Source organism: Saimiri boliviensis, chromosome 10, assembly GCF_048565385.1.
Source record: "Saimiri boliviensis isolate mSaiBol1 chromosome 10, mSaiBol1.pri, whole genome shotgun sequence".
NCBI lineage: Eukaryota > Metazoa > Chordata > Mammalia > Primates > Cebidae > Saimiri > Saimiri boliviensis.
The window spans coordinates 51711452-52864884 of NC_133458.1; the positions used below are offsets into that span (position 1 = coordinate 51711452).

The following is a 1153433-nucleotide window of genomic DNA, read 5'->3' on the forward strand; positions in this document are numbered from 1 at the left end:
CACCCGCCTCGGCCTCCCAAAGTGCTGGGATTATAGGTGTGAGCCGCCGCGCCTGGCCTGTACTTTAAATTTCAATGATTATAGTTTTAGTTTCTAAGACTTAAAATATTTTCCTTTTAATCTACCTGGTTATATCTAATGTACTCCTTATTGTATTCATTGTTTTAGACACTGTCTTTATTTCCTTAATTTGTAAGATGATTATTTTATATTGTGTATCTGGTAATTCCAGTATCTAAAATCTGTGGGGCAAGAAATTGGCTGTTAGTTATATCTGCTGATTATCTCTTATGGTTTATTTGTATAGTAATTTTAAAATTGCAAGGGCATACTTTGTTGAGCTTAATTGGTGAGAGCTACGTTAGAGATGCTTTCCTCTAGACAACATATGCTTGTATCTGCCTGCTACCAGGGGCCCTAGCAAGCTCTTTAACTTCTTGGTTTTGTGTTCTTTGACCATATGGAGAGTGTAAGACTGAATTCCATACTTGACGGGGGCAGGCCTATGATAGATTTCAAGGGGTCATTATTATTATTATTTTTCCATCTAGAGCTAGTGTGGAGATGGTGTTCTTGATAGATTTCTTTTGCTGGCATGAGGAATTTTCCTAGGCCACTCTTGCTTAGGATGTAGCCATCTTCAAGTGTCCTGATTTAGGATGTGAATGTCAAATTTAACTCACCTACTTCCAGTGGCCCAAGGCTTAATCTTCCATTCCCTACTTCGTTGTACGTATTTACCTTTGGGCAAGCCCAGTTTTTGCTTTTGCTTATGGTTCACACTCAGTTTTCAGCTCACTCCACTTCTTTTTTGAAATGCTTTTGGAATTTCTCTTACTTTCTTGCAATCTAAGCTGTGTGTTAAAAATAAATTTATTGTAATTTATCTAAGATTTAATGGTATGGTATAAGAAAGGCCTTTTAGAGACTGAACTCAATGGCTCACGCCTGTAATCCCAACACTTTGGGAGGCTGAAGCAGGTGGATCACAAGGTCAGGAGTTTGAGATCAGCCTGGCCAACATGGTGAAACCCCATCTCTACTAAAAATACAAAATTTACCTGGATGTGGTGGTGCGGAGGTTGCAGTGAGCCAAGATTGCACCTCTGCACTCCAGCCTGGGCCACAGAGCAAGACTCTTTCTTAAAAATTTAAAAAAAGAAAAAAGGCTTTTTTTTTTTTTTTTTTTGAGACGGAGTTTCGCCCTTGTTACCCAGGCTGGAGTGCAATGGCACGATCTCGGCTCACCGCAACCTCCGCCTCCTGGGTTCAAGCAATTCTCCTGCCTCAGCCTCCTGAGTAGCTGGGATTACAGGCACGTGCCACCATGCCCAGCTAATTTTTTGTATCTTTAGTAGAGACGGGGTTTCACCATGTTGACCAGGATGGTCTCGATCTCTCGACCTTGTGATCCACCCGCCTCGGCTTCCCAAAGTGCTGGGATTACAGGCTTGAGCCACCGTGCCCGGCAGAAAAAAGGCTTTTTAGAGTGTCTAGTTGATACTGCTAAATGCAGAAACCAAAAGTAATCTTTTAGAAATGTGAAATAGTTTACATCACTCTTTTGCTTAAGATCCTTCAGTGGCTTTTTCTCACACTTAAAACGTACAAACTATCCTGGCCTACAAAGCCCAGAGCTGTCCTGGGCTTTTTTTTTAGCCCGCGTGGCTCCCCACCCTGCCAAGTTGCTGTTCCCTGGCTGGCCTGCCTTCTGCTTTTTTCACATTTGGCTTCTAAACATTCAGGTCTCACTCTAAATGCCACTTTTTCGAAGAGGCCTCACCCGACTCCCCTCCCCATTTCTCTATCAATTACGCTGTTTTAATTATCTTTAGGGCACCTATTATTAGCTGACATTTTCCTGTCTATTGTCTGTCTTCCCTACTAGAACATAAGGCTATGAAAGGAAAGCAGGGACCTTTTTTGGGTGATTCATCACTTTCTCCTCAGAATTTAGAACAGCTCTTGGCACATAGTAGAAATTCAATACATATTTGTTGAATAATGAGAGCTGAGCATTGACTACCTATTCCCTTGAGACAGGACCTAGGTTCTTCAGAGTTCCACAGTTCCCACTGCTCCCTTTAAAAAAATTTTTATTTTGCCGGGCGCGGTGGCTCAAGCCTGTAATCCCAGCACTTTGGGAGGCCGAGGCGGGTGGATCACAAGGTCAAGAGATCAAGACCATCTTGGTCAACATGGTGAAACCCCGTCTCTACTAAAAATACAAAAAAAATAGCTGGGCATGGTGGTGCGTGTCTGTAATCCCAGCTACTCAGGAGGCTGAGGCAGGAGAATTGCCTGAACCCAGGAGGCGGGGGTTGCGGTGAGCCGAGATCGCGCCATTGCACTCCAGCCTGGGTAACAAGAGCGAAACTCCGTCTCAAAAAAAAAAAAAAAAAAAAAAAAATTATTTTATTTTTAAAAAATATTATTATTTATTTTCAGTGAAGGGATCTCACTATATTGCCTAGGTTGGTCTCAAACTCCTGGACTCAAGTGACCCATCGGCCTTGGCCTCCCAAAGTGCTGGGGTTACAGGCCACTGTGCCAGGCTGGCTCCTACTATTTCCTATCATCTCCCAAGTTGAGCTTGCTTTGTGAATTTATTGGCCCTTGTATGCATCTGAATTTTCAATCCCTGCTCACAAATGTCACTCTAATTCTCTTCAGCATCTTCAGAGCAGAGATTTTGTTTTATGTTTCTTTTTTCCCTTCAGTGTCTTGCATATAATAGGAGGGGAAGGAATGAACATTCACTGAATATCCCCTACCTGTCCAGCACAACCACACTACAGTTTAATGTATGTCCTTACAACTATGCTGTGGAGCTGAGTAATATTATTTATATCTATTTTACAAATGAAGACACTGACGCTTAGAGTTGTTTAGAGTCATATAGTAAACCAAGGATCAGGGATCGAAACCTACTCAGACAACACATACCTAGTATGAAGTATTGTAAAAGGGTTGCTCATGTGTGAGGAATGGCTGGCTGTTTTCAATTTGCAAAGGGGAGACTGGACAAATGGGTATTGCAGGTCAAGTTTTACTTGAGCAGTCCAGCTATTTATTTAGTTATCAATTTTATTTCACTGAGTGTATATCCCTATATTTGGCTAGTTGAGGCTTTGGAGATTTTAACCATGCCTTCCACATGAACGTCTTGCTGCTGAGGCAGATATTATGGAATCCAAGAGCAGGGAGATTTTCTGAGATAGTTACTTCAATCCAACCATCAGCTGTCACCGGATCACTGGACAAAGACAGAAACTGAATGCACCGAAGATGTACCACACCACCAAAAGTTCTTTTAAGTAACAAAATCTTATTTTTATTTTTTACGGAAATTCAGGTATTCCAACAAATTTCTTTACATTTCCTGGACCTTAAAAAAATTACACACAACTTTTAGACGCAATACAACAGAACAGAATGAGAAAGGGAGTCACTTTTTTTGCTGTTTTTTAAAAAGATAAAAACCTACTTCTTAGACTTAATTAACGTTTAGTGATTTACATGTGTATTACCTATATACAAATGGTACATCGTCAATGACCCATCTTCAGAGCACTGTGGTATGCTAAATTACACTTAGGTTTTATGGCAAAAACTTGTTTAAAACATTTGCATGTGGATAGGAAGTACTTTCTTAGTTTTGTTAACACCACTGTTAGTGATGTGGGACTCCCGATGGAATCTGCAGTTTGCATGGATGAAGGAAAGCCAATGCCTTCTGTTTTTATTGTAGGTAAGGTAGACAGATACCTCCCTTCAAATAAAATATGACCTCTTGAAAAGTTGTGTGTAATTAAATTTAGTAAGTAGGGTGTTACAGATACAGTAGGGAGCTAATACTTAAAGCAACAAATAATCCTCAGAATGACTAATACTTTAGTTGTGGATATTAAGTATACCCTTAATTTGGTTCCTAAGAAAAGCCACATCTCTGTGAATTGGATTTTACTCTTTTGAGCATACCTGTAATATGCTTTTAGCCATTTGATACATAATGCCATTTATGGTGAAAAGATGGCTTGCACCAGAAACATTTGGCTAAAATAGGAACGTGGTCCTAACAGAGAGAGGGTAAGAGAAGTGAACCCTGATCTGTATCACTCCTTGTGTTATCCTCCATCTGATGTTCTAGTGATATATACTAATTTGTTCTTAATTTTGAATATATGAATAAAAGCATTCTACACGTCGATGTTTGCTGCTCAGGTACAGAACATGGTTTGGCTTCCACTAAGTACCCTTGCATGTACATGTTAGCTTGTGTTCATTCTCAGGCAGTGGGCTATTTCAATGTCAAATATTTCTCTGTTGTTGGATATTGGCAGGCTATGCGGTGAGGCTGATGGTGGGGGAAGCCTGGGAGCAAATGATTGTTGAAGTCAACTGGTTAGTTGTTAACTACTTCCAGATGTCAGCCAACTAAAGTGAATCTGAGTATTTTTGAAACTAACATTAGTAAACGAAAAGGTAACTTATTCCTACTGAGTTTTTTTCAACCTGTATAAGTATATAGTCATTTATTTCTAAGGCTATTAAATTATTATTTATTTTGTTAGTACCACTTACTATTATTTAGAAGTATGTTTAATGGAATGATTATAAAAAAATAAAAATGAGTGCCCGTCAGTAAGGGAAATAGAAGATATAGATTTCTGGTAACATGTATGGCAATGAAATAGGAAAAAAATAGAAGATATTTTAGATACTTATTTATAAAGTATTTTAAATTCCTATGCATATACTAGGGAGAATTAGAAAAAAAGTATTTATTTGATAGTAGCCTATAATATTACACATGAACATCCATGAAAATGGACTTTCTATATTTTTCAGAGTTCCTTGATGCTGTTTCCTGAAAGACAGGGAAATCTATGTCGCTTGGGAACCTATGATGTAAAGATGTACTTCCTGTAATATACAGCTTGGTGGAGTAATAGTATATGGCATAAAAATTTTCTCAGTAATAACTTGTATGGACAGATTAAACAGGACTCAGACTTGATAAAAAGTTTGAAGCGTTACGTCTCTTAATAACTGAGCGGTTGTAACTAAGTATACAGTGAAGTAAATGAATGGTAGAGACGAAGAACCAAAGGTCACGGCTCCTACAAAAACATTCAGAGGCATTTTCTAAGATGCTTCCTCAATAAATGATGCTTGATCAGCCTCTTGGTGATTGAGATAGGAATAATTTAGAACTAACTGCCTTTTTAAAAATTCTGTTGAAAGGTTAAAGCTTTTTGTTTTCAGTTTGATTTAAAAAGGACAGTTTAGAAACCTCAGTACATACATATTTTACATGTTAACTCTAGAGCATTTATATTCTTCTTCCTTATTTCCTGAACATGATTTGTCATGAACATTTTCTGATCTCATCCAATGACAGTTTCCAATGAGCTGGTGTTTAATCCATAATCACATCTCTTTCCAGAAAATCACTCCCATCTCTGCTGATCTAGAATTAGAAGGTGCGTTGACAAGTGAATGTTCCATTCTTGTTCATATTCATCTCTATACTCTGATCTCTCTCGAGCATATTCCTTCTTGATGTTGATGTACAAAAGCTGTTATTCAATTTATTTAGCTGTTGTTCGATTTGTTTTGTGCTCATTCTAGAGAATATTGGCTTAGCAGAACTGCAGAAATGGGAGGGAAGAGAGAGAAAAGGGGTGGGGAGGGGGAGAGAAAAAATGCATCATTTTCTGTCTGCAAGATTTTTGTGCATAATATTTGTCATGGAAAAATTACACCAATGAATGGTTCAAATTCTCTTTGCATTTGTTACCAAACGATACTGAAAAGTTTGAGATTTCTGTCCCATTCAACCCACAGCACAGTCTTCCCAGCAAGAAGAACGTTCATGTTCCCTCCATCTGGGTCAAGATTACAGGCTGCTTTGAGGAGCAAGGAAGAATGTAGAGCATCAGTGACTTTTCTGCTTAGCATGGAAAAATGTGTCACCTGAGTGTTTTCCTTTTCTTTTCAAGTTTTATTTATTTTGAACTCAACATTATAGCAGCTACAAAATTATTATAGATGAATCACCCACAATCCAATCATGGACAAAACTGTTTCCTTCCTATCTTTCTTTCCATTCTTTATCTAAATGTGCAGTTATTTTATACGATTGTAATTACAGTATAGATGACACTTTAAACATTTTCCCATTACATTAAGGACCATTTTCTACATTTCCGCTGGCCATATCATCGGCATAAACTTCTTTTCTTTACTTCTTTACTTAATTTATAATATAGAGACAAGGTTTCGTCATGTTGCCTAGGCTGATCTCAAACTCCTGAGCTGAAGTGATCCACCTTCCTCAGCCTCCCAGAGTGTTAAGATTACAGGTGTCAGCTACCGTGCCTTGCCATCAGCATGAATTTCCAATGGCTGCATGATACTCTGTTTCATTCTCATTCCTCTCCACTCTATGCTCAATATTTCATTCTCAACTGTTTCACTATTGTCAGACATATAGGCAGGTTTCTGATTTATTCTTATAAATATGAATATCTTTCATATAAAGATCTGATTGTTTTTAAAAATGTTTCTTGGCTGGGTACTATGGATCACACATATAATTCCAACACTTTGGGAGGCTGAGGCAGGAGGATCTCTTGAGCTCAGGAGTTTGAAATCAGCTTGTAGTTATGATAACAAAATCTCGACGGGCGCGGTGGCTCACGCCTGTAATCCCAGCACTTTAGGAAGCTGAGGCGGGTGGATCACGAGGTCGAGAGATCGAGACCATCCTGGTCAACATGGTGAAACCCCGTCTCTACTGAAAATACAAAAAATTAGCTGGGCATGGTGGCACGTGCCTGTAATACCAGCTACTCAGGAGGCTGAGGCAGGAGAATTGCCTGAACCCAGGAGGCGGAGATTGTGGTGAGCCGAGATCGCACCATTGCACTCCAGCCTGGGTAACAAGAGCGAAACTCCGTCTCAAAAAAACAAAACAAAAACAAAAACAAAAACAAAAAAACCAAAATCTCATCTCTACAAATCATACAAAAATTAGCTGAGTGTGGTGGTGCGCCTGTAGTCCCAGCTACTCGGGGCTGATATAGGAGGATTGCTTGAGCCTGGGAGGTCAAGGTTGTGGTAAGCCAAGATTGCGTCACTGCACTCCAGACGGGGTGATGGAGTAAGACCCCCATCACAAAACTTTTTTATTTCTTTTGGATGAATTATCAGGGTATAATTACTTTTCCTTTTCTCCAACAGATTAGGGACTGATCCTCTATCAACACAGCTAGATTGCAAACAGTGTGATTAACCCTACACTTTGAATGATTTTCATAGACTTTGTCACTGTGAACCAGGGCTTAAGGGTGTCTTACGTATTGGGAAGTTGGGTAAATACACCTAGCTGATCATGGTGTGGCATATTTAGGCCAAAAGGAAACAGCCTGTTAGGTTTTGCTTCACAGAGCACTTTATTTATTTATTTATTTATATTTATTTTTGAGATGGAGTCTCGCTCTGTCACCGAGGCCAGAGTGCAGTGGCACAATCTTGGCTCACTGCAACCTCTGCCTTCTAGGTTCAAGTGATTCTCCTGCCTCAGCCTCCTAAGTAGCTGGGACTACAGGTATGTGCCACCACACTTGGCTGATTTTTGTGTTTTCAGTAGAGACAGGGTTCTACCGTATCAGTGAGGATGGTCTCAAACTCCTGACCTCAGGTGATCTGCCCGCCTTGGCCTCCCAAAGTGTTGGGATTACAGGCGTGGGCCACAGCAGGCTGAGGTTTTGTATCACAGAGCACTTTAAAACACAAGAGAAGTTAAGATTTCTGAATGTGTGCTAGAGAATCCTGAATCATTCTGTTGTTTTTAGTCTGTTCCCCCTTGTTTTTCAACACATTTAAAAAGATCATATGCACATTATGATCTAATGAACTTCTCTCAGCAAGAGAACTCATGGTTACTTTCATGCACCCAGACTACACAGAGGATAATTGAAATATGATCATGTCATAATGATGATTAGTCTATAATGATTCTCTGAGATGCAGTCATGCTGGCAGAAGCCCTACAGAAAGGAATACTTTCTTCAGATATTATTAAAAGCAACACAATCAGCCACTGTGGAAAGCAATTTGGAAATTTCTCCAAGAACTTAAAATAGAACTACCATTCAACCTAGTAAGCCCATTAGTGGGTATATGCCCAAAGGAAAACAAATCCTTCTACCAAAAAGACACATGCACTCATATGTTCGTTGCAGCACTATTAACAATAGCAAAGACGTGGGATCAGCCTAGGTGCCCATCAGTGGTGGACTGGATTAAGAAAGTGTGGTACATACACACCATGGAGTACTATGTGGCTGTAAAAAAAATCGGTTGGGCACAGTGGCTCATGCCTGTAATCCCAGCACTTTGAGAGGCTGAGGCAGGTGGATCACCTGAGGTCAGGAGTTCGAGAACTGCCTGGCCAACATGGGAAAACCCCGTCTCTACTAAAAATACAAAAAAAAAAAAAAAAAAAAAAAAAGCCAGGCATGATAGCAGGTGCCTATAATCTCAGCTACTTGGGAGGCTGTACTTCTGACCCACAGTATTTGTGGTGGGCAGGGAGCTGAGAAGTAAGTGGAGAGTGAAAGTGTGAAGGCAGTGAGCCAGGCCTGGAATAGGCTGAGGCAAGTGAGTACCTAGGGTATAAAATTTAAGGAGCTCACATGCAAATGTAAGATGAGCGATTCTTTATTTTATTTTATTACCATTTTTTTTTTTTTGAGATGGCATTTCTCTCTTGTTGCCCAGGCTGGAGTACGGTGGTGCAATCTCGGCTCACCGCAACCTCCGCCTCCCAGGTTCAAGCAATTCTCCTGCCTCAGCCTCCCAAGTAGCTGGGATTACAGGCATGCGCCAAGATGGCCAGCTAATTTTTTGTATTTTTAGTAGAGATGAGGTTTCTCCATGTTAGTCAGGCTGGTCTCAAACTCGCGACCTCAGGCGATCCGCTCGCTTTGGCCTCTCAAAGTGCTGGGATTACAGGCATGAGCTGCTGCGCCTGGGTGGTGAGTGCTTCTTTAAAATTTGCAGGGCCAGTCACTGTGGCTCACGCTTGCAATCCCAGCACTTTGGGAGGCCAAGATGGGAGGATCACTCGACCCAGGAGTTCAAGACCAGCCTGGGCAACATAGGGAGATGCCGTTTCTACAAAAAATAAAAAAAAAAATTAATCAGGTGTGATGGTGCACACCTGTGGTTCCAGCTACTTGGGAAGTTTAGGTGGGAGGATCATTTGAGCCCAGGGGGTTGAGGCTGCAGTGAGCCACAGACGCACCACTACACTCCAGACTGGGTGACAGAGAGATCCTGTCTCAAACAAACAAATAAAAAAGCTTGCACCCTAGGTACCTAGCCTCACCCTAATCCCAGCCTTGCCCATGAGTGCACACTGCTCATCAGGCCTGCGGGGAATGTTTGCTTGAATTGGAGTTACTTAGACATTGCCACCAGAGCATTTTTTTTTTCTTCCTACTGCATACCACCACCATGCAACAGAAACCCCAGGGCATGCGAAGTTCTGCAGACTTAGGCTGACTAACAATAACCAGCGGTGATCAGAACACAACCACTCCCTGCAGAATATCAGGAAAACACTGTTGGGGGAGTGAAATTACAATGCTATTACAACTACTTAGATAGCATGCACAATGAAGAGTTTTCCACCTGAAGACTCCGAGAGGGCTAGCTCTTAAAACAGATTTGTGAAGAGAGAAAGTGGAAGGAAATAAAAGTCAGAAATTTTCTCTCCAGATGTGGCCATCACTCCTTCAGTCTAAGACCGTGAGACAGCAGGACAATTTGCAGAATTTGGTGAAAGCATCACTGTGGTGTAATTGCCACCTTGTGGAACATCCCGCTCTTTAAACAGCTTTGCTAGCATTTCCCATGCATCGTGGATGTTGCCTATCAGGGGAGGTAATTTAAAAGATGTCACATTCTCCCAGGTTTGTACAGAGCAGGAATGAATAAATAAGACATTCAATGCTGCTCTGGATCTTTGTTCAGTCAGGTTTCTCCTTGTAACATGTCACGGGCTCGGAGTTGCCCATGTTCCATTTCCAAAGGGCTCTTTGCAAATCCTTTTCAAAGCTGTCATTTGAATCACTGCTCATGAGCTCAGCATTTATAATGGCCGCATTGTCCAGGCTGTCTAAATGCTACTTGGCTGAATTTTCTATGTGTTTACAGATGTTGAAATGTCTCTTGTGGTTGGTTTCTGCTCATTGTACCTATCTGACCTTTTTAGTCAGGGTCTGGATTCCTCACAGTCAGGAGAGCTGGTGAGCAGGCACTGAGCAAGAAAAATGTTTGGTGGGAGCAGTCAGGCTTTGGGCAGAGTGGCTAGCTGAATCTTCGTTGTAAAAACGAGTAAAGGAGGAATTCCAGGCTATTTTTTTCTCATTGGCTGAACAAGCTTTGCCATTTTCTCCAACTCTATTGTTTCAAACTGCACCTACTTATTTTCTTTTCTTTTCTTTTCTTTTTTTTTTTTTTTTTGAGACGGAGTTTCGCTCTTGTTACCCAGGCTGGAGTACAATAGTGCGATCTCGGCTCACCGCAACCTCCGCCGCCTCCCGGGTTCAGGCAATTCTCCTGCCTCAGCCTCCTGAGTAGCTGGGATTACAGGCACGCGCCACCATGCCCAGCTAATTTTTTGTATTTTTAGTAGAGACGGGGTTTCACCATGTTGACCAGGATGGTCTCGATCTCTTGACCTTGTGATCCACCCGCCTCGGCCTCCCAAAGTGCTGGGATTACAGGCTTGAGCCACCGCGCCCGGCCAAACTGCACCTACTTCTAACAGGGACTTGTGATATCCTTCATCTCTGAGACGTGGAGTGCAGTCACCCAGAAAGAATATCTCATTCTCAGTGTCCTCAGGTGCTCTCTACATGATGGGCCCCACAGTGGGTATGGCAGGTTAAAGATGACTGTAGATTCTTTGACATTCCTCCACAGAGAGGTGGGGTCTATGCTCCCTTTCCCTTGAATCTGGGCTTTAAGAGTCCGGGTACTTTCCTTCCTTCTGGTAAAAAACACCAAACATAACACTTACCATCTTAGCCATTTTTAAGTGTATACTTCAATAGTGTTAAATATATTCACATTGTTGTAAAATAGACCTCCAGAACTTTTTCATTTTGCAAAACTAAAATGCTTTACCCATTGAAAAACTCCCCACTCCCGTCCTTTTTTTGAGACAAGAGTCTAGCTTTGTCACCCAGGCTGGAGTGCAGTGTTGCAATCCAGTCTCAGATTATTCCAACCTCTGCCTTCTGGGCTCAAGCAATCAGATCTGTGATGAACCTAAATGCATGTTCACACTATACCATTGGGCTGAATTTTTTTTTTTTTTTTTTTTTTTTTTTTTGAGACGGAGTTTCGCTCTTGTTACCCAGGCTGGAGTGCAATGGCACGATCTCGGCTCACCGCAACCTCCGCCTCCTGGGTTCAGGCAATTCTCCTGCCTCAGCCTCCTGAGTAGCTGGGATTACAGGCACGCGCCACCATGCCCAGCTAATGTTTTGTATTTTTAGTAGAGACAGGGTTTCACCATGTTGACCAGGATGGTCTTGATCTCTTGACCTCGTGATCCACCCGCCTCGGCCTCCCAAAGTGCTGGGATAACAGGCTTGAGCCACCGCGCCTATTGGGCTGAATTTTAAGGTGTAAGACCAACTTTGGTTGTTAACTGATCAAAATTAATTTTATATATTATTATAGCTTTGTAGATCGATTTGTTGTGGTTGTTTTGTAATTGGCCAGTGGACTGGTGAAGACTTGGTTGGGTCTTTATTTGAATGCCACCATCCTACTCATCAATCCACACTCTCTGACTCTGTACTGCAAATGATGCCAGAAGAAAGCTGGACAGGAAGCTACACCCCAGTCACCAGCCCAAGATAGATTCTCTAATGCCTTCTTACGCTAACTGAAAGGGCAACACTAGCATAATACTTTCTTCTGAGACTTATAATTTAGTTTGCAGCTAAATTATTAGTTGCTCACAGCCAAGCTTTCCCAACAGGCTATGCATGTGACTATGTCTGTTTGGTGGCATCTGTAGTGTCACCGACATGTGCTGAGGTAGGAGTCAGGGACTGGAGAGAAAGAAAAGAAAGACAAAGTGTGTAATCTTTGACTCTTTCAGGACCAGTGACTGGGTTTTTGAACAGAAAGCAAGATGCTAAGTAGAAATAACTTCTAAAGACTCGGTCATAGCTCATTTTGATTTCTTTCTGTCATATTACCATTTATTTGCTTCATAGTGCTACTTATGATCTGTAATTACCTCATGTATCTTTGTTTTCTCTTCTCCCACACCAGAATGTAAGTTGCATGCCATCAAAACCTCCTCTGTATTGCTCACTATTACACACCCAGCACCTAGTTAAGTGCTTGATCTATGTAAAGTGATCATTTAACTCTTGCTGAACAAATGGAAGAGATGTGAAATAAGAGTATCTTCAGTCAGGTATGGTGGCTCACGTCTGTAATCCCAGCACTTTGAGAGGCTGAGGCAGGCACCTCATTTGAGTACTGGAGCTCAAGATCAGCCTGGCCAACCTGGTGAAACCCCGTGTCTACTAAAAATAAAAAAACATTAGCTGGGTGTGGTAGTGTATGCCTATAATCCCAGCTGCTAGGGAGGCTGAGGCAGGAGAATCACTTGAACCTGGGGAGGTAGAAGTAGCAGTGAGCCAAGATCATGCCACCACTGTACTCTAGCCTGGGAGACAGAGCAAGATACTAGAAAAAAAAAAGTATCTTCATTTCTCACCAATAATAATGCACTAGGTCAGTGCTTCTCAAACTTCAGTATGCATAAGAATCACCTGCGTATCTTCTTAAAAATGCAGATTTTGATTCAGTAGGTCTGGGGTGGAGCCTGAGAACATGCATTTCTCTTTCTTTCTTTCTCTCTTTCCTTCCTTCTTTCCTTCCTTCCTTCCTTCCTTCCTTCCTTCCTTCCTTCCTTCCTTGCTTCTTTCTTTCTTTCTTTCTTTCTTTCTCTTTCTTTCTTTCTTTCTTTCTTTCTTTCTTTCTTTCTTCTTTCTTTCTTTCTTTCTTCTTTTTAAACAGAGTCTTGCTGTTTCCCATGTTGGAATGCAATGTCATGATCTGGGCTCACTACAGTCTCAACCTCCTGGGCTCAACTGATCCTCTTACCTCCACCTCCAGAGTAGTTAGGACTACAAGCATGTATCACGAGGCTCGGCTAATTTTGCTTACTTTTGGTAGAGATGAGATCTCCTTACATTGCCCAGGTTGATCTCGATTTGGATTCTTGGGCTCAAGCAATCCACCTGCCTCAGCCTCCCAAAGCGCTAGGATCACAGGCATGAGCCACGGCGCCAGGTAAGAACTTACATTTCTTTTTTTTTTTTTTTTTTTTTTTTTTTTTGAGACGGAGTTTTGCTCTTGTTACCCAGGCTGGAGTGCAATGGCGCGATCTCGGCTCACCGCAACCTCCGCCTCCTGGGTTCAGGCAATTCTCCTGCCTCAGCCTCCTGAGTAGCTGGGATTACAGGCATGAGAACTTACATTTCTAACCAACTCCTGGGTTACACTGACGCTGCTGGCCAGGTACCATGCTTTCAGAAGCAGGACACTGGACCAAGCTCCCTGAGGCAGATTGTCCTATTCACTTTGTATTCCTAGCCTAACAAGGTGCTTGGTGTACAACAGGTACTCAAAAATTGTTTGTCGCCGGGCGCGGTGGCTCACGCCTGTAATCCCAGCACTTTAGGAGGCTGAGGCGGGTGGATCACGAGGTCGAGAGATTGAGACCATCCTGATCAACATGGTGAAACCCCGTCTCTACTGAAAACACAAAAAATTAGCTGGGCATGGTGGCACGTGCCTGTAGTCCCAGCTACTCAGGAGGCTGAGGCAGGAGAATTGCCTGAACCCAGGAGGCAGGGGTTGCGGTGAGCTGAGATCATGCCATTGTACTCTGGCCTGGGTAACAAGAGCAAAACTCCGTCTCAAAAAAAAAAAAAAAAAAAAATTGTCTGTCAAATGAATGGATAAAACTGCAAGATGGCTCACATCTGTAATCCCAGTACTTTGGGAGGCTGAAGTGGGTGCATCACTTGAGGCCAGGAGTTCGAGACCAGCCTGGGCAACATGGTAAAACCTCATCTCTAAGAAAAATATAAAAATCAGCCAGGTGTGGTTGTGCACACCTGTAATCCCAGCTACTTGTGAGGCTGAGGCAGGAGAAACGCTTGAACCCAGGAGGTGGAGGCTGCAGTGAGCTGAGATTGTTCCGCTGCATTCCAACCTGGGAAACAAAGTGAGATGCTGTCTCAAAAACAAACAAGCAAACAAACAAACAAACAAACAAAATAATGAAGCATGGGAATCTATGAAAAACCTACCAAAGCAAATCTCAAGTGACTGGTAGAGATACTAGGTGACCTGCAATCTCAATGTGGACTTTCGGGGCTTTTGCATTTTTCACCTCCATTAAGGAGTGGGGCAGAGGGAGCAGAGGTGGGAAAGGGCTTTTTCATCCTAAGCCCACAGATGGAAGATATTTCATCACTTAGTTGCAATAATAATTTTTCCAGTATGAATATGTAGAGAGGAATCTAGGAAATGGGTAAAGAAGGTATCATTTGCAGTAGTCCTTGTACCTTTTATTTCCTTTCTTCTAGATTTTTCTTCTCTTTTAAAAAATTATTTTATTTTATTTTATTTTTTTGAGAGAAGGTCTCATTCTGTCACCCAGGCTGGACTGCAGTGGTGCAATCACCACTCACTGCAGATTTGACCCGGGCTCAAATGGTCCTTCCATTTCAGTCTCCCGAGTAGCTGTGAGGTGGGCGCCACCACACCTTGCTACTTTTTGTATTTTTCGTAGAGATAGGGTTTTACCATGTTGCCCAGTCTGATCTTGAACTCCTGGGCTCTAGCAATCTGCCCGCCTTGGCTTCCCAAAGTGCTGAGATTACAGGCATGAGTCACTGCTCACAGTCAGGTTCTTCTTTTTACGACCTTTATATCTTCTGCCTTAACCTTTATATTTTGTGCCTCGTTCTGTCTCTCTTTTTCTCTCTTTCTGTCTCCTCCATCTCCCTTTGGATCTGACATACCAATTTCAACACAGGAGAGATGGAGAGAATACTTACTAAAATTGTTCTTCTAGCTACTCATGCAGATCTTTGCTGAGAAGGGGCAGAAAATGGCCTAACATTCAGGACTTGATAATTCTGTGCTATTTCTGAATGCAGTGGACAATTAGACTGTGACGCAAGGCACAACACTTTCTCATGTGTTTTTTTCTTTGGAAAGTAAGTATTTCACAAGAAGGGATTTCAATTAATTCATGAACATCTCTTTCTCTTCTTCTTCCACTCCTCCCCCTTAAGGAACATTGTGAAATATAGTAAAAGCAAGAAAACAGGCACAATTACTTCGTAGGCCTTACTCAGGCACATTGAAAATAGAATGTTGCTGCTGATTTATAAATCCTAATAATATTCACTGTCCAGTTTTGGCATGAAACCATGCCATATTTTACATAGGTTGAAAGGCTTTTGCTATTGAAGCCCAAAAGACAGGTCCATGGCAGCAGGGTGAGAGTGTAGCATCCCTGACTCTTAGTGCATTTGACAAGAGCTAATATATTGGTGGCCAGGCAAGGTGGCTCATGCCTGTAATCCCAGCACTTTAGGAGGGCGAGGTGGGTAGATCACCTGAGGTCAGGAGTTTGAGACCAGCCTTGCCAACATGGTGAAACCCTGTCTCTAATAAAAAAAAATTCAAAAATTAGCCAGCTGTGGTGACCAGTTCCTATAATCTCAGCTAGCTGTGAGGCTGAGGCAGGAGAATCACTTGAGCCTGGCCGGTGGAGGTTGCAGTGAGCCAAGACCCTGCCACTGCACTCCAGCCTGGGCGACAGAGCAAGACTTCATATCAAACAGACAAACAAAAAAGGGTGAGATTTCTTTCTGTCACCAATCTCTTTGCAAATTGCCTGTGATGTATATCCCATTCTGGTTTAATCCTTTTTCAGTAATAAACCTTTTCTTTCTCTATTACCTTTATGGAAAGGTTTTCTGGGTTGGGAGAAGATTTTCTTATTAATTATATTACCTGAACAATGTATATTGATATATCTGTGTTTGTGCATCTAATTGCTTGAATGCTTTATTTAATTCCTCTTTTAGCATAGAATTTACAACAGAAAGGATTGTCTTTTGCAAATTTCCCAGAAAGCCCTAGAATCAGTGTTGTTAATTAGCAGATTACTAACAATTACCTATAAAAACCCAACTGATGTTCCCCTTTCTTCCAACTACTCTGCAAGTGTCAGTGATGTTATGGTAAGGTACAGCTCTTTAAAACTTTAAGTTCATTCTCTCTTCCAGGAAGCTGTGAGGCTTTTGTTTCTCAGCATGTGAACCTATTGTCTTAGTGAATCTTTAGTAGGCAGAGAGTTCAGGATCATGAAGTTTTACATGCCTTTATTACCACAAATTTAATAGTCCTGGTTCTAATTATACTTATGGGTGTTTATTGTAATGAAGTAAGACATTTGGGTATGATATATGCTTCCTCTCTAGACCAAAGGGAAGCAGACTGCAGGGTCCAGAAGGCAATTTATAACCAAGATCTAATGAACACACAAACATAGGCACACACCCCCACGACGGCCCTGTGAGAGAAGTAACCAAGAATTAAGGCATTTAGTAGCTGTGCTACTAAGACATCACCGGCTGGGTGACACTGGTTGGCCACAAATGACGTAGCAGTCATGGAGAGCCAGAGACTGCTAAATAGAATTTTAGAATTTTGGGGATTTCTAAAATGCAGAAATGAACCGATTGTTCTTCAGCTTAAAACTTTTTTCTCTCTCTTTTTTTTTAGACAGAGTCTCACTCTGTTGCCCAGGCTGGAGTGCAGTGGTGCAGTCTTGGCTCATTACAATCTCTGCCTCCCACGTTCAAGTGATTCTCCTGCCTCAGCCTCCCAAGTAGCTGGGACTACAGGTGTGTCCCACCACACCCAGCAAATGTTTGTATTTCTAGTAGAGATGGGGTTTCACCATGTTGGCCAGGGTGGTCTTGAACTCCTGACCTCAAATGATCTGCCCACCTCCACCTCCCAAAGTACTGGGATCATAGGTATGAGCCACTGTGCCTGGCCCAGCTTAAAACTTTTTAGCAGTGATACCTTCTGCTGAATATGCATGGCTGCCTGGCACAGCTCATGAGGCCTCCTGCAGCCTCCTCTCCCTGCTCCAGCCCCTCCTCTGGGGTTCCCCACCTCAGACTGCGCTCCAGCCTCCTGGATGTGTTCTACCTCGGGGCCTTTGCTCCCTTTGCTGAAAAGCCCTTCCTCCAGTTTTCTGACTGGTGAACACCTGTTTATGTTTCACATTTCATCTGAGGTTGCTTCCCTGGGAGGCACTTCCTGAACTGCTCTCTTACCTTTTTTGGGTCTCTGTTTTGCCGCAATCATCCCTTAATGGAGCTCACCTTTGCAGTGAGCTCCTCAAGTGCAAAGGTCACTTCACCCATCCAGTTGGTAACCAGGCCTGACCTTGCTTAGCTTCTGAGATCAGGTGGGTATGGCTGTAGACAAGGGGCATTTCCGGGACGCCACTATGTCCTTAGCACCTGGAGGAGAGTCTGGCACATAGCTGCTGCTCAACAACCCCTTGGTGTTTACTGAAAGGAGCTTTAGGCTATGCACTGAATTGTGTCTCCCAGAGTGTAAATATGGAAGCCCTAATGCCCACTGTGACTGTATTTGGAGATACAGTCTTTAAGAAGGCAAAAGAGATAAAATGAGATCTTAAGAGTGGGGCCCTAATCCAGTATGACTGATGTCTTTATAGGAGGAAGAAATACCAGGTGCACATGGTCAGAGAAAAAGCCATGTGAGGACACAAGCCAAGGAGAGGGGCCTCAGGAGAAATCAAACCTGTCACACCTTGATCTTGGATTTCCAGCCTTCAGAACGCCGAGAAAGTATATTTCTATGTTCAAGCTTCCAGGTTTGTGAGATTTTGTTACAGCAGCCTAGCAGACTACCAGACTAAACCAGGCATCAACTTTTGCAGTGTTTTTATGTTTTTCAGCTAAGCACACTGAAGCCCAGAGAGATGAAGCAATTGCCCAAAGTCACACAGCAACTTAGCTGAAGAGCTGGGATTAGAATCCAGCTCTTGTAACTTCTCTCTTTCTACTGTTTTTCCAGTTTCTTTCCCACCCTCTCCACTGAAAAGCTTTTTGAGTGACTTTTCAGAAATCCCAGTTCTGTATATGAAACAGAATTGAGCACAGCCGCTCCAGTGAAGGGCTCAGAACTCCCAGGCTTTTTTTTTTTTTTTTTTTTTTGAGACGGAGTTTCACTCTTGTTACCCAGGCTGGAGTGCAATGGCGCGATCTCGGCTCACTGCAACCTCCGCCTCCCGGGTTCAGGCAATTCTCCTGCCTCAGCCTCTTGAGTAGCTGGGATTACAGGCACGTGCCACCATGCCCAGCTAATTTTTTGTATTTTTAGTAGAGACGGGGTTTCACCATGTTGACCAGGATGGTCTCGATCTCTCGACCTCGTGATCCACCCGCCTCGGCCTCCCAAAGTGCCAGGATTACAGGCTTGAGCCACCGTGCCCGGCCTCCCAGGCTTTTCATTTTCCCCTGCCCCTTGCACCTCTACAGCGTCCTGAGGGTTGATGGAATCTAGTTTGAAAGCTACTGCTCTACTCTGCTGCCTCCTGAATGCAAAGTCACAAATCTTCCCAACTTGCCATTTCTCTCACACTGACATAAAACATTAGAAGCCTGTTGTGAAGTAGGAAAGCTAACTGGGTCAGAAGCTGATAAGATGAGCTGGCCTAGGGGATAGATGGTTAGGATTTCAGAGGAGGAAAGGTCGCCCAATTGACTTGATCATGTCCTGGGGTGATGGTAATGAAGATTTCTACAGATGCAGCAGAAACATCCAGAAACCAGGTATGTTTCTGCTGCATCTGTAGAAATCTTCATGATCATCACCAGCTGTGTGATGGTGTGTCCCAGCTCTGCTCTGGGACCCATTTCACAAATTGGCAAATATCCGGAATATACACATGGCTTATTCTGGGGTGTACTGAAATTTCACGAAAGCTACTTTGGTAACGACTAGGTGAAGAAAATCCTATGGCTGGATTTCATTAATGCTGTGTGGTCAATGACAGAGCAGGACCTGTGTGCCTCCTTGGATCTCAATCACCTGCATATTTGGGAATACGCAGATTCTATGGTGCACCTGAACCTACAGAAGCAGAGTTGAGATCCTAGATGATTCTCATGTGCACTCAAGTTTAAGTTGATTAGCACCTGGATTTGGAATCAGCCAGATAAAAGTCTGGATCCTGGGTTGGCTGCTTCTTAGATGTGGCCAAGTCATTTTACTTGCTGAACTAGATATGAGACCAATTTTACAGGGTGTTGCTGAGGAATAAGGTCAGCATTAAGGTCCTGGTCTTGAACTCCTGACCTCTTTAGGGAGAGACAGAGAGGAGATGAAATAGAGTAGAATTGAGAAAAGCAGTTTCTAAGACCTTCCTGTGAAGTTTTTCTTATTTCAACAAATAATAAAATAAAAAAACTTATATAGTTTCTTAGTGCTTGTTTGGACTTAAGCATTTAAAAATAACTTGAGAGTTTTATAGGTACCAAGGATGCTGTGTGAGTGCTGGAAATACTTGGCCTTTGGCTGGAAGGTGGAGTGAAGGTGCCAGCAGACTGACCCTGGGAGACTGTCCTCTGTTTTATGAATGTGGTCATGCTCTGAGTCAAATGATGTCCCTGGTAAGGACATCTCCCAGAAGATCTTAGAAATCAGTTGTGATCCTCGTTCCCTGGGAGACCCCTGACTTGGATGTTAAGGGTTCTCTATAATGATAATACCTACCTTTACTGATAACTACCTGTTAGGCATTGTGCTAAGTGCTTTAGGTACATTATGCTGTGCAATTCTGCAAATACCCTTAGGTGGCAGGTGACATCATTAATGCCATTTTACCAGTGACAAACGTTACTTACTGATTAGGACTCTGAGTAGTATCCATACCATGGTAAGGATAACAAAGAGCAAAGGCGATTGGGTCCTGCTCTGCTGTTTATTGGGTATTTTACTTAGATATAACCCCCAGACAATTCTGAGTCTTGATATGGTCTTGCCTATTACTCAACTACTTTCTCTGCTGTGCACAGATGGAGACTGTGATCTCAATTAATAACAGGTTATGTGCTTAAAGTCCAACGAATAGCATTTTTTCTTTTTGAGACAGGGTCTCGTTCTGTCACCCAGGCTCGAGTGCAGAGGTGTGATCTCGGCTTTCTGCAGCCTCCGCCTCCCAGGTTCAAGTAATTCTCCCACCTCAGCCTCCCGAGTAGCTGGGATTACAGGGGTGTGCCACCACACCAAGCTAATTTTTAGTAGAGACGGGGTTTAGTAGAGACGGGGTTTCACCATGTTGGCCAGGCTGGTCTCAAACTCCTGGCCTCAAGCAATCCTCCTGCCTCAGCATGACAAAGTTCTGGGATTACAAGTATGAGCCACTGTGCTCAGCCTATATAGCCATTTAAAATGAGTGCATAGATCTATAGATCTATAATAAATGAATAATATACATGCCATAATAAAAGAATAAAGCAGGATATGAAATCGCATGATTAATGGAACCTCATTTTTGAAAATCAACTATGTTTATGTTTATATGTACATAAAAAAAATGGAAGTATCTACACCATAATGTTAGTTGAGATCTGAATGGTAGAGTTAGGATGTTTTTTTAACTCTGAAAATAAAGATCTGATTTTTCGTTTTCTTTATTTATCCAGTGAGCTGAACATGCATCATTTTTATAACTGGGAAAAAATGTGCCACTATCATTTTAAAAATTTAATGCCTTGGAAAGAAAACAGAGCTCAACATTCTACTGTCTTCCACGTTATTGTGGGTTTGTATTTGCTTCTTAAGAGAGTGATTAGGAGATGCTCTGAAGACTCTCAGCACATCAAAAGGATAGCCACTCTATAAACATTCCTTTTAGCACCTTCACATACACTCAGTGCACTCCTCAATATATCACTTGATGCATTCTTGTTGAATGAATGAGCATTGAAAAGACAGTCTGTGATTAATATGCAAAGTTTTACAAAAGAACAATACTTTCATAAGGACTAGAAGAAGTTATAATAGAAAAGAATAACTTCCAATTTCTTTTACTTTTTTCTTTTTTGAGACAGGGTCTCGTTCTGTCACCCAGACTGGAGTGCAACGGCACGATCTTGGCCCACTGCAACCTTTGTCTCCCCAGTTCAAGCAATTCTGCCTCAGCCACGAAGTAGCTGGGACTACAGGCACATGCCACCACGCCTGGCTAATTTTTTGTATTTTTAGAAAAGATGGGGTTTCATTGTGTTAGCCAGGATGGTCTCAGTCTCCCGACCTTGTGATCCGCCCGCCTTGGCCTCCCAAAGTGCTGGGATTACAGGTGTGAGCCACGAAGCCCGGCCCCAATTTCTTTTTCTTAGATTCCTGGTAGTGGGATTAATTTGTGTTGAAAGTGATTCACTGAGTCTAGTGAGATCCTAGAACAAGGTTGGGGCTGTTTAAGTCACTTTGAGAGCTGCCCTCCGGACATTCCCATCAGCCTGTCTACACCATATTGCTTTATTTTTCTTGTTGCCTTTGGCGGCTGTCACAGATAGGTGGGCTAAATAATGCTCCCGTCAGCACATTCCATTTCTGCTTTTCCATCTCTTCCTCACTATAATAGGACATTCTTCTTCCACAGATGGAACAGATTTCTGGTTCTTAGAAAGGTTTCCCAACCTCTGCTCAGGCCTTGATTTTATTTGTGATTCAGAGAATGGCTCTTGGCCAATGCAAGAGAATGCCAGTTCAGGGACTACTGTGGTTTGAATGTCCCCTCCAAAACTCATGTTAAAATCTAATTACCATTGTAATAGTATTAAGAGTGGGACCTTTAGAAGGTGCTTAGGTCATGAAGGCTTATGAATGGATTAATGTTGTTATCAGTGGGAGCGGGCTCCCAATAAAGGGATGAAATTTGTCCTGATTTCCTGTCTCATGTGCCTACTTGCCCTTCCGTCATGTTATGATGTAACAAGAAGACCCTCACCAGAAGCAGCCCCTCAGCCTTGGACTTCCTAGCTTCCGGAACAGTAAGAAATACATTTCTGGGAGTCTCTCTGAATCTGCTGTGATTCTGGGGGCTGCCTGAAAAATAAAATTCAGACAAAACATTTTTTTTTTTTTTGGTGGTATTCTGTCACAGAAACACACAATAGGTTAAAACAGAAACCATTCAAAACAGACTCTTAATTTGGCAATTAGATATCTCCGATACGAAAGTTGGGGTGCAAGGAGGTAAAGGCACCTAGATCTGCAGAAAGCCTCTATAGATTGGTCCTCATCACTGCAACAGTTGTGTTGTCATGGTAGAAACAGAAATTCTCTGCTATGGAAGATTAAAAAAAAATTAAACCTTCCGTGACCACATACTCTGTGGCAGGCACGAGGTTGGGGAGCCTGGGCACCGCTGGTGGGCTTCCTGGTGCTGTGGCTCTGTCTATTCTCATCAGCCTGTGAGCCAGGAAAATACTGGCAAAACCTCACAGGCCGTGTTCTCTTCATAGCACCCTCCTCGGAGCCACATCAGTCCCTATTTCAGGTAAGAAAATGAATGAACGAAGCACAAAGGTAGTCCTCACTGGCCACCTGAGCCTGGCGTGTCGTCTGCAGGAGGTCTTGGAGGAACCTGGCTTCTCTGCTGTTTCTTCCATGGTCTCTGGCCTGAAAGACTTTCTTTTTTGTTAGTGGTTGATCTCAGCTCTGGGCAACGAGACCTTCACCAGGCCGCTGTTCAGAATCCACTGAGCGGACTGAGAGGGACAGACTGACAATCAATTCTAAAGGGACAAACACAGCCGATTTAGCTGCTTAGTTCCAGACCCTACATGTAAACAGTGAGCCAGGAGTTTACTCAAGGCAGGAGTTGCTCAAGGCAGTGACTGGGCATTTTCCCCAGAGCTCTACAGGGCATCATAATGTGGGGGAGGGAGGGGATGGAGGAAGGATTAAGATGCACAGGACTAGCAGGGCCTCCTCTCTGCTCTGCAGCCGTAGAGCAGGAGGAGAATCTCTTAACCACTTGCTTTTTTTTTTTTTTTTTTTTAAGAGGGATCTCAGCTCACTGCAACCTCCATCTCCCAGGTTCAAGTGATTCTCCTGCCTCAGCCTCCTGAGTAGCTGGGATTACAGGCATGCGCCACCAGGTCCACCTACTTTTGTATTTTTAGTAGAGAGAGGGTTTCATCATGTTGGTCCAGCTGGCCTTGAACTCCTGACCTCGTGATCTGCCTGCCTCAGCCTCCCAAAGTGTTGCAATTACAGGTGTGAGCCACTGCGCCCAGCCCCAATCACTTGCTTTTTTAGAGACAAGGTCTCACTTTGTTGCCCAGGTGGGTGAAGTGGTACAATTACAGCTCACTGCAGACTTGAAATTCTGGACTCAAGGGACCCTCCTGACTCAGCCTCCTGCGTAGCTAGACTGTAAGTGAGTGCCACTGGCTAATTTTTTATTTTTATTTTTTGTAGGGAAGAGGGTCTCACTATGTAGCCCATGCTGGTCTCAACTCCTGGCCTTGGCCTCCCAAACTTCTGAAATTACTGGCACAAGCCACCAAGCCTGCCAGATGTTTCCTCATCCTAAGAACCGAATGAGAAGAGGAGAGAAGGAAAAAAGATCTCTAGGAAATATAATTAGGACTGCTCTTTAATTAAAAAAAAACTGATTGAACAATGTATAATTTTGACATGATATAATATAGCAGGCAGAGTGTAACAGCTTGAATTTGAAAATTTCTACTTCATCAAGGTACATAGATTTTAAATGTTTCCATTAATTCACTGAAATTCCTCACATTTCTAAGATTTCAGTTCTCATTGAAATCTTTCCAGAGTTCTCCCTTTAAACTTAGTTCATATAAAGATGACTTTATGGGAGAATATCCATTCTTAGAAAATGCTCTTTCGAAAAGCCAATACTTCCCTTGTTTTTGTTTTTGAGACAGAGTCTTGCTCTGTCCCCCAGGCTAGAGTGCAGTGGTGTGATCTCGGCTCACTGCAACATCTGCCTCCTGGGTTCAAGTGATTGTTCCACCTCAGTCTCCTGAGTAGCTGGGACTACAGGCTAATGACACCACGCCTGTCTAATTTTTCTATTTTTAGTAGAGATGGGGTTTCCCCTTGTTGGCCTGGCTGGTTTTGAACTCCCAACCTCAAGTGATCCACCTGCCTCTAGCCTCCCAAAGTGCTGGGAGTACAGGTGTGAGCCACCATGTTTGGCCTTGAAAAGCCAATACTTGATTTTTTAAAAGTCAGACCGTACAAATGATCTTGTAATGAAGAGTCACCCCGCTTCTTCCCTTCTCATTCCCAGTCTTACACCCTGGAGACAAACACTTTTAATACTTTCCAGTTTTATTGCTGTAGTTACTTCAGCAGTATATATACTATGTTAACATTGGCTTAATTATGATTTTATTAATTTTAGACAACATATGTTGAGTCTTCTCTAGAAAAGTGAAGATCCACCTCTGTTTCTTCTTTTTTTTTTTTTTTTAATTTGAGACAGAATTTTGCTCTCGTTACCCAGGCTGGAGTGCAATGTCGCGATCTCGGCTCACCGCAACCTCCGCCTCCTGGGTTCAGGCAATTCTCCTGCCTCAGCCTCCTGAGTAGCTGGGATTACAGGCATGCGCCACCAAGCCCAGCTAATTTTTTTTGTATTGTTAGTAGAGACGGGGTTTCACCCTGTTGACCAGGATGGTCTCGATCTCTTGACCTCATGATCCACCCGCCTCGGCCTCCCAAAGTGCTGGGATTACAGGCTTGAGCCACCGCGCCCGGCCCTCTGTTACTTCTTACCTTTCTCTTCCAATCTTGATTTTAAATAATGCCTTAATGAGTTTAAATAATAGGTATACTTTTACTTCTTTTTCTTCTCTTTCTGTCTTTGGTCAGATTCAACACCATGTAAGTGTTCTTGTCCTTCCACTTTGCTAACTGCTGATGAAAGCTTGACTTTTAAAAGGTCAGTATGGGGATTTTCTGTGGATTCATTAATGGAAAAAATTTGGATAGAAATCTCCCTTCTTCCTTCTCCTGGAAAACTTAGACTTACCCCGATTATCCAAGTAGTTTAAGATTTCTGCCTTCTACACCCTACACGATTGTCCATGCATTGTCGACACATGTGGCAGTGACTCCACTGTGGAGGTATAATGTATCTACTTACAAGGAAATTTTCCTCACTGACATTCTGCATGCTTCAAGGACAAGAGCCAGGCATTACATCTCTGAATCCCCATGTCCTAGCAGAATGCCTGGCACATAGTAGGACTTCAAGATCTCTTTGCTGTGGAATGTGTTTATCTGTACTATCTATCTCTTTTTAAAAGACAGGGTCTCTGTCACCCTGGCAGAAGTGCAGTGGCATGATCACAGCTCACTGCAACCTCCAACTCCTGGGCTCAAGCAACCCTTCTGTCTTAGTCTCATGGGTAGCTGGAGCTACAGGCATGTGCCAACACACCTGGCAATTAAAAAAATTTTTTTGTAGAGGTGGGGCCTTGCTATATTGTCCAGGCTGGTTTCTAACTCCTGGACTCAAGTGATCCTCCAGCCTCAGCCTCCCAAAGCACTGGGATTACAAGTGTGAGCCAGCATGCCTGGCCTCTATGATATATATTTACAGAATTAGAATGTTTATTGTTTGAAGGGGTAAGATGTCTTAAAAATATATCCAAATATGAAAACAAATTAATGCTGTGTCTCTAATATTGTGGTCCCCTGAGTGAGCATGTACGTATGTGGGTCCCCTGAGTGAGCATGTACGTATGTGTACATGTATGTGCGGTCCCCTGAGAGAGCATGTATGTATGTGTACATGTATGTGCGGTCCCCTGAGTGAGCATGCACGTATGTGTACCTGTATGTGCGGTCCCCTGAGTGAGCATGTATGTATGTGTACATGTATGTGCAGTCCCCTGAGAGAGCATGTACGTATGTGTACATGTATGTGTGGTCCCCCGAGTGAGCATATATGTATGTGTACATGTATGTGCGGTTCTTGATGTTGGGAAGAGTAGACAGAGTGGCTCTGTGAGGAAGGATCAGCCCACGGCAGATGAAGTGCCAGCTTCTAGAATGAAAGGCAGGGCTGCTTTCTCCAGTCACGTAGAACCACAAGATCTGCTTCTCTTTGTAATTTGTTCTGACTCTCAAGCTGTTGAGAGTTGTCACAAATAAAACCCCAAAACAACTCTGAAAGTCCTACCAATAGATCTAGTCCACTCAATCTGAACCAAGATGACCTGCTTTTAAACGTATTTCCAAGGTTTCAGCTCTCATTGAAATCTTTCCAGCATTCTTCTGTTAAGCTTTGTTCATATAAAGATGACTTTATAGGAGAACGTCCATTCTAAGAAAATGCTCTTTGCAAAAGCCAGTACTTGCAATAGAGGCTGTCGGTTCTCTGCCACTTTTCCCTTGGGCTTTATCATTTCAGTACCCACTGGGCCAATGTTTAACTGCCAGCCTCTGCATCTTTTTGCTGGCGGACTTTCTCTGGCCAGCAAAGTCCTCTCGGCTTACCCATGGGACAGACTGGAAATGCCAAGGAATCAACATCTCTTACGTCTAGCAGTCCTCAGTCAATGACTGATGAGAAATGATTTATAAATATCATTTCCCTTGCCCCTGGACTCTCAGAAATCCCCGGTGGAATTGCAATCCAGTTACCCAAGTAATGACCTGTTTGCTAATACTTCCTTTACTGACCACCTTCCTCTCCCCAGCTCACTTTTTCATCTCCTACCAGTGTTTTCTGGGCTCTATACCTATAAAAACGACCTGCACTTAAATCCTGTTTCAGCATCTATCTGTGGGAGAACCCAAGCTAGGGTAATGTTCTCTCTCTTTTTTTTTTTTTTTTGAGACGGAGTCTTGCTATTGTCACCCAGGCTGGAGTGCAATGGCTTGATCTCAGCTCACTGCAACCTCTGCCTCCCAGGCTCAAGCAATTCTCCTGCCTTAGCCTCCTGAGTAGCTAAGATTACAGGTGCCCACCACCACACCTGGCTAACTTTTTTTTTTTTTGGGTAGATACAGGGTTTTGCCATATTAGCCAGGTTGGTCTCGAACTCCTGATCTCGTGATCTGCCCGCCTTGGCCTCCCAAAGTGCTAGGATTATAGGCGTGGGCCACCGCGCCCAGCCAGGGTAACAGTCTTATTCAGTAAGTTAGACAGTCATCTTTCCTTCCTTCAGTTATTTCCTACACAGAAATCATTTAGCCCTCTGTTATTCACTGTGGAGCTAATGCAGATGTACCCCTGGTGGAAATCTGTGCCCATCTTTGTGGGAAACATTTATGGGGAAATGGCTGCCAGTATAACTAGCCTTGCCAGGAGAGGAGAAAATACATTGGATTTCTTTCCTTTCAGACGTGGGAAGCAAGTCACAAATCAAATCTCCACAAATCCACAGTTAAATGTTCAGAGCAAGTGAGCCGCTTTATGAAGCCACATCAATCTTCCTTTCCCTTGACCCTGGGGACACAGTGAGGACTGAAGAAGTTTTACTGTGATTTCTGGAATGTGCTTAATTTTCAGAGAGAGCAGCTTAGCCCATGGGAGACTCCATTAATATAATTTTGCAACAGAAAAGCTTCCTATTGCCTAATCTCATTAGCTGTGTTTTATGTACAGTAAATGGGTAAAAGCTGAGTTTGTAATTTGGTAAATGGGAATGTATAATTTTTGAGGAGTTAGAATGTGGAATAAAAAAGAATTTATTTAATATGTATAAAGAGGCCGGGTGCAGTGGCTCACCCTGTAATCCCAGCACTTAGGGAGGCTGAGGCGGGCGGGTCACCTGAGGTCAGGTGTTTGAGACCAGCCTGGCCAACATGGCAAAACCCCATCTCTACCAAAAATACGAAAATTAGCCAGACATGGTGGCTCGTGTCTGTAATACTAGCTACTCCTACTCAGGAGTTCTGAGTAGGAGAATCGCTTGAACCGAGGAGGTAGAGGTTGCAGTGAGCTGAGATCACGCTACTGCCCTGCAGCCTGGGTGACAGAGCAAGACTCTGTTACAAAGCAAACAAACAAACAAAAAGAAACTATCCAGAACTCTAGAAATGACCATTTGTTGGAATGAAATGGAGACATTCCTTATCTAGGGAGGGTAATAGAGAGGAACCAGCAACTTTATTCTTTTGTCCCATACTCCTAATAAATAAGATCTCAGATGTAACTTTTGAGCCTCCAGTTAGTGGCCAACCTTACCTACATTAGTACTTTTTCTTCATTTTCTTCCATTCATTCATTCATTCACCATTCATTCATTCATTCAACAAATATGACTTGAACACATATGATGTGTCAAGCACGATTCTAGGTATGGGGATACACTGGCAGACAAAGGAGAATAAGTTCCAGCTTTCATAAAGCCCACAGTGAAATGTGAATATAGACAATAAACAAACAAATATGTGTAATACATCAGGTGGCTTTGAGTGCTATGAAAAAAAACAGATTGGGGTAAGGAGCCAGCTGTTACTTTGGAGCCGGTGGTCAGGGAATGTTTCCCTGAAGGAATGAGGAAGCAAAATATCTAGGGGGTATCTACCTTCTGGGTGGAGGCTTCAGCAAAAGCAGAGGTGGGAGGAACAGCAGCGAAGTCAGGGCAGTTGGCGACTGGAGAAGGGTCATCAGGGTGAACCAGGCAATATAGGACTCTTGGGCAATGGTAAGGCATTTTGACTTTATTCTCAATGCAATGGGACATTATTGAAAGGTGGGGAGAAGGGATGGGGTGATGAGAATTACATTGTAAAAGGCTCACTGTGGCTGTGAGTGACAAGAAGACTGTAAGGGGTAAGAGTTGAAGCAGACAGGGCAGTTAGGAGGCAATGGCATGGTCTGGATGAGAGGCAGTGGTGGCTTGGACCAGGCTGAGAGTGGTTGAAGTGATGAGTTGGATCAGATTAAAGATGTTATTTATTTATTTTTTTGAGACAGAGTCTCGCTCTGTTGTCAGGCTGGAGTACAGTGGCATGATCTTGGCTCACTGCAACCTCCACCTCCTGGGTTCAAGTGATTCTCCTGCCTCAGCCTCCCGAGTAGCTGAGATTACAGGCACGCGCCACCACGCCCAGCTAATTTTTTGTATTTTTAGTAGAGACGGGGCTTCACCATGTTGGTCTGGATGGTCTCGATCTCCTGACCTTGTGATCCGCCTGCCTCAGCCTCCCAAAGTGCTGGGATCACAGGCATGAGCCACTGTGTCCGGCCTCAAGATGTGTTTTTAAGGCAGAGTCAGTAGGATTTGGTAATAAGTTACATGAGCAATGTGTGTCTGTGTCTGTGTCTGTGAGAGAGAAAACTCATGATGACTCCCACGTTTCTGGTCCATTTGGGTGAGTGGGATCCTATTTACTGAGATGGGGAACAAGAGACACTTTTCGGGGGGAAAATCAGTCAGAATAGGCCATTAGACACAAAGATCTGGAATTCAAGGGAAGGTTGGAACTGGAGTTACATATTTGGGAACCATCGGCTATACAGATGGTATTGCAGGGACTGTAGGAAGAGAAGGAGGAAAGGCCAAGGGGGCTACTCCTCCTCCTCCATCAACCGGGCAGCTTCATATTGAATAATTACCTGAATAGCAAGTAAAATCGAAGTCTCAGTTGTGATCCCTGGGGTAGAGTGGAAGCTCGGCGGCTGGATCTGTTTGCCAGCAGTCCACGCTTCACCCACATAAGCCTTCAGCACTGAGCGCTGTAAGGATGGGGATAGATGAGAGGGTTCGCCTTCATCTCCTCTTCCCTGCCCGATGACCTTCCATTCTCCTACCCTTTCCTGAGATGCCCATTCCTCCTCTTTCACCCACCCCACTTCTCCTTCTCTCTACCAGTTGGTGTCCTTGGGACTGAATTTCAGGTGGTTCTAGGCTAGGAGGATGGGGCTGTTAAGCTACAGAGCCCATCCTTTCCAGGTGTAGACATAAGCTTCCCCCGAGGCTTGTGTCAGAGGTAAGGTCATTTTCTTCAAACACTCATCCCACACATGTCACCAATTTGAAATTCATCAAGGCTTGCAAAATGTCAGAAGGCAAATTCTCCTGAAAGGGGAGTTTATTTGTTCTTCAAAACTCAGTGTGAATTACTTTAATCAGATAATCAGCTAATTTCCCTCCTAACAGCTGGTTGAGATCAGCCTGCACTATATTCTATTTAAAAAACAAATCTTACTAAGAATATACCAGAAATTTTTAAGCTTTATCACGTGTAAAATTCACTTATGAAATTCATTGAAATGCCGATTCCTAGGTTCTATTCCCAGATATTCCAACTTGGTATGTCCAGATGATTCTGGTGCAGGTGGCTGGTGAACCACACTGAGAAATACCGAGGTAGTGGATTGGACAGAACTTGTGGGGAGTTGGAGGAGCGCTCAGAGGGCATATCTGAGGAGGATGTGCTTGGCAAGCTGCCAAAACGAAGGCCTTTGAACTAAACAGAATGAAGTGGAAGAGGGTCTCTGGGTGTCCCTGAGGAAGGAAAGAGAAAGGGGGAAGAGAACCCAGAACATAAGGGAATGGAAGCAGATGCCTTCTCTGTGATGTTGTTAGCACTTGAACTCACCCGACAACTCCAGGCTTCTGGCGTGTACCGAGGACTTGGGCACTTATCACGCATCAGGCACAGTATAAGTATTAAGCACTTTCCAGCTCATTGCATTTTTACCACCTCTTACTATCTCTTTGGGAATTACAGAGGCTGCAAAGGTTTTACGAAGCAGAGCTAGACCCGGAACCCTTGTCTATGTGATTCCAAATCCACACGCTCCACCACTGTGTTGCACTGCTCAGTCTGCGCCATCATCAGGGCATGGGGGCTCAGACAGAAGCGTGCTCAGGAGTGAGTTTCAATGACTCACAGGCTCAGGCTTTCCTCTGGGATGGGCTGCTCTGGTGCCTCCTGGTGGCTGCCAACCTGGTGTGCGGCGTCAAGGCGAGAACAAGCAATGAACTGAGTCCTAGAACCCCAGCAGGGAAATACTGAAGATCCTTAAAATATCACACTTCCCACCTGATCGAACACGCAAACCCTTTTCTTCCATTATTTGAGCAATTTCAGGAAGCTCCCGTTAGGGCTACGTCCTTCAGCTTCTGCCTCGGTGACACATTACACACTAAGTTCTAAATTACAAGCCACTGCCTTGTAACCTGATCACAGCTGCACACACCAAATATGCGCCAACCGGCTTCAGAACCAACCATACATGCTCAGAACCGGCTTCATTTTCATTAAACAGTAAGGAAAAGCTCCCCAGGCTTCTGTACTCTACTAGGCCTGCTTTTATTTTTAACAGCCTGTCTGCGGATTCGCTAGTAGGCTAAAAATAGATTTACTTACAATATAATTCATCATGCATTCAGCTGCCAGGAGGAAGCTTAATTTAAGTCTCATCCAAGAAGAAATACCTTTAAGAAACACATTATTTCATGTAACTATTAATATCAAATTTTTAAGAGTCCTCCAATATGAACTCTTTGGAAATGAGAGAACGTTAGAACGTTGTGAAAAGAGATCTTGGTAAAACTATCTTGCCATAGTCTTGGCCGAGGTTAGACAATGCAATGGGAGCTCTTTTCCTTCACTCCAAACTCCTTTAGTTTTTCTTTGCCTTTTCTCTTAATTCTAACTCTTTGTTTCAACTTGATCTAAATAAATTGGATCGTCACAGAGTTGCCGGATTTAGCAAATAAAAATACAGAATGCCTAGTTACATTTCAGATAAACATTGACAGTTTTTTAGTGTAAGTGTGTCTCTAACATTGTATGGTTTGCTCAGGACTTTTCTGGTTTTAGCACTGAAAGTTCTACGCGCAGGAATGACTTCAGTTCCAGGCAATTGAGGACAGCCAGTCGCCTTAACTACAATATGTCATATCTCCATCTTCGGGATTTATTTCCCGTTGAGGAGTCTTGTTGGAGAGAAACTTTTTAAAATAACAGCTTTATTGAGACATCATTCACATATCATAAAATGCCTCTTAAAAGTATACAATTTGGTGATTTTTAGTATACTTATACAGTTGTACAACTATCACTACTAATTTTAGAATATTTTCATCGCCATGAAAGCCCCATACTTACTGTCAGTGACTCTCCATTCTCAACTCTTCCCAGGCCCTGGCCACCACTAAGCTACTTTCTGTCTCTATAAATGTGTCTATTCTGGACATTTCATATAAATTAAATGTGGTACAGGCCAGGCACGGTGGCTCACGCCTGTAATCCCAGCACTTTGGGAGGCCAAGGCGGGCAGATCACCTGAGGTCAGGAGTTTGAGAACAGCCTGACCAACACAATGAAAACCTGTCTCTACTAAAAATACAAAAACTAGCTGGGTGTAGTGGCATGTGCCTGTAATCTCAGCTACTTGGGACGCTGGGGCAGGAGAATCGCTGGAACCTGGGAGACAGAGGCTGCAGTGAACCAAGATCACGTCATTGCACTCCAGTCTGAGTGACAGAGCAAGACTCCGTGTCAAAAAAAAAAAAAAAAAAAAAAAAAAAAAAATGGTACTTAGTGGCTGGATTCTTTCAGTTAGCATAATATTTTCTGGGTTCATCCACATTGTAGCATGTCAGTACTTCATCCTCTTTTCTTGCCAATAGTATTCCACTCTATGGATATATAGGCATTCCTTGGAGATATTGAGGGTTTGGCTCCAGACCACTGCAATAAAGTGATTATCACAATAAAGAGAGAAGTTTTGGTTTCCCAGTGCAAAAGCGATGTTTATAGCATCCTGTAGACTGGTAAGTGCACAGTAGCATTATGTCTAAAAAATACACATATTTAACTTAAAAATACATTTTTGCTGGTGAATGTGGAGATGTCCTGCCTCCATGCTGATGGCTGCTGACTGACGAGGGCAGTGGGTGCAGAGGACTGAGATGGCTGTGAAATTTCTAAAATGAGACAACAAGAAAGTTTCTTTCATGGAAGATTTTTCTTCTCTAGCATGTGATGCTGTTTGATAGCATATAAGTCCCAGTATGATCTCTTTCAAAATGGAATTGAGTCTTCTCAAACCCTGCAGCGGCTTTATCAACTAAGTTCATGTAAAATTTGAATACTTTGTTGTCACTTCAACAATGTTCACAGTAACTTCACCAGGAGTAGATTTCATCTCAACAAACAACTTTCTTTGTTCATTCATAAGAAGCAACTCTTCATCTACTCAAATTTTATCATGAGACTGCAGCAATTCAGTCACATCTTCAGGCTCTACTTCTCATTCTAGTTTTCTTGCTGTTTCCATCACATCTGCATTACTTCCTCCACGGAAGTCTTGAAATCAAGTCAAGACTCAAAGTCACCCATGAAGGTTGGAGTCAACTTCTTCCAAACTCTTGTTAATGTTGATGTTTTTATAACTTGTTAAATTTTTTACTCACTTGTAATTTTTGTTAGCTTCTATGAATCACAAAAGTTCTTAATGGTATCTAGATTGAAGAATACTTTCCAGAAGGTTTTCAATTTTTATTCCCCAGATCCATTAGAGGAATCACGATCTATGGCACCAGTAGCCTTACAAAAAGTATTTCTTGCCGGGCGCAGTGGCTCAAGCCTGTAATCCCAGCACTTTGGGAGGCCAAGGCGGGTGGATCACGAGGTCGAGAGATCGAGACCATCCTGGTCAACATGGTGAAACCCCATCTCTACTAAAAGTGCAAAAAATTAGCTGGGCATGGTGGCACGTGCCTGTAATCCCAGCTACTCAGGAGGCTGAGGCAGGAGAATTGCCTGAGCCCAGGAGGCAGAGGTTGCGGTGAGCTGAGATCGTGCCATTGCACTCCAGCCTGGGTAACAAGGGCGAAACTCCGTCTCAAAAAAAAAAAATATTTCTTAAATAATAAGACTTGAAAGTAGAAATTACTCCTTGATCTATGGGCTGCAGAATGGACACTGGAATAGTAGGTATGAAAACAACATTTTTTTTTTTTATACATCTCCCTTACAGCTCTTGGGTGACCAGCTGCATTGTCAATGAACGGTAATATTTTGAAAGGAAACTTTTTTGAAAGAAACCTTTTTTTTTTTTTTTTTCCTCAGCAGTAGGTCTCAACAGTGGACTTAAAATATTAAGTAAACCATGCTGTAAACAGATGTACTGTCATCCAGGCTTTGTTGTTCCATTTATGGAGCTCAGGCAGAGTAGATTTAGAATGATTTGTAAGGGCCCTAGGATTTTCAGAGTGGTAAATGAACATTGGCTTCAACTTAGTCCCCAGCTGTATTAGCCCCTATGCTAGTTTGTTTGTGTTGCTATACAGGAGTAACTGAGGCTAGGTAATTCGTAAAGAAAGAGGTTCATTTGGCTCATGGTTCTGCAGGCTGTATAAGCATGGCAGCAGCGTCTCCTCCTGATGAGGCCTCAGGAGGCTTCCAATCTTGGTGGAAGATAAACAGGGAGCTGGTGTATCACATGGTGAGAGAGAGGAAGGGAGGAAGTGCCACACACTTTTAAACAACCAGATCTCACGTGAACTTAGAGCAAAAACTCACTCATTACCATAAGGAGGGCATTCATGAGGGATCTACCCCCCTGACTCAAATACCTTCCACTAAGGCCCCACCTCCAACACTGAGAAATCACATTTCAACACGAGATTTGGAGGGATCAGACATCCAAATCATATCAGCCCCTAAAAAGAGAGCATGTCTTTTGATGTGTGTGTGTGTGTGTGTGTGTGTGTGTGTGTGTGTGTGTGTGTGTGTGTGTTTTCTGAAGAGACAAAGATCTTACTATGTTGCCCAGGCTGGCCTGCAATGCCTGGGCTGAAGCCATCCTCCTGACTCAGCCACCTGAGTAGCTTGGATTACTGGCATACCACCACATCAGGCACTTAGAAGCTTCAAAGTCAAGCACTACTTCTCTCTAGCTATGAAGGTCCTAGATGGCATCTTCTTTCAATACAAGGCTGTTTTGTCTGATTGAAAAATCTGTTATTTAGTGTAGCCACCTTCATCAATATTAGATAGATCTTCTGGATAACTTGCTGTGGTTTCTCCATCAGCAGTTGCTGATTCATCTTATAATTTTTTGTTTTCTTTTAGAGACAGAGTCTTGCTCTGTCACACATAGTTCACTGAAGCCTCAATCTCCTGGGCTTAAGTGATCCTCCTACCTCAGCCTCCCGAACAGCTAGGACTACTCGGGAGGCTCAGGTGGTCCTACTACAAAATAGAATTTTAAAAAATGAGTTGGGTATGGTGTGTGCCTAGGCTGATGTCAAACTCCAGCCTCAAGTGATCCTCCTTCCTTAAACTTGCAAAACACTGGTATTACAGGCATGAGATATTGCCCCTAGCTCACCTTGCATTTTTTTTTGAGACAGGGTCTTGCTGTGTTGTCCAGGCCAGAGCACAGTGGTATAATCCCAACTCACTGCAACCTCTGCCTCCCAGGCTCAAGCAGTCCTCCCACCTCAGCCTCCCAAGGAGCTCATACTATAGGTGTATGCTACCATGCCCAGCTACCTTTTGCATATTTTGTAGAGATGGGGTCTCACTATGTTGCCCAGGCTGGTCTTGAATTCCTGGATTACAGCAATCTGCCCACCTTGGCCTCCCAAAGTGCTGGGATTACAGGTGTGAGCCACCATGGCCAGTCCCCACCTTGTACTTTTATGTCACAGATATGGCTTTTTCCCTTAAACTTCATGAACTGACCTCTGCTTGCTTCAAACTTTTCTACAGCTTCCCCACCTCTCTCAGCCTTTGTAGAACTGAAGAGAGTTAAGGCTTTCCTCTGGACCAGGCTTTAGCTTAAGGAATTGTTATAGTTAGTTTGATCTATCTAAACAACTAAAACTTTTTCTATACCAGAGAAAGATTTAGTTGTCTAGATAGATCAAACCATAACCATAACAATCCCTTAAATGCTGTTCCACTTTGTTATCATCTGTGTGTTCGTTCACTAGAGTAGCACTTTCAATTTCCTTCAATAAATTTTCCTTTGCATTCAAAAGTTGGCTGTTTGGTACAAGAGGCCTAGCTCTCATCCTGTCTCAGCTTTTGGCATGCCTTCACTAAACTTAGTTATATCTAGATTTTGATTTCAAGTGAAAGAGCTGTGACTCTTCCTCTGATTTAAACACAGTTTAGTAGTTAAGTAGGGTTGTTAATTGACTTAATGTCAAAATTGTTGTATCTCACAGAATAGGGAGGCCTGAGGAGAGAGAAAGACATGGGGGAATGGCTGGTGGGTGGAGCAGTCAGAACACACAGTTATTAGGTTTGCCATCTTATATGGGTGCAATCTGTGGTGCCCCCAAACAATTGCAAAACTTACATCAAAGCTCATTGATCACAGATCACCATAACAGATATAACAGTAATGAAAATGTTTGACATATTATGAGAATAACAGAAATGTGACATGGAAACCCAGAGTGAGCCCCTGTTAGAAAAATGGTGCTCAGAGACCTGTACAATACAGGGTTGCCACAAACCTTCAATCTGTAAAAAAAAAAAAAAAGAAAAAAAAAAAAAAAGAGAAAAAAAGCAGTATCTGCAAAGCATGCTAAAGTGAAGTGCAATAAATACAGGGTGTGCCTGTACCACATTTTGTTTATCCATCATCTGATAGACGTTTGGTTGTTTCTGTCTTTGCACTTTTATGAAAAATGCTGGTATAGGCCAGGCGCAGTGGCTCACACCTGTAATCCTAGCGCTTTGGGAGGCTGAGGCAGGTGGACTGCCTGAGCTCAGGAGTTCAAGACCAGCTTGAGCAACATGGTGAAACCCCGTCTCTACTAAAAAAATTAACAAGGATTGGCAGTGTGCTTCCGTAATCCCAGCTACTCAGGAGGTTGAGGCAGGAGAATCGCTTGAACCCAAGAGGTGGAGGTTGCAATGAGCTGAGATCGTACCACTGCACTCCAGCCTGGGCAACAGAGTAAGACTCTGTCTCAAAAAAAAAAGAAAAGAAAAAAATAAGAAAAATACTGCTATAAACATTGCCATACAAGTTTTTGTATGGACACATTTTCACTTCCTTTGAGTATGTACCCAACAGTGGGATTGCTGGGTCATATGGTAACTCAAAAAAAAAATTTTTTTTATGAACTTCCAACCTGTTTCTCAAAGTATTTGCACCACTTGACATTCCCATCAGCAATGTAGAGATGGGGTTTCACCACATTGGCCAGGCTAGTCTTGAACTCCTAACTGCAGGAGTTCATTCCCAGCAATACAGAGAGTTTCAACTTCTCTGTATCCTCACCGACACTTACTATTACCCATCTTTGATCATAGCCATGCTAATGCATAGGAACTGACATCTCATTATGGTTTTGATTTGTATTACCCTAGTGACTGCTGATGCTGAGTATCTTTTCATGTACTTATTGGCTATCTGTATGTGTTTTTTATATCATTTGGGGAAATGTCTGTTTAAATTTTTTCTCCAGCTATTATTTGGGTCATTTGTCCTTTTACTGTTGAGTTTTAAGAACTCTACATGTTTTGCATATAAGTCACTTATCAGGTATTTAATTTGTAAATATTTTCTCTTATTTGCTGGGTTGTCTAAGAAATTGCTTTTAACCCTACAATCCCCAATGACTCTGGAATTCTTCATTCTGATAATCTCTATTCAGTGTTGATAATCTCTATTCAGTGTTGAATTTATGCTGCATGCCAGGCACTGGGGCTCCAAGGGTAAAGATGATGTGTCGGGAGGAGCTGACAGTTCGGTGTGTGGGAAATAAAAGTGTGCAAATGATTACACGGGGAGTGAGGAGGGAAAAATCGGGCTAACATAGAGCGTGCCTTCATCTCTAGCACTTGGTGCAATGTGGGACACACAGCGGTGATCAATAAATGTTTGAAAAAAAGATGGAATCAGTACTTGACTTAAACTGGGAATCCTGTCTCTTTATTGTGGGTGTGGAGTTTTTGTTTTTGTTTGTTTATCACATAATTTAAAGACTTCTAAAGAGGCTAGTTAAGGTCTGAAAAATCTCCTCCATCTGCCGGTAGAAACTAAAACTTCCACTGCCACGAGACATTTCTCAGACTTTGAAGGTCCTGGTTGGATGGCGCTGTATCATTTGGGATTATCTGGGAGGAATGTAACACACTATCGTCAGGGAGTGCAGAGCTCGTTCGGATCTGGTGGGATGGAGAGAAGGTGGCTGGAGGGCATGAAGATTTTGAGGTGGGTGCAGGGAGACACTGACAAGGTAGTCAAAGAAAGGAACATGGAAGAGCATCAAAGACAAATTTGGACTTCAGCATTATGCATGGGGCTTACCTCATTTATAAATGGGGAATGAACATTTGACCTTAGGAAGCAAAGAAGATAATTTATGTGAAGTTATTTTCTGTAAGAAAAAGACCACCATGTAGGTAGTCAAAGAAAGGACTACAGTACAGTTAAATGGCTCATACCTGAAATATCAACATTTCTGGGATACTGAGGTAGGACAGCTGCTTGAGACCAGGAGTTCAAGACCAGCCTGGGCAACATAGTGAAACCTCATCTCTTTTTTTTTTTTTTTTTGAGACAGAGTTTCGCTCTTGTTACCCAGGCTGGAGTGCAATGGCGCGATCTCGGCTCACCGCAACCTCCGCCTCCTGGGTTCAGGCAATTCTCCTGCCTCAGCCTCCTCAGTAGCTGGGATTACAGGCACGTGCCACCATGCCCAGCTAATTTTTTGTATTTTTAGTAGAGACGGGGTTTCACTATGTTGACCGGGATGGTCTCGATCTCTTGACCTCGTGATCCACCCGCCTCGGCCTCCCAAAGTGCTGGGATTACAGGCTTGAGCCACCGCGCCCGGCCCGAAATCCCATCTCTTAAAAGAAATTCATCAGGTGCAGCGGTGTACACCTGCAATCCTAACTACTCAGGAGGTTGAGGCAGGAGGATCACTTGAGCTTGGGAGATTGAGGCTGCAGTGACCTAGGATCTCACCACTGCTCTCCAGCCTGGCTGACAGAGTGAGCCACTGTCATAAAAAAAAAAAAGAAAGAAAAAAGAACCAAACCATTAAACTGCTGAGTTTTAATATTGTGGCATCAGAAGCAATGAATGAGCCTGAATTAGTAGGTATAGTTTTGACTCTGACAGCCTCTTGAAACCCAACTCAGTGAGTATAAGAAAGAATTACCTCTGTGTTGGCTGGGTGCAGTGGCTCATGTCTATAAACCCAGCACTTTGGAAGGCTAAGGTTGGCGGATCACCTGCAGTTAGGAGTTCAAGACCAGCCTGGCCAATGTGGTGAAACCCCATCTCTACTAAAAATATAAAAAATAAGCTGGGTGTGGTGGTGTATGCCTATAATCCCAGCTACTCCAGAGGCTGAGACAGGAGAATAACTTGAATCCTGGAGATGGAGGTTGCAGTGAGTCAAGATTACACCACTGCACTCCAGCCTGGTGACAGAATGAGACTCTGTCTCGAAAAAAAAAAACAAAAAAACTTCTGTGTTAAAAAAAAAAAGAAAAAGCCTTCCTTTTAGGCAATAAAACACTATCAGCAGAAAGACACTCTTGAAAAATCTCTCCTATCTTTTTTTATATAAGTCAAATAATAATTAAAGCAAAATGAGATTGCAATTATGAGCAATTGTGAACTGTAGTATTAAGAGGAAATGCTCTTCAGTACAGTTAATTGGCATCAATTGTGATTTGTCCAAATTAATTGGCTATCCAGAGTGAGGTTAATATTTTGAACATTCTAATAATAAGTAGAATTAAAGAAATGAGATTAGAGCAGCTGCCAGCTGCCTATAAATGACATTTCTTGGGAGTCCTAGCACATTTCTGGGTATGCCTCCTATTCATCCCAACTGGAGTGTTTGATTTGCATTGGTGAAGGAAGACTCCATGGCCCTTCATCATCAGGGATCTCCAAATGCCTGCTTCACTACCCGCCCTTCCCTGTTGGGCCCCTGCCCCCGCCATTTCTGTCATAAAAGCATAGCCAGACTTTACCATACGTTCTGAGGACAACCAAGACTAGATTTGTAAAACGAGTGCAGCTAAACAGTCTTGTCAGGAGCTTTGCCTCACACTCTGAGAGCTCCCACTCTGTGAAGGCAAACACCATGAGAAGCTAGTTTGCAGTTAGTCCCCGAAATCCCACGGGAAACGTACAGACGTGAAGAAACTGTGTGTGTGGGAGTGTATGAGCACATTCATATGTTGTTAAAAATCAGAGCTTAAAAATTAACGTACCAGTTTCTGTTTTTCTTTTCTGTTCTTTCTCTTTTTTTCAGACAGAGTATTTCTCTGTTACGCAGGCTGGAGTGCAGCGATGCGATCATAGCTCACTGTAACCTCAAACTCCCGAACTCAGGTCATCTTCCCACTTCAGACTCCCAAGCAGCTAAGACAACGGGTGCAGTGCCACCATGCCTGGCTAATTATATTTTTGTAGAGATGGAGTTTTGCTATGTTTCCCAGGCTGATCTCAAACTCCTGAGCTCAAGTGATTCTTCTGCCCTTTTATGGTATGTGTCTTAATAGGATCTTCTGCTATTTTTAAAAATAATCTTACTGACAACATGTTTACTTGACATATATTCCTTTTAGGAAGATGAGTTGAAGACCAAATAAACCTGACCAAAATATTCATACACACACCTACTTTGTCTTCTTTTGAAAAGTTTAAGCAGCCCAATGCTTCAGCATGCATTGGCTAATGAAAATATTAAAATATCCTTGTCTAGTACAGTCAGGTGCCACGTGTTGTTTTGGTCAACAACAGGTTGCATATATGATTGTGGTCCCATAAAATTGAAATTGAGCTGACCGGGCACAGTGGTTCATGCCGGTAATCCCAACACTTTGGGAGGCCAAAATGGGAGGATCACCTAAGGTCAGGAGTTTGAGACCAGCCTGACCAACATGAAAAAACCCTATCTCTACTAAAAATACAAAATTAGGGCCAGATGCTGTGGCTGATGCCTGTAATCCCAGTACTTTGGGAGGTCGAGGTGGGTAGATCACGAGGTCAAGAGATCTAGACCATCCTGGCCAACAGAGTGAAACCCCATCTCTCCTAAAATACAAAAATTAGCTAGGCATGGTGGCGCGCACCTGTAATCCCAGCTACTCAGGAGGCTGAGGCAGAAGAATTGCTTGAACCCAGGAGGTGGAGGTTGCGGTGAGCTGAGATCGTGCCACTGCACTCCAGTCTGGAGCCTGGAGACACAGCGAGATTCTGCCTCAAAAAAACCCCCCCAAACCAACCAACCAAATAAACAAAAAAACAAAAGTAGCTAGGTGTGGTGGTGCATGCCTATAATCCTAACTACTAGGGAGGTTGAGGCAGGAGAATTGCTTGAACCGGGAAGTGGGGGTTGCAGTGAGCCGAGATCGCACCATTGCACTCCAGCCTAGGCAACAAGAGTAAAACTCCATCTCAAAAAAAAAAAAAAATTGAGCTGAAAAATTCCTATCGTTTAATGATATTGTAGCTGTTGTAACATCTTAGCGCAAAACATTCCTCTCCTGTCTGAGGAGATGCTGGTGTAAACAAACCAACTATGCTGCCCGTCATAAAAGTCTAGCACATACAATTATGTACAGTATATAATACTTGATACTGATAATAAATGACTGTGTCACTGGTTTATGTATTTATTGTTTATAGTTATTTTAGAGTCTACTCCTACTTATTAAAAAAAGTTAACTGTAGAACAGCTTCAGGCAGGTCCTCAGGTGGTATTCCAGAAGAAGGCATGGTTATCATAGGAGATGACAACTCTGTGTATTATTGCCCCCAAGGCTTCCAGTGGGACCAGATGTAGGTGGAAGATAGTGATATTGATGTTCCTGTCCCTGGATAGGCCTAGGCTAATGTGTGTGTTTGTGTCTTAGGTTTTTTTTTTTTGCCTTCTGAGATGGACTCTCCCTGTGTCACCCAGGCTGGAGTGCATTGGTGTAATCTTGGCTCATTGCCACCTCTGCCTCCTGAGTTCCACCGAGTCTCCCATCCTAGCCTCCTGAGTAGCTGGGATTACAGGCATGCACCACCACACCCAGCTTTTTTTTTTTTTTGTATTTTTAGTAGAGACAGGGTTTTACCATGTTGGCCAAGCTGGTCTCGAACTCTTGACGTGAAGTGATTTGCCTGCATTGGCCTCCCAAAGTATGGGGATTACAGGCCTGAGCCACTGTGCCAGACTGTCTTAGTGTTTAACAAAAAAGTTTAAGAAGTGAAAAAAAAAATTAATAGAAACAAACCTGTGGAATAAGGATATAAAGAAAAAATATTTTGATGCAGCTGTACAATGTGTGTGTGTTTTACACTGTGTTATTCCAAAAGAGTCAGAAAGTTAACAAATATAAAAAACTTTATAAAGCAAAAAAGTTAAGTAAGCTAAGATTAATTTTATTATTGAAAAAAATATTAAAAAAATAAATTCAATGCAGCCTAAGTGTATGTATAGTGTGGACGAAGTCTATAGTAGTATACAGTAATGTCTTAGGCCTTCACATTCACTCGCCACTTGCTCTCTCACTGACCCACCAGGAGCAACTTCCAGTCTTGCAAGCTCCATTCATGACAAGTGCCCTATATAGATGTACTACACTTTATCCTTTATGCCATATTTTTACTGTACATTTCCTATGTTTAGCTACATAAATGCTTCTCATTGTGTTACAGTCGCATACAATAGTCAGTACATTAGGATGCCATATGGGTTTGCAGCCTAGGAGCAATAGGCTATACCCTAAAGCCTAGGCGTGCAGTAGGCTATACCATCTAGGTTTGCGTAAGTACACTCTGTGATGTTCACACAACGATGAAATCACCTGACAATGCATTTCTTAGAACATATGCCTGCTGTTAAGTCACACAGGACTGACTATATTTGAATGGCTTAGCGAAACTAGGTCAGTTAGGTTGACCCTCAGCCAAGTGCTATTTGCTCCTGTCTCCCACCTTGGCCTGGAGAACTGGGACCTCTCGTGACACGGTTCATTTACACTGTCTGTAGAGTGCCCCCTACTGCCTTGCTTAGGTGAGGATACAAGGTTACTCTTGAGACCTTTTCCTTCTCTTTACGATGATTTAGAGGATGCTATACATCCTTTACTCTGGCAGATTTGGGGGTAGCTGCATCCTCCTCCAGAAACCCATGTCCTACATTCCAGAATGTTTGGATCTGCCTCAGGTTACCCCCTGATGTCACACAGGACCTCAGAGTCCATGGGGAACACTGCCCAGGGCTTCTGTCTTCTCTGCATCGATTGGGCCTTCAGTCTATGGTGAAGCTCCCGTTGTCACAGACCACCCTGCCTTAACTTCATGGGTGGGAAAGTTTTCCAGTTTGCTTTCTCCACCTGGCTGAAAGCTTCGTGAAACTTTCTTGAACTTAAGACCCTGCTCATGATGAAATTAGCAGTGGCTATTTATTTCACCCTTCCAAAGAGGAAGCAGGCTCCATGCTAAGAGCCTTCATACATTTTCACCTGGAATCCTTGCTCTAGAGGTGCAAGTAGGTATTACAGCTTGCCTGTAGTCACAGGGTTGGTAAGTGGTAGACGGAGAATTTGACCTTGATCTGTGCTATACTAGACCTCATGTCGTTAGCCATTGGTGTGTGTTGCTTCTTGGTATCCAATGCTGTCTTTTGCACAGAACTTTTACACATAAGGGACTCTGCTTATTTATTCGTTGGAGTTCACAATCAACACACATTAACAAAACGTTGATGGAGTAAAGAATAATATTAGCTAACAGTTATACAGTGCTAACTTTGTTAACTCAGTGTTCTAGGCACTTAACGGACATACACATCACCAATTCCAAGAGGGAGGTACTATTATTGCCCCCACTTTACAGGTAAAGAAGGAGGGGTGTTTTCTCTAGGGCTGCTTGCCTTAGCCTACTGTGAACAACTGATCCCAGTTCTGTGCAGTTCAGTGCCTGATTCTCCTAGCTGTCAAAGTGGAATGAAAAGCATGACAGAAGGGAGAGAAAAATGGGTTTGTAATCAGAGAATTTGTTCCAAATACTAGGCTAGTCACTGACTCACTGTGCAAGGCTAAGTCAGTCACCTGATGTCTCAGCCTGTGTTCTCACCTCTAGCTACAATGGGGAAAATGACTCCTATCCTCTAGGGTTATGTGAGAACTAAGTGATAATCAATGAGGGGTGGCTGGCACGTGTAGGTGTTCAGTAAATGTAAAGGAAAATGCCAGTTCCCTTTTCAGCTACCCCCTACATCCTGATCACAAGCTGTCCTGAGGCAGCTCAGGGTTTTTGCCACGCAGATCCCAAGTGAAGAGATAAGACCCCTAGATCTCACCACTTAATATTTTGGTTAGTCTTTGACAAATGACATGGGGGAAAAAAACCCAGAGGCTTAAATTGTGCTGCTGTTTGTATGTGGTCAGCGGCTATACTTGTCAGCAGATGCTCTGTAGAGATGGATATAGGGGAGTCCGTTTTGTTTGGCCAGAATAAAATTCAACACATTCATGGGAATAGGATCCAGCAGGAGGTCAGCCTTCCACCCATCATTTTGCATCACTTTATAGGATTTTGGGATGAAGGAGATAAGTCAAATGGAGGTCAAGGAAAACAACAAAAAGTAAGATCTGGAATCAATACCACAAAGCCACCGCTATTTTTAATATCTTTTTGGGGTGGAGGTTGGGGCTCTATCATGAATTACGCAGAGCCCATTAAGCTAAATATGAAGGGCAATTAACACAGCATCACTCCAGCTCTGTGTAACTGGGCTCCGCCGTCCACATCTGAGTTAGCGTAAGATGGTGTGCAGACACTCAGTTTCTCAGATATACATCTTTCTATATACACTGTCCTGGGACTGTGTCAGACCACCAGGCAGAGCAGCTCAAGCAGCTGAGCTCTTCTTCCCTCAGACTTGGCAGTTGTGGGATCAGAGGTTTATCTCTTTGACTCTCCTGTGAAACCAATGTTAACTATCAGCCTCTGCTTACTTCCCAGGTGGTGGTGAGGGCCAAGGAGAGGGGTGGATAAAGCTTCTTGAAAAGCTGACCCGAGGGTTCAGCAGGTCCAGATCTGTGTTTAGCTTTGAATTTTGCAGGGGTGAGGGGTAACTGGATCTGGTTCCCAGTCAGGGGTTTGGGCACCAGCAGGACCAGCGGCTCATACACAGACTGGCCCAGATCTATCCTTCTCCAAAGCAGAAGGAAGCATTAAGATTTCCCTTGCCTTGAGGATGTGGTGCTTGAGGTCAGAGAAAGCTGAATTCAAATGCAGCTCTATCAGTACACCCTTGGGCTAGGGCTTATCATCTCAGAACCTCATTTTCTTATTTGAAAAATACAAAGGAGTTCACGTCCTTTGTAGGGACATGGATGAACCTGGAAACCATCATTCTCAGCAAACTGACACAAGAGCAGAAAATCAAACACCGTATATTCTCACTCATAGGTGGGTGTTGAACAATGAGAACACATGGACACAGGGAGGGGAGCACTACACACTGGGGTCCGTTGGGGGGAAATGGGGGAGGGGCGGTGGGGTGGGGAGGTGGGAAGAGATAGCATGGGGAGAAATGACAGATACAGGTGAGGGGACGGAAGGCAGCAAACCACACTGCCATGTGTGTACCTATGCAACAATCTTGCATGTTCATCCCATCTACCCAGAAGGCAAGTAGAAAATTAGAGGTAATGTTTTAAAGTGCCTGGTGCCAGGAGGTGGCAATATGTAGCAGCTCCTAAGATTAGTTCTTTGCAAGCCTACTCCTGAAGTTCATTTTCACCCCATTTTCTCTGCATTACAATTCAGGACATATGGGATTCTAACTAGCCCTGGTCTGTAAATTCCAGCAAAAGATGGGGGGCTGATTTTTCTGGGTGGCAGACTATGGCATTTTGGGGAAGTTGTATTTGAGGTTTAAACTTAAAGAGGGAGGCATTTGGAGAATATTTTCTGTCACTAAGTGAGTTGATTTCCTTTTTTCCCTTAATAGTTGCAAACAAATTGCTGGAAGATGGTGGAAGAGAGACTTGGCAGCATCGCTTGCCAGAGTGAGCTCTAACCTGCTGCCTCCAGGAATGAGAAGCAGCAGTGCCTTTGTAATAGGCAGCCCAGACCTATCACGAGCCAGCCTGTTCACCAAAGCCTGTGGATTCCTGCCATTAGCGGCATGGACAGCAGCATTCATTCTAGGTCTTGTTGGAGAGAATAACCTCTGGATGTCTGTGCCAATCCAAAGCTTCCCTGACAGAAATGCTCTTTAGGGAAGATCTTCTAAAAGGAAAGGAGTCTCTCCTCTCCTCCCCAGGTTCTCCGAGTGTGCCTTTGACCACATCAGACCACCAGGAAGCTTGGTGCTTGACCATTAGTTTCTCCGAGAATCACCTTTACAGAGATGTACTTACACGCTATGCCCTGATTTCATGCAATAGCCCTGAGAAAACATTTTTTAAAAAAAATTAATTAGAAAAGTGCTGCTAAGGACACTGACCATCTTGTCACTCAGTCTCTTACATAAAAAACGTTTCCTCCATAAGAAACATATTTTAGAGTTTATTTCTAGGAACATCTACCTTTTTTTTTTTTTAATTTTTAGAAAACAGTATGTTCCTTCTTTTCTGTTAATGGCAACAGTGCAACTTACTGAAGCCAAGAGGCTCAGAATCAAATCTGAGGCTCATCCCCAGCAACTAGAGTTTATGATTAGCATACTTGACTTATGCTCCATTTCTTGGTTCTGATTTTCTCTTTTATTAACCATATATGTGTCCTTTGATATATATGTATATCTCCTCTATTATCAATAATATATAGGGAAATAAATATGCATGTATACTATACACTCACAAATGCTTTATTATAAGTGGAGTCAAATCCTTTCTTGATGCCTGAGGGAAGTACCTGGAGGATGATAATGTTTAAGATCCACTTACTCAAACGGTTCATCTTCAAATAACCTTTTTTAGCATCTGTATCTCTGGGATATCTCACGAATTTAAGGAATCTGGATTATAGCTCTGAACCCTCTATGGTCTTTGAAAAGTCATTTAATCTCTCCAGCCGCCATATAATACCAGGTGCCCCAATTACCTAATCAAGTGCTATGGGGATCAAATAAAATAATGAATGCCCTTTAAATTTAGGCGGTTTAGCAGCTCAAACCTTTCCAGTTTCCAGATCAGCATTGCCTGATGAGGAAAATGCAACTGGGAGCAATGAGGAAGAAGACTAAAATTGATTAAGCACTTTGCTTGATATTTTTTTGATCGCCCCTCCTGATCTTTTCTCTAACCTTCTCCACCAGGAGCTGACCTCTTTAGACTGTGTCCACTGGGCTCCCTTTGCCCTCTGGCTTCAGCCAACAGGAGACAAAGGCAGGAGAATGGGGGATGGGAGAAGAGGGAGGGCGGGATTCTTTCTCTCCCCAGGACCCAGGTTGGGTGGCTGCATTTTTTTTAGGGAAGGTCACTGGTTCTGCCAGGAGGACCCTCCTCTAGCCACAGGTACAGACAGCTTCGGCTATACTTCTCTCCGGCATTACATAACAGCTCCCTCTGTTGCTAACCCCGGGGGCTCTGTCATCCCTCAAGGTTCTCCCAAGTCCTGCCCATACCTGTGGAAATAGCTGCTTCTCCCAACTCTCCTAAATTACCCTGTTTGAAGGTGCCCTCTGTCTCCTGGTATCTGATGTATACAGGCACAATCCTCACAAAAACTCCTTGAGATAAACATTATTGCTCATTTTATATACGAGAAAAAAATAGTTAAATGTACTTCCCAAGGTCATATACATTGTAACCCAAAGGGCTAAGTATCAAACTTACACAGGTCTGCTTTTAGGTTCTGGGGTACATGTGCAGATCATGCAGGATTGTTGCCTAGGTATATACATGGCAAGGTGGTTTGCTGCCTCCATCCCCCTGGTCACCCATATCTGGCATTTCTTCCCATGTTATTCCTCCCCAACCTCCCCACCCCACCCCCGCTGTCTTTCCCCTAGACCCCTCAACAGACCCCAGTGTGTGATGCTATCCTCCCTGTGTCTGTGTGTTCTCATTGTTCAACACCTGTCTATGAGTGAGAACATGTGGTGTTTGATTTTCTTTCTTTCTTTTTTTTTTTTTTTGAGACGGAGTTTCGCTCTTGTTACCCAGGCTGGAGTGCAATGGCGCGATCTCCGCTCACCGCAACCTCCGCCTCCTGGGTTCAGGCAATTCTCCTGCTTCAGCCTCCTGAGTAGCTGGGATTACAGGCACGCGCCACAATGCCCAGCTAATTTTTTGTATTTTTAGTAGAGACGGGGTTTCACCTTGTTGACCGGGATGGTCTCGATCTCTTGACCTCGTGATCCACCCGCCTCGGCCTCCCAAAGTGCTGGGATTACAGGCTTGAGCCACCGCGCCCGGCTGATTTTCTGTTCTTGTGTCAGTTTGCTGAGAATGATGGTTTCCAGATTCATCCATGTCCCTAAAAGGACATGAACTCATTGCTTTTTTATGGCTGCCTAGTATTCCATGGTGTGTATGTGCCATATTTTCCTTGTCCAGTTGGGCAAAATGTTTTTGAAACTATTTTTGATCATCACCTTTCTTTTCCTTTTCCCCACACTTAAATGCAATCTAAGACAACTAATATAAATGAAACTCTCTGGCTTAAATAATATTGAAAGAAAGCCTTTATCAACAATGAGATGGAGGATTCACCTGCTGCCTCTTATTATCTTATGTTTTACTTTTTTAAAAAAGCTATAAATAGCACCTAATTGTATGCGACAGTGAAAAGCACAAGATTGTCAGAAAAAAGTCTGAGATGGCATTGCCTCTGGTAGTTGTACTGATAAAAACATAACCCAGAAAAAATTTAAAATAAAAAAGATTAAATTCTCCTTTCCACTTGGGGCTGGATTCTTAGCATACTCTATGTGTCCCTGTCAACTCTGGAGAGAGAAGGAGATAGAAGTTTAAATATTTAATTTAATTTTTCTAGTTCTTGGCAAGAGCAAAGAGAGAGAGAGGCATTCACTTGTAGAGTCTGAAATTTCTTACATAAACACTTTACATTCTAGGGGATAAAATACACATACATACTTTTAAACTGTTACATATAGCTGCCTTTTAAGATACTTAGAATAGCCTCTTATTGCTCCCTCTTAAAGTGTCTGGTTGAAAAACCCTGATGCTTTTGTGAAGGGACTGCAAAAAGATGGGGGTGGTGTGGAAGAAATAGTGAAGACCCTTAAGGTCCATCCCCAGGGCGGCCCTTAGAGGACTATCCTGGGAAACCTAGAGGTCTTTAGCTCTTTGCACATACAGTAAACCCCCAGGATGTATGAGCTTCCTTTATTAATGGTAAAATGCTTGATCAGCCTTTGATAAACTGAGACTCAGCAAATCTTTAGTTGGTGCTCAGATTTAGAGCAAATATATTGCTGGAAGTAACTACACCACACAAAGTTCATTATTCAGCAGTGGATTATTTCATAATCAAACTTGCCTGCATTGGGCAGAGAGAGCCAAGTAAGGTTACAGAGCAGGCCTGAGAGAAAAAAGTCATTTGAGGAGTGAGTGTGTGTGTGTGTGTGTGTGTGTGTGTGTGTGTGTGTTTAGGGGGTGGTGGTGGAAGGATTTTTTAGAGGCGAAATTAAGTCCCAATCCAACTCTGAGTGGGGGTATTGGTGATACTGTATTTGTTTTATTTTAAAATTAAATTAAATTAATTATTATTTTTGAGATAGAGTCTGTCTCTTGTTACCCAGGCTGGAGTGCAGTGGCACAATCTCGGCTCACTGCAACCTCAATCTTCTAGGTTCAAGCAATTCTCCTGCCTCAGACTCCAGAGTAGCTGGGAGTACAGGTGCTTGCCACCTTGCCTGACTATTTTTTTTTTTTTTTTTTTGTATTTTTAGTAGAGACAGGGTTTTATTGTGTTAGCCAGGATGGTCTTGATCTCCTGACCTCATGATCCACTAGCCTCAGCCTCCCAAAGTGCTGGGATTACAGGCATGAGCCACCAGGCCCAGCCAATACTTTATTTCTTAAGCCAAGTGGTGAGTAAGCAGGTGTTTATCACATAAGTTACATCATAGTTTACACTTTTGAAAACTGTAAACTTAAAACTGCTCTAAAAGTAACAGTTTGAAAAAATGTTTGCAGCAAAATTGAGCAGAAGGTACAGACAGTTCCCTTACACAACTTGTCCCTAGGTATGCACTGTTTTCTGCACTATCAATATCTCCTACCAGTGGTACATTTGTTATGATCGCTAAACCTACACTGACACCTCATTATCACCCAGAGTTTATAGTACACTTTGAATTTAGGTATTTTAGCAGCTCAAACCTTTCTAATTTGTGTCCTGTGGTCTGTTCCAATTTCTGTACTCTAATTACATCAGAGTACACTTTTAGTATTACATATTCTATGGATTTGGACAAATTGACAGATGTGTATCCACCATTAGAGTATCTTAAGTAGAAGATTCACTGTCCTAAAAATCCTCTGTGGTCTCCCTATTCATATATATATAGAGAGAGATGAAGTCTTACTCTGTCACCCAGGCTGGAGTGCAGTGGTGTGATCTTGGCTCACTGCAACCTCTGCCTCCCAGGTTCAAGTGATTCTCCTGCCTCAGCCTCCTGAGTAGCTGGGACTGCAGACATGCAACACCACATGCCCAGCTAACTTTTGTTTTTTTGGTAGACATAGGGTTTCACTATGTTGGCCAGGCTAGTCTTGAACTCCTGACCTCAAGTGATCCGCTCTCCGCTGCCTCCCAAAGTGCTAGGATTACAGGTGTGAGCCACTATGCCTGGCCTACTCATACCTTTTTGAATGCAGAAAATATTCATAATAATTTTTTTTCAAAAAGAGTGACTAGGTAAGTGGTAATTGAAATGTGAATAACATATATATATAACATATATATATATATGTGTGTGTGTGTGTGTGTATATATATATATTTTTGAGACTCTGTCTCAAAAATATATATATATATACACACACACACACACACATATATATATTTTTGAGACAGAGTCTCACTCTGTCACCCAGGCTGGAGTGCAGTGGTGCGATCTTGGCTCACTACAACCTCTGCTTTCCTGGTTCAAGCAATTCTTCTGCTTCAGCCTCCCAAGTAGCTGGGATTACAGGCGACTGCCACCATGCCCAGCTGATTTTTGTATTTGTGTTAGTAGAGACAGGGTTTTACCATGTTGGCCGGGCTGGTCTCGAACTCCTGACCTCAGGTGATCTACCAGCCTCAGCCTCCCAAAGTGCTAGGATTACAGGCATGAGCCACCATGCCTGGCCAACAGATTTTTTTTCAAAATAAAATTTTGGGATTGAAAAGGTGAGAGAACAAGTAAAAGCTCTAGGTGTGGCACATGCAGGTAGTGGTCCTGACCTCATTTACAGGATGAGGGGAAGATGCAACTTGGGAGAAAGTACTCCAATGTGGAGAAAAAGAAAGCAATTGACAGATGCCAACCTCTGGAGGGACCCAAGGGGAGGGGATTAAGAACTCAGGAGGAATAGTAGGCTCTGGGACAGCAAAATGACAGAGACAGAGTTGAGAATATAAAACAGTGAAAATAAAGAAAAGATTTGAGGTGAGAAAAGGAATTTGGAGCAGTTGTCATTGATGAGTTTTACCCCAGCAGGGGCTGGTGGGGTTCAATGAGAGTAGAGGTATGCTGAAGGCTTGGGCAAAGAGGAGGAGGTTTGGAGCCACTTCTGAAAGGAATGTGGGAGGAGCCTACAAGGAATGAATGAAAGAGGTACCAAGTGGCAGGGAGTGGGCTGCAGAGGCTAGAGGTGTTTATACAGATACATCACTACGTTTGGGGTCTTTCTCCAGCTATGCTCACCTGCCTAGGAATGGAGGTGGAGAAGGCAGATAGGGGGTGGGTATGTGGGTGTGGTCCTGGATGGAGGGTTTTCAAGGCGGGAGAAAGCAACCTGGGGTGATGACAACATCTAAGCATGACCGGACAGGACACTGTCTGTCTATATTTACCTTCGAGAGGGGATCTCTCCGGGTAGCTCTGCTCTTGAGCACCAAAGACTGAAAGGTGAGGAGGCCAGCAAGTTGTAGGTTGCAGTAAGATCTGAGCCAGCTGCAGGTCCCACAGCCTGTAACTAAGACCCTAGGTTTATTTTGCCCCAGGAATCCCTCAACAGTCCTGAAATACCTGTAATGTTAAAGGGACTGAGGAAAACTCTGTACACAGTTTTTATATTGATGGTGAGATATTCTGGTTTGTATTCAGCCTTCATAGCAGGAAGTAGCCTGGGACACAGCTAGAATTTACCTACTTTATTTTAACTACCACGGAAGCTGCTGTGTAGTAATGATTGCAAACCACATGCCCCGTTTTTCTCCTGTGGAATTTTCAGCTAGAAAAGTTCCTGCTGCTCCTGTGCATAGTTTTGGTCTTTAGTTGTTAGGAATTATAGCAAGGGTGCCAGTTTTGGGAACTCGGTAAATTTTACTAGCATCCAGAAAGGAGGAAAAAGACTAACCTTAACACATCAAAAACATGTTAAAAATTATAATTCTACAGATTTCATGGCAAAGAGAATTCAGTTTCAAATCTACTGCCCCCAGGAGTGGTTTTGCTGGAGTAAGAACAGTCAAATTGGCAGAGTTATTCTAACATCACGACAATGCAACCAGGTTGGAAATTAATTTTCCTGGGAGGATTTTAGGAAGGCATGCCAGGCAGCTCAATAGCCTCAAGGAATTTGGGGGTTCTGAGTTCTAATTCTGAACTTTCTATATAACTGGATGTCTTAGTAACTGGGAGCTTCTTGAAGCATATATTTATTCATCTTGTATCCCCAGAGCCTGGTATAAGGTGTGGCATATATTGTATGCTTCATGAATCCATAATATAGACTAAGTAATATAATACAGAATGAATCACTATTGGAGTAGAAATCAGCTGCCTGTATGATATTATAAAATATTTCCATTTGGTAGCATCATTTTCTGGCCCTGCCTTATTATGGAAAGGAAAACTGTAATGGTAGTGGTGAATAAAAAGCCTTCCTTCCAGAGGCAGACTGCTGGGAGTGCAACCCTGCTGCATTGCCTGTGAGTCAAACAGACTCACTGAGCTATGGTGTCCTCATGTATACAATGAACATCTATAAAATGGAAACAATCTACCTGTACCTACTTCATAGGTTATCACGGGGGTGAAATGAGATAATTTAGGCAAAGTCCCTGTCATACAGCAAAATCACAAAAGTGCAAGGGAATTGGGAGTCTTTTAGCTGTTGTTATCACCTTCTTTGCTAAACCTCTCAAAGATTCACTTTTCATCCTATTCTTGCAGGTTGAGATTTTCTGATGTATACTAAACATGGAGGGTATCAGTACTCATAGAGAAGCTCTGAAGATCAGTTAAGGTACAGAACCTAGCACAGTATCCAGGCCATAATACACCTTGCTATAATACAAGTACCCAGTACCCAGGTCATAATACTTGCTTACTGAAAGGAGGAATTTTGAAAGAAATTTGCTTTCAATTTCTGTCAATTAAGTTCTTTTTTTTTTTTTTAGACAGAGTCTTGCTCTGTCACCAGAGTGCAGTGGAGTGCAGTGACATGATCTAGGCTCACTGCAACCTCTGCCTCCAGGGTTGAAAAGATTCTCTTTCCTCAGCCCCCTAAGTAGCTGGGATTATAGGTGCGTACCACCATGCCCAGCTAATTTTTTTGTATTTTTAGTAGAGACAAGGTTTTACCATTTTGGCCAGGATGGTCTCGAACTTCTGACCTCGTGATCTACCTGCCTCGGCCTCCCAAAGTGCTGGGATTACAGGTGTGAGCCACCGTGCCCAGCCATGAGTTAGTTCTACTAAGCAAGTGATTTAAAGATTCTCATGTGTACAATAAAATTTTTGGATTCTTAGATTTAATAATACAATAAAATTAGTGAAAGTATCTGGAGGTTGATGATTCTCAAATTGCACTACATTAGAGCCTCCTGGTTAACTCAAAAATTCCTGGAGTCAGAATCAGGAGATCTGGGCAGAGTGCAGGCATTAGCATTTTAAACCAATCCTGCAGATGGTTCTGATGTTACACTTTAGGGTAGCTGATAGGCCTCCTTTGAGAAACTCCAGGGGTTACTTAAAAATGTTATGGATGCTCATCTAAATGCAAGACTCTCTATTCCTTTACTATTAGGGTTCCTTCTTTTTCTCACATGGGTGAAAGAATAACAGGACTGAAATTACCTTCAGTCATAGATGGGGCTGGGAGATTCTGGGTCCAGGCAAGTTTTGGTGCTGTGAAAGCATGGACACACTTAAAGGATTTGCCCTAAAGACCTAGAGTTATTTCAGCTCATGCCTGTAATCCCAGCATAGTAGGGGACCAAGGCAGGCAGATCACTTGAGGTCAGGAGTTGGAGACCAGCCTAGGCAAGATGGTGAAACCTTGTCTCTACTAAAAATACAAATATTAACTGGTGTGCAATCCCAGCTACTCGGGAAGCTGAGGCAATAGAATCACTTGAATCCAGGAGGTGGAGGTGCTGGTGAGCCGAGATTGCGCCATTGCACTCTAGACTGAGTGACAGAATAAAACTCTGTCTAAAAAAAAAAAAAAAAAAAAAAAAAAAAAAAAAAAAAAAAAAAAAAAAAAATCTGGAGTTATTTGGACACCCATATATCTGAAAAACATCCAGAAGGGCATTCTTTTAGATTGTTAAACTAGGAGCATATCTGTTTCTCAGTCTGACATTTCAGGAGGACTGTATTTTCTCCTTCAGGATGAAAGGAAGAAATATTCTGCAACACCATTATAAATAATTCAAAATCCCAGAGAGGTTAATGTGAAACCTAAGAATGTGACTTGCAGTCACACTCCAAGTCCAACAAGAATGCATCTTGATCAGCATTAAAAGTCTGTTACTAGAAAATAAAGAGCAGGTAGGCTCATCAGTCTGCAGGGAGGATGTCCTGTGTATTTTTATGATGGACTTTGCTAAGGATTTAAACTCCCCCAGTCTGGGCTCTACATTTAACCACCGGTTGAGGTCATCGGTCCGTTCCATCATGACACGGTGTTGCATGGTATCGCTCTCCCCTCCTCACTAATCTATTGTCGTAAATGTTGTCTTGAAAGGGTCTTAAGATTCAATTATTAATCAGAACCAATTTAACAGGCTGCTGACGCCAGGAATGAAGGTTTTTCAATTTGCAAAGCTGGGGTAAGCTGATCAAGGAGAATGGTACAATTTCACAGGAAATACATTAAGCTTCCCACGCCTGCCTAAAGAGCTTACTGAGGTTCACAAGAGTGCAGAGAAAGGTGTGTTTGGGTAGATACATTAATAGTCAATGGAGAGTAATTACAAGAAATTATACACCACTGCAGGCCTCACTTTACAGAAAGTTTTTTTTTTGACCTGGGAGGAAGGGCCAAGGTGTTCTACTCTCTCTTTAAAAAAATCTCATTTAAAATGTAGCCCCACACATTTTACTTAGACAAATGGTGCCATGAAAGTGATATTTTCTTAATTCTGCTTTATTCCCTTTTCCCATACTGAAGCTATGAGAAATTACAAGCTTATTAATTGTCTTTTGAGGCGCCAGACTTCAGACTGGAAGGTGATAAATGACCCAAATCATTTGTAATATGCTGGAAGTATGGACAGTCTGTGTTGAGTATAAGAAGATACATTGTTGAAGAGAGTTTCTCATAATTAATGAATTGATCTCACATTACCCTGTGCATATAGGAGGTTACCACCAAGAGTATACCATCCCAAAATATGTTTCTTTAGTATAAGGATAATTTTGAGAAACTGCAGACACAGGAGAAGCTCTGAAGACAGGGTAGGAGTTCCGTATTGTAAGGGAAATTCATATTCATATAGGAAATCTCCATTCAAAAGGATGAACTTCCATACTGAGTAAAGAAGGATGACTCTAAGTCAGACTTACCAATGAAGAAGGCATTTAAATATGTATAACAAACCTTCCACTTGTTTACCACGCTTTTCCTGGTCATCACCCCTAACTGGCCCCTGCAATACCCTTGTTTCTTGGTTTCAGCTGAAGATGGTATTTAAGCCTGAAATTAATGCCACCTCTTTGAAATTTTCTCATGTCTCTGGGTATCTCCTATGTATACATGAAGTTATGTTCATAAACTTCTGTTTGTTTTTATCTTGTTAACCTGTGTTTTATTACCGGGGTTCATCCCAGCTAAGAACTCAGAAGGGTAAAAGAATTGTTTCTCTTCCCCTGTGATGCTTGTCTAAATGCAAGCACCTCTTTGCTCTTTACTTTTAAGTTTCCTCCTTTTCTTCCCCTTGTGCATAAATGGATAATAAGATTGAAATTATCTACAGTCAGAGATCGGGAAGTGTTTTTCCCTCACAGGATTAAAATTTTACCTCTAACATTGTGTAGGTGCAAATACGAACACCTCCAATTCAAGGTGGAACTAAGCTGCAGGTAGGACCAGCCACATAATTTGCAGACCCAGTGTTAAATGAAAATTGTTCAAAAAGCAGTAAAAAGTGCCGCTAAAGGTACTAAAATACAAACAGTTTCCTTTTTTCCTGTGGTCTCTCTCATCTTGTTGTGGAATTTTGAAAATACACTTTTTAATGTCATTCTAAGTAAATAAAAATAAAAAATCAAATTAGCACCAGTTTACCATTCTTTTTTATTTCATGCAATGCCACTTTAAATGTAAGTATTGGAGGACTGAACTCATCTATATAATCACTGAAGTCACACAATCTGCAGTTTGTCCCTGGAAGGCACCGTATGCTGGCCAGAAAAGGCAAACACTGACAGATTCCAGAAGGTTAGAAGGAGGAAGAGAAAGGTCCCCCAGGCACAAAGTAGGCTCAAGTGAACTGACTGAAAGCACTCCCTCTCGCATGGGAGTACTTAGGATCCTCACAGGCTGTCATTCACGCTGGATGGCTTCTCAGATTCTCTCTCCCACCAGCTGCTGACCCAACTCATTATCCCCTGACCTGAGGACACTTCCCTTCTCACTAGTGGTATCTTCAACCCATGGCAGACAAATGACCCCAAGGTATTGTAACACCTCTACAAGGTAACTGGATCAAGGTGGACAATAGGCTTGCTCTTCATTGAGATGTGGATGTCGTCCACTGTCCACCAGACACACTGTAGCACTGTCAGTCCTGAGAAGCGACAGACACTGCTATTCTCTACCCAGAGATGCTTCAGGATAGATGTGTTCAACTATGATCTTCCCCTCTGTGCCCAGACTCCTGCCTGCGGCAGTTGATGGCAGTGGTTACTAGGCAGGCACAGGGAAAGCAGGCTGGTCAGGGTTCAGGGTTTCAGGGTGCAGGAGAGTGGGCTGAGAATCCATCTGCAGGGCGGTGGGGATGCGACTGGGAAGAGGGTGGAGGGAGGAGGAGGCAGCAGGAAGCTGGTCCCATGAACAGTCTCCCTGCCTTCCATCCCCCACGCTCCAGTGCTTCACTGTCCCATCAGACTTCACTTACAAAACACACATTCAAAGACACGATTATTCACAATGTCAGGACTGTGGCTGCAGAGTATTAAACCACAAGCATGGGGGCCCCTGTGAGCTTGGGTCCCTGTGGGACTGCACTGGTCACGTGGCCCTGGTGTCGGAGCAAAGAACATGGAGCTGGCCCTGGGAGCAGGAGCAAAGGACAGGTAGCGAGATGAAAGTCAGAGCTTCCTGCCAGCCTGGCCTATTCCCAACTCCCAAACAGGGTTCTTCCTAACCAGGACAGTTCTGTGAAGAGTGGCTTTGCTCTCTGGACAAAAGCCTTCTCTTCTCTTTACTATTGCCCTACTTTCGGCGTGGCCCTCTTCCTCCACCTGCCTTCCCTGCCTGGTGTCCTGATCCTCACTGCTGGGGGCAGCAGGCTGCGCATTTCTGGACACAGAATAAGTTTAAAATTCCAATCATTTGTGGCTTCTCTTTGGATTTTTCCTCTGCTGCTCTGCCCTTTCTTGCTTCTCTTCTCTCTCCATCTATCTGAGAGAGGAGAGATCTGCCTTTTACTTACGTCTTACAGTTAATTAAGGTGGTATACCCTGCCTGGTAGGATGCATGTGGCTTTAGCAGTTAATGCTGGTGAGGGTCTTTGAGCTCTTGGGGGTATGTGTGAGGGTTAGGGGGTTTCTGCTGTCCAGGACTGTGAGCAGCCCAACCAGAAAAAATGAAAGAGAGAGAGGGAAAAAAGCTGGTGGAAGTCACAGAAGCATGGAAAAGTTGGGAAAAGGAATGTGGGGAAATGGACAAGGGAAAGACACAGAAGGGAGAAGGGAGGAATGATGGAAGGACCCAGCTTTTCCCTTGCTCTACCCACATGGTTTGAAAATAGAGACTTGAGCCTGAGAAAGTCAATACCCAAGCAGATGGTATCTTTGCAGTGCTGATGCCTAGGCAATGTGGACCCTAGGTAGAGTGACAAGGGGCTTCAGCACCAGGTCTGAAAATGTCCATTTCTAATAAGTTTCTTGGTGATGCTGCTGGTCTGGAGACTACATTTTGAGAGCCACTAGTTTGGAACAATTAAAACAATTTAGTTTCATGTCAGTCAGGTGTAACCTACTTCCTGTCCTGGGGAAGTCCTCTGCATCAGGGTGTTAAGAGGTAGTGGTGGTGCTGGGCTTGTTTTCTGTCTGTCTATGAGGTGGATGTCTGGGGAAGAAGTTGTTGGGGCTCAGAAAACAATACCCAAAAATGAAGGCCTCAGAAGCAGACTCAGAAGCAAAAGATCTTCTCTGACCTTCTCCTGCCTTCCTGTCTCCCAGTCACATTCTCTCTCAAGGCAAGCCATAGAAACCATAATGGCAGAAACTGCAATTACTTTTGCATGAACCTAATAGAATCCCTTTTCCCCAAGGCTGGTTACAGAAACCAGAACCCTCTTTTTCCAAAGCCAGCCATAACATCTAAATATATGACTCTAATGTTCCCTCTGCTCTAGTTGTATAAAAACTGACCATAAAGAAATGTTCTGATTCACCTTGTTTGACTATAGGCTGTAAGGCCCCCATTCCAGAGAGGGCCCTGCCCACACTCAGAAGGAAGGAATGCTGGCTCAGAAAGAACAGAGAGGCCTTGCTGGGTTTCCCCACCATATCTATTAGCATTAGAGCCTAACCTTTTATCCAACAACATTTCTATTGGCTGTCCCTGCTTTGTTGAACCTCAGCATAAAAATGGGCAGTTTCCCCTATATCTTTGGATCTTCATTCTGAAGGCTCCCAGAAATACATGGGAAATTAATTTGTATGCCTTTTCTCCTATCAATCCATCTGCCTCCTGTCACTGACTTTTCAGTGAACTTGAAGTGGGCCAAGGGTATTGGCCCCCACACAGTGCAGGGTCACCCAGCAGCCCCCAGGAGCGGCCGGTCCGTGCAAGGCTCTGAGGGAGCAAACTAATGTGTCTCTGTCAGATGGCTAGGCTCTGTTGGCTAGACTCTTGGGAGCTCAGTTAGTTTAAGGCCTGGCCAAATCTAGAGCTTCTAGTAGTTCCCAGAACTAAACTGGAGTAACTAGAAGCAGAAAGGAAGGCACAGTTGGCTGGGCATGGTGACTCACACCTGTAATCCCAGAACTTTGGGAGGCTGAGGTGGGCAAATGGCTTGAGCCCAGGAGTTCAAGACCAGACTGGGCAACACAGTAAAACCCTGTCTCTACTAAAAATAAAAAAATTAGCCAGGTGTGGTAGCACATTCCTGTAGTCCCCACTACTTGGGTGGGAGGCCGAGGTAGGAGGATAGCTTGAATCCAGAGGTGAAGGTTGCAGTGAGTTGAGATTGTGCCACTGCACTCTGGCCCCTAGCAATATGGCAATCTGGGTGACAGTGAGATCTTGTCTAAAAAAAAAAAAAAAAAAAAAAAAAAAAGGCAGAGTTCTCATCATCACTATAGCTAACCGGGAAGCTAGCTTGGCATATTCACATCCTGACATGCCACCAGGTCTCCAGGCTGATATTTTAGGGTCTCAGGCCATAGACACACCCCTTCTTCCATTTAGGAATTATTTCAGGCTGAGGCTTGCACAGACAGTGGAGTGCTTTGCTGTGGCTCAGGGGCAGCCCACAGGACTCCTTCCCTCCTTTCTTCCTCTTCCCCTTCCCCTTCCCCTTCCCTTCTCCTTCCCTTCCTCTCCCTCCCTCTCTTTCCTCAGACACCTGCAGTTTCCAATTTGGTCACTAGAGGTCTCAGCAGGACAATGATTATCCTAGGAAAGGGCAAAGGAAGACCTAGAAGAAGCCTGAACCCCACCCCTACTCCAAGCTGGCTGACTGTTGTTTGGGGGCTCTCCAGCAAAGGGAGAACTAAGGCAAGGAGCTCGTGACCCCTGCCTGACTGCCCACCATCCTCAGCAGGAAGACCAACTAGTCTTGTGTGGCTGCCCAAGGATGCCATTTTCCTCTTCAAACAGTGCCACAGCTGTCACAGGAGAAGGGGTGGTAACACCAGGGCAGTGACAGTTACCAAGGAGGGCCTGTAGTCCCCTTCCACTATCTCCGTTATTTGAGGCTGCTTCCCTCAAATGACATGGTGGACTGGCATCTTTCAATCTTACGTGAAGTGCTGTGCAGAGGCGGCATCAAGGGTCCCCTTGCACAACCCTTCCAGCCAGATTTGCTGCCTCTCAGTCCCTTCTGCCAAAATTCTGGAGCTGAAATTCTATCCTGGTAGTACTTTCTGAGGCCATAGCTTTTTGTGGTGCTATTTGTCCAGCAGCATTGGAACCTAAGACGTACACAAGAAATGATCCACCTTTGTGATTTTCCCTATTCTACCATAAGCCGTCCTGCTCTTCCCACCAGATTTTGAATCAGTGTCAGATTCAGGGAAGGCCGATGCAGACTAGATGTGTAATTTTGAAAAAAGTTGTGTTTTCGGCCAAACTTGATATACGAAAACCCAAATGGACCAAAATGTTAAATCAAGTGATGATTTTTTTTGTTTTCCAAAAAAGAATCATCATAGCTGGGCACAGTGGCTCACTCCTGTAATCCCAGCACTTTGGGAGGCCAAGGCAGGTGGGTTACTTGAGGTCAGAAATTCGGGAGCAGCTTGGCCAACATGGCAAAACTTTGTCTCTCTTAAAAAATACAAAATATTAGCTGGGCGTGGTGATGCATGCCTGTACTCGCAGCTACTTGGGAGGCTGAGGCAGGAGAATCACTCAAACCTGGGAGTCAGAGGTTGCAGTGAGGTGAGATCAGGCCACTTCACTCCAGACTGGGCAAAAGAACAAGACTCCCTCTCCAAGAAGAAAAAATCATCTTAAAAATGCCATTTACTTACCATGGAAAAAGAAAGCTCTGTTAAAAAAAATGACATTGCATATTTGGTTAATATGTGTAATTCCATAATTTTATGTAAATGAAGGGTGCATCTCAAACTCTGCTGAAAGCTGGCATGTATGGATTTCTGTTTTTGCTTTATTGGCTTTCAAATTATTCTTGGACTACCTCAGAGACTTCCCTGGCCTTGTTAACTTGGTTAGCAATAGACTGAAAAGGAGAGAATGTAACCTTGTACACCTGCTGGGTCTGCTCAAGGTCCAGAGCTCTGATCAGTGGTATCTCAGGAAGGAGAGAAGTATACACTAGCTGGATAACCCCAAACTACTGAAACTGGCAGATCTGAGATGACCACACCGGGTCTTGCCACATCTACCTGAGTTTGATAGGTCCATGTAAAGGGGACAGGCTGCGTGCTCATCTGCACCTTCTGCTTCCTGCCCTCGTTTGTCTTTAGTTAGTAACAGAAACCCACAAAGCCCTTGCTCCTAGAGGCTGTCCCTGTTCGCAAAGTCTGACTATAACTTTTTTCATAATCCCACAGTGGAAAACGAATGGTGCCGCGAGGAAACTGCATGAAAAACAGCCTGAGGTTACTCAGCAAACTCAGCATCATGTACTTTTGAAATCAGCCGATTTCAAACTCCTTTGACAGATGAGGAGCCCGAGGTCCATAGAGGCATAGCAGCATTCTCAAGTTCACTCAGATATTTCATGGCAGAGCCAGGACAGGGACCTGGGGTCCTTTCTTGGGATGTAGGCTCCTTCACTTGTAAAAAGCTCTCCTGGTAGGGTATAAGAGATTCACTTCCAGAGAGAAATGAGCTGGGACATCACACCAAAAAAGATGCCTTGATGGGAAGAGGAGGATTAAGTTTTAATCCAGGCTCTGCCCTCATCTTGGGCAAGTTACTTTCTCTCTGGAAACTTTGGCCATTTTCTGTGAATTAAGGGATTTGGAGTAAAGGCTCCATCTCTAAAGACTCATCAGCTCTAGAATTCTGTTTCTAAATGACAGGTTGGGGGTCTCGGCACGGCAGGGGCTTGGGCAGTGCTCAGTCACATTTCACAAAAGCCCCTCTAATTTTATGTTCTTGTCATCTCTGGCAACTAACTTGGAAAGTTTCCTCCAAATTCCCATTCAACACACACTAGAAACTTCAGTGAAATTGAGCACAAGAGGCAGTTCCAATCCCACAATCACAGTCAGGATCATATTTTAAATGTTCCAGGTATGCTCTTAGGCACAAATACCTCCTTTCCAATTTATTCTGTAAGTTGAACTTATCACATAATGAAATCACTCAGTTTGGAGATACAGTTAATGGAAAATCAAGGAACACCATAAGGAACTGTGTGTGTACACACACGTGTGTGTGTATATGTGAACAGTATAATGAAAGGCCACTATAGTCCCTATCTGGCTTGAAACACCATTATTCTTTTTCCTTCGTAGTCACAGTTTTGTTCCACATATATATGTGTTTCCATCACATACCCATGTGTACACAGGGAACATAATAGATGAGAAGACGACCTTTTCTCTCCATGGCTCATTTTAGCTGTTACTTGGCACCATGGTGTTTACTTTCACTTAGCATTCACTCTACGGAGACTCCCACAGCAGTAATCCCCCTAAGGGTGGCGGGTTCTAGAGCACATTGCATAGCAAAGGGAAGGTTTGTACAGAGATGCCCACATGTGTGGGTCCACACTGTGTAGTGGTATGTTGCAGTGAGAGTGTGGACGCACGCCTAGAATCCTAAAAGCTGATCATCCAAGTGCTCATTGTCAGAGAACAAGAAGCAAAAGCATCCCCCAGGACTCCCCAGCTCCTTCTCGGGGAGGTGCCAGGCTGACAGCTGCAAGTGCCAGGGATTGTGGGAGAGCGAAGCACAAAAATAAAATCAGGAACAAAGACAGAAGATCTATGGCTTGAAAGCGGCAGTTTCATGCGGCCCAAGGGCTAAGCGCTGAAAGCGGGAATCAGAGAACAGCAGAGAAAACATGCGGGAACGGAAGGCGGAAGCGCACACAACACAGCTCAACCCACGAAGCCATGCTCACACTTACATGGTGTGGTCTCACACTACCTTAGTTTGCCTTAAGCATTTCCATCATCTGAGAGTGTGGGAGGAAAAAACAGAACGGTTAAAGGTAAAGTAAGTTAAGAGCTCAAGCTTTGTTTTTTTAAAGATTAAAACTAACAATGTCATTCCTGGTCATTCCTTGGTGATTCACAGTAAGGAAAATCACAGTTCTGAGAGCCAGACTGCCTGGTTCATACTTCAGTCCTGCTGCTTGCTAGCTGTGGGACTGGGCAAGTGTCTTATATTTCCCTGCCTGTTTTCTAATTGTAAAATGGGCTAATAGCAGCACTTACCTTATAACGTTGTGGTGAGGACGCAATGAATGAACGCATGGGAATACTTAAAAGCTGGGCACAGGGGCTCAAGCCTGTAATCCCAGCACTTTGGGAGGCTGAGGCAGACGAATCACTTGAGGTCAGGAGTTTGAGACCAGCCTGACCAACATGGTGAAGCTCCGGTTTTACTAAAAATAGAAAATTTAGGTAGGTGCCTGTAATCCCTGCTACACCAGAGTCCGAGGCAGGGAGAATTGCTTTAATCCAGGAGGCAAAGGTTGCAATGAGCTGAGATCGTGCCACTGCACTCCAGCTTGGGTGACAGTGAAATTTCATTTCAAAAGAAAAGAAAAGAAATACTTAGAATATCTCTATTATTCCATAAGCCCAAGGAAAGAATATTCCTAGTCAATACTAAGTATTATCTAAGAGTTAGATATTAGTGTTGTTTTTATTGCTTTTATCTCAGGCAATACCACCCAAAGGAGAGGAAAAAGAAGTGAAAGTCAAGGACTTAGAATTTTAGGACTCAGAGAATTTTACTCAATAAGAAAAATAATCAAGAGAAAAAGACAAAAGTTAAAAACACATGGATTGAGCAATAGTTCCAAGTGTTGTTAAACTTCTTTGAGGATATCATTTCACATGCTGGATTATCCTAAAGCAATTCAGAGTAACTTTAAAAGAAAGGTAAGTAAAAATCAATTGCACACACACAGATCAATTAGAACTCTAAAGCATGGTTCGCACTGGATGCTTCAAGGCTATGTACACATCCTCAGGCATTGTCCTGCCATGCTGTCATCTTGCATTTTCTCACTTGCCTCCATCTAGTACCTCACAGAGAATTGCTGAAAGGTGCCAGTGCATGGATGGGGGTTTGGGGGTGATGGTGGTGTGAGTGCCAACTGGTTGAGGAAGTCATGCAGGCAGGTGAACTTCTCTCTCCCACTCTTGCCCCAGAATCATTTCATTAGCTTTGCCCTCACTTGGCAGGATATTGTGGTCAAACGGAAGAATGGGACACTCAGTCTAAAAGGTACCTGCAAGCAAAATGCCCGTGGAAGACCTGGGTGTGAGTCTGCCTTTGCTGACCATGCTCGGAGTCCCTAGTTGGTCAGCACCAGTGCCCTGTTAGTTCCTCACTTTTCCTCAAATTGAATCCCACTCTCTCCACCTCCCAGGGGTGCATTTGCACACGTAGACGGGCCCATTGAGACAGGTCATATTTAAAAGCGTGTAGCATTCCATGAAACTGAAAGTAATGGGTTGTCATCTCCTTCTGGACACCCAATTCCTTTCCCTCCAACATCTCCTATCTGATTGATAGCTTCTCATTTCCTGCTTCCCATCTGGCCCTCTTCTTACTTTTCTCTTTTGGATGCTTGTATTCATCACAGGCCCAAGACAGTTTTCAGAATAGAAGGTCCAGGCCTCTTCTCTAGGTTTCTTTCTGCTCCTTCTCACTTTTTCAAAGGCATGAATGACTGTGTTGGCTCTTTTTAGGATGTATTTGCATGAAGTGACTTGATTATATGAAGTTGGGTGTCAGAAACATCATTTCAAATGAGAAGTGAAAAGTGACCTTGGAAGTTTTTAGCTGGTAGAATACAGAGAGGAAGAATGTTGAGTCCATTGGGTAACCTTGCCTAACTCACCTTTCCAGAAAGGGTGAGTCACAGACGGCCTTCGCTCTCTGAAACACAGAGGGGCATAAATGTGGGCTCAGCTTCCATCAGGGTGCATTCTTCCGCCATGAAGGTGGAAGAGTGTATGCTTATATGTGGGCCCACACTGCTGTGGTCTGAGAAGACCTCTGGTCTGAGCAGGGTTTTAATCTGGATCATTAAAAAAAAATATATACATGCACTCCAGAGTTGAATTCCCCAGCTGAGTAGCTGCTAGTTGGGCTGCAGACTCCCAGAGTCTAGGCCTGGGTTTTTATTTCTTGGGCAGCCTCTCACTATGTCAAGTACAGCACGCCTCACGCTGCAGGTAGGGGTTAGGGCTGCCAGGAATGGCAGCTTTATTTGTCTGGAAGGGAGGTTGGGTTTTTAAAGACATAGTCTTAGATCTTTCCAATCACAGATACTGTTTCAGGGACACAGATTATAGTGCTCATGCTCTGGAACACAGAGAGACACCTTGATCTGTTCAACACCTTTTTGAAGGGATGCTATTTATGTCATCGGAATGTTGCTCAGGCAAAAGTGCAAACAGGCAAAAGAGGCAGAAGATGCTTAGAGAAGCAAAGACACTGTCAACCAGGAAAAGGAGGTATATTGAATTGATGTTTGCAGAAATTGAGACATTTAAACAGAATTATTAAGCAATTAACCGAATTATAACCAGACTAGAAAATACAAGATGATTTCACAGGAAATCATTTCAAATAAGTGATTATCTTGCTTTGGAATCATTATCTTGCATTATCATCTTGCATTTGGTCCCAAAACAGATGAAGAAGGCCATTATTTTGACAGAAGAGATAGAAGCAGTTATGCTTTTTGTGTCAAGGAGACGAGCAATGCCACGTCTCCTGGAGCATCAGTGAGCTCATCAGCCTGCAGGACTCTATCTGGAGGGCTGGAGTTCTCAATGCAGTGAAGACAGCCATGGCATCATCATCCCATACACTGTGAATTTTAGTAAAGAGTTCGATGGCAGTCACTTCTAAGATCTACTCTGGGTTCCAGGGCCCAATCCCCTCCCAAGGCAGGCCATGTATATTCTCAGGTGTAAGGCGTCAGGCTAGGTTTAGGTGGGTAGCCCATGTAGGGAAAAGCATCCCCTGCAAAAGGTTCTACCACTAGAGGAGGAGCTGATGTCTGAGTAACCTTGAGAGTATTTTGCTAGGCTATGCTTAACTCAACAAAATCATTGATTTTTTTTTTTTTAAAGATTGTGTGTGTGTGTGTGTGTGTGTGTGTGTGTGTGTGTGTGTGTATTGATCAGAACAGACATGCTGGTTATGGTAGTTGGGAACAGTTTAGAAACAAATTTTAATCCTCTATAAAAGTGCTCTCTAGGACAGATGAAATACTCATGGTGGGGGAAGGTAGGGAGCAGAGAGAGAGAGAGAGAGAGAGAGAAGCAGAGAGTGGGGAGGATGAATGTGAGGAAGGGGAGGACAGGAAGTGGTTCTCACTGGATTTGCACCCTGAAAGATAAAGCCTCATCCACCCTCTTTTATCTCTTCTCTTGCTTTCTCTGGTGTCAGGAGTGGAGAAACTATTTGCCTTGAGATCTCCTGAAACAACAGAGGGGCAATGAGGAGCACATCAATAAAACATAATTCTTTTGAGGGAGTATAAAATGTCCTACTCTTTTGAAATCAGTAAGGGGGAACATAAAACTCAAATAAGTTGGTGCAAAAATTATTTTAAAGATCCTTCCGGTTTTATATTATAGCTAGTAAAAAGAGGTAGCTGAGAGGAGAGAAGAGAGAGAGAAAGCCAACAGGCAGTGAGATTCACAGAAGGAGCAAAAAAGAGATAAAAATGAAAGATCTGTGTGCAGAAAGTCATACACGGCAAAGCAGATGTGATAGCTTAGGGACAGCCACATAGAGGTACTCCCAAAGACACACACACACACACACACACACAAACACCCACACCCACACCCACACACCCCACACACACAGTGCATCATAATACATATTGACTTGAATCAGTATCATTGTTTGATCATCATTCCATTTTCCACAGACACAAATGGGAGTGCAGTGTCCTGATCCATGCCCCTAGGATGCAGAAAATCAGTCAAGGTGAAGATAGGCTTTACGCAGAACGTGGACTGCAGGCCAGTGAGGAAGGTTCCGTCTTAGCTACATAGCCACGTCTCATGAAAAACCTCTTCTGGGTCTTCCTGATCCCTGAAAATGATCCCTGGGATCATAGGGGTCATATTCTAATTAAGGCAACTGGATGTACTTTTTGTGCATTTTTATATAAGATGGGAGAGGATTTCCTAGGGAAAAGGAAGATCAATGCCCCTATAAAAAGGCAGACAAAGCTTGCTGGCACCATGTATATGTGTGGGTGAAGCACACTTTCCTCTGTGCTGTGAGCCTAGAAAAAGGCCTTTTACCATCATTTCTCATATTGATGAACTTTTTTTTTTTTTTTTGAGTTAAGAGTCTCACTCTCTCGCCCAGACTGGAATGCAATGGCGCAACTTGGCTCACTGCAACCTCCGCCTCCTAGATTCAAGTGATTCTCCTGCCTCAGCCTCCTGAGTAGCTGGGATTACAGGCACCTGCCACCACACCCAACTAATTTTTGTATTTTTAGTATAGACAGGGTCTCACCATGTTGGCCAGATTGGTCTCAAACTCGTGACCTTGTGATCAGCCCGCCTCAGCCTCTGAAAGTGCTGGGATTTTACGCATCAGCCAGCATGCCTGGCCACATTGGAGAACTTTGACTATTCACAGGGCTCACTAAGTATAAGAATCACTCATCATGGTGGATCAACTAATGAACTGATATTTCATTTCATAAGCTTATTTATTATACTGCAAATGTTAAAAAAGACAACCTTTATGTTTCCATTTGATTTCTTCAAACTCGAATGAACCGTGGTCTCATTTATGTAGAGTGTTAGAGAAACCACCAAAATGTCCTTTTGAGTTTTTCTATTTGGATGGTTTTTACTAAGCCCTGGGAATTTGGGTTCTATAGTTTAATTTCTCACTTCCTAGGTAGTAATAGATAATAGGTGGAATGCTGAGTACTGACTGATTTTCCTTCAAATGCTCCACCTCCTGGATATTTGGTGTTCAGTGGTGAAGGGTAGCAATAAAAAGAACAGAAATGAAGGAAACTGGAAGTGGTGGCTCCTGCCTATAATCCCAGCACTTTGGGAGACCAAGGTAGGAGGAACACTTGAGCTCAGGAGTTCAAGACTAGCCTAGGCAACAAGGCCCTGGTCTCTACCAAAAAAAAAAAAAAGGAAAGGAAAAAGAAAATTAGCATGGCGGCCTGTGCCAGTAAAGTTTTCCCAGCTACTCTGGAGGCTGAGGCAGGAGAGGATTGCTTAAACGTGTGAGATTGAGGGTGTAATGAGTCGTGATTGTGCCACTGCACTCCAGCCTTGGTGACAGAGTGAGATGCTGTCTCAACAAAAAAATTAAAATAATAATAAAAAAAAGAAAATCCACAAGAAAAAAACAAAAAAAGAAATGACGGTCCTTGAGAAAATGATTTTTAATTGAGATGCCTTTCAGAGAAGGAATACAAGATAGCGCTGTAATTTAGTATTAGAATCAAAGAAGTCTAGGGCTGGATGTGACCTTGGTAATTTTCCAGTCTATATTTTATATTTTATAATTGATTATAATTGTCAATTAATATTAACACTAATAACAATTATTTTTAATTATTGATTAATAATATTAATTATCCAGTCAATTTGCTTCATTTTATAGATTAGGAAAGAACTCAGGGGTCAGGTGAGAGCCTGTTAGAGACAGAATTAGTGGTAGACCTCCTGACTCATGATCCAGGACCACCCACCATACCACTTCCCATGTTCAATAGAAGAACAGTTTCCTAAGCAATACACCCATCAGGTAATATGAATAATACGTCCAACTTGCCCTCTGAGTACAGAAAGACTTAATAATCTTTATAAGCAAGCATTATAGGTGTGATCCACTGTGCCCAGCCAGAAATGTTAATTTTTTTCTTTCTTATTTATCATTATTATTTTTAAATATATACACATTTTATTGCTCTTTAGGTTCTGGGGTATATGTAAAGAACATGCAGGATTGTTGCATAGGTACGTACATGGCAATGTGGTTTGCTGCCTCCATCCCCATCACCTATATCTGGCCTTACTCCCCATGTTATCCCTCCCCAACTCCTACCCCCCACACTGTCCCTCCCCTAGTACCCACCCCAGAGACCTCAGTGTGTGATGCTCCCCTCCCTGTGTCCATGGGTTCTCATTGTCTAACACCCTGCTATGAGTGAGAACATGTGGTATTTGATTTTCTTTTCTTGTGTCAGTTTCATGAGAATGATGGTTTCCAGGTTCACCCATGTCCCTACAAGGACAAGAACTCATCGTTTTTTTTTTGTTTGTTTGTTTTTGAGACGGAGTTTCGCCCTTGTTACCCAGGCTGGAGTGCAATGGCGTGATCTCGGCTCACCGCAACCTCCGCCTCCTGGGTTCAGGCAATTCTCCTGCCTCAGCTTCCTGAGTAGCTGGGATTACAGGTGTTTGCCACCTTGCTGGCTAATTTTTTTGTATTTATAGTAGAGATGGGGGTTTCGCCATGTTGGCCAGGCTGGTCTTGAACTACTGACCTCAAGTGTTCTGCCCACCTCGGCCTCCCAATGTGCTGGGATTACAGGCATGAGCCACCATGCCTGGCCCCCAAATGGCGAATTTTATAACATAAAAGAAATTCAGGTTTCCAATCTACCACATAGGTGGGAACCCTCAGGATTTCACAAATGGAGTTCTGTTGGCTGAAATGTACTTTAAACACTTCAGCTGGCCTTGAAGGTTAGTTAAGTTCCCTGTTTTACAATCTTGCCAATTTAACACTGCCATCCTATCCTCCCTCTGGGGTGACAGGTGGCTAAAATCACATTTAGATTTTCCTCTGAGGGGAAATTTCTCTCTCCTTGACAGTCTCACTGTTCTGTGCCTCACGGCCTACTAGGAACCTGCAGGGAGCTCCTCTGGAGAGTGTCTCTTCTCTGTCTAACTGCTTTCATCTACTCTGGGGTCAGAATATTCTTTTTCTTAAGAATTCATTCCTGGTGGAAATGTTAGCATGTTAGAATGTATTCTGGGCTCTTACGACATTGTTTCTGTTTTTGCTTTAGACATTACCAAAAATGATTTTTTAAAAAATGAAATGAGTCCTGGTACTTAGTACATTATTCTGGTTAAAAAAATGAAGTGATGTTTCTCTATACTTGCACATTCCAACACAGCAGTCCTTGTCACATGTGGCTATTTAAATAACTTAAAATAAAATACAATTAAAAATTCAGTTCTTCAATTTCACTGGACACATTTAAAGCACTCAAAAGCCACATGTGTCTAGGGTATGAAATTGGACAGAGCAGATATAGAACATTTTCATCATTGTTTTGCAAGACAGTGCTGCTTTACAACACTTACTATGCTTTAGTAAAAATTGAAAGCAAGCTGTGCACTTTGCTCTACAAGCCAGATTCTGAAAAAGATCAATGAAACATAAATATGTACCCATCTATAAAATAATTAATAAACCATACAGTTGAAATTCTGAGTGTCTTTATGTTCAAGTCAGTCACACAGCCACACACAGCCTTATCACTTAATTTAGATTCTAATGAAATCAGACTTTATTTAAATGAAGACAGAACTGACTTTCACTCCAGTGGTAGTCCTTTTCAATGGAGGTGTATATGTAGGGTTGGGAGTGCAGATGGAAGTACATGGGGAAATGTATCAGAAACACCTGAGAACCTGCACAGAACTAGCCATTTCCTCCCTACCCAGACAGCATTGGAATTAGGGAGGGCAGATGTGACACAAATAACTTCTGTCTTTTGAAAAAGTTCCTCAAATGGTTCTAATGTATCTTTCTCACCCCTATTCCTCCAGAGAATCAAAAGAATGGCTAATTGCAGAATGGCAAGGGCTACTGACGTAAGTTAAACACGTAAATAATTATATAGGTTAAGCTCTGATTACTGGGGCTGGTTTCATGAGCAATTTTGTGCTAAGTCTAAGTAGAGTGGGTAAGACTTCTGGTTAAGAAGGTTATATTATTTCTCTAGAGTAGTATGGGAAAATACCGAAGGCATGCTAGCATTAAACATTTATTTGTTCAAGAATAAATTACTGAGCATCCAATAATGTCTGTCAAACACTGTGATAAGTATTGTGGAATATGGTAAAATAAGTAAGCAATGGCACTGGAATGTGGCAGCTAAATTACTGTGTGGGCTTTGAGTTAGCCTGAGTTTAAAGTTGGTGCTTTCTACAGGGTGCTGTGCATACTGCTCCAGTGATGTCTGCACCAAAATCTCACAAATCACTACTAAAGTACTTACTCATATAACCAACCACCACCTATTCCCCAATAACCTATGGAAATAATAATAAAAAGAAAAAGTTTATGCTTTCTAGCTGCATGTCTTCAGGCAAACTACTCAACCTCTTCAAGGTTCAGTGTCTTGCATTAAATTGGGAATAATATTAGCACTTAGTTCATGGAGTTATTAATGAGGGTTGAATAATATAAAATACATACAGAAGATTTAGTACAATTTATTGACTACAGCATTACTAAAAGGTATACAGTTTAGTGCAGAAGATAAACCCACTTAAACCACACTTCTCCTCACTGCAGATGCCTGTTTCAGTTGATAATGAAAAGGTGGTAAAGAAGTCAAAGGTGTAGGTTTGATCCCTGTGTGTGGGCCAATCAGCTCCAGGGTACACCAGATGTCTCTGCTCTTAGCCCTGCCATTCCACAAATGTGGCCAGTAGGGAATCAGGGTAATGGCACGAGGACCATCAAATATGAGAGCTGAGACTGATCCAGGTTGAAGTCACCCAAGTTTCTTCCTTTAGAGATAAGTAGACTAAGTTTCAGGATCGAAATACTTTGCCAAACTTTAAACACAACCCAGTTCCCTGCCCAGTGTTCATTGTGCACACGTTGAATATATGGAACGGAGATCTTCATCACCACAAAATATTAGTAAAGATCCTTATCTTACTATCATCTGGCCGTGGGATTATTTTCAAACATATTTTCATTAGCTTCAGAACCCAGACACAAGACTGGGTGCCATTTTCATTTATTGTCAGGGATAAATTGACATCCTACAAGCCATAGCTCCTAGGGGCAACTCTATGAGGACTAACAAACTACAGTAGCCAAATATTCTCGAGATTTAGTTGTTCTACATCCCAAAAGTTAACCTGGCTCATCTCTGCTCAGCAGGGGTAAATCCTTCACCTGTGAAATATCAGAGTGAGTAGCAGAGCACAGTGAAAAATAGAGTGCCAGAATGTAGGATCCAATCTTGATGGCACCATAACTCTGACACGATCTTTCTTAGACTTTAATTCTAAGGGCAAATGGTCAGCTTTTGCTTCCATCACTGCTTTTATCCTGCTGCTTCCTAAAAGCACAAATGGTGAAAGAACGGTAGGCTTTTTAGATGAGAGTGTGATGGCCTCTTGGTTGTTTCTTCTACGTGGCTGTGGGGGATAGCTTCTTCCAAAGACAGTAAGTGCCTCAGCATATGGGACTAACACACCTAGTGACAATACAAGAAATGGACAAGACAGCCATGGAGTACCTTTAAAGATGTAAATCACATGTCCCTCCCTGTTCACAAGCCTCCAGTGGTTCCCATTACAGAGCAGAATCCAAGCTCCTTTCACTGGCATATACGGCCAATAGGATTGGGCTCTTGTCTGCCTCTCCAGCTCCATTTCACACCACTCTCTATCGACCAGTCAACCTGGCCTCCTTCCTGATTCTCCTTTCCACCTTAGGATCTTTGCATATGCTCTTCGCTTCTCCTAGAATGCTTTCTTTCTTATTGTTGTTGGGTCAGTTTTTCTGCATGTCAGCTTAAATGTCAGATCCTCAAAGGCCTTCCCTGAGCATACAACCAAGGGTAGCTATTTGGTCACTATTTAGTATACTACCCAGGATAAATTCTCTACATAGCGCTTTATACTTTCTAATATTTTCTTGCCTTTTATGTTTATTTATTTTCTGTCTCCTTCCATTCTTGGCAAGGCGAGGGAGAGCCGTAGGACAAATACCTAATGCATGTAGGGCTTAAAACCAAGGTGACAGGTTGATCGGTGCAGCAAACCACCATGGCACATGCATACCTATGTAATAAACCTGCATGTTCTGAACATGTATCCCAGAACTGAAAGTAAAATAAAAAAAATACTTTAACGTGTAGCTCAATATGAAACAATGGTAAAATACACCATGTGAAGTGAGTCATTTTCAGTATGAATAATTTGACACAATTTTTGTAAAAACCAATTATATGTGTATTTACATATATTTGTATTAATAGAGAATAAATTATAAATGGCTTCATCTAAAAAAAAAAGAAAGTTCTGGATAACAGAAACTTTGTCTACTAGTTTATCATCTCCTAGAACTGCCTGGCACATAGTAGGTGCTCAATAAATATTTACTGAGTGAAATGAATAGATGAAGTTTCTGTCCCTCTAAAGAACCGTGCCTAATACACTAACCTCTGCTTCCCAGGTTCAAGCGATTCTCCTGCCTCAGCCTCCCGAAAAGCTGAGACTACAGGCATGTGCCACCACACCTGACTAAGTTTTGTATTTTTAGTAGAGACAGGGTTTCACCATGTTGGCCAGGCTTGGTCTCGAACTTCTGACCTCAAGTGATTCACCCACCTCAGCCTCCCAAAGTGTTGGGATTACAGGAATGAGCCACTGTGCCTGGCTGAGGACTGAATTATTCTAACCATCTGGTTTGACCTTTGCATCAATTAGAAAAAGAAAAGAAAAGAAAAGAAAAGAAAAGAAAAGAAAAGAAAAGAAAAGAAAAGAAAAGAAATATCAAACAGAGAGATCCTAAGACAAGGGGGTGAGCCATGACAGGGTAAGAGCTATTTGAAGTGGATGAAGGAGCACTCTCAGGGAGAAACAACAGAATGAAAGAAATGCTTTAGGACTCAATTTGCTACGTTAAATATACTTTACTCAGGAGTATTACACAATGATACATTTGGACAGAATGAACACTGGTTATGAAAAAAATCCTCTATTGTATGCACTCAAATTCTATAAACAAGAGCCACTGAATGTCTATCTGGAAACAAAACCTGGTCTTTCATAGTTAGTTGTTTTCTTTATGTTTAATAGAGGATGTAATGCTAGGGATATTTATGTTTAATAGAGGATGTAATGCTAGGGATATTAATATTGTCTGATAGAATGATAGACAACACAACCAACTTTAGATTTTTCCACCATAAAGAGACAATGACAATTATCCAGTGCATCTAAATCCCCAAATATTCCAGTCTGTCTTCTGAGTCAAGCCCTTTTAGCAAAACTGAAAAAATAACAAATACTAATGCTGACTTCTGTGAGTTTCATTCCATTTTAAAGTTTTCTCACTATTCCAGCTTGGGACAGGAAAGTAGAAGAAGCAAGGAGGTTGTAAAATCTTACGTAGTGCCCACATCACGACTCACCAAATGACTGTAGGGCTAATCAGGGAAAAGGGGCTACTGAATGCCAGGCATTTCCTTATGCCATCTTACTCCGTTGTTAAGACACTGGGGAAGGCAGGTATTATTAACCCTCCTTTTACAGATGAAATAATGAATTCCAAAGGTTTCAGTCACTAACCAAAGTCACCCAAATAATAAGCAGTAGTGCAGGTTTGGTGGGGAGTCAAATAGAGGTCTAGCTCCCAAAACAACACTCTATTTAGAATCCCACATGTGTTGTATGGTATTTTGAAGCATCTTTTTTTTTTGTGAAGCAGGAAAATCCCCACTGCATCTTTATTTTTCAAATGAGAAAACTATGCTGCAGGGAAGCTCTCAGAGAATCTGTAAATCTTACTGTGGTGTCTGATGGTTTGGTGTAATAAGGGTAGGTATGGGTAAAGAAGGGGTGGGCGAGGACATTCTGGAGGGAGAGGGGGCTGCAGGCCCACCGTGGAAATGAGTAACTCTATTTTCTCTCCAGAAACAAGATACAGTTACACATAAATTGACACACATAGTTCCAGGCTATAAATGTTGCTGGTTGCTTGGTCTTTTGAAATTTTTAACTTTTCCTTCAAAAGAAACAAACTCAGTTTTTCTTAAGAAAAAAAAGTATAGGAAAGTTTTGAGCTCATGATCAAATTGAATTTTCCAGCAATTAGGGCAACAAAGAACTGCAAGAATGCATTTTAATCAAAAGTCTCTTTGGTTAATTTCACTATCATATTATGCATAGATAACATTTTTTATTAAGAATAAAAGTGCAGCTGTTGACATACTATTTTGATTAAGACAGTTTGGATAAGAATATAATTTTTAATTTGTAAAGGTGCATGTGGTCACAGAGTGAAAATGGTCAATTTCCAGCTATACATGTTTTATGAGTTTAGGAAAACATTTTCAAAAGAATAATTTTTTTATTCATTCTAGTCCTTTTCCAAGGTAAAGTCACCTTGTCACTTTTGTGGTCCAGTCAGTTACCTATTGCAAGTGAAACTGGGTGTTGTTAACAATTATGTCAAGCCAGCAGGTGTAAACTGACCAGGACTGCCCCAGGTAAAAGAAGATGAATACCCATCCTATCCAAAGGGAAGCCACCTTTTCTTCTTCTATATATTACATGAGAAGCCCAGCAATACCTTTTAAAAGGCAGCTGTGACCTCTAGCACTCTCCACTGCAGGAGTAGGTCCTTTGATTTTTCTTCTACTCTCTTCCTTTATAGGCCCCCACTTCTGCCTCCCTCTGATGGAGGGCAAGCCAGCCTGAGGACCCTTGGTTAGGGAGAGTGGCACCTCACAGGAGGCTCTTAATGGGGGTGTGCTGTCTCCGCTGGGAGTGAGGGCTGGGTTGAAGTCCTGGGGCCAGGATTAGACCAAACCACAGTCTGAGCCTCATAAGTATGGGCTTTGGGATTCAGTACGTTTTGGGGATTCTTTTTTTTTTTTTTTTGAGAGGTAGTCTTACTCTGTTGCCGAGGATGGAGTCCAGTGGCACGATCTTGGCTCACTGCAGCCTCCGCCTCACTGCAGCCTCCGCCTCCTGGGCCCAAGTGATTCTCCTGCCACAGCCTCCTGAGTAGCTGAAATTACAGGCATGCACCACTATGCCTGGCTAATTTTTGTATTTTTAGTGGAGATGGAGTTTCACCATGTTGGCCAGGCTGGTCTTGAACTCCTGACCTCAAGTGATCCACCCGCTTCTGCCTCCCAAAGTGCTGGGATTACAAGTGTGAGCCACCGCCCCCAGCCATGTTTTGGAGACTCTCTGTTTTCCTCTTACCTCCCCACTTATGCCATTTGTCTGGTTGACCTCTTTGGCTGCTCTGGCATGGGAGGAGTCTTCACCCCACTCCTGAGGTTGGAAAATAAGAGGGCTGGCTGGCTGTGCTCAGCTGAGGATCCCTGGTTGCCTTCCTCCTCCACCCCAATGGGGAAGGGCTGTCAGGCCAGTACCTCCTGGGTACAAATCCTGTATCCCCAGCACACTGCTCCTTGGCTAGAATAACATTTGGGCATCTGGGTCTCTTGGTTTCAGACAAGAGGCCAGAGGAGTGGGCTGGATTTGAGTTACTGCGTTCTCTGCCTGCTGGGGCAGGAGCTCTCTCCTTTCCATCCTGTGAGGCTTTCCCCCTTCACCTTTATTCCTGCAAATTCGGTGGGCAAGTACTACCCTCATGCTGGCCTGGGGAATTTGAGGTTGGTGGGGACAGAGACTCAGAAGACCTGCCTCTCTGTTCTAAGGGCACCAAGGCCTAAGAATGTTGACTGTGTCTTTCAAAGCATCTCACATATAGAGGCTGAGGCTGGGTGAGCCTTTGCTGAAAGAGTCCTCCATTGGCAATTTATGAGTCAGGCATGGCGGGAGTGACCTAGAGAGGGTCCCAACTAGGGAACTGACAGGGTTCTCTGTCTCCTCTTGGGTTGTCCACATCTGGCTCATTGTGATCATTACAACAGCCATAGCTGAAGAGGGACCTAGTCCACAGAAGAATGTTCAGGACTTGTGACAATACTGTACGATCTGGGGGCAGTCAGTCTGATGCTGAACCTGACGAGCGCAGGACAGCTGCTTTCATATCTGCAAAGGGCTATGGTCTGGAAGAGGGTTCAGCCTCCTTTGTGAGGTCCCCAAAGAGCAGTGGAGACCTCTGGACTGTGTTCCAGAGATGGGACAGGTCTTTTGAGGGAGTCCACATGGTGAGATGAACCAAGCATTTCCAAAATAACATTTTTGCTTTTTTGAGAAAGTAGCAAGGATTTTTCTTACCAAAAATAAGAGACTATAACAGAAGACACAAATAAATTAATTGTTCTGATAATTTTAGACTCCAAGACCTCTCTACGGAAAGGTCACCTTCTTATGCAGACAAGATACTTTCCAAACCAAAAAACAGATGTTTGAGACCGTGTTTAAGTACCGAACATGTTCATGGTGAAGACAAATTAAAAGGCAGTTTCTCTATTTCCTTTCCTCTGTAAGGTAAGTGTTGTGTAAAAGTATGAGGCTCGTTTTGGTGGAAAATGTTTTTGAATAGAGAATTTTGAACTATTTCACCCTCCCCTTCACCAACAAAAATGTTTCATGCCATGACTTGAACTAGGAAATCAAAATAAGATGACACTGGTTTCACAAGAACCTTAAGACTATAATTTACTAACTGTACCTACCATCTTCTTTACATTAAAACAAACATCCATTTATTTATACCAAATCAGTAGACTGAATTTTCTTCCTCAGAAAGCTTTTAACCAAATCGGAGTAAATTAATCTCATTTAAAAGTGCCAGAAAGGCTTTGCAAGACTAGTATTTGTTCTGTGACATATAAAAGAGGAGCTTGCCTGCCATAGTGCTGGCCTACGAGGTACCACATGAGGAACTGGCTTCAGGACAGTGATCCATTCTATGCTACAGCTTTGTCAGTACTCACAGTGATAGTGGTAAAAAGAATCAAGAAGCCTGGATTCAGGAGCAGCACAAACATTCTTACCTAGTAAATGAGAATCAAAGTTCTTGTCTAGAGTAAATGATGCAAAAATAGGTGATGAGATCCGTCATACCTCACTGCAGAGATTACTTAGCCTAACTAACATGAACATTTCTTAAAAAACAATTATGTCTCCAGTTCTAGCCCCAGTTTAACATGTCTCTTTAAAAAAATCTCTTTTTAAAAAAAATGTTAGAACCAAGATAAAAAGGAGTGGAGTGGAAGAAACCCTCTTTCCAGAGTCACCAGAGTAGCAAGAGCTCTAGAAGCCAGTGGGAGTGAGCACATTCAAAACACAGGGTTTGAGATTACGGGTCAATGATGGCTGTTTCCTCCCTTCTGTAGCTGGGCTGTCCATCTTGGGCAACTTCAGGGTTGTGATGGGTTGTCAGCCATTTGGGTGGCTTGGACACAGATCAGTTCCATTGGAGAGGGCTTCTGGGCTCCTCAGTAGGCCTGAGTGGCAAAACTTGCCAAATTATACTTCTGGAGGGATCTTGATTCAAAGGGGCTCCATTTATCTGATGAATTTCTGTTCTTATCCCTCCTTTCAGAATCCACAGTGCTAGGATTGGGCCAGGTAAGGCTGTGGAAGAACTGGAGGTGAAGCAGCCTTTGGGCCTTTGCTTAGGTGAAGAATGAGGGATGCTGTTTGGGGTGGACTGGGCTGATGCAGGCTGCTTCTCTTCTTTTGTTATCTCTCTACTCTGTGGCTTTAGTTTCTGTTATCCTGCTGTCACAGAGCTGCCTGTGGCCAGAAGTACAGCACCAAAGAGGCTCCAGGGACCCAAAGCTCCCAGGAGGCTGTGGCACAGTTTGGACTGAAGCTATGGTGAGAGCTGTGGTGATATGAAAGGTCTCTAGGACAGACCAGGGAACACTGGCTGCCGGGCTGGCCAGCAGCCTTGATGATAAAGCCTCCCCCAAATAGCTTTAAGAATGAATTAAATAATAACAGTTATTCATGTAGTGTCTTCTGTTTGTTAGGTGCTTTGCATACCATTGGAAAGACTTCTAATTAATTACCCAATATCCATCCCCGCCTTTGCCTTTATCCCCCATATTGTTGGGGGAGTCACTGTGTCCAGCTAAAGTCCTAACTTTTGCAGCCCTCCATGAAGATAGGTATGGGCAATGAATTAGAAACAAAAGTTTTTGGGTGGGCATCTAAAAAAATCTCTTTAAAGGGAGTTAACTCAACTAGGGGGTCAGGCTTCTTTTTCTCCTTCTCTCTTCTTCTTTTTGTCTAAAATGCAAATGTGTTGGAGCTGCTGCAACCATCTTATGATTAGAAGGCGATCTTGATGATGGAAGCCACATGCAAAATAAAGCTGGAAACTTTATTTTGACATCCTTGATGCTATGAAGTTCCCTTTCTAGTCCTGAACAGCTAGATTTCATACTATCTGAAGTAAAATCTGAACCACTAGATTTCATACTATCTGAAGTAAAATCAACCTCTACTTTAAGACACTATTATTTGAATTTTTTTTTGTTATGCACAGCTGACTTAATCCTGGAACATGCACATTCTTTCATTGAGTCCTCACAGCAGTTCTGAATGATAGGTTTTATTACACCAATTTTATAGGTAAGGAAATGGAGGCTCCAATCGGTTAAATAACTGGTCCTAAATCACAGACCTAGAAAGTAACAGAGCTAAGATTGGATCCTGGGTCAATCTGACCTCGAGTCCACGATCTTGCCATGTTGCTCCTCTTTTCACAAGGTAGTTAATGTGTGATGGCACATTCTGTACCAATCCATCATATGGACTGCTCTTGCAGTCCAAATGTGCCTCAGTCCATCAGGCTCACTGTTGCTATGTTTGACCCATGCCATCTTGAGTGGAGAGTGAATTGATCATTTGTTTGGATCCTTCTGACTTTAGTCCCAGTTACATCTATGGTCCTCCTAGCTTAATTTATTTATTACTTTTTTTTACACTGTAGCTCTTAGATGTTATATGGTCCTCCTATCTTTTTTTTTTTTTTTTTTTTTTTGAGACAGAGTTTTGCTCTTGTTGCCCAGGTTGGAGTGCAGTGGCATGATCTTGGCTCACTGCAACCTCTGCCTCCCAGGTTAAAGTGATTCTCCTGCCTCAGCCTCCTGAGTAGCTGGGATTACAGGCATGTGCCATCATGCCTGGCTCATTTTGTATTTTTAGTAGATACGGGGTTTCTCCACGTTGGTCAGGCTGGTCTTGAACTCCCGACCTCAGGTGATCCGCCCACCTCAGCCTCCCAAAGTGCTGGGATTACAGGTGTGAGCTACTGTGCATGGACTGGTCCTCCTATCATAACTCTCCCCCCAACTCCCCTGTCACTCATTCATAAATGTCTGTTGGAAATGGAGAATCTAGATTCTACCTGGACCATACAAGCAGGAGTAATTCAAAGAAGGTAAGTCATAAGCTTGGGCCCTGGGCTTCCCAAGCTCACACATATATATTTGAAACAGAGGCATCTCACTCTGTCGCACAGGCTGGAGTGCAGTGGCATGATCTTGGCTGACTGCAACCTCTGCCTCCTGGGTTCAGGTGATTCTCCTGTCTCAGCCTCCTGAGTAGCTGGGATTACAGGTGTGCACCACCATGCCTGGCTATATTTTGTATTTTTAGTAGAGATGTGGTTTCACCATTTTGGCCATGTTGGTCTTGAACTCCTGACCTCAAGTGATCCACCCGCTTCAGCCTCCCAAAGTGCTGGGATTACAGGCATGAGCCACCATGCCCGGCCTCAAGCTCCTAAATCTTGTTTGAATCACTTATTAGCCATATCTCTTTCTCTTTTTTTCTAGCTTAGTGGCCATATCAGCAAATGTGGAGGTTGATTTACAGTTTGTACTTTGTGCACTCTTTGAAGTAGAGCGAGAAATTGAATGGCTTCTGTCAAGCTCATTCATTCACAGACACATTGAAGATCAAATTAATCTCAAAGCATTTATGGGCTCTTTAAAGTTTCTGAGTTTTGCTTTATAAATCTATAGTGATCTTTATGGCATAATATCTATTTCAAGCTAAAGTACTGAAAACTGTGAAATATAATTTTTATATAAAAATTCTGAGATGAAATACATCATAGAAAAGAAAATTAAGCTCTGACTGGAGGAACCCCAAACTGTTTAATAAATACAATAAATGTAATCATCCAGAGACAATTAACCAAAAGGGCTTAGATCATAGAATGCTGTAACTTAGAGATCGCCTGGTCCAGCCTTCTTATTTTAGAGATGAAAAAACTGAGGCCTGGAGAGGATACCTGGCAGTGACTGAAGATACTTTGGGTTGTTTCAACTGAGTGGTACTACTGGCTTCTAGTGGGGGGAGGCCAGGACTGTTGGTAGACATCCGACAATGCACAGGACAGACCTCCATCCCCCAGGGAATTAGCTGGTCCATAATGTTAATAGTGGTAAGGCTGAGAAACCCTGACGCAGAAGGAAAACTATCAGATTTAGACTAGGATGAAATTTCAGGTATTACTTTTTTACCTGATAAAAGTGTTATAAAAAGAAGTTAGTATTTCCTCATCATATATCTACTTGGACCAAGACTGAACACTTCTAGATACTTGTTTTTGGAAATATCATGACTCACGAGAGAGTTATCAACAACTGTGTTTTCCACCTTTGAGAAAGACTGTTCCAGTGAAAGTCACTTCCGGAACACAGTATGAACCTTGGGCTATTGAACCCCGTTCAAACAGTCTCATGGGAAACCCCCTGAAACAGATAAAGCCCACCTTGCACCTTTTGGATGTGAATCATTGCAAGACACTCTCCTCTGCCCCTCCTTTTCCCCTCCAGGTAATATTGTCACCAAATTCCAAGCTCCTCATGCTTCACTAAATATTTAGCCCCTTCACTCTTGACGTTTTCTTACTATATGCAGCCTGCTATCATTTCCATGTTACAAATGGGGAGAGCTAGGTAGCTCTCTAAAACTTGTGGTAAATTTACTGACCTTTGAATACACTACTTAATCTGTTTACAAAGTGCTTTATGTATGTTCTTATTTGTGCAGTTTAGCGTAACTAAGTGAGATTTCACTTGGAGATGGGAGAACCGGTTATTCTATTAATTCCTCTGTGAAATCCTGTATTTCCAAGTCTAGAAGCTTTGACTCTGCTACTTTAGGCCTTTAAAGATGGAGAAACAAGGTTATAAAGCAGCATAGTGAGATGGTCACACTGTACGTTATGCCAAATTTCCCAAATTTGGTGTTCTAGCTCATTCATGTTGCATGTAATGCCTTTAGAAGGGTCTGATCTTTGTCTTCTAGAACCTCTGAACCTGCACAGTTCTGCCTCCTGGGAACTCAAAGATTTGGCTGTCTCTGAGGAGCAGGAAGGGTAGGTAAATGTACTTGAGGGATAATGCAGGATTTCACTTCAGAATCAAGAGAATACCTCCTACCTCAGTCCTCACTTGAGAGTGAGAATCTGCATGAAACCATCTCTTGCCCACAGCTGCAAGTGCTTCTCAGTCGGAACTCTTCACTTCCTTGCCTCTCCTCAGCAGAGGCAGAGGCAGTCCCTGCCACCCACAAGGAGGATGCTGTCAGCAGGGGCCCTTTGCTTGGAGTGACCCACACAGCCTGAGAGCAGGAGGATGAAGAGGCAGCCCACCCATGTCTTCGCCACTCGGAGACACTTGTTAAAACCCCATGGAATAGATTTTTTTCTGGGACTCACTTCCCATCACATTTATTAAAAAACTGAACACCACATAATGACTTTTTTTTTTTTTTAAAAGCAGAAAGCATGCAATAAAGATTAATCTAATTGCGGTGATGCTTTGAAGGTTTCACGTTGTAAATCAGCAGTGCAGGAGTGACTTTGGGCAGCAGGCTCTTGGGAGGCAGTTAAAGTGCCAGGGGAAGGGGAAAGGCAGTCTAAGCTTAAACAGGAAACACTGTAGGTGTCTCTCTAGGCTCCGGTCTGGGACCAGATCCTGGAAAAGCTTAAAATTGAGGTGAGGACAAACTGGATGAGAAGTTAACTGTGTTTGTGTTAGCTGGTAGTGGGCTTATTCCAAAGAAATGGAAGGCATTTCCCTCCTCCTCTGGGGAGGATATAACCAGGACTTTAGTCTAGAGGCCTCTGCTTTTTTGGCTTGGGGGTGGTTAAGGTGTCTTCCCCAAACTCTGTGCTCCCTGAGGCAGTGAGGATCAGACTCAGAGTGAGGGGAGCTGCTTAATTGAAAGGAGAAATGATCTCTTTGTGGTACCGAGAGGATGTTGGTGTTGCAGGTTCTGCACATGGTGGGCCTCTGCCCTGCTCATCAAATGGAGAAAGTTGGGCATGAGGTAAACTGCTTGAGAGCTTCAGCAAAGATCCCTGGAAACACAATTTATCTGCCTCCTGATTTTGCCAGGAGCCTCAGCTTGGCCTGCAACCCCTGCTAACATAATCTCTGCCTCTGGTTTGACAAGGCATGGTTGGCTTATGAAAATGTATCCTGGGCCTGCAGCTCACATCTCTTTGAATATCTTCCTTTTCCTAATCAAAACCCAGAGAAGCATTTCAGCTGCTCAGAGGCTGAGCAGAAGCACTGACACTTTAATCTGGAGCCATGGTACATTATTAGCACTCTGCTCACCCTTTCATTCATTTGCTTTTCTTGCAGAAGAAGCTGCCTGTACAATTTTTTCGCTGAGAATGATAAATGGGCTTGGCATTTCCCACTCTCATTTTTTTGCATGGTCTGTGAATGCACTTGGATTTTCCAATTTTCAGATTCAACATGTCCAGATGTGTATGAATGAGAAGGTGCAAATGTCCTGATGAGTCCAATTTTCCTGGAGAGATTTCTGCAATAATATAATCATGGAGCCCAAACTGTGAAACACACAAGGAAATAGAACAGAGACAGTTTTCTCTTCCTTAAAAAAGATATCACATTCAGCTCATTCTGTATATTGCTTTGATCCTATTTCCCCTTCAGTTGGGGCCAGGTGAAAGTGAAGGTCATTATGGCAGCTGAAGTTTCTTTATATAGCCATGTGTATGTCTATAAAATTTGAAGCCTTGACAAATTGTCCATGTGCCTTCAAAAACGCAAGCTGTGGTGGTGTAAACGTGGTGTGGAATCCCTATTAAAGTACGCACATATCAGCAAGCTCCAATATAAAGCGACTGGAATCCCAAAAGGATGTGATTACTTTCAAGCAAAGGGCTTCCCTGTGTGCCACATTTACAGTGATTAATGTGGCTGCTGTGACTTGAGGTATTAGTGCTGAAGCACATATACTTTATATTACAAGAGTAATGCAACTGCCTTTTTTTTTTTTTTTAAATGAGAAGGGGAAAGGCACAGGCTTCCTACTGCAAAGAGTTTTCTGCTGGAATATTGAGAAATAATTCAGAAACAAGGGTCAGAATTTTTGTGTGTAATCACATAGGAGGCTAAGCTCTCATGCAAGATGAAAGTAAGTAATTGAGAGAGCACAGTTTCTTTTTTTTTCCAGATCTAAATGGGCAAGAGGAATGTATTCTTTTGGGGATGGGTGAAGAGCAGCAGAAGATGTTTGCATGGAACTCAACTGTGGTGAGCCCTGGTAAATTTCTAGTGGCGATACGTTAATTGTCATGATTGTAAATAGGGACCATTTGTTTTACAATTATTATTAGAAATGCAAGCATATTCCCTATCATTCATGTGCTTCAATTTTTTTATTTTTAAGCAGGATCAAGATGGAAGATTTTTGGTTGCATTTACAGGGCTCAAGTTAAGCTCATATTAAATTAAGCTGAGACTGATTTGGGGCTTTGCCTAATGCTTGAAGGCATGCAAAAGAAACATTATGAATGCCACGACAGGGGGCCATAATATAATTTCTCATCTATATAGTTATATGTTGTATAGGCAGTTTGTTCTGTGTAACAGACAAACGATGAGAGAAAATAGTCTCTAAGACTATGATGACATTACCGGGGATTAAAAAAGACGAGGGAGACCCAAAACAAGCAGTTAAAGATGAAATCTGAAAGATCTTGCCTTTGTATTAGAGCTCTTTTTTTAAAATTTCTTTTTCTTTTCTCTCTCTCTCTTTTTTTTTTTTTAGCATTTGAGTGAGAGGGAAAGAAAGGAGGAAGGACCTATTAAAACAAGCCAACAAATTCCCAAACCCAGCACATATTAGTGAAATGTGAAACATCTCTGTTCTTCTGGCTTTGCCCCAGTTTCCCCTCTCTGAGTACTTCTGAACATCTGAAATTTAGGTTACTGGTTATTTTACTCATAAACTAGAGTCCATAATGATATATTTACCCCAGGGTCAATTTCAAAAGAATCTTAGTGGGGAAGCATAAAACTGAAACTGTAATAATTGAGATTATTAAAACATCAAGAAATTAGGTATTTAAAGATATCTATGATATCCACATATTTACGTTGGGGTGCCAAGTAAGCTGTCTTAGGTGAACAAAGGTTTCCACAAACAAGGTTAGACTTTAGAGGCAACTTCCTGCCCATGTTGATTGTGACCATTTCAATAGGTTACCTACAGGGTAGTAAAAAGACGTTTCCTGAAACTGATAGAAAATAAACTGAACAGGAAAATGAATCCCCATATTTATCTGAAGCATTTAAGTACATTCATTCCTAAGAGCTTTGAAACAAACTAGATGATCCTTGCTGGCTTAGTAAATCCCTCCCATTCCTATTTACTTCTCTTGCTTGCTCTAAGTCAGCACTGCCCAAAAGCCCTTTGTGTGGCAGCCATGTTCTGTATTTGTGCTGTTCAACATGGTAGCCCCTAGTCAAATGTACCTGTCAAGCTCTTGAAACATAGCTAGTGCAACTACATTGGAAATGAATGGCATTTACTTTTTATTAACCTACATTTAAATAACCAACAGAGGTCCTGGTGCTAGATATTGGAATACTGTTTCTGCTAAAGCCTTTACGGTCAGTCAGCAATGGGAGGATTTCAAAAGGCAGTTGATGATGTGGTATGAGGGAGGGACTGCTGGAGGAGGAGCGTGTCATGGTGTGGCCAAGGGGGTTCGTATGTGATTAGAGTCAGTGAAGTAGTACTATCTGAGGGAGGAGGCTTCTGTGGTCCTACACCTAGAATTATCAATCATCGAATCAGGAAAGGCCTCTTAGTTCCCAGGGATGTGAGGGCCTCAGACTCTATAATGAAGCATAGACGCTGTTTTTGTCCTCAGCTACCTTCCAGTCTGAGACAGATGAACAAAGTAGTGTATGCTATGTACCTCAACACAAACAAATAAGCATTTCAGAGACCGGGGAAAGGATGAATGCCAGAGACTGTATTGAAGGGGAAGGTTGTTTAAAAATGTGATGCTTACATTAGAAAACTTCCCAATGGAAAGGACTCCCTGTTTAATAAATGGTATTGGGAAAACTGGCTAGCCATGTGTAGAAAGCAGAAACAGGACCCTTCCTGACACCTTACACCAAAATTAACTCCAGATGGATTAAAGACTTAAACATCAGACCTAATACCATAAAAACCTTAGAAGAAAATCTAGGCAAAACCATTCAGGACATAGGTGTAGGCAAGGACTTCATGACCAAAATGCCAAAAGCAATGGCAACAAAAGCCAAAATAGACAAATGGGACCTAATCAAACTCCACAGCTTCTGCACGGCAAAAGAAACAGTCAGTAGAGTGAATCGGCAACCAACAGAATGGGAAAAAATTTTTGCAGCCTACCCATCTGACAAGGGGCTGATATCCAGAATTTACAAAGAACTAAAGCAGATCTACAAGAAAAAAACAAACAAGCCCATTCAAAAATGGGCGAAGGATATGAACAGATACTTTACAAAAGAAGACATACAGGAGGCCAACAAACATATGAAAAAATGCTCATCATCACTGGTCATCAGAGAAATGCAAATCAAAACCACATTGAGATACCATCTCACACCGGTTAGAATGGCGATCATTAAAAAATCGGGAAACAACAGATGCTGGAGAGGATGTGGAGAAATAGGAACACTTTTACACTGTTGGTGGGAATGTAAATTAATTCAACCATTGTGGAAGACAGTGTGGCAATTCCTCAAGGACCTAAAAATAGAAATCCCATTTGACCCAGCAATCCCATTACTGGGTATATATCCAAAGGATTATAAATCATTCTACTACAAGGACACGTGCACACGAATGTTCATTGCAGCACTGTTTACAATAGCAAAGACCTGGAACCAACCCAAATGCCCAACGATGATAGACTGGATAGGGAAAATGTGGTACATATACACCATGGAATATTATGCAGCCATCAAAAACGATGAGTTCACGTCCTTTGTAGGGACATGGATGAACCTGGAAACCATCATTCTCAGCAAACTGACACAAGAGCAGAAAATCAAACACTGTATATTCTCACTCATAGGCGGGTGTTGAACAATGAGAACACATGGACACAGGGAGGGGAGCACTACACACTGGGGTCCGTTGGGGGGAAATGGGGGAGGGGTGGGGGGTGGGGAGGTGGGAAGAGATAGCTGGGGAGAAATGACAGATACAGGTGAGGGGATGGAAGGCAGCAAAGCACACTGCCATGTGTGTACCTATGCAACAATCTTGCATGTTCATCACATGTACCCCAAAACCTAAAATGCAATAGAAAAACAAACAAACAAACAAAAAAACAAACAAAAAAACCTTCCCAATGAACAAGAAAGCCCTGCTTTTTTCTGGGCTGGGTCAAGGCAGCAGTTTGAGAAGGTGAATCAGATGAGGAGAAAAAGGGAGTAGGCCCTTGTGGGCTGAATGAAATGAGGTGAGGTTGAAAAAAATCTGACGTTGAGTCGTCTTTGCTCAACATATAAATATTGACTGCCCAGCACTGGATAGGTACTGTTTGGAGATACAGGGTACTAGACACGGTTTACCCTCAAGGAAATTATAGCAAAGACTGGCAAAGCAGGCCTTGCCGAGCAAAGATAAATAGCAATCCCAAGCAATACTCCAATAAGGTGCGTGGAGAGGCAGAGGCAGGGAGAGATCCTTGTGGTCTGGGATGGCTGGGGTGTGTGAAATGGGCCTTGAAGAATTTGCCTGGGTGGAAAAGAGGGGAAGAAAAGAAGAGGGTTTGCAGGGGAGCTCCAGGGCGACTGGAAGAGCTAGTAGTTTGGAAGTTAAGGTGGTCACAGTCAGAAGTGTGTGCTTAATCCAGAGGACCGTAGAAACCCAGAAGACACAGGTTCATGAGGCAGGCTTGGAAAATGGATTTTCTTGACAAATACAATGGAGTTAAACCAGCCCTAGGCTGGGAGGCCAGCAGGGAGGAGTTAACTGAGGCAAGGTGAGATGTTTCTACATCTGGACAAAGGCTGGTTAGGCCTGAGCTCTTTGCCATGTTGAGCGGCCTGAAAATGAAACTGCTCAGCTCTGACAGTCACTGTGTGCCTTTGAAAGCAGGGTTTGAAGCTCATTTTGTAAGTGAGTTTCCACCCAAATCACTGCAGAAATTTCAGATGGGGCTTAAGAGATTAAACCCTTTATGCAACTGCTCATAGTAATTGAAAGAAGGATTCTGAAACCATGGTTACCATAGAGGACTAAAATTAAGACCAAAGGTGAGGATTTAGAATCCAGGAAAATAGAATGGGTTCAAGCTAGAGCTCACACTTACACTTTGTATAAACTATCTGATTATCTTTGGTAAATGCATCCTTTTATGAAGCGGTCTCAGAAGCCAGTATAGTGGTTCTTGCATCCCTGAAGCTTTGTGCTGAGCCTCAGATCCCGAGTAGCAGGAGAGAATCCTGCTCAGCTAAAAGGAAACTAGGTTTCTGTAACAGGTACGAGATTTTTAGGTATGATTTTTACCTAGATTGATTCTTGTTGGTCCAAATGGGTCTAATTACGGGAAAAGCTTAGAATCTACTGGCAAATGTTGTTGCTATAAAGCAACAACGGTTTTTACAGGGCCCAGTTCTTCAAGCTGTCCTTTTGGGATGGGATCTCCATCTTGTACTCACAATGAAGATCAAGACTATTGTAGAGTGTCCTAGAATAGGTGACAGGAAGCACACAATCAGGATAATTCTCACTGTGCAAGGGATGATGGTCTATATGGAATGTGGTGGTCAGCTATAGGAAGGAGGCATTTTGTCTGTTATTCTGAATGAGCAAAGCAGTTCCTCATTCTTCAAAGGAGAAAGAGAGAGGGATCTTGAGCTTCTTTGCCCCAGTGCTGATACGAGGCAGTTCACAACCTTCCTGTGTCTCCCAACAAGCCATGACTGCAGCCTGCCATGAGATGACCAGATCCAGGAAAGAATCAAGGGCATGAGACTCTGCTGTGTGGGGTGGGGTGGGGGTGGGCATAGGGGAGAGCTCAGCTGAATTAAAAGAAGGGGATATCTGAGAGAGAGGTGGCATTTAGTTACAACCTCTGAACAGAGGGGAAAAGGGTGGAACTGGAAGAATTCTTTGTCCCCTTTGGGTAAATCATTGTAATGAAAAATTTAAAATGTACAGATTTAGGTTCCCTCATATCACTGCTCAAGTGGTCTTCTTATCTTTTTAAGAATTTGATTTTTGAAATAGGGCACACATTCAGAAGAGTATACAAAATACAAATGTAGTTTAACAAAGAATTATAAAGCGAACACTGTGTAACAACCAGCCAGCTCAAGAAATAGGACATTGCCAGCATCCTGGAAACCCCACGTGTCCCTCCCTAGTCACATGCTCTTCTCTTCCTGCTGGGGATAATCACTATTGACTGATTTTTGATGGCACCAGCAGGCTCTTTGGAGCTGCCCCTGCCATCATGCCTGCTGTAGCAAGGAGGCATGGTGGGGGCTGCATGCCACTTGGAGCCGGCAGGCACTGGGACAAGTGGGAGCCCCACCCCTTCTGAGTTGGGGTGGGAGCTATCTGAGGCCTCTGTAGCTGTCCATGCTATGGCTGTAGATCCAGGCATCCTAGTGCTCTTGGGGTTGGGGAGCAGACGGGGAGTCCCACTTTCCTGGGCATAGCTGTAGCTGCCCAAACCACAGCTGTAGACCTGGGCCTCCAGCTCCACAGAGCAGGTGGGAGCCCAGGCACAGCTGCAGCTGCCCCAAACTTCCCCAAACTGCGGCTGTGGATCCAGGCATCCCTGCACTACTGGGGCCCTGGGAAGGCCCCTCTGCCCTTGCAGGCTTGAAAGTGCCTGCTTCTGCTGCCTGTCTTCTCCCTGCTGTCAGCACCTGCTCTGATGTCAGAGTAAAGTCAGGGCCAAGCCCAGGCACTGTTGCAGCCCACTCGAGTGTGCACACACTCAGGGCAGTGCTGACACGCCAGCCTCTTGTTTGGCCCCCTCTGGACTTCGGACACTGATGAGCATAGGAGGAAACCTGAGATGCAGCTGAGGGCAGCTTGGTGCTGATCTGCAGGTGCTGCTTGGCACCTGCAGTCTGGATGTCTTGAAAGGCAGAGGGAGGCAGGTTCTTGGGCAGAAGGAGGTGGGTCCCCAGTGAAGTCTCACCTTCAGGCCATGGAGGCCCTGAAGGCTGGGAGCCAGGCTGCCAGTTCCATGGACCTGAGTAGAAACTTGTAGTGCCTTTTCTGGGATGGACCAATCAGCATGTACTTCCTTCCCTCTGAGGCCCATAAAAGCCCTGGGCTCAGCCACAGCTGAGCAGATGGTGGATGATCAGCTGTAAAGAGGGACAACCCGCTCCAAGGCCTCCTCTCTGCTCAGAGCTGCAGAGATGATGGAGAGATAACAGGGAGATGATGGGTCAACAAGCTGCAGAGAGGAGACACTCACTCTAGGGTATCCTCTCTGCTGAGAGCTGTGCAGATGATGGGACAACCAGCTGCAGAGAGGAGCTACCCTCTCTGTTGATAGCTGAACACTTGTTGGGATGACTTGCCTACCAGAGAGGAGGTATCCTCTCTGCTAGGAGCTGAACATGCGTCAGGACACCTGGCTGTGGAAAGGAGCTGCTCCCTGCAGGCATCCTCTGAGCTGTTCTATTGCCCATTAAAGCTCCTTTTCATCTTGCTCACCCTCCACTTGTCTGCATACCTCATTCTTCCTGGTTGCAGGACAAGAACCTGGGACCCACTGAATGGTGAGGCTAAAAGAGATGTAACACAAACAGGCCTGAGACGTACCCCTTGCTTGCTATGCTGTGGGAGGAGAGAAGGAAAGAAGAGCTGTGCTCCTTCGGGGATCCCAGACGTGGGAGCTACCCAAGTCAGGACTATGACTCCTTCTTTGGGGCCCTGCAATTCCTGGCATCTCCAAGCTTTTGGGCACCACTATGTTCTCTGGTGCAGCTGTGGAAGCTGCTTGTGGTATGCCTGATCTGGCCACAGCCTCACAGAGAGCTGGTACCTGGAGTTGCCCTCCCTTCTGCAGCAGCCAGCTTGTCTGACTGTGCACAGTAGCTGGACCTCACTCTCACTCACACACTCCTTGCCATTCCATGCCTGACTTGCCCTCAGCAGGCATGGGACCCAGGCTGATGGCATGAACCAAGGGCAGCCTGCCAGGCCAAGTAGGTGAAACAAGCTCAGAGGGCATCAGCAAAACTCAGGCAAAGGTGCTACGGGACACAGAAGTTTCTAGCCAGAAAAGTGATGCCCCAAGGATCCCATAACACTTCTATAACCAACACTTCCTTGGTTTTCTTTACGTGGTCACCAGTTATTTACACAACCCAACAATATGCTGAATTCAATTTTTGATCTTAGAGTAATACTGTATGTATTCTTTCTTTTTATTTTTTTGGAACTGGATCTCACTCTGTTGTCCAGGCTGCAGTGCAGTGGTGCCATCATGGCTCACTGCAGCCTCGACCTTCTGGGCTCAAGTGATCCTCCCACCTCAGTGATCCTCCCACCTCAGCCTCTCCAGTAGCGGGCACTGCAGTTGTGCACTCTCACATCCATCTAATTTTCTTTTTAAATGGAGTCTTGCTCTGTCACCCAGGCTGGAGTGCAGTGGTGCAATCTCAGCTCACTGTGACCTCTGCTTCCCTGGTTAAGGTGATCCTCCTACCTCAGTGTTCTGAGGAGCTGGGATTACAGGTGCCGGCCACCTCGCCTGGCTAATTTTTGTAATTTTATTTAGTAGAGATGGGGTTTTGCTATGTTGGCCAGGCTGGTCTTGAACTCCTGACCTCAAATGATCAGCCCATCTAGGTCTCCTGAAGTGCTGGGATTACAGACATGAGCCTCCTGTCTCCGTGTAATTAAAAAAAATTTTTTTTTTGTAGACATGGGGGTTTCATTATTGTTGCCTAAGCTGGTATACATATTCTTTTACGTTTTCCTTCTTTCACTTAACGTTATACATTGTAAGGTTCATCCATGTTGATGTGGATAGCTGTGGTTCTTTCATTTCTCTTGGTGTACAGTATTGCATTCCACAATTTATTCATTCAGTCTATCAGCAATGGCCATTTGGGCATTGCTGTTTTCTCTTTGAGCTCATCGTTTTCTCAGCAGTTGCTGGCTCTGTGTCAGCAATGGTGATGCCAGCAAATTACTGAATTGAAATTCAGATGGAGACTTTCTGGACTGTAATGAAGATTGGTCATTGAGGTGTTATCGATCACTTTCCAAGTAAGACAGCACTGGCACACACAGAAAGGCTCATGGTGTCTTAACACACCAAGAAAAGCCTGAGTTCCTACGTTGGTAACTCTTGAATCTTCACTTGCGTCAGTTTCATCAGCATTTGAGAAATAATGCTTTGTATTATTGCATTTAGGTTAACAAATTATCAAATAATAGTTTAAACCTTCCTTGTTGGTGGGACACATTAATTCGGCAGACTTACTTTGCAAATCCTTAATTGTTGTGTGCATTCTTTAAAACAGCTTTCTCCCATAATGACATAGTCAGCTAGAGGTGACAGCAATAAATGTCTTTATGTTATTTCAGGTTTAGCCTTCAAAATGAGAATGAACTAAAAGTGGAAAGAACTGTAATATATGCATTCATTTATGCTGGCATTGATAAAGACTGATGCTTAGCATCAGCATGTCATCTGTCATAATAATAATGATAATTGCTAATGATTAGCACAACCACAGCAACAACATGCTGTCATCTAGATATGAAATGATGCTGCTAAAGCTATGAAATGATGCTGCAGAGTCAGTAGACTATCTTTTTTGAACTTTTTTTTTCCTTCTAGGACTGGGGATATATGTATGCTCATCCATCCTTGCTCTCTTGACTGACCTCCATTAGAAATCTCACTTAGGTTCAGATTGATGCCAGCACTTTGAGAGGAAGAGGCAGGAGGATAATGAGCCCAGGAGTTCAAGACCAGCCTGGGAAGCTTGGTGAGACCTCATTTCTACAAAAATAAAAAATAAAAAATTAGCCAGGCATGGCAGTGGGCACCGGTAGTTCCAGCTACTAGGGAGGCTGAAGTGGGAGGATAGGTTCAGCCTGGGAGGTTGAGGCTACAGCAAGTCATGATTGTGCCATTGCACTCCTACCTGGGAGACAGAGGGAGACCCTGTGTCAAAAAAAAAAAAAAAAAAAAAAAGAAAAGAAAAGAAAAAAAGAAAAAAAGAAAGAAGGAGAAAGAAAAAGAAAGAAAGAGAAAGAAATAAAAAAGAAAGAAAAAAAGATGGATCTCATTTTTAGGCAGGCTGCCTCTGACCAGATTTTATTCTGACTCTAACCTAAAGCTGAAGATAGTTCTCCCGACACATCTGGAGGTATTCCTGGACCACCTGATATGAGAGAAGCTATAAAAGAAGGACAGAGCAGTAATCCTAAGCTGCCAGTTTATTCTGGCATCTACAGCGACAACAGCCATAAAACGTGTCTTAATTAAACACCATAGAGTGATTAAAAAAGAAACTATTTCCTTGGTCAAGGATTTCTCCTCAAGCTCTGACTTACATCTGCCTACTTGAAATCTTCACTTCAATACCTTGTTGGTTCCTCCAGCTTCAATATATTCCAAAACTAGAATTGCTATGTGTGTGCTCTGCCAGGTACAAGCTATATTGTTGTCCCAATAGCACTAATAACACCTCCATTTATTTCTGAACGTGTGCCAGTTTGGACAAAAAATGATATGGGCATCCTACCCAAAAGGAACATGTGCCCTTCCTCTCCCAGCTTCCCTTCACATTCTGAGCTTGCTACTCCACTGATGTCCCCTTTCTCTGTTATTGTACCATCATTCTTCCTGTGGCTCAAAGTAGAGCAGGACAATGACCCTTTCTCTTCAAGTCTTATGGGTTCTACCTCTGAAACCTCTCCAATCAAGTGCTTCTCTCCAGTTGCCTGCCACATACACCATCACCTCTTGCTTGGGCTATTCCTTGCAGCCTTTCCCCTGGTTCCTCTGCCTCTATTCTTGCTTCTTCAATTCGATTTCCACTCTTCTGAGCCACAGTCTGATCATGCCACCCCTGCCTAAATCCCTGCAATGGCTTCTCATTACCCTTGGTTGAAGTCCCCGCCCACAGAGCCCACCATGGGTAGCCTCTGGCTACTCCCTTTGGCATTCCTCATGTTATTCTTTTCCTTGCAGGCACTCAGAACTTCAGGCGTTAGGAAGCACTGTGCCCATGCTCTGTCTGAGGCACTGCACATACAATTCCCCTGGTCTGACATACTTCTCTGTTCAACTGGTTTGCTCTTCAGATTTTAGTTTAATTATTGCTTCCTCCAAGAAGCTTCGCATAACCCATTTAGACTGAATTCAGTGTTCCTGCCTGGTACAGCCTGCATTTGTATCTTCCTTATTGCAGCACTTACCACAATTTATTCTATGGCTTTCTTATAGACTATAGCCTCTAAATGGGTGGGAACTATGTCCATCTCACTCATTACTGTATCTATCCCAGCGCCTGGCTGTGTGCATAGCACATCTTTGGCACTCAAAAACAATTCATCAACTAAACAACTAACACTCAATCCAGGGTATCTGAGCTACCGTACAATGAGCTTCCTCTGTGCTGTATGGGTAAGACTCTTCTCTTGCCTTCCATAATAAACTCTTTAAGCCATTCATTTGGTACTACATATATCATAAAATTCATGTTATATGAAACAAAATTATTTATAGAAATGCTATTGATCAATAATTCAAAATTAAAGGCACTGTTATTGTGAGAGTGCTAGTAAAGGAATTTAAGAAAAAACATGTCAAAAATTAATAAACAAAATTGTCCTTGGATAGGGGCTTTGGGAATTTTCCTAGTAGAAAATCTGCCTGGTATCCAGGCTGAGTCCTTCAAAGGCAGAATGTGGATGGTCACTTTAGAATGCAACATTAAGTAATCTGCTCTCCCAAATAGAAATCAGAAAGAGCTTTTCACATGTTCACTCTCTTCAGCACATGTACTAAGAAAAGAATCTCAAGGCATATGTACCACCCCTGCCTGTCTCAGCAACCTGACATTTAAGAAAAGGATGTTAAAGATCTATAAACTTCTGGATAGCTCCAGTCTAAAATATCTGTACCTTATGGTTGTTCTTTAAACTCTTGTCAAGAGGATCGAAGATCTGGCTGGGCATGGGGGCTCATGCCTGTAGCTCCAGCACTTTAGGAGGCCGAGGTGGGTGATCACTTGAGTACAGGAGTTTAAGACCAACCTGACCAACATGGTAAAACCTCATCTCTACTAAAAATACAAAAATTAGCTGGGCCTGGTGGTGCCACCCATAATCCTAGCTACCTAGGAAGCTGAGGCAGGAGAACTGCTTGAACCCTGGAGACGCAGGTTGTAGTGAGCCGAGATTGTGTCACTGCACTCCAGTCTGGTGACAGAGCTAAACTCCACCCCCTGCCGAAAATAAAAAAGGACCTAACATCCATCCATGGGGTTTGGGTGAAAGGGCAGCAAAGGACCAAATGGTAATTAATGAAATAAGTGCTTTGTTGGGTATTACCCTAAAATCAAGAGATGTCTTAATGAGAATAATCTTTGTTTTCGTTTTTGTTATTTACCTGTTAGACTCACTGGCCATAGAGTATCTAATAAACATTGCCTTGCATTGTGTGCAGTTACTACAAGTTGATGGAATCGGACACTAACAGAACAGAAAGACCAAAGCCTTATCTCTCAATATCTAAACTTCTGCCACCCAGAGCTTTTGCCTTAAATTTCTGTCTTTTTCACCTCTCTTCTTCCAGTTTTAGAGACTTTCCACCATGTAGTGGCTTTGGAGTCATTAAGCCCACAAAATACTTATTAAGCACCAACTAGTCACCAGGCACAATTCCAGGTGCTGGGTCCTAAGTAGACCAGTCACAGAGACATAGGTTCAAATCCCAGCCCTGACACTTTCTAGCTAAGTGACCTCAGACAATCTAGTCTCTCCAGCCACCTAAGAAATGAGCAGTAATTTTTGAAATGAGATTAATAATACTTCTTCTATACTGAAAGTGGGGGTTGGTGGGTTCAATTGGAAAAATGAATACAAAGTATGAGTCTGACAGTGTTTTGACATAGCTAGCAGGTGCTTGATAAATGGTGCCATTTAAAATAACATGGGCATTTCAGTTTCTGAAGGAAGTGGGCATAGTTTGCTGTTCTGTGCCTCCTTATCTTGATCAGAGAAAGAGTTCGGGTGATGGAGAGAAGAGCAGGTTGACAGTCAAATACTGTTACTTAAATCCCAGCCATAATGTGAACATATCATCCCACCTTTCCCTCTTCAGCTCAGACAGAATACAGTGCTGGCCAATGCAATACAGACTGCCTCACTGCAAATAAACACTCCTGTTGAATGCATAAAGAAGCCAGGAACTATGATTCCTTCTAAAAAATGTCCATCTGTGATTAACTACCAGTTGTCCACCAACACATTCAGTAAGGACATTCAGAAGATTCAATCATGCGTGTGCTTTAGATGTTCAGTGAGTGGTTGGATAGAGGAAATACAAAGATAGAAAAGACACATCTGTGGAGACTGTTTACATGTTTTGTATTTCACAGAGGGGAGCCAGACTCAGTTAATTCATTCTCTTCTTCCTGCTGCTGCTCCTTCTCTCCCCGCTTCTTTTCTGCCACTTCATCATTATTATCATCATCAATAGTAGCAGCAGCAGCATTAACTCTTACTGAGAACTTATTATAGTCCAAGCGTTGGGGTAAATAAGCCCTTTATGTGAATTTGAGAAGCCTGTATATCCTTTGTCAATCCGACAATTCAGAAGAGGATTTTGAGCTGGAAACAATACTTCGAGAATTGGAGTCTGTACTTGTTCTCTAGGACTGCTGTAACAAAGTACTACAAACAGTGTGGCTTAAATAACTAAAATTTATTGTCTTACAGTTCTGGAGACTAGAAGTCCAGAATCAAGGTGTCGGCAGGATTAATTCCTTCTCTGTGAAGAAGAATCTGTTCCATGCCCGTCTCCTGGCTTCTGTAGTTTGCTGGCACTCTGACATTCCTTGGCTTGTGGAAGCATCACCCCAAGCTCTTCTCTGCCTTCATCTTCACATGATGCTCTCTCTGTGTGTGTCTGTCTCTGTATCCAAATTTCTCCCCAGACTGTTAGGACACCAGTCATATTAGACTGGGGCCTATTCTCATGACCTACTTTAATTTAATTACCTCCCTGAAGACTTTGTCTCCAAATGAAATTACATTCTGAGATACACGGGGTTAGGACTCTAACATACTTTTTTTTTTTTTTTTTTTTTTTTTTTTTTTTTTTTTTTTTGGCAGGGCACTGTACAAGCCCCAACAGGGTCATAGGAATAAATGAAATTATTAGGAAGAACATGTAGATGGAAGAGAGGACTAAGAAAAAGAGGACTTCCAAGAGTGTCGTTCAATGCCTGAGAAGTATTAAGAGTAAAACGAGGCCATGGCTCCAGCAGCAAGGAGAGTGAGGGCAAGTGCCTGACCTCAGGCACGGTCCACAGAAAGACTTCGTTGTGTCCTCTTTGATCATTTCATGACTCAGCATCACAGGTACTTGGAAATATTTCGTTTACAACGGAATGAGGGCAAAAGATTTCCTGGCACTAAAAAGTAATTAATCTTCATTCTAGAACTGTCAACCGAATTTAATCAATTCAGGATTTTTTTCATGTTGAAAATATTCAAAGAACATAATGGACATTCATCCTAAAAAGATCATAAGAGCTCTTTGTTTTACTAAACTCTCAAGGGAGAATGTTTGCAGTCACAAAGACAGCACTGGAAAGGGCACTTCACCACTCTGTTTCCCAGAATCTAAAACTTTTATTTGTATCAAACACAACTTTGGGGTTCAATGCAATCCTTTTATTGGTTTAGAAATCTGCAGAGATCAAGAACAGTGTAAGCGTTCCTAGAATAAACTCTGGTAGAAAAATTTTCCCTAACAGAATGAGTTTTATCTTGAGTTAATAATTCAAATGACATAATGCATCACTAAACAATCTATGAATAACTTAGTCCTGAACTAATTGAACCTAAGTATGAGTGAAAACATTATGCTTTGTGACATATAGTTTCTCAAATGACCTAAATGTCAATTAGAAAAACATTAGTGAGCTTCCCTCCGATCTTGTTCTCTGTCTGAAAACTTGTATGAGCCATAGCCATGTGACAGGCAGAGCTGTTTCTTCACCAAAGACTGCGGTAATTCCTGCACTGTCAGTTGTATGCACTAAAACACAGTCTGCAGCAGGCTTTAACTACCATAAATGCACCACCTGTCTCCTTTTTAGTGTTTAATCATGAAACATGTCATGGTTTACTGTGCAAATGAAACACTATGCTGAGTTGTGGAATCACAGAATCCGCAGAGGAAGAGAGCCCAGGGTTCAGACAAAGCAATGTGGCTGGGGTATTCCCTGAGGGCTGTTCTAGAGGGAGCCAGACTAAAAACTGTGTATCAGGAGTCCCCAGACTTTTTACACAGGGGGCCAGTTCACTGTCCCTCAGACCGTTGGAAGGCTGCCACATACTGTGCTCCTCTCACTGACCACCAATGAAAGAGGTGCCCCTTCCTGAAGTGCGGCGGGGCGCCAGGTAAATGGCATCAGGGGGCTGCATGTGGCCCGCGGGCCGTAGTTTGGGGATGCCTGCTGTAGATGGTATGAGAAGAGAGGGGTTTGGGATCAGCCTAAAAAGCCCCATAAATCTGACTGTCACGTAGGTTTGGGATCAGCCTAAAAAGCCCCATAAATCTGACTGTCACGTGGCTCTCCTAAGAGCTGAGAGACTGTGGAGGCTGACTGAAGGAAAGGCTTTGTGCTTTGGTGGCTGGAAGCTTTTGTGCAGCTCTGTGAGGCCTCCTTTAGTTCAACTGAAGGCTGGGCTCGATAGGGCTGCAGCTGCGCAACCCTGGAAGGGGTGATCGAGGCAGGAGAATAGTAAGGAACTGAAGACAGAAAGAAGGCAGACCATGTAATCAACTCTGGCCATTCACGGTGACTTCCAGATGGGAAAGGTCCTCAAATATTAACAGATGACAACTGTCTACATCATTACAGATAGTTGTCACTGGCCATTAACAAGGACTACATATTCATTTGAGTCACATCTCTTTCAAGAAACAATTATTTTGGGGTCCAAAATGCTTCTACACCCTTTGGTTCTGTACTCTCATATCATGTGATCTGGTACTCCACTAAGTAGTTGAACTCAAGGGATGCTAAGAAGGGTATACTGTCAATGAAACAATGTCCTTTTCTTTGGGTTAAGTCCTGAGGAACCAGTGAGATGATTTCTCTAGACGGTAAATGGAAGACAGCGCACGGAGGAGTGAGGGAATCCAAGGGGAAAAGGGAGCACTAGGCCTTTCCCAGAGCATTTGAGCTTATGGGGGCCCCTGAGGAGAGCCCTCTGGCTGCTCAAGATTGGCACTGAATGGTGGCTGAGGGGAGTGAAGCCGATCTTGGAGAGATTCTAAAAGGGGTGTGGGAGGGGAAAAGGAAGTGTGATAGTCATCTGTTACTGCATAACAATATCACCGTAAACTTAGTGGATTAGAACAGCCCACATTTGTTATCTCAGTTTCTAGGTCAGGAACTGGATATGACTTCTGGATCAATTGTCTCAATATCTCTCACAAGAATACAATCAAGATACTGGTCAGGGCTGATTTCTCATCTGAAAGCCTGACTAGGAAATGATCCATTTTCAAGCTCAAGTCGTAGTTAGCTAAATTCAGCATTTTGAGGACCTCAGTTTTAGCCAGGGGTCATGCTCAGTTTCTTGCTATGTGGGCCTCTCTGACATGGCAGCTTGCTTCATCAAAGCATGCAAGCCAGGAAGGCAAAAGAGAGAGTTAACTAGCAGGAGGGAAATCACAGTCTTACGTAACTTAAATCACAGAAGTGACGCCTCATCCTTTTTGACATATTCTCTTGGTTAAAAGCAAGTTACAAAGTCTTGCCCACACTTAAGGGGGAAGAGCATTATAAAAAGGGCAGAATACCGAGAGGTGGAGATCATTTGGGGTCATCTAGCGGCTGTCCACCACAGGGAAGAAAGTAATGGCAGACCGCCATTGTTTTCTTCTGGTTGCTCTCTATTCCTCCTCCTTCTGGTAATTATACCTAGATGTTCCTTTGAAGAATAGCCCCCTCCACCGTTTCCAAAGTGTTTCTGGTAGAGCCAGCCCCAGATGTAGACAAGTGACTCAAGCTGGTAAATCAGCATATCACATGTCTGGGTTCAAAGAGATGAGGTTAGAGATGGACATGTGACCCAACAGGAGCCAATGAAGAGCAAGGAAACTTTCTTAGGAATCCTAGAAAGATCTGCTCTATTTTTCAGATTGACTTCAAGCTAGGGAGGCTCCATGAGCTGGAGCTGCTGCCTCTGTCTGCTAAGATGTGAAGCCCAAGACTAAAGGTTAACATAGCAGAAGGAGAACCAAAAGAGATATTGAGTCTTGATACTATCTGTTGAACTAGTCCTGAATCCAGCTGTGTCTTAAGTGAATTACTCCTAACATGATCAATCCAATTTGGATCAAGTTTTCTGTGATTTGCAACTGAAGGGTCCTAATTGAGATAGGAGAAGAAACTGTTATTTGACACATTTTAGGGTCATGAACATCCCATATCTCTTCTGAAGACAACTTTTGCATCCTCCACAATTTATTCAGAGTTGACAAATTATTTTACCTAGAGTGATAGATTCAAAATACTTAACCCATAAAATTTTTTTCTAAAGTGAAGCAGTTTTAATTTAATTTTTTGAAACAGGGTTTTTCCCTTTGTTGCCCAGGCTGGAGTACAGTGGCACTATCACAGCTCAGTGCAGACTCGACAACCTAGGCTCAGTCAATCCTCCCAAAATACACAAGTTTTGAGATACTTTACCAACCTTCCTTCAACGATGACAGCTTGTGTAATTATCACTTTCCTCCTATCGTTAACTTTGACTTTGTTGTATTTCTAGTAGTGTAGAGAAACACAGGGCCCTGAGATACTAGAATTTTAGCCATCTACACACATTGTATATATAGCTTCTTTTAGAGCAGACTTCTCACTAATATACTTAAAAATCAAGTCATACTGCAATAAAATTCATATGTATCATCTGTAGATTCTAAAATGCCCTTACTCTAAAAATGAAGGGTCATATATTAAGATTTCAATTTACTTCAGCTTGTGCTAGAGTCTGTTGTTGGCTTTGCCTGGGTTCTGTGTGAGCTCAAAGGCTGACTGTGTGAATAGACTGTGTGAGTTGTGGGAGCACACACCAACAGCTGAGTGGTAGGGCCCTGAGCAAGAAACAAACAGACATGTAGTTTAATAAGCCATCAATATTCTACCAATGTTTAGGCTGTTGTTATTTTTATGACACAGCAAGTTAGTACCTAAAATCGAATCTCTGAATAGAGTTCACTTATTTTTGGAGAGAAGATGGGGATAATGGTTATATTGCAATAGTTAAAGGAAAAGCAATATAATTTCAGATATTAATATTTGAAATTGTATTTACTTAATAAGCATATATTGAGTATTTGTGGTGAATCCTTTATAAAATGCTGGTACTTAATTAATTTTTCAATGATGCTACAAATATAGTATCGTATGTTTCTGTGGGTAAGCCTGACGTTAATTTATCAAGGCACGCTGAAGAATATTTGATTATTGGATATTCCGCAATACCAAAACTATGTAAATGATAGGCATAGTCAGTCCATACAGTTTAAGAGGGATAAGGGTAGGGAATGTTCCCTAGACAAGTTCATTCATCAACAAAGATATATATTGCTCTTATTACATGTTAGGTCCAAGGGCTGTTATATACAGTTGGGCAGTTTATGCACTGCGCAAAGGTACCTATCCAAGAGGGTAAGTGGGAACTGAAACCAAGTCCTCCTATATTTGCCAAACATTTGCCCTGCTGTGGGAGTGGTTTCATCCCAGGAGAGAGTAATGTTTCTAACTTGCTAATTGGCCAGATGTTCCCCTGCTAAGTTGAGTAGGGTGGAAGGAGTAAGCATGGTAGAAAGATGTGGCTGAGAAGAGGAACACACATGTGGTTCTTGCCCTTCAGGTGTTTAATTCAACTCTGGGGTTAGTTATGCAAACTGAAGACCATGATAACACATTGTAAAGGCTAATCATGATTTTGGAACACATGGCCATGGCTTTGGAACTATAAGTTGAGGAGCATGGTCCACAAACTTTTATGTTTCTAAAGTTGTGAATAGAATCGAATATTTGAAACTGGTACTTGTGGCTTTCTGGTTGCCACAGGCTTGTATATAGTGTAAAGGGAACAAAAGAGTTGTGGATGAATTTGACTTGGGGAATGAAAGGAATTAGGGAGGGTGTCAAAGAAGTGGTATGTTGGATCTGGATCTTGCAGGGAAATGGCAAGTGCAACGATTAGTGAAGTCAAAGAACTTGGTCCATTATTGGAATGGTAAAGAACTGCCATGGCTTGAACTTGGGATGTGTGAGATAGGGCAGAGGAGAAGTTAGATTGAGGCTAGAGCAGGAGTAGGTTAGGAAGAGCTTCTGGGACAAGCTATGGAGCTTGAATATCACCCTTTATTCACAGGGAGTCAGCTCAGCTTTTAAAGCTGGGGAGCATCATATTTTAGAAAAATCAAGCAATGTGGACGAGGACACATTAAAAAGAGGAGACCTGGAAGAGAAGACACCACTCAGGGTTATAACCTTCAGGTAAGAGATGACCAGTGTGAATCTTGGCATTGGCATTGGGGATGGGAAGGATGGAATTTAGATGTGAGAAAGCTCAGAGATACAGTCTACAGGCTGGTTTACTGTTAGATGGGCATTGTCCTATTCTACTTGGGCTCTGTATCAGAATACTTTAGCCTGTGTAAATTTCTGATAACAGAAATTTATTTCTCACAGTTTTAGAGCCTGGGAAGTCTAAGATCAAAGTGATAGCAGATTCAGCATCTGTTGCCATAGCTAGTACCTTCTCTGTGTCCTCACACAGTGGAAGGAGAGGGAAGCTGGCTTCAACCTCTTTTTTTTTTTTTTTTTTTGGAGACAAGGTTTGCTCTGTTGCCCAGGCTGGAGCAGTGGCACTATCATGGAGCATTACAGGCTTGACCTACCAGGTTTAAGCAATCCTCCCACTTCAGCCCCCATGAGTAGCTGGGATTACAGGTGTGTGCCATCGTGCTCAGCTAACTTTGTATTTTTTGTAGAGACAGGGTTTTACCATGTTGTCCAGGGTGGTCTCAAATACCTGGGCTTAAGTGATTTGCCTGCCTCAACCTCCCAACGTGCTGGGATTACACGTGTGAGCCACCGTGCCTGGCCACAATATCTTTTATATAGGCACTAATTCCATTCATAGGCACTAATTCCATTCACAGAGCCCTCATGGTTTAATCACCTTCTATATATTACGACGTTGGAGATTAAGTTCTCAACTCGTGCACCACCTTCTGCAGCTCCTCCTTTCCACACTGTCTCTCTGGCTAGCAAGAAAAGGAGCTCAGTCACTAAGACATTCTCAAAGAGGTGTTTGGGTAGATAGGTAGATGATGGTAGGAGGTGGCAAAGGTTTGGGTGGGGATATATAAGGACGATTAGTTCAGTCTAGACAGGTTGACTTTGAGGTGTTTGAGTATTCTAAGACATCCTGCATTTGACAGTTGGGGGAAATAGGGTTTGGAGATCAAGAAGGATTGTGGTCAGAATGGATAAGTTTAAGGAAGGCATGTGGGAAAAGGAAAGTGAGCAAGAGTGGTTAGAGGAAGGGGAGCTGGAAGAAACGTAGGTTAGGAGAGGCTGGAGAGGTAGGAGGAGAACACAGAGATCGCACTCACTCTCTGGAGTGAAGCCTGAGCCCTAGTCACATACAGATCCCATAGACCTTGAGGGCTTCCTGGAAGGCTCAGCTCATAAAACCTCACTTAAACAACAATTCTCTGAAGTTCATTTTGCCTTTCAAATAAGAAAGAAATATATTAGGCAAGCTGAGATGTAAACTGAATTATCGAAGTAACTTTTCAAAGGGAAGGCAACATTAGCCTTAGGTTTAAGGACATCTTTGGTTTAGGGACAGCAAATCCTACCATGACCTGCCTTTGTAACATTTTAAATTTCAGCTCACATTTCAGCACTACAGGACCAAAGCCTAGACCTGAGATCTTGCACTTGCAAAACGGAAGATCACCGGGAAAAACAAAGTAGGAAACTCCTGCTCCCAACTGTCTTGGGTCACGAAGAAGGCTGCCGACATAATTGTGGAGTAGGGAGATGGAAGATAACTCCCAGAGATCACAGAAGCTGAACACATGCTTGGGCAGTGGTTGCACATGAAGTTGTGGGAAGGCAGCTTATGAAGGGCATTAATCAAGGTAAAAGCAAAAGGAAAATGAGGTTCTTCAAGACACAGTGTGTGGGAAGCAACAGCATGATGGAATCATCAGGAGAGATGCCATGACTCCCCCTGCCCAGCAGGCTCTTGGTCTCTTCAGGATCCCTGCTTCCATCTCCTAAGGTGCAGGCAGAGAGGGCAGAAGCCAGGATCACCAATGCCCACAGGGAGCCTCAAAGAGTGCACGCTTCCTCTACTATGTCAGGATACAGATGGAGGCCAGGATTTGGCGGGCTTTGCAACATGTCTCTCCCAGGCCTGATTGTAAGGAGAGGACTTAGGCAAGGTGTGGGCAATGCTGGTGTTTCACCTTTCTTTGTTGACCAAACAGACCCAGGAGGGTCATTTGTCAAAACAAGGAAGATCTCTTCCAGGGGTGAGGTGGGTGTGGCTGCCTGGATGTAAATGTGCTGCACGGTTTTCCCATCAGCGGACGTGTGAGACCCTACTCTCCTCCTGACTTTGTTGGACCGAGCATCAGCCTGCGAGGTCCAGGACCCAGAGCCTAAGTCTTCTCGCTCCTGGGCTGGCACACAACCCAACAACAATTTCTGTGCCTGCCTATTTTCCTCTCTGCAAGGAGGACAGTAAAAATAGCTCTCAAGTAGGGAATGATGACTGCATTTGCAAACAGGGCAAAAAAAAAAAAATCTGAAAATTGAGCATCTTGTCACTAGGTAATTGTAACACGTTTTGAAGATTACGACCTAATCAAAATTACCCAGGTATTCTGCTCTGGAAATGCTCAACAACCAGACAGGATGTTTTTGAATGCAGTAATAAAAATTATCTCCAGGAGCAAAACCTACTGAATCTTAAACATTCCTGCCACAGAAGGAACACTCTCCAAGTCCTTCTCAGTTTATACCAAAAAATTCCACATAATTCATTCCTGTTGTGGTGGTTAGTAAAAACTTTACAATATACACAGGTCAGAGCCAGTCGAAAAAAGCAGAAGCAAAACCAAGAGACAGTTAAAAGCATTTTTTAAAAAGAAGATGTAGACGAACATATGGAAGAAGTATTGTAGTTACTATTTACTAAAAAATGTGAAGCTTTTCTATTTTATTTTCCTTTGAGAACTAGGCTTTCAAAAAATATACTGATACTTTCTAGCATTTATCTTTCTTGTTATTAGGATAACATACATTGTAGTTTTACACTTTTAAAACTATTGTCGTTTAGAAAAAAGGCAATTAATTATAAGATGAAATGATACCAGCTTATGATTTTTTGTAGACTATACAATAAACATTGCATAGGTGTAGTTCTATACACATTTCAATTAGGGATCACTTTCACATTTCAAAAATATTTCAAAAACTAAAATATATTTTAATAAATCTGATGTTAAAATTTTTGTTTTCTACTTTGTAGGTTAGTTTTTCCACAGATGCATTTCTGATCCTAGTCATTTTGATGAATTCAGATTTTTTTGATCTAAGTAAGTTTTTTCTCCAAATTTTTTGAGTAATTTATTTACCTTAAAATACTTGATAGAATGTAGATTCTTTTTTATTTCTTGTATGCCAGGCATGTGTCTAGATTACTTAAGAGACAAATTAGGAATACTCTTTTTCTTCTGTTTCTCTTGAGGAGAAGAAATCTAAGTGGTGGCTGTTTTAGGTTGGAACTCTCAGGAAAACTGCTTGCTTCTAGTTCTGGGACATACTTGCTCACCTTGGCCTGCCATGTCTAACTGGAGTCATAAGCCATGTGACACTGGTGTCCACCTCACATAGCCCCCTTCCCTGACCCAGGACTAGACACCAAGTGCTGACATCAGCTGCTGCCATGATGTTATTTATAGTGTTTTTTTTTTTTTTTTTTTGATTTGTTTGCTTTTGTTGGTTTGTTTGTTTTTGAGACAGGGTCTCACTCTGTCACCCAGGCTGGAGTGCAGTGGCACCATCTCAGCCTACTGCAAACTCTACCTCCTGGGCTCAAGCGATTCTTCAACCTCAGCACCTCAAGTAGCTGGGACTACAGGTGCATGCCACCACACCTGGCTAATTTTTGTATTTTTTTTGTAGAGATGGGGTTTCACCATGGTACTCAGGCTGGTCTCGAACTCCTGAGCTCAAGTGACGCACTTGCCTCAGCCTCCCAAAGTGCTGGGATTACAGCCACTGCACCCAGCCTATGTTGTCTAAAGTTTTATCAAGGACAGACTAAGGTATGTTGGAATTAAAAAAAAAAAAGTGGATTTTAACAATGAAGGTTTATTTCTTGCTCATCTCCATCATGGGTTGGCTGGGGGCTCTGCTCCATGTCTCCTTATTTGGGGATGTATACAGAAGAACAGGTACCACCTGAGCTGCTCTGCATTAATTAGTCTCTAATGCAGAACTAAAGATAGCTCTGGAGGCCTCATTTGGCCATTAAAGTTTCTAGCCCGGTGGTAACACGTGCCACTTCTGCTCACTACTCATTGACTGCAACAAGTCTTATGGCCCCACCCAACCACTATGTGCCAGGAAGGGGGGAAGCCAGAAGTGCTGGGTGAACACCTTTAATGATGATCACAGTTGCCCATGCAGTGTGTATCTCCTCTTCCTCTTTCCTAGGAGATTGCTGACTTTAATTAGTTTTCTGTCTCCCTCCCATGCTGCCCATTAATTTAGGCAAAGCTAACCGCATTTTCTGAGCCCAGGAGTGGACCTCCATGCACTTAAGCCAAATGAAATAATACAAACTAGTTGTGATTGGTTCAGGAAAGAACATTAGATACAATTCAGGCTAATGAGATGCTACGGGAGGTTTGCAGAGACTTTTGGGAAACTTTCTTTTCATTTTTTAGGATATGTTCTAGGAGTAACTCCTTTGCTTTCCCTGCATGTGTGCAAGAAAGCGTGGACATCCAACTGTGACTGGCAGCCACTTTCTGACCAACAGGAGACCCAGTCTCAGGCTGGAGCAGACACCATGCATGGTAGAGGAGAGAGACAGATTAAAACCTAGGTCCTTGATGAAATGATTGGTCACTGGATCAGCCAGTTAAAGACTGCCTACCTTTGGACTTCTGGTTATCTTAGTCACAAATATCCTTTTTGTTTAAGGCACTTTGAGCTGGGTTTTCTAAGACCTGGCAGTCTCAAGCATCCAAACTAATACGCTAAATTAACTAGACTTCCTGTTATGTCCTTCCTTCCTGATTGGTAGCTCCTGACTCCAATTTGGCCTCATTTTCTGTACTTTACTGGCTGCCTTTTCCTCTAATCATAGGTCACTTGGATATAAAATGTGGATTTACTAGGCTGTGTGCGGTGGCTCATGCCTGTAATCAGCACTTTGGGAGGCCGAGGTGGGCAGATCATGAGGTAGAGAGATCAAGACCATCTTGGCCAACAGGGTGAAACCCTGTCTCTACTAAAAATACGAAAATTAGTTGTGTGTGGTGGTGCGTGCCTGTAGTCCCAGCTACTCGGGAAGCTGAGGCAGGAAAATCGCTTGAACCCGGGAGGCAGAGGTTGCCATGAGTGGAGATCAGGCCACTGCACTCCAGCCTGGCGACGGAGAGAGACTCTGCCTCAAAAAAAAAAAAAAAAAAAAATTGATTTACTTCAAAGCCCCACTACCACATGCATTTCTTTGCTGACTGACTTCATGACCTTCAAATATGGCCTCATAATAATGTACTCTCTCCCATGTTCCTTCAACCACTTGGGTCACTCCTAGCCTGTCTTGATTGGCCACCTCCACACTAATGCTAAAAAGGATACCAGTTTCTCATTATTTCTGCTTCTTAAAAAACATGTCCTTTATCTTGCTAAATTGTGTCTTTCTTACACACTGGTTGAAAACAAAGCAGCCCACCTGGTCACACACTCTAAAATATAAAAGGTCAGTGAAGCAGTCCTCTACTGTGTTAGTGTACATGCTGTCACCAGGAGCGTCGTGACTTCAGGACTTGCTTGCTCAAGCCCTAACCTGGGGCTGCACTATTGAGGCCCCAGCAAGCTGACTGAAAGCTGCTATTGAAAAATCCCATCACATCCCATAGGTGAGCTGAAGAATTACGGAGGAGCCAATTTCTATGGTACTTGTTACAGTAAAAAGCAGAAGCCCCGACACTAGGGTGGGCAGGGGTGTGTGCTTTTTAGATCCATATTTTAATTGGCATATTCTAGGTGAATTCTAATAGGCATGAAATTAACACACTTTCTATGTCTCCCAGCCTGGCTCATTTGCTACCTACATGTAAGAAGCTATGCCAAACTAACTTACTCAAGTAGTTTGGGGGAAGTCAGGGACAAGGCGAAGCTATGAGTCATCTAGAAAAAGGAAATATTCTAGGGGCTGTTTGGAGCTGGAGGAAGTGGTGTTATTGATGTGACTGGACAGGTGGAGTTTAAATTGTCCTTTTCTGAATTATTAAGAGTTTCTAAATCACACCATGGAAGACCTGAACTTTTTAGATTTACTGTCCTCGTATCGAACAGGGATGATTCCAGAGTGATTTCTGGCAGGTTCTACAAAAATATTCTGGGACCGACAGTTGCTTTGGGGAATAAAAAAACAGCGTGTGTTTGCCTTTTTCAGCTCCTTTTTCTTCTCTCTGGCTCATTTTATCAAGTCATGCAAAGCTTTCACTAATACAATTGAGGCTTACAAACTGTTAGAAGAATCACTGTCTTAACGAACATCATTTAAGGAAGAGAGGAAGAAAGAAAGAGGCGAGGGATGGGGAGAGAGAACAGAAGGCTGTTATCTTGCTGGTTTGGCTTCCTCTCACCCAGAAGGCTGACTTTCCGGTGATGGGAAGGAGGATGGGTCAAATTATGGTAATTAGGATCTTGTGTGGCAGCTCGTGATGTGCATTTCCTTCATTTCATTGTTTCTCTTCATGTTTGCTGGAAGACCAAATAATACACTTCTATGTTTGTGCCAAAGGTTTATTCTTGGGATTCAGAAGACAAATGGCCATCAGAGAGCATGCCTGGCCCATCTTTCCGGAAAGGTTTTCAGTGGGATGAGGCAGGTGGCTTAGTAGAATCAGGTGACTTGTTTCTAGGGGACTTTAGAGGCTTTCAGAAGAAAATAATCAGATTTTAAGAACTTCTCTGTGGATCTGTTATCCAGGTGCTAACTACCTAGTTGGATTATTATTATTTTTCCTTCTTCCTACTATACATATTTTGTCTTCCAAGAGGCTCAAGTTGTAGGAAAGGCACATAGGGAGACAGGTATCACTCATTTTCTTATCCAATGGAGGTTGCAGTAATTTCTCCTATCAGAACAGCAAATTCCCTCCAACCCAGACCTTGGTCTTTTCCCATCATTGTGAGACATGACTGGCAACTTCTCACTAATGACAGAGAGGTTGATTCTCTCTGCCAATCAGTCAGGGTGCAGGTCACTTTTAAATTCACTTTATATTAAACAAGAAAAGAAAGGACTGCTTGAAACACAGAACTGCTGGATTAGATGGAAATTCCTGTAGCCTATGTTAACAGAGCCATGATTTCCAGCAGCTATTTTTGAGAAGAAACTACTAGAGAAACATTGGCTCTTGAATTTAATGTGATTGCACACATCACTAGCTGTGTGATGAACACCTGCTTGTAAAGTGGGGCTCACACTGACAGCCGCCCTAATTCTACTTCTCTGCTATCAACATCAGCCCCGTGGTTCCAATTATTCAGCATCATTCCCCATGTGGCAAATTTACATAGCTTTCAGTTCATGCCTTTTTGGGAAAGCCTGTGGCAACTGTGCCCATGTTTTGATTGCTCTTTGAGTCACTAATGGCAGGAGTACCAACACCATGCATTCATCATGTGCCAATGATAACAGCACCAAGAAACTTCAGGTCTGGGGTCCTCTGGTCCACCATCTCATTTTGTGAAAGAAACTAGGGTACAAGTGATCTCCCAAAATTTGTTGGCTATTTAGAGTGGATTTGTTAAGAGAATGCAGAGGCTTTTTACTGTGTTTTATGAAAGCGTAATGTATATTATACTTCTGTAGCACATAAGAAAAAGTGTGCAGATCATATGTGTATATTCAGGGAATTAAAAAAGTGGGAACATCTGTCTAGCCAGCACCCAGCTCAAAAAACAGCACCAGTTTCTTTATGCTCCCTTCCCATCCACACTGAACCTCTCTAAGAGTGACCCCATCTTGACTTCTAACACCTTAGACTGATGTTGCTTGTGTTTAAACTTTACATTAATGGGTCCAAAAATCCTTAAACCAGTTCTCTTTCCACTACCACAGTTTCTTTGGGCACCACATTATCCTATGGGAGATATTACAGAAGAGCTGGAGTTCAAAAGTGAGACTGCGAAGGAAAATCAAATTCAATTTTGACATCAGATTTTCATCACAATCAAGCTGGCAGCTCTATAATCTTCCATAGTTAGAGACAAGGCCACTAGAGTTAAGTTGCTAAGAAACCAAACCAAAACAAACCCAGCTCTTGTCTGGTCTGCTGGGAGTGCAGGTCCAGCTGGTAGCTGCTTGGTTAATCTAATGACATAATATTCTGTAAGTCTGAGTTCAAACCATTCTTTAGAAAAATTTATTACCTTTTTGTGGTTGCTATTGATTTTTACCTGACATATTATTATTCTTGACAATATTGCTTTTTCATCACTGACATCTTAGTAAATCCAAAGACAGAAATATTATTGGACTGCTTTTAGAATTTCTCCACATGAAAAACCATCTTTCTACGTCTCATTTCCTCTTATCCAAAGCTAGCCTTTCTGTTTGCTTGCTTTCACGTTGATTTAAACACTTGGTTTTCTATTACAAACATTTCCCACCTCTCCTCTGTTTTTCCCCTCTTTTGTCCAGGAGTTTATGTAAATCTACATGCTTTATTTACCACCCAGCTGTGCAAGGATGTTCTGACTGCATCTTAGAAACGTTAGCAGGCCGGACGTGGTGGCTCATGCCTGTAATCCAAGCACTATGGGAGGCTGAGGTAGGCGGATCACCTGAGGTCAGGAGTTTGAGAACAGTGTGGACAACATGGTGGAACCCTGTTTCTTTCAAAAATTAGCTGGGCATGGTGGCAGGTGCCTGTAATCCCAGCTACTCAAGAGGCTAAGGTGGGAGAATCACTTGAACCCAGGAGGCAGAGGTTGTAGTGAGTCGAGATCGTGCCATTGCATTCCAGCCTGGGCGACGAGAATGAGACTCCAACTCAAAGAAAAAAAAAAAAAAAAGAAATGCTAGCAAAGAGCAAGACCCGATGCAGACTGATATTTTTTGGTGACACATCCCTCTTTGCCCAGTTACTTCCCAAAGAAGGTTTTTATGTACTGAAAGAACAATAAGTGGATGCAGAATTGAGTTTACCAGCTATCTAAACTCTTTCAGCATGCTTGGGGATCGTCTCGTTTTTCAGCTCTGTAAGTAACTGAATATGAGAAAACCAGAATAGATCCTCCTTGTCTGGTAAGTGAAGGGGTAAAATTATAGTAGCAAAAACAAGGTACAGGAACAAAGTGCTTGGGGGAGCTCCCCAGGAAACATTATATACATACAGCCTTGTACTTTCTTCCCCAGAGGCAGCAGAACTTGAGTCTCGAGGAACTGTAAGACCCGATAGTGAAAAAACTATCTAGTCATGGATGGTAGCATGTCAAAGTGAACTAAAATAAGTAGCCATGATGGAGATAATTAATTCATCTGTAATAGAGTCTGGACTCACAGAGAATTCTAGCAGTGTTTGGATTAAATTGGGTGAGAGACTTGTTATGGCTTCCAGGTCAGAAGCTGGCCAGAAAGGAGTTTGCTTAGAATTTTTGTTTTTATTTTTGTTGACTGTCAACATTCTAACTAATGAGAAGGCTAGAGGCACACACTTCTATTCATTTTCCTTCCCAAGATGCCTTCCTGAGGGTCTCTATCCATTGGATGCTTGTAGGCTTTGCCTTTGCTGGGTGGGGGAAAGCTGAGAAAATGGGAAAGAGATGACACTGACAGGAAATCTCTGTTCTTTTGATTTTGAGTGGGGTCGGAATGTGATGCTTTCCTTTCATCACCAGTATTGAAATCTTGCTGTTTTGAACTTCTTAAAGATCCAGTATCTCTCCATAACTTACAGAAAGACTGGGGGTAGGCAAGCTCCTTTAGGCAAACTCTTAGGTCCCTGAGAGCATAATATCCCAAGAAAGAAAAACCTGACATCATCCTGCAGCCACAACTAAAGATCTCTTAAATGCTGGCTGTCAGCTGCAGTTGTCTTAATTTGATGGCCAGGTCAATTAAGACATAGTCATCTTGGAATCTAAGAACACAAAGACCCTGCACCCCTGGGGAACAACATTTGCAATCAGGACATAATATCCCTTAGTTTCCCTGAAAATCAGAATCTATCCTCATCTTTGATCTGTGGAAATGGAAATAAGCCCAAAGAAGTTGAGATTCCCAAGTATGGCCAGGCAGCCAGCAGTTCCAGCTGGTTCTGGGAGATCTTCCACAAAATTGTCTTTAACATTGTTTTTCTAGATTCAGAAAAGCACTGTTTTTCTAGATCCATTGCTTCCAAAGTTTCAGAAAAACAGACGGGTGGGAAAACCCCTGAACTAGAGTGATAATGTGATGTGGTTGGAGGTTGGAAATATCAAGGAGGCTGTGAGGCAAAAGGAGGATGGGCCTCTAAGTAGTGGACTGATAATCTCAGCCCAAGAATGTAAGGCTGCCAGGAATACTTTCTCTATGCTTAACTCCATGATTACTTAAACTTTTTAATTATGTCAGAATTAACCCTGTCAATAGAAATGTTGCCCACAGTCTTGGTTTCCAGCCCTCTGAATTTTCCTTTGTCCTTTTGTGTTTGTTTTGTGAGCAATCAGAAAGTTTCCCTGAAGCCAAGGAAGTCTGAGCCAATGACAATCCCCCCATCCCCACAGACCAGAGCACACAATGGCGATAACTTGGTTACTGGAGAGGAACCAGCTCAGAAAAACAGCTCCAATTACACCAACAAGAAGCTGAAAGTAAAAGGTAGCAGATTATAGAAATAATAATAGAATATTAGAAAAACAATGATAAAGACTAAAATTTGTGGAAGAGCTCCCAAAAAGTTCAAGATGGTCTATCTGTGCTTTTCATTTAGGTTAACCATATGGAGAAAGACCAAATGAGTTAATAATACAACCATACATTTGAGTAGTATTTCATAGACACAAAAGACTTGTCCTGTTTTATTTGATGTCTTTACTTGAACCTGGGAAGTAGGTATATAAGGTATTCATTTTGTATGCAAGGAAAATGGGGCTTGAAAATGTTATGTGACTTGTCCAAGGTCAAAAATGACTAGGAATCTAGTCTTCTAACACCTGGTCGGATATGAATTTCACTGCACTATAATGTCCATCTTTCCTGCTTAACATATGCTGGGAGGGTGAATTCTGGAAGATGGGCCTGGTATCCTGACATAAATCAGATAGGAATTAAGATTACTAAAGGCCTGCTTAAAAACCACGTGTTTCAAAAGGAAAACAGGATACAATGCTGCACACAGGTTATTCTCTGGTTGGGGAATGTGGTCCTGAAATAAAGACACTGCAAAACTGGATGATACGAGAAAAAAAAAAAGTGCGAGCAAATTCCAGAAAGGATACATATGTATGGCCAGGCAAAGATTTTCAGACAGGAGATAGGATCTAGGTGAATTGCACACTGTAGACAAGCAGGCTCTGTCTACGGATAGCAGCAGGGTGCATGAATCCTCCCAGGGAAGGGAAAAAGGCAACCCTGGAAACATCTTGATTTTAGCCATATAAGGATTAATTTTGGAATTTGTGGGGAAATTTTCCTTGGGTGGTAAATGGAAGGTCAGGCTATGAGGACCCACATCCTTTAAAGCTTCAGTATCAATTTCAACACTTGGAACTGCATTCGGAAGCAACCAGGTAGCTAGGCTAGAGTATGGAGCTCTAGTGAATAAACATGGTCCATCTGGTTTACACTATTCAGCAAGGTACATTCATTGGCTTGTTTCTTATCATGAAAGGCAGTTTGAATACAAAAACCTAGTAGGATAAATCAGGAAATTCAGAAACGCAGACACAGATTTTCTTGGCTGGCATATCCTACAATATATAATGCTAATTTAGTGCCTTCATTGCATAGTAGATGGAAAAAACTGCTAGGAAAAGTTAGGGCCCATAATCGGTCTGAACACTGACAAGAGTCTTGTTAAAGGTATCACTCTTCATTAAGATGTGTATGGGAGGATTCTTGAAGGGCATCTAAGTCAACCACAGCCGCCTGAACTCAGAGTAAGTAATATTAATGATCAGAGCTGGAGACTTAACAATGGAGGGAAAAACATAGTTTATGAATGGATGGATACATTATGTAATTTTTTTCTGCTTTTTTACCTCTTTAAGCTGTGCAAATCCACATTAAGACACATATAAATATAATGTAAAATTGGGGGAGGGGGCATGGGAGTAACTGACACCTGAAAATAGGAGCCAACATTTCTTACTCCTAGTAGGCTGGGTAATGGGACAGAAAGGTGGAGTCTATGCTGTTAATCTTACTTTTGCTTTCTGCATGGTGGCTTTCCATTAAGATAGCTGAAGAGGGGCCAGGCGCGGTGGCTTACGCCTGTAATCCCAGCACTTTGGGAGGCCGAGGTGGGTGGATCATGAGGTCAAGAGATCGAGACCATCCTGGTCAACATGGTGAAACCCCGTCTCTACTAAAAATACAAAAAAAAATTAGCTGGGCATGGTGGCATTTGCCTGTAATCCCAGCTACTCAGGAGGCTGAGGCAGAAGAATTGCCTGAACTCAGCAGGCAGAGGTTGCAGTGAGCCAAGATCGCGCCATTGCACTCCAGCCTGGGTAACAAGAGCGAAACTCTGTCTCAAAAAAAAAAAAAAAAAAAAAGACAGCTGAAGACTGGCTGGAACATGAAAAAGCCCAGAAACCCAACCATGTTAAAAATGACCCCTTAACATTTTTGTCAACTCCAAGAGTCTGTGGGAGTTAAGAGTACTAACTCACATTCCTGACCTCTGTGGCCAAGACTGAGTTACGTTCTCTTCTTATACTCACCAAGAACACGATGTGCTTATCAAGCTATAGTTGGAGTGTATGTGTCTGTGTGCAAGAGAGAGAGAGAAGGAGATCATTTGAACAGTTCAGCCTGGTTACTAGTCTTCCTTCCCATTCATGGAAGATGAGCTATTGGTAAGCAGGTAGCAGGGGCTGTGAATTCCACACTTCTCTCAATCCTCAGTTCCCCTGTGTTTTCCATAGCATGAGCATCTTGCTGTGTTGTGTGTTTTGGAGTTTAAAGAAACACATTTTTTTTTTTGAAAGCACAGTCCATAGATACAAGAAAGATGCTTTACCAAGAAGCAGCAATTACGTCCATCATCAGTGGAAAGATAGGCTTGCTATGGTGGACTTAGGAAATGGTGGTGCCTTCTTAAAGAGATTTCAAGGGTAACTTCAGCTATGCATTTTGCCTTGCCTACTGACTTTATACCACAACTCTTGTGTAAATGCAGTCTTGTTGAAGAGTGAGAGAGGGAATGAGTGAAGGAGAAAAGGAATAATGAGGGAGTGACCAGTTTGATTTGGATAACTCACCTCAACACTCAGGAAAATATATCCTTGCCTGCAAATGGTCACATGCTCCAATTGTTGATGTAGCATTTTTTAGACTTCAGCAATTTCACAGCTTTCACATAAGGAAGGCAGGGAGAAGACAGCTTTTTTTCTCATTAAAAAAACAAGACAGTCATGGTACCAACTGGCTTTAGTCAGTGAGAAAGCATTAGACCTGGAACTCCAGGCTCAGTCTATCTTCTTACATGTATAATTCAAGCATGAAATAGGCCAGTATAGACTTTTTAACAGTGTGAGTGCAAAAGTAACAGAAAAAGGTTCTTATAGTTTTTTTTGGAAGAAGCCCTACAATAGATTGAAAAGATAAAGTGTGAAATGGTGTGTGAGGACTGTGCTAAGCTAACAGAGGAGTCAGTCTGGGAGGCTGTCATTGGCAGGACTCAGGAGAAAGTATCTCTGATGCCTTCTGGAAAACACCATCTTGAAGAGCCATTTCAGATCCCTGGATACACGTGTGCTGAGCTTCCTAATAGTTAGGCTGTAGGTGATTCTGTTCTGCCTATTAGACTATAAATTAGTTGATCTACATCATGTGTCAAAGATTATAAGAACAGAACCAGGATACCTGCTGAGAATACTCCTCATAAAGGAATTATGTTTTCCCCCATATGTGAACTGAAAAAAATGGTTTCTGTTTTTCCTATGGCACCACACACTGTATAAAAGAACCACTAAGGATAGGTTGTGATGCACAGGGTTTAAAAATTCAATAAGAAAGAAGGCAACGAAGATAACTGCTACATGCTGAAGGTTTGTGTCTTTCCAAGCCCCTTTAATACAATGTGATGGCATTAGGGGGTGGGCTTTGGGAAGTGAATAGGTCATAAGGGTGGAGCCTCCAGGAATGCAGTGGCTCACTCCTGAAATCCCAGCACTGTGAGAGGCTAGGGCAGGAGGAGGCCAGGAGTTTGATACCAGCCTGGCAACACAGGAAGACCCCATCACATACACACACGAACTCAGCCAGGTATAATGGCATGCACCTGTAGTCTCTGCTACTCTGGAGACTGAGGTTGGAGGATGGCTTGAGCCCAAGAATTCAGGGCTGCAGTGAACTGTGATTGTGCCACTGCACTCCAGCCTGGGTTACAAAGCAAGACCTTGTCACAAAAAAGAGATTTTGGATAGCCCTCTCATCCTTATGCTATGAGAGGACATAAGGAGAAGAATGACACCTACAAACCAGGAAGCAGGTCTTCATCAGATACCAAATCTGTCGGTGCCTTAATCTTGGACTTCTCAGCCTGCAGAACTGTGAGAAATAAGTTTCTGTTATTTATAAGCCACTCAGTCTATGGTGTTCTGTGATAGCAGCCTGAAGAAAGACAATAACCACCCCAAAGCTATTGTTTTCATGCTTTCTATGGTTTAAGGCCACATGACTGTACCGGGAATGAGCTAACATTAATTTTCAGCCGCACAGCTTCTGTATTTCCACAAATCATCCAAATGATACTGAAAGAAATTGTAAGACTTTCCTATACTTGAAGGACAGAGCGTGTAAGTGGAATAACATGGGGCTTCAGTAATGAGGTTGAGTTTCACTGAGAGGTTCTCAATGCAACTCTAAGAGCAGTCCCTTTTAGAAATGGAAGGATATTTATCCCAATGCCCAGTGGCTTGCAATAGCAAAGATGTACTGTAATAATTTGAGACTGCAATTAGGTCTACTTGTGCAGAGGGCACAATAAAAGGATTTTCTAGAACTATTGGTTCTGAACAATGCTGGGCTTTTATTAAATATATCACGATGTTATTTTAAAAGTTAATTTTCTAGTAATGAAATTGCATTCATATGATCCTGGTAATTAAACTTAATTGTGTAATTAGAACAAATGAGCAGAATTAGATTGCACTAGCCATATGTAACAACATTATTAGGTATATAAATCTTTCCTTCAAGTTTCATATAGTGTGTGTATATCACACACACACACACACACACACACACACACACACACCCCACACACAATAGTAGTCTTATTTGACAGGACCAGAAATTTTCATCTTACTGTGTTTAGAATGGCACCTATTATTTCAATCCATCTTACTCCTCTGCCTACAAGGAATTATATTGGTGGCACTAGAGATACTAATAAGATCTGTTAGTGAGAAGTGAGAATGCATGACTAAGTAGCAGATTGAGAAAGTTGATTCTATGGTAACAATATCTTCCATTTATTAAGGATTATATTATAATAGACATAGGGTTAATCACTTTATATATCACCTCATCTAAAGTTTGACAATGCTATAAGGTGGGTGTTATTTTTATTCTCATGTGACAGATAAGAAATCTGAGCAAGTAGCTCCTGACCATTATCCTAGTTTGATAACATTGAAGATTATAATCCTAAATATTGCCAGTTAAATCTTCCACTCTCTGCTCTTTCATCTTACCTTGTGGGTCACTGAATTTTATATACACATTTCAGTCCGTAACCAGTGGCTAAGCTGCCTAGACCACTGTGCTGAGGAGGAAATTTTTAAAAGATGAAATGGTTTGGATAATAGCTGTGTGGCTCCTTGGTAGGTGTTTATTCATTATTCACGAGGCACCAGTTACTTCCGGGAAGGGAAGATTGGGAATAGTGGACAGTCTTTCCACACAGAGTGTCTGACACAGACACAGTGTATGTGGAGGTACAGAAGGGCATTGTGCAGAGGGCAAGTGTGTTTGCAATTTGGCAGATTTAGGGTTTCTGGGAGCAAGGACTGGAGGAACCAATGGGAGCCAGAATATAGGATATTTGCAGGCCCAATCAATGCTTTTGGAATTAACCCTGTAGGTGATAGGAGCCTATGATGGTACCAGTGTGGTCAAAATTTAAGCCAGGCATCCCCAAACTTTTTACACAGGGGGCCAGTTCACTGTCCCTCAGACCGTTGGAGGGCCGCCACATACTGTGCTCCTCTCACTGACCACCAATGAAAGAGGTGCCCCTTCCTGAAGTGCGGCGGGGGTCTGGGTAAATGGCCTCAGGGGGCCGCATGTGGCCCGCGGGCCGTAATTTGGGGACGCCTGGTTTAAGCAGTAAAGCTGCATATGAAATTTTCCATTTAGAAAGAAAAATCTAACACTAGTGTGGGGAATGAACTTCTTGGAGAAGGAAACAGGTAAGGAGAAAGTTATCACAGTGACCCACTTCAGAAATCATGAGGCCATGGGAGGGAGAGAAGTGGCCAGAGTCTCAAGACATTTCTAGGTTAAGATCCACAAGGTTTGGACAGCCAGTGAAAGCAGGTTGGGAGAATATTGAGAGCAATATTAACCAAGATCAAGAGGAGAAGCCTTTTTATTCCCATCAGAGAATTAATTTTGGACATGTTGACTTTGAGGGACCTACAGGACAGCCAGCTGGAGGTGTTCAGAAAGTAGTTGGAAATACGGCTCATGAAGCTTCAAGTTGGATAGGGGCTAGAGTTCTAGATATTCACTTACTTAGCAGAGTTTTATTGGTGCCTACTAAGCTCTAGGCTCTATTCTGGAGACTAGAAGTAGAGCAGGGAACAACAGTCATCTGCATGTATGAAGAGGGCTGGCAAAGCTGGAGAAGTGGCTGAAGTCCTTGGGAGAGTGACAGCAAGAAGAGAGGATGGCTGAGGATGGAGCCCCGAGGAATCTCAACAACCAAATGGTATGTGAAAGAAGATGGAGAGGGAATGAAGGAGACTGAGACAGAGTGTCAAGGGAGGCAGGAAGACACACTATTAGAAGAAACGAAGAAAGGGAAGCAGGTCCACTCTTTAAAAACAATTAGGAAATATTTTTGGATGATGATAAAAAACCATATAGCCTAAAATTTACCATCTTAATCATTTATAAGTGTATACTTCCACAGCATTAATTATATTCACATTGCTATGTAACGGATTTCCAGAACGTCTTCATCTTCTAAAACTGTAACTCTAGACCTGCTAAGCAATGGCTCCCCATTTCTCCTTCTCAGCCCTTGACAGCCCTCATTCTACTTTCTACCTTCATGAGTTTGACAACTTTAGATCTCTCATATAAATGAGATCTTGGGGGTTTGTCTTTGATATTTTGTTTATTCATTCATCTGTCAATGGACATTCAGGTTGCTTCTACTACGTCTTGGCTATTGTGAATATAATGCTGCAGTGAACATGGGTGTGCAAATATCTCTTTGAGATCTTGCTTTGAATTCTTTTGGATGTGTTTCCACAAGTGGGATATGGTAATTCCATTTTAAATTTTTTGAGAAACTGCTGTGCTGCTTTTCATAGTCCACTTGGTTTTTGATATCATTATCTAATTCTATCTGGAAAGAGTAGAAATAATAGTTATTTGGCAAATTAGCTGTTTGCTGAGCAGAGTATGTGCATTATTTTATTAATCCTCAAAACAACATTCTGGAGAGGTATTATTACCACATTTTTCAGGCGAGGTCCAGAAATGTTAAGTAGGCTACACTGCTGGTTGGGATCTGGGATTTGAATTCAGTTCTTTCCAGATTTTCAGATGTAGCCATTTCAATGTTTTATTTCTATTGAGAAGAGCTCATTTCCCCAAGTTCCCAAGGAATTTATGAAATGTTTTTCATAATTTGGAGAGTATTTTGTAAATCAACAAGGTTACATTTAACGATTGAGGGTCAGTGATTATACTACCACTCTTTGGCAATTCCAGTCCCAAATTCTTAAATAGTCATGGCTCTCCATGCAGAAAATAGAAGCAGTTCATTCTTATACATCACCAGCAGCACTCTGGGTTGGCACTGCATTGAGCCTCTCATCTTCAGCTTGGTGTCTGCATTGTACCAGTTTCTGTTATTGTGCAGAATTAATGAATAGTTTGCAAACTAGCATCACTTCTGTGAAAGTTGATGGACATGTTAATTACACCTTATTTAGATTTCACAGTTGCATGACCCAGATTCTTTTTTTCTGCCAAATTTCCAAAGATTTAGTGGCATTTGAGAAACTCCAGTAAACATAGTGTACTAAAATACAAGCAGTGGAGGAAGAACTGGTTGAACCAAAATGGGAAGATGATGAGCTTGGTTTATCCACTTTCAGGGCTAGAGTCAAGTGGTCTATTTTCAGGGCTTTAGATAGGTTCAACAGTGTATATCTTTCCCTCTGGGGTTTTATCACAGTCTTTTGTAGTTAGGTATCCTGTAGCTACTCAGAATCTCCTTTCTATTTGCAAAGATCAAAGCATTTATTTGAAGCTGGATCCCAAATGCTGATTACAAATATCTTCAGTGCATTACATTTCTTATTTTTGGTGTTTGCAATCTACCTTTCTAGAAGATTGTGATGCATACTTGGGTTTGAATCTTGGCTTCAACACTTCTTATTGAGCTACTAACGTGATAGGCATTATGTAGATGCTGGCTATTCAGCAGTAAACAAGATACAGTCCCTGCCTGTGGGAGCTAAGAGAGAGCCCCCTGGGGTTAAAAAAGTATGTAGGCATTTGTACTATACTGTGAGAAGGATTATGGTCAGGATAAGGATGGGGAACTGTGGAAACACAGGAGAGGTCCCTATTCCTTGTTAGGTGAGAGTTAAGTTAGAGAAAGCTTCCTGGAGGCAATGCCATTTAAGCCAGTGATTCTGACTTCAGTGTACCAGAAGTGCCTTATGGGGTTGTTAAAATAGTGATTTCTGGTCCCCACATCTAGTGCTCCTGATTCCCTAGTCCGAAGCTGGTCTTGAGAATTTGCATTTCTAACAAGTTCCCAGTTGATACTGATGCCTGCTCTGGATTGCACAAGTGATTTGAGAACCATTTCTTTAAGCCAAGATCTGAAGGAGGGATGAAAGAAGACAACTGTGTGTGTGTGTGTGTGTGTGTGTGTGTGTGTGTGTGTGTGTGTGTGCACGTGTGTTCATCCATGGGAAGTGGAAATGGGGGATGCTGGGTAACAGAATGTACAAAGGCTTGGAGATAAGTGAAAGCATGACATGCTTGTGGACATCAATATTGTAGAGTGTAGAGTATAAGAAAGACGGTGAGAGGTGAAGGTGGAGGTATCAGCAAAGGACAAATCACAAAGGACCTAGTTGGCTATGCTAAGGAATTTGGGCTTTCCTCTAAAGGCAATGGGAAGCTGTTAAAGTGGTTCAGTCAGGAGAATGATGTGCTATGACATGATATGTATTACAGAAATGTTGCTCTGGCTTCACTGTGGATAATGGAATGTACATACATGGGAGCAGGAGACCAGTTAGGAAGTATTGCAGTAAGCCAGGAGAAAGATGGTGGTGACTGTGCAGAATATGTCTTTTTGCTGAAGAGAAGAAGGTTGTTGGAGGACAAATTCTTGGTCCCTTCCTCCCACTCAGAGGTGGGGTCTATATTTACTCCCCTTGAATCCTGATGAGCTTATGACTAGCTGATTAACAGAGTAAGGAGGAAGTAATGATGTGACAGATTCCAGTCTCAGCCTCTAAGAGACTGCTAGCTTCTTTTCCTTTCTCTTGGAGCACTTGTTCTTCAATTGCTAAACTGCATTATGAGAAGATTGACAACTTTGCTGAAGAGACCATGTGGAGAAGTTCTGAGGCTGCATGGAAAGGAACGGAATCCCAATTTTCTGGTTACCACTGCCAAGGTGCTAGACATAAGAGTGAAGCCATCTTAGAACCTCATTAGCTGAATACCAGGCATGATGCCATATGGAGCAGAAGAATTGCCCGCAGAGCCCTCCCTGAATTCCTAGCCCATGATACTATAAGCACGATAGAATGGTTGCCGTTTTAAGTAATTAAGTTTTAGGGTAGTTTGCTCTATGATGATAGATAACGGGAACAATTTTCAATAGTAAAGTCACAAAGAACGTGAATATTTAAGAGGCAGACAGAGGAAGCAAGGTCTTCAAAGCAGAGTAAATGGTAAGGAGGAAAACAAGGAGAGTGTGGTGTCATGGAAGCCAAAAGAAAGGAGTACTTCAAGTAGGAAGGAGTGATTATCAATGTCAAATTCTGCTGAAAAGTAAAAAGTATAAGGACTGAATAGTGTCCTTTGGGTTTAATGGCACAGATGTCACTGGTGACATTGGAGAAAGTCTGGTAAATTCAGAAGACAGTTTACAATAAGGTAGAGGCAGAAGGAGAAAATAACTCTGACAAAGAGCTTCATGATGAAGAAAGAGGATAGATGTGGATTGAGAAAAGGTTTTTATTTTACAGCTAGTAGATGAGAGTATTTCAGTGATGGTGGGAAAAATACAAAATGCAGGAGAGGGTGAAGAAGAGAGGAACTGGACAAATAGATACAGTAAGTATTCCGCAGAAAGCAGAGGGCATGTGTTCCAGTGTGCAAGCAGAGGAATTTTGCTGACACAGAAGGAGGGACCCCTCGCTCCCCGCCACCACTTCCACTGTGACAGGAGAGATGAGAACAATGATGACATAGAGGAAGATAAATATGTAGATGTGTAGCAGCCATAAGATGGTAGGCTACTTTATCTGATGGCGCCTATTTCTCCTGTGAAGTAGGAAACAAGGTTGTGTGCTGACTGGTCAGGGAGTTGTTGAGATAGGACTTTTAGGAGAAGAAAGAACACCTGAAATATCCACTAGGTGGGACAGTAGGGGACCAAGCAGAGAAACAAGGAAAAATTGTATCCTTAAGAATGGTACTATTTCTGTGGTTATATGATGTTCTTCCCCCTCTGGTATTCTTAACAGTCCAGGTGTAGACTCAAAGAGGACAGAGTTGGATTAACCTGGCTTTGGCTTCCTGATGGACTCCAACAAGGTACAGGGCAAAGGAGTTGAGGATGTTGGCAAAGAAAGGGTTGAAGTGAGGGCACACTGGTCAGAAATCGAGTGATGACAAGGGGAGAAAGTCAAGTCTGAGGGATCAAGGTCTTGATCAGGTTGAAGGACAGAGAATGGATATCCAGTTTTGGTTTTTCAGTGGTGGTAAGTAGCAGAAGAGTCTGGGATCCTCAGAAGGTGGCTTGCATGGAGAAGAAGGCACTGAAATTGAGAAAATCAAAGAACTGAGAAGTTTCATTCATGTGGATGGTCACTGATGTGAACAAAAGAGATGTGTGAAAAGGTGGTAGGATTTGAGAGTAGAGGAAAACTCGGGACCAGCTGTCAAAGTATTTAGAAAGCAAGCAGGGGTGGGCGGTTGGAAGTGACAGCGAGGAGGAGAGGCTGTGAGAGAGGCAGCCTGGTGACATCAACTCAAAAGAACCTTTTCCCCCCTTGTTTGTATTTATGGTACCAGGGTGCCAGGATATGCTCTGGAAGCAGCATTAGAGACCAAGAAGTATACTGTCACCACTGCCTTACAAAGCTGTAGGAGAGGGAGCTGTGTCCTCTGGGCAGGGCTACAGAAGTGGAGTCTTCAGGGCAGGTTCAGATTTTAGTTAAGGGAAAGGAGACGAAGGGAAAGTTTAGGGGAGAGGTGAGGACTTATGGGGACATGCTCACCAAAGAATGGAGGCGTCAAGGACTTGCTGGCAGTGGGAGCAAGAACCCTATTGGGGGTCTCTGCTCTGGTTCCCTTTCTTTCAAGGATTCTTGGTTCCCGTGAAGCTTCTGCACTAGAACTCACTCACAGGTGGGAAGTGGACACCAGTCTGTGGGGTGGGGCTCTATCCTTGTGGATGAGGGAGCTCTGCGTGTAGACAAAACCACATCAGTACAGATCTGTACAAGAGGAGGGGCCACTGTGGGGGCCAAGGGCTGGTGTTTAGCAAGCTTGTGGATGGAGGGAGTTCCCACTGGTTGCCTTTTGTAAATGATTGCCTCTCGGGTCATATACTTGTAAAATTCAAACTTGCGTCCCTCACTTCTAGGCATATTACAAGCCATGACGTAGATTAAAGTTTACTTAAAAACAAAACAAATGAAACACGAGTTTATCTTGGTTAGAAGAGTTCCAGGTAGGGGCGTTAGCTGTGAGACTCTGCTCCAGAGACAGAGCCTTACAGCTCAACCACAGCTCTGGTAAGAAGACTATGGACTGTGGTCGAGTCAGACCTGCTGCATGTTCTATCAAGTTTGGCAATGGCCAGCACATATCAGTGCTGAATAAGTGTTCATAGAGAAAAGAAGAAAGCAAGGAAACAAACACTAGAGATCAGAAGTCCAGGAGCTTAATCTCCCACAACCTTGTGCAGAGGACACTCATCCAGAGTCAGCTGACTGTCAGAACGGCTGAGTCACATGGAGTTCAGATCCTGTGCCTGGTGCAGGGAGAGGAGAGGCAGGAACACAACAGCCACAGGCTTGAGCACTCCAGAGACTTACCCAAGAGGCGTCCTGAACTTCATGGACTCCCACGAAAGGAATAATTATCTTGATTCCCAAGTGGAATTACAACCCTTCCTCTGTGTTTCTCCTGTTTTCCAAACTATACTTTGGTTTTGGAAGATAGAAAAATAAAGCATTTCCCTGCCCCGGGAACTTGAAGTCTAGTGAAAGAGACAGACAATTGAACACTCAATGATGAGAGTGGTTGTGTTATGGGATGCTTCCTATGCATCACACACTGCTGACATGCTTTACACGTATGACCTGCTTAATCCTCATAACCACCCCATGAGGTGAGTGCTATTATTAATCCCGTTCAATAGAAAAAGAAACTAAGGCATAGAGATCATACAGCTATTAAGTGGAGGGGCCAAGTCTTGCAGGTATTAGGCTGCAGCGGTGTGCTGTGCATTATGAAGCTACATATGATAATAGCTATTGAAGGCTTATGTCCAGGGAGCAAAAGAGGGAAGGAAGAGATCCTAAAGAGTAAGTGTGGCATTTGAATTTGGTATTGAAGAATAATAATGGCTCCCATTTATTTAGCTAAGTATTATGGCAAGTACTCCACATAAAATAATTCTGTTTAATCGAACCCTCCTGACATCTCTCTGACATTAGCTCTGTTATCATTATCTCCATTTTAGAGGAGAGGATGCCAAAACAGAATGGTTGCTGACTATGACAGTGCATAAGTGTTGCAGCCTGGATTTTAACAGAGGCAGCCTGGTCCAGAGCCGGGGGACCCAACTGCTGCACTGCAAGGGCCTCTGCCTAACAACTCCAGGGGTGGAGAAGCGGTGGATGACAGTGGGAGTGAGAGGGAGCCCTAGGGCAGAGGGGGATAGATTGGCCTATGTAGGAGGAGGTGTGTGTGGGAGATGCAGTGGATGTTAGTGGGCTCAGGAAGTTCCTGCAGACACACACGGTTGCTGGAAAACTGGAGAAACAGAGTGAAGGGTTGTAACTCCACTTGGGAATCAAGATAATTATTCCTTCCGTGGGATTCTGTGGAGCTCAGGATGACCCTTGGGTGAGTCTATGGAGTGGTCAAGTCTGTAGCTGGTGTGTTTCTGCCTCCCCTCTCCCTGCACCAGGCACAGGATCTGAACTCAATGCAGCTCAGACGTTCTGATAGTCAGCTGAATCTGGATGAGTGAGACTGAGGTGGGTAGGGTCACCACCTCTGCACAAGGTGTGGGAGGTCAAGCTCCTGCACAACAGGAATGGGTATTAATTGACTCAAGGAGGTTGGGGACCACTGAGAGCCCACAGCAATGACAAATCTAAATCACACTCAATCTTCTGGTTTCCAAAAGCATACGAAAGATATGATGAGAAGCATTTGGGACTTAGGATCTCTCTGGCCATAGCATCTATAGGTCCCTTGCAGGACCTGAGTCTACGTCTTCTTTTTCCAAAGTAGGGCTCTAGTCCCAGGACACTGAGCCAAGACTGTCACAGAAGGAGCCTAGGTTAGCACTGTTTGGGGAAGGAGAGCAGGTTCAATACATCCCAGATGTCTCTCCTAGCCATAGAATCTTGCACAGGCCAATAAGAAGCTGGTGAAGTAAGGCTGCCTAAATGATTTACTTAAATTACAAGGGATCCCCACACTCGTTTTTCTTGTTACTTGGAGGAATTGCTCAAAAGGACATGCTTCCTGCTGTGTTTCCTTTCAAACTCTACCTTTAGGTGAGTCACTCAGAAAGGGAAAGAGGGGGAGAAAAAAGGTTCATCAATGGCAACTGAACCGAGCATTGTACAGTTAGAGAGGAAGGTGAAATGGTCTCCACGGTTTTCTTTAAAGTAATTAAATAAGACAAATGATGTTCTCTGGCAATCAGGCACTGGGGATTTCTGGGAAGGTTGCCTTTGGGAATTTGGATCAGGCCAAGGGAATTCTAACTGCAAAGCAAAATAAGAAATTGCAGACATAGCCGCCAAAATGTATCACCATCCAATGAGGTAGCCCTGTGGCTCCCTAGTCCCATCAGACTCCGAGCTGACAGCATTGCCTGAGAGCCGTGTACCTTGGCAGCACCACAGTCAGGGCTGGTGGGGTGACAGAGGGGTGTCTCCCACATGACTTCATGGCTTCTTAATATTCCCTAGTAACCTACTGAGTCCTGCTTTCTAGGAGCCCTGGAAAGTAAAACACCAAGCACTCAAGCACAAGGGCTCCCACCTATCATAGAATGTGCAGGGACCCATCAAAACCATACTGAAAATACTGCCCTTTGAGAAGTTGTTGGAAGGATAAGATTATAATGTTTCCAAATTTCAAGGCAGAAAATGAATACAAGAGAGGTGACTTCTTTCTCCCAAAGCCATATATTAATCTCCAAGGTCACATAATAATCTATGGGCTATACTTTCATTCCTTGCATCTCTTTCCTGTGTTCCAGGCATCCTGAAGCTCCCAGAGGTCATGACACTTAGAGCCAGATAGGACTGTCCCCTCCCGATGACACTGGAGCATTTTGCTCCTTTTGAGTGAGCTGGTCTCAGGAGAGAGTTTACTAAATTGAGCCCCATTTTAGTTCTCAAGTGAGGCTTTTTGCAGTTGAATCAAGGGTGAAAGGTTTTCAGCCACAAGCAGGTTTTGCTCCCCTGTTGTAAAAGCCCATCATTACTTTTCACAATGTGAAGTGAAGTTTGTTACCCAACAAACACAGTAGCCCAGACCTGCAACCTGAATCCTCATGGCCCTTCATTTTGTAAAATAGGAAACCAAATACAGGGGAATTGTTGCAGTGAAAACCAAACATCTGCATGCCAGTATGAACACTTTTGGCATTAGAATGGCACCTTCTTTTTTGTTTAACATCAGAGGTTCTCAAAGTGTGGTCCTGTAGATTCACATCTGATGGGAATATGTTAGAAAAACACCCCCAGACCAGCAGAATACTAGAGGTTCTCAAAGTGTGGTCCTTCGGATTCACATCTGATGGGAACATGTTAGAAAAGCACATTCTTGGGCCTCACCCCCAGACCTGCAGAATCAGAAACTCTAGGAGGGCCCAGTGGTGGTGGAGGCTTCCTAGCCTTAAGGTGATTCTGATATGAGAACCAATGGTAAAAGGAGAAGGTGGGGGCCTCTTGTACCTTGACAACAACTGGGGGTGTTTTAGATAGATGTGCCTTCCTTAGAGCTTGAGAGGAAGGCCTGAGGAATAGGGCTGTATGCAGGTGGGTGTGGGGAGACCCATGGGTGCCTTCGTAGCATCTGGATCATGGGTGTGGTTTCTAAAAACTGCTGTATTTGGCAATAGGCTAAAGTGGTGTATTTCCAAATACATTTTTCTTATCAGTTTGGAAATAATATATAATTATATATATAATATACAATTTCAGTTGGAGCCTGGATGACTTTCGGCTCACAGAGTGACTTGCTTCGTAGTTCTTTGTATCTATGATGTCCACTACAATGAAGCTTCCGGGTTCTTAGGATACATTTAGACTAAAACTTACTCGAGTTATACCATTCTTTGGCTTTAGTCTGGTACCAACCAGTTTACATGTTAAACCCAAACCAGAAAATATAAAGATAGGATATGTTTGAAATTAGGTTCCTCTTTCCTTTTAAATAATACATTCCAAGATTCTGATACAAATCAGATGTATTGTAGAGTACATGTGGAAAATCAAGACTTAAGAAGAATGTAAGCATGCATTTTTTATGTTCTAATAAGCTAGAAAAAAAAAGACAGAAAAGAACTCCCAGAGAACCTAGAAGAAGAAACCTAGAAAAAGAATAAGCCTTACAGACAGGAAGAAAGATGGTTAGTTGTTGGTTATATTCAGAAGATTTGCGTTTTTAAAGTTAGTGACTAATGTAATAAAAGGTTCCAGTTAAATTATTGCAGTGGCTGCTTGCTTTAGGGCAAGCAAAGAATCTTTGAGGTTTTAAATAATATTCTTCAGTCTGGCATGAGAGGGTATTTTTAAGCTCCTACAAATGATTTCCTTATTCTCTCTAATGTTTCTCTATCTGGCCCCTAATTTTCACATACCTGGCAGGAAAATGAAAAAAAAAATTGTACAAAAAATGTTGGCATTTGGGCATAAATGGATAATGTGAAGAGAAAGCTAAGGGTTCCTTGGAAATACAGTTTGATTAATAGACTATAAAAATTAGTAGGTTTTTTGATTGATTGATTGAGATAGGATCTCGCTCTGTTGCCCTGGGTAGAGTGCGGTGGCACGATCTTGGCTCACTGTGATCTTTGCCTCCCTGTGATCTTTGCCTTCCGAGTTCAAGTGATTCTCCTGCCTCAGCCTCCCAAGTAGTTGGAATTACAGGTGCCTGCTACAATGCTCGACTAATTTATTTTTGTATTTTTAGTAGAGACAGGGTTTCACCATGTTGGCCAGGACGGTCTTGAACTCCTGACCTCAAGTGATCCACCCACCTTGGCCTCCCAAAGTGCTGGGATTATAGGCATGAGCCACTGTACCTGGCCAGCTATATTTAATTGCCAAAAAGTACTGTATTATGGTTATCCTATTTTTGAACCTTGGTGTGATTCAGACTCTGGCACATATTGACAATGGTGCAGAATCCTTGAATTCAAACCTGCTCCAGAAAAACTCACGATTTTCTGTAACCATAACACCAGTATTGATGGCTCAGCTTGCCTTGCATCAAGGGGGCAGGGGAAGTAGAAATTTCGCAGTGTGTTGTTCTGCTGTAATGTATAAAGATGCTAAAACTCATATATTTTGCCTCCTGAATGAGGCCTTTAATCCTGCATGCTCCTTATACTGCAAACAGAGATTCTCACAGCAAAACTCCATAAAAGGAACATGATCAGAAAGAACTGGATATATAAAAATACAGTACTTGAATAAAATGGACCATATTTTGATGCCCAGCATAGAAGTCATCAAAGTACTCTTTTCCTAAAAAAGCCCAAGTTCTAGGAAAAGGCTGGAACACAGTGATAAGCTTTTGTTTAGAGACTTTATTGAGATTTAACCACTAGAAAAGCTAAAGGCTGTGTTTGACTTTACGTTGCAAAGACCCTTTCTCTCTGCATTACCTGAATGAAGGTGTACAGCAAAGTGGTGAGAATTGGGTTCTGGAGACTGGCCACCTGGGGCCAAATTCTGGCCCCATTGTTTATTAGCTGAGTGGTAATGAAGGAGTTATCTAAAAATCTCTTGCCTTAGTTTCTTCATCTGTACTGTGAGGTGAGGATATCAGCAGTATCTAAGTCATTGCTAGGGTTATGTAATGTTATGTGAAAGGCTTAGAACCACGCCTGGCACAGAGTGAGTGCTAGACAAATTTAGCTGTTATCAATATCATTTTTATTATGAGGGCCCTGTAAGAAAAGGAAGAGAAAAGAGGAAGCACCCCTTCTTCCTTTCTCTTTTCCCTCCTTTCCGCCACCTTTCTCTCTTCCCATCCCTATTTCTTTGCCAGATTCCAAATGGGATTTGAAGCTGAGGAATGAACATTGAGTGTGATTAGAACTATTCGGTGGATAAAGTGCTGTCTCAAAAGGCCAGGAGGCCTGAATTCTCTTCCTAGCTTTACCATTAACTAGATGTGTGACTACAGGGACGCTGTCCTACCCTCTGTATTAGTCTCTAGGGCTGTTGTAACAAAGTACCACGACCTGGGTGGCCTAGACAATAGGAAGGTATTGTCTTACAGTTCTGTATGCTACAAGCCAAGGATCAAGGTGTCAGCAGAGTTGGTGCCTCCTTAGGGCTGCAAGGGAACATCTGCCCCAGGCCTCTCCCCTACCTTCTGGTGGTTTGATGGCAATCTTTGGCATTCCTTGGCTTGTGGATGTGTCACTTGAGCTCCACCTTCAACTTCACATGGCATTCTCCCTGTGTGTGAGTTTCTGTCCAGGTTTCTTCTCTTTATGAGGACTGGGCCAGGAGTCCTCCCTACTACAGAGTGACTGTGCCTTAACTAATTTCATATGCAACAACCCTATTTCCAGATAAGGGCCAGATTCTGAGATACTGGGGTTAAAGCTTCAACATACGAATTTTAGGAAGATGCAATTCAATCCATAATGCCAAGGATAGTTCTCAGAATCTCTATGCTTCTCCAAGAGAGGAGTAAAGAAGGCATAGTATATCTCCAATTTATCCAAAGAGAGAGCAGATTTGTTCAACTGTGGAGGATCATCAGGGCCTCATGCTGATACTCCTGCCTTTTTGGGAACATTGCTTCCCAAATGAGGTCATTACTTCCCCATTATGAATATGGAGAATCAGAGCCAACTGTAACTAGGCACAGGAAGTCCTTCCTCTATCTCTGAGAAGAACTCACTGGGCCCTCCCCCAGAGGCACACTGCCTGTCCTAGGTTAGCTTGCTGGGATGGAGGGTGAAGTCCAGCCAGTGGCCCCTCACTGCCACGTCAGGTCCTGGCTGAGACAGAAGACCTCCACCCAGGAGCGTCACTGGTTCAGAGGCAGCTAATGTGGATGACAATGAGGCCGGGCCATTGATTTACATTCAAGCATCCGTGATCCTGTAAAGACCACAAGGGAAAGCCCACCAGGGAGAAAACGACTTACTCATAAAATTTTAATAAATAGGTTAAAAGAAAAACCTGCCTCAGCTTCTCTTTGCGTTGCTGTCAGCAAGCACATCTCTTGTAGCAAACTGACATTCCTGTCGACAGCGCTGTTAACAGCACTCCGAATAAGGTAATTACCCAATAAAGTTAATGTTAGCCAAATTGCGCAGAACTTGAATTAAAAATTTATCTGATTGAAGGATTGCAGCCTGAGTCATGTGTCTCCCCCTTTGAGCGTGCGGCTTGCCTGCCTCGAGAGTAGGCTACGTCACAGGGATGGAGGCTGGCATTTATATTCTGGAGGTGAACCCACTCTCAGAGGCAGGAGCTGAGAATGCTTTCTTCTCTACCTCGAGGCAGCAGGGGAATGAGAGTTCTGCATTCTTCTTTATCTCTGTGTGATGTTTCCATTCACTTTGCAGGGCAGCAGGGCAGTGGAGCACAGCCTGCCCTTTCCTGGTGAGGACTGAGTTGAGGTGGCATCCGAATAAGAAGGGGCACTGCTGTGACTACTGTGTAGGAGCCGGTGTCCTTGTAGGGCTGGTGGAGGAGGCAGTCGGAGCCCAGTGTCTGAGCACACCCTTCGGGCTGCACAGCTACAAGACAGCTCACATAGAGGCCAGTAGGCTTGTGCAGAAAGAGAGCAGGACCTGAGATCAAAAGAACTGGGTTCTAATAATCACTGAGCCATTAACTAATTAAGGGATTTTTGGCAAGTCACTTCCTTTCTTTGTGCCTCATTTTTCTCTTTTGTCAAATGGAGGTAAGGAAATTTGTTTTATCCCTCTGGGTAAGAAGAATAAGCAGAGTAAAAGATGTGAAAATATCATGAATATAAGCAGTTATTAATAGGCTCAAATGAAGTTACGACTGGCCAGCAGAAGAAATATTAAAAATGAAGCAACAGGGCTAGGCGTGGTGGCTCACGCCTGTAATCCCAGCACTTTGGGAGGCTGAGGTGAGCGGATCATGAGGTCAAAAGATGGAGACCTTCCTGGCCAACACGGTGAAACCCCGTCTCTACTAAAAATACATAAATTAGCTGGGCATAGTGGCATGTGCCTGTAGTCCCAGCTACTCGGGAGGCTGAGGCAGGAGAATTGGTTGAACCTGGGAGGCAGAAATTGCAGTAAGCTGAGATTGCACCACTGCACTCCAGCCTGGTGACAGGGCAAGACTCTGTCTCAAAAAAAAAAAAAAAAAAAAAAAAAAAAAAGGAAAGAAAAGAAAAGAAAAAAGAGAGAAAAAGAAGAATTAATCAGTATTGAAAATAAAAGTAAGGGTAACTTCTGGGCTTAAAGAGAAAGAGCCCACAGTCTCTCATTTTCACTGGAGAGGATTGTAGACACATCACACAGGAATGAGGATTATGAGTGGTGTGAGCAGCATTTATTAGCGACTGCAAACTAGAGCCAAAATATCAGTATTCATTGGACTATAAAAATCTAAGTTTTCTTTAAAAAATACCCTGTGAAATACTCAAAATATGACTTATAACCATAATTATATAATCAGTATATATATCCAAAAGCCTGTAGAACTGGACAATATAACTATATTCTCAACTGAAGCAAAGAATGTATCAAATGGCAACATTTTCCAGTAAAAAGAGCCCTGAGCCCTGAGCAGACACATGCTGCCTCTGACATGAACAAATCATGAGAAAATCACCTCTGTTCTCTTGTTCCCTTGCCTACAAAATGGAGATAACTCCTATTCAACTCACGGGGCTGAATGAAATGAAATGAAACACATGTCTGAAAAAGTGAAAGTGCCATACACCTGAGAGGTAAGATCATTTTAATTATTTAGTCAGGTTTCTGTTCTTATTCTAATTTAATTCAACAGGCACTGATTTGTTGAAGGGGTTTACCAGCAGAGTGTGGTAAGGTGGGTAAGAAGCTGCCCATACTGTGTGGCTTTGTGAAGAGGAGAAAGAACTGGAAGGGTTGGGGAAGCCTCATTACAGAGATGTTGAGTGAGCTGCCCATGAAAAGTCTGAACAAAGATTCTTTCATCCATAAATATTTGTTGAGCTCCAACCCTGTGCTGAGCACTGTTCTAGGGGGATTGGGGGGAATTCATCAGTGAGCAGAATGACTATTCTCGCACTTAAAAAACTGCCATGCTGCAGGGGATGGTGGGGGTGCGGTGAGGCAGAATACGCAAGTTGCAAGGGTGGGGAGAGATCATCAAGGATGAGATAACCGAGTTAACAAAATCACAGAAGGAGAACTTACAGGGGATATGAGGCTGTGGAAAATAGACTTCATCCCTGGTTTTACTTCAGATGACTTGGTAGTGACTGCCTGCAATCTGTGTTGAGGAGGATTCTGAGATTTCCTTTTGGCTTAGGTGGAAGAGTGCCAGGATTGATTATAGATGTCCGCAGTGGAAGTGGGAGGGGATAATTGGATGAGTGTTAGATATTCACCATTCACAGAGAGGTTATGTGTGCTATTCCAATCTCTGTTCTTCCAGTCTTCTGAGAATGGTACGAAGCAATAAGTGAGTATTTAAGTCCAAAATTTGTGTGTACATAAAAAATTATTTGAATATTCTCAGAGACGGCTCTCCTATGTAAATGCCAGTGTTAACGGTATACTTCTTCAATCTTTTTCCTTCTCCTTATTAAGACCATGAGCAGGCAAGTAACTCACCTATGTTTTATAAAGCCTGTTTCTGTTTGTAGTTCCGCTTCTTTGCCTTACTGCACTCCAAACTCATTAGTGTCAGTCTTTTAGAGCCTCAGAATTTTTAGTTGCTTATATGCTATACTTGTCTTCTATTTGGGGTCATCTAATACATCCCTCCATGGCATTCAGAGGAAGTGATTTACCTCTTTCCTTTAAGTCTCCTGAGAAAACTATGCAACTTTCCTTGTTAACTCTAAGAGATACAGTGTATTGCAGTTCCAGAATATCTCATACCAGGCTGACTCTGGCTCTCTGGCTGAACCTGAAATGTAGATAGGGGTTTGGGAGAAACCCTTCTTAGCCCTTGGTATGTTAAATAAATAAATTCAGAAAGTCCTTTCTCTATATTGCTTATAAGCCATGGTCTTGGTGTAAAATTTTGTATGCCAAAATTAAAATGTTAATTTTTTTTCCCTGTTAGATTGAACCACATGAAATTGCTATTTTTTAGGTCAAAAAGTTTGGTGTTGGCAATTTTCTCTGGTTGAACCTAATAGTTGTACACTTTCTTTAACAATCCTAATCTTGAGAATTTGGGCTTCAGGCTGTTTAAGGAGAATGCCTTGTACTTTGAAAGTCAAAAGAGAAATGGACATTAATGTTTTGCTGAAATATGTCTTTCTGTCTTCAAAGCTTGTTCTTTCTAGTCCCTCCTTAATGACAGTCAGAACAGCTGCTCATAGACCTCTCTGCTCAAACTTGAAGAGTTCCTCTGAACACCCTTCAGCTATGCTTCTATAGATAACGTGAAGCCAGAAGGCTGCTTGTTCCCTGTTGTATTCACTGGTTAGATCAAAAAAAGTAAGTATCTAATCAGAAACTCCTGAGATGTTTGCAACGACAGCATATTTCTATTTCTTTCCCCAGTGACAGAGGGAAATCTGGTTTCTGGATTAACTATTGAATAGCATCTGCAGTCAACAGGTGATGTAACCTTGCAGGAAGACTAGGCTGGTGTTCAGAGAATTTTGGTCTAAGCATTTCAGTTTATTTCACTCATGCTATATAATGGCTGTGTGTGCATGTGGATATGAAAGTATCTGAATGTTTTGATTAACATTTGTATGAAGGATTTCTGTTAACTAAAGAGTGCATCAGAATAGACCATCTGGAGAGAGGGCTGTTTCAGTCTGATGGAAGGTGGCAACAAGGTTGTCATCTAAAAGGAGGATGCTGGGAGTGGTGTTCTGTTCCTGGAAATAAAAGTCAAACTAATCCTTTGTGCTGAGGACTTTGGTCACTGGATCAATTTCTCATTGTCTGAAAACTGCCAGGCATAGAAATAATACAACCAGCTGGCTAGTTAGCAGGGATTCTGCTGCTGGGAAGAGGAGCATCTGTAGCTGACAAAGGGATACTAAGGGTCCTTAGAAACTTCCTGCATTGTCATCTCATACCACTTAGTCACACAGCACCCCTAGGTGTGTGGGTGATGGGGCAGGCTCAAGCCCAACTCTGCTGATTCTATTAATAAAAAATGGCCATGCCAAGAGTGAGTACACTCCCTGGAGATGGGAGTGTGATGTTAGTTCACAAAAGGCCAATGATAGGTTGCCCTCTGGTGTCAACTGTTTCTCACTGAGGCAAGAAAAAGTGTTCCCAGCAACTTCTCAGACTCCCTCAGCCCACTGACCAGGTTACTGTACTTAAAAACAACATAGATCCTGAAGATCAAAGCTAGAACTCTAAGATATTTCCAGTAAGTGGAAGGAAGGCAGAGGCAATGTTCTCACTTTTTTTTTTTTTTCCATAAGAAGATTCACAAAGATGTTTGGATATCTGCTTCAATCTTTCATGAGTATTTTCCGTGGAGGCTGCTGGGAAAGAAGTCAGTAGCTTCTTTTCCTTTGCTGAAAGAGTCATTATCTCAGAGACTTAGGGATTAAAAAATGGGATATCACGTGATGAGGATGAGAGGATAGAAAACGGAGTCTGGAAATACTTGCTTTTAGGCAAAGATGATATCACAAGGCTTATTTCTTTCCTTTGTTTTACCATTTCCTTCAAGGCCAAGTCACGTGAAGATAATGTAAATAAAAATTACTTTAGTAATGGGAAAAAGAAAAAGAAACCAAGTCTGATGGGTGGTTGTTGAGAAAGGGAGTTGGAAGCCACTGAACTTTGGGCCTTTGTTCTCAAGCCAACCCGTGGATTTGGTAATAGACTGATTAATCTAGCTAATTTCCATGTCTTTTTCAACAAAATTTCTCCCTACCTCTTGAGGAAGTTGCAAGGTTGGGTTTAATTGTTGTTTGTGCTTTGAGAGGCTCAAGGAAAGTACTTAGAAATACAAGGCCGTATAACAAAGGAAGATAAGAACACTTTTATAAAAGAAGAAAGATGTACACAGGGTACCTAAATCTCATTTTGGAGGAGCTGAAGTGCAAACTTTACCCAGTGACTACATAAATACCAGTCAGAGAGATGCAAATTGCCTTCTGTGGATCACATGATGTCAGAGGTGGGGTGATTCCTCTGGCTCTTCCCTGAACTTTCAGATATTCTCTCTAGGTCCTCTCCAAGAGAGAAGCAGTATGTCAGAGGCATCTCTGGGTTTGCAGATCCTCTAGTGTTCACACTGTCTTTTGGAGCTCATTCCCTGATTGCAGGGCCAAATGGCCTCTCTCAGCTCTGTCTTACCCCTGGATGTTTTTCTTTTGACAGTTTCTCTGTGACCACTGCTAGTCTCCTCACCGAGGGTGCTAACCCAGCAGACTACAGAGTCTGTAGATGATGGTTATCTTGAGAAAAGTCATTCTTCAGGAAGTCCTAGTTTATCACATTTAATCAGAACTTTAACCTTTATTATGATTGTGATAACTTCTCTCAAAATTTGAAGCTATTCAGTGATTCTTTCAGCTTTTTAAAAAGAAAATTGAAGTTTCTTATGATAAAGACAAGCAAATTGCAACGTTTCTCATGATTACAAGCTCTGCTAAATGCAAATAATAATGGAAATAAAATGCATGAATTTGGTGTGCAAACCAAGGCACCAAATGGTGCCCATCAAATTTGAACCTTACCATAGTATGGCAAACTAATAGAGGAGAAAAACTGAAGAGAATGGGAAATTAGGAGAAAAATAATGGGAGTGGGAGGTGGGGGAGAGAATGCAAGCAGAAAGGAATGCCTGCTTTCTTTTTCATCCTTTGATGTCAACCTTCTGTCATTCATCTGAGGGTCCCAGAATCAGAAGTTCTTTGCACAAGACTAGAAGTATGGTTTTCAAACTGCATGCCAAGGAAGCCCAGAGGTTCTTTTCAGGGGCTTCCTTATGGATGAGGAGGGAGATGAAAAGGTCCATCCCCTTTTCTCAGATGTTTCATGGGCTTGGCAGTAAAATGGAATCCCAATGAGAGGGCCTATTATAGTTTTCCAGGTGAAATTTAACCATTAAGTATTATAGTTTTAAAGTTAAGAGCATTTGAAAATGTTTATTAGGTGGAGAAAATCAGCATAGATCAGAAACAATCCAAGTGAAAGATCCTCTTTGCTATTGGTTCATGCCCCTAGCGGCTGGACTTTCTAAGAAGACGTAAGAGCCTTGTCAAAGATGGTGCTTCATCTGTTGGCCTCTGCCAAAGCCTTGGTTCCATGGCATTCAGACTCTCAAGTCAATATGATTTAGTTTTTGACCATTCCACTCATTGCTCTCCGATAATCTCCCATATTACCAAAGTTTCTTCTGTTCTCTAGGAAGTCAAGATACCAACAAAGCTCAACATTACCATCCACAGAAACGACTTTAGAATTAGGATCATTCTGTATCATCATTATGGATTTCTGTGCAAACTTAGAAACAAATGATGATACAGCAGAAAAGATACTGAAAAAAGCCACACAGTGGGGTTTAGGAAATCATAAGAACTGACTACAAAACAGGGAAGAACATGCTGAAGTTTTAAAATGATTCTATAGTAGTGGTCAGAGTGCAGTGATTAGATGGGCTTGATGTTGATCATGAAGAATTACCAGAACTTGTCTTGAAGACTTCTGTACAAGTGTGTGGAGCCTGGACTTCCATCATTGTGCTACAGTAATCAGACATCTGTATTGCACATAAACTGTGGGGAATGAAAATGCTCACTGAAAGCCTTGCTGCTGGAAGAGAATTACAATAATTGAGCCTCTATCATGGGGCTCTGCTGTGCTGCTACAAGGTCATCATGGGAGAAATAATGAAGCATCTTGCAAAAAGTTAGAAGTATTTGATCATTTGCACTTTGAGTATTACACTTTGTACATGATAGCAGCTCAGTAACTATTAGTTAAAGATGGTGCAGAAAATGCCTTTGTAATTTCTCTTGGGAAATGGCTTTCCTGGCAAAAGTTAGGTTGAAAGGAAAACACATGACTTCTGAAAGTGATGACAAGAAGCAAGGATGAATCCCTTATGCTAATATTATCCCTCCCCAATAGAAATAATTTCCAATGAATATTAAAACTGGAATATCATTTAGGTATCTCTTTATAGATTAGCAAGACACTATTGCAAGGTGTTTGGCCAAATGCTGAGCCCAGAAGAATTCTGCAGTGTATGCTGATCATTAAACTTGAAGAAAGCTATCTATTCTTACTTCAGATGTGTTTAATCAGCTCCTTAGGAAACTGCTAGAGTCATAACCTTTTCTTTTGTGCTGAGAAGGGAGTAAAGAAGCATTTTCCTTGTAGCTAGACAGGAGTCTTTCTTCCCTCAAATTGCCATTTCTATTTCAGTTTATCACAGTGTAAGAGTCCAATAAACTTTTTGCCAATCATTTCATCAAAACAAAGTGTCATCTTTTGTTTGCTTCTCTTAGAACCCAAGATAAGAAATGGCTTTGATGTATCAGATCTGATGTCCTGTGAGATTTAGCTCCATTTACATTTTGGCTTCTCCAACCCTCACTCCAAAATAAAATCCTCCTAGAATCAGAAGATGGAGATGAATACTTTGGCATGAGCTCTAATGAAATCTAAGACCTTGAACAAGTCATCTAACTTCTGTGAACATCAATTTTCTTGCCAATAAAGTGGGACAGAAATAATAATAGGAATATTGGAAGGGTCAAATGATACAGAAGATATAAAAACACATTGTAAATTGTAAAGCACTCCAAAGATATATAGTTACAAATGCTAAAAATGCAGTCCTGGCATAGTGGAATTAGCACTGAATTTGAGGTCAGTAGACAGGGATATAAATCTTGCATTGTTGCTGAATTTGAGGTCAGTAGACAGGGATGTAAATCTAACAGTTGTCTGATTTGAGATAAGTCATGTAAACTGTATCAGGCCCAGTTTCCTTAAGCGTAGTTACGGATTATTAAGTTACTAAAAAACATCACAGGATTTTTGTAATTGAAACAATAGCTGATTGAACCACAGTAGACACCTAGCTCAAACTATGCCAATCAGATTATCTCTCATGGGAATCTAGGATTGGGATTAAATAATTGTCCATTGGCCGAGTGTGGTAGCTCATGCCTGTAATCCCAGCACTTTGGGAGGCCAAGGTGGGTGGATCACCTCAGGTCAAGAGTTCAAGACCAGCCTGGCCAACATGGTGAAACCCCATCTCTGCTACAGAAAAATTAGCTGGGCGTGGTATGGCCACCTGTAATCCCGGCTACTCAGGAGGCTGAGGTAGGAGAACTACTAGAACCCTGAGGGCGGAGGGTGCAGTGAGCCCAGATTGCGCTGCTGCACTCTAGCCTGAGTAAGAGATCGAGACTCTGTCTAAAACAAACAAACAAACAAACAAACAAACAAACAAACAAACAAACAAAAACAAGACTGTCCATCATTTCTGGGCAAGTACGTGCCAGAGAGAGGAAAATTCAAAATGCACTATATAAAAGGCTGATTGGTACAGAAAGTGGGTAGTGCTTCTGAGAAGAAAGAATGAAGTATGTTGAAGAGAGATAGAGACACACACATACACATAGATTAAGAGCCAAACATCACTCCCGGGTTTCTTTATTTTTCCATTTCTAGGTGACATCTCCACGGATCCTTATTGCAAAATTTTTTTCTGGATTAGTTAACAGAATCCACTGTAGCTAGTTTAAGCAGAGAGAAATTTAATGCCGGAATTAGGTACCCATAAAATTGTTGGAAGGGAGAGGAACAGGCTCTAGGCCAAGTTTTCAGGGTAACTTCAAACAACCCAACAATCCTACAGAAGTGGTCTAATGGGGAAGTTCCTGCCCTTTCCAGGAAGATGGGGAAACAAGAAGCTGCTCCCACAGAATCACACTACTTTTGTCAATCCACACCAGGAAGATTCTTGATACCTGTGAAGCTGAGAACTAGCCACTGAGCTATTTGCTGCTAATCTCCTTCCCCCAACGCATCCCCTCACCAACTGTGGGGCATGGCGTCTGCCTCTTGTGGAAGTGGAAGCTCAGTGGTGTGCAGAGGTTGAACTGCAGTGAGTCTTAGTAATGCAATCTCTGCTTGCAGCCGATAGCATGCAGTAAGCCATGTATAGGAGGACAATATAGTTCAGTGAGTTAACCTACATCTATATCTTGCCATATCTACTTTGCCTTCTTTCTTCTGAAATCAAGTCCTGTTGGTTTTAAGGACTCAGTACTTAACACACTATTGTGAATGACAGGCTCTTGAATAAGCTGCAAGGGAGCCATTAGTTTTCCTTGAAGTAGATGTCTGGGGATTCCCACCTTAGAGACCAACACAAAGAAATAAAGACAAGGTCTGGCTAAGGTTGGGATATTGTGGCCTTTACAATGTCTCTCCTGCACTCTTTCCACGATTTTTGTGCCAATTACTTGCTGACAGGCCTCAGAATTTAAGACACGGTGTTAGAAATAAAGTTTGGAGCCATAAGGAAAAATGAGTATTCAGACATAGGGTTTCTCAGTAAATTTACTTTTGTGTAGAAGGGTGTCTCTCGTAGGGCTGGTTGTCAAGAGAGCACCCTGAACAGAGGGGAGTAAAAGTTTTTATTTTTAATGTGATTCGTCTTTGTGTCTTTTTTTCATTGGCTGGGGTCGAACCATACAATTTAAACTAGATTTGATTGGCTAAAGATTTAAACTTTTTTAGATAAGATGGGTTTGTGATGGGAGAGAGGGGAGAGGAGGAAGGGATCATTTGTGGCAGATTAGAGAGCCAGTCCCTTCTCAAACAAGGAAAGGAATTGGTATTTTGGCATGCCTGGCACATGTAGTAAAATCAAATAGAAGAAGAGGAGAAGAAAGAGAGAGGGGGTGGGGTGATAGTTGTAGTTAAAGAATAAAAGGTGGAGCAGGCTGCTTGAAGAGAAACCTTGCCATATCTCACACATGGGTACGTCTGCTGTGAAATGAGATGACTATAGAATAGTTATCAAAGAGATTAGATTTTTTGGGGGCATCATCACAGTTCTGAATTGTAGCCTCAGTAAACAACAGTCCTTACTCTGTCACACTATGGCTGGTGCCCTATCCTTTTTGTCCTTGCATCTTTAATTCAGACTATTCCCCCGACAAAGGCTCATGTCTTTCCTTGGTTCTGGGGCAGACTGCAGAGCCCTGGATTATTGTGTAGGTTCCTCTGTCCATGTGCTTGCTGCTAGGCCTGCCTGGGGTCTTGGAAAGAGCATAGAATGTGAGTCATTTGCTTTGCCACTTATTAACAAGGGCCTTTAGGCAAGATGTGAAATCTTTCTAAACCTTAGACACTTCATCTTTAAAATTGAATCGAAATGCCTGCCATATAAATTTGTGGGGATTAAGTGAAATAATGACTACAAAGGCCTAACAGTACCTGGCACACAGATCAGGCATACTGAACGTTAAGCTTCTTTAGGGCTGAGACTTCACCTCTCTGGGCTTGACCATATTTCCGAAGCTTCACTTTTGATGAATGAATCTTTGCCTTGCGGCCCTTGGTTTGAATTTGTGTCTCAGTTCCTCACCATCTTCTTGTCCTTGCCAGGATCCATGTTGCCCTACCTCTCCTACCCTTGGTCTCCTTTTCTGTATTTGGTTCTATGGCCAGATATTTGCTACTTAGTAGAGATTTCTCATCTGCCTGCCTGTACAGCTATCTAATTTTTACGAATCTCCATTGCATATACCACCCTATCATTGGTCATGACATTCTAGATTGCTATTGCTTGCCTGGACTATCACCTGTTATGCTATTGCTTGCCTGGGCTATCATCTGTTATTTGTCACACTATTGTCCAGATGCTGCATTCAACTTTCCTTTCTCTTGTCACTTGTAGTTGGGTCCTTATTTTACCCCCTTGCTACATACATCTGCCATCTTCCCCTCCCACTCCAGCAAATATCTTTGTCTCAGGTCCTGGATTTAACCCTCTCATACCAGGTAGTGTTTTCAGATACGAAACAGAGTCCTCTATGTCCTTGCTGCTCAGGTGACACACTGGCATTGCTGGGAGCTTTTTAGACATGCAGAATCTACTGAATCAGAATCTGCATTTTAACAAGATCCTGAGGTGATTCATAGGCACATGAAATTTTGAGAATCACTGTGCTATAAGCAAGGAAATGTGACTAGGTTAGAAAATACTTTTGGTGGTATCTGACAAAAATCTGTTCACCTTCCTCCTGGTGATGTTCTAGAGACAAACAGCTGCCTCCCAATATGGCTTGCTGGCACTTCTATTAAAAGAATCGCAATATGGTATTCTGTGTCTTTTTATCCTGAGCATGGGTTTTGTGTTGTAAGGATAAAGTTCAGGCTTGTGACAAGGTACAGTTAAAGGAAAATTCTGGCAGGCTATGTATTTGAAGAAATTCACTCTATGATTGTTCTACTTGCTTCTGAATCAAATCACATGAATGGATTCTGCATTTATGAACTGTAGGTTAAAGAGAAATGACTCTGGGAATTCACCTTTTATCTTTGATTTTTCCCACCCCAGCCTTCCCAAACCTTCTTCCATCAGTTCCTCTGAAAACAGCACCAGAGTACAGAGCAGAGCATGGTGACTGAGGGCAAATGACAGTGGGGAGCTTTGAGAAATGGCAGGTATTTTTGGTGACTTACTAAATTGGTGGCTTTTCCCCTTAATGTTTTTGCTAAAAACATGTCTTTGTGATATGGGGGTATTATGATTTTAATTTTTTTCATTTATTCAAATACACCCACACCCCACTCTTTTCCTTCTTAGAAACTCCATCCTTGTGTTATGTTACAAGGACGAATTTGTAAAAAATGTTAAAAACCCAACAAATCAAAATAAATCCATATTTGGATGAAGAAACAGGCTTCAAGCATCTGCTACGAAATGTATAGGCTGTGAATGATGTCAAGAGTCCCAAACAGCTTCTGCAGCCTAACTTCACTTTCACTTATCTTGTCATTAGATGGCCATGGGAAAAATGAAGCCTGCCTCTCTTTTTAGTTTTGAACACACAAATGCTCCCATATTTCTGATGGAGCATCTAATGAAAATGACTTTTCCATTTTTCATGCTGATATAAGTTTGACCTGCTCCCGTCCTGTTAGCATACCTGGGTCTGCTGTTCTTTTTTGAATATTATGGGCTCCATGATATGCACAAAGTAATCTTGCTTTTTTTTTTTTTTTTTTTTTTTTCCTCCGACGTGATAGGGTTTGGGAGTTGGGGTAGAAGAGAGGGTTTAAAAGTTTTGAAAGTAAATAAGAGGAATGGAAAGGCCCCTACCTTGCAAGAATGGAAAGGGCTAGAGATCAATGGCTAGGAAGATTGAAAGTGCCCCCAGGCCACTTAATCAATCAAGATGTGATTGAACGTGCAGATAGGTAGAAAGGCAAATAATTGCTCACTTCTTGAGCATAGCATTGGTGGTTAAAATACAGTTGGTTAAATTTTAGATTCAGGAGTTTTCTAAATTCTGGTGAATGCACAATAACTATCACTTGGCTTAATAAATAACACCCTGAAAATATTTGATGATGTAGCCAGATCTTTAAAAAGATGCCATATGAATTTTTCAAAAGTAAATTGCGATGACTTAAAAGTATGTATACTTTGGAAAAGACTACTCTGTTTACATGATACAAGACATCCACATGTACCATTTCCACTTCCCTGCAAGAACTGAGGGAAGAGGTGAATGCTTCCCTATTCCACTAAAATACTGTATTTATGTTTAATAATTAACTAAGAAGGAATAAAAAGATTCATGACAAGTGGACCTATCCCAGTGCATACTACTTGGTAGCCAACTTTAGCTGATTCAGGGAATAACAATAGATAGGTTTATAAATCGAAGTTTGGTTTCTGGCAGCCAAGGGAAGCATCATGATTAGCTTAAGACAGACTGGCTCCTACTAATTACACCACATTCAGTCTATACAGCAGAGGTTCTTAAAGTGTGGTCCCTGGACCAGTAGCATCAGAATCTCCTGGGAACTTGGTAGCAAGTGCAGATTCTCAGGCCCCATTCCAAATTGCTGAATTGGAAACTCTGGGAGTTGGGCCCGGTGACAAGTGCTTTAATAATAAACTCTCCCAGTGATTCAGACACTCACTGGTTTGGGAACCACTGCTACCCAGTGGTATCTGAGGAGCAATGACAATACAATAGAAAATTCCATGTGTTCTCATTGTTCAACACCCACCTATGAGTGAGAACATGTGGTGTTTCATTTTCTGCTCTTATGTCAGTTTGCTGAGAATGATGGTTTCCAGGTTCATCCATGTCCCTACAAAGGACGTGAACTCATCGTTTTTGATGGCTGCGTAATATTCCATGGTGTATATGTACCACATTTTCCCTATCCAATCTATCATCATTGGGCATTTGGGTTGGTTCCAGGTCTTTGCTATTGTAAACAGTGCTGCAATGAACACTACACACTGGGGTCCGTTGGGGGGAAATGGGGGAGGGACGGGGGGGTGGGGAGGTGGGAAGAGATAGCATGGGGAGAAAGGACAGATACAGGCGAGGGGATGGAAGGCAGAAAACCACACTGCCATGTGTGTACCTATGCAACAATCTTGCATGTTCTTCACATGTACCCCAAAACCTAAAATGCAATAAAAAAATAAAATAAAAAAAATAAAAAAAGAAAAAAAAAAGAAAAAAAAAAAGAAAAAAGAAAATTCCAGGGCTCTGAGGCTAAGCCTGAGTTCCTTCCTAGCCTTGCCATCACTAACTGTGTGACCTTGCCAAGTCCTTAGCCTGTCTGAACCTTGATTTTCTCCTCTGCAAAATCAGATTTTCCTCACAGGTCTGTTGTGGGGAAAGTGAGATGATGTGAGTCTTTGTTCACATGGCAGGTGCCCAGAAAACCTTGGTGTTTTTCTTCTTCCCTGCCCTGAAGCTGAGCTTCTGCTGAAAAATCCAAGAGGTAAGAACCATCAATATTTGTGGAAAATTAAGAGCATTTTCATAAACATATGGACATTACTCAGTGAAAGCTGGTGTGTTGTACTGAGTGGGCTGTCTGCTGTCCAGGCCTGTGCTCTCCAACATAGGAGCCAAATGTGACCATTGGGCACTGGAAATGTGGCTTGTGTGGATGAGATGAGCTGCAAGTGTAAAATACACATTGGATTTTTAACACTTAATGCGAAAGAAAATTTAATTTATAAGTTTTTTTTGAGACAGTCTCACTCTGTCACCAGGCTGGAGTGCAGTGGCATGATCCTGGTTCACTGCAACCCCTGCCTTCCAGGTTCAAGCAATTCCCCTGCCTCAGCCTCCCAAGTAGCTGGGACTACAGGCATGTGCCACCACACCTGGCTGATTTTTTTTTTTTTTTTTTTTTTTTTGTATTTTAGTAGACACAGGGTTTCACCATGTTGGCCAGGATGGTCTTGATTTCCTGATCTCATGATCTGCCTGCCTCGGCCTCCCAAAGTGCTGGGATTACAGGTGTGAGCCACCAGGCCTGGCCTAATTCATATTTTTTTATATCAATTACATGGCTGAAATAAAATTTTGGATATATTGGATTAAATATATTATTAAAATTAATTTCACCTTTAAAAATATTTTAAACTGTGACTACAAGGACATGTGCAAGCACATATGTGGCTCACAGAGTTAACTCTGAGTAACTCAGCCTTGTTAGTAATGTCCACTCCAAAGTAAAGTTCATTGAGGGTAAGTCCCCGTTCTGTCTGGCAGCACTCTCATGCTGTCTTCTTGCAGTCATAATCAAGAGACTCGCTTAGACCCTCAGACATTCAAAAAAGTCAGCATTCAGGAATGAGAGTTCTTTAAGCATCAGCCCACTCTATCTTCTCTCGCTTAACAAAAGACAATGAAAGGCAGTTCTCTTAGGTGTCTATTTGTCCTCAGTGTGACTTAAAAATCAGCTCAGGAAATCATCTGTCAGTCAAGTATATTACAGAGAGAAATGTTCATGAAATTACCGGAGCTGTTTCAAATGACAATTTCTTATTTGCACAACTTAAATTATTCAAGACAATACAGACATGCTCTAATCTTTAAAAAGACTTTAGGATTACGAGAACTTGGTTCTCTGTGTTTTAAATATTTCATCTTATTTTAAGAACCCAACTCTCTGGGAGACTCAGAGAGCATTCTAATGATAGAAAGAAGCCTCTCCTTGTGCATACCTAGGACTGATTATACTCATCTGTCTTGTAGCTTGTTTGGGTGATGCTTCCCTGAAAAAAGCAACTAGTTACAGGAGGAATGGGCCAGATGGTAGACAGATGACTCTATGCCTGAAAAATTGCATGAGTAGTATCTTATCACTCTTCCACTTCAGATTTATTTATTTATTTGTTTTTGGTGGGGTGAAGGAAGCTCCCAGTTAATTACATTCAAATCTATATAGGATACCTGCTTGATGCCAGGCACTGTGCTAGGCACAGTGGGTAGGACTAAAAGACACATGGTCCTATTCCAGCTTGGACTAAAATTGCAATAAATGACAATCCCCTCTATACAGCCATGATTATGATTTTATTAATTAATGAATTCTGGATATTAGACCTTTGTTAGATGCATAGTTTGCAAGTATTTTCTCCCATTCTGTGGTTGTCGGGTTACTCTGTTGATAGTTTCTTTTGCTGTGTAAAAGTTCTTTACTTTAATTAGGTCTCACTTGTCAGTTTTTGCTTTTCGTTGCAATTGCTTTTGAGGACTTAGTTACAAATTACTTGCCAAGGCTGATATCCAGAATGGTATTTCCTAAATTTCCTTCTAAGATTTTTATAGTTTGAGGCCTTACAATTATCTTTAATCCATCTTGAGTTAATTTTGTATATGGTGGAACACACAGGTCCAGTTTCATTTTTCTACATATTGCTAGCCAGCTATCCCAGCACTATTTATTAAATAGGGAGTCATTTCCTCATTGCTTATATTTGTAGACTTCGTGGAAGATCAGATGGTTGTAGGTGTGCAGGTTTATTCTGGAGTACCCCATCACTTTCTTTTTTCTCACTTGCAGGGCTGTATTCTAGGTACTAGGCCCATGGTACAACAATGTTACATTTAAAAAATATTAAAGCCATATTTAAATTTAATTTTAGCATCAGTAAAAGAGATATTTTATACATATAGTGGTGAAAAAAGTTAGAATCTCTGCTTAATATTCAAACCAATAATGCTTTTTTTAAATAAATAAATGCTTCTTTAAAAGGTACAATTGTGGGCTGGGCACGGTGGCTGACATCTGTAATTCCAACACTTTGGGAGGCCAAAGTGGGTGGATCACTGAGGTCAGAAATTCGAGACCAGCCTAGTCGACATGGTGAAACTCCATCTCTATTAAAAATATAAAAATTAGCCAGGCATGGTGGCACATGCTGGACACAAGAATCACTTGAACCCAGGAGGCGGAGGTTGCAGTGAGCTGAGTGCACCACCGCACTTCAGCCTGAGTGTCAGAGTGAGACTCTGTTTCAAAAAAATAAAGAAATAAAAAGGTAAAATTGTGGTGCTTAAAATGTGATATAGATATACATTTCAGACTATTTATCTTCCCCTATCCTGGGAGAAATGATTTATTTGTCTAAAAAGAGACTGTGGATATTCATTCATTTAATTAGTTACTGACAATTTTGTGTTTATATTTTATAGATGCCAGACTCCTGCTATTGATATTAGTATGAACATCAACATTAGGCTATGATAGTAAAGCTATCAAAGGTTCAGTGCAAGGTATGGAAAGTTAAAAATTAGGAACAAACTTAAAGAAAACTTGTAAATTCATCTCAGTCAGTCCTTAGTTAACTTCTCATTTGCTCTGGAATCAAGAAAGTGTGTGTGTGTGTGTGTGTGTGTGTGTGTGTGTGTGTGTGCACACTCAATGTCCCCAAACAGCACTATTTATCCAGCTGTCTACTTCATTAAGGATAGATCTCCATCCCCGCTCCCCATCCCAACTCCTGGCTCCATAGCAAGACTTATCTATCCTTAGTTATCAATGGACTTATTAAAACTAACACTAGGCCAGGCACGGTGGCTCACGCCTGTAATCACAGAACTTTGGGAGGCTGAGGTTGGCGGATCACCTGAGGTCAGGAGTTCAAGACCAGCCTGACCAACATGGAGAAATCCTGTCTCTACTAAAAATACAAAATTAGCTGGGCATGGTGGCGTGCCTTTGTAGTCCCAGCTACTTGGGAGGCTGAGGCAGGAGAATCTCTTGAACCCAGGATGTGGAGGTTGCAATGAGCCAAGATCGTGTCATTGCACTCCAGCCTGGACAACAAGAGTGAAACTCCGTCTCAAAACAGACAAACAAAACAAAAAACGAATACTACACTAGTCATTGAGACTTCTGCCATGAATATATGTGGGCATTTCTCAGTGTGTGTGTGGTGATGGGGGTTGGGGGAGAGAGGCAGAGAGGGCTGGGGGGAGGGGAGAGAAAAAGAGAGAGAGAGAAAGAGACAGAGAGAGAGAGAGAGAGAGAAAAAGAGAGAGAGAAAGAGAGAGAGAGCAGAACTTGCTTGGAGCTGCTTTAGCATCATCCTGCATTCAGTTTCCCTGCTTCCTCAGCTAGGCTGTGTTCACTTTCTCCTATGAATCATGAGAAGTATGTGACTCCTCGTGTGAACTGCATGAATGGCCCCAATTCTACACCCTTCCCAGTACCCATGTCCTTTGCCATGTCATTTTGTGGTGCTTTTCCCCTGTGCATGGGGTATATGGCCCATTAGCCATGACTGACTTTGGCTGGTCAGATGTTAGCAAATATGACATAGCAGAGGCTTCAGAAGTCCTTGTGCTGTTGGGCTGGACTATTCTTTGCCCCTGTTATCACCCATAAGACATACTAGCTTGTTAGTTCTGGGAAGAAAATGAGAGACACCTGGGGCAGAGCCATCCCTCAGACAAGTGTAGCCTAGATGTTCCAACTCTCAGACTTGTGAGGAATAATAAATAATTGTCTCTTTAAGCCACTGAGTGTTGGGGTGGGTTTTACACAGAAATAGCCAACTGACACATTTCCTTCTTCCTCATCGTGCAGACCCCAGATCCTCCCCTTCTCTACTCCTTAGACTAACTGCACTCTGCATCTCTACTCCTAAGACTAACTACACCCTGATGGCAAAAAGTGAGAACTTCTATAGCACTAGGGAAACAGAAGAGAAAATAAGGGGAACAAATGAGAGCACAGAAGACTATGCTGATGCCATCTGAGAGATTCCTACAGGAAAGGCGGAAAACTTAAGCATCACCATGTTCCTCCTGTTCCTGAATCGGTTACCCACATCTGTTCTTTCTCCCAGCCCTTATTTCCTACTCTTAATTCTTGATGTTCCCACTACTGATTTGCATCATGAGGCCAGGATTGTTTTACAATTATTGTGAACATTTACTGAATACTAATTATATATTTAAGCACTGGGCTAAGTGCTGTACTTGGATTATGTCTTTTAAACCTCATTATGGCACTGTAAGATAAATAACATGGTTTATATTTTACACATTAAGAAGCTTAAGAGTCATCAAGTGATTTGCTCAAGATCCACAGCTAGTAAGCAGTGAAGCTGAGGATCTAATCCAGGCAGGGTGACGTCAAAGCCTGTGCTTTTCCACCTATATCACACTGCCCCTTCCTGGTGAATCCTTCTCTTCCTCTCTTCCACTGCTGTTCTTCTGCCCCTCCAAAGGTAACCATTAACATGTATTTTTATTTGAATATTCTTTTGCACAGTGAAGATGGTTGTTTGACATGTACTGTTTCTAATTTATTTAAGTGATATTTTATTTCTTATCTTATTCTGTTTCCTTTTTTTCATTAAGCATTCTGTTTTTAAGATCCATACACTTTGCTATGTGCATCACTTAATTTGTTGCCTTTTACCTGCTACCTAATACTCCATGGTTTCCACTCATCCCAAATTCCTTATCTGCCTCTCCACAGTGAACAACCACATTTTCTCCAACTCCCCACTGCAAGGAAATCTTTAGTGAACATCCTCATACATTGTTCCTTGTGGCCCTAGTGAGAAATTTCCTGGGCATAAATCCAGGTGCAAAATTGGCATGTCACAGGGAATGTTTATCTGTTGGACTAGATTGCTTCCCGAAGTGGTCTGCACTCCCACTGGGAAGCACGTGAAGGCAAATCTCTGCCTATGATCCTGTCTAAATGCTGCCAGCCTGAAAGGTGTAAACTGATAACTCACTGTTTTAACTTGCATTTATCTAATTAGCAATCATTTGGGCATTTCTTTACACGCTGGCTCTGTTTCTGAGTTTCCTTTTCTAAAAATTACCTATTTAGAATCTGCTCATTTTGTAATTGAGCTTTTTTCCCCCCTTATTGATTCAGAGGAATCCTTAGCATATTCTAGATGCTTTGGCTAGAAACATTCCAAATAGCTTCTCCCAGTCTATCACCTGGTCTTTTTCTGTTGTCTCTAATGAACAGAAGTCCTATTTTGATGTTTTCAATTAATATGTATTTTTGTCTTATGGTTTGTGCCTTTGAAGTTTTATTTAAAAGAGGTCCCTGACCACTGTTCTCAAATATCGAATATTGAAAAAAACATTCTCAAATATTTTCAAAACCTTTTGTCCATTACCTTTATGGTTGTACATTTCTATTGTCTTCTGTTTAAATATGATTGTTAAAATAACCTTATAATATTATGAGCAAAAAGAATTTTGAAGGGTAGGTCCAAGAACTTGATCATTGTGTACATCAATTGTTTCTATGAAAAGCCTGTGATCTGAGTTTAAAAGTGGACTTTTGGAATAGAGCCTGTTTATGCATTGAAGGTTGCCAAGATATTTATAAAAGGAACTCTAAAATAATAATAGTGGTCTGGCCATTGTTGTTGGCCTCAGTATCATTACATTATAATTACAGTGCTAATCTGATTATAAATCACCTGGAGCAGTGTTGCTTAAAGTGTGATCCTCAAAGTAACTGCATCATTTAGTTAAATGTCCTTGTTAAAAATAAAGATTTCATTTGTCAAAACCCATAGAATATACAACAGAAACAGTGAGCCCTAATGTAATCTACAGACTTTGGTTGATCATAATGGGTCAATATTGGTTCATCAGTGGTAACAACTGCACCACGTTGACGTTAAGATGCTGATGGTAGAGACGGTGTGAGTTGGTGGGGAAGGGAGTCTGTGGGAATTCTCTTTACTTTCTGCTCAGTTTTGCTGTACACCTGAACTGCTCTAAAAAATAAAATAAATAAATTTATTTATTTATTTATTTATTTATTTTTGAGATGGAGTCTCACTCTGTCACCAGGCTGGGGTGCAGTGGCAAGATCTGAGCTCATTGCAACCTCCACCTCCCCAGTTCAAGCGATTCTCTTGCCTCAGCCTCCAGAGTAGTTGGGACTACAGGCATAAACTGCCATGCCCAACTAATTTTTGTGTTTTTAGTAGAGAGTGGGGTATCACCACGTTGGCCAGGATGGTCTTGATCTCTTGACCTCATGATCCACCTACATTGGCCTCTGAAAGTGCTGGGATTATAGGTGTGAGCCACTGAGCCCAGCCAAAAATAAAATTTATTAATTGAAAAAAAGAAAAAAAAGAATACAGAGCTGTTCCTTACAACTACTGAAGTCACAATTTGCATTTAAAATAAGTATCCCAAGTAAATATTATGCTCTTAGATGCTCCACGCTACTACCTGAAAATTTCGATTTGCATAATAATAATGATAAGCTTTGCTGTGGGTGTTACCTAGTGGGTGTGCATTAGCTGGTGAAGGAAGGGATCACATCAGAATGCATCCCAAGAGATAGCCAAAGAGAAATGTGTTTCTGAGTAATGGGGGAATAGTGCTCTGGAATTTATTTTAACTTCTATAATAATAAAAATTTACATATATTTGTTTGACACGTGGCTTTTATTTACTGTGTTTATGGTGAGGAAAGTAAAGATATGTTCTGTTCAAAACACAGGGACCTACTAGCCTACTAGCACTACATTTTCATCACCCTGTGTATGAACGAAAGTCATCGTATTTTCTATATTCAAGGGACTCTTGTCTTTATTGTTTCTTCTGCCTGGGCAGAATCTCTTCCCTCTGTTACTTCTGAAGGATACCTCGTCCCAAATTCACACAGACATTTTTGAGGCTTGGCTTTGTTCCTGATCGGTCTAGCAGTACAGCAAAGGAATTCTGAGCCAGGTTGAAAATGGGTAACATTTTAAGGAGTCACACTTCCATCAGGGGAATAAGGGCTCTCCTTGAGGACTGTTCTCGAACTTGCAGAAACAGCTATACAGTTTGAGCTCTGTGGATGGCCAATGTGGTAAAAGAATAAATGTTGTAAAGGAATAAGCTTTTAGTTCCTTACCTCATAAATATAGGTGTATGTGAGGAGATTATAATAAACAAAACTAAAACCCAAGCCAACTGACCAACTACCATCAGCCTTGTATTTAAAAGTATTTGTAAAGCAACCAGATGGCAAAATTATATTTAAGCATATGGAGGAAGCAATCTCCAGATCTTCATGAGGTCTCCTTTATGGTTTAGTGATGTGAGGAACACAGGGAGACAGCAGGGCAAGGTGGTGAGGGGCATGGGCTATGCACCCCATGAATCAAGCACTATATAAATGTTCGTTAAATAAAATCAAAGCACTAAAAGTGACAATAGTTAACATGTGTTAGACATTGTGAAAGACAGTTTTACATGCAGTATCTTCTTTTATTTTCATAAAATCTCTATCAGGCAGGTTCTATTAATGCCCTTACAGATGAAGACACTTAAGTTTGCCCTAAATCACAGAGCTAGCAGAAATCAGTTTCCCAAGGCCAGTAGAGAGCTCTGTTTCCAAGAAAAGACAGTAATAAAACGTTATCAGAAATGTGATTTTTTAAAAGCCTACTATTGAGTGAAACTTTCTATATCATGGGTTACTTACTGATTTCTAATTATAATAAGACAAACTGGTGAGACTCTATTTCCCCTTTCTGCGCTTTGGCTTCTTCATTGGGAAAATGAGGGAGTTAGAGTGACTCCATTGGGCTCTAACCCTGGCTATTCATTAGAACCTCCTGGGGAGCTTTTCATACTTGAATCTGCTTCATACAAACTGAATGAGAATCTCTGGAGTGTGGCCCAAGCCCTGGAATACTTCTTCTTCTTCTTTTTTTTTTTTTAGATGGAGCCTTGCTCTATCGCCCAGGCTGGAGTGCAGTGGTGTGATCTTGGTTCACTGCAACCTCCAGCTCCTAGGTTTGAGCAATTCTCCTACCTCAGCCTCCCAAGTAGCTAGGACCATAGGTATCTGCTGCCATGCCTGGATATTTTTGTATTTTTAGTAGAGATGGGGTTTTACAATATTAGCCAGGGTGGTATCAAACTCCTGACCTCAAGTGATCCACCCACCTTGGCCTCCTTAAGTGCTGGGATTACAGGTGTGAGCCACCATGTCCCGCCTGGAATACTTTTAAATCTCCCCAGGTGACTGCAAAGAACCAGGGCCTTTCTGCTTCTGTCACTGAATTTCAATATTTCTTTACCTTGATCCCCAATACAAATGAGAGGAGACATTGGTTTTATTACCCCTAAGTTACTACACCCCCTTAGTAGCTGAAGCATATGAGTTGTTGACCAACATTTTTTAAGAATAGGAAATTTTTCTGTCTGGACCAATTCTTGAAAGCCTCCCCATGTTTTCAGACAGGCTCATGGCATGCAGCATCCCAAATTTAACAAAATCATCTGCATGAATATGGGCCTACATATCTGCAACTCAGGGCAGCTCTGGATTGGGTAGCCGAATTTGGCTTGGGCTAGTGATTTCTGACTGAGGAAAGTATTCCTCCAGCTTCTGAGGAAATATCATGAATGAAGCTGGGATTGTGAATTTGTATTCTACAGGCACGTAGGAAGAATCTTGAATAATTTGTCAGTTTGTCTTCCTGTGGTTGCATTGGTTCTTGGTATATACTTACAGGGTTACACCACAATAAATATTTGTTCTTGAAACATACTGTATTCATTAGGAATGCTTTCAGTTGCAAGTAGCAGCACATTCAACCACAGTGGCTTAAATAATAGGAGTTTAGTTTTTCTCGTGTAAAATTCCTGGATTTGTTTTAACAACTTCACAGTGCACAAATCTCAATGATTCTCTTCTCCATTTCCTCAAAGTCATTGGATGGCGGCTGTAGTTCCTGCCATCTCTTTTATGTTCCTTCAGGAAGAAGGAGAAAAAGGAAGGGGCAGCTTCTATATCAGGCAAGCAAAAGTTTCCCAGGAACCCTACAGCAGACTCCTGCTGACAATTCGTTGGCCGGAAAGGAAGGGGAGTTGAGAAGTGTCAGCCAACCACCAGGGTCTGCTTTGGCTTAGATGTCTTATGGGAAGTATCAGAAGCTCAGTTTTGGAAATATTAAGTTTGAGAAGCTAATTAGATATTCAAAAAAGAGTATCAGGTAAGCTGTTGGGTATAGAGACCGAAGTTCATTGATGGGATGGAAGAAGGCTTAAACTTGGGAGGCATCAGGATATAGATGTTATTTAAAGTCATGACACTTGATGAGATAACCTAGAGAGTGTGTATAGCTAGAAAGGATACATTGGTTAAAGAATGGAGCCATGCAGGAGGAATGAGTAAAGGAGACCAAGCCAGAAGAGACCAGAAAGAAAATTAGGCAAGGTCAGCGACTGGAAGCCAACTAAAGAGAAAGTTTCAAGATGGCGCCAGTAGTCAGCTGTGAAAGGCTATTGACAGATCAATAGAAGGATTGAAAGCTGAGCGTGAGATTCAGCAATTTAGGAGGCTGGAGTGACCTTGATAAGATAGTGCCTGTGTAATTTTGGAGGTGAAAACCTGAATGGAGTAAGTTCATGCAAAGAGTAGGAGGAGATGAACTAGAAGCAGCATGAATATAAGACAATTCTATAAGTACATCTAAGGTCAGCTCCAACTCTCAGATTAACTTGAGCCTTTCTGAAAAAGTGACAGGATATATGCAGTTTCTTTAGAGGCACATTCTGAGATGCTTTGATGACCACAAGGACTTTGTTAAACACAAATCCCATAGGGAAACAGACAGGTCACCATGACCTTATTAGAGTTTTAATTCAAAGTACTTAAAGATACTTTTTTTCTGGGCTTCCTGATCTTATTTCAGTAGGTTTTTATAAAGTTACATAGCCAAGTAAAAGTATAGGTTTCAAAGGCTATTCCTCATTCTTAAGTGCATTAAACTTTTGATTAATAACATTATCTAAAAGTTATCAAATAAAAATAAGACCAAACTCTTAACTTGTACAGAGTAGACTGATCAAGTTGAAAGCAGCAGAATAAGCATCCATAAGAATTGACTGTATGTCCCAGCACTTTGAGAGGCTGAGGCAAGTAGACCCCTTGGGCCTAGGACTTTGAGACCAGCTGGGAAACATGATAAGACCCTAATTAAAAAAAATAGAAAAAAATATCTGTGGGGCGTGGTGGTGTGTGCCTGTGGTCCAAGTACGTTAGGAGGCTGTGGGAGGATTACCTGACCACAGAAGGTTGAGGCTGCAGTGAGCTCTGATCATGCCACTGCACTCTAGCCTGGGCAACAGAGTGAGGACCTGTCCACCCCGCCGCCCCACCCTCAAAAAAAAGGAAAAAAAGAATTGATTATATGATGCTGTTTAAAACAAAGAACTTGAAATTTTGAGTAAAATGATTTGTGTTTGAGTCCTACATCCAATTCTTCCTAGCTGTGAAAATTTAGACAAAATATTAAACTTTTCTGTACCTTGGTTTTTGATATGGGGATTATGATAAATATCTCACAGGGTTATTGCAGACATCAAAGAATAGGTTATATGGGAAAATCCTTAGTAAAGAGAATAAATAAAGCCTATGTAGATATTATTGATTATAAATTGCTTTCACACACATTTTTGTTAGACTCTCTCAAATCTATGGAGGAGGCAGTAATGCGTATTATTAAATGTTTTAAAATATTTTAAAGAAATATTTTAAAGAAGGTCAAGTCGAGGCTCTGAGATGTCAAGGGGCTAGGCCAAAGTCACACAAGTAATGCCTGCCGGAGTTTAGAACAGAAATAGTTTTCTGTCTGTGATCTGGGGCTCTGTCCACTATCATGGTGTTCATGTAAACATCACAGTATCAGAACTCAGTGAGGCAAGCAGGCTCCTCTGCCATGGACCAGAGTTTCTAACTTAGACTCATTCTACTCTTGGTAGAATGAGTAATTGGACGACAGCAGAATGAGTAATTGGACTCATTCTTCTCTTGGACCTCTGACAGCATGGGTCGTGGGTGGGCACACATCTGAAGCAGAAAACATTCAAGGCATCCTAAAGCCCCTTCCCCTTTGACTTTTTTTTTTTTTAGATGGAGTCTCACTCTGTCGCCCAGGCTGAGTGCAGTGGCACAATCTCGGGTCACTGCAGTCTCTGCCTCCTGGGTTCAAGCAATTCTCCTGCCTCAGCCTCCTGGGACTACAGGTGCCCACCACCATGCCCTGCTAATTTTTATTGTGTTTTTAGTAGAAACAGGGTTTCATCATATTGTCCAGGCTGGTCGCGAACTCCTGACCTTGTGATCCACCTGCCTTGGCCTCCCATCCCCTTTGACTTTTACCTTTCCTCTCCCCTAGTCATCCCTGCATGCTAACAAGTTCCTAAAAGAGTATATTGTGTTCACTGCTACAAGGGCAGGAGCATTTACTGCCCTCAGGTCCTCTTTTTAAAGAACACCCCTGAAGATGTCCTTGGAATTGAAATATGTTATAGCTGGAAAGACCCTCAGATGTCATCTGGTCATGCTCTGCATTTCACAGACCAGGAAGCTTGATTTTGTAACTATTAACATATTGCCCGAGGCTCCTCAGCTGGTGTCAGAGACAGTACTAGCACTGGGCAGCTTGAATCCAAGTGCACAATCATTCCACTAAACCACACTGCCACTCCCAGCGTAGCCATGGCATGGTATGATAACTTATAAAAAAATTTTGAAATATGTCTCTATTAGTTGCTTAAATAAAGTGAATTTATTCTACCTCTGCAACTACAGCATTGAAAAGAGCTTAAACCCTTAATATATAAATGGTGGCTAGAGTCACCTCTTGATGGATAATCACGTTTTCTCATTTGTAGTTTAAGTGCTGGAAGACAAAGTGACTTTAAAATTGCTCATGAGAGGACCCAATTATCTGATAAGAAATTCCAGAGACCATAAACGCAAATGCAGAAACGGATCTCTTTATGAATGGTGTCTGACAAGAAAGAGATATTTGTGGCATAGGAGCTCTGGAAAATGTAATTATTTATCTTTTCATAATTAATGAAAGAAATTGAAAATGAAGCTTTCATTTCAAATCCTTTTTATCTGGATGAAACTTTAATTTTACATAATTAAATTGACTTCACAGTTCAGTGTGTTAAAATATGCAATTAAGCAGCGTATCAAGGTTAAATGCCTACTGTTGTTGGCTCATTTAGAAATCATGCTGCTGAACTATGAAACAATATCTGCCTGTCCACGATCAGTCCCAGAGCCAGGGATAGCACACATCCTGTAGAACAGCTTTCCAAATTCAGAGCACACAGTTGAGTTTTCTTGCAGTGCCAGGTCCTCTATAAAGTTAGTTGGGACTGGGCACAGCAGCTCACACTTGTAATCCTGTTGCTTTGGGACGCCAAGGCAGGAAGATCGTTAAAGCCAGGAGTTTGAGGCCAGCCTGGGAACCATGTCTCAACAAAAAACAATCCCCCTCCAACACACAAAAATGTAGCAGGGTGTGATGGCACACACTTGTAGTCCTAGCTACTGCAGAGGCTAAGGCAGGAGGATCGCTTAAGACCAGGAATTCAAGGCTATAGTAAGCTATAATTGTATCAGTGCCCTCTGGCCTAAGCAATGGAGTGAGACTATCTCTAACAACAACAACAAAAAACACAAACAAACAAAAATTGAGTTAGTTAGATATTTAAAGATGTTTCGCTTTTCCTTTTCAGTGGGGCTTCGTTTTTTTGGCACAAAGAAATATTCTGACACTTCCCTGGAGCTCCATAGATGATTAAGTTTATCTCTTATAAAGGTTTCCTTTAAGACAACAGTTATATCTTCAAAATTGTTGCCTTGTGTTTCATGAAAGTACGTTAACAAGTATGTTAAAATTCCTTTAATTTCCCCACTTTATAACTTATGATAAATCTTAGCTGTGACTTCTTTCAAATGATTTCATGGAAAGGAGAAACTCAAGGTATGTGGTAGGCATTGAAGGTGAACACTGAAATGAGGATTGGGGCTAGTTGACTGGAACTGTGTCATAGGAAAAAGTGGTCTGCGGAAGTGGAGACTTTGAGCTGTGTGTACCCCTCTCTTGTTTTCCTTTTGAATAGCACTTTTGTGATGATTAATTTATGGCTCAGCACCATCTTATATTCCCTTTCATCTTCAGACTCTGCGAGTAGAGCACGTTCAACAATTAGAACTGAGTTTTTCCCCTTCCCTTATATATTTTAGAATTCATGTAACAGTGACTTTTGTTGTATCCGTTAGGGTGTACTGTTGCAAAGCACTCATAGATCTAAGCAATATCCTTGCTGTAATGACACTTAGAAAGCCTGAATCTATATGGTGGATGATATGGTTTGGCTGTGTCCCCACCCAAATCTCACCTTGAATTGTAATAATTCCCACATATCAAGGGAGGGCCAGGTGGAGATAATTGAATCACAGAGGCAGTTTCCCTCATACTGTTGTCATGATAATGAATAAGTCTCACACAATCTGATGGTTTTATAAACGTGAGTTTCCCTGCACGAGCTCTTGCCTGCCACCATGTAAGATGTGACTTTGCTCTTCCTTTGCTTTCCACCATGATTGTGAGACCTCCCCAACCATGTGGAACTGTGAATCAATTAAACCTCTTTCCTTTATAAATTACCCAGTTTCAGGCATGTCTTTATTAGCAGCATGAAAGCAGACTAATACAGTGGTCTTTCCATATAAATGGGGAAATGTGTTGCTGCATTAATTATAATGGCCACAAAAATAAGATATAATCATGACATGAAAGTGATATTCAGTTTGGGGGGACATATTCTGTACTTTCAGGCTTATTCTCACTACAATGCTCCTGTTGCTCATTATAGGATTTAAGTGATATAATTGGTAGACCATTGCATTTGTTTGTTTTCACACTGCTATAAAGAACTTCTTGAGATTGTGTAATTTACAATGGAAAGAGGTTTAATTGACTCACAGTTCCACATGGCTGGGGAGGCCTCAGGAAACTTACAGTCATGGTGGAAAGGGAAGCAAATACATCTTTCTTGACATGGCAGCAGGAGAGAGAAGTGCCAGCAGGGGAAATGTCAGACACATAAAACCGTCAGATCTCATGAGGCTTACTCACTGTCATGAGAACAGCATGGGGAAACCACCCCCATGATCTAATCACTTCCCATGAGGTCTCTTTCCCAACTGGTGGAAATTACAATTTGGATTACAATTTAAGATGAGATTTGATGGGGACATAGAGCCAAGACCATATCGACAATAAAACTGGAAGATTATAAAAGACATTACAGTGTATATCCCTATCAGATGTGTAATCTCTATCAGAATGTATGAATACTTTGCTCTGTTGAACCAAGTCTTCAGATATGACACTGACTTCTTCCATGATACTGAAAGGCTTCATGTGCTTAATAAATTCTTCTAAATTCTGAGCTGGAGCTAGATTTGCCTGTCTCATTGCATTGCCTTGAAACCAAAAGGAAACCCTGGCTACCACACTACATCTCAGTAGTTTCATCAGAAAAAAAATTAATAGTGAAGTCCAAAACAAGAAGAGCAGCCAAAAAAATAGTAAAAAAAGTTTAAATGGGTGAAAAGTCACATCAATGCATCCATGCAAATTATAAAACCACCCATTTATATATAATTAATTACATAATTTCAAATTATTCTCATCTTTTTTATTAAAACCAATCTCTCTTCCTTTAGAATCTGTAGAAGACAACATTGATGACATTTAGTTTTCGTTATTACATGCACCTGAACACCCCGTTAAACTACTGTTTAATCAAACTATGTTCATACACACAACATACAAAACCACTGATTGGTCTCCCCTTCAACGATCTGATTTTAGAAGTTTCAGTGTTTAGCAAGTGTTTAAATAATACCAAACAATAAAAGATACTCTGTACAGCAAATGTAAATCTTGTACCATTTCTCTGAAACACGTAGGTTTGACTAAATTTTATATAAGGCTTAGAAATCCTGATCTAATTTTATATAGATCCCATTGCATGAAGGTCTGACATGCCCTATGGTAGAGCTGTTTACATCTTCTCAGAGTCTGAGATTAAGGAATTTTGAATGAAAAATAAAAATATGGTGCAACTGAAATGTTTCATCAACGTGGCCTGATGTTCTGACTGCTTTATTGGATCTATCTGGTTTGAAACAGATGAACCCCTACTAATTTTTTTCCTTCAGAACAAGATGAAAGAAACCATAGTCATACAGACAAATGGAGAAGATGATGAACACAGAAAAATTATGCAAAGATAATCACTAAACCTTATATTGACCTTTTTAAACCTTCTTTCTCTTCAAAACTTATACCAAGGCATTTTAACAAATCACTTAATGAACATGATGCTTTCTTTAATGAAGACGCAGATGGAAGGGATCAGAAATCAACATATAAATGAATCAACCAGAAGAAAACACCAATTTTGAAAACAGTTGAGCATTATTCTATACCTCTAGCTATTCTTTTCTGAAGCATGAATCAGGATAATTACTGTCACTCACATACGTGAGTATGAGTTAGAATGCTCAATTGCCAAGTAAAAATATTCCTGCTTTTGCTATGTTTTCCTTCATGTGAATTTTCTTCTCTTTATTTGTTGTCAAAAGGTGTCTAGAAAGTGAAAGGTTTTCAATATAACTTTGAACTGTTCAGGTCCATTTAGGTCAGGCGTCCCCAAACTTTTTACACAGGGTGCCAGTTCACTGTTCCTCAGTCTGCTGGAGGGTCGCCACATACTGTGATCCTCTCACTGACCACCAATGAAAGAGGTGCCCCTTCCTGAAGTGCGGGGGGGGGGGCCGGATAAATGGCCTCAGGGGGCCGCATGCGGCCCACGGGCTGGGCCGTAGTTTGGGGACGCCTGATTTAGGTAGTGGCAAAAATAAAGAATCTGCAGAACAAGCTAGGCTTTTATTTAATTCATTCTTTTGAAAAAGATAACTTGTTTTAATATTGAACCATCCTTACCATTAGATTTGAAATAAAGTTAACTAGACAGAAACCTGCCTATATCTAATAAGTTGCAAAGACAACAAAGGTATCACATGAATAAATGCACGTGAAAGCACAACATCTGTAATGTAAATAAAAGTGTAATTATCTTCATATCACCCTTTCTATCTAGAAAGGGCAACTCTGAGAAGGTGGTAGTTTTGTTTTTAAGAAGTTTCAGCACCACTCCCCTGTGTAAGGGCTATTTTTGTGTTTAGAATATGTTGGTAGAACTAAGTAAACTAATATGTGTTCTGTCTATATATCAGGTAGGTAAAGGGTTTGTGGATGACTGCTGCTCTCCTGGCCTACTCCATTTTACTTCTTCTATGTCATAGTTTATCTGTGTAAACAGTGATGGTCTAGGCATAAAGCCTGCTATGCTATCATTACATGTGACATTTATATAGAAACTAATATATGCTTATATTTGAGGCCTGTTGAAGCAGTGAAGGGTTTTTGAAATTAGTATCTACTTGAAATAATAAGCTAAATCTCATAATTCAAGGACAGATTTAGCTCCCAATTAGAAACAAGAGCTGGAAGAAGGAGCCACTCAGCTAAAGGTGCTAAGTCCACAGTATTAAAGTTATAGATAACATAAAGATAAAACTGTTAAATGAATCTAAGTCTGTTAAAATAACAGAGACATCAAAATTCTATCCCAAATTTCTATCTATAAGAAATTGGGGTAGAAATCTGGAAAGAAAATTAAAGATTAATCTTCAATAATAACTTGCTACCTCTTATTTGCCCACTGTAATATATTTATGTATTATTCAATAGTCAACATCCTATTTTCTATCCTGGTTTTCTTTGTGTTTCAGAAGGCAATTTCTTTTTGAAAAGAAATCTGAGGACTTTTGATTACCCAGATACCACATTTAAAATTCAGCTAATAACATAACTACTGAACTCTCTAATTGTAACTATTTGGGGCCAGTGTTACTACCTCTCTCTGAGAACTCGGGTCTGAATTCAGTGATCACAAATACTTTAATAAAGATGTATATAGATGATTTTAGAGATTCCCCAGGCATTTATTGCAACCTGAAACACAGCAGAATACATGGATAGAAAGTACTTTTCATTCAATCAAATAGCCACTACCCACAGTTACATCTTAGCCATTAAGTTCAGATGGCAAACCTGACATCAGAGGAAGAGGAAAGAAGAGACTGGAGAAAAAATGCTTTAAAATAATAATTACGGACCAAGGGAGCTTCAGAAAGATAAGTAAGTATAATATAATATTTTTGTTGTGTAAGCTTCTTGAGTTGAGTCTAGGGAAAAGTCTGCAAACTACACAGTATTAAAAGAGGCAGCACATTAGAACCACAGGGGAAGCACTAGTATTTGATGCGAAAGAACGGAGAGCACCATTTTTTCTGCTTGTGGCATCCAGTTAAGAGTTCCCTAAAGCAATCTTACCTTTGTTTTCTGCCTTCAGTTCCTCTGCCATCAAGCTGTCTTGTCGATTTCCAAGCACAAACGCGAGAAACGAGAGGATCAGGGCATCCAAAATTCCAATAATAGCCAGGATGTATGCCCAGCGGACTGAGCAAGCCCCAAGAGTGTACTTGTCTGTCTTTTCTCCACACATCCGCTTTACTTCATCTGAGTCCCAGCCATCAGGAAAAATCATACAGCCAAGCACAAGGCAGGCAGCTTGGAGAGAAAGAGAGAAAAACAAAAGAAAAAACGTTAACAAATTTTAACTTAGCAAATGTTTCCATTGTCTGTCAAATCACTGTTTCAAATTTTTCTTGATTTATAAAACAGCAAATCTCACCACTTTCACTCTGATTGTGTGTGTGTGTGTGTGTGTGTGTGTGTGCGTGCACGTGTGCATGTGTGTGTTTTGCTGGTTAAGTTAAAAGCAGCCCAGCATTCTACATTGAATGGAACTCTGGAAATTGACTTTACAGTGAGACTGAGCATCCTGAAAGAGGTTAAGGTAGGTTGATCTGTGAGAAAACGTTAAGAAATGGAATTTTGGGGTACATTTGTGGGAAGGCTTCCATTGCAAATAGGTCATAAGGAATCATAACACTGTAAAATAACAATTCAAGGCTGGCTTTGAGGAGCTATGACAGCAGCCACAAAATGATGACATGGTAAACACTAGAGTGTGTGTCAACTTTGAATCACTACAAAAATATTTTTATATTGGGATCCCCCTTCTCCCCTGCCACAGAAAAGTTTTGTTTTCTCTCCTTCTGCTTTTATTTTATTTTATTTTATTTTCTGGAACAGCTATAGAGAAAGGGGAACTATAATACACTGTTGGTGGAAATGTAAACTGGTACAGCCATATGGAAAACAATATGGAGGTTTCTCAAAAAATTAAAAATAGAACTACAATATGATTCAGCAATACCACTACTGGGTATGTGTCCAAAGGAAATAAAATCAGTATGTCAAAGAGATATCTAAACTCCCATGATTATTACAGCACTCTTCACAATAGCCAAGACATAGAATCAACCTAATATCTATCAACAGATGAATCAATAAAGAAAATGTTATATAAGTATGTACTATTCGGTCATCAAAAGAATGAAATTCTTTTATTTGCAGCAACATGAATGAACGTGGAGGACATTATGTTAAGTGAAATAAGCCAGGCACAGAAAGACAGATACCACATGATCTCACTTATACATGGACACTAAAGGAGTTGATCTCATAGAAATGGAGTAAAATAGTGGTTATCAGAAGCTTGGGAGGAACTGGGGAAGAAGGATAGGTAGAGACTGGTTAACAGGTACAAAGTTGTCTCACCACAACTTACTGAACAATACAGGAATGGATACCTACTTTCTTCCTTTTTAGGATTATACATGGCTCTACAGGGCAAGTCTTGAGGAGACAGAGACCAAGAGTGGGGTGATAAGTAGAAAGACTGCCTTGGAGAATTCTGCTTTAGTGTTGTTTGTTATTTTACAGAATACTAGTTCAAAACTTTGGGTCATACTTAATTCTTCTCTTTTCTGTGACCCACATCCCAAGCACTGCCATGCTTCTGCTATCTGCCTGTGCATTCTTTCTGCATATATAAGTATTACTGACACTTCCCTACTCTAGGCCTTCATTACCTCTTAAAGAGAAGCCTAACGTTTCTCTGCCTTCAGTTTACCCTCACTCTAATCCAGGTTACACGTGACTGCCTAGATCAGGCATCCCCAGACTTTTTTCACAGGGGGCCAGTTCACTGTCCCTCAGACCGTTGGAGGGCCGCCACATACTGTGCTGCTCTCACTGACCACCAATGAAAGAGGTGCCCCTTCCTGAAGTGCGGCGGGGGCTGGATAAATGGCCTCAGGGGGCCGTTGTTTGGGGACGCCTGGCCTAGATCATCAAGCCCAAAACTTTTTGCTATCTTCCTACTGGACACTGAAGAATAGGCAGGCATTTTAGTCAAGTATTCAAACACTCTGTAATCCATCCCCCACTTACTTTTCCACTTGGGTTGAACCTCACACGACTCCAAGTTTTTAGATGACTCTTTTTCCTCTTCTTTTTGGACTATTTGCCACGATTGTCCCTAAATGTTCCGTTGTTAAATATCTTTTAGACTTAAGCCAAATGCAACATCCTCCACAGAGCAAGCCATCTCAAATTCTTCTTGATTTGTAATATTGCCTGTCTCTGAACTTTCATAGCTGTTGGCAATTCCTAGCTTAGGCTCCTTGTTACTTTTTACATTGTCATGGTTATTTATTTACAAGTATTATCTCAATTAACAGACTCTACACTTTCTGAAGAAGAGTCTTTGGTTCAACTTAAATGTAAAACCCAAAGCTATAAAAACCCAAAAGAAAGTCCAGGCCATACCATTCAGGACATAGGCATGGGGAACGATTTCAATGATGAAACATCAAAAACAACTGCAGCAAAAGCAAAAATTGACAAATGAGATCTAATTAAACTAAAGAGCTTCTATGCAGAAGAAACTATCATCAGAGTGAACAGACAACCTATAGAATAGGAGAAAAAATTTGCAATCTATTTATCTGACAAAGGTCTAATATTCAGAATCTACAAGGAACTTAAACAAATTTACAAGAAAAAAACCAACTCCATTAAAAAGTAGGTAAAGGACAGGAACAGACACTTTTCAAAAGAAGACATTTATGCGGCTAAACAAACATGAAAAAAGCTCAACATCTCGCGCCAGTTAGAATGGTGATTATAGAAAACTCAAGAAGCAACAGATGCAGTTGAGGCTGTGGAGAAAAAGAAACAGTTTTACACTGTTGGTGAGACTGTAAATTAGTTCAACCATTGTGGAATACAGTGTGGCAATTCCTCAAGGATCTAAAACCGGAAATGCCACTTAACCCAGCAATCCCATTACTGGGTATATACCCAAAGGAATATAAATCACTGTATTATAAAGACACATGCATGTGTATGTTTATTGCAGCACTATTCCACAATAGCGAAGACATGGAATCAACTCAAATGCCCATCAATGATAGACCGGGTAAAAAAAATATGGTACATTCACACCATGGAATACTATGCAGCCATAAAACGGAGTGAAATCATGTCTGTTGCAGGGACACAGATGGAGGTGGAAGCCATTATCCTCAACAAACTAATGCAGAAAGAGAAAACCAAATGCCACATGTTCTCACTTATAAGCAGGAGTTGAACAATGTGAACACATAGACACAGGGGTGAACAACACACACTGGGGCCTGTCAGGTGGGGCAGGGTGAAGGAGCGCTTTAGGAAAACTAGCAAATGTATGCTGAGCTTAATATGTAGGTGATGGGTTGATAGGTGCAGCAAATCATTATGGCACATGTTCACCTATGTAAGAAACCTATGTACTGTACATCCTACACATGTACCCTGAAACAGTTTTTGAAAAGTCATTGGTTCATCATCATAGACACAGCATCTAAAATAGTGTGACTACATAGTAGGCACTAAAATATGTTTGAAAATGGGAAAATGAACGAACAGTTAAAGGAGCTGTAATACCTAGACATACATTCTAAGATACAGTTTGTGGAGGTCAATATCACAGTCTCAAATCTAGTTAAAGATAGATTCATATTTACTTGACATTTAACAGAAACAACTGTGTTATGATTAGACAGCAGATTACAAGTACTTGGGAGAATAATTTTTAAAAGACAAAGTTGGTGATTTGAAATTTTTTTCAAATTTCTGTATCTCCCAGCAGTCAGTAGTCAGTACCCAATTTGCTCTCTAAGGCATTGTCTAGTGATAACGAGATTGTTAAAGCACATGGTTTTCATGAAAAAAATTCCTTTTATTTAGGAGGATGCAGAAGATCTCTGAATCCAAACTATAGTTCAGAAAAACACCTCTAAGGATTACTTGGAATATTTAAAAATATTTTAAATGGTTTTTACAGATCAAATATTTTTTTGTGTATGAGAAAATTAGTTTCTCATAAAGAAAAAAAGAAAATTGAATTTTTTTCTTTTACAAATGGGAATCACCTGAAGAATAATTTACATTACAGTTTCAGCTAAAGTTGATAGAAATCACCAACTGACATAAGCTCAGGCAGGTTTCTAACATTATAGAACAACTTAATTGGAACAGGATGTGTGTGGAATTGTTATGTCAACAAAAATGTCTTAAGAGTCCTTTGATCTTGAGGTAGACTGACTATCTTAGAACTTTGATTTCTGGAAACTCTAAGTTACAAATTGGGATAAAAAGAACAGAGGTAGAATTAACTCTGAATTAAAACCACAAGAGAATAAGAATGGCAAGTCACTGCTCCCTATTTTCAAAGTATATGACTTTCTAAATGAAATTTTAAGTGAAGAATATGAGAAGATAAATGAAATAATATACAACAGTACTTTATGCAATGGATATTTTGCCGAAAGTTATAAAAAGAGAATTTTTGAAATGCAATTCTTATTTTCAGTAATGCAAGATTGTTGACTACTTAGAGAATGCTTAAAATCTGCCTAACAAGGTCAGGGTTTTGGGCTCCTTTAGAAGAACGTTTTGGCCTACCTAGCAAGGATATTTCAGGTCTCCTTCAGGCTACAGGGCACTGTAGTGTGTGCACGTTCTCCATCCACTTCTTGTGGGCCTTTTCTTTTTTCTTTTGGAATATCTTCTTTTTTTAACTTTTATTTTAAGTTTAGGGGTACATATGCAGGTTCATTGCATAGGTAAACTTGTGTCATGGGGTTTGTTTTACAGGTTATTTCATCACCCAGGTGTTAAGCCTAGTACTCACTAGTGATTTTTCCTGGTCCTCTCCCTCTGCCCACCCTCCACCCTCTGAAAGACCCCAGTATGTGTTATTCCACTTTATGTATCCAAATGTTCTCATCATTTAGTTTTCTTAAAGTGAAAGACTTTATTCCTTTCTAATTTCTCTGTTTTGAAAATGGTTGTATGGTAGGATTTTAAAATCCCAATTGCCTCAAAAGCTTTTAAAACTTTAGATGGCCATTGCATAATGAAAGTTCTATTTTCTGACAACGTACTATCAAAATATACATTTTCTTCTCCTCCTATCTGAACTACTCCTACTTGGCTGTTTTGTTTTGTTTCTGAAAGGTGAAAGCCCCCAAAGTTTAGTGCATTTAATTTAAGCCATTAAAACAGTTGAGGCTCTGTTGGTTTCTTCGGAAAGGCGTGACTATTACATTCTGCATTAATGCTTGAGTGCTGTACTAAATTTCTGTTTTCTGGCATTCTATTAACCAGAACCTTATTAACCTGCACGATTTGTATAGTCACTGGAAACTAACAGGTGTTCCTAATCCTGACTAAGAAGTAAGTACCTGTGAGATCCTAGGCTAATGCCTCAATCGGTGAAAATTTAAATAACATTCCTCTTGGCTTTATAATTAGTTATTTCTGATTCTTCACAAATTGATCACCCTTTAAGATGTAGCACCAGCACTACAGTAAACATTTAGAGTGTACAAGGCACCAGGACAGTCGTTTAATTTGGACATGCTATTTCCTGATGAGGAGGGATAGTGAAGAACTAATAGTCCAATTAGTTCCAATTGGACTATTACCCAAAAATGGGTTTCTTATCAGAATGTCACCTAGGAAATGACTAACTTCCTTGCAGCTATATATTTCTTCATTTTGGCAGCAGGCTTTCCAGAAGTATATCAGATAAAATCTCTCTTTTTTTTTTTTTTTTTTTTTTGAGACAGAGTCTATCTCGCTGTTGCCCAGGCTGGACTGCAGTGGTGCAATCTCAGCTCACTGTAACCTCCGCCTCCTGGGTTCAAGTGATTCTTGTGTCTCAGCCTCCCAAGTAGCTGAGATTACAGGTGCCTGCCACCACACCCAGCTAATTTTTGTATTTTTCATAGAGACAGGGTTTCACCACGTTGGCCAGGCTGGTCTTGAACTCCTGACCTCAAGTGGCCCACATGCCTCTGCCTGCCAAAGATCTGGGATTATAGGCGAGAGCCACCGTGCCTGGCTGAGAGAACATTCTTGAATGCTAAAGAGAAACGAGAGCCCATAGGCTGGAGGTGAGCAGAGAAGAATGATGAAAAGAAACCATGGCCATGGTATGATGCATGACATCTTCTAACACAGGGTATACAACAAAAGCATCCTTGTGAGGATATCATTGTTGATTTCAATTTTAGTTATCTTCCAAATGGTTAAGAAACATTTACATTCTGAAAGGAATCTCCGTGTAGAGGCTACTGATGCCCACAGTGGGTTCTCCTGAAATAGTACACAAATGGCTAGTGGTTCCCCAGAGCCACTAATTGCTCTGGTGTTTTTCTTGCTAAAGAGCTGAATGTAACCTTTATGGAGGAAACATCCTTAGAAAAATCCACAAACCTTTGTAATTGGGTCTTTCTTCAAAGGAAAATGCAATAAAATGAAAAAAGCAATAGGGGGGTCCATGACTTGGGTTACTTGGGCCTGCTGATACTGCTGGTCTAACTATCCCAATTGGGGCTTTTAACATTGTGAACCTGAGAACTACTTATTTTTTGAACAGGAAGAGAAAGTTTAAATTCATTTTTTAAAAAGTCTATGCACTGTTGCACAAAAAACATGATAAATTGCCTCATGTTGCTGAAGCACTCAAGGGGAACTTGGTGAAAAAAAGGAAACTGCATCCACTTAGCTCTGTCAATTATTCAGGCGTACAGTAGTTGAAGAAATTGATGCCAGCAGACACTGCCAGGCTGTGGAGGGAAAACTTTCACACAGGGATTGTCACAATAAACACCTGGTAAAAGAGATAGAAAGCTCATTCCTATCACTTCTTTATCGGCATGTGGCTGACAAACTTGAGCTATAATATTTATACCTCTAGAAAAACTAAAATATTTACACCTTGGTCTCTTCTGAAAACGGAGTCACTAGACAATCCAGTCCTTGAAATACCGTGGTTTAGAATGTGGTGAAGAAAACACATTGTGCCCTGGTAAGTTATGGCTTTAAACACAATATAATTTTATGGGCATTTAACTTGGGGTCATAACACAAAAGATATCCCTTAGAGAGATGGAGGAGAAAAGGAAATACAAACACTGGGCTCTCACAAGAGAAGAGTTAGAATGTTGTGTCTGATGATGAGAAAAGCCTCTCTGCTCTGCCAAAATACTCAGCCCCAGTTTGTCCAACAAAAAGATCTGTACATACATCCACACACTGTGCAGTATCAGCTGTGAAACCTTGGACCATGGCTGTAAGCAGATGATCAGGAATCACACCTGCATGTATGAACAACGTAGTTAATGGAGAAATACCTTTTATAGAATATGATTCCAGACAAGAGGAAAAATAAATAACAGCCTTGCTAATTTACCCAAATTTTAAGGGTTAATAGCCATAAAATGAAAATCAGAATTTAGAACTTAAAAAATTAAATGCAGTTCTGATCTTTAGAGCACCACTAGATGGCTTCTGATATATACCATGAGTCCAGTCACATTCATTGAAATCTTGATAATGATTTAGTTAATAATAATAATAATATACATCATAATAATAGCTCATATTTATTGGACATTACCTATGTATGGGGTACACTTTACAGGCATCATCTCATTAGATTCTCCAATAAAGTTAAGAGAAACATGAGAACACTTCTTCCTGACACCTCCAGTTTCCACAAAGATGAATTTCTCCTTAAATACTCTTGGGCTCTTATCTCACTTCTCATTCCTTTCCATGGCAGTGGAATTAGTTACGTGATAAACGTCTGGGGAAGAGGAACTCGGCATACCTGTCCAACCCCTTCCTTTTCCAACCTTAGGAGTCATTTGTTCACATGAAGCATGTGTTCTACTCCTCTGTGCTGTATGTTCTATATGAGGCAGGGCTGATTTTCGAGTGCTGCCTGCGACTAGAAAGATTAAGTAGGTCTAGTTCTGAGAGTGCAGATTAGGAAGTCCTTTAGGCTAACTGAGCCAGAGCCATGTTCTTCTGCCTATTCTTTTTCATAATAAAGGGGCTATTTTGATCCCTATCTTCCTCCATCACTCTCAGTTGGTTTGGAGGTCAGGTAGGGAAACAGAAGGCTGCCATTTGTTATTTCTTGACCAAACTTGACATTATTATTATTTTTTATATGTGAAGAAACAGAGGCATAGAAATTTCAAATAGCTTGCTAGAGGTCATACACAGTCCACAAGTGGCAGAATCAGGATTTGAACCCCAGCAGTCGACGCTTTTGGAACTATCCTTTATTAATAATACCATCTATGCTATTATTTTCTACATATTGACAATAACAATGCATGTTATATCACTTTAGAATATTGGTTTTAGTACTAAGAACATTTGCAGAATCTTGGCTTTCCTTAGCATGTTACTTATAACTAGACATTTTTCGAGTACAAGAACTACCTCTAAAATGACACTTAAAAACTGTCCGTTTTTACATGTGTAAATATTTCTTTTATTTACACAAGAATTGTACCTAATCAGAATTTCATTTTACATGTAGTGCCAAGATCGTTAGACTAATTATAAATTCTAAATATGTGGAATGGGAATTAATGAGCTTTTATTGCATAAATATATGTATAAACATTTGCATAGTTGATTTCACATACACTTATAGTTGGTTCCATATACATTGTACAAGAATACTCATTCCCTTTTTTGGTTTGAATTTTTGCCTTGGTATTTATTTATTTATTTATTTATTATTTTTTTATTGCATTTTAGGTTTTGGGGTACATGTGATGAACATGCAAGATTGTTGCATAGGTACACACATGGCAGTGTGGTTTGCTGCCTTCTGTCCCCTCACCTGTATCTGTCATTTCTCCCCATGCTATCTCTTCCCACCTCCCCACCCCCCGCCCCTCCCCCATTTCCCCCCAACGGACCCCAGTGTGTAGTGCTCCCCTCCCTGTGTCCATGTGTTCTCATTGTTCAACACCCGCCTATGAGCGAGAATATACAGTGCTTGATTTTCTGCTCATGTGTCAGTTTGCTGAGAATGATGGTTTCCAGGTTCATCCATGTCCCTACAAAGGACGTGAACTCATTGTTTTTGATGGCTGCGTAATATTCCATGGTGTATATGTACCACATTTTCCCTATCCAGTCTATCATCGTTGGGCATTTGGGTTGGTTCCAGGTCTTTGCTATTGTAAACAGTGCTGCAATGAACATTCGTGTAGACGTGTCCTTGTAGTAGAATGATTTAAAATCCTTTGGATATATACCCAGTAATGGGATTACTGGGTCAAATGGGATTTCTATTTTTAGGTCCTTGAGGAATCGCCACACTGTCTTCCACAATGGTTGAATTAATTTACATTCCCACCAACAGTGTAAAAGTGTTCCTATTTCTCCACATCCTCTCCAGCATCTGTTGTTTCCCGATTTTTTAATGATCGCCATTCTAACTGGTGTGAGATGGTATCTCAATGTGGTTTTGATTTGCATTTCTCTGATGACCAGTGATGATGAGCATTTTTTCATATGTTTGTTGGCCTCCTGTATGTCTTCTTTTGTAAAGTATCTGTTCATATCCTTTGCCCATTTTTGAATGGGCTTGTTTGTTTTTTTCTTGTAGATCTGCTTAAGTTCTTTGTAAATTCTGGATATCAGCCCCTTGTCAGATGGGTAGGCTGCAAAAATTTTTTCCCATTCTGTTGTTTGCCGATTCACTCTACTGACTGTTTCTTTTGCCGTGCAGAAGCTGTGGAGTTTGATTAGGTCCCATTTGTCTATTTTGGCTTTTGTTGCCATTGCTTTTGGCGTTTTGGTCATGAAGTCCTTGCCTACACCTATGTCCTGAATGGTTTTGCCTAGATTTTCTTCTAAGGTTTTTATGGTATTAGGTCTGATGTTTAAGTCTTTGATCCATCTGGAGTTAATTTTGGTGTAAGGTGTCAGGAAGGGGTCCTGTTTCTGCTTTCTGCACATGGCTAGCCAGTTTTCCCAACACCATTTATTAAACAGAGAGTCCTCTCCCCATTGCTTGTTTTTGTCAGGTTTGTCTAAGATCAGATGGTTGTGGGTATGTTGTATTTCCTGTGAGGCTTCTGTTCTGTTCCATTGGTCTATATCTCTGTTTTGGTACCAGTACCATGCTGTTTTGATTACTGTAGCCTTGTAGTATAGCTTGAAGTCCAGTAGTGTGATGCCTCCTGCTTTGTTCTTTTTGCTTAGAATTGACTTGGCTATGCGGGCCCTCTTTTGGTTCCATATGAAGTTTAAGGTGTTTTTTTCCAGTTCTGTGAAGAAGGTCATTGGTAGCTTGATGGGAATAGCATTGAATCTGTAAATTACTTTGGGCAGTATGGCCATTTTCACGATGTTGATTCTTCCTAACCATGAACATGGAATGTTTCTCCATCTGTTTGTATCCTCTCTTATTTCATTGAGCAATGGCTTGTAGTTCTCCTTGAAGAGGTCCTTTACGTTCCTTGTTAGTTGTATTCCTAGGTACTTTATTCTCTTTGTAGCAATTGTGAATGGCAGTTCGTTCTTGATTTGATTCTCTTGAAGTCTATTACTGGTGTATAGGAATGCTTGTGATTTTTGCACGTTGATTTTGTATCCTGAGACTTTGCTGAAGTTGTTTATCAGTTTCAGGAGATTTTGGGCTGAGATGATGGGGTCTTCCAGATATACAATCATGTCATCTGCAAATAGAGACAATTTGATTTCCTCCTTTCCAATTTGAATACCTTTTATTTCTTTTTCTTGCCTGATTGCTCTGGCTAGAACTTCCAGTACTATATTGAATAGGAGTGGTGAGAGAGGGCATCCTTGTCTAGTGCCAGATTTCAAAGGGAATGCTTCCAGTTTTTGCCCATTCCGTATGATATTGGCTGTTGGTTTGTCGTAAATAGCTTTTATTGTTTTGAGATACGTCCCCACAATACCTAGTTTATTGAGGGTTTTTAGCATAAAGGGTTGTTGAATTTTGTCAAAAGCCTTCTCTGCATCAATCGAGATAATCATGTGGTTTTTGTCTTTGGTTCTGTTTATGTGGTGAATTACGTTTATGGACTTGCGTATGTTGAACCAGCCTTGCATCCCCGGGATGAATCCTACTTGATCATGGTGGATGAGCTTTTTGATATGCTGTTGCAATCGGTTTGCCAGTATTTTATTGAAGATTTTTGCATCTATGTTCATCATGGATATTGGCCTGAAATTTTCTTTTCTTGTTGAGTCTCTGCCGGGTTTTGGTATCAGGATGATGTTTGTCTCGTAAAATGATTTGGGAAGGATTCCCTCTTTTTGGATTGTCTGGAATAGTTTCAGAAGGAATGGTATCAGCTCCTCTTTGTATGTCTGGTAGAATTCAGCTGTGAACCCATCTGGACCTGGGCTTTTTTTGGGTGGTAGGCTCTTTATTGCTGCCTCGACTTCAGACCATGTTATTGGTCTATTCAGGGTTTCGGCTTCTTCCGGGTTTAGGCTTGGGAGGATGCAGGTGTCCAGGAATTTATCCATTTCTTCCAGGTTTACTAGTTTATGTGCATAGAGTTGTTTGTAATAATCTCTGATGATGGTTTGGATTTATGTGGAATCTGTGGTGATATCCCCTTTATCGTTTTTTATTGCATCAATTTGGTTATTCTCTCTTTTCTTTTTTATTAATCTGGCTAGTGGTCTGTCTATTTTGTTGATCATTTCAAAAAACCAGCTCCTGGATTTATTGGTTTTTGAAGAGTTTTTTATGTCTCTATTTCCTTCAGTTCTGCTCTGATCTTAGTTATTTCCTGTCTTCTGCTAGGTTTTGAGTTTTTTTGATCTTGCTCCTCTAGCTCTTTCAATTTTGATGATAGGGTGTCAATTTTAGATCTCTCCTTTCTTCTCATGTCGGCACTCATTACTATATATTTTTCTCTAGAGACTGCTTTAAATGTGTCCCAGAGATTCTGGTATGTTGTGTCTTCGTTCTCATTGGTTTCGAAGAACATCTTTATTTCTGCCTTCATTTCATTGTTTATCCAGTCAACATTCAAGAGCAAGTTGTTCAGTTTCCATGAAGCTGTGCGGTTCTGAGTTAGTTTCTGCATTCTGAGTTCTAACTCGATTGCACTGTGGTCTGAGAGACTGTTTGTTATGATTTCTGTTCTTTTGCATTTGCTGAGGAGTGATTTATTGCCAATTATGTGGTCAATTTTATAGTAGGTGTGATGTGGTGCTGAGAAGAATGCATATTCTGTGGATTTGGGGTGGAGAGTTCTGTAAATGTCTATTAGGTTTGCTTGTTCCAGGTCTGTATTCAGGTCCTGGATATCCTTGTTGATTTTCTGTCTGGTTAATCTGTCTAATATTGACAATGGGGTGTGGAAGTCTCCCACTATTATTGTGTGGGAGTCTAAGTCTCTTTGTAAGTCATTAAGAACTTGCCTTATGTATCTGGGTGCTCCTGTATTGGGTGCGTATATATTTAGGATCGTTAGCTCTTCTTGTTGCAGTGATCCTTTTACCATTATGTAATGTCCTTCTTTGTCTCTTTTGATCTTTGTTGCTTTAAAGTCTATTTTATCAGAGATGAGAATTGCAACGCCTGCCTTTTTTTGCTCTCCATTTTCTTGGTAGATCTTCCTCCATCCCTTTATTTTGAGCCTTTTTGGATCCTTGCATTTAAGATGGGTTTCCTGGATACAGCACACTGATGGGTTTTGGCTTTTTATCCAATTTGCCAGTCTGTGTCTTTTGATTGGGGCATTTAGTCCATTGACATTTAGGGATAGTATTGTTATGTGTGAATTTGATACTGTCATTTTGATGCTACCTGGCTGTTTTGTTGGTTAGTTGATGCAGATTCTTGATTGTGTTGATGCTCTTTTACCATTTGGTGTGTTTTTGGAGTGGCTAGTACTGGTTGTTCCTTTATATGTGTAGAGTCTCTTTCAGGAGTTCTTGTAGGGCAGGTTTGGTGGTGATGAAATCTCTGAGTGCTTGCTTGTTCACAAAGGATTTTATTTTTCCTTCACTTATGAAGCTTAGTTTGGCTGGATAGGAAATTCTGGGATGAAAGTTCTTTTCTTTAAGGATGTTGAATATTGGCCCCCAATCTCTTCTGGCTTGTAGGGTTTTTGCTGAGAGATCTGCTGTGAGTTTAATGGGCTTCCCTTTGTGGGTAACCCGACCTTTCTCTCTGGCTGCCCTTAGCATTTTCTCTTTCATTTCAACCCTGGTGAATCTGACGATTATGTGCCTTGGGGTTGCTCTTCTTGAGGAATATCTTTGTGGTGTTCTCTGTATTTTCTGGATTTGAATATTGGTCTGCCTTGCTAGGTTGGGGAAGTTTTCCTGGATAATATCCTGAAGAGCATTTTCCAGTTTGGATTCATTCTCTTCATCACATTCATGTACACCTATCAGACGTAGATTAGGTCTTTTCACATAGTCCCACATTTCTTGAAGATTTTGTTCATTCCTTTTTGTGCTTTTTTCTCTGTTCTTGCCTTCTCTTTTTATTTCATTGAGTTGATCTTCGACCTCTGATATCCTTTCTTCTGCTTGGTCAATTTGGCTGTTGAAGCTTGTGCATGCTTCACGAAGTTCTCGAGTTGCGTTTTTAAGCTCCATCAATTCACTTCTACTCCTCTCTATGCTGTCCACTCTCCTCAGCAGTTCGTCCAATCTTTTTTCAAGGTTCCTTTTTTCTTTGCGTTCGGTTAGAACATGTTCTTTTAGCTCACTGTAGTTTCTTACTACCCACCTTCTGAAGTCTGATTCTGTCATTTCATCACCCTCCTTCTCCATCCGGTCTGGTTCCCTTGCTGGTGAGGAGTTGTGATCCCTTTTAGGAGGAGAGGTGTTCTGGTTTCGGGAGTTTTCATCCTTTTTGCGCTGGTTTCTTCCCATTTTTGTGGGTTTATCCACCTGTTGTCTGTCTCTGTCCCAGGGAGTTGGAGCTTTATGAGTTTCCGTTGCACTACTGCCTTTTTTGATTTTTCTTTCAGGTCTGACCCGCCCAGCTAGCAGCAGGCCTAGCCACTGCCTGCCCGCAGGGGCTTTGCTGAGCTGCTGTGGGCTCCGCCCAGCTGCCCTGAGCTCTTCCCTGTAGTCCTTTCTACATGGGCGTAGTTAGAACTGTCTCGGCAACGGTGGCCCCGCCTCTGTTATGGCGGACTCTCTCTGTTGTGGCAGGTTGCCTCGGCAACGGCGGGTTACCTCGGCAACGGCAGCCTGCCTCCGTAGTGGTGGAGAGTCTCAGTAATGGCGGAAGCCCCTCCCCCACCGAGCCGGACCGTCCAGGTTCAGCTGTGCTTGGTTCGAAGGGCTCAACCCAGAGGGTTTCCAGTTACTGTTTTTGTTTTCCTTGTTGTTGGGGGTGGAGGGGTGGGACCGACCGAGCCTGATCACCTGGCTCCCTGACTCAGAGTCTTTTCTTTTTTTTTTTTTTTTTGAGACGGAGTTTCACTCTTGTTACCCGGGCTGGAGTGCAATGGCGCGATCTCGGCTCACCGCAACCTCCGCCTCCTAGGTTCAGGCAATTCTCCTGCCTCAGCCTCCTGAGTAGCTGGGATTACAGGCACGCGCCACCACACCCAGCTAGTTTTTTTGTATTTTTAGTAGAGACGGGGTTTCACCATGTTGACCAGGATGGTCTCGATCTCTCGACCTCGTGATCCACCCGCCTCGGCCTCCCAAAGTGCTGGGATTACAGGCTTGAGCCACCGCGCCCAGCGAGTCTTTTCTTTTAAGTTGAATGACCCCGCGTTCCGGTCGCTTGTTGAAAAGGCGCCGGGATCTTCCGTGCTGCGACTGACGGAGTCGGCTCGAACTGTGGCGCCAGCTCCTGGCGGATTTTTTGCCTAGGAATCTCCTGGCCTGACTCGCTATTTCAGATGAATGGGCAACTCTGCCGTCTCAGGGCTCTGCTCGCCAGCTAAGAGGGCTCCCAGACCAGTGGCTTTTGTACGGAGAACCGCAGCAACAGGGCGTGGTCACAGCAACCGCGCAGGCGGAATCAGCCCCGTGGGGGCCAAAACAGCCGCACCGGCTGGGACTGCGATGCTGGCGACCCCTCTGCCTGGGTATCTCCTGGTCTGTGGGCAATAAGAGTTCATCTGGAAATGCGGCGTCCACTCACCCTCTGCACTTTAACTGGGAGCTGAAGTCCTGAGCTGTTCTTAGGCGGCCATCTTCCCAGCATTCTTGCCTTGGTATTTTAAGTTGGCTTTAGGTTAGCTAAACATTTTTATATGTTCTTAAAAGGCATATATTTCTTTTAAAGATTATTCATATGTGTACATGAGTACCTTATTAATTTATACATATGGCTACTTGTATGTAGAATAATTTCTGCTTCTTATCAATAAAAATATGAATAAATTAAGTTCTATTTAAGTATTTGTAAAGCTTCATTTTTTAAAGTAACGCTTTTTTTGGATTTCAGCAAACACATTGTTTTAATAAAAATTTTAAATGCAAACTGAACATGCTGGCAGGTCACAAACACATCTGAAATTTGCAGGAGAGGACTTGACTTAGGCAACATTTTCACAAGCTAAAATCTAAACAGCATTCTAGCCACAGATCTTAAGAGAAGAAAAGAGCGTCATTCTCCATATGAACAGGATCACCATTCTCCCAGCAAAATCTTTCAGCCAAAGTGACACCGAAAGCAAGGCAACAGAGACCAATGGTTACCCTGCCTGAGTTCTGTGCGCCTCTAGACTACTGCTTTGTGCATACTTTATTTGTAAAACACGGATCCTCAGTCCAGATTATTGAGTGGTTACCTGCTATTTACTTTCTTCATTTTGGTAATAAATTTGTATTTACCTGGTGTTCCATAGACGTATTGCAAGAAATAATAGTGCTTGTGCCATTACTTTTAAAGGCAAAAACCACGCTTAATTTTGCACCAACCTAATAATTCACAAGCTGACTAAATGTCTTCCTGAACAACAGAGAGGGAGACATACTTACTCTCCACCCTGGCTTACAGGGTGCTTAGGGAAAGTAATTGTAGGCTGAAGTTACACAGGCCAGGAATTCTGTGCCAATCTGGCTACCAGCATTACAGTATCTCAATACAAGGGCTGGCCTTAGGAACAATTTAATTCTTTCTCAATGAAGACCAGCATTCCCAAGCCCAAAAGACCCCTTTGGAAACAGAATATCCATTTCTAGCCACTTTCCTAAAACAGAATGTGGCACGAATACAGATTTTCCCCCCTTAATTTTATTTTAGTGTAGTAAGAACATTATATTCACCCTCTTAATAAAATTTCAAACGTAAAATATAGTAATATTAACTATAAGCACAATGTTCCACAAATCTCTATAACTTATTCATCTTGCATAACCCAAATTTATGCCGATTGATTGGCAACTCCCTATATTTCCCTCCCTCCAGGCCAATATCCCTGATAAGTACAGATGTAAGAATCCTCAACAAAATACTAACAAACTGAATTCAACAGCACATTAAAATGACCATACACATTGCCAAGTGGGATTTATCCCTTGGATACAAAGATGGCTCAATATACAAAAATCAGCCAATGTAATATGCCCCAATAAGCAAACAATGGATCAAAATAACATGATCATCTACACATATGTAGGAAAAGCACTTGACAAAATTCAATACCCTTTCAGGGTTAAAAACTCTCAACAAATTAAGAATAGAAGGAAGTTACCTCAAAATAATGAACACCATGTATAAAAAGCCCACAGCAAACACCATACTCAATAATGAAAAACTGAAATCTTGTCAGGAATAGGGCAAGGATGACCACTCTTGCTATTTGTATTTAACATAGTACTTGAGAGTAATATTTAAATAGTTTTAAAACTTCAAATGGCGAAAAACAGTTGTTCAAAGTAAACATGTGGAAAAATAAATATTGCATACTAAAAACATTGGAAGAACAAAGTTCAAGAAAGATGAATGCTTTTCTGACCACCTTTCCCTTACTCAAGGGGGCATCAGACTCATGCATTCACACACAAACACACACACACATATACACACACACACACACAAATACACATATATATTTTTTGAGACAGGATCTCGCTCTGTCCTTCAGGTTGGAGTGATGTGGCACCACAATGCCTAGCTTAATTTTTTTACTTTTGTAGAGACGGAGTCTCCCTGTGTTGCTCAGGCTAGTCTTGAACTTCTGTGCTTAAGCTGACCTCCCTCCTTGGCGTCCCTAAGTACACATATTTTTAATAGGCACCCAAGTCACACTTTTTCAAAGTTTAGCTAATCTCCCTTTCTCTATGTATCTACACATGTATATAGGTATTTACATGTAAATATGTATATATGTGTGTGTATATACATATATGGAGTGTGCATGTGCACGTGCGCGCGCGCGCACACACACACACACACACACACACACACTCCTCTGCACCCAGTCCTGTTCCTTATACATTTTGAGAACAGCTGCATAAGCTACAGAGCGGTTGGCAATCTTTTTGAAGAGATTCCAGACAGACATGACCTAGCCTAAGCAGTGAATTGATTTTTCACCATACTGAAAAGGGCAGACCGGTATGGTGGGGTTCTGGATAACACTATCTTCAAGCTGATTGTTCCTTATGTCTGTTTGGCACTTCTTAAGTATCATTTTCCTCCCTCCAATCCCCTTACCCTTTGGATTTTTAAGATTAAGGTTACATAAACTCTGAGGCGCTGACTTATTACATCTAAAATGAAGAAACGCTAAAATACCCCAGACTTGTGGCAAATTGAGTTCTTTTTTTCTTTATTTCTTGCTCTCTTTTCTCATCAGACTTTCCTTAAAGTTTTTTAAGGCTTTCACATTTTTTGCTATTCCTTTGAAGCAATTTATCTAGATGTTAAAAAATAGATAATTTAAAATATGTTTGGCTGAAATCTATGGTAAGATCTTCAAATAATACACACACACACACACATATATATATATTTTTGAGGTGGAGTTTCGCTCTTGTTACCCAGGCTGGAGTGCAATGGCACGATCTCTGCTCACCACAACCTCCGCCTCCTGGGCACAGGCAATTCTCCTACCTCAGCCTCCTGAGTAGCTGGGATTATAGGCACACGCCACCAAAATAACTTATATATTTATTGAGAATGCTGGGCTTTAGATCAAGAAAGTGTCTCTAGAGAAATTGAATTGAAAAAGGCAGTAGTTATAAAAAAAAAAAGTGGGGGTGGGTAAGACAAAAACCAAGTCAAGGGAGGGGGAAAGAAGTCAGTGTACTAAACGTTCTGTCAAAAGATTTTTCACACATCTTTCCATTTCAAGTTCTAACAGCAGTAGCCAAATGTTTATAGATAAAACCTTGACCAGTAAGACATCTGAAGAAGAACAATGCCTGATCAGAACAATAACTTCTCTAGACTGAAATGAAATTTAACCCAGTCTTAGCCTGTCAGAAAAATGCCCATAAGATAATTTTGCTTTGAACATGGATGCTGGAGTGGCCCCAGGCAGAGCTGAGGGAGGTTTTGGAAACTGAGCAGGGAGCTTGAGATTTGCTTTCTGCCTTGGTATCGTTACTCCCCTTGGGGCTCTGTATTTTCACCCTTTAAGCAAAAGCTCCAGTTTCCTTCCTGGCATTTAAAAATCTATTGTAATTCATTTGGCTTTCTTATAAGCAAGGCTGGGAATGCTGATAGAATTATAGGATTTTGATAATATAAAACATTTTAAATTCTGGGATGTTGCTTATGTAAATTACTGGTAAAGTCTGCTAGTTAGTGATATGGTTTGGCTCTGTCCTCCCCAGGCAAATTTCATGTTGAATTGTAATCCTCAATGTTGCGGGAGGGGCCTGCCGGGAGCTGAATGGATTATGTGAGCAGATTTCTCCCTTGCTGATTGTGATACTGAGTTCTCATGAGATCTGGTTATTTGGAAGTGTGTAGCATCTCCCTTTTCTCTGTTCCTTCTGCTGTGGCCATGTAAGACATGCCTCCTTCCTCTTTGCCTTCTGCCATGATTGTAAGTTTCCTGACCTCCCTAGCCATGTTACCTGTACAGCCCACAGAACTGTGAGTCAATTAAACCTCTTTTCTTTATAAATTACCCAGCCTCAGGTAGTTCTTTATAGCAATGCGAGAATGGACTAATACAATTAGACATGTTTAATAAAGTGCTAGAGTGGTATACATTCCAACATGTTACACTAAAGAAGTTCTTTGTCCTTCTTTCATTTCTTTACCACTCTCTGAATCCAGAATACCAGTACCTGTTTGCTCAGAGTAGGGGATATTAATTCATGCTGTAGATCAATATATGACCATTAGCAGAGCTTAAAGTTTCTAAATGGAAATTGAGAGCAATCTAGAGTAGCCATGATCTGGGCTTTGGTCCTGATCCCTATTTTTCTTTCTTTCTTTTTTTTTGAGACAGAGTTTCACTCTTGTTACCCAGGCTGGAGTGCAATGGCACGATCTCGGCTCACTGCAACCTCCGCCTCCTGGGTTCAAGCAATTCTCCTGCCTCAGCCTCCTGAGTAGCTGGGATTACAGGCACGTGCCACCATGCCCAGCTAATTTTTTGTATTTTTACTAGAGACGGGGTTTCACCATGTTGACCAGGATGGTCTCGATCTCTCGACCTCGTGATCCACCCGCCTCGGCCTCCCAAAGTGCTGGGATTACAGGCTTGAGCCACCGCGCCCGGCGATCCCTATTTTTCTTACCCCAGCTTGAGGGAATAAAAAGAAGAGGAACATACATTTCCCATGCCCAATACTGCCGACTCTCCCTCTCTATTGTTTGTATTCTTTAAAGGGATTTGATTTATATATATAAAAAATTGTTATTTGGGACAAATTATGGTTTTGTGATTTCATTGATTTTAGAGTCAAACAATCTAGAATAAGCATTTGCTCAACTGTAATGTGTATTAATTTTGTAATGTGTATTAATTCTCTGTTGTTGCTATAACAAATCACTAAAAACTTGGTGGCTTAAAGCAACGTATATCTTATAGTTCTCTAGATCAGAATTCTCATATGGGTCTCACTGAGCTAAATTCAAGGTGTTGGTAAGACTGCATTTTTTCTGAAGACTCAAGGGGACAGTTTATTTCCTTGTCTGTTCCAGCTTCTAGAGGCTGCCTGCATTCTTTGGCTCATGGTCTGAAAGCCAGCAATGGTGGGTGCTATGGATAGTATGTTAGTGTCCTCCCCAAAATTAATATGCTGAAATCGAATTTGCAATGTGATGGCCTTTGGAGGTGGCAATTTTGTGATGTCAGTAGGTCATAAGGATAGGTCCCTCATTACAAATGTGATCAGTGCCTTTGTAAGAGGAAGCCACAGGGCCAGTATCTGTTTTCTGCCATGTGAGGATACAACAAAAAGACAGCTGTTGGCAAACCAAGAAGTGGACCCTCACCAGATGCCAGAGCTGCTGGTACCTGGATCTTGGACTTTCTAGTCACCAGAACTGTAAGAAATAAATTTTCATTGTGTAAGCCACCCAGTCCATGGTACTTTGTTGTAATAGCTCAAACTGACTTAAGACATTTGGTTGAGTCCTTTTCACATACCATCTCTCTGACTTTCTCTTCTGCCTCTTCTACTTTTAAGGACTTATATAATTAAATTGGGCCCACCCAAATAATCTAAAATAATCTCCTCTTCATGAGGTCAGTTGATTCGCCACTTTAATTGCAATAGCAACCTTAATTCCCCTTTTCCATGTGTCCTAACATATTTACAGGTTCCCCAGATTAGGGTGTAGACATCCCCGCAGAGAGGGTATTATTCTGCATACCACATAACATTACACATAGTAGTGTGTTGTTATGCTCTTGATACATTTTTGGGCTCTTCACTTCTAATTTGTAGTTACTGTGGCCCAAATTGATGGCCATGAGATAAATTGTAGCTTTGCTACTGTGTCTTCCAAGTCTGGCCTTTCATAAATCTCTTCTGGGTTTTCTCAGCTTGTGACATGGTTCCGTCTTGGTTTCTTGATTAGTTTTATGGTTTCCCATTGGGACCAAAATTTGATCTTATTTCAACCTGCTTGTCAGTTGTCCTGAAATTTTGCCTGGTTCTGGCTGTGTACATTGTTTTTCTTAATTCTTAAAGGCAAGCTTGATTTATATTCCAAAGGAATGGGTCACCTTGACCAAAGCTAATGATGTTCAGAAAGGCCATGACTTGGCGCTGTCTTACTGCAGAACCCAATCCACTGCTTGGCCACCACTGTGCCTTGGATAACACTTCCAGTGTGAATCAAGCATAGCTTTGGAATCATCTGGGATACTGGCCACTCCCATTAGTGATCCTGCATCACTAATTACTTGAGTAATCCCAGTCTTGCTAGTTTCAGTTTTCTCCCTTTCAACGCTGGCTCCCTGTTGGGGTTACAGCCTGCTATTTGGCTGAACTCATCTGAATCACAGCAAGCATCTAAATTGCAGCTGGCATCTCAATAGCTCCGGTCCTACAGAGGTTGCCACCAAACACTCTCTGCCTCTTTTCTCTCTTAAAACATGGATGATCAACATGAATACCTCTGGTATCTGCAAAGTGACAGTGCTACATACAATTTTCCTGAAACTTTTACCATTTGACACATTTGAAAGTTTGAAAAATTGTTTATATGGATTCTGTTCCTTCATCTCTAGGTATTGATGCACTCAACCTGTGTGAACACACACTACCTGTGTGTTCAACCTTCCTACCCCTAAACCTACCTTGATGAAGATAAGCAACATATTGGGAGGCCCAGATATAAATGTGTGGAGTAAGTTATGGGTCTAGTGTGCAGGATGAGCTCAGTACCTAATCATGCCCGTTATTCTCATGTTATCAGTGTTCATCCCTGGACACTAATGGTATTATCATTTTTATATAAAGCCAGTTATCATTTAGGTATTGGAGAGTCCAGAATCCCCAGTGAGACTGATAGTTTGAACAGAAGTTGAAGAAAATAAAAAATATTGTCAGAGAAATTAGAACAAAAATGAGTAGTACCTTCATTTTCCTAAGATATTTTGGCAGTGCAAAAATAGTAGCCAATATTTATTGAGGATTTACTATGTGCCAAGCACTCTTCTAATTGTCTTACATGAATCAACTCATTTAAACCTCATTACAACCTGATGAAGTAGATACTATCATTATCCCCGTTTTATAGAATAGGGAACTTAAATAACTCAACAAATGTCACAAGTAGTAAGTGAGGTGTCAGGATTGATGCCTTGGGTGGTCTTGCTGCTGTTTTACCTCTTAAACATTATACAATTACAGAGTTTGTTTTTTTACAGTTTCAGGGAAATACAGAGCTTTCCTTTGACAGTAAAATTAGAATACGAAACAGGGAGTAGATTTACCTAGGAACTGGTGAGACTGATATAGATGCTCTGAAACAAAAGTCTGAAACAAAATTAATTAACTTAGTTAATGAAAGTCAATAACTAAGGTCAAAGCAGGCCAGAAAAAAGGCAAAAATCAGACTCACCAACAAATATTCATGTTGCAGTACATGGCTTGAAGTCTGTTACTGAGAAATGGTCTTGTGGTGCAACAATACGAAAGTTCCCATAAACTTTAAGAAGTGCACCAACTTATTTCAAAGTACTGGCAGGCTGAGTTCTCAAAATGACATCCCTAGAAATAACTGGCAGCAAAATCCCCAGACTAAAATGCAGGAACTTTATTGATTTTCCTTGTTGTTGTTGTTGAACTTTAAAACAATATATTCTCAGTTAAGGGAGTTCTTGTCAGTGGCTGATGAGAGTCTTAAGAGGTGCCATTTTTTTTGCCTGGCCAGACCTGAAGTGATTTTACATATCCTTGGTAAATAGCTTCTTCAGTCAGGTAACTGTTATTTCTGTCTCAGGTCTAGAGACAGTAGTGATTAAGACAAATCTATTTTTTTCTCTCAAGGGACAAAGATACCCAATATAACTGCCATAATGAGAAACAATGTGAGGAAGAAGTGGAGACACAGGCTATCAAGTGTAACTGAACATAAAATTTAACATTTTTAGTTCCAGACCATTATTCTTTCAATCAGATCTAAGAGTCGGAAGCAGACTGGGGCTCAGAGGACTGGTGGTCAGAGAAGAGAAGTAAAGGGTCTATGTATGAGTGTGTATGTGTATGTGTGTGTGGGTGACATGGCTATTTAATTATTGTATATAAATATTTAAATGTAGATGTAAATCTAACTTAAGAATAGGAAGGTAACCAGTATCAACATAGAAATATGCAATAGAACTTACAATTGCCAGGGAGGAAAAAACAGATTTTTTCTAAAGTTAATAATTCTAGGAAAAACAATGTAAGCTTGGTTTATAGTCTCAAGCTGAGGCAGTCTGGGGATGTCTCTGCTATATTACAATAAGATTCAAACTTGAGCTCCCTATAGCATCAATAGTGTCTCTTCATCTCTTCTACTGGAAGTATAGTAAATATCAGAACTGGATGTTTCTAGTCAGAGTGAAAGATATGTTTCCTCTAGAGAGTCCTCCAAACAACACAAAAAATGATTTACCATTTTCATATTTTGGATGAGGATACTTTATACATTTTTTTCAGTGTCATATCTTAGAATGCTGCCTAGAAACCCAAAGTGATCTATGGACCGCAAAGGTTGGCAAAGCCCTTGCTCTCTTGGGCCTTTCTAAATTGCAATGGGTGTTTGGTTATTTCCACCAGCCCTACAAGTTGGCCCTTGAAAGCAAGGGGAAAATATTTCAAGGGGAAAAGAGCTTTAGGTACTCAGCCTTCTGCTCTCCTCACACCTGCTCTTGATAGCTGATGTATTCCAGGTCTTTGGCCTCTCTGATGTACCTCTCAGCTTCTTTCTCAGCATTTATGTCATTGAGCATCATTTAATGGTTTCAGATTACTCTTGTTTTCTCAGCTTTGGCTAGACTTGTATTGACTTGTAGTATCATGGCTGAACACTTTACTCCAGTCTCCAAAAGCGTATCTCTTCTCCTCTAATGCATCCTCCTCCCTGCACTGGATAGGGAATCATATTGGCTCTTTACCTTCTGCAGGAAGTGTTTTCAGTCATTCAAATATAGTCAGTGGGACATGATGAAAGCACGGCCTCTATAACCCAGAATGGAGTTAATATAAAGAAAAATACACACAAAACTACTAGAGAAAATGGAAGAAGCACAGCTCTACTTAACACTCCTCATGTGTCAGAGGGAGAGGAGAAACATCCTCCTTGGAGTCCCAGCAGGGCCTCTCTCAGGGATGGTTGAACTCCTTAAGGTAGTAAGGTCCTTGAGGTTCCAATTGAAGTGTGGCTATTATATTGTCTTCCAGGATATAAGCTGCTGCAGCATTACTGATTATTTCCATCTGGTTAGTGGCCAGTGTACCCTCAAAATTCCTAGAAGGTCCCAATTTCGCAGGTCAAACTTGACTAGCCTGGTTGGGGATAATGATGGTGTTTGTTTTACTCATCTCAGGCTGACACAGTCCTAAATGGACAGCATATACTTTTCAGTGAAATGGCTGGTTAGAAAACCTCAGCTTCTGGCTTGGACCTGACTGAACACTATGCATCCTGGGAACTGGTAAGCTCTGGAATGAATTAAGCCTAATGGAGCATGAATCGAGGTCTCCATCCATCTGCTGTCAGACACATTCATATATTGGGTTTGACTTGAGGTGGTGCTTTAGCTGTGGTTGAGTGATGATGCAGTTGCCCCTCTGGCACTCCCAGGATGTTGAATGTTTGGTGTCAAATTTAGAATGAAGATCTAAGGTTTCTTTTTGTTTTCTCATTGAGATACTGAGGGACCAGGATATTGGCCAGCTACACACTAGTCTAGCTGGTCATCAGATCTTACAGTCATTATCCTCCTCTCTCTCTCCTCTTCAGGGTCACAGTTCCAGATAAGATTGTACAAAGAATGGAATTGCGGCTGAGCCACTTAATCTGGAATAATATTAACATCAATGTTGACTATTAAAGTGCCATCATAGAGGCAAATATCACCCATACAGTTGACCAAAGAATACCCTTCTCTCATATGAAGGCTAGCAAAAGAGGCGGCTGTTATGAGGTATTTTGTGAAACATTCCCTACCAACCTGAAGACTGACTTCCAGTGAATAGTTAATATCTGAAAATTTTACTACTCAACTGCAGTAAGTTCTGATACTTAGGGGAGCGGGTGTTGGACATATATCTTCCAACAGTGTGATTTTGAAATGAAATCTTTACTGATCTTAAATTTTGGCTCTCCCTTAGCTTAGAGTAAATCTATATTATGGATGACAACTGTCTTGCATGTAAGGCTTTGATGGCCAGGAAATTGAGAATATTGGTGGTCCTCTTACCCAGAGATCTGAGGGATGCTGAGTGATTGGCCAGAGCTAGACACTATGTAGTCAGTGTCCTTGTCAGAGGCCTGTTATGAGTAATATCCTTATCTGATTCACCCATCAGTGGTAACACTAGCTGGCAGCTGGTGATGCCCTGGAATTTTTGTGCTTATAGTAGGTATCATGCCTATAATTGCTTTGGTCAGATGATGCTGAATGGCTATCATAACCATAAAATAGGGTCAGATTGTGGGCTTATAACATAGTCAATTGATATGCCACCAAAAAATTGTATTAGAAGATGAATGCCTGAGAATGTGACCCTGGCTCATTTCTTCAAATTCCTCCTCTGGAGACACAATGAACAAAATGATGCTGCCGGCAGAGCCTGCAGGGCATGTGCCAACCTCAGAGTCAAGGTCTTTTCTCCCTATGGTGTTGGGGAAGAGTGGAGAGAGCCAGAGGATAAAGACTCAATATTTCTTGCTCCTGGAGGGGGTCTGACAAGTACAGTCCTGTTTGTCTGTGCTGTCTATCCTTCTGTGAGGAGCTGCCAGACATCAATCACCTGAAAGAGAGGCAATTTCCTAGGCTGAGCTGCTCCCAGCTCCAGTAGTAGGGAATGACTGCCACCTGTTTCCAGAGAGGCCTCTGTCTGCTTGAGTGTGGGGACTGCCACCTCAGTTCCGTATCAGTTGACACAAGCAGAAATTTTTATGCTAACCTCATGGCCTGGGGAACCCTAAAGCCCTGACTGAACAGGTGCTGGAGGGAACTAAACTATGAAGATGGAAAAGAATTGCAATTCCTTTTAAGAGGAATCAGGTATCCAAGAGAAGCCAAAGCTGAACAGCTGAACTGGACCTGGGGACTGCTACTCATAGAACTGAAGAAAGAAGGGGGAGAGAACTCTAACAAGTACTAAGGTTCCTCAAGGAGATGCAGTTAGAATACACCAGGCTTCCTAGAGCTAAACACGGTCTTCAATTTACAAAACCTCAAACTGAGGACGACGGCTGCTGTTGAGAAATGTTATTAGTTTGGAAGACCTGATGGAACAAATAAAGAACAAAATCCTAAGGATATGAGGAAAAAGAAAAGATAGTTGGAGGCTAGAGACTTAAAATATAAACATTAAGAGCTCTAGGAAGAGAAAAAGGAATACTTTTTAAAAAAGAAAGTTTCTCTGAAGATAGACTTAATTTTTGTAATAAACAATGATTACTAAAATGCAGGTGATATTGAAAAAAAACTGTCTACCTGGCCATATCTCTTGGTAAAATTTATAAACTTCTTATATTTAAGAAAGAAATCTTTTAAGTTTCCACATAGAAAATGATGACAACAAAAACAAAATAGATTAAAGGAGAAGAAATGTAATCAGTAACATCCCATTTATTTGTGATACTAGAAAGGAGAAAAAGCAGAACATTATCTATAGTCTCCTGAGAGAAGATTTTTAAGAATTCTGGCTAATAGGCATGTTGCTCATGCCTATAATCCCAGCACTCTGGGAGGCCAAGGTGGGAGAATTGCTTGAGCCTAGGAATTTGAGATCAGCCCAGGCAACAAAGTGAGACCCTGTCACTACAAAAAGTTAAAAAATTAGCTGAGCATGGTAGTGTATGCTGTGGTCCCAGCTTCATGGGAGGCTGGATTGCTTGAGCCCAGGAGGCCAAGGCTGCAGTGAGCCATAATCATGCCACTGCACTCCAGCCTGGGTGACAGAGTGAGACCCTGTCAAAAAAAAAAAAAAAAAAAAAAAAAAAAAGAAAAGAAAAAATAAACAAAAAAGAATTCTGATTAAGACATCACCTGCCTGCCAGGGCAAGAAAGGTATTTTTGGATATGTAAGAATCACTCTTGTATCCTTTGTGAGAGAAGTATTTTTTTAAAAAGTACTCTATCCTCATGGAAGTGGAAAGAGAAGAGATTTTAAAATATAGAAGACCGAAAGTGTAATTAATCACTCATAAACAGTAAATGCTGTAAAATATATGGTTAAAACTGAATGAATACTCATTTGACTAGGAATGGTTAATATGTTATAAAGTTTTGAAACAAAACACATGTTAAAAGGGAAAATAATATTTCTCAACTATAATTTGGAAGCAGTCTAGAGAAACTCACAAATTTTAATGGAAGTAGAAAGGCAGTGCTGTGTTGTTAAATGATTAACAACTGGTTCAATGAAAGAACAATAAACAAAGTCCTGCTTTGTAGTGTTTTTCAATCTTTATAGTATAAACACTTTCACCATGGCCAGTTTCAGATTGCAAGATGATATTACTATCATTGAACACAGTTTGGGAGAGATAAGGATGAGTCTAAATCAGCTCTAGCACACCACTGTAAGAGGGGATAATGTAGAATAGGAGAATTATAATAGCCTAAAAATTTCATGAAAGTGAAATGGTGGATAAGTGGACAAAATATCTTGGTAGGAAGACATTGTTAATTTTGATATATTAATAGAGAAATACAAGTGTGATGACAACTGTTGGGGAAGGAAGGTAAACCCAGGAAGAGCTGAAAGCAAGTAATCAGCACTTCTGAATTAACAGGGGAAAATGCAATGAAGAGAGAGCTTACCAGGCCAGGAAAGGAAGGAGAGATAAGAAGGAAAAAATGAAGTATGCTAAACAGTAAACCTAAAATAAATGGGAGAAATAATACAAAAAGACTAGTTTTCACAAGAAGAATTAAAAGGTTGAATTTCCCTATCAAAATACGTTGTCATAGTCAGATGAAATCCAACTATACATTAGTGAGAATCATAACCCAAATAAAGAGATAAAGTAAGACTGAAAATAAGGGTAGAGACGAAGGTAAACATAGTTATTGCAAACGAAGGAAGCAAGAATGATAGAATTCAAAGTCAAAAGCATTCACGCAGCTTAGCTACTGACAAAAGTTGATATCAGTGAGAATAACAAACCACAAACCTTTGTGTACTTAGGTTATACATAAACATAGCAGACGGAGGCAAAATTTGCTAAAAATGTGAGGAGAAGATGCTAAAAACACAGTGGGAGATTTTAATAAACTTTTTTTTTGAAATATGTTACATAAAATAGTCTAAAAATAAACATGCTAAATGACTTGAATAATATCATCTTCAAGGTCAAGCTGACTGACATTTGTATAATTTGTATACTACAAACAGAATGAATGATCTGAGTCCACAGAACAGTTAAAAACATCAGTTTGGTGATAAAAAGCCGAAATAAATTCATCAAAGTTGTGCTTTTAAAAGCTACATCTTGATTTGAATAGACCAGAAATAAACAATAAAAAGATAACAACAACCACAAAAGACCTGGAAATTAAACAGATACTTGAAGTTAAAAGACGATCTAGAAGAAACGAAAATCTTTATTTCATTGTTCTTTGGATATTCAAATTAAGTTGACAATATCAGAAAAGAGATATAATCCCACAACAAACAGGACAGCCGATGGGAGGAGAGGATTGTTATTGACAGCTGGGACCTTCCAGAATTTTCCTGAAGTGTGGGAGCAGTTAGACAAACAGTAAATGATGAAACAATGTGGAAGAGGCCACAACTCAGAATATGAAATCAGCGCCAGGGAGGAAGAGGGACCCTACCTCAGAACACCAAAGAAGTCAGGTAAAATTGAAGGTGATAGGAGGTAGAAAATAGGGGTTAATTGAAGGTGTCTATATGGCGCCATTGACACCATTCTCTTCCAAGTTCCTAATGCCAATTACAGCTAGTGCTCGACTTACAACCACAATTGGTTCTGACAGACTGGTCGTAACACAATTTGGTCGTAAGTTGAGTAGGCTATATGTACAGTACTGTGAAATGATGTTACAAAAATCTTTAAGTCATATTTTATCAAAATTTTCTTTCATTATTGTTATATATCATAATTTTCTTTGTTCATTTTATGCCATTTGTATCATCTCTATACCATTTTGTTTCTTATTTTTACATTCGTCAGGTTTAAGTAAAACACTGCATTACCAGTACCACTTGTTTAATATTTGCAAAACATACAAAATTACAAAATACAGGCGCATACAAAAATACAAAATACAGGTGTAAAAAATACCATAGGAAACATTTTCCCAATTGCAAAACATATCAAAATATATAAACATGTACGAAACATTTTATTGGCCACTGGTGCTTGGCTGCGGATCATTGATGTCGTCATCTGAGGCAGCAGTTGGGGTTACTGGAGTTGGTTTTTTTCATAAACATGGTGAGCTTTGTCTGAATTGTATGTTTCTTTTTTTCTTCATAAATTTCAAGATAAAACACATCATGCGCCATCCGTTCAATCCTTGCAAATCGTTCGTTGTTTTGGTCCATTGCTTTGAAATGTATAAGAAGTTTATTCAGTAAAGATAAACTGTCTGATAATCCCTTAGTGGTGAACTTTCTTTCTGGCTCCTCCTCTTCTTTCTCTGCTTCTGTTCTTTCTTCTTCTACCACTCTTTCTTCTTCCAGTTCGATTAGCTCTTCATTTGTAAGTTCATCAACATTGAAAATCTGTTCTGCTAGATATCCCTCATCTGTAATTAATTCATCCAGACTATCAACAAACTTACATGCTCCTTCCTCATCCGCACTCGCTGCTTCTCCAGTCACTCGAACACTATGCATTTGGAATCTTTTCTTGAATCTCTGGAACCAGCCAGTGCTTGCTACAAATTCTTGACTGTAATATTCTCCAGCACGCTCCTTCAGAGCCTGAAATAGACTTCTCACCTTCATCTGCACAGTAAAAAGACTTAATGGTGTCCGTTTTTGAATTTGATCTTCCATCCAAATATATAGCAATTTCTCCATTTCGTGGATGGGCCCTCTTCGTTGCTTTGTTATAACTGTTGATTGCATGGGTGCAGAACCTTTCACAGCTTCACGAATTCTTTATCTTTCAAAATCGTCGACACAGTCGAGTGTGATAACTTCGTATCACGTGCAATCACATTCACTTTCTTTCCTCCTTCATACTGCTTAATTACCTTCATTTTCGTGTCGAGATCAATGGCCTTCTTTCCTTCTTGGCAGGCTGAGGCGTAGACAAAGACAATTTTCTCTTGGTAGACATCTTGGGAGGGGTTTGATGAAAAATATCCAGGACACAAAACACAAATTGCTGTACCGAGTCTGGGATAACAGTTGAAATGGTGCACGCAGAGATAGTAGTGCTGCCGGAAGCTGGTCCGCACTGTCATATGCCCAGCTGGGCAACGTTTGTGCTGCCAGATGCGGAGCAGTCGTGGCTAGCAATTGTGGTCATAAAATCGAACGGTCATAAGTTGCATAGGTTGTAAGTCGATCAATACCTGTAGTTAAGAGTTTATGTTATAGGCAAAATCATTAGAGTTTTCTTCAAAGAAATGGAACAAATTGTTTGGGAAGAATTAAGGCAACCAGTATAGGTGCAGGCCTTTAATTTTTAAGAGAAAAGCTTCTCCTTTTTGGCATTTTAGTTTCTTAGTCTGAAGGTCAGCTTACTGTCTGCTCATCCACTTTATAAGCCATACTCATATATGCAGGGTTCACCATGAGCTTACTTTTGCCTTGTTCTGAATTGTGAGTGGAAAATTAAGGATTAGTAGATATTTGGGGAAAGCTGTGGCAAGAGCAAGAACCAGAAAGATAAATAGAAAAAGCAACACTGAAGGAATCCAAAATAATGCAGAGAAGAGAAGAGAATTATAAAACAAAATACAATCCTGTGTGTCTTTCCTGGCACACAGAGGAACTTCTGATTAATATCCTCTAAAGAGTGAAGAACAGGATGCCATAAAAAGAATCAGAACAGAAAGGAGTTCCCAGAAATATGGAATTTCCCAAAAGCTAAAAGATGTGAATTTTTGAACTGAAATAATTCATTAGATGCTGAGTAGGATGAGTAAAAATAGACAATACCAATGTAAATCTTTATAAATGTATAGAACCTCAAAATAAGAAAGAACAGTTGACCCTTGAACAACACAGGTTTGAACTTTGCAGATCCACTTACACATGAACTTTCTTATGCCTCTGCAACTCCTGAGACAGTAAGACCAAGCCTTCCTTTTCCTTCTCCTCTTCAGCCTACTCAATGTGAAGACAATGAACATAAAGACCTTTAGTATGATCTGCTTCCACTTAATGAATAGTAAATATATTTTCTCTTCCTTGTAATTTTCTTAATTACACTTTCTTTCTCTAGCTTTTTTATTATAAGAATATAGCATATAATACATATTGCATACAAAATATGTGTTAAGGCTTCTGGCCAACAGTAGGCTACTAGTAGTAAATTTTGGGGGAGTCAAAAGTTGTATGTGAATTTTTGACTGCATGGGGAGAGGGGTTGGTGCCCTTAATCCCTGCATTGTTCAAGGGTCAACTATAATGTTAACAGCTTCTAGAGAGAAGAAAGTTTACCCACAAAAGACAAGAATCAGACAGATATCAGGCTTATCAGCAACACTAGATGCTTAGTGACAATACAGCAATTCCTTAAAAATTCTAAGGAAAAAATAATTTTTATTCCCGAATTTTATACCTTGAGAAATTATCCATCAAGTGAGAGGGTGTAGTAAAGACACAGGCATAAAGACTCAAAGTTCAGCACCCACATGTCTATTCTTAGGACATACTCCAGCAAAATAAGATTGTAAACAAAGAAAGATGCAGGTGTCAGATCCTGAAACAATAGATTCTAACCAGTAGAGCAGTAAAAGGAGGTCCCTGGTTACTGAATATGTAGCAGGCCTGGAGATAAATTGGTACAGTTAGGGATAGGAGGATGAAAGGCTCTATGAAAAGAAAGTAATTGGACAGAATAGATACTATAATGAATGCTTGAGCACATAATAAATAATGCAAGACAAAAAGGTAATTAAAATTAGAAAAAATCAAAATTGCAAGTTAAAATATGGCATGAATTTAAACACGTGATGGAAATATAAGGAAAGTGAATCCACTAACCACAATGCTAAAACTACACTTCCCTAAATCACCTGTAGAAAGGGAAATATAAGCAAATATACTATGTGGCCCAACACAAAAGCCTATTTGCAAGTCATATTAATGTAAAGGCGGTTCAGACATTTCCAACTTTCAGACTCAACAAACAGAATACAGATGACTTAATTGTATTTGCAGGATATGTCATATAGAAAGTCACATACACTCCCTATCCACAAGGAAAGGAGAAGAGAGCCCTTCATGCTGGTGGGATCAGGAGAGGGAGAGATCCATGGGCAACGAGTGAAGAAGAGTGATGACCTTGACTGGATTTCTCAAGAACAAGAGGTTGCAGCTGACCTCAGGGGACCTATAAGGCCTGATGGCTGAGGTGGGGGCCTGTTCATCAGAGGAAGAGGCCAAGCTCCCTGGGAGCAATCCCTGACAGAATGGATTACAGATATTACAGTGCTGGAGGCGGTATGGACAGAGCTTCCTGAGGTCAAAATACGCCAGCTGATGTCAGCATGTAAACCAAAGGCCTTGCACCAAAGCTATGAGGGTAACTAAATTTTGTCCTGCAAGGGGATGCTGGGAAGAAGGAAGCAGCAGGAAAAGCCTAGAAACTGGGGAAAACTGCTTTTATAGGGTCATTTTTGCGGTAAAACATATAAAATATACCATTTTAACAGTTTATCAGTGTACAGTTCTGTGGCATTACATACATTTCACACTGTTATGCAGCCATCACCACCATCCACCTCCAGAACATTTTCATCTTCCCCAACTGAAACTTTATGTCCATTAAACACGAATTCCTCATTCTCCTCTCTCCCTAGCCCTTGGCAACCATCATTTTCCTTTCTGTCTTTTTTGAATTTGACTATTCATGGAACCTCATGTAATAGGAATCATATAATATTTGCCCTTTTGTAACTGGCTTACTTCACTTAGCATGTCTTCAAGGTTATAGTTCATTCATGTTGTAGCATGTGTAAAAGTGTCCTTCTTTCTAAAAGCTAATATTCTATTACATGTGCATAACATACTTTGCTTATAAATTCATCTATTGATGGATACTTCAGTTAATTCCACTTTTTAGCTATTGTGGATAATGTGGCTATAAACATGGATGCTCAGGTACCTACTTTCACTTCTTTTGGGTATATACCCAGAAGTGTATTGCTGAATCATATTGTAATTCAATTTACAATTTTTTAAGGAATCACCATACCATTTTCCACAGTGGTTGCCCCATTTTACAGCTACACCAGCAATGCATAAGTGTTCCAATTTCTACACATCCTTGTCAACACTTGTTATTTTTCCATATTAAAAAACAGTATCAATTCTACTGGGTGTGAAGTGATACCTTATTATAGTTTTGAATTGCATCTTCCTATTGACTAGTGTTGAAAATCTTTTCACATGCTTATTGGCCTATCTTATACCTTTGATGAAATATCTATTAAAGTCCTTTGCCCATTAAAAAAATCAGTCTTTTTACTAAGTTGTAGGAGTTCTTTATACATTCTGGATATTAATCCCTTATCAGATACAGTAATAAGCATTTACATTCTCTCCATGTCTTTTCATGGTTTAATAGCTCATTTCTTTTTAGTGCTGAATAATATTCCTTTGTTTGGATGTACCATAATGTATTTTACCCATTCACCTACTAAAAGGCATCTCGGTTTCTTCCAAGTTTTGCCAACTATGAATACAACTGCTGCAAACATCCATGTACAGGTTTTTGTGTGGGTGTACATTTTCAACTCCTTTATCATATACATGATTTGCAAATACTTTTTTCCCATTCTGTGGGTTGACATTTTACTTTGTTGACAGAGCTATTTGATGCACAAGAGTTTTTCATTTTGATGGAGTCCAACTTACATATTTTGTCTTTCATTGTCTATGCTTTTCATCCTTACAGGATTTTAAACTTTGAATTGGCTGAAACCCCAAAAAGTCTAAGTCTACTTCTCCAAAGTGTAATGAATAGAAAGGGACACAGTTAACTTTAATTGGTAAGTTTATGACTTTTCCTTGCTACTATGTGGGAAAGGGAGATGTAATGCAAGATATGATCAGTATAGAAAATAAAAACCATTGTTTTGTTGTTCTTAAATGTCTGAATTTAAATGTATACATTTTTGATACAATAGGATGGCAGAAAATTCAGGCCCAAAATGTAACAAGAGCCCCAGAAGTACTTTCATGGGAAGCTGCTCCACATTAAAGCCCTGCCTGAAATGAGGCCTGACTGCTGAGCACATTCCTCTAACATTTTAGAGAGAGTTATACACAAAGGCTGTTACACTGAATAAGGATTTGAGACTTATTTAGGTTTGTTTTTCTTTCCAGTGAACATGAAAACCAACACCTTGGGAATAAGAAACCTGTAATATACTACAGAAAAGGTAAGAATTTAAATGGAAAGTCATAAAGGACAGAATTTCAGAAGGAATCCATGTACTGGTGCACAAGTTGCCATCTCCCCCAATCTCTTGGACGCTTATCTATTACCCAGGTGTTCTCTCTGTTGCTGCTGCTTCATGAGCACAAATGGAAGCATGAACAAGCTGTGTTTTCCCCTTTAATATGGAAGATAATAAATATTACATTAGCACTAGGGTAAAACTCAATTATAAAGACGAGTTAGATGAAAAGCTCAAATTAAAAACTTTGCTCTTCTTAAATCAAATATGGAACAACTGTTCACATCTCCAAAGTATACCACTTGCTATTTTTTGAAAAGTCAAATGAGTTATTATGCTTATATTCTTTGACCTAATACACAGCAAATCTAATTTCTGTTCTATTGGTGCTTCTAAGAAGGCTATAAACTTATTTTTGGCATGACACATCACTCTATATTTATGTTTAAATCATGTGCTATTAAAACACTCAGCATATTGCTCAGTCTTTGTTTATGGATGCTGGTGACATATACATTATGTGATACTCCTTTTATTCTTGCAAATGTAAAACAGATTGCAGGTTCTCATACAGATTCTTAAAGCACTTGCATTGTTTAGTAAGTCTTTGCTCAGAAGTCACCTCTTAACAGTTGCTAATATTTCTTTTTGGACAGGGTGTTTGCTATAGACTGAATCTTTGTGCCCTCCCCTGAAATTCGTATGTTGAAATCTTAACCCTCAATGTGATAGTATTAGGAGATGTGGTCTTTGGTAGGTGCCTAGGTCATGAAGGAAAAGCCCTCATGAATGGAACTAGCCCTTATTTTAATGAAATGGAGTGCCCAGAGTGCCTTATAGGGACTCTAAAGAGCTCTCTCACCCCTTCTACCATTGAAGGACACAAGAAAATAGTTGTCTATGAATTAAAAACCATGCCCTCTCCAGACATTAAATCTACCTGCACCTTGATCTTGAACTTCCCAAGCTCCAGAATTATGAGAAATGAATTTCTGCTGTGTATAAGCCACCTAATCTGTGGGACTTTGTGGCTTATAAACAGAAACCCCAAATGGACTAAGCAGTCCAAAGCGACTGAGACATAGCACAACATTTTGCATTTTTTTTTTATAAAGCAGCTCAAAATCCAACTCCACAAACAAATTTCTAGTCTAGAACTCTGCAGAGGACACTAAATCCTCAGAGCCACCAATTTCTTTTATCTTTTATGGCAAGATCTTCTAAAATTATTAATATTATTTTTTAGTTATTGCTGGACTTGGTTCTCTTCTTTAGTAATAGTCAGGCAGGCACTTACACTTATTTACATCTTCCCTTATAGCTAAGACTTTTCCTTTTCACCCCCACTTAGCTAAGTTAACCCATATTCTCAATACCCTTTATAAAGTAGACTTTGATGGATTTTACAAACACACTCATATACAAGCATACACACACACACACACACACACACGCACGCACACACATTGTAACACTTTATATTTTTCTGATTCATCCTTTAAACTTTCACCCATCTGTTTATTTAAACTCCCATTTGCCAAGTACATATATTAGACACTGGTACTCTGCAGTTCATGTATTCTTATTTAATCCTCAAAACAATCTTACAAGTAGGAATTAGTCTTAGTTTACAAAGGAGAGATTTAAAACTCTGGATTCAAATAATCTGACCAAGGGTATGCACATTTAGAAAATAAGGGAGCAAGGATCTGAGCCCAACTCTGTTTTCTCTTTCTGCTACAGCTATTGTTTTGGTACCTGGCATTTGGTACAATTTCCAGGCCTTCCTCTTATTGCTTGTTGCCCTTGCTTATCTAAGCTAGGTATGCTGTATTTAGCAAATTTATTGCTATTGCTTCTAGGTCCCTTGGGTAGGTGGTAATTTTCCTCTGGACACTTTCCTTTCCTCTTGTCACCCTATTTCATCTGCATGGGCCTCACCCAGCAGAAACAATATATAAATCTTCCAGGTCTGAAACACAAATGCAAAGCCCTTGAGTTTTTTAGTCTCAGCAGCTTCATAGCCCTTGTTTACAAATCAGGATATTTGCTCCTGTTCATCAGCATTTCTCACCACCTACTTGTTTCTATCAGAATATGGAGGATCCAAAAACCAGGAGATCCAACAGATAAGGTTATAGACCCTCTTGTGAAGAGTCTCATCTGTCTTCTTGCTTCTTATTGCTTCCTACTTCTTATTGTAATCACTCATAGTGCTAACTGAATAGAAGTGACTCATCTGTGGAAATTCGCTGAATTAATGTAGTTAACTCATTTACTAATTTGAGTAAAAACCGGACAAATAGGCTGGGTGCATGGCTCACGCCTGTAATTGCAGCCCTTTGGGCGGCCGAAGTGATGCCAGGAGTTCCAGGCTGCAGTGAACTATGATTGCACCACTGCACCCCAGCTTGGACAGCAGAGCAAGACCTGTCTCTAAAAAAAATTAATAAAAAGAAATTTTGTGGAGTCCTAATTAGGGAAAAGCAGTCAGCCTGGTGGGACCAAGAGAGAGCAAAACGAGAAAGCAGATAAGCTGTAAGTCTGCTTTTCTTCGTGGTCCAGGACATATAGCTCTCCTGCACAGATAATGTATATGAACTCACAATTTTCCTGTGTCTAGCTATAACCAGACACTTTTAAGTTATCTCACTGCAACCTTGACATTATCAGTACTCCATGTAGCACTCTTCAGCATAAGTACCATTCTACAAAATCCTGGAAAGCTGCTGTATCTTTGCAGACAGACCTTCTTGTTGTGCTGCCGATTGCAATCTTGCAACTTATTTTCATACCTTCTCTAATAAATCTGCCTTTCTTTACCTGCAACTGTCTTGGTAAATTCTTTTACCTCCTGTATGATACCAGTGTAAGATAGCTGCCACTCACCTGTGTAATATGTGACAAACTATTTTCTTTTCTGGGTGTGGTGGTAGTGGTAGGCATCCACAAAACTCTCTATTTTTCATTCCGTTTTGACATTGTGTCCACAAACCTTTGTTTATACTTCTGTCACTACCATTTCCATTCCCCCAGAAAGAATAAAAAAGAGGTTTTTCAGGTTTTTAATTGATGAAGTGAATTAATTATGCTAATTCAATGTAATTGTCACAGCACTTTCAATAATTGGTCTTTTTTGGATATATGCAGGTTAAGACTATTAAATCTAATTTTCAAGCTTCCTCATCACAATAGACCAGTGTTTCTCAACCTTCGTTTTTTTCATTATTGTCCTCGAAAAGCATTTTTAGATATTTTTCCTAATTGTCCCCTTAGGAAATTTTAATACCAAAATACACTGTGTATCTATTAATATACTGCAGCCCTTTGGTGAGTGGTCAGAAACCACTGTAAATTGATATTTTCTGTGTTGTGAATGCATGCATTAACCAGCAAGGTAAATTCTATGCCACTTTGGTTAGACGGTGATAAATTCTAGAACACTTTTTCTGGCTCTTGCTCTTTCTGAACAGGGAAGGAGAGGCAAACACTCCTTATTTCTCCTTTCATTTAAAGACCCTGTCAGTAGACCTAACTGGAAATCCAGTTTATGCAGAATGTAAATGTATTACTCCATTCTCACACTGCTATGAAGAAATACCCGAGACTGGGTAATTTATAAAGAAAAGAGGTTTAATTGACTCATAGTTCCTCATGTCTGGGGAGGCCTTAGGAAACTTACAATCATGATGGAAGGCACCTCTTCACAGGGCAGCAGGAGAGAGGATGAGTGCCAGCCGAAGGAGAAAGCCCCTCATAAAATCATCAGATCTTGTCAGAACTCACTCACTATCATGAGAACAGCATGGGGGAAATTGCCTCCATGATTCAATTACCTCCCATCTGGTCCCTCCCATGACAGGTGGGGATTATGGGATTACAATTCAAGATGAGATTTGGGTGGAAACAAAAAGCTAAACCATATAATTTTGCCCTGGCCCTTCCCAAATCTGCTGTCCTCACACAATCATGCCTTCCCAACAGTCCCTCTATGTCTTAACTTAATTAATTCTGTTAATACTAGAATTAGTTTTAACCAGCTGCTAAGTATGCCTGTGCCAGTTATGCATCTGGCCCTGGGGAAATGACTACAGAATGAGTCCAGGGACCAAATGAATCCACTGTAAGTGGGACCTGAGCTAAAACTCCATTAATTACCTGAGCTCCCTAAGCCCCTACTGTAACTGGAGGACCACAATGATGTTTTGGTTCTCCTGGAATCAACGTCAGCTCAGAGCCAGTGTCCAGTAGTCCCCCAAAAGTCTGATGATTCCCCTTTCCCCAGTGCACAGTTACTCTGATAAAAGGCTGGAGGTCTCCTTGGTGAAGGATGGGAGAAAGATTAACAGTATAAATTGTCAGTAGTGTAGTGTGGTCCCTCCTTAAGGAGACTCAGCACTCCCTTCATTCAAGGGGTTCTGGGTCTGTAAACTGGTTCAAGTCTGGAAATTAATTGAGGGGCTGTGATTCTCTATTTTTATAATTCAAATTAGTCTTTTGTCCACTCCACCTGAAAGTTTTCTGCTTATACAAATTAAGTAAGAATGCAGTAAGCATCTTATCAGTTTCATTTCCAGGAACACCATGATTAAGTAACCAATGCCACAGCTCTGCAGGAGGCAGACCATTCTGATTGCTGCTTTGCCTCTGCTGTCCATTATGGTAACTACGTCCACCTTGCCTTTGACAGCCGAGTGCCACCGCTTGGCCCCTGCCACCTTGGGATCCAATGAATCCCACTGCATTTAAATTTTCTAATTGGGTGACTGCAGTTCCCACCCTAAGCTCTGGAATACAGAGAAGAGCAATCACATAACTCTTCAAGGATGTGGGTACACTCCTCACAAATCTATTTCACCAAGTATTGATCATGGGTATATATTCTTGAACCTCCCAGCCGGGATGAGTAGATCTAAAGTGACTAATCCACTCTAGCATTCCCATCTCCCTAAGCCGTTGGATCCCTTCCTCTACATTAAACCAAGAGAGCTCAGGTATTTCCAGCTCCCTCACAGTGGGCCACCTTTTGATCCATATTTCAGCCAACCAAGCAAATAAACTACTAGAACTTTTTTTTTTTAATTCCCTAAGCTGCAACATTAAATGCAGGATCCCTGCTTAGTGGGCCCATATCAATAAATTCAGTCTGATTCAATTTTATGCTCCTTCCACCATTATCCCACACCATTAGTATCCATTTCTCTGTGTGTTCTCCAGATTTTTGCTTATATAAATTAGAAAATTCAAGCAGTTCTTTTGGAGTATAGCACACCTTCTCATGGGTCACACTCTGAACCTCATCTCTAGGGGCCTGCTGGGAATTGAGTCTAGGGGTGTTGCGGTGAGTCCTAAGGAGAATCAGCATTGCTTTGCCTGGGAACTGCCTCAGGGGAGGCCATCTGTTGTCTCAGGCAGTGCATGGTTAATCTCCTCAGACGAAGGTGGAAAGGCTGATGGCAGCATGGGTGGGGAGGGGATGTTGCCACCATAGCAGGGTGGGGAGGCTATTTCCTCTGGCAAAAAGGCTCTTTAGTTCACAAGCTCAGTGTTCCCAGCTTCATCAAGGTCCTCCTATGCATCACTATTCCAAGTTGAAGGGTCTCATTTTTTTCCAATCAATGCCCTCACTTTAACAGTAGATACCTGGCAAGACTGAGCATGTACCTTTCATTGCAGGTCAGCCACTCTCATGATAAGAGCTGTTCCTGATTTTCTGAAATTTCATCCCTTTGTCTATAGGAGATAAGACTTTCACTCAGGGCAATCTTAGAAGACTGGAGGCTTAGCATGTGCTTCGGAGCCAGGAGTTAGAATTTCTATGCTCATCCTTGTCTTTTGTCACTTTGTCTAGTGAACTTAGGAGCAACTGACCACCTTTATCATATTTCTTGGTTCTCCACACATGGTCAAAGGTATTATATATATAAACTCCTTGCCTCTCATGAGTGGTGAATCAAAGCAGGAGTATTAAATGCATTTATTTTGCATAAATTTCTAAACAGTTCATGCCAAGGACTATCAGTGTTCTCCATACTGTTAGAAGTAGAGTCTTTAGCATTTTCTAATTCCTAATTACAGGCATGGTCATTAGGAATCTTAGCTCACAATTCAGGTGTGCAAGAGACCCAATTTTCTATATTTTTCTATAATGGGACTAAATTTCTATTTCTATCACCCGTTCTGCTGGCGGGTAGAAATTTAATATGAAGCAATACAAGGTTCTCATTCCCCTTTGCCCTGGAGGTTTATATAAACTCTAGATAGGCTTACAGAGCTTCAGATCCTCTGAGTTTCCTATCAATATTGGTGTCTGTTGAGATGCTCTGGATTCTAGCTGCTGTTATATTTTCTTTTTGTCCAAACTGTGATATTGTGAAATATATATTTGGTTTTCATCTCTCTTTTTTGGTTTAGGCTCCTAAAACCCATGTAATCTCCAGAATGATCTGTCTTTTTTATGCTAGTGAGATGACTGATGGCTAGGGCCCCCTAAATAGCTTCAGGGTAGGGTAGGGTCACTGGAAAGACCAAAACATGATTGTAGCGTTGCAACTTTTGGTTCCAGCCCCAACCTCCACTGGGGAGAGAGGTTGAAAATTGAGTTGCTCATAAATGGCTAATGATTTAATCAATTCATGCCTATGTAATGAGGCCTCTATAGAAACCCCCAAAAAACTGTGTTCTGAGAGCTTCCAGATAGCTGGACACATGAAGGTTCCTGGAGGGTGGTGCTCCCAGAGAAAACAAGGAAGCTCTATGTCCCTTCTCCCATACCTTGCCCTATCCATCACTTTCACCTTGCTATTCATCTTCTTTTTTTGTAGTATCCTTTATAATAAGTGGGTAAACTTAAGTAAAGTGTTTTACTGAGTTCTGTGAGCTGCCCAGCAAAGCAGTCAAACCTGAAGAGGGGTCTTGGGAACCCCCGACTTATAGCTTTATATGGGCTGGCTCTGAGTCCCCACCCAAATCTCATCTTGAATTGTAACCCTAATTGCAATCCCCATGTGTTGGAGGAGGGACCTTGTGGGAGGTAATTAGATTATGGGGGCAGTTGCCACATGCCATTCTCATGATAGTGAGTGAGTTCTCATGAGATCTGATGGTTTTATAATGGGCTTTTCCCCTGCTTCACTCTATACTTCTCCATCCTGCTGCCATGTGAAAAAGGACCTTTTTGCTTCCCTTTCTGCCATGATTGTAAGTTTCCAGAGGCCTCCCCAGCCATGCAGAATTGTGAGTCAATTAAACCTCTTTCCTTCATAAATTACCCAGTATCAGTTATTTCTTAATAGCAGTGTAGAAATAAACTAATACACAGCTGGTCAGTCAGAAGTACTGGTCCCAACCTGGGACTTGTGATTGGCATCTGAAATGGGGGCCAGTCTTGTGATACTAAGCCCTCAACCTATGGGATCTGATGCTACTTCTAGGTTGAGAGCATCAGAATTGGGTTAAATTAGAGGACAAGCAGCAGGTGTCTACTGGAGAATTGGTTGGTGTGTGGTGACAACTCCACACACATCTGATATTGGAAGGGTTGGCCTGAGTGGTGAATGAGAGTATGAAAAACACGGGTTTTGTCCTATATCATCAGACAACCACAAAGCCCTTCACATATGCCAGCTGTCTGTTTTTGTCTATGCCACTCTTGGTGTGTGGAAATCATACAGCTGTTCCCACACCTTCTGCATTACAGTGAATTCTACTTCTCTACCCCTATTAATAATAGAATGGGTGTTGGTGCCTTGGAGGCAGGCTGGGGTCTGTCTTGCTAGATACTCAGCTGTTTCTTTATCTAGTGATGGGGCTGGACTCCTTCATCTCTGTGTACTTTGAGGGTTCTATAATAGCATGCTTCTGCCCAAAATGTGCCACTGGAATGAGGTAGCTAACAAGACCTCTTTTCAGACCACTGGTGCCTAAGTTCCCTTACTCACTTCAGCCATCACCACACCCTAATGGTACTTTGCTCAGATAATTTACAATTCTTTCAAATCTTTTGCTTTATGCCAGAGCCCTGGCTTTTGAAATTTGAAAGCTGAGGCCTCCATTTGTCTCTGTAATATCATTTGCTACTTAAATGATATTTCTATATAATACACTATAATGGAATTATCTGTAGGCTCCTTCGTCTTGCTTGGACTTGCCTTTGACCATCCATTGCTTTGGTTCTTCCTCATCTAAGGAAGTCACTTTAACAACTAGCCTGAAGGAACAATGGCTCTTCAAGTGGGAGAACACCTATAACTTCACTAGGCAGGTCTGAGAACACTATGTGAGTACCATCGTATATGTGGTCTCACACAATGTAAACATCCCTTATTGAATGAACAATCTTAAGAGGGACAGGGTCCTGCAGCTCTGATGCTCAGCTGGCTTCTTATGACTACTGGTGCTTGGTTGTGCCTTCTGGAGGCTTCCTGTGATAAGCACCTGTAGGAAAACCTCCTACATGCTCTTATACTCTGACTCTCAAAAATCTGGTTTGTTGAGTAAGACAATAAAAATGCATTAGGGAGGAGACCATGTGGAAGAGGATGAAGAATTCCTGGGCTTACATCATGCTATTGCCTCCAAATACGTGTGTGTGTGTGTGTGTGTGTGTGTGTGTGTGTGTGTGTGTGTGTATTTAGTTATTTAATATTTCTGGGCTAGGCTTCATCTGAAAATGTGTGGGGCTGAACTGGTAATGTATAGATTATTAAAATTCTATATTTAATTTTTTACTTAGAGAAGAAAGAACAACTTATTTCTCTTCTCAAAGTAACCAGCAAGGCGGGATAATTTGAGATAATCAATTTGTATTTTGTTTTTATTGTCATGAAAGAAGCAGAATGAGAATGATTTTTTTTCTCTCTCAAAAGTGGGCAAGTGGTGCCCTGGGTGGTGGAGATCAGGAGTATCCTTACCCACTGGGCAGAGTTTTCAAAATAGAATAAAGATTGTCTAAGTAGTGGGAAGCTAGCAAAGTCTTATCAGGGTATGCTTCCGCCCTCGGCTGGTCCTGGCAGGAAATGGCAGGGTGGAGTGTCTAGGGCTGCTTGGCTGTGGAGACCTGGGCTCCAGCCTCTGCAACTGACCTTTTTCAGTGTGTCAGGTGGGTTTTACCAGAGCACATCAGTGGCATCCAGTGGAACAGAAGACCAGAGCAGAAATCAGCCGGCCATATGGGCCACTGCCTGTTTGACACAGCCTAGGATTTTACAGTTATAAATAGTTGACAAGAAATTGGAAGAAGAGTAAGAGTAACACATGAAAATTATATGGAATTCAAATTTCAGTGTTCACAAATGAAGTTTTACTGGAACACAGCTGTGCTCATTTGTTTATGTATGCATTATCTATGGCTGGTTTCTACAATGTCAGAACTGAGCAGGTGCAACGGTGATCCACTGGTAGAGCCTGTAAAGCCTAAAATATTTACTATCTGGCCCTTGACAGAGAAAGTTTGCTGACTCCTTGGGGAAAACTCAGATAACAAAACAGATACTAAGAAGCTGAATTAAGATTGTTGATTAGGACACTGGAGGTGGTGGGTGGACCAGGGGTTGGGAGACCCATAATCCTCCCTCCTCATCCTCACCTGAGAAGGTTCCTTAAAAGATGAGGTTTTAGGGACCTGACTTCAAAAATCCCTGAACTAATCTAACCTCATTATTATCATAATAATAATTATTATTTTGAGACAGAGTCTCACTCTGCTGCCAGGCACCAGGCTGGAGTGCAGTGGTGTGATCTCGGCTCACTGCAACCTCCTTCTCCCTGGTTCAAGCAATTCTCCTCCTTCAGCCTCCCGAGTAGCTGGGACTACAGGCGCACGCCACCACACCCAGCAAATTTTTGTATTTTTTTTAGTAGAGACGGGGTTTCACCATGTTGGCTAGGATGGTCTCGATTTCTTGCCCTCATGATCAGCCCGTCTCGGCCTCCCAAAGTGCTGGGATTACAGGCGTAAGCCACTGCACCCGGCCTCTGACCTCATTATTTACATAAGGATCAGGTTACTCATCTTGAATCTCACTTCAGGAAAGAATTCTTTAACATGAATTAACTTTAGTACTACAACAATAAGAGAAATGAAAAGAAATTCATAGAAAGCAAAACTTAAATCCAGAGCTCTAATTAACAAGCTTGGCACTAATGTATGTTTTGGAAACTACTTTTTAAAAGTTATCCTGGCATTTTCTTATAATAACATGGAGAAAAGCGGATTCAATTTTACCCCTAAATACAGATATGCCTTTTCACAAATATCAGTGAGAGAATTGATTCTCAATTGGTTGCCAAACCAACCCCTGAAAGCTGAGGAAGGGTTTAATTTGAATAAATGGAGAGAAATGTCAAATTCTTAGCAAATAAGATTAAATATTATACAAGTTTCAATTCTGACCAAATTATAGGAATACGGAATTTTGGTTGTTGTTTTTATTTTTGAAAATTGGTGGTACTATTGATGTTCACTAAAAATGAAAGAATGCAAATTAAATAAGGAGCCACCATTATATTGCCTATCAATTAGTAGAAACTTAGAAAACACAGACCCTTCCTGGAACCCACTTCCTGGAAGCTGACTTTAAGTATCAGAGAAGAGTATTAAATATCCTTTGACCCAGTGATTTATTTTTGGGGGAACCAATGCTAAGAAGACATCAACTATGGCAAAAGACTTACAAGGAAGAATGTTCATCACTACATGATTTGAATTGTCAACAGCACTAGAAACTGTATACCTTTTCAGTTAGGGGTGGTTAAATTATGATAGAGTCACAAAATAGGAGTAATAGAGATGTGTTGAATTATCTTCACATTACACAATGTGGGCAAGTCTTGAGACAAGTAAAAGAAAAAACAAAACAGGTTACAAGGTTCACAAGTGGCTGGGCGTTGTGGCTCACACCCGTAATCCCAGCACTTTGGGAGACTGAGGTGGGTGGATCACCTGAAATCAGAAGTATGCGACCAGCCTGGCCAACATGATGAAACCCTTTCTCTACTAAAAATACAAAAATCACCAGGGTGTGGTAGCACGTGACTGTAATCCCAGCTACTTGGGAGGCTGAGGCAGGAGAATTGCTTGAACCTGGGAGATGGAGGCTGCAGTGAGCTGAGGTTGCACCACTGCATTCCAGCCTGGGCAACAAAGCAAGACTCCATCTCAAAAAAAAAAAAAAAAAAAAAAAAAAGTACGAGGTAGCTCACACCTGTAATCCTAGCACTTTGTGAGGTCGAGGTAGGCAGACCATGAGGTCAAGAGATCGAGACCATCCTGGCCAACATGGTGAAACCCTCTCTCTACTGAAAAATACAAAAATTAGCTGGGCATGGTGGCGTGCGCCTATAGTCTCAGCTACTCAGGAGGCTGAGGCAGGAGAGCTGCTTGAACCTGAGAGGCAAAGGGTGCCGTGAGCCGAGATTGCGCCACTGCACTCCAGCCTGGCGCCTGGCAACAGAGCAAGGCTCTGTCTCAAAAAAAAAAAAAAAAAAAAAAAGAAAAGAAAAAAACGTAATTAAAAAAAAAGACTCATCAGTGTAATTCTACTGTTGCTTGAAATACAACTGAAAAGAAATACCCAAATGTTAGCAGTGGCAGTTTGTGTTTTCCAAGTTGTCTAAAGCAAGCATGTACTGCTTTTATAGTCATATATAAATAAACACCATAAAAAGAAAATAATTCCACCTAAATTAAATATGGGCTTGAATTCAAATGGTTGCATATTAAAATTAATGTGAAAACACATGACTCAATCAAATCCTATTAGCATCTCAGCAGTTGAGATGATAAAAATAAACTTGGAACTACACGTTAGATCTGGGGAAGGGGCCACATTTATCCAAAAAAACTAGTTTTACCAGCTGGCACAGTCCCATTCCAGGACCCTCTAAAGCCAGACACACACTTTGGCCTTGCAGCACCAGTTGCCAGAGGTTTCAAGGTTACCATTATCATAGGAGCTGGGGGAAGGAGTAAGGAACCACATTTCATTGAGTGCTGTCAGGTATTACATCGGGCACTTCAGTTCTCACGTTTTCCAATTTGGGGTTAAGTGAGGCTTACAGCTATGCTTCTCAAAATGTAACGTGTCTATGAGTCACCTGGGGATCTTAAAATGCAGATTCTGGTTCAGTGGGTCTAGGGTGGGGCCTGAGATTCTGCATTTCTGACAAGCTCCCATGTGAAGCCTGGGATGACACCTTGAGGATTAAGGGCTTAGTGAGAGAGGGTCTTTTGTCCAAAGGCTCGTAGTTTGTAAAAAATGGGAGTGGGCATGGGAGACACTTCACACTTTTTTTTTTACTATGGAAAATAAAGCAAAATGAGTTTGAAAAAGGGAGATGTAAAACATTAGCTCTCCCAGAATGCTTACATGAAGTATTTTTCATAACTAGTTAGGCTGGTTAATAACAATACTTGGCAATTATGCAGCTCATTATATCTTCAAGGCTTTTTTGTAAGTATTAATTTGTTAATCTACAAATTTCTCTTGAAGAGATGTAATTATTATCATCTATGCACTGTGGCTCTGCTATTTGTGCACAGTATCTCCAAATCTTTTCTAATATGCTGATGGCAGAATCTGGCTTGAGATTTTTGAGTATTATGCACAAGTCACATGGACGTGTATGAGAATCTAAACCAGGACTGTGTGTCTACGAGCTGGCCTATGTGTACCCTAGTGTTGTCTCTTCAAAGTTTGGAGAACAATACTTGTTGAAAGAATACATGTGGAAACAAAGTCCTTTGCTAGCTATATGATTTAGGCACATTACCTAAAGTCTCTAAGTCTCAATACTCTTCTTTGTAAAACAGAGGTAATAAGGTCCTAGGGGTATGAAATTTGATAACGTATCCTTCCTCTCTTCCTCCCTCCCTTCGCTTCAATAAATAATTTTTGATCACAAGCCTAGTGCCAAGGACTATTCTAGAGATTGCCTAAGGATACAGCAATAAGTAAGTCAGATAAAATTCCTGTCCTCATGTGCCTTATATTTTACAAGGGAAGACAGAGAGTAAACAGGGCAGGTCCCATCCTTCCCCAGCAAAAAAAAGAAGAAAGACAAAAAACCAAAAGATATGTTAAGCGTGTAGCACAATCCCTGACACTTAATTGCTTAATAAATAAAATACTAACACACCAGCAAAAAGGCTGTAACTCATTTAAAACAATCTGTTCAAATATGTATTTACTTCCCTATATGAAATAGGAATATTTTATAAACAAGCTGCTTTAGGTTTGATGGATACTTTAGTTCTGTAGTCAGTAACTCAGTTGTTTAAGACACATTTCACACCAGGCTAAATTTTCCTCCTTCAGATGTTTCCTTTCCAGTATTTTCATCCTTAAGCAGGTTTCCCCGTCTAGGCAATGCCAAGCCTCCCGTCTTTTCTTCTTTTATCCCCATCAAGTTTGTTTGTTTTGTCCTGGTTCTTTCAAGCAATGATCTCTTAGAGATGACAGCATCTCATGTAAAATTGATCCTGCTAATGTGTACCTTTATAATTAAATGCTCTTTCTTGTATAACCATTAAACAAAACCTCCAAAAGGCTTTCAGGATCCGCTTCCCTGGGAGGAATTGAGAGATGTTAGGCCCTACAAGGGAAGGTGTTTCTATGGCCCTTGAGGGATAATGGTTCCTGATAAGAACCAGGAGATGGTAGGGCTTGACAGGGAGATATTTTGGGCAGTAAAAGTTACCCCCAAATCACACCATCAGAGCACCTGCTCATGCCACTCATACAATCCTGGGCATAAATAATGAATCCCCTGTGCTGGCTCATTTCCTGGAGCCTACAGAGCTGACAAAGCCCGTTACAGGGAGTGCCATGACATCCAAATAGAAAAAATGTGTTTTCAGTTTGGAGGCCAATCAGGAAGTTACTCTTTCTGCCAAAGGAGTGGGATACAATTTCTCCCGTCTTCTCAGTATAGGGAGGTGCTCCACCAAGGAGGGGAGGCAGGCTGACTGAGCGGCCACATCACCACACGGACAGAAACACAGCCATCTTCGGGCGAGCAGCTGTGCTAACTGTCCGTCACATTCAGCTCATTGTGTTCCTTCCTTCCTGTGACTGTGAAGGAAAGAGTCTGCTTGGAACACGTTAGATTTGAGGAGCTGATTAATCAGCTCAGTGCAGATGTTGAGGAGGCTGCTGGATATACAAATCTGAAGATCAGGGAGAGGTCTCAGCGAGAGATAAAAATTTGAACCTTGTTGAATTGCATGAGATCACTCGGAGAAAATGCAGTGAGGGAAAGCAGAGGGGCAAGGAGTTATTTCAAATAGAATGAATGCAGAGCCTCCACTACTATGCATGTCATTCCCTTTCCTCCAGAGTGGAGAGACCACCTGAGTTTTCTTTGATATCTTATTTTATAATCAGGCTCGTAGAAATCTTGGAAAACAGAGGGTAGCATGAATTTTTTGACTTTTGATCTCACAAAGGTATATCCTCAGTGGGAAAGAAGTATCAGACACAAAATTACAATTATGTTCTAACAAAACAAGAAACGAAGAAAACATGAAACGAAGGAAAAAGTATGTCTAAAATCTGTCATTTGGCTTTGAATCTCAGAATGTAAGTTCTATTTAGGTTCTACTTATGGCTCTGCCTTCTTCCATTTGATTATAGTGTAATGAAATAAACATAGACCAATCAAGCCAGTTAACAACTGAAAGCGTTCCATGCACGTTTTGTTTTAAAGTGTGTACACACATTCCTTGATACAGCCTTTGAAAGGCAGAGACTAATTCCGTACATCTTGAATGTGGGCTGGACTTAGTGACTCTCTTCTAATAAACAGAAGGTGGAAGTATGGGTGTGTTTTATGACAAGATTGAGTCATAAAAGACATTGAGGCTTCAAACTTTCACTTTTGGATTATGAATACTGGGGGACCCCAACTGCCATGTAGAGAGCCAAGCAGACATGTGGAGAGAGCCACAAGTTGAAGTCTCTGTTTCTGTCAGCAACCAGTAAGGAGCTGAGTCTTCTTACCTACAGCCATATTGGAAGTGGATTCTCCACTTGTAGGCTAAGATGACTGCAGCCCTGGTTGGCAACTTGACTGTAATCTCGTGAGGGATCTGGAGCCAGAACTACTAGCTAAGCTGCTCCAGCATTCCTCACCTTTAGAAGTTATGTGACTAATGTGTTAAGTTGCAAAGTTTTGGATTAATTTGTCACATAGCAATAAATAACTAATAGAATGCGCAATTAAGAGATATAATTATTTGAAAGATATTCATTTTAACTTTTTGATTATAAGTTTTAGAAAACTTATTTAGATTTTAATTTCATTTTCCAGGAACCTTCTCGAATGTGAACACAATGAAAAAGAATGTCATGTTGTTTTTAAAATGCAAGAAACAAATAAAACCTATGGCCACACTAATGTTAGTGTTCAAATGCAGAGTTAATTGCAATGTAATGAAAGCTTAATTGAAATTTTTTATTATGACTATATAATTATATCTAAATGCTTCTGCCATAACTTCATTATTTTAAAGACATTATTCTGCCATATAACAGTTACATTACCTTAAGTGCTATAAAATTAATAATCCTGGTTAAAAAGAATGAAGAATTGGATCTTTTTCTTATAGTGAAGAAAAGATAGTAGGTTCTTTTTGAAGCTTTTAAACACACTAAGTTTGGCCAGGAGAAAAATAGCTTTTAAAACATCAGCCACAAAACGAGGTACCAGAAAAGAGGAGAATTCTTTCCATCTTCTTTTTAAATGGTCACCTTGGGGTAGTTTTTAAAATATGTCTTGCAAATGCAGAGAGAAATAAGATTACTTAAAAAGCAACATTCGGTAAGGGGTGCCGTATACTCTGGGCATCAGAATCTTGCCTGTAATACGTGACTAGCATTAATCCTGCCCAGAATTCTCTCTTTGACAAGGCTCAGAAAAGTTCTTCAATTATACATTTTATGACAACAACCAAATATATAAATTGAGAAAAAAAACCCTACACTATGAAATTAGAACTCTATATAGAGTATTAAACAGTAAGTTTATCTTACTGTTAATCAACACCTAAATTACATGCATATATAAATTTTCACACTGAAGTGTGGAAATAAACTTCTAATTTCTCCTAGGAAAATGCTGAGGATCCTAAATTCAGGGGTCAGGGGCTGGTTGTCTCAAATCTTGTCTAATCCAGAGTTCTTGCATTGAACAAGGTCTGATGACTCTTCCTCTATGCCCCAGGTCTATCTGCCACAGACTGCACTGTCCAACACAGCCATTTTTCCACGTGGTTCCATAAATTTAACTCAATGAAAATTAGAAATCAGTTTCCCCATATAGGAGGAACAGTGTTTATCAAATTTGTTTTATGAACAGTCATGGGAACACATACTCATCTGCAAAGATAAAGGAAATTTTTATGCTTGCTTGTTTAAAATAATCAGTTTCTCAGTTGAACTATGTTGCAAGTGTTTAATAGCTATGAGTGGGTAGTGACCACTGCATTGGGCAGCACAGATACAGAATACTTCCATCATTGCAGAAAGTTCCAGTGGACAGGACTGTCTTAGAATGTTGCTTCTGTGTTATCTTTATGAAAAATTCCTAGCCTCCTCTTCTGTAATTGCTCCACATACCAATGTAATTATAAAACGTGGTAGAAAATTTGAAACAGGTAAATCCAATAAAATTAAAATAATTCATCTGTGACTACCCAGAGATGAACATAACATATTGGTTGATTTCCTTCCAGTCTATTTTCTAGGGATATGTAAATGGAAATAGGTCATATAGTTTCACTATATAGGGGTCATTTTTCTTTTTCTTCCCTTCTTTTTTTTTTTTTTTCTCTTTCAGAAGACTGGGTCCTGCTAGAGTACGGTGGTGTGATCATAGCTCACTGTAGCCTTGAACTCCTGGGCTCAAACGATCTTCCTACCTCAGCCTCCAAAAGTGTTGGGACTATAGGCACATGCCACCACACCCAGCTAATTTTAAAACATTTTGTAGAGATGTAGATCTCACTATATTGCCCAGGCTGGTCTTGAACTCCTGGCCTCAAGAGCTCCTCCTGTCTTAGCCTCCCAAAGTGCTGACATTATAGGCATGAACCACTGTGTCTGACTGAGGTTATTTTTCTGTGTTATTATTTTTAATTGTTGCATGTTATTCTATCATATGGACATGCTATAGTTTGTTTAGCCAATTATATATTGTTTATGTTGCTCCCAGTTTTTCATCACCTCAAACATGGATGTTTGTAAACATCCTTGTAGTTGAATCTGCCCTCACCAATGACTGTTTCCTCTGATTACACCTCTAGAATCAGAATTTCCAATCAAAGCAGAATTTGACTGCTGAGTCAGAGTGAGCCAGTTTTCAGGCTGTTGATATAAACAGGACACACTGTCCTCCAGAAAATGTGTACTACTTTACAAACTTACCAGCATTGTTTCAGAAAGACCATTTTTACATCTCCTAGCCAACGCTGGAATTTAAAGTATCATATTATTTGCCATTTTGATATTATTTATTTATGAGTGAGGCTAAATATTTCTAATTCTTTACCAGTGCTGTTTCTAAGATGGTTTGTATCATCCAATAGGGTTGTCAGGTGATTTTGAAAAAGACCAGATATGCTTAATAAAATACTGTCCATTAGAAGAGAATATGTGCATCATAAACACATCATATGGGAAGTTTAAAGATGAGACTTTTCATTACATCTTTGCTTTTTTTTTTGAGACAGAGTCTCATTCCTTCACTAGGTGCCAGGCTGGAGTGTAGTGGTATGACCTCGGCTCACTGCAACCTCCGCCTCCCGGGTTCAAGCAATTCTCCTGCCTCAGCCTCCTGAGTAGCTGGGACTACAGGCGCGTGCCACCATGCCCAGCTAATTTTTTTGTAGTTTTTTAGTAGAGACAGGGTTTCACCATGTTGGCCAGGATGGTCTCGATCTCTTGACCTCGTGATCTGCTCACCTCGGCCTCCCAAAGTGCTGGGATTACAGGCGTGAGCCACCGCACCCAGCCTACATCTTTGCTTTTACATCTGATTGTACGCTTAAGAAATTATGTGTTTTATTCCTTTGGAAGTCAAAGATGAATTTTTTAAAGTAAAAAGATGATAAACATAAAGCCTACAATTTCATTACTGCACACTTGTTTATATGTGTAGGCCTCTACTGATGTATTAGTGTTTCTCCTAAAGATGTTTAAGTTTTTTCTATGCCAGGGATATCAGCCCTTTGTTCAAGCCTGATCTTGGTTTTGCCTTTAGATTTAATATGCAATGTCCTTAGAAATGGAGAACGTTTTATAAGCATCGATGACAAAGTGAGCATAAAAGCACTAGAGCAAATCATGAAACAAAAAATGTGACATATCTGACTACATAAATTACTCTTCTAGACTTCTTAGTCTTCTTTGCTGCTCTTCTTCATTAATTGGTCTCTACCTCCATATTTCACTACATAGACTTGTACTGAAATTATGAAAATATGTATTCTGAGCTTTTCCTAATCCTGCACACACACACACACACAAAATCATGCAGCAAGTCTTTGCTGCTGGGGCTTGCCTATCTCTCAGCTGATCCTGGAAAAGCCTTGGAAGACGAACTGAGCACTAAGTGTGTCCAGTTGGTGTCTTTTCACCAAGGGTCTGAATAGTCCTACAGACATTCTTTTCAGCACCCAGTTTTTTCCCTTCTTAAATGGGTCAAGCAATATCGTTTGATGTACTATGCAGATGAGCAATGAGAATCACACAGACACATTTCTGACAAAGTGCTTAAAGGTGCTATGCTTTCATCTCACTCTCAGGTTTAACGAAGGCTCTAGCTTCAAAACAGAAATATCTGTCTTTATTGTTCTAATTCAGTTCTGAGCTTTTGTCACTAATTGAGGATTCTGTGACTTCAACCCATCAGATCCGATGGGCAGTGTTTCTAAACTCCTGTGGCACTCACAGTCTTGAGCAGGCAATTTTGCCCTTCATCAAACTCTCTTCTGAACTGCTGTCTCATTGTTCCACACTTGCATGCCTATTTGCCCAAAGAGAAACAAAGCTTTGCCTTCCCCAGTCTAATGCATAATGCTTGGAAAATATCAGAAAGTGTCACATTTGGCCCTGTTTGAGCTCAGATTTCATGTAGTCCATGGAAAAAGTGTAAAGATAGGTAGTAACTACCAGCCAGAAGTTTCCTGCATATTGCCTTTGAATACAAAGATTTCTGATCATGCGTTAGCCATTATAACCATAAGATTAGATAAAATCAGTGATCTTCCACAAAGTGTTAGGTGAGAACACATATATCTATACTACATAGACAAAAGCAAATTATTTCATGTTTAATATTCTATTTTTGGAACTTGGTAAGGCAAGCCAACAAAACAATACTAATTTAGTGTTTCCCAAGAACTTCATGGTATGTGAGGCTCAGTTGCCCAGTACCTGTGTATAAACTCTTTTCGCACTTTGCTTGAGTGTTTTAAAAAATTAAATTCTGATTTAGTTTGGATTTCAAGTCATTTCAAGCCCTTAAAAAGTATAAAGCCTACATGAAAGAGGAGACTGTAAACCTGAAGGGGTCTGCTGGATGTCAATGGGATTTATGTACATTTATAAATGTAAATTAACCAGTAAGTGAACTATGGCTGCAAAGGATGAACTTTAAAGGATAAGTGAAAGAGATGGGGGCATTATTTCATTCAGATTAGAAAGAAAAAACACTATTGAGAGAGTCATGCTGAGAAATGACCATATATTTTTCCTTTACTGATTAGGTAGGGAAAAAATGCAGAAATCTTGAGCATTCATTTGCTTTTAAGAGCATGGCACCAGCATGAAGCCATTCCTGGGATCAACCAACATGATGGAGGAGGAAGAAAGATTCAGGTGAAGGAAAACCGTGGGAACTCCACAAGGGTTCAGGATAAATTGGGAAGGTGAGCTTCTCCTGAGTCCACAAATGCCAAGCCTAGGTTAAGTTGTGATTCAAACATAAAGGTTCAGGGCTGACATACCTAATTATACTTGGGTAGAGGAGGAGAAGAAACAAATATGTGAGTCCCTGTTAAATGTAAGGCATATCCATAATCTTGTGATGCTAATTCCCTCATGGAATGTATAAGATGCAGGAAGAAAGACAGCTGGCTTTGCCACTTTGAAGCAGCTGAGATTATTTCTCTGATTCTTGGTTTTATATCATACACTCCTTAGTCACTTATTCATTCATTCCAGTGTTCATTCAATACATTCACTGTGCCAGGAACTAAGAACACCAAGATGAACTAGGATATGGACTCTGGCCTCAAGAAGTTCCCAATCCAGGAAGGGAAAACCTACCTACCAGAAAGACTGTAAAACAAGATGGTAGTGTAATGAGGAGAAAGGAGCTGTGTGAACCCAGATAATTTATCCTGGGTTGATATTAAAAATATTTCACATCTCAGTCAGCATGGTACTGATGAATCAAAAGGAATGCAGCCGGGAGAACCAAGCCACTGACAAACTAGTTTAGCCCATTCTGTGTCTTACTGGCTGGCTGAATGTCAGTCCTGCATATACCCTACTACATAGAAAATTTACATAAACAACAATTATAACCACACACACACACACACACACACACACACACACACACACGAAAGTTAAAATTTCGAAGAAGGAAAAAGATATTCAGAAGAATAAACATTCTCCCATTTTCTTGCATCTGCAGCTCTTTAGTACTCCCATCACAATCTATAGAAGTAATGAAAGGAAAGAATACTTCTTTCAAAAGAAACAGGGACATTGATATTAGCAGAGTTAGAGAAATTCAAACTCCATTTTCCCAACTAAATTATAAAATGGGTGGAGTAATACCTTGCTGAGTTGTTAGGAATATATAAAATAATGAATGGAAAGTAACTGTTTCAGTACTCAGTACCTAGAAGGTCCTGAATAAATAGGGATTATTATTACTTATTTTTTTTTACATATGAGAAAACTGAGGCTGAAAGGGGTTAATTTGTTTAAGTTCACACAAATAGTAATGGACCCAGAATTTGATATCACTATATGACCTTGTAGCAGAAAAGTCTGTAATTTTTCCTTGTATTTCTTTAACTACTTTCTAAGTTGTAAATTGCATATATAATGGCATGTTAACTTTAGTTACTATTTACCCTTGGCTGTTTCAAGTTCAATATTCTACACTAAATGGATAACAAATATTAGTTACGCTGATAGTGGATCCAGTTATGGAGGCGTTATAGGAAGACTGGCTAGTCTGATCACAAGTTCATCACCCAGGCAACATTGATTCTACTGGGGCAGCTAATCTAAATTATAGGCATAAGCACCCAGGAGAGTAGAAGCAGCCGCTGGGATGTGAGCCTTGAAAAGTCAAATCTATGAAGTGACAGCAATGGCCCATAGCATGTGATGCTTAATACAGGCAGGGAGCGTGAAAGTGATTTGTGATTACAAGAGTGGGCACAGCTACCATAAAACACCTTTATATGCTCATAGTTCACAGGTTGCATGTAAGCCAATTAAAGATTTCCACCCCCATGAAAATAGATAATTGTAGGAGGGGGATATATAATTGGGAACTTGCATCTTTAGAAAGGTTCATCCAAAATCATTTAAAAGCTGGCTATTATTAAAAGAAAAAAACATGCTGGGGGGATGCAGAGAAAAGAGAACTCTTATACGCTATTGGAATAAATGTAAATTAGTACAGCTATTATTGAAAATCATATGGAGATTTCCCAAAAAGCTAAACATAAAACTTCCATGTGACCCAGCAATTCCGCTACTGAGTATTTAATCCAAAGAAAAGAAAATCATTATATCAAAGGGATACCTGCACCTCCACTCTATCATAGTACTGTTCACAACACCAGATATACGGAATCAACCTGTCTATCAACAGATGAATGAATAAAGAAAATGCGATATATATACAAAATATAATACTACTCAGCTGTAAAAAAAGAATAAAATCCTGTCATTTACAACAACACTGATGGAACTGAAGGTCATTATGTTAAGTGAAATAAGCCAGGTACAAAAAGACAAATATTGCATGTTCTCACTCATATATGGGAGCTAAAAAAGTTGATCTCATGGAGGTAGAGAGTGGAATAATAGTCACCAGAGGCTGGGAAAAGTATAAGTGTGGGGGTGGAGGGAGAGATGAAGAGAAGTTGATTAATGGGTATAAACATACAGTTATATAGAAGGAATAAGTTCTAATGTTTGATAGTATAGTTAACAACAATATATTATATAATATATTTAAAGACAGCCAGAAGAAAGGAAGTGAAATGTTCCCAACACATGAAAATGATAACTAGTCAAGGCACTGAATACCTTAAATACTGTGACTAGATGATTATACATTCTATGCATGTAACAAAATATTGCACGTACCCAGTACAAATGTACAAATATTAGGTACCAATAAATATTTTAAAAATCATTTAAAAGTTGTAATGGAATATTGTAAATAGGATTTGTAAAGGTAAAGCTAGGTACGCCTGCAGTGAGTTTAGAGTTTGTGGTTTATGCCTGGGGAGAACACTGAGTAGTAGGAGACAGAAGAGATGAGCAGCAGGAGAAATCACCAGCTCACACTGTCAAAGTCAAACAGTCTTCTTTGCTAGCTGGAAGATTATAAAGATACCTGTCAATGTAGGCACTGGAAGAAGTCAGAAACAAAACAGGTCAATTTCCTCCTCATCTACAAATCTGTTAGAGATAGGTCATCTTTCCTCATGCATCTGAAATAACTCACCTTTGAGCAGAGATAAAACACATTTAAGCTTCACTGAAAAAAATCACACTTTCAGACAAGTTATGAACAAGGAATACATGTGAATTAGGGTCTATAATCATAGCTCTTGCTACCTTGGATACAACTGAGGTCTTGATATAATTGCTTTGTAGATTCTCAAAGCAGGCCTTACAAATACAGAGGAGTCAAAGTTACTGTGGAAACTATAGCTTAGACATTCCTGGAATTTTTTTTACAGTTAAAAAAAGTCTCAATATGTCTGCATTTTTTTTAATGGAATGGACTATTATAATTAAAACCTGGCTTTTAAATCTCTAAATCATATTATCCTCCTCAATCATAGAAATAATTCAATATACTACCTTCATGGATGGACCCAGTTGTTGAGTGTTCTGATGAAAATTATGCAGAAAGCCAACAAGTAATGATAGATACAAAAACTACCACTTTCCAGTAGATGCTATATTTGCAGATATCAAAACTGTTTACATAAAAACAGGATCTACTGTTTCCAACACAGAGTGAATTACCTATTTTGAAAACTAGTTTTATATTAGCAGTCTTAGGTATCTCAGTGAAGAAATTTGTAGCTAAAGTCAAATTGGTGATTAAGTGCTAAAATTTATTTTCATGAACACAGTATTGCTTTTAAGAAATCTGAAATTCATTAAATATTCCTTTTATATGGCCTGCAGATAGTTATTATGTGTATGGTATACCTATAGCAGAGATGGCTAGATGTCTTTCAAGGACTTGTGTTTTTTTTTTTTTTTTCCATGATGTAGAGTTGTTTCTAATAAGTGGCCTTCCAGCCAGGGACATTTCCCAGGTACCAGTGCATCTAGTTTCATCTAAGCCATGGGACTAATTCTCACCAGTGGAAGTGACACATGGCACTTTCAGGGCAAGGTGGTTCAGTAAAGAATGTGTGTTCTCTATCCTTTCTTCTCATGTCAGACAGAAGATTCTGAGATCCAAGGGCAGGGTCAGCAAACTGCAGCCCATGGGCCAAATCTAGCTGCCACTTGATTTTGTAAATAAAGTTTTATTGGAATGCAACTATGCTCAGTCATTGTCTATTCTGTGCTACAAATACAGAGCTGAGAAGTTGCAAGAATCCTGCAAAGCCTAAAATATTTACTATCTGGACCTTTAAAGGAAAAGTTTGCCGACCCCTGCCGTAGGGGATAGTGGAAACAGGAAAGGAGCCAGTGTCCTGGAGTTACCATGGTGAGGAAAGGTACCTGACTAGGACATTCATTTTGAATCTGAAAGAATCAGAAAGAAAGGAACTTCTGTGTTTGAGACATCTTAAAGTTTTAATTGAAAATTTTGTATTCTTTTAGCATGTATTTGAAAAGAATTGGAGGATCAAATTTTTTATAGAAGCTGAAAGAAAGAATACTTGAATAAAATGGCTAATTTGGTACAAGACTGCCTAATGTATAGTACCAGGGCATTAAAAATGTAACCTTTGGGTTATCTTTTTAATGGGGCAGAATGTGGGATGGAAATTATTTCTAGCTCTAGTGGACAAAATTCATTGTAATGTTATCATGCAAGAATCATTTCTATCACGATCAGTTTTCTAAAAGTCATCATCTATCTGCTTTGTAATAAATCTCAAGTCAAACAAAGGAACACATCCCTAGAGAATTTGATAATTTCCAGGTGGATTTGCTAGCTAGTACATCACCTAACACTGAAACCATATGCAGCGATATCTTCTGTCTATTTCAAAGTTTTGATGGTCTTGGGGTTAAGGTGAACAAACATGGTATGAGTGACAAGGTGTGAGTGAGTGATAGTTGAACACCCAAATCCAAAGACTTCTTGTTTACATGGATTCAATTCTAGAATCATAGGATTCTGTGATAGTAAACATAAATTTGTCTCTGTAATATATGACAAAGCCCCAGATTCTGAGTTTTCTGGTTGTTCTCTTTCTGCATGAGATACGTAGTTTCCCCAATTTACCCTCTTGCTTGGTAACCTGAAAAGCTGCAGCATATACTTTTGGCATAACTGTCTTTGGCTTCCCATAACAATAAGGCTGCTAACAGGACCTATGAGTCTTTTTACAACTCTGCATATTGTATATGAATCTCTAGCCAGATGGTGTAGCCACGTTTCCTTTATAATCAGTAGCCTGGATCGATGCTCAATGAAGGATGAGTGAACCATGGCTCCTGAAGCTGGGGAATTCCAGCCAGAACTGCTGCAGGATCTTTAGCTGAATCCCTCCCAATGATAGTTCAGTTTTTCCTGGGTTGAAATGCCCTGGCTGCACAAAGATGTTGTGGAAAAAGGAGAAATTCTCAAAGGTTCTGTTTAATATGTTGGCTATTTGTTAGTTTCGATGTGCTGTGTTTCCTTTCTCAGGGTATGAGTTGGTCTTATAGCAAGTGGTTAAAATAATTACTTAAATAATCCATAAAACATTTCAGATTCCAATTCAACATGCACCTTAGACAACCTTGACTATAAACTCAAAAGGAGGAACTAGAAAACTTTCAAGTTCTTGAATTTATAGTCAAGGTTATAATGTTTTATCTGATAAACTGAAATCAACACTGACAGAATAGGCATACAAATAAACACTATTTTTAAAAAATGCCCAGCATGGTTTAACTTGAGAGGCTACGTGAGGAATTGGGTCTTAAGTAAACCACAGTAAAGAGGAAAGTATTTTTTAACACAGATGGTCATGACATTTGAAATAACTGAGTATCAGTTTAAAATGTCTAAAGCATGTTTCTGGAAAATCATATATTTTGACTTAAGACTTTAAAAATTAGTGAACTAATTGTAATCCTACAAAGTTTTTTGCCTTTATTAAAATTGTTTTGAGTCAACATTTGGGAAAATCCCGTTTCCAAATTCAGGAGATGTGAATTGAAGGAACTCCAGGAGCAAAGATAGGTTTCATCAACAGCAGTTACCTCCAAACCTGCATTTGCCCTCTTTGCAAGCCAGTTGAATATTTATTCATTATTTGTTTGTTCACTCATTTGCTTGTATCATTCGTCCAATAAGCATTCTATTAAATGGTTAGAAAGCTGTAACTACCATACGTCATGAGACACACAATTACAGAGAGATTTGATTGAAGCCAAGCTGCCTGAATTTGACTCTAGGCACCTTCATTTTTTAGCTGTGTTATTTTGGGAAAATTATTAAGGGTCATTGTTCTCAGTGTCTTCATCTGCAAAATGGAAATTAATAATAATAGCACCTACATACTTGTGGTCCTTAGGGGCATTAAATGAGATAATCTATGAAAAATTCCTGGAAGAGTGAAAGCATACTATGACTACCAGCATACTTCTGCTATAATTAATATTGAAGATGATTTAATTCAATCACACCACCAGAACTGAAACATAAAATTCAACCCCAACCTGTTTTTGTCCCAAAGTTATTAATATCTTTATATAGTAGTCCCCCTCACCACACATTTATTTGTGGTTTCTCTTTCCATGGTTTTAGTTACTCACAGTCAGCCACAGTCTGAAAAAGTTGAATAAAACATTCAAGAAATAAACAATTCATAAGTTTTAAATTGTGCCCCATTCTGAGTAGAATGATAATATCTTGGGCTATCCCCCCTGGATTGGGAATCATCTCTTTGTCCAGGAGATCCATGCCATCGATGCTATCTGCTCTGAGCCATTTTGTGGGCATCTCAGTTATTAGATTGACTATCATGATATCTCAGTGCTTGTGTTCAAGGAACACTTATTTTACTTAATAATGGACACAGAGTGTAAGAGTGGTGATGGTGGCAATTTGAATATGCCAGAGAAGCCACAACATGCTTCCTCGAAGTGAAAATGTGAAAGTTCTTAACATAATAAGGAAAAAAAATACCGCATGCTGACATTGCATAAACCTACAGTAAGAATATATCTTCTATGTGTGACATTGTGAAGAAGGAAAAAGAAATTCCTGCATGGTCTATATAGTTCGGTACTATCCATGGCTTTTGGTAACCATTAGGGGTCTTGCAAAGTATTTCCCTGGGGTAAGGAGGGACTACTGTATTATGAAGGAAACACATTGGAGTTACTAATTACTTGTCCTTGTTCTCATCTCAAAATAACATAAAAATATCTTTTCCTTTTCTTTCGACCAGGTAAACTAGGACAAAAGAGTCAGGACAGAGGTGATTTCATTCACTTCCTGATTTAATTGTCTATAGTTGGAAGAACAAACATATGTGAGTAAGGGTAGTTCGGTGGTCTCCTCTCTCAAACGATGGTCTAAAATGAGTCAGTACAGCTATTTAGTAATACTGCCCTGGATATTTTAACTATTTGTAGGAATGACTCCAAGAAAGAGGGTACACGGGTGGAAACGAGTGGAATAGGCAGGACAGCACCTTCCCTGCTCCTCAGCCAATGGAGTGGTTTCCGTGTGTAGTTTACATCCATATATTCAGCTGCCATTGCTACTTCTTGAGAACCGAGTTTCTTTGACATAATCTTGATACTCACTGTGCTCAGGTCCAGAGATGTCACGGACCATCACCGCACTGCATCCCTAAGCTTTCCTGATGTCAGTGCTCACAGGATCTCAATACTGAGGCATCCCTCCCATTAAGAAGGTTAGTTGTACTAATAATAGAAATTTGATATCTCCATGACCACATTACCAGCAAGCAGCAGCACCAGTTTTAACATTTAAATCTATCCAAGTTTACAATCTTAGGTATACTAGGAGGATGTATGGCATCTACTTTTAGGGAAAGTGGTCTAGTGTCATGAAAAGAGGACAAGACACAATGGTGTATGATAGAGTATGTGACCTTGAGAAAACCACTCGACTTCTGCGTATTACGCAAGACGAATATTGATGCCTAAAGGGCTGTTGTGAGGCCAAATGTGGAAGTTTACAAAAGAAGGAAAAAGCTATGCAGATGTAGCTATTAATATAACCTTCAAGGTGAAGACAGAAGTCAAGACAATCTAAATGACATTGCCTAGAGAGTAGCCTATTTCCTTATGCTTCTATATACAGTAGAAAGTAAATACAAAGTTCACATCGAGTTGTTTATATAGCAACTTTCTAACTCACTCTGACAACCAAATCCTGTACTTTCTGCTAAAGGTACCTTCTGCATCCACTTGGTAGAAATAGACAATGTGGCATATTACAAACAGGCAGCACGGCATGACTAATACTTTCTCCCATGCTGAATGAGGAAAAAATCCATTATTTTTCCAAGCCAAGATTGATCAGAAGAGATATCAGCCTGGAATTGGAGATGGGCAAAACCAGGTCGGTTATGCTGATAAAGCCGATGATAAACTAATGACTTGCTGTATATCAGTTTCAGTTAAACGAAAAGGGTTGCTGTGGCAAAATGGAGGGCTGGAAAGAAATTGATTTCAAACATCTTAAAATGATCAGGAGGAAAGTGACATGAGGCCCTTCTTCACGGGGCACTGGGCCAGCAGTGGGGGCTACTTCTAACCCTTTGCTTTCACTATTAGGGCTAGTTGGCTGAGAAATAGGATTTGTGGTTAAGCCAGACTAAAGCAAGACAGCTTTCTACAGTAGCAGCTCAGCTTGCCTCCTGATTTCACTGTTTGATCAGAAAGGCGAAACACCTTCCTGATTTTGAGAAGCAGCAAATGTGAAGGCCTTCTACCATTTAGTTCATTTGCTTATTTACAGCACTGCATTAGAATGGCTTTAATTTTTGTGCTGAAAAGTAGTTTCTTCAGTCTGTTTCGGGGACTCCAATCATTCCCCTAATCCTGCTAAGAATTCCCCCATCACTGTATATTTAGGGCACCAGAAGCATCCAGGAAAAGCATGTGGCTATACCATGTATTATGGAGTACTCCTGAAAGGTGTCTAAAAGTTCATGCCCTGCTGGGGCAGCCTGGGATTCTCTGGTGTGAGGGAAAGAGCACTGAATGACCGAACAACAGTGGAGGTCTGGATCCTGGCTCTACAACCTGGGTGCCATATTTAGGAGGCACCTCCTAGGTTCAAGGTACTGACAGAGATGCTGGGTATATGACATGAATCTTGCCAAGGAGGAGCCAGCAGTCTGTGGGGGCACAGACAGGTGCAGAACTAGCCATCTTTCACATGGCAGACACCAAACAATCAGACAAGCCAAGGGCAACTTGAGCAAGTAGAGCATGATGCATGCAGTCTGCTTACCTGGGGCTGGCCCTGAAACCTGGGCACGCTCTCATCTAGCAGGGAGGAGAAGGGAATTCCATGGAAAGGTCATGTGCAAAGGCACAGAACTGTGTAAGTGCATGGCACGCTCAGGGAATCTGATGGTGTAAGTCAGGTGTCCCCAAACTATGGCCCCCGCGGGCCGCATGTGGCCCCCTGAGGCCATTTATCCGGCCCCCCGCCGCACTTCAGGAAGGGGCACCTCTTTCATTGGTGGTCAGTGAGAGGAGCACAGTATGTGGCGGCCCTCCAACGGTCTGAGGGACAGTGAACTGGCCCCCTGTGTAAAAAGTTTGGGGACGCCTGGTATAAGTAGTGGGACCTCACTGAACCTCGGTAAATTTCTACCTCACATGCCAATATTTAGGATCTAATAAGGTAATGTTAGTTATGCTTGTTCCTTCATCTCTTCCAGCTTTCCCAAAGTAGGGTCTGGAAATCATCTGTGTCATAATTATCTGTGATATGCATCAAAATTCAGGTTCCTGGGATACCCGACATTTGAATCTGGGAGAATGCAGCCCAAGGAAATGACTTGTTTGCATTTTATTTTTTGAGATGAAGTCTCATTCTATCATACAGGTTGGAGTGCAGTGGCATGATCCCAGCTGACTGAAACCTCCCCCTCCTAAGTTCAAGCAATTCTCCTGCCTCAGCCTCCTGAGTAGCTGGAATCGCAGGTGCATGCCGGCTAATTTTTGTATTTTTAGTAGAGAGAGCATTTCACCGTGTTGCATAGGCTGGTCTTAAACTCCTGTCCTAAGGTGATCCACCTGCCTTGGCCTCCCAAAGTGCTGGATTATAGGCTGAGCCACTGTGCCAGCTAGGAGATGACTTTTAAATAAGTACTCCAGTTACTAGAGATGGAGAACACTGATGCAATGTATAGGAATTCTGAGCAATTCTGAGATGGACTAAACTGACTTTACAGATTTTCTGTGTAGTAAAATGACTAAATCAGCATGTTTTCAAAGTTGCATTGGAGAAAAAAGACTGAGAGAAAGAAAAAGAAAAAGAACAATACAGAAAGATGTATGGGTGCAAAGTTGGGAAAAGGTATTTCTTCTGAGTCCTTCTTCCTAATGTATTTAGAAATGCACTTGATATTTAAAAAAAGTCAGAACTGAGAACCTGCAAGAATATACATACATTTATATTTAATGGTGCATAAAGTGCTGTATGAATATTATTTGACCAAGTCAGCATTAAATACCAAGCAATTCTAACTGCAAGGCAGCAGAAAATTTGAAAGCTCTCCATAATTTTACTTGAAATCATGTATTATTTTTTTCTAATGAGCACTTTATGATTTAGTGTAATGACCCTATCTTTTTTCTGTCGAAGGCTTAGCATGGAAAATAATTGTGCTGGCATCTATGGAAAAATACTTGATTAAGGAGACCTACATATCACTGTAATTGCTTTCTACTGGCAAGTTAGTAGCCAAATAAAATGAGATATTATTCAATTGTCAAAACAAAGGATTTACTATTGTTAGAGCAGTTCAAGTTGAATTCAACTGTGCAAGTTTTCAATGGAGTGGGAAAGAGAGAGTTTAAAGCTATGACTTCTGAGTTGGGAAGGGGAAGTCCGTTGAAGGAAGCTCCAGACACAGAAGATGGAGGGATAGGTACATGGCTGAGAATGAAAACCACAGAAGAAGAGCAGCAAGTGTACTGGAAAGAGTGTGGGATTTGGAACCAGACCAATATCCACATCCAGGCACCTTCACGTATTTGGCAAAGTAATTAGCTACGCAATCCTCAATTTCTCCAATAAAGTGGTAACACTGTCCACCTTGCAGGGCTGCTGTGAGGATTCAATCTCTACACATATTAGGCATTAAAGAAATGGCATCTATTAAAACAAGACATTGGTATATCTAAAAGAAACTTTAAAACCCTAGATTTTATTTTTCATCCTCAGAATGAATTTCAGCCAATGACTTTCTGCCTAAAGAATCAAACTTGAACTTGGCCTTTCCAATGCCATTAGCTACATGTGGCTCAGAATAGTTGATATTGTTGATAAGCAGGCTTGACCTGCCTTGGGAAGTAGGCTTCCTTTCAGCAGCATTTCATTTGGTCTGAATGCTTTAAAGACAGGTTATACAAACTGCTACTTGTTTAAAAATATACAGAAATGGATAACATGTTTGTGATTGAATATTTTGATGTTTAAGAACCACTTGGAGAGGGATTTGTGTATCAATTATTATGCTTATAAGACAGCTCGGCATGTATTATCTTCTGTTAGGTTATACATGATTGAAAATAAGTAGAAAGGGATATGTGGAGAAATTGAGCCATCAAAGTCAGCCAGGCTTTTAGTAATACCTTTCAAAATAAAGAAAATGAGAGGCCATGACTTTCTTTCCAGCTAGGCATGCTTTTCTTCACATGTGGACTTGTGAACAACCAAATGTTCAGAAAACAGAAGTAACATGGATTCCAAAGGGAAGGGGTATACACCATGATCTTTCTTTAAAAGGACAGTAGAATATGAAGATGCCCACATGGATAATTAGACTGTCCACAAAATGTGTTAAAAGGAAAATACAACATGTTTGCAAATGGTCTTATAATCGGTAGATATTTGGCCAGACAGGTCCATGACTCCTTGGGTCCTGGAAAATTCTGGAGAGGTGGGAGGGGAATGCTGTGAGGACAGTGATCTGAGTAATCTTGCGGTCATGAGCTGTGGATTTCCTCTGGGCAAGCCTTCCTTAGGTTGAGCAATTTTCAAAGGACCACCCTTTTAGATCCTCTTCAGGAAGCATGAAGGGGAAGGATGCCCATGCACGATCTATCCCTTACTCAGGGTCATATAACAGCCTCTGCTGGGAGATCAGGTCAGCAGGCTCCAGGTGCATCATGGGAAACTGCGAAGCAGCGGTTGTGAGCAGGAAGTCAGCAATGTCACACCCCCGAAAGCAGTCCCCAGCCCCAAAGACATCTTTTTTTTTTTTCCCTTGAAAGAGCCATTCTAGCTTGTGTTTCCCTCCTCTCTGGTCTACAGCAGGCCTCATCAGGCCTCACAAGGCTAATGAATCACTGGGGTTAAACTCACTTGAACTCACTTTTGGATAGGATGGTACTTAGCAATCATGGGGGAAAAAAAAAGCCTCTGTGGAACAGGTTTTCACCTGCAATCCCTAATTCCCATCTCATCTACTTTACCTGGAATCACATAAAGCACATTTATCCCATTTGGGAATGTTGGAGAGAATAAATTTTTTTAAAAAAATTAGCAGCAGTAATCTTGTTTATTTTATTTAGGTGGAGAAGCTCCAATTATTTTTTGTACAACCAGACTGATGACAAAGGGTGTAAAACCAAATGTCAAAATTCTGAAATCTGTGATGAGAGAAATAAAACCTCCCTGGAAAGAAAACCCCTATGATCATTTTCTATTCTTTTTTTACCTAGTAATTTCATTGAAAAAACAAAATGCAATGCTTTCCTCGCAACAAAAACACAATCACTAGTTCTAACCTTGTCAATGCAGCACAAAAACAGAGATATTTTGTTTAACACCAGAAACTCACGAATTAAAAACTGAAAGTCACTGGTAACCAAGGAAACTAACTGAATGGTTGGGCGGAACTTGTTCAAAGGAAGATAAGAGGCAGGAGACAGATAATGCAGCATAAGTTAAAATCCTACTGCAAGAAAAGGTGCGCTTTGCCAAAGAAGCCTGTACCCGCACTATTTACATTTTGCCAATTTCTGTAACAAAATTCCCTGCTACAAACAATCCAATACAAAAAATACATATATTTGACCCCTGTCCACGTAAGAGTCATGTTTGATAATACAACCAATTTGATTTTGTCTGTGGCCCTTTAGGGATCTTCAATTTTGCACTCAAGGACCGTAACTCTAACGTCCATACCAAACATTTCCCGCCAAAGTATTTATTTGCTGTTGGGATGACCAAGTTATCTCCTGGAATATAACAGCGTCAATGCACCTATTCATGATGCAACCCCAGACACCTGCCTACACAGTCATCTTTCTCCCTGTTTAATCATCAGTCAAAAGCATTCATAGGATGCCAGCTATGCTTGCACTGAGTAGAGAGATAGAGGAGACAATGTGTAGAACCCTTGGCCAAGGAACAGACAACCTAAGAGACAGAACAAGCATATGGAGTGAAAAATAAAAGACATCCAATGGGAAAAAACTGCAAGGGAAAATACAGGAACTGTACTTTGCCAAGTCTAGCTACATAGTACAGAACAAAGTGCAGATAGATGGAAGGAGTGGAACAACGGTTGTCATTGCTCAGGACAGGCTTCTTGGACTAGCTGAAGGAGGAAGGGAAAGAGGCAGGGATGGCAGGAGCTGAAGGAAGCGCCTGAGGCAGGGAATGCATCAGGTGTGAATGATCAGAGGTAGGAGAGAATAACTTGTACTTGGTATGAGGGAGTGTGTGTGTGTGTATGTGTGTGTGTGTGTGTGCACGCATGCGCGCGAGTATGAACACATGTACCTCTGTGTATAAGAAAGTTTGCTTGGTTTGTACATGGTGTATGACCTGCACTAGAGGAAGGGGCTGGTGGGGTGAAGAAACATGTGATTAGGAATCCAGAGTTCATAGGTTTATAATTGAAAAAGATGGAAAAAAAATCACACTGCTCAGCCCTTCATTTTCAGGAGGTAAATATCCAAACCATTGGGCGCCTAGTTCTAAAACGAGACACCATGACCTTACAAGTATTATTATTACAACCATTTTGGGAGTGCTTTCTGGGTGCCAGATGCCTCACTCAGAAGTTTACAAGTAGTATGTCTAATTTTCATGATATTCCCACAGGTAGGTACAATTATCCTCATCTTACAGATGAGAAATTTGTGGTTTAGAGAAGGTCAGTAACTTGCCCAAGGTCATGCAGCTATTTGAGTCTGGGATGCAGATCCAACTCTAATTCCCAAATTGGAACTTCCCCACTGTAACGCTGCTTTTCTTAGAGGCACACGTCAAAGAGTACTAGACGCAGGAAATCATTAATTTCTGGCAGCTCATCTACATCCTTCTGGTCATGAAAATGCATCTGACTATTTAAAATAAACAGACAAAATTTTCAGACATTAGCATTATCTGAAAGTAACAAATTCTGCTGGTCAGCCCTTGAATTTTCTGCCAGCTGATACAGGGCAAAAGTACCAGCATGATGCCATGGACAGATACCACATCTGCTTGCCTGTTTCTGTTCTTAGATAACGCAACTGACGAAGAAACCTATTAATTAAATCGCATGTGGAGTTGCAATCTGATGGGACTTGGAACTGCCTACTTGTGGTTTTTCTCTGGAAGCAAGTCAGGAATTTCTTGGCATGGAGTGAATGGGTAGACCTTAGGTGCCATCCTAAGATATTTTTAATGTGAGCATTGTCATGCAGGAAGTTGCTCCCAATTAAGCTTAAGTACTGGTCAAAAAAGTGCTGTCTCTAGGGAAGCAACATCACCTGGCTCTGCATGGAGGCTGCTGGCACGAAACTTAACAGAATGAATTGGGCCTATAGATTTGGGGGGATGCCAAGCAACAGATTAGTTCTGCATCTAGTAGATGAGGCTGTAATTTTTTTTTTTTTGTCTTGGCTGGGAGGAGGAGATGAACTTTTGCAGGTGACTGTTCTGAGAAAGTCCCTGCAGGCAGGTAGAATATCAAAGCATTCTATGCAAATTTGAATGATGAAAAGGTGACCTCTACACATAGATAGGATCAAACCAGGCTTCAGAGCAGGGGTGCTTGCAAGTGGCAGCTGCTCAATCCACGGGCAGCCTGTTTTTGGGTGGCCCATGAACCAAGAATGACTTTTCCATTTTTACGGGGTTAAAAGAACAAGAAGAAAAATATGCCACAGACACCATATATGGCCTATAAAGCCTAAATTATTTACTATTTAGTCTCTTACAGAGAAAATTTGCTGGCCCCTGGTTTTGAGTGTTACCTCTATGGGGCCTTATGGCTTCTCTGTGCCTCACTGTTCCACTCTGGGTGGCTAATCACTTGTGCTTTTTACTCCAACCTGTTTCTGCTTCAGTCTGTCTTCTCTCCTGGATCCTTCCACTCAGTTTAAAAATATCTTTATATTTCCACGACCCTGCCTTTTCTGATAAAGATTCTCTCTTTGACCAAATTAAGGCTCCTCTGAGCCCTCTTCTCCACTGGGCCTCAACCTTGGCCTCAAAGGACTGCAGACTCTCAGCACAAACGACTTCATGTACCCAACTCTGCCCTAAGACCTAAGCCATCTCTAGCATGGTTTTTAATAGCTCAAGGCTGTGTCCCTGGGACAACCCAGGTCCCCTTAGGCTCCTATCTGGGAAGGCTTAAGGCTGCCAAAAGAATTTACGATTTGTTCCAGCCAACACCTGAAGGTAGGGGCCCTGCCTCCTAGCCTCTGTGGAAAAGTAGGAGCCTAACTACATAAGCACGAGTTAATAAGCTCAGATGGCCAATCACATGGAATAGCCTCCCTCCTGATTTTTGTAATTTTCCACTTCCCTGACTCTCCTGGAGCTGCCACTACCTACTCTTTCATTCTCTTTTTAAAATGCCCAGTCACTTCTGCACAGATTGAAATTGAGCTCAGTTTTCACTAGACACTCTTCCCTGCTATAGTAGTTACCGAGTAAAATGTCTTTCCTGCCTTTAACTAGTGGCTGGCCTTACTTCTCCTGTAGCTTTGGTCCTTTCTTGGAGAGGCCCTCGTTCACCACCTCTAAACTCTTACTTCCCACCTCCTCTTCAATCCCCAGTAAAGAGGGTAATATTGCTACAAAATTCCCACTGACTCCTAGTGGTCTCTTTGCAGTGCTTATGTTGCCAGGCCTTTGTAGCACTGGATCCTCACAATAGCCTGTGAGCCTGAAATGATCACCATTTTATAAGCCAGGTAACTGAGGCTCAGATAGGTTACTAATTTTCTCAAGGTCTCACTGCCAATGAGAGAGAGGCAGAAGCAGATTCCAGGGCACACGCTCTGATGTGCTTCATGGGCAAGACCAAAGCAGTGGCATATGCTAGAGGCACAGAAGTGCCATTAGAAATGTGTCATCGTAATGCAGGCTTGGAGACAGAAGTGAGAATACACGGCTCAAGTCACTTCTACTATTGTATACTTTTACAAAAAATTATGATGCTGGATCTCTTGTATCCAACTTAGTCCTGCCTGCATGAAAAATAGAGACAGGCACCCTGCCTCCCTTTCCTTCACAAACTGAAATGCTGAGGGCATGTGCCAGGGTAAGCATTTGATCCTCTGCCAAGCACAGAGGCACCATGGAGCAGGTGCCAAGGTCCCAGGGCCCAGGGCTGAACACAAACGTGTTTCCTGAGGGATTGTTAATCCTTAGGGCACCTTGGGTTCACACAGCTTATGATGCATTCCAGCCAGTTATCCTATAGTTTAAAATCTTTATTTTAGAATACTAGCAGTAAGCAGCCCAGACAATCAAGCCTTTGTCCAAATTTCTGCCAGTTTTAGAGCTCGAGGAGGTTTGGATTTTTTTAGGTCATGGAAGAGAAACTGCATCACCAGGGAAAGTGCTTCTCGGTATGGTTCATTAAACTGCAGCCTGTTTTCTACTTATTCAAAGATCTGATAAACTTCCCTCAGTGGCTTGGCTTAAATCCACCCTCGTTCTGTACCCCATGCAGTGTTATGCAGTCTGACTTATTCTGTGGAGGATACTCACTCACCCCGCTGCTGCACTCTGAGGTGACCCTGCTGTCATATGAAGATGGTTAGTTAGATTCTTAAAAGTCCTTTGAGATGAAGACAGATTCTTACTGAAGTAAGTCACTGTGGAGTCTGATTTTTTAAAACTAAACTCTCTTTGACAACATGAATCATTCATCTTACAAGTTTCATTGTGATGTCCCATAGAAAATTTGAATCACCATAAGTGGTTGTCCGTTTTGCTTTAATGGCCTGTTCCCCTCTCCCGCCATCGACTTCTTTTGCATCTCTCTGCAGTGCCCAGGACATCATTTCTTATGCACTGTGGATTGTCTACCCATCCAAGAGTGTTTTTTTTTTTTGACAAAAGCAAAGGGTATCTAGAAGCTTACAGAATTAAAGTTCTTACTTCTTCAGCCCGAAAAAGCTTTCTAAATGTTACACACTCTAGAAGTACTCAAGTATAATGAAAAGCAACGCTTTCAGCAAGGAATCGAGTAATCTGAATGGAATAATTTATTTTTGCTTATGTATTGTTAATGTTAGCTTAGTATGAAATATTTCCCTAATATTCCTCATTCATTAAGTCTTGAAGGCATTTAACTAGCTAACTCTCACCAGGAGGGAGAGTAAGCAGTGAGGAACGATAATTTCTCCAATCACCCTTGTTGTGTGGGAGTTGTCTGTTAAGTGCCTTCTTGTTCCATGGTATAAGTTTTCCAGCATCTTCTGAGGCTGCTGGGGATGTGTGCACTACAGATGATTGCTCAGGCGGTCTCTGGAGAAGCCACATACTCATTATGGTGGCCTAATAGCAGTCTCTTCCTACATACTGTTTCTTCTGCTCATTGCACCAGAACATGTGGCATCCAATCTTGGCATCTTAGACTCCCTTTCTGCTTATTCAAGCAACTGCAGATATGTGCTCTCAGTTGCCGTCTTCTCTCAGCATAACAGATTTCCATTGGGCCTCACTTCTTTAATGTGAATAAAACTTGATAAAGTTTGCTCTCTTGCCCCTATTTACTGGGGCAGTGCTTCTCATACTGCAATGGGCTGATGGAAGCTGCTTGAGGATCTATCAAAAAGGCAGATTTCAAGTCAGTAGATCTTGGATGAGGCTTGAGATTCTGCATTTCTAACAAGCCCCAGGTGCTGTCAGTGTCATCCACTGACCATACTTTTTGGAGCACCAGATGCTAGATCCAATGGTGCTGTGACAACATCTTAAGTGGACCTCTCCAGAACAGTTACAATTTGGGATGTAAAGATACTTCCCTGCTCCAGCTGCTCTCATCAACCCCCTGAGTTCACACGTCTGCCATAGTCCCGCACCAATCCTTCCCTCTCCCTGAATTTAGATGCCTTTGACAGTCTTGTGCCCTTTCAACAGGAGGCTGTATTTAGTTTGTCAAAATCTCAAATCCAACAAATGTTACGGTTTGGCTCTGTCCGCCTCACTGGGCTGGTCTCCTGCTCCCCTCCTTTGTCCCAGTCATCTTCCTAGGAGCTAATATTAGCTGAGAGGCCACGATGGGTCAGGTGCTGTCCTTTGATCCCTAAACATTTCTTTTCACTTTTCAGGGCTCTTGTACATACTGCACCTTTACCAAAAGACCCTCTCCCTTCCTTTGTTGTTGTATGATAAGAGGCTCATGCCACCTCCTCTGGAAAGCACTCTTGGATACCCTGGGGGAACCGCATGATCCTTGCTCTGTGCTCCCACAGCTTTCTGGACAGATCTGTTTTACTTTGTTCGTTTGCCTGCCTCTATTTCCCAAATGCACCCTGCAGACTATGAGTTCCTCAGGGGCCTGTGAAGTGTTTTGTCATTCCTAGCGTCCATCTCAATACCTTTCTCTACTCTTCCAATTAATGCAATAAAGTGAATGCTGCCTGCTAACCTGTTTGCTCTTCAGAACAGTCAAACCCTCTCTCAACCCCTGGATCATGAGGTTTAGTGAGCAGCAGCTAAGTGATGCCAAGTGAAGTGGATTAATCTACTCCACTGGAATACAAGGAGTGGAGGAAAATAGGAGGGGAAGAACATAAAGGACCTGGAGGCCAGGATGTGTCCACAGAGCTTCCTATGGTTTGTGTTAGACAGCAGATAGAACATGTCAAATACAGCGAATAATTATGGAATTCTATGTTCTTATGAGTTATTCTGAGAAACAGCACTGCATGGAGATGAAGATAATCACGTCATGGGCCAGATGACCTGGGTTTAATCTGAGTGAACAACTTTTCTTTTACAGTCTTGCTTTCCAGAAAGGACTAGTACTCCCTACACAGGCAGCCATCGTGAGGATTTACATGGGCTTAATCATGCCCAGCATTTATCTCAGTGCTGGGCATAAAGTAAGTGCTGTCCACATGGTAGTTACTATATTACATACCACCACATTAATCTGAGAGACAGTGTAACAAAATGGTGCAGGGTTAGAATCAGACAAGCTTGTTTCCAGCTGGGTGACACTGGGTGAGTTACCACAACCTATCTTACCTTTACAAGTTTTGTGTCCTCAAATGGAAATAATAACACAGTTTCTTAATTCTGTGACGCCACCAATGGAAAGACATTTCATTGATTTAATGACAGCTTTTCTTTTTGTAGGGGTCTGGAGAAATAAAAGACTAATGATATACATAATCTGAAAGCTTTGTCTTAGAATGGAGGAAATATGGCTGGTTGGAGAGCTCAGAAAGGCAATATCTAGAAAGCTTCTGAGCACAGGGCTTGACAGTCAGTAAAGAGTACCTACAGCTGTGATGATCACTATTAAGAATAGAGCAGTCCATGAATTAGAACAGCACATACTTCAGGACTTGTGTCTCTGCCACTGGCCTCCTACATGAGAGAGGTCCATCAGAAGCAAATATCTTCATGCTTTGATCTATAGATGTAAACGGCCCAGCCTAGTCAGTAAAGAAGCTGAGAATGTACACTAAAAATCAAACAGAAACTAATCTCCAGTCATCTCATTAAAAGCATTCCTCGTATGTCAGATATCACTGCCAATATGATTTAATCCATTTTAGTTTTTTAGCGGGCATGTCAGCCGACTTATCTATTTATTTCAGTACCATCCACTGTGTCAATTAAAGGGGTGTCCAGCAGACCCTGGTGGTTGGCTGACACTTCTCAACTCCCTTTCCTCTCTGGCCAACAAATTGTCCACAGGAGTCTGGTGTAGGCTTCCTGGGAAACTTGCTTTCCTGATACAGAAGCTTTCTCCTTCTTCCTAAAGGAACATAAAAGAGGTGGCAGGAACTGCAGCTGCCATGCAATGACTGTGAGAAAATGGAGAAGAGAATTACTGAGATTTGTGCACTGTGAAGTTGTTAAAACAAATTCCAGGAATTTTACATGAGAAAAACTAAATTGTTATTATTTAAGCCACTGTGGTTGAATGTGCTGCTACCTGCACCTGAAAGCATTCCTAATTAATACAGTATGTTTAAAAAATGAATATTTGTTGTGGTGTAACCCTGTAAGTATGTACCAAAAACCAATGCAACCACAGGAAAACAAACTGATGGATTATTCAAGACTCTTCCTAGATGCCTGCGGAACACAAATTCACAATCTCAGCTTCATTCATTATATTTCCTCAGACAGAAATCACTAGCCCAAGCCAAATTCGGCTACCCAATACAGAGCTGCCCTGAGTTGGAGATGTGTAGGCCTGTATTAGTTCAGATTTTATTTGGGATGCTGCATGCCATGATCCTGTCTGAAAAAAGGGGGAGGCTTTCAAGAGTTGATCCAGACAAAGAAATTTCCTCTTCTTGCAGAACTTGGGTCAACAACTCATAGGATTCAGTTATTACATTATAAATAGTAAAAACCGGACGATTTGTGCTTTCATTAGGCTAAATGAAAATAAGTAACGAATTCAGACTGCCCTTGAGACTTCCAGACTGTCCTGGGGTATCCAAGGTATTACTGATCTCTTTCACTGGGCATAGGATGGGATACATAATGCTGGGATAAACAATGTCTGTTTATAAGGCTGTTACAGTACTCCATAGACTGAACTGAGATACTCATGTTCATGGCTCCATGAGTACTTGGGACATGGAAGGGGAGACAGGCACTGTGCTTATTCATGCTTGTATTCCAGCACTTAAACACAGAATCTGGTATTCAAAAGAAGTTTGCTAAATACTGAATAAATGAAACAGTTTCTATTTGCAGTGGGTTGGAAACCCAAGTTTCATTTCTGTATTCCACATATATCATTCTTGTGGAAAATAAACTTAGTGATTAATGATTTAGGTTATATAAACATTCAGTAGTCTTATGTTTGATTAGGGCAACTATACTTCCTGAACGCATATAGTGCAAACTGGAGAATCTTCCCAGTTAAAACAATTTCCTTCTTGAGTTTATCATTTATTTTCCCAATAGAAACCAGATAATGCAACCAAAAAGGTTTCAGAGCTCTTTTCTCTCTGTTTGCCAATTCTTACATCCTATTTCACAGAAATAAAGCTCTGAATCATAATTCTTCATTGTACGTACCTATAGTGCTATTTTTCTTCACTCACAATGATGTTGATGATAGCTTAAAGAATGTTAGTAGCGCATAGGGTGTGCTATAGAAAATAAAACTCAGAGTCCTTAGTGAGCAACTAGCGACTCAAGAGGAAGTGAACACATTCTTTAAACTACATGTTTGTAAACTGAATAGCTGATTTATTAGCCCATTTACAATACACCTGACATTGGGTTGTTGGCGTACATAATGTACTTAGGCTTCATATTAGTGTTATTACCTCTTTTTTATGTAATCTGGAAAATGAGGCTCACGGAGATTAAGTGCCTTGTTCTTGGTTATTTGGTGAGTAAGAGGTGTCTAGAGTAAAACCCAGTCCTGCCTTGGAGTAAAGCCTCATGTCTCACCACACCACTTTGTCTGGAGAGCTATGGAAGAGCCTGTCCAGGGGAATTAAAGTCCTTTCCCAAAGAGCATCTGTATACGTGTATTCTACTTTAAGAAAACCCACGCTGATAGAGCAAATATGTCAGGGGAGTTCCCTCACTTCCCATGAAGATTTAGACATGCAACTTTGGTAGATTTTGCTGTATTTATAATTTATTTCCTTCACAGAATTACTTCACATTCTCTTTTTGTCAAGAACACAATTATTGTGAGATCATCTTAGGGAACATAGTACTCATCAAGCAAATTTTTAAAAATTATTTTCAAGGGGCAATTACATTTAATGGATTATATGCACATTACCCATTCTCGTCCAAGTTTTGTTTCTAATGCATTTTTGTCTCCCACTTTGCCTTTTTGAAAGCAACAATATATAGGAGGAATAGTAAGCTAAACCAAGAGGGTCATGGCTGGGCAAAATTAATCTCTGCAAATCAAAATAAAGCACAGTTTAAAAAAAATAAGAGTTGGACAAATGCATCATTAAAGAGAGCTGTTTTCATTGCTTGCCTCATTAGCAATAACCCTGGCCCTCCCAGTGAAGAATGCCTGGGTTTGCTCTGCAGATGTGAAATAAGCAAAGCATAAGCTGTGTCTACACAGGCAAAGTGATATGAAGAATCCAGAAAATCATGCATAAAATTCAATGGAAAAACCTGAATGGCTGCCTCTTAGTTATCTTGGGAATGTTTTTATAGGAAGGTAACAGTAGAGACAAGGTCTGGGAACTGTAGAGAGACCGTGGGGTGAGGTGGGGTAATAGGAGACCTGGGTTAATGGTCCTCAACATGTACTACTTTTCAAAACCACTTGGGAGCTTTAAAAAAAAGCCAATAGCTGAAGGTTTTTATTCAATTGATCTGGCATGAAGTTCGGGCCTCTTGTAGTTTAAAAGCTCCTCCAGGTGATACTTATCTTCAGCAGGGCTGGGAAACCACTGGGATATATGACAGATACATGGGCACAGGGAAGGGGAGGAGTGTCTCAAGTGGGAGCAACAGGTACTAACAGTGGAGAAGAGTCTGCCCCAAGGCCTCCCTCATAGCTCCACAGCTAAGTATGAAGCCATGCCTACTGCTGGATGTCAAATACTACTGAATGTTAATGAGTCCTTCTACCAAGAAAATTCAGTCTTGAATATCATAAAGTGCTCAGCTTGGCACATGAAGAAAATGCTCCTATCCAAGTCTTAGGACAGATTCCAGGTGTTGGTTTCCTGGGACTGGCCATGGATGCTGCCAGTGCAACCTTGCTTTTTAATGTGTTGGCTTTCATATCATCACCCAATAATATTTGTGTGGCTGTGTTACAGGCAGTTTATGAAAAAGGAGTTTCTTTGAAACTGCTGGGTTAAGGAAAGTTAGTAAAGCACTCTCACAGCACTGGCAGGCTACACTTGGGCTAATGTTTTAACAAGGGCTCTGGGCAAGAGGATGTGGACCGGGGCATGAGGTTTTAAACTTACAGCCATGAGATTGATCACTCTACAGATAGAGTTCTGAGAAAGATCCAGGAAATGAAGCTGTAATTAATGACTGCATCGTGAGATATTTGTCTGGTGATAAAGGAGGTACTTGGTAATTAGTATTTTGACTAATCTGTGAAATCAATGACAAGCTATTTTGACAGCTGTCAATTCAGAAATGGGAAATGTTTTTATCAGTGGCTATAGTCTCCCCATAGAGGTAACACTTAGTAAAAAACTAGTAGTTGACATCCATTAATTATGCTTAGATTTGAACTATATTAGCTTGTCAAAGCTCACCAGTAGATTTCTCATGGATAAGATAATGGTTCAATAGCCACCCAAGAAACTCTTGCAAGTTTTACCATGTAGGATAGGAATTCCTTTGTAAATGAGCTATGCACTGGCATTTTGGAAAGCTGTACACTGAAGATGGAGCCTCCTGCTAGATCTTGCTCAGGTGCCCTAAATCTAAATTTAAGCAAAACTAGGAGTTTTCAGCCTTGGTTGCCCATTGGAATCATCTGGGGAGTTTTAAAAAAGCACAGGCTGTGTCTCAGACCAAGTAATTTATTTCCTTTGGGGTGGTCTTTGGGTGATTCCATTGCACAGCCAGACTTAATTTCTACTGACTTTGAGCCCTCTGTGGGGCACTCAATTTCTTTATTGCTCTAGTTTTACCCTGGAGATTACAGGATTTTAATTTTTAGAAACTTTTCAAGATAATTTCTACAAAAATTTATAGTGTAGGTATCTAATGTGTAACAGACCTTGAGCTAGTAGCAGTAGTAGTTAAAAGTAACAAAAAGAATAATACCAAAATCATGGATTATCTCATTTAGTTAAAAGAAAAACTATGTGAGGTAGTTACTATTATTATGTCTATTTTAAAAATAAGAAGGCTTATGGAGGTTTCATGAATTTCTGGGATGGCTCAGGGTTTTTATTTGCCATATCCCCTTTTCACTTCCTGCATGAAAGCTTGGTAAAGCAGGGGTCAGAAAGAAAGGAGGCCGGAAAGCCTGCCCTCCTATAGAGAGAACCAGATGAACAAATTAGGCTCCACCAAAAGGAGAGATTTGAGATCTGAAGTTTAGACTTCAGATTTATGCCCCCTCTGCAAAGTAGAAACAAAGCTGATTCTATTTGAAAAATATCTAAAACTAAAGACATAGTAAATAAATAACCTAAAAAATCCTTGACCAAATATCACTAAAGTTAGACTAAAAAGAAGGTAAGCTTTTAACTTTGTAAAAGTGGAGATAACAGAAAAATCACTGCGTATCACAAGATTAAAAACAGTAGCAACAACACAACAACAGCTCACGAAGCAGGTGCTGGGTTATGGTTGGATAATCTTTTCATATGTGGAATGCCTGCTGGAAAAGGGGGAACCTTCAGGGCTTAGGCTTCTACCAGATGCCTTCTGATTGGATGTGGCAGCACATGGAAGCCTGATGCTCTCCAGACTTCTGTCTCCTCCTACTTGTGAGAATAGGGACCCAGGCTATGGGAAGGAACCAGAGAGGAGGGTAAGCACTGACTGTATTTCTGCATGGAGTTGTAAAAATCTCTGCCTTCATTAACAAGGAGGAGAAAGGAGAGAAAAAAATTCCCAAGTGAGAAGCTTGATTTTGTAAAAACAAGATCTACTGAGTTCTAGAAATTGAAAGTAAAACAAAAATTTTCAGTTGGAAATATTCTTATTTCTGTTTGTTCTCTACCATATGTATTCCAGAACAACGAGATTACTTTAGGGGAGGAATAGAAAATAAACCAATATGTGAATCTTGGAAGTCACCTTTGTCACTAGAAAATCTCAGTGTGAAGCAATTTAAATACTGTTCCTAAAGAATCTTTAAGAGTCATAACCTAGGGCCAGGTACGGTGGCTCATGCCTGTAATCCCACCACTTTGGGAGGCTGAAGTGGGCAGGTCACTTGAGGTTAGGAGTTTGAGACCAGTCTGGTCAAGAAGGTGAAACTCCGTCTCTACAAAAAATACAAAAATTAGTCAGGTGTGGTGCCACATACCTGTAAATGCAACTATATGGGAGGCTGAGGCATGACAATCACTTGAACCTAAGGGCTGGAGGTTGCAGTGAGCCAAGATTGTGCTACTGCACTCCAGCCTGGGTAACAGAGTAAGACTCTGTCAAAAAAAATTAAAAAAAAAATAGTAATAACATATTTTTTTTTGGTGTCCATTTTTTTATGTCTGGGCACAAAACTTGGGTTGCTTTTCAACATTTACGTATTACTTCAAAAACATCAGCTGCTATTATGAGGTAAATAAAGATAACAGATAACTATCACATTCATAAAAGTCATTTTTTGGTAATCACCTATATTTCATACAGGGGAAAGTATTTTTTATGCCAATAAATAATAAAATAAATTTCTGATAGAACTTAATCTTTCTATCAGAATGTGAATGGGCAATCTTGTGAACATTTTAACATGGGACTTTCTAATCTCTCCCATTCATATCTCCTTTTATATAAAGCTTTCCCCCATCCCCTCAATTTAAGAGGGAATTTTGTCATGGAAACTGCAGGCCGTAGTGCATCAAAAGAGTGATTATCCACTAAAGAAATTCTCTCATTTTTCATGTACTGGAAACTTCCAAGAAAGAAAACTATACACTCAGATACTACCCTTTCTCCAAAAGAAATCAGTTCTGTGTCTCAGGTATACCTCTAATGAAAATGGAACAAATGATGGCCACTTATTGAGAGATAATTATTCTACAAGCAATTGGTCAGATCCTTTCTCATAATAAAATTAGCTCATTTGTGCATCCTCTCTACCTAATTTATTGAGCATGTTATGTTCTCCATGGTGCATTAAGCAAGGGAGCAAGCAGACTGGTCTTGTTCAAGTGAGAAGCTGCTCATGATTCTTATTTGACTCAGTGGTTGATGATTTAAAGTCTGATATTGCCAGCTTTCAAGTGCATTGTTGGTGATGCAAAAGAAATGCCTGATGTATCTGGACTCTAAAACTCTTATTACTTTTGTTTATTTTCAAGTTACATGGCACCCCACTTAGCAAGAAGATACACTGTCAGGGAAATAATGCAGTTCCAAAACACAGTTGACACACACTTACTCCCTGCCATACTTTCAACCTGGCCTGCCTGGTTCTTGCACCCTCACCACAGATAGGCTCACTTGGGAAATGAAAACCTGTCTTTAATATGAATCAACCTAAGGAAGCAGCATGTGAGGAATAAATACGCTTCTAAAATCGTGTAATATGTTTCAAAATCAAACATAACTATTTTTCATTAAAGGTTTTATAATATCTGTGTAATTCTCTCCATTAGCAGATTGAGAGTTAACTGTCAAGTGTCCAAGATCATTGCTCATATTTTCCTTATTTAGGGAATAAGGACACACTTTTCACTGTAACTCATGTAAACTCTTAAAAATGCACATTTCTTGCAAATCAAAACCACAGTTAGATACCATCTCATGCCACTAGGAATGGTGATCATTAAAAAGTCTGGAAAAAGTACATGCTGATGAGGACTGGGTATGTAATCAAAAGACTATTAATCATTCTACTATAAAGACACATGCACACATGTTTATTGCAGCACTATTTACAATAGCAAAGACTTGGAACCAACCCAAATGCCCATCAATAATAGACTGGATAAAGAAAATGTGGTACATATGCACCATGGAATATTATGTAGCCACAAAAAAGAATGAGTTAATGTTCTTTGTAGGTACATGGATGAAGCTGGAAACCATCATCTGCAGCAAAATAACACAGAAACAGAAAACCAAACACCACATGTTCTCATTCATAAGTGGAAGCTGAACAATGAGAACACATGGACACAGGGAAGGAAACATTATATACCAGGGCCTGTCGGAGGGTTGAGGGAAAGGGGAGGGAGAGCATTAGGACAAATACCTAATGCATGCAGAACTTAAAACCTAGATGATGGGTTGATGGGTGCAGAAAACCACCATGGCACATGTATACCTATGTAACAAACCTGCACATTCAGCACATGTATCCCAGAACTTAAAGTAAAATAAAATAAAATAAAATAAAATGCACGTTTCTCAAGAATTCTAGTTCTATAGAAAACCAAATATCGTTTATGAATGGCAGAGTTTTCAGCTATGCTAGAGAGGAGAGAAGGGAAATGACATGACAGATGCTGGCACTGTATATGCTGAATGAGCCCCATTTTGCCGTTGTTCTGCTTATAATCTAAGACATTTTCGCCCAACACTGCAAAACTGCAAAAAGATCATAGAACAATGGAGTTCTGACATACGGGAAATTCAAGTATATTTCCAAATATACAGTTTAGAGAAATTATATGATGTCAATGACTTTATATGTTAATTCAAATTATCAACCCATATGAATTTGGCATATGGACAAGTAAATATTAATCATGAATATATGTGGTTGTTGGTTTGCTTTCAAGAGCCGGAACATAGTCTGCATTGCATTACTTTTAAAATATTCCTTCCCATTCCCAAAATACTTTCTTTTATATGAAATAAGGATTTTATCTACTTCCTTTACATTTTAAAAAAGTAAATGGTACTTAAATAAAAATATTACACATAAAAAATAGTTGAAAAAGTCAAATAGTGCTAAAAGTCTTATAATTAAAAAATAGCATTTTAAGATAGATACACCACTAGCTAGACTACTAAAGAAGAAAAGGGAGAAGATCCAAATAAACACAATTAGAAATGACAAAGGAGATATTACCACTGACTCCACAGAAATACAAATAACCATCAGAGACTACTATGAACACTTCTAGGCACACAAATTAGAGAATCTGGAAGAAATGGATAAATTTCCGGACACATACACCCTCCAAAGATTGAACAAGGAAGAAACTGAATTCCTGAACAAACCAATAATGAACTCTGAAATTGAATTAGTAATAAATAGCCCACGAAACCAAAAAAAGCCCAGGACCAGATGGATTCACAGCCAAATTCTGCATTCTACCAGATGTACTATGAAGAGTTGGTAGCATTTCTACTGAAACTATTCCAAAAAATTGAGGAGCAACTCCTCCCCATTCATTCTATGAGGCCAGTATCATTCTGATATGAAAACCTGGCAGAGACGCAACAAAAAAAGACAACTTCAGGCCAATATTCTTGATAAACATTGGTGCAAAAATCCTCAAAAAAAAAAAATACTTGCAAATTGAATCAAGCAGCATATCAAAAAGCTAATCTGGCTAGGCATGGTGAGCCTGTAACCCCAGCACTTTGGGAGGCCGAGGTGGGAGGATCATTTGAACTCAGGAGTTTGAGACTAGCCTGGGCAACATAATGAAACCCTGTTTCTACCAAAAAAAAAAAAAAAAAAAAAAAATGCTGGGTGTGGTGATGCATGTCTACAGTAATCCCAGCTACTTGTGAGGCTAAGAGGTGAGAGAATCGCTTGAGCCTTGGAGGCTGAGGCTGCAGTCAGCTGAGATTGTGCCACTGCACTCCAGCCTGAGTGACTGCAAGACCCTGTGTCAAGGAAAAAGAAAAAAAGATAACCGACCACAATCAAGTAGGCTTCATCCCAGGGATGCAAGGTTGGTTCAACATATGCAAATTAATAAATGTGATTCATCACATAAACAGAACTAAATATAAAAATCACATAATTATCTCAATGGATGCAAAAATGGCTTTTGATAAAATCCAACATTCCTTCATGTTAAAAATGCCCAATAAACCAGGTATCGAAGGAACATATCCCAAAATGAAAAGACCCATCTATAACAAACCCACAGCCAACATTATACTTCACGGGGGACAGCTGGAAGCATTCTTTGAACTGGCACAAGACAAGGATGCCCTCTCTCACTACTCCTATCCAACATAGCATTGGAAGTCCTGGCCAAGGCAATCAGGCAAGAGGAAGAAATAAAACACATGCAAATAGGAAGAGGGGAAGTCAAACTATCCCTGTTTGCACACGGCATGATTCCATAGCTAGAAAACTCCAGTCTCTGCCTAAAAGCTCCTTCAACTGACAAACAACTTCAGCAAAGTTTCAGAACATAAAATCAATGTACAAAAATCAGTAGCATTCTTATATACCAACAACAGGTAAGCTTAGAGCCAAATCAATGAATGTAATTTCATTCACAATTGCCACAAAAAGAATAAAATGCCTAGAGATACAGCTAACCAGGGGATGAAAGATCCCTAAAATGAGAATTACAAAACACCACTCCAAGAAATCATAGATGACACAAACAAATGGGAAAACATCCCATGCTCATGCATAGGAAGAATCAATGTCATTAGAATGGCCATATTGCCTAGAGAAATGTACAGATTCAATGCTATTCCTATTAAACTACCAGTGACATTTTCACAGGACTAGAAAAAACTATTTTAAAATTCAGATAGAACCCAAAAGGAGCCTGAATAGCAAAGACCAAGAAAAAAAAAAAAGGCTGGAGGCATCACATTACCTGACTTCAAACTATACTAAAGGGCTACAAAATCAGACACAGACCAATCAAACAGAATAGAACGCCCAGACATAAGGCTGCACATCTACAACCATCTCATCTTCAACAAAGCCGACAAAAACACTCAACAGGAAAGGACTCCCTATTCAATAAATGGTGCTGGCTAGTCATATGCAGGGGACTGAAACTGGACTCATTCCTTATACCATGAGCAAAAATCAACTCAAGATGGATTAAATACTTTAACGTAAAATCTAAAACTATAAAAATCCTAGAAGGTAACCTAGGAAATATCATTCTGAACATACAAACTGGCAAAGATTTCATGATGAAGACACAAAAGCAATTGCAACAAAAGCAAAAATTAAAAAATAAGATCTAATTAAACTAAAGAGCTTCTGCACAGCAAAATAAACTATCAAAGGAGTAAAAAGACAACTGTTAGAAAGGTAGAAAATCTTTGCAAACTATGCATCAGACAAAGGAGTAATATCCAGAATCTATGAGGAACTTAAATTTGCAAGCCAAAACCAAATAACCCCATTAAAAAGTGGGCAAAGGATAGAAACGCTTTTCAAAAGAAGACATACATGCAGCCAACAAGCATATGAAAAAAATGCTAAATATCATTAATCATTAGAGAAATGCCAATTAAAAGCAAAATGATATACCACCTCACACCAGTTGAAAGGGTTAATATTAAAAAACAAAAAAATAGCAGATGCTAGCAAGGTTGCAGAAAAAGGGAACCCTTATACACTGCTAAGGGGAATGTAAATTAGTTCAACCATTGTGGAAAGCAGTGTGGCAATTCTTCATAGAGCTAAAAACGGAACTACCATTCAACCCAGCAATCCCGTTACAGGGTATATACCCAAAGGAATAGAAATCATTCTACCATAAAGACACACCCATGTGTATACTCACTGCAGCACTATTCGCAATAGCAAAGACATGGAATCAACCTAAACACCCATCAGCGGAAGACTAGATAAAGAAAATGTGCTACATATGCACCATGGAATACTATGCAGCCATAAAAAGAATGAGTTCAGGAACGTGTTTGCAGGAACGTAGGTGAAGATGGAGCTGGAGGCCATTATCCCGGGCAAACTAACGCAAGAACACAAAACCAAACACCACATGGTCTCACCTGTAAGTGGGAGCTAAACAATGAGAACCAATGGGCACAAAGAGGGGAACAGCAGACACTGGGACCTACCTGAGGGAGAAGGGTGGGAAGAAGGAGAGGATCAGAAAGAATAACTATTGGGTACCATGCTTAGTACCTGGATAATGAAATGGTCTTTACGCTAAACCTCTGTGACACAAGCTTGCCTATATCAACAAACCTGCACATGTACCCCTTAACCTAAAATAAGAGTTAAAAAAATAGCACTTTTTGGTATCCTGTTTCACCTTTCTCCCATCCCTCAGAGACTAGTAGCCCCATTCAACTCTTCGAGCTGTTCCTTCTGGCATTAACTTCCCTATTTCTATATAATATACATATGCTGCCTATAAATGCATCTGCTTTAGACACAAACTATTGAAAAAAGCTCTTAATTACCTTTTTAGTAGTTATGCTTAAACTTTTGGTTAAGTCCATACATATTCAGTGTTTTTATTATAAAGACTGTGTAAAAATTGTTCACTAGAAAGTTGATATGATTCTATTTCCTGTCTTGAATTACATTTTATTGTTTCTAGAGTTAATTGTCTTTTTAAAATTTACTCAGGGTTTTTCTTTAAAGGGAGGGCACCTGATTAAGTCTTTCCTACAATTCTAATAGCTCTATAAACAGCCTCTCAGTACAATTTCTACAAGGTCATTTAATATATTGACCCATTTTCTTCCTGGAGACATTTTTTCTTAGAGTCTTCCAGCTTTTCTGCTGCATCTCTGATGGGCTGAGCTCTGGCCTGGGCAGACTGTCCTGCTGGAACTTTCCTTCACTCTCATACTGGAAGATCTCTGCCTCATTCCCATGTTTGGTCCTTACTTGCCTTCCCTTCTCTTGGTTTACTCTCTTTGGTTTTGTAGGACACATTCTTCAGTAACTTCTTGAGAAATGGCACAGAGAGAGAATTTTTTTGACTGCACACGCATGTCTGAAAATGTCTTTTTCTACCTTCATATTTGCATGAGAGTCTGGCTGGATATAGACTTCAAGGTTCAAGTTCATTTTCTCTCAGTACTGTGAAGGTATCATTCTACTGTCTTCCAGATTTTAATGTTTCTGTTGATAAGTTTAATATTTTTTAAAAGTTCTTTTTTTTTTTACATTTTGCCCATCTCTTCTCTCCAGAAACTTTTTCCAATCCTCTCATTTTCGCTACTGTTCTGCAATTTGATGATGTTCCTGTAGAGTAGACCTTTCTTCATTCATTGCGTTGAGTACTTAGAAGTCTTTTTAAACTGGAAATTAATGTCACCCAGTCATAGAAAATTATCTTTCATTTCTGTAAACATTTTTTTCCCTGTCTTTTAAGTTCTTTTTTTCTATAATTCCTATTAGTTGCATGTTGGGCATTCTGGATTGACACTCTATTTTTTTTTACCTTTCCCCTCTGTATTGTCTATAATCTTTTTGTTCTATATTCCATGAGATCCTTCTCTTGGAAAATAAATTTGGCTATGAACTTTTAAATTTCCAAGTTGTTCTTACATATTCTTTAATTGTTCTTTAAAAAATACACATGGCATTTTATCCTTGTTTCATGTTTCTTCTCTTAGTTTTCTGAGCATTTTAACTATAGCTTCTTTGACATTTGATTCTGTTCTGTGTCTAATTTTGTTTCCCCTGAGCTGTTTTCCTGTTTGGTTTTAGTTTCTATATTTCATGTTGGAGACTTTATTCAAATGTCATATGATCCCTTTCTGTACATTTATATTTAAGAGTGAGACACCAGTGACTGAATTTCTCTGGGTACAGGCAGCACTGGTATACTAAAGGGCTTCACAGCCACAGCAACAGGACACCCAGCCAGCATTCTGGGGACATACCTAAATTTTGGAATCTGTAGTTCTTTGGTGTGGTTCAATTTCTTCAAAGAAGGATACCACAGTCTTCTGCTTAGGGAATATGATTCTGGATGCCAGCATACTAGGGTTGGGGAGTGGAGGGGGCTAGGAGAGTTTCACTATTTGCTCTGCAGATACTGCCTTAATTCCCTGCCCCCCATTTTCAGTCTAACACTCTTTCCTCTTTGCTGCCTCATGTCTTTGAGCCCAAACATTTATATGGTGAAGTCTCAGCCCCCTAATGTGACTGTATTTGGAGACAGGGCCTGTGAGGAGGCAATAAAGGTTAAATGAGGTCATGTGAGTAGGGCCCTAATACAAATAAGAAGACGAAAAGACTCTTGTACTCTATTTCCACCATGGGAGAACACATGAGAAGGGGCTGTGTACAACCCAGGAAGAGAACCCTCACCAGGAACCAAACCAACCATGCTGGCACTCTGCTATCAGACTTCCCGTCTCAGAACTGTGATAAAATAAATTTCTGTTGTTTAAGCCACCCAGCATATGGTATTTGCTATGGCAGCCTGAGATAGTTAATACACATAGGGACCTCATATTTTATGAATAAATGTTTGTTAGCTATTGGTATTTATATATCTACTATAGAAAATGAAGAAGGCATCAGTGAGAAAAAAAGGTATTTGTTAGATAAAAGTTTAGAATAATAGTGGATAATAGACATACTTAACTATTATTCTATTAAAATAACTAAAATATGTAGGTGACTAGATAGAGGCTGTTGACACTACTGAAGAAGTCTTTGTAACCAACACCAGCTGCTGGCTGTCACTGGTGGCCTGGACCTGCAAAGTGGGTAGCAGGGAAATAGGGTGGAGGATGGGTAGGGAGAAAAAACGAATACCTCATATTGAAATATTATAAATCAACTTAGTGGTGGCAATATTAGTAGTTACTTTAATAAAGACAAAAATGTACAGAGGGTAAATTCTTCCCTAGTGAGAACTTTTACATCTAGGACAGATTAAAAAGCGAAATTAAATTGCCCCCAGTAATATAATTATGCGACATAACAACAAATGATACATGTTGTTATGTACCAACCAAAATGATCCTTCACTGCCATATTGTAATGAACAAGTGGACCAGTACATCTAATATCATTTTAGGAAGGAAGCTGTACAAGAATGGCAAGATGATGTGATTTCTTTCCTCAAAGAAACAAAATTATTCTTGGTTCATTATGGCTGTCGCATTCAGCCAAACTGATGGGGATGAGACACTGCAGATCTCTTAGAGTCACCACCCTATGGGAAGACCCCAAGTAGACTTGTTTAATCCTGTGTTATGGTTTCATGCAGTTTCCAGAGACTTTTTTTTAACCACCTGATAGAAATAGTCAGACAAAATGCCTGTTTTGGATAGGAATTAATATTCTTTCCCTAGAAAGTTGTTGTATTTGTTGAATATAATCTAAGAACTCAGAATGGAAGACAAATCACTAAATTAAGCTTTCAAATATTCAACTGGCACTCAGGACTGACTGTTTTGCAAAGGCCATCTGACACTGAGAAACTGAATAACTTGCAGATGACCAAAATAGGAGCCTTAGCCAGGGTTGGAAAGATTTCAGAAGCCTCTCATAGAACTAGAAGTTGTGGCTAGACTTCCTTATCATCAACTGTCATCATTGTCATCAACATCATCCTTTATACTTTTTTTTTTAAACCACTTATTCCGAGGTGCTCACATGATTATTGAGACTATCCAACTACTTGTATAGTATTCACAGTTTCTATATATACTCCCCATCATGGCTCATGCCTGTTATCCTTGCACTTTGGGAGGCTGAGGTGGGCAGATTGCTTGAGCTCAGGAGATTGAGACCACGTGAGCAATATAGCAAAACCTCATCTCTACTAAAAATGTAAAAATTACTATATTTTTGTGTATGTTGGTATGTACCTGTAGTCCCAGCTACTCAGGAGGCTGAGGTGGGAGGATCACCTGAGCTTGGGAAGTTGAAGCTGCAAATCTTGCCACTGCATTCCAGCCTGACCGACAGGAGCAAGACCCTGTCTCAAAACAAATAAATAAAGAAACCCTTATCATTTAACATCTAACATGGTGCCCTGAACTATAGGTAATTCTGACTCAACTTAAAAGGGTTAGCTATATGGAAAAATAGAAGGACTGAATCAAGTTACTTAGGAAACATTTATAAAATAGTCATTGCTCATCTTTAAAAATGTAACCAGGTTATTTCACAATAGTTATCTATTAGAAATTGCTTCACTTAATAGGACTGTAATAGTCTTCAGGCTAAGAATTCACATAAAAGTTTAAAATGAACCATCAAATTCTTTCCTTTTATTAGAATAATAATGTCTATATCCTGAAGGTCATATTAAAATAGTGTTATTAGTAATGGTCCTATGCAACTTAATTATGTGTTGGAATTTAATTATTTGGGTCTCTGAGACAGGGATGATTGCAAGTCTTGTTGCTACCTAAATATAAGAAGCTGATTATAGAGGTCTCTTCATTGTATTCTTCCTAAAAGTATGACCTCACCAGACACAAATAATTTAGAGGATAGATTACATATGAAGGTTGAGCCTGGTATTTGCAGTAATATTGGGATAAGCAGAGCTACCTTGGCCTGCTCACAGAATCTCATAAAGAACTGGAGAAAGAAGGGAGCCCAAAGAAATTTGTTGCATCCTTATCCAAAGAGAGGTGACTCACTGCCTCCTAAAGCAGTCCCTGATTTTTCCCAGCACTGTTAATGTGGAGAACCTCCTTCTCACTTAATCCTCAGTTTTTCTTCCCGTAACATATTCCTGAAGTTTCCATTCTTTCCTTTGAGGATGCTAATAAGTTAAAATCATCTTCCAATACAAAATACTTACAAAGGTTGTAACTAGGTCTTATCTATGCCTCCTTTTTTTAAGGCTAATATCACCAGGTGTTTTCACCATTCTTAGCCTCTTCATCATCCTGTTTCCAAAGTGCTGTAGTTTGCAACTATCTTTTGTTAAAAGGAAGTGTCTCGCAGTGAATGCAATATTTAAGGAACAGCAAAAGCTCTGCATATAAAAACTAGGCCAACATATCCCTTGTTCTGAACCCCACCAATGAGGACTATTTTATTTTTTAAGAGTCACATGAAATTGTGGGCTCATAGTTTACTTATAGCAAACTAACAGTCACCCTTCTCCTCTAACCCAGTCTTTTTCATAAAAAATGATAAACCCATTCTTCCTCCATCCTTTACTTGTAGAAATGATCAGTAGTCTTACTGAATGTAATCATATTGGTTTTGATCACTGATTTTCAGCCATGGGTCATACTCCTCTCAAGGGCTGATCAGGATTTCTGGAGCGGCTAGAGTTGGGTGGAGGGCGGGACATAGCTAAGTAGTTAAACAAACATAGTTAATATGGTTTTATATTTGAAAATGAAAGAGGCCATTGGTAAACTTTTAGGAAATGAGAGGCCAAGATATTCTAATTATCAATTTATTACCTCAGCTGCAAACTTATACTTCATTGCCTGCTCTGCAGAAGTTGAGCTGGACATTTTAAATGCTTTTAGTGTTGTTGTTGGCTAGGATGATGTAGAGCTTTGTCAGTAAAAGGTGTTGCAGAGACATGACAGAAGATCAGACACCTTCTTGTGAACAGCTTTTCTTGTTACACAAGGGCAGATTTTCAGCAAGTTCTGAAAGGCAGATTTCTAGCAAGTTCTACCAGTATGGCACCACAATAACTTCTCTGCCATTAGGTGAGTCATAGCTCTTTCCTCTCCAACCACATAATGTACAGATCTCAGTCCTGGGGAATGGTGCATGGACAGCTCTTCCTTGGACATTCTAACTGATCCCTAATGATAGTGGTTGTTTCTTATTTCTGATATTCTTTAGAGTTCCTTTTTATTAGCTAATCTGTTGCTTTAGTTTCCTCTTATAAATAATAATTATTTATATTAAACTTTCCCTGGTCAAGCTACTGTGTGTTTTTCTCCTATAATTAGAAAATTATAGGAGACTAATATACAAGGGCCATGAGAGAGAACTGGTTCCAGCTTGTAAAGATCAGGTAAATAAATATCTCAACACCTAAAAAAATGCAAAACAAAACAATGGAGCTGTTCCCTGCCTTGGATCATGTGGGTGGTGCTAAGTTATTAAATCCAACTCCTGTGCCTGGTATTTCAGGTCTCCTATCAATGGTCTCTATGCAGCTTCAGCATCTCAGAAATCCAACTTTGAATGTTTTTTATTATCAGTATTTTCTATTCCAGCCAAATCTGCATGCCAGCCTGTACAAGGTGACCTATATTCTCACATCCACCCATTCCTTTTTTCTATGCAATTACCTCTTAATTGCAATTTTATTTCCTTCTGCAAACCAGTCCTAACTCTTTATAAATGCAGCTCACCATTTAGGTTCTCTGAAAAATCTCTCTAGATGAACCTTATCACACATTATTTGTTCATTTGTCCTGTATGTGACCCCACCACTTCTGTGATCTTAGTGCACACATGCAACATAAAAGACACATTTTACATACTTGAAATCTCTTCAATAAGTCTGCTGCCACTCCTCCCTGCTGTTAAGTCACAAACTCCTCAAAAGCAAAGACTTTTTCTATATCTACCATATTTCTTTTTTGAGGGACATGGTCCTATGCTTATTGGAGCTAACTGAGTGGCTAGAGACAGCTGGAACCTTTAGTTCTTTGTCAGTTTTTCGACAAATGGTGTGCTGACATCTGCTGCAGAAGAAAAGTGCACAAAGAAATATCCACACCCTTGAGGGATATGTAACATTAAAAAATGCACATGGTTGATACATTTCATACTTAAGGGTAGTATGGTGGTCAGAGGTGAACCCCATCCAATGTGGCCGCAACATTGTGTCAAGCTGAAGAGTCAGCTAAAGGTTACAGCCCAGGGCCATGTTTAAGGGCCAATATGACTGATAAGTACGCTGGCCATAGTTACTGAAAGTAGAATCTTAAATAGTTTTCTCAACACTTCCTATGCATCAGTTGACGAGTCTGCATCATGAGCAGTGAGCTGGAACACAGCCACTCCATCTGCACCGAAGCCAGGCTTGGTGTAGCATTAGCTCTGCAGGGTTGGAAACAAATGACAGACAACAGAAGGCCTGCTAACCAGCTTCCATTTGGGGGCAGAAGGGCAGGCAAGAGAAATGTGGTGAAGACTTATTGAGGAAGATAGAAGGTGTTGTTACCTACTCTATAAATACTACAAGCTGATCAACACTGGCTTGTAACCCTCAGAAATCAAGCAAGTAATTTTAAACGGTGGGACCACACATTCTGGAGAGTAAAGTAATGGAATTGTAAACAGTGGCCAATCTGGTAGCCAACTTTCCAGAAGGTATGCATAGATGCAATGAGCTGCTGATCTCCCATCCGTCTTTATCCCCATGCTAAAGCATATGAACACCTGCAATGTCAGCAGCATCCTTCTGTGAATACAGGGGACAGTGAGTGAGAGAGGTCTCATATGTCAGATGAAATATGGGAGAACAGTGACACTATAGAGAACAACAGAACTTTCTCAGTCATTGGCTGGTAACACATATGAGATATTTTTGGTTTCTTAATGGTCATATTGTGGTTACAGAAAAGGAATAATATCCAAACAAAATTTATTTGACAGAAAGCAACATGGTAATTTTTTAAAGCAATATTTTCAGACACTTAGGCAAAGAATGTTTCCAGGGTATTTTAAGTTAATGTTTGATAGGACCAGTGCTGAGGCAAGTCACTCATTTCTTGAGTTTGAGAAGGCTGCTTCTTACCTAATATAAGGAAACATTACCATTGACAATGCAGCCTCCAAAAACTATAGCCTAAATGTCCAAAGGCACTCAATGAGAGTAGAATTGGGGTCAGTTCTTAATTTATTTGAAAAAAGAACCAAACGTTAGTTAAAATTACATTGAAAAGTTCTATGAAAATGGTATGATTATTTTTAACAGGAAAAGCTTACATTTAGCTTTAAGGAATCCCAGTAACATGAATGCTACTGGTTGCAAATAATCCAGTCATTCTGTACATGCAAAAGCCACTTGAAACATTTACCTGATGGGACAACAAGAGAAGATTTACCTGATGGGATAACAAGGGAAAATTTTACCCAAATTTAATATTCCAACAACACAGACTCAAACTAAATATTATCTATGACATCACTGGTATCTCTCCAAGGGATATTTGGTAAATACAGAAAGATTCTTGGTATATCACCAGATAAAAAAGATCATGGAGCATTTTATTTTTGTTGCTTGACAAATTCTACAACTTTATTTGCCAGTATGTGAGGATTATGTATGTCAGGGCAGTGCTGTGTTTTGATTTCTGTTGTGCTATCTTAGCTGAATATGGCAGTAATGTAGGGAAAGCTTAGCCTAGGGTGGTAGCTGTCACAATTAAGTACTATTCTACTCAAGGCTTCTAATTAAATTTCAAATCCACGCAGAATTATCAATATTGATATAGACCATGAAAGGGCCACGTGTACCTGATTTTCAGTGGACATGAGAACAGCTGTCACTGCCACATACCTCAGTCTTGTGCTCTTCTCTGCCTGATTCTCACGTCCTTCAATCCATATAGGTCAATCTAAGACCCTACAAGCCCTGATGCTCCAACATGAAAAGGACCATACATTTGTCAAATTTAATGATTATAGAGATCTGCTTTAGATAATTCGTATTTACAGATATTTTCTAATTTCCTTTATTGCAAGAGCAGCAATCCACTGCAGGGTGAGAATGTTAGATTTTTCAATAGTTTTCTGCCTGCAACAGCACATAATGAGGCATGTGTGCTTTATTTGGATTTTGTGATGGGGAAGGAAGGTATAGCCTGACAGTCTGATCAGAGGTCAAGTTTTAGAAGTTCAGAGTTTTAATTTCAAATTCCAAGCACAGAGTAGCTGCAATGTGGAAGGAGCTGTCCACGGTGCTGAACTCTTTGCCACCTGTTACACAGAGACTCCTTCAGTACAAATAGTGAAAGGCATGGTCTCTTCATGAGGTATGAGCAAAGCTAGAAGGGTATTTGTTTTGTAAGAACAGCTGAGTAGGAGATCTATTTTTAACTTCTGAGTAAGAATCATTTGGGACAGTTGTGATGACACAGAGATGCATTGAAACTAATAATCAATTAGAAATTGCATACCTTTATTTGAGAAGGCTCTCTCCTATAACTATCAAAGCCCCTTATAATTGAAGTCACAAAGAAAAAGGAAAGATCGGTTTGTTTTAAAGAATAAAGGTAATGCTGATAGTCAAGGTATAGAATCAACCTCAGTATTCATCAATGGGTGAATGGAGAAAGAATATGTGGTATGTAAACACAGTGAAATGCTATTCAGCCTTAAAAAGAAGGAAATTCTGCCATTTGCAACAACACAAGTGAATCTGGAGGACAAAATACTAGGTGAAATAAGCAAGGCACAAAATGTCAAATACCACATGATTGTAATTATATGCGGAATCTAGAAAAGTCGCATTAATGGAAGCAGGGAAGAGAATGGTGGTTACCCAGGCTTGGGAGTGGGGATTGGGGAGATGTTGCTCAAAGGAGATAGAATTTCAGTTAGATAGGAGGAATAAGGTCAAGAGAGCAATTGTAAAACATGGGGGCTAAAGTTAATAACAATGTATTGTGTACTTGAAACTTGCTAAGAAAAATTTAAAGTGTTCTAACCACAAAAAAATGGTAACAGAAATAATGCGTATGTTAATTAGCTTTATTTAGCTATTCCACAAGGTATATATAAATCAAAACATTGTGTTGTACACCATAAATATATACAATTTGTATTCATCAATTGAGAAAAATAATAACAGGTGATGTTGACTTCAAGATACATAGCAACAGAACATGAAAATATAGTAGGCCCTTGTCTAAATTGATTTAGAGAAGAAAAATTCCACAAATATGTTGTGGATAAGCCTGCTCACCCTAATTCTGTCCAATATTACAACATCTTCTACTTCTGCCTACAGAGGTACTATCACCATAACAACCCACATCCTATAATTTGGTTACAAAAGCAGCAGAGAGGGTGCTCCATCATTAAGTAATTTGGTTTCTGGATGTTCCTAACCAGGTCATCCCAGTTCTTAATAATATCTAAAATCCCTTTGTGTCCTCACAATGTCCAGCATCCTTATGTCAGATACCTTGAACTGTATAGATTTGTACACTGGATTGGAGACTCCAGGTTGCTTCAAAGAGGGCCATAAAAATGAAGCGTGGAGGGAAGGTAATTATTCCAAAGTGCTTAAATATAAACCAGAGCAATTTTGTTTATTTGTAGACTCCTATTTGAAAAACTAAAAATAAGGAAAGTTTAAAACCTTCGGCCTCTGACATTTACATTTGTAACTGTGAACAGCTGGACTCTAGAGGCAGGAAATCTGATGCTCACAGCCCTGCCACGGAGTGTCTTGGAGCTGATAATGAGTCACACACAGCACACTCTCTGGAAGGCAATCTTGTAAGGAAGCAGGCACTCATGTCTAAAACGTTAGGCCCTGGAGCCAGTACATATTTTGATTAAAGTGAAAAAATTACACGGGCTCAGTGATGTTTTTCTCGTAATATCACTGTCTTATTTACATGAAAGAAATGACTATAGTACTTTGTGTTGTTTATTCTTACTGAATATATGCCAAGGGTGACAGTGGAGCTTATTAGGGCCTGTCAGGCAAATTGGCTCTGGCAGGGCCATAGAAGGAAGGATGACAGCTGGCTAGCAAAGCTGTTGTTTTGGAAACTTTGAAGAAGTTTCACGATGTAAGTAATGTGAACATTTCAAACACTACCATCTTTGTGTGGGTATCTTTGATTATATTTCATTGATAAGGTCATATTCAGTGCATAGAAGTCCCCAAGGAAGAGTTAAAAAATTGGCATAAAAATTTCTCCGTGAAGTTCTAAGCTTAAGTAGCCATTGGCCTCTTAGTGACTGCCAGTTTTCGGCAATTTGGAGGTGGAGGGCAGCCAACAAGAAAAGAGGCTGGTGTTTGCTTCACAAACAGGGATCACAGATGATTGGTTATGTTAGTTTCAACAGAAAGACTAATGATAAAGAGGATAATATGGTCTTATCTTTCCTTTAAGATTAAAGTATAGAGGAATGAAATTAAAGGAGGCATAAGGGACACTTTGAAGATAGAAAATACCAAGTGTTACTTTTCTCTCTGCTAGTGTGCCATGCTTATTACCGCTGCTGGGCTTGTGCCCATGAATGGGAGGATTTTGTCTCCAGTATTGTGGAACTGAGATGTGCAGCATTTTGCTCCTAGATCAAAAATGCAAAATTGTTTGCTGTTTAAGCTGGTTGTTTTCTGTGATAGGACCCCAAATGCCAAATATAATTACAGTCATTGTTTTTGAACAAATGTCACAATTAATTCAGAATGAAAGGACACCTTCTTTTCTCATGTTTTGCTTGGTGAAGGAAGACAACATATTCAAAGTAATTAATGCCTTTGAAATAAATGCATGACTATCCAGGTGGACACTGAATGCAAGGACAATGTTAGTGATGAGATCGTCCAACTGCATATGATTTGCAGAGATGTCTTAATAAATTAGAAGTTGAAAAGATCCTCTACATAACCTATAGGCAGGTGTCACCTAACTATGGTGCAAAGATGTATAAAGCTAACCTACAGGCAGGTGTCACCTAAACTATTGTGCAAAGATGTATAATTAGGGAGGTGAAAAGACACAATGTTTATTATCTCTAAACCATCTCAGTGATTAATAGCCACATGCCTCAAAAGTTCTTTTTAAACCTGAACTCGGATTTATTCTCCTTTTGCTTATTAATGAATACTCTGGAGATAAATATCTCTTATACACAATAAAACAAAGACACAGCCCATGTTTTCTACTAGAGAAAGAAAAAAGAAAAGCACATCTTTCATAGATCTCAATCTGCCATTCTCTACAATATTTTATTTTATTTTTTTTTCTGTTGAAAGGATACCACTAAATTGTCCTGCAAAGGAAATTATTCTTCCTCCTTCTCTTCATCTATCCACCTATCCATCTCTCTTTTCCTTCAAAATAATAATAATAATAATAATAAATAATTACCTTCCTTACCCATAAGGTATACCTAAGAAGCAGAGCGGCTTTGGCTGAAGAGATGGTGATGAGGAGGCCCACTCACTGGCCTTGCCCTTGTATTCTACCCTCTTTTCCTCACTGGGGGTTTGCTGAAGCACCTCCAGATATCCTATTAGTCTCCATAAAGCTCAGGAGGAAAATGAGCTCTAAGGAGATGAAATGGCTTGTTCTTGAGTGACAAATTGTGGAACGTACAAAATAGAATAACTGAAGTTCTAGAGGAACTTCCTGATTCTCAACATGTCCTCTTCTATTTACAAAGCCCAGGAATTAATTAGAGAAAGCCTCTGATTCTCGGTTTTGACTAGTTTGCTGGGAAATGGGTTGCAGGGCATAGCTACAGCTCTACAAACTACATTCTGAATGTTTTGGAGGTAGATGCTCCTCTTTCATATGTGTGTCAAAACTCATGATATTTGGTTTAAATTCGAAGTAATCCAGCAGTTGAGAGGTCACTACTGCCTGAAGGCCTGAAAAACCCTCGATTATCCAAAATATTCAAGGCTTACAATCTTAATAACACCAAAGAACATCGTCTTCTTAATAAGTTTCTTCATTAATTGTAACCTTTTATTTCTGAACTAGACACAGTCACTTGCCCAGTGTTTCAGTCATTTACCTTTGTGAAACTACCTCAAGCTTAGTGATTTACAATGAAACCATTTTATTTTCTCAGGATTCCAAGTCAGAAATTTGGGCAGGGGTCATCTGTGTGGGGCTTGTGTGGTGCATGGCAGTGTTGCAGGTGCTGGAATACCTGGAAAGTCCAAAATGGCCTCGCTCCTATGGCTGGCAATTAATGGTGGCTTTGGCTGACAGCTCAGCTGCAGCTGTAGGCCAGGAACCTTGCTTCTCCTTCATATGGACCTCTGTACATGGCTGTTTGGACTTTCTCACAGCATGGCAGTGTTTCAGAATTTGAAGGCAGAATCTGCAGTAGTTTTTTTTTTTTTTTGAGACAGAGTCTCACTCTGTTGCCCAGGCTGGAGTGCAGTGGTATGATCTTGGCTCACTACAACCTCTGCCTCCCAGATTCAAGCGATTCTCCTGTCTTGGTCTCCTGAGTACCTGGGGCTATAGGCACATGCTACCATGGTTGGCTAATTTTGTATTTTTAGTAGAGACAGGATTTTGTGATGTTGGCCAGGCTAGCCTGGAACTCCTGACCTCAAGTGATCCACCGGCCTTGGCCTCCCAAGGTGTTGGGATTACAGGTGTGAGTCACCACACCTGGCTTTGAAGATCTTTTAGGATTCAGTATCAGAAGTTACTCAGAAAATATTGCTATATTTTCTTGGTCAAATGGTACATAGTCAACCCCGATTGAAAGAGGAATGTCAAGATCACATTGCAAAAGAACATGTGAGGGGAAAGGGGAGAAGATACTTGCAGATCACATAACGAATTTGTGTCTAGAACTCTTACAAATCAATAACAAAAATGAAATAATACAATTTAAAAATAGGCAAATGACTTGAGTAGGCATTTTTCTAGAGAAGACACATAAATAATGAATGCATGAAGAGATGCTCAACATCATTAGCCATCAGGGAAATGCAAATGAAAAACCACAATGGGAGCATCCTCCAGGATGGTTACAATAAAAAAGACAGATAAGAATAAGGGTTGGTCCTAGCAAGGCAGGCCAATATTCAAGTCCAGGAAATACAGAGAACACCACAAAGATATTCCTCAAGAAGAGCAACCCCAAGGCACATAATCATCAGATTCACCAGAGTTGAAATGAAGGAGAAAATGCTAACGGCAGCCAGAGAGAGAGGTTGGGTTACCCACAAAGGGAAGCCCGTCAGACTCACAGCAGATCTCTCAATAGAAACCCTACAAGCCAGAAGAGAGTGGGGGCTAATATTCAACATCATTAAAGAAAAGAACTTTCAACCCAGAATTTCATCTCCAGCCTAACTAAGCTTCATAAGTTTGGCTGGATATGAAAGGAGAAATAAAATCCTTTATGAACAAGCAAGTACTCAGAGATTTCATCACCACCAGGCCTGCTTTACAAGAGCTCCTGAAAGAAGCACTAAACATAGAAAGGAAAAACCAGTACCAGCCACTCCAAAAACATACCAAATGGTAAAGAGCATCAACAAAATGAAGAAACTGCATCAACTAATGGGCAAAACAGCCAGCTAGCACTAAAATGGCAGTATCAAATTCACACATAACAATATTAACCCTAAATGTAAATGGGCCAAATGCCCCAATCAAAAGACACAGACTGGCAAATTGGATAAAAAGCCAAAACCCAGCGGTGCTGTATCCAGGAAACCCATCTCACATGCAAGGATACACAAAGGCTCAAAATAAAGAAATGGAGGAAGGTTTACCAAGCAAATGGAGAGCAAAAAAAAAGCAGGAGTTGCAATTCTCATCTCTGATAAAATAGACTTGAAACCAACAAAGATCAAAAGAGACAAAGGAGAACATTACATAATGGTAAAAGGATCAATGCAACAAGAAGAGCTAACAATCCTAAATATATATGCACCCAATACAGGAGCACCCAGATATATAAGGCAAGTTCTTAATGACTTACAAAGAGACTTAGACCCCACACAATAATAGTAAAAGACTTTAACACCCTGTTGTTAATATTAGACAGATCAACAAGACAGAAAATTAACAAGGTATCCAGGACTTGAACTCAAACCTGGACCAAGCAAACCTAATTGACATATTCAGAACTCCCCACCACAAATCCACAGAATATACATTCTTCTCACACCACATCTCACCTACTCTAAAATTGACCACATAATTGGAAGTAAATCACTCCTGAGCAAATGCAAAAGAATGAAAATCATAACAAACAGTCTCTCAGACCACAGTGCAGTCAAGTTAGAACTCAGAATTCAGAAACTAACTCAGAACCGCACAGCTTCATGGAAACTGAACAACTGGTTCTTGAATGTTGACTGGATAAACAATGAAATGAAGGCAGAAATAAAGATGTTCTTTGAAACCAACGAGAACAAAGACACAATGTACCAGAATCTCTGGGACACATTTAAAGCAGTGTCTAGAGGAAAATATATAGCAATAAATGCCCACATGAGAAGTAAGGAAAGATCTAAAATCGACACCCTATCATCAAAATTGAAAGAGCTAGAGGAGCAAGATCAAACAAGCAAGATCAAGCAAGATCAACAAAACAGGCAGACCACTAGCCAGATTAAGAAAAAAGAAAAGAGAGAATAATCAAATCGATGCAATAAAAAATGATAAAGGGGATATCGCCACAGATTCCACAGAAATCCAAACCATCATCAGAGATTATTACAAACAACTCTATGCACATAAACTAGTAAACCTGGAAGAAATGGATAAATTCCTGGACACTTGCATCCTTCTAAGACTAAACCAGGAAGAAGTAAAAACTCTGAATAGACCGATAACAAGGAACGAAGTTGAGGCAGTAATTAATAGCCTGCCAACCAAAAAAAGCCTAGGTCCAGATGGGTTCACAGCTGAATTCTACCAGACATACAAAGAGGAGCTGGTACCATTCCTTTTGAAACTATTCCAAATAATCCAAAAAGAGAGAATCCTTCCCAAAATATTTTATGAGACCAACATCATCCTGATACCAAAACCCAACAGAGAATCAGCAAGAAACGAAAACCTCAGGCCAATATCCATGATGAACATAGATGCAAAAATCTTCAATAAAATACTGGCAAACCGATTGCAACAGCACATCCAAAAGCTTATCCACCATGATCAAGCAGGCTTCATCCCAGGGATGGAAGGCTTGTTCAACATATGCAAGTCCATAAATGTAATCCACCACATAAACAGAACCAAAGACAAAAACCATATGATTATCTCAGTTGATGCAGAGAAGGCCTTTGACAAAATTCAGCAGTCCTTTATACTAAAAACCCTCAATAAACTAGGTATTGATGGAAAGTATCTCAAAATAATAAAAGCTATTTACAACAAACTCACAGCCAATATCATATTGAATGGACAAAAACTGGAAGCATTCACTTTGAAATCTGGCACTAGACAAGGATGCCGTCTCTCACCACTCCTATTCAATGTAGTATTGGAAGTTCTAGCCAGAGCAATCAGGCAAGAAAAAGAAATAAAGGGTATTCAAATAGGAAAGGAGGAAGTCAAATTGTCTCCATTTGCAGATGACATGATTGTCTATTTAGAAGACATCATCGTCTCAGTCCAGAATCTCCTGAAACTGATAAGCAACTTCTGTAAAGTCTCAGGATACAAAATCAACGTGCAAAAATCACAAGCATTCCTATACACCAATAACAGACTTAAAGAGAGCCAAATCAAGAACAAACTGCCATTCGCAATTGCTACAAAGGGAATAAAATACCTAGGAATACAACTAACAAGGAACATAAAGGACCTCTTCAAGGAGAACTACAAACCACTGTGCAACGAAATATGAGAGGACACAAACAGATGGAGGAACAGTCCATGTTCATGGTTAGGAAGAATAAGTATTGTGAAAATGGCCATACTGCCCAAAGTAATTTACAGATTCAACGCTATCCCCATCAAGCTACGAATGACCTTCTTCAAAGAACTGGAAAAAAACACCTTAAACTTCATATGGAACCAAAAGAGAGCCCGCATAGCCAAGTCAATTCTAAGCAAAAAGAACAAAGTGGGAGGCATCACACTACTGGACTTCAAGCTATACTACAAGGCTACAGTAATCAAAACAGCAAGGTACTGGTAACAAAACAGATATATAGACCAAAGGAAATGAAAAGAGGCCTTGGAGGCAATGCCACACATGTACAACAATGTAACCTTTGACAAACCTGACAAAAGCAAGCAATGGGGAAAGGATTTCCTGTTTAATAAATGGTGTTGGGAAAACAGGCTAGCCATGTGCAGAAAGCAGAAACTGGACCCCTTACTGACACCTTACACTAAAATAACTCCAGATGGATTAAAGACTTAAACATAAGAACTAACATCATAAATACCCTAGAAGAAAATATAGGCAAAACCATTCAGGACACAGGCATAGGCAAGGACTTCATGACCAAAAACAACAAAAGCATTGGCAACAAAAGCCAAAATAGACAAATGAGACCTAATCAAACTCCACAGCTTCTGCACAGCAAAAGAAACAATCATTAGAGTGAATTGGCAACCAACAGAATGGGAAAAATGTTTGCAATCTACCCATCTGATAAAGGGCTAATATCCAGAATCTACAATGAACTACAACAGATTTAAAAGAAAAAAACAAGCCCATACTAAAGTGGGCAAAGGATGTGAACAGACACTTTACAAAAGAAGACATGCATAAGGCCAACAAACATATGAAAAAATGCTCATCATCACTGGTAATTAGAGAAATGCAAGTCAAAACTACATTGAGATACTATCTCACACCAGTTAGAATGGTGATCATTAAAAAATCTGGAGACAGATGCTGGAAAGGATGTGGAGAAATAGGAACACTTTTACACTGTTGGTAGGAGTGTAAATTAGTTCAACCATTGTGGAAGACAGTGTGGTGATTCCTCAAGGACCTAGAAATAGAAATTCTATTTGACCCAGCAATCCCATTACTGGGTATATATCCAAAGAATTGTAAATCGTTCTAATATAAGGACACATGCACACGAATGTTCATTGTAACACTGTTTACAATAGCAAAGACCTGGAACCACCCAAATGCCCATCGATGATAGACTGCACAGCGAAAATGTGGCACATATACACCATGGAATACTATGCAGCCATAAAAAATGACGAGTTCATGTCCTTTGCAGGGACATCCTGGAAACCATCATTCTCAGCAAACTGACACAAGAACAGAAAATCAAACACCACATGTTCTCACTCATAGGTGGGTGTTGAACAGTGAGAACACATGGACACAGGGAGGGGAGCATCACACACTGGGGTCTGCCGTGGGGATATTTGGGAGGGACAGCGGGGTGAGTAGTTGGGGAGACAGATCATGGGGAGAAATGCCAGATATAGGTGATGGGGAGGAAGGCAGCAAATCACACTGCCATGTGTGTACCTATGCAACAATCTTGCATGTTTTGCACATGTACCCCAAAACCTAAAATGCAATTTAAAAAAATAAGGGTTGGTGAAGACATGGAAAAACTAGAACCCTCATTCACTGCTGCTGGGAATGTAAAATGGTGCAGCTGCTGTGGAAAACAGTCTGGTAATTGCTCCAAAGCATAAACACAGAGTTACCATTTAACCCAGCAATCCCACTCCTAGGTTATGCCTACAAGAAATGAAAACATATGTCCCCACAAAAACACGTACATGAATGTTTGCATTATTTGTAAAATTTATAACCCTTAAAAATATTATGCTAAGCAAAAGAAGCCACTTATTGCATGATTCAATGTATATAAAATGTCTAGAATAGGCAAATCTGTAAAGACAGACTACTAGTTGCCTAGGGCTGTGTTCTGGAGGGGTGAAGAGGAAAGGGGGAGTGACTGCTAATGGGTATGAGGTTTTCTTTGAGGGGGATGTTCTCAAACCAATTGTAGTGGGCATTGTATAATCTATGAATATATTAAAGAGCATTAAATTGTACACTTCAAATATGTGAGCTTTATGGTATGTAAATTATATGCAGATAAAGTTGTTATTGATTTTTAAAGGCTGGGAACAGTGGCTCATATCTGTAATCCCAACTCTCTGGGAGGCTGAGGCAAGTGGATTGCTTGAGATCAGGCATTTGAGACAAGCCTGGGCCACATGGCAAAACCCCATCTCTAGAAAAAAATACAAAAAAATTAGCTGAATGTGGTGGTCCATGCCTCTGGTCCCAGATACTCAGGAGGCTGAATGGTGAATGGACTGCATGAGCCTGGGAGGTCAAGGCTGCAGTGAGTTATGATCAGGCCAGTAAGTTGTGATCAGGCCTCTGCATTACAGCCTGGGTGACAGACAGAGATGTCTCAAAAAAAAAAAAAAAAAAAAAAAAAAAAGGTGGGACTGGGGATTTTGTTGCAGCCATCTTTGGAAACACAATTTACTATATTCAAAAGGATTCATTGTTTATGCATGTTAAGTAGAAATCAGAGGTGTTTAATCATAAACACATATGCTCTATATTCTGGGGTGGGAAGAATGTTTTTTGGTAGGTAGAAGAGATAATTTTTGTGTCAGTATGAGTTACTAAGAGGCAGGAAGATGGGAGATAAGAGGCCTATTTTTTGGGGACCTAGATGTCAAAGTTTCTATAAAGTTAAGGTTTTGCAAGCTCTATTTATCAGTGAAGGAGTCATCTCTTCCTGCCCTTCTTCCTGTTCAACAATTATATAATAAAATGAAAGGACTGAAGTTGGAGCATGCATGCTGTCAACTCCTCTCCTGGCTACAGATACAACTAAAAAGCCAGTTACAACCCCCTTGTGAGAAAGATAACAACTGTCTAGTGTGACATTATCTCTACAGATGGCAATATGATTAAGTGATCTGCCAGCTCCCTGGAGGGAAAGGTGTCAATGTCAGCACCTCTGTTTGGAAGTTCTGAACTCCTGGGCTTCCTCTGACCCAGCACACTCTTCAGTGATCTTTGTCATTCATTCCAGTAGCAGCTACACCTTTTAGTATGAGTCTGGTGGAATGGGTAGTAATTCAGTGTGCAAATATGTTAACTCTGGGATCTCACATATTAGCATTGTGATTTTAGGAAAGGGCATGCTGAAAGCAGCATGAGCATGCTTGTTTTTGGAATGATGAACTCTTTCAGAGAAACTTCTCTTGTATAATGTTAGGGTTTTCTACTAATCTATTAATTCAAGTAAGCCTCAAGGGCCACAAAATTAACTTTCAGGACTGGATCTCATTTAACTTTTGGATTGACATCAGAGGGCTTATGGGATTACCAGTGGGGTTGGAGACTAAAAAAGTTGAAGATCTTGGGATGGGTTCACAGACTTGGAAGGTAAAGAAACTCTTGAAAATCTGATTTCTTATTTTGCCCCAGGTATTGCTTGAATATGAGAAGATATATTGGACAAATGCCTGAACAAAGCCAACTTCTGTGAGCAGAGGATGGTGGTTTTCCTAAAGTGGGTAGAGATTTATGCTGTCAGGGGTCAACGAAAAGGTTGTCTTCGAGAGGAAGGAAACATGAATGGTTCTAGAGCCTTGTGGCATTGAAGGCTAGCCTCAGTCATGAATGGTCTCATGACGGCTTTGTCTGTAGTAGCACTCTATTGGTACAGCTGCCAGAAAGGTACCAGGGTACATAATTTAGCCTTCTCTTTGATCATAAACCCCTAAACTGTACTCCTATACACGGGAATGACTGCAATTTCAAGATCCTGAAAGATGAGTTAGGGAGTTCTGGGCCATTATGTTCCTAGAAGTGGAAAATCACTAGGGGGAAAAGTGCTACATTAAGGTACGAAGTAGTTCTATTTGGCTAGAGGTGCTATGTATAACAAAGGACCAAGTTGAAGGCTAGACAGGCCACAAAAAAGGCTAAAACTAGTAAGAAGTACCTTAGAAAATGAAATAGATGTTGATATATGAAAGTGTTAAAAGAATCACAGACTTGAAGGAAAGCAAGGACTGTTATGTGGAAGCAAAAGTTGTACTATTTGCCAATGAAGCAAGAGGTAAGGTATAGAAGCTAAAAATATTTAACAATCTATACAGACAAAAGGGTTTATTCATCATTGTTCCATCTAAAACTCTTAAAAATCACCTTTATAATTCTATTGTGGAGTGAAGATTATTCTAATGAAAAATTCAAAGTACTGTTAGACCACTCAATGCCCTCTGAATTGTCCAGGATCAAATTCCACCTAACATGGTTTGCCTGATTCTCTGATGTATCAAGGCTGGGTCCCAGGCTTGTCTCAAGATCCCTTGCGTACTGTGTTCTTACCCTTATCACATCTTGATATGTTACATCAGAGTAAACAACCCTGTGTCACAGACCAGTATCAGAACCAGGCAGCACAGCGGGAGGTGAGTGGCAGGCAAGTGAGCATTACAACCCGACCTCCTCTTCCTGTCAGATCAGTGGCAGCATCAGATTCTCATAGGAACACGAGCCCTATTGTGAACCGCACATGTGAGGGATCTAAATTTTGAGCTCCTAATGAGAATCTAATGCCTAATGATCTGAGGTGGAACAGTTCATCCTGAAACCCTTCCCTCCCCGCCTGCCCCACCTGCCCCCATCTGTGGAATAATTGTCTTAAATTGTCTTCTACAAAACTAGTCCCTGGTGCCAAAAAGATTGGGGACCACTGTACTACATGATCCTTGTATGGTTCCCCAAGAAGACTATAAACTCCTTCAGGAACAAAAGTATGACACTGTTATTCTCTTCACATCTAGAACACTGCTTGAGCCAGCTAATAAACATTTACTCATTAAAGAAATAGATTATAAGCATTAAGTGGTGAGCATATTTGACTTGAGAACTAATACTTCAGTATATTGATTTAATAGATAGGTAGGTTTCTACTAACTAAACATGGTGCTATTCTATCAGATTGTCTCTCATTTCAGTGGTTCAGAACTTTGAATTATACAGAAGAGATATAAGTACTGGCAAAGAAATTCTGAAAAGCAGAAAAAGGGATTATAATTGCAAGCTGATATGTAACAAAGTACCACCGGCATTATATTAGAAATTTTAAAATAGTCATGGCTAGAGGAATAAGTGAAAAATAACAGAAAGACAGAGAAGGATAAAGAAAAGCAATGCAATTAATGATAGTATATTTTGTACATTGTGGCCTCAAAATAGTATCAGAAGTCAACATTATTAGTGACAAATAAAGAAGACTGCAAGTTGCAACTGTAAAACAATAATATGTGCGAAGGCATCTATATCTAACAAAATCAACAGTTTTAAAAAGCATGTCCAGCTTCTCACTCTCTAAAGCACGGGAAGCACACTGACTCCTGTCTCATGGAGCCCAAAGAGAAAGTATCACACCTTCCAAGCAATGCTCCTGATACGGTCACAAGAAATGGTTTGGTTTGATCACTGAGTGAAAAGTTACTAGGTGGGGGATAAATAAAGAAGCTACTACAGGGCCTCTTCTGCTGCCCTGCATTCCAGGATCCATTCAGTTAGTACAGAGGGCATTACACATCATGTGAACTTGATTAAAATACATGGCAGGGTACATGAATCCTGGTCCCAGCGCTACCGTTAAGGATCTGTGGGACATTGGCCAAGTTACGTGACCTTTCTGGATCTTATTGTTTTCTCATTTGAACTAAATAATCTGAATCTTGTAAGTTTTATATTATCCTTCCTTTTCAGAATCCTATTGTAGGGCTTCTCTCCCTGAAAATGAGAAGTTTTTTTTTTTTTTTTTAAAGAATCAACATGTTTCTTTAGATTATTTAGGTCTGTGACATAACCCAAATAAGATTTTCATTAAGAAATGGGAAGAAATGGAAAGTTAACATCATCAAACAATGTATAATGAATTGGAAGGGATAGAATCTTAAACATGAGGCAATTAGAGGCAGCAAAGTATGGTGTTTAAGAATGTGAACTCCAGAGCCAGACTGTCAGTGTTTGAATCCTGGTTCTGGCACTTACCAGCCATGACACTTTGGGCCAGATGTCTTTATGCCTCAATCTCCTTGTCTGTAAAATAGTATTTTTGCCATAGGGTTGTGATGAAGATTATATGAATCAATGTTGTAAAGCATATAGTAAGCAGTGTGTAAGATAGTTGATTGCTAATCAAGCAACTGCTCATTGAAGCATTGATGAAATTCTTTTCTTAATTATAGAATGCCTTTATTCTTCATTTTTCCCCATAGTCATAAAACACACTCTCTTCCAAAGTATAGTAATGGGTATTACATATTGCAGTAAGGAGCCAAGATGCAAAATATCTATTGGCTTCTTCTATGTTGCACTGACACATAATTTCTGGAGGTGGGGTAGCTACTTTTTGATCTGGAGGGCAACAGAGACACCTGGAAGACTGAAGAACCAAGACATTGGGCAGTGATGATATTGTGAGGCTGCACGCTCTACCAGTCTGGAATTGACTGACTAGTGAGTTATTGTTTAGGGATATGATTCAATTCTTTATCATTTAAGCTTAAGGCCTATGGTGTTTTGAGTTGGTTTTATATTACCTGGTATAGTGTATATAGATTATACTTGATACACTGTTTATAGATTGCATATGTTGTACTTGATATAGTGTATATAGATTGCAAATTTTCTCTAGATACACAAACAATGGCTCAGCTTTTGTCTTCAATAAACTATGGAATTACTATTGCCATGAATATATTAAAGAAAATCTAAAGTCTCAGATTAAAGCTACTATTGCAGCTACAGAGTAGTGAGCTTTGGGGCTATATGAAGTTACAAAATTTAGATGGAAATGGAAACTGCATCTAATTATTTGTTGACAACTATGTGTCTTTTGATCCAGGCATCTGGAAATATCAGAATATTAGAAAGCATCTCAGAAAAACACAGAAGGTTATTGATTAGATTTTCTTCTTTTTATCCAGATGTTTTCTCATTATGTAAATATGAGTCATATCTAGTGAAGAAAAAAAATGTAAGATGCCACTATTAAAATTCTTCCAACTCTGAAACTTTGGAAGGGATGAATTAAATATACCAAAAAGTGCATTAGTTTTTGTTATTTTTACAGGGTAACCACAGGCTGATACTGGTAGATATGAAAGACTTTATCTTGTGTTACAATTTAAGGCCATTATTTCAAGTCTTGCATGAAAAATCCTTCTTGGTGGCTAGAAAAAGTTTGAAAATTTCTGGATTTATTATTAATAAGGTCTATTTCACTGGGCTTCATATTCGATTCATAATCATTTATATTTTATTTAAAAGAGAGCTGAGTCTTTATAGTAGAATGATTGATAATCCTTTGGGTATATACCCAGTAATGGGATTGTTGGGTCAAATGGTGTCTCTGGTTCTAGATCCTTGAGGAATAGCCACTCTGTCTTCCACAATGGTTGAACTAATTTACACTCCCACAAACAGTGTAAAACCATTCCTGTTTCTCCACATCCTCTCCAGCATCTATTGTTTCTTGATTTTTTGATGATTGCCATTCTAACAGGTGTGAGATGGTATCTCACTGCAGTTTTGATTTGCATTTCTCTAATGACCAGTGATGATGAGCTTTTTTTCATGTTTGTTTGCCGCATAAATGTCTTCTTTTGAGAAGTGTCTGTTCATATTCTTCACCCACTTTTTGATGGGGTTGTTTGTTTTTTCCTTGTAAATTTGTTTGTTTCTTATAGATCTGGATATTAGCCCTTTGTCAGATCGATAGATTGCAAAATGTTTCTCTCATTCTGTAGGTTGCTTGTTCACTCTGATGATAGTTTCTTTTGCTGTGCAGAAGCTCTTTAGTTTAAGTAGATCCCATTAGTAAATTTTGTTTTTTGTTGTCATTGCTATTTGTGTTTTAGTCATGACATCTTTGCCCATGTCTATGTCCTGAATGGTATTGCCTAGGTTTTCTTCTAGGGTTTTTATGGTTTTAGGTCCTATATGTAAGTCTTTAATCCATCTTGAGTTAATTTTTGTGTAAGGTGTAAGGAAGGGGTGCAGTTTCAGTTTTCTGCATATGGCTAGCCAGTTTTCCCAACATCTTTTATTAAATAGGGAATCCTTTCCCCATTGCTTGTTTTTGTCAGGTTTGTCAAATATCAGATTGTTGTAGATGTGTGGCATTATTTCTGAGGCCTCTATTATGTTCCATTGGTCTACATGTCTGTTTTGGTACCAGTACCATGCTGTTTTGGTTACTGTAATTAGTTTGAAGTCAGGTAGCATAATGCCTCCAGCTTTGTTCTTTGTTCTTAGGATTGTCTTGGCTATATGGCTCTTTCTTGGTTCCATATGAAATTTGAAGTAGTTTTTTGTAGTTCTGTGAAAAAAGTCAGTGGCAGCTTGATGGGGATTGCATTAAATCCATAAATTACTTTGGGCATTAGGGCCATTTTAACGATACTGATTCATCCTATCCATGAGCATGGAATGTTTCTCCATTTGTTTGTGTCCTTTCTTATTTTCTTCAGTAGTGGTTTGTAGTTCTCCTTGAAGAGGTCCTTCACATCCCTTGGAAGTTGTATTCCTAGGTATTTTATTCTCCTTGTAGCAACTGTAAATGTGAGTTTACTCGTGATTTGGCTGTCTGTTCATGTCCTTTGCAGGGTTATGGATGAAGCTGGAAACCATCATTCTCAGCAAACTAACACAGGAACAGAAAACCAAACACTGCATGTTCTCACTCATAAATGGAAGTTGAACAATGAGAATATATGGACACAGGGAGGGGAACATCACACACAGGGGCCTGTCAGGGGGTGGGGAGCTACAGGAGGGATAGCATTTAGAGAAATACCTAATGTAGATGATGGGTTGATGGGTGCAGCAAACCACCATGGCACATGCATGCCTATGTAACAAACCTGCACATTCTGCACATGCATCCCAGAACTTAAAGTATAATAATAATAATGATAATAATAAAAGGCAACTGAGTCACTGAATTTAGAACTACCCATATTGAGGTTCTTGTGTTCCAACTTTTGCAAATACTTATACTCTTCTGTTAGAACTATTTTTTTAGTCTAAGGCTAGACTTGAGAGATTATTTTAAAATCTTTGTAGAACTACAATGCCAATTTTAAAAAAGAATGATCAGCGGAGTGATTGTTAATGCTTTATTTGCTAGGGGAAAATATTTTTGAGGGAAAACAATAGTATTAGTACAAATGTTTTAAATAACTTTTAAAAAAGACACGCCACTCAGTTTCTCTAAATCATCTTCGTTAATGTGAAGAAGGCATGCCAAACTTTTTCACACTTATTAGAGCAAATAAATTATTTTGAGCCAGCTCATATATGTGAAGAAATATTTTCTACATTTTGTGTATAGACATTTGGTATGTATGCTTACTTGACTTATCAAGGGGAAAAAATCAAGTAAAAGACAGGTTCTTGCCCAGGCACAGTGGCTCACTCTTGTAATCTCAGTGCTTTGGGAGGTCGAGGTACATGGATTGCTTGAGCCCAGGAGACCAGTCTGAGTAAGACAGTGAGATCTCTATCTCTATGAAAACATTAAAAAAAATTAGCCAGGCATGGTAGCATGTGTCTGTGGTGCCAGCTACTTAGGAGGCTGAGGTGGGAGGATCACTTGAGTCTGGGAGGTTGGGGTTACAGTGAGCTGTGATTGTACCACTGCATTCTGGTCTGGGTGAGCCTGTCTCAATAAGAAAGAAAAGAAATGAAAAGAAAGTAAAAGAAAGAAAAGAAGACAGGCTCTTTGGACAGGACAGTGCTGTCCAAAGAGCAAATTTCTTCAAAGAGGAATTTTGGAGGAAGTGGGTCTATTCAGAACTTTCTCCTTATTCCACAAATACTCAGCATGTGTTTACCAGGTGCCAGTTCTCTGTATATCATCTGTACGAAGAACAACGTGGTTAAAAAAACAAAAACAAAAACAAAAACAAAAAAAAAGACACATTGTACCTGCCCAAAGGGACACAGTAATAAATCAGTTATTACGCTCAATAACAGAGACCTGTCACCAAGAGCTCTTCTTATACTTGTACATTTACAGTCAAACTCTTAGAAACTCAAATAATTTTAATTGGGACAACTCTATGACAGTACCATGATGGCATACAGCAGGCAGAAGGACCCTGACCAACACAACCCTCATGCTCTCCCTCAGCCCAACTAAACTTTAGACAAGTCTCTTTCTTATTTGAAGCTCCTAACCTCCCTTTTCCTTGAACATTTATTTTAGAAAACTTGTAATTGTAAGATCTTTCACTGCCTTTTTGAAATGTAAATCTCCCAGTATCTTGCCAGTTTTATAACTCAGGGAAATCTTTCTCAAGGACCTGGGAGCCAAGTCTTTGAAATGTGACCATCGGAAAAGACAGTGCCCCTATCTCCCAGTCTCTGTGGGAGGGCAGGAGCCTAACTTACATGCTAATTAGCAATATAGATGACCTAATCACACTGGCCAACCTCCCCACTAATGTCCTCTAGTAGTTTCCTAGGAGCTCACCCAGTGCTTAAATACTCTTCTGGCTTTTGTCTGAATGGAGTCAAATTCAATCTCTTTGTTCTATTGCAACAGGCTTGAATTAATTCTTCTTTGTTTCACTTGTACCATGCAATTCTCTTTGACAATCTTAATCTAGTTTGAGCAGGGCCATGGAAGGGGAAGGTGGTTGGAGATACTCAAGCATAAGTAATGATTAAGCAAGGCCTGAAAATCAGTTACCTGGGCAAATGCTGATTAGGGATGAGTGGAGGGTAGATAGGTTGCTGTTGTAGAATTATGTTGAGTTTCAAAGGCAAGAAGGGATAATAAACTAGGTAATTCTTTCACCATTAATTAGCCACCTTTAGCCTTCTTAGTGGTTCTGAGGAGGTTATTTCAAAAGAATCATCATTTTCTAAGCCCTGGGTCTTTCCTTCATAGCTGCATTTAAACAGCATTGCAATTACACAAGAAAGGAATTCTAGGATTTAAGGCAATAAAGTTCTTGTCCTTCTTAAAATTCTTATATAGGTCAAGCGGCTTTTAAACCAGATATGCCCTAAACTGATCTGTGGAGTTTCCACGTGGGTACTGAGCTTTAGAAGAGTTCTGAGGCTCTGGCATCATTTAGAACTGACTCCTTTTACATGGCCAGGATGCTATCTTGCAACATGCTACCAAAAAAGCAGGGCAGTGCTTTGCCAGTAGATTTTTTTGCAGATCATTTTTAATTCCTGAGAAAAGGTATGCACATCCTTTTGAAGACATTTAAAATATATCCAGTAAACAAAAGTTAACTGATAACTTATCCAGCCCCTACTTGTATTCTGGAGGGACTTTCATTACAGGTGCTATGATTAGTAAATACAGTTCTTTGCATATTTGTTTCCAAATGAATTACTCCAATTCCACCTCTCAATCATAAACATGAGAGCTGAGTGTAGTGTGCGAAAACACTGATATGAAAAATTGTGGAACAAGGAGGCTATGATTAACGTCACAGGTTAATTCACAGCATTTGGATCCTCAAAGATAGTCTGTGGAGTAGGAGGAAGGAAATAATTTGGAAAGGCAGGTAGGGAATGAAACATCAATCCCTCTAAGCAAAGTAGTGTCATTGTCCTTCACAGCGTCCCACCTCCCTGTATTGGCCACAATTATAAGATTAATCAGCTGAGAGGCGTGAAGATTTAGGTCACAGCATCAGTGTCTTCAGAGCTTTCCTCGAGAGTTCTTTTTAAACTTTTAAATTTATAGTCTAATTTTCAAAGCAAAGAAATTATACGAACATTCAAATACCTCTGTAACTACTAGCAGCGATTAGAAAGGTGACGGTACCTTCTAAAAATTTATGAGATGTCTTTTTTTCCAAAGTTTTGGTGTTCCTAAGTCCACTCATTTCTTTTTGAGATGTGCATTGTTTTGTTTTGTTTTGCTTCTTGGATATCCAGGCATCCATCCATCCATTCATTATCTCCATTTACTGAGGAATCATGATATTACTTGACTCATTTTATTTTATTCAATCCTCAAAACAACCTAGGAGATGGCTATAATCAGCAGTAGTTTACAAATATGAAAACAGAGGCTCAGAGGGATTAAATAACACATTTAAAGTCCTTGAGTTAATTAATAGGCAGAGGAGCTGGGATTAAAAGCTAGGTTTGATGATGTCTATGTTCTTAATCTCTGGTCTTGAATTTCTACACATATTTAAGTAATTATATCCCTTGATGTTTCACACACCAGATAAATCTGAAAGAAGAAAAATTAGACTTTTGCCTAATAATGTAAAAGTATTTGTGATAATCATCCAATTCAATGTTGAAGAAGGACAACATTTTTGAGCACTTACTCTAGCAAACTGGAAGCTGTATGAGTTACACAGAAGTGGACGACAGACACCCAAAGAGCCTCCATACCACTGTGAAGTGTATAATGAAGTGCAGGACTGCATCTTCTGTTATACAAAGCACAGCACGTCTGCATTAACTTTTTGCTTTCTAATGAACTAAATTGAGATTTAACTCATATAGTTTAACTACTCTTAATTCTATTATCCCTACATAGAAACCTATGTAAACTTCCCTTCTTTTATAATTTTTCTGTCTTCTAATCAATTGTCTTATTTTTGATTATGTTTCTTTTTTTTCTCTATAGTTAATTTCAAACTTGGAAATGAGAAGACCGAGTAAAAAGATTTATATTTCTTTTGCCATTTTCCTTTTCTTCATTTGCTGCATCAACTGTCCTTACTGCCAACTTTCTGAGTGGAACTAAACATCAGGGTCTACTTTCCTTCTTTGCCCTTTGGTTCTGACACCGTCAAGTATTGTAACATACATCCTTTCTTTAGTTAGCTAAGGCAAAATTATGCAACATACAAGGTGTGCCACGGTCTATTTCCCACCTGAATCCCTCCCCACGCAGCCTGTATTGCTTGGCATTGCTGTTCCCTTCTAGCAATAGGAAGGCTGGAATTCCAGCTCTGGAACTGAGCAGTTCTAGTTATATGACTTTGTATTTAATCAGCAGAAGCCTCAGTTTTCTTGTTTGTAAACTGGGGATAACAAGAGTGTATGCTTCACATGCTTGCTGTGATGATGAAATAATGTTATCATAATGTCCACCTAACTTAACATGATCATTTAATAAATTTTATCTGCTATCATCACTGCCACCATCCAGCATTTGTCATCAATATCCTATAGGTTTAACTCAACTCCTTTATAGGTTTAACTCAACTCCTTTATAGGTTTAACTCAACTCCTTTATCAGCTTAGGTCTGCCTTTCCTGGTTCAGGCATCTGAGAGTTGCTCTGTTTTCGCACTGTTCCTGTCTCACTGCATTTAAAAATTGACAGCATCTCATTGCTTCATAGGACTCAACTAATTCATGCTACTTTTGAAATGGAAAAAAAAAATGGCTGGAAGGTTGTTCCAGACAACCAGAAACTGGGAATTCAAACTGAGTGTGTGTTGAGTAGCTCTACTATTTGTCACTCACCTTATAATAGTTAATTGTATGTGCTAACTTAACTGGGCCACAGGATGCCCAGATATTTGATTAAACATTATTTCTTGGTGTGCCTATGAGGGTGTTTCTGGATGAGATGACCATTTGAATTAGTAGACTGAGTAAAGCATATTCATCTCCCCAGCGTGGGTGGACCTCATCCGATCCATTGAAGATCTAAATAGAATAGATGGCTGAATATGAGATAAGTCTCTCTCTCTGTCTGACTGTTATTGAGCTGAGACATCAGACTTCTCCTGTCTTCAGACTCAGACTTGAAGTGGAACTTACACCATTGGCTCTCCTAGTTCTCAGGCCTTTGGACTTAGACAGGAACTATATCACCATCTCTCTTGGGCTCCAGCTTGCCGATCAGCTGGAGAAATCTTTGATTTCTCTCTCTCTCTCTCTCTTCTGTTTCTCTGGAAAACTCAGACTAAAATAAACCTCATAGGAGTGAATTGTGATTAGAATTCTAGTTGATGGGGAAGATATTATTGAGTAGGTAGAATCACATCACCTAAAGGAGGGTTGGCCTTGCCTTAGTCAATTAAAAAAGCTAATTCAATCAAAGATACCCAGATATTTAGTGAGTCTCAGATTCAGTACACAGGGAGGATTTTTTAATTGCAATTCAGAATTCAACATTGACTCCAAAGTTTTAATTTACTGCATTGGATTGCTAGTCACAGAAAAGTAGCTACACAACCAACTGGAATCAATACTAGAATGAGGACCAGCTCACATAATAATTGAATATAATTTTGGTTTTAGCAATAACTCTGTGAATAAGGTGATACATTTGAAGTCTATTTAATCTTAGTGGTAGTGAAAAGGTTTTTTTTTTTTTTTTTTTTTTTTTTTTTTTTAAACAAAGTTTCTGACACTTTTGATAGTTTGAATAGTTTCATAATTAAAAATTAAAGATAAAATAATTACGCTTTCTTTGCAAGTCCAGTGAAAATGTCTGAGAATGCAATCCCATGTCTTCCCAGAATAGTCACTTCTTTTTATCCTCTCAAAATTACATTATTTAATTACTGTACTTTTTAACCAAAATATTTTAAAACTAATTAGACACTGTTTTGTTTTAACTATTTTTCCAGATGTCTTCCTTGCTTACCAGCCAAATTTAGGAAGTGATGGCAAACAAGCTTGGCAGGAACTGCATGTTTAACTGTTTTATGGGCACTGTGTAATAACAATATTGTCATTTTAAATGTGCTTTACAATTCTCCTGGGTTTTTATACTCTCTGTACCATTTTCATTGCTGGTAATTCTTGCCTCTCTTGCTCATTTAAGCTGAGATCTCTTATTGCACACAATCTCTTAAACCAAAGAGAATTTTTCTTTTGAACATTATTTACTTCAAAGTGAAAAATATCTACTTGTGTATTTTAAGACACATCTCAGGCACAGAAAAAAATTCTCTACTTTCAGGAGATGGATAATTGCTTACATTAGTATTATAAGTGGGCAAATAAAAATACAGGAGTTTAAATCCCAATTAAGATAATAAAACTAATTGTGGCTAACATCTCTTGAGCACTTACTACATTGTAGGCTTTGGTCTGCATGCTTCATTATCTGTTTAATTCTTTTTATAACCTCATTATATGCACATCATTGCTATCCTCCTTTTAAAGAAGATAAGACTGAGGCACAGAGGGGTTCTGTAATTTGTCCACATTGGTGGATCAAGCAGAATCCAGTTTTTAAACTCACTACTGGACTGACTGACTCACTAATATCATTTACTCCTCATTCGCACTTTAGAAAAACAAGGACATGCTCCTAACTGCCAGTTGTGGTGGCTTTGGACTTAGGCTTGGCACCCTGTGGGTGCTGACCTTTTTCAATGACCCCTGGATCTTTGGTCTTGCCGGACTTACTCATGGTGATGACTTATAGAGGAAATATTATACAAGGAGTTTTACAAAGCCTTTGGCAGACATAAACAACTGTGAACTGAACACATGGTTCTGTATATAATTCATGTTTCAGGATTGCTTGATGTGTTTTCAAGCAGACAACTTTTCCGAGACCATCGAAATCAAACTGCACTTGTGCAGTGCTCTTTAATTGAAACCCCCTTTAAAAATTACGACAGTGAGAAAAATCTGACATTGTTGACTCCATCTTGCTTTTGACCTCCACACTGTCCTTGGTTGTTCCTGGGCAAAGGCCGAAGCTAATTTTGGGAGGAATTTAATTTATAATTTAACCTTAAAGCAAGGATAATAGCCCTTCCCAAAGCTAACCTGTCTTTGTAAAACAAATGAAAGGCCTCAAGGTTAGGATGATGAGAGGGGCCTGAACTCTGCTAAGATGTAGGCATAGTTTCTATTATCCTTTACTGCTCAGGACTCACGTTAACAGAGGTCATGAGGTTTGTGACCTTGCCAATTGCTCCTATAGAGAACATCAGTATTGCAGAACCTAAGTTTTTTTTTTTTTTTTTTTTAGAGGTGTTTTTCCAACTGATCTCTCTCGGACTCATGACTCATGATTCATCTGATCCCATAGCCTCACCCAGAGACAGACACAGCGCATGAAAACCATTTTCTACACCCCTATGATTTCATCCCCAATCAGTAACACCCATACCTTAGACCCCGGCCCACAAAATTGCCCATAAAAGCTCAAACCTACAAGCCTTCAGGGATACTGATTCAAGTGATAACTCCAGTTCTCCAACAAGGACCGACCTCACATTAGTTAAACTCTTCATCGCAATGCTGTGTGGTCTCAGTGGATTGATTTTGTCTGTGCAGCAGGCAGGAAAAACCTGTTGGCCAATTACATGGCTTTCAAAGTCGCTTATCATATAGAATCTCACTTAACCCTCCTTACAATCCTTTGAGGCAGGCTGGAATGGTATTATCGTTATCTCCACTTTTTACATTTTTTTTTAAAATGTATATTTTATTGCATTTTAGGTTTTGGGGTACATGTGAAGAACATGCAAGATTGTTGCATAGGTACATACATGGCAATGTGGTTTGCTGCCTTTCTCCCCATCCCCTATAGCTGGCATTTCTCCCCATGTTATCCCTTCCCAACTCCCCATCCCCAGCTGTCCCGCCCCTATTTCGCCATGACAGACCCCAGTGTGTGATGCTCCCCTCCCTGTGTCCATGTGTTCTCATTGTTCAACACCTGCCTATGAGTGAGAACATGCAGTGTTTGATTTTCTGTTCTTGTGTCAGTTTGCTGAGAATGATGGTTTCCAGATTCACCCATGTCCCTACAAAGGACACTAACTCATCATTTTTTATGGCTGCATACTATTCCATGGTGTATACGTGCCACATTTTCCCTGCACAGTCTGTCATCAATGGGCATTTGGGTTGGTTCCAGGTCTTTGCTATTGTAAACAGTGCTGCAATGAACATTCGTGTGCATGTGTCTTTATGATAGAGTGATTTATAATCCTTTGGATATATACCCAGTAATTGGATTGCTGGGTCAAAGGGAATTTCTATTTCTAGGTCCTTGAGGAATTGCCACACTGTCTTCCACAATGGTTGAACTAATTTACACTCCTACCAACATGTAAAAGTGTTTCTATTTCTCTGCATCTTCTCCAGCATCTGTTGTCTCCAGATTTTTTAATTATCATCATTCTAACTGGCATGAGATGGCATCTCAATGTACTTTTGATTTGCATTTCTCTAATGACCGGTTATGAAGAGCATTTTTTCAAATGTTTGTTGGCCTTATATACGTCTTCTTTTGTAAAGTGTCTGTTCAGCCCTTGCCCACTTTTGAATGCGCTTTGTAGTTTTTTTCTTGTAAATCTGTTGTAGTTCTTTGTAGATTCTGGATATTAGCCCTTTGTCAGATGGGTAGATTGCAAAATTTTTTTCCTATTCTGTTGGTTGCCAATTCACTCTAATGATTGTTTCTTTTGCTGTGCAGAAGCTCTGGAGTTTAATTAGATCCCATTTGTCTATTTTGGCTTTTGTTGCCAATGCTTTTGGTGTTTTAGTTATGAAGTCCTTTCTATCCCTATGTCCTGAATGGTTTTGCCTAGGTTTTCATTTTTACAAGAAACCTAAGGTTCAAAGAGATAAGTGATCTGCCAAGCTCACAAAAGACAGAGCATTTCAAATACAGAGTCAGCCTCAGACCTCTGTTAGCTTGATGAAAACAAAAAAACTAGATGTTGTCTGTAGACATGGCCAAATGATGAATTTGCAGAAAAATGACAAAAGTAATAGAGCTTTCTGCTATCTCTGTTTTGCTAGTTCTAAATCTTATTTGCTACTCTCTGGCAAAGAGTGGAGCACATTGAAGTGATCCAGTCAATAAAGGTGGATGATGATGGAGTGTGGTTGATATTGCAATTCTTCATCAGCTCCCAAGTTCTGCCATCTAAACATGTCTTTTCGGCCAGGTGTGGTGGCTCACACCTGTAATCTCAGCTCTTTGGGAGGCCGAGGCAGGAGGATTGCATGAGGCCAGGAGTTCAAGACTACCCTGGGCAACATAGTGAGACCCTGTTTCCAAAAAAAAAAAAGTGTCTCCTTGGTTTGTGCCAACCAATGCCTTTATATTAGAAAAGAAGTAAACCTCAAACATATGCAATAACATTTATTTTAAAAACACATGCCTGTTAAAATATGGGGTAGCTTTTCAATATTTCTTGTTTCTTTTTTCAGACCATCATTTTGATCGTGACCAAATTCAAAAAGGAGTCCAATTTTCTGCCCTCTAAATGTAATAGTCGGTCTGGTGTTTTCCCCTGCAGTTGCAACAATAATGGTAAACTTTGGTTTATACAACAGGAATGTTTTTGAAAGTTATCTGGAGACTGAATACCAAAAATATGATTTGAGGGTTATAAAGAAAAATTGTGTTTATGAGAAACATCACTCACTGATGACTGTGAGTTTATAACTTCCCAGATGGCTTTATCAAATCAGAGTACCCCTTGGAATTTGTGTGTTTTAGTGGTGTGTATGTGTGTGCATGTATATGTATTTTTAAGTACATGCTAAGAAATATTTTTCATTAATTATTTTGTGACCAACATTTCTAAGGTATAAGTTTGCACTACTGTAGCAGTTATAATGTGAATGTGTATAATTTTTAAAGACTTAACCAAAACAGCTACAATTAAAAAAATTAGTATATGTGCCTATCACTGTCACTGGAAATTACAGGAATTGACTATTTTTCTCACTTGTTTTAATAGGAGAAAACTTTTCATATTTTTTCCTGTTTATGAGTAAGAAGGTAATTCTTTGGAAAGTCAGATGATTGGAAAGGGGAGAGAGGTTAAAGGATAGTCTTTAGGAAACAAGGCAAAATCCATTATTTGACAGAAAATTCTCAGTCAGAGGTTTAACAACTTTGATAGTGTAGAATTCTTCTTGTGGATTAAAAAATAAATTTGTTGTGTTTAGACTGTCTAAACCTAGATTATTAGAGTATTTAGCTATAGATACTTGGGATAGGCAGCTGAAAATAACAGAGTTAGGTTTATTGAGAGTCATTTGATAACCTTGAAGGATGAAGGATACGGCTAGCAAATTCCAGCAGGAAAATGACTGTTTTCCCCCTATAAAGTGCATTTAATCCTGATGGTCCTTTGTGACCATTTTGAAACAATTCCCAGGCTCCCTGGAGACTGACAGTCCTGATAGCTTCATCTGGTAGTACAGCAGTCTTGAAACCAGTTCTGCATGGCCTAACAGCTTTGACAACTGAATAATTGAGTAGAAAAATCCATTATTGGAGGAATTTGATCTTCCTGCTATTTGCTTTCTCTAAAAGTTAAAAAAAAAAGTCATATCATAGTTACAGACACTGTTTATTCTATTATCCAGGAGGATCTTATTTTGGAGTTTCTACCAACTTGGGTAGATTTGAATTCTAGCACTTTAAGTCATAGAAACTTCAATATTAAATCATTGAGAGATGAAACTTATAATTAAAAGAGAAGCAAAATGGAAATATTTGAAAAATTTGCAGCCTGCCCATATAAAGATGAAAACACCACCATGGCACATGTATACCTACGTAACAAACCTGCATGATCTGCACATGTACCCCAGAACTTAAAGTATAATAAATTTTTAAAAAGGAAAAAATAAAAAATAAAAATAAATTAAAAAGTGCGTTTAGTGAATGAACCAAGGTTATGGCCAAGTGGCCATTCACTAAGGAGATGAGCAGAAGGGAGCCAGGTGCTATAGGACAATGGGAGAAAGGACCATGAAGGCATTTCAGAGCCCTTTTAGGCTGCCCCTACTATCACAGGTCCAGAGCTCTAGGGGGGTGAAATTGTCGTGGGGGAGAGGCCCAGGGAGCCCTCCCTGGTTTTGCTGCTGAGAGCTGCCTCAAGACTCTGTTCCCTGCATCTTGGTGCAGCACTCCTCGGCCACCCTGGCCATAGCTCTGGAAGGATCAGGCAAGGCTTCTGGTGCAGCTCCAGAGGGTACAAGTAGTAAGTCTTGCCAGTTTCCATGTGGTGCCCAATCTGCAGACATGCAGAGTGCATGAGCTGTGGGGCCATGGCAGTCTCCACCTAGATTTCAAAGAATGTCTGGGAAAGCCTGGGGGCCAAGGCAGAAACCTGCTGCAGGGTCAGAGTTACCGCAGGGAAGTCCCCATCAGAACAATGCCTAGTGGAACTCGAGGAGTGGGATCACTCCTTAGACACCAGAACTGTAGAACTACCCGCTTGTGGGGTCAGTCTAAAAGAAAGAGCTGCAGGCACAAGACTCCAACCCATGAGAGCTACTGGGCAGAGTAAACTCAGCAAAGCCATAGAGGCTGGGCTGCCTGAGGCCTTGGGGGTGGTTCGACCCCCACCTCAGTATGCCCAGGATGTGGGACATAGAGTCAAAGGACTTTAAGACTTAATGTTGTTTTCCATGTTGGGTTTTGAACTTGCTTGAGACTAGTTGCCTCTTTCTTTTTACCTATTCCTCCCTTTTGGAATGGTAATATCTCTCCTATGCCTGTCCCACCACTGCATTTAGGAAGTAAATAACTTGTTTTGATTTCACAGATTCACAGATGAAGGAATTTTTGCCTCAGGATGAATCATGCCTTGAATTTCACCCATAACTGATTTAGATGAGACTTTGGACTTTGAGGTTTTGAGTTGATGCTAGAACAAGTTAAGACTTGTGGGGCTATTGGGATAAAATGAATATATTTTGCATTTTGAGGAGAACAAAAATTTCGAGGACCAGGGATGCAATGCTGTGGTTTAAACCTAGCCTGGACAACACAGTGAGATCCTATCTCTACAAAAAATAAATTTAAAAAATTAGACAGGTTTGCTGGCCCCTGTAGTCCCAACTACTTATAAGGCTAAGGTGGGAGAACTGCTTGGGCTTGGGAGGTCAAGGCTGCAGTGAGCTGTGACTGTGTCACTGCACTCCAGCCAGGGCAACAAAGCAAGACCATGTTTCAAAAAGAAAGAAAGAAGAAAGAAAAAGAAAGAAAGAAAACTTAATCCTCATTGTAACAGTGTTGAGAGGTGGAAACTTTTTTATTATTGTATTTTATGTTTTGGGGTACATGTGAAAAACATGCAATATTGTTGCATAGGTACACACATGGCAGTGTTATTTGCTGCCTTCCTCTCCTTCACCGATTTCTGACATTTCTCCCCATGCTATCTCTCCCCACCTCCCCACCCCCGTCCCTCCCCCATTTCCCCCCAACAGACCCCAGTGTGTAGTGCTCCCCTCCCTGTGTCCATGTGTTCTCATTGTTCAACACCCGCCTATGAGTGAGAATATGCGGTGTTTGATTTTCTGCTCTTGTGTCAGTTCGTGGAGAATGATGGTTTCCAGGTTCATCCATGTCCCTGCAAAGGACACGAACTCATCGTTTTTGATGGCTGCATAATATTCCATGGTGTATATGTACCACATTTTCCCTGTCCAGTCTATCATCGATGGGCATTTGGGTTGGTTCCAGGTCTTTGCTATTGTAAACAGTGCTGCTATGAACATTTGTGTGCATGTGTCCTTACAGTAGAATGATTTATAATCCTTTGGATATATACCTAGTAATGGGATTGCTGGGTCAAATGAATTTCTATTTCTAGGTCGTTAAGGAATCGTCACACTGTCTTCCACAATCGTTGAACTAATTTACACTCCCAGCGACAGTGTAAAAGTGTTCCTATTTCTCCACATCCTCTCCAGCATCTGTTGTCTCCAGATATTTTAATGATTGCCATTCTAACTGGCATGAGATGGTATCTCAATGTAGTTTTGATTTGCATTTGAAACTTTTAAGAGGCAATTAGGTCATGATGGCTCTGGCCTCATGAATAGATTAATAGTGTTGTCTTAGGAGCAGGTTACTTGTCCTGGGAGTGGGTTCCTGATGAAATGGATGAGTTCAGCCCCTTTTCCCTCTTGCTCTTTAGTATTCTCTTGTCCTTCTACCTTCTGCCATGGGATGACACAGCAAGAAGGTCCTCATTAAACACTAGCACCACGCTCTTGGACTTTCAGCCTTCAGAAACCGGAGCCAAATACATTTCTGTTTAAGATACATTACCCAGTCTGTGGTATTCTGTATGTAGACATAAAATAAACTAAGACAGCTTTCAACCTATTTCAGTGATTGATTTGAATGAAACACTTCTACTGACATAATGCTGAAGACTCCATTGATTCTGTGTCTTTGAGGTTTAATTATGAACTTTACCACTTAGCCTTCCTCTGTAATCAACACTGAAAAGAAACCTAGTTGCTGGTCATCTTATCTGCAGAAGTTACAGGACATGTGCATATACATGACAAGTAAGGAATTCTGAGCAAAGCAGTTTTTCAGAATCTTCTAGCTCCCATCCTCTCCACTAGTTGCCTTGTCTTGCTTGTATGTGAAGTTCCACCTTCAGAGGATGGCAAAAGAGAAGAACCTGGGTCCTTCACAAAGACAAACTGCCTATAGAAAATAAATTGCTGGCTGGGCGCAGTGGCTCATGCCTGTAATCCCAGCACTTTGGGAGGCCAAGGCGGGTGGCTTACTTGAGGTCAGGAGTTTTAGACCAATCTGGTCAACATGGCGAAACCCTGTCTCTACCAAAAATTAAAAAATCAGCCAGGCATGGTGGTGCATGCCTGTAATTCCAGCTACTTGGGAGGCTGAGGCAGGAGAGTTGCTTGATCCCAGGAAGTGGAGGTTGCAGTGAGCCAAGATCACACCACTGCACTCCAGTCTGGGTGACAGAGCAAGACTGTCTCAAAAAAGAAAAAGAAAAAGAAAATAAATTGCTGACGGAAATGTTTGTGTGTTTTGAAGACGCTGACATTTTGAAAGTCAACCATCAAACCATTATGTGACTCCGGGGCTCTGTCTGGGTAGGTTCCACCTTGCTGAAGATGGAGTGAGCACACCTATGAATGTGGGGAACCATGGAACAAAGCATAGGAAAAGCTGTGATTCCAGGTCAAGTGGACTACAGCCAGCTCCAGGTTTTGGCAGGGAGAAAGTGTGGTGAGGACCAGGCCTGGCTGGTGCTTGGGGCATCCTAACTGGAACTAGGAGTCAAGCAGGCTGAGTTTGTGGTTGGTGCCTTTGTATGAAGAGGGAGAGCAGTACCAGAGCCAGCGGTGGGCAATAAAATGTCCAAAACCTGATTCCAGCTCTTTGTACGCCTGGCTACTCTGGCCTTTCACATTTTGGTCCAGATGCTACTCATCAGAGAGAGCTTCCCTGACCACCCTATCTAGAAACCCCTCTCCCCTATGTCTGTCTCATCATTCTGTTTAAGTTAATTCAGAGCACTTGTCACTATCTATAATATATGCTTCATGATTTAAGCACCTTATAGATTCTGTTCACTACTATACTTAATGTTGCTATATATCTAGTACCTAGAACACATTTGGCACATGGAGGTACTCAATATATTTAGTTGAAAGGACAAAATAGAGATAAATTTGAATCTTTAAAAAAACTCTCATAAGAGTTAAGAGATATAGTTTAGTCACTAAAGGGAGAGAGGAAGAGTGTTAATTTAAACTATCCTCTCTCCTGAATTCCCGTCTCTACTCCTTCTCTCTTCATCTTCCAGAAGATTCTGTTATTTCTCCCAGAAGAACAAGCCCTTTATGAAATATCTCTGTGGCATAAAGAGAGATATTACTCATGAGCATATGCCGTGATTAAATAAATTGGGGATGGAAAAAGGCTGAGAACCTCTGGCTTAATGGAAAGAGCATTAGGAAGGAGTTTAAGAACTGGCTCCACTGCCAGCAAATGGAGACCTTGGGCAATTAATTGGTTTACTCTTCTGTCAAATCTGTATAATGGTGCCCAGATCACAGACTTTAGTGAGCTTAGATGAGACATTACATATGAACACCCTCATGACAGTGCCTGGTTGAAAGCAGCCAGTTATTAACTCTTAGCTGGATTTATATGCATAATCTTATTTAGCTACATCACCTCTATGCACCTCAGTCTCCTTATTTATAGAAATGGTGACTCCAAATCACAGGTATGCATGAAGAATGAATGGAATAACAGTACATCCCCTTATGGGCCATAGGGTGCTGTTTAAGCATGAAGATCTTTATCCTTGGCTTTGCCAGGAGCTCAGCGACTAACTCTGTCTCTGGTGCCTCTAAAATTTTTGCCAGCAAGAAGAGGATTGTATCTACATAATCTACTTCTTTACTATGAGGATAACATGAGATAATAGTTGGGAAATCTGTTGTAAAAGTGAAAAGTATCATGAAACATGAGGCTTTTTATCATTATCATTATCAACTTCAAAATAATGGCTCCCAATGGCTCTGGTAACAGCAAAATTGAACAGTAAATATTCTATTAGAACCTGAATGACAATAATCTTCAGACATAGAGATTAGTTCAGTGATATGGAAAGTATATAGAATTAATTCCCGTTCCTTTTGCTCCTGAGGGTTTGATTCTCCACAGAGCAGAGCTCTGTATCTCAATAAATGTAGATAGAAAAGATGAGAGATTAACTCTCGAGAAGTAGCCAGCTCAGAAAACATTCAATAGTGAAGTACTGTTAATATGGTAAGCTGTTAGCAATTCTGCTACTATGAGTTCACAGATCTTCCTGTCCCTCACCCCTCAACATGCTTTTGGGGTACTCCAGGTTATAGTACCAATGGTTTGACACAAAATAAAAGTGTGGTGAAGAGGATTGGGTGAGTTTCCATACACAGACATCAGCCCACGAGCAGAGCCATACTTCCTCATCTGAGGCTTCTAGCGTAGGAAGGGGAGTCTACAAGGCTGGTCAGGGACCAGAGTTGAGGGGCCAGGGAAGTCCTTACTAATGTCTGGGGATAAGAAGTCTAGGGCTTTTACAAAGTTGTAAGTCAGCACAACTCAGTACTGCCGGTCTGGCAGGACCTTGGTGATCACTGGCCTCATTAACTATTGCTGATGTTTGGTTAGTAGAAGCACTTTGGCTGATTAGATGAGAAAACAACAGAGATCATGTAGCTGCACCCTACTGCAAAACTGCTTCCATGGAAAGAAGCCTTATTGAGGTCCCCCTGTGATGTTTCCCTAATACCTGGCATCTATCTATATCACAGACCTTCCTCATTGTATTGAAGTGTGAAATTTCTGATGTGTCAGTAATCTATATGTGGTTCATTCTCATATCCTTGGTGCTATGTGTAATCTCTGGCATATAAAAGGTGCTCACAAAATGCTAATTGAGGACTTAATGATTAAAACATCAAAAGCAATGGCAACAAAAGCCAAAATAGACAAATGGGATCTAACTAAACTTAAGAGCTTCTGCACAGCAAAAGAAACTATCATTAGAGTGAACTGACAACCAACAGAATGGGAAAAAATTTTTGCAAGTTACCCATCTAACAAAAGGCTAATAACCAGAATCTACAAATTACTTAAATAAATTTACAAGAAAAAAACAAACAACCACGTCAAAAAGAAGGTGAAGAATATGAACAGACACTTCTCAAAAGGAGACATGTATGCAGCCAACAAACATATGAAAAAAAGCTTATAATCACTGGTCATTATAGAAACGCAAATCAAAACCACACTGAGATACCATCTCAAGCCAGTTAGAATGGTGATTATTAAAAAATTAGGAGACAACAGATGGTGGAGAGGATGTGGAAAAATAGAACACTTTCACACTGTTGGTGAAAGTGTAAATTAGTTCAACAATTGTGGAAGACAGTGTGGCGAGCCCTCAAGGATTTAGGAATAGAAATATCATTTGAGCCAGCAATCCCATTATTGGGTATATACCCCAAGGAGTATAAATCTATCTATTATAAAGACACATGCACACATATGTTCATTGTGGCACTGTTTACAATAGCAAAGACTTGGAACCAACCCAAATGCCCATCAATGATAGACTGGATAAAGAAAATTTGGCACATATACACCATGGAATACTGTGCAGCCATAAAAAGGTATGAGTTCATCCCTTTGCAAGGACATGGATGAAGCTGGAAACCAACATTTTCAGCAAACTGACACAGGAACAGAAAACCAAACACCACATATTCTCACTCATAAGTGGGTGTTGAACAATGAGAACACATGGACACAGGGCAGGGAACATCACACACTGGGGCCTGTCATTAGGTGGGGAGAGGGTTAGGGGAGGGATAGCAGCGGGTAGGGGGATTGGGGAGGGATAATATTAGGAGAAATACCTAATGTAGATGATGGGGTGATGGATGCAGCAAACTACCACGGCAAGTATACACCTATATAACAAAACTGCACGATCTGCACTTGTACCCCAGAACTTAAAGTATAATAATAAATAATAAATAATAAAAAATAAAAAATTCACTAACATTGACATCACTGCTGTGCCCTTTTGCAGATGTGATAGTAGCTATTTCTCTGATAAAGCATTAGCTATAATAAAAAAAAGAAAATGCTAATTGAATGAATGAGGAAGAGAAGGACTAAATATGTGATGGCTTCTTCCATTCTCAAAGTCTAATGCTGCTCTACCTATAAGGAAAGGATGGAGAATGTGTTGATGAATCGAGGACCATTTGACATCATGATTCTGTTCTATTACTTCTACCCCAAATACAGACAGTCCAACAACCTCAATTTTGCTTACAAGAAAAAGTTATCTCCAAAATGGAACTTGAAAGCCAAGTTAATCCCAATGAAAATGAAAAGGAAGTAAATAAAAGACACTTCCATGATAGAAACGGATGAACAATGCTGATGACAGTATTATTCTACATTTATATGTTTATAAATCATATAAACTAGTAGAAATCAACCTACGAGAACAACCGTCACTTATTAGGTCACTAAGTCTCAACTTGTGATCGTTCAGATGTGAGGCAGAGTAATGATTTCTCTATTATCTGTAAAAATAATGTGAGTTCAGTTGTGAGAATATTTGCCTATTTAAGAAAAGCAGAGCCTTCATTTTGTTTAGAAGCATTCATAAGAGGGGACTTTTAAAAATTCATGGAAAATGGAATTAAGCGATTAAAAACTAAAAATGTAAACTTTATGTCTGCATCATAAGCTCCATCAAAGTCAAAACAATTTTGTAAGCAATGATACCTGTTGTTTAGTCCATCCCTAAAGGACTGAGGGAATTCTGGGACTTTAACCTTGTCAATGCAATCCTTTTTACATTACTAACTAAAGAAAAATGATTTTAAGATTCAAAAATCAAAAGAAGTCAGAAGGAGACTAATAAAGACTATAAGGTGGATGTATAATGGTATCCCTTTGACACTCCTGCAGAATTGCCTTTGTTTGATAAAAGGAATGAGCAAGAGTATTGTTTTGAGTAGAGAAGGACTCTGACAAAGCTTTCTCAGGTGTTTTTCTGCTAAAGCTTTGGCTAACTTTCTCAAAACATTCTTATAAACAGATGTTATTGTTCTTTGGCCCTCCAGAAAGTCAACAAGCAAAATGCCTCGAGCATCTCCAAAAACTCTGGCCATGAACTTTCCTCTTCACTGCTCTGATTTTACTTTGACTGGACCACTGCCACCTCTTGGTAGCCACCGCTTTGATTGTGCTTTATCTTCAAGATCATACTGTAAAGCCATGTTTCACCCCTGTTATAATTGTTTGAAGAAATACTTCAGGATCTTGATTCTATGTATTGAAAATTTCCATTGAAAGCTGTGCTCTTGTCTGCAGCTAATCTGGGAACAATGGTTTTGACATCCACTGAGTGGAAAGTTTGCTCAATTTTAGTTTTTCAGTCAGAATTGTAGGAACTGAACCACTTGAGATGTCTGTGGTATTGACTATTGTTTGTGCTGTTAGTTGCTAGTCCCTTTCAATTAAAGCACAAGCAGGATTAATTATGTCCTTGAAAATTGATCTGGAAGGTCTGCTGCTATGGGCTTTATATTCAACATCATCTTGTTTCTTCTTAAAATAAGTTACCCATTTGAAAATGGCTGATTTATTTGGGGTATTGTCCCCATAAACTTTTCGTAAAAGAGCAATAATTTCACCATTCTTCTACCCAAGCTTAATCATAATTTTGATATTTGTTCTTGCTTCAATTTCAGCAGAATTCATGTTGCTCTGATAGGGGCATTTTTCAAATTGATGTCTAATATGTTATATCCATGTTAGTATGAGTTTATATTGGGCCAAAAAATTGAAATCCATGCCTAGCTTTTTCATAATTCATATTTTCCATGAACTTTTTGAAGATCCCTTACATATATAAGCAAAGGGTATAATTACAATGTTAGCAGAAGCCAGCAATGTCATTATACAAAGCTATTGTATATATTGATTGAAATAGGAAAATTCCAGCCAAAATATTGGCAAAGATAATTGTAGTTCCTTAAAAATACATTCCAATTAGGACTTCAATTAATAAGGATTATACTTCCTCTGAATAAATGAACGTAATCACATTCCCCTTCCCCCACCATGTCAATAGAGGCAGACTATATTTGTCTATTTGTATGGTGGAGTAAAATAGAGCTGTATAATCTAATAAGAACAATAAGCATTTAATTCCTTCTGGTATGACTATATTATCAGCAGCCTGCAAACTAGTTTTAATCAAAGGGATCAATTTACAGATGCATCTGCTAGTCTTAGCTAAAGCACTTAACGATTCAGTTACACTAAAGCTTGAGATATAAAGAGTGAAAATCGAAACTTTATTTTGTAGTTAACTCTAAAGGTAGCTTTAAATGAATATTCACAAAAAGAATGACTGAAATGAGTTAAGTAGTATGCAAAAGAAAGGCTATTCCAAAAAATTTTAAACGGAAAGAAATGCTTTAACATGCTATGTATACAAACTAATAAAATAACGTTACTTCCATTAAGCAAAATATTATTGTTGTTACATCATTATGCATCCATTTATCATTCCATACATATAGGACAGAAACAGATACAGCATAAATTTTTTGGAGGGCTGATGATTACAGCCGGTTTCATTGGGAAAGAACAGAAGAGGTAATGTTTATGAGTTCCTGCGGTTCAGAAAACATTTATTCAGCACACAGATATGATAGGTCAAATGTTGGAATTAATACTGGGGATAAAATGGATGAACAAAAATGAGTCACTGCTTCCCTAAATGAGCTCATGGTCACTTGGGGAGAATGAACATGTAAACAGATAATGATTTAGAACTCATTAGTCCCTGCAATGAAGAGTGCAGAGACCTAGCTGCACATTTTCTGGCAATGAACATGAGATGAAAGCTGGCCAAACTGAGGAATAGAAATCTTAAGTTGTATTATGAGGTATCTGAATGTAACCTCCGCCCTATGCCAGTAGATCCTATGACTACTAAGGCAGGTATGACGAGTATGGAAGTTTTCTGTTTACTAGCTACATTTTGTTATTCATGTGCTTTTAACACATCTCAAAACACACAAATAGACCTGAACAGAGGGGTTTTAATTTCCTAATAATTCGATAAGATACAGAAAGATGCAGGAATACTGATTTTATCTCTACTTCAACCTGGATATGAAGAGCTGAAAAAGTGATCATTTAGACTTGTTAAATCATACTAAGAGATTTATACAAATCTTCGCAAAAGGAGGAAAGTATTTGAAGAAGATGTTTCTGCTTCTGAGGAAGACTTGTGTGATTTGTCTCAACAAATAAATTCTCTCTATTTAGACATGTCTTGGACTGAACTTGGAGTTCACAGGGAAGCTCTTCATTGGTGCCTTTTAATAAACACATCTTTAGGAGTCTTGAGAAGGTCTGAGGCAGGGCGACTGCATCCCATGTGATAAAAATTAAAAGAGTGACAGGAAGTATGGGCACTACCACAGCATCTGGACAGAGAGCGCTTGCCTCCAGTGACAGGGAAGCCTATGAAGGGCTTGCTCCAGACTATCTACTTGACCAGCAGATACACAATCCTTCCCATGGTTTGAAGTTATCTCCATGCGTGCTTGCAGAAGGGGCCCTTGGATGGAGTATTGCATTCAAAAACGATTAGAAACTTTCAGCTTTTATAAAAGATGTTCACATTACCCAGCATTCAAGAATTCTGATTGTTCACATGACTGAGAATCTAATGATATGCCTCAGGCCAGGCTGTTACTTGTTAACAATGTTATACATACAATATATTAATTACAAAATAAAATTTCCGTTTTCACTCTTTACATTTCATTATTCCTCCTTATGTCCCAATCAGTTTCTGTGCTAGTAACTGTAAAAAGAGAGAAATGATCCTGATTAACACAAAACTTATAGGGAAGACAGACTTTTTCTCTCTCAAGTTACAAAAATAATTAGAAAATTTTAATTGTGCTAAGTGTTTTCAAAGGAGAGGTGCGGAGGGTTATGAGAGCACCTATCTTGGATTTATTAATTTGAGGGAAGTCTTCCTTGATGTTTAGGCAGAGATCTGAAGAATGACTAGGTAGCGTGGGGTCAGGGAGTGGCCAGGCACAGAAAATAGCCCATGGAACAGTGCCTGCCACACAGTAGGCTCTCAGTAAACATTTGTTTAATTAAGGATGTAATAGCACATGCTGCGTAGCCTTTTCCCAAAGTTGATGAGGTTGCCCTGCAACCTTCAAGGTTATAATTGCAGTTTTTGCTGCTGGAAGCTCTGTTGTGAGTTCCACGGCATCTTCAAAGAGAAGCTTCCCTTTATTATGAGGGGACAGCATGGAAGCTTATTGGGAATTGCTTCAAACTACTAAGAATCAATTTCTAAGGAATCATTTCACCAGAACAATTCAACCTCAGGAATTAGGCAAGAGATTTGTAAAGTTTCCCAGAAACTTAAAGCTTAAAAGGAGAAGTTACACCACAGGGTAGGAATTTAGGAATATGTAATACAGATAACAGGTCCAACAGCAGTCCAGAACTGTGGTGAATGATCCATATTAAACGTAGGCCAAAATATAAGACCCCTTCTCCCCTACAAAGAGTATATCTTTGGTTCCAGTTTTATTTGCAAAAGCAATTATGAAATAGTTGTTAGGAAGTCAAGGATTTTCTGTATTAGTTTGTTATACTGTTTATGAGAAGGTTTGAAATAGAAAAACATAACAAAATGACTTTTCTTCAGGTTAAATGGCTCCTCTTACCTTCACATCACGTTTTATGAGTTTCAGTTATTATTCAGTTTTCCTGAACAATAAGTGAGGTAGTGGTTTCTGTAATAATGACTGTGCTCTTAGATATGCTTGAGTGGTGGTTTTTCTAACTATCAAAACAATAATTAACATGTACATCTAATAGTCTACCATTGCCATCTGAAGTTTTTGATTCCTTGAGTGACAGAGTAATACATAGAATGTTTTGCAAATTCAGTAACAACATCCTTGTGAAAAGCAAAGTTAGCTTTTAAAATTTTCAAACTGGGTTTTGAAGCACCAGTTCCCTGGTAGACCATTAGGAGTCCTCTTACCTCCCTTTATAGCAATTCTCAAAATGGAACTGGTTATGGTTGCAGTACCTAGTGCATCTCTGCACCCTTCTGTTGGCACATGAAGACGGTGAGTACAAAAATGAGTTTGGCTTTGGGAAAGGTGGGATGTGGCTGCATGAGGAGGAATGAGATTGTGATTCTTCAAGGATCACGTCTGGCTCCAGAGACATTTGACATGATGGCTCCAGTGAACACACTGGGGTCAAGGAACCATAAGTTATTACTATTTGAGACAGGGTCTCACTCTGTTGCCCAGGCTGAGGGCAGTGGCTTGGTCATGGCTCACTGTAGCATCGACCTCCCAGGCTCAAGCAATCCTCCCACCTCAGCCTGCTGAGTAGCTGGGACCACAGGTGTGTACTACCATTCCCTGCTAGTTAAAAAAAATTTATTTTTGTAGAGACGGGAATCTCTTCATGTTTCCCAGGCTGGTCTTGAACTCCTGGGCTCAAACAATCCTCCTGCATTCACCTCCCAAAGTGCTGAGATTATAAGCATGAGCCACTGTATCTGGCCTACTATGAGTACTTTTTATCTCACTATCTCTAGGACCCATAATAGAGCTTGGCATGTGAACATTTATTGACTCAATGAATAAATATTTTGAGCAGGGTAGTGGAGAAGCAATAGGAGCTCTCAGGGGAAGGTGACTGAACTAGCAGGAAAAGCCATGGTGCTATTACAATCTGCCATTATGACACCCAGATAACTTTCTTGTTGATAATTGCTAAATGTTTAATTTCTAGTAATACTTTAAAACATTTTACTTTACAATTTTATAAGTTCTGATTCATACTACTATTAAATCAGATTTTTATTACTCCTCTGCTTAAAACCTTCAGGACTCCCAAATGCCTATGGATAAAATCTACACATCTTGGCAGAGTTTAAGAGGGCTCCTATGATCCAGGACCTACCTATTTCTCCAACTGGTCATTCTCCCACTGACTTGACTCTTTGCCTAAACTTAGCTACTTGTAGTTTCCACAATTGTGCCATTTCATGGTACTCTAGGCTGCCTTTGCACCAATCTCCTTTGCCTTCTTTCCCTTGCCATGCAGGTGAACACGCATTTGCCTTATAATACAACTTTGGAAATGTCTCTAACCTCATCTTTATGCCCTGTACATCCTTCCATCATGGCATCCATAATACACCATTGCATTTGTTGGTTTACACAGATCTCTCTTCTTACACTGATTTCTGTAGCTCAAGCACATATCATAGTGCCAGTAACAAGGTAAACGTTCAATAAAAACAGGCTAAATGAATGAATGAATAACTCGATGAGCATTTTTGGCATCACACTGGGAGGAATTTTTCTTTATCTCTTTGCTTCTCACTCATACACAATAAGTTTGTATTTTATGCCTCTGAAATGGAGAAAAATGATAAATAATCTTTCAACAGGTACATTTGGAAGAAGGCTCTCAACATTTCACAGGCTCCCAGAAATCTCTACTGACTTTTCCAGTAGTCTTCCAGCATTTGACTTACTGGGGGCCTATAGACTGTGCTAATGTGCTTTGCCAGAAAGGGCTTTATAAAACATTTGCATGGCATTGCACACAGAAGACACACACCTGTTTATTGAGTCAATCATTTTTAAAAAGTCACTGCACCATCTGTTGTGGCTGCCTTCTATAAAAAAATGCAGTGTATAGACAATGCTAACTTTGAAATATGAAAGATGTTTTCACCCCCTAGAAATCTTTAAAAAATATATAAAGTAAACCAATTTTTTTTAATCCAATACCATGCCAACTTTTAAGAAAGGGGATTTGTGTAAGGTGAGAGGTAATAGAAAAATATGTATTTTATTTTAAGCGTTCTCAGCTTCCTATTTTGTAATGCTTTGAACAATCAATTATCTTTTTAAACAGTAAGCATACTTCATAGACTGTAAGCTCTTTGTTTAAAAATATGGAGGAAAAATTGAAGATGTGCACATAGACAATGTCAAGGAGAATAAATTTGTGGGTGGAAGGAACAGGTAAAATCTAATAGCTGTTTTTAAGCACACTAAAATGGGAGAAGCTGGTATATAAGAAGAAATCATGACCTACCATCTCCAACTTGCTTTCTCAACCATCCTTAACTCCTCTTTCTCTTACTCCAGTAGAACTGCCCCATCCTTAAACTTACCTTAGGCCCAAATTCCAACACACTTTCTTTTATTTCCTCCTTCTAAATGAACATAAGTGAATTTTATTTTCATGGTTCACCTCCCACAATTTACGGATGTTCTGATATCCTAATTCAGATTTTTATTCTATTCATTTTTCATGTAATTCTCAACTGACTGACCCTCTTCAACTGTAATTACTACCATGAAAGTTTTGAATATCATTAAACTTTTCTCACTGACTGCATTAACTTTAAGGTAATTTGATTAATTAAGCAAGCCACTGATAGCTGCAGATTTAACATCTTGGAGAATTTGTGCATTATCAGTATTTTGCAGCAACTAGATTTAAAAGATAAATGAAATCCTCAGGGACCAGATTTTTAAAAAGGTTGTTGTTTCCCTGCATGATTTTAAGTAATTTTGTTAAGCTTTCAAAAGAGCATTCTAAAGCGTTTGCCCCAGAATTACAAACAGAGCATTCCTCTGCATTCTCCTGTAGTCTTGGTTTAATAACTTTTCATTTCTGTGAAGCATGTATATTTCCAGGGTTCAGCCAAAGGTTCTTCACTTGGGAAAACACAATGACTTAGGGGCAGAAAAAATTACCAACTAATAAATTGTAGAACAATATAGCCTGCCAAAATCCTTATCATGCAAAGGCTTCTGTTCTCTTCAATGTTTATCGGGGACAAGGCTCTGTGTGTGTGTGTATGTGTGTGTGTCTGTGTGCCTGTGTGTGTGTGTGTGTGTGTGTGTGTGTGTGTGTGTGTGTGTTTTCAGTGCCGTATTCCACTTTCATCATTAGCTGCATTATAGTCCAAGAAAGTGGCGGTGGATAAAAGTGATGGAGGGAATGATGGCAAATCCTGAAGAGCCCTGTGCAGATCTTGATGAAAATAATACTTGCTAATAGTAAATGTCAAACTTTCTCTTTAAAGGATCAAATAATTGGTTAAAAGGAGGTTTTCTTAAGTGGAGTCCTTTTAGCCCTTGGCATACCTCTAGGCAAACTGGCCCTTGTGGGAGTCACCAGGTACCACAAAATGCCATGACAGGCCCAGTGGAGCTAGAGGGCAGACAGTTGGAGGAGGAAAAGGAGGACAGGTGGAAGATTATGTAAGAGTGCTGGGAATAGGGAGAAGGACAGAGGAGACAAAGGGGGAAAAGTGCCAATCATGGCAGAGAACCACAAGGTTTAGGTGCCATGGAAGGACTGCAGTGTAACTAAATACCACCCTTAATGAATGTACACTAGGCTTCAGTATAAACATAAAATATATGTAAACATAAAACAGAAAAAACATAACTACCAATGCTGCCTATCTTGGTTTTCAGTGGATTTAAACAGTTCTTAGTTGAGTTCACTGAACTACTATGCTGACTTCTGTTTAATCTGTAGACCACCATGACTAGTGAGTTCTTTCTCTTAACGACTATTGTCCATTGACTCTTTTAGTTTGATGACTTCTGGGTTTTACCGCTTTTTTGAAGTGGTAATATGAGCATTTTTTTCTTAACAAAATGTATTCTTTCTAACTATTCAAGATTCTACACTAAGAACTCAGTGAGACTTTCTTCATTTGGTAGTCTTCCAGTTTGACATACAACAACTGAAGTCTTAAAAAACAAACAGACAAAAAAACTGAAGTCTACTCTTGGAGAATAGCTTATTAGTTGGTTATATTTCAATGACATTTTAGTTAATTTCTAGGAAATGGAATGAAATTGTGGTAAAACTTCTCTAATAAAGATGAAGCAAGTGATCTCTGTTTTCTATTTGCTGCTTGGCTGAAGGGGAACATGGATATTTACAATGTTTTGGTTTGGACAAGTCTATTTTGACAGTATTTTAAAATCTCATCTATTCAGATACTTTCTGAAATGTCTTCGGAAGTACCAGACCAGGTACTCTGTGATTTTAAGTTTTATTAAAAAATAATACATACTAAATGCAAAAATCCTTAGCAAAATATTAGCAAACTGATTCAAGTAATATATTAAAAAGATAATACATTATAATAACCATATAGGGCTTATTTCAGGAATGCAACATTGGCATAACATTTAAAATTAGTGTCATTCACCATATTAACATACTAAAAAAGAAATATTATAATCTCAGTGGATGCAGAAAAGGCATCTGACAAAATTCAACACCCATTCAAAAACAGATACTAATAAAATAGAAACAGAAGGAAACTTACTTAACCTAGTAAAGAGTATCTAACATTATATCCAATGGTCAGATACTGATACTTTCCCCACTATAATCAGGAAAACAAAGAATGTCTATACTTAATACTCATATGCAACATTTTCCTGGAGATGCTGGTCTGTGCAATAAGGCAAGAAAAATAAATAAAAGGCAAACAGATAGAAAAGAAAGAGAAAGACTGTTTCTATTTACAAATGACATAATTATTTAAGTAGAAAATACTGAAGAATTCTAAATATAAGTATTAGAATTCAGCAAGTTGGCAAGATACAAGATCCACAAACAAAAAACAAGAGCATTTCTGTATACTAGCAGCAAACAATTGGAAAATAAAGTTACACAACAATTTTATTAATAATAGTGTTGAAAAACAAAGCTTTTAAAAAAAGAACTTGAAAAGAGTAAATTTTTAAAAGATGCACAAATATCTCCACTAAAAACTACAAGATATTGCTGACAGAAATTCAAGAACACTAAATAAATGGAGTGACATGCCAAACTTGAATTGGAAGATTTAGTATAGTTATCAGTTTTCCTGAAATCAGTCATATATTCACCCCAATCCTAATAGTAATACTATAAAGACTTTCTGATAAAAATGAGTAAGCTTATTTATAAAAGTACATAAAAATGAAAAGTAGCTAGACTACTCAAAGTCGTAAGAAGAAAGTTAAAGGACTTTAGAACTTGAATTTAATATCTATTATGAAGCTACATCAATCAAGACAATATGGTTCTGGTATAAGAATAGACGAATTGATCAATGAAACACAATACAGAGCTGAAATACAAACCCACATACATATGGTTATATACTGTTTTGACAGACATGCCAAAATAATTCAATGGGAAAAGAAAGTGTTTTCAACAAATAGTGCTATAATGACTGGATATCTATATGGAAAAAGTAAACATTACCATATACAAAAGTTAATTTGGGATACATTATAGACTTGCACGTAAAAGGTAAAACAATAAAGCTACAAAAGCACATAGGAAAACACATTCACAACCTGAGGGCAAGAAAGGTTTCTTAGACAGGACACAGTGAATAATAGGCATAAAATAAGAAATTGATAAATTAATCCACCTTAAAATTAAAAACTCTTTTCCTCAAAGTACACTATTAAGATAGTAAAGATAATATATCTTTTGTTAGATATGTTTTGAAAATATTTTCTCCTATTTTCTCTTTATAAATAGGCCAGTCATATAATAGGAGAAAATATTTCCAAAACATATATCTAACAAAAACTTGTACCCAGAAAACGTAAAAATATGCTTGGAAAAAAAATCAATAAAAATGTGAATAAACCTTCACAAAAGAAGATGTCTGAATGGGCAATAAACACATGAAAAAGTGCTTAACATGGTTCATCTTCGAGGATTCTAAAACAACACAGTGAGATACCACTACACATTCTCAGAATGGCTAAAATTAAAAAGAATGGACAATACCAAATTTTGGCAAAGATGTAGGGCAACTGGAACTCTCATACACTGCTGAGATGAGTGTAACATGGATCAATCACTTTGGAAAACATTCTAGAAGTTTCTTATAAAAGTAAATATACAGTCACCCTGTGATCTAGTAATATCATTCCTAGCTTTTTACTATAGGGAAATGGAACAAATCCACAAAAGACTTGTTCCAAGGATGTTCATAGCAGCATTACTAATAATATTTATAAACTGAAAATAACCTAAATGTCCATCAGCAAGAGAATGGATTAAAAATGGTACATTCACAAATTGGACTATTACTCAAGATAAAATAATTATGACACATGCAACAACATAAATGGATCTAAAAAATTATGCCGAGTAAAAGAAGCATTACATAAAATAGAACTAGTCAATGTATATGGAGTTTTAGAGCAGGCAAATTTAATCTATAGTGGAAAAAATCCACACTAGTTGCTGAGGGTAGGGGTGGGGATTGACTGCAACGAGTAGGAGGAATTTTCTGGGGTGACAGAAAATGTTCTCTATCTTTATAGATGTTTGAGTTACAGGGGCGTGCCAATTTGTCAAAATTCATCGAATGATATGCCTAAGAGTTGTGCATTACATTATAATGAAATACTGAACTCTAGTTAATGCTATGCATGCTGAAGTGGTTAGGCATGAAGGCCACTGATGTCTGCAACTCATTTTAAAATATATAAAACAGTAAGATGGCTTGATGACTGGAAAGAAAGAAAGATAAGATACCTGTTAAAGCACAGATTTGTTAACAATTCTAGAATCTAGGTGGCATGTACATGGGTGATCGCCATACAATTCTTTAAACTTTTCTTGCATTTCAAAATTTTCATAAGAAAAAATAACATGTACTTCAGTTATCACCTGTGATAGACTGTACTCCCAGGCCTTTACAAATAGTCACAGTAATTACATATATCAGTGTTACATACATCAACATTCCAGAGGGAACCTGACTGGTCAGCTGAAAGAAGTTCATTAAGCGTGAAAACATGCTCAGAAATTATTTTGACTAAAGATGAGTATTTTAATTTCTATAATCTCCTGAGGGTCTCTGCAAGTACATTGGAAGGCATTTCACCTGTTCAACCATGGGCAGAACATTAAAAGGCCTTATATTCATAACAATTTGAGTAAGTATCCCATTATGAAGAGTTAAATTTTGAGTTCGTAAGTCTTGCAATCAGCTAGCAGGGAGACTTAAACCTCAGCCTCCAAGAGCTATAACATGCCTCCAAGAGCTGGAACAAGATCTAGCTCTAAGTTTAGCTATGCAGTCAGCTCTAAGAGTGCAGAAACTCTGTCTGAACTCACTGCTGTGTTAAATGCTAGCATAGTCCTTTGTTCATGATGGGTGCTCAGTAATTACTGTATAGATTTATACGGTAATATTATGGGTTGGGCTCAGTTTTCTCACTAGAGGTTTAATCTTGGCTTGTATAGCTTGTCTCTAAATGTAGTAATCTTTACATTTTGTAGGTATATGTATATGTATGCATATATACATACATATATATATATATATATATATATATATATATATATATATATATTTATAATACTGATATTGCTGGGATTGAATCTGCTTAGCCCTCCTTCCCAATTATGGAATATTATCTGTTTTGAAATAGAAAGTATAATTGACTAGATCTTTCAAATTTTACCAACTTAAATAAAATCTATAGATGTTATCTATAAAATACAAAGAAAGCACTCAATAATAGTGACAATAACAATGGCTAATGTTCACTGAATGGCCAATTTATCTGGGCCTTTAGGAAGTGGGGCAGCTCATCAATGGTGGACTGGATTTAAAAATGTGGTACATATCTCCCTGGATTACTAGGCAGTCATAAAAAAGAATGAAAACGTATTATTTGCTGCAACATGGATAGAGCTATGGGCCATTATTCTAAGCAAATTAATGCAGAAACAGAAAACCCAATACCACATGTTCTCACTTGTAAGTGGGAGCTAAATATTGGGTATCCTGGACATGAAGACTGAAATAGCAGACACGAGATTCCAAAAGAGAGGAGGGAGGAAGCAGGGTAAGATCTGAAAACGTACCTGTTGGGTACTATGTTCACTATTTTGGTGATGGGTTCAGTAGAAACCCAAACCCTAGCATTATAAAATATATCCATGTAACAAATCTGCACTTGTATTTCCGAATCTAAATTAAAAAACAGAATAAAGCATATTGCCTTCCAGTAGTATATAGATTTCCTTTGAATACTACAATTAAAATAATAAAGCAAGATTTAAAAGATTTTTAGGAAAATGGGGAAACATAAGCAGTATGACGTGTACAATAAGCTAAGATGCATTAGGGCTCTCAAATGCTTCTAAAATGTAGTATTTAATATCTTCAAACACTTAACCAGACAATAGGATGTTCCCGAAAACTGATGGGCAAGGCCCTAAAATCAAATTAGGAGATTTAAAATATAAATTTACCTTAATTTTAGAAGTAGTCAAGTATGGTCTGACCACTCTTGATACAAGTGAGTTGTATCTCGGTTGAATCTGACTTTATTTACTGGCCTGTTCATCTATAATTTCTAACTATTTTCAGGGCCGCACCTAGAATTTAGAGTGAAGAGATTAAGGGGTAGAGTGGTCCTTACTGGTTGGGGATAGAGGGATACTGTCAAGCACAATCTATCATGGAAGGGTGGGTGCACAGGTGGGCAGGCTCCACCAGTGCTCAGGACTGGACACTACGTAAGCTGAAGCAAGCTCAAGAGTACAACACAGATCTTAATATAAAATGATTTGGTATGCCATGATATAATATAATGTAATACTGTATACTAAAATATCAAATCATGTAAGGCTTTAAGTTTTTTTCAGATGTCTTATTTGATCCTCAGAACACTCTTGTCTGGCTTCATGGGGCCTGGAACCCACAGCTGAAGGCAGGGGATACCCTGGCTAGAGAGGGGAAGTATGGATGTAACAAGCAGTAAAGGCAAAATCCATTTATCCTGATGGGACATCTCAGTGTTCAAACACCTCCAGAAGAGGGAAGAATAATGATAAGGATTATAACAGAAGCAGGCCTATCACAGGGCAGCTAAGCAGGGGACTCTCTAGAAGTTACCCACGCCTGGAGAAAGCCTTTTCAGAACAAGTCTATGGTACCGTGAATCCCAAGGCATAAATCAGTGACTCTCTGAAACCTCTTTCCTGAAAAGCTAACTGCCTATAACTTTTTCTTGACATGTGGGATACAACCAATATAAGTTACTTAGAAAAAAACCTTAAATAATTGTGCTTTACTGCATTTCTTTATCCTGGATTCCATTCTCCCTGACATTCTATACATGCCGCAATAAAAGATGATAAACTAACAATTTCTTTCTAGAATTTTTTTTGTTCGTCCATAGAGAAGCAGACCCAAATGTATTTTTCTCACTTTCCCATGGTTGAGGGGGAAAAAGAGCCTTTATTACTGTGGAGATGGTTTAAGCATTTATTAAAGATGTCAGAATCCATTAGGAGTCTTGGGACAGAATAGACACAGGGATGGTTTTCAGAAAATACAAGGTAATAATGAGAGTGACCCCTCACAGAACCACAGCTCAATATGCCTTACATTATGGCGAATAAAATCCAACTCCTGCCAGCCATTAGCATTTATCAAAGGCCTAGTTCATGAAACCAGAGGATAACATCTAGCAAAACAGTCAATATCAGAGTGACACTAGGGGAAACCATCTTTAGGTTTAAAACTTTTATATGAAACAAAAATTCATTCTGTTTAGGAGGAGTACGCACACACACACACACACACACACACACACACACACATTTATAGATAAATATGTATGCATATATGTATATATGTATGTATACATATATGTATGTATGATATTGATATTGCTGGGATTGAATCTGGTTAGCCTTTCCTCCCAAGTATGGAATATTATCTGTTTTGAAATAGAAAGTATAATTGACTAGATCTTTCAAATTTTCCCAACTTAAATAAAATCTATAGACAGTTTTAAAAGCTATATCTAGAGGTAAGATAGCAAACCTCACTTACACTGGATTGAAACCTGTGTGACTAGTGAACTAAGAGGAGGCATGCAGCTATTTTGCCTGTGTCCTATCTTCAGCCTTGCACCTTCCCCACGCCAATTCAGAATTTTCCCGCCTAGCTCCAGGAATGGCCCAAGGGATGGTCAGAAAGACCCATTAAGTACTTAAGAAAATTCTTCCTACCTAGGCCATATAATTTTTATTTCTCCTAGAAATACCTTCACAGAATGACAGTGTAATATCATGATCATGAGTATTCCTTTTACAGGCAATTAGATTATTGCTATGCTGGCTCTGCCATGTCAGTTACCACTCTTGTTTCCTGTCTTCTGAAAATACTTTGAAATCTCTCATCAGTTGAAGTTGTCTCTTTAGTTTTTTTTTTTTTTTGGCAGGGTGTGGTGTAGGTGGGAGTGTACTATTTTATTCCTTCATTGTCTTTTTATTTGGGTTTCACAAGGACTGCCATGTTTAACTGACACCCTGCCTTAGTTTTCAGAAAACCTAAAATTAATCTTGATTTCCATTGCAGCAGCTAGACTTAGCCTAGATTTTTAAACTTTTAATTATTTTGCACCTGTTTTTAAAAAATTCTTATAGTTATCCTAGTGTTCTTTATTTCATAAAATTTGATTATAAGATTGTAAGACACAATTCTGTGAAACACTAAGAAAAAACCCCTGCCAATTAACCTATAAAGCAATGCCATAAACTCTCTTGATTTTAAGATGCATCCTGCTTCAGAGCGATAAAAATGAGAAAAAATGTGCATTTTTAGAATTGATAAAACATGGTATCTGTCTAGTATTATTTGCTCTTCAAATTCTGTATGGAAGCAAATAGGATGTTTATAATAAATGGGTGTTCGAGCCTCCACACTGTACCATGCTTCCTGCTTTGGTGAGCTACTGACAAAAAGGGCAGGCTGACTGGCACAGGTGTATGTCCTGGCTATACAGGGATACACACTTATGGATGCACGATTGTCTAAGTTGTGCACAGTAAAAAGCTTTCTCACATGATATCTGTGTCTTTAAATCCCACAGCAATGACAGACCTTGAAAATGATATGTAATCAATAACTTTTTTTGATTAATCTCCAAGTAATTTAAATGATAAATTCACAGAAGAAAAACTTACTGTAAACTTTTATTAGCTACTATTTTTATAATATGCCAAGTTAAACTATTGATTAAATGTAAGGGAGACTTTGATATTGCTTAATGACAGTAAATAAGGTATTAAATACAATGTTTGACCCAGAGTAGGTCTTCAATATGTGTGCTGAATAAATCAAAGTAACTAGATCTTTCTATAGGTACCATGAAATAGAATGTCCAAATGGTACAGTTGAAATAGATAAAATAACTCAGTTTACTCAGCTGATTCTACAGTTTTGATGTCCTCTCATGGAGTATTACAGGGCTCCATAGATGATGTTCTGTAAGACTAATCAACACAGCATGGAATTTAGGACCATGTTGTGGTCCAGGCGGAAAGCTAGTCAACCTTGTGACTCGGGGTGAGGGCTGCAGCTCGAGTTCCTCATCTATAAAAGGGAAGAATTGAACTAAGTGAGCTCCAAGGCCTCTTCCAGCTCTTAATATGGATTTTTTAAAGTGAACATAAATGGAGTCATAAGTAGATCTAATACTGAGCTGCCACGCAATCCTGACCCTTTTAACCTTGATTGAAACTCCAAGGACAGATTTTCACATCCTCCAAGGATGCTTTTTCTCATTAACATTCATGGGAAAGACTTCTTAAATACTCTGCCTTTGATAATAATCAGATTTCCATGAAAACGGGTCTATCAAGTAGAAAAGGAACAGTAATAATTTCAGGTAATAGAATGTGATGGAGAAGAAAATATCTCTTCCTTCTATCCACCTAACATTCTTGGTTGGGGCACTTAGAAGAAAAGACAGATGAACAAGAAAAAAGAACACATATTTATTTAATGTAAGTATCATGTGACACTGGAGCCTTGACAAGGAAATGAAGGCCTGAAGAAATGTTAACCCTAAGCATTTTTATGCTAGGCTTGGGGAAGAGTGGAAAGTCATGAAAAAATATGATGGGACAAAAGAGTACCATTTAAGGGTAGTACACCAGGGAAGTGTAGCAGGCCTGTTTAAACTCTTCTTGGGGTCCCTCTGTCTTTGAGGATGCTCTTTTCTCTGGGAATAAGGAAGGCACCTCTCACATGGGAGTCTTACGACCTGCTTCAGAGGTAAGTCAGAGACTTTCCTCCTGCACTTGCTGTTTCTCAAATTCCTTCAGCTTAAAATATTCAAAATGCCAAGATGTCATATTTTGGGGTGGCATGTATTGAACCTCATCAAATGCTGTTTAATCATAAGGAGTGGGTTTAAATGAGAACAACATAATCTAATTGGGTATGACATAACCACACCTCTGACGACTGAATCTCTCCTAATGGGGCCCTCCAGCATTTTGCAGACAAGAAAAATAGTTGTTTCTGATAGGACAGCCAATTTTCCATTTTAAAAGACACTTCATAAGGATACATTCAAGTGGAAAATACTCAATTGCCTGTTACTAGTTGCAATCTATTAAGAGTGGAGAGTAGATTTTCACTAATAGAACAATATTGTTTAGGAATGCAAAAATAAATTTCTCTGACACAGCCAAAAGAGAATGAAAGCTCTTAATTTTAATTGTTGATAGTTTATCATCCATCCAACGGGAGCTTAATGACCACTGGGAAGTACTAGCTGATAAGGCAGGAGGGATGAGATAATTCAATTTGCAGACACTGAACAGAAAGGAAGATCCTCAGAAAATGTTAAAATATTTGAGAGCAGCCTGGCATGGAAGCACATGCCTGTAATCCTGCCACTTTGGGAGGCCAAGGCAGATCAGTTGGAGTCAGGAGTTTGAGACCAGCCTGGTCCAACATGGTGAAAACCTGTCTCTACTAAAAAACACAAAAATTAGTCAGGTGTGGTGGTAGGCACGTGTAGTCTCAGCTACTTGGGATGCTGAGGCAGGAGAACTGCTTGAACCTGGGAGGTGGAAGTTACAGTAAGCGGAGATCACGCCACTGCAATCCACTTGGGTGGCAGAGCGAGACTGTCTTACTGAAAAAAAAATTGAAAGCACTGATAGAAAATAAATGATATGTGGTCTTATAATGAAATGCAATGGTTAAATGTTTAAGGCTCTAAACACAAAAGTTGAACTACATAGAAGGCAATAATTATTTTCTTCATATATATCAGGAAAACTGTAAATAGAATATGGAGTTTTCAATGTCAAAAGGAGATAAAAACCTTGGCATGAATTCAAAAAATGGTAGCAGCGAGTGATTAGCACAAGGTGACTGAATTATGAAACAAGAGGAAAGGAGTGCAGACTGGCCCATGCAGCCCACTGCTATCGAGGAGACTGGCTGGGGGAGTGTGTTACCCGGGACACGAGAGCAGTAGTTCCACTGTCACTTCATACTTACCTAATAGAGAAACTAAGGCATGGGGGAAATTGTAGGACTGATATGAGAGCTTCAATCAGTGTTGGTGACAAAAAATAATCTCCAGATTCTGTGAATGCCCTCTCAGCTGAAATAATCAGAGAAAATCTAGTTTGTAAAAGAAAATCTAGTTTGTAAACTGCTTATCCAAGATTCTGTGCAGGGATCTTAGACTCTTGAATCTATTTTCATCAAGCTGTTTCTAGACTGGAGGTGATACTAAATGTTCCTAGATAATATTAGCCAACTGTTAGGAGACTTGGTCCTGGACCATTTACATCCTCAAGCACGAATGAGCTTCCCAAAGCAGAATATTGATAGCAGCATTGTCCCCCTCCCTCCCTTGCTGTCCCTGTCTGATGCAGGTGACCCACAGCATCCTGCCATCACAGTTGTCACCCCATGGAGCTACAGTGACAGGCACAGCTCTGCCTTCTTGAGAGCACCCTGGTGTCTCACTCACCTTTGTATTCCTTGCACCCACACTCAGCCTGCCACTTGCTAGGTGTTCATTAATGTTTATTGAATAATAAGACTGACAGCTTTTTCAAAGAGGTTATTTCAAGGAGGAATGTAGCTAATTGACTAAAGGAAATACAGTCTACATGTGTGGAGTTTCTAGATCATATGTTCCAAAGGGGAAACTCATTCCCAGGAACTTTGATGGGCATCCATTCTTTTCTCTTATTTCCAGAAGTTTTTAATAATGAACAGCCCTAGACTGAGCCAGGATAGCTGATAAAGCATTTTAACTAAGACATAAAGAAATCTTTTCTACAGTGATGGCTATCCTTGATCCTGACTGAGGAGTCAACCAGAGATTCAGCAGAACTGGTGATTGTAGATTTTTCAAATATTCTCCAAAGGGAGAACTGTATAAGTCAAACAGTCTCACTTATTCCTTCTGTGATGGAATCTGATCTACTAAGTAAAAAGTATTTCTTTTTCTTCTGTCTTCTAGGGTGAAGGAGAGACCAGATCACAGATGAGGCAAAAGTCCTATAGCTGCTGCTCCAAGTCAACAGCCATCTGAAGACTGATGCCCAGATTTTAGCTGTTCAAGTTCAAATGCTTTCTCTGACAACAAACACTCTTCTCTGACATCAGTTAAACACAGTTAGCATTAGAACAAAAAATGATTTAAGCTGTTATTTTCCCATCACTGGGAATTAAGAGGTACAGAATAAATTTAGATCCAGTAGCAGGAGACTCAGGAGAAGCTGGGAAAGAAGGAGAAAGGGTCAAAACAAAGAGAGGAGAACAAGAGGCTAAAACACTGGTGATGTCTTCCTTCCTCAAACTCTTTCCTTCTTTGGCTTTCATGACCTTATGGCCTCCTTCCTGGTTTTCCCAAGTCCATAGATCTTTTATACCATTCTTTTTTTCTAATATTTTTTCCCGGATCTTCTTTCTATGCTTGCTCCTCAAATGTGAATTTTACCCAGGGTTTTATTCTCATTGTACTCTTCTTATCATTCTATAAAATCATTTGTTGATTTGTATATATCAAACATAAATTAGGCACTGCAGTTCTAAGGATATAAAGACTTGGTTCTTGTTCTCAAGAGACGGACATATTAAACATATGGAAGAGGTAGGAATACAAGACAAATTCCTTAGCTACTTTTTTCAAAAACATTACCTCCCTGATGCCCCTTCTGTATGGAAGTTCTGACGACACTGCATTCAGGAATGTCATTTGCAGGTAGGAAAAAAGCAGGTTCCTTCTTCATATTTAAAGGGTAAAGCGGTCGGACACAGTGGTTTATGCCTGTAATCCCAGAACTTTGGGAGGGTTAGGTGGGAGGATCACCTGAGCCCAGGGAGGTAGAGGTTACAGTGAGCCATGATTGAGCCGCTGCAGTACAGCCTCGGTGACAGAGTGAGACCCTGTCTCAATAAACAAACAAACAAAAACAAATAAGGGTAAAGCCAAGAAATCCAACATGGGGACTTTCTGGGCTGTTAGTTGTTTCGGTTTTTTTTTAGATCTCTTCGGATACTGTCTGTTCTCACTCATTTCTCATACAATAAAAATAGGCCTATTTGCCAATAATAATACTTTTAGTGAATTTTATGGTCAGAATAATCTCGCTAGTTATGCTCAATTTCTATTATATTCTGTAAATAAGGTAAGCTCAGAATTTCTTTTCAAAGTTGATTCTTTTCAAAGTAAGTAGCGGAATGTCAGACACTTCATGAAAACCCTTGAGAATTCTTAGAAGCAAGGGAGATGGGAAAACGGTACAGTGGAAAAAGCAACAGTTTGAAAATCAGGGAAAATGGGATTTCCTCTAAGACTCCTTCCAAGACTCACATTGAAATAATCAGTAATACCAAAATATTCTTAACCCCTTTAGTTTTCTGTTATTTGTGTTACACTTCCATTTACTCAGAAACAAAAGTATGCATAAGTCATTTATTATATTCAATAGACATTTATAATGATTAATGAATTACTGATTCATCAAAAGCAGTTATCATTGTCTAGTGAAACTCTCATGGATTATATTTTACTTAAAATGTACGGGGTACCCTTTGCTGTCTTTTCTCCAGGATCTGCATATATGAGGTATCATATTTTCCATCTGGCATTTTATTATCACTCTTCTTTAACTCCAACTCTGCTTTTTTTTTCTTTATAATGGTAATATCTACAAAATATTGCTAGCATCAAAACCCTAAGTGTGCACAGGATTGGGGGGAAAAGTCTCAAAGAAGCAAATATATAAATTCTTAAATAAGATTTATAATGTAAAAAATATCCCTTATCTTATATCATTTTAGAGTAGGTAGTTAGGTTACTATTTATCAAAAATACATAATATAGATGAATTTTGACAATATCCATGCTTGCCATTTTCAAATTTTCATAGCATTTAAAAAATCTTATTTTCCAGAGGACATATCGCTAGTTCATCTTTCCTCTCCCCTAAAGACTCCAATAGGATTAGGAAATCTGAAAGCTGCTATTTGCTTTGAGAAGTCTTTCACAGATTTAGCATTTGCCAAAACTCTTACTTCAAAAATGTCAAGTCCTTTGGAGGGCTTTCTGAATAAGCCCCTCTATCCTAATTCTCTAAAAAGTAGTAATCCATTAATGATATTGTAGGACTTTTAAAAAAATTTATTTACTTTACTTTAAGTTCTGGGGTACATGTAGAGATCTTGCAGGATTGTTACATAGGTATACATATGCCATGGTGGTTTGCGGCTTCCATCTCCCCATCACCTACATTAGGTATTTCTCCTAATGTTATCCCTCCTCAACCTCCCTACCCCCTGCTATCCCTCCCCTAACCACTCACCCCCCAAAAGACTGCTGTGTGTGATGCTCCCTTCCCTGTGTCCATGTGTTCTCATTGTTCAATACCCACTTATAAGTGAGAACATGTGGTGTTTGGTTTTCTGTTCTTGTGTCAGTTTTCTGAGAATGATGGTTTCGAGAGTCATCCATGTCCCTGCAAAGAACATGAATTCATCCTTTTTTATGGCAGCATAGTATTCTATGGTGTATATGTGCCACATTTTTTTATCCAGTCTGTTTTTGATGGCCATTTGGGTTGGTTTCAAGTCTTTGCTGTTGTAAACAGTGTCACAATGAACATACATGTGCATGTGTCTTTATAATAGATCGATTTATAATCCTTTGTAGGACTTTTATGTTACTTATCCAGCAGAGCTTATTCCTGTCCCTGTCCCTGTCCCTGCCAACTTCCTAGAACTTAAGTGAATGCAGGCACATGCTGGTGGACTGATGTGACATGTTCCTTTTCAGTGAGAGTTGAAGCAGTGATGTTCTCAATAGAAAATTAAACTATTTCTCTTAGTTGGATTTTCTCTGGTTGACAATCATAAGTGGCAAATATAATTGAAAAATTCACTTGATATGACACCTAGGAAAGTTCTATAATTTCTTAATTTTGTCAGGCTTTTTCATAATTACCTAATTCTTGAGTTCACCTGTATTGCTTGGACACAATCAAGAGATCTGATTTAGCAGTAAATATTACCAGGCTGCAACACAATAATCTTTTATTTCAAATGTCAGTCATTCTACTCTCTGCCTCTTCCAATTCATACTCTTTTGTGTATGGATGTCATCCTCACTGACACCAAGATTAAAGAGGAATACTATTCCTTTTTAACAAACACAAAGGAAAAAACTTAGATGGGGGAATTCATAAAGGGATACAGTGTGCAAAGCAAAGCATTGTGACCAGAATAAATGATGGTGTTGACAGAAGATGGGACTGTCTCTCACTAACCACCTGCTTATTAGGACTGGCCACTCAGAAGAGCTGATTGAAGGAAGACAAAAACAGTAACAAGCATCTCCTAAACTTTACCAAGGCCCTGGCTGTTAGGAGGAAAGAGCCACTGCAGTGACTGATGTAGGTATGAATGTAGCTGTGAACAGGAGTGACAAAATAATTCCAAAGACAGCAAAATAGCTCCAGTGGGAAAATGATCTTATACTTGTTGATATTTCATTTATATCTCAAGTTTCCTAAGTTCTTTCCTATACCATTTAATAGCCAGCCACTACCTGTGCATTGTTTACTTAATATTTGTCTTTTTTTTTCAGAGACAGATTCTCATTCTGTCACCCAGGCTGGAATGCAGTGGTGTGATCTTGGCTCACTGCAATCTCCACCTCCCATATTCAAGCAATTCTCATGCCTCAGCTTCCCAGCACCTGGGATTATAGGTGCCTGCTACCACGCTGGCTAATTTTTGTATTTTTAGTAGACACGGGGTTTTGCCATTTTGGCCAGGCTGGTCTCAAACTCCTGACCTCAAGTGATTCCCCCGCCTCAGCCTCCCAAAGTGCTGGGATTACAGGCATAAACCACTGTGTCTGGCCAATATTTGTCTTTAAATAAACTCATTTTGCCTCCCCAAATGAATTGATTGAAAGGAAATTTCCTATACTACCTTTAATGAATAATGGATATCAATTGCCAGAAATAAAGAGATTGTTAATGTAAATGTCATGAAAATGAAACAATTATATTTAATTCTAGCTAAATTTAGTGGTCAGTCAAAAGCTGTTCCTGAATATATCTGCTCTTTCTATTTCAAACGTAACTAGTTAATGTTAGAGAGGTATTTAAGACATATTAGCATCAACTTGAGACTCTTTTTCTCTTTCAGCAGGACTGGAAAATAATTGAGGAGGAAATATCTTTCTCATTTATGATTCAGTATCACTGAAAGTTGACCCTAAAATGCCTACTCAGCAGTGAAGTTACAGACTTAGGAAAACACTGATCTACTTTAGTCCCTATAAATTATTAAGCCTTAAAAACAGAGCATTTTTGAGGTAGCTAAAAGAGTACTAATAGGAACTTTTGCTATTTTCCAAAATCATCAAGCAGATATACAACACAGTAGATTGCATTTTTGAAAAAGAAATAGATGTAGTTCAATAAAGTTGGGATTATATAAAAATTGTTGTCTATTAATATGAATGTTCTCAGTGTTTGAAAAAAAGAGAACCTCCCCAAAAGGCTTGATTTAAATCCAAAAGCCATAAAATTAAGTCCCAGTTAAGTCCATGAATTCATAATGTTTTTCCTTCTCCCTACTAGAATATTAATTCTTTTGAACTAAAACAGACTTGATCATTTACTTTGCCTAAATTCACATTTCTCTCTAGCTCCAAAGACACATCTCCAAGAGGCTAACCATACGTAAGCCTAAAATTATAGTTTTGTGTTCTTTTAAGAACTTTTGTCTTTTAAAACAAAATACATTAGGTTGGTGCAAAAGTAATTGCAGTTTTTGCCACTTCATGCAATGGCAAAAACCACAGTAACTTTTGCTCTAACACAAATAGATTAAAATCTGTTTGGAAAATACGCAAAAACACCACCACGCTTTTTGATCTGGCACATTTGTTTCTTCAAAGTCAAGTGATACATCTTTTGAAAAGAACAAAACAGTTCACTTAAAAACTGCCCTTTAAAACAGACTGACAGCCAGAACAATAGCCACCAAATGGCTCAGGGTGGTTAACTCTGGGAGGGAAGAGGAAAGATTTCAGAAGGTTTTTACATTCTACTTTACATACTTAAAAATAAGACATGTATGTTTACATAAATTTTAGAAAGAATTTGCCAAATTAGAGTGCATCCAGAGAATTATCAGGAAGGTAAATATTTTGGACCCTATTCCTCTGTCCTCTGAAGGATTCTTGGGAGAATGAAATTAGTGAGAAGGTTTAGCCTTGTGAAGATTTGGTTGTCTGCAAATACCTACAGGGCTGCAAGGGCGGGGAAAAAAAATGTAATGGAATGAAATATGTGTGATGCTTCTTCTGAGGCAGAATTCAGGTTAATCAGTGAACATAACAGGGAAGCAGGTTTTTATTTCCATCCAAAGAGCATTTTTCATATAACCTGACCCATTAGTGGATTTGGCTTCCTTCAGAGGAGTGAGCTGCTCTTCACTATTGTGTCCAGAAAAGGCTTGGGTGCCACTCGCCAGGAACTTTGGGGGTAAAATGGCTGCACCGTGAGGAAGAAAAGCTGGAGAAAGGAGGGTGTTAAGGCTCCTTCCAAACAGAAGATGCTGTGACTTGGGCTCAGACACAGAACTCTATTCCACACCTCATCCTTTGCCACTGAATAATGAAGCTCTTTGACAGAAAATTGAAAAAAACTGAAGGTTGAGGAAAGAGTTTGGTTTAATGAAGGAATCATTTATGGTCTCTTGACTGAAAGAAATGACAAATTTTTAATTTTTTTCATGGCCTTTTCATTTTATAGTCTAAAGTAGGTACTTCAAGGCATCATGTAAAAATGAGAAGTATGAATTACTAACATCATAAACCATTTAGGGTAAAGTTGCTGAAAGGGTTCATAAGAGGTTTTTAAAACCCCGGCAAGGTGAATTTAAGTAGAGTGTGAAATGTAATCAAATTAACATTTAATTCAGATGCTACTGTGACTCGCATTTGCTGGGTTCTCCAAGAAAGCTCTTTTTACCAGGTGAACACTAAGCGCAGGATGTTTGAGTAATGTGAAAATGTCTGAGTCTTTACAAGATAATAACAGCCAATATTCCAGAATGATTATTAGATGGGAAAGCAGGATTATTTAGGTAGAGTGTAAATTTACATTTAGGAGTGCATAAGGAAGCAGCACAGAGCATACTAAGAATAGTCTTTTGGGGAGAAGAGCAGAAAAGACAACTGCTGCGTACTGGGCTTAATTCCTGAGTGATGAAATAATCTGTATAACAAACCCTGGTGACATGCGTTTACCTATGTAACAAACCTTTATATGTACCCCCGAACCTAAAATAAAAGTTAAAAAAGAAAAGAACAGTCTATTGGTGAATGGACACTGATGATAGCAGAGACAGCTGCAAGGCCTTTGTTCTAAGACAAACAGGGACAAGTACTGGAAAAAAGTTTGCGTCAGGTAGAGAATCTGTCCCTTTCTCAGGGATACTGAAGTTCAAGAAAATTGCTCCATTATTTTTGCCTTATGACATAATAGACAAGCACAAGTCAAATCATCAAGTCTAAGTTCTGAATGAATCCAGGTATATCTATGGTTAGTAGACAGTAGTGTCACTGAGTCCATAAAGAGTGGAGCTCCTGAAATTCCACCTTTGAAGGTCATTCCTTTGGGTGAAGTACCCTCATATCTGAAAGTCACACAAGGAAAAGCTGACACATGAGCCACATTTAGCCAAAGCGTGGTGCCACCAGGAGGGGTGTAAGCAATGCTGACTGCTGGGCATGTGCCAGGGCTAAAATGTTCATGCAAAAGGTGGAAATGGGAAGGCTTCAATCAATCAATATTGACTGGGCATTTACTCTGTAATAACAAATTTCATCCACCCCACAATTTTCCAATGGCTGATAGAAAGTATAGCTTTCACAACACAAAAAAGTATAATTTAATTTAAGCCAGCACTTTAAAATATGTAAGAGCAGATGTATTTGAGAGAAATTAGCATTTTAGCGTGAGACTCTAATGCTCCAAAACACAATGAATCATGTCTCTGTTACAGCAAATATTTATACTTCTTGTGAGCTTAAGATTATCCTTAAAGATAATCAGGAAATTTGAGTCATTGGGGAGAGAGGATATGGCATAGTGGTTGAGCATATAGTGTCTGGTGTCAAACAGAGTTGCGTTGGTATCTTATTTCCATTATTTACAGGTTATGTGACCTGAGGCAAGTTACTCAGCCTTACTGAGCCTCAGTTTTATGTTCTATACAACAGGGAAACAGTAGAATCCACCTTATAGGGCTTGCTGTCAGAATTAAATGACGTAATAGCCACTACTGAACATTGTGCCCAGCATGTAATAAATATTAGCCATCATTAAGAATATTTTACTTAACAATTGTTGCTATTAAAAGATAATTGAAAAAAATAATTACGTGAAATAGATTGGCTAAGCTAATCTATTTTACTATAGTAAACACTTTACTATCTATATGTATCCCATACCATCATGTTTTAAACCTCAAATATGTACAATAAAAATTATTTTTATCCCTCCCCCCCAAAAAGAGAGATCACTGAATGACAAAGTGTATACAACCATGTGCAATTCTTTCTATGTTTGCCATGGGTGAGACTATTTATCTGCAGTTTGCAGGTCAAATGTCACTTATTCATTTAAATGTATTTATTGAGTATCAGCTAGCAGCTAGTGATACAAAGATGACTAATACATTTCCCTGCCCTCAAGTTGCCTGAAATCTTAATAGGACACAATCATAAAAACAGATACTTATTGCACACTGTAAAGGGTGCATCATTCCTTTGACACTGTGGCCTAAGGAAAGAAGATAAAGATACAGGAAGATTTTCCAATTCTCTGTTCTTCAATCACCATATTATCTATAGTTGTCCATCTATCCAGAGGCACCAAAGATGAGTTGAAAAATGTAATAAGCATATCATTAGAGGTTTTTGAATCCTCTCAAGAAGACTGATCACCACATTTATTAATTCTTCAGGAGATCTTATTTTGCTTTTGTTCAAATACAATTATGTTAGCCTTTCTCTTTCATATAATTAAATACATGCTTTAATATTTAGCCAAAACATTCTGCTATGTTACATCCCAAAGAAGCCCAGTCATGGGAAATTTAATGGCAACCTGAAGAACTAACTGAAAAGCATTGCTTTACAATGCTGTAGGAGATGAATTCTGGTTTCTCTGACCTCTGGAAGGGTACGAAGAGTGAGTTTTCTGTTGGAATACACTCTGTACCATGTCATGGGTGGTAGCAGGACAGATACAACTGGAAAATGTTGACAGATGGGCAGTATGATTCTCAGCACAGCATAAAGACTGCAATCAGGAGTAGGGTCCTACTAGAGGGAGGCTGTACAGACACGAGTAGGCTACAAGGTAAGGTTAGATTGGACTTTCTGGAATAATGGAAAGAACAGTAGACTGGGAGTAAGATGATCCAAGACCTAGTGTTAACTGTGCAACAAATTCATTATGTGGCCTTGGCTAAATTATTTAACATTCCCCACTCATGGCTTTCTCAGTGGAAGAATTTCCTATCTCTTCTACAAATACTGAGTATGTACCAGAAGACAAGTACTAAGATTCAGGAAGAATAGGACTTAGTCCCTGCCTTCAAGGGGCTGATAGTTTGCTGAGGAAGATAAGCAAAACACAAGTACCTTTAGCACAAGAGAAGTGCCACATGGTATTAGAAGCTTAACTAGAACTGCACGTCAGAATCACCTTGGGAGTTTCACCTCCACAGCTACCAAGTCTGTTCCTCTTTATAGAACCTGAATTTGAAAATTTTGAAAATTCTCCCCAGGTGATTCTCAGGTACAAACCTGTTAAGAATCCTGTTAGAAACTCTTGATCCCCAGAGTTCTTTAGGAGCCCACAGGAGAGGTATGGAACTGAAGAGGAGGGTAATTTTAAAAAGGGAATTAGACTCATCCTCTCGAGCTCCTTCCAGATCTGACATATTTGAACCTACAGCATGAAAAAGCACAGCTCTTGGGTAGCCATAGTTGGTGCCCCAAAACTTGACTGAGAGAGCAGTAGACATGCACTGGGGTCTAGGGCTTAGAGAGAGGGGAGAAAAAATATCTGTTATAGCAGAGGTGGGCGGGTCCACAGGTCAATGCAGGTGGCATGACCATTAGTTCTGCAGTAGTATTGTGTTTGTGCTGAGGGTTTTTCCTATACTGAAGGAGGCAAGGATCAATTGGAGCAGGTGCAAGGCTGAACTGAGTCCCTGAGTACGTCATGAGCAAGCCAAAAAGAAAGAAGTCCTCTTTCCTCAACACCAGCCCTAGTCATTTTCTTCATTGTGGATGGTATCTCTGACAAGACAGCTTTCTTAGACTGACAAAAGTGATTCTAGAACATCACCGAAAAGGGAATGAATCAACACATCTTGTGACTAGAGGAATGTCTTTATCTTAGTCATTCGTTGGATTTGACCTGAGAGTTTGTCCATGTGCTCACCTGATGCCACAGTTGGATCAATGCACCAGTTTCAGGGATGCCAGTACATTCAAAGAGAAGAATATAAAAACATCTGTATCCCCCTAACACGTGGGTATAACCAGAGTAAGTGAAAGCTGCCTTGGCACCTACTGAAGAAGTCTCCATCAAGCCAGTGGCATCTCCTGAGAATAACTGATGTATTTAGGGGGCCCAAAATGGCTCTATGATTAAACACTGCCCTATGGCACATGGGTTCTTTTGAATATAATTGAAACAAAATCATTTAATTCAATGGAAAAAAAAGGAACCTTTGAAAATATGAGTGATCTCCCAATCACTCAGAGTAACATTGGAAACTTTGCTTCCACAAAAGTTAAGTGAAAGGCAGTACCATCGAAACACTTAGTTTGACATAAAGCTGACTCTATTTTGTATTCAAAACTATAGAAAATACATAGCTGTCCTGGCAGAAGTTTTGCAAATGAAGCCAAATTTGCCAAGAATTACAATAGTCATCAAGAAAGGCTGACACAAGAATGAGACATGAGCTACAAATACAAGAAGAAAAACCTTAACAAAGTCAAGGATAATTCTTAGTTTTATTTGACAGGTTATAACGTTTTCTTCTTATGAAGTACAACCTAGATTTGAAATGGAGAATTGGGTTTGAGAAATAATGTTTTCCTTTGGTGCTTGAATAAACAGAAATAAATGACACAAAAGGGGGATAGCTCAACCTTGCATAGTATTTTCTTAGACTTTTTATAAAATACTTTAAAACACTAATTAATTCTCATTGAATAGGGTGTACAACTGGCCCAGTTTCATCATTAGGAAAGAAAGGTATGAAACCCACGGCTGTCAACTGACTAGTTGGAAAGAGATCAGAACAAGGGTCAGGCTCATGGCATGGCCTTCTAACATCTCTGTTTTAATAACATGAGCCGTCTTTGGATCCTATATGAAAATCCACCATTTTTCCTCCTTAATATTAAAAAAGCCTGGGGTGCTCTTGTATAAATATTTATTATTCACAACTCATTTTCTAAACATGAATAAAATGACTTGTCATGAGAGGTCAGATTATTTTTATTTCCAGATGTGGATGCTGAGTGTGAGATATATAGGAAGAAGGTGAATTTTTGTTTTTGAGAGACAGGGTCTTGCTCTGTCACTCAGGATGGAGTGCAGTAATATGATTGCAACTTACTGCAGCCTCATCCTCCTAGTCTCAAGCAATCTTCTTACATGGCCTCCTCCTTCACCATGCCAGAATAATGTTTTTGTTTTTGTAGAGCTGAGTTCTGACTATGTTGCCCAGACTGGTCTTGAACTCCTGGTCCCAAAGCCTCCCACTTCAACCTCCCAAAGTGCTGGGATTACAGGTGTGAGCCATCATGCCCAGCCAAGAGAAGGTGAGTTCTGAGTTACAAAACTGATTAGCACTTTCCTCCCAATTCCTACCTCCATTTGGCTCTTCTGGTTGAAAATGCCTTTTCCCTCTGGCAAATGGCCTTAACAGTGCATCATGCTTGCTTGCTCTGTCACATAGAATCACAAACAGTCATCACTTAACAACGGTTGCTCCATTAAAACCATCAGATCTCATATGACTCATTCACTATCATGAGAACAGCACAGGAAAGACCTGCCCCCATGATTTAACCATCTCCCACTGAGTTCCTCCTACAACACATGAGAATTTTGTGCGTTACAATTCAAGATGAGATTTGGGTGAGGACACAACCAAACCATTCAGTATCACTGCCTGTTTCACCATGGAAGAACACAGCAAAGAGACTCTAATCTGTAAACCAGAAAGCAGGCCCTCACCACACACCAAATCTGCCAATACTTTGATCTTAGACTTTTCAGACTCAAGAACCATGAGAAATAAATTTTTGTGTTTATAAGTCACCCAGTCTGTGATATTGTGTTATAGTTGCCTGTACAGACAAGGACAGCTGGATAAACAGAAATGTTAAATTTGCCATTAAGTAATAGCTGAATATTAAGCAAATGGAGTTGCAGTAACTGATCTTTCTTCCAAAGAAAATACCTAATAATGATAGTAATAGCTACCATTTATTGGGTGCTCATTATGTGCCAGGCATTATTTTAAATACCACCCATACAACATCTCATTTGATCCTCTCAATAATCCTATGATGTGGCTACTATTATTTTATAAAAGAGAAAACTCCAGAATAGAGTGATCCAGCAACCCTTCTCAGGTAATGCACCTGACAGAATTAGGATTTACACTTATGTTTCTTTGACTTAAAAGCTATGCGCATAATACGATGTTATGGATTCTATTATCACTACTTCTACTGATGATGTTTGGAGACCTGAGTTAGGGTCTTAGCTTTGCTAATCATATCCCAGACAGAGTAATTCTTGATATAGTAGTACAATTTTTAAAAATCCCTTTCCAAATTATAAAATATGCCACTCCAGTAGGTAAAACAGCCAGCAGTAGGAACTGATGACATTCAATTCTATTTCATTCCATTCAACAAATATTTATTGAGGTCCTGTGGTGTGTAAGATCTAAAGCTGGTTATTGCAAAGGATGCCACATATTTGAATAATATTATGAATCCATCAAGGTTCCTCATAGAATCTGGTATCTAAATAAAAATTAAGTTTTTATATGAGAAAGAAAGTAAACAGGCAGATTTTGATGTAGAGAACTACGTTTTCCTGAATGTCTTTCTGTAGACCCTTTTGGTTGGCATGCCCATGACTGAGACAATTGGATGTGAGTGTGTACCCAGTTGGCATTGGAAGGTAGTGGGAAGTAGCTCAGGATGGGTCCACTGCCCTTTAGATAACAGACCACTGCTGGGCTCTCGGCTTCTGAAACCTGACAGCACCACTCCAAAACACCCACCTGGGCTTCCTGTGGGAGAAAAATGTGCCAGCATTCACAGGGGGTTGAGAGACTGGGGGAGAGGAGCACCATCTTCCTTGCAGTACTAGAGTAGAGGCTCAGGTGTTGGCCGTGCGAATGTGAATTCCTCATGCTCACTGCTCCGATCAGCAACCACTCCCTACTGGTGATCATGAAATGTAAGCTGAGGGAAATCAGTGATGGAATCTTGTGAACCTGGAAAATTAAATAACTTTGTGTGGCAGGCATTGATCTGGAAAGTCATTTTGCAATGGCTTGATTTATCATTAATAGAAAATATGAGTTAAAATAATAGAGCAGTAGATTTTAGAAAAGTACAAATAAGTCTTTGAAATCACCTAACTTTTCAAACATGTGAGATGACAGGTTTGCTGAAAAATATTAAGTCCTGTGGAGACAACTTGATTCATTCAGCTCTGTGGCTCATAGACAATTTGGAAGAAACTAAAGCTCTCCAGCAAAAATCATAAATTTGAGTCCACCTCCTATTAAGAAATTTCTGTGCTTTAAATAATACATTTAAGATGCTAATGCATGAGGTAAAATGTTGCTGTTTATTTGAGCATTCTTCAGAAAGCTGTATTTAAGAATCAGGATTAATCTGGTCTATTAGTTAAATTGGTCAACTTTTCCAAAACAGTTTTGTTCAGTAGACACAAGGGTAAGTTGTGTTAAGAGAGAAGTAATTGACAGGAAATTGAGGAAGAGAAATGAAAGCTGTTTGAATGCTTAAATCCTAGGAAAATATTAATTTAAAATACAGATTACTTATGGCCTGGTACTTCAATGAATTATTCAACAAATGCATGCATTTCATATTACTGGATAACAATTAGCCTGTTTTAATTTCTCAAGTTTCCCTGCACCTGCATAAGTAGTCACACACTTTACCTTTCTATCTGTCTGTCTATCCATCCATCCATCTCTTTATCTATCTATTGATCTATCTATCTATCTATCTATCTATCTATCTATCTATCTATCTATCTTTCTATCTATCTATCTAATCTATCTGTCTGATCCAACAATCTTGCCATATAACCTATCACTCCAAAAGCTCAATTCTAGGACAGTTATAGTGACAGGCATGTCTCGCGTTCCACTTCAGTTCATCAGAAAATATGGTAATCAGTGGCTTTTATATAAAACTGGGTCTGAACAGGTTCATAAGACTTTAAAATTCTTTCCTTTTTAGTGGCCTTATATTATTAGTTAACAGAAACTTTCAGCTCCCATCCTGACTGGGAATTTCCTTGCACAATCTCTCTCCTTGCCTGCCACCATCGATGTAAGACATGACTTGCTCCTCCTTGCCTTCTGCCATAATTGTGAGGCCTCCCCAGTTACGTGAAACTGTAAGTCCATTAAAACTCTTTTTCTTCTCAGTCTTGGGTATGTCTTTCATCAGCAGTGTGAAAATGAACTAACACAGTAAAGGTACCTGAAAATGGGAAAGTGACTTTGGAACTAAGTAGCAGGCAGAGGTTGGAACAGTTTGGAGGGCTCAGAAGACTACAAAAGTTTGAAACTCTCTAGAAACTTGTTGAATGGCTTTGACAAAAATGTTGATATTAATATGGACAATGAAATTCAGGCCAAAGTGGTCTCAGATGGAGGTAAGGAATTTGTTGGGAACTGGAGCAAAGGTTGTTCCAGTTATGTTTTAGCAAAGAGACCAGTGACATTTTTCCCTTGCCCTAGAGATTTATGGAACTTTGAACTGGAGAGAAATGATTTAGGGTATCTCGTGGAAGAAATTTCTAAGCAGAAAAACATTCAAGAGGTGACTTGGGTGCTGTTAAAGGCATTCAGTTTTAAAAGGGAAACAGAGCGGGTGGGATCCAAGATGGCCAAATAGGAACAGCTCTGGAGTGCAGTTCCCAGAGATAACAACACAGAGGGTGAGTAAACGCTGCATTTCCAAATGAGTTATTACTGCTGACAGACCAGGAGATTCCTGGGCTCAAAAGTGCCATGGGTTTCCAGCATGGTTGTTTCAGCAGGCGTAGCGGGCCTCTGCACAAAAACTCACACAAATTTGGGCAGCTGTTTTAGCTGGTGCCTGGAATGCCTGGGAGACAGAGTTGCCCATTCAACTAACAAAAAGGAGGCTGAAATAGGGAGCCAGGTGATCTGGCTTGGTGGGTCACATCCCCACAAAGACCAGCAATCTGAAATGCTCTGGATTGAGAGCTTCACAGCAAGCACAGCTGGACCTTGGATTGTCCCACTCTGTTGGGGGAAGGGCATCCACCATTACCAAGGCAGTCTGCCACTATCAAGGCAGTCTACCATTACTGAGGCAGTCTGCCATTACTGAGGCAGTCCGCCATTACCGAGGCAGTTCTAACTATACCTCTATAAACAAAACCACACAGCAGCTGGGAAGAGCCAATGGCAGCTCAGCAATGCCTCTGGGACAAAGATAACAGAAGAAGAAACTGGCAGCAATCCTTATTGTTCTGAAGCCACTGCAGGTAATCCCCAGGCAAACAGGATAAGGAGTGGACTTCCAGCAGTCCTACAGCAGAGGGGCCTGACTGTTAGAAGGAAAACTAAAAAACAGAAAGAAATAATTTCATCATCAACAAAGAAGATGTTCACTAAGAGACCCCATCTGAAAGTCACCAATGACAAAGATCACAGGGAGATAAATCCAAAAAGATGAAAAGAAACCAGTGCAAAAAGGATGAAAACACCAAAAACCAGAATGCCTCTCCTACTCCAAGGGATCACAACTCATCACCAGCAAAGAAACAAAGCTGGATGGAGAATGAGTCTGATGAATTGACAGAGACAGGCTTCAGAAGGTGGATAATAACAAACTTCTCTGAGCTAAAAGAACATGTTCTAACCCAATGCAAAGAAACTAATAACCTTGAAAAAAGATTTGAGGAAATGCTAACGAGAATAAACAGCTTAGAGAAGACTATAAATGACTTAATGGAGCTGAGAAACACAACACGAGAACTTCACAAAGCACATACAAGTTTAAATAGCTGAATTGACAACGCAGAAGAAAGCGTATTGGAGACTGAAGATCAACTCAATGAAATAAAATGAGATAGCAAGTTTAGAGAAAAAAGAGTGAAAAGAAATGAAAAAAGCCTCCAAGAAATATGGGATTATGTGAAAAGACCTAATCTATTTTTGATAGGTGTACCTAAATGTGACGGAGAGAAGGAATCCAAGCTGGAAAACACTCTTCAGGATATTATCCAGGAGAACTTCCCCAATCAGGAAGGCAGGCCAATATTCGAGTCCAGGAAATACAAAGAACACCTCAAAGATATTCCTCAAGAAGAGCAACCCCAAGGCACATAATTGTTAGATTCACCAGGGCTGAAATGAAGGAAAAAATGCTAAGGGCAGCCAGAGAGAAAGGTTGGGTTACCCACAAAGGGAAGCCCATCAGACTCACAGTGGATCTCTCATCAGAAACCCTACAAGCCAGAAGAAAGTGGGGGCCAATATTCAAATCCTTAGAGAAAAGAACTTTCAACCTAGAATTTCATATCCAGCCAAACTAAGCTTCATAAGTGAAGGAGAAACAAAATCTTTTACAAACAAGCAATTGCTCAGAGATTTCATTACCACCAGGCCTGCCTTAAAAGAGCTCCTGAAAGAAGCACTAAATATAGAAAGGAACAACCAGTACCAGCAACTCCAAAAATGTACCAAATGGTAAAGAGCATTAACACAATGAAGAACTGCATCAACTAATGGGCAAAACAGCCAGCTGGCATCAAAATGGCAGGATTTAATTCACACATAACAATATTAACCTTAAATATAAATGGGCTAAATCCCCAATCAAAAGACACATACTGGCAAATTGGATAAAAAGTCAAAACCCATCAGTGTGCTGTATCCAGAAAGCCCATCTTATTTGCAAGGACACACATAGGCTCAAAATAAAGGATTGGAGGAATATTTACCAAGCAAATAGAGAAAAAAAATCAGAAGTTGCAATCCTAGTCTCTAATAAAATAGACTTTAAACCAACAAAGATCAAAAGAGATGAAGAAGAACATAATGGTAAAAGGATCAATCCAACAAGAACAGCTAATGATACTAAATATATACACATGCAATACAGGAGCACCCAGATACATAAAGTAAGTTCTTTTTTTTTTTTTATTGCATTTTAGGTTTTGGGGTACATGTGATGAACATGCAAGATTGTTGCATAGGTACACACTTGGCAGTGTGGTTTGCTGCCTTCCGTCCCCTCACCTGTATCTGTCATTTCTCCCCATGCTATCTCTTCCCTCCTCCCCACCCCCCGCCCCTCCCCCATTTCCCCCCAACGGACCCCAGTGTGTAGTGCTCCCCTCCCTGTGTCCATGTGTTCTCATTGTTCAACACCCACCTATGAGTGAGAATATACGGTGTTTGATTTTCTGCTCTTGTGTCAGTTTGCTGAGAATGATGGTTTCCAGGTTCATCCATGTCCCTACAAAGGACGTGAACTCATCGTTTTTGATGGCTGCGTAATATTCCATGGTGTATATGTACCACATTTTCCCTATCCAGTCTATCATCGTTGGGCATTTGGGTTGGTTCCAGGTCTTTGCTATTGTAAACAGTGCTGCAATGAACATTCGTGTGCACGTGTCCTTGTAGTAGAATGATTTATAATCCTTTGGATATATACCCAGTAATGGGATTGCTGGGTCAAATGGGATTTCTATTTTTAGGTCCTTGAGGAATCGCCACACTGTCTTCCACAATGGTTGAATTAATTTACATTCCCACCAACAGTGTAAAAGTGTTCCTATTTCTCCACATCCTCTCCAGCATCTGTTGTTTCCCGATTTTTTAATGATCGCCATTCTAATTGGTGTGAGATGGTATCTCAATGTGGTTTTGATTTGCATTTCTCTGATGACCAGTGATGATGAGCATGTTTTCATATGTTTGTTGGCCTCCTGTATGTCTTCTTTTGTAAAGTATCTGTTCATATCCTTCGCCCATTTTTGAATGGGCTTGTTTGTTTTTTTCTTGTAGATCTGCTTTAGTTCTTTGTAAATTCTGGATATCAGCCCCTTGTCAGATGGGTAGGCTGCAAAAATGTTTTCCCATTCTGTTGGTTGCCGATTCACTCTACTGACTGTTTCTTTTGCCGTGCAGAAGCTGTGGAGTTTGATTAGGTCCCATTTGTCTATTTTGGCTTTTGTTGCCATTGCTTTTGGTGTTTTGGTCATGAAGTCCTTGCCTACACCTATGTCCTGAATGGTTTTGCCTAGATTTTCTTCTAAGGTTTTTATGGTATTAGGTCTGATGTTTAAGTCTTTAATCCATCTGGAGTTAATTTTGGTGTAAGGTGTCAGGAAGGGGTCCTGTTTCTGCTTTCTGCACATGGCTAGCCAGTTTTCCCAACACCATTTATTAAACAGGGAATCCTTTCCCCATTGCTTGTTTTTGTCAGGTTTGTCGAAGATCAGATGGTTGTGGGTATGTTGTATTTCCTCTGAGACCTCTGTTCTGTTCCATTGGTCTATATCTCTGTTTTGGTACCAGTACCATGCTGTTTTGATTACTGTAGCCTTGTAGTATAGTTTGAAGTCCGGTAGTGTGATGCCTCCTGCTTTGTTCTTTTTGCTTAGAATTGACTTGGCTATGCGGGCTCTCTTTTGGTTCCATATGAAGTTTAAGGTGTTTTTTTCCAGTTCTGTGAAGAAGGTCATTGGTAGCTTGATGGGAATAGCGTTGAATCTGTAAATTACTTTGGGCAGTATGGCCATTTTCACGATGTTGATTCTTCCTAACCATGAACATGGAATGTTTCTCCATCTGTTTGTATCCTCTCTTATTTCATTGAGCAATGGCTTGTAGTTCTCCTTGAAGAGGTCCTTTACGTTCCTTGTTAGTTGTATTCCTAGGTACTTTATTCTCTTTGTAGCTATTGTGAATGGCAGTTCGTTCTTGATTTGGCTCTCTTGAAGTCTATTACTGGTGTATAGGAATGCTTGTGATTTTTGCACGTTGATTTTGTATCCTGAGACTTTGCTGAAGTTGTTTATCAGTTTCAGGAGATTTTGGGCTGAGATGATGGGGTCTTCCAGATATACAATCATGTCATCTGCAAATAGAGACAATTTGATTTCCTCCTTTCCGATTTGGATACCATTTATTTCTTTTTCTTGCCTGATTGCTCTGGCTAGAACTTCCAGTACTATATTGAATAGGAGTGGTGAGAGAGGGCACCCTTGTCTAGTGCCAGATTTCAAAGGGAATGCTTCCAGTTTTTGCCCATTCAGTATGATATTGGCTGTTGGTTTGTCGTAAATAGCTTTCATTGTTTTGAGATACGTTCCGTCAATACCTAGTTTATTGAGAGTTTTTAGCATAAAGGGTTGTTGAATTTTGTCAAAAGCCTTCTCTGCATCAATCGAGATAATCATGTGGTTTTTGTCTTGGGTTCTGTTTATGTGGTGAATTACGTTTATGGACTTGCGTATGTTGAACCAGACTTGCATCCCAGGGATGAATCCTACTTGATCATGGTGGATGAGCTTTTTGATATGCTGTTGCAATCGGTTTGCCAGTATTTTATTGAAGATTTTTGCATCTATGTTCATCATGGATATTGGCCTGAAATTTTCTTTTCTTGTTGAGTCTCTGCCGGGTTTTGGTATCAGGATGATGTTGGTCTCGTAAAATGATTTGGGAAGAATTCCCTCTTTTTGGATTGTCTGGAATAGTTTCAGAAGGAATGGTATCAGCTCCTCTTTGTATGTCTGGTAGAATTCAGCTGTGAACCCATCTGGACCTGGGCTTTTTTTGGGTGGTAGGCTCTTTATTGCTGCCTTGACTTCAGACCATGTTATTGGTCTATTCAGGGTTTCGGCTTCTTCCAGGTTTAGGCTTGGGAGGATGCAGGTGTCCAGGAATTTATCCATTTCTTCCAGGTTTACTAGTTTATGTGCATAGAGTTGTTTGTAATAATCTCTGATGATGGTTTGGATTTCTGTGGAATCTGTGGTGATATCCCCTTTATCGTTTTTTATTGCATCAATTTGGTTATTCTCTCTTTTCTTTTTTATTAATCTGGCTAGTGGTCTGTCTATTTTGTTGATCTTTTCAAAAAACCAGCTCCTGGCTTTATTGATTTTTTGAAGAGTTTTTTGTATCTCTATTTCCTTCAGCTCTGCTCTGATCTTAGTTATTTCCTGTCTTCTGCTAGGTTTTGAGTTTTTTTGATCTTGCTCCTCTAGCTCTTTCAATTTTGATGATAGGGTGTCAGTTTTAGATCTCTCCTTTCTTCTCATGTGGGCACTCATTGCTATATATTTTCCTCTAGAGACTGCTTTAAATGTGTCCCAGAGATTCTGGTATGTTGTGTCTTCGTTCTCATTGGTTTCGAAGAACATCTTTATTTCTGCCTTCATTTCATTGTTTATCCAGTCAACATTCAAGAGCAAGTTGTTCAGTTTCCATGAAGCTGTGCGGTTCTGAGTTAGTTTCTGCATTCTGAGTTCTAACTCGATTGCACTGTGGTCTGAGAGACTGTTTGTTATGATTTCTGTTCTTTTGCATTTGCTGAGGAGTGATTTATTGCCAATTATGTGGTCAATTTTAGAGTAGATGTGATGTGGTGCTGAGAAGAATGCATATTCTGTGGTTTTGGGGTAGACAGTTCTGTAAATGTCTATTAGGTTTGCTTGTTCCAGGTCTGTATTCAGGTCCTGGATATCCTTGTTGATTTTCTGTCTGGTTGATCTGTCTAATATTGACAATGGGGTGTGGAAGTCTCCCACTATTATTGTGTGGGAGTCTAAGTCTCTTTGTAAGTCATTAAGAACTTGCCTTATGTATCTGGGTGCTCCTGTATTGGGTGCATATATATTTAGGATCGTTAGCTCTTCTTGTTGCAGTGATGCTTTTACCAGTATGTAATGTCCTTCTTTGTCTCTTTTGATCTTTGTTGCTTTAAAATCTATTTTTTCAGAGATGAGAATTGCAACTCCTGCCTTTTTTTGCTCTCCATTTGCTTGGTAGATCTTCCTCCATCCCTTTATTTTGAGCCTTTGTGGATCCTTGCATGTAAGATGGGTTTCCTGGATACAGCACACTGATGGGTTTTGGCTTTTGATCCAATTTGCCAGTCTGTGTCTTTTGATTGGGGCATTTAGTCCATTGACATTTAGGGATAGTATTGTTATGTGTGAATTTGATACTGTCATTTTGATGCTACCTGGCTGTTTTGTTGGTTAGTTGATGCCCATTCTTGATTGTGTTGATGCTCTTTTACCATTTGGTGTGTTTTTGGAGTGGCTGGTACTGGTTGTTCCTTTACATGTGTAGAGCCTCTTTAAGGAGTTCTTGTAGAGCAGGTTTGGTGGTGATGAAATCTCTGAGTGCTTGCTTGTTCACAAAGGATTTTATTTTTCCTTCACTTATGAAGCTTAGTTTGGCTGGATAGGAGATTCTGGGTTGAAAGTTCTTTTCTTTAAGGATGTTGAATATTGGCCCCCAATCTCTTCTGGCTTGTAGGGTTTCTGCTGAGAGATCTGCTGTGAGTCTAATGGGCTTCCCTTTGTGGGTAACCCGACCTTTCTCTCTGGCTGCCCTTAGCATTTTCTCTTTCATTTCAACCCTGGTGAATCTGACGATTATGTGCCTTGGGGTTGCTCTTCTTGAGGAATATCTTTGTGGTGTTCTCTGTATTTCCTGGATTTGAATATTGGTCTGCCTTGCTAGGTTGGGGAAGTTTTCCTGGATAATACCCTGAAGAGTATTTTCCAGCTTGGATTCATTCTCTTCATCACATTCAGGTACACCTATCAGACGTAGATTAGGTCTTTTCACATAGTCCCACATTTCTTGACGATTTTGTTTATTCCTTTTTGCGCTTTTTTCTCTGTTCTTGCCTTCTCTTTTTATTTCATTTAGTTGATCTTCGACCTCTGATATCCTTTCTTCTGCTTGGTCCATTCGGCTGTTGAAGCTTGTGCATGCTTCACGAAGTTCTCGTGTTGCGTTTTTCAGCTCCATCAGTTCACTTACACTCCTCTCTATGCTGTCCATTCTCGTCAGCAGTTCATCCAATCTTTTTTCAAGGTTCCTATTTTCTTTGCGTTGGGTTAGAACATGTTCTTTTAGCTCATTGTAGTTTCTTACTACCCACCTTCTGAAGTCTGATTCTGTCATTTCATCACCCTCCTTCTCCATCCGGTCTGGTTCCCTTGCTGGTGAGGAGTTGTGATCCCTTTTAGGAGGAGAGGTGTTCTGGTTTCGGGAGTTTTCATCCTTTTTGCGCTGGTTTCTTCCCATTTTTGTGGGTTTATCCACCTGTTGTCTGTCTCTGTCCCAGGGAGTTGGAGCTTTATGAGTTTCCGTTGCACTACTGCCTTTTTTGATTTTTCTTTCAGGTCTGACCCGCCCAGCTAGCAGCACAGCTAGCCACTGCCTGCCCGCAGGGGCTTTGCTGAGCTGCTGTGGGCTCCGCCCAGCTGCCCTGAGCTCTTCCCTGTAGTCCTTTTTATATGGGCGTAGTTAGAACTGTCTTGGCAAAGGTGGCCCCGCCTCTGTTATGGCGGACTCTCTCTGTTGTGGCAGGTTGCCTCAGCAACGGCGGGTTGCCTCGGCAACGGCAGCCTGCCTCCATAGAGGTGGAGAGTCTCAGTAATGGCGGATGCCCCTCCCCCACAGAGCTGGACCCTCCCGGTTCAGCTGTGCTTGGTTTGGAGGGCTCAACCCAGAGGGTTTCCAATTACTGTTTTTGTTTTCATTGTTGTTGGGGGTGGGGAGGTGTGACCAACCGAGCCTGATCACCTGGCTCCCTGACTCAGAGTCTTTTCTTTTAAGTTGAACGACCCCGCGTTCGGGTCGCCTGCTGAAAAGGCGCCGGGATCTCCCGTGCTGCGACTCACGGAGTCAGCTCGAACTGTGGGGCCGGCTCCTGGCGGATTTTTTTGCCTAGGAATCTCCTGGCCTGACTCGCTATTTCAGATGAATGGGCAACTCTGCCGTCTCAGGGCTCTGCTCGCCAGCTAAGAGGGCTCCCAGACTAGTGGCTTTTGTACGGAGAACTGCAGCAACAGGGCGTGGTCACAGCAGCCGCGCAGGCGGAATCAGCCCCACAGGGGCCAAAATAGCCGCACCGGCTGGGACTGTGATGCTGGCGACCCCTCTGCCTGGGTATCTCCTGGTCTGTGGGCAATAAGAGTTCGTCTGGAAATGCGGCGTCCACTCACCCTCTGCACCTTCACTGGGAGCTGAGGTCCTGAGCTGTTCTTAGGCGGCCATCTTCCCAGCATTATAAAGTAAGTTCTTAATGACCTACAAAGAGACTTAGATTCCCACACAATAATAGCAGGAGACTTTAACACTCCACTGTCAATATTAGATAGATCAACGAGACAGAAAATTAATGATATCCAGGACTTGAATTCAGATCTGGACCAAGCAAACCTAATAGACATATTCAGAACTCTCCACCCCAAATCCATAGAATATACATTCTTCTCAGCACCACATCACACCTACTCTAAAACTGATCACGTAATTGAAGGTCAATTACTTCTCAGCAAAGCAAAAGAATGGAAATCATAACAGTCTCTCAGACCACAGTGCAATCATATTAGAACTCAGGATTAAGAAACTAACTCAGAACCACACAACTTCATGGAAACTGAACAACGGGCTCTGGAACGTTGACTGGATAAACAATGAAATGAAGGCAGAAATAAAGATGTTCTTCAAAACCAATGAGAACGAAGACACAACATAGCAGATTTTCTGGGACACATTTAAAGCAGAGTCTAGAGGGAAATGTATAGCAATAAATGCCCTAAAATCGACACCCTATCATCAAAATGGAAAGAGCTAAAGGAGCAAGATCAAAAAGTCTGAAAAGCTAATAGAAGACAAGAAATAACTAAGATCAGAGCAGAACTGAAGGAGATATAGACACAAAAAAACCCTTCAAAAATCAATAAATCTAGTTTTTTTTAAAAGATCAACAAAATAGACAGACTGCTAGCCAGAATAATAAGAAAGAAAAGAGAGAAGAATCAAATAGATGCAATAAAAAATGATAAAGAGGATACCACCACCAATTCCAGAGAAATACAAACTACCATCAGAGATTACTACAAACAATTCTATGCATATAAGCCAGTAAACCTGGAAGAAATGGATAAAGTCCTGGACACTTGCACCCTTCCAAGCCTAAACCAGGAAGAAGGTGAAACCCTGAATACACCAATAACAAGTGCTGATGTTGAGGCAGCAACTAATAGCCTACCAACCAAAAAAAGCCCAGGTCCAGATGGGTTCACAGCCGAATTCTACTAGACATACAAAGAGGAGCTGGTACCACGCCTTCTGAAACTATTCCAAACAATCAAAAAAGAGGGAATCCTTCCCAAATCATTTTATGAGACCAACATCATTCTGATATCAAAACCCAACAAAGACTCAATTAAAAAAGGAAACTTCAGGCCAATATCAATGATGAACATAGATGCAAATATCTTCAATAAACTACTTGCAAACAGATTGCAACAGCACATCATAAAGCTTATCCATCACGATCAAGTAGGCTTCATCCCAGGGATGCAAGCCTGGTTCAATGTACACAAATCTATAAATGTAATCCACCACATAAACAGAACCAAAGACAAAAACCACATGATTATCTCAATTGATGCAGAGAAGGCCTTTGACAAAATTCAACAGCCCTTATGCTAAAAACTCTCAATAAACTAGGTATTGATGGAACGTATCTCAAAATAATAAAAGCTATTTATGAGACACCCACAGCCAATATCATACTGAATGGGCAAAAACTAGAAGCATTACCTTTAAAATCTGATACTAGACAAGGGTGCCCTCTCTTGCCACTCATATTCAATATAGTATTGGAAGTTCTAGCCAGAGCAATCATGCAAGAAAAAGAAATAAAGTATTCAATTAGGAAAGGAGGAAGTCAAATTGTCTCTATTTGCAGATGACATGATTGCATGTTTAGAGGACCCCATCATTTCAGCCTAAAATCTCCTGAAACTGATAAGCAACTTCAGCAAAGTCTCAGGATACAAAATCAATGTGCAGGATTCAGAAGCATTCCTATACACCAATAATAGACTTAAAGAGAACCAAATCAAGAATGAACTGCTATTCACAATTGCTACAAAGAGAATAAAATACCTAGGAATGCAACTAACAAAGGATGTAAAGAATCTCTTCAAGGAGAACTACACACCACTGCTCAATGAAATAAGAGAGTACCCAAACAGATGGAGAAATATTCCATACTCATAGTTAAGAAGAATCAATATTGTGAAAATGGCCATACTGCCTAAAGTAATTTACAGATTCGACGCTATCCCCATCAAGCTACCTGTGACCCTCTTTACAGAACTGGAAAAAAACCACCTTACACTTCATATGGAACCAAAAGAGAGCCCGCATAGCCAAGTCAATTCTAAGCAAAAACAAACAAACAAACAAGCAAACAAAAACAAAGCAGGAGGCATCACACTACTGGACTTCAAACTATACTACAAGGCTACAGTAATCAAAACAGCATGGTACTGGTACCAAAACAGAGATATAGACCAATGGAACAGAACAGAGGCCTCAGAGGCAATGCCACACATCTACAACCATCTGATCTTTGACAAACCTCAGAAAACAAGCAATGGGGAAAGGATTCCCTGTTTAATAAATGGTGTTGGGAAAACTGGCTAGCCATGTGCAGAAAGCAGAAAGAAGCTGGCCTCTTCCTGAAACCTTATACCAAAATTAACTCCAGATGGATTAAAGACTTAAACATAAGGCCTAATATCATAAAAACCCTAGAAGAAAACCTAGGCAAAACCATTCAGGAGATAGGCATAGGCAAGGACTTCATGATGAAAACACCAAAAGCAATGGCAACAAAAGCCAAAATAGACAAATGGGATCGAATTAAACTCCAGAGCTTCTGTACTGCAAAAAAACAATCATTAGAGTGAACCAGCAACCAACAGAATGGGAAAAACTTTTTGTAATCTACCCATCCTAAAAAGGGCTAATATCCAGAATCTACAAAGAACTAAAGCAGATTTACAAGAAAAAAACAAACACAGCCATTCAAAAGTGGGCAAAGCACATGAATAGACACTTTTCAAAAGAAGACATTTATGAGAACAACAAACATATGAAAAAATGCTCATCATCATTGGTCATTAGAGAAATGCAAATCAAAACCACATTGAGATACCATCTCATGCCAGTTAGAATGGTGATTATTAAAAAATCTGGAGACAACAGATGCTGGAGAGGATGTGGAGAAATAGGAACACTTTTACACTGTTGGTGGGAGTGTAAATTAGTTTAACCATTGTAGAAGACAGTGTGGCAATTCCTCAAGGACCTAGACATAGAAATTTCATTCAACCCAACAATCCCATTACTGGGTATATATCCAAAGGATTATAAATCATTCTATCATAAAGACACATGTACATGTATGTTCATTGTGGCACTGTTTACAATAGCAGAGGCCTGGAACCAACCCAAATGCCCATTGATGATAGCTGGATGAGGAAAATGTGGCACATATATACCACGAATACCATGCAGCCATAAAAAATGATGAGTTCACGTCCTTTGTAGGCGTATGGGTGAATCTGGAAGCCATCATTCGCAGCAAACTGACACAAGAACAGAAAAACTAAAACCAAATGTTCTCACTGATAGGTGGGTGTTGAACAATGAGAACACATGGACACAGGGAGGGAAGCATCACACACTGGGGTCTGTTGTGGAGGAATAGGGGAAGAATAGCAGTAGGTAGGGAGGTTGGGGAGGGATAACATGTGGAGAAATGCCAGATATAGTTGACGGGGGATGGAGGCAGCAAACCACATTGCCATGTATGTACCTATGCTACAATGCTGCATGTTTTGCACATGTACCCCAGAATGTAAAGTGCAATAAAATATATATAAAAGAATAAAAAAAATAAGAAAAGGGAAACAGCATAAAATTTGAAAAATTTGCAGTCTGACAATGTGATAGTAAAGAAAATCCCATTTTCTGATAAATTCAAGCTGGCTGCAGAAACTTGCATAAATAACCAGAAATTAAATATTAAACACCAAGACAATGAGGTAAATGTCTCCAGAGCATGTTGGAAACCTTTGCAGCAGCCCCTTCCATCACAGGAGTGGAGTTTTAGCAGGAAAAACATGGTTTTGTGGGCCAGGGCCAGGGTCCCTCTGCTGTGTGCAGTCTAGCGATGTGGTGCCCTGCATCCCAGTCACTCCAGCCATGAGTGACTAAAAGAGGCCAAGGTACAGCTTGGGCTGTTGCTTCAGAGGGTAGAAGTCTTGGTATTTTCCAGGTGTGTTGAGCCTGCAGGTGCACAGAAGTCAAGAAATGAGGTTTGGGAACCTCTGAATAGATTTCAGAAGATGTATGGAAATGCCTGGATGCACAGACAGAGTTTGCTGCAGGGGCGGGGCCCTCATTGAGAACCTCTGCTAGGGCAGTGAAGAAGGAAAATATGGGGTTGGAGCCCCCCCCCCCCACAGAGTCCTTACTGGGCAACTCCTTAGTGGAGCTGTGAGAAGAGGGGCAACGTCTTCCAGATCCCAGAATGGTAGATCCACTGACAGCTTGCACTATGCACTTGGAAAAGCCACAGACACTCAACGCCATCCCAGGAAAGCAGCCAGGAGTGGGTTGCAGCCTGAAAAGCCAAAAGGGCCGATCTGCTAACACTATGGGAGCTCACCTTTTGCATCAGCATGACCTGGAGGTGAGACACAGAGTCAAAGGAGATAATTTTGGAGCTTGAAGATTTGATTGCCATGCTGGATTTCAGACTTGCATGGGGCCTGCAGCCCCTTTGTTTTGGCTAATTTCTTACATTTGGTTGTATTTACCCAATGCCTGTATCCCCACTATACCTTGGAAGTAACTAACTTGGTTTTTGAATTCACAGGCTCGTAGGTAGAAGGGACTTGCCTTGTTTCAGATGAGATGTTGGACTGTGGATTTTTTGAGTAATGCTGAAATGAATTAAGACTTTGAGAGACTGTTGGGAAGCCATGACTGGTTTTGAAATGTGAGGATATGAGATGGGAGGAGCCAGGTGTGAAATAGTATGGTTTGGTGGCGTCCCCGTCCAAATCTCATTTTGAATTATAACTACCACAAATCCCACAAGTTGTGGAAGGATCCCAGTGGGAGGTGATTGAATTATGGATGCTGGTCTTTCCTGTGCAGTTCTTGAGATAATGAGTGAGTCTTATGAAATCTGACAGTTTTAAAAATGGGAGTTTCCTTGCACAATCTCTCTTTGCCTGCCACCATCCATGTAAGATGTGATTTGCTCCTCCTAGCCTTCTGCCATGATTGTGAGGCCTCTCCAGCCATGTGGAACTGTAAGTCCATGAAACCTCTTTTTCTTCCCAGCCTTGGGTATGTCTTCATCAGCAGTATGAAAATGGACTAACAGAGATGCTCTCTGGGGTCTCTTTATTAAGGGTACAAATCCCATTCATGAGGGCTCCACCCTGATTCCCTAAATATCTTTTGTGATGGTTAATTTTAAGTGTCAACTTTTCTGGCTCAGTGGATACCTAGATAGCTGGGACAGCGTCATGTTTGGGTGTGTGTGTGAGGGTGTCTCTAGAGGAGACTGGCATGTGAGTTGGTTGACTAAATAAATAGTGAAAACATGCCCTCAATGTGGGCAGGCACCATCCAATCAGCTAGGGGCCTAGAAAGAACCAAAAGGCAGAGGAAAGATTTAATTTACTCTCTTTTTGGAGCTGAGACACTATCTTCCCTTGCCCTTGAACATCAGAACTCCAGGTTCTCCAGTCTTCTGACTCTGGGACTTTCACTAGCGTGAAAAAGGCCCTGTAACTTCTAAGGCCTTCAGGCTTGGACTGAGAGTTATACCATTGGCTTCCCCAGTTCTGAGGCTTTTGGACTTGGACTATTTTCTACCCTGGGCTTCCAGCTTACAGACAGCCTACTGTGGGACTTGTCAGCCTTCATAATTGCATGAGCCAATTTCCCTAATAAATCCCCTCTCATCATCTGTCTATCTGTCTGTCTATCCATCCATCCTATCCCATCCCATCCCATCCCATCCCATCCCACCCCATCCCATCCCATCCTATCCTATCCTTTTAGTTCTGCCTCTCCGGAGAATTCAGACTAATACACCTTCCAAAGGCCCCATCTCCTAACACCGTCACATTAGGGGTTAGGATAGCAACATGAATTCTGGGGGGGGGGGGGACTCAAACATTCAGGTTATAAAACCAGCTGATTTATCAATTCACATTTATTCATATTTGTTTATATAATACACTATCTGAAGGGATGAAGTATATCCCAAAAATCTTCCAATCAGATTGTTGGCTAGAAATCTAGTTAATTTCCTTGCAAGATGTGGAACTCGACAGCAAATAAACTTTGAAAATCATCTATAATGCATAAAAATAAATATTAATGAAAATAAATATATTATAATAATCCAATTCCTAAAATGAAGACAAGAATGTTAAATTAACTGGGATTAGGAAGAGCATGCCAAGAAACAAATCTACAAAAAAGCAAAACAAGCAAACACAAAGAACCAGCCCTACCACCAAAAATATTGAGTTGTTTGTCAAAATAAAAGAGACAAGGATGACTCATTTTAATATTGATGGGCAATATAAAGCAGTATACAAAACATCAGAAATTCTTTACTGATTAATTGTCATCGGCCAGAAAAAAGTCACATCATGAAGAATCTTGGATATCACGTGCTTGGGAAGCACTTTGGGACAGAGACATCATGAGTTATCACTGAGCGAGGGGATAAATCAGAATGACTCTGACTCCACGATCCATAATAACTCACATTCACACAGTCAACACCGGAGCCTCTAGTCTAGCCAGACACTACTTATTGCGAAAGAAGGATTCCTCCGGGCCTAGACTAATTAAGTTTCAGTGTTTACTTCTCAACACGAAATGTCAATAACAGCTGGGATGGTAGTATGGCAACAGAGGGGACTTGCTTATTTGTAGGGTATGAAGTGATCTCAATATTCCGTAGTTTTAATTTGTAAGTTGCCTTCAGGCTCCTGAGGAGTGTGATGTAAACCGGTAAGGCACAGCAAAAGAAAAGTTCAACTGAAAAGAGAAATGGGAACTAGATGAGTTTAAACTAATTGCATTTTAGATTCATATTCTTAAATTTACTGGGCCTAGAGGCAGTTTCATATCCAACCAAGAGAGCCAGGGTTAAAAATTTTTCTGGAAAGTGCTCAGAGATTACAAAGGTGGCAAGTGGTGCAAGTCATTCCCTCCTCCCATGTTAGGCAACAAAAGAAGGTCCTAACTGTACTTAGGTTCAGGATGCTGGAACCTTCATAACTTTTTATTAAAATGGAAAGATGGGAAAGCAGCAGACAAGAGAATATTTTTGTGCCTTACAGTACAGTTGCTGAGGGCTGCCTTCTGCCCTGAGTTTTTAATCTGAAGGCCAAACCCTGGCTTCAATTCAAAGAGTATGAACTCTGAGAACATGAAATGTTTCTCATGGGCAAGGATATTGCAAAATACCTATAAAACCAGACCTGCATTCTTACTTTAGATTCAGGATCAAAATAACATGGTAGAAAGCTGTAGTATACTGAGTGGAGATATGAAGAATACCTTACAACAAAGAACCATAAAAATAATCATACTCATAATACACATCAATGAGGCAGTAATCTAAGTGATTTATGGATATTAGTGCATGCAATCTTTAAAGTGACACTATAAAATATGTACCATTCCTATCTTCATTTAAAGAGTGAAAACTGAAACATGAAGAAGTTAACTAACATGCCTAGGTCACACAGCTAGTAAAAGGCAGGACTAGGATCTGAACCCATGAGCTTATTCCTACTTTCTATTTCCAGATTTAAGAAATCCTGATTTAAAAATAAGAAAATCAGGAGACAGCAATTTTCTCCACTGGATTCTGTAAATTAGAATCAGCAAGCTTAAAAATCTTCTACACTTAAAAATATTTCAATTATAAAATGTACATATATACACATTTTATGACAGGGTTTAATTACAGGTAATACACAGACTTTCTTAGAAATGGCCAAGAACCAAATGTATTCCTGTTAAAGCTCCAACTCTGATTCAGATCCCTATTATTGAACTCAAAAGCAACACTGATTCCCAAAGATAATTATTCTGAGGGAGTAAGAGATGCCTTCCCATTTTTACCACAACCCTAGGAAATCTAAATCCTTCTCACAGGACCCTCACAATGTCTCTGCAGGTTAGAAAGTCTCACATAGCCCAAATGGACAGGATGACACTCCAGTCTCCTTGCAAATCTACTGAGTTCTAATTAATTAGAAGGAAATTGCTACAGTAAGTCAGGAAGTGAATGCTTCCTTTTCAGAAAGGTCACATCCCTTCTCGCATTGAGCTGTCCATGATGCTGACACGTCTAAATCCAGCCACTAGGCCTTGGTCTTGCCTCTAGTGTTTATTCCTGCACATCTTGGTTATGTGGCTCATGCTGTGCTCACTTGGTTGCTGCTTGGTGCCTCTTTGATGCTGTTGTGGACTCCTTTAAGCCCAGTGGCTTTTAGAACCTACGGCTCTGGTCTAGGCAGGGTGTTACAGCTTAGGAAATCAAGGCACAGGGAGATTAAGTAATTTGCCCAAGGCATGTAGCTGTAAGTATGAAATCAAACCCAGCCTAGCCACTTCTCTGAACAAGGGCCAACAGGCATAAGGCAGTCCTCCACAGAAGCAGGCTGGAGGCAGTAGGCTGCAACACTGAGAGTTCTAGAGAGAAGAGTATAGCTGATAAGCAGAGCACACCATGAAACAAGTAATTGACCAGCTGGCCAAGTTGCTGAAAAATAAAAATCTCCTCTTGTAGATTGTGCCTCAAAAGCATCTTTCACCCCAGTTCTCCTGCTCCTCTCTGGGAGAACTGTCCAGCATTTCCATAATTATTTAGTTTTTTTCTATTTTTACTTCTAAGAATCACCAATTTAATTTTAGTAGAACTGCCAAATTTAGGTTAATCTTTTTGAGTGGTTGTTGCCAAGGGCCAGGAGAGCATGCCTGGTTTTCCACTTTGTTATTAGCACTGTAACTATTGTTACTATTAATACTATAATAAATAACATAGTAAAGGCATTTGTGAATAAACTATTTTCACAAATGCCTTTCTGTGTTCAACATATCTTGATAACATGATGGAGACCTCAAAGTCAATCCACAGAAGCAGAGGCAGCCAAGGGATGGGTGCACGGGCAGGAAAGAAGGCGAGGAGTTCATGTTCCTAAGAAGAACACCATACTCTACACCTCTGCAAGTCAGTCTTTGCATACAGATCCTGCCTGCAAACCAAGCCATACTACAGAAAGAGGACCCAGGGAGAGCTATTCAAGGTAAGACTTATGGCAACTGGAAACATGCCAACATTATTCAAACAGAAAAATTTCCTAAGAAAGGAAGAAATGCAAATCTATCCTTTTCCCTAAGCTCAAAGAAATAAAGCCTGTTTAAAACCTATTTTGTTAGCAGAATTACAAAACATCTATCTTCTCCTGAATCAACTTAATAGTTGTTTTTTGAAATGCTCCCAAACAAGAAGTGTGTGTGTGTGTGTGTGTGTGTGTGTGTGTGTGGACAAGGATGGGTTTGGGGCCATGGACCTCATTCAAGTCTATTAAGAAATGTTCCGATTATCACATTGTGTCGTGCAGTCGATTGAAAAGGTCAAGGTCTATAGCTGAGCTAAATATAACCTGGTAAGAGAGAGAGCAAGGAGAGCTCTGGAAAATTTTGAGAGGCTTTCGTACTGTTTGGAAGATAAGAAGATCGTTTGAAGGGATTTCGTTCTTTATGAAGTGTGTGGCTGAAAAAAAGAAGTATCAAGGACAACTATAACTTCTTATACAAATAACTTTAAAAAATCTAGAATAATTTCTCACATTTTTAAAAATCATAAAAATGATGTATGTTCCTCTAGTCTATATTTTCTCTAAGAAATGCAAATCGCTTTCATAGGTTTCCATAGATCTGGTAATCTTATGCTGTTTGGGGAGAACAGAGGTCAGGTTGACCTTCCTAATACGCACAAGTGACTGGGATATTCTGCTGCTGAAAACCCCAGTGACTCATCATGGCTTTTGGGAGAAAGTCCAAAACCCCTTTGTGGTGCAATCAAGGCTCTTCATTTTCTGGCCGATGATTACATTCCCAGCTCCTCTTCCACCTTTTTCCTCTCATGCATTCTGTGGTTTTTCGGATGACTCATGATGTAATGGTTGCCTTTGGACAGAGTGTCCTTTCCCACCTTGCCTGCAGTCTCCTCTTCACTCTCAACTGTCATTTCCTGCAATCATTCTGCACCAGACATCCCTGTCCCACTCTCTATTCCTCTCCCCAGGCCAAAAATGACTGCTGTGATGGTTAACTTTATGTGTCTACCTAGTCGGGCCATGATGCCCAGGTATTATTCTATATGTTTCTGTGATGGTGTTTTGGGATGAGAGTAATATTTAAATTGGTGAACTTTGAGTAAAGCAATTCCCTGATGAGGGTGAGCATCATCCAATTCCTCGGAAGCCTTAGTAGAGCAAAGACTGACAACCTTCTTCGAGCAAAAAGGAATTCTGCAGCAGACCACTTTAGGTTCAAACTGTAAAATAGGCTCTTTTCTAGGTCTCTGGTCTGTTGCTCATCCTGCCGACTTGGATTTTGCAGCTCCATAATTATGTGAGCCAATTCCTTAAAATAAGTCAATCTCTCTCTGTACACACATCCTATTGGCTCTGTTCCTCTAGAGAACTCTGACTAATACAATTGCCCCTTCCTTTTGGCCTCTGCTGTACCTTCTACAGTTCTATAATATTACAGATAGCATATCATATTTATTGGTTAACATCTCTGTCCTCCTTCTGTAAGCTTCAGGAGCACATGGGCCCTGTCACTCCTGAAGGTATCCCTAGTGCCCACCCAACATAGTAAGTTGAATTATAAATAATCGAGGTCCCCAGATAGATATAGGAACACAGAAATGAAGCAAAAGGTTCCTCATCCTGTAATAGGCATCTTCAGAAGGTTACTCAAAGTTGTTATAATTTTTGTTTTCTAATTTTATCTCTTTATCCTTATTATCTGCCAATTATAAATGCAAAATCTTGACAGAAGTGTACCTGGTGGGTCCTCACCACTCCAACACATATTTGGGTAGGGGAGGTGCACAGAAAATTATATTGTATTATATATGTAAGTGTGTGTGTGTGTGTGTGTGTGTGTGTGTGTGTGTGTGTGTGTGTTGGGTTAAGGGCATGTGCCAAAAGGAGCATAGCCTGAAAAAGTAATAGGCTACTGACTCCTCCAGCACTGCTTTAATCAATTATGATTATTTGTGCCAGTAAATAATATTTGTCATGTGCCTAGCTTTGAAGAATGTTAAAAACATTTCTTGCTATTTAATACCATTTTACACAGCAGGAGACTGAAACTTCACTTGCACTCTTATCAACATTCCTCCGGTCTCTTGGACCAATTTTCTATTCATGCCTTTTCACAATGCTGAGCTTAATGACAGAAAATCACATTTAATGTTCCTTCTAGCACTCCCCTTCAACAGCACTATAATGTAGTGGTTGAAGGCATTTTCTGAAGCTGACTGCTTAGGCTTAAATCCCAACTCCATCACATGTTAGCTGTGCAACCCAGGGCAGGTTAGTTAACCTCTCTGCTCTTGAATCTCTTTGGTGAAAGGGGGATCCTCACAGTGCTCACTTCATAAAATTGTCAAGATTGTAGTGGGAATATATATATATATATTTTCTCAGATTGTTGTGAGAACATATGTATATATGTATATGTGTGTATTATATGTATATATGTGTATGGAGAGAGAGAGAAAGAGAGAGAGAGAAGTAAGGATTAGAAAGTATGTACTTTTATGTGCCTTGGGGTTTCTCTTCTTGAGGAGTATCTTTGTGGTGTTGTCTGTATTTCCTGGATTTGAATATTGGTCTGCCTTGCTAGGTTGGGGAAGTTTTCCTGGATAATATCCTGAAGAGTATTTTCCAGCTTGGATTCATTCTCTTCGTCACATTCACGTACACCTATCAGACGTAGATTAGGTCTCTTCACATAGTCCCACATTTCTTGAAGATTTTGTTCATTCCTTTTTGTGCTTTTTTCTCTGTTCTTGCCTTCTCTTTTTTATTTCATTGAGTTGATCTTCGACCTCTGATATCCTTTCTTCTGCTTGGTCAATTTGGCTGTTGAAGCTTGTGCATGCTTCACGAAGTTCTCGTGTTGCATTTTTCAGCTCCATCAATTCACTTATACTCCTCTCTATGCTGTCCATTCTCGTCAGCAGTTCGTCCAATCTTTTTTCAAGGTTCCTATTTTCTTTGCGTTGGGTTAGAACATGTTCTTTTAGCTCATTGTAGTTTCTTACTACCCACCTTCTGAAGTCTGATTCTGTCATTTCATCACCCTCCTTCTCCATCCGGTCTGGTTCCCTTGCTGGTGAGGAGTTGTGATCCCTTTTAGGAGGAGAGGTGTTCTGGTTTCGGGAGTTTTCATCCTTTTTGCGCTGGTTTCTTCCCATTTTTGTGGGTTTATCCACCTGTTGTCTGCCTCTGTCCCAGGGAGTTGGAGCTTTATGAGTTTCCGTTGCACTACTGCCTTTTTTGATTTTTCTTTCAGGTCTGACCCGCCCAGCTAGCAGCAGGCCTAGCCACTGCCTGCCCACAGGGGCTTTGCTGAGCTGCTGTGGACTCCGCCCAGCTGCCCTGAGCTCTTCCCTGTAGTCCCCAAAATTAACTCCAGATGGATTAAAGACTTAAACATCAGACCTAATACCATAAAAACCTTAGAAGAAAATCTAGGCAAAACCATTCAGGACATAGGTGTAGGCAAGGACTTCATGACCAAAACGCCAAAAGCAATGGCAACAAAAGCCAAAATAGACAAATGGGACCTAATCAAACTCCACAGCTTCTGCACGGCAAAAGAAACAGTCAGTATCGTGAATCGGCAACCAACAGAATGGGAAAAAATTTTTGCAGCCTACCCATCTGACAAGGGGCTGATATCCAGAATTTACAAAGAACTAAAGCAGATTTACAAGAAAAAAACAAACAAGCCTATTCAAAAATGGGCGAAGGATATGAACAGATACTTTACAAAAGAAGACATACAGGAGGCCAACAAACATATGAAAAAATGCTCATCATCACTGGTCATCAGAGAAATGCAAATCAAAACTACATTGAGATACCATCTCACACCAATTAGAATGGCGATCATTAAAAAATCGGGAAACAACAGATGCTGGAGAGGATGTGGAGAAATAGGAACACTTTTACACTGTTGGTGGGAATGTAAATTAATTCAACCATTGTGGAAGACAGTGTGGCGATTCCTCAAGGACCTAAAAATAGAAATCCCATTTGACCCAGCAATCCCATTACTGGGTATATATCCAAAGGATTATAAATCATTCTACTACAAGGACACGTGCACACGAATGTTCATTGCAGCACTGTTTACAATAGCAAAGACCTGGAACCAACCCAAATGCCCAACGATGATAGACTGGATAGGGAAAATGTGGTACATACACACCATGGAATATTACGCAGCCATCAAAAACGATGAGTTCACGTCCTTTGTAGGGACATGGATGAACCTGGAAACCATCATTCTCAGCAAACTGACACAAGAGCAGAAAATCAAACACCGTATACTCTCCCTCATAGGTGGGTGTTGAACAATGAGAACACATGGACACAGGGAGGGGAGCACTACACAATGGGGTCCGTTGGGGTGAAATGGGGGAGGGGCGGGGGGGTGGGGAGGTGGGAAGAGATAGCATGGGGAGAAATGACAGATACAGGTGAGGGGACGGAAGGCAGCAAACCACACTGCCAAGTGTGTACCTATGCAACAATCTTGCATGTTCATCACATGTACCCCAAAACCTAAAATGCAATAAAAAAAAAAAAAGATGATCCACAAAAAAAAAAAAAAAAAAAAGAAAGTATGTACTATCAGTCTCTTAGTCTCTATCCTGATCTGGAATCTTCAGCAGCCCTCCTGGTTACTGCACCAAATGTGGACATTCCCATTACTTTTAAAGTCATATTTGCTATTTAGTCCTTTCTCTGCCAACGTACCAGGTTCCTTCACTACTTCCTGTTCAAATTCTATAAATTTCTATCTCAATCTGTAGGGATCCCTTTTCTCCACAAGTCCAACTACTGGATTTTTCCAAGTTGAAGTAATGTCCATTTCTCCCAAATATTTCCTGACTGAAATTCTGCCCAAAGAATCCCTTAAGGGCTACACAATTCAATCAAGACACATTTAAAACCCATGTATGAAGCAGTGGTCCTGGTGTTTTGTGCAGGGAGCCAGTCTGAAGGGCCCTTGAGGCAGGAACAATGGCAGTTGCCTCAAATGCTCCCTGGGGTGGTTCATAGTTAGCTGCCAGTGCTTATACCCTGATTGACTGGAAACCATTGTTTTGTGTCTCTTTCATAGAAAGACACAGAAAGGGAAGGTGGGCACCTTATTCCTGACACTCACCTGGGCTGGCTAACAAATCCAAGGTTGGCCAAGCTATAGCCCTCCTTTACAGGGATTCTTAGTGGTTCATTTAAAGAAGGTATTTTTTCTCCAGCAAAAAGTTACAGGGGAAACACTCTTTTTTTAAATCCCCGATTTTAAAAAACAGTTTAGGATGTATATGGATTGCTGTTTACTTGAACTTTCCATTTACTGCTTTTCTTCTCTTATTTTATTGAACACAGAACTATTTATGTGCTTGTGTATACACATGCAACTGGAAAATACATGTTTAAAATAAAACAAGGGGAAAAATCAAGATAGGGAGGAAAACTGCATTCATTATCTGAAAGAAAATTTCATTCAGACATTTTGCTTCACATTTAGTGTAAACATCATAAAAAATACTGATCAGGATAAAATAACCACTTTAAAAATACATGGAGCTTTTAATCTTTAAGTATTAATTGTGCATATTGTCATATTTGCCTAGATACATGTTGGAAAAATCATGTTCTATTATGCCACTTTTTTCCAGACTTAGATTAGCTGGGCTGTAACTTGTACTTGCTGATATTTACTGTGAGAGCAAATGAAAACATTTTTTTTTTTTCTAAAACTTTGAAACTGTAGCTGGGCATCATATTACTTTTCACTAGACACATCTGATATAAAGAAAAACTGAGGTGGGCTGGTCAAAATATTCCTTCTGAAAGCTTGTCTGGGCCCCAAAACTTGGAAGGATGTGAATCTCTATTTAATCTCCTACTTTTTCATGCCTTTTGCTATGGCAAAGGGCCATGAACTGGTGGGCCCCTGTGCTATCTCTAAGTTTTCTAAATCTGGGAATAGGGGGCAGAAATGTGGCCCATTGGACAGCTGGAGAATCTAGTCTACCTCTGCCATCATCAGCAACCATGACTTGTATAGGACACACATGCATAAAAACTGCTTTTATATTAAAGTTTTATATTAAAACTGCTTTTATATTAACTGCAACATCAAAGAATCTCCCTGGACTATATCACTATTGATTACTTATACTCTGTAATTCTCATGGTCCCAAGTCCAGATTCCAACCCTTGGAATATACTGCACTACTGAAAAGGAACCACACTCTATACCTTGAGTGTTTTGAACTAACCAACGCAACTATATACTGACAGATGAATAAATTAATTCCACTTAGAAGTAGGAGGATTAATTAGTGTAGATTATATATATTTTGAGCTACTATTTCTTGAGAGCTTGTTAACATTTGTGCCAGAAACCTTATAATTTCTCCTAAATCCCATCAACAAGAGTGAGCAGTATGTTCAGATGATTATTCTCATTTTACAGAAGAGAAAACAGGCTTAGAATAATGTCCAAGGTCACGTAACTTTCCCACAGCAGGCCATGGAGTAGGGATTTGAACCCAGGTCTCCAGTGCCAAAGGAAGAACTCTCCTAGCTCAGCTGTGCAGCCTTGGGAGGATCCCCAAATTTAGTGAAAGTGGTGAGCTCTCTGTATGATTTTCTACAGCTACTGTGACTGTTTAATTCAATGTGCTGTATTAAGAACATTAGCAATAGCAACAATTCATACTACAATGAATGAAATACTGTCACTCACATTATAGTGAAGGACTCCTTCCTTAAGAGAGCAGTCTTCATATCAATTATTAGTTTCATTATCTAACTTACTTTTGAGTGTCTTTTTGTCTTTTCTCTCCACAAAGTTACATTTGTTATCTAGTGCTTTATGAACCTTCACTACACAATGTATGGTTAATAAATAGATGGCAAGGAGTCTTGGCTACAGTTCATGGGAATTTTAAAGATAAATTTGTTTAACTGATTTGGAGGTGCTGGATTAAATATTTTTCTATGGATTCATGTATTTCCACAAGAATATACAACTAAATGCAAACTACAAATGAGGTATTAAATCAAATGCTATGGTTGTTTCCCTAGGATATTTTTTTCAAAATTAGGATGCAAACAGCATACATCCATTAAAGATCCTCAAAATACAGTCCTGTCAGAAAGTTAGTTAAAATATTTATGTCATTACATCAACATGGCTCAATAGCTCAGAACTACATTCTGAGACAAAAATTTAGTTTCCTGATACCAAGCCAAAATTTCCTCCCTTTTTTTTTTTTTTTTTTTGCAACTATCCTTTGTAAAATCTTTAGTTGTTCACAGTAGGCTGGCTCATAGGCAGCCAACAATTATTTAAATTTTAGTTTCTGGACATATTCATAAAAGCAGAGAAAGGGACAATGCTCCTCTATCCCTTGCAGAAAAGAGGTGCTTGGCTGTTATGCCCTTTCCAGTTTGCAGTGCTGGAAGGCAGGTTTGGTGGGGGCAGGATGCTGACCCACAAAGACTGACAGAGCAGAGCAGTTTTTTTTTGCTCTTCAACTTTTCAAATAGACTTGCTAAAGCAGTCAACTCCAATTATGGGAGCCTTTGAAGGATTGTAAGAAGGAATTGCTGGTTTGAAGGATGAAAATGGCTAGACCAGGGTCCTGCTCTCACCTTCAGCGCAAGAGCATCTCAAGAGGTTGCACATAGCAGTTGGAGAGGAGGTGATAGATTACACAGTGCTCTACTGGAGCCAATCAACGAACTCACCTGGAGCAAAGCCCATAGGGATCAAAGCCCTTCTTGACACTGTCCTCTGGGGGTCAGAGCCCTTCTTCACATTGCACTGTTAAGATCAGAGCCCTTCATCACACTGTCCTCTGGGTATCAGAGCCCTTTATACTGTACTTCAAGTAAACAGGGCAAAGATGCAGATAACCTCCCTGGTAATAAATGTGGATATTTCCTGAAGGCCAGTACTAGATGAGTGCAAGAATCCAGGAATTATTCTTGGAGATGGAAATTGGCAGGGGTGGACATTAGAGAGGAGGTCCAGAATAGCCTAGAGGAGGTCCAGAATAGCCTATTTAAAGGTGAAACAACCAGGAAACCATGCTGGGCTGATGCCATATAGTGAGGTCTATGATATTTGGCCTTTCTACCTTCAGTGACATGTAACAAAGCTAGAGAAATATGCAGATATGAAGGTAGTGATTGTGGAGAAGCATTTCTTTTACAGGAATAGTGTAAGTGGGAATGATTTTCTTGTTAGTCTGTTGACCCTAATCAAACCAAATAAGAAATTGGACAACATTCAAAGGCAAAAATGATCTGACAGCATGTTAGGAGGGAAAAAGACACAAAGCTTTGAATTCAAGACAAGATGTATAAGCGCCCATTTTGGCATAAATCCTTATGGAAAAACTGTCAGGTTTTATCTAATGCGCCTGATCCAGAAATTCTGAATTTGAGACTCAAATGACATTTCTTAATTAAGTCAGATACCTTCTGAAAGGGCTAAAAGTTAAATTCTTTGTTACTCTTGGGTCAGCTTTATAGCAGCTCAATTCTAATGAGGGGCAGGAAAAAGACTTGTGATTCTGAAGAGTTCTACAATTGCACATTTCCCTTTTCCCAAAATCATTTTCTACTTACCACATAAAAATGCACTCATTTTCTTAAAAAAGAAATCATCTTTGCAGATATAAGGAGATGTACTATGAAGGGCAGAGTGGAGAGGAACTGACCTATGAGACAGACTTTTTCTGTCTTGGTGAAGAGATCTTTTCACTGATGCTGAGCTACACTCCCCCATCATTGCTCAACCAAAAGTCCTGGTTGTCGCAGAAAGAACTGAGAGAGAAATGACTTCAAGGCTCAGGGTTAATGGGAAAAGAAAATGTTACATTTCTAAGGGAGAGGACACCAGATGTCTCATGAAAATGCATCTAACACCATAATGTTTCAAATTTTTATCTTCGTGAAGAAACTTACAATTGTGGGTGTTTGCCTAATCACCAGTTGTCAAACAAAGTGTCTCGTGCTAGTGGTTAGCTTATATCCTGAGATGCCCATGAGGCCATACAAATTTTTCCCCCAAACCTATAAATATGAGTGTACTATTGAAGTTATTTTCATTTACTAAAAATGGAATCTTAAAATTCATTGCAAGAATTACTGAAATAGACTGAAAGTCCAGTTATTAGTGATGTTTTACGACCATAAGCATTTGGAATATATTACACTGATTTTCATTTACTCTGAATAGCACCTGGGTTAGAAGAAGTAAAGTCAGGCACTCATTTTATGGGTTGAATGAATTATAAACTCCTAATACAAGGTTTTTAAAATTATTATTTCACTTTAAGTTCTGGGGTACATGTGCAGAATGTGCAGGTGTGTTACATAGGTATACATGTGCCATGGCGGTTTGCTGCACCTATTAAACCATCATCTAGGTTTTAAGCCCCACATACATTAAGTATTTGTCCTAATGTCTTCCCTCCTCTTGGCCCCCACCCCCCAACAGGCCCCAGTATGTGATGTTCCCCTTCCTGTGTCCATGTGTTCTCATTGTTCAACTCCGACTTATGAGTGAGAACGTGGGGTGTTTGTTTTTGTTTCTGTGTTAGTTTGCTGAGGATAAGGGTTTCCAGCTTCATCCATGTCCCTCCAAAGGACATGAACTCATTCTTTTTTATGGCTTTATAGTATTCTATGGTGTATATGTGCCATATTTACTTTATCCAGTATATCACCGATGGGCATTTGGGTTGGTTCCAAGTCTTTGCTATTGTAAACAGTGCTTCAATAAACATATGTGTGCATGTGTCTTTACTGTAGAATGATTTATAATCCTTTGGGTATATATACTCAGTAATGGAATTGCTGGGTCAAATGAATACCAGCCATTTTTTTTTTTTTTTTGAGATGGAGTCTCACTCTGTTGCCCAGGCTGGAATGCAGTAGTGCAATCTCGGCTCACTGCAACCTCTGCCACCTAGGTTCAAGCAACTCTCCTCCCTCCCTCAGCCTCCCAAGTAGCTGGGATTATAGTGTGCACCACCACGTCCAGCTAATTTCTTTTATATATCTATCTTTAGTAGAGACGTGGTTTCACCTTCTTGGCCAGGCTGGTCTTCAACTCCTGACCTCATGATCCAGCTGCTTCGGCCTCCCAAAGTGCTGAGATTACAGGTGAGAGCCACCACACCCGGCCCTGAATATCAGGTATTTTTAAAGGGCCCTTACACTGAGCAAAGTAAATGAAAAAGGAAGCAACATCAATTGTCCTTTTACTGCCCCCATGCACTGGGTGGTTCTAGCAGCTTCTCACCTGTGATGAGTGGGTCTGAGAAGTGACACCCCATGTCAGTGATGCCTTATTGAGGACCATGACTTTCCTATTCATGATCTCTTGGCCAAGATTCCACTTTGGGGAAGGTGAAGCAATAGAATAGGATATCAGAGCATATTCCCTACAGGACTAATTTAGGAAGTCTCAAAAAGCAGTCCCAGTCTGTGTCAAGGTCTCAGGCTTTTGGATAGCAGTCTCCACACCTACTTATTTTCATTAAAAGATGGAATCACTCCTTACTGGCTCATCCCTGAAAGATAATAAATAAGCAATTCACTGGATCCTTAAGACCACTGAGACAAGTGCAGGGGTCTTCACCAGTTGTATTGCTTTATTTTGCATAGGGAAACAAAGTCAAAGTCAAATAAGGAATAGAAACACTTTCAGGGTCAGGTCTTCATGGGCCACAAAATACTTTTAGGACTAGGTTCTAGAACTGGGGCCTCAGAAACCCAAGCCACGACTTGTTCTGGCAGTCAATTCTGCTTCTCTCAGTGTCTGGTGACATTCCCGGCTCTTCTGCTTGCCAGGAAGGCGAGCCCTGTGGAACAAACTCTTCTCTGCCCTTATCTTACTTGGCCTCTCAGCAGCACTGCAGGTAGATGCCCATTTCTTGCTTCAAATACCTACCACCTCCTCCTGCCTCTCACAGCACGCTCTCACTTCAAGGGTTTTCCTCCTCTTTTTCCGCATCTGCTTTATCATCCCCTTCCCAGGCTCCTCCTCCTTTAATGACCTATAATTGTTAGGCTTAGTCCTGGGCTTAGTCTTGGGCTCTTTTCTCTTCCTTGCTAGACTTTATTCCTAGGGGATCCTATTAATTCCTAGGGTTTCAAATACCATCCGGACTTTATTTAGATGACTCTCAAATTTAGAGAAAAATCATTCAAGTTTATTCATTCAACATTTACTGAGAATTTATAGTACAGAAGCATGTTTCTATATTATCATTTATAGCAACTTTAGCATCCTGCTGCTATATACTTAATCACTTAAGAATCCTTTCCAGTAAGGATTCTTGCTCCATCCTTCCACATTGCCAATCTGTCAACAAGTCCCATACAGACTAGTTTTTGCAGCATATTTCACAGCTTTACTTTCCTTATTCATGGTCAAAACCTTACTTGAGATCCTCATCACCTTGTACCTAGTGGGAGAAAATGGACTTTTATCTGGCTGTCCTGTGTCTGGGGAATACTAAATCCAACTCATTGTGCAGACACAGTGATGGCGGGAGTCACTTACTCAATGCATTATTTGGTGCCCACTATGTGCCTAGTGCTGAGGATGCAGACTGGAATAACATTGTCCTTGACCCCAAGTTATTTACATTGTAGTGGAAGAGACAGACAAGTAAGTGAACCACTAATGGGATGGGTGGTAAAGGCAATGATGGGATATACCCAGGTGCCATGGGAGCCATGGGAAGAACACTCAGAGAAGCTCTCCCTTTGGAACTGAAGCAGTTAGCCACAGGTGTGTGTGTGTGTGTGTGTGTGTGTGTGTGTGTGTGTAAGAGAGAGAGAGAGAGAGAGAGAGAGAGAGAGAGAGAGAGAGAGAGAGATGAGGAGGATGTATATAAGTGGAAAATAAGACCAAGCATAATGAAGTAGAGGAACAGCCATGCTCCTTCTGGAATCTGGAATCTTTCTGGGTTTTAAGCAGAAAAGTCATAAAGTCAGAAGTACTCTTTAGAAAGCTTTCTCTAATGACAACTGGAAGAAGTCATGAGAAAAAATGCTGGTAGAATTTGTTGCATTCAGTAACCTAGGCAATAGATAATAATGGCTTTCAACTAAGATAGTGGAAGTGGGGATGGACAGAGGTGGAATAATCGACAACTGACTGGCCTTGGTGAGTGATTAAATTGAATAGGACTAGGTTCGAACCTGGTGTTGGCCACTGACTGCAGGCCTATCACAAACGTCCATAGCCTTAGTTTCCCCATATGAAAGAGGGATATAACTAACTTTCAGGGTCATTGGGATGGTTAAATACAACTTACTGTATGTGAGAATGTCTGGCATATAGAAAGTTAATAAATGCTCATTTCTTTCCTTCCTGAAACATTATATTGATATTACAATTCGCTACTCCAGAATGCAGAGCAGTTCCCTGTTATTTTATTATACTGAAATTAACTTTCTGCAAACCAGTGCTCTTTAGCCTTAGCACTATTGACATTTGGAGCCAGACAGTTCTTTGTTGTGGGGGACTGTCCTGTGCATTATAGGATGGCTTCTACCCGCTAGATGCTAGGAGCACCCCATCCTTAGTCAAGACAATCAAAAATATTTCCAGCCATTGCCAAATGTCTCTGTATAACCTGGGAGGCAAAATCAGCTTTGGTTGAGAACTGTTGCTCGAGACTTTTCTGCCCCCCTGCCAACCATACTTTCAATACTGCCTCTCATCCTCAACATTGTAGTTTTTTATGACTTTCCTCCATGGATTTTAGCTGAGTAAGGTAGGTTACAATCTCACTCTCATATCGCACTGTATAATTTCACTGTATCTTGCACAATGCCTAGAGCACATCACTGAATGTCACTGAATGAATTTTCAAATACATTCATCAACTTTCTGCCATTGAGAGATTCAGGCGCAAACTTCTAGTATGGCAGGAAACATTGCATTAAGTCTATCCCCACTCACTCTCCAGCGCGATCTCATTACCTCCTATGATTTTCCCCATTCCCATAATACTCTGCCTTCCAGACTTTTGCATTTCTTGGATCAGGAACCCCTCTCCACCCTTACTCACATAAAGAAAATCAACATGGGGTTGCCAACTTTTTATTTTGCAAGATTAGTACATTTCCATAACAACAATAAGAGCAGCAGCAGTAAAAACTGTAACGACATGACATCACTTTGTTAAATAAAGGTAACTTTCATACTAAAAAAGTGGAAAAGAGAATAATCTCAGCATAAAACAAAGTAATTTAAATGAAAAGAACTTAGCTTTGATAAAAGATTCACTACATTGTTCTGTTTTTTCTCATTTCTGGAAAAACACAGGTGAGGATTTCATTATGGACCAGCATTTGGGAACCACTGAACTCTTTTCCTGCCCAACCAGACCTGACAAGGCTATTTTCTTGCTTGACCTGAACCAGGGGCTGTGTGTATCTCCACCCAGAATACCCCTCCTCCCACCCACTTCCGTCTGGAAATCTCCTAATCCTTCAAAGTCAGCATAAAATAGTAAGAGGAAAAAAGCCGTTAAACATTATGTTTTATGCCCTGAACAAGAGGTAATCCTTCCCTCTACTAAACTTACTTCTTGCAGGGCTTGCTGTATTCTACCTATTGGAGTTGTTTTTATATGGGCCCAAACCAGCCGCATCTTCTCATCATTCTCAGCAAACTGACACAAGCAGAAAATCAAACAACACATGTTCTACATGTTCTCACTCATAGGCGGGTGTTGAACAATGAGAACACATGGACACAGGGAGGGGACCACTACATACTGGAGTCTGTTGGGGGGAAATGGGGGAGGGATGGGGGGTGGGGGGGTGGGGAGAGATAGCATGGGGAGAAATGACAGATATAGGTGAGGGAGAGGAAGGCAGCAAATCACACGGCCATGTGTGTACCTATGCAACAATCTTGCATGTTCTTCACATGTACCCCAAAACCTAAAATTGCAATTAAAAAAAAAAATCAAAAAAAAAAAAAAAGAACTTTGCACCAAATAAATATTTGCTGAATTGAGCAGCTGAATTGTCTCCAACTTTTGGTTCTCTGTATGAATACCCATTTCCATATGAATACCCACTTCATTAGTTTTCTATTGCTGCCATAACAAATTACCACATACTTAGGTGGTTAAGACAACACAAACTTATTATCTTACAGTTCTGGAGGTCAGATGTCTGACACAGGCCTCATGGCTAAAATCAAGGTGCTGACAGGGTTGTATTTACTTTCTGGAGGCTCTAGGGGAAAATCTGGTTTTTTGCTCTTCTAGCTTACAGAGGGCATGTTAGTTCCTTGACGTGTGGCCAATTTCCATGCTCAAAACCAGTAATATTGCAACTCTCTGGCCATTCTTCCACAGTCACATCTCTCTCTGGCTGTGAATTTCAACAGGAAAGATTCTCTAATTTTAAGAACCCATAATAGATTGAGCCCACTTGTAGAGCCTAGGGTAATCATTTCCTCATCTTAAGGTCCTTATTTTAATCTAATCTGCAAAGTTGCTTTTGCCATGTAAGCTAACATATTCATAGGTTCTGAAGATTAAGCTGTGGATATCTTCAAGGACTTTTATTCTGCCTACCAGATGGATACCAGTGGGTACACTTTTGCTATTCTTTATCAAGCTACATTCCTCACTTCTATTAACATCTGACTCTTTACTCATCATTTGAAACTCAAGATAATAAAAATAATAACTGAAAGAATCAAGGATTTGAACCCCCATCTGAGCAAGTACCTCCTTCCAACACCTTTTTGCTAAAGAAAACAACGGCAAAACATCTGTCTGTGCAGTGGTTGACTACCCTGTAGAATGGCTAAGGAGAATGATTTAATCTGACATACCTTTCAGATGATATTGGAAAACGTATTGATGTTTTCTCCAACATCCAGTGATGGTTGTGTGTTCAAAGACAAATGTTCATGGCCCCATAAGACCTCTAAGAGGCAGACTCTTCTAAATTGGGCTCCGGCTTTCGTAATTCAGCTCTGCAAAGTCAGGCAGCCAACACTCATGCCTAAGTGTCAGTGTATTTTTAGCACCTTGGGACTTTCATGGTTAGGCTTCCTGTGCTTTAATCTAAGGACACATTTCTCACAAGTTCCCCTTTGGTACAGTGTTCAGATTTGCAAAGCTGTTGTGGAATAGAAAGAACTATTTTTGTTTAAAAATTTAGCATTGATTATACAGTGGTGATTCATGACTTCAGTACTTAATAGTGCTTGGTAAGTAAGGTCTTTGTGGCAGAATTCATCACTAATTACCACTGAACTGAAACCCGAAATTCAGTTTTGTTTTTGGTTTTTTTTTCTAGCATGGGTCAGGAGAAACCATCTCTCACAATAGAAAACTTGCCTTGACTTCTATTCACTATGATCTGTATAGCCTGTTGAGGTGGTCAGAAAATGCCTGAAACTGTCCCTAGCTTCAGAGCAGCCTTTACCTGCCCAAGGAGGACCTTAATGGAATGTAATTAAGGTAATTACTTAATGGAAAGTAATTCTTTATTTATAGGCAGGACTGTATATAAGTTATTTTAGACAATCTCTTCAACTTCTCTCATCCATTTGCATTAGAGGCCACAACAAAAAGAATGCTCCCCTGATTTAGGTTAGCAAAAGTAGTGTAATTGATAATCCTTTATCTATGTAAGACTGAGTTCCAAAAGGTTCATGACTGTGAAGTTGATTATCTGTGATTATCTGCTAATCGAAGTTGACAGATACATCATGAATTTACATGTGTTACCCTTTATTGATTATCAGAACAGATAAAACAGCCAGAGAGGATGGGCAATGGGTCAGATGCAGGCTTAGTGAGATCACTCTGCTTCACTACATGTGCTTCAGATACGAGCAATGCACCAAGGCACATAATTAGGGCTGGAACCCACAATAATTGAGCAAAGGGGTTAAAAAACAAAGAAAAAACAAAATCAAGGTTGCCTGAGAAAGTTTAGCCGCCGGAGAACATCATTCTTATAAATCATCTAAATATTCTACTGATAACCTCATTTTCTAAAAGTCCTCCATAGGAAATGGAAGTGCCAGAAGGCAGGGGTGGGGCAGGGGGGAAATGTGATAAGAAACTGAGAGCTTTTAGAAATAATTACTGTTAACTGGAAATGTCACTGTCCCCCACATCCCCAAGTCTCTTTTTAGATTAGCAAGCAGCAGTGACCAGATGGATACTGGGTGTTGAAATGCCTTCTCTGATGAAAGCCAACCATTTGCAGGAGGTGAGCTCCTCTTGAACAGATGGACTACCAATTTTTTGGGTTAAAGATCAGCCAGGCTCATTAAAGAAGCTGCAAGGGTTCAGCAGTTAAAATTCTTTTGTATCTTTACATTCTGAGTGACGGAATCATCTTCTGCAATCTAAAAATTAGGTTAACCTGAGGTAGAAGATTAAATAGTCCATGACATTAATATATAAGAACTATAGAAAAGAATATAGAAGAGGGAGGATGAAATCAGTGGTCACTGAAGCCTGTTACTGACATTTTGTGGCACTTTCTGGCATGTTCTATTATAAATGTATTGGCTTGAAAGGAATTAGTGGAAGAGCTTTTGTGTAAAAAGGAAATACAAGCTCAATCTGTTACCATTCTGAAACAAACAGAAAAGGTGCTAGAGGGGAAGTAAATGGTGAAAGTATCTTATCGGTATAAAAGAATTAAGTTAAAATGGAAAACTTGAGGCTGGAACCTGAGGGGAAATATTGGGGAAGCCTCAGGTTAAAAATTATATTTCACGTTTCCTCCGCAAGATCAGATCACAGAAGATTAGATTAATAGGTTCTTCCAACAGAACTACAACTTTAATTGATATTGAGAAAGAGCCAATTATTTATTCTTATTTTAGGGGCAGACTTGTTGTAATGGTGTGGAAAATCATACCTGGGGGCAAACAATGTTCCAGTCGGCCTGGAGATGAAATGCTAGGTATTAAAGTGAGGCAAAATACTCATGGACAGGGTTAACCATTTATAAATATATGAATTCATCTGTATTTGACATCACTGTCCTCTCACATCCATTTTCTTTTCATGCTAATTTTTGTGTGTGTGTGTAGCTTGGGGTTACAGATGTCTCCCAGTTGCATCAGAGACTTTGCGTGTTTCTGTTCTGTTTTTCTTGTTGAGGGTCTATATTAAATGTTTTTAAACTGAGAAACCTTTAGGAAGTATACTACATACTCCCATGCCTTCTTCAGCAGAGAAAAACTATACACCATTCCATCCTGATATGAGTCTGGTTCTCCCTTACGATTGTGAAGTGTGTACTCCGCCCTCTGTGCAGCTATGACTGCAGATGCAGGCATGGAGGGCATGGGCCACAGGGAGACAATGAGGCTTCCTCCCCTGGTGCTATAGGGCAGTGATGGTGCACTCCAGATGGCAGAACTGTACAACTGTGCTGAGGAGCACACACAGGTGGTCCCAAGGGTCGCTGAGCTATGTGCTGATGGCGCTTGCTCCCACTCTCTGGCAATGTAACTATTTTCTCTTCTGTCTTTCCCATAGCATCCATCCCAACATTGATCACAAGCTTACTCTTTCTACAGCTGCTGTTTTAAATGTCCCCTACTCTTTTCTGTCTGCATCTCTTCTTTCTTGTCTCATTGGATGCCAATAATTCTCCCATGTTCCTTAGCTCTCAAAGGCTAGCCTGGTCTGTACGCATATCCTCCATGGGCATAGCGCTTTTTTTGTTTGTTTCTAATATGTCAAACAACTAATCACAGTTTTCTGTGCCTAAAATTTGGGTATTCTGTGCCTTTCAATATTGTTGGCATCAAGAATTACTCCCCCTCAGAACAGAACTGGATGTGTGAGGGGGTTATTGGCGGGGAGGGTGTGTATGAATTATCAAGGATTTATTGAAGTGGGTCCTGAATTATTTCACTTGGTTATAGAAACTTAATGAATATTTTTCCAGCTCCTATGTGGGCATGCACAGAATCAAATGAAGGGTACGGTTCTGAATGCCTTAGAAATTGCATTTTGATATATTTCACTGGATTGTAGCCAAATACAACTTCTTGTAACAGAGATCTAGAATGGCAATTTACACTGCTTGATAGAAGTATCATTTGGAGTTTTGGCAAAGTCTCATCAAGTTATACAATACTAGCAATCCTGTTCCAGAGATGCAAAATAATACCAAGTGTTCCATTTTCTCCTAGGTTTTCTTTCTTATTGAGGGATAATGAATTAGCTTATTTGTAGTTCAATCAGAGAAATATGGATACCTAAAACATCTGATGGTAGCAGTAATGAACAGCTTGAACATGGGCTGAGAGGACCAAAAAAATAACAGAAAAAGGGGTCAGAACTTTGTGTTCCTACATCCTCTTGGTGAATCCGTTCTTTCTTCCCCTCCCTATATTTTATGCCCAGGTCTGTGTCAAGCATGGTAGAGGCAACAGTGAAGCCAAAGTCATCATTACAAGTCAGAATTGCTACCTTCAACAGGCTTATTATCTAGTTGTTCAAAGAAGAAAAACTGCAATTTAAGAACTATATAAAGAAATGGAATAATTCAGGAAAAGTTATCACTTTATGGAGGGATGGATTTCTCAAGTAATAGTGTAAAAGTAAAATGCATACTGTTTGGTTAAGTGATGACTATGTGAGGATATAAAAGCAATCTATAAATATTTTAAAAGTGTAAATATCAAGAAGGGTGAAAAATTATTTTGTCTAGTACTCTACAAAAATAGCACTGAATATGGAATTAAGAAAAGGAATACATTGAATTATAGTGTGAACAGTAACATAGGAATTCTTTAAACTGTAGCTCCAGGGCTCTTAATTACCTCAAAAACACCTCTGGTTCTTTGATAATATTTGCTGTCATCATGCAGTGGTCTAGTTAATTTCAATGATCATCAAGTAATAGATCCTACTGTAATAGATCCTAAGATTCAGAAAGGTAAGACATCCTCCAGCTCTGTTGAAGCAGGAGATGAGATGGAAATAAGGGAAGAAGCACGCCACAGTGGAACTGGGGGGTCATGCTGTGGAGGCTGCACATCAGAGTTACCTCAGGAGCTCTGATGTCTTATCTCTGTATCAAACACACTGAGTTACGATCTCTGGAGCTGAAGCCAAAGTCTATGTCTTTTAAGCATTTCATGGATTTTTTTTCTGATGAGAGATCAGGGTTGCAGATATTTCCTGATGGGTTTCAAGCAAAGGAAGGGCCCACACTGTGTTTTAGAACAATCAATCTGGCTGCCAGGTGAGGAACAAAATAGGAGACTGGAGACCAATAGGAAGCTGTTTGAATAATGCAGGGAAGAGAAGATGAGGGCTTAAATTAAGGCAGCATCAGCAGGGTTGATAAAGAGAGTACAGGACATGTTCAATGATGGCTTAGTGGTTAACTCGGTATGAAGAGGTGAAGGAAAGTGAGGACTCAAGCAGTCTGGAATGGAGGGATCTGTCTCATCTTTCACCAGTGGAGGGAAGCCTAGAAAGTTAGCATGGGCAACTGAGGGAGATTTCCTCCAAGATCTCATAGGACAATATAATCAGAGAGAGAGAATAGAGCCAAGTATTGAAAGGGAGGTAGAAGTCCAAGAAGCAAAAAGAAAGACCAAAGATCACTAAGCTAGCAGAGTCAGAAGCAAACAGTGCAGTTCCTGAACCAGTTGGACAAGAGCAGTAACCAGGAGGCTGAGAGTAAAGCTGGAGCTGCTGTAGCAACTAGTTTGTGGTAGGTACTGATTTTGTGTGCCTGGGTGGGTTGGTCAAGATTAAGAAGCAGGGATGGGAATTGCAACTGTGTGGATTATGAAAGGAAGCAGAAAGAGGGGTACAGGTTAGTGGAGAAGAAGTTGAAGCATTCTGCTTTGGACATGCTGAGTTTGAGGTGCTATGGAACATTCAAATGAAGGTGTCCAGCAGGGGGCTGGGCAGGGATGAGTGAGTCATTAGCAGATTTGCTGGTGCCTAAAACTCTGAGAGTAGGAGAGAATATCCTGGGAGGGTAACAGAAGACAAAGAATAGCAGCCTGGAACTGTAAATGGTTAAGTACTCCCATGTGGATGAAGGAAAAAGCCTGGTGAAGGATTTCAAAAAGGTAAGATTAGAAAGGCAGGAGAAGAACTGTGACACAGTGCTTCTATGGAACCCAGGGGAGAAAAGAGTTTCAGAAAGAGTGGTCACTCATGTCCAGCACAGGCAGAGGTCAAGGTAATGTCCATTAGTTCTGTTGTTTCTGTTTGTAAATATAGTTCTCTGCAAAACCATTACAATGCAGAGAATTTAGTTAATGCTAATCGATAAAAGATGACCATAAAAATCCTTGAATTATACATAGCCATATGAGTAAATGTAGCATAAATTAGAAGTGGAAGTATGATGATTACAGTTTCATTGGAAGAATTCTGGGAAGGTGATTCACTCTTCACTTGCTCCTCCTTGATACATTAAACCAAATTGAATATAGTTCATCTTCTACATTGGACACTCTGATAAATTCATAAATTACTCAACTCATAAATTTGCTCCTTATCCTCCTCTCTTCCTCCTTTCCTCCTCTTCCTCCTTTCCCTCTTCTCCTCCTCTTGTTCTTTTCCATCTCTTTCTCTCCCCTCCTCTCCTCCTTCTCCTTTTCCTGTTTTCTCATCCTCCTCCTTCTCTTCTCCTCCTTCTCCAGTCCTCCTATTTCTCCTCTTCTTGTCTTTTTCTCCTCCCACTCTCCTTTTTCTCTCCTCCTCCTTATCCAACTTCTTTTTCTCTCCTCCTCCTCTTTCTGGAGAGAAGGAGAAGAAGAGAAAAAAGACAGGAGGAGGAGGAAGAAAAGAGAAGGGGAAGAGAGGAGGTGGAGGAGGAGAAGGAGGATAAACAGGAGGAGAAAAAGGAGAAGGAGGAAAAAAGGAAAAGGAGAAGAGGAGGAGAAGGGGAAAAAAGAGGAGGAGAAATAGAGGAGGAGGAGGAGAAATAAAGAGAGGAGGAGGAGGAGAAGAGGAGAAGGAGAAGATAAGACAAGAAGGAGAGGAGAAGAGAGAGGAAGAGAGGGGAAACAGGAAAAAAGAGGACAGGAGAGGGAGGAAAACAGGAGGAGGAGGAGGAGGAGGAGTGGAAGAGGAGAAGAAAAAGGCAGAAGGAGGAGGAAGTAGAGAACTAGAGGAGGACAGGGGAAAAAAAGATTTTCAGATCTTTTTGTCTAGTGTGTCTTTCGTTTGTTTTACCAGTGCAAAAATAAATTAACCAGGCATCTGCCTTTGAGAATGTATGTATATGTCTAGCTAAGATAATTTTTCTGACAGTTATGTATAATTCTCAACTGTTATTTTCCATTTTTCCCCTCTCAGAGAAAGAAATAGAGATGGCCTACAGAAACTTCCCTTCTTGGCTTTTGTTTCCAGAAGCAAAATTGCACAGAGATTAATGAGGTGTAGGACGATGGGGTCTTCTGGGGAAAACATGGAGAGAGAGAAGGATTTTCCCAACATAACAGTAAATTCCCCAGGGTCAGAGGGAGAAGAGAGAGAAATCTATGTGCATGCTCTGGATAGAAATACGGATAAAACAGAATATTTTCCAAGATTAAAAACAGATTATCAGCAGTGGCTCATAACCTATAACCCCAAAACTTTGGGAAGCCAAGCTAGGAGGACCATTTGAGGCCAGGAGTTTGAGACCAGGTGGGGCAACAGAGCGAGATCTGTTCTTTAACAACAACAACAAAACCATTAGCCGGGCATGGTAGCACATGCCTTTAGTTCCAGTTTAAATGGAGGCTGAGGCAGGAAGATGGCTTGAACCCAGGAGTTTGAGGCTACAGTAAGCTATGATTGCATCCAGCCTGGGTGACAAAGCAAGACCCAGATTCAAAATAAAAAGAAAAATAAACAAAAACTGCAAAAAACAGATTATCTAGGCTAGGAAAAGAGAGAAGTGTGTGGTCCTTTGAGCACCAGGATCTATGAGTCAGTGCCTGGCAGCACCAATAAGTAGCAGAACCTAGAAGAAATCAAGACCCAGAACACTCAGCCTTGACATGGCTTCTTGTGTGCCCAGTGTTAAACCAAAGCCACTAATCTGCATCCTGACAACATGGCTGGGATCATGGAGGGATAGGTGTCTGCTAGCCCGGGAAAAGATCCTGACCCCTAGAACATTGAGAAAACCACCATGGGGAGAGCCCCATGGATGAATGAGGTTATAACCCACCAAAACATGGTATATCACACAGAATTAAATTATTAATGGAGGCTAGGTTCTGTGGCTCACACCTGTAATCCCAGTACTTTGGGAGGCCAAGGTGGGCAGATCATGAGGTCAGGAGATTGAGATGATCCTGGTCAACATGGCGAAACATTATCTCTACTAAAATACAAAAATTAGCTGGGCATGGCAGCGTGTGCCTATAATCCCAGCTACTCAGGAGGCTGAGGCAGGAGAATCACTTGAACCAGGGAGGTGGAGGTTGCAGTGAGCCAAGGTCACACCACTGCACTCCAGCTTGGCGACAGAGCTAGACTCTGTCTCAAAAAAATATTATTAATGGAAAAATAAAGAAATATGAAATTTACTTTGTGGCTCTCTTTTCATGCTCACTATATAAATGATTTCCCAGATAGATCCCTTTGTGATGTATCTGGAAGTATGTCATACACCTGGGTGTAACTCTTGCGGAAGTTCTAGAAGATATGGTTGCAGACAGTAGGTGGGCCGAGCTTTCTTTGTAGAGGTCTTAGGTTTCAGGAACTAGTAAAGGAATTGTCTTTGGAAGCATCCCTAAAAGTTAGTCTCATTTCAAGGCCAATGGCATAATCATGTAAACATCATGCCAGAAATTTACTTAAGATCCTCAGTGGTTTATCAGCAGAATTTTAGCCCTCCCACTAGAAAATAATCAATTCAGATACACTGGTCCTTGCCAACTCTTGTTTTATCCAGTGGCTAACAGATGTGATTGTTAGCTTGCCACAGCTGTATATATTTTCACTGGAGTCCTCCTGCTCCACTTAGCTCTTAGCTAATGAAGTGAGCTAGTCTTTCTGAACACCTCTGGGAAGAGGAGAGGGTTGTGGAGGGAAAGAAAAGAACTCGTTGTTGATAGAAATAAAATTGAATGAAGAGATGCAATAATTGTCATTAAAAAAAAGTCCATTTGTGGTATCTAGCCCAAGGAGCAAATGTTAAGTGGGCATCCTTTGATGCTGGCTTAGCCTTTGTAACAGAATTATTCCAGGCTCTCTTCCAACTTTCAGAACTTTATTTTTAAAATACAGGCAATATTTTTGTTTTAGAAATGAGATAATTGTAAACAACTTCTCACTAGAGCAACCAAAGAGCATTTTGCTCCTGCTATGGAGAGAGAGTATACATGTAAATCGATATTGTGTACCATAAATTACTGTTTATTACCAGACAAGTAAATGACTGCCTCAGAAAGTGGACTTGCTTGCATGGTGAAGGATTAAAAGAATGTTTATGGGTGCAATCTAAACCTTTAAAATAAACCCCTTGGAGGTAGAAAGACAGATTTTAGAACTTCTATTACAACTGCACAAAACGCTGTTAAATCAGTTCTGTTTCTTAAAGCAGCTAGTAATTTATTGCCCAAAATATGCTGCAGTTGTCATCTGTGAATTCTGAGTCACACAACTGTTAAATTTAATGAACTATGGTTAAGAAATGAATGAATAGTTATGAACTTCACAAATTAAATTCTGAAATCTACACTTTGCTTTCCCTGAATTCTAAATGCTTTTACAACAGGCACAACACCCCTCATTGGCTTGTCACGGTCAATTTTACAAGGACAAGCAAACAACCAGCCATACTCACAGTCTGCCAGTTACAGCTGTGGCTTTTCTGGGCCCTGCATGTACTGGAAATATAACTGGAAAAAAACCCCTCTCTAGGACATATGCTTATCATTTGTGGCCATAAACAGCTACATGGCCTCCAGTGCAAAGTGATTTCAGCTATATTTGAGTCACTAAAAAGTAGAATCAATACCTTATTTTCTGGAATTCTGTGGGAATTACCTTGTTTTCCTTTCTGTGGATGTAAAATGATTTAAATCTAGAATTAAGGATCCAAATAGAAATCTCTGAGGTGCAATCATACTGATGATTATTCAGTCCTATCATCTTTTATTTCCAAATATCTCGCCTCGCTGAAACATCACACTATTTTTAACATTCCAAGAGAAGTTGTACCAAGGACTACATAGGCTAGCAAGGTAAAAATACAACATAGCCTCTATCATGGAGCAATTTTGTCTGAGCCTTGGTACCTACATATCCTTGCCCCTCTTTCCATATCCAAACTCCCTTCAGAACCTGACCCATTTACCTGCATCTTAGCTTCAGATTTGTCCTTGTTGATTCATCACAGCCTGGACTTTCTGACTCTGGATTTTCCCCTAGTGCCTCCATCCTCTGTGCTGATTCAGCGTTTTCTGGAATGGCTCTACCTAGGCACTGCCCATCCCTCTTCTGACTCACCATGCTACTCTCAGGCCCAGCCTGCTCCTGACACCTCTTCAATTAGTTTATCTATCCAACTGTGTGATCAATCAACATGATTTTTCTGTCTTTTGTAGAGAAAGAGGGATGGCTACTTTAACATAGGAGATGGGAACCACCCGACTACTTCTTTCACTGAAGAGGGGGTTATGGCCAGTATTTGACATACATTTTCATCATGCTTCTCACAGGACCCTTCATCAGCTCAGATCAGGCAGGAGCTGTGTCTTAAATAATAAGACTGAGTTTTTCTGAAGAGAAGAAATGGAGTAACAGGCAGTGGGAACTGCACGGTCATGCACTCATAATCCTCAAAAGAGACTGGGTTTCTTAGGGAACTGGAAATAATTCTTTGTGATGGGAATGCTGGTGGCAGAACAAGAAGTAGCAAGAGACGAAGCTGAGGATTCAGGGCCTACCAGTGAGAAATCTGGTATTTACGGTATCTGCTATTTTGTTTTCCAGAGGAGAGCAAAAGAATATCTAAGGAAAGCTCTGTTCCTAAGGTCTGGCCAATCAGAGCATCACATTCTTCTGACCGCAGTCATTGGTTCAGAGATGGGCATTTGATCCAATCAGAATCAAAAGAGGTAATAAGCCACCTCCTGGGCATCTTGGGAAGGAAACACCTGCCCTTCTCCTCCTGGTCCTAAGAGCTTGAAGCTGTCAAGAGCTATGATGTAGAGCCTAAGACTGGAGGCAATGCAGGAAAAGGCTTCACTGCGATCTAGAAGAAATTGAGTTTCTAGAGCAAGCCATGAATTAAAGTGACCCAGTCCCAGTCTGATTATACAACCTGAAGAATTTCCTTTTCTGTTCAAGCCAGTTTGAGTTGGGTTTCCAAACCCTTACTCTGAAAAAAGTCTTTAGCTGTACATCTTTGATGCCAAGTTAAGGTGTTTAAACTTAATTCTCTAGAAAATAAAAAAGGTATGGTTTGGAGGCATAGAATCCACATAATTATGACTCTTAATTACTATGAAAGTCTTAAATTGGCATTCCATGGTCATGAGAAATGCTTGGTGTTTTCAGGGAACAGTAATAATTCCATGTTACTGGAGCATGCTTAAACATATTCTATTGAACATGATTTAGGCCTAATTATATGTTATAATACCTTAGATTATTTAGTACTGATTCTTATGTGGTTGTCTTGTTCATTCAACTAGTTCTTCCCTTGTTGATGTCAGGGATCATCATTCTTTATGCATTACATAGTCCTGAGCATACACTAGGTGTTTTTTTAATTGCTTATCTACCTTGGGTAAAAGAAAAGGATGAGAAAAGAGAAGGAAAGATCCTCTTATTGAAGTCTATATATACTTCTCATCAAATTTAACTTCAATCTCCATATTACAACATTGCTTATACTTTGAGGAGAAGTAAAATGATTCTATTGACATAACTGCAAAGTTCTCTTTTTTGTGTGTGTATTTCTTCCAATCATAGCAACTCAATTGCTTTGAAATATGTTGATAAAGTATCTGGTGGCTGCTATACCCAGAAGGAAAACACCAATCCCTCTGAAATGATCAAACCAACAGAATTTCTGATGTAAAAACAACTTATTTCTGTTTCCTTTGTGGAAAATGTATCACAGGGTCTAAGATGCTATTAATTTAATTATTCACCTGCCACATGAATCTCATACTCTCTTGAGAGTTTAATTAATTTGGAACAGCCATTTCCAAGAGATGGAGAAAGACAGACATCAATGTCCCGAAAGAGAACCAGGCATAAACTTTGATTTGTAACTTACATTGAAATAAATATGATCTCACTTTTTGAATATTAAAAGTATAGTTTCTGTTCTTGTTACAATTTTTTTGAGTTCTATCCTCTATTGGGTGGGGAGGCAGTAGTAAATGGATATTCCTTAAAAAGTTTTTTAAAAGTGAATTTCCCTCTATATTCATTCAGACATATACCTGAAGGCAAAGTGGACTGCCACGGCCACTGTGAGACCAGGACTCTCAAAGGGTCCTTCTTCGATCTGTAGCCTGGGCTTCTTCACCCTCCTTCACTCCTCTGCTGTCCAGCTTCCTCCCCAGCACTCCACTTATTCCTTTCTCACAGATCAGTACTGATAATCTTCTTTCCATTTAAACGTAAGAACTGACCTGTTGCCCAATTTCAGGGCGTTTTGTCAGTCTTCACTTCCTATTTCCAGGGATTCTTAACACTAGTTCCTCCCCTCTTTTTGCAGAAACTCTGTCCCCTTTGGTCTCCAACCGAGCACATTGCCCTTCAAATTTTACCCCAAATCTTTCCATACCTCACCACCTCCATCGCTACCACCTGAGAACACGCTTTCATGAACTCCTCCTTAATTATTCAGCTTCTACTTTGGCCACACTGTCTCTGCTGCACAAAGAAACCTGGGAGATGTTATAGAACTTTAAAACTGGCTTTCACCATCCCCACTTGCCAAATTCACCAGTGGATTATTCCTTACCACATCTAGAATATGGCCCCAGTTCTATGACATGGCCTGTAAGGCACTATAATATCCGCACCCTGCCCACTTCTCCAACCTCATCACTACCAGCTACCGCTGCAGCCACACTGGGTGACCACTGCAAGCATGGCTTCACCTCAAGGCCTCTGCCTTTGTTCTTCTCCTCTAAACCTCTGAGTGGCTCTCACTTCGTTACAGGTTCATCTTGGAAGTCTTCCCCAAGGTTTGTTTAAATAGCACCCGCTGTTATTCCTCTTACCCAGCTTTATTTCCCTCACTGTACTTTATCACTATTTGACATTTTATTAGATAGGTACATGCTTATTTATTGTTTGTCTCCCCACTAGAGTGTATACTCCATATGGGCATTATCTTCCTCATTCCTGGAATAGTGCCTTTCATTTAATAGATAACCTATACAACGGTTGAATGAGTTGGTCTCTCCCTGTTGATAAGAATTTCATATGGTTAATGCTAGATCCACAGAGCCAAACTCATTTCTAGAATCTCAAGCAATCTCAAGATTGCTTCCTAGTGTCTGCTGCTAGTTCACCAAAAAAATCTTAACTGTAACATCAACAAAAGTCTGGATAACATTTATTAAGTCAATATGATTGTTCATCAGTATTTTGAAGAAATGCTTAACTAATGTCACTAAGGGTGTGTCACAGCAATGGAGACTGCTGTGGCCTTTTAAAAATTCATTTTTAAGTTGGCATTGGTCATTATTTACTTACATAGACAAGGCATAAAGCATGTAAGTAGCTAATGAATTTGCCATTTGTAACTACAGAGCTTGGATTGCTGTGATATTTTCATGCAAAATCCTCCATCTTTTCTGCCAGCCTGTATATTTTCACAGCATCACTGCTGTGCTACTAGACACTTGTGGGCATCTTCATGGAATCACAAATCCTAGATGAGGCTCTTGTGTGAATACATTTTGTTTTTTTTTTGTTTCGCTAGTGTCTGTGTCTTTTGGAAAACCAAAACTTTTCCCTAATCCATGGTTTTCCTAACTATTGACTTAGAATTTCTGGTGGTAGTTCTCGCAAATCTGAACTTGCAAAAACACTTGAGGGAATTTTCATGTACAATAAGGGGTGAGAAACTCAGATCAAAGGAATGAGAATGGGGCTTATGTGGCATCAATCCAAACCTTTTCTTGAATTGACACATGGACTCTGGGAGAAAGATGCTTTCTTTCTACTGGGGCTGCCAAATAGAGAAGGAGGGAACCCTGCTCTCCCAGCAGTGCTCTTCTCCATTCAGTTGGGAGAGCATGCTTACCTACAGGATAAAGCCAAGGAGAGATAAGCAGAGTTAAAAGAAGAGAAAGGGCCAGGCGTCCTGGCTCAAGCCTGTAATCCCAGCACTTTGGGAGGCCAAGGTGGGTGGATTATAAGGTCAGGAGTTTGAGACCAGCCTGATCAACATGGTGAAACCCCGTCTCTACTAAAAATACAAAAATAGCCAGGTATGGTAGGGCGTGCCTGCAACCCCAGCTACTTGGGGGAGGCTGAGGCAGAAGAATCACTTGAACCCAGGAGGCAGAGATTGCAGTGAGCTGAGATCGTGCCACTGTAGCCTGGGCAACAGAACGAGACTCTGTCTTTAAAAAACAAAACAAAACAAACAAACAAAAAAAAAAACAAAAAAAAAAACCAGAAATCTGGACTAGTCCCCGGGGCCTAATTCCTTGAGCTCTTCTTTCAATCTTGTGAATGACCTAAGCAGCCTTTTCTGCTACATGAACCAACACACTCTCCTTTTGCTTAAATTAATTGACTTGGGTTTCTGTCACTTGCAACCAAAAGCATGAACATAAATTCAGGAGGGTCCTTGAACATTTTATCATATATGTTTATACTGAAGTCTTCAGACTTACAATGCCTGATGCCATTATGTTGCATTATGAGTTGAATAAGTACATGTAGACACGGTGACATGAGTAGTTTAAGAAGGGGAGGAATTGTTTCTCTTCGGATGATTTGAATTGGTGGTTTTTGGAGCTAAAACAGTGAGCAGCATATTGAGATTTAAGATGTGTGATACACATTGAGGAGCTCAACTCTTGAGTGGGAAACAAACACACCCACTATTACTTTAAGGAGAACTGTTACTCCAACACAAGCTAAAGGAGCTGTTAAATCAGCACCACCTTCTCATATTTCCACAACGATACATATGGTCACAGCGCATTTCCTATGGGAAGCCAACATTACAACAGAAATACTAGGTGTATATAATTTGTCAGTGGTTTGAAGCACTGCAGAAGCTAAAGCAGAAAAAAAAAAAGCAAAAAAAATTTTGGTTCTGTTTTTTAGCCAATTCGTGAGAATAGAAAAGAACAAATAGTATGAGATTAATAGGGGAGATGTAGAACCAGTAAATTTTGGAGGAAATCTGAGGGACTGTGGGTCAAATACAATTCAGCCTTAAAGCATTTCCATTTTCCTGGTCTTTATCCAAAGCAGCATTGTAATTAGTACTCCAAAATTAAATCAAACTTCTTTTTTGTGGATAAGATTTTACGACTTCAGCAATACTGTAGGTTGGTCTATCAGGAGACCTTGGTTCAATCTATAGCTCAGTTCAACAAACATTTGAGAAGCACTGGGCTAGGCCTGAGGATACAGGAAGAGATAGAGGGTTTGCCCTTTAGACACTCCAAAAAGAGTGGAAGGCATAGATCAATAAGCAGATGGTTTCACTGGCATTAGTACCAGAACGACTACTTGCTGGCCCTCATAAAATAGAAAGCAAAGTGGCTTCGTATGAATTTCAGGCTTTAAGCTGCAGCTTCTTGAGGTCAAGATCTCTTTAACTTTGGAGTCCTTTGCTCGGTCTTCCTTGGCAGCCTTCCTGTGAGCTTGACTCTTTCTGGAGGTGTGGGCCATGCTTCAGCTCCAGGGTTTTGTGTTTGGCATGTCTGCCTTTTCCTTTTCTTGCCATCAGTACTGTGTCTTGGTCTATTGTCCTTCTTGCCTTGTCCAACTTCTGTCCCTATTCCTATCATCTACCTCTCTGCTAGATACTGACTAAATTCCATAAATACATGTCAATAATTGTTAGTTAACAGAACTATAATACTGCTGGAGGGTAGGGCAAAAGAGAAAAACAATCCTTTCAAATTTGTCAAATTGTTATATTAATTGTTACAAATGGTTCCTAAACGCCTGTTTATAGATTGACTGCATCAGAATTATCTGAAGAAAATTTTTAAATAATTGATTCCTAGGATGAATCTGAGAGACTCTTCTTTAGTAAGTCTGAGATGAACACAATGAATCTGAGTATTTTAAATCCTCCTGAGGAGCGTCACTAGGTTGGAGGATTTGAGGCACTGTTACCCTATTACTAAACTAAATGAAGGTAACAAAAACCTGAATTCCCTTGGACTTTCATTGATGTTGCTGTTTCTGCTGCAGTTATTCACTGAAGAGTGATCATCTATTTCCATTTTGGAGGGTACCCCAACAAGGCTAGTGAAGCATGTGTGCATGCATCATATATTTCTATATCTAAGTGACTATATGCATATTAAACATTTAAGAATTTTTATGGAGAAGATAGAAAAGATGCCTGGCCGGTAGACTAGAAGGACAGAAAGATGGAAGGAATGACAGACAACACCTAGGTGGTGTCTCCTGATCAGCTTTGGTTAAGGAGTCATGAGGCAAATTGTATTTTACTCAATATGTTTGGCAGAGTTAACACATAGCATATAGATGTAAAGGGAAAACTAACTTTTATTATAACTTTTTCTCCCTTATCCTAGATAAAGACTTATTGCATTCTCAAAGGGGTTTGAAAGCACTATTTTTAGATTCTCCATTGTATGTGTGTTTCATATACTGCAGAGACAAATTTGTCACATGAGATCATTAAAGAGTTAGAAATAATGTATTTAAAGGCTCTATTATAGTACCTGACACATTGTAAGGGTTCTTGGACAGTGGAGATTATAATTACTCAGAAAATTGCTATTAAACCAGACCAATTTGAGAAGTATACTTTATATGAAGTTTTGAGTAAACAACTAGAAAATATGCATATTATATATGTATATATAATATGCATATAAGTATATGTATACATGATATGCATACATGTATATATGTACATATGCATTGTATATGTATATATAACATGCATGTGTGTGCATGTGCACGCATGTGCACGTGTGCGTGCGTGCGCGCACGCGCGCGCACACACACACACACACACATATATATATATATATATATATATATATAGAGAGAGAGAGAGAGAGAGAGAGAGAGAGCAGATGACCGTTTTATTTCCACAAACTCACTGCTCTAAGCAGCCTGGTCTACCTCTTATTTCCTGAACACTCTATGCATGTCCCTGTTGCTTGGAAGGTCCTGCTGACCTCTCTTTCCTTCTTTTTTCAAAGTCTTACCCTCATTTCAAGGTCCCAATCAAATCCTGCACCATGCTGTGAGCCTTCCCCCGTGGGCTTAGCTCCAAATAAAATCCTCTTTACATGACCTGGAGCATAAGACAAATAGCAATAAAGACCCTTCTGTATTGTCTTTCATTTCTTTAAGAACAAATCCTGTCCATTCAGCTAGATTTTAGGCTTTCTGAAGCTGGGAACCGTATCTTCTGCCACAGAAAACTCCTTACACTTGGCACGTATTAGCACTCACTAATTTTCTTTTCTCAGTGTGTTGATAACATTTACCAAGATCCTGACAACACAGAAGTCCTGAGGAACAGGCAGGATAAATTCCACTAGCTCCAAGGACAACCACATTTCTCTTTCATAAATCTTCATTTATAAATATGATGCTCCTGACCATCCCCCAATATGGCATCTACAGTTACTTCCCCAGAAACACATAGATGCATCCGTACACAGCTGGCTTGTTTCCCTGCATCAGTTATAGTCTACGGCTCCCAGGTAGCATAGTGTTAATAGTCAACGGTCATCAAAGCCATGACCTTGACCTGTTCAGCAGATTTTTCATAATCTAAAAAGAATAAACAATGTTTTCTTCACACAGAGATCAGCCGGAGGAGTAAATACAACATAAAATCAGCAAACAAACCACCAAACACAAATGATCAGCTTCTTTTTAAAGGTGCCGTTTTCCTTCCTTCTCCTCTTCTAAACTAGTTTCCATCTTATTTTGGGTGTGGATGTACATTTATCAAAATGCTGGAGCTGGCACTGTCAGTAATATCATTATTTAAACAACAAAAAGAACACATAATTAAAAAGTTTAACTTCCTTAATCATGAATTTGACCAAAATTCTATTTGATCCCAAAGTTCCCAATGCTTTCCCTCTTCCTAGGCTCTCCTCACACCCCTGTACCACCCGTAGTCCAGGCCTAGTGAATCTCAATACACTCAGCATGAGTTCTGAAACCTTCCCGCTTCCCTCAAAGGCCCCAGTCCTAGCTGAAAATTCCCAATCTAACACCATTCTTCAGGTTACATTATTATTTCCAATAAACCTTGTATAGCGCAGATGCCTTTTGGGAAGAGTAGTGATTCACAGTCACCCACACCCAAATGAGCTTTAGTATGTCAGACTGAGAGGGAACAGTGACAATCCTGAGGACATAAGAGATGGAGAGTTTTGCTGGAAGAGAGGAGAAAGCTCTAAGACAAGCAAAAATGTGTGTATTTTCCTCATGTATCTCCCCAAAAAACTTTTTGAAAAAATATATACCCCTTTCACATTTTTCATGTTAACATCCAAAATTTTTATTATACACTTAAACAGTTACAAAGGAAGCATGTAAATATTCTAAAATAAAACTCTTGCATCAGTTATTTATTTTTATTGAATAAATAAAATCTTATTTATTAATTTTTGTTAAATAAAAAAATTATGTATGTATGTATGTATGTATGTATGTATTTATTTCTGTCACCCATGCTGGAGTGCAGTGGTGCAATCTCAGCTCACTGCAACCTTCACCTCCCAGGTTCAAATTATTCTCCTGCCTTAGTCTCCTGATTAGGTGAGACTATAGGTACCTGCCACTACGCCAGGCTAATTTTTGCATTTCCAGTAGAGATGGGGTTTCATCATATTGGCCAGGTTGGTCTCACACTGCTGACCTCAGGTGATCTGCCCACCTCAGCCTCCCAAAGTGGCATCACACTTTTAAATGTGTCCAATAGAATTTAAATACAATAGATACTGGATATCCATTATTATTTATTTAAAAAACAAGGCCCAACCACTTCTTAAAGGTTTTACACCATTCCTTTTCTTCTTCTACTTCTGCTATCAAACAAAATATATTTTTACCCTGCAAAACTTTTAATTGGTTATCCTATCATACTTCTTTAAAGCAAACCAAAAATTAAATTGGAAATTTAAAAAATGTCCTGTTATAATATGGCTGCAAAATGTTTAAAATTTTTCTTCTGAATGAATTCTATTAGAAGTAATATAAACTTATTTTTAGTAGTATACAAGTGACTAAAACAGACAGTGTAGATGACAATTTTGATAAATTATCAAAGTAAAATGTTACTGGAAACACCACAGTTAGTAATTTGTTGTTATTATTGATTTAATTCATGTAAACCTAGACTAATAGGACTCATTCTTAGGATGACATTAGGCTCAGCATCAATTTGATTTCTGGTTTAATATTTATAGACATATATTGAGAGTGTTGCTTACAAAAATAAGTACATGAAACTGTGTTATAATAATGCCAATTGGCTGGGCGTAGTTGCTCATGTCTGTAATCCCAGCACTTTGGGAGGCCAAGGCAGATAGGTCATCTGAGGTCAGGAGTTCAAGACCAGCCTGGCCAACATGGTGAAACATCATCTCTATTACAAATACAAAAATTAGCTTGGCATGGTGGCAGGTGCCTGTAATACCAGCTATCAGGGAGGCCGAGGCAGGAGAATCTCTTGAACCAGTATGGCAGAGGGTGCAGTCAGCCAAGATCATGCCATTGCACTCCAGCCTGGACAACAAGAGCAAAACTTAATCTCAAAAAAAAAAAAAGCTAATCAATTATTTGAATAATTTGAGTCATATGTTAAAAATCACAGAATGATTGATTTAACATTTGTATTAAATAATATATTAATAAGATAATCTATTAATAAAATATATCACTTAATAAAAATAATTTTCATGTTTCAGCAAGTAAATTTATTAATTACTTTTAATGTTAACAATCTTTTTTTAATTTAACTTTGAAGTTTGGGGTACATGTGCATATTTGTTATACAGGTAAACGTGTGTCATGGGGGTTTCTTGTACAGATTATTTCGCCACCCTGGTATTAAGCCTAGTGCCTATTAGTTATTTTACCTGATCTTCTCCCTCCTCCCACTCTCTACCTCTGATAGGCCCCAGTGTGTGTTGTTCCTTTCTATGTGTCAATGTGTCTTCATCATTTAACTCCCACTTATAAGTTAGAACATGTGGTATTTAATTTTTCATTCCTGCATTAGTCTGCTAATGATAATGACCTCCAGCTCCATCCATATTCCCACAAAGGACATGATCTCATTCTTTTTTTATGATTACATAGTATTCCATGGTGTGTATGTAAATTTTACTTATCCAGTCTACTATTGATGGGCATTTGGGTTGATTCCATGTCTTTGCTATTGTGAATAGCACTGCAATGAACATACACATGCATGTGTCTTTATGACAGAATGATTTCCATTCCTTTGGGTATATATTCAGTAATGGAATTACTGGGTCTAATGTTAGTTCTGGTTTTAGGTCTTTGTGGAATCATCACACTGTCTTCCATAAAGGTTGTACTAATTTACACTCCCACCAACAGTGTATAAACATTCCTTTTTCTCTGCAACCTCGCCAGCATCTGTTATTTTTTGACTTTTTAATCATAGCCATTCTGACTGGAATGAGAGGGTATCTCCCTGTGGTTTTGATTTACGTTTCCCTAATGATCATCCCTAGTGATGTTGATTTCAATTAATTAAATCAACCAATTAATGAAATTACTTTATTTTGGCAAATGAAATTAATTACATTTAATGCTAATAATTATTAAAATTAATTTTACAAGATTAGCTCTCTCCCTTAGAAGATCTTGAAAAACAGAAATTTATTGATATGGTTTGGCTGTGTCCCCATTCAAATCTCATCTTCAACTGTACTTCCCATAATCCACATGTGTTGTCCAAGGAATCAAGTGGGAGGTAATTGAATCATGTTTTCCCCATGCTATTCTCATGATAGTGAGTGAGTTCTAATGAGATCTGAAGGTTTTATAAGGTGCTTTCCTCCACTCCCTTGCTTCTCTCTGTACTTCTCCTTGATGCCACATTCGAAGGATGTATTTATTTTCCCTTCTGCCATGATTGTTAATTTCCTGAGGCCTCTTCAGCCTCAGGAAATGCTGAGCTGTGAGTCAGTAAACCTCTTTCCTTTATAAATTACACAGTCTTGGGTATGTCTTTATTAGCAGCATGAGAACAGACCAATAACAGTAAACTCGTACCAGTAGAATGAGGTGCTAATGTTAAAGATAAAAAATGTAAAGGTACCAAAATATGTGGAAGCGACTTGGAACTGGGTAACAGGCAGAGATTGGAACAGTTTGGAGGGCACAGAAGACAGGAAAATGTGGGAAAGTTTGGAACTTCCCAGAAGAACTCTTCATCCTTAAGCAATGGTCTTGCAATCTAAAAACTTAAACTGCTTCAGTATTTTCCACATGCAAGTCTTACACACCCTACATACAGATCCAACTCTGAAAGCGTGCTTAATCTCAAAGGCTGCAAAGAGTTGTAAAAATTTCCTCCTTTTCGTATTGCTTTTGTTACTTATGCCAATAAACTTTTCTAGTTGGAATAGAACATGCTACTTCAAAGCACAATTCCTTTATAATTCCAGTCATTCTATTAATCAACTGAGGTTTATGTCACAACCTCAGTGAATAACAGCAAAAAATAATACAACTTGGAGGAGCTGGAGGAGGTAATGCTGGCTTTTCACTGCTAGAGCTGCTTCCCACATGCTTGTGTAACATGTTCCCTCCTTATTTGCATTTTGTGATATTAGTTCTTTGAACAGGGGCACTGCTCTGTTGTGGATAGAAGTCATGAAATCTGATGAGCTCTTTTAGATCTTAGAGTCAATTATAGCTAAAAAGTGACAACAAATGAAATTTGGCACCAGACTTTATTTTTAGTGCAGAATATTAAACACGGAACCAGGAGACTGCTAAAGAGTGAAACATCTCAGGAAATTAATCTTTAATGCAGATTAATCCCCCTGGGCATTTGGATGGAAAGATGTGTTTTTAAATTGCTATTTTGAAAATGAGAAAGTTAAAAATCAAAAGAGCAAATTTTTATTTGCTCTGTTTTTATTTTGACAATTAATTCCCAATTTACCCATATCTCACATAGCATCATCTCACAATTTCACTTCATAGGATGCCAGCAGACCACATCTGTGTAGAGGTGGCAGGCAAACAATGCTACTGTAGAAAGTGAAAGAAGTAGGACAAAATTAATGTGGTGGGTTGCAAATACCTTTGACTTTGTGTTTGTTACCAAGTAAGCATGGGCTTCCACTGAGTGCAGATTATTCTAACAGAAAAGAAGGGTAGCTTCAAAAGAAGGTGGGTTGCTTCATAAATTCCTACAATTGTATAATTGCAGATTTTAGATATCATTAAGCTCAGTCCCCTGGTTCTCAATGTTGCATATTCAATCACATGGAGCATTTTAAAATGCCTGATACATGAATCCCACCTCAAACCAGTTTAATGGGGACATCTGGGTTGAGTCTCAGACATTGGTATTTTTAGTTTCCCAAGTAGCTCTAATTTGCAACCAAGTTTGAGAATCAACCCTAGTTCACACCGAGTTCCAGCTCCCTGGGACTTGTGACCTGCCAAGGTCAGATTAACTAGTTTTCAGCAGAACCATTCCCAGCCAACTGCTTTTCATGATATCTTCTAGCTCGCTAACCCCCACCCCCCGCCATGTTTCTAAATAGAGACTGGTTGGTTCAATCAGACAACAAATCATTTATGGAACACCTACAATGTGTTAGGCAGTGGGCTGGTGACTGGGGCTAAAATTGTGAGCAAGAACAGATGAAATTTCTTCCCTCCTGGAGTTTAGAGTCCAGTGGGAGAGACAGACACTAAGAGAATAATGATAACACTGTAACTGTGACAAGTCCTGGGAAGGAGAAGTTCACGGTAGCCTAAGAGGCTGACTTCTCTGAAAAAGTGAAGACTGAATGAGATCCGATGAAGTGGAAGATTAATTAGGCAGAATAGGGAGAGAAGAATGGGGACTAGGTGGTGTGGGGGGGGGGAGAGAGAGAGAGAGAGAGAGAGAGAGAGAGAGAGAGAGAGAGAGAGCTTCTTGATATGTATAGGAGAATGGCATATGCCAAAAAGCTCTATGGCTGAAGAAAACATGGAATAATGTTCCAGGAACTTAAAGAAGGCCAGGGAGGCCAGGAAATCTTAAGAGAGCCAACAACCAAAAATGCTAATTGATTTCATTTATTAATATATCCTCTACCTTAAAACCATTATTATGTACTCAATAACCTCATCACTACAGGCACAGTGACACGATCCACACACACCTTGACCTTGTCTTGTCAGTTTCTGTTTGAAACAAACATAAATTTACTCACAAATGAGATTCACACAAGCTGTGGACCTCTGTTTAACCAGTGGTTCTCAACCTTGGCTATACTTTGCAATCACTTGAATACCTTTAAAAATGCAGTTGCCTAGGAGATACCCAAGACCACTTTAATCAGAATTCTTGAGGATGGGATCCAGATTTTTTTTTAAAGCTCCCCTGATGTACAGCCAAAATTAAGAACTGCTGTTCTAGGAAGATAGGGGGAGGGTGAATACTAGGAGGAGAGAGAGAAATTGTATTTGAATTTGTCACTCTCCATCTTTAATTATTGCCTCTGCTTGATGTGTTAGGACTGACCATGTAATGGGGATCTCCTCTGTGTTATAAATTCTTCATACACAGCTGGATTGGAATTAAAACCATAGGAGCAACAGGGAGAGTTCTGAATAAAAAGTAAAATTCCCTCTTCCTGTTTCTCTCTCACGTTCTCTCTTCTCTTTTTCAATCTCCACCCTCCCCCCGGGCTTTTTTTTTTTTTTTCACTGACTGTAGTTAATTTAAAAATGTACAAATTCACATATTCCACAATAAATCACCTTCCATGCTGGGAGTTATCAACCGTTTTCCCAGCACTAGAACATGTATCACACATTTTTTTTCGGGAGCTTTTCTGCACAGATAGGTCCGATGGGCTGCTGAAGTTATACTCCACTTGTTCTCACCCCTCCCCTCCCATCCTACCTAGCAGCTGAGAACTGCTGGTCTACTTTCAAGTAATCTGGGTATTTCAATCTTCTTTTAATTGTAATATACATAGAAAAGTAAAGTTTTCTGAGTAAGAAACCAAATTAAAATTGGATGAAGGTCTGCTTGGCACATAGCCTTTAGATGGTTTTTATTTTAACACATATTTTATTTTTATCACCTTGTGAGAACCAAGTTAGATGAAGCAAGTTTGTGTCTTCCATTGGTCACTGAAAGAGAACTATATTCATAGACATCAAATTATTCCTAGGGTTTCTAAAGGAAGCTTAGGGAAGGGCCATGAGCTGAATGGACAGAGAAAAGAGCTGCCTCATCACCAATTTAAAAGAGAGTAACTGCTCATCCTCCAAGATATAACTCAATCATTACTCACTGGTAAGGCTTCTATGATACTCAGTTCAGTTGGTTGGCTGCCTTTTCCTGTGTTCTACTTTCTTTCTTTCTTTAGAGAAGGTGTCCTCACTCAGTTGCTCTGGCTGGAGTGCAGTGATGCCATCTCAGCTCACTGCAACCTCTGCCTTCCAGGTTCAAGTGATTCTTCTGTCTCAGCCTCCCGAGTAGCAGGGATGACAAACTTGAGTCACCACGACTGGCTAATTTTTGTATTCTTAGTAGAGATGGGGTTTCACCATGTTGGCCAGACTGCTCTGAACTCCTAACCTCAAGTGATCTGTCTGCCTCACCTCCCAAAGTGCTGGGATTACAGATGTGAGCCACTGCACCCAGCCTTTGTTCCATTTTCATCACAGCAACACACAGAGCCTGCTAGATGAGAAGCTGTCTGAAGGCAGCACATGAGTTTTTGGTGTGAATCGCCAATGCCCAGAGATGTCTGACACATGGTAGCCATACAGAAAATATCTGATAAATGATTACAGAGTCCCAAAATACCTACTCTTGTTTAAAATACTCCATAAAGAAATCACAATTAGGGCCAGATGCAGTGGCTCATGCCTATAATCCCAGCACTTTGGGAGGCTGGGGAGAGTGGATCACTTAAGGCCAGGAGTTTGAGACCAGTCTAGCCAATATGGTGAAACCCATCTCTACTAAAAATACAAAAATTAACCAAGTGTGGTGGAGTGTGCCTGTAATCCCAGCTATTCAGGTGGCTGAGGCATGAGAATCACCTGAACCTGGGAGGTGGAGGTTGCAGTGAGCCAAGATTGTGCCACTGCACTCCAGCCTGGGCAACAGAGCAAGACTCTGTCTCAAAAAGAAGATAAGCAAAGCAAAGAGAAGAGAAATCATTATTATAACGAGTCACTCTAGTTTTTCAGAAGATATACTTAGAATCTCAATTTATTTAACACTGAGTGTTTCTAAATGGGAAATCAAAAAATTTTATTTCAATAGGTTTTAGAGGAACAAGAGGTGTCTGGTTGCATGATAAGTTCTTTAGTGATGATTTCCGAGATTTTGGTGCACCCATCACCCAAGCAGTGTACACTGAACCCAACGTGTAGTCTTTTATGTGTAGTTTCATCCAGGTTGCTGCAAGTATCAATGATTTGTTCCTTTAAACTACTGAGCAGTATTCCATGGTATGGATGTACCTCAGTTTGCTTTAATCATTCACCCACTGAAAAACATTTGGGTTGTTTCCAATTATTGATTATTATGAATTAAACATCCATGAATACTTATATAGAGGTTTTGGGGTGAACATAAGTCTTCATTTCTCTGGGAAAAATGTCCAGGAGTACAAGTGTTGGATCCTATACTAATCACATATTTTAGTTTTTTAGGAAATTGCCCAATTGTTTTCCAGAGTGGCTGTACCATTTTACATTCCCACTACCAATGTACGAGTGATTAAGTTTCTCCATGTGCTTGCCAGAATTTGTTGTGTCACAGTGGTTTAAGTTTGCATATCACTAACAGCTTATGACATTGAACATTTTCTCATGTACTTATCTGCCATTTGTATATCCTCTTAAACGAAATGTCTTTTGTCCAATTTCTAATTGGTTTGTTTGCATTTTTACTGTTGGGTTTTGAAGGTTCTTTATATATTCTAGATACTAGTCCTTTTCTTTCTTTTTTTAATTTTTATTTTAAGTTCAGGAATACAAGTGCAGGTTTGTTACAAAGATAAACTTGTGTCATGGGGGCTTGTTGTACAGATTATTTCATCACTCAGATACTAAGCCTAGCATTCAATAGTTATTTTTCCTGATCCTCTCCCTCCTCCCACCCTCCACCCTCTGAAAGGACCCAGAGTTTATTGTTCCCCTCTATGTGTTCATGTGTTCTCATCATTTAGCTGTCACTTATAAGTCAGAACATGTGGTATTTGGTTTTCTGTTCCTTTTTCAAATAAGTAGTTTTCCAATACATTCTCCCACCTGGTAGCTTATACTTTAATTCTCTCAACAGGGTTTTTCACAGAGCAAGAGTTTTATATTTTGATGAAATTCAACTTGTCAGTGTTTCATTTTATTCACTGTTTTTTTGATGTCAAGTCTATGAGCTCTTTGCCTAGCCCTAGATCACAAAGAATTTTCACTATTATTTTATTATAAAGGTTTTACAGTTTTATATTTAACACTGCAATCCTTTTTGAGTAAATTTTTGTATAAAGGTGAGACCTAGGGCAAGATTCATTTTTATGCCTAGGAATGTCTAGTTACTGCACTACCATTTGCTGAAAAGCCCATCTATTAAAATGCTTTTGCAACCTTATCTATTTGGGGTTCTCTGTTTTGTTTCATTGATCTGTGTGTCTATCCCTCCACCAATACCACAGTCTTGATTAGTATAGCTAGAAAATATTTCTTGAGATTGAATATATGGATTCCACCCATTCTGTTCTTCTTTTTTCAAAGTTGTTTTAGCAACTCCAGTTTCTTTGCCTTTCAATATAAATTTTAGAATATTTTCGGTATCTACAGAAAGGCTTGCTGAGATTTTGACAGGAATTATGCTAAACCTGTAATCAATTGGGGAAAGAATGATAACTCCACTATAATGAGTCTTTTAACCCAGGAAGATGGTATGTGTCTCCATGTATTCCGTTTTGAGATTTCACTCATTGGCATTGTTTCGTTTTTAGCGTACAAGTCCTGTACATGTGTCAGATTTACATCAAAGTATCTCATATTTTTCTTCTATTTAGTTATTATAAATAGTATTGCAATTTCACTTTGATATCCCATGTTGATTACAATTGCTTTTTATATGTTTATATTGTATCAGGTGAACATGTGGACCTTACATTAGATCTAGGAGTATTTTTGTAGATTCCTTGGGACTTTCTACATAGATAGTTATATCGTCTGAAAATAGGGAAAGTAAATTTTTCTTTTGGATCTGTATGTCTTTATTTAATTTTGCCTTATTGTACCAGGTAGAGTTCCAGGGTCTATGCTAAATAAGAGTGGTGAGAGTAGACATACTTGTCTTGCTCTTGATTTTACAGGCAAAGCATTTGCTTTTTCATCATTATGTATAATACTAGGTGTAAGGTTTTTGCAGCTGTTTTTTTTTTTTATCATGTTGAGAAAGTTCTACTCTTTTTTTTCCGATATTTTTTATACAATAAATGGGTGTTGACTTTTATCAAATGCTTTTTCTACAGCTATTGATAAAATCATGTGATTTTTCTTCTTTAGCCTGTGAATATGGTGGATTACACAGGTTAATTTTTAAATTTTAAACCAGCTTTGCATCTTTGGGATAAATCCCACAAGGTATTGGTATGTAATTCTTTATACATATTGTTGAATTCTATTTGCCAATATTTTGTTTAGGACTTTCGAGTCTATATTCATGAGAAATGTTGGTCCGTAGTTGTGTCTTTCTTTCTTTCCTTTTTTTTCCCCTTTCTTCTTTTCTTTTTTGTACTGTCTTTGGTTTTGCTATCAGGATGATATTAGTTTTATAAAATACATTGGGAAGCATTCCCTCCTCTTCTACTTTTTGGTAGAATTCTCTGGTGAAACCATCTAGTTCTGACAATTTCTTATACAGGAGAGTTTTAAAATTATGTATTTAGGTTCCTATATAGTTACAGGACATTAAAATTATCTATTTCACATTACTTGAGTTGTGGTCATTTGTGTTTGCTCAGAAATGGATTCATTTTGTCTAATTTGTCAAATTTATTATACAGATTTGCTCACTGTATGCACTAAATCTTTCAATGTCTGCAGGGCTTGTGGTGATATACCTATTTCATTGTTGATATTGATTTGTGTCTCATCTATTTTTGTCATCCTGCTAGAGGTTTGTCAATTTTACTGAGCTTTAAAAAAACACAGCTCTTTGTTTTTCTCTTTTTTTCTTCTATTTTAAATTTCATTGAGTTCTGCTCTTACCTTTATTCTTTCTTTCCTTCTGCTTGCTTTAGGTTTATTTTCTCTGCTTTTTCTAGGTTCTGGAGATGTAGGTTTAGATTACTGATTTGAGACTTTTCCTTTTTTCTAACGTATGCATAAATTTTCCTAATGTATTTAATATTATAAACTTCCCTTTCAGTACTGTTAGCTACTTCAAACAAAGTTTGGTATCTTTTATTTTCATTTAATGCAATGTATAAATGGAGACACCAGGTCTCCCATCTAAAAATTAATTTTCTTAATATGCTATCTTAGAGACTGTCCAAGTTCTGTGGTCTCCAATGGAATACTTTGGGAATTAGTCAGCTATTTATATTACATTCCTTTAATCACAATTTGTTTTTTCAAAATCTCCTGGATTTGTACCTTTATTCCTCAGGTTTTTGCTGAGACTGCTTTCAAAGATCACTAGTTAGTCCCATACTCTTTTCTTTTTTTTAAATTATACACTTCAAGTTCTGGGGGTACATGTGCAGATAGATGGTGCAGGATTGTTACATAGGTACACACAAACCATGGTGGTTTACCACATCCATCCCCCAGTCATTTACATTAGGTACTTCTCCTAATATTATCCCTCCCCAAACCCCCCACCCTGTTATCCCTCCCCTAGCTCTCCCACCCCCCAAACAGACCCTGCGCATACACCATGGAATACTATGCAGCCATAAAAAAGGATGAGTTCATGTCCTTTGGAGGGACATGGATGAAGCTGGAAACCATAATTCTCAGCAAACTGACACAAGAACAGATAACCAAATATCGCACGTTCTCACTCAAGTGGTTGTTGAACAATGAGAAAACATGGACACAGGGAGGGGAACACCATATTCTTTTTTTAAAAATGAAATCCAAATGTCTACTGCATTTGGAATTGCTTGGATACTCCTGTTAAAATTTCATCTTCCTTGGGTTCCATAACCAAATGTTTGAATCACAGCTGTTTCACTGTCTGTATGACCTTGTGCAAATCACAGATGATCTAAGAGGCTCATTTTCTTCATTATTAAATAGGGAGTTTAATCCCAATCTAGACCTCTTAGGATTGTACTGAGGCTCAAGTAAGATTATATGCTCCTAATGAACACTAATTAGTGCCAGGCATGACAGTAGGTGCTGGGCATACAAAGGTGGGTATAACACAGCCTCAGGACTTGACTACAATCTAGTGGGAGAGACAAACAAGGGAACATATCCTAGGATAAGTGGTAGAGAACATGATATACACAGCAATGTCATGGGAACACTTGGGAGCCTTGAGGGCTCAGGCAAGGCTTCTCAGAGAAGGTGCATCTAAGCTGAGTCCTGAAGAAAGAGTGGTAGTTCAGTGATGGAATAACAAATGGGTTGGAATGTGCTTAGTATACGCTAAGATATTGCAGTGGGGGTAGGGTGGGGGGAGGAATTTCCTTATAAAATCAGTTTTCATGCCACACCAGTGAGTTCATTACATTCATTTTCAAAGAAATGGCTATGTATTATGTGTAATTAAGTCCATTTTGCACTTACTCTCTGTGGATGGAAAGATATACACAAGATGTCCTTTCTATGTGTAACTCCTGGTCTATACCTATGACCTTGGAAAATGGAGAAGAGTAACTTTTTAAAGACTTCTCATTAATCTACTTGAAAGAGATTAGATATATTACAATAACATGCTTTGGTAATTGTAACAGTGACTAATTCTATTAATTGCATTTATTCCTATTTGAATACTCAATTGGATTCTTCTACTATAATCATTCATTCATCACTTTGTGCTTATCTTTTTTGGATATATAAATATATTTTTTATATATGATAATAAATTGATTGCAATATTCCCAAAGAGTTTTAATTTTTCTTCCTATCAAATAAAACAACTCAGTCATCCATGCTCAGACAATTTTCTTCATGAAATCCAGTGCGTTATTATGCCTCTTTCATCTGGAACTCCTTGACAACTCACCATTCTTCATCTTTACCAGATTCAACTTTTTATCCTCTTCCTCTCATTACCTTTTGGCATATACAGGAGAACACAAGGTTGAACTTTATAATTATCATCGTTTGCTTCTAATTTGCTCTTCAGCATCAGCAATGTTAAAGTTTTTCATTTCCATATCTCATTTGAATGTGATGGCTTTAAAAATAAATGCAGCCCAGGTAAAATGTTTTCCCTGTTCATGATTGAATATAATCATGGAGTTAGAGGACAAAAATTCCACTGGTTGTATGATATATGTCCCATAGGACAGAGAAGTAATATACATTTCCTTTAATGCTTATTTATCTGAATATTGATTTTGGAAGCCAGTGCTATTCTGACAAAACTATAAATGTTGAAGAGTTCTGCTTTGATGTGCTAACTCCTATGTATACATAGAATGTATATACATATATGTGTACACATAGCCGTATATGTGTATACACAGTATATGTATGTATATGGAATAGTATATATGTGTACACATATGTGTATACATATGACAGTATGACTTTGCAATCCTTGAAGGCTAAAAAAATTTCATGAGGCCAGCTGTTCCACTGCTGATCATTAGCCAATAAAAAGCCTCCACAATAAGTCTATGAAGAACAAAGCATGCTGAACCAATTATATTTCTTTTTATAATATTATAACACAATGAAAACCAAGAGACAGTGACTTTAGTAAGTTTTCTTCAGTTCCGGTTTTAATGGTATTACAAACCTTGTCTTATCAGTAAGGTAGAAATAAGGTGATTATTGTCCTATTGTAATGTGGGTAGATAGTTGAATTAAACATGTAACCTGGAGGAGAAGATGATGTAGGATGTATTGGAATCAGCCCTGAGGCCCCTATATTTGTATTCAATATTCATAACCCAGAATCAGGAATGCATTCATTAGATCTGCAGAGAATTCTCAATCAGGAGGATTACTATTGCTTTTAAGATCACTGACTGAATTCAAAATGACACTGATATTTTTGAGAAATTTTCCTATCCAAAGGATGTAATTTAATGCCATAGGGGAAACACATAAGTGATCAAAGATTTAGGACAAAAATCTCACAGCAGACATTAAAAATTTGAGTAAAATGTGAGATGAAAATGTACCAAAAAAAAAAAAAAATAGAAAACCTTGGGAAATCCTGTTTATAAACATGAGGTAAATATGCAATTGACAACAACTTAAATAATAAAAAGTGTATCATGCTCTTCAATAGCTAAGGGTTAAGGACAACTCCTTCCATTGTAGTTTGCTTAAGTCATATTTTTCTATGATTGTCTTCAGTTTGATCACTACATTTTAAATTCTACATGAAGAAGTAGACAGTTGTCAGAGGTGAACAACAAATAAAGATGAAAGGAACAGGAAATAGATTCATGAAGAAAGATGAAAGAAATGGAGTCTGGCCTGGAGAGAAAAATGAGTAACAGGTGACTTGATTACTATCTTCTCTAGTACAGAAGGAATCGTTTAAGTGTGCTGAGCAGTTATTTTCCATTATCAACCAAATAAAAACAAAAGAAGATCTATAAAGCAAGAGCCAAATGAAAAGGGATGTGCTTGCATAAATGCTAAATAAATGTTGGGTGGACTTAAGAAAAAATTCTGCTGCATGTGGTGGCTCACACCTATAATCCCAACACTTTGGGAGGCTGAGGTGAGCAGAGTCCTTGAGACCTGGAGTTTGAGACCAGCCTGGGCAATCTGGCAAAACCCCATCTCTACCAAAAATACAAAAATTAGCTGAGTGTTGTGGTGTGCACCTGTGGTTCCAGCTACTCAGGAGGCTGAAGTGGGAGGATCACTTGAGCCCTGGAGATGGAGGCAGCAGTGAGCCTAGGTCATGCCACTGCACTCCAGCCTGGGTGATAGAGTGAGATCCTGTCTCAGAAGAAAAATATTAAAATTAAAATAAAAAACTCTTAAACATGGTAATGATCTAACTGTGAAGTAGAATACTCAAGAACATGTGGGAAACAGTTACCTTGAGCACACAAAAATGTTTTCTTTCTCATAAACATTCATTATAAAAAATCTAGAAAAATAAAGGTAAGCAGAAAGAAAAATATGAAAAGTAATTTTAATTCCACAAGCCAGAGAAAGCTAATTTTATCCTGTCATTTTTTACACACACACACATACACATATACACATTCATGTATGTGTGCACATGTGTACTTCTTTTTACCAATATGGGATAGCATTGTTAATTCTGCTTTTTAACCTGATCTTTCTACTTAAAATTACACATGAACATTTTTTCACACCTTCTTAGTATTCTACTGTCTGATAAAGCTTAATATTATTTAACCAATGCTCGATTAGGAGGTATTTAGACTGTTACTGGTTTTTCTTTACACAAACATGTGGTGAGCAGTAGTATAATTAAATATTTACAAGCATATGTTGTTACATTTTTAATATAAGTTTCTAGAAATAAATTGCTGGGTTGAGAGTTTGTAAAATTTTAAGGCTGTTATTATTTAATTAACTTCCAGAAAATTTGAAGCAATTTATACTGTCACTGAAAGTGCTAAAGAATGCCCTTTTCTGAGAACTCAGTAATTACTGAGTTTTATCATTTTACAAGATAATATACCGTGTAAACTAGACTTATCAGAACCATCCTATAAGTTAGTATGGAATACAGTTGTGTAAACAATTAGAAATACTATATATGCCGTAACAATACAGACTTTGGAAAAAAATAAATGTTCTTGGAAACCCTCTGAGTTGTGAGGGTTGGAAAAGCACTTTAGGCAAATCACATTACTTAGTCCATTTTTATCTTCTTTGCAAGAATCTTGCCCAAATATCTTGGGAGGTGGTGTGTGATAGGGGCAGGTAGAACACAGCATCCTAGATCCATCCCAAACCACAAGCACAATCTTGTATTATCCTAACGTGGCTTGAGCATGGGACCCAGGGCGGTAAGAATTCATGTGGTCAGTGTCCAGATGGCTTAGCCAACCTGTGGATGCCATTTCTATACTCTTTTCCTGCACAACTTTTTGACTTCAAATAAGAGTGTAAAACTTTTTCCCCTTAATTTGGTAGTAAGCATAATAGCTTTATGTTTCTTAAACTGAAGTACAGTTCTTAAACTGAAGCATTAAACAGTGACTTCTTCCCTACTCTTTAAGTAAAAGAGGAATTTATTTCCAAATTCCAATCCATGGAACAAAGACAACAAATTTTAACTAGTTCAGGTGTTAACAAGCGAGTTGCATTTTGCTCCATCATATAACATAGGACGCAATGTGCTATACAGTTAGGAGATGATAACTGCAGTTCTTATGGATGTGAAAAAAATCTGAATTAATTTTTGATATCCATACAATCTCAATATTGGTAATGTGAAGGTTAGATAATTCATGACTATTTTCACAAAATTACTTTTTCTTGTAGGTATATTTAGGAATCTAATTTCCACCCCATTGTCCAAATGCATTTACAATAAGCAGACCACAATCTGATTATTTTCAAATTCTTTTCAGTTAATTTGATTCCCAGAACGGTACAATTGATCTAACTTATTGTTCAGAAATCTAGTTATCACAGCCAGAAAAAGAAAATGGACAACAATCACCAAATCAACTATGCTACTGCTAATACAATAGCAGGGTCTAAACATAGCTGCAGAATCTATTTGGTTTCCTTTCGGGTTTTTTCTTCCTATTTCAAGTTGGAATCTATCATTTCTAGAACTTCCTTTCAAACTTTCTGTCAGATACATCTCTTGACATATCTGAGCCCCAGGTTGTATCAGTTCAACTCATCCGCAACCTTTTAATTCAGGGTAGTTTATGGTGGACGTCAGAGAAAGGCAAGGCCTGGGAAATAAAGCCTCACACCTCTAGAAGAGGCAAGAATGACTATCAGTATGGCTCATCATTATGTTTGGGGGCTAGAGGTGTATTGTTAGTTCTACAGTTCACAGTAATAAAAACATATGCAAAAAAGTATCTTTATATAGAACTCCAAATTTTATTAGCATCTTATTTACTCTTAAAAACTAAAAAGATGCCGGGCGCGGTGGCTCACACCTGTAATCCCAGCACTTTGGGAGGCCAAGGCGGGTGGATCACGAGGTCAAGAGATCAAGACCATCCTGGTCAACATGGTGAAACCTAGTCTCTACTAAAAATACAAAAAATTAGCTGGGCATGGTGGCGGGTTCCTGTAATCCCAGCTACTCAAGAGGCTGAGGCAGGAGAATTGCCTGAACCCGGGAGGCGGAGGTTGCGGTGAGCCGAGATCACGCCATTGCACTCCAGCCTGGGTAAGGAGTGAAACTCCGTCTCAAAAAAAAAAAAAAAAAACTAAAAAGATATGCCTTCAGTTTAAATCATACTAGCAACTGTATAGAGCACTAACTGCTCCCAAGTGACTGCAGCAGTTCAGTTGACTGGTTTTGAGGCTTCATCTTACTTAATAGCTTTTAAATTAGTAGAACTAATGCTGTTGAAAGGAAAGCAGCATTAAAATGGTATACGATATTGGTTTATTACATTGTAAAGAGTCTGTGAAAATATACTTATGATTAACCAAGGAATAATATTTAGAATTCTAAAGGATACACCAAACCGTACAGCTTGTTCCTTCCTCTATTCTTTTCTTCCTTCAATCAATAAACATTTATTGAGCTTTTTTTTTTTTTTTTTTTTGCCAGGTACTGTGATAAACCCCAGGGACATATTAAAGATAAAGACACAGAGGTAAGAGGTAAATATCAAGTTGAAATATAAAATGACAAGTGCACATAATGAGATTATACAGGTTTAAGCAAGAGGGTAAAGCTGTCTGGGACTATAGGGGAGATGCGGCAGGTTTGAGAGGGCATCTCAGGGACACTTGACACTTGAAGGATGACAAGGCATTTGAAAGGCCAATGGGGCTGTTCCTGGGAGAGGAGGCTGGGAGACGTAAAGGAGCACAGGGCATTTAGAGAATTGCAATCACATTTGAGCACAAAGGAGGGTTTACTCGATGGGCAGGGATTTGCTCAAGAATTTTAGGCTGGCGATTTGTGTTTAGAAGATTCACTCTGGTCTCTTTGGTGAGGGAAAGCTGGCAAAAGTGGGAAAGATGTAAAGCAGGGGACCAAAAAGCAATATATAATGGTCCAGGTAAGAGGGAATGAAAGTTTGAAGAAGCCAAGAGTAACTGGTAGAGAAGAGATGAGTGGATTTAAGAGATACTACCACAAAAACTACAGGGACCTCATCCTTTGTAAACACACAAAGTTCTCAGCACTGAAATTGTGGTTTAGTATATATATCTATAATTTAATTCACTAATTATCTTGTTTCTGTCATAAAAGTGAAATGTTAACAATTTCAGCTTTATAAAGCAAATTTTTAAAGCAACACTTGGTAAAATTAAAAACTAAGCTATAAAAATTCTTTCAACTTTGTTGTTTAAAGTATCAAGTATGGATCTCCATTTGATTAGAAGGAATCACAGAGATATTGATAAAATTGTAAGGCTGTTGAAATAAATTCCGAGAAGCTGTCTGGCTGCCTCAACTGTTTTTGAGGATAACTCTCAGAAGAATGATATTATTATTAAAACCAAAGGCTTAGGGTTACCTGTGGAAACTCTGAGGCCTCAACATCTACTGACTTTCCCATCTCTTCTCGGACTGATTAAGTCATGGAAACAGCCATCCAATCAGTAGGCAATACATAGTCAATATAAACATCCACCCATCCACATATACAATACTTATCTTCTTGACTCAGTCTTACATTAAAGAACAATACATTTACAGGATTTGAAAAAACAAAAATTGTAAAACATCTTTTTAATCTGCTGGTTTTATTATTTTATTTTCAGCAGGATTTTCCTTTTTTATTCTATTGGTAAGAAAGCACAATGGTAATAAATGGAATCTTTTAAAGCAAATTACCAAGTTCCATATAGTTTTTGGGTTAAATGTGATTATAACTGCATGGATTTTATTAACTTGCTTCAATATATGGATGAAATCATTAGTTTAATGATTTAAACCTCCCAATAAAAAGAAATTAACCTAACAGATTAAGCGAATTCATCTTATTACTAGTCACTAGGTCTCTTTGGGGAGGAAAAACAGTCTGTAATTAATGAAACAATATTGGTGCACCAAAAGCTAACACAAAGAAGTCCCTCTTTCTCTTGAAGTACTTTCCTTAAAGCTCTTTGAGTCATGGAACCAGGCTGGCAGTAGACAGACCTTTCCAACATGGCCTGCACAAGAGTGATACCAAGATAGATAGTATCTTGAATATAAGAGCTTGGTTATACTTCATTGTAACCTGAACCGTTTCTTTAAGAGTAAATGCTAACAAAAAATGTAAAAAACACAGGCTTGGCATAGCATTAAACATTCTTTACATTCAAAGCACATTGACCTCAATCATTTTGTTTACAGCAAGATGAATAGGGAAAGTTGTATTCATTTTGCAAATGAGCAAATAGGTAGATGAGGGTTAAGTGGTAGTTTCTAACATTACCCATCATGTTGATGGCAAAGCGAAAACTAGACTCTGTCTCCTAACTTTTATCCTTATGTTCCTCTTTTCCTCATAAGGTAGTTAAGATGACACCATTTCCCTCAGAAATAAGATGAAGGCAATAAAAAGTCATATACTGTGCCATCACTTTTGGAGTAAAAATGACTTCCAATCATACTTCAGTTTTACCAAATTGAGCTTCAATGAGTTATCGTACCTGGAAATACCCATGCCCAAACATGAGACCCACTGTCTTCATGGAAAAAAATTCTTTGAACGCTTTTGGAATTGGTCATCAAAGGAAGAATAGGTGAATACATCTTTCCATTTTAGAATTCACTTAAAGGTTCCGTTTTTAAGCTTAGAATTCGTTGTAGATATATTTGTGTCCTGAGAGCTGGCATTTCTAAGAATTCTTATTGCCAAGGGAAAATAAAGTTTTATTAAAACTGTTTCTGGCCAGGCGCTGTGACTCATGCCTGTAATACCAGCACTTTGGGAGGCAGAGGTGGGCAGATCACTTGAGATCAGCAGTTTGAGACCAGCCTGGCCAACACAGTGAAACCCTGTCTCTACTAAAAATACAGGTGTTAGCAGGGTGTGGTGGCACGTGCCTGTAGTCCTAACCTTTTGTAGACTGATGCAAATGACTTGTGAGATTCTTGTGGCCAAGGCAAGAGACTTGGTTGAACCTGGGAGGTGGAGGTTGCAGTGAGCTGAGATCATACCACTGCACTCCAACCTGGGTGACAAAGTGAGACTCTGTCTTAAAAAAGAAAAAAAAAATTGTTTCCATGTGCAGAGGGTGAAGTATATGTGAATGCAACAAATAAGGATTGAAATTCACTTGCGATTAAAAGTTATTGGCCCAATTTTCTTCTTTGAGTGCAAAGACAAGATATCTAGAATGAAGGGCAGAAACGGGAGACAAAGGAAGCCTCAGTGCAGACAGTTAGATGGAACTCATGGGAAATTTCTTCCACTCATGGTAGTGGTGACTGATTTTATTGTCACATAGCCACAATGACTAGAAACTGCATTTTGTAGTACCGTGAGTTCCCAAGATATATTCACTGTGATTATCATATTTAATTTTCACAATAGCCCTGTGGTACAGGAATTATTATTTTGTCCTATGTAAGAGATTAAGAAACTGAGGATCCACAACAGATCTGCCTTAAGAAAGAAATTTGGGAAAAATTATTTGGGTCTTGGGCAGCTGCTATACTTGTTCTGCCCCACACCTAGTGTTTCCATCTTCCTAAAACCCAGGTCTTTGGCTGCTGGTTTCTCACAAGTCACTTGCGTCAGTCTAAAGAAGGTTAGGACTCTATGACTGAGGCATCAGGGCTCTGTGATCACAAGGAGCCAAGCCCGGCTCGTCCTCTCAACCCACTCCAGGTATTATCTGTTGCCTTCCACAGTAGCACTGGAAATGAGATTAATGGGCAACACCAGGGTATCAGGGTCAAAAGATTCCTAACCAGGCTTCAAACAAGTTCCTGGCAGTGACTCCTCCAGCTTGGAGGGGGTATGTTAATATTTAAATTTATGTTTGTGTTCTTTTTTTCCTCCTTTTTTTTCAATTGATGTGTGCAGGGATTCTGTAGGATGGTAACCATAGTGACAGCAGAAGAAGAGAAATGAGATTTCACCCCCAAAATGCATATCAGAGGCTGTTTACTGAAAGTGGCAGATCTGTCAGCTCTCACAGATGAAGACAAAGCTGTCTCATTTGGATTCCAGTGGCTTTATTGTTCTCCCTTTACTGTATATATCTCCTCACGTTATATGTGTGCCTGTATGTGTGTGCATTTAAATTAAAATGTTCAAGAGAAAACTTTACTTGTAGAGTTGAAATCTAGAATCTTTTTTTCCCTTTTTTCCACTTTTTTTTTTTTTCCATTCAGGAGTACATGTGAATCTTCTTTATTGGGTAAATTTGCAATGGTTTGTTCTGACACATAAGTGAAACTTGTAAATGCATAAGACATGCTCTGGGAAGAATGCTTTTGCTTTTTGTTTGTCAGTCACACTTGAGGACATAATATAACATAATAATGGTATTCAAATAATCTACTTTTCCATCACATCTTCCCCAGGGAGGTTACCCAGCATATAGGCCAAGGAATGATTTCTCCCAGTGGTGGAAAGACTAGGGCTATTTAGGGCAGGAATGATGGAATGAGCAAAGGGGACTTTGTTCTTCACTTACACTTAGGGCTTTAATTTTGTATCATAAAGAGGCAGAAATGACATCTAAAAACACTTAGAGGCACTGGAGTGTTTAACAGCTTAGACGAAAATTTCTCCAGGTTTTCCCTTCCGGGAGAAAGGGATCCCACAAATACTTTCCATTCGCATCTCTAAGCTAAGCACAGGGAGGGCAGTACTTCTAACATCTGGTAGTGATGATAAGATAGAGATTCAGGGGACTCATTTCATTATGTTTAAGCTAAGGAAATACAAATTAATGGCTAAATGCATGCTTTGGAACCAGCAAGGCTTTGTTTAAAAATCTTGGTTCCTCTAATTACTAGCTGTGTGAGCTCAGACAATTAGCTTATCCTAAGTAATAAATGAGGATTAAATGAGATAATATACACAGAGTATCTGGCATGTATTGAGAACAAAATAAAGTGAAACGCTCCTTTAATAAAGATACCTGCAAGGCGTGGTGGCTTATGCCTGTAATCCTAGCACTTCAGGAGGCTGAGATGGGAGAATCACTTGAGGCCAGGAGTTCAAGACCAGCCTGGGCAACATAATGAGAGCCCCCACCCCCCCCATCTCTACAAAACAATTAAAAAAAAAATAGTCAGGCATGGCGATGCACACCTGTAGTCCTAGCTACTTGAGAAGCTGAGATGAGAGGACCACTTGAGCACAGGCTTTCAAGGCTGTAGTGAGCCATGGCTATACCACTGCACTCCAACCTTGGCAACAAAGACCTGGTATTTAAAAAGAAAAAAGATTCTGTAAAAGCCCAAAGAAGGTAGGTGACTATCTGGCTAGTGGGGCTTGGAAAGGGAAGGGGTTGAACCTTCTCTGAGGAAGAAATTTTGGACCATGGAAACCCATTGGAGAGATAGAGAGGAAACAGAGTGACATATTGAGAAACCAACTTTAGTCTTGGTTTCTGCTTCTTGCTAGGATTTTGAAAGAGGAAGGGGATTGATCTGGAGAGGGGTTTGGAAATGGAAACTGGTGTGTTTGTTGTGTTCAAGGGAGGGATGGCCACATCAGAAGAGCTGAGTTCCAGATGAGAAGAACTACAGAGTCCTGTTGGGGTGCGCACGGACCTAGGATTTGCAACCCAGCTGGGGGTTGTGTGAAGCGTCAACACCGCCCGTTGTGCTGCTGCAACACCACTCTAGCCTGGGTGAGGAGCTGCCAGGACTGTCTGCCACCAAGTCTTCTCCTATTTACCAAGATCACCTAAGCTTCAGGGTGCTTGTACGGGCCCATGAAGGTTTGAGCAAGGAAGGAAGATGGGACTTCCTACCATGTCTGGTGGGAGAGAGGTCAGCAGGCTTGACTTGAATGGATGAATGAGCAAGCAAGCATGGCTTTTCTGATTATGGAGCCATTCTCACATACTACAGAGTGCTGAAGTTTTGGGGGCAAGGAGTGCTTTTTTGGTGTGGGTGAAGCATGGAAGATTTTATTAAAGATAATGAAGAAGAAAAACATGTAAACATGTGAAAAATGAGAAGAGATATCTCAGCAAAAGGAACATTATTAACAAAGAGAGAACAGTGTGAATGCAAGGTAATGAATGTAGCAGACAAGGTTATGAGGCATGTGAAGTATAAACAAGGGAATAAAGAGGGAGAATTCATATCTGTGGAATAAGTGAATGAATGAATGAATGAGTGGAAAATATAGGTTGGCACCAGATGGCTCACGGTGTGAAATATTGAATAGATTTGCATTTGATTCTAAAGGAGGCACATATTACATATATTATTTTGTAAAGTAATATATGTTGTTACTTTTACTGTTAATATGATTTTATGGTAATGAGAAGCAGTCAAAGCTGTTGAGAAGAAAAATAACACAAGCCTCACCATGGTCTTTAGCAGCCCTAGCTAATAGAAATGTATTTAAAGCCACATATGCTGTTTAAAATTTTCTAGTCATTACAAAAAATATGAAATTAATTTTAATATGTCAACATGTAATCAGTATAAAAGTTATTAATGAGGCATTTGAAATTTTTTAGTATAAATTATTCTATATCTGGTATGCATTTTATACTTACTGCACATCTCAAGTGGGACTAGTTACATTTAAAGTGCTTACTAGCCACCTGTGACCAGTAGCTCTTTATTGGATAGCAGAAGTGTGTAGAATGGTGCAGAGAAGTCAGACACCAGGAGAGATTAGTCAAGAGATGATTATAATAGCTCAGGAGAGAAGTAATGAGGGTTTGATTTCAGATAGTAGTTGTGAGAACAAAGAAAAAAGAAAAAAAAGACAAGAATTATTACACAAGTAAAACAAATGATATCTAAAAATTAATTGACACTGGAAATGAGATGGAGGAGTCAATGCTGATGATATTGACTCCAAGACTAGGAAAGTGAGGCCATCAGTAGGCTCAGCAACATAGCAGAAGAGCCTGATGTGAGTGGGGAATGAGTTGGTGGTCTCAGTTTTGAAGGTGTCTAGAGGTCATCTAACTGAAAAATTCCAGCAGGCTCTCGAGATGCAAGTGCTCTAGAGGAGAGAAGATGAGCACTGAAATTTAGATCAGGAGGCCATCACATGGAGAAGACAATGAAACTCTGATACTAGATGACATTTCAGAGAAGGGAGCCTTGAAGGGAAGAAGAAAGGATCCGAGGATCAAAATACTCCCTACACTTAGAGGTGGGATGGGGGAGGAAAAGATGTCAGAGAAGGAGTAATGAAAAAAGTCGAAGAACCAGGTCAGCCCTGTGTCCAAGGGGAAGCACATTTTAAGAAAGTGAGAGGCCAGATTCTGTCAAGTAAGGAAGATAAATACCAAGATCCAAGAGGAATTTTTTAAAAGAGGTAATTAGCAACCTTCGAGATCTCAGGTCATACGAGGAACAGTAGTGAAATGACATAGCGTTAAACAGCATGCGAAAATAAAGTTAAATGGTGCATAAATATTATTATTTCCATAAATTTTAAGGTTAAATAAATAAGGAATAAAGGAGAATTGCTTGAAAGATACAGTGAAGTTTTAAGATCAGGGGGACATGTCCCTAATTACATACTCAAAAGAAGAATCTGGTAGAAAAGAAGAGATGAAAGTAGGGAGTGGCGATGGATGGTTGAAGGCCCCCAAAGAGGCAGGAACAAGTGGGATCAAAGATGCAATGAAAAGAAATGAGGTGTGCATCCCCATCTTCCTTTAAGACAGAAAGAAAAGGAGAGATGGTGTGTTAAAATACAAATATTTTAAACTGAAAAGCAAGGAATTTGAGGACTGTTATAAGACAAATATCCTTTAAACTAGTGGAGATAATAGTCATAAATGAATGTGAAACGAGAACAGATTTTGATAGAATTTACATAAAAATTTCAAACATATTTCTTGAGTACTTATTAGTGTACAATATTTATGAAGTTTTTCTGTGCTAAATGTAGGAAGTTCCAAATGCAAAACACAGCCATCAAAACAGTTAGGATGTGCCAGGCAAAGCCTGGGCTACTGTTCAATACACCTGACATGGTACCATTTCCTTTATGAATGCAACATGGTCTTGGGTCCGACACGTCTTGAACAGATCCATTCGAGAGATAACCAGCTTGAAACTCAACCATTCTTCCCTAAAACTACTTAGTAAGCAACTGTAGGCAGGTCAGTCTCCTCTTTGCCCTGATGGTCAAGTGCTTTAGAGTGCCACCATTCTTTTGCTATTACTGGAATTCTAATATTATTTCTCATTAACTAATCATTAATAAGAAAAGAGGGATAATAATTTAATGGAACATCACATGTGTAACCAGTATTTATGCTAAAATCCAATTCATAATAGCACTGTTACTCAAGCAATCCTTGAGTAACAATGTAGAATCAGCACATATTAAAGTAAAGAAACATTCAAACCCAAATTAATGATCTCCATACAAATATTACAACACTGGTATATGCACACACATTTGCTTGGAACATAGACTTAGTTTTTGTGTGACTTTGAAGGAAGAAAAGTTGTTTAAAAAATGTGATTGGAATAAAACTGAGGATTGCAAATTAGACAATGTAAAGACAATTCTAATTGAAAAATTTGTATTTTGTGTTCTGTGTTGGTCATTTTAATTTGGATGGGAAAATGTCTTATTGATTTCTTGGGGTATATTTTAACATTTAATTTGGATGATATAGACACAGACTACAATAGAAAGCACTTTCAAATGTAAAAGGATTATAATTCTGTGGTTTTTAATGTGTTTGCTTTATGCGGCTCTCCTCTTACCTGCGCATTGCTTAGCACTTCCAGTGGGAAGTGGGTAGAGGGAGAGCCTGGAGTGCCTGGTCAATCAGCTCTTACCTACTGTGATCTGATTGACTCCCCAGCAGGTATCTGGTACTGCCTTGGTATTTCCCTGCTCACCTTGAGGAAATGTGTGGGCTGTTGTTTTTATGTCCAGCCCTCCCTCCCCCACCTATACTTTGCTTTTTTACATGGAAAAATTCTTGGTATTTGCTAAGGGTGACAGAAACATTACTTGTAATGCTTACCAAAGACACCTAGAAAGGAACATAAAGGTGAAACTTCAGCTGGAATCTGCAAGGGTCTATGCAGGAAGTGGGGGGTGGGAGGTGGATCATGCCTATCCACACATTAAAATTCCCTAAAGCTTGCCCAAAAGTTATAGTTCTTCATTAAATTTCCCCCTAGTTGTATATTATGTAGGAAAATGACCAGAATTCCTGGCTATCTGACTGTTGATGCAGAAGGTAGGTCTGTGGAGTCAAGATTGAAACGCAACACAGTATTATAGACTCTGATCTAATCTAAACTCTAAGTTGTCTGCCGGAGCCAAAGTTGGATTGAGACCCATGGCTCCTATTCTCTGAGGTCTGCTCTTTCAGACCTGGATCTTCTAGGGGTAAACCCTGCACCCTTGAGGTCTAGATTCCAAGATTCCAAGTTCTGTATAGGAACTTGGAAGCTTAGGGCCCTGGAGGGCTTGCCCACACCTAGTTTTTAGGGAAAGGAATGAAGAGGACCAATGATGGCTGTGGCTCTTTTAATTGCAGCTCATAAGATAGGCTTTATGAAAAAAAGAGGTGGCACCCAAAAGGAACCTGTGAGAGAAGGGAATAGTGAATTCCACAAAGTGCTATTAGATAGAGAAGGCTTGGTTTTCATATTTATACATTGCCCTATCTGAAAAAAGAATTCTAGCAAGATTTTTGACAAAATAGTTAAAATTAATTTGTCCCATTTATTTTTCTGATCATTATTATTATGTTTGAAACATATGAGCGTTTAGTTGATAACCGTAGCTTTACATCTTTAGGCCCTTTTGAGGTTCTCTCTATACCTAATGGAGAGTGGAGAGCTAGGCTTGTTTTTGTTTTGTTTTAAGGCGCCTACTACTACCAGAGAGAATTCTGGGATCTGGGTACTCCGAGGTTGATTTTCAGATATTTTGCTACAGGTCAAGAAGAATTAATGAACTCATGCAGTTGCTATACCCTTTGGTTTCTCTGAAGAGAGGTTATTATTTATTTAGCTGGAAATCTCATGCATTTGGAAGAGACAGTACTTTACTGAAGATGATTTGGGCTGTTTCCATGTAAAATTCACTTGGTAGTGGAGGAGTGAAAGGGATGCACCCAAAAGGATAAAGAAATGTTGATCACTTGTTTGGAGGTCATTTTTATCTTGTTTATTAAACTAATTAGGGAGTAAGGGTTAGGCAAGCATATCTCGTTTCTAAAGGGAAAAAAAGTCTGGACTGTTAGGAAGATTAAAAGTGGAACTGATGGTAAAACCATGAAAACAATTTAAAAAATTAACTGTAAAACTGCCTAACAAGGACATAATGATGAGACAGACACATAGGTCTTGGTGCAAGTCCCTCCCCAGGCCCTGTACTATTCTGTTGGGTGGTTGGTGTGCATAAAAAGACTATGCTGATAAACACATAACAGACCTGCAGTAGGCCAATTAGAGAAGGTAGAACCTATAAAGACTTAGGGTGTCAGCAGTGGGGAGGCTATGAAATCTCCACAGCTGTTTGTACCCAGCAGCACAGCAGATAAAACTGAACTGATCCTCCACAAAATTTCCTTGTCTCCAAATTACTTCAGTGAATCAGAAAGCCAAATCTTCCTAAATTTGGCAGGTTATGGTCATGTTACTGATATCATCCATGTATGGTTTTCATTGGGCCAGCTCCCTGTCCTCAAGCTTTTTAGTATCTAGAGTGGAGTAACATGTGGTACATTCCCACCCAAAGACTCTGGTTTGATCTCACTCCTGGGAAGGGGCATCTGAAAGGGCTGCAGGTCAGTTCTTTGGACCTTGTGTTTTCTTTCTGGTAGCAAGTATATTAATTTATTAAATAAATATTTACAGAGGCACATTAAATGATGGGGACAGAAAGGAAAGAGGGTATTAGAGGGTAGGAGCTGAAATGCAAAGAATAAGTAAGAGTTCTTTAGGCTCTGTACTGAGTAATGTGCAGCATCTGCAAGAGAATTTCCAGGGTGAAGTGCAAAATGAAAATGCAGAGTTTCTTGTTCAAAAATTAAGATTTTAGCACAGTGAGTATAGAGCAGAAGATTTCAAGGTAGTGAGAGTAAAGCAGTAAACCACGTAGGGTCCTTCTGAGCATGGGACACTGAGTCACTGCATGGGTTTCATACCAATTAAGACAACCCTGGTTATGCAACCCTGGTTCTCTTTGCCTGAAATCATTGTCTTCCAAGAACTCAGAACCTGCTTTGTCTTGCCACTTTTTACTAATTCTCAGTGGCAAAATCTGAATCTTAAGTACTGAGAGGTGAAAGAGAGAGAGAGAGAGAGAGAGAGAGAGAGAGAGAGAGAGAAACACAATCATACTCCAAAAGTGAAGATAAATGTACTAGGATCCAAAAATCAAGTGGACCAGATGAAAAGTGGTATGACTGCCAGCTGGGCACAGTGGCTCACGCCTGTAATTCTAGCACTTGGGGAGGCTGAGATGGGTGGATCACAAGGTCAGGAGTTCAAGACCAGCCTGACCAATATGGTGAAAACATGTCTTTCCTAAAAATACAAAAATTAGTCAAGTGTGGTGGTGTACGCCTGTAATCCCAGCTATTCAGGAGGCTGAGGCAGGAGAATCCTTAGAACCTGGGAGGCGGAGGTTGCAGTGAGCACCACTGCACTCCAGCCTGGTGACAGAGCGAGATGAAAGAAAAAAAAGAAAAGAACAGAAAGAAAGAAGGCAGGCCTTCTTGAACCTTTTATCTCAAAGATCTTACCACTCTCCAAGGAAAAGTGAACCAATGAAAAGAGCAGTCCTCCCTAAAGAGCAACAGGGAATTTTGATACGTACATGATTCTGTTACTTAGTATTTCTGCTTCTTCTCTTGGAAGCCATCCAAAAGCACCCTCAATTTTTGGCAAAACTAGGAGAGAAATTCCAAAATATTTGTAAGTGTTGCCAAAAGCAATCAAGTTCACTTAGTAGCTATAGGGAAGAGACTGGAGAGGTGCAAAACAGAGATCTCTATAGCAGGAATTCAGCTGTGGGAGGTCTCAGAAAGTGACAAAAAAAAAAAAAAAAGTCATTTTCTGAAGTTAAGAGGCCCATATCCAGCATAGTTTGCAATAGTAAGGGTGGAAATGAGAGTGTGACAACCAGGGTTAATTCAGAGAAACCGAGAGAAACTAGACATGGACTTCCTGACCACTCACAGAAACAAGCTGTATTTCCAAGAAGGAGCTTCTCTTGGCCACCAAAAGAGAGCCCCAAGTTTGTGAATCCCAAATAACATGCACTATTACCCTTGCTCTTCTGCCTGCAAATAGTTTATCTAGAAAAATGTTACCAAGAAGCACATAAAAATTGTGAACAAACATCAGATATAGAATGAAGAAAGACCATCAAACAGAAATGCAAGAATTCAGAAAGTGATGGAGAAAAGACAAGAAGAGATCAATATGTGACAGAATAAAACTCAGAAGGACACAACACGTCCCTGGATAATTTCATTTTGTTCCATGTCATCTCATTATGATGTTAATGAGGAAAGAAAAATGATTCCTGGCCAGTGGCCACTGTCTGTGTGGAGTGTGCACATCTTCCCTGTGTGTGTATGGGCTCTCTCTGGGTGCTCCAGTTTCCTCCCACATCCCAAAGATGTGCACATTAGGTTAATTGGCATGTCCAAATTGTCTCAGTCTGAGTGTGTGTGGGGTGTGTGTGAGTGCACCGTGCAATGGGTTGGTGTCCTGTTCAGCAGTGGTTCCTGGCTTGTGCCCTGAGCTATTAGAGTAAGCTCTGGCCATTTGAGACCCTGAGCTGGAATAATTAGGTAAATAATTATGTTACTTATTTTTACTAACTGTATGTATAGCTCACCTTTATTTCAAAGCTTAATATTCGAAGTGTTTTGGTCTTAGAAGTTTGGTGATGGTTGTGTAATCAGATACATGCTGTCGGAACTTAACTCCTGTTCATATCAATTGGCCTATGATAAAACTGGTTTCATTCCACATCATTTCACCTAGTCATATTTTCCAAGAAAATGTGGAAGAAAAGCTAAAAACATTACAGACATGAAAATGAAACTGGAAGAAATTTAAGGGCAAACAGGTTCTGCAGGAAAAAAAAAGACAGTAAGGGAAATAACAGGATGAAAAAAAGGGAGAAGTGAAACATACCTAAAATGATTTTTAATTATTAATGAAAAAATAGTAGAGCTAAAGCAATGCCAAAGTGGAAAATTTACAAGCAAATATTTATAGCAATAAGTAAGAAAAGTAGAAAATTCATAGACACATTTATAGCAATGAATAAGATAGACTGAAAAAGCATCCCAGATGAAGAAAGGAAAAAACAACTAAACAAATGCAAAGAAAACATAGGAAGAAATTAATAAAAATAAAAGCAGACTTAAAGAGTTTGGCAATATTAAAATAGTAGAACTAATAATATCAAAAGTTTGTTCATTTTTTAAGAAATAATGGACTGCAATGGACTGAATATTTACATCTGCACCCCTTCTCAACATGCCTGGAAATCCTAAGCCCAAGGTGAGGGTATAAGGAGGTATTTGGAGGGGATTAGTGCCCTTAGAGAACAGGCTTGAGAGAGACTCCTCACTACTCTCACCACATGATGACACAGCCAGAAAGCATCAAGAGTAAATCAGAAAGTGGGCCTTCATCAGACCCTGAATCAGCCAGTGCCTGATCTTGGGTTTCCCAGCCATCAGAACTGTAAAAAACAAATTGCAATCATTTATAAGACATCTAGTTTATGGAATTTCTGTTATAGCAACCCAAATGGTCTAAAGCACTGTCCTAATCAAGAAGAAGACAGGACAAATAAGTAAAATGAGAAATGATAAAGGTGAACCAGCCACAGAATTGCAAACATACCAAACCTCCTAAAATGTGTGTAAATATATTTTAAAACTTTGAGGAAATGAATATTTTACAGGAATACATAAATTATCAAAGTTAGCTTAAAAGCAATAGGAAATCTTTTGTCACTCTTGCCATATCTGCTCAAAATACATGATCTGAATCAAAATTATGAACTCAATGTGCCATAGTGATTCCATCACTACTTGAAGGATATAGGCTTCATAAGGTTGGACTAAATGATCTTTCTTGAATGGACTGCTGAATACTAAAGAAAAAATGCATCTTTGTATGTTAAATTAAACAAACAAAAACTTTTTAATTTTTAAGAAAGTGACAGAAAACTTAACCGTTAAATGGTTCCAGAGCATCAAGGGAAAATATAAAAGAAACATTCCAAATTCTTTTTTATGTAGTCAGCATAATATCAGTACCAAAGGATGATAAAGATGATAAAAGGTACACAAAATATTCTGAAATTACAGACCAATATAACTTATGGATGCCAATGTGAAAATCCTAAGTAAAATACCATAATAGTAATTAGGATTTGACAGCACATTAGAAAAATAAAGACCAAAGGACAGTCCAACATTTAGAATCATATTAATATAATTCACCATACCAATAGTTCCAAGAAAAAAAAGCACATGAGAATCTCTTGATTTTTTTTTTAAAGAACACTCCATAAAATAGGGATTATCATGCAAAAACTGTCTTTTCATGATAAAACATATCTCTTTTAGTGCAAAAGTCAATATCATGCCTAGGAACTCAGAGGATGAGAATAAGATACAGGAGACAAGATTTTCACTGTATATTTTGAAATACTTCATGAAGTTTCCCCTGCTTTTACTACCCTGTGTCACCTATGGAGAGCCCCTCTGCTATGCTTTGAATGTTCCTCAAAGTTCACATGCTGGAAGCTAAATCCCCAATGTAACAGTATTGGGAGGAGAGATTTTTAGGAGGTGACTAGGTCATGAGGGATCTGCTTTCATGAATGGATTAATGCCATCATTTGACGAGTGGATTAGTCATTGCAGGAGTGCGTTCTTGATAAAAGGATGAGCTTAGCCCCCCTTCCTGTCTCTCTCTTGTGCTCTCTTGCCTTTCTGTCTTCCACCATGGGATGACACAGCATGAATGTCCTGGCCAGGTTCAGGCCCTTCCATCTTTGACTTCCCAGGCTCCAGAACTGTAAGAAACAAATCTCTGTTCTTTACAAATTACCCAGTCTCAGGTATCCTGTTACAGCAGTACAAAATGGGCCAAGACACCTTTCTACTCTGTGTGAGGGACTTTGGATGCTTTGTTTCATCTGCCTCAAGAAAGAAGAGGCATTCTAAGAAGGTAAGTCTCAAAATAAATGAGAAGCCAAGGAGCTCAACAGAAAACATACCCCCTTGATTCTAGGGCTTTGGACCTTCTCCCTGGCCCCTTGCTAACATGCTCCATCCTCAGCACTTTGGTCCAGGAATGGCCATGCAGAGAAGTGGAGGGAAGGAGAGAAAGGGGATGGAAGGTGCTTTTACATGAGGGTGGGGCAAGTGCAGCAGGGAGTGTGCTTTGATATCCCTGATGGGTTGAGTATGTCACTAGCCCCTGCCTGTTCACTCCTGCTTTCCTGAATGTTTTGGAGCCAGAGGTAAAAGAATACAACACATTCAAAACTCTGATGGCTGAAGAAGTAGGACACAATTACCGCACACTAGAGGAGTTTTCTTAATGAAGAAAGGACGTAAGAAGTTTAAAAAGCCCCAACTCATTTAAGAAGAAGCAAGCAAAAGGAATTAAAAATTCAAATCCCAGGCATACTATGATTGGCTTGAAAATCTTAAGGATGCTGTATAAGAACCTACTAATAGAGTTGCCATGTAAGCCAACTCTGTTCATTAGCTTGCATCAGTATCTTACATGAAATGACTACATGTTGGCTGGGTATGTGGTTGCTCATACTCATAATCCCAGCACTTTGGGAGGCCAAGGTGGGAGGATCGCTTGAACCAGGAGTTTCAGACAAGCTTGAGCAACATAGTGAGACTCTGTCTCTATACAAAATTTAAGAATTTTTTATTAAATTAGTGGGTCATGGTGGTTTACATCCTACTTAGGAGGCTGAGGTGGAAGGATGGCTTGAGCCCAGGAGTTTGAGGCTGCAGTGATGATTGCCACTGCACTCCAGCCTGGGTGACAGAGTGAGATCCTATATCTGTTTTTTAAAAAATGACTATATGTATAAAATACAAGTTTAAGAATTTTTACTGAATCACTTGAAGGAAAGTATATCAGGAGTATCTTACCTATGTATTTGCTTTTATATCTCCTTTATATGAGATATCTTTATTTCTTGAGACAAACAGTAAAAATAACTATATAGTTTTAAAAGTCTATCAATCATCAATTTAAAAGCCTTTTTCTTTGAAAAAGGAAAGAAAATTACAACTGAACATAAAATTTATAAAATGGTAAATCAGAATAGCAGCCTTCATGATTTACACCATTCCTGTTTAATCTCAGCACCCAAGCATCACCAATTGTGGGAAATTTTTTACCATCCCACTGTAGGATGAGAAAGGCATCTAAGGGTCTGCAAAAAAAACCAGGAGTAACAGGGAGAACAAATGACTGGTTCCTGTTTATCTATCAGTTAGAGGAGTGGTCCTAGAACTTTCATTTTTAAAAAATCATATTGGCTGGGTGTGGTGGCTCACACCTGTAATCCCAGCACTTTGGGAGGCCAAGGTGGGTGGATCATGAGGTCAGGAGATTGAGACTATACTGGCTAACATGGTGAAACCCCATCTCCACTAAAACTACAAAAAATTATCTGGGTTTGGTGGCATGTGCCTGTAGTTCCAGCTACTTGGGAGGCTGAGACAGGAGAATCACTTGAACCCAGGAGGTGGAGGCTGCAGTGACCTGAGATTGCACCATTGTACTGCAGGCTGGGCAACACTGCAAGACTCTGTCTCAAAAAAAGAGATCATATTGAGCAAATTTTCACAGAATTTAGTGACTTCCATCTATTTTGGAGTCAGTACCTCAATTCCTCAATTACTTCAAACTCTTTGCAAAAGCAAGGTTGGGAGTATCCATGTGGTGCTATATGTGTCCACATCATGAGGGCACCAAGTTTGTCCAACATATGTCCTGAAATCCCACGTACATGTCAACATGGGCAGATGATAAACATTGTCCTAGAAACAAAAACCCAGATGGAGACTTGGCCTTGTGAAGAACTATGCTGAGCATATCTTCTCAGATCTTCTGTCTCTCTTAGACTGGACCACAGCCAGCCCTGGAGCTGCCAGTCAAGAAGGAGAACACCTGCAGTGGGAAAAGGTGGCATATGGCACACTGGGCAACTTGCCAGCTGCCTTTTGGGTTCGAAATCTGTTTATTGTCCATGAGATGCAAGCAACTGCTGCTTTAAAGTTCAAGGAAGTGGCAGGGAGAAGGAACAACAAGAAAAGCAAGCCCGAGAAAGGCAGTATCTTTTTTTAGTTCCATTTTTGACAAATGACTGACTCACTTTATTACACACGTTGGTGTAGGGACAAATCACAGAGCATATAAACACATAAGAGTCTAAAAGGACAGATTCAACTTAAAGAAGAGTCTTGCTAATTACGCCACTGGTGGAACACCTGTGCAGGGTAGGAATGATGGCTTGAAAGAGGCTGTATGGGGACAAATACATGATTGGCAGTAACCCTGTCAAACCCCTTAATCAGGAAGGTCTGACCCCACGAGAGGTCTTCTAGACCACCAGGATGTCTTAGATGTGGTTCCCTAGAAACAAAGCCCAAGCCAAGTGATTTGGTAAGTGACTTATTGAGGGAGTGTTCTCAAGAGACAAACTTGTAAGGAATTGAGGGAAGAGGGTGACAGCAGGTGAAGGAGCTATGCAAGCACATGGTTAACGGAAATCTAACTTCAGTCTGATTGCCCAGGAGTCCAGTGTGAGTAGCAGGCACTACAGAGTTATTTTATCTTGAGGAAAAGGAAAGGGGCTTTTATAACTCAGTATTAATCAGGTGCTAGTCACAGGCCACCCCTGAGGGGAGGAAAGGGTGTAATCACTATGGCAAGTCAATAGGGGTAATTCTCCAATGAAAAGTATAACTGTGAGCCATTAGCAGGCAACACTAATGCAGAGGGAGGGGAACCTAGGTGCACACTACAGATGTGAGCAAGGTACCAACAGCTGTTACCACACAGTAGTATATCCTAGACTTCAAGGTCAATCACGTACTTCTTGAGCCTATATCCTTTCTAAAAGAGCTATGTTTATAAGCAATGGCTCTGATTATACTACAAGCAGGGCTAGCTTTTGGTGTGATTAGTCTATGGCTATAATTTCAGGAGCATTGAAAATAAAATACCCTTTTGAATATCTAGCCTGAAATCTGAACCATCTACCTTCATTCATTCACCAAATATTAAGTTCTGTTATGTGTTACATTCAGCACTGAGCACCAAGACAGACGAATTAAACGTGTTCCTATCTTCCAGGGATTATAGTTCATTATAGAGAGACGTGCACAATAGGAAGAGCACCCAGGCAGGGAGAGCAGCATAAGCAAAGGCCCAGAGGCAAGCAGTATTCAGGTGTGTTGGGGATTTGCAAATGACTTTGTGTAGTTGGACCCTCGGGTGAGGGAAAGTGAGAGATGAGGCATGAAAGACAAGTGGGAGGTCTGGTCACTGAGGGCCTTGTATGTCACATGAATGCTTTTTCCCAACATCAGTGAAAAGACACGGAAGGCATGAAAGTAGGAAGAGATTTGAAGAGTTTGGCTTCTCAGAAAGATCGTCCTTTCTGAAACAATGTGGTAGATGGATTTTCAGGAGCGAGTCTGGAGGCAAGACTATTATAACATCTGGGTGGGAAATGACAGGACCATAACCTGAGGAGGAGCTGTGGCACAAACAGTGAAGTACAGATGGCTTCTCAGTTGTTAAGGAGTGTCCTTCTTTGCGCAAATGCAGACATGTCTGTGTTAGGGCAGCCCAGCATTTAATAGATGTTGACTTTGTCACCCAGCAAGGCAAAGTGATGTGGCTGACCAGTGGCAGGAATGAGACTAGGCTGCTGGTCTCCTTGCTTCACCCCATTACTCCCCATGAGTGGTTCCCTAAAGGACCAGTCCTGGGTCTTTATTTCATAAACAGGTAAGTCTCACTCTTCGCTAAATAAATCAGAATTCCCACCACTCCAGCCTTAGCTACTCTAGTTTAAAGGTCAGCACTGAATACCTACTGAATAAATTCTTGACTTTACCCATGGGTTATTCAAGATTTCATTACTGTTAGCTTATTTGCATACCAAATGCCTGTTTTATGCAAGGCCCTCTTCTGGCCATAATTTCAGCTCTGGTACACTGTGTGTCGAACAATAGTGGATATGCTCTACAATTTGTTATTTTTTTTTCCAGACACTTAACTTTCTAATGAAGTGATTTAAAGCAGCTTACAAAGGAGAGCTGTACAAAGAGGCAACCCTCAACTTGGCAACCCTGAATAACTAATGTGCAGACTGCATAATTACACGTCCTTGAAATATTCTGAGAATAGTCCACACCAATTGTTCAAGTAAACTTGTTGTTTATTCTCTTTTCTATTCCAAATACAGGGCATTTTCCCTATGATTTTCATCTGCATTTGCCCGGGGCTGTGTGCAACCAGCTACTCACAGTTTTGTATTCAGTCGAGTTCTACTTTCTATCTTCTGGAAATCTGGGGGATGTCATTTATGAAGCATCTGCTGTGCATCAGGTACTGAGCTAGATAATTTGCAAATGTAACCTCATTTAATCTTCACAATTCTGAGAGGCAGAGTCATTGCTCCTATTTACAGTTAAAGGAAGAGGCTGAGAGAGGTTAGGTGATTAATCACGGGGCTCACAGCACCAGGATTCATATTAGGGTCTCTCTTCTTCCAAAGTCCTGATCTATATATTATGCACAACTTTTTTCTTTCCATATGTATATCCATGATGAAATGCTTCCAGATGTCTGATCTGGCATAAAACTCTGATGAGTACATGCCATTTAAACATCATAACCTTATCCTAAAGTTTTAGTTTTCTGTTTTGTACATGAAAATAATAAAACCTATTTTCACAATCTCACATATTAATTGTAGAGAACAAATGAGATGATCGATGAGAAATTTTCAGAAAATAAGAAGCTGCTCCACCCACAGGAAATATTAATATATGTGTGGTATTCAGTAAGCACCACCATGAGGTTTGGACTGGAAAACAGATGCTAGAGCAGGGAAGCCTCAAGAATCTTGCAGGATTGGTAGACACGAACAGCATAGGAGCTGAACCCATTTTCCCAGGGCTGTTTAACATTAGCAGAAGTGGAGAAGAGGACAGGCATGGTGGCTCACACCTGTAATCCCAGTACTTTGGGAGGGTGAGGTGGGTGGATCACGGGAGGTCAGGAGTTTGAGACCAGCCTGGCCAACATGGTGAAACGTCATCTCTGCTAAAAATACAAAAATTAGCCAGGCATGTGGTGGGCACCTATAACCCCAGCCACTCAAGAGGCTGAGGCAGGAGAATCACTGGAACCTGGGAGGGAGAAGTTGCAATGAGCTGATTATGCCACTGCACTCCAACATGGGCGACAGAATGAAAAAAACAAAAAGTGGAAAAAGAAAGTGGAAGAAGCAAGCACCTGTATGTCCCCTCAACATGTCATGGTAGTCCAGGGTGTGGAATACAACTAGCAGGATTAAGAGCTCCCATAGGATCCCTCAGAATGGCCAATAGAGAGTTACATGCCTAATAAAAACAATAAATCCTATGAAAGTTGTCAATGTTTGTATGATAGCATTTACTACGAAGGGCACACAGTGATTAGCTTTAGGTAAACTGAGCCCACTCTTTTCTCCCCTCTCAGAGAAGGGTCTTACGGGCTTGGAGATTTCTTCCAGCAGGAACTCCTTTCCCACCACATGAGCCAGAGCTAACAGCCACCCCAGACTCAGTCAACACCAGCAAACCACAGACTCCAGTCAAGCTGGGTTTTCTTAGGAGTGGTGCCACTAAAGAGGAGGGGAAAATCTCTCACTATGGTGCAACATGTGGTTTCACCAGTTGTTTTGCATAACTCTTAAAAACCATTTTGGTCAGATTTTTGTCCCCTAAATTGTGTTCTGGGGCAATGTTGTTCTGGTACTGCCTCACCCCCAGCCAGTGCTTACTGTGTCCACAGGACATTAATGCTATACCCAAAGGCATTTTTTTTATGCTTTAGATAAGACCTAATAGTTGAGAGCTACGTGTGCAGCAACATACCAACAAGTGCTTGAAACTTGGTGATGCTCTGATCAGCAGCCATTAAATATTTATCTGAGTCTCCCTGAGAAAGAGATTTAAGATGGAGGGATGGAATGCATGGAACATGCTTGTGTCACTCAAAGAAGATACAGGCATCCTCACACCAGAGACATGGATGGTATAAGAACAAGTTAAAGGATAAGCCACTGGCCAGAGATCGATCAAGATGAGCTCTATGCTTTCCTTTTTCCCCACTCCCACCCTGCTGCCCTTTTGCTCATGGAGGACTCAATTCCTAATTAAAACTTTCTGGGTCCATGTGAGTGGAGCAGTGGAGGGAAGAGGAGAAAGGACAGAAAAAGCAGACATTAAAACTAACCTGAAAACCCCCTAAAGCCCATGGCCTTGGCTCTTATTCGGGAGTTACGGCTTCCAGTAGTTCCTGATGACTGAAGCCCCAGAAACCAGCAGTCTATATATCTTTCCATCCAGATAATTTTGTAGAAGTTGAAATAATTTTTCAACCAATCAGGAGTTTTATTAAAACCATGGAGAGTCATAAAAGGATTTCTATAAAACTATTCAACAAATAAAAGTATTCGTTGACTTGCAGGGATTTCAATAATTTAACTTTTAAAATATTATGTCTTCACTACAAAAATTAAGGATAAAAACAGAATCATAAAAGAAAATACAAAGCACTGACATTTAACATTTTAATGCTTATTGTTCCAACCTTTTTTCCATGCAAAATACAGAGGGCCCTTTGGGGATTTTAGCAATTATGCCCTGTGAAATGGGCTTCAACATGGACCAGCCCCTAGTACTTTTTGTAAGTACTGTTCATGTGTCTGAATAGCCTTTCCCTCTCCCTCACCATCTGGCTAATTCCTGCTCATCTTCTAGATTTCAGTTAAGTACTACTTCCTCAGTAAAGCTTTTCTTGACGTATTAGGTTCCCTTATTAATGCTTTTGTAGAACTGCATTCCTTCCTCTTTTTTTTTTTTTAACTTTTAAGTGCAGGTTCATTACATAGGTAAACTTGTGTCATAGTGGTTTGTTGTACAAATTATTTCATCATCCAGGTATTAAACCTAGTACCCAATAGTTATTTTTCCTGATTCTCTCACTCCTCTCAACCTCCACCCTCTGAAAGGCCCCAGTGTGTGGTGTTCCCCTCTATGATTCCATGTGTTCTCATTATTTAGCTGCCACTTTTTCCCACTATTTCTTTCAGACACATTATTGCATTCATCATCGTCCACTCATTCATGTGATTATTTGATTAACAATTATCTTCTCCTCTTAATGGTAGGCTGCATGAGAGCAGAGATCACAATGGAGTCCCTCATCATTTTATGTTGCCAAGCACAGTGCCTGGCATGTGGCAAATGCTTGATCAATATTTATTGAATGAGTGAATAACTAAGAGAAAATGCCTATCAAGAATTAGTTCTTGGGCTGGGTTTATTATGTTCTTGGGATTGCACACCTGTAATCCCAGCACTTTAGGAGGATGAGGCAGAAGGATCCCTTGAGCCCAGGAGTTCAAGACCAGCCTGGGCAACAAAGTGAGACTCCCTCTCTATAAAAACTTTATTAAAAATAGCTGGGAATGGTGGCACATGCCTGTGGTCTCAGCTACTTGGGAGGCCAAGGTGGAGGATCACCTGGGCCCAGGAGTTGGAGGCTTCAGTGAGCCGTGTTTGTACCATCCCAGCCTGAGTAACAAAGCAAGGCTTTGTACTAAAAAAACAAACAAACAAAAAATAAGAGTTATGTTCTATAGAGACTGGCATCACAATGAAATGTGTAACACAGATCAACAGTAATTTATCAAATGATCCCTTTCCTGCCTTAAAGGAGTTAATATTGCCCCTGATGTGTGCTTCTATGTATGGAGTATGCTTGTTTCTAACTCATAAGAAAATTTTGGTGAAAATAATTTCTCCAGAATATTTCCCTCTTTTTTTTTTCATTTAGCAATAAAAAAAAGAGGGAAGCTAAAGAGCATTGATTTCTAGGAACTCTGTTATTTCAGTAGAAATCATTTATATACTTCCCTTTCCTTCAACATTTGTGTCTTACATACTGAAGAGGCAACAAAAGTCAAGAACAATATTAATAATCAACATTATTTGAAATAGAATTCCCCAATCCTTTTATACAAAGGAAGTTCTTTCATATTATTTTGCTATTTTACATCTCTTGTGTGGTATCTCCAAGTCAGAAAACCTTTTTTTTTTTTTTTTTTTTTTTTTTTTTCTTTTTTTTTTATTGCATTTTAGGTTTTGGGGTACATGTGATGAACATGCAAGATTGTTGCATAGGTACACACATGGCAGTGTGCTTTGCTGCCTTCCGTCCCCTCACCTGTATCTGTCATTTCTCCCCATGCTATCTCTTCCCACCGCCCCACCCCCCGCCCCTCCCCCATTTCCCCCCAACAGACCCCAGTGTGTAGTGCTCCCCTCCCTGTGTCCATGTGTTCTCATTGTTCAACACCCGCCTATGAGCGAGAATATACGGTGTTTGATTTCAAGTCAGAAAACCTTTGATAGGATTTTGTGTTTGTTTTATTTTCCTGTAATGATCATTGACAAAGAGGCTCCTTTGAGTATGTCCATTTTAGATGGCAGTGGCTAGATGTCTGTCAAGGAACAAATGCTTGGGACAACATTTAATAAGTGTTTTCAACAATAAACAAATGTTACTACTTCAGTTTCTCTAAGTTCAGTAAGATGAGGCTCAAGGAATGCTACATCCAGGCAAGAAGAAAACTCATTTCTGAAATAGACTAGAGTCAGTGACAGTATCTTTTTCAGTGTTTTTCTTAAAATTAAGAGGCTAAACAATTGCTAGTAAAAAAAAATTGCTTGATAAATTTTATGTTATTTCATTCAAGAAAGAAGAGAAAACAGTTATTCACCATTTTCTAGCCATAGTGCCTAGACAAGCCTTCCTTAAAATCATTTTGAAAAAAACTAATGTGTCCAAATTTGTTACTACTGCATTTGGAAATTTCACTCTCAACAAAGTTAAATGGTTTTCTTTATTGCAGAACTGCTCGGGGCCTTTGTGAACTGTAAATCATCAACATGGAATTAGAAGCATGAATGTTCCACAGACATACTTGACCAGAGTCCTTTCTGTGAGACATAATTTTTAATTATGATAAAAATAAAATTGACCATCTCAACCATTTTTAAGTGTACAGTTCAGTAGTGTTAAGTATATTCATTTTGTTACACAATAGACCCAACTTTTTCATCTTATAAGTGTGAAACTGTATATCCATTGAACACCTCCCCATTTCCCCCTTCCCAGCTCTGGCAACCACCTTTCTACTTTTTTAAGACATTATATTTAATATGCCAAAGAACCAGAGTGTTCAAGTTATATGTTAAAAAATGCTGATTTAGTTAAAAGATTAAAACCACCAAGAGAGATAAGGGATGGTTAACCAGAAATATCCAGTGGTTATCTTTAATGATAATGGGTCATAGTCATATCTTTTTGACTTTTTATTTGCACTGTTTTATTCCCATGAATACCTATTGATCAGAGGATAAAAACTAGAAAGTAATGTTTAGTTATTATTGGAAACCATGGTTTTACCACCTGTACTAAGAACTGAATGATAGTAAATGTATAGCTTACAAGGGGTGTTTTATGTATAAGGAAGGATTCCCAGGAAAGAACGCTATTAAACTGATTTTACTTTGTCTCTCTCCATCTCAACAAACTGCAGTGGTTTCCATGGCCTAAAACGTGAAGTACAGGCTTCTTTGCAAGGATTCTGTGCCTTTTGTGATTCAGTCTTTTTTCGCCATACCCAGTGCTTCAGCCATTCTGTACACTAATTTTACATCCTTGTGCTTTTGTTTCTTTCATGATTATATCTTGACATGTGCTTCCTCTATGCTCTTCACTAGGAAGAGCCCACCTTTTCTCTGCAACAGGAAATAAAGCCTCTTCATAACACCTCCTCCTGCCTTTTCAGTATTCATTTCATTCTGCTATCAACATCCCCTATTCTGGAGCCGCAGAGTCGTTGAGGTTCTTAATCCTTCGATTCACCCTAGACCTAGTACAGTGCCCTTTCATAATGCACACCCAAATATTTGTCCAATTGAATTGAGTTGGCTCCCCAAATACACCTTCTTTGTAGGTAAAATTCTAATTGTTATGGAATGACTTCTATCTGGGCCTTCCAGAAGGCAGGTGACAAACTAAACTGGGCCGGAATGATATTCTTATACAATGGTGGACCTGGGTAGAAGCAGGAGGTCTTTGAATTCATTTTACATGACTCTCCACTGAGTAGATCACATGTGTCCCCTAGCTTGGGACACTTTCCTGCTCCAAGAGAGTGGCAGGTTTGAAGGAAGAGTAGTGAGCTTGTAAATAAATAATAGACATTAAGGACATGAAAATAAACTTCCATAAAAGAGTGTGTGCATGCACATGTGGGAGAAAAAGGATACATTTGTCATATAGCTTTATAAATGTTTATCCCAAAATAAATGTTTTACTTTTTACTTTTACTGCTTCTCTTAGTGAAGAGGGAATATCAAGGGATATATTTTTCAGAGCAGTGACTTCAGATGGCATTTGTGAAACTCAATTTTGAAAACAAATTTCCTCTATTTATTTAGTGCTTGCTACGTGCGAGGCACTATTCTAAATGCTTTACATGGTGTCTCATCTAACTCCCACAACAATCCCATGAGATAGAGACTGTTTTATTCTAATTTTATAGCCAGGAAAAACGAGGAACAGAGTGGTTATGTAACTTGCTCAAGGTTACACAGGAGAGGAGGGATTTAAATCCAGGCTGCTCTGACTCCCAGAGCCCAAGTTTTCCACCATGATGCATGGGTAGATAGGCACAAAGTTAGCATTAAATAAATACCTGCTTTCATGGCAAATAGTGGCAATAAATAATGAGACAGGAGGAAGATTATAACAATAAGGCATAATTAAATTAAAACTTTATGATGTTAGGCTACCTGCATGCCATCTGCTGTTGTTCATTCTATAATAGATATAAATAAAAAAAACCATGTAGGCTGTTTAGGTGTTCTATTGAGAAGTCAAACTGAAAGAAATTTGTGTGAAGAAAATCTTTATTGTCATTAAGGGAAAACTTTAGAAAAGCCAACCATAAATTGAACAGGAATCTATTTTAAGAGGTTGTAAAACTTATGTCTGAAAGAAGCATTTATTCCCTATAGCAGTCTGATAGTTATTCTCACCATTGACAGTATGTTGGTAGAATTTATATCTCATAGAATATGTCAGTGTAATTCTGAGCCATTTGTTTGAAAACAGTTCTCCATTTCACTGCCTTTAGTTCCACAAAGAATAAACTCTTGATTTCATTACAATTAGGGCTATTTGAAATTTTCAATTTCTTTTATTAGTATCATTAATATTTGTTACTGGTCTCCCAGAGGGTCCAACAAAATAGGTTTCTGTAATGTCATATGAAATTTTATTCTGATCAGGCTCAATTGTTCAATCAAGGATTGAATTACGACATTTTACAATAAAATTGCATTTCTAAACAAGACAGTGTCATAAAATAGAACTGATTAAATTTGAAAAGACTTCAGGGATAATAACCAAATGTAATGATATTAATTTTCATATGCCAAATGTACAGAAAAAATTGCATTAGTTGAGGAGGTGTAAACACAGACTTGGTTTTAGATAAGACAGAATTTTACTTAAACAGAAAAGAAATTATTAGTTGAAAAAAATGGGTTACATAATGGGTATAATAGGATAACATTTTGGTTCATTATAAATGAATATTTGCAAATATTCATGCACATACCCTCTTATAGATATATATGCAAAAGGACCTGGAAATCCATGCATGAGAATGCTACAGCAGTGATCTCTGTGTGGTATAAATGTGATGTTTTTACTTTATTCTTTGTTCTTGTTTGCCTATATTTTCAAATATTCTACAAAGTACATGCAATATTTAAAGGCTGATAAAAATAGAATGAAGCAGCCTTTGAGGATAGTGTTTCCTGTTGTCCATTTGATGGAAAGTGAGGCTGGATTCCTAAAAATGCAGCTTCTCTCCACCTATCAATCTTTGCTTCTTAAAAACATAAAACTCATCAGCAGAATGAAGGTGATTTATATATATTGTTTTTCTCAGTCATAGTGATTAAAAAAGTATATATTTACTAGTCTTGAGTAGTGATTTTTTTTTTGAGACAGGGTCTCACTCTGTCATCTAGGCTAAAATGCAGTGGTGCAATCAGAGCTCATGGCAGCCTTGACCTCCTGGGCTCAAGTGATTCTCCTACTTCAGCTTCCCAAGTAGCTGAGACTATAGGCACATTCCCTACACCCAGCTAATCTTCAAATGTTTTGTAGATACAGGTTGTCATTATGTTGCCCAGGCTGGTCTTGAACTCCTGGGGCCAAGCAATCCTCCTGCCTCAGCCTCCTGAAATGCTAGGATTACAAGCAAGAGCCACTGCATGTGGCAGAAATTTTTATATTAAGTTAAAATATTTGAGCAAAGCATTATGATACAACTTTAGTGTAATATTTCTCAATCATAGCATCTATAAACATTTGTTAATATAATTCAATTTCAAAGGATGAATCCAAATGGAAAACATTAAACGTGAAATTACATTATGCAGGTTTCTGGTTCTATTAATTAAAATAAAATTAGCCAGGAAAAACAAGACACGGAATGGTTATATAACTTGCCCAAGGCCACACAGTAGAGTAGAAAACATTTTATCTGAGGTTCACCAAGGTTTCTATAAGTTATTTTCAGTAATTTTTAAAACCATAGCTTTAAAGTCATTGTCTTAGTTTTGAATCCTGACATTTACCATATATGAACTAGGGCAAATTACCTGAATATCTGTTTCCTCATGTGTAACATGAGAGTAATAATAGCTACCTTATATTGGAGATGAGGTTTAAAAGAAATAACGTATATGAGAACTATAGTTAGCACACTGTAAGCATGTGGTCATAGACGAGGAAGCCATCTTGCTTTGTTTCAACAGGGACAGTAATATATAGCATTTCCAAACCACAGCTGACTGTTGTCAAGGTCAACAACTATTATCACTTCCATCAAAGACATTAAGAAAATTCCATGAACTGACTTGCAAGTATCATTCATGACTTCTAGAGTTTAAGAAACCATTAACACTAACACATAGAAAATATACCAAAAGCAAAGACACACACCCCATAGAAAGCAATGTTTGTCTTTTTCATGCATTAGGAATATGGTAAATGAGAAAATCATGAGAATTCCACGTTTAAAGGAAGAAATTGTCTTCTTATAGGCCAAGGATGTCTTGGTAGAAAAACGCATTTCTTGAACTCACTGGAAACTGAGAAAGCTTCAATAAGACAATGGGTGGGAATAACTTCTTGGTGAGCTGGTGGGGAATGGCAGGAAGGCAGTCTCCTGGATGTGATATGTAGGCTGCACAGAGAAGGACCCCACACCCCCAGAAACTAAATGATGGAAATGAGAGTTGGAAGGAAAGGGAAGAGACAGAAGAGCCAGAAGAACTAATGCGAAGAAAAAATCATCAAGGTGAAGACTCCTGCCTGTAGTCATGTTGAGTTTCAGATTAGTTAAGAACAAAGACTCCCAGGCCAGTCTTCCTGGGTTCAGATTTCTATTAGGCCCTTATTACCTGTGTGACCTGGGTCAAGTTTCTTACCCTATTTGCCCCTCCATTTCCTCATCTGTATAACAGGGAATGATGGAGTTTTTATTAGAATCAATGAGTTAATATTTGTAGAGCTGTTAAGTGTGTGCACAGAGTGAACACTTAAAAAGCTGGTGAAATATAACATGCTGGTATTGTTCCTAGACCAAGCACGGTGATGGTCATGCTCTTGCTTTATCTTAACAAAATTTAGTTTGAATGGAGATATTACAAATGCTTTAAAACCCTGTTACAAACAGTATGTTATATGAATGGGTCCATGTGAGAAACAGAGGCTTGTAAAGAATGAGTAGTTATTAAAAATAAGAGGGTGAATATGGATTAGCCCCTGCTTGTAAATAGCTCATTTTCTCAAATTCAGAATTATCCCACAAGAGAGAAGTGGAATGGAATGATCAATAAAAGCCAGTTGGGCTTAAAGCCACTTTAACTGATCATTTTTCCATTTCTTGCTTTTGAAAATCTGTGGCCGCCAGATCCTAAGAACAGAGGGTAAAGAATACCCAACAACACCCATATTCTTCTCTCACTGTCTTTCAGCTGATTTATTCTACAACATCTCATCCCTGTTCTTTACATTCAGAATGAAGAACAAGGCAGTAAACACCTGAACTTCATACAGCATCGTTACTTGGGATTTTGGCATTCTTGAGAGGATTCATACCAAGTTTTATGATTTAGCTAAACCTGGTTAATATTAAGAACAGTTTAGGCTATTTATTTTAGGAAAAAAACTTTCAAAAGAAAAAAAAACAGACACAAACAAATAAAGTCCAGTTGACACCATTCCCAATTAATGCCCGCCAGGAAACAGTCACAAAATGAGTACCACTGTGTAATGATGTAAAACCACACTATGATATATGCTTACTTCAGTGGGTTAGTTACACAAAAGATGACGGGGTCCTTTTCCTACTTACACAAAACACACTGCTGATGAGCTGAGAATAGAACAAAAGTCAGCTTTTAGCCCTCATCGGGACAATGCTTTTCTGTTCCTAGACAGCCTTTAAAACAACCTGCAGCAGCCAGATCAGAAATAAACAGGGAAGCTGATGGCACTCACTTTATTTACTCCGGCGACCAAGGCTGGATCAAACCAACCATATGTCCACCAGGCAAAGGTCTGAGGCAAGCTTGTTAAATTGGAGCCTCCTATGGAAGGAATGACAACAGAGCTGAGTGAATGAAAACTCTCTTCACCATGAAGCACTTCAATGGTTAAAGGTAAGAAACGTTTGCACAAGGCTGGGCGTGGTGGCTCACGGCTATAATCCCAGCACTTTGGGAGGCCGAGGTAGGCAGATCACAAGATCAGGAGTTTGAGACCAGCCTGGCCAACATGGGGAAACCCCGTCTCTATGAAAAATATAAAAAATTAGCCAGGTGTGGTGGCATGCACCTGCGATCCCAGCTACTTGGGAGGCTGAGGCAGGAGAATTGCTTGAACCCAGGAAGCAGAGGTGAGCTGAGATGGCGCTACTGTAGTCCAGCCTGGTTGACAGAGCAAGACTCCATCTCAGGGGGGAAAAAAAAAGGTTTGCACAAGACCTTTCTACTTTGGAAAATTTGTCATTCTCCATGGAAATTGCCCCATGCCAAAACATGCTGTATACAACTCTCAGTCGGAGAGCAGATCTGCACATCTCTGCTCCCACTTGTAAGGACACAAATGATGCAGTCATTGTCATGGTTTTTACCCCAAACCATTATTTTCTTACTTTGTTTCTGAAAACTTTAGAATGACTTGGCAACACAAGCCAGCCTGCCTCTCAAGCTGAAGCTACTTGCTATTGGTATTGGCTTCCATTCTTACTCTATTTTTGTAGAGGTTGGGAAATTAAAAACCACATTTCTAGATTCCCTAGCAGCTAGGATTCTGGATGCAGTATATATTCTGTCAATGTGACACCTTGACACCCTCATATGAGTTCTGGCTGGCAAGATAGGTTGTTATGACCTCAGTAAATGGATTCCATATTCCAGTGTCCAGTCACCAGCTTCAAGGGTACAAGCCAGTTGAGGTAGAGAGGAGGGTAGGTTAGTAGCAGCTTCCTGACCTCTGGGTTGTAGCAGTGGTAGTTTGACATTGAAATCAATAGTCCAGATAACTTCTGCTCTTCTAGTAATTTCAGTGATTTTATAAGCATCCAATTATTTGCATTAAATATTTCTGTGTAAAAAACCTAGGGTGCAGTGAACAGACAGACAGATCTTTGCTAAGTGAGAGCCAGATAAAGACCTAACCCATACTTCTAATAGAATGGGAAGGTAAAACACTGAACACTAAGGAAATTCATTGGTCAGCCTACAAGGTGAAAGGTTTGGAAAACAATTTAGAAGAGAAAGAGAAGGAAGAGGAGGAGGAACAGGATGAAGGAGAAGAGAAAACAAACCAAATGACTTGGTATCAAAGTTGATAATTTGCTTTGGTGCAAATCCTCAATTGTATCAATCCATGTTTTTAGTCTGTCTATTCCCAAATATAATCCTGTCCGAATGTATCGAACTTCTTCATTGGATAAGGATAAATTAACCCAAGAAATATTATTAAATTGAATACTCATCTAAATGCAGTTTGCCAATTCATAGAAGACGGTCTGTTTGTCATGCAACACAATCTAATACATGGACAATAAAACAGATTAATCTCCCAGAATCAATTTGCCACTTGTTTCTTAAACAGAAATAAGCCTGTACAACCTGCACTTCACAGAACTTTACAGTGTACAAACTACATTCCCAAACCATATCTCTTTTCTTCAACACTCTTGCAAAATAGATGAGTAGGAACTATTACTCCAGTTTTTCAGCTGAAGAAACTGACACTCAAGGAGACCCCATGTTACTAAGTTGCAGAGATGTGAGTTAAACTTTTGTGCCCTCCCCAATCACAGATCTTTTCCATTAACCCAAACTGCCTCCTGTCTTCTCTTGTTTGACTGTTGCACCAACCATGTGAGACAGGTAGAGCAAGAACCAGCCCCCCCTCCCATTTTTTACATTGAATGTTATTAACACCACCAGAGAACAATAAACTCAATGTCACTTACCATGCCCTGTCTTGTGACGAACTATAGATGCTATTGGACTTCACAGATGCAAGTTAACAAGTAAAAAACATTTAGATAAAATGTTAAGAAAGGTGCACTGATGCAAAGCTAAAAAGGGAAGAGATGTTAATAAGGGTGTTGACCACTGGAGAATCATCAGGATGAGTTTATCCTTAGCAATGCTGAGCACTTTGGAAAGAGACACACAGTTGTGGCAGAAAGAAGGATTAAAGGACAAAGGTCAGAAATATGATTTTTCAGAAAGGAAAAAACATGGAAATCAGAACTCTTACTGCAGATGCTGATTCTGAGCAAATGCTATGCTGCTGGAAACTATGTGGAGCCCTACAACATGGTTTAATTTGATTCTCACCAGAAGATTTCAATTTCAGCTAAAATCCCTTTTAATCCATAGGCAGGGATTATAGCTAGGTCAAACATTCAGTTCTACTTATCTGTAAAGTCTTGGCTCAACAAAGAAAACAACATAAAGCCAGTTTGCTTCAGTCAGGTATAACTAACAGAAACACTGGCAGAGGAGTGGCTGAACCAGGCCTGACAGCAAGATAGGGGTGAACTAAATGCTGCGGAATTTGAAAATGCAACGGTTGCTTTTCAGCAGTGGAAGAATGGCTTATTTTCCAGGTACTAGATATTTTTAATAGTAACACCAATATACATAGTTGTCTGAAGTATGGTAACATAGTTTACCTATTTCTCTTGTCTCCAATGCTATTGCTTCTTACAACTCTGGAAAATGGCAAAGTTGCAGTATTGCCAAAAAATACATGATGAGCTTCTGCACTTTATCCCTTGAATTCAAATGTATCTTAGCCTGTAGGAAGTCTCTTAAAACATCATTTCTACAAGACAGATGAGAAAGAAATATACCTACATGAACCAATAATATTAGTTTTTTATACCCTCTCAACACTATGAGAGTGTGGCTGTGTCCCCACCCAAAATCTCATTTTAAATTGCAATAAACCATGGCTCGAGGGTGGGACCAGGTGGAGATAAATGAATCATGGAGGCAGTTTACCCCATACTATTCTCATGATAGTGAATGATTTCTCACCAGATCTGAAGGTTTTATATGGGGCTTTTCTTTTGGCTCCACTCTCATTCTCTCTCCTGCCACCATGTGAAGAAGGATGTATGTGCCTCCCTTTCCACCATGACTATAAATTTCCTGAGGCCTCCCAACCCACGAAAAACTGTGAGTCAATTTTTTTTTTATCAGTTGCCCAGTCTTGCGTATGTCTTTATTAGTAGTGTGAGAATAGGCTACTACAATGGATTCAAGACATAAATGTAAAACCCAAAACTATAAAAACTCTGGAAGTCAACCTAGGCTGTATCATTCTGGATGGGCAAAGATTTCATGATAAAGATGCCAAAAGCAATCACAACAAAAGCAAAAATTAACAAATGGGATCTAATTAAACTTAAGAGCTTCTGTACAGCAAAAGAAACTATGAACAGAGTAAACAGACAACATAAGAATGGAACAAGATTTTTGCAAACTATGCATCTGAAAAAGATCTAATATCTAGCATCTATCAGGAACTTAAATTTATAAGAAAACAGATAACCCCATTAAAAAATGTGGGCAAGGGACATGAACAGAGACTTTCCAAAAGAAGACATAAATGTGGGCAACAAACATACAAAAAAACCCTCAGTATCACTGATCATTAGAGATATGCAAATCAAACCACAATGAGATACCATCTTATACCAGTCAGAATGGCTATAATTAAAAAGTTAAAAAATAACAGATGCTGATGAGGTTGTGGAGAAAATCGAACACTTAAAACACTGTTGGTGGGAGTGGGAGTGTAAATTAGTTCAACCATTTAGGAAAGCAGTGTGTCAATTTCTCAAAGAGCCAAAAATAGAACTACTATTTTACCCAGCAATTCCTTTACTGAATATAAATGCAAAGGAATGTAAGTCATTCTACCATAAAGACACATGCATGTGAATGTTCGTTGTTGTACTGTTCACAATAGCAAAGACACGGAATCAACTGAAATGCTCATCAATGGTCATATGGATAAAGAAAATGTGATAGGTATTCACTGTAGAATACTATGCAGTCATAAAAAAAAGAATTGAGTTTTCTTCTATGGGAACAGAGATGGAGCTGGAGGTCATTATCCTTAGCAAACTAATGTAGAAACAGAAAACCAAATACCATATGCTCTCAATTATAAGTGGGAGCTAAATGCTGAGAACCAACAGGCACAGAGAGGGGAACAACAGACCCTGGGGCTTCCTTGAGAGTAGAGGGTGGGAAGAAGGAGAGGATGGGAAAAAATAACTATTGGGTACTGAACTTAGTACCTGGGTGATGAAATAGTCTGTATAACAAACTACTGTGACACAAATTTACCTATATAAAAAAACCAGCACATGTACCCCTGAACCTAAAATAAAAGTTAAAAGACATCTGTTCAAGGAACTAATATGAATTCTTTTTTAAAATTAAGGTTAATAGGTTGATACTGTCTTGGAAAATCATATGCGAAAAAGGAGTATACTTTGCTCAAATATTAGATTCCATTATTAATCCAGGAACAAAAAGACAAGAATAAAGCCCTCTAGCTATTTATTCCCTCTCCAGTACCTGTTTCTAAGAGGTCCTCTGCCTTCAGCAAGCTCTCTGGCTATTGCTCTAGTGAAGTGTGACACAGCTAGGAACAACATGGGTTGCAACCAGACATAAAAGACACTTGGGTGCCCATAAATTTCTGCCTTCCACATCCCTTGTAGCAGATTAAATAAAGTATATTTTGGCTGGTCCATAGCTGCAGTTTGCACCATCAATTTTGATTTCCTCACACCAATATTCCTGGCCAATGTATCTCATTATTTTGACTTCTCTGAAGAAGATTCAGAATAAAGTCCATTGCCCAAGGTTACAATTCCATTTTGGTTTTAAATCTGTTACTTCAGGCAACATTCAAAGAGTACATTAATATCCTGAGATTGGCACACAATATGAGTGTGTCCCAATGACAATATGAATGTGTCCCAATGGTAATGAATGATACTTAAATGTGGAGTTAAACACATTACATTAGAAACTTAGCAGAAAATAGGAACCACTCTAGATATTTCAAAAAGAAGACATTTAATAGAGAAATTGGTTACATAGGTGGTAGAAGGGCTTAAGAAACTAAAGTGAACAAGGTAGTCACTCAAACATTAGTAACTGTGGGAAACCAATACCAACTTAAGCTGCCAGAGCAGAAGTGCTACCCTGAGGTCCTGGTGCTATGCTGCAAGCTTCCAACTGCCTGCCACAGCCTATGTGAGCCACAGCACAGGAGGCTATTGCTGAAAGCTTAGGGGCCAAGACTCCTCCCTACCTCCATGGCTGACAATGCTGTTACCACTACTGCACTGTTGGAAATCCTCCAGAAACCAGACCTCCCAATCCTCCAATAATGCAACAGTGTCTCCTATTAGCAGAACCTAATGGAAAGCCAGCTAACAATAAGATGTGAGAAATGTAGTTTGAGAATGTTGGGACCTAGCAGAGCATAGAATGGTTGAGGGTGAATTAGCCAATAATGCCACACAAAGTTTTTTTTTTTTTTTTAAAGAGAAGAAAGATGCCTTAAAAATGAGGTGGGCACAAAAGCTGACAATCTTAAAGTATTTAAAGCTAAAATGTACAGCCATTGTACATTTTTTATCATCTAATTGGCAACATCTCCTAAGTAATCAGAGTTTACATATTAGAATGTACACTAGTCTCTCCTTATCCATGATTTTGTTTTCTGTGATTTCAATTTCCTGCAGCCAACTATGGTCCAAAAATATTCAACAGCAAATTGCAGAAATAAACAATTCACAATTTAAATGGCACACCTTTCTGAGTATCATTATAAAGTCTCACACCTCAGGACATGAATCATCTCTTTATTCAATGTTGTAGATGCTCCCTACCCATTAGTTACTTAGTAGCCTTGTAGGTTATCAGATCAACTGTCACAGTATCATAATGCTTGTGTTGAAAGAACTCTTATTTTTCTTATTTAGGGCACCAAAGTACAAGTGTAGTGATGCCTACAATTTAAATATGCCCAAGAAAAGCCATAAAGTGCTTCATTTATGTGAAGAGGTGAAAGTTCTCCACTTAATAAGGAAAGAAAAATACCAGCTACTGAGGTTGCTAGGATCTACTGTTAGAACAAATCTTCCATCCATGAAATTGTAGGAAAAAAAAGAGAAGGTCGGGCTCGATGGTACATGCCTACAATCCCAGCACTTTGGGAGGCTGAGGTAGGCACATCACAAGGTCAGGAGATCGAGACCAGCCTGGCCAACATGGTGAAACCCCGTCTCTACTAAAAACACACAAAAAATTAGCCAGGTGTGGTGGCATGTGCCTGTAATCCCAGCTACTTGGGAGGCTGAGGCAGGAGAATCGCTTGAACCTGGGAGGCGGAGTTTACAGTAAGCTGCGGTAGTGCCACTGCACTCCAGCTTGGCGACAGAGGAAGACTCCATCTCGAGGAGGTGGGGTGAAGGAAAGAAAAGAAAAAGAGAGAAATCCAAGCACAGTTTATATTGAGTTTGGTACTATCTGAGGTTTCAGGCATCCACTGGGGGTCTTGGAAAGTAGAAGGGCACTACTGTATTTTGGAACCACTGACTAGTCTCATTTATGTAATGTGTCTTTATTGTTTTGGTTTCTTAAATATTTTTTAAAAGTTATATATCAGTAATCATCCATCTATGCATTTCTGCCTTTTACTCTTCAAACTTCTAGGTAACCTAAAATTCTGAAAGTAAACAGCTGATAGCTCTATCTTGAGTTAATTATCTAGTCATAATTTTTGAGCTTATGAAATCATAAAGCATCATACTGTTTAAATACAACTTTAAAAATTAAATGTGCATGCATCGTTACATTATTTATTTGTTTATTTATTTTGGAGCCCAGGCTGGAGTGCAATGGTGTGATCTTGGCTCACTGCAACCTCTGCCTCCCAGGTTCAAGCAATTCTCCTGCCACAACCTCCCAAGGAGCTGGGATTACAAGTGTGTACCACCATGTCCAGCTAATTTTTATATTTTTAACAGAGATGGGGTTTCACCGTGTTGGCCAGGCTCATTTGACCTCCTCAGGTGATCCACCCACATCGGCCTCCCAAAGTGCTGGGATTACAGGTGTGAGCCACCACACCTAGCCAGGAATAACTATTAAACATAAAGAATTGAAAGTCTAAGTCCTTCTTTTTATGATGAGTTTTAGATTCTGTTTTTTGGAAGTGTTTATCATACACACATTGTCCAAATTTTAAGATCAGAGACTTTTCAATTGATTGTAAATCAACTAATTTGCATGTTGTAGACCCAAGATAAGCATTTCACGACTCAATTAATATGCCTCATCACCAATGACTCATTAAAAGCAAATGCTAATTAATGTGCATTTTTAAAACCACAAGATCCATTTCTGGCAAACAGGGCTGGCTATACGTCAATGCTGATATTGGTGATGAAGTGAAAAGTTGCAATCTACACCTAATTTGTACATCAGGATTAAATGAAACTATAAAGGAAAAACATTGAGGAGGCTCTGAGGCAAAATGACAGAGGCACAATAAGGAGGCCGGCTCATTGATCACGGCTAATAAGACAAGATGAAAGGAGCAGGATACACACCTCATTTCCTTTCCTTTTAGCATGCATACACTACAGATGAGACTGTGAAAACACAGAACAGCACTTCTGATAATTTGTGCTTTATAAATTAAATTAATAATATAGGAACAAAATGGTAACAAAATTAAAGAACTGAACAGTTAGGCCATTATGCCCCTTATGTCTTTTAATTAAAGCAGTAGAATGGCATTTACGGGTTGGGGAGGTAAGATGGTAGAGAAGGAAACAAACAATGGAGCTCATTCTATGGGAGGGACTTGGGCCAGGCACTCTGCATGGTGACCTCACTGACTTACCCCAGTAATCCTGAACAGAGTTACTATCCCCATTTTACAGGTGAGGACAGAGTCTCAGAGAAGGCAAATTACTTGTCTACAGGGTACTGATAAACAGTAAAGCTGAGGTTAGAACCTGGGCCTGTGTGTCTCAGGGCTCTTCCTAATAGTATACATATTACCTCTAGGTACTCCTGACAGTTGTAGTTTACGGCAGGCAAGGATGTGGTAATCCAAGGAGGGACTAGCAGAATCCTAATTCTGAGTGACCAGTGACAACAATAATCCCCATTTCTCATAAGGTAAGGACCAACACAATAAGTATTTTGGTAGCCTGCTCTGTTTACCACAACTTGACCTGGTGGAAAGTTTCAGGGAGACAAACAAGTCTACCTATGGTCTGACGAATGCTGTTCCACCTCCATATTCCTTTCACTTCAATAACCACTTGTATACACACAACACCAATTCCAGTCTTCAGCTCTGTCTGTGAAGTACTTCAGTGGGTGTAAGAAAAAGGTGGAGCTATTCATCCCTCCCCAATCTCCATTTCTCTCTTTGGTTAGCTTCCCTATTCCTAAGAATGGTATCATTCCCAAAGCAAGCAAGCCAGCCTTAACATTCCCCTAAGCCCAGCTGAACTGTAGACAGCTGTATTAGGCAGTTCTTGCGTTGCTATAAAGAAGTATCCAAGCCTGAGTAGTTTATAAAGAAAAGAGGTTTAATTGGCTCACAGTTCTGCAGACTTTAGAGGTGCTGGCATCTGCTCTGCTTCTAGGAAAGCTTCTGAAACTTTACAATTATGGAGGAAGGCGAAGGGGGAGCAGGCACATCACATGGCCGAAGTGGGAGCAAGTGACGGAAGTGGGACAGGGGAGAGGTATCACACACTTTTAAATGACCAGATCTCCTGAGAATTCAAAGTGAGCGCTTACTTATCACCTAGGGGAGGGCCCAAGCCATTCATGAGGGATCTGCCTCCGTGATCCAAACACCTTCCACTAGGCCCTACCTCAAACACTGGAGATTACATTCACCATGAGATTTGGTGGAGGACAAATAGCCGAACTATATCAACAGGCTTCTTCCTGGCCACCGGTTCCTAAACCTCTCTTTTCTTAGAACATTTATTTTAGAAAACTTGCTATTGTAAATTCTTTTTGCTCCTTTAAAATGTAAATCTTCTATAACTCAGGAATGTCTTTCTTAAGGACCTGAAAACCTTCCCTTTGAAATGTAATTAAGAAAGACAGCATCACTATCTGCCAGTCTCTGTAGAAGGGGGAGTACAACTTCCCCAAGCAACAGTTAGCAAACACAGATAGTCTAACCACATCAACTCACCTGCCCTCTTTCTGAAATGGCCTCTAGTACTTTCCCACTCTCTCCCCTAGTGCTTACAAATTCTCCACCTTTTATTTCAACAGAGCTGAGTTTAATCTCTCTGCCCTGTTGAAGTAGTCTTTCCTGTTTAATTAGTCTAGTATGGTTTTTATTTTATACAAGTAAGTCTCAGATCAAGAACCAGCCAACTTTAAAAGCACCATAAGATACATTTTTAAGACAAATTGCAACCTGAAAACATATTTGAAATACATATGACAGACAGAGGGCTGTTCTTTCTGTATATATGCACAGGTATAGACTGATTTGTGTGACTTTTAAGTGAATAGAATCAGCTTATTTACTCAGAGTAAGGGGTGGATGCTTCTGACATCAGACATCAATATAAACATCTGTACTGTATCTTAGTTTGTGGATGAATTTTAATTTACCAGTGCTTTATTGATGGACATTTAAGTTGTTTACACTTTTCATAGTATGTAGTAAGCATCCTTTTAACTTTAATCTTCGTTCACTTATTCAAATTATTTTCTCAGGATACATTCCTTGAAGTGAAAGAACTGCTAATAAATTAAAGAGTATAAGCAGGCAATTCTCCAGAAGATCACATAAAGAATAAAAGAAATATCAATAATATCAATTGAAAAGATTTAATGGTTAATTAACATATGAAAAGGTTATCTATCTGGTAAATTTTTTAAAAAGCCAATTAAAATAATAAATACCAGTTTATCATTAAGTATAAAGCACCTATGTTTTTTGTTTTTTGATCATTAGCATTTTTTAGCAGTAAAATATAAAATGCCTTTAAAATGAGCATGCCCTTTGACTCAGAAACTCCACTTCTAGGAATGTATCCTAAGAAAATAATTTGAATAAGTGAACAAAGGTTTCAGTTACAAGGATGCTTACTGCATACTATATGAAAAGTGTAAACAGTTTAAATGTCCATCAATAAAGCACTGGTTAAATAAAATTCATCCATCTACAGTACAGATATTTTAAATGGTGTCTGATGTCAGAAGCATTCATCCTTTACTTTGAGTAAATAAGCTGATCCCACTCATGTAAACGTCACACAAACCAATCTATACTTGTGCATATAAACAGAGATGATTCTAAGGAAAGAATACCAAATGTTAGCAGTGGCTATTTCTAGGTGATTATTTTGGGAAAGATTTTCTTTTCTTTTTTTTTTTTAACTTGACCATATTATTTGAAAATTTAATTGGGTGAGGTGGTCCACCCCTGTAATTTCAGCATTTTGGGAAGCCAAGGTGGGCAGATCACCTGATCATCAAGAACAGCCTGGACAACACAGTGAAACCCCATCTCTACTAAAAAAATACAAAACTTAGCAAGACATGGTGGCACATGCCTGTAGTTGCAGCTACTTGGAAGGCTGAGACGGAAGAATTGCTTAAACCCTGGAAGCAGAGGATGCAGTGAGTCAAGATCACACCACTGCACTTCAGCCTGAGTGACAGAGTGAGACACCGTCTCAAAAAAAAAAAAGAAAGAAAATTTTAAACACTCAATATGTCGTTTTTACCAAAACAATAAAAATATTTAAAAAATAGAGTGTATGCTCTAAAATCATTTTTAATAAATACATTTATGAATAGAAAAAGGAGAAAAAAGGATGTTTTCACTAAAATGTTGACAGTTGTTATGATATGTGTGGCAGGATTATTACCCATTTTTAACTTCTTCATACTTGTTCTGTATTGTTTGATTGTTTTCATGTATACTACTTTTAGAACCAAAAAAAGGTATTGCAGTAGAAGACAGAAAAACAAAACTCTTCATCACTTGCATCGTGGCACTCCTGCTTCCCCAATGTCGCAGTGCTTTACAGATTAGATATGCTTAGTCAATTTATAATTGATTGGCTTGGCTTTACGGATTCCAGTTCCTTCAGTTGTCTTAACCTTGAACATGGCAGCCAAGTTTACTTCCTAGCCTTGCCAGTGCATCACCCTGAAGACATTTTAAAAAGCAGTACTCTGTATTAGTGGTATCCCTTCTTTTCTGTCAACACCATTTCAGATATTTCCATGAAAAAAACTAATTAGCCATTGCATGCCTATTATATCACTTTGAGAAGAAAAACCTAGATCTATAGTTTCAGTTCCATTTTCAGTTCTTTCTGTTCTCTGGTCCTAGTCTCATGTGGTTTTAGGAGAGGTCATGGGTTCCTTGCTTAGGACTCTGGTCCACCCACAAGCCTCAACTTCTGAGAATACCTGTATGAAAGGGTGAAGGGAAGAAGTTGAGGATGGTTTATAGGAGCCACATCCATTCATTTCCACTCTGCTTTGTTGCTTTAGTGAAGGGTTTTCAGAGACAGAGATAGAGAACGCTAAAAAGCTCACTCAGAACGGGGAAAGGACATTCATAGGGAAGTCATGAAGGCAAACACAGAGCACAGGCTGCCATTGTCTTCCTTTAGAAGGATAACCTCATTTCTTAAAGGGCACAATTTACAATTCCGGAGGTAGGAAGGGTCTTATAATGCTAAGGATGGCACTTTTGATACCAAGCTCCATAAGCAAAACAATTGTTTTTCTCTTCCTTCCCACCGGCTTCTCTCTCCCTAGTCTCTAGATTCCTGATAGGCTCAGGAAATTCTCTTCCTTAAGAATTTTCAGGAAAACTCAAAAGACCACAGATGTTTCCGAGAAGAAAAGGCAAAGAAAATAATTACCATGTATACCCATCCTGAGAGGGGTTTCTTCTGGCCCTCTTTCTAGAATATTTCAATTCAAATGAAGAATAAAAATGTAAAAACAAAACGAGGAAGTGGTACGAGCTAAGGGAAACCACTGAAATGTGATAGAGCTGACCTCTTCATGGGTCATCCACCAAGAAAATCCAGGCAGACACCTCTGGTTATCAACAAGTGGTAATTCAAGGTGGAAAACTTCACTACCATTTCAGCATTTTGGGGGAAGACAGCTCAGAGGCATAAGCTGGAGAGAAAAGGTGTTTGAGGCCATTGTCATGGCAAAAAGTGATAGAAAACACCCTGGAGAAATGTCCTTTGGTCTCAAACTGTTTTCTGCCTTGATTGAATCACACATGTATTAAGCAAGATAGGCTGAAAGAATTACTGTGGGGCTCTAAATGGATTAAGGTGAACTCTGACTAAGGTCTAAAAAGACACATTGAGATATAAGCCACTGTTAATTCATATGTAAGCAGCAATTGAGATTTTACTGTCTGCTCTGGCCTCACAGAGTTACTAAATGCAAGGGACTGATGTGGTTTGTGCCATTCCATTTTGAACTCCTTATGAGATTCTATTCTAATTTCCCACGTCTATGCCTAAAAATTATTTATTTATTTATAAGTGAATAAAATACATTTAGAGATTGGCTCAGTATACTTAAATTGCCACACCTGTACTCAATATATGTATCTTGCTATCAAGAAAAGAAGCAAGAGACAGCATGACATTTTCCACCAAGGCCTAGCAGCACAGTGTGCTAAGGCAGCTATTTTTGTCCTTCAGGAAAATAACAACAACAACATTCTCACAGTGAGTAGGAACTCTGTCTACATCCGAATGCATTGCTTTGTTAGAAATCCTTGCAAGACACCTCACTATCAAACCAAATGGACTCAGATTCCTCACTACTGTCTCCACAGAATTCTATCTTTCAGTTCAGAAGTCTATTTGTTGGCATTTGTCCCTCAGGAGGAGATATCAAAAATCCACGCTGTAATTTTATCCTGCAGGAAATAAATCCTTTTGACAGATAGGTAAAGGTATCATCTTAATTTTAATCCAAAAGGCACTTTGTGAAAGTAACTCTATCAGTATTGAAGCACATTCTCACCTGTGCGCACCTGCTTTCAGACTGCACCAACACACACTTCAGCATATCTTCTTGAATGGGTTTTACAATTCTGTCATTAAATTTTTACAGATTAAAATAATCAAGTAAATATTTTTTTCCAGGGCCTAAACATTATAAAATCACTTCTTTCCATTCTTTAAAGACAATCAAAGCAATTCATTTTCATTTCTACCAAAGCAATTCATGGAGTTCTGTGTCCTGTTATCTCTATCACTGAGAGACTGTTCATAATAGAAATATCTATAAAAACAATCACATTAAGTGATTTTTACATTGAAATTGAGCACTGTGTAGTTTTCATATAGTATAGTCATGGTTTTCAAAAAGAGGTTCCAAAATATTCCTGAAGGGGAACAGGGAATTAGCTGAATGCTGTGGATTGACAAGCTATCAACAAAATAACACATATTTTTCATGAAAATGGCTAAATCACTATTTACTTGATGAACTACAATGTAATGGCTCCTTCAGAGCCATTTCTAACTCTGGCATTACAGACAGGAATGAATAAACTAGACACTAAAAGAAGGATAGGAATTTCCCTGTATTTTTAATTATTCAAAACTCCTTAGGTGAAGACAAAAATGTTTACCAGTTAAATCTGTGATTCCAATTAACTATTATTAATGATAAGAGAAGTTATATCCGTGACTTGAGGGGAACAATATAACATCAAAATATAACAATCTGGTTTAAAATGATATTTTTTTCATTAAACATTGGGAAGTCTAGAGGTAAACCATATTTTAACATACACAGTAGAAGGTGAATTTCTTACATAGGAGTAGAGAAAGCAAATTTTAAAAAAAGGAAATTGCCAATATTTAATTATTTTTGACCCACACACAAAATCACAATTTTTTAACAGACTTAACATAGTACATGTGTCCTGAACATTAACTTTGTTAATGGACTGATCCATAGATAAAAAATGGACTGATCCATAGATATAAAATATATGTAGTACATTTTAAAATAACTTTGATTAAAAAATAAGCAAAAAAACCCCAAATGTTTCAGAGAGAACAGGAAATATCTAAATGTCTAAGATACAAACCTTGGTAAAATTTCTTTTTAGGAAACATGGAAGACAAAAAGGAAAGAACCCTAGCCTAGGGTTCCCAGAATAAAGGGCAGTCACTGATGCTAAACACTACTGAGATCTGAAACAAACAAACAAACAAAAAACAATACAATGCTAAGAAAATACCAGAGGATTTGAAAATTTAAGTAATATTGGTAACATTGACTTATAAAGAAACTGACTGCTTTTTTGACTTGTATCACCAATTACATGAAAAATATCTTACAGGTAAAAAACTTCTCTGGTAATTGAATCATTCACCTAGTTCAATAGTTTGCATCCATAAATGTTTTGCTTGATCACTTAGAAAACGTACTATTTTTTAAAATTCAGTATTTAGAAAGTGAGTTCATTTAATCTCAATCTTCTTCTTCTTTAATTGTATTTTGGGCTCTGGGGTACAAGTGAAAAAGAAAAAGAAAGTGAGTCCAGAGACCCTGGGGAGAGATACTTACAAATTTTACTGCGGACTAAAGTAACTTATTACTGAAAGTTTCAGAGAAAAGTCTTGTTTCTTCCTAGTGTTTACTCCAACAACATAACCAAGTCCCCACACTCTGCATGCAATCTGAGTCTCAAGCTGAATGCAATTTTATATACAATTATATAATAAGCTAGAAAAGGAATTGTACAAATGGACAAAAGGTATCAGAGAGTTGCAGTTAATACTCAAATGCAAAATAACTACAGATTCCAATACTGTCCCTTATGTGACACTGTTTTCACATCTGTTTCTCAAAATTCTCTGCAAGTTAAGAATTTATTTATTTATTAACATGAGTTAATCAGAGCAAGCATATTGTTTTGTGACTGATAATTAAGACAGAATTCCAGCTGATAAAATCTAAAAAACAAAATGTTTTTAACACTAAAGGTGCTAAGACCTAGATGTGTTAAGTGCCAAATAAAACTATAAAATCTACAAAATAGTTTTGATGAAGAATCTCCCTGCTTAGAGAGTTTGTAGCTACAGAAAGAACACATACACTGGTGTCTTAGATTCCTCCACTCCATATCTACAATTTGATAAACATGGTGGCTGCAACTTGGGAATCATGGTTAAGAATTACTGGAAAAGAACAATGCTAGGCTGAAGGAATGTGTTCTGTAACAACACAGTTCCGCATGATCTTCTGGCCACATCTTCAGTGATTATGTTTTTTTCTTTGTTTTTCCATATGCCCCCTTCCTCCTATAATATAAGAGACCATTCCAAATGATCCAAGGGCAGAAAATATAAACAGAACTGATTGTCTTTAAGTCAATTTCTACTGATAATTACTTCTTATGCCCGAATAATTTTCCTTTTTCATTTCTGGGATAATTCCCAGGCCTCTTGAGGTAAAATTCATAGAAATGGACCTAGAAGGCATTTTATCAAATGAATATCCTGCTTTGTACAATTATCCTGTGTCCCTCTGAGAAGGCATCAACTAATAAACCTTCCTAGTCATAAGAACAATGTCTTGTAACACTTGACTTTCATTAGCAGCCCCAGTAGAAGACGAAATATCCTGCTTTATGGATCAGAGTCAAGAGGTTCAGATTAAATCAAAGGACAGGAAAATAATATTGGTTCTGGCTTCGCTGCTATTAGCATGCAGGAGAAATGTTGAGAGAGATGAGATTTGAAAAGCTGATGGAGTTTTACACTTGCAAAACCCCCTTTAATAAGACATACAAAATAACAAAATTAACTTCCTAAGTTGAATATCTTCAACTGTGCCTGGTTATAAGTTTGATTGCTATAAGTGAAACAAGTTTCTGTATAAAAAAAGTAGGTAACCAGGCTGAAGTCTGGCACTTTAGTATCTTACTTTCTTATATTATACTTCCTTAAAGTAAATGCAGTAACCAGACAGGAAAGGATTAATTCTAGGGACAGGCACCATTTCTCAACTCTGTGAGAACATTAATAGAAGAAATGATAAAAGTTTATTGAACATTTATTGTGTCAGGCCCTGTGTTAATTGGATTACTGCATTTAATCTTCACAACAACCCTATAAAACACACACTCTTAACATCCCCATGTAACAATGAAGAAACCGAAGATTAGAAAGATTTAGTAACCTGCCCAAGGATACACCTAGTAAGAAGGAAGGCTGCAGATGGATCCAGGAACTCTGATTCCAGAACTAATGCCCTTGACTATTATGTTTATGCCTTATCACTACACACTGAAGCTTGTGAATTTAATTTTTCAGTTTCATAAATGACCAATCTGTTTTCATAACATAATGCACTTAAGAATTTCTAAGGAAAATTGTATTCACAAGACCACCACATATACACATCTTAGCCAGATAACCGATGTAGCATTAAAAACAAAAACCACCACCACCAGCAGCAAATAAACAAAAAACTGCCTAGGCAACCCAAAACTTCAGGTTGACATTAGAGCATATTCAAATTAATCAGAGGGTTGTCAACATCTGTAATAAATATTCTCTTAAAAAATTAACAAGTTACCCCAGATCAATTTCCAAACCAAAGGTATCTTGTAGTTAGATTCTGCCAGTCCATATTTATGATATGATAAACATGGTGACTGCAACTTGGAAATCATGGTTAAGAATTGCTCGGAAGGAACAATGCTAGGTTGAAGGAATGTGTTCTGTAACAACACAATAGAGATGCACAGCTCTTTCAATGGAGAGCTTTTAAACTCCTTTAAACATAATTCATATGCAGAATGATCTAAAAATACAGGGGGGGCGTCTTCTAATACATGTTCAAGGCAGGTGTCAGATAAGCTAACACTCAGTTCAAGGGACTTCGGTGCAATCACAACCTAGCACTTGCTTAACTGACACATATTATTTCCCTGACAGCACAAAAAACCGAATGCTGTTGTTTGCTTTCTACGGAAATGTGCACCTGGCCACAGTCAACATGCATGGATTTTCTTTAATGAATGGTGAAGTCACTCTGTAGGCATGTTACAGATGCTTTGCTGTTTACAAATGACCCCTAGCTGGTATCTGTCCTTCCACTCTTGTACTAAACCACATCTGAGAAGGAAAGGTACTAAAGGAAGCCAGTTTTAGGGTAAGTATTTAACTGCATGTAGAATTATAGTTTTCCTACCCCTATAAAAATGCCCAAAGGCTGTGCAAGTTTGCAAACCCATATTACATGATGATGATCAATGACTTTTGGGAGATTAATACTGCATTAGTTTATATCTCCGTTCAATAAGTCCATTAAGGTTCTAGACTTTGATAAATCATCTTTTTATCACTATAATTTCTGTTGTGCTCTCTGCATGCTCCTCTATCACTCTCAGTTCTCAAAAATAATACACTCATTCTGCTTTTTGTGACCACTGAAGAATATCTGTGTGCTCATTTTCATGAGCAACACGTAGGAAGTGAGGATGCATCAGCATCTGCAATCTACAAGAATTTTGTTAGAGCGGCCTAATATGAAATAGAAACACAGTTCCAAGATCCTCATTTTGACCACTTACCAGGGGTCAAGAGTCAGAGCTGCTGTGGGATTATGGAATTTTTTACAGCTACATGTCCTTGTGGGTTACACAGAAGCCCTCGAGCTAGCTTCCATTATTTTTGTCTTAAATGCTTCCGACTGTTCTCCTGGTTGGCATGGAGATCTTTTTAATTCTAGATATTCCTGAGGCATTTGCCTACTCTATGAGTGGTAGACATGATAGGGAGGGGGTCATACCAAGATATCTAGTTACAAAACAATCAGAGCTCACAGGAGAACACAGACCCTTTTAAAGGCCAAAGATCCACGCACTGGAAATAATGGTCATGGATTCCTCTTGTCTCTTCTGAAAATTCATTCATTTCAACCTGTGCCATGCAGTGTGGGTTTTATCTCAGTATTCTGGGTGGCATTGAGGAATGCTGATATTGTGTAACACTGTGCTGTTAACTTTGGAGACAGCATTCGGGCTGCATCTTGCCTGTCTTCCAACCCTGTCAGAAGCTGTACAAGATCACAAAATCTCAAGTTTCTACCAGCCACATTGATCTTTGTCTCCTTAAGCTGTCCCAACCTCATGTTTTGAAAATGGGGTCCTGACATGATTACCAATTGTCAGGTATAAACTACTGGCACTCTTCCAAGATAATGCAAGTCAATGAGAGGATCCAAGGTTCAGTCCCTAATCATTAGATCACTAACGATTATCATACCAAAAGACATCTCCAAATATTGTGAAAATTAAGGATCAGGCTTAAAAATTAAAAGCAGCTATGGTAGGATATAGTGAGGTGCAAAGCTAAGGAAGGCCTCTTCTTTGGCATTCTAGAGTATAGGAGAGAGTAAGCGGTGATCTCTGCCAGTCCTAGTGATATACTTTGAAAAGTCGCCACCCAAAACTCAGCAGTTTGCCAAGGAGACACTTTAAAAAGACACAATATGTTGCCAGAAAGAGCGAGCTTTAATAAACACAGAATTAAATAATCTAACTAAACATTGCCTGGTCAGATGGCACCCAGCCTGCAGAACCATCTGGCTGAAGAAATATTCAGAGAATCATCAACCTAAAAACCCAGATTCCACCCAGTAGGCCACAAATCTAGGTTCCTAAATATAACTTGCTTCATGAAAAGATGATAGTTGACAAAGCTTTAGCAATGTACTATTATGCATACTTTCTTCTAGATCTTGGATACTTTCATTTTCCTCAGCCTCCATAAATTTCCAATGTAGTTCAGTTAAATAAATAATATGTCATTCCTTTTATCCTTTAAAAAGCAAGACATTGCATCTCAAAGCTTCAAGTCAATATCTAGATACATAGGCTGAAATGAACAAGAATTCCAGTAAGGTTAGAATTTTCTTAATTGAAACAGACAAAGAGTTAATATCCAAAATAAATAAGGAACCTCTGCAATTCAGTAGCAAAAAACACAAATTACCAGATTTTAAAACAAAGAACTTGAATAGATTTTTCTCCAAAGAAGAGATAAGAATGGCCAACATGTACATGAAAAGATGCTCAACATCACTAATCCTCAGAGAAAAGCAAATCAAAACCACAATGATATATCATCTCACACCTGTTAGAATGGCTAGTCTCAAAAAAAAATAGGTAAGTGTTGGTGAAGATATGGAGAAATTGAAACCCTTGCACACTCTTGGTATAAATGTAAAGTGTTACAGCCACTATGGAAAACAGTATAGAGACTTACTAAAAAAATTAAGAATATAACTGCCATATGTTCCAGTAATTCCACTCCTGGGCATATATCCAGAAGAATTAAAATCAGGATCTCAAACACATATTGTCTCTAACATGTTCATTGCAGCATTATTCACAATAGCGAAGATATGAAAAAACATAAATGTCCATAGAAGGATTAACGGATAAAGAAAATGTGACATGTACATACAATGGAATATTATTCTGCTTTAACAAAGAAGGAAATTCTGCCATCTGCAACAACATGAGTGAACATGTAGGATATTATGCTAAATGAAACAAGCCAAGGTCAATTTTCACAATTTCATTTACATGAGGCATGTAAAATAGTCACAGTTATAGAAGGAGAGAGTAGAACGGAGGTTGCCGGGGGTAGTGGGGACAGAAGAATGAGAGGAGTTGTTCAATGGGCATAAAATTTCAGTTTTGAAAGTTCTAGAGATCTGCTGTACAATATAGTGCATACAGTTAACACTATGGTATTACTTCATCACTAAAACACCAAAAGCATTGGCAACAAAAGCCAAAATTGACAAATGGAACTGAAACTCCAGAGCTTCTGTATAGTCAAAGAAACAATCATTAGAGTGAACCGGCAACCAACAGAATGGGAACATTTTTTTGCAATCTACCCATCTGACAAAGGGTATTATGCACTTTAAAAATTTGTTAAGAGGATAGGTCTCATGTTAAGGTTCTTACCACACATCCACACACACAAAAAGAAAGAGGCATGCGGAAACTTTTGGAGGTGATGAATATATTTATTACCCTGATTGTGATAGCTTCATGAATGTATGCATATGTCTAAATTCATCAATTTATATACATTAAACATGCATGGTCTTTTGTATATCAATTATACCTTAATAAAAACTTCTTTTTTAAGCTAAAAGAAAAAAGGAATATAAAGGAACCACTCACCTCACTTAGGTCACAAATTAGATAATAGTATATGAAAATATTCTACATGTATATAACCAATAGTCCTTAGAAATAATGGTTGATCTATAAAATCTATGTAATCAAATTTTACTTCCCCTTAGGTAAAACTATATAAATTGCTGTTTGAGTAGTAATTTCATATGGCTAACCTAATACTATGGCTTATTTAAGACCATACTCTATGGATGATGAGTTTATGGCTTTGTATTATATAGTGACCTTGTATTCTAAAATTCACTTATCAGTACTAATATATTTTATTGTGGTAGTGGTGGTTGTGGCTCCTTCCTTAAAATTTTCTAAGCAAATGATCACATTGTGAATGAAGGCAGTTTTACTTCTTTCTTGCCAATTTTTATGTTTTACCTTTTTTTCTTGCCTTATTCATTGGCTAGGATCTTTACTACCAGGCTGAATAAAACTGGTGACAGTAGACATTTTTGTTTTATTCCTAAGGAGGAAAGCATTCAGTTCCTTACCATTAAATATTATTTTTATTCTAGGTTTTTTTTGTAGAGGCTGTTTCCTAAACTGAGTAAGTTCACTTCTTTCTCAGTTTACTGATAATTTTTTTTTTTTTTTTGAGATGGAGTTTCACTGTTGTTGCACAGGCTGGAGTGCAATGGCATGATCTCAGCTCACCACAACCTCCACCTTCTGGGTTCAAGCGATTCTCCTGCCTCAGCCTCCTAAGTAGCTGGGATTACAGGCATGCACCACCATGCTGGGCTAATTTTGTATTTTTAATAGATACGGGGTTTCTCCGTGTTGGTCAGGCTGGTCTCAAACTCCCGACCTCAAGCGATCCACCTGTCTTGGCCTCCCAAGGTGCTGGAATTACAGGTGTGAGCCATTACATCCAGACGATAACTTTTTATTTAAATCATGAATGAACATTGAATTTTGTCATATGCTCTTTCTGCATCAATACAGAAAAAGAGAATCATATAGTATTTGATAATCATATGGCATGTAATGAGATAATCATATGGTATTCAATTTTGAGTCCATTTATATAAGTTACATTGCATAATTTTTAAATGTTAAATCATTAACTTTTCATTTTGGAGATAAAATCCACCAGTCCATGATGTGTATATATATAACATATATATATATCATATATATATTATATATATGTTATATATATATATCATATATATATTATATATATTTGGATTTAATTTGCTAATTTTAAAAGGATTTTGTTTCTATGTTTATAAGGGATATCCACCCGTAGTTCTCTTTTTCATAATGTGCCTGGCTTTGCTATCAGTGTTATTTTAGCATCAAAAATTTGTCAAGAAAATTTCTCTTTTTCCTCTGTTTTCTAAAAGAGTTTGTAGGGCTGGGCACAGTGGCTCACATCTGTAATCCCAGCCCTTTTGGAGGCTAAGGTGGGAGGATAGATTCCTTTCTTAATTTTTTAACAGAATTCACCAATGAAACTGCCTAGAACTGAAGTTTGCTCTGCAAGGGAATTGTTGTTTATAAATTTTAATACTGTTAATGGATATAAGGCTATTTATGTTTTCTACTTCATCCTGTGTAAGGTTTGATAATTTGTGTTTTTCAAGAAATTGGCAATTTCATCTAAGTTGCTGAATTTATTGACATAGACTTGTTCATATTATTTATTATTTTTAATCTGTAGAATCTGAAGTGATATTTCCTTTCCTTTGTGATATTGGTAGTATATATCTATATTCTGATTTTTTCTTGAATAGTTTTGATAGAGATTTAATAATTTTTTTAAAATCAACTTTTGTTTGTTAAATCTCTTCTGTTTGTATTCCATTTCACTGATCTCTGTTCTTAATAAGTTATTTCATTTATTCTACTTACTTTTGGATTGGTTTGCTTATCTTTTTTTACTCTCTTGGCAAGGAAACTTAAATCATTTATTTTTAAGTCTTTCTTCCTTTCTAATGTAAGCATAAGTTATAAATATAATACAATGTAAATTATAAATTTCTCATAAGCACTGAATTAACTGCATCCCCAATATTTGATATGTTGCATTTTCATTATCACTTTAAAATACTTTAAAATGTCACTCACGCACAAATTACACCTTAATAACAAAATTCATGAAGAATTATTTTTGTAAGCATCTAAAGGAATGATATGCCAGAAAATCTATAGCCTTATAGTACATGAATTATTTTGTGAAAATGTTGTTTTACTGAAACCTGTGCAAGTGTAACCAATGGCAGAATAACTTTAAAAATTATAATCTTGAAAAAAGTATTTCCAAGGTAAGATTACAGAGAAAGCACCACATGTGAAATTCATTCACTGTGTAGCCAAGTTGATGCAGCAGATAAAAGAAGCAAAAAGTGCATGGTGTAACAGAATGTCACTGTGATATTATTAATAAATATTATCTCTCTCCCTGGTTCCTGGCATAGAGCTCCTAAAATTCTTATGATTCCTGAGTGACAGCTGTGCTACCTGAATCTTTTGGTCTATTATTTGGTCTTTGTCCCTAGGGCCTAACAAAGAGCTTCCAATTCCTTGGAATTTCTTGGGTGACAGGAAGGTCTTTAGCTCTAATGAGGTGACTCTTAATGGGCTCCTGGATGGGGGCTGGTCACCAGAAGGACCAAGCCATGATTAAAGGTTTAGAACTTTTAGCTCCATCCCTCATGCTCTCAAAAGGAGAAAAGGGTTGAGTATTGAGTTAAAAATTGATTATGTTTATGTGATGAAGGCTCCATTTTAAAAAAATCTTGAATTATAGAGTTTGAAGAGTTTACAGGTTGCTGGACACGTGGAGGTGCTGGGATATGCTGAAGGGCAGGCCCCCACAGAGAGTATGGAAGCTCTGTGTCCCTACCCCCATAACTAGCTCTATGCATTTGGTTGTTTCTGAGTTGAGCAATTTTACAATAAATAGGTGATAGTAAGCAAAGCACTTTCCTGAACTCTGTGAGCCACTGTAGCAAATGATCAAACTGGAGAAGGGATTTGTGGGAACGTCTGATTTTTAGCAAAGTCAGACAGAAATTGTGAGTAATATGGGAACCTACTGCTTACGATTAGTATCTGAAGTGGGGGTAGTCTTTTGGGACTGAAACGTTAATCTGTGGGAAAGGGGTCTGTGTTAACTCTGCTTAGCGTCAGAATTGAATTGAATTGTAGGACACCCCATTGGTATCCATCGGGGAATAGAGATGTGGGGAAAAACTCACGTATCTTCTGTCGGAAGTGTTCTATGTTGTGTTGAGAGTATAACAGGAGGAAGTAGCTTATTTGTTGTTTTCCCTATGTTCAGTTACCAAAGAAATTAATTTCGTACCAACATTTTTTTTTAAAGTAGAACCTGGTAGAATCTGAACAATACTTTAAATAAGATTGTTGCTAACTATAAAAATTGTTTTACCTCTAGTATCTTGTGACAAAGTACAGAAGTTAAGAAAGTTTTCAAACTTCCAGATGTTGCACACTTTTTGACAAAGGACAAGTGTTATAAATTAGCTTAACTTCCCTGTGATAAGTGGTTGACAGCAGTATGCACATAGCAGATATTTTTAAAAAATACAATCGCACTTAATCTATCCCTTCAAGTTAAGGGTGTCATTTTTAGCAATGAAGGCAGAAAGCATTTTAAATATAAACATACGGAGATATTTCCATTTTCCTCTTGATGAAAAGTACTGTCACCTCTAGAAAGTCTCAAACTTTTAAAAGTTTAAACAACTTTTAAAACAAAGAATTTTAGTAGGAAACACTTGATAAAAATGTTAAAATGTAATATTTAAATAGTTTGCAAGAGCAATTTAATGACATCAGGAGAAACAGCAATCTACTAGCTAAGTTGCAGTAAAATCCCTTAAGTAAATAATGCATAGGCAAAAAGACTGAGCATCATGATTCAGTAAATGCAGCTAATGATAATGATGCCCTTCCTCATATGAATGTTCATATCCTGTGAGTTATATATTTCAGCCATCAGTTTCATTAAATGCATGCATTTAAAAAATCAATATGATCTTCAGATTGCTGTATAACAAAGTAAGAAACCAGTATTTTAAACAATAAAGAAGCACACTCAATCATATTGCTGTCACTGATAGCAAAAGGAACTCATGGGGTATGTTATCAAAAAGAATAGAAGCTACAGATTAAGAGCATGAACTGGGTTTGGGTCCTGGTTCTACCAGGGTTAACTTTGAAATAGTTATTTACTCTCTGGGATAATCAGTTTCTTTCCATGAAAAGCAAGAATATTAAAGATAAATGCCTCATAGGGTTGTTGTAAGGATTAAATGAGATAATAATGCATGTAAAATGCCTAGAAAATTGTCCAATAAAAATATAATGCAAACCACTTATAAAACTTTAAAATATTCTAACAGCCTCATTTAAAAAAAAATTTAAAGGTGAAACTAATATGATAATATATTTAACCATGTATCTCCAAAATATTCTTTCAACATCTGACACATTCATATTTCAAATGCTCAGCAGCTTCTTGTGGCTAGGATCCCATATGGATCAGTGTAGCTCTAGACTATAATGAATATGTATAATAGCTATTATTTCTAATATTTGTATTACTACTACTATAATTCTCAAAACACTAGACATTCTCACACTTAAATGCAAATCCCAAACACAGTCTCAGATCAAATACATTTATACCTTTGCCATTTCCCTTCTAGAATCTTGAAAATGGTCTTATTTCTGCAGCTTGAAAATCAAAAGGAACCAAGTTGACTCTACTATTTTAAAGCACAGGTCGAAGGGCCAGTCTATAAATAGTCAGTCACTTTACAGTTATCCCAAACAGGAAACAAATGCAGGGGGAAATGTACATTTTGACAGAAATTCAATAAGAAATAAACTTTCTTGAAGTGAACTCCAAAAAGAGAAAAGATATTCAACAATCCAAGCAAGAGGCTGTCAACTGAAGACACTTTTATGCTTTAATATATTCAGAAAATATCTTCCTACAAAGAGTATCAGTGTATTTCTTGTGTGGGGAAGGGTGATAAAAGTAAAAAAAGAAACCAATCTAGAAAGAAAATTATAAAAGCCTAGTTTGTTTGTTTGTTTGTTTTTAATAAGTAAAGGGTTGGTGTGATATGTCTGTAATTCTAGGGAAGCCCAGGCAAGAGAATCTTATGAAGCCAGGAGGGCGAGACCAGACTGAGCAACATGGCAAGACCTAGTTTATTATCAAATAATAATAATAATAATTAGCCAATCATGGTGGCGCATGCCTGCAGTCCCAGCTACTCAGCAGGCTGAGGCAGGAGGATCCCTTGAGCCCAGGAGTTCAGGGCAGCAGAGAGCTATAATTGCATCACTGCACGCAGCGTAGGTAACAGAGCTAAACTCTGTCTCAATAAATAAATAATAAAGAGACCATCATGGAAAAGATTTAATCCTATTTTCCTTTCAATTTAATTTTAAATATTTTTATTTTATTTTTTTGAGACAGAGTTTCATTCCTGTCGCCCAGGCTGGAGTTCAGTGATGTGATCTTGGCTCACTGCAACCTCTGCCTGCAAGTGTTTCTCCTGCCTCAGCCTCCCGAGTAGCTGGGACTACAGGCGCCTACCATCATACACAGCTAATTTTGTATTTTTTTATTTTTATTTTTTAGTAAAGACAGGGTTTCACCAGGTTGGTCTCAAACTCATGACCTTGTGATCCACCCACCTCAGCCTCCCAAAGTGCTGGGATTACAGGTGTGAGTGCCTGGCTAAAATGTTTTCTTTTCCTTTAATTTAATGTCATTGTGCCACCCAGAAAGAGGAGTGATACACAACTTAACAAAAAAGATGCATTCCAGATGCAAACAAAACACTTAATAAACTCTTAATATACTTAAAAATAATGGAAAATGTATTTATAAATTAATAAGCAAATGCCTAATAAAAATAATATATACATAAAAATATTGCCATTAATATCAATAGGTTTTAAAAAATTGTCTGTAGAAATGATCAGCAATTGAAATGCAATCTTTCATAATAGCTTTCTGAGCACATGGCTATCTTGCATGGGATTTATTGGAGTTAGCTTGAAAATTTATGTCTGAATATGCCTATAATCACCAAACCTATTTGCACACTAGCTGTCTGATTTAGAAAAGTTCTCATCCTCAGAAGCTTACATTACATGCAGTACAGAACTCTACAAGTTCAATAAAAAATTCTCACAGTCAAAGTAGGTATAAATATGCCATTGTGAAGTGGACCTGGGATACTGATTGATCTTGCATCAAAGTTCACTTTTTTTGGTTGAAAAAAAAAAAAAGGCTACTACACATTGAAACCAATTCATTAATCATGAAGTGATTCTTACACTTTTCTGAATCCTAGACCCCTTTCAAAGGTGTAAACTATGCATCTCATCCCTAGAAAAATTCACCTATGCAAAAACTTTTGCATACAATTTCCATAAAGTGTCTCCTCTGATCCTCTGACCCTAAATTAATCTATTGTTGGCATGGAAAGATTGCCCACAGGCAAATATTCCATAGTTCTAAACAGTCAATAAAGTAGTCACACACACAACTTCTTCCCTTTTTTATGCCCTAGATCTATCATACCAGTTTCCTGGTTGGTGGGTAAAGATGGATCCAATCAAGGGCAGTTAGTTCTCTATAACCACTGAATAAGTCAGTCCACAGTATATATCCACTAGCATCCACTGCTAATATAATACTAATGCTCTTAAATTGAAATTTTATAATAAAAGGGATGAATTAATACACATTATGGACAACAATAACCCCAATTCACTAAGCATTTAAAAGAAAAATGTAATAGACTTAAAAATAATGTAAGATACTATAAAATCCATGCTTTATATTACTATACTCATATATTTTCATCCATTGATTTAACAATGCTATTGAACATCTATGTGCCTAGCACTGTGCTAGGAACCCCATGATGATCAACATCTAAGGATCTTACAGTGTAGAAAGCAAGACACAAGTCAGTAACAGATATAAACAAGAGACTACATGATAAAACGGCCAAGTTCAAAGAAATCAGAGAAAGGGGTTGGTTTTCAAGGAAGGTTTTGGGCAAAGCTCAAGACAAAGCTGAGTCCAAAAGGATCCCAAAGGGCAAAAAAGCATTCTAGGCCAAGAGAAAACTAAGTACAATGACCTAGAGAAGAAAGGAAAAGGAAAACGCAGAGGCCTGCAAGGCTTTCAATGCAGAAAAGCAGAGTTCGGGGCAGGAGACATTACACAAACTGAGTCTAGAGAGATGAGCAGAGAGAAGATCATGAAGGGCCTTGTATACCTTGCTAGAGTTTTTGGAGTTCATTCTGAGAGACCATGGTAAGGCATTAAAGTGATTTTAGCTGGAAGGGGATCAGATGGGTGGAACAGAGCAGTAATTCTCAAAGTGGAGTCCGTAGAGTCCTGGGGGGAGTAGGTTTCCAAGATCTTCAGGGCATCTGTAAAGTCAAAACTATCTTCACAGTAGGACATTGTTTACCTTTTACACACTTATTCTTTTACACATGTAAAGTTTTCCAAAGCCTACATGATGAATGATGACATCATTGGTCTGTTCTGATGGCTCTGTGCTGTGTTATTCAAGAGTAACATTTTATCCTCATCCAAATTAAATAAAATAAAATAGTAACATTTTTAAAGGCAAACTTTAAAAGACAGCATGGGGAGAAATGCCAGACATAGGTGATGGGGAGGAAGGCAGCAAATCACACTGCCATGTGTGTACCTATGCAACAATCTTGCATGTTCTTCACATGTATCCTAAAACCTAAAATGCAATTTAAAAAATTCTCAGTTTTCATTTCTAATAAGGTAAAAATATGTATCTATATATAACCCACCTAAACAAAGCTCTTTGGCACCCTCAATAAATTTTAACAGTGCAAAGGTTACCTCAGACCAATAAATTTGAGAGTTTCTAAATTATGGTTTTACTCCAGCTGTACTGAATGAAATAGTGAGGTAGGGAGAGAGCAATGTTGGAACAGTTAGGAGGGTCATCCATATCTCAGGCAAGGGGTGATAGTGGCCCAGATTAAGGCTAAAACACAGGAAGATAAAAAAGAGTGTGAATCTATGATATGTTGAGGAGACAGAATCAACAGAATTTGGAAATTAATTAGGGGTAGGATATAGGAGAGAGATCAAGAAGAACATCTGAATATTAAGTGGAGTCCTCAGAGACAGAGGCAACCTAGGAGGAGCTGCCAGGATTGGAATGAGATTAGTTGTGATGCATTTTGCATCTGTTTGGTAATGTCCAGTGGTGAGTTTGGCTATATGAATAGACAATAGAACAAAGTCTAGAGCCAGACATAGATAGCTAGAAACCTTCAGCATGTAGGTGTCAATTGAAGCCTTTAAAGGAGATGAGATCATCTCCAAAGAACGTGGAGAGTGAGAAAAGAGCAAAATTTGGATGCTAACAGGAGTGGCCCAAAGAGGAAGACTCTTCAAAGGAGAGGAAAAAGAAGCATCCTATAAATGTGCTATGGGGAAGTCGAGTAAGAGTGTTTCAGGCAGGAGGCACAAGTCAACAGAGTAAAACACTGATGAGAGGGAGTCTTCCAGGTCTTGACAAGATGGTGAGACAACCCTTGCCCATAATCAACCCAGGAGAAACTACAGAAGCTAGAAGATGCACAGGCAGAAAGTACTACTGACTCCCTTCCCCATAATCAACCCTAGAGAAACATAGAAGCTAGAAGATACACAGGCAGAAAGTACTAATGGCATAAAAATGGAGAAACTCTTGGGGAGGCCAAAGGATGTCATGAGTTGGCAGGGCCAAGTGCAGCCTGGTGCAATGAGCAGCCAGAGACAGCAGTGGGAGAAAGGAGCCTGGAGGAGAGCATTTAAACTTCATGCTAGTCTCCACCTGCATTGCCTTGGAAAAAAGTCACAGAAACCAGCAGCAATAGCCCTGTTCCTGTGGTACAATATCAGATACTAGGCAACCCAAAGCCCAGTGGGGTAAGGAACTGGACTATGCCAGCAAGCCTCACTGGCCTCTTGGACATTTATTCCTCTACCTCCTCTCCCATTCATACCTCCAGACTACAAACCAAGGAGGTTGACGTGATAGGGAAATCTAAGACACAGAAAATCCTAAGCCTTCCAGAAAGAGGTTGTGATCTCCAAAGGGACAAAAATCTTAATGAAATAGTATTTATCAATACAAATATTAGATGCAAAGAGATAAAGTAATCTTAAAATACTGAAAGGAACAACTTTGAATCTTCATTGTTATATTGAACAAATTATTGTATACATGTTATAGTAAAATAAATATAAATATATTCTCAGGCTTACAAAACCACAGAAAGTTTGCCACAAAAAAACCCCATTTTGGAAGCATTTTTAGGGAAAGTACTTTAAAAACATAAATATAAAAAAATAAATGCAGGATAATACTGCAAGAGATACAGGAAATAGGAATGATCAAATAAATGAGAAAAGTGTACCATCCTCTAAAAAGCCAAGGATCAAAGAAAAAAAATATGACTCAAAACAATTCAGTTTTATATATCAGAAGATATCAACATAGTGTAGGTATGTAGGGACTGAAAGAATAAAGGAGTCTCATGTGGAAACACAGACAGTACTAAATTAAGAATTTTATAAAAATGAATAGAATAAGAATGGTATAATTGTGGCAGAGGGGCCAAGAGAAAGCCTGAGAAGTGTCTGATGAAGGATGTTTTTCTTGATTGTTACGATGATCAAATTAGAAAGGCAGTAGGGCCTAAAGTAGACGGCAATGGATTTAAGAATCAGTGAGAAACAAAGAGACAGTAAATATAGAAAGCTGTTTTAAAAATTGTAAAGGAAAAGAGAGAGAGTAAACAATAAGTAGGTGAAGTATTGGAGTTGTGGAAAGTCTTTTGACATGAGAAGGAATTGAGTATTTTTATTTATTGTATTCATCATCAGCTAGTAACAATATTTTATTTATTATTTAATTTATTTATTTGTCATCTGGTCTGCATGTCTTTCAAAACCACCTCAAATCTATTTTGCAAATTAGGATAAAGGGGAAATGAAGTCAGAAAATAAAGTCATCGAATGCACGAAATGCACACCTTATACACTTGCAAAGATGGGGTGGAGGAGTGTTAAAAGCAAATCCTTGTTCTTCGGTGCTGAAAAGAAGAACTAGCATTTAGACAAAGAATTTTCCTTAGCAAGGCAATTTTACTTTCTGGTGAAAGGGTCCTTCTCAGAACCTTGACTGTCATGAGAGCACACACGAACAAAAGAAAGCAGGGATTATTACTATCTCTAAGGCAGCTAGTCCTTGTTACTGTGTCTTGCCTCTATTGGCTGGAGTTGGACTGTACAATTTAAGCTTAACCTGGTTGGCTAACTTGAAAATTGCAGGAATGCGGTTTTACTGGTAGGAAGGTGGGAAGATCAGTTTTGGTAGGAGTAGCCATTGTGATGGGAGGGTAATTCAGAGTGGGTAGCAGATGTGGAATGTGGGATCTATAGATAAGGACTGGTGGAAAGATTGTGTAATTACTAGAGCCAGGGGAACACAGAGAGCAAGGAAGTCTGGCCTTGAAAGCAGGAAACAAAGGACATGGAAACTTAAGCAAGCTAAACCTCTGAAGAAGAATCTTTTACTGTATTTACAAGGAGGGAGCTGGGTTTCCTAGCAGCCAATTCAGACAGAACACTTTTCTCAAAAATCAACACACAGAAATATAAATTTCTTTTTTTAAAAAAATACATATTTTATTGCATTTTAGGTCTTGGGGTACATGTGAAGAACATGCAAGATTGTTGCATAGGCACATACATGGCAGTGTGGTTTGCTGCCTTCCTCCCCATCACCTATATCTGGTAGAAAGAAATGTAAATTTCAAATGAAACACTAATCTGAGACCCTGTGGATGCTACAAACAGGCTTTAGAAGAAAGAGATGCCTTTAGTCCTTGTGTTGGTCCATCATTTTCCTACTCTAACATCTTCATTATCTTTCACAGAGAACAGATGTCTCCTAGATAAAGGATCAATTACTCCAATGTAAATGTAGACAGGACAAAGACTAAGGATGCTTTCTGTGCACAAGATTTTTAAAAGAATGTCTTTAAATGGCTTTTCCCCAATGTTATTTCTATTGTCTCTTTTATTTCTTCATGTTTTCTAAATGACTCACTGTCATATTCAGATGATGTTGAGTGGTTAGAGCAGTCTGAGGAGCCACTGAGCCATTTATACTTGATTTTGTCCTTTTGTATCTCCCATAGAACAAGAAACTTGTCATTCAAAAAGAGTCCAAACATCAGCAGGCAAGCACGTTGCTTTTCCTAAACCACATGTCCACATATCACTCTCCTTTTTGTCTTGGATTGGACTTCAAAGTCTACTAGCATTATTCTTTGTTGATTTGCTCCAGTATCTCTCAAATTCATATATACATACAATTTCATTTAAGCCTCAAAGCAACCCTGTTACTTACTATTATCCTACCTTTATAAAAAAAATAAAATCAGAGTAACTTGCCTGAGTTGCACTGCTATAGGCTAAGTGGTGATGTTAAGATTCTGACCTTTTTGCAAGAAATAATTAAAGAATGACATAGATAGATCCCTAAGTATGCATCCCTGGATCTTTCCCAGGGGGTTAAATTATTGTGCTGCCCTGGTATTTTTTATTCTGTTTTTTAAAAAGGGCAGTTATGGCCTGAGTTAATTTATCTTCCTTTAGATGATTTTTTAAAAATGCTTGAACACCAACAACTACATCAACAAAAATATGTACCGTCTTAATAAAAGGAAAAAACATCTATGACCAAAATGCCATTGGTAGTTACTGACTTTACTATGCTTTTTAGATTCTCAGAGGATTGCCAGACTTTTTTTTCTTTGTACAAACATTTAGAATTCAGGGTGGATTTGTTGGTTTGCTTGTTTGTTTTTGATCAAATTCTGAACCTAACCGTGACATCAGTGTTTAATTCCCAGAGGTTATTATGTACACGTAAGGTTAGATTCCAAAGATATCTTCCTATCAATTGGGTTATGTCAAATAATAGACTATTAGCCTTCCAGAGAAAACCATATTGATATCATAATAAATCTAGGCTTTTGGATGCAGAGACGTATTTTGTCATTCATTTTCTAAATAAGGGAAAATAAAAATATGAAAATAACTAAAATATAAACTAGTTTCTGGAGTTTCCAAGTTATTTTATAAATCCTAAATGATTAGTTCTAATAGTTCCACAAAGATGGGTTACAACTGGCAAGCCGGAAGCCATGACTTGGGCTTAAGGTAGACATTTTAGTACTGTAAGAAGCACTGTGTGGATCTGATTAAGTAAAAATTCTAGGTTCAACATTAAGCAAATAATATAACCAGGACAGCTACTATTAATGTGCACAATTACACACAGTTATGTATTGGAGGGAAGATTTCTAAATTATCAACTATGAAAGGACAATGGCTACTTTGTTACCTCTTAAGTTATCCAGAAGATTCCATTGTTCTTATCTCTGATAAAAGGACATTAACTGTGAGAAAATTTAGTGAGATAATAGCATGCATTCTTGGGTATGTTTGACACGATTTAATTAATGAGTATTTTAGGACCCTCTTTTTATACATGAATTATCTCTTCTTAAGCAGAAGAAAACTTAGCGTTATGGACCACATTACCAGGTTTTATATGTAAATTTTAACCTAAGTGTGGACAGACATCTAGGCTGCATGACATGAATGTGGTTTTAAGTGGGTAAATTACCATTTAAAAACTAAGTGAGCAAGGTGAAATGTTACCATTACCCACCTGATGTACTGTGACGCTGAAGTATTATCTGATTTATTGGGATGACATTTTCCAACCATTTTAATTAGACAAGTCTATTCTGGCATTGGCTATATAATCTCAGTTTCCATATTTTGAAGAAGCATTTGGGACTGCTGGTGATATTTCTCATTCCTGATGCTCAACACGGGTAAAAACTGATGTGTGAGGTGTTTTGAGGTGTGATTGCTTGAACCGAATCATTCAAGCTACTTTGTTCATAACCCATGTATAAAAATGTTAAGTATTTGAAGAACTGGATATTTTGAATTTAAATTAGAATTCAGAACTTCTGATTCTACATCAACCACTGGTCTGCTCATAACCCCAAATGAAGAAAGAGCACGTGTTTTCAACTCACAGCAAAAAATAGTCCTAATGTGGACTGAATCAGCCAGAGAAGGGGCCAGGCTGTGGCAATACAAACACTGGCAGTAGAATGTTTTTTGAGATATGTGGTTTGCATCTTTCAAATTCACACAGCCATTCAAACTACATGTTGACAAATGTATTTTCAAGCAAAAACCCTGTCAGGCCTGCTTTAAGGGAAGATCTGACACTAGCGCCATTCATTTTTATACAAGCAGTTAATAATTAAATAGAATAATTTGCTTACTTTAGGATGTATAAGGGAAGCTCTATGATGATTTCACTGTTAATTTCTTAGAAGACTCCAGGATAGATAGTTGAGTATAAGTCAGGTTATCATTAAGTTCAAATTAGATTTAGAAATAATAATATTTTACTAATCCACAAAGCCAGTTTTACAAGTTCACATAGGTGTGGAAAGTAAAAAGTTCCTCTTCAAAGTTTCCCTACTTGTTAAAGAATGAACAATAAATGTTAGAAATAAGAGTTTCTTTCAAAGACTAACTTCCTTCAAAGCCCTTTTTTTTTTTTTTTTTTTTTTTTTTTTTTTGCTAATAACTCTTTGTTAAGCCCTATCCTATATAGCTGTTAGGTATAAAGGAATAAGCATATTCTGTGTCCTTGTACTTTAACCAGGACATTTGTTTTGTACATGCTCATGCATGTCCCAGCTTGCAGTCCCCGCCCTTTCCATATTTGGAAATGCTATTACTTTTCTAAGTCCTTTCACAAGAAACGTCCTCTTTTCCTTTGTTCGTCATTGCTTTTACCTTTTTAGGAAAGTTTTAAGTTGTTAGCCAATCAGGCTTAGCTTAGACTGTGAAGTCCAGCTCCAACCAATGGAGATAGGACATAGCAGTAAGTAGTCACTGCATAAAAGACAAATATTTCTGCCTTTCCTTTGTTCATTGGGCTCTTGTGGTAGTATTGCTAATGGGTAGCACCCTTTCTGCAGAAAGTAAAATTGCCTTGCTGAGAAAACTTTTTGTCTGAATGCTAATTTTTCCTTGCAGCACCTAGGAACAAGCATTTTGTCTCTAACAATAGGTTCCATGTGAGAGCTACACTGGTCTTTTCAAAGCTATTTGAAGACGTCTCATGTGTTTTTTCCTCCCTTCTTCTCTTCTGGCACCTCAGCTTCCACAAACCACGGACAATGTCCAGACTCTCCTGGATTTGACTGTCTCCTGTACTAAATACACTGTGAAAACCTTGAGACATAACACCTTTGAATTACTAGAACTTAGCACAGTACCTAGAACACAACAGGTACAAAACTATAAAACTGTTTATTAGTTATTTATTAATTCAATTTTACTCATTAAATATTTTTGAATGTTTACTTTGTGCCACACATGTGCTAGAGGTTGGGTGGCTGGCAGTGACAGTATAAATAAAATACAATTCCTCCTCTTTAAAGGAATTACAACTAGTAAAAGAGAAAGTGCCCAGCTGACAATTATAAAGGAATGTAGAAATTAAATCCTAAGATATGCATCAAAAGATATCATTCTAACTCAACAATGCAAATAAAAGCAGGAAGTTGGTCCAAAGAAGAAAGTATATTTTAGAGAGTAAGAATTCTTCCCAAACTACATATAAGGTAGGGAACAGTCAGGACAAAGTTACCCCTGGCACAAACCTAATTTTAAATTCTCTTTTTTTTTTTTTTTTTTGAGACGGAGTTTCGCTCTTGTTACCCAGGTGGGAGTGCAATGGCGCGATCTCGGCTCACCGCAACCTCCGCCTCCTGGGCTCAGGCAATTCTCCTGCCGCAGCCTCCTAAGTAGCTGGGATCACAGGCACGCGCCACCACGCCCAGCTAGTTTTTTTTTTGTATTTTTAGTAGAGACGGGGTTTCACTATGTTGACCAGGATGGTCTCGATCTCTCGACCTCGTGATCCACCCGCCTCGGCCTCCCAAAATGCTGGGATTACAGGCTTGAGCCACCGCGCCTGGCATGAAGCTACAATTTTACCATTGCAGACAGAAGGAATAGGCAATGCTGATGTGACAACAGTTCAAATGACACAGAGCTTCCCTGAAATTTAGATTCTAGATATAGTTTATTTGAAGAGCAGAAGCTCAATATAAGGGATACTTGGGAAAGTATAAGAACTTTTCTATTTCGTAAGCAAAAGACTAAAAATGAGACCATGAAAGGAAGACTCCATTTAGTCCTCTATCTAAAGCAGCTTCAGAAAAACCTTTTAGGAAATAATTTAACCAACTCATCTTCTCCCAGAGTTAAAAGAATCCTTCAGACATCCCCAAATGTGAAAATATAAATACAATTTCATCACTAAAAATAGAAATTAGCATTATAATTAACCACCAAAAGATGTGGAGCCAAGAGGAAAGCTGAATCTTCAAGGAAAGTATTTCAGCTAAACTTTTTCCTTTTGCTTTCATTTCTTGTCCTCTTTTTACTCCTTTGTGAAAATTATATATATATATATATATATATATATATATATATATATAATCATCTGTCTAATCATAATAGCAATAACAACATCTAACATTAATTGAGCACCTAATATGTACTAGGTGGCACTATATATTAAGAGCTTACATATACTACCTCATTCAATAATTCTGACAGGCAAATGAGAAAAATGTCTAATTTTTGCAGTTAAGAAAACAGACTCAGAGAAGTCAGCAAAGGTCACAAAGCTACTACATGTTAGAATAAACACTTAAGTTCACATCTGTGTATATGCAACACATAAACTTCCTTTGTCATCATCAATAACTGGGGTACTTCCAGCCCTCCAAAATCCCAATTCCAGGCACCCCTACTCTCCAACCCCACATCTTCTTTCTATCTCACCCCCACTATCCCAACTCCAATACTCCTTTCTCTTAGCAGGGCCCTACTATCTAGTGATCAGAATACTTTTCATTGTCCGTCACCTACCTCATGTCTTTGTCCCCATTTTCCCAGCTGAACTTCCATGTATGATCACAGTTTCTTACCCTTAACACAACTGACATTTTGGGTCAGATACTTCTTTAGGAAGGGGGCTGTCCTAAGAATTGCTGGCAGTCAGCAGCACTCCTGACCTCTACACAACAGAGTAGCCTTTCCCCCAACCAGTTGTGACAACCAAAGAAATGTTTCCAGACCCCGTTGTTTGACCTTTTAAATTAAGCAGCATTTGGATTTATTGTTGGGGGGGTATAATGAATTTATTCTGATAGTCTGCATTTATATTACATCTTTCTACAGTCTCAAATAACCTTCTCTGTAATGGAAAGCAGAGAGCATTTCGAAATCACTCGAAAGGCTGTCTAGTTCTGGGGGGATCCTGTAAGAGCTCCTCTGTGCCTCGGTGGAAGGCCTTTCTTCTTTCTGTACCTTCGTAGAGCAGCACTTCTATGAATTACAACAGATAACCCTCTGATTCCCCAGGAAAAGTACCTTGAGCCAAGTGAGGCTCTGACGCCTCCTGCACAGCAAGTGCCTATCAAGAGACAACTCAATCAGAAAATCAATTTCTCGATAATAATACTAGCAAATCTCACACTTGGTAAAGCAGTCATAGTTTTAAGAAACTTAATATGAAAAACTGCAAATCACAGTGCCTTTTTTTTTAAGGGAGAAAAGCATACAAAGCAATTTCTTTCGAAAGCACTAGTTGGGTGATATGATTTTAAACTAGGTTTTCTTTTAAAAGGGCATGCTAGAATACATTTTACTACCTCCTTTAAAATACAAAGCTAAAGCCCTACCCTGACCATTCTCTCCACATGCCAGTTCTCTGCAAACCTTTAGGACTGCTTCTAGTCCTTTTTAACTCAAATATCCTGTAGTCTGGGGAGGCTTCCTGAACAAGCCTGGTTTTTCAGTCTGTTTGTGTTCAAGATAGGGTCTTGCTCTGTCACCTAGGCTGAGTGCAGTGGCATGATCATGGCTCACTGTAGCCTCGATTTCCTAGGCTCAAGTGATCCTCCCACCTCAAGTGATCAAGTGATAAAAAATCTGCAGAGCATGGGTGAGAAACTCTGTAATCAGGAGTAGCTGGGAACATAGGCATGCACCACTATGCCCAGCTAATTTTTTTTTGTATTTTTCTAGAGGGTCTTACTTTTTGCCCAGGTTGGTCTCTAACTCCCATACTCAAGCAATCTTCCCATTTTGGCCTTCCATAGTGCTGGGATTACAGGTGTGAGCAACCACATCCAGCCTGAACAAGCCTATTTCCTCTCTCATGGCCAGAACAAGTTGGATGACCCACTTATGTACTTCCATAGCGGCCCATTTGATGACTTCATTATAAATGTCCATCACAACTTCCAAGTTGTGATGCTTACTTTACCTACTGTATTTTAACTTGTTTCCCTGCTGCCTCTGCCCATTCTAATCTCCATTACCATTGGCTTGTTCTCCTCCCTTCTTGTAACATGCATCACCTCCTGACACAATGAACTTACACACTGCATGATTTAATTTCTCTCTTCCCTCACTAGAATGCAAGCTCCATGAGGGCAGGAAATCTGGGTATGTTTTGTTCACCTTTGTGTCCCAATATATGTCACATCGCCATCACCAACAGCATGTTGCGGTAATTAGGAATACTTAACAAATGTGTACTAGTTTCCAGTCTGTGAATCTTTTTTGGTACAGCATCATATTTTATCTAAACCATTTATAAAATAGGATTCTATTACTATTCCCTTTGTACAGATGAGTAAACTGAGGCTCAGGGAGATAAATTAACTTGCCCAAGTCACATAGATAGTACATGGTGGACTTGAAATTCAAGCCCAGGCAGTTTAACCCCAGAACACATGCTTAACCATTTTGTAATAAATGCTAGTTGAAGTTAGTTGGAATAAATCAGTTTCTATAAGCCATACACCTTGGCTTAATTTATTTTGGAGGAGAAATATACTAGAGAGGCTGTCATTAGAAGGACTATGCCAGTTGTCTTGGGCTGTTGTAATAAAGCCCCATAGACTGGATGGGTTACAAACAAGTGAAATGTATTTTTTTTTTTTTCAGTGCAGTGGCATAATCTCAGCTCACTGCAACTTCCATCTCCTAGGTTCTAGTGATTCTCCTGCATCAGTCACTTGGGTAGCTGGGGCTACAGTACGTGCCACCACACCCAACTATTTTTTGTATTTTTAGTAGAGACAGGGTTTCACCATGTTGGCCAGGCTGGTCTTGAACTCCTGATCTCAAATGATCCACCCACCTCAGCCTCCCAAAGTGCTTAGATTACAGGCATGAGCCACTGCACCCAGGCTGAAATGTATTTTTTTTACAGTTTTGAGGGATGAAAGTCCAAGACCAGGGTGCTAGCATGTCAGGTTCTGGTAAAGGCCCTTTTCCAGGTTGCAGATGGCCTACTTCATGTTACGTCCTCACACAGTGGAGAGCTAGAGAGCTCTAAGGTCTTTTTTCATAAGGACACTAATCCCATTCATGAGGGCTCCACCTTCATGATCTAATCAACTCTCAAAGGCCCCACCTCCTAATACCATCACAGTGGAAGTTAGCATCTCAGTGTATGAATTTGGAGTGGATATAAACATTCAGCCCATATCAGCAATCTTTTCTTTATGAATCTGAACACTTCCAAATCTATTTCTTCCTCCTCTATATCTTGGCAAATTACCTTATCCTTCCCCCTTTTATTTTTTCTGCAGAGATTTATCTTTTCTAGTGCTTTAAGTAATCTCCAGTGTTGACAGCTGTAATCTTGCTGGCTTCCTTGGCTGAGCCTTTCCTACATTTAGTGAAGATTTCATCTCCTCCAGTTCAAGATGCTGCAAAAATAAAAGTTATCTTCATGGCCTCTTCCCAGGAAACCTTTCCAGTGACTTTTTCCCATCATATTTCATGTTCCTTTACTGTATCTCATAAACCCCTAATTCTCAGATACCACTTGAAAAAAATCAGCTGCTAGCAGGTAGCCATCTGCAACATGTTGAGGTTTCTTTTGCTACCATGCCTCTCACCTAGTGAAGCCTCACTTCCACCTTTTCTCTTCCCTACCCTTACTCGAATTTGCCTACACCTTGTCTTTTTTCCTACAGGAGCAGAGCTATCCTTGCTTACTCTTACTCTTTACAGACTATAGTTATATTTAAAAATTTTCAAGCATTTTCCTTTTTTGATAAATTTCAATAATAGGTCATTTTCTTATCTCATCCTTTCTCGACTCCTCCAGGATCTTACTTCATTGAGTGTGTATTTCCTCTTTTGCATAGTTATCCTTGCTACCTTCTCTCTGCCAGTCTCCTTATGTTTCAATCAACAAACAGCAACAACCACAACCTTCTCAAACTGGCTATGCACTTGGGTTGCTGGCCCATCTGTCTGATTCCTTTCAGCTCCAGCTATCCCCAGTGTAGTCCACTAACTAATCCTTTTCCCTGGTTTTCCACATACTTACTCTTGAATTCTGTCAGTGTGGTTTAAATCTACTACTATACTAAATCCACACTTTGGGAGGCCACCAGTAACCACGTACAGCTTAAGTGAAATCACTTCCTTCCATTGTCACCTTCTCTGTCATTACACAAAATTTCAAATTCTCTGTCATTACACAGAATTTAATACTTAGAACAACCTCTTTTTCTCTAAGCTCCTCTTTTCTTTTTTAAAAACTCCCTTTGTTACCCACTGGTCTCCCTGTTCTGTCTCTCTTGTTAAATAAAAGCAGTGGACTATAATAGCTACTCTATGTCCTGGTTTTCCCATTCTACTAACAAGGGAGGGAAGGCTGCCATGATACTATTTTGACCCAATGCCAGTGGGTGAGTCTCCACTACTAGCGTGGCCCTCTGGTTCTTGCCCTTCTGTGTGGCAAAAAGTGGTCAGAAGGTCTGGATGTACCTCCTAGAAGAAGGCCCAGAAAAGTACCTTCCACCCTGCTTTGGTTTGGGGCTACTAAGGCTTTGACAATCAAGGCAGGTGGGCTCTTCCACACGGCTGAGTCTGGCCCCCTGGAACTCTTCACAGGGTTAGAGCCAAAGCTCTTTAATAGTGAAGCTCTCCTCTGCCTTGCTTTGCCTTCTCTGTATTTTTTTTTTTTAACTCTGCGTATGAGGACATACGTAAACTTATCAAGGATAGAACTAGGATCTTTCTGGCTGCCCAAGTCCAGTCCAACATATTTGCATTGGGTTAACACAGAGAACACTGTCACCTCTGTGAGTCCCTCCTGCCCCTTCAGTGTGATGTTCCTGAGCTTCCAGCCTCCATCTCATCCTCTCCAGCCCTTCCTTCACCTAAAGCATATGTCCAATGACTTCAGTGATTATCTCTACTCAGAAGAATCCTAAGGCTGGAACTTTGGCTTCATCCTTCTCTCAAGTTCTAGTTCTGAATTCTTGAGCTCTTTGACTTTCACCTCAAAAACCAGTATGTCTATAGTCAAACGTATAATCTTCCTATTCAGATCTACTTTTCTTACAACATGTATTTTTAATGTTATCAGAATCCTCTAGCCATTCAGATCTGAAACGTAGATACACGTTTGACTTTTCCCTTTTATTTCCTTCTCCGTATATTCCATGGGTCATTAAATTATGTTCACCTTGGCAATGTCTTTCAAATTCGCAACTGCTCTATTTTAATCTCTTAATTATATTTCAGACACTTGTTACCTTAAAAATGATAATTAAGGAGTTTCTAGTATCTGTCTTTCCCATAATCCTATACAATGCTACCAGATTACCATTCTAAAGCAATGCTTTGAATCTGTCACTCTGCTGCTCAGAATACTATGACATGCTAGTCCCTACTAAATGGAGCTCAAACTTATTCACCTGACATCAAAGCACCCTCCATCGTTTTCATCAATATACCTTGGAGTTTTTCTTTCATCGATCTCCAACTTACATTCCAAACTACAATCAAATTAGATCAGCCAGTTTTATTTAGACAATTTAGACAGTATTCTCATATCTTGTTAGAACTTAAGGATTCAAGCTATACAATCTACTACTTTCGGCTGTGTCATCTTGGGTAAAGTATATAACCTCTTCTGAGCTACAGGTTTCTTATCAATAAAATGGAAGCAATAATCAGTACTTGTCTCATAGGATTCCCCTTAGCATTTAATTAGGTAACACATGTGCAGTGCAGGCTTAGCACAGTGCCTGACATGACAGAAGGATTCACTATCTTGTAGCTAGAATACTACTAATGAGTATTTCTCATTCTGTATGTTTTTGATGCCATCCCTTCTGCCTGGAAAGCCTCTGCTCCATCTCTGTTCTTTAGAATCGCACCTATCCTTGAAGGGTGAGATGAAACTTGTCCCATCTATGAGTCTTCTGGACTCATTATGCTCTGCAGTGACTTCCTTCTTCTCACAAATCCTAAAGATCTTGTATCACTTTTAGGAAACTTATCACATTGTATCATAGTTCTCTGCAAATTTTCTCTCTTATTTAACTAATTCAAAGCCACTTAACCAATTTTTTAAATTATTTGTTTGATTTGGAGACTGGGTCTCAATCTGTTGCCCAGGTTGGAGTGCAGTAGTGCATTCATAGCTCATTGCAGCCTCGAACTCCTAGGCTCAAGTGATCCTCCTGCCTCATTCTCCTGAGCAGCCAGAACTACAGGTGCACACCATCACACCTGGCTAATTTTTAAATTTTTTGTAGAGATGGGGTCTCAGTATGTTGCCCAGGCTGGTCTGAAACACATGGCCTCAAGCAAGCCTCTTGCCTATTATTGAATCATCTATTGTGACTGGTACAGTCTCTTACCCTCAGGAAATATCTGTGGAAACAATGAGTAAATAATGTTTTGATTTTACTTTCCTTAAGAAGAACAAAAGAAAATGCCAATAACAACTGGGCATCATGGCTCATGCCTGTAATCCCAGTATTTTGGGAGGACAAGGCAGGTAGATCACCTGAAGTCAGGAGTTCAAGACCAGCCTGGCCAACATGGTGAAACCCCTTCTCTACTAAAAATGAAAAAATTAACTGGGTGTGGTGATGCAACCCTGTAATCCCAGCTACTTGGGAGGCTGAGTTGGGAGAATTGCTTGAACTTGGGAGGCAGAGGCTGCAATAAGCCAAGATCACACCACTGCACTCCAGCCTGGACAACAGAGCCAGACTCAGCCTCAAGAAAAAAAAAAAAAGAAGAAGAAGAAGAAGAAAAAAAAAATACTATAAAATAAGAATAACAGTAAAAATTAACATTTATTAACATTTTTGAGTATATCTGTGTACTTACCATGAGTCACGCACTACATTTTACTGCATATTACTTATGTCATAAGTATAGTGTTTCTGTATGTATTTTGTGAATTAATGTAACTTGGAAAATATTTTTAAAAACCCACAAGGATTGTTTTCATAGATATTTTACATATAATTTGTTGCTCCTTAGCAAAAACAATGGCAGCAAATTAATGCCTCTAAATACTAATACCTAAAAAGCACTCATTTAGCATCTGAGCATCTTTCTATGCCGCAAGAATTCCATTCTTCATTTTTTCTGAGAGGCTACAGAAACAGAAAATGTCAGGTCCCCTTTTACTCAGGCATCCTTGTAGAAAGGACATGGGCATGTGCCCTAGGATTCACTGTTCAGTTGCTCATGCCATGCTTTCAGGGGGAGTTGGTGATTCAGAAAGCAAGGCCAGGGAAGGTTTGTCTCCATGACAGTGGAGACAACAGTGAGTAGGTGATTCCTTTGGGTGGTGTATTAGTTTTCTGGGGTTGCTGTAAAAACAGAAATTTGTTGGCTTGAACAAAAGATACTGTTCTGGAGGCTGGAAATCCAAAATCAAGGTGCAGTAGGGCCAGGCTCTCCCTGAAACCTTGTAGGGGAGAATCATTCCTTGCCTATTCTAGCTTCTGATGTTTACCAGCAATACTTGGAATTCCTTGGTTTGTGTCTGCACCACTCCACTCTCTGCGTCTGTTATCACTCGGTTGTCTCCTCCCTTTGTGTTCTCTCCTGACTTCTTATAAGAATACTGGTCCTATTGGATTAAGAACCCACCCAACTGTAGTGTAAATTTATCTTAACCTAACGAGTTACATCTGCAACTACAGTATCTACAAATGAGGTCATGTTCTGAGGCACTGGACATTAGAACTGCAACATATCTTTCTGTGGGGACTGAATGCAACTCATAATAAGTGGTACCTACTGACCCATGCCAGACTATGCAAGCAGCAATGTCTGCTGTTGGTGGCAGCAGTGAGACACCCTTATACTTCATGCTCTGTGACCTGATAGGACCTTGTTCTGGACTCTGTAGCCAACCATAGCACTTCCAAATTCTAGAAACTATTCTAATGTCCTTAAACAATTTTTTTTTGCCACTGAAATTAGATAAATCTTTGTTGCATTCAACCAAGAATGCTATACAACTATTTAGAAGTACAAAAATATTTATGTGTCACATAAAATGGAAAAGCAGACTAGAAAGTGGAATGTGTTTTATGATTACAGACATTTAAAAACAGGTATTTAGGCCACCAAGATCTGGAAAGTAATATTAGGAAAGTATTGTGTTAGAGTTGGAGTGAGAGAATAGCTGTGGTTTATCAATTTTTCACAATTGTCTTTCATATTTTTATATAATATTCTTCATTTTCAAAAATTACAGAAGGGATGGGAAGGAAAGAAACAGTGACCCAAAGTATGCATCCAATCTAATATTATTTTCATAATAGGAATTTAAAAAATTGGTATTTGGGGATGGAGGATTTATGTAACATTTTTTAATATTAAAAAGAAATATCAAAAATAGTAGGGATAATTCACAGTATAAATAAGAGTGACATCTGGCCAGGTGCTGTTGCTCAACCCTGTAATCCTAGCACTTTGGGAGGCGGAGGCAGGTGGATCATGAGGTCAAGAGAGTGAGACCATTCTGGCCAACGTTGTGAAACCCTGTCTCTACTGAAAAAAAAAAAATACAAAGATTACCCAGGCATGGTGGCATACGCCTGTAGTCCCAGCTACTCAAAAGGCTGAGGCAGGAGAATCACTTGAACCCGGGAGGCAGAGGTTGCAGCGAGCTGAGATTGCGCCACTGCACTCCAGCCTGGGCAACAAGAGTGAAACTCAGATTCAAAAAAAAAGAGTGACATCCCTTCAACCAATCTCCCAAGTCAGAAACTGTATCTTCTCTATTTTGTTGTTAGCATCACAAACAGAGTATGTTCAACAAATATCTGTTATTGAATGGTTAAATTATTAATAATTGCTTGAGTGGGTAGGTGTCCTTGATACAGGATTAAGAATCATCTCACTTTTCTGTTTCTATTTCCAATTTCTTGGTTCTGCTCAGACTAACCCATGTTGATGATTAAAGAGTTATGCTCTTAAATCAATTTCTATTGTCCTCATTTTTTCAGCAAGATCTCAATTATATGCTAATTAGTTAACATTTACCCAAAGCGTAACTATATGGGCAATTTGTTTTCTTCTCAGGCTGACCCATGAATGAATACTAAGTACCATTAAATCCAAACACATCCTAAGCAATGCCATTAGTAAATATTGGAAGCACATTCATTTGTAATGGTGACTAAAATTTTTAGAGGGTAACATAATCCGTATTTGTCAAAGTTATTTTTAAGTCAGTAAGAGAATTCAACCCTCAAAACTGAAATGTTAAGGCTGCTGGTTGGCAGCATGAAATTGAAGGCAATGATTCTGTTTTGGATCACTGCTTAGCTGCGAAGGTCAATAAAGCCTTGTTTGTACCATCTAACATTTATGCATAAATCTAACAGCACAGATAGATACTCCAGTCAACTTACATTCTCAACAGCAACTCTGCATTTACAATTTTTTTTTCTGTCTTCTGAAATAGGAAAAAAGAAAAGAACAATCTAATTGATTGCACAAAGTGTCTCCCTTACAATTTTCTTAAAAATATCAGGACAGCTGTGTTTCATTTCAGAGTTCCCTGTGCTTGGATCTGGGCGCAATCACATGTGGCTCAGAATACTGAGGCTTCTAAGAAACTCTATGAAGAATCCAACAATGTTGTCCTTCTCCAGAATGCTTTCCAAAATCTGCAAAGAAATTGCTCTGCTAGGGATCCTGAAAAATTCATCAGCTGCAATTTCCTCTTCTCATTCCTGAAACTCTGTATGTTTGTTAAAAAGCAGAAGGGAAATTCTAATTAAGAGCATATTTCTTACATGATAAAACATGAAAGTCACTTTGACTGATGGTTAATCATTTTCAGCATAACTCTTGATTCTCTATCTACTATTCATAATAAATTCCAATGAATGGGTTTCAAAAGAAAGAAAAAAAAAGCTTCTGTGTGATGAAGTTTTTTTTTTTCACTGAAGTAATGAAGAACACAGTACCACATTTACAAAGGATAAAGGGATTAAAATTAAATGTTCCCTCTCTAATGTTATACTTTTAAAAACTCTCTTTTCTTTAAAAAAAAATATATATATATATATATTATTGCACTTTAGGTTCTGGGGTACATGTGCAGATCATGTAGGACTGTTGCACAGGTACATACATGGCAATGTGGTTTGCTGCCTTTATCCCCCAGTCTAAACAGAGTTCTTGGCAAAAACAAACAAACAAAACATAAAACCAGTTGATTCCAGCTATAAGAAGCTTCACTTTATGGAAATAGAGTATAGTTATTTTTTTAAATGGCCTTAAAATACTAAAAACAATGTGAGATTGTATTTCTATGTGTAAACACTGACATTTGTACAAGAACGCATGACGGTTCAGGGATGCCTAGAAAGACTTCACTGGAGGTGACGGACACAAAAGTGAAGGACAAATAACTGAGTTCCCTTGGAGAGGGCAGAGGCTTGGTGGTCATGAACATGGACTCTGGAGCCAGACCACCTGGTTCCAGTTCCCACCACACCTCTGACTGGCTAAGCAACCTTGAACAAGCTATCTTACTCCTCAGTTTCCTCACCTATAAAGTGGGTATAATAATAGCAACTCCCCATAGGGTTGTTCTGAGGATTAAATGAGCCAATATTAAAAGATCTTTGAAGAGTGCCTCACAAATAAATGCTTTATTAGTCTTAGGAAGTATAACGATTTGTAGATGGATGGTGAAGGTTCAGAGAAGGGGAAAACCAAAGGGCAAGGACCCCCACCTCTCGGGGAATAGGAACAAGTTGGGCAAAAACAGACATGGTGAGAATGGCATTATCTGTATCATGGCCCCAGTGTCAGTGTGGGTTTAACAACATCAAATTCATCTCAGGAAAGAAGCAGGTCAATATCTCACTCTGCTAGTTTGGTCTGATAGGGAAGGAGCCTTTCCCTTTGTCTGGCATATTTCCAAGCCAGTAATTGACTTTGAAAAGAGACTGGTAGCTGCCATTTCTTCCTCGAAGCTTGCAGGGAGTATATGGATAAGGAGCAGGTTTGTTATTCATTCTGTACCTTCATTAATCTGACTTCACCTCAGCCTCTTCATCTGTAAAATGGAGAGAGCCACACCCCTTCAAGGCACTGCTGTGAGAACTAAATGAACAATACAGTACACTTAAAGTACATAATACAGTGCTTAAAAGTATACTGAATACTTGCCAAATCATAGCTCTTGTTAATACTAAAGGAAGACCTTATTGAATCTCATCAGTGACTTGCTAGCGTATAAGAGAAGGGAGAGAAACAGTAAAATGAGAAAGATCCTGTTCCTTTCACTTCATTTTATGCCCATGTTCTCCTTGTTCTGTTCTCTTGAAACCTGGTTATAAAGACAGGAGATTTGCACAGAAAACTTTAGTCCTATGTTCTGAAACAGATTTTTAAAAACACTTTAAAATATTGCTACTTGCTTGGTATGTCATTTCTGGAGTTAGCAAAACTAGTTGTAAAAATTGCCACCAATTTAATGTAACATTTTTAATTTTTGAACAGCTGAATTGCAGTATTACTTCTAAAGAGAACATATTTCTTTGGCTTATTTTTAAACTTCGTTTCCTGTGTGTGCTGTGTGTCCTGCTGATATTCTGATAGCCTCAAAAGGACATTAGAATAAACCTACAAACACTAATGAGGTTGAAAAGAGCAAATTTTGTTTTCTGAGGACTTCTTGGTAGCCTATTTTCATTGTTCTGAAACTGCTATTTCTAAGTTTTAATCAGATCTATGATAGGTGATTTTAGGAGGAAGATGGGTAGGGCCCTTGAAGAAATGTTACCTATATGTTTCAAAGAGTTAAAATTATTAAATTTCAAAAGCTTAAAAAAAAAGTATGAACGATCTTTTCCCCACTACCATCTTTTGTCAAGAAGTTACACCAATAAACCCTTCCATGGTTCTAATGCAAAAAATATATCCAGTCAAAATAACCTGACAATCTGAGGAACGTCTTTACTATATTCACACTACATTCAATTGTACTGTAGTTATCTGTCATCTCATTTCACATATAAATGATCAACATTATTATCAATAAAAAACTGATAGCTAGAACAGAACTCATAAGTCTTATTAGAGGTTAATATATTCAAAACTGCGTGATTGCCAGCAAGCAGAGAACAGTTACAACACGTTTCATATAACTAAACTCATATTATCTTTTAATTAAAATACATTCACTGAAACTAATCCAGTTAGAATCTACTTTCACGGGGGCACAGTTAATGTGCTTTCTGTATTCTACGGTACCTAAATCACAGGAAGAGGTGTTTCCCATTAAAAATAATTTTTGGCTGGGCCCTACAACACTCCTGTTTTCCTGTACAATTCACGAAATGAATCACATTTCTGAAAATCACTCAGAATTACATTGAGCCACTCATGATATGTCAGCATTAGACATTCACTTTGTCAATTCATCCTTCAAAAGTTTAATTTGCATGTTTACTAATATCCTTCTTAGCTGCTTCCTTGCTGAGTTATTGAGATTGGTTGATGATTATTTTTGTATGATCCATATTAATGAATACAATGTTAAATATGTTATTGCATATATTTTCCTCACTGCTGCAAAATAATGCACTATTTATGTCTTTTCCATGATGTTTGAATCTTTAATGTGTTATAACTCACAAATGATTTAGTGGCTCACTTTAATCGTGAAATATTTTGGTTTGTGGATTATTCTCCCTTTAATCCCTAACAGACTCCTACATTTATGTTAACTTTTAACTTGTTTGCATATTCATTATTTTTTGTTACCCAATAGATCCTCCACAATCCTGTCGAATAGGTAGGATAGAGTCTTCAACAGGTAAAACAAACATATAGGCCAGGTGCAGTGTCTCACTCGGCATTTTGGCAGGCCGAGACAGATGGATCACCTGAGGTCAGGAGTTTGAGACCAGCCTGGCCAACTTGGTGAAACCCCTATCTCTACTAAAAATACAAAAATTAGCTGGGTGCAGTGGCTGGCACTTGTAATTCCAGCTACTCAGGAGGCTGAGGCAGGAGAATTGCTTGAACCCAGGACACAGAGGTTGCAGTGAGCCAAGATTTCGCCACTGCACTCCAGCCTGGGTGACAAGAGCAAAAACAGCCTAAAAACAAGCAAACAAAAACAAACACAAAAAAACCCCCACACATATAGAGGAGTTAAATAATTTGTCCAACACGTGCACACGAATGTTCATTGCAGCACTGTTTACAATAGCAAAGACCTGGAACCAACCCAAATGCCCAACGATGATAGACTGGATAGGGAAAATGTGGTACATATACACCATGGAATATTACGCAGCCATCAAAAACGATGAGTTCACGTCCTTTGTAGGGACATGGATGAACCTGGAAACCATCATTCTCAGCAAACTGACACAAGAGCAGAAAATCAAACACCGTATATTCTCACTCATAGGTGGGTGTTGAACAATGAGAACACATGGACACAGGGAGGGGAGCACTACACACTGGGGTCCGTTGGGGGGAAATGGGGGAGGGGCGGGGGGTAGGGAGGTGGGAAGAGATAGCATGGGGAGAAATGACAGATACAGGTGAGGGGACGGAAGGCAGCAAAGCACACTGCCATGTGTGTACCTATGCAACAATCTTGCATGTTCATCACATGTACCCCAAAACCTAAAATGCAATAAAAAAAAATGCTCAAAAAAAAGTAATAATACCTGAAAAAAAAAAGAAAATAAAAGGTACATTGTTCTTATAAATGTTACACAAAGGGTTACAGATCCCTTAATAAAGATTATTAGACCTTAAAAAAATAATAATAATTTGTCCAAGTTATGTAACTAGTTAGTTAAGGAATATGGACCACATCTCCCAGTTTTGGCTCAAGTGCTTTTTCTCCTATATCAGGCCAGATCTAATTTCAGATAAAGATCAAACTTAAATATTCACTGAAGAAAATGGATACCACGATTGATATAGCACTTGGTTAACAATCCCATGCACTACTTTCTGAGAAGTGTTAATTCAAGCAAAGTAGGCAGGAGAGCAATTGATATAACCTCTCTAAAAAGAAATCTGTTGATCTGTAACAAGAGCCTATTCATTTGTAGTATCTCACTAATTCCTTTCTAGGAGTCAAGAGACATTGCTGGACACACAAGCAAAGATTTATGTTCAAAGGCATTTGTCACATTTTCAGGTAAATATCTTTTTACCATTTAATCATTTAAATACAATGAAGTAGTTTTTAATAAAATAGAGTATGAGGTATGAGTGATTTTTTTCTTTTTCTTAACTTTGCAGTATTTTCCATCATTTTTCTTTTCTTTTCTTTCTTTTTTTTTTTTTTTGAGACAGGGTCTGGCTCTGTCACCTAGGCTGGAGTGTAGTGGCACAATCACAGCTCACTGCAGCCTTGACCTCCCTGGCTCAAGTGATCCTCCTGTGTGAGCCACCTGAATAGCTGGGACTGCAGGTGTGTGCCACCATGCCCAGCTAATTTTTGTATTCAAGATTTTCAAAAAGTCTATTCTTCAATAGAAATGAGTCTTCTGAGAATCCAGGCAACACCAAGGGGTCACCCAATGTGCTTTCAGTTGTAGGACTCGATAACTTTCACACACACACACACACACACACACACACACACACACACACACAGAGGCAGGCACACATAAGATTTTACCAAATCAATTCGTTGGAAGGCCACTTATCTGATTTTCTAAACAAAAAGCAGGGATTGAGAGCTATTTCTTCTCTCTCAACAGGGTTAGAAAATTACAACACTAGTGCTTCCACTCTTCCTCTGCCCCTCCCTCTACCCCAGCAAAAAAGGAGGCCATTGCTAGTCTATCACAACACTCATTTCAGTGAGTGAGAACATGCCTCAGACTTTCTGCTAGTATCCAGACAGCCGCTACCCAGCTCATGATTGGCATGTGGAAGGTAATCTTTTTGCTGTTTCTGACACAGTCTCGACCAGTAAACATTTTCAGTCTGTGATAATAAAATGAATGTGGCCACAAAGCCTCCTTTTTGGTCCAAGATCTTTTTAAGATTTTATCCCACAGAGATGATCTGCTCAATTCACATGAAGCTATGGCAGAACATCAGAGTTCTACCATATGGTTCAATAGGTCAATATTTGGGGAGTGTAGAAGATTATCAAATTTATTCCAAATAGCAGAAGATTCAGTGAGCAAATTGCTAGCTAGTATGTATAAACACCACAAATTCATATGTAAAAGTTGGATCCAATCAAGAAAAAAAAATGTTGCCACAGGAAACATGGAGCTCAATAATTAACCCTTGCTATTGGTTAAAATAGAGTAACAAAGGGATTCTGAAATAACAGAAATGAGGAACAAAATATTTCAAATGAACAAGCTCTTCTATAGATTAGAAATACTGTTAAAGCCAGAAAAGAAGGGTCAAAGATCCCAAATATTGCCTTAGTCATTGCCGACTGTGCTGAATAATAAAATAAGAGTAAGAAAAAGCCCACTTATATGTCTCTGGGTTAATGGGGCCAAGCAGATAGTCCAATAAATAGTGTCAAACAGGGAATTTCTGGGTTTCCTTGTCCTACCATCTGACGGGAGGGTTCAAAAGAAGATCCAGAGGCAGTCTAAGTGCAGTCATAAAGTCAAAGAAAGTGAAAGTAGATGAGAACCACTATGTTGAAGCAAAAATCACTGGATTTGGAATCATAATTCATTGGTTCAAATCCAGACTATGCCACTTACTAATTGTTCGGCTTTTACTTGAACTTTCTAGATGGCTGCCATGAAAGAAAGCATAAAATTAAATAAATTAAAATAAAATTAAATAAAATTATTTCATTCCAAGTTGGAGACAAAGCATGAAGGACTTGATTGATCTCTACCAATCATGTGTCTACTATCTTAAATGTTGAGATCTTTAACTATCTTAACTATCTTTCAAGTCACAGGTCACATCCCAGTGACACCAAAAAGGCTGTCTTTTTTTTTTTTTTTTTTTAAACTAAGTTTCACTCTTGTCCCAGGCTGGAGTGCAATGGTGTGATCACGGCTCACTGCAACCTCCACCTCCTCCTAGGTTCAGGCAATTCTCCTGCCTCAGTCTCCCAAGTAGCTGAGACTACAGGCATGCTCCACCATGCTCGGCTAATTTTGTATTTTTAGTAGAGACAGGTTTCACCATGTAGGCCAGTCTGGTCTCAAACTCCTGACCTCCGGTGATCCGGCCACTTTGGCCTTCCAAGATGCTGCGATTATAGGCTGAGCCACCACGCCTGATAAGAAATTTCTCTTAAAAGTTATTTTCCTTCATTAGACCCACAGAGCATTTTTTGGGGGCTCTTCTTATAGAATTTGCCCTATCTATTGTTAAAACTATTTTTGTTCTTATCTCCTCCAAATTTAAAAATAATTAAAGACAGGGGTTAGGTTTTAAATCCATCATCAACCACAGAACCTAGCAGAGTGACCTGACCTTTTAGAATTAGCATCTAGGTAAGAATAACCCAGAGAATGGAAGAGTTATTTTTGTATCCAGTAGGAGGTCAGATGATGTAACTGAATCTTCACTTCAACCCTATGATGTTAGCACTGTGATCCCCATTTTACAGTAGAGAATCTGTGTCTCAGAGAGGTCCCCCAGGGTGCCCCAAATCAAGCTGCCGGTAAGTGGACAAGCAGGCATCCAGCTCATACCTTGGACTTCAAAGTCAAAGGTCTTTCTAGCTCATAACCAAAGAGTTAAGTTATCAAACAAAGTTTTCCAGAAAGATAGACCACATGGCTCCCAGGGAATGTCTTCTGAATTATAAGTCCCGTAACGCAAAGGTGTGTTTCTTTCTTTTCTTTCTTTCTTTTTTTTTTTTTGAGATGGAGTTTCGCTGTTGTTGCCCAGTCTGTACTGCAATAGCGAGATCTTGGCTCACTACATCCTCTGCCTCCTGTGTTCAAGTCACTATCCTGCCTCAGCCTCACTAGTAGCTGAGATTACAGGCATGTGTCACCACACCTGGCTAATTTTTGTATTTTTAGTAGAGATGGGGTTTCACCATGTTGGCCAGGCTGGTCTTGAATTCCTGACCTCAGGTGATCCACCTGCCTTGGCCTCCCAAACTGCTGGGATTACAGGTGTGAGCCACTGTGCCCGACCAGGCATGTTTCTTCTGCCTTTTGGGTCCCACTCTTTTGAGGCCATTGCTTTTGGCCCCAAGAAGAAATCAGTGCATACCCATTGTTTCCACTTCATCTCCCTGTCAATCACCAGGGACACCTGACTGACTTGGTTGTTGTCCAGCACCAGTGACACCCACATTTTCCTCCTGCATACCTACCTGTGTCTTTCTCTGAGGAGAAGGGATTTGGATCAGTGGAAAGATCATGGACTCTGGCATCAGAAGACCTGGATTAGGATTCTGACTACATTACTATGGTCATGTTAATCATCTCCTTTAATTCATATCTAAATAAAATGGGTAGTTAAAACAATGTCATTTTGAGACAATTTTGAGGAATAAATGATAGTATATTAATTTCCTGGCACATAGTAGATAGACAATACATATTCCTTATCTCTGATTTTTTTCCTGGGCAACCACTGCTAGTGTCAACTCCAAAACTGCTCTCTTAATATTTCCAACCTGAACAACATTCCACAGGTAAAATGCTCACTTTATCTCTTGCCTACAAAGACGTGTTCAAGGCCCCAGTTTTTGGACTCACAGTGTTTTCTAGACAAAAAGGAATGTACCTGGAGCACAGTTACACCTCATTCATGGATCCCAGCTCACCAGGAAGCTGTCAATTGGCAAGGATTTAGGTGGGGAAAGGCTAGTTATTAATGGAAAGCTTGAAATTAGAATAAGTGAATATGATTTGACAGCACACCTGTGAAAAGTTATGAAGCCTTGTCTAGAGGATGCTCAAGGAAAAGGAGACTTGGCCAAGTACACTCAGGAAGTAGTTATTCTGCATTTGATTTCTAGCTGTCACTTATTACCTGTTTAATTCAGGGAAAGTTGCTAACCTCTTTAAGCTTCCATTTCCTATAACACAGGACAGGATTCATAAACCCTACATCAACACTCTTGTGAAGACTAAAGGGAATTGTAGGAAGTAAATGCCCCTGGCCTGGGGTCTAACATAAAATAAACACTCAGTATCTGTTACATTAAAGTCCTCTCAAACATACCTATGCTTTAAATGCTCTATTTTGCCCCAAAGTTCTAAAAACAAAACATAGAGCTATAATGTTGCCAAGAAGATAATGATTGGAAGGCAGTATAACATAGAGGTTAAAATCATAGACTTTGATTTTAAACAGTCTGAATTTGAATCCTGAATCTACTGCTACTATGTAACACTGGATAATTTACTTATTCCCTCTCTGTCTCAATTTATAAAATGGGAATAATCATAGTACTTATTTTATAAGAGTGTTAACAGATGAAAAGAGAAAAAAATGAGAATGCCAGGCACTTCATAATTCCCTAGTAAATGTTAACTACCATTATCTCAGGAATATATTTATACCTTGCCAGCCATCTGATAAATTAAATATTAAATGTATTACTGAAATAGGCAATAAAAATATTTTATTTCTGAGCGATTTTATATTTTTAATAAGTAAAAAAGGAGGGAGAAAAAATTAGTTTTTATACCATAAAATATTCATTAGGAAAAAACAGCATCACAAATGTCATTTTTACTTTATTCTATAATCCTGTAGTACTAGGCTCAAAAACTGAATCACTAGAAAAACAGACTGACAAACCCATTCATGATTTTTATCTTAAGAAGCAATACTATTTTGAAAAACTACCTATCTGAATTTATTAGAAACAAATAAATAAATTACACACTCATCCAAATATATCTTAAAAACCCATGTAACTAAAGAAACATTAACAACTTATTGAATTTGTTTTATGGACCTGATTTGTTAATTGCCAAATATCACCAATAGACTAGGATAAAACAACAAATTTGAGAACCTAATTTTCACCTTCTTTATGTAGGTAAATGTATAAAGTTTACATGGATAGTTACTTGACCTACATGGATAATCATATGCAATCAAGACATTTGTAATCTCTGTAAAGTAGCACAGGATCAAAATACAAAATGGTTCAGTAAATAGGTAGCCAAGTTTATATGTGTCTAGTTAAAGGTACCACCGATTCACCTGAATTTTTCAGGTCAGAAACATGGAGCTCGGTTGTTGTACCTCCTAAAAGAGCTCCTTCCAAATACAGTCAGAGGCAGAAAAGCAGGGTATAGAACTATTACTTTGAGCTAGTGCAGTGTGTCTTACACTTTTATGACTCAATTCTGATGCCTCTTATGAGTGCAGAGCTGTTGACTGCGATTTGTCAGCAGTCTTGGTTCTCAAGCCACTTTACCTGTCAATGTACTCTGTCTAAAATATGACATGTATTTCTTCAACAATTTTGCTTCAGTACAAATTGGCCAGTCATTAAATCACTATTGATCTCTACTGAATTGTTTTGCTTCATCTGGTTACAAGTGTAACTCCAAAGACATTTAGTTAAATGTCATTTTATTTTAAAAATGAAAAATATGTTTAGTTTCAAAGTTTTAAACAATGGCTATTTTATCAATATATATTATAGGAAGTAGGAAAATCAGAAAAAAATTAACTAAGTGGTCTCATTAAAAATAACTTTAAATATTTAGCTTACTGATCATGATTCAAGATCTCATTCTCATCTGCAGCACATGGACTCTATTTCTAAAGCAGAGGTCACCAAGCTTTTTCCATACAGGGCTGGGTAGTATTTTAGGAGTGTGGGACACACAATCTCTGAAACAACTCCTCAAATTATGCTGTTGTAACAAAGGCCAGCCACAGACAGTACATAAACAAATAAGCATGGCTATGTTCCAATAAAACTCTATTTGTGGACACTGAAATTAGGATTTCACATAGTTTTCACATATCACAAAATATCATTCTTCTGGTTGGGTGCGGTGGCTCATATCTGTAATTCCAGCACTTTGGGAGGCTGAGGTGGGTGGATCACAGAGTCAGGAGTTTGAGATCAGCCTGGCCAACACAGTGAAACCCCATCTCTACTAAAGATATAAAAAAATTAGCTAGGCATGGTGGTGGGTACCTGTAATCCCAGCTACTTGGGAGGCTGAGGCAGAAGAATCACTCGAACCCAGGAGGCGGATGTTGTAATGAGGCTGAGATCATGCCATTGCACTCTAGCCTTGGCAGCAAAGTGAGACTCCCTCTCAAAACAACAATTAAAAAAAATCATTCTTTTGACATTTTTCAGCCATATAAAAACATAAAACTCTTTCTTAGATAATAAGCCGTATAAACAGGAGACAGGCCAGATCTGGCTTGGTCACTGTAGTTTGTGGAGGCCAGCCCACTCTAGCCATAGCACAGGAATGACACCTCTATTACAGGCTTTCTATTTCCTAATGAGAGAGCGAGAGGGCCCATACTCACTAAGGACATGATTAGATTCCCTCAATGACATACTCTGCCAAATCCAAGTTCTTTATGAAATCTTTCTCATCTTTTTCCTCCAAAGATATTTTTAATAACACTTTTTAAATGGTATAAAGATATCTGAGAATTGAAAATGTATACAAAGACCAAAGTAATGCATTCAAAAGGAGAAGAGTTGAATGGCTCCATCACTATTTGCATCTTTTTCTCATTCATTCATTACTGTGACAAAAGTTTGCAGTGCCTACTACGCACATAGTACCTTGAGAAGGGCCAAGGATGCAGAGATGAATAAGACATAGTCCTTCCCCTGAAAGAACCCAGGGTCTTAGCAGGAGAGACACAAGTAAACAGGATTCCATCATACTATGCCGTGTGCTCAACTATAGGAATTCTCAGACTGCCTCCAGAGGACCCAGATCAAATGGCCAACCCTTGCCTGTGTGTCAAAAGCTTCTTGAGTGTTCTGAGTTAAGTTTCAAAGACTGAGTAAGAGTTTTCCTTTTTAAAAAAATTTATTTATTATACTTTAAGTTCTGGGATACATATGCAGAACATGCAGCTTTGTTACACAGGTATACTGTGCCATGGTGGTTTGCTGCATCCATCAACCTGTCATCTAGGCTTTAAGCCCCACACGCATTAGGTATATCACCCTGGCAAGCCGTGGTGTGTGATATTCACCTCATTGTGTCCATGTGTTCTGATTGCTCATCTCCCACTTATGAATGAGAACATGCGGTGTCTGGTTTCCTGTTCCTAGTTTGCTGAGAATAATGGTTTTCAGCTTCATTTATGTCCCTGAAAAAGGCATGAACTCAAGTAATGAGTAGGAGTTTTCTAGAGAAAGAGGAAACCACATCAGCGTAAGCAAAATCAACTGTCAAAAGCCCTTGGCTAATAAGCCAGACACAATTTCCTAATTTAAACTTTCTTAGACATTTATTTGAAGTAGGTTGAATCTTCCCCACTTCCCTGAAATTTGGACTTCAGGATGCTGGTGGATTGAGAAGATTAATACGGGTTAACAAAGATAATACTTTGTGTTTTATGTCTTTAGAAAGGCCAATGTTTAAAACTTGCAGCACTTTCAGTGGAAGTAAATACTCAGTCATCCAAAAGTTCTCATAGCTTGGAAGTTTCTTTTTCTTTTTTTTAGTTTATACTGTTATTGCTGATTATACCCATGTGGCATGATGCCATATAATTCCTCTTCTGTCTCAGTGTTTTAAACCTTTTCAATGCTTGTAGACTATTATTATGACTCCTGTGAGTCATTTGCAAGCAAAGCTAGACATTCTTTGCTACTCTAATCTTTCTTCATAAATTATTTCCATTGTTCCATTAATAATTTGTAATGTCTGTTTTCTCTTCACTGGGTCTTTTCTTTAATGTACTAAATGTGTCTCTCAATAAAGGATCCACAGCTGAGCCACTGAAATATCAATTGCAAAAACAGATAATGAGTTTCCCTCCTATCTGTTTTGGGAATAAATCTAGTTAGTCCTGACTGCCGAATCAGGGAATGAGTGCGTTTGCTTCCTAGGCATTTTTAGAATAAATCTAGTTGGTCTTGACTGTTATTTTCTAAATATTCTTTTTCTCAAATTGTATTTCTGAAAAGTATTTGGAACTGGTTATCTTTTTGTTCCTTAAATAAAATTTATTTCAGTTTAGAATTTCTGCTTTTGTTTTCCAAATTCTAACTCATCTAAAAGGTTATGCTCATTTTTTTCTTTTCTACTGGTCTTTGTCCTTTTCTATTTGGTAAATACAAATTATTTTCTAATACTCTGAACACTGTTGAAATGATTTGGCTGTTTTTATTTAATGAAAATGTTAGTTTAAATGTGATACTAAATACTTTTTTAAAAATTTCATCTATTGATTATGGCACTAATTAATGTTAGATGGTCAGCTACAGCCTTTGAAAGATGAACAAAATAATATTTTTCTGAGTCCTCCAAGAATCTCATGGAGCCTTATAAACTAATTAGCAATAAATATTAGGAATGAATCTAGAATAGCCATGTTTCATTGTGTTTAAAGTTTGTGGCTGAGAATCTATGTTTTCTCCACACATACCTGATTACTTATGCTACTTCCTGTTACAATATTGGGGGCGAAAGCACTAACCACAAATTGAAGGAGTGGTGAAGTGACCCAAGAGCCACCCCCAGCGCCAGGGACTTTACACAGGGTAGTTATAGGGCCTTCCTTATATCTGACAAACAAGAAACTTATATCTATTTTGTTACTTCTATAGGACTCCATTGTAGATGTCAAATAACATTTGTTAGCTCTAAATTACTTCCCACAATGTAATGAAGCACACATTGAGAGTTCACTAAACCTGTACAGATGGTGTCTGTCCACACCAATGGGGAGAATTTATAAAAATGATTCCAAGTGATATATAATGAAAAAATAACAAACAGTTCTTATGAAAAGTGTGGAGAAAGAGGAGGTTAAAAATTGGGGAGTGAAAATATTCATAAACATTTTGAAATGCTTGTGGCTTTTGCAGAAACTATCAAGACTAGGTTAAGTTAAACAATGTTGACGGGTATTTGAGTTGTTAGTTTGGCTGAGTAGAAAGGATTTTGTCTTTGGGGGTCAAATTTCTAGATTTTTTTTCATTTATCACATACAACCTAATAAAAATCAGATGACAAGTAATAGAAAACTGGAAATATTAGGTATAAATTACCAATAAACTAAAGAATATCAGTGTGGTCTATGTAGAACATTTGACTTTTCATTTTCACTTTTTAGAAAAGAAACAAAAGGGCTTATTATTATGGATTATCTTAAGAATATCCTCATAGGTAGCTGAAAGATTTGACCTACCTGATAGGGTTAATTATATTCTCCCATTAAATGCTTGACAAAGTCTACCAAATACAACTTCAGTTACAGTATAATTTATGCCAAACTGTTCTTTCCAACAATAGTTAATTAGCAGGTTCAGACATTTTTTATGCCCATCATCATAGAAGAGAATGCATTTCTTCTCCTTTGAAATATGATAAGTAACTCAACCCTGAGTGATTGCTCAAAGATACAAACCTGTAAAACACATGGTAGGTCAAGTTCCAGCTCTCCTGTAGAGCCTTTTTTTTTTAAATTGTACTTTAGGTTCTAGGGTACCTGTGCAGATCACACAGGGTTGTTGCATAGGTGCATACATAACATGGTGGTTTGCTGCCTCCATTCCCCCTTCATCTATATCCAGCATTTCTCCCCCTACTGTCCCTCCCTTAGTCCCCCCACTGATCTCAATGTGTGATGCTCCTTTCCCTGAGTCCATGTGTTCTCACTGTTCAACACCCATCTATGAGTGAGAACATGCGGTGTTTGGTTTTCTGTTCTTGTTGAGAATGATGGTTTCCAGATTCATCCAAGTCCCTACAAAGGACACGAACTCTTATTTCTCATGGCTACGTAGTATTTCATGGTGTATATGTGCCACATTTTTTTTGTCCAGTCTCATTGTTGGGCATTTGGGTTGGTTCCAGGTCTTTGCTATTGTACACAGTGCCTCAATGAACATACATGTGCATGTGTCTTTATAAGAGAATAATTTAGAATCCTTTGGGTATATAACCAGTAATGGGATTTTTTTGAGATGGAGTTTCGCTCTTGTCACCCAGGCTGGAGTGCAATGGTGTGATCTTGGCTCATGGCAATCTCTGCCTCCTGGGTTCAAGCAATTCTCCTGCCTCAGCCTCCCAAGTATCTGGGATTACAGGCACGCGCCACCATGCCCAGCTAATTTTTGTATTTTAGTAGAGATGGGATTTCACCATGTTGGCCAGGGTGGTCTCAAACTCCTGACCTCAGGTGATCCACCAGCCTCGGCCTCCCAGTCTTGCAGAGTCTTTAGCCAACCCTCTCAACATGACTCTTTGGAACGCCTTCTGTAGTAACATAATTACCTTAAGGACAGAAGAACATATGGCTGGGCGCAGTAGCTCACATCTGTAATCCCAGCGCTTTGGGATGCTGAGGTGGGTGGATCTCCTGAGGTTGGGAGTTGAGACCAGCCTGGCCAACATGGCAAAACCCTGTCTCTACTAAAAAAAAATACAAAAATTATCCCCTCATGGTGGTGGGCACCTGTAATTTCAGGTACTTGGGAGGCTAAGGCAGGAAAATTGCTTGAACCCGGGAAGCAGAGGTTGCAGTAAGACGAGATCATACTACTGCACTCCAGCCTAGGTGACAGAGCAAGACTCCATCTCAAAAAAGAAAAAGAAAAAAAAGAACAGAAGAACATAGTACATTTTCAGGTAATTTACTCTGATCTTATCTAGTTACAGAATAAATGAGAAAAAAAATAATGAGAACAATAGCAAAGTTAAATTTAATCTTAACTTACCCAATGAAATTAAAATTGCACAAAACACCAATATTTACCGTAATCCTAGATTTTTATTCTAGCACCCTAGAGCTGCACCAGGGCCTTGTCCAGCTAGAAATCTATGATGCAAGGGAAGTGAGAGGACATCGGGGGTAGCAGTTCCTGAGCCAGTTCACCAGAACTCTCCATTCCCCAGAAAACCTCGCAGGAAGTAACATCTTCCCCCACTATCCTGTGTGTCTTTTCAGTAGCACACAGGAACTTTCTGGAAACTAGTGTTTACACTCCAACCATAAAGGCTGTCTTCAGAAAGGAAAGTGACAACTGTTAAGCATAGCACTAAGAATATCAACACCAGTAAATGTAATCCCTGCCTTCCAAATCTACAGCCAGCAAGGGAGAAAACCAGGTCAACAAATCACAGCAAAACAGCAGGATAGGAGTTGTGATACGGGGGCATGTAGCTTCTAAGGGAGTACTCAGGGCCAGGTGGGGCATCAGAGAACCTGAAGAAGGTGACAACAGAAATCTGCCAGTGAAGAACAGAAGATGAGAGTGCAAAATGGGATACGGCAGCTGCCTGGGTAGCTCAGAACTACTAGACTATAATAAGGTGAGACAGGCAGAAAGATTTGACTTGAACTTCTTGCTAATGGCTGGCAGATGCTGGGAATTTACTTTATCCCTGTGTCTCAGTTTTTTCTTTTGAAAAGTGGGATAAGAAATGCAGGATGGATGTGAGAATTAAATGAGACAATCATGTGGGGATGCTTTATATACTATAAAGCATCAACAATTTTAGTTACTGCTTTTACTGGAACAGTTTCTCAGATGTCCCCTCACTTTGCCCTAGTTCCATCACATAGTGGCTAAAAGGCAATTCACAAACCACATGAAGAAAATGCTTGAGATAGAACAGCAGTAGGTAACTAGCTCTGGTAGACATTACGTTTTCATGTGTGATATTTTGTGTTTCCTCATTGGGGTTATGATATTTGAAAACAGGGATGGAGGCCTGGAGCCTGTCCTGTCCTCTTACTTTTGACATGGAAGAAAATACAGGGTTGCTTTCCCTGGGACCTAAGTGTGAACACATGGAAAGAGTACCATGAACTTGTTACAAGATGATGGTGACGTATTTACATCTGCCATTCATGCTAGACTCCAGCACTTCCAAAACCTTCAGAGTAACATTTTGGATAGGCGTAATCTTTCTGTTAGAAGAAAGTTGAAGAAAAACTGGAGAGACTTACTTTAAAAATAAATAAATAAAGTTAAATGCGTAGAAAGTAATACCCACGTCAAAAATGACAAGGACTTGGTTTATCATCCTAAAAGAGATAAACATAACATAAAATCAGGGCTCACCCTGTCTATCATGAGAAACGGCGCATTTGAAACAGTTCCGTTTTCTGCTGTCAATGAAACTCAAGGTAAACTTTGTGCCGTGGGAGCCTTGGCATATGCTGTTTCCTTAACATGGAATGTCCCTCCTCTGTCAAGTTCCTGCACTTCCTTCAAGGCCAAGTCTGTTGTCACCTTCTTTTTAGCTAAACACCCCTTGATTTATACTGCCTTTATCTGGTTGTTCATACCCCTTCCTCCTGCCTTTCATGTAGTAGATGCTCAGTAGGTGTTTGCTGAAGAAGCGGGCTGCTGGAGGGTAAGAAATGTTCCTCCCTCTGCCACCACAGTAGGTATGCAGTGGGAGAAGAAAATGCTCCCAGAGAAGGAGGAAAGGAAAGTGCTGTCCCTTGAGGAAAACTAGGGGTAATGTGTATGAAGTGGCTGAAGGACTTCTTGACCAACAGTTACATGTTTCTTTCTATGCTGTCTCCTCAAGGATGAACCATGAATCCCCAGAAATATTTGAAGGGTCTTAGGTTTTCTTAGGTGGTGTGGCAAAAAGGTAAAAAGTTAAGTACAACACAATTTTATTTCATATAAATTTTAAAAATAATGAAATAAATGGGGAAGTTAGGAGGAATATGGTAAAGTGCTGAAACCAAACAAATAATTATTCTCTACTTTTGGGGCTAATGAAGTGTTTTCTTAAGATAAAAATATTACATAATATAAAATCATAGCCCGTAACTTTTACTTTAATGGAATTCATATATTTTTACTGGAAAATTCACTTGTTACTAATTATTTGAAATTAAATGTTTCAAGTTCTATAAGAATATTTTCATGCTCTAATACTTATTTTCATATTTGATTTTCTTTTCAGCCTTCTCTGATTTCCAGATTTTCATGGAAACTTCCCAGGTATATTCATTTGATGTTTTCTAATCCAATCAAGCAAAATACTACAACTAAAAACAGAAGAAAATCTCTACACACTTTTCTTTTTTTGGAGACAGGGTCTTACTCTGTTGCCCAAAACTGGAGTGCAATGTTTCCATCTCAGCTCACTGCAACCTCAGCCTCCTAGGCTCAAGTGATCTGCCTGCCTCAGCCTCCTGAGTAGCTGGGACCACAGACATGGGCTATCATCCCCAGATATTTTTTATTTATTTTTATTTTTATTTTTGTATATTTGGTGGAGGCAGGATTTTGCCATGTTGTTCAGGCTGGCCTTCAACTCCTGAGCTCAAGCAATTCACCCACCTCAGCCTCTCAAAGTGCAGGGATTACAGGTGTGAGCCAACGCACCTGGCCTCTGCATGCTTTTCATCTTTTTTTTTTTTCTTTTCTAAACTCTTCATTGTGTTTTTGTACCATATTTCATGGTAAAAATGCAGGGAAATCTAATGAAGGGTATGGGCTAGAAAAAGAGGATGCCTTGACTTTTCCAAATTGAACCCGATACACCTTCAATATTCTAGCTGTTATCCTTCCCTCGAGGAGCCCAGCAGTATAGCATTTAACCCTATCCTCACTGGCCCCACTCTGCTTCCATTTGGTTAGTTAGCCTCTTATCAACTTCTCTGTATCTTACCATAACCACTGCTCTGGAGACCTTCTTCTCTGGGATTTCACTTCTTTTGTGTCATTGCTATTTTGTGTCATTTTGTGCCATCCTCATTTCTCTCCTTTTGACCTCCTTCCTGCTGCTCTGTAGCCCTGAGTCTTTAGCAGGCATTTGTACATTATGGCCCTAACATAAGGTGGGAAATTGAACAGAACTTGGCCAACTCCCTTTCCTGGGAATCTAGAATAGGTCCAAGACAGTTGGTTCTTCTTAGTGTGGCTAAACTGGTCACACATAAACTCCAAAGCAATAGAGTGGCCATATTTTCCACCATGTGAACCCAAGACCAGGGTCACCTGCTCTACAGAGTGGGCAGAATGAAGAGGAGCTATCTTGGGTGGTCTTCCAAAGTGTCCTTCCCTCAGTCCCACCTGCTTTTTGCCATTGGCAGCAATGAGATGACCCTGGATTTCCCTTTTCGGACTTACATTTACTTGCCTATTTCTATCATTTATAACCAAAAGAGTCTTTACTAATAAATGCACATTCATAAAAAGCAAAGTTTTATTTTTGAGGGTGTTGCAAAATCTAAATAAAGCTAGCTGAACATCATAAAAGTAAGAAAATAAAGAATAAAGAGCATTATGACTCAGTCCATTTTGTGAAATTACCTGGTGTCCTAGAAAAATCCAGGCTAAGGAAATTTATTTGGATAAAGTATTGAATGTTTGGGACAGAGTAGAAATTGAGACAGAAAAATGCAGGAGAAAGCCAGATCTCAGTGGCAGGCAATTTATTTCTTCCACCTGTCGCACAATTACTCCTACATCTCCTGCCTCCTGCTTCTCCTGTCAGTCAGTGGGTCCTTCTGATAACCAAGTAGATAAAATTATGGAAAGGGTCTCTGTGGTAGAAGTGGAGGCAGAAGTATGGGAGAAGGTGGCAAAAAAAAAAATGGCAGCCAATTTCAGAAAAAAATTATTGCCTGTAATGATACAAGTGACACTAAGTGGCAGACTGGCTAGAGCACACAGGTAAGTCACTGAATGAACTAAAAGAATTGGGAAATGTGTGAGCAACAGGAGGATTTTGCTATTACAATTATTACCTAACTGTTCCAAACTCACAAACCACAGGTCAGCCTTTTTAACTGACTGTGGATACAGTATTTGGGAAAAAGTTAGATTTAATTTTTTAAATGTTTCTTATTTGTTAATCATGTTAAAAAGAGCCTTGTTATTTAGTAAGCTATTTAACATCCAATAAAATAATTCTAAGCATTTTGCAAATCGATCATTAGAATCCCTCCTCCTCTGTGTCCACCATGGCAATGAAGCATATACTAGATGTTGGATTACTGTGGTATGAAATTAGCTTGTTGGGCAAGAACAAGTTACAGCATATGGCAGCGTGGGTTCTTACAAAATGACTAGCAATTATAACCAATTAATCTCAATTGCCTTATTAATGCTAACCAGAATGTTTAAAAAGGAAATATAAAATCAATAATGATGTGAATGTATATATTTACATTTTCCTTCATAATTTTGTTACGAAAATGAATCCACCTGATGGAAATGCAGGCAAGAAAACTAATACTACCCTAAAATAAATACAACATGATCAAAGAGGCTTTCCTTTACTTTCTTAGAAATGACTATTTACCTCTTTCTGATTATGAAAAGTAATTTAAAACAATCAGGAAACCTAGAATGGCATACAAAAGATAATTTAAATTACCTAAATTATACCACCATTAATTGATAACATTTCTAAGGTTATCCTTTCAGACTTTTTTTCTACATTCTACTCATTTGAAGACCAGAGGGACAGACACAACTTGGGAGCTTGTTAGAAATGATGAATCTCAGTCTGCAATCAGACATACTGAACCAGAGCATGCATTTTAATGAGATTCTGCAAGTGATCTGATGTACACTAAAGAAACACTACACTAGGTATTCTTTCAGTCTTGCCAAAATGTTGAACCAGTTTTTAAGAACAGTTTTATTAAAATATAATTCACATACTATGCAATTTATTCTTTTAAAGTATACAAATTAGTTTTTTAGCATAGTCACAGAAGTGTATAGTCATTGCTACTATATAATTTTAGAACCTTGTCATCAGCCTCCCAAGAAATCCATCCCATTCACAGTCGTTTCCCCTTCCTCCTACCCTCAACACCCTGGCAATCATTAATTTATCTTCTGTCTCTAAGATGGAGCTAGAAGCCATTATCCTAAGAAAACTAACACAATAAGAGAAAACCAAATACCACATGTTCTCACTTATAAGTGGGAGCTAAACACTGAGTACACGTGGAAACAAAGAAGGGAATAAAAGACACTGGGGCCTGCTTGAGGATGGAGGGTGGGAGGAGGAGGAGGAATGAAAAACTACCTATCAGGTACTATGCTTATTAGCTGGATGATGAAATAATCTGTACACCAAACCCCATCACACACAATTTACCTATATGGCAAACCTGCACATGTACCCCTGAACCTAATTTCTCTGTCTTTCAATAGTTTGACTATAATGTACAGGTGTGGATTTCTGAGTTTATCCTACTTAGAATTCATTGAGCTTCTTGAATGTCTATAAAGATGTTATTCATTAAATTTAGGACATTTTTGGCCAAAATTTCTTCAAGTTTTCTTGCTGCCCTTTCACTCTACCTGCACACCTCTCATTCAGGGATTACCATTATGCATATATTGGTATGCTTAATGATATTCACAGGTCTCTGAGACTTTGATAATTTCTATTTATTCTTTTTTCTTTCTGTTTTACAGACTAAACAATTCTGATTGAAATTCCTCCAGTTTGGCTGGTTTGTTCTTCTGTCAGCTCATATTTGCTTTTGATCCCCTCTAGTATTTTTATTTCAGTTATTGAACTTTTTAAATTTATTTGTATTTTTGAGACGGAATTCCACTCTTGTTGCCCAGGCTGGAGTGCAATGGCATGATCTTGGCTCACTGCAACCTCCACCTCTTGAGTTCAAGTGATTCTCCTGCCTCAGCCTCCCGAGTAGCTGGGATTACGCGTACCTGTCACCACGCCCAGCTAATTTTGTGTATTTTTAGTAGAGATGGGGTTTTACCATGTTGGCCAGGCTGGTCTCAAATTTCTGACCTCATGTGATTCATCCACCTCCACCTTCCAAAGTGTTGGGATTACAGGTGTGAGCCACCACGTACAGCTGTGTATTTTTCAATTCCATACTTTTTATTGCATTTTTAAAATAATTGTTATGTTTGTTGATGTCCTCTATCTGCTGAGACATCAGCAAATAGACAACTGGGGCAAACAAGTTTTTCCTCCTCCTCCTCCCACCCTCCACCCTCAAGTTCTTTAGACATGGTTTCCTTTAGTTCTTTGAACATATTTGTAATGGCTGATTTAAAGTCTTTGTCTAATAAATCCAACATCTTGGCTTCCTCTGGCTGGCAGCTTTGAAAATCAGGTCGTCCCCAACCCCCACTCCCACCCAGGGTTTTTAGTTGGTGCACTTTTGTATTTTTGTTGTTCTTATTTAGTGGCTTTCATGAAATAATCTGCATTCTAGGTAATTTGAAGCCATGGAAATCTCTTTGAACTTAAAGGTCAGCTAATGAATGGACAAAAATTTTCTTAACTGTCTTGAATCAGTGTTCTCCCATTCTTTGTCAAGAGGTTCTATATGTACATCAGGGCACATTTGCACAGTTTACAACTCTGCTTTAGTGCTCTTACTTCCTGTTTGTGGAGAGACTCAAGGTTAGAAAGAGGTGAGAAATTAAGGTATTTTCTGGTGTCTCCTGGGCAAGATCACAGCCTTGAATACACATGTGACTTTCTAGATCCTTAGGGATATCAAAGAACTTTCTAAAACCCCTATGGACATCTTGCTCTTCACATCTTCCTTTTAGGTTTTTAGCCAGGATCTTTTAGTCAGGCTCTTGTTTGCCCCAGTTGTTATTACAGTCTCAGGAAACTGTGGTATTAAACAATCACCAATGACTGTCTTCAACAAACTCCCTAGGTATAGTGTTTTTCCTGCAGAATGAGTTCCAAGTCAGGTCAGATAATGACAATTCCCTATGAATGGAGCTTTTCAGGGAACTGTGAAATATGTCAAATAATGACAATGCCCTGGGAATAGGACTTTTTGAAAAGTTTCAAACCTGTTATGTCCACTCCAGTGGCTATTAGACTGCTGTTTTTTGGTTGGTTTACAATTACCATTATTTGTGAGTCAGCAAGTATTCAAGGCTACCATGGAGCTGAGGGAGAAGGATGGGAATAGGACAAATAAAAATGCCACAAAGCTCACTATTTTTATCAATATTTCTTGAATAAATGCTTCTTACATTTTTGTAAGCATTTGGTTAATTTCCAGAGGTCTCAAAAAATGGATTTTGATGAGTTTTTTGCCAGTGTTTTCTTTGCTTTTATGGAGGAGAAATTATTGCAAGCCCTTTCTCCACCATTCTGGAAGTGCTTCCTTTTTTCAGACCTTTAAAATAAGTATTAAAAACATATTTCTATATTAAAAGAAGAAAATGTGACATTTGATGCATTCATTTTCTACTTAGAACCATTTATAGTCCACACCTTTTAATACAGGTAAGAAAGTCCAGTTACCTTGGTTCATTCTAGCATTAAAGTAAAACTCTTTCTATTTCTTGAATGAATCAATGAGTAAACTGCCACATGAGTGAGTGAATGAATGATTGAGTCAATGCGTGCATAAATGATGAATACCTATGCTCTCAGAGAACTCAGGTGTCACTAAGAGAGACAGATTGGCTACATACCAAGATGCCTTCTAGAGAGGCAATCATTATCTTGGTGATTTTACTCTGGTGCCAAGTCCAGCCTTCAGCTTTGCAGCCTCAGCTTAAAACCAGTCAGTCAGCAAATAATGGGGCCACATCTTTGGGACAGCTTCTCATTAACCCCACTCATAGAGACCAGAATGCCAAATATTGATTTACAATAAGAATTATAAATGCCATGAGGATCATAATAAGTGTATTGACAAGACTAGTGCATTTTATCCCTGAAGGTAAGCTACAAGGGAAGACAAATCCTTTTAAGAAATTTACAGGATAGGCAGAGAAACAAGATAATAATAATTGTTATAAAATTCAAATGTTTAATGGCATTGGGCTACCAAGTCCTGATAAACTATTCAGATCTTAACTTCTGCTTTGTTCCTCTTGATTTAGGACACTAGATATAATGAAATGCTGGGATTACAGACATGAGTCACCACACCAGGTTCTCAAACGGGCCATTCCAGCTGGGAGAGTAAAGACCAGAGGACAACTTCTTTGGATTGGGAAATCCATAGGATTCCTTACTGTAAAATATAACTAAGATTTAATTTCCTGACTGCTCCTTACCTTTCTGATGCCAAAAACTTCCTTCTTCTGGGCAAGATTTGGGTGGTTCTTGTCTAAGCCCTCCTTGCTGATTTTTCTATTAATATGTGACATTTCTGGACAGCCTCTCTTTTGATATATTCATTCTTCAGTCATACTTTTGTTTCATACAAGCCCCTCATATCGATCTTACAGATAGGTGCTCTGATCCAAGTTCTTGGTGGCATCTTGGTTTTACCGCCACTTCTTGCCTGTATCACCTAGGTTTCTCTTTTTAAATATCTGCATCCAACAGGTTCCATGGCATTTTATATCAATATAATTGTCTAAAAAGACAACTAATTCTTCTCTTTTCCCTTTACTGTCTGTCTAGTCTTCTATCTTTCTTTAATTAAGCCTTTTATTTAATCTCTCAATTTTTGGAATTTTCTAACATGCTTACTCGCTAGGTCTAACACTTCTCCCACATTCAACACCCACAGTAGATGGTGTTATTTAATATCCTTTGTCATCATTATTGTCCCCTGTTTAACTTATGCTCTCCACCTATCCTGCTCCAATTTTTCAAAATTTCCCTCATTTCTATTTCTCCCATCTTACAGGTTGCAGGTAGAAAAGGTAAAACCAGGCAGCTAATAGGCAGGTACACTAAACCTCCAGAATTCACAACATGTTCTCTTGAGAGCTGAGGGAAGGCCACTGCTAGAGGTCAGACACCTGATTACATGCTCTAAAATAATTCCACAAGGCATATAAGAAGCGAGATCCATTGACATTCAAGATTCAAAATTAACCTTTAATGAGAATTCATAAGACCTTAATTCTAATTCATAAGAACAATAAGACAAAGGAATAAAAAAGCACCATGGCTTTATTAATTTGCAGCTTTTTAAAATATAATAAGCGATTCCTACAATCTTACCTTTAAATTTTAAATACTGTTAAAACAGAGTAGCAAACTTACAAGGTCCTTACTGAGAGCAGTATTTTTCCCTCTAGAAATCAAATGAATTTAAAATGTTGCTCCTTAGGAGAAAAGACCATCTCCTTCATAGCGTCACCTTGAAAGAGAAGCCAGGTGTTGTGTTCAATCTGTAAATGCTAATGAAATGCTAATACCTCAGGGCAAAACTTGTTAAACTGAAGATCTTGAAATGCTGCCCTATTTGAACATCTGGTTAAAGGAAGCACTCTGGCATGAGCCAATTACTGTGTGGCTTGTTAAAAATCAAGTTTAATGATTATTAACAAGGCAAGCCTATATTTAACCAGAGTAGGAGGTTGCTAATTTGTGAGAGGCATTGATAGTCCTTGTGGCCCAAAGCCCTACCTATAGTTCATACTTATGGTACCTGAAACCTCCACATCCGAGTCACTGTGCTAGGAAGATGTCTCCTTTGGAACTAATAATAAAACATGTATAATTCACAGCAAGAAAGATGGCGGGAGCTAAAGGCATAGGAATTAATCAACTAGGGAATTGTATACATACAATTCTGACAAAAATTTCCTGAGGTGTCACTGTTAGATGAGAAGGCATTATGGCATGGTGGTCAGAAACATGAGCTATAGAAATAGACTACCTGGACCTGAACCTGGCTCTGTCATGTTTTTGTGCCTCACTGTGCCTCAGTTTATTCATCTGCAAATGGGGGCAAATAAAATAAAACTTATCTCTCAGGACCTACTGTAAACGGTAAAGTTATTTAAAGGCCTTTAAGAGTGACTAGCATGTAACAAGTATGCAATAGGCATTTTGATTATTATTTTGCAGATGAGAAAACTGAGCCATAAAGAAGAGAAGTAACCTGCTGACATATAGCAGGTGAGTGCCAGAATCCTGAAAAAATAATCAAGGCCATCTGGCTCTAAAGCCCAGCTATGTACTTTGCACACCATCTCAGCACAATAAGATCATTAAAAAATCTGACTGATTTTTACATTTCTTTATGGGATTGGGACATAGGGTACATAAACTCTCATCAGATATGGGGCATACAGAGAATGATAGTCTGTAAAGATCTAGTTCAGTGGTACTCAAACTTGGCTGCACAAGTTCAAAACCCTGCTCAGGCCACATTCTAGAACAATTAAACCCAGCATCTTTGGAGATGGAACTCAGGCATCAATGGCTTGCAAGCCTCCCCCGGTGAGTCCAATGTGTAGCCAAGCTTGAGGGTCACCAGACTAGTGGTTTTCAAACTTGAGCATGTATCAAAAAGCATCTGGAGAACTTGTTAAACAGAAATTGCTGAACCATATCCCCCGAGTTTCAGTGACATGTATATAGCCTGAGAATTTGCATTTCTAACAAAATTTCCTGGTGACAGAGACAGTACTGGTCCAGAGGACGTACTTCGAAAACCACTACCTTAGACATTCAAAAATTCCCTCTGCATCCATGTCCCTGGATTGGTCTGGGAAGCCAATATAGTAGGAGAATGATTGTATGGGAAGGTAAGGGACATCCAGGTATCCCAAAATGGAGTGTTAAGGGCACACAGAGGGAAGGGAAGCTAAATATACTCCTGTACATCTTACTATTTTTCCTAAGGTTAATTCAGATGATGAATGGGAGTTTGCTTTTCTATGCTAATATTTGGCAGTTTTAAATCAAATTAGTGTCTCCCATTATTCCAATACTTGTGTTTCAGTAGAAGCAGCAATATTTCACCCAAAAGCAAGCTTTCAATGAAAGAAAAGAAATTGGATTTTTTTAAAAAACCAAAATCAACTTACCAGTATTTACTTACAAAAATGTTTTTGTTAAAATGTAAATGGATGATTAGAGATTCATCAGGTAAATAATAAAAACAGAAGTCACAATCCTAAGTTGCCCATATATATATATATATATATATACACACATATATATATACACACACATATATACACACACACATATATATACATATATATATATACATATATATATATATATATATATATATTTTTTTTTTTTTTTCCCCTAGACAGAGTCTTGCTTTGTTGCCAGGTGCCAGGCTGGAGTACAGTGGCACAATGTTGGCTCACTGCAATCTCTGCCTCCTGGGTTCAGGCAATTCTCCTGCCTCAGTCTCCTGAGTAGCTAGGACTACAGGCACACGCCACCATGCCCAGCTAATTTTTGTATTTTTTTAGTAGAGACGGGGTTTCACTATGTTGGCCAGGATGGTCTTGATCTCTTGACCTTGTAATCTGCCCACCTCGGCCTCCCAAAGTGTTGGGATTACAGGCGTGAGGCACCGCGCCCTGTCAGGTGCCATTAGATTTTTAAGTTCCATGAAAGCAGGAACCACCTCTGTTTTACTCATAACTTTATATTCAGAACAAGTGCAGTGCCTGACCCATAGTAAACATGTAACAACTGCGTGTGGGAGGAAGGAAGGAAAGAATCGGAACAGAATGTAAGGCAAAATAATAAGTGGTGCAAAGAGCATTATTTATATTAATAAAGGGTATCATGTACAACAAAGACATAATAGTTTTGGAACTTTATGTATTGATTAGCATACCATGGAAATACGGAGAAGAAAATCTTTTCAGAATCTAAAGCAAAAATACTAGAAGCTCAATAGTTGTAGGAGAGCTCTTGAGTCACCCTGTTTAATGTCCGCTCAAATACACAGCATTCTGTTGAATTCTTGTTACTCAACTTGATCTGTAAATCTTGGTTAGTACACAGAGGAACAGCACCCACTTTTAATTTATGGTCTTCAGTGAATACATTTCTAAGCTAAAAGCCACAAGTGAACCATGGGTTTAATCTTGCCATCATGCTCCATGTTTTCTATTTTGTCTAGTATCTTGATCTTTCCTTTGCAGTCTATCTTTTGCAACATGGATTATATTTTACTTTTTGATATTTTTCCAAAGATAATTTATATGCCTTAAATTCACCAATCGTACATCCCCATTCGCAATCTCTATGCATTTTGGAAGGTATAGTTAAACTTCTAATTCTACTTATAAGTATCTTTCAGCTTTTTTTTTTAATTATTATTTTTTTATTGCATTTTAGGTTTTGGGGTACATGTGAAGAACATGCAAGATTGTTGCATAGGTATACACAAGGCAGTGTGGTTTGCTGTCTTCCGTCCCCTCACCTGTATCTGTCATTTCTCCCCATGCTATCTCTTCCCACCTTCCCATCCCCCGTCCCTCCCCCATTTCCCCCCAACGAACCCCAGTGAGAATATACGGTGTTTGATTTTTTGCTCTTGTGTCAGATTGCTGAGAATGATGGTTTCCAGGTTCATCCATGTCCCTACAAAGGACGTGAACTCATCATTTTTGATGGCTGCGTAATATTCCATGGTGTATATGTACCACATTTTCCCTATCCAGTCTATCATCGTTGGGCATTTGGGTTGGTTCCAGGTCTTTGCTATTGTAAACAGTGCTGCAATGAACATTCGTGTGCACGTGTCCTTGTAGTAGAATGATTTATAATCCTTTGGATATATACCCAGTAATGGGATTGCTGGGTCAAATGGGATTTCTATTTTTAGGTCCTTGAGGAATCGTCACACTGTCTTCCACAATGGTTAAGTTAATTTACATTCCCACCAACAGTGTAAAAGTGTTCCTATTTCTCCACATCCTCTCCAGCATCTGTTGTTTCCAGATTTTTTAATGATCGCCATTCTAACTGGTGTGAGATGGTATCTCAATGTGGTTTTGATTTGCATTTCTCTGATGACCAGTGATGATGAGCATTTTTTCATATGTTTGTTGGCCTCCTGTATGTCTTCTTTTGTAAAGTATCTGTTCATATCCTTCGCCCATTTTTGAATGGGCTTGTTTGTTTTTTTCTTGTAGATCTGCTTTACTTCTTTGTAAATTCTGGATATCAGCCCTTTGTCAGATGGGTAGACTACAAAATTTTTTTCCCATTCTGTTGGTTGCCGATTCAATCTACTGATTGTTTCTTTTGCCGTGCAGAAGCTGTGGAGTTTGATTAGGTCCCATTTGTCTATTTTGGCTTTTGTTGCCATTGCTTTTGGTGTTTTGGTCATGAAGTCCTTGCCTACACCTATGTCTTGAATGGTTTTGCCTAAATTTTCTTCTAGGGTTTTTATGGTATTAGGTCTGATGTTTAAGTCTTTAATCCATCTGGAGTTAATTTTGGTGTAAGGTGTCAGGAAGGGGTCCTGTTTCTGCTTTCTGCACATGGCTAGCCAGTTTTCCCAACACCATTTATTAAACAGGGAGTCCTTTCCCCATTGCTTGTTTTTGTCAGGTTTGTCGAAGATCAGATGGTTGTGGGTATGCTGTATTTCCTCTGAGGCCTCTGTTCTGTTCCATTGGTCTATATCTCTGTTTTGGTACCAGTACCATGCTGTTTTGATTACTGTAGCCTTGTAGTATAGCTTGAAGTCCAGTAGTGTGATGCCTCCTGCTTTGTTCTTTTTGCTTAGAATTGACTCGGGTATGCGGGCTCTCTTTTGGTTCCATATGAAGTTTAAGGTGTTTTTTTCCAGTTCTGTGAAGAAGGTCATTGGTAGCTTGATGGGAATAGCGTTGAATCTGTAAATTACTTTGGGCAGTATGGCCATTTTCACGATGTTGATTCTTCCTAACCATGAACATGGAATGTTTCTCCATCTGTTTGTATCCTCTCTTATTTCGTTGAGCAATGGCTTGTAGTTCTCCTTGAAGAGGTCCTTTACGTTCCTTGTTAGTTGTATTCCTAGGTACTTTATTCTCTTTGTAGCAATTGTGAATGGCAGTTCGTTCTTGATTTGGCTCTCTTGAAGTCTATTACTGGTGTATAGGAATGCTTGTGATTTTTGCACGTTGATTTTGTATCCTGAGATTTTGCTGAAGTTGTTTATCAGTTTCAGGAGACTTTGGGCTGAGATGATGGGGTCTTCCAGATATACAATCATGTCATCTGCAAATAGAGACAATTTGATTTCCTCCTTTCCAATTTGGATACCCTTTATTTCTTTTTCTTGCTTGATTGCTCTGGCTAGAACTTCCAGTACTATATTGAGGAGTGGTTAGAGAGGGCATCCTTGTCTAGTGCCAGATTTCAAAGGGAATGCTTCCAGTTTTTGCCCATTCAGTATGATATTGGCCGTTGGTTTGTCGTAAATAGCTTTTATTGTTTTGAGATACGTTCCGTCAATACCTAGTTTATTGAGGGTTTTTAGCATAAAGCGTTGTTGAATTTTGTCAAAAGCCTTCTCTGCATCAATTGAGATAATCATGTGGTTTTTGTCTTTGGTTCTGTTTATGTGGTGAATTACGTTTATGGACTTGCGTATGTTGAACCAGCCTTGCATCCCCGGGATGAATCCTACTTGATCATGGTGGATGAGCTTTTTGATATGCTGTTGTAATCGGTTTACCAGTATTTTATTGAAGATTTTTGCATCTATATTCATCATGGATATTGGCCTGAAATTTTCTTTTCTTGTTGAGTCTCTGCCGGGTTTTGGTATCAGGATGATGTTTGTCTCGTAAAATGATTTGGGAAGGATTCCCTCTTTTTGGATTGTCTGGAATAGTTTCAGAAGGAATGGTATCAGCTCCTCTTTGTATGTCTGGTAGAATTCAGCTGTGAACCCATCTGGACCTGGGCTTTTTTTGGGTGGTAGGCTCTTGATTGCTGCCTCGACTTCAGACCATGTTATTGGTCTATTCAGGGTTTCGGCTTCTTCCAGGTTTAGGCTTGGGAGGATGCAGGTGTCCAGGAATTTATCCATTTCTTCCAGGTTTACTAGTTATGTGCATAGAGTTGTTTGTAATAATCTCTGATGATGGTTTGGATTTCTGTGGAATCTGTGGTGATATCCCCTTTATCGTTTTTTATTGCATCAATTTGGTTATTCTCTCTTTTCTTTTTTATTAATCTGGCTAGTGGTCTGTCTATTTTGTTGATCATTTCAAAAAACCAGCTCCTGGATTTATTGATTTTTTGAAGAGTTTTTTGTGTCTCTATTTCCTTCAGTTCTGCTCTGATCTTAGTTATTTCCTGTCTTCTGGTAGGTTTTGAGTTTTTTTGATCTTGCTCCTCTAGCTCTTTCAATTTTGATGATAGGGTGTCAATTTTAGATCTCTCCTTTCTTCTCATGTGGGCACTCATTGCTATATATTTTCCTCTAGAGACTGCTTTAAAAGTGTTCCAGAGATTCTGGTATGTTGTGTCTTTGTTCTCATTGGTTTCGAAGAACATCTTTATTTCTGCCTTCATTTCATTGTTTATCCAGTCAACATTCAAGAGCAAGTTGTTCAGTTTCCATGAAGCTGTGCTGTTCTGAGTTAGTTTCTGCATTCTGAGTTCTAACTCGATTGCACTGTGGTCTGAGAGACTGTTCGTTATGATTTCTGTTCTTTTGCATTTGCTGAGGAGTGATTTATTGCCAATTATGTGGTCAATTTTAGAGTAGGTGTGATGTGGTGCTGAGAAAAATGTATATTCTGTGGATTTGGGGTGGAGAGTTCTGTAAATGTCTATTAGGTTTGCTTGCTCCAGGTCTGAGTTCAGGTCCTGGATATCCTTGTTGATCTTCTGTCTGGTTGATCTGTCTAATATTGACAATGGGGTGTTAAAGTCTCCCACTATTATTGTGTGGGAGTCTAAGTCTCTTTGTAAGTCATTAAGAACTTGCCTTATGTATCTGGGTGCTCCTGTATTGGGTGCGTAGTATCTTTCAGCTTTAAACAAAAAACCACATACAGTCTATGACACAAATTATAACCAGGAAAGCAAAACAGTGCTTATGAACTCCCTCTTTTGAGGTAAAAAATTTACATATTTACTATTTTTCTCCTTGCCCCTTCTCTACTTGCTACTCCTAAAAATAATTCAGAATTTTCTACCAAGTTTAGAAATACTAAACTGGTATTTATCTTCTCTCTGGAGAATTAAGTATGACAGTTACATTTTACTCAAATAAAATTCAAGAATTTTCAATTAAATCTATACAACTGATTTCAATGTTCACAGTAATTTCCTTTTACACTATAAATTCTACTTTCTGGCTTTTTGTTTTTGTTTTTATTAATTTCTTTCTTGGCTAAATAATGCATATAAGTAAATTTTCAGTATTGTATATAAATGACATATTTTCTAAGTCCTTCCAAATTTGAGAATGTGTTTCTCATTTTGCATTTATGCTTTAGAATTTGTTAGTCACAAATATATCTCCTAAAATGCTGTTGCTTCACAGGCTTATCTTATGGAGTTAAATCTAACTTGACTCTTTCTTCTTTTGTAGGGAACTTTTTCTCCTTACTTAATGGTTTCCAGAATTTTTCTTTACTCTTGGAACTCAAAAATATCACAGATATGTTTACATTACAAATATTTTCATTAATTTTTATTCAAACATGGGGAACTCTTTTAATCTGCAGATGCATGTTTTTCTTGAGCCCTGGAAAGTGTGTGTGTTTTTTTTTTTTTTTTCTCTTCATATCTCTGATACTGCTTAGTCCTATTTTGTTCTTGAAACTTCTGTAGAAATAAAAATTACCATGTGCTGGGTTATTGTTTCCTGTTTACCACATCTAACATCTTTAATTTTCATAACTCAATATATTTAATACTTATCTCTATGAGCACATTATTTTACATAAAGAAGTTGTTATTTATTAAGTACTCACTATGTGCTGGGCATATGGATTATCTCAATGTATCTTCATAAGATAACTCTATGAGATGGGTTCTGTTATAGCCCCATTTTGCAGTGGAGAAACTTAGGGCTTATAAAAGATACAATTACTTGTTCAAGGTCATAGAGCAGTGAGTAATGGAGTCATAACAGAAAGACAAACAGTTAAATTTTAGTTAACCAGCATGCTAAAAAGAATATGATATATATTACACTGAAACAGATAAGACTTTGTAATATAAACAAGTATATTTTTCCCATTAAATCTATGCCCTGGGCAGAATTCAATGTTCTTCTCTAGTCAGATAATTTTCATATAGCAGCCCAATAAAAACTCAAATATGGTATTTCTAACCACAATAAGAATGGGTTTGTGCAACACTTGGCATAGTGCTGTGACTGAGGGTCCCAGGCTGTGGCTCCAGTCACATCCATTGCTTCCTCTGCAGAGCAAGCTGTGGCTGTGCTGAGAGGTCCTTTCCCTCCATCTCTTTTTACCCGAAAGATGAAATCACATCTCCACATTTTCGTGAAACTTCATGTTGGCTTTCTCTTTTCTTAGATCTTGCCCTAGAAGCATTGACTGGTGCACTTACCAAAAAGTCTATCAGCTGACGTGTCTATTGTATCACCCTCCTCCTTGGACATCCTGCTGCTTACTGTCAGCTTGGAACAATTTAAACAATTGACTTGTCCAAGATTTGTTATGATATGCTTTATTACTTCAGACACTACTCTCAATGTATCATGATCCTTAAGAAACCCCATTACTAGCTTCTTGAAGTAAAGGACAGACTCAATTTTCATGTCCAATAAAACACAAAAAATGAAGAGGCAGATTTACAAACTTACAAGGGAAACTCTCAATATTGGCAGTTAGTTTCCTCTGGTTCAGGCTGATACGTGCCGAGGAAGGCACAGGAAGTGCAAACTGTTTCCCCAAATTACCTCTAATTCCCTGGGAGACCAATTTGGAGATTCGACTCTGTCCTGGAATGCTACGAGAGATCTGCCAATCAATCCAGACTTCTAAGGTTGCCCTAGAAGTGGACCTGGTTAGACTAAAGTTGACAGGAAACAGCAAAGTCGGTATTTTTAGGCCATCTGGCAATATTTTTTTCAAAACTTCTGTGCTAAGTTTATAAAATGAAAGTCAGCATGCTCACCTTATATGATAGGTTCCTGATTTCAGCATTTGGGAGCAATACATTGGATGATGTGTTGGGAGAATTAAGAATAAATTAAATCCAAGGAATAAACGAAAAAAAAATTGACGAGCTGAACTCTTTGAAAGACTACATTAAAAAAAATGAAAAGGCAAATCACAGACTAGGGGAAAATATACCAGATCCACATATATATCAATGGACTAGTCTCAAGGATATATGAAGAACTCTTATGCCAAACTCTTACAAAAGAGTTGAAAAGACACTTCACTGAAGAAGATACATTAGTGGCCAATAAGCACATTAGAAAGACGCTTAAGCCGGGTGCGGTGGCTCAAGCCTGTAATCCCAGCACTTTGGGAGGCCGAGGCGGGTGGATCACGAGGTCAAGAGATCGAGACCATCCTGGTCAACATGGTGAAACCCCGTCTCTACTAAAAATACTAAAAATTAGCTGGGCATGGTGGCGTGTGCCTGTAATCCCAGCTACTCAGGAGGCTGAGGCAGGAGAATTGCCTGAACCCAGGAGGCGGAGGTTGCGGTGAGCCGAGATCGCGCCATTGCACTCCAGCCTGGGCAACAAGAGCGAAACTCCGTCTCAAAAAAAAAAAAAAAAAGAAAAAGAAAAAGAAAAGAAAGACGCTTAATATCATCACCAGTCATAAGAAAAACGCAAATTAAAATGAGATGCCATAGGACACTCATGGAATGTCTACAATCAAAGGAAAAACAATACCAAGTATGAACAAAGATGCAGAGAAAGAACTCTCATGCATTACTACAGTACAGCCATTTGGAAAACAGTTAAAACATACACTTAGCATATGTCCAGTAAATTCTACTCCTAGGTGTACCTAAGAAAAGTAAAAACATGTGTCAACACAAAGACTTGTACATGAATGCTCACAGCAGCTTTATTCATAATAACTCAAACCTGGAAACAACATATATGCCATCAACAGGTGAATACAGTACATCCACACAATGGAATACTATTTAGCAATGAAGATAAATGAACTACTAAAAACAACAGCTTTGATAAATCTGAAAAGCATGCTATGCAAAACAAACTTTACATACTGCATAGTTCATTTCTTTAAAATTTTAGAAAAAGCAAACTCATATCTAATGACAGAAGTCACCTGAGGTCAGGAGTGAGGGGATAACTACAAAAAGGCAGGAGGGAAGTTTTAGGAGTGCTAGAAATATTGTATACCTGTATCAAGGTATCTCATGTACCCCATAAATACATATACCTTCTATGTACCCACAAAAATTGAAAATTTAAAAAAGTAAAACTATAAACTATACATTTAAACTGCATTTTCTTGTATATAGATTATACCTCGGTCGCACTCTTTTTTTTTTTTTTTTTTTTTTTTTTGAGACACAGTCTCACTGTTGCCAGACGCCAGGCTGGAGTGCAGTGGCCCGATCTCGGCTCACTGCAACCTCCACCTCCCTTCCAGGTTCAAGCAATTCTCCTGCCTCAGCCTCCCAAGTAGCTGGGACTACAGGTGCCTGTCACCATGCCCATCTAATTTTTGCATTTTTTAGTTGAGACGGGTTTCACCATGTTGGCCAGGATGGTCTCAATCTCTTGACCTCATTATCCACCCACCTCGGCCTCCCAAAGTGCTGGGATTACAGGCTTGAGCCACCGGAACCCAGCCAATCAAGCTCTTAAAAAAAAAAAAAAAAAAAAAAAAGAATAGGCTGAGTTTCATTTGGAAGAGTTCAAAATTCCAGTGCAGTACTGTATCCATTTTATTTTCACAAGGTAGAATTCTTACAAGAATTGAAGAAGCCACAGGCAAGCAAAGTCTAGATTTCTAACTTAAAGGCAAATAAAAGCTTAGTTATTATTATTGAGAATATGTAGGGAAATTTAGGATGCATTATTCATTTTCTAAAATATGCAGATTTGTCCTTCCCAGGGGTTATATAATGGTGAGCCAATACTGTCATGATCTGAGGTGGGGGTAAGGGTGAAAAGTGAAGCAGTCACTGGTTTGCCAGCTGTCACAGAAAATGATGAGAGTCAACTTAGGTTAATTGATCCAGCTCCTCACAGGTGCAAGTAAATTCTTCAGCTAAGTCAATACTGTCCTCTGCTCTAGATGGTTTTAAGTTCTCCAAGCAAAAGACTCTGTCAATTCCTTAACACTTGATTCCAAAGAATAAAAAGATATTATAATGGAGAGATGCTTTTCTAAGCATTCACTTTGAGATGCTCCTTTCCTTAAACTCTTCCTTTTCCTCCTACTTATGTGTGCTTTTGTGATACATTGAAACTAATTTCTCTCCTTTTCCTGTAAAGAACAGGGCTGTATCTCTCTTGAAGTAACAAATAAGCAGGGAAATAAAAAGACTTTTTAACAGTTAAGTTTGTTTTGCAAGAGGTATTCAGTGTTTTATAGCACCCTGATGTATTCCTCTCTCAAGTCACCTTTCCTAGGGATGGTTTAAACCAGGCACCTGCGAAGATGGCAAATGAATCAGCAAATTCCATCCTTCCATCCTGTGATTAAACAAGGCATGGAACTTTACAAGATGTCAGAATGCATTCAGTCCCCTGCCACCCCCAGGAACAGATATTTTCGACCTTCCTGCAGACCTAATGGAGTAGTTGGGAACTGGACACTGTCCAGATATTTGGGAAAATGTAGCCAATTTGCGATGTTACCTTTTGTCCTTACTTAGCAAAATTTCCAACAAGAAAACTGAGCTTCACTGTACATCATACATAAAAATCTTAAAGTCATAACCCAAGAATGCTACATAGCAGCAACAATGTGAATTTGCTTTGCAAGACTCCTAGAACTTTCCAGGAAAAAAGCTATATATTGTAAATTTTGGAGGCAAAAGTATTATTGGTAAAATGACTGTAATAACTTGATTCACCAATATATTCTGGCAAGGGCAAGGAGAAGTGTGGCCAAGTCTTCCCTCCCAGCCCAGAGTAATAGAGCCTGGCCTGCAGACACTTCACAACTATATCAGCTTCTTGATGTCCACCCAAAAAGTATATTTTGACAAAAGCTTTCTTAGAGTGAAAATTCCTTGTCAAGATGCAGCCTTTCACAGCTCCCTGACAGTTCAGCCCCACCTATCACCATGAAAACCTACATTCCATAAAAAGTAGCAGCAGAGACATTATCAGGAGAATGGAAAGGAGGAAATTCCCACTGTTACCCTTGACTGGGGACATGAATGACCTCAGAGATTTTATCTAGCATCTCCTTTCTTGTGGTCTCTTGGCATTTTATGACACACTGAAAAATCCTATATAAAAATTTCTCTACCTTTTATTTATTGCAATTATCACTACCTGAAAATACTTAATTTTGACTTGTACTTAATCTTTCACACCAAAATGTAAACTTAATGAGGACAGGAGCTTTAATTTGTTGACCACCATACTCTCCAGCATCTACGACAGAATCTGGCACATAAAAGTGCCCACAAACTGTGGTAAATGATTCGGTAAATGAACGGATGATTTTGTGCCATCCTGGCATCTTGCCACCAATGGTATCATTCATGTTCTTCCCCACATCCAATATCAGATTTTTAAAAAGCATGAATCCTACATGTTCACCAATAGTTCCCAAATTTTAACCTACATAAGGATAACCTGATTTGCCATAAACCCTATAGATCAGATTTAGTAGTCTAAGGGTATAACCTAGGAATCTGGATTTTTAGCAAGTATTCCAGATGATGCTGAAGCACATTAGGAAACAGTGAGCTGGTGAAAAGATGAAGGCAAAATAGTTTAATATAGAACATTAATAGGTAAGACATGATGCTAGAGAACTGTAATAATGCCTCCTCTGGAAAATAAAGAGAAACAGCAGCCCAGGCAGATTCACCTTCAGAAACCCATTAGTTAAACAAAAATCCAGGATAGTGTTTGAGAGGTTTCTTTCACACCTATTGTTTCTACCAAATTGATTAATTTTTTTCTAGGGTCAAATTGTGCAAATATAAATGTTATCATGTTATCAACATTCATTCTTTTGTAAATTCTTAGCCAATAAGAAATTTAACCATTTGTAATTTTGAGCCTTGTTAGCTTTATACTATTTTGATTACTTTTCAAGTCCAATTTTTCCCAGGTGCAATTTTTTCCATCAAGACCAATTCTTTTCAGAACCTCTAATATGTTAATGTGCTTACAACTTTCACTTTTGCCAAACGATTTTTTTTTTGAGGAGTCTCACTCTTTCGCCCAGGCTGGAGTGCAGTGGCACAATCTTGGCTCACTGCAACCTCTCCCTCCTGAGTTTAAGCAATTTTCCTGCCTCAGCCTCCTGAGGGGGCTGGGACTACAGGCGTATGCTTCCAAACCTGGCTAATTTTTTGTATTTTAATAGAGACAGGATTTCACCGTGTTGCCCAGGCTGGTCATGAACTCCTGAGCTCAGGCAATCCACCTGCCTTGGCCTCCCAAAGTGCTAGAATTACAGGTGTGAGCTACAGCGCCTGGCATTGCTAAACAAATTTTATGTTACAACTAGTTTGCCAAACACACCAAATATGTTCAGTGTTTATTGTTTCCATTTTTCTTTATATTATTAGTTTTTTGTTTGCTTTCTTTTTTTATAGATGGAGTCTCGCTCTGTCACCAGGCTGGAGTGCAGTAGTATGATCTCAGCTCACTGCAACCTTTGCTTCTGAGGTTCAAGCAATTCTCCTGCCTCACCCCATGAGTGTGCCACCATGCTCAGCTGAGTTTTGTATTTTTATAGAGACAAGGTTTCACCATGTTGGTCAGGCTGATCTCAAACTCCTGACCTCAGGTGATCCACCAACCTTGGCCTCCCAAAGTGCTGGGATTACAGAATGAGCCACTGTTCCCAGCCTATATTATTATTTCTACAGATAAAAGTCATTATGAATTGAAATGAAAATATACTAACAGTTGATATTTATTGCTCGAAGCAAATAGTTTGCTAAGGCAAAAAAACATGATCTAAATGACAAAGGAAGTCAGGTCATTCTGCTGACAATTCTACTTCATTAAACATTTAAAAATAATAATTCCATGCTTACCATGTGTCTCTCACTATGCTATACCCTAAGGACAGAAAAACACATAAAGCCTGTCCTAAAAAGCTTCCAGTCTGGTGGAGGAACTCACACTTCTAGTAGGTTCCAGAATCATTCACATATAACATTGGTCCCTTTGATACCAACCACAGATGCAAAACTATCCCATTAGATCAAGGTAGGGCTCGGTGTGTTTCCAAAAGCCAAGGGAAACCCCACATCACACTTATGGTGCTGTGTCTTAATTTCCATTTTTCATGTGTCTCCCACCCATGCTCCATTTCTAGCCTACAGGGAAATGTACATATATGTGTGTGTGTGTGTGTATATATATATATATATATACACACACACACACACACACACACACATATATATACAGAGAGAGAGAGAGAGAGAGAGAGAGAGAGAGAGAGAGAGAGAGAGACAGACAACAGAATTACTCTCTAAATCGGCCGGGCGCGGTGCCTCAAGCCTGTAATCCCAGCACTTTGGGAGGCCGAGGTGGGTGGATCACGAGGTCAAGAAATCGAGACCATCCTGGTAAACATGGTGAAACCCTGTCTCTACTAAAAATCCAAAAAAATTAGCTGGGAATGGTGGTGCGTGCCTGTAATCCTAGCTACTCAGGAGGCTGAGGCAGGAGAATTGCCTGAACCCAGGAGGCAGAGGTTGCGGTGAGCTGAGATCGCACCATTGCACTCCAGCCTGGGTAACAAGAGCAAAACTCCATCTCAAAAAAAAAAAAAAAAAAAAGAATTACTCTCTAAATCAACAAATACTGAACACATGTTTATTCCCAGCTTGGTAGTGAGGACTAAGCTCTGATTTTTTAATCTTGCTCAAATTCCTATCTAAGGGATCTGGGGAGTCATGTCCTACAAACCATAACTTCTCATCAGATGGGTTTTATTTAATCCTATATATTGTGACTTGCTTTCCAATCTGACTCTAGCATAGCATTATGAGACAATAAAGAAAATCAAAATATTTTACCCCAAAACATGTTTTTTTTTTCTTTCATATTTTGAAATGGCCCTGCAAAACTGTCCTCTGTGGAGGAAAATCTGGATCTGTAAACAATCTCTATTAACATAGCTAGATCTTTTTCTTCCAGGCCCTCCCAATCCTAATAGGTTAATTAAAAGTCTAGCACCTTTTAAAGATCTAGATAGGAAACCTTTCCTCTACGGTCTCTAAGGGCAGCCACTATAGAACTGCTCACCCCCACCTGCCACCCGCCTTTGAATTTTTCCTGCGTTTCTGAACCAAACCAATGTGTTTCTTAAGTGTATTTGACTGATGTCTCATGCCTCCCTAAAATGTATAAAACCAAAGCTACACCCTGACCACCTTGGCACATGTTCTCAGGACCTCCTGAGGGCTGTGTCATGGCCCATGGTCACTCATATTTGGCTCAGAATGAACCTCTCAAAATATTTTACAGAGTTTGACTCTTTTAGTTGACAAGAGTTGAAGGGATGGAAGGTTATAGCACAGTGACCACCAATAAGTAGAAAGCAAAAATAACTTTAAAAATATTTAAAACATATATAATACTTTGAACCAAATGTTTCCTGAGTTCATCCAACTAAACATTCATTTATTTTACAATTTTTCTTGAAATATGGCTGCTGCTGTGCATATAAGCAAAGAAAGACTATTATTTTATTTGATTTCTTTTTCAATTAAAATTCAGGCACCTTGTTGTCTTAAAAAATTGGCTTTAAACAGAATATACCAAAGGGATACATTATTACATTAGATGTCACATGGGAGAAAGGTCTTAATAGTCAAATAACTATGAAATGTTGGATTAACAAAGTTCACCAGAACTATTATTGTGGGATTTCTCAGAAGCTCTAATATGCTAATATGTGTTATGCATCTCTAGACGAAAATAGCACATGCAGCATTTCATAAACTTATTTGCCCAGGGAACTGCTTTTTTTGGTTTTGTTTTGTTTTTTTAAAGTAGCTCTCAGGAAATCTTTGGGAAAGGATGTTTAAGCCATAGACATATTCCTCTATCCAGAAATATGATCGATGAGAGACATGGTGTTTTATTTGGATTAATTCATGATCCAGCCATTCACTGGACAATGAACAAAATCACAAGAGAACATTCACAAAAGCAAACCAATGAATAACACAGCAATCTGTATATTGCCCTTTGCCCTAACATTTACAAATCACCATACAAGGATATTTATAACTACATCTTCTGTAATACTTAAACCTTCACAAACCACCATCACATCTTACCTGGATGCATACAGTGCTGTATTATCACCCCTGTTTTACAAATGAGGACTCTGAGACTCTGTGACATAAAGTTACTTGTCCAAGATCTCATCAGGCACTGAATGGTGGAGCTCATATGTTACCCATTAGACCTTTTGAGGAAGAGAACTTCTCCACAGCACATTGCCTCCTCAGTGTATCACACAGTACACTGAGTTTGTAGACCAATAACTGCTTCAAAACCAAATACAGCCAGCACATCCTAAATACAATAGGATATGAACAACATTCTGGAAACATGGAAATCACAGATGAATCCAGAACTGTGCTAATATTTAGATTCAAGCATTAGATTCACTGCTCCTGTTGGTCCCAAATCAACTTATGTATTTCAAACTGCAACCCTGCATTTCCATTCCACAGTCTCCCTGAATGGAAAAGGACAAGAACCTAAAAGGTAACCTATAAGTGGAAAAAGTAGTTTCCTTACTACCATCCACGCTGCACAAGGCTGGATTTTAACATTGTGGGTGGACACATCAGCACCTCCAGCTACAGGATGAAAGTCATATTTAGTTCTCAACTACTCTGGCTGTATTCATACTGTTTCTAATGACTGTTTGGGACAGTAACAAATTATCACCCAAAAGGCAATGGTTTCAAAAGGACCATGTTATTCTTAAACGGACTGTAACTTTCACTGAGAAGAAATACCAATTAACTAGCAATCCATCCATCAAAAAATGTTATCCTCTCTGATGTTCCCAACTAGCAGTGAGAAAATTCTGCTACAGACTTTGGTCTGAATAAATCTGTCAGGGAAAATATGTATCTCATACATGTCTATTTGTGGAATGGGGAAACACTCCTATGTTATGTGCATATTCCAGACAGCTCACTTTATTCTGTTGCAAAATTATTTGTCTATGCAAAATTATGTACCTATATTGTTAAAAATATCCTAAAATGTCACTTTTGAATTCTAAGTATAAGAGTACGACATAGCCTACTGAACTGATTATGCATGTATAACATTTACATTGTGACTCATATAGAGAAAAAGAAAATTTGCCTAATTTCTCAGTTGAGGAACGTCATGGTAATATCACTACTCAGGAATTTGCAAGTTAAGCAATGAAAGCATTAAGTTTCAGTCCAAAGTGAAAACAGGGAGATATATTCTGAAACTCAGAGGATTAGAAAACAACTAAAAAAATGTGAATGACATAATATAATATAACCAGAAAAACAAACCACAGAATCATGGGATTGCATGTGAATTAGCCTGTTGCCATGAGAGAACCATATACAAATGTTTCTCCTCTAATGCCAACCAGAGGAGAAACATAGGTAACACTGGGAGAGATAAACCATGTGCCCTTGCCAGCTAACCATTTTGATGTTGTAGGAAATGGAGAGATGGAAATGGAAGACAAGATGATGATGATGATGATGATGATGATGATGATGATTTTGATTCCAAGTTTCACTCTTGTTGCCCAAGCTGAAGTGCAATGGCACGATCTCGGCTCACTGCAACCTCTGCCTCCTGGGTTCAAGCAATTCTTCTGCCTCAGCCTCCTGAGTAGCTGGGATTACAGGTGCTACAGGCACATGCCACCATGCCCAGGTAATTTTTTTTTTTTTTTTTTTTTGGATTTTTAGTAGAAACGGGGTTTCACCATGTTACCCAGGCTGGTCTTGAACTCCTGAGCTCAGGTGATCTACCCACCTCGGCCTCCCAAAGTGCTGGTATTACAGGCATGAGCCACTGCACCTGGCAAGATTATTTAAAAAAAAAAAGGTAAAAAAATAAAAAGTAAAATAAACCAGCTGGGTTGGTTTCTTTTGAAGACTGGAACAGTCATAGCTTAGAAACTCTCTAAGTAGAGTCTATGCTTTCAAAAATTCACAAAAACAGTAGTAGCTTTTTATCAGGAAACTGGACCACAGGACCACAGGAGACCCAAGAGTCCACAACAGGAAGGGCTTTTTTCGCAAACTATATGTTTATTACAATATATGTTGGAGACTGAGGTGAGCAGTGCTGCAGTTTAAGAAAATGGGCTCCAGAGTCATATGTGCAGATTCAGATCTCAACTCTGTTACTTATTAGCTTTACTATCTTAAGAAAGATAAATAACTTTTCTCTGCTACAGTATCCTCATCTTTAAAATGGGGATAATAGTAGCACCTACCTGTGCATGTTATTAAACTATTGTTTCTTAGCTTCAAACCCACCGCTCTGGTACTCCATCTTTTGATGCTGGGTCTGGAAGTCTGGAAGTCACATTTCTGCTTTGTCGCCCAGCTCCCTTTTTGGTTCTGCCAGTGGTGTGGAAAGGGGAGGGTGATGGTGCTAGAGGGAGTGTGGAAGACTGAAATAGGAGAAAAGGACTCGATCTGCTCATCAGTCTCCAAAGCCCCTCTTCCTTATCCCATAGGTGCAGCAAGTTCCACCAGCAGCAGTTCATTCCAGCTTGCAGTTTTTCCCACACTCCCAGAACCAGGCTCTTTGCACCTCCTCAGAGACACCAGCATCAGCTGGCAGCAGCCTCTCCTCAGGGGACAAAGTTTTAGTTCCTTCTCCAAGCTTCTAAATTTTATCATTTCAACCTCTTCCCTTTGTTCCTCCATCCTTAGAGGTTCTATGTGCTTCCTGCAATGGTTACCTCTGTGAAACATTTGTGTTCTTTTCTGGGCTTTTCAGTTCTTCAATACATGATTAACATGTATGTTAACATGGTTAATACTTCTTTATATCAAATTTTTTCTGTTAAAGTAATTGATATGTGAAAAGACCAGCTACAACTTGGAAGAAAACATTTGCAAATTACATCTTTCATAGACAACTTATATCCAGAATATTGAAAAAAAAAACTCTTATAATTCAAGAATAAGCCAAACAAGCAAAGACTTGAATAGAAATTTACCAACTAAGATCTGAATGGCTAATAAGCACATGAAGAGGTGTTCAACATCATTATTCATTTAGGAAACGCAAATTTACAACACAGTGAGATACCACTGCAAACCTGCAAGTACGGCTATAATCAAAAGAACAGATAATATCAAGTATGGGCAAGGATATGGAGAAACGAACTCTCTAACATTGCTCATGAGAATGTAAAATTGTACATTCCAGGTGTCTGCCACCACATCTGGCTAATTTTTGTATTTTTAGTAGAGATGGGATTTTATCCACTCCAGAAAATAGTTTGAGAGTTTCTTTAAAAGTTAAGCATAAATTTAACATACAAACCAGTAATTCCAGTTTTAGAAAGAAATAAAAACATCTGTCCACACATTACTGATAATAGTCAAAACTGGAAGAATTCATATGGTCATTAACTGGGAGCATCATAAACAAAATATGGTATGTTTTTACAATAAAATTACATTCAGTAATGAAACGAAACAAACTTTGTTTTTTGTTTTGTTTTGAGACAGGGTCTTGCTCTTGTTACTCAGGCTGGAGTACAATAACACAGTCTCGGCTCACTGCAACCTCTGCCTCCTGGGTTCAGGCAATTCTCCTGCCTCAGCCTCCTGAGTAGCTGGGATTATAGGCACCCGCCATCACACCTGGCTAATTTTTGTATTTTTAGTAGAGATGAGATTTCACCATATTGGCCAAGCTGGTCTCAAACTCCTGACCTTGTGATCCACCCACCTTTGCTTCCCAAAGTGCTGGGATTACAGGGGTAAGCCACCACGCCTGGCCAAGAAACAAACTTCGGATAGATTCAAATCAACATGTATGATATCTCAAGAGTATTATATTAGTAAAAGATGCCAAGTGCAAAAGGCCACATATTATAGGATTTCATTTATATAAAATATCCAGAAAAGGTAAATTTATAGAAACATAAAGCAGATCAGTGGTTGCATGAGGTTAGAGGTAGAACTTGGCCTCATGCAACCACTGATCTGCTTTCAGGCTCAAGAGAACTTTGTGGGGGGTTGATGGAAATGTTCTAAATCTGGATTATGGTGATTGTATTACAGCTCTATAAACTTACTAAAACTCATTGAATTGTAAAATTTTAATGAATGAATTTTTTGAGTCAATCACAACACATTAAAACTTAAAAAAGGTCTGGTTTACATCTCCTGGAGAGACCCTGAATGATGCAACCCTCATAGGATTGCTGTGAACATAAAATAAGTTTATAGAAGATGTGTAGCACAGTGTCCTTAAGAGCTAGCAATTATGTAATAAGGGCTATATGTGTTGTTGCTGTTATTACTTTGTCCTACCACAAATTAAATATATGTATGCAGCATTTGATACAATGCTTGGCACGTAGTAGATGCTCAATAAAAATTAGTACTGGTGCATAACAAGCTGGTCATGCCCTCACAGGAGACCAGTACAACCAAAAGGAGGTAGCCACATGGAAACCACAAAACTGTTGGTCTGAGGGAATGCTATGGGGAGAAAAACAAAACAACATACACACAGGCACATGTGTACACATCGTGTCTGGAAAAGGACAAAGATTCTAGGGCTGAGAGTCAGGGGCAGAAAAGGAAAGGAACAGATTTAGGTAGAGGCAGGAACAAAGAAATAAAAGAGCCAAGAAGTACTGGTAAACATAAAGGAGCAAATCGCTCACCGCAGGAGTGGGACCCTATTCGCTACATTCAGGCAGTGGATATCTGCAAGCATCTTGCCTTGGTCTAGGTCCTGGAGTTTCTTGTTAAGCTAAAATCAGTCTTAAAAGTCTCAAACCAAACCATTCAGGTACCTTTTTTTTTTGTCTCCTTCATACTTCCTTGCGAAAAAGGGAGAGGGTAGATCTCATGTTAAGTGTTCTTACCACAGTAACAACAACAACAACTAAAAGAGGCTGGACAGAGTTTTAACCACAAAGTATTATCCAAACCCAAACTGTTCTGATGGGGAAAATAAAGACAGCAAAAGCTGCCTGGTGAGGGCTCCTAATTCAGCCCTCCTGAATTTCACAGTACACCTATCAAATCACACGCCCCACTGCTAATGAGCTGACAGCTTCACTCAATACTGCTCTCTATGGATAAACAACCTAGCAAGAACACTGCATTCCCAATGAGAGGAAAGCTGGGTTCACAGGCAAGAAACGATAGCCAAAGAATTGCAATGACAAGTTTCTAAGTGCTGGGCTAAAGGCTTTAAAGTCTTAAAGTTCAAAAGTACAAGGGGAAAGTAAGCCTTGGGGAAATAACTACTTCTAGGAAATGAACCATTACAGAGATGTAATTTGCTCCCTATGTCTTCAGACGAAATTAAAACAAAAATTACTGAGGTCTTCCTTTCCCCTAAAGTCTCAACAATTCCTAAGCAACAGCAACTTTTATCTGTAAGTCATTACAACTCAAATTTTTGTTTGCCTGGGCAACCAAAAACAAAAGCACACTAACCAAAATACTGCACACATTTTTTTTTTTCTAATATGTGAATAACTCCAGAATTTCCAAGTTGGAAAATGCATCCCTTATGCTGATATATCCAAATCCACTATTTTTAGCCATGGTCATGAACAAGCCAGCTTTTCTCCCTATTCCATCTGCTTAACATCTGATGATCTATACCCTAAAGCCATAAGCAGCTCATTTGATCTGACCCAACATTAATGCTAGGTAATGGTTAAACTTGAGTTCTGTCTTAATAAACAGCAGTTTGAATACAACATACCAATTCTCTAGTCTGGAAATAGGAGAGTAAGAAAGATGTTGACAACATAGGTTACAAGTTAAACATAGAACAACTGATTCCCAAGCTGGAAATATAAGGGCTGCCCTAATGTTTACAGTCCAAAGGCACTTAGAACTCAACCCCTAAATAGTTTTTTGATGATCAAATGCATTATTCATATGCATGTAGTAAAGGTTTATAGAACCTTTTAAACATTAAGATTGTCTCTCTAGTATTTTACTTTTATCATTAGAACCCGGCTTAATCTACCTCAATATAATTAATCCACAAACTCCATAGCAAACTTAAACCACTTCTCAGATAAAATTTAATGGCAGTCTAATGGAGCCAGAGGGCCCCATGCAGTCCAGACTTTATTACATTTAGAAAACATGCTTCAGGACATTCATAAGTAAGCTACAAAGTATTATCATAAATATGTAATTAACAACCATCCACACTTGGCAAAGTAGATGAAAAAAAAAAGCCTACATTTAGCAGTGCTGGCGGCATGATTTATTTATTTTTTCTTTCCTGGATATCTTTCAAAACTCAGCAATTCACAAATGAACTACCCCATCTCTAATATAAATTAGCTAAGTTCTCATTTCTGTTTCATTTTCTCGATATTATATTTACTGAATCCCTAGGAATGACTCTTTTATCAAGAATGTAGTCAAAGCCATTCCCATAAAATGCATTCATACTGGCAAGCAGGAGAATATAATTTTGTATTAAGATGATAAGCAGAAACCCATCCTATAGAAGTGGGAGGCACAGCTAGCAACAGCTAGGGAAATTACCTCTTATTTGTGAAGTCAGTCATACAAAAGAAAGGGAAAGCCCTTGATGGGGTGCTTGGCAAGATAAACTAGGTCACCCCCTCTGCATTAGACAAGACCTGCACATGCCAATCTTGTCTACAGCCCAGTAATTTCAGAATTTGCTTTCTGTTTTCATCTTCTGCCATCAGCCTGGGTAACATTCAGCTTAATTTATTTCAACAGGGATTTATTAAGCATCCGCTGTGTCCCTGACAACATTGTAAGTTCTGGGATACCAAAATAAAGAGAACCTTTGGCCCTATCCTAATAAACTCACAGTCTAGCACTCTGCTCCCCTCTTCCTCCATCTTCTCAAAACGATAATGCAATTCCTGCTCCAACTCACTCACTCACAGGTCTTAGTATCTTTGGGGTCTCATCTTTATTGAGCATTGTTTCACCTTCAGTGTTTCCTGAGTGTCCAAATCTTCCTTTCCATCTTTCCCACTCTCTTTTGCCCACAGAACTTTCTCTGCTCTCACAAAAGACTGCAGGAAACTTCAAACTCTTCTGTTTTTCCTCCTAAGCCAAGTTGCCAAGGGCAATCATTTCAAGATGACCCTCTCTTACATTTAGATATCCTCATCCCTGGTCCTGGTGTGTCATATAATGAAAAATACACCATGCCAACTGGGTCTGCTACAATTTCTGCTGTTTAACTTTGAATTCTTCCTGGACTCCAAAATGTTTCTATTCCTCTCACATTTGTTCCAAACCTCTTCTCTACCCTTCAGTACATCCATGTCCCCTCCCTGCCTGCACATTCTAGGAAGATGACCAAGCTGGAAAGAGGCTTTTCATCTTCTTGATGCTACCCTGCCCTCTTCACTACTTTAAAAAAATCGCAGGATCTCCACCCATCATACCTTCATTCCAGTCTGTCTTAGAGGGAAAAGCATCCCCAATCTGGATGGAGTCTTCCATCTTCTTCTTACCACTTGCTCCTGCCTCTTTCACAACCTTTCAATGGCACAAATTCTTTCTCCTGCACCCTCAGTAGCTCTCTCAACTGACTCCTTCTCTCAAAGTATGGATTTCTAAAGTCTTTTCCAGCTTAAAAAGGAAATTTCTATATCCTGCTATCTCTCTGAGCTGACAACAATCTCTTCCTTTATTTACTTTGCCAAATTTAGAGCAAGAACCTTCTCCAGTTTCATCTTACCGTTGAAGAAAGCAGGGTTAAATGACCTGCTCCTGGTTTCATTCTACTGGTGTCCAGCAAAGTTAAACGGCCTGCCCAGTTACACAATGTGTTCTTGCTAGAGTAGACAAAAATACAAAGATGCAACAGATTTTCACCATGATATGGTTCCCTTTCTCCTAACACCTAAATCTTGTTCTGACCATAACGCAGCATTTTCCACTGCTAGAACTTGTTCCCCAAGACAAGAGTAGAATTTTGGTAGATAATCTGCGTTCTTTGGACTTATGTACAGGATTAAGTGGACATGAAAATCTAACTTCTATTGCCAGCTTTACAATTATTTGAACAAAGCCATTTTTTCTTCTCACAGTGCCTCTTTGAAGTGCATGCATGAGTGTGTGTGTGTGTGTGTAACAGTTAATGTCTCTTTTACATTTATTCTGATTGTGTTTTCAGCTCACACAGAAAATGCAGTCCACAACAAAAGAATTTGCTAGACCACATGCTAAAGAAGGCAACTAATAGTAAACAAGTTCCCCCCACCCTCACCACACTGTAATTTTATCAAACTTTGCCTATAGTCAATGGCTCTTATTACACACTTAAGATGAAATCTTTGGATAACAATTGCCTGTCTGTTTCCTTTGTCTGTCAGGCCATCTAGAAAATTGCTAAATTTCAAGATTAGTTTTGGATGGGTGATTATGGTGTGGAAATTTTTACAGAGAACCCTCCTTGCAACTCTACTTTTAATACTCAGATAAAGGAAGCTTCAGCTGCAGCACTTGGTTATTCTGAATTTTCACAAGACCATATAGGAAAGTCAACATTTGAATTAAATATATTCCAAGCCATGATGATCTGCTTAATAGCTTAAACTTGTGAACCTATTAGCAAGAAAAAAGGAGGCTTATAAAAGTGAATTAAATCAAACCTACTCTGGGAGACTCTACTACCATTCACCAAAATCCAGCATCCTTCCTGCTTTTCCAATAAAATGTGAACAGAAAAAGCATGTCACTCTAGGTGAAAGCTTTAAGAGGCTGCTTTACCACGCCCTCTTCCCTCTGCCATATGCAGTCCCAATGGCAAGGATTGAACTAGGGTAAGTTAAGTGAGGCATCTGTGGTACAAAGGGGAAGGAGACATTCACTCCCAAGGTCATGTGAATTCAAGGTCAGCACTTGCACAACCCTGAGAATGAATGGCACAGGTACCTTGCCTGTCTCAGCCTAGACCCAGCACTACCAGACAGTGGCTACTCCATCAGCCTAGATCCCCAGGAGAGGATCATACCAACACATAGCCACCTCGTCACCCACATGCACATGTTGTGAGACAAGTAAGGTGTGGTTCAACTCCTGAGATTTGGGAGATTATCTGCTACTGCACAGCACCTTTCACCACATACTCATCCTCCCAACATTACAAATCAGAAACCATTTAAAATTTAAAATCTACCACCTGAGAAAGAGGCTACGTCCTTGAAACTGCCATTGCAAAGATTATTACACTGGCAAAATTATGACAGTGAAAGACAGCTGATCTCACTGACTCTATCTTGCTTTTAACCAAGCTGCTCTTGGTTCATTCCTGCGCATAGGCTGAACTAACTTTGGGAGGAATTTAGTCTGTAGTTTAACTTTTAAACAAAGGTGGTAACAGTCCCCAAAACAAACTCCCTTCTTGTTTGAGGAGAAGACCGCCCATATAAAACCAACAAATTAGCCATTCAGAGGCCACAGGATTCCTAACCTCCCCAATTATTCCTAGAGATAACATTAGTATTGTAAAACCTAAGACTGGTGTTTGAGGTATTTTTTCAGACTTTGCCTTCTGATGGTTCTGGGCACCACCCAGACCAGTAAACTTGTTCATCTGGTCTTGTAGCTCCCACCCAGGAACTGATTCAGTACAAGGGGACAGCTTTGACTCCCTATACCTATGACTTAATCCTTGACTCAACTAATCAACATTCTCCGTTCCCTAGACCCATGCCTACCAAACTATCTTTGAAGAACTCTAGCTTCTGAATTTTCAGGGAGGCTGACGTGAGTAATAATAAAACTCTGGTCTCTCATTTAGCTGGCTGTACAGGTATTAAACTCTCTGTTGCAATTCCCCATCTTGATAAATTGGCTCTACCTGGGCAGTGGACAAGATGAACCCATTGAGCAGTTATATTCTTACATAGCATTGAGCAAACAGCATGAGGTTTGCTGTTACATAGACCTGGATCCACATCTAACACTTACTAGCTAAGTGACTTTATATCGTTTATACTAAAATACTAAATTCCTCAGTTTCCTGTCTGTACAATGTGACTAAAGATACCTTTCTCAATTGTTTTCAGAATTAAACAAAACATCTTAGGCAAATGATCTAGCACATGTGACCTCAAAACCTGGCAATGACTCTTTTTATGATGTAATGAATTTACTAATTCCGGCCTTCTTCAGAATGACAGTCTGAGGCTTATTCCACACAGTGCCTCAGAGGGTCCCCAGCAGATGGAGCTTAGTTGCCTGCAGGTTACCCAGCCCAATAATACATCCTTGGCTGACTTTTTCCTCTTGGCTGTCTATGCTTCCTGCTCTCTCATTGTTGTTTCTGAGGAGTACCTCACAAATAAACTGCCTGCACCACAGTTCTTGCCCCAGTCTCTGCTCTAATGAGAACTACCCACTAGAACCTAGGAACATCTCTGGGAAGAAGACCTAGCAGGTCAGAGGGCAAAGTCCAGGAGCATTTCTGCATCACACATTCACATTCCCTAGCTCCTGGAGAGCCTAGGTGTTGGTCAGGTGGTGTGATGCCAATCCTTTAAAACAGGTGGATCCCAAAGTGATTTTTGACCAATGATCACAGTTATTCTTGCAGCATCAAGTCTTACATTGTTTCAGGAGAGCAGAAAATTATTGCCTTTCTTTTTAAATCTAGATAGATTTGTATATCTTGAAATCACGATCGTTTCTCTCATTACTCCAAGATTACCTTGCTGCTAAACCTTGCTACTTTGACCCCATTACAAGCATAAATTTAATCATCAAATCTTAACTATTTTAGTAGAAACCTATTATTCTGTGAGTCAGAAATGAAAATCGTTTCCTCAAGGCCCTCTGTGTGTTACTATTAATAATGTCTTATATTTATGTAATGCCTTTCCTTGACAAGCACAAAATGCTGCCTGTACATTATCTCATTAATCCCCAGAGTGGCTCATGAAGTAGTGTGGGGCCAAAAGCTGCTATTTACCTGTTCCTTGCTTCCCCTTTAGCTCACCCTTTCAGATGGAAAAGTTCAAAAGCAATTTAGAAATTAAAGCTTCTTTACCAAAATCAATCATGAGAGATTTTCCAGATGCTATTTAGAATGTATATTCACAAAATACAACAATTATTCCAGGACCTTCCCACAAACACAGATTAAAGTAACAACAAAAATCAATAGGAATCTATAAATACAATCAATATACTCTACTGGAAGGAAGGCTCCTGAAACAATGGAAACAATGTTATTCTGTTTTCCCACCAGCCTTAAAAGGGGATGATGCTACCATGGCTTAGAGCAAGGGTTGGCAAGAGGTTTTCTGTAAAAAGCCAGATCATAAATACTTTAGGCTTAGTGGGCCATACAGTCTCAGTGGCAACCACTCAACTCTGCCCTCATAGTGCGAAAACAGCCATACACAATACGCAAGTGACTGAGCATGGCTGGGTTCTAATAAAACATTATTTATGGGCACTGACATTTGAATGTATCATTTTCACATGCCACAAATTATTCTTCTTGTGATTTTTTTAGCCACTAAAGCATTTAAAAGTCATCCTTAGCTCTGTTTTTGTATGTAGAATCACGCAAAAACAGTCCATAAGAGGAATTTAGCCCATGGGTTATTGTTTGCCCATCCCTGGCTTAGTGACCAAAGTGGTGAACTTTTAGTCTCCAGAGAGTTGATCACCCTATTTCCACTCTCCTCTGAAGTCTTCCTTCAAAGTCTTTCCTTGTTTTCATCCTGAGCAAGAGGTATGTAAATGTACACACACACACACACACACACACACACACATACACACACACACGAGAAAGCACATTAAAAAAAAAATCCAACAACTCACTGTGGAAATCAACCACCCTAAAGCTGAAAATGTAATTACTAGAAAGGCTGCGTTTTATCATCAAGCTCTATGTATATTTCTGGTGCTGGCTGGCTCACCCACTGTAAGGCAAACATAGAAATGGGGCTCCTATCCAAGTCCTATTTGCTTGTCCCCAACCTCCTACTTTACCTGCTCAGTTTCCTCCCTCTGGCTTCCCAATCTCTGAGCTTTGTCTGGATGCATTTACCTTATCAGTTCATTAAGCACTCATTAAGATCTTACTTTATGGCAAGTTCGTTGCCAGGTACGATAAAGAACGACAAGTGTGACTACAGACATACGGGCAGGTGCACAGCAAGCACAGAGGAGGTTAACTGTGGAACATGATACATTGGGATGCAAGGCTCCAAAGAGCAGGTTATGTATGAGCAGTGTATTTGGAGAGAAAAGTTGCTCTTCAAGTGAATTTCCTGCCATTGCCCAGATCTTCCTACTGTGCAGCTTCCCTGGATCACCCACTCCATCCCTTTAAAAGTATAGGTGTCTGATGGCACTTCCTGATGACTAGCTCTGTGGATAACTATCCTGACAATCTTTGTTACCATGGTGCAATGGAAAGTGTCAGAGTTTGAGGATCAGACTGTGCTAGAATTGAAGCCAATTCTCCCACTTAACTATCTATGTGACTTTGGGTAAGTTACTCACTTTTCTGAGTGGCAGTTTATAACACATACTACACAAAACTGGCATTGGGGAAAAAAAAACATGTCTATGAAGTATTTAGCACATCTTATACATCCAACATACTATATCACACTCATCAATAATTGTCTTTCAATAGGTGTTCGCAAGAGCTAGGCCAGCCTGACTGGCAAGTTCTAACAGTGGACACAGTTGCATAGAATTCTTTTTCCCATAAAGATTAAAGCTGCTTGTGGGTTCCTATGTGCATGTGACTTGAGTCAGTGCAGGACTCAAGAACCTGAATAGTCAAAAAATGGCTGAGATACATGAGTCAGCTGAGTTACTTTTGTGGAAAAGACAATACCAAATTGTATTTAGCTTTTTTACATATTTATTGAGTCATTCAGGATGGGAACACTGATACTTCAAAAAATTAATTTTATCTAAATATGTCTTTCAGTGACCCAAATCAGCTAACAATGGCATCTATAATAGTTTATAATAATTTTAAATGTTATTTTTAACTTGTAAAATGATATAAGAGAGGCCTAACATAAGAACTTCTAAAGACTCTTTCAGATGTCTGAAGTCCCACTTATACCAGTAAATAAATTCCTCCTTAGTGGCTTCAAATACTTAATATTGCTTCTAAAAGAGCTGAAAGTATTTCCAATGAGAAATCTCTGTATTGAGGAGAATAAATATGCAATATGTGGTTTCCAGCTGAGAAGGAGGAAGCATAGGCATAAATAGAAGGACATTCTCATGCTGGCCCTCTCTGTGCAGCTCTGCACACCTGTCCCATGCACCCTTATCCAGGGGAAGGTCTATTTCACTCCCTGGCTCCAGGGCACTGTCAGAGCCCATTTTCCTGGTGATCCATAACTCGAGTTGGAAATTCATCTATGTCTGCCAGTAGCAACACATTTGGAAAATATTTCTCCAAACTGTCACCATTGCAAAAGGATCATTATGCTGCCATCCATCGAGCAACAGCTTATGCTATACACACAGGAAAGGATCCACACATCACAGCTCTCAATAAAGATCCAGCCTGAAAAGAATTTATGGAGAAGAAAAGAGCCATGGCAGTAAAATATTCCCAGGAACCCAAGTACAATAACCTAGCTAAATCTCAGTTTTCTTTCTGACAGTCCAGAGATTTACAATCATCTTCCCAATCATCACGCTCTAAACAAAAGCTTCTTGTATCTGAAGATCTCCATCACTGGCTCTGTGAAAGTCACCCAATGCTGTATTATCTTTATGGCTCAATACACTTGCAAGCTGTCTAGGTAAAGCCTGCCTATGATCACACATTATAAGCTTTACATGTAGAGCAATAGGCTGAAACAACCTACATCTCAACTGTGTAAGGGAACTGAGGCTGGCACTTGTCAAAAACAGGTAAATCTCATGCTAAAGCAAAGGTAAACATATTAACTGACACTTTTAAATTACACCCTACTGGGCCAGGCACAGTGGTTCATGCCTGTAATCCTAGCACTTTGGGAGGCCAAGGCAGGCAAATCACGAGGTCAGGAGTTCTAGACCAGTCTGGTCAACATGGTGAAACCCCATCTCTACAAAAAAATACAAAAAGCTAGCTGAGCATAGTGATAGGCACCTGTAATCCCAGCTACTCGGGGACTGAGGCAGGATAATTGCTTGAACCTGGGAGGCAGAGGTTGCAGTAAGCCGAGATTGTGCCACTGTATTCCAGCCCAGGTGACAAACTGAGACCCTATTGCAAAGAAAAAAAAAATTACACCCTACTGACCCCCAAAGAGAAGTATGTTTTAATTTCTAGCCCACTGAAGTCAGAACAAATAAAAATTTGATTATTTTTTATATACACAGTAAAGATACATGCGGCATAAAATTTACATTTTAACCAGTTTAAAGTGTATGACTGAATGGTATTAAATGCATTCACAATGTTGTACAGACATTACCACTACCAGTTCCAACTCTTTTTCATCTTTCCCAAAGGGAAACTTCATACACATTTACCAGTCACTCTCCATTCCTCCTATCCCCAGCCTGACAACCACAAATCCACTGTAAATTTGTCTATTCTCGATATTTCATATAAATAAACTCATATACTATGTGGCCTTTTGTGTCTTTGATGGATTCCCTTCCACCATTGCTTTGAATTGCCTGATCCCACTGTTTATATTACCTGTCCTCACCCTAATACTAGGGCTGTCTGTGGGATTTGTGATTGTCCATTTTACGTGTCAATAGGCCAGAATACAGCCCCCAGTTATTCAGTCAAATGCTATTTAGCTGTTGCCATGTAGGTATTTTGTAGATGTGATTAAAGTCCATAATCAGTTGGAAAGCCTTAAGAGCAGAATTGAGACGAAAAAGTAGAAAGATGAAGAAAGAAGGAGAAAGAGGAGGAGGAGGAAGATAAAGAGGAGAAATTCCACCTGCAGATAGCAGCTTCAGCTCATGCCTGAGTGTTCCAGTCTCCCCTTCCTGACAGCCTACCCTAGGGATTTCAGACTTGCCCACCCAGTCTCTACTATTGTGTAAGCCAATTCCTTAGAATAAATCTCTTAATATTTATCTCCTTTTGGTTTTGTTCTCTGGTTGAAACCTTAATGATACTGGAGGGGAAATGGAGACTTAAATACATAACATGCTAATTTTTCTAGTCTGCCAAAGTTGGCTACCTGAAAGTTTGTGCTTACCAAGTTGTAAAGATGTTCTTTACAAATGGATGTTTTAGATAATCACTTGCCCAGAAGTCCCAGGTCAATAACTATTAATTGCCTTTAAGAGGAGGAAAAAGTCCTGACTCTATTTGTATCCTGGGTTCACACTTATATTTGTTAACCTGGTAGCTGGCTGCGAATATTACACATGACTGGTCAAGGAAGCAGAGGTGATCTCATAGCTCTGAGACTAATCTGAGTTATCTTCCCAATGTCATCAGACCCAGAGAGCAAAAACATGGATGCCTTTATTACTTAGCTCTTTAGGTATAGTGGGTGATGAATTCTGTGTGCATAGTATCACTTGGGGCTTCCCTCTGGAGTAATCCTAGCATGCATTTTCCTGCTCATCTTTACCTATGAAAATCCTATTCATCCTTTAAGGTTTACCTCAAAGACTATTTACTCAATAGTTTCTTCCAAGTCCCCAAATTAAATGTAAAGACTAGCCTTTTGATATTCTACAAACTCTGTGTTTCTCTTAAACCAGTGTTCTCCAACCATTTTGGCTCAGGTGGTAGTGGTCACTAGCCCACTGCTAACCTCCTGCTGTGTGGCCCAATTCATAACAAGCCATGAACAGTATCGGTCCATGGCCCAGTGGTTACCGGCCCCTGTCTTAAACCATTTAGCACATTCTAACTTTGATTCTCATTACCTGTGTGTTGGTGCCATTTTCCCCACAACTAGATTGTGGGAGTGAGATATCTCTTGTCTTTGGGATCCTATAATGACTAGCATAGTGTATTCCAGGAGATTGTTTGCTGAATAGAATTAGTCCTAAGAGTCTACGAACAAATGGGAGTAAGAGAGTCCATCTTTAGTCTTCTTGGGTCAGATGTAGGTTTTTCTTTTTTTATTTGTTGTCGGCTCCTCAATCTCCACCCGCTCCCTCTGCTCCAAGATGGATTAAGGCTAAAAGAAAAATACTTGCACCCTGAAGCTGTTATGGTCCAAATGACACTACTTCTGACAATGATAAAAATGGAGAGATTTGGAAAAGTCAGGAAAGGATGACTCCAGGCCACGTCCATGCCCTTGATTATGCCTTACTATCATGTATTTCTCAAACTGGTCCTCACCTAAATTATGGGTTAAAGTTGTTACCCTTTCTTTGGGTATATGGTCAGAGGCAGCCTGTAATCAACACCAAGAAGCAGAGGAAGCAAGGAAGGTTATCTTATCTACTCTACTTTCTTTCTTGTCTGGAGTCTGCACTCTGTTCCTTTCTCATCACCTACTCTGGGCTGAACAGTGACCAAACCTGGAAAAGTGACTATAAATGATCATATTTTTCATGCCTTCATTGCAGCATGTTTCCTTCTGTTACAAAAGCTATATCCTAATACAGCCATTTCACTGATGGTTTGTCCCACAATATTTCACACTGCTTTATTAATGCCTGCCATATTGCATATAATTATCTCTTAATTGTATACACCTGTATAATGTACTATATCAATAATATGAAGATGAAAATTTATCTTTCTATATATTTCTTACCAAAATGAGAATGTGTGCTGGCTTTGCCTTGGTATAAAATACATTAACTAATCCTTAGGTCAGACTGCCAACAGATTCAGATTTTTACTAAATCATCCCGGATAGATGCTAGCAGAGGAATAGCCTTTGCTGCTACGTAATTTCAGGTCCTGGTCCAATTTTTAAAATATGCTTCACTTATTTTGGAGGTTGAGTCTGTGGAAGGCTTTTTGCGGGTAGCTACAATGAGGGCAGCCAATTATTTTGTTAAAAATAATTTGGTACTATTTGGCCCAATATAAAAAGAGTTTTCTAATAATCAGGCATGTCCAAAATTTTATAAGCAGTGTCAAATATTTTTTGGTTAAACAGAAATTCACTTACATAAAATGACTATATTTCAATTTAACCATTGAAAATTTAGCATCCAAATTGAGATTTGCTTTCATTGTTAAATATACAAAGTATTTGAAAGACAGTACAAAAAGAATATAAAATATTTCACTGATAATTTTTACATTGACTATAAGTAGAAATTATGGTATTTTAGATATATTGAGTTAAGATATATTATTGAAATTGATTTCACTTATCTCTTTTTACCTTTTCTAATGCCGCTACTACAAATTATGCAATTACGTATGTGGGTGGCATTATATTTTAGACAAACAATGCCAGTCTAGAGAGATAGCCAGGGTCCTGACCATGACCTTCATCTCCTGAACTGGAGCACAGGGTAGCAGAAGAAAAAGTTCAACTAACAAGCATATGAACAGATAATTTTCAGTCATTAATAATTTAGAAAAATGCAAATTAAAACAATGAAATATCACTTTATGCCATCAGACTGGCCAAAATTAGAAAATTAGAAAAATGAGAAAACTGGAAGTGCCAGTGAGGATGACAGGATGCAAGACTGCTCTGCACAGCTGGCAGATGTGTGGGGCCTGGAGCTGCTAGGCTGGACAGCAGAAAACTGGCCCAATGTGGTCCAAGTTGGCATATGTATGCCCTATGGTCCATCGATTCCCAAACAATACCACATAGGCTCAACAAGGAATATGTACAAGATGTCCACCTCCCAGTTGCCTGGTGTGGTGGAAATCTAGGGGCAATCTGGGGAGCTGTTGCCAGGGCAGCGGACAAGGGAAATGAGGTGGATGCAACTCTGGAGTACTGTGCAGTCCTCAGCAGTAACGAGCCAGAGGTATGTGCAGCCACATGGGTGGGCTTCAAAACCTAGCAATGCACAGAAACAGTTTAAAAATAAATGGTTAACAACAAGAGAAATAAATCTATAGCAGAATATCATTTACTGAAATTAAAAATGGAGCAACACAAAAAGAGAGATTTTTTTTGTAAGAATCCATACAAACAAAAGGATACATATCAGACTTACAATGGTTTTTCAGTGGATGAGGAAGCCAATGAGAGTGGGAAAATGAGGAAATAAGAATAAAAGGGATTAACATACACACACACACACACACACACACACACACACACACACACACACACACATATATATATATATATATATATATATATATATATATATATGAAGAGAGAGAAATAGAATTGAGCCTTGCTTTTTCAATGACCAGGTAGGTGGCTCTGGACAAGTCACATAACCTTTCTGAGCTTCAGCTACGTCATCAGCAAATAAAAAAGTCGACCCTGAAGGAGGGTTAAGAAAATCAAAGGCACTGTGTATAAAGTGCCCAGAACTGCACCGGTATATTCCAAGGCTCTGTAAACAGAAATGGCTAATATCACTTGGAGTTCCTGCAGGTTCTGCTCATTAGTTTGAAGCACATCCTTCCTGCCCTATTAGGCACTAATGCTCATAGCTTTTATAACTTCAGGTTAACAGGGCATTAATGAAGAAAATAAGGTTCCATAATCCAGAATTACCCTTTATCTTACAGGAATTACTCTTACTCTGCAAACACTTCTTCCATCCAGAATCTGCCACCTTTATTTATATACAAATGAATACTTTATCACTGTGTCTTTCAGGAATACAAGCCCAAAACAAGGCCTGAGGAAACATAAATAAAAAAAGACTAATGTAATTCAATGACAGAATGTCAAGAAATTTTGAGAAAATTACGGTTTCCTTGGATACATTATCATTCTCATGTGGTCTCACCTGACATCACACCTCAGCAACATGGTGCACCCTAATCTACTCCTGTTCCATGCAGTTGCCTATAAACACAGGTAGTCTTAAAATGTGAATTTTTCCAACATTAAAAACTGCTAAATATCTTACACTTCCTCATTGTCTGGCCCATGCCATGCTGGCTTTTGTGTTTGTTTCTTGGTAGTATAAAATGGATAAAATGTCTGGTTTCATGAACATGTTCTAGTGCTTCCTTATAAATACATTGCAAACAAAAATCAGTACATTTTAACCCCTTTGGAGCCTCTGGGAGGCATCCAGAACTGCAGAGGGATAATTGCCTTTCTGGGTAGCCCTTTATAGGCTCCCCACTGAAATCAGGCACCTGCCCAATGCACTTGGAAACTCACTCAATCTCAGCTGCCAACTTCTGAGTTTTTCTAGACTGTTTTTAAATGGAGTTGTGAAGTCCCAACTGTTACTGAAAGAGTAGCCAGGAACTCATGGATATACCTGAATCCTGCCCACATCCATGGGACCCAGAACTCTTGGCTGGAGATGTGGAGGTGAGGCCACCTGAACTGCCCTACACTGAGGGAAAAGTGGAGAAACCTCCACCCCTGGAGAAACAGACTTATTGTTCTCTGTGCTGAGATCTTTCCTTTAGACTATAAAATGCTTGTGGTAAACAGGTGAAATCTCAACAGTGCCTACTACAGGATTCAGAATCAGGAATTCCAATGTGCAGGGTAGATTAGGAAGATGAGGAGAAGCAGTGCTCATTAAAGGAAACATGCATTGTGCATGAGCTGTGTAGGACACAGGGGTGGGACTGGAAGATACAGGCAGCTGCAGAAAGGCAGGTTGGATGCCTGGAGGCATCTATTAAAGGCGTCTATTAAAGACCTGCTTTAATAAAGCAGAGAAAGTGGTTAGAGTGCTGAGAATAATAATGATAAGAGCTAATATTTATGAAGTTCTTATTCCATACCTGGTAGTATTCTAAGAATTTTACATGTAAAAGTACTTTAGCTATAAAATGCTGAAAATATAAATGTAAAAGTAATAATTTACATGTATTACTCATTTTCTTTTTGTAATTTAGAGATGTGGATAATGACCTAGTTGTACTAGATCTTTTTTTTTTTGGAGACAGGGTCTCGCTCTGTGGTCCAAGCTGGAGTACAGTTGTGAGATCATAGCTTACTACAGCCTCCAACTCCTGAGCTCAAGGGATCCTTCTGCCCCAGCTCAGCTAATTTTTTTTTTTTTTTTTTTTTTTTGGAGAGATGGGTCTTACTTTGTTGCCTGGGTTGGTTTCAAACTCCTGGCCTCAAGCAATCCTCCCACTATGGCCTCCCAAGTTTCTGGGATTACAGGCATGAGCCACTGACCTGGCCTAGTTGTATTAGGTCTTAACAGAGAAAAAAAGGAGTGGGCTTGGATACAACAGGATGTAGAGACCAAGAGAGTCACAGCTGACAGTCAGGACAGGAGGGTGACATGGAAATTCCTAGGTACTGCCATAAGAATAAAATCTTTCCTAATACTTGGCATATGAGAGGTTGAATGTATCCTTACAGAATGTCAATGTCAATGTGTTGCTAACTGGAAAACTGTAAATTTGCTCAAACACTTAGGAATTGTTTTCTGTGTTTGGCCAAACTATTAACAATAAAAAATGAAGCTTATAAGGCTATTACTTGAGTCTAGAAGTAAAATTTTAAACTGTGATTTAGTCTCCTTCCAGCTTAATTTTCTCCTGAAAATAATTTTGTCAGCCTAGTTTTACATATGGTAACTTCTGGTCTAGGAGACTAGTTTCCATTTATCGGAGGAAAGACCCCTTGAAAAGTAGAAAAACTTTTCAAACGATATGATCCCGCAATCTCTTGAAATAAAGGTTAATCACAGAAGAGTGCTAAGATTTGCTTTGTGTTCCAAAGTTTGCAAACTAAAATACATATATTTTATCAGAGAAGTGAAATGGCCCCTATGGACTCAAAGGCAGATGTAATAGAACTAGGGAAGAAAGGTGACATCAGACTCAAGGTGAAGAAGCCTAAATAGATAAGGTAGGACGATCTGAAACAGAAGTGATTTCTCCGGATGCCTACCAATTTACATGTTACTGACCACATTAACTGGACTCACTGATCTCTGTTTTGGGGCCTCTGCACATTCCCTTCCCATTGACTGGAGTTTTCCTCTCTCACTTTCTTTTCTCAAGTCTCTTCTTAAATGGTGTCTTGTCAAAGAGACCTTATCTTTTTTTTTTTCTTTTGAGAGGGAGTCTTGTTCTATCACTCACCTTGGAGTGCAGTGGCACAATCTCAGCTCACTACAACCTCCACCTCCTGGGTTCAAGTGATTTTTCTCCATCAGCCTCCTGAGTAGCTGGGATTATAGGCATCAGCTACCACATCTGGCTAATGTTTGTATTTTTAGTAGAGACGGGGTTTCACCATGTTGGCCAGGCTGGTCTCGAACTCCTGACCTCAGGTGATTTGCCCACCTTGGCCTCCCAAAGTGCTGGGATTACAGGCGTGAGCCACCATGCCCGGCAAAAGAGACCTTTTCATCAGCACTCCCTATAACCCTTACCCTGTTCTCTCTCTCCATAGTACTTATCACCACCTGATAGATATGTATTTAATTAGTTGTTTGTGTCTGCCAGCCCCCAGCAGAATGTAAGCTTTGTGAGGACACAGAACCCATCTGTTTGGTTCACTGCTGCATCAACAGCATCTAGAATAGTGCCCATCACTCTGCAGGGGCTCAAAAAACATTTGCGGAATGAATAAATGAATCTCCCATTCAGTCTCTATTCATCAGTCTTGCCCTTTACCCATCTCTGGTTAACACCAACTCAAGGGCTCTCTGTACTAGTCCCTTTATTTCTCATGGAAGGGAGAAAAAACCAGTTCAGTGCAGTAGTTTCTAGTCTGGACTTTGAAACCACCAAATCCCCTAGGTTTAAGACTGGCATCATTACTTCTCTGACAGTTCTGTCCAATAAAACTTGCTGCAATGATAGAGACATTCCATTCTACCCTTGCCAATACAGCAGCAACTAATCCCACAGACTAATTGAGAACTCGAAGTTTGGCTAGTTTAACTAAGAAACTGAACTTTTAATTTCATTTCATTTTAATTTAAATTTAAGCAGCTACATGTGGCTACAGACTACTATACTGGACAGTTGTAGTTGTATGATCCTGGGTAACATTTCCTAATCTTTCTCTGCTTCCATTTCCTTGTCAGTTAAATAGGAATAATAATAATGCACCTCATATTATTTTTGTAAGGATTAAATGAGATACTATGTAGAGAACTAGAATAATACCTGGTATAAGGAAAGCATTCAGCAAATGGTACTATTGTGGGCAAAAGGAACTAGCTTTGCAATAACAATAAATCCTTACTCAAATATGACAATGGTATCAACCTAACATATCAAAAAATAGGGAAATACAGGGACTTCCAAAAAGTAAGGTTATAGCAAGTATGTGATAAGTTGGAAAGTGGGGTAAATGTAAGAGAACTCTAGAACAGCATGTCAAAAAGTTAGAATTTTAGTTGGATTGTGAATGTTACTTTTTTAATATATATACTTTAAGTTCTGAGATACCTGTACAGAACGTGCAGGTTACATAGGTATACACGTGCCATGGTGGTTTGCTGCACCCATCAACCTGTCATCTACATTAGGTATTTTTCCTAATGCTATAAATGTTATTTTTTTAATAAGGTAGCAGTTACCATAGCAGCCAGACATCACAAAGTCATTTCAAAATCCAAAGCAATGAGCATCTCCTTAAAGAAACCTTGCGAACAATGTATCTGAGCAATATCATAAAAGGGCTCCCTTGCATGTCTAGGGTTTATTATACAGAATAATTCATTTCCAATGCTTTTCTCTAGCTTTCAATATCTACTTTACAATTGCACTCAAGATTCTACACATTTTTCTTATTTCTTAGAGTTTATTAAAAAACCTCACAACAGTGAAAAAGGTAAAACAATTATTTTGCAAGAAAAAACAATTACTAAATATCTTTTATGACACCACTTTATTATTGCATCCCTCTGAAAGCAGCAAATTGATGTGGCTATATTTTAAAGGAGACTAGAATTCATTTATTATTATTTCATATTTTTTGGTTAGCTTCTAAATAAGATGTTCTTTCTCTACCTATATAGGGGTGTTTTTGTTTTGTTTTGTTTTTTTAATAAATGTCATGCGTTTTTGTCTTTCCAGAGTATTTTAACTTCAAGCTAAATTTGTGAAGAAAAGAAGGAGGAGAAGAGAGGGAAGAGGACAGAAGGAAAAGGAGGAGGCAATGGAGAAAGAGAATAGTGGTAGGAGGATGAGGAGAATGAAGAGGTTCTTCAGCTCCCTGCTTAGACTTTACCTGATCAGTCTTCCTCTTGCAACCATTGTATAAATGTCTAAATGGGGCAGGGATGGTAAGAAGCAAAGAAGGTCACTGCTGCTTCTGACAGGTGTCAGTCTCATCTGTTTAGCACCTTGAGCTTATACTGCAGTGTCTTTTTGTCTTTTTCTTTTGTTCTCTGGATCTTCCCACCTTGCTCAACTTTCAGATACTATAGTTGTTATCTTGAAGGGTAAGAATAAAAAGAATTTCTTTTGGAAAACAATCTGTTTACAAACAAGGTTTATTTTCAAATGTGTTAGTGTTTTCTTGGCTCTATAATGTTTTTCTTCTTTGTGTTAAGGTCAGACATTACAAACCACAAATCCCAGATATCTGATTTTAACAGAGTATGTTTTTTCAATGCCAAATTTCCCTAGTCAAGGTGAGCCATTTAGAATATGTGTCATTCCATATTTATATATACAAGATGTTAAAGCATAAATAAGTTTGTTCCATAGTTTGTTTTTAATCTTGAGATAAAAATAGAATCTGTTTTTTCTTTTCTTTCTTCTTTTTTTTTTTTGAGACGAAGCCTCCCTCTGTCACTCAGGCTGGAGTGCAGTGGCGTGATCTTGGCTCACTGCAACCTCCACCTCCTGTGTTCAAGCAATTCTCCTGCCTGAGCCTCCCCAGTAGCTGGGACTACAGGCGCGTACCACCAGGCCTGGCTAATTTTTGTATTTAGTAGAGGCGGGGTTTCACCATGTTGGGCAGGGTGGTCTCAATCTCTTGACTTCTTAATCTGCCTGCCTTGGCCTCCCAAAGTGCTAGGATTAAAGGTGTGAGCCACCACGCCCAGCCGAATCTATTTTCTTAAATAGAGTTTAGAACATACAGAAATGATATGATCTCCCATTGTACTGTGGGAGAAATCAGCATGTTAACCCTTTCTCTAAAAAGAGCTGAGAAATTGTCCTTACACCAGTTTCTAATAGAAAGCTTTGGACTGTGACATCAGTTTAGTGTACTAGAAAACAATGCCAACTTTTTTTTTTTTTTTTTTTAAATTAAGATGGAGTTTTGCTCTTGTCACCTATGCAGGAGTGCAATGATGCCATCTTGGCTCACTGCAACCTTCGCCTACCGAGTTCAAGTAATTCTGCCTCAGCCTCCCAAGTAGCTAGGATTACAGACACGTGTCACCATGTGCAACTAATTTTAGTATTTTTAGTAGAGACAGGGTTTTGCCATGTTGGCCAGGCTGGTCTAGAACTCCTGATCTCAGGTGATCCACACACCTCAGCATCCTAAAGTGCTGGGATTATAGGCATGAGCCACCGTACTCAGCTAGAAAAGAAGGCAAACTTTCAGTGACAAGCAACCTAGGCACTATAAACTACAATAGTGGGTAAAACATCCATGGTCTCTGTCCTTAGGAGGCTTCCAGTAAAAAGGCTGCAAGCAACTATTGCAGCTCCTTGCAACCCTTTGCCTGAGCCTCAATGATATCATTCTACAGTGCTCCAATCTCTAACTCCCAAAAAAGGGTGAAAAGGGCGCCCACACCTGGAAAGTTTCACTTCTTCTGTTCTCCTCTCACTATTAGGAAATCCCTAAAAGGCCTAGTATGGAAAGGACTGACCTTAATAAATAATGAAGTAGCAATGGATTGGCAACACCAAAATGTGCATGATTTTTTTTTCTAGGTTAAATAAGAAATAAAACAGTGAGGCCACCTGGAGTTTTTATAGAAGAATAATCTACCGGGTCCTTTATACGTCTTGTTCTTCCTGGGACTGCCTTTCTAGAGTGATTATAAGACAATGATAATGGTGATTCTAATACCTAATGTTTATCAATGTTTCCTGTGTACCAGATCTGAGATAGGTACTATTTTTAATCCTCATTTTGCAGATGAGGAAACTGAGGCACAGGTAGGCTAAGAAACTGGTCCAAGGTCATACAATTACTCTGTAAAAGAAGTATCCACTACACAAACTCAAATGTTCTGGCTTGGGAACTTAGGCACTTATGTACTATGGTATCATGGCCTCCACATTTTTTTCCCCAGTAATGCAAAATTATTTCCAATCTTAGGAAGAAAACTAATCTTGAAGAGATCCTCAACATTAGAAAGTGTGTTAGTAGGTCGGACATGGTGGATCATGCCTGTAATTCCAGCACTTTGGAAGGCTGAGGTAGGTGGATCATGAGATCAGGAGTTCAAGACCAGCCTGGTCAACATGGTGAAACTCCATCTCTACTAAAAATTTAAAAATTAGCTGGGCATGGTGGTGAGCACCTGTAATCCCAGATACTCAGGGGGCTGAGGCAGGAGAATCATTTGAACCTGGGAGGCAGAGGTTGCAGTGAACTGAGACTGTGCCATTGCACTCCAGCTTGGGTGACAAAGTGAAACTCCATCTCAAAAAAAAAAAAGAAAAAAGAAAAAAAAAGTGTGTTAGTCTTCATATCTCCTCTAATACACCTAAAAGGACTGCACTAGGGAAGGATAAATGAATGAGTGAAAGATGAACAGAAGGAGTGAGAATCCAATTACAGTATTATTATTATTTCATTTGGTATTTTTATATGAGAACTAAGAGAAATCTACTATACTACATACAAATGTCACTGGAACTAGAGACCTTCACTTCTTTGCTCCTAATATAGTTTAATCTTAGAAAAACACGATGCTAACCCACTCTGGGGGATTCATTAGTTCTGAGTTGTCAGTCCAGAAACTACAATCTCCATTTCTCCCATCCCCCCACTGAGCAATGGCACAAAGTGGTGACTTGACATTTTGATGTTTGGAGTTCATGTGGTCACAGAGCTAAGCAAAGGCAACAGAATATTTTCCACAGGACTTACATTTTGGACAATACAGCAGGATAGATGACCCAAAAAACCCTTCTAACTAGAACACTTAAAAATATGGAATAACAAAGGAGGCCAAGGTGGGTGGATCACTTAAGGTCAGGAGTTTGAGAATAGTCTGGCCAACATTGGGAAACCCCTCTCTACTAAAAGTAAAAAAAATTAGTCAGGCATGGTAGCACATGCCTGTATTCTCAGTTACTCAGGAGGCTGAGGCAGAAGAATTGCTTGAATCCAGGAGGCAGAGGTTGCAGTGAGCTGAGATCGCACCACTATACTCCAGCCTGGGCAACAGAGAGAGACTCTTAAAAAAAAGAAAGAAAAAAAATGAAAATGAAATAAAAATTCAAAACTTTTAAAAGCATGCATATGAGCTTATAGTAAAGTAATAAATTATCAGAGGTAAGAAAAAAGACAAAGCAAAAATCCAAAGATGTAATGGAGCACTAAAGCTGATATCAACCATGGGGGCATCAACTGACTACTAGTGATGAAGAGTTTGTTCTCAGCTTTTTTATATCATAGAAAATGATACTAGTACAACAGTAATTGCTAGAATAAATGGAAAGGTATCTAGGAGCATCTATTATGCTAAATGTTAACTTTTTAAAAACATTCATTACATTTACTTCATATAAGAAAAAATTGAATATAAATATATACTAAAATATATTGAATATAGCCTCAATATCAAGTATATTAATTTGCATAAATCATGCCATTGAAATATTTGTAAAATTTTAACAAGTAACTTGAGCTTTTTGTAATGAACATATAATAATATGATGCTTGTAATAGTTGCATGCAATTCCTGCTCAAAACTTACAACAATGACCTTTTCAAAAATCTCAGCATAATCAGATTGTTTTCCCATAAAAATTGTAGCAGATAAAAAATTGACAAACTTGGTAACCAAATTAAAAAGTTAGAAAAAGAACAAGAATAAATCCAAAGAAAATAGAATAAACAAAATATTTTAAAAAGCAAAATGAATGCTATAAGACAGAAGAATGTAATGGAGAAAAATTAACAAAGTTAAAGCTGGTTCTTTTAAAAAGACTATAACAAAACTTTGGCAAAATTGAGCTAAAGAAAATAGAGAAGACACAAGCAACCCTTATACGATTATGCAAATATATTAGGAGTAGCTTTATGACAACAAATTAGAAAATGTAGATAATAAAATAATTGGACCAATTCTTAGGAAAATATACCTTTAAAAACTGACTTAAGATGAAATAAAAAGTCTCAATGATTCTATAACAATTAATGTATTAAGCAGTATAAAAATCTTTCCATAAAGAAACAACAGGCTCCGTTTTATGAAATAATTCTATTAAACATTCTAAAAACAAATCATTTGACTCATACACAATTTTTTTCTCAAAGACAGAAAAAGAGACTTCTCAACTTTTATGAATCTTACATAACCCTCTTATCCAAACTAGGTAGATAGTATGACAAAGGAAACAAAAAAAGAGCAACTTAACTCACGAAAATATTTTTTAAAAGTATAAAGTAGATCTACCATTTGATCCAGTAATCCCACTACTGGGTAACTACACAAAGGAAAAGAAGTCATTATATCAAAAAGGCACTTGCATGCATATGCTTATTGTAGCACAATTCACAATTGCAAAGCTATGGAACCAATCTAAGTGCCTATCAATTAATGTGTGACTAAAGAAAATGTGGCACATATACCGCATGGAATGCTACTGAGTCGTAAAAAGGAACAAAATAATGTATTTTGCAGCCACTTGGATGAAGCTAGAGGCTATTACTCCAAGTGAAGTAACTCAGAAATGAATAATCAAATACTGTATGTTTTCACTTTAAAGTGAAAGCTAAGCTATGGGTACACAAAGGCAAACAGAGTGATATAATGCTCTTTGGAGATTCAGACTGGAGAGGGCAGAAGTGGAATTGGAGATTCAAAAACTACATATTGTGTATAATGTACACAACTCAGACTACAGGTGCACTAAAATTTCAGACGTCACCGCTATACAATTCATCCAATTTACTAACAACCACTTGTACCCAAAAAGCTGTTGAAATAAAAAATAATAATGAAATATTAGAAATTGAGTCTCATGATGTATGGGAAAGTTGGCTTTATTTTTGAAATGCACGATTACGTCAACATTACAAAATCCAGTATTATAATTTACCTTATCAAAATATATTAATTCAGAAAAGTAATTTGATCGTTTGAATAGATGCAGGAAATGTATTCAATAAAATTCAACTTTTATTCACAATTTAAAAACTTATCAATGTAGGAAATAAGGGAGCTTCTTTAACCTAACTAGTATTTGCGAAAATAAAAATCTATAGCATATGTCATTCTAAATGGTGAAATATTGAAAGCATTTCCTTTAAAAACAGAAACAACAAAATTAAACAATATGCCACCCAGGAATGTGTACATTAGTGATAAAACTATAAGAAAATGTAAGGTAATAACACAAAACTCAAGAAAGTGGCTACTTCTGGGTGAGAGAAAATGTAATCAGGGGATTGGGTAGCAGGTAAAGAAATGGTCATTTATTATTATTCAAAACACACACACACACACACGCACGCCATACACAGTGTAAAATATGTTATTCGTAACATGAGGCAGATGAAGTGAAACAGTAATGGCTAGGCTAAGTAACATTTATAACACAATATATATTTAAATTCCATTTCTCTACTAAACTTGGATAATACTTCAATGCATTTGGGGAGAAATTTCCAGTGAACTGCTCATGTTATCACAAGACTTGGAGATGAAGAAATGTGAGACTCATTCCATTTCTTGAATAGCTCTATTATAATTAAACCTTCAGTGTATAGGGACCACCACTCACAATCATTCGGTTGGCTTTCTAGGAACTTTAAAAAAAAAAATCAATTCTTTAACAGTACGCAAAAAAGAAGGGAACAGCCCTTGTGAAATGCAAACTCACACTGATTGCAGAACCTTCCCGCTTTGTTCTCTGCACACTAAGAGTGGCCAAACATTCTAAGCAGTCACACAGTAATGCTAGCATGCTTTGCACTATCAGTACAGTTTCAGATTTTCTACTTGGTTTGTTCACACACAGATACTTTAGTGGGAGCTGGGTCCATAACAGGGCATTGGGGCTAATGGGGGAAAATTCTGGTGAGGATTAGAAAGAATGCTTTGTAAGATGGAAAAAAAATATTGATGTAGAGAAGGAAGTGTGCTTTTCAAAAATTTTCCTCTAAAGAATTTTCTGCACTTCCAGTTCCTAAAGAGATAAAATAGAAACCAGCTTGAGAATTTGTGTCTCCTTTGAGTGGTGTTCAGTGGATAATACTACGTTTGGGTATAACAGCAACTCATTTTTGTGAAATATTATTTGCCTATGGCTGGGGTCCATGTTCTGAGTTACCATAAACATTATTTTTAAATTTTGAAAAGTTCCCAAAGTTTCCCAAGAAGTGAGATTTCCAATCCTACTTTTCAAATTTCCAAAACAAGTTCAAGCACCTGCAGAGACACAACTATAATGCATAGCTCATGACCAACAAGACCAAATGGCTGTTTAGAATCTTGCAGTTCTGAATTCCTCAATTTCTTTTGCATCATCCAGTGACCTGCTCAAGTCATTGCATGAGTCCATCTCCAGTCTAAGAAATAACAACTAAAATGTCCCGATAGGGATGACCATGCCAATGAATTCTCCAAAAAAGGAGAACAATGGAAGTCATGGCAGCTTCTTCAAAGGTCACATAAATTATAGAGAATAATTTTAAAGCATTTTATATTAAGGCAAGGGGCTGTAGAAATATTCAGGAGGAATCAGCTTTTCCCTTATTAGTAAAGGAGCTTTTCCTTCTACAGTATGTTTTCTGATAAATCCTTTTTCTTATTCTTTTTCAACCTTCATATTTTATCCTCCACCCTCCATCCTCTAGAATATCATCCTACAAGCAGTGTCAGGGAGAAAATGACTCTGGACCTGACCCTATGAGAGACAAAATTCTGAGAAGACAAGATGAAAGGGCTGGAGCTCCCTCTAGAGCCCATCCTGCTGACAATGGAGGGGTCTTCAGCCAAGTGAACTGGGGCTGGTGGATCCTGACCCATTTCCCCATCCTAGCGCATCTTACTAAAGAGCCCTTTCAAAAGACTGAGAGGTCTGAAAGAGCAGAACTATTCACCATGGCCTTGAAGACTGCTCAGTGATGCTCACTGGCATTCCAAAAACAGTCCTGTAGAACAAGCTTATTTAGTAAGTTCTCTTGTCAAAATCAGCTCTAAATAGTCACCACAAAAGGAATTTGGGCAAATAGGTAAAGCAGAGAATGTTCATTTGCTTATAGTTTAATCCAAGAGTTTGGATTGTAGGCATAGAAGTAATCATAGAAAACTTGATATTCTGATTTTATAATAAACTGATGACTTTAAAACTAAAATGAAAGATTTATAAGAAGCAATGTTGAGCTGGGCACGGTGGCTCAAGCCTGTAATCCCAGCACTTTGGGAGGCCGAGGCGGGTGGATCACGAGGTCGAGAGATCGAGACCATCCTGGTCAACAAGGTGAAACCCCGTCTCTACTAAAAATACAAAAAATTAGCTGGGCATGGTGGTGCATGCCTGTAATCCCAGCTACTCAGGAGGCTGAGGCAGGAGAATTGCCTGAACCCAGGAGGCGGAGGTTGCGGTGAGCCGAGATTGCACCATTGTACTCCAGCCTAGGTAACGAGTGAAACTCCGTCTCAAAAAAAAAAAGAAGCAATGTTGTTGCTTTTTTACTTTAGAAAAACTAAAGATACACAGGGAATTAACATGCTAATGAAAAACAGAACATAACCTTCATTTGAGCATAAGTCTGAAAATTTTAAATCATTACCTGCTTTGCTGAGGAAAAAATAAAGATTCACAGATAAATATTGAGAAACCTAATTTTCAATGTATTACAGTCACATTTTGAATGACAAAGGAAAAATGCTATTTCTAATTTGTTCCTGATGTTATTAGAGTCAGAGAATATTCAATTTTGCTTTCAATAACTGTGAAGAAGAAATAATTTGGGTAACAGCTGATAATATTTCTCTATCATTTGGAGGAAATTAGTAAGAATGACTAAATGTTCAGGTCTTGACACAATTAAAAACTGTCTTGCCAAGCGTTCTTCAAAACATGGCTTCCTTTTTTCAAGTTTGTTTAATTGCAGTTATCAAACAGTTCAAAATGATCTCCCAAATACATTCCTATTATTTGAATCATTACTCCAGACATATAAAATGGAAGAGCTAGACCTGGTAACACAAAATTAAACTCAACTGAACCTGATGTTTTGTAAGTAAAGCATACAATTCATTTTAAGGATCACAATGGCATTTTATAACACCATGCAGTTTACTTTTTTTTTTTTTTAAGATGGGAGTCTCACTCTGTCACCCAGGCTGGAGTGCAGAGGTGCAATCTTGGCTCACTGCAACCTCCGCCTCCCGGGTTCAAGCGATTCTTCTGCCTCTGCCTTCCGAGTAGCTGAGACTGCAGGCGTGTGCAACAACACCCAGCTAATTTTTTGCATTTTTAGTAGAGACGGGGTTTCACTGTGTTAGCCAGGATGGTCTCAATCTCCTGACCTCATGATCCAGCCACCTTGGCCTTCCAAAGTGCTGGGACTATAGGAATGAGCCACCGCAACCAGCCTACCGTACAGTTTACTAAAAGTACTCACAAAGAGTTTCTTGATCTTCAAACAAGGTAGATCCGGCATACACAAACTGTGCTACTAAACTGCCTTTATTAGGTTGCACATTGTAAGATCCATTTTTCTGTTTACTAAGTTTTGTAAAACCTAACCATGCCTCTGGCCCTGATCTTTCTTGTAGTAATAGTAGTAACAGTAATCCTAGCTAACATTTTTTTTGAATGCTTACTATGTTCTAGGTCCAATTTTAAGTGTTTTATGTGTATTAGTTCAATAATCCTAAGAATGTAGAAAATAGATTTTATTTAACATTTCATGAGATTGAGAAAATTTAACTTTAGATGCCTATCCATTTTTCTGGTTTTTCTTTATTTTCTTTCTGCTTTAATTTCACTCTATCCTAGATGGTTTTCCTAACATTTACTTTCTTGGTAAATACACAGCAACACTTGGTTAGCAGATGTTATTTTTTAAATGTCTGTAACTTGCTATCTCTTTTTTTTTGTTGTATCTGGAATAGAACTGTATAAGCCTTAGAAACATTAAGAAAATGAAAAGTCAAAAATAGTTAGATGACTTGCCCAAAGTTATCTAGCCAATAAGATGATAGGTCAAGACACAAATACTCTGACCACACCTTAGCTTCCCTTTCTCACCCTGATCCCTCCAGAAACTGCTCAAGTCTATTATTATCTGCTTTGGAACTCTGTCCATGCCTTAGCAACCCTGTCCATCTTCACCACCACTATCAATAAGCAAATCTATTAAGAAAATTTCTGCATTTAATTTAGGGCCAGAATGGATAGCATAGAGCCAGTAATGTGGATGTTGTTCTAGTTCTGTAGAAATTCACAGTCTAAGATTAATGGCAATAATCTCAGAGGGGTAACCAAGAGGACTTTAGGGGAAAAGAACCACCCAGCCTCTAGGTTAAAGAAATGAAAAGTGGCTCAAGCCTGTAATCCCAGCACTTTGGGAGGCCGAGGTGGGTGGATCATGAGGTCAAGAGATCAAGACCATCCTGACCAACATGGTGAAACCCCGTCTCTACTAAAAATACAAAAACTAGCTGGGCGTGGTGGTGTGCCTCTGTAGTCCCAGCTACTTGGGAGGCTGAGGCAGGAGAATTGCCTGAACCTGGGAGGCAGAGGTTGCAGTGAGCCGAGATTGTGCCACTGCACTCCAGCCTGGCGCTGGCGACAAAGTAAGACTCTGTCTCAAAAAAAAAAAAAAAAAAAAAAAAAAAGAAATGAAAAGGATGGCATGAGGGCTACCTCATCACACATAAGTGCGCTTCAAGAGGAAACTCTGGTAAATATATAATTATTTCCTCTGTAAACAGCAGCTCCTTCCTTTTATGATGATACAGAATGGTGAAAATGAATATTGAAGACTTACACTAAATAAATGGACATTACATTGGGAGGCAAAAGAAAGTGGGTGAAATGGAACTGCAGTGGGAATCAGATGCGTGTTGAGCATGTTGATCCCAATTTTTCCAAGGTATTCTTTGGCAAGACTCTCATTTTCTCTCAGACTTAGTGGAAACATGCTGTAGGCCATGGAAAGAGTCTGATTTTGGCTCAAACCACCTATTGGCTCTACGACCTTCAACAAGTTCTTTTGAGTGCTTTTTAAAGCCTCAATTTCTTCATCTGTGAAATGGGTATAATAAAATGAACCCTGTAGGATTGTTATGAGGGTTAAACTAAAGGTTTTTACAAGTGTTAGTTGCTCAATAGTATTTACCATTATTATTTCTTAATTAAGAAAATGAGATTATGTTAACTGATTTTTAATATCTGTCCAATATTCAAAAGACTATGAGTCTATATCTGTTTCACACAAGGTTAGTTTTGTTAAATGGTTTTTAAGCTATATTGTTTCTCAGAGGTGGACCATGTCATTTTTATAGAACAAAGGATCAATCAAATCACATCTGGAAAATCAGTCTAATTTTCAATCAACCCAAAATTTAACTGGGGATACATTCGCAATAAAAGTCAAAAATGGAAGTGATAAAATAAAGCCAAAGGAAAAAATTCTCAAATTGCTTAGGTTAAGTATATTTTATCTAATCTACCTTCTAATACAAAATTAGCTATGAATAACTTGTATAAATCTTCAACAGTTTTCCAAAGAGATCACTGTTTTCCTAAATTCACACTAAATCATCTTTTCTCTGGAATAGGTTGTTCAAACATTGTGACTACAGACTACAATAATTAATACATATAATGTTGCAACCTAGTCCAAACACTTATGTAAGCATGTAAATGTTTTCAGAAAATAAACATTTTATAAAGCCCTTTTTATATGCCTTGTATTCATATTTTTGACTCAGTTTTAATCCAAGTTCTAATATTAATTATCTACAAACTGATACTATGACCATTAAAAGGTCGCCAACCATGGGTTTTAAAACACTATAGTGGAGCATTCCTTTCTGTATGAAAGCTTTTATAACAAACCAAGTGGTCAGTATTATGCTTTGTCCAGTCAACTGGTTAAAATGTAGATATTCAGTTAACTCATATTTGGCATCACACAAATCCCCAATATCACTGGTCATGAATCATCTGAATTTTAGATGAATTCAATTGGTCTAGTTTGTAATTATACATGTTCTTAAGATGTTCTGTAAATGTATTTACCCAAATGTTCATTGTAAGTTCCCTTTCCCCATTAAAGGCATTATATTACAGAAATCAACTCACAATTTATAACTAGGTTTTCAAAGAGAAACTATAGAAATGCTTTTCATCAAATTTTACAATGACTTCTTCTTTCTTGGGTTGCCTTATTTTAACTTTTCTCCTTATTTCCACCCGCCATACATCTAGTATCTCTTCCTTTAAATAGCTTGATCTTAGAGTCTATCATATAATTCCCTGATTGGGAGTGAAGCCATAATTTTTCTTTCTTAAAAACTGGGATTTTACACACAGCTCTGCACCATAAGGCATATTCTAGCTCTCTGTTTGTCCTGTGCCAATACATTTTTAAGCCATTGATGATACCAAATTCAACAGGCATTTGATGTTATTAAATTCCACAGGCTTTCCTATATTGAATTTCATTGTCTCTTTATTATTCATACTTCATTTGTTGTTGGTGTCACTCTTCTATATCCCTGCCATTCTTCACAGCTGGATCTGTTTGCCTTTTTTTTTTTTTTTTAAATACTGAGCCTTTTGTCAATTATGATACATATTTCCCATTTTGATTTTATAACACCTCACTCTTCACTTAACTAAAGGCCATGCAGAAAACACTTCCTCCAGACTATTTCCATAAGGAATCTACAAGCACTTAAATACATGGGCCTGTGATGTGTTCTGTACTGAAGCTAAACTTGAGCCCCCTTCAAAATCCTATCTGCCACTGTTTTCTAACCGGGCAAAGAATGTGGAGAACTACCTTGATTAGTTGGGTTGTACATGCCTGCTTCTGAGTTAGGACCTCTTTTGAGGTCTACAAGTATTTATCATTTATGTCATTATTTTTCAACTGCCCTTTCACTAGCCCTTTCATTAATAAGTCAAAATCTTTTTCATGCAATTAGAAGACCAGCTTCACTCAGACAGTCATTTAGGATCTGTCTTCCAGTTGAGCACACATAGCAGCTCCTACCCTGTTGCAGCCCTTGGTTTCATTAGGGTGGGGAAGATGTCAGAACTCAAGTATGACAATTCTGTGCCAGCAACTCTATTTCCAAAAGGTTTGCTTTCTTCTTTCATTCTACACAATAGTAGTCCGATACGGTTCATGTCTATTATTGGTCAAAAAATTATTTTCCCCTTGCAGGCCACTTATTTTTCTGTTTTATTTTAGCAAAAAAGGTGAAAAATGTACTTAACATTATAGTTAAAACAATTTAAACCAGGCGTCCCCAAACTTTTTACACAGGGGGATAGTTCACTGTCCCTCAGAAAGTTGGAGGGCCACCACATACTGTGCTCCTCTCACTGACCACCAATGAAAGAGGTGCCCCTCCTGAAGTGCAGCAGGGGGCCGGATAAATGGCCTCAGGGTGCCGCATGCGGCCCGCGGGCCATAGTTTGGGGACGCCTGATTTAAACTATGAATAGTACCAGGACCTCATGCATTGGGAATATCATAGAATTATAGCCATAATTTGAGAGCTTATATTTTTAATGATGATATTAATTATGTAAACATTTAGGATGCTGAGGGAGATTGTTTATTTCTATTTTTCAAATGCTGCAGTGACTTTTCATAACAGCATTATGTGTAAGTCATCAAATTACCTACTATTTGCTATATGAAGCAGCCTCTTACTTTCCATCATTATTACTACCTTCTTTTTGTTATTAAGAATAAAGATCAGCTCCTTAGTCTTTCCTCTTATCAAATAAAAATTCCAGCTGGCTCATTATGATAAAGAAAATTCACATTAATTAAAACTGGTGTTAACCCCTAAACTTGAAACATACTATGGAAATTACTCTTTAAAACTAGCCCAGTTCTCACGTGATTAAGCCCCCAAATTAGAATTCTCCTGGAGCATTTTTGCTTAATGCCAATGTGATCCAAAATTCCCTCTCCTCTCCACATAGTTTATCTCCTCACACCACATACAGAAGTGCACTGAGCCACATACTGGAACTCTAGCTATATACTCTTGTTTCTTTTCTATTTTTTTTTTCCATTTAAAATTTTACTCCCTCTGAAAGATTTCTGAGGTATGCATATACAGTGCAATATACTAGTCTGGCCATCTGGATTCTCTTTCCTGGGTGGTAGCAACATTCCAAACAAAAATTACCAAACAGGTGTTTTCATGTTAAGCCTCTGATACTACATTCTGGTTAGGCTTATATTTATTATTTATTTATAGAAGTATATAAGTACTTTCTTATATTTTTACAGTGGAAAGTTGTTAAATGTGCAGCCTTGCATCAAGAAAAAAATTTCTTAACAATATATTGTATGGATTACATGGGACCAGTTATTTTTCACCGATTTTGCTTAAAATCTCACTTTTATAAAAACTGTTTTGACATCACATTAATATACTTTCACACATCTCTTCAATTGTTACATTTCTTGTCACATTACATATAAGATAAAAGTTTCTAAATTATTTTGGATCACTATCTTCTAAGTTTGTCTTGGTAAATAAAAAATTCTTTCAAGTAAAATATGTTGTGAGAAAACAAAAACTTCCCTCACCAGCAGCACACATCCTTTCCTCTACACATCAGAGAAGATTTGAAATGCTCTGGTAGAGAAAAGCCTCTCTTTAGGGTCACTCCATGGCACTGACCTTAAGATGCATAAGCAGCACTTTGAGGCAAGAGCTTTCTCACACTGCTCAGCACTAGTCAAACTGTAAGGACAGATGACTGTCCTGAACACTGAGTCTACACCTGAGTACATCTCAGTTTTGTCCCCTCTTCAGAGCACCCCATCAGAGCTTAGCACATTCAGAATCACTTTATCAGAGAAGGTTTGGCAGGTTCCGTGGGAGTCCAAGAAGAGCACATCTGCACTGATGCCCAGTAAGAAGTGGGAAAGCCTGGAAAACAAGTCTTTTCCTGTCTTTATTGCTCCTGAAGGTACATAAGGAAATCCAACTGAGAACAAGTCCCTGCTCTTCCTGAAAGAAAAACCACTCTCTTGATTTTTACATAAAACCTCCATTTGGAATATGAGTTATTTAAATGAAAAAAATAAATGGTAAGGGAAAATTTGATGAAGCCTGAGATGTGATTATTTCCCAATGTTGTAATAAAGATCATTACCTACACATCAGAAAAGCCTCTTGTTTAGGAAAAAGTTCATCACAAATTAGGTTGTCAAGTCACAACCATTGTCATCAAATAACAAGGAATAGTTCTTTCAGTGCAGTCACTATTACTGATGCCACACACCAGTGAGAAATGAGTATCACAGCTTTCAAAGCACACAACATTCACTTCTCACCACAACATATGGGAAATGTATTTTATTTTATTTTTTTGAGACAGAGTCTTGATCTGCTGCCCAGTCTGGAGTGCAGTGGCATGATCTTGGCTCACTGTAACCTCTGTCTCCCAGGTTCAAGTGATTCTCCTGCCTTAGCCTTCTGAGTAGCTAGGATTACAGGTTTACACCACTATACCTGGCTAATTTTTATATTTTTAGTAGAAACGAAGTTTCCCATGTTGGCCAGGCTGGTCTCGAACTCCTGACCTCAGGGGATCTGCTTGCCTTGGCCTCCTAAAGTGCTGGAATTACAGGCATGAGCCATATTTTTAGTAGAGATGAGGTTTCATCATGTTGACCAGGCTGGTCTTGAACTCTTGACCTCAGGTGATCTGCCTGCCTTGCCATCCCAAAGTATGGGGATTACAGGTCTGAGCCACTGTGCCCAGCACAACACATGGGAAATTTAATGTCCTTTTTCTGTTCATTCTTCACTCAATTATTCATTCTTATTTTATTCATTAACTCAACAAAAATTTGTTGAATACCTACTATGTACCAGATATACACATACTACCATGTTCCAAGACATAGGAATAATAATGAGACAAAAACAGCAACCATATCCAACACTCACAGAGGGCCTGCTTACTATAAGCCAGGCACTAAGTATACACATTAGCTCATTTAGTTTTTGTGCCAGTTTCCTGACGGGTACAATTACAAGCATATTTGCAGATGACTGACTAAAGCATAGAAAGATTAATTCCCCAGGTCACAGAGTCCATAAGTGTCACAGCCAGGCTTCAAACCCACATCTTTGAATTCCAATTTCCATGCTTTGACCTCTATGCTATATAAAGAAAAACAGACAAGGTTTTATGGAACTTCCAATGTACTAGAGAAGACAGAAATTAAATAAACATGGAAATGTACTGTAATTTCAAATGCTAATGAGATCTATAAGAAAAGAGGAGGGTACCACAAAATAGGATGGTATAACATTTCACAGGCTCTTCTTGCAGGCTAAGAAATATAGTGATTACCTTTGGTGATTCTCATCTCACCTAAACAACAAAATTATAAAATTTAAGAAAGCAAGTGGGATAAATAGAATTTGGCAGAACTGCAGCTGGGAGCCTATGGGTAACAGACTAAACAATTCAGCCCTTACCCCTTGCCATAAAGCCTTGCCATCTTGGTGGCCCTTCTTGTTGGTACACTCAGAATGATACAGATAAGGAGTCTGGGGAGTACAACCCTTTCTGTCTTCATCCCTCCTTAATAAGAAAATTCAACTTGGATCAGGTGTCCCATCTCCACAGATGAAAGCAAGTATCTTTCCTCATCTGCTTCCTTGGACCAATAAATCAATGATGGATGTCTACAAAACTTTAAATTCCACCTGAATAGTTCAGCTTATAAAAAGAAAAAGAAAACAAAAGATTTCTTTGGCCTAATATGGTGAACACATGGGCTTCTGGAAACAATTCAAGGTATGGCTTACAGTCACTATGACAAACAAAACAAAACACTTTTATAAATGTGATTATTAGTAGACTCAGAAACCAAATGAAATACTGCCTTAAAGAAAACAAGAACACAGAAGCAGAAAATCAGGTTCCCAGGGGAAGAAATTTCCCTTTCCATCCTGATTTTTTAAAACTGAAATTTATTACCCACTTGACCAATTATAAATATATTCCTTTCCTTTTAGTGTTAGAGAAATCACACAGAAAGAAGTCTTTTTTTTCCTTATGAATAAATTGCTTTTCTATAGATTTAGGAAAGTTTTACATCTCTGATTATCATTCTTTATGTATTATTTTTATGTCTCCAGTGTTCATATAAGGCATGGTCTGTATGCACAGGATTACATCCAAAGACAGTGTGATATATTAGCTTCTAATTCCTAATTCTGTGTTTCCTAGTTTCATACTGTGTTTGAACAAGATTTAAAGTGGGGAGGGAAAGGGCAAGGTGTTCATAACAGCTCAATTAATTAAGTGTGCTTCACATACCTAGGTGAATGATCAACATCATTTTCAGGTCCAATAAATAAATAAATTTTTCTGGTTCATCATTCAGAATCATAAAAATAGTAATTATTTATATTGTAATACCATAAGAAATCCTGTTTTGTCATCTTAATATATCACTTGAAATAGGATTTTATATTCTACCTGACTATAATAGGATGTTAGTATATTAAAAATGCTTAGATAATTAAACACACAAGTGATTTCTAATGAGGGATAAACAGTCTCCAATAGGGTCTCAGTATATTAAGGTCTCATCTTTCATATTTAGCAAATTACACCAGAGATTAGCCTAGGTACAGTTAAACAATAGGTAGGAGAAGGCTACTTAATATTAAAGGGGAATAGTCTAAACGCTAGACTAAACTTTCAAAGAAACTTACAATAGATCATGTTAAATTTTTTGTTTGTATCATGAGATTTAATTTAAAAATAAAACCTGAAAATCCATGTTAAATGTAACATTATTTAGAAATATCTTCTATATGTCACGCCTTAAAAATCTGTGACAGATTCTTATTTGACCTGTCATCAGAATCCATTCTTCTTTTATTAATATACTTCACTAATGAACAAAATCATGTCCTATAGTTTACCTAGAAATAAAATACCAAATAAATGCAAACAAAGGTTTTAAAAAGGATATCACTTAAGGATCTAGACTTCTCCAATTGAGGTAAATGTCTTTACATTTTATTTAGTACAAAAACTATCACATTTTATATGACATGGAAAACAGGATAAATACTGATGTCAAATGCCTGAGAACAACATTATATTTCACTACTGCGGGTCAGATAATTTTTGTGTGCTCTATTCCAGAAAGAGAAAAGGGTGGGGGCAGGGGGAGATCCCTTGTAATTGTTGCAGTTAATATATTAACTTCAAAGCTAGCATTTCTTTCTCAAAGATCATTTTCTTTCTGTCCTTTGAAAAAGTGGGGGGTTAGAGTTTGAAATCTCATAAAAATCAAACACTAAAGAATATGTTGTTGAGAAAGCACCTGCAAAGTATTTCCAGACCTTTTAAAAACGATGTAATTTGAATCACCTGTCTAAATAGGTCATTTAACTTAGAAAAATTAAAATTAGCTGTGCACGGTCAATTCTTTTTCTACAGCATCTGCATCTTGTGTGTCCTCTTCTTTTCAAAGTCAAACCAGAGCTAAGTGTCAACAATAGCCATAATGCATGAATTTATTCCAAATCTTAGTTATTCTGATTGAAACGGCCATAAGTTAACATTATATATAAATACACAGAGTGAGGGGGTGCTATAAAAAGTTGGGGACAGAGGTGCAGAAGGAGACGCAGAACTCACATTTCAGGAGAAAAATGGTACGTTTAAAAGAGGGAGTTTCCACTTGTGCTCATTTCTTGCTTTTCACATACACACTTTTACAGTATATGGCAAATCAGAATCAGGCGAGACACGACACAAAACAAATACTTCCACACAAATGTAGTCTCCCACAAGCTTTTCTTTCGTTATCAACTAGCAATACAGGATAATGAACCTTACCGCTATTGTCCAGCACCTTTAAGTATTTACTCACCCGACAACACTCTGGTAAACTCAGGGATTTAATCCCTACTCCCCAGAAAACCTTTCCAGGAATAGACTTAACGACAAAATCTTGAAACTAACATCTTAAAAATGAAAACAATAAAATAAAATGCAAATGAGAAGTTTAGCTGCCTAAGATATTCAGTGTTCTCCTACAACCAGATCATCCATAAAATCAAAAGGATCTCAACAATGTTGGAAGAGAAAGGTGTCCAGGACCCTTGAACCCTTGACTTTAGAAGGGAGGGCATCCAAGGTGGCTGGCAGAGACGCAATAGGCATCAGGGGAAGTACAGTAAGGAGTCAGTTTTGTTTCAAGACTCTTCAAAGCCATCAGGAAATGTACCCCATCCTTTCTGGGTTAAAAGTAACTTTGATGCACAGGAAAAAAAAAAAAAAGTACTTTCATATCCTCCAGCTAGCAACAATTTATCACCCACATGCAAAAAGAGTGATCGGAGATGCTACTGAAACAGATTCTCCTGTCTGCCCACTTCCCCAAAGTCACTTTGCAAAAACGAGATCTGGAGGAATCCTGATTTACTAAAGACTCCTCTCTGTTTAAAGATTAAATGGAAGGACCTTTGCACGAACAAAGAGGCAAACTGAAGACTTGACATTGAGGAATTGCGAAAGAATGTTCTAAGCTACAGTCTTCTTAAGTGGGGGAAACCCAAAACAGAATTAAGGTCTCTTCACCTCCAGACGGAGGAGAAAACATAGATAACTGCCCGGAACGGAAACAAATAGCATCACTCCAGCCACCGCCCCCCACCCCTATTCCCAGGATCAAGGACAGAAATAGTCCCAGTAGCGAGGGGCAGGGAAGGCTGGCTGCTCCTTCCACTAAGACCTCTCCAAATCCGCTTTTCACTTCGCTCTGTCAGTCCTTCCGTAGTCCCTCAGCACCGACCCCCGCCCCCATCTCTCTAAGCGGCCACTTCTCCGCCCCACATCCTTAGTTCTGAGCGGACTCGGCCCCAAAACCGCCTTGCCTCCGGTGCGTCCCTCTGAGTGGCGTCCCCCACACTTGGGAGGCTCACGAAAGCCCCGGGACAAGGAGCCAGCGCCGGGACTGGGGAACCCCGGGGGTTCCGGCCTCGCTGGGCTCCCGCCCCCCTACACCTCGACGCCTGAGCGGATTAGGTGGCTGGGCTCACCGTGGCGCGCACAGCCCCCGTCCCTCCCACTCTGGCCCCTCCCCGGCTCGGGCGCCCCGGGGTCCTCCGCCTCCGCGGAGGTGAGCGCGCACTCACCTGAGGTGAGCTGCATCCAGGCACAGATCTTGTACACAGTGGCCGTGTTGCAGAAGAAGAAGAGGGTAAAGCAGACGATGCAGGCGATGATGAGCATCATGGAGAGACCGATAAAGAAGGAGGCGGCTTTGAAGGCGCCCGAGGGCAGCGTGGAGAAGTCCGTGAAGCTGCCCCTGCAGGTCAGCTCCCGGGAGAAGCCGTTGCCGATGCAGTAGTGGAAGAGCCCGAAATAGCCGGCTTGCGGGGTGTCCACGCCGTCGCCGATCCAGTAAGGCTGGATAAAGCACACCACGTTGACGATGGCAAAGCAGATGGTGAAGATGGCCCACAGCACGCCGATGGCCCGCGAGTTCCGCACATAGTTGGTGTGGTATAGCTTGGCAGCCTCCTGAGCCGGGAGCATCGCGGCGGCGGCGGCAGCGGCGGCGGCTCCGGGCATTCTCCCCCTCCTCCTCCTCCTCCTCCTCCTCCTCCTTCTGGTCCTCCGCCTCCCCCCGCCTCTCCACACGCAGGAGACACACTCACGGAGCCTCGCGCGCTGCAACTCCCCTGCCTCCGCCTCAGCCCAGCAGCACCAGTTTCATAGTCTGCATCCTCGCTCCCGGAAGGAGGGCGGGGGAGCACGGAGCACCCCTCCGCTCGCCTGGCACAGCCTCCTGGCTCCCCTCCCTCCCTCCTGGCCCGGGCCCCGGCCCTCCTCACCACCCTCCACCCCTCTTCCCGCCGCCGCCGCCGCCGCAGCTGCTGCAGCTGAAGGCGGCAAATCCCTCGTGGAGCACCGCGGCGCGCAAGCCCGGGACTCCCCCTGCTCGGCTTCCCGCCTCCCTCCCAGCTGCCCGGCCCGCGCTGCTAGTGCTCAGGGGCGCAGAGGACCGCGGCCACCCAGGAACGCCCATCAAGTGGTGGACAGGAGCCAGAGAAGCGGGCTTGGATTAGGAGGGCGAGGGTAGGAGGGGGCGGGAGTACCCACAGGGATACTAGAGGCAACCCCAGGATCCTGGTGGGTGTGTGGGGCCGGGCTCCAGAGGCTGATTCGGGGAGCATTTCATCACCGCACAGCAACGTGCTTCGACCTCTGCATCTTTGCAGAGGCACGAGGGGCAGACAGCGCGGCAGTTGCAGGCGAGAGACGCCAAGGGAGAGGAGGCGTACTGCCCCCAAGAGTCTTTCTTGTTACCACAGAACTGCCCCTGGCTAACTCCTCGGTTGCCTTTAGGTCGACAGGTGGAGAAAGAAGTTACGCAAGAGCCTGGCCGACAATAACGTAAAAGACAAACCTCAAGGGTGGTCTCACATCTCCACAGCTGAGCTTGCGTCCTCTTTGCGTTTTTTCCCCAGGCAGCCAGCTGAACTGTATCAATGGATGCCCCATACTTTGGTTTAGGTCGCTTCCCCGACAAATCCCTCCATAGATTGTACCGGCGTATGCTTGGAAGTGACTGTGTCACAGAATTTTATAGTTTGTTTGAAAACAGGGTAGTTCCGCCAGTATTCCATTTACTATTGAAGTATTGACAGCTACTCTGTGCCCAGGCGCTGAGCTGGGTGCTAAGGGTACAAAAAGACGCAGCAGATGGTTAATTGTTCAGGAATTTCCATCTACCCCTACTACCCAAAGCTCCGGTTAACCAGTGCTGTTTTCAGGCTAACTGATCCCCGAATTATCCATAAAGAATTCCTTACATTTTCACATGGCATGGCTGTTGTACACCCGCCCTTCGTGCTGTTTCTTTAGCCTATGTTTTCCCTTTTAACAGTTTTTCTGTTGCTCTTTTAATAGTTTCTACTTTTCAAACTGCATTTCTCTATTTCTGATGGTTTTTTTGTTTCCTTCTCTTCTGATACAAAGAAACATGTAACTACCTCCTACCCCCAGCCATGAAACTAGAATGCTTAATTGTAGGAATGGATCTTGGTAACAAATCATTTTCAACCATATGATCACTGAATTTTCTGAGCATTTCGACCACAGGAAATTCTGATAAAACTGGACCCTAAGTCTATACCTAATTGGCTGTAGCAATGGCTATTCTATGGAAGAAGGGTCATACCCTTCTTCATAAGTGATGAAAATTAACTATGCTTTTCATTTGATAATCTGAGGATTTGAGATTCTATGAAGAGGGAGGGGGAGAAAGTGGAATAGGGGTGTGAGACACATAAGATAATGAAAGGGCTGTTGCTGAAACTGAGAATGGATCTAAATGCATGAGTTTCAGAATCATCCATTCAGCTTTTTGTATAGGCATGAAATTCATGTATTACACTTCAAGGTCCATCAGAGAGAGCTTTGAAAATCAAGAGAGAACAATTAAACAGTAGCGTGAGACATGTAAGTTTAAGTAAGTAAGAATTTCTAGCAAGTGTGATTGTAGACTCTGAGAAGGTCTTTAAAATTTCAGAGGGATTTGGAGGAGGTGACAAAGATGACCTAAATATGGGCTAGCCCAATATAACACTTGCAGGTCTCTAAAAATACAGTTCATGATGATGCATCATCAGTGCATTGGTGGCAGTGGAGGGTCAGAATTTCTGTTAGGTGTCATTTGTTTTAACTCTCCTGAAGTTGTTGGTAAATCAGAAGCATTTTAACATGGAAGGAGAAAGAGGAAAAGAGGATAATCAGATTTATGGGGCCATTTGGCAGGCCATATGTCCCAGGGGCAGAGATAGCTTTACAGCAAGAACTGACAATAATTTCTAGTAACTCTCTTAAGCCCCCAAGTCCCCAAAACCTGCTTTTATGAAGTAGTCTCTTTAAAATAAATGCCTGAAAGAGATCTTACTGTTTCCATGGAGTGGTTGAGATGGGAGGTGGCTGAGAAGGGAAGGCTGAGAATCAAAAAGCCTGGTTTATACCTCAATGCTTGAATTGCCTTTATGGGACAAAGAAAAGACTGGTGGGTGACTCAGATTCAAATATGATTCAAAGAGCTTTTCTATTTGAGTCATGCCCAAGGAGAGCCTTATTCTTATTCCAGGTTTGGAATTGCCTCTAGGTTTGTGTTCAGAATCACCACACCAAGGGGCACATTCAAGGTGTCCACTCTTGTCAACAGCAACTAGGATCAGACCAATGTTGCTGTATTGCTGGTCTAAAGTGCTCCTATTCCCTCTGAGAATTTGAGTTGTTGCCTCTTAAGGTTAGGGTCAGTCAGGGATGAAGTGCAGCTGCCAATGGCCCTTCTCCCTATCTTCATCCTTCCCTGTACTATGGCAGATTTTCAGGATGAAGCAGGATCTTTAAAGAATCTAGCAAAGCCAAACACCGTATGTTCTCACTCATAGGTGGGTGTTGAACATCGAAAACATGTGGACTCAGGGAGAGGAGCATCACACACTGGGGGGAGTTGCAGGGGGAGGGGAGGGGGGGGAGGGACAACATGGGGAGAAATGCCAGATATAGTATGCACCTGAAGTTAAAAAAAAAAAAAAAAAAAGAAGAAGAATCTAGCAACTAGGGATGACCTAAAATACCTTTGAACTCCTGGCTTGCTATCAACCAATGCAAAATGTTCTACCCTTTCCTATACCCCTTTGTCACTCACCTACCAACCCTGTCCTTAGTAACCAGGGATCCCAGAGGTAAGACTGTTTCTACCCTTAATCTAAAACTTTTGGCTTATACCCTGTAGACTTTAGGAGTTGTGACAGCTAAGCATCTGGGCAACTTACTGCACCTCATCAAATCTGATGTGACCAGGAAAGCTGCTTTGGGGAGGAGGAAATAATAAAACCAGCCTGATTCATGCTAAGAACTTGCTATTGATAGAAAAGTATTTTGAAACTATAACATGATTCATACGTGCTAAATAACTAGTAGAAGCCAGTGTCATCGACAGCATTGAATTAGAAACACTGAACATGCAAATCTCCAATTTCACTGCTAAACTGTTTTCCTGCGACTGCCGCAAAGGGTCAGTAGTGAGAGTCACACTCACTTTTTGCAAACTGTGTCTCAATGAATGTTAGGACTATACCAGAGAAAGCAACAAAAGAAGAATGTGGCCATGTAACACTGCTAAAAAGATCCTGGGTAAGGTAAAGAGCTAAATGCTTTGATCCCAAACTAAGCTGAGACAATATGGGAGAGTAGAGAGAGCGTGAAAGCCCTGGAGGACTGCAGACCTCGGATCCAAACCTAGCACCACCTTTGTTGAACTATGAAAGCCCAAGAATCTTACGGATCCATTTTCTCATCTCTAAAATTACGGTGAAGGAGAAGGGACATCAGATGAATACTGAGCTGCCTTTCTGCAGTACAGTTTTATTCTATGAATACTCTTTCAAGATAACTTTGGAAAAAATATACAAAGAGAGATACAACCCAGTACTTGGGGAAAATATTAGGTACGACCTAAGAAAGATATATCAGACTGTGGTGAAATAGACATTTTCTTTAAAATTGAAACCCCTTCTGAAATCCCATCCGTATAATTTTTCAAGCAATGGCTGCTTAGAGTTTTCAGATGAGTCATTGCTATGACCTTGGATAATGGAGAAAGAGATGATTTCTGAAATCTGTTACTTAATCGATTTTTAGGGCTATTGCCAAGGCCAGTATTACATTCCACTCCAGAATATAAAGATTCTAGTAATGAAGCTCTTTTCACTCATCAAGGTTTTCTTCTGCTCTCCTACTCCTTTAGTTTTGTTTTAGGGATTTTCAGAAACCAGGAACCACCTCTTAGATAATCAATCACTAAGTTAGCAGTGGCAATCAGACAGATTGAGTATTTCAACTCTCCCTGCAAATCAAGATCAAATTCATCACAGGACTCTGAATTCATTGCACCTTAGTCTGTGCAGAACTTCAAATGGGGAGGGAAATGGGAAATGGAAATGCCAGGCTTTCTCCTTCTTTCCTTTTCTCCTCTATTATGAATTGGATTATGTGTAAATTGCCCCTTTTTAAAGTTTTTCTTTTCATTTTTTCCAGAACTCAGTTAAAAGCGTAAGTTGTTTTCTCATAAGGCTGACCATCTAAAAGAACATATTAAAAGAACTCTCTTGCTATTAATCTGTTTAAGCCCTTGATAATTTTAGAATGATTCTGTCTAAAGATACGTAGCGACCTCTACTGAATAAAATACTATAAAAATATGACCATTACCTGAAGTGTGATTTTTTAAAGTCTGTCATAGTGATATTATGTTAAAATTGGAACTTCAGTATGCAGGTTCTATGTTCTTTGACTCTAGTTGATCTTCTTGATCTTTAAAAAAGAAAATTTTATCTGCTATGCCTTCTGAACATGTTTTATGATGTTTCCCACTCAAGGTGCAGCTTGATTGAAAATAAACATCTTCAGTTTGAAACATCTACCCTTGTACCTTCAATTTGGGGCCTGTATTTGAACCCACTACTTGGATTCTCTGCTAAAGGCATCTTTATCTGCAGTTTGTTTCTCCTACTTGGCAATCCCTTGTGTCTCTCAAACCTCAAGTTTAGCCTTTTAGAGAAGATCCCCAAGCTACATATTCTATATTTTAAGTCTTATAATTCCAAACACATTTCTAAAGGTGCTTTCTTTTACTGCCTTAGTAACACAAAAATATTACTCTTGATAATTCAGTACTTTTATTGTAGAGGCACCTTTTAATATTTGTATTAGTCAGCTCTTGCTGCAGAAGCAACACAAACTCTCAGTGACTTATAACCACAATCATTTGCTTCCTACCTACAGCACATGATGAGGTGCTGGTTGGCTGTAGTCCTGCTCTAGGCAGTGGACCTGACTGCAGATCTTATCTTCTCATTGTAGGGTCCAAGTTGATCGAGCAGCCTCTGTTGAGGACATATGGTTTTATGACAGAGGACAGAACTATATGAGGCTCAGGTGAATTATAAAACTATATATAAAACTTCTGATTGTGGCATGTAGCATGTTATACTCCATTGGCCAAAGCATATTTCATTGGCTGAAGCAGATCATACAAAAGTCAATGTCATGGGGATGTATAATCTTCTTAAAACAGCTGAGTGAAAATCTTAATAACTTTTATGAAAGTTGCTACCTTCACCCTCCCTGCTGATAAAACTTTAACACCAACTAATTTTTCCAAATGTTTCCTGGCGAGACTACATGCATATGTGATTTTTGTTTGAAAGCTATAGATTTTCAAATCAAATGACCATTTCAAACTGAATAGCCATTTTATCCCACTCACTGTTTTACTGAAGAATATGTTCCTTTTTGTCTTTTTATTTAAAAACTTGCAAACTGAAGAAGGCCAACAAAAAGCTAAATTTATATTAAATCTCTTCACTTTACAATATTCAAACATGAGATATGATTCTGCCTGTTAAACTGCATATTGTAAAAATGATATTTAGTTTCAAAGTGGAGACAAAACTTACCTTTTGAATTTTTAGGGCTAATTTCTAGTGTTTTCCAAACTTGAATATGAATCTTTTTAAAGAAACAAACCTTAGTGGACCTATTATAATGACTTGCTAAGTTACTATTTTAATGTTTCTTTTTTTCTTTTTTCTTTTTGAGACTGTCTCACTCTGTTGTCCAGGCTGGAGTGCAGTGATGTGATCTCGGCTCACCACAACCTCCACCTCCTGGATTCAAGCAATTCTCCTGCCTCAGCCTCCCGAGTAACTAAGACTACAGGTGCATGCCACCATACTCGGCTAATTTTTATATTTTTAGTAGAGATGGGGTTTCACTATGTTGGCGAAGCTGGTCTCCTGACGTCATGATCCACCTGCCTTGGCCTCCCAAAGTGCTGGGATTACTGGTATGAGCCAATGCGCCCAGCCTATTTTAATGTTTCTTACATGGACAGGATAAATACTAAAAGCTTAACATTTAATTTAATCAGGGTTCAGTCATGGCAGCATGAAGAAGTCAGTGTTATCTTCTCCTCTAAAACAAGTAAAAACTGATTAGGATTGTCAAAATATTCATTTCAGGGCTCTGAAGATTGACTATAGGCAAACAATAAACTGAGAGGTGTTTATTCATGAAAAACTGCTGGACTTTGGATAAGAAATGTGAGTTTGTGACCTTTAGTGTGGGGTGGCACCCTTGTTATCCACCCTAGCTCAATCAGCACATTAGTTTTAGTGTGACAGGGCCAGCAGTGAAAACTAGCAGCTTCTTCCAGAAAGGGAAGACTTGAAGTATGGGGCCAAAAAAACATTATACATGCCAAAAAATACTATAACTGAAAGTAGCAAGCTCAGTAGAAAATGAATATGGAAAACCCACAGTTCTTCTAGCCTGACGTCACAGTTGGAGCAAATGGGACCAGTCCAAAATTTAATGAAGCTACCCAGGAAATTACAGAACCATACGAAAGCTAAATAAGCCCTCCACACAACCCTAGCCAACCATGGAATGACATGCATGTTCAGGGGAGACAAAAGAGGATTTGTTGGCAAAAAGTAGAAGCTGAGAAAGAGTTGAGAAATGGCTGATTCCATTGTCAGAGGATGGACTTCTTACAGGTTTAATGTATTTGTGTATGATCTCTACCCCTATCATTGCCTGACCACTAAGCCCTGCAGACTCAGGGAAAACCTCTAGAAAACCAGGATAAAAAATAAGAAGAATAATTTGTAAAAACTTGTACAAAGATATCAGCATCCACACACCATGATGAAGACAGATTCTACAGATGAAGTCCAGGCAAGGTACTCTAAAAAATCCCTCAGCAGGGAAAATCAGAATCTACAGTTGCTATCACTATCCAAAACAGTGAGTTTTATATTAAATTTTATGAGATATGCAAAGAAACAGGAAAATGTCACCCTTAGAAGAAAAATATTTTAGCAGAAACTGACTCTCACGTGTTGGTTTTAGTAGACAAAAACTTCAAAGCAATTTAAAATATATTTTTAAAAATGAAAAGAAACGATATTTAAAGACTTAAAAGAAAATATAATGACTATTACACAACAAATAGAAAATCTCAATAGAGAAACGGAAACCACAAAAAAGAACCAAATAGAAATTCTGGAGTCGAAAAGTATAACAACTGAAATAAAAAATTTATCTGATGGGGTTAACATAGATTTGATGTGGTAAAAGAAAGCATCAGCAAATTTGAAGATAAATCAATAGAAAGCATCTAATCTGAAGAATAGAGAGGGAAAAAAATTAAAGATAAATACAGCCTCAGAGACCTGTGGGACAATATCAAATGTCTAGTGAAAGTCCCATAAAGTTTATCTGAAGAAATAATGGCTGAGCACTTCTCATATATGATGAAAAACATTAATCTACAGACTCCCTAAAGTAAAATAATCCCAACTAGGATAAACACAAAAAGATACATACCTAGACATATACTTACATCCCTGAAACCAAAGACAACAAGAAAATTTTGAAAGCAGCATGATAAAAATAATTAATAGAATGACAATACAATTAATGGCTAACTCTTCATCAGAAACAAGGAAGCTCAGAAGGCATTGTAATGACATAGTCAAAGTGCTGCCAACTGGGAAAAACTAGGTAAAGGAAACATAGGAATTTCTCTGTATTATTTCTTATACTTGCATATGAATCCATAATTATCTCAAAATAGAAAGTCTAATTTTTAAAATTATATGTAAAAATAAATGTATACATATTCCGAACTTCAAAAAAAAAAAAGTGAATGGACTAAACACTATCAATCAAAATAAAGAAATTGTCAGATTGGCTAAAATACAATCCAAATATCTATCAATGCCTTCTGGTAATGGATAAACAAAATATGCTTAAACTATACAACATAATTTATTCAGCCATAAAAATGAAAAACTAACATATGCTACAAGATGGATGATTCTTCATAAGCATTAGGCTAAGTGAAAGATTCCAGACACAAAAAAAGTCAATTTATATAAAATTTCTAGAAAAGGAAAATACCTAGATCGGTAAATGCTTGGAGCTGGAGGTGGGGCAGGGATTGACTTCTTGCGGGCAAAGGAGGACTTTTTGAGGAAATGGAAATGTTGTAAAATTGGGTTATGATGATGGTTGTACAACTTAGACATTTACTAAGAAATCATTGAACTGCACACTTATAATGGTTGAACTTTATGACATGTAAATGATACATCAATAAAACTGTTTGCAAAATTAAATTTAAATTAATGCTTATATCTCCTTTTTTAGGTTTGAAAAGGAAAGTTTTATTAGAGAGTACGCTGCAGAAAAGTACAGTGGATGCTTCAGGAAGAGAGGACCTAGTATGCCATAGTGGATTTTCCTTAGGGCTACTAATGTAACTTAAAGTGAGAGCTTAAGGATAATTTGGGCCATATTAGCCAAGCAAGTCATGATAAATGATTGCTTTTGTAGACAGTTTATACCTCTTATAAAAACAACTCAAGAAATTATCAGCCTAAAAGAAATCCAATGTCAAACAACCAAACTAATAAAATTCAAATGAAAATTTCCAGAATATAACTGAGAAATTTAAAGATATTATTACCTAACAAAATTTTTTGGGCATATTATTTATTCACTTATACTAATGGTGCAAGTTAATAAGCAGAAAGACAAAATCAACTCAATAAACCCTCTCTCACTATAAATCTGGCCATGGTTGATATAGTCAGGGTTTTTAGAGACTGCAATGTCTAGACTATAATGTGCTCCTTGACAACTCAGTTCTCTCACCACCTTTTTGTTGTCAAACTACTACAAAACTTTTATTTGCACAGTTGGACTATAATGTGCTTTGGCTTTTACTAGAATGTAAATGAGACAGAACAGGACCTTTTTTTTGACTCAGTACTGTATCCCCAAAGCATTGAACAGTACATGGCATATTGTATATATTGAAAAAACAAATGAATATATATAAAGCCCACTTCATTATGTGTTAACATTTTCCAATATTATCTTGATGTACTGTATCATTTCAAATGATGGTATCATAGCTACTAAATAAGAAATTAACATCTTATTCCATGAAAATGATTTTAGTTGCAAATTATCACTGCAAAAGAGAAAATATTTTTTGTTTGCTTGCTTTGTCTTTGAAATTAGTAATAATTGCATCGTAGTAGTTGTAGAATAAGTGTTATTATATTGTTGTTATAATGTCTAGTTGAGTTGGACATGCTTACAAAACATGTTAAAAACTAAGCTTCTGGGTGGATCACTCAGAATCAGTGCAGTCATAAATATGGAGCCCTTTATTCTAAACGTGTTTGTCAGTACCGTTTTCCAGCCCATTTCTCCACCAGACAGTAAGGGAATCTTATTACTTGAAATATGCTTATATAAAATTTTAAATTAGCATTTGATTAGAAACAAAATTTAAAACTCTCCTACAGAACTCACAAATGCTGAGGAACATGTTGTAGAGCTCGGTTTAAGAACACTGACCTAACCCTGATGCATTTCACATGGTAATGTTTCTCAGGTTTTTTTTTGAGTAATTTTCAGTAGTATCCTCAATAAAAGCATGAAATAGTGCTTCAACTAATTATTTTATTGTGAGGGGTATTCTATTTTTTAAGTTTTTCATTGAAAACATCTGTCTTTAAATATTTCTCAGGCTGTATTCATTTTTGATGCATCTTATGGAGGAACACTCTGAAATCTCAGCTGAGTACATCTTTAAATACTGAAGCAGATTTTTCTGTGTGGAGGGGTCGCACACTGGGGAGGGTGAAAGGGAAATTAAGGCGCTCACCAGCAATCTCCTGGCCCACCCTCAGGCAAAGACGATGGCAGCCTTTTAGGAAGGAAGACTAACTGCACTTCTACATTTCCACCACAGGATGTTGGCTCTGAATTTGGGGATCTTGCACCCATAGAATTCTGATGAATCAACAATATTGCATAATGTTACATCGTCATTTGCAAATTTTTCAGAGAATTCTGCAGTTTCATTTCTAAAACTTAACTTAAAAAATCTGGTATTTGAGAGAAACCTGAAAAGACAGTCTAACTATTCAGATCTTCAAGGTTTAATGAGTTAATTCCCTTCATTCATTAATATAAATAAATACTAGCTAGTGCTTACTGTTAGTAGGCTGCATACTGTGCTAGTTGCTGGGGTTACAAGACATAGTCTCTGTCTGAAAGAGTTCACACAATCAAGTTAAAGAGACACACAAAATAAGCATTGCAATGCAGTGTAGTACATCTGCTAGAGATGGCCTCTGAGGACACAGAGAGATAGCATGTAACTACCCCGAGATCTACAAAAGCTCCCTTGATGAGGAACAGACTGGTCAGGGCGTGGATAGAGGTGAGAACATGCAGAAAGGATGTTTCAAGAAGCAGGAACAATACCAGCAAAGGCACTAAGGCAAGAAAGAATTAGGGAACTTGGGATTAAAAAGGAGAGGTATGTTCGCCCTCTTATTCATCAGTCTTGTCTATCCATCAGTCCATCTGTCTGTACATTCATCCATCCATCTATCCAACACTCATATTAGTTCTGTTAAATTCCAGATGTTGATCTAAATGATATGGACTCTTACTTTAGAGGAAGCAGAGTCCAGTGAATCAGGAGAGATCTAAATAAATGCAGAACATTCTGTTTTATTATTATTATTGTGGTAAAAAAAACAAGTAATATAACATTAAATGTACCATCTCGACCATTTTTAAGTTTGCAGTGAAATAGGTTAAGTATATTCACATTGTTGTGAAACAGATCTCTAGAACTTTTTCATCCTGCAAAATTGAAACTCTATACCTATTAAACACTGGTCTCCCCTTCCCTCTCCCCTAAGCCCTTAGCAAACATTATTATACTTTCTGCTTCTATGAGTTTAACAACTTTAGATACCTCATATGAGTGGAATCATATAGAATTTATCCTTTTGCAGCTGGCTTATCTCACTTAGCATAATATCCTGGAGGCTCATATATAATGTAGCCTGTGATGGGATTTCCTTCTTTTTAAGTCTCCATAGTACCCTACTCTATGTGTATATATCACATTTCCTTAACCATTCACCTGTCAACAGACATTTAAGTTGTTTCCACCTCTTGGCTAGTGTAAGGAATGCTGCAATGAATACAGATGTAAAAATATCTCTTTGAGATCCTGCTATGAAATTTTTTGGATATATACTCAGAAATGAAATTACTGGATCATATGCTAGTTCCATTTTTAATTTTTTTTTGAGGCAACTCCATACTATTTTCTTTATTTCTTCTTTTTTGTTGTAATTGAGATGGGGTTTGGGGTCTCCCTATGTCACCCAGGGTGGTCTTGATTTCCTAGGCTCAAGTGATCCTCCCACCTCAGCCTCCCAAAATGCTATGATTTAGTCATGAGTCACCGTGCATAGCTTCATAATATTTTCTATAATGGCTGCACCATTTCACATTCCCACCAACACTGTACGAGGGTTCCAATTTCTCCACATCCTTGCTACCACTTGTTATTTTCAATTATTTTGATAGTGTCCATCCTAATGAGTATGAGGCAATATTTAGTTGTAGCTTTGATCTGAATTTCTCTCATGATTACATATGATGAGCGTCTTTTCATATGCTTGTCGCCATTTTCTTTTTAAACTGTCACCCAGCCTGGAGTGCAGTGGCACAATCTTGGCTCTTTGCAACATCTGCTGCCTGGATTCAAGCAATTCTCATGTCAGCCTCCCAAGTAGCTGGGACTACAAGCACCCACCACCACACCCTGCTAATCCTTTACCCATTTTTTTAATCAGGTTTTTTTTTTTTTTTGTAATTGTCAAGTTACAAAAATTCATTATAGATTCTGGATATTAACCTCTTATCAGATATATAATCTGTAAGTATTTTTGCCATTCCATAGGTTGCCTTTTTACTCTGTGGATTGTTTCCTTTGGTGTGCAGAAGATTTTAAGTTTGATGTAGGCCCATTTGTCTATTTTTGCTTTGGTTGCCTATGTTTCTGGTGTCATATTTTTAAAAATCAATGCCAAATGTGATGTCCTGAAGCTTTTTCTTTACATTTTTTCTAAGAGTTTTATAGTTTTAGGTCTTATGTTTTAGTCTTTATTCCATTTTGACCTATTCTTTGGTATATGGCATAAGGTAATGGTCTGACTTCATTTTTTTGCATATGGATATACAGTTTTCTCAGCACCATTTGTTGAAAAGACTATTCTTTCCACATAGTGTAGTCTTAGGCACCTCTACCAGACATTCCAGCTTTCAACGCTCGTTAAAAATCATTTGACCTCGTAGGTAAGGCCAAATGATTCATTTATTTGGGCATCATTTATTTCTGGGTGTCTTTATTCTGAACCATTAGTCTATATACCTGTCTTTATGACAGTACCACACCATCTTAATTACTGTTGATTTGTAATATGTTTTGCAGTTAGAAAGTGTAAAGCTGGCTGGGCGCAGTGGCTCGCCTGTAATCCCAGCACTTTGGGAGGCCGAGACGGGCGGATCATGAGGTCAAGAGATCAAGACCATCCTGGTCAACATAGTGAAACTCCGTCTCTACTAAAAATACAAAAATTAGCTGAGCATGGTGGCGTGTGCCTGTAGTCCCAGCTACTCGGGAGGCTGAGGCAAGAGAATTGCCTGAACCCAGGAGGCAGAGGTTGCAGTGAGCCAAGATCGTGCCACTGCACTCCAGCCTGGCGCCTGGCAACAGAACAAGACTCTGTCTCAAAAAAAAAAAAAAAAAAAAAAAAAAAAAAAAAAAAAAAAGGAAAAAAAGAAAGAAAGAAAGAAAGAAAGAAAGAAAGTGTGAATTGTCCAGCTTTGTTCTTTTTCAAAATTATTTGAGCTATTCAAGTTCCCTTGAGATTCCATAAAAATTTTAGGATGGTTTTCTCTATTTCTATGAAAAATGCCACTGGGATTTTGATAGGGATTGCACTGACTCTATAGATGATATTCTGCAGTAGGGACATTTTAATATTAAGTCTTGTAAGGCTGGGCACGGTGGCTCATGCCTGTAATCCCAGCACTTTGGGATGCCAAGGTGGGTGGATAATTTGAGGTGAGGAGTTGGAGACCAGCCTGGCCAACATGGTGAAACCTCGTCTCTAGAAAAATAATAATAATAAAAAAAAATTAGCTGGGCATGGTGGCACACACCTGTAATCCCAGCTACTGGGGGAGGCTGAGGAAGGAGAATCAATTGAACCCAGGAGACAGAGGTCACAGTGAGCCAAAATTGCACCACTGCACTCCAGCCTGGGTGACAAAACAAGACTCTATCTCAAAAAAAAAAAAAAAAAAAAAAAAAAAAAAAAAAAATTAAGTCTTCTAATCTATGAACACAGGATCTTTTTCCATTTGTTTGTATCTTCTTTGATTTTTTATGTGAATATTTTGTAGTTTTCAGTGTACAAGTCATTCATCACCTTGGTTAGGTTTATCTTTTATTGATGTTAAAATGTAAATGGGATTGTTTTCTTAATTTTGTTTTCAAACGATTTGTTATTAGTGATTTTTAAAAAGCAACTAATTTTGTGTCCTGTAACTTTGCTGAAATATTTTATTAGTTTTAGCAGGTTTTTGTGGAATCTTTAGAGTTTTCTACACGTAACATTATGTTTTCTGCAAACAAATAAGTTTACTTCCTTTTTTCCAATTAGAATGCCTTTAATTTTTTTTTCTTATCTAATTGCTCTGGCTAGGACTTCCAGTACTAAGTTAAGTAGCAAGAGTAGGCATCCTTGCCTTGTTCCTAATCTTAGAGAAAAAGCTTTCAATTCTTTCACCATTAGCTGTACGGTTAGCTATGAGCTTTTCATATATGGCATTTATTATTACGTTGAAGTAGGTTTTTTTTTTGTTCCGAGTTTATTGAATATTTTCATCATGAAAAGATGTTGAATCTTGTCAAATGCTTTTTTCTGCATCAATTCATTTGACCATGTGGTTTTGTTCTTCATTCCGTTAATTGTGTGTGTTACAATGATTGATTTTCATGTTGAACCATTCTTGCATTCCAGGTATAAATCCCACTTGATCGTGGAGTATAATGCTCTTGATGTGCTGTTAAATTCGTTTTGATAATATTTTGTTGAATATTTTTGCATCAATATTCATCAGAGATATTGGTCTGTAGTTTTCTTGTTGTGTCTTTGTCTTATATTGGTATCAGAGTAATGCTGGCCTCATAGCATGAGTTTGGAAGTGCTCCTTCCTCTTCAATTCTCTGGAAGAGTATGGGGAAGACTGTCATTAATTCTTCTTTAAATATTTGGTGGAATTCTACAGTGAAGCTGTCTGGTCCTGGGCTTTTCTTTGTTGGGAGGTTCTTGGTTATTGTTTCAATCTCATTATCAGTTTTAGGTCTGCTAAGATTTTTTTTTTCCTTATGATTCAGCCAGGTGTGGTGTTTCTAGAATTTCTCCCATTTTTTCTAGGTTACCCCTTTTGTTAACATATAATTTGCTCCTGCCTATTTACTGAATTTGTTTAATTCTCTTCATCTTTACCACCAAATTAGTCTAAGTTATTAATAACCTCTTTTCTCAAATTACTATCATAGCCATATCATTGTTCTCTTTGCTTTCACCCTCCCTTATTTATTTTTCACACTGAGAACAGCACACTTTTTGAATATAAATCTGAGTATGCCATTGCCCTTGCTTGAAATAATTCAATGGCTTCTAGCTGCTCTGAGACCAAAGGCAAAATGCTTAGCATGCCCCTGCCTGCTCTGAGCACCTCTACCATTCTCTCCAGCTTCAACTTACTCTACTCTCTATTCCCCACCCACTTCATCATCCACAAAGCCCTTCTCTGTATCTTTGTTCTCATTACATGTACTGTTCTTTGCACATAGAAGGCTCTTTTAGAAATTTACTTCTATTCATCCTTCAAATCTCAGTTCAATTGTTGTTTCCTGGAAAGAAGCTTTTACTGACCTCTTAGACTTCCCCATACTCTCTTATGGTGCCATGGATCTCTCATTTTTAACATTTATCATTCGTACAATAATACATCTATTTATATGACTACTTAAATAATGCCTGTTTCCCCCATATACATCAGAAAGTTTCTATTTCTCCCTACCACTAAAAATTTAACTTCTAATTCAGTGCTCAATAAATATTCATTGAATGAATCAATAAATGAACACATATGGTCTGGCAGATTGCATATTCCAAACATGCCACAACAATATCTCCCATTCCACATGCTCTTTTTAACATGTGACTTTAATGCTCCTCCACTGAGAGCTGAAGATTATGTTCCCTCCTCTTGAGTCTAAGTAGGTTTGTGAATACAGTGATGCTTTGTGACTTCTGGGGCTAGGCCATACGAGGCAACAGCTTATGCCTGGTTCTTTTGAGACCTTTTTTCCTGGAACTCAGTCACCATGTCATGGGGAAGTCCAAATCCAAATAGCCTGGATCAGGCATAGTGTCTCAGGACTGTAATCCCAACACTTTTGGAGGCTGAGGCAAGCAAATTGTTTCAACCCAGGAGTTTGAGACCAGCCTAGGTAACATGGTGAAACCCCATCTCTATTAAAAAATAAAAATTAGCCGGGTGTGGTGGGTGGCCTGTGCCTGTAGTCCAAACTACTTGGGAGGCTAATGTGTGAGGATTGCCTGAGCCCCGGGAGAAAGAGGTTAAAGTGAGCCAAGATTGTGCCACTGCACTCCATCCTGGGTGACAGATCTAGATTCTATCTCAAAGAAAAATACAAACACACCCAACAACAAATAGTGTGTCCAGAAGCCCATGGGATAAAGGACCTTCATTTCATAGTCTTGGCTAAAATACCAGCACCATCTTGGAGCAATGAGTGTGAGCTACCTTGAAAATAGATCCTCCAGCCTCCAGTTGAGCCACTCCAGCTAGTATTGTATACAGCAGCCCTCTCTGAAAAGCCCTGCTCCCAAATAAATTACTGCTATTGTTCTAAGCCACACAGTTTTGGGGTAATTTGGTACATAGCAAGAAAGAACTGAAACATATGGTAAAAGAGATTCATACTTAACTGACAAAATGTCCAGATTAGGTTGTGAAGATCATTAAGTCAGATTGAATATTTGATCACTCTTAAAGCGCTTTTCAATTAATCATTTCAATAATTGAATAGAGGGGAAGTAACAATCAAAACAGCACATCAAAGGGTCACAAAGAAATCTTATTAATATTACAGATTTATGCCTTTTCACCCAATCTAGACCCCCAATTCTATGCTTATTCTGCCCACTCCATTTTTCTTCTTAAGTCTCTCTTCTTTCCTACCTTCATTTCACATTCTTAAACTATTTAAATCTACAAAATTACTTTGCTTTAATTTTTGTGATACAGGGTTTAAGCTGGTGACAATTTTGTGATTAGTAGAGAAGTAGCTTAAAAGATTGTTACAAAAATAATAGAAATATCTGATCAAAGGAATTTTCAATGACAACTCTTCTGAATAAAATTATCTGAAATATTTTAGGTTCCTGATTGTACTTTTTATGCTTTGTAGCATGTATTTAATTGGATATGTACAAATTGAGAAATTTACTGGATTTGCTGCAACCTGGCTGCTGATTAAGCTGTTAAAGTATTCACGTTTGTGATGGTGGGCATATCACTAATCTCTCCCTGGAATACACCTTGATAATAAGCACTGCTCCAGTCTTCCATTAAAGTTAAGTGTCTGCTGACAGGGTGCAAATAGAGCATAGTACATTGTAAATAAAGAGTGCCAGGGTTTGGCTGCCTGGGTTTGAATCCTGGCTTAGCATATTTTAATTGTGTCACTATGGCCAAACTAATTATTCTTTTCAAGAGTCAATTGTTTCATCTGTGTAACAGGTACAAAATGGTACCACATCTTGAAGATCATTAGGAAGATGAAAGGAGATAATCTATGTGAAACATTCAGCAGGTTCTTGGCCATAGGAAGTGCTCAATAAGTGCCAATTTTTACACTGTGTTCATCTTATGACCCATTGCTTCCAGTTTCATTCTATATGGCCAATCTCTGTATGACCTTTATAGAGAACTATGGTATGTGTGAAACAACTTTGGGAGAAATCTATCTCTGTAGACCTTTATATAGAACTATGGTATGCGTGAAACAACTTTGGGAGAAATGAGTCCGTTTACAATATTTAAGACTATCTCTCACCATATCATTCATTCCCATTTCTACTTCTCTTGTGACCTTCATGTTTGCTGCAGTTTTATTGCAAGTTCACCAGCCAAAGAACAATCCTAAATCCTAAACTTGGGGAACCAGAATGTCATTTATAAAATTAAGTATACAGTACACGGAACAATACAATGAAATAATGAGTATTACATTGATAATGATGTGGAGTAGAATAATAGTAGTTTTAGCACATGGTACTATTCTAATAGCTTCTCACAAACGGTCCTCTTCAATCTTTACAGCGGCATCATGAAGGATATGAAATTACTATTCATTTACAGATGAGAAAAGTATATTTTAGAGAGAGAAAATAATTACCTGAGTCGCACAGACTTTTAGGTAGAGTCAGAACTAGCATTTTAACATTTATCTGTCCAACTTCAGAACCTATTTGTTTAACTGCTATGCTGCTGATAAGTTGGATTGCATTAAAATTAGGAACTTCTGTTCTCTAAAATGCATTATTAAGAAAGTAACAAGGAAAACAATGTTTGAGAGATGATATTAGCAATATCTATATCTGACAAGGAATAATATCCAGAATACATATATGTATGTGTGTGTATGTTTTTATGTGTGTGTATCTTTTACCAATTAATAAGAAAAAGACAATACAACAGAAAAATCTGTAAAAGGTTTGGACAGGTGCTTCACAAAAGAGGAGAACCAAATGGCCAATTAATATATGAAAATGTGGTCAATCTCATTATTTATCAAGAAAACGAAAATCAAAACAAAAGTGAGATACCACTGCGCACCAAGTAGGAAAGCTAAAATTAAAAAGACAGACAACTAAGTATTAGTGAGGATGGAAAGTACCTGGAAATTTCCTATACTGCTTTTGGGAATACAGTTTGACAGAACCATTTTAAAGAAGTGGATATATTGGTTTTCCAGTACCTACTAAAGCTAAACATTCTCATATTCTATGATCTGCCATTTTAACTCTTAGATATAACCCCCTGTAAATGCATGGGATTCTGCATAGATATATGCCAAAAGATAGGTACAAGCATGTTTATTATACCATCATTTGTAAAGCTCCCAAAATAGAAACAACTCAAATGTCTGTCAACAGTGAACGAGTTAAAAAAAATAAACTGGCCGGGAGCAGTGGCTCACGCCTGTAATCCCAGCACTTTGGGAGGCTGAGGCGGGCGGATCACAAGTTCAGGAGTTCAAGACCAGACTGGCCAATATGGTGAAACCCCATCTCTACTAAAAAGTACAAAAATTAGCTGGGCATGGTGGCTCATGCCTGTAATCCCAGCTATTTGGGAGGCTAAGATAGGAGAATTGCTTGAACTGGGACCAGGAGGCGGAGGTTGCAGTGAGCCAAGATCGTGCGATCGCACCACTGCACTCTAGCCTGGGTTACAGAGCAAGACTCCATCTCAAAAAATAAAACAAAACAAAACAAAACAGCAACCAAAAAAACTGTAATACGTTCATACAGTGGAAAACTATATAGCAACAAAAATAAACAAACAGTAACTACACACAACATGGATGAGTCTCACAACCATACTGTTGATGAAAAGAAACCAAACACAGGAGCATACAGTGTTATGATTTGGTCTTAGTCTATTTAGTATTGCATAAAGGAATACATGAGGCTGGGTAATTTATAAAGAAAAAAGGATTATTTGGCAGGTAATATAAGAAGAATAGCACCAGCATCTGCATCTGGTGAAGACTCCAGACTGTTTCCACATAGGGTGGAAGGAGAAGGGGAGCCATGTGCAGAGATTACATGGTGAGAAAGGAAGCAAGGGGGTTGGAAGTGACAGTCACTTTTTGAAAACCAACTCTCCTGGGAACTAATAGAGTGAAACTCATTCATTACTGCAAAAATGACACCAAGCCATTCATGAGGGATCCGACTTCATGAAAGTAGTCTTGCTCAATTCTATGCTCCTAACCCATAGGTGTTAGCTGATAGTGAAGATTTTGATTTTATGGTCATGAAGCTTACCCTTGGTTCTCTACATCCTTCTCTGTTGTACTCCCAGAAGCTGAGGGATGGAATGAGGCCCCAGGCAGCTGGTTATGGCCTTTCTTTGCCTTCTAGAATGGCTTGTTGCGGACACAACAAGCCTACCATAATCCTTCTCCTACTCATTAGACCTCACAAATCCTTGTCTTCATACTTTTGACCAATTTTTGCTGTGGGGCTGTCCTCTCATATTGTTTTTATTCCTTGGGGCTTTTTTCCTAACTGTTGCCCCATTTGCCATTTTTTATACCCATAGACATGACATATTTATATCCTTTACTTATCTCACTTATCAAACTGTAGCCAAAATAGGAATTAAGCTGACTTTTCTCTCAGCATTTGACCTTGTTGATTGTGATTGAGATTGGGAACCAAGCAGAAACATGACAAAGCAGGAAGAGCTAGAGAGCAAGGCTTGCAGGGTGGTCTTTGGATAAAGCTTCCAAGAATTAACTGAGAAATAATTAACTGAGAAATACACCAAAACAGGAAAAGAAACAGAAGTAGAATAAAGTAGCTGAGAATTACAATTCTGGGAATTAAAACTTTTTCATGGCTTTCAAAAAATTGCTTGCTATATCTATGACCATAGGCCATGAACAGCATTTTACTTATAATAATAATAAATGAATGTTTAGAGTTTAATATGTGCTAGGTACTGTAAGTGCTTTTACATACATTATCTCATTTAACCCTTACAACTACCCTATAAGAGGTATTATAATTATAGTTATCTCCATTTTATAGATGAGGAATCACCCAAGATTCCCCAGTAAATTAGTGGCGTTATTGGAATTTGAACTTAGATATATCTGATCCCAAATTCCAATGTCTTAATCAGTACATTATACTATTCATTTATTGTATAAAAGATAAGTCTGTGCTAATTGGAGATTGTGGGTGAGAATCTATGTGTGAGGGCCAAGATGAGGTATATTACAGGAAAGTATCATAAAGATGGAGTGAAATTCAGAAATTGAGACTGCATAGGATACAAATCAGGTGTAATATGGAGAGACCATCAGTAATGCAAACATATACCCTATTATTTTATTTTTATGGGATCTGGATGCATTGTACATTCATCAGAGATGTCTCTACTCTCTTAACATTCATCAGCATGTTATTTGTTTAGAAACTCAAGGTTCTTGTATGTGTTAACTGAGACGAATTTATAAACATTATGGATTTTACACATCGTCTGGGACCATTCTTTACTATTTAGTGCCACGACTAGGGAAGACAGAGAGAAAAAAAGGAGACTTGGAGGCTGGAGGTTCACTTTCCTGTATTATTGTTGCCATGGCAACTGCAGGCTCTTCTCTGATGAGCTGTAACTATCATTCAAAAAATACTAAGTTGGCCGGGCGCGGTGGCTCAAGCCTGTAATCCCAGCACTTTGGGAGGCCGAGGCGGGTGGATCACGAGGTCTAGAGTTCGAGACTATCCTGGTCGACATGGTGAAACCCCGTCTCTACTAAAAATACAAAAAATTAGCTGGGCATGGTGGCGCGTGCCTGTAATCCCAGCTACTCAGGAGGCTGAGGCAGGAGAATTGCCTGAACCCGGGAGGCGGAAGTTGCGGTGAGCCGAGATCGCGCCATCGCGCTCCAGCCTGGGTAACAGGAGCGAAACTCCGTCTCAAAAAAAAAAAAAAAAAACCCACTAAGTTTTGCATTTTTATTTTATATCACTGACTTTTTTGGTGCATTTTTTTTTTTTTCATTTCTCATGGCCCATGGCCAGACAAACTATAAAGCAGCGAATAATCATCTCAGTTGTTTAGGAATCACATTCATTGGTTTGGGTAATTCAGATTTTTAAAAAGACATATAAATAATTGCTGTACTTTTTATTTACGATGTGTTATGGTTGACTTAATCACAATGTTGGTTCTGAAATATTATGGCAAGATCAATAGACTGCATAAGTTGACCAGGATCACACTTTTCTTGTCTAGTAAGGTAGACTGTGGAGGGCCAGGTTGCTTGAGTAGTAGAGTGAACAGCTGGGTGTGGAGTACGGTGGAAGGGACTATGGGCCTGCCCACCTTACCCAAAAATCTCTCTCCTGCTGCTTGTCATACATGGTGCCTGATATGCCACTATTTAGGCTTTATTTCTGTGTATCTTAAAAGGTTTTCTTTAAAAATATTTTTAGTGTGAAATAATACCTATATTTGGAGGTGCATAAACCACAAATAATGTTTAAAAATTACAGTAATTATTAACTGAATACCTGAGTAACCACCACTCAAATTGAGAAAAAAAACATTGACAGTACTCTTTTCTAAATTTTGTTTTTGCATCTGAAGTGAGATGGAAGCATTCTCCAAACCCTCCCTCACATCCCTTCTAATTCACAGCCCCTTCCCTCTTTCCTAGAGGTAATAACACTCCAGATATTTACAGTAATTTGTATTCTTTTTCCTATAGTGTTTTCAGCTATACTGTATTTCTAAACAATATAATTACACTTTGCCTGTTTTCAAAAACTTTATTTAAATAGAATTATATTCAAGTAGTCTTTTATGTATTGCTTCTTTGGCTCAGCATTGTATTTGTAAGATTCATTTATGTTGCGGCATTCACTGGTATATAGTATTCCACTGGACTCTACTGTTAATAGATATTTGGGCTTTATTTTCTTCATCTCCAGAATTGATAATATGATTTTTCTATTTTGATCTTTTATTTATTTATTTATTTATTATACTCTAAATCCTGGGGTACATGTGCAGATCGTGCAGAGTTGTTACATAGTACACACATGCCACGGTGGTTTGCTGCATCCATCACCCCATCACCTATGTTAGGTATTTCTACTAATGTTATCCCTCCCCAGTCCCCCCACCTCCTGCTATCCCTCTCCTAGCCCTCCCACCCCTCAGTGTGTGATGTTCGCCTCCATGTGTCCATGTGTTCTCATTGTTCAACACCCACTTATGAGTGAGAACATGTGGTGCTTGTTTTTCTGTTCTTGTGTCAGTTTGCTGAGAATGATGGTTTCCAGATTCATCCATGTCTCTGCAAAGGACATGAACTCATCCTTTTTTATGGTTACACAGTATTCCATGCTGTATATGTGCCACATTTTCTTTATCCAGTCTATCATTGATGGGCATTTGGATTGGTTCCAAGTCTTTGTTATTGTAAACAGTGCTGCAATGAACATACATGTGCATCTGTCTTTATAATAGAATAATTTATAATCCTCTGGGAATATACCCAGTAATGGATTGCTGGGTCAAATGATATTTCTATTTCTAGATCCTTGAGGAATCACCACACTGTCTTCCACAATGGTTGAAATAATTTGCACTCCCACCCACAATGTAAAAGTGTTCCTATTTCCCCACATCCTCTCCAGCATCTGTTTGTCTCCAGATTTTTAAACTATCACCATTCTAACTGGCGTGAGATGGTATATCAGTATGGTTTTGATTTGTCTTTCTCTAATGACCAGTGATGATGAGCATTTTTTCATGCTTGTTGGCCGCGTAAATGTCTTCTTTTGAGCAGTGTCTGTTTATATCCTTTGTCCACTTTTTTAGGGGTTGTTTTTATCTTGTAAATTTGTTTAAGTTCTTTGTAGATTCTGGGTATTAGCCCTTCATCAGATGGATAGATTGCAAAAAATGTTTTCCCATTCTGTTGGTTGCCAGTTCACACTAATGATTGTTTCTTTTGCTGTGCAGAAGCTCTTAAGACTATACCTACAGGGATCATTTCTGTAGTTTGTTATTTAATCTTTTATTGTGATGAATTACATTTTGACTGATTTTTAACGTTAACCCTATCTCATAATCCTGGGTCTGGCCACTATTTTCATATGTTGAAATTAGCCTCTATTTTTCCTTCCTTATACTGTCCTTATTGAGCTTTGGAATCGAGGGTATGCTAACCTCATAAGAGGAATTAGGAAATGTTTCCACATCCTATTCTTTGGAAGAGTTTTTACCAGATTTATTTCCACATTGAATGTTTAGTAGAATTTTCTACTAAAGGACTTGGTTTCTGTTCCCTTACCTGTGAGGCTGCTGAATCAAAGCTCTAGTTTTCTGTTATCTTGCCTAATATTGGCAAATGCCCTCAGGGCAGCGTTGGTGCCTGGCTCCTTTCCTTATTCTCTGGAATCAGGCTTTCTCTCAGAATTTGGTCTGGCAGTTCTTCACTATTTTGTCAACTCCTCAATGTTTAAAGGTGAATTTTAAATATTTCTATTTTTTGTTTGTTTGTTTGTTTTCAAGTCTCCATTTTTATTTGTTTTCCAGAATGAGGAAAGTAGGTCTGAATAAATGTTTAATTCTATAAAAGACCCTTTGTAAAATGCAAATGTGCTTGGAAGGGAAAACTTTTTTAATACATAAGCTATTCATTGAATTTCCTTGTGCTCCTGGTATGTTGCAGAACTGGGCTAGATTGGACTGCTAGGAAAAAGGTGAAGGATATAAGGCTGTGTCCCTATTAAGGAACACAGATCAGGGAAGTGGCTTACCTCCCATGCCACACCAGTTCTAACTTCTACTGGGCCGGTAATACTGCTGTTCCATGACCCATTACGTCACCTTTTCAATTCTGACTCCAACATAACTTTAGTCTCTGATACCACCTGCTGACCCCACTTCTATTTTCATTTCTGCTCTGGCCCCAACACTACCAGCCAGCACTGTTCCCAGCTCTTTGACACCTTTCATCTCTGCTGTGTCCCCGTTCATCACTGTTTGGGAACCATGAGGTCACCCAATCATTGAACCTCAGAGATTTTAATTCTAAAGAAGTACATCCTTAAAGGGATTCAAGTGACACCTTGAAGAGTCATCACATGGTACCATAGATACAGACAACTCTAGAAATCACTCTGTACATTGAAGGAGGATACAAGGTGCCTGGATAGATGCCTTTCCTGCCATATTGAAACCACTTTCTCCCTTAGGAATTCCTTTTTTTTTTTTTTTGAGACGGAGTTTCGCTCTTGTTACCCAGGCTGGAGTGCAATGGCGCGATCTCGGCTCACTGCAACCTCCGCCTCCTGGGTTCAGGCAATTCACCTGCCTCAGCCTCCTGAGTAGCTGGGATTACAGGCATGCGCCACTATGCCCAGCTAATTTTTTGTATTTTTAGGAGAGACGGGGTTTCACCATGTCGACCTGGATGGTCTCGATCTCTTGACCTCATGATCCACCCGCCTCGGTCTCCCAAAGTGCTGGGATTACAGGCTTGAGCCACCGTGCCCGGCCAGGAATTTCTTTGTACTCTATCACCACTTCCTTTCAAAGGTATGTTTTACCCTGAAAGTGAGGAACCTGACCTTTAGCCTCAAGCCCCTCTCTGCAGCTCCTCCCATGAGCCTTAAGGGAAAATTGGTAATAAAGAGGGACCCAAGATGGCAAAAGTAAGTTTTTGTGGGGAATATATGTACATCTAAGAGCCAACTCTTTTGCACATAGACCTTGGCTATGCCAGAAACAAAGATGAACTTTCCCTTTTCAAACTATTGCAAGGCAAGGCCGCCCATGACAAACCTTCTAAGAGTTCTCATCTTGCTAAAATATATGGATCATTTCCTTATCCCTGCTGCTCAGGACTTCCTGGAGTCTGGGTCAAATATGCCTGAAATAACCTTGCAGTTAAGAACATTTATATACTTGCCATATATTGCTTTCCTTTTTATGTTAATTTCTAGCAGTAAATAGAGAAATCTATATTATACTTGAGGTATCCTGATGAGTGAAGTTACCAGTCTGGTTGTCGTCAGACCTGAGCTGTAGTCTTGGTGCTGTTACTTACCAAGTGTATAACCTTAGGCAGTGTTATTAAATCATTCTGAACTTTTATGTATTAAATGATGGGATTTGACTGGATGATATTAAGAATGTTTTGTTTTTTAATGTAATTGAGAAAACAAATCCACTTATAAATGCAAGAGATGATTGGAAGATGGATAATTGCTTTTTGGGATGGGCATTTTTTGTCTGGAGTTACTAACTTCCTGGGGCATAGCTGTCCTCCCTCCTTGGAGAAGAGAAAGCCTCATTTAGTTGTCTCCCTGGGCTCTAAGCTATCCACCTGAGATCACCGAGCTTCCACATAGTGAGAGAGTTTCGGGGCCCTTGCAAGACATGATAAGTTGCTGTATCTGCTAAAGAAGCCCCCAGAGTTCTTTGTTTTCCAGCATGTATTTTGCAGTGCCACTTCAAGTATCTCCTAGATAAGCTTGGATGTCTCCTGTGGACTTTTTAGCCAGTCACTGTAGCAGCTCTGCTTCTATTTCAGCCAATCTGCTTTGGTCTTCCAGGCTACCTCAGGATTGGAAGGTACGTGAATCCATAGTAGAGTTTCGTGTGATGTCACTGTTTGCTAATAAGGCAATATGATACGAACCTGTATAAGGCATGAAAATCAGGCCACAATTCAAGTGAACAAGAAATATCATCTCTCTTTCTTTCTCTCTTTCTTAATATTTCTGTTTTAATTCTAAGACCCTCCACTATCAGGCTGGCAGGAAATTCCACTATATTAATTTGGAGCTCTCCTCCCAGTCCCCTATCCTTTACCCTCACCCCTGAGTGGTGCCAAGATATTAGGAGCTGTCACAGTCCATGGCCCTAGGTTTGAGAAATGAGGCAAAGGATGCTTTGATCATCAGTCATTGGTTCATATAGGACATGATCTTCAGCTATTTCCTCTGAGTTGTCCACTGCCTCCTTTAGGTTAAGATTCTCCCCGTTGCTTCTGTGTCATTTATGAATGAGTCCAGGAAACTCAAAGCCTATGATTTCCATGGAATAGTTGTTCTTAACTGGGACAATTTTTTCCCCCAAGGACATTTGGTAATATCTGAAGACAGTTTTGATTGTTATAACTAGAGGGGTGAGTGCTACTAAAATCTAGCGGGTAGAGACCAGGGATACTGCTAAACATCCTACAGTGCAAGAAAATCCCATCCCCAGAAAAGACTTATTCATTCAAAATGTTAATAGTGCTGAGGTTTAAAAACTCTGCCATAGACCAGAGAGTCTAGTTGCCAACATGAATCACCTGGAGAGCTTTTGAAAAACACCTATTCTTGGGCCCAAGTTAGACCAGTTAAATCAGAATATTTGAGACAGACTTGAGTACAGGGATAAAAAACAAACAACAACAACAACAACAACAACAACAACAAAACTCTGGACTGAGCACAACGGCTCATCCCTGTAATCCCAGCACTTTGGGAGGCCCAGAAGGGAGGACAGCTCGAGGCCAGAAGTTCAAGACCAGCCTAAGCAACATGGCGAGACTCCATCTATATTAAATAAAAAATAACTTAAAACAATTTAAGGAGCCGGGTGTGGAGGTTCACGTCTATAATCCTAGTGCTTTGGGAGGATGAGGTGGGCGGATTGCCTGAGCTCAGGAGTTAAAGAACAGCCTGGGCAACGTGGTGAAACCCTGTCTCTACTAAAATACAAAAAAATTGGCTAGGCATAGCGGCACATGCCTGTAGTCCCAGCTACTTGGGAAGCTGAGGTAGGAGAATTGCTTGAACACGGGAGGCAAAGGTTGTAGTCAGTCGAGATTACGCCACTGCACTCCAGCCTGGGGCAACAGAGCAAGACTCTGTCTCAAAAAAAAAAAAAAAAAAAGAAAAGAAAAAAAAGAAACAAAGAAACAAAGAAAGAAAAAAAGAAAGAAACTTCTTCAGATAATCTGGTGTGCAACAATCATGGCTGAATACTACTGCTTTGGACAATCCATGAAGCTATTTCCCTCTGGGGTTTGGCAGTCCCATGTACTGTCAGGAAATAAAACACAATTTCCCACTGTTCCAGGATCCACAGGCCTCTTAGCTCTTCCTCAGCCCAAGAGGGTCTCTATTTTATCTGAGAGAGCTTCTCTTTCCTTTCTCCTTTGAGTCTACCATGTCTTTTGTAAACTTCTTCCAATGGGCTTCTGCTTTTAGAGATACTATGTCCTATAGACTACTTTTGGGCTTTCTGCCTGCCCATTACTCTCCCTTAGGCAAAGAAGCACAGAATTTATTGCTGAGTTAATAGAAAGAAATGAGCAGGAAAACGCTGTGGGGAAAAATATGAACTAATATCTCCAAATATTACTCAGGCATATACTTCACAAACACTCTACAACTTCTTAAAAACCACCACTGTCATCCACCACTGAAGCACCTGAATAAGTTCTAATTGGTCCCTTAAAAGAGTTCCTTTCCAGGTTTAAATTTTTATGGTTTTGAATGCTCATCTGAGTCTATCATTTCACATTTACAATTGTTCAGGGACAATTCTAATCAGCAATTCTGCCATCAACTCACACTCAACATGTCCAAATCAGATTCACCATGATGCTCTATTTTAAATGTTTTATTTTTCTTTGACACACCCTCCTCCATTTCTGAATTACCTAAAAGATAACAGCATTCCTCCATTACTCAAGGGTAAAAAGGTAAAATCACTCTTGATAGTTATCTCTCTTCCATCCCCGATTCTAATCACATTATCAAGATCTTTTGAATCTTTAACAACAAAAAAAGAAAAAATCGTGTTTCTACTTCATTGCTCCAGTTTTCACAGCTGCCATATTAGTTCATGACTCTATCACTTCATGCCTATGTTACTGTAATATTTTCCATCATTCTTGGCCCAGATCTTTGCCATGTTCCATCCATTGCTCCTGCTCAAAAATTTTCAAAGTTTTCTCCTTCGTGAGTTGGATCAATTCTAAATTCCTTTATGTTGCCTTCAAGTCCTCCGCAAGTTGGGCCTCTAAATCTTTAAGTCTCCTAACCTATCTAGGCTATGATGTAACCATCACTAGTACCCACCATGGCTATGGTCTGTCACAGAACTGTGGCTGAGACTTCTGCCATTACAACAGACTGCCAACTTCTCTAGACACAGAGATTTGGCAGTCAAGCACTGCACAGAGACTAGAGATGAGTTTTCAGGGGAAGAGTTATTGAACAATAACAGTAAGACTGAGTCTTCAGGAATCCTCCTCACTAAGCCAAGAGAATAAATTTAAAATGACACATTCCAGAGGCAACTGCAGAGATTAGTACCACCCTTAAAGACATAAAAGATGCAAACTGCCATATTCAGCAGTCTGGCGCCTAAAAATTACGATAATTTTTAGGTGAATAAAAGTGGACTAGTGAAAACTCAACCAAGTAGAAGAAGCTTTAGTATCAGACATGGTATCTTTGCCAAGGTAGATCAGTGGAGCCTAGATACATGGTATGCAACCACTGATCTGGTGAATGTATTCTTTTTCATCACTATCAGGAAAGAAGATCAACAATAATCTGTATTAATGAGGCATAGACAATACACATTTATGTCTTGATACAGGACTATATTAACTCTCTTATTATCTCCTCTGTCACAGTTTGAAGAACATCTGAACTTTCTGCAGAATACCACATTGGTCCACTGTGTCCATGAGATCATGCTCATCAGACTGAGCAAGAAATAGTAGGTGTATGAAGTACAAAGTCCTGACTCCCTTCCATCAACTGGGGCCAACTCTGAAAGAACAGCCCAATTCCAGCACACCCCATGGGATGAGCTGAAGTCTCTTTTCAGCTAGACGAGAGATGAATTCTACTCAGTCTAATCCTGCTGTCTTCACTACCTTTCAGACTCTGTTTCACAGTGTATGCTTCAATAAACCTCCTGTATGAAAACATCCCACACAGAGTCTGTTTCATGGACCTAAGGTAAAGTCATTAAATAATGAAGAAGTCCGTAGGTGACATCAACTAGGGCAAGTGGTGGGTGGCAGATTCTGATGACTCAAAGTTCTAAACTGGTATTGGGTGGGTGGAAGGAAAGAAAACGAGTGTCTACAAATGACAATGAGAAGCAAGGACCACCTCCAATTACAATTGTACGAGAGTGTGGGAGAGACAACTGACTTTATTGAAGAGTCCTAAGGGGATTACTGCCTTTTAGTAAGGGAAAGATGGTTACCAAAAAAAAAAAAAAAAAAAAGTTTAGAGAAGATCAAGAAGATTTTCTGATGGTAGAACATGAGTTTCCAAGAATTAGTAGAAAGGGAAGGAGTGGGATAAGTCCCTGAGAGACATGCAGACCCGCTTTGGGATTAGAGTGGTGGGAGGAGGAGAGATGACCTGACAATTTGGGCTTCTATTGGTAGCTGAAGCAGCAGGGATAAAGAACATAATGAGATTAGTCCTGGGATATTCAAGACTGAGCAGTCCAGAGAGCTGTGCCTGTGTTGGGGAGGATAGGCAAGGGCACTGCTAGGAACATTCAGAGTGCTGGGGCTCCATCTCCTGTTGCCAACATTCATGGGAAGGCCAGGATGGAGTGGTCTTATACTGAACCCCGAAAGTCTGAGCTCTGAAGCTCTCTCTTCAATTTTGCATAAAGGAGAATCAGACTTTGTTTAACTTAGAACTTCCAGCACATTTACAAGAGGAGGTGAATGATTTTATTATCTCTCTCACTATGATAACAGTGAGTAACTATGAGATATACACTCCCCATCATAAGTTCTTTTTCTTCCTAATCACTGATATGGCATCATATTAAAGATGTTTGGTTATAATAAGAAGCTTCAGAAATTGAAGTTGTCAAGCAAAAATATCTGTTAATCTCAGCTCCATTAAACATACACACAAAAAGAAAAAACAATTCTCTGCCAAGTGGAAAGTATAAAATCATCAAGAAATTAAAGTATGTTCATATTTGTAAGAAGGTGAGGTGAGAAATAGACATAGGAAAAAATGAGCAGATTTAAATATAATTTTGATGCTTTTTTCTCTGATGAGCGTGTTTACATTTGGTATTTGGAAAAATGTTTCTTCTGGCAATTTAAATGACTCATGAATAAAGCCTTTCCATTTTGTTCGAAGAATTGACCAAACGTCTGTGGAGAAATGACCTTAATTCTAAGCCCATCTTTGCTCTGAGTAATCTGGGGGATAAATCATTTGTTTCATTCATTTAAAAAATTGTATTTATTTGCACCTACTCTACACTACCTACTTAGTCTTGAAGATAAAGCTACGGAGAAGACAGAGATGATCCTTCTCTTCACAGAACTGGAGTAAGTAGACAGGGCGAGGTAGCTCACATCTGTAATCCCAGCACTTTGGAAGGCCGAACTAGGCAGGCCAACGAGTTAGAGACCAGCACGGCCAACATGGCAAAACCCTCTCTGTACTAAAACTACAAAAAATAGCCGGGCATGGTGGTGGCTGCCCATAATCCCAGCTACTCAGGAGGCTGAGGAGGGAGAATGATGTGAACTTGGGAGGCAGAGGTTACAGTGAGCTGAGATCACAACACTGCACTCCAGTGTAGGTGATAAGAGCGAAACTCCACCTCAAACAGAAAAAAAAAAAAAAGAACTGAAAGAACTGGACTAAGTAGCTGGATACAGACAGAGAGACAATAAAATACAGTGTGATAGGTATTGATGAAGAAAGTACAGTACCTCTCTGTTAGCCCATAGGAGGGATACTTACCTACCTTAAGATAAGTAGGAACTGGAATATTTAAATGACTAGAAAAATATTTTGATCAGAGGCAACTGCTTCTGAGAAAACCCCAGGTAGAGGTAGGAGAGATCTCTGCAAAACAGAAAATTTGAATTGCTGGTGTGCAATGGAGAGAGCAGGGGAGCTGCTAGAGTGTTAAACCAGGTAAAATAAGTTTGGTCCTTACCTTGAGGGTGGTTAGTCATTGACCACATGTGCATTTAAAAATAATTCCTATGACTACTGTGTGAAAAAAACATACAGAGGACTTGAAGGGACTGGAACAAGTGATTTTTAGGATTTTTTGTAGCACAAACGTTCTGTGATTTGATGAAATAAATCACATATTACTTTGTAAGTAATCACTAAATCATTCAGAATAGCCACCCAGGCTGGAGTGCAGTGGCACAATCCTGGATCACTGTAACCTCCCTCTCCCAAGTGATTTTCCTGCCTCAGCCTCCTGAGTAGCTGGGATTACAGGCACGTGCCACCACGCCCACCTACTTTTTGTATTTCTAGTAGAGACTGGGTTTTGCCGTGTTGGCCAGGCTGGTCTCAAACTCCTGGCCTCAAGTGATCCAGATACCTCAGCCTCCTAAAGTGCTGGGATTACAGGCATTGAGCCACGGCACCTGGCCAAAAAGGGCTAACATTTATTATAGACCTACCACAGACCAAGACCCATTCTAAGCACTTTATACCTATCAGTGCATTTAAAACCAACATCAACCCAGTAACACAATGGTTCTTTTTTTCCCTCTCTCTATCATGATCAATGCCCCCACTTTACAAAGAAGGAAAATGGGACACAGGGAGTATAATCAGTGAGTGACCAATTGATTTGCAGCCAGGAAGTCAGATTCCATTGCCTAGGCACTTACACTTCGGGATGTAAATGAACAGACTATTCTCATTCCCTACATTTAGAAATCTCACCTTTTACAGGAAGCATTTCCAAGGTGAAATGAGAAAGGATCTTCCTTTGTGACCAGAGGTGACAAGCCTACAGTCTGTACCTAAATTTGGGATTCATTCCAGTAGGAAAGTAGGAAAATATCCAAGCTAATTTCCTTCTGTGGTTGTCTCAGAGATGAAGGTTTCTAGACTGGGTTACATACAGCTTTCATAAAGCTTCTCTCCCAGTTCCATCACCACCAAATTTAAACATTAACAACTGCTTCTTCTTTTAGAGTTAAAAAATAAAAAAGGAGAAGGAAAAATGTAAGAGGTAATATGTAATGTGAATTTAACCATCATGTTCTTTATAAATAATTAGAGGGTTTTTTCCTTAACTGCGTTTAACTATTCCTGTTTTTCAACTGAATTAAAGTGGCTTAAGTTAAATAAATGAATTAAATGTACAACAGATGGGAAGTCAGGCTTTAATATTCCCAGGTTTGGTAGCTGAAAATGTTGTCATTCTTGCCTAAAATTGCTATTAATAATAGTTTAAGAAAACCAGTAATTTCTAGGGAACCTGGTGGGTGAAGTGAATAAACTCTACATGTTTGTGATTTTTCAAAGAAAAAGTGGTTCCTGAAAATTGGGAGCCATTAATACACTAAGATATCAATTCATAAAAATCACCTGTATTAATCTAGCAGCAATATTTCTAACATATTCAGTAGTAGTTTAAATTCTTACATATGGGTTCATTTCAGGAAAACTTATCTAACTGATCTAGTCTGGAAATGATTCTTATTTCCTACCCTTAATGTAGGCTAGAAGTAGTGGCTTTCTTCTATGAATAATTTGTGGAAAAAGTTTAGGAGGTATCATTCTGAGATTAGGTTATAAAAGCCTGTAACTTTCATCCTGGTGGTTTTTATGGGTGGAATGTGTCCCTCAATAATTCATATGTTGAAATCTTAACCCTTAATGGGATGACTTTTTTTTTTTTTTTTTTTTTGAGACGGAGTTTCGCTCTTGTTACCCAGGCTGGAGTACAATGGCGCAATCTCGGCTCACCGCAACCTCTGCCTCCTGGGTTCAGGCAATTCTCCTGCCTCAGCCTCCTGAGTAGCTGGGATTACAGGCACGCGCCACCATGCCCAACTAATTTTTTATATTTTTAGTTGAGATGGGGTTTCACCATGTTGAACAGGATGGTCTTGATCTCTTGACCTCATGATCCACCCGCCCTGGCCTCCCAAAGTGCTGGGATTAATAGGATGGTATTAAGAGATGAGCCTTTGGCAGCCAGAGAGAAAGGTCGGGTTACCCACAAAGGGAAGCCCATTAGACTCACAGCAGATCTCTCAGCAGAAACCCTACAAGCCAGAAGAGATTGGGGGCCAATATTCAACATCCTTAAAGAAAAGAACTTTCAAACCAGAATCTCCTATCCAGCCAAACTAAGCTTCATAAGTGAAGGAAAAATAAAATCCTTTGTGAACAAGCAAGCACTCAGAGATTTCATCACCACCAAACCTGCCCTACAAGAACTCCTGAAAGAGGCTCTACACATATAAAGGAACAACCAGTACCAGCCACTCCAAAAACACACCAAATGGTAAAAGAGCATCAACACAATCAAGAATCTGCATCAACTAACCAACAAAACAGCCAGCTAGCATCAAAATGGCAGGATCAAATTCACACATAACAATACTATCCCTAAATGTCAATGGACTAAATGCCCCAATCAAAAGACACAGATGGGCAAATTGCATAAAAAGCCAAAACCCATCAAGTGTGCTGTATCCAGGAAACACATCTCACATGCAAGGATCCACAAAGGCTCAAAATAAAGGGATGGAGGAAGATCTACCAAGCAAATGGAGAGCAAAAAAAGGCAGGAGTTGCAATTCTCATCTCTGATAAAATAGACTTTAAAGCAACAAAGATCAAAAGAGACAAAGAAGGACATTACATAATGGTAAAAGGATCACTGCAACAAGAAGAGCTAACGATCCTAAATATATACGCACCCAACACAGGAGCACCCAGATACATAAGGCAAGTTCTTAATGACTTACAAAGAGACTTAGACTCCCACACAATAATAGTGGGAGATTTCAACACCCCATTGTCAATATTAGACAGATCAACCAGACAGAAAATCAACAAGGATATCCAGGACCTGAATACAGACCTGGAACAAGCAAACCTAATAGACATTTACAGAACTCTCCACCCCAAATCCACAGAATATACATTCTTCTCAGCATCACATCACACCTACTCTAAAATTGACCACATAATTGGCAATAAATCACTCCTCAGCAAATGCAAAAGAACAGAAATCATAACAAACAGTCTCTCAGACCACAGTGCAATCGAGTTAGAACTCAGAATGCAGAAACTAACTCAGAACCGCACAGCTTCATGGAAACTGAATAACTTGCTCTTGAATGTTGACTGGATAAACAATGAAATGAAGGCAGAAATAAAGATGTTCTTCGAAACCAATGAGAACGAAGACACAACATACCAGAATCTCTGGGACACATTTAAAGCAGTCTCTAGAGGAAAATATATAGCAATGAGTGCCCACATGAGAAGAAAGGAGAGATCGAAAATTGACACCCTATCATCAAAATTGAAAGAGCTAGAGGAGCAAGATCAAAAAAACTCAAAACCTACCAGAAGACAGGAAATAACTAAGATCAGAGCAGAACTGAAGGAAATAGAGACACAAAACTCTTCAAAAAATCAATAAATCCAGGAGCTGGTTTTTTGAAAAGATCAACAAAATAGACAGACCACTAGCCAGATTAATAAAAAAGAAAAGAGAGAATAACCAAATTGATGCAATAAAAAACGATAAAGGGGATATCACCACAGATTCCACAGAAATCCAAACCATCATCAGAGATTATTACAAACAACTCTATGCACATAAACTAGTAAACCTGGAAGAAATGGATAAATTCCTGGACACCTGCATCCTCCCAAGCCTAAACCTGGAAGAAGCCGAAACCCTGAATAGACCAATAACATGGTCTGAAGTCAAGGCAGCAATAAAGAGCCTACCACCCAAAAAAAGCCCAGGTCCAGATGGGTTCACAGCTGAATTCTACCAGACATACAAAGAGGAGCTGATACCATTCCTTCTGAAACTATTCCAGACAATCCAAAAAGAGGGAATCCTTCCCAAATCATTTTACGAGACCAACATCATCCTGATACCAAAACCCGGCAGAGACTCAACAAGAAAAGAAAATTTCAGGCCAATATCCATGATGAACATAGATGCAAAAATCTTCAATAAAATACTGGCAAACCGATTGCAACAGCATATCAAAAAGCTCATCCACCATGATCAAGTAGGATTCATCCCGGGGATGCAAGGATGGTTCAACATACGCAAGTTCATAAATGTAATTCACCACATAAACAGAACCCAAGACAAAAACCACATGATTATCTCGATTGATGCAGAGAAGGCTTTTGACAAAATTCAACAACCCTTTATGCTAAAAACCCTCAATAAACTAGGTATTGACGGAACGTATCTCAAAACAATAAAAGCTATTTACGACAAACCAACAGCCAATATCATACGGAATGGGCAAAAACTGGAAGCATTCCCTTTGAAATCTGGCACTAGACAAGGATGCCCTCTCTCACCACTCCTATTCAATATAGTACTGGAAGTTCTAGCCAGAGCAATCAGGCAAGAAAAAGAAATAAAGGGTATCCAAATTGGAAAGGAGGAAATCAAATTGTCTCTATTTGCAGATGACATGATTGTATATATGGAAGACCCCATCATCTCAGCCCAAAATCCCCTGAAACTGATAAACAACTTCAGCAAAGTCTCAGGATACAAAATCAACGTGCAAAAATCACAAGCATTCCTATACACCAGTAATAGACTTCAAGAGAGCCAAATCAAGAACGAACTGCCATTCACAATTCCTACAAAGAGAATAAAGTACCTAGGAATACAACTAACAAGGAACGTAAAGGACCTCTTCAAGGAGAACTACAAGCCATTGCTCAACGAAATAAGAGAGGATACAAACAGATGGAGAAACATTCCATGTTCATGGTTAGGAAGAATCAACATCATGAAAATGGCCATACTGCCCAAAGTAATTTACAGATTCAACGCTATTCCCATCAAGCTACCAATGACCTTCTTCACAGAACTGGAAAAAAACACCTTAAACTTCATATGGAACCAAAAGAGAGCCCGCATAGCCAAGTCAATTCTAAGCAAAAAGAACAAAGCAGGAGGCATCACACTACCGGACTTCAAACTATACTACAAGGCTACAGTAATCAAAACAGCATGGTACTGGTACCAAAACAGAGATATAGACCAATGGAACAGAACAGAGGTCTCAGAGGAAATACAACATACCTACAACCATCTGAACTTCGACAAACCTGACAAAAACAAGCAATGGGGAAAGGACTCCCTGTTTAATAAATGGTGTTGGGAAAACTGGCTAGCCATGTGCAGAAAGCAGAAACAGGACCCCTTCCTCACACCTTACACCAAAATTAACTCCAGATGGATCAAAGACTTAAACATCAGACCTAATACCATAAAAACCTTAGAAGAAAATCTAGGCAAAACCATTCAGGACATAGGTGTAGGCAAGGACTTCATGACCAAAATGCCAAAAGCAATGGCAACAAAAGCCAAAATAGACAAATGGGACCTAATCAAACTCCACAGCTTCTGCACGGCAAAAGAAACAGTCAGTAGAGTGAATCGGCAACCAACAGAATGGGAAAAAATTTTTGCAGCCTACCCATATGACAACGGGCTGATATCCAGAATTTACAAAGAACTAAAACAGATCTACAAGAAAAAAACAAACAAGCCCATTCAAAAATGGGCAAAGGATATGAACAGATACTTTACAAAAGAAGACATACAGGAGGCCGACAAACATATGAAAAAATGCTCATCATCTCTGGTCATCAGAGAAATGCAAATCAAAACCACATTGAGATACCATCTCACACCGGTTAGAATGGTGATCATTAAAAAATCTGGAAACAACAGATGCTGGAGAGGATGTGGAGAAATAGGAACACTTTTACACTGTTGGTGGGAATGTAAATTAATTCAACCATTGTGGAAGACAGTGTGGCGATTCCTCAAGGACCTAAAAATAGAAATCCCATTTGACCCAGCAATCCCATTACTGGGTATATATCCAAAGGATTATAAATCATTCTACTACAAGGACACGTGCACACGAATGTTCATTGCGGCACTGTTTACAATAGCAAAGACCTGGAACCAACCCAAATGCCCAACAATGATAGACTGGATAGGGAAAATGTGGTACATATACACCATGGAATATTACGCAGCCATCAAAAACGATGAGTACACGTCCTTTGTAGGGACATGGATGAACCTGGAAACCATCATTCTCAGCAAACTGACACAAGAGCAGAAAATTAAACACCATATACTCTCACTCATAGGCGGTTGTTGAACAATGAGAACACATGGACACAGGGAGGGGAGCATTACACACTGGGGTCCGTTGGGGGGAAATGGGGGAGGGGCGGGGGGGTGGGGAGGTGGGAAGAGATAGCATGGGGAGAAATGACAGATACAGGTGAGGGGACGGAAGGCAGCAAACCACACTGCTATGTGTGTACCTATGCAACAATCTTGCATGTTCATCACATGTACCCCAAAACCTAAAATGCAATAAAAAAATAAAAATTAAAAAAAAAAATAGATGGGCCTTTGGGAAGTAATTAGGTCATGTGGGTGGAGCCTTCCTGAATGGGATTAGTGCCCTTTATTAGAGGAAAATTAGGAGAGCTTGCTTCCTCTCTCTCTGCTTTCTGGCACATGAGAGCACAACACAATGACAGCTGTCTGTAAACCTCAAAGAGGTCTTTCACCACTAACTTGACCATGTTAGCACCCTGATCTTAGACTTCCAGTCTCCATAGCTGTGATAAATAAATGTTTGCTGTTTAAACCACACAGTTTTGGTATCTTTGTTACAGCAGCCCAAACTAAGACAATGGTTCTTTTTTTTCCCCTCTCTCTCCCCCTCATCTTCTCATTTGCTTTCTCTGGATAAAAATAGGCCATGTTGTGACCTGACCTGTGGAGAGTCAAATAATTAAGAACAGCCTCAGGCTAACAGCCATCAAGAAACCAAGTCCCTCAGTTCACAGACCATCAAGATCTTTATCTTGCCAGGATGAGTGAGCTTGAAAGGAAATCTTTCCCCACTCAAACCTTAAGACAACTTTGGCACTCAACACCACCTGAGCCAGAGAACCCAGTTAGGCTGTGTACAAACTCCTGACCAGAAACCATTGCTATTTAATACATGTTGTTTAAGCTACTAAACTTTGAGGTAATTTTTATGGAATAATTTATGGATAACTAATTTGGTATCTAACAACTATTTATTGAATATAAAAAATAAATGTTTGTTGATTTTTAAATAATGGGTCTGGCATAGTACCTCACGCCTATAATCCTACTTTAGGAGGCCAAGGTGGGAGAATAGCCTGGACAACCTAGGGAGACCTCATCTCTACATAAAAAATTTAAAATTAGCCAGGTGTAGAGGTACACACCTATAATCCTGTCTACTAGAGAGGCTAAAACAGGAGGATTACTTGGGCCCAGGAGTTTGAGGTTGCAGTGAGCTATGACTGTTAACTGTAATTCAAGTTGGGCTACAGAGACATTATTCCCGAAATCCGCATAAAGGGTGGAAATGGGGTAGCAATGAGGGGAAATGTTAGTGAAAGCTCCATAGAGAAGGTGATACCTGAGCTAAGGACTGAAGGATAAACAAGACGGCATGGGGTGTACCCAACAGAGGAATCAATATGTCAAAGGCAGAGAGAATGTAAAGATCTGTCAGTTAGGAAATGTACTAGTAGATTGGTTAGATGGGAGAGCAGGACTTTTGTAGAAAGGAGATGGAGATAAGGAAAAAAGAAGAACATTCTGAGAGGTCTTGTATACCATGCAAAGGATGTGAGCTTATTTCTCAAGGCAACAGAGGCAGCAAAGACTTGCCAGTAGAGATGATACATTAGGTGGTAGCTATGGAGGGAGACAGAGTGGAGATGAAGATAGTGGGAATGACTGGAGGAAAAATTTCTTTGAAGAGGATGCAATTGTCTAGATAAAAAGTGATGGTAGCCCAGACTGAGACTGGTGCAGTAGTGGGAAAATGAGAGGATAATTGATGCAAGAGTTCTTAGGGTAAAGAGCCTCCTTGTGGGGGTGGTGAGAAAAAGTTGGCATCTAAGGTGACTTGTAGGTCCTGATGGGATGCTATGCCTTCACTGAGACAGGATAAGGTCCAGACTAGAGAAATAAGTTACAATATTATCAGTGCAGAGGTGTAGGTGAGAAACAATGAAAATTTAATGAGCACATATCACGTGGCAGACCTGAGCTCATCACTTTACTTATTTTCACATTTATTTCTCACAAAAACTTAGTGACTTATGCATGATTTGCCCCATATACTGAGGGCAAGGAAACTGCATTTCAATGAGGTCAAATAACTTGTTCAGGATCACATACCTAATGAATGGCATAATCAATGGTCAAACAAACATGCCTGTCTCCAAGGCTCACTTTATTTCTACTCCCCATGGTGTTCTGGAAGATGGACCAGGCATGGAACTCTGGGAAATAATGATGTTGAAGAGGTGGGTGGAGGAAGAGGGGGTGGTCTGAGAGGGAGGAGAAGACTAGAAAGAGTGGTGTCATAGAGGCAGTGAGGAAGGAGAGATTCAATGTGGAGAAAGCCACTGACAGGATCTACCTTGGGATGGATGGCAGAAAAGTGGTTGTTGGTGATCTTTGAAGAGCAATCTCAAGAATGTGGTGCTGAATTGCTGGTACCTGAGGCAAGCAGAAGCAGTGAGTGCAGACAACTCCTTCTCGAAGTCTGGCTTTGAAGGAAAGGTCAATGATGGACAGATGTGTAGTTGATGCTCAGGGTTCAAGTAGGATTCCCTTATCTATTTGATTAGTTAGAACGTAAGAAAGTTGATCACATTTCTGCTGAGAAAGACCCAGTTGGTCAGTGAGAGGCTGGTGGATACCAGAGAGGAAGATTATTGATAGCATAAAATGTATCAGGTGACAGAAGAAATCTAAATCTGGAGAGAAATGACAGCATATACCTCTTTCTCTAAATTTAGTATATTCCCTCTGTGTGGCCAGAAATGATACCTCTTTTGCTGTCTTGAAGATGACCTACTTGGTCCCATTACTCTTTATGCTCTTGAAAACAGAATCTGAGACCGAAAGAGCTCAATCCAAAACTATGCTTTTGAGGAGTAGCACCAGACTATGAAAAGAAGTTCTAATAGCCACAGTTTCTGGCTTTACTGTAAATGTGCTGTGTGACCCCGTGCCTTACTTAGTTTTACTCCTTCTTATCTCTGTAGACCCCTGAGATATTGTAAGAATTCAAGAGATCATTGTGTTGATCTTCATGTCTGTCTAGCATTCAGCACAGTTCTGTTCACATGGTGGGTATATAATAAACATGTTGATTTGCATCTGCTTGATCCTGAGAAAATCAGGTCAATGCAATTTTCTTGAGAAAGTCTTCTATTTTCTCACATGGAAAGAAAACATCTATCTCAGTATTTAATCCCTGCAATCCATAGGTTAAAGATCATGCAACCTCTGAACAGCCTTTATTATATTCGTTATTAGGTAAAATTGTTATAACAATATCTGAATAGACTGATTTAAAGCAACAGTGCTTCTACCGAAACTGCTGGCTCCTCTCTCCTTCAGAGAGATGTCCTTTTATCAGCAGGCAGGGAGAGAATAATTGTTAATTCTGTGTGTATCAGTAAGTTGTTTGCAAGTGGCCATTACCAAAATGAATGAATTAACTAATAGCATCATGATGGCAAGTTGATGAAGAAATTTGACCCAAAGATAAAATCCATTAACATGTTTCTGCTTGTTTCTAATTTTAGAATTCTATCAGATTAAAGGAAAACTGAGTCAAATTATTATTTAATCTAACATAAACTGCAGTCAAGGAGTCTCTTTCATTTTTATTTGGAAACCTAGTCTATTTCGCATTTAAATTAAAAGCAATATAGTAGGCATAAGGTTGGTACATTCACGGTGATCAAGCTAGTTGGAGGATGCACAACAAGCTCACATCTGGAAGGGAGATATACTCAGTTCTCCACCTAGGCATTTTTCAGTATTGACACTGAGTTAATTTTTCCTTTTTAGCTTTTTGTAAGGCTGCTTTGAGATTGTGGAGTCACTATTTTCAAATCACATCTCAACACTGAAAGAAACCCTGACTCACCTCAGCACCCCTTTGTCTTCAGCAGCAATGAACATGAAAATCACCGAGTGAAGTGGTCAGAATGTATTTCACTCCATCCGGACTCAAGATCAAGTTAGATAGGAGTAAAATCCCTACTGCATTACACAGAAAGATACAGCATGGCTGCAACCTTACATTGTATTCTATTTGTGTCACTTGGTAGTCAGTCTAGTGGTCAAGCCCTCTCATGAGCCCAGGAGCAGGAGAATAAGGAGGGAAGGACTGCCTTTTTAAGTCCTGGAGATCATTCCCAGCTTCCTTGTGAATTTTCATCACTGGAATATTTGGAGGCTGGGTGCCTGAGGGGGCTGTCCATCAGCAAAGACATAAAGCAGTATTCTTGGCTGCATGTGATCAATAAATATCTCATGGCTTTTCTGTGAATAGCAGAGATGGTGACCTTGGTGTCACAGAAAACTTCTAATTTGGATAATTATGTTCTGTTTCTCTCTGTTGCTCCCATTGCTTAAATAGAAAATTGAATTCTTCATTTTTGTTCATCAACTGCTACTTAAGTTGCACTGCTGTGAGGTGTCACTGTGAGCTGCTAAACATCTGCTGCGCCTTACTTCGGAGGTGGTTGCTTTTTAATTGAATTTTACTTTAATTGTCTTGAATACACTATATAGGTAATAAATCCATTTGCAAAAATGCTTTCAAGTCTATTTAGATAAAAAGATTCACATAAATATTAAAACACAATAATTAGCTTTATGAAAGGTATTTGGGGGATACGTTTTTCTTAAAAATTATTTTATGAAACAAAGTCTACTACTGAATGGTTTTCTAGGATGTACAGAAAAACACACATCATTTTTCCTTTATAAAGCCAAGAGTTTCCAATTAAAGCAGTCAGTCAATAAGTATGTTCTCCACACTTGCGCAGCACAAGGGTGGGCTCTGGCTCTTGTAGAGATGCTAAACAGAGCTAGGAACAAGTTGTTTCCTTTAAAGGGCAGCCCTATTCCACTAAGGTATTCCAGTAAGGGATAATGAAATGCCAGGGATGATGTAGGGAGGTGGAAATATTGGATGTTCTGCTGTCCCAAACCACCTTTCCCTCCAGTCTTCTTCAAATAAGGTTTGGTGGAAGATAATGTTGAAATGTGAATTTATGTCTGGAAAGGACTACTAAGGGATTAAATATTCTTCTAAGTTTTTCTTTCAACATGTATGAGGTCCCTCCTATGTCCTAGAAACCTTGCCTGTAGAATTATCATCACTATTTGGCGAGTGAAGAGATTCTGTGAGGTGCAGTAAATTGTCCAAGGTTGTATGGTTAGTAAGTACAGAAACGGGATTCAGTTCTTGGCAAGTTGTTGCTGTCTCTGCCTCTCCAGCTGGCCTTTTTGCTGATGAATTAAAAATGGTTCTTGTTCCTCAGGCTAAGATGAAGGCAGACACATACATAAGTACAATACAATGTGAAAAGAGCTGCCACAGAGATGTGTACACTGTGGTACTGGAGCACAACAATGGAATGACTAACTGCACCTTGAGGAGTCAGAAAAAGTTTCATAGAGGAGGTGGTATTTTAGACTGGGTCTTGAAAGAAAAAAAGGAGATAAGTTCCAGTACTGTGTTAGTTAGTTAGAGCTGCTACAACAAATATGCTATAGAGTAGTGGCTTATGCAACATTTAATTCTCACACTTCTAAGGAGGACGGCAAGTCCAAGGTTAAAGTTCTGGAAGATCTTATGTCAAAAGAGGAATGACTTTGCTTCCTGCTTTGCAGATGGTTGTCTTCTTCTTGTACCCACACATGCCAGACAGTAGAGAGAAAGGAAGCAAGCCTCCCATGTCTCCTCTTATGAGGGCACTAATCCTATGTATGAGGGCTCTATACTTATGACCTAATTACTTCCCAAAAGCCCCATCTCCAAATACCTTTGCAGTGAGGATTACATTTCAACATATGAATATTGAGGGAATGTAAACACTCAGTCCATAGCAAAGATAGCATAATCTGGTTTAGTAGAAAGAGCTTAGGCTTTAGAATCAAGAAGGCTGGAGTCTGAATTCTAGCTCTAGCCCTTAATCGTTCTGTGAATATGAGCAAAATTTGAAATTTTTCCAGGCATAATTTTTCTCATTTTCAAAATAGGAAAAATAACCAATTTCTAGGAGTATTGAAGGAGAAATTAGATAGCAAAATGCTTTGCACATAGTGGACATTCCATGATTATTGGTTTCCCTCACTCTTCTCAGGCAGACAGAATGATGAAAAGCCTGATTAAGGTGAGAACCAGAAATTTGGTTTGGTTCCAGCAGAAAGGTGAGGCATCCTGTGAGAGGGGAAAAAAAAAAAAAAAAAAAGAATAAAAGGTTTACCTAGACTCTGAAAGGCCTTAGCTGTTCCCTGGGGAATTTGGATTTTGTCCTATAAAAAGTTAGGAGCCATCAGCCATTTTTAAACAGGAGAATGCCATGCTCAGATTTGTGTCTCAAAATAACTCTGGTGTCACTGTGGAAAATGAATGTTACAGTGACAAGGAGGCTAGTCAAGAGGCTGTTTCAATAGAACAGCTGACAAGTTTTGAGACCCAAAACCTAGATAGTGTAAGTAGAGATGGAAAAGGGACACTCAGTAGGTAAAATTGATGGAAAATACTGACTGATAGATATTAAAGGTGATTTAAAGTTTTTAATTAATGGTTCTATTTAAATGGGGCTGCTACTAATCAGTTCAGGGAAGCAAAAATGTTTTGGGAGACAGAATTATTACTCTTATTTTAGATAATAGAATTTTTGATTTCAGGCTTCTTTTTTTTTTGAGACGGAGTTTCGCTCTTGTTGCCCCAGGCTGGAGTGCAATGGCGCGATCTCGGCTCACCGCAACCTCCGCCTCCTGGGTTCAGGCAATTCTCCTGCCTCAGCCTCCTGTGTAGCTGGGATTACAGGCACGCACCACCATGCCCAGCTACTTTTTTGTATTTTTAGTAGAGACGGGGTTTCACCATGTTGACCAGGATGGTCTCGATCTCTTGACCTCGTGATCCACCCGCCTCGGCCTCCCGAAGTGCTGGGATTACAGGCTTGAGCCACCGCGCCCGGCCTAGATAATAGAATTTTAAGAGCTTACAAGATATACAAGTATAAAGTTTCAATAAATAGTTAAAATTTTGTCTTGAGGCTCAGGGAAGAGATATTGACATGAATGTTAATGTTATAAGTCATGATATTGGATAAGATTTCCCAGGGAGGGCATACGAACACTAAGTGGGGAGATCATGAGAGGACCCCTGAGGAAAGTGACTTAGAACAATTTACATAGGAGAAGGAAAGTCCAAAAAGAAGAGTAAATGAGGCACTGGCCAAAGAAAGAAACCCCCATAGAACAGCAAAGTACACTAGGTCCTTGGAAGGGTGGAGAGAGTTATAGGCAAGCAGTTTAAAGAGTAACTGGTACAAATGTTCTCAGAATGACAGTCTTGAGTTGAATAGAAACTTAGAGGTTGTCAAATCAAAACTGTCATTCAGAGAATCATGGTCATACTACGATGGTATTAATTTAAGAATCATTACTAGGTTACTCATATGTATGTTTTATGGTACTGCATGAAACATTCATATGAGTAACCTAGTAATGGTTTTTAAACTACTGTGATTTTCTCTTCTGCCTTCCTGGATACTTAAGCTTTACTCCACTGAGCCTGGATATCCAAATGTGGGTAAGGAAGTCTATCTGAGAGATTAGAAACATTACAAAAGGAATACAGAGTAAGAATACGGTAACACATTCAGCTTCTGACACACAAAATAGGATTAGGTTACAAGACAGTAGCTTTGCCAGCCACATTATTGTCTTAAAAATTTTTTTTTTGTCATTTCCTACTTTGGCATATCTACTTCTGAACTTGAAGGACTCAGCCCATAATTTTGTACCATCGTGTAGATGCCTCACTACATCTCCCGGTAAGGCCAAAGGCTATATAGAGGATATGGCAGGGACTCTGGTGTTCTCAGTGAGTGAAAGAGGAGAATAAATCATGTGAATCGGGCATCTCGATTGGGTCTTGACCTGGTTTAAAGAGAACTGACCATGAATTACACATTGCTGAGAAAAAAAAATTTTTGTTTAAAATATTATGAGTGAAAAAAAAAAAAAATCTTTATTAGCTGGGCATGGTGGCGCGTGCCTGTAATCCCAGCTACTCAGGAGGCTGAGGCAGGAGAATTGCCTGAACCCAGGAGGCGGAGGTTGCGGTGAGCCGAGATCGCGCCATTGCACTCCAGCCTGGGTAACAAGAGCGAAACTCCGTCTCAAAAAAAAAAAAAAAAAAAAAATATTATGAGTGAAATAGTCTGATATTTTCTATTCAGATCTACTCTATTGTATACTATTTTATTCTACTTTTTAAAACCTGGATGTAACTTACAAAAATTGATTTCACAACCCACAAATGGGTTTTGATCCATACTTTGAAGAACACTACTTTAGGATTTGTAATGAAGATTTAGTCTTTATTTATATAGTCTTTATTTATATTAGGGTGATGTTTTACTATGTTATTAAAAAGCAATGTTTCCAGATAAAGAGCTTCATACCAGCTCGCTAGACCTCACACGAGAAGTCTAGAAAATAAGAAAAATGAATACAGGATCACGAGCTAGAAAAATTTGAAGGACAAAAAAGGCTAACAGAAAACGTGAGAAAGAGAAAGCTTTTAGGGGACACATTTTGGCTCTCACCACGGTGATTTCCAGGATGTCTCTCATGAGAAATCTCCCACATTAGCCTGACCAGTACACAATTTGCTGGAGAGAAATAAGCAGGAACAATTCCTGAGAGCAGTGGGGGATATGAAACATTCTTTGGAGGAGTGCCAGGTGCTTGTTTGAATTGCTGATTGTTGATGATGAACATCTTTATTTGAATTTCTGATAAAGTTGGATCCAGTTTTGGTCTTTCAGGGGTTCTGCTGTAAAAGAAAGTCCAACCTTATAAAAAAAAAGGGACTGATATCTAAATATTAAATATTTGTTCTTAAAATCCTTATTCATCTCTTTTTTCTGTCCTTACTATATTCTTCTGAATAATCTCCACTTAGCAGTCCTTGGGTCACTCACCAAGTGACAATTAGAGATTGTGAAAACCGTGGAATGAGTGTAGAAATTGGCTTGGGGACAGGTACTCCAGAGAGCAAAGTTCTATAGGCTGAGAGGCATAGCTCAGTAGTGAGGGCTCTTTGTTTGCTAACAAGAAGAAGAAAATAACTAATTTAATTTTTTTTTTAAAAGGCTGGTGCCATGGCTTATACCTATAATTCCAGCACTTTGGAAGGCTGAGATGGGAGGGTCACTTGAACCCAGGAGCTGGAGATCAGCAGGCAACATAGCAAGACCTCAACTCTACAAAAACGATGAGTTCGCATCCTTTGTAGGGACATGGACGAACCTGGAAACCATCATTCTCAGCAAACTGACACAAGAGCAGAAAATCGAACACTGCATGTTCTTACTCATAGGCGGGTGTTGAACAATAAGAACACATGGACACAGGGAGGGGAGCACTACACACTTGGGTCCGTTGGGGGGAAATGGGGGAGGGATGGGGGGTGGGGAGGTGGGAAGAGATAGCATGGGGAGAAATGACAGATACAGGTGAGGGGAAGGAAGGCAGCAAACCACACTGCCATGTGTGTACCTATGCAACAATCTTGCATGTTCTTCACATGTACCTCCAAACCTAAAATGCAATAAAAAATAAATAAATAAAATTTTTCTTAAAAAACGAAAAAAATACAGAAAAAAAAAAGAATAAAAATTAGCCATGTATTGTGGTGTGCACCTTTAGTCCTAGCTACTTGGGAAGTTGAGCGGGGAGGACTGCTTGAGCCCAGGAATTTGAGGCTACAGGGAGCCATGACTGTGCCACTATGCACAAACCTGGGTGATAGAGTAAGACTGTCTTGAAAAGAAAAGAAAAGAGGGGAAGTGAGGAAGCGGTAGAGTGGGAGGGGGAGGGACGAAAAGAGGAGGGAAAGGAAGGGAAAGAGGAGGGGAGGGAAGGGGAGAGGAGGGGAGGGAAGGGAAGGAAAGGGAAATCAAGTCAAATTCAAATAAGGAAGTCTACAGTAAAGACAGGGTCTAGAGCTTTCTGGGGACCTCAATACTACAAGATCCAAGGGACATTCTCTTCAAGGATCATGATTGAAACAGATCAATTTTCTGTATCAGTATCTGTTCAAAAGTCAAATCCCCAGAAAAGAGTCTCTATTTAATGGCCTTGATTGGGTCACAGTCCTATCCCTTGGCTAGAGGATGTCAAGATCACTTTATTTGACAAACCATCAAGTCTGTAACTAGTGAGTGAGGGAGAGGTAATCCTGTGTTACAAAACTGAGACAATTGACACAAGAGTGAACAGATATTAACCAACGGGAAATCACAGTATCCACCACCACTGCCTTCAAGGTACCATGCTGATAAAGAAGGTAGCCTCAGGAGGCCTTATTGGGACCATATGGGTCAGAGCAGCTCACATGGAATCCTTACATGGCTCCTGTCCAAGGCAAAATGCACTTGACTGTCTGTATTCCTTTCCAGGACTAAATTTGGAATTCAAATCAAACATTATTTGGGTGGAATACATATGATTTTACTGGGCTGTTTCAAAGAGCACATCAAAGAAACTCTTTGTAAATAAATCATACTGCTATAAGTGTTACATAAATCTTGAAGAACTGTAACTGCTCTTCAATATGCAACTAGGTTAAGTTACGACTAATAGCAAATGCTGGGACATTGCTGGATACACACACACACACACATTTCCTTTCAATCCTTTTTTTTTTTTTTTTTTTAGACAGAGTTTTGCTTTTGTCACCCAGGCTGGAGTGCGATGAACTTGACATGATCTTGGCTCACTGCAACTTCCACCTCCCAGGTTCAAGCAATTCTCCTGCCTCATCCTCCCAAGTAGCTGGGGTTAAAAGCACCTGCCACCACAGCCAGCTAATTTTTTATATTTTTGTAGAGATGAGGTTTCACCATTTTTGGCCAGGCTGATCTTGAACTCCCGACCTCAGGTGATCCACCTGCCTTGGCCTCCCAACCTGCCTTGGCCTGCCAAAATGCTGAAATTACAGGCGTGAGCCACCATGCCTGGCCTTCATCCTTTCAAAGGGTGAAATGTTGATTTCCATGCTTTTGGGAGTTACAGACCAACCCAGTCTATTCTTCTGCTCATCACCTGCCATGCTGTTCAATATTTTAACACTCTCTCAATGCTAATTTGGCTTTTTCCCAAGCAAACACAGGTCTTTACTGAGAATACCAGATTATTTTAAAATCAAGAGACCACAGATTATTGAAAGGTAAAATGTTCCTATAATGCCTTTTTCTTAAATAAACCTCACATATAACTTGAGACATACCTCTTCAGTAAGTTTAAGTAACACAACACACAGAAACACATATGACATATAGGCACCAGCATATAAACCCGTACATTCATATTATTGCTGCTGCTACTGCTTCTGTTATTGCTAGGTACAACAGCCCAGCTGTGGCTAAAAATGTCCATTTGTGACCAGCTCTTCTTTCCCCAAAGGAGAAAAGTATACCCTAAAGAAAACAGCTCTGCTGTTTGCAGAGCTTCAATTCCATAAAACACATGCTCCTTGCCTCATGGTCCACCTTTACTAAAAACATTCAGCAATCTTTTGATTGCCACCCACCTTGTTAGCCCTGCTTCTGCTGTTTCATAACAAACCACAGCTTTCGTGTGAAGACAATGCAAATTCTTTTTTTTTTTTTTTTGAGGCGGAGTTTCGCTCTTGTTACCCAGGCTGGAGTGCAATGGCGCGATCTCGGCTCACCGCAACCTCTGCCTCCTGGGTTCAGGCAATTCTCCTGCCTCAGCCTCCTGAATAGCTGGGATTACAGGCATGCGCCACCATGCCCAGCTAATTTTTTGTATTTTTAGTAGAGACGGGGTTTCACCATGTTGACCAGGATGGTCTCGATCTCTCGACCTCGTGATCCACCCGCCTCGGCCTCCCAAAGTGCTGGGATTACAGGCTTGAGCCACCGCGCCCGGCCGACAATGCAAATTCTTAAGCAAGATCAGCAGTACACAATCTTGATGCTATTTGGAGATGCCAAAGATAAAACTACTTACTCAGAGGTTTCCCATTAAGTTAAGGACTATTCCATTTCCTGGATCACTTGATTTTGCTTGTACAGAGTTCTCTAATGTTGTGTTAAGATGCTTGTGACTTTCTACTTACCTAAACTTATTATTCTTTTAGAAACTGATACCCCATTCCCGAAGACTTGTTTCTGAATGGTTTCTACTAGTTACATTAAAAAGAGAGAAAGTCTAAAAGATAATACCAAAGCAGTAGAAGTAGTTTAAGAAGATTATTTTTTCAATCAATCCTAATAAATCCTTATTGGGGAGGAAGAAGATGACTGAGGAATATTAAGGGAACTGAGGGGGCCATCTGCTTTATGTAGGTGGAATTACATATGTTAGCAAGTCATTCATTCATTTGCATTTGGTCACTAGACAACTTCCTACCTTCTGATAGAATATCAATTTCACCGAAACTGGACTTTCGTGTTTACATAATAGATTTCACATCTTTTTTCAGTTTCAATTTCTTTGAAAATATGCCAACATAAGTAAATAAAGATAAATATATTGATGTATGTAGTGCCTTCCTATTATTCTAAGGAAGGCTATATTTTTAAAAATATTTATTCAAAATACATGGGCAAAAAACTTTTTCGAGTTTCAGAAAAATTCCAGGATTTAATGTTTGTTTCATTACCAAGACTGGATCAACCAAATGAACACAAGCATTCCAGCTATCCCTGTCTCATAAGCATGCAGTGTATAATCATGCACTGTATAACCATGTTTCAGCCAACAATGGACGGTACATATGACAATGTCCCACAAGATTATGATACTATATTTTCATTGTATATTTTCTATGTTTAGATGCACAAATACCATTGTGTTACAACTGCCTAGAATATTAAGTGCAGTAAGATGCTGTATAGGTTTTTAATCTAGGAGCAACAGTCTTTACCATACAGCCTAGGTGTGGGGAGGCTACACCTTCTAGGTTTGTGCAAGTACACTCTATGATGTTCACACAATGGTGAAATCGCCTAACAACACATTTCTCAGAACTTGTCCCTGTTGTTGTTGTTAGCAATACATGCCAAACATGAACTACTTGCTTAGAAATTGCCACTATACATCCAGTTGCTAGCCTTCCTCATACATTGTAGGTAATAATAATAGATCTTCATTATATCTATGAAAATCTACACTAATACTTAATATGGGCTTCTTTTCTTTGGTTTTTATATCTGAGAAACTAATCATGAGAAGCTTCTCATGTCAGCCTTTCTCATATACCACCCCTTCAACTTGTTGGAGGGTGCTGAAGATTCAAATCTTGCTCTTCCAAATGAAATAGTGCATTTTTTATAATTTCTTTTTTTTTTTTTTTTTTTTTTTTTGAGGTGGAGTTTCGCTCTTGTTACCCAGGCTGGAGTGCAGTGGCACGATCTCGGCTCACCGCAACCTCCGCCTCCTGGGTTCAGACAATTCTCCTGCCTCAGCCTCCTGAGTAGCTGGGATTACAGGCATGTGCCACCATGCCCAGCTAATTTTTTGTATTTTTAGTAGAGACGGAGTTTCACCACGTTGACCAGAATGGTCTCGATCTATTGACCTCGTGATCCACCCGCCTCGGCCTCCCAAAGTGCTGGGATTACAGGGTTGAGCCACCGTGCCCGGCCTTTTTTATAATTTCACTCAAATTTTGAGTTTTTAAAAAACAAAGATTACTTTCACACTTCCTGGGCTTTTTTTATCCTGCATGAAATTGGTCTTGCATGGGGAATTGATAATGGTGGGTCAATACACAGAGAGTTACACTAGAACTAGAAATTGTGATTTGATGGATCATCTGTTATCTCCAACATGGCTACTTACCAGTGGAACCAAATATTTTCCGTCTCAACCAACCTAACTAAAAACTATGACTTATTCATTTTTTACCTAAAATTACAATTGACCTCATGTGGAACTTTTTCTCCCATCAGGAGTTTAGAATCAGCTTCAGTCAAGTGCTGCTTTCCATGCTATTCAATAACTCCCTATAACTCATGAGGCTTGCAAAACAAAAACACAATTTCGATACAGCTCTTAAGTAACAAGGCGCCCTAAAACTATAAAGGAGATAGGTTATTTGATTTTCTTTTGGCTGATATAGAGGTCAAAAGGTAACTGTAATTTTTACTATCCTAGAGATCTTTTATGATTCTTTGTGTTGGGCTTTCCTATAGATTAAGATCAATGCAACAATTATATAACTAGTCAAATTAATTGCTACATAAGAAAAAATCTGGGGAGAGTGAGTGTTTTTGTTTTTCTTCCCAAAACTTTGCTCTGTGGCTTTCTTCAAATAGTTGTCTTAAGGGATTGACTAGAATCTCTACTACCTATTCTGAATTCTGACCAAGCTCCACTTTATCCTAAGCATCCTAAATAAAGCTTTACTTTCAGGGACAGCTTTAGGTATAATCTTGATTCAGGATCAAGGAGGAGATAACTCCCCTACCCTCCCCCCCCCCCCCACACACAGAACAAAACAAAACACTTTCTTTTACCTGCTGACTATGGTCTGATACTATTTTCACAGGAATCAAAGTGTCTCATTTTACAGCTAGAAACCAAGAGCAAACACTTGGAAGATTTACACTTCAGTGTACATGAGATTCCATCTAACTGCAAATGATGTTATGGGTGTTGAAAATGTAAGCTGGGGAAGAGAGAATACGGAGCCTGTAATAATGAGGCAGTTATCAGTGACAGGAGTAGACTTAAAGGAGAAATTCTGGGGGAAATACAGCCTGGTAGAAAGCCGGCAGAAGGCTGAGAGAGCAGCTAGACTTGTTTTGCTCTATTGAGTAAGGCTCTAATGACAAAGTGAAATCAAGAAGAGGCAAAACTCAAAGGTGGTGGCATTTATACATGTGTATTTGCTTGGCTAAGAGGTTTCTGGAAAGGTGTGAAAATTGGGAGGAAAGGATCCACAACTGTTCATTATGAGGCAATATTTTTGGAGGTGGAAGAATCTTGAGGCTAAGCATTTATACTCCAATCAAAGTGTTTGAAATGTGTGTAACAGAGTGTGATACAAACCCATAATGTAGCTAATCAGGTTGTCCTGAAATACGCTTATGTTTGCATGTCTAGGATTAAAGTACTGAATAAAAACTACACTCCAAACTTCACTATCACACTTAGGAGACTCTGACATGCAAGGCACATTAAAAGCATACATTTTATATTTTGGGGCTTTTGTGTGACACAGTGGTAAGACTTACTCAGAAAGAGGAATCCATGTTATTCAGATTATGAGGAATTTCTAATAACTGTAACAAACCATGCTGTAGAATTGTATCAGTGAAACACCTTAGAAAAATGAAGCAATTCCCAATGGAGGAATTCTCTCAGTGACCTATCCTAACTGTTCAAGGCTAGTAAGCAAATGAGAAAGAAAATAAAAAAGTTAAATTACAGTTTCTCTGAAACTTAAGAGCAAGGTAAAGTGAAAATCTTAGACACAACAAAACAGTATTTAACAGAAAGCATACTACTTATTGGCTACAGAAATGAGTTCAGAAAGAACAATTGTATTATAATAATCTTTTCCCTTTTGGATGAGATTTTGGTTTGGTGGAACAGAGAAACAGCATAGACATTTGATACTTCTTGATTTCTAATAAATATTTAAAGCATATTTTAATGACAGTCTCATGAGTGGGTTGTTGACATAACAGTACCATTGGTGACTCATGGGAGTTTTCACAACCACTCTCGGTGAGTATAAATGACATCATGTGGAATGTCATTTGCCACTTCCTGAGTGAATCTTGACACAAAGCACTGCCAACAGAGCAGCATCTCCAGGAATGTGTTAGAGGCTCTTTCCTGACTTCAGTGACTGAAGTCAACAATATCAGTGACTAAGTTGAACTCCCAGAAAGCAAGATCTCAGAGGTCAAAATTAGGAATGATAATTTATGCAACAGAAAGAATTTATACCATAGATCACATAATTACAATTCAATATCTCTATGAGCTAGAACACTGGATTAAAATCTATAAGGTGAAATTTAGTAGAAATAAATGATAATTCCTGGATTTTTCATTAAAAAAAAATGTATGCCTTGAAAGTATGGCTTGGAAAGAGGTTGCTTTTCACATGGGGGAAAAAAAAAAATTTAATGTGAGCCAACATCAAGCAATGCGAGTCTGCCCCCAAACAACTCATAGAACATCAATCCACCTTTAAAAGAATAGCTTCAAGAGCATGAGGTTAATAGTTTCTTGACTTCTACGCTGAACAGTTTGTGTCTGGAATACTGTATTTTATTTTTTTAGCAGCATATCTTAAAGAAGACATTGACAAATTGTGAAGTATCCAGTGGTGATTGGAGCAAACTGGACACTATGGTAACTTGAAAAGCAATAGATTTGTGTGGATAAGAGAAAACAAAGAAAGACCATCACAGAGATTTATAAATATATATTTGAAGATTTTTTTCCTACAGAAACGAGATAATACATTTGTTTTCATTTTTAAAAAATGACAAAAGCAGCCTCAATAAGGGAAAAGACTTCCAATCCATCTTAGAAATACTTATTTAAATAACTTGCACAGTGATACAGGTTTCCCTTTGCATTACAGTAGGTCTGAGAAAGGTTTATCAGTGAACACAGGCAGTAATTAAGACATGGAATGATTCAAAGGAGAGAATATAGATTAAGAAGACAATATTACTGAGGATGAAATCTTGACTTGAGGTTGTTGACAATCCACTGCGATTAAGACAGAAAATAGTACCATTTCTTGGAAGCCAAATGAGGAAGCTAAGAAGGAATAAAACAGCCAACAGCATTCCACTAAAGAGAGATCAAATAAGATAACAACAGAAAAGCAGCCTTTGGATTTAACGGATATAATGTCAATGGTGATCTTAGTGATTTTAGTCAGATTGTGAGGACAGAAGCCAAACTGTAAATGATTGTGGGACAATGGGAAGTGACCAAAGGGAGCAGGGACTGAAGGTTATTTCTTCTAAAATGTTATCTGAAGGGCTCCAGAGGAAGGGAAATGGGGACAATGTTATGAACTAAATGTTTATATCCCCCCAAACTCATGTTGAGGCACTATCCCCCAATGTGATAGTTCTTGAAGATGAGGCCTTTGGGAGATAATTAGGGTTAGATTAGGTCATGAGGATGGGGCCCTCATGATGGGATTAGTGGCCTTATGAGGAGATAAAGAGAAAGAAATCACTTGCTCTCTCTGCCATGTGAGGACACATCAAAAAGGTGGCCATCTATAAGGCAGAAAGAAAGCCTCCATCAGTAACCAACCATGCTAGCACCGTGTTCTCAGACTTCCAAAATTCATGACTGTGAGAACAAATTTCTGTTGTTTAAGCCATCCAATCTATAATATTTTATTACGGCAGGTTGAGCTAATATAGTCAATAACCAAAAAAATGGTATTCTGAACCAAGGGAAAAGGGAAAAGCTTTACAGCATTTTTTTTTAGATGGAGTTTCGCTCTTGTTTCACAGGCCGCAGTGCAATGGTGTGATCTCAGCTCACTGCAACATCCGCCTCCTGGGTTCAAGCAATTCTCCTGCCTCAGCCTCCCGAGTATCTGGGATTACAGGCATGTGCCACCACGCCTAGCTAATTTTGTATTTTTAGTAGAGGCAGGGTTTCTCCATGTTGGTTAGGCTGGTCTCAAACTCCCAATCTCAGGTGATCCTCCTGTCTTGGCCTCCCAAAGTGCTGAGATTAAAGGCATGAGCCACTGCGCCCAGCTGGGAAAAGGTTTTAGATTTAATTATTTTAGGGTAGGCAATACTGAGTCTGTTTCTAGGATGAGAAGAGGATGTGAATGAAAAAAGAAAAGCTTAAGAGACAGAAGAAAGGATGAATAATTAATGGAGAAAAACTCCCAAGGAAGCAGTAGGAAGTAAGACTGAGGGTATGATGTAGGGATTGGTCTTAATTAGAAAAAACAGACATTGGGTATGTATGAAACAGAGTTTCAGAACCACCACACATGACTGATTGAGGAAATGTTTAGTATTTTGCATACAGGCAGTGTTGGAAGAGAATAAACTGCCAGGTTGGAGAAGGATGGAGTCCACAAAATAATCAGGAGCTATACTTGTTTACAACAAACCCTCCAGAAATCACCTTCCTTCAATTAGAGGAACCTTAATTCATTTCAGTGAAGGTTTCTCTAATTGTAGGAAAATAATTTTTGGAGGGTTTGTAGTAACCAGTATAGGAAAAATGGACAACATTTTATTTTCATTGTAGCTATAAGGTAAAAAGACACAATGACCAAAAAAAAAAAAAAAAAAAAAAAAGCTTGAACAACTGCTTCTAAGTGCAGTTAGCAAAAGCTAGGACATACATGCCTATAATAGTCAATGAAAATAAATAACATATTACTGATCACAACAGCCAAAACCATGTTCTAGATTTCCAATGCAAATCTGAATGTCAGAAAAATTTTTCGATGCAGAGAATAATTTCACCTCTCTTGCGGTTACTAAATGTCCAATATATAAGATATAAACTTGTATTTCAGTATTGGATTCTTTTTAAAGCACATTTAATATTTTCTGGGCTTGATTAGTTTCCAGTGATGACCATTATTAATACAATTTAACCCTGACTTTTCCTGCTACTATAGCTTAGGGAATGTTATATACTCCCCAAGTAACATCTGACAACTCTCAAGTACACAGATAGTTTGCTATCAAGTTTCACTGCCAGTTAGCATTTGCCCAGGAAGTAATAAATGCAAGAATCAAAGTGTGACTGTTTTCTATAGTCTCATCTATATATAATATAAATAGCCTGATTTATTATCTAACCAGCCTGATTTGCAAATGGAGGAAGTTTTAAGACACTGCCATCTACTGCAATGGCCACAAATTGCATAGGCATTTTATGAATTGTGAAAGGAGACAAGAGAAAATGTCTTACTATGCCATCCCCAGCTATATCAGTAAACTGTTGAGGATGATTTGAAATAATAATTAAGTGATTGTTCTAAAGCATTACACTGTTAAATACAGCTTTTAGAATAGTGAGGCTTGTTCAAAGGGGCAGAATTGAGGCGTGGCTGTGGCTTCTAATACATGAAGTCTGGTATGAAATTAGTGTATTTAGTAGACTACTTCTGTTAGTGGCCAATCACTAAGTATTCATCACCTTGAGGTTTAACCCAAGCCTGGTTTAAACAGTACAGTTATAAAGCCTTTAGTGAAATTAAATGGTTTTCAGAGTCCTTGAAGTTTTCCATTTAAGGGAGGTCAGACAATTATATTATTAATTCTTTTTTTCTGCAGACTTTTATTATTAAAAGTTACTTTCAACAGAATAATTTAATTCATTGATTCTTTTTATATCTCACTTGAGTGTACATATTTGGAAGATAAATTTTATGAGAATATTATCTATAGGGCCTCTATTACCCTAACATCATGAAAAAGTAACCTTGGCTGAATTAAATTAAAATAATATGCTTTCATTGTTAAATCTCTATTAGGTCTATTTCTCTAAATCTCAAACATTTTTATCTGTTTTCCCCTCACTGAAGTGTATGATCTATTTTGATTTTGCAGTTATTGTCTAGTAATACACACTAAGGTGACATATCTTATGTTTTCACTGGCAAGACAAACATAAACAAGCAAGATCAATAGCCTGATGATCCCATGGATCAGAACTTTGGAGTCTTAATGTTTACTCATGATCTTTCACAGGCTTCTATTTATGTATGTGCCATGAATGCCAAGTTTACCTATTTGGAATCTCTGAATAAAGCATATTGACTTACAGAAAAGAACTGAGAGTAAGCATACTAGGTAGGTGCCCTCCTATTCTGTTAATCATTAGAACAAGCAATTGTTTTATTTTTTGAAGTTTTTTTTTTACTGCATTTTACGTTTTGGGGTACATGTGCAGAACATGCAAGATAGCTGCATATGTACACACATGGCAGTGTGATTTGCTGCCTTCCACCCTGTCACCTGTATCTGGCATTTCTCCGCATGCTATCTCTCCCCAACACCCCACCCCGACTGTGCCTCCCCTATTTTCCCCCGACAGACCCCAGTGTGTGATGCTTCCCTCCCTGTGTCCCTGTGTTCTCATTGTTCAACACCCACCTGTGAGTGAGAACATGCGGTGTTTGTGTCAGTTTGCTGAGAATGATGGTTTCCAGGTTCATCCATGTCCCTACAAAGGACACGAACTCATCATTTTTTTTATGGCTGCATAGTATTCATGGTGTATATGTGCCACATTTTACTTGCGCAGTCTATCATCAATGGGCATTTGGGTTGGTTCTAGGTCTTTGCTATTGTAAACAGTGCTGTAATGAACATTTGTGTGCACGTGTCCTATAGTAGAATGATTTGTAATACTTTGGATATATACCCAGTAATGGGATTGCTGGGTCAACGGGAATTTCTATTTCTAGGTCCTTGAGAAATCACCACACTGTCTTCCACAATGGTTGAACTAGTTTACACTCCCACCAACAGTGTAAATGTGTTCCTATTTCTCCACATTTTCTCCAGCATCTGTTGTCTCCAGATTTTTTAATGATCGCCATTCTAACTGGCATGAGATGGTATCTCAATGTAGTTTTGATTTGCATTTCTCTACTGACCAGTGGTGATGAGCATTTTTTCATATGTTTGTTGGCCTCCTGTATGTCTTCTTTTGTAAGGTGTCTGTTCATATTTTTCGGCCACTTTTGAATGGGCTTGTTTGTTTTCTTCTTGTAAATCTGTTTTAGTTCTTTGTAGATTATGGCTATCAGTCATTTGTCAGATGGGTAGATTGCAAAAATTTGTTCCCATTCTGTTGGTTGCTGATTCACTCTAATGACTGTTTCTTTTGCTGTGCAGAAGCTGTGGAGTTTGATTAGGTCCCATTTGTCTATTTTGGCTTTTGTTGCCAATGCTTTTGGTGTTTTGGTCATGAAGTCCTTGGCGATGCCTATGTCCTGAATGGTTTTGCCTAGATTTTCTTCTAGGGTTTTTATGGTGTTAGGTCTTATGTTTAAGTCTTTAATCCATCTGGTTAACTTTAGTGTAAGGAGTCAGGAAGGGGTCCAGTTTCTGCTTTCTGCACATGGCTAGCCAGTTTTCCCAACAACATTTATTAAACAGGGAATCCTTTCCCCATTGCTTCTTTTTGTGAGGTTTGTCAAAGATCAGATGGTTGTAGATGTGTGGCATTGCCTCTGAGGCTTCTGTTCTGTTCCATTGGTCTATATCTCTGTTTTGGTACCAGTAACATGCTGTTTTGATTACTGTAGCCTTGTGGTATAGTTTGAAGTCCAGTAGTGTGATGCCTCTCACTTTCTTCTTTTTGCTTAGAATTGACTTGGCTTAGGTAGGCTCTCTTTTGGTTCCATATGAAGTTTAAGGTGTCTTTTTCCAGTTCTGTGAAGAAGGTCACTGGTAGCTTGTTGGGGATAGCACTGAATCTGTAAATTACTTTGGGCAGTATGGCCATTTTCATGATATTGATTCTTCCTAACCATCAGCATGGAATGTTTCTCTATCTGTTTGTATCCTCTCTTATTTCGTTGAGAAGTGGTTTGTAGTTCTCCTTGAAGTGGTCCTTTATGTTCCTTGTTAGTTGTATTCCTAGGTATTTTATTCTCTTTGTAGCAATTATGAATGGCAGTTGTTCTTGATTTGGCTCTCTTTAAGTCTGTTATTGCTGTATAGGAATGCTTGTGATTTCTGCACACTGATTTTGTATCCTAAGACTTTGCTGAAGTTGCTTATCAGTTTCAGGAGATTTGGGGCTTGAGATGAGGGGGTCTTCTAAATATACAATCATGTCATCTGCAAATAGAGACAATTTGACTTTGTCCTTTCCTAACTGAATACACTTTACTTCTTTTTCTTGCCTGATTGCTCTGGATAGGAACCTTCGATACAATATGGAATAGGAGTGGTGAGAGACGGCATCCTTGTCTAGTGCCAGATTCAAAGGGAATGCTTCCAGTTTTTGCCCATTCAGTATGATACTAGCTGTGGGTTTGTCGTAAATAGCTATTACATTGTTTTGAGATACGTTCCATCGATACTTAGTTTATTGAGAGTTTAGCATAAAGTGCTGTCGAATTTTGCCAAAGGCCTTCTCTGCATCTATTGAGATAATCATGGGTTTTTGTCTTTGGTTCTGTTTATGTGGTGAATTACATTTATAGACTTGCGTATGTTGAACCAGCCTTGCATCCCTGGGATGAAGCCTACTTGATCATGGTGGATAAGCTTTTTGATGTGCTGTTGCAATCAGTTTGCCAGTATTTTATTGAAGATTTTTGCATCTATGTTCATCATGGATATTGGCCTGAAGTTTTCTTTTCTTGCTGAGCCTCTTTTGGGTTTTGGTATCAGGATGATGTTGGTCTCATAAAATGTTTTGGAAAGGATTCCCTCTTTTTGGATTGTTTGGAAGTTTCAGAAGGAATGGTACCAGCTCCTCTTTGTATGTCGGGTAGAATTCAGCTGTGAACCTATCTGGACCTGGGCTTTTTTTTAGGTGGTAGGCTATTAATTGCTGCCTCAAATTCTGCCCTTGTTATCGGTCTTTTCAGAATTTTGACTTCTTCCTGGTTTATTCTTGGAAGGACGCAAGTGTCCAGGAATTTATCCATTTCTTCCATGTTTACTAGTTTATGTGCATAGAGTTGTTTGTAATAATCTCTGATGATGATTTGTATTTCTGTGGAATCTGTGGTGATATCCCCTTTATCATTTTTTGTTGCATCTATTTTTCTCCCTTTTCTTTTTTCTTAATCTGGCTAGTGGTCAGCCTATTTTGTTGATCTTAAGAAAAACCAGCTCCTGGATTTATTGATTTTTTTGAAGGGTTTTTTGTGTCTCTATCTCCTCAGTTCTGCCCTGATCTTAGTTATTTCTTGTCTTCTGCTAGGTTTTGAGTTTTTTTAAATCTTGCTTCTCTAGCTCTCTCCATTTTGATGATACGTGTCGATTTTAGATCTTTCCTTGCTTCTCATGTGGGCCTTTATTGTTATATATTTTCCTCTAGACACTGCTTTAAATGTGTCCCAGAGATTCTGGTATGTTGTGTCTTCATTCTCATTGATTTCGAAGAATATCTTTACTTCTACCGTCATTTCATTGTTTATCCAGTCAACATTCAAGAGCCAGTTGTTCAGTTTCCATGAAGCTGTGCGGTTCTGAGTTAGTTTCTGCATTCTGAGTTCTAACTTGATTGCACTGTGGTCTAAGAGAATGTTTGTTATGATTTCTGTTCTTTTGCATTTGCTGAGGAGTGATTTACTTCTAATTACATGGTCAGTTTTAGAGTAGGTGTGATGTGGTGCTGAAAAGAATGTATATTCTGTGGATTTGGGGTGGAAAGTTCTGTAAATGTGTATTAGGTTTGCTTGGTCCAGGCTTGAGTTCAAGTCCTGGATAACCTTGTTAATTTTCTGTCTCATTGATCTGTCTAATATTGACAATGTGGTGTTAAAGTCTCCCACTATTATTGTGTGGGATTCTAAGTCTCTTTGTAAGTCATTAAGAAGTTGCTTTATGTATCTGGGTGCTCCTGTATCGGGTGCATATATATTTAGGATCGTTAGCTCTTCTTGTAGCATTGATCCTTTTATCATTATGTAATGCCCTTCTTTGTCCCTTTTGATCTTTGTTGGTTTCAAGTCTATTTCATCAGAGACGAGAATTGCAACTCCTGCTTTTTTTTTTTTTTTTTTTTTTTTTTGCTCTCCAATTGCTTAGTAAATCTTCCTCCATCCCTTTATTTTGAGCCTTTGTGTATCCTTGCATGTGAGATGTGTTTCCTGGATACAGCACACTGATGGGTTTTGGCCTTTAATCCAATTTGCCAGTCTGTGTCTTTTGATTGGGGCATTTAGTCCATTTACATTTAGGGTTAATATTATTATGTGTGAATTTGATCCTGCCATTTTGATGCTAGCTGGCTGTTTTGCCCATTACTTGATGCAGTTTCTTCATTGTGTCGATGCTCTTTACCATTTGGTATGTTTTTGGAGTTGCTGGTACTGGTTGTTCCTTTCTATGTTTAGTGCTTCTTTCAGGAGCTCTTGTAACGCAGGCCTGGTGGTGATGAAATCTCTGAGTACTTGCTTATTCGTAAAAGATTTTATTTCTCCTTCACCTATGAAGCTTAGTTTGGCTGGAACAAACAATTGTTTTAAATGTGTGGTAGAGAATTCTGTAGATTTAAGTTCATTATTTTAAACTGGATTCAAGTTATATAATCCTAGTCATTTAATTTTTCAATTACTTACAAAAAGACTGAATGTGGTAATTATAGAAATAATTATTAATATATAATGCAGAGCATAAGTTAATTATTAGAATTCTGATTAATAAAAATTATTTTGATAAAGATCTTTATTTATCTATGATAGTTAACTTTATGTGTCAACTTGGTTAGACCATAGTGCCCAGATGTGTGGTTAAACATTATTCTGGATATTCCTGTGAGGATGTTTTGGGGTTAGATTGACATTTAAATCAGTGGACTTACACTAAAGCAGACTGGCCTCCATAGTATGGGTGGGCCTCATCCAATCAGTTGAAGGCCTGAACAAAAGGCTGACCTGCCCTGAGCAAGAGGGAATTTTGCAGCAAACATCTTTTCAGACTTGAATTGCACTATTGGGTCTTCGTGGGTCTCTAACTTCCCAGCCCACCCTGCAGATTTTGAACCTACCAAACTCCATAATCACATGAGCCAAGTCTTTAAAATGAACATTTTCTATATATGCATACACATCCTAATGGTTCTGCTTTTCTGGAAGACTCTGAATACATGGTACCTAATTTTAAAAATATAAGTTACATACTGTATTAGAGTTCTCAGTTTCAAACAATAGAATCTGACTCTGGCTGACTTAGCTATGTTTTCCATGAGCCCATTGAGTTAGCCTTGGACTGGCAGAGGAAAGAGATTGTCTGACAGCCTAAAGGTGGGTTATCCTGTATACCTGCTAACCCAGAGGATTATCAGAGGGACATCTGCTGATCATTCACAGCAGCCAACCCTGCCCGAGTCTGTGTTTTAGTCAACCAGTCATTCAAACAATATCAATATAATCTTCTCAAACATTAATCCAAATACTCTGGTTAGTACATTCATATTGATAAATTTAGGCCAGTGTAAAGTTATACATTCCTCCCTCCTTGTTCTATCTCTTTTAGGATCTATTACTATATGTACTCCTTCCTTCCTTCCTTCCTTCCTTTCTTCCTCCCTTCTTTCCTTCCTCCTTCTCTCCCTCCCTTCTTTCTCTTCTTTTCATCAACACATATTAGAAAAATCTTGCAATTCATTTTGTGTGTGCATTTTTATTTTTGTGTGTGACTTTATATTTGCATACCTCGGGCTTGTTAGGATCTGATTCCAGGTAAAATCTGGAAACAATGGGAGATAGTACAAGAGTGGTAGAAGAATTGCTTTTTCCTTGAAAGGTAACTGAGATGAGATAATCACAGGGTCTTTATCTCACCTCCAAGCAGGAGGGGCCTCCTTAGGCAGAGGGGTAGGTGGTGCCTCTCCTGGAGTGAGGCTCGGGGGAGCTTATAGGTTTGACATCTCAGCCCCTAAATCCTTCCATAAGTTCCCATATCAATTCAGGGACCCTTTCTTTCCCCTAATTTTCTTATAAGAGACAGGCATGGTGATGAATTCAACTGATATGAATTTTAAATTCGATTCTCTAGTGTATTATCCTGCAATTACTTTTGTTAAGAGATTTTTATAACATAATCGTAGACATTCCATGATTTTCTGTTTTCTGTGAACTGAGAATTTAGAAAGTTGAGGTTTTTATTCTTTCTCTATGTTATTCAATGCAGTTGGAAGCAACTGACTTATCCCTTAAATTCCTCACAATCTTCATATTTTTCCTGCGGTAGCAGCTTCTGGGTCACTAAAAGCCTTGCCTTTAATGGATACTCTAGATGTTAATTGTATGACCTAATTTAATTAGCACATTTGCCACTGTGTGTGTTTCATGTGATGCCAGAATCCATCATCCATCTCTTAGTATTAGCTGAATTTTAGGAGCCACCAGTCCCAAATAGTTCAAATAACCTATTCCAATTTTTCCTATTTCTCTGCATTTCTGTTGCCTCTAACCACTTTTGTAATAGATATCGTATCAAAAATTCTTAGGCACAAGGAAAAAAGGTTACTTTGGCTGATTAAACACAAACTGTGCTTTATATTAGGATATTAAGAAGCTCATGGAAGTGTCTAGGCAGAGCTAGACAATGAGCTTTGAGGCTATGCTTCTAGAGAATATGTTCCAGTCCATATGTTAGAACTTCCCTGATAAAGAAATGTCTACCATAGCCCTCACCAAGCACTGACATCAAGATGCTGACTTTTCTGCAACCACTGTTACTCTGGTGCCAGGAACTTAACTTGCAGCCACTGACTTCCCTCAAAGCTAAATGCTGCCTATGCTGATCTAGGTCCTTCGAGAAGCAAACATTAAGGTAGAGCTAAGCACTCAGGGATTTTGTTAGGGAAAACATCTATGTGAGAGAAAATGGAAACATGCTAGAATAGCAGGGAGAGCCATCAGACCTCCAACAAAGTCTGACTTTGACCTCAGGAAAAGGGAGTTAGGGTAGGCAGAATTATGCTGGGCTGCTGTACAATCTAAAACATATTAGGAAAGGTCCATCAGGGAGTCTTTTGGCTGGCATCAGTTGTCAGAGGACAGGAATTGGGCCTGCCTAGGTATCCTAGGCACTCATTGAGCAGCCATTTGGGAGTGTGGCCTCAGTGCAGATGGCTTTTTGAGGGCAGCAGCTGGGGCCCCATGCATGGCTAATTATACTCCCCACAGTTGGAGGTCTCATGTGCACTCTTGTGGTGGCTACACCTCTATCACCATGCCTTGCCAGTGTGCAGATGCTCCTGCCCCAAGTTGCTCTCTTGCAAATCTAAGTGCCATGTGAGTGAGTCCCATTTGGAACCTAAGTCACATGCCTGTCCAGTGATTGCAAAGACGACTGGGGAGGAGGCATCAAATTCATAAACTACAAATTCCTCCAGTATAACAAGGCTGTTAAAAAATAGGTTGGGCAGACAGAAAACGTAACAGATGTTGCTCACAATAATGAAAATAAAGTAACATAATAAAAGAGGTGAAGATATGCCTACTTAGCTATTTTATCAACATTTGGTGAATGGCTGAAAAGAACAAGTTTTGTCAATGTCTTTTAGCATTAGAAGAAAAAAGAGCAGAAGAGAACAGCAACTGGGGGAAAGAAAAGGAGAAAAGATGGAGAACAGAGAAGAGGGAGAGATAGGAGCAGTAATGAAAAGGAAGAATCTGGAGGACACGTTAAAGTAAAGATGTTGGAGGGGATGGAAAGTCATGGGGGGATGCGGAAGAGCTGGGGAAGAAAGGAGAAAACTCGAATCCAGGATGCGGCCTCCAATGCCCACACTTCTAACCACGATAATCCAAGATGACATGACAGTAAGTGGTAGTTGGACTTGATCCCAGGTCTCTCTCTCTATTTCACTCTTTTTTAAAAGATGGCGGTCTCACTTAGGCTATAGTGCAGTGGCATGACACAGCGTTGACTGCCCAGGCTCAAGCCATCCTTCCACCTCAGACTCTCGAGTAGCTGGAACAACAGGCACATGCTACCATGCCTGGCTATTTTAAAAATTATCTGTAGAGATGAAGTCTTCCTATGTTGCTCAGGCTGGTCTTGAACTCCTGGGCTCAAATGATCCTCCTGCCTCTACCTCCCAAAGGATTGGACTAACCACCCCCCAGCCCCAGATCTCTTTTAGCCCATTGTTTTAAGGGCCTTTATTTTATTAAAATGCCCCCTGGACAAATCAAACCTACCAAAATAATTTTTTGCACAACAAATGTTTTCACTTGATTTGATGCATAGAAAAACTATAAAATCCAATACAAGTTAGAATGGAAGCTCATTAATGGAAATAAGCTATTTACTCCATCCAGTCAAAATAATAATTAACTAGCTCCTTCAATTCTGTATTTTGCTGTTTGTTGAGACCTTGCTGCTAGATGTCCTCTATCCCAGAAAGTAGCTTATAAGTTTATTTCTTGTTAATCAGATATTGAGTACTAAACATTGCAATTTCTATGACAACCTGTAGATGGCACCTCAGCTGGTGCTCCCATTTTCTCCTAAATTCATATAATTCTGATAAGACTATGTGATGTACAATCTAGATAAAAGGCATTTGAGATAAGTCAAATGCAAAATGTAAGTAAATGGATTAATTTTTTCTGGTGTAAATTCTCATTTTATTTAGGCCAACATAATTACAGCTTTATAACATGATTTCAGACTATAATGACATTACTGTGCTAATCCCGAGCAAGTCAATTGAATTTTATATAGTAGCTATAACAATCAGTAATATTTTATAGCTATATGATGGTTGTTATGAATATTAATTGCCACTATCAATGGCTCCTGGATTGCCATCATTTATTCTCCATTCTTTTGACTTTACAATGAAAGTCTAAACTAAAATGGACATTATTTTCTGTGCAAAGCAATTTTTAAAAATGCTTTTAAAATATTTTGGATTAGTCTAATTCTCTCTTCCTATTTTCAATGAATTAAAATAGTAGAAGTAGATTATTTTGGAATTAAAGCCTATTTTTACCCTTCTATTACTCATATTTCAGCTAGTCATTATCCATACACATAGATTATATTATTTTCTAGCTGTTCTAAATGAAGAAAAAATTGAAAAGAAAAAACTTTAGTGGGTAAATGAGTTAACACATAAAGAAATGAATCACAAAAATCTGAGTAGCTAGGTAAATTTTAGAAAAAATAACTGTATTTAAAATCAAAAGCTAAGTATGACCTTGAATAAGACCTGTTCAACAATATTTAGTGAGCATTCTTTACAGTATTACCGTATATACAAATAATACATCCCAACGATGACAATTTTTTTTATTAAAAACTTTATTCCAAGAGTAGAAATAAAAGAAAAGGTAAACAAATATATTCTTGAAGGTAAGACAAGTAGAAGACTATACATTAAATTTATTTTAAAATATTACTCAAAGTAATACAAACACACAAGAAACTTGGAGTATAGGACAGGATAGGAAGAAACACAGACTTAAGATACAGAATATAGGATAATGGTCTAAACTATGTTTGGTCTGAGGAAACAGGAGACAGAGAATCAGAGGAGGATACGGAGAAAAAGTCAAATGTAGCAGACCTGTTTAGGATGGGTTCTAGGACTAAAAATAATCAGAAGAATTTCTGGTTTCAGCTCCAACATGTAAATAACTTGAAAGTGATCATGCAATCCTTACAACATGAAAAAGGCTAAACAAACTGAAAGTTAAGACTTTTCTTAGACCCTTAGGGAACTGAAATCATAGGACAAACTGACACCTAAAATCTGGAAAGTGGCAAAGCAGCCAAGATCCACTTGTGTGGAATAGGATCTGTTGGGACCAAAAACTTGTAGGAACATTGAAATGGTCATTTTGACAAATTTCTGGAGACTGAGTATGAGTTAATTTGAGCTTGAGAAACTATTGGGGGTGGTATTAGGAGAGGTTTCTACACGTTTTGTGGGTTTTATCTCCATGAACCCTATGAGGTTCACAAGTGAAGATCTAAGAAAAATCCTCTCCTGTTTCAGCAGGCGGAGGGGAAAAGCAACCACAGCTCAAGCATTCTCCAAAACAAAGGCCTGCTTATCCAGGGGAATAAATTTCACTAGGGTCTTATCTCCCTGAGGAGGGCAATTATCTAACTTGCAGTCGCTGCTAGCCTTCCAGTCTCACCTAAGTGGAGAAGAAAAGGAGAAGAAACATTTCTGAATGTCACAGCCCAAGGACTCAGAATCACAAAAAGACAGATTTAATCACAAGATTATAGACTACTTTCTCTCCCCTACATTTTGTCACCACATCAACAGGGCTCCAGAACAGTAACAGTGCGTTACAAGTGAAAGAAATGCATGACAAAGACTCTATTTAAGAAGTAGAAAAGAATTCAAGGAAGGAGATTTAAAAAGACAAGGACAAGAGGAAACTGAAGCCTTTAGCACCTACCACTACAGAAAACATTAAACACAGCCCAGCTCCTAGTCAGGCCTATGTAGCAGATATATAACATCTGAATTTCAACAAAAAAAGTACAAGCCCTTCTAAAAGGTAAGAAAAAAACACAATCTACAGCACTTTGGGAGGCCAAGGTGTGCAGATCACTTGAGGTCAGGAGTTTAAGACCACCCTGACCAACATAGAGAAACCCTATCTCTACTAAAAATACAAAATTAGCTGGGCACAGTGGCACATGCCTGTAATCCCAGCTACCAGGGAGGCTGAGGCAAAAGAATGGCTTGAACCCGGGAGATGGAAGTTGCAGTGAGCTGAAATTGAGCCATTGTATTTTGCCTCAAAAAAAAACCAAAAAAACAAAACAAAAAAAACAACAACCTACAATCTAAAGAGACAATGCAAACATCAGCATAAGGCTTATATATGATATATTGGAATTATGAGATAGAAAATTTAAAACTACTATTAATATGTTAAGGGTTCTAGTGGAGAACACACAGGAATAGATGGATAATGTAAGCAGAGAGATGGAAATGGTAAGCAACAATCAAAAGAATCAAAAACACTGTAATACAAATGAAGAATACTTCTATGGTTTTACAATAAGACCAGACATGACCAAGGAAAGAATCACTGAAATTAAAGATATGCCAGCAGAATTCTACTAAACCAAAATATAAGCAGAAAAAAATAATGGCAAAACCAGAACAGAATATCCAATAACTGTGGGACAGTTACAGAATGTGTAACATATGTGTAATTGAAATATTGGAAGGGAAGGAAAGAGAAAAAGGAGCAGAAGAAACATTTGACATACCAATGGTTGAAAATTTTCTAAAATTAGTGAAAGACACCAAGCCACAGATCCACGTGGCTCACCAAACATCAGGCAGGAGAAGATCAATGACCAAAACAACAACCAACACAAGGTCACCATCAACAACAACATCACTATCAACAGCAACAACAACAAAACTACCCCAGGCATATGATAGTTAAACTACAGATAAACAAAGACAGAAAAAAACCTTCAAAGAAGCCAGAGGGGAAGAAGAAACACTTTAGCTATAGAGGAACAAGGATAAGAATTACATTGGCTTTCTCATGAAAAACCATGAAACAAGTGAAGAGTGGGGTTACAATATTTAGTGGTTAAAGAACAAAAGCATCAACCTAGATTTCTTTATCCAGTGAAATTATCCTTCAAAAGTAAAGAAATAAAGAATTTCTCAGACTAACAAACTGAGGAAATCTGTCACAAGTAAACCTTCCCTGCAAGAAACTGAAGAAAGTTATTCAGAGAAATGGAAAATTACATAGGCTAGCAACTTAGGCTAGAAACTTAGATATACAGGAAGGAAGACAGCATCAAAGAAGAATCAATGAAAGCAAACTAAAATCTTTTACTTTCATTCTTAATTGATCTAATAGAGATAGCTGTTTATTTAAACAATAATAGTAACAACATATTGTGTGACTATAGCGTAATTGCTCTATGGGTTCTTGCCTGCTGCCCAGAAAAGCCAAACACTGAGAACAGCAGAACCTGCAGGAGAGAAAGTTTAATAATCTCAGGACCAGCCAAGTAGAAGGATGAGAGATGTTTCTCTGCCTTCTCAAGAGCTCAGAAGCTAGGATTTTTAAGAATAATTTGGTAGGCAGGGGGCTAGGAAATGGGTGCTGCTGACTGGTTGGGAGGAAATCATAGCAGTCTTTAAAACAGTCTTTGTGCAATGAGTCAGTTTCTGAGTGTGATCCCAGGACCAGTTGATTCAGTTCCTTCATATGAGTCCTGGGTTTGGGTGGAGTCAGCTACTTGCCAGAATACAAAAGTAAAAATATCTCAAAAACCTACCCTAGGTCTTACAATAGTGATATTATTTGTAGGAGCAGTTGGAGAGAATACAAGTCTTGTGACCTCTGGATATATGACTCTTGAGCAGTAAGTGATTATAGAAAAGCAAGCTAAAAAATAATGGCTGGTTATTGTTTAACTGTGCCTATGCTTCAGCAGGATTCAGGCCCTGTCCATTATCCTAAACTTGCAGTTTTTCATTAGTCTTACAAAAGGCGTTTCAGTCCCCACAGAGGTCAGCTTTGAGAGGTAATATCATTTTTGCTTCAAAGTTAAACTATCAACTTAATTCTTTCCAGGAATGGCCTACATCCAGGAATGAGCAAGGGCTGTTAGCTTGTGAAATGAAGTGAGCACCAAGATGAAGTCAGTTAGGTTAGATTTCTTTCACTGCTATAATTCTTGCAAAGGCAGTTTCAATAGTATATGGTTATATGAAATGAATAGCAGCAATGTGAGAAGGGAGGAATTGGACTCTGTTGTCAGGTACCTGTACTATCCATAAAGTGTTATTTGGAAGTAGACTCAGATTAGTTCTATATTATGTTACCAATTTTTAGGGCATCCTCTAAAAAGTTTTTAAAAAGAGGAATAGTTGACATGCTAAGAGAGAAAAAAAAAATGGAGTGATATAAATGCTTGGGCCAAACCAGAGAAGGCAGAAAAGGAGGAGAGGGAAGAAAATTTAAAAATGAATCTAGATACAGATCTTATACTTTTCACAAAAACTAACTCAAAATAGATCATAAATGTAGAAGACAAAACCACCATACTTCTAGATGTTAACATAGAAGAAAATCTGTGTGACCTTGGATTTCATGAGTTTTTAGATACAAAAGAAAAAATTGATAAGTTGGACCTCACTAAATTTAAAAATTGCACTCTAAAAGACATGGTTAAAAGAATGAAAAGTTGATCCACAAATAAGAACATGAACAACATTATTTTAAAATGGTCAAAAGAGCTGTACCATTATCTCACCAAAGAAGACACATGGACAATAAATAAACATAAGAAAAGACGCTTCATATCATATATCATAAGGGAAATGCAAATTAAAACAATAACAAAATGTCATTCCATGACAATTAGAATGTCCCAAATCCAAAACACTGACAACACCAAATGCTGATAAGGATGCAGAGCAACAGAACTCTCATTCATTGCTGATGGGAATGCAAAATGCTACAGCCACTTTGGAAGATAATTTTGTGGTTTCTTATAAAACAAAACATACTCTTACCATACATTTTAGCAATTGTACTGCTTAGAATTAAATGAGTTTAAAACTTACGTCCACACAAAAACCTGCACAAGGATGTTTGTAACAGCTTTATTCATAATTGCCAAAATTTAGAGGCAACCAAAATGTTCTTCAGTAGGTGAACAGATAAATTATGGTATATCCAGACAATGAAATATTATTCAGCATTAAAAAGAAATGAGGAAGTAAGCCATGAAAAGACATAAAGGCATGTTAAAAGTACATTATCTAGTGAAAGAAGGTAATCCGAAAAGGCCACAGACTGTATTGTCTCAACTATATGAAACTCTGCAAAAGGCAAAACCATGGAAATTGTAAAAAGGATCAGTGATTGCCAGAGGTTGCAGGGAGAGAGGGATACACAGGAGAAACATAGGGAAAGTTTTAGGGCAGTGAAACCATTCTGTATGATACGATTGATAGATATATTGTATTATATATTTGTCTCAGCCCATGGACACCAAGAGTGAACTCTAATGTGAACTAAAGACTTTGCATAATAATGATGTATCAGTGTATCTTCATCAGTTGTAACAAAAGTACCACTCTGATATGGGATGTTGATAGTGGGGGAGGCTGACAGTAGTATGGTAACTCTCTGCTTTCTGCTCAGTTTTGCTGTGAAACTAAAACTGGTATAAAAAATAAAGTCTCCCTGGGTGCAGTGGCTCACGCCTGTAATCCCAGCACATTGGGAGGCCAAAGAGGGTAGATCACTTGAGGTCAGGAGTACAAGAACACCCTGGCCAATATGGCAAAACCTTATCTCTACAAAAAACAAAACTTAGCCAGATGTAGTGTCTTGTGCCTATAATCCAAGTTAGATGGAGGCTGAGGCAGGAGAATCACTTGAACCTGGGAAGTGGAAGTTGTAGTGAGCCATGATCACACCACTGCACTCCAGCCTAGGTGACAGAGTAAGATTCCATCTCAAAAAAATAAATAAAATAAAGTATTTTTTTTTTTTTAAAAAAGACAAACTACAGACTGGGATAAAAATATATGAAAGACGTATATTTGACAAAGGACTTATATCCAAAATATATTAAGAACTCTTAAAACTGAACAATAAGAAAACTAAAACCATAAAAAAAAAAAGAAGCAAAAGATGTGAACAGATTCTTGGCCTCAGAATACATACAGATGGCATGTAAATTTATGAAAAGATGCTCAACATCATTGTTATTAGGGAATCGCAAATTAAAGCACACATAGAAACCTGTAAAGGAATATCTCTATCAGTTTTATGCATAATTGCCAAATCCTGGAAGCCATCAAGATATCCTTCAATAGATGATGAATAAGTAAACTGTGGTATATCCATACAATGAAGTATTATTCAGCAATGAAAAGAAGATATCAAGCCCAGAAAGATACAGAGGAACCGCAAATGCATATTATAAAGAAGCCAGTCTGAAAAGCTACATACCCTACAATTCCAAATATATGACATTTTGGAAAAAGTGAAACTGTAGTGACAGCAAATAAGATCAGTGCTTGCTAGATATTCAAGGAAGAATAAAAAGCATCACTAGGCGAAGCATAGGGATATTTAGGGTGGTGAAACTATTCTGTATGGTACTGAATGATAGATACATGACATTACGTGTTTGTCAAAACCATAGAACTTTATAATACAAGAGTAATTTTTTTTTTCTTTTTTTGGAATGGAGTCTCGCTCCATAGCCCATGCTGGAGTGCAGTGGCGCAATCTCAGCTCACTGCAACCTCTGCCTCCCGGGGCCCGGTTCAAGCAATTTTCCTACCTCAGCCTCCCATGTAGCTGGGATTACAGGGATGAGCCACCATGCCCAGCTAATTTTTTTGTATGTGTATTTTTTAGTAGAGACGGGATTTCATCATGTTGGCCAGTCTAGTCTTGAACTCCTGAACTTGTGATCTGCCTGCCTCAGCCTCCCAAAGTGCTGGGATTACAGGCGTGAGCCACCATGCCTGGCCCTACAAGAGTAACTTTTGATGTAGATAAACCAACTTTTAACATAAAAATAAAGGCAAAAGGAACTGCATATAAATATTTTACTCTAGTCAATGAAATAGTTTCTCAGGGGAGTACAAGTTAACAATTCAGATATTGCTATCAGTGTTTACAGGAATTAGACAAGTAAATGAATGGTAGAAAATCTGGGAGACATCCTTCTCACCAAAGGAGTGGAAATTTACAGATCATCAAGAGAAGGATGCTAAAATGATCCCGGTAGTAATGAATCAGAGTTGGAGAAATCATTAAGAATTTATGTTTAACTTCATATAGATAAGGTGGTTACATATAAAAATATTTATAGATATGCATATATACACAGGTCAGTATACACATATATATTTATTTGCTCCGTTGGCTGACAGAGCCTTAAAGAAATGACACTCTATAGTAACAAGTACATGTAGCATGCAGTATGGGTTTCTAATGCTATTCTCCAGTAAACTGGATAGGGGTCCTTAAAGAAATGGCTGATTCTAGGACTGTGCAGAAAATATATAAGATAAGCTTGGAGCACTTTTTAGTACCAGAAAGTAAGGAACAAAACAAAACAAAAAGTCTAGATCAACAGGAGTATATCAAAGGGGTGCAAAAGCCAGCTGAAAGAGCTCTCAATGGTCAAATATGGAACAAAGTATTGGTTTATAACCCAAAACATAAAATAAGTAGCCATGAATCCATAATAACATAAATGATTGAACAAATTGACAAACCTGCATCCTACACATGTAGCCCAAAACATGAAAATATAAAATTTAAAAAATTAACAAATCAGAGAAAAGAGAGAACTCTCCTATGCAGAAGTCCAAAGCAGGTATGTAGATACTCCACCCAATTTTATAGACAAACTCAGGCTTGAGAGTAACAAAATAGTTAATACTCACTGAATGCCAATCATATACCAGAAATTAATACCGAAACAACCACCATATGATGTAAATGCTTTTAGTGTACCCATTTTAAAAGTAAAGAAACTAAGGAACAATAGTCACGCAGCTACTAAAGTGCCACACTGCTTAGAACATGAGTGCTTTTCTCCTGTTTCTTCTATTTGTCCTCAGTTTCTACATTTTCTTTAGTGAGAATTCACTTATACAAGGAAAAATTACGTTCCAAAAAAAGTCTATAAAGAAAATAGTACTATTCATGCCCTGTCTGCCTTCCCCTTCTCACAACGACTAAGAGTACTCAGGTGCCTGTAGTGAAGGCAATCAGAACTTGAGCGTTTAGCGAGTCTAAGAGTTCAGAAGTGCAGGTGGGGAAGAAGCTGTGGAATCAACTACAGCATAGAACAGAGGTTCTTAACCATTCTGGAGTCACAGAGATATCACTCTTAAGATCTAATGAAAGCTGAAGCCCCTCTGCCCAGAAAAATGCACCTTTGCTTACTCACTCAGAATTTCAGGGTGTTTCTGGAGTCCTTTATCCACAGAAAGCCAGGCTTAGAAAAACTGACCACAACAGCAGCCTCCCAAAGAGGACCAGCACACCTACAGGGAGAAAAGTGGGGAGGCCATTTCAGTAGCAGAAATGGAATGGCACTTCCTTTCCTTTGCCTAGATTTAAATTTGACTGCTAAGAAATTCCTGTGGATGATCTAGTAGTCCATTTTGAAAACAAACAATCTGGGGAGAGTAAAGAGATGATGATCCATTAACACTTTAGTGTAAGTGAATTCATTCAATGAGAGAGTTTCACTCGTGTTGCCCAGGCTGGAGTACAATGGCCTGATCTCATCTCACTGTAACTTCTGCCTCCCAGGTTTAAGTGATTCTCCTGCCTCAGCCTCCCAAGTAGCTGGAATTACAGGCGTCAGCCACCGCACCTGGCTGGAAATTAAATTTTTTAAAAAGTACTAGGTTCCAGGAGTAGTGAAAGTCAATTCATGTACATTGCCACATTTAATTATCCTAACAGTCCCTATGTCGTTTTACCTTCATTTAACAGATTAAATGAACAAAGATCAGAAGCTGCCATAGAGTGTGACTTGTCCAAGCCAGCTGATTAATGACAGCCAGGATTCATTGAACCCAGATTCCTTTTCCTCCAAACAAAGCCCTTTCCCACAGTAATTTCTCTGGAGTAGAATCTGGCCATTCCTTCTAAGAATGTTTCTGTAAGGAAATGTAGATCAAAGTCTTGCCTTATAAATGCAATTCTGAAACACGACCTGTTTTTTAAATGGAGACTGTCTATATTCATTTTAATCATAATACTATTATTTGTTCTGTGGTGGGAGGGGTTCTTCACAATATACAGAATTGGCCTAATGGGCTCCTTTCATCAATGCTTGCTTTTTAGATGATCTCCCTGCAAATCCGTTGGCATCATCCACACAAACATATGCCTGGATGTTATTTAATTAACTGTGGAGTTACGAACATTGTGAAATATAAGTTTACATATGTTTTCAAACAACATACTTTAAATAAAATTATTTGCAACCAGAAAAGGAAGCTCATTTATTCATCATTTATTTGACTAATGTCTGTTGAGCATCTTCTCTTTGCCAAGCACTGTAGCTGGATAGAGGCTGCAACAGTGAACCAGATAGTCCCTTTCCTCAAAGAGACTATGTCTCCTTAAAAATCGCAACGTACTTTGAGGGATTTTTAAAAAATTATTATTATAGTGACCTTATGGAGTAAAACTAAGAAAAAAAAATGTATTGAGAAAAAAAGGCATGGAAATAGCCTTTTCACCACATAAAATATAAATCATCTCTAAGTTCTGCTGCTCATCTGGTGCACTTAAAAGTGATTCTTGGATGAATGCCTGTCATTCAATCAGAAATCCAATGCTTTCACTACATGGAGTGCATTACAAGTTGCAGTGGGGGAAATATGGACACGTTCTTAAGCAGGCTGCAGTCTAATGGAGGAGACCAGGCAAGCTGAAATAAACAAGGAAGCTCTAGGTCAGGATTTGACAAGCGTTTTCTGTAGAGGACTAGATACCAAAATTTAATTTTAGGCTTTCTGGCCCATATGGTCTCTGCTGTAATTATTCAACACTGCCATTATAACATGAAAGTAACCATAAACAATATGTAAACATATGAGCATGATTGTGTTCAAATAAAGCTTCATTAACAAAAACAGACAACAGCCTGGATTAGACTAACAAGCTGTAGTTGCCAGACTCTTGCTCAGGTGAAGGCATCCCTTCCTTCCTTACCATAGAACATGGGTCCTTCCCTAAGAGATGAGGCCATCTTTCAGATACATAAGCTATGCTTGGGTCAATGACCCTTTGAGTCACTCCATTCCTATGCTGGAACTTCCATAAAATCACACATAATGCCACCTTTCAACATTAAAATAACAAATTAAAATTACAATTGGTGAGAAAAGTGGAGAAGCCATTGCAAGTGGGAAGTGGAACAGGCCCAGATTCAGAAAGGGAGAGTATGAGGGTACAAAGGACAGCCTAATAGAAGAAAGTGCATCCACAGGCAAGAAGGTAGCAGGAGCTTTCCACGCAAGGATACGGTGAATCCTTGGAGCTGGAATCTTAATTCAATTTGAAAAACAGGCGAGGGCCTGTAAGGGAGGGACAGACTCAATGTAATGAGAATTAAGGCAGAAAGAAGTTAGTCTGGAAGCTACGATGGATCTAGATAATAATCTAGGCATAGAGTGCTTAAGGTCTGTATTCCCACCAAGACCTTGGTGAAGGAGCTGCAGGTATAAAGTTGCAGGAAAGAGAAAGCTGATAAACCATGAACAGACCATCTGGTACAACAGCAGTACAGACCAGATTGGGTGGCATAATCCCAACTCCAGCACTTTGCATACAGAGCAGAGGGTGAGCTAAACACCATAATCTTGAGGCAGTTATCTCTCATGTCAGCACCAGAGGGATCCAGCTGATGTCATAACCCTATATCAGGTGCCCCACACATGCAGTAGACCACCTCCAGCTAGTCTAGTACTCGTTTATCCGACAAGTTCAGACATTGCTTGTCAATCAGCAACACTCAGAGGCTTTGCTTTCCTAGGATGAGACAGACACAGTTCACAGTTTGTCTTTAAAAGATGTATTCCATTTCCCTTCCCTGAACCTTATCCCCTGAAGTCTAGACTGTCCTGGATGTTTCCCTGTGTCCACTTGGTGCTCAATCTTTGGTGTTTTCATATTTTTCTTTCTCTTTAGTGGGCTGAAGCCTACTTTCTACTTGGCCACTTATTTTCACACTTTTTAGATTTTTTTGTTTACTTGTTTTCTTGCATTTCCATGTCCTACTCCTCCTTAACATCCACCCTACTACAATGTTCGATAAACATTAATTGAATTGAATTTCCTTTTCTGTGTGTTCTACTGTATAACTTCTGGACAATTTGATAGGGTGTTTCAAGGCTCTACTTTTTGTTTTCATCTTTTCAAAGAGGTCTTGCTCTGTTGCCCAGCCTGGAGTGTCTGGAATGGGCTCAAGTGATCTTCCTGCCTCAGCCTCCCAAGTAACTGGGACTGCAGGGACACATCAACATGCCCACCTATTTTTTTTTTTCATTTTTTCAGAGATGGAGTCTGGCTACATTGCCCAGGCTAATCTTGAACTCCTGGTCTCAAGTAATTCTTCTACATCAGCCTCTTGAGTAACTAAGATTACAAGCACAAACCACCACACCTGGCTTCCAAGGCTCTACTTTTTAATCACAGCAATGCAAAGGAAAATGTAGATGTTTGAGATTGCCTGAGAGAAGGTGCCAAGCCAGATGGATCTCCACTCAGAGAAGATTCTATGACTAAAGACCCATTAGCCGAAACAAAGAGCTTGAGAACCCTATGGGGAATACTGATCTCAGGCTTGAACATGTGACAAACAGTGGTGTGAAGAGGATCCTCACTGGGAAATAATGACAAGATTAGGCATTAGGGAAGTGTCACAACTTGGGCTCCCTCGGGAGCAGAATCTGAGTTGAGCATGCAGGATGCTTACTAAAATGCATCCTTAAGATCAGTACCTGTGGAAAGGAGAGAAAGAAAGCTGGATTTGAAAGAGAAGAAGTGAAGCTGTTGTGCAAGCCTAACATCAGCCTTGGCTGACCATGAGGGGAATGCTGGAGCCAGAATAGACCTTCAAAGTTAACCTGAGATGGGCCATAATGCCCAGGCTTTTATACTCCCCTATCAATCAGTTACTACATGTAAACTGTCCTGACTTTAAACAATGCCACTCTGAGAGGCTGAGGCAATCCCTGAAGGGGCTGAGAGCTGAAGGTGGTTTGCAAACAGCGCTCCCAGGAACTGGGACAAGAAGTCCTTCATTGAAGGATCTGGACAGTGCCTTACAGAGTTTACCCTAGTGAACAGTTTGTGCTGCTTGATCCACTCTGTATGTATTCTTGATCCACTCTATAGCAGCTCTTCTAGGATTCTAGTGGACTACTTCTCATGGGAGAACTTAGCAGAGAAGGTCAAGGGAGTGAATTGTGTCCCTGCCACTCCAGCTAGTCTCAAGGCTGCAATTGATACTCATCATGACCCTTTCCCACTATCCATTCTAGATTCACCTCGTGCTTGTCTAGCATCTCTGCTGGTCTCACTGTCATATCAACTCCAAACAAGGTTACTGTGCTTTCCCATCCACCAAAGGACCACCCACCAAAGTTGTCAAACATATTCCTCCCTTCTCCCTCTTCTTGATGACTAGGATCGATTTCTGCTTCTAGGATGGTGACTCTCCTTCTTACCTGCAGGTCCCTTGGCACAAGAAGCCTGAAGTGCTCAGGTGGCAGTCAGTTTATAATTCAACGGGAGTTTTGCTTAATTCCCTGTAAGACATATCCCCCCTTTTAAACTCAGAACCTCTAAACCTGCAGAGCTCAGAGCTGCAGAGACGGGAAGCACTGATTACTTGGGAGTGATGGCAAGCATAGCTACTCCTGCTTGCACACTTTGCATCCTGGGCCCATCTATTCTTCCTACTGGGGACACAGCATCTTATTAAGTTTTTTGACTTAGAGTTTATATTGCTTCTCCCATCGTTGTAAAGTATTATCTCCAAGCTTACATGTCAGCTATACCTTTAACTGGATGTTCCAAAGCTCTATCAGTATGTTCCAAAGCTCTATCAGGCTATTCGCTCTTGGGTGATCCTGTATGATAGGAATAGTAAACTACATAGTCATAGGCATATGCCCACTCCTCCTCTTCTTTAATGTGAGTACCATGATTTTAAATGACATTATGTGGGATCCTGAGTCTATGGATCAAACATTCTGTAAACCTTTGAATAGCGGTGCTGATGGAGGCCATGGGAGTGGAAAGGCAAATCTATCCCAGAATATGTGTCTATTTTTGTCAGAATAAATTGCTGGCTCTTCCAGAGTGACAGAGGCCCAGTGTGGTCAATTTATCACCAAGTGATCAACAGCCTTTTGAGGAGATGATAACATATTGGCAGCTAAGTATTGGTTCCTGTTAATAGCTGGCTGGATATTTAGCAATGGCTGTAGCTAGATCAGTCATGATAAGTGGATATCCATATTGCTGGGCTCATCCATAGGACTGTCACCACAGCTACTTCACTCATGAGCCCTCCTATCCAAAACATCTTCTTGCTTAACTTCCAACATCTTCTTGTTTTATTCCTTCCTCTCTCTTCACTCTTCCTCAGTAACTTCCCCTGGTTCATTTTCCTCTGTGTAATTCTTAAACATTGTTGACACCCAAGGTTCTTTCCTCTATTATCTTTACTTATCTAGCCATGTATTATCCCTGGGTGAACTCTTCTATTGCCACAGCTTTATTTGTTGATTCTTCACTAATGAATCTTAGCTCCAGAGTGACTTGTGTTTATATTTTAGAAAAAGAACTGTTAGCCTGGCATGGTGGCAGAAACTGATGTGAGAGGACTGCTTGAGCTCAGGAGTTTGAGATCCACCTGGACAATATAGTGAGACCCCATTTCAGAGAAAAGAAATTAAGAAAAAGAACTCTGGAGGCATTATGGAAGATGGAGTCACTCAACAATAATTAATTTATTCAATGAATATTCATTGAGTATCCAGCTGGAAAGAGGAGAGAATAGAAGCAGAGAGACTAGCAGGTGGTAGTTGAAGCCAGGAGAATGGATGAGATTATGCAGAGTCTTTTTGCAAGGGTAAGAAAAGGCAAGCAAGAATCAAACCCCAGGATTCATCAACATTTAATAGGCAGACTATGCCCTACTGAACCTGGATAAACTGAAGAAGGTTCAACATCAGCAGATTGAAAACAAACTGATTTCTCTTTGAGTTAACTTGCTTTCCTTTTCCTCTTTACCTTTTTGTCAAGCATCTTAGTCTCATAAGTTAGAAACCTGAATGCTGTCAATACCTCACCTTACCATCTTCATCCTCTGCATCCAGTTAGTATCCAAGTTCTGTTAATTCTAACTTGTGACAGATCTTTAGCTCCAGTACCCCTATCTTTGTTTAGTCTTTTGTCAGCACATGAAGAGATGACATTGGCTCACTTACTGTCTGAGACTAGCCCATGGAACTAGAGATAATCTGCTCTCAGCAGCCTGTGAGAAACATACACTGATGTGAGAGATGTTGAGACTGTGCCAAAAGGGATTTTGTAACAAATTATTAGTCTGTGAGATTTCCCGTCAAATAAGGGACTTTAATCAAGATCCAGGCAGTGGCTCAAAAGGTCATAGGTCAGGAAGAAAGCCAATTGGTGTGACAGGTGAGAGAGACTGGGCTGGAAACCAGCGATAACACACATGCCACTAGTACACTGACATGTTTCCTTTATGTATGTTTTAATCACCTATGAGAATGAGAGCCAGATTTTAAAGAAACTGAGCTGGGTGAGACAGTAATGGATCTGTTGACCTCTCATCTGTCTCTCTTCAAACCTGGCACATCATAGGTGATAAATAATAATCTCCACATTGCTGTAAGAGAAGTCTTTCTAAAACAAGAATTTTATTGTATCAGCCTCTGACTTAAAATATAATACTTCAGTGATCCCCACTGCCTTTAGCAGTTTGGTGTTTCTTAACCTGAAAACTTTGGTAGAGAGGAGGGAAAAGAGTCTGAATCATATTGAATTTTTTTTGCAATATGATTTGTGTGCATTTGCTGAGGCTAGGGAATCACTGGTCACTGGATGAAAAACAAACTTCATCTGACCTCCAGCTATGTTTTCCATCTCCGCTTTGATTAACCTCTAATCTTTCAATCTCTGTTCTAGCCAAATTAAACTATGTACTTGCTGCTCTCAAACACTTTATGTCTTTGCACAGACACTTCACTTTTCAGGAACACTCTTTTTTTTTTTTTTTTTTTTTTTTTTTAAGACTAGTCAAGTGCAGTAGTGAGAAGGGGGAAAAGAGTAGAACAAGGAGTTTGATCTGTAACTGACTGTGAACAATCAGTTGAGGTAACTCACTACCTTCGGACCAGCCTTCAGGAACACTCTTGTCTGCCTGTAAGACTTGCAATCATCCCTTATGATAGAACTCAAACTGAAACCCAAATCAAATAATTTCTTAAGCTTTCCTTTGACTCTCTTCAGTAGAGTTAGACTCTCCTAACATTTAGACATATTTCTATGTCTGAACTTAACACACATGTATTTGTAAATATCCTTCTTCTTGGCTAAACTGTGGGCTTGATGGCAGAGCCCACATATGTCTCCTTCATATTAATTTCTTCAACATCTCTACTTCAGTATTTTAACGAATATTTGAGGAATAAAAGAATAGTTCCAACATGTTTGAAGATGGGAGAGACTTGAGATTATATAAATTCTATAGAGATAATTTCCCATATTCTGGGTGGGAGATCAATTCAACAAAGATAGAATATACCTGACAGTGTTCTATGCCCAGGACCTCTCAAAAACAAATTGTAATTTTAAAGAACAGCATTTTACTTCTCTTCTTTACTATTGCAATCAAAACTGTTAACTTTTAGTCACCTCATTAGGCCACAACAGTTTAAATAATAGGTACTTAAAAAAAACAAACACACACACACACACACACACACACACACACACACACGCATAACCATAACTATTGTTTTACCACCAGTAATGTTCAGCTAGCTACACTTGGATCTACCAGGAGGTAGCACAATCTGTGGGTAGAGCTGAGCACTGACTATGATATCATTGGCTCAAGCACAGAATTAAAAGTGGACATTGCACGTGAGATGGGTCTCCTGAATATGGCACATGGATGAGTCTTGACTCTATCCAATTTGCCAGTCTGTATCTTTTAGTTGAGACATTTAGCCCATTTACATTTAAGGATAATATTGTTACGTGTTAATTTGATCCTGTCATCATAATGCTAGCTGGTTATTTTGCACATTAGTTGATGCAGTTTCTTCATAATGTCTTTACAATTGGTCTTTACTATTTGGTATGTTTTTGCAGTGGCTGGTACCAGTATTTTCTTTCCACATTTAGTGTTTCCTTCAGGAGCTCTTGTAAGGCAGGCCTGGTGATGACAAAATCTCTCAGTGTTTGCTTGTCTGTAAAAGATATTATTTCTCCTTTGCTTATGAAGCTTAGTTTGGCTGGATGTGAAATTCTGGGTTGAAAGTTATTTTCTTTAAGAATGTTGAATATTGGCCCCCCAACTCTCTTCCTTCCTGCTTGTAAGGTTTCTGCAGAGAGATTCATTGTTAGTCTGATGGGCTTTCCTTTGCAGCTAACCTGACCTTCCTCTCTGGCTGCCCTTAACATATTTTTTCCTTCATTTTAACCTTGGAGAATCTGACGATTATGTGTCTTGGGGTTACTCTTCTTAAGGAACTTAGTGATAGGTTCAAAATAAAGGAATGAAGGAATATTTACAGGCAAACGGAAAGAAATAAAGGTAGGGGTTGCAGTCCTAGTCTCTGATAAAACAGACTTTAACCAACAAAAATCAAAAAAGATAAAGACATAATAGTAAAGAGATCAAGGCAACAAGAAGAGCTAACTATCCTAAATATTTGTGCACCCAATACAGGGGCACCCAGATTCATAAAGGAAGTTTTTAGGGACCTACAAAGAGACTTAGATTCCTGTACAATAACAATAATAGTGGAAGACTTTAACACCCCACTGTCAATATTAGACAGATCAACAAAATAGAAATTAATAAGGATACTCAGGACTTGAGCTCAGCTCTGGACCAAGCAGACCTTATTAGACATCTACAGAACTCTCCACCCGAAGTCAACAGAATATGGTACTTCTCAGTACCACATAGCACTTATTCTAAAATCGACCACATAATTGAAAGTAAAACACTCCTCAGTGAATGCAAAAGAACAGAAATCATAACAAACAGTCTCTCGGGCCAAAGTGTAATCAAATTAGAACTCAGGATTAAGAAACTCACTCAAAACTTCACAACTACATGGAAAATGAACAACATGCACCTTAATTACTAATGGGTAAATAAAGAAATTAAGGCAGAAATAAACAAGTTCTTTGAAACCAATGCGAAAAAAGGCACAACATACGAGAATCTCTGCGATACAGCTGAAGCAGTGTTAAAAGGGAAATTTATAGCACTAAATGCCCACATCAGAAAGCAGTAAAGATCTAAAATCGACATCCTAACATCATAATTAAAATAAGTAGAGAAGCAAGAACAAACAAATTCAAAAGCTAGCAGAAGACAAGAAATAACTAACATCAGAGGAGAACTTAAGGAAATAGAGACACACACACACAAAAAAACCCTTCAAAAAAATCAATGAATCCAGGAGCTGGTTTTTGAAAAAATTAATAAAATAGATAGACCCACTAGCCAGATTAATAAAGAAGAAAAGTGAGAAGAATCAAATAGACACAATTAAAAATGATAAAGAAAGTATTACCACAGATCCCACAGAAATACAAACTATCATCAGAGAATACCATAAACAACTCTATGCAAATAAACTAGAAAATCTAGAATAAATGGATAAATTCCTGGACACACACACCCTCCAAAGATTAAACCAGGAAGAATGTGAATCCCTGAATAGACCAATAATAAGGGCTGAAGTTGAGGCAGCAATTAATAGCCTACCAACCAAAAAAAATCCAGGACCAGACGGATTCACAGCCAAATTCTACAGGAGGTACAAAGAGGAGCTGATACCATTCCTTCTGAAACTATTCCAAACAATAGAAAAAGAGGGACTTCTCCCTAACTCATTTTATGAGGCCAGCATTATCCCGATACCAAAACCTGGCAGAGACACAACAAAAAAAGAAAATTTCAGGCCAATATCTATAATGAATATTGATGCAAAAATCCTCAGTACAATATTGGCAAACTAAATCCAACCCACATCAAAAAGGTTATCCACTGTGATCAAGTTGGCTTCATCCCTGGGATGCAAGGCTGATTCAACATACACAAATCAATAAACATAATCCATCAGATAAAGAGAACCAATGACAAAAACCACATGATTATCTAAACAGATGTAGAAAAGGCCTTTGATAAAAATTCAACACCCCTTCATGCTAAAAGCACTCAATAAACTAGATATTGATGGAACATATCTCAAAATAATAAGAGCTATTTATGACAAACTCACAGCCAATACCATAATCAATGGGCAAAAGCTGGAAGCATTTCCTCTGGAAACCAGCACAAGACAAGGATGCCCTCTCTCACCGCACCTATTCAACAGAGTATTAGAAGTTCTGGCCAGTGCAACCAGGAAAGAAAAAGAAATAAAGCACATTCAAATAGGAAGAGAGGAAGTCAAATTGTCTCTGCTTGCAAATAACAACATTATATATTAAGAAAACCCCACTGTCTCAGCCCCAAAACTCCTCACATTGATAAGTAACTTCAGCAAAGTCTCAGGATACAAAATCAACATGCAAAAATCACAAGCATTCCTATACACCAAAAATACAAAAACAGCCAAATCATGAGTGAATTCACATTCACAATTGCTACAAAGAGAATCAAGTACCTAGGAATACAACTTAACAAGGAATGTGAAGGACCTCTTCAAGGAGAACTACAAACAATTACTCAAGGAAATAAGAAAGGACACAAACAAATGGAAAAACATTCCATGTTCATGGATAGGAACAATCAATATAGGGAAAATGGCCATATTGCCCAAGGTAATTTATAGATTCAGTGCTACTCCCATTAAGATACCATTGACTTTCTTCACAGAATTAGAAAAAACTACTTTAAATTTCATATGGAACCAGAAAAGAGCCTGTGTAATCAAGACAATCCTAAGCAAAAAGAACAAAGTTGGAGGCATCACACTACCTGAGTTCAAACTACACTACAAGGCTATAACAATGAAAACAGCATGGCACTGATACCAAAACAGAGATATAGACCAATGGAGCAGAACAGAGGCCTCAGATACAACACCACACATCTACAACCATCTGATCTTTGACAAACATGATAAAAACAAGCAATGGGGAAAGGATTCCCTATTTAATAAGTGGTGTTGGGAAAACTGGCTAGCGATGTGCAGAAAACTGAAACTGGACCCCTTCCTTATACCTTATACAAAAATTAACTCAAGATGGATTCAAGATTTAAACATAAGACCTAAAACCATAAAAACCCTAGAAGAAAACCTATGCAATGCCATTCAGGACATAGGCATGGGCAAAGACTTCATGACTAAAACACTAAAAGCAATGACAACAAAAGCCGAATTGACAAATGGGATCTAATTAAACTAAAGAGCTTCTGCACAGCAAAAGAAAATATCATCAGAGTGAACAGGCAACCTACAGAATAGGAGAAAGTTTTCACAATCTATCCATCTGACAAAGGGCTAATATCCAAAGTCTACAAGGAACTTAAACAAATTTACAAGAAAAAAACATACAACCCCATCAAAAAGTGGGTGAAGGATATGAACAGACAATTCTCAAAAGGAGACATTTATATGACCAAGAAATACAAAAAACGGCTTGTCATCACTGGTCACTAGAGAAATGCAAAGCAAAACCACACTCAGAGACACCATCTCACACCAGTTAGAATGGCAATTATTAAACAGTTAGGAAACAACAGATGCTGGAGAGGATGTGGAGAAAGAGGAAGGCTTTTGCAATGTTGGTGGCCGTGTAAATTAGTTCAACCATGTGGAAGATAGTGTGGCGATGCCTCAAGAATCTAACACCAGAAACATCATTTGGCCCAGCAGCCAGCAATCCCATTACTGGGTACATACCCAGAGGATTATAAATCATTCTGCTATAAAGACACATCACACATATGGTTATTGCATGCAGTACTATCTACAATAACAAAGACTTGGAACCAACATGAATGCTCATCAATGATAGACTGGATAAAGAAAATGTGGCACATATATACCATGAAATACTATGCAGCCATAAAAGAGAATGACTTCATGTCTTTTGAAGGGACATAGATGAAGCTGGAAACCATTATTCTCAGCAAACTAACACAGGAACAGAAAACCAAACATCACATGTTCTCACTCATAAGTGGGACTTGAACAATGAGAATACATGGACACAGTAAGGGGAGTATCACACACTGGGACCTGTCTGTCAGGGAATGGGGGACAAGGAGAGGGAAAGCATTAGGACAAATACCTAATGAATGTGAGGCTTAAAGCCTAGATGACAGGTTGACAGGTGCAGCAAACCACCATGGCACATATATACCTAAGTAACAAACCTGTATATTCTGCAGATGTATCCCAGAACTTAAAGTATAATATTTAGACATTGTTAATTGAATAGTAAATGAGAAGGAAAAGAGTTACATCTGAGGGCAAACACATTTAGTCTAGTCAACTGAAATCTTAATTGGTTACTTTGGTTTCCTAAAATTATTCTTTTTTTTTTTTTTTTGCATGTTATCCTTTCCCTCCCCATGTTATCCTTTCCCAACCTCCCTACCCGCTGCTGTCCCCCCCAATTCTCCCTCCTGCTTCCCCCCAAGTCCCCCTGCTGTCCCCCCATTCTCCCCCCAACAGACCCAATTGTGTGATGCTCCCCTCCCTGTGTCCATGTGTTCTCACTGTTCAACACTCTCCTATCAGTGAGAAAATGCGGTGTTTGATTTTCTGTTCTTGTGTCAGTTTGCTGAGAATGATGGTTTCCAGATTCATCCATGTCCCTACAAAGGACACAAACTCATCATTATTTATGGCTGTGTGGTATTCCATGGTGTATAAGTGCCACATTTTCATTGTCCAGTCTATCATTGATGGGCATTTGGGTTGGTTCCAGGTCTTTGCTATTGTAAACAGTGCCACAATGAACATGCATGTGCATGTGTCTTTATAATAGAAAGAGCCATAATCCTTTGGATATATACCCAGTAATGGGATTGCTGGGTCAAATGGAATTTCTATTTCTAGGTCCTTGAGGAATTGCCACACTGTCTTCCAAAATGGTTGAACTAATTTACACTCCCACTAACAGTGTAAAAGTGTTCCTATTTCTCCACATCCTCTCAAGTATCAATTTTCTCCAGATTTTTTAATGATCACCATATTAATTGGCAGGAGATGGTATCTCAATGTGGTTTTGATTTGCATTTCTCTAATGACGAGTGATGATAAGCATTTTTCCATGTTTGTTGGCATCACATATGTCTTCTTTTGAAAACTGTCTATTCATGTCCTTCACCCACTTTTGAATGGGTTTGTTTGATTTTACCTTGTAAATCTGTTTTACTTCTTTGTAGATTCTGGATATTAGCCCTTTGTTCAGATGGGTAGATTGCAAAAATTTTTTCCCATCCTGTTGGTTGCCGGTTCACTCTAATGATTGTTTCTTTTGCTGCACAGAAGCTCTGGAGTTTAATTAGATCCCATTTGTTTATTTTGGCTTTTGTTGCCAATGCTTTTGGTGTTTTAGTCATGAAGTCCTTGCCTATGCCTATGCCCTGAATGGTTTTGCCTAGGTTTTCTTCTAGGGTTGTTATGATGTTAAGTCTTATGTTTAAGTCTTTAATCCATCTGGAGTTAATTTTAGTGTAAGGTGTCAGGAAGGGGTCCAGTTTCTGCTTTCTACACATGGCTAGCCAGTTTTTCCAACACTATTTATTAAACAGGGAATCCTTTCCCCATTGCTTGTTTTTGTGAGGTTTGTCAAAGATCAGATGGTTGTAGATGTGTGGCATTGCTTCTGAGGACTCTTTTCTGTTCCATTGGTCTATATCTCTGTTTTGGTACCAGTACCATGCTGTTTTGATTACTGTATCCTTGGAGTATAGTTTGAAGTCAGGTAGCATTATCCCTTCAGCTTTGTTCTTTTTGCTTAAGATTGTCTTAGCTATGCGCCGGGCGCGGTGGCTCAAGCCTGTAATCCCAGCACTTTGGGAGGCCGAGGCGGGTGGATCACGAGGTCGAGAGATCGAGACCATCCTGGTCAACATGGTGAAACCCCGTCTCTACTAAAAGTGCAAAAAATTAGCTGGGCATGGTGGCGCGTGCCTGTAATCCCAGCTACTCAGGAGGCTGAGGCAGGAGAATTGCCTGAACCCAGGAGGCGGAGGTTGCGGTGAGCCGAGATCGCGCCATTGCACTCCAGCCTGGGTAACAAGAGTGAAACTCCGTCTCAAAAAAAAAAAAAAAAAAAAAAAAGATTGTCTTAGCTATGTGTGCTCTCTTTAGGTTCCATATGAAGTTGAAGCTGTTTTTTTCCAGTTCTGTGAAGAGAATCATGGGTAGTTTGATGGGGATAGCATTTAATCTATAAATTACTTTGAGCAATATGGCCATTTTCATGATATTCATTCTTCCTTACCATAAGCATGGAATGTTTTTCCATCTGCTGTGTCCTCTCTTATTTCCTTGAGCAGTGGTTTGTAGTTCTCCTTGAAGAGGTCCTTTACATCCTTTGTTAGTTGTATTTTATTCTTTTTGTAGCAATTATGAATGGCAGTTGTTCTTGATTTGGCTCTCTTTAAGTCTGTTATTGGTGTATAGGAATAATTGTGATTTGTGCACACTGATTTTGTATCCTGAGACTTTGCTGAAGTTGTTTATCAGTTTCAGGAGATTTGGGGCTTGAGATGATGGGATCTTCCAAATATACCATCATGTCATCTGCAAATAGATACAATTTGACTTTCTCCTTTCCTAACTGAATACACTTTACTTCTTTTTCTTGCCTGATTTTTCTGGCTAGGAACCTTCAATACCATATTGAATAGGGTTGGTGAGAGAGGGCATCCTTGTCTAGTGCCAGATTTCAAAGGGAATGCTTCCAGTTTTTGCCCATTCAGTATGATACTAGCTGTGGGTTTGTCGTAAATAGCTATTATTGTTTTGAGATACGTTCCATTGATACTTAGTTTATTGAGAGTTTAGCATAAAGTGCTGTCGAATTTTGCCAAAGGCCTTCTCTGCATCTATTGAGATAATCATGTGGTTTTTGTCTTGGGTTCTGTTTATGTGGTGGATTACGTTTATAGACTTGCATATGTTCAACCAGCCTTGCATCCCTGGGATGAAGCCTACTTGATTGTGATGGATAAGCTTTTTATGTGTGATTTTATTGATTTTTGCATCTATGTTCATCATGGATATCGGCCTGAAGTTGTCTTTTTTTGTTGAGTCTCTGCTGGGTTTTGATATCAGGATGATGTTGGACTCATAAAATGATTTGGGAAGAAGTCCCTCTGTTTGGATTGTTTGGAATAGTTTCAGGAGTTTTACCAGCTCCTCTTTGCATATCTGGTAGAATATGGCTGTGAACCCTTCTGGACCTGGGCTTCTTTTTGGTTGGTAGGCTATTTATTGCTGCCTCAACTTCAGCCCTCATTATTGGTCTATTCAGGGTTTCGACTTCTTCCTGTTTTAAGCTTGGAAGGGTGCCAAGTGTCCAGGGATGTATATATTTCTTCCATGATTACTGGTTTATGTGCATAGCGTTGTTTGTAGTAATCTCTGTTGGTAGTTTATATTTCTATGGAATCTGTGGTGATATCCCTTTTATCATTTTTTATTGCATCTATTTGAGTCTTCTCTCTTTTCTTTTTTATTAATCTAGCTAGTGGTGTGTCTATTTTGTTGATATTTTCAAAAAACCAGCTCCTGAATTTATTGCTTTTTTGAAGGGTTGTTTTTTTTTGTTTTTTTTTTCTATCTCTATCTCCTTCAGTTCTGCTCTGATCTTTGTTATTTCTTGTCTTCTGCTATCTTTTGAGTTTTTTAAATCTTGCTCCTCTAGCTGTTTCAATTTTGATGATAGGGTGTCAATTTTAGATCTTTCCTTGCTTCTCATGTGCACATTTACTGCTATAAATTTCTCTCTAGAGACTGCTTTAAATGTGTCTCGAGATTCTGTTATGCTGTATCTTCGTTCTCATTGGTTTTGAAGAACATCTTTATTTCTGCCTTCATTTCACTGTTTATCCAGTCAACATTCAAGAGCCAGTTGTTCAGTTTCCATGAAGTTGTGCGGTTCTGAGTCAGTTTCTTAATCCTGAGTTCTAGTTTGATTGCACTGTGGCCTGAGAGACTGTTTGTTACGATTTCCATTCTTTTGCATTGGCTGTGGAATGATTTTCTTCCAATTATGTGGTCAATTTTAGAGCAGGTGTGATGTGGTGCTGAGAAGAGTGTACATTCTGTGGATTTGGGGTGGAGAGTGCTGTAGATATCTATTAGGTTTGCTTGGTCCAGATTTGAGTTCAAGTCCTGGATATCCTTGTTAATTTTCTGTCACGTTAATCTGTCTAATACTGACAGTGGAGTGTTAAAGTCTTCCTCCATTATTGTGTGGGAGTCCAAGTCTCTTTGTAGGTAGTTAAGAACTTGCTTTATGTATCTGGGTGCTCCTATATTCGCTGTGTATATATTTAGGATCATCAGCTCTTCTTGTTGCATTGATACTTTTACCATTATGTAATGCCCTTCTTTGTCTCTTTTGATCTTTGTTGGTTTAAAGTCTATTTTATCAAAGACTAGGATTCCAACTCCTGCTTTTTTTATGCTCTCCATTTGCTTGATAAATCTTCCCCTATCCCTTTATTTGGAGCCCGTGTGTGTCCTTGTAAGTGAGATGGGCTTCCTGGATACAGCCCGCCAATGTTTTTTGACTTTTTATCCAATTTTCCAATTTGTTTCTTTTCATTGGGTCATCTAGACTATTTACATTTAAGGTTAATATTGTTATGTGTGAATTTGATCCTGACATTTTGGTGATAGCTGGTTGTTTTGCCTGTTAGTTGATGCAGTTTCTTCAATGTGTCAACGCTCTTTACCATTTGGTACATTTTGGAGTGGCTGGTACTGGTTGTTCCCTTCTGTGTTTAGTGCTTCTTTCAGGAGCTTTTGTAGGGCAGGCCTGGTAGTGACAAAATCTCTCAGGAGTTGCTTGTTTGTAAAGGATTTTATTACTCCTTCAATTATGAAGCTTAGTTTGGCTTTATATGAAATTCTAGGTTGAAAGTTCTTTTCTTTAAGGATGTTGAATATTGACCCCCACTCTCTTCTGGCATGTAGGGTTTCTGCCGAGAGATGTGCTGTGAGTCTGATGGGTTTCCCTTTGTGGATAACCCGACCTTTCTCTCTGGCTGCCCTTAGCATTTTTTCCCTCCATTTCAACCCTGGTAATCTCATGATTATGAGCCTTCGGGTTGCTCTTCTTAAGGAATAGCTTTGTGGTGTTTTCTGTATTTCCTGGACTTGAATGTTTGCCTGCTTTGCTAGGTTGGGGAAGTTCTCCTGGAAAATATCCTGAAAAGCGTTTTCCAGTTTGGATTCCTTCTCTCCGTCACATTCAGGTACACTTATCAAATGTAGATTAGGTCTTTTCACATAATTCCATACTTCTTGGAGGCTTTGTTCATTTCTTTTCACTTTTTTTCCCTCTAATCTTGCCTTCTAGTTTTATTTTATTGAGTTCATCTTCAATCTCTGATATCCTTTCTGCTGCTTGATCGATTCAGCTATTGAAACTTGTGTATGCTTCGTGAAGTTCTCATGTTGTGTTTTTAGCTCCATTAAGTCCTTTATATTCTTCTCTAAGCTCTTGATTCTTGTTAGCATTTCCTCAAATCTTTTTTCAAGGTTCTTAGTTTCTTTGCATTCCATTAGAACATGTTCTTTTAGCTCAGAGAAGTTTGCTATTACCCACCTTCTGAAGCCTGTTTCTGTCCATTCATCAGACTCATTCTCCATTATTCCCTTGCTGGTGAGGAGTTGTGATCACTTGGAGGAGGAGAGGTGTTCTGGTTTTGGGTGTTTTCATCCTTTTTGCACTGGTTTCTTCCCATCTTTTTGAATTTATCTACCTGTGGTCTTTGTAGTTGGTGACTTTCGGATGGCATCTCTGAGTGAACGTCCTTTTTGTTGATGTTGAAGTTATTTCTTTCTGTTTTTTAGTTTTCCTTCTAATAGGCCCCTCTGTTGTAGGACTGCTGGAGGTCCACTCCAGACTCTGGTTGCCTGGGGGTCACCTGAGGTGACTGCGGAACAGTATGGGTTGCTGACAGTTTCTTCTTCTGTTATCTTCATCCCAGAAGGATACCTGCTAGATGTCAGCCTGAGCTCTTCTTTATGAGGTGTCTCTTTGGATATACAGGAGTTGGGGAGCTGCTTGAGGAGACAGCCTGTCCCTCATCAGAGCTCAAGTGCTGAGCTGTGAGCTCCACTGTTCTGTTCAGAGGTGCTGGGCAGGTAGGTTTAAGTCTGCTGCAGAACTCATAACCACCTTTTTCCCTAGGTTCTCTGTCCTGGGAAGGTGGGACTTTATTTATAAGCTCCTGATATGCTGCTGCCTTTTTTCAGAGATGCCCTGCCCAGCAAGGAGGTAACCTAGTCACAGTCTGCCAGCAGAGGCATTGCTGAGCTGCTGTGAATTCTGCCCAGCTGCTGTGTGACCTTTCTTGTGGTTTTGTTTACAGAGGTATAGTTAGAACTGCCTCGGTAATGGCGGACTGCCTCAGTAGTGGCAGACTGCCTCATTAACGGCGGGCACCCTTCCCCCACAGAGCTGGACCATCACGGGTCCTGCTGTGTTTGCTGTGAAACTCTCAATTCAGAGCATTTCAGATTGCTGGTCTTCATGGGGGTGAGACCTGTCGAGCCAGATCACCTGGCTCCCTATTTCAGCCCCCTTTTTTTCAGCTGAATGGGCAGCTCTGTCTCCTAGGCATTCTAGGCACCAGTTGAAATGGCCGCCCAGATTTGTTTGAGTTTTTTTGTGGAGACCCGCTGCACCAGCTGAAACAGCCGTGCTAGAAACTCATGATGCTTTTCAGCCTGGGAATCTCCTGGTCTGTGGGCAGTAATAACTCATTTGGAGATGCAGTGATCACTCACCCTCTGTGTTGTTCTCACTGGGGAATGCACTCCACAGCTATTCCTATTCGGCCATCTTGGATCCTCCCCCACCTAAAATTATTCTTATATTCAGACTAAGATATGGTATTAGTATTTAAAGATCACATCCATTGGGGCTGTGAATAAAGCTTTCTTGAACAAAAGTACATTTGAGCATAATTTTCAAGTAAGGAGACTATATTACCTGTCTTTATAGAAAATTTAAACTCCTTGGATTTTTCTTACATTCCAAAAATCATTTTAGGTGTGAATTACAAAAAAAGCTAAAGATACGTTTCTTAGGCACCTATTACTGGTGTGATAAGAATAAGGGAGACATTTCTAAATTTAAAAACAAAGTGAAAACCACACATAACACAACTGTCTGTGCAATCAGTTATTCTGATCAGCTGGCTTTATTAGAATTCAGGATGTCTATTTGGATACCCATAAATCTATACCAGATGCCTGAAGGCAGCTGCATCCAACTGCTTATCATATTCATTAAATAAATGATGATCGTTTCCTCCAACTCCCTCCTTAATTCATATATGCTGGTTTTCTACATGCTTTGCTTTCTACATGCTTTCATGGGCAAAGGCTGCTTATTTGTTTCCAAATTGTGAGGTAGTTAAGATTTCGACTCCATGTTTATTAAGACATTGACTGCTTAGACAGTGAGCTGTCTAGCTTAAACCATTTTATAAGATTTATACATGGGCAAAAATGGATTCTAACTATATTATGAGTCTAAAAAAAGAATCTTGCTACTCCCACTGAAGTATTTTTTACCCCAGTAACTTAAGAAAGCAACTAGGATTTAAAAACTCTGACAAGTGAATGCCTAGGCCTGCCTCTCCCTTCAATTTTACTGCAGAATTCAATTCAGATCTATTTCTCCTTCCAGACTGCTCCTTCCAAATTTGCTTTAAAAGCAAGTCCATGCTTTAAGGAGGAAAGAACATCTTCTCCTATCGCAGACCTTTGCTACAGTCCTCAGTGTCACCTTGCCTGGCTGTTCTGACTTAAACTTTCTGAACTGATGGTTGACCCAGTGGCTCTATTTGAGGTGCCTCTAAATGAGACATATTTTGTGTTTCTCTAATTACAGAACTATCTTGACAATCACAGTCACTACCTGTAATTACTCACCCTGGTTTCCTCAAAACCTGAAAAAAAAATTGTCAAGGCTGACAGGCTACTCTAACATTTCAAAAATAGTTATTTCCTTAGGTGCAAAAATGTCCCCTATTTCACTTCCCGCATTCTGCCTACTTGGCTGTCCTCATGCATCTTCCTTCCTCCTCCCCAAAGGTCTTCAGCAATCATTCAAGAACACACACTACACATCCTTCTCCCCTCTGTGGCCACTGCCCTGGAGCCCCCAGAATGTTAAACTGATGAATATGTGGACTTGAAGAATGTGTATACATCCCTGCAGCTATCCCATAATGCACTCATTTTCCACCAAAGGACAGGAGTGAGAGAAGCATAATGAAAATTTACCAAGAAAGCACTCTCCTAGACAAAGCATTTCAAGTCTGCTAGTCTTGTTAATGTTCCTGTGAAAAACAATGAACAGATGAATAAATTATCTTGAAGCATGTTAAAGAGGAAAATAAACACGAATCTGTAGGGGTAATGAGACTTATCTCTGTGTGTTTTTTATTAATGACAGAAATATGCCATTTCTAGAGAGAATGAAATCTTTGGGAAAGAGAAAATTACTTACGAAAGATCAGTCTAATATTTGTAATTTAAATCTGTGCCTTTACACGGGAAAGAACTGAAATGTGACACTTCTGGATACTAGAAATATTTGTAATGACACAAAGAAAATTTAATCATCAACTTTCTTACACTTTTTTTTTTTTTTGCTTTAACACTCTTCACCTTTAACCCCCACTTATCAAAAAAAAAAAAAAAAAAGAGTTTTCTCTGATGACAGACCATCCTGTGGGTGTCTGCACTAAGAACACTCAATTGATGCAGTGCTGATTGCTACTTGTCTATAAGGCTAATTAGGAATTGTGACAGCACTTATTTATTAGTGATTATTCCCATTTATATTACATCATTCATCCTAGGCAGCTCAACAAAAATAGAGTGAGTCCAAATTCTATATTTGTCACTATATCAACAGCTGAAAATTCAATCAGACTGTGTGATCTCTGAGGAATCACAGAGAACTGAGTATTAGTATTAGGGGTACAAACAGAGAGATGACCTAGTTTAGCACTTAACTACCTTAGTTGTGCATCAGAATCATCTAATGTCATTTAAAAAATTACAAGTGCCTGCCTGTACCACCCTCCTCTAGACTTTGATTCAGAAAACCTAATATGGAGCTAAGAGATCTGTATTTTTTAAAGCTCCAGAGGGAACTCTGATGGCCAAGAAGGACTGTGAGTTACCAATTTGATGCACTCCTCTTATTTCAGATGAGAAGAAAATTGAGAGCTATACAGCCTTTGAGATTTTCCAAGAGTCATACATTTAGTGTGTGACACTGGCAAGCCTAAATCCAGCTCTTCTCACTCCTCATCATGTTCTTTTAAATTGCCCAGGAATTTTTGTTGCAAAGAGCAAAAATCCAGCTTAAGCTATCTTAAGCCAAAAAAGGAATGCACTGCCTTATATAATGGAAAAGTCCAGGGATACACTGGGACAAGGGGCATTGTCTCTGCCTCCAAGTTTCTCCAACATGTCCACCAATAACCTTAAACTCATGTTCTATCAATTTAGTCACCCTAGTGAAAAGAAAAAGTTGTTCCTGATACTTAAGAAAAAAAAAAAAAAACAGTCTCAAGGAGGACTCTGATTGGATTGGCTTATGGCACATGTGTCTTCCTCAGCCAATCATTATAACCAGAGAATAGAGCTGCTTAATGACAAGGCCTGAGTGGGGGTAAATTCTGTCTAACCCACTCTGCAGACTAATTCATGACTTTCAAATGTTTTAACTATGACCTACAGTATTAAAAAATAACCCTATTCTGTGATTCCTAACTTTTGTGAAACAAGTTTCACAAAATAGTACTGTACAATACTCTGTTTTACTATGTCCTCTGGTATTTTCCATTCTTTCACATTCTACTTTATTCTGTAAAAAAATCCTGACTCACCAAACTACTTTTATGATCACGATTGAGTAGCTTGAAAATTAGTTTGATTTATATTCACTCTGACAAATATTCAATGAGAAATTAACAATGCCCAGTAACACAGATAGCCATTATGCAGAATTTTAATGACATATCTGGCAGTCTCTAGTTTCTAAATGTGTAAGTAATAAAGGAGAGGCTGAGAAGTAGCATAGAAGAAAGAGGTAAATGAGAGGAAAACAACAATACAGCATCTCTGAGAAAACGGGTAAGGAGACAAGATACATTGAATCTAGCAGAGATGATGTGGGATGAGAACCAGACAAGCAAGTAAAATGGATGATATTCCAAAGCCAGAGAGTAAAACAAACCAAGGATGAACAGAAGGTAATCCCAGGAGGCAGCCAAGAAAAAGCGAGAAAACAGTCAGAAGCTGAGAGTAAAGACAATTAGCAAGATGCTGGAAGTCATGTCAAATGTGAGCCCAGCAGCACGTGAAAGTAGGTCAAGGGCCTCTTCTATAGTTTCTGCTGGAAACCTGCCAGCAGATCTCCCGGAAGGTACAGGGGTAGAAGCCTGCCCTGCCGCATCCACAACCTAGATAGGAAAATGGGAACTTTGCCTAAACCTTACCCTGATCTGTTGAATACATCAGCTTGTGAGAATTATACCTCCTCCTCAGCCTGCTTCATGAGAATAAGCATTATGGAGCAAGCATTACTCTAATACATATAGCTAACAAGGATCTCTACAGGACAGATAGATTTCCAGGTTGCAAATGGTGATGAAAGATTCTAAGCCAGTCAAATCCTGTGGTGAATTCCTTAAAGCTCACAGAAATTATATAGGAAATATGCTGAACATCTCTAAGATAAATATGTTTTATATATGTTGTGGTAGATAACTTTAAATTATATTTGTTTAATTACTTACTTATACCTCCCTTGATCATCAAAGCATTTAAAGCAGCTTATATTAATGCTTTCTTATAAAATAAAATGTTCACATTATGGAGCTTCCTCAAACTGTGAAAATAACCAGGTACATTTTCTCATTGTGAAGTAGCTGCAAAGAGGCCCACATATGTACCGTTCTTCTTGGTTTTCTTGGATTCTTGTTTGCACTTTTACTTCCTAGAGTATTTCCTTTTTGAATACTAGTTTTGGTTGTCTCATAAAAAGAAATCAACCACTTCTGATTTTATTTTCTTCACTGCTTTCTCTTCCTCACCTTCATTGTCTTTTTCATGTACAACTAAGATCTATTAAGCATGTGGTCTCTTCCTGGTAAAACCTCTCAGTAAGCCCCAAGACCTGGAGTTACCATTCAAAATAAACTGAAAACTCTCTTTCTGCTGATAAGCTGCAGGCTGGGTCACAGCAGCTTATTACCAGCTTCTCTCTCTTCCTACCCCTCACCTCCACCTGAAGGACATAGAACATAGCCTCAGCTTCCCTATTAGTTTCCAACGTGTGGATAGAGCCCAGCCAAAAGGAAGTTGCTGTGGTCCTGTGTTTATTGCTTCCGTGGCCAGCAGACTTAAATGTTAGAAAGAGCCAGGGAGCCCTAGCCACATGCTAGCTCCCCCACAATTCATTGCTCCCTGTCTGCCCTCAGGAGAGGGCAACCTTCCAGGTTAATCGACCTCAAAGGTGATTATCCTGGTTGTCTTCTCTGATGTTATATTTCTCTCTGGTTGGAATAGGTGACTTGAGGAGTGTCTCTGGAACAGTTGCCCTGTGCATGAACCAGTAAAATCAAAGTACTGTTCCACCATTATTCTTCAGTTTCAGAGCTCACTGGATTTTTGAGCTATTATAAACCATAGCTAATAGTGGGCTTTTGGTGAGTGCCAATGGTAGTGAGTCGTTATTTATCCAGAGTTGGCCACATTGCATTGTACTGCCAACACTGTGAATCAGGGGTACTTGGACAGGGGTCTTCATTCCTACAGCCCTGTTCTTGAGTCTGGGAAGTGCAAGTACCCAAGATCCATCTGGGTGCTAATCAAGGTGCTGAAGCTATGCAAGGTTCCCCTGATATCTCAGCAAAAGGACAATTTGTTGAGATACAAATTTGTATTTTTTTTCTCACTTTTCCCAACCCCTCAGCTCTAAGAAGGTAGTCAGACCTCATGTTCCTTGAGCTCTACATAGACAACTTTCCCTCTGTGTTATTTGTTTTCCAATAGCCTAAGCTCAAAAAGGGATTATATTTGCAAGTAATGGAGAGAAGTGTATGATTTTTGAGGATTGAGAGAGAGAAGAAAAGGTGGAATTTTTTTTTTTTTTTGAGACGGAGTTTTGCTCTTGTTGCCGACTGGAGTGCAATGGCACGATCTTGGCTCACTGCAACTTCCACCTCAGCCTCCTAAGTAGCTGGGACTACAGGCACATGCCACCATGCCCAGCTAATTAGTGTAATTTTTTTTTTCAGTTGAGACAGGGTTTCACCATATTGACCAGGATGGTCTCCATCTCTTGACCTCGTGATCCACCCACCTCGGCCTTTCAAAGTGCTGGGGTTACAGACCTCAGCCACCGTGCCCAGCCGATAAGGTGGAATTTTTAAAGCCATAGAAGAGTTTGGAGGTCAGCAGGCTTTACAAGGAGTGAGGACCTGAGGTAGGATTGGGGAAGGCAACAGAACTTGGGAGGAAAGTTGGCTGAATGTTCACCTAGCTTCGGCAGAAATTCACATGCCCAAAGAAATAGAAGAACCCTCCAAATGTTTAGTAAGAACAATAGGAATATCAGTGGTAACAACAGTAGACTGAAGATGGAAGGTGCTACCCGTAATATTTTCTAAGTCCCTTGAAATACCTCATGAGATGAGGGATAGAGAAGGTCAGAATGTTCCAGTATGACTGAGATTAAACTTTGTATCAATCTAGTCATGGGATTTGGGCCAATGTCATATTAAATTAGATTTTAAAAAATACCTTAACTGAGGTGATTTTTTACATATGAGTATGTAGATTCATATTTACCATCATTAATTTTCCAACTTATTTCTGTCCCTTTCTTATCTCTTGGCAGCTTTTTAAAATATATTATCTGCCCACTCCTGATACCTATAATTTGATACATGTTTTTCATTCTTTATAGTTAACTTTTTTTTTTGACTTCACATTTCTTCCTTACCATTCCATTTTACTCTCCTCTTTTCCTGATGAGGAATAATCTCTTCTCAGAAGGTGATTAGAAGGACAAGAATAGAAAGAGAGCACTGGAATGCTTGATTGTGACTTCATAAAACGCAAAATGTCAAAACAAACAAATCCATCAAATTATGTTTGTTTCTACATGATAGCCTTGGCTCATCTATGTCCTCTACTAGGTAGGGCTCTGGCTTGGGCTGGGATCTGGGAACAGGGATTGGATTTGGAAGTGGGGAAGCCTAAGTAGAGTTCTGTTCCTTGCTGCTGAGCTAACAGTGAATGGCAGTGGGCAAGTGTAAGTAAGTAGCCATGAACAAGGGCTTTGAACAAGATGCTCCACTACTGCAACAATACTCTCTAGCTGACATTATCCAGACAGTGCTATGTCTTTGAGAGCATAAAAGATGAAGGGTGAACCTTGATAACTGCATATCCAGGGTGTTTAGAGACAAAAAGATCTTCCCAGATGCCACAGGAGGTTGCCTACAGAGAAGCCTCCAGTAGACACTTCAGATAGCATTCCATGTCATTAATGGGCCATAGTCATCTGATTGCAAAGTATTGTAAAAGAGGAGCAGTACAAAATTGAGGTTTTCCTGATGGTACACCTATTCAGCTTCATGTTAGGCCTTCTTAGCATCCTACCTTCCCATCCCCCAGGGTCTTCCCTCCTGCAGATTTTGCAGATGTTGTTCCCAAGTGTCTGCAGGTGGGGCCAAACAGCTCTAAGTTTTCATACATGTATAGGGTGATGAGCCCACAGTTTCTTAAAACTTGCTTATTTTTTGTTAGATTTATTTATGGGAACTTATTTGCTTTTATTGTTGCTTTGGCCACAATTTCCTTTTAAATTATATATTTATAGTATTACTATTATATAAAAATGTTATTGACCTTCATCCTTTGTGCTTTCAATACTGAGAAGTATCTCTGAGAATTCCTTTAAGGGGAAGATTTGTGTCGGTGTCACTTCCTCTGAGACATCATCATCCTTTAATCATCCTTTCCTTATTTATGTTGATAAGTTCACCTTCACAGAGTTCCTCTGGCTGCACGTCTAGAGTTTTTTGAATGGTGATAGAGTACACATTTCTTCAATAACCCCATTGATGAGTGATTCAAATTCACTTTCACCCTTATCACTTTTCATTATTTTGCTGCACTTTCATATTTGGTGGCCAATTCCCTCTTTTGAGTACCTATTTCTTAAATGTCATATGGATTTATCACTAGGAAACAACAAGGCAATGCAATTCCATGCTCTGCTGTCTGTGTGTGTACTTAATAAGATATGGAATGACCCATCATGGACAGATTTTGGAAGAAGTACTGTGATTGAGCACTAGTCATGATGCTTATCTGTTCTTTGTGCATTGATTAGGGAATGTGCTCTTTATGCAATTACTCACAGCTAACGTATCATGGTAACTAAAATTTGAACCAAATTGTTGGGAGATGTGTGTGTGTTTTTTTTAACTAAAATATAGTAACTAAAATTTGTGGATATTGGAACTGTGCAAAGTGAGGACTCTGTTGAGTTGATGTAGTATGTATTGATTATGCTTATAAAATCCAGAGCAACAATCAGAATGTATATTACAATCTGATTAGAAAACCAACAAAAGAAATAGTAGGAAAAAATATTATACAATAACTGACCCAAACTTATGATTCTTATAAATAATCTTACCCAAAAAAATGGGCAAAACTTACATTTAAAAAACTATAAAATCTTAGTGAAACACTTAAAGGAAGATATGAATAAATGGAGAAACATATGTAACTGGACAGTAAGAGGCAATATTCTAAAGGTCTCAATTTTCTCCCAAGTCAATCTATAATATAACTCCCCCCAAAAAAGTACGAGGAAATTCTAAAATGTTTTTATAATTATAGAATAAGGAAGGCTTTTTGATGATGAATCTAAACCTACAAATCAGGTCATGAAGCAGAGTGCTTATGGAGATTACTATTAAATTTTCAAATTTAATTTCTCATAACAAAAAGACTACAAAATTCATGATAAGATATAGACAAAACTCCAAGAACATCTTTGCATTATATATAACAGAAAAAGGGCTAATATTTATGATATAGAAAGAGCTCTTAAGAGTAGCAACATGGATAAATCTTAAAATGATTATGGCAAGAGGCAAAAAGCCAGACCAAAAAAAGAGTACATACTGCATTATTACATTTATATAAAATTCTATAATGTGTACAAAAATATAGTTACAGAGAAGTAATAAGTTCTAGTATTTGATAGCACAGTATTGAAATTATAGTTAACAATAATTTGTTATATATTTCAAAACAGCTAGAAGAAAAGAACTGTAATATTCCCAACCCAAAGAAAACAGATAAATGTTTGATGTAATGGATAGCCCAATTACCCTGACTTGATTAATACACATTGTATACTTGCTTCAGATTATTACGTGTACCCCAAATATATGTAAAACTATGATATATCAGTAACAAAATACGATAATATACTAGAAAATACAAACTAACCTGTAGTGATAAAAAGCAGATCAATGATTGCCTTGATCCAAGTTGGGGTGCAAGAGGGTGAAATGACGAAGAGTAATGACAAAACTTCTTGGGGTAAGGATATTTTCATTATTTTGATTGTGGGATGGTTTCACATGTATATATTACGTCAAAGTTTATCAAACTGTACCCTTTAAATTTGTACAGTTTATTTTATGTTCAATTATACCTCAAAAATCTCAAGAAATCAACTCAAGGCTAAAACCCAATAAAAATAAGTAAAGGGATGCATAACCAATTCATAAAAGAAGAAAGTACATGGCCAATAAAATGACAAGAAAATATCTTAACTAACAATCAAGGCAACTTGAAACAATAAGTTTTAAAAAACATCTTTGCATCTGGAGACAACAGATGCTGGAGAGGATGTGGACAAATAGGAACACTTTTACACTGTTGCTGGGAGTGTAAATTAATTCAACCATTGTGGAAGACAGTGTGGCGATTCCTCAATGACCTAAAAATAGAAATACCATTTTACCCAGCAATCCCATTACTGGGTATATATCCAAAGGATTATAAATCATTCTACTATAAGGACACATGCTCACGAATGTTCATTGCAGCACTATTTACAATAGCAAAGACCTGGAACCAACCCAAATGCCCATCGACGATAGACTGGATAGGGAAAATGTGGTACATATACACCATGGAATATTACGCAGCCATCAAAAACAATGAGTTTGCGTCCTTTGTAGGGACATGGATGAACCTGGAAACCATCATTCTCAGCAAACTGACACAAGAGCAGAAAATCAAACACTGCATGTTCTCACTCATAGGCGGGTGTTGAACAATGAGAACACATGGACACAGGGAGGGGAGCACTACACGCTGGGGTCTGTTGGGGGGAAATGGGGGAGGGACGGGGAGGTGGGGAGGTGGGAAGAGGTAGCATGGGGAGAAATGACAGATACAGGTGAGGGGAAGGAAGGCAGCAAACGACACTACCATGTGTGTACCTATGCAACAATCTTGCATGTTCTTCACATATACCCCCAAACCTAAAATGCAATTAAAAAAAAATCATCTTTGCTTATCAGATGAAAAACTTTAAAAAGATTTATAATATCCATTGTTGAGGAGGACGGGAGATAAAAGACATTCTTATATGTTGTTGTGGGGTTGTAGATTGAAGGGTAATTTGGCTGTAGGTATCAAAATAAAAGTTGTATATATCCATTTGATGCATTCCTGGGAATCTATCCTATAAAAATAATTATACAAACTAGCAGACATATATAGAGAAATGTCTACTGCAACATTATATGAAATAATAGAAGAAACAATAAACCTACAAAACTATATATCAATGAAATTTTTAAAAATTATGGTGCCTTCAAAACAGAGACATAGATCAATGAAACAGAACAGAGACCCCAGAAGAAACACCACACATCTACAACCATCTGATCTTTGACAAACCCAGCAAAAACAAGCAATGGGGAAAGGACTCCATGTTTAATAAATGTTGGGAAAACTGGCTAGCAATGTCCAGAAAGCAGAAGCTGGACCCCTACCTGTCAACTTACACTAAAATTAACTCCAGATGGATCAAAGATTTAAACATAAAACCTAACGCCATAAAAACACTAGAAGAAAATAGAGGCAAAACCATCCAGGACATAGGCATAGCCAAGGACCTCATGACTAAAACACCAAAAGCAATAGCAATAAATGCCAAGATAGATAAATGGGATCTAATAAAACTCCAGAGCTTCTGCACAGCAAAAGAAACCATCATTAGAGCAAATCACTACCAACAGAACAGGAAAAAATTTTTGCCATCTACCCATCTGATGAAGGGCTAATATCCAGAATCTACAAGGAACTAAAACAGATTTACAAGAAAAAAACAAACAAATCCATTCAAAAGTGGGCAAAGGATAGAAACAGACACTTTTCAAAAGAAGACATACATGAGGCCAACAAACATATGAAAAAACGCTCATCATCACTGGTCAGTAGAGAAATGCAAATCAAAACCACACTGAGATATCATCTCATACCAGTTAGAATGGCGATCATTAAAAAATCTGGAGACAACAGATGCTGGAGAGGATGTGGAGAAATAGGAACACTTTTACACTGTTAGTGGGAGTGTAAATTAGTTCAACCATTGTGGAAGACAGTGTGATGATTTCTCAAGGATCTAGAAATAGAAATTCCATTTGACCCAGCAATCCCATTACTGGGTATATACCCAAAGAACTATAAATCATTCTACTATAGACACATGCACATGTATGTTCACTGCAGCCCTATGTACAACAGCAAAGACCTGGAACCAACCCAAATGCCCATCAATGACAGACTGGACAAAGCAAATGTGGTAAATACACACCATGGAATACTATGCAGCCATAAAAAAACGATGAGTTCGTGTCCTTTGTAGAGACTTGGATGAATCTGGAAACCATCATTCTTAGCAAACTGACGCAAGAACAGAAAGCCAAACACCGTATTTTCTCACTTACAGGTGGGTGTTGAACAATGAGAACACATGGACTCAGGAAGGGGAACATCACACACTGGGGGCAGTTGGGGGTGGGTAGGAGAGAGACAGTGGGGGGTGGGGAAGGAGGGGAGGGATAACATGGGGAGAAATGCCAGGTACAGTATGCACCTAAAGTAAATAAATAAATTTTTTAAAAAAATTATTCTGCTTTAAAAAAATGGTTCCTTTAGACAATAAAACATTATACAGCTGCTAAACAGAATGAGGTAGATACAAATATATTAAATTGGAGCAATGTCCATAATTATTCCTAAGTAAAAAAGCAAGTTGAAGAGCAATGTTTTCATTTTAAAAAAAAAATGGTTTGCATGGGTGCATGTATGCACTTAAACAAAATATTTCACCTGGGGAGTATACAGAAATAAGGAGAGATTTCTACTTTTTACTTTATATACTTCTAGAGTTTTCAGATTTACATTATCTTTCTCTCTTATGAAGTTTATGTAAGATTTTATTTACATAAAGCAATATGTTTTTAAAAAGTATGCTGATGTCTACAGCTGATACTGTATCTTAACCTATTCCCTTATGGGAAAGTCTCTGAAACAGTCAGACTTCTATCAGCTCCCAGCCATCTTGCATGGCACTTGTGTCCCATGTTTTTCTGTCCCTTTTCAAATCCTTCACATTAGACATTATCACTATTATCATCATTATTTACAATGCTTTAGATTTATCTGTGTTGACTACTTTCATTACCATCGCTTCTTGCATTTTAGACCTTCCCTCTCATATCATTTTCCTTCTTCTTGAAGTTCAACTTTTACATGTTCCTTACGTGTGAATTTGTTGGTGACAAACTAAGCTTCTATTTATCAAATTACACTATTTATTTTTTTCTCATTCTTGGAGGAAGGTTTCCTGTATACAAACTTTGAAACAGATATGTTCTCTCAGCACTTTGTAGCTTGTCTCCCTCTTTTGGTCTTCACTGTTAAGATCAGAAGTCTAGTTGGCTATTTATCTGTGGTTCCTTGTTAAGTATCTGACTTTCCTCTTGCAGCCGTTCCTGCTGCGGGTAGAAGGTAGCTCCTGGCCTAACCCAGTTCATTCTTCAGGCAAAGGAGAGAGTCCTGGAATCTCTTTCAGATACTTTCATTGCGATACCATCATTCCACCCCCTAAGCTGAGCTCTCCTCACATATCTAACACAGGAAAAGAGAGAGCAGTTACTTGCTTACACTCGACCCCCCAGAGCCTTTTATTTTGGGGTTCGGATATGTCTAATTCACCAGCTGGGGTTTACTTCCCCTGAGGGGCAAGGCACATTCAGGCCCCTTCCTTGTGATGTGAGGAGCTCTCGGGGAGCCAGTTGTTTTATTTTGACTCCAAGGGCGACATCTAGAGGCAGAGCCAAGTAGCTACAGCGCTACTTTCAGTTCTGAATTGTCCTCCCACCGATCAGCATAGGTCCTTTCTCCGGTAACCAGGACTGTGGTAATGGGACCGGCGCTGCAGGCCAAGACTGCTCCCTCAATTTCGATCCCTCATTCCCATTTCAGACTGCATTCTGGTCAGACTTGGCCCTCGACTCTGGAAGTCATCAGCAGGAAGTCGTGATGAGCTGTTAAGATTTAGCCAAAAGACCCAAAACTAAGTCCGGTGAGAAGAGTATTCCCCGCTTTGAACATCAGCAATCCCTGGAGCCGGAAGGGCGGGCGGAGGAAACAGACGACCAAACCCCACATTTGTCCTCCAGTCCAAACAGACACGACCAGGGTAGCAATCCTCTGGTTCTCTGTAGCGCTGGTTTGCAGGGCGGCACCGGGCTGGGTGCATGGGGTCAGAGAGGTCCGGCTGGGTCAGTCTTACCTTCTAGGACTGGGAGGCTGTGGACTTGGAGGGCAAGGACAATTGCCCTGATCTCTAAGGAGAGTCGAATTTCGCCATCCCCGCCATCCCCAGGACCTTCTTGCCCATTGTCTTCCTCATGGACTTCTTCCCTCCTCACGGATCTTCCAAGATCTTCCCCCAGCCCCCAAAAAACTGCTCTAGTTTTTTTCTTTCCCATTTACCCAGCTCCAGAAACTTTTGTGGATCCAGTCAGGTTTTTTCTATCAATCCTCTGCCTTTTTCTTTCTCTACCCTACAGCTGCAGCTCCCTGCAAACACCCAAGGAATTGGGCGGAGAGCCAGAACTCATCACTCTCCTTGACTACACCCCCTCTACTCAATTGAGGGATTTTCCTAATTTGGCATGCTGTCTCCAGATGGTGCAGCCTCTGGCTCAGAGAGAGCTCAAGTCAATACTGTTCAAGAATGGGGAGGGCATGCCTGCACCCTCCTCTTTGGTCAGTCCAGAAATTTTTCCAGCAGTAGTAGGCCCTGCAATTGTTCAATCTTCATCTATGGAGTTCCTGTCCATAGATGCCTCCCTCTAGAGGATGTCCATTTTCTTTTGCCCAGAATCACGTGACACTACCGACCACCTAACCCTTTTCCAGTCTCTCCTGGTTTAATCTAGAGGTTTCAGGATCAGCTTACTGAAAGGCAATTTGGTAAATACATCTAAAATCTTCAAACTCTATAGATATTTTATCCTAATAATTCCAATTCTAGAATTTTAACCTAAGAAAATAATTGAACACATCAAGATCTATATACAAACATATTCAGAAAAAGTTTTATAAAAGGAAAAATTGAGAATAATTTTAAGGTTTAGTTGGTGGTTGGATAAATTATGGTGCACCCATGCAAATGAATTCTATGTAACAGCTATGTTGTAGCTATTTTATTATTATTTTTGAGACAGAGTCTTACTCTGTTGCCAGGTTGGAGTGCAGTGGCATGATCTGGGCTCACAGCAACCTCCACTTCCTGGGTTCAAGTGATTCTCCTGCCTCAGCCTCCCGAGTACATGGGACTACAGGTGCACAGCCAGCTATTTTTTTTTTCAGTACAGACGGGGTTTCACAATGTTGGCCAGGATGGTCTCAATCTCTTGACATTGTGGTCTGCTCACCTTGGCTTCCCAAAGTGCTAGGATTACAGGCATGAGCCACCACACCTGGTCATTGTAGCTATTTTAAGTCACAATGCAGATCTGTAGCACTGAAATTAAAACATGTTCACAACATCCTATAAGGAGTAAAGCAGTCTACAAAACAGTACATGCAATATGTTCCTGATATAATTTGGATCTGTGTCCCTGAACAAATCTCACTTCAAATTATAATCCCCAATGTTGGAGGTAGGGCCTGGTGGGAGGTGACTAGATCATGGAGGCGCTTTCTCATAAATGGTTTAGCACCATCAAGAGATGGTTTAGCATTCTCATAAATGGTTTAGCACCTTCTCCTTAGTGCTGTTCTCACGACAGTCAGAGAGTTGAGTTATCATGTGGCACATCCCCTCCCCCCCCCCGCCTTTACTGCTGCTCCAGCCCTACTCCCACTTTGCCTTCAGTGAAGACAGCCTACTCCCGCTTTGCCTTCTGACATGAGTAAAAGCTCCCTGAGGACTCCCCAGAAGCAGATGCTGCCATGCATCTTGTATAGCCTGTGGAACCATGAGCCAATTAAACCTCTTTTCCTTATAAATTACCCAGTCTCCGGTATTTCTTTATAGCAATGCGAGGATGGAGTAATACAATTCCCAGTACATGTCTCATTTGACCTTCTGCATCATTTAACACTGCTGATTATTCCCTTTTTCTTAAATCTTTCTTAGTTCTTATGACACCTCTTTCTTCATTCCTAATTTTTCTGTAATTTCTCTCGCTGCCTAGGCCTTCTCCATCTGATAATCTGATATTGCTCTCTCTTTTTTTTTTTTTTTTTTTTTGCTTACTTCTGAATGTTAATATTTTTCAGGCTTCCATACTCTCCTCCTTTTTTCTTCCCATTCTATCCTTTCTCCTTGAGTGATTTCACTTATCACATGAATTTCACAATCATTTAAGTGTTAATGATTCCTAAATCTAAGTGTTTAGCTCAAATGGCTTTCCCGAGTTCCAGAATCACTTAGCTAACTTGGCATCACCATTTGGATGTTTTCCAGGCCCCTCATATTCTGCCTGCCTGAAAAAGAATTTATTTTCCCTTTCCTAGTATTCCTGACCTCGGTGATGGCCACTGCTCCACTCAGTATCCTGGTAGTCACTGTCGTACTCTCCCTCTCTTTAACCATTCAAGTTTTATTATATCATCTAAATTGCTCTCAAATCTGTGTATTTCTCCTCTTTTTCTCTTCGTGGGGCTGGTTTATCTAACAAACAGCTTTACTGCATGAGTATGGCACTAGCACAGTATGGGGTTCCAGGGAGCCCTCAGAAATTCTTCACCGGCCAAGAATGTAGGCTGTTGTCATTTAAGAATTATATAATATGTTAATCGGAGAAAAAGATGAACACTAACAAACAGATACCAGAAGACCATAAATTACTGAAAGATCTACAATGTCCTCTTTCTAAGAAATAATTAATACATTACTGTAAGTGGAAGAAACTAAAATATCAAATGTTCTTCAGAATCCTTTCATCTTACTCAGTCTTAGGAACTCCCATATACATGTTACTCTGTCATGTTTCTGACAAGCAGTAGAGGAAGCCCATCTCTAAAAGCCCCAAATAAGAAAGGAGAAGCACCATACTTAGACAGTCTCACTGCTGATCAACTCAAATGTAAAACAGAGGCATTTACTTTGCAGCCTCCTCCCTAGGGAAGCAATGACCAGATCAAGTCTACAGAGTTTAACTGTAAATAAACATTATTAGCTACACAGAGGGCAGGAGAGAAATTCACTTTTAGAATTATGAAATAGTTTCAAAAAAGAAAATTTACCAGTAGAAAACTGAGAAACCAATATGTAGATAATATCTAACTGTTAATGAATAAAAATGTAAAGAAGAAGAAAAGGACTTTGCTTAAAAGCCCTTTGTCTGGACTGGGCATGGTTGCTCATGCCTATAATCCCAGCACTTTAGGAGGCTGAGGCAGAAGGATTGCTTGAGGCCAGGAGTTCAAAATTAGCCTGGGCAAGGTTGTCTATTTAAAAAATCTTGTCTATTTAAAAAAAACATTTTGGCTTATCTATGTTGCTTAAAATTCTGAGTCTTTCAAACCAGATAATTAATTTACACCTTTGCAAGGAGGAGAAAGTCATCCTTAATCTCTGTCAAATAATTTCTCTAAAACACCAGGAATCAAGGAAACAAACAAAAATTGGAAATAATGGAATATTTGAAATATCAAAAATATATATTTAATGTGAGAAAATATCAGAACATAATTGAGTTTTCTTGCATTTATTTTTATGACTCAACATAGATTTTATTTGAAATGCACATGGGGTATAGTACTATACATCATAATCTTTGCAAGTTGAGTCCTTAATGTGACCCTACTTCTGCCATTTCCTATTTGAATTCCTTATAAATTCTAAACCAGTTTACCAAGTAAGAGATTTTAAAGGTCTCTGTGTTTCTAATTCTGCCATTTTGAATGTTCTCCATACTGTGGTCTTTCCAAGATGCAAATACCCATGCTTAAAATCCTTCATTTTAAGATGGCCATTCATGATCTTTATAGCATGTCTAAACTCCATGTCATGGTGTCGTGGACCGTCCGGACGGGTAGGCACGTCTGCCCGGGGGTCTCTCGACCTGCAAGAGGGTCCCAATACCTGGAAGAGGGAGTGCGCCTGAGAAAATAATAAAGACAGAGAGAGAGAAAGCGAGGCGTCTGGAGGGCTGATAGGCTGTGCCTAAACAGCAAATTTTATTTTTCAAAGGCCAGGAATAAATACACTTTCTTGGCTCTGGTTTACGTCATAGTAAGAGGAATGTAAATGTATGCCTCACATGGCCTATACAATAGAGAAGTCAAATACACAATGGTTGCAAGACGAAATGTAAATGTATACCTTACACGGCCTATACAATTGAAAAGTCAAATACACAATCAGTGGTTGTAAAAAGTAACAGAATTTCTTGTGATCACAAAGCTTGTTTACATCCAGACATTATTCCTCCTGGCTGCAGGTATCTCTGGTTTGATCTTGTTTTAGAACTGAGATGTGAAAAGGTTTTCTGGTTTTGCTTATCAGAATATCTTTTAACCGGATTCTCCTTTGTCTACTCCTAACTCAACTCAATTTCCCCATTCAGGAATCTCTGAGTCAGGAATCAAAGCCATCCCTTATGGTGGTATTTGCTTTGCAAATATCGACAGTTAAACCATTATCTAGGGTACAAGGCAGTCTGGTAAGTAAGGTTTAAGGATTATTCTTAAAGTCATAAAAAGGTTAAAAGCAGGAACTGGTTGCTGGTAGGGGGTCACTCGGTCTAGCAGTAACGCATAGTTTTAGGCCCAAACGATATTGTGGTTGATATCAGAAACTGATCATTCATCTTTCAGTTCCTATATTCCGGATAGCTCGACTGCCTCCAGTAGGAAACTGTGTTTGGGATCAAACTCACCGTATAGTGAGACTCACGCCTTTTAGGGGTCTCACACGGGAGTGTTCCCCACATCATGGCACACAAGACTGTTAATGCCCACCACACCCTTATCTCCACAGGTTTCTATTTTTTTTATAAATTCTTTTTCAGTACTTTTCATCTTCTTTTCTCTACCTTGTACCCAACAGTTGGGCTCTGCTGAAATCCCCACAGGTATCCCAGTGTTTTCATGCTCTAAGTATTGAACCTTCGCACATTGTTCTCTCACTCAGTAACTCCTACATATACTTCATTATTCCTAATAGATACCATTTCCTCTAGGAAGTCTTCCATGATCATTTGGTTGCATGTCCCAGTATCAGCATTTTTGTGTCAGTTCACCAAACCCCAATTCCCACAGGGCAACAAAACAAAGATGATGACAGTTTACATCTTTACAGTGGATTTTGTTGCAAGAGAAGAAACCTTGACCTTGGGGAACCTGAAACTTTTACAATGGGCAGTAAACACGCCTGTTCTTGGCTTATGTGGGAGACATTATCTTTACCATACTGGACAGAATTGCATGTCTGCTCCCTGTTCTCCAGAGGGAAACAGTATCTCTAGCTTTCAAAACTGTTTAGTAGATAAACATCCTGGAAGACATAGTACTAAAGAAAGGGCAGTCAGTGGCTTAATCACAAGACACGCACAAATCTGAGAGACCATGGGAGCAATGTCTCACAACAATACTTTAAAGGTAGAGTCAGGACTTATGAGAGATTTGTGAGGTACTGAGTAAAAAGAGAAATAAATATAAGACTTCAAAATTTTTTGGCCTGAATTACTTGAAAAATGTAGTGCCAATTTAACAAGATGAAAAGGCTATAGGAACAGCATGATAAGAATTAAAGTTTGGTTTTGATAAGGTTAATAAATCAATTAAATAATAATTATGATAATATTTATTGGGTATTTGCCTTGTGTTGGGAACCAGGTTAAACATATCACATACATTCACTCAACACATACTAACTGAGTTCCTTATATGTACTAGTCACTATTTTGCGGGTGGAGAGATGGCATTGAGCAAAGTCAACAAAAATCACTGTCTTCACTTGTGGTGCTTGTATTCTAATGAAGGATAGTTAGATCGTTTTGGAAATTCAATACGGTCAGAGATCAATCTTCCTGGAAATACAGAGATGTCAGCCTTGTGAGATGGATGTTATTTTTATTCCCCTTCCCCTCAACTTTACAAATGAGGAAACCAAGGCCTAAAATCACAGTTAAGAAGCATCAAAACCAAGATCCTAACCCACATCTATTGAAGTCTAGATCCTATGCTTTATTATCTATCTTTTGAATAAAAATGTTTTCATGAATATTTACTTGTAGAGTGAATATGTCTTTTAAGAAATGTTAAATTAGCCTGTCTGATAAATTTTTCTTTAGAAATGCAATGTTGAAAGTTTAAAAAGAAGTAATGTAAAAATAATTGATCTGGCTGTTGCAGTAGAAAAGTTAACTGAATTGCTTTTCGACCTAATATTGATTTAATTTCACTGTGATATTGAATTTTCTATTTCATTATATAAATCACTTTTGAATATAGTTTTATGACATTTTCTTATTACTTTCTTTTTCTATTAGGGTATAATTTTTAAAAATCTTTTTCACTGAAGTAAGTGCAATAAATTTGAGTTGATACAAATTTCAAAATATTTGGCCTAGTCAATGTAATATTATATAAGACTTTTAATATATGTTAGTAGCTCTCAGGGAATTTGAAGCTTTGGAGACTGTGGTCTTGTAATATAAAGTCAATGCTTACAGCTGCATTTGTCAAACAAATGAAAAGTATTATAAAAAAATTTTTGGCAGCTATTTTATGGTAAAATTCTAGAATAATATGATCAGGAACATAAGAAGCATTATGTTTTAGGTGAAATGTGATACAAAGAAGAGAGATAAGTTATTGTGGAGAAAGGATTATTTATACATTTATTCAACCTTTCATTTATTCTACGTTGATATTTCTGTTTACTGAAGCTTTGCATTTATAGCACCCAGTAAGCTTCTAATTACATCTTCATTGTCTGTCTTCCCCACTAGATTGTAAGCTTCATGAGAACAATTACCATAACTCTCTTGGTCACACTCTGGCTCTCTAGCATGACAGGTCCTCAGTAAATGCTAGATTAGCCAGGCATGGTGGCAAATGCTTATAGTCCCAGTTACTTGGGAGGCTGGGGCAGGGGGGTCACTTGAGCCGAGGAATTAGAGGCCATAATGCATTATGATTGCATGGGTGAGTAGCTGCTCCACTTTAGCCTGAGTGACAAAGACCCTCCCTTTCTCTAAAAAAAATTAATAAAAAACCATCTCAAAAAAGCAAAAGGTGGATTAATGAATGAAGGAATTAATAAATGACTCTGAGTATTTTAATCCTGTAGGTACCCAAAAAACACAAGCAGAAATAGCCATAATACAGGATTGAGATTTTAGGTGCTATAGCAATTACAAAATAGTGAATCTTAAGGGCTTTGAAAACTGGGGGAGTTTTATAGCATTGGAGCTGGGATGGGACTATACAGGTAGAAAAAAAAGATATAGCCTAAGTCAATGATGAAAGCTTCTAGATGAAAGGTTCAAACTCAGGACAGAGGGTGAATAAAAAGGAAAATGACACAAGAGTAGATATGTGAGCTTGGATTTTAAAAATATCTAGTTGAGTTCTACTGTTCTCTAGAGTGGAATAATCTGGAAAGAACATCGCTCGTACTCCAATAAGAAAAGCTAAATAAACTAAAAAATTGTAATTCTTTTTTAACTCATCAGAGAGCTAAAATGACAAGAAGGTGGGGACTGGTGGCTCACACTTGTAATCTCAGCACTTTTGGAGGCCGAGAAGGGAAGATCACTTGAAGTCAGGAGTTCAAGACCAGCCTGGCCAACATGGTGAAACCTTGTCTCTACTAAAAATACAAAAATCAGCCAAGCATGGTGGCATATGCCTGTAATCCCAGCTACTCAAGAGGCTGAGACAGGGGAATTGCTTGAACCAGGAGGCGGAGGTTGCAGTGAGCCAAGACTGCACCATTGCACTCCAGCCTGGGCAACATAGTGAGTCTCCAGCTCAAAAAATAACAATAATAAAATGACAAGGAAATCAAGTAGCCTAAAATCGAAGGAAAGACAGGCTTCCCTAAGGAGAGGTCAATCACTGATGGCAGAATATCGGAGGAAAAGATGCAGCTGCCATACAAGCAGGCAAAAACATTCAGCTAAAATTTTTAATGATTTGGTAAAGGCCAACTGTGGCTAACACGAAGCCACAGACTAAAAAGGGGCTCTCACTCACTCACAGGCTCATCTCCATGAAACTTCACAGGATACTCACAAAAATATTGAGGGCGGAGCAGGGGAAAGCCTCCCTCAGATGTGCAAGTGTGGAGAAACGGGAGTGGCGACCTCTCCTTTGGGAAATGAATGTGGGAAAATGTTGGAAATTGGGAAATGAATAAAATTCTGCCTTGAACTTTGTCCTTTATAAAAAAGTCCTAAGCCTTTGGCAGAAAGGCAGCAAACCCTGTCACCGCCCAGGTTCCACCCTAAGGATAAGGAAACATTACAGAAATCTTGAAGCTGAAAGTAACCATAGCAACAACAAGCCCCAGATGCAGCTCACTCAGGACTACTTTGACTTGATGCAGTCACACATTAACACCTACTTGAAAAGGCATTACTAGCCACTGAGCATTCCAAATTTGAAACTCTGAAGACATGCCCATTAGAAAATTTCTGATTTCAGATTTTTAGATTTTGGATATCAGCCAGTAAGTATAATGCAAATATTCAAAAATCTGAAAAAAAAAATCAACAATCTGAAACAATTTCTGGTCCCAATAATTTCAGACAAGAAGCATTCAACTTGCATTTACCCCAATCTCTACTGTTCTGTACATGATGTATAGCACTGAATAAAAACTTATGAGACATGAAATTTTTTTAAATACAAAAAACAAGCCTCTGACGAAGACAAACCAATCAACAGAATGAGACTCAATTGATCCAGATGTTTGAGCCATTAGACAAATAATTTTAAATAACTTTCATTAATATATTTAAGAATCTGTGCCAGGTGCCTGTAATCCCAGCATTTTGGGAGGCTAAGGCAGACAGATCACTTGAGGCCAAGAGTTCAAGACCAGCCTAGCCAACATGGTAAAACCCTGTCTCTACTAAAAATACAAAAAATTAGCTGGGTACGGTGGCACGTGCCTGTAGTCTCAGCTACTCAGAAGGTCAAGGCAGGAGGATCACCTGAACCCAGGAGGTAGAGGTCGCAGTGAGACAGGATTGTATAACTATACTCCAGAGTGAGACTCTGTCTCAAGAAAAGAAAAGAAAGAAGAGGAGAGGAGAGGAGAGGAGAGGAGAGGAGAGGAATCTGAGGAAAAGGCAGAAATGAACAGATGGAAATTTTTTTTTTTTTTGAGACAGAGTTTCACTCTTGTTACCCAGGCTGGAGTGCAATGGCGCAATCTCAGCTCACCACAACCTCCGCCTCCTGGGTTCAGGCAATTCTCCTGCCTCAGCCTCCTGAGTAGCTGGGATTACAGGCACACACCACCATGCTCAGCTAACTTTTTGTATTTTTAGTAGATGGGGTTTCACCATGTTGACCAGGATGGTTTCGATCTCTTGACCTCGTGATCCACCTGCCTCGGCCTCCCAAAGTGCTAGGATTACAAGCTTGAGCCACCGCGCCCAGCCAGATGGAAATTTTAATGAAGATAGAAACTACAGAAAAGAGTGAGATAAAAATACTAGAAATAAAAAATATTGTAGCAGAGATGGCAAATGCTTTGGATGGGTTCATCAGTAGATTTGACAAAGTGGAAGAAACAATCAGTTAGTCTGAATACAGGTCAATAAAAATTACCCAAACTGAACCACAGAGAGAATAGAGTACGGAGGGGAAGTATGGGAACATCAGAATAGAACATATAAATACTGTGGGACATCAACAAGTGGTATAATATACTTGTAATTGGAATTTCAGAAGAGAATAGAGAGAAAGGGGCAGAAGAAGTATTTGCAGAGATCATGGCTAAAATTTTTTTTTTAAATAATGAAAGAATCAAACCACAGACCTAAACATCTCAGAGAAAACTCAAGCAGGACAACAGAAAAAATAAAAAATAATACACCTATACCCATCATAATCAAACTATTGAACAACAGACCAAATAAAGAGAAAACTTTGAAGGTGTCCACAGCAGAAGACAACACAGTTTGAACTTCAGATGCTGCAAAAAATCCATCCTCACCCAGAATTATACACTCAGCTAAAATATCTTTTAGAAATAAAGGTGAAAAAAAAAATGAGAGAATTTGTTAACAGCAGACCTACCCTAAGATAAACATTAAAATTATTTAAGCATAAGGAAAATAATAATAGGCAAAGATTTGGATCTACTGAAAGAAATTTAAAAATTCTAGAAATGATTAAATGAATGTTAATATAAAAGCCTTATTTATTTACTTATTTATTTATTTTGAGACAAGGTCTTGCTCTGTCATCCAATCATAGCTCACTGCAGTGTCAACCTCCCTGGCTCAAGCGATCGTCCCACCTTAGATCTTCCAAGTAGCTGGAACTATGGGTGCACACCACCATGCCTGGCTAAGTTTTTTATTTTTATTTTTATTTTTGTAGAGTTGGGGTCTCCCCATGTTTCCCAATCTGGTCTTAAACTCCTGGTCTCAAGTGATCTTCCCTCCTCAGCCTCCCAAAGGGCTAGGATTACAAGCATGAGTCACTGTGCCCAGTTCCTGTTTTACTTTTTATTTTAGCCATTCTAAATATATTTACCTAAAACTGTACCATTAAATATACTAGCCACTAGCCAAAGGTAGCAATATATAATTTAAATTATTTAAAAATTAAAAATAAAAGCTAAAAATTCAGTCCATTGTTATAACTAGCCACATTTCAAGAGTTCAACAGCTATATGTGGCAGTGAATACTGTACTGGACAAAACAGAAAGCTTTATTGCACAGCACTGGCCTAGTAGCAACATATTTTGGGTTTACATAACATAATAAAAAGTAAAAGATGTGACAACAAAAGCACAAAAGATAGGAGTGAGAATTGAGAGTACACTGTTGTAAGGTTCTTACAGTAGCCTTGAAGTGGTTTAATATATTTAAAGGTAGATAATGGTTAATTAAACATATGTATTATAAACCCTAGGGCAAACATGATAACAACATTAAAAACTGGTGTAAGTAATAAGCCCAAAGCAGAGGCAAAATGTAACTTTAAAAAATACTCAAGTAACCTAAAAGCAAGGAGCAAAAAAAGAGAAAAAAGGAAAAAATACAGATGAAATAAATAGGAAACAACTAGTAAGACGATAGATTTCAGTTCAACTATATAAATAAGACAATATAAATCATCTGAACATACCAGTTGAAACACAGATATTGTCAGATTAGATAAATAAGGACAAATAAGAAAGCTTTCACTACAGTTGTCCCTTGGTATCTGTGGGGCATTGGTTCCAAGACCATTACGGATACCAAAATCTGTTGATGTTTAAATTTCTTATATAAAATGGCTACAGTATTTGCATAAAACCTAAGCACACCATCCTGTGTACTGTATAAATCATCTCTAGATTACTTACAATACCTTAAACAATATAAAAGCTATATAAGTAGTTGTTGTACTATGTTTTTATTTGTATTGTTATGCTGGTCCTTATATTTTTTTCCAATTTTTTTTATCTTATTAGTTGAATCCATTCATGTGGAACCACAAATACAAAAGAGCAACTATATACACTGCCTTCAAGAAACCCATTTTATTTTATTTATTTACTTACCTTAAAAACCTCACCCCCTGCTATCCTTCCCCTAGCCTCCCATCACCTGATAGGCCCCGGTGTGTGTGTGTGATGTTCCCCTCCCTGTGTCCATGTGAAGAAACCCATTTTAAAATAGAACACAGGTAGGATAAAAGTAACAAGATAAGGATGTGAAATATCTGGAATTCTCATAATTGCCAGTGGGAATGTGAAATAGTACAGTCACTTTGGAAAACAGTTTGGCAATTTCTTGCGAACCTAAACATGTATTTATCATATGACCCAGCAATCTCACTCCTATATTTTACTTAAGTGAAATTAAATATCTATGTTTGAAACTGCCTTTGCAAAAATTTTAATAGTTAGAGCAATCTAACCTAACTGATTCTATCGTGTGTCTAACCTCCAAGCTTCCCTTGTTTGTTCCTGAGTGTAGGCCCAGCTAACTATGGGAGGAATTTATGTTAACAGCCCCTTCCCAAAACGAACTCCCTCATTGTTCAGGGACTAAAACTGCCTTTGTAAAACTAACATATTAGCCACAAGCTTAGAAATACGATTCAGGAGTCAGGTAACTAGAGGTCACAAGATTTGTAACCTTAATTTCTCCTATAGATAACACTACTATTATAAACCCTAAGATTGATGTTTGAGATATTTTCCAGACCCTGCATTCTAATGGAACAGCTGGCACCATCTGGACTGGTAACTCATACCAAGAAACTGGCTCATGTGGTCTTTTGACTATCAGCCAGGAACTGACTCAGCAAAAGGAGATAGTTTCAACCCCCTAGGATTTCATCCCTGCAGCAATAAAGCAGCATTCCCCATTTTCTAGCCTCATGTGATCCACCTACCTCAGCCTCCCAAGTAGCTGGGACCACAGGCACAAACCACAATGGCTGATTAATGTTTGTATTTTCGTAGAGACGAGGTTTCACCATGTTGCCCAGGCTGGTCTCAAACTCCTAAGCTCAAGCAATTCACCTGCCTTGGCATCCCAAATTGTTGGGACAACAGGTGTGAGCCACTTCGTCTGGCCGAGCCTATTTTTAAGTTGTAATTTTCTAACAAAAAAGAAAAGAGAAGAGAGAGCACACTAAGATTTTGTGATCCTATTAGTTGAATCCATGCATGTGGAACTACATACAAAAGGGCAACTGTATACACTGCCTACAAGAAACCCATTTTATTTTATTTTATTTATTATTATGCATGGATTCAACACTGGGATTGTGTTGAATCTACACGTCAGTTTGGGGTAAAGTGAGAAATTTTAACAAAATTTGAGTCTGAGTCTTAAACATGGTAATACTCTATTTTAAAATAGTATCTTCTTTAATTACTCAGTAATATTCTGCAGTTTTCAGTGTCTAAGTCTTACATGTGTCAGACTTATTTTTCAGTATTTAATAATTTTTTGTTATTGAAGTTGTGCTGTTATTTTAAATTTCAATTCCCAATTGCTCATTGCTAGTAAACAGAAATACCATTTTTTTCTATGTTAATCTTACATCTTGAAACCTCGCAAAGCTCACTGATTAGTTCTAGTAACTCTTTTATAGAATCCATCAGATTTTCTACCTAACAAGCATGTTCTCTGCAAATAAATTCCGTTTTTTTCTTTCAAATCTGGGTGCATTTAATCTCTTTTTCTTATTGCACTGGTTACAACCTCCAGTACAATATTGCACAGAGGGGTGAGAACAGACACTCTTGCCTTGTTCCTAAACGTAGGGGGTATGCATTAGTATTTCACAATTAATTATGATATTGGCTGTAGTTTTTTTTATACATGCTCTTTATCCAGTTGAGAAAATCACCTTCTATTCCCTAGTCCTAGTTATTTATTTTTAAATAATTCAGTGGAATCTATGAAACAAACACCCATGAGTAACCTCATTTAGAGAACTGGCTCAACTGCCTATACAATGATTTATATGTCTCCTCTGGGCCCTTCTCTCTCAAGTTACAGATCCCATTTTTACTGGACTTATCCGATTATTTTGCAGACACTTCACATTTAATATAACAAACTCATTTTGGTCATTTCTTATACCATAAAGATAAAACTAAATCAATAAACCTGCTCCTTTTTTTCCCATCTGGCTTTTCGTCTGTATTCCTTATTTTTTATTTCACTACTGGTAAAACCTAAAATCATCTATGTCAGAAACCTAAGTGCTAGTCTTTGTGACTACTCCCTCCATCGCTTACAAACAGCTACTGAGTTATATAAAATATACTTCTAAATTTCTCTGACTTAGCCCATTCCCAGTATGGGTAGCAAAAAGATTAAGGGTTTTAGGATTAACCAGATCTGAGTTCAAGTAAGTATGAACTATAGAACTATAAACCTTTGGATAAATTACCTAACCTCATCTTATGTTTCCATATGTGAAGCAAGAATGGTATCTCTATTATAATATTGTTAACATTTAAATGGGAGTAATATATATATCACAGTATCTGCCACATTATTTAATGAACCTTAATTACCATTCCCTCTCACCAATTCCCATTGCTTATTGAAGCCATTATTATTTACTGTTTGGGACATTGCAATAGTCTTTTTAACAAATCAAATTGATTCCACTTTCCACACTAGGCACCCAGCCTATCTGATTGTTTATTTCGTATCTGCCAGGTATAATGGTATATGCTGGAAACGGAACTGTGAAGACAGTATTCCTTGCCCTCATAAAGTATATAAAGAGGGAGACTAACATTTTAGACAATTAGTTTTATTGAATGCTATAGATGTAGTGTTGTGATTATAATGTATGTATATATTATATACATACTACTACAGACATATGTCTTGGGAGAGTAGCAAAGGCCAACCTCCTTGGAGACATTGAAATTTGATGGATGGTCCCATTATAACCTTTAGAATTCTCTATTAAAAGCACCTGGGCAAATGCTTTTGAATTACTGCGTGAAAATATGATTTTGACTAGCTAATGCGGTATAGATCACAATTCCCGAAAGATCCTTTGACAGTCACAAAAGACCCTGATCTACAATCTATGAGCAGACTGAAGCCCACATTTTAAAATTTATGTGTAGCAGGTAGTATGTACAGCATCTTTTACTCCTAGCAATAAGCTAGCCAGTATTATCCCTATTTTATAGATAAGGAAGTTGTGGCTCAATGATTCCAAAGTCCCACTATTCAGCAGCTGACTCAGTGGTCCCAACCCAGGGGTTTCAGGACGCGAAACTCTCTTCCACCACTCATTTGTCTACTTCTTTACCTTATTTCTAGAATATTCTAGTGTTTAGTTGCTATAGGTGTCCCACGAATAAATACACTAACTTAAAAGTCTTACGCTAAAAGTAGCATTATTATACTATCACCCTCACCACACATATACGACATCCTCCAATTAGGAATGAGAGGCTTTCCACGTCTGGTTTCAAGCTTGCACGAAAAATAGTAATTCCAAGCTGTTCATTAAACCCTATTACACCTTGTTTTGCACTCAACGCCACTAATTTCCCACCTCCTCGTCAGGAAGAAAAGCCATCTTTTGACCATATCAGTCTCCTAAGTCGGCCTTCCACGTCCCTCTAAGGGCGCCAGCTCCCGGTTCGTCTGCCAAGATACTCAAGGTTTCTAAACTAGGAGCTTCGGCCGGGAAAGCTAAACGCACGGGTTCCCGGGTCGTTAGAGGCCACAGGACCCCCTTAACTCCTCCCACATCTTCCCCATTCGCCCATCTCCGTTTCGTCTTCTCGTCCTTTTGAGTGGGAAAAGCCCTGGCCCGAAATCCCCACCAAGAAGAGACCCGCGAAAATCCCCAGCGCACCCAGAACCAGCGAGAAGGCGAAGAGACTCTCCGTCAGACTAGAGCGGCGGCGACGCTCGGCGCACTTGGTGTCGTCACGCCGCCGCCAGGCAGCGCCGGCTCCTCCCACGACGCGGCGGGTCGGGTTTCCGGCGGGAGCGCGGGCCGCTGCATCCAGCGAGGTTGCTGCTTGTGATAGGGGCCTGAGCGCTGGCTGCGCTGTCCTCTGCGGTGCTGTCCGGCAGAATGACCCACTTGGAAAACGTGGTGCTTTGTCGCGAGTCTCAAGTGTCCACCTTGCAGTCCTTGTTTGGAGAGGTATTGTAGTTAAACTGTCTTCCAGATACTCGAGGCAGACGTTTCCGTAGTCTTGCGATCTTTTCCAGTGCTTTTTATCGTGTTTGGATTGAGGGCCAAAAGGCCGTTTTTACGTTGAGATAGGGGTGTGGTGGGGCTGCCCTGCACCTTCACCCACAGTCTCTTCCGATTAAGAGGAGACTGTCCAAGAAGGACCGGCCTGCACTACATGACGTTGCCCAAGATGTGTTTGACACACGCTGCACTTCTGAGAAGTTTGCCCACAGTAGCTGCTAGAAGTTACTCATTATCTTACCCCAACCCAATGACATTTATGTAACAGATGTGTTTTCGGAGTGTTATTTATTCAAATGTAAGTTCGCATGTTTCTATGAGATAGTTGGAGTAAGTCAAGTGTAGAGAGGTGGTTGTTTTCAAGGCCACTAAGGGCCAAAGCAATGCTTCGGATTTAAAAATTCACTGGCTTTTCCGGAGTTGTAAAAGCTCCGAAGAGGTCTAGTGTAAACTTTTCTGCTTAACTGGTAGTTCACAGGGTGCCCTAGAGAGGATGTTTGTCTTTTCTGAATGAACATAGGTAGGGAGTCCTTCCAATAGGCAGAGGGTAGCATTCACCAATTCAAAATTTAACCTGTTTTTGACTATTTGCTGATGGTCTTTGGTGTGCATTTTGATTCAGATTCATTAATAAGAATTGGAATTAATGAAACTTGGATCTTACCTGCGAAGAAAGTGAATGAAAATTTAGGGTCATACTCATTAGCTTTTTAAACTACAGTCATCCATTGCTGTCACGTAATGAGGGGGATACGTCCTGAGAAATGCATCGCTAGGCAATTTCATCGCTATGAATACCATAAAGTGTATTTACACAAACCTAGATGGTGTAGCCTGCTATACACCTAGGGTTGTATGGTGTAGCCCATTCCTCCTAGGCTATAAACCTGTACAACGGTGCTACTGTACTGAATACTGTAGGCAGTTAGTTGTAACACAGTGTATGCATCTAAACGTATCTAGTTTCATCCAACTAGAAATCCTGCATGGTAATTTGAGGTGGCCTGTGAGGCATTAGTGGAAAAGTGCTACCCTCTGTCTAAAGGGGCACATTATTTAGGGAAGTTAGAGGTCAACAACTGCATCTTCAGTTAATTTTCTATTTATAATGCTTTCAATTATAGTTATCTGTATTACTTTCTTGATTATGTTCTCTGAATTTCATCTCTGGAATGCAGATCACTCCGACCAGAAATGCTCCTCCTGAAAAAGAGCATTGGCAAATAGGGATGTGTAGTATTGACTTAGTGGTGGATGACAGAAACGTTTTTGACCTTTGCTCCTAATGAAAATTATGTTTAACAATATTAGTATCACTTTTCTGCAAGGTGCTGTGCATGTGGGAAATCCAAAGAACTGTAGCAAAGAACTATAAAAAATTGGTTTATGTTTCTAAGAATATTCATTTTTTTGTACAATAAATAAATATTGAGCACCTTTTCTGTGTCAGGCACTAGCTTATTGCAGTTTATGTTAGTGAGATTTATAAAGGTAAATGTTTAACAGTGGAACAGTTCAACATAATTCTAGGTAACAAATAGGAAAGATGTTACAAGGTCTTATTAGACAACAAAAATGTAATGGGTAGCAGAGATGCTCAGCAACATGCATTTAATTCTAGGGACAGAATTTTTTGTTTGTTTTTTGTGACAGGGTCTGGCTCTCTTTCCCATGCTGGAATGTAGTAGCATGATCTTGGCTCACTGCAGCCTCTGCCTCCTGGGCTCAAGTGATCCTCCTGCTTCAGCCTCCAAGTAGCCAGGACCACAGATGTGTGCCACCAAGCCTGCCTATTTTTGTATTTTTTGTAGAGATGGGGTTTCACTGCATTTCCCAAGTGAACTCCTAAACTCAAGTGATCTACCTGCCTTGGCCTCCCAAAGTGCCAAGATCACAGGCATGAGCTACTACACCCTACTGAGACAGAATTTTTGAGCCAGTTAATTTATAAGATTGTTACGTATAAACTTTAGAAAAGGACTCAGGTATTATAATACCTATCCATTTCCAGTACATGTTTAGTCTATTTTTAGCAGTTGAGCTGTTTTTGCCATAGCTGTATGCCATTTAGAAAGTCATTTTCCTGCATAAATCTGAGTTCCTGATTTGTTTTGTAAAAAATATTTAACTTAGTGACCGGAATGTAATAAATGTGACTGTTGCTGTAATCAATGATACGGACTCAACTTTCTCATGGAAATTGCATAATCTCATTTTCTTGTAATTATTTAAAATATATATTATTTAAAAATAGGCTAGGCGCAGTGGCTCATGCTTGTAATCCCAGCACTTAGGGAGGCCAAGGCAGATGGATCACGAGGTCAGGAGTTTGAGAGCAGCCTGACCAACATGGTGAAACCCTGTCTCTACTGAAAATACAAAAATTAGTTGGGCGTGGTGGTGTGTGCCTGTAATCCCAGCTACTCGGAAGGCTGAGGCAGGAGAATCACTTGAACCTGGGAGGCGGAGGTTGCAGTGAGCCGAGATCATGCAACTGCACTCTGGCCTGGGTGAGAAAGCGAGACTCTATCTTAAAAAAAAAAAAAAGGGCCGGGCGCCGTGGCTCAAGCCTGTAATCCCAGCACTTTGGGAGGCCGAGGCGGGTGGATCACGAGGTCAAGAGATCGAGACCATCCTGGTCAATGTGGTGAAACCACGTCTCTACTAAAAATACAAAAAGTAGCTGAGCATGGTGGCACATGCCTGTAATCCGAGCTACTCAGGAGGCTGAGGCAGGAGAATTGCCTGAACCCAGGAGGTGGAGGTTGCGGTGAGCCGAGATCGCGCCATTGCACTCCAGCCTGGGTAACAAGAGTGAAACTCCATCTCAAAAAAAAAAAAGTATTATTAAAAAATAATCTGATTTTCTTGTAATTATTTAAAAACTGTAGGCTATAATTTTCTCCAAAGTAGATAATGTCTTTTACTGATATGTGTACTCTTCAGTACCTCATGGTTTTCAGCATTCAGTAGGTATCCAATGAAAGTGTTCACTGAAGGAAGGAAGTGTAAGTATTCGTAGTATTGATTAGACCAGAGGGACCTTTGGCAATATTTACTTTTCTCTGGGCTGCAAACTGAATGTACTGCAGGAAGATCTTGCAAATATGTATTTTAAAATAAATGCTCTACAGATTTTGTTAGTGTTTTATGCGATCTAATTTATGCATTTATGCCAGCATCAGTGAGTACACATTGTTCAGAATTAGTCTATAAGTTTTCCTAAGAATGAGGACCTTGAAATTCCTTTTAACCTTTTGATTATATGTACTTAGTTTCGTAGCATTAAAATGTATAGTGAAGTTGTAGCCTCACAGGAGATTAGATTCTTTAAGAAGGAGTAATATCAAAATGGATTATGAACAAAATTGTTCTTGAAAAAATTCCTTAAATCTCCTGTAAAGGTGAAAGTACAAGTTGGTATATGTAAACCTGTACAATAATAAAAATATAAATATGTAGTACATTATAAAATATGACAAATACAATGTTACAGAAATTTTAATTTCTTTTTTTTTTTTTTTTTTTTTTTTTTTTTTTTCTTTTTTTTTTTTGAGACGGAGTTTCGCTCTTGTTACCCAGGCTGGAGTGCAATGGCGCGATCTCGGCTCACCGCAACCTCCGCCTCCCGGGTTCAGGCAATTCTCCTGCCTCAGCCTCCTGAGTAGCTGGGATTACAGGCACGTGCCACCATGCCCAGCTAATTTTTTGTATTTTTTAGTAGAGACGGGGTTTCACCATGTTGACCAGGATGGTCTCGATCTCTCGACCTCGTGATCCACCCGCCTCGGCCTCCCAAAGTGCTGGGATTACAAGCTTGAGCCACCGCGCCCGGCCCAGAAATTTTAATTTCATAACAAAGTGCTTAGAGTTGAATTCAAGTAAGTTCAAAGTGTGTTGATGCATCCACAATATGCTCACTGTTAGGAATTTTGATTTAATATTTTACTTTTCCACATACAACTTTCTCACAAGTTGTTAAGTGTTTATTTTCTATTTTGTATGTGCAGCCTCATATTCGTCTTTGTCTTTTCTCCCCTTAGAGACATCATTTCAGTTTTCCATCCATTTTTATTTATGGACATACTGCCAGTGGAAAGACCTATGTAACACAAACTTTGTTGAAAACTTTAGAGGTAAGAATAAAAATATTAAATATTTCTTTGCCATTCTTTAATGTGTTGCTGCTGATAATTCTTGAATCTCCACAAATACAAAATTAAACATATGGCCTTTACATTGTTCTTCTTCCCGTATTATCTCTCTCTATGAAAGATCCACTGTCATTGACACAGTTGTCCAAACTTGCATTTTCTTAACTTTTTCCTCATCTTCCATCATTCAGTAAATCACATCAATGAACTTGGTCTGTTGCTTCACATTTTTAAAATCTTGTCTCCATCTACCTTTAATCCTAGCCATTGGTGCTAGGATTTTCATTTACCATTGTTTTTTTCTGTGTATTTCTCTAAGCCTTTTATTTGCAATCTTCACCTAGCAGCTAGCCCATGCAAATCTTAAGATCTTCAGGACAGTGTTCAAGTAATTTGCCCAATGTATAAGACCTTTCATGAGCTGAATTTATCTTTCATAACACAGTGGTTAAGAGTTTGGGCTGGCCGGGCACGGTGGCTCAAGCCTGTAATCCCAGCACTTTGGGAGGCCGAGGCGGGTGGATCACGAGGTCGAGAGATCGAGACCATCCTGGTCAACATGGTGAAACCCCGTCTCTACTAAAAATACAAAAAAATTAGCTGGGCATGGTGGCACGTGCCTGTAATCCCAGCTACTCAGGAGGCTGAGGCAGGAGAATTGCCTGAACCCGGGAGGCGGAGGTTGCGGTGAGCCGAGATCGTGCCATTGCACTCCAGCCTGGGTAACAAGAGCGAAACTCCGTCTCAAAAAAAAAAAAAGAGTTTGGGCTGTGGAGTCTGGCAGACTCATGTTGCTTTTTGGATTCACCAGTTAGTGCTTCTCCATCTGCAAAGTTGGCTCATAGTGACAACATTTGGGATTGTTACGAGAATTAAATATTAGTACATGAAAAGTGCCTTTTGTAGTACATAGTATGTAGTGCACACAATAAAAGTTAGCTGCTATTATTGATGAGTATTGCCATACTGCCTTTCAAATCCTAAACCAGAGATGGAGAGTCTTTTTCTTAAGGGCCAGATAACTAACATTTTATGCTTGTGGACCATGTAGTTTCTGTCTCACCTACTTAACTCTGCTGTATTGTAAAAGCAGCCATGGGCATTCTCTGTGTGAATGGACAAGACTGTGTTTCAAAGCCATAGTATGTACAGAAACAGGCGGCTAGTCCACAGGCTTTGGTTTGCTAACCCCATTCTTTTCTAGCTCTGAGAAGGCATGTTTAGGATGGCATACTGAACTGTGTACAGTTCCTGCTCTCTTACTTTCAAGCCATGGCAGATACTGCTCCCCTGCTTGGAATGGCTTTCCTGTACCTGCTTGTTCTTCCTGTTGCTTGGCAAATGCTTATTTATTTTGCCAGGTTTTCTTCTACTTATACTCTACAGGTCTTTTCTGATTCTCTAGGTTATATTAGATGCACCCCTGTTTTGCAGCCTTAGCACCTGTGCTTAACTCTTTCACAATATTCATCTCTCTCAGCTATGATTTTGTGTTTGTGTTTCCCTGGAAGCCAGGGAAAGTTTCTTGAAATTATCCCTGGTACCAAGCACAGTGCTTAGTACATATTAACTTGTGGATTTCAGCTCAAGTTGTGGATTTCAGCTTCTGATCCCAAAGATAAGCTGTGCATTTTAGAAACACATATGCCTGGGCTATATACTAGACCTCATAATCTGAGTGTACAAGGTCCTAGTCCAGGCATTTGCATTTTAGAACCCCCTGAATGAAGTGTCCCCAAAATAAATGTTGAATAAAAGCAAGAAAACCCAATAAGGAAGTTCCATATTTAAGGGCTATGTTCCATTTTTTTTCACATTGGAATTTCTGCTGCCACTTAATTGGTGTAATATATAATTGTCACTGCTTCTGATACAGGGACCCAGACAGGCACTTAGAATATGCTGCCATTAAAGGTCATGGATAGCACAAATGCCGTAAACAAGACACTATTCATAACAGAGATGTTGTGGACTCTTGTATGTAAAGGAGTGAGAGTGAAATGAGTTAGCAAGTGCTGGTGAAACTGTCCCCAAGTAAGTTTAATGTGGCTTTAGTGACACTGTTACTCAGAGAAAGAAAAGCCTCCTTATTGGATAAAGTTTATAAAATCACTAAAAAAGTTACAAATTCCATTATTGTGCCAAATGCCTCAAGTTATCTTCCTCTAAATGATCAGTACTGCTTTTGTGATCTTATTTTGAGGATAGATTGTATTTCTGAGCAAGTCTTGTTTGCCTCTTTATTACTTCTGAAGTTACCTCATTTTGTTATTTTAATAGTTCTTTAAATGAAGAGCTAGTTTTTGTTTTGTTTTGTTTTGTTTTCCTGAAATGGGGTCTTGCTGTATTGCCCAGGTTGGAGTGCAGTGGTTTGATCATAGCTCACTGCAGCCATAAATTCCTGGGCTCAAGTGCGACCATGAATTCCTGGCTACTTCAGCCTGCCAAGTAGCTGGGACTGTAGATGTGCTCCTCCAGGCCTAATTTTTTTTATATTTTAGAGACGAAGTCTCACTATGTTTCCCTGGCAGATCTTTAACTCCTGGGGTCAAATGATCCTCCCACCTTGGCCTCCTAAAGCACTGCGATTACAGCCATGAGCCATATGCCTAGCCAAGAGCTAGTTCTTACAGTCCTCATGAAAGGATTACTGTGGTTTCAAACTCTTAAAATTCTTTTTTTTGGGGGGGTTTATTCAAGGATATTAAAGTTATAAATGTGAAATTTCTACTAAGAATTTTAACATTCAAATATATTTGGATTTCCTTCTTTCTTTTCTTATCTTTTCTTTTCTTTTTTTTTTTTTTTTTTTGTGTAGAGACGAGATCTTACTATATTGCCCAGGCTGGTCTTGAACTCCTGAACTCAAAGCCTTAGGATTACAGATGTAAGCCACTATGCCTGGCTGGTTTCTATATAAGAATTCTTTATAGGAAAATACAAGTTTGCTTTGAATTTCTGTAAGGAAGAAATGGCAAACTGAAAGAAATAATTGAAGTGAGTTTAATGAAGGGAATTTTTTTTAATTATTTTTAATTTTTAATTTTATATATATATATTTTTTTTTTTGAGACGGAGTTTCGCTCTTGTTACCCAGGCTGGAGTGCAATGGTGCGATCTCGGCTCACCGCAACCTCCACCTCCTGGGTTCAGGCAATTCTCCTGCCTCAGCCTCCTGAGTAGCTGGGATTACAGGCACGCGCCACTATGCCCAGCTAATTTTTTCTATTTTTAGTAGAGACAGGGTTTCACCATGTTGACCAGGATGATCTCGATCTCTTGACCTCATGATCCACCCACCTCGGCCTCCCAAAGTGCTGGATTACAGGCGTAAGCCACTGTGCCCAGCCTGAAGGGAGTATTTTTAAAAGGTTGAGGAAATTTTATGGGAATCAGTAAGAGATGATGGTACACCAGGGCTTTCACTACCTCCAGGCCTGAAGGGATCATAGAAAGGGGCTGTTACTGGAACCCAGCAAGAGGTATAGCCTTAAAAGAGGGGCTGTCCAGCTTGATCTTTGGTAAAAGAGTATCCACTGCCAAGCTGGGGCCACTGAGGTGTTGTGGTGGGAGTCAAGGAAATCAATATCCAAGCTTCTCTCCTACCATTCTCCCTTAGTCCCCTGCTGGTTCTTTTCCATTGGATTCTCCATCCAGAGCCAGAAAATAAGAGAGTCTAGGTCATATAATCTGTAGCCATCAGGCTCTTGGGGCATGGGGTAGGTTTGGTGGGATATAGATTTAGAGAGACAAATGGAGAATATCCAGCAGACCTATTACTGGGTCTGTGTGTTTCTTCTTTACTTATACTGTTATGGTTCTCGTTTTCAGCTCCCACATGTCTTTGTGAATTGTGTTGAATGCTTTACCTTAAGGCTGCTGTTGGAACAAATTTTAAACAAATTGAATCATCTTAGTTCTTCAGAGGATGGATATTCTACCGAAATAACCTGTGAAACATTTAATGACTTTGTTCGCTTGTTTAAACAAGTAACCAAAGCTGAAAATCTCAAGGATCAGACTGTATATATTGTAAGTAATTTCATTTGATTAGATAATCTCTTATATGAAAAAGATTATTCATTAGATCAGTTTTCATATATTTGAGTCCCATTATGTATAGTGCTCTGTGCAAGGTGCTTTTGGTATACAGAAATGTGTTAAACATATTCCTGGTCCAAGGGAAGCTTCATTTAATAGAAAAGGTATGACACATACATATGACTACATGCAGAATGTGATAAGTGATTGTCATCAGATGCAAAGTATTGACTGTGTGTATCCAATATAGCTTCATGAGGTATTAACATTTGAGGTAGACCTAAATGAATCAGAGTATTCTAGGAAGAAATTAAAGTAGAGAAATTTCAGATAGAATTATATAAGTAAGGTCATGAAGGTGAGAATGGAGGCCAGAGAGTGCCACATAGTCTAGTTATAGTGGGTTATAAAGTATGAAGAGAGAAAAAGAAGACTCAAAGATAGGTTGAGGCAAATCATGGAAGGTATTGAAAACTATACTGAAGTACTTTATTCAATTTCTTAGAGAGTGAAAGAAGGTAGTGAAGACTTTAGAGCAGCAGATATGCCTGATTACTCTGAAGACATGTTAAAATGATCATCTTTGGAATTAGATAAGAACTACCCGAGAATGGATGGTTTATAAAGGAAAGAAGTTTAATTGACTTACAGTTCAGCATGACTGGAGAGGCCTCAGGAAACTTACAATCACGGTAGAAGGCAAAGTTGGGGAAGGCACTTGCTTCATAAAGCAGGAGGAAGGAGAAGCTCCTTATAAAATCATCGTATCTCATGAGAACTCACTATCACAAGAACAGCATGGGGGAACTGCCCCATGAGTCATTAACCTCCACTTGGTCTCTCCCTTGACAAGTGGGGATTATGGAGATTATGGAGATTACAATTTAAGATGAGATTTGAATTGGGACACAAAGCCTAACCACGTAATTCCATCCTTTGTCCCTCCCAAATTTCATGCCCATTTCACATTTCAAAACCCATCATACCTTCTCAGTAGTCTGCCACTCTTAACTCATTCCAGCTTTAGCCCAAAAGTCCAACTTCAGAGTCTTATCTGAGATAAGGCAAGTCTCTTCCACCTATGAGCCTGTAACATTAAAAGCAAGTTAGTTACTTCCTTGATACTATGGGGATATAGGCAATGGGTAAATTCAGCCTTTTCAAATGGAAGAAATTGACCAAAACAAAGGGGCTTTAGACCCCATGAAAGTCTGAAATCCAGTAGGGCAGCCATTAAACTTCAAAGTTCCAGAATGATCTCTTTTGACTCTATGCCTCACATCCAGGGCAAGCTGATGCAAGAGTTGGCTCCTTTGGCCTTGTGCAGCTCCATCCCTGTGGCTTTGCAGGATACAGTGCCCTCCTCACAGGCTCAGGTTGAATATCTGTGGCTTTTCCATGCACACAGTGCAAGCTGTTGGATCTACCATTCTGGATCTGGAGAATGGTGGCCCTCTTCTCATAGCACCACTAGGCAGTGACCCAGTGGGAAACTCTGTGTAGGGGGTCCAACCCCAATTTTCCCTTCTGCCCTGCCCCTACAGCCAACTTTTGCCTGGACATCCAGGCATTTCCATACATCCTCTGAAATCTAGGCAGAGGTTTCCAAACGTTAATTGATTTCTGTGCTCCTGCAGCACCACCACATGTAAGCCACCAAGGCTTAGGGCTTGTACCCTTTGAAGCAATGGCCTGAGCTATACAATGGCCCCTTTTATCCATGAGTGGGGACGTAGGACACCAAGTTCTGAGACTGCACAAAGCAGCTAGGCCCTGGCCCATGAAACCATTTTTTCCTCCTAGGCCTCTACATACCCTGGAGACATTTTCCCTATTGTCCTGGCTGTTAACATTTGGCGGCTCCTTGTTACTTACACATGTTTCTGCAGTTGGCTTGAATTTCTCCCCAGAAAATGGGTTTTTCTTTTCTAACTCATGGTCAGACCACAAATTTTCTAAAGTTTTCTGCTCTGCTTTGCTTTAAAATATGTTACAGTTTCAGATAATCTCTTTGTGAATGTGTATGACTGAATGCTCTCAGAATCAGCCAGATGACCTCTTGAATGCTTTGCTGCTTAGAAATTTCTTCCTCAGGCCAGGTGCGGTGGCTCAAGCCTGTAATCCCAGCACTTTGGGAGGCCGAGGCAGGTGGATCACGAGGTCAAGAGATCGAGACCATCCTGGTCAGCATAGTGAAACCCCGTCTCCACTCAAAATACAAAAAATTAGCTGGGCATGGTGGCGTGTGCCTGTAATCCCAGCTACTCTGGAGGCTGAGGCAGGAGAATTGCTTGAACCCAGGAGGCAGAGGTTGCGGTGAGCTGAGATCACGCCATTGCACTCCAGCCTGGGTAACAAGAGCAAAACTCCGTCTCAAAAAAAAAAAAAAAAAAAAAAAAGAAATTTCTTCCTCTAGATACCCTAAATCATCTTTTTCAAGTTCAAAATTTCACAGATCTCTATGGCAGGGGGGAAATGCCACCCTTCTCTTTGCTAAAGCATACCAAGAGTCACTTGATGCCCTGTTCCCAAGAAGTTTCTGATCTCCATCTGAGACCACCTCAGTCGGGACTTCATTGTCCATATCACTGTCAACATTTTGGTCACGGTCATTCAACAAGTCTCTGGGAAGTTCCAAAATTCCCCATGTCTTCCTGTCTTCTGAGCCCTCCAAACTCTTCCAACCTCTGCTTGTTACCCAGTTCCAAAGTCACTTTCATATTTTCCACTCTTTATAGCAGCACCCAACTACCTTGTTACCAATTTACTATATTAGCCCATTTTCATACTGCTATAAAGAACTTTCCAAAACTGGGTAATTTATAAAGGACAGACGTTTAATTGACTCACAGTTCAGTGTGGCTGGGGAGGCCTCAGTGAACTTAACGATTATGGTGGAAATCGAAGGCAAAGCAAGCACCTTCTTCACAAGGTGGTTGGAAGAGAAGTGTCAAGCAAAGGGAGAAGAGCCCCTTATAAAACCATCTTGTGAGAACTCACCTGCTATCATGAAAACAGCATGGGGGAAGCCATCCCCATATTTCAATGCCCTCTAGTTAGTCTCTCCCTTGACACAGGATTATGGGGATTATGGAGATTACAATTCAGCATGAGATTTGGGTGGCGCCACAAAGCCTAACCATGTCATTTTGCTAGCCTACAAATTGAGAGACTATTAGAATGCCTTAGTGTAAATTAAGAAAAGTATTTGGATCTGAATTAGAATTTCTGCTTCTTTTAATGTTAGTCTGATAATTACTTTTAAAAAGGAGTATTGATTAGACTATCATCAGATCATTACAATGGGTTAACTTATCACATTGGAATAATTAACTGTTTTACTGCTTTAGCTTTGTGTTTTGCATTAAAATGGGCAGAAAAAAATTGATGAATGTATTTTAATTAATCTGTTCTGGATTAGAGAGTTATTTAAATGGAGATTGATGGATAATTTTATAATCAAAATCCATAGTGAATGCATATCCTTACAGCAGTAAATTTAGTTTTTTTGTCTAAACTAAGAATAAAATATCTTAAGTATGATTTTTCTCATACATTGTTTTAAGCTATTAATAAAACAGATACAAAAATCTGGTTAATTTGGGGAATTCTTAAATTCTTAATTTAAGTGATTATAATTTGCAATTAAGGTTACTAATAAAATATAGGGAAAGATAAGTTTAGGGGAAAATAACAGGTTTCTTTAGAGGAAGGGTGATTTTAGTTCTAGGCAGAAAATGTGTAAGAGGAACCTAGAACATCTTGCCATACCAAAAAGCTAGGGAACTATCAATGACTATTGGGGTCATTTAGAAAAGAAATGGAAGCCAATTAAAAGAGGTTCCCACTAGCCAAAGATAGAACAATTTGGCCATCAAAAAGAATAATGAATTCAATGAATGGAAGCATATATTAGATACCTTAAAATGTACAAATTCATAACAATACATTAAAAACAAATACTTTAAAGATACAAAATGCCAACTCATTGGTTACCTTGGGAGTATAATTTAGTAGGCCATGTAGTAGGCTAAATAATGGCACCTGAAGATAAGATGCCAAGTCCTAATTCTGGAACTTACAAATGTTACTTTATTTGGAAAAAGGGTCTTTGCATGTGTGATCACATGAAGAATCTTCAGATGGGGAGATTTACCTGGATTATTTGGGTGGACCTGAGATACAGTCATGTGTTTACATAGGAAGAAAGCAGAGGGAAATTGAACTATACCACACACATAGAGGAGAAGGCCAAGTAACAGAAGCAGCAGGAAGCAGAGTCAGTGGGAAATTTGAAGATGCTGGCCTTGAAGACTGGCATGATGTGGCCACAAGCCAAGAAATGCTGACAATCGCCAGAAGCCAAAAGGGGCTAGGAATGTATTCTCTCCTAGAGGTACTGGAAGGAGTGTGGCCCTACTAAACACCTTCATTTTGGCTCAGTGAAACTGACTTCTCACTTCTGGTTTCCAGAACTGTAAGAGAATGAATTTTAAGTCTATTTTAAGCCAGTAAGTTTGTGGTAATATTACAGCAACCACAGCAAACTAATATAGACACAAGCTTATTATTCTGAAAATTGGCAAACAAAGGGAAAGATATTTATCCTTCTTGTCATATGTGAACTTTCTGGGTAGCCAAATCATGGATGAGGGAAAGTTCTTTCTATAAAAATGTCCACCTATAGATGCAGAAGGAATGGTAGAGGGTTACAATTTTGCGATCCCTAATGAAATAGTATTATAAGCAGTGATCATTAAGAGATGCAAAAATCATTGTGTGAAAGGCAAGTGGGGAACTTTATAATGGATGAATCAGGCTAACAATGCCTGAATCTGTGAATCTGTCTTAATATCACAAAAAGGAGAGACAACTAAGTATTGTATGCCTGCTGATATACTGCAGTAAAAAATTTACAGCACTACTTGTGAAGTATTCTTACCCAAAACTTGAACCTGAGTCTGATCAAACCTCTAGATCTATTGGCTGTTTTACAGTAAATTTCAGGGATACAGATACGTGTTTTATGTCATTACAGTGACACAATCAGCCAATCTAAAATACAGAAAATTCTACCTGACAGATGACCTAGTTTCTATAGCAAATAAAGCATCAAAGATGGGAGGATCTGTTATAAAAGAAACTTGGAAGACAGTTAAATCACATGTTATATGTTGCAATATTTGGACCCTTTTGGATCTTGAGTTAAACTTACTGAATATAAGAAGAAATGGATGAGACAAGTGGGAAAATTTGAGTACTGGTTATTAGATGATATTAAAGAATATCATTAATTTTCTAAGGTGTGATGATACTGTGCTTATGGTTTAAAAGAGTCCTCATCTCCTAGAGTGGCTTACTACATATTTATGGATGGAATGATATAATGTCTCAGATTTGTTTAAAAATAATCCAACAAAATGGTAGCGGAGGAAGTAAAGGGTGGAATAGAAGAAACAAATTGGCTTTATGTTGATTACTAGTATTTGTCGGGATTGGGTGATGTATGTATGTGCAGATTCATAGTACTAGTCTCCCTGCTTCTGTGTGTGTTAAAAAATTTCCATAATAAAAACAAATATTAGACTAAATGTTTTAGATAGTGTTTTTTAAGACCTTGATTTCTTTGTTTTAATGGACCTCTTGAAACTTTTTTTAAAAAAACATTTTTTATTATGGAAATTTCAGACACGTTAAGTAAAGAGAATAGTGTTATGTATCCCTCACCCAATTTCAATAATTATTAATATGTGGCCAAACTTGTATCAATTGTAACCCATTCACTATTACCTGTATCAAATCATGTGGTCCATAAATGCTTCACTATATATCTCTAAAATATAGGACCTTTTAAAAAACTGTAATCCCAATAACATTATCATTACACTGAACAAAAATTGAATCTTTTTTAATGTGATCAGTTATCCAGTTAGTTAGACAGAGTTTATCATACAGTTACAAAGTTGAAGAAAGACAATTCTACATGACAAAATTCATAATTTTCTTTTTTCTCTTGGATAAGAAAGACCTGTAATTTTTGGTACATGGTAGCCATCTATCTTTTTTTCAAATGGAATAAGAAATGCACACAGTTGTAGATACCTAAGAAAGTGTCATCAGGATACCTTACACCATCTGTTTTTTTTTTTCCTTTGGTAGTGTACCTTTAAAACAAACCTTTTAAATGTAGCTATTACTCATTTTCTGTTTAGACATTTGAGTTAAAACGTGTTAGAAGTCGTCTGTTTCTTAACTTATTTAATCTATTTCAAATGTCTTTCTACAAATATAAAGAGGATTTTAAAAGTTAATTCAGAAGTTATAATTTTTCTTTATAACTTGGAAAATTCAAGTTTTGAATTTTGCAGTATATTATGTAAACTTACTGTCTCAGCCCATTTTGTGTTGCTGTAACAGGGTACCATGGACTGGATAATTTATTTTTAAAAAGACCTTTACTTCTCACAGTTCTGGAGGTTAGGAAGTCAAAGATTTAGGTGCCTGCATCTGGCAAGGGCCTTCTTGCTGCTTTGTTTCATGATGAAAGGAAGAAGTACAAGAGAGGACAAGGGTGAGAGCAAGAGGTGGTAGAAGTTCCTTTTATAACAAAGCCATTCTTTCGATAACTAATGTACTCCCTTGATAACAATATTAATTCATTCATGAGGGCAGAGCCCTCATGACATAATCATCTTTTATGCAGCTCCACCTCCCAGTACTGCTGCCCTGGGAATTAAGTTCCAACACATGAACTTTGGGGGACGTGGTCAAATCATGTCATTTTGTAAAGGGTTTAAAACTACATTTTTTTTTTTAAGGTTCTAGATAAAGCAGAGTATCTAAGAGATATGGAAGCAAATCTTTTGCCTGGATTTCTTAGATTACAGGAATTGGTAAGTAATGTGAGAGAGTGGTTTTTCCCCACAACTTAGTCCACAGATCGTGTTGTGAATTTTTTTCATTTTGCTATTTGATAGGTGAGAATTAACATTTTAATATAATTTTATTTCACATTTCTCTGTTGTGAGTAAACCTCAGCATTTTTTTCATACTAAAAGCGGTTGCTTTGATAGAATCTATTCTTCAGTTATTTTAGCTTTTTCACTCTAATTATGAAGTGATTGCTTTCTATTAAAAGATTTTAGATGTTGCTAGAATAAGTGATAGAGGGCCAGACTTTAAAATCTCACAAGAATTTTATAATTTTCTTTGCATTTCAAAATAAGAATAATCTAAAGAATGGCATGGCTATTCTGGATCATCTGGATTTCTGTCTTATGACCACTCACTGTCAGAGTTTATCTTTGTATTTCAGTTTACTCTTGTGTTGGTTCCACATAGTACAGTAAGTCCTTATGTAACATCTCAGTAGATTCTTGGGAAATACAGCTTTAAGTGAAACAGCTTACAACAGGTTCTCCTTACCTTCAGCATCAGTTCGTTTTAACATTGTTGAGGAAAAAATTTGGTTTCATTATATGTTACACTTAAAGTCACAGTTTCCAAGAACCTGTCAACAACATTAAGTGAGGGCTTACGAATTAGTACTACTGTGATTGTCATGACCCAGTAAGAAAAGCGCAGGAGTGGACTTACTAGGCATTTGTATCAGGTGAAAGCCGAATTGTATCATAGATAAAACAGGGTTTTATAATAGTTTGAATAAAGAAAATTGGTGAGGGAAGTAGCTGTGGTTGTTTCCAGGTAGGGCCATATTCACCATACTCACAAAGATTTAGTTTGAGCAAAACAATACTGTTCAATATATTCAGTTAATATTAATCTAAATTTACTGGTTTTGTAGTTTGTTTTTATAAATTTGTTTTGGTTTTATAATTTTATAAGTGCTTTGAGCCTAAGCAGTTTATCTACTTTTATGTTTGTATGTTTTAAAGTATTAAGTAAAATTATAATAAATAGGGAGGGGAGGAGTGCTCAAAGCATTTCTGCCTTTCAAAGTTAAACATACTACTCAAATTTGAGAATCTGCTAGAAGCTTAGAGAGGCCACTGAAATCCTTGTGTGCCTAAGGACGACTCCTGAAGTTTACTTCTAGTAGTAGTTGAGAGAGGGGAGTTATAGAGAGGACAGGAGAATAAGTATAGCTACTGGTGGCCTATCCTGGAAGTTAACCTCACACAGTTTAGCTTTTCTTGGTATCATTAACTCTTGACATTTTATTACTGAGACTCAAGACCTGTCTTCTTTGAGTAGAAGTCTCCTATATCCTTTCTTTTTATTTGTCGCATTTGTGTTTGCAGGTTTTTGCATACTCTGATCCACTATTTCCCATTGCTTTGCTCTAGAACTCACCATCTCGTATCCAGAATGCATTATTGTCTTCCTGCCTTTTCAGTGTAGATCACCCTATTTTTTTCCTCCTTATGCTCAATAATGGCGATCATGTGTCCTTTCACAACAATTAGGACTTTTTACCATTTTTTAGTTTCAATTATAGAAGCTGTTTGAAGAAAATTTAGAGATTTAGAGCAGCCGTCCCCAAACTTTTTACACAGGGGGCCAGTTCACTGTCCCTCAGACCGTTGGAGGGCCGCCACATACTGTGCTCCTCTCACTGACCACCAATGAAAGAGGTGCCCCTTCCTGAAGTGCGGCGGGGGGCCGGATAAATGGCCTCAGGGGGCCGCATGCGGTCCACGGGCCGGGCCGTAGTTTGGGGATGCCTGATTTAGAGTAATCTCAGCTGAACTGGAAAAGAGAATTGTTTTGACATTTCTGGAAACATACGTGATTTTTAAAAATGTATTTCATTTAAGAAAAATCTGGCAAAAGCATTTCTTTTTTTTTAATATATATTAAGTATCTAAGTGAGGCCGGGCGCGGTGGCTCAAACCTGTAATCCCAGCACTTTGGGAGGCCGAGGTGGGTGGATCACGAGGTCGGGAGATCGAGACCATCCTGGTCAACATGGTGAAACCCCGTCTCTACTAAAAATACAAAAAATTAGCTGGGCATGGTGGCACGTACCTGTAATCCCAGCTACTCAGGAGGCTGAGGCAGGAGAATTGCCTGAACCCAGGAGGCAGAGGTTGCAGTGAGCCGAGATCGTGCCATTACACTCCAGCCTGGGTAACAAGAGCAAAACTACGTCTCAAAAAAAAAAAAAAAAAGAATTTATTGTACTCAGCTATCTTTGTTAATCAAAGTGATATTTTTCTAAATAATGAAAGTTGATGTATAAGATTAGGATGCACAAGTTAGGAATCAATAAATAGTTAATCACTATAACAGTATAGAATAATTTACATATGAGATTGAGTCCAAAGCAGGCGTCCCCAAAGTACGGTTCCCGGGCTGCATGCTGCCCCCTGAGGCCATTTATCCGGCCCCCCACCACACTTCAGGAAGGGGTACCTCTTTCATTGGTGGTCAGTGAGAGGAGCACAGTATGTGGCGGCCCTCCAGCGGTCTGAGGGACAGTGAACTGGCCCCCTGTGTAAAAAGTTTGGGGACGCCTGGTCCAAAGAATACTTGTAGACCAAAACAGCTATCATATCTGCTTTGTCAGCTTTGGAAATGTCAAAAAGAATATGAGAAAAATTTCAATGAATTCTCGCTAGCAATGCATAGAGTATTTGTGTCCACTCTGTAGAAGGATAACAGACATATTGAGCTTATTCCCTTAATGTTCTTCTTTGGTATATGAATTGTAATTTCTAAATATACTTCAGAGGCCATCTGCTTTACACTGGTGTTTTAGATACTAATAACTCACAGTTGTTAGTGTTTTTAATGTATCTTCAACATCAGCTTTACTCAATTTGTGTAAAAATAATCTTTAAAAAGCAAACTTTCTTATTATATTATGTTATATATTAGGGCATATCTCTTTTGGCATATGGCAACTCCTTTTTTTTGTTTCTCTGGGTTATAGTAGCCATTTTAATGATGGGAAATGCTAAGTTTTGTATTTTATTGTTTATTGATTGAAAACTTAAGATTTTTTTGAAAATTTCCTTGAGAGAGTTTTAAGTATTCAAGTAAATATATTCTTAATTTCTGTAAGTTCGTATGTGACTATCCTAGCACTCACGGGTAACTGAAATGTCAATTAACCTATAAGTGTGTGACAGTTTGCAAATGGATGAGCTCCTTGATTAGGTTTTCTAAATATGGTTTATTAATATGCAAATAATTTGTTATAGGTTAGAACTGTGGGGGATTTATTTTAAAGAAAACACAAATGGAAGTACTGCTCTGATTAAGATTTTTAAATGCAAAGTTACTTTTATTTCTTTTACAGGCTGACAGAAATGTGACTGTTATCTTTCTCAGTGAAATTGTTTGGGAAAAGTTTCGTCCAAATACAGGATGCTTTGAGCCATTTGTCTTGTATTTCCCTGATTACAGCATAGGTAAACCTTAAAACATTGTTTTGGCAAACGATAGGCAGTAGAATAGTTTTTGTTGTTTGAAAGATTAAACTAGCGTATTCAAATGGGAGTACTTTGATATCTTAAACTGCTAAGGTTTGCTGCCAGTCTCAAATAAGATGTTTGTAGTTCTGCATTTACAAAATTTTTATTTTGGAACTGTAGGAGGTTATTGTATAATTAATTTCTTTTGGATGAGCAGTTCTCATATTTGTGTCAATGTATCTTCATTTTTTTAGTCAGTACATTAGGATGTACATGTATTGTGATCATGACATTGGTACAAATAATCAGACTAGACTGGTAAAGCATATTAAGAGTATGTTGAGCCGGGCGCGGTGGCTCAAGCCTGTAATCCCAGCACTTTGGGAGGCCGAGGCGGGTGGATCACGAGGTCAAGAGATGGAATCCATCCTGGCCAACATGGTGAAACCCCGTCTCTACTAAAAATACAAAAAATTAGCTGGGCATGGTGGTGCGTGCCTGTAATCCCAGCTACTCAGGAGGCTGAGGCAGGAGAATTGCCTGAACCCAGGAGGCGGAGGTTGCGGTGAGCCGAGACCGTGCCATTGCACTCCAGCCTGGATAACAAGAGCGAAACTCCGTCTCAAAAAAAAAAAAAAAAAAAAGAGTATGTTGAAATCTTCATTTACCGTGTACTTGGGTTTACTGTATGTTGGACTTGCATCTTTTGATTTTGTAAATCTCATTTTTCTTTACTGTAATTCATATGGTACCAATTACCAGCCTTTGTGTGTCTTATTTTCTTGGGGGTTGTATTTAATCTTAAATTTTATAGATCCTGGTGATTTTAGCTTTTGGAAGAACACAGCAACTTTTTGTGTTGCTGAATATCTTTATGGATTAACAGTGGGGTGTCATACAGAGATGATACTTGTGATTCAGAGATTATAACTGTGAAGCATAAGGTGGTTAGCAGGCTATAAAAAAATAGCATTCCATGACCTTGGCCTCATTAACATTATTCCTCTGAACTAATCAGCTATAAACATACATTGTTAGGATTAGCATATTTTTGCCTGTTTTCACCAGAACAGCAGTGAAATAACACCTCCTGTCTTAGCTAATTAGCTGAGATTTTTTTAAACAGCAACCCAAAATAGATGAAGGCAGTCCTTATTTTCATTAATTTCTCATCCCAAAATAAATCCCAAAGTAAAAAAAGGAAGGAGGAAAAGTAATAAAAGATTTTATTTAAACAAAAAAACTCTATACCTATGTCAGCATTGTTCATAGTTCAGTTTTTTTCATGACCCATTTTACTTTTAAGTACTGACAAGTTTAGAATTTAAGAAAATTATGAAAAATGTTGATTTTGTACATTTTATTCAAGTTGAATTAATAATATAACTATAGAATTTGATTAAAAAATTTAAAAAGGAAAGATACAAAGCAGCATAGGTAGTTTGAGGACAAAAGCAAATAAAGTGATCTTGCTAACTTTAGTGAGTATAGGATAATAGATGTTTGAAAAGCATATAATAATGGAGCCAAGTTAAATTCTGTTTATTAAATTTTAGGGCCTTTTAGATATTCAGGTTTTTTAAAGCAAAAACACTGAAGATAGCTGAGTACAATAAAAGATAAAGGGTTATCTTAAAGTGTTTTCCTGACTTCTGTGAGCCATTCTAGCAAATTATCAAACTTGAAGAGGAGGTCATGGGAAACCCCAATTTATAGCCAGTTTTCAGGAGTACAGGTAGAAACCTGGGACTTAGACTGGTGTCTAAAATGCTAATATTCTTGTAGGACTAAGCCCTTAACTTGTGAGGTTAGTGTCACTAACTTCTGGTAGTTAGTGTCAGAAGTAGAATTGAATTTTAGATTCTAGATATCTACTGTTGTCAGACAAAAAGCCATTCAGAAGGGGAACATTAATTGATAAGTTAAAATTATGGCTAAGTGTGGAACCAGGGCAAAGAGATTATCTAAGTGGTTAATGTTATTCAGCTGTAATAACTTGAAACATATGTCAATTTCAGGATTATGGTGCCTGATTTTAAGGACAGCACTCATCTTAGCAGTTATGGCTAGGAGCCCAATTAAGAAGCCTTGCTTTTTGGTCTTTACCTCTTGCAGACTACTCATCTTTAGGCAATGGATATTTTTTTCATCAGAGAGATTATAATGTACTTGATTAGGTTTTTGGTTTAGTTATTGTGTCAGTTAGGATAGATTAAGTTACGTTCTGATAACAATCTGAAATTTCAGTGACTTACAGTTTCCTACCTAATGACATTTGTACTGCTATTGTCTTACATTGTACTTCTATATTTTTATAAACCATGTAATATTATATTATAAACCTCAACTATTATTATAAAACTCAAATATTAAATATAGTATTTAATATTTTGGCTTTAACAAATAAAAAGACAAAGAAAATAACATTTTATTCTGCTGGGAATTTGTTGAGTTCTTAAATCTGTGGGTATATAGTCTCATCAACTTTGGAAAAATTTCAGACATTATTTCTTCAAATATTTTGTCTGTCTCCCTCCTGACCTTTTCTTCTCTATCTTTTTTCGTGTGGGATTGCATTGTAAGTATGTTAGACTGCTTGATATTGTCCCACTGAAAGACTGTATAACAAGGACATTAAAACAACTATTATAAATATATTCATATGCTCAGGGATAGAAAGGAAAACAAAAGCACAATGAGATCAGTAATGAAAAATTATACACACTTCTGACACCAAATGTATTGGGTATTTTTGTTCACCCAACAACAGATTCTTCAGTTCTCTAGATATCACGTGGATATCTAGAATCTTGTTTACTAATTCAGTTACCTCTTTTGTTTTGAGTTTGTTCCCAGCGACTAATTTGTGTCCATCTTGGGTATCCATTATACTTCTTCATGTTTCTAGTACTTTTTGATTAAATTATAGACATTGTGTCTTTTGTTGTGTTTTGGACTTTTTTCTCATTAGCATTTATAATTACAGATATAGTTGACCCTTTTAAGGCTATTTTTAAGCTTTTTTTGGAGAGAAGATCTAGAGTAGCCTTTATTCCAGGGCTAATTTTAGCTCTACTTCTAAGACATAGTTTTTCTGGAATCTCTACTGAATCCCCTGTGTGTCTAGCATGGTCTCTGCATTCTGACTGGTGTCAACGTGAAAAATTCACAGCCCTATATGAATTCTGGGAATTGACATATAGCTCTCCAATAATTTTTTCCCAACAACTAATCTTGCATGGCTTTATAGTGTTTTACCCTATGCATACATTATTCCTCTGAAGTAATCATCTAAAAGCATAGATTGGTCTTAAACTAAGACTTGAGGGAACCCCTGTACAGATTTCTGGAGCTCTTTTTTTGGCATAGCTTTCTCCCATCAGGTACTCTGCCTTGCAAATTCTAGCTACCTCAGCTCCCTCTGCTCTGACCTCTGTCTCCTCAACTCAGTAGGATAAATGAGCTCCTTTTGGAACTCTACCTGCAATACAGTCTTAAAATTACTTTGTTAGAAAACTCCACTACTGGTAGGACTCACCTTATTTGTTTACCTTTTCTCAGGTATTATGGTCCTTTATTACTATTTGTTTGATATTTGAAAATAGTTGTTTTCTATATTGTGTCCAATTTTTAATTGATTATTAGAGAAGGATATTTCTGGATGCCCTTACTCTCTCACAACTGGAAGCAGAAGTCTCTCTCCAAGTTAGGAATGGCTTTTCTTTGCACATGAGACTATACTTGGGTAATGAAATTTTAAGACCCAAGGAGACCAAGCAGTGGGTTTCTCCTACCCTTTATTTACTGTCTGATGATACACTGTTTTCAGCCTTTCGTTATAGATGGGATTTTTTTCATGAATTTGAATAGTCCTAGACTCTTAGAGGTGGCATGACTTGCTTGTTATAGAATTGTACTCTGAGATTTTTGACTGTAGTCTAAGCAAGTAGCTGGTTTACTTTTACAGTAACATAGTGAGGGTTCTGATTCTTTTAAGACTTTCATCAGGCCTGAAGTAGGCTAATGGTAACATCTAATCAACCATCTTATGGGCTACGGAGGACTACCTGCAAGAAATATCATAGAGATGTTCAGGGGGCACTGAGAAGTACAGACTGAGCTGGAGACTCAACTGTTTTCCAAATTTTCTTATCCATTCATTTATAGAATAATTTTTTTTTTTTTTTTTTTTTTTTTTGCTTATGTATGTTTGTCTCTCTGATCATTTATCTCTTCCCTCCATCTCACTTTTCTTACATCCATCCAGTTATTTGGTAGGTTTTATAGGTAGATACCTTTGTTCTAAGTTTTATAGTACCTTTTAGAAATTTTCACTATATTAGATATCCCCCCCATGCATAGCTAAAAAAACTTAGTGACGTTATATTTAAAGTTTGCTGTTAGAATGTAAAAATATGTAGACTCCAAAGGGAAGTTTTGGCTTTTTTTTTTTTTTTTGAGTAGTTTTGAAATAAAAAAGGAAATTCAGTAACAGTGTCTCATCTAGTATCTCTTCAGGATAATATTCTAAGTATGAAACAAGGCTTTAAATTTTTTTTTCTTTGGTCAACTGCTGTGTTTAAAATATTCCTTAATAGAGTTGTTTCTAAACTTCTGTTTATAAATTTTCATTGATAGTTCATACGTATTGTTTGATCTTGTACCTGTATCTAATTGATTGTCAGGCACAAGAGTGGTTAAAATCAAAAGCCAATGGTAAATGGCCTGGTTAAAAATACTAACTTAATAGTTAGTATTTTTAGGGAAATTGATGTGATCAGAATATCCTGGAAGGGTTTTTATCTATAATTTTTTGCAAAAAACTTGAGCACTCTGGAACTAGGTTTAAAGTTCTAGTCCTATGCAAAGAGCTCCTAACAGAAATGTAAGGAGACCATTGCACCAAGAAGTCAGAGGATCTCACAGTAAGGAATGAAGGACTAACTGATTCCTGTATTAAGACTGGGAAATTTTGAATAATAGATGGTTGTTTCCCTTTAAATTTACCATTCTTCTAAAATATGATTCTTTCCAGCAGGATAAAATAAAAGGTTAGGACTATTAACATGACATTTTATGAAGAGTCTGAGATGTAATAGCAGAGAAATAAGGAGATATCAAAGTTGTAGGGAGAAAACTTGTTTTATAAGAGGGGAATACCAAAGTAAGGACTAGGATCAGATGATGATTGTTTAAAAAAAATTAATGTATTCTTTTCATTTTACAAAACATGAAGAGCATTTGCTAGTTTGTTGGTAGTTTATGTACTATCCCCTTTTTTCCCCCTAGTTGATTTACTTAATAGGAAGAAAAATAAACTAGAATCTTTAGTAATTTTTTTCTTGTTCCTGATTTCGCCAGTAGTATGGTTCTTGAGATTTTCTCTAGATGTAATTGTTTTCTACTTGTCTTAAGGAGTATTTAATAGGTTTTTTTTATTTGTTTGTTTGTTTGTTTGTTTTGAGATGGTATCTCACTGTGTCACCCAGGCTGGAGTGCAGTGGCGTGATCTTGGCTCACTGCAACCTCCACCTCTCCCTCCCAGGCTCAAGTGATTCTTCCACGTCAGCCTCCCCAGTGGCTGGGACTACAGGCATGTGCCACCATGCCTGCCGGATTTTTGTGTTTTTAGTAGAGATGGGTTTCACTCTATTGGCCAGGCTGGTCTTGAACTCCTGACCTCATGATCTGCCCACCTTGGCCTCCCAAAGTGCTGTGATTACAGGCATGAACCACCATGCCTGGCCTATTTAATACTTTTTTTAACCTCAGTTTCAAAATTTCGATTACTTTTTCAGAATTATTTTTACTCGAAACACTTCTGACACCAAATGTATTGGGTATTTTTGTTCGCCCAACAACAGATTCTTCAGTTCTCTAGATATCACGTGGCTATCTAGAATCTAAAATTCAATTCTACTTCTGACACTAACTACCAGAAGTTAGTGACACTAACCTCACAAGTTAAGGGCTTAGTCCTACAAGAATATTAGCACTTTAGACACCAGTCTAAGTCCCAGGTTTCTACCTGTACTCCTGAAAACTGGCTATAAATTGGGGTTTCCCATGACCTCCTCTTCAAGTTTGATAATTTGCTAGAATGGCTCACAGAAGTCAGGAAAACACTTTACTTACTCGGTTTATTATAAAGGATACAAATGAACAGCCAGATGAACAGGTACATAAGGGAAGGACCATTGGGGTCCCAAGCCCAGGAGCTTCTTCCCTGTGGGGCTAGGGTGTGCTACCCTCCTAGTATGTGGATATATTTACTATCCTGGAAACTCTCAGAACCTCATCATTTATGATTTTTTTTTTTTAATGGAGGTGCCATTATATAGTCATGATTGATTAAATCATTGGCCATGGGTGATGAATTCAATCTTTAGCCCTTCTCCTTTTCCCAAGGACAGGAGGTGGGGTCTTAATATGATTTGGTTTGTATCCCCACCTAGATCTTATCTTGAATTACAATCCCATAATCCACACATGTCATGGGAGGGACCTGGTGGAAGGTAATTGAATCATGGGAGTGTTTCCCCCATGCTGTTCTCATACTAGTGAATTCTCATGAGATCTGTTGGTTTTGTAAGTGTCTGGCATTTCCCCTGCTGGTGCTCATTTTTTCTTTTACTGCCCTGTTAAGAGTGCCTTCTGTCATGACTGTAAGTTTTCAAGGTCTCCCCAGCCACGTGGAACTGTGAGTCAATTAAACCTTTTTTCTTTATAAATTACCCAGTCTTGGGTATTTCTTCATAGCAGTGTATGTGAGAATATAGGCCTGTGATCACATGGTTGATTCTTCTGACAACCAGTCCCCATCCTGAAGCTACCTAGGGGCCCACTGTATTAGTCCATTCTCAGACTACTATAAACATACACGAGACTGGGTAATTTATAAAGAATTTTTTAAAAATAGAGATTTAATCAGCTCACAGTCTGCAGGTCATACAAGCTTCTGCTTCTGGGGTGGCCTCAGGAAACAAAATAATGGCAGAAGGTGAAGGGGAAGCAGACCCATCTTTACATGACCAGCAGGAGAGAGAAAGCAAAGGGGCAAGTGCTACACACTTTGAAACAACCAAATCTCATGAGAACTCAACACAAGAACGGCAAGGGAGAAGTCTGCCCCATGATTCAATCAACTCCCACCAGACCCCTCCTCCAGCATGGAAAATTTCAAATGAGGTATGAGTGAGGACGTAGAGCCAAACCATGTTACCCATCAAGAAAGGGCTTATGAGTATCAAAAGGTACTCCATTTATCCTTCTCATTCTGTAAAGTATGAGGGTTTTTTGAAGCTGTATGCCAGGAACTGGGGTGAAGATCAAATACGTATTTTTTATTATGTCACAAATCACACTTTTCTAATCTTGCAATAGTTTTATTATTCCTTAATTATTGCTGAATCTGGATTGTTGTTTTTTTTTAACACCTTTGTTATGAAATGCTCGAAGTCATGATTGGGTGCTATGTTAATTGTTACAAGTTATTTCGTGTCCTGTGAACAGGAAACCTTCAAAAGATCCTGTCCCATGATCATCCTCCAGAGTATTCAGCTGATTTCTATGCTGCCTATATTAACATTCTTCTTGGAGTTTTCTACACTGTTTGTCGAGATTTGAAAGAGCTCAGACATCTGGTAAATAAACATTTTGCTTCAAAATATGTGTGTGTGAGTGTGTGTGTGTGTGTAACTGTGTGTGTATGTGTATACGTGTGTGTGTGTGTGTGTGTGTACATATATATTTTTTTTCCATGTAGAAATGGGGTGAGATAAGTTAGAAACTGAAATTTTATTCTGGGAATTTGCATATGGCCTCTTGAGGCTAATATACCATAAGAAGGAAGATGTCTGCAGTTTAGTACAAACTTTGGTCTGATCACAAAAATGTCATTCTCAGATTTTCTCACTCTTCCTTTTTTCACTTTTCTCTAATTGCAGAATATGCAAAACTCTATTAAACTCAAAATGAGGAATAACAGAAAAGTGATATAAAAACTTGAACAGTTTTACAAGTCTGTTAATGTTTTGTAACAGATTTTGTTTAAGTTTTATGTATGCAGTGATTGAGTTTCTAGAATCTAGATAGACTTGAGTTTGGTCAGAAGCTTTCATTGTAGGTCTTTCATTAGTCACTGACCCTAAGCTGGTAATCTTCATATAGAAGGTTCTTAAAAAAATTTTTTTAAACAATTAGGATAGCTGTTTATATTTCATAGACAGTTTGGAAAAATGTTGATGTTTAATTTTCCTTTGACCTTTTTCATTTAATATGGGGATGGGAAAGGAAGAAGACAAGAATTTCTGGTTTCTCTTTTAGAAACCTTCAATTAGTAATGAAGATCTTATCTCCATTTAACAGAAAATAGTAATACATGTAAGGCTGGAAAACAGTTACTTTCAAAGTAACAGATTCTATGTCTCTTAGCACAATTTCACTTAGCTCTTTTTCTGTTTTTGGCCTGAAAAGTATTATTTAGATTCGGTGTGTGTTTGAGACGGAACATAGAAGGCAATCTTTTAAAATTATGCTCACATTAAGTATGTTTTTGAAAGTTTTGGATTTCAGGACTTCTCTGATTTCCGTGTAGATTTCACACATCTTCTCAGTTGGGGAAAAAACAGAGCAGTTTTTCCAGTTCAAGCTGATCACTAATATTCCTTGAGAAGTTGGATGTCTTAGGATCCCTGACTTCTGAGAGAAATGATAACAGAAGAGATTTACACAGAGGAAAGGGTCAGGAAAACGCACCTGGGTGAGATGGACTTAGGAGCAAATAATCTTTCTCTCTCTTTCCTGGAAAGTAACTTGCAGTTACCACTCTTTAGCGCTTGATTCCTGTGGGAATCTGTGCTGGCAGCCATTTCAAAGTCAATTATAAAGTACAAGAAGGAAAAATTAAGGAAAATATTTTTGGGAAAATATAAAGAGAGAAATATATATTTAAATGTGGTATTTTTAAAAGTTCTTTAGGTTTGACTGAGGAATGATTTTATTTAGGGTAAAGTTACAGCTTTTTTAACATCATATTCATAAATGTGAAGTATAGTTTAAGTCTTATATTACTATTGATAATAATAAATAGAGAAAAGGATCCTTGAACATTAGAGAAAAAGAGCACAATGTTCTAGTTTCCTCTAGAGATAGAATATACAAGAATAAACGTATTCATTTTCCTTTTTTCTTCAGATAGATAGTGTTGTTTGTTTCAAAGTTTGTAAGTGGCATTTTGCTTGAAAGTTTATTAAATCACCTGAAAAATATTTTTTTCAGGGATCTTTTCTGTCTGTGTGTATGCTTTTAGGAATTGGTATTTCTGAATTTTTTAGAGGCTAGTTCTATAGATAGCTTAAGGCAGGAGAAAATAAAGTACTACTTTGAATATTCATTTAGGTTTGTTTTCTCTGACAAACCTTATGATATTGCCTTTTTAACTGTTTTTCATAAATTATTAAACATATTTTAGTGTTTCAACCAAAAAGAAAAGCAATACAGTTGTCCCTTGGTATAGTTGGGGGATTGGTTTCCATGTATATCAAAATCTGAGCTCACTTAAACCCTGTCATCAACTCTGCAGAACCTGAGTGTATAAAAGCTTAGTCCTGCATATTCATGAGTTTTATATTCCCTGAATACTATGTTTTTGTTCTGTGTCTGGTTGAAGAAAAACTCTGTATAAGTGGACCCTCACAGTTCAAACTGTACTGTTCAAGGGTCAGTTGTTTGTTTTTATTAGCCAAATTGTTTACCAGTTGCTGTTAACATTATGACACTTTAGTGTTATTAAACTATACTTAGATCCGAAAATCTAAAATAAAGGTAAGAAAGTTTGGCTGAAGTGAAAAATTTCTTCTTGATTCTTCTTCTCTATATTTAATATCAGCAGAATTTGGAAGATTTTTTCACTTTAAATAATTGTTTTTTAGGCCGGGCACGGTGGCTCAAGCCTGTAATCCCAGCACTTTGGGAGGCCGAGGTGGGTGGATCACGAGGTCGAGAGTTCGAGACCATCCTGGTCGACATGGTGAAACCCCGTCTCTACTAAAAATACAAAAAATCAGCTGGGCATGGTGGCGTGTGCCTGTAATCCCAGCTACTCAGGAGGCTGAGGCAGGAGAATTGCCTGAACCCAGGAGGCGGAGGTTGCGGTGAGCCGAGATCGCGCCATTGCACTCCAGCCTGGGTAACAAGAGCGAAACTCTGTCTCAAAAAAAAAATAATAATAATTGTTTTTTATAAATTTGAATAGGAAGAAATTATTTTAATGATTTGGTTCTTAGTTCTCTGTTATCTAGTTATATGTTATATAGTTACATATTTATATATATCTTTTTTCTATGCCTCATTGAATTATTTTGATATGAAATACTGGGAACAAATGAATATTGATATATGGAAGCAGTATGTTTTTACCAGTTTGCTCAAATTACTTTTCAGTAGAATTCCAGTGTTAATTAATGGAAAACTAGTAAGTAGTTATTATTAGTTAATTAGTACTCCTCAGACTTTAGAATACATAGAATTTCTAGAGAGATCAGTAAACATAGATTCCTGGGTTTTATGCTTAGAGATTCTGACCTAGTATGCCTGAGGTGGTATCAAGAACTTCCATATGTAACAATCTCAGCTAGTGCTGCCAATCCAAATACTTTGAGTCATATGGAACTCTCTGATGTTTAATTTATGAGAATGTTCAGACCTTAGAAAGCAACAGTTAATTTTTTGGGCTTTAATGAAAAAAAATTTCATTGAATGTTTTATGGTTCTATGTGACCTAAATATAACCTAAAAGTACAAATTATGCTTTGTTACTGTAGGGAAGTTCACATTTTTACCCTGCAGATTTGATAATTTGAATCTATAAAACAAACTAATAAGCGATTGACAGGAAAAAAAGGCATACAATTTTTTTTTATTTTAATTAATTTTTAAAATTAATTTAATTTTATATTAAGTTCCAGGATGCATGTGCAGGATGTGCAAGTTTGTTACATAGGCAAAACGTGTACCGTGATGGTTTGCTGCACCTATCACCCCTTCACCTAGGTGTTAAGCCCTGCATGCATTAGCTGTTGCATACAAGTTTATTAATGTGCATATGGGCACAGGAGCCTTACACAAAGTATGAGCCTCAAAAGGTAGGGGAGAGATAAGGGGGGCCAGAGGTTGAAATTTGTATACCATCCTGAGGTTACAGAAGGAAAATGGGCTTGGGCATGGCATAACAGATTACCGGAGGGAGAGAAGAAAAAACACATGGTTAGGGAAGGCAGTCTTGTGCAAACGAAACCTCATAGGTAGCAACTTTCAGATAGAATAGGTGGTAGCCTGTGCTAAGTTTCTCTATCAGACCTTCACAGGTGTCAGACACTGAAGTCTCTTTCTTGAGAGCTAATCTTTCCTACATCCAAGGTGGGGGATGATCAGAGAAAACCTGTTTTCTGCTGTTTACTTATTTCGTCTTCAGATGTAGATCTCCCTCACACACACACACACACACACACACACACACACACACATGCAAAACGGCCTTTCAGTGCTATTCTTGTGCTTGCAGCCCCTCTGATTAGCCATATCAAAATATGCCAAAGAAGTATATTTTTGGTGAGACACTCTATTCTCTTTTATCATATAATTTTGTATACAGAGGCTAATATATTAGGCAGGATTTAGCCAGTTAAATAATATTTTATGTTGTGCTATCATTATTGGTATTTTTGCTGTATGGTTATTATACTAATAAGCTGCAATTACATTTTTTTTTTTTTTTTTTTTTTTTTTTTTTAGAAAGAAGCAGGGTCTTGCCATGTTGCCCAGGCTGGAGTGCAGTGACTGTTCACAGGTGCAGTCACAGCACACTACAGCCTTGATCTCCTGGGCCCAAGCAATCCCTCTGCCTGAGCCTTCTGAGCAGCTGGGATTATAGGCACATGCCACTGCATATTTACGTTTGACTTGAGCAATTGTTTTACGTAAAATTTCCTGAATTGTAGGACACATTTTACTTGGAAAATAAATTTCTAATTGTGATTGAACAGTGCTTTATTCTTCTCTTTATTTCTCTTTACCTGCAGGCAGTACTTAATTTTCCTAAATATTGTGAACCTGTGGTTAAAGGAGAAGGTAACTGTGTAATTTAACTCATTAATATTTATTTTGAGAAAGCTTTTTACGAGATATAAACTACTAAAATTTTCTTCCCTTTCGGTAGCAAGTGAACGTGATACTCGCAAACTGTGGAGAAATATTGAACCTCATTTGAAGAAAGCCATGCAGACTGTTTATCTCAGGGAAATATCAAGGTAATTTTCTATTTTTTATATGTACTGTTTTTTATATCTTTATTTGGGATATATACTCTCTCAACCTAAATAACAGAGAAAGGGACTCTAAAAGAAAACGATACCTGTTTGAGAATTGGCATTGCAGTTGGAAGGCACATGCTGTAGTAATAAACTCTGCATCATCAGAGAGGTAAAGGAAAACAATGTTTTTAAAGGAAGAATGAAGAGCATTACATAATTGTTTTGAGGTAATTACTCTTGGCAACAAGGATCAATAACAACGATGGTACCAGTTCAGAACTGGACAAGCAGTTGCTGGGCAGATGTCCTCACTGAGGTATTTTTTGTGTAGGGATTGCATTAGCCTTTATAAAACGTTATGGTTTTTCAGTCTTTTGTAATAGTTCTTTTTATCAGTAATTATACATGAGAACCTTTCCTTCATGGCCTTTCTTGGTTCTGTTTTTTTCAGGATTTTTGATCATGTAACTCCATTTTAATTCTGACAACTTTTACATTTTCCCCTTTTAATCAAGCTCTTTCTCCGAAAACATTGCTTATCAGTCATCCTGTAGTTAGGTTTTAATTGTACCTTGATGTCAGAACAGACCTGTCCTGGGTTGTTGTCTGGTTACCTGTTGAAAGGAGTGAATGATGGCTAGGAGTCAGTGTCAGAACCCTTTTAGCCACAAGGGAGATTTAAGGGAGTGAGTAAGTCTACCTAGAATCCATTGTGAAGTTTAATTTTGTCTGTTCCATAGCTGTTGGCTATCATTGCAAAGTGCTGGGTCAGCATTGTTCTGTTAGGAGTTGTACTTCTACAGATTTTTTTTTTTTTTTTTTTGAGATGGAGTTTCCCTCTTGTTATCCAGGCTGGAGTGCTATGGTGCGATCTCAGCTCACTACAGCCTCTGCCTCCTGGGTTCAAGCAATTCTCCTGCCTCAGCCTCTCAAATAGCTAGGATTTTAGGCATGCACTACCATGCCTGGCTGATTTTTGTATTTTTAGTAGAGATGGGATTTCCCCATGTTGGCCAGGCTGATCTCGAACTCCTGACATCAGGTAATCCACCTGCCTCAGCCTCCCAAAGTGCTGGGATTACAGGTGTGAGGTACTGCTCCCAACATCTGCAGAAATTTGACAGCCAACAAGTACAAAGTTTAAAAAGGAAAATACAAAGTAAAATTTATAGTAATATGACAATCCCACTGTGTATAGTGCTTATTCACTCACTGTAAGGCTGGGAATATATTTGAAATCAGACAATTCTGTGCACATTTTCTAATATGATAGTCAAAGTCTTGGTAATATAACCAGTGTTTCCAGTTATATTCTGTTATAAAGAGAGAGCAAATTCTTATTGAACTTAGTAAATAGCATGTTTCCAAGAAAAAAAAAAAAATACCCATGAAGAGTTTTTGAATTTTAGAGGAATGAAATAAGGAAAAAAAGCAGATGTTTGACCTTGGTTCACAAATTTCCTTTACTCAATTGCTAGTTAGCAATTTTGTAAAACTATAACTCTAGGTAGCTTTAGAGAGAAAATTTTCTTAAATCTAGAAAACAAAAACAAGCAAAAAACTAATAATATTTCAAACAAAAATCATGTTAACATTATCTTCATCAGTTATTCAGTCTCATGTAATTAATTTTTGTTCTGTTTGATCTTGATTAACAGTTTCATGAGCCTATCATTTCTTCATTAGAGCTCTGATAGATTTTTATTTAATCCACTGATCTTTAAGTTACTAGGAACATGTATTTAAGAGTACTATTAGAATCTTTTTTTATAAATCTGATTGCAAATGCTTTTAAATAAAAATAAGAACAATAACTGTAGGACGACAGAGACTTAGAATAGCTGTGGTTAAAAATTTGACGAAAGTTTACCATAACCAGAAATTGACAAGGAAATTTGATTATTTTTGTGGCATATGATATAGAACCACAATTATGACGTGATGACATATTAGATCTCTAACTTTTAGAGAATTTTAGAACATTGGTATTAATCACGTACCTATAACTGAAGGAAGATCCAGTATTACCATTCGGCAATGCTTTTTATACCATTTACAAAATAAATTTAATCATTTGATATCTTTACAATGTGAGAAATATGCACCTTGAGGCTTTCCAAGGGCCTAACTAGAAAATCCAAAAGTTAGTTCTAGGTCAAAAATACTTAATTTAGAATTTTGATATTGGGGAATTCTATCAAAGATAGAATTCTATCTATAAATGAATTCTATCAAAGATAGAATTGGTTTAAAAGGTTTAATTGGTAAAAAGGTTTAAACATCTGGTCAAAACAAGATTACAGGTCACTAAAATAATACTCATTCATTTAACCAGAATGCTAACCAAAAGACTTCAAAAGCAATATAGAAAGTTACCTGGATTTAAAAAACCTTAACCCTTTCAAAGCTATTTTCCTAAGTAATAAAAAAATAAAATAAAAACTAGTAAGGACAACACAAAGTTATCTTGATAAAATGCAAAATATTTGGTTTTGGGCCAATTACCAAAAAAGTAGAGAAGAACCTATTGCCATGTGATTTCTTCTCCTTATAGCAAGCCCATTTAGATAACCTGGAAGTTGAACCCGGTGAAAACAGTACTTGAATTTAATCAGACACAGGAAGAATGTGTGGTCAAGGTTATGAGTACACACCATGGAGTGTAAACAAGAAAACTAGTACCTTGAGCAGGGTACTACATGGCTTTTAGTAACAGCATGGGCAGTTTCCTGATTACATGGAATGATTCAGACACATTAAGAAAAGCCAAGTGTACAGAATCAAGCTATACTGGAGGAAAACATTGCTTTTGTAGGCCATCAAGATAAACATTTTAGAGTTAGATTATAATCAGTGGGAAAAAGTTATATAAAAGTCAAAGGAGAGAGTTATCACCTTAGTCAAGGTTAAAGGTGTACTTTCTCAAAGGGAGAAAGAGTTGAAAGCATTCGTGTATGGCATGCAGTAAGATGCAGCAAACATTGAACTTCTGAGCTATAAATCTGAGAAGCTTTAAGAGGAAAAGTCTACCTCAAGAAATGAAATTACCATCCTAAGGGAAGAAGACAGCTTTACTAACCTGAAATTAAATGAAAACTGTGAAACAGAAGAAAAACAAACAACAACAAAAAACCCTGCGGTTTAGAAGATATCTATTAAAAAAGCAGATTTCAGAATTCAAAGTAAAAATCTATTCTAATTTTTACTAAAAGCAGATCAATTCTTAGGAAAAAAATTTTTAAAAACCACATAGCTTTTTTCTAATGTAGTGGACCAAATTTTTAGTTTTGTATTGAGAAATGTATTTATCTCAGAGTTCAATCTTTGGGAAGACGTAAAAGTAATTTCCTTCTAATTATAGCCAACTTGATCACACACAAATTTGTTTAATAAATCTACCCTTCACAAACCTTATTATGACTTATATAAACCATCTATGACGTGCTTATATCTTTAGTTTTGTCTTATGCTTTCTCTGTTTAAATAACTACATTTAGAACAACATACTTACCACACAAAATTATTTCTCAAATTTATCCTTGTTTTGACTGGGTGTGGTGCTTCACATGTGTAATTCTAGCACTCTGGGAGGCCAAGATGCCAGAATTGCTTGAGCCCAGGAGTTCAAGACCAGCCTGGTCAACATAATGAGACTCTGTTTCTTTTAAAAAAAAAAAATTCACTTTTCTTTTTAACCTTCTTTTACCAAAGATATGTATTTATACTCTTAACTTGACACATCTGTATCTCCTACTTACTGGTTCCTTTCTATTATGTTTCTGTTTTCCTCTTGAATTTACTTTTAGAAATAACCTTAAATAACCTTCAGAATTTAGACAAAATTATTCTTTTTTTCCTCAATGAAGAACACCTTTTTTTGGCTTTTTAAGAATTGTCATTAAATACAGATTTTATTTTTGGGGGTACACTTTGTGTGCAAAATAATATATGTTAATTTGAATTGTTAAGCACCATAATAAATGGTACTAGGAAAACTGGTTAGCCATATGCAGAAAACAGAAACTGGACCCCTTCATACAAGTTAAACAAAATTAACTCAAAATGGAGTAAAGACTTAAATATAAAACCCAAAACCATAAAAACCCTAGAAGAAAAATTAGGCAGTACCATTCAGGACATAGACATGGGCAAAGAATTCATGACTAAAACGCTAAAAGCAATTGTAACAAAAGCCTAAATAGACAAATGGGATCAAATTAAAGAGCTTCTGCACAGCCAAAGAAACTATCATCAGAGTGAACAGGCAGCCTACAGAATAGGAGAAAATTTTTGCAACGTATTCATCTGACAAAGGTCTAATATCCAGAATCTACAAGGAACTTAAACAAATTTACAAGAAAAAAAAAAACCCCATCAAAAAGTGGGTGAAGGATATGAACAGACACCTCTCAAAAGAAGACATTTTGTGTCCAAGAAACATGAAAAAATGCTCATCATCCCTGGTCATTAGAGAAATGAAAATCAAAACATCTCACACCAGTTAGAAATGGCAATCATTAAAAAGTCAGGAAACAACAGATGCTGGTGAGGCTGTGGAGACATAGGAATGATTTTACACTGTTGATGGGAGTGTAAATTAGTTCAATGATTGTGGAAGACAGTGTGGCGATTCCTCAAGGATCTAGAACCAGAAATACCATTTGACCCAGCGATCCCATTACTGGATTTATATACCCAAAGGATGATAAATCATTCTTTAGAGACACATGCACACATATGTTTATTGAAGCACTATTTACAATAACAAAGACTTGGAACCAACCCAAATGCCCATCAATGATAGACTGAATAAAGATAATGTGGCACATATATACCATGAAATACTATGCAGCCATAAAAAAGGAATGAGTTCATGTCCTTTGTGGGGACATGGATGAAGCTGGAAGCCATTATCCTGAGCAAACTAACATGTTTTCACTCGTAAGTGAAAACACTAGATGTTCTCACTCATAAGTGAAACTTGAACAGTGAGAATACATGGACACAGGGAGGGGAAAAGCACACACTGGGGCCTTTTGTGGGTGGAGGGCAAGGGGAGAGAGAGCATTAGGACAAGTACTTAACGCATGTAGGGTTTAAAACCTAGATGAGGGGGTGAGAGGTGCAGCAAACCACCATGGCACATGTATATCTATGTAACAAACCCGTGCATTCTGCGCATGTATCCCAGAACTTAAAGTAAAATAAATTTCAAAAAAGAATTCTCATTAAAAACACATCTAAGTTTTTGGGGTAAACTTTGTGTACAAACTTAGATATGTTAATTAGAATTGTTAAGGTTACTTTTAGTAACCTTAATTGCTAGTAAAACCCCAAGGAAGCAAGAAACTTTGAACTGCACATAACAGTTTTTTATAGATGAGAGCCATTTTATAATTTTACAAATGTTTCTCTATAGTGCATTTATTACAAATATTTCTCTAACTTTTACATGTATTAGTAATAGTCTTTTTACAGACTTTAAGAAGCCAAGAACAAACTTATGTTTAGTAATTTATGTTTCAGTACTTCATCTTATTTGGAAGTGATTCAGACATTCAATGAGTATTATTTAATTCAACTATTTATAAATGTTTATGCTACTTATGTTCACCTAATTTATTTATCTTTAACAGTTATAAGTAGATTACTTATGAAAACTGAGGCATTAGGCAAGGCTATTCATTAGTTCAAGCTATTTCCATGTTTGTCTTTTTAAAAAATTATTACTATACTTTAAGTTCTGGGGTACCTGTGCAGGATTGTTACATAGGTATATACATGCCATGGTGGTTTTCTGTACCCATCTCCCTCCACCTATATTAGGTGTTTCTCCTAATGTTATCCTCCCCAATCCCCCAACACCCTGCTATTCCTCCCTTAGCCCCTCACCCCTGTAACAGGCCCCAGTGTGTGATGTTCCCCTCCCTGTGTCCATGTGTTCTCATTGTTCAGCAGTTGCTTATGGGTAAGAATATGTGGTGTTTGGTTGTCTGTTCTTGTGTCAGTTTGCTAAGAACGATGGTTTCCAGCTTCACCCATGTCCCCACAAAGGACATGAACTCATCCTGTTTTATGTCTGCACAGTAGTCCATGGTACATGTGCCACATTTTCTTTATCCGGTCTATCATTGATGGACATTTGGGTTGGTTCCAAGTCTTTGCTATTGTAAACAGTGCCACAGTGACCATATGTGTGCATATGTCTTTATAATAGAATGATTTTTAATCCTTTGGGTATATACCCAGTAATGGGATTGCTGTGTCAAATGGTATTTCTATTTCTAGATTCTTGAGGACGCCACACTGTCTTCCACAATGATTGAACCAACTTACACTCCCACCAACAGTGTAAAAGTGTTCCTATTTCTCCACATCCTCTCTAGCATCTGTTGTCTTCAGATTTTTTTGATGATTGCTATTCTGACTGGTGTGAGATGGTATCTCCATGTGGTTTTGATTTGCATTTCTCTAATGACCAGTGATGATGAGTACTTTTTCATGTTTGTTAGCTGCATACATGTCTTCTTTTGAGATATGTCTGTTGATATCCTTTGCCCACTGTTTGATTTTTTTTTTCTTGTACATTTGTTTAAGTTCTTTGTATATTCTGGATATTAGCCCTTTGTCAGATGGGTAGCTTGCAAAAATCTTTTCCCATTTTGTTGGTTGCCAGTTCACTCTAATTATTGCTTCTTTTGCTGTGCAGAAGCTCTGGAGTTTAATTAGATCCCATTTGTCTATTTTGGCTTCTGTTACCATTGCTTTTGGTGTTTTAGTCATGAAGTCCTTGCTTATGCCTGTGTCCTGAATGATATTGCCTAGGTTTTCTTCTAGAGTTTTTATGGTGTTAGGGCTTATGTTTAAATATTTAATCCATCTGGAGTTAATTTTTGTATAAGGTGTAAGGAAGGGGTCCAGTTTCAGCTTTCTGCACATGTTTAGCCAGTTTTCCCCACACCATTTATTAAATAGGGAATCCTTCCCCTACTGGTTATTTTTGTGAGGTTTGTCAAAGATCAGATGGTTGTAGATGTGTGGCGTTACTTTCAAGGCCTCTGTTCCATTCCATTGGTCTATGTATCTGGTTTGGTACCAGTACCATGCTGTTTTGATTACTGTAGCCTTGTAGTATAGTTTGAAGTCAGGTTGTGATACCTCCAGCTTTGTTTTATTTTACTTAGGATTGTCTTGGCTATGTTGGCATTTTTTTGGTTCCATATGAAGTTTAAGGTGTTTTTTTCCAGTTCTGTGAAAAAGGTCAATGATAGCTTGATGGGGATAGCATTGAATTTATAAATACTTGGGGCATTATGGCCATTTTCACGATATTGATTCTTCCTAACCACGAGCATGGAATGTTTTTCCATCTGTGTCCTCTCTTATTTCCTGGAGCAGTGCTTTGTAGTTCTCCTTGAAGAGGTCCTTCACATCCTTTGTTAATTGTATTCCTAGGTATTTTATTCTCTTTGCAGCAATTGTGAATGGGAGTTTGCTCATGACTTGGCTCTCTGTTTTCCTGCTATTGGTGTCTAGGAATGCTCTTGATTTTTGCACATTGATTTTGTATCCTTAGACTTTGCTGAAGTTGCTTATCTGCTTGAGGATATTTCGGACTGAGACAATGGGGTCTTCTAAGTATATAATCATTTCATCTGCAAATAGAGACAGTCTGACTTACTCTTTTCCTAATTTAATACCCTTTGTTTCTTTTTCTTGCCTGATTGCCCTGGCCAGAACTTCCAATACTATGTTGAATAGAAGTGGTGAAAGAGGGCATTCTTGTCTAGTGCCAGATTTCAAAGGGAATACTTCCAGTTTTTGCCTATTCAGTATGATATTGGCTATGGGTTTGTCATAAATAGCTTTTATTAATTTGAAATATGTTCCATTGATACCTAGTTCATTGAGAGTTTTTAGCATAAAGGGCTGTTGAATTTTGTCAGAGGCCTTTTCTGTATCTTATTGAGATAATCATGTGGTTTTTGTCTTTGGTTCTTTTTATGTGATGGATTATGTTTATAGATTTGCGTATGTTGAACCAGCCTTACATGCCCAGGATGAAGCTGACTTGATCATGATGGATAAGCTTTTTGATGTGCTGTTGGGTTTGGTTTGCCAGTACGTTATTGAAGATTGTTGCATCATGGATATTGGCCTGAAATTTTCTTTTTTAGTTGCGTCTCTGCCAGGTTTTGATATTAGAATGATGTTGGTATCATAAAATGAGTTAGAGAGGATTCCCTCTTTTTGTAATGTTTGGAATAGTTTCAGAAGGAATGATACCAGCACCTCTTTGTATATCTGGTAGAATTTGGCTGTGAATCCGTCTGGCCCAGGACTCTTTTTTGTTGTTAGTCATTTTTGTGAATATCAGGTGTTCACCTAAGTAAGAACCTTAAAATGAAAGTTGTGGGTATTTTTCTGATTACTTTGGAGGTATAGCTGTTTTTATTAAACAAACAATATTAAATTAGTCTTAATTATCGAAGAGTTACAGAAACAAAGATTATTCTGTTTTTAGGCTGAGTTTATAGTTTTATACTTTTGTGTGAAACCCTGATACCTTAGCTTAAAACGTCTTGTCTATCAGAGACAAATATAAAAGTACCTGGCCCATAAATTCCAGCAAAAATCTATGCTGACAATTGTGAAGACATTTCTATGTTTATTTTATCAACAAGTTTAAAAGCAGCTTGCTTATTTATTTTTATATTTTAAAAAATTAATTTATTGAACTACCGTACAAAAAAATCCTAAGCTCCCTAACCAACTAAATGGACTCCCTCTGGGCAAAGGGGACCCAGAAACCTGAAAAACTATTCCTGGCCATGAGGGGAAGGGAGGCTAGACATAGCCCCTCCTTTTTGGAGTTTAGGCACCACTGACCAGCATTAACATTAAAGCAGATAGATCATAAGATGACAAAACAGACTCTTTGTGTCAGTAAGAAACCAAATTCCAACTCAACTCTGATATATAATCAGATAATCAGATATATATATATAGAATATATAGTATCAGATAGCAGACACCAAAGGAAATCCAAGTGTTTTACCCCAAAATATTTTTTGACGTATTTTGAAAATGGCCCTGTAAAGTCTTTGATGGGGGAAATTTGCATCTGTAGAGAATCCCCATTAATGCAGCCAGGCTTTCCCTTGCTATACCTTTCCCAGATAACGAGCTTATTTATTAAAGGTTCATTTAAGTCACTTGTCATTTGGTTTCATTACTGTATACTTTAACAGTTTTTATTATTGCTTATTTAAGCCAATCTGAATAGAATTCCCTAAGGGATTTCTGGACAACTGTGCCAGATTTTACCACATAGACACAACATATAACACAACACATGGATATATGTATAAACACAAACACATATACACACTGGTTTATAAAAACATAGTTGGAGCCAAACACTGTTTCTGATAAATTGGGACCTGTTCTCATGGCTAAACTTTATTTGTTTCAATAGGCAATCTTATGAAGACTGTGTACCAATATTTTGGATAAGGCAGTTTCCATAGCAGTTTGATTTTTAAAACAATTCTTTTTATTCTTTTTTCAGTTTCCAGTAAGTTTAGGGTTACACATTCTAGCGTTTATATTTTAGATAGGACTAGCTGAACTGTATAAGAAAAACATCTCGAAGTATCCTAGAAATAGTAACACATTTTTCTTTTGTTTATTGGTCTGGTTTGCTTGACTGGTCAGTGTGGATGGAAAAGCCTTTTAGCAGGGTGTTTTTTGTTTGTTTGTTTTATCTTTTTCTAGTTCTTGCATGGCAGGCAAAACATTTTTTATACCAGACAGAGACATTTTATATTATTGCTCTGAGCTCAAGATTTTAACCTCTTTGATCCGAGAGCCTGTTAGAACATTTACCACTTCTTTTCTTTTAGAACATCAATTATTTAATTAACTGTTCTATCACTCAAAGCAGTTGTTAGTAAGGCAAACCTAAATTTACATTTCCAGAAAATGTCTAGGTTGTCAGTTGCCATGGAGCTGATATAATTTGTATAACAATAATTTGAAAGCACTCTAAGACATTTTCCCCCTTTCTGTCTTGGCTGGAATGCCATAGCGGCAAGTTTATCTCAATACCAGCAGAAAAAGTGACTAGATTCAAAGTAGGCAGGAAAAAAATAGAGAGGTAGAGAAATTAGAATGCTCTACATATTTTAATTCTTTACTTGGTCGCAGTTTTTTCATAAGTTTAAAGATTTCAAATAATGGCCATTGTGCTCCAAATTTTCCTTGATGTCCTTTTGTTACCAGTGGCAAATCCATTTGGGCCTGCAGCAACCTCAGTTCTTTTCTTCCCAGAAGAAAGAATTCTACTAAGGAAGCATAAGGTACAAGGAGAGACAGGCAAGTTTTAAAACAGGAGTGAAAGTTTATTAAAAAGGTTTAGAACAAGAACAAAAGGAAGGAAGGTATACTTGGAAGAAGGCCAAGCAGGCAACTTGAAAGATAAGTTCTTGTGACCCTTCACTGATTCTTCCCTTGTGGTGGGCAGTGGCCTGCTAGCCCTTGGGAGGTGAGCATGTGCACTGCGTTTACTGGCCTTGTACATATGCTCACTTGAGGTGTCCTTCCCTTACCGGTGGAATGTTCCTGGAAAGTCATATACTAGTTATACACCTTTATTTTGCCTCCTACTGCACATGCCTGAGCTTATCCACCCAGCTCCTGAGATCTTATTGGAAAGCTGCTGATCACCAGTTTCAGGTGTTTCTGTCTATTGGGAGACTGCCTTTGCATGGTGCCAGTGGTGACCAATTATTAGAGAGACAGTGTGACAATAGGCTCCCCATCATCCTAGGGTTGCCTGACATTCCTGGTGGGGTAGGGGGAACCTTCTCCTGTCCTGCTCATGTCTGACTAGCTACCTTCTGTAACCATTTGCCCATCAATTAAAAAATATGCCCAAGAATGGTCCATAATATAGCTGGCAGGAATCTCCAAAGGAAGATTGTTTTAGCATGCCTTTAGCATTTGAGGATCCCATTTTGTTTCTTTTTAATCACTCAAGAGCAAAGAAAATCCTATAAATCTTATCAGGGAATGTTAGGTGTTTGGACCAGTGTTTTAGATGTTGGTGACATCATAGTGGCTTTTAATTAGCCATCCTGTGCCCACCATCTAGAATGTTTATTTTTGCTTTTTGTAGATTCTTGGAAATAAGCAAGGGAAAAGAGCTAAATTATTTATGGATATGTGTTACCAAACCAAAATGAAACCAAGGTAAGATTTACAAAAATTTTAAACCCAGGTATGCAGATTAAACAAAATACTAAATTTGGCATGTAGAACCAGAAGTGAATTCACCGGAAAAGACATACTTCACAGATAGAACACAAATTTTATAGTAACCAGAGTATTCAAAACAGAAGGACACTTGTCCTTAAGCCAGAAAGAGATTGCCAGAAAAGCCAGAAAGTTGTTATTATCTCAAGAGGATTATAAGACCCTTTCTTAAAGTGGCCTTAATCAGATCCTGAATGAATTCAAGAGCTTCCATCAAAAAGTGGGAGGCTCATGAGGGCAGAAAAGGTGAGCCGTGGAAGCAGAAAGTTCAAAGAGCTCAAGTCAGTATCATATGCCAGTTCTAAGAACTGTTGATTCCTTCTCAAGGTGATCTTGGTGCAGGTCTCACTTTAGTATGTTAACCTAAATAGCAGAGAGGGACTCTAAAAGAAAATGGTATCTCTTTGAGGATGGGTATTATAGTGGAGATGCACAGGCTGCATATTCAGGGAAGTAAAGGGAGACAAAGGTTTTTAAAGGAAGAATGAAGAGAATTACATGATTGTTTTAAGATAATTATTCATGGCTACAAGGTTCAATAACAAAGGTGGTACGAGTTCAGAGATGGACAGGCAGTTGCTGGGCAGACGTCCTCACAGGATTTTTGTATAAGGTTATGGTGGCCTTTGTGCAAGGTTATGGTCTTTGCGGGTTTTTGTGATAGTTCTTTTATCAAGCATTATTCATGAGAACTCTTTCTCCACGGCCTTCCCGGGCTCTATTTGTTGAGGATTTTAGCTCAAGTGACTCCATTGTTACACAATTTGAAACAAAGCTTTTTTTTTTAACCTAGAAAGTTATAAGAAAGTCAGTACTAGCTTTTTCGTGTTTATTCTAGATATTTGAATGATAGAAAGAAAATTTGATTATAAAAGAGATGGACCATCATAAATTGACATTTGTCTATTATTAAAATTTCTTAGTAGTGAAGCAGCTTAGGAGAGACATGGTGGCACCTAGTGCATGAGAAGAACATGATTTTGATTTCTAGCTCAGCTGTTGTCTGCCATGTGTGATCTTAGCAAGTCCTAAAACCTCTAGGCCTTGGCTTCCTCCTCTAACAATCCTTAGAAGATTTAAATAATACATCTGAAAATAATTGTGAATAATAAAGTTTCTTATAGATATTAGATTAAGTGCAGATTCCAAATCAGTATAGGAAACCGAAAAACATAAACACTACCTGCTTTTCTTTCTAGTCATTTTTTTACTGTTTTTCTTTCATGAATGCCTTACTCTATCACTAACTACTTATCCTTAATAATTTTGTTTGATTTCAATATAATTAGGTGATACAGCCTGTAATTCAGGTAAAAATTTAGTCGTTTCTTAATTAGCAGAAATACTGTAAAGATACTATTATTCCTTTTCCCTTTTTAATAACAAAAACTCATTTGATAAGAGTTTTCTGAAGTCATAGATTGGAAAAGCTTGTGATGTTTTCTAAAGGCAGGAAAATTTTTTAGCTTGTTAAAATGATTCTTACATAACAATGAAGGGACTTCTAGTCCCATAGGATAATTATGGCCACCTAAATCCAACTCTCTCCATAATATCAGTAAGGACAGCCAACAGAACCACCTGTAACCCTTGCCTGTTGTACTAATATGAGTTAGAGATTGCTACAAACTTCAATTTTTATGTATCAGTAGTGAAGTAAAAACTGAAAGCAGCAGGGCCAGTTGTGGAGCTCATGCTGAGGTGAAAAGTCAAAGACTGAAAGGAAAAGAGAAGATTGTTGGGACAAGGGGTAGGTTGACTAATAGTGGTGAAATATAAACGAAATCAGTTGCCAGAAAGAGAGTTCAACCCTGAGTGAGAAAGTAGTGAATGGTTCTGAAGCTGGAAAGATTAGAGCACTGGCTACCGGAGAATCAGAGTGTTTTTTGTTTGTTTGTTTTGTTTTCGTTTTTGTTTTCGTTTTTGTTTTTTGAGATAGGGTTCCACTCTTGTCACCCAGGCTGGAGTACAGTGGCAAGATCATGGCTCATTGCAGCTTCAACCTCCCTGGGCCTGGGTGATCCTGCCACCTCAACCTCCAGAGTAGCTGGAACTATAGGCTTGTGCCACCACACTTGTCTAACTTTTTGTATTTTTTTGTTTTAAGAGTATGTGGGGCCAGAGTTAGCATGATAGTCTTGGGAAAGTACTGTTTTGAGGGGAGACAGTTGATTTGAGAAAGGTGTGATATTCCTTTGAGAGTTGGTAATGAAGGAAAAGAATAGAAAGAAAGGATAGAAATTAAAGATTCCCTTTGTCCACCCAACAGAAATGACAAAATCAGAAGTTAAGCCAATCCCTCTTTTTCAGAATGGCACCATTTAGTAAAGAAACTTGACTTCATTATTTTTACAGAAGGGAACACTTTAGAATTAAGTAATCTGTGCCACCTGAAAACCTTACGCCTGCATTCATAAAATCACCTGTTACTACTGCTTCAGGCAAATATTAGGCATTTCAAAATGAAGAGAAGACAACATGGAAAAGCCGTGTAAAGGTATTAGAAGAAGAAACAGAGAATGTGAGTAAAAACAGTTCAGTTAATGAAAATTTCCCCCTTAACACTGAAAACAGAGCAGAGGAAGACTGCAGTACAGCAGCTTGACTTAGTTTAGATTTTTTTAAAAAGCATTTTCAGGTATGTAAAGAATACTTTAAGTTTGAAATTTAGTAACTCAAAATAAATGGACAAAGAACAGGGGGATGTGAAATAAAAGTTGATCAAACTCAAGAGCAGAGTTCAGGCAATAGTAGTTAGTAATGAAAATGAAAAAGGGAGAGCAGATTCAACTGAACATAAGGGACATTGAGGAGAGGACCAAAAATAACCAAGAGAACAAAACTAAAAAAAAGAGGTAAATATGACAGATTTGCCTCTTTGTCTGGTAAATGTGACAAATCTGATAGAGAAAGAAGATTTAACATATATTTAATTGGAGTTCCTGAAAACAAAAAACAATAGATTGGAAATAAGATGTAAAATTATAATCCAAGAAAACATTTCAGAAATAGAAGACCTACCTTTACACATCAAAATAGTTCATTTTCCCAATTAATCAAGAATGATCGATTCTGAAACTGCTTGTATATTGTACTGTAATAAATTATCAGGAATTTAGTGACTTAACACAACACATAATTACCATGTTACAATTTTGTATGTCAGAAGTCTAAAACATGTCCATAGGACTTTCCTTCTCTAGGCTCTTGAGAAGAATCTGTTTACTTGCCTTTTCTAACTTCCAGAGGCTGCCTGCATTCCTTGGCTTATGGTTCCATTCTCCATCTTCTAATCTTGTAGTATCATGTTTTCTCTTCTCTCTGACTTGTCTTTGTCTTAGAAGGATCCTGTGTCTATTTTGGGCCTATCTGGATAATGCAGTGTAATGTCTATCTGAAGATCCTTGACTGTCACATCTGCTAAGTCCCTTTTACCCTATAAGAATGTATTCACAGGTTCTAGGGATTTGGACTTTGATATATTTGGAGGCAAGGCCATTATTCAGCATAAGCTGAATACACAGACTTCTTAGAAAGCATTTAGACTTTTAAAATAACAGAAAAAAAAATCTCTGACCTTTCAGGCAAAAAATACAAGTCACTTAAAAAGGAAAGTGAATTAGTAAAAAAGCAAGACCACAAATGGATCAACAATTTCAAGAAACTCAAGAAGAAAGGAGATGTCAGCCAAATAATTTTATGTTCAGTCAACCTGTCATTCAACTATCAAGGCTAGAGAGAAGCAATATTAAACATGGAAGAACTCAGAGGACACTCCTTATAAGGCATTTCTTAGGACAACCTTGATGTAAAAAGGAGATGACTGGAGAAACTAACAAAAGCATTGATGATGAACATTGAATGTAATTAAGTTTAGCTCAAAACTAAAATTAAGGTGGAAATAAGAGTAGAAAAATAGTATGTAAATATTATATATTCTGACAAGGTAGGAATATTACAACTTAAAAAATGGGAAAAGAAGGAAAAGAGAATAAAATAAACTTGTTGATTGCTATACAGGTGAGAGATGGGTAACACAGAATACTTCAAAAGCTAAAACTATTTTTTAAGAAGTATACTCAAAGAAGGCCCACAGTCATCTTTATTTCTTCCTCAGTGTTCATAAAGATCTTGAATATTTAATTGTCCTAATCCAGGATTATTTTTAAATTAGCCCTGTATATTAGCTCATTATTTTTAAGGGTTTTAGAGTTGGAGAGGGCCTTTGCATCAAACTGCCTTTTTTTTTTTTTTTTTTTTTTTTTATGAGAAAGCTATTCATTTTTTCGAAGTCATGCAGCTAGAACTGTCCTAGGTCATTCATTTTTCATTATACTATAGTGTGTTGCTTTATAAATTCAATCTGTCATATCATAATCACTTCATATTCTTAATAGTGTTTTGGTTGTGTAATAGTTTTAATTACAAGTAAGGCCAGGATGGGGCCATTAAAATACCATGAACTTTACAAGCATCCTGCAAGAATTTGACTCATAGCTCCACTATTGACTGGCTAAGTGTCCTTGGGTAACTTAACGTTTCGGCCTCAGTTTTCTGGTGTGAGACCTACTCTGAGAAATTGCTATAGAATTTAGAAATAGTATATGACAGTTTTTTCTAATATGCTAACTAGAACATTGGGAGTTTTACTGAATGTTGGTGGATTGATTGATTGATTGGACAGAGGCTCACTCTGTCACCCAGGCTGGAGTGCAGTAGCACAGTCTCAGCTCACTGCAGCATTCACTTCCCAGGTTCAAGTGATTCTCATGCCTCAGCCACCCAAGTAGCTGGGAATACAGGCACGTGCCACCATGCCCAGCTAATTTTTGTATTTTTAGTAGAGATGGGGTTTCACCATGTTGCCTAGGCTGGACTCAAACTCCTGGCCTCATGTGATTCTCCCTCATTGGCCTCCCAAAGTGCTGAGATTACAGGCATGAGCCACCACACCCGGCCTGGTTGATGTTTTTTGATAGCTACAACAGTGATCATAGTAAGAGAGGTTATTAAATAGTTAACATCTGGCTATTGCTTTATAAATTTATGTCATTCTAATATATACATTGAATTATTTTGTACAGGTACAAGCATGTATATTGCATGTACATATTTTTCTTTTCTATTTTATTAATAAATTTAAAAATTTAGTTTTTCTAAGGCTCTGTTTTAAGTACAGCATATTGATTTTATATTTTTAATCCATTTTTGCTCTTCTATTTGCTTTCAGTTCCCAGTGGGAAAAGCTACAGAAAGATGACACAGATCTGGGGCAACTGAAAGGTATCAAAGGAAGTATTGAGTCAGTTATCAGAGATGCTTCTTTGACTAATTATCAAGATACTAAAGTTAATACTAAGGAGCATTCAGTCAGGAAATAGTATTATAAAAGAGAATTTACTTTTTAAGCTATAATGATATTTTGATTAATGATTTTTCTTTAACTGAAGCTCTAATGGGAGGAAATAAAGTTGAGATGCGAGTTTTTTATTTTCTAAATATTGGATTAAGTCATGAAAATCAGCAATTTGTATTTCTTTAAATGCTTTTGTTAAAGCAATCTAATTATATGACAGTTTTATCTCGTTTGTATTTCATGAGTTTTACGGAATAAAGTGCAATTTTATGTTGATCAGTTTAGGGTATGCACTTTGGTGATTATGTTTTGAAAGCTTTGTGCTTTTTTTTTCTCTAAGAAAACTGCTTCTTTGGATTTATGCCAAATATTAAATAGAACTAATTTTATTTTAAAAATAAGCAAATATCAAAAATGTTGTTTATTTTTTAAAAAAAGGTCAGTGGCTGATGGTTAAAGAAAATGTATGCAATCGTGGTGTTAAAATGCTGTTTTGTGTTTTCTTATTTTTAAATGCTCCAGATGCTCTACAAGTGACTTCTAGTTATGTGTTTTTAGGAAAAGAGATAGACGCCAGAATAGAAAAAAATCTATAATAATTACTTTCTATGTGTTTGACCTTGAACCCAGCTCAGTTTTTCATTTGTAAAATAGGAAGAATATTTAGTATTGTTACTGCAGAGATTCAAAGTGATGCTTAAGCAAAGCACCTATCACAGTATCTGACACATAGTAGATTTTCAGTAAATATCAGATTCCTTCCCTTTCCTTAAGAATTAGTGCGACTTGCCTGATAATCCATTCAGCAGTTATTTCGTATGTGCAAGGCAGTGTAGAGATACAGAAAAATGTTAGACATAGCTCCTTCAACTTAGTATTGTTTACTAAGGAGTATGATTTATATACAGGGCTAAGCATTTTGAATCCAAAACTTCTAAATAGAAAATGCTCCAAAACTTTCTGAGTGCTGGCATGAGCTCAGAGGAAATGCTTGTTTTCTTTGATTTTTCAGAATTTAGGGATATTCAACTGGTATATACAAGTATTCTAAAATCTGAAAAAATCCAAAACACTTCTGGTCCCAAGCATTTCAGACAAAGTACACTCAGTTTGTACAGTTAACTGTTAATATAAGACATCATGTTATGTGGGAATACTCAGAGTAGGAATTCATAGTAGAAATACGTTTTTTTATTTTGGTGTGTTAGGGGAACATCAGGGAAGGTTTAATGGAGAGCATGGCCTTGAGGGGAAGAACGCTAGGATTTAGACTTCAAAATGAGAGGAACCAAACAAAAGTAATAGATTGAGTAAAGCCTGTCATTAATGTTCATCATCACAATGGCCATCATTATCATGGTACTTTTTAAGGTAAGGAAGTAAGTCATTTTGACTAGAGAGTACCATATGGAAATCAAAAGTTAAGTGAGAAGAGATACTTAAAACCCAATGGTACTCTAATAATTAAATACTTCATCAAAGTGTTTTGTTACATAGGTCTCTCAGCGCATACTCATGTGGAACTTCCATATTACTCTAAGTTTATTCTAATTGCTGCATACCTTGCTTCATACAATCCAGCAAGAACTGACAAGAGGTTCTTTCTTAAGGTAATGGTAACATACTTCTTTTTGCTTTATTTTTTGAGATCCCAGGAATATTTTGAAATTTCTTAACACTTGTAAATTTCTAAGGGGAAGAGATTAGAATAAGATTGCCAAATATGTATTTAGGACTCATTCTTTTAAGGCTTTAAAGTAATTTCTGAAATTTGAGAGAAGGTAGGCAGTTTCATAGAAAAGAAGAAATTGGGTATATCTTAGGCAATAATTCTAGATTTTAAAAATTTATAAAGTTTTGTTAAAAGTATGGAGGATGGAAATAATTTTAAGGTTGGTAACTCTTGTTGTTCTGAAACTCTTACTATAGTGAATTATTATTGAATTATGATCCGGAACACTGAAGAAGCCTTTCCTGTATATGCATTTGTTGGAGAAATCCCAGTTTAGAGTTGCTTTTTTCTTCTTCTTTACCCACTGTGTTCCCCTCACATTGGCCATTTTCGTTCCTCAAAACATTCTCATCTCTTTCCTCCCTTAAGGTCTTTGTCTGTATGTTCTGTTTTTCTGGAAAGCTCCTTCTCTACTCCTCATTCTTCAGGCTTCAGTTTAAATGTTGCCTTCTCAAAGCAGTTCTCTCTGTACAACCTATCTTAAATAGGACCTCTTTATTGTTTCCTTTCTATTTCACATGATGTTTGCTTTCTTCTTTGGACTTGCAACAATTTGTATGTATGTATGTATGTATGTATGTATATATTCTCATGTCTTGTGCTACGCTTTGGGACTTTATTTTTTTGAGACAGAGTCTCACTCTGTCACCCAGGCAGCAGTGCAGTGGCGTGATCTCGGCTCACTATAACCGCCTCCTGGCTCAAGTGATTCTCATGCCTCAGCTTCCCAAGTAGCTAGGATTACAGGTGTGCACCACCACGCCCAGCTAATTTTTGTATTTTTAGTAGAGGCAGGATTTTGCCAGTTTGGACAGGCTGGTCCTGAATTCCTGGCCTCAAGTGATCCTCCTGCCCCAGCCTCCCAAAGTGCTAGGATTACAGGTGTGCACCACTGCACCCAGCCCTCTTTAGTTTCTAGAGGGCAGGGACCACATTTATTGTTTTCCTCCACTATTGAATCCTGAGTGCCTAACTAAAATGCTCTCCGTCAGCGTGTATTATTTGAATTGTGCCTAACTAAAATACTCTGTCAGCGTTTATTATGTGAATTGTTTCTAGCTAAAATTCTCTCTGTCAGCGTTTATTATGTGAATTGCCAGACTTGTTTATGGGATGAATAAAAATCCATATCTCTTTGGAAGCTTCATTTTTATAGCAATATATATGCTGTACTAAATCAATATAATAAGTTCTTTTAGGAAAGTCACTGTTTTATTTTAGAAATTTTTATTTTACATGCAAAAGCAATCTTACATCCAATCCAAGTCTAGATGAAATTGGCCTAAAATATCAAGTTAAATATGTATATAAGGTGATAAGGAGAATAACAATTTAAAAATTTAAGATCTATAGATTAGTATTATGTGTGCCATATTTTAAAGAAGTAATGTTTTCTGGTTTTGTGGAATACTGTCTTTTCAACTTAAAATTTATTTTTCTTAATTGTAGCATCATGGAAAAATCAAGAAAACCAACTTTCTAAAAAAACATGAAAAGGTATTTACATTTTAATTTATCTAATGGCAGAAACTTAAGAAATGAAGATAATATAGGGAATAGATAAATCTATAATTATATTTGTCATTTAAATATAGGAACTTATTTATGTTGGTAAGGTACTGTTATAATAGAGTTTTGTTCTGTTGACTGTAGTGATTGAAGGTACATTTAAGTGAGCTGGTGCTGGAGATTAACACTGATTAGGTAAAGTTTCTTTAGTGACTTAGTAGATGAAGAAGTTTACCCTGGATTATTTAGTTAAATACAGCCAGTTGAATACAGGCATTTTTCTCTTTTCTTTCCCCTTTGAAGCACCCACCACAGTAACGGTGAAGAAATAAAAAGAGTAAACTCATTAACTACTAATCAGATGAGAGACCCCAAAAATTTGGAATTGCATGGTAGGGAGATATTGAGGTGACTAAGCAGATTAGAGAAAAGGCTGAAACCTAAGCCTCAAATTTAGCTGATTTGGCCTTAGGAACCTGGAAAATGCTTAGGGATTAAAAACACTAAGTGGTTTGAAGGTGGGGTCAGGTAAGGTTGAAATTGGTGAAAGGAGCATTTAGACTGTTCACATCACTTCTTCTACCTTGTATGTCCAAACCACTGTAGCTTCTCTTGTCAGAAGATGAAGAATTTTGAACTATAGAGTGCACTGTAGAAACTGAATTTCATTTTTCTCATTCTTAGAGGCAGTTTTCCTCAATTCCAGGACTGCCTGACTCCAGAGCCTACAATGATGTTTACCACTCTTCTTGAACTCCCACAACAGACAGTTAATGTCTAGAATTTTTATTATCTACTTTTGAGGCAGAGTCTCACTCTTTCGCCCATGCTGCAGTGCAGTGGCCTGATCACGGCTCACTGCAGCCTCCACCTCCTGGTCTTAAGTGTTCCTCGTACTTCAGCCCCCTGAGTAGCCGGGACTACAGGCACATGCCACCATGCCTGGCTAATTTTTGTATTTTTTGTAGAGATAGGGTTTCACCAAGGACTCATCTAAGCCCAGGAGTTCAAGGCTGGCCTCAAATCATCCACCCCTCTCAGCCTTCCAAAGTTCTGGGGTTACAGGCATAAGCTACCATGCCTAGCCTAATGTCTAGAATTTTTAAAGACTCATTAAAAACCAATAAGAAAAAGTCAAAAATTTGATAGCAAAATGGATAAATGATACAATAAGAAACCCGAATGTCTAATAATCATGACATGATTATCAGCTTTATTCACTAATGAGAGAAATGCAAGTTAAAACAACAGCAAGATATTTCATACTCTTGGACTGACAAAACAAAGTCTGTGATTTCAAGTGCTGGTGATAATGTAGAAGAGTGAGAGGCTGCCTATTCTGCAAGTTAACAATATCTACTAAAGTTAATATGTGAAGTTAATGTTAGTATTAGTCAGGATAGACTCGTTATGCTTGTAGTAAGAAGCAAACCTCCAAACCCATGTTGGTGTTACACACAAAAAAATATGTTGCTTGCAACATACTGAATATGAATTGAATGGCCCGCTTTCATCTTATGGTGATATGAAGTGAAACATGGTGGCCTCTGAAGTTGTCACTAAAGGGAAAGAAGGTGAAAGACCAGGCTTGGAAGTAGCCTACATCACTTCTATTCATATTCCATTGGACAGCCAGACCCCATGACCTCTATCTAACTGCAGGAAAGACTGAGAAATGTAGTCTTCCTGTGTGTCAGGGAAGAATCAGTGTTGGCAAACCCATAGCACTGACTCTGCCTTTGTACTTTAATCCAGCAATCCTACTTAGAGAAATTGGCACATGTGCACAAGGAGAAATGTACAAGATTGTCAGTTACAGGATTATTTGCAATAGTAATGAATTTTTTAAAGTAGTTATAGAATGGAATTCTGTAAGGTAATTTAAAAATGGACTAGAGCTACATGTATCTATATGGATAAATCTCAAAAAGCAATTGGTAGAGAGGTATGTTCAAAATGATATAATTTATATAAAATTTTAAACCATGCAAACATTGCTGTATATTGTTCATGGATACATATGTGGTAGTATAAAACCTTCACGAGAGTACATCAAATTCTAGATAGTGGAATTTTTCTAGAGAAAGAAAGGGAGAATAGGATGGGAGAGGGTTCAAGGAAGCTTCAGCTTATTTGTAATGTGACCTAATGTTTTATTTCTCTGCATATATTGCACAGTATATTACATAAAATTGGTGAGTGCATTGGTATTCATTATATTCACTTCTATACTCTGATATATTTGAAGTATTTAATGACAAAAGCATACAAAATTTAAGACCTGGAAAATGATTTCTAACTGTCTTTTAGAAATAAATAGCTGAGCTTATAAACTTCATAGTATAATTCTGAGTAGGTGTTCTTCTTTACAGTCATTCTTCTTTTAAATAAATAAATGGTTATTCCCATGCACGTAAATATAGTTTCCAGTTTCATTTGCCATTGCTAATATAAAGTACTTATTTGTGGCTGGGTGCAGTGGCTTATGCCTGTAATCCTAGCACTTTGGGAGGCCAAGGCAGGCAGATCCCTTCAGGTTAGGAGTTCAAGACCAACCTGTCCTACATGGCAAAACCTCACCTCTACTAAAAATACAAAAATTAGTGGGGCATGGTAGTGCATGCCTGCAATCCCAGCTCTTGGGTGGCTGAGGCATGAGAATTACTTAAATCTGTGAGGCGGAGTTTGCACTGAGCCAAGATCACACCACTGTACTCCAGCCTGGGTGACAGAGTGAGGCCCTGTCTCTAACTCTAAATAAATAAATAAATAAATAAATAAATAAATAAATAAATAAATAATTGCTGTTAAAATTATCTGCTAACAAACTGGAACTTGCGCACTATATCTCATTTCTCATGACATGAGTTATACCATGTGAGTTTGTATACAAGTATGAACTTTTTATAATCTTGAAAACTTTAAAAAAATTTTACATTGTTTTAGGCTGATAGCTTATTTACTTTATAAAATATTAGTTTTCTAAGTTAAGCTACAACTTACTGTAATTGATCTTTTTAGAGCTACTAAGGTTGAACAAATAAATTTTCCTTGCAGAGGTACAAAGAGGAATTCTGAGAAATAATTAGTAAGCTCTAGTCTAGGATTTAGGAACCTGATTTGGTTATTATCTTGGATTTGGTGAAACCATTTAACACCTGGTTACAACAGCAAAATAGGAGGTATATTTAGGACTGGACTAGGTGACTATGAGTTCTTTAATTAATATTTTTTGATACTAAGTCAGAAATCTTGAGGAATGTGTTAAAAGATAAATCATGGCTGGGTATGGTGGCTCATGCCTGTAATTCTAGCACTCTGGGAGGCCAAGGTGGGGAGGATTGCTTTAGGCCAGGTGTTTAAGACCAGTCTGGACAAAATAATGGGCCCCTGTGTCTGCAAAATAATTTGTAAAAATAGCCAAGCATTGTGGTGTGTGCCTGGAGTCCTAGCTACTCAAGAGGGGAGTGTGAGGCGGGAGAATGGTTTCAACCCAGGAATTCAAGACTGAAGTGAGCCATGATTGCACTGCCACTGCATTCCAACCTGGGTGACAGAGCGGACCCTGTCTCTAAACAAAACAATTGTAAAGAAAAGGTAAATCATGATCATATCAGTTGAACTTCTAACTTAGAGACTGCAGGTTACATTTATTAGCATTTTTAGGGGAACTGTATAATACATAAATACATTGTTATTGGAAGTTTTATAGTACAGAAAGTGCTCTGGTATAAGAAGAAAAATCTTATTTTTGTTTTTTATTTACTACAGACGAGCAATCATCTCCTTGGGCCAAAACCATTTCCACTAGACAGATTATTAGCAATACTATATAGTATCGTGGACAGCAGAGTTGCTCCAACAGCAAATATTTTTTCCCAGGTAAGCTTAATCATAGGTTATTATCTGTCATCTTTGTGGGATTCTTCAGATAGTAGAGTTGATAGAATTCCATGTGTTCACATTTTTGTTCAGCATATGTCACTGCTTTAACTATATAATAAACCATTTTTCTGGTAATTGAAAATTACGTATATAGACTCTTTGGCAGTATAACTAAATTTGCTTATATTTACAAGTATAACCTCATGGCAAAATAATTTAATTTGGCTCTTTTTTTGGTAAAGGAATTTTTAAAATTAAATGAGCATAATTACCTTGCCAGTTGAACAAGTGGCTTGATAACTAAGTTGATGAATTATAATTTAATGAAAACGGAATTTTAAAAAATTGTTTGTAAGAGAGTAATCTACAAATGTCCTTATTCCTCATCTGTGTACTTTGCAAATAGTTGTGCTTTTATTAAAAAATGCCGTTTTCCAGAATATTAAGTTCTCACAATTTCACTAGGTGGCAGCAAAAGCATAAAAGTAGAAAATATGACTTTAAAAAAATAAATAGTTAAGGTTTGTTTTTTAGTTGACATTTTAAGAAAAAGCAATTTATTAAAACTATAGTCACAGTAGATTTCTTAAATGGTCCAAAAAAAACAATGTTTAGCACATGGTACAAGTGGTTAGAAGAAAAAGCAAAATGATGTAATTAATATTTATTTAAAAGCAAAGTCATATCAGATATTTCAGTGAGCATTTTGTTTTCTGTATGCATTTTTAGGTTGAGAAATATGTAAATAATGCTTGCATTTTGATCAATTCATGGAATAAATCTGGCCCCAGAATAGCTGTCAGACTTTGGAATCAAATGTATGCTGGCAACTTTTAATTTTGCATTTAGAGAAGAGTTTGAGTAAGAAATATAGTCTCAATTTTCTCAACATTGAATGTAGATAATTTTTGTACATGTCAGCATGTATAGAAAATTGTCTCTACATTCATTTTATGTTCTTGAAGAAATGCAATTCACTCAGTTACTAGGCTACTTAAATAGCTAGGTAGATAGCTAGATAGATAAGTTGGTAGATTCCTAATGCTGATAACTTTAAAAAAGTAATTCAGTTTTAATTTGTGTTACAGGGGTTTTTTTCTATATATTTTTTTAAAATGCTTCGTCTGAAATTGGTTTTTAATCACACTTTACCTTTTATTAATACCTTTCTACATACAACATACGAATTTTTTGTTTTGTGTTTACTGTTGCAATAACTAAATTAGCAAGTATTTTAAAATAGTAGGTCTTTATCAAAAGCAGTTGAGCCTTACAATACGTCAAAGAGATTAAACAACTTTTATAATATGATGCAATAAGTAAACCTTTGAGATGTAAAGCCTAAGGAGATGAGATAGACTATGCTTTTAGCAGAGCAGAAACATGTTTGCATCACATGTGATCGTCCTTCTCAGGTGCCCAAAAATTACCAGTGTTGGGAGGCACAGTGAAGGATAATACATGTTTTCTTTTTCAATGAGCTTATAATTTGTTTTAGGGGATTAAAGCATATACTTAAAAATACTTTGTTAAGGCTGTAAGTGAATGCTAGGTAGTCCTCCTGAGAAGTTTAGAGCAGAAAGAGATCACTTCTAGATTGGGCGGGATGAAAGAATTCACAGAAGATGAAAAATGAGGCTTGGCTGTAGAGAATGTATAGGAGTTTTTGTTCTTTAAATATTTCTAATTTACATAAGTGATACATGTTTATTATATGGAAATGTGTAAATGGGTAAATAGAGAAATAGGTTAAAATCACCTGATATCTTATTTCCAAAGGATAGAGTTTAGTTTAGAGATTCAGAAAGAAGGGTTAATATGATCTGAAAAAATATATGAAAAGCAGGGCATGCTTGTGATCTGTCACACTGGTTTGGTTGGAATTTAATGGGTTATATTGTAGTAATAGTAGTCATTGTAGTTGTGATCGTAGTAGTAGCAGTAGTAGTAGTAGTAGTAGTAGTCATAGTATGACTACTGCCACCACATGTCACACCTTATTATTGTTACCTTACATGTTGTACCTTACATGCATAGAGCATTTTCTCTTTTTAGAAATAAACTCTTCAGCAGTTTTATCCTCTGGGAAGAAATATGGCAATTAGAAACAGTGGGAGGTTTCTGATTAGAGATTTGCTAGCTGCTCTGAGCCTTTGACTGTGATGAGCAATGTCAGAAGTCTTCGTAGGTAGAGCAGTGCCAGTAATATTACATAGTTAAGAGAACAACTTGGCCCAAAGTGCATCTTTGTTGGTTAATTAAGGTAATTTTTTTTTCAAACTTGACAGTTGTAGTTGCTGATCTTTTTATTATTTATCCCTTCTAATTAACATTTTGTAATCAAAATGGTAAATTTTGTATATTTAAAGTATTGCTATAAATGAATTTGTTTATGTTAATTTAATAACAAGTCATTTAGGAATTTGGTCTTAGTTCTCATTTGGGATACAAAGGGAAGGGAGTATATAGGGATAGATGCAACTAGTTCTGAGGAGTTGGTCTTTACTTTTGCTTGGTCAGTAAAGTATCCAAGAAAATCAAGTAATGTGTTTAAGAACAAAATGTGGCAGGAATCACATCCAAAGAGTATTTCTCCCACATGCCTTATATTTTCTTCTTCCCACTCACTCCCAGTGACCTTTTCTATTTTTCTTCTTTCTCCTTTTATTCATCTATCAAAATTATACTCTTAACCATGCAAATGACAGTTTGTATTTAACCAACATGCACTTAATTTATTAGTGAAAAACAAATACCGTTTATTTTGGAAGTGCTTATTTGGTACGAACACTAGATGGCAATGTTTTTGCATTCTAGCTTTAAGATGTGCCAGGAAAACATACCTGTTAATACTGTCTCTGACATATAGAGAAGTTTGTTAACACATTGGTTCGTTTGAATGGAAATAAAATTGGTGAAAAATGTAATTATAAGCGTGTATATATGTATATACATTTTTATTAAAATGTAAATAAAATTGGCAATGAATTATAGTTTGTACCTGGAAGTAAATTGCTTTTCATTGGTTGTAACGTGTCTATATGAGATGATCATGTATTATTTTTGTATTCACCTGTTTTCAGAATTTATGTGATAGTGATGTGCTATTTTTCTAGCTGGATTTACTGCTTAAATAATTATTTAAATTATTTAATTATTTTTTTGTGTATAAATTTATCATGTGTGATATAGACATTCAGAATTCTCCTGAAGCAAAAGTTTATTTCCATTGTATTTTATTTAAATCTATTCTGTTCTATAATGAAGTTATAAAAATATTAACTCAAGGACTCTTTAAAGTTTATTAAAATTCCAATTGAGAATAATAAATTTATGATAGTAGTAGCAGCAATATTGTATTGTGGTTGACATTATTCTGAATTTGTTTATACTCTATTGAATTTTAACTAAAAGTCTGCTCCTTAACTCTTTAGTCTCATAAGTAAAGAGAATAGTATAGCACATTTAACATTTTATGTTAATGCTCAGATTTATTAAACTTAAATATGACTTTAAATTTTTTTAGATTATTTTAGTCTTACCTGATTTTTACCTTTAGTACAATTTTGCAGTCATTATCTTGGATCATTTAAAAAAATTTTATTCTAGTAAGATAAATGTAGCCCTTCTATATATGCCTGAACTTTCTGGGTGACAAAGCATTAATTCTGGTATTTCCTTCTTTTCTCCTTTCCTTTCTTCTGTCATCATTAGAATGGAATACATGCAGTAAGTGGGTAAAGTTTATAGGTATTATTTCTAAATGTTTAATTTGATCAGATATGGTTTTGAAGACCATTTATCATCTTTTAAAGAAATACTGTTGTCTTTTTTCCAGAAGTATATTAAAGCCAGGTTATGCTTTTTAATTGTATCTTTTTTTTATTTCTTAAAGAAAAGTGATAATTTGGGAATTTTTGAATTACTGTTTCATTTTTTATACTTCTATATCTTCTCTTACTCATTCTTACCTCCCTCACCCAAATAGTTTTATAGTTAGGTCAGGGCAATGGGAGTATAGTTCTTTAAGATTGTGAGATATATCACTTACTTTAACATCTTAAGCCGTATTGCTTCATTTTTTTCCCAGAGAATAAAATTGCTGGAGAGTTTATTCCTAAAATCATTGGTATAGGTTTCTAAAGTGACTTGTAAAAGGAATATGTTTTAATTATCATTGATCTTCTTTGATCAATTTGCATTTTGGAAAATAATTTTTGAAAGTAGTTTAATTCTGCCATTTAAAAGGTTTTATTACTCTATTATAAAAATAATGTATTCTGAATGAATACCAAGAAATAGCTGAAAGATAAGAAAAGGAGCATAGTTTTTTAAAAATAATAGCTCTGTGTACCATATTGACAAATTGGATTTTTCCCTGATTAATATTTCTGAGTGGTTTTATACTCAGTTGTACATAATAAAAAATTTAGAGTGTTTTTGCAAATTTATTTTAATTTATAAGAACATATATAAACATTTTGAAGCATAGTTTATTACACAAATATATATATTTTAATATGCATTTCTATTTGTACCTTCTCTGCTTACAAACTCATGTCATGATACTGTACGTTGGAATACACTTGTTGCATGAGTTCAACTTTTTGGCCATGAATCAACAATTGCTTCTTATACGTAGGTTTCATTTATTCAAATAACATTTAGACAAGCTTACTACTCATTTAGGTGTTGGTTTATAAGATATTTAGGATATATCCAAACTATTTGTTTTTCCCAAATGAATTTATCATCAATCAGAAAGCAGAATGATAATTTAGTTGTTCTATCTGTGAAAATATTTTTAGCAAATACTTGATCTGTAATTCACCATAGCTGTAGGAAGATGTTTTTGCTACATTGTACTTTTTATGGTAGCTAACATTTTATTACACCAAAAACAAATTTTGGCATATTTAGTCAAATACAGGAAGATATGTAGTAAATGTGTATAGTTTTTAGTTTTTTTAAAGAGGGGACTTTGTTAATTTTTATTTAATTCTAAAATGTTTAAAAATAAAAATATTTTAATCTAATTCACACTTCAAATTCAAAGTCAATATTTATCTTTTTTTTTCCCTGGTTGGAATTAAATTTTTCTTTCTCTGTTTAAAATTTCATGTAACAAGTGTTTACTAAGTGTGCACTATGTTTCAGGCATTGTTTTGGATAAAGAGAATACAGAAATGAAGATGTGTCTGTGGCTTCCACAGCCCTTCATTTGTACTGGTGCAGCTACCAGATTCTGGCTTATACTTTTAGAGTTAATAGTGTATATGTATATTTACTGTGAGGACCTACATATGCTGAAGAAACTAATACTTAAATACTTAAAGTGAATACTAATAATTAAAGTGAATAAATAAGAGTTTTTACTTACATAATTCTTAATATTTGATAATCTCAGATATTTAAGTGTCTTCTACTGAGTCATAACAATCCTGTTTGTTGAATATTTCCTTCTAACATTCCTTGAACTTAAGTGTTTGAAGCAATGATTGTTTGATATTTATAACTAAATTTTTTTAATACCCAATTAAATTTAGTTATGACATTGGTGTCAGACAGTCTCAAGACTTTGAACTTAAGTTATGGACAAGTAATCAGTATATTGTATATGGCCTAGTATATGCAGCCAGAGTGACTTTTCTTAAAAAGTTACGTGGCTATATTTGAAATACTTCATAATGGAAAAGTATACTCATTATGTCCCTTTATAATATACAGTATTTCAAACTGCTTTTATAAATTTTTTTAACCAAAAGCACTTTAAATAAACTAGAAGACTTTATGATTATAAAACCTTTTTACCTTAAATATTAATTTGCATATTACATAGTATTTTGGTTGTTCTATTTATATTTCTACAAAAAGTAGCTATATTTGTTAAACACTAGTGACATAACATTAGAAATCTAGTAGATAAGAATTTGAATCTTGTAAGCATAAAGAATAGCATCCTAAAATCTAGATGTAAGATATTCATATAAATTGATTGAAGTTTGGGCATTATCTTTATAGACATTAAACTTGGTGACTAAAAGGGACAGTTTTCCTTGAAATTCCATGGATACTAAAGTATTAGAAATGTGAAGAGCTCTTCCTGTGCAATTTCTTGCATTTCGTTTGTCCTGTATGAGCATCCCAATGTTTCTTTAATATTCAACTGTAATACTTGATGCTATTAAGGTAAATTATGTAAATCACAGAAAATAGCTTGAATGCTAACATTTCCTAATAATCTTACTATGTTTTTTCCTTAACAACAACTGAGATTGTGAGACATTTCATCCCAAGGTTGGTAAAGGAGCCTTACTTAATGCCTACTTCGCTGATGAATAGGTCAGCAGGGATGCTGTTTGATAGAAGCCGGCTCTTTTCTAGCTGCTAAGAGCATCACCGCCATGATGCTCAGTCTCCACTGGTGCAGTAAATGAGATTCTCAAATCTTCTACTACCCCTGGTGAGGACATATTACTGTTCAGCCGTCAGACCACTCTGTAGTAGATGCCTTCTTCAGGAGATTTTTTTTTTTTAACTGTTTTGGGATGTTTCATGTTTGCAAAGAGTAAAGTTAACCTATGATTTTTACTAGCTGTACTATTGTTGTAAGGAATAGCAATATTAATTATTACCAAGGATACTAAAAAGCACAGCATATTTTACTTTACTGCCCAGGGATAGAAGATTATTTTTCTTGTTCTCATTTGTAAAAGAACAGTGTTTTCCTCTGCTATTTTCTTGTCTTCTCTAAATCGGCTGTTAAATTTCTTAGTGTAGCCACTTTGCCTTTGTGAGTATATCAGTCCAGCAGTAGGCATTTTCACCAAACTCTAGAAAAATAAAATTAGTGCCTAAGGGTGACACATAAAAAACTGCTTAAAGGATTTTAAAAATTGCATAAATTATGCTTTCTACTTTTGTATAAAATAACACTTTGATGCTTTATTTTCGTGGGCAATATTTTATAATTACCTTTCTCAAAGCTTAGTGTTGCTTCCAGTAAGTTTACTAAATATATATCCTTTACTTACATTTTTTGATGGAAATATATTGAACCCAGTGACTTTTATTTAACTTGACACATTTTTACCTGACAGCACACAAAAAAGTTTGTGTGGATATGTGCTTCCAAATGCGTGTTTAAGAGATTCCATACTGCTAATATAGTGATTATATAGGCAAATTTGTGCATTAGATAGAGCTTAATGACTAGGTTGTTTTAAATGAGAGGAGTTTTAATAAGAATGGGTTAGGAGATAAATGATTTAGAAAAATCTTCATTATGGAAATGTGTGGTATATTTAAAAAACTTCTGGCTGGGCATGATGCTCATGCCTGTAAGCCCAGCGCTTTTGGAGACTGGGGTAGGAGGATTGCTTGCACCCAGGAGTTCAAGTTAGACCCTGTCTCTACGATAAATAAGTTAGCCAGGTGTGGTGGTACATGATTGTAATCTTAGCCACTCTGAAGGCTGAGGTGGGAAGATCATTTGAGTCGGGAGGTCAAGACTGCAGAAGGCTGTGATTGTACCACTGCACTCCAGCCTGGGTGTCAGAGCAAGACCCCACCCCACAAAAAACCAAAATATATAAAAGATTATTAAAAGACATGTTGGTGCTTAAAGGGGGTTTCCAGTAAGAAATTATCTTGATTCCTTGTCAGCGCACAATGAATTGGAGTTTTTTTGAAGGAGACTGGTCATACCTGGCCATCTATAGACATACTGCAGTAGCTGGTGCTGCAGAGATGTCTTTGTCCTTTCTCCTAAGTGAAAACCTAGGGTTCTTAGGCCCAGGTAACCTTTAATACCTGCATGCTCCCTCACCTTTGGTCATTCTGAATGATGGTGGATAATTGAATTCTTAGAATCAAAAGTAATCATGCTTCCATAGTTAACAAGAAAGGAAACTAGGTTTACCCAGAGCTATCTTATTTACTCCCTTGGCTTTAAATGCTGTGTATATGTTGGTGGCTTTTGAAATACATATTTCTAGCGCTTATTCTCTAGTTCTCCATCCGTATTGCCAGCTGAACCTGAACTGTACCTGGATGATCCATAGACATCACACACTGGTATGCCTCAAACCAAATTATTCCCTACATCTTTTCCTGAGTTTTCAGCCATATCTAGGTTTTAAAACTAATGATTTATTACCGGGCGCGGTGGCTCAAGCCTGTAATCCCAGCACTTTGGGAAGCCGAGGCGGGTGGATCACGAGGTCAAGAGATCGAGACCATCCTGGTCAACATTGTGAAACCCCGTCTCTACGAAAAATACAAAAAATTAGCTGGGCATGGTGGCGTGTGCCTGTAATCCCAGCTACTCAGGAGGCTGAGGCAGGAGAATTGCCTGAACCCAGGAGGCGGAGGTTGCGGTGAGCCGAGCTCGCGCCATTGCACTCCAGCCTGGGTAACAAGAGTGAAACTCCGTCTCAAAAAAAAAAAAAACTAATGATTTATTAATTCATCTATTACTAAGCACCTGCCATGTGGTATATATATTGTTAGGTGGTAGAGAAACAAAGATAATACATAGTTTCTGGTTTTTAGTTTAGCTAAATGGAGAAATTATCTCTGAACCATATCATTTTCTCCCCTTCATTTACTTGGTTAAGTGCAGTCTGTCTTTCCTCCTAAATACAAATATCTCTTAAACATACTCCTTTTTTTTCCACCCTCACTGACATTACTTTAAATCGGTAGCTTCCTTATTAGAGGATTTCACCAGCTTTCTCACTGGTCTCCTTGTAACTAGACACTTGCTGGTTCATTATCCATACAGTCATCAGCATAAATCTTAAAAGATAAATTTGGTCTTTTTCTGGTTACACTTTTTTTGATGAACTACATTATCTACAGAACCAAGTCTACGTTAAGTAACATTTATTGCCAGATCCTTCATAATCTGGCCCCAATTTCCACCACTTGCTTCATTCATCATGTATACGATACATAATAGGCTGTTTCCTCTGAAAACACACTAATTTTAAATGTTTTATATTGTTGCACGTACTGTCCCCTTACAACTATTGAGCTCTCTTTTTACGCTTCATGGTCCATCTCCCAAATGTCATTTCTCAATGAATCTGCACTTTGCTTCCCTCTCTTTTAGTTCTTTTTCTTCTCTATAATCAGATAATTATGTTTATGCATATTATAATACTAACATAGCACTCATTTTATGTCATTATGATTTTATGTGTTTGTCTCCAACTACCCTCATGTTTGAGGGCATAGACCTTGTCTGTTCATTTTTGTATCTCTTGCACAATTCTATCCGTGAACATGGGAGTCATTCATTGAATGACCTCCCATTCTCCTAACATGCAGTTATGGTCTTTGTGGTTGCTAAAGATTTGCGGTCAATTTGCATGCTAAAAAGTTCCAGAGATTAGAGGCTCTATCTTCAGTTTCTCTATGTATAAATATACATGCTACTTTTTGTTTATCTGAACATATTTGAGGACTAGCAAACCACACTCCTTTTTTTGGGGAATGAAAATTCATGTTGGTGATTTCAAGTTGAACTGCTTTGATGATATTTGCCTATTTCTGCCATGTGCTTCCTTTACCACCTCTGCTTTGTGTGTGTAAAAATGTCAGTTGAACTCTCTTGATATAGGGCATGAACCATCACGTCTCCTGAATTCAAATCAAATGTAGTGCTTGTTGGGTTGTGTGGCACTCATACACTGACATTTCACTTGTTAAGTTCGTTTATTTAGATAATTTAATATGTTTCCGATTGTAAAGCTCCTCCAGGACAAACAGGATAGGATATTTCATAAGTCAATGGACATATACCAACCTGTGAATGTATAAAAATAGTGAGCATGTTAAAAATTATTTACAGTTGTAAATTGATTTTCTTTCGTTGGCAGAAAGAACAGTTTATTAGCCCAGGAAAAGGTTCACACTGTTTTTACATCAAGCATTTCCCGCTGAAGCTTGTTAGTGGCTGCCTCTCAGATTAAGGAAAAAAAATCCTCACTGTGGTACATGAACTCCTATTGTTACGACATAAATAATCAGCTCATCCCCTACACGGATGAGAACAAAGGACATAATAGTACACAGAGCAAAGATTAAACAAATATTGTATAACCCCATTTAAGATGTAAGTCTACAAATATTGTACACATAAAGAGGTTTTCATTTTTTATTTTTCTTTGTGAATGCCTCAGTCGTAACGTAGGACCTAATCAAAGGAAAAGGAATATATACTTTGGCTTTTGAGTCAAATAGATTGATTATTTTAAGCTAAGGTAAAATAAAATCCATTAAGCAGTATAAAAATGCTACTAGTGTAGAAAAGCTAGGGAAGTACTATTCTCTTTGATAACAGGATGCTTCAGGTTTTGAGGGGATTTATTTAAACTGAGAAGGACAAAAACAATTTTTATTTTGAGGAAAAACATCAGTAGAAAACATATGACTTAAAACTTAGTGGTAAAACCACTGACTTTTAATACAGCTTTTGAAAAACAAAAACAAAACTTTTAATGTGTTTTCTAACATGAAATCTAAATTCTGACTTTGAAAAAGAGAACCCACCCCTTAGGGTACTTTTTTATTCGTTTGAGTTTTATTCATTTGACTTTGAGCTTGACAAAACAGACAAGAAAAGCAGCTGTGGAAAGCATTATATAATCCCTTACAATCTGAACATTACTGACAATAAGAATATATTTATCCTCACCTTTAGTATATTCAACCACTGTATATTTTATGAGTTGTAGTTGTGAATGTTTCTCTAAATGACCTTTAATCCACAAAGGTATAAGAAACTTTGCATTGGGATACCATTTTTAATATTGTCTAATAATTTCAGAATTTAAAAAATGCTTTCCCTAAACCTTGAAATAATTTACTTTGTTGTTGTTGTTTTGAGATGGAGTCTCACTCTGTCACCCAGGCTGGAGTACAGTGGCACAGTCTTGGCTTACTATAACTTCGCCTCCCAGGTTCAAGCAATTCTTCTGCCTCAGCCTCCTAAGTAGACAAATCTGGCTAATTTATATATTTTTGATAGACCTGGGGTTTCACCACAATGGCCAGGCTGGTCTTGAACTCCTGACCTCAAGTGATCCACCCTCCTCTGCCTCCCAAAGTGCTGGAGTTACAGGCATGAGCCACTGTGCCCAGCGAATATTTACCTTTTAAATATTAAACCTAAAAGACAGCAGTTTAATGTCTAATGTAATATATAATCTGACTTATGAAAAACTAATCTGTCATTAGGCTACATAAAATCCATATTAATATTTTACTCTCATGACATCAGACTCACACATCTAACAATTTTGTTCACAGGATGGTTAATTGTTACTTCTCAAGGCTATTCTGTATCCCTGGGCCAGGACATTTGCCTATACCGTATTGAGATACTTCTTTGTCTTTATTGCTACAATTTTATTTAAGGCTTTTTCTCTGTTTTACTTGTATTGCCTGTTCTCCTGGGTTTCTTACCTCTCCAGCATACTAATAGTTACCGCCTTCAGTGTAGAATGCAAGCTGGAGTTGTCATTTAACCCCCTTTCCTTCTTCCATAAAGCTTTCCTAATCTCTCCCAACAAAAAATTATCTCTTTGTATTCTATAGCTCCTTATTTGGGGTGGTATAAGGAATATGGGCTTTAGATTCAGATAGTATTCAAATCCATTGCTGTTTTTAACCACTGTTAACTCCGTGACCTTGAGCAATTTACTAACCTCTCTGAGGTGGTGTCCTCATCTGGAAAAAAGAGATTTATTTATAGTAATCATAGGAGAGTTTTTGTGAGGATTGAGGATGCACAATGTCTGTCATAGAGTCTCGACACAATAATAAATTCCAGTCCATATGCTGCTAATTACCATGGTCATTCATATTATTAATTAGTTGCTATAGCTATCTTTTCCTGACCCCTGCCCCTCAAGTATTGTCCATATCCTCTGCTAGAACCTGAGGAAAGGAGTGAATGCCAAAATACCTGTGTGTCATTCTCAGGAATTTTGAAAAACAGCAGAAGAAAAGATAAAATCACATAGACTCATACTGGGATTCTTTATTCACAGTAGCAGTAGTCTTGGCAAACCATTTTCTAATCATCAATACCCAATTTGAAGTATTATTTTGGCTAAGTGTTTTTAATATGCTAAGTATTCTTAAAATTAAGTGCTTAATTTAAAATTTGTTGTTACAACTCTAAAATGTTTTCTAGTAAACCTCTAGCATGACATATGTGTTGTATTCTTTTTTGTTGGGACTTTTGGATTAAATAATTTGGAAACATTAGTTTGTGTGGGTGACTGTCTAGGGGCTGATAATGCCAGTTATCCTTCTATGATGTTTCTTTCCTCATCTATTAAGTGAAGTATTGATACCCTAAGTTTCAAGTTCAGATGAGCAAGCTCAGAATTTTGTTGTGCAATTATTTTTATGTTGGAAAATTTTACTTTTTACTAAATTTGCAGTGCAGTTGTCTTTCATAGCCCCCAAACAAACAAATAAAAACAGAACTTTTGTCATTAAAAATATATAAAGTAAGAATTTGGAGAAAGAACACTCAGGTTGGGATTTATATGGTAATACTTCTGCTATCATCTTCCTTTGCTGTAGAGGAAATAATACATTTTACTAGCCACAGGTTTTAGGCAACTTGGTAAGAACCTTTTTATAGACTTACAGCCTGAAACCAGTAGCTACAAATCTTCTTTGAGGCTAAGCCCCAAGTCATAACTAATCATCTGCCTTTAGATTTAAAGATCCTTACAAATAAGTGTTAAAAAAGTGCTTTTATTTTTATAAATAGATTTTTTTTTAGCTTCATAGCTACTTAAACATTTTGAGATAAAATTTATTCTGAGGGTTTACAAGATACTTCTCACAGCCACCTATATTTTGAATATTCAGTGTTTTTGCAAATTAAGCTTTTTTGAGATAATTGTAGATTCATACACAGTTGTAAAAAATAATTTGTACTCTCTTTTCCTGTGTGTTCTTTGCTGGTTCTCCACAATGTTAACATTTGGAAAAGCTATAGTAAAATATCAGAACCAGGGAATTGACGTTAATGCAATCTACTGATCTCATTCAGATTTCCCTACTTCTATATGTATTCTTTTGTATATGTCTATATATATATATTTGGTTATATGATATTTTATCCTGTGCATAGTTTTGTTAATTCATCACTACAGTCAAGTACGGTTCCATTATCACAAGGATTCTTCCTGTTACTCATTGATAATCATACCTTCCTCTCTCCCTCCCCTTCCCCAATTCCTGTTAACTGCTAATTGCTACCTCTAGAATTTTGTCATTTCAAGAATTTTTTAAGCACAATTATATAGTATATAACACTTGGGAATTAACTTTTTTGTCTCAGAATAAGTCTTCAGATTCATCCAAATTTTTGCATGTAATAATAGTTCATTCCTTTTAATTACTGAGGAGTATTCTGTGGTGTACATATACCACAGTTGGTTTAGCCATTCACCTGTGGAGGACATCTGGGTTTTTTTTCATTTTTTGGCTATCACAATTAAAGCTGTTAGGAACATTCATGTTCTGGTTTTTATGTGAACATGCAGTTCTCTAGGATAAATGCATAAGTGCAATTGCAGGGTAATACTGTAATTGTGTGCTTGGTTTTATAAGGCACATCAGTGTTTTCCCACTTAAAGTGCATTATGGAAGCCATACTACCATTCCTTTTACGTCCCCACTTTTCAGATACTGTCTTGAGTATCAGGAGGTGTTAAAATGTTTAATCAAATGTGATTAAGAAAACTCATGAGGAGATACTCTCTTGTATTTATCTACAGATCTGCTTTCCACTGTTCGTTCTTTCAATTTTATCATTTCCTTTTGATTGAAGAACTTCCTTTTGCTCTTCTCTGAAGGTCATCTGCTAGTGACAGATTGTTTAGTTTTGCCTTGTTTGAGCATGTCATTATTTCCACTTTATTCATGAAGGATAGCTTTGCTAAATATAGAATTGCCAGTTCTTTTGTCAGCATTCCTCTTTAATCCAGGGGAGGAATGTGCATACCTAGGTAGCTGTCTGTTGCTCAGCTGTGGATTGGGAAGTGCTGGGCTTGGTTTACTTTTTGCTCTTGGGTGAGGAATTATAAGACTCCCTCCCTCTATCTTGTTTCTGTAGCCCTAGAATCCCGAAGCAGTCCAATTCCCTCTTTCTACCTTTCAGAGTCCTTTTGGTCACCTCTTAGCATTATTTCTAGGATTTATAGTTGTACGAAGCAGGGAAGAATAACAAATATGAATCTATGCATCCTGTCTGGGTTGGAAGTTCTGTATTTATCTTTTTTCCAACCTTCTGTCTAGGCTCTTTGTTGGTGTTTATTCCTGAAATGTGTTCCATGGTAATTCAAAGCTCAATTGAATGAGAAGCCTTCTGTAAATTAGTGCTAAAAAAAGATTACAGAATGTTTTACCATTATTATTTGGAGAGCTTTTTTTTTCTCCAACAGAGATTAAATCCTTCCAAGTCATTAATTTATTTACTGTAAAATGTTTCAATTTTTTATTCTGTGCTGGAACTAGAGACTTTGTGTAAATCACTCCCCACATTTGGGGACCTAACAATAGAAATGACTGTTTTATATCTCTTTTCTCTAAGTCAGATTTGTCACTGAATAAAAAGGGTTGAAGTTAATATACTTAGCCATCAAAGACTGTGTTCTCTTTTTCTACATATCTTCCCATTCATTAAAATTTCAGCCCTACTCTCAGTATAGATTTCTACAAGTTGCCAAACTGAGAAGACTATTTGTCTTATCTTGGCTTTCAGCAATATTTACTCTCTCCCAAAGACTCCTGTGTCCCTTGGTTGCCCATCCTGTTCTGTGTCTTTTTACTTTGTAGGAAAGGTCTCAGGCAGGTAGATGGGAAAGGCTCTGCCCCACCTCTACCTTATTTAGGCATATACATGCATACGTGTGAAAGGGAGACACCACAATGAATCTGAGTACCTTCACTGTCTAGAGATTTTGCCGTGTCCACCCTAACCATATCATACTATGTAGGTATTAATGCTAGCCTGGAGATCTGAGTTCATCATGTTGTCATGAACATTTAAAGTGGAGCAAGGAAGTAAATAAATATTTTTGTGATCCTATTCTTTTTTTTTTTTTTTTTTTTTTTTTTTTTTTTGAGATGGAGTCTCTCTTTTTTGGCCAGGCTGAAGTGCAGTGGCGCAGTCTTAGCTCACTCCAACCTCTGCCTTCCAGGTTCAAGCCATTTTCCTGCCTCAGCCTCCTGAATAGCTGAATAGCTGGAATTACAGGAACATGCCACCATGCTCTGCTAATTTTTTGTATTTTTAGTAGAGACGGAGTTTCACCCTGTTGGCCAAGCTGGTCTCAAACTCCTGACCTTAGGTGATCTGCCTGCCTCGGCCTCCCTGTGTGCTGGGATTACAGGTGTGAGCCACTGCACCTAGCCTCATTTTTAAATGCATAGTACCTAGAGTAAGTCCTGGAGAGTTTCATGGATATGTAGTTGGAAATAAAAATCAGCTAATTTAAGGATTGGATAATATACTTAGCAATAGAAGACTATGTAACTCTTTTCTATATGTCTTCCCATTCATTAAAATTTCAGACCTACTGTCATTATAGATTTCTACCCATTTCCAGTCTGGGAAGGCTATTGAATTTGTCTTGTCTTGACTTTTAGCAATATTTACTCTCCCCCGAAGACTCCTGGATCCTTTGGCTGTCCATCCTGTTTTGTGTCTCTTCTCTTCATAATAAACGTCTCAAGCAGTTAATCTTGTAAGACATATGAGCTCAGGGTCTGCATTTTATCATTTTTAAGTGAAAACTTTCCTTAAATCTCATTTCAAGTCTGTTTTGTCTGATGTTTAACATACTTTCATTATTGTTCTTTTTGTTCGAATTTGTGTAATATACCTCAGTTTTGTCCTTGACCTTTTGCTTTCATGTATGCTTCCATTTTATATGTATCTCTTTTAAACAATATGCAGTTTGATTTTTTTTTTCTGGTCTTTTTATTTTATTTGAAGCATTTAGTTTACTTTTAAAACAATTGCTAATATAATTTTGTTTCTATCTATTATCTTGTTTTGATTTACCTAATTTCTTTTCTCCCATTCTGTAGATTGCCTTGTCATTTTATTGGTTGTTTCCTTTGCTGTGAAGAAGCTGTTGAGTTTGATACAGTCTCATTTGTTTATTTTGGCTTTTGTTTCCTGTACTTTTGGTGTCATATCCAAAAAATCATTGACAAGACTAATGTCAGAGTTGTTTTCCATATGTTTACTTCTCGGAATTTTATTGTTTCATGTTTTACATTTAAGTCTTTAATACATTCACATTAATTTTTGTGTATATGAGTTCAGTTTTACTTTTTGTGCAAGCAGATATCCAGTATTCTCAATATCATTTATTGAAGAAACTATCTTTTTCCCATTGTATATTTTTGGTACCTTTGTCAAAGATTAGTTGACCTTATATGTGTGATTTTATTTCTGGACTTGCTGTTTGGATTTGTGTGTTTGTTTTTATGCCATAACCATACTGTTTTGATTACTATAGTTTTGTATTAATAATGTACTTTGAAATTTGGAAGTGTGATGCCTCCAGCTTTATTCTTCTTTCTCAAGATTGCTTTTGCTGTTTGGGGTCCTTAGTGGTTCCATATGAAATTTAGGATTATTTTTTCTATTTTCTGTGAAAAATGACATTGGAATTTTGATGGGGATTACTTTGAATCTATAGATCACAGTGGGTAGTATGAACATTTTAATAATAACAGTTCTTCCAGTGCATGAACACAGGTGTCTTTTCACCTATTTGTGTCTTCTTGAATTTCTTTCATCAGTGTTTTATAGTTTTTAGTGTATAAATAATTTACCTCCTTGATTAAATTTATTCTTAAATATTTTATTATTTTTGATGCTGTCATAAATGAGATTTTTAAAAATTTCTTTGATAGTTTATTTTGATAGTTCATGTCCAAATGTATAGACATTTGTTGATTTTTGTGTTCTATAACTTCACTGAAATCATTTATTCTAACAGTTTTTTGGTGCTCATTTTTAGTTACAAATATTTAGAACATCCCTTTGTGGCTCAGATTATTTTGATGATTTTTTGTTTTGAAAATTGAGGTCTACATTGTTTAACTGACCAGTCTGAAGTCTACTGCTAGTAAGTGGCAAAAAATAGATCTTACTAACTTTGAATGTTTTTTTCCTCTTAAACTATGTTCTCTCTCTTCCTAAATCAGAAGATTAAGTATGGAATCCAAATGGACCCAGTGGTAGGAGTGGGAATGAGATAATTGGATGATCTTATACCTTGAGTGACAGCCAGAGAGCTTCACCTCTGTGGTGGGCACAAACTTGTAGCATATGCCAGATTTTTAAGTTAATGGGCAAAGAGTCCTGTATCTTAGTGCTAGAGGCATACTGCTGGGTTTATTCTATTGAATGCTCCCTTTATGACTGTTTTGCAGATCATCCTAATTCTTTTAGCACACACTATTTTCAGGCAAGAGTATAATACATCTGTTAGATGTGTGCTTTCTTAGCTGTGATCACAGCTTATGCATGTTTTTAAAAAGTTTTGGAGTTGGAGTTAGGAGATTTAAGTCCTAGTCAAGTCAGTTTCTAGTAACATCCAGTCATTATCACTTTGAGAAAGTTACTAAGCACCTTAGTTTCAGTGTTGGTTAAATTAACAATTTGAATCTAGCAATCTTCTAAAGCAGAGGTCTGCAAACCTTTTCAGTAAAGGGATACATAGTAAATATTTTAGACTTCGCAGGCTAAGAGGCAAAATAGAGGATATTATGTAAATACCTTAATAAGTAAGAGAAAAACTCTTGTTACGCCCTACCTCATTTGCCTGGGGTAAGTCATCCTGCATGGTGGGCATGCTTTGTGCTGTGTTGTTGTCAGCTGGAGACATTCTTGGGACAGAGCAAGAAGGGGTGTAGTAGAAAGAACAGGCAGAGTAGCCACCATGTCCAATTTCACTCTGTCACAGTGACACCCAGGTTCCTGTGTACCCTTCATTCCTCCCAGAGAACCCAGCTACCTCAACAAATTTCAAAGGATTGCTAGTATGCAGATCACATCTGTGATCCCCCCAAAACAAAACGAAAAACTAGAAAACTTTATAAGTTGGAAATAAAGGACTTCCAAAATAGCATGAGAGCCAAAGAAGAAATCAAAATGGGCATTCAAATTAAAAGGACTATGTAACTACTTACAAGGTAGTAAAAGTTAAAAGAGATAAGAAAATATAATTTAATACATTAAAAGGTTAGGAATGAGAAAAAGGAAAGGAGGGACAAATAGCTCAATATAATGGTAGAAAGAAAAATTTTAAAAAATCATTAGATATATTAAAAATAAATGGAGTTCATGATCCTAATGAAAGGTAAAAATTGTCAGACTGACTATAAAAACAAAATTCCACTATATGTTATTTACATGAGAACTGTCTGAAGTTGAGAAAACATGAACCTTGAAGGTAGAATCATGAAAAGTAATATAAGAAAAAGGCAGAGCACATAAAGGAATGCTGATACAGCTATATTAAGATATTAGAAAAAAATATACTGTAAGTTAAAGACATTACTGGAGAATAAAAGGTTTATTATCATAATGAAAAGGTTTGTCAAGAAAACATAGTAACTTTAAATCTGTATGTCCTTAGTAATGTAGCTTCAAAAATATAAAGCAAAAACAATTGCAAGAAGAAAAAGATTCTATGATAATGAAATAATTGTAATGCCTCTCAGTTTTGATCAGGCAGATTTTTAAAATGATATATTAAAGATTTAACAACAAAAATAATGTCTTTATTACATATGGGTCATATAATAGACATATATATAACAAAGCAATAGATAGTAACAAAACACATAACAGTTGTAAAATACATATGCTTTTCTTTTTTTTTTTTGAATCATAGATTCACTCTTTTTTCTTCTCTGTTTTCCCCAGTGCCTAACTGGGGTAAACAAAGGCCTAGATGGGATGATTCTAGCCCTAGCTCAGTCACTTTCTGACAATGGTGAAATGAGGAAAGGGAATTAGGAGAACTATTTATGCAGAAAGAACATTCTTTTGGGGCATTTTATCATGGGAAGAGAAATGGTTTATTTAATATTTCTTACAGAACCAGGAGTCAAATCCTGTAGTTAAGACTTCCCTATTCTGCTGAGGAAGGAGACCCAGGCATCTGGGATCAACTTCCCCTTTGACTGTCACTCTGCATTTCAACAGAAGAAAAGGTTGACTGACTGGTGCCTCCTGATTCACCTTCCCGTAGGTGGCGGCAGGCTTGGTCTTGAGAAACTCTGGAAGACCCTGTTTTTACTTAAAATGAAATCAAACCAGAAACCTTTTCACATGTGATTCCTAAAACTCTAAACCTGAAACTCTTTCATATGTGATTTCTTTTTTTCTTTTTTTTTTCTTTTTTTTTTTTTTTGACTTTCATCAGATAATCTTTATGTATTATTGGAATGATCGTACATTTTTCCCTTTTAATCTGTTACTGCTGTGGGTTACAATAATACAGTTTCTGGTTTAGACCCTCATTGTAACCCTGGATTAAACTACTTCATCATGGCGCATTCATAATTTTATACACTGCTGAACTTCTATTACTGCTATTTCATTTACCAGCTTTATGTCTATATTCACAAGAGAAATTGGCCAATAATTTATATTTCTTACACTTCTGTAGTCTGGTTTTTTTTTTTTTTGAAGTTTTCTTTTTTCTTTTTTTTTTATTTTTATTTTTCTTTTTTTTTATTTTTTTTGTTTTCTTTTTTTTTTATAGCATTTTAGGTTTTGGGGTACATGTGATGAACATGCAAGATTGTTGCATAGGTACACACATGGCAGTGTGCTTTGCTGCCTTCCGTCCCCTCACCTGTATCTGTCATTTCTCCCCATGCTATCTCTTCCCACCTCGCCACCCCCCGCCACTCCCCCATTTCCCCGCAACGGACCCCAGTGTGTAGTGCTCCCCTCCCTGTGTCCATGTGTTCTCATTGTTCAACACCCGCCTATGAGCGAGAATATACAGTGTTTGATTTTCTGCTCTTGTGTCAGTTTGCTGAGAATGATGGTTTCCAGGTTCATCCATGTCCTTACAAAGGACGTGAACTCATCGTTTTTGATGGCTGCATAATATTCCATGGTGTATATGTACCACATTTTCCCTATCCAGTCTATCATCGTTGGGCATTAGGGTTGGTTCCAGGTCTTTGCTATTGTAAACAGTGCTGCAATGAACATTCGTGTGCACGTGTCCTTGTAGTAGAATGATTTATAATCCTTTGGATATATACCCAGTAATGGGATTGCTGGGTCAAATGGGATTTCTATTTTTAGGTCCTTGAGGAATCGCCACACTGTCTTCCACAATGGTTGAATTAATTTACATTCCCACCAACAGTGTAAAAGTGTTCCTATTTCTCCACATCCTCTCCAGCATCTGTTGTTTCCCGATTTTTTAATGATCGCCATTCTAACTGGTGTGAGATGGTATCTCAGTGTGGTTTTGATTTGCATTTCTCTGATGACCAGTGATGATGAGCATTTTTTCATATGTTTGTTGGCCTCCTGTATGTCTTCTTTTGTAAAGTATCTGTTCATATCCTTCGCCCATTTTTGAATGGGCTTGTTTGTTTTTTTCTTGTAGATCTGCTTTAGTTCTTTGTAAATTCTGGATATCAGCCCCTTGTCAGATGGGTAGACTGCAAAAATTTTTTCCCATTCTGTTGGTTGCCGATTCACTCTACTGACTGTTTCTTTTGCCGTGCAGAAGCTGTGGAGTTTGATTAGGTCCCATTTGTCTATATTGGCTTTTGTTGCCATTGCTTTTGGCGTTTTGGTCATGAAGTCCTTGCCTACACCTATGTCCTGAATGGTTTTCCCTAGATTTTCTTCTAAGGTTTTTATGGTATTAGGTCTGATGTTTAAGTCTTTGATCCATCTTGAGTTAATTTTGGTGTAAGGTGTCAGGAAGGGGTCCTGTTTCTGCTTTCTGCACATGGCTAGCCAGTTTTCCCAACACCATTTATTAAACAGGGAGTCCTTTCCCCATTGCTTGTTTTTGTCAGGTTTGTCGAAGATCAGATGGTTGTGGGTATGTTGTATTTCCTGTGAGGCCTCTGTTCTGTTCCATTGGTCTATATCTCTGTTTTGGTACCAGTACCATGCTGTTTTGATTACTGTAGCCTTGTAGTATAGTTTGAAGTCCGGTAGTGTGATGCCTCCCGCTTTGTTCTTTTTGCTTAGAATTGACTTGGCTATGCGGGCTCTCTTTTGGTTCCATATGAAGTTTAAGGTGTTTTTTTCCAGTTCTGTGAAGAAGGTCATTGGTAGCTTGATGGGAATAGCGTTGAATCTGTAAATTACTTTGGGCAGTATGGCCATTTTCACGATGTTGATTCTTCCTAACCATGAACATGGAATGTTTCTCCATCTGTTTGTATCCTCTCTTATTTCGTTGAGCAATGGCTTGTAGTTCTCCTTGAAGAGGTCCTTTACGTTCCTTGTTAGTTGTATTCCTAGGTACTTTATTCTCTTTGTAGCAATTGTGAATGGCAGTTCGTTCTTGATTTGGCTCTCTTGAAGTCTATTACTGGTGTATAGGAATGCTTGTGATTTTTGCACGTTGATTTTGTATCCTGAGACTTTGCTGAAGTTGTTTATCAGTTTCAGGAGATTTTGGGCTGAGATGATGGGGTCTTCCAGATATACAATCATGTCATCTGCAAATAGAGACAATTTGATTTCCTCCTTTCCAATTTGGATACCCTTTATTTCTTTTTCTTGCCTGATTGCTCTGGCTAGAACTTCCAGTACTATATTGAATAGGAGTGGTGAGAGAGGGCATCCTTGTCTAGTGCCAGATTTCAAAGGGAATGCTTCCAGTTTTTGCCCATTCAGTATGATATTGGCTGTTGGTTTGTCGTAAATAGCTTTTATTGTTTTGAGATACGTTCCGTCAATACCTAGTTTATTGAGGGTTTTTAGCATAAAGGGTTGTTGAATTTTGTCAAAAGCCTTCTCTGCATCAATCGAGATAATCATGTGGTTTTTGTCTTTGGTTCTGTTTATGTGGTGAATTACGTTTATGGACTTGCGTATGTTGAACCAGCCTTGCATCCCCGGGATGAATCCTACTTGATCATGGTGGATGAGCTTTTTGATATGCTGTTGCAATCGGTTTGCCAGTACTTTATTGAAGATTTTTGCATCTATGTTCATCATGGATATTGGCCTGAAATTTTCTTTTCTTGTTGAGTCTCTGCCGGGTTTTGGTATCAGGATGATGTTTGTCTCGTAAAATGATTTGGGAAGGATTCCCTCTTTTTGGATTGTCTGGAATAGTTTCAGAAGGAATGGTATCAGCTCCTCCTTGTATGTCTGGTAGAATTCAGCTGTGAACCCATCTGGACCTGGGCTTTTTTTGGGTGGTAGGCTCTTTATTGCTGCCTCGACTTCAGACCATGTTATTGGTCTATTCAGGGTTTCGGCTTCTTCTGGGTTTAGGCTTGGGAGGTTGCAGGTGTCCAGGAATTTATCCATTTCTTCCAGGTTTACTAGTTTATGTGCATAGAGTTGTTTGTAATAATCTCTGATGATGGTTTGGATTTCTGTGGAATCTGTGGTGATATCCCCTTTATCGTTTTTTATTGCATCAATTTGGTTATTCTCTCTTTTCTTTTTTATTAATCTGGCTAGTGGTCTGTCTATTTTGTTGATCTTTTCAAAAAACCAGCTCCTGGATTTATTGATTTTTTGAAGAGTTTTTTGTGTCTCTATTTCCTTCAGTTCTGCTCTGATCTTAGTTATTTCCTGTCTTCTGGTAGGTTTTGAGTTTTTTTGATCTTGCTCCTCTAGCTCTTTCAATTTTGATGATAGGGTGTCAATTTTTGATCTCTCCTTTCTTCTCATGTGGGCACTCATTGCTATATATTTTCCTCTAGAGACTGCTTTAAATGTGTCCCAGAGATTCTGGTATGTTGTGTCTTCCTTCTCATTGGTTTCGAAGAACATCTTTATTTCTGCCTTCATTTCATTGTTTATCCAGTCAACATTCAAGAGCAAGTTGTTCAGTTTCCATGAAGCTGTGCGGTTCTGAGTTAGTTTCTGCATTCTGAGTTCTAACTCGATTGCACTGTGGTCTGAGAGACTGTTTGTTATGATTTCTGTTCTTTTGCATTTGCTGAGGAGTGATTTATTGCCAATTATGTGATCAATTTTAGAGTAGGTGTGATGTGGTGCTGAGAAGAATGTATATTCTGTGGATTTGGGGTGGAGAGTTCTGTAAATGTCTATTAGGTTTGCTTGTTCCAGGTCTGTATTCAGGTCCTGGATATCCTTGTTGATTTTCTGTCTGGATGATCTGTCTAATATTGACAATGGGGTGTTAAAGTCTCCCACTATTATTGTGTGGGAGTCTAAGTCTCTTTGTAAGTCATTAAGAACTTGCCTTATGTATCTGGGTGCTCCTGTATTGGGTGCATATATATTTAGGATCGTTAGCTCTTCTTGTTGCAGTGATCCTTTTACCATTATGTAATGTCCTTCTTTGTCTCTTTTGATCTTTGTTGCTTTAAAGTCTATTTTATCAGAGATGAGAATTGCAACTCCTGCCTTTTTTTGCTCTCCATTTGCTTGGTAGATCTTCCTCCATCGCTTTATTTTGAGCCTTTGTGTATCCTTGCATGTAAGATGGGTTTCCTGGATACAGCACACTTGATGGGTTTTGGCTTTTTATCCAATTTGCCAGTCTGTGTCTTTTGATTGGGGCATTTAGTCCATTGACATTTAGGGATAGTATTGTTATGTGTGAATTTGATACTGTCATTTTGATGCTACCTGGCTGTTTTGTTGGTTAGTTGATGCAGGTTCTTGATTGTGTTGATGCTCTTTTACCATTTGGTGTGTTTTTGGAGTGGCTGGTACTGGTTGTTCCTTTATATGTGTAGAGCCTCTTTCAGGAGTTCTTGTAGGGCAGGTTTGGTGGTGATGAAATCTCTGAGTGCTTGCTTGTTCACAAAGGATTTTATTTTTCCTTCACTTATGAAGCTTAGTTTGGCTGGATAGGAGATTCTGGGTTGAAAGTTCTTTTCTTTAAGGATGTTGAATATTGGCCCCCAATCTCTTCTGGCTTGTAGGGTTTCTGCTGAGAGATCTGCTGTGAGTCTAATGGGCTTCCCTTTGTGGGTAACCCGACCTTTCTCTCTGGCTGCCCTTAGCATTTTCTCTTTCATTTCAACTCTGGTGAATCTGACGATTATGTGCCTTGGGGTTGCTCTTCTTGAGGAATATCTTTGTGGTGTTCTCTGTATTTCCTGGATTTGAATATTGGTGTGCCTTGCTAGGTTAGGGAAGTTTTCCTGGATAATATCCTGAAGAGTATTTTCCAGCTTGGATTCATTCTCTTCATCACATTCAGGTACACCTATCAGACGTAGATTAGGTCTTTTCACATAGTCCCACATTTCTTGAAGATTTTGTTCATTCCTTTTTGTGCTTTTTTCTCTGTTCTTGCCTTCTCTTTTTATTTCATTGAGTTGATCTTCAACCTCCGATATCCTTTCTTCTGCTTGGTCAATTCGGCTGTTGAAGCTTGTGCATGCTTCACGAAGTTCTCGTGTTGCGTTTTTCAGCTCCATCAATTCACTTATACTCCTCTCTATGCTGTCCATTCTCGTCAGCAGTTCGTTCAATCTTTTTTCAAGGTTCCTATTTTCTTTGCGATGAGTTAGAACATGTTCTTTTAGCTCATTGTAGTTTCTTACTACCCACCTTCTGAAGTCTGATTCTGTCATTTCATCACCCTCCTTCTCCATCCGGTCTGGTTCCCTTGCTGGTGAGGAGTTGTGATCCCTTTTAGGAGGAGAGGTGTTCTGGTTTCGGGAGTTTTCATCCTTTTTGCGCTGGTTTCTTCCCATTTTTGTGGGTTTATCCACCTGTTGTCTGTCTCCTCTGCACTTTCACTGGGAGCTGAAGTCTTGAGCTGTTCTTAGGCGGCCATCTTCCCAGCATTCCCCAAATACATATGCTTTTCAACCCATGCAGAATACTTATAAAAGATGTTTCAAGGTGTAACCTAATTATTGATATTGAATTAGAAATTAAAGTCTTAGCCTTTCAACAGCAGAGCTTCATATTTTGATGTATTAATATAAATTGCTTTTTCAATTGAAATAATATTTCATATTTACTAAATGTAGGATTTTCTCTATGTAAGATGCTCTATATAAGTTATCTCTTACCTGTTTACTCTTTAATTCGGTAATAAACTAATAGCAGACTGAGTACTGCATGACAATTTTCCCTTCAAAATTATAATGGGAAATGTATAGTGAGATGATCATGGATTCTTGAATTCTTGCTAAGCCAGTGGATCTGGGATATGGGGAAAGTTACTTAAGATCTCTAAGGCTCATCTATAAAAAAATTTAAAAAGTATAATAATATCTACCTTGTGGACATGGAGGTCATTGGGAATAGTGTGAGATAATGTGTATAGAGTACTCAGTACCAAGCAAATTACTACTGCTTTAAGTGTGTTTACTATTCATAGAATGTTTACTTAGCCTCTGTAAAGTATTACTTCCAAATTAAGTGAGACTTTTAATTCCTAAGACATATGATTAGTTATTACAGATATTATAACTTAAAACTCTTATTCATATTGCCACTGAGCAGTTATAGGTAACTAGGTCTCCAAATTTTATTTTATTGCCATTGCTGACTCTTTTTCCTACTGACCTATGGGAGATAAAAATAAGAAATTAGGAGAAGACAGTGGGCACTCAAAGAATTTCAGCTCTTGGATCAGCTTCCTTTCTTAGATTTCAGAAAACTTAATACTTTAGTTGGCCGTATGAATGTTATTTTGTACTTTGATCTTGACCTAACAAAATGCACTTTTGCTTTTACTAATAATTCCTCTGATATTTTCTTGAGTACATGATCAGCAATAAGTTTTAAAGCAATGGTTGGTTGTAGTGGCTTATGCTTGTAATCCCAACACTTTGGGAGACTAGGCAGGTGCATCACCTGAGCCCAAGAGCTCAAGAGCAGCCTGGAAAACATGACAAAACCCCATGTATACAAAAAGTTAGCTGGGTATGGTGGTATGTGCCTATAGTACGAGCTTCTCAGGAGGCTGCTGTGAGAGGATCACCTGAGCCTGGACGGGTTGAGGCTGCAGTGAGCCATGATTGCACCATTGCAATCCAGCATGGGTGATGGAGTGAGACCCTGCCAGGAAAAAAAAAAAGAAGAAAGTTTTAATGCAAGGCTAAGCCTAGGTCTGAAGGATGTATTTCGTATCATCTAACCAGCTATCCAACTCTTAAAAAAGTCTAGATCCGGCCAGGCGCAGTGGCTCACGCCTGTAAATCCCAGCACTTTGGGAGGCCGAGGTGTGTAGGGGGGTGGATCATGAGGTCAGGAGTTCAAGATTAGACTGGCCAACATGGTGAAACCCCTGTGTCTGCTAAAAAAATACAAAAATTAGCTGGGCCTGGTGGCTGGTGCCTGTAATCCCAGCTACTTGGGAGGCTGAGGTAGGAGAATTGCTTGAACTGGGACCAGGGAAGCGGAGGTTGCAGTGAGCCGAGATCGTGCCACTACACTCCAGCCTAGGCTACAGAGTGAGACTCCATCTCAAAAAAAAAAAGACCTAAATCTACATTAGAATTGTTTTATTCTGAAAAGAGTATAGATTTTGTATTCTGAGTTATTTAGATAGAAATTCTGTAAAATGTTTATGTAGGGAAGGAATGTGCTTTATTTGCAGCTTTTAAAGGTTTAGCAGTCATTTATGAGTCATTACTGAAACAAAGCTATCTCTAGTGGAATTCTTAAGGACTGATTGTTGAATCAGTTGTTAAACTAGGACTCTTGGTTGGGCTGAGCAGTGTGGCTCACCAGTAATCCCAGTGAAACAGGAAAAGTTCCCTTGTCCCCCTCTTGGGGAGAGTGGCTCACTTCAGTGTCCTGCTGCTCAGACCTCTAATGGGAGCATGCAGATGGGGCTCTGATCCCATGGCAGCATCGAGGGGTGAATGCTTACAGCTCCCGAAGCCCCAGTGGACGTGTAGTACTCTGTGCTCTTTTAGTTTTGCCATCTGTAGGCAGCTTGTGTTAGCTCAGTTAGGCCCTCTGCCTTACCGTGAGGATAGAGGGCTTTCTCTATCCCAAGTTCTTGCACTGGTATACTGAAAAATTAGATCAAATGTGGGCTGGGAGAATGAGTACAAGGTTTTATTGAATAGTAGAAGTAGCTCTCAGCAGATGTATGGGGAGCTACAAGGGGTATGGAGTGCAAAGGTGGTTCTCCCCTGGAGTCTGGCTGCTCTTGGCCAAACTCCCTGTCATCTCACCATAATGGCCTGCCGGTGTCTGCCAATGTGTTCATCTTGATGTCCAGTCACTTATGTGTTCTTCTGCTGGCGTGTTCCTCTTAACATCTAGCCACTTGTATCTACCTGCTGGGGTCTCAGGGTTTTTGTAGGCACAGGATGAGGGCTTGGCTGCTAGGGTGGTCTTGGAAAATGCACCATTTAGGCATGAAAACTGAAATGCCTATTCTTACCTACATCTGTGGGTACAAACTTGTGGGTGGACCTCTAACCACGGACCATGCCCTTCTCTGCCCAGCACTTTCCTGCCCCCGTCCTATAACACCGACCTTTTGGGAGGCCAGGACAGGAGGATTACAAGCCAGGAGTGCAAGTCCAGCCTGAGCAACACAATCAGACTCTATCTCTACAAAACAATAAAAAAAATAGGTGTGGTGGGCATGTGCCTGTAGTCCCAGCCACTTGGGAAGGCTGAGTTGAGATGACCACTTGAGCTCAGGAATTTGAAACTGCAGTGAACTGTGATCAAGCTACTGCACTCCAGCCTGGGTAACAGAGTGAGACCATATCTCTGAGCAAAAAAAACAAACCAGGACTCTGACAACTAGTCCTAGTTGCCAGACTAGTAAACATACGTACAAATTTGTGTTTCCAGATTGCAGAGTTGTCATTTTCTTTGCAGACATTTTTTGTGATTCAAAAATTTGAATGTATGTTATGTATGATTATCAAAGTTATGTATGATTATCAAAGAGATTATGTTTCAGAAACAAAATCTTATTAAAACAGTTTCTTATAATAATGTTCTCTCACTTTTAGATTACTTCTCTAGTGACCCTTCAGCTGTTAACTCTGGTTGGCCATGACGATCAGCTTGATGGACCAAAATATAAATGCACAGTGTCTCTGGACTTCATCAGAGCTATTTCAAGGTAAAATGTCTTGAAATATGAATGATATACTAAATATAAAAATTAGTGTTCTTAACTAATCTAATGTCATTAGTCACTTAAACAAGAAAAAATCATTTATTTAAGTGCCAAGAATGAATAAGCTATAATACAGAATGAACCTTCTCAAATTTACAAATGACGTAAAATTGGGAGAAATAGCTAATATGTTAGAGGACAAAAATCAAGATTCTGGAAGACCTTAATAGACTGGAATAAATGGTCCAATAGTAGCAAGACAAGATTTAACGGACAGTTGGCTACGGAAAACTCTCTTCTATTGAAATAAGATGGGAGAGAGCTGGCTTAAGTCCTAAATTTTTTAGCTGACTACAAGGCTTTAAAAATCCTGACTTAGGTAACACTGATAGAAATACAGTGTCTAGGTCAGGGGACATAATCATTCGACTGTGTGTTGTCACAGGCTGATCAAATCTGGTGTGCTGTGCTGTGTTTAGAGGTTTCAGAGAGACAAATGGATAAATGCTGAAGGGGCACAAGGAGAGTGGTAGAATAAGGAATTGTGTCACATCCCTGACTGAAGGACAGAGTGTGAGAGAAAAGCCTTAGGAAGGACATATGACCTGTCTGAAGTATTTCAGGGGCTGTTGTGCACAAAATGGATGAAACAAATTCTTAGTAATTCTAAAGTGTTAGAAGTTCTGGGGAAGAAAGTATGTTTGTCAAAATGAAAGCTGTCTAAAAGTATGAGTTTCCTTACAAAGAGGTGTACTTAGTGTTGTGGAAAATGTTCAAACTATTTATATGAATAAATGACTTCATCATATGGTTGCATCTGGATGGTGATCTGTCAGGACTGTAATGGAAGAGGAGATGCGTGTGTAGACTGGCAGGTTGAACTGGGCAATCCATAGACAGTGTGTTCCTAACCTTTTTGAATATGAAGATTCCATTTTAGCATCTTTTAAAAATTAGTCATGGAAGTATTTACATACATTTCAAAATTAACAATATATAGGCATGAGATGTTATTTTGTTCAGCCTAAAAACAGTGCTTGATATCAGTATAGATTTTCAGATCTCCTCTGATGATTCATTTTACAGCTCCTTGAGGTTTTGAAGTCCATAGGTTGTCAGGCTTCTCCCTGAAGTCTCTTCTGAATTAAAAGTGCTCTTAAAAATAAATAAATGATAAATGAATGAATGAATGGTCAGGTACAGTGGCTCACATGTGTATTCCCAGTAGTTTAGGAGGCGGAGATGGGAGGATCGCTTGAAGCCAGAAGTTCAAGACCAGCCTGGGTAATGTAGTGAGACCCCCCCATCTCTACAGTGTAGTGATAATATGATGCAGGTATTTGCCACATTTTTGTGGCATATAGGCTCTAAAACATGAATTCAAGGGTTTTAGTGTTTCATTTTAATAAAACCAGGCAAAGCAAATTGAATAAAAACTTATTTTTTAGTGTGTTAAGTATGATCATAAAGCAATTACTTCCTTTAAATTCTATATCTAAGAGCCTCTATCCAAGGCATAACTTTGGAGTGAAGCCTATTTATTTCAGAGATTTTATTATTACTCTGAATATCTTAGGTTGTGCCCCAACATAATCATGTGCAAAACAGAAGTTTGTGGGTTCCTAATGTAATGAATATATACTGACTCACACTTACTTTGGTGTTACTTAGTACAGAGCATCACAATGATGGATGTCAAACACATCCAGAGACATACACTTTCATTTACCACTCAGCAGAAAGCAAGAACTTTAGACCTGGAATCTTGCCGTAGAACTTGGGCACCCTGTAACTTTCTTTTGTTTCCTTTGCTGTTCCCTACTTCCTGTGGGCAGTGTCCAAAGAATAAGCACCCACTTCTCCCCGCACCTGCCCTTTTCTGCTCTCTCCCGCTGTGTTCTGTACTTCTTTTCTGCTACCTGCCTTTCATTCTCTCCTTCCCTCCCATGTTCCTTACTCTTCTCCTAATTGTCTTCCTCACTGCCTTAGCTAAAACCTTATTCTTCTTTGGGACACTACTTCCCCTGGAGTTATCTCTAATTGTAGCTATGTATTTGCTCAAACCCTAATCCCTCAGGGTTGGAGGTCATTTCAGTATCATCCTTTCTTCCTGTTGCCACTTCCAGACTGTCACTGCCCCCCAACTTCTTATAAAAATGTGGACTTCTTTGAGACTCACACAACCTGACTCTCTTTCCCTGTTCTCCTTAAGACTGATTTTTGTCTACCCAACCATTCTCCCTCATGTATTGAAATAATAGGAGACTTGCTCTCCAGACTTCTTTACAACTTAAATTATTATTATTTTTATTTTTTGAGATGGAGTCTTGCTCTGTCACCCAGGCTGGAGTATAGTGGTTCGATCTCAGCTCACTGCAGCTCCACCTCCTGGGTTCAAATGATTCTCCTGCCTCAGCCTCCCAAGCAGCTGGGATCACAGGTACATACCACCACGCCCAGCTAATTTTTATCAGAGAGAGGGTTTCACTATTTTGGCCAGGCTGGTCTTGAACTCCTGACCTCAGGTCGACCCACTTGCCTCAGTCTCCCAAAATGCTGGGATTACAGGCATGAGCCACTGTGCCCAGCCTCCACCTAAATTCTTGACTCTATTTGAACCACAAATTCTGATGTCTGCATTCATTCTGTTCAGTCTTCACTCTGTTTCACAGACAGGGTTGAAACCATCAGTTGAAAATTTAGCTACCTGTGTTGGTGTCCATCTTCTCTTTCTTTCCTTTTTCAGTAGAATGAGGTTTCTCTTCCTAAGGTGGATTCTTCTACCTATGCTCTGAATTCCATCTCCTCCACTTTCCCAGAACCTCTGTTAGTCTCAGGCTGTTTGTCCTCTCAGTGGCACCTAACACTGTTGGCCACTCTCTCTTTCTTAAAACTCTCTTCTCTTAGATAAGATTCTCATGTTCCTCTTTATTCTTTGCTTGTTTTCACTAACAAAGGTTATCTCCACCACCTGACCTTTAAATATAGCTGTTTCTTGAGGCTTGGCCCTAGGATCTTTTCTCACATTAGATTTTTTCCCCTAGGCAACTTTAGCTACACATGTGACTTCAACAACCATCTGTGTATTAATAATGCCCCTATTTTTAAAGACCAGACCTATTTATAATTTCTTGACCTTTATTGCTGTTTCCAGCTATATTAATATATTTCCAAAACTGAACTTAGGAATTCTAACCTCTGCTTCCACCCATCAACAAAGAATGAAATATCTGGCTTTCCTCCAGTGTTTCTTATTTAAGTGATAAGCACTGCAGTCTGCTGTGTTGCCTAGGCCTGAAATTTGAGAGTTCTTCTTGACATCTCTCTCTTCCCCACTCCCAGTATTCAACCATTAATCCTATTGAGCTTACAAAGCCCCTCTTATTTATCTCAGTTTCATTCACTTGTTATCGTGATAGTTTGCCACTCTAGATCAAGCCACTATCATCTCTTCTCTAGTAGTCTCCTCTTTCATCGGTTATCTGTACTTTAACCACTGTGGCTTTTTTCAGTTTTTTATATTCACTATTCTGCTCTCCATCCTTACATACACAGCATTTTCTAGCTTCTCTTCTCCTTCACTTAGCTAACTACTACGTAACCTTTAGATTTCAGTTTAAATGTCTGCTCCTTAAAGATGCCTACTTACAATACCACAACCACCATCATCACCCACCCCACACCACACACAGACACAATTTGGAAGTTCCCTTTTGTTCATTATACTTACCAAGTTTTTCTTAAATAGTTAATTGAATAATTAGAGTTCATCTTTCTAGAATTTAAATTCATGAAGCTCAAAGCACACTATGTGCCTATCACTGTCTTATGCTCAAACCTAGCACAGTGCTTTAAACTTAGTATGTGCTAAGTAAATAAATATTGCATGTTTTCCTATAGTGATTAGCAGTAAAACTTCACACGAAGGGGAACTATATGAATTTGTTTTGGGGGACAGCAAAAAGGGAGCTCAGGAGAGTCTCGTTCCAAATCAAGTCTTGATGGGAGAGGAAGTCCCAAGGATAGTTACAAAAGAAAAGGTTGGCCTCATTCCAGACACCTGTGGCAGAGAACAAATGATGAGATAATAAGGATCACAGGATACAACCTAAGTGTCTAAAATAGCAATCAATCCATAGTATATATTATACAGTTACTGAAAATCATACTTTTGAAGGATAATATGGGAAAATAACTCATGATGAGAACCTAAGTGGATATAACAGTTCATATAAAGTTGCATATAAAAGAAAACTAAGAAACTGTAAGGGAAGGGAGTAATGGTCAGCAATCAATTGCTGCCAAGAAATCAGGCAGAGTTTCTGATGTAATGATAAAGCAGTCATTTGTAGTTTTATCCAGAACACTTTCAGTGTTACAATGAAGCAGAAGTCAGATGATAGTGAGGTTAAATAGTGTTTATGAGAAAGTAGATGTAGCAAAGAGACATAATGTTTTTTATTCATTTATTTAACATTTATTGTGTTGCCCATTATAAACAAGATACTGTGGTAGGCTTTGGGGAAATATAGCAACAAGTATAACATAGCTATACCCTATTCTTATTGGCCTGCATTCTAGAGAGGTGTGTGTGTGTGTGTGCACACGTGAGCTGTAAAGGAAAGAGGTCTTTTTTTTGGAGACACAGTCTCACTCTGTCGCCAAGGCTGGAGTGCAGTGGCACAGTCTCGCCCCACTGAAACCTCTGCCTCCTGGGTTCAAGCAATTCTCCTGCCTCAGCCTCCCAAGAAGATGGGATTGCAGGCATGTACCACTATGCCTGGTTAATTTTTGTAATTTTAGTAGAGATGTGGTTTTGCTGTGTTGGCCAGACTTGTCTCAAATCCCTGACTTCAGATGTTCCACCCGCTTCAGCCTCCCAAAGTACTAGGATTACAGGCGTCAGCCACTGTGCCTGGCCAAGAGAGAGAGGATTATAACTGCTAAAGGGGTTGTAGGGTTGAGAGAGGGTTATTATTTATTTTTTAAAGATTGGAGCATATTTAAATGCTGATAGGAAAGAACAGATAAGAAGAGTTCATTAAAGGGAGAAAGGTTAATTTAAAGCATACAATTACTGAAATGTTATATAAGAATGGGATTTAGAATTTGAGTTGCCAGAGCCCTGGATGAGAGAGCAGAATCCTCTTGCATTATAACAAGAGAAAAAGATGGATTCAGATGGAGCTGAATTTGGAGGTTTGGTAGCAATAAGTTGGGGGAGTTCTGATCTGATAACTTCTATTTTCTCTGTGAAGGAGGAGACAAAATTGAGAAGTAGTAGCAGTTTAGAGAAATCGAACATATGAAATAGCTGCCAGGGGGAATGGAAGAAACTGTTGAAAGGAAAGCAGTTTGTTGGGAGTGTTGAGGTTCTTGAACTTGAATTTTCGGTGGCACCAATCTGTGAGACTTGTGGTCTTCTCCAACACCAATCTCTGTACTAGAGACTGGGACAGCAAGGAATTATAATTGAAATCACATCGTACTGGGATTTTGCCAGGTGAGCTCAGTGGATGCTAGCAAGTAACTACTTGACCTGATGAATCATGGAGTCTAAGCTAGGAAGGGCAGGAAGGAAGTAAAGCAAGTTGGGGGCTAATAGTTCAGTGCCTAGTACATAAATATTCAGGAAGCATTTGTAGATCAGGAAAAAATCAAGATATTTGTGAACTGACTGTCCCAACGTGTTCCATATAGCAAAACAGGAAGAAATTGGGGATCATAAAGTAGAATGTCTGAATTTGTGTATGTAGAAGTAGAGCATTTCTGAGCGTAATTTTGAGAGTGGAAAAGGTTATTGGACATAAGAAAGAGAAATATATAGTGAAGTCACTAGGCTGACACAGGTCTTGGGATGGAAAGAAGACTAAACTGTATGCTAAATTATTCAGTGACTAAGGGATGGTTACATAGAGGATAGGGGATGGTGAGCAGAATGGTCTTAATTTCAGAGTAGCAGAGCTTTTTGCACAGGACACCGTCCCCACCTGACTGAACTGTCTGGGGTAAACATTCACTGGACGGAGCTGAAGAAAAGACTGTGGGGAGCCCAGTTTCAGTTAAGCCTGGAAGGGGAAAACAACCATTCCTTGTGAAGATAGAGGATATAGAGACTACAGCAGAAAGGTTTGGACAGAGAAGCTGTAGGAAGCTGATTCTAGAACAGGAACATCGAATATGGAGGTAGAGTATGGGAAAAGGCAGATAACAGATGACTGAGAAGCTTATTAAATATTGTTCTTGGATTGTTTTTAATGTGAATGATAGTTATCACATTTTCAGTTGTTTTCTTCCACAGTCATTTGGAAGACTATAAGATAAATTGAGGTTACAACTTAATGTTGTAAGGTTGCAAGTGGTCAGAAAAAAACAAACAAACAAAAAAACCCAAACTCAAACTGCCCACAAAAGTAAAAGGAAACAAAATAGTATCCTAAAAGAAAAAAAAGTATTTTAATGTAGGGAAAAAGAATCAACAAAATGAAATAAAAGAATAAAGGCAAAATTAAATCCTTAAATATATACTGTATAATTAGCTTGCATTAAAGTATTCTAAATTCTGATTTAAGAATTACCCCTAGGAAAATTGCCACCAACACTGTTTGTGTTTACTGTATTTCTTTCCAGCTGGTTACTTTAGAAAATAATTCATATATCTTCTGTGGGAGAATCTCCCATAGTATATTGAAAGTTACCCCAAAGCTTAAAATTATACTTGCATGACTGTAATATGCGTCTGTGGCCATGGGAAGCCAGAGAACGTACGTGCAAATTACACAATTCTCTTTGTAAGTAATACCTTTATTTAAAGAGGATTGTTTGTCTTCAGGTACTTTAAAGCACAAAGGTATCCTTGGGATATGTGGCATAATTTTTTATGTTGCCCCTGTGGTTATTCTGACAAATTCTGTCATGTCTTAAAAGAATATATGTGAGATCAGTTGGCAAGTTGCCTATTTACACTGGGGTGGAGGAATGGTAGAGATAGTAATGCATCTTGGGAAGTAAATGTTTCTTAAAGGAATTATCTTATATTCAATTCTTGATTAACTTTTTAAATATAAAACTTTTAATGTATAATTCAGTTTGCGTGAGTACTTACCACTGACAAAGCACAGAAATGGAATATAGTGAAAGTTTTATGAACATTTAAGTTGCTTAGTGTTTTTAAATCACTCCATTAATTCTATTAAGTGTATTCTGTTACAGTTGTTTATTGTACAAACTATGCTATAGTAACACAAATAGATTTCTCAAAAAATGGAGAAGTCCTACAAACGTCGCAGTATTTTCATTTGTTTGTGCTCTCTTCTAGTACTAGTCCATTAGACAAGCATTTCTCTGCAGCTGTCACACCTTATTTGTAATTCTTTCTTCTCCCTTTCTCCCTTATTATTGCTGGTATCTCTTTATATTGATCATTTTGTATGGATGTATAATATTTCATCAAATATATTGTGATTTATGGATTTTCCTAGTATTGGAATTTAAGTTGTTTTAATCTTACCTGCTTCAAAAATCTTTTTTTCAGCAAAGCCAGAAAAAAAAAAAATAATAACACAGCATTAAGTCCATTATACCATATCAGTTTAGGTTTATAACTTAATACCCAAAGTCATTGTGGAGAAATGTGCCTGGAGAGATGTACAAATAGCACTTGCCTTTTGTGTCAATTGTTAAAAGTAAACTACTATATCTGTTTCCTTTGTATGATCCTCTAAATAAAATCTTTTCAATCAGTATCATGATTTTTTTAAAATCATGTGTTGACCAGGTGCAGTAGCTCACACCTGTAATCCTAGGACTTTGGGAGGCCGAGGTGGGCAGATCACCTTAGGTTAGGAGTTTGAGACCAGCCTGGCCAGCATGGTGAAATATGTCTCTTATTAAAAATACAAAAATTAGCCAGGAAGGTGGCACACACCTGTAGTTCCAGCTACTTGGGAGGCGGAGGCAGGAGAATCACTTGAACCCGGGAGGCAGTGGTTGCAGTGACCTGAGATTGCACCATTGCACTGCAGCCTGGGTGACAGAGCGAGACTCTGTCTAGAAAAAAAAAGTGTCAGAAGTACTTTAATGCTCATAAATTTGGGTGTTTCTAGAGTTGAATGAAAGAAAAACATATAAAATAGCTTTATGATTTAATACTTTTTGTGTCTTTATGCATAAAGTTTTTTTAAAACTATTTTTAGTTGTTTTTATCAGGATTGTTTTGGCAGTATTTTTATACCATTTGGAAAGGCTTAGTATTCTTCGGAGAGGCACTATTATAATGAAACAAGGTATTCTTCAGTCCAACATTAATGGTAGCACAATAGCCGTAGCATCTCTTTTCATCTATTTTTAGATGTGTTTTCATAAGCAGTATCTACAGTTCCCTATTCCACATTTTTAAAAATATTTGATATGTCAGTCATTTGCTTAGAAACTTTTTTAGAAAGTATATTGCAAAATGATAGACAAAAACATTAATTGATGATGGTTTAATAAATAAGAGCATGCAATTAGTGAATCTTTAAAAGGCTGTTCTCACATGGATGATTATTTTTGCAGAATTGAATACTTAAGGCTTTAATTTTATACTTATTGCTAGATCATTATATCCAATTATTTTGACCATTTATTCAAATAATAAACTTCCAAGTCTGAATATTTATAGTGAAGAATGAGTTTAGTGAAAGGAAAATAATTATATGTCTCTGTCTCTGCTATTTTATTCTGCCTGCTATCAGAGTACAAAAATATACATTCACATCGTCTGTTTGCTGTATCGTATTCTTGGATCATACAGATTTAGTTACAATACACACACAGGTCAGCCAGCGTTAAAAGACTGAAAAGAATGAAAACTACAAATGAGGACAGATGAGCTATGCATTATGTAATGATAAAACAGGTGTTTTGGAAGATAAACAATGTTCAAAAGCAAAGAAGATTTAAATACTTTTGAATCTCTAATTACTTTATTCTAGTTATTAGACAAAAAGCAAAGAGCTTTCAAATGAAGTCTAAACTTTCTATAGTCAATTGAAGTACAGAATGTTGAATAGCTGTAGCTTCTTTTACTTTTTTGTTAGAAAAGCAAACTTTGTGCATGGTAAAAAAAATTTTTTTTAATTCTGTTCCTAATAACATGTAAAAAAATTAATGTCAGTCCTATCAGGGTGCATTTGATAGCACCATAGGATTTTTAGCATTATTCATGAATTATTTTGCATGTGCTTTGCAGAATCATGGAAAGCTGAGCAATCTAGGGGTGAGAATGCTAACATATTATCTGTTTTTGTTTATAGGACGGTGAACTTTGACATAATAAAATACTTGTACGATTTCTTGTGAAAACAAGCTTCAAAGCCATATGGACACTGTGACAATGACTAAGCCAAGCTGTGTTCATCCAATGACTTAGCTAGCCAAGGAGAGGAGTTCTTTGGCTCTATTGGATTTGTCCAAACAGGTGCTGGCCCAGCATGGAATCTGATGAAAATATTCTGATTGGTCTGGGTGGATGTGAGCAGAAGACTATTTACCAGGGACCCTGGAGTATTTGGAAGCAATGTGTTAATTATAAACAGCAGGGTTTGAGCACAATCTGTTCTACTCTTAATGATGTTATCTTAACACAGAAATTGCCTGAAACCCATTTACTTAGGACTACATTTTGCTCTGTGAACTATCCCCTGCGCTTTGAATGTGCCAGCAGTCCTTGTTTATATGCCCATTCTTTTCACTTCCTCTCCACAGGAGCCTCTACAGTCGCTTGCCAAAGCAGATTTTCCTAAGGCCACTGTTTTAAAAGATCATAGTTGCAAAATACAATAAATATGTTTTTTTTTTTTTAAATCCAAGCTTGTATGTGTTTATATTTTCACTTGCTTTTCTCAAAAGGCAAAGGTAGTTTGATCAGAAACAGATCAACTTTCCATCTTTCAGCCTACTTGATAACTGTGGTATGCTTGTATAAGGTTTATCTCATCACTTTCTTAAAATTAGCTACCCAATCCAGTTCTTTTATTATTAGTAGTAGTAGTATCATGGTTTTCTTTTCTTTCTCATTTTTAAAATCATTGGCTTTTAAGAGTTTCACAATAAATTTTTTTCCTGTTATATGACTTGTGAACTTTGGTTCTGATTTTCTTGTCCATATTTTTTTGTCCGTATTTATGAAGAAGTTTTCTTTCAGCATTTGAAGGCTTGAAAAATATTTTGAACAGGATTAAAGTGCTTATAGAGCCTACTTTAAATTTCAGTGGCATTTTATTTCTTCGTTCCTTTTTTTCAAGAAAAACTCTCACAAAAGATCATTTTAATGTAACTATCTGATTCAAAGAAAGCAAGTGGTTATGTACTATTTAGAGGTAATGAGTTAGGGAGAAAAGGGACGGAATTCCTTTTGCCTTGCTATGTAAATAAGACAGACTTTTTTGCCCGAAGGTGGACATCCACAGCAAGAGATAGAGCATCCTCACTCTACGTCTCTTTTCCCACGGAAAATGAAGTTTGTGTTTCACAAGATGTTCAATGATGCCAGGACCAGGGGAAAGCCACGTGTAGTGTGGATTCTGGCTTAGTTTCCTGCATGTAATCTGTATGTCATCAAGGGGTAGAAAACAATTTGGGCAGCTGATTGGAGGAAGAGCAAAGCCACCTAGAATAGCTTTCAGCCCCTCATATTTTGTTTTGCAGATGCCTGTCTGCTGTGCAGCCTGTCACAGATAGGCAGAACCAGTCCGTATTTTGAGGAAAGGACTCTGGGATATCAGAGGACAGGAGAAATTACCAAATAGGAAACTGAGGAGAAGGATGGAAAGGAGGTGAAGTTTCCTGTAGGTGACTGTCCATGCATCCTCACTGCTGCTCACCTGTCTCCTGCCCAGTGCATTTCCTCTCCTGTACTGCCCCACCTTATTACCAGCCCCAAATGTGGCTTAGATTTTCCCTGCCCCTGACTGGGTCATCAGAGCTTCCCTGTTTTGTAATTTACTTTCTAATGGTTTGCTAAATGACTGACTAGCTAATTTGATTAATTTATTTAAATGAAGACTAACAGCTTAATATGGATGTTAGCATTTTAACAAGGGTCATCTGCAAGTGGAATTCTCTAATTGGGAGATCAGAATCTCCAATTACAGGAGGGAATCCAATAATGAAAATTATGCTGGCTGGCAGGCCAGATATTTCTGTTGGGACGAGGCACTTAAATTATACTCAGCCTCTACTCTACCTAGGTCTGAAAGTGATTTAGGTGGTAGCAGACGAAAGTTACTCAGCTGTATGTTTTTAGACTTATTTATACATCGATGGTCCTCCATTTTACAAATGTCTTCTTTCAATTACCATGAGCTAGGTACACATAGATGGAGACCTTACTTACTCCCTCTTCTCTCTTTCAAGTCATTTTGAAGCCTATTGCAAGCTTTCATTGATGCAGCAATTCCTTTCAACAACTCTGGAAGAGATTCTGATCTACCAAGCCTCATCTCATTAGTCACAAAGGAGTCAAAGTCTCGATACCAAGATAGCGGTTGAGACTCCATGCCCTGGAATTCTTGGATCATATACCAGCTATATTGCTATTGGCTGTCTGGCCTTAGGCAAGTTATTTAACCTGTCTATGCAACTGTTCTCACCTGTACAATGGAGAAGAGGATTTACCCCAGAGTTGTTTACAGGATTAAATACATTAATATATCTAAGGCAGTAGTTCTCAACTAGGGACAATTTTGCCCACCAGCAAACATTTAGTAATTTCTGGAGACATTTTCAGTTGTCACAACTGCGTGTGGGGTGGGGAAGGGGAAGGGCCAGGGATGCTGCTAAATACAATAGTTTCTCCTAGTCATGGTTTTGCTTTCCTTGGGTTCACTTAACCATCTGTCATCCTCAGACTACGGTCTGAAAATACTAAATGGAAAATTCCAGAAATAAACTTACAAGTTTTAAACATGTATTTCTGAGTAGTGAGACAGACTCTCATGCTGTCCCACCTAGGATGTGAATCATCTCTTTACCCAGCCTGTCCATGCTGTCTAGACCGCCTGCCGGTTAGTTGCTTAGTAGTTGTCTAGGTTATCAGATTGACTCTTGCAGTATCTCAGTGCTTGCCTTCAAGTAACTCTTATTTCACTTAATAATGGCCCCAAGTGCAAGAGTAGTAATGCTGGCAATTCAGATATGCCAAAGAGAAGCTGTAAAGTTCTTCCTTTAAGTGAAAAGGTGTAAGTTTTCAGTAAGGAAAGAAAAACGTCATATGCAGAAGTTGCTAAGATCTGTGGTAAGAATGAATCTTCTGTGAAATTGTAAAGAAGAAAAAAATGTCATGCTAGTTTTGCTGTTTTACCTCGAACTGCAAGAGTTGTGGCCACAGTGCATACGTGCTTAGTTAAGATGGAAAAGGCAGAAGATGTGAACCAAACTGTGTTTAAATTATGGTAATCAGGTTCAGTACTGTTAGAGGTTTTAGGCATCTGCTGGCAGTCTTGGAACTTAATGCCCCTATGGATGAAGGGGGACTACTGTATACTAAAATACATGTCCCGTAACAGAATTATCTGTCAAATGTCAGTTGTGCAGAGATAAAGAAACCCTGATCTACGTAAGGTACCTGGCACAGAGTAGTTGTTCAATAAAGCTATTATTATTATCATCCTAAAATGTGTATTTGTGGCCTAGAAAGGAGGTAAATAGGGAAATGTGACATTCTTACTAGAAAGAGGCTCATCCCTTTTTTACTGTACTCTTACTTCATACCTAGAAAAATTATTTCTTGTTTAAATTCTCAAATGTACACAATACCTTGGATTTTAATTTTTAGAATTGAAGTGTTATCTACTGGGTTCTAATCTGTATGCAGATTTCATTACTTATTTTTCAGTATCCTGTGGGATAGATCAAAGGTATGGCTGAGAATTATCAGAAAGTAGGTGACTAAGGACTTATATTTTTTGCCCTCAAGGTGTACTGGCTGAACAATTAGTGGTGTATCTCCAATGGATTTAGTTAACCAACAACTGATTAATGTAATTAAGATGGTCTGGAGCATGAAAAACTCAGAAGTGTAAGAAGCATATTCAGTCTCTCCGAAGTGTGCATCACTGTTTACGTATTCCAAAGAAAAATCAGGCGAAGTCCAGCAATAATGCATCCCCTATCACATTAAGTACTCAACAAGTATCAAAAATAGCAGATGAAATTCAGAAACTGTCTCCTGTGTAATCAGAGCTGTAATAGTGTCCTTCATTGCTACCTTAAGTCTCACACTATTGTGTACCGTAATTGTTTGCATTTTATGCCTTTAGCCATAGGCAGTGGCTTGAAGTTAATTTGACCAAAGCTTGGTATTATTCAGCTTCATCTCCTACATTTAGAAAGCTTCATCTACTACAAAGTGTGACTGCCTATCATGTGAGTAGTTTAGATAATTTCGCATGTAATTTCAGTCTGCTGACACAATTTGCTTTCAAAAATGCTTAGTAGAGCTCAACAAAATCTTTCCTATAAAGATAGCAACATTTCACTCAAGTTTGTCATTAAATGCCCTGAATACACAGTTAATGTTCATTTTCCAGCAGTGGCACACATTCATGAGACATAGTATGAGAAGTAGAAATTTGGTAGAGCAGAGAAAATTATAATTAATTCATTCATAACTACATGTTGATGCACAGTAATGATGGGAATTTTAGAAGGCATTCAACTGTTTGAGTAAATAGTGGTAGCTTTGGCATAATGGAAGGAGCCTGGGTTTTAGAAGCATTGGAGATTTGCTTGGATTTTAGATAAACCACAATCCATTTCATTTTTCTTTCAAGGAGTTGAGGGTTCGATTTAATGGCAGTTTCCCTGAAAGTGTTTAATGCAACAGATTCTAAGTACTAGCTATGTGCCAGGCATTGTGTTAGGTGAATGGGATACAGGAGTGATACAAAATGAGAGAGATTTCTGGCCTGGATAATAGGTACTATCTGCATTGGTAGAGTCATTCTCTGAAATAGGAAATCTTGGGGGAGGATTAGGTCTGTAGGGATGGAGAAGATTATGAGTTCAGTTGCCATTGAAGTGCTTGTGAAAAATCCAAGCGGAAATGTGAGATAGGTAGTTGGATCTAGATTGGCGATCAGAGTTGCTGCAAGTATAAGTATAGGCATCATTGGGATAGAGGTGGTTATTTGGTGATTTAGAGGTCTTATTCCTTAAAGTAGTATCCATCACATTGTGAGGGAGAAACCATGTTGTAGTGACTTCCAGAAACTATATAGAAGGTGATCATCACACTGTTCTTCAAGAACTACAAGTTTATTTTTTTTTCAAGTAACAGTTGAAGTGGCAGTAAGAGGCATGGCTAAATCTTATTTAGTATCTAGCTCAGGAAGGAAAAATCAAACCCTCTTAGAATCTTAGTTCTATGGAGAATGTTAGATCACATGGGCTCTCTATGTGCTCTCTCTACTTCCTCATGGCATGATAACTAGGTTCTGAGGCCAGCATCCCAAGAGAAACAGCAGATGCTGCTTGGTCTTTCCTAACCTAGCCTCAGAAGTCAATAGCATCACTTTTGCAGCATTTGGTTTGTGAGGCAGGATAAAGGGCTGCCTATACTTAAAATGAAGGGAATTAGACCCACCTGATGTTAAATAATTTGCAGACATGTTTTAAATCACCACACAGAACATCATAGGCTGAAAATAGTACTATGCAAATGCAGATGGAATATATTTTATATCATCTCAAAATGTGAATTGGTAGGGCTTGGCTGTCCATGCCCAACCTTCACCCAAGTATCTTTGCCTATCTGCTTCCAAAACACAGGCACTGACTCCAAGAAGACGAATGTGATCAGAACACAGGAAACAAGCGTAATTGTGGCAGTAGATGGGATGAGAGGGTGATGGGGGCCAGGTCGTGTGTGGCCTTGCAAGGCATTTAAAGACTGGTTCTTATTCAGTGTGAGCTGAGAAGCACTGGAGATATTTAAGCAGAGGGGGTCACAAGATCTGGCTTAGATTTTGAAAAGGAATACTGAATACTGTATTGAGAATAAGCTGTAGGAAGAAAGCAGGAAGATCAGCTAGAAGTCTGTAAAAATAATGCAGCTGAAAATAATGGTTCAGATAAGGATGTTAGCAGTGCAGGTGATGAGAAACTATCAGATTCTGGATATAATTTGAAAGAAACTTCTATAGGACCTGCTAATTAATTGAATATCAGTAGTGAAAGAAGAAAGTCAAGGATGACTTTGGGGTTTTTAATCTGATTATCTGGAAGGGTGGGGTTGAGCCTAGCTGAGATGAAGACTAGAGGAACAATTTGAGGGGTAACAGGGATAGAATCAGGGCTTTGGATATGCGCATAGCAAGTTAGAGATTTCTCTTAGGTATATGCTATGGTTTGAATGTTTGTGTCCTTCAGAAATTCATATGTTGAAACTTAATCACAAATATAAAAGTATTACATGGAGCTGGGTATTACATGGGGTGATTAGGTCATGAAGGCTCTGCCCTCAGCAGATTAGTGACCTTGTAAAAGAATGGTGAGGGAGCTCTTCACTCCTTTTTGCCCTTCCATCGCCTGTGCCGCATAAGGAGATAACATTCATCCCTTTTGCTGTTTTGTCCTTCTGACCTTCCACCACGTGAAGAAATAGTGTTCCTCCCCTGCAGAGGATACAGCAAGGTTCCATTTTGGAAGCAGAGTGCAGTCTTCACCAGGCACTAGATCTGCTGGTGCCTGTTCTTGGACTTCCAAGCCTCCAGAACTATGAGAAATAAATTTATATCATTTATGAATTACCCAGTCTCCAGTATTTTGTTATAGCAGCATGAATATGCTGACATAGTATCTAAATGAAGATATTCAAAGAGGCAGATAAGTCGAGTTCAAGGTAGAAGAAGCCCAGGCTGGAGATATAAACTTGAGGGTTGTCAGTACCTAAATAGAAATACATACGGGTATGTATATGAAAGTGGCTGGTTCCTCTGGGTTAGAAAATTCCACCTATTCACTGGAAAGAGCTGAGCTCCTGCAGAGGTGCACTCAGCTCCTCTAGAAAGTGGACACCCTCCCTGGGGAGTTGCTTTAAACTGTAAGGACTTTTCATTAGTCTTTTTAGGCTAAAGAGAAGAAGAAGTAGGATTTATGATACAATTGAAGTTTCTTTTTTTTAAATACTAAAATTTCTAATACCAAGTTACTAACTTGTGTAACTAAAATTTCAAATGAGAGCTGGGTGTAGTGGCTCACGCTTATAATCCCAGCACTTTGGGAGTCTGAAGAGGGCAAATCACCTGAAATCAGGAGTTTGAGACCAGCCTGGCCAACCTGGCAAAACCCTGTCTCTACTAAAAAAAAAAAAAAAAAAATTAGCTGGGTGAGGTGGCATGCTCCTGTAATCCCAGTTACTCAGGAACCTGAAGCAAGAGAATTACTTGAACCTGAAAGGAGGAGGTTACGGTGAGCTAAGATTGCACCACTGCACTCCAGCTTGTGTGACAGAGTGAGACTCCACCTCAGAAAGAAAATTTCAAATGGCCCTTGCATTATTAAGATAAAGGAAAATGGCAGGAGAGAAGTGGGTGGGTCACAGATTTAGTTATGTCAATATATACAAGCCCAGCCCAGACAAAATGACTTCATAATACTTCATTTACAGATTAAATGTGCTAATTAAATTCCAAAAACATATTGTTTTAAAGTGGTTCTTATTACTAAGCATTGGCTTTATCATTTCTGAAGTATAAAAATTATACTGAATTTATCAATTAAATGTAAAAGTTCCCTCTAAGTAGATCTAAGTATGGAATAGTTGGTTATTAGTTCTTAACTTTTTTCCTGAAAATATTTATGTTTTATGAGATTTTGCCATAATCATGATGAATTCATCATAGATCATACTCAGCACAGTATATGCTAGAGTTATGGCTCTAGATTTTGAATTGATTTGCACTAATTCTCTTCCTTCATGCCCATTGTGATCAATGGCATTCAGGCAGCTGAACACAGTGAGACTGACAGGCTTATCTAATGATTAATACAATAAAAAGCCAAATAGGTAGAAATTGAAGGCAAGATGGATGACTGGAAATCAAAGAGAGATAGCACATGAGCATTTACTTACCTGGGGCAGCACTGGATGTCATATAGGCTGGTAAGAATTTGGCTAAAAAATATTTGGTAGATTTGGATAACTACCAAATATTTGGAAGTTAGACAATATGCTTCTAAATAACATTGGCCAAAGAGATTGCCTCAAGAAAAATTTTACAGTACTTTGAACTAAATGAAAATGAAAATGCAACATATTAAAATTTGTGAGAAGCTGCTAAACTAATGCTTAGTGAGAAATTTATAACATTAAATGCAAATATTAAGAACAAAGTCTAAACGCAAGTTTCTCCCTTAAGAAACTAGAGGAAGATGAGCAAATTAAATCCAAAATAAGTAGGAGGAAGAAAATAATATTGGAGTAGGAATTAATGAAAATAAAACAAAAACAAAAGAGAAAATCAATAAAACCTAAAGCTGATTATGCAAAAAGATCAATAAAATTGATAAATCTCTAGTCAGACTAAGGAAAAAGACACAAATTATCAGTATCAGGAATGTAAGGCATAACCACTGACCCCACAGACATTAAAAGGGTAAAAGGGAAGATTATAGACAATTCTATACTCAGAAATTTGATAAGTTAAGTGAAAAAAAACAAAAAACAAAAAAACCAAACAATTTCTGCTGGGTGCGGTGGCTCAAGCCTGTAATCCCAGCACTTTGGGAGGCTGAGGTGGGTGGATCATGAGGTCAGGAGATCGAGACCATCCTGGTCAACAAGGTGAAACCCCGTCTCTACTAAAAATACAAAAAATTAGCTGGGCATGGTGGCGCGTGCCTGTAATCCCAGCTACGCAGGAGGCTGAGGCAGGAGAATTGCCTGAACTCAGGAGGCGGAGGTTGCAGTGAGCCGAGATCGTGCCATTGCACTCCAGCCTGGGTAACAAGAGCGAAACTCCATCTCAAAAAAAAAAAAAAAACAATTCCTTATCAGGTACGAAAAGCACAAACCATATAAAAAACTGATAAGTTGTTCTTCGTCAAAATTAGATTTTTTTTCTTCTTCAAAAGAAACTGTTAAAAAGACAAGCCACAGACTGGAAAAACATGTTGACAAAATACATGGGTCTGGTATCCAGAATATGTGAAGAATTCACACAATTCAAGAAACAACCCATTAAAATTTTGAGAAAAGATTTCTGCAGATAACTTATCAAAGAAGATATAAATATGCCAGATAAACACATGAAAAATACTCAACATCATTGATCAATATGAAAATGCAAATTAAACCACAGTGAGTTACCATTGCACACCTATTAGAATGGCTAAAGAAAGCAAACACACAACAAACTGACAATATCAAGTTTTGACAAGCATGTTAAGCAACCAGAGCTCTCTGAATATTGATGTCAGCAGGGAGGGCAAACAGTGCAGCCATTTTGGAAAAGAGTTGGCCAATCTCTTAAGAAGTTGAATATACAACTTACCATACAACTCAATAATTCGATTTCAAAGTTTATTTAAGAGAGATCAAAACAAAACCAAACAAAAACTGCAGTTGAATATTTACAGTGGTTTTAACCATAGTAGTAAAAGCCTGGAAATGATCCATTACCCAGTAAACAGAAAGAAACTGTGGTACATTGATACAATGGAATATTACTAAGCAAAAAACAAAAAACCTACCAACACACAGATAAAACTAAAATGCATTATACTAAGTGTAAAAAGGCCAGATGCATGCTGTATTATTCCATTTTGTGACCCTTTGGAAAAGGCAAAACTATAGGGATAGAACACAGATGAATTGCTGCCAAATCCTAGGGATGGAAGATTGGATTGCAGAGTCACTAGAGAACTTTTTTGTGGGTATTGAGATGTTCCGTATCTTGACTGTGGTAGAAATTAAATGACCTGTGCATTTGTCAAAATTCAAAGAATTGTGCATCTAAAACAGATGAATTTTATTGTATGTAAATTATGTCTCATACAACTAGATTTTAAAGAACAGACAATATGATATGCTGATTACAGGAAACACCATTTAAATACAAAGCCGCAGATAAATAGAAAATGAAGTGCTGGAAAGAGATATATCACAGAAACACTAACCAAATAAAAAGATAGCCTGGCTTTACTAATATCAAAGTAGACTTGCTTTAAGCCAATAAATAAAAAAGGGACATTTCATAATGAATAAGGATGGTAATTCTAAATTGACAATAATGGTTTGAGTCTGTAGTATCCATCTCTCAGCAACTAATAAAACAAGCTTGCTCTCTCTCTCTCTCTCTCTCACACACACACACACACAAATCAGTAAATGTACAGATTTAAACAACACATTTAACCAATCTGACCTAACTGAAGTTTATAGGACATTATATTCAACAGTTGCAAAATGCACACTCCTTTCAAGTACACAGGGAATATTGACCAAAATAGAGCACAGTAAGTCTCACAAATTTCAAAGTATTGTAATCATATGATGTCTATTCTCAGTCTGCCATAGGATTAAACTAGGAAGCAATAATAGATAACTAGCAACCCCTAGCTGTTTAATCAAAACTTTCTAAGTAACCTATAGGTCAAAAAAAAAAAAAAAAAAAAAAAAAGAAATTACATTGAAAATTAGAAAAAACTTTAAACTTTAATTAAAATACAACATAAAATTCGAGAGATTTGGCTAACGTGGTGCTTAGAGGAAGATTTAGGTCTTTAACTATATACAACTAAAAAGATGATTTTAAATCAGTGATCTCAACTTTCATCTCAAGAAACAAGCAAAAACCAGTAATTTAAGCCAAATAAGTAAAACAACAAAATAAAAAGTAGAAATAAGTAAAATAGAAAACAAATGGGAAAAAGGGAAAAATCAACACAAGCCAAAGGGAGTCTTTGAAAAGATTAAGAAAATTGATAAATCTCTAGCAAAGTAATGAAGAGAAAAGAGAAGAAACACAAATCAGTAATATCAGAAATGAAAATGAGGATAGTACCACAGACTCTGCATACCTTAAAAAGATAAGAGCATATCATTAAAAATGCCAATAAATTTGGCAACTTAGATGAACTGAACAAACTCTTTTAAAAACCACTTTCCAAAACTGGCACAAGAATAAATAAGAAAAAAAATACTATTACTCCAATCAATTTCATAAATAGTTCCTCCAACAAAGTACATTCCAAGATTAGATGGCTTCACTAGCATATTCTACTAAACACTTAAGGAAAAAGTAATACTAACATTGCACAATAAGGCAAGAAAAAGAAATGAAAGGCAGATTAGAAGTGTGGAATAAAGTTATCCTTGCGTGTGTAGAAAGTTAAAAAATTACAAACAAAATATGAGAACCAATACTGTGTTTCCACATAGTAGCAATGGTTGGAAAATAAAAGTATTTATTGGATCATAAAATAAATAGAGGTATCTAAAGATATGCAATATCTTTACACTGAAAAAATTACAAAATATTTCCAATAGATATTTTTAAAGACTGAAATGAATGTTCATGGATTGGAGGACTCAGTATTGTTACGTTAATTATTACCAAACTGATTCAGCTAGTCAATGCCATCCCACTCAAAATCTCGACAGGCTTTTGGTGGAAATTGACAAGATGATTTGGAAATTTGTGTGGAAAGTAAAGGAACTAAAACTGACAAAACAATTTTGAAAAGGAAAACAAAATGGGAAGACTGACACTGCCTAATTTCAGAGCTTATTATAAAGCTATAGTAATCCAGATAGCATAGTACTAATGTAAGTGTAGACGTATAAATTAATTGAATGAAATAGAGTCCAGTAATAAGTCTACACATATATAGTCACTGTATTGATTACATAGGCACTGATGCAATTTAATGGGGAAAGAATGATCTTTCAATAAAGAACTTGAGCACATCTTGACATTGCTTTCATACCATATACCAAAAATAATTCTAGATATATTTTAGAGCTAAATGAGAAGGTAAAACAAAGATTTTAGGGGAAGAAACGAAAGAAAGTATCTTTATGATTTTGATGTAGATAAAATTTTCTTTCCACAAGTACTAACTATAAGGGAAAGAAGTGATAAATTGGACAAAATTAAACGTAGGAAGTACTATTTATCCAAGATATTAAGAGAGTGAAAAAGCAAGCCATAGATTGGGAGATAATCTTTGCATTACATACATCTGATGAAGACCTAGTATCTAGAATACTTAATGCCTATTATTAATAACAAAAAGTCAGCACCATTTTTAAAATGGCCAAGAACTTTAAGACACACATCATACAAAAGAATTTCTGAATGGATAATTAACATATGAAAAGATGCCCAACATTATTATTCATCAAGAAAAGGCAAATCAAAACCACAATGAGATAACACTACACACTCTCCAGAATAGCAATAATTAAAATGCCAAATCAAATGCAGCAATTGCACTCCCATACACTGCTCATGGGAATGTAGTAAGCTATTTTAGGAAACTGGCAGTTTCCTTGAAAGAGAAACTTATGCCTACCTTCTGATCCAACAATTTCAGTCCTGGGTTATGCTTAAAAGTTATGAGTGTTTTTGCCTAACAACAGATGTGTACAAGAATGTTCACAGTGGCTTTATTCATAATAGTGCAAACGGAAAACAAATATTGATCAATAGAATAACTTTTAAAATTGTGTGTTTTTATAATGAAAACCAATACAACAATGTGCATAAATCTCACAGACATTATGTTGAGTAAAGTAAGCCAGAAACAGGAAAAAACTAATCAATTCATGGTCATCCTAATAGTGGTTACTTCAAAGTGTGGTGGTAGCAGTGGCATTGCTAACTGAAAGGTGATCTGATAGAGCACTTTGGAGTGATAAAAATATTCTATATCGTGATCTGAGTGGTGGTTATACTGGTGTATATGACAATTCAGTTGAGCTATATATTTCAGATTTATGCAATTTATGCATTCCATTACATGTGTTTTTTATACCTCAAAAACAAACACCTCAAACTTAGCAATGATTCTGCGCTCTAGATCCTATGTAACCTCCTCCATGAGTCAGTGAGTATCACTGGCTTAGCAGTAAAGGAAAAATTAATTGTTTTTTTTTGTTTGTTTGTTTTTGAGACGGAGTTTCGCTCTTGTTACCCAGGCTGGAGTGCAATGGCGCGATCTCGGCTCACCGCAACCTCCGCCTCCTGGGTTCAGGCAATTCTCCTGCCTCAGCCTCCTGAGTAGCTGGGGTTACAGGCACGCACCACCATGCCCAGCTAATTTTTTTTGTATTTTTAGTAGAGATGGGGTTTCACCATGTTGACCAGGATGGTCTCGATCTTTTGACCTCGTGATCCACCCGCCTCGGCCTCCCAAAGTGCTGGGATTACAGGCTTGAGCCACCGCGCCCGGCTAAATTAATTGTTTTTAACGTAAAACAAAGAAAAGGCAAAAAGGGGGAAAAAAGGACACATTAAATTTAAATTTTTCACTTTAAAAAAATTCTGCTACATTTTCAACTGCCCTGCAAGGTATATACTACTCTTCCTTTAAATGAATGAGAAAGCTGACGTCTGCTAGGGTCCAAGGCTCAGCTAAGTAAGATGTGGAGCCAGGATTCGAAACCAAAGCCTACTTTGCCCCATTAGTACATTACCTACTTAACTGAGCACAGTTTTGGTAATGCCCGGTTAATCAGTGTATTGTCAATACTGTGTTCCTTAGAAACAACAGACATCCTAGGCTGGATCCTTTTTGCTCTTGTTGCCCAATCTGGAGTGCAATGGCGTGATCTTGGCTCACTGTATCCTCTGCATCCTGGGTTCAAGTGATTCTTCTGCCTCAGCCTCCCTAGTAGCTGGGATTACAGGCATGTGCCAGCATGCCCGGCTAATTTTTGTAATTTTAGTAGTGACGGGGTTTCACTATGTTGGTCAGACTGATCTCTAACTCCTGACCTCACGTGATCCACCTGCCTTGGCCTCCCAAAGTGCTGGGATTGCCGGCATGAGCCACCGCACCCAGCTTTTTTTTTTTTTTTTTTTTTTTTTTTTTGGTAGTGACACAGACTCATTTTGTTGAGCAGGCTGATCTCAGACCCCTAGCCTCAGTGATCCTCTCGCCTCGGGCTTCCAAAGTGCTGGGGTTATAGATACGAGCTAGTATGCCCAGCCCTAGGTTGAATCCTTGAGGAAAAACTTCGGAATGCTAGTTAGTAGCAATGTAAACACCATGGACATAAATTCATCGTCTGCCTCAGCCAAATACATAGTCAGCATATTTGCATAATACATTAATATAAGGGGCCCCAAGATGTTTGTCATAAGGAGCTGATCTGTTTCTCATTTGAAGCCTTGCCCTTCGTTAGTTCAGAAAGGGAGCGCCATTAAGGAATCTCATGTACGGGGAAAAAGCAAGTAGTACCGACAGGTTTAACACAGGCCTATGTCTTCTTCCCTACTGGAAGTGTTCTTAGATTATGGTGAGGGGCTGTAGCTGAAGCTTGAAACCCTGCAACCAATCTCAGCTAGGTTTTTAGTCTTCCAGTAAGTCATGAGCAGCCAGTGGGGACCCCGTGGGGTTCAGCTGTCATGAGAGTCTGACTGTTGCAAATGCTGACAGTAAGAGGAAGAAAAGGCATTGAGCATAATGTACTACTTTGAAATCTGACTTGTGATGCTGAGACAATGTAAGGGACTTATTCAGAACACAGCAAGGGTCTGAAAATTATTTCTGAAATATATCTTTATATCTGTAGATTCACAAACCTAATGAACAAGAAGCATCAATAGATGTTTATATTAAAAATTATCTGAAAAAGCCTCTCCCAAACTAGTTAATACATCTAAAAATATATTAATTAACATATTAATCCCATTACAAGGCAGTTCAACAGCAACACACTAACTGGTGAGGGAGAGATCAGAGGGGGCTGAGGTTTAGGTTAGGACTCTTACGTGACCTAGGTTTGTAAATATGCTTCACAGGATAAACAGTGCATTAATGACATTTAATCATTATCCTGGTTGCAAATCAAATGTCATCACTAGTAAAATTATAAAGGGATAGGCAGAAGAATGGATATATATATATATATGTATATATGTATATATATGTATACATATATATACATATATACATATATATATGTATACATATATACATATTAATCAAGACAAATGACAAGGTGAGAATTAAAAAACTAAAAAACAAAAGCAAACTAAGAAACAAACAGACAATGCTACCATCACAGTGTTTCTCTGTCTGAGAGAGTCACTTACTTTAAGGATCACCCTGACAACTTCTTGATAAATTCAGGGATGTTACTTATAGACAGTATCTTTATAACCAAGTTCTGTTCAATATGTGTTTGTTGAACGAAAGAAGCCCCCACAAGACTGTAAGGCCAAAATATGTGCTGGGTGATAGGGATCAGGTAATTGGCCTTACCATCCTACAGTGACATGGTAACTGTCTAAGAGGGTTATGCTTGGGGAAAGAGTGTAGGATTTTGCGTGGAGGACATGTAATTGTTCCCGTTTATTCTATTCCTGAGGAATTTTCCTCCATCTATTCTCACATCAGGTGAAGAGGTGACTACATTTCTGGCTATTTGTTTGAAGAAGTATTTTTGAAATGAGAATGCTTCTAGTTGTCATTTATACCCACGGAAGCCAAAACAAGACACAGAAATTAAGCAATCAAATTCACTGGAAAGTTAATTACTATTTTGAAAAACCAGTGTTCTCTCCATGCTTGTCAGGTGACAAGGCCAGAAAACCATTTGATTTTATCAAATGAGTTCAGGCCTCATGATTTATTATTTTGTATTGTTCAATATTATGCTATCAAATTAGGCCTGTGCCTGTAACTGTCAGTCATCTTTAAGATGATGAGTATCTCTGGAGCAACTCTGAACTAGAGATAAATTTGAGAGTCATTAGTTTATGGGTGGCAACTGAAGCCCTGATCATAGATGAGATTCTACAAAAAGCAATAGTGAAACGAGAAGAAAACCACGGTAGACACCAGGGATGTTTGGGTCGTCACTGCCAAATAAGAGAGTTTCAACTTCAGCAAAGTCTCAGGATACAAAATCAATGTGCAGAAATCACTAGCATCCCTGTACACCAACAACAGCCAAGACTGATAGCCAAATCAGGGATGCAATTCCATTCACAACTGCCACAAAAAGAATAAAATACATAGGAATACAGCTAACCGGGGAGGTAAAAGATCTCTACAAGGAAAACTACAAAACGCTGCTCAAAGAAATTAGAAATGACACAGACAAATGGAAAAATATTCCATGCTCATGAATAGGAAGAATTAATATCATTAAAATGGCCACTGCCCAAAGCAATTTATAGATTCAATGCTATTCTTATTAAACTATCAATGACATTCTTCACAGAACTGTTAATAGAAAAAACTATTTTAAAATTCATTCGGAACCAAAAAAGAGTCTGAACAGCCAAGGCAATCCTAAGCAAAAAGAACAAAGTGCAGAGTCATCATGCTACCTGACTCCAACTATACTATAGAGCTATAGTAACCAAAACATGATGGTAGTAGTACAAAACAGACACATAGATCAATGCAACAGAACAGAGAGTCAAGAAATAAGGCCACACACCTATAGCTACTTGATATTTGACAAAGCTGGCAAAAGCAAGCCATGGGGAAAGGACCAGCTATTCAATAAATGGTTCTGGGATAACTGGCTAGCCATGTGCAGAAGATGAACAGAAACTGGACCCCTTCATTATACCATATACAAAAATCAACTCAAGATGGATTAAACGCTTAAATGTAAAACTCAAAACCTTAAAAACCCTGGAAGTTAACCTAGACAATACTATTCTAGACATAGGGCTTGGCAAAGATTTCATGACAAAGATGACAAAAGCAATTGCAACAAAAGCAAAAATTGATCTAATTAAACTAAAGAGCTTCTGCACAGCAAGAGAAACTATCAACAGAGTAAACAGACAACTCACAGAACAGGAGAAAAATTTTGCAAACAATATATCTGACAAAGGATATCCAGCATTTAAAACAAATATACAAGAAAAAAAAAAAAACCTCATTAACGTGGGTCAAGGACATGAACAGATACTGTTCAAAAGAAGATGTACATGTGGCCAACAAGCATATGAAAAAAAGCTCAATATCATTGATTATTAGAGATATGGAAATCAAAATGACAATGAGATACTATTTCACACCAGTCAGAACGGCTATTAATAAAGTCAAAAAATAATAGGCTGGGCACAGTGGCTCATGCCTATAATCCCAGCACTTCAGGGGACTGAGGCAGGCAGATTGCTTGAGCTCAGGAGTTTGAGACCAGCCTGGGTAACATGGTGAAACCCGTCTCTACCAAAAATACAAAAAGAAAAAAAAAAGTGAGTTAGCCAGACTTGGGGATGTGTGCCTGTATTCCCAGCTACTAAGGAAGCTGAGGTGGGAGGATTGCTTGAGCCCGGGAGGCACAGGTTGCAGTGAGCTGAGATGGGGCCACTGCACTCCTGCCTGGGCAGCAAAATGAGACCCTGTCTCAAACAAACAACAAAAAGTCAACAGATGCTGGCAAAGTTGCAGAGAAAAAGGAATGCTTACACACGGTTGATGGAGTGTGAATTAGTTCAGCCACTGTGGAAAACAATGTGGCGATTTCTCAAAGACCTGAAAACAGAAATACCATTTGACCCAGCAATCCCATTACTGAGTATATACCCAAAGGAATATAAATCGTTCTGTCATAAAGACATATAGACGCGTTTGTTCACTGCAGCACTATTCACAATAGGAAAGATATGGAATCAGCCTAAATGCCCATCAATGGTAGACTGGATAAAGAAAATATGGTTCATATACACATGAAAAACTATGCAGTCATAGAAAAGAACCAGATCATGTCCTTTGCAGAAACATGGATGGAGCTGGAGGACATTATCCTTAGCAAACTAACACAGGGTCAGGAAAGCAAATACTGCATGTTCTCACGTATAAGTGGGAGCTAAATGATGAGAACACATGGTCACATAGAGAGAAACAACACACACTGGAGCCTATCAGAAGGTGGGAGGAGACAGTATCAGGAAAAATAACTGGTGGGCACTAGGCTTAATACCTGGGTGACAAAATAATCTGTACAATGAACCCCCATGGCACACGTTTACCTATACAACAAACCTGCATATGTACCACTGAACTTGAAATAAAAGTTAAACAACAACAACAAAGAAGAGAGTTTCACTGGAAAGAGTATAAACTCTTTTAAATCATAAAGATTAATAAAGTAGATAAGGATACAAACGTTATCTATTGAACTTGACAATTAGCATAAGTAACTTGATTAAAAGTATTCCCACTGGAGTTTAAGTTGTATAAAAGGCAGATTGCAATGACTTGAACGGTGAATCCCAGGTAAGGGAATAGGCAGTCAATGTTGGTTTCACATTCCAGAATCTTGACCCAGAGAAGATCATTGTTAGGGATCGTGTCTCCCAAAAAGTCATATGTTGAAGTCCTCACCCCCAGTAACTCAGAATATGATCTTATTTTGAAATAGGGTCATTGCAGTTAAATAATTAGTTAAAATGAGGTCATTAGGGTAGGCCCTAATCCAACTAATTATGAGGCCCTAATCCTCATAATTAGTTAAAATGGGGTCATTAGGGTGGGCCCTAATCCAACATGACTTGTGTTTTTATAAAAAGGGAAATTTAGATATCGATACACATTCAGGGAGGGCACCACATGAGTGTGAAGATGGCCATCTACAAGACTACAGGAGAGGGCCGGAACAGGCTCTCCCTCAGAATCCTCAGAAACCACTCACCCTGCTGACACCTGGATTTTAGACTTCTAGCCTCCAGAACTGTATGACAATACTTCTCTGTTGTTTAGGCCACCGAGTTTGTGGTACCATTATTATGGCATCCTTGAAAAACCAATACAGTAGTGTAGATGCTATATAGAAAAAATGCAGGGTTGAGGAAAGCTATTCTCTTCAAAGTGGAAGAAAACTGAAGAAAATTATGCTTAAGAGAAAAGAAAATCGGGGCAATAAAGGAAAATAGATGGGGCAAGATATGAAGGAGATGGAATTTAGCATGACATTTTCAAACTTTTAGCAACCTATGGTAAGAAATGCATTTTACGGCATGATTCAGTACACATGCGCATGCACACGATTTAAATAAAATTTCCCTCACCCTCACTACTTATAAGAAAGGGAAAATGCGAACTCAATACCAAATATTATTTATTACTCAAATACTACTTAGAAAAACAACCTGATATAGACCATACAAAATCAAAACGAAAGATAAAATGTCGGTTGTAATAAACTAGGGTTGTCAACAATGTTTTAACAGCACCAGAGGACAAGGCAGAGGTGAGCCTTGGGCAGAAGAAAGGGCCTTGTCTTTCACTGAAGAAGGTACTGGGGAAGCAGGCCTGTGGGTGAAGCTATGTTTGTATGATATAAAAAGCTGAGTGTTATCAGCTGCTGGGCACGTTCTCTGGATGAGAAGGCCATCTGCTGGAAAGTGAGTGGAAAAGACAAGAGCAGACAAAAAAGGTGGAGAGGAGAATATGACAACAATGTGTAATAGCTGTGACTGGGAATGGCAAGGGGAGCAAAAAAAAAAAGACAAAGTACATGTCAAGAGGTACGTGTTCTGGCTTCTCAGGAACTGTTGGCCAGAGAACTGTCATCCTTTTAGGAGGAATCAGACCAGCCTCATGACTGCTGCCCTTGTCCAGTCTCTTGCCTCTTTCTGTTTTCCTCAGTCACCAATCCTCGGTTCAAAGCACTCTTGGCTTGACCCTACTTGTTCTAGGTTGTACCAAGCATAAATATGGGATTACGTCTCACTTTCCTTTTATGCCCTCATATAGTTAGAAAGTTGCAAGACTTCAAAACCATACATGTTTCCTGATTGATTTACATTCCCCTAGGAAGGCTCAGGGACCCCTCAGCTGAAGTCAATACTGTGTGGACATACACATCACCAGCCTCAGGTCCTGCCACAACTCTGACAGTTTACTTCCACCCGTCAATACCATTTGCCGGGTGGGCATGAGGACATAACTGAGACAATTAAAAGCTGGAGGAAGTGCTGATAGCACATGGCACCCACAATCCCTACAATTCTCTTGTGTGGCCTGTTAGAAAACCTGATGGAACTCGGTGGATGATGGTGGACTATTAGGAACTGAATAAAGTAACACCCTCTTAGAATGCTATCAACACCTCTTTGTAAATAAACCAGAAAATTGAGAAGAAATGGATAAATTCCTCGACACTTGCACCCTCCCAAACCATGAAGAAGTTGAATATCTGAATAGACCAATAAAAGGTCTGAAATTGATACTGCAATTAATAGCCTACCAACAAAAAAAAAAAAAAAAAAAAAAGCCCAGGACCAGATGGATTCACAGCCAAATTCTGCCAGAGGTACAAAGAAGAGCTGGTACCATTCCTTCTGAAACTATTCCAAACAGTAGAAAAAAAGGGACTCCTCTCTAACTCATTTTATGAGGCCAACATCATCCTGATATCAAAATCTGGCAGAGACATAACTAAAAAAGAATACTTCAGGCCAATATCCCTGATGAACATCGATGTGAAAATCCTCAATAAAATGCTGGCAAACTGAATCCAAAAGCACATCAAAATTCTCCTCCATCATGATCAAATCAGCTTCATCTCTGGGATGCAAGGCTGGTTCAACATATGCAAATCTATAAGTGTAATCCATCACATAAACAGAACCAATGACAAAAACCACGATTATCTCAATAGACACAGAGAAGGGCTTTGACAAAATTCAACAGCACTTTCTGCTAAAAACTCTCAATAAAGTCGGTATTGATGAAACATATCTTAAAATAATAAGAGCTATTTGTGACAAACCCACAGTCGATATCATACTGAATGGGCAAAAACGAAGCATTCCCTTTGAAAACTGGCACAAGAGAAGGATACCCTCTCTCACCACTCCTATTCGACATAGTATTGGAAGTTCTGGGCAGTGAAATCAGGCAAGAAAAAGAAATAAAGGTATTCAATTAGGAAAAGAGGAAGTCAAATTGTCTTTATTTGCAGACAACATGATTGTATATTTAGAAGACTCTATTGTCTCAGCCCAAAATCTCCTTCTGCTGATAAGCAACTTCAGCAAAGTCTAAGGATAGAAAATCAATGTACAAAAATCACAAGCATTCTTATACACCAATAACAGACCTAAGGAGAGCCAAATTAAGAATGAACTGCCATTCACATTTGCTACAAAGAGAATAAAATACCTAGGAATACAACTAACAAGGGTTGTGAAGGATCTCCTCAAGAAGAACTACAAACCACTGCTCAAGGAAATAGGAGAGGACACAACAGATGGAAAAACATTCCATGCTCATGGATAGAAACAATCAATATTGTAAAAATGGCCATATTGCCCAAATTTATAGATTCAATGCTATCCCCATCAAGCTATAATTGACTTTCTTCACAGAACTGAAAAAAAAACAAAAAACAAAAAAAAAAACACCTTAAATTTCATGTGGAATCAAAAAAGAGCCCGCACAGCCAAGACAATCCTAAGAAAACAACAACAACAACAACAACAAAAACAAAGCTGGAGACATTATGCTACCTGACTTCAAACTATAATACAAGGCTACAGTAATCAAAACAGCATGGTACCAGAACAGATATATAAACCAATGGAACAGAACAGAGGCCTCAAAAATAATGCCACACATCTACAACCATCTGACAAACCCAACAAAAACAAGCAATGGGAAAAGGATTCCCTATTTAATAAATGATGTTGGGAGAACTGGCTAGCCATGTTCAGAAAGCTGAAACTGGATCCCTTCCTTACAAAAATTAACTCAGATTAACTATTTAAATGTACGACCTAAACCCATAAAAACCCTAGAAGAAAACCTAGGCAATACCATTCAGGACATAGGCATGGGCAAAGACTTCATGACTAAAACACCAAAATCAATGGTAACAAAAGCCAAAATAGACAAATAGGATCGAATTAAACTTAAGAGCTTCTGCACAGCAAAAGAAACTATCATTAGCATAAACAAGTGAACAGGCAACCTACAGAATGGGGGAAGATTTTTGCAACCTACCCATCTGACAAAGGGCTAATACCCAGAATATACAAAGAACTTAAACAAATTTACAAGAAAAAAACAACCCCATAAAAAAGTGAGCAAAGGATATGAACAGACACTTCTCAAAAGGAGACATTTATGTAGCCAACAAACATATGAAAAGAAGCTCATCATCACTGGTCATTAGAGAAATGCCAATCAAAACCACATTGAGATACCATCTCATGCCAGTTAGAATGGTGATCATTAAAAAATCAGGAGACAATAGATGGTGGAGAGGATGTGCATAAATAGGAACACTTTTACACTGCTGCTGGGAGTGTAAATTAGTTTAACCATTGTGGAAGACAGTGTGGCAATTCCTCAAGGATCTAGAACTAGAAGTACCATTTGATCCAGCCATCCCGTTATTGGGTATATACCCAAAGGATTTTAAATCATTCTATTATCAAGACACATGCACATGTATATTTATTGTGGTCTTGTTCACAATAGCAAAGACTTGGAACCAACCCAAATGCCCATCAATGATAGACTGGATAAAGAAAGTTGTGGCACATATACGCTATGGAATACTACGCAGCCATAAAAAAGGTTGAGTTAATGTCCTTTGCAGGGACATTGATGAAGCTGGAAACCATCATTCTCAGCAAACTAACACAGAACAGAAAACCAAAAACCACATGTTCTCACTCATAAGTGGGAGTTGAACAATGAGAACACATGGACACAGGGAGAGACTATCACATATTGGGGCCTGCCAGGGATTGGGGGAGCTAGAGAAGGGATAGCATTAGGATAAATACCTAATGTAGATGATGGGTTGATGGATACAGCAAACCACCATGGCACGTGTATAACTATGTAACAAACCTGCACATTCTGCACATGTACTCCAGAACTTAAAGTATAATTTTAAGAAATCTAGAAGGACAAATTTTTTTTTTTTTTAAAAAGTAACACTCCTTTGCATGCAGCTCTGCTGCCAATCATGGGTTTGACGGACCATTTGACAACAGAACTGGGACAGTACCACTATGTGGTAAACTTGGCCAATGCATTTTTCTCTGTAGACATCACTCCAGAGAGCCAGCAACAGTTCACCTTCACGATGGATAGGAGACAATGGACTTTTATAGTGTTGCTGCAGGGATATGTGCATAGCCCCACCATATGTCATGGTCGCATTGCCACGGATTTAGCCACCTGGCAATGTCCAGAGTGTATCTGCCTATTCCATTATATTGATGACGTTATGTTAACCTCTGATTCTCTTGCAGATTTAGAAGGCATCCCTCGTGTGGCAATATTTGGCAGCATGCGGCTGGGCCATGAAGAAATCCAAGGTCCAAGGCCTGGATTATCTGCCAAATTCTTGAGCGTTATCTGGTTGGGTAAGACAAAGGCCATCCCAGAGGGTATCACTGATAAAATACAGGCATATTCCTGGCCCACCATAGTAAGGCAGCTGCAAATTTTTGTGGGTCCCCTGTGATATTGGTGGCTCTGTGTACCCCATTTAGCCCAAATGATAAAACCATTGCATCAGTTAACAAAGAAGGAAATTCCCAGGATTGGGATGATGCGGCCAAGACTGCCTTCCTGGCAGCCAAGCAGGCTATTCAGCAGGCACAAGTCCTATGGGTAGTTGACCAGGAGTGCCCATTTGAGCTGGAGTGCATGTATCACAGATGGTTTCGGCTGGGCCTGTGGCAGTGCACAGACTGCTTGAGAATGCCAGTAGGCTTTTGGTCCCAACTATGGAAGGGAGCTGAGCTCTGCTATTCCCTGACAGAGAAATAGCTAGCAACTGTATATGCCACCCTTCAGGCTTGTAAGAGTGTGACAAGGTGGGGTGCAGTCATCATGCAGACAACTTATCCAAATGCATTCATGGGTAACGACTGCCTGGAATGGGACAGCACAGACATCTACTTTGGCAAAGAGAGATACCTACTTGGAGGAGCAAAGTATGCTAAGTACAAGCTCCTAAGCAGCAGAGTTACAAGAAGTATTGGGACCTATAGTTCCTAATTCAAGAAAAGGTAATGGGGCCTGAGGCAGCCCTAGACCCTGAGCTTTCACTGTTTAAGGAAGGGCATCCCCCCCATTCCCAATGGAGCATGGTACACAGATAGGTCTAGCTGAGCTGCTACTGCTGCCTAGACCACTGTTGCAGTCCAACCTAATACTGACACAATATGGTTTGAAACTGGGTGTGGACAAAGTAGCCAATGGGCTGAACTTAGAGCGGTATGGATGGTGATCGCCAAGAAGGAGACGCCTATGGTAATCTGTACCAATAGCTGGGTAGTCTATTGAGGTTTAACCTTGTGGTTAACTACCTGGAAAATACAAAAGTGGCCAGTCGGCGCCCGACCCATTTGTGGCCACACCATGTGGCAAGATCTCTAGGAAATGGGTCATTGGAAAGTTGTAGCGATTTATCATGTGTCAGGCCATACGCCTTTGGTCATCCCCAGCAATGATGAGGGAGATGCTTTGGTTAAGGTCCGATGGTTAGAGTTGGCACCTACACGAGATGTGGCCTTGTGGCTACCCCAGAAACTGGGACATTCGGGGGGATGAACTGATGCAACAGGTTGATAAGCTTTGGGGTCTGTTCCTGTCCATGCAAGATACTTGGGAGGCTTGTCAGAAATGCCCGGCATGTGCTCAGATATACCCTAAGTGGAAGCAGCTTCCCTGTGTCACACAACAAGTAATGACAGGGCAAGTGCCCTTGACCAGGTGGCAAGTAGACTAGATCAAGCCGCTGCCGAAGTCGCAAGTGTACATGCATGCGCTAATGGCTGGGACACAGCCACAGACAAGCTGTTCGAATACCCTTGCAGGGAGGTGACCCTCCAACACTTATGTGTCCTGCGTGTCACCCTCTGGCCACTGAGAGTGATAGGAGAACACATTTCACCTGACAACAGGTATGACAATGGGCACGACAAATGGACGTAAAGTGGGGATCCCATGCGCCATACAACCCGCAAGCTGCAGGTATGACTGAGTGATATACTGGGTTCCCGAAGAATGGGTTACACTTGCATGTCACATCCCTGTCTTTGCGGGGCTAGAGTTCCAGGCTGGACCACGTGCTCCCAACCTTGAATGAACGGCCACAGAAAGGTGGCCAGGCCCAGTGGAGGCTCTGTTACACTGGGCCACTGCCCCCATTCGGTTACAGATACGCACCAAGGATGACCTCCTCCAACCAGGTATAGGAAAAAACGGTTATCTGTTGTTGCCTGTCCCAACACCCGTGAAGGCAGGGGAACAGAAAACCTGGCTGTGGTCATGGACCCTCCAGGACCTGCCTCTGCCAGTGATTGGCTATCATATCTCGCTGCAGGGAGGGCCTACAGTATGACCTGCATGTCACTCCTTGGGTGCTCAATACATGGCCCCATGGTTGACTGTTTGTAGGGGAACAGCCAGTGAAGTAATTCTCCTCCAGGGGACATATATACTGTCTGTGTGATCTATTGTGAACTCCCTGGTGACTTTGGCACAGATACAGGACGCAGAGGAACCATGGGGAGCTGAGAAGTGATGGTACCATTGTCCAGGGCAGAAGCCCTTGGTGGCTGCATCGTTATCCAGGCATGAAAGGTTAGCCGGTATTTTGCCTGAAGGACATGATTTACCTGTTAGTACCTGGGCCTCCTCTGTCACTTTGACTGTAGGTTAACATGCTCCAACTGTGTTGCGGACTGGGCCCACACCTACACTGCTGTGACCAGTGTTTCCAGCTGTTGGATTTGTATCGCCCTTCCAGCAGCAGCTGCGGACAGCTTGCCTTGGCACATACATTTAGCATCCACAGAGAACTGGACATGGCTGGAGATTTGCGGTCCCATAGCTGACACCTGGAACACAACTGACAAGCTTTGGACAAAGGACACTGCAAGACCCACGGCATGCCCGCCCCTGGCTGGCCCATAGCATTTATGATGGGTGGGGCTGGCAGTGGACCCTGATGGATTTTGTGTCCCCTGGGAGTTGATGGGTCTGTGTGGACACAGGGTGGCCTTACCTGCCAGTAGATTGTATTGGACATTGTACCTGGGGGTGGCCTTATGTACCTGCCACTGTTCTCCCCACATTGCCCAGACACCAGCATAACTGGCAGGCTCTACATTCTCTGTTTTGTAAGTGTGAAGAGCCCCCGATGGTTCTACCCCTCGGCAGTGACTATCCCTGGAACTCGTGTCCTAACTGCAGAAGCACAAGTTATTGCTCTTGCAGATCACACCGCTTGGGCTCTGGATTACACCTGAGTGACCCTTTTCCTGTTAACAGATGAGGCTGATCAGATCAGAAAGGTGGTATTGCAAAACTGAGCGGCCTTAGACATTACGGCTGCCCCAGGAGGCACCTGTGCCCTTTTAGGAACACAATGTTGTGTGTTTATTCCTGATAATCAGCAGAACGTAACGGCAGCCTTGCAAGGGGTTCTCAGGGAAGATTAAAGTGGTTGAGAGCCTTACTGACAACTCCCTGCAGAGATGGTGAGCATCTCTGGGTTCTGGCCTACGCTCAACCCTAACTGTCGTAAGTAGCATAGCTGGGATCCTAGTAGCGAACTGTTGTTCTCTGTACTGTTGTGGGTTATGGATTCAGGGCTCTACCCTATGGGCATGTGTCCTGCTCCAAGGACACCCTCAGACCGTGGGGTGGAGTGTAAGGGAAATGGCTGCGCTTCAGTCAGGAGTAGGTCGAGGCAGCCTTGCTGCATGGTATGACTCAGTGGGTTTAGAGCTCAGGTGCACAACCCCACACATTATGTAACCACGCCACGTGAGGCACATTAGATGATCACCACGTGAGCTCATGCTTGGCTGGGAGCCACTATTGTCTGGAAAAGGTATGATTACCCCGCCAACACTATACATATGGCTCTCTCGTGCTCAGAGAGAGAGTAAAGCCATGTCCAAACTGTCTACGATTCCTCAAGTGTTTTCCAGCCACTTGTCACGGACTCCCCTCGAACCTCAGAACCGGACAGGAGGAAGATCATGCAGATTTGACTGAGGGTCAATTCTGAAATGATTTTCCTCTCCCTAACCTTCAGCCAGAGTGAATCTTTCTAGTAAGGAAAATATTGCTATCATTTAAATGAAGACACTGCCCCTCACAGCCCGGTGCAATGGAGCTGGGTTTGTAACCCCAGCCATCTAAAGCTCATTAAAGGCCTTTAGTTTTGAGTAGTATTTATTCAGTTTTGAATAATATTTTCCCTAGACTGGTGACCAAGGCAGTGGCACAGACACCAGGGACTAAAACTGTGAGCAGTGGACGCGGTTAGAGTTACTGGCGGTGAATCCGTGCAGAGTTGCAGCAACCTCCATTCTTGCCTCCTCAGAAGAAAGAACTGGATCGAGGGGCATAAGACAGAAGAAGAGATCGAGGCAAGTTTCAGAACAGGAAGTGGAAGTTTGTTAAAAAGCTTTGGAACAGTAAGGTAAGGAAGGAAGGAAGACAAAGTACAACTGGGAAGAGGGCCACGTGGGGGCAACTTGAAAAACCAAGTGCTCAGCCTGACCTCTCGACTTGGGGTTTTACACGTTGCATGCTTCCACGATGTTATTTGGAAGCTGCTAATCAGTTTCAGGTGTTTTCTATTAGGAGACTGCCTTTCCCTGGTGCCAGCTGTGACCAATGATTAATTTTGAGAAACAGTTAACAACCGCCTGACCATCACCTGATGGTCACCCAATACTCCTGTCCTGCCCCGCTCAGACCTGACTAGCTACCTACTGTAACAAGGTCAGTCAGAGAACAATTTTCTTAGGTGGAGGGCAGGCCAATGGGTAGCCATTGCTTTTAAGTAGAGTCCTGAAATCCCTTTTGCCTTTCCCAGTAGAGTCAGGTATTTAAGGCCATGGGTCTTTGAAGTCAGATTGTCCACATTCAAATCTCAACTCTGCAAACTTACTTTTCTTATCAATTTCCCTATCTATTAAAAAGGAACAGGCGTGGTGGCTCACACCTGCAATCTCAGCACTTTGGGAGGCCAAGGCAGGAGGATCACTTGAGACCAGGAGTTTAAGACCAGTCTGGGCAACATGGTGAAATTTCATCTCTACCAGTCTGGGCAACATGGTGAAATTTCATCTCTACCAGTCTGGGCAACATGGTGAAATTTCATTTCATCATATATATAATGCAGACATGATAGTGCACACTTGTAGTCCCAGCTACTTAGGAGGCTGAGGTGAGGAGATTGCTTGAGCCAGAAAGACTGAGGCTACAGTGAGCTGTGATCGTGCCGTTGCACACCAGCCTGGGTGACAGAGTGAGACCCTGTCTGAAAGAAACAAAAAAGATTAATAGCCGCCACCCCATTGAACTGTTTGAGGATTAAGTTATCACTCATAAAGTGCTTAGAACAGTGCCTGGCAACAGTAAATAAACAACAAATGGTAGCTATTTTTATTATTATCTAAGAAGGAGATGCTCAGATGAGTCTGAGGTTCTAGGTGATAAAAACAAAATGACAATAAAACTTCTCAGTCCAAGGGAAGTTGATGCAGAGCAAGGGTTTTCAGCTTTGGCTAAATATTAGAATCACTTGGGGAACTTAAAAATCCAAGCCCAAACTATACCCTGGTCCAGTTAAATGAGAATCTCTGAGACAGCAATATTTTAAAGCTTTCTGGGCAATTCCAACATACTGCCAAGTCTGAGAACCCCTATGCAAAGGCTGACAGCCAGGCACCTGAGTGAGGGACCCAACTGGTACACCTACCTTCCTGAAGTGCCCACGGTCTTTAGTTTTGAATAGTTCGTTCTTTCTAGGCAGTGTACCTGGTAGTGGCTTCATTCGTTCCATGTATGTGTCCAGAGCCCACTGTGAGCAAGGCACTGTGCTGAGTCTGGAAATGCAGCAGCAAATCAGTCTCGGACCGTGTGCTGCAAGGCACACACTCCAGCAGGAAAGAGGGCTACTGAGGCAGTCACAATCAACAGTGATGGGGCTCAGGGAATGCCACAGCATGCTGAGTCTGTGAGAGTTTCCTTGACAGACAGGTAGCATTTGAGGGGGTGCCCAGCTCCTCTGCAGAAGCTCCCTGGCACCTCCACAACCTGCCCTAGTGAGATTCCACCTCTGCCCAGACTCAGGGCACACAGTGTAAAAACATTTCCAGGTTTATCAGGGTATTAAATTTAAAAAATTCATTTTCAAATATAGGATTTCCTCAAGTGGTACTTTCCTTCCTTAAGAAAAACCCTGGTCCCTATGGTGGTAGGGTGGGAAGTGGCCTCTGCTTCTGTGGAGACATTTATTTATTTATTACTTATTTATTTTGAGACAGAGTCTTGCTCTGTTGCCCAGGCTGGAGTACAATGGCATGATCTCAGCTCATTGCAACCTCTGCCTCCTGGGTTCAAGTGACTCTCTTACTTCAGCCTCCCTCTTGAGTAGCTGGGATTACGGGCACCCGCCACCATGCCAGGCTAATTTTTTTTTTTTTTTGTATTTTTAGTAGAGATGGGATTTCATCATGTTGGTCAGGTTGGTCTTGAACTCCTGACCTCAAAGCCATCTACCCATCTCCACCTCCCAATGTGCTGGCATTATAGGAGTGAGCCACCATGCCCAGCATGTGGAGACATTTAGAAAGACCTGGAACATCCTCGTTGTTTAAAGGGCGATCAGGGACTTCAAAGCAGTGGTCCTTGAGGCTGCCCTAGGGCTAACATGGCCCAAAGATAGAGGCCTCTGGCAGCTGCAGAGCAGTCAGGGAAATACTACTTGCCTATTGCTGCTGTAACAAATCACAGAGTTAGTGGCTTTAGGCAATACACATCTGTTGTATTACAGCTCTGGAGTTAAGAAGTCTGGAATGAGTTTCACTGGGCTGAAGATCAATGTTGGCAGACCTCAGTTCCTTCTGGAGGCCCTAGGGGAGATGGCTTCCTTGCCATTTCCAGCTTCTAGGAGCTGTCTGCATTCCCTGCTTTAGTCCCTTCCTTCATGTACCAAGCCAGGAGCATAGTGTCTTCAAATCCCTGACTCTGGACCCTCTTCTGTCATTATAGCTCCTTCTCTGTCCCTCTTGCCTCTTTCACTTGTAAGAACCCTTGTAATTAAGTTGGGCCCACCAAGATAATCCCCCTATTTAAAAATACGTAATCTATGCAGCCATAAAAAAGGATGAGTTCATGTTCTTTGCAGAACTCATGAACATTGATGAAGGGACATCAACTCAGGGGCATGGATGAAGCTGGAAACCATCATTCTCAGCAAACTGACACAAGAACAGAAAACCAAACACTGCATGTTCTCACTCATAAGTGGGTGTTGAACAATGAGAACACAGGGACACAGGGAGGGGAGCATCACATACTGGGGCCTGTTGGAGGGTAGGGGGTCTAGGGGAGGGATAGCAGGGGGTGGGGGGATTGGGGCGGAATAACATTAGGAGAAATACCTGGGGGTGGGGGGATGGATGCATCAAACGATCATGACACATGTATACCTATGTAACAATGCTGCATGATATGCACATGTACCCCAGAACTTAAAGTATAATTAAAAAAAAAAAAATCACATCTGCAAAGTCCCTCTTGCCTTGCATGTGAACACATTCACAGGTTTGGGAGAATAGGAGGTAGACACTTTTTGGGGGGCCATTATTATGCCTAACTTATGCAGACTCTCTTCTTTGTTAAGGAGAAAAGCAATTAGAAAAGCAACAATACACCCAAGTTCAGCAGGCACCGACCTTGGCCAGGCTCTGTGCAGGGGATACATAAGTGCATGAGACCCCATCCTTGGCTGTAGGTGCTTCCTCTAGTGAAGGAGATGAAGCAGGATGCACACAGCCATGTTGTGTCATGACCAAGGAAGTGGTGAAGGGGGTTCAGGAAAGAGGAAGGCCATGCCAACTAGAGGTTGTGGAGAGGCTTCATTGCTGCTGGCTGGGATGAGTGCTGTGACAGAGGCACACGGAGTGGAGGAGTAGGAAGGCCTAGAAAAAAGATGGTGACTTGTGACGTAGGAGCACTGAAGAACTGTTAAGATTTGAAGGGAAAATGGTGAGCAAAGACTGAAAGGGGCAAGAAATGCTTTCTTATTCAGGAAGAGGGAGGGTGGGGTCTGGTTGGCAGAGGAGCCTCACCTAACTGGGATTTTACCACTCGTATAGCAAGATGACTTTGTCCCCTGGTTTTTGTCCTACTGTACTGTTTGTTAAAGGCTTCCCTCACTTGGCTCCAGGTTAAACTGTTCTCGTGGATCATTCCTGCATCCTCTCTTGTCTCCTTCTACTCTTGTATTAATCTGTTCTCATGCCGCTATCAGAGACATACCCAAGACTGAGTAATTTATAAGGAAAAAGAGGTTTAATGAACTCACAGTTCCACATGGCTGGGAAGGCCTCAAATGATGTCAGATGGCAAAGGAGGAACAAAGGCATGTCTTACATGGTGGCAAGCAAGAGAGCATGGGCAGGGGAACTACCCTTTATAAAACCATCAGCTCTCATGAGACTTATGCACTATTACTAAAACGGCATGGGAAAAATCCACCCCCATGATTCAATTACCTCTCACCAGGTCCCTCCCATGACACATGGGGATTATGGGGGCTACAATTCAAGATGAGATTTGGGTGGGGACGCAGCCAAACCATATCAACTCTCTTTTAATTTTCTCTGTTATTTCTTCTCTCATCTCAGTCCTCTCTGTGCTTCAACTTGTAAAGTTCAAGTTGCTGGGATACTTCAGTCCCTGTCTATACGTGAGAGGCACTTCTGCATTCAGGCATTCTGTTTTCTGGGTAACTGCCCCCGTCACTGTTAGGCCAGTATTTGGTAAGAGGCACTGGGTATTATCAAGTAAAAGGGGCTTTTCCCCAAATGTAACCAGACATAAGGAATTCAGGGAAGCCACCATTATGTATTACTTCATTACCCACCAAGTAAAGTATTGGTGCAGTGCTCCGAGTCCAACATTTCCAAGGAGTTAGTTTTTCAAATCAGCAGAATCAAAAAGAAATGGCCGTGAATATAAAAAGGGGTGAAAAAGGAGCAAGAAGAAAAACTGGCTGTTAGGGATCTATATTTATAGTTCGTAGCTGTATAGTCCAACATGGCAGCCACTAGCCACATGGATATTTAAACTTAAATAAACTGAAATTAAATTAGAAATTTAGTTCCTCAGTCTCACTAGCCATAATTCAAGTGCTTGTGCAACCTGTGGCTAGCAGCTACCTGTTGGACGGGTGTTTATAGTACATTTTCATCCTTGCAAAAAGTTCTATGGAACAGCACTGATCTACAGCAATGCTCTAAACTCACCAACACCTTCTCGTAAAACCCAAAGACTCCATCATTGTCACAGCCAATCACAATGGTTTTCAAAAGATGATGCTGTCTGCTGAGGGGTTATGGGAGACCTGTGGAGGTGCTCCTGGCATTTAACAGGTGGGGCCAGAAATGCCAGCTGTTGCACAATGTTTAGGACAGTCTCACACAATGCAAAATTGTCCTGGGTCCAGCAAGACTTTTGAAAGTCCTCTTATTAATTATGACCTGAGCCTAGATCCTAACTCCGTTTTACACATAAACACAAATTTTTACAAGGTTTTACCACACACTGAATTATCTAAGAATATAACATTTGAGTTGTTTCTATCATTTGATTGTTATAAACGGAACGTCTATAAGCATCTCTCAAATAAATAAATAGGCCATTGGGAAATATTAGTTATTTAAAAGGGGCCTTGGTTTCATAGAGAGTGGGGAACCCTCATGAGGCCCTGCAAAGATGGGCTCTTGGCTCCTCCCTCACTTCTCTTCCTGTCACCTTCCACCTGCTCTCTCTGTGCTCCATCACACTGATCTCTTGCTCTTTCTTAAGCTCAGCAAACAGGCATGGGTTTCAGTCCTTTGCTCTAGCTCCTCCTTGGCCTGGAATTCTTTTCCTGCTGGCCCATTCCCACCTTTCACTTAGGTCTCAGCCCTAAGGTCAGAGAGGCATTCCCTGATTCCCCTGACTGCAATGACACCCACACTTTGCTTTCTAGTCCTAAGTGTGGTATTTTTCCCCAGTCCTTCTCATTATTCATTTATTCTGTATCTGATGATTTGCTTATTATCTGTCCCCTGGCTCACTCCATGGCAGCTGGGACTTTGTCTTGTTCACCACCGCACCCAGTACAGCCTTGGGGCTCAATAAATCACCCTAGAAGGAAGGAAATAATCTTGAATTTCTCAAAGCACTCAGGACATTGTGAGTACACAGAGATGGGTAGGTTTAGGGTTTTTTTTTTCTTCTAAATTTGGGAAACCATTTTTCTACATATTCAGAATGCATTCTAAAAATATGATTCCTACTACTATCAACTTTCCTTTTGTTAGACTAAACAACCCAATTTTTTTAGTTACTTGTTCTCCTTGGAATTTATCTCCAGTGATGCTGCTAAAAAAGCTTTCGATTTTGATATTGTGGGTCCCAATAACAGTTTGACAGTCTCCTTACTGCTTATAACCCCCAGTTCCCTACAGAGGCCTCCTCTTCACTGCAGTCTCTGCCAAGTGGTTGTCATAGCATTAATTAAACTGGAAGAATAAAGGCATTGCATGTCATTTTCTATATTGGATGCCTTCATGTTATGGACATATCTCCATGGAGAATCCTGTACATAAACTGAAAACAAATGCTCGGTAACATCACACATCCTCAATCATGACATTTTTCAGAGGAGAAATTACAGCGCACTAAAATGTGAACTCTTTTTGCATGCATTATATCTTTAAAAAGTCTAGAGAAATATGAGTTTACTACTTTCTTAATTCCAAATTATATTTCAACTTCTTCCCTCAAAACATTAAATGGTCACATCGTTTTTATAGATAAAATTCTTCTTATTACTGAATCCAGGCAACAGACTCCATTGCTGTGAAATAAGAGAAATATGTTGTTCATACATACTGATAAAATTTTAGATTTATTTTTAGATGTCCCCAGGTATTATACATAAAAAGTGTGTTAAGCTTGTTGCATTTTAAGAAAAATGTTTTTTTAATAAGAGTGAATATAACAAAATATAAAATAAAGAAAAGGATAAGCCACTTTGGAAAGCTAAGGCTTTCTCCCCACATTTCAAAGGTCAACTCACTGGGCTTCTGAAAAACTAGAATTTGCAAGAATTCAAAAAAAAAGGCATCTGGAAGCCTCCTCCAGAAAGATACTGTGGACAGCACAATTAGCAAAGTGCATGGGACAACCTTGTTAAGTTGAGAGCATGAGAGGGAGGTATTGAGCGTCTGGTAAGGGCAGAAGAGAAGAGTGAGCTCCGAAGTCAAGTCTAGACTGCTGCTCCTCAAGATGTGTTTCTCCAGCTGTCATTACTTGCTCTCCATGCCATAAGATAAGAAATTCAGTGTTTCAAATTTTTATAGCAATTTGACAGAGTAATTACCTTTCTACTGAACCTAATACACATATTTTATATATTATTGTTATTTTTGTATGTGTATTTTTAAATTTTGATTTTCTAGAAATTCATCATTATTGTAATGTATAAAAAGCCTTGCTTTGTGGCAGATGGGATTTTTTAAAATTTCTTCACCACGGATAATTTTAGGAGTACTGATTGAAATTGAGTTGAACTTTGTAAATAAATCCATTGCCAAGGAGTCCATTCTTAGCATACCTGAATTTAGAGCACAAAAGTACAGATTGTCCTTGGCTTGTACATTAGATGCATCCTGAAGAATTTGAAGTTGCAACTTAGAGATCAGATTATTTCTAAAGTATCTTTTTATCAGGGTTATGTGATTAATTTATTCATTTAATAAATATGTGTTGTTAAATGTTCCCCATGATTAGAATAGACTAGTGAATAAAATAACAAATACAGAGTTTACCTTCTAGTGGAAGGAAACAAAGAACAAACAATAATTAAAAAGTAAATTACATAAATGTGGAGCAATAAGTCAGTGATGGAAACATAAAAGTTAGGAGTACAAGAGTAGGAGTGTAGTGTGTGTGGGAGGGTGACGATTTAAAATACTGTAGTAAAGGTTAGCCTCATTGTGACAACTGAATAAAAGTTTAAAGATCAAGAGACATTTATGGAGGAAGGATGGTCCAGGCTAAGAGGAGAACTGGTGCACATGTCCTAGGATAGTATAACTGGGAAGAGGGGGGTCAGAGAGCAGCAAGAAGGTCAGTGGGGTAGAACAGCGACTGAGTGGTCAAGGAGAGGTGAGAGATGAGGTCAGAGTGGGAATTACGAGCTCAGATCTCATATTGTAAGGACTTAGGATTTTACTCTGAGTGAGCAAAGGACCTTAAATACAGGAGTAGTGCTCTTTAAAAGAATCACTGTACTGCTGTGTCTAGAATAGAGTGTAGTGGGGGACCCAGTTAGGAGGCTATTCTCAGTGAGAGATGAAGATGGCATGGTCTCAACTGGTAACAGGAGAGCTGGTGAGAAGTGGATAGAGTCTAGTCATATGTTCATGGTAGAGCTACGAGGATTTCCTTATGCAGCATAAGAAAAAAAGAGAAATCAATTGTTTTGGCCTCAAGTCTTATTTTTTACCATTATAATTTCAAAGATGTTCTTCCTTGGAGAAACTATTCCATCATGTGTGAAAACTGCACTGAGGAGCCCCGATTTCAAATACTAGATTGTGGCCTCCTTTGGGACAGGGACTGTGCCTTCTCCCACCTCTAACTCCAACACAGGCATTTCTTCAGACACGAAATAGGCTCTGAATAAATATTTTATGACACAAAAAGAATATTGTACTTTCATTCACACACAAGATGCACACATGTAAGCTCTCATACAACCTTTAAGACACTAATCAGCAAATAACCTTAGCACCAATCATCACTTACCACCTATTAAACATCTCTATCAGTATCTATAAGGTATTGATTCTTATCAATGTTTTTTACCTTTGCATGGGACTTGGATATTTGAGCTGCCATATTGGGTCAATTGTTTTTCTGATTTTATTGGAATTCTCAACTAAAAGAAGCACAAAGAACCTCTTTAGGAAGTCCCAGACACCATAAATCAAGCTTTCCTTCTATTTAACAATAAGCACCTTAGTTCTCTAAATGAACTTGCAGCCAGCCTCTCATCCAGGACCTGGATATTGAGGATGGATCATTGATCCTCACAGAATTTACATGTTGAAGAGTTGATGGAATCAGTAGGCCTTTGATCTGGCACTCCATAAAATGTATTCATTGGCATGCAAATTGGAGAGTTAAAATTTTAGTTTCAACCATGACTCTTCTGAAATCTGACCTCCAGAATGTTTTTTATCACAGGGCTAGTTGATGCAGCCAGGATTTAAACTCAGATTGTTTGATGCAAAGCTCTTGGATGTTTCCCATCTCACTACTTTGCCTCTTAATATTATGTAACACTTGCCAAATGATGGTCACTTTCTGTCTCTTGAAACTCCAACATCCCCTTATGGAAAAATCGCATGAAAAGAGGAACTAGGGCTATCTCTTCCAATTTCTATAGTTTACCAACCCTGGGCATTCATCTTGTCTGGATTGAACTTCAGCCAGTTTATTTTCAGCCAAGTCTCCAATTTAGGCAGCCAGTGGGTAAGATACAAAAACCACCCTGTCGGAATCAGATGGAAAAAGAAATACAGGCTGGGGATTCTTGGCATAATGATGAAGCAGGAGTTTCAGCTCCCTTGCTGGTGTTTTAAATGGTCTCCTGTTGACACTGAACAGAGAGCATCCCTCTGGCAGGGGACACAAGAGCAGTGTCTTCTCAGTGGACAAGAATCACCACAAACCACCTTTTGGGTTCTCAGAGAGAAAGGTAGATTTGCTGGTGCCAAAGCAAAACAACAGAGCAACATTACATTACACCCCAGCTTGACATCCGAAATTGAATAGTACTTGATGATGGTACACAAAACACAATAAATATTAAATCAGCTAAGTTCAATTCGATTGACTGCCGAACTCAAAGTGGAACACCAAAAAGAATTGATTAAAATGGTTTTGCTCGTCTTCTCTGTCTATCCTCCACCCACATCTATCCCTTCTTTTATCTGTTCTTCCACCTCCTCAACCCTCAGCCATCAGGAGTGCCGTGGGCCCACTATCCGTAAGAAAACTCAGTGGGAAGGTGAGTAGGTAGAGCCTGTGGGCAGGACAGGTATAGAGGCTTAGAGCTCCTGTTCTTCTCACCCTGGAAGCAAGGATCAGTAGAAAGAAAGATCCAGACCAGTTGTGGGAGGAGAATCTGAACATTCTGATAGGAGGGAAACCAAGGAAGAGGGGAGAGGGAGGAGAATTGAGAGAAAGGGGAAGTAGAAGAGGTCAAGGGTGTGGAAAAACTACAAAAGGAAGAATGAAAATGACCCAGAAAAAAGGGGATAAAGGAGGATCCCAGCAACAACCCAGGAAGGCCCTCCAGAATAATTTTGTCCAATCAATTTTATATCTTCCTATCCTTTCTTCAAGTCCTTAGAGGATTTCAAGATACATCATAGGTATCAGGGTGGGTGTCTCAGTAGTCTATTCTTTTCTTCTTTTTTTTTTATACTTTAAGTTCTGGGCACATGTGCAGAACGTGCAGGTTTGTAACGTGCTGTGATGGTTTGCTGCATCTATCACCCCATCATCTACATTAGGTATTTCTCCTAACGTTATCTCTTCCCTAGCCCCCCACCCCCTACTATCCCTCCTCTAGCCCCCCACACCCCTACAGGCCCCCTTGTGTGATGTTCCCCTCCCTGTGTCCATGTGTTCTCATTGTTCAACACCCACTAATGAGTGCCTGACTATTAATCTCTTTGTGCCTGATGAGAACATGCAGTGTTTGGTTATCTGTTCTTGTGTCGATTTGTTGAGAATGATGGTTTCCAGCTTCATCCATGTCCCTGCAAAGGACAGTCTCTTCAACCCTCCTTGTGAGCCCCTGTGGGACTGAGCCCTATCTTCTTGGAGCCCCACTTCTTCCTTCATACAACTGCTAACATTTACCTGACCCCATCTGTGTACATGTCAGTCGTCCTGCTAAACTGAAAGTTTATCAAGGGTGGGGGCTGTGTCTGTCAACTCTTTGTAGTCCCTGCCCTTAATATTCCTGCCTCATGGCAGATACTTAATAGATAATAAATTTTAAAATCCTAAGAACCATGAAATACAAATCACTGGCCAGACACAGTACGTCCTGCGCGATTGTGTATACAGAAAGTTCCAAAACAGGCAAAACTATTCTGGGGACAGGAGTCAGGATTTCTTTTGAGCAGGAGTAGTAAATAGGCTTGGCATGAGGGGCCTCTGAGGAATTGTGATGTTCTGTTGCTTCATATCTGGGAGGCCCTTTTTTGTGTTTTCTTTGTGAAAATTATTGAGCAGTACAATTATGAATAGTGCTCTTTTCTGTATATATATTATGTATGCTTCAACAAAAAGTTTACTAAAAAAGAAAAATCAAATAATTAGCTACTCCAGACAGATGACCTATCAAAAGAAATTAAGGTGGATGAGAGATTCTAATTATGCAGGGAGCTGCTTATCCTTTCTTTCTTTTGCTGAGTGTGAATAAAAATAGCTTGTAAATTATGTGATAAGTCTTACTAGCCCTTTCCAAACATCGTTAGTCAGTAGTTGGCTGGGTGCAGTGGCTCATGCATGTAATCCCAGCACTTTGGGAGGCTAAGGCAGGAGGATGGCTTGAGCCTGGGAGATCAAGGCTGCCGAGAGCTGTGACTGTGCCACTGCACTCCAGCCTGAACAACAGAAAAAGACCCTGTCTCCAAAAATAAATACATAAATAAATGACAATAAATTTTTAAAAACCTCAGCATCTTATTTGACTGCTGATCAATTGTTGATCCTTAACATGTCAGTGCATTTGTATGTATGTACGAATTACAATCTAATTAAAGAAATCTACAGAACTATGTCCTGTATTACTGATTCCCAAAATGTTCCTGCACTGGAGATAAGCAAAAAGACTTCTGCATCAGTAAGTGTTCAAGATGTCAGATGCTGAAAAGTGAATTGTGTCTCTGATTAATTGACTTTAATAATAATAATTTTATTTATATAGAGACCTTGCCAAGGCATTCAGGGAGCTGTAAAGCAACCCATAATCCATGATTAAAGCATCATACAAGCAATATATAACAAGCCTCCCTCCTAAAGTAAAACAAAGGGAAGAGATGGATGGGGCTCAGATATGAGGGTGCAGGAGAGGGAATGGGTTGTAGATTCAGTGTGGAGATGGTGATAAATGCTTCATTAGGGAAAGAGGGGAGTTTTCTGGGGTTGGTGAAGGAGTGTAATTTAATACAGTTGCACTGAAATAGTGGTCTTTGGGGAGGCAGTCCTGGCCCTGCAGAGATGTGTACTTCCTCCTCTTTGTGCCTGGTGGTGGGAACACAGATAATAATCACATCTTTCCTGCCAGCTACATCCTATCTATGAGTGAGATTTTTCATAATGATCCAAACAGCTGAAGTTAGGGAAATACTTCTAAATTATTCCTCGCTTCTTGACATCGGCAAAAGATTTAGGTAGTAGTTGTTGTTGTTTCAAAATCAGCTCTTATGCAGTTCCAGAAAATATAAACAGATATTTGAAAGTGACTATGAAGATGCCTCCAATCATGAAAGTTTTGAACAAACAACAACAGGAGCTGAGGATTAGGTATGATGAGTCAGAATGTCCTTCCTGTGCAGACCCCCGCACCCCACCTGCACCCCTTCCCTTGCCCCAGCACCCGACCTCCCCCACCATCCATCTGCCTTGCCAGCAAAATGACCTCTCTTTGCCATGGCTCCTTGGCTAGTCTTTTTACTTTTTTACTTTCATTTATTATGGCATACAACCAATGCATGGACATTATTAAAAATCTGAAAAGCAGAGAAGAGGTAGGAAAAAAATTATTCCTACTCTAATCACTGGAAGGCAACTACTTTTGAGATTTTCTAAAATATTCTATTAATATGTGTGAGGCATATATAGATATATGAAAAATGTCTCCATGAATATATACCAAAGTGTTTTCAGTGGTTGTATCTAGGAGGCAAAATTATAGTTGATTTTTACTTTTATGTTTATACCATTATATAATGTTAGGAAAAAAATATATGGATATCTATTAATTAAAATCATGGGAAAAAACAATAAGGCAAAAAGAACTAAATAGGTTAATTCTCTATTTGAGCTTCATCCACCTGATATTAAAGTTATCTGGCCAATATTTTTAGATGGAATAATATAATTAAATATAGATTCCAAAGAGACAATATGGCAAATGCTGAAACAACATATTTTGAACACGAAACGGATAATATACTTCTACTCCACTCTGAGCTACAGGTTTAATTTTTATTTAACTTGGGTGTCTGAGAAACAAGAAAAGACAGAGTGAGTCATTCTAGGAAAAAGAAAAGCAATTAACAACATTCACAAGTGGTAAGACAGAAGATTAAAAATAATGCAACCTCACTAGCAAGGTCCTTTATATGTACAGTCAAACAGAAAGACCATAACTTCTAAAAGGACTTTTCCTTCAGCCAGAGCAGGTCAGGGAATTCCCTAATGAGCAATAGGGAATTTTACCTCATCCCTGGGTAAATCAAATAAAATCTTTATCTTATGCGGAGTTGATACAGTGAATAATATCTACCCAATAGAATTCTGTGTTTTCTGCAATGAAATAAACTTAAAAAAAAAACAACAACTCTTTTTCTGTTTTGTGTTATTCTTGTCTATGTTGGCTATGTAATCATGTGCCTTTGTTTGATGAAAGCCGAAAAGATGTTCTGGCAGGGAAGGAAGGGGAGCCAGAGTTTACTGGGAATCCTTGGGCGATGAGTGATTGATTAGTGGGTGAGGAGTCAAGTGAGAGCTAGTGCCCTGGATTGAATAAAAGAGCTTCCATTATTCAGAGAGTGCTAGACAAGAATGGGGAGAGATTGCATGGAAGGCTGCCATGAGTCTAACAGAAAAGCAACTTTCTGGGAAAGAAAGCAGACATTAGGGTAAAGAAGGCAACTGTATTTTCTACCCACTGAGCAAAAAAACCTGACATTAGAGAGACGGAAGATAAAAAACAGACTAGAGAGAGGAAGATTGTAAAATGTTAATGCTATTTGTGTTTTGCTTTTGTGGGGCTCTTTCTTTTTCAATATTTGCCCTTCTCTTGATTGCTGATTGCATAAACACCAATTTTACAGAATGTCATGTTCCAGAGGAGGATTTTTTTTTTTTTAAAGCCTGTGACTGACTCATACTATAGGATTGCTGTCTTATCTCTTTGCATGTTTGTATTTACCTATGGTAGGTGGCATCTGAGACTATTACGGAAGAAGGAAAAGAGAAAAGAATGCAAGGCTTAGAGGCTACTCAAAATGGAGTAGCGTCTCACTGAAAGCTAGGGTTATCGGGGGACAAACTGAGATCCTATTCTTGCATTACTCTGGTGTGATAATAAGACCGTCTTTCTCTGAACAATGTTGATCAAACTGCAGGTTGAGAACCATCATTGAGTTATGGCATCAGCTGGGTATCAGCTGGGTAGGTTACCCGGCATCTTTACAAAAGGAAAGAAATAGAATAGAAAATGTCAGCATGCGTTGCATGTGGTAAGGATAAATATTGTTTCATAAAACTTTTGTTGTTCGACATATACACACATACACAAACACACACCTGTGTGTGTGTAGTGAGTTGCAAGGTAAGATGTATCTTTTATGTAGGCTATAATCAAAAATAGTTTCAAAGCTACTGTCATGGAGTGTATTCTTTGATAATACCAAATTATAAATTAAGAAAAATATAGAAGACTTGAAAATCCCAATTATTTGCAAAAGTATACTATTGTAATAAGTTTCTATGAGGGTTTTGTGGCAAGGAGAGCCCCAGGAGAGGTTAATGTTTGTTTAAATCAGACTATACAAGGATATTCTCAGAAACACCCCTAAATAGCAGATTAAATCTTTCAGTAACACAAGTGACGGTGAATGTATCTGTGGCTAAATGGGTATATAACTAAACATATTACTTTTTTTTCTTTTTGAAACAGAGTCTTGTTCTGTTGCCCAGGCTGGAGTGCAGTGGCATGCTATCAGCCTTCTGCAAACTCTGCCTCACAGGTTCAAACAATTCTCCTGCCTCAGCCTCCTGAGTAGCTGGTATTATTAAGGGCATGTGCCATTATGCCCAGCTAATTTTTGTATTTTTCCTAGAGATATTTTCACCATGTTGGCAGGCTGGTCTAGAACCCCTCACCTCAAGTGATCTGCCTGACTTGGCCTCCCAAAGTGCTGAGATTACAGGTGTGAGCCACAGCACACAGCCAAACATGTTATCTTTTAAAGAAAGCCCAAACATGTGTTAAACTTTTAGCAATTTAGAGTAACACATGGGAGGCTAGTGGGTCAGAGAATTCAAAATAATAGATAAGAAAAAAAATCGCATATTTGTTTTGGAAAATGCCATTTTATTTTTCTTAGATTTACTCCACTATTGACATTTCATATGCTGTTATATTAAAATGAGTTTTCTTCTCTGAACAGATTCTCTGATGGTGTAGGAAGGTGGCTGATTCAGAAGCAAACCAAGTGCTCCCAAGTTGCCACTGTGGAATTAAAGTTTTCCTCATATAATCTACTAAATGGCCATTGGATAGGACATTTTATAGCTGGCAAAATTCACATTTATGACATATTTTTCAGTGTTATTTCCCTTATTACATAGTGTTTGCCATAGAGAAAAATTTTCTCTTCAATCTTGACTCATATTGAAGATAAATTTGTCTTAGAAGTATACCGAAACATTTGATGAGGAAAAGTCACACCTAAGTCTGTTTTGTTGGAGAGTCAGTGGACAAATGGATAGCATCATGCCTTGACATACGTCAGCATGCTCATCCAAACTGATCCCCACATTCCCCAACCAGGACCCTGGAACTTTTATAGGATGTATAATTAGTTGGCAGTGACCTTGTTGTAAAAAAAAAATTATTTAAGTAACAATGTATTTTCACTATACTTTAACATACTTTTAATTTATTTAATTTATTTTTGTATTTTTTGTGACGTCTCATTCTGTGACTCAGGCTGGAGTGCAGTGGCATGATCTTGGCTTATTGCAACCTCTGCCTTCTGGGTTAAAGTGATTCTCCTGCCTCAGCCTCCCAGGTAGCTGGAATTCCAGGTACATACCACCACACCCGGCTAATTTTTGTATTTTTAGTGGAGATGGGGTTTCGCCATGCTGGCAAGCATGGTCTCAAACTCCTGACCTCAAGTGATCCCCCTGCTTCAGCCTCCCAAAGTGCTGGGATTACAGGCATGAGCCACCGCACCCAGCCTAAAATACTTTCTAAAATCCAAACATGAAATTCCAAAAAAAGAAAAAAGTGAGGGCTCAGGAAGAGGAAGTGGAAGTAAGTGATGAGGAGGCATTGAGGGGTAGAAAGAGCAGTAGGGGAAAAAAAAATCACTTGCAAGGGTTAGGCATGCAAACTCATAAGAGGAAGCATTGTGAGATATTTTTCTTTGACAGTATTACTAACTGAAATCCCAGGCAATCAGACTTCTATAAAGGGGCATTTTAAGAGCCTACCCCAACAGCTTGAAGTGTGGTTGTTGCTTTTTGAATTTTCGTTCACGGAAAATCTATCTTTCAATCTGCTCCTCACTTTCTTAGTGCTTAGAGCTGTGTAGTACTCTTTTTAATAATTAGCAATCAGATTTCTTCAAAAGAAAAAAACTCTTGCAAAATTATCTGTAAAAAAGTTGCTGATTAGAGAGCACTGGTTCTTGCTAAGAGTGCTGTAGATTACTTGACGGCATACATCTTTATTCATGAACACCCTTTGAAATTCAGTTTTGCATGTATTTAATGTAATTTTTCTTCAAAATGAATGGAGTTATTTAAAAATGATAAATACCCAATTTTTAGTCATTCAGAACTATTAAAATAGTTAAAAGTGATTGTCCTTGAAAAACTTCTTTGCTTAAAAAACCTTATTGACTATTACCTAAAAGCCACTGTTTGTAAGTTAAAAAAATATTAAACATAATCCTTATCAAAATCCTAGCTGTCTGTTTTGCAGGAATTGATAAGCTGCTCTTAAAATTCATATGGAAATACATGGGACCCAGAATAGCAAAAACAATCTTGGAAAAGAAGAGAAAAGTTGGAGAACACACAGTTACCAATTTCAAAACTTACTGCAAAGCTACAGTAATCAAGACTAGCATAAATATGGCACAAGGATAGACATATGAATCAGTGGAATAGAAATGAGATCCCAGAAATAAACCCATAGGTGTATGGTCAGCTGAGTCTGACAAGGTTATCAAGACAATTCAATGGAAAAAGAATAATCTTTTCAGTAAGTGGTACTGGGTTATCTGGATATTTATGTGAAAAAAATTAAGTTGGATCCCTACTTTACATCTTAAATAATTCAAAATTGACTATAGACCTAAATATAAGAGCTATAACTATAAAACACTTAGAATAAAAAACAGGATAAATTTCATGACCTTGTATAGACAATGACACCAGAAGAACAAATCACAAAAGACAAAATAGAAGGACATATAAAACTCTTATTTTTTGTGCCACATTTTCCTTTCTATTTTTTAAATTATACTTTAAAGTTTTGGGATACACGTGCAGAACATGCAGGTTTGTTACATAGGTATATACATGCCATGGTGGTTTGCTGTACCCATCAACCCATCATCTACATTAGGTATTTATCCTAATGCTATCCCTCCCCTAACACCCCACACACCAACAGACCCCATGTATGATGTTCCCCTCCCTGTGTCCATGTGTTCTCACTGTTCAACTCCCACTTATGAATGAGAACATGCAGCGTTTGGTTTTCTGTTCTTGTGTTAGTTTGCTGAGAATGATGGTTTCCAGCTTCATCCATGTTCCTGCAAAGGACATGAACTCATTCCTTTTTATGGTTGCATAGTATTCCATGGTGTATATGTACCACATTTTCTTTATCCAGTCTATCATTCATGGGCATTTGGGTTGGTTCCAAGTTTTCGCTATTGTAAACAGTGCCACAGTGAACACATGTGTGCATGTGTCTTTATAACAGAATGATTTATAATCCTTTGGGTATATACCCAGTAATGAGATTGCTGGATCAAATAGTATTTTTGGTTCTAGTTCCTTGAGGAATCACCATATTGTCTTCCACAATGGTTGAACTAATTTACACTCCCACTGACAGTGCAAAAGTATTCCTATTTCTCCACATCCTCTCCAGTATCTGTTGTTTCCTGACTTTTTAATGATCACTATTCTAATTGGTGTGAGATGATATCTCCATGTGGTTTTGATTTGCATTTTTCTAATGACCAGTGATGATGAGCTGCTTTTAAAATATGTTTGTTGGCCACATAAATGTTTTCTTTTGAGAAGTGTCTGTTCATATACTATGCCCACTTTTTTATGGGGTTGTTTGGTTTTTTTCTTGTAAATTTGTTTAGGTTCCTTGTAGATTCTGGATATTAGCTCTTTGTCAGATGGATAGATTGCAAACATTTTCTCTTATTCTGTAGGTTGCCTGTTCACTCTGTTGATAGTTCCTTTCACTGTGCAGAAGCTTTTTAGTTTAATTAGATCCCATTTGTCAATTTTAGCTTTTGTTGCAATTGCTTTTGGTGTTTTAGTCATGAAGACTTTGCCCATGCCTATGTCCAGACTGCATTAACAGAGTAAAAATACAACTCACAGAATGGGAGAAAATATTGCAAATCATATATCTTACAAGGGTTTGATATCCAGAATATACAAAGAACACTTAAAACTCAACAATAAAAGACAACTTTTATTTTATTTTATTATTAATTTTTAATATTGTAAATTTCTTTTCAACTTTTAAGTTCTGGAGTACATGTGCAGGATGTGCCATTTGGTTACATAGGTAAACATGTGCCATGGTGGTTTGCTGTATGGATCAACCCATTACCTTGGTACTGAGTCTAGCATCCACCAGGTATTCTCCTGATGCTCTCCCTCCTCCCACCCCTGACAGGTCCCACTGTGTGCTGTTCCCCCAATGTGTGTGTATGGTCTCATCATTCATTTTCAACATAAAGTGTTTGGTTTGCTAAGATTAATGGCTTCCAGCTCCACCCATGTTCCTGCAAAGGACATAATCTCATTCCTTTTTATGGCTGCATAGTATTCCATGTTGTATATGTACCACATTTTCTTTATTCAGTCTATCATTGATGAGCATTTGGGTTGATTCCATGTCTTTGCTATTGTGAATACTGCTGTAGTGTACATACACATGCATGTATCTTTATAGTAGAATGATTTATAATCCTTTGGGTGTATACCCATAATGAGATTTCTTGGTCAAATGATATTTGTGCCTCTAAATCTTTGAGGAATCATCACACTGTCTTTCACAATAGTTCAACTAATTTACACTTCTATCAATAGTATAAAAGCATTCCTTTTTCTCCACAACCTCTCCAGCATCTGTTGTTTCTGGACTTTTTAATAATCACCATTCTGACTGGCGTCAGATGTTGTCTCATTGTGGTTTTGATTTTCATTTCTCTAATGATCAGTGATGTTGAGCTGTTTTCATATTTTTGTGGCTGCATGAATGTCTTCTTTTGAGAAGTGTCTGTTCATGTCTTTTGCTTACTCTTTTTTTTTTTTTTTTTTTTTTTTTTTGACAGGGCCTTCCTCTCTTGCCCAGGTTGAAGCGTAGTGTCATGATCTCGGCTCACTGCAACCTCCCCCACCTGGGGAAGCTGGGAGTACAGGCATATTCCACCATACCTAGCTAATTTTTTTGTATTTTTAACAGAGACAGAGTTTTACCATGTTAGCCAGGCTGGTCTCAAACTCCTGGCCTCAGACAATCTGCCTGCCTCAGCCTTCCAAAGTGCTGGGATTACAGGTATGAGCCACTGCACCTGGCCCTTTGCCCACTTTTTAATGGTTTTTTTTTTTCTTGTAAATTTGTTTAAATTCCTTGTTGAATCTGGATATTAGACCTTTGTCAGATGAACAGGTTGCAAAATTTTTCTCCCATTCTGTAGTTTGTCTGTTCACTCTGATGGTAGTTTCTTTTGCTATGCAGAAGCTCTTTTATTTAATTAGATCCCATTTGTCAATTTTTGCTTTTCTTGAAATTGCTTTTGACATTTTCATCGTAAAATCTTTGATGACCATACCTATGTCCTGAATGCTATTACCTAGATTTTCTCCTAGGGTTTTTATAGTTTTGGGTTTTACATTTAAGTCTTTTTACGTTTAATCTATCTTGAGTTAATTTTTGCATAAGGTGTAAGGAAGTGGTCCAGTTTCAATATTCTGCATATGGCTAGCATGTTCTCCCAGCACCATTTATTAAATAGGAAGTCATCCCCCCTTTCTTGTTTTTGTCAGGTTTGTTAAAGATCAGATGGTTGTAGGCGTGCAGTATTATTTCTGAGTTCTCTATTCTATTTCATTTGTCTGCTTACCAGTTTTTGTACCAGTACCATGCTGTTTTGTTTTCTGTAGCCTTATGGTATAGTTTGAAGCCAGGTAATATGATGCCTCCAGTTTTGTTTTGTTTTGTTTTTTACTTAGGATTGTCTTGGCTATTCAGGTTCTTTTACGGAATTTCAAAATTGTTTCTTTTAATTCTGTGAAGAACATCAATGGTAGTTTAAAGGGAAAAGCATTGAATCTATAAATTACTTGGGCCATTTTCACGATATTGATATCTCTGAGTATGGAATGTTTTTCCATTTATGTCCTCTCTGATTTAACTTCCCTTGTTAGCGGTATTCCTAGGTATTTTATTTCTATTTTTTACTAATTGTGAATGGGAGTTCATTCATGATTTGGCTCTCTGATTGCCTGTTGTTGGTGTATAGAAAGGCTAGTGATTTTTGCACAATGACTTTGTGTGTTGAGACTTTGCTGAAGTTGCTTATCAGCTTAAGAAGCTTTTGGGCTGAGACAATGGGGTTTTCTAGTTATAAGATCAAGACAACCTCATTTTAAAGTGAGCAAAGGATTTGAATAGACTTTCTCCAAAGAAAGTATGTAAATTGTCAATGAATACATGAAACAATTCTCAGCTTCATTTATCACTAGGGAAATGCATATCAAAACCACAATGAGAGGCTACTTTGCACCATTATGATGGCAATAATAAAAAAAGATATATAATAACACATGTTTGTGAAGATATGGAGAAACTGGAACTCTCCCTTTTTCATTATTTCATTTGATTTTTATTATTTTTTAAATTATTTATTTCCATAGGTTTTTGGGGAAGAGATGGTATTTGATTACATAAGTAAGTTCTTCAGTGGTCATTTGTGAGATTTTGATGCAAACATAACCCAAGCAGTATACCCTGAACCCACAGAAATTGGAACTATCATACATTGCTGGCGAGTGTGAGAAACGATGCAGCCATTTGAAAAACCCTTGGCACTTCCTTAAAATATTAAACATGGAGTTACCATATGTCCCAGCAGTTTCACTCCTAGATATATGTATATTCAAGAGAGTTGAAAACATGTGTACATGAAAACATAGGTTTTCATGTTGAAAACATAAACACAAAAATTTGTACATGAATATTCATAGCAATGGGATCAACTCAAATATCTGCCAACTAATGAATGGATAAAGAAAATATGATATAGCCTAAAATGGAATCTTATTCAGCCTTAACAAGAAATGGAGTGCTATTAGGTTACTACAAAAGTATCTGAATTTTTGCTGTTACTTTTAGTGGCAAAATACATTCTACAATATGGATGAACCTTGAAAACATTATGTTCAATGAAAGAAGCCAAACATAAAGGACACATATTGTATGATTCCATTTATGTGAAATGTTCAGAATAAGCAAGTCCACAGAGATAGAAAGTAAATTAGTGATTGGCAGGGGCTGAAGAGAAGGGGAATGAATAGTGACTGCTAATGGGTGGGTAAAGGTTTCCTTGGGGTGATGAAAATGTTCTGGGATTAGATAGTGGTCATGGAGTATGTTATCACCAGTAAATTTTATATTTTGAAAGGGTATCCATTACAGTATGTTTATTGTGTCTCAATTAAAACAAAAAAGAACTTTGGAAGACAACTGAAGCAATTTATGTATGGTTTAAATATTAAATGATATTAGGGAATAAATGCCAATTTTCTTGGGATAAAAATGAAATTATCAATAAAAAAGAAAAATGTCTTTTTTTTTTTTTTTTTTTTTTTTGAGTCAGAGTCTCACTCTGTCACCCAGACTGGAGTACAGTGGTACAATCTCAGCTCACTGCAACCTTGACCTCCTGGGTTCAAGTGAGTCTTCTGCCTCAGCCTCCTGAGAAGCTGAGATTACAGGCACATGCCACCACATCTGACTAATTTTTGTATTTTTAGTAGAGACAGGGTTTCACCATGTTGGTCAGGCTGGTCTTGAACTTCTAACCTCATGATCTGCCCTCCTCGGCCTCCCAAAGTGCTCGGATTTTTAGGTGTGAGCCACCACGCCTGGCCAAAATGTCATTATTTTTAGTTGATGAATTCTGAAATATTTAGGGCTAACATTTATGATGTTTGTAACTTACTTGCAAATGCTTCAGCATAAAAAAGAAATATTTTAATAATTATATAGATAAAGCAAAGTTAGCAAAATATTGGCAATAGTTCAGTTTAGGTGATGGGCACCTGAGTGTCTAATGCTCTTTTCTTTCAACTTTACTGCATTTGAATTTTTTCACAAAATAAAATTGGAGAAAAATATTAAGTCCTCTAAAGTTTAATTATTTGTCTCATAGTGAATACTTTCCTTATTTCCCTTACGGTTTGGTTGAGAGACTCAATTTTTAAAATGCTATACAGATGTTAATGATTACTATTTAAAAATTATGCATTTTTAGAACTTGAAGCATCTATCACCAATAAATTGTGAAAAATGCAAAACCACTATTTTAGCATGAATCAATTTCTACCTTCAGTCTTTTATTTTATAAATTTAAGACCTTCTTGACTGCCCAATCTGAATTCTTTTTAGAAAACTTTCAGGATCACTCAGGATTAGGTGATAAATTGTTGACACCTATTATTTTGATAGCTAACTTTGTTTTACAAGCTTCTTGAAAAAATGTATTGAGCAGTCTTCGGAGAGTGAAAACAGAAACTTCATACTTAGCTAGAAATTCACACCATGGGATTCTTGAGAGGAACAGCATGTAAGTATCTTGTAAACAGGATTGATGGGCTTACTGAATCAGGAACTAGTGAGAATAGAGAGTTTATGTGAAGTATTGTAGACAAACCTCCTTACCACTGATGAAGAGGCTTTCTTGGTGCTTCAGGCTGGGGGGCTCTTTACCTGAACTCTGTCATCCTGCCAGGCCATGTACCCCTGGTAGCCTCCTTCTAGCTCATCCAACTGCAAAGCTTTCTCCTGAAGGGTGAAGCTTTGTGTCTCTGTGGAACCCTTATCGATATGACAAAGAGAAGTTCAACGAAGAATTTTATCCCTTTCAAGGAGTAAAAAGGGCCTTATGGATTTTGTAATGTCCTGACAGCATCTGCAGTAGCTGAAAACACAAACATACATCCATACAGTGCTTCACCCATTTACCTATGCACTGAGTAGTATTACACATAAGCTCCATGAGAATAAGAATCCCATCTATCTTGTTCACACTTTATCCTACCTGGCATCTAGCAGGTACTCAATAAATATTGATGACTATTATCGAGTGCTAACTATGTATTATATCCTGTGTCAGGTATTTGGGTTACTAGAATGAATAAGACATGATCCTAGCATTTCAGGAACTTCCAAACTTTTGAGGAAAATAGCCGTAAACAAATCATCATAGTAATGCAGGTGCAAAAGAAAGGATGTGTAGTGGGTATTATGAGATCACAGATGGAGGGAGACTTAGGAAAACTTTCCACAGCTACAATTCGTAGCTCTATTAGTACTTTCAGTGACAGCAAAAACAGCTGGTTTCATTGAAGAACTGCCACTTGTTAACAGGGTAATTGAGGCCCATATAACCAATGTTTACCTTCATGGGTACATGTTGGGTAGTTATTTTATTTTTTTAATTCCTGGAAGCCAACAATGGTGGCTCACACCTGTGATCTCAACAGTTTGGGAGGCCAAGACAGGAGAATTGCTAGAGGCCAGGAGTTCAAGACCAACCTGGGCAACACAGCAAGACTTCTTCTGTACCAAAAAGAAAAAAAAAAATCCTGGGAATGGCCTCTCCTTTGTGTCTAACATTAGCTTCTGATGGGGCTACAATCTCTTCTGAAGGAAGTCTTCTGTAGCCAATTCTGCTCAGATTCAACTTTCACTTATATACACTGCCTCTATTTTACTCATTTGTACCATCAGAGAAGTTGTTTTGCATTGTAGTTATTTGTTTTCTATGTTACATGATTTTTCTTACTGTATTATCAAAGGACAAGGACAACTAGTTTTATTTCTATTTTATTTCAGTCTTCTTCCTTCACCACCTTCATATAGAACATTGCCCAAAATAGTTACTGGATCATAGTTGATCAGATATGTTGGCTTATAACCTAACTAGGTGTTACCAACCTGTGTATTGTGGGCGGGGTGGGGCTGTGATTTCCTCTTAACCACAGAAGCCTTCCCAATTCCTCCTGTGGCACAGTTGAGGACCATTTTCTAATTCCCTTTGGGATCAGGTGACTGAGTGGCCCAGCAAAAGACTAATGAGTCAGAGACAGCACCACAAAGCAGGAATTGGGACAACTTGGGTTTGTTCTAAGCTTCTGCCCTTGTCTCTCTTTCCCAGGGTCTCTAATTCTGTTCTAATTATCTCCCTTTCTAAAATTTACTCACAGGATAGGATCTGAAACTCATTCGCAATAAAATGAAAGAAACTGGTAAGATTTGAGATGTCTCTCTTCCTTAGATTTATTACAATTTAATAACCTAGGAAAGTCTTAAACTAAGGAGTGAAACTCACACCGTGGAATTTAAGATATTATCCAGCACAAGGAGGAGGTATTTTCTAGCTAGCTTGGTTTCTTCACCCATCCCAGCACACAACTTAATTTATATTTAAAGCCAGCATGCTCCCTGGAAGTCACCAGTTCATATCTGAAGTTGGCACTCATTCTTGCCTTCTTGGTGACTACTTGATGTTTATGTAAAAAGAAGTGGTAATTTCATTTCTGTTTCTTGTACAAAGATGCCCAATGCACAGACTTTGTCTAACAGGTTTCTACCAATAATTAGCACTCTGTAGGAAATCAGACACAGGGGACTGAACAGCCCAGAGGAAGAAACCTCTCTCCAAGTGCTTTTTTTTTTTTAACAGAAGGTTGGTACTTTTTGTTCCTTCAGCAAGGAGGGCTGAGAGGAAAGACAGAGAAGACATAATGTACAACTTTCTAACCTCTGCTGGGGATAAATTAGATAAGCATTGTATTCACCAGAATCAGATTTTTTGATCATCTCAAGAAAGCAGCTTATGAGTTTAACATGAATTTAGAGATATCTTGCAAGGAGAACCTGACAACACAAGTGTTGTCTTTCGGATTTACAGCTGCAATAGCAGAATCTACATGCATTTCAAATGATGTGATCATACTCTGTCAAACAACGGCTTTAGTGTGAACTCTGTGTAGATCATTTACTGACTGTCCTGATAATAAAAACATCAGAATATGAATATTTCTTTCTTTGGAAGCATAATAGAGATAGACTTTTTTTTTTTTTTGCAGTTCTGTGGCTATGTAAGTCAAAATACTATTTATCAGTAATTCATGATAACTGAAGCCACTATATGAGTTAATTTGGATTTAGGTAATAAATGGAAGTATTAAAAGGCAGAAAACTGAAATTATAGGTTAAAAGTACCCAATGCTATGGATAGTTCTTGGAAGCTTCTATATGAGATATTGCTGTGTAAAGGAAATCCACGACTCAGAAATTAATCATAATAATATGTCAACTTCTATGTCAATTTCTTCCAAATAGTAATAATTTACATACATGTAGTGTTATACCCCATGTAAAGCAGCATAGTACAATGATTAAGAATACTGACATTGCTAACTTATTCAAGGCACGTACTAGCTCTGTGACCATGGATAAGTATCTATCCTTTCCATGCCTCAGTTTCTTCATTTATAAAATAGGAAAAGAATAGGACCTATCTCATAAGATTGTTGTGAGGATTAATGAAGACACACTAAATCACTTAAAATGGTGTCTGACAGAGAGTAAGCACGTCATAAATGTTAGCTCTTAGTTCCATTTTCCTTTTTATAACCTGAGATTATTGTTATTGACAATAAACTTTGTAGTGTTAAAGTGTCCTTAGTGTGGTTGCCAGTGATAGAATTAATTTGTGCAGAGAGGCAACTTACTGCTTCATGGAACCCAAGGAAAGATTGGACAACCAAACCTGTGGGAAGGTCCCAGATGCATCTGGTATTCATAAACTCTGGAATCAGGACTTGGATGTCCCCATGACATGTTCTTTGTTTAGCATTCCTGCCTCATGAGATCAGCTTAGTTTGCCTCTCAAAGAAGACTGGCTTTCCTCCCATGGTATGTAACAACTTCTGATTTTCATTTAGGTTTAATTCTTATGGCTTCTAACATTAATGAGGGATTGACTGCTTCTTAAATCTGTTCCAAAGTTTAAAATCTTGGAGAAGGATCCCAATTTGTACTGATTAATAGTAAACAATAGATGGAGGCCAGGAGGCAGAGTTTCATGAAAATATGGATGTTCTGTTAGGTATCCCATGATGATGGCTGTGGAAGATGGAAGGTTGAGCATAAAGTATTCCTTTTTATAGCTGAATAACATTCCATTGATTGGATATACCACATTTTGTTTATCCATTCATCAGCTGCTGAACATTTGTATTGATTTTACTTTTGGCTAGTATGAATAATGTTACTATGAACATTCATACATACATTTTTATATTAACACTCATACATACATTTTTGTGTGAACATACGTTTTCAACTCTTGAATGTATAACCATATGTGGAATTGCTAGGACATATGGTAACTATGTGTAATTTTTTGAGGAACATTAAACTATTTTCCAAAGCAGCTTAACCATTTTACACTTCAACCAGCAAGATATGAGGGTTCCAATTTATCCACATTCTCACCAATATTTGTAATTACTATCTTTATTCTTAGAGCCATCCTTATGTGTCTGAAGGAGTATCTCATTGTAGTTTAGGCATGCATTTCCCTAATGACCGATGATGCTGATAATCTTTTCGTGTATTTTTTGCCCATTTATATATCTTCTTTGGAGAAAGATCTATCTAAATCTTTTGCTTGTTTTAAAATTAGGTTTTATTTGTCTTTTTACTTTTGAGTTGTAAGAGTTTTTAAAATATACTCCGAATATCAAACCCATTTGACATGATTTGCAAATATTTTATTATCTGAGCTGCATTTTTACTTTATTAATGCTATCTTTTGAAATACAGTTTTCAATTTTAATGTTGTTCAATTAAATCTATTTTTTCTTTTGTGATTTGTTATTTTGGTGATATATGTAAGAAATTATTGCCTTATCCAGGGTAACCAAGATTTATCATTATGTTTTCTTCTAAGAGTTTTATAGTTTTATCATTAACATTTAGGTTCAATAATTAATTTTGTATTAATTTTCGTATATGATATAAGGTGAAGGTCTAACTTTATTCTTTGTATGTAAATGTCCAGTTGTTCTAACACGATTTGTTGAAAAACTGTTCTTTTCCCACATTGAATTTTCTTGGCATCCTTGCCAAAAATCAGTTGACCATAAATACATGGGCTTATTTCTGAACTTCCTATATTCTATTCATTGATCTATGTCTTTACATATACATACACCCATGATGACAGTAGTTTTATAAAAGATTTGAAATGGAAAGTATGTGTTCTACAACGTTGCTCTTGTTTTCAAAATTGTTGGGGAGCCAGCTGAGATTTCAATAACAATTACATTAAATCTGGAGATGAATTGAATCTACAGAATTGCCATCTTAACATTATTAAGTGTTCTAATCCATGGACTGTCTTTTCATTTACATAGGTTTTCTTTTAATTTATGTCAACAATATTTTGTAGCTTAAAATGTAGAATTCCTGCCTCTCCTTGGTTATTACATTTATTCCTAGGTATTTGAATCTCTCTGATTTTAATGTAAATGAAATTATTTTCTTCATTTTTTTCAGATTATTCATTTATGTATATAACTACTACTGATATTTGTATATTGATTTTGTGTCCTGTAACCTTGCTAAGCTTGTTTATTAGCTGTAATGGTTTTGTTTTTATTTTCCATGTGTGAATTTCTTAGTATTTTCTATATACAAGACTATGCCATTTATTAGATGTAAAATAGAGGTAGTTTTACTTTTTCATTTCCAATCTGGATACATTTTATTTTATTTTTTTTTCTTTCCCGATTTCCTTGGTAAGAAAATTATGGAGCACATTTTAAAGATACGTAAACTGAGATTCAGGGAAGTTGTGCAGCTTCTTAAAGTTTTCATGTACTTAGACAATTTGAGTTTTCATTCAGATTTTGATGACTTGCTGAATGTCCACTTACTTCTCTGGACCTCAGTTTCCCATCTGAAAACTTGAGGCATTGAACAATAAACATAATAAAGTAAGTCAATAAACCTATAGTAATAAATAGTGATAAGCGCTACTAAAGATATGAACGGGGTGCCATGATAGACAGCAATGCCGGTGCACAGGAGCACCTGCTCTGGACAGAGTTCTTGGGACAAGCCTCTCTGGGGAGGTTAACATTCAGACCACAACCTCAAGTTGTTTTTGTTTGTTTCTTTGTTTGAGACAGAGTCTCACTCTTTTGCCCAGGCTGGAGCACAGTGGCGTGATCTCAACCCACAGCAGACTTTGCCTCCTAGGTTCAAGCTATTTTCATGCTTCAGCCTGTCAAGTAACTGGCCACCACACCCAGCTAATTCTTGTACTTTTAGTAGAGACAGGATCTCACCATGTTGGCGAGGCTGGTCTCAAACTGCTGGCCTCAAGTGATCCACCCAGCTTGGCCTCCCAAAGTGTTGGGATTACAGGCATGAGCCACTGGACCTGGCCCAGACCGCAACCTCAAGTTTGAGAAGGAAGTTTTCACTTAAAGGTTCTTCCAGGCACTTGTGAAGAAACAACATTTGTAAAAGCTCAAGAGGCAAGGAGGAGCTTTGTTTATCTCTACCACTAGACAACCTTGGTGAGGGCAGAGACCAATCTGTTTTGACTCATCAGAGAATCCTCTGAGTGTTAACACCATGCTGGAAACATTGTAGGTGCTCAGGAAATAGTTGTTGAATAAATGGATGACAAGATGGATTTATAATGCAGGTAATATGTAAGGTTCCTTTGGTCTCTGACAATCTACCTTTTTCAGGTTAGAGCAAAGTTTTTGACTTCAAACTTACTATGCCTAAATAAGTTCATTCCAGTTCATTTTGCTTTGGGAGCCATTTCATAATCAGGTTAAGGATTGTGGTTTTACCTGCATGAGTCACCTCTGAGTTCTGATCATTGCTGGGCCTTATAGTCACTCAGGAACTTCCCTTTGTAGGTTTTTAAGAACAATTTTTGTCTTATGTACTTGGAATAGAGTTGAGGAAGGATAGGAGTATATGTGGTGTATATGAGAGGATAGGGCACAAAAGGAAGCAGTGGAAGATGTTTGTGAGTTTAGTATAAAGGCAGAGTTGCTTTGATTCAGCTCTGCCATTGCTTAGAACTTCAGTCTCTTGCGAACTGATGTCTTCACCTTACAATACAATCTCCATATGACTGGTTTTCTGCACATCTATTACCTGTGTCAGTGGCTGAGAGTTTTTCTTTAGGCATGTGACCTCAGTTTTTAGATGAACATATTGCTTCCCATAATAAAGACTCATTTCCTGGACTCCCTTACAGCCAGGTGAGTCCATTTTACTTAATTGTCATCAATTTGATATAAACAAAAGTATGCATAAGACCCTTGGGGAGATTCCTTTTTTTTTTTTTTTTTTTTTTGAAAGAAGCATAATCACAATTTTATTCAGGTGAATCTGGGAGTTAAGAGAAAAGAAAATGCAATACAATACAAGTATAATTGGGCCACTAACAATCTGAAGAGCTTCTCTGCTGGCTCTCCATTCCCATTGCTCAAGGATATGGCAGAGAAGGCCCCAATGTGCATCCTGAACTTGAACACATGCCCATTACCCCAGCCACATTGAACTTCTCGACATCCCCTGAATACACCACACTTTTCTAATGACCACATCAGTGAATGTGCTGTTTCTTCTAACTAGCAGTTAATTTTTCTCTTTTTAGGTGAACTCTTTCTTACTCATACTTCTAGATACAGCCTAGCTATGACCTCCTGTATATATAGAGCCTGTGCTCCTCCTGTATATAATAGAGCCTCCCTAGCACTCAGGGTCCTTTTCTGGGTGCCTACATCATCTACCAGACACATACTACACTGAATTGTAATTACTTGTTTGCACCTGCATTCTCAATAACAACAATAATAGCTAACATTTCTATGGCCAGGGACTGGACCAAGAACTTTACTGTATTCATACCTCACAGCAACTGTATTGAATATGTATTGAATATTGAATATTATTCCTGGGAAGACTCTTTAAAATGGAGAATATAAGTTCCTCCTTCTCTCTCCTTGATTCTTTTTACTAGCAACCTAGACTGCTGAAATAATGTCTGGAGTATCAGCAACCATCTTTGGCCATGGAAGGACCTTGAGGATGGATGCCATATGCTGAGTATGGCTGAGCAAAAAGATGGGAAGGCTTTGATGACTCTATAGAGTTACAATTCCAGCCCTCAGTCCTACCTCTGGACTTCTCTTACAGGAGAGAGAAATAAGCTTCCCATACCTCGTTTAAGCCATTACCACTTTTTAAATTAAGTGTACATAAACCCAATTCTAATTAATATAGTTCAACACAGAGAGCTTCCTTGTTTTTCTCTATTTAGTAAAACATCTACTAAATTATTAATCCATCACGTATTTTTCTATATACATTCCAACTCCATCTACTAAATAATTCTTGCCTTTTTACTACTTATAATGTTATCTCTATTGTGTATACAGTTCTTAAATATTCATGGATTGATTGCTAAAATATCTATATTATTCTCTTTTATTTGTGTCACTCCTATATCAGAAAATTAAAGTTTATCAGATGATGTTCTCCAATTATTAAAATGATCTATTTTTTTCTCATTTAACCATATCTGAAGTCAATTTATTTTTCTTCTTTTTGTGTGTGTTTCAGTGAAAACTGAATCTGAGGTCAATTTAAACGTCTTTTGGCAGAGCACAGTGGCTCACATCTCTAATCTCAGCACTTTGGGAGGCTGAGACAGTGGGATCACCTGAGGCCAGGAGTTTGAGACTAGCCTGGCCAACATGGTGAAACCCCATCTCTACTAAAAATACAAAAATTAGCCAGGTGTGGTAGTGCATACCTGTAGTTCTAGTTACTCAGGAGGCTGAGGAAAGAGAATCACTTGAACCTGGGAGGTGGCGGTTGCAGCGAGCCAAGTTCAAGCCACTGTACTCCAGCCTGGGTGACAGAGTGAAATTGCATCTCAAAAACAAACAAACAAATAGGTCTGTTGCAAAAAAATTATTACTGGATTTTACCCCTAAATCCAATCTAAAAATCTGCAATTAATTTGCTCCATTTACACAGATTTCTGATTTATAAAAAATCTTTTTTTTGTTATTTTCTGTCTTCTTGGGTTTGAACATTAAAAATCTATTACTATTCTTGAATGATGGCTACTAGAAGCCGGAAAAGGTAGTGGGGAGGTTAAAGAGGCAATGGTAAGTGGGTACAAAGATACAGTTAGATAGAAGGAATAAGATCTAGTGTGCAGAAGCACAATAGGCAACTATAGTTAACAATAACTTGTTGCATATTTCAAATTAGCTTTAAAAAGTGGAATTGGACTGTTTTTAACACAAAGAAATAAATTCTTGAGGTGATGGATATCCTAATTACTCTGATTTGATTTTTGATATGGTTTGTCTGTGTCCTCATTCAAATCTCAACTTGAATCTTTTTTCCCAGAATTGCCCTCTGTTGTTGAGGGGACTCTGGGAGAGGTAATTGAATTATGGAGGCCAGTCTTTCCTATGATGTTCTTGTGTTAGTGAATAAGTCTCACTAGATCTGATGTCCATAATTAAAGATCAGAATTCCATCAAGATACATCTCTCTGAGTGACTTCCTTCTTGTGATTCTGATAGTAGCACCTACTTCCCTGTCCTTTTTCAGGCCTGTTTCTAGCTCTTAGATACTGTGATATGCCGCCTGCCTGACTGTAAATAGTATTATTATTAAAATATCCAAATTAGCAGTTTAAGTCTGCCACGGTTCCCCACTGGGACCATGACTAGTATATTCAGTTAATAATGTCTACCTGGAGAGAAGAGCAAAAACTTCTTAGACCCTGGCTACTGCTTCTCCAGGTTAGTTAGGAGATGGGGAGTGGTATAGCAAGTGATTCAGCAGGGACTGCTTTATGGTAGAGAGGCCCTTGTGTTAAAACACAAGATTAAGCTACCCTTGCATGCATTTTCTCCACCTCCAGACTTTAGTCCCTCTTCCCAGGAATAGATTTTGTCCAACAATATTATCATTGCTCAAACTATAAGATGGTTTGAGGAGGAGCAAGATGCTCAGGTACCTGCTAGCCCATCTACACTATGGTTATTTGTTACTTACTTCTGCAGCTTTTGATGCTCCTAGGATATTATTCTTCTGATCCTGTGGTTATAGTAGAGAAGGCAGTGATCTGCCCAGGGAAATACTGGGAACACAAAATAACACAACTAAAAAAGTATCTGCCAGCCTATCCTCATCTGGGGCTTTAGAGAGAACATCTCATTATCTACCCCACCCCAGACCCAGCCACCTTCTATTTCTCAGAGTTTGTCATAGTTTCTTAATTTTTAAAATTTTCTGTGCCATTGCTGAGCTTTTCTTGAGCCTCTCTTAGATTGGTTTGGGGAAGGAAACCATAAATTAAACCTGTAATTAAACATGTTACTCAAATAGATACTTATCTTTTGGTTCACATTGACATCAGTATTTGCTAGAAACATAATTGCTTGCCCAGGGAAGCCTCCCACCTGCCATTGATTTTTGGGCTGATAATAAGCAAGGTCAGCCTTCAGACATCATCCAATCTATTCCCCTAAAAAGTCTGCACTCAATACTATCACAAAGGGACGTATAGAAAATCTCTGCGTAAGGGGAGAAAGTATCCTGTGCTTATTATATCAACTACTAATTTAATATTATAATGGAAGTTTTAATGCACCAATCAGGTCCCCCTTCAGGAGTGAAGGATTTATCTGTTGGGAGTGCTTGCTGCCAGCAGAGAGCCTTCAGCTGTCAGCCCTTTTGGGAAATTGCCTTAGCTAAAGAGATATGAGAGGGTATTATTAATATTACTATTGCTCTCATAAGGGAGGAAGAAAAGGAGGAAATTAAACATGGTTTCTACTTTGGGATTGCTCAAATCTTGTTAGGAAGACAATTTAGACATAAAAAGAAGTATAATTAAGAATACAAGACAATGTGTGTTAAATCACAAGGGTGGGCCAGGCAGCAGAATTTGGTAAAATATACATGATATCCTTTTGGTCAAGGTTAGTTATGGAAGATTCTACATGAAGGAGGTATTTGTAAAGGATCTTGAGGTTGGATGGAATTATCTAGGATATATTGCAAATATGATTAATCTGGAGATTTCCTAATTCAACTGGCTGCTATCTATCCTATTGCAAATAAAATGGCCATGTATTTGGGAGAAGTCATCCAGGCAACAACCATGGGAACAGTCAAATAATAGCTGAATACTATTTTTTGTTTGTTTTTGAGATGAAGTTTCACTCCTGTTGCCCAGGCTGGAGTGCAATGGTGTGATCTTGGCTCACTACAATCTCCACCTACTAGGTTTAAGCAATTCTCCTGCCTCAACCTCCCAGGTAGCTGGGATTACAGGCATGCAACATCATGCCCAGATAATTTTGTATTTTCTAAGTAGAGAAGAGGTTTCACCATGTTGATCAGGCTGGTCTCAAACTCCTGCTCTCAGATGATCTGCCTGCCTCAGCTTCCCAGAGTGCTGGGATTACAGGCATGAGCCACCCCACCTGGCCCTGAATACTATTTTTTAAATTCCTACTCATCTTTACCTATACTATGAGATGGGTACTATTATTATTCCCAGGTTCCATATAAGGAAGGGAGGCACAGAATGGTTAAGTGACTTCCCCAAGATTACACAGACAGTAGTGTTGGGATCCAAAGGTTGCTGTCTTGGGATCCAAAGCCAGAAAGTTGAGGCCACAGCCTGCTCTTCTGTTTCCAAGCAGGTACTGCTTTCCTCTGGGACAACAAGGGATGACAACTGGGTTGAATTTGTTTATGAAGCAATAGCTACGGATAAGCTACTATGCCTCTGGGAAGAAGAACTTGTTTATCATTTCTCATATTTTTCACAAATGCAGTTTCTTACAGCAGCTTGAGTTATATCCCGAGTAAATGAAACAGGTGCTCATTAGACCTCCAGGCTAGTGTCTAACTCTCACTTTGCAGTGGCTGTAAGGGGTAGAGAAGATGAACAGCCCTAAGTGTTTGCTATGGAAACCTGGACATCATTTGTATTCATGTGGAGTCTATGAATGCAAGTTTCTTTAACTTTGCATCTATGAAATAGGCAAATACTTCTGGGTGTGGAAGGGCAAAAGAGAAGAAAATAGTATATCTTTAAAACAAATGAACAACAACAAAAAAAAAACCCAGAAGAAATAGAAAAACATCTCCTGCTCTTTCTTTTTATGGCAGTCTTTGAAGTATATGTGCACAGATTGCCTTAGTGTTTTTAGTGAAAGTTAATAAAAGACATTTATTTTGGAGATGGGACAATATGTTACCTGATGGCTGAACTATCTTGAGTTCTGCCTTTGTGACTTTAATGCATGGATAAAGTTTGGTATTGTGAGATGTCTGAACAGAACTCATCCAGTTTGCACAGAGATAAATGAGCTTTTACAAACACGGGGAGAGCTATGTATTGATCCAAGGGATTCCTGAAGTCACTGATTCATTTTAATGACTTTTCTTTGGTTATGTGTCTACTGCCATCCACTTGGGGGTAAACATGGAATCAAAGTTCTGATTCTCCCAGGATTAATAATTTTCTTCTTTATCTGCATCAAAGTTCTTTGATATAGCAAGAGTTTCCTTTTCAGTTGAACTTACTGTATGTTTAGATTTCAATCAATCATAGTAAATATTGACTTGAAACGTCATTGCTTACCTGAGAGAAAAAGGTTATCATTAGAAAAATTTCCATTTGCCAAGTTTTCACTACTTCTTTCTGTAAAAGAGGCTTATTTAAACATTTTATTAATTTGTGAAAAAACTGGCCAAAATTCTTTCATTGTTTTACTTTCTTATTTCAAAATATTTAGAAATAAGAATTTCCTGATTCTACATATGTATTTTTTTTAGCACAGTTATTATGAACATACATTTTGGAGTCATGAAGATCTGTGCTGATTTGTGGCTCTGACACCTTTTTATTATTCAACAGTTATTGTACATATTATTGTATATGCCCAAGGATTCATTGTCTTAACCATTCTGTGCCTCTCCCCTTTTCTGGAAGTTAGCAATAATAATAATACCTATCTCATAGAGTCATTGTAAGGATGAGGATACATGAGAAGAAGTTGGCAAGATACCAATCTCTATACAAGGAAATAATGACCTACCCTTTAGGGTGGCTTGAGTTTCAAAAGATATAATTAGTTTAAAGAATTTAGTTCTGTGCCTGGCACATAAGTGCCCAATAAACATTAGCTATGCTGTTGTAATATTCAAAAACCTATACATATATGCAAATTGTAGTATGTGTGATTGCATAATCCAAGAACTTTGCTACTGATTACAGAATCCAGATGTGAGTAGGCTCAGCAATTTTCTTAAAAGATCAGTGTATCTTTAAAATCTTTGAAGAGATATGTCATTTATATAGGGATATCAAAAAATTTTTTTAAATTAAGCATGCTCACCAAGTCGGCTTTGTACTTTAAAATGATGAATGTATGTTCACTTTAAAATGTATATTCATAGTTTGCAATGCCCAATTTAGTTAAAAATTACATGTGTAAAAATAAGTAATAGTTGAAATGATAATATATGCTAAATGAACATGCACATGTGTGTGTATAAATGTGACTATCAGTATTGCAAATACGGGATCAGAGGCTGACAATTAATAGTGATGGCCTCTTTTTGGTTATAGGCAACTGGGAAGTACATTGCAGAATCACCTTTATAGGTTTTTTAAAAATTCTGTTGCCTGGGCCCCATCTTGGACTTGATAAATTCAGATTTCCAGGAATGCAAATGGGATTTAAAAATATTTGTACTTTTTTTTTTGAGACAGGGTCTCACTCTGCTGCCCACACTGGAGGACAGCGGCTTCATGTGGGCTCACTGCAACCTTTGCCTCCTGGGCTCAAGTGATCCTCCCTCAGCCTCCTGAGTAGCTGGGACTATGGGCACGTGCCACCACACCTGGCTGATTTTTGTATTTTGGAGACAGGATTTCACCATGTTGGCCAGGCTGGTCATGAACTACTGAGCTCAAACAATCCACCCACCTTGTCCTCCCAAAGTGCTTCAAGCATGAGCCACTGTACCCGGCCAATATTTGCACTTTTAATACTGCCATCTTGCCAGAAACAACTAGAAAACTGGGGGAAATATAACAAACGATAATTTTCAGGAATTGGTTAACAGGCCGAGCAAGGCTGAGATCCTTGAATGAAGGCAAACAAATGAGGTGAGCCTTTCAGTTGCTCCAGCTTACTGCCTGGTGGCGGTTTATAGGTCTCAGCTCAGGCAGGGGGAATCCAAACAGAGCCTAAGGGACTGTATCTTAGTTCATTCTTGCTGCTATACCAAAATACCTTAGAATGGATAATTTATAACAAATACAAATTTATTTCTCATAGTTCTGGAGACTGGGAAGTCCAAGATCTAGGCACCAACAAATTCAGCATCTGGTGAAGGTTCATTGCTTACAGATGGCATCTTGTTGCTGCATCCTCACATGGAGAATGGGCAACAGGACTCCTTCAAGCCTCTTTACAAGGAGATTAATTCCCTTCATGAGGGGATGACCTAGTTAGGAGAGACTTAATCACCTCCCCAAGGCCCTGTTAATATCACCTTGGAGGTTAAGTATCGACAGAAAAACTTTGGGGAGACACAAACTTTCAGACCATAGCTTTGGGTTCCAGGAGGCTAAGGTGGCTAGGATTTATGGAGGAGAATATCAGAGAGGAGGAGAACGCACAGGAAAAGCTCAGGGGATTAACGGAAGGGTCTCCAAGTCTTTGGCTAAGCGTTGATCTACGTATAAGTAGGTTGAAACTCCATGAGTCTGGGGAATGACAAACCCTCCGGTCTCTACTTTCTCCATCTTGCTGTCCAAAGATAACCATATTTCTATGTTATATAAACAGAATCACATTGTACGTATATTTGAAGGGGTTGACTTATTTTGCTTAACATTATGTTTGTGAGGTTTATGATGTACAGCAGTAGCACATTCATTGTCATTGTTACTATTATCCTATTATATAATTATACTGCACAGTATTTATGACTTGGCAGTTGATGGAACTTTGCTTTTTATTTTTATTTTTTAATATTTAGCTATTACATATAATGGCATCCTGAATATTTTTGTACATGTCTGTTGGTTTCTGTAAGTAAGCATTTTTCCTCAATATAAACCTAGGAGAGGACTAGTTGGGTCATGACACATATGCATGTAACGTACCTGTAACATTATCAATACTGTCATTTTCCCAGATTGGTTGCACCAACTTCACTATCATCAGCCATTCATAAGAATTTCGTCTTTTCTGTATACTTATCAACACTTGATACTGTCAGTCTTTTTAATTTTAGCCATTCTGGCAAGTGGTTAGTGATATTTCACTGGAGTTTTAGTTGGTATATTTCCCTGATTACTAATAAATAACACTGAGCATATTTTCATGTTTATTGCCATTTGAATAATTTTCTATAAGATTGGCTGTATTTTTTTCTTGTAGATTTTTTTTTTTTTTTTTTGAGACGGAGTTTCGCTCTTGTTACCCAGGCTAGAGTGCAATGGCGCGATCTCGGCTCACTGCAACCTCTGCCTCCTGGGTTCAGGCAATTCTCCCACCTCAGCCTCCTGAGTAGCTGGGATTACAGGCACGTGCCACCATGCCCAGCTAATTTTTTTTGTATTTTTAGTAGAGACGGGGTTTCACCATGTTGACCAGGATGGTCTCGATCTCTTGACCTCGTGATCCACCTGCCTCGGCCTCCCAAAGTGCTGGGATTACAGGCTTGAGCCACCGCGCCCGGCCCCTACATTTTCTTTACTCCAATTTATTTATCTTTTCATTGATGGTTAGTACTTTTTGTGTCCCATTTAAGAAGTCTTTGCCAACCTCATTTCATAAAGATGTTCTCCAGTTTTTTTCCTAGAATTATTTCCTCTTCTAGGAGCAGTTAAATACTACCTGATTTTTATTTTCGGTTTTCCTTTTCATATGGATAGCCAATTGACTGAGCACCATTTATTGCAAGACCATCTTCTCCCTTCTTCTCTGCTATGTCACCCTTCATATGAATCAAATGTCTACATATGTGTAGGTCTTTTGCTGGATCCTATTCTTTTCCATTTCTCTAATAGTCTATCCTCGTGCCAATACCATCATCTTGATTACAATTGCTTTATGACACGTCTTGATATTCAGTAGTGTCGCTCCTCTAAGTCTACTACGCTTTTTCTTCAAGATTATCTTAGGTCTTATTAGTCCTTTCTATTTCCATATAAACTTTAGAATCTGTTGGTCAGTTGCTACCTTTTGCTGTCAATTGTAATCAGTGTGTTCTAGGAATTTTTTCATGTTTCTTAAAATTTTTAATCTCTTATTGTAATATCCTCATATTATCCTTTTAATTGTCAGAAGGACCTGTGGTAATATTCCTTTTTCATTTCTATTATTGGTTATTTGGGCCTTTTCTCTTTTTTTTTAGTCATCAGTCATCCCAGAGTTTTATCAAGTTTTGTTTTACTTCTGAGACAGTCTTCCTTTGTCGCCCACGATGGAGTGCTATGGTGCCATTACAGTTCACTGCAGCCCTGACCTCGCAGGTTCAAGTGATCCTCCCATCTCAGCCTACTGAGTGACTACAGGCATGTGCCACCTCCTGGCTGATTAATTTTTTTGTAGAGATGAGGTCTCACCATTTTGCATAGGCTGGTCTCAAACTCCTGGGGTCAAGTGATCCTCCTGCTTCAGCCTCCCAAAGTGCTAGGAGGCTTGGCCAATTTTAGTAGGTTGGCCAATTTACTATGCTTGGCCAATTTTAGTAGGGTTCTTTTTTTTCCCAAAGAATCAACTTTGCCTTTGTTAATTCTCTTTTACATTTCTTTTGAAAAACATACTTTCAACTCTTACCAGTTATTTCTCTGTTTCTAATTACTTTGGGTTTCATTTGATTTTATTTTTGCAACTTCTTGAGGTAGACCCTTAGATGATTGATTTCAAGCCCCTTTACTTTTCTAATATATATGTTAAAGTCTATTGCCCTCTAAGCACTGCTTTAGTTTCATCACACAATATGTATTATGTACTATTTTCTTTAATATTCAGTTCAAGCATGTTGTGATTTCCATCACCATTTCTTATGGGTTATTTAGAAATGTGTTGCTTAAACTGACACAAGAGCAGAAAATCAAACACCGTATATTCTCGCTCATAGGCGGGTGTTGAACAATGAGAACACATGGACACAGGGAGGGGAGCACTACACACTGGGGTCCATTGGGGGAAAATGGGGGAGGGCGGGGGGTGGGGAGGTGGGAAGAGATAGCATGGGGAGAAATGACAGATACAGGTGAGGGGACGGAAGGCAGCAAAGCACACTGCCATGTGTGTACCTATGCAACAATCTTGCATGTTCATCACATGTACCCCAAAACCTAAAATGCAATAAAAAAATAAATAAATAAATATTTAAAAAAAAGAAGTGTTTAATTTTGACAGAATGGATAAATGGGATTGTTAAAAAAAAAAAAAAAAAAAAAAAAAGAAATGTGTTGCTTAATTTCCAAACATAAATTTTCTAGTTTTTAAAAAGTTGTTGTTATTCATATTTGGTTCAATACTACGAACATCAAAGACTATGCTCTCTAATTTTAATCTCATAAAATTTGTGAGAGTATCCTATGAATTTCCTATGTTCAGTTTTGATAAACAGTGGTACAGTTGTTAAGTGCACTGTTCTATGTATGACAATTAGGTCAAACATGTTAATCACTGAGTACTTAATGTCAGTTATTATTAATATTAGGATTTTCCAGCTAGCATATTGTGTCATTCTTTTAACTTTTCTATTTCTCTGATGAAATTCTCTATTTTGTTCTTTGAACATATTGTTTTAAAGCACGTCTGATATTTATCAAAGTAATAAACATCTATCATATGTTTTATTTCTTTAGTTTTTAGTTAAGTTCTATTTTCTTAAATGTCTAAACGCTTTTGATGGGATACCATGCCCTGGATATGAAAAATGGAGAGAAAATTGAAGCTCTGGATAATCTTATCTTTCTTCAGAGAGAATTTTCTTTTACTTCTGGAAGTCAGCATTGAATTAAGGCCTCCAGATTACCTTACAATCAGGAATTAAAATGATTTGAAATTGGATTTCAGTGTCTGGGGAGGCTGGTCTATTTCCATTATACTCCCAGTGTACGTCCCTTTGAAGTTCTAACTTTCCTTTAGACCTAGATTCCTCCTCTTTGCTAAGCCTTAAACTTTAGTTGTTGCCCGTTAGACCTGTGCCTGCTAAAAAACCTGCTCTGCTTCTCATCTACTGCTTGTAAGAATGCCATCTCTTTTCAAAGAATAGTGGCGACAAATGCCAGACTTGCCTTTGGGCTTTCATCTTCTCCCTAAGATATTTTCCCCACACATCCTAACTGCCTTGGTGTGCGTATGTGTGTGTCTTCCAGCTTTTCTCGTTCTCAGTGGGAATTTGGTCCAAACAACTAATTTTCCATGACTAAAAAGCAGAACTCCCAGTCTTGAGAGTTTTAACCTTACAGGGCAATTTCATCTTCCTATCAGAGTAACTGGTTCAATAGACACAGACCTATACCTGGAATTTTGAGTTTTGTGAACTAAAAAATGATTGTTGTTGTTTTACATCACTAAGTTTTAGAGTGGCTTGCTACACAGCTGTGTATAATTGATGCAGCTTTTAATGCTTGTGCCTGCTTTTGGTACTGCTGCTGTAAGAAAAACCTAAGGCCAGATGTGGTGGTTCATGCCTGTAATCCCAGCACTTTGGGAGGCCAAGGCTGGCAAATCTCTTGAGCTCAGGTGTTTAAGATCAGCCTAGACAACATGGTAAAAACCCATCTCTACAAAAAAATACAAAATTTTCAGGCTTGGTAGTATACACCTGTAGTCCTAGCAACTTGAGAGGCTGAGGTGAGAGGATCACTTGAGCCTAGGAGGTGAAGGCTGCAGTGAGCTCAGGTCATACCACTGTACTCCACCCTGGGTGGCAGAGTGAGACCTTGTCTCAAAGACACAAACACACACACACACACACACACACACACACACACGCCACCACCACCACCACCATCACTACCACCACCAATAACAACAACAAACCTAAAATGTATTGGCTTTGGGATCAAATGATTGGTGGAAGCTGGAAGCGACACAAGGAGAATCCTACTGAAAACCTAAACAGTGTGTAAATAATGGTAATGGAAGCTTAAAAGGTCCAAAGAAAAGTGTATGAGCCTTAAGGAAAATATTGGAAGTTGTAGAAAAGGGAACCCTTATGGAGTAGCAGATGTAAAAAGTAGAAAGATATAATAAACTAATGATCTAGCTAAGGAAGTTTTCATGTAGCACATTGATGGTGCTACCTGGGATTTTTTTAGCTGCCTGTAGTAAAATGGGAGAAGAGATGAACCAAAATTCTGTCATAGGCAGAATTCTAAGATAGCCTCTACCATCTCAACCCCCTGGTATTGCACTCATGATTAGGTTATATGGCAAAAAGAATTTTGCATATAATTAAAATATAAAATATAATTAAAGCCCTTTATTAACTTTGATTTAATCAAAAGGAGATTATCCTAGGTGGACTTTACCCAATAAGGTGAGCCCTTAAAAGGGACTGGTCCTATTTTGTGAAAAGATTTGAAAGGCCAGAGGGTCTATGAAGGGGATTGCATGACAAGGACCTGAGAGTGTCATATAAGAACTGAAAGCAGCAAGAAATAGTAATCTTGTTATACAGTCCCAAAACATAATTTCTGCCATCAACCTGAATGAGGAAGCTTGGAAGCAGACCTTTCCCCAGCTGAGCCTCCAGATGAGGCTGCAGCTGGCTGACACCTTGCTTTCAGCCTTATGAGATCCTAAACAGAAGATGCAACTAAAGCATGCTGGACTCCTGATTCATAGAAACTATGAGATAGTACATTTATGTTGCTTTAGGCTGCTAAATTTATGGTAACTTGTTACACAGAAATAGAAAGCTAACATACCAACTATTTAATTTTCAAGCAAAAGTTAGAGAAATTATAAAGAAGTGAGATATGAAAATAAAACTGTGCCTTATTTCAATGTCTTAAAATTGGCAAAATATTCTTAAATTAAGAAATGGCTTTCAGACAAAGGTTAAGTCCAGGATGGGCCTGTCAAATATTTTGTTAAGACCTCAGAGTGATTTAAGATGGGAACCCAAAGGTTCTTTTTTATTTTTTTTCAATGTTATTTACTTTATTTTCTTTTTTCTTTTCCAATTTTTTTTTACTGCATTTTAGGTTTTGGGGTAAATGTGAAGAACATGCAAGATTGTTGTATAGGTACACACATGGCAGTGTGATGTGCTGCATTCCTCCCCATCACTTATATCTGGCATTTCTCCCCATGCTATCTCTCCCCAGATCCCCACCCCCCACTGTCCCTCCCCTATTTCTCCCCTACAGACCCCAGTGTGTGATGCTCCCCTCGCTGTGTCCATGTGTTCTCATTGTTCAACACCCACCTGTGAATGAGAACATGCGGTGTTTGATTTTCTGTTCTTGTGTCAGTTTGCTGAGAATGATGGTTTCCAGGTTCATCCATGTCTCTACAAAGGACATGAACTTATTGTTTTTGATGGCTGCATAGTATTCCATGGTGTATATGTACCACATTTTCCCTGTCCAGTCTATCATCGATGGGCATTTGGGTTGGTTCCAGTCTTTGCTATTGTAAACAGTGCTGCAATGAACATTCTTGTGCATGTGTCCTTATAGTAGAACAATCTATAATCCTTTGGATATATGCCCAGTAATGGGATTGCTGGGTCAAATGGAATTTCTATGTCTAGGTCCTTGAGGAATTGCCACACTGTCTTCCACAATGGTTGAACTAATTTACACTCCCACTAACAGTGTAAAAGTGTTCCTATTTCTCCACATCCTCTCCAGCATCTGTTGTCTTCAGTTTTTTTAATGATCGCTATTCTAACTGGCGTGAGGTGGTATCTCAATGTAGTTTTGATTTGCATTTCTCTACTGACCAGTGATGATGAGCATTTTTTCATATGTTTGTTGACCTCATGTATGTCTTCTTTTGTAAAGTGTCTGTTCATGTCCTTTGCCCACTTTTGAATGGGCTTGTTTGTTTTCTTCTTGTAAATATGTTTTAGTTATTTGTAGATCAGATTTTTAAATTTTTTTTTTTTAAAAGGCCATCTAGGGATCTTAAAGGTGTACATTACAACCTTTCTATTAAGCATTGGGGCTTCTTAGAATTTTAAGGGATTGTTACACAGCAGCATCAGAGGAACTCCAGGGTTGAAGAGAGCTTATCTTAAAAGATTTGAGGTTGTAGCTTTCTTAAAAATCCTTTTCTAGGATGGATGTAGTGGCTCATGACTGTAATCCCAGCACTTTGGGTGGCCGAAGCAGGTGGATCACAAGGTCAAGAGACTCAGACCATCCTGGTCAACATGGCGAAACCCTATCTCTACTAAAAATACAAAAAATTAGCTGGGTATGGTGGTGCGTGCCTGTAATCCCAGCTACTCAGGAGGCTGAGGCAGGAGAATTGCCTGAACCCAGGAGGTGGAGGTTGCGGTGAGCCGAGATTGCACCATTGCACTCCAGCCTGGGTAACAAGAGCAAAACTCTGTCTCAAAAAAAAAAAAAGAAAAAAAAAATCCTTTTCTTGCCAGGCCCAGTGACTCATGCCTATAATCCTAGCACTTTGAGAGGCCAATGTAGTAGAATCACTTGATGTCAGGAGTTCCAGACCAGCCTGGGCAACATAGTAAGACCTTGTCTCTACAAAACAATTTTTTAAAAAATTAGTTAGTCATAATGGAGTAAGCCTATAGTATTTGCTACTTGGGAGGCTGAGGTGGGAGGGTCATTTGAGTCTAGGAGTTTGAATTGCAATGAGCCAGGATTGCACCACTGCATTCAAGCTTGGTGACAGAATGAGATTGTGTCTCAAAAAAAGAAAATGCTTCTTAAAAAGGATTGAACCTTCATATAATTCATTAAAAATCCACAGAATATTTAAGAGACTTGTTCTGGTGTAAACACTATTAACTCAAACAAAGAACCATGAAAAGCAGAGCATCATTTCCAAGGAAAGAGCATTGGGCATTTATTAAGAAATTAATGCCGGGCGCGGTGGCTCAAGCCTGTAATCCCAGCACTTTGGGAGGCCTAGGCGGGTGGATCACGAGGTCAAGAGATTGAGACCATCCTGGTCAACAAGGTGAAACCCCGTCTCTACTAAAAATACAAAAAATTAGCTGGGCATGGTGGCACGTGCCTGTAATGCCAGCTACTCAGGAGGCTGAGACAGGAGAATTGCCTGAACCCAGGAGGTGGAGGTTGCGGTGAGCCGAGATTGCGCCATTGCACTCCAGCCTGGGTAACAAGAGCAAAACTCCATCTCAAAAAAAAAAAAAAAAAAAAGAAAAAGAAAAAGAAATTAATGGGCCAGGCGTGGTGGCTCAAGCCTGTAATCCCAGCACTTTGGGAGGCCGAGGTGGGTGGATCACAAGGTCAAGAGATCGAGACCATCCTGGTCAACATGGTGAAATCCCGTCTCTACTAAAAATACAAAAAATTAGCTGGGCATGGTGGCGCATGCCTGTAATCCCAGCTACTCGGGAGGCTGAGGCAGGAATTGCCTAAACCCAGGAGGCAGAAGTTGCGGTGAGCCGAGATCGCGCCATTACACTCCAGCCTGGGTAACAAGAGCGAAACTCCGTCTCAAAAACCCAAAAAACAAACAAACCAAAAAAAAAAAAAAAAAAAAAGAAAAGAAAAAAGAAATTAATGACAGGTTCCTGGCTGTTTGTCAGCATTGCTGTGGACCAATGGAGGCTGTATGATACCCTGCAAATTTTCCCTCTTTTTTCACCTTCAGTATTTGAGCCAACTTCCTGACTTCTATTTCTTTCTCTTCCCTAGGATGACCAGTGGAAAAACTAAGTCAAAATAGTTTACATCTTATATCAAAGCCCATGGTCTCTGAAGAATTCATGTTGCTGTGGGGTAAGAAATTTTTGACACAAGCATTTGTACTTTTGATCAGTTTTCTGGCTAACACGCCCTTGGGCTTCCATAGACATCTCCAAATGTGAGGAGAGTGAGGAGGATAAGGAGGAGAGGAAGAGATTGATCAGTTGACTTTTTTTAAACTTCAGTATTCCCCATTCTCATCTCTGAGCACGTGTATGTGAGAATGAGTATTTGCACTCTTGCGTGTGCATGTATGCGTGTGGTTGTTTGGATATATTTCCCAGAGGTTATTCAAACAACTCTCCCCTAACCTTTCTTCCCCAAACATATATGCCCTTCTCTCCACTAGAACTTGGGCTTTTTGTTATCAAATCTATTTCTCTTGTTTGTAAGGACACAAAACAATAACAGAGAACTCTTTTGCAAAGCACAGAGACATAGAAGGAGTGGAGGTATTCAAGTATTACTCATTACACAGACTAGTACTTTACTAGTTACACCCTTAGCATGGCATCTCCATAGGCCAGTCACTTAGTATTAACCCTCAGACATTCTACATGTAGGCACTAAAGTCCCAGGACGTCCTCCTTAGTGTCGGCCCAACCTCCGCACAGATACAGAAAAAAGGCAAGAAAAGAAAATCTGTTACTTGGGTACATTCCTCTCAGAGATAGCTCATAGAGGACAATGTGGTCTGGCTGACCAAAATGCATAATTCTCTCTTCCAGTTGCTCATCAGTAAGTGTTCACTTTCTTGAAAGAATCAAAGGAGAGAATTGTCTAAGATGTGCTGCATGTGTTTTTTTTTCTTTCCTGAGGGAAAAACTGTTCGACTTTGGGTTTCACCACTCATAAATTATCAAGTCATTTCTCACTTATGGCATAAATATCAGTCTGGTTGGTATATGCACCCACACATCAGCTGAGACTGAAGAAAGCTAAATTTACAAAACATTAAGTCAATAAGCAAGTGTGAATGGGTAAACAGCGTGATGTCCCTTAACTTAATAAGGCCACAGCATTACTGTTTTGCAACTTCTGAAGTTTTTTCCCTCTTATTTTATAGTGTTGCTAGAATCAAAATGACTGAAGTTTCTTCTATCAGAAGAATAGAACAATGTGCCTCAAAATAGAAAATGAGAAATTATTCCAGGGAGATAAAGCAATGATAATATCCACAGTGCTGCAATTATTGCAAGATGTTATATTTACAAGAAAGAAAGAATAACTGCAGCTCATTTTCCATGTTGGTTCTATTAACGAGAAACCATGGAATGGAACAGACAGGGCTGCCAGATGTCTTTCATGAAAATACTAATCCTCCAGATGGGGAGTGGGGGAATATGTAGGAACAAATTAATAAAAATAGCATTTTCTCTTCCTTCCCATCCTAGGGCTCCCTAAAATCGTGTCTCCAAACCTATAATGACAGATTGACAATTTCCTTTCATTAAAATATTTCCTTCTATGGAGAAGTACCTTTCTCCAGTGTAGGATATCCTTTTAAATTACTAAACAAATGTCATAAAAGGGTAGTCTGGAGTACTTGAATTAGATTATTCTATAATGCCCAGCACTTTTTTTTTTTTTAAGGACAATGTACTATAGGGAATCATGAGCAGATAAATGATATTAAGAAGTACTATTAATTGGAGGAAGCTGTAGTCCTGAATAGTCCTGTATAAATGCAAAGAAGGATGATAGTGTAGAGAGAGCAAAGCGGCTAGACCAAATACTCCAAGGCCGCTGGACTTGGAATGGGCAGGGGGTAGAATGTGGGAGAAAGAAGAGGGAAAACAAAAGGCATTAATTGGAAGTGGAAGACATAAAACAAACTGCCTGAAGAGGATTAGGCTGCTGGCCTCTCCATTCATCTGCCCAGCATATAAACCAACTCTCCATCACTTATTCCAAAACACATTACTACACACAAACATGCACCTCCAGGTGGCTTTTCTACTCAAGGGTGAGAAGGAGCAAGAAAACATACTAATATATGCAACAGGAGAAAAATCAACATCTAATGTCTTTAAGAAAGTAATCTACTCCATTTTAATTTTTGTTTATTTATTTTTGAGATAGGGACTCACTCTGTCACTCTATGTGTGATTACAGTGGCACAATCACAGCACACTGCAGCCTCAATCTCCTGTGCTCATGTGATTCTCACACCTTGGCCTCTAGAGTAGCTGGGACTACAGGAACATGCTACTATGCCCAGCTAATATATATATATATATATATATATATATATATATATATATATATATTTGGTAGAGATGGGGTTTTGTCATGTTGCCCAGATGGTCCCAAACTTCTAGACTCAAGAATCCATTCACTTCTTCCTCCCAAAGTGCTGGGATTACAGGCATGAGCCACTGCACCTGGGCCACTCCATTTTTACATTGGAATGACAACAAATCATATGGATAAAACCAGACTTACAAAATAGAAAGTCTAAGATTAATAAAATATCTGATTGCCAATAAGTATGAGATAATTTAGGAAAGACAAGAGAATGAGAACAAGAAAAGCAAAGCTGGAAGGTATATATGTATGTTTTTAAATATGTGAAATATCTCTGGAAGGACACATAAGAAATTAATAACAAAGTTGTCTCTAGGGCTAGAAATTTGGGAGAGCTTGTCACAATACACTTTTTTATCTGTTAAGTTTTGTCCCAGGACCATATGTTACTATTTAAGTTAATAAATATAATATATGTGTAAATTAAGAACAGGGTATTATGAAACACGAATAGTCAGAGAACAAAGAGATCTTGAAAATTAAAAATATTATTTATAAAATAATAGAAAGGTTGGGATAACAGAGAAAATACACAGAGGCAGAAAATCTCACTAGTTGAACTTCATAAGAAGAAAAGAGAAAAAGGGATATTTTCACAGAAATGATAGAAGAAAATACCTCAGTACTAAAAAGAGACATAAGTCTTTAGATTAAAATTACTTTTTCATAACCCTTTTCTAACTGCATAAAACAATGTTGATGGGCTTATAACATGTAAAGATGTAATTTTATGACAACAATAACAGCACAATGAAAAAAGGGACCTGTACTGGGGAAAAGTTTCTATATAATATTGAAATCAAATTAGTATTAATTTGAACTAGATTATTTTAAATTAAGATTGCATTTGTTCACCAAATTTTGAGCAAGCTAGTTTTTAAAAATCCACAAATGGACATGCCATTGTTAATTTCAGAACTCTAAGGATAGAGAAAAGATCCTAAATATTTTCATTTAAGTAAAAGACATCACCTTATAAACGAATTAGAATTAAACTGACATAAAGTGATGCCTCCAAAATTCCAAGGAAAATGATTTTCAAGCTAGAATTATATACTCAGCCAAGTTATCAGCCAACATTGATGGTAACAAAGTCTCAGAAAAGTGACATGTAAAATATTCCTTCTAAGGAATTTTTTTCTAACAAAATACGACAAAACATAATGCAGGAGAGTTATAGGCTACAATAAATGATGGTACTAACTCAGGTGCACACTATAAAGAAATTCCAAGAAGAGAATTCTCTAGCAGGCCTGGAAAAAACAATGGGCCCAAATTAGGAAAGCAAGCCTGGGGGCTTCTATAAGAATGTATTTAAGAATTGGTTCCATGCAACAGACAACAAATAAGCAGATAAGAACACATTATAAGCAATATAGTGGGGAAAAAATGGTTCTTTTCTTGACCAAAAAAAGGCAAAGAAAAACAAAAAAACTCTATAAGCAACTAATGAACTAAACCAACTACAATGTAGAATGATAATTTTCAAACCTTTGACTCCCTTCACACCTTCATACTATTTACTTCACCACAATTTAACTGTCCATCACCCACATCATATATCTCACTTTCCTCCAGTGTGTACTTCAAAATTGATTTCTCTCATAACTCCCTCTTCTATAATACCAACTGTTTCCTCTCATTACTAACCTGACCAAAAAAAGCAGGTTGAACTCAACTTTCTGCTTAGGCTCTGTCTGACATCAGCAGCTATTCATGACTGAGGAAACGCAGCTCCAAGGATTGGTCCCAATCCAAATATAGGACTACAAATCTAACAGGTACACTCAGGGTCGACTATCCATTCTATTTTTACTTAATTTCTAGTCTCTCTTCCTCATCCAATTATTTTAAACTATCTTCTTTGTCCCCAAACCTCACACAGTAATTTCCTATCCCTTACTCTTAGCAGCTAACTGATATTATTGGTCTGTTGATGCAGTAGATGCATTGCTCTGCATATGAATCTCCCTGTCATGACCACATTTGACTGAATCAGTGTGAACCCCACTTCCATTTCTGACAAAACCGCATGTTGACTGGAGAAGTAGAGAAAGCTGGTCTGCAGAGAAAGAGAAGAATTTTTAAAAAGTGCATAGAGATGTCAAGACAAGAGGTGGAAAGAATCCAGCCAGCCTCATATTTCCTAGTTGCAGTTCTCTTTAAAGGTCCAATCGCTTTTTTGCTCTGAGTTCAATGAGGCATCACTACCATATTCATATGAAATTCTCTTTCCCTCTCCTCATTTAGTTGCAGTCAACTATTACAGAGAATTTGAATACTTCCAATTTGGGGCTTTCCAAACACTCTTCTAGAAAATATCCTGTCATTAGGATGATGGATTTCTGGCCTGGGTTGATCCATCCTTCAACCCATACCACATTCTAAACTGGGAGATAAAAGAGTCAAGCAAATGAAAATGAAAGTATCAGCAATTATGGCTGATTAATGTTAAATTTGAGGGAGTAACTAAGGTTTGTGAAAAGAGATAATTTCCTGATGCTGAATATCAGAATTTGACCAGCTTAACTACTCACCACAACAGGTAGCAAGGGAAAACTGTGGCTTCCCCCTGCAGGTGAAGAACCTTTACCACTAAACTTCCTTTGAGGCTGAGAGCAGACCACAAAGCACATACAACCAGAAAAATCTCAAAGAGAAAAGAGCAGCAGGAAGGACTAGGCTATGTGGTCAAAATCCCTGCTCCTAACATCACACACCAGATGAAAGAGTCTTTTCCTGGGGATGATGTTGATATGAGGGAGTCCAGGAGTGTTGTGCCAGTGGATATCCCTCTACAAGGACCAGTACCTTTGGAGGGAGAAATACTTAGTACCCTGCAATTCCCCTAGAGCCTACTGATTCCCTATTCATTGCCATGTCCACCATACCCATAGAGGCAGGAATCTCCTTTTATCATCTTCAATGCAGCAGTAAACCTGCCATTAGGAGAAAAAGGAAGACACATAGAAATTCAGTTAATAATGGAAAATATTCTGAGACATATTTTAAAATAGAGATTTCTCACCTGGAGTTGCTATAGAAAGTTGACATACATTTGATCAGAACCAAAGCTTCTTTGTCATGTCTCACTGAAGATGATTTCCTTTAATGAATTACAGGGTGTATTCTTATATACCCCACAGTCTTTTACAATCTCTACAATACTGTAATCAATTCTGGGTCACCAAATGTGACCAAATGTAGGTTATGGACAGGGACCTCTTACAAATGATTTCTTCATTGTGCTTCACCTATTGTGGCTAAGATAATGTGACAGATGTCTTCTGGAATAACAGTGAGATTTTCCCATAGAAGTCATTCTTCATGGGCAGATAGCTCATGATAGAAGCTTGTTCAAAGCTTGGGTTCCTCTGCCCTTCTCTCATGGTCCTTCCACACTGCATTGGAGGCCAGGCAGTTAATATAATGCACTCCACCTGAAAAATGGATCAAGAAAGTATTTCACAGTGAAGCTCTTGCAGGAGGGGTGGCTTGCCACAGTCTGGGGATTCGTTAGAACAAGTAGTCTGGGGCACTGGAATTAGATGTTGTTCTTCTAACCTACTATTAAGACCAAAATAACAGTAACTGAGCAGAAATCTTTATCTATACATCCATCAGCATAATTAAGGATCTTTAGGATAAAGCACCCAAGGAAACTTGTGACCAATATCACTTTTAAAAGCAATGTCATAGTGTGAGTTAAATAATTCTTTAGCTCCTTTGATAAGAGAAAAACTTCTTTCCTGACTTAAGTCCAATTTGATAGTGAAAATGAGATTTGTCCTTAGTGGTGAGAAATCTTAACACCATCTGATATTTGTGGCTGCATTCTTCAGAGTAATTAATTGCAACAGACAACCCTGAAATCTCAGGGGCTTAACACAATAAAAGTTTATTTCTCACTCTCATCACAGCCCAATAGTGGCCAGGCAGACCTCCATCTTCTATGACATCTGGAACACATGCTCTCCAAGGTTGCCTACACTGGGGAAGAGAGTGATGGACAAAATGTACCAGTTCCTACTTGCCTCATCCTGGAAGGGATGCATAAGAGACCATGTCAAATCTAGTTATATGGCTCTAACCCAGGCGTCCCCAGACTTTTTACACAGGGGGCCAGTTCACTGTCCCTCAGACCGTTGGAGGGCCGCCACATACTGTGCTCCTCTCACTAACCACCAATGAAAGAGGTGCCTCTTCCTGAAGTGCGGCGAGGGGCTGGATAAATGGCCTCAGGGGGCCGCATGCGGCCCATGGGCCGTAGTTTGGGGACGTCTGTTCTAACCTAACCAAAAGGGGAATGGAAAATACATAATAAAGGTATAGGCTGATCTTTAGAAAATAAGTACCCCCAAAATACTGCACTCAGTTTAAGTTTTAAAGGCACTGCCATAGGGAGGGCACATGTGCATTTGGCAAGCACAGTCTGTCATTGTAGTTAAGCACAGCTCTCAGGCCACACTTTGAATAGTGTTTCTTTTAGTCGGACAGCTCTAATCCATTCAGAATCCACGTTTTATATTCATAAGTCTATAAACAGAGTAGGTATTGTGTCTAATTTAATATTCGGATATCGTGGAGTATACCATTTTTGCCCTTTGCTATAACTTAGTAAAAGCTTATTTTTGTGGATCAGATGTTTATTTGTAATAAGTTCTTTTATTGCTGATAGTGACCGGCTAGCACTATCAATTTTGCTTTAGTCAAAAGAGGCTGGAAAGCCATTGATAATGCTTCTTAAAACATGATCCTGCAGCTGGGCACGGTGGCTCATGCCTGTAATCCCAGCACTTTCGGGGTCTGAGGGAGTGGATCCTGAGGTCAAGAGATGGAGACCATCCTGGCCAACATGGTAAAACCCCGTCTCTACTAAAAAGACAAAAATTAGGTAGGCATAGTGGCAGGTGCCTGTAGTTCCTGCTAGCTACTTGGGAGTCTGAGGCAGGAGAATCGCTTGAACCGGGAGGCAGAGGTTCCAGTGAGCCAAGATCACACCGCTGCACTCCAGCCTGGTGACAGAGCAAGACTCTCTCTCTCTCTCTCTCAAAAAAAAAAAAAAAATACTTCACCATTATATAAGAAGTCTTTAATATTTTGGGGTTAAGACAGATGGTTTAGCTCAGCAGTAAAATAATCAGTGTGCACCAGACTGTTGATCTTATATGTGAATCATAAATCTCGAGACAATGAATGATGGTGCCTGTGAACATTTTCCCACAAGCTCATCAGATGTGTTTGTCATAGTGCAGCTGGAGAACCAAGTGACCTTATTATGGCAATTGTGTATTACACAGGCACTAGAACCATAATACACAGTATTGAATTGCTTTAGGATAGATGTAAGCTTCTCAGCATAGGAACATCAAGTAGTGGCCTGTCATCAGACTGTCCCGTTTGTTTTAGTCCTAAGGTTTCATGCTTGAGGTTGTATTCATTTTCTTACTAGTAGTACCAGAAAGTAGGATTTGTACTCAGTGTTGGTTCCCAATATTTTTAGGAAAGTCTCACTTCTCTGTTTTTATAAAAGACTTTGAGTTTGTTAAAAAGAAAAAAGCAATGATAGATGAGCAGACCTTCAGCAAGACCATTATTTTATTTAGTATTTGGATAATTTTAGAAATACTCTAGCTGCTTCCATTTTATTTTCTAAGAAACCCAAAGAGAACAAAACAACTAAAAGTGTTTTTCTATAGTTAACCCTCCATATCTGTGGATTCTGCATTTCTGGATTCGACCAACTTTAGATTGAATGCATCCAAAAAAAATTCCACAAAATTCTAAAAAACAAAACTAGGATTTGTTGCATGCTGAGTACTGCATTGAATTCATGCAAATGAAGTGATATGTAGGTATTGTATTAGGTGTTATAAGTAATTTGGAGAATTTAAAGTATAGGGGAGGATATGTGTGGGTTACATGCAAGTACCATGACATTTTATGTAAGGGATGTGAGCATCTACAGATTTGGGTATTCATGGGGGAAGGGGGAAACAGGATCCTGGAACCAAACCTCCATAGATAGCAAGGGATGACTATATATGTATTCAGAAAACAGAAACATATAGTTTAAACTTGTACTCCATTTTACACATGTTGTAGGTAAATAAATAAAGTATTTTGAATGTGAATTTCATATTATGACAGTTGAAAGGTTAGGGTACCATTAAATTCATATAAATCATCTGTAGGTCTAGAAGCTACTAATGTGTTTGAGCTATGCCCACTGCTTTCAAGGTTACCCTAGTTCACCACAGGTCCTAACATAACATGTCTTCTTAAGAAGTCTATGAAAATGCTGCTACCTCTGAGAATGGGTACAGGATGTGTTAGTATTTAAGAAGAAGGGGTTTAAGTAGAAGATGGCTGTTTTGGCTTAGTTTTTCCCTCAGTGAATTCTCTTAAGTTAACCAATTAATAGATTTATAAACATAAATTTAATTTTTAATAAATTACATATGCAGATTTCTTTATTAATGAGAAAGTGAGGTGATTGAGGGAGGTGAGGTTAGCCATATGTGATGGACAAAGCAAGGACTTTTTACATATATAATCTGTTTTCTTAGGGAAGCAGAATAATATAGTGGTTAAACATATTGATTTGGAATCGAGTTTCCTGGGTTCAAATTCCATTTTAGCTACCTGCTAGCTAACTAGCTATGTAACTTTATGTCTCCGAGGTTCAGTTTCCTTGTCTATAAAGAGAATAAAATAATATCATGTTTGTGAGCATCAGTATTAGGTAAAACAATTAAAAATAAAAACATATTATGTACCTCACAGCATCATTGTGATGGATAATGAGATTGTATCCATAAAGAATTTAGCACATTTTCAAAATTAAAGTCATTTGTATGTGCTAACATGAGCTTAATCAGGAGCTGTCCAAGGTCCTGAGGTGAGCTCTGAATCCTAGATCATATGACACAATCTAAGAAACCCAAACAGCTTGTACTGAGCGCTGTACAGGACAGGACACACAGTCTATCAAGCAGATAGTTTTCAATTCCTGCAGCCTATGTATACAGCCATTATTTTCACTGAATTAAATTTAGACCAATGACAAACTGCCTTACAAATCTTTTATGTTGGGATAATGTACCACCAAAACAATCAACCATTACATAGACAACTACTTTGACTTAATTTGTACCCCCCACTCCATGAATTATCTTAATTGACTAAACAATATCTTTTTGGATACACCTTAATTTTAAAAATAAAATACATATGAGGATTTCATCATTGATGAGTTTGTCCTCTAATGATATGTTTATTGAAGAACCAAATGGCCAGCTGATCCATTACCTTTATTCCTGTTAACCTTTGGTGTAGACCACTAGCATAGCTGTTAGTAAGGCACAAGAGACACACAAACAGAACCTTTGTTATTGCAAAATACACAAAAGCACTTTAGAATTTCAAGGTGTAGCTGCCATAAGTTTCTTTTGGTGGCGTGGGAATTCAGGCAAAAAACAAATTGAACTATACTGTATAAAATTATTTACACCATCATCTTATGCTAATAATTTTTATCACATTAAAAGTTAGGAAGATACAATGTCAGGAGTTGAGTAGATCATGCTGTGGTCAGTAAACCAGAAAAAGGGATCCAAATAAGTCCTCCAATTAGGTAGTAGAGACTGAGGAATATGAAGCCAAAGTGTTGAGTTTAAGAATAAAATATGGGAGATAGAGACACAGAAACAATAATAAGATTGAAAAGCATAAAGCCAGTGAATGGGCAAAAGAAGGGCACTCAGGGAAGAACATAAGAGAAGGAAGCTTACTCCTGGATTTTTAAGCTCCCTTTGATGGAACACACAAATAAGGTGCTTCCATTTAAAGAGCCAAGGGTGAAACAGATGCTGTGTAACCTGCCAATCATTTACTCTCTGAACTTGAGGGTTTTTTTCACATGCCTGTAAGAATAATAAAGTGCAACTTATGCTAATACTAGAACAATAAAATAACATGTAAAGCACCTCATATTGTTTGGGACATAGTAGGTACTTGATACTCAACACTGGCTTGACATTTGAATCACAAAGGAATTCTTAAAACAAATTTTTTCTTTTATTTTAGGTTCAGGGGTACATGTGCAGGTGTATTATATAGGTAAATTGTGCATCATGGCAGTTTGGTGTTCAAATAATTTTACTATCCAGGTAATAAGCATAGTACTCAATAGGTAGTTTTTTGGTCCTCATCCTGTTCCTTCCCTCTAAACTGAAGTAGACTATGGTGTCTGTTGTGTCCTTCTTTGTGTCCATGTGTACTTATAAAAGAGAACATGTGGTTTTTGGTTTTCTGTTCCTGTGTTAGTTCGCTTAGGATAATGGTCTTCAGCTCCATTCACATTGCTGCAAAGGACATGATCTCACTTTTTTATGACTGTATAGTATTCCATGGAACATATGTACCATATTTTTTTTAACTGGCCTGTTGATGGGCATTTAGGTTGATTTCATGTCTTCACCATTGCGAATAGTGCTGCAATGAACATATATGTGCATGTGTCTTTATGGTAGAATGATTTCTATTCCTTTGAGTTTATACTTAATAAAGGCACTGCTGGGTAAAATGATAATTCTGCTTTGAGTTCTGTGGGAGATCACAAAACTGCTTTCCACAATGGCTGAACAAATTTACATCCCCACCAGTAGTGTATAAGCATTCTTTTTAAGCATTCCCTTTTCTCCACAACCTCACCAGCATCTTTTATTTTTTGACTTTTTAATAGTAGCATTCTGACTTGTGTGTGAGATGGTATCTCATTATGGTTTTTATTTGCATTTCTGTAGTGATTAGTGATATTGAGCATTTTTCATATATTTGTTGGCCTAATTTTGAAAAGTGTCTGTTCATGTCCTTTGCCCCTTTTAATGGGGTTGTTTGTTTTTTGCCTGTTGACATAAGTTCTTTATAGATTCTGGATGTTAGACCTTTGTTGGATGCACAGTTGGAAAATACTTTCTTCTAGTCTGTAGGCTGTCAAAACAAATTTTTGCCTGGGATTCACCTAGACCCAATTAAATAAAAACTTCTAGGAGGAATTCAGGAATTGGATATAGTAGAATCTCTCCTGATGCTCATAATGTGCAGCCAATGTTAAAACCTACTAAATTAAATCAGAATCTAATGCCTCGCCTCCCTTTTCACTTCCCCATATTAGAATCTGTTTAATCTGATAAACATCCCACCTATGTTATGTTCATTTATTAACTTATTATGATTGGAATATGATTTCCAGCAGATTGATATGCTGTATTCTGTTAAACAGTGCTCAATAATTAAATTCTTCCTGATATATTACATAGTATATTACATTTTTTACTTCTTGTCTACCTTTCTTATGATAATATAAGCTCTATAGGGTGAGGTATTGTCTCTTGCTCACCCCTTATTCCCAGATCCTGGAGCTGTGCATGGCATATACAAGACATTCAATATGTTTGTTGAATGAACAAACAAGTGGACAACTTTGCAACCAAGAAGTTGGTCACCTTCGTATTGTAATTTTAAATATTTTCTGCCTAAAATAATGTTGCCCCAATAAATCAATGTCTGCATGGAGTAAAATATAAATGATATAGTAACAGCTGGATTGGCTAAAGAAAAAGAAAAAATATGAATGAAATTCATAATTGTATGCCACCAAATTAGATAATCTAAGTGAAACAGGCAAATTCCAGAAAGACACAAATTATCAAAAATGAGTAAGAACATGTAAAGAAACATGTAACAAGACATTAAATTAATCATTTTAAAACTTCCCACAAAGGAAATCCCAGGCCTAGATGGCTTCACAGATCAATTCCACCAAACCTTTAAAAAAGAATTAACATCAATCTTTCACAAACTCCTCCAGGAAATAGGACAGGGCAATGTTCTAACTTATTCTATGAAGCCAGTATTATCCTAACAGCAAAACCAGGAAAATACCACAAGAAAACGAAAGACCAATAACTCTTAGAAATATGGAACTAGAATCCTCAACAATTACTAGGAAATCAAATCCACATAAAGAGATTATACAATATGACCAAGTGGGATTTATCTCAAGAATACAGGCTGATTGTATTAGCCCATTCTCACACTGCTATAAAGATACTACCTCAGTCTGGGTAATTTATAAATGGAAGAGGTTTGATTCACAGGTCCACATGGCTAAGGAGGTCTTAAGAAACTTATGATCATGGTGGAAGGCAAAGAGAAAGCAAAGGCCTTTTTCACATGGTGCAGGAGAGAGAATTGCAAGCAGGGGAAGTGTCAGATGCTTATAGAACTATCAAATCTTGCGAAAAGTAACTCACTCTCAGGAGAACAGCATAGGGGAACCATCCCCAAGATCCAATCACCGTGCTGTTCCCTCATCCCTCCCTCAACACGTGGGGCTTATGGGGATTACAATTCAAGATGAGATTTGGGTGGGAACACAGAGCCAAACCATATTACTAGTTAAATCTGTAAAAATCAATTAATATATTGTATTATAGACTAGAAAATAAAAAGCACATGATCATCGTAATGGATACAGAAACAGCATTTGACAAACTCCAACACCTTTTCCTGAAACATATAAATGTGTGCACACACACACAGATACACACACAAACACACACACATAAAATTTCCACGTATTAGGGGCTCAGTTGTACAGTTTGCTTTATGAGGCATTTCTTGCTTATACCAGTAAATAAATACATTCAGCGTGAAGATGAGCATACCAAATTAGAGGAAGTGTAAGGAATGGAATTCAGAATTACTATCTTTACTGATAGAAAAACAAAAAATATTCAATAATTTTACATATATGCCTAAATGCCAGCATTCTTTGATAAACATCCCAGGGAAACCTAAAATGCTAAGGGTTCATGAATCTGGCGTGATTTGCTGCTCCAAGTAGAATAAATCTCCAGAAATTTGCTACAGCCATCTAGTGGGAATTGTGCAGCAATAAGACCCACAATTACTAAAACCTAAATTCCTCCCTGAAGGAAAGAAGGAAGGACGAAAGGAAGGGGAAAAGGAAGTGCCTTCAAACTTCAGAATGTTCACAATTGCTTCTTCCTGAACTATTCAGACATTCCAAAGATCCAAGTGTGTCGAAGAACCAAACTCATATCTAGTTTCATAAGGAAAAAAAAGGAATGCTTTATGGGGTAAAATGATTCCTGTGCTAAAATAATTTAGCATTAGAAAAGACTAAGATTTTTCACTGTTATTATTTTAATGCCCAGAAATATGCTTTGTCTGGAGTATGCTGCAGGAAAAATACATCTTCAAGTGTTAGATTTCCAGTGCCTGCATCTTTTCCCAGTCCCTCACCTGTCATTATATGAAACTTTTATGACTACTCACAGACAAAAACCAGAAACACAAGGAGAGAGGGAAAGAAAAAAAAAAAAAAAGCTCAGTAAATAACACATCAGCATTTTAAGCTCGGCTGAGGAATTCAGCTCTCAGACCCCAGACTGCTGAAGAGGCTGAATTCAGGTGTCATTGACACTGGTGAGTCAGAAAGATGGGTGTTCGCTTGCTAAAGACAAAATGATGAACGGAGGTCATTACACCTACTCTGAGAATCGGGTGGGAAAGGATGGCCTGATTCTTACAAGCCGTGGGCCTGGGACCAGCTTCGAGTTCGCGCTTGCAATTGTTGAAGCCCTGAACGGTAAGGAGGTGGCGGCTCAAGTGAAGGCTCCACTTGTTCTTAAAGACTAGAGCAGCAAAATGTGACAATCACCTAGAGAAACAGACCTTAGGAATCTCTTCTCACTATGTTCGCTCTGAACAAAACAATGGTAGGTTTGTATGTTCCTAAGCTGCCCTCATTACTGCTTTTGCGAAGTATAGTTGTGAAGTCATAACTACACAGAGATCTTCCAACCTACAAATTGTGTCTATACATTTCTAAGCCTTGTTTGCAGAATAAACAGGGCATTTAGCAAACTAAAAAGAAAAACAAACCAAAAAAAAAGATGGGTGTTAAGCTCCCTCATGTCTTACTACTAGTGGCTCTAATCCTTCTTCAATGGCTAACCAAATTATAGACTCTCACATCAATTGTTTAATGTACTTGGCTGTTTTGTTACCTGCAAATTAATCTAATATTGCACTCTCTTTAAATACAATTTTGCTATAAAATATTGCTAATAAAAATAATTAGAAAAACAAATGGCAGGTATAGATTGTGAGTTAAATTGTCTGTAATAAAGATGGCATACTCCAGGCATATGGAGGATTACTTTGATTTCTGTGTAACAATAATAACCTACATTTGTGGAGGGTTTTACTGCGTGCCGGGAGTTGTTTTAAACACCTTTCTTTCTTAACCACTTAATTAATCCTTTTAGAAACCCCATGAGTTCAGTGTTTCATCTATAAAATGCAGAGAATAATAATTCTACATCACATGATTGTTGGAAAAATCCCTTGCAGAGAGGAAGTATTCAATAAATGTTAGTTGTTATTATTCAGTTCGCAGCCTCCTTTTTCTTTGCTTTACAGTTGAATCAGTTGCTTTTCTTCGGTTTGCCGGTTCCTTGTTCCTTCTCCACAATGTCACAAATGTCACATATAGTCTTATACACAGATTTTTTCCCATTCTCTAAGATATGATTTTTACAACCCAAAAGTATGAATGCTTTAGAACAACCAAGTGCATCCTTACTTGCTGTTTGCTCTCCTCTCCTATCTTTACATTCCCTTTTTGCTGAGGTTTATGTTATGCTCACCTAAATAATAGTCCTGATATTTGAATTGTACATTTACATTTACAACGTATTTCACATGTGCTCTCTCTTTATAGCAGAGTGGTTGTTAGAGTTGAGCTTCAGAGTGAGTCATGCTTAGGAGTTTTCTTTAGGCTTGAGTCTTGGCTCAGTGTTTTCTGGTTGTGAATTTGAAGTGATTCGCTGACCTCAGGCTAAGTTTTCTTATGTGTAACATGAAATGAATAAAAACATGTATCTTCTGGATTGATTTTTAGATGATATAACACACAGAAAGGCTTTAGCATCTCTAGCACAATAGAAAGTAAGCATAGTAAATGTTGGTGGAGGTCATTATTTGCAGTGATAGTAGTGGTTGACTTTCCAACACCTATTCCAGCCTGTAGAATAAGTCTGAGCTAGTCACAGTTACACACTTCCCCTTACTATGACTGATTCAGGATTAGCAATGTCAGCCAGTTCTAGGTAAGACAGGAAGAGAAGTCTTCGGGGGGTTTCTCAGAAAGGTTTTCTTGCTCCTAAAACAGAGCTTTAAGAAAGAGCTGGTCCCCCTTCTTCCTTTGGACATTGCCATAGCTGGATGTGATTGTGGGAACAGCTGGAACCACCTTGCTGCCAGCCTGTGTATAAAGCCAGTACACAAAGGAACATGGGAAGCTGGAACCCTGAGCGGCTGTGTTGAGAGCTGTTCTACCTCTGGGCTCCCCGTTACATTTTCTTACTGCTTAAGCCACTTAAAATTAAAGTTTTCTCTCACTTGCAGCCAAAACGCACTAATACAAGAGGTTGATAATTATAATAATCAGCAGCAGAATATAAGAAAGACTGACAACATTTTGTATTTCTCTACAAATGAATTATTTAATACAAGGATTCACAAAGGAGATAATCAAGTCCATATAAAAGTGCCACATTCTAAGTTTTCTATGTGGCAAGTTGATTTTCAGAATTTCTTGGGCTTCACATTTCAGCTAAATATGCTACAGAAAGAGGTGGGAAAAATATTACGATCCATGAGATCTGGCTTGTGTCTGCTCTTGCTATATTCTGATAAAGCTGGGGTTGTCTTACAGGAATGTAGAAAGTTATGATCAACTAATGGTTTTCAAGCATTCCTTTGACCTTTTTTATTATTGTTTTCTAGTGTTCTCCTAAACATTTGTTCTGATTGCCAATGATCAAATATCCAACATATTTTCAGGCAAGCAATCTGTCTCTGGTCCAAGAATATTTTATCAACATGATTTGTGTTTGATCTTACATTTAAGTTGATGTTTTAAAATAAAATGGCCACTATTCATTAGATCAGATGATCTTTCCTTTGCTTTTCATAACCAGTACTAAAGACTAAAGATCTATGCAAAACTTTTATGACCTTTCTTTTCTTTTTGTTTTTGTTTTTCTTTTTTTTTTCTCTTTTTTCTTTTCTTTTTCTTTTTTTTTTTTTTTTTGAGTCGGAGTTTCGCTCTTGTTACCCAGGCTGGAGTGCAATGGCGCAATCTCAGCCCACCGCAACCTCCGCCTCCTGGGTTCAGGCAATTCTTCTCCCTCAGCCTTCTGCGTAGCTGGGATTACAGGCACGCGCCACCATGCCCAGCTAATTTTTTGTATTTTTAGTAGAGATGGGGTTTCACCATGTTGACCAGGATGGTCTCGATCTCTTGACCTCGTGATCTACCTGCCTCGGCCTCCCAAAGTGCTGGGATTAGAGGCCTGAGCCACCACGCCCGGCCCCGACCTTTCTTTTCTTAAGACAGTAGACCTAAAATTTAGGGTGTGACACAATTTCCCACAGAATTTTTTAAAACATAGATGGTTGGAAAAGTTTTGGTTTGGAGTGACACCTTAGAAATCTTGCATTTCTCAGATTTTCAGGGTATGCTCATGTACTTTGCCCAAAAACCACTGTCGTAACACAACCTTCCAAGCATCCTAATTTAATTGTAGTACTTTGAGTATTTACATGTGAATAAAACCCATGAAAGGAAATATTCTCAGATCTTTATTTTCTCACAAGTCAGCATGAAATTATTAATGATTTAGGTAGTAAGTAATTAATTAAAAAATAAATTTTATTGTATATATTTGAGGTTTATAAACTGATGTTATGATATGCTTGTGGATTGCAAAATGGATACACTAGTGAAGCAAATTAACCTTCCTATCATCTCACATAGTTACTTTTATTTTGTGACAAGAGCAGCCAAAATGTACTTACTTAACACAAATCGCTGATACAATTGTATTAACTATAACCCTCATGTTGTACATTAGCTCTCTTGGTTTGTTCAGCCTACATATCTTCTGCTTTGTATAATTTGACCTGTATCTCCTATTTCCTTTCTCTCACCCTGCCCCTGGTGACTACTGTTTTATTCTTTACCTCTTTCTTTTTAGATTGCACACGTACATGAGGTTATACAATTTTTTTCCTGTGTCTGGCTTATTTCACTTAGCATAACATCCTTTAGGTCTATCCATGTTGCGGCAGGATCTTATGCTTTTATAAGGCTTAATAATATTCCATTGTGTGTGTGTGTGTGTGTGTGTGTGTGTGTGTGTGTATCTTCCGCAACTCCTTTTTAAAAATTTAGAGACAGGTGCTCACTCTGTCACCCAAGCAGGAGTGCAGCAGTGTGATCACAGCTCACTGCAGCCTCAACCTCTTGGGCTGAAGGGTTCCTCCCACTTCAGCCTTCCCAAGTAGCAGGAACTGCAGGTGCATGCCACAACACCTAGCTAATTCTTTTAAAAAAGTTTTGTAGAGACAGGGTCTTACTATGTTGCCCAGGTTGGTCTCAAACTCCTGGGCTCAAGTGATCCTCCCACCTTGGCCTCGCAAACTGCTAGGATTACAGGCCTGAGCCGCTATGACCAGCCATATTTTAAAGTTCTTTAGGAATGCCTATACTGTTTTCTATAGTGGCTACACCAGTCTACATTACCACCAAGAGTGCACTAAGGTTCCCTTTTTTCCACACACTTGCTAACATTTATCTCTCATCTTGATCACTGATTGTTGATATGATGCCATTTTTTTAATCTAAAGCTAAAAAATCCTGGGTCTTCAGTGTGGTTGTTCAAGGTTCTTCGTTTGCTCATTGTTTTCTCTTATTGGTAAGCTCACCAATGTTCACTGTTTCCACTACGGCCTATGAACAGTTATCTCTGATATTCATGTTTCTATCCCTGACCTCCCTCCTAGCCTTCAGGCCACCTTTCTGTATTCTTTACCTCTTTATATTTAACCTCTTTCTTTTTAGATTGCACATATATGTGAGATTATACCCTTTTTTTTTAGGATTTCAAAGTACAATTCAGATTTTGCTCTGACTATACCTGTTGTTCTTGCCTGCTTTACTATTTTTCAAGTTTCCCTGTACCTTCACACTTTTTGAGCCTTCACTCAATTCACTCTCTCTGCCCTGAGAGCCTCTGAGAGACTTTCCTTACCTTCAAGGTCCAGACCAGATCTCTCCTCCTCAAGAAACATTCCAGTAAGGTGCAGTGGCTCACACCTGTAATCCCAACACCTTGGGAGGCCAAAGTAGGCGTATTATTTGAGCCCATAGTGAGATCCCATCTCCACATTTTTTTTTAATTAGCCAGGCATGGTGGCAAATGCCTGGGGTCCTAGTTACTCAAGAGGCTGAGTTGGGAGGGTCCAGGAGATTGAGGCTGCAGTGAGCCATAATTGTACTACTGCACCCCAGCCTGGACAACAGAGCAGGATCCTGTCTCCAAAAAGCACAACATTCCCAGTGGAAGGTATTTTCCTTCCTTCTATTCCTTTCTCATAGACCTTTTAATGATATGTCATGATTGACATTATTTTTGTTTATATGTGTTTCTTCCTTCTGAACCTGAGAATGTACTAGTGCACTTCAGTAGTTTCTGAATATTTGAAATTGTATGCAAAAGGTTGCCAGTATTTAAGCACATTTCTAGACCACTGACATCAAAATCACCTGAGGAATTATATATGCATATTTAGAGTTAAAAATGCATATCCCAGGGCCCTATCACAGGCAACTGAATTCAAGTCTCTGGAGGTGTGAAAGTTGTAGGTAATAGGATGATGTCACCTTTGCCAGATCTAGACAAAATAAGGCCAGAAACACATGAAGTGAAGAGGAGGCTCATGCTTTCATGTCCAAAATAAGAGATGTTTCCAAGCACTTTCAAAAGACTTTCCAAGAAACCCCTTTACATCCTTCACATATCTCCTGCCGATGACAAGGTTTATGACTAGACATTCTTTAGGACTGCAATAATTCAGATAAGATGCTTTTGGAAGAAGACCTGTCGGTGACATTTTCACCAATGAACTGACAACGAATGTGGCTTTGAGCCTCTGAAACTAATGAACTCTGGCTTTTTGCTGTCTCTTTTTTCTAATCCCACCTCTTAACACATGATATCAAGCACATAAGTATCAAATACATACTTGAGACCAATAACTGATATTGATTGAAACTGAAGCCTAAAATCAAAGTCTTTGTTCAGAACCTAGAAAGAATGACAGACAGGTGAAAGATAATGCTTATTGAGCAATTACTGTGTGCTAGGCACAGTTCTAACCACTTACAAATATTAACTCATTTAATCTTCATAACAACCCAATGACAAAGATGCTATTATTAGTAACATTTCAAGATAAGGAACCTGAGGCACACAGAAGTTGAGCAACTTCCCCAGTGTCACATAGCTGGCAGGTGGCAGGCTAGTATTTAAGCCTAAGTCATGTGCTTCCAGCCTTACATTTCACCTCTATGTTTTATACTTATCTAGGTTATTCTAATGCAGGCTAACCACTGCAAACCACTGCCTTAGACTGTTAAATAAAGTAGGAGTGCAAATACCTGAGATCTAATCATCCTACTGTTATAGAAACAATAGGTTTGTGTGTCCGCTGTGCTGTAATAGACCAATACACTGAGACAACAGAGATGTGAATGAGAAAGGGTTTAATGATTGCCAGGCACTGAGCCAGGCAATGGGAGCAGACCCTCAAGTCTATTTCCCTGAGGAGTTCTGGGGTAGGGTTTTTAGGGGATCATAGAAGGTATGCAGCTGGAAAATTGGGATTGTTGATTGGTTGGGCCAAGGGGGATGATATCATCAAGATGTCAAAACTGCTTTCTTTGGTGAATTGGCTCCTCATGGGGTTCTTCAGACCAATGGACTTAGTAGTTTCCTTAGCACACAGGACCTGAAGGTCCTCAAAAAAATCTTGAAGGGAAAACAACATTCCATAATGTTCAAGTTGTTATCTATAGAGCAGTTAAGGGGAACTCTAATCTTGTAGTAGGATCTGCATGATTCTGAGGTAATAAGCACCAAATGACTATGAGGAAGCAGAGACCAAGCTCACCTCATGATTGATGCTGGATGTGCTGCAAACTTGGTTTATTTTCATTTCTCCCTCTCTCTTCTTCCCTAATTCACTTTTTAAAGTATAGGGGTCATTTCAATACTGTGTGATCATGGGAAATCAGTGTACCTCTCTGGGCCTATACTTGACTGTAAATTAGAGTTGGGATTCATCCTTTTAATGACCTGACTATAACCATAGCTATTGGTTTATCGGCTGTTGTGAGGTCAGGCCTTACTCCAAGCTTCCATCAACATTGAAAGTGAGGCTGGGTGTGGTGGCTCATGCCTGTAATCCCAGCACTTTGAGAGGCTGAGGTGGGAAGATGGCTTGAGCCCAGGAGTTTGAGACCAGCCTGGGCAACAAAGTGAGTCTCTATCTCTCTAAAAATTAAATACATACATATAAACATACTAAACATTGAAAGTCAGGGAATTCCATGCTTGTCCTTAAGGCTGCTTTTACTTCATTGGAAGAGCCGAATATTAAATATTCAGGACTTTTACAAACTGATTATAAACCTTGGTAGCTTGATTCCTGGAAAGGGTGAAAAGAACCCTGACAAGCCCTCTTAATCACAAGTTACTGATAACTTTAGGATCACATTATTTGGACTAAGAATTCCCAAAATTCCAATAAAGAGACTGACTGGCTTATAAAACTGCTAACCCAAGGAGGACAAGAGTTAACTGAATATCAAGAAAATGCTTGGCCAAATTTTCATGTGAAATCAGCCAGTACTAAAATTTTTTAGATATGCTTTTGAATGAACTCCATGGTTCAAGTTTAATTACCTGTGATAACCCATCTAATGAGCAATGCTAAGTACCTTAATTGGAGAACAAAATTGCTATTTAAGAGGATATAAGTCCATTGCTAAACATAGACTCATGAAGGGGCTGGGCAGCCACCTGGTCCTTCGTAAGTCCTTAAGACTTCCACTACTAAAAGTTCTGCATTCGACAGGGTGGGGTGGCTCATGCCTGTAATTCCAGCCCTTTGGGAGGTCAAAGCAGGCAGATCACCTGAGGTCAGGGGTTCAAGACCAGCCTGGCCAATGTGGTGAAACCCCACCTCTACTAAAAATACAAAAATTAGCTGGGCGTGGTGGCATGCACCTGTAATCCCAGCTCCAGCTACTCAGGAGACTGAGGCAGGAGAATTGCTTCAACTGGGAGGCAGAGGTTGCAGTGATCCAAGATTGCACCATTGCACTCCAGCCTGGGAGACAGAGCAAGACTCTGTCTCAAAAAAAAAAAGTTTTACATCCCATAACTAATCATGGAAGAGATAAAGTAATCTTATACAAGTAAATAAATAAAAATGTCATGATTTTTTAAAATTTCTAAAATGTTTTATGAACAGTGTTTGAATAGTCTGTCAAACCTGTAATCCTGGGAAGATTATCAAAACTTCAGGTATGTTTCTGTTACCTAATGGGCCATTTAAACATTTATAGAGGGATTTCATTCAATTGTCATTTTCAATGCATGTGTTCTGGTTGTATAAAAGCTTTCCCATGAAAGAGAGCTGTCATTATAAGGATACCTAAAAGGTTGTTAGAAAACGTGTTTTTCTCTTGGGGCATTTTTGGAGAAATCCCTAATAATAGAGGTACTTGTTTCACTGGATAATTTGTAAAATAGTTAAATCAGGTTTTACAGATACAGTACCATTAGGTAAAGTTAACTGAATTGACTGGATTGTCTTATAACAATCAGATCCACTTCCAGTAGAAAACTATGGGAGCAATTCACCTCAACATGTTGGCGTCTATTAACCCCTGTTCTGGAGAGGTCTCTGAGATTTCCAGTTTACCTATTGTTCCTTGTGTAAGAGTAGGTTCTTACTGTAAATCTCGCCCTTAGGTCAAACAACCTTGATGTTATCATACTTCAATTATTTTACGTATCTTTTCTGAATCACCCTTTCCCTGTGGTATATAAGCCCTAGATCTGGGGGGGAGGGGGGTAATGGCACAGGGATCCACCACTGTATCTCACCACCACCCAAGACACAGGTGTGGCTTCTGTTTGTAAGTCCCTATTACGTATTTCTTTCTGAGAAACTGGATGTGTCAGCCTCTTTCTTCAGTCTCTCAGCTTCCTCAGACTTTAAGGAAGATTTGTATAAAACTGCCCACCATGAAACAAAAACATAACTTAACCCCTTGTGAAATAGTCCCTAGAAGGTCCCTGCACCTAAAGATAGAGCCTCCTGTATTTTCCACTACTAAATTCTGATATGACTAGAGGCTTTAATGCACTATGCCAACTATATTATTATGAATGATGCCAAACTATATTTTCAACAGGCAAAGAAAGCTTTTCATGGTCCATGGAGGACAATTGAATCCTTCACAATCTAGAACCTGGAGACTGGGTATTTTGAGAAAAAACATCACGAAGGACTGCCCTTGCCACTCACACTTCAGCAAAACTTTAGCACCTTTAACATTGGGTTTATAATCTTGCAACTCAGAAGGCCTCCTCCAGACTCTTAGAACTGTATACCCATTGGAGATAGTAAAGTAAAGCTAACCAGAGACATTTCTCCTCTGAAGCAGACAGCATCCCAGACATAGATAGCTTTTTCCAAGGTCATGGATCAAGAGCTCTGCTATCATGAGACGTTTATCTCTCCATTTTTTCCCTGCTTATGCCTCTATGAAATGTAGAAGTGAAAAAGAGTCTGTTATGTGCACTCATTAGGTATATTTTTATTTGTGAAGGATTTTGCAGCTAGCCTTACACATGGTCAATCTTACGCCTTGTTAGATGGAAGATGAAGGGCAACTGTGAAGTGCATTTGCTGCTTCATAATCAGTCATAAACAGAACACTGAGCTACTTCTCATCCTAGATCATAGGTTAAAGAGAACGTTGTCAAGAGGCCTTCACTATTCTGGAACGGCGTCATTTGTTAGGTCTCTTTCTTTCATGATTTGGAGTAAATGAGACAAGGATTAGAAATTTATCTCTCATAGTAGGTTCTGTAGCAGATTCTACTGTAAAGGCTATGGTTACACAACAGACTAAATTATCTTGCTAATGTTGTGCTAAATAAAAGGATTGCTCTAGATTTCTAACTGGCCAAAAAGAGAAATATCTGTAGTTGCTGACATTTCTTGTACATGGAAGAATACAATAGGTATTGTAGAGATTCTGTTGTAGGGGATTAATAAACAGGCTGCTTGGTTGAAATGGAGACTCTTCCTTAGCTCATTCTTTGATCTATTTGATTTAAATTCATTTTGTTCATGGAGACTCTGTTGGTATTATCCTCCTGATAGTCAAAATAGCAGTCTTCTTAGTGCATGAAGTTTTAAATGTTTACATACAGCCATCTCTAAAATATTAAATGATCTCTCTTCAGCTGGACTGGCAAAAACTCAAAGAAATGTATGAACATGAAGATTCTGTAACCTATGAATGACATACTGAGACTGGAAATCCAAAATGATGGCAACTGAGAGTTGTGCTAAGGCCCTAAATTTTATTTACACTTTCACTGTATTAGTCCATTCATGCTGCTAATAAAGACATATCTGAGACTGGATAATTTATAAAGGAAAGAGGTTTAACTGACTCACAGATCAGCATGGCTGGGGAGGCCTCAGGAAACTTACAATCATGGCAGAAGGCAAAGGGGAAGCAAACATGTCCTTCTTCACATAGCGGCAGGAAGGAGAAGTGCCAAGCAAAGGGGGAAAAGCCCCTTATAAAACCATCAGGTCTGATGAGACCTCATTCACTATCACGAGAACAGCATTCACTATCACGAGAACCACCTCCACGATTCAATTACCTCCTACCAGGTCCTTCCCACAACACATGGGAATTTTGAGAACTACAATTCAAGATGAGATTTGGGTGGTGACACAACCAAATCTTATCACTCACCTACTGAGAATCTGACCCCAGTGGAGAGCTTTTAAACAAAATTGTAAGAAGCCATTATTTTGGACTGACTTCAAGCCCTAGGCCCTAACAGACCAGACCCAACCAAAATGGAGTCACTCAGACTAAATGCAACATAATCAAAATGAAACTTTAAGGAAACAGATCCTAAAACAATCCAGGTTTTGTCTTTCTCCTGAGATTCTAGCACAAAAAGGTCCCTCCTACTCTAACACTTAAAAATAAGAATAACCTGAAATCTTTGTTCCTACCTTACAAAACCCACTGTTTTGGTATTTCTCAGTGGGATTTGAGTCCAAATAAGTACATTTACAATGGTGACAGAGTGACATCAGTGCCTAAAGTTTTGGTCAATCTCTCAATTGAGAGGTTGACCAAATAGTGAAGAACTGTTAAGTTTAGTCTAAACCTGGCTGTTTACATATTTTACAGGTTTCTGTGTATATAGTGGACTGTAACCTAACTGGATGTGTAAACAGACTGTAATACGCTCTTGCACCAACAACTGAGTTTTAGCCAATCAAAGGCAGCTGACTGTTCATATCAATTCAAACTGAGTTTAAATAAGGCAAATGTAGACTTGTAACGAATCCTGCTGTTTCTGCACCTCATTTCCATTTTCCGTTCATCACTTTTCTTTTTTGACTCATAAATTTTCTTCCCTCTTGTGGCAAGTGGCCAGGCCAGTGGAAGTGCAGACACTTACCTCCACGAGGAAGCTTCAGGTCTTTTGTAGCAATTGTGTATTTCTTAAATATTTCACCATTTTTATTAGGTATCTATTTTTTTAAAAAAGTACCACTGAAAAGTTTTTTAGTGTCATACCCCAGCCCCATTTCCCCATGAGACCTGTCTTTTATTGCATGATTTGGCATAGAGCAGTGATTTTGGGGAACTAATATATCATGTTATAGCAGAACTTACTAATATCAATCAATGTCTCCCTCATAAAGTTATGATTGAGTTCACATATACAAAAGACTTAGGATAAAACATGGATGTAGCAAGTGGTAAATTAGTAGTGGCTATTTTTGTTCTAACAGAGGGAATAGAATTAGATAACAATTCTCCAAATATCTTCCAACTTCAGGATTGTGTGCATTCTCAAATCTAGGCTCCCTCATTATACATGTGAAATGGCAGAATGGAGTCCTGCTAAAGATTATATACAACGAGTTAATGAGGAGATGAGAAAACACTGGTACGCAGGGCTGTTACTGTCTCTCCAAACCAGTGCCCAGCAGAGCGAAGGCAATAACCAAAAACGTATTGCAAAGTCATTCAGTGTCTCTGAATTTCTAAAGTATACATTGAAGTTTCCTAGTTATGGCAAATTGTGTCAGATGGAAGGCTCTTAGCGGCTTTGGCTGTATAGAAAGTTATAGCCAGAAGGCAGATGTCTAGCCTATTCAAATTTTACTCTGAGTTCCAAGCATCATTCTATCTTTGTGCCCGAAGGGAGAAAGGCATACAAAGGTAACATCCAATCACTGGCAGATGAATGCCTAAGGGGCAAAGAGAAATTCACTTTTACTTCCCCCATGCCATTGTTATCTTTTCAATAGCAATTCCCTCAGCTCCCAACACTCACAACACTATGTCCATGGTTGGGTGGAGGGTTTTCTTTTTTTCTGTATTGTTAATGGTATACAAAGTATGCTAGCTAAGGAATATGTCTTCCTTTGTGATGAAAGAGCCTAAGAGCCACCATCACCTAAACTTCTCTTAAATCCGCTTTCAAAAATCCTGATTTTGTATTGGGCCAAGATTAAAATGATAAGTTATGGACTCTCCAATTATTTTACACTTGGGCTATCAACCACTCTATAAATGGTGATGAGTTCTTATCTCATATTGCATACTTCCCAGCTTGCTAAGCTCTACAAAGACAACTAATTTTTTAAGATGGTTTGAAAAGAATGATAGGTTAATTAATTCTACTCATTTGCGTCCCTTCTCTAGGGGAAGATAAGCCAGTAACAATGAGGACATCCTGCTAAATTCGTGTTTTTGTTTTTCAGTCTGAATTATATTAAAATCATAGCAAGCTGGTTTTTCAGAGCAGTGTTTTTCAAAGTGTGGTCTGCAGACTCTGGGAGTTCTGGAGACCTTTCCAGAGGGCCTGCAAGATCAAAAGTGGTTTATAAAAATAATAGGACACCATTTGCCTTTTTCTCAGTGTTGACATTTGCCTTGTAAGGCAAAAGGAAAGTGCTGGCCGCTTAGCACAAATTAAGGCAGTGGCACAAACTGCACTTGTAGTCAGTGTGTTCCTCAGGATCATGCTTTTGCAGGTAAGCAAACAAACACACAAAACCTAGTTTCACTTAGGAGTATCCCTGGTAAAGCAATAAAAATGATTAACTCTGAAATCGCCACCTTTGAGAACATGTCATTGTAATCTGTGTGAGAAATGAGAAGTGCTCAGAAAGCACCAGAGGCCAACAGTTGCCTCAAGGTCAAACAATGGTGCAAGTGTTTGAGATGCAGACTAAACCAACTGCTTTTTTTGGGGGGTGGGGGTGGGGGGGATACTTTTAATTTGAAAGGACAATGGGCATGTAAAATATGCCTTTTTAACGTTTCAAAACTTAACCAAGTAAGTCTGTCCTAAGGGAAAAAAACTATTAGATATTTGTTCCCAGTGATAAAGTTACTTTCAACTGAAAATTAGAATTTTGGAAAGTTTATATTTGCCACTATTAGCTGGACACCTTCTCAGTATTTGATGCCTTTTTCAGGTCATAGTAATGAATGTGAGTTTTATAATATTGTATAGTGAAATATGCCAAAATGTGGAAGATCTGCTTACCTCAATGAAATGTTATTTTCCAAATGACTAACATATGATGTTATAAAATCAAGAATAGATAAAAGATTATTCAAAATGGAAGCAAACCAATGAATTTTAATGTGACAGAGTATAAAAAGTTAATCCACATGATTTCAAATTCTACACTGTAACGAATCTTTAAGAAACTTGTTGAGTTTTGCTGTAATATCAAAAAAGATTATCCATGATTATATAAAAAGGCTGTTAAAAGAATCCCTTCTTTTCCAACGAAATATCTGTGTGAAGCCAGATTTCTTCATAACGTTAGCCCAAACCAGCAGATTGCAGCAGATTGAATGCAGAAGATATGAGAATCCAGCTGCCTTCTAGTAAGCCAGACATTAAAGAGATTTGGAAAAATCTAAAATTATACCACTACATATTTTTTGTTTTAGAAAATATAGTTATTTTTATAACTAATATGTTATTATATTAACATGTAATAGGTTTATTATTTTTAAATGAGTATATAAGTAATTTTTTTTTTGAGACAGAGTCATTCTTGTTGCTTAGGCTGGAGTGCAATGGTGTTGACTTAAGCTCACTGAAACCTCCGCCTCTTGGGTTCAAGTGATTCTCCTGCCTCAGCCTCCTGAGTATCTGGGATCACAGGCACCTGCCACCACACCCGACTAATTTTTTGTGTTTTTAGTAGATACAGATTTTCATAGTGTTGGTCAGGCTGGTCTCAAACCGCTGACCTCAAGTGATGCACCCGCCTTGGCCTCCCAAGGTGCTGGGATTGCAGGCGTAAGCCACCACTCTCAGCCATAAATATTTTTAAAACATCTCATTTGAAATTTTTAGTACAATACATAGTGATAGACATGACCTAGAAAAACAAAAGCCTTTTGAGATCCTAGATAATTTTTTAAAGTGTAACTCTTTCCTAAAACCAAAAAGTTTGGGACTCACTGTTTTAGGGCTCTGAATTGGATTTGAAGATATGGTTTTCATGTGTGATTCAGGGACTACCAGACTCAGTATTATTAAATATAATATGTATAAAAAGGAATATTCCTGGATACCTTCCCACATTCCTGGAATGGACTCTAGCAGGTGGGGATGAGAAAAGCTTCATGTCTGAAAAGTTTCTAAGTCATTCTGATGAACATATAGGATCCCATGCTGATCAAGGGTCCTGAACTCTGTGTTCAGGTTGGCTACAATTTATTAAAGACCTTGGGTGATTCTGTTAAACCTCTTGGAACTTCAGTTTTCTACATAATAAATTGGCCACATGGGTTCTTCATAATAAAAACTTACTTAGAGAGCCTCAGATAATAGGCTTTAAAAACATCCCACATGTTGCCATTTCTTAAATTACATGTATTAAAATAAATGACTAAAGTATATATTGTAAAGTGCTATCCTTAACTTTTAAAAATAGTTTTTAAAAGTAATCTTGTAAAAGAGTTTTAAAAGCAACCGTTTGTTATGTATCAATTTTGAAACCTCACAGCAGTCATTTTTGTCATTAATGCATATTAGCTGGGTTCTAAACCCAAAATGCATTCCCTAAAAAACAATACTTGAAAAGAGAGACCAAAAAAAAAAAAAAAACCATAAAGAAGATAAATGTAGACCACCAAAAAAAATTATAAATAACAGCTATAAACTCAGATATAAAATGAATCTGAGGTGCCAAAAGCTCCTGAAAAATGAAAGCTTTTTAAAATGAGCAATAATCTTCCCTGCCCGGGAGCTATGTAAGGAAAGATGTACAATCCTTTTAATGTTCTACTAAGCCCCAAAGTCCAAAGCTCAATTCCCTCAAACCCCCTGAAGGCAAGGGCTGGCTCAGAGTTCCTAGGGCTCACTTGGAAGTGGACCTTCAAGAGCTTTAAAAGTTAAAAGCAAAAAGATTAAACTTAATTTGTTGCTCACACAAATATCCATTCAAACAAGGACAGCTATGGGCAGACTGCATCCTTTCTGCCCTTCCTGGGTAATGATGGGGCTGTCACTTTCTAAATTCACTTTCAATAACAGATCTAAACCATCTAGTATTAACTCTTACTAGAAGTCCACAGTACATCTTTCCTTTGTGCCCCAGATGCTAGTGTATCATTTCAAAGCATTTTTTTTCCCCCAAGCTGGCAGCCCGTTAATTTCCTACTCTGTTAACAAGGAATGTGTTTAAAGTTAATGGGTCACATTTACTGAGTCTTTGTCAAGTACTGAGCTCAGCAACACTCAATAATTCTATGAGGCTGGTATTATTATGCCTATTTAGGATGAGGAAACTGAGGCACAGAGGTTGAGTAATTTCCTGAGGACTACCCAGCTAGTAAGAAGTTGCATTTGGATTGAATCCTATGATTGTATGATTTCAGGACTTGAGCTGTTAACAGCTACTCTATTCTATTTCCTTTCCCAGAGAATCGACAGGTGGAATAACCATCCTGGAGTGGAGGGTGAAAAGAGAGGGAGCCTCGGAGTGAAACCTTTAAAGCCCAATAGTAGTTCAGAGAGCGATTCAAATAGTTAATAAAATCTCTAGATTTTATTTGCATTTTAAACTTCATTTTTTTTTTGAAAGATTTTTTTTTTCTTCTTAAGAGACGGGATCTCACTAAGTTTCCCAGGCTGGCTTTGAACTCCTGAGCTCAAGGGATCCTCCCACTTCAGCCTTCCAAGCAGCTGGGTCTAGATGTGCACTGTGCGTTCCACCTTAAACTTGATTGTTTTAATGCTTAGTTTAATTTGTTACACACATTATTTGTGAATGGCAGAAGAGCTGGCAATTTCAGGATGATGGCAACCAAAGGTTGTTGATTGATTCATCTTCCTATCTTTTTTTCTTTTCTGCTGTGTCCATTGGTCAGGATTCAGGGCAAGGTTAATGGGTAGTATGACCTGGAGATATATGAAAACAACATTGACCTTTGAGCTAATTCTGTATTTGCTTTTTGTTTTCCAGGACCATAGTAGCTCTTATAGACAATATCTAAAAATACCCTTTTTCCATTGCACCTGAGAGGAGTGGAAGTTTGAAACAGCATCTGTGTCTAAGGGAATCACATTTTTAGAATCATTGTAGAAACTATTGACGGATGTTCCAAACTTATGGCCTTTCTGATTCTTTTTATGCTCTCCTACCATCAAAATTCCAAGCCGAGACTGAAACTGTAGCTGTTAGCTACCCTCATCATCCTTTTCTGTGTGTGCTCTCTAGTTCTTTTCCCTAATGGAATCCTCTCTGATATCTCACATGCTTAACGTCAATGTTTGTTTTTAGTCCAAAACTTACTTAAGTCATTCGGGAGTTGTCATATGATCAGTGATTTGAGTTGTATAGAGTGGATGTGGTACAAAAATCTAAAGATCATTCACTTAATATCAAATACTCACATTAAAGGATAAAATGTTTGCTTTATTGCTCTGGCAAAGGTGCTCAACAGCATTCTAGCTAAAATATTTTCACAGTTGTAACTTAATTTTTTTTGTTTGTTTCTTTGTTTCTTTCTTTTTTTTGGTGACAGGGTCTCAATCTGTCACCCAGGCTGGAGTGCAGTGGCACAAACACAGCTCACTGCAGCCTTGACCTCCCAGGCTCAAGTGATCCTCCCACTTCAGCCCCCCAAGTAGCTGGGACTACATGTCACCACGCCTGGCTAATTTTTAATTTTTTTTTGTTGAAATTAGGTTTCGCCATGTTGACCAGGCTGGTCTCAAACTCCTGAGCTCAAGCAAGCCACCTGGCTCAGCTTCACATAGTGCTGGAATTACAGATGTGAGCCACCATGCTTGGCCTAACTTAATTTTCTTAATAAAAATATTTATATGGTGATTTTGCATTTATTGCTATGTTTGATCTTCACAGCAATGTTGCTTGGTAAGCATCACTGACAACTCTCAGGATGTTAAAGAACTTTCTTGAAGTTATGCAGCAAATAAGCAGCAAATAAGCAGAGAGGCCAGGAGCTCTTTCCTTTCCAGTGGACTAATATAAAATGTCAATTTTGCCTTGAAGAAACATGCTACTGTCATGGGATCTTTGGGGTGTCAATTTTCTGGCCAGAAACCTCTGTGGCTGGTGGTGCCTTTACCCAAGTTTTGCTCGGGCCCACTGGGCTTGTGTTTTGCCCACTTGGCCTGGCAGACTGCGTGTGTCTCATGCTATTGGCCTGGGTCCCACGCCTGCCAAGGTTGAGTCAGGCATGGAACAGTGAGGGGTGTGTGAGCGAGCATGGAGTCTGGCCACTGTGCAGTTAGACGTGCCAGCTGCTGCAGCAGGGTAGGCAGTTCCAGGAGTCAGCACAGTTGCCGGCTCTCTGCAAGGCTGTGGCTGAACCATGTGCACTGCAAGCAGATTCCACAGCTGGCATCAGGGAACACAGTGGCTGCTGGAAGCTTGGAGATGCCAGGAACTGCAGGACCCCAAAGAGGGAAGAGTCATCGCGCTGGCTCAGGGAGCTCCCACATCTGGGATCCCCAAAGGGCTGCAACTCTTCTTTCCTTCTCTTTGCCTGCAATGTGGTGAGCAAGTGGCACATCTCAGCCCTGTTTGTGTTACAGCTCTTTTAGCCTCGCCATTCAGTGGGCCCCAAGTTCTTGCCCTGCAACAGGAAGAATGAGGTACACAGACAAGTGGAGGGTGAGCAAGATGAAGAGGAGCTTTATTGAGCAATAGAACAGCTCAGAGGAAACCCACAGTGGGCAGCTCCTTTCTAGAGCCAGGATGTCCTAATGAGGGTAGCTCCTCTATGCAAAGCAAGTTGTCCAAACAAGTGTTCAGCTATCAGCAGAGAGGAGGCAATAAAGGATGTTTGACTGTTTAAGAAATAATCCCAGAGAAGTGGCCCTCACTACAACATGGAAGAATTTCTCTGAGGACTTAGCCACTACTGCCCCCCTATAGCCCATCTATGAGATGTCAGGGCATGGTACAAAATGTTTTCCTGTAACATTCTTAGGAAAAGCTTATATTTCTAGAAGATTTGTTGATAGCTAGGATGCTACTCAAGTCCTATCCCCACTTTCCCCTCCAGACTGGAACTCTAATTTTATGCAGGCATCCACAAAGTACAACCCAATTGACATAGGAAGGTCAACTGACGCCAGCTCCAGTTTCTAGGTTGGGCTCTGACTAGTCTACAGCAATCATGGCAATCTCATGTCTCTTGCTTAGATTGGTTAGGTAATATGGTTTAATCAATTAGCTCATGGAATTTTGTTGGCAATGGGGCCTATGTTTAGCGAATCAGACTATAAGGAAGGAATTTTATTGCATAATTGGTAGAGAAACTCATTTGTTGTCTGGTGGATATGAATGAAGAATTACATATTTTTTCACCACACGACTGGCTTCTAGGGAAAACTTGCGGGAAAATGTCCACACTGTGGAAGGCAAAACAGTGAGATAGAAGGATATGGGGCCTGGACTTCCTTGAGCTGCTAGATCAGCCAACCATGAAGCCACAGCAACATTAAACTTTTTATTATATGAGATAATACATTTTATGATGCTTAGTCAGGTTTAAAACATTCTAACAGGTAACAGTTGTGAAAATGGAAACAAATGGAAGTCCTAATGAATCTTTAAGATCTTGTTGATTTCCAAGCTTAAGGGCATTATATAAGTAAACATCCTTGGAGGCACAGTTCCTAAGAATATTCTTCTCTCAAACTGTGAGTGAAAGGGAACATGTCTATTCAGGTTCAAGTTCCTATTTGGCTCTTTAGCTTTCTATATAAGAGCTTCTTGCTATAGAAGGCCATGTGGAAGCCAAGATGTAATTGCTGAAATGAGGTATTTGACATCTTTGAGTTTATTGCCACAAACTTCTTTCCCCAACACTTTGTTTCCCCTGCTTCAGAATACACCCAAATAAAACCAGATCATCAGGGTTTCTCTTACTGAGTTGATTTTGGGGGTGATGTCATCATTATATTTTCAGATACTTATCTTTTTTCATAGGATGGTTGCCAAAGCCATCATTAATTTAATTAATTTGACACTGTCCTCCTTATATTGCTTTGTCCCACGAGAAATAAATGTCTTCTAGTATAAATATTATTTATACTAGAGCAATTTATTTTTAAAAATGAAGAACTTTATAAAGTATGTTTCTCCATAACTAGAATTATTCACAAGAATATATAAATTTTGTGTTTTTATTTAAGTGATATTCTAGAAAACAATATAAGCATATTTTTGATTATTTGAATCTTATAATTAAAACTGGTCCATAGTTTCATTGAGTTCATGTTTGTGCTTCTAATAGAGTTGATATCAAGTGATACTTCTAGGTTTGCTGCCCGATAATAAGAAAAGAACACTGGTGAGCTTGATACATTGAGGATGTCTTCTCACCAGAGGAAGACCAAACGGTGTCTCCACAGGCCATATGAACTAGGTGTCTCAGTAGTCTAATTAGAGAAAAATGGAGGGAGAATTGAGTCATCAAATTGTAGCATGCCAAACATAAATGAACTTTCATCTTAGCACTCAATTCTGTACTAAGTGCAAGCAGGATTTAGTTTCAAACAACACTGTTTATAGTGTAAAATTAAGGTTGTTAGCTTGTCTTGTTTTTGCAGTTTTGCTTATACGTAATCAAATATATTTCACATAGGTGAATATATAAAAGCTATAACTACACAGAGTTTATATCTTGCTTAGCTAAGTATACATTGAATAACATTTTATATGTTCATGCATGATCTTGGGTAAGTTATATACCTCTTTGTTTCTTAACTTTGTAATCTACAAAAAGGAGGTAATAGTATTATCTACTTAATTAGATTTTGTGAAGATTAAATGATTTGGTGTATGTAATGTATTAAGAAAAGTACCTGGAATTCTAGTAATCACTCTATTAGATCTCCACTAACTACTATTATATTTTCACTTCTATTAAAAATAGAGTAATTTAAGCCAACACTCAAGGTTCATTAGGATTTTTTCGTTTTCCGAAAATATGCTAGAGTTTGATGTCTTCCTTTTCTCTGTCATTGCTAGAAAGCTTAGCACCAAATCCTGTGGCTCACCAAGAGCAAGAATGTGGCTATTATGTCTTTTTGGCCTCCATTTATGTTTCAATCCATATTTTTTCATCTATGCTCACACTTTTAATGTATGAAGTTCAATTGCACTTTATGTGTCTCTTTAAGCTATCTTAACCCCATTGTGGAACAGAAGGTATGGTACATAAAAATCAATAAAAACACATATCCACTCTTAGACTGCTGTGAAAATAGAGAATTTATAGACAATAAGGCTCCATGGAACATATTACCACATACAGGAAGGATCCTAGAACTCATTTCCTGGACTGTGCAATATTTTCTCAGGAGTAGGAGTATAATGTAATTTACCACAATTATCTTCTGTCTGTTCTATGAATGTTGCAAGTGTTTATTCCATTTCTGTAAAAAACCCTGATGTAGTATATTTTTTTCATGTTTTTGTTTTTAAAAAACTCACAATGAGTTCATTTAGGAGACTCAATGTTTGGCTATTTTTTATTTATATTTCAAAGTTTTTGATGATTCTTTATTGTTCTTGGGAAGGAACTATAGGCATTTCTAGTGAAAATGCTATAATTCAGGTCCAGAAGAACAGAATATTACTCATGATGACACATGATTTCCATTTCCTGATCTTTCTGCCTCATTTTCTGGGCCAGATTTCAACCTCAAACATTTTATACTGAGATAAATGAATACCTTGTAGGAGATAGATAGATAGATAGATAGATAGATAGATAGATAGATAGATATAGATATAGATATAGATATATATTCTAACTATTATAGTTTGTTAAGTGAGATGAGAAATAACATGATTCATCAAGTGTTACAATTTGCTACTTATAGTCGTTGGGAAAAAAATACTTATCAATGTATCCAGAACCATTTTGCTTTTAAAGTAATTTTCACTTCATTTTAGGAGTTGAGATGGGAGAGAAAAAAGAAGTGATAACTTCACCTATAAGTGTCATCTGTATCTGTAAGGACGATTATTCTACAGTTAAAATTTTCTACTCAACCTGGCATTCAACTCTCATTTCATTTAATCTTTTTCTTTCAACCATTGGAATTAGTTTGCCAGATTTTAAACAATGAATAAATGATCGCTGCTACAAATTCAAACAAGACAAAACAAAGGGGTATTAAGACAAGTTTCATTCCCTTATTCATTCTCTAATTCCACTCCATTCTTGTGTATTTTCCAGAAATTTTCTTTGCATGCCAAAGCACATTCTTGTGTATCTTCCTGAAATAATTATCTTTGCACATCAAAGCATTTACTTTCAGAATTTTTTTTTGAGTTGGACAATCTCTCTCTCTCTCTCTCTCTCTCTCTCTCTCTCTCTCTCTCTCTCTCTCTCTCCACTGCTTCCTCTTAACCTCTTGTCCATCTGTCTGGGAAAGGACAATAGTCTCTATGTTCTCCTTCTTTATTTTACTCCCAGGGGAAACCAATATGAATGATATTAATAGCCTTTCTCAGTGCTCCAATAAAAGCAAATAATATCTTTGTCTGATTTTTTTAATGAGCAGATATTTAACACATTATTTGATATTGTTCTCTTGCTAAACAATACATGGACTCCCCAGAAAATAATAGATATAAATCTTAATTTCTTTTTAAGAGACAGAGTTTTGCTTTCTCACTCAGGCTGCAATTCAGTGGTATAATCATGGCTCACTCCAGCCTCCATCTCCTGGGTTCAAGCAATCCTCCTACCTTAGCCTGCCGAGTAGCAAGTACTATAGGCATGCACCACCATGGCCAGCTAATATTTTTAATTTTAGTTTTTCTTTTACTATGCAATTCCACATTTTATTGTCTATTCCCTTTATTACAGTAGCATTATACTAGGTTTACTATCTAATAAGGCTAGCTCCATATCAACAATATTTTTTGAGTCTTCTTGTCTATTCTCAGATGCTTTCAGTTGGCCTTTGAAATGTTACTACACCCCAAAATACATATATTTGAATTGAATAAAATTTACATATTAATTTTGAAAGGATAACATTTCATGATGTTAAAGGTCCTCATTCAGGATCAGGGTATACATTCAGTTCATTCAAGTCTTGATTTAGGTCTTCGGTATAATTCTATATTTTTTGTCATATATGTTTTATCATAGTTATTGCTATTGTGACTATTTCTATTTAATATGCTATGTTATTTTATTCTATTGGTTATTGCTAGTATAAATAGAAACTAAATATTTTTATATCTTACCCTAAATCCATTCTTTTTTAGTACTCTTAATTTATTAAATTAGTCTCTTTGGATTTCTAAGTTTTTACTTACATTCTGCAAAAAAGAATAACTTTCATTTTCCAACATTTTCCCATATTTGAATGCATTATTTCATTTTTTTTCTTTAGTGCATTAGCTCTAAAACAATGTTGAATGAGAAAGCTGATGTGGGGTTTCTGCTTTCTGATTTTAATAGAAATGGCATTTGCATTTTACTGTTTAGCTTGATGCTGGCTCTTAATTTGGTGTGTGGCAAATAGTCTTATATTTTCTACTTCTTTTTATTTAGAGGTTTTAAAAATTATAAATGGATGGTGAATTTTTACAAACCCCATTTTGGATACTATTGTTATAATCATAGCAACATTCATTTTCACACTCAATTTGTTGGTGTCATGAATTATCTGAAAATAATGTTTAGCATTGAACTATCCTTAAATATCCAGAATAAACTCACATTGTTGCTCTTTTCATTTATTGTTGGATTAGATTCGTGGTATTTTATTTAAAATTTTCATCTATGTTGATATGAGAACATTTATAAGTTTCTGGTTTGTACTATTGGGTGTTGGGTTTTGTTAATCAGTTATTTCTTTCTTTCTCCTTCCTTCCTTCCTTCCTTTCTTTCTTTTTTTCTTTCTTTCTTTCTTCTTTTTTGAGATGAAGTCTTACTCACCTAGGCTGGAGTGCAGTGGCACGATCCTGGCTCACTGCAGCCTGCGCCTCCTGGGGTTCAAGCGATTCTCCTGCCTCAACCTCTCGAGTAGCTGGGATTACAGGTGTTAGCCATCGTGTCCAGCTAATTTTGTATATTTAGTAGAGATGGGGTTTCATCATGTTAGCCAGGATGATCTCAAACTCCCGACCTCAGGTGATCTGCCTGCCTCTGTCTCCTAAAATGCTGGGATTACAGGCATGAGCCACTTCGCCAGGCCAAGTTAATCAGGTATTTCTAATTGTATAAAATGGAGATTAATGTATTTTCTTTGAGCCAGTGTACATTAAATAACATGAATTATCAGTTTTAAAGACTAGATATATCTGTAACACCACCTGGGCATGTATCTTTTCTTAAAAGCGTGGCTTTAGTTATCTTCTAAGATTATTGGTTTGTTTAGGTTTTAATTCTTTTCTTAGGCTAATTTTGGTAATTTATATTTTGGAAATTTACCCCTTTCCTCTAGATTTTCAATTTTATTACCACAGATTTTTCAATAAAAATGTAATCTCTCCTACATCTGTGGTTAAATATCTCATTTTAAACATGTGTATTTTTTTTCTTCCTTTTCTTAATCAGGTTTTTGTGTTTTTGTTTTGTTTTTTTGTTTTTTTGTTTTTGTTTTTTTTTTCAAAAGAATCTGCTTTTGCTTTAGATTGCTTTTCAAATAGAAATGAGTTGAAGCGGAAAAGGTGAAATACAGTCATAGAAGAGAGCAAGTACAGAGAAAGCCCCTGTGGTGGGTTGCAGGATAGCTGCCTCTCAGCACCATCTCACAGTTTGCCTATAATTAGTATTTCAGGGGTTGATAAAGTCTTTGCTTTCTAGCCATTAGATTGTCAAAAGTAGCTTGGCACAGTGCTGGGAGGCACAGAGATGTCAACTAATTTGACAAACCTAATAGATTGGAAGCTGCTGTCAGCTTCTTAGTGTTCAGAACGATATGGAATCAATGTTTTTGATAATAGATTTAGTTATCCACACTGAGTTCAGGTTCTGGGTAGTTACTGTGTATCCCTGGCACATTGTGGGCACTTGACGAATAATTATTTGAATGAATGAATTTCTCCTGAGTGCTCTTCAATAGCCAAAAACTATTTGAATGAATGAATATCTATTGCATGCTATTAAACTCACTGAGTGTCACTGTATTAGTCTGTTCTCACATTGCTATAAAGAAACATCTGAGACTGGGTAGTTTATAAAGAAAAGAGGTTTCATTGGCCCAAGGTTCTGCAGATGGCATAGGAAGCATAGTGGCTTTTGGGGAGGCCTCAGGAAGCTTTTACTCATGGCAGAGGCAAAGTGGAAGCAGGTGTCTTGCATGGAAGGAACAAGACTGGTGGGGAGTTGCTGTACACTTTTGTATAACCAGACCTCATGAGAACTCACTCACTATCAAAACAGCACCAAGGGGATGGTGCTAAATTATTCATGAGAAACCACCTTCATGATCCAATTACCTCCCCATCATGCCCTACTTCCAAGATTGGGGATTATAATTTGACATGAAATTTGAGCAAGGACACAGATCGAAAGCATATCATTCACCATCTGCATCTATAGAATGACATGGTAATACCAACCACGTGAAGTTTAAATAAAACAAGTGCCTGTATATGAAAATGTTTTCTTAGTTATAAAACGTTATGAAAATGTAAAATTTGTGGCCTGAAACTGTACTAGAATCACACTCTTGATCTGATAAGTCATTTACTTTTGTGTCACATACTGTGTTTGTTTCCTCGACCCCTCCTTAATAGTTTATCATTCATAATTATCATAAGTGAGTTATCAAATATATTTCCACAGCAATGGATTATTCCTCACTGGGATATGGGGCAGCATATATGGTTTGCCTGGTTCATGGTAAAATGTGACCTCAGGGCTTTCTCAGGCCCTGAACTTCAACTCTGTGTATTTTTTTAAATTAATAATTAAATCAAACAAGATATCTGACCACAAAAATCACACACTTGACTTACTTTAACATATTCCACTCTCAATTGAGCTCTGAAAATGTCATCTGCTGAGATAATAAGGAAAATTATTATTACGAAATCTTTGTAATGTGATTTCTTCCCTAAGTTCAGATTTCCCTGTTTATATCTAATTTGACAAAGAAAAAAACTTATTATGGTTTCAATCTATCCAAAAATTACTAGCAATTGGATGTTTAAAATGACTGAAACAAAATCAGTATCTCCAAGTCAACAAATCATGCCCTGTCATATCAATAGTAAGCGCTGGATGACGCAATCACTACGCCAGGGCCTTCAAAATCTTGGAGGATTTCTATGTGATTTTCTCTTAGCTGTCCCAATCAAAATGAGCCATTTGTATCAAATAGCAGCAAATGTCAAAATGTGGCAGTTGAAAGAAACCCAGTCTTACTTTTGAGATGTTAGACCTTAGCCGAGGCTCAGTTTATCCTTTAGCAAAAGCACTATTGTACTGAAGGTCATTTGGAGGTCAGCATTATTTTTCAAACAGAAACTCTTCACAGGCCTCTCTTAAGTTGGCAGTTTTCATTTTCCTCTCTTTTTTTCTTTTCCTGTGACCTGGAAATCACAGGGCAGTCCATTGATACTGAACCTTTATCAGGCTGCTCTAGAGTTAAAGCCGTGACTCATTCTTAAATTTGGAAAAAGAGAGCTCAATGATTAACAGAATCAGGGAGATGGACTGTGGCAGAAGACCATAGCTGAGTTCCCAGATAGTGTTGATTATTGACTTCCAAAGTTTGGAGTTTTGGAGTCAGTCAGCAAAGCCCCTGACCTTACATCACTCACATCCTCTGTCACCCCTGGGTAAGGATCAGCCGGGCCGCCCAGGTCAGAGAGCATGGATCCCTTAGACAGAGGGGTGTGTTGTGCCCACTTTGGGATGCCCTGGCCCTGGCCCTGGGCCTTCCAACTGGGAAGCATTCTCACCTCAACTCATGGGGAGCCTTCTAATTGCCCTATTCTTGGAGAAAATTCTCACTCAGGCACTTTAAATGGCTCTTGGAAGAACCGTGACTCACTCACTGCAGGAGCTAGATTGTATTTTCATGAAAGGAGAGTTAGAAAATAACCCTTTTATTATATATACATCATATTTGATGGGCAATCTTAATTGCATGACTAATTCTGAGAGTATTTCAGTGCAATATGTAAGACTCATACACTATAGCAGGCGTCCCCAAACTACGGCCCCCTGAGGCCATTTATCCGGCCCCCCACCGCACTTCAGGAAGGGGCACCTCTTTCATTGGTGGTCAGTGAGAGGAGCACAGTATGTGGCGGCCCTCCAGCGGTCTGAGGGACAGTGAACTGGCCCCCTGTGTAAAAAGTTTGGGGACGCCTGCACTATAGGAATGTAAAATGTAGGCACTTTGCCAGCTTTCTCAGCCTATGGCCCCCAGAGGTGTAAACTTAATTGTACCAAACAGAGGATACAATTATGAATACCTTTAACCTGAATTCTACTTTTACTAAAAAGGCGAACAGTTAGTGGTTTACATTTTTTTTTTGTACCTTGAAATAAGTTATAAATTGTTGTAAAATGAAAGGAGGAGACTTTTGTGATCATCAATGTTTCAAAAAGTCTATTCAGAATAAACATTTACAAGTAAAACTTAAAAGTTGTGAACTGACCTAGCAGGCAGTAGTTCTATGAACTAAACTAGCAGTTTTGCCTGAAAGGAAGAACAATGTCATCAATACTTTTGTGAGTTTCATTTAAAATAATTTAATGTTTTTTGAAAAAAGCCATTAACAATCTACTTTATGCCTGAGAAATCTAATACTTTAAAACTTACAAAGCTTGTGAGTATTAAACTGTGTTTGTTCATATTTGCTGCTTATGTTGTGAGTGCTAGCATAAAATAATAGTAATGGTGATAATTTGAAGGGCTTCAATTTATTTGAACCATCATTTCTGTCATTTATATAATTCATAAAATATTTTTAAAATAATTATAATGATCATTTTTTTAAAGTGAGCATATAGCCTACAGTTATTAGACTTATACATTGGATCAGAACTATACTATTTGATTCTAGGCTTGTGGGTTATCATAAAAAAAAACCTCATAAGCCCTTTAGAATAATCAGAACCACTGAGGGTTAGCAGTGCATGCAAAGGACTGGGAATTTTGTTAGAGACACTTGGTTATGATCCAAAAACCTGATACTACAGCTGTATTGTTTGTACCACTCGATTATTTACAAAACGATGGATTTGAACACTTTTTAGTCATGGGTTCAAATTCATTTACATGTCTTAATACTAAAGCTATAGCACTTGTTATAAACACCTCCTCTATCATTTAAATGCAAAACATGATATTTAGCACTTCTTGTGTGAATTATATAAATGGTAGAGAATTTGACTAAATTGAGGCTTTAAAAATTACTATTACTTTTTGCGTTAGTGCCTGTAGCATCTGCACAAATGTGTGCAACCATGTTTTAACAATGACCAGTTTTATAATTTTTTATGTGTTAGATTGTTCAATCATAAGGCATATTTAATCAATGGCTTTTTTCTTATGAAATCTTTTACTATTCATAAACAAGGAAATTTTCATTAAATGATTGGGAAGAAAAGACATTACATTGAACTGTGTAATGCTGAAAAGTTTATGTCTTTAGCGGAATTGTTAGACATGTTCCTAGCATTGAGCAATATCCACATTACCATCATTAACTGAAAAATAAAGACAAAACTATGCCATTGTGTCCACTATGTGAAAAATAAAATCTCGTAATATCATAGGCATGGAAGTTGCTTATCATTTCACATTTAGTGCTTTGTTTGAAACTGACTCATGACCCATTTGAGACCAAAGTTCATGCAATTGGCAAGTAATTCTTGCATTATTATGTGGTTCTGACATGGGATGTATACAAAAAAGGGATTCATAAAGGGTGTGGAATGAACAAATTCCCTCTGAGTTTTATAGACTTTCTAAAATTCAAATATGGAAAAGGGATGAGAGAAATAAATTGTTAAAGGTAGCCAGTTTTATTTTCTCCTCTCTCAACCCCAAAATAATAGTCCTGGGATTTCTAGTTCTTGAATATTTTTATGCCTCTCAAAGTGAGTTTCATGGTCCAGGACCTGAACATTTACTAAACATGACAGAACTCTTAGCAGTGGGATACTGCTACATTTCAGCTGTGTAATGTGTTAAATAGGCCTTTATGTCTACACGTCAACCCTATGATTTACCATATTTGGAGGCCATTGTAAGGAGAGAAAAATAAATTAAGATTTAGAATGTTTCCTGGAACTTGCACATAGGCAAAACTTCTTTCCCACACACCTGTGTGCCATGCACAGGCCAGGCAGATGAGGAGGAAAGTCCGATGCTTGACAATGTAAAGTTGAAAGGGAGGCTTACCCCAGGAACAAGAAAAGCCACTTAGCAGTTTAGAACTTCTGTCTCCTGCCTTTATGATTAAAGCAGGGATTCCCTTCACTCTTCAGCATCATTTTTCAAAGGGAAGAAGAGCTTCTTTTTTTTTTTTTTTTAATTGTACTTCAGATTCTGCAGTACATGTGCAAATCATGCAAGATTGTTGCATAGGTACATTCATGGCAAGGTGGTTTGCTGCCTCCATCCCCCATCACCTATACCTGACATTTCTCCCCACGTTATCCCTCCCCACCCTCTGTCCCACTGTTCCTCCCTTGCCCTCCACAGCAGACCCCAGTGTGTGATGCTCCCCTCTCTGTGTCCACGTGTTCTCATTGTTCAACATCTGCCTATGAATGAGAACATTCGGTATTTAATTTTCTGTTCTTGTGTCAGTTTGCTGAGAATGATGGTTTCCAGATTCATCCCTGTCCCTACAAAGGACAAGAACTCATCATTTTTTATGGCTGCATAGTATTCCATGGTGTTTATGTGCCACATTTCTTTGTCCAGTCTATCATTGATGGGCATTTGAGTTGCTTCCAGGTCTTTGCTATTATAAACACTGCCGCAATGAACATATGTGTGCCTGTGTCTTTACAATAGAATATTTATAGTCCTTTACGTGTGTACCCAGTAATGGGATTGCTGGGTCAAATGGAATTTCTATTTCTAGATCCTTGAGGAATCACCACGCTGTCTTCCACAATGGTTGAACTAATTTACACTCCCACCAACAGTATAAAAGTGTTCCTATTTCTCCACATCCTCTCCAGCATCTGTTGTCTCCAGTTTTTTTTAATGATTGCCATTCTAACTGGCGTGAGATGGGACCTCAATGTGGTTTTGATTTGCATTTCTCTACTGACCAGTGATATGAGCATTTTTTCATATGTTTGTTTGCTTCATATATGTCTTCTTTTATAAAGTCTGTTCATATCCTTCACCCACTTTTCGATGAGTTTGTTTGTTTGTTTTTTTTTTCTTGTAAATCTGTTGTAGTTCTTTGTAGAGTCTGGATATTAGCTCTTTGCCAGATGAGTAGATTGCAAAAATTTTTTTCCCATCCTGTTGGTTGCCAGTTCACTCGAATAATTGTTTCTTTTGTTGTACAGAAGCTCTAGAGCAGGCGTCCCCAAACTACGGCCCGCGGGGCACATGCGGCCCCCAGAGGCCATTTATCCGGCGCCCCGCAGCGCTTCAGGAAGGGGCACCTCTTTCATTGGTGGTCAGTGAGAGGAGCACAGTATGTGGCGGCCCTCCAACGGTCTGAGGGACAGTGAACTGGCCCCCTGTGTAAAAAGTTTGGGGATGCCTGCTCTAGAGTTTAATTAGATCCCATTTGTCTATTTTGGCTTCTGTTGCCGATGCTTTCTTATATGGCTCCTAAGGGAAAAAATGGAAGAGTAAGGCTGCCCAGACAGATATTCAAAGTTAGGAGTTTGTCAATGGAGTCAGCATGGCTAGGGGCACTATTTTAGGAATCCAAATCCTTTGGCTTAATTCACAGCTCTCCTATTTAGTAGAGACCTTGGAGAAGTCTCCTGTTTTCTTAATTCACATTAAATTGGAACACAGCTACACCCATTTGTTTATATGTTGCTTCTGGCTGTTTTCATGTTATAACTGTTGAGTTGAGTAGTTGCAATGAAAACTGTTTGGCTGTGCTACAGTTTAAATGTGTTTGACTCCTCTTTGTGGGTTGAAAGTCCAATCCCCAATGTAACAAAGTTGGGAGATAGAGTCTAATGGGAAATGTTTAGATTAGAATAATGTCACTATAAAAAGGGCTTGCAAGAGAAGATTTGCTCTTTTCTTCTCTTCTGCCATATGAAGAGCAGAGTTCCCCCCTCCAGAGGATGCAGCCTTCAATGCGCCATCTTGGAAGAAGCAACCAGACCCTCACCAGACGCCAGATACTGGTACCTTGTTCTTGGATTCCCAGCCTCCAGAACTGTGAGTAATAAATTTCTGTTCTTTATAAATTATTCAGTCTCAGGTATTATATAATAACAGTGCATAATAAACTAAGTTAGCTTGCAAAAGAAAAAATATTTATAATCTGGTCTTTTATATAAAAAAGTGTGCTGACCCCAATCTAGACCAAATTTTAGGGTAGCAAATTGTTTAAACTACTTGACACTAAGATGTGGATGACTAATCTCTCCCATAACCATCTCCAAGAATATTAACCTAGTAAAATGCTATTAAGACAAAATCAATTACAATTACCTGAATAAAATCTTGGTGGGTGACAGATGCTTTTTAGTAGCTATCTTTCTCCAGGCCTACCAGGAAGTTCCTACCTTTTCAGCTGCATACATACTTCACTTAAGCCTATTTCTAGGTAGCTCAACACATTGTGCTTGCTTATTTCTCTGTTTACCCTGCTTGGGTTGTCCTTTGCATTCCTGCACCACTCCCTTGTACCTAGATAATTCCTACCTGTTCTTACAACTTAGCCCAAATATCATGTAAGATATTCCCCAGTGTAGGCTTTTTCAACACACCTCTTCCAACCCATCCCAATATTTTTCTTGCTTAATCTCAATTCTAAATACCATAATGCATATTATTTATTTTACCAAAGTATCACACTGTATTATAATGATCCGTCTGTGTCTTGCCTCCATTAAATTATAAACTCTTTGAGACCATAGATCATCTCTCTTTACCCTTATATTCCCTAGGATGGTACTTGGTATATGGTAGGTTAATAGTATGTAGCAAAACAATATTTATTCATCTCCATGAGTCTAACCCCTCATCAGCAAAATTCTGGCTATTTCAATGGCAAGAATGTCTGTAAGCAGACCATTTTCTCAGAAGATTTCCTTGAATACTACGAAAAGAAAATGGGTAGATATCTATAATGGTATCCTTATCTGTTATAGCAAACTGACTTTCAGAGCACTGCTACTAGGTATTGAATTTCCAGATAATTTTTAGTGTGGAGAAAAGTCTTGAACAAGGTCATATGTTCAGAAAGTACAAATTGTAGTTTTTGTAAGCTCAGGTGTGCCAAAACATTGAAAATACGAGCAGTATTTTCTCAAGACTGAAATGTTTGTGAATAATTTTCCCATTATGTCAGTACTCAGCATTGAATCCAATAATATTAAACAAATCCTTCTTCTTTATTTAACTTTACTGGAAAGCTTTAGGAATTACATATTATTCATGTAGGACTTTATCATGGAAGTAGCAAGCTGGGGACCCAAATAGGAAACACCATTAATACTATCAAGTTTTATAAAACGTGGGAGTCCTGCCCTCTATTTTACAACGTCTCAGACTTGGCTTGAAGTTAAAGTCAACTTACCATGAATACTGCTTCTGAAAAGAGCCTTGATCAGCACTCGTTATTAAACATGAGAATGCATTCACACATACTGTCAGATGTCCTGCCGCTACTGGAGAACAATATGGCACAGGAAGGAACCTCTACTGCTAGGCAACAGAAGGACTTTTGAGTCTTCAGCTGATGCAGTGGAAGTTGGTTGTTTGTTCTGCTCAAGGTTCACCTTCTCTTCTTCGGTGACCCACCTCTTCCTCCCTCACAGTCCATGTGGTTTTGGTGGGCCTGACTCTACATTTACTCACTCTAGGCTTTAGGAGCCATGCTCCAGACTGGGCCCATCTGCATTTCCATTCTACTGTCTGGTTCAAGGAAAGCATATGACTCTCGGCCAATTCTTTAATAATAAAATATACGTGGATTCGACAAGGGCTCCCATGTTGACAGGGCCTGCCTGAGAGTGACGTCTCTGCAGGAAAGAGTAGAGCTAAGAGATGGAGGGAGTCCTAGCAGCAGCATCTGAGTTATGCTAAATGGCTGAAAATTCCTCTGGACTTTTCAATTATCTTAATCAATAAATACATTTTTTAAAATTAATTGAGTTAAGGTCTTTATTGGTTACAACCAAATAGTTCTTTCAACTCTAATCTATAAATAATATTGCAATGAAGTTAAAAATTAACTGGAAAAGATATCTAAGAAAAGTTCAAAGAGTTCAAATAATAGAAAAGTAAAAGAAAATATAGGCCGGGCGCGGTGGCTCATGCCTGTAATCCCAGCACTTTGGGAGGCCGAGGCGGGTGGATGACGAGGTCAAGAGATCGAGACCATCCTGGTCAACATGGTGAAACCCCGTCTCTACTAAAAAAAAAAAAAAAAAAAAATTAGCCGGACATGGTGGCGTGTGCCTGTAATCCCAGCTACTCAGGAGGCTGAGGCAGGAGAATTGCCTGAACCCAGGAGGCGGAGGTTGCGGTGAGCCGAGATCACGCCATTGCACTCCAGCCTGGGTAACAAGAGCAAAACTCCGTCTCAAAAATAAAATATGAAGAGAATTAGTATTAACTATCTCTAAAAATCTATTGAAGGTAGCTTCAAAAATTACACAAATTTCCTTGGGAATAATTCAACTCAACTGGGAATAATACATCACATTGAGTTATTATATTTTTACTTTTTAGTTTTTAATTTCATAATTTTGAGTATAGCATAATATTTAGGTCATATTTGGGGCATTAATAGTTTCAATATTATAATTGATATTAAATAAAGACAATATTTTTTCTTTATCTGTTTTTAAAAGGATTCCTTCTTTAAAAATGTATTATGCAATATTTAATATAAATGAAACTATAATGGAGACATAAAATATAAAAATATAAAATAATGTAACAAATACTTGTGAACTTATTGGTCTGTATAAGAAACGTGTTATTGTAAGTAAAGTTGAAGTTCCTAAATCCCTCCCTGGACAAATACCTCTCTCTTCTAGAAGTAATTACAACCCTGAATTTGTGGTTATTATTCCCATGCGTTTCTTCATACTTCACTATTTATGTCGGAATGCCTGAACAACAGGTAGTATTATTTGGTGTGTATCTAAGCTTTTTATGTAAGTGATATAACGAGTGCATATTTTCTTCTTCAACTTGCTTTCTAAGTTAAACAATATGTTTGCGAAATTCATTCATGTTGAAATTAATTTCATTCATTCATTTTTATAACATTTCAAGTTTTAACAGTTTGAGAACCTGGTGGGGGGTAAGGAAAATCTATGAAATAGGATTTTGACTAAAATTTAGCATTTTCTTCAATTATAAAATAAGCAACCAATTAAAGTAATATGTGACTTTGTCACCAATCAAAATTATAGGTATTTCCATGTTACACTATGGTTGATACAGAGATCTCAAAATACAGACTAAACTCATTATTACTTTGAGATTGTTAGTTTCTAATCTTGCTACTATATCTTATTATTTAATGAATTAATAAAACATCATATTCTCATAACTTTTTAAGTATGGTGATAATAACCATGCTTCGGAGTAATTTGTTTCTTTGTAATCCTACATATTTTATACAAAGGCATCCATAACTTTTAAACATTATCCTGAGAAGAGCTTTATAGACTTCATCTGACTGCCAAAGAAGTTCTTCACACAAGCAAGGTTAGAAGGAATTGCCCCTATGCAATTCCACTAAAAATCCTAAGTATCTGCCCAAGATAAATAAAAATGTATGCTTATACAAAAACTTGTATGTGAATGTTCACGGCAATATTATTTGTAATACCCAAAACGTTAGTCTATCTATACTTGGAAATACAACTTTAGCAATAAAAATGAACTATCTATTGATACATGCCTCAGTACAGATGAACTTCAAAACTATTATGCTAATGAAAGAAGCCAGATACAAAAGACCACAAATTTTATTATTCCATTTATAGGAAATGTCTAGAAAAGGCAAATCCACAGATACAGAAAGTGAATTAGTGATTTCTTGGCAATGGGGGTGGGGAAGATGGGTTTAACTGAAAAATAACATAAGGGATCTAATATTTATTATCTCATGTGGTAATATTCTACAACTTTGTACATTTATTAAATAATAAATTTGATTTTTTTTGGTAATGGAAATGCTCTAAAATTGGATTGTGGTAATATTGCACAACTTTATAAATTTATTAAAAATTACTGAATTCTATAATTGAAATAGTTGAGATTTATGATATTTAAATTAAACCATAATACAGCTACTAAAAACCCAAGAACTTTTGCTCCATTGTATGGCCAGATCATTATTTTCTGATTAATAGATATTTAGGGTTTGTTGTTGTTGTTGTTGCTGTTTTCTATTAACAGCATTGTCACGATGAGTATTCTTGCACATTACCTTTTGCACTCAACAGGCATGTCTTCATGGTGTGTAGAGACAGAATTACTATCTTGTTTCTACTTTACTAGATATTGAAAAACTGTTTTCCACATGGATGCAATGACTTATATTCCACCAGCCATGTGTAAGAATTTTTGTTAATTCAGAGCTTTACCACTACTTGGTATGGTCAGATTTTTGTCAGTCTAATAGGTATGAAATGATACCTTGTTTTAATTTGTTTTGTAACATTTTTTTTCAACTGACATGAGACACTGGTGTTTTTCCTTCTGTGAATCAAGGCAAGATAGTGTAGTGGTTAGTTGCTTGGACTCCTGACTAGGTTTGAATTATAGCTTTACCACTTTCTAGAGGTTATGTAACTTGGGAAAATTATTTATTTTTTTCTTATATAACTTCATATGCTTGTTGTAAATTTATTCCTTCTTCTTCTTCTTCTTCTTCTTCTTATTATTATTATTATTGAGGCGGAGTTTCCCTCTTGCTACCCAGGCTGGAGTGCAATGGCGTGATCTCAGCTCACCGCAACCTCCGCCTCCTGGGTTCAGGCAATTCTCCTGCCTCAGCCTCCTGAGTAGCTGGGATTACAGGCACACGCCACCATGCCCAGCTAATTTTTTGTATTTTTAGTAGAGACGGGGTTTCACTATGTTGACTAGGATGGTCTCGATCTCTTGACCTCGTGATCCACCCGCCTCGGCCTCCCAAAGTGCTGGGATTACAGGCTTGAGCCACCGCGCCCGGCCTATTCCTTATTATTAAAAGGCCATATTATGGTTCTTGTATTGCTTCTTTTAATTTCATTTTATATATTTTTCTGTTTTTCATGTAAGTTATCATACCACTTATGACATATACAAACTATGAAAGTGAATATGAGAGTTACAAAAGCTAGTTGGATTTTTAGGCAGCAGAAAAAAGTATCAGTTAAACTGAAGAACATCAAAGTCAAAGAGAAATCTTTAAAGATCCAAAAAAAGAATGATCCAGATTACCTTCAAGTGAGCAACAGTTTAAATGAGGACTGACTTCTCAACAGCAACAATGAAAGCCAATGCAAGTCTATCTTTAATAGACTGAAAGAAACTAATTACCAACTAAGAATTTAGTTTGTTTCTTGTCAACACATATATATTTTATTTCTCTTTTTCTTTTCTTCTCTTACTGTTTAGAACCAGGATATTACATATAACACAATATTAAAAACAACTGGTGATAGAGGACATCCTTGTCTCATTCATGATCTTAGAGGGAATGCTTTTAATGTTTTGCCAGCAAGAATAATGTTTCTTGTGGAACTTTTGTATATATATATCCTTCATCAGATTAAGGTATCTCCTTTCAATTTTCATTTTTCTATGAGTGTATCATAAAAGCGTACTGGATTCCAGTATCTATTGAAATGATTAAAATTATTTTCTTCTTTGTTAACACAGTAATGTTAAATTACTCTTTTAGTCATGAAATGAACCTGAAACTTCTATCCTCTATTACCTTTTGTACATTTTGCTGGATTTAGTTTATCAATAGGTTTGCTTAGGATTTGCAAATCTTTGTACATGAGTGATTAAGTTTGGCTCATAATTTTTCATTCTTACGTTATCCTGTCTGGGCTTGGCCAAGGATGATTTCATCTGCCTCTTCTGCCCCTCAGTGAGCACTCTTCTGCCGTGCAAAACCCTAGCTTCAATCTTTAGTAATAAGAGTTAAGTCAAACATGAGGTTCACTATGTATGTCCATTTATGAGTGGACATGATGTTTAACTTAACTCTTATTACCAAAGATTGAGGTTAGTCAGAATGTTCCTCTTGAATACTTGAACTTTGACTACACCATCCTCAATTTAAGTGCTATTGTTCTGGACTATGCTTTGTTCTGTGTTTTCTTATAATTTCAGATATGTTTGTTGAATATATCTGAAATATACATGAAACACATATAAAATATATTCCACAACTTAACTTTTTATTTTGATATTTAAAATATTTATTCATTACTATTATTATTCATCATTATTATTACCATTATATTGCTCACAGTTTCTTTTTGTGTCTCAGACCTTTCCTTAATGTATATAAAATACTACATAATAAAAATTAAAAATAAGGCCAGATGCAGTGGCTCATGCCTATAATTCCAGCACTTTGGGAGGCCAAGGCAGACAGACCACTTGAGCTCAGGAGTTTGAAATCAGCCTGGGCAACATGGTGAAACCCTGTCTCTACAAAAAATACAAAAATTAGCTGGGCTTGGTGTCCTGTGTCTATAGTCCCAGGTACTTGGGAGGCTGAGGTAGGAGGATTGCTTGAGCCTGGGAGGCAACGGTTGCAATGAGCTGAGGTTGTGCCACTGCACTCCACCCCAGGAGAGAGCAAGACTGTATCTCAAAAAACCAAAAAACAGAAACCCAATGGACAGGTTAAAACGGCAGCTTAGACATACTGGAAGGAGAGAATTAATGAACTGAAAGGCAAATCTGAAGAAATTATCTGAAATGTGGCACAGAGAAATGAATAGATGGAAAATATAACAGAGAAGTTAAAATACATGGAAAAGTGAGTGAGAAAGTGTAGTTTATATCTAAGGAGAGTTCCAGAAGGCGAGATTAGATAGAATGTAGAGAGGCAAATTTAAGAGTAATGCTTTACCCAGCCACTCTAATCCTAGCAATCACCTCCTCCCTTTGACTGAATGCCAGGTCCTTCTAGTGACCAAACTCACCCAGAAAAGAGGCCACAGGCACCCTGGTAAAGCCATCTGCATAGATCATCATCTTGGGCATAGTTCAGGGAGAAGAAGGATGGAGAGTGTATTGGGGAGGAGAGGGAAATAAAAAGTATTTGGTACACTGTTTTCTTCTAAAATTTTGAAGTGCTGTTTTTCTCATTTAAAATTTTATTCTAGCAATTGACTTTTTGTCTGCAGGACAAGTAGAGTTTAAAATTCAGAATGCATAAACACTGATACAGTGTGGACACAATCAACTGGGAACACTAGTCATGTCCCACTCATCATAACTGATGCTGCCTATCAGCATCAGGTGACACCACACCTGGGCATACTGGCTGAATATTACATCTCAAAAGAGGTGGATCCTGTGGGACAGGCTTTGTGGGACACGAAACATATGTAATATAGAGGTCCTTTTTAAGAAAAATAAATACATACATTATGTATAAAAGGAATTTTTTAAGGAGTTAGAAACATTACAACAAGGTAAAACATTTTAAAATCAAAGTAAAATTTCACAAAATCCAGATAAATAGCATAATACTTCTATTAACTGCCCAATCCACTTATATTTCTTTTCCTAGATTTTTAGCTCATGTTCTTCAATAAACTGCTTCAGATGTCATAAACTTGTGCTTTAAGGAGTCATCATTAATTCTGGGGGCTCTTAATAAATTCCTCCAGTCTGAATACCCATTTGATATGAGCAAACTTGTCTGATGTCTTGTTAAAAGAGATTACAAACAATAAAAGTATCTTCTACTCTTGCAACAATCCAGACCGGTTTCATAGCAGTTTGACCATTTAAAAGTTGTTCTGCACATGTACCCCAGAGCTTACAGTAGAAAAAAAAAAAGTCGTTTTTCAAAATATTTTTCTGGGAAGCTTTTTTGTCCATTGTATGATTTCTTTGATTCTCTATAAATCTTTGTAGGCTTAATCACAATTTAGGAACTTTTAAAAATAAACTCTCTTTCCTTAAATGCTGTTGAGTGAAATTATTATCTATCTGTACAGGAAAAAATGAAAGATCATGGTGTTTGTCCAATTAGACAGCACTGTTCTGCATTGAAAAGGTGAATGAATGGCCAGTCATATTCAATCACCAGCTGGACTGTTCTTTCCCCCACGTGTTAACATGATGGACTCTTCCATATTAATGAAGTGTTAGCTCCAGTTTCACTCTTTCAGAGAAGCTTTCTTTGAGTTCTCAATCTCTAGTAGCCTCCCTGCCCTAGACAGTCACTACCACATCATCCAATTTTATTTCTTCATAGCATTTACCATTGTCAGAAATTATCTTGTTTATTGTATGAGTTTACTGTCTGTCCCCAACATTAGATTGTAAATGCCAAAAGAGTGGCCACTGTGTTCGTTTTTATCACTGAGTCCACTGCATCCAGCACTTTGGCACATAGGAGGTGTTTGATAAATCTTGATTGAAATGTTGGTGATTGAATATGACTGGCCATTCATTCACCTTTTCAATGCAGAACAGTGCTGTCTAATAGGACTTTCGGTAGTAATGGGATAATCTGTAAGTCTGCACTATCTAGTACAGTGCGGACTTAACAGATTATCCCATTACTAGCCACAGGTAACTACTGGATACTGGACATGTGATTAGTGTGACTGAAGTACTTACTTTTTAATTTAATCACATTTGAATTTAAATAGCTACCCGGGGCTAGGACTACCATATTGGATAGCGCTGCTCTAGAGGGCATACTTTAGGCTGAGGGATCAGGAAAGGTCTCTCAAACGCAAAAAATGTGTGAGAGAAGACTTGGAGCATGAGTTGCTACAGCCAAGTAAGAAGTGAGGTAAGGGAGAGGAAGATGGAATATGTGTGGTTAGGCTACAGAAAATAGTAAGAGCATTGCAGAGAGAAGTAAGGGCATGTGCAAATCCCAGGATTTTAAAGCGGAGAAGCTTTAAAAAAGAGACTTTTAGTGTTGAGGAATCAGATTCTGTTTCAGAAGTCTTACAATATAATGACTTTGTGTTGACCCATAGTTTATCTCATCACAGTATTTTAATTTGGGGTGGCAATAGGTAACATGTTCTGGCAGGACATGTGTATCAGAGCCAACCTTCTAATATCCCACCTTTCTCAGTGAAATTTCATTTGCAAAAGGCTTAGCTAACTTTTAGGGTCTGACTTTTTTTGCTTTGCTTAGGAGCCTCAATTTAATCATACGGTATGAGTAAACCATACCATACCATGTCTTATGAGTAACAGATTTTGTAAGTTTATTAGCTGCTATTGGCTTTGCTCTTATGTGGCCTTTTATTACCATTTTAGAGTCTAGTGAGTCAACTGATTTCAGTTTGTTCACCATGTTCATATTTATATTTACATATTTTTTATTTTATAAACTCTGATTTTACATGGTAAATAAGAATAGTGACTCACTTTCCCACATATACCAAAATATTTAATATTTCATCTCAAAAAATATCAATGAAAGATAATGAATTCTTGCAAACCTAAAATATAATTTAATGTCTTTTTTGTATTTCATTTGGATAGATCACCTCCCAATAATTTCAAAGTTATGTATCTGATATACATGTATGTAAATACATGTATATATAGAGAGATAGCAGATACATATATACACACAGCAGATACATATATACACATACACACATATATCACATATATATGATAGCAGATATATATATGATAGCAAATATATATATATAGATTAAACAAATATGAACTTGAGCCTCCATAATATATATATATATGCTATCATATATATAAATTCATGTACATATGAATTTAATTCCCATTGTGTTATGAGTATTCAAATACTGGGCAATAATTTCCACTTATCAAGAAGAAGTGGATTTATCTTCTAAGAATAGTTTACTTCTTTTGGTAGACTAATTACTATTTCAAAACTCTCTTAATTAAAAATAAGTCTCATCCCATCCTAAATTCCCTTTCCCACAAGCCCTATTGATTTTCACCCAGCATCACTTTTTATTTTTTGCAGATGTTTTTGATGTAAACCAGTTTTTTCTTGAAAAGCACTTCTCTATATTTGCATTAGTTCAGAAGGTTTTGGATATTCTTGGAGATACTTATTATGGCTCACTAAATAGAAACGAGGCATAAGGGTTAGCACACAAATTGGGAAACAGGAAGTTTTGCTGTCTAACTTGGGTTTCCACCTTATTGTGTGATTTCAAGTAAGTTGCTCACTAAGAAGATGCCACCTTCAGTTCAATGGATTATATATGACTCATTTATTTTTCTGATTTTGATTTTTCTAAAAGTTATTTAAAAGTTTTTAGTGATGACTAGTTGAACTAGCCTCAACCAAAAAAGTGTTAGAGATTAAACAAATATGAACTTGAGCCTCCATAAGGTATTCATGTTAGTCCTAAGGACTGAAGAATGGAGTGTACCAACATCTACGCCCCTCTTGACCAGCTCAAAACCAGTCAGAACATTATTTAAACCGTCTTTGTGCCTGTTACTGAACAACTGCAGGACTGTAGCCAGAAATGTGAGCTTCCTTCATGGCTAAGAGTATAAAAGTTATTCAAATGCAATAGCAAAGCAGTGTGATGAAAATTAAGGAAGTACAATAAAGGGGAAGATTGAAAAATAAACTTAGTCACATAAATTGAATGTTAAGAAAGCCATGTCAAGAGATATGAGAAAGAACACTTCTTTGAAAGTGCACTACCCAATGGGAGGGGCCCTCCTGGGAATTGAGGACCTTATATGAATTAAGTTCCAATCGTATCCTGGATCAAGTGTCAGCACTTATTAAAGATGGTTTATTTAAGCAGCGACATTGGCATCAAGCATGGCCAGATTTGATCCCAAGCTCCTTTAACTTCTATGAATCTCAACTTTCTCCTCTTTAAAAATGAAGATAATTATACCTACTTTGCAGCCTAATGTAAGAATGAAATGAGGTGTTCTGACACTGAATAAAGAATAATTATCCTCTCATCCTTCTAGCAACACCAACATGCATTCTTTAGAGGCAATTTGCAGTGGTTAAAGTGCCAGAATCAGACTGCCTGGGTTCAAGTCACAGCTCTCACTCATTAGCTGTGTGACCTTGGACAAATTACTTAACCTCTCTGTGCTTATTTCATCGTAATAAAATGAAGATATTAATGGTACTTTTCCCATAGTATTGTTATGAGGATTAAAGGAGTTAGTATGCATAGTACTTAGGAAGGTGCTCAATACATAGTAAGTAAACACTTTTTTTTTTTTTTTTTTTGAGACGGCGTTGGGCCTTCGCTCTTGTTACCCAGGCTGGAGTGCAATGGCGCGATTTCGGCTCACCGCAACCTCCACCTCCTGGGTTCAAGCAATTCTCCTACCTCAGCCTCCCGAGTAGCTGGGACTATAGGCAGCGCCACCATGCCCAGCTAATATTTGTATTTTTAGTAGAGATGGGGTTTCACCATGCTGACCAGGATGGTCTGGATCTCTTTACCTCGTGATCCACTCGCCTCGGCCTCCCAAAGTTCTGGGATTATAGGCGTGAGCCGCCGCGCCCGGCCGTAAGTAAACATTTTAAACGTGTGAACCAAAAACATTAGTTTTTTTTTTTTTTTTTTGAGATGGAGTTTCGCTCTTGTTACCCAGGCTGGAGTGCAATGGCGCGATCTCGGCTTACCGCAACCTCCGCCTCCTGGGTTCAGGCAATTCTCCTGCCTCAGCCTCCTGAGTAGCTGGGATTACAGGCACACGCCACCACGCCCAGCTATTTTTTTGTATTTTTAGTAGAGACGGGGTTTCACCATGTTGACCAGGATGGTCTCGATCTCTTGACCTCGTGATCCGCCCGCCTTGGCCTCCCAAAGTGCTGGGATTACAGGCTTGAGCCACCGCGCCAGGCCAAAATATTAGTTTTTGATTCTTTCTACAAGTGATTAATTTTGTCTTTGGCTATATTCACATGACTGGACAGGAAGGCGGTAACAGTCTTGTTAGCTGTGAGCGAGTATCTCCTAATTCCGTTTGGGTCAACACCACCTGCTCTAGCTAGACCTGTAGACCTGGGTAGGGCAGTGCAGGACGAGAGCTTTTGAAGCCAGCCAATCTGCCCTCCATCCAGCCTTTGTCACTGACTTTGGGCCAATTATCAACATTTCTGAGTGCTTCCTCCCTTGTGAAATGGGGATAATTTTTGCCTGTTCAGTTGGTGTTAGGATTAAATAGGTAGAGTACCTATGGCCCCGTAGTCTGCGCCCAGCACAGAGCTACAGTGTAGCAATTGTTACTACATCACACACACACACACACACACACGTGTACATTGTATAGCATATATATATATATATATATATATATATATATATATATATATATGTGTGTGGGGGGGGGGCAGGTAAGCCCCTGGGGATTTTGAAGTAAGGGAAAGAAAAAGCCAGCTAGAAATGGACCCTTTCTACCTGTCATTCGGTCTCGGTAAGAGAAAGGAAAACAATTTCTTCCTTTTGCAGTGAAGTGATTGCAGAGGTCTCCCCTTGGACCCTGATTTTCACCGCCCCTCACCCCACAAATGCAAGCAAAGGTACCATCCCTTCCAATTTTATAATTTACTCATTTCTGTACGTGCGGGTTTATCTGGCTTGGTGGCAAGCCAAGGGTGGGTGGGGAGAGGCATTAAAACCTGGCAACCCCGCTCCCCCATCTTCGGATGCCGCAGGGCTCCTGCCAGCCGTCCTCGGTTAAAAACGTGCTTATGGATTATTTCACTTCCCTGCAGTTCATGTGCAGCCGCTCATTACCACCCGCTTCAATCACCGCTGCCAGCATCTCCCCTGAACGTTTTTCCCTCCCCCGATTTCAGGGCCATTGGTCATAACCGACATTTAAAGGAAATAAACCCTGATTAGAAAAATTACGACACCCATCTCCGCCTACAGAGCCCGGTAGCAATGAATAACAGAGCAGTCCGGCGCAGAGCGCCTGTCGGATCTGAGCTCCGCTAGCCCTGCCGGCCTCACAGTTCCCCACAACCGAGCAGCACAAATCACCATTTCCAGGCACCACTCGAGGCTGCCAATTCCACTTTCGCTTAATCTCATTTTAAAATCCGCTACAGATGAGGCTCTGTCGCTGCTGCGAGGGGCCGGGCGGGGGCGGCGGGAGAGACAAGGGGCCTGGGTGGGAAGTGAGCGCGAGAGCCCCCAGCGGTTCGCGGCCGCGGGCGGATTCCCAGAACGCGTACGGGCCGCCGGGGCTGCCAGGCTGCGAGCCCCGAGGGGCGCGGGACGCAGCCGGCGCAGACAAAGAAGCCGGCGCCAGCGGCCGTCCCCGCCACCCCTCTCCTTCCCTCGCGCATCCTCCCAGGAAAACCCGGGCGCCCTGACGGCCAAAGGGGCTGGCTTTCCCTTTCGGACAGTGGGCGGGAGGTGCCCTCTCCCGGGCTTTGACGCCTCTCGCAGGAGAGTCGCGGGCTCCGCGGTCCTCGACAGCGCCCCCAGTCCCGCCACCCGACGCGCGCCCCTCCCCGCTCTCCCGGGTGGGAACTGGGCGCGGGCCGGGGACTCCGGGGACGCGTGCACCCCTCGCCGCGCGAGGTGCGGCCGAGCCAGCCCGAGAGGGCGGGGGCCGGGCGGGGCGGCGCGCGGGGGCGGGGGAGCGGCCGGGACACGTGTGGCGGCGGCGGGGGGGACGCGGCGCCCGGGGCTTTAAGAAGGTGTGGAGCGGGGCGGGCGCTTTCCCAGGCCTGGCCGAAGGGCGTCGCGCAGAGGCGGCGGACTACGCGCTCTCGGCGCCGGCAGCCCCGGCCTCGCGCTCCCGCAGCCCAAAGTAACTTTGGGAGCCGCCGTCTCCCGCGGAACTTCACGGCGGGGGGCGGCTCCCGAGCCGCTGGGCTCCGCTCCCCCGCCTTCTCGCCATCCCTCCGCGTGGCTCCTCAGTCCCGGCGTCTCCAAAACTGGATGAGCCAGCGGCGCGCGGGGAGCGCGGCGGCGGCGGCGGCGGCGGTATGGAGCGCAGTGGCTGGGCCCCGCGGACTTTCCTCCTGGCGCTGTTGCTGGGGACGACGCTGAGGGCGCGCGCGGCGGCGGGCTATTACCCCCGCTTTTCGCCCTTCTTTTTCCTGTGCACCCACCACGGGGAGCTGGAAGGGGACGGGGAGCAGGGCGAGGTGCTCATTTCTCTGCACATTGCGGGCAACCCCACCTACTACGTTCCGGGACAAGAATACCATGGTAGGTACCGCAGCACCTCCGCGCTCACCGCCGCCGGGTGCGCCCACCAGCGCACCTTTATCCCTTTTCTTCTTCCAAGGGGCCCTGTAAACAAGAACCATGACAACCCTGGCCCCAGCGTTGCGCTCAGTCCAGGAAGCGAGAACAAAGTTAGTGGAGAATGGAGTCGAGAGTTGGGAATTCATTTTCCATGTCTCCACTCCCCGAACGCGTCTCCTCATATTGAGCTGGTGCTTGTGCTAAACGCCTGAGAATTCTTGGGGGCCAGTGTCATTTCCCCTCACTCCCCGTACTTGCCGCAGGCACTTTAATTGAACCTGCGCATTTTCTTTCTTTAATCCTAGGACTTGGATTTCAGACCTTTGTCCTGCTCCGAGTCCCCCCAGATGGGTCCCCGGGGGTCGTTGGGGCTGTGGATGGGCTTTGCGGGCAGGTGGTGACAGATGGAAGCCCCAGGTCTGTGGCTGCCCCGCACCGCTCGCCTGCAAAGTTCCCGCTGCCCACCAGCCGGGAGTCCCTGGCATTTCAGTTGGTGTCAAACAGCCCTCCTGAAGGGGAGCCGCTGCTTCTAGCTCCCTCTTCTTTCAAAGGTGTGACTTAGTGTGTCAGTAATTGATGATTTTTCTGATTCCTGTCTTACTTTTAACATGGTGCTCCTTGTTAGAATTATCTTTGTGATGTTTGTTAATGACTTTGTGTTTTATCTGCACAGCTCTAATTTCCAGGCAGAGGCTGGAAGCCCTTATAATTTAAAGGTATTTTTTTAAGGGATCATTATGCTGCCCTACATCAAAAATAAACATTATAGCAGAAATAAAATTCAGCTCCAAGAAATATAATTTTATGTAGTGTATGCATGCTTAATATTTTAAGCTAGTACATCGAGTATGTGGAAAAATAATGTCTCTTTTCTGTAATTCCACTGGGACTTCTGAACAGTTTGCTTCTATGGGGCTTTTACACAGTGACAGGGACTATATAATTAGAATTTCAACCCCAAAATATTTATTCCCAACCAAATAGAAACTATTGTCCAGTAGGCTCATGTTATTGTTCCTAATAGGCTAACAATTATTGGCATGGCAGGAGGTAATCTATGGGGTGCTGGCACTTAACATAGACAAGCATTTAAAAATTAGAAGAATCCTTATGAGTTTTCTATCTTTTAAAAATACCTTGATATCTGTTCTAAAATATTTAACCTAAATAAATGTCTCCTAGAGGATTTTAACAGTGCTTTTACAACTTCCTTCTGGCATAGTGGCAGCTCTGTCTGTAAAGTAGGAGTTTAATTTGGTGGAATTTTAGAAATAATTTTGGAAAACGAATGTTCTGTTCTGTAACTAGTCCCTTTTTAGGTGAGAGTGCTTACTACCCTCCTCTTTACAAGAACAATGTAGTGCTTTTCTGAGGTTATGAGAATCTTTAAGTGGAAGGAGCAGCCACTGTGATGGTAACCAGACCTAACCCATAGCCTGATTGACTGAGCCTGCTGCTAGGTGCGACTCTTAGAGTAAGTTCTTTGCTGGTATTAGCTCTCGGTGAGAATGGTGGGTAAGTGAGCGAGACTGGTTCAAAGGTATGACTGTCAGGTTATGTTGGAAGACCATGTGATGATACAAAACTTTATTATTTTTTCTGTTTTCCACATCCTTTGGAAGGTCTCAATATAGAAAACTTAACTAAAAACACCAAAATGCCATATATCTTCTGGCCTTGCTTTAAAGTTAGCAAATGCAAGTCACCTAAAGACTGACCATAATCACATCTTTAAGTCTGAAAAGGAAATGGTGACATAGAATAAGAATAAAGTGTGTAAATACTCCAAGTTGGCCATTGCGGGAAGAATCTCAATTTCCACCTCTTTTCTGCAACCAGAAAAGGTAGAGAAATTGTATTATGTAAGTTATAAAAGGTCAGATTATTATAAGCTCTGAGAATTGCATCAGATTTTAAATTTCTGTTACCTATTTTATTAAAATTTAGATTTTAGAACTAACTGTAGCTATAGGCCTTAAGTCAGAGTTTTTTGTTTTTTGTAAAATGTTCTACAGGTAGAAGACATGTTTACAAATGAAGTGATGCTTATAAATGTCTCTTTTCCTTTTAGGCTTTTGAGAATTAATTTTCAAAATTCAGACACACACACACACACAAAGAGAGAGAGAGAGAAAGAGAGAGCATCTGTAAGAATTGAACTGCCAATAGAAAAACTTAATCTCATGTACTTTTGTGGTTGGCCCATTTTGATATGTGACCAAAATGAAAGGTCTTTTGGCCAAAGAGTCTTCTTAAACTTGTAAGAAATCTTTAAATGTTAGCTTGAGACTTTATTTCTAACCTTCTAGGTCTTTAAAGTGTAACAGTTATATCAGAAAAAATCAGTCACATTTATAATTTACATTGAAGTCATCATTTGAATGAACTGTGTTTGGGTATAAAGCTAATAGTTGTGAATATTTTTTAATAAAAATTAGTGATTTATTCATGTTGATTTTCTACTTTTTTACAAAATTTTCTAATATTTTACATTATACAAATTTTTAACATTGCAGTGACTTTTTTTTTAACCGAAAATAATGCATTGAGATAAAGGTGGTATACACAATAGCACCCAACATAGAACATTTCTGTAGATCAGTCAGCTGCCCTCTGAGACTGGGGTATGTGGCAGAGCTCAGAATGTAAGATGGGGAGGCAATTGGCAGTCTAGCGTAAAAGTGGCTCACAATTATAGGTCCCTGTATATGTCATATTTAAATATATCTATGGAATATCTTTAACAAAAATAAATATATAGTACTAAAAAATCTGGAGCTTTTGAGTCTAACAGAATTGTCACAGATTTTTACATTAAGTAGTATATCCATCTATTTTCAGTACTGGCAACTCTATAAACAGTGTGTGGTTACATCTGGTATGTTCTCATCTCTCAATTAAATGTCATTTGGTATCTCTCATCTTACTGTATCTTTTAAATTTGGTTGTATATGCCTCTTTTGAAATGGCATTATTAGTCACAATGAACCATCCCACAATGTAGAAGCTCAGCAAAAAGAGGAATCATACACCTCATGTTGAATTAGAAAGGTCTCAGAGTCAGAACATTTTTTTTTCTAGAATTTCCTTTTCTTTTGCACAAATCCTAAGACATAGTCAGTTTCCCCAATGTGCTTTCCAGTCTGCAAACCTGGATTTTTTTTTTTTTTTTGATAGAAAGTTGCAAATGATGGGGAAATAGGAAACAAGCATCTTCATGGGTTAGTCAGGTAGCCATTTCTCTTTTCCAGCCATGCCCCATGATTCATACTGCACCTTCTCCTAGGGACAAAGACAGTATTGTGAAAAGTATGATGGTTGGGTTGAAGTCTGCGTCTTTCCTCACCCACGATCATGGCTTTTCCTTTCCCCCAACCATCAGGTATCTACCGTCCAGTTTTGTTTGTCACTTCTCCCTTTTCCCCTCAATCAATTTATGGTGAATGTGACTTGTCAGTATTACACTCTCCCACATTTTTGCTTACAGTTGTAGAAAGATGTCTTTCCCCTCTTTGCTTCAAGTAACTTTAGCATCACTGAACAGCCAGATAGTAATCAATTTGGGGATAGAAAGACTTAGATGCCCCTGAAATCATGTTAGCAAGGAACTACCCACTTACAAGGTTGGCTTTACTCAATCACCATCAAAAAGGAGAGGTTAGCCATTAGAAAAAAAACATTGTACATGAAAATCAAGAATAAGTACATGAGTATGTCCAAAATACTTGAGCTGTGGTAAGACAATGCGCCTGAATTTCTGAATGGACTAGAATTCCTGTTATTATGGTAGCATAAGAATGGGGAAGTGTTCCATTAACGATGAGAAGTATGCTCTAAAGTATCAACTGAGAGAAAAAAAATTGAGGTCTTGAGTCGAATTGAACTGGTGATATGGCATGATGTTTTAAAAGGAGGATTTTACTGTATTTTCTAAATCCAGTATCACTATTGGTAATTTTTTCATGATGTATATCCACAATTATATTGTGCGAAAAATAGGAAAATCAATGTCCCATTGCCAAAACTAAACATTTACCTCAAAGAAAGGTATAATTAGGATAGAGTATTGAGGGCACTTTATTTTGACAATTTCCAATATTACTGTTAAAGACACATGTGTTCTCAAATCACCTGGTTGCTATTTAAAAATTATTATTTAAAGGAAGTACAATTTAATGACCTTACAAATACCAGATGATGTCTATGTCAGACATAGTTTTTGGAAATATATTCCAGATTTAATTCTTTTCAAAGGAATGATTTTATTATTTGAAGTAAAATAATTTGCCATTGCTAAAGTAATTGCGTTGTTGGTCATGTGTTACCCTTCATATGTCTCAGATTCTGGAATTAGTGCGTTTAAACTCTCAGAATCACTTGTCAAATGCAATTTGTAAGTGAACTGAAGGTGTGTCCTGCTGATATAGGACTATGAAAATTGGGCATTTTAAAGCATTTTGCTCTACTTGTCACATATTCATCTTACTCTCTTCAGTTCATACATATTTTACTGATGCGGTTCAGATTGTTTCTTAAATTGTAAATCTTGCTCTATGTAATTTATTTTTGCTGTGAGTTTCAATTCCAATTTTAAACTAAAAATCAAGTCTTTAGAATGATAGTTCAAAATATTTCATTTAGGCTGAAATTCCTACTTTATTCATTCCTACATTACTAGAAGTTATGTAATTTTATTTCCTTCTAATTTTTGTGACTTCGTTTTAAACTATTAATTTTATTTGCATTAAAATGTTAATAAATAAAATGGGAATGTTATATCATTGTAATAATATGAATATGGTTTTTATAGAACTGTCTTATTTCAATAAATTTGACTTTTCATCTTTAAAGAGGGTGATATTTTACCAAAATTTTAAAGTCAGCACTTTTGATTTTCACATTTTTATATATTAGTTTTATTCGAAAGAAAATATCTAAAAATCTATCTTTGATTTTTTTTTTAACCTCCTAGGAATCGGTTGACTTTATAGAATAAACTAGAAGCCTTACTCCATCAATTATTTAGGATTGGTTGCATATTAAGCCGTAATTGTTTTTCTGATCATTTCAAGTGCTAGTTTGAAACTTATTATGTCTTTAATCTTCATAAATAGTTGCTGATGCAATGACCCCTTTATTTCAAATAACCATTACATTTGAAAAGCATAAATTGAATGACCAGTACTTTTTGAACATTTACATTTTAAAAGACATAGACACACACAAACACAAAAATATGAAGTTCTGTGTGTCACATAGAAATAGAAAAATTGGATAGCCCTGCACTCAGGGAACAAAAGGAAGGTAGAATGCATTAGGTTGGAATGGGCAGGTTCACTACGAACACAGAGAGGTGGTTTAGGCTATGCCTGAGTCATAACATAATACATGTTAAAAGAGGAATTGATTTATCTAAATATTTTTATCTCAAAAACATTGAGTGTGATTAATCCACCCCCTTCACCTGATTTTAGAGTAATTTAAAAATAACTGAACTATAACATTTCAGTCCCATCAACTTTAAGCGAAAGAGTTTTAAAAGCACAATTTTAGATATTGGAATTGAATTTTCAAATGTGAATGTGTCATGATGACTGTTCAAACACAGGAATTGTGTCGTTTTTAAAAATTATTGGCTCTCAGGACATTCCATATGAGATGATACGATCTCACTTTGGTGTCAGTCGTGTGGCTTAGAGTAATTTTCACCACAGTCACCTGCCATGCCCATCTCATTGAAGGCAGAGCTTCTGAAGGGTTGAATGCCGTGCCTGTAGGTTAACCAATTATTTTTTAAATGTCTGCTTCTTTAAAACTGTACCTATTTTTTTTTCTTTTTTATTCTATCCTCTCTAAGAACAAGCTATAACAAATGTATTTGAGGCTGTGTGTGTGGTGGGAGGGATCAGTACCAATGTAGAAATGTTGATTTGTGATGTAAGGCAGCCCTAAGTCACTCAAAAGTAAAAAACAAACAAACAAACAAAAAACCACAAAGCTAAGGTAATTAGATAGCATTGAATACCACTAAAAAATAGTTATAGGAACTCTGAGTTTTTGAAGTAAATGTGTAAAATGCAGGTTAGCCTTTAATGCTGGATCAGCTTTCCTTAAAAAAAAAAAAAAAAAAAAAAAAAAAAAAAAAACACTTTATGTTGAAAACAAAATAAAATGTTGTTATAGCCAGACACAGTGGCATACACTTGTAATCTTAGCTACTTAGGAGACTGAGGCAGAAGGATCACTTGAGCCCAGGGTTGAAGCAAGACCCTGCTTAAAAAGAAAATTATTGGCTGGGTGCAGAGGCTCACACCTGTAATCCCAGCATATTGGGAGGCTGAGGTGGGTGCATCCCCTGAAGTCGGGAGTTTGAGACCAACCTGACCAACATAGAGAAACCCCATCTCTACTAAAAATATAAAATTAGGTGGGTGTGGTGGCAGGTGCCTGTAATTCCAGCTACTTGGAAGGCTGAGGCAGGAGCATCGCTTTAACCCAGGAGGTGGAGGTTGCAGTGAGCCGAGATCGTGCCATTGCACTCCACTGGGCAACAAGAGTGAAACTCTGTCACTGCCCTCCCCCCGCCCCAGAATTATTGATTACAATACACTTAAATGGTAGGAAAGATGACATGTTACAGATAGCACTGATTACTGATGTCCTCTGGTGCCCACAAACCAAGTAACCTGAGAAGGAGTGACAGTAGACCCATAAGTGCTATGGTCACCTTAGTCATCTCTCTCTGCCTTTCCCCTCTCCTTCTCTCTGTATCTCATCTTCTCTTCCTCCCTATAAATTTCCTCGTCGTCTTTCCTCCTTTGCTTCCTTTGACTCCATGCCATGGTCCTTGGGTTCCGTCTCAGCTTCCTTTCTCCTTTCTGCTTTACAACGTTGTTCCTTTTCTTTTTAAATTCTTTCTCTTCTTTCCCTTCAGATTTCCCCCATTGCCATCTCCACCTTTTTTTCTCTTCTTATTGATAATTATATGAAAAATATCAGTATATTTATTATCAACTGTTTAGGTCAGTCATAATCCTTGTAGCAAGCTCTGAATTGCTGTGGTCCTCCCATGGAATTTCCTCATTTTGCTGAAATACATGGAGCTGTAAGGGAGCCATGGAGGTGAGTATTTTTAACCGGATACTGAAGCTAGACCCATGTTTCTATTTTGCTCTGCCTTTTATTAGTGGTATAATTCAGCGATGTGAAGTGAAAATCTCTTGATTAGGGTCTTTGGGAAGGCTCTTATTATCATTATTATTATTGAGACAGAGTCTGAGTGTCGCCCAGGCTGGAGTGCAGTGGCGCCATCTCAGCTCACTGCAACCTCCACTTCCTGGGTTTAAGCGATTGCCGCACCTCAACCTTCTGAGTAGCTGAGACTACAGGCATGTACCACTAATGCAGGTAATTTTTGTGTTTTTACTAGAGACAGGGTTTTGCCAGGTTGGCCAGGCTGGTCTCAAACTGCTGACCTCAGGTAGTCTGCCCAACTTGGCCTCCCAAAATGCTGGGATAATAGGCATGAGCCACCATACCCAGTCAGAATCTTTGGGAAGGCTCTTGATAAAATTGATGATATTTTATAAAAGACCCAACTGGCACTTGCTTTTTGCCCTAACCTTGCCTATTCTGGCTCGGAGATGATACAACCATCTTGTGACCTTGAGGATCATGGCCAATGATGGTGGAATAGAACTTTAGAGGGAGCTGGGTTCTCGTTTATATCCTCAGGCAGCTATGCCAGCCCTAGAATCATGACTGGACTTTTTGTGTTGTGAGAAAAAGTACTCCTGTTAAGTTATCTTTCTGTTACTTGTAGCTGAATGAAATCCTAATTAATATGTATTTAATCTAAACACACAGATGCCTGAGTTAACATTCGCCTTTAGGTCAGTCACAGTTCTCGTATCAAGCTCTGAATTGCTCTGATCCTCTCACAGAATTGCTTTTGGTAACCTTGGTAAAACTGAGGTGTTTCCTAAGAAAGTTTTGACAATATATTTTCAAAATATTCTTTAAGGTGTGCTACTTTTACAAGTGGCAAAGATAGCGCATTTTATGTTAACTTTTCTAATTATGCTTTGAGAAGGTAACCTGTATCTGACCTGAATTTCTGGAGTTTCTTATATACTGACAATTTATGCTTGTTAGTTTCCTTCACCCAACTTTATTTCCCGACACTCCTCTCTCTCTAAAATGCAGTATCACCATCTATAAATCCTGTTGACATTTAAAACATCTAGATGTGTGATATGGTTGTGAATGTGAGCTCTGCCCAACCTTAACCTTGTTTGTTATGTCTGGCTCAGCCTCTAGGATCATATCTGAGTTTGTCATTTCTTTTGCTTATTACATATTGACATGGGAAACAGACGTCTGAGTCTTACCTTCAGGAACATGTACCTTCTTTGTTTAGGCCACCTTTGTTGTGAGTGTTGAGATATGTTATGATCATAGTTCCAGTTCTTTTCACACTTCCTTTTCTTTCATAAACACTTCCTGTATTCTCATCCTGCAAATGATGTTATATCTCCAGTGTGTGTGATGGAGGAATATGAGGAAATTAGTTGATTCTAAGCTCTTAGAAAAAGTGGGTGTACATTCCAATTTCACACACTAATACTGTCTGAAAACAGGCAACTCAAAGACCCCTGAATGAACGAATTATGGCAGTAACAATAGCAAACCCTAAAGTAGGACTTAATATGTGCCAGACACTGAGCTAAATGCTTTACACATGTTAATTCATGTAATTCTCACAAAACCCTCATGAGGAGGGCACTGTTATTCTCATTTTATTGATGCATAAACTGAGTCACAGAGAGGTTAGTGTTTTGCCCAAGATGGCAAAGCTTCTGTGTAGTTCTCCAGAATCCATCCTTTTAGCTAGTAGGCGTTTATTTTTTTAAATGGTGGTTATTTCAGAAAAGAAAAATAATAAATAATAAAGTAATCTCAAAAATGAGAAAACAAAGAAAAATAAAAGCTAATTTTTATTGTTTAAAATATATATTAAAAAATCAAACCAGAAAGCTGGTATCTATGCTAAACAAGGTTGGGATTTCACAGTCGTTAAGTCCATCATTCTTTGATCATCATCTCCAAGGTAAAGTACAAAGCAATCACTTCGTATATTGCTGGCCTGAAAGAGTTAACATGCCTTTGAAGTAAAATGACACATAAAAATACAAAAAAGTAGCTGAGCGGGATGGCTTATGACTGTAATCCCAGCACTCTGGGAGGCTGAGGCTGGTGGATCAGTAGTTCAAGACCAGCCTGGCCAACATGGTGAAATCCTGTCCCTACTAAAAATATAAAAATTAGCTGGGTGTGGTGCCGAGCGTCTGTAGTCACAGCTACTCTGGAGGCTGAGGCAGGAGAATCGCTTGAATCTGGGAGGTGGAGGTTGTAGTGAGCTGAGACTGTGCCACTGCACTCCAGCCTGGGTGACAGGATGAGATTTCGTCTCAAAAAAGAAAAAATAACAAGTGGCCAGGCATGGTGGCTCATGCCTGTAATCCCAGCACTTTTGGAAGTGGAGGGGAGGGAGACCTGCTGAGGTCAGGAGTTTGAGATCAGCCTGGCTAACATGGTGAAACCTCATCTCTATTGAAATACAAAAATGAGCCAAGCGTGGTGGCAAGTGCTTGTAATTCCAGCTGCTCTGGAAGCTAAGACAAGAGAATTGCTTGAACCTGGAAGGTGGAGGTTGCAGTGAGCTGAGTTCGTGCCACTGCACTCCAGACTGGGTGACAGAGCAAGACTCCATCTCAAAAAAACAAAACAAAAAGTTACTTAGAAACTTTAAAATATTTATTTGTAATATTTTGGTAATAGAATTTTAAGTAATGAAGAAATGTATTCTCTCATTCACTAATAGAACTTAAGTAGGATTTGAATATAAGAGAATTGAAAATTTAGGTGGGGAGGGACATTGTAAAAGGTATTTATTGAAGTTACCTGTTGTAGTATATCCGTCTCTTCAGGAAATTCCAGTAGATGTTGCCGGTCTGCAGGCACAGCCTGTGAAACTGAAAGGTGTGGCACACAGCAGAAGTCCTTGGCGACCACTCAGTTTCTGTAGTCTGACCTGCTTGCTGCTCAAAGTTCTACTCTTACAGTGATATAAAACCAGTGAGATAACATTTATTTTGTACTTTCCTTTGTGGAGTTATTTTTCATACATGGATTAAATCTTCAAAAATCACTTTCCGTTGAGTTAATTTGAATGAGAAAAAAAAGGAGCAACTTCTAAGCCTCCTTTCCAGCCCTTGCCTCCAAGTAGTCCGCCCGCTGCCACAGAGGGCAGAGCTCAGCTCTAGACTTCGTGGCAGCCAGGCTAGGAGTGAAGCGTGAGGGATGGCAAGGTATGTGTCATGTTTAGTGACAAGAAGCGGGGTCTGCCCTTGTCTCATTCTCTAGCAGTACTGGAAAGTTTCCTGATTTGTCAGCATTATAGTTTATTCCAGTTTGCCATCAGAGATGAACCAAGATCCGCCGACCCCTGGCAGAAGTTAAATAAAAGGGCCGAGGACAGATTTAGGCTGAGACTCTCCTCTTCAGAACCTACAGAGGTTCTCAGAGGGTTTGAAGGTAGGCTCATGTTCTTACTAGGAGAGAAAAATTTGCCTCATTGGACTTTAACAAAGGACAGTAGCCTTTATACAAACATCACCAAAGAGTAAGAAGTTGTTCCACATATAGATGTTTTATTTTCTCAGGCCCCAAAACACCAGGTCATTTCTCCCTGTGCCATTCTCAGATGAGCTGTACTAAGTGGTAGCTCTAATGAGCAAATCCCTGAGCCTCCAGGGTGGGGAGGGAAGGAAGCAATGTGACTGCTAGCTCGTGATTTCACCTGCTGCAGGTATTGCAACTTTTAGAATATTTCTTTCAAATGTAAGTGGTTTATGCCAGACTGTTAACAGAAACTGAGGCAGACATTTCAATTCTGAGATCTTTCAAACATAGAAAATTCCAATAAAAGAAGACTCAGAATTGGTATCATTAATGAGTACCCAGGGGATAGCTGTCTTTATCCACTGAAATGAAATACAAATGCTCTGGAGATCAGATTTGTCACAATTGTTAAGATAACAACTGATTTGACAGTGTATTGCTCAATGCTTTTGCTCATCCAAACAAGTTTGTCCTGTACCACTAGACCAGTCATTCCCAACTCTTTCTACAACACAATGAACAATATAGAAGCTCTGCAAACATGTAAGAATAGGCAATCTTGAATGAGGCAGGTGTTTCTTTGCTGTCCTGTAGAAGCAGCCACTAATGGAATACTATTCAGCCTAAAACAGAAGTGAACTTTCATTTGTGACAAAATGGATGAACCTGGAAGGCATTATGTAAAGTGAAATAAGCCAGGGAAGAGAAAGACAAATATCACATGATTTCACTTATATGTGGAATCTGAAAAAGTTGAACTCATAGAAGTAGAGAATAGGTAGAATGGTGGTTGCTAGGGCTAGGGGTTGGGGTAGGTGGGGAGGTGTCAGTCAAAAGATAGAATATTTCAGTTAGGAAGAATACATTCAAGAGATCTATTTTACAACATGGTGACTTTTGTTAATAACAATGTATAGTATAGTTGCTAACAAAATTTTTAATCTCAAATAAGATGTTCATTACTTTGATTAAGACAAATAAATGTTTCTATTGAGTAAAAAGAATGTTTCTCCTTAGAAATGTTTTTCAGTGAAATAAACATAATTAGAATTTAAGGATGGTTATTAGAGTATTAAGTTTTTATTTTGCTGTATGGTACTCATCTCTAAACCTTTATTTTTATTTACCTTGGAAAATTGACCCAACTTGGAAAAGTGTAAATTTTATTAGCTACTATTTTGGAGAGTGGCAGGTGTGTCAGGTTACTCTGCTTACCAGCAACAGAAACCAGCTCTTGCTAACTTGGGCAAAAGGATTTATTAGTGGGAGGTGGGTTAGTTTGCAGAATGGAAGGAAAACCCAAACATGAGATGTAGAAACGATTTGTGTCTCAAGGAGGAATGAGTAGTCAATTGCTAAAGGAGTCTTGGTAGTAGAAACCAGTGGGCAGGCTTTTCTGGCCCCACAATTGGAGTGAATCCTCTCCAACTTCTTTTCTTTCTTGTGTCATTGAATACTGGATTCATGTTCCTGGGACCACAAGCATTATTGGCCTAGCAGGGGTAGGGCTAAATTGTCCTCTTATCATATATATATATATCTGGCCTGAAAGGCACATAGCTGTTTTAGTTTTGTGGAAATGCCGCCTTCTCTTCTGAAAGTTGCACACTGCAGTATAGGTGGCCTATCCTCATACAGGAAGCTCAGATTCTCTGGGATCGTATCTGCTCTGCTTCACTTCAGACTGCCAGGGATCTTACACTTAACAGCCTGCAAGGGAATATCAAAGGTAAATGAGTGGGTACATGCCTCTGCCTTCACATGTCACTATAGAAAAACCACCCCTGTATTCACTAGGAAGATGCCAACATACTTTCCTTAGTCCTCAGCTTACCAGGACCAGAGCAACACCTGTCACAGTCCCTCACTCCCATTTCCTTGGCATACTTTCATGAAACCTTGTTCTGGTACTTTACACTCTCCTAGTTTCTTCCTACCTCCCTCGCTGCTGCTTCTCAGTTTGCTGTTTCTTTGTTTTCTCCCAGACTCTATAGCAGGCATCCCCAAACTTTTTACACAGGGGGCCAGTTCACTGTCCCTCAGACCGCTGGAGGGCCGCCACATACTGTGCTCCTCTCACTGACCACCAATGAAAGAGGTGCCCCTTCCTGAAGTGTGGTGGGGGGCCAGATAAATGGCTTCAGGGTGCCGCATGTGGCCCACGGGCCATAGTTTGGGGATGCCTGCTCTATAGTGTTAGGGCACCCTGTCCCTTCTTTTCTGTTTTTCATCTGCCCTTTATCCTCCTTCCCTTGGGATGTCCTTCCATTTTTTTTTTTAGACAGAATTTCGGTCTTGTTGCCCAGTCTGAAATGCAATGGTGTGATCTCAGCTCACGCCAACCTCTGCCTCCCAGGTTCAAGTGATTCTTCTGCCTCAGCCTCCCGAGTAGCTGGGATTACAAGCATGTGCCACCATGCCTAGCTAATTTTGTATTTTTAGTAGAGATGGAGTTTCTCCACGTTGGTCAGGCTGGTCTTGAACTCCCAACCTCAGGTGGTTTGCTCGCCTTGGCCTCCCAAAGTTCTGAGATTAAAGGCGAGCCACCGCGCCCAGCCTTTTTTTTTTATTTTTTGAGACAGTGTCTTGTTCTGTCACTCAGGCTGGAGAACAGTGGTTTGATCTCAGCTCACTGCAGTTCCAGCCTCTTGGGGCTCAAGTGATCCTCCTAACCTCAGCCTCCTGAGCAGCTGGAATTACAGGCACATGCCACGATACCCCACTAATTTTTGTATTTTTTATAGACATGGGGTCTTACTGTGTTGCCCAGGCTGATCTTAAACTCCTGGACTCAATCGATTTCCTTGCCTTGACCTCTTGAAGTGGTGGGACGACAGTTGTCAGCCACCATGGCCAGGCCAGGAGCTTGACCATTCTAATGCTTTCAGTGCCACCTTCAGGCTGGTGACTCCCTAATGACTCCCTGACTGTCTTAGGCCTCCTGCGTCTTCCTGCTCACCCAGTATCTCCACTTGGATGTCTTGGAGCTTCTTATTTCCCCTCCCCCGACTCTCCTAAATCAGCTTCTTCTGGAGTCTCTCCAGCTATGTTAAGGCCAACTCCATTTCTACAATTGTTTAATCTCAAAATCTTTTTTCTCTAAGGCTTCACATCAGTCCCATTCCTAAGTCCTGCTGGCTTTGCATTTAAAAACACCCAGAATCTGCCATTGCCGCAGCCACTTCTCATCTGAATATGACAACAGGCCCCTACAACTTTCTTTGCTCACTTTTATTCTAGTCTGAAAACAGCAGCCTGGCTGCTCTGCTAGAAGCCAAGATGATGCCACTGCTCTGGCCACAACTAAGACGTCATATATTTCCCTCATTTGCCTGTAACAGCCCTGGTCTTTCTCTGTTTTCCCAGTGTCCATCCAGTTTAGCATTTTACCAACAAAAATAACCAAATTTGAATAGTGAATTATACAGTCATCCTATCTATACCTTTAATTGCTCCTGGTCTGTCTTTGAGAAAAAGATAAACTCTTCAGCATAGCTTTTAAAGCCCTGTCGCACCTGCCTCTGTGGTTGCTTTTCTGATGTAGGATTTAACCTCCTTCCTCTTATCCTCCACTGAAACCATAAGGCCTCTTTTTTGATCTTTAAACACAGCAGGGGCTCAGACCCACCTCAGGTACCTTTGCAATGCTATTCCCCTATCTAGCATGCCTTTCCCTAGATAGCCTTGTATGCCTGTCCTTTCCTGATTCAGCTCCATACTCAAATGTCACCTTCTCCATGAGGCCTTCCCTGACCACTCCATTTAAAACTGTGCTCCATTCTTCCCAGGACCCATATCCCCTTGACTGCTCTATTTTTCTTCATTGCTGTTATCATCCTGTCTGTATTTTGCTGTTTTGCCTTGTTCACTTTCTGTGCTATATTAGTATAAATACTTTAAAACCTCATCAAAGTAGATTTTGCTTGTTCCTCTATTGCCTGTTTTGCTTACTTCTCTTCTCCTAGTGCCTAGAACAGTGCCTGGCGCACATCAGGTGCAGAAACATTTTTATTTAATGAATCAATGAGCAAAAACAGCACTTGGGATCCCTGTCTAATATGAGTTATAGTTAAAATTGTTGTCTGAAAGTGGCAATTCCAAGATAATTAAAGTAATAAAGAGGATCATCTATAAAGATGGGTTTGTGAGTACAATTTCTAAATTTTGGCTTTGAATCTATGATAACAATGTTGGAAAAGAAAATCTGAAAACCATGTTTCTACTTTCTCACCTGCCAAACTTATAAAATTCTCATGTCTTCTGTTAGAATATGCAAAGCTATTTATAACAGTCTGTTGGAATAGCTTTATTTTAACGATATGTTAGCATATCCAAAAAAGTTCTCATAGCAATTAGTGACTGCAGTTATTAATAGAAACTATAATAGATTTAAAGTTGTTATTCCTGGAACCTTCTCTGTGCTGCACCATAAATAAATTTGAAACAATCATGATGAATGGGTAGCTAGTTTGTATTTAAATTTTCATTTGAATAGGGATAAATAGTGGGAAGGACAGAAACCAAAATCATTTGGCTTCATACTCAACAGAGATGTAATAACCTTATAGAAAACACACAAAAATGGAAGCGCAACAAATTTCCCCAAGGATTTTGTCTTCTAAGAGGAGTTTGCTTGGACAGTGATGAACATACAAAGGGAACAGCAGCTGAGAATTCTACACCTTTATTCAATTACATATATTGATAGCCTATAAATTGAGAAGATCAGAGGCTCCAAACTTATGGAAATTAACATGAATGTTTCCAGGACTTGTTAGTGAGAATCACTCAAATCTTATAGCTAAGATAGAATAAAAAAATTCCACTCTATCCATAACATATTTAGATATTTTAATTTATGAGCCTTTGAAATCAGAGATGACTGAACTCTCAGGGATTTGTGGTGGTGGATAGCACACAGGCTCAGGAAACGGACTGCCTGAGTTCATTTCCAGGCTTCGCACTTTTAAGTTATGTGGCCTTGGACAAGTGATCTTACCTTTCTGTGTCTGTTTCCTCTTATGAAAAATAGGAGTGATGATAGTACTCATGACACAGGGGTGTTTTGAATCTTCAGTGAGTTACTGGATATAAAGAAGAACACGATGCCTGGTACAGAAAATGTTAAGTATTATTAGTATTTTTTTTGAAACAGAGTCTTACTCTGTTTCCCAGGCTGGAGTGCAGTGGCACAATCTCGGCTCACCTTAACCTCCACCCTTTGGGTTCAAGCGATTCCCGTGCCTCAGCCGCCTGAGTAGCTGGGATTACAGGCATGCACTACCATGCCTGGCTAATTTTTGCATTTTTAGTAGAGATAGGGTTTCACCACATTGGCAAGCTGGTCTCGAACTCCTAATCTCAGGTGATCCACCTGCCTCAGTCTCTCAAAGTGCTGGGATTATAGGCATGAGCCACCACACCTGGCCGACTATTATTATTGTAATATACTTTCTGATATTTTTTCCTGTGATTAAATAGGAATATATTTATTTAATCTACTTACACTCTTGGGAATTATAATCTTTTTAATCTTAGCATTATGTGCTCTTGATACTGACATTTTTCAAAAACATAATTTTCATGGGTCCACAATATTCTACTGTGTGCTGTATCGTAACTTTAAAATCTATAAATGTTTGACATTTTAAGTATTTTCCTTTTGCTTTCAATGTTTTAAACATTATGATGATATTTTGCACGTCTTCTAAATTTTGGCAAAATTCTTTCCCCCAAGTTGTGGTTTTATTTTTAATTTTGTCATGAATTTACTTATTTATTTATTTTTATTATTATTATTTTTTTTTTTTTGAGACGGAGTCTGCACTATTCCCGGGCTGTAGTGCAGTGGTGCACTCTCAACTCAGTGCAACCTCCGCCTCCCAGGTTCAAGCGATTCTCCTGCTTCAGCCTCCCAAGTATCTGGGATTACAGGCACCTGCTACCATACCCAGCTAATTTTTTTGTATTTTTAGTAGAGAGGGGGTTTCATTATATTGGCCAGGCTGGTCTTGAACGCCTGACCTCGTGATACCCCCACCTTGCCCTCCCAAAGTGCTGGGATTATAGGCTTGAGCTACTGTGCCCTGCCTGTCATGAATTTTTATATGCACGTTAAGTTAATACATTTATGAAAACAGATACATCTTTGTTTCTTTTATTTTCTCATATTGCTTTTGTGCTGAGAGTGTCTTTTTCTAATCATAGACAAGGTAAATATTTACATAAATATTTTTCTTATGTATGAAATTGTGGATTATAATAATTTGCGTGCATTGTTAGTGGGCTAATCTCACTTGTTTGTTTCTTTTCCTGTACAGCAAAGGGTTTCCCTAGAACCACACAGGCACTCTCTCTTATTACAGCAACCATGGCCATTAACTGCTTTGTTTCAGACACTGTTAGAAATGCTCTTGAAAAAGCTGTCCCATGTATCATATGGGTTGGATTATTGCTACTGGCTGTGACAGTTGAGTGCAAATGCCAGATGCCTCTACTTAAACCTTCAGAGCACCTTTGCTCTTTCAACAAAATTCTGGAATTTGTACAGAATTCTTTTTGGAATTCTAATATTCTCTTTTGTGAAACAACTGGATCACAGTAACTGCTGACATCACAAATACGCCCTTGCTGATGGCACCTCTTTTTTGGTGTCAATCATAAAAGTTTTTCTATCTAATATTATAATGTGCACACATGCATGCACACACGCATGCTTTCATATGCCCATATATATTAGCAGTGTGTGAAGCGTCTATCTGTTTATCAAAGAAAATATTAATAAGCCAGAAAGGGAACACATATGAAATGCAAACTGTGTAGATTTTTTGTTCTTTCTAATTTAGCTTTAAAGCTTCTCTGGCTGCTCTCAGTTCTCGTCTCATCCTTTCTTGTAAGCCTCTGCCTGACAGTGATGCTGGATCTCATCATGGCATTCTATTTTCCTAAATCTGGTAATATCAAACTTTAGGGTCTTTGATGGATGACGGCCCCTGTATTCCAAACAGAAGTCAGATGGCCAACGCCAGTCATTGTGACAGGGATCTGCCTGTACTTCAGCTGCATTCTATTCCTGTCAGTGCTTTTCAGTGGGACAGTGCCATCCACACCTATATACTGTATAATTCTAAGAAATATCTTGGAATTTCTTGGGAAGATTTAGAATATTTAGTTATGAGATCCAGTTAAATTTTCTTTGATGTGGTTATCAGGATGTAGCTCTTCCAGTGCAAGGGAGGAAACTGATTTCTAAATCCAGTCTCTTACTTGTAAGCAATCTATTTTTTAATTTGCATATGTACATGCAGACATGAATGGAATCAAACTATACCTACCACACTCAGCTGTATGTGTTCAGCATCTTTCCAAGCTATTAAGTACTGAGCTACACCTTCATTTAGTATCACAGTGTATGGATACACACAAATGTACTCAGTTCCCTCTAATGTTCAAGTTTTAGATAATACCTACAAAATTACAAGAGATTGATTGATTGCTTGATCGAGAAGGAGTCTCACTGTATCACCCAGGCTAGAGTTCAGAGGTATAATCTTGGCTCACTGCAACCTCTGTTTCCTGAGTTCAAATAGTTCTCCTGCCTCAACCTCCCAAGTAGCTGAGATTACAGGGGTGGGCCACCACGCCTGGCCAATTTTTGTATTTTTAGTAGAGATGGGGTTTCACCATGTTGGCCAGGCTGGTCTTGAACTCCTGACCTCAAATGATCTTCCTAACTTGGCCTCCCAAAGTGCTGAAATTATAGGCGTGAGCCACCGTGCCCGGCCAAGGTTTTTTTTTAAGTTTATGTTTTTTATTCGTTCAATGATGCTCAAATGCTTTCACAGTATACATTCCTAGAACTGAAAGTTACAGCTCAAAATTTATTAATAACACCACAGCTGTTGATACCTACTGGGATTACAGGCTCGTCCTCCAAAAAGATAATACCAGTTTTCATTTTGTCAGGCAGCCTGACAGCATACACACACTAAATGCTGGGTGATATCATTCTTTTTAGTCCTTGATAAATCTATAGGTTTAAAAAGTGTATTTTATAATTGTTTTATTTTGACTTCTTTGATTACTAGAAAGGTTGAATGATTTTCTTGTGTCTCATTACCAATTTTGTGTATATGTATATCTGTGTATGAATTATCTGTTAAATCCTTTACTTATTTTTAAAGTTTTCTCTTTTTCATATTGATTTGAAAAACTGCTAATGTTAGTAATTCCTTGTAATATATATGAGGTATTCCCCTCTCTCAGTTTGTCCTTTATCATTTATTTTTATTTTATTTATTTATTTTTGAGACAGAGTCTTGCTCTGTCGCCAGGCTGGAATTCAGTGGTGTAATCTCGGCTCACTGCAACCTCTGCCTCCCAGGTTTAAGCAATTATCCTGCCTCAGCCTCCTGAGTAGCTGGGACTACAGGTACGTGCCACCACACCCAGCTATTTTTTGTGTTTTTTAGTAGAGATTTTTTACCATGTTGGCCAGGATGGTCTCGATCTCTTGACCTCATGATCTGCCTGCCTCAGCCTCCCAAAGTGCTAGGATTGCAGGCATAAGCCACCGTTCCTGGCCTTAATTTTTATATAGTCAAATCTATCCGTTGTTTCCTTTATATGGAATGAGCATGACAGTGTATAATAGTATGATCTCTGGAATCAGACAGGCCTGGATTCTAATCCTGACTTGACTACTTTTTCAAAAAAGAGTTGATTCACATTATCTGTAGTGGTAATATTCAATGGAGACTCTGCGAACACCGAATTGGTGACTACAGAACCACCGTTCCTGGAGGGAACACAGAGCTAGGCTCCTGTCACATTTTTATCAGTCCATCGATAAGTAGCTTTGTTTTATGTGTGAGTCTGTTTAAAGACATCTTATTAAATGTATATTGTTGGTTGATTAACATTGAACTCATGGCCAAAGGCAGTGTAACATGCTTGAATGAATTATCTTTGTAAGGCACATCACAACCTTCTTACACTTGGGAACACTAGACAGTTCTTCAGCACTATCCTTGTAAGCCATTTTAAACAGTGAAATCACCATGGTGAAGCACAAAAATGAAAAGAAAAAAAAAAAAAAAAAAAAGCAAGGGCTGGGAGCAGTGGCTTATTCCTGTAATCCCAGCACTTTGGGAGGCCTAGGTGGGAGGATTCACTTGAGGTCAGGGGTTTGAGACCAGCTTGGCCAACATGGTGAAACCCCATCTCTACTAAAAATACAAAAATGAGCCCAGTGTGGTGGTACACACCTGTAATCCTAGCTACTCGGGAGGCTGAGGCAGGAGAATGTCTTGAACGTGGGAGGCACAGAGGTTGCTGTGAGCTGAGATCACACTATTGCACTCTGCATTCCAGGCTGGGTGACAGAGCGAGACTCCATCACCCCTCAAAGAAGAAAGAAATGGACAATACAATATGAGATCTTAAAGAATAAGACAGCTTTGTTTGACCTCAGCTGGAGGGGGTGGGGTGATGGGTATCCAATAACTCAAATTTTTTGCCAGTCTGTGTGTACAAGTCTTCAAATGACTGAGTATTGATATTTAAGTTATAGGCAAATTCATAAATAAGGAATCCATGAATAATGAGGATAGACTGTATACACTGACATGAAAGTTGCTTATCTGAGTTTCCTTTGTTTAAAGGTACTCAACTTCTTGAGTACCTTTCTTACATGTAAAGTCCCTTTCTTACATGTAAAATGAAGAATTGCACGTCACATAGTGACATGATAATAAATGAGATATAATATATGCTTGGTGCATAGTAAGCTGGTGAATATCGGCTGCTATTGTTATATGGTTTCTGCCTTCAGTATTGTGCATGGAGAAATTTCTTGAATCCTCAGATTACAAAAACATTCTCATATCCCTTCTGCTAGTACTTTAATAATGTTTGTTTATTGCATTTAACTCTCAAATTCATTTAAAATTTATGACTAAGAAGAATGATACGATACCCATTTAATTTATTTCCTAGATTTTCTGCCAGTTTTCCTGGTATCATTTACTAATAAAACATTTTTCTCCTACTACTTTCTAAGTATCCTACACAAGTGATCTTTTAAATGACATCTTCTAATTGACCATTTCTGGCATATACAAATATAATTGATTGCTATATGGTTTGTAACCTAGACTTCTTACTGAACTCTCTGAATGCTTTTAAAAACAATGTTTGGGGTTGATTTTCTTCCATTTTTAGGAAATATTTTTAAGACGTTTTAAATGAAGAGAAAAAGGGCAGATTGTATACAAACCAGAAAAGGCCACATAATTTAATTTTCCATCTTGCTGAATAAAACTTGTTTATAACAGGCCATCAAGGGCATGAATTTTGCTATAATTATTGGAGGAGTTAAAAACCCCAGTTTATTAATCTTAGAAGCATATTTATATAGGGAGAGCTAATGCAAACCTGTTTCATGAGTGGGAAAACAAGGACAGTAGGAATACTCACACGAGGTGTGGGCCTTTCTCTAAACTTTTGTGGAATTAATTCACTTATTTTTAGAAGAGTCTTATGAAGTAGGTATTAGGATTATTTCTATTTTACATTTGAGATAATGAAGGCACAGAGAGGTATTGAAATCTATAAAATGTCAAGTTAAATAGGTCATTTCTTTCTCATGATTCTGAAATTTTAATTAAATCTGGTACTTACTGGCTTTTTATATTTCCATAAAACCATGGCAATTCATATACAATTCTTTTAAATGTCATGAAGTTTTATCCATAATTGTTTTTGTTGTTGTTAGGCAAAATGTCAATGGTAAATTTGATGTCCTTTAGCATTTTGGGATGATCATTTAAACAGACATCTTCTCATGGGTTCTATTCTTATCTTTTCTAACTGGCTCTTAATAGTCTAATGTCTCTTTTTTTTCAGTTGCAAATGAATTACAGAAATAGCTTAGTGAAAAGAATTACTAGATGGTTAGATTAGATTTGAATAAGGAAACAGTAATATCCTTTGTCTTGTTGGATCTCTCATTAAGGAGATCTAATTTCTTTTTTTTTTTTTTTACATTTACTTACCTTTTACAATTTCTTTCATACTTTCAATTTCTCTTTTTTTCTGTCCCCTTATTTCTCATGGGCCACCAGTCTTCCTCAGTAGCAAGTCATGGTGCCTGCAGACCTGATGTCAAACCAATTAATGAAAGGGCACTTGGTATTTCAGGCACCAGCTCTGAGATAATCTAATATACTCTTCTTTTAGTTCTCTTACTTCTGAGTTCACATTAAGCAGAATTTTAAGACATTCCTCTTATCTTCAGCCATGTTTGACAAACCATTTGGGCGAAGATTGTATATAATATATCACAAAGTACTGTTTAGCCTCCCAATATATTTTTCTTGTTTGGGGGAAAATTGTTTATTTTCCTTTAAAATCATACACATTTGTTGAGGCCCTACTTTATAGAAAGTATTCTGTTTGGTCAATAAAATTAAAGTTGAGTTTTTCCTGCTATCAAGGAGTTTTTAAACTAGTTTGAAAAATACGTACTTGAAAATCAAACCCAAAGAAAACTGTAAATACGAAATAAGAAATGGTGCGACAGGAAAGTGGCTCAGGCCATATGAGTGACTAGAGTGTAGACACAAGAGAAACCTATTCAGATCCACAGGGATCAAAGATGGTTCCGGTATGGACCTTGAAGCTTGACATTTTGACAGGATGAGGGTGGCATAAGCACAGGTGTAGCTGTATAGACTTGTGGGAAAAGTTTAGTGAACAGTGAGCAGAACAGCTCTGTTGGAGCTGAGCAGCTGATCTGGAGAGTGGCAGGGGACTGGGCTGATTTCAGGCAGGTTCTGTCTGACGATGGAGCCTTGCTTACATCATAGAGGCAGCCTCCTTTTATCTGTGGACATCGGGGAGCCACTGAACATTTATCAGCTGGAGAATTGTGTCTTGAAAGCCTGTTTGCAGCTGCAGGCTGGGAAGCTGCCTGGACCCTAATTAAAGAAAAGGCCGGCTCCATCTGAGGATGTCTGGTAGGTTCACTGCTCCAGGGTTGTGCTAGAAAGTGCAGACAACCATCTAAAGCACTGCACTTCATCTTGGAAAGCCCCACAAGAAACCAAAACACTTTCAACATCAGGGACCCCTTGATATGGAAAGTGTTTTGGTTTCTTGTAGGGTTTTGTAAAATGGACTGGAGTGGTAGAGGCCTGAGGAAGGAAGATCTAATATCATGTATTAGTGATAGGAGGGGAGGCAGGCTGGCGGAGTGGTTAAGAGGCTTTGGAGCTGGTCTCTTTGGGTTAGAATCCTGCCTCTACTACCATTAGCCCTTAGTTTTCTTATCTGTAGCATAACCACACCCATATCTTAGTCAGTGCCTGTAAAGGGTCTGTTCTGTTAGTGGGCATATAGTAAATGCTCAATAAATGTCAGCTATTACTAGAACAAAGGCAATGAGGACAGCTGCAAAAGGTCACAGGGAAGAAAAGGTAGAGCTTTGATGAGGTATGGGATAGAAGAGAAAAAGATAGATTCATCAGTGACCCCAACATCTGAATTGTTGAAGAAATGGTGGAAGCATTGGCAGTTTGGAGAAGTTTTGGGAAGATGTGCAGGTTCCCAAGTGAAGTTGAGGATTCATTCAGTGTATAATTTTCCTTCAGGAGAAGGATGTGTGAGTCACTCCAAGATAACTAGTGTTCTAAAATGGGCAACTTGCTTGGTTTGTTCATTCAATATGTGTTTTTGGAAAATAAAGGAAGTTTGATAGCCTAGCTTCTGCTACATCTGTCGCTTCCAGTATTAGCTTCTGTACATTTATGTCTAATCTGAATTATATAGCTCTGCATTGTTAAACTGAATCATAATGGATTATTTTTCATATTTTACATCCCTATTACATGCAAAGCATTCCATTACAGCTGGTCCTTGAATAATGTCATTTCTTCCAGTGTTCTTTCATTATAACATCGATGAGAAAAGAAATTAATTCTCTTCCTGGACTGCCTCTGTGTGGAGTTTACATGTTCTCTGCATGTCTCCTGGGGTTTCCTCTGGGTATTCTAGTTTCTTCACACATCTCAAAGATGTGCACATTAGGTTCATCCATGTATCTAATTGTCCCAGTCTGAGTGAGTGTAATATGTGTGAGTGAGCCCTGTGATGGGATGACATCCCGTCCAGGGCTGGGTGCCACCTTGTACCCTGAACTGCTGGGAGACACTCTGGCCTTGTGCAACCCAGAACTGGAATAAGCGGGTAATTTTCTTACTTGTTTTTATTAATCTTTCTTAAATGTATATGTAATTCACATTTCAGTGTTTAATATTATCAGTGTTTTGTCTTTATTTAGCAGTTTGGTGACATTTTTGTGACCAGAAATATGCCATAGGTATTTAAGTCTTGTTTTTATCCATTAGCCTGTAATAAAATTGGCTTTGCTATAGTCATTTTACTTGAAGTCTCAGTTTCCAAGAATCTATCGATAATGTGAGGACTTACTATATTTAATTTTTCTTAGTAAATTATAAATCTGAGATTTTGATGTGGTAAACATATATATAGTTATGAATAATTCAAGGTTAGGAATAAGAAAAAAGCAAAGAACATTGGTTTAAATAAATTTTTACTTAATGAAATAAATAATTGTTTGCATAGTTTTAAATTTTAATTTTGGGGTATAAAATAAAATCTTTTCCAAATATTGGATACTGTTCACACAAATACTCTGGACTTTTATATGAAACAAAGGACTTGGCAGGGCTTTTCTCTTCAAAAAGAGAAAAGATCTGGGAATTGGTTGATCCAACCAGGTAATCAGGGAAATATGCAAACAAATGTGTTATTGTCACTAATATCAAGATCAATTTTCTATGCCTAAATGGATTATTTAGAATAGCATCCAAGCCTTGAAGATACCAGGAGACGAAGAACCAAAATATGTGACAAGGTCCTTAAAAATATATAAAAATGATGGTTTCATTATATTGTTTCCATTCAAAGACATGATTTTATGACTATAATGCTGTAATATTCCGTTTTATTTATTTAAACTGTCATTTTAAAAGGCCACTCTATAATGTGTTTTCTACCAAGTAGGTTGATAAAATTGCTTGGGGCAACCATTTTCTTCTTGTGGACAAAGGCACTTCATTGGTTGTGACTTCTGAGTTCTTTTCAGCATTTACTGTGATATATTAATTTCTTACATTTATTTGATGCACTTTGTGCTAGGCAGCCTATGAATATATTTACAAGCACTGTTTAAAAATTTCTCTCATTTTGATATAAAAATAGATGTCATAAGCCAGCAAGTTTGAAAAATCTTGGCTCCCAAGGTCTGTGAAAGAAAGAAAAGTTCTCTGGGCACTAGTTTAAAAAGCACAGTTAGGTTTACCTGAAAATGTGTCTTTAGAGGTAATAAAAGAAAAGAAAAAAGTAATAATAAAAGAATGTGTCTTTAATAATATTGCCATGTATAATAATTTTACTTTTTTATAGTGCTTTGCAGTTTTTAACATTGCTTCATAGAAAGTATTTTATTTATTCCTCACAATGCTTCTGTGAAGTAGCACTGTTATCTTTAGAGATCACAAAACAGAAGTTCAGAGAGTGGGTAACTTGTCCTACGTCATAGTCCCCTGTAACTAGGGGAGCTGACACTCATGGCCAGACCTCTGGGTTCAAGTCCCTGACTATGTTAGTGTGGGCACAGACATATATCAAAGTGTTCTCACTCTGTAGTACTCTTCCATTGGTTCCATTTTAGAGAAGGATGAACTAAAGTATTTGACAAGGTCTCGGGAACTGTAAAGTGATACCTATGCATAAGCATGAATGAACGACAGAAGTTAAGTGCTTCATGTCGGTAATTTTATTTTTCACTTTAAATTTTGTGTCCTAAAAAGGGGAAAGCAAATAAAGTTTTCTCATGCCTTTACGTGGGCCAAAACTTAGGTGCAATTATTTAGATAATTTATTTAGTGGACTGCCAAAAGTGATAGTTGTGGTAACTGTAGATTGTGCCCTAACTGAGCCACCTGGGAGGGTGAGATATTACTGCTCTAGGTGACGTCATCCATTGGTGATTGTTGGTGCTAGCTGGGAGACATCATTAATATTCTCTTCCTACAACATTTGGTCTGGAAGAGAGACATGGCTTGGTCCTCAAATTGTGTGTGATTCATCTTTTCTGCTCATTTTCAGATCACTATTAGGAAATTAATCATTAATATATTTATATTGATATTGATCACAGAAGGAATGACCTACTCCAATTTCTTTTGCTTCTCTTTTGAGTAACATAATAAGGAAATCTACCACAATACCCAGAATTAAGGAATTTATATCTAGATCTTTCTTAGTTATTATTACTGTTACTCTGTCATCCAGGCTGGAGTGCAGTGTCGCGGTCACAGCTCACTACAGCCTCAACCTCCCCTGCTCAAGCAATCCTCCTGCCTTAGCCTCTCATGTAGCTGGGACTACAGGTGTGTGCCACCATGCCTGGCTGAATATTTTAGTTTTTGTAGAGATGGGGTCTTCCTGTGTTGCCCTGGCTGTCAAAGAACATCCTGCTTCAACTTTCTAAAGTGTTGGGATTATAGACATGAGCCGCCATGCCCAGCCCTTTGTTGGTTATTCATAGTCAGAGTCCTCTGTCTACAACTTGTGACATTAGTGTAATTTTGCATGTCAGATCACTTAAGCTGTCTGCACTCTACTTTTCCTCATTTGAAAAGGGAGACATTGATATCCCCTAAACAAGCCTATTTTTTTATTTCCTTTCTGTTTGTTTTGAAACATTTCAGAGAGAAAAAATGAATGATTTAACACCTACCTATACATTGCTATGCAGATGTAACAAATATTAATACTTAGCATAGTTTCTCAAATTTTTAAAAGACATTTTTTTTTTTGAGACTGAGTTTCTCTCTCGTTACCCAGGCTGGAGTGCAATGGTGCGATCTCGGCTCACCGCAACTTCCGCCTCCTGGGTTCAGGCAATTCTCCTGCCTCAGCCTCCCGAGTAGCTGGGATTACAGGCACGTGCCACCATGCCCAGCTAATTTTTTTTGTATTTTTGGTAGAGACGGGGTTTCACCATGTTGACCAGGATGGTCTCGATCTCTCGACCTTGTGATCCACCCGTCTCGGCCTCCCAAAGTGCTGGGATTACAGGCTTGAGCCACCGCGCCCGGCCAAAAGACATTTTTAAAAAACATACAGTTAAGTCTGGGCACAGTGGCTCAGGCCTGAAATCCCAGCACTTTGGGAGGCCGAGGCGGGCAGATCACGAGGTCAAGAGATCAAGACCATCCTGGCCAACATGGTGAAACCTTGTCTCTACTAAAAAATACACAAATTAGCTGGGCGTGGTGGTATGCGACTGTAGTCCCAGCTACTCGGGAGGCTGAGGCAGAAGAATTGCTTGAACCCAGGAGGTAGAGATTGCAGTGAGCCAAGATTGTGCCACTGTACTCCAACCTGGTGCCTGGTGACAGAGCGAGACTCTGTCTCAAAAAAAAAAAAAAAAAAAAAAAAAAAAAAAAGATATAGTTAAAAGTTTCTTTGTTACCCAACCCAGTGCTATTCTCACCTAGGGATAGTTGAAATCCTCAAGCAAGCTCATATCCACAAGAGTTATTTTGATAAATAACATAGATAATGCCTATGAAGACTCCTACCTAGAACATTTGAAGTGAACTTCACTAAGCTTTTATCTGCTTATACATTGACAATTAAAATATTTTATTTACTTACCTCAGAGTGTAACATGAGATCATGTATGTGAAAATGCTTTGTAATCAAGTGATACAGAAATACAGAGTAATGTAGGATAATATTATGTAGGTTTAAGGTTTGTCTTACGATTGCAAGTGGTTGTCTAGAAAAGGCTTGTGTAGGAAGAAAGGACAAAGCAAAGACAGGAATGAGGAGAAGGAAGAGAAGAGAGATAGTAGAAAACGTCAATGAGGGGGGAAAAAAAGGAGGAAAGAAGAGAAAGAGAATCCTGTGTAAGTCAGCCTTGTTTTGAGGCTTTTCAGATGGTCTTACGGTTCCCATCGTTGGCTTACATCTGTCTCCTGTTCTTGGTGTTTCTGGCTCTAGCACACCTAGCAAAGCTGGACTTTTTCTCAGCCTTCCCCCAGTGTCTTCCCTGGCTTAGGGTTCCACGGCCTTAGACAGTGTATATTATTTTATTTGGACCCTATTTTCTCAGGCACATTCAAAATATTTCCTATCAGCTAAACTCGTAAGAGTTTTCTTAATTATAAAAAGGAAGTCATAAGATTTTAACTTTTTTTAACTTTCTGGTTAGATTGTCAGTTCAAAATGAGTTCCATGACATTCAGAAGAATTCTTCCTTGTCATAGTATGCTTTGGTAATGGCAGACTCCGGAATTCATTAGTCCATAATACATACATTAGTGACACACACAGTAACTTTTGGATGGAATATCCAAACAGGTCCTGCCTGAAAGGCCTTTCAGGTTCATCTTTGGGCGGCTTCCTCTTCTCCGCTTGTGTTTCTGTGAGCTGAAATCTCCTGATGAGGTGCCTTAGGGTAACGACCTCGTGGCAGACCGCCTGTTTGTGGCACCTGTTTCTGTGTGTGGAGGCGCCTCACTCCTTCCTCTTGGTGGTAATTAGAAAGGCAATCAAAGAGCACGAAGAACAAAGAGAGGGAAGGCCGCGGGGAAACACGGGAGTGATGCTGTGAGGAGAAAGAAGGGGCAGAGTGCTGCGTGTGTGGGGCCGAGACGACTGTGTTCCAGGACAGAGTTCACGGAATGATGCCAGTGGTGAGCCGTGAACGGAGTGGCCGTGCTGCTCGGTAGTTTAAGTGAAGGATGCCAGTGAGCAGGGAAGAGGGTGAGTTCAGCGCGGGGAGCAGGGAAGCGTGTTTTGTTACAGGTGTTGAATATCGCTTTCTTTTTTTTCTTTTCTCCCAACATTCTGATATAATTTTTTAGAAATGTATTTATTATACTTTAAGTTCTGGGGTACATGTGCAGATTGTGCAGCTTGCATAGGTATACACGTGCCACGGAGGTGCTTTGCTGCATGCATCACCCCGTCATCTACATTAGATGTTTCTCCTGTTATCCCTTCCCAATCCCCCCACCCTCTGCTAGGGGAGGAATGTCACTTTCTATAACCAGCTGTAGGTCGTTGACAGTACTAGAGGTTTAATGAATGATCAAGACGTGAAAAAGAGTGACCCGAAAAAGAAAAAGAAATACGGTCTTTCAGAAAGAAGAAAGAGAACTTTGAGAAGTCTTCTCCACCCCTCACCCCAAAAACTTTTAAAATCAAGAGCTTATTTATTTTGTGTTGGGGACAAGAGTGGCAGAAAAACACCTTCCAGTGGTGTTCGGGAAACTCTGAATGTAAAAGCTACTCTTAGTAAAAGGTAGCTAATATTTCTTACTTCCTACTCCCAGACGCCCTGCCAAATATTTTATATATATTATGTCACTTAATTCTCACACCTGTTTGGAATGATACACTTATACACTACTGCAGGTGGAGAGAATGAAACATGAAAAGAATTAAGTGACTTTCCCCAATCTTAGAGGTAATAAATGACAGAGCAGAACTCAGACCCATGAGGATGATTTCTAAAGCCTAGAGCAGGCATCCCCAAACTTTTTACACAGGGGGCCAGTTCACTGTCCCTCAGACCGTTGGAGGGCCGCCACATACTGTGCTCCTCTAACTGACCACCAATGAAAGAGGTGCCCCTTCCTGAAGTGTGGCGGGGGCCCGGATAAATGGTCTCAGGGGGCCGCATGTGGCCCACTGGGCTGTAGTTTGGGGACGCCTGGCCTAGACTCAAAATCCCGAGTGAGCTGTGATGTCTTTGTCTTTTAAAGCAAAGCAAAATAACCAGGACAGCAGCAGCAGGCGTTGTGCTCGCCTGCGCTTAGCTCTTGAGCTTGTAAGAATTCCCCATTTGCATGAGTAAATTACCTGGTGAGGGAATCACTCCATTTCATTTCTTTTTTTAGTATTGTCTTGCCCATTTTCTTGTTTATTAGTTGCTAAAATATGTAAATGAGTCAAAATGGGAAAAACGAAATTCATCAGTCTTTTAATTTCTGAGCTTCAGTTTCTTTGCTCTATAGGTAAAATAAAAATAGATCAAAATGTTTCTCATATGGCTGATGATAACTTACAAAGTTCATCATGAATTCTTTAAAATTTAAAGTATACAGAAAGATACAGTTTGGGGGAAGAAAAGATGAGTTTTCCATTAGAGCCTAAAAGAACAGGTGTAGAGTGTCTTCTTAAGAATGTTGTCTCTCACAGTTGTCATGATTTACCTTAGTTAGCGAAGAACGCAGGTACGTCTAACAGGCATGTCTAATCTTCTGTTTCTTGCACAAGCAACATTTTAAATCCCCGTGTTCATTAGCACTTTGCTGACCAAACACATAGTTTGTAGGCATGTTTAAAGAAACTCACCTGCCCTAGCAATTTGTATATCCCTCTTGTGTATACACATACCTTTGAAACAACACTAACTATCCATAAAAGTTTGCTCGAGCTTGTTAGTGATTTCCAAAGAGTAAGATCAGCTTGTATGTGAGGAAAACACCTTAAAGCAGTGTTCTTTATTGATTACATTGCCTTTACCATTTCTAGTTTTTGCAGTCTTTTTTTCTGTATATGAGGAAGGATTGGGGGGAATCAGAGCAGAGAGTTTGGTTATTCACAGGTATCCTCACAGCAAGTAAACACATGTACATGCACAGGCAGGCACATAACACGTGCACAAATCAATAAAATATATAACTACCTTTAATATAAATTTTTTTCTTAGCATTTGCTCTAATTCTGCTTTGAGAACCAGTCTGATTTAGAGAGCATTCATTCATTGATTTATTCATTTACTTGTCAAATATGCCAGATATTTTCTGTCCTTCTGTTATAACTGAGATGAGGGAAGTCAGAAAATAATAACATAAAGAAAATATATAGTATGTTAGATGAGCTAAATAAAACTAAAGGAGAAAAAAAAAAGCAGGGAAGGATAGGCAATGTCAGAGGTAGGGAGGTGGAGAGGAGTCCCCCACCCCAAAGGTAATATGTGAATCAAGGTTTCAGTGCAAGGAGAGAGTAGACTTGCAGCTCTCTGGAGCAAGAGTTTTCCAGCCAGAAGCAACCGTAAACATATCGGAAACTGTCTCTGTGTTTCAGTTCCAGCAAGGATGGACAGTGTGTCTGGAGGGAGACAGTACAGGAAGGTGAGAAAAATAGGGGAGTGACAGAGCCAATAATGTAGAGTTTCATGAGCTTTTGAAAGGACTTGAGTGAAAGGGAACATTTTGAGGGCTTTTGAGTCAAGAAGCAACATCATCTAATTTCTTCTTTTCAAAAAGATCGTTCTGGATGCTGAATTGAGAATGAACTGCCAGAGAAGTGGAGGGTAGTGGGGGTGAAGGGAAAGAATGGAAGCAGAAAGACCAGTTAGGAAGCTTTTGTAACACTACGGTTGGCAAATGTTGATGAGTTAGACCACGGTGATGTCAGATTTGAATTTGTTGAAGGTGAGATGTGGTAAGATTTTGGCGGAGGTTGGAGGGGTGGTCAGTGGGCGCAGTGGCTCATGCCTGTAATTTCACAGGCATCCTCACTCTGGGAGGCTGAGGCAGTTGGAGACCAGCCTGGGTAATATTGTGAGACCCCATCTCCACTTTTTAAAATTGTTTAAAAAGTAGCCAAGTGTGGCGGTGCATGCGGTGGTCCCAGCTGCTAGGAAAGCAGAGGCAGGAGCATCACTTGAGCTAGGAAGATTTAAGCTGCATGAGCTGTGATCACACTACTGCACTCCAGCCAGAGTGGGACCCTGTATCAAAGAGAAAGAGAGAAAAAAGAGAGAAAAAAAAAAAGAAAGAGAGAAAAAGAGGAGTCAGGCTGGCTTCGATAGTTCTGACTTGAGCAAGTTGGAGAATGGAATTGTCATTTACTTCAATGGGAAAAACTGCACAGAGAGAAGTTTGAGAGGAGTATCAGGAGCTCAGATTTAAACATGTTAAGTTTGAGAGAACTGTTGGACACACAGTTGATGATTTCTGGTAGGCAGGTGTTGAAAAATCTGGAATTCTGGGGAGAAGTTTTGGCCGGGATATAAATATGGACATCACCTGCATGTAAATGGTGCAAAAGGGAATGACTGCTGCTAGAAAAAAAGGGAAAGTCCATGGGAATTCATTAACTGATGCCGGAGGGAAAGGAGCAGTGTGTGATTATGAAAAACACAGCCAAGGATGATCGTTAAGCCTGCAATCCAGGAGTTCAAGACCGGCCTGGCCAACATGGCAAAGCCCCATCTCTACTAAACATGAAAAAATTAGCTGGGCGTGGTGGTAGGTGCCTGTAATCCCAGCTACTCGGGAGGCTGAGGCAGGAGAATCGCTTTGAGCCTGGAAGGCAGAAGTTGCAGTGAAACGAGATCATTTGACTGCACTCCAATTTGGGCAACAGAATGAGACCATCTCAAAAAAAAAAAATTACTGGACTGGGTGTTTGGAGGTTTATGTGACTTAACAAATCTCTATCTTCAAATTTATTTTTCTTATCTGTAAAGTGGGAAAGTCAATAGCCTCAGACATCACTTTGTTGGCCTAGACGATCCCTAGAGCTCTGGCTATTTCTAAAATATGAAGTCTAATATTTCTGATTTTTTGCAGATTTCAGTTTGGCAGTGGAGAAGCTAAAATACTTTAATCTCAATTCAGTAGGATTATTTCTGAGAGCCATTGCAGAATGAGTCATTTGTGTGTGGCTAAATGACAGGTACTGTTTCTATCCTCTCCTTGCTTTTGTTCAAATGTAAGGTCTGACAAGAAATACACCCACCCAGTTCTACACACTCACATAAATATTCATTGAAATCAGAAACACACTGAGAGCCTCACAACAGAGATTTTTCTCTATGTGCTCTTTGCTGGGACTGTGGTGGCTGAGTGGACAATGAGTTATAGAAAACTACCTGGGATCCGCTTCATTCCCGTTGGGTCAGAAGCACTCCTTGGTACACATGGATTCTCTTCAGACTGGAAGGAAATCAGTCACAAATCAGACCTTAACTCCTGTTTCAGGAATACCAGCCCATGGGTCTTATGATCTTTCCTTACACTGAAAGCCATGTACCAAACTCACACAAGATTAGGTTTCAGAATGATGACTGTCACTGGCTCTTTTTTGTGTGTGTATGATAGAAGAATGAATGCATTTAAGGGGAGGGGATTATTCATTAAGTACTTAATCCACATGTGAACACAGTGAAGTAGAAACGATTCTGCTTATTGTAGAGGTCAAGGCTGAGGTACGAGTAGTATAAAGAGAGCCACATTTGAGAGAGGCGGGGTCTGCCAAAGGAAGCCTGCAGGGGTCTGAATCTGAAGCTGCACATTACCTCTGGCGTGTGCTGTTCTAGTGTTTCCAGTGCTTGCGAGTCAACTGGGTGATATGTGATTATTCTTCAGACTGTTACTAATGCTTTTGTAAATCCGCTATTAAGGTACATATTTTGCCTTTATGAGGATTTTTTGCAGATTTAGTGTGTTTCCTCTCTGTCCCACAGACGGGGGAGCATCACTTAGCCAACAATCCAGGAATGACTCTGAAATCTAAAAAGCGTTATCTGAAAGTATTCCAATACATGTAAAATGAATATTGGTACATTCAAAGAGAGGGGAGTGCAGAGGGCTTGGGCCACAGGGAAGGTGAGCAGGCATCACCAGGTCCTGCTGGTGACTGAGCATGTATGAGCAAGTGTGTGCGTATACGAGCATGTGTGTGTGACCAGGACAAGTAACTTCACCTCCCTGGGCCTCGACTCACAAAAAGGCAAACCAGTCATCTCTGGTTTCTTTATAGTACAAGATTGCCACGAAAGTTAAATTGGACATGTGGCAGTGTTTTATGAAGTGTTATGCGCGTGTTAAAGGACTGTTGTTATGACTCAGTCAGGCCCCTTAGAATTAGATAACTTTTTATTATAGTTCAGGGCTCTTATTTTTCTGTTTTGAATCCCAGAGCTAATTATTGCAACTCCACTCATTTTCGTTCAGCCAACTGTATGTAAAAAGAATAATTTGTTTTTGTTTTTAATTTTCTTCTGGAGTGCTAAGGCAAGTTGAAAAAGTCTTCACTTGAGACAGATTTTAATGTAGTACTCTCTCCTTTTTTCAACTCAAGGGAAATGACTTCCATAAATATTTCCACTGAGAATGGCTAGGCGAAGCCAAGGCAAGCACTCCGGTGTCCCTCCAATTTTATCTGTGCAGCAGAAGTCATTGATCCTTCCCTGCACACTACTGGTTCTCTTTTCTGTGTTAGGGTAAAATTCTTAGTTTCCTGTTACCTGTGTCTATGCTTCCAGTTCCAAATATGAAGTGTTAATCTTCTCTTTGGCTTGGATAATCCCAAGACACCAAAAATATCCATTCATCCCCTGCCTGCTTTTTTCTTTTTCATGGACCTCTTTGACGGTCATTTCTAAGCACAACTTGTAAAACTGCCAGGACAGTTCTCTTTTAACACTCCAGTGATTTCCTTATTTTTGGTCCAGGACTACATTGCTTGCCATCTACAGCTTCATCCTTAGCATATCCACCTCCTTTTCAAGTCTACATTGAAATTTCAGCACTTCTAAGCCGCCTTAAATCCTCGCTAATAACCCCTTTTGGGAGAAGATGTAAACACAGTTTTTTAGTCTAATACACTTCTACATATTTTCCTTTCTAACCAAGCTTCTATCCAAAGATTATAGTACATCAGTATGATTCCTAATTTAAAAGTTTTGAAAACTAGCCCAAAGGATTTTCTCATAAGATTATTTTTTATTGTATCAAGAAGTCATGCTGTAAGGATATCCTTTTCGGCTGGCTGATTAGAACCCTCATTTTGTGTCTGCTTCTAAAATTCTGTTTGGCTTCATCTTTGTCTTTTCTTTCCTCTGTAGGAGATTACCTCAGTAGTGTTGTAACTTTGTTCTCTTTATTGAACACTTAATGCTAAAATCAGTTTTACCGTGGTTGCACATCTTTCAGGGAAGCTATTCATTTCAGGTATTTAGAAAGAAGACGGACTCTCTTGGCTACCGTCAGTAAGTAGAGCTTATGTTGCAACTGAGCCTTTCAATGTGCTACAGTGACCACCTAGGATGTAGCACTTTATGGTCTATGAGCAATGTAGATAAAGCAGTAGCTAGGAGGTGAACTAACATGAGAAAACCCTGACACCCTTGCAAACACATCAGATGCTGGGTAAAATATGACAGAAATTTTCTAGTGGTTAGAAAGAAAATGGAAGCTATAGTGGCTCACAGGCTATCAGGATCTCATACATGCCTTAGGAACTGAGAGTTTTAGTGTCTGAATCAAAGCTTAAAGCACAAAAGGAAGATGAATCTGAGCCTTCAGGACAAGGTCTGAAACTGGGATGGGCTTTTCCTCTCCCTGCATAATTGCCAGATAATTTCTGCCCATCAAATTTGCTGTTTGACATGGAAGTTTCTTGTCTGGGTTCTTGGGCAGGAAAAAAGGTCATTGGAGAGAAACAAGCCAAAGTGTTTTATGTGTAGATGAGGGGCTTAATGTACACAACTCACTGTCGGAAACCTGAGCCAGGAAAGTAAAACAACAACACTATCCTGCATGTAATAGGAGTTTCAGGGTGCAGCAAAGAAGCCAAATACAGTATTCAGAGGGATACTAGCAGATTATTTTCTAGAATTGGAGAAAGTTTATGTCCTAGTATTGGAAATACTGAATGCCATTGATAGGATTAATTTGGATGGTGTAGAATCACAAGGAATTACCAAGTCATAACCATTTCCGTGCTGCTGGAGAAAATAACCTTTAGGTCTAGTAGGACAAGATTTTATTTATACTCATTTTTAATTTCTAGAGAAAGGAATTCAGTTACTGTTCATGGAAATATATTCAAACACCTCATAGGAATGCCATAGGGTCATAAGAGATTTTGAGCTGAGGAACATTTTATATGTCATTGAATGGGTTTTATTTTATTAAATTGGGGTCCAGAAAAGCGTATTATTGCTCAAGGTCTCATAGACATGCATAGATAAGAGACTTTTTGCTTGTGGTTATTTGTTTAAGGTTGAACTAAATAATAGGCTATTTGAAAAATATAAGTTGCTCATTTCTATTGGATCTACCTTTGAGGTCTGAACACCAGACCTAAGCCATTGGCTGGTATCATTTTCTGCTTTTAATGAACAAATGATCTGGCATTAGCTAAAACTGGGTCTAAAGCCAAGTATGGCCCTTGGCTTTCTCTTTATCTAAAAAAGCTTTTTTTTTTTTTAAAGTCTTGTTAATTATGTTTTCTGAGACTTTGAAATTACTATTTTTAAAAACTTAGCATAAAAGGTACAAGGAAACCTTTACTTCTGTCATTGTGCTTTAAAATGCAGAAGATTTAGTCTGTATCTAGATTAATAACTCATTATTTTTGTGTTAGCTTATCAGAATACAAAAATCAGTTCTTGCCTATACAGATTTAAGCACTTTGATAACCTAATTATAACATCTGTTTATGACATTAATTTTATGTCTAAATGTACTTCTTATAGATTCCATGCCAAAACTAACTTGGTCTCAAAAGTATTTGGTAATTCTAGTATCTCATGTGTATTTTGCTCTGTACCAGTATCACTAAGACTTTAATTCAGATGGCCTGCAATTGGGAAATGATTGTCAGTGAATGTCCAGAGAGGATGAAGGAATGTATTGAAGTCTTTTTCCCAATAAAGGAAAAGGAATAAATGACTCATGCATATGTTTGTGTGCACACATACGCACACATACACATGCTCACGTGTACATCCTCATTTACACACACACACACACACACACACACACACACACACTCACAAACTCATGCCATTCTCTTCCAAAGTGTTTGGTTGGGTGCCTATCACTGTAGCATACTTGGCAATTGTAGTTAGCAATTAGAAAAGACAGAAGCAGGATATGAATTAATATGAGGCTGATAAGTTTTAAATTTCTTTTTATTTTTATTTTTTTGAAATAGAGTCTTGATCTGTTACCCAGGCTGGAGTGCAGTGGCGTGATCTTGGCTCACTGCAGTCTTCACCTGCCACGTTCAAGTGATTCTCCTGCCTCAGCCTCCTGAGTAGCTGGGATTACAAATGCCTGCCACTACGGCCGGCTAATTTTTGTTGTTGTTGTTTGTATTTTTAGTAGAGACGGTGTTTCCCCACGTTGGCTAGACTGGTCTCGAATTCTTTACCTCCAGTGATCCACCTGCCTCGGTCTCCCAAAGTGTTAGGATTACAGGTGTGTACTACCACGCCCAGCTAATTTTTTATTTTTAGTAGAGATGGGGTTTGGCCAGGCTGGTCTCAAACTCCTGACCTTGGGTGATCCATCCACCTCAGCTTCCTGAAGTGCTTGGATTACAGGTGTGAGCCACTGCACCCAGTGGAGGTTGGTAAGTTTTGATCATTTATTTTTACTGAAACAGTTTCACTACAGCTACTAGTTGAGATTACATTCCCATTTGGTTTTTAGATTGGCATATTTAATATTCTTTATATAAAATTCTGTGTGTGTGTCTATTCCTCAACCAGTGCCTTAAAAATATCAGCACTGCCAAAATGTGATTTGTCAAGAGCACATTAGAACTGCTTTCAGTGAAGCTGCAGAGAAAACTAAATGTTGCAAGTGATTGGATCACATTATCTAAGTTGTCCTGAGTCTTCTTGATGTTCTGTGGCAGAGAGTGCAATAAGCTATGCATGTGGATCCAAAACCAAACAAAAAATGATAGCCCTTTCACTTGTTATTATGAGCTTCAGATAGGGCAGTATTTTAACTTTTTCAATAAACTGTTTGCAATGAATACAAGTTTAGGACACTTTCAAGCATTTGTCTTCCATGGGAATGCTTTTCTTGCCCTGATTTTCCCCCTGTGGTGCTGATCTTGGAGCATATCTCTCTTTGAAGTCAGTAGGAATCTTGGAGCTTGAATTAGCACGTGGGATGAGGAAGAGAATGGGAGAAACCAGGCGTTGGTGGTTAGTCTCTGTCTGAAGGCACACTGGCAGGCGAATGCAGTAGTGGCTGTGATATTATAGAGGAGTATAGCATCTAATGAGTGTGCAGCGGGGGGAGGAAACACCTTTTAATGAGGCCAGAGACTATTTCTGTGTTAAAATACCATTTTCCTGGTTAGTAAAGATGGAATTGCAAACAAAAAGCAAAAAACATTTAATCAAAATATTCTTTCATCTTTCATCCTCTGTATTAGAGAGACGTATAGTATGGTTCAGCATCCTTATGCTTAAACAGTATAATGATTGTAAAATGTAATTTCATAAACTTTTGAATATAAATAGCTACTTTGTATGGTTTTTTGAGTGCACATCTCCATAATGCTCTACATGGGCAAGATACTACTTCTTCATGTCTCCGTTTGCTTCATTTGGATTTATACATTTAAGATCATTTACAGTGACATATTTCAAGATCCCAGAGATTTTCTTTAAGTGTCAAGTTTTCTTGAGGGAAGGGGAGGGAGAGATATGGGGAGAGGGAGCGGGAGCGGGAGCGAGAAAGTATGTGTATGTTTAAAGTAAGGTTTAAGGCAAGGTTTATAAAAATGCATCAGGTGGAATATACATTTTAGTTGGAAACTGGAAATGAAAGTTGTTAGCTCATCAGTAAGCACCTAAAATATAGTATAGTAAATTAAATTTAAGGACAGTTATTTAAAAAGTAACATTGCACAGTATATCTGCAATGTTAAGAATCATAGGGAGTTGTATGTAGCTAACATTTTATCATTTTCCTGTTTCCTGACTTGGTAGTCTGAGGGTGATGCAAAGAATCAGACTTAATCACTGATTCTTGGGCTCACCCATTTCTTGCCTTAAAGTTCACCAAATAATTAGCAAAATCAAAACAAAATGGAATGACAGCAAAACCACTGGTTAAATAAGCCCTAAAAAGCAGTAAGTATCAGTAGCACCCAACCTAAGTTATTGTATTGAGGACTAACTTGACAATGAAAAGATATCTGACTCCCCAAAATAAGAACTCATATCTGAATATGCGAATATATGTTCATCGGACTTTTTGATTTAAGGGCCAAAAAGTCAAAGATGGCCTAGAGGGCCGGGTGCAGTAGCTCACACGCGTAATCCCAGCACTTTGGGAGGCTGAGACAGGTGGATCACCTGAGGTCAGGAGTTCAAGACCAGCCTGGCCCTACATGGCAAAACCTGTCTCTACTAAAAATACAAAAATTAGCCAGGCATGGTGGCACACACCTGCAATCCCAACTACTTGGGAGGCTGAGGCACAAGAATTGCTTGAACCTTGGAGGTGGAGATTGCAGTGAGCTGAGTCATGCCACTGCACTCCAGTTTGGGCAACAGAGCAAGACTCTGACACACCAACACATACACACACACACACGATGGCCTAGAAATGTGAGAGCTAGATCACATGTGCACAAAAGACACAATGAAAATGTTTTCATGGCACTGGGTGTTGTAAGATTTGATTTAAAAATTTCAGGCTAACTCAACTACACTAGTGGTGGCATACTAGGGTGAAATGAAGGTCTTTTAAAAGGAGGATTCTGTAGAAAAAAAGTAGAGATGAACATTCCTCTCTCCCAGCCAAGTGTGTCTTGTTAGGACTATAATTTGGTGATAGGTACAGTATCCAAAGTAGTCAATCCATAATGATTAGACAATCGTAGGATTTAAATTAAAGAAAGTAGTTTTTATTTTCCTTCCAAAATACTGTATCTCTAGAATACTATTCCTTCCCTTCTCTTTTGTTTCAATATAATTCAAAGACAGTATCTTGATATATATGTGATTTGTTTATAGTTAAATGTACCTGACTATTAGTAGCTGGGAAACTGATAAAGCAGTTGGTGCAAGTGGTGTCAGATTTTTAGTGGATCTGATTGCTGGTAGACTTGAGAGGACTGGGAGAGCTGGCTAATTTAAAAAACAACATCAAAAAACAGCTGCCCTTATAGTGACAAAGCACTGAAGATTCTTTTTTGCTGAACAACATTTCAATATGATACAAATTTTCTTTTCAGTAATGTTTCAGTAGTATCTTTAATAAGGAAAGGGGAATAGATCATCATGGTATTATCCAACGTTGGAAAGGAAATATCTTCATCACAACTGTTTCTTGAAAGTCAAAATTGTTTATATAATGTCTTTCAGTAAAAAATTAAATTTAAAAGATCTAGAGTTTTCTTCTGGTAGTAGAAGGTACTAGGAAATATATTTAGATAACTAGATAAAATGATGTTAAAATCACTTAGTAATATTTGATGCTTGAAATGTTTGGCATTTATTTTAAGTTTATATATTTGCATAAATATGGGCACATGCTAATGAGCCACTTTAAATAAACATCTAGGTTTAGTGTTTTATGTGATTTTCTGGATAACTTAATTCATACTGCTGATTTTTTTCATAATCTGTTTATCATGCATCAATTTAGTAGTTTTATATTTATGCATTTCTTGAAATTTTATTTTAGAATATGGTAGAAATTCATTAAATTGTCGTGTGTTAATTATTATAAATTTGACTATGTCTGTGGAAACTGTGCTGTAGCCTGAATGTTTATGTCCTCTCCAAATTCATACGTTAAAATCCTAATCCCCAAAGTGATGATATTAGGAGGTAGGGCCTTTGAGCCCTGGGAGGTGATTAGGGCATAAGGGTGGAAACTTTGTGAAAGGATTAGTGCCCTTATAAAAGATACCCCAGAGAGCTAGCTAGCCCTTCCATCATGTGAGGACACAGTGAGAAGACCCTATCTATAAACCAGGAAACAGGCCTTCTCCAGACACCAAAACTCTAGAAATTCTCAGCCTCCAGAACTGTGAAAAAGTAACTTCTATTGTTTGTAGGTTACCCTATTTATGGCATTTTGTTATGGTAACCTGACAAAACTAAATAGACAACATGGTTTTCTTTAAGACGTACTCACTAAAAGCTTGATGTAAGTTGCTTTCTTGGGCATTTTGACACAGAAATACAAATTCAGTCCACTGAACTTTTAGACACTAACTATGCATCTTGTAATTCAGTGTTGAACATAAAGTATGTTAGAGGTGTAGAGTAGGAAGGAAACTGTTATTTTTGAGTTTATAGTCTTGAGAAACCGTACCAGTTATTTTCTACCAATTATGGAAGGAAGGGTTGTAATCTAGGATATCATTATCTCTTTTCCTCACATTCGAACAGACGTCTTAGTTCATGCTGCTATAATAAATTACTGTAAACTAGGTGGCTTAAACAAAAATTTATTTCTCACAGTTCTGGAGGCTGGGAAGTCTAAGATCAAGGAAGGTGCCAGCAGCTCTGGTGTTTAGTGAAGTGGGTGGTAGTGCAAGGGGGAATAGAGAGAGAAAAAGGAAGTTCTCTTGTGTCTCTTCCTATAAAAGCACTAATCTCATTCGTGAGGGCTCCTCTCTTTATGACCTAATTACCTCTTAAAGTCTTCACCTCTAAATACCATCATGTTGGGGATTAGGGTTTATTGTTTAAATTCAAATTCTGATCTAAATTTGGATGGGGATTAGGATTTTAACATATAAATTTGGGGATAGGAGCACAAACATTTAGTCCATAGCAAAAGGCTGTTCCAAATTAGGCTTTTGAACTTGATATGATTTTTGGGAAATTACTTTTCTCTCAGTAGAGATTTCTTATTGTAAATAATACTCTCCATTCTAGATTTTTCATACATAGGTTTTTGAGAATTTAAACTTTTTAAACTAACTAAAAATGAAATGTGTGTGTGTATGTGTGTACATGTGTATATATATGTATATACATACCCATATATATGTATATGGGTACTTTTCTTGAGGCAGTGTCTCATTCTATCACCCAGGCTGGAGTATAGTGCAATCAAGGCTCAAGGCTCATCACAGCATTGTCTGCTCAGGCTCAATGGATCCTCCCACCTTAGCCTCTCGAGTAGGTGAGACTACAGCGTGCACCACCATGCCTGGCTAATTTTTTGTATTTTTAGTAGAGATGGGATTTTGCCATGTTGCCCAGGCTGATCTAAAATTCTTGGGCCTAAGTGATCTGCCCACCCAGGCCTCCCAACATCCTCAGATTATAGGCATGAACCACATTGCCTAGCTTGAAATGTGTATTTTCATTTATGCAACCCTGATGTGAAATGCCCAAATTATTATTATTTTGAGATGAAATCTTGCTCTGTCACCAGGCTGGAGTACAGTGGCACGATCTTGGCTCACTGCAACCTCTGCCTCCTGAGTTCAAGCAATCCTCCAACCTTAGCTTCCCAATTAGCTGGGACTTTAGGTGTGTGCCACCACGCACAGCTAATTTTTGTATTTTTAGTAGAGATGGAGTTTCACCATGTTGGCCAGGATGGTCTTGATCTCTTGACCTGGTGACCCTCCTGCATCGGCCTCCCAAAGTGCTGGAATTACAGGCATAAGCCACCATGCCCAGCCCCACATTATTTTTAAAAGATGAATTGAGACAATATGAAGGAAAAAAAATAGACATACATAAGTATACTGATTATATAATGAAAGAAGTATATGTGTGTGTGCTCACCAGCACCTAGAATGTGATTCTAGTCATGAAAATATAGCAAAGGCATCTAAACAAAATAACAAGTAGGTATTAAATGTTTACAAATGTTTCACAGGTTATATTGAATATTTTAATTGCATTTAATGATTATAATGGTTATAGACACTAACAGTGCTAGGCATTAATATACTTGTAAATATGCTTGCTTATGCTTTGGTGTATCTGTTCTGACTTTTCATTACTGGAACAAAAGTAGTGTTATTCATCTGATGAAAATGATCATATTTTATACCTTTTTCTTTGTTGTAGTGAGTTTTGCTATATATATATGTGTGTGTGTGTATGTATATATATATATTATATATGGAAAGAAATTAGCTTATTTTGAAAAAGGAAAAAGATCATTTCATACTAAAAATCTATATAAACATGAAAAAGTTAGAAATTTCCGAGGAACAAATGCCATTGCAACTATAATTCTCCTAAGCATTATTGACATTTTAAGAGGTAATATTTAATAATATATGCTAACTTCTCATTTATATATTATATGCACATGCACTAGAGTCAAATTGCAGCTGCATTAGGAAATGTACTTTTTATATTTTATGAATGGAATATTTCTCTTGTAACACAACATTTTACTATGTTACTGTATTCACTTGCTGGGACTGCGTAACAAAGTACTACAAACTGGGTGGCTTAAATAACAGAAATTTATTGTCTCACAGCCCTAGAGGATAGAATCCCCAGGGGGGATTTCAGACTTCTAACTTCTAGAGCTGGGAGACAATAAATGAGGGAATGATCTATTCCAGGACTTTCTCCTTGGCTTGTAGATGACTTTTTCATGTGTGTCTTTGTATTGCATTTCTTTTGTGCATGTCTGTCATTCTATCTAAAATTTGTCTGTCTGTTGGGATACCAGCCTTATTGAATTAGGATCCACCCTAATGACCTCACTTTAACATGTTTATCTCTGTAAAGACCCTATTCCCAAATAACATTGCATTCTGAATATTGAGGATTAGGACTTAAACATATGATTGTTTTGAAGGGGACCAGGATTCAACCCGTACCAGTCACTATTGTTTTGTATTTGGTACATAAAGGTCCTTCCCTGCTAGGGTTAAAAGAACTGAATGTGTTGTAAGATATAATGAGTCACAGTTAATTTCCTTGAGACTTTTGAATGATGAGATATATGTAAGAATAAAGCATTATGGCTGTTGTTGAATATTTAAATGCGAACATTAGTTTTAAGAGGCCTGAGAAGACTTGGAATGGGTGAATTCATTTGGGAGTATATTATCCTATTATTCCACAGCTAGTGTTTAGAAGATTTACTAGACTAACATTTCAACACGAATACTTTGTACTACCTAAAATGCCTTTAGCATACCACTTACATTTGTCTAAAGGAGTTCATGAAAACCAGATTTTTAGTAAGCTTCTACAAATAATTCATCATGGATGAAAGGCCATCACATTGCACAAGCACTTACTTCTGCTTAATCATGAGTGTTTTTTATTATCTTTTTGCATCTGAGACAAATTTTGAGAATTTCATCAAAAGCTTAATGCATTACGGTCATGTTCTCCTCTAACATGCAGATCACTATGGATTCCATAACCAGAATTCTAAGAAAGTATGTCGGAACTCTATTGTTATTCAGTTGTAAGAGACGTAGTAAAGTATAGTAATTCTAAGAGACTGTAGAAGCACTAGCATTAAATATTAAACATTTAAATGAGGAAGTGCTGATTAATTCATAATATTCTGAGCAGCTCATGAATGTTTAATACTCATATCTTGCCTTGATTGGATATTATTTAGCTGAAGCATGGTCACTATAGAACCACTTAGTTACCATTTTAAATTGCAGACCCAAGTTTACCAAATGATTCATTTTACTTTAGGTAAATACTAATTTGAACTTCTCACCTTTTTTTTGGTTCAGTATTTCATAAACCAGAACAAAATTAAAAATTAAAGGTTTATCCATTAAACGTTTTAAGCCATAATTATCTTTAAAATTAGTAGTTGAGGTTAAGTTTGCATAGTTTTAATAACTGAATAATAATAGTAATTTTAATAAATTTTGATAAAAGTACCTTAGGATAACTTTACATTGATTTCGATTTTTAGGTGTTCCACTGTCACTCAGTAGATATTATTCAGCATATATTATATGCTCAGCACTAGGAAAACAGTAGCAGTGAACAAGCTAGACATAGTCAGTACTTTATGAGCTTATGGTCTATTGATGGATTTAGAGATTGAACAAAGAATCACAGCCATTCATTACTTAACAATGGGGATATATTCTGATAAATGTGTCATTAGCAATTTGGTCATTTTGTGAACATCAGAGGGTACTGCACTTACAAAGCAAAATGGTGTGGCCCACTAGACACCTAGCCTGTATAGTCTAGCCTTGCTTTTCCTAAGCTACAAAACTGCACAAAATATTACTGCACAGAATACTGGAGGCAATGGTAGCACAATGGTAGCTATTTGTTTATCTAAACATATCAAAACGTAGAAAAGGTACAATAAAAATAGGGCATTATCATCTTAGGGGACCATCGCCATATATGAGGTCCATCACTGGCCATAATGTGTTTACGTGGCTCATGATTATACTCAAATAATTATTTAATTACAGTGTGGTAAGTGCCAAGCAGGAGGAGTGTGAAGTTTTGTGAGAACATTTAATGGAGTTTGTAACCAAGTTGGGGTGATTAGGGAAATCTTCCCTGAGGAAAAGCAAGGACGATGTGGCTTGTTGGGCAGAGGAACAGCAAGAAGGAAGAGCATTCTCTGCAGGGGGCACCATACATGAAGGCCTGGAGGCTCATCTGACTTTGGGAGGGGGTAAACCAAATCAGGTTTCAAGTCCAAAATAATATTACAGTTGAGAACTGGTTTTCTTTACAGATTAGTTTCAGCTGTTGCAAAGTGTCTGAGAGACTTAGAGAATCAGGAGTGTAATCTCTGTGATAATGGCTTATGAGTATTCATGGTCAAGACTGTTCCTAGGTAAGGTAATAAATAGATAGGATTTCTTTGACAGGGCTTGGGTTATGTAAAGGACCTTCTCACAGTGGTCAGTTTTGTCCTGCTGTTCTTTTCCCTTGTCAGTCTTTTGAGAGCTCCCTCTGGGAGCTCCCAGTATTTAGTGTGTAATTCAGAGATTCTTGCTATTTGTAGCTTGTCTTCTCTTTCTGTGATTTGCTTAACTCTTGTCACAATTCATCTTGTAATTGTATTTTTTGAGTGGACTGGAGGCACTGCCAGGTGGAACTACAAGGAAGTCCATTGGCTTTTTTTTTTTTTTTTAAACATACTTGGGGACTAGGACTTTTTACTTCTCAGGGAGCAAGCATGGCAGCCTCTTCCTCCAAAGGCTTTGGTGAAGGGATTACGGGGTCAGGAATGTGCAGGTTAGCTCTGTTACCCCAAACAGCCTGGGGCCATATTGATATACCCAAAGCTTGGCCAGTGTCAGGGCCTTCATTTCTTGACTCACATCCCAGTCTGCAAAACATCAGGGGTGAGTGGCTGAAGATCCCCATTTTTGGCTCACATTGCCACATTGGAAGCCAACCCAGCCCATGACCTGGCGGCCTCCTGATCTGTGCCTGATAGAATTTTGTTAGGGATTCACTTTCAAGGGACAGAGTCATAGCTGTAATACATCTGGCTTCCTAAGTCTTCACTTGCAAGATGGGCATCCTCTGCCTTTTATTCTCATCCCCGATTAACACCACGCAAAGGAAGAAGTCAGAGGGCTCCTTAATGGTCCTGATATAATCCAGTGTAGCGTATCCACTCCTGACTTATATCCCTTCCTTGAACTGGACTTGGCTGTCTCTGGGCCTGCAAGTCTTGTTCTGCCATCTTTTGGCAAAGGACCAAAGGCAGCATGTCTTCGAAGGAGAACATGGTGTCAGAGCATCCTTCCTCCTCTGTGCTTAGTGAAGTCAGAAATTCGGCCTAGGAGTCCCAGTCACTGTTCACCCACTGTCTTCCACATGCCTAGTACTTCTCTGTAGAACAAAAATTAGAGGTTTTTTCTTATGGTTTATTCTTATTCTTACGGTTTCTTAATTACTTTATTAATAAGAATTACTGCTGCTACTACTATAGGGTCAGTGGTCTACTTTGCCACAATTTTTTCTCCATTCGCCTGCAGTAACTAAGGGTTTCTCAAGTTTCTGGAAGCAGTAGGTTCATCTAGGAGTTCCAGTCTCTGTGGGATCTCCAATCCTCCTGAGGCCATCAAATCCCTAGAGGTCTGACTTGGCTAGTGTGTGGTGCTAAAGCCTTAAACCAGTCTGACCAGGTTCAACATTATCTTGGCATCCATAAAGGACTCTAAATTTTAAGGGAATAGTTGTCTATGGTTGTTGAGGGGAATTAGTATTTTCCAATCCAATCCAATCCAATTCATTCCCTCCCTCCCTCCCTCCCTCCCTCCCTCCCTCCCTCCCTCCTTCCTTCCCTCCCTCCTTCCTTCCTTCCTTCCTTCCTTCCTTTCTCCTTTTCTCCTTCTTTCTTCTTTCTTCTTTCTTTTCTTCTTTCTTCTTTCTTCTTCTTTGTTTTTGAGACAGAGTCTTGCTCTGTTTCCCAGGCTAGTGCTGTGGTGCCATCTAAGCTCACATCAACCTCTGACTCCTGTGTTCAAGCGATTTTCCTGCCTCAGCTTCCCAAGTAGCTGGGATTACAGGCACTCACAACCATACCTAGCTAATTTTTGTATCTTTAATAGAAACAGTATTTTACCCTGTTGGCCAGGCTGGTCTCAAACTCCTGACCTCAAGTGATCCACCTGTCTCGGCCTCCCAAAGTGCTGGGATTACACGTTTGACCCACCGTGCCCAGCCTCATTACTTCTAAGTGGAGCTTTTTAGACTCAAGTTTTGTGAACTCACAAAGCACTTAATTCTCTGGAGGGTATAGTCAGTCCTTGGGAGTCTATTCTTCCCAAATTTGCACATCTAATTTGAGTGCAGCCGCAGGAAGCTCTCATTACATTTCCATGTTATGCTACTAAACATCATGAAATCTCCTGAACAAAGCTTTACATGATGACAGGATGGAAATGTTTTCCTGACTCTCACAATTTTAATACAAGTGGTGTTCCTTCTTATCTCCAACTTGGTAACCACCCCTCTTACATCCATTATGACAAAGGCTAAACTTGTCTTCTTTCTAGAAAGGGAGTAGCTTTTTCTTTTCTTTTCTTTTCTTTTTTAAGATGGAGTCTTGCTCTGTATCCCAGGCTGGAATGCAGTGGTGTGATCTTGGCTCACTGTTAACTTTTGTCTCCCGGGTTCTGGGTTCAAGTGATTCTTCTGCCTCAGCCTCCCAAGTAGCTGGGATTACAGACATATGCCACCATGCCTAGCTAATTTTTGTATTTTTAGTAGAGACAGGGTTTCACCGTGTTGGCCAGGCTGATCTTGAACTCTTGACCTCATGATCTGCCCTCCTCACCCTCCCAAAGTGTTGGGATTACAGGCATGAGCCATTGCCCATGGCCAGGAACAGCTTTTCTATTTTGAGAGAGAAAGCTAGATTTGCAATGATATGATTCTTTTTATCCCGTCACATTATTGTATTCAATTTAGAAGAAAGTTACTGTCTTTAATAAATAATTTAAATGTGCGTTTATTTCTGGCCATATCTGTACAGTGACACCAAAAAATATAAATGATTGTTTGAGTTTTGATTCCTGAGACAAACCTAGTTGGTTTTTGTTTACAAGAAACAAAGCAGTGGTTCTCCAACTTTAGCACTTTTAAGAATTCTTTGAATACCTATTAAACATGCAGATTCCCTCAGTCTTCCTCTCTACCACTCCCACATTCTGCTGGGAATTCTGCTTTCTTAAATTTTTGGTTAAGTGTTGAAAATGTGCATCACTAACAACTCCTGTAAGTGATTTCTTTAAAAAAAAAAAAATATATATATATATATATATATATATATATATATATATGTATATATTATTTGTGTTTCAGGTTTTGGGGTACATGTGAAGAACATGCAAGATTGTTGCATAGGTACATACATGGCAGTGTGGTTTGCTGCCTTTCTCCCCGTCACCTGTATCTGGCATTTCTCCCCATGTTATATGTCCCCAACTCCCCAACCCTCAATGTCCGTCTCCTAGTTCCCCCCACAGACCTCAGTGTGTGATACTCCCCTCCCTGTGTCCATGTGTTCTCATTGTTCAACACCCACCTATGAGTGAGAATATGTGGTGTTTGATTTTCTGTTCTTGTGTCAGTTTGCTGAGAATGATGGTTTCCAGGTTCATCCATGTCCCTACAAAGGACACAAATACTGTGTTCCATAGACCACACTTTGAGAATCACTGAGGAAATGTATCTCTCATTATGCTAGGTAAATACCAGACACAGAAAGACAAATACTGTATGATCTCATTTTTATATGTGTACCCTAAAATAGTCAAACTCATAGAAGCAGAGAATAGAATGGAGGTTGCCAGGGATTGTGGGGGAGGGTACAAGATGTTGGTTAATGGGTACAAAGTTCCAGAGACAGGATAAATAAAATCTGGAGATCTGTTTTACAACATGGTAACTGTTAACTTGTAATAATGTATTATATTCTTAAAAATTGCTAAGGGAGCAGATTTTAAATGTTCTCACCAGAAAATCATAAGTATGTGAGGTGATTGATGTTAATTTTTAAAAAGTATCTTTTAATAAGTGCTGTAGACACAAATTTAGTTTTTGCTTTACTAGAATATATACTTTGAGTGTTTGTGTAAATTAAATTCAGTGAGAAAAATTGTATTTTAAGTCTTAAAACTATGCTGATACTTTTAATAGATTAAGAATGGTATATAATTTGTTATATAGTAAATAATATAATAATACAGTATTTTCACATTATGATGTACATAAGTCAGCTTTATTTAAAGAGATATTGATGCCTTGAAAGTTCTCTTTCTTTGTCACAGTGGCCTAGTGTTCTGCAGATCCCTGAAACAGTCTGATAATGTCACCAGTATACTCATAGCCTCATTTGTAACTTTTTAGTTTCCAAAAGTCACCAGCTCTTATTACCAGAGAAGTAGTGAACAAATATCCATTGTTAAATATTATGATTTTATATGTGTTTGGACTAGAATGTTGACAGCAGTGACTTCTGGATGATGATGTTTCAGACAATTTTATCTTTTTTTATAAAACATTTAAAATTTTTTTCAAAATTTTAGAATGAGTAGCCATTAAATTTATGATTAGAATAACATTTAACTTAATTTTAATACATGAAAAATAATTTTCGTTTGACTAGGTATGGTTGACTATAGAGACCAATAATAAAATTAAATAGATATTCCAAATAAGTAATCAGTTAGCTCTAGTTGGGGGTTTTACTTGTGTGTTTGACAGAAGGAGGAGAAAGCCAGTCTCCTTTAAGAGGAAAGAAATAATTTGTATTCTTCCATGTCCTTCGAACAATCTTGACAACTGATATCTGTCTTAATAAGTTCGTTTATCTAAAAATGTTTTACCTACCACTTAGAGGAAACACAGAAGGATCTGGGATTTATGGTCAGAGTAAGTCTAGTAGAAGCTTCAATACATCTTTCTCTTTTCCAGCTGCATTAAAACCCTCCCAAGGTGACAGTTACGGAAGTCTGAGCTCTTCTGAGGGGATAGTATGTCTTAGAGAATTTGTATCAGTCTCGTGTCAACCTGATGGTGAGGGAGCAGAAAGGGAAGGGCAGGTGACCCAGGGGTACTAACATCCAGGGGGGAGGATTTCAGCCTTGAGTGTTTAATTGAGTAAAAGCTAACCTCAATTTACTTTTGACCTTTGGAATTAGAGGTTACTATTAATTTAGCAATGAAGTTTCCAGGCTTGGATGGAATCAGAAGTGTCCTTCAAAATGTTAGAAAGTAGGCAAAAGGGTAACAAAGAAAGGAAATAGTACTCACAGCTGATATCTCATTAAGATTATTTTATTAACAAAATAACGGTGGAAACTTTTGGTTTCAGATATCTCTTCTCTGCATCCATTATCCAACCAGTCACCCAGCCAATCCACTGCCAAATAAAGTGATTTTATTGAATCTGGAGGCAAATTAAGGCAATTGGGTTCTCTTTCAGGTTTCACAGTTGGTTATTATATCAGGGATATAAGAAGTTTCTGCCTCAGGGTGCTCCCAGGCCAGCCCGGGAACTCTACTGGGTGCTGCAGGGCATGAGAACTCGGGGGTCCACACAAGGGTGTGTGGAGATGATAGCAACTGCTGCACAGCAGCGATAGTTCCTGGACAGGAGGTTGATGCAACAGTACAGTGTTTTTGGTGATTCCTTTCAGTAACTACATTCTTGACAAGAACTTGAGGCCCATTGTATGGTAGTTTTAAGGTTGTAATAACAGATCTAATAGTTTGAACACATAACTGTCATATGTGTTCAATCACTCATAATAATATACCAGTCAGTCTTCTAAAAAATTCATATAAATCATCTTACTTAATTCCTAAGTCACAGTAACCCCCTTTTACAGATAAGGAGAGTGAAACTCAAAGAGCTCATGTAGCCCTAGGCAACCCAGCCAAAAGGCAGTGAAGCTGGTCTTGGAGCTCTTTTGCTTTCCAGGTGGGCCTTCCTCCAACCCTAGTAAATTACCAAGGCAAATATTGGGAAGGTTAAAATGGTTTTTGGTTCATATTTCTTTCCAGCTTTTTGAACTGGGTATATGTATAAAACATTATAAATCGACCATAAACAAATGATTAATTAATGTCTATCATGGATATAGAAAAATAGTAAATAACATAAAAGTACAGATTATTGAGTTTTCACGAACTAAACAAACCCTTGTTCCCTTCATGCAATTCAACAAGCAGAACATGTATAAATAGACTTTTAAACAGAAGTGGATCCTACCGTTACATAGAATTTGGTCTCCTGCTTTTTCCACTTAACATTTTATTGTTAAATATTTACCAGACGAGCTTTTTAATGGCTTCATGATAGATCCTCAGATGATTGTACAATAATTTATATAACCATTCTTTGAACGTGAAACATTTAGGCTGTTTCAGTTTTTCATTATTGTAAATAGCATTGTGGTATATAGTATTGAACATAAATCTCTGGCTATGTGTTTGATTATTTCCTTAGGATACATTTCTAGAAGTGTAATTACTAGATCAAAGAGCATGAATATTTTAAAGGTCTTGATACATATTGACAAAGTATCCATGGAATAGTTATACCAACCCACCAGTGTTCATGAATGCTCATATTCTAATACTGGACCATTTCATATGTGCATGGTGTGTGTGTGTGTGTGTGTGTGTGTGTGTGTGTGTGTGTATGTGTGTGTTTGTGTTTGTCTGCCTGTGTTTATCTTGGCCTTTTTGATAGACAAAAATTGTTATTTGACTACTGTTTGGATTTTCTTTCATTGTTAATGAGATTAATATGTTTTTATATGTTTATTGGACATGTTGCTCTATTTTTCTATTTATTTTTATGTCGAATCACTACAAAATTCCTCATTTTCTTTTTCTTTCTTCTTCTTCTTCTTCTTTTTTTTTTTTTTTTTTTTTTTTTGAGATGGAGTTTCACTCTTGTTGCCCAGGCTAGAGTGCAATGGTGCGATCTTGGCTTACCACAACCTCTACCTCTTGGGTTCAGGTGATTCTCCTGCCTCTGCCTTGTAAGTAGCTGGGATTACAGGCATGCACTACTATGCCTGGCTTATTTTTTGTATTTTTATTAGAGACAGGGTTTCTAAATGTTGGTTCAGGCTGGTCTCAAACTCTCGACCTCAGGTGATCCGCCCGCCTTAGCCTCTCAAAGTGCTGGGATTACAGGCATGAACCACCACAACTGGCCATTTTCTTTAGTTTCTTTGGAAGATAAAAGTTTATGAAACTTTAGAAGAATGTCTTTTTTAGCTCACAAAAAATTTGGGAAAGTAATGAAATAAGTTTTCCCTCCAAGATCACCTTTTCAAAACATCTGTATAACTGTTTTAGAGAAAAAAGTTCATCCACTTCCTAAAGCTGTCCTGGATAGATCCAGGTGACATTTGAGTCTTAGTTGACACGTCTAATTGACACACTGTTTCCTCACAGGTGACTGTGGTCTTACTGTGGTGACTCATTTATTCAAGAGGGTCAGACTGCTATTTCTGTATCTGAAAAATAAATGATGTTGGAAGATAGCATGTATATATGAGTGAAACAACATATTTAGATAATTCAGTTATTTGAAATTTGCACATCTGTATTTATAATTCCTATTTGGAGACTAGGACTGGATTAAGTTTTAGATCATTTTTCACCTTTTGAGAAATACAATGTGAAATTTAAGGATTATAAGTAAAATTAAAATTAAAATGATCTATATTAAAGGTTTTATAGTTGGCTATTCAATATATTAAAAAATTTTGATGTTAAGGTTGTATCTTGGTCTTTAGAGGTGTATTATATTTTTAAAAACATGCCTGGGAGATGTAAAATAGAGGAAGCCTTAGTAATTTTAGGCTAGGGTTTTTCTAAAGTAGCTTTTGCATGAAGGCAGTGGAATTTTAATAAAATAAATTCATTCATAAAAGTGAGAGTTAGTGGAGATGGGGTGAAAGGTCTCTGTCTCATTGTCAGATGTGTCTCTATTTGCCTCTGGTGTCTGTCCTGAGCCTGGTTTGTGAGCAGAGACTGCCAGGACTGCCAGATTAACGAACATGCACTTCTGAGCTTATTATGATGAGACCATTTTAACATGTTTGTTTTAATCTCTATATCAGAATTCTAATCTCCAGATGTTAGAGCATTAAGCCATTCGTTCCTCTTTTGTAAATAAAATTTTCAGAATATTCTGTTGTTGAGAGTACCTGCACATTCATTGAGTTTTATCTGTTATTCTTTGCTCTACATTTTGATGTTAGCTAAATCCAGTTTTTCCCCATTATTTCATAATTTTTTCTCATAGGGCATACATGGTTTTTGCAGTGAGAAGGGACCTTCGAGATCATATCATCCTTTAAATCCAAATGCCTTCCAGGGGCCAACACCACCCATATGACCTTATCAGGGGTAATATAATAGGAAGTGATAGTGACTACACAAACTAGAGAGTATAAACCCAGCTTAAATGCATCAAGGTTTAAAGTTTATTCAAACACTGTGCTGTCCCAAGAAAACATGTCTGTGGGCCGGCCACATTGGCCATTAGGCCTCCAAATTGTAGTCTCTCTAGTCTTCTTATTTTAAACATAATTTGAGCTTTCTAGTAAATCTAGTATGAGAGGTGATTCAAGACCAGGCTTTCTTTCTTCCAATTAATCAATTAATTACGTGTCTATTGCATTGTCCACTTCTATCAGATATTTTCACATATTTATTTAATTTACTATATACATGTCATCACTTACAAAAGCAGATTTAAGGCTAAGGACAATAAATACACTAACACATCCATTAAGGAGGATAAAATAAAGAAGAAAAAGATATTTAAAAGCATAGGGAAAAAAGAGCTAAAATTTTAGAAGCTCAAGATGTAATATGGTAGCCAACTTTTTTAAAAGGGCAAATGAAATAAAAGATTATCTAGGAGTATCTTAAGCTGACTTTTGATAACATTAATTGGTTAACAGATATCTTTGGAAATAGTTCAAAGCAAATAATATAGTTATAAACTGAATGAACACATGGAAAGTTATGAAAGACTTATCTGCTATGATTAAATAAGAAATATAATTTTATCAGGAAAAATTGTGTGTGTGTGTGTGTGTGTGTGTGTGAATGTTCTGTGTTGGGGGAGAGAGAAGGTAAGTGTGGATAGAACAATAAGGGTATATATTGTTCAGGATGAGGCTGACCAATAAGCAATGATTTGTAGGCCATTGTTGAGGATTTTGTCTTATATCCAAGGAATAAATAGAAGGAAATGAGAGATTTTAACCTGGGGGTATGAATGAGGAAGAAGGGTCCCATGATCAAATGTATCTTTTGAAAAGACCATTGTGGCTGCTGTGTGAAGAGGCAGGTGAGAGTGAACGCTGAAACACCAGTTAGAAGCCAGACCAGGAGCGGTGGTTCACACCTGTAATCCCAGCACTTTGGGAGGCTGAGACAGGCAGATCATTTCAGGTCAGAAGTTAAAGACCAGCCTGGCCAACATGATGAAACCCCCTCGCTACCAAAAATACATTAATTAGCTGGAAGTGGTAGTGCACACCTGTTATCCCAGCTACTTGGGTGGCTGAGGCACAAGAATTGCTTGCACCTGGGAGGTGGAGGTTGCAGTGAGCTGAGATTGTGCCACTGCACTCCAGTGACAGAGTGAGACTTTTACAAAAAAAAAAAAAAAAAAAAAAAAAAAAAAAAAAAAAAAAGCAAACACTGAAGCAATTCATGCATGATGAATTGGAAAGTAATAGAGGAGATGGACAGACTTGAGATTTGGACCAACGTCAGATGTATTTAAAAGATAAAATTGGCAGTATTAGGAATGAACATGGCTGAGGGTCAGAGCAATGAGAGAGAGAGAGAGAGAGAGAGAGAGAGAGAGACAGAGACAGAGACAGAGACAGAGACAGATATGTTAAAGGTGATTGATTATAGTCCTTGGGTTTTCTACCTGGTTGAACAGCTGTGCCATAGAGGGAGGTGGGGAATACTGAGAAAGAATCAAATTGGGAGTCAGGGAATAGAAAGTTTTTTATGCGCTGTAAGGTCAGGAGCACGGTCTTATTCTCTGATGCCTCTGAGCTCCAGAACAGTGCCTTGTACACAGGAGGTACTTAGTAAGTATGTTACATAAATGAATTATGTATTCAGGTTTAGGCAGGCAAAGTTTGAATGTCATTGAGACATTCAAGTGGTGATGCCAAGTACACGTCTGATCTTACTGGTCTTACAGGGAGCTAAAGACATTGGATCCTTTGGCATGTAGGTGGCTGCAACTGCCTGGAAGTAGGAATAGAATATGAAGTGGAGAGGGCCTAGGACAGAGCCTTAAATAATACTGGCACTTAGGGTTGGGGAGGGGTCAGCCAATAAAAGACAAGAAGGAATTTCCAGTTATGCAGGAAAAAAATGAGGCTCATAGATGCTAAGGGAAGAGAGTAGACTGAAACAGAGGAGTCAGGTAAGATGAGAACTAAAATGCCATTGAATTTAGCACCAGGGAGGTCATTAGTGACCTTAGTGAGAGCTGCTCTAGTAGAGTGTTTGAGATGGAAGCTTACTTTGGGATTGACTGAAAAGTGAATGGGGGTTGAGGGAAGAGATGCAGCAGTATGGAAGCAAAAGATACACACATTTGAGCACTTATGAAATATGAATACAGACCAACTAAAAACCCAGGAGATTCTAGAAACTGGAATGTACTTAAACACAAATACTCGGGATGCGGAGAAATTTCATTCACTTATTCACCACACTTACTGAGTACTTGGTTCCAGGTCTTGTGCTAAAGAAACATGTCAGTCTGATGGCTTTTCTTGTGTAGCCACTGTGATTGGAGATGTCTGTAGCTCTGCACTTCAGCTGCCGGTTGTTCTATTTAAAGGTCTAGGTAAGTATGTAAGTTAAAGTGCTCTCCTGGGAGAGCACTTTAGGTTTGTTCCTTCTTCAAAGACTGTGATTCTCACCTAGAGCAGATGGGGTGAACATTCTTCTCATTCCCATCCTGGAATCTCTGTTGCCTCTAGATGAATGGGAATCCTATGTCAGTGAAGTGCCCTTTTCTGCTACTGCCAGCCATTCTGACTCCAGAGCCAGTGAATAGATGCTGCTTCTACCACCAGGTGGAATAACAGGAGCTTGTGCTGCCAGTCAGCATGGTTGCCTAGCAACGAGAGGAGATGCTATTCATTGTCTATCAGTGTGGGGGCATAATATATTTTAGCTTAAGGTGCCTGATGAACGCAATGATTACATGGACCCTCCATGTCAGCCTTGGAAGTTGTGATTCTGAAGCTGGACTATCTTTGGAAATGAAATGGGGATATAAAATATCATCTGGCTACATAGATAAGTACTGAAAAATAGGATTTGGGTTTCTGGCTATGGCTTAAGCTGCAAGAATAATGGGCTCCTGGCAAAGGATAAAGTGTATCTCATGAAATAAGAATGTGTCTGGCAGGCATGTGATTCTCATTGAATATTAGGAAGTGGGAGACAAATGCCTAGATAATCTGAAAAACAAAAAAGAGATTTTATGGAGGACACCAGGTATAAAGTAGAAAGAACCACAGTGGGAAAAATATATAGAATGAATATCAAATTTCAATACGAGACAGTACTCTATCTCCTGGATATCACTGAAATTTGGAAATGTCATGCAACATGGGTTACTTTGTGGTCACCAACTGTCCTGAAAAGATTTGGGACAAATTGCACAGTGTCATGGTATGTATGAACAAATAGGCACTCTTGAGAACACTTAAAGAACTAGAAGCAACAAAAATAGAAGGTTTTTGGCTGATTCTCATCATCCCATGGAAAGGTGGGCAGGGATCAGGGTGCCACAGAACCCCTGGTGGGGTCTGTGTTTTAGTGAAGGAACTGTCCCCTCCCCCATGGTTCTCTCTATTGAGAAAGTGGAAAACAACAACAACAAAAACAAAACAGTTTGTTAGTGGAGGAATAATCAATCTGCATGGGACCACGTGGTCAAAAACTTGAGTCGTCTGGAAAGTTAGCCAGTCCAGCCCTGGAAATTTTTCTGCCCAGGGAGCGTTGCAGGCCCCATTGTGGGAGGAAGACCTCCAATCTGCAAGAAGCTGAACCTGAGTACATCCTCTCCTGTGGCAGAATGGTGGACCCATCTCTAACTAGCTCTTAGGCAACCTGGGCTTATGGGCAGTTCTGCTTGTTGCCTCACAGGTAGGATAGAATGCGTGGTTGGAATGCAGCATAGAAAGAGCTGGCAGGCTGGCTTCCTTCCCTTCCCTCTCTTCCTTCCTCCCTTCCCTCCCTTTCTTCCTCCTTCCCTCCCTCCCTCCTTTCCTCTCTTCTTCCCTTCCTCCCTTTCTTTCTCCTGTGCTCAAGTGATCCTCCTGCCTTGGCTTCCCAAAGTGCTTGCATTATAGGCATGAGTGACTATACCTGGCCAAAAGCGTACATTTTCAAAAAGAACAGCTATTTCATTGCCTTCTCATATATGATTAGCTCATGAACGCCATTGGTTAAATTATCTCCTTTCCTCCTTCCCTTCTTCCCTTCCTCCTTTCCTTTCTCCTGGGCTCAAGTGATCCTCCTGCCTTGGCTTCCCAAAGTGCTGGCATTATAGGCAGGAGCAACTATGCTTGGCCAAAAGGTACATTTTCAAAAAGCAGATACTTTAGTGACCTCTGACGTGACTAGTTCATGAACACCATTGCTTAAATTTTCAGGAATTTTGCAAGCCAGTTGTTAAATGGTACGTAGTAAACATTAAATTATCCACGATTGTAATTAAGTAAATTATCTCAGCAACAAAGGTAATACATAGTCAGAACTCATCCCGATTGTTTTACTACTTTTTATTATTGTCTATGTCTCCTGTGTTTGCATGGGGAAAATACTCTGTGTGGCCTTATGGTATGCTGCTGTGTTGCCCTTCCTAGTTCAGTGTCCGGTGAGCTAAGGTTGGAATCCACCATGGTGGGAGTTGGTAGTCTTTATAACATACCACAAACCAGAGTGTCTTGCACCAGAGGGGTAGTTGTTGCACATTTACCAGCACACTCTTGCCCGTAGCCCTTGAACCTTGCTATTTCATTGTACTCCTGCCCAGCAGCTCTAGCACGTGTCTGTCCGCCAATGCCTACATCTGTGTGCCAGAAGGCTTCCTCTGGAAGGTCATTTTCCTCCCACCCATGTGCACTGCTGGAAGGAATTAACTGCCCCCAGGAGCTGCCATCACCCTGACCTTCAAGTAAGATAGTTTTGCAGCAAGGGTTTTGCAACATTTCTCAAAGTTTTACTTGAAGATTAAGTTTCAGTTGTCAACTGGGGTAGCTTGCTTCATATCACACTTTTTTTTTTTAACTTTTATTTTAGGTTCAGAGGTACACATGCAGGTTTGTTAGATAGGTAAGCTCATGTCATGGGGGTTTGTTGTACAGATTATTTCGTCACCCAGGTGCTAAGCCCAGTACCCATTAGTTGTTTCTGTTCATTTCCTTCCTCCCACTGTCCACTTCCTTCCTCCCACTGTCCACTTCCTTCCTCCCACTGTCCACTTCCTTCCTCCCACTGTCCACCGTCAAGTAGACTACAGTATCTGTTCATGAGGGCTCATCATTTAGCTCCCACTTAGAAGTGACAACATGCAGTATTTGGTTTTCTGTTCCTGCGTTAGTTTGCTAAGGATAACAGTAGCCTCCAGCTCTATCCATGTTCCTGCAAAGGACATGATCTCGTTTTATGGCTGTGTAGTATTCCATGGTGTGTATGTACCACATTTTCTTTATCCACTCTACCACTGATGGGCATTTAGGTTAATTCTATGTGTTTGCTATTGTGAATAGTGTGTCAATAGTGTACGTGGAGGTGTCTTTATGATAGAATGATTTTTTTTTTTTTTTGGTATAACCAACAGTGGGATTGCTGGGTCAGGTGGTATTTCTATTTTTAGCTCTTTGAGGAATTGACACACTGCTTTCCACAATGGTTGAACTAATTTACACTCCCACCAACATTGTATTGTGTCCTTTTTATTGACTGCCCTTCCTGGCCTGTTTCATTCTTTTGCCTCTGTACTGGTGTTCCCTCCACCTGCAGGTCTGCTTCTGAGTGAGTTGTATACAAAGGAATGTAGTGCTGCCTGGGCAGGGGTAGCATATCGGAGAACTTCTGGGTAGGACCAAGGGAAGAGGGAGAAGTATGACATCCAGTGCGAATTGACAATAAACCAGCCAGATGGCAGACTTGGATGGTAATTTTCTAATAGCTATCACAAAATTGGCAGGAAAGCAAGATAGAAGAGTCATAAGGGACTTCAACTGTATTTAGCTAATGTAAATTCAAATTCTAATAGCAGTGCATATCTGCTTTAAAAACACTTGCTAATAACCTATTAGGGACTATGCTCAGTGGTATGGGGATGCATTGAGGAATCAGATATTGCCACAGGTTCCAAGGCACTTGCAACTTACCAAGGGATATCAGATGTGTGCCCACTATTTCAGGGTAGTATATGGTAAACTTCACAGAGCTGAGAGTGACTGTAGATCTTGAGAGAAAGAATGAAGTCTCAAATGAAGGGGGAGCTTTATGGAAGAGCTGACATTTAGATGATGCCTTGGTAAGTTGTGAGGATTTCAAAAGGGAGAGATGGAGGAAAAGGATTCTAGGTGTCAAGGATGGTGAGAACAACAGCCTGAAACTGGAAAATCAGTCCTTGTGTTCACACATTAGACACATAGAGGTGTGCAGGAGCATGGAGTCTAAGGAAAGCCTGGAATGGCAGATTAGAAGCAGGATGGGGAGGCTTGGATGGCATTCTGGGGGATTCTTGGTACCCACCTAATAAAATTTAAGGATGCACTGAAACTATATAAGGGATCTGATCCCCTGACCAAAGGCTCCAAAGGGAAATTTTATATGACTCAAGAGGGACAGCAGTCTGTAAAAAGTCGATCTAAATGATATATTGTAAGTTGTTGTAATGAGGAGTAAAGGGGAGAGAGTCCTGATTGGCTTGGATTTCAAAAGTCGTTTAAAAAGGCCAGAAAGACAGACAGACAGACAGACACACACACACACACACACACACACACGAACCCAAGAGGCATAACTTGAAGAATGCTTTTGAGAAGTCCAAGCCTGCAAGGAACTGAAGCATGGAGAAAAGCAATGAATAGAGATGTGTTGTGGGGCTGGGCATGGTGGCTCATGCCTATAATCCCAGTACTTTGGGGAGGTCAAGACAGTAGGATCAATTGAGCCCAGGAGTTGGAGACCAGCCTGGGCAACATATCAATACCTGTCTATACTATACTAATAGTTTTTGCAAATTACCTGGGAATACTGGCATGCATCTGTAGTCCCAGTGACTCAGGAGGCAGAGGAGGTAAGATCACTTGGCTCAGGAGTTTGAGGCTGCAGTGATCGCTGATGGTGCCAGTGTACTGCAGCCTGGGCCACAGAGTGAGGCCCTGTTGGGGGTCAGAGATGGTGGTGGGGCGGGAGGGGGGGGAGAGAGAGAGAGAGAGAGAGAGAGGAAGAGAAGAGAGAGGAGAGGAGGGTAGGGGAAGAGGAAGGGGCAGACAGAGAAAGAAACATGTTATGGGCTGAACTGTCCCCTCCCCACACACACACACCCCTCCCCTGACCATTCATATGTGGAAGTCCTAATCCCTGGTAACTCATAATATGATATATTTGGTGATAAAATCTATTAAGAGGTAATTAAACTCAAATGAGGTCATTGGGATGGCCCTAATCCAATATGACTGGTGTCATTATAAGAAGAGGAAATGTGGATACAGACATGTGCAGACAGAGGAAAGGCCATGTGAGGACACAGTGAGAAGGTAGCCATCTGCAAGCCAAGGAGGGAGGCTTCAGGGAAAGCAAAGCTGTGAACACCTTGCTCTCAGACATCCAGCCTCCATAACTGTAGAAAAATAAATGTCTGTTGTTTACGCCATCTGGTCTGTGGTACATTGGTATGGCGACCCTAGCAAACTAATAGACTTGGCATGAGGTGAGAAATATATGAGGTCTTTGTGTTAGGGCAGATAAGACAGATGATGATCCTTATTATTTGCAATTTCCTTCTTTATGATTTCATCTGTTGACTAAAATTTATCTGTGACCTCAAAATTAACACTTAACGGCACTCTGACAGTCGTTCACAGACACGCGCAGAGCGGTGAAAACTGAATTGCCAAATGTGCTGAAGTCACATGCCTGTGCCAGCTGAAGTCAAGTGCTCTGCCTTCTTGTCTCTGCTCTCCTACTGTAAACAAGTGTTCTTTTCACAGGCTGGAGTGCATCTTTCAAATTTTTGTTGGTGATTTCACTGTTTAAAATGCCTCCCTGGTGTAGTACTGAAGTGCCAAAGGCAGTGATATACCTTATAAAGAAAATACAGGTAGGTGTTAGATAGCTTGCTTCAGGCCTGAGTTATGTTGCTGTTGGCCATGGGTTCAATGTTATAATGAGTCAACAATATATATTAAATAAGGTTTTCTTTAAACAGAAACACAAATAAAACAAAACTATATATGATCAGTTGATGGAAATGTGACCAAAGTCTCATAGGAACATAACTCTGTATGTCTCCGAGGAGAAAGGGTTCCATGTGTGCCAGTTCAGTATTTCTTGTGACTTTGGTGATGGGAAAGTCTAGCTATTCAAATTCTGTTTTGACTTTTTTTCACCAAGAAGATCATTCCAAATGAAAAATTTAGAACATAAGGACTTTTAGATGAGAGTTGAAGCTCAAGGTGGGTAAAGAGGTAATGAGATGACATAGACACTGGCAGTGAACTCAGTTCCCCAATCATTGTGCTGGAAAAATTATGCATGATCACTGAGCACTATTTCTCTGTTTCATGGGTCAGATAAGTACTACAATAAAGACTCTAGCAGCAACCAGACACCATTTAACTTGATGTTGCTTCATTGGTAAATTCAAGAAATTCTGATGACCTAAAGGCAGTCAGAAAAGAGCAGGTTGCCCCCTGGCATCCAACAAGGATTTTGCACAGCAAGATATGCTTGACTTCACCTCATCTCTTCACTGCCAATTATTTTTTGGATTGAATTATTATAATACATGTAATGTTGGCTAAATGTTCTTTAAATAAGTATCTGCCAAATTCAGAAAGTATTTAGGTAGTTTTCTTTCTGATCAGTTCAGCCAGAACATACAGTGGCCCTGTTTGCCAAGCACATCACCACAGGGCTGTGACGTTGCTTTTTAGTGCTCACCCAAAATCCTCTGCAACGTTGGCTGCTTATCCTCATTCTGGATTGGTTTCAGTCCTCGTCAGTTAGAGAAAATTCTCTGGCATTCACAAGGTCTCCTAAGAACAGGTGTCCCATTACATCCTCATCTTGTTAAACATCATTTGCACTAGGAGGAAACTGCAGTATAATAAAAGGCAAAGTGGCTTCTTACCGTAGTAGAATTCTTAATGTAGTCTCAATTCAATTCAATTATAATTTTCCATCCATGGATAGCCTTTGTTGGAAATTCTGTTTCCCAAGAGCTGTGCATCTGCAGCTTTTCATATCATTGTAGTTGGTCTACTCCCGGAACATTCACACAAAATCCACCTAGATGGACATTGTTAAACACACTGAGTTCTGGGCTTTATCCCTATTTATTGCAGAAACAGAATCCCTTTGGGAACTGGGAGTCTGAATTTTAAAAAGCTTCTCAGGTGATTGAAAGTTTTAGTTATAAAAGTAAAATGATCTTTGGAAGAATTTAGTTGACTAATAATTCTAACAAATATTATTTGACTAAAAAGTAATAATTGTATTGCCCAAATTAGCATTTAACAGAACTTGAGTCCAGCACACAGAATTTGAGTCCATCTGTGTTGAATAGATATTTTAATTGATATTGAAAATTGTTTAGAACTTATATCTCAAGCAAGAATTTCTGTACAGATAATTGTGAGTAAGATATATGTTTATAAAAATAAATCTATATGTTGGTTTGCCTTTCATCCAACGGTGGTTTTAGGTCAGAGAATTTAGATCAGTTTTATAAAATAAAAAAATCAACACATCAAAATTAAATGTGTGTGTAGATTAAGATTTACTTAGAAATTGTATACCAGAAAGTGAAGAATACTAAAGCATACTTAGTCCTTTGCAAAATCCTTTCATTTAAACACTCAACTTTTTCCCTAAACTCTAGGCCTCAAGACATCTCCTGATTATTATTCATACCTGGAGTTTTTCATCATCCTTATCCTGGAAAAATTTTCTTTAAAACACAAATTTATACTTAGCCACAAAGGTATTCTGTTATTTTAAGAAATTTTAGGACTTATTATTCTAAGTGCCATGTTGTAAAATAAAAAGTACAGCATTTTCCATTTTATGCATAGGATAAATATTATTTATAATTACAATTTAATGTTACACAAATTAGTTGCATTTATTTCTACTTTTATACTTTACCAAATAACTATCAGATATCATCTATTAATGTAAATGTCATTTAAGTTATATCCTTATTTGGTAATTATTTTATTTTATTTTTAATTTTTTTTAATTGCATTTTAGGTTTTGGGGTACATGTGATGAACATGCAAGATTGTTGCATAGGTACACACATGGCAGTGTGGTTTGCTGCCTTCCGTCCCCTCACCTGTATCTGTCATTTCTCCCCATGCTATCTCTTCCCACCTCCCCACCCCCTGCCCCTCCCCCATTTCCCCCCAACGGACCCCAGTGTGTAGTGCTCCCCTCCCTGTGTCCATGTGTTCTCATTGTTCAACACCCGCCTATGAGTGAGAATATACGGTGTTTGATTTTCTGCTCTTGTGTCAGTTTGCTGAGAATGATGGTTTCCAGGTTCATCCATGTCCCTAGAAAGGACGTAAACTCATCGTTTTTGATGGCTGCGTAATATTCCATGGTGTATATGTACCACATTTTCCCTATCCAGTCTATCATCGTTGGGCATTTGGGTTGGTTCCAGGTCTTTGCTATTGTAAACAGTGCTGCAATGAACATTCGTGTGCACGTGTCCTTGTAGTAGAATGATTTATAATCCTTTGGATATATACCCAGTAATGGGATTGCTGGGTCAAATGGGATTTCTATTTTTAGGTCCTTGAGGAATCGCCACACTGTCTTCCACAATGGCTGAATTAATTTACATTCCCACCAACAGTGTAAAAGTGTTCCTATTTCTCCACATCCTCTCCAGCATAAATGTCTATTAGGTTTGCTTGCACCAGGTCTGAGTTCAGGTCCTGGATGTCCTTGTTGATTTTCTGTCTGGTTGATCTGTCTAATATTGACAATGGGGTGTTAAAGTCTCCCACTCTTATTGTGCGGGAGTCTAAGTCTCTTTGTAAGTCATTAAGAACTTGCCTTATGTATCTGGGTGCTCCTGTGTTGGGTGCGTATATATTTAGGATCGTTAGCTCTTCTTGTTGCAGTGATCCCTTTACCATTATGTAATGTCCTTCTTTGTCTCTTTTGATCTTTGTTGCTTTAAAGTCTATTTTATCAGAGATGAGAATTGCAACTCCTGCCTTTTTTTGCTCTCCATTTGTTTGGTAGATCTTCCTCCATCCCTTTATTTTGAGCCTTTCTGTATCCTCGCATGTAAGATGGGTTTCCTGGATACAGCACACTGATGGGTTTTGGCTTTTTATCTAATTTGCCAGTCTGTGTCTTTTGATTGGGGCATTTAGTCCATTGACATTTAGGGATAGTATTGTTATGTGTGAATTTGATACTGTCATTTTGATGCTACCTGGCTGTTTTATTGGTTAGTTGATGCAGATTCTTGATTGTGTTGATGCTCTTTTACCATTTGGTGTGTTTTTGGAGTGGCTGGTACTGGTTGTTCCTTTATATGTGTAGAGCCCCTTTCAGGAGTTCTTGTAGGGCAGGTTTGGTGGTGATGAAATCTCTGAGTGCTTGCTTGTTCACAAAGGATTTTATTTTTCCTTCACTTATGAAGCTTAGTTTGGCTGGATAGGAGATTCTGGGTTGAAAGTTCTTTTCTTTAAGGATGTTGAATATTGGCCCCCAATCTCTTCTGGCTTGTAGGGTTTCTGCTGAGAGATCTGCTGTGAGTCTAATGGGCTTCCCTTTGTGGGTAACCCGATCTTTCTCTCTGGCTGCCCTTAGCATTTTCTCTTTCATTTCAACCCTGGTGAATCTGACGATTATGTGCCTTGGGGTTGCTCTTCTTGAGGAATATCTTTGTGGTGTTCTCTGTATTTCCTGGATTTGAATATTGGTCTGCCTTGCTAGGTTGGGGAAGTTTTCCTGGATAATATCCTGAAGAGTATTTTCCAGCTTGGATTCATTCTCTTCTTCACATTCAGGTACACCAATCAGACGTAGATTAGGTCTTTTCACATAGTCCCACATTTCTTGAAGATTTTGTTCATTCCTTTTTGTGCTTTTTTCTCTGTTCTTGCCTTCTCTTTTTATTTCATTGAGTTGATCTTCGACCTCTGATATCCTTTCTTCTGCTTGGTCCATTCGGCTGTTGAAGCTTGTGCATGCTTCACGAAGTTCTCGTGTTGCGTTTTTCAGCTCCATCAATTCACTTATACTCCTCTCTATGCTGTCCATTCTCGTCAGCAGTTCGTCCAATCTTTTTTCAAGGTTCCTATTTTCTTTGCGTTTGGTTAGAACATGTTCTTTTAGCTCACTGTAGTTTCTTACTACCCACCTTCTGAAGTCTGATTCTGTCATTTCATCACCCTCCTTCTCCATCCGGTCTGGTTCCCTTGCTGGTGAGGAGTTGTGATCCCTTTTAGGAGGAGAGGTGTTCTGGTTTCGGGAGTTTTCATCCTTTTTGCGCTGGTTTCTTCCCATTTTTGTGGGTTTATCCACCTGTTGTTTGTCTCTGTCCCAGGGAGTAGGAGCTTTATGAGTTTCCGTTGCACTACTGGCTTTTTTGATTTTTCTTTCCTGGTAATTATTTTAATCTGAAAATTTTCGAATTCACTTGTAGCATATTAGAAAAGCAACTGGCTGTTCTAGTACCTGAACATGATTTATTTAACATTATTTTGTGAATTTAACATTTATTTGTGAATTTTGGTGTCACCAATAACAATTTTAGATTTTATGAATTGGATTTTAAATGTGGAGTGGGGATTTTTCTAAAGGGGACAGGAATGATTATTCAAATGTTATTTTTGTGAACGTACAGATGGCTCATCATTATGTTCTCAGTATCAAGAGTGGTATTTTATAAATATTTGCTTAATAAATGAGTAAGTGGAACAATACACACATAGTCTCACACCTACAGGGTCTAATCATAAAATAAGTGACAATTTAAAATTTTGTCTTATATAAATTAGTAATAGAATTTTATAGTTAGTTTAATCATGTGTATGCTATGTGTAATATACTCAGCATGTGTTTAAATGAATTACTTTAGGACAATTGCTCATGATTAGTTTTAGTATATTGAAATGAATATATGGAAGTACTAAGAGAGAATACTGTAGAAAAAAGCTGTTTAAAAAACTTAAGATATTTTAGAGCTGCATTCGGTTTCACAATGTACATTAGGAATTCTATCAATTATTATTAATATTGATTGAGACATTTAACAAATATAACAGATATATGACATATACACACGTATCATCAAGGTCACTCTTGGCATATTCTTGCACAAGCACAAAGTTGCTGCAGATATGAAAATATTGAAGAATTTTGTAGTGACATTTTTTAATATGTGAAACTATAATCAAATGCATATATTTATGTTTTGGGGGCACTATAAGGAATTACTTTGTTATTTGTTACATGAGTTCAAATTTTCCTAGTTACTTTTGATCAAAACAATATTTAAAAAAAAAAAGAAAAAATAATAGAAACAGCCATTAGAAGCCTTTTTTGTTGTATAAAAGCTTAACACACTTGATTATTTTTGGGGAGAGAAATCACACATATATTTATTCTCAAGGCATCTGTGTGTTTTATTGTAATGTATTCACCTGTAATGTATGTCCTTTATGAGAATTGCTAGGCTTATTTTTCTAACCTAGAAAATTAACATACATATCTCAAAAGAAAAACATTGTTAAAACTTCTTGTAGAGATCTGAGGTAATAAATTTCCCCAAATGATTGCTTTTCAGTCTAATCTTTGCTTAAATTTTACAAAGATTTGATGAGTTATAGACAAAATAGTCTTTCCTTTAAAGCGAGAACAAAAGGACAAAAATTGCTGAAAACCTGAACACCACATTCCTATTCACATCACTTTAATAATTTATTGAGTGCAGGGCCAACAATATGAAATTTTCATGTATGAGTATTATCTAGCCTCACATAAAAGTAACATGAAAAATAAGGCCAGAGATAAATCACAAATACCAGTTATTCTTGTCTATGGTTCTCTGAATTATAGCAATGAAAAGCCATTTAGAAAGAAAAAAATTGTGTGTTCTATAATAGAAACTAAATAATTTTATAATTATTTGTAGAATTTTTTTAAAAATTTAGAATTAAATTATAAAAGTGAAAAGTGAATGGTAACAATGACGTCATTCCTGCTTTAAGTGTAATTGGTGCTAAAAATGGGTAGAGAATTATAAAATTGTATTTTTCTTTTTTAATCATTAAGATTATTATTTAGGAATTTTTATTTAGGCTAGATTGGACAGTCTTTGGAGATTTCGAAAATATTGTTCAGGACCTCATTGCAGGTGCTTTATTCTGACATATGTCTCCAAGTCTAGGGAAGGGAACACCTGGATAAGATGTGAGATTTTTTAGCCCAAGGTTAATGCTTTTAGAAATTCTGAGTAAGAGTGTGTGTGTGTGTGTGTGTGTGTGTGTGTGTACATGTGTGCGTGTGCATGTGTGTGTGCATGTGTGCGTGCACACGTGTGTGTGTGTGTGTGTGTGTGAGTGCTTGTGGGGGAGGTTGGGGTTTGGAACATAAAGAAAAGGAAAGGCAGCTTAAAGGGATGGAATAGGATAGATTTGTATTCACCAAGTGCTCTCATTTAAACTTACTTCCAGAGGGCTTAATTTTAAAATAATAAATTCACAAACGCATTTGACGGCACCCGTTTTATCTCCCAAGAACTTAAAGGCAGAAAAAAATCTCAGTGGATCTCCTTTTATTACTGGTGGTGCTGGAAGATAAAACTTAGAGGCTACATGTGGTTCATCTGAATCTCTGAATCGATAATAAGTATGTCATAATAGGGTTCAACAGAAATGCTGTACCCCTCCTCTAGCCAGCAAAGAGCATTTTCCAGACTCTAGAAGGTGTTTTCATCTGTCATTAAGTTTTGCATATAATGGGTCTCCTGCACCTGCTAAAATTCCTGGGTCATGCTCAGTTTTACCTCTCCTTGCAGGTGGAGATAAATGTGGAGGGCATTTGCAGGGCGTTCTCTGCCTGCTTTCAGAGGTGGGCTGATTCAGGGCTCTTTGACCTTATTATTTTGATCTTAAGCTTAGTCCTTTATCATACTGCATTTAGTTCTCCCTGGAGGCCACTCCTCCTCCTTCTTCCTTTTCCCCCCAAGAAACAGCACAGATCCATATAAAATGAAAAAGAGGAGTAATAATAATGATAATAAATGGCTGTAATAATAATTGGTACAGTAGACATCAAGTTAAGTACATTCTACAGAGCACCCTGCTGGGCATACTCCAGGAGGCTATACCCATGTACCCAGAGCTTGGAAGCACTGCCTTCAGGAAAAGATCAAGCCCCTGCCACCCTCTCAGGAAGAGAGAGAGCTGCTGAATTTATTGCAGTCCATTCAGGAGGGGGAACGTGACCTCCATGTCCTAATGCTACCTTTCACATGCTAGTTAAGGCTCCTGACTGAGCCCTCTGCCCTCTTTGTTTGAACTTTCTAATGGGTAGATGGGGCATAATTATAGTAATTATTACATAGGATATTGAAAAGATTAAATATTACCTATAAAAGATTAGAACAGTACCTGGCATGTAGTGCTCAAATACTGTTTAGCTATTATTGTTATTAAGGAGGTGTCTATTAAATCAGAGGGTAAAGAGCTCTTAGAGATGATCTAGGTCTGCCATCTAAAGCCTTATGGAAATAGGAAAGGGTGGCTGTGGTACATTTAGCAGTGCTCCTCTGGAGATGGAAAGGAGGGTATACTAGGTGGGCAGCCAGCTTGTTCCTCATCATGCCCCTTATCGTTAGTTGTTGGAATAGATAGGTAAGGCAGGAGTAATCTCTGTCCCTCACAAAAGGCTGACTGGAGTCCATTTGTTCCTGAAATAAACCGAGTTTATTATCCTGATCTAATTATTTAAGATCTCTTTTCACGTCTATGGATTCATGTCCTCACTCAGTGAATCTTGACTTCCAGTCATTTCTTTTACATATTTATTGGGATGATTTTTTCTCTTTGCTGTTGTTGGTTTGGGAATGCTATTATTGAAATTCCTGAGTTAATTTTTGAAATCCACACAAAACTATGTCAAAATGGAGTTAATATATGTAATGAGAAGTAGTGCAAGGGTCATGTTCTTCTAGAAGTTTGGAATGGAAATTATAATGTATTTTTTGATGGTCTCTATTGGGTGTCCAGAGCTAGCGGCACTTTAAAGAAGAATCAGTTGTTGAACATACAGTGTTGATGAAATATCGGAACAAATATGCTCAGTTTATTTCATTTTCAGAGAAAGCTATTTGTTCCTCAGGCTATTTAATTTGTTCTATATTCAAAAAGCAAACAAATTTCTCTTCGTAAGGCAGATGCAATGATGTTTTCTTAAATATTGACAGTATTAGATTCTGCTGGCATTTTCATCCTCAAAATATACAAAATCAAGAAATGGAAAGTCTTTGCAATCGGCGCATCATCACTAATGCTTATGTATCTAATTTCAATATTTTTGCAATTTGCTATCCTCTATCCTTGTCATTCTGAAAAAAACTATGGGAACATCATTTTGAGTATTACTTAATATATTTCTGCACATATTAAAGGTCTTTTATATAAAGTAGTAATGGAATATACCTGAAATAATCAAAATTTAATGGACCATAGAGCATTTGTAGACCAGAAGCTTTAGAATGAAATGCAAACAGCATTAAATGTCTAAATTTATTTTCTTTTAGACTTTCATCTTACAGTGATTTTCTGCAAGAATAGTATTAGGGTCTTGTGGGGAATGTTTAATAGAAGCTATAATAGATAATAACTGACTCTGTAATTAGTCATTTCAAGACAGAGGTACTCTTTGAGCCACTGATAAGAATTGAATTGTGTCACTACATCATGTTTTCATTCTGCTGTCATACCCCAGCAATCCATATTCATGGTCTCCCGGTGCTAAGCTTATTGCCAATTTAACACATATGTGGAAGAGATATTTGTAACCCGCTCAGCCTTTTGATCCCTTATATTTTATTTCAGGAAATGGCAGAGTAACTTAAGAGTAAGGATAATGGTGTAAAGTCTCACTGACAAAAATTATCAGAAGATTAATTTGGTATGTACATATATATACACACGCATATATATATTCACACACAAAATACAGATACATAAAAGAAAAGCTACTATGGTTAAATGTAAAATCGAACTAAAATTTTCTTAGATCTTTCTGGTTTTTGAATACTATAATTGAATACTGCATTTTGTTTGTTTGTTTGTTTAATTTTCAGAGGAAACTGTCATTTTTCATACATCTCTAAGAATAACAATGGTCCAGCTTTTTCTCAGTGGTCCAGTTTTTTCTGTAAGAGTTAGATTTTACAATTTGGGTTACATTGGCTACATTATACTCTCAATTTTATCTTATTTTATTCTTATATGTTATCTTATGTTGTAATAAATGCTTCTGTGTGGTTGAATTCAACAAAAGTTGATTGAGCTCTTCCTTTGAGCCAAATTCTGGGGAAAGTAGTGTGTGAACAAATCTTTTGTGGTTTCTTTGAGCTCTGGGGTCATTGAGGAGGGAGAGGTGACTTTTCCAGAAGGTCAGAGCAGACTAACAGACTGCATGAGAGAGATGGCATTTGAACCTGCACCTGAATACCTTAACAAAAGGTAATCTGGCGAGGGGTCATTCTAGGTGAGAGCAGAGGCCAGAAGGCAGAGAAGTACAGAACATGTTCTGGTTTAACTGGATCAAAGGATGTTTTCAGCCGAAATGAGAAAATTTGACTGGAGGGACTGGTTATGGCCACAACTCAAAGGTCTTTGAAACCACGTTGAAGATTTAGGGTTTTAATCTATGGACTAATGTTAGGAAGCTAGAGATATTTATTGAAAAAGGGAATTATGTGATCTAAGATGCATTTGCTTTCTGATTATAGATAATAATATATATGCTTTATGTGCCCCTTAAAATGGACTGGCAAGTTCAGAATTCTATTTGAAATCTGTAATATTGATATTTTCCTCTGTGATAAAGTAGCCAGTTCTATTTACATTTTAATGCAAAACTATGAAAGATATAAAAATTGACTCCAAGAGGGAAAAGGTTCCTTGGGAAAGAATTTTACGAATTTGACCATAAAGATTTGTAAAGCCATGAGTAGAGACTGATTATATGGGAGAATGTATTGTTTAAATAGGGGTTTACTTGTTTAAGCTCATTGGATTATTATTCAATGATTTTATGTAAACCTTTGGTGTCTGATAAGGATAACTTGTGGGTCTTAATCCATAGTGGTGATCTATTTTAATTTTTATAAAATAGCTAGAATTGACAGAATGTTAGAGTTTATAAACATTTTTGTCAAAGGAAAACTATTTCTAAGTATTGCTTCCTTTCCAGTTAATAAAATCCAAATTACACTGCTAATACAAGTCTTGGCTCATAGAAGGTATTTAGTTGTCGATCTCAATTAATTATACACCTTACTTCTTTAAGTGTGAATGTATTATGTTCTAGTATATTTTATTATTTGGCTTACTTTGCTCATTTCAAGTGCATTTACAACAGATTTCTTCTTCTCCCCACCAACTTTTTAATATAATTTTTTTCTAAAATGAAAGTTAAAAGATTAGTACAACAGGTGAGCACCATGAATGTAAAAAATCATTTTACATTCACAAGTATGAACCTCACTGCTGTAATCCCAGCACTTTGGGAGGCTGAAGCAGGTGGGTCACTTGAGGCAAGGAGTTCAAGGCCAGGCGGGTCAACATGGTAAAACCCTGTCTCTACTAAAAGTGCATTAATTAGCCACTCATGGTGGTGCACCCCTGTAGTCACAGATAACCTGGGAGGCTGAGGCATGAGAATGACTTGAACCCAGGAGGTGGAGATTGCAATGAGCTGAGATTGTGCTACTGCACTCCAGCCTGGGCAACAGAACAATACTCTGTCTGAAAAAACAAACAAAAAAGACTAGTACAACAAACATCTGTATACCCACTTACCTAAACTTGGTAATTGTTCAGTTTATAATAAACTAATTTGACAGTGAATTGACATGGAAAATACTATTTGTTCCCCATTTTAACATTAATTAGAGCATTCGACTGATAATCCTGGAAAGGGCATGAAGGGTTTTCTTATTTACATGTCTGAGTTAGATGTCAGACACATGTAGCCCAATAGTTATTTTTCTTAAAGTAGTTCGAATATAAAATTTTGTGCAATTATCCCCATCCTAATATACCAAAATTTATATCTTTTAACTACAACTTCTACTTATGCATGTATATTTTATAAATATTTTTAAAGGAAACAAGGTGACAATCACTATGGAACATTTTAAACTATGCAGCTTGGAACCATAACATTCTGAATCATAGGATCAGAAAACTATAAAAATATCTGTAGTCAGAATTAGTGTATTTTACATTCTTCAAATGAGTGTATCTAGATCTACACACATGGATAATCCTGTGATTCATGGAGAGTTTATTTTAAATAGTAGACAGCAGTGTTATCTCTGTCTTTAATCAGCTTCATAATGGGCCAAATTGGTGACCATGAAAGTTGTAAGTTTCCTTCTAGTTCATATACATATTAAAATCATTTTACAGTCACAAGTGTGAACCTCAGTTTTTAAAATCATGCACCATATTATTTCTGTGTATGGTAAATTTTCCCTTTAACTTATCGTAAGTCACTTTTCCACTTTCAAGAACCTATTCCAGTGTCCTGGATGGCACAAGGTTGTGGATGTATGTGATGAGTTATGACTAGAGAAGCTAAAATAGTGCTTGAAAAGTGAGTCCAGTGAAATTAGAGGAAAGAAAGTCAAGTCAGGGCACAGAGGAAAGATTAGAGCTGGTGCACGTGTGGAGTCACGTAGCTTGATAGAAAGGAATCAGGAAGACACTAGAGGGCAAGGTCGGGGTAAAGGCCCCATGTGAAAACTGAAAACTTCAGGGGCCGATGACACAGGAAAACTTCAGCAGATTTACCCAGGGCTGCAAGTAGAGATAAGTGGAAGCATTTCAGTGAAAAGGGAAGAAACAGGTGGCGAGAAGGGTGTTCCTGACACAGTTTCAAAGTCAAAGTGCCTTGGTGTAATGTTTTCAGTATGCTTTTTTATACTGCTCATGCATTCACCACCAGTGTTCCATTCAGTGAAAACCTGTGGCCTCAGACATTCTGAAATGGTCTGCATGCTAACTGAGAATCCACACCATGTCCAGTGGTTTTTACTTATAGCGATTGGATCAATTATCTTCTTGAATAAATGGAAGCTCAGTGACCAGAAAGATATGTCTTAAATCCCATGAGAGTCTGGGCAACATTTCTTCTTTTTTTTTAAAAAAAAAAAAAAGAAAGAAGAGAGACCGATTACCAGTTCACATTTGGATTATGCATCACATCTGTTTAAATGAGGAAAAGGAATGCTTATTCTGCTGTCAAAAGAGTAGCATTTTACCAAAGGCAAATATCATTTTATCCTAAAAAATTCTTAACGCTAGCAAGCAGATTATAATCAGTTCATTTCAAACAAGTATGTTTTTCTTTAGATGATTTGTATAAGCATACAGCATCTGATAAAATTTATGCATACTTATGCCTTTTTAAAAAAATGTCTTTGGCTGGTCTTTTAGTCAAGTTTCTCTCTGCATTGATCTGTCTTGCACTCTGGAAAACATTTTACATATTTAAATAGCCAACTCTTCTCTGTCTTCTTTATTTTTTTCCATGTGGCTTTTCCAAATGGGGCTCATCTGATGTACAAAGTCTAGGATTCATAACATACTTCTCCTCTGGAAACAAGCTAAAGATAAGACAACCTTGTACTACTTTTATATGAATAAACTATTAATAATTCACCAAATTTTGAGCACTAAAAAGTACCATAAAATATTCTAGACACTTGAGCTGTATCAGTGAACAAAATACCTGAGATACCTGCCTTGATGGAGTTTGACCATGGTTACTTTGCCACTTTGGGATCTGGCGGAAACAAAGAAAAAACAGGAAAGAACCCACATAGATAGCATCAAAACATTTTAGATGGTATCAGATGGTCCTGGGCAAGGTTCTTAATGGCTTTATTTCATACATTCTTCTTTTGTAAGCTGGAAATAATAATAGTACCTCTCTCATAGGTATGTTTTGACAATTAAATGACTCAGCTGGTTAGTTTACATGCCAGTGCTATACAGTATTAGCTATTATTTCTTATTAAAGGTTGAGAGGGTGATTTATTCCAATCCCCCATGCCATTATGGGAGTAGCATGATGTCAGGCTATTCTACTGGTATGTGTCTTGTTTTATACTTTATAATATGGATGTTTCAGACCATTCAGCTCTGTTCACCAGATTTTCTGGAGTTTAATTTAAACGTTCTCATCAAAGTTAATGTGACTCTGGTCATTCTCCTTATTGCCACCAAAGATGATGATAGCCTTATACTGTGCACTACCTAAATAATGTTATTACCTTCCCCTGGCTGCTTCCTACAAATAGCATCATCTCAATCTTATAGAAACCTATGCAGGAGAAAATGTTATCATGTCAAGCAGGAAATTATGATCAGGTTTTAGGGTGGTGAGCAAGATAAAATTTGAAGAAGCCAGCCTGAATAGCATACATACACATTTAATCTGAACTGTTTCTTCCCAGCAATGTCCTGATTTTGTGGTTATAAACCACTCCAGTTCCAGACTTTGTTCTAAAACTGAAAGCATGCAGTGGTCTTCCTTTCTTTTTTGCAAGAGGAAAAAGTGTGGCTGTCTTCATGCAAATTAGCCTGCTTTTGTTGGAAAACTTCAGGGAACTCATCTATGAAATGTGGACTCACAATAAGAAATGTGGTTTTTACTGTTCTTCTTTCAGCCCGTGTACAGTTGTTTCCCACAGTATGGAACACTTTTTTTAAAAAGTGTTTTTTCATAATGCCAAAACTCCAGCAATGCCTTCGACTGCCTTCAGGGGTGGTAGTGGAGGTGGGGAAACCATCTATTCATTATTACATTATTTTCAGATGATTGTTCACATAGCCAGGAAATATGTAAATGAATGCAGAAAGATAGGACTGGCGTTCTAAATTTAGTACCAGCAATTGTAGACACTGGAGTTCCAGGCTTCTTTACGTTCTTCTGTAATTTCTCCTCTAAAAAATACCAACTGGGGATAGTATAAAAATAATTTCTAATAATGAGTAAAGATTGTTTTGACAGTGTCTAACACTTAAATATATTGTGCTATTCTGACTGTATTGAGAGTTTTTGTCTTTTTTATATTTCAGTGACAATTTCAACAAGCACCTTCTTTGACGGCTTGCTGGTGACAGGACTGTACACATCTACAAGTGTTCACCCATCACAGAGCATTGGAGGTTCCAATGCCTTTGGATTTGGTAAGCTAGTCTGACAAAAGAAACCAGTAATCTGGGGATGTTTTTTACAGTCATAGGTCTCAGGTCCTAAAGTATCTATTTTAACAGTGTTAGACCTTTATTACTTCCAAGAAAATAAACAAGTATTTTTTGCATGTGTATGTTTGCATGAAGTTGAGTGAATTGAAATAAGTCATGGAAGTGTGCAGCTAACCTTGATCTTGGCGTGATGAACTTTCTATCATTCTCTCCCTCAACTGCCACAATTACACTTGGTCATCTGGGATTCTTGTACATTTCCATATTCTTATTTTTTTCTTTTTTTTTTTTTTTTTTTTTTTGAGTTGGAGTCTTGCTCTGTCAACCAAGCTGGAGTGCTATGGCATGATCTCGGCTCACTGCAACCTTCACTTCTCAGGTTCAAGCAATTCTCCTGCCTCAGCCTCCCAAGTAGCTGGGATTACAGGTGCCTGTCACCATACCTGGCTAATTTTTATATTTTTAGTAGCAATGGAGTTTCACTATGTTGGTCAGGCTGGTCTCAAACTCCTGACCTTGTGATCCATCTGCTTCAGCCTCCCAAAGTGCTGAGATTACAGTCGTGAGCCACGGTGCCCGGTCATAAATTTGCCTATTCTATTACTTAGGTTGCTGGAATTTGCTCTGTTGCCCATGCAGTCATTCAGTAATCTGTTCTCATAAACAGTTCTCAAAATCTTGTCGTTAGTGAAAAGTATCATGTTGAATCTGGCAAGTGAACTTTGTATAAAGCAGAAGATAACAATATTTGATAACATCATTGAATTCTATGAGTATTCATAGAAATATCCCATTTAATATTTAAAATATTTGGATGTCTTTAAATCAGAGGTCTGGCAGGTTACTTATGTAGAGAAACAGAAGACTATGTGATGTCCATTAATCTCAGAGGAGTCTCAACTTAGGAATCTCTAGTTTACCCACAGTGCTGTTAAACATGCTGGGTTGGGGTTAGGTAGATCCTTCACAGCATCAGAAATGCAAATTAAAATATCAGTTTATGTAGAATATGAAATTACTGATCTTACACCAAAATTGGAAGACTTCACAGGACTTCGTCTATAGATGTGAGAAGGATAGAATTGGATTATCAGACACAAAGTCATGTGTTCAACATTTTATTTTTTCTGTGATGTGTATACAATAAATAATTTTCTACTTACTTTTGATATACGAAGTGTCGAGTCCCAGCTGTACCTCTGCTGAGGCGACTCATGGGCTGATGTCAGAGCAACAGTGTGGATGCTACATTGTCACTGCTTGCCCCAGATGAGGTCCACAGCCCCACAGCTTAAAGAAACCTGAAACCATTCAGTCCTCATTTTAAATGATTTTACATTGAAAATTTGCTCTATTTTGTAAAGATCCCAGGTAAGATTTCACAGTCTGTTGGTACCTACTTCTAAGGTCTAAACCTTAGGGGAAAAATACCCTCTGAAGTCTAAGAATTCCACTTTAGTCCCATCTTTTTTTCTGCTCTGCAGAGAGGAAGGGTCAGGTTGTAGTCTAAATGCATAATATAAGTGCATAAGTATATTACATACTACCCGTTTTGTTACAGTAGTACTCATAAGTAGAGTTGTCAGATTTAGCAAGTAAAACTACTGAAACCTTGGTTAAATTTGAATTTTAGGTAAGCAAATACTTTTTTAGTCTAAGTGTGCAATATTTGACATAAGACCTTCTTGGCTCCACCCTAGCCCAATGAAATCAAAACATCTAGGGGTGAGGGCCCTGGCCTTGGCAATTTTTAAAGTTAACAGGTGAATCTAATGTTAATCTGGGATTGAGAACCACTGTACTGGATTAGTGCCCTGCCCAGCCATCAGCATTACCTGGGAAGCAGTAACTGCTGGGTTCTAGACCTCACTTCAGACACCGTGCATCAGAAAGTCTAGGGGTGGGATCCTGTGGTCATTTATGAAATAAACACTCCAGGTGCTGTTGATGCATGTGGAAGTGTGAGGAATTCTGGTCTAGTAGAAATACAGGTGTTTGTTAAATGATCATATACATACATCATACCAAACCTTGCTAGGGGCTGGTAAGGAGGTATACTGAGTGCTGAGAAAGGGTATGACAGAGAAACTAGATCCAGTCTTGAGAAAAATGCAGTGTAATTTTGAAAGGTGTTCCTGAGGACATGATATTTGAGTGGAGCTGTGAAGGAAGTGGAGATTCTCAACTAAAGGTCTGTAGATAGTGGGGCACAGCATACCCAAAGGAAGGAACAGCAGGTGCAAAGGCTCCAGGGGAAGAGACTGACTATATTCTAGGAATTGAAAGAAAACCTTGGAGTGGGTGGACCTGGAATCAAGAGGGACGGGGATATGGCTAGATAGTGGACCAGAGTCAGACTGTTCAGGATATTGTAAGTTTCGGGCCTTTATCCTAAGACAAGGGAGAGGCATTGAGGGTTTTAGGCAGAGAGTCCAACCAACCTTTCATTTTAAATAGAGCACTCTGAGGTCAGTATGGAGAACAAACTGTAGAGTCCAGTAGTGGGTTCAGGAAGATTGTTCTATGGTTAAAGATTTTTATTTTTTTTTATACAGATTCTCACTCTGTCACCATGCTGGAGTGCAGTGGCGGGATCTCAGCTCACTGCAACCTCCACTTCCTGGGTTCAAGCAATTCTCCTGCTTTAGGGTCCCAAGTAGCTAGGACTACAGGTGTGCACCATCACACCTGGCTAATTTTTTTGTATTTTTAGTAGAGATGGGGTTTCACCGTGTTGGCCAGGAAAGTCTCAATCTCTTGACCTCAAGATCCACCTGCCTTGGCCTCCCAAAGTGCTGAGCCACTCACAGGTGTGAGCCACCACGCCGGCCTAAAGACTTTTGTATGACAGGGAGTATAAGATGTCCAAGGTACAGGTTGGCATCGGCAACAAGAAGGAGCCAGATGTGGGGGGATAATAGTTCAGGTTGTGAGTAACATTGACCGGCTTGGAGATTCAATATGCTTCTCTTATTTGTTGTGTGCCTCAGCCAAGTTGTTTAACCTCCCTAAGCTTAATTTTCTTATATGTGAAATGATGATGATAGGGTTACCTGCTTGATAAGATGTTGGGTAGCCCTGATAATTAAAGGAGAAAGTGATTTACGTAAAGCCATTAGCACATAGAAAACACTCAATAAAATTAACTTTTCCAAATTATAATCATTGCAACTGAAGCAGACAGTTTCCTTAGTCCAGCATATATATATATGTGTGTGTGTGTGTGTATATATATATATATATATACACACACACACACACATATATATATACATATGTGTATACACACACACATGCACACACACACACACTTCCTGTGGGGGACAGAAAACAGTTCTGAAATTGTAATTAATCTGGGATATGTAGATTGAGATGATTTGAGGAGGCTTGGCTGAGTTAAGGAACTATCATTTGTCAGTGTGGGGGCTTTACATATGGAAAATCGTTAAAAATCATTTGTAAGTGTGATGTAAGCACATTTTGAAAGACCATATAAAATGCAGGCAACATATTGTCTCAGATTTTAGCTAGTAAGACAAGTGAACTAAGAATAAAATTGTTACAAATCATTTAAGAAACCTGAACTTCAAGACATTTCCTATGGTAACTTCGAAAGCTGTAAAAAGTCAATTTGTACTTGAATTAGAATTTATTTTGATAAGCGTAAATTGCACCTAGCCTTCCCCTCACTGCCAGCCCTGTATCATTGGTTTAATGGTCCAAAGAGGCTTCTGAGCTTGGGCAGAGCCCATAGATGACTTCCATAGCTCAGGTCTTCCACCAGATCCTTTGCGTTTTTATAGGACATGTGTTTTATATGAGTGTATAGATAGGTGAGATCTTTTATTAAGTTTCAATAATATCCAAATAATTTTATGTGTATTTTTGTGACAGTAGTAAATAACTTTAAAAATAAAATTATAAATATGCCTGGAGATTATATAACAAAATTAATTTTCATGAATGTTTAGAATGGAAAGCTGGAGGTAAATATCTTTTTAAATAAAATGGTCACTTTTGAAAATAAAGCATATTAAATTTTTGGGTATTTGATCTAAGTTTAACATATTCTTTACAAGTTAAAAACAAAATTTTAAAAAGATTTAATTTGATTAGGGTCTGGGTAGGAAAGTAGAGGAAAATTATAGAAGGTATAATTTCTAAATATTGCTACTTTTTGGTAGTTAGTAGTTGTGGTAAGATTAGGCTAAGGTAATGTGGCATTTTTTGACCTAGAACAAAATAATTATTGAATACATAATCTGTTATTAGTCTCTGATTTTTTTGAAGAAATGTTAAGCAGATGTGGTTTATTTGGCATTTCCCTAACATATCATAGGATTATTGTGCTATATGTTTAACTAGCTGTGACAAATAAGGCAAAGGAAAGCATTTAGTTGAGCCTAAATAGGTACTTTTGAAAGTTTTTTTTCCTACTTGTAGTTATTTTAATTGTACTGATTATACTAAAGTTATAGCTACTCTTCTTTGAATATAAAATGTGTGTATGACTAGCCAAAATGTCCATAATTATACTTAAGATATTGTTGCAGAAATGTAATTCCACTAGCATTACTACAGCTTTTTATGCAAAGCCAGAATTCTTTAGCATGAATGCCTCACTGACCAAAAATAGATAAAGGCCTAATAGCCAGAAATACGTTAAGACAATAGCTATGCAAAAGATGACTGTAAGCCAGCAATGCCTGATTTGAAATACTTCATTTTACTTGTCAATATCAGAAAACATGCTGCCCTTGGGAAGTGTGATGTTTAATTATGGATATCTCTTTGTGCATCCCAGGGGAAAAAAAAATGTTTCTCTCTTGTCTTTGGCTTTGAATTCTAGCTCAATCATGTAAATCTTCAAGGCTCATTGTGGTTGCTCAATGAAGGTTTATTTGAATATCCTTTCATACAAAATTGTTCCTTTTCCAGGGCTGAGACGCATTTTACTCAAGATTTAGAATTCTGGTTCTAAAAGCTAGAGATTTTACTCAATTTTTGATATTCTGGCTCTGAAACCTGAGAATTAGGTTTGCAGGTCTGATGAATAGCAGCCGAATTTCAAATTGTTAGACCTTCCATAAATTAAGGTCTTTGCAATTCCTAGATAATCTTGCTCAGCTAATATATCAGCTAATTTAGCAGTTTTTCACTTAAACTCTTGTAATTTTCTATGTGTTTCATTTCTTTGTTCTATAATAATTTGGAATCCTAGACCTAATCATTTAAGTTAAAAAATGCTTCAATGGCCAGATGCAGTGGCTCAAGTCTGTAATCCCAGCACTTTGGAAGGCTGAGATGGGTGGATCACAGGGTCAGGGGTTTGAGACCAGCCTGGCCAACATAGTGAAACCCTGTCTACAAAAAACACAAAAAATTAGCTGGGCATGATGGCCAGCACCTGTAACCCCAGGTACTTAGGAGGCTGAGGCAGGAGAATCACTTGAACCTGGGAGGTGGAGGTTTCAGTGAACCAAGATCTCATCATTGCATTCCAACCCCAGGCAATTGTGTGAGACTCTGTCTCAAAAAAAAAAAAAAAAAAAAATGCTTAAAATGACAAAATTTAATTAAATCCAAGTAGGGGGGAAGGTAGTGAATAGATGTAGAAATTTTTTCTTTGTAATTTTTTCTCTTAAACATTCAAATAATCATGTCATATTTTCAATAGACATTAAGCAATTAACAAAACTAGTGTTTTCAATACTATCTTTAAAACATAGTATTAGAAATTTTTAACTATCTGATTATTTTCAATGTGATTAGATAGATAGGAGCATGTTTACAAAATGAATTATTTAAATATATGTTATATATATATATATATATATATATATATATATATTTGTTTATCTCACTACAACCTCTGCCTCCCAGGTTCAAGCGATTCTCCTGCCTCAGCCTCCAGAGTGAATTTTTTAAATATTTTCAGAAAGACTTCAAACTTTAGTAAATCTTATATTGGTCACTAGTTAATAAAAATTGTCCTTCATTAGTAGGTTTAGATTTTATGTTAATGCTTCATTGCCAGGATGCAAGTAAAAATACTATTTTTGAATGAAAATAAAAATACAGGATCTATATATGCTAACTTTTCATTATCCTTCACATTAAGACTAAGTGGAACCTACAACAAATTTGCTAGTTGTCGCCGATACCCTTACTTCCCAGGGCAGTAGCAGCCTTTGAATCTTAGGTGTCTTGTCAGTGTGACTATGCATCCTACATTATGAATGCATGAACATATTTAGGGCTTAATATTCATGAAGATGGACAGCCACTCACAAATTCATAGAGTGTTGTATAAGTAGTGGTACTTATTTACTAGCCTAAATTAAGCTAATACTTTACGTAGAATAACATGGCTAAATTTATTTTGTCTGTCTCTTTACAAAGAAATACAAAAGTAAATGCAATTTAAGCATACTTGAGGAATGCAAAGGCATGACCTTTTATTGGATATGGTAAATTATCTGTAATTAACAAGAAGACTTCAAATCAATTAAACAAATTACTCTAGCCAATGGTACAAAGAGCAGAGCTGACAAGAGATGAAATTGCCATTAATTTCTCCTTTTAACAGGGCATTAACCTAAAGTTTGTCTTTATTCATTCCATTTGAGTATTCCATTCTTACCTTCATTAAGAAATAATTTTCTGGTTTATATTTGATATATGATAAATAATTCAAGGATATTTCCCAACTTCCAAATAGCTAACTTGAATCACTTACTAAAATAGTGAGCATGACAAATATAATGCTATTGAATTAATTAACCAATAAATTGTTAAAGCAGATGTTCAGGGGCATGAGACTTGAGCCAAGGTGGAAGAATTAGTAGAGAAAGTCAGTTTATCACAGTGGTTCAATACATGAACTCTGGATTTAGGCAGCTCAGGTTCCATGCCCAGCCCTGCTTCTTGCTAACTTGGGCAACACATTTGCCTTCCCTAAGCCTCCATGTCTGCATTTTTAAGCCAAGAATAACCATGGTGCCCAGTTCACAAAGTTGTTGGATGGATTAAATGAGATTATCAGTTCAAATACCTAGTATATATTATATGTGCAAAATAGGTATTTAAACACTCAGAATGAAGTGAGAATTCTTTATTTGGGAAGGGCAATAGAATGAGAAGACTGTTCCAGTGTTAGAGGTTTGAGAGGAAGTTCACTTTCATTTGGGGGAAATGGACTCAGTTTCTTACCTTCAGAATTTAGAGCTGGAATGGACCTCCCCTAGAGCCCGGCTTAGCGCCCATCTCCAGTGTATAGGTAAGGAAGTGATGCTTGGGAAGGCAAGTGGTGTCTATTGCAGGAGATCGTGTAAGTGTCAGAATAAAAGCAGGTGTGCACCGCATGTTCTCACTCATAAGTGGGACTTGAACGGTGAGAACACATGGGCACAGGGAGGGGAATATCACACACTGGGGCCTGTCGAGGGGATGGGGGACAAAGGGAGGGAGAGCATTAGTACAAATACCTAATGCATGCAGGGCTTAAAACCTAGATGACAGGCTGATGGATGCTGCAAACCACCGTGGCACATGTATACCTATGTAACATACCTGCATGTTCTGTACGTGTATCCCAGAATTTAAAATCTAAAAAAAATTAAATAAATTTTTTAACAAAAAGAAAGAAAAAAAAAAGGTGTTCTGGCATCATAGCCAGTTCTCAGATATTCTTTTAAAACTATAATTTACATACCATGAAATGTACCATTTTAAAGGCTACATTTCAGTGATTTGCAGTATATTCACAAGATTGTACAACTGACACCACTAATTCCACAAAGCTATTATCACCTCCCAAAGAAGCCCTATACCCATTAGCAGTCACTCTCCATTTTCTTCTCCCCTCAGCCCCTAGGCAACCACTAATCTGCTTTCTGTCTCTATGGATTTACTTATTCTGGACATTTCCTTTAAATGAAACCATATAACATGTAGCCTCTTGTGCCTGGCTTTCTTCACTTAACATGTTTTCAAGGTCCATCCTGGTGTAGCATATAGCAGTACTTCAGTTCTTTTTATAGATGAATCATATTCCATTGTGTGGATATGCCTTATTTTGTTTAGTGGATGGATATTTGGCAGTTACCAGATTCTTAAAATGAGTAAATAGGAAAAAAAAAAAGTTTAAGGAGGATGCAAAGCAATAGGATCACCACATTCCTCAGATATTTGTAAGTGGCTCAAAACCTCTGAAGATTAAAATTGCTTAGCCTGTTCCATGGCTCAGTTGTGAAAATGGTTACACTTAGAAATCAAGACAGGTTTCTCGTCTGTGCTCCTTTTTTGCCATTGAGGAGAGATAGGCACTGTATCATGTTTTACCCTAACCCTTTGGCCTTAGTTTAAACCATAAGGTACAAAAGCTAAGCTAAGTCACATTTACTAGCACAGGAGTTAGGAACTGAGACGTGTCAATTCCAGTCCATCTCTTCATGAGCTGAATTGAAGGAACATGTAAACATTCAGGAGCTATGGGCAGCCGTGCTCCACAGTGGCTCATAGGAGTCATGAGCAGAGAGAGAGAGAGTCAGAATGCTGTCTGAGGTACCAGAGCTTTCCAGATTCCTGCTATAGGCTTGCTTTTCATCAGGCTGAGATATTTTTGGGGTCTAAGAAATAATAAACATAGCTAACATTATCAAGCACTTGCTATCTGCCATGTGTGTTGTAGGTGTTAACTCTTTTGATCCTGAAAAATATTCTACTATAATTCTTCTTATTTTATACGTAAAGAACCCAAGGCACAAAGAGTGTAAATAACTTGCTCAAGGTTATGCCTGCTTAGGGAGTTCAGAACCGTAATTCACACTGAGCCCTGCGGCCTCTCATTAAACACCCCTTGCAGCCCAAGCCCGCTTGACTTGATTTCTATTATCACCCAAAGAACCTTGACTAAGCAAAGGCCCTCTCTCCTCTAACCCTGCCATGCTTTCCCACACCTCTTCTCAACCTCTTTTCCAGACACCTACTCACCTCCTCTATTAAGACTGTAGAACCCTTCCCCTCTGCTCTTCCATTCCTCCTACCTCCACTCCCTCCTCTGTGTTTCTCTTTCTTCTCTGACCTCCACCAGTCACCTCTGACAAGCTACTAAATTTGCTTGTTTAAAAACCTTTAAGCCTCTTTGAAGACAAAGAGATAACCTAGTCATCTTCACTGCCATAGCACGTTACAAGTGCTCAATAAATACTTACTGAATGAATAAACCAATAACAATCTTTGAGGATTTGTAAGGTATTTGAGCTGCCTTTAGTAAATGAACGTGCCTGTCCACGTGTATGAGTATGGAGTGGGCCGGGTGGTGGGAGTGGGGAGGAGAATATTACTGTCTTTAAGTTTGAGGATATTACTAAATCTAGGTATGTCCATATGTGTGTATACATCTATACATACATTTAAAACTATACAAATATATGTTAATCTCATTAAAAGAGGCCCTGGGGAAATTGATCATCCTGGCTACTGCTTTGTCCCTTTCTGTCCTGGAGGTGGCAGACACCAGTATTTGCAGGTAGGACAGTGATTAAATATCTTTTATAGAATTAAGAAAATAGAAGGCAGGGAGCAGTGGTTCACATCTGTGATCCCAGCATTTTGGGAGGCCAAGGTGGGTGAAACACTTGAGATCAGGAGTTCGAGACCAGCCTGGCCAATATGGTAAAACACTGTCTTTACTAAAAATACAAAAATTAGCCAGGTATGGTAGCACATGTCTGTAGTCCCAGCTACTCAGGAGGCTGAGACAGGAGAATCACTTGAACCTGGGAGGCAGAAGTTGCAGTAAGCAGACGTTGTGCCACTGTACTGTACTCTAGCCTGGGTGACAGAGTGAGGCTTTATCTCAAAAAAAAAAAAAGGGGGGAAAGAACTTCAAGGGATTATACAGTCCAGCCTCATATCTTATAGTGTGTTGGTATCTTAATGGTATATTATTAAGTTCTTATCTCTTTCCAGTTTTTATTTCATCTTCTTTCCAGAAATGACAAGTCTATAGTTTCTTGGGAACATATTCTAAGATTCTATCAATTGAAATGATTAAGGAAGATTCCCTTGTATGAAGGTGTAATCCCTTGCTTTAACTACAGCACCTTTCTCATATAATTTCTCATATAATTGAAAATATGTTTGGTAAAAAGTAATTAAGTCACTTATTTTCTTTCCTTTAGGCAAACAAAGACATACTCCACATGAGACTCTTTCATTTCCTAGCTCCTTAACAAAATTTTCTTGTCGGTTTTCTCTGGATACTTCACAGGTCATAGATAGAGGAATTTAGTCCTGATAAGTTATGTAAAGTCAAGAAACAATAGATGCTGGTAAGGCTGTGGAGAAATAGGAACGCTTTTACATCGTTGGGGGGAATGTAAACTAGTTCAACCATTGTGGACGACAGTGTGGCGATTACTCAAGGATCTAGAACCAGAAATACCATTTGACCCAGCAATCCCATTACTGGGTATATACCCAAAGGAATATAAATCATTCTACTATGAAGACATATGCATACGTATGTTTATTGCAGCACTATTTACAATAGCAAAGATATGGAACCAGCCCAAATGCCTATTAGTGATAGACTGGATAAAGAAAGTGTGTACATACATGCCATGGAGTACTATGCAGACGTAAAACAGAATGAGATTACGTCCTTTGCAGGGACATGGATGAAGCTGGAAGCCATCATCCTCACCAAACTAACACAGGAACAGAAATCCAAACACTGCATGTTCTCACTCCTAAGTGGGAGTTGAACAAATGAGAACATATGACACAGAGAGGGGAACAACATACACCTGGGGCCTGTCGGGGATAGGGGGTGAAGGTAGGGAGAACATTAGGACAAATAACTAATGCATGTGGGGCTTAAAACCTAGATGGCAGGTTGATAGGTGTGGCAGACCACCATGGCACATATGTACCTATGTAACAAACCTGCATGTTCTGTGCATGTATCCCAGAACTTAAAGTAAAAAAAAAAAAAGGATATGCGCCCAGAAACTACTGAAGGTACTTTAAAAATGTATCCCTAAGGAAGAGCAGTTCTAGTTCCTTTCTCTTTCTTTCTTTTTCTTTTTTTTTTTTTTTCTTTCTTTTTTTTTTTTGAGACGGAGTTTCGCTCTTGTTACCCAGGCTGGAGTACAATGGCGCGATCTCGGCTCACCGCAACCTCCGCCTCCTGGGTTTAAGCAATTCTCCTGCCTCAGCCTCCTGAGTAGCTGGGATTACAGGCACGTGCCACCATGCCCAGCTAATTTTTTGTATCTTTAGTAGAGACGGGGTTTCACCATGTTGACCAGGATGATCTCAATCTCTTAACCTCGTGATCCACCCACCTCGGCCTCCCAAAGTGCTGGGACTACAGGCTTGAGCCACCGCGCCCGGCTCCTTTCTCTTTCTTATATCTGTTCAAATGAATATGCTCAAAATCATATGGAAAATTGATAGGTATATAAATCATATAGGAAACATACGTATATAATCATATCAAAATCAAAAGAATGTCAGGAAATGCACACATTTGAGCAGATTCTGATAAAAGTTGCCACTGAGTTTTATAAGTTATGATTTTTGAAAATATTTTTATAATTTTGACTGTTAGTGTTAAAAATGTATTTGTGAAGTATTTCTTCTGTCTTGGCAACGTGTAACCTTATTTCCGTTATTAAAGCAGACATTTGCCCTGATGACAGAGAGGGAACAAACAGAAACACAGCAGGAGGTCGTTATGTGGGATACTTTCTCATGTGCCAAAGTTTTTTAAGAATAATTCTGGGAAATAAGTTTCCATAAATGAAGCCTTACCCCTCACCAGATAAAAAAAGAATCAAGAATACTTTTTTCTCTCTTTCTTAAATACGAATTGAAAAAAAAAAAAAAAGAAAAACACTTAGGAATCATGGGTCTTTGCTGATAAGAGATGCTGTTTTCTAGGAGAGTGATATTTTTTTCTAAGTGTGCCAGATTGTTGATTTTAACAGGAGAATTCAACAGGAGAACAGGATCGAAGTGTATGCTTCAGGGAATAAACTTCAAAGGTTGACTCTGACCTAGCAGTCATTTTACTTGTAGTGTGGTTTGATCTTGAGGTTTTCCAGTCCTATTTTTGGGTTTCCAGATAATGATGAATGAGTTCCATGATAAAGTTGACTTCTCCTTTCCTGGCAGTTAAATCCAAGAAAAACTTAAAATAATTTTATAATGTTATTACTTCCTAGATATGATTCTGATAATTATCATTGAGATTTTTTTAAAGGAGTGAAAGTAAATTCTTGGCATGTCCTAGAAAGGGTTCTTGATGTACCATATGAAGGTGAAAGTAAATGTAGGAGTCCAATAAAGACACTTCACCAAATGCGGGTTCTGTTTCCACTTTTGTCTTCTGTTTTGCAGTTTGTTTTCAACTCTCCAATGCTGAGTTTTGCATTTAGCATAATAGACGTGTAGGCTGTTCTTTGAGGCAAGCACACAACTAAATTACTGTTTTCGGGACTCTAAATGTCTGTATGGAAAGATACTTGTTAGTGTGGGAGTTGCCATTTTGGAAAACAGAATAGCAAAAATTGTTAATATTTTGGTAAAAATTCAGATTGAGCTCTCCTCCTGCTTTTCTTCCTACATGTTTTCATACATCCATGTTGTTGTTATTACCAAGTTAATTATGTTATTTCTGGTTCTTTTTCAGAAAAGTTCCTCTCCACTTGAACTCTTGTAAATAGCAAATTAAAAGTAAAATGTAGCTATCAAAGATCATATTCTGTGAAGATGTTTGCTTATGCTTTGTTTTCTTTTAAAGATAATTATTTGATTATGAGAAGATTCTTTTTTAACCTTTTTAAGTTACATAATTTGATGGCATTTCTAATAATAATAACAGACAGAAATCTGTTACTAATAAGAGAAGAACCTAACTGGGGTTTGGCTTTCTGTTTCTAGAGAATGGGATAAATAACCAGCTCCAGAGTAAGTAAGAGGCTGATAAATTTTATCCCTAGCCTCTCTGTTTCTTTCTTCTTCTGATACTTTTTCCAGCAAGGAGCTGATGTCAGCCATATATTAGAATGAATTTTAAAATGTTGTGTTTATAGCCAGCTTTTCCCACACTGTGCTGCTTGCAAACAGTGCTGCATGATGTATTAATAAGTCTCACATGGAAAAAGAGTACTGAAGCATAAAAAAAACTTGGAATATTCTGGTTAAACAAAGTTAAACACTAATTCTTAGAGTCTTTAATGTGTTTTTCTTTCAAGACACAAATCATATACAGAAAATACAGCATTTTGTATACAATTCACTGGTTCTTAATATATTCACTATGTTATGCACCCATCACCACTAATTTGGAAACATTTTCACCACTGCAGAAAGAAATCCTGTATCTATTAATAGCCCTTCCCAAATTCTCCCACTTCTCATCCCCTGGCAACCACTAGTCCACTTTCTGTCTCTGGATTCACCTATTCTGGACATTTCATATAAATGGAAACATACAACATGTGGCCTTTTGTGACTAGCTTCTTTCCCTTACATGTTTTCAAAGTTTATCCATATTGAAGCACATGTTAGTACTTTATTCTTATTTGTGACTGAATAATATTTCATGGTATGGACACTCCATATTTTATTTATCTATTCAATCTGTTGATAGACATTTAGGTTGTTTCCACTTTTGGCTATTATAAATAATGTTCCCGTGAATCTTCATGAACAAGTTTTTTTGCGTAAACGTATGTTTGAAATTGTCTTGACCTACTACCTGGGAGTAAAATGTGAGGTGTTATAATAATCCTTTTAATTTTTTGAGGAACTGCCAAACTTTCATGTAGCAACTATACTATTTTACATTCTCACTAGCAGTGTATGAGAGTTTCACTTTCTCCACATCCTTCCCAACACTTGTTTTTTCAATTTTTATTTTATTTTTTTATAGCCAACTTAATAGATGTGGAGTGGTATCTCCTTGTGGGTTGATTTTCACTTATAACTAATGACACTGAGTATATTTTCTTATGCTTATTGGCTATTGTATATCTTCTTTGGAGAGATGTCCATTCAAGTCTTTTCTCAATTTCTAAATTAGGTTATCAGTATTTTTGTTGGTAAGTCGTAAGTTTAATATACTTTTGCACAGTGTGAACTTTTAAGAATACCATATGATGAGCATTCTTTCAAAAATTTATGTTAATATGGAGTTCTTTTTCCCCCCGAAGAATATCTCTTTACATCTTGCAGAACTAGTTTTGTATGGGACAGTTTGGGAAGCACTGTTTTAAAGAAGAATTCTCCTCACTAAATTGATTTATTTAAATCCCTGGACTATAAGGATGGCTTAATCTTAAAATGTCTGATAATTTTTCTCTCTACTTTCTAATTTTCTGACAGTGAAGAACTGCTTGTGGAATTTTAAAACGCTAATTTTTAAAAATTAAACGGATGAACAAACATTTTGCTCTAGGTATAAAGGGGACTTTAGCTTTTATACAACCGAAAGAACAACCAATTTCCTAATACAAAAGTCTCCGAAACTCAGAGCATTTACAAAGAAATACAAATATCCAATATATATGAGCAAAATATTCAACTTGCTACTAATAAAAATGCATAATTACAATAGTATGAGACCTGTTTATTAACTTTGGAAAGGTGTTTAAAATTATGCACACTCAATACTGGCACCAGTGCTAAAAAACAAGATATTTATTGTTGATTTTAGTGTATATTGCTTTAGTTATCTGTAAAGCGATTTGACAGTATGTAAACAATGCCATTAAAAGTGGTAATGTAAGTTATTTTGCTTTCAGGAATCTTTTATACATTTTTATAAATGGAAATACAAACAATTTAATGTATATTGTTCATCAAAACACTATGATAGGAACATTTTGAGAAGTTTCTAAATGCCCAGTAATAGGGAAATGATTAAGTAAGTTAGAATATTAAGAGGAAGGACTAGTATGCTGTCATTAAAATAATATTTTTAAATAATAGTTAATGGCAGGAAGAAATGATTACTGCATAATTGAAATAAAGATACAGAGAGAGAGTTTAGAGATTTACCTTCCTTCCTCAAATACCTATATACCCACATCCACACTCACCTACTCAAGAAACTGTTATTTGATATGGTCAGTACTGGCACTGAGTCAGCTAAAATAAATTTGTTAGACATGCTCATTGTTTATTTTCTGTGAATAAACATAAACTAATTAAACTACAGTTTACTTAATTAACTAATTAAACTGTAGTTTAATTAGTTTGTTAAAAAGCAATCAATCCCATAGGGAGGAAGTAGTCTAGGGAGAGAGTGACTGGAAGTACTTATGTGGGTTTTGATATTAAATAGGATGGCTGGGTCATAAATTTGCCAGTTTTCAGATGCTATCTGAGAGTTGTTCTTTAAACATGGGTCCACAGATTGGAGTTTCACTAGGATTTTGTTACATAAACCACATTTCCAGTTTTGGTTTCTTTAAAGTAGAGCAAGAAAATGAACCAGACTTGTGAAGAAGTCTGTATGCAGAATTCTAGATCCTTATGGCTTTTATTTTGCAATATTTAGCAGGTGCCTTTTCCAGCATAAATTTAAAATAACATTTCTTTAGCTTATTTTTGTAAAGTCTTCCCAAAACATTCCAGCTAGTTTTGTATACAAAACAATTCTCTTTCTTAGGGATATTTATTTTTTATCAGTTTATCTAACTAATGAAGTAATATTAGGATAATAACAGGTTCAAATGGAATAAACAAATGTAGGGGCACACACGACATAAATACACGTGAGCACATACCAGGTAAGTGCACTGTGAGAAGCACAGAAAATGAACATGCAGGAAGCAGCATCTACTCTCCTATGTGCAAAGCTGATGTCACCAAGTGAAGTGGTGAAAGGAATGCTGTCAACTTTGGTGAAAGAAATTGCTTTTTCAACAGTTATATTTGCATGGTTTTATATTGTGTGTAGATACTCATCTAATGAACTGATTTTATTTTTAAAAGTAATTGGCATGGTTAGGCTCTGTGTCTCCATCCAAATCTTACCTTGAATTGTAATACGTAATCCCCACATGTTGTGGGAGGGACCCAGTGGAAGGTAATTTAATCATAGGAGTGGGTTTTTCCCATGCTGTTCTTATGATAGTGAATAAGTTTCATGAGATCTGATGGTTTTATAAAGGGGAGTTCCCCTACACAAGTTATCTTGCCTGCTGCCATGTAAGACATGCCTTTGCTCCTCCTTCGCCTTCTGCCATGATTGTGAGGCCTCCCCAGCCACCTGGAACTGTGAGTCCATTAAACCTCTTTCCTTTATAAATTATCTATTCTCGTGTATGTCTTTATTAACAGCATGAGAACAGACTAATACAGTAATTTAATAGGTATTTAATTGAAGTCGTATCAGTCTAATGTTCAGCATTTTATCATGAAAAATTTCAAACATACATCAGAGTTGAAAGAATTTTACAGCAAATACTGTGTTTGTAAAGTTTGTATACAATGATATGCACACATCTTAAGAATACGTGAGCTGAGATTTAATAAATGTACACACCTGTGTAACCCAAGCCCATCCCTATCATTACCCTAACCTCAGAAGTTCCCTCATATCTCTCCTCTGTCACCTGTCATCCCACTTCCCAGAGGCAATCTCTGCTTTGATTTTGTTCAACCATAGATTAATAATTTTGCTTGTTCTAGAACTTCATGTAAATCCAGTCATTCAGTATGTATTTTTTGACCAACTTCTGTCACTCAACACAATGTTTCTGAAATTTATTCATGTTGTATCAGTAGTTTGTTCTTTTTTATTGTTGAGTAGTGTTTTTATGTTTGTTCTTCCATTCTCCTGTTAGTGGACACCTGACAGATTACTATGCATACAGCCTCTATGAACATTCTTGTACAAGTCTGTTTGTGAATATATATGTTTCACCCGTATTGGGCAAATACCTACTAATGGCATTGCTGGGGTTTGTTTTCCAGGAAACTACCAGAGTTCTTTTTTTACACAATGAAGGACATTTTAACACTCTGACCAACATAGTATTAGAGTTGCAATTGCTCTGAGTCTTCAGTATTTGGTGTTGTCAGTGTTTCTAATTTTAGCTTTGTTGGTAGGTGTGTGGTGTTATTTCACTGTGGTTTTCATTTGCATTTCCTAGGTGACTACTGATGTTAGCACTTTTTCCTGTGCTTAATGATCTTTTGTCAAAGGTCTGCTCAAATCTTACAGCCTCGTTGTGGTTTTTTTGAGACAGTCTCACTTTGTTGCCCAGGCTGGATTGCAGTGGTATGATCTCGGCTCACCACAACCTCCGCCTCCCAGGTTCAAGCAGTTCTCCTGCCTCAGCCCTCAAGTAGCTGGGATTACAGGCACGTGTCACTATGCCTGGCTAATTTTGTATTTTTAGTACAGACAGGGTTTCTCCATGTTGGTCAGTTTGGTCTCGAACTCCTGACCTCTGGTGATCCGCCCGCTTCAGCCTCCCAAAGTGCTGAGATTACAGGTGTGAGCCACAATGCTCAGTCTCTTACAGCCATTTTTAAAAATTGAGTTGCCTTTTTATTATTGAGTTATAGTCATTTTTAATATATCCTGTGTATGAGTCCTCTATCTTCAGATACATGTTTTGTGAATATATTTTCCCATTCATGGCTTGCCTATTCTTTTTTTCTCCATGTTGTCTCATGATGAGTAGTTTATTTTGATAAATTCTAATTTATCATTTTTCTTTTATGGTAATTGCTTTTTGTATGCTGTATAGCAAGCCATTGCCTCCCTCCGTTCAATTGTTTTTTAACGTGTGCTCCAGGTAATAGAGCCTAGCTATTAAAAATTAGTTCTTTTTCAATCTCACAACCTTTGAGTGAGTTCCAAAGTGGATGCTGGAGTTGATATACAGTGTTTCTAAAAGTTTCTTTTTAAGACATGCCTGCCTGTTTAAAAAAAGAAAATCAGGACCATTTTCATGATGTAGCATCATCTTTACACTTAAAAGTTTTTCATTGTGCATGTATAAGTTTCTCACTTCAATGTACCACTTTATAAATGACTGAAATTGCTTCAGACTCCTGGATTATACTGTGATAAGCAAATGGGCTTCAGGACACTCCCTTCTCACCAGAGCCACATGCCAGAAACCAAACAGATGGTAAACTAGGCAGAAATGACCCTCGGCATTCTCATTCGAGCTGTTGGGGAAATTTTAATGGGGCCCATTTGCCTCGTGTGGCATCTAATACCCTTTGAACTACCACTTTTTTTTTCTGTTACAAGTCAACAACCGCCATGTATATTTTTAATAAGGATTATCAAACACAATTTGCCCAGAAGATGTACAGCCCTCTAATGCTAATTAGCCAAGTTTAAATAATCACTGAGTTCTGGGATAATTGGAAAGAAACACTGTTTTTCTTGCCAGTGCATAATTGCTAATTAACAGGAGGATAAAATATCCGTGTAATAGTCATATCTAGAAGAATCTGTTAACAGTTAATTAACTGACGAGTTGGCGCCAAGTTGATTTTAGACAAGAAAGTTTACAGATGAAGTTCTTCTGTAAATAAATATACACATTGTGTAAAGATGGCATGGTTGAGCCAGAGCAGAGCATGAGCAGGGTAAGTGCGTATGATTCTGGCTCCGCATTAGAGTGCCTAAGGCAGAGGTCAGGTCATTACATTAAAGATTTACTGTTACTTTGGCTTCCAGCATTAAACACACCAACTGCTGGTTGCTTCTCTGCTGCTTACACACAAAATTTGATGCTTAAGTAATTTGCTTTTCTCTTGATCCCAATAATTGCATGGGCTTTCTCAGCCTTAACATTTCCCTACGAAATTGGACCATAGCTGCCTCTGCATTTTCTGTGTATTAGAGTTAGGACTTGAGTGCATGAAATGGGTAATTGGACATTCACAAAGAAGAAAATGAAAACTTGACTTTCCGTTTTCTTTGTTTTTGTTAAGAATTACTAAAATGTAAAATTTTACATTTGTACTTTGAATGACTAGTAAGGCTCCTCAGAGAATAAGGTCATGCATTAACTTATTTGGCTACGGCAACATTAGAATGATATACATTTTAAGACTGTATGACCTTTCAGTATGCCATTCTTCAAAAGTATTTGAAAACAGATGCATTAAACCATTTTAAAAAGTTAACAGTTATAGTAAAAAATAGCATGCTTTTAAATCTATTTTCAATTCTTTCATTTAGACTAATGAGGGAATGGGTACTGTTGAGCATTTAATATGCACTGCTTGAGATTTAAGTGTTTTAAAATTGCATTTGTTTGGGGAGTCTTTTAGTCACTGGGCAAGGCCTAAAACTTCAATTATTTATGATGCATACTGTTTACTAAAACTATTTTTGCAAAATCTTTAGTGCAGTGAAGAGTATACTGTAGGCCAAAAATCTGTAGAACTTAGAAAAGTTTTATAAATAACAAAATGCTGAATTGTTCAAAGGTATGGAGGTGGTAGAATATGTGGCAAAACTATGGTTTCATAAATTAGTGGATATGAAGAATATTTTTCCTAGTTTCTCTTGAAATAAAATAATATGCGTGAGGAAGAGTTTGTAGCAGTAACATTTTAATGGTTGGACATGCACATTTAACACACTGAAAATTTTGGAAGTTATTGAGGTAAGAATTTTAATAAGTTATAATTTATTCCTTCATATTCAGTCTTTGGATATGCCTGAGAGTAGTTTCTCTTCAAGGAACACAGGAAGGAGAATCAGTGCTGTATGATTGTTTCTCTTATATATTAGTCTGCTCTTATGATGGGGAATCACTTAACCAAGGTACCTATTCATTCACTAACCTACAAATTCCTCTATCTTAGTGAACCTCAACCTTTGGGGGCTATGTACTACTCTGCAGTTAATGTTTAAACATGTCATGACAAACATAAGAATTGTTTATTTAATTTTTTTGGTTATTTGAGGGTGTACTTGTGTGTCTTTGGTTGCCAAAAAAAAAAGTCTATTCTCTACTCTGGGCTGTGGTAGTAAAAGAATTTTGAAAACCACTCACTGCCTTAAAAGGTCGCTTCAACACTGCATGGATACTTAAGTGTGTGTACATTTATGTTCAGATATCTATACATACATTACATCTTTGGCATGTAAAATTTTACATTTGTACTTTCAATGACTAGTAAGGCTCCTCAGAGAACAAGGTCATGCATTAACTTATTTGGCTATAGCAACATTAGAATGATATACATTTTAAGACTGCATGACCTCTCAGTATTCATATTCCAGTGCAGTTTTGTGTTTTTCCAGTAGTTCTCTTGCAATAAGGAAGTGACAAGAACTTTATTTCTTTGTGAAAATTACCCTACAAAGGAGGTCAGGAGCTGGAGACAGACACGGAAGGAAAGAGACAAGTCTTAGCCTGGATACAAACATTCCTGGGCTTGTAACTTCATGGGTCCCACTTGAGAGTTCTGCATCCTGCATAGGAATTTCTGGGGGGGGGGGGGTCCAGCTCTCCCTAGCTGAGTGCTGGCATCCCTATATTCCATCTTCACCTGGAATCACCTGTGAACACAGCTTTTGAGAGCAAGTAAGAGAAATTTTAATTTCTTTCTCTGCTATCTGTGCAATATATTTTTCTCCTGTACCCATGAACTTGGGTTGTACAGAGAGTTCCTTTTGGTCTTCCTTCAAGACCATTTCTACATGATCAGTCTGTGACTACAGAAACCTGTCAGTCCTACTCTCTTCTCTTTCAAAATTTCTGTGTTGGGCTCAGGACTAATGACCCCTTTGGCTATGCCGTCAGCTCTCCTGTTATATATGTGAATATAGATTAATGATTGATCATAGGTATATTGTGAAAGATGTTATTTCCTGCATGCATACAGGAAGTTCCTAAAGTGATCCCAGTTTCAGAGTGATAGTCTGAGTTTCTACTGGAAATTATAAAGTATGCTGTAAAAGTATATTTTAAAGTATTTTTCAAATTATTGAATAAGGGATGCTCCCTATTCATAATTGTTCTTTCAAATATTTGAGAAATATGAGTTCCAAAGCATAAAATATTACAAATGTCTTAACTCTATATAGAATCTCTAAAGACTCCAAAATAAATCTGAACAGAAATTGGTTATATCTTATAAAAAGTTATGCATATTCCCTAAGACACATCTGGAAACTGGATATATTTCCCCATGACTGTGGTAAGAATGGGATGAAATCACAGAGGAAAAAAGTACTAATATATAACACATGCTGTCAATACACGATTTTAATCTTCCCTTTCACCCTTTAAATTTGTTAGGAAATTAGTAGGTGCTGTCACATGTATGTGTAAAATTTCAGTGGTGTAAACGATATAATTTGTGTCTTCACTTGTGTATCAGTCTATCATGGGTGTTTCTGGTTAGCATGGAAGGTTTTGCTCCACATAGTCATTCAGTTCCTGAATGACAGATGCTCTGCTGTCTTCATAAGGCTTCCAAGGTCTCTTGGACATGAATTTCCAGCTGATTAAAGAAAGAAAGCAGAGAAAATAAGATGTGACTGCTTCTTAACTGTCTTGGCTCAGAATAATACATCATTTGGGATATGAGTGAAAAATAGCTCTATCACTTTGCATGAATACATTGGAGTAGGGGTAGGATATGCTGAAAAATACAGTTCTAGATGGGACAGTTGCTTCCCATCAATAATTCCATTTTGTGCCTCTGACACATTCTTCATCTTACCCTACATGTAATGGTCTTCCTTATTCTTGCTCATTCTGTTCCTGTGGGTTGAAGAAAGGGTGTCTAGAGTGCTGGAAAGTCAGTGTCCAACATGTCTTGGGTATAAACTGGTTAGAAAGGAAACTGAGGCTTGACGGTATTAGGAATGGAATTGAAGAGAAGTAAACAAATCAGAGAGCTCAATGTGGTCATATAGGTGACACGATTTTTATTGAAAAAAAAATGAATGGTGAATAGAGAGTAACATAGGATAAGATGGTAAGAGCTGCAAGAAGGGGAGCATATGGTCCAATCAAAGATGTGGGGAGTTGAAACTTCATAGGTGCAACAGTTCCAAGCGAGGAAAAGGCCCAGGATGTCTTTCGAAGTGTTGCTGAGGTAGAGTGGAGGAGACGGGGACTAACACAAATTTGCCAAAAAGCTGGGAATAAAAGCTGCAGGAGGAGCCACCCATTTCAGCATTGAACACACTATTATAGCAGGGGTTGTGCTAGACAGAATACCGAGCCTGATGTGCAGTCATTGTACACTCATTGGAGACAGGCCTCCTGCTTTGCAGGAGACATTAATTACCATAGCCAGCACAAAAAGATGAGAATCACCATCCTGACCAGAACATATGTATGATATGCTATAATTTACAAACCAGTTTCATGCATATAATCCCACTTTGTATAAGCCCAGAAGTGTCTAAGCTGACAGTGTCTTTTCTAAGATAGAAGAGTTTATTCTAGCTCAAGCAAAATGGGCGAGGAAGACTTTTTAGAGAAAATGATGACCCAGCTCGATGTCAGTTGTTAAGTGCCCTCTCTAGCAAATAAAGACTTTGATGGACTTCCACTTTCAACTGCTGCTACCCACTTTTTGATTCAGAGACAGGACAGAACTCTAGGGTTATACCATGTTCTGATGCTTCTACAGGGGGCTTGATTGCTCAAATGCTAAAAGGCGCTGGTATCCCCCTTGAGTATCATAGTGCAGTGGCCCCCAACCTTTCTGGCACTAGGGATTGGCTTCTTGGCAGATTTTTATTCCACAGACAGTGGGGGTGGAGATGGTTTGGGGATGATTCAAGTATATTATGTTTATCATTAGATTCTTATAAGGAGTACACAACCTGGATCCCTTGCATGCACAGTTCATAACAAGGGTTCATGCTTCCATGAGAATCTAATGCTGCTGCTGATCTGACTGGAGGCAGAGCTCAGGCGACTCACCTCACCTCCTGCTGTGCAGCCTGGTTCCTAACAGGCCAGGGACCACTACCGCTCCATGGGGTCGGGGACCTCTGTTATAGTGTGAATCCCAGTGACTGTCTTCTACAGTCTGATGGACGCATTGTGCCAGAGCTGCAATGAGAAGAATTGACAGTCTTGCTTAACTGGACAGAAAAACCTTTTAAAAAAAAGTTCAGAGTGCGTATGCAGATCCAAGACATAGGTATAACTGCAGTATCAATGGGGAAGACATGTAAGACATAGGAGAAGAAAACCAGAGACCCAGTGATAAGCAGACTGCAAAAGCATTTGCCAGAAGTGCCTTGGAAGGGCTGGAGTGAAGTCAAAGAAACATGAGAGAGGAGGAGTGCATTAACAAAAAGGTCACGGAACTGAAAAAAGAATTGATTTGGTGGTAACTATTTGGCCAGAGTTCAGAGAATCCCACACTGCAAGTGCCAGCTCAATCAGAATTGGAAAGTTCACATTTTTAGCTGGCACAAATTCTGTTTTGTGCTACCTGCTTGGAGGAGGTTGGGAAAATGTTTCCAGTGCCTGGTTTTAAGCTAGGATTTTACGGTTGGTGCTTTTAATAATGTCTTATTTTCCTCTAACAAGGGGGTGTTTGAGTCTTTGTAGATAACTGTAGAAAACTTACTTGTTTGACAGAATCTTTCTCAGTATTTACAGTGTCGAACCCCTTTGTAGTTTCGGTGTCTCTGCCTGCATATCCCCTCACCTCTGTTCTCAATCTGTCAGGTGGAAAGAATAAGATAATACTGGAAAAGATGTCATATATTCTTGGAGTGGGGGTTGTGGGGTGCAGGGAGCTCTGACTCCATCTAAGCCTATTTCTCTCAACAATGACTGAAAAGTGAAAGGGTTTCCCTCTGGTAGTCTTTCAGTAGGTCCACTAAACCCTCTTGACTCTCAGAAGTATAAAATTGTATATGGCTTTTCACACTTTCCACGAGCTGTGCACTTTAGCTCATAAGTTACACATTAAGTTCTTGGTAGCATTCCCAAAAGAGGAATAAGGGTGGCTGACCTTCTGTCCTCTGTTGTCAATGCTCTCAATGGGTAGAATTGGCTAACTTCTTGCCCTGAACATTCCCACATAGCTCACAAGCTCCCAGCAAAGCTGATCACCTCCTAAACGTGTGATATTAGAAAAGCAAGAGTGTTTTACTTATATGACATGAAGTATGGATTGTTTTCATGTTCTAAAGCAGTCTGGGATCTTAGAGTTTAGAACAGCTAAAAGATGGTATAAATGGTCTCTCTGCTTCTGACACTATCACCCTGGATAAATATAAGTTTGTGTAATTGGCTGTTTTGGCTTCTGCATTTTCTCTTTCATCAGAGACAGAGCTGGTTGACAAGGGTCAGAACAAGGAGCTGCAGCACATAAGTCCTTGGCATGCTGAGGTCATGGGTTGGGGTCAGTGATCAGCAGACCAAGTGAGAATGTCTGAGAACCAGAAAGCCAGGATGATAAGGGTGGGTCAGCAGGAGTCATCCGGAGATGTGGTGAAGTGGTTGGAATCTGGGGAACAGAGTGCTGCCTTGCAGTGTTGTACAGTTTGTGCTTTAAGCCTCCCGGCAAGTGGGTCTGAAATCTGGCTCGTGTTGTGCTTGCCCAGTCTTGTGCTTTGGTGCAGGCCTGTGCACCTTAGGAGAATACACTCATGGATTACCAAGCGGTGGCATCATGGGGCTTCCTTGATGGAGAAGGGGGCATCTTTATACTTTCTGTGAAGGCCAAGGACGGGCTAGTAGTGGCTCTGTCAGAGAGTCTTCTTTACTAGACTTTGAGGCCATCTCTTTAGCAAGATGCTATATAAATGGTCCTTAGAACCTTTTTTAAATGATTAGATGGGATTAGGTGGTGTGAAAAGTTGTTTATGAGTGTACTATCATCAAGGAAATATAAACTCGAAAGTAGTTTCTGATTCAGCTTTTGGGATTTTCTGTGTGTTTCAGTGGCCAATCTCAGGTTCTTGGCCCAAGCCCCATCTGTGGAAGAGGCTAATAAGGATGCCTGGTGTCCGGGCGCAGTGGCTCATGCCTGTAATCCCAGCACTTTGGGAGGCTGAGATGTGTGGATCACGAGGTCAAGAGATGGAGACTATCCTGGCCAACATGGTGAAACCCCATCTCAACTAAAAATACTAAAAATTAGCTGAGCATGGTGGTGCATGCCAGTAGTCCCAGCTACTCAGGACGGGGAGGCAGGAGGATTGCTTGAACCCAGGAGGCAGAGGTTGCAGTGAGCCAAAGTCACACCACTGCCCTCCAGCCTGGCGATAGAATGAGACTGTCTCAAAAGAAACAAAAAGCAAACAAACAAAAAACATGCCTGATGAGGTGGGAAGAGCAACAGTAGTTTCTTGTGATTGCCTGTAGGTCTCTCTATACCTTCACTCTGTAAATACTTATTTGATTTCGGGTCTTGGGTGATACTTTTTTTTTTTTCTTTAAAGAGCTGGTATAGAAGAGCTCAGGTCCAGATGTCAGTTTGGCAGACCAGGAAATTTTATTTAGGGGAAGGAGCATTTGTATAAATTTTTGAGACAGACTGGAGGATGAGTTCGACCTCTCATGATGTCCGGGGATATCTGGAAGCAATAGGGAACCCCTACAGGGCAGGGTAAGGCAGCAAAAATGCTGGCAGTCTGAGGCTGGTTACTGTTTTTTCACTGACTTCTGGCACAAAAGGAGCAAGTTGATCCATGTCAGCGAGACTTTTCCCCAAAACTCTTTGGGATAGTGAAGTCCCAGTTACGACTGTATGTAATGAGTGATGGACATATTCTTCCTAGAACACTTCTGTAAATGTCAAAGGGAAGGAAATAGAAGAACTTTCCCAATTCTGGTGCTTCTTCATTAAATCTAACTTTCCATCTTCCTTTCCACCAAGACACCCATGTATGTACACACCAAAACACTTCAATTAAAGCAAAGACAGAGCACCTCCTCCCCATCTGACATTTCTTGGATGCCCTTGTCTAGACTATGTTGATCTTATGTCTGACCACAGAAATCTTACTCATATAACATTCAGTTTTTAGTTCTCCCATCCCATATTCCATAGTCAGAATAGGCTGCAAATCATGATCATGCTACACCCCATACTCATTTTTCTTTTGAATTTTTGTTGCACAGGACACCCAATCTTTTGTTTGTACTTTGAATGTCCCTTACATAATTTCCTCTTTAGTTGCCAATATTTGAGTTAGTATCCTTCCATCCATGCAGACTTCCCTCTCTTCTGCAACCCATCTTTTGGTTTGGTCTTGTGTGTTGTACCAGGAGCAGAAACCTCCATTCTGTGTCATTTCAGGTACAATGGCAAGGGTCTGTTAACCAAGACCTACCTAAGACCCATCATAGGGTTGATAACTAATCCTCACTTCCATGTAACTATTAATCAGCAACACCAAGATTGGTGTAAATTTTGAGGTTATCTGGGGTGTCAGATGTTGAAGTTGAAGAGAAAGTAGTTTCTAAATTCCCCCAAATTCTATTTCAGCTCTTTAGCAGCTACCTTGTGTTAAGGGAGATATGTTTCTTTCTTGGCAGTTAAATTGCCCAAGGATGATAACAAGCAGAGGCTTTGAAGTAACTATTCTGTTCATTAACAAAGACCTCTTAATAGTAATCTGGATATAAACATTTGCATGCAACAGAAAATCATTTTGTACTGGTTCTCATATTGTCTTTTTATAGCCTTGTTTTTATTTGTATATTATCCTGCTACATGTATTTATTTGTTCCTATTAATTTCTTCTTGTCCACTTTATATCTTCATTAGGTTGCCAGCAAGTGAGTTCAAGGGTTATGACTACCTAAAAGTACATATAATCTGTAGCACCTAGCATAAAGAAGATTCATTGTGAGTATAGTCTTCTTATTGGCAATGAAATACATTTTTACAATGGCTGGAAAATGTGACATTTCATTAGTGATTGATAAATTTAGGTGACCTTGTTATCACAATTGTTAGTTCACAAACAGCTATCCTTATCTCATAGCTGTTTCTAGATAAGATTATAACATTATGGGATTTACTTAATTAGAATTACTTTATTTTTCTGTTCTGAATATCAAGATGACTTTCATGTTCACATAAAGCAAATAATTCACCATTGCTTAAAATCAAGATGTGCATTAATTTGTACATGAAAGATAATCCCTTGATTGAAAAAGGCTAATTGGGGTTAGCTTTTGTTAGTACAGAATCATGAAATAGCTTTGATAGATTTTAGCATGTGGATAAATCGCTTCTCCAAACTTCCCACAATGAAGACTATCTTTCAGTTGAATATCCTTTAAAGAATTTGATGTATAAAGAAAAAAATCTTATCAGGCATAAAATGTTTGTCCATTTCCTTTTGATATGAATAATGAGTTCCCTATCCTATTAACAACGGTTAAACTCATGTATACCAAAGAGATGGGGTTCCAATGTAGGTTTTTTTCCCTTTCCTTTTGCCTATTTCATTTTGACTTTAAGAATAACAAAAACGAGTTTAAATCGCTTCCTCAGCACAGTCATCATCGATCACCTATTCTGATGACACTGTAAACAAAACTCATAAAATAATAGGCTTTAATATTTAGTCACTTCACATAAATAGTTTTTAGGATCCATTTACTTTCATCCTTGCAAATAATGTAACTTCTTTTTGGAAGAGAATAATGGTGTTGAAAATAATCACCATTTCTTCTTTTCTTTTTTTAAAAAGCATACTTAGCCTGACATCAAATGTTCAGTTTATAAAATCACTTTAGGTTGGACACTTCATTACTTGGAAATGTAGGTATCTCAGTGCAGCATTTTAATTGTTAGACATTTAAAACTTTTAAGGCGTTTAGAAAGCTATTACAGTCATACAAAAACGGGGTAATGAGACTGAATTATGACAGGGCAGGAGAATTTTTTTTTAATACTCTAAGTTCTGCGGTACATGTACAGAATGTGCAGGTGTGTTACATAGTTATACATGTGCCATGGTGGTTTGCTGTACCCATCATCCTGTCATCTACATTAGGTATTTCTCCTAATGCTATCCCTCCCCTAACCCCCAACCTCCTGACAGGTCTCAGTGTGTGACATTCCCCTCTCTGTGTCCATGTGTTCTCATTGTTCAACTTCCACTTGTGAGTGAGCACATGTGGTGTTTGGTTTTCTATTACTGTGTTAGTCTGCTGAGAATGATGGTTTCTAGCTTCATCCATATCACTGCAAAGGACATGAACTCATCCTTTTTTATGGCTGCATAGTATTCCATGGTGTATATGTGCCACATTTTCTTTATCCAGTCTATCATTGATGGGTATTTGGATTGGTTCCAAGTCTTTGCTATTGTGAACAGTGCTACAGTAAACATACATGTACATGTGTCTTTATAGTAGAAGGATTTATAATCCTTTGGGTATATACCCAGTAATGGGATTGCTGGTCAAATGGAATTTCTGGTTCTAGATCCTTGAGAAATAACCACACTGTCTTCCACAATGGTTGAATTAATTTACATTCCCACCAACAGTGTAAAAGTGTTCTTATTTCTCCACTTCATTTCCAGCATCTGTTGTCTCCTGACTTTTTAATGATTGTCATTCTAACTGGCATGAGATAGTATCTCAATGTGGTTTTGATTTGCATTTCTTTAATGACCAATGCTGATGAGCCTCTTCTTTTGTATGTTTGTTGGCTGCATAATTGTCTTCTTTTGAGAATTGTCTGTTCATATCCTTCACCCACTTTGTGATGGGGTTGACTTTTTTCTTGTGCATTTGTTTACGTTTTTGTAATCCTGGATGTTAGCCCTTTGCCATGTGGATTCATTGCAAAATTTTTTCCCATTCTGTAGGTTGGCTATTCACTCTGATGATATTTTCTTTTGCTGTGCAGAAGCTCTTTAGTTTGATTAGATCCCATTTGTCAATTTTGGCTTTCGTTGCCATTGATTTTGGTGTTTTAGTCATGAAGTCTTTGCTCATGCCTATGTCCTGAATGGTATTGCCTAGGTTTTCTTCTAGCATGTTTATGGTTTTAAGTCTTACGTTTAAGTCTTTAATCCATCTTGAGTTAATTTTCATATAACATATAAGGAAGGAGTCCAATTTCAGTTTTCTGCATATGGCTAGCTAGTTTTCCCAACACCATTTATGAAATAGGGAATCCTTTCCCCATTGCTTGTTTTTGTCTGGTTTGTTAAAGATCAGATGGTTGTAGATGTGTGGCATTATTTATGAGGCTTCTGTTCTGTTCCATTGGTCTATATATCTGTTTTGGTACCAGTACCATACTGTTTTGGTTACCGTAAACTTATAGTTTGAAGTTAGTTAGCATGATGCCTCCACCTTTATTCTTTTCACTTAGGATTGTCTTGACTATATAGACTCTTTTTTGTTCCGTATGAAATTTAAAGTAGTTTTTTTCTAATTCTGTAAAGAAAGTCAATGGTAGCTTCATGGGAATAGCAATGAATCTATAAATTACTTTGGGCAGTGTGGACATTTTCATGATATTGATTCTGCCTATTTATGAGCATGGAATGTTTTTCCATTTGTTTGTGTCCTCTCTTATTTCTTGGAGCAGTGGTTTGTAGTTCTCCTTTACGTCCTTCACATTCCTTTAAGTTGTATTCCTAGGTATTTTGTTCTTTTTGTAGCATTTATAAATGGGAGTTCACTCATGATTTGACTGTCTGTTATTAGTGTATAGGAATGCTTGTCATTTTTGAACAAGTATTTTGTATCTTGAGACTTTGCTGAAGTTGCTTATTAGCTTAGAGAGATTTGGGGCTGAGATGATGGAGTTTTCTAAATTTACAATCATGTCATCTGCAAACAGAGACATTTTGACTTCCTTTCTTTCTATTTGAATCCCTTTTATTTCTTTCTCTTGCTTGATTGCCCTAGCCAGAACTTTCAATACTGTTTTGAATAGGAGTGGTGAGAGAGGTCATCCTTGTCTTGTAGTGGTTTTCAAAGGGAATGCTTCCAGCTTTTGCCCATTTGATTTGATATTGGCTGTGGGTTTGTCATAAATAGCTCTTATTATTTTGAGATACATTCCATCAATACCTAGTTTATTGAGAGTTTTAACCATGAAAGAGTGTTGAATTTTATCAAAGTCTTTTTCTGCATCTATTGAGATAATCATGTGGGTTTTGTCATTGGTTCTGTTTATGTGATGGGTCACATTGATTGTTTTGTGTATGTTGAACCAGCCTCGCATCCCAGGGATGAAGTCAACTTGATTGTGGTGGATAAGCTTGTTAATGTGCTGCTGGATTCAGTGTGCCAGTATTTTATTGAATATTTTCACACTGATGTTCATCAGGGATATTGGCCTGAGATTTTCTTTTTTAGTTGTGTCTCTGCCAGGTTTTGGTATCATGATGATGTTGGGCTCATAAAATGAGTTAGGGACAATTTCCTTTTTTCTATTATTTGGAATAGTTTCAGAAGGAATGGTACCTGTTTGTACCTCTGGTAAAATCTGGCTGTGAGTTCATCTGGTCCTGGGCTTCTTTTGGTTGGTAGGTTATTAATTGCTGCCTCAGTTTCAGAACCTGTTGTTGGTCTATTCAGGGATTTGACTTCTCCCTAGTTTAGTCTTGAGAGAGTGTATGCGCCCAGGAATTTATCCATTTCTTCTTGATTTTTAGCTTATTTGCATGGAGATATTTATAGTATTCTCTGATGGTAGTTTGTATTTCTGTGGGATCAGTGGTGATGTCCCCTTTATCATTTTTTTATTTTTATTTTTATTTTATTTTATTTCATCTTTAAGTCTCACTCTGTCACCAGGTTGGAGTGTGATGGCACAAAACCTCTGCTTCCCAGGCTTAAGTGATTCTCTTGCCTCACCCTCTCAAGTAGCTGGGACTACAGGTGCACGCCACCATACCCAGCTAATGTTTTTGTGTGTATTTTTAGTAGAGACAATGTTTCACCACATTGGCCAGGATGATCTCAATTGCCCGGCCTTGTGATTCTCTTGCTTCAGCCTCCCAAAGTACTGGGATTACAGGCGTGAGCCACTGTGCCCAGCCAATCATTTTTTATTGTGTGTATTTGTTTCTTCTCTCCTTTCTTTTTTATTATCCTAGCTATCAGTCTATCTATTTTGTTGATCTTTAAAAAAAAAACAAAAAACAGTTGACAGGAGGATTTTTAAATGATAGGATAAATATGACAAAAAAAGTTACCAACCCAAATTAATGGGAACTAGAGCCTGGATATATTGATAGGGAGTTAAATAATTATCTCAGTCAGAGATAACTGAGATTTAGAGAATGAACAGTGATAGTAGTGTAGCCAGAATGATCAAATAGGCCCTTGTTTGAGGGTTTGTAAATGTTGAATTTTGAGGTTAAAGAGCAGGGACACACTTAAGTGCAAATATGTTTAGGAAACACAAGTGAGACTGTAGTTACAGTAGAGATCAGAGCTAAAGATTTAGATTGGAAGGTTGCTCCAGAAACAGCAGTTTACAAAGCATTAGTTATTTCAATTATTCCTCCTTTTCTCTCATTTTGTTGGCTTCCCTGTGCTTTGGTTCAGAGGATCATTTAATTAAAATAAAGTATAAAGAATACATTTAGGGAGCTTTGATTGATGGATTAGCTCATTAGTTGGTTAGTTGATTTGTTGGTTGGTTGATTGATTGGTTGATTCATTCATTCATTCATTCATTCATTGGTACTTCATGAACCAAAGGATGCTTTTGTTTGAATACGATATTCAATAAAACATCATTCTGCCTTTGAGGAGCTTAAAATCCAGTGAACATATGGGTGTTTTGTGTATCTATTGCTGCCTAACAAACCACCCAAAACCTTGTTGCTTAAAACAATGACAATTATTTATTCATTCATGATGTTTTAATTTTGGCAGGGCTTCATGAGTTAGCTTGTCTCTGTTCCATGCGGCATCTGCTGAGTGTGGAACATCCAAGATGAGTTTACTTTTTGACTTGCAAATCTGGTGCCTCTGCTGGAATGGCTGGAGCATAAGGTGATGTTTGAGCTGAGTTTTGAAGGACAAATACCAGAGGACAAGTGAGGGAAGGAAAAATAACATAACAAAAAGAAGTGTCATTTGGAAGGCTGACAAACAGGATACAACATGATGCATTCAGGGAACTGGAAGTAGGTCAGTGACATAAAGGGGCAGGGAGAAGGGGGACAGAAATAAAAATATGTGATTAATTGTAGAAACGCGTCTGCAGAACCAAGCAGGGGTCAGATCACAAAGGGTCATGTTTGTTGAACCAGAATGAGCCTTAAGCTCTTTCTGTCTCTAATGATGATGCCAACAGTTAAGAATGTGGAGGAAGAGGAGTTTCTAGGAAATCAGAAGTAGCAAACATAGTAAGGTGGGAAAGAAAATCAGGAGAGAGGGTTATCACAGATATTAAAGAGGTTTTTAAGAAGGATAACGTGACCAACATGGTCAAGTGCTCTAATGAAGTAAAAAAAAAAAAAGATAAGGAATGAAAAGTGTTCATTACATTTAGCAATGAGGAGTGGTGGTCAGTGGCCTTGTTAAGACCAGTTTTATAGAAGCAGAAGCCAGATTACAATGGATTGAGCATTTAATAAGTGGCAAGGAATTGGAAGAAAGGAACAAGAGAGCAGTAGCTAAAGTAAGATGAGGATGGAGAGAGTTTGTTGTTTGTTTAAGAGTCCTTGGCATGTTTTAATATTATGTTAATAGCTACTGATAAATGGTTAAGAAATAGGCTGGGTTTGGTGGCTTCCACCTATAACCCCAGCACTTGGAGGCTCAGGTGGGTGAATTGTTTGATCCCAGGAGATCAAGACCAGCCTGGACAACATGGTGAAACCCCATCTTTACAAAAACTAGAAAAAAATTAGCTGGGTATGGTGGCATACGCCTGTAGTCCCAGGTATTCGGGAAGCTGAGATGGGAGAATTGCTTGAATCCAGAAGATTGTGGCTGCAGTGAGCCATGATTGTGCCACTGTCACTGCACTCCAGCCTGGACAACAGAGGTAGACTCTGTCTAAATAAAAAAGAAGATATACATTTATTAAGTGCTTTTTAGGCCTCTTGATAAGGAAATTGAAACTCAGAGAAGTTAAGCAGCTTGTTCCAGGTCATACAGCTAAGAAGAAAAGGAGCAGGAATCTGAACCTAGATCCCCCGTGTCAGAGCTCATGTGCTCTTAACCACTAAACATAGTGATGATGATGATGATGAGGGAGGGACTCTTCCACTGAATTTAGACAAATGGACTGGACATCGAGTATGCACAGCCTATAATTATTGGTGCCTTAGTTTTCTCATATTTGAAATAGCTTTCATGGTAATGACTCATGATCTACGTCACAGGTGAGGTAAGATTAAAATAATAGCAAAAATTGCTTTAAAAAGATGTGAAGTTTTTACGTTTATAAACCTGTGTTTTAAGCCTTTTTTCAAGTTCTAAATTAAAGCTACTAATGAATTACACTGAGAATGTGTAAGCTTTTTTACTTAGGCGTGCTTTGCCACCTTTCTGCTTGTGATGGTAGATGTTAACATCACCTGCTTCTTAAATCAGCCATCTGTTTTAGTCTGGAAGTAACAGAGATGAAGAACAACTGGGCTCAGCCTTGGCTACTGTTGGGAAGAATAATCATATTTTTGCAGTCTTTCATTTCAGAAAAGGGAGAATGTCTTATTTAAACACACATTAAGCCCAGCTTGTGGAAAATGCTTTCAAGCAGTTTTTGTGATATTTTGACAAACATTGCAATGATATGTAGGTGAGAAAAATGGCTCAAGGGAAAGGAAATTAATGATGACTGGGAAGAAGCCAGCTGCATAGATTACACATGTGCAAGATCAGTTTTCAGAAAAATGTTTTTATTTTTCCTACCAGTGCTTTAGTTGTCAAATATTAAAAAATTAAAATACATCCAAAAGAAAATTGGCCTGTGGGAAAGACAGCAGTCAAGGTTATCCAAGCATTAGAAAACACAGAGTTGTCCCACCCACTCCCAGCACCTGTGAGAAACTGCAAAATGATGAAAAATGCATATTTTGCAGACTGGGCCATCTGTTCTAGCCACCACTGACCTGGTCAGTGTTTGGAATGGAGACACCTGTCAGACCTATTCACATGTTGCAGGAAGGCTAGTTGTTGGTGTTTTGGCGGGTCATTCTCTCCTCTGAATAAATGCGAAACAAATGTTTTGACATTAGGAAGCTTGCATATTCCCTCCAGTGGAATAAGAAAGTGTGGTTTGGTTCCCTCACAGTAATAGGCAATCCCGTAGCACTTCATTCAAACATCAGAACATTAAAAACAGAGATGTTGTCTCTACCCTTGCTGACTCCAGTCATCTCTGCCTGACTTATCAGAGGAAGGAACAGTAGCAATATGATTAAGGTAGCTCATATTTGTCTCAGGTATTATGTTAAGCACTTTGTGTGTTATTAGCTCAGTTGTTCTATTAAAATACTTTGGAAGAGATATAATCTGTGTAAAAATCAAAGCTAGGCGAGTTTGGGTTACCTACCCAAAATCATACAGGTAATTAACTGAGATTAGATTCTGGGCGTCTCTAACTGTAGAACTTAGCCTCTTAACCATAAAGTTATACAACTTTTCATGTTTGAAGAGGATATAGTTAATGATAGTTTACACATGGCTTGAAATTCAAGATAGCTTAGACGTATCTGTTATCCTTTGCATTGATAAGCATTAGGGTCTAAGACTGAGGTTCACTTTGTTAGTAGAAGCCTGAGTTATGACTTCACTCCAAGTCTGGTGTTTGAAGATTGACCGAGAGTAGAACCAAACTCTGATTATCTGCCGGCTTGTCAGGAAAGAGGTAAATAACAGAAAATCAATCTAGGTTAGGTCTGCAGTCAGAAGCAGATATTCTGCTGGAGGCAAACATTTGGACAGATATTTTTAAAAGGACTTTGGGAATCTACCTTCCTTGAAGACAAGAAAAGAAATTAGACATTATTCCTCTGCTGAATTTTAGTGTGTTAATATCTGACCCCCCATCCTGGGTACAAATGATTGTGTAATTCTGATGTCTCTAATTTTGATGTATCTGTTGAAGCTTCTTCTAAGAAGGAATTTTTGTCCTGCAATCATTCCCATCAGTGTGCCAGAGCCTGCGTTTCTGGATCCTCATTTATACACCTCTGGTTAGTGCCCCAGGTGAGGTCTCTAGTGAAGACCTACTCTTGTTCTAGAGCAGGCAGTGACTCCTCCATCACATTCCTGGATGAGCCACTTCTCGGGGACAGTTCTGAGATAAGCATACCTGGAAGTTGGGAGAAGGAGATAAACACCAATAGTTGATAAATATCCCATAACTTGATAAATATTTATCAAAGTAGACACAAAAGGTACAATGTTGACTAAGTCAGAATGGTAGCTTGAGGGTAAAGTGGCTGTGCAAAGGTCAGGGTAAGAACAAATTCTACATTACAAGGCTATAAGACAGAGTTTCTTCTTGGCTAAGTCATAAAAAAATGCTTAGTTGTGAGTGTGAAATTGAACGATAAGAAAGAAAGTGTTGTTTATAAAGAGGGACCAGGCCAGGCGCAGTGGCTCATGCCTGTAATCTCAACACTTTGGAAGACGAGGCGTGCAGATCACCTGAGGCCAGGAGTTCAAGAACAGCCTCGCCAACATGGCAAAGCCCCATCTCTACTAAAAATATGAAAATATGAAAAATCAGCTGGGTGTGATGGTGCATGCATGTAATCCCAGCTGTTCTGGAGGCTGAGGTAAGGAGAATTTCTTGAACCCAGGAGGCAGAGGTTGCAGTGAGCTGAGATTGCACCACAGGCAAGGGAGGTAGGGAGGCAGGGAGGCAGGACCAGGGAAGGGGCAAAGAGAGAGAGACAGAGAGACAGAGAGAGAGAAGATAAGATAAAGAAGGAAAGAGAAAAAAAAGAAAGGGGAAGGAAGGAAGGATAAAGAAGGAAAGAAGGAAGGAAGGGAGAATGGAAGGAAGGATGGAAGGAAGGAATAGAGGGTAGGAGGCAGGGAGGGAGGGCCTGGAGGCAGGAGAGAGCACTGCAGTTTGAATAACTATAAGGAGTTTAGGATGGCCGGAGAAGAGATGGAAGATGGGATCCTGAGAACAAAGCTGGAGTCAGACTTTGAAGGGTCTTACGGGCCATATTAGGGAATTGGACTTGATATTTCAGCAGGGAAGTCGTATGATTAATTTGCACTTTAGAAAAATCGCTCTGGGCTCAGGAGAATTGAGTCAAGAAGGTCAGGAATGGAGGAGGGAGACTCAGCAGTAATATAGGAAGGAAAGAAGAGCGGAGCCAAGGTGGCGGCAGAGGGACTGGAGAGAAGTGCATATGCTTAAGAAGTACTAGAGAAATAAAGAAATAGAGAAAAAATAGAGAAAAAATTTTGGAAGCTGGAGTTGAAGGAGAGTGGAGGGTCAAAGCTAACACTCATGTTTCTGACGAGTATAAGGTGATGATATTCACTCTGGTGGGGAGCACATCACAAGCTAATAAATTGAGGCAGACAGGTTAGGATATTCAAATGGAAGCATCCAATATGCACCCGTAAGGAGCTCAGGGGGTATTTGTGGCTTGAGATATAAACTTGGAAATGAATGATTTTCCATAGATGACAAATGAAGCCATAGGAGTAGATGAGATCACCCTGCAGGGGAAAGATAGAAGTGTGTGTTAAACTCTGAGGTGTACCAATATATATGCGAGAGGCAGAACAGGAATTTGCAAACAACCCTGAGAAGAGACAGGTAAGAGGTAGAAGACACTGGGTGGGGTCATGGGGGAATGTTCCAGAGGCCAAGGAAGAGAGCATTTCCAGAAGGGGTGAGGGAGTGAGGTCAAAGCTATGGAGAAAATAAGTGAAGTAAAGCCTGAAAAGTGTCCATAGGGCTTGGCAGCATAGAGGTTGGTGACCTTGAGTTAGCATTTTCTCTACCGAGAAAGCAATAAGTCAAAGTAACTAACTTAAAAAATTTAAGCCTGAAGTAGTGCTTTTTAACCAGGGTTTTTCTCTTTAACAACAACAAAAAAATAGAGTAGATGTTTTATCATGTGATTTGATAATTTTTAAATATTTTGAAGTAGAGTTTTTTTAGTTAGTATTAAACATCTCGTGGTATATTTCTGAAAAGAGCTCTCTTGTTAAACTTTTTAGCTGGAGATTAGTAAGTCACATGTTCACACAGTGCAAATAAAATCAACCATGCATCAGGCTTTACCCTATTAATGCTCAGTGTAATTATAAAGTATTACTAATGTCAATAGAAGAAACAAGAGCAATAAAATCTTAATGACACTAATAATTATATTTAATAGTATTTTGTACTTTATATATTTAAGCATGAACAAAAGCGTGTAGACCAATGAATACTTTTGGAGTAACAGGAGGTAACTGTGATTGAGGAAAATAATAATTTACATTTGTGTGTGTGTTCGGAGCTTTCAACAATATAGTAAACCCCCAAATTAGTGCTCCGTGTCTTTATCTTGTGAGAGCTTCCCCTCGTGTATGGCCTTTCACAGACATGTGTAGTTACAGGATGAAGCTAACATATATTTGCAGGGGATAAAAAAGATATATTCTGGCATTTCATCTTAATTGAATCCCTTAATAAAATGCTTTCTTTTCATCTTTCTGTACAAGTTAATCCTAAAAAAGTATCAGTAACGGCCAATTGTTAGAGAAAGTGAAAGACAGAAGCTAGAATCCATAGTCCCTTAGGAGTACATAATCAAACAAAGAAATCTCCACCTTGCAACAAGAACATTGTGGTTACTTCGAATTCCTGTTGTTGTGTTGTGTTGTCTTTAGAATGCTTCCTGAAGAATGCTTGCAGGAAAGTGGCTTTTATGTGATGTTGCATTGACTCTTGGGGGTTGTCTCTTACATGTGCTTAAAGTATGAATTATGCCCTAAGCCTCTTGAATCTCTTCAGAATCATCTTACTGCAAGGAAATTTCATTCTCTTGAATTGTTTCAGAATCATCTTACTCCGAGGAAATTTCATTTAGCAGGTCTCAAGGTGATTTCCATTCATCAATTATGAAAGAGATTCAGGGTTTTGAGTTTTATCTGGTTGCAATCTTTGACATTTCCAGACTATGCCCGAGAAAAACGTCCCTTAGTCTTACGTATATTTTCTTTTGCCGTGGTCGTTTAAGAAGTAAGTCGTAGGTTTATATCAACTTGGTAGTTTTAAAAAGGCTTTTTAAGTTTGTTTACATTAGAATTAATATTTAGCACCTTTTTGGAGTAACACATTAAATATCTGTTAAGTACAGGGCCAATCTATATTTAATGTTTGACCAGTATTTCAAAAATGTAGTCTGTTAAGATGTTTGGAATTTGGAATCTGTTAGTCAAAAATATATTCATATACTATTTATAGAATGTAAGTAATAAGTGAGTATGTGAATAATCACAATTAGATCTCATTGTTTTACTTTGCATAGCAGTAAAATGAATGTAATATTTCTGATACAGACTCTAGTATTTAAAATATCTGGCAGGTCTCCAGGAATAAAGAAATGTTAATATATACCAATGAACAAAGCAGGGATTGCCCTCTCTTCCAAAGATGAACTGATACCATGTTAGTGAAACAGTGGTTGCTAAAATGTTGTTTTGCTCTTTTATTCTCCTTTTCTCTCTCATACTAGTCTCTTCATATTTTATACCTGAGGCCTAAAGTAAAAATATTTCCCGTAAGAGTTCTGTGTGACCTTTTGCTGTTGTCAGCGTTTGATGGACTAGCTCACTCTCTGCTGCCTCTCCACTCTTGCCCTCCATGGTCTGCGGTGGGCCAGGAAGCAAGCAAGTCACTGAGGCAAAGTGGTCATGCTTCTTCTGAAGCTGGAGACCTAAAAATCCATGACTGTTCTATTATTAACATGGCAAACCTGGGCTCTTGCTTTGGAAATACGTTCTTGGTAGTTACAAATTGTGTGATCCACATGTCACTTTAGTGATTATATCTCTGAAAACAGAATGATAAGTCGTAAAATATAAATTTGGTTGCTATTATTTATTTATAATCTACCACTCCCCACTTGTGAGCAACTACTTATAACATAAAAATAACTACAAGAGGTAGTTCTCAAAGTAAAGAATGAATAGTGGTTTCTTTTCATTCTTTTATTCTTTTTGAAAGACTAAAAAGAAATAGAAAAAGAACTAGAGGTATACCTTAATTATTCAGTTAACTACTTTAGTTGAGCACTAAATTTAACCCTGAGGCATTTTCACTTTAGCCAACTGGTACTTGACTAGATAACCCACCATAATCAATCTTAAAACTGGACCAAATAGATTGGGTTTTTATATGTTGGACAACAGGCAGTGTAACAGGAAAGGTGAGCTTTATGATCACCCCTGTTTTCTGCCTGAGACAGTTTCCTAGTTGCAGAGCAGTGAGCAGGAGTCCAGAAAACAAAGAAACTCATAACTAGGCACACTGTAGACAATTGGAAATCAAAGCTAAAGAGAAAATATTTAAAGCAGCCAGAGGAAGAAATATAACTTACACATAAATAAAAGTGCCTATTTCTTGTCAGAAACAATGGAAGCCGGGAGACTGATGACACTATTAAATTGCTAAAGAAAAAGAAAACTTTTTTCTGTGTTTTCTGTATGAAACTGCCAATATCATGAATAGAAAAGGAGAACCATAATGGCGAAAGAACATGACGTTCAGTTATGTTCGTATGAACCTCAAGAAACAGTGTGGAAGCAGGTGCAATCAGCCGAGCTCTAGGGATTTGATTGTGTTGCTTGGAAGGCATCCATACCTGCATTTTGCATTCTTCATATGTGATCATACTGCCAAAGAAAAAACATTTCATCATTTGTTGTAAATAACACTTTTCCCCAGACCTACCATAAAGTTTCTGTGATTTTTTTTTTCCAGTTGCAGTAAAAGTTACTGAGTTGCAGCAATTGAAGAAAAGCAAAACAAAAAACTGTAAGCCCAGAACTCTATATGCATCATAAATATCCTCAAAATAAAAATTACAAAGATATTTTTGGATAAGTGAAAGCTGAAATAATTCATTCTCATTAGATTTGTACAACAGAGAATTCTGAACAACATTATTTCAGATAAAGGGAGATGATAGTAGGTGAAATCCTAGAGCTATATATAAAGAACAGCACTGGAAATGGTATAAAAGTGGGTGAATATTAAACAGTGGGTTTTTGATCCCTTTAATTTTCTAAAAGGAAGAAGGAAAAACAGCATTAAAATGTGGGGCTTAAGATGCCTATTTATTATATCACTTCACAGCTGACCCTGTTAACATCCTTCTTTATGCTTTCAACTTCTTATTTAACAACTTTAAACTCTCCATTCTACACTTTTGTAAGACTATTACTTGCCCCTTTATGCAGAGAGGGGACAAATAAAAAGCAATGAGCTGAAATCTTATCATATCTGTAATTCCACCAAATATAGATAAAAATTCCAATTTAAAGGCATGTATTTTCAAACTGGATGTAAAACTCAAGATCCCCGTGTATCTTGTCACAGGAGCGCATTTTAAATAGAAAAAATGCAAATAGATTGAAAGTGAAAGAAAAGATACACTGTGCAAACGATATGTATCACAACTTCCTTTGGCTATATTACTATGAAACAAAATGTCATGACAAAGATCATTACAAAAGATAAGAGAAACATTTCATGAGTATAAAAGGCATGATTCAGTAAAAAGTGATCCTAAATAACATATACATGTACTGCTTAACAGTCTCAGAATTCATGAAGCAAAGCCTTTGAAAGACCTAAGGGAGAAATAGACAAAGCCAAAATCATAGCTGGAGATTGTAAATTTAACTCTGAGTTCCATAGCATACTAGGCCAAAATAAAATGATAATTATTATTGTTGTATAGTTCTGTCTGATTAGTGAAGGGTGATTTGGATGGACAGACTTTCTCTAGCACTAAATTCTGGGAGATACTTACGGTGCAAATAATTAAACTAAGGACATCTTCTTAGTAGATGAAGATTCTGAAATGATGTGAAAACAGTTTTCACATGGAGTTTCTTGTTTTACATTTTCTATATAATAAAATTTAGCAAAATATATTTAATTCATTTGTGTAGGGAGGTAGGTTTAGAAAACACTATTTTGCCTTTTAAATTGACTTAACACAGACAAAGAGTTTGGGAAGCCTAAAAATATTAACACGGCCCTGGGAAGCTTTCTTTGGATATCAGGTGGTTCAACCAAATGTTTAGCTTGGTGGGTTTGAGGCTGAATTTCCAAACTGGTTCCCGATATCCTATTTTACTGATTAAGAAGAGATCCATGCATTGTCCGTTGTAGAGATGCAGGTGGTGGCACGTGATTGTGAAAATCCAGGAGCTCTCTGTATTCGTGTCCGTGTGGAGTGCCATCCACTTATGCATGGAGGTGGCCTTAGGAGTGCCTTTGGGAAGGGCCAAATTTCTTCTCAAAATAGAGCTTTGAATTTTGTCAAGCACTTGGACAGAGCAGGAGGGCACTTGGCGCCAGGAGGAAAAAAGACTTTGAAAAGGGAGGTGGGAGGACACAGTCGATGGATTTGGCTGACTTCACAGCTTTGCCTGGGGTCTACTCTGGTTTGGAATATGAATTAGGCAGTTTGTGATTGGTATACATTGTTTTATCACAAGTCTCTCTCTTACTATTCTGTAAAATGAAATAAAGAGTGTATCCACTTGTATGATTACTAAACATCATAGCCTTCTGCAGTCAAGGAGAGATTAAATTTCAGGATGGCACAGAGGAAAATAAGCTAAATCGGGACTGACAGCAAGATTTTTAAAATAGCTTATTTAAAGGTAAGAATTCTAACCCGCAAGTTAACTTGGATTTATTTCAATGTAAGGAATACTGATTTTTCTTCTAGGAAATATTTTCAGATTTTCACATTTAAATTTTTATTCTTATGTAAGTAGAATAGTTGCATAGAAAACTCTACAATTTTGGTTCAGCACATTTAAAATAATTTGTAATATATATTCCAAAACAAAAAGTAGCACGGGATCTTCTATGACTTCATATTCTTATGCCCCGAGGACAGATAACCTGTACTTTTTGTATTGTTTTTAGTAAGGCAATATAATAAGCTAATCTTTCTCTTAGGGGTTGACATTTTGGGGGACTATTATCAAACTGGGAAATATAAATGGTCTGGTTTATCGAGTTTCTCTTTTTAAATGAAGGTACTGCCTCATGGTTTGACTGCACTCTGCACAGGGATAAGAGCACATAAATAATATTTATTTTGTAACAAGATCCACGCAGAAAGGTTTAGTTAAATTGCTTCAGGTAAATATTAACTGTCACTTATTCAGCTATTGCAGAACTCATGTAACATCTGTTCAGTGATGATTGTGAGATGGAAGTAATCTGATTTCAGTGTTAACAGTTCTCATTTTTGGTTAGGGTTACTTAATTTTAAACAATAAAACCACATTTTACTTATCTCATGATGTTTAATCCATGAAACATATTGATCTATTGGGGCAGTACATAGGGATAGCAAATGATTTCATGTCTCATTAATTAACAAAGCACTGTCTAAATCTGCGTCTCTAGAGTGTGCATGTCAGGGGTAGGGACAGGCTTGTGTAGCCATGGTAGAGAGCAGACAGGATGATCCACTGGATGATGTAGAGAAAATATTAGAACTTCTACTTGTATATTGTTTATTATTATTTCATTCTTTTAGGATTTCTAATTTGGAGTATGTTTTGTAATACACATAATAGTATATCAATTAGTGCATTATCTTATAAAATACATATATACATTTTGGGGTACATGTTATAAAAATACTTCTGATAGGGATGCCCTGATTATTGATCCTAATTACACCTATTCTTTTGGCTTGTATTACAAAAATAAGAAAAATAACCACTTATTTAGTTTGGCTACCTAAATGATTTACATCCATCCCTAAAGAGAAGTCAGCTAATGCTTATTATCAGGCATGCCCCAAAGCAAGTCCTAAAACTGCACGTTAGCTTGGTTTGGGAGAACTAGAAAGGCAAAGCAAATCTTTTTGCTGTTTTTCTCAACTTTAACCTGTGATTTTGTTGTTGTTGTTGTTGTTGTTGTTGTATTAAAGTTGTAGTGCTCTTTTATATATGGTGACATCGTCCTCGTTGCTTGCTTAGTAATAGGCTGGGGATCTTATCACGTTTCCAAGACCAGTTCAAAGACAGAAACTCATATTTTAAAATAATAATTCTTGCTTTTGTTATGGCTGTCAGTTTACAAAATATTTTAACTGGCATTATTCCATGTGATCCATGTAACATACTATCAATAAAAGATTAGTAATAATTTCATTTTGCAGATAAAGGAACTGAAATCAAGTGGTTGGGTAAATTGATCAAGGTTCTATGGCTTTCAAATATCAGATTTAGGTGTTATGTCAAAGTACCTTGACTCTAAGTGAAGGGTTTCCCATACTCTGCCTTTCACAGCAAACATTTTCAGTACTATGTTGAATAGACGTGACAAGAGTGAGCATCCTTACCTTGTTCCTGATCTTAGAGCAAAAGCTTTCTGGATTTCACCACTGAGTATGATGTTAGTTGTGGGCTTTTTATATATTGCCTTTATTGTATTGAGGAAATTCCTTCTGTACTTTGTTGAGAGCTTTTATCATGAAAGAAAGTTGAATTTTGTCATATGCTTTTTCTGCATCTATTGTGATGATCATGTGATCTTCATCCTTCATTCTGTTAATGTGCTATGTGTGTGTGTGTGTGTGTGTGTGTGTGTGTGTGTGTGTATAGCACATCAGTTTATTTGTGTTTGTTGGAACTATCCTTGCCTCCCCAAAATAAATCCCACTTGATCATGGTATATGATCCTATATGAGCTGTTGAATTATGTTTCTTAGCATTTTGTTTTAGGATTGTTGCATTTATGTTCATTAAGGATATTGGCCTGTAGTTTTCTTTTATTGTAATACGTTTTTTGTCTGGCTTTGGTATCGGGGTATTGCTGGCCTCATAAAATAAGTTTGGAAATACCCTTTTTCTTCAAGTTATTGGAAGAATTTAGGAAAGATTTGTATTCTTTTTTAAATGTTTAGTAGAATTCACCAGTGAAGCCATCTGTCTGGTCCTGGGATTTTTTTTCATTGTGAAAGTTTTTATTACTGGTTCAATTGTCTTTTCATTAATACTCTGTTCAGATTTTCTATTTTTTCATGATTCAATTGTGGTAGCTTGCATGTTTCTAAGAATTTATTCCTTTTTTTTTCTTTTTTGGAATGGAGTTCCTCTGACTCCCATGTTCAAGGAATTCTCCAGCCTCAGCTTCCCGAGTAGCTGGGACTACAGGCACCTGCCACCGCACCTGGCTAATTTTTGTATTTTTAATAGAGATGGGGTTTCACAGAATTTATTTCTTTTGGGCTATGCAGTCTGTTGGTGTATAATTGTTCATAATAGTCTCTTACCCATTTTATTTCTGTGGCATCAATTGTAGTGACTTCTCTTTCATTTCCTTTTTTTAAGTCTTCTCTTTTTCTTAGTCTGACTAAGGATTTGTCATTTTTACTTATTTTTTAAATATGCTTTAAGTTCTGATGTATATGTGCAGAACGTGTAGGTTTGTTACATAGGTATACACATGCCATGGTGGTTTGCTGCACCCATCAACCTGTCATCTACATTAGATATTTCTCCTAATGCTATCCCTCCCCAACCCCCAACCCCCTGACAAACCCCAGTGTATGATGTTCCCCTCCCTGTGTCCGTGTGTTCTTATTGTTTGACTCCTGCTTAAGGGTGAAAACATGTGGGATTTGGTTTTCTGTTACTGTGTTAGTTTGCTGAGAATGATGGTTTCCCATCCATGTCCCTGCAAAGGACATGACTCATACTTTTTTATGGCTGCATAGTATTCCATCATGTATCTATGCCACTTTTTTTTAATCCAGTCTATCATTGATGAGCATTTGGGCTGGTTCCATGTCTGCCATTGTGAATAGTGCCACAATAAACATATGTGTGGATGTGTCTTTATAATAGAATGATTTATAATCCTTTGGGTATATACCCAATAATGGGATTAATGGGTGAAATAGTATTTCTAGTCCTAGATCCTTGAGGAATCACCACACTGTCTTCCACAATGGTTGAACTAATTTACACTCCTACCAGCAGTGTAAAAGCCTTCCTATTTAACCACATCATCTCTAGCATCTGTTGCTTTTTGACTTTTTAATGATTGCCATTCTAACTGGTATGAGATGGTATCTCTTTGTAGTTTTGATTTGCATTTCTATAATGACCAGCGATGGTGAGTTTTTTTCATATGTTTGTTGGCTGCATAAATGTCTCCTCTTGAGAAGTATCTGTTTGTATCTTTTGCTCACTTTTTAATGCGTTTTTTTTTTAAAAGCCAAACTCAATTTCATTGATTTTTTTCAATTGTTTTTCTGTTCTCTATTTCTGCTCCTAGCTTTATTTTCTATGTTCTGCTAACATGAGGCTTAGTTTGCCATTTTTTAGTCCCTTCAGGTATAAAGTTACGTTGCTTATTTAAGGAAATGCTGTCATTTGTGACAACACAGATGAACCTGGAGTATTCATCTGGAGGACATCATGCAAAGTGAGATGAACCAGTCACAGAAGGAAAATACTGTGTGATTCCACTTCTATGTGGTATCTAAAAATGTCAAACTCATAGAAGCAGAGAATAGAATGGTGGTCGTTAGGGGCTAGGAGGAGCAGGAAATAGGGGTTGTTGTTCAACAGATACAAAATTTTAGTTATACAGGTGAGTAAGTTCTGCAGGTGTGCTGCAGAGCATTGTACAACCTATAGTTAACAGTACTGTGCACTTAAAATTTTGTTAAGAGGGTAGATCTTGGCCAGGCACAGTGGCTTACCTCTGTAATCCCAGCCCTCTGGGAGGCCAAGGCAGTCAGATCACAAGGTCAGGAGTTCGAGACCAGTCTGGCCAACATAGTAAAACCCTGTCTCTACTGAAAAAATACAAAAAATTAGCCGGGTGTAGTGGTGTGCTGCTGTAATCCCAGCTACTACTCGGGAGGCTGAGGCAGGGAAATCACGTGAACTTGGAAGGCAGAGGTTGCAGTGGGCTGAGATTGCACCATTGCACACTAGCCTAGCCTGGGTGACAGTGTGAGACTCTGTCTAAAAAAAAAAACAGTAGACCTCATGTTAAGTATTCTTACTGCAATAAAAACACATTTTATTAACTTTTTCATGATACCACATACATATGGTGCTAAGATGACACTAGCCTTGTGAACTTGGGCTAATAACTTAAAATTGCATTACTGTATAGATGTGTTTAAGTTATCAGTATTCAATTGTGGTTGAGAGAGACAGAAGGAAGAGTAAAAAGTAAATGATGTGAGTGATCCTACCCACCTGCCCACCCAGAGAGCACATTCCTCTGAGTGAAGTTGAAAATCAAGATGTGAATATGCTGTTCCTTCAGTTTGTCTGAGTTCTTGCCTGGCTCCGGTAGTGTGAGCATCCCCAAGCTTATTGTTTATTGTTTAAAGATCCGTTTATTTTGTAAGTTTATTGTTTAGTAAAGTAAGTTTATTGTTTGAAGATCCGTTTGTTTTGCATAACATGTCATCTTCCTGAAAGCCTTCTACCTAATTTGGTGCTCAGCCAACAAAACAGTGGTTTCTTCCATTGCTGCAAAACTTAGAGAATTTTTTTCTTAAAAAATATTGATTGCAAGGACTTATGTGAAACTTAAGATGTGATTCCACTATACGGTCTTGGAGTGAAACTTCCTCATCTGTAGAATGGGGCTAATAATGTCCATTTTACTAATCTCAGAGGAGATTCAGGTTAGGAAATGTCCTGAATGCAACTGGGGTCCTTTGGATTCCCTCTCTTTAAGCCCCATTCCAAAGCTTTTTATAAAACTCTTCCTCAAAGCTCCAAGGGTTAGTCTTATGAAGATGTGGCTAAGAAAAACTGATGTGAGACTGAAACACTACTCCCATTGCAGGGATACAGAATTTTTGGAATAACAGCCTGGGCCCTGGAGACCTGAGTTCCAGTCCCTGCTCTCTCAGTAGTGACCTCTGTGACCTTGGACAAATCACTTCACGTTTCTGGGCCCCAATTTCCTTGCTTGTAAAAGGTGGAGATTGGGTCAGATGCTTCCAAGCCCTTTCTAGCTCTAACATTCTGTGCTTCTTTCACATGGTGCATGTGTCAAAATTGTCTTTTGGGTAGATACTATAATGATTATAATTATTCCTCTTTCTTTTATGCTTCATGTCTTTCTTAGATTCGTAAGCATCTTGACAGCTTCACACAAAATGATCCGCCTCTTTTTTCAGAGTTGCCAAGCTCATCATTACTGGTGGCCCACATTGCTGCTTATTCTTTCCAGTGTCTTTTGCTGAACATTATTGTCTGAATAGTAGATAACTGACCTCTTAGGGCTTTTCTTCCTTTTGCCTTCTTGGTGTTTGCCCTGTTTCAGCTCTCCCGCTGCTTAACCTGTTGGACATTCTGACCCCCAGTAACTGTTGAGATAAACTTGATTAGATGGTCACTCTTCAGTATGTAGCTCTCCCTAAGTAATGCTTATATTCTTCTACTGGGAGAAGAACCATGTCCATTCTCTGATTTCCTGCCTATTTTGCAACAAATCAAGTGTTTTTATGAACCTTTAGACCATCTGCTTCTGTCTGCCAACTGCTGCAAGACTGTGTCCTGGCTGGCAATGGATATCCAAGGATTAGATTTCTGTTCTTTCTCAGCTTTCTGTTTCGATATGTTTGACTTTAGAGGAAGAGTTTATGGCATGAAATTTAATTTTTTTGGCATCAGTAGAATAAAAATAAAGTAATGAAGGCCCATCATGTGACATTCACTGGAGACACAAGTGGGAAACATCAATTAGAGAACCTGAAAGGTGAAAACACTAAAAGAGAAATGGGTAAAAAATAAAGAGGCATGATAGTGAAAGGAACAGAGACACAGGGTTGGGAAGAACATGGGGTGGGGAGATTCAGAAACGGAGAAAGATTGAAAAGATAGAGAGAGAGAGAGAGAGAGAGAGAGAGAGAGAGAGAGATACATAAATGGAGTAGACTAGTTCTACAATAGTATGGCCAATACCAAAATAACAAATTAATTTCCAGCTATAACTGCTTGTTATCCACCTGAAGACTATGAACATCTATCAAATGCAATCACATATAAATACTCAGATAATGCTGCAATATTTCAGATTTACTGACAGCCAAGCACTTTCAGATCCATATACTGAAAGGTCAGCCATTCTATACTACCTGAATAATCTTAGCTTTTTCCTTTTTAATTAGAAAATTTATACTTGTTTTATTCCACTCTCCTTCTCAGATTTCCTACATCTTGTCCTTATCCAAGAGAGTTTGGAGTTACGACCACAGTGAGCTGTAGCTGATGGGTAGCCACCAAATTCATTCATGAGCCCTCCACTGGCAAAGCTTCACCTTATTTTTGCATACTTCCATGTTTATGTTTTTAATTTCTTCTTCTCTCCTGCTTCTTTTCAGCTTACAAACATATTCAAAAGACCAAAACCAAAAAGTAAACCCTCTACTTGATCTTATATCACCTTAAAACTATCATCATGCCTCCCAGCTTGCTTTCATCACCAAACTTTATATAAAAATACTACATTCTCAGCAAACTGACACAAGAGCAGAAAATCAAGCACCGCATGTTCTCAGTTATAGGCGGGTGTTGAACAATGAGACCACATGGACACAGGGAGGGGAGCACTACACACTGGGGTCTGTTGGGGGAAAATTGGGGAGGGACGGGGGAGAGGGGAGGTGGGGAGAGATAGCATGGGGAGAAATGCCAGATATAGGTGAAGGGGAGGAAGGCCGCAAATCATACTGCCGTGTGTGTACCTATGCAACAATATTGCATGTTCTTCACATGTACCCCAAAACCTAAAATGCAATTAAAAAAATACTACACTTACTAATTTCAATTCTTCATCTTCTGCTCACCACTTCATAACATATTATAAAGCTTTCTTTTGTCTACCACACTATTGATTTTACTTTCATAAAAGTCAGCAGTGACATTCCATGAGCCAAATCCAATGGCCTATTTTTAATGTCTCACCTTTCTTGGTCTCTTAGCAACATGTGACACTGTTGACAACTTCCTGTATGTGGAACTTCTCTTTTTGCTTTGAAGTATAAACAGGTTTTTCCTGTTGGTGAGCAGGAGTTTCCCTGATGCAAAATGGCCAGCCTTACTGCAGCAACTATATGTTACCTAGTATATAGTCAGGCAGTGTGCCACTCTCTAAAATATATCTGTTATTGAGACACCTAAAACTTACCTATTTCCAAATATTGTGATTCATAGCATAGGCTCTGCCAGCCTTTAGACTTGTTGAAGTCCTACCTCTTCCCTTCTCATCCCTGGAAAGATAAGAATGCAATAATTTGTAGTATGTTGCATTCTTTCCCAATTTTGAACCCCAAGAGCCTATTAGTAAACCAGGGATTTGAGACAATTATTAAAAAAAAAAAACTTGAGTAATATTTGTATTTGCTTGAGATAAGATTTCACAGAGAATTGAAAGCATAGTCTAACAACAACTTCTAGGAATCTTAGTACCTTCAATCATAATTACTGTGTATATCACACACAAAAAAGAAACTATTATTTAAAAAGTCCTTCCTCACTCTATGCAAGGGGAGAGAATACCTCCTATTGTGACATTACTTTAGCATTTATAAATGAGCATTTATCGTCTGTCTTTTGCTTTAATGTTGTTTGTTCTTAACAAGGATATAAGATTTTTGTTATCAGGAGTTTTGCATTTTATATACATATTCCTGTTATTACAGTTTACATTGCTAAAAACATAGAGTTATCCCCAAGATGTCATGAAATTTTCATAGCAAAGTTATGTTGTTGATTACTTGGAGGAAGTTGACCAGAAGTTAGTAAGTCATTTATCTTTTTAATGATGATGATGATAATAATAAATTGCTAAGTTTTAGTTTTTGTCATAACACTCTTTATGACGTTTTGTTTGTTTTAGAATTACGGCTGGGGCCAAGTGTGGTGGCTCATGCCTGTAATCCCAGCAGTTTGGGAGGCTGAGACAGGTGGATCATTTGAGATCAGGAGTTCAGGATCTCAAGATCAGCCTAGCCAACATGGTGAAACCCCATCTCTTAAAAAAATACAGAAATTAGCCAGGCAGTAGTGGCACATGCTGATAATCCCAGCTACTCAGGAGGCTGAGGCAGAAGAACTGCTTGAACCTTGAAGGTGGAGGTTGCAGCGAGCCAAGATTGAGCCACTGTACTCCAGTCTGGGTGACAGAGTGAGACCCTGTCTCAAAAATAAATAAATAAATAAAAATAATTATAATTGGTATATTTTTCAGGAAATCTCTAGCTATCTCAAATTCTAAAATATGGTCTTCTTTAAGAATTAAAAATGTCTACTAGGAATTTTAATAACTATTGTGAAATGTTGAATATTACACCCCAGAATTATCTAAATGGGTCTTAACACTATTCAGGAATTTGAAACCCTATTCTTTCAAACGCTTTGTCTTGAAAAATATAGGTACTAATATAACAGCCAAGGTCCAGTGTTGGTTCTTTCTACATTTTCACTTTTGAAAGGAATTTGTTTTAAAATCAGAGGAAAGATAAGCACAAAGGAGCTCTTGAGGTGACAGATATATTATAACATTGGATTATGGTGATGGTTACATTACTTTAATTTAGTACTTATTCTTTAATGCTACCATCAATGTTAGCATATAGAGAGATTTCTCACTTATTTTGTATAGCTGCATAGTACTTCATTGTGCTTACCATATTTATTTGCCAGTCTCCTATTAATGATCTTTTGGGTTGTTTCTAGTTTTTTGTTCTGTTATTTTCCATAAACAAATGTTGTTGTAAAGCAATGATTATCAACTTTTAACAGTTAAACAGATTCCTGGACTACCTTCTCAACTTCTGATTGAAGGGATCTTTATTATGTTGAATCAATTTATTTATCCAAGTGTCAATATCCTGTGTGTGTTTAAACTTTTTCTTATGACAAATTTACTCACATATAAAACTAGCCATTATAGCAATGAACACTATGCTTCTGTCACTTTATTTCAACAGTCATCACCTCAGAGCCAATTTTGTAACACCTGTAGCCCCACCCATTTTCCTTTTCTCCACTAAGCAGATTGTTTTGTGAAGCAAATCTCTGCCTTGAACTTTGTGACCTTGGTCAGTTCACTTACTCTTGCTACTTAATAAGGAAAATGTGGGCATAATCATACATATTTTCAGTAGTGTGCTTAGAAACCAGCTCTCCAGGCTAAAAATAAGCCATGATTGGTAGTGTCTGCCAGTTTCTGTGCTGTAAATATTCCTGCTATGGCCAATTTCAAGCTATCAAAGTGCTGTCACTGAATTCAGAGTTGGGAAGAGATATGTACAATCAGCTTTCACTAGCCAGTATAAGCCAGGTTTGCCATATTGCTGCTGCTATTTCACAGGGTTGCAATGAAGATTTTTTTTTAAGTCCATGTTACATAGTAAGCATCAATAAATGTAGTTCTAACTTATTATTATTATTTTTAGCTTAATGAAACTGCCTCCTCACTTGAGAGAGTTCTTCAACAAGTTCTGCCTCATTACACATTTTTCTGCATCTAAACATTCAGGTTTCAGTACTATCAAAGGACCAATAAAGCAGTATGATCTCATTTACTGCCTTATTCCATATAATAATTGGCTTGCTACATATTATAATTAAAACAAAAACTTAATGCTTTAATCCCTTAAGGAATATAGTAAAGAAATGTTAAAGTATTTGCCTCAAAGAATTCATGATATGATGAATATTAAGTGTTTTGAGAGTTGAGTATAAAGTTATTTTGGATTTTTTTTTTTTTGGTCTTGTCATCATTAATTACCACCTTCTATTGATAGAAACGTCTGGGAATATTAAGAATTTCCATTTATAGTTATGATACAATGAACAATGTATGACTGATTTAATTTATTGTGGCTAAGCTCTCATGTTTAACGCCAATAAAACAAGTAATTGTACTACATGCCTTTAGAGGATAGAGCTTAATGGTTTACTTACATAGGATTGACATTTTGTTTATGGGGATTTGAGGAATGTTAATTGTTGTCATTGTGAACATTTTTTTTAATGAAGTCATCTTGGTGTCTTACATTGGATATCTTCTTTTGTCTGCATAATCTCAGTGATGGCAAATCAAACAAATCTTGAAACTTTTCTTACTATGTTCCGTGCTTCACCTATTCACATTTTTAAAAACTTGCTAAAGAGTTGTTATAAAAACAAAGTTAGGCTTAGAACTCGTTGGGGGGAAATTGGGGAGGGACGGGGATGGTGGGGAGGTGGGAAGGGATAGCATGGGGAGAAATGACAGATACAGGTGAGGGGAAGGAAGGCAGCAAACCACACTGCCATGTGTGTACCTATGCAACAATCTCGCATGTTCTTCACATGTACTCCAAAACCTAAAATGCAATAAAAAAAAAGAACTCTGGATTTTGAGAAGAAAAATTAAACTGCGATAAAGTTGTTTCACCATGGGAAATGCAGTGAAATGGGATATAGTGTGTGCCATGTTGTTAAAAACTCAATTAATATTATATTTATATTATCTTTAATCAAATCTTCATAAGATTAAATATGAAACCTTTGGCTAGGCCTGGTGGCTCACTCCTATAATCCCAACAGTTTGAGAGGCCAAGGTGGGTGGATCATGAGGTCCGGAGATGGAGACCGTCCTAGCTAATACAGTGAAATCCTGTCTCTACTAAAGATACAAAAAATTAGCTGGGGGTGGTGGCATGGACCTGTAATCCCAGCTACTCAGGAGGTTGAGGCAGAATTTCTTGAACTCAGGAGTCAGAGGTTGCAGTGAGCTGAGATTGCACCACTGCACTCCAGCCTGAGTAACAGAGAGAGACTCCATCTCAAAAAAAAAAAAATAATAAAATAAAATGGAGTAAAATAAAATAAAAAATTTTGAAGATTCCGAATGTGCCAGGCATTGTCATGGTGACACTGAAGTGGCCATTCTTTGACTAGTGTTAATATCAGAATTCTGCACCCACTTGAGAAATTCTCAAAACATACCTATTTTGCTCATTAAAGCGAATCTGATACTTTATGTGTTATTTTCCACTTCTTTTTCCCCACTCATCTGACCCATTGATTTTTACTTCAATTTAAAAGCTGAAAGGAGCCAATATTTGCTAGATTCTCCAATGACTGTCCACAGTCATGACAAGCTGAAAATATGGAATTGAGGTCTTTTACCTCCAGTCTTCTGCTTTCTCTGTTCTTTAGGCAAGCCTATGGTTGCATCTTCATTAAGTGTAGTAAAATGAACAGGAGGTTTTGGTTTTGGTTTTTGTTTTCTATAGGGCTAGTATTTATTCCTACGGCCAGCTAGATATAATAGATTTAATTCATCAGTAAATAAAATTTGTATCACATTGTTCACTTTTGCTATCATGGAGAATGAAAGCTGCTGGAGTACCACCGCCATATTATGGAAGTCTCTTTGCGTTTTGTGTGTTCAACCTGAGTAATTAAGGTGATGAAATAGGGATGTACAGTGAAGGATAAACTAATGACAGTGTTGGTGCAGGTCAGAAAGGAAAGGCTTATGTAAATAAGCTAAGTATTATCATATAGTATATTATTTTAATGATGTTTAGGATTCATAATTATAGTCTTCCAACTGTAAGACATAAGCCTCTAATAGTTCCATTAAAATTATCTTATATCTGAATATTTCTAATTCCTAGCCCCCATTACAAGCCATCAGAGTATTTGGCTTGATTATTCAAATTTTATAATATTTAATTTGTTAATAATACAACTGGCATGTCAAAGATGAACAGACAGCATATTGAATTATAGTAGCTAACATTTGCTCTGCACTTACTATGTGCCAGGGACTATACTAAGAGTTTTGTTTATACTAACTCATGTAACCCTCCCAGTGATTCTAAAAACCAGGTATTGTTATGGTCCCATTTTATAGATGAGGAAACAGAAGCCTGGAGAGTTTAAGAAACCTGACCAAGGCCACACAGCCATGAAGTTGTAGAGGCAGGATTTGAGCTCAGGCTGCTGAGTGCCAGCCCTGTTGTACTTAACCGTTACACTGCACTGCATCCTGCAGAGATTATTGAAGAACAAATTGGACATGATGCCCATATATATGTTTATTTAAATTCCATAGTTAACTCAGGTGACATAGAAGGAGATTTGAAGATTAAAAAAAAAACCACTGGCCGGGCGCGGTGGCTCAAGCCTGTAATCCCAGCACTTTGGGAGGCCGAGGCGGGTGGATCACGAGGTCGAGAGATCGAGACCATCCTGGTCAACATGGTGAAACCCCGTCTCTACTAAAAATACAAAAAACTAGCTGGGCATGGTGGCGCGTGCCTATAATCCCAGCTACTCAGGAGGCTGAGGCAGGAGAATTGCCTGAACCCAGGAGGCGGAGGTTGCGGTGAGCCGAGATCGCGCCATTGCACTCCAGCCTGGGTAACAAGAGCGAAACTCCGTCTACAAAAAAAAAAAAAAAAACAAAAAACCACTGAAGAGGGCAGTTGTATAAAACATTATTATGTTGTAAATAAGATAAAAATATCAGTGAAGTTACAGCTAGAGAGAAATGTAAAAAATTAAACAAAACCCTCTGCATAGCCTTAAAGATGTGGCTTTTTTCCCCATTTCCTTCCCTGGTGACTTGTTTTCCTGGAGTAAAACAACTGATTAGCATATTTTATTTCTGTTGTTCATGCCAAGCCTGTTTACCGCGACTGGATTTGCCTGATTGGTGGTGTTTATTGCAGTGCTTGGCGGTCCTCTAAGGAGCACTTAGACGTCAGCTGTAAATCATCTGCTCAGCCTCCCTGACTGTGAGCTCCATACCTCCCACCTGGTGCACTGGGCACAAGTTTCCACACACTCACCATATGCAGGCAGATTCATGCTCAGCCTCTGGAGGCAACACTGCAAATTAGAAGGTGAATTCACAGCTCTCTGGGCAGGCCCTTACGTGTGCAAATCCTGTTCCCTATAATTGGAATTATGTTTGCAAATCCCTCTACACCCAGGTGAGGTTGTATTATACCCCTGGACATTGGATGAAGAAGAAAACACAGTCTGCTTCAAAGAGGGCAATTCAACTTCCTCTAAAAACTGGATAGTATGGCTGTGATTTTTGCAATCACAGCCTTTCAAGGAATGTGTTTGCAATCACAATGCTGCAGTGGTGCTCTCCTCATTTCTTAAAAACATTCATAAATTTATATTCAATGATAGCTTAGATAGAGTTCTTTCCTAGCTATGCAGTGAGTCTTTAGAAAGAGGTCTTGATATTGCCTCTTGTGACATCTTTCTAAGAAACTACATTGTTATAATGTAAACCTAATCTCTTCTTGGCTTATGAGCAGATGATATAAGCAGACAATAACATATGTTGCAAGGGAGGGATAGTATAGTTAATTGAGTTGGCAAGTAACCAACTAGGATAGTTTTTACTAATAACTTTTGCTAGGTACAGTTACTTCCTCCTATTTGAAAGCATTTAAATGACAGATTTAATGATCATTGTATTGTAAATGTGTATATGTTCTTTCAGAGTTTACCTTAGCTAGTGATTTTCAATTTTTTTTAAAACAAGTATGGGCGATGATGGGTTAGGACAGGAACATATTCAAAGTACATAAATAGACAAATATACAATTATGCATGCATGATAAAATTTAATCGTAGAGGAATCTAGTAGAAAATATTTGGCCACCAAATACAAAGTTCCAGCTAAATGGGAGGAGGAATAATTAATTATCCTAGGGCACTGTTCCCTCTGTTAAGGCACAGACATGCTTAATTTAAAAAGTCATGCTTACTTCTATGTACAGTTTCCAATTGCAAAGCTAGAGTTTTCTCTAGATACTTTTGTCTACATATTTGCTTTTCTTCTCTGTTATTTTGTGTGTGTGTGTGTGATGGAGTTTCACTCTTGTTGCAGAGGCTGGAGTGTGATGGCGCGATCTCGGCTCACTGCAACCTCTGCCTCCTGGGTTCAAGCGTTTCTCCTGCCTTAGCCTCCCAAGTAGCTGGGATTACAGGCAGGCCCCATCACACCTGGCTAATTTTCTGTATTTAGTAGAGATGGATTTCACCATGTTGGTCAGGCTGGTCTCCAACTTTTGACCTCAGGTGATCCACCCACAGCCTCCCAAAGTGCTGGGATTACAGGCATGAGCCACGACGCCCTGCCCATGTTTGCTTTTTTATGTAAATTTTCCTCTGCCTCCTGCTGTCTACTCTTCCAATTTGCCCCTCTCCCATTTTATGTGGCATTATATTCTATCATACCTTGTATTTTAGGCAAGTTTGGATGATAAAATCAAATAATACTTAGAAAATGAGTTATCCTTATTTGATAGCATCTTCCTAAGGAGTAGCCCTTCTAACCGACTCTAATTCCCAGAACGCCGCTCATGCTTTCACTGTCGAAAACATATTTTTCTGAGTAGGAACAACACAGTTTCTTGGGTTCTTCTTCATTCCCTTGAGGCATATTGTGGGTTGACATGTATCCCCACCAAAAAGCTGTGTTGAAGTCCTCACCCCTCGTACTTCACAGTGAATCTTTTATTGAAAACAGGGTCATTTCAAATATAATTAGTTACATGAAGATGACTTTATATTGGAATAGAGTGGGCGTCTGATCCAATGTGATTGGTTTCATATTGGATACAGAGACACGGGAGGATGCCATGTTCAGATGGAGAAGCTCAGGAATGCCTGGAGCTGCCAGAAGCTAGGAAAGAGGCTCAGGACAGATCCTCCCTCAGGGTCTTCAGAAAGAGCTAACCCTGTTGACACCTTGATTTGGACTGCTAGCCTCCAGAAATGTGAGACAATATATCCCTGTTGTTTTAAGCCACTAACTTTATAGTAAGTTGCTACAGCAAACCAATGGAAGGCATAAAGCAATGTTACGGCAAACTAATAGAAGGCATAAAGCAATAATTTGAATTCAAATAAAAATCCTTTCTGCCTCTCCTCTCAATGGTAGAATCCTTGCCCTTCTCATGCCTTGCCTGGCCTCTTGCAGTAATCTTCCAGGCATGTTCCTTGGCGTTCTTTTGGTTTGCACCCATCCATTTTACAGGCCACTATTATTTTACTACTTTCTTTTATGTGCACACATTTCCCGTGGTCACTCCTCATTGTGTCTGCAGTGGCACACATTGTTCAGTGGTGCAATTCATGGCCTCCCATTGTGACTTTACTTGCCTTTCCAGAGTTTTCCATACTGTGCTGCCTGTGCACACCACTATATTTTGGCCACATCACATTTCCTGTTAGTTTTCTGGGTGTGACCAGCACTTTTCTACTTCATGCATACTGTTCCTTTTGCAACAAAACTCCCAAGAGAATTGTACTCTTCTTTCAAGACCTATCTCAAATGCTGCTGTAACAGAGTCTATGCACCAAATGCTGTACATTCAAATTCTATATATTCTTTTTTTTGTATTTTTTGTTTGTTTTCAAATTCTATACATTCAATTCTGTACATTCATTTCAATATATTCATTTGATACATTCATTTTATTCTGTACATTCAAATGCTGCTGTACATCAATTCTCCATCTTAACTAGATGCATTTGCCATCTCTTTGGTCTCACAAAATAATTCACACTTCCTTTATGAAACTTATAGTAGTGTTCTTTGCATCATTGATATTTGTGTGCTAGTCTTTCATTGTCTTCAGTCTTCAGGGCACCTTTATCCCTTTTTAGCAGAAATCCAGAATCCTCAGGCTAGGTCATAATTCCATAACAGACTAGGGAGATGCATTCTGCCAGTTTCAGCCAGATGTGTTCCTCCCGACACATTCTTCTTTATTCCCTTGAAGAGTACCACAGTAGACTCAAATAAAGGCCTTTTCTGTTCTTTTTCCTATCACTATTATACATGGTATTTCCTTTCTGACCATAGGAGGATAAATGAAGAATGTGATAGTTCCCTCATCTCAAAAAATCACAAAGGAGATGATTTGTTTTTTTAAATTCTAAACCTCTTAATCCCTTAATTCATCCCTGACCTGATAAAATCTCTAAAGCAATTGTAGCCATTTTTTTAAGATCTTGTGTGTTTTATTATATGTATGTTATACCTCAATAAAAATACTTTAAGAAAGCAATCAGAAAAAAGAAGAAAGACTACCAGCAAAGGGATAACAGCTAGATTAGCAGCTTACATTTGGTCATGAACAAAAAAAGTCCAGATTATAATTCAATCATGACTTTACACTACCAGGGAAAATAAACATCAACTCTGTTTTTTAACCTAATCAAATGATTATTTATGAGTAATAGTGACTAAAAACATGTTCACACCAAGACTGAAACAACCTCTAAAATATGTACTTCAAGGACTGCAACAGATGAATCAATAATACCAAATGGGTTGGTGAATCTACATAAGCATTAGCTTTTAAAAATAATTAATTTTTCCTTTTTGGTTGACACATAATAATTGTGTATATTTATGTGATAGAGTGATATTTCGACACGTATAAACAATGTGTAGTAATCTAATTGGGATAATTCCCATATCCATCACCTTAAACATTTATCATTTATTTGTGTTGTGATCATTCAAAACTTATTCTAGCTTTTTGAAAATATACACTAAATTATTGTTAACCATATTCACCCAACCACGCTGCAGGATACTTATTCCTCCCATTTAGCTGCAACTTTGTATTTGATAGCTTTTTTCTTTCTTTCTTCTTTTTTTTTTTTTTGTGGTATAGTCACTCTTTTTTATTTTAGCCATTCTAATGAATGTATAATGACATCTCATTGTAGTTGCATTTCCTTGGTGACTAATGTTGAGCTATCTTTTTATGTGCTTATTGGCCATTCATATTATCTTCTGAGTTCACTCTTTTTTTGTCCATTTTTTTAGCTGGGCTGTCTTATTATTAAACTATAAGAGTTTTGTTTTTGTTTTTGAGATGGAGTCTTGCTCTGTTGCACAGGCTGGAATTTAGTGGCGCCATCTCATCTCACTGCAACCTTCACCCCCCAGGTTCAAGTGATTCTTGTGCCTCAGCCTCCCAACTAGCTGGGATTACAGGCACATGCTACTACATCTGGTTAATTTTTTTTTTTCATTTTTTTAGTAGAGATGGAGTTTCATCATGTTGGCCAGGCCGGTCTCAAACTCCTTACCTCAAGTGATCCACCCACCTTGGCCTCCCAAAATGGTGGGATTATAGGCATGAGCTACGTGTCCAGCCAAGAGTGCTTTATATATTCTGAAAACAAGTACTTTTCAGATATACATATTGCTAATATTTTCCTTCAGTCTGTGGCTTTCTTCTTCATTTTAACTGTGTCTTTCAAAGAGTAAACTTTAAATTCTGATATTTAATTTATCAATTGTTTATTTTGTGGTTCATTATTTTAGTGTCCCTTCAAATAAATCTTAGTCTAACCTAAGGTAGCAAATTTTTTCTATCTGGTTGGCACTTAATTTTAAACAATGTAACAGTAGTTCATCAAAGATGCTCAGAATTTTTGTCACTTTTTTCCCCCTTTTCTCCCTCCTCCTCCTCCTCCTCCTCCTCCTCCTCCTCCTCCTCCTCCTCCTCCTCCTCCTCCTCCTCCTCTTCCTCCTCCTCCTCCTCCTCCTTCTTTCTTCTTCCTTCTTCTTCTTCTTCTTTCTTCCTTCTTCCTCTTCCTCTTCTTAATAGAGACAGGGTCTTTCTCTGTTGCTCAGGCTGGAGTGCAGTGGCACAATTATAGTACATTGCAGTCTAAAACTCCTGGGCTCAAGCGATTCTCCACCTCACAATTTCTTTTTCTGGTTAAAAATAAAAACAGAAACAAAAAAAATGCTCACTACAAAAATTCAAATATTAAAAAAATTAGAGTGACTATCATCCAAGTTCATCTACAAGTCATCCAAGGAGATGTCTACAATGACTTAATGACCTCTATCTTTCCCATCCTTGGCACCTTCAATGATATGTGGATCTTGGCACCTTTTTATCTGGTGATACCAGGCACAGTGGTCAGAGTAGTGAATTCATAGGCTGCCACCTCAGAATATGCCCCTGCCAGGTTACTAAGCATTGTTGACTTCCACAGATGGAAAACCAGCAAATCCAATTCAAGCATTACCTGTCTTCATCACATCAAAACCTTCTCCACCACCACCACCCTTTGGAGTAATGAATTCTTGACAAAGCTTAGCAAGATGAGCCTTAAGCAGCCCTAGGTGGTGTGCTGTGACCTTGTTCTTCTTGATTTTAGTTATGGTGCTGCTCATCCTGGCAAGTCCCCTGTGACCTCCACAGTGACTGTTTCTCTTTACACACCAGCAAGAAAACTCTTGGTAGCCATTTTTTACTGTGTTCCTCTATTAGTAAACTTTTTTATCATTCATCTAGAATTGCATATTTGTCTATTTACTCTTAATTTACAAATTATATAATAAACTTGTTCTAATATTTTGTATATTCTGAGACATACGAGTTTTATATTACAACATAAAAATTCTCATATTTTATTCCCAACTATATATAGAGGTATATAAATGAATTTTTTTAAAACAATTGTTTGACTGATGTCCTTTTTAGTTCGAAACTGTAGGTGAAATAATTCCAACTTTAAAAGTAAATTTGTTTCTCTCAAATAATAGAGACTGGAAATGATGTCAGGCTTGCCAATAATGTAAGAAGCAATATATAGTTACATATTCACATTAAAGATAACATTTTCTACATAAAGACTAAAAGAAGCCATATGGTAAAAATGTAATCATTCAGATTGATGCTTGGAATGATAGAATTTGAATGAAAAAGAAATTTTGAAGGTTTCACATCATCACCTGTGATTTATTAGGCATAAATGAAAGCTACATGGGAGAAACAAAATTAAATTTACCTTTTAAAAATAACCCAACTTTTTAAGAATCTTTTCTTTGTATCTTTCAAATGAATGTATATTCGAATAATCTCAATGTCAATTTTTTAGTCGATCCAGTATGTTCTGCCTAACTCAAGTTAATAGATAATAGCAATTTGAAGAGAGCTGCAGTTTGTCTTTTTCCCTCCAATCTATTTTAAATATGAAGGGAACTTCAGAATTTCTGAGACTACATTTGTAATCATTTAGCCTCAAGGAGTATGAAACAATCAGTTTTCTGATTCAAATTATTACCCCAGCGGAGTGTGAATTTTAATAAAACTTAAATGAAAGTAGTAGTATCCATCATGTGAAAAATAATTCTTTCTATGATTTGTCTTTTTTAAAAGTTTGTTATTTTTCTTGTCTAGGGACTACTTGGAATTAGAACTACAAACATAATGAAATATATTTTATCATCAGGATTCATTAACTGTCAATGTTTTCTTATGGTACATAATCTGGCTACCAATATATAATAAAGTGCTTGAAATAATCATAATGTGATACACATTTGAACTCTAATTGTTTGTATTATACATGATTTAATGTTATTTAATTTTTTATATTAAAAAATAATGACAAAGTTGAGTTACTGAGTGAAGTTTACCAGAAAAAAAAAAAGTCATTGATTTTGTCAGTCATTAAGATCATAGTTAGAAATTTAGGGCTCCTAAAAAGTTTTAGCAGTATATTAATAGTCAACATTTATATAGTACTTTCTATGTACTAGACACTTTACTTACATTGATTATATAACCCAGTGAAATGTTGTCTTCTATAGTTCATATGTGAGAAAAGGGAGGCACAGAGAGTTTATGTATAATTTACCAAGGACATAGTTAGTATATGACAGAAATAGATGTCAATACAGTTAATTTGTTTCACAATCTTTGTTCTTGACTGCTACTATGCAGCTTACATGCATTACAGGTTTTCTTTGACTGTTGTAAAAAAAAAAATTGTTCTGTTTGAGGGTAATAAATATCATGGAGAAGAGAAAAGCAGACTTACAACTCTACTCATTTGTTTAGCATTTGGGTTATGATCATGGGCGATGATCTCCAAAATCACTAAGACCAAATTACTTCTCCCAAGAAACTTTTAATTTATTTAGTAAAGTAAATAGAAATAAATGGATTGTGATGAGTGTTATATTAAAAGGTTGTATTACTAAGGTAGGTACATCTTGCTGTGGTAACAGATTAACTCCCAAATCTCAGCTTAACTCAACAGTCTTGCATAGTTGTCCTTTATGCAGGGACTCAGCAGTCTAACTATTTCTATATTGTGGCTGTGCCATCTCAACATGTGGCCTCTGTTATAATCAAGACAAGGGAATAAAAAACACAGAGGGCTCACATTTTCTGTTCTGCATTTCAGCTAGAGAATAGTATACTTCATTTCTGCTAATAAGCAATTGATTTATGCCTAATTGAACTGCAAAAGAGCTGGGTAATGTGTAGGAGCATACAGCTATTTGGTGAGCAATAAATGCCTTGACCAAAAGGTATGTATGTCGCCTGGAAAAGAATGGGGGTTGGGCAATTATTAGTTAGGATTCTACAGGAAGTTGACTGAAGAGTGGCAGAAAAAGTATTGATAGGGGCTGTTGAAGGTAACTGAGGAATTGAAACCAGTTAAGTCTCTGGGCACCCCACAGGAAGAAGCTGTAGCAAAGACTTCAGTACCATGGAGAGCTCCTCCCATTTACATTGCATACTTGCATATAACATAAATTGTTTTTCTGGTTTGGGGGGGATTTATTTATTTTCCCATAAATGATTGGGGTACAGGTGGTATTTGGTTACATAGGTAAGTTGTTTAGTGATGATTTGTGAGATTTTGGTGCACCCATCACCCAAGCAGTATACACTGCACCATATTTGCAGTCTTTTATCCCATGCTCCCCTCGCACTTCCCCCGCCCCCCGAGTTCCCAAAGTCCATTGTATCATTCTGATGCTTTTGTGTCCTCCTATCTTAGCTCCCACATATCAGTGAAAACATACAATGTTTGGTTTTCCATTCCTGAGTTACTTTACTTAGAATAATAGTCTCCAATATCACCCAGGTCACTGCAATACTGTTAATTCATTCCTTTTACGGCTGTGTAGTATTCCATCATTCATATATATAAATATATATATCACAGTTTCTTTATTCATTCGTTGATTGATGGGCCTTTGGGTTGGGGTTCCACGACTTCACAATTGTGAATTATTCTGCTTAAACATGGCTGTGCAAGTATCTTTGTTGAATAATGACTTCTTTTCCTCTAGGAAGATACCCAGTAGTGGTATTGCTGGATCAAATGGTGGTTCTACTTTTAGTTCCTTAAGAAATGCCTGTACTGTTTTCCACAGTGGCTGTACTGGCTTAAATTCCCACCAGCAGTGTAGAAGTGTTCTTTGTTCAACCCAGCCATACCAACATCTACTGTGTTTTGATTTTTTGATTATGGCCATTCTTGCAGAAGTAAGGTGGTATCACATTGTGGTTTAGATTTGCATTTCCCTGATCATTAGTGATGTTGAGCATTTTTTCATATGTTTGCTTGCCATTTGTATATCTTCTTTTGAGAAATGCCTCATAGTTGTGAAAGAAAAGGGCTTTCAGTCATTCCCCTGCCTGTGAAGTCTGCATGCCTAATTCATTCCCTCCCCTGAGTTCTAGCCAGGAGGCTTCTCACCCTGTAACTTCTCAAATTGTTACAAAACTCAGCTAGAAAAATCCTTCTTTCTGTGGAGTTTTACCCTCTGCTCCCCTGGCCATCCTCCTGATGGATCCCTGTGTTGCCAGGCAGTGATGGGCTGCTTGGGGACCCAGTGAGCTCCCAGCACTTTTCTGCTGCTTCCTGTACCCCCATATTTCACTCAGCTTGGCATTTTAACTTGACTTAGCTCTAGGAAAAGTTGGAAACTTCTTCCACAAACAGACCTTCAGCTTCTCCAGTAGAGGTATGTGTTTGGGAGAGGAGGATCTCCCTTTCCGAATTCCACATTTGGGGCACTCATAGTATTTAGGGTGTCTCCCAAGTCCTGCAGTTCACTTCCTTCAGAGGGTCTGTGGATCCTCTCATATAAAGTAAGTTGTAACATCTTTTCTCCAGATGGATTAAAGACTTAAACATAAGGCCTAACACCATAAAAACCCTAGAAGAAATTCTAGGCAAAACTATTCAGGACATAGGCATAGGCAAGGACTTCATGACTAAAACACCAAAAGCATTGGCAACAAAGGCCAAAATAGACAAATGGGATCTAATTAAACTCCAGAGCTTCTGCACAGCAAAAGAATCAATCATTAGAGTGAATCAGAAACCAACAGAATGGGGGAAAAAATTTTGCAATCTACATCTGACAAAGGGCTAATATCCATAATCTGCAAAGAACTAAAACAGATTTACAAGTTAAAAACAAACATATTCAAAAGTGGGCTAAGGACATAAACAGACACTTTTCAAAAGAAGGAATTTATGAGGTCAACAAACATATGAAAAAAACTCATCATCACTGGTCATTATAGAAATGCAAATCAAAACTACAAAGAGATACCATCTCATACCAGTTAGAATGGCAATCATTAAAAAGTCAGAAAGCAACAGATGCTAGAGATGATGTGGAGAAATAGGAACACTTTTACACTGTTGATGGAAGTGTAAATTAGTTCAACCATTGTGGAAGACAGTGTGGCGATTCCTCAAGGACCTAGAAAGAGAAATCCATTTGACCCAGCAATCCCTTTACTGGGTATATATCCAAAGGATTATAAATTGTTCTGTTATAAAGACACATGCACACATATGTTCACTGTGGCACTCTTTACAATAGCAAAGACCTGGAAGCAACCCAAATGCCCATTGATGATAGACTAGAAAAGAAAAATGTGGCACATATACCATGGAATACTATGCAGCCATAAAAAATGATGAGTTCGTGTTCTTTGTAGGGACATGGATGAATCTGGAAACCATCATTCTCAGCAAACTGACACAAGAACAGAAAAACAAATACTGCATGTTCTCACTCATAGAAGGATGTTGAACAATGAGAACACATGGACACAGGGAGGGGAGCATCACACACTGGGGTCTGTTGCAGGGGAATAGGGGAGAGACAATGGGGGATAGGGAGGTTGGGGAGGGATAAAGGGAGAAATGCCAGATATAGGTGATGGGGGAATGGAGGCAGCAAACCACATTGCCATGTATGTACCTATGCAACAATCCCGCATGTTTGCACATGTACCCCAGAACCTAAAGTGCAATAAAAAATATATATATACATATATATATATACACACACACACATATATATGAAAAGTTTATTCCATAGGCATTTGTTATGCACCTATAATCAATTTTGTGGATAGAAAAATTCATAACACATATACATAATTGAAAAGGTAAAACTCTAATGCAATTAGTATGGTCAATGATAGAACCATTCACTGGGTATTATGAGATTATGGAGATGTTCCTAACCATCTTGGGTACAGGAAGGAGTTTTGTAGAAAATTTTCTTGAAAGAGATGATTTATGGTTTTATATGTTTATTAATTGATAAATAGGTGTTTTGCCAAAGCAGAGAGAAAGAAGACAGTTTTGGTCAGGAGTTGAAAAACGTTTTCTGTAAATGACCAGATAGCAAACATTTTAGGATTTTCAGGTCATATGTGGTAGGTCTCTGTTGCATATTCTTTGTGTTTTACAAATTTTTAAGATGTAAAATCATCCTTAGCTTAAGGGTTGTAAAATATAGGTTGTGGTCCAGATTTGGTTTGTGGTCCATAGTTTTTTGACCCCTGGTCTAGGCAGAGAGAGCAGTAGCAAAAAGAGAGACATATACTTAAAACTATATATAGTTTCGTCTTGACAGAGCGGGAGGTTTGAAGAAGGGTCATGATAGATAATCCCAGAAATGTAGGTAGGGAAGAGGCAGGTGTCACATTGTGGAAATTAGACCTACGTCTGCAAGTATGAATTGCCACTGAAGGATTTAAACCAGTAGAATGATAAAATAAAATTTGCATTTTAGAAACATAGCTGTGTTGAGAATTTCCCTGAGGAGATAAAACTGAACTCAAAGAGACCAATTAGAGAGCTGTTAGCAGTGGTCAAAAGGAGATAATGAAAGCCTGAAATAAGGCAGTGGTGAGAAGAATAGGCAAGAGAAGACTTTCTTGAAAAAAGTCTCGAAATACCATAAGAAAGACTTGGTGATTGGTTGACTGGAGTGGGGAAAGTAATCAATAATGACTCCTTAATGATTGATTGAGTGGGAAAAGTTGTCAATAATTATTCCCAGACATAACAGCGTTGCTTTGACTGAGATTATAAATATTATGCAAACTCGTTAATGTTCATTCTTTAGCGGGAACTGTGATTGTTAAAAGGATCTCTACCATTTATTCCATAATTCCACTATCTGGATCAGACAGCACTGCCGCATCTTCTGACATAATGTGACCCTGTCACACCTGGTGGGATATGGGAAGTCTGTTAGGCTGTCCCAGGTAGGGTATGGGCAAGTTTTGATGCTGTTCATCAAGTAGATTGACTGTGATAAACAATATCTCACCCATGGAAGAATGCTCATTCAAAGTAGGGGGTAAGGAACTCAATGTATAGGTTTATGGAAATTGTCCTAAAGGCCATAAGTTTTTTAAACTATTAGTTATTTTAGCTACTTTTGAATCAGAAAGTCCAGAATTTTATAGATTTTGAACTTGCCCTCTGTAATGGGCTTGTACCATCCATCATTGCCCAACATTTTTATGTAGCTTCCCATATTGTGAGTACAGTCGTCCCAAAATAGAATTCCCATAGTTCCTTTTTAGGGTGAAGGTATGTCATGTAGTTTCCACCTATCAGACTCAACCTCTTGAGACTAGATATGGAAGAGTGCAATGTGACCTGAGGACCCAGTGTGGTGAGATTAATATTCTATCAAGTGAAGATTCTTATTTGGAGGAATAGCTGAGGTGATTTAGAGGGAATCAACAGAACTGTTGATTTTATGTTGGAAAACAACAATGGCTGCTGTTGTTTTTATGTTGGACCTGTCCCATGGTGAGATGGACATCACTCTTTGCTGGGAAGCACCCAAGCTTACTTCTCAAGGCCTCCCAGAAAAGTTATATAATATATCTTAAAATCCCTTCAATTAGATTACATTCTGTGTTTTGCAACCAAAAATGTCAGTAGCTATACCATGGGCTGCAACTACATGATATTATATCTTTAAAAACATTTCATGGGTAAAATTAAGAAAAATGTCTAAAAAGTAGATGGATAATATTGAAAAATACATTGAGAAAGACTGTCATCAACTAAATGGGTGACAGATCACTTCACAGATATGACAGCAGCCAGTATGGGCTACAGTGGTCAACCAGGGGAGAAGGGAAGACGAATCACTGTGCCTTTAAAATGTTGAGAGTGGTCTGGGCACTGTGGCTCATGCCTGTAATCCCAACACTTTGGGAGGCTGAAGTGGGTGGATGACCTGAGGTCAGGAATTTGAGACTAGCCTGGCTAACATGGCGAAACCTCATGTCTTCTAAAAATACAAAAATTAGCTGGGCTTGGTGGCACAGACCTGTAATTCCAGGTCCTTGGGTGAATGAGGCGTGAGGACCACTTGAAACTAGGAAGCAGAGATTGGAGTGAAACAAGATCGTATCACTACACTCCAGCCTGGATATCTCTATCTCAGGGGAAAAAAATATAGATAGATAGATAGATAGATAGATAGATAGATAGATAGATAGATAGGATTGAAGGCCATGGGAGCATTCATTTTAGCAAAAAAATGAATAAAATATTTGATAAAACAGTTCTACCTGGAGCTGTTTCTATATGGCAGCAGTCACAAGTTATTTAGACATAACACTGCTAGGGATAGTTCTTTTAGGTCAGGCAGTCTGGAGGTACAGTTAAAATAAGATCCTGTTTCTACATGCAGAGGCTTTCTGGAGTTAGACAGGGGTTACCATGCTGCTTGTTCGTCACTTCGGCTGGGGTTTCATGCTCAGCATGGGTGATCTCCAGCTCATTTACCTATTTTAATGAAAATTTTGTTTGAGTGCAACTTTGTATTTAATGCTCACAACGTGAATTATTTTACTTAATCATTCCCACAGTTCTATTGAGTAGATCTTATTATCTGTATATAACATAATAATGACCCTAGGACTTGGAGAGTTTAAGTAACTTGTTCAAGATCGCACCACCGAAAAGCAACAGGGCTGGATTCCACATGACTCGTGGTCACTGAAGTCACTAGTAACATGGACAACTTTTTTAACCTCTTTAAGCTTCTATAAAAGAGGAATAATATTAACACTTCTCAGAGTTTTTCATGAATACATGGGTTAATCTTTGTAAAACACTCAGAACTTTGTCTGCATCATTAAATACTCAGAAAATGTTAGCTGTTATTAGTTTGTCCAGGATCTTCTCTCTTTCTCTCTTTTTTAAACCTTAGGATAGGCAGAAGTCTGAATCAGGGTGCCAGACAGTAATTTTGGTATTGTAGTAAACTTCCCAGATAAGTCAGTGGGCATTTCTTTGGCAGTGAGAAGAAAGGAGAAGAGACAGGCTTGAGAATATTGGAGGCAGCTTTCAGGGACTGCTGATAGTTTATTTTTGTTTTGTTTTAAAGAAAGCCTTGTTGAGGCTCTTTTAGTCTCCTACATGGTTTGGATTTGTATCTCTAAAGCCTCCTCCTCTTTGGGTTTCTGTGGCCTGCATATGGGTAAAATCTGACTCCTAAATTGGAAATTGGGTTGTGAATTAAACACACAAGAGAGCAGGTCACAGGAACAGGCACCAGGTGATGAGCCAGAACGTAGTTCTGGACAGGTAGCCAGTATGTTGCCGTTAGTTTGAGGAGAGGCTGGGGGCAGGCAGTGTGAAGTGATTATCTACCACCATGCAGCTGTTAAGGGAGGAGGGAGAGTATGCAGGGTTAGGAGAGAAGGCAGCAGAGATAAGCTTTGGGCCAGCAGATCAGAGAGCTTCTATTACAGACAGGCAGAGCAGAGTCTGCACAGCTCTTTGGAAAGGATACTGTACTGTCAGCCTCAGTGGTCACACAGACCCAAGTATAACTGAATGGCTTTGCCCCTTAGGAGAACAGTGTTTGACTTAGAAATCTTTCACTCTTATCTGTATCTGACTCAGAGACGTGTCTACCAAGAGGACAAAGGGTATACAATAATTGATGAAAAATTTTAGGCATTTGGAGGAAGAGACAGCAAGCCTGAGCTTGTGCCCTGTAGAAAGGGCCCCCTGTTCACTCTCAGATGGTTTGCATTCTATAACTGGATTTGGACAGAGTTTCTATTGGATCAGGACAGATGTCTTAAAAGATCCGGGGTACTACTATTCAAGGATGTGGGGAAGAAGCCAGCAGACAGTGTAGCGGAACCCGTGTTCAGATGCCATTCACTAGTTCTGTTATCCTTGGCAAGCCATTGAAATCTACTGAGTCTTATTGGTCATAGTGACATGTGCCTGTAATTCCAGCTACTCGGGAGGCTGTGGTGGGAGGATTGTTTGAGCCTGGAAAGTTGAGGCTGTAGTGAGCTGTGATGATACCAGTGCACCTCACCCTAGGTGACAGAGCAAGACCCTGTCTCTTAAAAGAAATTTCCTGAGACTTGATTTTTTAAATCTCTAAACTAGAAATGATAATAATAGCCAACATGTTCAACACTGTGTGCCATATACTCGTTTACTCTTCACAGCTACTCTATTATTATCCTGGAAAGGAAACTGAGGAACAGAATGATAGAGTAACCTGCCCAAGATTCCACAACTCCTTGGCAGTGAGCAAGGATCTAAACATAGGCAGACAGGGTTTCTGTGCTCTCAACTTTTCCCCTCTCCTGCCTCTTTAAACCTGGCACAAGAAGCAGTCAGTAAATGGTAGTTCTGGGAGCGGAATGGGGAGACAGCAATGAGAGTTCTCATCTTTGTAACTGCACTGAACAAGAAAAGAATAAAGTTGGCTTAGAATTGGCTCTGTTTATGAAACTAACTAGAGGTGGATAAATAGTGTAGATTCTTTTCCATTTCTAACTTGTGTCTATAGATAGACAATTCCAGAATGACTTTTAAAAGGGTTTAGTACTTTTTGGCTTCTTAAACTTAAATCTGAAATCAAATACCTTCAAATTAGTGCTTTGAAAAGTAAACATACACAGTGTATATGTGTGTGTGTGTGTGTGCACATACTAGTCAATATCTTGTAGCTTACACTACTTGAAAGCTGTTGTTTTCATACCTACTTTCATCACGCTGGTACTTCACAGATAAGCTGCAAAAAGCATGTTTTTAGAAAATTCTATGATTACTTTTCAGTGTATGAAATTGTGTTTGATTTTGTTGAAATGTCTGAGTACATTGATCTAGCAAAGAAGGCAAATAATAGACAAGCCAAATTCTGCAAGTAGACAGTTTTTTCATATTTGAATTAACAGATTAAATAATAATAAAAAGGAACTCTATAATTCATTTTTTCTTTTTCATTTACAATATAACACTAACTTACCAAACTAGGTTTTCAGAACAGTCTGTAGGTTTTTTTTTTTATTATTATTAACCGATGGAAGCCTTTAGATACCCGTTTTAAAGAAGGGAAAGATGATAAAAAGAAAAGGAAATGGAAATCATCTTAAATATTTGTGCCATTCTTAGCTTACACTTCTTATGTAGACGTAAGGTAATAACTTTGCTAAACTTCCTGACCAAACATCCTACCAAGTTTCCTAAAAGTGTTTGAAATAATGGCATTTGTATATATGGGGTCTTATATAATAAAAATGTATAATATATCTTTATATATTTACATATAATTATATGTATGTATTATATAACATATATAAATACAAATACACACACACACCACACATATATATACATACATATACATATACATATATATATATATATATATATATTTTGTTGTTGTTGTTGTTGAGACAGAGTTTCACTCTTGTTGCCTGGCCTGGAGTACAGTGGTGCCATCTTGGCTCACCACAATCTCTGCTTCCTAGGTTCAAGTGATTCTCCTGCCTCAGCCTCCCGAGTAACTGGGATTACAGGCATGTACCACCATGCTCGGCTAATTTATTTATTTATTTATTTTCCATAGAGATGGTGTTTCTCCATGTTGGTCAGGCTTGTCTCCAACACCTGACCTCAGGTGATGTCAGGCTCCCAAAGTGCTGGGGTTACAGGCATGTGACACCGTGCTCAACCAGGGTTATATTTTTCACATTGAAAAAAATCGTGGTTTTAATATACTTGCCCTTCGTTTGATAATACCCTTTCCAGAGATGTCTTAGTTCTTGAAACTCATGAAAAATAGACCGTGGTGTGTTATACTAACTTTAACACTAACCATGGCAAATTATAAACTAACCAGAGTTGAGTAATATACATCTTTCATCTATGAAATACAGAATTGACCCAACATGAATGTGTAATTTTTCAATAGGTTGGCTATTTTTGTTAATAAAATCTTCGATGTGTTTCTTGGAAATGAGTAGCCTACATTTTTATGAGCATATGTACATTTTATTGTAGAGAATGGGGATCATAGAACTTCTAGTTACAGTTCTCATGACCCAAAGTGTGCACATTAAAAGTGCAGAAAAGTATTCCTGGGGGAAAATGGGGTTCACACAAGGTTTAGTCACAAACCTAAAATAACTGAAGACTTGTCAAGGAAAATGACATCCTGGAAGGCGCAGAAATATATGTCACTGTCTTAAAAGAGATTGTGGGGGCAACTTTAAAATAATTAAAGATACTGTGAGTCAAATCTTGCTGAAGTATAATGTAGATAAAGGAAACTCTGCTATTGATTCCTATCCTTCAACCACAGCTTTGATAAAGAAGACAAACATTTGATATTTGTTATCTAGATACACATGATTTATATAACAGTGAATTTAAAACATCCATGTTTTATCAAAGGAATAATGGCTTTAGAGAGTTATATTGATCGTTTGCACAGAAATTACAACAAAGTTATGATTATTCCATTTTTCAGATGTTTGTACACAATATGCAAAAGAAAAACATTTTATAACATAGTTGCTTTAAGGTCTTGCTAAAAATTAAAAAGTCAGTTTTATAGAACTTCAGAGTTTGAAGGATAAACTCCACTTTCTTTGCCCAAAGCTACATCAGGAAAGCCACATTTGACGTGTTTACTTTCTCTCAATTCTCTTGAAAAAGTATAGTATCTTTCTCTGGGGAAGAAATTCCGTGTGGACACTTTTTTGCATGACAGTTTACATAAAACCACAGCAATGTAAATAAAATCATTATTATAAGTACACTATACACACATATACTTTAGATGTACATATCTCCCTGAGAAATTGTAGTTAAATTGTTGTATTCTCGATTCTGTTTTCCTTTTCCCAAATAATATTAGAAATTCAATGTGGATCCTGTTTAGGATGCTGCAAAGAAAGCAGCACATAAATTTAAATTTATTATCAAATTCAAAATTTTATCCCAAGAATGGTTTCCAAATCACATTTATTAATTAGGTGATATATGTGTTTCATGATATGAAGGCATTAGAAAGATCACCATGGATGCAGTAAATTGTATTTCGTAGCACATGAGAAGCTGATTCTGACTACTCCCATTCTTCTAGTTCTCTATACACCCTTGCTCGTTATGTCTGTCTTTATGTAATGTCCTCCCAACTTTCTTCTATCCATTTAAGTTGTACTCAGAGTTTATAATAAAGACCTCAAATGAAAGGGGTCTTAGTGATTACGATCAGCATTTTACAGATGTCAGAATGAAGCTTAAGAGGGGTACCCTGACAGAGGTCATACAGTAGTGTGTGGCAGAACTGAGGGAAGCATCTCTGGATTAAACTCTGCTGCTTTATATAAATAAAAACAAATATGAGAAATCTTAGCTGTCTCTTCAAGACTCAGTTCCAGTCTCACTCCAGTAGGAGCCATTGTTGCCTAAGGGCACTGGCTGAAATCCAGGCTACTTTGTACACTTGCTGAATGAACATAAACAGGTTTCATCTCCATGTATTGGTCTATTCTCACACTGCTATAAAGAACTACATCAGACTGGGTAATTTATAAAGAAAATAGGTTTAATTGGCTCATGGTTCTACAAGCTATACAGGCTTCTTCTGGGGAGGCTTTGGGAAACTTATAGTCATGGTAGATGGTGAAGAGGAAACAAGTATGTATTCACATGGCCAGCAGGAGAGAGAGAGAAGTGTTACACACTTTCAAACAACCAAGTCTCATGAGAACTCACTCACTATCACTAGAACAGCAAGGGGGAAATCCGCCTCCATGATGTAGTCACCTCCCACCAGGTTTGTCCCCCAACACTGGGGATTATAATTCAGCATGAAATTTGGGTGGGGATACAGTACCAAACCATATCACTCCATTTTCTCAAAGTCTTAATTAGCAAAATGGAGAACATAAGGCTCCTACCTCACAGGATTAGTAAAGGCCTTAAATAAGTTAATATTTATGAAGCATTTAGATCAGTGCCAGGTCATAGTAAGTGCCTAATAAGCATTAGTTGTCATTATTATGATTGTCCTTATTAATAGCTTTTCACTCTTATTTTGTATTTTTTATCAATATCACCCAAGTAGCACTTGCTCCTTTTCTAGCTACTTTATTTAAGATGTTATTTTATTCCAGTTTTCTCTACCCAGCTCATGTCATATCAGGGCAAGGACTATGTTCTCTGTTTCTTTTATCTATCTCCATAGAGCCTAACACGATGTTTGATGCAAAATAGGAATTCTGTAAATAATTTTCTTCCTGCTGGTTGATTTTAGATAAATAGATTTCTAATAGCTGCAGCTCTGGCCAGTGTTTACATGTTCTCAAAGAAAATGCCAATTACAATGTTAGCAACATAATATGCCAGTGTTCTATATTAAAAAAGCAAAGACCATTGTATCATCATAGTGTTTGAAGTTGCGTAGAAAAGTCTGGAGAATACATGTTTGGGATGGTTTTAGGATTAGTGAGTAAGAGGATAGGTTATTTTGTGTTACTACCAGAGACATTATATTAGATATTATTGTCTATCTTCAAACTGCACATTGATACCATAATGATAGGAATAGTATTACTCTAAGCCCTGAATTCTACACATTTTACTAAGGCACATTTTTAATGCAGATTCTTGGTTAGACATCAGAATTGCTTGGTGAGCTTTTAAAAATCTCACTACTCGTACCATACTTCAAAACAGTTAACTCAGAATCTCTGGGTAACAGTATTTATCAAATCTGTCCTTATGGTGCCACTAGGCAGCCAACTTGGAGAACTACTATGCTAGAATGTTAGATTGCAAGAATATCGTTCTATGGCATATTCACCAAAAGTAGGGTGTTATAAAAAATTATATAAGTTTTATAAGGGTAGCAACTTATAAAATTATGTCAAGTAATATGTGGTATAGACATTGACTCATTTTCAAAGGGGGGTTTTGAGGAACCAGGGGCATTTGACCATGAGTCCTGTTACTAAGGCTTTGTCACACTGAAACCTTATTCTGTTTGATTTGTTCCCCTTCCCACAGGACTGTGGCTGGGACTTGGTTTTCCTTTTTTGGCTGGGCAGACTCCTGCAGACTTGTCGTTTTCCATACACTGGATCCCTGCTTTATGCCTGACCAGAGGGGAGTGGCAGTTCCTGAGTCAGACTATTGAGTCTCCTTGGGCACTCTGTAATTTTCCTGGGACTCTTTTTTTTTTCTCCCTAACCTTGTGATTTCTCTGGCTTGGTAATTTTTGTCTCAGGATTCAGCTTAAACACGTAGAGTCTTGCATGAGAAAAAGGACATCATTTGGATATGTCAAAACATAGATTTGTTTTTCTATATTTTAGGCCAGTTGTGACTTACTCTGAAGAACTTTATACTGTAGAATATTCTGTTGCATTTAGTTAATGTGAAATATGTGTTATAATTTCTGTTGTCTTTTTTTAGTCTTGCTCCTGAATAATTTGTATTATAAGTTGTATTTATTCAGAAGTTATTTCTTCTTTTATTTTTTGCAATCTTTACCCTTTCTATACATTCAGAAGACATTTATTGAGGATCTGTGATATGTCAGACACTGTGGCAGGCGCTTGGGATCTAAAGATTAAAAGTGGTGTCCCTCATGGACTACTTGGGGAGATGGTCAAGAGCTGTGATAAAGGGATGTATGGACTGCTGTGATATCACAGAGGGAGGACACTTATCCAAACATGGGGCAAGAGCAGTGAGGTGGGGAGGGGCAGTGAGGAAGAGGGGGGCAGTGAGGGAGGTCTTTGAGGACTGAGCCATGTCAGATTGTCTTTGTATCATTAGGCCTAGCATAGTAAGTGGCTTCTCTCAACGTTTGGTGTTAAACAGAGGCTACATTGAGCCTTGCCTAGAAGAGCACATAGAAATTAGCCTAGTAGAGAGCAAGGATGGTTGGGAAGACAGCAAAAGTCTGGGGCCTGCTGTGTTGAAAGCAGAGCATGTGCTTAGAGGTGTGAATGAGGGTGGCTCAGCCACTAGTGCTTGAAGGTGATGGCATTGCTGGTTCATAAAGGATGGTAAGTGTGTACAGGGAGAGTGAGTGGGGGTCAGATTGTCCCAAACCTTCTAACTGATGCTAAGAAGTTTGTATTTTTCTGGAATCTGATGGGAGCCATTTAAGGAGGTTTCACAGGGATTGACATGATCATGTATGCCTTTCAGAGAAATCATTTTGGTAGAACAAAGGAGTGAGACAGGGGATAGAGAAACCTGTGAAGAGTAATTATGATATGCCAGGGGAAGAATGGCGGGAATCTAGAACCATTTAGGAAAATAAAGTCAAATCCTTACTTTGTACCGCACAACAAAATAACATCTAGAAACATTAAAGATGTCAATATGAAAATAAAATAGTAGAAAGAAAACATAGGAGAATATTTTTAAATCTCGGGGAATGAGGAGTCTTTTCAAAGAAAAGCAAGAGACCAAAGGCCAAAATATAACCAAAATAAATGTTTGAGTATGTGTAAGGTATTAGATGCCAGAGGAATGTGGTTTAGTAGACCTGATTTGTGCTTTTAAGGAGCTTAAGAAGTAAAGAAAGTTAAGAAATAGAACATTCCAGATGCCTTGTGCTAAGTGCTATGTTGGAGTTAAATAAAAAATTCAGTGGCAAACTGTAGAAGCAGCTATCTGGGTTTGCCTGGAGGTGGACAACAGAGGCTTAAAAAAGCAGAAAGTGAACCAAATCTTCATGTAGGACCTGTGAGGTGGTTGACACCAGTTGAAGAGAGAGAGCATTTTATAGAGGGTACAGCTTGTACAAAGGTAGAGGAGGGTTCATTTGGTATTTTTGGTGTGCGTAGTGCAAGAAGATGGGCAAGACATGGGGGCAGGAAGTGCTGAAGCTGAGGTTGGAGAAGGCAGTGAGAGGCAAATTTTATCCTATCGGCCAGTGCCATCAATAGAGCTTTCTGTGATGATGGCCATGTTCTGTTCTGTGCTGTCCGGTATGGTAGCCATGAACCACATGTGCTGTTGAGCATGTGGAATGTGGCTAGTGCAATTGAAGAACTGAATTTTTAATGGTATCAAATTTTAATTAATTTAAATTTAAATAAACACTGTGGCTAGCAGCTACCAGATTAGACAGTGCAGTTATAAACAATATGGGGTTGGCTGGGTGCGGCGGCTCACGCCTGTAATCCTAGCACTTTGGAAGGCCGAGGGTGAATCGCTTGAGGTTAGGAGTAGCCTAACCAGCCTGGCCAACATGGTGAAACCTTGTCTCTACTAAAAATACAAAAATATCAGCTGGTTGTGGTGTCAGGCACCTGTAATCTCAGTGACTTGGGAGGCTGAGGCAGGAGAATCACTTGAACCTGGGAGACGGAGGTTGCAGTTTGCAGTGAGCCAAGATCACACCCTTGCACTCCAGCCTGAGTGACAGAGTGAGACTCCATCTTTTAAAAAAAAATGGTGTCATTGAGAGTTTTTTGAAGGGAAATATTAATAGTGTGAACAAATTTATGTTTTAGAAAGATCACTCTGGCAGCGGGAAGAAAATCACACCAGTTAGAATGGCGATCATTAAAAAATCTGGAAACAACAGATGCTGGAGAGGATGTGGAGAAATAGGAACACTTTTACACTGTTGGTAGGAATGTAAATTAATTCAACCATTGTGGAAGACAGTGTGGCGATTCCTCAAGGACCTAAAAATAGAAATCCCATTTGACTCAGCAATCCCATTACTGGGTATATATCCAAAGAATTATAAATCATTCTACTACAAGGACACGTGCACACGAATGTTCACTGCAGCACTGTTTACAATAGCAAAGACCTGGAACCAACCCAAATGCCCAACGATGATAGACTGGATAGGGAAAATGTGGTACATATACACCATGGAATATTATGCAGCCATAAAAAACGATGCGTTCACGTCCTTTGTAGGGACATGGATGAACCTGGAAACCATCATTCTCAGCAAACTGACACAAGAGCAGAAAATCAAACACCGTATATTCTCACTCATAGGCGGGTGTTGAACAATGAGAACACATGGACACAGGGAGGGGAGCACTACACACTGGGGTCCGTTGGGGGGAAATGGGGGAGGGGCGGGGGGTGGGGAGGTGGGAAGAGATAGCATGGGGAGAAATGACAGATACAGGTGAGGGGACGGAAGACAGCAAACCACACTGCCTTGTGTGTACCTATGCAACAATCTTGCATGTTCATCACATGTACCCCAAAACCTAAAATGCAATAAAAAATAAAAATAAAAAAAAAATTTAACTTTATATTTCTGGCAATGCTTTTAGTAATTTTTAAAATAATAAGCTTATTTTTTAGAGAAGCTTTAGGTTCGCAGCAAAACTGGATAAAAAGTACAGAGTTGCCATATGCCCACTAACCCTACACACAAAAAAAAAACCTCCCCTACTGTCAACATCTTGCCTCAGAATGTGGTACATTTGGTACAATCAATGAACCTCCATCAACACATTATTATTACTCAAAGTCCATAGTTTACAATAGGGTTTACTCATGGTATATACATTCTATGAGTTTGGACAAATTTATAATGACACATATCCACCATTACAGTATCATACAGAGTAGTTTTGTTCCCTAAAGAATCCTCTGTGCTCCTACACACTGGGGTCCGTTGGGGGGAAGTGGGGGAAGGACGAGGTGGGGTGGGGAGGTGGGAAGAGATAGCATGGGGAGAAATGACAGATACAGGTGAGGGGACAGAAGGCAGAAAACCACACTGCCATGTGTGTACCTGTGCAACAATCTTGCATGTTCTTCACATGTACCCCAAAACCTAAAATGCAATTAAAAAAAAAAATATATATATATATATTTAAAAAAACGGAAAAAAGAAAAAAATTAATTTTAAATCTTGGAAAAATTAAAAAAAAAAAGAATCCTCTGTGCTCTTACTGTTCATCCCACCTCCCCCTTTGACCCCTGGCAACCACTGATCTTTTTACTGTTTGCATAGTTTTGCCTTTTCCAGAATGACATACCGTTGGAGTGATGCACTATGTAGCCTTTTCAGATTGGCTTCTTTCACTTAGTAATACACATATTAAGTTTCCTTTATGTCTTTGCCTGGCTTCATAGATATTTCTTTGTAGGGCTGAATTAACATTCCATTGTCTAGATGTACCACATCCAGTCACCAACTGAAGGACGTCTTGGTTGCTCCCAAGTTTTGGCAATTATGAGTAAAGCTGCTATAAACATCCATGTACAGGTTTTTGTCAGACATATGTTTTCAATTTACTTGGATAAGTACCAAGAAGTACAACTGCTATATCATATGGTAAAAATATGTCTAGTTTTGTAAAAATACTGCCAAACTGTCTTCCTAAGAGGCTGTACCATTATGCATTCCCACCAGCAATGGAAGAGAGTATCTGTTGCTCTGCCTCCTCACCAGCATTTGCTTTCAGTATTCCAGATTTGGGCCATTCTAATGTGTGTAGTCGTGTCTAATTATTGTTTTAGTTTGCAGTTCACTAATGACGTATGATGCTGAACATCTTTTCATATGATTATTTGTCATCTGTGTATCATTTTTGGTGAGGTATCTGTTTAGATCTTTTGGCCATTTGTTAACTAGGTTGGTTTTTTTATTGTTGAGTTATTTATTACTGTTTCATATCTAGATACTCCTAAGATAATTACCTTATTAAAAAAAAGAGAAGCATCTTCTGATAGCTCAGCTTGGGGCTGACCTGTTCACAGTTAGGCCATTATGTTCTCATTTTGAACATAAGCAATTCACAGAACATTAACATTAAACAAGACCACTTTACAACTGTGATGTTATGAGGCAAAAACAAGACCACTCTGTAACAAACGTGAACACAGACAAGACTAAGAACATGACGCAAACCACAAAGATGACCAACATCCCCCTCCATGCAAACAGGACTGCTGTTGCTTTTCTGCCAATCACAGATTTAGCCTCACCCCATTCCTCATGCCTCTAGGATTAAAACAACAACAACAACAACAACAACAACAACAACAACAACAACAACAAACTAAGACACTCAGTGAAAAGATTACCTCTACTTTGCGATAGCCCCAAATGCAGAGGCAAAGGACCTTTTCTTGAAACTTCTGAATACGACTGGGGAGTTTCCCAGGCAAACCTGATCACCTTGCCCTCGGAAATAACCTTACATAAGCCTAAATATTTTAACAGGCTTCTCCTGACATCCTTTTACTTAAATGCCTCCCATTTTCCCATGGCAGTTGATCTTTCTTACTGCAGACAGTTCCAATAAACCTGACTTTGTTCCACTGCAGGTTGGTCCTGGTGGTTTTTGGTCATAGGCAAAGATCAATCAACAAAGTCAAAGCACAGCAAATACTATAGCAGTGATTCCAGCAGGTCACTCCTTTAGCAATAATGGTTTAAATCAGTAATTTCCCTCTAGCAATAAAAAGTGAAAAATTACTTAACTTACTGAGAGGCCAAACAGCATAGAAAATCTTAACATGAAATAAAAATATTTAGAAAATACTGTGATGCCACGATAGGAAGGACTTTGTTTCGTTGTTGTCTTTGTAACAACTCTCCTTCCTTCCTTGCAGGGATCATGTCTGACCACCAGTTTGGTAACCAGTTTATGTGCAGTGTGGTGGCCTCTCATGTGAGTCACCTGCCCACAACCAACCTCAGTTTCGTCTGGATTGCTCCACCTGCGGGTACAGGCTGTGTGAATTTCATGTAAGTACCCAAAGTGTCTGTAGTATGTACAGAAGACAGATACTTAGGACCTCTCATGGGGTTACATATAGAATAACTGTTTAAATGTTTTATTTTGACAGATTTAATCTTAATTAAAATCACTAATTTTGTTGTCAAAAAAGGTAAACACCTTTTTAAAAAGTAAATTCAGCAGTTTATTTTTGCATATTTATGTGTACCTCCAAAGGTCTACATTGGATTTTAGGTGACAAAAACACACAATAAAATAAAAGCAAGTGAATTGGTGGGAAGGGAGGGTAGGGGACATGGGGTATAGGGAGAAGTTGTTCATAGGGTTTCAGTTAGAAGGAGTAAGTTTGGAGATCTGCACAGCATGGTGATGATAATTAATAATTTATTGCATATTTCAAATTTGCTAAGAGATTTTAAACATTCACATCATGGTGAGGTAATGGATATGTTAATTTGCTTGATTTAAATCATCCAAAATGTAAACATACATGAAAACATCACATTGTGCTCCATAAATACATGAAATTATTTGTCAATTTTTAAAAGACAAAAATAATTGAATAAATCAGGGCAATTGGAAAATGAATGTTCAGAAAATATGGTGAAAATGGGTTATAAAGTGCTATAAGGCCCTATCTACCTTTTGGAAAAAGACCGCAAATTTAGCCTTGAGCTTTCTGGCCATTAGTGCCAAGAGGGAAGTGGGATCAGTTAGGAGATTCCTGGTGGCCAGAAGTCAGGTACTCTGTAGGACCCTAACAACTCTCCCAGGTGCTTTCATTTAGAGGAAACTAGAGGATGTTCTGAGCAGTGTTCTCAAAGGCATCCTTAGATAAACACTACACTATGGTTCTAAGGCTGTGACGTGTGACATCTCTACCTCTACCCCTACCCCTACCCCACAGTCACCATGCCTCATCCTTCTTATTCATGGCTCCTTCCTCACCACCCCATAACGTTTTAAAACTTCTTTGTTGTTGTTGTTGTTGTTGTTGAGATGGAGTTTTACTCTTGTTGCCCAGCCTGGGGTGCAATGGCACAATCTTGGCTTATCGCAACCTCTGCCTCCTGGGTTGAAGTGATTTTCCTGCCTCATTCTCCTTAGTAGCTGGGATTACAGGCATGAGCCACCACACCCAGCTAATTTTGTATTTTTAGTAGAGACAGAGTTTCTCCAAGTTGGTCAGGCTGGTCTCGAATTCCCGACCTCAGGTGATCTGCTCACCTTGGCCTCCCAAAGTACTAGGATTACAGGCATGAGCCATTGCACCAGGCCGTTTTTAAACTTCTGATACATAATATCCTTCACTTATTTAATTACACACATTGTTTCTCATTTGTCACTTTCTACTAAAATGCAAGCCCCTTGAAGGTAAAAAAAAATTTTTTTCCACTAATTTGTTGCAACTGTCTGGAATGGCCCCTGGCACACAGTCAGTCAGCCCTCACTAAGTATTTGTCAAATGGATGAATAAGCTGATGGTGAAAAGTCAAAGGCAATTCAGAACAGCAGTTCTATTGGCAGTCAAGTAAAATAGAGCTGAAAGGCATCTCAAATGGTTTTCTATTCAGACTTTCTGTTCGAACAATAAAATCCCATAAAACCTGTGTATTCTAAAATTTACCATGGCCTTTTCTTCTCTCTCAATGATGAACAATTCAATGTCTGGGGTTTCTATGGGTCAGACATCACTGAAATATATAGTCTCTCTGCCTATCCTCTGAGTTATGCAAGCTGCCAACATCGGATTCATCTCAGATAACTGATTGATATTTAAACCCACCATTTTCTCCCTCAGAAAGTTTTTTGTATATATGAACCTTTTTCTTCCAGTATATTTTGCTAAGATGATTGCAGTAGCTTCCTAACTTGTCTGTCTGCTCACCTCTGGCCCATTTTCCCTTCAGTATGTACTACATATTGTTGTCCAGTTAATCTGATTACTCAAAATTTGGCTAAGCCTAAAACTCCTTTCTGAAGACCAAACCTTGGGCAAATATTTGAAGACTCTTCCAATGTCTTCGTTTGTTATCTTCTCACTTAACTCCTGTGGCACACACTTCCTGATGGAGCCCGAACTGGCAGCCTTTTCCGCAATTCTGTACAGATCCTACAACTTTCTTTCTCCATGCTTTTTCCTTGGCTGGAATGGTTTTTGGTCTCAACTTCAACTGTTAAAATATAACCTATTCTTCAAGACCTGTTTTGAATACCAACTCTTCTATAAAACTTGCCAAGGTATCAACAACAAAATTGATGTGTATAATCACATTTTGCTTATTACTCATTGGAGTTTTGACTTCGTGTGTGTGTGTGTGTGTGTGTGTGTGTGTGTGTGTGTGTGAAATCATATATATATATACACACACATATATATATATTTGAGATGGAATCTCACTCTGTTGCCCAGGCTGGAGTACAGTGGTGTGATCTTGGCTCACTGCAACCTCCACCTCCCTGCTTCAAGAAATTCCCCTGCCTCAGTCTCCTGAGTAGCTGGGATTACAGACGCATGCCACCCTGCCTGGCTAATTTTTTTGTATTTTTAATAGAGACAGGATTTCACCATGTTGGCTAGAACTCCTGATTTCAGGTGATCTGCCCTCCTCAGCCTCTCAAAGTGTTTGGATTACAGGTGTGAGCCACCACACGTAGTCAATTATATTTTACTATATACTTATTTGAATTAAGTTATTGTCTTTTCTGTTAGATTGGACAGGGACACATTCTTACTTTTTTTGATTCTCCTATAGCTTCTACAGTCTCTTATGCATAAGGTGTCAAGAAAAATGCCTCTTGAATTCTATGATGTTCAATGTTGTCATTACCTTTAACTTCATGGTGATCACTGACCTTGGCATGCTTTCTCTTACTCATACTGGCACTTGCAAGGATGAATTGAATTCTTGCCATGCATGACTTCTTAATTTAAAACAAAGTTGCTTTTCTGAAAGGCAAAACACAAAGTATATCAATAGCAGCAATGTAGAACTGTCTACTTCCAAACAGGTATGTTTTTAATTGAATATGTTTAAGAATGATATTTGATAGATTGTGATCTCATTACTTTTGAGATATAAAACTCTATTTTCTTCTGAGATATAACTTAGGTATTTTAAATTAAAACAGTTTTCTTAGCAGTTAGTTGGAAAAATACAGTTTGGTCAGTTTTTACTGAATACAAGGAAGTTTACTCTAAGCCATCTAAAGCTAAAAATTAGAAGAAACTACCAGGGAAAGTGGGCTGTAAAATAACAACTACAGTATTAATAATATTTTTGAAAACATACAACGTGCCATCCACTTTTCTATTTATCTCTTTTAATCCATTTAGCTCTCAGTGATTCTATAAATTCAGTACTATTATTATCTCAGTTTGCAGAGGAGGAAATTGAAGGACAAAGATGTTAAATCACTTGCCTAAGGTAACTCACCTAGTGAGTGACACAGCCTGGATTCAAAGGCAGTCTGGTTTGAAAGCAGGTGATTTTTGCCACTTAATTCCAGTTGCATTTAAAATAATCACTTGTCTGTTTTATCTTGGTAAAATACAATAGTCACACAGCGAAAATTAAATTAAAGTTTGCAGTATGGTATCAGAATCTCTCTAAACTTTTCGAAGTGGCTAACATGTATTTCATGTCTACCTTTTGAAATCTATCTATGAATATAAGAATATTATTGAATTTATTCAAATAATGAGAGATCTACTTTAAAATTATGAAATGTGAAGAGCATGAGTTTGATCTTTATATGTATGATATATGTATATTGATCATATCCTATCCTTCATCACAAGGGGATGTCATATGGGGAATGTGTGCATTACAGGCAAAATTCATCACAATTTGGTTTAGGTTTAACTGTCTGGACAGACATACTGGCATAATATTAGGATTAAAATGGAATATAAACGATGAGGTTTGTGCCTAAATTAGTGATGGTTTGATCTTACGTGAACTTTCTCAAAACTGAAAACGGAATGAGGCAAGCAATATTCTATTTAAGATACTGAGCATGGACAAATAATGAACTTAGGTCAGCAAAGAGGAACATAGGAGAACCATATTTGAACATTTGATGTGTTAAAGGAAGTATCTCCTAGAGGGATTGTTTTCTTAAAGTACACTAAACAAGAAGGCAAATATCATTTTAAAAATTGAAGACACTAGCAGTTTCTGAATACCTGCCAGGCTGAAAATAATAATACAGATGCAGAGATTTGAAGTGCTGCCTTGAGTGTGTCTCAGATGCCTTTAATTTTTGATGAGAGCCATTGTAGTCTGTCTGGAGAATTCTTCAGAAAATATAGTGTGGTTGCCCATTTATTTCCATTCATCAGTCGGACACATCACAGATGTATTTGCCTTGTTACTTAAACATCTGATATAAGATCAGAGATTCCCTCATGGATGTGTTTATCGGGAGTGCATTCATGCCTATGGATAAGGATGCCAACAATGGATGCTTACAAATGTTATTTTACTTTTTAGATTATACATAGCTTACTGCAAAAATAAGTTACCTCCTGTTTAAGTCTGAAATGATATGCTCTGAGATAAAACCATATATGCTATTTTCTAAAGAAAAACTTTCATCCGTCTTTTAAATAATGTCTGTTTGTTTGCTGTTTTTTCTGATGGTCTGGTTTTCTGTTTTTAGGCAGACATCTCCCAACTTGAGACAATTATTTCAGTGCTGCTCAAAAATATAACTCTAAATGACAGGATAAAAAAATACTGTCTAGCCTTAAAGGTAAATAGCTAGGAGCCTAACTGGTAGTTCTCATTTCCCCATAGGCCCCTGTTTTTCATCAAATGTAAATAGCCAGTTAGGCTGCAATAAGGGGAAAGTCTAAGTTCAGGGAGTAATGTGCATTCTTATGTAGCAACACTTTGGCAAATGGTCAAATGCTTGAGGTCAGGATGCTTCCTAGGGATTTAATTGTTAATTTTAGGGAGTATGGTTGAGATAAAATATGTCAATAAATCTCCAAGCAGTCTTCAAGAGATTATTTTTTGTTATATTAATTGTACAACATATCTATTTTAACAGATATTCAATGCACAAAGCTATTCCCTTAATTTTCCCCTCTCTTTTTCTCTTTTCCTGTCTCCTTCTCCTTCCAAGAAGTCACAGTATGGACAGCACAGGTTATACTAGGGGAGTCTTCTAGAGTCTCCACAGGATGCTGCTTTACATCAAAATCAGAAGCCCATCAGAGAAATAGAACTGCTTTATCATGGGAAAAGTTTCTATTCCAGTAATAAAATATTGTTTAACCAGGTCCAAAGATGTACCTGTTTCTATGGAATTTTATGCCATAGAAAGTAGTTGTTTGCAAATTTGCTTTTTCCTTTTTTTAATATCTGCTTTTTAATTTTTTTAGAGAGAAATGTTAGTTTTATCCTAATGTTGAGCCTAGAAGCAAAAAAAAATTATGGTGAAACAACGTCTTCATTTTTTTTCCTCTCATGGTAATGGTGTGAGAACTTATGGAGATCGCTCAGGTAAATGGACTGAACTTGGTATCCACAAGATGTTTCTTAGTACAAGGCTCTGTGGTTCATATGGGATTACTGTTGTTCTTGAACCACATGAAACAGTTGTGAAAGCAAAAAGACCAAAGTTAGTAAATCTAAAGGCTTATGTGTTATAATTATTAGCAGTTCTCTAAATCTAATAGAAATGTTTTTAAATGAGGTATGGGTAGAGATTTGGGTTACTTACCTATGACTAGAATTGATTAAACCAGTTTCAGAAGTGTGAAATTTCATTTTTCCAAACTGCCTACACAATCAAAAACAGTGATGACAAGGATGTCTGAGAAACAGGTGAATAAATTTTTCCCATGGCAGCAACAACTCTATGGTTAGATAGTGTAGTTATTTGGATACTAGCAGTGGCATATTATTAAGCTCTATTTTTAGTAAAATCTCTATATATTAAGGCTTTATTACAAATGTGAAATAAAACTGATTGCGTCTTTCAGATAAGAATTTTTAAAATATCTTATTTTGTCCTCTGCGACCTATCTAGATATATACATATGTACGTGTGTACACACACACACACACACATTCACACACACATTGTCTTAGTCTGTTTCGTGCCTCTGTAAAACACACACACGCACACACACACACACACACAGTCTTAGTCTGTTTTGTGCCTCTGTAAAACACACTCTCACACACACACACACACACACACACACACGCATTTTCTTAGTCTGTTTTATGCTTCTGTAACAGAATACCTGCAATAGGATCATTTATAAACAATAGAAGATTTTTGGCTCATGGTTCTGGAGACTAGGAAGTCTCAGATTAAGGGGCTGCATCTGGTGAGGGACTTCTTGCTGTGTCATAACGTGGTGGAAGTCATCACATGGCAGAGAGTGAGCATGCCTGAAAGAAGAAAGGGGCTGATCTCATCTTTTTATCAGGAATCCACTCCTGAGGTAACTCTTCTACTCCTACGATAATGGCATTAATCCATTCATGAGGGCAGAGCTGTCATGACCTAATCACCTTTTAAAGATCCTACCTCTCAACACTGTTGCATTGGGGATTAAATTTCCAACACACGAACTTTGAGGTACACATTTAAACCATAGCACACATATAAGCACAGACACACACAAAGTCTTGTTTAGAACTATGCTTTCTAACATGGTAGCTATTTAAGTTTGAATTCAGTACAATTAAATAAAACAAAAAATTCAGTTCCTCAGTTGTACCAGCTGTATTTTGAGTTCTCAGCCACATATGGCTAGTGACTATTTTGTTGACAGCACAAATATAGAACATATCTATCATGTTCTGTATTTGTGCTGTCAATAAAATAGAAATTTATCTTGTACATCACAAGATTAGATAATCGTTGAATTACCTTTTCCCCAACTATTACCATGACGTTTACAGAAATTAACCAAGCAATTCAAAGGACATATAGAAGGAAGAAAGCAAAACTAAGTTCTTTGCCATTGTTATGTGAACTTGAACTATCATAACTTCTAAGCTCACCAAAAAAGACAGTTTTATGTAAAGAGCTGGTTACCCAATTGTTCATTTTAGTTTTATTTGCCAGTGCAACAGTTTCTATGATTTTTTATTTTATGAGCAATGGTAAGCCAAATATGACAAGTGAGGATTGCCTCTGGTTACCATCTCTTACAGTGCCCAGGGCTTAGTGCTGCTCTTTGGCTGCCTTGGGCTAAGGCACTTTTTCTCTGGCTGCCCCTATGCCTGGCTCTCAGTTTCTTCCTTTCTCTTGCTGATCTTTCTCTCCCCTGCTACAAGGTTTTAGATTCTGCGTCTTTTCAAATGTGCTCTTACCTATGAAAACTTACTGTCATGTACCTAATATTAAAAATTAGCTAGTCTAGAGGACTAATTATAATTAATATGAAAATGAGCATTAATGGAATTTGAAACTCCATTTTATGATGATGTCGGTAATAATAGTAATAATAAAAACAGAAACATTATTTATTAGGTACTAGTGTACTAGGCAGCCTACTAAGTTCCTTTACTCTCCTAGAATCACCTATTATTAAGAGGGGCTTCAAGAATTCACAAAGACTGATGTGTTTTGATCCAAAATGTGTTCTTTAAACCACCATCCTATTCTACCACTTTATATCACTTTTAAAAATTAATATTTATGAAGATAGTTTACCAATGAGAGATGCTTGGAATTTGTTTCTGTGCTACAATTTCAAAAGCATTAAAATATGTTTGTAGAGGACTTCTGGCATCATAGAAGACTGAATTGACATAGCAGAAGTTTTGCTCACTAAAATAAAATAGCAACTCTAGCTAAAATGTAGCAAACACTTTATATATACTGTTTTAAAAGAAAATGAAAACACTGGTTTCATGAAGAAAGGAGAGATATCAAAGCTGGATCAAGAAATAGGAATTGACATTGTGGTGGCCTACAGGTATCTTAAACCTGAATTTAGGTCCTAGATTCTGGAGTTTTAACCTATGTGGGGCCTGGAGCTATTGTCATGAGCTTCTTCAAAGATAGCAGGAAATAGGAAAGGAGAGGGTTGGGAGGCCGAGGCGGGCAGATCACGAGGTCAAGAGATTGAGACCATCTTGGCCAACGTGGTGAAACCTCGTCTGTATTAAAAATACAAAAATTAGCTGAATGTGGTGGCTACCCACCTGCAGTCCCAGCAACTCGGGAGACTGGGGCAGGAGAATTACTTGAACCCGGGAGGCAGAGGTTGCAGTGAGCCTAGGTCGCACCACTGCACTCCAACCTGGCGCCTGGCGACGGAACAAGACTCTGTCTCAAAAAAAAAAAAAAAAGGAAGAAAGACAGGAAAGGGAGCTGGAACTGGGCACACTGATTGAAGCTTGACTGGAAAAACAGCAAAGAAGTTTGTCATCTGAGTGGAGCCTTTTGTCAAGATAAGTTACCTGTAAGAAACTAAACCCTCAACATGTGGAGTCTAACTACATTACTAATCTGTGTAGAACTCCAAGTTAAGAAATAAACATCTAATTGAAGGTTTTGGAGAGAATAAAAGTGAAGAGACAAATTTGAGGAGATAATGGCCAAAAATTTTTTAGAACTAAGGAAGATGTAAATGTTTTCTATCTAAGCAAGATAAATAAAATAAATTAGTACTGATAAAGAGCATGATAAGCCTTCAGTATATCAAAGATAGAGAAAACAAAGACAGAGAAAACAAAGGTGACAAAATAAAAAAGACACATTACTTATAAATTTAGTCTGACACTGGTCTCATCAGCAACAAGAGATGCCAGAAGACAATGGAACAGTATCTTCAAAGTGAATTGTCATCCTAGAATTCTGTACCTAGAAAAAGTATCAGTCAAGTGTGAAAACAAAACAAGATTTAAAAAAATAGAGTTTGATATTTTTACCAAACATAGCCCATGTTGAAGCAAAATTTTAAAGGATGCCCTTCAGGAAAAAAACAAACAAACAAACAGAAGGAAGGCATAGAATCCAAGAAACTGTGGTATTATACAATAATTAATAGTGAGCAAAGAAATTGGTAAACACCTTAGAAACTCTAAATAAGCATTTAACATGCAAATAAATTTATATATAGCATATATACCAATAATTATTTTAGGATAGAATTTAAAGGCAATATATAACAAAAATACATGAAGTAACATTAGGATATAAGTTGGTGAAAAAAGGAAATGGTTATTAAAGTTTTCTAATGTCATCAAATTATTTTGCAAGAAGGTTATGGGCTTAATTAAGCATGATTATTAAAGATGTAAATGTAAATAATAGAAATTAAATTACAACTTCAAAAATAGGGAGGGGAAAGGCAAAGGATTAAAGAACAGTTAATACATCAGAGTAAAGGAAAAAGGTAAATTTAAAAGTCATAGAAGTATAAAATGTAATGTAAGATAATATAAATAAGTTTAAATAAATTGCCAATTACAATAAATGTAAACAGGTTAAATTCACCAGGTGAAACACTGTGACTTTCAGAATGCAATTTCAAAAATACAGCAATATGCTTTTTCTGAGAAATAAAACTAAACATAATGGCACAAAAACATTGAAAGTACAGAGATGGAAAAAAACATACCAGGCAAGTGCTAACCAAAAGTAGGCAGGTATCGCTATACTAATATCAAACAAAATAAGTAAAAAATTAATAGTATTAAGGATAAAAGGGCAATTACTTAAGAACAAAATAATTTGCATGTAGATAAAGCTGAAGTAAACATACAAAATTGAAACCTGTCTTTCAGGTGGCAGAATACTGAGTATGTATTTCTACTATTTCAATTGCTGTTAGTACTATAAAAACATTTAAGCAAATAAGTTCTTTAAATATTGTTTGTTGAATAGATTAATGAATACATGCTTACATGAATGGAAAAATACATGAATATGCCAGAAGATTATGTTATAGAATTAGGGTTTATACTCTCCTATTTCTACCTCTAGGCATATACTGTTAACAGCTAATTATATTACAGTATCTTAGGTGCTCTGGAAATACCAATTTGGCCATTTAACAAAATTTTATCAATAATTTGCGTTTTTGATTTGCAGTTAGTTTTTCTTTACTAATTCAAATGATATTGCATACATTCCTCTTCTAAATATTAATTATGAAGGTTTAAATATGCTAGAGTATAAGTATTTCTATTGTTAAATTAGATTTTTATGGTTTTTGAGTGCTATTTAGACCAACATAAAATTTAAAAGGTTAATATTATTAATATTTTTAAACTGATGGCCTGAATTCATGTAAAACTTTGTCATCACAAAGTTATAAGAAAAACAATTTTGGGGAAATAAAAAAATTTAAACTACATGTTTTCTGGAATTATAAAATAATCTATTTAAAATTAAGTCAGTGTGTATTGATGTTTTATTTAGCATTGAGAAATAAATATTAAACAAAATTATTTCTATCTATATTTTAGCACCTCACAATATTAAAGTGAGGTTTTGGTTATTCACATTCACAAGTTCAAAGCTGGGAAAAAAAAATGTGTTAGTCAAATCTCCTCCATGTGTTTCCACTATTAGTATTTATAGAAGGGATTATGACTAGCATGAACATATTCCTTATCTGGGCTGACATATATTTCAAAGAGCAATGTCCTAAATTTTATAGGAAAGATAAACAGTGAAAAGCCTTCTAATTAAAAATGTACATTGTAGTTGCAAAGGAGCAAAGATGGTAGGTCCCTTAATCAACCCCTGGTTTTAACCTAAGTAAATATATTGAAAGTGCGGCTGTAAAGCTAAGCCACATAAGCCATTCTTCTAAATCCGCCTGCAGGCATTAATGCTCAGATTTTAGATGGCATCCTTATTTGCTAAGTACAAAGATGGTTACAAAAGAGCCTTTCTCACTTTGAGGATAAAAGCTAAAGTATTCTTTAATTTTGGTTACCGCCCAGCTCATCTTAGCACCGTAATAGTTATTTGGCTCAAAACCAAAAAGTAGCAATACAGTACTTACATGTCTATGGATCAAAATTAGATGAAAAATTGCTGTTTCTCATCTCCAAAGCTATTTGCTGCACATTTTATAACCCTCAAGATGCCTTTTGTAATATGTGATAACAGAGCCAACAGCAGCATCTGCCTGGAAAGAGATTACTTTAATTATGGACTCAATGTCCTATTTTCTGCAAGTGATCCCCAGAGACAGGCTTCCTGCCGAAGGAGAGGTACAAGGATGCACATTAAAGCCTACATATCAACCACGAAGAGGTGGATAAAGTGAGACAAGGACACCCATAAACCGCCTTCATTTCCTAGTCTGTAATGTGATGAAAGAGTCTATAGTGATAGGTTTTTAATTATTGTACCATCTGTTGTTATGGACTTTTGATGGTAAGGGCAAGATGAGCTTGTAAAACAGCAAAACCTTAGACACATCTCCAGAGGAAACACTCAGTATATTTAAAAACATTTGGTATTGTTTAAATTACTCTTGATATGACTTTTTTTTTTTTTACAAATAAGTAAAACTGAAAAAAGAATAAAAATTTATTTAAACGTTCAGTAAATATGTTTTAAGATTTTCCTCCCCAAAATGAAATATATATATGTATATACACACACACATACATACATATTATATATAAGTATATGTGTGTGTGTGTGTGTACACGTGCGTGCACGTGCGTGCACACGCTTTTATCAGTTACTTGCTATAATATTATTGGAAAGTGAAGCTAAGTGGTTTTCTTGTCAACTCCAGTTCTGGATAACACATCAAGTGCCTCATTATTAAGAATTCATTTGCCATTCAGTATAATAGAGCTGCTCATAATGAATTTCATTTAGAATCAGTGTGGATGTCTTATGTATTTCCATGGAAATTCTTTATAATTTAACACTGATTTAGCATTATGAATGGACACTTAAAGCAAATTGCTACCTTGTTTGTATTAATTACAGAATCAGACTCCTTGATTATTAGATTTTTTTAAAGAATGAATGTTTTTCTTTTTAAAAGCATAGCACATACTCACATCGGGTATTTGGGATTTCATCTAATTTCTCGAAAAGTATAAGCATATTTTGCATTTTTGAAAAATGAAGGATTATTGGAAAGTAACCATGGGAATTAATTTTAAACTTCAAAAGAAGAATTTAAGGGATTTGGCATGGAATGAATTTAAGGGATTTGGCATGGAAAGAAGGAACAGAAAAGTATACCTTACAATCATCTTAGGTGAAAACATCAAGTCTTTTAAGTATCATACCAACTATGGCATTGATTATTTTCTGGTGTTAAAAGGAAATGCTATTACTATTTTTATAATTTTATAAATAAATCCAATTAAATATATCTGAAGGAATTTTAAATGGCACTATTTAACCCTAAGACATTAAAATGAAATATCTTATTTTTTAGACCTCTTTATAATAAATGCCATGCTGGATAAATTTTTTAAAGATATGTTGAAATGGATAGTTTTTCAGAGATTTTTATATTGTATATTTTATAAATGAACAATTAAATCTATATTATTCATATGTCACCAGAACTTATCAATAGGAGCAAGGGTTTCATGTTCATTTCTGTTTAAAGATCTTGGATATTAAGAATTAAAGCAATATTGGGGGACTTAAGGAAAATAGAAAAATTTTACTGACACAAGAGCAGAAAATCAAACACCGTATATTCTCACTCATAGGCGGGTGCTGAACAATGAGAACACATGGACACAGGGAGGGGAGCACTACACACTGGGGTCCGTTGGGGGGAAATGGGGGAGGGGCGGGGGGTGGGGAAGTGGGAAGAGATAGCTGGGGAGAAATGACAGATACAGGTGAGGGGACGGAAGGCAGCAAACCACACTGCCATGTGTGTACCTATGCAACAATCTTGCATGTTCATCACATGTACCCCGAAACCTAAAATGCAATACAATAAAATAAAATAAAAAAAAAAAAAAAAAAAAAAAAGAAACTAAGAGTATAAGTAACTGCTCCAAGGCATCAGTGAAAGGATTTCTGATTTTTGTTCTGATCAGTAATTTTTAATTCTGATCAGTGAAAATCGTTTCTGACGTTTAAATATTATATTTTGCTTTTAAAATATTTCACTATTTGAAAAGCAAAATAAATATTTCATTCTATGAATCCCAGATTTGTTCTGCAATCAGATATCTCATGCAAATATAGAGTAAGGGAAGATTTCTAAATGGCTCATTTGGAACATGAGGAGATGACCTCTCCAAAGACCAAAGGGAATCAAAGATTTCTCTTGACAAGTATTTATTCTGTAATTTCAATTCCATATTGCACTTGGGTAACTCCCAATAGAGCTTTTATTTAAAAAGTTAAGTTGTTTAATCCAGGGGTCGTATTATATCTGGAGTATATACTTACTCCCACTACCAGCTGTTTTAGACATTGTATTGTTCTGAGTTTGTTTTTGGCTTTTTGGTTTTTGTGAAAGTGCTGAGTTTATTTATTTATTTATTTATTTTTACTTTTTCACATTTGGGTCAGAATGCAAAATGTCTTAGTTTAGACTTATAATTTAAAAGAATTACAGTAAATAAAAATATGCCATAAACAGACTTGGTTTTTAATGTTTAAACTTGACAGTAAATAATAATTTTTAAATGATTTTTAAAATACTTGTACCTTCTGATTATGAAAGCAATGCTTATAAACTTAAAAATATAGCTAAGCAAATATTTATGTCTGTGCAGATATGCACAGACACACTGGCACCTGCACATATGCACATGTATATTTCTGCTATCCCAGAAGTAAGAACAATATGTATTTGGGGTGTATTTCTCTAGAAATGTGTATGTGTTGAGTTTTAGTTTTTACAAACTTGGGGTTTTATTACACATTTTATTCTCCAATCTAGCTTTTTTTATAAAAACAAACAAAACTAACATTACATTGTGAATGGTTTCCCAATAAATATGTGTGTGTTCAATTTTAGTTTTTACCAATTTGGAGTTCTATTATACATTCTGTTTTCTAATCTAGCTTAGAAAAACACCTAACATTACATTATGAGTGTTTTTCCAATAAATATACGTCTACAACATCATCTGGATTAAATTCAATCATGTGGATGTACTATAGTGTATTTAATCAGTCTCTTATTTCTGGACATTTCGCTTGTTTCCAGTATTCACTGTTGTACAGCTTTGTGAAGAACAACCTTGTAGCTAACATCTTTTTACATTTTTAATTATGAAAATGTTATTTTTATGTTAAGATTAACTATGAAGTCAACCTGATAAAATGAAAAGCTAAGACATATGCATAAAACCGTATATCGTGTTTATATCAAGGCCAGTAGAACAAAGACTAATAGTAATTAACGTTTTAACTTTTAACAGTAATAGTCTTACATAGTAATGTTTCATAATTACTCATAAGATAATGACAGTTTCCTATCACTATTCTAAATTAAGAAAACTTTAATTAAGAAAACGTTGTCTTTTATTTTGCAATATTTTCTGTTTCATTGTTGAATTTCAATAAGTATCTTTTAAATGTTTATTTTGTAAGGCACTCATTCAGTTGAAAACCAACACATTCTGTCTCTTTTCCAAAGCTCTCTGGAATGCATTTCCTTGCAACTAACTAGTATTAATAAGCAGTGAGTGAGCCTCTTAGTCTCATACTTAGGTCTTAAAAAAATCTTTTGTTGGCTGAGAGTGGTGGCTCACGCCTGTAATGTCAGCACATCGGGAGGCTGAAGTAGGCAAATCAGAAAGTCAGGAGTTTGAGACCATCCTGGCCAACATGGTGAAACTCAGTCTCTACTAAAAATTTAAAAAATTAGCTGGGTGTAGTGGTGGGTGCCTGTAGTCCCAGCTGCTCTGGAGGCTGAGGCAGGATAATTGCTTGAACCCAGAAGGCGGAGGTTGCAGTAAGCCAAGATCACCCCACTGCACTCCACATTTCAGCCTGGGTGGCACTCTCCCAAAATAAATAAATAAAATATTTTGTTATTTTTAACTGTGTACTTTGAATATAAAATTCCCATTTTTTCTTTTATAAGGTAACATGAGATAATGTAAGTTAGTGGAATCACTAATGTGATTTATAGGTGATGGTGCCTGCATATTGATCCTTTTTAAAAATGAGAATTGGCTTTATATTATGTAAATTCACTTTTTTTTTTTTTTTTTTTTTTTGAGATGGAATCTCACTCTGTCACCCAGGCTGGAGTGCAGTGGTGTGATCTCAGCTCACTGCAACCTCCGCCTTCCAGTTTCAAGCAGTTGTCCTGCCTCAGCCTCTCGAGGAGTTGGGACTATAGGAACGTACCACCACTCCTGGCTAGTTATTGTATTTTTAGTAGAGAAATGGCATTTCTTCTTGTTGGCCAGGCTGGTCTCAAACTCCTGACCTCAGGTGATCTGCCTGCCTCAGTCTCCCAAAGTGCTAGGATTACAGATATGAGCCACCATGCCTGGCGGTAAATTTACTTTCTAAATTCCTAATTACAATAATGATGTAGACCTATAGTAAGCCTTTAAGATGGTCACAGGTGATGGCATGCATTTTTCTACTTATTAGGACTATTTTATTGTGTTGTTTTTGTCTGTCTTTTCTTCTATGGTCTATTTTGTCTTCCCTGGGCAAGTAAATTTTTAAAATAAGTATAACTAAGCTTTTCACAAAGGAAATCCTACAGATTTCTTATTCAACATCGCAGGTTCCTATACAAACACAAATGTAAGCATGATTAATTTTAACTATTTTTACCATTTAGAAGAGCCTTTATACTAAAGTCCTTTTCACCTGAGTAAAAGTCTTTTTCACCTCCTTCTCTGTTTTTGCTAAATTAAAAGAATAGCATTATCTCAAACAGAGAGGGTCTGGCCACATATTTAGGTCCTTGTCCTCTTTTGGGTATCTGCCTGACCTTGGCCTCAATTCATAGAGTTATAAGTCATCTAGAAGTGATAATTTACAGTGAAATATTCAAGTTTATGGGAAACACAAAACTATTCTAGGGAGTGAAATGGTAACTTGATGTGAATAAACTCTGGGAATTGTATACATGAGTAAGCAGAAGAGTAGAAAAGAGAATCAATATGTAGACAGACATAAAGAAATATAAGCAAGGGGCCGGGTGTGGTAGCTCATGCCTGTAATCCCAATACTTTGGGAGGCAGAGGCAGGCAGACCACTTGAGGTCAGGAGTTCGAGACCAGTCTAGCCAATATGGCGAAACCCTGTTTCTACTAAAGACACAAAAATCAACCAGGTGTGGTAGTGTATGCCTGTAGTCTCAGCTACTTGGGAGACTGGGGCAGGAGAATCACTTGAACCTGGCAAATCAAGTGTTGCAATTAGCTGAGATTGCACCACTACACTCCAACCTGGGCATCACAGTGAGACTCCATCTCAAAAAAAAAAAAAGAAAAAAGAAATATAAGCAAGGAAAAATAATCTGAGCTGTTTAACAAAATGATGGTCTGTGAGTTATCAGTTCTACTCTAAGAGGACTCAAGGAGCAATTATGGGAAGTATCTTCAAGAGATCAGTGTTGTTGTCACTTACATGATCCCCAAGTTTGGAGAAGCCTCTCAAGGGCTACTGAAAGGAGAATAGAGAATGTTGGTCTTACAGGTCCCTGGAATTATGGTTGCAATGTTAGATAAAATAATTTTCATGTAGAACCTATGTTATATCAATCCTGAAGGAAGGCCTTAGTAGAGTGTGTGTGTGTGTGTGTGTGTGTGTGTGTCTATCTGTCTGTCTGTCTGTCTAGAGAAAGATGGCTCTGGATCACCACTATGAATCTCATTGTTTTCTTTTGGGAAATATTACGTGCATGTTGATATTTTAATATTTTTTGAAAATTAAAAGATTATTAACATTAATTTTTTTAATGTCATAAAACTTATCTTTTTTTTTTGATATGGAGTCTCACTCTGTTTCCCAGGCTGGAATGCAGTGGTGCGATCTTGGCTCACTGCAGCCTCCACCTCCTGGGTTCAAGGGATTTTCCTGCTCCAGTCCTGAGTAGCTGAGATTACAGGTGGGTGCCAGCATGCCCAGCCAGTTTTTGTATGTTTAATAGAGATGGGGTTTCACCATGTTGGCCAGGCTGGTCTTGACCTCCTGATTGCAAATGATCCTCCCACCTGGACCTCCCACAGTGCTTGGATTATAGGTGTGAGCCATGGAACCTAGCCAATGAAACCTATCTTGAAAGCTGTATTTCTCTTTTACTAATTTTACATTAAGAAAATGACGATAAAACTCTAGAGCAATCAGAAGTGCCTTTCTCTTTCTATTTTTGAGGACTTGACATACAGTAATTTAACTTGCTAGATATTATACGTGATTGAACTTAAAAAATAAGTGTTACTAATGACAGATGTAATCAGGATTTAAGTATCAAAACGCTTGAAATACATTTTTGTTGGTTCACATCCACGCAGAGCTTTTCAGTACAGCAATGCTGGGAATGGACACAGTCTTGGACAATTCATGTCTATAAGAAACGCTGCATTCTTACGGAGATTTTCAGAGTAACATACCTCAGTGTGTCAATTTTAAAAAGTCTTTGGGGGATAGGCATTTTTCTTAAAAAGGGACTACCAAAACTGTTATTACAGCACTTTAGCACACCTCTGCGAGATCACAAGAATTACTTTCCACAGCTCATAATGCTAATCTGCAAGTAGAAGTTCTATTTTTAACTATAAAATTGTCAAAATGTCCAATAACAGTATGTGACTGAGAAGTATGAATCACTGGCAAATCAAGTGTTGAAATTAATAAAATTGCAGGAAATATAATGATACTCATCTTTTTAAGCTTTCATAGATGATTTACTTTTTGTTTGATGCATTGTCACACTTACGACTTTAAATCTGAGAAAGATTATATCTTAAAGATGTCCACCCAGCTACTTGTCTTAGAAACCTCATCAATGAGCAAAGATTTATTTTATTTGCCTGGATAGAGTAAAACTTTACAAGTTTAAATCATGTGTGTAAAGCCTTACAAGTTTAAATATTAAACAGCATGGCTGGGCGCGATGGCTCACGCCCATAATCCCAGCACTTTGGGGGGCCAAGCTGGGTGGATCACAAGGTCAAGAGATTGAGACCATCCTGGCCAATGTGGTGAAACCCCTTCTCTACTGAAAATACAAAATTAACTGGGCATGGTGGTGCACCTCTGTAGTCCCAGCTACTCAGGAGGCTGAGCCAGGACAATCCCTTGAACCCAGGAGGTGGAGGTTGCAGTGAGCCAAGATTGTGCCACAGCACTCACCTGATAACAGAGCAAGACTCTGTCTCAAAAAAAAACCCAAAACGTATATATACGTGTACATATATACATATATACATATATATGTACACACACATATATGTATACATATATACATATATCTATACATATGTATACATATATATGTGTGTGTGTATATATATATATATATATATATATATATATATATATAACCTCATGATCATATGGCTGATGGCTGAATTTCTCAAATGTTTAAAGATGTAAAAAATTTTCATAGCAAAATTGACTCAAGAAACAGCTCTCTGATAGCTTATTATAATATTTGCCTGCGCTTCTACAAATTCAATCACTTTCACAAACAAATATTTTCAGTATATAAAGTTGCTTGAATAACAGTTGGACAACTGAAAGCTGACGATGGAAAATCATACAGCAATGATTCCAACATATTTCTGTATTATCTTAAAATTGCCCATGTTTTTTTCTGTACCTTCTTCCATCCCTAATTGACTTCACAATTGTCTCTTTCCCTGGACAAAGATACATAAATTATCTTGGATAATACTATCTTTTAAGAAACATTACTAAATAGATGTATTGACAAGAGCAAAATTTTCTTGGCCTGACATAATTTCAAGTTCTAACGGTAGTTGGAAAGACCTAAACTCTTACTTTAAACGTGAGGAAACTGTGGCCCAGAGAGAGATGAGCTGTATGTTACAGAGCTACATGGTGACAGCCTGCAGTAGAATCCAAGGTTTCTACTTCCCTGTTGATCACACCATGATGCACCTTCACTCCATGATCTTCTGGGCCCTCAGAGGGCGTTCCAGGCTGAGCTCCACCCTTCTGCTCTCCATCTGTTCTATCGTATATTAATAATGTGGCCAAGGCAGCGAAGCATAGCAGTTACACACCACAACACTGATCCTTGATTACTGATGAAGATGGGGATGTTTCATTTGGATTTATTGATATATATGAACCGTGACCTTCTATTCTTGGCTTTCTGGAACAGGCTTACTTTCCAATAAAGGCATTTTTTAAGTGTATAGCACTAAACAGAATTCAGTCTTTATTCATAAATCAGAATAAACTTCCAAATCGGAACGAATCTGTCAGGTGATCCATCTTTCATCTTTCATTTTGTTTAAGCATATGTGACTCTCCAAAGGTCTTCTCTCTGTTGCCATCCACTCTGCTAGGCTCTTTGCCTCATTCTTCCAATTTAATCTTTACAATGGTCTTATGAAATAAGCAGTGTTATTATCCCCATTTTGCAGATGAGAAATCAGAGGCTTGGGACATTTAAATAGTTATCTTCTGACACAGATAGTTTATAGAGTAGTAAGTGCAGGATTGCAGCCCAGGCTTATCCTGAACCAATTCAGGCCCTTAATGAATGCTCTTCCTATGGCCACACAAAGTTGTTAACTACTACATGTAAAGGTAGAGAAAGGAAATGTAAAAATAAAAGAAACTCTTTCTTAAATACTGTCATATGGGGTCCACATATATGGAAATGGTTAATAAATTGATTAATATGTATTGATTGGAGGAAAACATAATTATATAATTATGTAATCCATATATAATTATATAATCAATATATAATCAATTTTTGATTATATAATTACATAATCAATTATTAATATGATTGATTTTGGGAAAACCTCAGGGAAAAGGGAGAGAAAAATTTTAAATAAGAGAAGATATGGTCTTGTGATTCATTTATGGAGTCAAAATGGCATGTTACACTAGAACAGTAGAGAAAAAAAGATAAATATGCAGAAAAAAATACTTTAAGCTTTTCTCCTTTTCTCGTAGATCTTCCTGATACAGTATTACTTGTACTCCATGTTTAAGATTTTCTTGCTATGCTCATGGCATAATATTCAGTTTTCTGGATTTATCTGGAAATTTTCCTTATGTAGAAAATTCAATTGTTCAGTTATGCCCAAATAACAGAACATTATTGTACATACATATATACGTATGTACAAAAATTATAAATATTAAAAACTTATAAAATTCTTCCCTTAAGTGTAAGACAAAAGTAGTCAGACTGACTCATTAAAGTTCTGATGTGATCGGCTTCTCTGCCTCAGCTTCTCTATCTAAAGATAAAGTTACTTTTATTTAGTGTTTTCCTAAGTTATTTCAAAGAAAAGCTTATGAAGCATTGCTTAAGTATATTTCACCTTGATGCTCCTGGGTGTTAGGAACTGTAAGGACACAAAGCACTGTCACTTGGCTGTAACTTTTCTCATTTCTCATGAAGTGTTACTGAGAAACTTCAAATTGACAAGGATGTGGGTGTTACCACATAATGGAGGTGGGAGAGAGACTAGCCAGGGGATCACAAAAGACAATTGGCTATGTATTAATATGTAGAAAGAAAAAGGGTTTCCAGTGACCTTCCAGGGAAACAAATGTAGCATCTACATTAACATCCTCATCATTGACCTAAAAGAGGGCGAAAAGGGCAAATTAATTTAAGTTCTCAGATGATACCAAACAGAGAGATGTTTGTGGCAAAATACCAATGAAGAATAAGACAAAATTCGAAAGGCATGTGGAGATTATTAGACACAGGAAATAAGTAGAAAAAAGTTAAGCTTAAACATAAGCAATTTTAAATACTGTTATTAGATAAGCTATAATTAGAATGCAATCATGACAAAAGAGGTCTAAAATAATATTACGCAGAAAGTTAGATATAAGCTTGAAATGGAATATAGTTAAAATGCTACCGTATTTAGTTTTCTTGTATACAGATTCTGCATAAAGGATTAGATAAACACTCTTTGCTGATCAGAGCTCATTTGGAGTTAGTTGATTACAGATTAATTCAGGGAAGACTTAAATCTAAAGCAAAGTAGTTAGAAAAAGAAAAGATTGGCCTTTGTCATATGTGTGCAAATATGCTACAGCCCAGGGAAATCCAGTGCTATCCAGCTGTGCTGCAATAGAAGACCCGCTTTCCTCAAAACAACACCTTCCTTACCTGTCTGAAAAAGTGCACGAGGTTCTTTAGAGCCACCACTTTCATTTAGGTTGCTAGTCCAACATTTCCATTCAATTGTCCTTGGATCACCTGGGAAGAATAATTCTGGAAATGAATTTGTTTGAAAAACTTCAGCAGCAATGTGGCAGAAAGCAGGATTCTGAGTTAAGGGGGCAGGACAGCCCAATATGTGACATGGACTCTGTGCACAAGGTCAGAAGGGAAAGATGGGGCCAGATAGTGAAGTCTTGAGCAGCTTTAGGGACTCAATTTCTGAGGGTCTGGGGAGAAAAGATGCTTAGGGGAGTACTGACTAGAAGGTAACTGATTGGGAAAATCACCCTAAGGCATAAAAGTAAAAGTCACCTAGGTTAGTGAAAGTCGCCTAGAAGGAGTGACAGTGTAAGTCACCTGAAAGGGGTGAAAGCGAGTCATCTCTGTTAGTAAAAGTCACCTGAAAGCAAATGTTTTCTCATCCACATAAAAACAAAGTGACTGTGGCCACCATTATCTATTTTTTACAGATCCTACCGAGGCAATAAGGCAAAGCCATTTGAATAACTAGTGTCATTCCCACCAGATTATTCTTTACAGAAATGCTATTAGCTTATCCTTTATGCCAATACCGTTATATCATTCACTGGATAGATTCATAATTTGGGCTCTGAAAAAAGTTGCATTGAATTGAATGCCTGACATGTATTTACTTCTGGATGAAGGGAAGTTTTGAGGGTCGGTGTTAAAAATCAGTTTTGGTTTATGTCTACCAAGGGAAAGCCATAAGGAATTAATTCTGCTCAATGAATTTTTGCCATTATGAAATTGTTTTAACACCAAACATAGCCTGTTTCTCATATCGTACCAGAAGCATTTTTTTGCAATTTCTTACATACGTAGTTTGAGCTTCTTAGCATAACTTACAGTGAATTAATGACTTGTTATTTATTGCTCAGCCACTCTGCAGAAGTGATTTATAGGCCTGTGCTATGCACTGGTGGTTACTCTGCACTCTCTGTGCAGGCTATCTCATCAATATCATTAAATGAATTCATAGTGACACAGCTCTGCAACTGTAGTTTTTGATATGAGGGATAACTGAACATAAATCAGGACTTATGTTTAATTCATAAGATGTTCCAATCTCTCATGTGGGTGTGAGTTGGGTTAGAGATGTCACAAATGTGTTTTACAGTACCTCTTGTGATTAAACCCAGACCCTTCCACATGACTTTATGCGCCAGGTGAAAATAATAGGTTGCTCTACACTATCCCATTTTTCAGATACAGGCAATTTATTTTTATTTGGGCAGATTGGCTTCCATTGTTGCCCCACAAGCAGGATATGTTTTAGAAAGTAACACTGAGAGAAGTATAATGAACAAACAGCTACTTCCTTTGTAATTTTTGTATATGATTGACTAGTTAAATATGAATCAATAATTTATTTTTTAAAATACCTTTTGCATAAGATTTTTTAAAAAATGAATAACTGAACGCTAATATCAAATCAAAATGGTTTTTATTTTAAGCCTTAATATTTCTTTTCAGTAGTACCTTTTAGAGTGCTAAAGTAACTATAGGAGAATGGACCTGGTTGTCTTTCCCTGTTAGTCCAATCCGAGGAAGAAAACATAGTACAGCTTAATATGCAGCAAGGAAAGCCAGTTCTATTCTTGTTTGGAAGCAAACAACTATACAGAAAAAGAGAAATCAAAATATATTTATATGCTAATTTCTTTTAAAAGGGAGTAAGAGTTAATTCTCCCAGTGTCAGGAGAATTTTTTCTGGCATTGTTATTATCATTGCTACAATGACCAGTATTTATTCTTTGAACAAACACTGTGCATATGTACTATAATCCATGCAGAAGAGGCGAGGTTGATTTTCTTTTTTCCTGGAGGGAAGGGTAATCTGCCTCCAGCAGTGCTGCAACCGTGAGCGCTAAGATAATAGCGAGATTGCCAGGTAGGCGTGCCTTGTCACTGCAGTCCTGTGATTGGTTCTGCTGACTGTCATGAAGAAAGAATGTGACATGTTTCTGCCAAAGAAAATAACTCCAACATATGCAAGAAACTGACACAAATGTCTTCTCCTCCTTCCTCTGGTTCCAGTTGATTAGATCTAGCTTTAGGTCGTGATGATTGTTAAGACCTAGTTATTTGGGACTTGCACTGAAAAGGAGATGGATGACCTATTCCTTTCAAGGCCTGAGTGACAAAAGGATGAGAGGAAATGACATTACTTAGTAGCTTAATAAGTAATTGATTTCATAACGCCTAGGGCAAGGGGCAGAGTAAATGCACACATGAGAGCAGAGGACACCCCAGGCGTGTCAGCAGAAGGGAAATAAAATAAATGTACAAGTATTAGGGAGTAGGGTGCCTTGGAGGGGGAAAATTACTATAGAAGGGCAGTGATAACAGCAAGAGAATTGAAGTAGTTCCTTTGGTCTGAATTGTGAGATTAATTAAAAGTGGGGAATTTATTAAAAGTAGAGAATTTCTATAAACAATATCAGCTGGGAAATCTACTCTCTGGAATTTGTATAATTTAGGAATAGGTTCCACTGCACACAAGAGAAAACCTGAGTTTTAGTGGCTTAAAAAAACGAGTTGATTTTTGTTCACCCAAGAAGTCATAAAAGTCACACTCCCCCTGTTATGTGTGTCTCTGATGCTCATGGTTAGAGCAAGGATCATCTTTTAGCTGATTGTTTGAGAATTTTCCTCTATATTTCTGAATAATGTGCTTATTTTGCCAATTCTTGTTTTTTTTCTAGTTTAGACATTGTCTATTAACTTTCCGCAACAGACAATTCAATTGTCATTTTATAATTGTAGTTGGACCCATGTTGATGGTCTACAATGCTGATTATATAAATGCTATTCACAGCCCAGCTGGGTCATATACTGCACTGTAATTTCTTTTCCTTTTCAAACCCAAGTTTTTTATTTTCCTAGAATTAGTAATTGTCTCGCTTTTCACTTGCTTTGTTTTCTAAGCATTTATACCTCCCTAATTGTATAAACCTTCTCTCAACATATTAAAACCCTCTACGGTTTCCGTCAGTTTAAACTTCTTGAATAAATCTCGCCTGGAGGTTCCTGGGCTGGCCGCTCTCTAGGTCTGTAGCACAGGCAGTGTACCATGGGGTTTCCCTCTCTCTCTTTCCCTGCTTTAGACCCCAGTTTCCTTTGTTTTACATCTTTCTCTTTATTTCTATCCTACCTGCACCCTCACCCCCACTTTTGTTATCACTGTTGTTATTTGGAGAAAATCCTCCAGTACCTTCCTGAGTCGACAGAAACATTTTTTGAGACTTTGTCAGTCTGAATGTATTTTAGTTCCACCCTCTAGAATGATAGGTTGGTTGTGTATAGAACTTTAAGTTTGAAATGTGTCTCTCAGAATTGGAAGGCAGTGCCTTCTGGCTTCCAGTGTGGCATGAGAAGACCGAGGCTGTTCTCATTCTTGACCCTTTCTAGGGAAGAGACACTTGTTCTTTACACATGCTTGGGGTGTTCCCTTTGCTCTCAGAAACCTGGAATTTCTTGATGATTTGTATATTTTATGATTCCGTGTTTATCCATTGTGCTGGAGACTTAGTGGGCCTTTCTATCTGCAAACTCGTGGTTTTGAGGACCAGGAAATTTTATTGCTTTCTGTTATTGAGGATTTACTCTGTTTCTGTTTCAATTTCTCTTTTCTTTTTCTGGAATGCCTCCATCATAACATTAAACATTCTGGACAGATTCCCCAATTTTCTTTTTTTCTTTCTTTTTTTCTTTTTTTTTTTTTTTTCCTATTCCTATCTCTTTTTTACTGTACTTTCTGAGTAATTTCCTCAGCTTTATTTTCCAAATCTTTTATTGGTCTTTCAGTTCTGCTATAATATTTCAAATTTCCAAGAGATTTTTTCCTTGTGAATATTTCTATTTTTATAGAAAGATTTTAACCTCTATAAAATATTTTTTCTTTGTATCATGGTATATTCTCTATATTCTTTACACTGTATTTTTTTTTTCCTTGCTGTTTGTATTGATCTCTTTCATAAGACAGATTTCTCTAAAAAGTCTAGTGATTCTTGGCCTGGAAGTTCTATGGTAGGAGGTGCAGGAGTTGAAGACAGGTTTTTGATGGTAATCTTTATTGTAGGTTGATCTGACTTGGCTGATTCCCTGGAGAGTCTCATATCTTAGTATCTTTAGATTTTTCTTTTCTCTCTCTGTGTGTGTATGTGTGTGTGTGTGTGCGCGCGCGCGCGTGCGCGCATGTCTTTATTTTATTTTATTTTTAATTGCATTTTAGGTTTTGGGGTACATGTGAAGAACATGCAAGATTGTTGCATAGGTACACACATGGCAGTGTGATTTGCTGCCTTCCTCCCCTTCACCTATATCTGGTATTTCTCTCCATGCTATCTCTCCCCAACCTCCCACTCCCCACTATCCCTCCCCCATTTCCCCCCAACAGACCCCAGTGTGTAATGCTCCCCTCCCTGTGTCCACGTGTTCTCGTTGTTCAACACCCACCTATGAGTGAGAACATGCGGTGTTTGATTTTCTGCTCTTGTGTCAGTTTGCTGAGACTGATGGTTTCCAGGTTCATCCATGCCAGAATCTTTAAAACAGACTTTCCAATCCCATGGAGGAGGGTGTATACTTAATTTCCAGCCTTACAAAATCCAAGAGGAGGAAGAAAGCTGGGGATCTCATTCATATGTAAACTGTTACTTATCTCTGTTTTCAGAGGAGTGTCCCACCCTCAGTTGTTCCTGGTGTCTCTGGAGAATAAACCTCCAGTCTTCTGCTAGTGGGATGAGGGCCTGTTATGGGGCTGCATAGAATTGCAGAGAGGAGCTCTTTGGTTCAACTGGATAAAGAAGATGTGGTACATATACACCAGGAAATACTACGTAGCCATAAAAAAGAATGAAATCATTCCTTTTGCAGCAACATGGATGCAACTGGAGACCTTTATTCTACACAAACTAATGCAGAACAGAAAACTAAACACCACATGTTCTCACTTATTAGTGGGAGCTAAATACTGAATCCACATGGGCACAAAGATGGGAGCAATAGACACTGGGGCTGCTTGAGCAGGGAGGGTAAAAGGGAGGTTGCATTAGTAGGCTACCTATCAGGGACTATGCTCACTACTTTGGTGATGGAATCATTGGTACACCAAGCCTCGGTGACATGCAGTTTACCCATGCAACAAACCTGCACACGTATACCCTGAACCTAAACTAAAAGTTAAAAAATAAAATAGCAACAAAAAGCTTCATGAACAGACTTTCAACAAGTAGTCTCTTTTTTCAGTCTCATCACCATCCAAACTTCAAAAATTATCCAGTGCCACTAATGTCTGAGTCTCTTTCCGCTGACCTCACTGCTGGCTTAGATTTCAGTGTTTTGGTGTGTGCTAGGTTAGTTGTGACTCATCTATTGGTTTCCAGTTTCTCACAGTTTGATACTGTTGTCCTCTCTCTTGTCTTCTTGGCTCTTCGGGTGTATGCTTTTGAAAAACTCTTTACTGTATTCTAGCAAGGTTCCAGGAAGAAACAGAAACTAATGTTGCGTTCAGTCCACCATTTTTAAAACCTGGCACATTCTCAGTTGCCATTTAAAACTCAGCTCGGGTACCTCCTCTCAGTCTCCCCATTCAGATTAGGATCTTCCTGCACAGCCGTTGCACTTACCACATTCCATTGTAATTGTCATTACTTGTGTTTTTCTACGTTAGTCCATAAAGTCATTGACTTGAAGGGGTATATTATTCCTCTTCCTAGTTCCAGTGCCTGCGTGGAGCCTGTAACACTAGGTGTCAGGAAGAACATGTTGAATGATTAAGTGTGGATATTAGGATAGGAAGGAAGAGGCTCTCTTCCTGGCTTAATCTATCTTGAAAGGATTATACTGACTCTAATGGATTTAGTTGCAGTAGTACTTGATTTTTAAGACCAAGAAGAAGATAAATTGATTTTTTAAAAAAGAGATAATAATTCACTTTTCAGATTCTTTTGATGATTACTCAAGTCACTGTTTTTCTTCTTTTTTAAAATATGGGAGAGATGAATCTTATTTTTCCAGAAGAAAGTACTTATGGCCAGGCGTGGTGGCTTACACCTATAATTCCAGCACTTTGGGAGGGCAAGGTGGGCGGATCACTTGAGGCCAAGAGTTCAAGATCATACTGCCCAACATGGTGAAACCCGACCTCTACTAAAAATACAAAAATGAGCCAGGCATGATGGCAGGGACCTGTAATCCCAGCTGCTCAGAAGGCTGATACAGGTGAATTGCTTGAACCTGGGAGGCGGAGGTTGCAGTGAGCCAAAATGGCACCGTTGTACTCCAGCCTGGGTGACAGAGTGAGACTCTTGTCTCAAAAAAAGAAAAAAAAAAAAGTGCTTACAGGGAGTTCCATTCCCCCTCAATACCAAGGATAATGATTCTTTTCACAACTGGACTAAGCTGAAGTCCCTGTGCCCGATAATTACAAATAGATATAACAGTCATTTGGTGTTTACCTCAGACGTTAGTGAAATGTTTGGCTCTTTTTCTCTTCTTGAATACATACTGTAGTATTATGTCCTTGTCACCTGAAAAATTAAGCATGACTCTTTTAGATCTCTATAAACATGCATACTATATTCCTTACCAACATGTAGAGCCTTTTTTCCAAGATATATACAAATTCCTTGCCCTTGTAAAATCTCGATTTCTTCTTATTTAGCAGCTCAAAATTCATGTTTTCTTCCACATGTTTTGTCTTTTTAGTGAAAAACATTCCATGGGCCATGGTGAGTCATTGCTCCTCCCCCATGGAACAGCTGTTAAGAAAGCCCTTGGAATGGCATTCATGGTCCTCTCTAGCTCCTCCTTGTTATTCAGCATTCTTCTAGACTCCTCCGTGTTGGTATTCTGCATGTCCCTTAAGTAAAAGCCAATCATTTGGGCTTATTTTAAAAATGACTAAGGGACTAATTATAGCAAGTTTTGGTAAGTTAAAAGAGCCTGTGACGCAGCAAAATGTGAACAGTTTTCCGCATCTTTAAGATTAATTGAGCCCCAGGCCAAGGCTAAGAGAAGAATCTTCAGATTACAATCCAGTTAGAAGGAAATTGGCGGGAGTATTCAGGAGGATTTGGAAGGGGGTGGACCTCCTCATGTCTCTGACACACACTTTGATATATTTTTATAAATATTTAGACCAGAGGACTAGAACATTGAAAATAGAGTTCAAATTTTAATGACAGTCTCACAAATCTGAAAGTTAGCAGCACATATAATTGTCAGTTATATGATTTTATGCATGGATGTGCCACACATATGAACTCATTTGACACGCACGGTCATATATCTAGAGTTGGTTAGAAAGGCTTTTGGGAAATTAGATTTTAATTCTCTACATGTATTGAGTCTTTTACTGTTTACAAAGCACTTTCACATCTGTCGCCTTATTTGATACTCATAGTAGCAACCCGTAAGATAGGCAAACCAGCTATCATTCCCACTTCACAAATGAAGAATCTGGTTTTTAGATAGGTTATACTATTTACCCAAGTTTACTCAGCCAGATTGTTAGTGGCAAAACCACGAGCAGAATCTAGTTTTCTTTTGGACTGCTTCTTGACACTGAGGTTTTTTTCCCCACTCAGCCTGAAGGAATGTATATTACATACCTGATTATATATAATGCATATGTAATAGATATTAGATACCTGATTAAGTATTAAATTATTTTGTGGAAGGCAAGTCCCTGCTAGACCTCTTAATGAGCAACACTTGCAAGTTATTCATCCATGATAATTTGTTTACTTCCTCACATTGAAACTATGTTGGCTGGATGTGATACTTAGCAAAAGAAAAATGGATAGAAAATACATCACAAAAAGCTACTCTTCCCTGAATAACATGGGCAAGCTGTTTTCTAACCTATTTTTGCAACTAATATTTAAGATTAAGGGGTTTGATTTGTTACAAGAAGTGACCTATTACTATTTTCTAGGTTATTTCTTAGTGATAACATGCATTAGTTTATTAGATCTGTCTAAGAGATCTTGTTTCTTATTCCTTATAAATAATTTGTGAATACTCAGACACTGCAGAATCAGATTTGGTGTTACTACGCATTATTTATGACCGTATTTCTTTAAACATATTCTAACCTGGAAGCTGTGTGTAGATTTTACATTTACATAGCTAATGTATGCATTGTCGCTGCCACACAGTAAGAAACGCTTACCTGACAGGCTGTGACCTGCATAGTATAACAGGCATTATTCCTAATTTGTCAGATATTCAGAGCATAAATGATGGGTTTCTTTTCATACCATCATTTAGTGCCATTCTACTTGAAATAGAAAAAAATTCCAGCAACTTCAGACAAAATTTGGGATTTCTTCTCATTAATATTTTGGCTTTGTTATCAATCATCTAGGTAAGTTAGACATAATTTAGAATAATTATTATATGTACTTGAAATAACCTTACTCTTAACCCCAAACTTAATCAACTTTTGTAAAAAATTAAAAAAATTTTTTTTCAGGCCCATTCTAGCTGAAAAATCTTCAATAAACATATACAAGATACATATATAAAGATGTGAATAATTTTAAAATATTGCAATGGCAGAAAATTTTTTCCCTCCACAAGATGAGGAAATGAATGGACATGATAAAGACTGTCTCTCTGAGCAGTACTGAAAGTGAAGCTAATTACATGATGGAGATTTTCTTTCCACTGACATGTCATTTGAAGATCTTAAACACAGAATTCAAAGATTCTCAGTGGTTTTTATGGCCTTGAGATATTTTTAGGTGCATTTTCCACCCTTTATAAAAATTTCCACCTTTAACATTATTTAGTGAACCCCGATTTCTAAAGCATTTCCTGTAACTGCATCTGTTGCTAGGAGAGGAGCAGAAGAAAAATGACAGGTTCCTAAGATCTATAACCTTGCCAGTTGCTGTTATCCTGGAAATGTAGTAGTCAAGGTTGTCATCAAGTCTCATAATGATCTTCACCCATTATAATTTGCAAGAGTGCCTGAAAAACTATGTAAGTCTCTAAGTTCCTTCTACCCTTGGAAGCTAACTTCAGTCTCTAAGCAATTTGATAGCAAGGTTTACTGGATATTTATCCTCCATAGAGTATAGCACAAAGTCTTATACTTAGAAACTGCCAAAGAGTATTTGTTGAATCAACCATTGGAGCACTAGGCAGTCATGGAATTAGTGTCATAATTTGCAATGATCATCAGTCCAGCCAGGTGCCTTTTATTGAATACTGTGCTAATTGTCCAATCGCTGTCCTCTTAAAGTTTATTACATAAGGAAAGAATGCTGAGTGTATTAAAGACCCCTAACATATGAAGAAGCATTAAGCGAAGTCAATGAATTAAGAGTTAAAATGTATTTAAAATCACTAGATATGTAAAGGTGTTTTAATCATCATCAGTGTGAGTATGTCAGTGAGAACAAAAGATTAATGTCGTTACTGAAATGACAGGTTAAAAAGCAACAGGTGTAAATGCATTTATAAAGTAAGTTTGAGTAGTAATAAAGATGGAGTTTTTTGGTGTTGTAGTCATTAAGCTGGACAAGGTTTTAGGGGAAAAAAAAGTGAGCTTATTCTTGGCCCGCAAAACAGACTCAACACTCTGGTTTTCATGTATATATATGAGTGATTCTATTTTGACCCAAATGTAAATTCACTTTGAAATAGGGCCTGGGAATGTTCATCCTACCTATTGATTGAAGAAATGAAAATAACATTGCAGTATTATATTATTTTGTGAAACAAATGCTGTTGCTTCATGTTAAAAAGTTGCCCACATTCTTAAGTCAGTTTTATATTATGATGGTGGTTACTTAGGAGGTTTTGTTTTTGTTTTAGCCAGTAATACAAGCATTGCAGGAATTTTTATATCTACATTTTATGTGAAAGGTATCCTTTTAAATCCCTTCTTGGATGTTTTAGATGTAGTTATATACCTATCCCTAAAGCCAATCTATGCCTTTAAATGAAGCCCGCGCTCTGATTTCATAAGGAGACTTATGATTATATTAGCACTTACGTAGAAGTCTAGTTTATTTTCTTAGGGATTTAATGCACAGTGCTAATATTATCTTTTGATACTAAACAAGATGCCTCTCAGAATTTCACATTTGGGTATCTTGAATTTGTGCGACTTCCACAGCACTCTTATAATTAAACTAATTTAAATTCTGGTGACTCTTGGTCTGAGTAAATCTAATATATAAAAACCCAAGTTCACCAAAAAAAAAAAAAAGGGCCAGTTAGAACATTGTGATTTGCTTTACAGTAATAATCCTATTAACTGTCAACCTTCCCATGTGTGCTTAATATTTGAATGCCATAATACACCTTTTCAGGAGCAGATGTATTAAATCCCATGAAGCAAATATCAATTGATTTTGATTTATTTGGTCATGTCTTAATTCTACTTTGGCATTGAAAATGATAAATTTTAGCACTTGATCATTTTTCTTTTTCCCTCCAAAAAGTTTTTCAAGGCACTGTGACTAAATTAGGAGTGCTGTAAGATTGTTTACTTTATTTTCTCCTGAATTTGTGAAACTTAACTGATCTTTCATGTTGCCCTTACTTTCGTTTTCTTATTTTCATGTACAAACAACTTTCTGACCAGAATAAACCTAGTTTGTATTCATTTTGTTTCTCATTCATTCCGTAATTCAAGAAATATATACTGACTCTTAACTATGTGCCATGAACTATGCCAAGCCCCAGAAATATGTATCAGTGCATTAATAAACAAATAGAAATGATCCCTGCCCTCACAGAACATTTATTACTACTACTGCTACTGCTAGTACTACTAATTGATATTATATTAAATCATAATTATTATTGTGGCTGACAAATACTGAGAACTTACTCTATGCCAGGACAAGTGTTTTGTGAGGATAAATTCTTTAAACCCTCACCATTGCCCTGTGACGTGGGTACTATCCATAATGGAGCACAGAAAGGTTAAGTCACTTATTTATATGCTTTGCCTCAGTAAGTACTGAAATCAGTTTCAGACTCAGATTTCAGGGCCTGTGCTCTTCACCACTCTGCTATACACAAATTGAATGCTTAATTATAATTGTGGCAAATGCCATGACGGAAGAGTCAAAGTTACAGTGAGCAGCTATAATAAGAAATTTGATTTAGTTTGGGAATTTAGTTTGGGAAGGCCTCTGTGAGGAAGACATTTAAGATGAGAACACATCTTGGGTTGACTAAGGGATGATTAGGAATTGTTCAGGAAAGAGAATTCCCCCAGATGTAACTGGGCAGCACCTGCAAATGTTCTGAGATAGGAGATGGTTAGATTAGAGAAGCTGAATGTATGCACTGGGCTGTGAGTGTAGGAGGTGACAAAGGAATACTGATAAGAAAATAAAATGGACTACAGAAGCACTGATCTCTGGACTGATCTCTGGACTGATCACTGGACTACAGAAGCACAGGGGCACAATTTGTTGAGCAGGATAACTGCCATGGTTCTAATTATAGTAGCATCCTGTATAACTAGACCCAGTTATATAAAAATGCAGACTAGTGGTAGATAATGTATTATTTGAGACCATCTGTGTCATAGCTGAGTGATTTCCTGTATGTTTCCAACTCAATATTGAAGAGACCTGGAAGAACAAAGTATTTTAATCTCTAAATTAGTTACTTAATATAGATAATTTTGGCACCGTTTGAATTCGATATTACTAGTAAGGTTATAACTCCATGGATATTCTTACTGCAAATTGCAACTTCGTTACTGGGTGTGGCCCTCATAACAACCCACAGCATGTGAGAAGCAGGAAGAAAAGAGGGGGTAGGTCTGAAACCAGTGCTTGAGAAACTGATGCTACATGAGAGAATGGCTACAGGCCCCGGGCAAGACCGAGGAACACTGATACTTGGGTTTCCCTTGCTTGGAACCCAGTGACAGAAAATTTTGGCAGCCAACACCGAAGTAGGAGGAAAGCTGGTTTGGAGCTAAAGCTCTAGCTGTGGGTGACCATGATGTAAACTTGAGAACACAAAACATTTGTTCATTGCTTTATCTCCAGTACCTAAACTAGGGCCTGGCATTATAACCTACATCTAAGGAAGTGTGCACCTAGGTAGAAGCCCTAAGCACTGAGATAGCGTGGAAGTGGGGAAAAGAATGCCCTAGAGATGTCCTTGTGGAAAAAGGGTCCTGGGTCTGCCTGGCAGAGGAGATTTATAGAAAACACCATGGGTGCTCAGGAATGACGAGTGGTCCCTAAGATCCTATATCTGAGAAGTCAGGTAAATTCTAAATCTTACTAGGTAACAGGCTAACCCACTGTATTCTCCTTCCTGCCTTTATAACTGCCTTAGCTTCACCTTTTGAGTGACAGAACTGATGATGTGCCAAGCATATATTCATGGGCCTCAGCTCATTGATTCTTCCCAACAATAACAGATAGGCCTCATTATTGCCCATGTTTTGCAGATGAGTAAATGGAGGCTTGGAGACATTAGTTAATTTGCCCAAGATCTTAATCATATGGAGTGTTATAGCTAAGATTTGAACCTAGATTTGACAGCAGAGCTCATGTTCTTAATCACAATACCTTTCTTCTTCTTAAAATACATCTTTGCCTTCAAGTTGCTCTCAGAAGACTGTAGCTAGTAAGGGCTCACAGTGAGGTATATTCAGTAACAGAACTGGCCTAGAATGTATTCTGCAAAGACAGTGAGTATTGCTCTCCAGGGCTGGGCACTCAAAGATGTCTTCACATGGAACTAACACCTAAGAGTGTGGAGCTGGGAAAGCCTGAAGAAGCAAAATGATGGCTGACCAAGGGCACAAATCACATTGCATGTAGAATCCACATACAAAGATTTTAATCCGTGACTTATTACCATAATTAATGATTTGTTGTTTTCTCTCAAATGAAAATGAGTTTGTCAGATGTAGTGACTGAGAAAGCTAATTATACATAGCTGCACAGGGCCAGCTCCAGGCAAAATTGAATGTCTTTTGGCTTTGATTTGTTACCTCCTTTCTTGGCAGCATTTCCTTCCCTTCGCAATTCCTTTATATACACCACATGCCCCAGATTTTCATGCTGCCCTTATCTCTCCTTCCAGAAGAAAATTGTTGTAATAAATGAGTTCATAATAGGGTTGGTTACACTGACTGAATATTTTTGTATTTACAAGAGGGATCTCACAAACTCTGATACGGTACCTTGGATTGGACAGTGGAAGGATAAAGGAGGTTATCCAGAAAAACAACTGGTAAAATAGAAAGCTAATTTTTTTTTTTTTTTTTTTTGAGACGGAGTTTCGCTCTTGTTGCCCAGGCTGGAGTGCAATGGCGCGATCTCGGCTCACCGCAACCTCCGCCTCCTGGGTTCAGGCAATTCTCCTGCCTCAGCCTCCTGAGTAGCTGGGATTACAGGCACGTGCCACCATGCCCAGCTAATTTTTTGTATTTTTAGTAGAGACGGGGTTTCACCATGTTGACCAGGATGGTCTCAATCTCTTGACCTCGTGATCCACCCGCCTCGGCCTCCCAAAGTGCTGGGATTACAGGTTTGAGCCACCGTGCCCGGCCAGAAAGCTAATTTCTTAAGGACAAATGGACCATGGTTATGTAAGAAGTTAACTGTAGGAAGAGTTGGGTGAAAGGTATTTGTGAACTCTTTTATTCTATCTTGGCATTGTTCTATCTTGGTAACTTTTCCATCAGTCTAAAATGATTCCCGGCTGGGTGCAGTGGTTCATGCCTGTAATCCCAGCACTTTGGGAGGTCAAGACAGGTAGATCACCTGAAGTCAGGAGTTTAAGATCAGCCTGGCCAACATGTTGAAAGCTTGTCTCTACTAAAAAAAAAAAATAGAAAAATTAGCTGGGCATGGTGGCGGATAGCTGTAATCCCAGCTTCTTGGGAGGCTGAGGCAGGAGAATTGCTTGAGCCCAGGAATTGGAGGTTGCAGTGAGCCAAGATAGTGCCATTGCACTCCAGCCTGGGTGACAAGAGCGAAACTCTGTCTCAAAAAAAAAAAAAAAATTAAAATTGTTCCCAAATGAAACATTTAAAGGAGGACAATGAGAGATCAATTAATATTCTAAAGAATAAATCTCTAAGTAAGAAATTTTAGGCAGGCAGGTCTTACCACAGAAGTATCTAAGAATGTTCCATGTTCCATAGTTGTGTATTGTTACTTACTTTCTTTCTTTTTATTTTTTCTTTCTTCTTCTTCTTCTTTTTTTTTTTTTTTTTTTTTTTTTTTTGAGATGGAGTTTAGCTCTCTTGCCCAGGCTGGGCTGGATTGCTCAGGGCAATCGTGGCTCACTGCAACATCTGCCTTCCAGGTTCAAGCAGTTCTCCTGCCTCAGCCCCATGAGTAGCTAGAATTATAGGCATGTACCACCACACCTGCCTAATTTTTGTATTTTTAGTAGAGACAGGTCTTTGCCATGTTGGCCAGGCCGGTCTCAAACTCCTGGCCTCAAGTGATCTGCCTACCTTGGCCTCCCAAAGTACTGGGATTATAGGCTTGAGCTACCATGCCCAGCCTGTATCCATATACTTTCTAGAGACCCTAAGTTTCTTGACTGTTTCTCTCTTTGATAAATTTTGTATGCTATGAATTTTATCCAGGATAAGAAGATTATATCTATTCTTCTCACTACAATACATGATACTGAAAGACAAAATCCAAACCACAAATTAACGTTGCAAAACCAGAAGTACAGACATTTTTCCTCTCTGGGAAGGGTGATAGATTCCAGAAATTTGAATTAGGCAAACATTAATTGATGTGCTGGCAGATGAGTAATTGAGAAGTACCCAGGTCACAAAATTGCTACTGTTTTAAAATGTCAGAAGAAAAACTCATTTGGGTTTTCAAATACTCACATAGGATTTCTTCTTTGTGTAGTGATAATATGGAACTCAGTATTCTGTATGACCTAATTTAAAGGGATAAGTGCTTGAGTACATACACTCAGTTCAGTGTTCTCAAATAATTTACTGTGCATAACTCCAGGGATATTTAAATTATATAAAGAGTTCAAAAACATGATTTCCCTATTGAAATAGGTAGACCGACTAGTTGGCACTGTGTCAGATGAGAGACAATAGAAGCTTGTTCTATTATTTATACAAATTGACTGGTTTGGCAGTTGCTACAGCAGTGAGCCATAATGAACTACAGAAAAATGAAAATGTGATTTCTTTAGCACTATACAAAAATGGAATATTTACAGAAAGGCAGAGAATGACATTACAAGAGTCCCAGCTGTGTCAAAAATGGTCTTCCTTGTTGCTGCTTTATCCAGAATGTAATCCAAATAGTGGTTTGTTTACTGGGACAAAATTGTAATGATGGGCCATTATTTTCCTGCTGTTAGTAAGGGAACTATGCTTTGTAATTCGAAAGAAATTTAAAATGTTCATTTTCCATGATTTACTTTTCACTTTTGCCTATATCTTTAACTTGTCTTTGTTTGCAGTAACGAAATAGTGAAGTTCCTGATATTGGATAGTTTGTTCATGTCTTCCCAGGAAAGGGAAAAATAAACTCATAAAGCATATGACTCAACTCTAAAATACCTACTTTTTTGATAAGTTGGTTCAGTCTCTTTTGCTGTGTTAGGAAATCCTTGGCCTTTATGTTGTAGTTTGAACTTTCATGTTTATACCTTATATTTTTGTTCACTCCCAATTATCCACAGTAGATTTCCTGTAACAGTATTTTGTTCACTTCCGGGAAAAGCCTTTTAAACAAAACACTACACATTTTAACTTTCCCAAGCCTAAGGGCTATGTTAGCCAAATAGTAAACTCACAGAAAATGTGAGTCAGACAAGACAACTTTCTAAAGCCAATGTTTAGCTTGAGCCTGTGAGGATGATTTATAAAGATATCTACTGCAGAGTGTATGTTTGTCAAATCTTTCTTTTCTCTTTTGCCCAAAGCAATGCAGGAAGCTGGTTATAATTGTTCCATGCAAATTGACTTCAGTACAAAATACTAGTTGGCATTAGGGGATATTATATAAAATTAAACTCCTATGCATGAGCCAATTTTGAAATGTTTATCTTCGTATAAGTGTCAAAATGCATGTGATATGCAGTATGGTAAACATGATGTTTGGTATATATATTGACATTTTGATACAGTCTGAGTTCTTACAAAACTGTACACTGGGGTTCTGAACCAGGTATGATTTTACCTATGCTCCCAGGGGACATTTGATAATACCTGGTGATATTTTTTGTTATCATACCTACTGTGTAGTGGCTAAGTGCTGCTAAATATTCTGCAGTGCACAGGAAAGCGCCCCCACTCCCCACAGCAAAGAATGCTCCAATTTAAGTAAATGTCCAGTAGTGCTGAGGTTGAGAAATGCTGCCTGTACACCAGTTTGTAAATGACGTTAGGCTCTTTGCAACCTCTGCCTCCCACATTCAAGTGATTCTCCTGCCTCAGCCTCCTAAGTAGCTAGGACTATAGGGGCTGTGCCACCATGCCCAGCTAATTTTTTGTATTTTTAGTAGAGACAGGGTTTCACCATGTTAGCCAGGATGGTCTTGATCTCCTGAACTCATGATCTACCCACCTTGGCCTTCCAAAGTGCTGGGGTTACAGGGTCTAGGCATCATGCTCAGCTGTCATGTGTCCTTTTTGGCTCATGGGAGAATCCTACTTCACTGAAAAATTATTCTTTCTGCATGTTGTTGTTGCTGTTGCAACTTAGATATGCATGTGATATGCGTTTATCAAAAAAAGTGAAAAAGGGGACTCAAAGATAATCCACTGCCAGGGCCAAGAGGATAAATTTTAATTCTTACAAAGGGTCTTTGGTTGGGGAAAGAAGGAATAAAACAACTTGCTGATAGTGATGGTCGTGACGGGAATGGAAGATGTTACTTAGAGGAAGCATGAAATATGTCCAACTCATAGGGGAATGTATAGGGGTTTGCCTGCTCAAACTAGCAGTTTTTGAGCCTGATTACAGGTGGAATCATGTGTGCCTGAACCCTGAGCCCAGAGATTCTAAATCAATTAGTCGAGGATGGAGCTGGGCAATGTGTATATTTTTGAAGTTGCCCATTTCTAGAATCACTAGTCTAGGTAGTTTAGAATCAGTCTTTTCAATAGGCTTAATATAAAAAAAAATTTTTTCTACAAAATAAAAAATATTACTTCTGTTTACAGCCAGGCACTGAGGCTCACGCTTGTAATCCCAGCACTTTGGGAGGCTGAGGCAGGTGGATCACTTGAGGCCAGGAGTTCAAGAACAGCCTGGCCAACATGGCGAAATCCCATCTCTACTAAAAGTACAAAACTTAGCCAGGCGATTGGTGTGCACCTGTAGTTCCAACTACTCTGGAGGCTGAGGCATGAGAATCACTTGTACCTGAGAGGCAGAGGCTGCAGTAGGCCAAGACTGCACCACTGCACTTTAGCTTCGGTAACTCTGATTCAAACAAACAACCTTCTGTTCAGCAAAATGTTTACTTGTCCTACCCATGACAACCACTGTCATTCAGACTGTCCTTTCCCATCTCTTGTTCCATTGCTTTCCCTGAAAATGCACCTGCTAGGGCCACTGTTTTTCAGTAGCCTACTATAGTTTCTTATTAGACTTAACAAGAACCTTTGCTATTCTAAAATTGGACTTACCAGTGACAGAGCTGGTGATAATCACCAGAAATCTCACCTGGACGCTTAGCAACATGGCAATGCTGGCATTTTCATGAAATACTGAGGAGAGTCAGTCTAATTATGGTTCTATGTAGACCTAAAAGAGTGTATTTCTGGGTGAGGAGGACACAGAATAAAATCAGCCTTCATCCAGACAATACCCTCAGCATTCATTTTGGTTACTTCCTTCCTTTAATTTATCAAAACATGGTATACATGACTACTTTTGAATATACTTGTAAGAGTTATAGATTTGCCTGAGTGGGGCCAAAGGGCTTCGCTGTAGATATGCTAGATAATTTAAAGGGACTTTCAATTAATCATTACATCAATAATTTAATGTCTTTTCTTTCATCTAAATGTGTCCTGAGGCAGGTAAAAGAAGAGCTACTTATACATTGCAAAAGAAAACTTATTCTCTCCCTGGGCTTAAAGTTGCATATAATATATAGAAATTAAACTTCGGTTTAATTGAAATTTGGTTGCAATTTGAGGCTTTATAGTTTCCTTGGGCCACCTATTGCATTCTTTTTTTTTTTTTTTTTTTTTTTGTTTTTTTTGTTTTGTTTTTATTTTTTATTTTATTTTATTTTTTTTATTGCATTTTAGGTTTTGGGGTACATGTGATGAACATGCAAGATTGTTGCATAGGTACACACATGGCAGTGTGCTTTGCTGCCTTCCGTCCCCTCACCTGTATCTGTCATTTCTCCCCATGTTATCTCTTCCCACCTCCCCACCCCCCGCCCCTCCCCCACTTCCCCCCAACAGACCCCAGTGTGTAGTGCTCCCCTCCCTGTGTCCATGTGTTCTCATTGTTCAACACCCGCCTATGAGCGAGAATATACGGTGTTTGATTTTCTGCTCTTGTGTCAGTTTGCTGAGAATGATGGTTTCCAGGTTCATCCATGTCCCTATAAAGGACGTGAACTCATCATTTTTGATGGCTGCATAATATTCCATGGTGTATATGTACCACATTTTCCCTATCCAGTCTATCATCGTTGGGCATTTGGGTTGGTTCCAGGTCTTTGCTATTGTAAACAGTGCTGCAATGAACATTCGTGTGCACGTGTCCTTGTAGTAGAATGATTTATAATCCTTTGGATATATACCCAATAATGGGATTGCTGGGTCAAATGGGATTTCTATTTTTAGGTCCTTGAGGAATCGCCACACTGTCTTCCACAATGGTTGAATTAATTTACATTCCCACCAACAGTGTAAAAGTGTTCCTATTTCTCCACATCCTCTCCAGCATCTGTTGTTTCCCGATTTTTAATGAAGCATTGAAGGATAGCAGCATTTAACAAATACTAATTTAGTTTTGTTCTCTGCATGTTTCAAACAACAAAACATCTTTTGTTCATTATAATATCAGTCTCAAAAATCAGATGTCTCCAAAACACACCAGACTGTCCCCAGTATGATTATGCATTCATCTCCTATTAGCTTATCTACAGCCTTCCAGAATATATTTCCATTTTACTTTTTAATTACAGCTTTATTGTGATAAAAGTCACTTACCATAAAATTTTTCCCTTTGAAATATACAATTAGGTGGCTTTCAGTATATCTGCAGAATTTCATGACTATTATAAAAAATTTTGTAACATTTTTATTACCCCCAAAAGACACCCTGCACCCATGAGCTGTCAGATTATATTTCCCTATTCCCCCCTCCCCCGGAAACCAATTATCTACATTCTGTCTCTATGAAATTGCCTATTCTGGACATTTCATATAAATTGAATCATACAGTATATAGGCTTCTGACTGGATTTTTTCACTTTGCATATTTTCAGGGTTCATCCATATTTTAGCTTGAATGATACTTCATTTCTATTTATGGTTGAATAATGTTCCATTGTATGGATATATACCATACTTTATTTAGCCATTCATCTGTTGACAGACATTTGTGTCCATTTTTGCCTATGATTAATAATGCTTCTGAGAACATTTGTTTACACATTTTTTCCTCTGTGAACATGTATTCACATGTTTTTGGATATACAGCTGCAAGCGGAATTGCTGGGTCACACAGTAACTCAGTGTTTAACATTCTGAGGCATTGCCAAACTGTTTTCCAAAATTGCAATATCATTTTTATCCCCACCAGTAATATTTGAGGGTTCCAGTTTTTCCACATCCTTGTCAACACTTATTATTTTGTCTTTTTAAAATTTACCTTGTGGGAGTAGAATGTTATTTTATTTCATCGTATTTACCTAATACTAATGATGTTGAGCATCTTTTCATGTGTTTATTGGCCATTTGTATTTTTTTTTTATAAATGTCTATTCAAATTCTTTGCCTGTTTTTAAATTGAGTTACTTATTTCTTACCAAGTTTAAAGAGTTCTTCATGTATACTGGATACCATTTCTTTATCAGATATATGATTTGCAGACATTTTCTCCCATTCTTTGGGGTTTTATAAAAAAACTTTTTAAAAGGTATCCTTTGTTGTACAAAGGTTTTAATTTTGATAAAGTTCTGTTTATTCTTTTTTTTTTCTTGTGTCTTTTATATTATATTTAAGAAACTACTTCAAAGTGTCAGATCATGAAGATTTATCCCAATATTTTATTTTAAGAGTTTTACAGTTTTAGTTCTATTACACTTAAATCTATGATCCATTTTGTTAATTTTTGTATATGGTATGAGGTAGGGATCTAACCTTATTCTTTTGCATGTGGATATCTAGTTGACTGAACACCATTTGTTTTAAAGACCTCTTTCTTCGTGGAATTATCCTGACTGTCAAAAATTAATTGACCATATAAAAGTATGCTACTGTACTCTCAATTCTGTTCTATTAATCTATACATCTGTTTTTATGGCAGTATCATATTGTCTTGATTATAGTAACTTTGCAGTGAATTTTGAAATCAGGAAGTGCAAGTCCTCCAACTTTCTTCTTTATCACGATTATTTTGACTCTTCTGAGTACCTTGCATTTACATTTTAGAAGTAGCTATCGATTTCTGGAAAATAGCTGAGATTTTGAGATGTATCATGCTGAATCTGTAGATCCATTTGGGTAGTATTGCCATCTTAATTGTTCATCTTCTGAGTCATAAACATAAGATGTTTTTCCATTTATTTAGATCTTTTTTTCAACAGTGTTTTGTAGTTTGTTATGTAAAAGTCTTATGCTTTTTTTGGCAAATTTATTACTAAATATCTTACTCTCTTTGATGAGTTTATACATGGAATTGTCTTAATGTTATTTTTTGTTATTCGTTGGTAGTGTTTAGAAAAACAGCTTATATTGATTTTACATTCTGCAGCCTTTTTGGGCTTATTTATTAACTAATAGTTTTCTTGTGGATTTATTAGTATTTTCCCTATATAAGTATTTTCCCTATATAAGATTATATCTGCAGCAAATAGAGATGTTTTTACTTCCTCCTTTTCAATTTGGATGGATGCCTTTTATTTCTTTCTTTCTTTTTTTTTTTTTTTTTTTTTTTTTTTGCCTGATCACCCTGGGTAGACTTCCAGAAAATGTTGAATAAAAATGGCAAGAACAGAATCCTTGTTTTGTTCATGATCTTAGATGGAAAGGTTTCATTCTTTCACCAATATGTCTGATGTTAGCTGTCTTTTTATTTTAAATGACATTTATGAGATTGAAGATTTTCCCGTCTATTCCTAGTTTATTCAGTGATTTTATCAAAGGACATTGGAAGTTGTCAAATAGTTTTAATGCACCTGTTTAGATGATCATATGTTTTTTTATCTTTATTCTATTTATATGGTATATTACATTTATTAATTTATGTATATTGAACCAACTTTGCATTCCTGGGATAAATTTGATGTCATCTTGGTATATAATCCTTTTTGTATGTTGCTGGGTTCAATTTGTTAGCATTGTGTTGATAATTTTTTTGTCTCTATACTTAGGGTGTTTGTATGTTTTTGTGATGTTTTTGTCTAGTTTTGATATACTGAATGCATTGGAAAGTGTTCCTCCCTGATCACTTTTTTGGAAGAGTTTGTAAAGGATTGGTGTCCTTAATTGTGAAAGATTAATTTTTCTTTAAATATTTTGTAAGAATTCACCAGTAAAGCCATCTGGGGGCCTGGTGGGTGTGTGTGTGTGTGTGTGTGTGTGTGTGTGTGTGTGTGTAAACTTTTTCTTATTAATTTAATCCCTGTCCTTATAAGTTTATTAAGATTTTCAATTTCTTCTTGAGTCAGTTTCAGTACTTTATATCTTTCCAGGAATTTATTCATTTGATCTTGACTAATTTGTTGGCATATAATTGTTCATAGTATATTCTTATAAACCTTTTTATTTCTATAAAGTCAATAATAATGTAACCTCTTTCATTCCTGATTTTAGCAAATTGCTCGCTCTCTCTCTCTCTCTCTCTCTCTCTCTCCCTCTCCCTCTCCCTCTCTCTCTCTCTTTCTTGGTTAGTCTAAGTAATGGTTAGTTAATTCCGTTTTTTTCTTTCCTTTTTTTTTTTTCTCTTTTTTTTTTATTGCATTTTAGGTTTTGGGGTACATGTGATGAACATGCAAGATTGTTGCATAGGTACACACATGGCAGTGTGCTTTGCTGCCTTCCGTCCCCTCACCTGTATCTGTCATTTCTCCCCATGCTATCTCTTCCCACCTCCCCACCCCCCCGCCCCTCCCCCACTTCCCCCCAACGGACCCCAGTGTGTAGTGCTCCCCTCCCTGTGTCCATGTGTTCTCATTGTTCAACACCCGCCTATGAGCGAGAATATACGGTGTTTGATTTTCTGCTCTTGTGTCAGTTTGCTGAGAATGATGGTAAGGACGTGAACTCATCGTTTTTGATGGCTGCATAATATTCCATGGTGTATATGTACCACATTTTCCCTATCCAGTCTATCATCGTTGGGCATTTGGGTTGGTTCCAGGTCTTTGCTATTGTAAACAGTGCTGCAATGAACATTCGTGTGCACGTGTCCTTGTAGTAGAATGATTTATAATCCTTGGATATATACCCAGTAATGGGATTGCTGGGTCAAATGGGATTTCTATTTTTAGGTCCTTGAGGAATCGCCACACTGTCTTCCACAATGGTTGAATTAATTTACATTCCCACCAACAGTGTAAAAGTGTTCCTATTTCTCCACATCCTCTCCAGCATCTGTTGTTTCCCGATTTTTTAATGATCGCCATTCTAACTGGTGTGAGATGGTATCTCAATGTGGTTTTGATTTGCATTTCTCTGATGACCAGTGATGATGAGCATTTTTTCATATGTTTGTTGGCCTCCTGTATGTCTTCTTTTGTAAAGTATCTGTTCATATCCTTTGCCCATTTTTGAATGGGCTTGTTTGTTTTTTTCTTGTAGATCTGCTTTAGTTCTTTGTAAATTCTGGATATCAGCCCCTGGTCAGATGGGTAGACTGCAAAAATTTTTTCCCATTCTGTTGGTTGCCGATTCACTCTACTGACTGTTTCTTTTGCCGTGCAGAAGCTGTAGAGTTTGATTAGGTCCCATTTGTCTCTTTTGGCTTTTGTTGCCATTGCTTTTGGCGTTTTGGTCATGAAGTCCTTGCCTACACCTACGTCCTGAATGGTTTTGCCTAGATTTTCTTCTAAGGTTTTTATGGTATTAGGTCTGATGTTTAAGTCTTTAATCCATCTGGAGTTAATTTTGGTGTAAGGTGTCAGGAAGGGGTCCTGTTTCTGCTTTCTGCACATGGCTAGCCAGTTTTCCCAACACCATTTATTAAACAGGGAGTCCTTTCCCCATTGCTTGTTTTTGTCAGGTTTGTCGAAGCTCAGATGGTTGTGGGTATGTTGTATTTCCTCTGAGGCCTCTGTTCTGTTCCATTGGTCTATATCTCTGTTTTGGTACCAGTACCATGCTGTTTTGATTACTGTAGCCTTGTAGTATAGTTTGAAGTCCGGTAGTGTGATGCCTCCCGCTTTGTTCTTTTTGCTTAGAATTGACTTGGCTATGCGGGCTCTCTTTTGGTTCCATATGAAGTTTAAGGTGTTTTTTTCCAGTTCTGTGAAGAAGGTCATTGGTAGCTTGATGGGAATAGCGTTGAATCTGTAAATTACTTTGGGCAGTATGGCCATTTTCCCGATGTTGATTCTTCCTAACCATGAACATGGAATGTTTCTCCATCTGTTTGTATCCTCTCTTATTTCGTTGAGCAATGGCTTGTAGTTCTCCTTGAAGAGGTCCTTTACGTTCCTTGTTAGTTGTATTCCTAGGTACTTTATTCTCTTTGTAGCAATTGTGAATGGCAGTTCGTTCTTGATTTGATTCTCTTGAAGTCTATTACTGGTGTATAGGAATGCTTGTGATTTTTGCACGTTGATTTTGTATCCTGAGACTTTGCTGAAGTTGTTTATCAGTTTCAGGAGATTTTGGGCTGAGATGATGGGGTCTTCCATATATACAATCATGTCATCTGCAAATAGAGACAATTTGATTTCCTCCTTTCCAATTTGGATACCCTTTATTTCTTTTTCTTGCCTGATTGCTCTGGCTAGAACTTCCAGTACTATATTGAATAGGAGTGGTGAGAGAGGGCATCCTTGTCTAGTGCCAGATTTCAAAGGGAATGCTTCCAGTTTTTGCCCATTCAGTATGATATTGGCTGTTGGTTTGTCGTAAATAGCTTTTATTGTTTTGAGATACGTTCCGTCAATACCTAGTTTATTGAGGGTTTTTAGCATAAAGGGTTGTTGAATTTTGTCAAAAGCCTTCTCTGCATCAATTGAGATAATCATGTGGTTTTTGTCTTTGGTTCTGTTTATGTGGTGAATTACGTTTATGGACTTGCGTATGTTGAACCAGCCTTGCATCCCCGGGATGAATCCCACTTGATCATGGTGGATGAGCTTTTTGATATGCTGTTGCAATCGGTTTGCCAGTATTTTATTGAAGATTTTTGCATCTATGTTCATCATGGATATTGGCCTGAAATTTTCTTTTCTTGTTGAGTCTCTGCCGGGTTTTGGTATCAGGATGATGTTTGTCTCGTAAAATGATTTGTGAAGGATTCCTTCTTTTTGGATTGTCTGGAATAGTTTCAGAAGGAATGGTATCAGCTCCTCCTTGTATGTCTGGTAGAATTCAGCTGTGAACCCATCTGGACCTGGGCTTTTTTTGGGTGGTAGGCTCTTTATTGCTGCCTCGACTTCAGACCATGTTATTGGTCTATTCAGGGTTTCGGCTTCTTCCAGGTTTAGGCTTGGGAGGATGCAGGTGTTCAGGAATTTATCCATTTCTTCCAGGTTTACTAGTTTATGTGCATAGAGTTGTTTGTAATAATCTCTGATGATGGTTTGGATTTCTGTGGAATCTGTGGTGATATCCCCTTTATCGTTTTTTATTGCATCAATTTGGTTATTCTCTCTTTTCTTTTTTATTAATCTGGCTAGTGGTCTGTCTATTTTGTTGATCTTTTCAAAAAACCAGCTCCTGGATTTATTGATTTTTTGAAGAGTTTTTTGTGTCTCTATTTCCTTCAGTTCTGCTCTGATCTTAGTTATTTCCTGTCTTCTGCTAGGTTTTGAGTTTTTTTGATCTTACTCCTCTAGCTCTTTCAATTTTGATGATAGGGTGTCAATTTTAGATCTCTCCTTTCTTCTCATGTGGGCACTCATTGCTATATATTTTCCTCTAGAGACTGCTTTAAATGTGTCCCAGAGATTCTGGTATGTTGTGTCTTCGTTCTCATTGGTTTCGAAGAACATCTTTGTTTCTGCCTTCATTTCATTGTTTATCCAGTCAACATTCAAGAGCAAGTTGTTCAGTTTCCATGAAGCTGTGCGGTTCTGAGTTAGTTTCTGCATTCTGAGTTCTAACTCGATTGCACTGTGGTCTGAGAGACTGTTTGTTATGATTTCTGTTCTTTTGCCTTTGCTGACGAGTGATTTATTGCCAATTATGTGGTCAATTTTAGAGTAGGTGTGATGTGGTGCTGAGAAGAATGTATATTCTGTGGATTTGGGGTGGAGAGTTCTGTAAATGTGTATTAGGTTTGCTTGTTCCAGGTCTGTATTCAGGTCCTGGATATCCTTGTTGATTTTCTGTCTGGTTGATCTGTCTAATATTGACAATGGGGTGTTAAAGTCTCCCACTATTATTGTGTGGGAGTCTAAGTCTCTTTGAAGTCATTAAGAACTTGCCTTATGTATCTGGGTGCTCCTGTATTGGGTGCGTATATATTTAGGATCGTTAGCTCTTCTTGTTGCAGTGATCCTTTTACCATTATGTAATGTCCTTCTTTGTCTCTTTTGATCTTTGTTGCTTTAAAGTCTATTTTATCAGAGATGAGAATTGCAACTCCTGCCTTTTTTTGCTCTCCATTTGCTTGGTAGATCTTCCTCCATCCCTTTATTTTGAGCCTTTGTGTATCCTTGCATGTAAGATGGGTTTCCTGGATACAGCACACTGATGGGTTTTGGCTTTTTATCCAATTTGCCAGTCTGTGTCTTTTGATTGGGGCATTTAGTCCATTGACATTTAGGGATAGTATTGTTATGTGTGAATTTGATGCTGTCATTTTGATGCTACCTGGCTGTTTTGCTGGTTAGTTGATGCAGATTCTTGATTGTGTTGATGCTCTTTTACCATTTGGTGTGTTTTTGGAGTGGCTGGTACTGGTTGTTCCTTTATATGTGTAGAGCCTCTTTCAGGAGTTCTTGTAGCGCAGGTTTGGTGGTGATGAAATCTCTGAGTGCTTGCTTGTTCACAAAGGATTTTATTTTTCCTTCACTTATGAAGCTTAGTTTGGCTGGATAGGAGATTCTGGGTTGAAAGTTCTTTTCTTTAAGGATGTTGAATATTGGCCCCCAATCTCTTCTGGCTTGTAGGGTTTCTGCTGAGAGATGTGCTGTGAGTCTAATGGGCTTCCCTTTGTGGGTAACCCGACCTTTCTCTCTGGCTGCCCTTAGCATTTTCTCTTTCATTTCAACCCTGGTGAATCTGACGATTATGTGCCTTGGGGTTGCTCTTCTTGAGGAATATCTTTGTGGTGTTCTCTGTATTTCCTGGATTTGAATATTGGTCTGCCTTGTTAGGTTGGGGAAGTTTTCCTGGATAATATCCTGAAGAGTATTTTCCAGCTTGGATTCATTCTCTTCATCACATTCAGGTACACCTATCAGACGTAGATTAGGTCTTTTCACATAGTCCCACATTTCTTGAAGATTTTGTTCATTCCTTTTTGCGCTTTTTTCTCTGTTCTTGCCTTCTCTTTTTATTTCATTGAGTTGGTCTTCGACCTCTGATATCCTTTCTTCTGCTTGGTCAATTCGGCTGTTGAAGCTTGTGCATGCTTCACGAAGTTCTCGTGTTGCGTTTTTCAGCTCCATCAATTCACTTATACTCCTCTCTATGCTGTCCATTCTCGTCAGCAATTCGTCCAATCTTTTTTCAAGGTTCCTATTTTCTTTGCGTTGGGTTAGAACATGTTCTTTTAGCTCATTGTAGTTTCTTACTACCCACCTTCTGAAGTCTGATTCTGTCATTTCATCACCCTCCTTCTCCATCCGGTCTGGTTCCCTTGCTGGTGAGGAGTTGTGATCCCTTTTAGGAGGAGAGGTGTTCTGGTTTCGGGAGTTTTCATCCTTTTTGCGCTGGTTTCTTCCCATTTTTGTGGGTTTATCCACCTGTTGTCTGTCTCTGTCCCAGGGAGTTGGAGCTTTATGAGTTTCTGTTGCACTACTGCCTTTTTTGATTTTTCTTTCAGGTCGGACCCGCCCAGCTAGCAGCATGCCTAGCCTCTGCCTGCCCGCAGGGGCTTTGCTGAGCTGCTGTGGGCTCCGCCCAGCTGCCCTGAGCTCTTCCCTGTAGTCCTTTCTACATGGGCGTAGTTAGAACTGTCTCGGCAAAGGTGGCCCCGCCTCTGTTATGGGGGACTCTCTCTGTTGTGGCAGGTTGCCTCGGCAACAGCGGGTTGCCTCAGCAATGGCAGCCTAGGGGTGGAGAGTCTCAGTAATGGCGGAAGCCCCTCCCCCACGGAGCCGGACCATCCCGTTTCAGCTGTGCTTGGTTTGAAGGGCTCAACCCAGAGGGTTTCCAATTACTGTTTTTGTTTTCGTTGTTGTTGGGGGTGGAGGGGTGGGACCAACCGAGCCTGATCACCTGGCTCCCTGACTCAGAGTCTTTTCTTTTAAGTTGAACGACTCCGCGTTCCGGTCGCTTGTTGAAAAGGCGCCGGGATCTCCCGTGCTGCGACTCACGGAGTCGGCTCAAACTGTGGCGCCGGCTCCTGGTGGATTTTTTGCCTAGGAATCTCCTGGCCTGACTCGCTCTTTCAGATGAATGGGCAACTCTGCCGTCTCAGGGCTCTGCTCGCCAGCTAAGAGGGCTCCCAGACCAGTGGCTTTTGTAGGGAGAACCGCAGCAACAGGGAGTGGTCACAGCAGCCGCGCGGGCGGAATCAGCCCCGTGGGGGCCAGAACAGCCGCACCGGCTGGGACTGCGACGCTGGCGACCCCTCTGCCTGGGTATCTCCTGGTCTGTGGGCAATAAGAGTTCGTCTGGAAATGCGGCGTCCACTCACCCTCTGCACTTTCACTGGGAGCTGAAGTCCTGAGCTGTTCTTAGGCGGCCATCTTCCCACCCTTTTTTTGTTTTTTGAGATGGAATCTCGCTCTGTCACCCAGGCTGGAGTGCAGTGGCACAATCTTGGGTCACTACAACTTCTGCTTTCCAGGTTGAAGCCATTCTTCTGCCTGAGCCTCCTGAGTAGCTGGGACTAGAGGCACCCGCCACCACACCCAGCTAATTTTTGTATTTTTAGTAGAGATGATGTTCCACCATATTGACCAGGCTGGTCTCAAACTCTTTTTTTTTTTTTTTTTTTGAGACCGAGTTTTTCGCTCTTGTTACCCAGGCTGGAGTGCAATGGCGCGATCTCGGCTCACCGCAACCTCCGCCTCCTGGGTTCAGGCAATTCTCTTGCCTCAGCTTCCTGAGTAGCTCGGATTACAGGCACGCGCCACCATGCCCAGCTAATTTTTTGTATTTTTAGTAGAGATGGGGTTTCACCATGTTGACCAGGATGGTCTCGATCTCTCGACCTCGTGATCCACCCGCCTCGGCCTCCCAAAGTGCTGGGATTACAGGCTTGAGCCACCGCGCCCGGCCTAGTCTCAAACTCTTGACCTCGTGATCTGTCCACCTCGGCCTCCCAAAGTGCTGGGATTACAGGCATGAGCCATCACAACTGGCTTATTTTCTTCTTACAAGGACACCAATTGTATGATGAGGGCTCTACCCTCATGATTTTATCTACCTCCTAAAGACCCTATCTCCAAATACTATCACATTGGGAATTAAGGCGTTCACCTATGAATTTGGAGGGGGAAGGGTGATACACAAACATGAAATTCATAACAAAAGCATTAAGTGCTTATGCCCATATTTTGACTACACCAGACCTGGGCAAGAGATATGGTCAAAGGTTTATGTACTTCATTATTTAAAATTATGAAGGAGTAAAATTCCAACAGCAGTAGAGTAGTTAAAGAAACTACTCTACTAGCTATTGCTATCAAGTGGAATATTGTTTTATTATTATTATTATCCTTTCAGTTCTGGGTTACATGTATGGAATGTACAGGTTTGTTACATAGGTATATATGTGCCATGGTGGTTTGCTGCACCCATCAACCCATCATCTACATTAGGTATTTCTCATAATGCTGTCCCTCTCCTTGCCCCCCCACCAACCCCTAACAGGCTTCAGTGTGTGATATTCTCTTCCCTGTGCCCATGTGTTCTGATTGTTCAACTCCCATTTATAAGTGAGATCATGCAGTGTTTGGTTTTTCTGTTTGGTTTAACTGTTAGTTTGCTGAGAATCATAGTTTCCAGCTTCATGTCCCTGCAGAGGACATGAACTCATTTCTTTTTCATGGCTGAATAGTATTCCATGGTGTTTATGTGCCACATTTTCTTTATCCAGTCTAACATTGAAGGGCCTTTGGGTTGGTTCCAAGTCTTTGCTATTGTGAGTAGTGCTGTGATAAGCATATGGGTACATATGTCTTTATAACAGAATAATTTATAATTCTTTAGGTATATACCCAGTAATGGGATTGCTGGGTCAAATGGTATTTTTAGTTGTAGATTATTGAGGAATTGCCACACTGCCTTCCACAATGGTTATACTAATTCACACTCCTACCAACAGTGTAAAAGTGTTTCTATTTGTTAACATTCTCTCCAGTATCTGTTGTCTCCTGATTTTTTATGATCACCATTCTAACTGGTGTGAGATGGTATCTCATTGTGGTTTTGATTTGCATTTCTCTAATGACCAGTGATGATGAGCTTTTTTTCATAAATTTGTTGGCCACATAAATGTCTTCTTTTGAGAAGTGTCTGTTCACATCATTTGCCTACTTTCTGATGGGGTTGTTTTTTTCTTGTAAATTTCTTTAAGTTCCTTGTAGTTTCTGGATATTGGCCCTTTGTCAGATGGATACATTGCACAAATTCTTTCCCATTCTGTAGGTTGCCTGTTCACTCTGATGATAGTTTCTTTTGCTGTGCAGAAGCCCTTTAGTTTGATTAGATCCCATTTATCAATTTTGTCTTTTGTTGCCATTGCTTTTGGTGTTTTAGTCATGAAGTCTTTGCCCATGCCTATGTCCTGAATGGTACTGCATAGGTTTTCTTCTAGGGTTTTTATCATTGTAGATCTTACGTTTAAATCTTGAATTCATCTTGAGTTAATTTTTGTATAAGGTGTAAGAAAGGCGTCCAGTTTCAGTTCTCTGCATATGGCTAGCCAGTTTTCCCAGCACCATTTCTTAAATATGGAATCCTTTTCCCTTTGCTTGTTTTTGTTATGTTTGTCAGAGATCAGATGGTTGTAGATGTGTGGTGTTATTTCTGAGGCGTCTGTTCTGTTTCATTGATTTCATGGTTCCAGTACCATGCTGTTTTGGTTACTGCAGCCTTGTAGTAGAGTTTGAAGTCAGGTAGCATGATGCCTCCAGCTTTGTTCATTTGTTTAGGGTTATCTTGGCAACACAGGCTCTTCTTTCATTCCATATGAAATTTAAAGTAGTTCCTTTTCATTCTGTGAAGAAAGTCAATGGTAGCTTGATGGGAGTAGCATTGAATGTATAAATTACCTTGGGCAGTGTGGCCATTTTCATGATATTGAGTCTTCCTATCCATGAGCATGGAATGTTTTTGTTTGTGTCCTCTTTTATTTCCTTGAGCAGTGATTTGTAGTTCTCTTTGAAGAGGTCCTTCACATCCCTTGTAAGTTGTGTTCCTAGATATTTTATTCTCTTTGTAGCAATTGTGAATGGGAGTTCACTCATGATTTAGCTGTTTGTCTGTTATTTATGTATAGGAATGCTTGTGATTTTTGCACATTGATTTTGTATCCTGAGACTTGGCTGAAGTTACTTATCAATGTAAGGAGTTTTGGGGCTGAGACAGTGGGGTTTTCTAGACATATAATCATGTCATCTGCAAACAGAGAAATTTGACTTCCTCTCTTTCTATTTGAATACCCTTTATTTCTTTCTCTTGCCTGATAGCCCTGGCCCGAACTTCCAGTACTGTCTTAAATAGGAGTGGTGAGAGAGGGCATCCTTGTCTCATGCCAGTTTTGAAAGGGAATGCTTTCAGCTTTCACCCATTCAGCATGATATTGGCTGTGGGTTTGTCGTAAATAACTCTTATTTTGAGATACATTCCATCAATACCTAGTTTATTGTGTGTTTTTAGCATGAAAGGGTGTTGAATTCTATCAAAGGCCTTTCCTGCATCTATTGAGACAGTCATGTGGTTTTTGTCATTGGTTCTGTTTAGCTGATGGATTATGTTTATTGATTTGCATTTGTTGAACCAGCCTTGCATCCCAGGGATGAAGGCAACTTGACTGTGGTGGATAAGCTTTTTAATGTGTCGTTGGATTTGGTTTGCCAGTATTTTATTGAGGATTTTTGCATCAATGTTCATCAGGGATATTGGCTTGAAATTTTCTTTTTTTGAGTATCTCTGGCAGGTTTTGGTAGCAGAATGATGCTCACCTTATAAAACGAGTTAGGGAGGAGTCCCTCTTTTTCTGTTGTTTGGAATAGTTTCAAAAGGAATGGTACCAGGTCCTCCTTGTACCTCTGGTAGAATTCAGCTGTGAATCTATCTGGTCCTAGGCTTTTTTTGGTTGGTAGGCTATTAATTACTGCCTCAATTTCAGAACTTGTTATTGGTCTAGTCAGGAATTTGACTTCTTACTGGTTTAGTCTTGGGAGAGTGTTCAGGAATTTATCCATTTCTTCTAGACTTTCTAGTTTATTTGCACACAGCTGTTCATAGTATTCTCTGATGTTAGTTTGTATTTCTGTGGGATCAGTGGTGATCTCCCCTTTATCATTTTTTATTGTGTGTATTTAATTCTTCTCTCTTTTCTTTATTAGTCTGGCTAGTGGTCTATCTATTTGTTAATCTTTTCAAAAAATTTACTCCTGGGTTCATTGCTTTTTTGAAGGGCTTTTCATGTCTCTATGTCCTTCTGTTCTGCTCTGATCTCAGTTGTTTCCTGTCTTCTGCTAGCTTTTGAATTTGTTTGCTCTTGCTTTTCTAGTTCTTTTAATTATGATGTTAGGGTGTCAGTTTTGGATCCTTCCCGCTTTTTACTGTGGGCATTTAGTGCTATACATTTCTCTCTAACACTGCTTAACTGTGTCCCAGAAACTCAGGTTCATTGTGTTTTTGTTCTCATTGGTTTCAAAGAACTTACTTATTTTTGCCTTAATTTCATTATGTACTCAGTAGTCATTCAGGAGCAGGTTGTTCAGTTTCCATGTAGTTGTGCAGTTTTGAGTGAGTTTCTTAATTCTGAGTTCTAATTTGATTGCACTGTGGTCTGAGAGACTGTTGTTATGATTTCCATTCTTCTGCATTTGCTGAGGAGTGTTTCACTTCCAGTTATGTGGTCGAATTTAGAATAAGTTCTATGTGGTGCTGAGAAGAATTTATATTCTGTTGATTTGGGGTGGAGAGTTCTACAGTAGATGTCTATTGGGTCTGCTTGGTCCAGAGCTGAGTTCAAGTCCTGAATATCCTTGTTAATTTTTTGTCTCATCGATCTGTCTAATATTGATAGTGGGGTGTTAAAGTCTCCCACTGTTACTGTGTGGGAGTCTAGGTCTGTAAGAACTTGTTTTATGAATCTGGGTGCTCCTGTATTAGGTGTATATATATTTAGGATCGTTAGCTCTTCTCGTTGCATTGATCCCTTTACCACTATGTAATGCCCTTCTTTGTCTCTCTTGATCTTTGTTGGGTTTAAATTCTGTTTTATCAGAGACTAGGATGCAACCCCTGCTTTTTTTCTTGCTTTCCGTTGGCTTGGTAAATCTTCCTCTGTCTTTTTATTTTGAGCCTTGGTGTGTCGTTGCCCATGAGATGGGTCTCCTGAATACACCTCACCAATGGATTCGCCTTTAAAAATCTTGTTTGAAAATTGTTTAATGATGTGGTAACTATTTATCATAAATATTGAATATAAGCAAATGGAAACCAGCTGTTTAGGGAAGTGATTTTCTAAACCACTTTATATTAATGAATTATAAAAACTACAAGGATATATGATTTACTAAAATATCAATAGTGATTATCTCTCTTTGGTATGAATATGAGTAATTTTATTTTCTCATTACTACTTTTCCATATTTAAAATTTTTTATAATACAAATTATCTTTATAATAAAAAAAATTTTAAACATTTTATGCTGCAGTGGAGGCTTGCTTTACAACTTATTTCCTCCAAAGCAACACTTGTATGTACTTTGGCAGGATTTCTTTGCAAGAATACACCATTACTGTCGTAATTTGTTATGATTAATTAACTACGTTAGAAATCCTATTCTTTATTGGAGTTTTCATTGACTTTTTCACAGTCAAAAACATTTTAGAGTTTACAATCGTCCCTTTTAAGATAAAAAATAGCTTTTGATCTTAAATCCTATAGAATGTGCTTCTTTAATTCCCTTTCAGTTTTGTGCTATATTCTGAAATGACCAATCAGACATCATCATCGTAATTTTTTATATTTTCCACAATATTTTCACAGAGTTGATCTCATTTGATTTTCATTACAGCCCTGAAAATAAATAGCACAACATTTCTAGTCCTATCGCAGAAAATAAACACTCGTATAAGATCAACATAAGTCATTGAGCTTCAGTGCAAACTCACATGTTCTGGTTCCAGATCTGCTGTTTGAACCTTAAAATTATCCAGTCCATTCAGTTTATAGATTAAGAAAATAAGACACACAGAAGTTAAGTGACACAGTATAAATCATGGAGGTAATGAATGCCAGTCCTAGAGCAAACCCCCACCTCTTCTGTTGCAGAAGCTAGTACTCTTTCTTTGGGTCCACTGAAAGGTGGTACCTAAATACTTTGCACGCATGTTTCAATAAATATATAGACTCTTTAATTCATATCCAGCAGAAATCATTATTTAATAGGTTTTCTTTGGAGTTGACCTGCCATTTTTCTAATTTTGTTCTTGCCTTACCTAAGAATGTCTCTGAGACAGATGACCATAGACTTACTTAATTTAAAAGGTGTTTAAAACAGCAGAGCCTCTCAAATAATTTTAATGATTTTAAGAGGTGGTATGGAAAGAATTTTTATTTTAATGTTTTAGAAGGCATTTCCAGAATACAGTTGGCTTGAGGATACTCTGAAAGATGTTAAACGATGAAACGTGTTGTGATAATAAAGCAAATGCATCAGCTTATTTTTACTTTTCTTGCTGTTAACTGATTTTCAAGATTAATCTTATAACAATGTTTATCTTGACTATTATTATCATCTAATCATCTTTTTCATAGTGTTTCTTATGCAGTGACTTGCTGGTTACTTCTTAAAGCATTTAACATTCTGTATCAAGTATAACATATATTAATCATTCACCCATTTCACAAACATTTACTGTATATCCATACAATTATATCAATTATCAAGTGAAATATTTAAAAAGAAATAGGCCTAAATCCCTGTGCCTGGAATACACATAACATAATATAGAAGATGTAATTTAAAAAGAATATTCGTTGAATTTACATCATATGCCAACAAGGCCAAGGTAAGAAATGTGAACACCTAAATCAGGCTGATAATTAGCACCCTATCAGATTCATAATCCTTAATGGTTTGTTGAATACTTATTAGTGGAGGTAGAAAGAACACCATCTTTTTATTAAGAAAATTTGTGTATCCTTTTTGCTGTTGTTCATAATCAAGGATCTATTGTGAACCAGGAAAAAAACAGGAAAATTCCTGATAAAACCCAAATAAAGCCACTTTAAATGTAAACAATAAGAAGTCACTCACTTTTGGTAGACAGCACTCCTGCATTTAGTTTTAGAAATGTAGGTGACTTCACATGCTCATGCCACATCACTGTTTGCTGGGCTGCTCTTAGGATTTCACCTGTTACTGAAGTAGGTAAAGGCTGCTGAAGAGTTTTTTTAATCTGCATATTTCATTTGGCTTAACTCACAAAGTTATTTTCTCCTGAAATAAACTACATATTTCTGGAAATTAAAGTTAATCCTAAATGTGAGTTGGGAACTTTTGACACATGTGACACCTTAATGTGCTCCTTCTTCATACATAAATCAGTCCAATCGACTTCCCCTTCCTTTAAAACTTTATGGCAATCCTGAGAAATACATCACTTGTTCTTCCTTTTACTAGACGAGCCATTCTTCTGCCCCTGGACAAAATAAAATGTGGTTTAATCTGCTTGTGTATAGCCCCCTCCCCAGATTCACTTTGTTGGCAATTTATGAAGGATATAACTCTGCCAATGATGAATGTCTTCTTCTCTTTGGTATTACATATCCTGCAACTACCAAGTGTTTTTTTGCCAAATTACTCTTTATTTCAATGGAAAATCATTTAGTGATATTATTTAAAACACTAAGTAAAAGTCAGAGTTCACACTACATGTGGCTGTATACATACAATACCATGGATGAACAAATACTGTCAGATGAACATAAACCCTCCATCTCCTTTTCAGGAGGTTGCTGAATCACCTTGGAAGAAAGTTAAGTTACCGTTAACCACTCATTATTGATTTGCCATACTTAAAGTATTTCATCTGCATGTTCCTTCTCTTGCTAATAAAATGTATGCTTTGATCAGAAATCAAGGTTAAATCATCTATTTGGTAACCTTTAAGGACACCAAGACTTTGTGATTACTGGATAATGAACATTAATACTGAAATTTGTTGTTTTTAAGGAAATAAAATATTTATGCGTTTGACAACAAAATATTCTGTGGCTTAGGAATAAAAGATGTAACTATAAAAAAATTAGGACAGTAAAACTTTGAAAAACTAAAGCATTGTGAAAACATACACAATCGTTTGCTTATTTTGCAATGGCTTTGCCATATTTGAAGTTGAGAATTTAACTTAAAAATAGTTACTCCTTGAAGTTATTCATTTCTCTTTTTTATGGGTTTTAAAGCATTTGAGTTTTCTTATTTTGATAAACATCACTGTATCTCCCCAAATTGGAATGCACTGTAATTTTTATGCCTTTAATCTCAGCATTTTGAGAGGGCAGGGTAGGAGGATTGTTTGAACCCAGGAGTTCAAGATTAACCTGGGCAACATAGTGAGACCTTGTCAAAAAAGAGAAAGAGAAAGAGAGAAAGAAAGGAAGAATGAAAGAGAAAGAGAAAAGAAAGTACTGTAATTTGCTAATATAAAGGGGGTAAGAATTTTAATGGGTGAATTGATTCCTTTGAGGATCAAATTTACCAAACTCAGATCAACTCTTTTTCCCCCATATTCCACATATTTAGTTACCTTTCCTGGAGGGTGGCTTGGCACAGACATACTGAATTACACTAGACTAACTTCGGATTGCTGATAAACAGATACTCTTCCAGCTGTAAAATGGACATGTCACTAACATACCAGATCTCATTGACAAAGCGGTAGAAAATGGCAGAAAAAGCAGTCCACCCCTAGAGGCAAAGTACATTGTCATAGGTTTAGAAATGAACCAGCTGGTATGATTCTTTATGTTAATCTATGAGCAAATTGATTCATGTAATCAACAAATGATAGTACAATTGGGAATTTAGACATTATAGCAACTATATTAAAATACTTCTGTATTCCTTCTTTTTAAACTGGGTGACAATACATTGTAAGCAAATTGTGGAGTGAAAAATATAAATCAAATCTAAGTTAAAAATATAAATAACTCTGATTCTTCATTTGTTCAAATCATTATGATAGATGTCATATAGGGGATAATTTCTTTTTAATTACTGATTCCTACTATTCCAGAAGCTTGAAATCTGTTCAGGTTGAGAGACTGTAAATATCTTGAGTGAATATTAATGTCTTTAAATAATAGTTATTATTTCAAGTTATCCCTGTCCTCAGGTAGGGAATCTCTTGCCTGGAGTGATTAAAGTTGTCCTAAGTCATGTAGCTCATAAGTGGCTCCTGTGTTCTGTCACTGGTCTTTCTCCTTACAGAGGCTGTACCTCAGCACTGCACTACAGTGCAAGACACACTTATTTCTCAAATGCTTTGGGCATACAACTACTCTGTTGTTTAGTTGAGATGAAAATATCACATGCTCTTTTTTAATCATAACAAAGGCTTCTTCAAGCACTGAATATGGTGATCATAATGAACTTTTTTCATTTCGGAGAATCCATAGAGCTTTTCAAATGTTAGGTTATAATAGCCCAAAGGGATTTTAAAATTACTTAGTTAATAGGGGCTCTTGCTGGCAAGTTTGCTTTAGAGATCTGTGCATCGCCCAAGAAGATAAGTACTCGTTAGAAACATGTTTTAAGAAATTTGGTCTACTTCCAAAACAATGAACAATGAGGATATTTTCTAAACTCTTATGAAAAATTATTGCTAATTATGTAAAATTAAGTACAAATAGTACCAACCTACTTAATAACACCGTCAGTGTAATGGACCTTTGCCCCGAGAGAGCTATAAGTTATATAAAATAACAATTCTGGAAATGAATCAGGCCTGTCACCATATATCATAGCTCTGTGTTCTTATTTAAAAATAGGCTATGCTTTACAAATTGGAGGACCTGGTGGAATCTAAAAAAGGTAGTCTTATAGAAGTAGAGAGTAGAATGGTGATTATACGGGGCTGCATGGTTTGGGGAGGTAGTTGGGAGATGTTGGTCCAGGGATATAAAATTTCAGTTAGACAGGAGGGATAAGTTCAAGAGATCTATTGCCAACATGGTGGCTATGGTTTAAAATATATTGTATTCTTGAAAATGCTAAGAGAGTGGATATGGGTCTCACCACAAAAAATGATAACTATATGAGGTAATGCATATGTTAACTAGCTAGATTAATACACAGCTTAACATATAGTTTTATCTGGCAATGTAATTTTAAAATTGGAGGACCTGACCTCTAGAGACTTAATTCTGAGTTACTATACTTTAAGCAATTTTTGAATATATAATATATACTTATATAATAGAACATTTATATATTTCCATAGAAGAGAAGATTTGAAATGAATTCTGTGATTCTATGGGTAAACCACCATGAATTATGTGACAGCTCAAAATATGTTCAAATAGTCTTGCCATATTGACATTAGTCACACCCTGAGGAGTGCAGTGCAGATGGTTCACGGAATAAAGCAAGGGAGCCTATGTTCTTGCTGGTCTCTTGGGCTTTTGCTCTTTCTTCTCCCCAAGATAAGATGCCAATATGCAGACTTTTAAAACTACTAACCATGCTTCTCCTACAGGGTGGGATAGTTTTAGATTAAAATATTATCTGAGGGTTCTAAGGGTTTGGAAAGAAAGTGATGCAAATGATGCTTATCCAGCACTTTGGGAGGCCGAGGCGGGTGGATCACGAGTTCAAGAGATCGAGACCATCCTGGTCAACATGGTGAAACACCGTCTCTACTAAAAATACAAAAAAATTAGCTGGGCATGGTGGCGCATGCCTGTAATCCCAGCTACTCGGGAGGCTGAGGCAGGAGAACTGCCTGAACCCAGGAGGAGATGGTTATGGTGAGCCGAGATCGTACCATTGCACTCCAGCCTGGGTAACAAGAGTGAAACTCCGTCTTAAAAAAAAAAAAAAAAAATGATGCTTATCTATCAGCACACATGTGTGTATTGGGTATCCATGTACGTTCCAGGGTTTGGGCAGCAGTGTGGCTGAGAATGTCTTCCAGTAATTCTATGTCTGTAACATTTAGGAAAATGCATTGGGTCATGTGAGCTGTTGGAAGAAGTGTGACAAAGAGTTGAAAGGGGACTGTAATAAGCTGATAGAAGTTGAGGATCTCCATCAATGATAGACTGGATAAAGAAAATGTGGTACCATATATACCATGAAATTCTATGCAGCCATAAAAAAGAATGAGATCAGATCCTTTTCAGGGATATGGATGGAGCTGGAGGCCATTATCCTTAGCAAATTAACACAGGAACAGAAAACCAAATACCACATGTTCTAACTTATAAGTGGGAGCTAAATGATGAGAACACATTGACACATAGAGAGGAACAACACATACTGGGGCCTATGGGAAGGTGGAGGAGATGGGAGGAGGGAGAGGATCAGGAAAAATACCTAATGGGTACTAGGCTTAATACCTGGGTGATAAAATAATCTGTACAACAGACCTCCATGACGCAAGTTTACCTGTTTAACAAGCTTGTACATGTACCCCTGATCTTAAATGTTTAAATTATTTTTTAAAAAAAGATTAATTGAAACGTATAAAATGGAAGAAAGTTTAAAATTAGACAAATACTATGTACTTGGTGAAGAATAAATAGATATGCTAATAAGCATTTAATGTACCTTGTCTTAGATTTTATATTAAATAATAAATGGTTGAAGTCGAGGGGCTCACAGGACACTGTAGTGGGAGAAGGGTCAAGAGAGATAAATGGTGTTTTCGAAGACAAATTACAAGGAGTTGCTGGCCAAGAGGCCAGAGTTCCAACAGAAGTGAAGAGAAGTTTGTCCCGAAGGAGGTTAACTAAAACGGCTTTAGCCTGAAGAGCTGGAGTAGAGAGCACAAGTCAGAGAAGACATGACTTTAAAGATCAGGCCCTGGGCCGAGCATGGTGGCTCATGCCTGTAATCCCAGCACTTTGGGAGGCCAAGGCGGGTAGATCATGAGGTCAAGAAATTGAGACCATCCTGGCCAATATGGTGAAACACCGTCTCTACTAAAAATACAAAAATTAGTTGGGCGTGGTGGTGCTTGCCTGTAGTCCCAGCTACTCAGGAGGCTGTGGCAGGAGAATTGCTTGAATCTGGGAGATGGAGGTTGCAGTGAGCCAAGTTCGTACCACTGCACTCCATCCTGGCAACAGAGCAAGACTCTGTCTCAAAGAAAAAAAGAAAAAAGATCAGGCCCTGAAAGCAGGCTCTTCCTCTGAAAAGTGATTGAAAGCTACCATCATATATTTGAACCAGGTTAATGAATTATTGCTGTAATGTTTATAAGCAAGGACTCTATACTCAAGACTGCCTGGGTTTGAATCCTGGCTTTAACACCAATTGTGTGACATTTGTAAATCATGCAATAGCTTTGTGTCCCAGGAAAAATGGATAATAGTATCTACCTTGTAGGGCCATTGACAGGATTCATTGAGTTAATTTTTGTAAAGCCCTACAGCAGTGCCTAGCAGGGGGTAAATTTCAATTCTTAATAGGTATTAGAATAACAATAAGTATATGTACCAGCCACATTATTATTATTGCTACTTCTACTTTTCCCAAGCATGGGACTTCAGATAATGGCATTGAGCACATAGTGTGCTGTGCTTCTCAAGCCAGCTTTTAATTGCTGAGCCCTTTCTTTAAACAAAATTAAATAATTAGAACATATAAAGCCTAGATGGTCTGGTGGAAGTGATTGGTGCCTGGAACACCTGCTGTCCCCCTTTCTCTTGCCTCTCATGGAGACCCCTAGGGCATTACTGTGGAGCACATTTGGAAAACTGCTGGTGCAAGGGAAAGAATCCAAGGCCTCAAATCAAAGACCTGGAATCAGGTCTTATCTACCATTAATGGGCTGTGTAACCCTCAGTAGGTTAATAACCTCCCTGCCCTGGCGTTCCTGATCCATAGATTGTAAGAATTAGACCAGTTTAGTGGCTTTCAAACTCTGCTCCCTTAAAGCCTAAGAGTTCCAGAGAAGCACACAGCAAGATTTGGGAAATAGGTAGTACAGAGCCCCAGAAATTCAAGAGCTGGAGCTCCTCTGTTTTATTCATTGGAATTCCGTATTAATTTGAAGAATGAGTACCACTGCTAAAGACATTTTGACCAGATGATCTTAAAGTTTCCTTCAGGTTCAATTACTCTGTCATTATTCTTTAGAAGTTTATGAGGTTTATTTATTGAACCAAAGTAGCAGAAGTAAGAATATTCATGAAGGCAACAAATAATGAATCTGAGGAAACTGAATAATGGGGAAAACAGTGTAGACTGTTCACAAGGTGCTGTGAAGTGAGATACATTGGTATATATGTTTAGAGAAAAGGTGAAACCTCTTATACCTGAATCTTATTTTGACAGTTTGGCTCATTGTGTTCATAGGGGCATAGGCTGGCGCAATGGCAACTAGGCTATGAACCAAGGAGAAATATTATAATAGGAGTATTACATACAGTCAGAAGACAACTAAAATGAACAATTATTTAAACACTGTATGTCGTAGGACTTTTCTTGGTGGTTAGTGATTTCACAAAATATGTCCCTTCCAAAACAAATGTCACATTGGTGATCACTGTGTTGCTATTAGAAGTGTATGTGAGCTCAGACACTATTGGCTTGATTGGTTTGAACAACGGATTTAAGTAAAAAAGTTACGGTGTTCCCTTTGGTCATAAAATCTGTGCTGATTAGTGAGCTTCTAGGCCATGTTTATGGCTTGGATTGGTCCTATGTTTAGTCCTCCTCATTTTCAGCTTTCTGAAAGCAAAGGAAAACTATAAACGTATTTGAATATATAATAAGAATGGTAGCATCTGTTTATGTGTAATTTCGATAATGATTAATATGCAACAACAAGGACTAATGCCCTTACGGGCTTCACATAGGGTGTGAGTTGAAGGCCACCCAGTGATTTTTCTCTCCAATTACATTTCCCTTCCACCATTCAAAACTCTCACTGTTGAGCCTGTGTGTGTGTGTGTGTGTGTGTGTGTGTGTGTGTGTGTGTGTGTGAAGGCATAGTACTTTCACTGCTGAAATATGTTACCTTGAAGTGATATCACCCATGAACACTTCATGGATTCATTTATCAGATTACTTTCAGAGTTGGGTTCTGGGGTACTGACTGACACTAGAGGGTACTTAAAGTTCAATCAGGACAGAATTCAGAAAGGTCTGTCTGCAGCAGGGAGGGGGAAGCTACATCCACACGTGGGACAGAGCAAGGAATGCTGGGACACAGGAAGCCCTACTGGGGCCAGCAAACAACAAGACGTTGGCCGAAGGAAGGGCTCACTCGTCAAGGGGAGATACATAGGCTAAACTTTGCCCTGTTGTGAGCCGATATAGTGCCTTGTACGTAATCCATCTTCAGCAGATGATGGTTCAATCAAATTATTTTTACCCTAGGATGGTTTTGGCTAAAACTAAAGTGAAGATTTTCTGCTAATTTTTTTGTTATTTAAAAAGATTTTTGTGTGGCTTATTTTCTAAAATCAAACTTCTTAAAGAGACATGATTTTCTGTTTTAAATTTGTTTAAATAATACATTTTGTGCCAGGAAGATTCTTTTTAAAGGAAACCCCTTCATATGTAAAGCATAATTATTCCTTTAATAAAACATTTTTTATTATAGCTATTGAATAACACATCTGCTACAAGGATGTTATTTTTTTCATCAATCCATGTGCACAGCTCTGATTAGAAGAGGTAGAAGATACACATCTCCTTCAAATAGTGAATCTCCTTCAAATAATTTTATTTTGTTATGACAGATTTTGTTATGAAAGCTTTGAATGGCACTCTTTTTAAGAAAATACTTTTAAAAAATGTAATTCTCTGTTTCAGCTCTTTATGTGTTATGGTGACTATTGATTTCAGAAAAAAGTACCTTAAGAGCATCTTTCTCCAGTACTAATATCAATATTTCTCCACAAAACATTTATATCATGGTCTCCTGAAGAAGAAATTTTAATAAGCTGCCTCTCCATACTTTTTATTCTGTAGGCTTTATTCACATCTGCTGTTTTCAGAACAAGCTCACAACTGTTACAATGTCTTTATATAGTAAAATCAGAAGACCGTTCTCAACCCAGGTGTCTTGGTTTAAGCCTTCACTCCACTGTTCATTTATATCACTGTTCTGATGTACTCCTCAAAAATATTATATCCACACAATAAAGTTTAAGAATAAGCTTTTAAAAAAGTTTTAAAAATACGTTTTCACCAAACGTATTAAAGATTTGAATTAACCCTTTTCTATTTGTTTCCAGGGCTACAGCAACACACCGGGGCCAGGTTATTTTCAAAGATGCTTTAGCCCAGCAGTTGTGTGAACAAGGAGGTAAGAGTCATATTTGATTTGTTTGTGTTGTGTCTAAACTATTCATGGTAGGTCCTATGGTCTCTGTACTATGTAAGCATCCATTATAATTACTTAATCATAATGCTTTAAAAATATAAGTATTGACCACTTCATAGCACTAATAATTATTTCATTATTACTGATAAAAATCTATAGAATTCTGAAGATACTGTGAGCAAAAGAAAATTTATTTTCATAATTTTTTCTTTTTTCTTTTCTTTCTTTTTTTTTTTTGAGACGGAATTTCGCTCTTGTTACCCAGGCTGAAGTGCAATGGTGCAATCTCGGCTCACTGCAACCTCCACCTCCTGGGTTCAGGCAATTCTTCTGCCTCAGCCTCCTGAGTAGCTGGGATTACAGGCACGTGCCACCATGCCCAGCTAATTTTTTTGTGTTTTTAGTAGAGGTGGGGTTTCACCGTGTTGACCAGGATGGTCTCAATCTCTTGACCTTGTGATCCACCAGCCTCAGCCTCCCAAAGTGCTGGGATTACAGGCTTAAGCAACCGCGCCTGGCCCATAATTTTTTCTAATGAATTACCTTTAGTTATTCTAAAAGTACAAATCTTAGTAGTAATTTTTAAATTCTACTAAATACGTCTGCTTAATTTACCACTTAAATGTCTTATCATCTTTCTTGAAAATGTTTCTGATTATTGCTTTTAACATTTCATCATGTTATACATAATCATGTGTACAGTATCTATCTATGGGCCTGTTGCAACTGTGTGCACTATTAATTTCAGACTTGGGCAGCTAGACATTGGATCAATTTAGATTAAATTTTACATAATATCAGATATGTATGACCAGGGTGCACACAGATGCACACCCAAACACATGCACCACATTGAAACAGTTAAAACCAGGATCTATGCTTCAATGTACATTTGTTTTTCCTATCCCTTGAGTTTCTGCCCTACTTTGTGTTTTCATTATTGCATTTACCACTTCATAGAAAATTTTTCTCTGGAAAGGGCTGGATATTGCCCTAGAGAGACTGAGTTTCTCAAGTATGGGGACTATTCCTTAAGAGGCTTTGGTTCCCCAGATGCTGACATAGAGCTCGGTGTGTAAGTCATTCTAAAAATGTTGATAGATTGAATACAAGTTTGTCTCAGCTGTACATATATTCCTTGATTTCACCATCTTGATAACGAAAACATTTTATGTTGGTCTTTGTAAATGTCATGCCATTTTCATTGTTTACTGTAAGTATAGTATTAATTTTTGTTTGAAATTACATTGGGGGAATTTATTAACTTTTAGAATTATATTATTGTATTTAAAGGGAATTTCTATTATCTCTCTGCTAAAGAATATCTGATGGGCTTTGGAGAGAAATTAGGAAAAATTATTGGTTTTTGAAATTCCTAAGAAAATACCATTTATTATTAGTTATGTACATCACAATATGGCTTTAACTAAGTGATGTGATGCTTAATGATTATTAATGGCAAAATCCTAATTATACACATAGTTCTTGAATTATAAAACTTCATTCTAATTATAGTTTCAAACATGTTATCAGTATTCCTGGGTTTAACAATCTGGCTTCAGTCTGCCTCTCCTACCTGCAACTTTTGAGAATACAAATATTAAAATGTGTCTTTGTAGGTAGGCTCAAGAATTCACTCATTATACAAATCTTCTAGACTATGAAATCACTCACATTACTGAAAATATAGAATACCACATAGCAGTGAACATTAATATCCTGGATATTTTATAGTGCCAGAAAAAGAAGTATCTAATTTTATTAACATTTACCGTTGTCTAAAAACTGATTTCTTTTAAGCCTTAAATTTTTTAGCCTTCGCTGTCGTAAATGAATTATTGGGATTGAGTTCACTTAAAATGAAAAGAAAAACCAGTGGGAAAAATTCTCAACCAGTGAGGAAAAAAAGAAAAAAAATGCCTTCTATAGTAGTATTACACATGAGCATGATTTACACGATGGTAGATGTGGATGTTATTAAAAATGCTGTACAACCCAGGACCAGAAGAAAAACACTGAGCTTTTCAATAGCATCTAGCTCATTGAAATCATATCAATCCATCCAAGATAAAGTAAAAAATAATGCTAACAAGAGTGATGGCTTTCTACTATCAGGGAATAATAAGGAAAATAATTACTGCTATAAACTATATATTTATTCTGGACTTATCTACTTTTAATTAAAACATTAATTATCTCCTCAAATAAAATAACCTAATTTTATCATGTAATCATTTTTTATATATAGAATGAGGAATATCTAATATATTTATTGGAGGAAAAACAATTGCAGTCACTATATACCACAGCACATTGCCTTTCCATTTTAACGTGCTCAGTATGTTTGTTGATTTTAATTAAACAATTCAAGCAAAGCAAACTTTTTTGTATTGCTTGCTAAACATATTGAAAAAGTAAAAGAATTAGAAAATGTACTCGTAATGTCTTAGAGAGTCTGTAATCTTAATCCCTTTTCTTATAAAGCATTCATTGAAAGTTTTTTTTTTTTTTGAGATGAAGTCTTACTCTGTCACCCAGGCTGGAGTGCAGTGGCACAATCTTGGCTCACTATAACCTCTGCCTCCTGGGTTCAAGAGATTTTCCTACCTCAGCCTCCCGAATAGCTGGTTTTACAGGCTTGCACCACTGCACCCAGCTAATTTTTTGTATTTTTAGTAGAGATGGGGTTTCACCATGTTGGCCAGGCTGGTCTTGAACTCCTGACCTCAGGTGATCCATCAGCCTCCCAAAATGCTAGGATTGCAGACATGAGCCCCTGCACCCAGCCAAAAGTCTTTATTCTGCAGAACTGTGTACAGCACCTGCAAGACCTCTGACCTAGCTCACAGTGCTAAATGTGGACTTGAAAGTGAAAAGGACTCATTTCCTGTTCTTGAGGAGCTCATAGGCTAGGATGTAAATGACAGATCTATGGATTACAGAGGTAGCTAGGGAATCACCCTGGGGGTGTTAGGAAAGGCATCCCAGGAAGCTAAACCTGAATGGCCAGTGAGGTTTAAGAAAAAAGGAGAGGAGGCCGAGTGCAGTGGTTCACACCTGTAATCCCAGCACTTTGATAGGCCAAGATGTGCAGATCACTTGAGGTCGGGAGTTTGAGACCAGCCTAGCCAATGTGGCGAAACCCTGTCTCTACTAAAAATATAAAAATTAGCCAGGCGTGGTGGTGGGTATCTGTAATCCCAGCCACTTGGGAGGCTGAGGCAAGAGAATAGCTTGAACCTAGATGGAGGTTGCAGTGAGCCGAGATCACGCCACTGAATTCCAGCCTGAGCAACAGTGAGACTCTGTCTCGAAAAAAGAAAAAAAAAGAGCCATCTGTCTCCTCCTTCCCATTCTCACTGACCCACCTTACATCAGGCCCCAGTGCCTCCTTTGGGAATTGCCAAATAGCCTCCTTTGTGATTTTCCTGCTGCCATTTTCATGGTGCCTTTATTTTCATGGTGTTATAATTAGCTTTCTAAAATAGAAATATGCCTCTATCATTTGCCTGCCTAAAACCCTTCACTATCTCAATTGGAACCAATAGTTTATCTTCAGAGTAAAATTGCCACTGCTTATGACACATGCAAGGGCAATCCCTTACAGTCTGGCTTCAGTTTGCCTCTCCTACCTCATTTCTTGCCATCCTCTTATTTTTACCTTGAAACTCCCTGAATGGACCTTGCTGTATCATCCTGGTGATATCTGCACCCTGTACTCTCCCAGTTTTCTTTGCCTGGGCTATCATTTTACGTCCTTTCGTTCTATCTGACTCGGGTCGTCAGACCCTGCTTAGGGTATTATTCCCTCCCTCTGGAGAAAACATCTCCGATTCCCTCCCTCTCCTGCTCAAGCTGGTCTAGACAACCCTCATACCTAACTCTCTCTACAGAATTGTCAAGCCTCGTTAAATGGGAACACTCTCAACACTATTATGTGCCAGATACCACTCCAAGCAGTCCACAGACTCATCTAATCTTCACAGCAACTCTCTGAAAAATAAACTATTATTACCTACACTTTGAAGATGAGAAAACAAAGGCACAGGGAGAGTAACTTACTTGTGCATTCACTCATTCATTTGACAACTATTTATTGCATGTTGTAATAAGGATATTATCACAATGCATTGTCTGCCATAAGATATATGCTCCTTGAGGGTAACAACTGTGATTTTTAGTATGGAATCTCTAAAGCTTCTCACAATATCTGGTGTACAGTATGCACCTCATAAATGTTTATCGAATGAATGAGCAAACAATTAAACTACAATAGTCTGATAGATAAGAAAGAGGAGGCAACCCAGTAATTCATTACAGCTAAACCATGAGGCGTGGAAAGGTAGGTGGAGCAGATCATGCAGGACCTTCTGTTAATGCTCAGGGACTTAGGTGTTCTACTGCAGGTGGTGGGAAGGAAGCAGGAGAGTGATAGAACAATTAAAGAAAACCTAATGGGGGTTGGAGGTGGAATGTGTTGCAGGGTTATTGACAGATTAAAGGCAGATGACAGGCAGACAAGGGAAGACAGATTATTATGAAAAGAGAAATAAATGCTGAGTAGTTTAAAGTTGAGGCTTTGAAAAAATATGATCACTCTACATTTTATGTATTACTATGGACCCCATGAATATGAACCATTATTATGGGATGTCTTAAGTTAGATCTTGGATGCCAGAAAGAAGGGGATATGTTAGAGAGACCTAGAGAAGGTATGCGGGGAAGGGCGGGTGAGGACAGGGAGGAGATCTGGGCTACTTTGTCACTTCTGACCTAAGTGACTGAGTGGACAGTGATGCCAAGAACAGAAGAAATGAAGAAAATGTTAGAGGTGTGGAAGGAAAGATAATCAATTGCACTTCCACATGTTGGCTCTGAGGGAGTTGCAGAGTCTCCAGCAGCCTGCTGAGAAGGAGGCCTGTCCCTGGCTGGGGCAACCAGGGAGATTTGAGAGCCATCAGCCTATTGATGCTGGAGAGGCAATGCATTCGTCAGGGAGGTGCTTAGAGCAGGGAGGAAGGAGCCAAATGAGAAAGTCAGTGACTGAGCAGGGGCAGGAAGAAGAGGGAACTCTGGAGATGAGGCTAGCCTCTGAGGTGGGGGGAACTGTGGGAAGAAATCTCAACATGGTAGAGGTATCCAACAAGGACAAATGGAGAGAATGAAGGATAGAAAAGGACCTTAGGCTTTTACAGTCAGAAGGTGATTAGCATTTGGGCTGGGTGTGGTGGTTTACACCTGTAATCCCAGCACTTTGGGAGGCCGAGGCAGGCAGATCACCTGAGGTCAGGAGTTTGAGACCAGTCTGGCCAAGATAGTGAAACCCCATCTCTACTAAAAATGCAAAAATATTAGCCAGGTGTGGTGGCGGGTACCTGTCGTCTCAGCTACTCAGGAGGCTGAGGCAAGAGAATCACTTGAACCCGGGAGGCAGGGGTTGCAGTGAGCTGAGATTGTGCCACTACACTCCAGCCTGGGCAACAGAGCAAGACTGCCTCTCAAAAATTTTTTTTAAAAAGTAGGTGATTGGCAATTTGACTGGAAATTAGGGTGGTTTTAAGCAAGGCAAGACTACCTGAGGCAGCTTTGTAGCATGGAAAGCTTCTTGCTCAGTCTGTGGAGTCAGGCAGACAAGGGAATGAGAAATAAATGCTGGGCAGTTTAAAGTTGAGGCTTTGAAAAAAATGTAAACACTGTATATTATATGTATTACTGTGAACCCCATGAATATGTACCATTATTATTTGTCAATTAAAAAAAATAAATTTTTTTTAAAAGAAAGGAGAGGGGTAGGCACCCAGAGAGGAAAGGATTCTGGATTTTTTCTCTCTCTCTAGACCAGAGTGTATTTATTACAGGCTTCCAGTACCTTGCAGCCAGACACCACCAGGAACACGCCTAGCTGAAGTTAAATAGGTTGAACAGGTTGATTTAGTGCTTGTCATAGTGTGGGAGAAGGCAAACCATGGGGAACCATGTGGCATCTCAAGGAGAGGATGTTACAGAAGGAATTGTTATTATAAGACTTGAGCTGTATTTGGCAATTAGGGTAGGCTTTAAGAAAGTGGAGCATTGCTTTAGCTTGGATGAGGTCAGGAAGTAGGGACAAATCTGTGGTATCTCAGTAAATCTACCACAAGGGCAGACTAGAGTGAGGCTGCTGCTGTAATTGATAAAGAAGCCGCAGTTGCTGCTACAAACCAGGAGAGAGGGTGCTTGGCACATTGTGACTTAGCCGGTACTAAAGTTGTGTCTGTGTTGAGACATGATTAAGAAATAGATGTATCTCTATCTTGATTCATTACAGTCACAGAGTAGACTTGTCTAAACTTGGTGTTCTGTGAAATTGTTTATGTTCAGTAGGAGGATACCAAAGCCCAGCAGAGATTGCCAGGCCAGGTTCTAGATGTCAGAGGCTACTTTTTTCTTAATTGTGGCTGAGAAGAGAATGCAAGTGGGCAGTGATTTACTTTTGTATTTTAGTTTTTACGAGGGCTTTGAAATCACAAGGAAGTGGATTATCTTATTTGCACTGCTATAACAGAGTGTCACAGGCTTGGTAATTGATAAAGAACAGAAATTTACTTTCTCACAATTCCAAAGGCTGGGAAGTTAAAAATCAAGGCACTGGCAGGTTTGATTGTCTGGTGAAGGCTGCTTTAAACTTCTGAGATGGAGCCTTGATGATGTATCCTCCAAGAGGGGGAATGCTGTGTCCTCAGATGGCAGAAGGCAAAAGGGCAAACCAGCTAAACGTTGCATGAAGCCTCCTTTATAAGGACCTTAATCCCATTCACAGGGGGAGTAACCCTCATGACCTAATGTCTGCTTTAAAGCCCCACCTCTTACTACTGTCGCATTGCCAACACCTAAATTTTGGAGGGGATGCATTCAAATCACAGTGTGGATTCAAGCTTTACTTCTGTGACCTTACTTTCCAGGGTCCCTGACCCAAAGCACAGGTTCAATACATCTTAAGGGGAAAGACTTTGCTGGAGCAAAATTTTATTCAAGGTCAGTTGGTGTGAAATAAAAAGCTTAAGTACATCAGTGGGGTAAAATTGTGAATGATTAATTTTTTTAAATGTACCTCTATTTTGTAATTTTTTTTACAATGAACTAACTTTATTTGTGTTATAAAGAAATAGCACACATTTCCTCCAAAAAGCATACTTATAGGGTTAGACTTAGGAAGGAGGAGGGACGAGTCTGCTGTGGCAAGGGAAATAAATCCCTTCTCAAGATCAAAGGCAAATTCTAAATTACTCCTATGCCTCCTCCTATATGACCACTTACCTGACACCCTTAACATGCTCCGTCTCTGTTGTATTATAATTATTTTTTTAAACACTCTTTTCTCCCAACTGAGAGCTTTGTGAGGGCAGGAACCATTATTAAATTTTTTCAATGTTTAATAAGGCTTGAAACATAGACTCAATAAATGTTTGCTGAATAATCAACTTAAACATTTTACAATTGAAAAATCACTGTCCTTACTGAAAAATCTTTAACCCTGAACATTTGCTATGGACTATGATGAGGCAGTGTGGCTGCTACTAGCAATATTCCTCACACTGATCTCTGGTTGTAAAATGCATGTGCCAGGATGTTAAAAATTTTTGAAAGTTCTTCATGGACTTTCATATAAACTGTAAGAAGTACCCTTAATGTTCTTGGAACATAGATCAGGTTCACAGATTTTTAAAATATATCTCTGAGGTTCCGAGTAATTGTAAGCACATCCCCATCTGAGTTCTGCTGTCATGTCATGTTGCAGACAAGGAGCTGGAGTTTTCCCATCTTTAGTCTGGGGTAGAGGCTTGGCTTGGCTGTATACTTTCAATTGTTTTGAAAGTAAAAGATGCTTAGGTTCATTCACTAGCTGCAAAACATAAAGAACGAAATTATTCAATATTTAGTACTAAACAAAAATTACTTAATGCTTACCGTGTGCCAGCCTCTGTGCTAGGCTGGGTCTTGGAATACACCAGTGAACAGAGCGAAGATCCCGGCTGTCACAAAGCCTACATTGCAGTGAAGAGGAGACAGACAGGATATAGGAGACATAAGAAATGAGTAAATGTGGTTCCATGTCACAAGGTGCAAAGTGTTGTAGGGGGAGAAAGACCACTAAAATACAGCACAGTAAGAGCATACAGTTGGGTGGAGGGGGAAGAGGCTGATTGCAGTTTTAAATAGGGTAGCAGGTAAGTCGGGTAGATCTCACTGAGAAGGTGACATTAGAGCAAAGATCAAGAAGCGGATAAAGGAGTTAGCCAAGTGATTATCTAGGGCAGGCGTCCCCAGACTTTTTACACAGAGGGTCAGTTCACTGTCCCTCAGACCGTTGGAGGGCCGCCACATACTATGCTCCTCTCACCACCAATGAAAGAGGTGCCCCTTCCTGAAGTGCCGCAGAGGGCCGGATAAATGGCCTCAGAGGGCCGCATGTGGCCCGCAGGCCGTAGTTTGGGGACGCCTGATCTGGGGAATTGTCCAAAATATCAGTAAGTGATTTTAAAGATAAACATGGTAGTGTTTTTTGAAGTAATGTTAAAGATGACCAGAACAAAGAATAGAGACAATATCAGAATATACTAAAAACTTGAAAGGAACTAGGAGAAATCAGATTTTGTGCAGACATGATTACTAAATAATCTAAAAAGAGCTGCATACCTATTATGTCTCTCTCTGAACCACATGAGTACTATTGAAAATGTTAATATGAGTGTGGTATATATAGACTTAGGATGAGAACTAATATTTAAATTTATGCTATGATCATGAAACTGTAGATTCTTTATCTGTGGATTAGTGATGACACAAAGCAAGCTAACGACAAAATAAACAATACTCGTGAGTGGCAGGCCTGGAATTCAAATCTCTGGACTCACAGCCCAATGTTGGTTCCATTATACCAAATAGATTCTTAAAATTAAAAAAAATTAAACATTAAAAAATTAAGCTTTCTGTCAGGAACCACAGATGCTTTCTGCCGGGCTCAGCAGATTTTCAGCTGTTCATCACCCTCAGAACAGTGAGTGGTAGAAGGTGTGGCTATGCTCTCTAAGGGCCGTTGGATCATGGTGATAGGCATATATATGCTTCATCCCAAACGCAAACTCTTTGCAATTTTTAAATCGTTTGTATTAAAGATTGGTGAAAGTTTACTTAAACTGTGAGATGGAGAGAGGGGCAGAGGAAAGTTTAAACAAGCAAGCCCATAAAGTGAATGGGATGTTTAACCTCCTTTGATATTTTTTAGCACTTTAAGGATAACTTTATACCCAAATATTGTAAAAATTGTAGATGAGATCTACCAAAATCTTCTCCTGGCCATCCTTGGTTATTTAATAGCTTGTATTACTAGGTATCTTCCCAATACCCTGAAATGCAAAGTCTTTATTAATTCAGACTTTATTAATTCAGACAAGATTATCACTACTGCCTAAATTTCCTGTAAACCTTGGACAGAACACAAATTCTTTGGTGCCCTAAATCTACACAGTTAAGGCAAAAGTGGTGTGAATGTGTCAGCGTGACTGCCACTGGTCCGGCAGCGTGCACACGTCACAGTTGAAGATGGGGCAGGGAGAATAATCGTGTGTGTGTGTGTGTGTGTGTGTGTGTGTGTGTGTATTCATTGGCCTGTGGGCTTCTTGGCATACCCTCCTCAAACAGACACATTGATTATTTAGCAAGACCAGATGGCAGGCTTAGTGGCCTGACAGCAGTCATGCCCTGTAGTGCCCCCAAAGGGCACGTGCCATTTATAAACCACCCTGGAATTCTCTGTTGTTGGGTTGATGGAAGTGGCTATAACTAAAGGCAAACGTTTTATGTCAGGAGGAAAGAGGTCAGGCATCCAACTGGTGTAGAAAACCTTGGTTGCTTTCTGCCGGGCTCAGCAGATTTTCAGCTGTTCATCACCCTCAGAAAGTGAGTGGTGGAAGGTGTGGCTATGCTCTCTAAGGGCCCTTGGATCATGGTGGTAGGCATATATATGCTTCATCCCAAACGCAAACTCTTTGCAATTTTTAAATTGTTTGTATTAAGGATTGGTGAAAGTTCACTTAAACTGTGAGACGGAGAGGGGCAGAGGAAAGTTTGAACAAGCAAGCCCATAAAGTGAATGGGATGTTTAACCTCCTTTGATATTTTTTTAGCACTTTAAGGATAACTTTATGCCCAAATATTGTAAAAATTGTAGATGAGATCTACCAAAATCTTCTCCTGTCCATCCTTGCTTATTTAACAGCTTATATTACTAGGTATCTTCCCAATATCCTGAAATGCAAAGTCTTTATTAATTCAGACTTGTTTCTCTCTAATTGTCAGAACTGGGTTTTAACATATCTACTTTAATTGTTGAAAAGAAAATACTGATGTGTTTCACTTGAATGTGCCCAGTGTTAAGCATTTGCTAGTTAAAGACATCTGTGCTCCCCTTGGCTATTTCGTAGCTTGTATTTCATTTTAGTGGTTACAGTTCCCGTTCATGACATCCCTAGGCTTTGTGATTTATAAACAAACAGTAAAGAATTAAGAGGCTCAAGGAAAACCATCCAGGAACCCCTGGATCTTGCTTCAAGGTCTTACAAACTACCCAACAAAGCAAGAAACCAAAACTCTCCTGGGGCGATGGCAGGCAGAAAGTATCCCTAAGTAATTCTGAAGACAAGCAGATGAAGGGGATGACAAAGAGCTGATTCACATGACCACCGTAAAATTTCTTGCTATTGACTCTGGGCAGGTCGGATTATTCTTTTAATTTCCTAAAGAATGGTGTTTTGGACTGGTGCTGTTTATCCCAAGGTGATTGAACATAGATTTAAACAGACTTCTTTTCAGCTCTGAGGGCTATATACATTCCCACTTGACAGCTTTATCTAGTCTAAAGTCAAAATTTCTAGATTTATGCCCAAGAAGAATTTTTCACTGAGTTATTTTGGGTGCCTATGGAAGTATTCTTTCTACGCATGCTGCTTTATAACCTGCTTGATTCCTCCATATATTGAAGGACAAAGACCAAGTTTGGATCTATGCAATCATTTGGGGAAGGGTATTTTGTATGTTATAAACATACATAAATCACAATTTTGTTTTGGCTTGTGAAATATTATTTCAACGAATTTATCAATCCAACCTTATTTTTAATGTACACCTGAAAATTCAATTGTTTCATGTAAAAATTAGTATAGATTTTTTATAATCAAGTTTTTAAGAGTTGGAATTCATTGGTATTAATTAATAGATATTGCACTGTATCCTCAGTGGGCGTATGTGAAGCACTGTACCTGACCCATGGGACATGTGTGGCAACATAAGACAGTCTCACATTCCATTATTAGGAAGCTTATAGTATAGATTTATTAATACAAACCCGGAAGAGAAAGACCAAGACACATTTGCAGAAAAATATAAACTTAGTGGAATGGTGTTCCTCTCATCTCCTCTGTGGCCTTGCTGCAATAATTTTGCCTTCTCTTTCTCATAACTTCAGAATCTTCCTCTTCCATGGGTGCCTCCTCCTCTGTGCTTAAATATGCTGAAGCCACTGCTACTTTAACAAGTATTTCATCTTGAACTTCGGGTACCCCTGCCATGTTTCCTTCTTACACTCTAGCTTCTTCAAAGAGCGGTGTGTGTTGCCAGGCTTTTGTCCCACCCCTGCCATGTGGCCTCGACCACCAGCACTTCCTGGAAACCATCATCCTCAAGGTCACCAGTAACCCACTAAGTTCCAACCAATCTGGAGGACTCAGATCCTCACCCTACTTGACTTCTGTTTTCTTTTTCAGTTTCTATGAGTTGTTCTTCTTCCCACATCACACATTCTGCACTTGAACTTCTTTTTGTACTTTTATATTGTCTCTGTTGATCTCATTCACACCTGCAATGTTCATGTCCCTAGCTCTCCACTTGATTGGTGCTTATACAAAGAGTCAAGAAGGCAAAGTGATTGCAAACATGAAGTTTGCCTGAAGTTTGAATTTCTGCTCTGGCACTATCTAGCCATGTAACCTTTCTGAGTCTCAATTCCCTCATCTGTAAAATAAGAAAAATGATACTATCAACCTTTTTGGCCACTTCATACCATTTCCAAGAGCCTGGTATGATATTCTGTGCCCAAAAGGAACATCTTAAGGTAGTGAGGATTAAATGTCATGATGAAGTGCATAGCACAGTGGCTAGCACATGCTTTCTAGATGTTAGCTCTCACTATTATTACTGGACTCTACATTTCAGTGTCATTTAGTTACCTTGAACTCAATATATTCTAAACTGAAGTTTACTTCCCTCGAATCTGCACCCTCCATTGCAGTTCTGGTTAGCATCTTCGTAATCACCCCAGTCACTAAACAGAGACCTAGGTAACACATTTCTTTGCTCATTCCTTTTTCTCATCCATGTCTATACCCAGTGTGTCTAAGGCCAATTTATGTAGTATCTCTTGAACCAACCCTTTTCTTTCCATGCCTACTGCTATTTTTTTTTATTCAGGCCTTTCACCCATTGATCAAAATGCTCCTGGCTTTAAACCCTAAAACTGCCCTCTATTTCCCCCCAGTTTAGCCTGGCTTTCAGGACTTCCCTGATCTGTCTCACCTCTCTCTCTCTCCAAACTCATCTTCACATTTAGGATCTTTCCATACCCATCACCCTCACTATTTCAGTTGTAATAAGTGCTTCCTTCATTAGAGATACCATCAGTTAGACAACAGAGGAGGTATTGAGGAAAGTACACCAGGGAAAGGAATTGGCATGTATGAGCTACAGTGACAGGGTCAGGATGGTATCTCTGATGAAGGAAGTACTTATTACAACTGAAATAGAGAGACTCGTCTCATCCTTAAAAATCTAGCTCAAGTCTCTCCTCCTATATCATCTTTATCACTCTCCCACCTTATATTTGCTAACCAAATTTAGTTTACCATATTGCATGTAATGCATTGACTCCTAAATGTATTTTGTACTGCACTTGGATCTCTTTTATATTCCCAGAACTTGGCACAATGCTTGATGACATTTAGCAGACACTCAAATACTAGATAAGGAAATGAGTGAACCATATAAAGCAAGGTTACCTTTCCAAAATTGCCAAATTACTATTATTTCCTTAACTGCCAGCCAATCTGTACTTCCCATGTCCCCAGAAGTGCTTTTACATTTGTATTTCAGCATTGTGCACTCTTTTTTCATTGACGAACTTTATTAGATAGAGTAGCCCAACAGAACTCAGAGTTGAACAGATGGTATTTGAGATGATGTTCACTTTATTCCTCAGTGTCCTCTACGAAAAACTACAGGAGAAACTTCTATCCAGTCTGTGTACCTGCAATCACTGTCCTTCTCCTGAACAACATGTGTTCTTTTAAAGTTATGAACTCTTCCATTTCTTTAACTTTATGGCTTGAGAACCAAATTGAAGTCTTGGGGGCATGCATCTTTCATATATATCTCAACATAGCATGTATTATTTTTCCACCCTTGTTTGTCATCATCATTGATTTCTCTCCTTTATTGTCTTGTTCAGCTGTCCACCATTTTTTGTCAGTAGCCTTAAATTTATCTTAGAGCAAGGCAGATTGTGCAATTCATCGTTAGGCATGTAAGGGAAAGTGAAAAGAAATATGAAGAAAAGTAAAGGAAGAAGATGACATATGTACCACCAATAAGGAAGAAAAGGAACAGAGGAGATGTTTAGAATTTTCCAACAATAATGATTTTAGTAATATTGGCTTGCCGATGTTATCAGAATCCATTCAACTGGCATTTTTGGAACTGCCATGTATGAGACATTGTGCTCAGCTTTGGGAATGCAGAGGTATTCCAGATAAAGTCTCTCTACTCATAGGAATTTACAGTCTGATCAGCTCTAATTTCTACTGTGGCCTTTAAGATTGTGACTGAGATAAAGAGAAGAAACTTTCCCCCAAAGGACACCCTTTCCCCACCCATGGAAAATTAACTATTTTAGTTAGAGTGTCAGTGAAGCTTCTATGTACCTGAGGTACTAAGCAAAGTACTTCAAAATGTGGGTGGATTCAATTCAAAGTGTTTTTCTTAGTCATAAACCAGTTTAAGTATAGGTGGTCTAGGGCTGGCAGCGTGCTTCTACCATACACAGCATGTAGCTTCCATATCTAGAGGCCAAGCTGGCTTGTTCCCGCACTCACCATCACCTACAGCAGGGAGGGGAAAGGGTCAAGGAAGCATGCCCATTCCTTTAGGGCATTACCCAGCCCTGAAAGTGACCCTAGTCACTTCTGCTCACCTCACATGAGTAGAACTTAATTCCTTTGTCATAGGAAGCTGTAGGGGAGGCTGAGAACTAGACTTCCAACTGCAAATGACAGTTTAGTTAAAATAAAGAAAAGGAGAATAGATTGGCAAATCTCTAGCAATTTCTGCTGATGTTAGCAACAAGATTTCTTCCTTCTCCTCCACTTATTCCTCCTCAGTCTTCCTCTTTCGATCCTAGTGATTTTCCTTCCAACCTCTAAATGTTACTTAAAAGCACATTCTGCACATGTACCCCAGTACTTTTAAAGTATTTTTTTAAAAAGCCGTAGGTTCTCAGGTTTCAGGTCAATTTTTACCTGCAATTTCTCACATCTGTTCCATCTATGAACTTCATCTCTTCAAGTTCTCAAAGGTCTATGATCTTTAAAAATTATTAGCAACAATTTTTTAAAAATAAAAATTTGACCAGGGATGGTGGCTCATGCCTGTAATCACAGCACTTTGGGAGGCTGAGACGGGTGGATCACTTGAGCCTAGGAATTCGAAACCAGCCTGGGTAATGTGGTGAGATCGTGTCTGTATCCAAAAAAAAAAAAAAAAAAAAAAAAGAATTAACTAGCCTTGGTGCTGCATGCTGTATTCCCTGCTTCTCAGGAGGCTGAGTCAGGAGGATCATTTGAGCTCAGGAGTTTGAGATTGCAGCAAGCCAAGATAGTGCTACTGCACTCTAGCCTGGGCAGCAGAGCAAGACACTGTCTCAAAATACAAATCAATATAAAAATTAAAAGGTACCAGCAATTCAAATGATATTGTTTCGCATTCTGATTTTTCACTTAAAACTTTTATTTCTATCATCAGCAAATTTTTGAAAAATATATGGATATATTCCCAGAAAAGGTGGGGACATGAGCCTGATAAGACAATGAGCCACAATTTTTAATGTTTAAGGCCTCTTTATTGACAGCTCCTGTTAGAGTAAGTCTTACCTGAAAGAGTTCTGTATCTCTAAATTACAGGTTATAAAGTTATATTTTCATTTTCCTCCTATTTCATTTATTTTAGAATGTGAAAGATGATAAATTGTTATGAGAAACAAATCAAGTTGAGGTGGGAAATCAGAGTGGGAAGAGAAAAATAATTCCTAATATTGCTGGTTCTGTGTATAATTTAGCTGTCTTTAAATATTAAGTAATCTTTTATACTGATCATAGTATGTTCCTGAACACAGGGAGAATTATTTTCACTCTAAATTTATAACATTTTTGGAAGCTTAATTATCATACTTGAAGGTCAAATGGTGCTTTATTGCAATAAAATACAAAAAGTAATAAAGAAAGTATTCCTGGGGAGATGAAAGTCTAGGTTCATAGCTCATTAAATGCTAACTTCAGAGCCCATGTCTAATTTGTCATATTTAGCTTTGGAAGTTTAATACATTTAAATTTCAAATTAGGTAAAAAGATACCTGAGGCAAAACTACCTAGGGCCTTTGAATTCCAAAATGATTCAGGAGATACAGTTCCTGTAACATAATGCCTGTATTTTTAAGAATTGCTTGCCATCTATATGTAATGCTTGACTGACCCAAAGGCTTTTTTTTTAAGTAATCAATAATATTAGCTCAAAGCTCATTTACTACCCCCTCAATTCATTTTTAGGCATTATTGCCCTTTTTCTTCTCCACATATTTAAATCTCCATTCTTTGCACAGAATAATTTGTTCAACAAGTTGGCTGAAATTGATTAGTCCTACTATATTTTGGAATCAGATGATTACTTAAAAATTTCCATCTAAAATAAGTCAGTTGAAAGAAAAAAGACACATCTGCCAAGACTATAATAACCTTTGGCGGAATTAAACACGACCTCGTTCTTTCTTAATGTGCCTATTCCAGGCTGCTTGTGATCTATGAGATTCTGGCAGGCTCAACTTTCGAAAGAGCATATGCACAGAAATGCTTCTTAAGAAATGAAGCTTTTTTTAACTTGTTGCATGTAATTTGTCTCCTGGACAAATTGAATTGGTGATGGAAAGAATTTAGGCTTCAATTTAATATTGAGATACCATCTAAAGATCTTTGTTTATAATGTTTATTTTGAAAGGCTCAATAGTTTAAGCTATTAAAATGTCATTTAAAAAAAGTATGACTGTGAGCACCAATAACAAAATGCAGTCACAGAAGCTAATATGGAGATATTTGCTGCCTGTTTTAATTCATAGAAATGATCTAACTTTCCTTTCTTCCGCAAAGCTTAGCTGGTACCAATGCAAGAGAAGCTGTCATAAGGACAAACCACTTATTATCATCTGTGAGATGCTCTAAATAATTGGAGATAAGTTTGGAGACAAAAATATATTTAGTCAATTAAAGGCAATAGTGTTCACAAAGTAAGTCTGTCTAATAACAAGCAATACATTTGTTGTGCTTTAAAGTTTGGAAAGTGAATGAAAAGTGGTTTTTCTCATAGCTCGATGAAGGCCAGATTAATCCACATTGAGTGAAAATAGTGAGTTTTAAAAATAATTTCTCACCCTTCCCAAACAAAGATATTCCTTGGGAAAAGACCTGCAACTCTTCTGACTAGAAGTACCACCAACACAAGATGTGTTAACATATATGGGCTAAGAGCTTTCCATCATTCATTCAAAAAACTATCAGTATGTACTTTTTCGGCTTTCATTTTAAGCAAATAAATAGTAACCCTGTTTAAAGAGACCAAGAAGCATGTTATTCCTTTGAAAATGTTGGTACTGAACCTATATGCTTTCATGTTAGGCCCAATCAAGCCTTGTGATGTGAATTGCTTATATTATGAACTGGGTCTTTTCATGTCTGTTTCATGTAATTATTATTCACCCTTACTATTTTTTTAATAATTATCTTTATCAAATCTGCATTAGTACAGAGTTCTTGTGTTCATTCAAGGCAGTTCCATTCTCTTTCTTATGCTAGCTTGTGCTGATTAGTAAATCATTTCAAGAATAGTACAGTTGAATTTTTTAAAAGTTCTATAAGCAATCTGTTTTTTTTTTCAAACTTTAAAATTCTTTCTAAAAACAATGATTCAGTTTACTTTTATTCTTAACATGTTTAAGCTTATTAATTCTTAAAATCCATTTCTGTCCTCTTTGCATAGTCTGTGAAATCTTAGTAAAACACATATGTAATCTTCAGGTCACTTGATAGTATTCAAGCATCTAGGAAAATGCCTGGCCAAGGAAAGACTTGGAATGTCACTGAAGCATTTCATTACTCATCTAAATCTTTGTATTTTGCCAAAATATCATCTGGATAGGCCCCACTGGAGAGAGAATTTGAAGGACAAGTAACTTTTAAGTGGCACTATCACAAACATCAAAAAGAATCTGGAAAAAGAAATCATAAGTATACATTTATGAGTGATTTTGATACTCATAAGAACATTTATTTACTTAAACAGTACGAAAAAATTGTATTATGCTGAAAACTTTAAAATTTCCTTTTTTATCGTTTAACTGCTCTTCTCTCAAGAAGGATTTGACTTCTTGAGAAAAGAAGTTAAGAAATTAAGTAGATTCTCATTTACCAATATTTTCCTTGTAAAAATTGCTACCAATCTGTATTGATAGCTTTAAAGTTTTAAAGAAGTTTGGCTTTTTCCACTAAAAGCAAGTCAAAGCAGGCTATGGTTTCATTCTGAATCCTTTCCTAGAAACAATCTTATTATAAAAAAAAATAATAATAATAACCTGGTGGTGAGGCCAGGTGCAGTGGCTCACGTCTGTAATCCTAGCACTTTGGGAGGCCAAGGTGGATGGATCATGAGGTCAGGAATTCAAGACCAGCCTGGCCAAGATGGTGAAACTCTGTCTCTACTAAAAATACAAAAATTAGCTGGGTGTGGTGGCTAATTTGAGTCCCTGTAGCCCCAGCTACTCGGGGTGCTGAGTCAGGGGAATCACGTGAACCTGGGAGGTGGAGGTTGCAGTGAGCTGAGATTGTGCCACTGCACTCCAGCCTGGGTGACAGAGTGAGACTCCGTCTCAAAAAATTAAAAAATTAAAATTAAAATACTGGCAAACAGAATGCAACAGCAAATCAAAAAGCTTATTCATCATGATCAAGTAGGCTTCATCCAGGGGATGCAAGGCTGGTTCAACATATGCAAGTCTATAAATGTAATCCATCACATTAACAGAACCAAAGACAAAAACCATGTGATTATCTCAATAGATGCAGAAAAGGCCTTCAACAAAATTCAGCAGTCCTTTATGCTAAAAACCCTCAATAAACTAGGCATCGATGGTACATATCACAAAATAATAAGAACTATTTACAACAAACCCACAGCCAGTATCATACTGAACAGGCAAAAACTGGAAGCATTCCCTTTGAAATGTGGCGCAAGACAAGGATGCCCTCTCTCACCACTCCTATTCAATATAGTATTGGAAGTTCTAGCCAGGGCAATCAGGCAGGAGAAAGAAATAAAGGTATTCAAATAGGAAGAGAGGAAGTCAAATTGTCTCTATTCACAGCTGACATGATTGTATATTTAGAAGACCCCATCGTCTCGGCCCAAAATTGCCTGAAACCAATAAGCAACTTCAGCCAGGTCTCAGGATACAAAATCGATGTGCAGAAATCACAGGCATTTCTATATACCAGTAACAGACTTAAAGAGAGCCAAATCAAGAACAAACTGCCATTCACAATTGCTACAAAGAGAATAAAATAGCTAGGAATACAACTAACAAAGAATGTAAAGGACCTCTTCAAGGAGAACTACAAACCACTGTTCAATGAAATAAGAGAGGACACAAGCAGATGGAAAAACATCCCATGCTCATGGTTGGGAAGAATCAACATCGTGAAAATGGCCATACTGCCCAGAGTAATTTATAGATTCAACACTATCCCCATCAAGCTACCAATGACCTTCTTCACAGAACTTGAAAAAACCACCTTAAACTTCATATGGAACCAAAAGAGAGCCCGCATAGCCAAAACAATCGTAAGCAAAAAGAACAAAGCTGGAGGCATCATGCTGCCTGACTTCAAACTATACTACAAGGCTATAGTAGTCAAAACAGCATTGTACCGGTACCAAAACAGAGACATAGACCAATGGAACAGAACAGAGGCCTCAGAAGCAACACCACACATCTACAATCATCTGATCTTTGACAAACCTGAGAAAAAGAAGCAATGGGGAAAGGATTCCCTGTTTAATAAATGGTATTGGGAAAACTGGCTAGCCATGTGCAGAAAGCAGAAACTGGACCCCTTCCTGACACCTTACACTTAAATTAACTCCAGATGGATTAAAGTTCTAAACATAAGCCCTAACACCATAAAAACCCTAGAAGAAAACTTAGGCAAAACCATTCAGGACATAGGCATAGGCAAGGACTTCATGGTTAAAACAACAAAAGCAATGGCAACAAAAGCCAAAGTAGACAAATGGGATCTAATTAAACTCCAGAGCTTCTGTACAGCAAAGGAAACAATCATTAGAGTGAACTGGTAACGAACAGAATGGGAAAAAATTTTTGCAATCTACCCATCTGACAAAGAGCTAATATCCAGAATCTACAAAGAACTAAAACAGATTTGCAAGAAAAAAAGAAACCCATTCAAAAGCTGGCAAAAGATATGAACAGACACTTTACAAAAGAAGACATCAATCAGGCCAACAAACACATGAAAAAATGCTCATCATCACTGGCCATTAGAGAAATGCAAATCAAAACCACATTGAGATACCATCTCCACCAGTTAGAATAGCAATCATTAAAAAATCTGGAGACAACAGATGCTGGAGAGGATGTGGAGAAATAGGAACACTTTTACACTGTTGGTGGGAATGTAAATTCATTCAACCATTGTGGAAGACAGTGTGGCGATTCCTCAAGGACTTAGACATAGGAATACCATTTGACCCAGCAATTCCATTACTGGGTATATGCCCAAAGAATTATAAATTGTTCTATTATAAAGACACATGCACACGTATGTTCATTGCGGCACTGTTTACAATAGCAAAGACCTGGAACCAACCCAAATGTCCATCATTGATAGACTGGGTAAAGGAAATGTGACACATATACACCATGGAATACTACAGAGCCATAAAAAGCGATGAGTTTGTGTCCTTCATAGCGATATGGATGAATCTGGAAACCATCATTCTCAGCAAACTGACACAAGAGCAGAAAACTAAACACCATATGTTATCACTCATAGGTGGGTGTTGAACAATTAGACCACATGGACACAGGGAGGGGAGCATCACACACTACAGTCAGTAGTGGGGGGCTAGAGGAGGGACAGCGGGGTGGGGAGGTATAATGAAGGAAGAAGTACCAGATATAGGTGATGGGGCAATGAAGGCAGCAAACCACCTTGCCATGTGTGTACCTATGCAACTATCCTGCATGATCTGCATGTGTACCCCAGAACCAAAAAAAAAAAAAAAACCTAGTGGTTTTAGTGAGATTCTATCATCATTCCTCCATTCTGTTGGCTTGCTTTTACTTTTTTTTTTTTTAGGCAAAGTAGAATCTTCATTTTAATTTACCTGTGTAATATTTTATATTTTGTCCATGGTTTTAAGTAATTTAATTCAGTCTGAGAACATTTGGCATGCTCCTTAAGTTATTCTGATATACATAAGGACAATTTCCAATTCAGTCCAGTTACTGGAACTTGATCAAGCTTTACAAAGGATATAGTTTCTGTAATGTTTGTGAATTTCAATGGCATTATATTTCTGGATAAAGATTACAGAGATGTATGGTTATTCTGAATGAAATTTAGAGTTCACTGAAACACAAATGCATTCACATGCAATTTTTAACAGGGAACTGTTAACAGAATTGAATATTCTTAGATTCATCCTAGTCAAACGTTCATTCCTAGTTGAACATCCTACCTTAGAGAAAAAAACATTCACTTCTGAAAAAATGTAGGAATTCAGTTTGAATTGTACAAATACTTGATTTCTTATTAAATCATTTATCTTTCCATAAGTTTCACCCAGCCTCTATGTACATTTTCATGGGTCTCACCAATGAAACTAAATTAGGACCATATTATGAAGCTTCCCCACAGTGATCTTTCTGGGTACAGAACAACTCCAGCCTATCTTCTCATTTCTTCAATTCATTGTCCTCTGACAAGTAGCAGGGTTCCTATCCCTAGTGCAATTTCCTCTGTGTACATCTTTGGTCAGTTGACCTGCCCTTCCTGTCACAACTACAGAAATACCTGGAAGAAACTGTGATATATTTTATGCTTTTGTTAAAGGGGTACTCCATCCCATTCTTTCTTCAAAACCAAAACCCACTTCTTTAAGAACTGGGTTCTCAAAGAACTAGTTCTCCTCTCTCATTCTCAGAAATCAAAACTCTCTATTTTAAGCCATTTGACAGTTTATGTAGTTACTAGATTTTAATCATGCAATTTTAGATTCAAAGGAGCTGAGAAAGTTGGCAAGGTGCAAGATGGGGTGGGGCGTTCTAGGGTCCTGGGGGAGGCAGAAAATCAGTAACAGACCAATAAAATGTTGAGATAAAAACATTCGAGCAATCTAGAAAAATTCAGTGATTCAATCTAGAGCTAGTTCAATGGCAGAGGAACAGGAAAGGTAGATTTGGAGAGATGCCATTGGGTCAGCACTTGGACAGTTGACAAATGAGGACCTGTCTAGCAAGCATTAGCAAGCATGCGTTTTACATTTAATAAAGGAAAGAGGAAATGCCTTTATGCCAAGTTCACATAATATAAGAACTTAATAATTCACTCATAGTCACTAGTATGAGGCAAGGCAGGCAGTATCCAAATGGGAATATAATAAATAATGTTGAACTATATCATTCTTCCTCAGGCTGCTTTAATTTTTCTGTGGTGCATTTTCCTCAGTAATTGTAGAAAAGATGGTGAACTTCCTACAGGCTTAGAAAATTTGTTTATACTATATAAAACTAGATTGATATGATCACTTATTGAGAAATGATTAAAATAAGTTTCCAGGCCCAGTACTTTACTAGATTTTGGCCCATTTTTATACCATGTGTGTGTGAATCTTTGTCCAGAAAATTTGTACTTTTCTTTTCAGTTAAGTTTCGCGTACTAAGTATGTTTCTCTTTTTGAGGAAATAATGTATAGTTATCTCAGATAATGGACATTTTTGTTAAAATATATTAAACAAAGCTTCCTAACTAGTGATTTAAAATATGATGTAAATTTGTTGAGTTAAATCCAGGTAGATGCTGACTGGGTGTTGGAGCTCCCCAGACCACTTATAATACAGGACTCTGGGGCAATGTTAGGTGTCCAGTCTAGCATTTTTTGAAGGTTTAGATCTTCAATTAATTTCCAAAATATCATATCAATATCATAAAACATATTACAACTAGGAAGTAGCTTTCAAATCAATTCATTATTTATTGAGACACTATTACCAGCTTCGGCTGATGTCTTGGGTGGACGTATTTTCTGCTTTTGAGGAGCCTGTTTCTTCTTCAGAGCAAAGATAAGTACTTAACACAGAGAACAGTTCAGCATGCTACAAAAATAAGTCGTAGATTATGTTGTTTAAACCAGTGAATTTTAAATTCGACTTTCTATCAGAATCAATCAAGGAGGCTTTTAAAACTACAGCTTCTGGGCCTCCACCCTCAGAGAGTCCAACTAAGTGGGTCTTTCTAAAATGGCCCTACCCTGATGACTGTGATATAGACGTTTCAGTGAAGGATTCCATGTGCCCAAATAATTCATCAAAGGTAGATGTCCATTTGAATAAGCAATTTAAAGTAGAATAAAGCATTTTATAACTTATTCTCTTTATTGGGTTGAGGCCTTAGTGACCAAAATCATTTAGTAGTTAACGTTTCTGCAGGTATTTTGTTATACATATCTAACTATTGTATTGACTAGTAAATATTTCTAATAATTGTCATAACTTTTCCTGCATTTAATTTAACCAATTTATTTCATTACCTGTGAAATAATTTGAAATTCCATATTTTACAGACAGGTGTTTCTCCTTCTTTTCACTTTATAACATGAATACAGAGAATCCCTTTTGTAATATAGCTAACATTAGGCATGGTAAACTATCATAATATGTTAAGAAACAAAGCAAACAACAAAAAAATCCCTTGGTCCTCATCCCCATGTAAGGTCTCGTTTCTCACCTTTGCAGCTAACCTTCTAGAAAGAGCAGTCTGCACAGTAGTTGAGTGCAAACTCTGAGGCCAGTATCCCTGAGGTCGTCTATAGACACTGCTTAGCACAGTGCCTTGATAGCAGGATGTTCTTGATAGATATCAGCTTTATTAAGATTATTTTGGACTCTCCTTCAACTCTCTTAGCTCTTAAAACTCTTTTCCTTATTTCGTTAATGGAATGCACTTTTACTCAGTCGCCTTTGCTAGCTCCTCCTCTTCCACCTGTCCCTTAAAGATATGTTTGACTCTACATTTTACATCTTTCTTTTTATTATTTATTTATTTAGAGATAGAGTCTCAATCTCTTGCTAAGGCTGAAGTGTGATGGTGCAGTCCTAGCTCACTGCATCCTCAGACTCCTGGTGTCAGGTGATCCTCCTGCCTAAGCCTCCTAAGTTGCTAGGACTACAGGTATGCACCGCCATGCCCAGTTAATTTTTAATGTTTTTGGTAGAGACAGGGTCCCTCACTGTGTTGCCCAGGCTGGTCTCAAACTCTTGGCCTCAAGTAATCCTCTTGCCTCAGCCTCCCAAAGTACTGGGATTACAGACATGAGCTGCTGCTCCCAGCCTCACTTCTTTCTTTATAACTTACATTGTCTCTGAGTGACTTGGTCTTCCTTCTGTAACTCCACTACCTCCTGCTTGATAATGATCTCCTAATTGATATATGGTGCAGATGTTCCTCCTAGCTTTACTTCAGCACTGTCTAGTAGAAGTATATTGTAACCTATGTGCAATTTTAAGGATTCTAGTAGCCACATCTAAAAAACAGAAAGAAATAATGAATTTAATAATATATTTGAATAGGTAAAATTTAAACATTTTGACATAGTGTGGTCAATTTAAAACTATTAATGAGATATTTTATATTTTTTGTACTAAGTCTTCAAAATCTAGTACATACTTTACATTTATAACACATCTAAGAAATATTTAGCCTGTATTAAGAGTTCATAAAATTGACAATTGAAAAGTAGATCCATATACTCAAGTGTTTCATACCTGCCTAAAGAAATTCAAGTAACTGAGTCGAGTATCAAAAGATCATTTTCCTTTAATGTCCACATCTGCTTTGACAAAATGTTTTCATTTTTATTAGAAGAGCTGATTTACTGTTAATGCAAAAACATATCAGTTTCAAAACTATATCCACATATTATCCTTGTGTCAGCATAGTGTTATTAACATGGAAGTCATAGAAATATCACAAATTATAAAGCAAGTCTAAAATAATTAACATTAAGAAGACATTCTTCAAATTTTTCTTTTAGGTTTTTGTAGACAATTTGGAAAATACTGGAAATTACAGTTAAAATCTTCTGGAGACTCGATTGATGTTAAGAAATTCATGTGTAAAAGCACTATTAATTTGTATTTTCAAAGTTTCAATTTCAACATAAATGCTCCTACTTTTCCAGCTGGTTTCCAAATAAATGCTTGTTCTCCTTGAAGCTTCAGATTTGGCTTATTCATATGCACTGTGATACTGGTGAGAGAATGTGTATCAGTGTGCCAGGTTTTTGTTATTCATTATTGGATAATTGTCAGGTATTCCATTTGTTTCAAGAAAACCTTTAATTAGAGTTAACAATTGAGTGAATCTTTGTGAAACCCTTCTATGATTTAACCAATAAGTGTTTGTACAAAATTCAAGATCATTATATTTATTGTCTTTTTTTTTAGGAGTTCCAGAAACTCCTAAAAAAAATGACCAGAAGTCTGTAGCCATTTGATTTGCTTAATGTGGCCTAAGTTTTGTTAACTGTGTTGTGCTGTTTATTACTGGATTTTGCTTTCATGCCTGATCAGTTGTCTTTCTTTTTTCCTCTCTTGGTTCAGCTCCAACAGAGGCCACTGTACATCCACATCTAGGTAAGTGTTTAAGGCTCCAATGTCATTCGTTTTAGTACTTGATCTACTTTTTTGGCTCTTCCGGCTATGTGAGCAGATATGTTAGAGAGGTGAGGAAGCTGTCCTTTCTGGTCGCTGATCATTTACTGAAATTAGACTTGGGTACAGATTATACCTAAACACAGAACCTCCATGAGGAAACATTCATGCTGCCCAGCTGAGGGCTCGTGCAGGGACTTTCACACCTGTTAGTACCCTCAGCCTCAAGAGATCTTGGAAGCATGGATGAGATCCTATTGAGTGTAAGCTTTTGCATTCTAATGCTGAATTTTCCCCAGAGTCCCTCATAATACTAGATGCCCATCATAAATATCCGCACATAGAGCAAGTGGGTAAGAAGCCATGAATGTGGAAGAATTGAAGTCACTTTACATTTGAGATTTATGCTCAAATTAGTACTGGATTATTTTTTAAAAATATTTTGTCATTTCTTTAAAAATTGAACTGAAATTGGGCATGGTGGCTTATGCCTATAATCCCAACACTTTGGGAAGCCAAGGTGGGAGGATTGCTTGAGGCCAGGTGTTTAAAACCAGTCTGGACAGCAGAGCGAGACCTCCATCTCTACCAAAAAAATGTTAAAAATCAGCCACATGTGGTGGCATGCGCCTCTAGTCCTAGCGACTTTGGGGGCTGAGATGGAAGGATCATTTAAATCAGGATTTCAAGGCTGTAACAAGCTATAATTGTGACACTGTCCTCCAGCCTGGACAGCAGAATGAGATTCTATTTCTTTTTTAAAAAATCGAAATGCGACTGTTTAAATAACTACCTGCTTCTTAAAATGGCACCATGAATTTTTTCATAGTGTCATGTTTTTAGTGGCTCATGGTTCTTGAGGCAGCATGCGTAGTGGTCAGGATCACAGATGTGGAGCCACACTGCCTGGGTTTATCTCACTTTTACCACTTGCTAGCCACACAACATTGAGCAAGTTTCTTAACCACTCTGTGCCTCAGTTTCTTCATCTGTAAAGTAGAATTAATAATACTACCTCATAGGGCTGATATGAGGATTAAATGATTTTGTATTCATAAAGTATATGATAAATAATATAGTAGTGTTTGGAAGTAAATATATATGCAAACAAGTATCTAGTGAGACTTACCCATTGCTTTTGTAAATAACAAAGTCTCTAGAAAACAAGTGATCTTTAAGCATTAATTTTCTCATTTGTGTCAGTGAAAACTTGTTTTAAAAGCAATTGCCTACACTATAGTATTTAATAAGAATGAAAAGAAATTGTGCTAGCAGATTCCAGCCTTTTCAAATGTCTCTCACTGTGGGACTTTCCAGATAGGTCAGTTATTTGTCTCTTGGGCTTTTCCTTTCAACCTATAAACCCAATTAATTTATTTTTCCTCTTTGGAAAATCTGCCTTGAGAAGCTCTACTTTTATGTAATGCTACAGCTTGAGGCTCCTCTTACTTGGCAGACAAACATAAGCCCTTAGAAGCATGCCTTCTGGCAGCCAAGACAGGCTGGTGACCTGCAGTGGCCCAGCCGAATCTTGGCCAGATTGGGTGTCTGAGAGAGCTGTACCCTGTAGGCATTTCACGCACTGCATCTCATTGCTCAGAGGAATCATTAAATCACTCCCATGCACAGAATACATCACAGCGTTCTCTCCAGTGTATATCCATATTCTCCCTGTTCTCACGCCTAAGGCTTCAAGTCTGAGCATCCAGTCCTCTCAGTACATGCTGATTCACTGGTTTCCATGACTTCATTATGTGCTTGCCTGCTGGCATACCTGGAATAAAGGAGGCAAGGACTGCTATGGGTGGGGATGTCACCAAAGAGAATGTAAAAGGATGCTTCCTGGTGTTTGGAAGTGATTTTAATTACCCAGTGAGTTCAGAGAATTATATTTGAGTGAGCCTTAAAAACATAAAATATCACTTTTAAAAGAAAAAGTCATGAGGGTTTTTTTTGTGTTAATCAGATTTTTCTTTTATTTGAGACGGAGTTTCATTCTTGTTACCCAGGCTGGAGAGTATTATTGTAATTGTTTCAAAAGGCAGTCTGTTAGCTAGTTCAAACAAAATTGTCAAGATCAAAAGAATTTACAGTAGCTAAAACAAACTTCCTAAGCAAACCATGAATCAGATGAGAGCATCATTAAAGTACAAATTAATTTTTACAACATAAGTAGAAATAATTATCATTTCTCACACAACCTTTAAAATGAGCATACTTACATTGTAGCTGGCCATGAAAGTGATTTTACTTATTCATCATCTATTCAGTGGAAATGTGAACTCTACAGTTCATGAAAATATTGCACTTGACATTCCCAAAGTTCTTCCAGAACTTAAAAATAGGTATTCGGTATATCTCAAATGTAGTGATAATATATTTAAAACCATGTATGGCTCCCTGGCATTCCTCCTGACTTCTAAATTGATTTTATTTGGAAATTTTACTTATTCATATAGATGATTTGTGTAGTTCTGAGAGAGAAAAAAGTTAACAAATTGACACACTTTCAATAAAAAATGAGTGAATATAGAGGAGAGAAAGCAAGCCAGGGCAAGAAACATAGTAGGAAAGAAAAAGAAAAAATAGATCAGTAGATTACAGCAACTTTAGCTGACAATAAATAGCCAGAATGTTCTATCCAATTCCATGCTTTAAAGTGAGTCTTGGAAGCCACAGGCAACATCTTGGAAGCCGTAGATGAGTATATGTGGAAATATGGGCGTGTTAGTCCATTCTCAGGCTTCTAATAAAGACATACCCAAGACTGGGTAATTTATAAAGGAAGGAGATTTAATTGACTCACAGCTCAGCATGGCTGGGAAGGCCTTAGGAAACTTACAATCATGGCAGAAGGGGAAGCAAACACATCGTTCTTCACATGGGGGCAGCAAGAAGTGCCAAGCAAAAGGGAGAAATGTCCCTTATAGAACCTTCCGATCTCAGCTGGGTGGCTCACACCTGTTATCCCAGCACTTTGGGAGGCCAAGGCAGGTGGATCACTTGAGGTCAGGAGTTCAACCTGACCCATCTCTACTAAACCCCATCTCTACTAAAAATACAAAAATTAGCCAGGCATGGTGGTGGGCACCTGCAGTCCCAGCTACTTGGGAGGCTGAGATAGGAGAATCACTTGAACCCAGGAGTCAAAGACTGCAGTGAGCCAAGATCGTGCCACTGCACTCCAGCCTGGGCAACAGAGTGAGACTCTCTGTGGAAAAAAAACAAAAACAAAAACAAAAAAAAACCATCAACTCTCATGAGAACTCACTCACTATCACAAGAAGAACATAAGAGTAACTGCCCCCATGATTCAGTTACCTCCTACCGGGTCGCTCCCACGATATGTGGAGATTATGGGAATTACAGTTCAAGATGAAATTTGAGTAGGGACACAGCCAAGCCATATCAATGGGAGACAAGTTTCGTATGGCCTTTCCTTGTAGGTCGGTACTGACTTTGACCTTCCTGCCTCCTCTGCCTGGTAGGTTTCCTTTTGGGGTTTTTGGTTTTCCTAACTTCTAGATGTCTAAACAGCAGAGCCTTTTATCCTTATCCCTTAGTAGTTTGAAGGACAAAGGAAATATAATCAACTGCTCATTTAAAATTTAGTTTTCCAATACGTTATTCTTCAGAAATACAACGCATTGACACTTGTATGTAGCTGAATATGCTGTTGCAGTGTATTTCTTTCCTAAACACTTCCTTTTTCTTTTAGCTGAAATACATAGTGACAGCGTTATCCTACGAGATGACTTTGACTCCTACCACCAACTGCAATTAAATCCAAATATATGGTAAGTTACAGGAACATGCCTCACTTTGGTTTGCTTAATGCAACAAATGATGCTGACTGCTCCCTTAAGGAGCAGTTACTTAAAATTAAATTGATCTTTAGTGCTAAGATATCAGTGAGACTTGTTAAACCATGGAAATGGGCTTAATGTAGACTGCATATAATGCCTATTACTTAACTTCTTCAAGAACTGAATCCAGGTGCTTCTCAAAGCCATGGGTATGGTTAGATTTTCTTTTTTCAGTTTTACAGTATCTTTATATGCTATAATATGTCTAATAATTTCCTTTATGCCAAGTGAAAGGAGGGAAATTGTTTATCTGAAATGACAAATAATTTGACTCATACTTCCAAATAATTTCTAAATTATTGGTTCAACTCATTATGTATACTCCAGTGTCTCCTTCAAAAGCTGTTTAACTATGGAATTTTTGAGGACAAATAAAAAATGAACCAAAACTCACTCATTAAAAACTTGTCTAATACATAAATGGATGCCTGAATTTGTTGGCAATTTGTCACATATTTGCTCACTTTGAAAAATGGGTCTACTGACCCAGAGTTACAATAAAAATCAATCTACGTAATTTGGAACAATATCTGAATTTGGATTTTCTGTTATACTGAATGTTTTTTGTTTGGACAGAAGAGTTCAAGATAAATTAGAAGCTCTAATGTAAACTAATTTCAAGCAATACAACACTCAAGACTAAAAAGAAAATCATCATTTTATCTTTGAATGTCAGCATATGATATTTACTTCTGTTTTATTTTCAGTTTTTAACAAATATTGAGTAATAATCATTTTATTTTTATAGTAAATTAAAAAGAGATATGATTCTCTGAAGCAACAAATGGTTTAGTAGAGAAGACACTAGAAGACACTAAAACCACATTTGTAAAAGCTTGTAATACAGGATAGCAGTCCTTAAATATATCAAAGGGGAACAGGTAACATACTAGAGGGGTTTCAAAGAAAGGAGAGATGACTCTGGTAGGAGTTTCTTGGAGAAAGTTGACCTGAGAGTTGAAGATGACATGTAAGCAGAGTGTTGAGCCTTCAATATTACACAAGAAACTTTTATTTCTTTTCTAGAAAGAAATATAAATCTGTATAGTATAAATATAGAAAAAATATATTATCAGGCTAGTCAGAAAGTCTAGTCATAAAGTATTATAATTTATATGCCATTTAAAGAAACAGTTTATCCATTAAACTCTGTTTCCCTAAATAACTTTTCTTAAAATAAATAGAAAATCTTTATTAATAAGAGGCCAATAAAAACCTTTCTAAGTACCACTTTTACCCAGGAAAAGTTTTTTACTTCTCCTGATATTTTGCCTTTTTATATTCCATTAATACAGATGTTATCAAATGATTTGTTTCTTTCAGAGCAGATGCATTTCTGTCAAGCTGATTCATTTTCTTCAGTGAGTTTTCTTGACAAATACAAAATGTGATTATTATGTGGTGTAAATTCTGTTGTTTTTTAAATCAATACAATGTGATTGATTTTTCTTCACCCGTTTTCATGACTGATCTGATAGATGCTTTCTTGACCAAAGTTATGGATTTTATGTCTCTTTTACTTAAGCTATGGGTTTTCCTACCTTAAAAAAAAAAAAAAAAAAAAAAAAAAAAAAAAACTTAGATTTTCCTACTTAAAAAAAATCCTTTTATCTTTAATAGCCAATTCCTTCTGTCTTTTATCAAATATGCTTCGAAGTAATTTTATGTTATCCGTTATTGCTCACAGTCTCCTTCATTTAGCGTCTTTAAGGTTAGGGAGAAAAAAAAAAAAGGTGAGAGTAAGGAATTGTGAAACTCCCATTGTTTAGGAGATGACTGTTGTGTGGGAGAGGCCCTGATATCAGATTATTCTGGTTTGGCTCTTGACCAAGCCCCTTGCCAGCTGGATACCTTGAGAAAAGCAAAAGGCTGCTTTACTTCTCTGAGCTCTAGTTCTGTGCAGTAAAAATAGGCAAATATTTCTTGCAGCATTGTTTCAAAGTTTCAGCATGAAGAGGTCTGGTGTATTAGAGGTGCTCAGTACATATCAGTTCCCTCTCTCCCTTCCTTTCTCTTTCCCTCCCTCCCTGTCTTTTTCCTTCCCTTTCTCTCCCTTTCTTCTCCCTTTCCCTCTCCTCTCTCTTCTCTTTCTGTGTCCCACTTTTATGCCTCCTCACCCACCCTTTCTCTCCCATCCTTCTTTTCTTTCTTTTGTGATGTATTTGCACATTGGACTGTTTGTCTTCCTCTGAGCCCAGACATGATCAAAACATTATTATTTAACTAAAGCTAAGCACCCAAGTCTTCCTTCGTTGAATTTTCCTAAAAAACAAGTGCCAAATTGAATGTATTATATTATAAAACACATGGAATATGTATTGATGAAAATAGTATTACAGCATTCCCTCCTTCATAAAGGAGGGAAAAAAGAAGATGTTAGATGTCTTGATCCCCTTAGAAGACAATGTAAACTTCCTAAAGTCAGAAACAAGCATCTAATAAAATCAGATATCCTCATGAAATATTTCCAATAGAGTAAAAAAAAGCATCACTTCGTTCTGGAACCTGATAAGGCAGTTTAACTCTCCTAAAGCTTCTGTTTTCTTGCTACATGTTTTGTCACATGAGTTTTGTCCCTTAAAATAATGTTTTTGATTCTCTTTACCCCAGAGAAGAATCAGAAACCCAGTGCAGCTTTGTGGCAATGTGGAGGAGAGAATCCTGTGACCAACACAATCTCTATGTCATTGCCACACATCAGCAGATAGAAGCAAAGTGCCTGGGTATGCTGTGTTGAGCTAAACTCTCATAATTTAATATACCACCAAATAATTTATCTCAGAAGAAAAAATGTGCTACTTATATGAGCATATTTCTCCCCTGGGATTCTAAAATCTTTGTATGAATTATTTACTCTATGCTACTTATAGCTAAGTAAAAGAGAAATTAAGAAACTAGCTACATCTGTACAATATTAAAGAGGTAGGTCAGTTTAAAAGTTAAAACACTTACAATGTATATTCCATTAACTTCACCTAATGAAGCCAACTTCTCATTCCATTTCACATCATTCTTTAATATCCAAGTTTATCTCATGTACCAATGACTGTACATAAAAAACAAGGAACATAAAATAATATGATTATGAATGAAGGTAACAGCTAAGTTACTCTTCGAAGGTTTTGATGGCAGTTGGAATAGAAATAAGAAAATTTTTGATGTCAACTCAATATTGACTATACTTTGTGTTAAGTTTAAATATTTGAAATGATTTTAAAATTTAAATTTTTACATGGTAAAAAGTTGAAATAATCCAAAAATATAAGTAATAAAAAATAAGCCTCCTTCCCACACTAGACCTATATTCTTTCTTGAGTCAACAGCTTGGCTAATAGTTTCTGTGAGTCCTTCTGGAGATCATTTATGCTTACACAAGTGTGGCAGCTATTAATTCTGTCCACAAACTTGAATATCAGAGAAATAAAACTCTATTTTTCCATAACCGAACCTAATTTCTTTATATTGTCCTCCTCCTACCATGTTAGTGGAAACTTAATTTCAGTCAACTGTAGCTTGTCCTTCTCTATTTTTTCTTGATTTTGAGCTTAGCTTCAGGTGTCTTATTTGTGCAAAGGCAGAGGTAGCATGAGGATGCACCTCTGGTCCCCAGTCTCTCTGCTGTGATGATCACGTTATGTATTTTGAGGGGTGTGGGTTACATAGATCTGTGTATCCCACTGTGCGTAAACTTTCCTCAGTAAAAATTTCAATAAGAATAAAAAAGACAGTAAGAAAAAATAAGACATAGGAGATATTTCTGATTCATAACTTGAGAGAGAGGAAGAGAGACTGCAAAGGAACTGAAACATGAATGGATCCTAGTTTTCTTGAGAAGTGTCTTTACCCTCCAAGCAATTACAAAGTCAGAGACGATCTTTGTTTTACTTAAGTTATCCCTTTAATGCTTGTTTTCTGAAGATCACAGAAGGTATCCAGAGCTCTAGTATCACCAGGCTCTGATGTTCTAGTGGGAAATGTGGAACTATTAAAAAACACAATGATAAATGGCAACTAGATGACAACAGATGTTTCCCCTCCAGCACAATGATAGAACAATAGTAATAGCAAAGATGCCCTACTCAGCAGAGATCAGGGAAGAACAAGAGTTACTCCACAGAAAGAGCATCTTAGATGACTGGGTTGTGATGCCAAAAACATCAAGAAAGCCACATATAAAGTTGTTTCAGATCCTGTGGTACAAGAAGACCTCCATCAGTTGGGTAATGATTCAGAAAGGCCCACAATTTACAGCAAAGGAAGCTAAAGCCATGGTTGGCATTGCATTAGATTGCTAGAATCAAGAAAAGATTAGAACATTTCCATTTTCATATGTAAATGACACTATTACAGGATGGGGAAAATAGAGATCACAGACTCTGCTGCATCTGGTATCTTCTTGAAAATACTAATTTGTTGGAGCAATTAGTATGAAATAAGGAAAAAGACTGGTGATTTGGCTTACTAACATTCCTTTGAGAAAAATAATTGTCTGAACAAAGAATATAAAAATACTGAGATTTTAAATGAGGGGTGAATTATACTAGCTGGAGCTTTATTTAATAATAGCCTAGTCCATAAATGAAAAGAAGTCAAGCAAGCAGTAAAACCGCTTTATAGTTCATTAGTATCTCGGACAACCCCAATGCCATAAATAATAAAAAAACAAAGAGGACTCCTCCATTTAGTAGCCAGTGGTGACAACCACAATGTAAGTGGAGTTTCTAGGTAATCAGAAAGAAGTAAGACTGATGAACAAACGACTGAGAAATAAATTGGATAAAAGTATCTCTACTTTGCTCGGTGTCCAACATGCCCTTGGGCAGTAAACCGGAAAGATGATGCTGGTGAAAGGGAGCATAAACCTTTCATTTTCTCAAGAGCAAGTGGCTACAGAAGATGGTGAATAGATGGGAAAAAAAAATCAGACACAGTAAATATTTTCTCTGATGACATACCCTTGCCAGAACCTCTAGTATATCTGTGCATGTTCTGGTTGTGGAATTATAATTTGATATTTGGAGTTTAACGGTTCACTCTTCTGATCATATGTGAATCTTTCTCTACTTTTTCTCTAACCCCCTCCCTCTTGATTCTTCACTGCTTTCTACTCTTTTACTTTTCTTCTCTTTTGTTAGTGACTTTTTTCTCATTACAAAACTCTCTTCTAACTTTCTTCTCTAACTTCCTCCCCCTCATTCCCCTCTTTTCCTATCATGATGTAATTGCTCCAGCAAAAAGCTTCGTCTACAGCAGAAAGGTTAACCAGGGGATGTTCAACTAATAAAATAAGGTGTGAATCTAGAGACTTATTATTTCCCTTTTAAATTCTGGTTTAGGTGACAAAAACAAGAGATCACTCAAAGGAATAAAATGTCAAGTACATTTGAAACAAGTAAGAAAATATTTCTTTAAGCAGCACGTAGTGGAATTTACCATAGTAGGAGGTCAGAATATTGTGTGCAGTAGTAAGGTTTTAGAGGTGTTATTTTTAACCCAAATAACGTTTGTCATTCGTACCTGTTAATGAAGAACGGATCAAATTTTTTAACTCCCTTGTGAAATAAGAAGAGTTATCTTACCTTCTTCAGTGAAAAGTAATGAGAAAGAATGAGCTATAAATGGAGTTTGTCATTTTCACATTTACAGTATGTGTTAGCTCCTTAGAAAAAAGACACGGCATAGTCGAAGGCAGTATTATTCTCAGTCTTATACAATGAACTTTCCTTGCTGTTTCTCTAAAAAGGTTTCACATTTACAAAGAGAACAGGATTTTTTTTTTAATTAAGCTTGATCTTTGATTTCTTGAAAATAATCATGTAAATTGCTTATAAGTATAATGGTCATGCCTTCCTCATTATAAAACATTATCTCTATAGTAAAATATGGTCAGAAGTTGAGTATTTGGTTGTGGAGGTTTGAATGGAAGGTACAAAGAGTTCTAGTGTCTCGGAATAAGTCAGCTGACAGCCCAGATGCTGAATGGTCGGCAAAGTCTCATTTACTTTGGTGAATTCACCAGTCTTTGTTCTGGCCTAGTTTTGCAAGCTCACACCTCATATTCCTGTTAGCACAGACAGTGTAATCTCTACCTGGGGGTTCAGACACATTATCTTTGGGTCAGGAAATTACAAAGAACTTTCCTTTTCTTTTTTCAGTTTTAAGGAACCTTTAAATAATGAGAACAACAGTTAAAATTATCTTAATATCTCCATTCAGAAGTGCTGGTGAATGCGGCTCAGAAATGCAGGCATTTATAGAATGCCAAATTGCTTCTGGTGGAGCTGATCTTCAGACACTGACCCCTT

General features: G+C 38.7%; 3 protein-coding genes and 1 long non-coding RNA gene across 8 annotated transcripts in view; 2 read left to right on the forward strand and 2 right to left on the reverse strand.

Moving 5' to 3' along the window:
* Positions 1-3308: 3308 nt before the first annotated feature.
* Positions 3309-552171, reverse strand: LOC101034668 (LHFPL tetraspan subfamily member 3 protein). 3 transcript variants are annotated; one of them, XM_074379278.1, is made up of 4 exons: positions 551476-552171; positions 164515-164751; positions 63559-63606; positions 3309-5654 (listed from the first exon to the last, which is right to left on the reverse strand). In XM_074379278.1, exons 1-3 carry the CDS (start codon positions 551912-551914, stop codon positions 63590-63592), a joined length of 693 nt encoding a protein of 230 aa, XP_074235379.1. In that variant the 5' UTR covers positions 551915-552171; the 3' UTR covers positions 3309-5654; positions 63559-63589. The 3 variants fall into 3 exon arrangements, with proteins under 3 accessions (XP_074235379.1, XP_074235380.1, XP_074235378.1); XM_074379279.1 differs by having other exon boundaries at positions 63579-63606; positions 551476-551919; XM_074379277.1 differs by lacking the exon at positions 63559-63606.
* A 68991-nt stretch (positions 552172-621162) lies between these two features.
* LOC141580074 (uncharacterized) lies at positions 621163-673345 on the reverse strand. The gene is made up of 3 exons (XR_012512072.1): positions 673290-673345; positions 670335-670544; positions 621163-626128 (listed from the first exon to the last, which is right to left on the reverse strand). It is a non-coding gene; the product is annotated as an uncharacterized LOC141580074 (long non-coding RNA).
* Positions 673346-673406: 61 nt separating this feature from the next.
* ORC5 (origin recognition complex subunit 5) lies at positions 673407-766752 on the forward strand. The gene is made up of 14 exons (XM_039473023.2): positions 673407-673586; positions 677684-677776; positions 681626-681826; positions 688654-688728; positions 692100-692211; positions 699727-699857; positions 704295-704343; positions 704432-704522; positions 721072-721124; positions 722695-722807; positions 724379-724426; positions 728210-728320; positions 756533-756645; positions 765939-766752. The coding sequence occupies exons 1-14, from the start codon at positions 673515-673517 to the stop codon at positions 765982-765984; spliced, it is 1308 nt and encodes a 435-aa protein (XP_039328957.1). The 5' UTR covers positions 673407-673514; the 3' UTR covers positions 765985-766752.
* A 129941-nt stretch (positions 766753-896693) lies between these two features.
* Positions 896694-1153433, forward strand: part of RELN (reelin) — a 522420-nt gene continuing 265680 nt past the window's right edge. For 2 of the 3 annotated variants that reach the window (XM_039472914.2, XM_039472915.2), the window contains exons 1-6: positions 896694-897186; positions 972880-972990; positions 1053210-1053345; positions 1117820-1117890; positions 1143212-1143244; positions 1146981-1147059. In XM_039472914.2, the coding sequence (XP_039328848.2) occupies positions 896961-897186; positions 972880-972990; positions 1053210-1053345; positions 1117820-1117890; positions 1143212-1143244; positions 1146981-1147059 (656 nt within the window). In that variant the 5' untranslated portion in view covers positions 896694-896960. The remainder of the gene's footprint in view (positions 897187-972879; positions 972991-1053209; positions 1053346-1117819; positions 1117891-1143211; positions 1143245-1146980; positions 1147060-1153433) is intronic. The other variant, XM_074379281.1, reaches the window with a different exon arrangement.

Excerpts from the sequence above, each read along its gene's own strand:
- LOC101034668 (XM_074379277.1), bottom strand. The coding sequence starts at position 551,914 with ATGCCCGGAGCCGCCGCCGCTGCCGCCGCCGCCGCGATGCTCCCGGCT. Across the intron at positions 164,752-551,475 it reads CTGGATGCAGCTCACCTCAG|CTGCCTGCCTTGTGCTTGGC; the intron begins GTGAGTGCGCGC and ends TTTCTCTCCAAG. Across the intron at positions 5,655-164,514 it reads ACTGAAGGCAGAAAACAAAG|TTCTGCTAAGCCAATATTCT; the intron begins GTAAGATTGCTT and ends CCATTTCTGCAG.
- ORC5 (XM_039473023.2), top strand. The coding sequence starts at position 673,515 with ATGACCCACTTGGAAAACGTGGTGCTTTGTCGCGAGTCTCAAGTGTCC. Across the intron at positions 721,125-722,694 it reads AGATCTGGGGCAACTGAAAG|GTCTCTCAGCGCATACTCAT; the intron begins GTATCAAAGGAA and ends TTTGTTACATAG. Across the intron at positions 724,427-728,209 it reads TTCTAAAAAAACATGAAAAG|ACGAGCAATCATCTCCTTGG; the intron begins GTATTTACATTT and ends TATTTACTACAG.